At 44.7% G+C, this 1,061,645-nt stretch overlaps 1 protein-coding gene and 2 non-coding genes across 7 annotated transcripts; 2 read left to right on the plus strand and 1 right to left on the minus strand.

Moving 5' to 3' along the window:
• Positions 1 to 47,296: 47,296 nt before the first annotated feature.
• Magi1 (membrane associated guanylate kinase, WW and PDZ domain containing 1) lies at positions 47,297 to 661,906 on the plus strand. 5 transcript variants are annotated; one of them, XM_077795608.1, is made up of 25 exons: positions 47,297 to 47,609; positions 408,962 to 409,078; positions 532,582 to 532,701; positions 546,773 to 546,979; positions 553,715 to 553,916; positions 562,481 to 562,563; positions 574,140 to 574,175; positions 579,478 to 579,535; positions 581,228 to 581,349; positions 583,463 to 583,555; positions 589,657 to 589,839; positions 591,080 to 591,700; positions 619,896 to 619,927; positions 630,123 to 630,339; positions 634,498 to 634,581; positions 638,016 to 638,107; positions 639,536 to 639,728; positions 642,581 to 642,898; positions 645,765 to 645,965; positions 654,024 to 654,117; positions 654,248 to 654,308; positions 655,237 to 655,380; positions 656,301 to 656,439; positions 658,510 to 658,598; positions 660,531 to 660,666. In XM_077795608.1, exons 1-25 carry the CDS (start codon positions 47,297 to 47,299, stop codon positions 660,585 to 660,587), a joined length of 3,876 nt encoding a protein of 1,291 aa, XP_077651734.1. In that variant the 3' UTR covers positions 660,588 to 660,666. The 5 variants fall into 5 exon arrangements, with proteins under 5 accessions (XP_077651734.1, XP_077651732.1, XP_077651733.1 ...); XM_077795606.1 differs by lacking the exon at positions 658,510 to 658,598 and having other exon boundaries at positions 660,531 to 661,906; XM_077795607.1 differs by lacking the exon at positions 658,510 to 658,598 and having other exon boundaries at positions 645,798 to 645,965; positions 660,531 to 661,906.
• Trnav-cac (transfer RNA valine (anticodon CAC)) lies at positions 143,449 to 143,521 on the plus strand. Its single transcript has one exon. It is a non-coding gene; the product is annotated as a tRNA-Val (tRNA).
• Positions 661,907 to 973,994: 312,088 nt separating the features above from the next.
• On the minus strand, positions 973,995 to 974,067 carry Trnaa-agc (transfer RNA alanine (anticodon AGC)). The gene has a single exon. It is a non-coding gene; the product is annotated as a tRNA-Ala (tRNA).
• Positions 974,068 to 1,061,645: the final 87,578 nt, after the last annotated feature.

The raw sequence follows: 1,061,645 nt of genomic DNA on the forward strand, positions 1-1,061,645 counted from the left end.
TTAAACAGGGCGGACTCCTGGGAAGGGAGGCTGTCCTTCCAGAGCACCACTGGGCCTCAGGTGTGAGGCCAAGCTGTCGGGAAAGGACCTCTGCGAGGGACCACAGGCATGCCTGGGACCAGGGTTCCCACAGCAGCAGCAGCAGAGGCAGAGGGGACAGCAACGCAGAAGATGCTGTGGCTCTGCATGGGAAGAGGCCCTTGGTGTAGTGTGACCGTGGGCCTGCTTCACAGTGGCCACGAGCGCTTCCTGACACCTGCCTCTCTGAGAGCCTTTTCCTGTGTGGTCCAGCTGCTTGTCATTGCTGTTCCCCATGGTCACACAGTCATAAGACCTCCCTGGGGTGGGCATCAGTCACTCTGGTAATTATTCACTGGGGAGATGTTAGGGTTGGATGGGAGGTGTCCCCTGAAAGCTCACATGTGAGATGGTGCAAGAAGGTCCAGAGGAGACATGACTGGGCTGTGAGAGCCTCAACCCAACCAGTGAATGAACCCCTGATGGGATTAACTGGGTGGTGGCTGGAGGAGGTGGGTGTGGCTGGAGGAGGGGGCATTGGGGGCGTGGCTTTGGGGTCTCTATTTGTCTCTGGAGAGTGGAGTCTCTCTCTGCTTCCTGATCACCATGTGAGCTGCTTCCCTCCACCACACTCTTCCTCCATGATGTCCTGCCTCCCCTGGAGCCCTGAGGAATGGAGCCTGCTGTCTGTGGACTGAGACCTCTGACACCATGAGCCCCCAAATAAACTTTTCCTCCCCTAAAATTGTTCTTGTTGGGTCTTTTGGTCACAGTAGCCAAAAAGCTGAGTAAAACAGTGGATTATCCGTGATGTGTTTTAGATCCTAGCAGGACCAACATGTGCCACCCAGCGTGAAGGTAGCAACATGCTTCTCCATCACTTTGTGTGTTTGGGAAATTAAAATATGTTAGAGTTAATTCTAAGCCTGGCCTAACACAAACAGTAATACCAGATAGAGCCAGGCATGGTGGTACACACCTGTCATCTTGGGAGGCTAAGGCAGGAGGATTCCAAGTGTGAGGCCAGTCTGGGCAAGTTAGTGAGACCCTGCCTCTAAGTAAAAAGGGCTCAGTGATAGAGTCCCTCTGGGTTCAAGAACTAATATCACCAATCAAAAACAAAAAAAAAAAAACATAAAAATTAAAAAAAGATAAACTTTAGGGCTGGGCACCATGGCACATGTCTGTAATCCAAGTGGTTTAGGAGACTGAGGCAGGAGGATCACCAGGTCAAAGCCAGCTTCAGCAAAATCGAGGCCCTAAGCAACTCAGGGAGACCCTGTGTCTAAATAAAATACAAAATAGGGCTGCGGATGTGGCTCAGTGGGTAAGTGCCCCTGAGTTCCATCCCTGGTACCTCCCCAACAACAACAAAAAAGGATAGACTTTAGTGGTAAGGCTAACTTGGATCAGAACATCAGTTTTGCCTCTTCCTGACTGTGTGGCCCAAGGTCAGTTACATAACTATTCTGAACCTCTTTTTGAAGATGGACTGGGACTACCCAACTTCCAGGCTCGCTGCAAGACTTGAACAAGTATGCATTGCAAGGGATTTAGTTTAGATCCTCAGGTTAAACATTCATCAACATGAGCTGACTTTTCTCCGAGAAACAGTCGGGGAAAAAAATACTCTCAAAGCAATTTCTATGAATGAGAAACACTGGCAGGTCACAGAGAAAGAAATAGAAATTACTTTTAACCATATACAGAGATATTCAACTTGGCTAAAAATAAGAAAAATGCAAGTCGAGACTCTAAGGGATAACATTTTTCACCTATTAAATTGGCAAAAATCCAGCCCCAAAAGTTTGCAAAATATTCTGTATAAATAGCAGAATAATGCACTCTTATTCGTGGCTGGGAGGAACACAAAATGGTACAACCCTTTAGGGAGTTAATTGGCAATCCCCATCAAAATTACAAATGCATTGATTTTTTTTTTCTCAGCAAATTCACTCCTGGGAATATGTTTTATAGCTATAACCTAAACCAGCTCTAAGTGAAGTGACAGACTCACCCTGTTACCGATTGCAGAGTTGTGTGCATGAACGAAAGACTCAAAATACCCCCGTGTCCATGTAAAGGTGTGTGGGTTATAAAAGAAGTGGTACACCATATTAAATAGCTATGAAAGAGAGAATGATGTTCTCTATGCCCTATGGAAATAGCTCAGGAAAACCATTCTGAAAAAAAAAGATGCAAAAACAATATGGAATGTCCTCATTTCTATAAAAAAGGAGAGGAAATCATGATAAATTTATATCTACAAATAAATAAACACCAGACTACACAAAAAATGAATAAGAGTGGTTATAAACCAGGTATAGTGGTGGATGCCTATAACCCCAGAAATTCAAGAGGCTGAGTAGGAGGATCATGAGTTCAAGGCCAGCCTCAGCAGTTTAGCAAAGCCCTAAGCAACTTAGCAAGACTGCATCTCAAAATAAAAAATAAAAAGGGCTGGGGATGTGGCTCAGTGGTTAAGCACCCCTGGGTTCAATTCCCAGTACCAAAAAAAAGAGTAGTCACATATAGGAAGCCAGAAGGGAGGAAAATTCAATATTCAGGGTTAGGAATTAGAATAATTCCTCTGATTACATTTTTTATTTTGAACCTTGTGAATACATTACCAACTCAAATAATAAAAATCAAAATAGAGAAAAGAATTAACATCTTCTAAAATGAAGAAGGACTTCCAAAATCAGTAAGAACCCATATTTGAATTGCTTACCATTTTGAATGGATTTGTGGCCCTGGGTCACTGCACACCTTACGTATCTCACATAGCATAGAACCTAGGTGGCCAGCTACATGAATTACTCTCCATTGGAGAGTGAAATGAATTTGATTTTAAATTGTTCTAGTTGTATATGGACATAATACCTTTATTTTATTTATCAATTTTTATGTGGTGCTGAGGATTGAACTCTGTGTCTCACATGTACCAGGCAAGCACTCTACTGCTGAGCCACAACCTCAGACCATTTTCTTTTTCTTTCTTTCTTTCTTTTTTTTTTTTTGCCGGGGTGGGGGGGTACTGGGGATTGAACCCAGGAGTGTTTAACCACTGACCCCATCCCCAGTCCTTTTTTATATTTTATTTAGAGACAGGGTCTCCCTGAGTTGCTTAGGGCCTTACTAAATTGCTGAGGCTGGTTTTGAACTTGCGATCCTCCTGCCTCAGCCTCCTGAGCCCCTGGGACTACAGGCGTGCTCCACCGTGCCAGGCTGGCGTGAATATATTTTACTAAATGGATAAATAAATGAGTTAATTTGCGTATCTCCAGCTCAGGGGGAATGATAACTAGCTGTCTCCATAAAAAGACAATCCAACAATGAAGGCATGAGCTGAAAACCATGAATTCCAATTTTTAAATGGGAAAGAAAAGTAGACCAGGGAAGAAAATGACAGAGGAACACTCTAAGTGTGTTCTTTCTCTGAGGTCCTTGGCATACTTTTATCTTGTTTCCTTTTGGGGGCTACAAATGAATCTGAAACCCAAATGCTTTCTCACTAGGGCTGAGAGCAGTCCACATACCTACCGGGTCCTGTGAAACCCAAGGAGAGACTCGTCAAGTCAAAGAACAACTTTCTCCACAGAACTTTCTACTCATTCCCATCACCAATTCCCTGAACGGGGACAGGAGGAAGATCACCACAGACAGCTGATTGATAAAATGAGTGCTATGCCAAAAAGCCAATAAAAATTTGTTCCTCCACACCTTAACTTCCTCGATCCACAGTAATTTATACCAAAAAAAAAAAAAAAATACCATCGCCTTTACCGCTGAGTGCCTGATTTATAGATTGGGCATCTGTTTCATATAAAGGGCCCCAAATGGAACAATAATCTATGTTCTAACAAAACAGAGGATTCGTTACATAAATCACTTTCAGCCTATCAGATATCTCACACTGAATTTCTGTTAAATCCAGCCACATTTTTCTTTCCCTTAGAGCTTGTCCTGTGTGGTGCTTTTAAGACAGAAACACACACATATATTTCAAGTTGTTAAAAGACTCCAAAATAGCCATAGTAAATCTAGAAATCAGTTCGTTTCTTTTGATTTTTTTTTCCAATAATAAAAGTCTTTTATAAATGTTTTCAGGATGAGATATTTATAGGAGTCAATGCTCTTGGAGGTTTCCTAGCTCAGGAGTTTGCAAACAAGTGGGGCTACCATGGTTGCTACTACTCCCTCGCCCAGAGCAGACATTACCAATCAATCACATCTTTCCTCCTGAGGTTGATTCAGACCCGGTGTACTTCTCGACCCAAACTTCCAGGCATCTTCTCTCAGAGGAAGCAGCCGTTAACATGAAGGATGGAGAGGTCCAATCTAGTCACTTTCAAGACAGCAGACCTGAAGCACAAGGGGAAGGAGACCTTGCCAATATCTACCTGAAACATATATGTATATATGTAAATATATATATGCTTCAGGTGGAGAGATATACACACACATGATGGGGATTGAACCCAAGGATGCTTAACCACTGAGCCACATTCTCAGCCCTGTTTTTTATTTAGAAACAGGGTCTCAGTGATTTGTTTAGCACCTCACCATTTCTGAGGCTGGCTTTGAACTCATGATCCTCCTGCCTCAGCCTCCCGAGCTACTGGGATTACAGGTGTACACCACTGCACCCTGTCTGAACCATGTTCTTAAGTCCTGGGTCTTTGTATTCTCTTTGGTCCACACCACATGTGATTTGCATTCAGAATGTCAAGGATCCATTTGTGTGTGTGTGTGTGTTTGTGTGTGTGTGTTTATGTGTGTTTTTTGTTTTCAAGAGACCAATTTCTCTTTTCTAAACAAAAAAATGAAAAATTCTTACACACCAAAACGACCCAATTAGCTATGATTTCCAAATAAAAAAACTTGCTAATCATTGTAGTACGAACTAATACCTAATACAAATGATTTGGAAGCTCCTGGCTGCCTGCTGCTTTAAACATCATTTCTTTGGAGCAATAATTTTCTTTTCTTATCAAATATTCTTCCTCCTCAATGCAAAAGCTATAATTATTATTAAACAGGAAATTACTTTTCATTTGGGCTATCACAAAGGACCCTACAGTGAACTTGGATGCATGGACAATACCCTCCATCACAGTCGCAAAGACGAAGCCGCAGAGGTTCGGTAAGCAATTTATGACAGTCTTTATTAAACACCAGCTGGGCTTTATTTTTTCCTTTGCTTCAACTGAAATTCCTTAAAATTATCCAATGTTAGAGACACTTGGGGCCTTACAATTCACGTAATTAAACCACTAGAAGGAAGCAGAAAGAGAGTTCTAGAAATGACTGGTCCGGGAAAACTAGACTACAGCCCTGGTCTCATAATTCTAACTCTAATTCAGTATCCCACAATGCTGAGATCAAAATGATGAATTTCCTGTCTAGCAGACAATCCCAAACACAGCAGATTCTCTAACCGATGCTTCTTAAACTATATTATGAGCCTACACAAGATTTGGGGTTCAATTCCCAGGGTAAGGGTTGCTGTAGGTGTAGTTCAGAGATCGAGTACATGCTTAGCATGCACGAGGCTCTGGGTTCAATCCCCAGCACCCCAAAATAAATGGTAATGTCCATATGAATCACCTGGGGTCTTGTTATGAGCCTGGGATGGAGCCTGAGATTCTGCATTTCTAATAGCCCTACCAGTGCTGCAGATCCAGGGCCCAGGGGTCTCTTTAGCCTAAAAGAACCATCTGGTTCTAGTAACAAAACTTCATGAGACCTCTAATAAGGCACAGATGATCATCGCATCAATCAGGTTATTGCAGTTGTGTGGAACTGAAGTATAGTTTACACAGTAGTGGTGGTTTATTGGGAGAAGCTACCTAATTAAATGAGTTAGGCTTAAAGCACAGAAAGATACAAATTCATTTTTTTCTGTTGCCATCTTCACATCTTCTGCCTCTGTCGTGTTTTCCTTCCCTACCCCACATTCATACCCCAGTTTCCATGACCTCTCCAGGAGCATACAAGCATTAACAATCCCATTTTCAGGTATTAAAACATCCAATGTAGCTGGATGTAATGGCGCATGCTTATAATCCCAGCACCTCGGGAGGCTGAGGCAGGAGGATCATGAGTTCAAAGCCAGCCTCAGCAACTCAGCAAGATCATGCCTCTAAATAAAATAAAATTTTACAAAGGACTGGGGATGTGGCAGGAAGATTGTAAATTAAAAAAAAAAAAATCCCATGTAGTGCAATATCAAACTTCTGTTCTCATCCACCTCAAGTTTTCTCTCCAGCAACTCAGACCTAGCCCCAGATGGAAAATGGAAAAGCGGAAGTGCCTTCTTATGCTCTCCTTGGCCCACTTCCTTTTTTAACCAGCCTTTGCTAGACTAGATTGGGGGAGAAGAGGGAGAAGAGCTCACCAGAGCCAACACCAGGGTCTTACTGAATGGGAGGCATAAAATCTCACACGTTGGTTGCCTGCCTTTGGGGCAGTTTCATGAGTTCTTTGAGGACTCAGTAGTTTTCTCCTACCCTCAAACTAGGAACTTCTGATAGCAGCCTAGTTCCTAGCTAAGGTTCTCTTCCACAGATGGACTTCTCGGGTGGTACAACCCATAGAGCCACGTTGTGCCACACTCTTGTTCAGAGAGAGATTCTTCAAGAGACCCAAACATGGCTATCAACACCCATGGGCAATGTGCACTCTGTAAAAAAAGTTCAAAGTCCAATCTGTAAGTTTTGCCCCGAGAGATGGCCCCCATCAGCTTTTCACTTTTAGGCTTTTCCATATGAGTCAGGTATTGGGCCCTTCAAAGTCCAGGAGAAATTAAGTCCTTCTAAAAACATTTTCATTCAACCCCAGTGGGTGCCATTTTGCCGTTTTGTTTTTATCACTGGAAGAACTGCATAATAAAGTGTTAATTTATGGGTTTTAAGTCCCTAGAGACACACATTTATAATTCAAAGGTTTCAAGCACCAGGCATGGTGGCACACACCTGTAATCCCAGCTATTTGGGAGGCTGAGGCAGGAGGATGGAACTTCAAGGCTAGCCTCAGCTACTTAGTGAAACTCTGTCTCAAAATAAAAAAACAAAACAGCTTGGAGATGCAGCTCAGTGGTGAAATACCTTCAGGTTCAATCTCCAGTACCACAAAAGGAAAAAAAAAAAAAAAGGTGTTAGGAAAACAGAAAGGCTTTTTCTTTTTCTTTTTCTTTTTTTTATATTGCAACTTGATTTTTTTTTATTATTTTTTTTATTGGTTGTTCACAACATTACAAAGCTCATGACATATCATATTTCATACATTAGATTGAAGTGGGTTATGAACTCCCAATTTTACCCCAAATGCAGATTGCAGAATCACGTCGGTTACACATCCACAATTTTACATAATGCCCTATTAGCAATTGTTGTATTCTGCTACTTTTCCTATCCCCTACTATCCCCCCTCCCCTCCCCTCCCATCTTCTCTCTCTACCCCATCTATTGTAATTCATTTCTCTCCTTGTTAATTTTCCCATTCCCCTCACAACCTCTTATATGTAATATTGTATAGCAATGAGGGTCTCCCTTCATTTCCATGCTATTTCCCTTTTCTCTCCCTTTCCCTCCCATCTCATGTCTCTGTTTAATGTTAATCTTTTCTTCCTGCTCTTCCTCCCTGCTCTGTTCATAGTTGCTCTCATTATATCAAAGAAGACATTTGGTATTTGTTTTTTAGGGATTGACTAGCTTCACTAAGCATAATCTGCTCTAGTGCCAGGTACTTCTTGAAGAGTTAACCCACCAAAAATTGCTACGACTTTATGATTAAGTACTTCTTGAATTCTAGCAGGTGGCAATTCCATTTCTTTTCCATGGGAAAAGAAATGTATCCCACGGAACATTAATCTTGTGGTTTTGAGTCCCAGGATTGTTCATTGGTAGGACTGAAGCACAATTCAAAAATCTGGCATGAATGGATATCTTACGTGGTGGCTCTGATCCTATCCATGCGATGGTACGACTGGTTGACATTTATGATGTCTTTAAAGTCAATTCAACATAATAGCATCTTGTGAGAAGATTCCCAGCCCCAGGCACTTGGCAAGGAGGTTAAAACTGGAAGTCTGTATTGCTACGAGATGTCTCTTGCACTAAAATTTCTTTAACATTCACAGAACCAAATGCAGTGGAAATGCTCACAGAACCTCATGACTGATCCTGCTCTGTATGGTCTTGGTTAAGGGGACTTTACCAGACAGTGCCAGTGCCTGTCTTGCTGGATCCCCTCTCTGAGGGTATCTTTACCCCCAGATTGCTTTCTTGAGCTTGTGGGACTTCACCACGCCACTCAAGAGTTGATTGAAATTGACAGCAGCATTGGTCCCTGGACAGTGCCCTGGGTGAGGGGTTGGTCCCAGAACTACAGAGGTCCCTGATTATTTCAATTAGATTCTTCCCTAAGGACACCCAACTTATTTTCTAAAGAATCAAAACCTATCTTTTACCACAACTGGTGCAAAAACTGAAAAGTGTGTGTGTGTGTGTGTGTGTGTGTGTGTGTGTGCGCATCCCCCATAAGAGATAATCCCTGCTCATAATTATGCAGGGTAAATCATACCAAAAATAAGCACTCCCTACTCCTGGGAGTTTATTGCCAAAAGTAAAACAAAAATCTAAGGGAGAAGGCACTGGATGGCTCTAAAATCCTTCATCTCTGCTTTTTGACCCAAGAATGCTACTTCTAGAAATGAATCCTAAGGAAGTCGGGAAACAGGTACCATAAGATGAATGTATGGGGTCACAGGTAGCAGTAGCTGTTTTCAGAAAAAAATAAAACAAACAAAAAAACTAACCTAAATCAATAAGGCATAGGATAAAGTAGGTTTGTACAGTGCAGTATCTACTCATATATTATGGAAAGAATCCCAAGATAGATTTATGTGAAAAAAAATGTATAGAACAGACTACATATAGTTCATATGTGCATAATGTAGTTTCTAAATATTAAACCATAATGTTAATAAAAATTAAAAATTCATCAGGAGGCTGACGCAGGAAGATTGTAAATTCAAAGCCAGCCTCAGCAATTTAGCGAGGCCCTAAGCAACTTAGTGAGACCCTGTCTCTAAATAAAATATTTTAAAAGGGCTGGAGATGTGGCTCAGTGGTTAAGTGTCCCTGGGTTCAGTTCCTGGTACTAAAAATAAAGAAAAAAAGAAAGAAAGAAAGAAAGAAAGAAAGAAAGAAAGAAAGAAAGAAAGAAAGAAAGAAAGAAAGAAAGAAAGAAAGAAAGAAAGAAAGAAAGAAAGAAAGGCTGGAGGTAGAGCTCAGTGGTACAATCCCCAGTATCTGAAATAAATAAAGACGTAAACAATCACAGTGGAAAATGCCACACTTGACCTCATGTGACAGATAACAGCCAAAATGCAGTCTTGCTAAAAATGTTCTATAAAATTACCTTCAAGTTATGTGTATAAGGTACATATGAAACATAAATGAACATCATGCGCAGGCAAACATTCCAAAAATCCAAACATTCGGAAATCTGGAAATCTTCGGGTCTCTAGCATTTTAGATGAGGGATACTTAACCTGTATCAATAATAATAAAATATTATTAACAAAACAAACTGCTGGGTATATCTCAGTATAGTACTTGATGAGCATGATCAATGCCCAGCATCACAAAATAAATACTAAATATGCCATGAAATTAAAGTCCTAAATAAATAAAAATTAAAAGTCCTAAAGTCCTTCCTTCGTAGAAGACTTTTTTATTTTTTATTTTTTGGAGGCGGGGGTGTACTGGGAATTGAACTCAGGGACACTCATCCACTGAGCCCCATCCCCAGCCCTATTTTGTATTTTATTTAGAGACAGGGTCTCACTGAGTTGCTTAGCACCTCACTAAGTGCTGATGCTGGCTTTGAACTCTCGATCCTCCTGCCTCGGCTTCCTAGTCACTGAGATTACAGGCATGTGCCACTGTACCTGACTTTTTTTTTTTTTTTTTTTTTTTTGATCCTGGGATTGAACCTACGGCTTTTACATGCTAGGAAAGTACTCTAACCACTGAGAGATATCCCTAGCCTTTAAAAAATATAAATTTAATAATTTCATTTTTTTGGCACTAGGGATTGAGCCCGGGGACTGCTTTACCACTGAACTATATCCCCAGCCCTTTTAATTTTTCATTTTGAGACAGGGTCTGGCTAAATTGCTAAGAGTCTTGTTAAATTGCTAAAGCTGGCCTTGAACTTCCAATCCTTCTGCCTCAGCCTCACAAGTCACTAGGATTGTAGGTGTGTACCAACATGCCTGGCGCTCTGTCTTTTGGTGAAAAACCTGCAGTATGCTAGACTAATCATCCTCTCAAAATGTAGTATGAGCCACAGATGAAATTTTATATATCTCAACAAATCTAATACTTTATTTAAACACTGTGTCCAAAAGCTGTCATTTTAATATATAATCAATATAAACCCATTGAAACATTTGCATTCTTTTTTTCCTAGTTCTGATTTTCCCCATGTATTTTACATGACAATCTTGACTAACCATACTTCAAGGACTTAATAGCCATGTGTAGCACCACAGTGAACAGTTCAGTCTTAGATGCATGTGTGCTGTCATTCTGCATAATCAGTACTGACAGACAATTCTGTTTATTTGTTAGTTTTTCATTTCTTTTCCCTTTAGTTTAAATGGATAGACAGATCATTAAAAACAAAAAGGAAAGACAAGACATGCTTAAGACTTAACAGTGTGGCCAGGCACGGTGGCACACACCTGTAATCCCTGAGGCTCAGGAGGCTGAGGCATGAGGATTGAGAGTTCAAAGCCAGCCTCAGCAACTTAGTGAGGCCCTAAGGAGCTGAGCCAGACCATCTCTAAATAAAATAAAATAAAATAAAGGGCTGGGGATGTGGCTCAGTGGTTAAGCACCCCCTGAGTTCAATTTCCACTAACAACAACAACAAAAAAGTTAACTTGTTTTAGGGAGGAGAATCTTTTTTTAACTTACAGATATTTTTAATTTCTGAAGTTGTCTGATTGTGCTTAAATGAATGCATGTCACACTAGTAATCTTTAAAACACTGTTGTGTAATTTGGGGTTTGTTTCTTCGGTTTTTTAAAGAGCTGCTCTGGGCCTTTCCACCGGATGCTGGCACCTGGTGACTCTCACCTCCCCCTTAGCTCTATTTTTTTCCCTCAATCCTTGACAGCAGGGTTCAAAAGTCAGAATCTCTCTTAGATACAATTGTTGCTGGTCCCTGGGAAAAGGCGTGGCAGAGGAACAGCGATAAAAGGTCAGTTACTGTACCACTAGAGAATGACTGGAATTATTAGTACAATTCCCCCAAGTAATCAGAATGACATCTCAAAGGTCTAGTTCATTCTAGCGTTTGGTTTTGTGTTTTTAAAGTGTCCTGGGGATTAAGCCCAGGGCAGAGTGCATGCTAGGCCAATGCTCTACCATTGAGCTACATTTCCAGCCCTAGGTCTAATTCAGCCTAAAGATTTATTCCCTTCTTTCTCTCCCTCCCTTTCTGCAGTGTTCTGCTCAAAGTACACCAAGAGGATACTTCTATTGCCTGGCCTGGCCATCTTTTTTTTTGGAGGGTACCAGGGATTGAACCCAGGGTTGCTTGCCCACATCCCCAGTCCTTTTTATTCTTATTTTTTTTCATTTAGAGATCAGTCCTTGCTAAGTTGCCTAGGGCCTCCCTAAATTGCTGAGGCTGCCTTTGAACTCGTGATCCTCCTGCCCCAGCCTCCTGAGCTACTGGGATTACAGTCATGGGCCACAGCGCTCAGCTAGCCTGGCCATTTCTAAGACAGGCCAAGCTAAACCGCACAGCACAGTGGGTTCAGTGGGCCTGCGTTTGGAGTCTTATCTTCCACAACCTCAATTACACGGTAGAATCAAAATACACAACCTACTTCAAAAGCTTGGTTTATAAAAAATTTTGTATCAAATGCAAAATACATGGAGAAGAGCCCATCCATCCTTAGCTCAACAGATCTTCACAGATCACCCTCATGAAACCACCAGCTAAATCAAGACCCAGAAAACTATCTGCACGACGGGTGCCCCTGCCAGTCCCTACCACTGCTTAATGAGCTTCCACTTGCTGTGCAGCCCACAGATGCAGACTTAGCAGGCTAAAAACATGCAGCTTTATCAACTCTGTCTCCATGAGTCAGAAGTCTGGACTTAGATCCTTAGATCCTCTGCTCAGGTCTCCCAAGGGTGGCAAACAAGATGACAGCCCCAGCTTGGGATCTTACCTAGGACATGAGCTCACCCATGTTGTGGGCAGAATCCAGTTCCTTGTGGCTATTTAACCAAGGTCCTATTTCTCACCAGCTACAGGCTGGGGACCACTCTTAGCTCCTCCACAATGCCCACAGTTCCTTGCCCTGTGGCCCCCAGAGGCAGTTCATAGCTGTTGATGACTTCTAGGTCTCTGGTGTCCTCTGTCTCTAGCCTCTAACTGCTCATGCAAGAGTTCGCCTAATTAGGTCGGGCCCACCTTGTTTCATCTCCTTGGTAATTAGAGACCTCAATTACAAGAGTGATATCCCATCAAATGACAGGTTCTACCCGTACTCAAGGGGCAGTGATCATCCAAGGGAGTAACACTAGGGGGCAAAGATTATGTGCCCCCCACTTAGAATTCTGCCTACCACAAAATTCCTTCAGGTGACCCACCATCTGATGTTTAACACAATATTTACCTCTACCTTTAAACTTTATAAAAATGGACTCATACATACTGAAGTACACCTTTTGGGTCCGAATGTGTTAGTTGAACATTGTGAAATGCCCTCATCCTTTTGTATGTAGTTGCAAAGGATTCATTTACATGGCTGCATAGTGTTCCATTGTATGAAGGTAACACAGCACCATAATTTATTACCCCATTAAAAACTGATGGGTGGGCTGGGGATGTGGCTCAAGCGGTAGCGTGCTCACCTGGCATGCGTGCGACCCGGGTTCGATCCTCAGCACCACATACCAACAAGGATGTTGTGTCTGCCGAGAACTAAAAAATAAATATTAAAAAAAAAATTCCCTCTCTCTCTCTCTCTCTCTCTCTCTCTCTCTCTCTCTCTCTCTCTCTCTCTCTCCTCTCTCACTCTCTCTTTTAAAAAAAAAAAAACAACTGATGGGTGCCAGGCATGGTGGTTTGTACCTATAATCCCAGCAGCACAGGAGGCTATGGTAGGAGGATTGTGAATTCAAAGCCAGCTTCAGGAACTTAGCAAGGCCCTAAGGAACTCAGCAAGACCCTGTCTCTAAATAAAATATTTTAAAAATGGCTGGGGATGTGGCTCTGTGGTTAAGAGCCCCTGGGTCCAATCTCTGGTACCAAAATTAATTAATTAATTAATTAATTAAAAGCATGGACATTTGGACAGTTCCTATTTGGGGACTATTTCAAACTGTGCTGCTATGAACATTCTAGAACATGTCTTTTGGAAAACAGAAGAATGCATCTCTGTTGGTTATATTTTGAGTGGAATCACTGGGTCATAAAGCATGCATAGGTTCCATTTGGGTAATACTACCAGTTTCTAAAGTGACTTTGCCAAGCTGCACATTCATCAGTAGTGTTAGAACAGTCCATAAAGCTGTGTTAAGGGCCGTAAAATGTAATCCTGATGAAGAAGTCAGGACAGGACCAGGATACAGTAATGACCAAATTAAAGTTAGTATAGTATTCTCAATAGAAATAAGTGAAAGTCCATGATGCAGCGGTGGCACACGCCTGTAATCCCAGCGGTTTGGGAGGCTGAGGCAGGAGGATTGCCAGTTCAAGGCCAGCCTCAGTGAGGCCCTAAGGAACTCAGTGAAACCCTGTCTCAAAATAAAGTACAAAATAGGACTGGGGATGTGGCTCAGTGGTTAAGAGCCTCTGGCTTCAATCACTGGTACCAGATTTTATATATATATCTGTTTTATCCACGTATTCCCATTGACTAACCAAAGGAATTAAATAGTCAAAGAAACTCATTGACCTTGAGGAGCCTCCAGACCTAAACCAGCTTCTTCTTGCATTTAAGTTCCTTCTCCTTGACCCTTGCATAGAGGCACACAGCGAGAGGATGCTGGAGTGACTCCAGGGCTCATTCTCAAATTAGTCTGCACAGACCCCTCTGAGGAACTAGCTTCTTTGAACTTAACCAGGTAGCAAGATTAAAACAGGCATCATGCCAGGCACGATGACACTCCTCTGTAATCTCAGCAACTCAGGAGACTTGAGACAGGATCACAAGTTCGAGGCCAGCCTCAGCAATTTATCAAGACTCTCAGTAGAGTGAGACCCTGTCTCAAACTAAAAAATAAAAAGGGCTGGGGATGTGGCTCAGTGGTAAAGCATCCCTGGGTTCAATCCCCACAACCCAAACCAACAACAACAACAACAACAAATATACATTCTGGTGTTTTGTGTACAGCAGCTCTTTCTAGAAGAGAGAATGTGCAGGGTGTGTCCTTGGAAGACAAGACATAAAAGGGCAGTTCACTTGATGGGATCAAGAAATACCTTGCTTTAAAATCCCTCCTAGGGAAAGCTTTTATCTCACCTTGCAGTGAATTAAGAAGTGAAACTCAGGCCAAAGAGCAGCAAGGAAATACCATCTCCTGTACTGTTTTATCAAGGAGCTCAAACATGTTAATTCTTCCTAATTATTTGTTAGTCATTATACGTAACAGAGGTGCTGAGTCACTGGCCTCAGTTCCTTGATGCCAAACCTTCAATGGCCAAGTCAAATGAAGGGAATTTTTAATAAGGAACTCTCCAAACCCATCCTTGGCTACATCACTCAATGCCTAGACTCAAAGCTCTTCTTCTTGGTTTTTTTGTTTTTTGTTTTTTGTTTTTGGTACTGGGAATTGAACCTAGGGTTAGTGCTCAACCACTGAGCCACATCCCCACCCCTTTTTATTTTTTTTATCTTGAGTCGGGGCCAAGTTTCTGAGGCTAGCCTTGAACTTGTGATCCTCCTGCCTCAGCCTCCCAAGTCACTGTAATTACAAGCGTGTGCCACTGCACCCAGCACTATTTTATAATCAAAGCTCTTCAGAAGTTGGCCTGAATGTAATCTGAGGGTCACTTAGCCTAACTTCCACCTCCTCATTTGCAAAATACAGCAAATGATGGTATTCACCTTATAGTTTAACAAGTATATAATTCCCAGGCCATGAATAGTCACTTTTTAAATATTAACCATGTATTAGCTCTTTTCATAGTCAGGACTTATATGCACATCAATTATCAACCTTGTGGGAAAATATCTGTAAAATTTGAAATCTTAAGCTGGCTGCATCCTCCCTGGCTCAAATTCACCCCAACGCACATGCATAACGATAGTCCACGGTCTACTGCTGTTGTGCATTCAATTCCTCAAGCCTGAATCCTCAATTACTGTGGCCAGAAAATGCAGACTGTGTTATCAGTCTAAGTGCTTCATAATTAAAGAGGTAAATATGCCACATTTCAAAATCACAGGTCAAAGTTTGAGGGATTAAATGTCATTTTGATTATCTGCCCCACATTTCCCCTTCCATTAACTAAGAAAGTTTGGGAAATGACATCTGAAACTGAAACTAGGTGGATGTGTGTGTGTGTGTGTGTGTGTGTGTGTGTGTGTGTGCGCGCGCACACACCAGAATCCAGGGGTGCTTAGCCATGAGTCACATCCTTTTTTACATTTTATTAGAGACAGGGTCTCACTGAGTTGCTTAGGGCCTCACTAAATTGCTGAGGCTGGCTTTGAACTTGTGATCCTCCAGCCTCAGCCTCCTAAGCCTCTGGGATTGCAGGTGTATGCTACTGCACCCAGATATAGATGGATTCATTTTTACAGCTGAGATTCTATTTCCTTTTACTGCCCCAGTCCTGTGACCCCAGCTCCCAGGACCCTACATGATACTTTCAGTAGAAAAAGATATCTCCAAATGTTTTTTACCCCAATAGAAAGGTCTTAAGTTTGTTTTTAGCCTTTTTCATGTGGTTAAGGAACAAACATTAATTTAAGCTGGACTCGGTGGTGCACACCTATAATCCCAGCTCCAACAGGATTGCAGGTTTGAGACCAGCCTCAGCAACTTAGTGAGACCCTGTCTCAAAATAAAAAATACAAAGGATTGGGGGTGTAGCTCAGTAGTATAATACCCCTGGGTTCAATCTCTAGTACAAAAAAGAAAAGAAATTAACATTGGCAGAGGAACCAAACATTTTTTTAAAATCACAGAAGTAAGGGACGGTTGTGAGTAGAATCCTCATCTCTGGGGCCAAAATACTCAGGTCCAAATGCTGCCTGAGGATCACCTGGCTTAGGGTTGCCACATAAAATACAGGATACTCAAGTCAATTTTGAATTTCAGATTAAACAATCAATAATTTTTTTAGGATAAACACATCTCATATGCAGATTTGGTGCATATTTCTGCTAAAAATTTTTATTTCTCGTTCATCTGCAATTCAAATTTAACTAGGTGCTCTGGGTTCTGACTTGCCCAGCCTGGCAACCCTATTGGGCTTACGGGTTATATAATCTGGGCGAGTTCCACCAATTCTCTGTGTTCTCTTGTCTGTAAAACAGGGATAGAAAAAGCATCCTCTTCGTTAAAGGCTGCAGTGGTTAGTTCTCCCGGGTCTTCTGGTTCTGGAGACAGGAAAGCATGGCACATCCTCATCTTCCAGAAGTGAAGGCTGAGACTTGCCCCCACAGTGAAAAGTGAGCCGCATCATGCGTCACTTCCGGTGGACGGGTTGTACGTCACTTCCTGTGGGCGAGCTCCGCCCACCCACAAAGAGATGCAAGGGTGAGGAAGAAGGATGCACCTGTGGTTTTCAACCCTGAGGTTGGGCGTGTGTAACACTGACTTAGCTCGCCCTGATTGACAGCTATTAGGAAGACCGCAGGAGTCAATCAGGACTCGGGGGGACGCCTGGCACACAGCGAGGGGACGGACGCTCTGAATTTATTAGGCTGAGAAAAAAGTCTGCAGTGCCGTTTTGGTATTAAAAAGGAGAAAGGCCTTGCTTGCTATCTAAATGAATCAGCTGGCGTTACGATAACAAAATACCATAGAATTGGCAGGGAAAGCAACATATATTTCTTTTCTCACAGTTTTGGAGGCTGTAGGTCCTGAGATCAGGGTACCCATATGGTCAGGTGAGGGCTCTTCCCTGGTTTTAAGATGGCCACCTCCTCATTGTGTGCTCACATGGGCTTTCCCTGGTGACTCTGGTATACACAGAGAAAAAGGAGAATGGTCTCCACTTGTCTTTTCTTCCTTTATTTTTTTTTATTTATTTATTTATTTATTTATTTATTTAGTAGTTCTGGGGATTGAACTCAGGGGTGCTTGACTGCTGAGCTACATTCCCCGCCCCTTTTAATATTGAGGCAAGGTCTTGCTAAGTTGTTGAGGGCTCACTCAATTGCTGAGACTGATCCCAAGCTTGTGATTCTCCTGGCTCAGCCTCATGAGTCTCTGGGATTCCAGGAGTGCAGGTCCATGCCCAGCTCTCTTCTTGGAAGGTCACCGATCTTACAGGATTCGAGCTCCACCCTTAGGACCTCATAGAACCTTTCTTACCTCTTAAAAGCCCTCTTTCCAAATGCAATAAGGTTGGGAGCAAGGGCCTCAACATACGTATTTTAGAGGGATACACTTCAATCCATAGCATTATACACATTTTGGTAATAAATATTTATTGTCCAGTTTTCTTTCTCCAGGCCTAAGCAATCAAATCTACCCCTTTCCATAGCGCTTAGTTAATAAAGTCTCGAATGCAGAAGCATTTAGTTCAGGGAGTTTCTTCAATCATTAGACAGATTTTTTATGTCTAAAACACTCCTGATATGGGTCCACTCAAATTGCAGCATGGGTTATAACAGAGTAGCAGACTCGATTGCAGATGACCGGGGCTGAGCAATCTGCGGAAGCCAGCCATGTGCACAGTAATTCAGAAAGGGCAGAGAAACCGGATCCAGGGGGGGAAATCATGGGCAGTTAATGAGAATCAGATGCAGTGTAATTCAGACCACAGTGCACATCCTGATCTCTGGGCACAGAGAATTACATCCATAAACAGACCAGACTTGATTGTATGCAGCACTTTCATCCCTCAAAGAACCCCAAAAGCACTGCAAAAACACACTCCGGTTACTGATAGCTCAGTGATGTGGAAGGCAAACAGGGACAAATGTGTGTTCACAACTCAGGCTCAGAACTTCCTCCAAATCCATGCCACTCGTGGAGGCTGGCTTGCGTGGCATGCCAGGTGACCCTTCACTGATATGAAAGTACACATTTCCCCCCTTTTTGATGAAAATGTGCTCATAAAAGAAACCCGAGTATCTTCTAAACAGGCTTTACATTTTGACCAGGGACCATAGGAAAAAATGCATAGTACATGTCAGACCACCACATCAATATCTCTGTATATGCACACCTACATTTTTATATACAAGAGAAATAAAACTTCCCAAAATATTGCTTGCCCTTATTGTCTGTGAAATATTCTAATGTTACTGATTCTGCTTTTTTAAAATTATTATTATTATTATTATTATTATTTTTGGTACAGGGAATTGAATTCAGGGGTGCTCTACCACTGAGGCAAGTACAGAGGCCCCTCCCCACATTTTTTTTTTTTTTTTTTTTGGTACCAAGGATTGAACTCAGGGACACTCGGCCACTAAGCCACATCCCCAGCCCTACTTTGTATTTTATTTAGAGACAGGGTCTCCCTGAGGTGCTTTAGTGCCTCGCTTTTGCTGAAGCTGACTTTGAACTCTCGGTCCTCCTGCCTCAGCCTCCTGAGCTTTTGGGATTCCAGGTGTGCACCACTGCGCCTGGCTGCATCATTACTTTTTAAACTGACCTCTACCTAATGATTGTCGATATTACAGCCCATTTCTGAGCAGAATCTCCAATTCCAAAATCCATTTCACTAAAGGATAATGAAAGGGGGGTGGCAGATTGCAATGCCATGACGCTCCAATTATATGTACCCCAACCTATGGCCCTAGGACAGTCACTTTGCCTTTTTAGGTAATAAACCTTCTGGGATCCTTCCAGTTTTAACCTGCTCAGATTTTTATATACAACACCTGTGTACAAATAAAGGCAAAACCACGCTGAAACCATCTTCATGTGATGAGATTGCTTTGGAATTCCTATTCTAAGAGTGGAGGTGGGGGGAATCCATTTTTCTTCCAGCACTAAACAAAGCTGTGGCTGGCCTCCACATTTTTTTTTTCTTTTTTGCGTGTAGCAGAAACTCTCCCACCCCCACCCCACCCCCACACACTGGCCCAAGGCTGAATCAATAGTTCAGGGGTACACAAGTTTCAACACCGCTGCCTCCGGGAGCTGAGACGATGCAGGGTGACCGTTCTCCTCCATCTCGCTCTTCCTGGGTCAGCTCCATTCTCTGCAGTCTAGGTCAGCAGCAGCTCCACATTCTTCCAGCCTAACAACCCCACAGGAAAGAGGACTCTCCTTTGCCATTCTGGCAAAAGCTCCAGGCTTCTCACTAGCCCAGCTCGGTCACGTGTCCCTCTGTGAGCCAATCACTGTGACCGGAGATACCCTCGCTCCAATTGTTCAGGTCTGGGTCACTGCTCATAGCTGGAGGTGGAGGGATGGAGTGAGACCAAGCACAGCACACATAAACACAGAACAGGATTTCATAAAGGGAAATCAGGGAGCCATTTCCAAAGGCTGGGAAAGCTTTTTTTTTTTTTTGTATCAGGGATTGAGCTCAGGGGCACTTAACCACTGAGCCACACCCCCAGCCCTTTTTATTATATATATTTTGATACAGGGTCTCTCTAAGTTGCTTAGGGCCTTGCTAAGTTGCTGAGGCTGGCTTTGAACTTGTGATCCTCCTGCCTCAGCCTCCTGAGCTGCTGGGAGGCATACACCATGGCATCCAGCCTCCTGTTTGATTTTTAAATTTATTTTTATTTTTTATTTATTCTTTTTAGATAGACATGGCAGTAGAGTGTATTTTGACATATCATACATACATGGAGTGTAACTTCCCATTCTTGTGGTTATACATGATGTGGAATTTCACCAGTTGTATATTCATATATGAACACAGGAAAGTTACATCTGATTCATTCCAGTGTCTTTCCTATTCCCATCCCCCCTCTCTTCTCTTCATTCCCTTTGTCTAATCCAATGAACTTCTATTCTTCCCTCCCCCTTCCCTTATTATGTGCTAGCATCCGCATATCATAGAGAACATTTAGCTTTTGGTTTTTTGGAATTGGTTTATTTCACTAGCATGATATCTCCAGATCCATCCATTTATCATCAAATGCCATAATTTCATTCTTCTGTATGCCTGAATAATAGTCCATTGTGTATATATGCCACATTTTCTTTATCCATTCATCTGTTGAAGGGCACCTAGGTTGGTTTCATAGCTTGGCTATTGTGAATTGAGCTGCTATAAACACGGATGTGACTGTGTCACTGTAGTAGGCTGATTTTAAGTCCTTTGGGTCTAAACTGAGGAGTGGAATAACTGGGTCAAATGGTGGTTCCATTCCTAGTTTTCTGAGGAATCTCCATACTGCTTTCCAGAGTGGTTGCACCAATTTTCAGTCCCACCAGAAATGTATGAGTGTACAAATAACAATAAATGTTAGTGAGGATGTGGGGGAAAGGATACTCTCCTGTTGGTTCTTAACAAATATAGAGGAAGCTGGAGTGTTTTTCAGTACAATTAGAGAATTCTTATATTAGAGACATATCCTGACGTTTTCTCCCTCCAATCACTTTTGGAAGTTGTGGCAAGGGATTCTCCTAGTTTTCAAATGGAAAACTTACTGTGCCATGAACTTCTGGTCATAAGCCTAAGAAGTAAAAACTCTCTCTGGGGCCTTTTTAGAAGTCATCTCCCTAACTTCATACCCATGATTTGCAGTGTGGTTACTGGGGTTCGGGGTTGTCTGGCAGCTGGCTTGGCAAAGTTTGAACACTGTAGGTCACCTTGGATGAACAATGCATTGTGTGCTCACCTGAGTGCACCAGGGGCTGAAGTCAGGAACACTTGCTCTGTGTTGCACCGAAAAACAGAAAGGGAAACTCACATGGTCATGCCCAAAACACCTTTAACAAAATCTGACAAGGAGGGCTGGGGCTGGGGCTCAGTGGCAGAGCGCTGGCCTAGCATGCATGAGGCACTGGGTTCAATCCTCAGCACCACATAAACAAACTAAATAAACAAAGGTAATTTTAAAAAAGCAGGGGTGATAAACGATATTGGAGGAACATGGCTCAGAAATGACTATTTCTCTGCATTTTCTGGAGCACCATGTGTCTTTCAGAGAGAAATGCAAACAGAGCTGGGACCTTCAGACTGTGCAAATATTATTGCTACACACATGATGTGGTTAATGTGCCCAAACACAGCACAAGACAAAATATAAAGAGTGGCCACTGACTTGTTTTGGCACCTGCCCCTCTCCTGCCAGGTGAACAGGGCCAGAGTTTGGGGGTTTTGTTTGTTTGTCTGCTTGCTCTTGTTTTTAATTAGTTTGGAGTTTCAAAAAGGTGATTTCTCATTGATGATTTCAATTTGATCTGTGAAAAAGCAACTTTGCTATAGTGCAAGCACATTTGTAACTTTCAAGAAAGGGACAGAGCTGGTGGCGGTGGTACATGCCTGTAATCCCAGCAGCCTGGGGGGGCTGAGGCAGGAGGATCACAAGTTCAAAGCCAGCCTCAGCCACTTAGCGGGGCCCTAAGCAACTCAGTGAGACCCTGACTCTAAATAAAATCCAATAAAAGGGCTGGGGATGGGGCTCAGTGGTGGAGTGCCCCTGGATCCAATCCCCAGTACAAAAAAAAAAAAAAAAAAAAAGAAAGAAAGAAAGAAAAAGAAAAATATGTAGACTGTGTGAGTACAGCTGGGCATGGTAGCACGTCTGTGATCTCAGGTATTCGGGATGCTGAGGTAGAAGGATTGCAAGTTCAAGGCCAGCCTCAGCAACTTGGTGAAAACCTTTCTCAAAATAAAGCATGAAAAGGGCTGGGGTTGTAGCTCCATGATAGAGCGCTTGTCTAGCACATGTGACGCCCTGGGTTCTATCCCCATCACTGAGGGAAAAAAAAAGTTCAGATTTCTAATAATGGGATTGTGGATGCTTGGACAATTGTTGGTATGCTATACAGTAAACAGTTTGCAGACAGTGGATATGTAGCTCTGAAGTTTTGGTGCTATCATTTTCAAAAGAGATAAAGCAATTCTGGGTTTGGTGGTAGCGAGACTAAAGAAGATAATACATATGTAAACCCAGTCTGTGGAGGTACTCACCAAATGTCAGAGAAAATAGCTGAACCACGCCGTAGTTCCTGACTTGGGACTCATATCCCAGGCAAGGCATGTTATGAAACTCCGCCCTTTACCTTCACCCCCTGCCCATCCAACTATTTTGTGCAGAATGCAAAATCCTAAATGGAAGAGTCATTAAAATGACCACCAATTAAAACTTACTGGCAATGTGGATCCAAGGTTTGATGAAAATTGCGTCTGTTCATGAGCTGGTCCATATATTCTGTCTGAGTAAAGCATTATTAATTGGGATGTCAGCTCAACAGAGTTTTCATTTTGTTTTGTTCTTGGGACCAGAAATTGAAGGATGTTTACATGTACATGAGGTCTCTGGGCCTCATCCCCAGCCCTTTTTATGTTTTATTTTGAGACAGGTTCTCAACAAGTTGCTGAGGCTGGCCTTGAACTTTCGGTCCTCCTGTCTCAGCCTACCAAATATTTTCACCGTCTTTAAAACAGAAAGAGTTTAGGAAACAAAGAGTCTAACAAGATCTCTGAAGGGAATATTTAAACTGCTTGGAAAACCAAACCATAGTTGATCATTTTTAAACCCTTGAGAAGCACCATCCAACTGATATGTGAACTGACAACTGTTTCTTTTCTTCTTCTTCTTCTTCTTTTTTTTTTTCTTTTTTCTTTTTTGGTACCAGGGATAGAACTCAGAGGCACTCGACCAGTGAGCCCCATCCCCAGCCCTTTTTTGAATTTTATTTAGAGACAGGGTCTTGCTGAGTTGCTCAGGGCCTCGCTAAGTTGCTGAGGTTGGCTTTGAACTCGCCATCCTCCTGCCTCAGCCTCCTGAGCTGCTGGGATTACCATCGTGCACCACTGCACCAGGTTGAAAACTGTTTCTAATGGACCCGAGTGTTCACAGCAGGACTGGGAATCATTTCATAGCCTGGTCCTATTTCCTTTCCAGTATTTCATCTTTCTTGTCTTTCCATCATTCCGATTGGCTGTTCTCTAACAAGGAGTTGGAATGGCTGAGATTCGATGCATCTTTTTGTCAGCGCTGCTCATCCACATCAGGAAAAAGCCCGGACTGAGCCTCAACACCATCCTCTCCCCCAAGTTCCTATTGAATCCATCACCAGGACTCGACCATCTCCATCCGCTTTCCTCCACCTTGGTAGTTGTAGCTCCAACCACGTCACCTCTCACCTGGACCACTTCACAGGCTCCTTCTCTGATTTCCTGGACACAGTCCAGTGCCCGTCCCATGCACCCTCCTGACAGCTGCAAAGGAGATCTCTCCAGAACTGAGGGTGAACGGTGAAGTCACCTCCAGCAGGAGCATGAGCCCTGTGGCTCCTTTAGCTCATCTGGCATCTCTCTAAGTCTCCCTGTCTTCATCTACAAAACCAGATAATAACAGCAACTGCCTCTGAGGTTTGAGGTGAGGATTAAGGGAGACTGAAGTACTTCCTCCTGTGCCCACAAATAGCAACGGCTCAGTAATGACTACGTGTGGTTGTTATTACTACTTGGCCTGTCCACCAGCCCATCAGGACACTTTCACCTCAGTTTTTCTTTCTTTCCTTTTTCTTTTGTGGTACAGGAAATTGGGTTCAGCGGTGCTTTACCACTGAGCTACATCCACAGCCATTTTTAATGTTTTATTTTGAGATGGTTTCACTAAATTGCTGAGGCTGGCCTAGAACTTGCGATCTTCCTGCCTCGGCCTCCCATGTAGTAATATGACAAATGTGCATCACGAGGCCAGGTTCAACCCAGTCATTATGAAAATACACATGGATAGTAAACAACCCTCATTTATCTAGTCGTATAGGTACAATGAAAAAGGAGGCTTTGGTCTTCCCATGATTTTTTTCTGGGTGTTGGGTACCAGGGATTGATTCAGGGGCACTAGACCACTGAGCCCCATCCCCAGCCCTATTCTGTATTTTATTTAGAGACAGGGTCTCACTGGGTTGCTTAGGGCCTCACTTTTGCTGAGGCTGCTTTGAACTCATGATCCTCCTGCCTCGGCCTCCCAAGGCAAGCAAGTTAGGAGAAAATAGGGGTTGGGGTTTTGTGGCTCAGTGATAGAGCACTTGCCTGGCATGTGTGAGGCACTGGGTTTGATCAGCACCACAGTTAAAAAAAATAGATAAATAAAGGTCCATTGACAACTAAAAGAAAAGTAATAATCATTAACATAATCTTAAAAAAAGATTAGGAGAAAATACATATAATTTAAATAAAACTAATGACATTTGTGAACAATGAATCACAAGATGTAAAGAAGCCACGTAAATGTGGGTCGATGGACAATTTCATGATTCTTTCCTGAAAGAAGTTTACAAGATTCCTTTCATATTTCTACCAGCTTCCTTCCCCCACTTATTCCCTGCTGGCCCCTGGTAAAAAGCAAAAGAATGTTGTAGAAAGAAAAACAAACTTCCCAGCTATGTGGGAGGCTGAAGCAGGAGAACGGTAAGTTCAAGGCCAGCCTAGGCAAGTTAGTGAGACCTGTCTCAAAATAAAAAAATAAAAAGGGCTGGGGCTGGGGATATGGCTCATTTGGTAGAGTGCCTGCCTCCCATGCACAAGGCCCTGGGTTCAATCCCCAGCACCACCAAAAAAATGAAATAAAAATAAATAAAAAAGGGCTTGAAATGTGGCTCAAGGGTAGAACACTCCTGGGTTCAATCCTCAGGACCAAAAAAAAAAAAAAAAAAAATCAATAATTAAGAATTGAGGAGTGCACTTTCACAGAATATAAAAAGAGAATTTAATATTTAGCTGATCAAATATAAAGAACGAAAATTAAGCAAGCCACGGCCGCCCCCGAAACTCACATTTAGACTTTCTGGAGACAAACGTGCATGTTTTCTACCAGGTGATTCTTTTATCTGAGGAGCTGTTTCAATCCTTCCAAACGTGCTCCAAATTCCATAATTCAGGAGCAAAATCCCTCCCCACCCTGGTTTACAGGAAAAGCTCATTAACTCAATGTGAGGGAAGCGTTCTCTAAAGTAATGAAAAGAATATTTTTAAATGAAACACCATTTCATTACTTTTAAAGGACCCAGGGTCTGGAGTGGGAACTTTAAGATGCTCTGGGGACTGAAGAGATCAGGGTGGCCGTTTCCCATACCTTACTCTGTATCCCAACATGAAACCCATCTTAGCCAGGTGTCGTGCAGCATGTCTGTCATCCCAGCGGCTCAGGAGGCTCAGGCTGGAGGATTTCATGTTCAAAGCCAGCCTCAGCACTTAGTGAGGCCCTAAGCAACTCAGCAACACCCTGTGTCAAAATAATAATAATAATAATAATAATAATAATAATAATAATAATAATAAAAGGGCTGGGGATGTGGCTCAGTGGTTAAGCGCCCCTGGGTTTAATTGCTCATACCAAAAATAAAAAAGAGAGAAAAACAATTCCAACTGTTTGACCCCAGGCTAGTGACTTCTCTTGGAGCATCCACTGTTTTGTTTGTGGTTAAAACGTGGTTGTGTGTGGATAAGAGCAAGTAAGTGTGCCCTAAATGGTAACTGAATAATAGTATCCACCTGTTTGTATTTAACCCATTTTTATGCATAAAAGATGCCAAAGCAAAGCACTACTGATTTCCATAAGTAGACTAACAAGGAACCCTTAAAAGTGTTTCCTTTATGGGGCGGGGGGGATGGCACTCAGTGGAAGAGTGCTTGCCTAACATGCACTAAAGTCCAGGGCTCAGCCCCCGGTATTCCCCTTGAAGAACAATTTGACTTGTTCAAAATTTGCTTAGAATGTTCAGGCAATGGAGAGTTTGTCACAATCACCACAAATCTCAGTTGAACAGAGTCGAAGTATCTTACAGTGTGCAGAGAAGAAATGAACACAGAGAAGAAAAAGGAACACACCCTATGTCTGTGGATTTTAAACTTTGGGGGAGTAAAGAGAGTGTTCTTTGCAGGAATTTGCTTGTTGTTGGCTGGGAAAACCTAGTTTGCTGAGTTGTTTCATGTCTTTCTCCCTCCCTTTCTCTCTCTCTCTCTCTCTCTCTCTCCCTCCCTCCCTCCCAGAGATTGAACCTGGGGACACTTAACCACTGAGCCACATCTCCAGCCTTTATATATATATATATATATATATATATTTTTTTTTTTTTTTTTTTTTTTTTTTTTTTTTTTTAATTTAGAGACAGGCTCTCCCTGAGATGCCTAGGGCCTCACTAATTTGCTGAGACTGGCCTTGAACTTGCCATCCTCCCACCCCAGCCTCCTGAGACGCTGGGATTTCAGGCGGTTCACCAATGCACCCGGCAACAATTGGTTGAATCTAGTTTAAAAGGTATGTGGGAGTTTTTTCTACTCTTCTTATAATTTTTCTTAACACTTGTCATTATTTGTGAATGAAAGTTTAAAAATGGTGTAAGTCTAAAACACAGGATCCCTGACAGTATGAAGGTAGGGATTGAAAATTCCAAGCACATACTCTCTGCAGCTGGCTATCATTAAGAATGATGTCCTGTTGTGACCAGATATTAAAAGTTTGATCCGCCATGGTGAATTTTCATGGATTTGGGCAATAAAATGAAACATTTTACATCCCAGTCTAGGGTTTTATTATCATTCCTCTGAGAATGTACACTTGGTCAGATATTCTTTATTTTGGCTCCAGGTCACCTGCAATTTCAGAAAGTGTTTTGAAGTCAATTCATCTCTTAGGCCATCCAAATATTGAAAATGTCATTAAAATATGAAGTAGAACTGAATAGACTTTTGTCTTGAAATTCCTCCAGTCTCTTCTCCTTCCCACTCATCATTAGGGAATTTTTACTTGAAATCTGAAAGTCCCTAATGAGCTCAGTCTCCTGATAGACCAAACAGAACTCTGCCCTGATATAAAGTTTTTTTCTTGTTTAACAATGTGATTTATGTGCTAACTGACATATATCTCGGGAGGTGAAGGATTCAAGTACCAGCTGTGACTCTGGGAGTTTGGGAGAAATAATGTTAGGTAGTCTCAGTTATAAATGGAGGAAAACATTCTTACCTCAGAGGCGATGATGTAAGAGACAATTATCATTTGCAAGATGTCTCAAGGTCTGGAGGTGAAAGAGGCCCTTGGGGTGCATCAGACTCCTTTTTATGATGGGCTCTCTTAACATTTCTTTGATATCAGGCACAGCATAATCATTTTAGGTTATTTTCTCAGAAGCCTATGTACCTGGTCATCTCATTTCACTAATTCGACGAACAAATTTTGCTTGCCTTTGGCCACAGGTAAGGTTCCTATTAATGGAATAAAGAGTAAAGGAGAGCCGGGTATGGTGGCACACTCCTGTAATCCCAGTTGCTCAGGAGGCTAAAGCAGGAGGATTTCAAGTTCAAGGCCAGCCTCAGCCATGTAGCAAGGCCCTGTGGAAATTAGTAAGACCCTGTCTCTAAATAAACAATTAAAAAAGGAGCTGGGGATGTGGCTCAGTGGTTGAGCACCCCTGAATTCAATCCCCAGTACAAAAAAAAAAGAAAGAAAGAATTAAGGTGTTCCTCGCCATGGCCTATAATGCTTATTCCACATTTACATTTTCATTTCATTCTCATTACTTTGTGAACTATTTTATATTTATAATTTTCCTTTATTTTTTCATGCTATTATTTTAGTTTAATTTTATTATACAAGCCACTCTTGCCTTAGTTCATCTGAATAATTAGCACATTGCTAAATAAATTCAATTACACACACATACACACACAGACACACACATTTAAAATGGGGATTGAACCCAGAGGTGCTTAACCATGGATCCACATTCCCAACCCTTTTTATTTTATCATTATTTGTTATTTTGGAGGGTACCAGGGATTGAACTCAGGGGCACTCAGCCACTGAGCCACATCCATAGCCCTATTTTGTATTTTATTTAGAGACAGGGTCTCCCTGAGTTGCTTAGGGCCTTGCTAAGTAACTGAAGCTGGCTTTGAACTCGTGATCCTCCTGCCTCAGCCTCCCAAGTCATTGGAATTACAGGCATGTGCCACCATACCCAAGCACCTATCGTGTGTTAAGCACTGAGAGAAAACTGGTAGATAAATAGACCCAGTCACTGAGCTCATGAAGCTCAGAGTCCAGTGGAGAAAAACAAAAAATAATCAAACAGTAAGTGTTGTGTTGTAAAGTTTAAAAAAAGACATAAATAAAAAGTAAAGGGGATTGCTGGGTGTGGTGGCTCACGTTATAATCCCCACAATTTGGGAGGACTGAGGCAGGAGGATTGCAAGCATGAGACCAGCCTGGGCAATTTAGGGAGCCCCTAAGCAACTTAGTGAGACGTTGTCTCAAAATTTTAAGAAATTGGGTCTGGGGCTGGAGCACTTGCCTAGCACGTGATCCTCAGCACTATATAAAAATAAACAAATAAAATAAAGGCATTCTGTCCATCTACAAATACAAAAAAAAAACAAAACAATTTTTAAAAATTTAAGAAGGGCTGGGGATGTGGCTCAGTGGCTAAGTACCTCCTCAGTTCAATCATCCCCAGTACCCCCCGCCCCCCAAGAAAGTAAAGGGTACTGGGTACATTGGTGTGTGCCTGTAGTCAGAGCTACTCCTGGGGAGGTTGAGGCAGAAGGATCACTTGAGCCTAGGAGTTCAGTGCCAGCTTGGGCAACATAGCAAGAGCCCATCTCAAAGGAAAGATAAGTCAAGGGGAGACACCTAAGATCTGAGTGATTCAAGATATGAGCCTGATGTAAGTTAATAATCCATCTTTCCAGTTCTGGTTGTAATGACTGCAATCAGAGATTTCTTTTTAGAAATATTATTAGTTGTAGACGGGCACAGTACCTTTATTTTATTTATTTATTTTTACGTGGTGCTGAGGATCAAACCCAGGGCCTCACACGTGCCAGGCAAGCACTCTGCCACTGAGCCCCAGCCCCAGCCTGCAGATTTCTTTATAGGTGAAGTTTTTAATAACACCACTGTGTCAGGAACAGTGCATCTGGGCTGCAGGAAGAGTTCAGCCTCGTTTTCTTGGCAATGCTTCTTATTTTCTCAGAGTTTTAATATTTTTAAGGATTATATGATGCAATGGAATCTTACAACTATAGGAAAAAAAAAAAAAACAAACAGCAAATGTGGACCCAGAATTGGTTCCTCCATGCCTGATAGTAAAAATCAAGAGGAAATTGAGTGTTTTTTTAAAAGTACAAAGTAAACAGTATTGCAGTATTGAATTCAGGGACAAAGGACAGGACTCTCTGTCATTCTTGAGATAACATCTCAGTAGTTATTGCGTGCTTTCTATCTGTGCAGAGTAAGGGCTCAGGAACTGATAGCGGTTACCATGTCCTATTTGTTGGGCTCATCTTTCCCATGTCACCTGGAAATATGGAATGATCTAGCGTGGAAAACATCCTTTCTGATACAGGTCCAAAGCTGAGTTGGATGGTACAGAAGTGATTACAAAGCCATTATCACCAAAGTCCCGAAAATATTAGTTATAAATAATCACAGAGGACTGGATATTTATTGATTCTATTACCTGCTTCTCAAAAGATCAGGTCACACAAGACCCTGGAGGTGAAGATCAGTACCCAATATCCCTGGGGACCTAGTAGGTGCTCAGTGAGTTCTTAGTGAATAGATAAATCCATCCATACATAGGAGAAAAGAGACAGTTACATACCAAAAGAAAACAATCAACATCATTCAAGTTCTCTGAACATCTTAAATGTAAAACTTCTGGTTCAACAGCTGATCTTTACGCAGACTGTTGTTTAGAACACTTTATACAGCTGTCAATCAAAATGGCATAGACAACATTTGTTGTAGCTAAAGGTCCCAGCCTAAATGACTCTGTGGGAGCTTGGTTAAGTAAACTGCAGAACCCCCAAATGCAATTGTTTGTTTGCACCTGTTTAGTAATTTTAAATGAGTTTCCTCAGAAACCTGTGAAGATGATGCCTGTCATTCCAGTGGCTTGGGAGGCTGAGGCAGGAGGATCTCGAGTTCAAAGCCAGCTTCAGTTACTTAGCAAGGCCCTAAGCCACTCAGTGAGACCCTGTTTCTAAATAAAATATAAAAAGGGCTGGGGATGGGGCTCAGTGGTTAAGTGCCCCTGATTTCAATCCCCAGTACCAAAAAATAAATAAAAATAAAAGAAAAAAGAAAGAAAGAAAATAGAAAGAAAGAAAGAAAGAAAAGAGATATGTGAAGGTACTTGCCAATGTTGCTTAATTTCATCCAGTGGATAAACTAACTTACCCCCATGGGCAGTTAGGGGTTGTAGCACCAAAGTGAAGAATGATCCTAGCCAAGTTGCCATATTTAAGAAACAGCTTAAATATTTTCTGATCTGGAACAACCTTGAAGGTATTTTGTCAGAGGAAAAAAGGCAAGAGGCTCCTAGGGCATAGTATCTTCCTGCAAATTAAAAGGGAGATAGATCTATGCACAGAATATTTTAGGAAGTATGGACAAGAACCTTTCTGCTACAGCAGTTAAAATGTTGCCTTTGGAGAGCTGAGAAAAGGGAGGGGCATCCACTTCTCACAGTGTACTGTTTAGTAATATTGACCATTTTTTAAAAAAAAATTAATTTTTATTGATTTATATAATTTATTTATATTTAGGTACTAGAGATGGAACCCAGGACTTTCAACATACTAGTCAAGAGGACTATCACTGAGCTACATCCCCAGTTCTTTCTATTTTTATTTTTAAATTTATTTTTTATTTTGAGACAAGGTCTTGCTAGGTTGCTGAGGCTGGCCTTGAACATATGATCCTCCTGCCTCAGCCTCCCCTAAAGCTGAAGAGATGACAGGTGTGCACCACCATGCCTCTCATGCTTCTCATTCATTCTCCCCACCCCCTCTCTTGCCCAGTCCCCACCCCCACCTTTCTCTTTGGTGCTGGGCAGGCTAAATTGCCTGGCTTGCTTACCTGGCTGGGCTACATTCTGGCTGTTGGTGTTAAAAACAAACAAAAAACCTCCTAAATGTGCATTTTTACTGATTCAAGCTTCACTTATATATTTCAGGTAGTGATTTTTTAAAGATTTCGCTTAAAAAAATTAAGAGAAGACAGATTTGGGAGCAACTCTGCTCTCCTTTCCGATGGCCTGCACATGGCCCTATCCTGTGGGCACAAAACTGGTCTGGAAATTCTGTCATTCCTACCGTCTAAGATAATTTGGCCATCAACGACTGAAGTCTCAGATAAGATTCCAGGAGACTCCAGAAGATTCAGTGGAAGATTCCAGAAGCAGGGCAGGCCTCAGGGGCCATATGATTCCAGACCCCACCACAGACTGTCTCCCTTCCACCCACTTGTCTCTGGTCCCCCGAGACGGGCACCCCTGTGGGTGGCACAGATGGCCATGCTGTTGGGGCTCTCTTTCTGCACCACCGCCCACACTGCACAGAATCAGAGCGAAGGGGCCTCTGTCTAACAGCCCTCCAAATAGGGCATCTGAGAGTCACCCCAAGGAACCCAACCCACCAGGTTCCACACTCAGCCCTGCAATAGGGATGGTGGCCAGGGGACTGAATATGCTTCTTGGCAGTTCCTGGCTTGCCTGTTCCTGTCCTGGAAGAAGCCACCTCCTGGTCCCACAGGTCTCCTCCAGTGAAATATGCAGGCTGCCAGGAAGGAGGGAAGGAAATGGGGGAGAGGAGGGGGAGGGGGAGGGAAGGGGGAGGGGGAGGGAAGGATGGGGAGGGGAGGAAAGGAGGGGGAGGGGAAGGAAGGAGGGGGGAGGGGAAGGAAGGAGGGGGGAGGGAGAGGGAGGGAGAGGGAGGGAGGGGAGGCTGAGATGGCAAACATCAACTCTGTTACACAGTTCCAAGAGGCAAATCCAGAGCCAGGTCTGGTGGCACATGCCTGTAGTTCTGGGTACCCTGGAAGCCAAGAGGCTCCCTTGAGCCCAGGAGTTCGAGGCCAGCCATTTCAAAAACAAATCAAACAAGATCCAAAAGGCACATATACAGAATTGTCGCCAAAATGTTGACCTTTCAGCTTGGCTCAATGTCTGTACTTTCTCTCAAAGTTATACAAACACACTTTTTTTCTCCCCATGAAGAAACCAGTTTACTGATTGACAAGAGGTATCTTAGGTGATATCACACCTGTATCAAAATAAGTGGCCGTGCACACCTGTAATCCCAGTGGCTGGGGAGGCTTAGGTGGGAGGATCTCGAGTTCAAAGCCAGCCTCAGCAACTTAGAGAGGCCCTGAGCAACTCAGTGAGACCCTGTCTCTAAATAAAATACAAAATAGGGCTGGGATGTGGCTCAGCGTTCAAGTGCCCCTGAGCTCAATTCCCAGTACGTCCTCCCAAAAAATGTTGGTGTACAAAAAAAGAACAATATTTTCTTTATGTCTGACCATTTCACTTTCCAATATAAAGTACCAGATGGGCAAATGAGCCTCCACCCCAGAAGCACCCTGTCCCTACCTCCAGATGCGAACGTGGCCTCCTCCTGGTATCATGAAGGTATAAATGTGCCATTTGGACTCCACTCCTCCGTAGGAAGGGTTCTCCCTGGCCGCGGTCAGCTTTGATCTCTGGGTTTCAAACAGAAATCACAGCTTTGAATACTGCCAAGTCTGCTGGCCTTTTGAAACCCAGGATCTGGCCAAGCCCAGTAGTCACAGAACACCAGCTGCCTTCGCCCATGAAGGGACTGAGAAGTTATGTCAGATTGCGGGACTCGCTAGCCAGTCAGCCATCAACAAATAGAATCCGTGTCCTTGCTGCAGGCTACTTTCTGGGTGGGTGCTGGGTACACAGTACTGAACAAGGCCTTGCCCTCCCCGTCCCCCCGGAGCCTGGTCCAGCATGGAGCAGGCAGCAGATATATTTCTTTAAACAGTGAAGTAAATAGAAAACTGCCGAAGTCCCCATGTGAGTTGCACCTTGTTCTTCGCTTTCAGTTAATCACAGGTAAGCTTCTCCCATCATTCCCTGCAAGTCATTCTGCTGGATCTTTTGTTCCCCAGTCCCATGCCTTATTTATTTATTTATTTGGTACCAGGGATTGAACTCAGAGGCACCAGACCACTGAGGCCCACCCCCAGCCCTATTTTGTATTTTATTGAGAGACAGGGTCTCCCTGAGTTGCTTAGCACCTTGCCTTTGCTGAGGCTGGCTTTGAACTGGCGATCCTCCTGCCTCAGCCTCCCGAGCTGTTGGGATGACAAGTGTGCACAACTGAGCCCGGCCCAGTCCCATCCCTTTTCAACAGATTGATCTCTGTTTCTTCTTTGGACTTCAGTTTAAACTGCATTTCCCAAGGAGCCCTTCCCTTAGATCAGGTTGTCTTCACGAACTCCTCCAGCCCTCTCTGAATCTCCCTCTTGACATGGAGCCCCTTTAGAAGGAGATGCCATGAGGGACATGTCTGATATTTAACATATTTGATATTGAGTGGCTCTTTTACACTCTGGGTCTCCCCGCCAGCAGCCCGTGGTTTGGCTTTCATGTTTCCATGTCAACCGCACCACATCCCGGTGCGTCCATCCCACTGTTTCCTCTTCCTAGAACACTGCCCGCCAGACACAGCTGCTTGGTCCACTCTCTCATTTCCTGCAGGTCTCTGTTCAAATATGAATGCACCCCTGCGGTCTTCCCCTACCACCGCAGGGACAGCAGTAATCCTTGTCCTGAGCATCCTGATCCCCCTTTCCCCTCCATGGCCCCTGTCTACAAAGATGATTTTTCTCTTCGTGTATTGCCCCATGAGGATGTCAGCTCAATGAGAACAGAGTCTTTGCCTACTTCATTGATGATGTTTTTTCTTCAGGAGCTCCAACAGTGCCTGGCATGTCCTTGGTGCATAGTAAATGTTTATTCAACCAAAGCATGAATTGGTACATAAGGCTTACTGAATTATCTGGCACATAGTAGGTACTCAATAAATGCTCTGGAAGGAAAGAATGCCTGAATGAGGAAGTATAGGTACTGCTAAAACAGATGCAGGGTGTCCAGTCTGGTTGGAGGAGATACATCAGGTATGTAGAATTAGAAAGAGGTTTCAGGGGCTGAGGTGGTAGCTCAGCGGCTGAGCACTTTGCCTCGCAAATGTGAGGCATGGGGTTCAATCCTCAAAGCTGCATTAAAAACAAATAAATAAAGATTAAAAATCAATAAAATAAAGGTGTTCTGTTCATCTGCAAAAAAAAAAAATAAAATAAAATAATTAAATAAAATTAAATAAATAAATAAGAACCAGGCACAGTGACCCAGGCCTATAAACTTAGCAGCTCAGGAGGCTGAGGCAGGAGGATCGCGGATTCAAACCCAGCCTCAGCAACTTAGTGAGGCCCTGAGCAACTCAGCGAGACCCTGACTCCAAATAAAATATGAAAAAGGGCTGGGGATGGGGCTCAGTGGTTAAGTTCCCCTGGGCTCAATCCCTGATACCAAAAAAAAAAAAAAAAAAAAAGAAGAAAGAAAGATTTCAGCTCCTTTTTATTTTCACCAATGGGTAAAGTGTCAGTCAAACTTTCTTACAGTTGGTGGAGAGAATGTAGGAGAAGGGATGGGAGCTTGGCTGAATCCTCACTCCCCAGACATCCAGCTCTCCACTGCCCACACCTCCCCCCTTCAACATATTTGCACTCAGCTGGCAGCTTTTGTAGTTGTGCAGTTGCTTGCCAAGAATGGAGATTAAAAATGTCCCATAGAGAAATTAGCATCGGGGTTGACCAACTGGAAGCCAAACCCCGAAGCTATTTTCCAGCGTTCCTCAACTCCCAGGAGAAGCAGGGAGGAAAAGGAGCAGAGGTTAGAAGGCAGGGTTCTAGAAGTTTCGATCTCTTCTTGCCGTGGCTGAGTTGGGGTGGGGGTGGGGGGACGGCACATAGGGAGCATAGAGGCCTGAGCCGGGGTTTGCACCTCCTCTGCCTCTCATCTGGGCTTTTGGTTACAAATGACACAGAAAAGGAGTACGACGGTTTCTTCTGGAGCTGTGTCAGGATTTGCTCCATAAATCACCTGGGAGGATGCCATATGCAAAGACAAGAAGAAATAGCAGTGTTGGTGTGCATGGCGACAGCCTGCTTGTCCTCAAGGGGAAGGGAAGGAGAAGAAGAAGCTTCTTCCGAATAAAACCTTTCCTATCAGCTGGTAGATTCCATGACTGTTCACACTTGGACCAATCCAGAAATCGCAGTTAGAGCGATTTAGCCTACATTTCAACATAATCCTGCATGAGAGTTATTGTAGATGCCTGCACTCCTTGAGAAACTGAAGAGCTGCTCAGAGAATATTTCTCCTGGGATGTAGGAAACCTCATAAGGAGATTAAAGCCATTCAAAATATGGTTCTTTCTCCAAACCCAGATCACTTCCCTTTTAATGCAATGATCCCTTTGAAGATTGGCAACAATTCACACATTTAAAAAAAAAAGAAAAGAATGAAGTATCCATTAGCCCCCATTATCATTAATTTCAACCTACAGAAAAAGTATCCCGCGATAACTAAGAGCAATCATGCTCATTTTCTGGCTGAAGACAGTAGGGGCTCAGACAGGCTATAAAACTTGCCATTATGTGACAGCATTTGGTCATTTGGTTCTAGAGCTGCCAGTTACAAAGGCCTAAGCTATCAATCAAGATGCCATCCTGGGTGTTGGTATTTCCTGTAATGTTTTTTAATCATTGCCAGTTATAGTACACATTATTTATGTTATTTATTATAGTGTAGCACATTCTATATTGCTTTAGTATATCATATTTTTTAACGGTGTTACAGTGTTTTTTTTTCAAGTGGAGATAAAATTCACTTGAAATGCAATTCAACATTTTAACAACCTCTCCCACTTCTTTCTTTTTCCTTTTTTTTTAATATTTATTTTTTAGTTTTAGGTGGACACAATATCTTTATTTTTTTTATGTGGTACTGAGACTCGAACCCAGGGCCTCATGCATGCTAGATGAGCGCGCTATCACCTTGAGCCACATCCCCAGCCCCTCTCCCACTTTTTTTCTTTCTTTCTTTTTTCTTTGTTACTGGGGATTGAATCCAGGGGCACTATTCTGTATTTTATTTAGAGACGGGGACTTGCTGAGTTGCTTAGGGCCTCACCAAGTTGCAGAGACTGGCCTTGAATTTGTGATCCTCCTGCCTCAGCCTCCTGAGTTGTTGGGATCACAGGCATGCTCCACTGCACCCTGCCCACTTTTTTTTTTATATTCTTGCAGTGCTGGGGATCAAACCCAAGGACTAATATGCATGCTAGGGAAACAGCCACCAAGCTCTAGCCCCAGCCCCAACCCTCATTTTAACCATCTTAAAGTACACAGTTCGGTGGCATTTAGTAAATTCCTACCACCACACCAATCATCACTATCGAGTTTCAGAGACTCTTCCTCATTCCCAAAAGAAGTCCCATAAATATTAAACAGGACCCTCCCTCCTCATCCCTTTCTCCAGGTCTTGGCAGCCACTAGTCTATTTCCCATTTCTCTGGATTTGCCTATTCGGGCATTTCGTACACATGGAGTCACTACAATATGGAGCCTTTTTATGTTTTCCTTCTTTCACTTAACATGATCTTTTTCATGGATTTTCCTTTTTTTTTTTTCTTGCTTTTGTTGTTACTTTTCAGTACTGGGAATTAAATTCAGGAAACCACTCAGCCACATCCCCAGCCTCTTTATTTTATTTTGAGACAGAGGCTCACAAAGTTGCTGAGGCTGGCCTCAAACTTGTGATCCTCCTGCCTCAGCCTCCCTTTGGGATTACAGGCATGCACCATCATGCCACACTGGTTATTTCCTGTTTTAGCACTCTGCTATGGTTTAGATATGAGGTGACCTCCCAAAGCTCATGTGGGAGACAATGCAAGAGAGTTTAGAGGTGAAATGATTGGATTATGAGAGCCTTAACCTAATTAGTGCTTTAATCCCTTGATAGGGATTAACTGGGTGGTGGCTGGAGGCAGGAAGGGTGTGGCTGGAGGAGGTGGGTCATTGGGGGTATGTCTTTGAGTATATGTTTTGTCCTTGCTGAGCAGAGATCTCTCCCTCTGCTTTCTGATCACCCTGTGAGCTGCTTCCCTCCACCACACTCTTCCTCCATGATGTCCTGCCTCCCCTCGAGCCCCGAGGAATGGAGCCTGCTGTCTATGGACTGAGACCTCTGAAACCCTGGCCCCCAAATAAACTTTTCCTCCTCTAAAATTGTTCTTAAAAGGTCTTTTGGTCACAGCAGTGAAAAATCTTGCTAAAACACCTGTATCAGTACTTGGTTCCTTTTTAGAAGTGAATAATGTTCTACTGTAGGGAGACCCTTCGTCTTCTCTGCTGAAAGACATGTGGGTTGTCTCCACCTTTGGATTCTTGAGAGGATGCTGCTGTGAGCACTCCCAAGTTGTTCTCACACACCTGTTTTCAATTCTTTAGGGTATATATACCTTGACATTGCTATATGTATACCTGCCAAATGGTTTTCTGCAGGAACTACACCATTTTATAATCCCACCTGCAGTAAAAAAAAAGGATTCCAACTTCTTTAGATCCTCACCAACATTTGTTATTTTCCATTAAAAAAAAATACCCTTCCTTGTGGGTGTACAGTGGAATCTTACTGTGGTGTGATTTACATTTCCCTAGTGACTAATGGTGTTGGACATCTTTTCACGGGCTTCATGGTGATTTATTAAACTAATTTTTAATTTTTAGAACAGTTTTAGATTCACAGAGAATTGCAAAGAATATGTGACACTATTTATTAACACAATCGCTATATAAAACATACTAGAAGGTATCTCTTATCTCTATTACACCTTCCACCTTGGGTTTTGAATTTTTTGATAGAAAAATGAGCCACTGGAGCACAGAATCATTGTTAAGGAAGGTTCTGGTACATTGCTTATTTTGCCTATGGAATCATGTTACAGTCAGAGCAGAAATTAATAAGTAGAAGTACCTAGAACAGAGGTTAGGGACATGTTCTGAGTCATACCAGGTCTGAACATTGGTTATGTCATCTTATGCAAGGTACTTAACCTCTCTGAACCTCAGTCTCTTCATTACTAAAGCAGGGATAATATTTATCTCCTCGTGTGTCATTAAAAGGATCAAGTTATTATACTTAGCACATAGAAAACACTCAATAACTGAGATGCTACTTTGCTTGCTTTGAAAGCACAGAGCAATCACTTAGTTTGTCTTTGTTCCCATAACTTGTCAGGATCCATGGGAAGACACTCATTTTCTCAGCATCCTTCATTCATACATGTATATCATTTATTCATTGTTTAAATATACATGAAATCCATGCTATGTGTCAGATGGTGGGCAAGAAGCTACTAAAGTCAACAATCCTCAAAAGCATCAGTCTGAGAGCAGAGAAAACTAGGATCAAATCCCAAGCACATTTCCTAGGTATGTGACCATGTGCGAGTTATGTAGCTTTTCAATCCTCTGTTTCCTCATCTGTAAAAGAGGAACGCTAACACTCCCTGACTTCCAAAGCAGAAAGGACTCCGTAAATGCACTACATAAAGCATATACCAGCATGCTCAGCACAACAGACACTTGCTAGGAAACTAGCCACCATTGCTATTATGCTCACGATCTTGATTAAGACAAGGACAAATTATCGCAAAGAGTTAATGAGACAATAAATGCAAAGATTTATAGCAGTGCATGCCATGTGGTAAATGTGTCTCCACATAAATGTTATTTTTCTTTCAATGTGTTTCATCCATTTAAAAATGGAAAACCATCCCCAGCTGATGAGTCATACAGGGACGGGTGAAGGAATCGACTGTCCGTGGGCTGTCACCCATGCAGAAAGATGAGTGGGGTTTCACGGAACCTCGGTTTCCTTGTGTATGGGCACGTGTGCACGGGAACTGATGGGAAATACATTTCTTATTGTGAACAGCAATCATAAAAGTTTGAAAAAACATGCACCTAGAGAGGTCCTCAGCCATCTGGAGAGCAGTGTCAGGAAATGCCAGCCTGCCTTAGCCAAGGGATTGCATAGCTGTAAGTTTTCAGTTTCATGCGGTCAATTTAAAAAGTAAACTGATACTGAGACTAGAGGTTAAAATAAAATGAACAACGGAAGGAAGGTGAATTGAGACTAACACAGGGTAACCCTGGATTCGAGTGGAGAGAAGAAAAAAAAGCATCGCTCTCTGTCTAGTGTTTGCTTCCACCACTCAGCTGTGAATGGTCCTGGCACTCTCAGAGTTCTAGAGGCAAGGTCAGAAGATCAAGGTCAAACATCTGAAAAATGCAGATGCTGTGAGTCTGGAAGCAGAAATGTTTCCAAGCACATGCCAGCTTGTGCATCCGCTAATGCAGAGGGCTAACTTAGTAATTAAAACTGCAGCCAGGCGCAGTGGCGCACACCTGTCATCCCAGCAGCTCGGGAGGCCGAGGCAGGAGGATCTCAAGTTCAAAGCCAGCCTCAGCAACTTAGCAAGGCCCTAGGCAACTCAGTGAGACCCTGTCTCGAAAATAAAAAAAAAATAAAAATAAAAATAAAAAGCTGGGGATGTGGCTCAGTGGTGGAGCCAATCCCTGGTACCAAAAACAACAACAACAACAAAAAAAAAAAAAAAAAAAAAAAAAAAAAAACCAAAAACCAACAACAACCAAAAACAAAAAAACTGCAGAATCTTCCAACACAGACTTATTCAGCAGTTCTCTGCTGCATTTAAAATCCTCTAAGTACTCCGACTTGGGCAGGCTGAGATCCTGAGCCAGGAGTGTCAGGAATGTTCAGGATACAAAGACTCCAAATTTGGGCATGACTCCCTGAGATACAACACAATTGCTCACAACCACTCTGGGTTTGGCCAAGCTTCTCCTTACCTGAGTAACACTTCATAAAAATGAGTTTAAAATTCCAGGAATGTGCTAAATCTGGAGTAGTGAGTAGTATGGTTTGGGGGTCCTCATGCATTCAGCTACATAATTGGGTGAGGAAGAATTTTCCAAAGATGGCACAGCTCATGGAATGAGGTTGCTCAGATGCCAGGTTGCTTCATGGTCCTGAGTCATTTTCCCAAACCTCACCTTCTGTTGGTGAGATTGGCTTCACGGCAAGATAGAGCTTTATGGAATCATATATTCATGCTGGGGGTGACTTTCACATCTGAGGGTGACTCTCACCATCTGAGACCTCTATGAATTTTCCCATAAAACACACCTTCAAGTACCATTATGTGATCATAAAACTGGACTTCACCTTTCACTTCTTCAAATACCGTTAAAATAAATCAGAGGGGAGGAGGTCAGAAATTCTCCTAACAATGGTACCTTTATTTTCTGAAGCTCTGTTTACGAATTACAGTCCTTCCTAATGAGAGGTCTTCTAGGATACCCTAAGGTTTCCCTTAGAACTTTCTAAACACGGTTTCTTTCTTCTCTGAGGTAGGCTTCCTTCATGAGGAAAAAGAATGTGTGTTTTAGTTATTTGGCATCAGTCTTGACCAGGAATTGACAAAATCAGTATTTAATCAATTGCCTTTGAATAAATGAAAGAGTGAATGAATAAAACTCATCTACCCGACATTCAACTGTCACGGTCCATCTTGCAACAGATAATTCTCTTCTTCAACTTAGCCTCAGAGAAACTCAAGGCTCACTGGAGAACATTTGAAATCGATGGTCTGTGGTTGAACAAGCCATGTGTACTCAATAAGCATAATACTCCACTGGTTTCCATTGTAAAGGGTTTAATACTGCAATGTTGATGGCTTCAGGATATCTTTAAAATATCTACAAAAATATGGGCCAACCACTGCAGCTTTGACTGAAATCAAACTCCCACTGCATTTGATTTTGGGGGGAACTTTTAGTTGCAGAAAAGGCAATTAAGAGTGTGCAGAGGAACTCACCTGCGTGAAGTTTCCCCAAGGAGTCCCAAGTCCACACACACTCTGCCTGGCTCAGTCACACAGCTGAGGGTTTGGGGGGATGTTGGGGATTGACCTAGACGCTCACCCATGCCAGGTACTTGTTCTACCTCTGAGCTACATCTCCAGCCCCTGATTTTGGACTCATGCTCATTTGTTAAAAACCCTGAAGAGCAGTCAGTACTTCCATTCTCAACAACTGAAATTGCTTTAGCAGAGACTAAAATTTCTCTGACTGCTTTTCTCTCCTGTTAGTGAAAATCTCCTTTCTGCTGGGGTTGCCAAGCATGGATTGTGGATGCTGTTCGTGGTTGTCTTCTCAGGTAGGAGTGGGAGAGGATGAGAAGAACAATAGGAAAGGGGATCTAAGAGACGAAGAAACCTAAGAACATCACTTGGACCTCTTCAACCAGAAGATGCTGAACACTAGTTTCACCTCTGGTCTTGCCAGTTATATAGGGTAATGTTTTATATATGCATATGTATGTATATACATATATATACACCCATACATATACATATTTTTGTGTGTGTGCTAGGGATTGAACCCAGGGAGCTTAACCACTGAGCCCCATCCCCAGCCCTTTTTATATTTTATTTAGAGACAGGGTCTCACTGAGTTGCTTAGGGCCTTGCTAACTTGCTGAGGCTGGCTTTGAGCTCACGATCCTCCTGCCTCAGCCTCCTAAGCTGCTGGGATTACAGGAGTGGGCCACCACAATCCTTTGATAATAAAATCCATTACTACTTGAGCATCTACCATATTGTTCAAACTACTGTATTTTTGCAGAGTTTGTGACTGATGGAATAAAAGAGATATACAAAGGTCCATTCTCAAGAAAGTGTGAATTTCCTATGTGCAAGATAATAGCAATCTCATTAGGGGTGTGTGTGTGTGTGTGTGTGTGTGTGTGTGTGTGTGTGTATTTATATATGATTGAACCCGGGGCATTTTACCTCTGAGCCCCATCCCCAGTCCTCTTTTGTATTTTATTTAGAGACAGGGTCTCCCTGAGTTGCTTAGGGCCTTGCTAAGTTGCCAAGACTGGGTTTAAACTTTTGATCCTCCTGCCTCAGCCTCCCCATCCACTGGGATTACTGGCATGTGCCACTGTACCCGGCTAATGTTTGCCTCTTGATTGCATTCTTCAGGAATTAAAAAGTAACCAACTTATATGTCCCTCCTTTTCCCATAACTGACCAACGAATTTCACATCCTCATATTTTTAGAGAAATGAAGTAACATGCCACTGTAGACTGAAATTATAACTTTCTTTCATCACAACTAGAAAACTTGGGAAAGAAATCAATTTGGGAGAAATTGAAGAAAAGGACATTTCATATGCATGCATTTTCTCCTTCCTTCAAATAGAACTAGTTCTATGAAAAGTAAGATCTCAATTTGATTGAGAGTTTATTGTTACAGCTGACTTCTCATCTAAGCTTACTGTGTTTATTAGGAGTTCATTGTTGTTGGGCATGGTGGTGCACACCCGAAATCCCGGAGACTTGGGGTGTCTGAGGAAGGAGGAAGGCAATTTCAATGCCAGCCTCAGTAATTTAGTGAGGCCCGAAGCAACATAGCAAGACCTTGTCTCAAAATAAAAAATTAAAAGGGCCAGGGAAGTCATGCCCATGGGTCCAATCCCAGTACTAAAACCAAACACAAACAACTGTGTAATAAGGGAGGAGCTTATAAGTTCTCCTCAAATGATTGCTACAGGGCTCACTGTTCCAGGGCAGGAGATAATTTTCACCTTTTGAAACTTGTATGAGCTGGGCGTTGTAATATAATTCTAGTACTCAGGAGGCTGAGGCAGGAGGATCACAAATTTGAGGCCAGCTTCAGTATGGTGAGACCCCAATTGAAAGCAAAAAATACAAAGGTCTAGGGATGTAACTCAGTGGTAGAGCAACCCTGGGTTCAATCTCCAGTACCAAAAAAAAAAAAAAAAAAAAGAGGGGGAGCAAAGAAGGTAGTAGCTTGTAGTGGTGGAGAGCACTTGTCTAGCATGTACAGTCCCTGGTTTCAATCTCTAGCACTGCCAAAAAACAAAAACAAGGAAGAAAGAAAGAAAGATGAAAGAGTTCCTTGTTGATGTTTGCAACAATATAATTTTGTTTAGCTCAGTACCTGTGCTGCAGCCCTGGATCTTCCAACTGTGCAGAAATGTTTGCAAATTAATCCTCTTTATTTGTCCATAAATTATTTGAACTTCAAAGTCTCAGAGTCCCAAGATGGGAAACAGGACATTGTGTTCCAGAGTGGAATGCTATCTTCCATCATACTAAAAGGAAGACATGGGACGGTGACTAAATTATTGTGTATGCACTATGTGGCCGATTCCAGGCCCTTCCCCCACACACAAAAAAATGCTGTTTCCTAATTCTGTTACATGGTTACAACCTCTCAAGGTGCAGCATTCTAAGCGTGGGCTTTGGGTTGTGCCCCTGGGTTTATATTCTGGCTTTATTACTGTTAAGCTCTTGGGCAAGTTTCTTGAGTTTCCAAACTTCCCTTTGCTCAGTGGTAAAATGAAGATTCTTCCTGGTAAGGCTTACACCACATGATTGTGGTGACTACATCCAATAACACATGTAATCCCAGCAGCTCAGGAGGATGAGCCGGGAGGATCGCAGGTTCAAAGCCAGCCTCAGCACTTAGCGAGACCCTAAGCAACTCAGTGAGACCCTGTCTCTAAATAAAATACAAAATAGGGCTGGGGATGGGGCTCAGGGGCACTTAACATCTAAGCCCCGTCCCCAGCCTCTTTTTCTATTTTATTTAGAGACAGGGTCTCACTGAGTTGCTTAGGGTCTCGCTAAGTGCTGAGGCGGGCTTTGAACTTTCGATCCTCCTGCCACAGTCTCCCAAGTCACTGGGATTACAAGTGTGTGCCACTGTGCCCGGGCAAGATGAGATTTCAAGGTTGGATAGAAGACACATACATGATTGTCTTGCAGTTGCTTCTGCTCTGGGACACAGGAATGAGTGTAGATGAAACACAGTAGACAGGAAGTGTCAGAAGGAACACCCTAAGCTTCTAGAACCTGGAAATGGGCTGTTTTGAAGGTTCCAATTATTTCTCTAATTTTCCTTGATTATAATATGTCTCTCTTCCCCTTCCCATCCTGCAGTCTGTCCCCTCAGACATTTCTTTTCCACATTTGAAACTTGAAGCATAAGCTGTGGGTATTTCTCAGTGGAAGGGGGCTTGCCTAGTATGTGCAAAGCCGTGGGCTTGATCCCCAGCACTGCAAAAGAAATAAATTAATTTAAAAATATAATTAGAAGTATGCTAAGTTCTAAATCCTGTTCCCTCCTCAGCTGCTGCAAGGAGTCGTGGATGGTAGATGTTGCTGTAGCAGGTGGAGTCACAAGCCACCTGGTTGTGTTCATCACCAAGACTGCCTAGGTGGTGGTGAGAGTCATGTGGAACTCACAATTTTAGGTAGGTAGGAGATTTTTGCAATTGATGGGATGTAGTTGGAATATAGAATAGTAAGACGGGGAAACACAAAAGGTCCAGCTTACTAGTGATTTGTACAGGAATCTGAGACTCCTCTCTAAATGTGGTATGCACGATGTATTTTGTGTGTGTGTGTGTGTGTGTGTGTGTGTGTGTGTGTGTGGTAGAATTCATTTGAGCAACATGTGAGCAGTGAGTTACATCAGTAAGCCAAACTCTGCCAAGTTCCCTGCCCTCATGGAGTGCATGCTCCACAGAGATGCGTCCCAGGCTCTAAATGGGCCTATGACACAAAATGCTCAGGAATCAAGATACTGAACCTGTGGTCCTCCATATTGTATAGCAGCACCACTTAAAAATCTAGATGGTAGGTTCCATCCTTGAGTTTTCAATTGCTGGATTTTACCTTTGACGGCCCTCCTCATTTGATCCAGTCAGGGTTGAGCCCAATAGATGGATATAGACAACAGACAATAAGGCCAGGCAGGGTTCATGCCTTTAATTCCATTTATTCCAGAGGCTGGGGAAGAAGGATCGCAAGTTCAAGGCTAGCCTCCACAACTTCGTGAGACCCAGTCTCAAAATAAGAAATAAAAAGGGCTGGGGTTGTGGCTCAGTGGTAAGTGCCCTCGGATTCAATTCCCAGTGCAAATCAATCAGTCAATCAAATAAAAATAATAAAATAAAAATAAATGTATGGTTATATTTTTTAAATTCTAGAAAGGAAAAGATGAATTATTGTCACCATCTACCGCGAAAACGTCCTATTTCTCTTCCCCAATGTTACTGGTGGCATATAACTACAGAAACTATGAGTTTCTGTAGTTATATGCCACTTTGTAAGTGTTCACTTTGCAAGTGTTCTCCCAAGAACTCTGTCATTTATGGCCCTCTGGAAGTGAAGGCTCCGAGAGGTCACGGAACTAGTTCAAAGTCGCGATCGCCAGAGCCCAGCCCTCCACCCCATCACACCGCTGTGGCATCCCACTCTCCGCAGGTGGAGGGGACAGCCGACTTGGTGTGGAGTTGGTCTTCCTGTCCCCAGCCAGGCGGGCACAGGCGCTCTCCACCCCGCCTGTGGGCGGCGCTGGCGCCGTAGGGACCCCGGGGCCGCGGATTCCGAGAGGTGGCCGCCGCGCCCACACCCCTGCGGGCGCTAGGACGCGGGCGCACGTCCCATACCCGTGGGGATCTTTATTCGCTGTCCCTTAAGTTCGAAGGCTTTCGGGCTCCACCAGGAACTTGAGCCCAGGGCAGAGAACCGGCGGCCGCAGTCTTTGCAGGAAGGACAGTGGAAAAGCTAGATGGGTACCTTAGGTCGAAGACCACGCTGGCCTTTGGCTTCTCTCCCCCTCTTAGTTTGCCCAGGTCCTAAAAAGTTGGCCCAAAGTTTAAGGATGAGGGTGTTTGTGCGTGTGGGCGCCTTTGAAGCGCACCGGGATCTCAGTTGGGGGGTTCTGGGGAACCCACCGTCCCCCTTCCCAGGGTCGCAGGACACCCGCCCAGATCCGGCGCCTGAACCCCCGTGCCCATTGGGCGCAGGGGAGGCGGGGAGCAGCGCGCCTCCAAATCGGTCCCAGGTTTTAGAGGGAAATGTGGCGGAGGCGGTGGACAAGCCGGGCTGGTGACCGACAGCGTGGCCAGCCACTGGCCGAGGGCGTCCAGGAGGCTTGGGGCTGGCGCGAGGGCGTGCTTGTGTGCGTGAGTGTGCGCCAGGGAGAGTGTGCGAGCCTCCCCAACCCCCACCTGTCCCCAAAGACACACCGCCTGGGTCCGCGAGTTGGGGTAAAACACTACGCGCCTCCCTCTTCCCCAAAGCCACTTGCCCAGTCGATTGGTTTGCAAGAAAAGGAGGAGGAAATAGAGGGGTGTCGGAAAAAGGGGCCAAGCGGGCTTCTCGTGGGGGTCGGTCTTAGGACCCAACGGGAAGCACGTAGGAATCTCTGGCTGCGGGGTGGAGGGGCGGGGCCGGCGGGCCGGCAGGCGGCCGCGGGGCGCATGCGCGCGCGTCTCCTCTCGCCGGGCCGCCGAGCTCCGCGGCGCGGAATAGAATGAACTGTAACAAAACAAGTCGAGCCTTTGTATCTGCTTAAAGGGGCCGCGGGCACTTCCCTCCGGTCCCCTCCACCCCCGCCCCGCAGCCGCGTCTCCAGGGCTCCCAGCAACTGGCTGGAAGGGCTTCCCTCGTCCTCTGGAACAGCCCGCCAGCGAGGAGTGGCGAGCCGGGCGGGAAGCAAAGAGGAGGCGCCGCGTTTTCTAAAAAGGCAAGAAAGAAAGGAAGAGAGGAAGGAAAAAAAAAAAAATCCTCGGAGAGGCGCAGAGTGGACTCTGGCCCGGGAGAGCGCGATCGGGCGCCGGAACGTGGACCGAGAGGCACCGGAATGCAAACAAAGCTCGCGGGCGCCTGTGCAGGGCTCGCGGAGGAGCCCAGAAAGTTTGTTTTATGATGATGGCTTGAGTGCGCGAGGGTGTGCAGGGGAGCGAGGCTGCCCAGGGGCTCTCCCGCGGAGTGATTTGGAGGAGAGCTGTTTCTCCTATGAACCCGAGGAGACTTGGGGGCTTGTGCTGTGGGGGGCACCTGTCTCATTTTTACTCTTATTATTTTCTGTTTTTTGGAGGAGGAGGGGTTTCAACTCATCATGTCGAAAGTGATCCAGAAAAAGAACCACTGGACTAGCAGGGTTCACGAATGCACCGTGAAGCGGGGACCTCAGGGCGAGCTGGGGGTGACGGTGCTGGGGGGCGCGGAGAACGGGGAGTTTCCATATGTTGGAGCGGTGGCGGCCACCGAGGTGGCGGGGCTCCCCGGCGGTGGCGAGGGCCCGAAGCTGAGCGAAGGAGAGCTGCTTCTGGAGGTGCAGGGGATCCGGGTGTCCGGTCTGCCCCGCTATGACGTGCTGGGGGTCATCGACAGTTGCCAGGAGGCCGTCACCTTCAAAGCCGTCAGACCAGGTAAGACGGGGCGTGCCCTTGTGTGGGGGGGCGCACCCCAGAGAAGAGGGGAGGCTTGTGGGGTGCCCCCACCACCCCGACTTCCCGCTTTCCTTCTCGGGAGCGCAGCAGAGAGAAGTTGAGGCCGTGCGCCCCGGTGGTGGCGATAGCTAAAGTTCTTGCCTGGTTGTGGGTCGTTTGCCCACCTGCGTTTGGGTACGGGCTGCATTTGCGCAAGGGAGCGGGGAGATGTTTCCCGGGCCCGATTGGTCAACCTGTTATCTCAGCCAGCTTCGACTGAGCCTGAAGGGGACTTGGGGAACTGAGTCAGGGGCAGTGGTGGACGCGTCCCCGGCTTCTTGGGGGGGGGGGAGTGATGCGGCGCGAGTAGCTTTTGGCCATTCTTGCTCCACGAAATCAGTTTCTAGACCTGGTGATTGGGTGTCTGGAAGGAGAGGGGCTACGATTTCTTGGATCTCTTCAATCAGAAAACTAGCTTCCTCCTGAATCCCCTCCAGGGGGGCTATTGTGACCTCCGGGAGATTCCTGAACCCCCGGTGCAGAGCCTGCATTCACCCCACAGCTGGATGACGCATGTGTCTCCACCGCGGTGTGGGGGGAGGGGAGGAGGGTTTCGCTCTGAGCGCCAATCTAGTCCAAGTTTACCAAGGCCACCGTCACCGTCCTCATGATTGATGATGATGATCACAGTTGTTCATTGACAGTTGACTAGTGCGAGACTCTCTGTAAAATGCTCGATTTGCACATCTCATTCTAATTCGCAGTTCTAAGATCCACTTTTTTTTTTTTTTAAATAAAACCCCTATTACCAATAAGGAAACCAGGACTGACATTAGTTAGGCGACTTATCCAAGGTCACACAACCATCAGAAGCTGTTCCCTTGTTGACAGAGCTTTAAGCTCGGAGGAGGAGGGAGGGATTGGGGACGGTACTTAGGGGCTGGGGTGTGTGTGTGTGTGTGCTGATTTTGAGGAGGTAAGGAAAGCAAATTCCTCTATCAGAAGTCGGTACAGGAGGAAAGGCCGCTTCAAAAGATGCATTTGCTGCTGGTGGTGGTGGTAGGTCCCTTACATCTCAGAGTGGTCTAGGCAAGGACTGTCCCCTGTTACCCATGTGAGAAGGACTGAAGTCTTGACAGGGAGCCCGGTGCAGCTCAGCACTGTGAGGCAGGTTCTCAATGAAAGCACCAAAGGAGGTGGTGGAGCTGAATGTGGTGAAAAGTTTCCATATGTTTCCATAGGAAGGCCCGCAGCTGCAGGAATGTGTCAAAAGAAAGGAGGGCTGGGCTGAGCTGGTCCTTTCTAGAAACAGGCCTCTTCCAGATGAGGAGGAGGAGGAGGAGGGGATGGGTGGGGGTGTGCTGGTAAGCCTGGCCTTTTGGTAGCTTTGAGGGCTGAATTTAATGGAAAAGTGTCATTTATGTCCTAATCTTCCACCTGGACACCTCCTCCAGGAAGTCCTCCACCATTCTGCAAAGATGAGCAGATATTGTGTGTGTGTGTGTGTGTGTGTGTGTGTGTGTGTGTGTGTGTGTTTTAACTGTGAACCTCGAGTTTGATCCTCATTTCTATACAGGTGGTGGATTCACTGAAGGGAAAAGACCCAACAACTTCATTGACACATCTCTCTTTTTGCCAAGGTCCCCTTGCCTTGCCCCATGATATATTCTTAGGTTCTTATCTGTAAACCAGCTTGTGGGTATTATTACATAAGCTAATGAGGGGAACATGCCCAGGACAGTGCTGATACATAGTAAGTGCTCAATAAAGATTAGCTATTATTTTCATGTTTGAGTTGAATTTGAGCAGTTATTTATTTATCTATCTGGGAGCCTGGATTATGAATTTAATGCCAGTTAATGGATGAAGATGACCTGAGGGAACTTTAGAGAAAATACTGTGTCAGGCATTTTTATGGGAACAGCTGCAGATCTCAGTTCAGGGCCATTTTGGAGTAAGGGCAGAGGATGAATGGGCTGGGGTTCCTGCCCATCCAGTGGTGGTGTATAATGGGTACTGAATTGGGATTCATTTGCAGTGTGCAAGATGCTTGTGGGTGAGCCACACCCTTCCACAAGTAATCAGAGGGTTGGAGGCTTGGGCCCAGGGCTGTCTCATTCATGGAATTTAGGAAAGTTGGGTGAGATTATGGAGAAGGTTTAGGATCAGACACCTCTGGGTTTGAAGGAAACTGCAGTGTTCCCGAGTGTTAATGTCCTTTGCTCTAGACTATTCTTAGTGCACAGGGATGTGGACAGCAGGGGTAATTGTTTGCATGCTTTTGAACCTATTTTTTTTTGGGGGGGGGTGGGTGGGTACCAGGGACTGAACTCAGGGGCACTCAACCGCTGAGCCCCATCCCCAGTGCTGTTTTGTATTTTATTTAGAGACAGGGTCTCCCTGAGTTGCTTAGGGCCTCGCTAAATTGCTGAGGCTGGCTTTGAACTCAGGATCCTCCTGCCTCAGCCTCCCCAGCCACTGGGATATGACAGGCGTGAGCCATCGCGCTTGGTTTTTGAACCTATTTGTGTTGATAGAAAAAAGATGCTGACTGTTGAGACTTGAATAGCCTGGGTCCCATGACAGTGTGACAGCAACTTCTTGTAATAATCACCTGGGCAGAGCCAGCTCATGGGAGGACTTCATCACAGTAAAAGGTGGCCCTGGAAACCATTCCGCCCAGCCTCCATTCCCTCCTTCACGGTGAGAATGTGATTTTAATCACATGACAGAGTTCTGCCTCATTTACAGCATCTTCGTCCGAGGAGGGAGGCTCATTCTTGGTACACAGTAAAGCAAAATGTTCCTTCTGTGTGAGTTAGCCTCTCCCAGGGACAGGGGTCACTGTGGGCACTGTCAGTATGGAAATGTCATGGTTGTCTTGTGGGAGAAGATTCTATTTCATGGCAGTTCTCTGGAAAGATGCATGGACCAAAATAGTCCATAGCAAATGGTATTCTACCAAGCAGGACTGGGCTGTGGGGGAAATCAAACTAAATGAACCTTCTGGGCTGGAGTTGTTCATCTTGTGTCAGTCCTTTGTCACAAAATACCTTTAAAAACATATGTATATATATATATATGTGTGTGTGTGTGTGTGTGTGTGTTTTATATATATACATGTTGTTTTGAATTTGCATTAAGGTATCATTTTACTATAGTAAGATGCCCAACTTTTTTTTTTTTTTTTGTACCAGGGATTGAACCCAGAGGCACTTAACCACTGAGCCCCATCCCCAGCCCTTTATTCTATATTGTATTTAGAGACAGGGTCTCGCTGAGTTGCTTAGGGCCTCTCTAAGTTGCTGAGGCTGGCTTTGAACTCGTGATCCTCCTGGCTCAGCCTCCCAAGCTACTGGGATTTACAGGGGTGTGCCACTATACCTGGCTGCACAGTTTTAAAAAAAATAATCTTTAAAAATTTTTTTGCATGTAGAGCATGCCTGGGCATGAATCTAGCCACAGCCTACTTCTGAACCATACCCCTAGCCCTTTGTGTTTTTTTAATTTTGAGCAGGGGTCTCCCCAAATTGCCCAGGATGGCCTCGAACTTCTGATCCTCCTGTTTCCTCCTTTTAAGTAGGAGGCATGCACCACCACGGTACCAGTGTCTTTTTAAAATTTTAATTAATACATAAAAAATTTTAACGGATACATCAAAAGATCCAAGTTGCATGTATTCATGGTTACTGTAGGATGTTTCATTACATGTGTATATTGTGTAATGTTTAAATCAAGTTTGCACAGATCTTATGTGTCTCATTTGATGAGTTTTGACAAATGTATATGTTCATGTTGTCACCGCTGCAATCAAGATAAAGAACATTTCCATTACCCAAGAAATTTCCCTCCTGTTTCTGTCCAGTTAATCCCTTCTACTAAAGACTCTTTGATTTCTTTTATCGTAGATTTCTCTGTTCTTCAATTTTATAAAAAGAGAAGTCATGTCGTGTGCACTCTGTTGTGTCTGGCTTTGTTTTGAGGAGAGGAGGGACTGGACTGGGAGTACCAGGGATTGAACTCAGGGGCCCTTCACTACCAAGCCACATCCCTAGCTCTTTTTTATATTTCATTTAGAGAAAGGGTCTCACTAAGTTGCTAAGGCTTAGGGTTGGCTTTGGAGTCTCTATCCTCCTTTCTCAGCCTCCTGAGCCTCTGGGATTGCAGGTGTGTGCCACCATGTCCGGCTCTGTCTGGCTTTTTTTTTTTTTTTAACCCAACAAAATATTTTGGAGATTTCACATTTTTGTGCATCATTCTTTATTTTTGTTTTTGCAGTGCTGGTAATTGACCCCAGGGGTGCTTTACAACTGACTACATCTCCAGTCCTATTTAAAATTTTTGAAAAATTTTGAGACGGGCTCTTGCGAAGTTGCCCGGGGTTGGCCTTAAACTTGCAATCCTCCTGCCTCAGCCTCCAAAATAACTGGGGTTACAAGTGTGTGCCATGGTGCCTGGCCTTTGATTCTTTTCATTGCTGAGTAGTATTCCATTATACACATTGGCTAGTTTGGGTTCCCCTTTTGCTTTCTGGTGGGCGTTTGTAATGTTGACGGTGTTCAACTGCTATGAAAGAAGCTGTTGTTAATGTGCCATTAGTTCCAAGCATTTGCCAATCTTTGATCTTGTTTGTCTTTTGAATTTTGGCCTTTCTCCTGTGGATAGGCGGGAACATGTAATTAGGAAAACTTTGGTATAGAATGTAGCTCACCTTTTTAAAGCTCTTACATTAAAATATGTCTGACCAAGGTGTGCTTGGCGTGTGCAAAAGCCCTGTGAAGCCCTCCCATCACCAAATAAGAAAGAAAAAGAAAACAGAATATGTCAAGCGCTCTGCTAAGGTAGTGCTTTATGGTCAGCCTGTCCTTTAATTCACTGAACTGGACTCAAATGTTGGAAACTTGAGTTTCAGAGTGTCTGGGTGAATGTTTCAAGGGTGCTACCATAAGTGGCAGAAAGAGCTGGAATTCAGCTGAGTCTCACCCCAAACTCTTGCTCTTCATTCCTGGGACATTTGGTTCTGGTCGTGCATTCCCCGGACCAAGTGGCATTAGCTTTTACCTGGGGGAGATTTGCAAATCTCCTCCCCTCTCAGCAGCTGTGGCTGGTCCAGAATCTCGAGGGGTGGAGCCCAGAGGTATTGCTGGAGCTTGCTCAGGTTTAAGTACCCAGGCCCTAAGCTGTAGCCTGCAGTTGAGGCAGGTGGCCTGGGATCCAGAGCATGCTGTCACCTGGCAAGTCACTCTTTGAGGGCCTGAGTTTCTTTAAGCCCAAAATAAGTGGGTGGGTCTCTTTCTGGCTACTTTGCGCTCATGAAATGCTGTGCTTCCACGAATAACCCAGACTCCAAAATGGTGTGATTGGAGTTTCCCAATTGGGTATATTACAGGTCACACTTTCATATTTTTGTAGATGAATTTTGCGGTTTTGCAAATTACTCAGGAACTGAAATGGTCCCCGCACTTTAAAAAAAGAAAGGCAGGATGGAGACAATAAATAGGACCCAATTTCAAAGCCCAGACAGGGTTGCCAGACCCTTCTTTTACTGCAGGAAGATGTCAGGACCACACGCAGTTGACTGGCGTCCATTTCTGTGTTTTGTTTTGGTGTTGTATATTTGCTTTGACCAGTTGGACTGTGTGACAGCAGCTCTGTCACAAAATAGTCCTGTTATATTTTCCCCTCCTTTGATTGGACTTATTCTTCTTATTTTTGCAGTGCTGAGGATGGAACCCAGGGCCTTGTGCATGCTAGGCAAGCGCTCTGACACGGAGCCCCATCCCTAGCCCTTTTTCTATTTTATTTAGAGACAGGGTCTCCCTGAGTTGCTTAGGGCCTCCTAAGTTGCTGAGGCTGGCTTTGAACTCGCGATCCTCCTGCCTCAACCTCCTCCAGAGCCACTGTGTACACCACCACGTCCAGCTCCCAGCCCTCTTTCCCCACCTCCTTTAAAGTCACAGTGCCCTGTCCTTCTGGGTTGTTTCCTGTGAAGAGCTGGACTTGCTTCCTCTTTCCCCCTAGATGGTCACAGTATTGACTCCTTGACTTCGTGTGTCTTTAAGGAGGACTTCGTTGACCTCCTCAGTGACCTTATGGTGTCCTCTTCCCAAGGATTTTTTTTTTCTGATAAAGTAATTCATAAGATGAACATTTTAAGTATTATATTAATTTCATTGATTTTACATTGTTTTTTTTTTTGTTCTTTTTATATGTACATGACTATAGAGTGTTTTTTGGTGTATGACACATGCATGGAGCTGGAGTTGGGAAGAGAGCATGTAACTGGTTCTCCCCAGGTTGCCTGAGGTCTCTGGCACACCACTCACTGCCTATGGGGTGGCTCTTTGGGTCCAGAACCATCTCCTCACATGCATTTGTGCCTGCATGCCTCTCACATGATCTTTTTTTTTTCTTTTTTGTCTGTTTCTGCTCCCACTAGAATATCAGTTCCAAGGAAATAAAAAACATCTCTATAATTTCCCTGTTTCCCAGGGCGTAAAGTAATAATAGCAGATAATAGGTGCTCACTAAAATTTGTTGGAGACTTGAACGAATCTTCCATTCTTTCTTTCTGTTCAGATGACAAGTACAACTAGGTTTTCGACATCATTTCTCCTTTTTCATATACCCATTTTTTTTCTTTTTTGGGTAACGGGGATTGAACTCAGGGGCACTCGGCCACTGAGCCCCATCCCCAGCCCTGTTTTGTATTTTATTTAGGGACAGGGTCTCCCTGAGTTGCATCTCACCATTGCTGAGGCTGGCTTTGAACTCGATCCTCCTTGTCTCAACCTGGAAGAGGTCTTTGGGCTTAAGAATAACCTAGTGCTGGGGCTGGAGATGTGGCTCAAGCAGTAGCGCCTGGCATGTGCAGGGCGCTGGGTTCAATCCTCAGCACCACATAAAAATCAAATAAAGATGTTGTGTCCACCAAAACTAAAAAATAAATATTAAAAAATTCTCTCTCTCTCTAAAAAAAAAAAAAAAAAAAAAGAAAAAAGAAAAACCCAGTGCTGAGTTTAGGTGTTAGGTGGATTTGGGAAATGGCAGTAACAAGGGCCCATGTTGTTGACTTAAATGGGGACCTGGGAGTCTCGACTCTGGGATAGGCCTGTGCACAGCATGCCATTCCTAGCCCAGCCATCCACCCCAGTCCACTTGCCGTCCTGTCTGCCCCCATCACCCTTTTTTTTTTTTGGTACTGGAAATTGGACCCCAGGGTGCTTACCCACTGAGCCACATCCCCAGCCCTTTTTATCTTTTATTTTGAAACATGGTCTCAGTGAGTTGCTCAGGGCCTTACTAATATTGCCGAGGCTGGTCTTGAACTCATGATCCTCCTGCCTCAGCCTCCTGAGCTGCTTTGATCACAAGCATTGCACCTGGCTATGTAGACATTTTCTGTCACCGCCTCCAGTGTTGTGACATTGAGTTATGTAAGACAATTAAATTCTCGTGGCTAAGGTATCAAGCTCACTATTACTGCAGACAGAGGCATTGTGTGCTGGAAATAGGGCATGGCTATGTCTTCACAATGAGTCTGATCTTTTAGTTTGTTAGGGAACAAGACTCGGGGCTCTCTGTATGGACAGTGGCAGGCTGGTGCAATCAGAGGCAATGATGCCCTGATCATAAGCCATGTCTCAAAGTTATTGCTGTATACAGAATTAACAGGACTGTCGGGCTGCTGATAAAATAATCCACAGCCAGCAATTCATCGACATGTTGTAAATTCAGATTTTAGGCCCAGGATGGGTAGCATGGAAAGGAGGCATTTCCCTCGACTAGCTGGGTAACCTGGGTAGGAGACTTCCCTGTGTGCACCGTGATTTCACCTTCTGAACATGGAGATGATACCCACAACCTACTTTCTAGGGTTGATGGAGAATTAAAATAAAGAGATTTAAGTAAAGCACAGGGCATGGGGCCTGGCACAAAGCAAGTGCCCAAGAAAGCGTGGCTTCTGTTATTTTGAGTGTTTCCTGCCTGAAAGCACTTGGGGAGAGCAAGCAAGCTCTTGGAGATGCAGATGGTGGTACACCCTTCTCTGGAAAGCTCTTGTAGTCTAGGAAAAGCCCTCATTTTTTTTTCTTGCATGATTCAAATGCTGTCTTTTTTTAAAAAAAATTTTTTATTTGTTCTTTTTAGTTATACATGATAGTAGAATGTATTTTCACATATTATTCATACATGGAGTCTAACTTATTCTAATTAGGATCCCATTCTTGTGGTTGGACTTGATGTGGAGTTTCCCTGGTCGTGTGTTCATAGATGAATATAGGAAACTGATGTCTGATTCATTTCCACTATCTTTCCTATTCTCATCCCTCCTCTCTGTCCCCACCCTCCAATCCAGTGAACACTGCCCCCCTCCATTGTGAGTCAGCATCTGCATGTCAGAGGGAACATTCAGCCTTTGGTTTTGGGGGGTTTTCTTATTTCACTTAGCAAGAGACTCTCCAGATCCATCCATGTACTGGCAAATGTCATAATTTCATTTTTCTTTATGGCTGAGTAATGTTCTTCTGTGTATAAACACCAAACTTTCTTTTTTTTTTTAATATTTATTTATTTATTTTTAGTATTTGGCGGACACAACATCTTTGTATGTGGTGCTGAGGATTGAACCCGGGCCGCATGCATGCCAGGCGAGCGCGCTACCGCTTGAGCCACATCCCCAGCCCCAACACCAAACTTTCTTAATCCACTCATCTGTTGAAGGGCACCTAGGTTGGCTCCAGAGCTCGGCTATTGTGAATTGAGCAGCTATCAACTTTGACGTGGCTGCTTCACTGTACTATGCTGATTTGAAGTCCTTTGAGTATGAACGGAGGGGTGGGATAATGGGTGGTCAAACTGGTGTTCCAATGGTGGTTCCATTCCAGATTTCCTGAAGAATCTCCAGACTGCTTTCCAGAGTGGTTTCACCAACGTGCAGTCCCACCAGCCATATCTGAATGTACCTTTCCCCCCACATCCCTCACCATCATTTACAGTTACTTGTGTTCTTGATAATTGCCCCTCTTACTGGAGGGAGATGAAATCTCGGTGTAGCTTTCATGTGCCTTTCTTTAATTGCTAGTGAGATTGAACATTTTTCAAATATCAAATGCTGTCTTTTTAAACGGCTCCACCTGGATTGGTTTACTCAGGTTGGAAGGACGCCTGTGGAGTCCCACCACGCGTGGGTGGAGGTGTAAGCCCACCTCGTCACAGGTGATGAATTGTTTCTAATAGTTGTCCTTAGCTCCCAGATGGTGATGAAATGTGGAAGGAGGGCCAGTGGGTCTCCTTATTTCTTGGGTATTCCAGGTCGGCCAGTCTCGGCATGGATGACCTTTGGGAGTGTGACTCCAATATCTTCTCTTTTCCTGGTACCACGTCTGGGCTCTTATGCTAAACATGTCTGGGAGGCAGTGGGGCTTTCTGGTTTGGAGCCAGTCACCTGGTCTCCCTCCCGTTGAGTGACCGTGGGCAGGTGAACTTGCAGAACATCGGTTCTCCCAGGTGAAAATGAGAGCAGCCGTGACCTTCTGCGGTGATGGTGGCCACCGATCCAGATGCTGGGTCTAGAACACTCCACGCTCTGCTCGGCCCATGAGCTGCCTGCATGATGGCCATCGTGACCCGTTTTAGCTGAGAAGGGGCGACACAGGAGCGAGCTCTGCGGAAGCGGAGGTTCTCCAGAGGGAGCACTTTGGTCCACCCCCTGGGAGCATTTGGCCATGTCTGGAGACATTTTGGGTTGTCACAATCAGTGACTGGGATGCGACTGGCGTCTACTCAATGGGTCGGAGATGCGCTGAACATCGGTCTTCGTCAGTTTTTCCATCACTGGGACCAAAATACCAAGAAGAACGACATAGAGGAAGAGTTTATCTCAGGCTCACGGTTTCAGAGGTCTCAGTCCACAGACTGAGGAAGTTGCGTTGCTCTGGGCTGGAGGGGAGGCTGGACATCATGGTGTCCAGGGGGTCCAGCTCACGGTGGGGTCAGGAAGCAGAGAAAGAGGGGGAAGGGGCTTCGAGGATGATGTACCCTTTCAGGGCACATGCCCAGTGACCCTCCTCCTCCACCCACTGTGTCACCACCTACAGTTAACCACCCAGTCAGTCCCTACCAACTAGGATGGGCTGATTCGGTCACAGCTCTCAATCATCCAGTCATCTCACCTCTAAATAGTCCTGCACTGACAGGGGCTTTTGGGGGAGACCTCCTATCCAAACATGGTAACCTCCTATAATGTACAGCTCAGTCTTACAACAGAGAATTAGCCAGCCTCCAATTTCATGAAGGGTGAGGTTGAGAAATCCTGCCTTAAGGTGCCACTTCATGGTTAGCCTGGGAATCTGAATGAGGGGTGGTGGGTTAACCATTGTAAGCACTATTTATTTCTTTGTTGGTTTATTTATTTTTATAGTAGGGATTGAACCCAGGGGTGCTTAACCACGGAGCCACATTCCCCAGCCCTTTTTGTTTTTTCCTTTGAGACAGGGTCTCACTAAATTGCTTAGGGCCTCGATAAGTAGCTGAGGCTGGCCTTGAACTTGCCATCCTCCTGCCTCAGCCTCCTGAGCCGATGGGATTACACCCACCTGGCTGTAAGTATGAATTATTACCGCCACCATGCCTGGCTGTAAGTAGGAGTTATTGATTGATCTTTCGACCTGTCCCTGAGATTTGGGTTAAAGGGTTTGCCTGGGTAGAGGATCTTATTCTCATTTCAGCTGCGAGAAAATTAGCTGTAAAGGCCAAGTTATTCATCCAGACGGCTGATAAAGGAGAGATTCAAACAGTCACCTGGTTCCAAAATTCTTATCTTGGGTTTTCACCGTAGAAATGTCTTGACACCCCCCCCTCCCCCATTGCCTGGAGCCCTTTATACTTGACCCCCCCAAACTGGAATCCTAAATACTGTGGGAGTCACTGTGGAGGCGTCTGTTTTAGACAGGAGCCTGGTGACCCCAGTCTAGAAGCTCCTAGGAATTGAAAGAGGAATCCCTGAGTGTTTACCAGCTAGAAAACAGAATGTGCTACTACATATTTTCAAACAATTCTGCTTATTTGCCTCCTTCTTCTGTTCTTTGCTGATCTATTTCACCAACACTGCGGGGTGCTCTTATTTTGCATGCACACGATTCCTCCAAGAGCCACAAGAGTGCCTTGCCATTGCAAATTGGCGTGACAGTCTTCCGTCCTGGATCATGTGCTTCTTCAAGGCGGTACCCCTGTTTTCTGTATGGTGTCATCTCTGCCTTCTGTAGGTGCTCAAGAAATAGCTGTGGAGTCGAATCCTTTGGAGGGTAACGAGTAGGCATTATTTTTTACATTAAAAAAAAAAAATTCTTGCCTAAGATCTTGTTGGCTAGAAAAATCCACATTTTATTTTTAAGGCACATGAAATATACTTAGCCATATGTCTGACTTTTCCGTGATGATAGAAGATGGTTGTCTGCCAGTCGTAGCATTCTGAACTGTGGAGAAAATATTGAATTAATTGTGTTGGAGGTCTTCGGCGGGCCCTTATTCTGGCCAGATGTGTGCAGGGGTTGAGCCTCTTGCTTATGAAATGCGGCCACGGGAGGTGCCACGTTGGCCTGATTTCAGTGGAGTTCCTCTCTTTCCACCTGGATTCTTGGCGAGCCTTTGGAATTTACATCTGATAGGGGGAGTGTGTTCATTTCCTCCTCTGACTATCAGCCTGTTGAAGTTCTGTGTGACTTGGTTAAGAATTCAAAGCTCAAGATCAAGTTGTTAAAAAAAAAAAAAAATTCCCTCCCTTCTGGTGTTGGAGCATTTTTTTTTTTTAAAATAAAAAGCATATGCATGCAAATTTTGGTTTCTAATCTTTTAAAAACTCAAATAGAATTGTGACCTTGTAAGACCATCACTCACTATCTGCAGTTGGTCTGTTCTTTCCTAGTTTTTTTTTTTTTTTTTAAATAATATCTCTAATGAAATTTAAACCGTTTTTGGCATATAAACAATGTGTAGAATACAAAAAGATGTTAATATGAAAAGAAAACATACACACATTGCCCATAATCCCACCCCAGAGAAATGCATGTGTTAACACTGTATTTTTATCCATCCATCCATCCATACAGTTGCATATATATTGGTAGGTTTCGCTTTCTTATGAAAATAGGATTATGTAGTACTTGCTATTTTGCTGGGATTTTTCTTTTTGCCTTATATCATGGATTCTTTTCTGTTTCTTTCTTTTTATTTGGTTACTGGGGATTGAACTCGGGGGCACTGAACTACTTCACGTCCCCAGCCCTATTTTATTTAGAGACAGGGTCTCACTGAGTGGCTTACTACCTTGCTTTTGCTGAGACTGACTTTGAACTCATGATCCTCCTGTCTCAGCCTCCTGAGCCCCTAGGATTACAGGCGTGCGTGACTATGCCCAGTGTACTTTTTAAAAAAATCTTTTTTAAAAATGGCTTTATTTTATGTATTTATTTTTATGTGGTGCTGAGGCTTGAACCCCGTGCCTCATGTACTAAGCAAGCGCTCTTCCACTGAGCCACTACCCCAGCCCCTCATAGACTTTTAAAAATACTGCATATGGGCCATTTTGATGGCTGTAGGATCTATTTTTGGTCATCTGGTAATATGTTAAATCATGCTTTGATTATGAGCATTAAATTGTTTTCAGTTGAAATAGGAACTTCTCAAAAGAGGAAATACAAATGGCCAACAGATATATGAAAAGATGTTCAACATCTCTAGCCTTCAGGGAAAGGCAAATCAAAACTACACAAGATCTCATCTTATTCCGGGCAATAAACAAGAACAGTAACAATACATGTTGGTGAGGATGTGGAGAACAAGGTACACTCATACACTGTGCCGGTGGGGCTGTAAATGAGTACAACCACTCTGGAAAGCAGTGTGGAGACTCCTCAGAAAACTGGGAATGGAACCACCATATGACCAAGGGATCCCACTCCTCAGTATTATCCAAAAGAACTAAGATCAGCAGGTTATAATGAGACAGTTCCTTCAGTGTTAATTAGCAGCACAATTCACAATGGCCAAATTATGCAATCAACCCAGGTGCCATCAACAGATGAATGGATCAAGAAATCGTGGTATATCTGCAAAGTGGAGTTCTACTCAACCATAAAGACGAATGAAATCATGGCATTTGCTGGTAAATGGATGGAAATGGAGAAAATCATGTCTAGTGCAATCAGCCAGACTCAAAAGTCAAGAGCTGAATGTTTTCTCTCATATGTCGAAGCTAGAGAAAAATAAGATTTTGGATCTTGGGTGACACACTTGCAACCCCCCCTTTATGCAGGAAAGGAGCTTGGGTATCATAAAGATTTAGGATAGATTGGTAGAGGAGGAGGAGAACAAGGAGGAGGGAGGGAGGAGGGGAAAGGGTAGAAATAGGGAATGAAATAGTTGGTTGCATACACCGTCAACTGAGCCTGGTGGCACATGCCTGTAATCCCGTCAGCTCTAGAGCTGAGGATCTCAAGTTCAAAGCCAGCCTTAGCAACTTAGTGAGACCCTAAGCAACTCAGTGAGATCCTGTTTCTGAATAAAATACCAAAATGGGTTGGGTATGTGGCTCAGTGGTTAGGCACCCCTGGGGTCAATCCCCAGTACCCAAAAAACCAAAAGAATGAAAGGAAGATCAGTAGAACAGAGGATGGGGTAAGGAGGAGGGAAGGGAAAGGAATGGGGGTTGAAACCAAATGCCTTGCATGTATCATTTTGTCAAAATGAGCCAAATACTATACGTATGATTATAACGCTGTAATAAAAAGAGAGATAATAATTAAAAGTTGTTCTAGTTGTTCTCTATTTTACCCAACATTTCGATCAATAGCCTCATGCATTTCGGTGAACATCTTCTGGCATTTTCTTTGGATAGGTGTCTAGAAGTAGAACGGTTGGCTCAAACGAATTTTGTCTTTTTAAGACTTTTACTGTCCCACATCACCTCCATTTCCATAGAATCCATCAACTTATTGCTGCGGCATGTATGTGAGATTGCTCTGGGTCTTCACTCAGGTTTTTATAGCAGCCATGATAGACTCATACTGACTAGTTCTTCCAAAGGACGTTAGGGAGTGGTGGAGACTGGGGTAAACTGGAAGGGCTTGCTTTGTTCAGAGGGAAGAGTTGCCACTCTGCTTTGGCCTGCTGCTGCCATGAAATAAACATTGGTCCAGTGTTGCTAGCTCTTTCCAGTTTGCAAGAGAACCCAGAGACTCGGATTTATTTATTTATTTTTTTAAATGAACTTTGCCAATTTTAAAATGTTGGTTCAGAGTGCTTTCCAAAACGTGGGTGACCCCAACAGAACACATCTGGGAGCCACGTTTGGATCTCAGATGACACCCTGGCACCCCCCTCCTTATGCATTTGTCTTGCTCGTTGGTAACTGTCACATTTCATCTCTTCAAGAGGAGTAGTCACATTTCTTATTTAATGTCTGTATTCTCAGGGCTGAGGAGAGTGACCAGCTCAGAAAAAGGGCCAAGAAATGTGTGTGTGTCGAAATGAATGATACATTCTGGAAGTGGTTTAGTTTGGCACTAAAACTAGTCCATGTAGGTTCATTGAGGCCCAGCTGGTGACAGCTTCCAATTCTGGTCATGAAGAGCCGGGAGAGAGTCTATTTTGACAGCTGATCATAATTCTTGGAATATTTTGTCTCAGGGTCCCAGACTGCCAAGGCTTAGAACTGGTGCCGAAACACATCTTGAAATTGACATTCAGATGGATATGAATTCCCGGCTTGGGAACAGAATAGAATCTGTTCTCTGCTCAGAGGTGATTTCACACACTTGTATGGCCTTAAAAATAAAAGAAATGAAGGGGGCTGGGGTGGTGGCTCATTGGTAGAGCACTTGCCTAGCATGTGAAAGGCCCTGGGTTCGATTCTCAACACCACATAAATAATAAATAAATAAAATAAAGTTTAAAAAAAATAAAAAAGAATGAAAAAAAAATCCTAATATTAAAAATAAAATAAAAGAATGAGCTGGGCGTGATGGCACACACCTGTTAATCCCAGCAGCTCAGGAGGCTGAGGCAGGAGGATCGAGAGTTCACAGCCAGCTTCTGCAATTCAAGTGAGACCCTGTCTCTAAATAACACATCAAAAGGGCTGGGGATGTGCATGCTCATGGTTAAGTGCCCCTGGGTTCCATCCCTAGTACCAAAAAATAAAATAAAATACAAAAGAATGAATAGATTTTATGTCTACCACTTAGGAATGTTTGATATGCGACAGGAAAGTTGATAATAACACAACTCTTTGGACATTCTGCTGCTGAATCCCCTGCCTAACTTCTTCTCCCAGAGTGGATGTCCTCCAACACTCTGAGTCCCCGAGGCTGTTACGTGGTCGAATCGTGTTTTTTTGGAAAGCCTCGTAGCCTTTCAAGCCTTTCTGCCTGCATCCTGGGTTGTTCTGCATTGCATAATCCATGTTGGGTGCCAGGTTTAGCTGCTCGGCGCTGAGGAACAGGGTTCAGGTAATTCCAACTGGAAGTTGAGTCTAAACAATTTTTCTATCAAGGACCCAAACAAAGAAAGGTCTTTACAAAATAGAAACTAGAAAACAGGCTTCAAAAAGCCCCAGTGTGCAGTTTAATTTTTGCTAGGTTTGGATTTGGGGTGTATCTCCGTCCTCTCCTTCTTGGGTCCCCCTTAACCTCCCTCTGTAAGCGTACCAGAATGGAACATTCCAGTAGCCTGTATGGGAGTTCATTTTTAGATGGTTTGTTCTGTATGTGATCCAGAACTTCATGTGTGAGACAGAACTGAGGAGAGTGTACTGGTTAAGACTACTGCAAGATCCGATCCACCTCCTCTCTTATGGTAGCCACTTTTGGGGAGCACAGACTCCCCAGCACATGAAGCTCATATTCCACAATGCTGGTGATCCTTGGTAAAACTTCTCTACATCTCTGTTTTTTTTGTTGTTGTTGTTAAAGAGAGGAGCATGGATGTGCCCAAATGCAAATCTCCAGTTATGCACCTGCCTAGCAAGCAGCCCAGCTGACTTGGAACTAGCCTTTGGTGCATGGATAATTAGTGCTTTTTCTTTTTTTCTTTTGCATGCCTCTGAGGTTTTATGATTGTTTATTTCATGCATTGTGATGGCAATATGTCACTGAGACAGTGAGATCACATGTCCGTTGCTGACAGGTGGCCCAAAGCTAGGTCAGTTATTATTATTTTTTTGCGGGGGGGGGGGGGCGTGGTGGTACTGGGGATTGAACTCAGGAACACTCCACCACTGAGCCCCATCCCCAGCCCTGTTTTGTATTTATTTAGAGACAGGGTCTCCCTGAGTTGCTTAGGGCCTTGCTAAGGGCTGAGGCTGGCTTTGAATTTGCAATCCTCCTGCCTCAGCCTCCTGAGCTGCTGGGATGACAGGTGTGTGCCTCTGTGCCAAGCCTAATTTAGGGTTTTTCATCTTAAGCTTATCTAAGCAAAAATGGGGTGGCAGGGGGAATCTGTAATCATTCATTCCAGCCAAAGGCCATCGAGTGAGACTTGTTTCTGATTGGATACAGGGCCCAGGGATATGTCCTTCGTTTTACAGGTTTCAATCTGTGAGCCAATCAACTTGTTTTTCTTGTCTTTTTTCGGGTACCTGGGATTGAACCCAGGGGCCCTCAACCACTGAGCCACACCCCCAAAGTACCCTTACCCCTTTTTTTCCCCTAAATTTATTTAGAGACAGGGTCTCCTTGAGTTGCTTGGGGCCTTGCTCAGTTGCTGCCAGGGGGCCTCAATCTTGCGATCCTCCTACCTCAGCCTCCCGGACCACTGGGATCACAGGTGTGTGCTAGCACGCGTGGCTATTTTTCTTCTTAAATTAAACAAAGAAACCACACTCTTTGGAAGCACAGTGTCATCACAGGGTTGGTGTATAAATAGGTAGGATGATTTATAAGGCAGAGGTCAGGTGCCGGTGGGGGGGGTTGTTTGTGGCCCGTGTCCCTCTTCCCAGGCCCATCTCCTCACCTGATGGCTGCTGACAGATGGCAGGCAGAGCTTCTGGGAGAGAAGGATCCGCTTTGGAAACACAGGCCCCCAGACTGGACCTGGGTGAGTGGGAAGCGCCTCAGCTTTGCCCTGGAGAGCTGATCTGCAAGTTCAGGCAGTGCCCAGGTGATGGCTTCGTGAGCGAATCTGACTCATGTCTCCCTACCCAGGGCTGTCCTGTGTCCCAGCTCTCAGAATGGCCCACAGAACAGCCCTGGATTGACAGGGGTCGTTGAGTCCGGGGCTCCCAAGGCACCAGCTCAGATCTGTGGAGCCAGCGTCCTGGAGCGGGTGGCCCTGGTACCACAGTGTGCAACAAAGTACTGGCTGTGTGAAGGCCAGAGCCACCTGATAACATGAACGGAGGGTGGGGAGCAAGAAAGGGAAAGGTGTTATTTGAGCTGCTAGCCATTTTACGGGCACATAGTGGGTCCATGTGTATATGAAAGATCATTTTCTTATTTTAGGGTCTTAATATCAGTCTCGTACTTGAGGGGGGGCTTTCCTCTTAGTACCAGACTTGCCTTTTGAAAAGCAAAAGGCATGAAGTCTTTTAAAGATGATTGGGAGCTGGGAGCGTTGGCACACCCTTTGAATCCCAGAAGCTCTGGAGGCTGAGGCAGGAGGATTGCAAGTTAGAGGCCAGCCTCATCAATTTAGTGAGGTCCTAAGGAACTTAGTGAGACCCTGTCTCTAAATAAAAAAAGAAAAAAGGGCTGGGGATGGGGCTCAGTGGTGGAGTGCCCCTAGATTCAATCCCCGTTCACAAAAAGAGAGGGAGAAAAAAGACTGAGTCGTGAGTGGATTCGCGCTGTTTTCCTGGGAGTGGGTTCCTTGTTGTAGGAGTGGGTTTGTTACAAAGCACCTTGGGCCCTCTCTTGCTCGTTTCCATGTGAGGTCTTTCACTATGTTTTGTGGACCGAAGGCGCTCACAAGAGGCAGCCCCTGGATCTTGGATTTTCTATGCACCAGAACTGTGAGATAAAGTTTTTTTTAAATTTTTTTTTAATTCTTAATTTTTTTGGTAGTTGTAGATGGACAGCATACCTTTATTTTATTTGTTTATTTTTATGTGGTGCTGAGGATCGAACCCAGTGCCTCTCGCATGCTAAGGCAAGCCTCTGCCACTGGGCCACAGCCCCAGACCAAGATAAAGTTTTGATTATGAGTTGAAAATAATTGACAGGGATCTCTGGAGGAAAAATTGCCCTGACCTGTAGAATACACTGGGAAGATGGAAAGTTTTCTTTTTCTCTCTGTACCAGGGATTGAACCCAGTGAAGCTCCACCACTGAGCCACATCCCCAGCCCTTTTTAAAATATTTTTTTATTTTTTTTAATTTTTATTTATTTATTTTTTTTAAAGAGAGAGAGAGAGAATATTTTAATATTTATTTTTTAGTTTTCGGCGTACACAACATCTTTGTTTGTACGTGGTGCTGAGGATCGAACCCGGGTCTCACGCATGCCAGGCGAGCGCGCTACCACTTGAGCCACATCCCCAGCCCAATATTTTTTTATTTAGAGACAGGGTCTCTCTGAGTTGCTTAGGACCTTGGTAAGTTGCTGAGGCTGGCCTCCAACTTGTGATCCTCCTGCCTTAGCCTCCCTAGCCACTGGGATTACAGGCCTGCAACACTGTGCCCAGCTGGCGGAAACTTCGTAACGCTGTCCCATCTTTAATCCACTATTCAGATGTGGCTGCTCTGAGCTTGAAATGTGGTCACTGTGGCTCAGGAGCTGAGCTCTGAATTTTATTTATGTTTAATGAGCTTAGATCTAGGCAGCTCCATGGAGCTGGTGTCTGCCATGCTCAACAGTGTAGAAGACAATGCCGTTACAAACGGCTCGGACAGTGGCTTAACTTTGGTGTGGCCTCCAGATGTCCTAAGATGAGGCTAAAGTGACCCTCTGGGTTGATATTTCTAAAATTTGAAAATTTGCCTTAGGTGGGATTCAGTGTCCTTATGACCTTCTCTTTTTACCTGTGCATTTCCTGACGGTTTCCATGGAGAAGTTTGATCAACAGCTGTGTGTAGGTTCTCCTAAGAGGTTTATTTGGAAGTCATGTCTTATGAGGTGAGAAATGAGGTTTCTCGTATTGGCTGCTCTGTCTCCTGCACCTAACATGATGGATGATTGAAAAATCAGCTGAAAGCTGGATTGTTTTATGCATAGAGGCTCTGGGTTACTGTGAGGTTGTATAGCTAAATTGTTTTATCACTTGATGCTTTGGGTGACAATTGATCAAAAACAACCAAACAGACAACTGAACTCAAGTGCTGAGTGTGGTGTGTGCATGCCTATAGTCCAGGGATTCAGGAGGCTAAGGCAGGAGGATTGCAAGTTTGAGGCTAGCCTCGGCAACTCAGTGAAAACCTGTCTCAATAAATAAATAAATAAATAAATAAATAAATAGGGCTGGAGATGTAACTCAGTGGTAAAGCACAGTCCTCCTGCAAAAAAAAAAAATAAATAAAAAATAAATAAATAAACAAATCCCCCTGAACTCAAAAGGCTTAAACAAAAGGGAATGATTAGCTGAAAAGTGAAACTAAGATTTCCAAAGGGTGGAGTTTCAGGAATAGTTTGATCAGGGTGATTTGTTCCAGAGCTGTGAGTAGCCCTTTGACAGCTCTTCCTCGTGCCCTGTGAGAGTGCGATCTATACATCGGTAGTGCTGCTCTCTTCATTGTCATACTTTTAGCGTCAGGTTGATTTCTCTTGTTTGCAGAAGGGTCACATAGCCAAGAGGCGGGGTGGGAAGGGGACATAGCTTCTCTTTCATAGCCAGAGAGACACCCAAAGTCATGTCATGCCCTGGGTGCCGAGTCGATTCGTTCTGCAGCCCTGACACCGGTCCCTCAGCCCACTCGGGTCCGCCTCTTCCACTTACCCCCAGTGTGATGCTTCCACTCAATAGCAAATGGGTCACGGATCTAATCTGGTTCCAGTCCCAGAGCCTCGGCTATTAAATCGTATTCAAGAACAGTGTTTTATCATGGGGGGTAATTCTGCAGCCCTTCCTGAGGGACATCTGGCAATGTCTCAATGCAGTTTTTTTTTTTTTTTTTGGTATCAAAGATGGAACGCAGGGGCGCTTAACCACTGAGCCACATCCTCAGACCTTTTAACTATTTTATTGTGAGACAGGGTCTCCCTGAGTTGCTTCGGGCCTCGATAAGTGGCTGAGGCTGGCCTTGAACTCTCCATCCTCCTGCCTCAGCCTCCCAAGCTGCTGGGTATGCCCCACCCACCCAGCTGGGTGCAGTTTTGATGGATCACACTGGGAGTCCTGCTAGCCCCTGGCAAGTAGAGGCCAGCAATGCAGCCGAGCACCTTTCAGGGCCTCACAGCAAAGAACCATCTGGCCAGCAGCCCCACAGCCGGGCACCCTGCCCTTGAGACTTACTTCAGTGTAGTCTCTCCCAGGACCCCGTGCGCAGTTCCCATCACCTGGGAAGCTGGCCTCCTCCGTTCCTGTGCCCCTGGGAGTGCCAGTACTCGAGGACGGAAACCTGGTCTCGGTGTGCTGCTCCTGCTGGGGCTGGGCAGCGCCTGCGCCTGGCAGCCGGGCATCAGTACCACCTGGGCATGAAGGAACCCGCCCGCGGCTGCTGGCTCCCGGTGCGTTCAGACATGCACGTGGCTCTGGGAAGAGGAGGGTGGACCAGGAGCCCTGAGCTCGTGATGGGAATCAAGGGCACCCCATGGGCCCGAGGGAGAGGCCAAGCAACGACTTGAGGGAGGAGAGCGGGAGACAAGTAACCAGGACCAGCCCAGGCCATACTGGATGAACTCAGAGGCAGCCCAGGGGGCCAGGGGAGACCCCGAGCAGCCGGGTGCAGCCAGGCATGCCTGTCACCCTAGCAGCTAGGGAGGCTGAGGCAGGAGGATTGAAAGTTCAAAGCCAGCCTCAGCAAAAGCGAGGTGCTGAGCAACTCAGGGAGACCCTGTCTCTAAATAAAATACAAAATAGGACTGGGGATGGGGCTCAGTGGTCCAGTGTCCCTGGGTTCAATCCCTGGTACCAAGAATGGAAGGAGATGAAAAGAGGGTCCCCAGCCCATCAGTAGCCACCAAAGGTACATGGGAAACTCAGGCCACAAGGTTCGTGATCCAGTGAGGCGAGATAGCTGGGCGGCTTTCATTTCCATCCCTTACCAGCAGAGTCACCCTGAGCCCTTCACCTGACCTGCCTTTGTCTCAGTTTCCTCATCTAGAAGAGCGATGATGACAGTGCCTGGCTGCAGGCCACATGGCTCAGCGCTGTAGACTTCTGGAATCACCGCATTGAAATCTTGGCTCTGAACACCCAGGTTGGAAGGTGGAGAGGGCCATGTCATCTTGAGGGCGGGGGAAGAGGGCGGGACAAGTCCCTATTCACCAGGCACGGTCTTTGGAGGAGATGGAGTGCCACATCCCCGAGTGGCGGTGGTGGAAAGTTCCGGATGTGAAGAGGCAGGGGCTGCCTGTGTGTGTGTGTGTGTGTGTGTGTGTGTGTGTGTGTGTGCGCGCGCGTGTGTGTGTTGGTTACAGTGGCTGAAGGTATTTTCTTCCTGGCTTGTAAAAGACAATAACATTAAGTGTGCGTGTGCAAACACACACACACACACACACCCCATCCTGACCTTATCTGTATCTGGTGATTGCATGTGTGAGCAGTGCAGCCAGCAGCGATGAAGGATTCCATTTCTGACCAAGATAAAAGCAAGGAAAAAAAAGAATCCAAGATAACCAAGCAGTTTGCAGATACTAACTCCCAAAGAAGAGCCACTGTGTCCGCTCTGCTTTTCTCCTGTTGGTTTTCACTGTTCTCAGTGTTCCAGGACTCAGGGGCCTGGGTCTCCTCTCTTGGGTTTACCTGGATGCATTTGCTTTTGAAGTTGGGAAGCTTCCAGCTCCCGCCTTCTCACCTTGTCCCACCCCTGTCTGTTGGGCTTCAGCTGGGAGAACAGACCCTGAGGAAATACGAGCCGTACCGGGCGACAGCAGGGCTTGATTCGGTCCCCGGCCACCTGGGCTTTGCTCTGAGGGTCGCAGGCCTGATCCCAGATCCTCAGCAGGTGCTGTGCAGGGTGGGCTCTGAGCTTCCCATTTTAGAGATGGGAGCACTGAGGTCTGAGAGTTCCTTGACTCTGCTTTCCCTGGTGTTGATGGGCAGCAGAGGGTTTCTACCTCGGAGGCCCTCCGGGCATCTGGAATACGGCTTTCTTTCCGGGGGAGCAGGTGACCACTGGGCAGGTGGCTGCTTCCCTTTCAGACTGGGGTGCACCATTGTGTGGGCGAACTGGCTCCTTTCACTCCAGCAGGTTGCAGCCGGCATCCTCCTGGGGCGGGACAGGTCTGTGCCTGGGTGGGGGGTTCACAGGGAGGCTGGCTCATTACAGCACAGAGCTGCAGTGTCCTCCTGCAGACACACCCTGTATTGTCTGTACGCACTGCTTCCAACACCACTGACATCCGCTTCTCCTGAGGGTTCCGGGCAGTGGGACCTGAACCGCGTGGATTTTGCAAGGTTACAGTTGATTTTTTTTTTTTTTTTTTGGTGGTGCTGGGGATTGAACCCAGGGCCTTGTGCATGGGGAGGCAAGCACTCTATCAACTGAGCTAGATCCCCAGGCCTGTATTTGATTTTTTTTAAAAATGTGGCCAAATGTGCATAACAAATAACTTTTTCTTTTCTTTTCTTTTCTTTTTTTTTGTGATACGAGGAATTGAACCCACACGTGCTTTACTGCTAACCATTAAGTCACATTCTCGGCCTTTTTTTTTTAACATATATTTTTAGTTGTAGATGGACACAATACCTTTGTTTATTTTATTCTTAGGTGGTGCTGAGGATCGAACCCAGTGCCTCACATGTGTTAGGCAGGCACTCTATCACTGAGCTACAGGGGCCCTTTTTATTTTTAATTTTGATACAGGGTCTTGCTAAGTTGCTTAGGGCCTCACTAAGTTGCTGAGACTGGCCCCCTGCCTCAGCCTCCTGAGTTCTGGGATTATAGGTGTGTACCAGTGCTCCCTGCTTGAATCATTTTTTTTTTTTTGTGTGTGTGTGTGTGTGTAGGGGGGTGTACCAGGGATTGAACCCAGGGGCACTCAACCACTGAGCCCCATCCCCAGCCCTAGTTTGTATTTTATTTAGAGACAAGGTCTCACTGAGTTGCTTAGGGCCTTGCTTTTGCTGAGGCTGGCTTTGAACTCACGATCCTCCGTCTCAGCCTCCAGAGCTGCTGGGATTGCAGGAGTGGACCACTGATCCCTGCCTGAACCACTTTTAAACATCACCACTATCTATATCCAGAGCTGTGTCACCTTCCCCAGGGGGAGCTGTCTCCATGAGCCAGTCCCCACTCCCCTGTCCTCCAGCCTTAGTCTCTGTTAGGCTTCTACCTCTGTGAATTGGGCTGCTATAGAAACACCCCATCATGGGGACTGTAAAATCTTTGGTCTAGTCTCAGTGCTGTATTTCCCTTAGCAGGTTTCCAAGGTTCACCCCTGTTGTATCAGGTACCACAATATCCTTCCCTTTTGTGTGTGTAAACTGCGGTTTGCTCATTCATTGATCTTGAGACCAGAGTTTGAGATGAAACCTGATTCTCTGCTCCTAATGGCAGGTGGAGCCTGTGTAAGCTGTGGGCCTCTGCGGCCTAGAAAGCCTGTTTTAGTGTTAGCAGCAAATCACAGCCAGGGACACCTGCTGGCCTCAGCTCAGAGAGGGGCAGAGCCCTGTCGTGCTGCAGTAGAGCCCAGCGGCTCACCTTCATCTTCTTTCACGGGACCAGGCGAGAGTGAAAGGGGTAGAATTTATTCAGGTGTGAAGTGTAGAATTCTTGCTGGGTGCAGCGGCTCAAGCCTGCCATCCCAGCGGCTCCGGAGGCTGAGGCAGGAGGATCATGAATTCAAAGCCAGCCTCAGCAATAGTGAGGCCCTAAGCAACTCAGGGAGACCCTATCTCTAAATAAAATACAGAATAGGGCTGGGGATGGGGCTCAGGGGTTAAGCGCCCCTGGGTTCAATCCCTGGTACCAAAAAAAAAAAAAAAAAAAACTCTGGCAGGGGCAAGAGGGGACCCCAGTAGTGGCGACTGCTTGAGCGTGCTGGCCCAGGGGTTTATAGCCCTTGGGCCAAATCTGTTGGTCTAAACTTATGCTAATCAGGGTTCGGCAAAGGACCAGTGCTGTGGGGGAGCTCTGGCTCCCCTTCAGGTTTGCCCCACTTCTGTTCTCCCACACTCTTGGGGAACCTGGAAATTGAGGTCATCGGATTGGAGCAGCTCAGGGCTCGGGGCTGCTGCCTTGGGTGGGGAGGGTGACGGCACCAGCCCAGGGCGCAGTGACAAGTGGGCACACACTGGCTTGTTCCGGTGCTGGCCTCGTGGGCTCTGTGTGGCTTCGGCCTGCCCAGGGCTTGTGTCCCATGCTCCATCCTGCCCCGGGCCACCACCCTGCACCTTAGGGACAAAAGAGCTTGGCTTCCATCTGTCTGTGGACCGTGGGCTGTTTCCAGCATTTTGCTAGGATGTCCCCTCAGAAGCCGGTGTCCTCAGATCTTCTTGGTGTCGTGACCTCCCTTTCTGGCTTGGCCTGTCTTTCTGGGGTCTCTGGGGGGCACACCACTCACGGGAGGTCCCCTAGCTCTGGGGGTGGGGAATACATCCCCAGGTGACACGGCCAGAAGCATTTCCTCATGTCCCTGGAGCTTGAGAAGTCTGCAGAGGGCGTGCCTGCCGGTTATCTGGGGGTCCGCCACCAGCTTTGAGATGGTTCCATCTCTCCTTTCTGGGTGCAGGAGTGCGTTTAGTAGGTCCCGGGGCAGGATCAGGATCTCACATAGTCTGGGCCATACATGGCCCTGCTGCGTGCTTACTGAGCAATACTGGGCACTTCTGTCAGGTGGCAAGAGGATGATAACACAGTCTCTTACGGTTGCCACAGGGATGGCATGAATCTATGCAGGGAGCCCTCAGCATGGGGCAAAAGCAACACTGAATAACTGTCAGTTTTCCTGCTTTAAATCTGATACCTTTTTTTTTTTTTGGTACCAGGGATTGAACCCAGGGGCGCTTAACCCCTGAGCCCCATCCCTAGCCCTTTTTATTTTTTTTTTATTTTGAGACAAGCTCTTGCTGAGTTGCTTAGGGCCTCGTTTAGTTGCTAAAGCTGGCCTCGAACTTGCGATTCTCCTGCCTCAGCCTCCTGCCTCAGCCTCCGAGCCACTGGGATTACAGGCTTGCACCACCACGCCCAGCTGACTGTGGTAACTTCTGAGTGTAGGTTTGTGGGGGCGCGGAATTGACTGTGTAATTGACTCAAAACACTTCTGTTTAACACTCAGTTTTTATAATCCTTCCTGGCACCAGCACCTCCTCTGAGATTTTATGGAGCTGAATTTGTTGGACCCAATGATATGGAGCAGATTTGATGGAAACACATGCTAAGTATACTGTTTCTGTGTCTTCATGGGATTTTCTCAGAGATCTGCTGAAGGCGGAATTTAGTCACCACTCTCTGTAGGAAGCTACAATTAAATGATTATAGGACAATTAAATGATTGTAGAACGATTAAAGGATCCCTGAGTCTGTGGTGTGCTAGAATGATTGATGGAAAGATAGATGCATAGAAAACCCATGTAGATGTTATCCAGTACATTCAGTGCCAGGGTCATTGCCTGGCTGGGTCAGGTTTTCTTTCTATTTAATTTTTTGGGGGGGTACTCAGGATTGATTCCAGAGCTTTGCTAGGTATTAAAATTTGGATGTGAGGTGTACCCCAAAAGCTCATGTGTGACACTCTGCAAGATGATCAGAGGTGAAATGATTGGGTTATAGGAACTGAATCTCATCCGTGGGTTAATCCACTTAGATGGATTAACTGAGTGGTAACAGCTGGCAGGAAGGGTGTGGCTGGAGAGGTGGGTCACTGGGGGGTTATATTTTGTCCCTGGTGAATAGTCCCCTTTCTCTCTGTCTGTCTGTCTGTCTCTCTTTCCTTCCTGGTAGCCACATCTCTAGCCCTATTTTGTATTTTATTTAGAGACAGGGTCTCACTGAGTTGCTTAGGGCCTCGCTAAGTGGCTGAGGCTGGCTTTGAACTTGCATCCTCCTGCCTCAGCCTCCCCCCGCCCTTTGCCATGATGTCCTGCCTCACCTGGGGCCCAGAGCTATGGAGTTGTTGGTCTAAGGACTGAGACCTCTGGAACCATGAGCCAAAATAAACTTTTCCTCCTGTCCGTTGTTCTTACCGGCTCCTCTGTTCACAGCAAGGTAAAGTTGACTAAAGGTGCGGACCACTGTGCCTGGCTTTTTACCCAGATTTCTGATACATCTTGCATGGATGGATGTCGAATTACCCCAAAATGATCAAATTGCGGATTTATCCCTTAGTCCCTTCCTGACGGTCGCCTGTCACTTCTAAGTGATTCGCGACCTCGGATTGACACTGCCGGTGCCTGGGTTTCTCTGTGTGTAGAAAGGGTAAAGTGTCGTATGCAGAGACGGGAAGGCAGACCTCCATGATTCAGTGAGCAGCTCTTCACCTCCTGTCTCCTGAGCCCAGGCAGCTGTCCTGAGCACATTGTCCCTGCAGGCCGTGGGCCCCCGTGGGCCCGGGATTTGTGGTCTTCCACGCGGGGCTGGGTGTTCCTGTCAAGCTGGTCACATGCAGGGCTCACCTTTGGATTGTTCCCCAGATGCTGCAGGGCCCAGTGGTGCTTCCCGTCCCCAGGTGAGTGAGCAGCTGAACCAGCCCCATGAATACTCACGTGGCCCTGAAGGTCCAGGATGAGGTCGGGGCCAGAACCCACTTGACCATCCGAGGCCTGGGTGGAGCCTCACCTGGAAGACAAAGCGTACTTCCCCTGTCCCCATGGTGATTGATCTTATTATTTTGTTGCTGTTTGTTTGTTGGGGTGGAGGATGGAAACCAGGGCCTTGTGCATACTAAGCAAGGATTCTCCCATGGAGCCACACTCCCAGCCTCTTTGTTTATTTAATTTAGTTTTGGGTACCAGGGATTGAACCTAGGGGTGCCTGAACCACTGAGCCCCATCCCCAGCCCTTTTTTTGTATTTTATTTAGAGACAGGGTCTCACTGAGTTGCTTAGAGCCTCACTGAGTTGCTGAGGCTGGCTTTGAACTCACGATCCTCCTGCCTCAGCCTCCTGAGCCACTGGGATGACCGGTGTGCGCCACCAAGCCTGGCTCTCTGTTTCTTTTAAAATAAATTATTTTTATAGTTAAGGGAGATCTGGTGGGGGTGGTCAAGTAGTGAATACTTTAGGCAGTACTTTTCCTCTTGAGAATCCAGGCCCCCCAGAGGAACAGAAGCGTCTGTATGTTTTGCAAGAGTTTGTGGGTAAAGCATGGAGTCCAGCTCTGTCTGTGTTATGTGATATTTGATGCAATGCACCGTGAAAATGAAGGGTCTAGGCTCTGTAGACAAGCAGTCCTGGGTCTGAATCCCTTGTTTCTGGGTCATTGAGTCATATTTATAATCTCTGAAGTCTCTCTGGCTCTCTCTTTTTTAATTCATCAAGTAACCACCTCATAGAATTGTTTGTGAAAATTAAATGACATAAACCATAAGAAATGTTCATCAGAGTACCTAGTAAGCAAGCAATGAATATCAGCTGCTGCTCATGTTATTTTACTTAGTAAGAGTGATTAATTGGTTCTGTTGAACAAACATATACATTGAAAAACAATTTCATACATTGTTACTTCTTTTTCTTTTTCTTTTCTTTTTTTTTTTGGTACCAGAGATTGAACCCAGGGGTGCCTAACCACTGAGCCATACCCCCAGCCCTTTTTTATATTTTTATTTAGAGACAGCATCTCGCCAAATTGCTTAGGGCCTTGCTAAATTGCTGAGGCTGGCCTTGAAATCGTGATCCTCCTGCCTCAGCCTCCTGAGCCCCTGAGACCCACAGGCATGTGCACCAGTGCATCTATCCTGGGATGGAACCCAGGCCCTCACACATGCTCTACCTGCGTTCTTTCACTGGGCTCTGGCTTTGTTATTTCTGTATGCAAATCAATGTGATCCGAGTGCTAGGTTCTGTAGGTCTCAGGACGGATGGAGAAATAATGCCCTCAAGGGATCAATCTTGCTATTAAACAGCAGTCAATAAAATTGTTAGCGTTTCTTGATCTCCTCTTACAGTGACACACTTTATGTACATTTGCTTGTCTCATCTTCAGAATAAACCTTGGTGCTTCTTTAAAAATTTTTTTTTGTTTTAGTTGTAGATGGACACAATCTCTTTATTTTGTTCACTTATTTATTTTAAAAATTTATTTTATTTATTCATTTCTATGTGGTGCTGAGGATCGAACCCAGGATCTCACAGGTGCCAGGCAAGTACTCAACAGCTGAGCCCCCCATCGCCCCAGCCCCCCTTGGCACTATTTCAAATCCTAATTTTCCAGATAGGGAAACTGAAGAAATTAGGGTAGGTGATTTGGCCCGAATGAGTGGAGGAGCTGGGAACCCTCCCCAGGTCTGGGTAACCTTCTCATCACCAAGTCCCCACAGTGTGGCGTTGACTGGGGACTGGACTCAGGCTTTGGGGTGCAGGTGGGGGAGTATCCCAAGCTGTGAACATACTCGCAGAAAAACTGATGTGACGATCCTTTGCCAATAATTAGGCTCAGGACTGGCCTTACCAGGGACCTTCTAATGAAGTTGTCATTAGAAGGATATTTGTAGAGGTGGGGTGTCATGTTTCTCTGAGTCTGAGTGGGAAGAACCTGTTAAAAATGATAACATGCCAGGCACAGAGACTTGGGAGGCTGAGGCAGGAGGATCACGAGTTCAAAGCCAGCCTCAGCAACTTAGCAAGGCCCTAAGCAACTCAGGGAGACCCTGTCTCTAAATAAAATAGAAAAAAAAGGATTTTTGAGGGATGTGGCTCAGTGGCTTTTGGTACTGGGTTCAATCCCCAGTACCAAAACCAACCAACCAACAACCAACAACATCACAAAGACCATTTTGGGCCTGGTCTTTCCACCACTAGAAAGCTTTTCTCTGGAAATACTCAAGACTCATAAAAGATGGATGTAGGTCTACATTTTCCACAGCCTTGCTTGTCAAGAGAGAAATTCAAAGTCGGCTTGCGTGGGTTATGGTGGCTGAAAATTTATGGCCCTTTCCTACGGTGTGTTAGAACATGAGGGGCATCTCCGGGCCCCCTGATACTTGAACAGATGATATGTGGAAGGAACAAAAGCAGGAGATGGTATCCACCGTAACGCAGTCACAGCACACCCTGTGGGTGTGTTCCGTGTGCCTTAAAAATAAAAAGGTCTGGGCCCACGTGGATCAGTTACCCCTGGCTGCCTCCACATGTTCCAGTTGGTTTGGGAGATGGCGGTTTACACCTGTTGTCTTAGTGTGATTATTAATAGTGCTGTCTTTTAGTCTTTGGTGTCCTGCTTTGGAGGGTGACTTCGGTGGTCACTCTACCTTCCTCTGAGGATTGGAATTGGGGTGAGAATAATGGGACACTGCTGTTGCACATGCGACTTGGTCTAGTTTTCAGCAAGCCAGTATATTTTTTATTTTTCTTTTTATACTTAGGATTAATCCCAGGGGCCTTTAACCACTGAGCACATCCTCAGACCTTTTAAGATTTTATTTAGAGACAGGGTCTCACGGAGTTGCTTAGGGCCTCACTAAGTGGCTGAGGCTGGCTTTGAACTCTCCATCCTCCTGCATCAGCCTCCCAAGCCGATAGGATTCCAGGCATGTGCCACCGCACCCAGCTGAAGCTGTTATTTTTATAAGGCCCATTGAGGATTATGACCTGACTGTCTTATGTAGTGGTTCACCACGTGATCATGACTAGGGGTGATGTTACCTTTTTCTTTCTGTCGGATGGGTCAGCATTGACTTTGAGCTCAAATGAAATTATTGAAGATTTTCATAGTCCGAGAAAACCACGCAGCATTTGCCACTAGCACCCTTTTTCAAAGAACTGTGGGTCCCGGGGGCACCGTGGTGCACTCGTCATCCCAGCGGCTTGGGAGGCTGAGGCAGGAGGGTCTCAAGTTCAAAGCCAGCCTCAGCAACTTAGAGAGGCCCTAAGCAACTCAGTGAGACCCTGTCTCTAAATAAAGAATGAAACAAAACAAAACAAGAAAGGGCTGGGGATGTGGCTCAGAGAAATTCCTGGTCTCAAAAAGGAAAAAAAAAAAAAGCAAACAAAATAAGACCCTGTGGGGATTTTCGTCTTTTCTTCTTTCTTTCAACTCCCAGGTGGTTGAATGGAGATTCTTCTTTGGAAAAAAACAACACACCTCTTGTAAAAATGTACAACCGTGGCCTTGCCCACCCCCGGGTTCCTCAGACATAAATTTAGACACAATAGGAGTCTCAGTTGTTCAGTGAGCTGAGTGCACACTGTTGACCCCGAGTGGGCTTCGAAGTTGGCCGGGTTCCTCTTTTCTTTCCTTCCCAGTAAAATCCCAGAGGAAACGGGGTTGGGAGGGAAATAGCTACAGTTAAAAAATAGCCATGATTCAGATTTACCAGACCTCACGGGGCATTGGAATGTGCCAGGGATTGTGCTGGGTCACTTCATATCTGTCACCTCCTTGATTCATTGCTAAAACCCTCCATCTCCTCATTTCATGCGAGGCTTAGAAGAGCTAATGTACCTACCCGGGGTGCTTGGGATTCACACGAAGCTCCTTGCATTTGGGAAGTCAGTGATCACTCTGCTATGTGAGTTTTGCAACCTCAGCACTTTTGATTTTTTTTTTTTTTTTTTCTTTTGTGGTGCCGGGGATGGAACCCAGGGCCTCAGACATGCCAGGCAACTGCTCTCCCACTGAGCCACATCCCCAGCCCTTTTTAGTGTTTTTGAGACAGGGTCTCCCAAAGTTGCATAGGGCCTTCCTAAATTGCTATGATCCTCCTGCCTCAGCCTCCCTAGCTGCTGGGATCACAGGTGTGCTCCACCACATCTGGTCCCAGACCATTCTTGATGTTTCAGTCAGGGTAATTCTTTACTGTTGGGAGCTGTGGTTTATGTTGGGGTATGTTTACCCACATTCCTGGTCCCTACCCACAAGATGCCAGTGACACACATCCCCAGTTGCAATCACCAAAAAAAGCACCTTTAGATATTGCCAGAAGTCCTCTGAAGGGCACAATGGCTGAGAATGACTGTACTGTACCAGAATAGAGGACTGTGGCTGAATCCAGGTGAATGATAGGCAAGCAAAGACCATCTTCTTACTCGGTAGCGTGTGACTCCCAGGTCCGATACTCTTTGCCTTTCTGGGAACAGGTAGCTGCGGATCCTGCTGGTCAGTTAACAGTGGTTCTGGTCAGGAAGGTGAGAACATTGAAAATATCAGGCACTTCTTAGTTTATTAACCTGGCCTGTCCCCTGTCCTCTTTGCCCCAGTCAATCAGGGATGATGTGCTGTCACCAGGAGGGCTCCTGTTGCTCATGCCATCTGATTCCATTCAGATTTTTAACAGTGCAGCTGTGTGCGTAGCTCCGTGGGACAGTGCCTGCTTAGCGTGTGCGGGGGCCCTGGGTTCAGGCCCCAGCACCAAATCAATAAGTGAATGAAAAATAAAAATCGCTGCTTAGACCTTCTCATAGTTACGCTCGTAAGAAAAACTTGGAATGAAGGTTCCATGGGTAAAGTACTTTGGATCTCTTTTCTTATTACGTTTTTGGTAGTGGGGATTGAACCCAGGGGTGTTTTACCCTGGAGCTACATCCTGAGCCCTTTTCATTTTTATTTTGAGACAGGATCTTGCCATATTGCAAAGGCTGGCCTCAAACTGGCGATCCTCCTGCCTTAGCCTCCTGAGGAGCTGGGATTATAGGTGTGGACCATTGTGCCTGGCTAAAGTTTGGATGATTGAAGTTCAGTAGATCATGGTGTAATTTCTTTCTGTTCTTGGTCCTCTGCTAAAAAATGTCTGAAATGTTGCTTGATGACTCATGGGAGAAAGTTTGACTTCAGTGCTCTACTGCATGCGTGCTAAACCTGGATGCATTTTAAGTTGGGTGTTTTATATTTCATTTTTCAGTGGCTGCTATGCTTTTGAATTTAAGGGATATAAATTTAAGAAAAAAAATCACTTTGCTGTTTATCCTAATTAAAACAAACAAAAGCAGATCTTTTGAGTTAGGCAGTTTGGGTGATGGAGAGAGCATTAGCGCTAAGGAGAAAGGAAATGTTGAGGATCTGTTGGGTATCAGACTGGCTCCTTAAAAAAAGTTAATTTAGCCAGGCACAGTGGTGCACGCCTGTAATCCCAGGGACCCTGGAGGCTGAGGCAGGAGGATCTTGAATTCAAACCAGCCTCAGCAGAGCACGGCCCAGTCTTCCCTGCACACAGCACAGGATGCAGGGTGTATGTGGCCCATTGAGTAAGTACTACCTTATTTATTTTACTTTTTTGTTGTTGTTGTTATCAGGATTGAATCCAGGGGCACTCGACCCCTGAGCCGCATCCACAGCCCTTTTTATATTTTATTTAGAGACAGGGTCTCACTGAGTTGCTTAGGGCCTCACTAAGTTGCTGAGGCTGGCTTTGAACTCACCGTCCTCCTGCCTCAGCCTCCTGAGCTGCTGGGATGACAGGCGTGCTCTACTACGCTCAGTAAACACCACTTTATCGAGAAACTTGACCAAGAACACACGTCAGGAAAGTGCATATGCTTGAATTTGAATTCACATTTGACTAGTTCTCAAACACACACACACACACACACACACACACACACGGGACACACACACACACACACACGTACCGTGTGTGTGTGTGTGTGTGTGTGTGTAATTTTTTTGATTGCTTTGCTGTGTGACTTTGTGGCAGTGTTTAGTTGCCAAACAGAGAATCCCTTGGGCGGCCCCTTTCATTTTCCACGGGCCATGTGGGGGCGGCCGTGAACTTGGAGCAGTTGGCTTTTCCCAATCTCTCCAACTGTGGTTAAAAGAAATTTAAAACCATTTGTTCTAAAGAGATCTCCCGCGGGGAGAAAAGTCTGAACTCTGGTCTTGGGTTGTGTTCCCCAGCCGGAGGTGACTTGGAGCAGATTGGTCTCTCTTCAGTTCCCTGGTGGGTGCCGGGCCCTCCAGGCCCCTTATCATTTCCATTCTGCAGGTGAAAGTTTGAGAACCAGGTCCTTCTGCCTGGGTCCCGCAGTAGGGTCATACCAGCCACAGAATGTTGGCTCTGTGCTTTATCCACTGCCCCGAGATCTAAGAGCAGAGGAGCTTTGTGACCCCCAGGCTGGTGTTGACCGTGGTGTGCGAAAATGTGGAACACAAAGGCAAGTTCAGTTCATGGTTGAAATAAAGCAGAGGTGGCGCAACTTCCCCCAGATTCCATGAACAGCAAATTCCAAAGAGGAAGTTGGATTTTACCCAAATGGAACCCTCAGGGATTTTCAGGTAGCTGGTCTACTAATGACATGGGATTTTGTCCAAGCCAGAGAAAGTGGCCACCGAGCCCCATCCCCAGCCGTGTTTTTGTATCTTATTTAGGGACAGGGTCTCCCTGATTTGCTTACGGGCCTCCTACCTCCTGCCTCCTGCCTCAGCTTCCAGAGCCACTGGGATTCCAGGTGTGTGTCACTGTAACCCGGCTCCTACCTGGCTCCCACGTACCTTCTTGTCTGTGGGATCTTTTTTCCTTAGTACTGTCCAAGTGCCCTTGATAAAGGGTCCTGAAATGTTCCTCTGAAACAACAGGCGACCACGCTGGGGACAACTGCCCGGGATGCAGTTCAAGAATTTCAGTGGTCAGGCCCCTCTGCCTCTCCTGCTCTGCTGGAGTCGGGCTGTGCTGAGTCAGAGGCTTTAGTATCCGGGTACCTCCGGCAACAGTTAGGTTTTAGGTGCATTGCTTGGTTTTCTCCTGATTCTCCTCTACTACTTGATTCTTGCCTGAGAATTCAGAAGAGTCATTGCATCATCAAGGAGATGGAAACAGCTACTGACCTGGGGCTGCAAAGAGATAATGAGATAGAACTGATGAAGCTCCACCAGGGCCAGCCTCTAAGCTCGCTCTGCTCCTCCTGGGGCCCCACATCTGCACTGTGCATCTGCACCTCGCCCAGGGCATGGTTGCATTCCGAAGACCTTGCATTAAAGACATACTCCCTGCAAGCTGAGCTGCCACAAATGGAAACAAAGTTTAAAGACTCACAGCAGCCTCATTCCCCAATAGTATTTATATATCTGTGTGTTCAGATGTCTTAATGTTGTGCCTTCTTTAAACGATGATATGATATGGGGCATCTTTAAAAATATCCTTACTATACTGGTGCCACAGGATGGGCAGAGTGTTAACAAATAAAAAGGGTTCACTTCAGGCTGATCTAGGGTTTCATGTTTGCTGACAAATAAATCATTTTTGTGTGTCTTAGTTATTTATATGTATGCACACCTAACCATGTGGACACACCTGTATATACAAATAGATACATATATAGATACATATAAACACATAAGTATCCACTTACGTGTAGATACATGTCCTAAGTGAAAAAATTATTTGACTTTGTGAGAAGCTTGTGAGACGCTTTTAAGGCTTTAAGTGCAGGCTTGACAATATTCTGTCTTAAAAGGTGGGAATTTGTTTTCTTTCTTTCTTTTTTCTAACCAGGGATTGAGCCCAGGTGTGCTTAACCACTGAGCCCCATCCCCAGCCTTTTTTGTATTTTATTTAGAGACAGGGTCTCACTGAGTTGCTTAGGAACTCACTAAATTGCTGAGGCTGGTTTTGAACTTGCGATCCTCCTGCCTCAGCCTCTCAAGCCGCTGGGATTACAGACGTGCACCACCATTCCTGGCAGAGAATTTGTTTTCTGTCCTGTTTGTCTATGGCAGAATAATTTTTCAGCCACTCATCAGTTACTTTTCATTTGCTGACATTATTCGTACAATAACAACACGGATTTCCCCTTCAGGTTGCCAGCACTGGCCTTGTGAATCATCCTCATGAGCCAAGGGCACTAAGGGATTAATGACTCTATGGATTTTTATTTACCTGGCAATGTCAGGTAGTACGGTAAAAGGCACAGACTTTAGTGGTAGGTAGCGTTGAGTTGTCACTTTACAAGTTTTTGACCTCTCTAAATGTTACTTTTAAATTTGCTGTCTGTAATTCAAGTAAAAGCAGAAATTCCAAAGGACTGACTTCAGGAGTAATGTCTTATTCAGAGAAATACAGTGTAGGAATCCTCAGTAGAAATACAGTCCAGGAACCCACAGTAGAAAGGCAGTCTAGGAACCCACAGTGGAAAGACAGTCCAGGAACCCACAGTAGAAATACAGTCCAGGAACCCACAGTGGAAAGGCAATCCAGGAACCCACAGTAGAAAGACAGTCCAGGAACCCACAGTAGAAAGACAGTCCAGGAACCCACAGTAGAAAGACAGTCCAGGAACCCACAGTATAAGTGGTCCCAGTATTATGTCTCCTGATGAACATTTGAAGGGACTCCAGGATTCTGGCTTACAGCATTTCCTAAGATGTCCCTTCTCTGTCTTTTCTGTCCATTTCAAGTGCCTGGCAGGTGGCTAGAAGGCCTTGTTCCTGTTACTCTGCGCTCTTTGTGTCTCTTTCCCTCTCTTTTCCTTTAGCTGCTTTTTCCTCCTCTCCCTTTAATTCCATCCCCTCCCCCCCTCACAGTGGTGGTCTCAATGTGAACAGTAAGAATGGGGGAGGGGGAGGTTTACAAGTGGGGCCAGGTGCTGAGTGGGAAATGCCCAAGACTTTCTCAGCAGGGAGGGGAGGCCATGGCTGAGTGTGTCATTATGGGACCCCTGGAGGTGGGGCTGCTACTTAGAAAATAAGGGTATTAGCCTAACACTTATGGGGATGGAGGTCCAAGTGAGTGACGGGAAGGGCCTGCCATGTCCTCCAATTAGAAGAGCCTGGATTATGGTTTGTAGGTTTAAGAAGGAGGAAAAGATGCTGAAAATCCAAGTCTGGCACACTTCCTGCCAATCACCTCCCGTCCTGCCCGTCCCTTGCTCTCCTCGGCAGGGTGGCGGGTGGTGGTACTGCATTATTGAAAACTGAGGTCTCCCCTGCACCATATCCAGAGAATCTGTAGGTCACACCAGCTGCAAATTAAACCTCGCACACAGCTTTGCATCTGGGGCTCCTCTGCAGACAGCTGCTGCCTGCGTTCCATTAAAAAATAAAAAAAAAAAAAATATATATATATATATATATAAATCGATTTAACGTGGGGAACTCGTCGATGTCATCTCGATGTCATCCAAACTTTGGAATTTTAATTCCGCAGACGTTTTAATAGCCTTGTACATTGCATTTCAATCAAATATCAATAGGATGCAGAAAGAGCCAAGCAGCAACGCAACCGACAAGGTGGATAAGAATCTGTGCTGAGGACCCTCCTGATCCTTCCCGGCACCGACTGGTGTTGGCAAGGCCCGCTTCAGAGTCCGCCTGCTGGGTGTCTGTGGCTGATGGCCCAGCGCTCTGCTCTGCTCCACAGCAGTCGGGGAATCTCAGGACTTCTATTGCCGATGGCTTTCTACCATGTTCTCACCCCTTCTTATGAACTTTTTGATCATCTTGACTCTCTGAGTGTGACAGAAGTCACACTATGGGAATTATTCCAATTTTTTTTTTTTTTGTACTTGCAGATGGACAGCAGGCTTTTATTTTATTTGTTCATTTTCCGTGGTGCTGAGGATCCAACCCAGTGCCTACCCCCGAGCCCCAGCCCCACACGATGAGACTTTTGAGGCTAGACTATAAAAATGCCATCCCTTTCTGTGCTGTGGCCTTGGGACACGAGTCCCCAAGCTGTGAGGCGGCCCAGGGTCACTCACACATGGAGGCCGGGTGGAGGTGTTCCAGCCAGCAGCCCTGTCAGCCCAGACAGGGTGGCCCCCGGCTGAGTCTCGGGCGCCATGAGTCTACCTCCTTCCACTGTGCTCTGTCTGGATTCCTTGGGGAAGGGGGCCTGGTTCTGGAACATTAATAAGCAAAGAAAGACATTGCCTTTTAATGAGATCCAAGTGGGATTTTTCACCTCCACATATGTGGTTTGAGAGCATCAGACATCACCTTTAAGATGGTTCTGGTGCCCTTCCAAGTACAAAAGAAATATTGTGAGCTCAGCCAGGGGGTCGAGGCTGAGGATTTATTTATTTATTGGTACTGGGGATTGAACCCAGGGGTGCTTAATCCCTGAGCCCCATCCCCAGCCCTATTTTGTATTTATTTAGAGACAGGGTCTCACTGAGTGGCTTAGGGCCTCGCTAAATTGCCGAGGCTGGCCTTGAACTTGTGATCCTCCTGTCTCAGCCTCCCCAGCCTCTGGGGTGACAGGTGTGTGCCCCTGTGCTCAGTTGTGAGGATTTTGTTCTGCTCATTTTCTCTTGGTTCTTGTTCTGCTGCTAAAAACAAACACAACAGTTAGATTTGGTCCCAAACAGAGGAAGCTTCTTCCTAAATCGGACCTTGAAGCCTCTGGTTTCCTGACAATCCACTGTTCTCCCGGTTTTCAGTTATCACCTTCTTCCTAGCTTCCCACCATGGTGACTGTCTTCCCTAGACTGGACGAGTTTCTGGCAGAGCACGGTCTGGTAGGAGTCTCATTGCTAGAAGGGCCCCCTGGCACAAACCCAGGCCAGATGACAGTGGCCTGCCTCGCACAGTCAGGGGTGGTAGTTCTCAGGCTGAGGCTCTGGCCCCTGGCTCTCAGGGGGACATTTCCCTGGAGATACACACTGTCCTTTCGGCAGCAGCTGCCTGGAGCTGGGCTTTGTGTCAGCAGAGGTCCTTGGCCCTCTCTAGAGATGCCCTGGGAACCAGTGGTAGGCCCTTCATTATTGGATTTCTGTGCATTCTCTCGTTTAACCAGCCATGGGCCGAAGGTACACGGAAAGCAAAAGATTGTGTCACATTGTGTCCGCACCAACCATGTACAGGCTGTGTGTGTGTGTGTGGTCATTCCCTAAACAACGCACGGCTATTTGTTTGCATTGTATGAATATAGATCTCATATTCTTAGTGTGTTATTTTTATGGGGTGCAGAGATTCGAACCCAGTGCCTCACACATGATAGACAAGTGCTCTGCTACTGAGCCACCACCCCAGCCCTAAACACGATTTTGGAAAAATAGTCCCTCTGGGCCAGGTGAGTCTTAATGGGCACCAAGTTATTTCAGAAAAGATGCAAATCTTTTTTGGTCCTCGGAAAAGTCTTAAAAATAGGCTCTAATTCCTGCCCAAGAGCTATATCTTTACAGATCAAACCGGAACTTGCCTTCCCTATGTTTGCATTGAAAGGAAATCAAATGTCAAGCGATTAAAATTGGTGGCACAGAGAAGTCTTTATGATAGAGACACTTAACGCAGTGAGATCTCCTCTCCTCATCCAGACGGGTTTTTTTTTTTTTTTTTTTTCTGCAAATGTGTCTTTTGCTTCCAAAAATGTGAACTAAAAATGCTTTATTTTCAGGGAAATATTGAAGTCACTGTTGATGAGGAGAACTAATGTCAGTCTCTTGGCTGGCGAGAGAGTTCTGTGCTGGGCATTTTTCTTGTTGTTTTTTTGTTTTGTTTTGTTTTTGGTACCAGGGATTGAACTCAGGGGCACTCAATCACAGAGCCCCATCCCCAGCCCTGTTTTGTATTTTATTTATTTAGAGACAGGGTCTCCCTGAGTTGCTTAGGGCCTCACTCAATTGCTGAGGCTGGCTTTGAACTTGCGATCCTCCTGCCTCAGCCTCCCCAGGCCCTGGCATTTGATTGTGTATATGAAACAGAGGCTGCAGACCCATGACAGATGGCTTCAGAGGAGCTGGACACTGAGGGTGCCTGGTGGCAGGAAGTGACCAGAGGAGGACTTGGACCTTGCTTCTCGTCTTGTAGGGTAGCTTTTTGTTTCCTACACATAAGAGCCGCGTTCAAGTTCCATCTTTCTCTAAGGCTGTTCTAACAGAACAGCTTGGCTGTGGACAAACAGTTATTTCATTAATATTGGCACAGATGTTCACGTTTTCCACTGTTCCTCGGGCTGCGTGCTCCGGATCAGGCAGACACATGATTAGGAACCAGCCAGGAAGCCCCATTGGAAGAGCAGGTGGGAGCGACCCTCAAGACCTTGGTCATGCACATTCCATTCTAGGGATGGAATCTGATCCTTACTCATCATGCAGTTTCTTAGCATGATTAGCTAACCTCTCCCAGCCTCAGTTTTCCTCTCTGTGAAATAGGGATAATTATAGGACCTGCCTCCTCCAGTTATTGTGAGGATTAAGGCCGACCTTGTCTGTCAGGAGCGTATGACGTAATCGTCACGGGCATCTTTAGATGCTGCGTAACTTTTTTGTACATTCAAAGTTTGTTTGAAGATGTTCCTTTTGAAAGCCCAATGGAGCTCTCTTTTTGGAAGGTGGTTGTTTAGTCAGCTATTTTTTGCCACTGTGACTAAAGGACCCCACCAGAAAAACTGAAGAGGAGGAAAAGTTTATCTGGGGACTCACAGTGTCAGAGGTCCCAGTCCACAGACAGCAGGCTCCACTCCTCGGGGCTCCAGGGGAGGCAGGACATCATGGAGGAAGAGTGTGGTGGAGGGAAGCAGCTCACATGGTGATCAGGAAGCAGAGAGAGACTCCACTCTCCAGAGACAAATAGAGACCCCAAAGCCACGCCCCCAATGCCCCCTCCTCCAGCCACACCCACCTCCTCCAGCCACCACCCAGTTAATCCCATCAGGGGTTCATTCACTGGTTGGGTTAAGGCTCTCACCACCCAGTCATGTCTCCTCTGGACCTTCCTGCACCGTCTCACACGTGAGCTTTTGGGGACACCTCACATCCAACCAGAACAGTAGTGACCCCAGTCATTTCCCCCATCCTGGTCAAACCTGCCCCTCCTGTCCTTCAGGGCTGAGCTCGGATGCTGTGGTCTTGAGAACCTTGACTCCCAGCGTGCCAGCTCAGGGGCCTCCCCTGGACACCTTGAACTTGTTTATGAGGTCTTAACTCTAGTCTGTTGCTGTTTGATAACCTTCTGGCACCACTGTTTGATAGCAATGGTTTGAGGAAAATCATTTCATTTTTTCCATTTCTGTCCAGCCTGAGGACAGAGTCTCATCCTACTGTTTTTTAATACTGTGACCCTTGAGCCTTAATTTCCTGATTGCTCATTGGGACCCCAGGGATAATTCAGTGAACTAATCTTTGTGAAACACTTTAGGCAGGGCTTGACATACAGAGGGTTCTCAAGAGGCTCATGGATTTATTGATTGGTTTATTTGGAATCTGGGATAGAACCCAGATGGCTCTTAACCACCGAGCTACATCCCAGTCCTTTTTAGTTTTTTTATTTTGAGACAAAGTCTCGCTGAGTTGCTTAGGGCCTTGTTAAGTGGCTGAGGCTGGCTTTGAAATTTCGATCCTCCTGTCTCAGCCTCCTGAGCCGCTGAGATAACCGGCATGTGCCATGGCTGGTGGATTGAGAGAAGAAAGGCTCTGACTTTATGCCTGATATGGAAGGTTTGGCCCATGACCTGGACACTGCCCTGTTCCTGACAGGAAGTCAACATGAAGTGCCCAATCTGGGCCAGCCCCTGTGTTGAGTCCTGCCTGGTCAGAGGTGGTGCGGGGGTAAGGGAAGTTCTCAGCCCATTTGGAACACCTCTGGTGCCTCTGCTGGGTTTTATTCCCTACAAGGCCCATCTTGTGGCATTACTCTCCCTGGGTAAATAAGGTAGAGGCACCAGAGCGTGTGTACTGGGGGATTAATTTTGCCTTGTCATGTTAGCATTTTGTTATTGTTTATTTTGTTTTTTTTAGGGGAGCTACCTGGGATTGAACTCAGGGGCACTCGACCTCTGAGCCCCCTCCCCAGCCCTATTTTGCATTTTATTTAGAGACAGGGTCTCCCTGAGTGGCTGAGGCTGGCTTTGAACTCACAATCCTCCTGCCTCAGCCTCCTGAGCTGCTGGGATGACAGGCGTGTGCCACCATGCCTGGCCTCAAGTTGTTTTTGTCATGAAGAGAGGAGGAGACCTGCCTGACAGAGTGTTTTTTTTAAAGATACAGTTACCTGGGCCGACCTCGTCATCAAGGTCCTTTACTTTTGGGTGGAAGAAGCTGCACCAGGACTGGTTGCCCTGGCCCTCTCGGGTGTATTTGGAGAGCCCGGCCTTCACACAGACTGGGTTGTTTGCATAACGTGATGCCATTAGTTCCGGATGGGCCTCTGGTGTGTCCTGTCGTGGCTGAAAGGGGAATTTAACAACCAGGTCATAAAGAAAGATATGATACCAGGTGTCACAGAGCAAGCCGGATTTTGGATGTAGAGAAAAGGACAGATTTCCCAAGTTGGCCTGGACAGCATTTTAAACTTTAGGTCATTAAAATGCCCTGTAAATACGACGTATTCGCTGTAAGCCCTTGGTACCCAGCTGGGTGCTACACTCTTTTTTTTTTTTTTTTATATAGTGGTAAAGGGCTTGGGGGAAAGATACTGGTAGATGATACTGGCCTGCATGTATGAAATTTGTATTTGGTGTGTTTGTGACATTTCAAGTAAGCACATCAGTCCCGTAGACGGGGCAGCATAGTGGCTTCAGGTTTTATGGGTTCTGTCTCATCTCTGCTCCCTCTGCCCCTTAAACTGGAATGCCATTGAAAAGGGATTCTTTTATAGCCGTTGCCTGGAGTCATAAAGGGTCAGAATGAAAAGGTACTTATAAAATGTAATGCGATGTTGTCCCCATTTAGACTCGATCCTATTCTCCGGTAAGAAATGAAGTGATTGTAAATACAATATGTAAGTGAACTGTCCGATACTCCCATTAAGTGCTTCAGGTAATGGAGATCCATCAGCACTAACCCGACGAAGCCAGGTGCCCTAAAAGTTTACAGCCTCAATTTTATGACCTTCAAGGCTTCTTGCACTAGATGAAAGGAAGACTACCCCATAAAAATTGGTATCTTATGAGCTTGAAGCTTTTCACTATCATTTTAGGAAAGGAGGGTAGAAAAAAGTGGCTTCAGAGAAGTGGTCATTATCTTTTGGCTGTAGTTAAATAAGGAAGATCTGAGATTGGTCTTGTTCTCTTAAATCTCCATTTCTACATATTTATTCTTTGTGAAAGGAGTATATTCCAAAGGAAAAAGTAGACTTAATACTTGAGGTGGTAACAGAATTGTCACAAGGAATGGATTTTTTCGAAGGATTGACTGAAGTAAAGTTTTTGTTGTTATTACTTTAACAAATGCTCATGGAGAGCCTGGTGTCTCAGTCATCAAAAAGCATACAATGCCGCGTAACAAAAGAACCCAAAGGCTTTGGTATTTGATATTAAGTATCCTCAAACTCATGGGTCTGCAGGTTGGTTGGGGAGCTGTGTGTCTCATTCTAGAGCCTGGACCTGTAACTGACATTACATAGTGGCATTATCCCCAGCAAGTCAATGAAGTATAGTCCTCCCAGGGAGGTTAAGGGAGGAGGAGGGAGAGAATATTTGCCAAAAAATAACTGAATCCACCAGCATGACTATTTGCCATGTTTTGTGAGACTAGAGTTCCAGTCATGAACAACATTGATCAAGTCCTTGCTCTCTTGGATCTTGCTTTCCTGCATGTGGGGTGGTATGGAGGAAAAAGGCCAGAAACACAAAATTCAGTTCTGAACAACATTATTTCATATTGTGGGCAGGGTGAACATGGTAGAACAAGACTCAGTGTAATTTGGTCATATATATGTGATTTTTTTCATTTTTACTGAGTTCTTTAGGGCTGATCATCTTTGAGGTACGACCTTGCTGTAGTTTTACAAACCCTGGCAAGGTGAACTTTGGTCTGTGGATAAGTTGGTGGAGGTTTTAACGGTCTGAATCTTTAGTATAAAGTCTTAGAATGAGTGCTCTTCAGGGTAAATAAGTCTGCTGGACACGTGTGCATATTTTTTAGTATTACCTGTGTAACTGTTCTCTAAAAAGCCATTGTAATTTGCAGAAGAAAAATCTAAAGAACCACATAGAGCTGTGCACAGTGGTGCACACCTGTCATCCCAGCAGCTTGGGAGGCTGGGGCAGGAGGATCGTGAGTTCAAAGCCAGCCACAGCTACTTAGCAAGGCCCTAAGCAACTCAGTGAGACTGTGTCTCTAAATAAAATATTAAAAAAGGACTGGGGATGGGACTCAGTGGTTAAGCGCCCCTGGGTTCGATTCCCAGTACTGGGAGAAGAAGAAGAAAAAAAAGAACCACATAGATTCCAATTCAGTTATGCCTCTGCTAAGAAACCAAGGAGTCCTTTCTCTCTGGGTGTGAGAAAGCTGAAGGCAGATCACCTAAAGAGGTCTGGGTGGAGGTGATGTCATTCTGCAGATGACGTCATTGGTTCACATGCCAATCATTTGCTGATTTCTCCTTTTCCCGGGGGCTGGCTGGACCAGCTCCCAGCTCAGGGTGCAGACAGCATCAGGCATAACCTTGGAAGGTGTGGCAAGCTTGCTCAGCTCCCAGCCCTCCTACTGGCCCAGCTGTCCAGCGCAGGCCTGGGGAGGGAGTCTGCTCTACCTGGCAGCAGGCTCCTGGTGCAGAACAGGAAATGTGGGAGTTCTCCACCCAACCTTGACAGACGGGAGGAAAGGAGCCGAGCCGCTCTGCGGAAGTCTGACTTCATTTTTGGGTTTCAGAGTGTCAGACTGGAAGGGTGATTTTAAGTGGGGGATTTTACCCCCCTTCCTTAGTTTTTCATTTATAGTTATCACTAAATATATTCCAAACTATGGAAAATTACGGCTTTATTTTTTTTTAACTTGCCATTTGGCAGCTGTGCCTGTATCTCTTTTTTAGTTTTTGGTCTATATTTTAAATTTCCTTAGACTTGAATGAGAAGAATTATGAAACTTAAAAAAAAAAACCCACAAAGTATCACACTGTTAATCTAGGGTTAGGTGCAGTATAAAAAGACGAGTTATAATCGTAGCCAGCAATTACTGGGTCCCGCGTCTGGGATAAAGCCCTTGACATACCTGGTATTATTATTATATTTTAAAATAATTTTATTGTAGCCAGGCGCAGTGGCACAGGCCTGTAATCCCAGCGGCTGGGGAGGCTGAGGCAGGAGGATCGCAAGTTCAAAGCCAGCCTCAGCAACTTAACGAGAGGCATTAATGAACTCAGGGAGACCCTGTCTCTGAATTAAATACAGAAAAGGCTGGGGGTGTGGTTCAGTGGTAGAGCACCCTTGGGTTCAATCCCTGGTACAAAAAAAAAAAAGATCAGAAGAACACGACTTCTTATTTACATTTTAAATAATTTTGATCTCCAAGAAACTTGAGTTTTCAGTGGTCCGGGGACGGGGTGAGCTTTCTCCTAACTCACGTGATTATGGACCATTGAGAACCCTCTGGATGGCACCCTAGGGCAGCAGATCTGTCTCCATTCTGGATGTTGTTGCTCATCTCAGCACCTTTCTGGAAATGTGTTTCTTGTCATCTGTCTGCTCCAAGGAGAAGCCAGGCTAAGTGAGTCATCAGAGTGTCACAGTTACTCCCATGTTTATCCGGGGCCTGCAGTCTGGGTGAGAGATGAGGATCAGGGGCAAACCAATGTCCTTGTCCCCGAGAAGCTCCGATGTGGGTGGAGGGCCTTCCAGCAGAGGATGGGACTCCAGGGCCCTCACATTGAGCACCTGACAGTGCAGCCCTTTCATTTCTTTCCTGTGACATCCTCAAGGGAAATGATAAGTCTGTTTCCTCTCTGTGCAAGTTCATTTCCTTACGGTGCCAGTGACTCATCATTGCAGAGGACAGGATGGACAAACGGATCCAGAGGTTGAGGTTGCTCCTTTGTTCTGGCTTTTATGTGTGTGAGTTACAGTTGGCTGTGACGCAGGTGGACCCCTCTGGGCCCCGCATCCAGATGGGCACACGCTCAGACGGCCCTCTCCACGCGGCCGGGCTCTGAGCTGCCTTAGGAATGGGTCAGAAGCACTGCCGCTGGGGCTCCGTGGTAGAGCGCTCGCCTTGGTCTGTGTGAGGCACTGCAGAAAAAAAAAAAAAAATATATATATATATATATAAATAATAGTAAAGGTATAGTGTCATCTATGACTAAAAAAAAAAAAGATAAAAGAGAGAATGAGGCAAAAGGGGGGGTGGTGTCTCACGCCTGTCATCCCAGCAGCTCGGGAGGCTGAGGCAGGAGGATCATGAGTTCAAAGCCAGCCTCAGCAAAAGTGAGGCCCTAAGCAACTCAGGGAGACCCTGTCTCTAAATAAAATGCAAAATAGGGCTGGGGAGGGGGCTCAGTGGTCAAGCACCCTGGTACCCAAAACAAACAAAACAAAACAAATTCAAAAACCCAAAAAACCAACGGTGCAAAAGTGAGGCTGTGCCTCTAAGTGACCAGTTCTCTCCGGCCCCCAGCTCTGGGGTCATTCTAGCTGGGCCCCTAGACTAGTGTAGAAGGCAGCTTTGGTGCCTGAGCAGCAGAGTGTTCTCCGGGGAATCATTTCACCATGGAGCTCTGGAGTTTGGCACTTCAGCCGTTCACCATGCTGTTTGCTGGAGTGCCTCCCGGCCACTCGCTGGCCTCTCTGTTTCATGAGCAGATAAACCGACTTGAGGGCAGGTAGGAGATCACTTTGATCTCTGAGAAGGGCACACAGGTGACAGATGAAGAGCATGATCTTGCAACCAAGCGGGAGTAGGTTCCATTTATCATCCACTTTGCAGGGAGTTACTTCACACCTCTAAGCTACATATGTTTGAGTGATTTCTCTTTCTTTTTTTGTACTGGGGATTGAACCCAGGGGCACTTGACCACTGAGCCCCACCCCCAGCCCTATTTTGTATTTTATTCAGAGTCAGGGTCTCCCTGAGTTGCTGAGGGCCTCGCTTTTGCTGAGGCTGGCTTTGAACTCACGATCCTCCTGCCTCAGCCTCCGGGCCACTTGCATTCTTGTTCAGTGGGTGCTCATGAGGGCTTGCTGGTTCTTCAAATCATCTGTGGGTTCAGTGCAGCCTCTGGCTACATAGCCTCTATGTTGCTAGGTCCCCACCCTGCAGAAGAAGTGAGACACAGCTGTCATTTTGAAGCATCGGTGGGAAAACAGCAAACAAATTAGTGATGTGTCATTAGAAGTACCTCTGAGAAGCCTGTTGCCGTGACTCCTGGTTAAGTGGGACATTCTGTTAGATGTTTCATTTTCCATCTGGAGCGTCTGGCAATAAAGCTGAAATGATGTTCAGAGTCTTGGAAAGAGAAGGGGACTTGGGAAAGCTTGATAAGGCCTAGGCCTTGCCTCTCCTGTTCTCCTTCCTGGATCTGGAAGTGCTTGGTGGTATTTAGGGGTCTGCTACTCAGAATGTGGTCCCTGGGCCCTTGGGCTGGTGGAGCATTTCCTGAGAGCTTATGAGGTACACACCTGTTAAATGAGAACCTGCATTTTAGCAAGATGCCCTTGGGGAGGGGATCCCATGCAGCCTCTAGCTACGGATGTGCTGCATTTCTGCCCACTCTTGGAAAGTTCCAGATGCTAGGCAGTTCTGGTGGGGAAGGGAAGGGAAATTGATAGAAACCAGAGAAAAGGTTTTGCTCAGGTGTCCTTCAGGGCAGAGTGCTCTCAGTCCTCGGGATTTCTTCATAGAAAATGAGGGGCGGGGGGCTGGGGATGTGGCTCAGCGGTAGCGCGCTCGCCTGGCATGCGTGCGGCCTGGGTTCGATCCTCAGCGCCACATACCAACAAAGATGTGTCCGCCGAAAACTAAAAAATAAATAAATAAATACATATTAAAAAAAAAAAAAGAAAATGAGGGGGGTCCTCAGGGACCTGGTGGAGGAGAGCAGATATTAGTGCCAGATTATTTATGGAATGAATGTCAAGGGGACAGAGAGGTGTTTTCCTTAGATGTGCGGCTGGTGGGGTCATTGGAGGGAGAGCAAGAGGGCTGACGTTCACGCAGTGCAGGTGATGTCAGGCAGTGCACCAGGTGCCTGCTGGGAGTCCTCCACCTGGTCCTCCAGCCCCTGCCTGAGGACACTGAGGTTTTGTGGGGCCACCTTGCAGGCCCCCCATCCTGTTGGCTTCTTTGTCATGACATCTGGATGTATGTAAGTATGTATGTTGGTGCCAGGGATTGAACCCAGAGGTGCTTAACCCCTGAGCCCCATCCTCAGCCCTATTTTGTATTTTATTTAGAGACAGGGTCTCCCTGAGTTGCTCAGGGCCTTGCTAAGTTGCTGAGGCTGGCTTTAAACTCGCGATCCTCCTGCCTCAGCCTCCTGAGCCGCCACCTGGGTTCTTCACCGCTCTCCTCTGCTCATCTCTTGGCCTAAACTTGTCCGAGGTACGTGCTTCTTCTCCGGTGCTGGATCTTCCTCTGCTGTGGTGCAGCATAGAGAAACCCCCGAGTCCTGTTAGCTGTCTCCTCCTGGCCAGAACATGCCTCTTCCTAACTGGAGTGTCGAGCAGAAGTGGAGCGATGTTCTGGAGACTTCCATGGTCTATTTCCACAGGAAAGAGATGCCAAAGCTCAGCTACAAAAAGGGATGGTGTATTTCAAATATTTATTCTTAATAAATGAATGCTTTTCATGCGTCCGTCATGGGCCTTGGAGTGACCACCATGATGACATAATTAGGGTTTCGTAAAATCTATTAATTATCCGTGTCTTGTCGAGCCTGTGGTCTGCTAATGGGGCTCCTGTGGCACGTTGTCCGGATTGTAGAGCAGTTTCAATCCAAGCTGTGGATGGGAGGGACTTCGCTTCAGAGCTGGGCGAGAGCCAGTGCGGGAAGTTCAAGTTGAAACTCACGGTGACGGACAGACCCAGGACCCAAGGCGTTTGGAGACTCAAGCACTGTTCTAGGTTACTTAAAAAAAAAAATTCTTTTTCTTTTTTTTTTTTTCTCAGTTTGGTTTCTGAATGGTGAGGGCTGTGTATATTTTAGTGCATGGGTTTTCTTAGAGAAGAAGAAAATCCAGGATTCATCATCAAGTAGAACTTATTTGCTTCCAGGCATGAATATTTTGCATCTTTTCTCTTGATGGAGACTCGTTATGGATTTCTCTCCTCGTGCTTTCTGTTTCAGTAGTAACTGGTTTATGGACCATTGGGTACTGGTGGTCCCCCCTTTGAAGTTGTGAAAATTTCGCCAGAGTCCTTTCATCTCCATGATGTGGAGGACCGGGAGGATCTCTGAGGCCTCTTTGTGAAGAGACTTTGAAACCACTGGTTTCAACTCAGGACTTTTCTATCTTTTTGAAATTGGCTCAAAACAGTGGGGATTCAAAGAACTTGAACAGACAAAGGAGGTTTTGATGGCACGATTCCAAGTTCCAATGCTTTTCTTACGTACATTTCATTTTTATATAAATAACTGTTTCTTAATTCAAATTAATGGTTGGATGAGAAGTTATTTATTTTTTTGATTGAACCCAGGGGCACTTAACCACTGAGCCACATCCCCAGCCCCTTTTTTTATGCTTTATTTAGAGACAGGATCTTACTTAGGGCCTCGCTAAGTGGCTGAGGCTGGCTTTGAACTCGCCATCCTCCTGCCTCAGCCTGAGCCCTTGATGTCCAAATTTTATCCACATGATTACTTAAGAAAAAAAAAAAAAACACCAAATGGTTGCCTTACCTTGGTCGATGAATCGATATTCATAGAGATTCGTAAACTTAGCTGAGGAAATAGATTCTATAAATGCATTTACAACCGATCCTAATTTTATCCATACGTGAGTTGGGGTATGGCACCGAATTTGTCTCTTGCATCTGAATCGGGGCCAGTCTCTAAGCGCTGTTAGCAGAGTGTGTGATTAAGGTACAGGGCTTCAAACAGGCCAGTCAGCCCTAATATTAGCTCTTTCTTTGATGAGTCCCCAGGGGCAAATGCACACAGCCCTGGGCCTTACACCCCTATATGCTCAATTTCTTTCTCTAAGGTGTGTGTATGTCTTATCAGAATTTCAGCAACTTTGATTCTGCTCAGACTGGGAAGTGAGATTATTTTCTTCTGTGCTGAGTCAGTCATATTTGAAATGTCAATTAGAACTCTAAAGTCTTGTTTATTTAAATATTCTTTCACGAATAAGGGTTACCTTTCATTCAGTTTATGATAAGTCTCAATCTTCTTTCAATCTTTTTTTTCGGGGGGGGGGCTAGTACTTCTGAGAATAATATAATTTTTATTGCCTACTTTTTTAAAGTGAAGGAATTGCTGGGCAAGGCGGTGCACACCTGAAATCTCAGCTACTTGGGAGGCTGAGGCAGGAGGATGGCAAGTAGGAGGCCAATCTGGGCAAATTAGCAAGGCCTTGCCTCAAAAAAACAAAAATAAATAAAATTGTGAAAAGCTGGGGCTAGGGATGTAGCATAGTTGTTAGAGGCCTAGCATGCATGAGGTGTTGGGTGCAAACCTCAGTATGGAGGAAAAAAGAGTGAAGTTATGTATTGTAATCCTAGAAAGTGTTTTGAGCCTGCTGAGTCAGCAGAAGTTCAAATTCCCCTCTGGTGTGTTTGGGAGTGGAGCGTTTGAAGTCTCCAGTATTTCTAGTGTGCATCCCTGGGCAGGTTACAGAATGCGCCTTGTGCTGTAGATTCCTGAGTAAAAAGGAGATGACCAGAGTACCTTACCTCTTAGGATTGCCATGAGGATTGAATCAAATGACGTAACGGACACATGTCCATCAGCGGGCACAGTGCCTGGTGCCTGAAGCTCAGATGTAAGAAATTACTCAATGAGCACAGTGGCGCAGGCCTGTCATCCCAGCTGCTCAGGAGGCTGAGGCAGGAGGATCGTGAGTTCAAAGCCAGCCTCAGCAACTTAGCGAGGCTATGTGTGTGTGTGTGTGTGTGTGTGTGTGTGCATGTATTCATATATTCCCCCCAGATGATTTTTTTCTTTTGGTACCAGGGATTGAACCCAGGGGTGCTTAACCACTGAGCCCCATCCCCAGCCTCTTTTTCTGTTTTCTTTAGAAACAGGATCTCGCTGAGTTGCTGAGGCTGGCTTTGAACTTGCGATCCTTCCACCTGTACATTACCTTTCACTCTACTAATTAGTGATAAAGCCCGCTGGGAACAAAATATCAAATTGTGGAGGAATTCAGTGTGGGACCTGCGCTGTGCGCCCCAGCCTCTCTGGTCTCCGCCTGCTGCGGGCCCAGTGGCTGCAGAGCGATCCCTTCTCTCAGCACCCTGGGCTCAGCAGCGTTTCCAGGAACGGTGGCTGGTTGGCACTGACCCACTGGGTAGGCCACTTCCTCTTGCTCCCCGGCCTTCACTTTCAGGATGCCTCTCTCTGGAGTCAAGGGTGCAGCCTCCCCGGGAATATTGCTGGGCTCACAGTTTATTGAGGAGACTGATTGTGTGCCTGAGGCCTTAGGGCCTGGGGTACCGAGCCACTCACACACTGGGGTGATTGGCCTGTTAACACCCTTGTAGGAACCACGTGGACCCCTCCCAATGTAGCTCTTCTTTGGAGAGGTGAGGCATCCTTCCTGCTCCCTGATCCTGCTCTGGATTTTGCAAACAAACTGACGAATAGAAAAAGTGAAAGCCTATTCCAGAAGAGGCACCGATTTTTGTGCTCATCTTTCTCTGGGTATCTTAAAGTTGTAGTGGAGATTATGATGCCATTAAAATTCCCCGAAGACTGAGTGTGGTGACACATACCTGTCATCTCAGTGGCTGGGGAGGCTGAGGCAGGAGGATCACAAGTTCCAAGCCAGCCTCAGCAACTTGGTGAGGCCCTGAGCAACTCAGTGAGACCCTGTCTCTAAATAAAACATGAAAAAGGGCTGGGGATGGGGCTCAGTGGTTAAGGGCCCCTGGGTTCAAACTCCTGTACCAAAAATTTTTAAAAAATCCCTGTAGCCAGGAGAGCTGTGAGCTCTGCAAGCACATCTCCCCAAAAGTTAATCAGGCTTCCCTGGGGCTCCTGGGCGACCTTGCTTGGAGGAAAAGAGGAGTGAGAATAGCAGAGACCACCTGTCCCCAGGAGGATCTGAATTTAACCACCAGGATGGTTTGTGTTGGAGGCTGTTTTGACCTGGCAAGGCTGCTTCCCAGCCCTGGGAACATGGTCTTTGAAGGAAGCATGATTGCCATCCAAACAGAAGAGCGAGAAGGCCCTGGTAGGCTGGTAGGCAGAGGTTGTGTCTTACTGGACACATTGCTATAAGAAAACTGGTTTCATCTTCAGTGTTTTTTCGTACTGGGGATTGAGCCGAGGGGCACTTAACCATTGGGCCACATCCCCAGCCCTTTTTTTATTTTTTTATTTCATGATAGAGTCTAAGTTGCTTAGGGCCTAGCTAAGTTGCGGAGTCTGGCCTCCAACTTGTGATCCTCCTGTCTCAGCCTCCAGAGCTGCTGGGATTACAGGTGTGCACCACCAGGCCCAGCTTCTGTTCAGTTCTTATTGTTCCAGAGATCTTGATGTCACGTGTGTAGCTGAGGCACAGCCACAACAGCAAACAAAAAGCCCTGACTTTTCCAACTTATCTCCTTTTTCTGAATTAATTTTTTTTTTTTTAAAGAGTGAGTGAGATGGATATTTGGGCCTGTTCTGGGAAGGAAGTAAAATCATCGCCCTGTGAATGAAGAGAGGGGTGATCTCATTCATGTGGCATGATTGCAGATGACCCTTGTAAGGAAGGTGCAGAGTCCATTGGTGGTAACTGGAAATATCTGGGTATCATCAAAGTCTCCCTAGGGCAGGAGCTAAGCTGTCCTTCCCCCTAGCCCTCCCTCTCTCCCCACCATTTCAGGCTCCCGTCCATTTGGCGCTGAGCAGAACCCCGAAGGTCCCTGCTCCCGTGAGAAGGCAGCAGAATGTTGTTGTTTAGAGTGTGGATTTGAATCCCCACTTTCTCACTGAGGAGGAGCTGTGTGACTTGGGCAGATCACTTAGCCTCTCTGTGCTTTGCTTTTCTCATTTGTAAGATAAATACCATTCCTGGCCTTGTACGGTTTTGGTGGGAATTAACATGCTCGCTTCTTGTACCTTCCGTATCTTGTCAGCCTTGGTGTTTATCAACGATCCGCCTATGTAGAACGTCCTTGTTGTCTGCATACTTACAAACAAATGTCCATCAAGTAACAGCTCATGACAAAGAGGGAGGGATTAGCAGCCAGGGAGACGAGCCTGGGCTGTGTGGTCCGATGGCCGGTGGCCCGTGGAGCTGGGTCGCACTCTGTGTGAACAGGTACTGAGAACCCAGGGGTGCTGTCAGGGTGGAGGCAGTTGGGGCCCTTGGAGGGTGGTGGCCATGTGGAAAGTAGGCTGCCCGTCCCTTCCTGGGCATCCCTCTGGGGGTGTGGGGGGTCCGGGTGAGACCCTGGTGACTTCACGTCTCCTCTCCGTGGCGGAGATGCCCAGGCACAGGCTGAATGTCAGGGAAGCCTGTCACGTGGCCACCAGGTACAGATGAGTCCTTATTTGCCCCCAGGAACCTCACCGAGCAGGAGGCAGTGCTGCACATCTGTATCTGTTTGCCGTGCTACGGGGGGAACCCAGGTCTTCATGCGTGAAGGTGCGGAGTCCATCAGTGGTCATTGGCAGAGGCCCCCACTGAGCCACAGCCCAGCCCTTCATTGATTCTTTTGGGATTGAACCCAGGGGCTTCCATTCACTGAGCTCCAGCCCCTTTTTAATATTTTATTCAGAGACAGGGTCTCACTGAGTTGCTCAGGGCCTCGCTAAGTGGCTGAGGCTGGCTTTGAACTCACGATCCTCCTGCCTCAGCCTCCCGAGCCACTGGGATGACAGATGTGCACCACTGCTCCCAGATCTTTTGTTAATTCTTGTGTGTCACTGGCTTTGGTCCAAACAAAGTCAAATGCAAGGATAATTAATTCCAGAATATGATCAAAAGGGTCTTCTAAATAATTTGTATGTGGCCTACATTCTTTTAGTTTTTATTTGTTATTTTTAGATATACATGACAGTAGAGTGTATTCTGACCTATCACACAAAAAGGAGTCTAACTTCTCATTCTCGTGGTTGGACTGATGTGGATTTCCCTGGTCGTGTGTTCATATAGGAATACGGGAAAGTTCTGTCCCATTCACTCCACTGTCTTTCCCGTTCCCATCCCTCTCCCTTCCCTTCATTCCCCTTTGTCTAAGCCACTGGACTTTCTATGGGTCAACATCCACACATCAGAGAGAACATTCTGCCTTTGGTTTTTGGGGACTGGCTTATTTCACTTAGCATGACACTCTCCAGTTCCATCCATCTACCAGCAAATGCCATGATTTATGGCTGAGTAATATTCCATGGGGTATATAGACCACATTTTCTTAATCCATTCATCTGTTGAAGGGCACCTAGGTTTATGTGGCCTACATTTTAAGGGCCCTCCCCAGGCTGTGTTTAAAAATCTGTTCTGTACTGTCTCCCCTGAGTACCTGCTGTGGATTGGCTCCAGGATTCTAAAGTCCTTTATTCACACCGCATAGTATTTGCAGAGAACACGCACACCCTCCCAGGTACTTTAAATCATGTCTCGATGACCTAGAATACCTGATGCAATATATGCATGCTATATAAATCGTGCTCATACTGAATTGTTTAGGAACACTGACCAGAAAGTCTGCCCGTGTTGGGTACAGATGCCACAGTAGGTTGAGTCCGTGCACAGGGGTCCCGTGGACACAGTCTGCTGGCTACATGACATCACTGAAGGTGCTGGTGATAGTTTGGTTTATTTGTGGCCATCTGTGACTCAGCAGCTGGTCCACTGTCCTGCACTGTCAACATGGGCTGGCCCCGGAGGAGTAGCAGCGGGTCACATCCAGCACAGAGGGGAGTGGTCAAGTTCACCCCATGCTTCTGGCTTCTTAGTGCTCAGTGGAACAGTATTGAAGCTCTGGCAAAGCGTGATTTTGAAGGCACCAGGCATGGAATCAGCCATAATGACTACCCTTTAGATGGGAGTTTTCCATCGACGACTGAGTTTGGTCTGCCGTTCATTCCCTGCTCAAAAATAGAACTTAAGTATTACATATGAATCCGTGCTGGTGACTGGCACCATTCTCTGGAAGTATCTTAAACAAGGACCCAGGTGCCATGGCGCACGTCTGCCATGCCAGCAGCTTGGGAGGCTGAGGCAGGAGGATCGAAAGTTCGAGGCCAGCCTCAGCAACTTAGTGAGGTCTTAAGCAACTCAGTGAGACCCTGTCTCAAATAAAAAAAAAAAATAAATAAAATAAACAGGGCTGGGGATGTGGCTCAGTGCTGAAGCACCCCTGGGTACAATCCCTGGTACCCAAACCAAAACATCTTCAACCAGGAAGAATGTGCCAGCCAAGGGTACCCAAGGGCTGGAGAGAGCCAGAGAAGAGCTCAAATGCAGGAGAGTCCACACCTGCCAGTCAGGCCTTAATTTCAGTCCACGTCTGAGTGACACTTCATCACAGAGAAAGAAGGTGCACCGACTTCTCTCAGTGCAGACTTTTTGGTGATGGAAAAACCATCTTCTAATTCAGACGTGAGTCAGGGCATTGGAGAAGAGAGTTTCCTTCCATTTTTATTCCTTGGAGAAGACGTGGACTTCTGAGGAGGGTGACAAATGACAGGGCCCTTTTGAGGTCTCAATTCCTGCATTTAGGTCCAGGGTCTGTGTTCCAGAGAGAGAGAGAGATGTGATTTTTGGAGATCTGCCTTTTTGGGCGACTGGTGTGTTTGCTGAGTCAAGCCCTGAAGTTTTAGAATGAAACCCCGTGTCCCCACGAGTCGCGAGTGAGGCCGCAGGAACAGTTGGGTCATTTTTGGGTCAGGGAGAAAATCCAAGTTGACATTTCTCAGGGATAATTACCGATGGTTCTTGGTAGATAGTTCCCTTTTTATCTTTGCAACAGAGTATGAATGACTCGTGGAAGTTCTTGCAATGGTGCTGCAGGGATTTGTCCCCGTCAGAACTTGGCTTTGGGATGGAGACCCCTGCATGGTTTCTGACTCTGCAGCCCCTAAGACGTCTCCCAGGGTCCTGGCCTCCTGCTGGCCAAGTCTTTGAGCACTTTGTTTCTGCCTTGCGCCAGGATTGGCCTGAGGGACAGTAGTATGGGAATGGCATGTCACTTCCAAGATTAGGTTATAAAAGTCTGCCTTTTGTCCTGGGTCTTGGATCCTTGGGCTGGGGGAAGTGATGTTGGGAGCCACTCTCTGGAGAGGCCCCCATGGTGAGGAACTGACGCTGCCTGCCAACAGCCACTTGGGTGACCTTGGAAGAGCGTCTTCCAGAGCCAGTCGAGCTGTGCTTGGGAGACTTCCATTCCACCCACCTTGGACCACAGGGTATGAGAGATTCTCAGCCAGAACTACCCACTCTGGGATTAATAACCCACAGAAACTGTCAGATATTAATACATGTTGGTTGTTTGAAGCTGGTAGTGTTGGAGTCATTTGTTACACAGCAGTAGATAGCTATTACAAACTGGCAACTAAGGTTGGTTAATTTATGCACCCATCCACACCCTTTCCACCTCCCACTCTTGATGCTTTCAGCCTGTGTTGGAGGATATTCTGTGTTCTCTAGATAAAAGAGAACTTGTGCTTGGTGATTAGGATGGTAAGGCAAACACCATAATCGGTGTTCTTGAGGGACAAAATGGCTAGGTTTTTTTGTTTGTTTGTTTTGTAGCAAAACCAGAATTGAATTCTACCTGGTCCTTTTCCTAGGATTAAATTTGAGTTTCAGAAATCAATTAATATTTAAAGAAGGTTCTTACTTTTGTAGACCTTTCAGTTTTTTTTTTTTTTTTTTTTGGTACCAGGGATTGAACCCAGGGGCATTCAACCACTGAGCCCCATCCCCAGCCCTATTTTGTATTTTATTTAGAGTCAGGGTTTCACTGAGTTGCTAAGGGCCTCACTTTTGTTGAGGCTGGCTTTGAACTTGCAATCCTCCTGCCTCAGCCTCCTGAGCCACTGGGATCATAGGTGTGCCACCGCGCCCAACTACCTTTCCTTTTCAATATTCTTCATGCTCATTTGGAACAGGAAACAACAACATTTAAATCATGTTTGCTTTAGACTATGAAAAGCAATTTTAGATGAAATGAATGCAACATATTTTATGGTGTTGCATTTGTGAGTTGCATTATGCTCTAAATGGATTGTTTATCTTCAGTGGGTACATTTTTCCCCTAATTATATCAGTCATTCTGAAAATGAAAAAAACTTCAGAAAGCCAGACTTGACCCAAATCAATAATAGGTGCAATTATTGATAGATTGCTTTCTGAATGCCAAGTTCGTGCTAAGTGCTAAGCAGTATATACACCTTTCTTCTATTTATCCTCCCAAGGTATTGTAATTATTATCCCCATTTAATGGATAATGAAATCAAGATATAGAACAGTTAATTAGCCGGGTACAGTGACCTGCACCTGTATCCCAGTGGCTGGAGAGGCTGAGGCAGGAGGATTGAGAGTTCAAAGTCAGCCTCTGCATTTACCAAGGCTCTAAGTAACTTAGCAAGACCCTGTGTCTAAATAAAATACAAAAAAATAGGGCTGGGGTGTGGCTCAGTGGTTAAGTGCCTCTGAGATCAACACCCAATACCAAAACAAACAAACAAACAAGAACAAAACAACAACAACAACAACAAAAAAACCAGACTCACCAATGATTAATAGATAAGTGGTAAAATTTCTCCTTTTGGTGTTTTTCTGCCCCCCCCCCTTTTTTTTGGTCTTGCAGTTGTTTTGCAGATTGAACCCAGGTGTACTTTACCATTGAGTTACATCCCCCACCTCCACTCTCCTTTTTTTAAATTTTGAGAGAGGGATTTTCCAAGTTTCTGAGGCTGGCCTCCAACTTTCCATCCTTCTGCCTCAGCCTCCTCAGTAGCTGGAATTACAGGCGTGCGACTCCTCACTTGGCGTCCTTGCAGCCACACTTGATCATTTGAACAGACCAAGCTGACTTCAGTCAGACCTTTCCTGGGCTCATTCCCCTTCTTTCTCTGCTGCTCATGGGAATGTTCTGTGGTTGGCTGCCCTGTTCCTCAGTTTTCCAGAGGAGAGCTGGGAGCTGCTTGGTCCTGCCAGGTGGCAGACTTTCAGACTCTGGGGCCATCAGATTGCAGTGCTGGAGGGGTGGCCTCCCCAGCCTCCACTGGGCCCTGCCTACTTAGCCCCGGAACAGCCCCCTCCCCTTCCGCCCTTCCCCCACCCACCCCTCCCCCTCCCCTACTCACCCCTCTCCCTCTGTCCCCCACCCCTCCCCCCTCCTTGCTCCTTGGCTGGCCCCACCTCCCCTGCTGGGCACCCCTTCCCCTCCCTGGGAGCCTTTTAAGGGGCTCCTTGTCTGTCGTGTGGAGTGGGGGGGGGGGCTGGGGACCCGCTTGGGCGTTGGCCAGGACCTACAGAAGGCCTGTGGGACCCCGCGTTCCCCGCAGGTGGGGAGCCCCGCCGTGTGGTTGGCCTGGCTTTCCAGCAGCCCCTCAGGGGGGAGGGGGAGGTTTCTGTCCCTTGCCTGGTGGGGACCCGCGCTCACAGCCCCTCCTCTCCTCTCTTTCCTGGCCCTGGGCTCCAGTGGGGGGACCCCAATTGACGCTGTTTTGGGGAGTCTCACTGGGCCCCTCTGTTCTGAGGGGGATGAGCTGGGGAGTCTGAACCTCATTACAGCCAGTGTCCCCTATGACTTAGGGATGCCTGTGACTTAGGGGTGCCCAGGACATTTTAAAGTCCTGGTTTTATAGCACAGGCCTCCCTCCAAGGTGAGAATGTGGGCAGAGGGCTGGGGCTTGAGCCGTGTCCTGCTGTCTGCCAACCCTGCCCGCCTTAGGCTTCTCCTCTGTGCCATGGGAACAAGCCTGTGGTCAGCTCGCTGTTATTGGTGAGCTCAAGTGAATTGGTACAAGGACGACATTAAGAACAGAGGCTTCTACAACACACTGTCTCCACCGTTGAGTACCTGCCACATAGTAAGTAGTAAATTAATGTTGATTTCATGGATTAAAAAAACAAACAAACAAAATCAACTAACTGGTGTGGTGGCACACACCTGTCATCCCAGTGGCTCAGGAGGCTGAGGCAGGAGGATCAAAAAGTTCAAAGCCAGCCTCAACAAAAAGTGAGGCGCTCAGCAGCTCAGGGAGACCCTGTCTCCAAATAAAATACAAAATAGGGCTGGGGATGGGGTTCAGTGGTCAAGTGCCCCTGAGTTCAATCTCTGGTACGTCCCCTCTAAATAAATAAATAAATAAATAAATAAATAAATAAATAAATAAATAAATAAAACTCTAGAGTTCTTGGAACTTGGGAAACAGCAGCTGTGACCCTGGTACCATGCCAGCCTCTTAGGTGCATTGGCCCATGTGATCTGAACAACTCAGGGCAGATTGTCTCCATTTGCAGATGAGCCAGCGGATGCCTGGTATTTGGCAGTTTTGGGATTGAATCACACATCTGTCTTCGTGCCCTGGACACGCTCTTTGGTTTTTCTCTTTTAGTCACAAGATACGGAAATTCAAGATCCCATAAGGTGCCAGGCGTTTCTGTGGTTGGAAGAAAAAAAAAATCTTCCTCTGAATTCAGAGAAACCAGAAGTACCGAGATGCTTGGAACTGTTGGGGTGACCTTGAGCTCTTGAAGGTCGATCTTGGAGGAGAGAGCATGCTTTGTTATTTCTTGCATCTCGTGAGCTTCTCCATCAGAGGCTTCTTGCTGTCTGGGCACGGCTGACCCAGCTAGGTGGGGATTACCCTGGGCTGCTTTGGCCAGGCTGCCCTTTCTCAATGGTTTAACATCTGAGGTTACTCAGGGGCTTGCCAAGTTGCTGTGGATGATGTTTTGTGGAAGGAAGGTTAGAGAATGGACGTGAAGATGATGAGTGACTCTGTCCTAAGCAAGGATGTTTTTGAGGAGAGGGTGCAGCCCAGTTCATCACTGTGCGGTGAAAGTCATGGCCCTGTTCCCAGCTCGTGTCTCTGCAAAGTAGCACATGGTAGCTGTATTTTGCATACACCTTTGCTGTAAGGAGGAGTTTGAATAAAGCCCTTGGGTTTGCACTTCTCACTTAAGTTCCTGCCTCCACTCAAATTTATTCTCCTCTCCCTTCCCCAATTCTCCCAGTTCTCGAGATGACCTCAAAGAAGTCTTCATTAGCTACTGATGTGCCTCAAAGTCCCCCTAATATTTGCTGATCTCTTCCTGTAGTTGAGAGTCCAGAATTTTTAATGGAATCATTTTGCTTTCCTTATATTCGCTTTTAAAATCACCTTCTTTCTATAGCAGTTGGTTCTGTATGTCTGCATATAGATAGACCTGAAGGTTTCCACTTAAAATTTCCCTGCAAAGTACATTTAATCACATAGTTTTATTTATTTATTTATTTATTTATTTTTTAAGGTTAAGATTTGGGCTGGGTTTGTAGCTCAGTCGTAGAATGCTCACCTACTATGTTCAAGGCCCTTGGTTCCATCCCTTATACCAGGAAAAAAATTAAAAAGGTTAAGGTAGAATAGTAGAGCCAGGCACAGTGACACACACCTACGATCCCAGCAGCTCAGGAGGCTGAGGCAGGAGGATCACAAATCTGAAGCCAGTCAGCAACTTAGCGAGGCCCTAAGCAACTCAGTGAGACCCTGACTCTAAATAAAATATAAAAAGGGCTGAGGATATTGTCCAGTGGTTAAGTGCCCCTGGGTTCAATCCCTGGTACCCCAAAACAAACAAACAAGCAAATACCCCCCTCAAAAACAAAAACAACAACAAAGCCCCAAAGATAGAATAGTAGACTTGGTCCTCTGTGACAGAGGTGGAGAGGATGGCGTGCAATTGAAAACGACGGAAGTTCTCTTAAACACTGGACTAAACCCTCCTGAGCTTGTGGTCTGGTCTCCTTTGACATGGGATGTTCTGTGCAGAGAACATTGACCAAACAGTTGCCTCTGGTGGGGAGGTCGTCAGCGGAAAATCGTTTTCACCCTACTTCTGTTTCTTGGCTAAGAAATTTACATGCAGTAGGTTCTGGCCTCTTTGGAAGGTTTTAGACAAGGATAATTACTCCCTGGGGCTTTGGCCAAGCTTGCTGGTCTCTGTGATGTGGTCCTTGATATCAGCAGCACCCAGAAATAGGCGAGTGGATGCAAGTGTTTCCAAAAGCTTTTCTCATTTGAAAATATGGCTCTTTCTCCTGTGGCCTGGAAGTTCGTGTCTAGGGAATAGGGAGGTTCCTCGATAAGTCAGAGAAACATCAAAAAGGGCCTTCCTGGCCGGGTGCAGTGGCCCACACCTGTCATCCCAGTGGCTCTGGAGGCCGAGGCAGGAGGATCGCGAGTTCAAAGCCAGCCTCAGCCCAAAGTGAGGCCCTCAGCAACTCAGGGAGACCCTGTCTCTCAATAAAATACAAACTAGGGCTGGGGATGGGGCTCAGTGATCGAGTGCCCCTGAGTGCCATCCCCAGTACCCCAAAACAGAGGAGAGTTCCCTGAGGCTGGGGTGCAGCTCAGTGGTAGAGCACTAACCTAGCATGGTCCTGGGTTTGATCCTGAGGCAGGGGGTGGTGAGGCATGTTTGCAGTCCCAGCTACTCAAGAGGCTCAGGCAAGAGGCTTGAGCCTGGGAGTTTGAGAGTAGCTTGAACAACATAGTCACCCTGGAAAAGAAAAGAGGGGCTTCCGGGAATCCCCTGAGAGTGACTCCTAGGTAAGCAATCTAAGTTGAATAAGCACTCAAGGGTCTGAAGCTGGGAGAGGAAGGGAGAGTCAGAGAACCAGGTCCACCTTGTAAGAACTGGGTGACATTTCCAAGGAGCCTCGGGAATGTCAGGGATGGCAGGAGGTTTTGTTTTTGGTGAGTACAAGGACATTCCTGTCTCTGTGATAGGAATCAGTGGTTCATTGTCCTCTCTAAGATTTCTTTCTTGCACTTACTTCCTGAGCCAGGCAGGTGGGGCCTGCTTGGTATGTCAAGATGGCATCAGATGGTGTAGAGTCGGATTGTGGACCCAGTAAGGAAGTAACTTGCTTATTCAGTCGGGGGCCACCCTACCTGAGCGGCCCGTGGTTTGGTCTCTCTCAAGTCCTATGGATCTCTGGCACTTCAGGTAGTGACTGGGGACAGAGATAGGCCGCGAATAAAGACAAGGAAGGACATTGAAAGGCAGGGCTAAGAATTTCTGGGCCTCATGGGTTAATATATTGTGTCTGCTTCTCTGTTTGCAGGTGGCTGTTTTGCAGAGATGCCGTTGGATAAGGATTAATGTCAGTATGTTAAAAAATACAGACTGGGGATGGGGCTCAGAGGTAGAGCATGCGCTTGGCGTGTGTGAGGCCCATGGGGGAAAATTAGAGGATGAGGTTTACAGAGTGGCTCTGTGTCAGGTTTCAGGACCGTGACTCGGTGCCCTTCAATTGAATCCCGGCTGAGCCACTTCCCAGACTCTCGGCCTCTGCCACCTTGGTTAAGCTTTATGAGCTGCATTTGTCAAACATGAGGAAGTGCTGACCTTTAGTGAACATATTTTATTAAGTGCCTGTTGTATCCCTTGCACTATGCAAGACCTTGAAGTAAAGAGATGTGTAACACAGGCCGGCCAGCCTGTACTGTGGTGCACGCCTGGAATCCCAGCAACTATGGAGGTTGAGATAGGAGGATCACAAGTTCAAGGCCAGCCTCAGCATCTTAGTGAGGCCTTAAGCCATTTAGGGAGGCCCTATCTCTAAATAAAGAACCAAGAACACAGCCTCTAAAAACTTGTAATTTATTTTTCTTTTTTCTTTTGAGACAGGGTCTGGCTGTGTTGCCCAGCTGGCCTCAAACTCCTGGGCTCAAGAGAGCCTCCTGTCTCAGCCTCCCGAGCATTTGGGACTGCAGGTGCCAGGACATTTTGATGTTATAGAGCTTATCTTCCTACATGAGTGACTTGGAAAAGCCATTTGGGGGATGGGGTGTAGCTCCTGGAGGAACTTCAATGTGATGGAAGAATTCAGTTCAGAGTGATTTGTGTCCATAAGGACAATCAAGGGCCAAACTACTTGCTTCCTAATGCTGAAACTTTTGGTATGAGAAAAATAGAAGAAAAGCAGCTTCATTTGAACCCAGGGATGCTTCACCACTGTAGCACATCCCCAGCCCTTTTATTTTTTATTTATAGATAGGGCTTTGCTAAATGGCTGAGGCTAGTTTTGAACTTGCGATCTTCCCATCTCTGCCTCCCAAGTCGCTGGTATTACAAGCATGGGCCATGTGCCCGGCTGAAAAACAACTTCTTGATGGAGATTTTGCCAAGTTAAATCACAGGAACTGTCCCAAGTGGACACATGACCTTCTCCAATTCACTGAGCCCATCGCTCCGGCTCCTGAACTCTTGGTGCTAACCACACAGGTTTTTTCCCAACCTGCTTTCTTTACCAAACCATGGAACATTCCTGATGTTTATCTGGCAGAATCTTAGGACTGTCTGGGGAAGAAGGACAAAAGTGTGTCTTTACTGGAAGCTTGTGATTTGGAACATGTGAAGTGGCGTGGGTAGGTACAGTCGTTCTGCCCTGTGGGCCCTGCTCTGGACCAGAATGGGTGTGGGGATCCCATTGTAAGGCACAGTCTAAGCCCTGGGCCTTCCTGTGTCTGCCAGAGGCCCCATGTTAGGATTATGTCCCAAGATGCCCCCCGTAGCCCCCCGTAGCCTCCATCCGAAAGCCTTTCTGAATGACAGACAGCCATGTTGGACGCACAGTGACTTTCAGCATGCTTTTGTTTTTTACATTGTCCTTAATTTACCTAAGGAATCTCTATGATCAGGGTCATTTATTCTCTGATCCATTTTTATTTTATTCACTGATACCTGTTCCTTGTTAGGTGAGTAGAAATAACAGCAGCAGTGACCACCTGGGGAGGGGGATAGTCAGTCAGCTTGGTGTAGCCAGGACCCACATTCCTGGTCAGAGCCATCCAGAGGGTGTCTGGGTGGGGCTCGCCCTTCCCCTCACTCTGTTGTTCTGGGCCTGAGGCATGAGCAGGGCCCAGGGCAGTAGACCCTGGTGGAGGAAAGCTGTGCACCCTGCAGGGAGCCAGGGAGCAGAGAGACAGGGAGGAGCCAGGGACAGATGTGCCTTTCCAGAGGCACACCCCTAGTGACCCTGCAGTTCCCACCTAGTGTGAGGGAGCTGGGGCCTTTGGAGAAACTCAGGCGGCAAGCAGACCCCTCTACAAACCCTGATTCTTGCAATCAGGTCGGAACGATTTCAGACATGATGCTCAGAGTGACAGGAATGAGTTTATCAAAAGGACAGGAAAAAGGACAGAGGCACTCTCAAGGGAGACCGTGGGTCCTCTCACAGAGGAGAGGGACAGTATGCCTCTCTGCGCTCCAGTTTTATTGGGGACCCCAGAGAACTTTCCAGAGAGTCCCGCCCAGGTCCACCTCTTGACTTTTGACTGACAGCAGGATGACATCAAGTTTTCCAGTCCCCACTGTCATGACAACTCTAGGTCACCTTGGCCCCATGCTGACTGGCTGTCACTGGAATCTTAACCTTGCATTCTTACAGAGTTTGTGGTCAGGGGGAGCTAGCCTCATCTCCTAGAGTTTCAGGATCTGGTCACAAGTCTCCTGGGCTCCTCCCATTGACATTATCCTGGGCCTGCGTTCCTCCTGCTGAGGAATGTGACATGTCCTGTCCATGGAGGCCAGGCAGGGCTGCAGGTCAATTGCTTCTTGGAAAAGAAAGCACGTGGGGGTCAGCACCCTGGGCCCATTTTATGGGATCACTCTCTTGACCTCATGTTCCCACCCTCCTCCTCTGTCTATATCCTGACACTTACAGACTGATATGTCTTTGTGAAGACTCTTCAATGTCTGAAAATCATCTACCTTGAGTTCCCCCACCCTCATCTGTGTCTCCCCTAACACCAGCAAGTCATCAAGTTATTAATCCATCAAATGGATGAATTCACCAATTAGGTCACCACCGCTCCGCACTCTAATCGCGTCACTCCCTGTGTTAATTATGGGAGCTTTTGAGGGGACACCTCATATCTCAGCTTTAACGGGATGAGATGATGAACCGAATGAATCCAAAGAGGTGAGAAGAACTGTGTCCTGGGTAGGTAGTACCCAGCTCAGGGTGACTTTTCTTTCCATAAATATATGCTGAATAATTCTCTTGTTTTCTTTTCCCCAAGTTGGGGGGGGGTCCTGGATTGAACCTAGGGGTGCTGAACCACTGAGCCCCATCCCCAGCCCTTTTTATATTTTATTTAGAGACAGGGTCTCTCTAAGTTGCATGAGGCCTCCCTAAATTGCTGAGGCTGGCTTTGAACTCATGATCCTCCTGCCTCAGCCTCCTGCTGACAGGCATCCCTGCTCCCTGCTATGCTGAGTAGTCAATCTTTGGGCCCAGAGAAATTAGTTTCCTGGCTGTTTGTCCTCAATGCAAAGAGTCTGCTGTGGGGTAAACCAGATCCTCCCTTCTTGTCTCTGGAAACCCAGCATCTTGGAGGTTCCAAACAGGAAAGGAACTTGATTGACTTCCCTCTCCACTGGCCTATCAGCCTGGCCTCCATGTCAGGCCACCTGGGCGTGTGCTGCCCATCGACTAGAAAGCACGGATGGGTCCCTGCCCACCAGGAACGTAGAGTTGAGCCACAAGCTACAGAATGTCAGTAGGGCCGACTCTCATCAGCAGGCAGGGGAGGAGTCCTCGCCACAGGGGCATTTGAACTCATTTCTCAGAATGTGTTTTCTCTATGGCCCCATGGGAGCAAGGATGGGGAATTATACGATAACAAAGGTGGAGGAACGACAGGGAGAAGTGGGAGAAAAGAAAATTGGTGAAGGCTTCTGGGAAAGCAGGGTGTGTATTTGTGAGGTCAGCGAGCTCTTTGATTCCAGCTCCAGATGGGGTGGTTTTCTCTTTTCCGATGGTAGGAAAAAATATTGTCATGAAATCATGATTCGAGGGCGGGACTTGTTTCTCAGTGGTCAGAGAGTGCCTAGCACGTGCGAGGCCCCGGGTTCGATCGTCAGCACGGTAGAAAAATAAATCAATAGGGCCGGGGCGGTGGCTCAGTGGCAGAGCGCTTGCCTGGCATGCATGGGGCACTGGGTTGGATCCCCAGCACCACATTACAAAGATGAAAAACCAATAAAGGCATGGTGTCCATCTACAACTAAACAAAATATTTCAGAATAAATAAATAAAACCAAGGTACTGTGCTCATCTACAATTAAATTTTTTTTTAAAATCATGATTAGGTGCCATTTAAAAAAAAAAATCCCTCTGGAGTCCTTCCATGGGACAGCCCTCCTTTCTGCTTTGGGACCGGAGGGGCCAGTGACATGCTGATCTTCTTGGAACTGTTTGTGTTCGCCAGTTTTCTAGAAACCACTCTAAAGATAGATGTCTGCCCACCCTGCCCCCAGCGCTCCTCTCCAAAGATGTCAGAATGCTGGTGAGGAATCTCTGACATGTGAACTCTGACTTGCTTCCTGAGGTTCCCTCTGGAGGTTTTTCTCAGCCCAAGGCTCAAGCAGAACTGTCTAGGCGTGGCTCCTTCTTATCTACCACCTCGAGAATCCAGGGTCTGAGGCACATCAGCTTGACTGGCTGATCATCCATCTGGGGTCGTGTGTGTGTGTGTATGTGTGTGTGTGTGTGTGTGTGTGTGTGTGTGTGTGGCGGGTAAGGGGATTGAACCCAGGGGCACTCGACCACGGAGCCCCCATCCCCAGCCCTATTCTGTATTTTATGTACAGACAGGGTCTCACTGAGTGGCTTAGGGCCTCACTCGGTTGCAGAGGCTTAGGGCCTCGCTTTTACTGAGGCTGGCTCTGAACTCTGGATCCTCCTGCCTCTGCCTCCTGAGCCACGGGGATTCCAGGGGTGTGCCACTGTGCCCGGCAAGTCTGAAATATTCTTGACACGGAACCAAATGAAGATGTTGGATAACCCAACCTAGCCCAGAGTTCAAGGATCCTGGCCTTTTGGAGCTGCCAAGCTTCTCAGAAACTTCTAGAAACTTTGAAGTCTTATTTGTGCTTTGGCAATTGGGAAACGCCATAGAATTGTTTCTGTATTGGCCAAGGAACAAAAAATATATATATATATATATATATATATATATATATATATATATATATATATATTTATATTCACACATATATATTTTTCTCACTAGGACCCTGGGCAGTTGGCTTTCTACTTCATGTATGTGAGCCAAGTTACCCGGAACCCTGTTCCCTATGATGGTTGGAAGTAAGTCTAGCCATGTGGCTAAGGGCATTTACAGCAGGCTTACCTTTGCTTCTCTGGGGACCACTGCAGGACTTGCCCGGTTTTACCCAGCCCTGTGCTATTTTGTGCCAAGACACTACATAACCTTGCCATTGCAGCAAACCCCGGGCAGGTATGTCTCCTTGATGCCACAATAACCAAGTGGCACTTAATTGAGTAGAAAAGTAGTTTAAAATACTGCCGAGCTGAACTTTGAAGGCTAAAATGGTTTCTTCTTAGAGTTATTTCTGCACATCAAGAGTATTGAATTAGTTTCGGAATGTCTTCTTCTGTGCTAATTTTTTTTTCCTGTACAAGTCTGAAAACCTGGGTTTAGACTTCGGGTTTTTATGGAAGGCTTTCCTTGTTTTTTGGATAAGTGGGGAGGGAGAGGGAGGCCATCTGGTAAACACGTATGTCACAGTGAAGAATTTGCCACCAAGTCAGCCCACCTGGATCAGAGACACCCGCTCATGTACCTAGATCCTGGCAGCAACCAAGCAGCTCCTGGTGAGGGACTCCCTTGTCCCTGGAGGTGACTAACATCCTGACCTGTCCTCTGCTAATGAGTTTTATGAAGTTTTGGACTTTGTGTGAGCAGATTCCTTTTGTATTTATTTATTCATTTTTCTTTCTGGTCCTGGGGATTGAACCCAGGGATGCTTAACCACGGAGCCCCATCCCCAGCCCTTTTTATATTTGATTTAGAGACAGGGTCTCACTGAGTTGCTTAGGGCCTCGCTAAGTTGCTGAGGCTGGCTTTGAACTTGCGATCCTCCTGCCTCAGCCTCTAGAGCCCCTGGGATGACAGGTATGTGCCACGGTGCCCGACTTTTTTATTGTTCTTATTTTTTTTCCCACCATTATGTGGGGGGTTTGTCCATGTTACATGTAGCCATAGTTCATTCATTTTGATTTCTGTATCTTTTTATAACATGCATATATTTACATTTCATTATGTGTTCTACTTTTGATGACGTTTCTGTGGTGTGTAATTTGGGACTATTATGAACGGCATTTCTGTGATGATGGCCTTAGATGTCTTTCATCTCTCTGGGGTACGTCCTGGAGTGGAACGGCAGTGCCTGGCCAGAGAGTAGCATTGATCTAATTCCCATCGATCATCCCATTCTGTGTTCTGGTCATTCCAGTTCACATTCCCAACAGAAGTCTATAAGTTTCCGTCACTTAATATCCTTGCCAGCACATGGTAAGGACGCTCTTTTAATTTTAGCCTTCTAAAAGGATGTCTGCTCTCAATTATTTAAATTGACGGGTTTCACTAAAAAGATATGTGCGGAGAAAACTCTGAATGAGTTTAGTTTAAACCCCCGTTGAAAGACTACTGGGTGATTGTTTGGGACCTTAACTGATGGTCAGGCAGCCTTCTTAGACCCCTGTCTCTGGAATCTTACCAGGGTCCGAATGCCCATGGCCTACCCTATAAAACTGCAGTTATTCAGCCTCTCTGGGTCTTAGTCTCTTCATCTGCAAAATGGGAATCTCTTATTTTTTCTTTTGGTACTGGGGATTGAACCCAGGGATGCTCAACCACTGAGAAACACCCCCCTGCCCATTTAAATTTTTTATTTTGAGACAGGGTCTCTCTAAGTTGATTAGGGCCTCAGTACGTTGCTGAGGCTGGCCTCGAACTCACGATCCTCCTGCCTGGACCTCCTGAGCCGCTGGAATTATAGGCGTGTGCCACCACACAAAGCCCAGGAGGAAGAGTCTTTCAGTTATCCCACCCCAGAGCCCATAGTCATTATTACAAAGAAGCCATGGGGTCCCTCTGAGTCACAGGAAGAAGAGGGTGGTGGCACCGCTTTGGAGCACTCCTCTATTTATTTTGGTTTATCTATTTTTAGGGGAAATGACATTTTTTGCACCGAGACCATGAGATGTCACAACCTGACATCTCCTTTCAGGAACTGCCTGGTGTTTGATGTTGGGGCGTTTCTGTGGGGTGAAGGATGGCCTGTTTGGGGCCCAGCAGACGTAAACACGCCTGGGGCCCTACCCTGCAGCAGGGCGGATACTGTGCCTGGAGCCAGGGTCACTGCTGTCATTGTCCCCTCTCTGCAGTTGCTGGGTGACTGACAGTGGCCCTGTCAAGGCCCCCAGGTGGACATTTCTGACATTTGAGGGACACCTTAGCAGTTCCAGAAGTGAAATCTGATGGGAAGAAGACCAAGAGTCCTAAGATAAATTTCCTCTGGCGGGAAGGTGTGAGGCATTTCAGGGAGGGAAAGGCAGAGAAGGCGGATAGGGTGTCACCCGTCCTCTGTGGCACCCGGGTTTCCCAGGTCCCGCTCCTGGGTCCTCGGGGGAGACTCCTTCCTGCAGGCTCCTTGATACCTTCCCTCTGAGCGTCACCTTCCTCTGCTTCACACAGAAGTCCTGAGAAGCCAGACCCAGAGGCTAGGAGGGTTGCGGCCTTGTGTCACATTGACACCAACTTGTACCTGGTGGAATTTCATTTGTGATCCCTTGAAATTTTTATATATATATATTTTTTGTACCAGGGATTGAACCCGGGGGCACTTAACCACTGAGCCCCATCCCCAGCCCTATTTCATCCTTTATTTAGAGTTGCTTTGGGCCTTGCTAAGTTGCTGAGGCTGGCTTTGAACTCACGATCCTCCTGCCTCAGCCTCCCGAGCCATGGAGATGACCAGTATCCACCACCATACCAGGTGAGGTTATTTTTATTAGTTCAAAAATTATGTACCTGAAACTGAGACGTGGTGCTGCAGGCCTGGAATCCCAGTGACTCGGGAGGCTGAGGCAGGAGCATCGCAAGCTTGAGGCCAGCCTCGGCAATTTAGCCAGGCCCTAAGCAACTCAGCGAGACCCTGTCTCTCAATAAAATGCAGAAAAGGGCTGGGGATGGGGCTCAGTGGGTTCAATCCTGGTCACCCCCCACCCCTCCACCCCCTGCCAAAATCAATCACTTGGAAGAGCTGACCAGGCGGCCCAGGCTGCGTGGGGGCTGGAGGGCTGGTCAGGGCCTGGCTGTCTTCCCTAGCAGCTTGGTTCTAGCTGGCTTGATGCCTGGGAGCTGCCTTTCTTTCCCACAAAGTAGCTTCTGAGCAAAACTGTGGGAAACAAATGACTTCAGAGGTTTTCTAGCAACAAAAGTGCAAACTCTAACAAATTTCATCTGGCCCCAGAACGTTATTACCCCAAATCTTGAAAATATTTTCTTAGAGGATTATTCCCCTAAGGTGGTTAATCTGAGCATGATCCAGGCCTAATGGGCCCGACTTTCCACCCCGGTGGCGAGGGAGGCTTGTGCGTGAAGAGTGCCGGAATGTGGGGGTGGAGGCCAACACATTTCTCGGGCGGAAATGACATCATTTAATTTAATATCAGAGCTGCCAGGGGGACCCTATCGTTTCAGGAAAGGGAATGCCAGTTCCCACAGCCAAGATGCATCCTGCAGAGTCGCCCCACAGACCTTTCAGCCGGCAGCCCTTAGGTTTTTCGGAGCCTGGAACATTTATGGAATGGGGTTGGTCTAGAAGATTCTTTCCAGATAAATGTGATGGCAGCATTCTCGGTTTCTCTCTTTGAGTGGCTCCTGTTTGGAGACCATTTCACCGTTGGGTGTTACAGAGGGGCAGCAGGCTGGAATGTTTCTGGGTTGAGGTTATTGTCTGAGAGAGGCTTATCTGGCCCCTGAGCCAGGCACAGCCAAAAGAAGACAGACCTTGGTTTGTTGGCTGCAGGAGGAATGCTGACTGTCAGCCTCCCTGGCTGTACCTGCAGGGCTGGTTTCCCCTGTGGGAGCTCACTGCCTGGCTCTTTTTCTTTCTTTCTTTCTTTCTTTTTGGTACTGGGGATTGAACCCAGGGGCCCTCCACCACTAAGCCCCACCCCCAGCCCTAGTTTGTATTTTATTTAGAGACGGGGTCTCACTGAGTTGCTTAGGGCCTCCCTTTTGCTGAGGCTAGCTTTGAACTCTCCATCCTCCTGCCTCAGCCTCCCCAGCTGCTGGGATGACAGGCCTGCACCACTCATCCCAGCCGCTGTCCAGCTCTTAACTCAGGGGGTACTTGCTGAGCCCCAGAGGTGACTGGGTTCAGAGCTACTGAGGTTTCTGTCCTTCTCTCACTGGTTAAGTCCCAAGTATGTGTGTAATCTCTCTTAAACTGGTGGAGTCGAAACTTGGCTTAGCACCCGGCCCATTCTCCTGGAGCATATTTTAGATAAGGCTGGAACGAATGCCTTGCTCGGCCTTAGCCAGCCTGAGATACAGAGGAGCTTTATCTTAGCTCACAAAGAGAGGTGTTTGCTTTAAATTACCAGCCTACTTGCAAACAGGCCTGAAGGTAGAAAGAGAGCCTTCTTTATTGACCTCACCTGGGTGGGCATTTTGTACCAAGTGATCTGGAAGCAGGAAGCCCAGAGACGGTGACCTTGACTCCCTGGGTAATGAGTGGAGTTTTTAGATTTTTTTTCTTTGGCATTGCCGTCTTGAAAATAACACAGGCAGCTGGTCTGTTAGAATCCCAGGCCCCCTTGTGGGACCTCTCAGTGAGCCTCAGTTGTCTCATCTGTAGAAAGGGATCCCCCCTGCAGCAGTGGTGCATGCTGTAATTCCAGCAGCTGTGGAGGCTGAGGCAGGAGGATCGTGAGTTTGAGGCCAGCCTTAGCAATTTAGTAAGGTCCTAGGCAACGCAGCAAGACCCTGTCTGTAAACAAAGTTTACTCTAAATAAACTATAATAAAGGAGGTGTCTCAGTGGTTAAGTGCCCCTGGGTTCAATCTCTGGTACAAAAAAAAGGAGGTGGGGAAGGAATAATGCTAATAACACTCAACTTATAAGATTAAATTAAAGAGTTAATATTTGTAGTCCTTAGAATAGAACCTGGGGCAGGCTAAGTGTTTCACAAGTATTCATCAATGAAAATAAACCACGGGAAATACTTTGTATCATTGATGATGTGAAGCGCTACTGATAATTTATGTGTTCTTTCTGGTTGCTGAATATTCTGACACACAGACATTCATCTTTATATCAAATGAATTGTGGGTTTTTTTTTTTTTTTTTTTTTTGGTATGAAGGTTCAAAAAAAAATTTTTTTTAAAAAATCTTTCTTTTAAATGTACTGCCCTTGCTGTTCTTCCTGTTCCCTTTGCAGAGCAAAAGTATCAGGAAAAAAACAAGTGCAAGCCCTTCCTCACCCTATTGGTCTGCTCATGGTCAAAAACAGGAATTGTGAGTCATGGACACCAAATTAACAGGAATGGGCCAAGGTGACAGGACATCCTTGACAGATGCACACACGTGGACCAGGTGTGGAAACAGCATTCTCACCTGGGGATCACCGGTCCTGAAAGGTCTATGGGTAGGAATTTGGAGACCCGTAAATTTGGGTAGGGTGAAAATTACATCACATTCCCTCCTACTTTTTTTTTTTTTTTTTTTTTGTACCAGGGGTTGAACCCAGGGGCACTTAAAACACTGAGCCACATCCCCAGACTTTTTTTAAAAAATATTTTGTTTATTTAGTTGTAGTTGGACACAATAACTTTATTGTATTTTTATGTGGTGCTGAGTATCAAACCCAGGGCCTCACATGTGCTAGGCAAGCGCTCTACCGCTGAGCCCCATCCCCAGCCCTTTTTGTATTTTCTTTAGAGACAGGGTCTCACTGAGTTGCTTAGGACCTTGCTAAGTTGCTGAGGCTGGCCTCCAACTTGGGATCCTCCTGCCTCAGCCTCCCCAGCTGCTGAGATTACAGGTGCGTGCTGCCCCACCGGGGGGCTTACCTCTACATTTTCATTGATGTATAACTGAACTAGAATCTTTCCTTTTCAGTTGTAGGTCATAAACCACAGTGTCATGAGCAATACTCACAACTTGGTTATCAATAGGAATCTTAGGGGCTGGGGCTGGGGCTCAGTGGCAGAGCACTTGCCTAGCATGCGTGAGGTACTGGGTTCGATCCTCAGCACCACGTACAAATACATAAATAAAATAAAGGCATTCTGTCCATCCACCCACAACTACAAAGAAAATTAAAAAAATAGGAATCTTAGATAGTTTAATATGTCATAGACTCAAATGAATAAGTATGCTCATCACTATTTAGAAATTGCAGGAGTTGTTAGACTCACCACTGTGATATATGGTTTTTCATGCCTTCACTAACAAAAAGCATTGCAGTACAAACATTTATTTTACAAATATTTTATGACTATTTCAGTATAATTGGTTCCTTTTGTATTTTTACACATTTTCCTTTACTCATTGGTAACATTCCTCTGAGAAATGCCTATAGAGCTTCACCAGACTAACGATGGTGCAAAGAAAGACACAGGAGTTGTAAAACTGAAAGCTTTAACTGATTGGAACCCCCAAAGCAGCCATGTCTAGTAGAAGCACAATGTGAACCCTATGCAATTTAAAATTTTCTAGTACTTTTTTTTTTTTTTTTTAAGCTACTGGGGATTGGACTCAGGAGCACCCTATCACTGAGCCCCATCCCCAGCCCTATTTTGTATTTTATTTAGAGACAGGGTCTCACTGAGTTGCTTAGGTCCTCACTAAGTTGCTGAGGCTGGCTTTGAACTTGCAATCTTCCTGCCTCAGCCTCCCGAGCCTCTGGGATTATAGGCATGTGCCACTGTACCTGGCTAGTAACTATTTTAAAAAGAGTATAAAGGAAAAGGTGAAATTGTTTTTTACAGGATGCTTCGTTTGAGTGAATATGTAGAATATGTCATTTTGTTAGGTTGGTCAGTTAGGCATGAGCAGGTGGATAATGAAGGGCAGACATCAGGCCTGTGTACCAAGAAGAATCCAGGAGTCATAAAACTGAAGTCCTGGGGAACTGTATCTAAACAGGTAAGCTTTGGGAATGAGATCGGGAAAGCCCCATGTTCCCCAAGCCTGTAATCCCAGCAGCTCGGGAGGCTGAGGCAGAAGGATTGTGAATTTGAGGCCAGCCTTAGCAACTTAGGAAGGACCTAAGCAACTCAGTGAGACCCTGTCTTTAAATTAAAATAATAATAATAAAGGGCTGGGGATGTGGCTCAGTGGTGAAGAGCCCCTGGGGGTTGAATCCCTGGTACCAAAAAAAAAAAAAAAAAAAAAGCATTATAATCCCTTGAAGGGATTATTACTTAAAATCCTGGGGACCCTAACTAAAACGGAGAAACATGAGAGAAGTTGACTGTGGTACATCAAGGATCACTGTAGTTTCCAGAAAAACGCCCTCCTAAGGTCTTGCAAGCAACCCTCTCTTATTACTGAAACTGTGTTTCAACCACCCTGTCAACTAGAGGTCAGAACCTCTCACAGAGAAAGCTAGCTGAAGGCTACCCATAATGGCTTATAGCAGCTGAGGGGGGACAGGGAGATCAAGGCACGACCACAGGACTCAGGTGCCTTAACAACCCTACCCTGTGAATACCACATCGTCCTCTTCTGATGATGATGTACACCTGTGATTCCAGCTACTAGGGAGGCGGAGGCAGAAGGATCATAAGTTGGAGGCCAGCCTCCGCAAGTGAGTGAGATCTTATCTCAAAAAATAAAAAGAGCTAGCGGTGTGGCTCAGTGGAAATGCATCCTGGGCAAGAAAGGAGTCATTTGCCAGGTGTGGAATTCTTTCTTCATGCTGATGATCTGATAAAATCAGGCCTGCCTTTTACACTTGGGAGTCTGGTCTTGATTTGGATGCAACAACTTCCCTGATAATACTGGTGCATTTAGCCAAATGCCATTGAAAATGTGGATGCATGCGATTCCAAACACAAAGCAAACGTTCTGTGCTCTGCTTTTCTCAACTTGCGTAAATGAAGAGGAAATAAAACCAGAATTGGAATTCCAAGGCCACAGAGGCCAAATGACCAGTCCTAAGGGGTCCCCTGAGGCTGCTCACCTGTTAGCCCTGCTGCTCCAGAGCCGAATACAGAACCTGCCCCAGGAGAGCTGGGGGCAGGGGGCTGAGCAGGGCACATTAACTCATGAAGTTCTGTTTTTGGTTCTGCAGATATTCCAATGAAATTGACACTCGTGAATTAAGATAGTTTGGAAGCAATATTCTAGAGTTTTTTTAAATATATTGATACCAATGGATATTATAATTTTTATGTCAGCATTATAGTTTTTTGTTTTTTTTTTTGGTACTGAGGATTGAACCCAGGGGCACTCGACCACTGAGCCACCTCCCCAGCCCTTTTTATATTTCATTTAGAGACAGCTTCTCACTGAGTTGCTTAGAGCCTCACTTTTGCTGAGGCTGGCTTTGAACTCCTGGTCCTCCTGCCTCCACCTCTGGAGCCACTAGGATTACAGGTGTGCACCACCCCGTCTGGCTTCAGCATTGTGTTCTGACTTATTAGAATGAATTAACATGACTGTATTATGCCATCTAATTCTACATTACGTACTCTACATTTTTATAGCTGTTCACATCCAGGACAGGGGGACAAATGGGTGAAGCTGCAGAGACTGCCCTTTCCCTACTGGGATTTGTGAGGGAGGGGCCTGTTTGGACCTCCTGGAGGGACCCCCACCATCCTGTGCCTCTTGATAATGCCGACCACAATACCCATCAGCTTCTGGGGCTCTGCCTGACTCCAGGGGATCACAGCCCTTGGAGAGGTGGGTTTTGCAGGCCAGTGGGGGGTGGGGGGTGGGGGTGGGGGTGGGGATGATTTGTCCTTTCCTTTGGGGGGGGGGCTGAGGAGGGATTTACAAATTCTTGGAAAGATTCTGGTTTATTTTCCTTGGGGAATCTTTTGGCATAATAATGGAGCCTGATTTACACAGGGATTTTGTTTTTGTATCTATTTGTTTATTTATTTTAACTCTGACAGTGTCTTTTGGATGGGGTGGCTGCAGGACACAATTCCATCTTTTAATTGAGTTCTTTTGGGTTCACAGAACATCCATGGCAGGATCTAAGCTTGATCTGTGGTCGCTGGGAGGATCTACAGATCTCCTGGGGGCCCCTTACCGGGAAGATTCAGTGGGACTCTGAGCCCCAGAGCACTGGTGAATGTCCCTGAACTTGAGCTAGGTGATTTCAGCAGGTACTAAGTTACCTACCTGAGCACTCCAGCTCTGCTTTTAATTCCTAACCCGTTTTTTTGACTTGGTACTGGATATATAGTTTTTTGTTTGTTTGTTTGTTTGTTTGTTTCTTTTGGCTAAAATTCATGAGATGGAAAAAAAAATAACAAGAACCAATAATGTTGCTAGTTCTGATCCTGTTTAAAATAATACTGGATCCTAGATATGCAAGTTTTTTGGATTTTTGTTTTGTTTTGTTTTGTTTTTTGGGTACTGGGGATTGAACCCAGGGGCGCTTAACCACTGAGCCCTATCCCCAGCCCTTTTTATATTTTATTTAGAGACAGGCTCTCACTGAGTTGCTGAGGCTGGCCTCACCAAACTTGTGATCCTCCTGCCTCAGCCTCCTGAGTAGCTGGGATCATGGGTGTGTACCACCACGGCCGGCTTGCATGGATAGTCTTAAAAATTTCAAATACTGGAGGGGCTGGCGTCATGGCTTGGTGGTAGAGTGCTCACCTAGCATGCTTGAGGCACTCAGTTCGATCCTCAGCACCACACAAATGTAAAATAAAGATACTGTGTCCACATAAAACTAAAAAATAAATTAAAAAATACAAATCCTGGAGTTTTCGTTCTTAAGATCTATTTTAATGTCAGAATGTAGAAAAGTGCTGGCGTTATTCTGTTTTCCTGTCTTAAGCTGATTAGCTATCATTTTTTAAAATTGTATTTAGGGGATATTTATACCTTGGATATTCTGTTTGGGGTTTTGTGATCTCAAATCCCAGAGTTAGTAGAGATAAAACTGTGGATGGAAAACAACAGAGACCTGTTAGCTCAGCAGTTTGTCTGCTTTCGGGAGCTGCTGGCAGGGACTTTTAGATCTAATTCTCTTGCAACATTAGAATTCTGTTTCCTTCAGGGGGCTGCAGGCAGCCTAAGCTGGGGGATTATTTAACATAACAATAGGCATCAGGTTATTTATTTATAAGTTACTCAGTGCCTAAATCCTTAGGATACCAAGCATAACACAATATAGGAAACAAACCAATTTGCCTTGACCTTTAGCTGTAAATTGAAATTAATTCACATAAAATACCCGAGATGAAAACATTGGAGAAGGAGCATTGGGGATACTGCTTAGCTTTCATTCTTATGCCATGTTAGATTCTGCTTTAAAAATGTGCAAACTCATTAGCCGAATACCCGTCGTCTTTTTTTCCTTGGACCTTCTTACTCTGTCGATGAAAAGAATCGATAAATAAAATGCTCACATGTTTCTACATGAGGTGGACCCTTGATCATTGTCTCTCTCTTAAAAAAAAATCTTATATGTTCTTTTTAATCATTCATGGCAGTAGAGTGCATTTTGACATATCTACATACCTGGAGTCTAGCTTCCCATTCTTGTGGTTGGACGTGATGTGGAGTGTCCCTGGTCTGTGTTCATAGATGAACCTGGGAAAGTTCTGTCCCATTCACTCCACTGTCTTTCCCATTCCCATCCTCCCCTGCCCTTCATTCCCCTTTGTCTCATCCAGTGAACTTCTGTTCTCCCCACCTCCGTATTGAGGGTTAGCACCCACATACCATGGAGAACATTTGGCCTTTGGTTTTGGGGACTGGCTTATTTCCCTGAGCACGACAGTCTCCAGTTCCAGCCATTGGCCGGCAAACGCCATCATTTTGTTCTTGTTTGTGGCTGAATTTCTTGACCCTCTCTCTGGCTCTTCTGGACTCTGTGTGGGCTATCGGGGGCGCAGAGGTGTAGGCCTGGCCCGCGTATGGCCCCATGACATGACCACAGGTCCCCGAAGGCTACTGCCAAGACGGATAGACCTGAGGTGTCCCCTCTGGGTGGCTGCTGTGGGCCCTGCGGAAGTCCACCGCCACCCTTCCCTTTGTACCTGGAGCAGTTAACTGGAGCCACCCAGGGAGCAGGGCTACAACAGGACTGAGTGAAGTCCTACTGCACAATAGGACCTGAAAGTCAAGGGTGAACTGCAGAGGTGACAGCGGAGCAGGTTCTAACTGGCGTGTGAACATGCGGAGGTCATGGCCAACCAGAGGCCGATGAAGACTTGGTTGCCTCAGTTTCCTTCATGTCTGCTGCTTGCCAGGTGAAGGAACCCATATTTTGTTCCTTCTGTGTCACCCCCCTTTCTGATTTCCAGTCTTTGCCCTTAATACTCTGGAAGGCAGGAAATGTGCGGGCCTCTGCCTCTCCCTGTGATTCCTTCCCTGTCGGTGTCCTTGCTGGCTGACCTCAGGGTCAGCCCAGGGAGTCATATGGTGAAGTTAGGGGGGGTCGGAGAAGGTGAGCATGTGAGAGCAGGCAGTTTTGATCCTTTGACATTTAAAAAAAAATTTTAAGTCAGGCATGTCACATACCTATAATCCCAGTGACTGGGGGAGGAGGGTGAGGCAGGAGGATTGCAAGTTAGAGGCCAGCCTCAGAAATTTAGTGAGGCTTTCAGCAATTTACTAAGACCCTGTCTCAAAAGAAAAAAAAAGGGTAGGGATGTGCTTAATGGTAAAGTACCTCTGGCTTCAAACACCAGTATACCCCCCGCAAAAAAGATTTTATTTGAGAAATGCAATTTTAATATTAGGAATTTAAGGGCTCATTAGCACTGTAATGTTCATTAAGTCCCTATCAATTTTGGCTTTATTTATTACCTTGCCTCTAACTCCTAGGACAGGGCTTGGCAGATTCCGGGCACCTAGCACATTCTCCTGGGAAGATTCTATGGTTCACAGATGGAGGAATCTCAGACTCTCCTGGGAGAGTCATGACAAATGCAGATGTTGGGGCACACCCTGGGCCTTCAGAATCAGTGTCTGGCAGACAGGCAGGAGACCTGAATTTTAAAATCGACTTCTCTAGCAGATCCCTTGATATCCTCAGTCCTAAGCTCTTTTGCCCTAACCACACTTGTGTCCTCTTATTATTTGCTTGTTGCTTTTTGTATATGTTGGAACAGGAGAAGACTTTAATGCCTGTTCTGTATTCCATGTCCCCCAGCCCAGCCATATCATGTAACAAGTATCCTCAGTTAAATGGATGAATGAATAAGTGAATGTAGGAAGGCCAGTATGATGATTATTTACCTAGCTGTTGTGCGTTTCAATGCTCCTCAGCAAAATTGGCACTTTTATCACCCAATCATTTCCTGTTATCAGGTTTCTCCCCTCCGCCATTTTCCCCTTAATTGGTACTCCTGCAGAGAGTTAGCAAATGAAGCATAGAGCCTTTTATTTTTATTTTTTTCCTTTAGCTGTTTCCTTGGTGAACTGGGAGCTCTTTCTAGAACTAGAGTCCCAGAGTCTCTTGCAGAGGGCTCCTTTCATGATTTTGGAAAGCTATTAGCATTTATATAACACTCCCCCTCTTAGCTCTGGTACTTAAGGCGTACTTTTTTTTTTTTAAGGGGGGAACCATTGAGGGTCACTTTTCTTTAAATTTTACTAGGAAATTGCACAACTGCTTAATGGGGTTGAACCAGGGTCCCTCTGCCCTGACCCTGAATGCAGCACTTTTAGACTGAATCAGGGCAAATCTATCTTCCTGGGACTCAGCCTGTCTTCCTTTGAGAAAACAAAAAATTAATGCATGATTCTTTAAGCTATGTGATACTCATCTCTTACACTGCAGGAAATAAAACGTCCCATTCCCAAATAAGTTTGGGTCTTTTTTTGGTACTGGGGATTGAACTCAGGGGCACTCCACCACTGAGCCCCATCCCCAACCCTATTTTGTATTTTATTTAGAGACAGGGTCTCACTGAGTTGCTCAGCACCTCACTTTTGCTGAGGCTGGCTTTGAACTTGAGATCCTCCTGCCTCAGCTTCCTGAGCCACTGGGATGACAGGTGCATGCCTGTAATCCCCACTGTGCCCAGCTAGTTTGGGCCTTTTTAGAGTTCTAAAACTAATAGTTCTGTAATTGCAGAATTTCTTAAGACTTGTACTATCACTGGAGTATACAAAAATAAAATGTTTTACCCATTTATTTGGTTATGAAACCTTTCCTTTAACATTGTGTCTGTGAGGGGTACTCTGGGGAAGATTTTTCTAGAGTCTTCATTCTCAAATTGCAGGGCAGGATCTGTGACTGACTGTCAGGAGTGAGATTGTTACAGTGATCACAAACCGGAATTTTCATCTGTGTCTCCATAACCGTGCCCCCAACTCTGCCATTAGTTTCTTCTAAGGTGTGCATTCTGAGGGGTACAGAGAGTTCAGAGACAGAAAGAAGCATTTCATAAGACTCCTTTTTTTTCTTCTTTCTTTTTTTGGAACCAGGGTGCTTCACCACTGAACCACATCCCCAGTCATTTTAATTTTTTTTTCTTTTTTTTAAATTTTGAGACAGGGTCTTGCTTATGGGTTAGGTCCTCACTAAGTTGCTGAGGCTGGCTTTGAACTTACTGCCTCCGTCTCCTGAGTTGCTGGGATTACAGGTGCGTGCTACTGTACTCGCCTCATAAGACTTTTTTCATATCCCCTCCCCCCAAACCAAACCAGACAAGCGTCCCTCAGTTCAATCCCCAGTATCAAAATAAATAAGATAAATAAATAAATAAAATAAATAAAGACCTCTGATAGCCTCTGCTGGACTGGCATTTCAACATGTTTGATTTTTTTTGTTTGTTTGTTTTGTTTTGATTTTGGTCACGTGAGATTCTTCTGTCTCTTTTTATTCTTCCTTGATCTCCATAAACTAGAAAATGGTCCAGGGACTTTGGATATGCCGATCACCCATTCATCAAGAGGTCACCGTGTGCTCAGTGACATTGAAAGAACGTGAGCAATGGCACCTTTGCCTCCCTCCTGGGTAGACCCAGGCTCCTTGGTTCTTGCTCGATGCTGGAACTCCGCCAGTCAACCACCCTTTCCTTTCTTATGGGGTTGGAGATGCAGATGACACCTTCCAGGGAGATGTCACCTTCCAGGGAGATGTCACCTTCCAGGGACCCCCGAGGGGCTGTCTGAGAGTGGAGAAGTGGAGTGGCCGTGTCATGGAGCCCGGGTCACTCCTGCGTCACGATTTTGATGGGCCCGTAATATCTCCTCTGAACTTTCAGGCCACTCAGCAGTGTCTCCTGGGGCTGAACGTTTCTCAGTCTGCGTCTGATTCAGCACCAAGTGGCGTCATCTGCTTCGGGCTGTTTGTGATTGGTCCAGAGTGAGCGCTGGGTTATCATCCCACTTCTTCCCCCCCTCACTGGGACAGAATATGAAATGACGGTCATGTTGGTACCATGCAGTTTGTGTATTTTTAAATAATAAGGATTATATCTAGGGCTGTACTGATTGGTCCTCTTGCTCATGGTGAGGGAAATGTGGAAACGTGGCGGCTTCATGAAAGACCATTTTATTTTACTTATTTATTTATTTGTTGGTACCTGGGAGTGAACCCAGGGTTATTTAACCACTGAGCCACATCCCCAGCCCTTTTCATTTTTCATTTTGAGACAGGGTGTTTCAAGTTGCTCAAGGCCTCACTAAGTTGCCGAGACTGGCCTCAATCTTACGATCCTCCTGCCTCAGCCTCCAGAGCCACTGGGATCACAGGTGTGCACCGCTGTGCCCAGCTACAAAAGACAATTTTAAGAAGATAAGTAAAATAAGGGCTGGGGCTGGGGCTCAGTGGCAGAACACTTGCCTAGCATGTGTGAGGCACTGGGTTCAAGGCTCAGCACCACATAAAAATAAAATAAATAAGTCCATACATATATTGTGTAAAAAAACCCAAAAACACCACATTGTATCATGGAAAAAAATACACAAATAAACAAAAAGCGTCTTCATGTGGAACCACAGTAAGTCCAAAGAGTGTTTCTTGGATGATCTGAGTAGCCCATGGAGCGTGTGATGTAGGTTAAAGTTTTTCTCCTTAGCCGTGTGGTCAGAATGGTTTTGAAGGGATCACAAAAGACACAGGATCGCTGGTGTTTCCTGGGGTGGCGGAGGGTCTCCCACATTTAATGAGTTCAGCAGGACAGGATATGGCATCAGCAGCCAGTTCCTGCTGTTTACCTACAGCCCTCGCATCCTCCCTAGAAGGCACACTGCCCTGGGCGCGGCCCCTGCTACGCAGACAGCAGGCAAACCGTGTCCTTGTGTCTCTGATGACCCGTTTCCCCTGGCTCCTCCCAGCCTGTCACCAGGAGATGGTTTTGGTGAGGCAGTCTCATTTCAGGAAATGTCCTCATGAGTCTCAAGAAAACTATAAATAAGTCTTCTGTCATTGTCACACCAACAAACTGGTCCCTCCTTAGGGTTCCGGTGGATACCACCTGCCTTGATCACAGGAGGTCTGCATTCAACCAGGCGCAGGCTTGACACTTTAAGTTTTTTTTTTTTTTTGGACTTTAATTGTCCCATCTGCTTGCAGAAAAAGTATCAAGCCACACACATAACTATGTGGAGGTTGTCATTTGAACAGTGTCATCTTTTTAAAACCAATTTTTTTTTTAATACCAGGGATTAAACTTAACTACTTAACTACTGAGCCCCCTCCCCAACCCTTTTTTATATTTTATTTAGAGACAGGGTCTCACTGAGTTGCTCAGAGCCTCACTCAGTGGCTGAGGCTGGCTTGGAACTCACGATCCTCCTGCCTCAGCCTCCTGAAGTAGATATACACGGTGCTGAACAGTGTCATTTTAGGACTGAAGGGACTTTCAGAGGTTGGTCAGTTTGTTTGCCCCTATCCTGTGTGTAGTACACGACTCACCTTGAACAGGTAAGTGAAAACAGAGCTCATTAAAGGCCCTTCAAGAAGCATATTTAATGCCAGGCATGGTGGTTGTGTGTATGCTTATAATCCCAGCAGCTCTGGAGGCTGAGACAGGAGGATCGCAAGTTCCAAGACAGCCTTAGCAACTTAGAAAGACTGTAAACAACCTAGTGAGACTCTGTCTCTAAATAACAAATAAAAAGTGCTGGGGATGTTGCTCAGTAGATAAGCACCTTTGTCTTTAATCCCATATATATATATATATATATATATAAAGTATATTTCCAGGGCCTGGGTGTGTAGCTCAGTGGTAGAATGCTTACCTACCATGCCAAAGTTTCTCCCAAGTAAAGATAGCTTAGTTAAATTAAAATTGTTCCTGTCCGCCAATCAAGTTCATTATTTCTCCTGGAAGCTGTAGTTTTGTTTGTAGCTTAGACAATTGGAGGAAATTCTTATAGCTTAAATTTTGTCTTTGAACTCAATAGAAAAGATAATCATTTTGCTAAACATAGAATATTCTTCTTAAATTCAATATCTGGTTAAACTTTGTTCATTATGAGAGTAGTATTTTCTTACTATTATTATTATTATTATTACTTTAAATAATTTTAGTTATAGATTGACATAATATTTTTATTTTATTTATTTGTTTATTTTTATGTGGTGCTGAGGATTGAACCCAGTGCCTCACATATGCTAGGTAAGCACTCTACCTTGAGCCACATCCCCAGCTTCTTGTTCCTATTATTTTGATTGTGACAACTGTCCTTTTTCTTAAAAAAAAAAATGTAAATTTGGGGCTGGGGTTTTAGCTTAGTGGTAAAGTGCTTGCCTAGCATGTATGAGGCACTGGGTTCGATTCTCAGCACCACATATAAATAAATAAAATAAAAAGGTCCATATTTTTTTTAAAAAGTAAATTTAAAAAAACATAAGTACTATCAAGTATTGTCATGTTTTGTTTTCCCGTACATTAAGCGATAACCTGGTTTCATCTGTTTGCAATTCTTTGGGGCCAAAGTCATCATCTAACACAACCATGTCCCTTAGGTAAAATCTTACCGAATTTTGATATAATTTCATTATCTCATCTCCTTTCTTCGTATCATCTATCACTGTGCAGTGGCTCTACTATTTGTCAGAAGTTAATTAAATTGCACATAAAAATTCAATTAGAATGTGGTTTAAAAGATTCTGTTTGGCAGGTGAGGCCCTGGGCTGTGGTGTGCTTATCCAGCACAGAAACCCACAGTCCAGGGCCTCCCTCTGCAGGGGCCCCCTGTGGCCTGCGGTCCGTCTCCCCATCTGCCGCAGACAGCCCCAGCCCTGGCTCCTTCTCTCCCTGCGGGGAGGCCGGCCACCACCAGGAAAGAGCTGCCTTCTAAACTATTTCCTGGCCAGCCTTCTGGGAAGCCAGAGGATTTCCTTAGCCCAACACTGAGCATCCCCGCTCAAAACAGGGCTCAGGAATCTAAGACCAAAGGGCAGGGACCAGGGCCCAGGAAGGGCCCCTGAGTGTGCAGACGTTGTACCAGCGTCAAGGCGCTGGCCAGCCTTTGAAATCTGGAATGGGGATAACTGGTTGGATTCGGATTCCAGAATACAGGCCTCTACCTCCTCTGCTAGGTGACTGTCCCCGTGAGAGTCCCTCTCTGCCAGAGTCATACTGGTGTGTGCCTGGCTTTTGGGAAGCTGTAGGGTTTTGCCTATTATCCGAAAGAGTGATACTGTCCATAGAAAAAACTATGTGTGTGTGTGTGTGTAATTAAGTAGAGATAAATAAATATTATATATATATCTCATACATATTTACATATATATATCAATTTGACTCAAATTTGGCTGGAGTTTTTCTGTTTGAGCCTCTTTCTGCTCTCATCTTTGATATTGGTTTATTTACTTAAAAAAATATTTTTTTGGTAGTACTGGGGCTTCAACCCAGAAGCACTCTACCTTGCTAAGTGGCTGAGCCACACCCAAAGCCCTTTTTATTTTTTATAGCGATCCTCCTGCCTCAGCTGCCTGAGTGGCTGGGATTACAGGTGAGATTAAAGATGACCGCTGCGCCTAGGTCATCTTTGCTATTTACTGACAGGCAAGGTCCTGAGTACTTCCACGACAAAACACTTAGGTCAGCCTGTGCCCACCTTCCACATGAAGCATGCTTACGTGTAGCTGTGTAAGAACTGATTCGAGGTTCACCTGCTAAGGATCTCAGCAAGCTAGAGCAACATTTAAGGAATTATGATTCTGCTGTTGTTTTCTTTGTACTTGGCAATCCATCTCCTGCCTCCCACCGCCAAGTTCGTATTTCTAGTGCCTCCGAGAGTTTGCTGGCCTGGGCACTGTGTGTGTACTGATGGATTATGTCACTGTGTTTTTCAAACACTTCTCTGGCTCTCCACTGATTTCAGGATGAAGGCACAGTCCCCAACCTGGTCCTACTTGATCTGACCTCTTTCAGTTTGCTGTCTAGCAAAACCCACAAAGCTCAGTGGCTCTCAAAAAACAAAGACGTGCTGGGTACCACGGTGCATAGCAGCTCCGGAGGCTGAAGCAGGAGGGTCACGAGTTCAAAGACAAAGAGACCCTGTCTCTTAATAAAATCTATACAAAAGGGGCAGGGATGTGACTCCGTGGTGAAGCTACCCTGGGTTCAATCCTCACTCCCCCCTCCCCCCAGAAAAGCATTATTTCTCCTGACTTTCTGGGTTGGGTGGCTGACAGGTCTTGGGCTGGTTTCCCCTGGGTTTCCTCATCTGCTCAGTTCATTTGGATAAGGGCTGAGCTACGAGTCCCAAGGTGGCCTTGCTAGGTGTCTGGCCTTGGGTGCCTGCTGTCCTCCGGAGCATGTTGGTTCTCTCCCGTGGGCTTGCTTTCCTTCCTGCGGGCTGGACTGTCTTCCTTGCTTGGTGGTTCCAGGGGACCATTCCACAGGAGTGAAGGTGAGCTGGGCTGGGGGTGCATACCTGTAGTCCCAGCTACCCAGGAGGCCGAGGCAGGAGGATCCCATCACTGGAGCCCAGGAGTTGGGGGGGTCAGCCTGGGCAACAGAGCTAGACCTTGGCTTTCCAAAACCAGTTCAGACCAGACCAGAGCAACCAAACCAGCCAAAGAGTCAAGAGGCCCGAGCTACGGAGCTCACAGCGTCCTCTTCACCCCCTTCCAGGGCTTAGAGGCCGTCTCGGGCCACCCCGATTTCAAAGGAGAGGAAAGACTCCACCTCTTTTTGGTGGGGCTTATTACAGAGACTTCATCTCCCCAACTGTTCCTTTCCACGCGCCCCCTTGGATCTCATATTCTAATCACTTAAGCTTCTTTCAGTTCCTTAAACGCCTTGCTTTCCAGCGTTGGGCCCCCAAACACACGTTTCTCTCCACCAGGAATATTCTTTACTGTCCTTTTTTCTAGCTAGCTGTTCTGTTGCCTTCAGACTTTAGCTTCACACCTAGAATCCCTGCAGCTTGGGAGGCCGAGGCAGGAGGATCACAAGTTGGAGGATGACCTCAGCAACTTAGGGAGGCCCTAAGCGACTTAGTGAGACTTTATCCAAATAAAATAAAATAAAAAGGAGCTGGAGATGTAGTTTAGTAGTTAAGTGCCCCTGGGTCCCTGGGTTCAATTGATGGTACCTCCTAAAATAAAATAAAATAAAATAAAAAAGAATGCAGTGGGATCTCAGGAAGGGGCCAGAATTGAATAAGAAGTCGCCAGGCCTCTATTCATCTGAATGTCTTTCTTTCCAGATGGCCTCTGATTTTCCACCTATGAGGTAGGCTTTAAATCCCAGAGGAGCCCCCTAGCTTCCTGATTTACTCTATGATAGCTTTTCTACATAGAGGTGCTGTGTTCTGATTTCCTCAAAAGACAGCATTTGATTGGTACAGCTTATCAGATATCCATTCCTAACAGCCAATCAGCTCTTGCCAGGGGCGGGACTCAAGGCCTGCCAGGAGCACCTGTCAGGAGCATATTTTGAAATCTGTAGTTGTTATGAATGTATGTCCAGGATGGTAGGACTGCTGAAGGGCGGAGCTACCTTTCCAAAGAAGGAATCTGTGGGTCAGAGTGACACCTCAGAAATATCTGCCACAATAGGAGAGAGTTTTAGGAAACTCCGTTTTAGGGAAATGATGTGTTATCTAATCTTTATCAGGCAGCAAATTCTCAACCTCTTGTTCCATGAAGCAACAAGAGATGATGAAATTCTCAGCCTAATTTTCCTCTCTTCCCTCATTTCTCTTTTGATTGTGTATTATATTTGTTATCACCAAAAATTTTAGTATTGGGGGGTGAGAATTTGCTAAATACCTTAAAATCCAGAATGAAAGACTATTGATAAGAGTACTTTCATGAGATTTGTACTGAAAATCAGTGTTCCTAGCTAGACAAGATAAGCACTAGTAAATATGTACTTGGGAATGGAGTATGGGGTAGTCAGTTTTCTGTTGCTGTGACAAAATGCCTGAGATAAACCCTTTCAAAGGAAGAAGGTTCTATTTTGGCTCACAGTCTCCTGGTCTCAGCCCAGGGTTGCCTTGGGCCATCATGGTGGAGTTCATGTGGAGCCAAGCTGCTCAGCCTGATGGTTAGTGGCAGAGAGAGAGAGAGAGAGGAAGGGCAGCACACCCCAGTGACACACTTCCTCCCCAAAGCACCAACAGGTGGGGGCTAAGTCTTCAACAAACACAAGAGCCTGATGGGGCATGCTCCAGATCCAGGTGTCACAGGGTGTGAAAAATATCCTACTTCTGGTCCCTGGAAACTCAAGTCCTGTCTTGGGAGTTGGGGCACTTCTGATGTTTTTATCTGCCACATGCCATTTAGGGTCAAGATGCCTGAGACATTTCCCTTCTCAGATGATGTGATGCAGTCGTTTGAGTCTCGTGTAATCCACATCCCCAGCAAGGCCTTCTGAGCATGCCTTTAACCAAACGGAAGAGAAAACGAGCACACGTCAGATCAGAAGAGGGCCAGTTTGAGGCTTTGTTCACTAAGAAAGAGAAGAGTGACATGTTTGTCACCATTCCTGTCCACAAAAAGAAACTTTAGTAAGGTTACTTTCTGTTCGAAAGTGCTTAGATCCTCATCTCTTCATCTCTGTGGTTTATTTTCTGGTGTTATCTGGCGACTTCATGTTTTAGTGAAGTACAGGGTGAGCATTCTTAGTTCAAACATTCAAAATGATGGGGCTGGGGCTATAGCTCCGTTGGTAGAGTGCATGTCTTGCACGCACAAGGCCCTGGGTTCAAACCCCAATACCACAAACAACAACAACAACAACAAAACTCAAAATGCTGTTAGGCATGGTGGTGCACATCTGTAATCCCAGAGGCTTAGGAGGCTGAGGCAGGAGGATGGAGAGTTGAAAACAAGCCTCAGCAAAAGCAAGGCGCTAAGCAACTCACTGAGTCTCTGTCTCTAAATAAAATACAAAGTAGGACTGAGGATGGGCCTCAGTGGTTGAGAGCCCTGAGTTCAATCCCTGGTACCCTGCCCCCAAGTCAAAATGCTCCCTAGTCGGAAACTTGTCAGTTTCAGATGCTGCATCTGGAAAATTCCATACCATGAAAGTTTTGTTTTTTATATACAAAATGATTAAATATGTTATATGAAATTGTCTTCAAGCCATGTGTATATAAAATGTAAATGCATCTCATGTTTGGACTGGGGCCCTGCCTGAGATATCTGCTCTTGTGTTTGAAGTGCTTCTAGACCCACGTGTTCCAGATAAGGGGTTCTCAGCTTGTATTTTAAAAAGTGATGGTATTCCAGGAAAGAAGGCAGTATTTTATTTTATTTTAGTTTGATACCAGGGATTGAACTCAGGGCACTTAACCACTGAGCCCCATCCCCAGCCCTTTTTATTTTATATTTTGAGACAGGGTCTTGCTGAGTTGATGAGGGCCTCACTAAGTCCCTGAGGCTGGCTTTGAACTTGTGATCCTCCTGCCTCAGCCTCCTGAGCTTCTGGTGTTACAGATGTGCATCACTTTGCCTGGCTATGGAGCCAGAATTTCTGATCCACCCCATGTTCCATTCTGCAGCTCTGAGGTACCCCTCATACTCTTGTCCTGAATTATCACCCTGGCTGGATTGTTCCTGTGGGCTTTGGTTTGAGCAGGTTGGTGGTAGCTTGTTTGTGGTTTTAAACTTGTATGGATCTTGCAGCATCAGGGCCTCAAATTACATGAAGTAGAATAATATAATATATTCGGTGGATTGCATTGGATCTCAGATGAAACCCCCTTCCCTTTATTTTCTTTTTTGGTATGGGGTATTAAACCCAGGGGTGCTTTATCATTGAGCCACACCTCCAAGCCCTTTTTATTTTTTTATTTTGAGACAGGGTCTCACGAAGTTGCTGAGGCTGGCCTCAACCCTGCCATTCTCCTGCCTCAGCCTCCTGAGTCCGTGGGATTACAGGTGTGCACCACCATGCCTGCCTTATGAAAACCTTTTCGTTTTCTTCCTCATTGCTCTCTGCCTGTACAATGGCTGTGTTTTCCTTGCTTTGAGAAAAGCTTCTCTATGAAGTGAATTTAGAGTTAAGTTGAAGAACAAAGATGAATGAAAAGGTAAGGACAGGTTGGGGGTGTGGGGGTGGTCTGAACAGGTTCATTGTCCCTGGGCCTCTTTCATTGACACAAAGGCATCCAAGGTCTCTCTGAGGTCCACCCCACACCTTATCTTTGTATTTCAGAAAGCTCCTGCTAATTGCATCTCCAATTAAAACTGCTTCATCCATTCTCAGGGTTCTTCTCCAGAAGAGAAGAGATTTCTTGGTTTTGCTTTGTGTCTGGAATAATAGGCACGTTACAAGGTGTGGTTTTTCTTACATAACAGCTTTCATTGTGCATGTGTGTGTGTTTCTTTTCTTTTTTATTTGAAAAGGTTGGTTTTGAAAAGAGAAGATACAACTTTCATATTTAAAAAAAAAAGACATTAACCATTTTCGTTAGTGGTTAGAACCATGGAAATTAGACCTCATGCAGGTGGACAGGTATGGTAGGAATTAGAATCTTTTAGGTGGGAGGAAGCAGCTGAATACAAGAACAGATCTGGGTGTTTGCCGCTGGGCCAGCGTTGGAAGGCAGAGATGTAGAGCGGTTGAGTCCACTGAGAGAGCAGGGCACGCCTGACAGATGATGCCATCCAGCTTCGACTCGAACAGTGCTGCTGGTTCAGGCAGGAATGCCTGTGAGACCCAATGAGGTGGCGCCTGCCTGTCATCCCAGCAGCTCAGGAGGCTGAGGCAGGAGGATCGCCAGTTCAAAGCCAGCCTCAGCAAAAGCGAGGCCCTAAGCAACTCAGTGAGACCCTGTCTCTAAATAAAATACAAAATAGGGCTGGGGATGGGGCTCAGTGGCCAAGTGCCCTGGTAACAAAAAAAAAAAAAAAAAAAAAGAAAGAAAGAAAGAAAGAAAGAAAGAAAGAAATGCCCGTGAGTTCATTCTTGTGTGGTCACCTTGAAGTCTGTCCCCAAGTGTAGCCAGTGCTGTTCTGGTTACTAGTTAACATCCAGCTCTGGGTGGAGAGCACCACTTGTAGCCTTGGCCAGTTCTATTGTTTAAATGTCGCTACTGTGGCCAATGTCAAGTGACCAGTGGAAAGTCCCTGAACACAGCCAAGCAGAGCTGCACACAGCTGGCTCTCTGGGGTCGTGTGCGCCACCTTCTGCCATCGTGAGTTCCGTTCGCCATAAACTATCACGGCCGATCTGTGACCACTGGGACCTTCCTCTTGGTCAGAGATTGAGAAAGTTCTTTTACACACATTACCTTCCTTCATCGCCACAGGAGCACAGAAATAGGTGCCATTTCCTCTTCCTGTTTTAGTGTTTCATTTCTGTTCCCAAGTGCTTGAGTTCTTAGTCTCTTTGGGTGTCACTGAGAAAACTGAAGGTATCCAAAATACTCAAAAGTGTAATTGATTGCTTACAAATGGCCATTCTGGGGGTGGGGGAGGGAAGAATAGGAGTTCATTGGATGAGACAAAGGGGCATGAAGGGAAGGGAGGGGGATGGGAACAGGAAAGACAGTGGAGTGAATGGGACAGAACTTTCCCATGTTTATATATGAACACACGACCAGGGACACTCCACATCATGTCCAACCACAAGAAAGGGGAGCTAGACTCCAGGTATGTATAATATGTCCAAATTCACTCCATTGTCATATCTATCTAAAAAGAATAAGCTTGGTGCAGTGGTGCACCCCTGTAATCCCAGTGGCTGGGGAGGCTGAGGCAGGAGGATCTCGAGTTCAAAGCCAGCCTCAACAAAAGCAAAGTACTAAGCAACTCAGGGAGACCCTGTCTCTAAATAAAATACAAAATAGGGCTGGGGATGGGGCTCAGTGGTCGAGTGCCCCTGGGTTCAATCCCTGGCACCAAAACTAAATAAATAAATAAATAACTAAATAACTAAATAAATAAATAAATAAGAAAAAAAGAAAAAAGTAAAAAATAAATGGCCCTTCTTCCTGATTCCAGAGTCTGTACTTGTAGTCAGTATAAAATATAAATAATGATAAATGTTTAATAAGTTGATTTCATTCCTCCTAAGCATTCTCTTTTCTAGTCGTGAGCATCCATAATTCTTTCAAAAGAATCCATTAATTCTTCGGGTCTCGCTGAGCCTCTCTCAGTGTGTCAGTTAGTGTTTCACGCATGAGGGTCCATCCAGGAGCCACACACTGTGGAGAACAAGCGCAAAATCAAAACACAAAGTAGAACCCCTTGTGGGCTGGGGTGCAGCTCAGCGTTCAGCACTAGCCTAGCACGTGGGAGTCCCTGGGTTGGAGCCTCAGCACTTAAAGAAAAAGAAAAGAGGGGAAAAAATTTCCATGTCCTCTTGGACAAAGATGGACCGTAATTGACGTCAGAGAAATCTTGTGACATAATGCAAGGTAAAAAGGCAATGAAAGCAAGCAGAATGGCCAGGTGTGGTGGGCGCACACCTGTCATCCCAGCAGCTCGGGAGGCTGAGGCAGGAGGATCTCCAGTTCAAAGCCAGCCTCAGCAATGGTGAGGCCCTAAGCACCTCAGTGAGACCCTGTCTCTAAATATAGTACAAAATAGGGCTCAGGATGGGGCTCAGGGGTGGAGTGTCCCTAAGTTCAGTCCCCCTCTGCCAAAAAAAGAGCAGAGGGGCCGGAAGATGGGGGGCTCTGAGGTCTGCAGTAGAGTGACTGTTTTCCTGTAAGACACTTTTCAGAGGCTCCGCACTCCTGACTGTCTCCTCTGGAGGGGGCGAGCTGGCTGACGGAGTTGTGCCTCCTGAGCTCCAGGTGTGGTTCTGCTGGCTGGATGCAGACAGGCCCTCCCTCCTGCCCTCCCTTGGGTGGGTCCCGCTGCGCTCAAAGGTCCCTTCCCGCTCCTCCACCCTGTCACACTCCTGGCCGGTCTTGATTTTGTGGTCAGCCTGCACCACAATCCCTTCCCACAGGACGCCTCCCAGCCCAGCCAGGCCCCGCCCCCCATGGCAACATTCCCCTGTGACAGATTGAGCCTGAAGTGGCACTTTACATTTATCTCTGTGGTTTCTCATTATGTAAAAAACTTCAGGGGCTGCTTGATGTATGGGCAGGTAAGTCTGCATTTGTGGTGTCCCTAGTTCCCCCCCCCCTCTCTGGTACCAGGGATTGAACTCAAGGGCCCTTAACCACTGAGCCCCCTCCCCAGCCCTATTTTGTATTTTGTTTAGAGACAGGGTCTCCCTGAGTTGCTTAGGGCCTCGCTTTTGCTGAGGCTGGCTTTGAACTGGAGATCCTCCTGCCTCAGCCTCCTGAGCCATGGGGATGACGGGTGTGTGCCACAGCACCTGGTCATTCCCAATTCTTAATGCTCATGCTCTGTGAAGCAGTTTTTTCCAAAACCTGGGGCTGGAGAGCCACATTCTCTTGGTTTGAGTCCACTCCTGCCTTTTAGTGAATTGTAATGAATTTAATTGTGTGGTCTTGGTAAAGCTGTTGACTGCTTGGTACCTCCAATCTGGGGATGCTGTCATGTATCTCAGAGGGTAGTGGTGAGGATGGAATGAGTTCACACATGAAGGCTAGGACCCTGTGGCTATTTGCATGCCAGTTCTCTATTCTGTGGTGGACAGGATTCTTCATGCACGTGACAGATGTTTCCTTCTGCAGCGCTGAGAATCGAACCCAGGCCTACTCACACGCTAGCCAAGTGTCCTGCCAGGGGTTGTCACTGTTAGAGCAACTCTTGCTTAGTTTTCTAGGGGATGGAAATAGAGAGAGGAAGAGTTGGTGTTGTTTTGTGTTAGTGCAGAGCACAGTTTCCATTGTTTCTCTCCCAGTTCTGCACCGGGAGTGGTTGTCCTTGGCCTTGGGGTGTTTTCTAGTCCCCGTTGGGTCAAAGTGGGCTTTTGACACCAGGTCTGGGCAAGGTGCCCTTCATTGTCCTTTCCACCTGACCCTTCAGCCAGTTTTTTAAGGGACCCTGCAGACGAAGAGGAGCTGGAAATAGAAAGGTGCCTTTAGTCCTGGAGCTGGTTTCTCTTCTTCTGCCATCTAATGGTCTAAGTGATAAATAAAATCTCCCCTGGTGCTGGAGGAGCCGAGGAAGGAAGCCAGGCGGACAGACACGGGCTTGGAATAGCCTAGAGGAGGTCAGCTCGGTAGGACTTGGGCCCTGCAGAGATGGCAAGTGTTTTCTGGGGGGATAAGAGGACCCTAGGATCAGCCCCATGTGGGTGAGCCTGGGATGCGCAAGCCAGACTTCCAGGTGTGCATGACTTCTCAGAGGGCTGTGGACAAAAGAATTCAAGATGCTCCTAAAATGTAAATAAAAGCAGGGGCTGTGGCTGGGGCTCAGTGGTAGAGCACATGCCTAGTGTGTGTGAGGCTCTGGGTTCAACTCTTAGCACAAATAAAGAAAGATAAAGGTCCACTGACAACTAAAAAATATTTTTAAAAAAATGTTATGAAAAAAAAAAAAAGGCTGGGTATGATGGTGCATCCTGTCATCCCAGCAGCTCAGGAGGCTGAGGCAGGAGGATCACGAGTTCAAAGCCAGCCTCAGCACCTTATCAAGGCCCTAAGCAACTCAGTGAGACCCTGTCTCTAAATAAAATACAAAATAGGGCTGGGGATGTGGCTCAGGGGTTGAGTGCCCCTGAGTTCAATCCCCGGTACCAAAACAAACAAACAAACAAAACTCCCAGAAAGGTTTATTTAGCACTTACTATGTGCTGGGCATTGTTTTGAGCACTTTGCATGTATTACATCAAAAATCCCTGCAACAGCCTCTCAGGGTAGGAAGAGCTGTTCATTCCTATTTGGTTGATAAGGAAGCAGAGAGGAGCCATGCAGAAGTAGGGTCTCCTAAACTTAGCTGACCAGAGACAGGTTTCAGGAGACATTCTGTGCAATTAGTGCCCTACCAAATGGCTCTGGGAAACCCGCTTTAATGCTGTAAGCACACAGTGTGACACAATGTGACACAGGGATGACTTTGGATGTAGGATGGCCTCACTCTGACCTCATGCTGCTGAGCATCTTAGTTTCTGCCCAGGAAATGATAGCCCATCTCAGAATCCCTGTGTTTCATCAATTTATCTCCGAATGATACGCCTCCCTGATTTGGTGATAGAAAGTCTTGATGTGAGACTCATATTGTTTTTATTCCCCCTTTGGTACAAGGGATCATTGAATCCAGGGGCACTTAACCACTGAGCCACATCCCAGCCCTTTTAACAAATATTTGATTTAGAGACAGGGTCTCACTGAGTTGCTTAGGGTCTCACTAAGTTGCTGAGGCTGGCTTTGAACTCGCGATCCTCCTGCGTCAGCCTCCCGAGCTGCTGGGATTACAGGTGTGCACCACTGGGCCCAGCTGAGACTCTCAAAGTAACAGGTTTGGTTTTCCAGTTTTGCAGTCTGCTGGATGAGGATCTGTGCACACTGACCCTTTTAAATTCGGGCACTTTGGGAGCTTCTCCCAACAGGGAGAACTTGATCTATGCACAGGGAACACAGGCTTGAGTGGGGCCTGGAATCCTACTTGGCTCCAGTGAAGGAGTACCCAATTAATCAGACATTTAAATCCTAAAAAGTTAAAAGGAGGATGGAAAAAAACTACCTTTTCCATCAAGGTTTTATATGCGTGTGCGTTGGTAAAAAAGGAAAAGTGGCATTTTTTACAGATGATCTTAGTTTCAATTATTTACACATTTCCTTGCATTATTTCGGGATAAGTGATGAACTAAGATTGGGCAAATTACTGTTTTTGCTCCTCTAGACAGCTGAGTCTAATACTTTGAAAAAACTCTTCAATTATTTCCCATTACTCTTAATATAAAATCCAGATTCATTGATGCTGTCTGCTAGATCAGGCGTCTGTTCCCCACAATTTTACAGCTGCTGCTAATGGAACTGGTTCTGTCTGGTAATGAGAATAGAGTGCTCTTTTGGTCAAGCTGTACATACAAAGAGGGTTGTTTTTTAGCTGCCCCAACATGTCCCTTGGCTAGGTGTGCTTATGCAGTGCACAGCCTGGACAGCTGTATATGACTGACCAGCCTCATTTTCTGTCTCCTGTAGCACTTTATGTTTCCTTGATATGCTTATCTCCTTTAAAATTACTTACTGGATGTCTCTTCTTCTTTCTAGAGGATACAGGTCCTAATGGATGGTTGTATATTTGGCAGGTTTACCATTGTATCTAGGAGGTCAAACAAAATGTCAGTTACCTAGAAGGTTCTTTAGGAAGTTTATTGAAGGAAGGCTTAACATTGGTGTGCGTGGGCCTGGTGCAGTGGCCCAGCGACTCGGGAGGCTGAGGCAGGAGGACTGTGAGTTCAAGGCCAGTCTCAGCAATTTAGAGAGGCCGTAAGCAACTCAGTGAGACCCTGTCTCTAAATAAAATATTAAAAAGGGCTGGGAACGGGGCTCAGTGGTTAAGCACCCCTGGGTTCAATCCCTGGCAATAAAACAAAACAAACATTTGCATGGGTGGATGTGGAGTGGGTAGAATGAGGACAGGTCTTACACAGAACAGTGTAAATTTCTTGCCTGGGCACAGGACCCTGGGATCTTGGAGTGGAACTTGCGGGCTGGGATGGAATCATCAGACTGTATCTGAGCCCTGGGGAGCCCTTAGAGAGGAACCAGTTTGCAGGGTTCTGTGGTGCTCTCCTGCGCTTGGCGGGGCCAGGTGTCGCTCTGGTCAGGAGCAGTGCTGCTTCCCTGCCCCTGGACGGCCAGCACAGCTCACCGCAGACACCCCTGCAGGGGCTGGGCGGGCACCAGCCTCCTGGACTGGCCCCCTTCTGACTGGTGGGTCGCTGTTGCTGTGGGTCCTTCCTGTTCACAGATTCCCTTTGGGGAAGCGTCTGCCTTGGCATAGTTCTGAGAATTAGGACTCTAAAAGGCTCCGGCTCCCTCTGAAGGAGCTGGGAGAGATAGCTCCCTTTCCCTGGGTTCCAGGGGCTGCCGGTTTTCCTCAGCACTGGGGCACTCCACCAGGGAGCCCCCTCCCCAGCCCTGTTTTGTATTTTATTTGGAGACAGGGTCTCCCTGAGTTGCTTAGGGCCTCGCTAAGTTGCTGAGGCTGGCTTTGAACTGGCGATCCTCCTGCCTCAGCCTCCTGAGCCCCTGGGATGACAGGCCTGTGACACTGAAGCCAGCTGTGCTTTGGAGGTTGGATGGCCCCCTGTAGGTCCACATGTTAGTGTTTTGGGTCCCTCCCAGGAGATGCTTTGGCGAGGTGGTGGAGCTTTTAAGAGATGGGGCCTCCTTGGAGGTCATCAGAGACCAATCTCCAAAACTGTGAGCCAGGGGCTGGGGACATAGCTCAGTTGGTAGAGCGCTTGCCTCACCTGCAGAAGGCCCTGGGTTCAATCCCCAGCACCCCCAAGTAAAAAACAAACAAAAAACCTGTGAGTCACAGTAAACCTTTTTTATTAGTAAGTTGATTTTCTCAGGCATTTGTTATAGTGACTACAAGCTAACATACTTTATAATGGCATTTTCTGCCTCCATATTTATATGATGATCTCCCCCCCTCCGCGTGTGTGTGTGTGTGTGTGTGTGTGTGTGTGTGTGGTCTCCTTTACATAAAAGCATATCAGGGCTGGGAATAGCTCAGAGGTAGAGTGCTTGCGTAGCATATGCAAGAACCTGGATTTGATCCCTATCACAGTGTAAAAATAAAGTAAAAGTACATCAGTCACATTGGGCTTAAGGCCTCTAATCCACACGACCTCCTCTTAACTAATTATATCTGCAAACATCCTATTTCTGAGCGAGATTAACTGATATTCCTCATGCACATGAGTTTTTTAGAGGGACACTATTCAACCCAGCTCCTCAGGGTTCATCTCTTTCATTGCCTGCTAACCTGTGAGTTGAGTCTAGGTTCCGCTGCAATTTGTGTCAATTTTTTAGGGAGGAGAGGTACTAGAGATTGGACCCAGGGGTGCTTAACCACTGAGCCACATTCTCAGACCTTTTTACTTTTATTTTTTTAACTTTGAGACAGGGTCTTGCTAAGTGGCCCAGGCTGGCCTCAAACATGTGATCCTCCTGCCTCAGCCTCCCGAGTTGCTGGGATTGCAGGTGTGTGTCACTGCGTTAGCTCTTTATGTGAATGTGCATATCATTTCATCACCCAGAGTCTCAGATTCTGTAAAAGGAGTCCAACAAGAGTACCTGGATCTTAGGAGTCCTTGAGGATTCACTGAGAGGATGCAGATAAATCATATAACCATGTCCTTCCATACTGTACCCTTGTTGTGTACCTAAACCAGACCGAAACATTATTCTAAATATCCTTTTTCTGGTTTCCCAAATGGATTCTGATTTCCTTGGGTGCTTTGAAAAACTTTTCCTAATTGACTCGAGCCAGGGATCGGTCATTTTCACAGATTCTTCAAGGGAAGAGCCTCAGCTGATTGGAGGTTCATGCCAGTGTGGCCGGCAAGTTTTTAAGAAAATGAGAAGTTGATGCTAGAATATGGACAGAGTTTGGGAAATTGTCTTCCTAGGTCACGTTTTTCTGATGACACATTGTCTTGAGCAGGAGCACCGTGTGTGTTCTCCCAACACGACAAGACGGTATCCGATAATGCCTCAGTGGGTTAAAATGATCATAAAAATCAAGATCGTGCGTTTCATTTTCTCAGCAGTTATAATCTGAACGGAACTGCGTTGGGAAGTGGAGTCGATGATGATGGTCAAATTACAGCCCTGTTGCAATTTTGTTCCTACCACATGTAAATGCAACATAAATTAAAATCCGTGGGGGGTAATTCGATTTCGTGCTAATTTTCATTTTCTTCTGAAATGTGAAATGGAATAAATGCTGTTAAGAACCTCTTCTGAGAATGGGCGAAATGGGCTCCATTTAATCAGGCTGCCTTGTTTTAAAAATATATTTTCTTAGGTCCCGGGAGAGAATCAAGCTTATGAATATAGAGTGCTTTCAGGTGGTTGAATTTGTGAGGAGAGAAATGAGGTTTTCACCTGGCACGTGTCTGATCACCTTCAAAAGAGACCGCTCTAGGTTGGAGATTCATGGGGTGTCTGTGTGCAACTGGCAGAATTGGAAGATTCAATAGGTTTTGTTCCAGATCCCTTAAAATTAAAAAAGAAGGTTGTTTTTTGAGTATCACTCTCTTTAATGAGTATTACGAAGGGCTTCGAGAAATTGGGGGGTGTTTAGATGGAAGAATAAAATATAGCAGTTGGAGGTGGAGGCCAGCACTTTCAGTGGGTGGAGGGCTAATATTTTTTTAATTGAAGTTCAGTTTTCTTTAGTTTTTTTTTTTTTTTTTCTTTTTTTGGTACTGGAGATTGGACCCAGAGGCACTTAACCACTGATCCACACCGCCAGCCCTTTTTATATTTTATTTAGAGACAGGGTTTCTCTGAATTACTCAGGATCTTGCTAAGTTGCTGAGGCTGGCTTTGAACTCACCATCCTCCTGACTCAGCCTCCCTGAGCTGCTGGGATTATAGATGTGTGCCACTGTGCCTGGCAAAGTTCCGTTTCCTTGGGTTGGCTCTAAGGGATGCAGACAGGACCATGGGAGTTATTGGAGCTCCCTTTAAAATGAGTGTGGCCGTGCAGAAATGTGGTTTGTTCTCTGATTCTGAGCTTTCTGAGCCCCATCTGTATCACTCCAAGAAGAAATTGGGTGTGATCTCAAACATTGGATCAGAACATGGACCAGGTAGCCTGACCCTGTGGTGCACAGGCTGAGGCTGGAAGTTCATAAGTTGGAGGCCAGCCTCAGCAACTTAGTGAGACCCTTTCTCAAAATAAAAATAAAAAATAAAAACCAAAGGCTGAGGTTTAGCTCAGTGGTAGAACACCCTCGGGTTCAATATCAGTTACCACTCCCACCTAGTAAATGATGACCAGGTGACCACGTAGATTTTTGTTTTTATTTGTTGATTTCACTACAGGGATTGAACCCAGGGGTGCTTGACCACTGAGCCACATCCCCAGACCTTTTTGTACTTTCTTTAGAGACAAGATCTTGCCAAATTGTTCAGGGATCTCACAAAGTAGCTGAGGCTGGCTTTGAGCTTGGGATCCTCCTGCCTCAGCCTCCCGTGGTGTTGGGATGACTGGTGTGCTCAACCACACCCTGCAGATTTTTATTTTTCTGAGTATCCAGGAGTCTGAAATGGATGACCAAGGGAATGAGATTGAAAACGTTAAGAGGGCAGGATGATTGAGGATCTGAGATATCTGGCTACGATGCAGAGTTCCAGTGTTCAAAGCAACAGCTGGTTATTAGGGAGGAGGCTAAGAGAGTGAGAACAGATGAAGGAAAGAATGAGTCTCGCCATATGGAATGTATGTTGTTAACAAAGCCTCGAAGGGAGACAATTGCTTGTTTCTAACTTGAGAGAGGAGAGAGGCTATACGGATGAGAATATACCAAGTTCTCTTGGGGACACCTTTGCTGGTGTAAGCATTTTGGAGGTTGAGAAATGGAAAAATCAAGTTGCTCTGACATTTGTAATTTCAGAATCAGAAGTCAGCATTTCATCTCCTGGGAGAAGGGTGAAACGGACTCCAATTCAACGAGATTAATTCACTTTTGTCCAAAGGAAAAGCCCATGAGCTTCTGTTGAGCAGGGATCATGAAAACTGACAGTCTTTGCAAATCACTGTTTGCCTGTTGCTGGTTTCGCATGCAGCCAGAGCCCCTGTGCCTGAGCCACTGTCCTCAGCCTGGATAATGTGGGACCCCAGTTCTCTTCCCTTTCAGCTAGTTTTGTTTTATTTTGTTTCTGTTTTTTGAAAATGAGGTTTATTATCCTTCCTTAAGAAAGATCACTCTGGCTGCATGCTGGAGTCCCAGAAGCTTGGGAGGCTGAGGCAGGAGGATCATGAGTTCAAAGCCAACCTCAGCAATTTAGTGAGGCCCTAAGCAACTCAGTGAGACCCTGTCTCTAAATAAAATATAAAAAGGGCTGGGGATGGAGCTCAGTGGTTAAGTGCCCCTGGGTTCCATCCCTGGTACCAAAAAAAAAAAAAAAAAAAAAAATCACTTTTCTGTACAATTGAGTGACATTCTCCTAATCTTGCATTTATTTACTGGTGGAGTAATTTGAAATGAAGAATACTTTAAATTTTCTGAATTTTAAGCAGATAATCATTTTAAGCTGATGTGCTTAGCCACCAAGCAGAAGGATGAAGACAACTCATTTGTTACCCTAAATGATCGGTTTAAGAATGTCGTGGAGTTAGCCACCCTTACAAATCCTCAGGAGCGTGGTGCACAGGGGATGGTGGCCAACCTGATTTTTAATCAAGATGAGTAAAAGCAATGAGTGCAGAAAATCAACCTGACATAATTGCTTTGGTTCCTGTCTCAAATACAGATGTCCTTCTGGGGATTTAATAAAATGCTTAATGATGGGAATTTATGGGTAATGATTCTGACCCTTCTTCTGTATGTCCCCGTCTCTTTCTAACCCTAAAATTAATTCCGACCATCCTTTTGTTTTTCTGAATAGCTTAAGAAAAAAAATGCTCCATTTGTTAGAGCAGTTTTCAATTCACAGTAAAATTGAGAATAAGGGACAGAGATTTTTTCCATCTGCCCTCTGCCACCAACCCGTGAACAGCCTACCCCACTAGCATCCCCCATCAGAAGGGCACATTTGTGACAATTCATGAACTTCCATTGATACAATGTTATAGTCACAGACTCTAATCTCCATTAGGGTTCACTTGTAGATTTTATGATTTTTTTTCTTCTTCTCCCTTTTATACTGGGGATCGAACCCAGGGGCATGTAACCAGTAAGCCACATCCCCAACCCCTTTTTTTTTTTGTATTTTGACAGAGTCTCACTGAGTTGCTCAGGGCTTCACTAAGTTGCTGAGGCTGGCTTTGAACTTGTGATCCTCCTGCCTCGGCCTCCCGGTTATTGGATTACAGGCAGGCGCCTGGCTATTTTATGGTCTTGGACCAATGGATATTGACATGTCATCTGGAGTAGTTTCACTGCCCTAAAAGTCCTCTGCTCTGCCTGTCCCTCCTCCTGTCTTGCCACTCTGTCACTCATCTTTATTTTCAGTCCTTTTTCCGAGTCGCATCAAATGTCCAGAACCCTTTAGGGTGTGCGTTTTTCAGATAGGCTTCTTTCACTTAGCAGTGTGCATCTTCGTTCCCTGTGACTTCATGGCTTGTCACGTCTTTTCTTTTTTAATGAACACTAAAATTGACGAACATTAAAATAGTTGATGTTGTCCATTGAGTTCTGTTTTTTTTTTAACTGATGACAGAATTTTTATTTGCAAAACAAAAAATGTTAACAAATAATAAAATAAATCCCTTGCCATGTACCATATGATGAATGAACAACAAAAACAAGTGTGTTCCAACAATCTTCTCTCTAAGCCTGACAGGAGGCTTGTCACATTTCTTTATGGCCCTAGCTAGATGGTAGTTCATTTATCCATTCACTTACGCAGGGCTGTCTTGGTTCCCGTTGAATTTCAGCACCTGTGGCTAAAGCTGCTGTAAACTTTCTAGTGCAATTTTATGGTGTGGATGTGAGTTTTCAGCTCCATTGGGTAAATACCAAGGAGCACAATTGCTGGATCACCTGGTAAGATGATGTTTCTTTTTGTAAGAAACTGCCTATTTGGCTGGGTGAGGTGGTGCAGGCCTGTCATCCCGGCAGCTCCGGAGGCTGAGGCAGGAGGATCACAAGTTCAAAGCCAGCCTCTGCAACTTAGTGAGGCCCTAGGCAACTCAATGAGACCCTGTCTCTAAATAAAATATAAAACAGGGCTGGGGAATGTGACTCAGTGGCTGAGCACCCTGGGTTCAGTGCCTGGTATCAAAAAAACAAAAAACAAAAACAAAAACCAGAAAGAACTGCCCATTTGCCTTCCCCAGTTCCTCTCCCATTTTGCATTTCCGTGGGTGATGAGTGAGAGTTCCTGTTGTTCGGCTCCCTTGCCAGGATTTTACCCCGCCAGTGTTCTGGATTCTGGCCATTCTAATATGCATACAATAGCCTCTCATCATTGTGTCTCTGTGTAGATTTTTATTTTATTTGTCACTCTCAAAAAATGACACTGAAACTGCAGAAGGACAGAGGAGAAAGGAGAACCTCTAGCCCCAGGGAACTCCTCATCCTTAGAGCTGATGTATATCTCCTCTCATGTCTGTCTTTCCAGAAGCTTCTCTATTCATATCAGAGAAGGAAGTCTCTATGTATAAATCTAAGAAACCAGGACAGGTGACTTCAGTCATCTTTGACACTATAAATTTAAAAGATCAGAAGTTCAGTTTTGTTTTTAAGCCAAAGGCAACTTTTAGGAACATTAATACATCATTGTGTGAGAATTTTCTATGGTCTTCCCCCAGCCAGCTGGCTTCTCCCCTCCCCCATCACTCCATCATTGGGTTTCCCTGGAGGCAGTGACGGGTGGTGTGTGTGTGTGAGTGTGAATGTGTGTGTGTGTGTGAGTCCATTACACACAAAAATTGTGTTGTTAGGTGATCTTTTGCTGTACAAACCATAGCGTATATTTACACTGACATGTAATCAGCTGGTGTAATTTTTTTTTTTTTTTTGTCACTGGGATTGAAACCAGGGGGGTTTGATTACTGAGCCCCATCCCCAGCCCTTTTTATTTATTTTGAGACAGGGTCTCACTGAGTTGCTGAGGGCCTGGCTAAGTAGCTGAGGCTGGCCTTGAACTCGAGATCCTGCTGCCTCAGCCTCTGAGTTGCTGGGATTCCAGGTGTGTACCACCCTGCACTCCTGTGACTGCTGAGGAGATATAATCTTTTTTTTTTTTAATATTTATTTTTTAGTTTTTGGCGGACACAACATCTTTGTTGGTATGTGGTGCTGAGCACGCATGCCAGGCAAGCGCGCTACCGCTTGAGCCACATCCCCAGCCCCAGAGATATAATCTTATGGGACCTTTGTCGTGTATGCAGCCATCATTGGCTGAAATGTCAACATGTGGTACATGGCTATATATTTGAGTAAGAGATATATTTAATTATTTTTATTAAATGTTTAATATTATAAATCTGTTTCTTATATGAATATATTTACTTATGTAATATAAATATATGTCAATTTTTTGGTGTTTTGCATTGAGTCAGACACTCTATCACTGAACTGCATTCCCATTCCCCCACCCCCACCCCTTTTTAAAAAAAATTTTTTTAATATTTATTTTTTAGTTCTCGGTGGACACAACATCTTTGTTGGTATGTGGTGCTGAGGATCGAACCCGGGCCGCACGCATGCCAGGCGAGCGCGCTACCGCTTGAGCCACATGCCCAGCCCCCAGCCCCTTTTTTAAAAAATATTTTTTAGCTGCAGATGGACACGGTACCTCTATTTTGTTTATTTTTATGTGATGGCAGGATTGAACCCAGTGGCTCACGCATGCTCTACAAGTGCTCTACCACTGAGCCACAACCACCCCCTACCCTTTTTTAAACTTATTTTTGGTCCTGGGCATTGAACCCAGGAGCCCTCTACCACCGAGCTACATCTCTAGCTCCCCTCTCCCACTACTGTTTTTGGAGGCGAGGGATTTAACCCAGGGGCACTGTGCCACTGAGCCACATTGCCAGCCCTTTTAATCTCACCGTGTTGCTTATGGCCTCTCTAAATGGCTGAGGCTGGCCTTGAAGCTTGTAATCCTCCTGCCTCACCTTGTTCCTAAGATTACAGGCATGCACCACCTTGCTTGGCCATCCCCAGCATTTTGTATTTTGTATTTTTTGAGACAGGGTCGCACTAAATTGCTGAGGCTGGCCTGGAACTCCCAGTCCTCCTGTCTCAGCCTCCTGAGTTGCTGGGATTATGAATCTGTATCTGGCCACATACACATCCTGTATGCCATACACAGATGAATAGCCTACATATAAATGGGCATCTTTTATTCACCCGTGGTACAACTTTGATTCAGTATAAAGTGTGATTTTTCTAAGCCCCGAGCCTCTTACTTTGGAGTTAGTTAATTATTTTTAGAATTAAGGAAACACAAATGAACGGGGAGGTCCACAGGGAGGAAAGCCAGGAAGCCGAAAATACCATCAGTTACCTGATCGTCATCATTTTACCAAGAAAAGGGACGCAGTTTTCAGGAAGGCATATGGAATATGGCTCTTGATGGAGCTACATGCCACTTGAAGGACACAGGTGGCCGACTCCGCGATGATTCACCTCCAGTGCAGCTGGAAACTTCTCTCTTAATTAGGTAGGAAGCACCTGTGTGCTATTTTACTTCATCACATTTTCCTCTTCCCAATCCAGTCTCCCCAGGGATTTAAACAAGAACGAAAAGAAAAAATAGACCCAACGAGTTGGAATTTTCGTCTTCTGTGGGGGCTAGCATGCAGTGTCTAAAAAAGGGGCACGTGTTCAGGTCCTCTGCTGTCAGACCAGGAGAGAAGAGCAGTGTGGACAGAGGTGCTTGGTGAGGGCTGTGACTGTGCCTGTGGCAGGCGGGGTTGGGGTTGGCAGGAACCCTGCATTAGCCTCCTGGGTGTTTGCATTGGCACTTTTGCATTGAGTGTTTAAAATATCTAACAGAATGACTGCTCCATGCGCCCAAGGTGATGCTCACAGGTGAACCCGACTTCTGTTTTGTTCTGTGGGTGGCACGACCATCCCTTCATGGTATCTGGTGACTGAGAGTCTGGTCATAGCTCTAGCAGCTTCTTCCAAGGGACTGGTGGGCATTATTTTTCCAGCTCACCTAGGAGATTTCTTCTGTCTTCCCATGGACAGTTCTCAGCATGGATTATTAACACTGACCTAAATATACTTTTCATAAAAATATAAACTACCATTTATTGAATGCTTACTATATCCTGAGAGCTTTACAAATTCATTCCTGTGTAATCTTCACTATTATTCCAAAAGGCTGATGGCTACATTTCATACAATGGGAAACTGAGACTCAGGGAAGAGAGCATAGACATGTGGTCACCTCTCAGCAGTACTGGAGGGCATCGGACTTAGTCGTCCAGTGCTGTACGCCTATCATATTTGTACTTAAGCTCTGCAAATACTCATCCACCATAACCAACTTTGTTTGACATATCTTAAGTTGTCCCTATTCTCGCCTTGATGATTTGTACATTTAATACACTCAGTAGGTATTTGTGGAACATGAGGTTCAAATCCTCTTAAGGATAGTGGCTCTCCTAGAGGTCTGAAACTGGCTGCGGGGGGCCGGAATTTGAGTAGCACCTGTTGCTTGGCTTTGTTTGGGGGAGGGGCAGAATCTGCACTGTGTTTTCTTTGGATGAAGCGAGTGTGCCTATAATTCCCTATTTCCTTCTGCCCCCTGGCTTCACTCATTAAGGTCACCTGCATGTCCCCTCCCGCCCATGACATTTGACTCTGATTACAGAAACCATACCACCAGGAAGGATCCCAGTTGAGTGTGTGGGCTCAGATTCATTAATGCTAATGAATCGATTTTTGCTTTGAAATAAATATTGCTGGTATTTACATTACTTTATACACAGTGATGAGTTGACTTTGTTACCAATTTGCTGATAACGTTTTCTGGGAACATTTGTGTTGGTAGAATTCCCTGACTAGCCTGTGTTTGCCCAACAGTGTGCTTGCTGTGGAGAGTCCAGAGTGGTGCATCTCTGGAGAGCTGAGGTTTGGTAGACTATAATACGCCCTAAGGTGATTTTGGTCACAAGGCTAAATCTAAGGAAGAAGGAATGAAAGCGAGTTAGCTGATAACCAGCATTGAAGAAACAGAGTCTATGATTCTTTTCACGCTCTGTCTCTCTGTTTCCTCTCTGTGCTGGGTATTGGCCCCAGGGCCTCCCATTTGCGTGGCAAGTGCTCTGTCCAAGAGTTGCATCCTCAGTACGGCCTCTAGAATGGATTCTCCAGCCTTAGACAGGTTGCTGTCTGCCTCCATTGCGAGTGTCTTCTAAATCACAGAGAATGTTCTGGAGCCATGGGACCTCTTGAATAGAACACAGAGACCCTGTGTTTTAATTTTTTTTTTTTGTACTAGAGATTGAATCTAGGGGTGCTCAACCACTGAGCCACATCCCCAGCCCTTTTTTTTTTTTTATTTTGAGACAGGCTCTCCCTGGGTGGCTAAGGGCTTCACCAAGTTGCTGAGGCTGGCTTTGAACTCAAGATCTTCCTTTGTGTGTGTGTGTGTGTGTGTGTGTGTGTGTGTGTGTGTGTGTGTGTGTATGTGTGTGTGTGTGTATACGGTACAGTTGGTTGTGGTGGTACATGTCTGTAGTCCCAGGGACTCCTGAGGCTGAGGCAGGAGAATCACAAGAATGAGGCCAGTCTAGGACTCATAGATAGTGGCTATATTTTTATATACTCATATAGAATGTAATTATTGTATAATATGTCATAAAAACATTTCAATATTATAATTATGATTATTAATATATATCATGTACGTAAGCTGTAGATTATGATTTCCAGCCTATTTTAACGCACCTGTGTCGATTTTATTGAAATAGACACAGAATTGAAAACTTGGGGCTTAACGGGTCAGCTGTCTTCTGCTGCATCTTCTGTTTGTGTCTCATGGAAAATTTGCCAGAAGGAATGTCTGAGAGACACATTTGGGAAATGCTGATCCCGCAGCCACTTAGAGTTGTGAAAGTCACAAAGGCTCTGAGCAGTTCTGTGTGCAAGGAGGGATTTCATTTTGCCCCAAACCCCATTTCCCATAACTTCATAGCATAGCCTACAGAACCCTCCGGATGCAGCCTGTCCTTTATGATACCCCCTTTCAGTCTCCCAGAACAACTTCTAACTCTTAGTTTTCTCTAGACCATCCTTTAGGAAGAAATTACCCCAAAGCATTGAACTGTATCTTCAGTTTTTCTGGGGGGAGTGGAGTGGAGTGGGGTGGGGGAGGGGATCATAATCCCATAATTCCAATTCCATTTAAATGGATTTACTTAATGAAATGCGAGTATGTCAAATAGGAAAGACAGCGTTGACAAAGTAGTATTTAAAATGATCCTACTAAAATGAGCTTGTGTCCTCCATGACGTCTGATGGATTGCTGGATGGAGATGGGTCTCCTCTTTTGGTGACCTGTACTTAAAACCGCATTTATAGTTCGCTGGTCAGAGTTGTCTAAATGTAGACTTAGGTGGGCTTGCTCCTCTTCCTGCTGGGTGTATTTGTTAATATCATGTGACAAAGCTGATGATTCTTCCTCATCTCCTGCTCCCACTCCTTTTCCTCCTCCCCTCCCCTCCTCCCCTCCTCCCCTCCCCCACCCCTTCTCCTGCTCTCCTCCTCCCCTCTCCTCCCCCTCCCCCCTCTCCTGCTCCCCTCCTCCCCTCTCCTCCCCTCCCCCCTCTCCTGCTCCCCTCCTCCCCTCTCCTCTCCCTCCCCCTCCTCCTCCTCCCCTTCCCCTTCCCCTTCTCCTGCTCCCCTCCTCTTCCTCCTCCCCTCCCCCTTCTCCTGCTCCCCCTCCTCCCCCTCCTCCCCTCCCCCTCCTCCTTCTCCTGCTCCCCTCCTCCTTCTCCTGCTCCCCTCCTCCCCTCCCCCTCCTCCCCTCCCTCCTCTCCCCTCCCCCCTGCCCTCCCCCTCCCCCTTCTTGCTGTGAATGGAACCCAAGGCCTTGTGCATGCCAAGATAGGTCTACCTCTAAGCCACAGTCCCCAGCCCAATTTTTTTCTTTTGATTCTCATAATAATGAGATTTACATTCTGTCCCTGGTGAGTAGAGCTCCCTCTGCTTCCTGGTTGCCCTGCCCTGAGCTGCCTTCCTCAGCTGGGCCCTTCTGCCATGATGCTCTGCCTCACCCTGAGCACTGGAGTCTGCTGACCACGGACTGAACCTCTGAAACCAGGAGGTGAAATCCAACTTTTCCTCCTCTAACTTGTTCTGGTCAGGTATTTGGGTCACAGTGAGGCAAAACTGACTAAAATGCTACTTACAGTCTTTATTGTGCTGGGTGTGGTGGTTTGATTTGGGAGGTTGAGGCAGGAGGATCACCAAGTTCAAGGCCAGCCTCAGCAATTTAGTGAGACCTTGTTTCCAAACAAAGAAATGGAAAGGACCAGGGATGGGGCTCAGTGGGGAAGTATCCCTGGGTTCAGTCCCAGCACCAAAAGAAAAAAAAAGGTGCGTGGGTTCTATTTCTAGAGTGTTTGAATACCTACCTCTCTCACCCTAAGACCACATATTGAAAATAAGATATCATTATTTTTTGTTATTTCTACCCAAGCATACACATATGGTTCTGAGCTAGCATTGTGTAGATGTTATCTGGATTTGCTTGTTTAGGAACCCCAGATTGCCAAAGTCAAATTGGCAGCAGCCACTTGGAGAAGAGGAGGTTGCAGAAAATCATTTTGACACCTCACTGATGGTGTCAGATAGGAAGAGAGATTTTCTGCCATTTCATAGGTGTGAACGCAGCCTGAGGGCTGTCTCATGAGGAGGCCCCCGCCCCGGGCAGGCAGCTCTCTGTAGTGAGAATCCTGTACTTGGAATGGACTCCCTTGAACTCGATTCCCACTTGTGCTCCAGTTGGTTGGCACGATGCAGGCCATCCCCAGAAAATGTGTTATTTTATCACAGCTGGAAGTCATCTTCTGTATTTTAAAACCATAAACTCACCACTTTTTATTAAAACATTGATTTGCATCAGCACAACATGCTGGGAACAAGGAGACTTCTGGATTTCAGCCCCACCATGTGGACCCTAGATGCAAACTGTGAATTTTCATGTGGTTAAGGATCAAAACAGCTCTCTGATGATAAGGGGCGTTGCTCTGAGGTATCCCTTGGAGTCTAAATAATGTTTTCCTATAGGAGAAGTTGGCCAGTGAGTCCTAATATACTTTACAGTGGACGGTTGACACATGCAATCTGTTACAGGTTGTTTGTTTTAGAAATATGAAGAATTGCTGTGAGCTGGGTGTGGTGGTGCAGCCTGTAATCCCAGTGGCTCAGGAGGCTAAGGAAGGAGGATTGCAGGTTCGAGGCCAGCCTCAGCTGCTTAGCAAGAGTGTAAGCAACCTAGTGAGACCTTGTCTCAAAAAAAAAAAAATTAAAAGAAGTAAAGGGGTGGGGGATATGGCTTAGTGGTTAAGTGTCCTTAGGTTCAATCCCTGGTATCAAAAAATCTCAACCGGGCTGGGGATGTAGCTCAAGAGGTAGCGCACTTGCCTGGCATGTGTGGAGCGCTGGGTTCGATCCTCAGCACCACATTAAAAAAAATAAAATAAAATAAAGATGTTGTGTCCACTGAAAAAAACTAAAAAATAAATATTAAAAAATTCTCTCTCTCTCTCTCTCTCTCTCTAAAAAAAAAAAAAAATCTCAACCAACCAACCAAATGAACAAACAAACAAAACAATTGCTGTAGACAACATTGGCAGAGGAAAGAGTGTTGATAGAAGGAGGAAAAGTTTGGTGTTCCATAATTTGGTAGACATTTTCTTTGCATACCACCATGGTCTATTTTTTATGGTACACTGAATGGGAGCTTCTGCAATATTCAATATTTGGTTTCCTTTTTGTTTGCTTACAAAAACTTGTCCTTCAGGGTATATTTCTTTATGAGTGGCCTCTGGTTTATTCATTCTCTGTTCAATTTGATCTTTTCTCTCTGAAGAGTTTATGTGCAGCCAGACACGGTGGTGCACCCCTGTAGTCCCAGACTTGGGAAGTTAAGGCCGGAGAATCTCAAGTTCAAGGCCAACATTGGCAGCTTTGGGAGATCGTCAGCCACTTATTGAGACCCTGTCTCAAAGAGTAAAAGGACTGGGAATGTAGCTCAGTCGTAAAGCTCCTCTGAGTTCAATCCCCAGTACCAAAAAAATAAAAAGATACGTGAAGTTTGTATGTCCCAGTGAAGAATAAGACTTTCAGATGATGATTAACGCTAGAAAGAAAGTAAAAGAAGGGAATTTGATAGAAAGATGTAGTGGGGTGACAACTGACAGAGTGTTTAAATAGTTAGCCTCTTGGTCAAGGTGACATTCAAGTTGAGAATTAAATACAGGCCAAGTCTGGCATATTAGGGTCATGAGTGTATTGGAGAGACAGATAGACAGAATGGCAAGTATCAAGGCCCTGAGACATGAACCAGTCTGGAAAAAAAGAAAAAAAACAACAACAACAACAAAAAAAAAAACATTGATGTTTGTGAAAGGAATTAGGGTACAGGGGAAATAGCCCAACATCAGCTCAAGGGACATTCAGATGAAGCTTCTCAGAAGGACTAGATGAGGCCTCACGATGGGACCCTGTGGAACACTAGACTTCCAAGCCTGTTGCCTGGCTATTCCCAGAGGGCACGGTGTGCCTAGATTTTAAACCCACCAATGCTCATTCACTTCTAAGGTGCCCACTTGGCTTTCAATTGGCTTACATTTCCATAGCCAGGCCTTGCCTAGCCTGTTGCCCTAAGATCTAGGAAGGTAGTTGGGGAGAGAGAACCCCGCATGCCGTGTCCTTCCACAGTTTTGGGACCTGGTTCTATTGGTGACAAGCTGCAGTATATTGGGCAGGTACCTTAAGCCCCTTGAGTCTGTTGGAAGATCCTCACAGCCACCCATTAGAGCTGTCTGAAGATGAATGGGAGTAACACGGAGTGTTCACGACCCAGAGCATGGCACATCATGCTGCATTTGAACCCAAAGGGAGCCAAACTACAGTGCTCTTCACAGCTGGAAAAATCTAATTAGGGGCTCTCATTGCACAGTGAGTCATGTCATTAAGCCGTTTCTTTTGAAAAATCCTTAACCTTCACTAATTGAAGCTTGCTCCAGCGTTTTGGTGATTTTTGTTTGTTTTTTTTTTTAAAGTAAACAAGAATGGTGGGTGTGGCGCACACCTGTTGTCCCAGCCAGTTTCTGAGGCTGAGGCAGGAAGATCTCGAGTTCAAAACCAGCCTCAGCAACTTAGCGAGGCCCTAAGCAACTCGGTGAGACCCTGTCTCTAAATAAAATACAAAAAGGGCTGGGGATGGGGCTCAGTGGTCCAGTGTCCCTGGGTTCAATCTTGGTACAAAAAAAAAAAAAAATGTAAACAAGGAGCAAGACTTTTCTCTTTAACTAAAGGTGAAACATAAAAGTGTCAGTGCTAGAGTCCCTGCCGTTCTGGCACACACAGGTGCGTTACCAAGTTCTCCTCTTGGATCATTTTTCTTGAGAGTTTTATAAGAGCCTGGACTTTCCTGGATACTGAGGAGGGCAGGAAGGGGCGTGGAGCTGCGGCGGGTGCTGCCTACCCACCTTCTCTCTCCCCTGATGTCTCTCAGCCTCTGCTGAAGCTCCTTCCCTGCTCCTATGCGCCACCTCCATACATCTTGATCTCGCTGTTACAGCCTTGAGTTCACTTCAGGCCACAAGTCTCCCTGCCCTAGTTCAAGTTTCTACTTCCAGTAATACCAGCATCCCTGGGCACGGCGGGTGACTGGCTCCAGGCAGCCCCTGCTGATACTCTATAGAAAAGGGCGTAGCATTTGCATAGAACTTGTGCACATCTTCCCAAATATATTATTATTAAAATTTTTTTAGTTATAGATAGACACAATACCTGTATTTTATTTGTTTATTTTTGTGTGGTGCTGAGGATCCAACCCAGTGCTCTCACACACTAGGCAAGTGCTCTGCCACTGAGCCCCAGCCCCAGCCCTTATTTTTATCATGGATTTCAGTGCTAGAGGTTGCACCCGGACCTCATGCATGTTAGGCCAGCTCTGTGTGATCCATCCCCAGCCCACCTGTATCCCTCAGATCATCTCCAGATCACTGGTAAGACCTAACCCAATGTAAATGTGAAGTAAAGAGTTTTATACTGTATTGTTTAGGGAATGATAATGAGAAAAAAAACAAAAAGAAACTTTGTTGAACACAGACATAACTGTGTTTCCCCCAGTGTCAGTCTGTGGTGTGTTGAAACCAGGGATGAGGAGCCGGTGACACTGAGGGGCTACTGTATCCTCTTCATCCTGAGAGGCTGTCAGTCTCAAGATGTGCCTTCCTGCTGACAGGGCCAAGAATGACAGGCTTCTACTTTATTAGGTAATGAAAAACACATGCTCAGATTCAGAGACGTTCAAAAGAACCCAAGTGAACAGAAGCCACGTTATGTTTTTTTTTTTAAAAGGGAATACCTTAATTATGCATAAGCCATCCCAGAAATTCCTGTGTTTCTGCTTTTTTAGAAAACTCTCAGAGAACTCTTCCTTATACCTGGAAGCCGCACAAAAATCTGTCAGAAGACAGATGTGTGTGGCAGGTCCCTGTTTAGATAAGTCGTCATCCACAGCAGTGTAGTCTAATTGGAGTATAATTCAAGGGGTGTGCAGGCCTGAAACATGTTATTAGACCTTGTGTTGTTCTTTTCCTGCGCCCTCAGGGCAGCGCTACAACAAATAGGTTCTGTAGACTCAAGCTGGGGTGCAAACCGTGTTCTTATTACTTGTGCACAATGGTAGAAATACAAACATGGAAAGAGAGAGAGAGAGAGAGTGTGTGTTTAGAAATTGAATAGTAATCGCACAGAGCCATTGTGTAACGGTCCAGTTTAATAAAAAAAGTTTGGGCTTTGCATTTTGTAGCCATTTTCTTTTTTCCCTTTTCCTTTTTATAATGAGTTATTATTATATTTGGATACTTTTGGAAATAAGAAACAGCTGAGCCTTCTCCATACAGAGTTCCAGAAACCTTGCTCTCTAAAGGTCTAGTTTTCAACTCTGGCTCATTATCCTGTTATTCAAGTCAGATAACCCTGCACATCAGTTAAAACCAGGATTTGGGGGGATGTATAGGCATCGGTATTATTTTCTTTCTTTCCTTTTTTTTTAAAAGTATTTTTCAAGCTCCCCTTGGTACTGTGAGGTGGGTTGTGGTTGAGATCTATACAGAGTCCTTCTTTTGGGGGTGATGTTTGTGAATGCTTGATATCTAGAAGAGATAGAAAGCTTCCAAGATGAGGTTTTTCATTTTCTGTATCTGCTTTGTCTCAAAATGCTGTCCTAAGAGAAGATGGGAAGCCTCAGGGGGAGCCTCCACCCCATTGCCTGTTGCTTAGACCTGGTGCTGAGTGCAGGCCCTGCCCACAGGGAGCTTCTGTTCTAAGGAGGGTCGGAGGCAGGCTGTGAACAAGCCAGAAGGTAACTTTTTGGGGTAATGACTGTTGGACACCAGATGGTCTAGGTGACCTCTATTAGAGGACAGGAAGGCGGCCAGAGTTAGGAAGGGCAGGAGGGGCTTTCCAGGCTGAGGCACGGTGGGAACAGGAGTGGACCTGGCAGAGTTTGGAGCACTGGGTGAGGGTGGCGGGTAAAGAGGTTGGGGTTGGGTTCCCAGGGGGATGACCATCTCTGAAGGGACCTGATCAGGAAATGGGCTTCCCTTCTCCAGGTCGCCATGTCAGAGGCTGGATATCCCTTTGGGGCTGTGGGAGGCAAAAGGAGATTTCAGGTGGCAGGCTCTCGTACCTTCTGATCCTGAGTCGGATTTCAGGTCAGCCGGAAAAAAATAGGAAATAGAAAATGAAGCCAGTCTGGCCATTCCAGGCCACTCCGCCCCTCACTGGCTGTCCTTGGTACGTGTCTGGTGCAAATCTCAGCCATCGGTGTCGGAGGGTCATCTCAGCGCTTGTCAGAAATTAGCGGGAAAGGTCGGGGCTGAATCATCAGATGTCCATCACCTCCACAGCTTCCTCCAAGTCAGGTGCTCTGGGCTCCTTTCGAATTCCCTAGAGTGACTTGGTTTTGAGGAATGTAGATTTCTTTTCTGTGCCTGATTTTAGGCAAATCGAAAACGAGGCTTTTTATAAACACAAACAAACAAAACTGAAAGAAGTACTTCTTTCCCTGTCTCTTAAGGACAGTGATATCGGGGTTCTCTCTCTATTTCTGTTGGGTCTCCTGGGCTGGCTGATAATTGATAATGCTTACAGTGCTTTCTAGATCTCTCTCTCTCTCTCTCTCTCTCTCTCTCTTTGGTACTGGGGATTGAACTCAGGGGCACTCAACTACTGAGCCACATCCCCAGCCCTGTCTTGTATTTTATTTAGAGACAGGGTCTCACTGAGTGGCTTAGCACCTCGCCATTGCTGAGGCTGACTCTGAACTTGCAATCCTCCTGCCTGAGCCTCCCTAGCCTCTGGGGTTACAGGTGTTCACCCCACCCCTGGCTATCATAATTCTTCCTATGTTTGAAGGACTTTAATTCTTACCTGTCTTATGAGGTAGGCATTGCTCTTATCCCTATTTTGTAGACAAAGAGACTGGGTTAGAGAGAGGAGTGACTTGCCCTGTGTCACACCAAGGCAGAGCCAGGAGGCACACCCAGTCCTGTAGCTCCAGTTCCAACGGCCTCTTCCCACACTACACGAAGGCTTCCAGCTCACAGCCTCTTCTGAATGTGGACAGCTTGCAGGGCTCCTTCCTTTCTACCTGGATTGGCCCTGCTGGCCACTTAGTGATGCCGATGACCCCTTTCATTCTCTTCCTTTTGAGCCTTCATTTCTGATTCTGTCAATGAGCCTCAAGGTGATCTTACCTCTCTCTAGGGTTGCCTTAGGCGCTCAGTAGAGTTGGAAGGTGAAGCTGTTAGCCTGCTCTTCCTCTCAAGCAGGAGGGTGGGTATCCTGCCTGAGCTTGGTGCCCAGATGGAGCATGCTCAGTGCCCTACGCTCAGGTGAGAGCAGAAACCCAGGCGTCCAGCCCAGTTGGCACAGTTGCCCAGAGGAGCCCTGCCTGCCTGTCCCAAAATTGGCATAAGGGGGAGGGAGCCGCAAGCTGGTACAGGTAAGAAATTCAGAGCTCTGTGTCTTTTCACAGCTAAAACTCAGTCCTCCTGCCGGTGGCTCTAGGATGACCCTGGATGCTCCCTGCAGGAGTGACTAGCTCTGGGGTGGGGTTTGCTTTTGCACATGGTGAGGGCTGGGGGCTACCAGCTCCTCCTCTATTCAGCTTCAGTAGGTTGCTGTCTTCCCGAAGGGCTTGGAATTTGGTTGTTGGCTCTTTTTTTTGCTTTTTATTCTGTCTGAAGTTGGGTTTCCATTCAGATGAGCCTGTCGCTTCTCTCTCTCCTCCTCAGGGGCCCTGGAGGTAGGAGCAGTGTTCCAGAGAATTCTCTGGGAAGAAAGGACTCAGAGAGGCAAGAGAATTCTCTCCTTCCACTCTGTATGTTTCTCTCCCTTGAGTTTGCAGGGTAGGGAAAAAAAAATGCTTGTAAGGCTGTTATTTCGGGAAGCAGATGCAAATCCAGGTATTTAGCCTCTTAGTGTTCCAATGGCAGAAATCATAGTTAATCCACATCTGGGAGCTCTCGCAAAGAGGGGCTGTTTGTGCATTCTTCAGTGTTTAAGAAATATTAGGAGGGAAATTATGAAGCAGGGTGTCTTTTTGAGAAGAATAGTTTGGGGTTCTTTTTTTTTAAAATTTCTGAATAATAATGAATTTTAAAACCTGGTAAGCGTCTTCCAAAGCACAGTAAGCGTGTACTAGTAAACGTGATAATTACTGGAACCCTGTGGGAGCAGGCATTTGAGTTTTTAGGCATTCTTGGAAGTATAAAATGCAAATTCGTGGAGGGTGCTCAGGAAATAAGAAGGGGAGAATTAGTCTATACAAAATTTTGCCTTTTCCCTAGAAACTGGGGATTGGACCAGAGCCCTTGCTATAGCGTGAACAGAAGTTATTTGTGTATGTAGATAAATGATTTTCACCGTTCTGAAGCCGAACAGGAATCTTTCTCAATAGCAAAAAGAAAAGAAAAGAAAAAAGAAAACCTTGCTCCTGCGGGTCTTTCTTTTCCACAGCAGCAGCTAGTGGCAAGGGAGAGAAGGTTTTTTTAATTGAAATCGCAGAACTTCATCTCCGCCAACTCTCAATTGCTTCGCTGCCAGAGTCTCAAACAAGACTGTGCAAGAAAGGCAGAGAATGTGGTCTTCAGAGTCACCAAAGCATAGAAGAAATGGCTCTGGTATCCCCAGCCCACTGAGTGCCCGCGTGACGCTGCCCGTTCTGCCCGGGACAGACAGACAGGTGGTTCTTATCCCTTCTGCTGTGTCTCCATTCTGGACTCCCTTGGTGATGAATTTCTTCTCATTTTTCAGGAATTATCTTTCCCTTTCCTTCCTCTGAACTCAGCTTTTCCTATCTTGTCTGTTGATGGTTTTCTTTTATTGTGGGGAGGGAATTGAACCCAGGGGTGCTTGACCACTGAGCCACCTCCCCAGCCCTATTTTGTATTTTATTTAGAGACAGGGTCTCCCTGAGTTGTTTAGGGCTTCGCTGAGCTGCTGAGGGTGGCTTTGAACTTTCGATCCATCCTTCTGCTTCAGCCTCCCAAGCCACTGGGGTGACAGGTGTGCACCACTGCACCCAGCTGATGAGTCTCTTTAGAGAGAAATAGTGTGTTTTTCTTCTTTTTGTGTATGGTGTGTTTTTGATTTGTTTTGCACAGGACTCTGAGTTGCAAGTGATCAAATTTTCTTGGACGAAAATAAAAAGGGGGCCAGGTGTGGTTGGAGCAGGCCTGTCATCCCAGCAGCGTGGGAGGAGAGGCAGGAGGATTGAAAGTTTGAGGTCGGCCTCAGCAATTTATTGAGGACCTAAACAACTTAGCAAGACCCTGTCTCTAAGTAAAATATAAAAAGGGCTGGGGCTGGGGCTCAGTGGTTAAGTGCCCCCTGGGTTCAATCCCCAGTACCCCCATCCCCCCAAAAGAGGTTGTTTAATCTCAGGGAACTGGGCCAGGGACAGATACCCAAGTTCAGGGATCGGCAGTCCCCACCCTGGGAGTCAGGACTTTGAACAGTGCCAGGTGTGACCAGACCTGTCCTTTCCTGATTAATTATGCTCTTCCTCATTCTTCACGTCTCTCAGGCTGGTCTGCTGCCCAGGGCCCGGCTGCCCACACTCCCAGTTTGCCTATCTTTCTTGCACCGGCTCAGCCTGACTTGGCGCGGGCTAAACCAGTCCTTATCTGAAGTTCCAAGGAGAGGGACTCTGATGGGTCCACAGAGGGTCAGACGCCTACACCTGTGGCCCAGGCAGTGGCTGAAGTAGGTTTATTGTAACTAACAGAAGAGGGGCAAGGAAATGGCTATCCAATTGGGAAGCCAGGGTGCTTGGATAGAACCCAAGGCTTCCTTTACTACTGAGCCACACCCCCAGCCTGGGCTTATATCACTTCCTCTCCACCCTGATTTCAGGTTCATCAAAACCTAGGTGAGCTGGGCACAGTGGCACTTGCTTATAATCCCAGAGACTGGGGAGGCTGAGGCAGGAGGATGAAGGTTTAAGGCCAGCCTCACCAACTTTGCAAGACTCTGTCTCAACATAAAATGAAACAAAGGGCTGGGGATGTAGCTCGGTAGTAGAGCACCCCTGGGTGCTTCAATCCCTAGTATTGCAAAAACAAATAAACATCGATTCTAATAGTGGTGAATATATGCACGATGTTAGGATAGGTGAAGTAATTGTGTACTGTTTGTTATTCCTAAATGAGCATTTATCGAGTGCCTACAGTATGTTAAGCTGTTTCAAATCTGATAATAGACAAGTAATGCATGACCCATTTAATTTTCATTCATTCATTTTTTTAACCTCTTCTCGGTTACAACACAATGTTTTCTGGCTGTCACCCCTCAGGTCCATTGTCAGGAGGGAGAGGTTATTTTGAAGGATCGTCAGTGATATTTTTATATCTTTTTAGTCCTCAGTGATGGGATTGTTTTAGAGTTAAGGAATTCAAGGTGGTTCCTGAAAGAGGAGATGCTGCTGCACGTGTCCTTGCGATCACTTCTGAAGCACAACGAGCAGGTGTATATTGCCCGTCGTCACCTGTTCCAAAGACATAGGAAGAAGCCTAATTTCCCAGTAGGACAGAAAGCTCATTATATTTTCGGTCCAGGTAATTGTAATCATGGGATGTCTGATAATGTGAAAGCTAATCTGAAATTCTTTTGGAACTTTAATTATTCCCTTTCATCTAAGCATGCAAGTGATTAACTGCAAGACCTGCGAAAAGAAAAGCATTTCTTTCCCACTCCTTTGGAAGCAGGGTGTGGATTTCCACGGGTTTCAGACCCTTTTAGCACTTTTAGACTTTGGACTTGACCAAGACTTCTTTGGTGGCTGTCTGGAAAATTCATGCGTCCGGGAGGGTTTGTTTTAATTTTCATTCCTTAATCTAATTTTAACTTTAATCCTCCTTTGCAAGTCTAATTCAAAATGTAAGCAAGGTGGCTGAAGTATATTAGAAAGTGTATTAAAAAATCTCTTTTGGGGCTTTGGCGTATGTACTGAGAATTGATGCCAAGGTCCTTATTATGAATTCATTTTCCAGCATAAAAAAAAATGAAGACAGCTCATAAATGTTCTTTCTGTTTTTTTTTTTTTTCTCCCCTACTCTGGTGCTGGGGATTGAACCCAGCAGGGCTCTATCTCTGAGCTACATCCCCAGCCCATTTTATTTTATTATTTTATTTTGAGGCAGGGTCTTGCTAAGTTGCTCAGGGAGTCTCACCAAATTGCTGAGGCCTTGAATTTGCCTTAGCTTCCCGACCACCTGGATGACAGGGGTACACCACCATGCCTAGGTGTCTCTCCATCTCTGTCCATCTTGATTTTATTCCTGTGATATTGCCGGCTATAAGGGGTTTAAACCAAGTCCTGTCAAAAGGAAGTCGGTGTTTTGGTACCATGGCAATTCTGCTGTCACCTCTGAGGTGAGCTCCGTCTTCTAAGGTTGGTGGGATCTGCCTTCCAGTAGTAGTGTGGGCTCCTGTCACAAAAGGCCTGATGGTGTGCCTGCCGGATCACACAGGTGCATGCTATTAGTGAGAGAAAATGGGCCCGAGTAATTTTGAACTTCTGTCTCGGGATCTCAGGGTCCTGAGTCCTCTTGGTTTTAGGTTTTCTACCATGAATGCCTTTTCTGTTTGTAAAGGACGTTCGTTTAAAATGTGTTACTCTGTTTGTTTGCTGTTATTTTCATTTGTTTTCTGTGTCAGTACATTTTAAAGGCCTTCGTATAGTAAGCATTTCAAAATAGTAGGGACTTTTGTGAAATGAATTATTTAAATGAAGGAGACATTCACTGGCTCCTTTTTTCTGTACTTAAGAACAATTTGAATTTCAGGCGCTCTCTCTTGTAATTGGTGAGTTTATCTTTGTGTTTTGGTTGGTTTTATATATATATATGCCTATGTAATTCTGCACACATGCTCATGTGTACATATGTACAAATAAGCACATCGTATTTAACTTTTGGGTTTCTTTGGTACCAGGAATTGTACCCAGGGGAACTTAACCACTAAGCTACATCTCCAGCATCTCCCCCACCCCTTTTAAAATTTAGACACAGGGTCTCACTGAGTTGCTTAGGGCCTCCCTAAGTTGCTAAGACTGGGTTTGAACTTGTGATCCTCCTGCCTCAGCCTCCCGAGGCACTGGGATTACGCTGCGCCCGGCTATTTAGTGCTTTCCCTGCACAAGCTCCCCAGGTATAAAACTGCCGAGTTCCAGGTTTTGATGATGTCTAGGTGAATTTAAATAATATCACGTATAACCAAATGGCCCTCCATTGATTACCATCCTGCCTGCCCTGTCTGATTATACCTTTATTGTGTGACCACTGCTAGTATCAATAATAATAATAACAACAACAACAACACTTGTTATTAATGGTATTTAGTATCTTCAGGGTTTTAGTTTTGGCTGGATCCTTAGGTTCTTTTTTTTTTTTTTTTTTCCCTCTTATTCATGTCCATTTCAGGTGCCTCAATCTGAGGTCAGTGGTGACATTTGCCTTTTTGGCCGAGAGACTGGATCTGTCTAGGGCTTTCCCAGGGCAGCTGGCTGCTGTTAGTGATTGAGCCCTCTTTTAGCATCTCCTGAGTGTGGCAGAAAAGCAATGGTCTTGGGTCCATCTTATTCCTCTCTGCTGGAGGATCAATGAGAGTGTTTTCCCTGAGCAGCCAGGGTACAGCTTCTAGGCATCTTAGGAGGACTGTTCCTGAGTTTCCAGGGGGATTATGATTATCATTATTATTTTGAGTACCGGGGATTGAACTCAGGGCACTCAACACCTGAGCCCCATCCCCAGCCCAATTTTAATTTTATTTAGAGACAGGGTCTCACTGAGTTGCTTAGTATCTCCCTAACTTGCTGAGGCTGGCATTGAACTCGAGATCCTCCTGCCTCAGCCTCCCAAGCTGCTGGGATGACAGGCGTGGGCCACCACACCCAGCTTCCGGGGGGATTAGTGATTGCTATGGCTTGATATTTTGTTAATGGGAACCCCAGTTTGATAAAACTGGAGGACCCTTCCGGAGGACACCAGTGTTTCTAAGTAAGTGTGCTGATGGTGTGGACAGACATCGCTTTCCAGTTTGAACTTGGAGGATGGTTGGCACGAGTTTGGACGAGTCTTCATCATCTAAATGACCTTGTTTTGGTTTCAGCCATTAATTATGCACTTGGCACTGCACGCGCTCATGAATCTAGGTCATGCTATTCCCTTTGATAAAGAAAGCTGCGGGATGGACAGTCTTTAGCCACAGCGAGGTTCTTTGTAAGGATTCAGAAAGAAAAAAAGACAATCTGACTGCTGTGTGAAGACTGAGGTAGCATGTGCCCTGCCCTGCCTTCTAGAATGCATTACCAAAATCCCAAGATCTCAGGCCCCACACGCCGAGGGCATCCCCTCCTGAGACCAGCCAGTCCCCTGTGAATTTCACATGTCGTGTTGGAGAATGTCCTTGGTCCAGGCCTTGGATGGTGACCAAAGGGTCTGGACTCCCAGGCCGGGTGTTCTGGCCACTGTACTTGCTGTGAACCCACCTGGGGACCAAGGGCTGACGTTCCCTCTTACCACCAGTCACAGTCACTTCTGGGCTTGGCGTTTCGTCAACCCAGAGGTAAAATCAAGGACTGAAGGATTTATTGTCCAGTTATGCAAGACCAATCACTTGGGTTGCCCTGTTCCCCAAGAACATCCCAGAGATCTTCCAAAGGAGAGCTTTATGGGTTTTAATAAATAACGTTATCTGGACCTCCGATCCCATCCTTGTTGCTGTTGGGTCTGTCACAGTGACGGGTGTGTGTTGTTCTGACCTCCTCTGAGGGTTCCATGGCAACGGTAAACATGCCTGTGGCTGGTTTTCATAAGGCGATCAATCTGGATGATGCAGGGGGCCTCGGCCTGCCATAAAGAAGCGTTGTGAAACCTCCCAGGCCAGAACAGAGGCCCGAGCCGGGCTGTGCTCTTCCCAGACTGTCGATGGCGAGGACTGCAGAGCCCCTCTCAACTCGGAGTCAGAGTGTGGGGCTCACTGGTTTCCTGGCTTTGCCTGGGGATGTCCTATGTCCTATGGGGACTTAATTGGACGGTTGGCACCACTGTCCTGGGGGGGTTCTGCTCCTCTCGAGGACTCTCCTTGCAGAATATTGGTGGAGTCTGTTTCTCTTTTCTTACACGAATCCTCCTTAAAAGGGAAGCTACTAAAACCCTAGCCTCCACCACGACCCATACTTTCTATTGGTCCTTTGTACCTGTGTTTTAACATAAGTTACCTAGAGAAAACAACCTTCCACATCCAATCATTCCTCTTTGGATATCCTTTTAACATACTTTAAAAAAATTATTCATTCTTTTTTAGATATACATGACAGTAGAGTGCTTTTTGACACATCATATATACACAGAGTCTAACTTCCCATTCTCGTGGTTGGACATGATGTGGAGTTTCCCTGGTCGTGTGTTCATATGTGAACACAGGAAAGTTCTGTCCCATTCACTCCACTGTCTTTCCTGTTCCCATCCCCCTCCCCTCCCTTCATTCCCCTTTGTCTAATCAATGAACTCTGTTCTATCCAACCCCCTTATTATATGTTAGCAGCTGCATATCAGAGAGAACATTCGGTGTTTGTTTTTTTTCTTTTTTTGGGGGGGGGATTGGCTTATTTCACTTAGCATGGTAGTCTCCAGTTCCATCCATTTGCTAGAGAATATTATAATTTCATTCTTTACAGCTGAGTAATATTTCATTGTGTATATATACCACCTTTTAGCATACTATGGTGGAATGATTTACTCTGATTATTCTAATTTTTAAAATTAATTAACTAATTAATTAATTTTGTACTTGGATTGAATCCAGAGACATTGAGCCATTGAGCCACCTTCTTAGCCCCTTTTATTTATTTGTTTTTATTTTTAATATCTTTATTTTTATTATTTTTGTTAATGTGGTGCTGAGGTTCAAACCCAGTACCTCACACACGTGAGGCAAGTGCTCTACCACTGAGCCCCAACCCCAGTCCTACCCCCTTTAATTTTTTAATTTTGAGACCTGTCTTGCTAAATTACTTAAGTCCTCTCTCAGTGGCTGAGGCTGGCTTTGAACTTGTGACCCTCCTGCCTCAGCCTCTTGAGCTGCTGGGATGACAGGCGCACACCCCTGTGCCCCGCTATTATTTGTATTTTTTTAAATACAGCTTTGTCTCCTAGTTTCCACAGTGAAGATCTGAGTTTCATAGAAGCTTCTCCACCTGGGTGCCGTGGAACGTGTTCAGGATTTAGAGTCCGTGGGCCTCGCTGACTTCATGCCGTCATTATCTATTCATGGTGTGGCCTTGGCTGAGTCATAACAGCTTCTGTGAAATCCCTTTCTGCCTCTCTTAGGTAGGAAGAATAATATCCGTGGCCTGTTCAGGGTCGTGGCAGAAATTGACTGCAGTGACCTCTTCCATCTCAATGCTGTTGTCACAGGGTGACTCTGACATTCTTTCCATGGGGTGAGATGTCTGGTCCTTTTCTGAGTGGCTGGTCTGGGAGATTTCCAAGGCAGCGGCCTAAAGATGACATGACCTCCACCTCATTTTCTTGTGACACTCGACTTTGGAATCCAACCAGCAGGCTCTGAGAGAGACCACATCTAGGTGCTGCATCGAGTGGACAGCCCCCGCCAAGGTTCCCACGGATGCCAGCTCTGGCCCTTCAGTCCCCCTCTATCTTCAGGGAAGCTGGACGCTTCAAGGAGCAGGCACAAGACATCCCACGGTGCTTCATGCAGATTCCTGACTGGCAGAACTTATGAAAGATGACACAGTGGTTGTCATTGTCTTTAACCATTATGTTTTTGGGTCATTTGTTATAGGGTGGCAGCAGATACGTGCCACAATATCTTGTTCTTAAGAACAATGTGCTGCCTAGTGTGGTGGTGCACGCCGGTCATCCCAACAGCTCGGGAGGCTGAGGCAGGAGGATCGCCAGTTCAAAGCCAGCCACAGTGACTTAGCCAGGCCCAAAGCAACTCAGTGAGACCCTGTCTCTAAATAAAATACAAAATAGGGCTGAGGGTGTGGCTCAGTGGTTGAGTGTCCCTGGGTCCTGGTACCCCGAAAAAAGAACAATGTTCTTCTTGGTTTTTATGCCATCTTTCCCATTTATTAAACTGGGTGACCTTGGGCCAAGTATGTCACTTCTCCTTGTCTGCATAACTGTAAATGGGGTTCACAGTGCCTTTCTCCAGATACTATGAGAAACAGCGACTTAATGTTTGTGAGATGCTCACTAAATGTTCATTGTCTTTATTTTTTATTAAACTATATGGCTAGAGTTGGAGGATACAGGGGGAGATTTGTGTGAATTGTATTTTGATTTTTAAAGGAGTTATGCAAATTTTGTTAAGTGCTTTTCTGTAGGCAAGAAACCAGTTAGAATGCAATTTTCATGAAAGGCAAAAAATAAAAGAGAAATTAAAAATAAATCCAATACTCGTATCTGCCAAAGTGTGTATTTATTTTACATACTTTGCTAAGGTTATTTGTGGCTGGGAACCTTTGGCTTTGCTTTATGGAAAGCAGCATAATGACTCTAATTATGGGGATGTCATTATGGGCTGGAGAAGAATGGGAGGTGGGAAAAATTTTTTTTTCTTTTTCTTTTCCATTACCAGAGATTGTACTCAGGGGCACTCGACCACCAAGCCCCATCCACAGTTCTATTCTGCATTTTATTTAGAGACAGGGTCTCACTGAGTTGCTTAGGGCCTCACTTTTGCTGAGGCTGACTTTGAACTCATGATCCTCCTGTCTCAGCCTCCCAAGCTGCTGGGATTACAGGCATGTGCCACCATACCTGGCTGGAAAAGATCTTATTTTACAAAATTTGATACCAGAATTGCAATTCAACTTCTTCTAGGATAGTCTTAGATACTCTTAAGGTAGACAACAGTGTGCTTCCTAAATTTTTCTTATCCCTGAAATCGAGTTTGTTAGTATCTTTATTGGGGAAGAGAGGAAAAGCCATTGCAGTTTTGGCTTCAGGCTGGAAGTTCTGGATCTGTGTTCATACTTCAGAGGTCATTTCTGCCCTTGACTCTGGAGTTGCTTAGTGACCCCTCCAAGCCTCAGTTTCTGAAGCTGACAAGTGGGTCTAGCATTGGTTTTTTTTCCTTCTAAGATTTGTTAGGAAATTTCCATGAGATAATTTTGCCTCCTTGTCTGATCACAAAGCATTTGTTTCTTCTAAAGCTTTTACTCACATAATGGTGTCCACCCCTGAGCGAACTATTAGAATTCACATGGATTCTGTGATTTTTTTTTTTTTTTTTTTTTTTTTTTTTTTTGGTACTGGGGATTGAACCCAGGGCACTAAACCAATGAGCCACACCCCCAGCCCTTTTTATTTTTTACTTTGAGACAGAGTCTCACAAAGTTGCTTAGGGCCTTGCTAAGTTGCTAAGGCTGGCCTTGAATTTGTGATCCTCCTGCCTCAGCCTCCTGAGCTGCTAGGATTTACAGGCGTGCAGCCACCATGCTGGGCAGATTCTGAGATTTCAAAGTTAAGTCTTACCATCACGTTGGTTTGGGAAACATGAAAATGATGTATGTCCAGGCTGTTAGTGAGGATGATAAAGAAACGTTAACTGTATTGTAATTGTACTTACAATTAATGTTTTAGGTAAGTTCTTGCAAGCTACTGTGTTCTTTAAATTTAGTTCTGTGGTTCTTGACAACTCCCAAAAAAAGAAAAAAAGAAAACCAAGAGAAAGCCTACACAGTGAAATGGAATCTGTTTGTTGTATTTTGGGTTCATTAAAATGGTTTGCATATTTTTCCTTTCTTTCTTGGAGGACCAGAGATAGAGACAAGCTTTTTTGTAACATAATTAAAGAAAATAGCTGTGCCATCAGGGTTCCTGAACCTTGAGGGATTTGTCTACTGACAGCCCATCTGGCTGTGACCAGACGTCTTCATGTTGTAAGTTACATGATAATTAGGGATAGATAGTAGCCAAATTGGTGACTCTCATGAAAGTCAGTGTTTTCTCTTCTCTTCTCTCTCTCTCTCTGTCCCCACATGGGGTGGAACCCAGGGGTGCTCTCACACTCAGCTACACACACAGCCCTTTTTATTTTGAGACAGGGCAGGGTCTTGCCAAGTAGTCCAGGCTGGCCTCAAATTTGTGATCCTCCCACCTCGGCCTCCCCGGTGGCTGGGATCACAGGCGGGCACCGTTGAACTTGGCAAAGTCGGTGTTTTCTATATAATGAAGGTCTCTGAGTTTCCTACAGAAAGTATTTAGGACATAATTTTTGTATGTGTGTATCTCATGGTTCGGTGTAATCCTATTATAAATGGTTAATTGTTACAAATTTGAACTGGATCAACTTGGATTTGCATCCAAGTTTTTCCAACCCCAAAGGGCTGCCGTGAACGCCATGTTGTTGACACAGGGTTTTACTGAATACTTTGAAGTGTGGCTGCTTTTCTCATCCTGGATTACACTGTGTGTCACATCGACCTCTGCAAAATAATGAGAAATGTAACCATGGCATTGCATAGTTAATTTATAAGGCAGAGAATACTCCTGTCCCTTAACCTAACCTTTTTATCTGTTTGATCTTCATGCCCTCGCCATCTGGGCTTCTAGTAAAGTTTGTGATTCAGTGCTGTTGCTGCTTGTGCTCACCTGAGGTCCAGCAGCTGGCCAGGGGTGGATGGTGGGGCCTCACATGCTTCCAGATTTGCTGAAGGAGCACAATAAATTCTTTATTGCCATGATAATTATTTACCTCGTTCTTTAAAAAAGCACATCATTTTGCAAGACCCAGTTCCATTAGCCTAGGATTTATTTCTAAACAATGTGATAAATTTAATCCTCTTTCCCCCCCCCCAAGTTAATTTTTTTCAGCTAGTCTAGCTGACTGTTACACACAGTGGAAAGAGTTCAATCAATGGGGTTGGGTGAGACAGCTCTAAAATTGGAATCTAGTGGTTGTCCCAACTGTCTGACTGGCCTTGGGCAAGGTCCGTGAACCACAGTGGTGTCAACCTGTCACTCTCTACATGGATATGTTGTCATTTCATGATTCTTTCATCTCCAGTTCTTGGCTTTGTGAATCTGCTGCTTCTTTTTTATTCATATTTTTATTTGTGTATGACATCTAAATATAATGGTGGATGCATAGTTACGTATCCGTACATACATTGTAATTGTACTTACAGTTAAAGGTTTAGGTAAGTTCTCGTAAGTTACTGTGTAACACACAACGTAACAATAGAAAAGTAAGTTTGTGTTGGACGTAATGTTGGAATGTGCCATGCTGGTGGCACACACCTGTAATCCTAGTGGCTCAGGAGGCTGAGACAGGAGGATCCAAAATTCAAGGCCAGCCTCAGCAACTTAGAGAGGCTCTAAGCAACTCAGCAGTACTCTGTCTCTAAACATTATTTTTAAAAGGGGGCCAGGGATGTGGCTCAGTGGGTTAAGCACCCCTAGGTTCAATCTCTGGAACCAAAAAACAAAGGTTGGAGTGCCTGCTGACCATACATAGAAGGGCCTGGACCGCTAGGAACGGAAGGGGTTGTTGTGTTTTTAAAATGCTGGGCCTTTCTCTCTGACCCCTATTGCCTTCTCCATGTCAGATGATGGCTTTCTGTTAATTCAGGCACCTGACTCTGATCTGGGGCTAGTTGAGTTACCGTCTCCATCTGTGGATATTGTGCATGTGGATGGAAAAAACCACTGTGGACAAGGTGGTGGTTCCCAGGCTTTGAGAGTCTACATGTACAGAAATTATTAGTCTCTTACTATTAGTGGCACTTGAGGATCTCTTGGTTTTGGAAAACTACCATGAATCTGATAATTAATAATAGCCTGGATAGATAATTCTATATTATTTAGTATTACAGCTATTCTATATCTGTATCAATTTATATAGTATACACACATACTGACAGGTACGTGTGGTAGAAAATAGATTAATCAATTTTTTTTAATCTTTATTTTTTAGTTTTAGGTGGACACAATATCTTTATTCCATTTTCATGTGGTGCTGAGAATCGAACCAGTGCCTCATACGTGCAAGGCGAGCACGCTACCACTTGACCAACATCCCCAGCTAGGTTAATCACATTTTTGTACAGTATACAGATAATTTCTGGTGTAAATGTAGAATCCCAAATTGTTTGGAAAGACTTTTCTGTGTGCCAGAGTTTGTGGGAGCATCGGATTGGAATGTTTTGAACATCATGGGCCATGTACCTGATTTTTAAAAATTTGTTCTTTTTAACATGGAAGTGGAGTGTATTTTGACACATCACACAGACATGGAGTCTACCTTCCCATTCTTGTGGTTGGACATGATGTGGGGTTTCCCTGGTCGTGTGTTCATATATGAACATGGGAAAGTTCTGTCCCATTCACTCCACTGTCTTTCCCATTCCCACCCCCTCCCTTCCCTTCCTTCCCCTTTGTCTAAGCCACTGGACTTCTCATGTACTTGAATTTTCACTTCCTTTGGGAAAGGGAAATTAAAGTTTTCAGTCTTATGTTGGAGGTTGGATCTAGGGCTGTGCATATACTAGACAAGTGCTCTGTCCCTAGGCCACATCCCCAACCCCTTTTTAAAGCTTTTAAAGTGTATTCTGTAGGCATTTAAAAGTTCCATCTGTGGATATATGTGTGATGGAGCCTGGGTGACACTGTTAGGAACCAAGCTTCCAGGACGGGCAGGTGCTCAATCTGTGCTCCTTTCTGTATTCATTAGAAACTTACCCCGTTCCCTCCCGAGAGCCTTTGCCTTCCTCTGCGCAGGGTAACCTGCGGGGTTCTCTTGTGTTTCCCCACTCAGTGGAGCCTCGTGTGGGTGCGTGCAGACTCGCAGAGTTACAAGGGGTCTCTTGAGTATTTTGGTCGCCCAAATTAGACACATAACAAGTCTCTGCCCCGCACTTTCTTGTCCTGAAGATGAAGGATACTGCCTTCCCTTCTCAACCTCTTTTTGAATAGCCGTGTGCTTCTGTAAAGTTAATGAAGTGCCTTCTAGGTGCTTACCATGGCTTCTTATGCAGTAAGTCACTTAAAGATTAGGAGCAGTCTGTTCTAGAAAGATTTATCGTTTATGGCCTCCTCACAGTAATTTGGCTGTTTTTTTTTTTTGGATACCAGGGATTGAACTCAAAGGTGCTTAACCACTGAGCCACATCCCATGCCTTTTTATATTGTATTTAGAAACAGGATCTCACCACGTTGCTAAGGGCCTCACTAAATTGCTGAGGCTGGCTTTGAATTCATGATCCTCCTGCCTCAGCCTCCCAACTACTTGGATGACGACAGGTGTGGGCCACCCACAGCTGGCTTTCCATCAGGTTTGGGCAGTGGGAATGTAGCAGATCAACTGGACGTTACTAATCTCAAGAAGTGCAAGGTTGATGATAGACTCCCTGAAGCACCGGGTACCACACTGAACTCACGGCAGCCTGAGTGGTCCCGTCAGTTATTGATATGATGTTGTGCAGGTTCTAACAGTGACCATCGCTCAGTGTCTGTGACGTCAGCCCGTGTTCAGTGTACCTTATCATTCAGCGCGTGTATGTGGGACTAGGCACTTGGCAATGAATATTTATCAAGTTGAAAGTTTAGTAATGGTCAGCCTGTCGAATCCTCTTAAGGTCTTGATCACCTTCAGACATTGATGGAGGCTCCAAGATGAGTTGATTTACCACCCAAATCGAATCGCTGTGTCTTAAGGCCGTAGTGGGGTCTTATGACTGTGAATCTCCATCTTGACCAGACATAGAATATCTTTTTTTCTGTTCCATTAATTTTTCATTCTCTTCCTCTTCTCTTAGAGAATTGTCGTTTCCACTAAAGTCTAGGGAGGTAAAGGAACAGATTCAAGTTTTGTGGTCTGATGTTGTTTTTTAGATACAGTAGAATTTACAAGGCATATAAATGTCTGTTATGGATTCAGAAAGACCATGGTTTTGTTATTAGATGGAAATTGCATTGCTTTCCCCGCCCCTGCCAGCCATCTTGCAGAACTCTAGTGTGTGTTTTATTTTTGTGGCTTTTGTACATTATTAAAGTCATACATGTTTATTGCAAAAATCCAAATAATACATAGCAGCATGAAGTTGAAAAGTAAATTTTTCTGTTACCTTCTTCTGTCCCCAGCCTAAAATTCTAACTCTGCAGAAACAACAAGTTTCAGATGTATATTTTCAATTCTTTACCTGTACAGGTAAAAATATGCATGTGATCTTTAGAATATTTTATCTAGATTCAGGTATACTGACTTGACTCATGTCTGAAATTCTCCCTTTCTACTTCGCCTGTTCTCGAGCAGTATATAAGTGCACCTTATAGTTTATACTTTTGCATAGCAGCCTTTGACATTAATGAGGTACTCTATTTTCTTTTTTGGAGGGAGACTGGGAGCATACCTAGGATTGAACCCAGGGTCATCCAACCACTGAGCCTTGTCCCCAGACCTATGCTGTATTTTATTTAGAGACAGGGTCTCACTGAGTGGCTTAGGGCCTTGCTTTTGCGGAGGCTGACTTTGATCCTCCTGCCTCAGCCTCCCAAGCTGCTGGGATCACAGATGTGTGCCACCATGCCTGGCTCTATTTTCTTGAATGAATAAGAAGTGACAAATGGTATAAAACCATGTTGAAGTTCCATTTATTTACTTATTTTTAAGGAAGCAAAATATAAAATCACAGTGAAGAAATTAAATAGGTCCCTTGTTCTGTTGGATTCTGTTTTCTTTATATCTGCCAAGGTAAAGGTTTGGCTGCATTAGCGGGTGTATCACCATAATAGTGGCTTTCCTGTGACAGAGATTCATTTTTGCCTGATCTAATGGTCCAGCCATGTGACAGCCCAAGACCAATATGGGGATCTACAGGGTGGGGACTCTGGTTCAGCTCAGGTGTGGCTCTTCCACTGCCTGGGTTCTGCCCTCATGCCCATTCTGGGTAGGGGAAGGGGACTCTTCTCTGCCTGGGTGTAGCTTGGAAGTGTCACACTGCTCTTCCGCTCCCATCTCAGGACCCAGAGCCTGCTCCAACGGCCATCTCTATCGACACTGAGCCTCAATCCCGGAGGCCATATGGTCAGCTGAGCATTTAGAGAAACAGGAGAATGTGTTTTAGGGGGCATCCTGCAGTCTCTGTTGGAGATTATTTCTTTATAATTTCACTGTTGACAGAGAATCTTTTAAAAAATTGTCCTGCAGCTTTTTCTATTATCTATCTATCTATTTATTTATTTATATTTTTCTATATTTTTAAGAGTGCACTGTAATTGTACGTGATGGTGGCATTCACTGTTACATATTTGTACCTGCACACGATGTAGAAATGTAATTTGGGGGCTGAGGCCGGGGCTCAGTGGTAGAGCACTTGCCTAGCACATGTGAAACCTGGGTTTGATCCTCTGCACCACATAAAACATGAAATAAGTAAAATAAAGTCATTGTGTCCATCTGCAATTCACCCATCCTTCACTTGAAGTCCCTTTCGTATAACTGTGTATTGATTTCTTCGACTCTATGTATTTTCTTCTTGTTTGCCCTTTCAGAGAGGTGAATTCCACCTTGCTTTTCTACTAAAACCCATTTCCTTTCTTTCTGATTTTTTTTTAGGTGGGGGGAAGCTATGGAGGCTGTTTAGAAATGACCTTGAAAGAATTGCATTCTTTTTGTTTTTCCTTCCTTTCTTCTGGGGAGGCCAGGGCATGAAGTCTTGCTGCCGTTCACCACTTGCCCCAGGCGGTGCACATGTGTACGCAACCCAAGATAAACAGCAGTGGCAGCCATGCCTTCTCCTGTCTCAGGGGAGATCTGAGATGGAAAGTCAGGAGGGAGGAGGAGGAGGAGGAGAAGGGAATCAGAACAGGGAAACCCAGTGGCAGTTCAGGAACCGCATCCATGGGATCTCACTGCTGGATCCTCTGACACCAGTGTCTTTTATTTTTGCACTGGAAATTGAACCCAGGGATGCTTCACCCCTGAGCCCCATCCCCAGCCCATTTTATATTTTATTTAGAGACAGGGTCTCACTGAGTTGCTGAGGGCCTTGGGAAGTTGCTGAGGCTGGCTTTGAACTCATGATCCTCTTGCTCTCTTTTTTCCCCCTTCTTTTTTGGGGTGTTGTGGATGGACCCAGGGCCTCACACATGCTAGACCAGCCCCTGCCTGCCCCCCCAGCCCCTTGAAGCCAGTGTTTAAAGCAACAAATATCTTTCAAAGAATATCTGTCTATTATTAATAATGATTTGACACATTCCATTTAAACCGGGTGGTCTTCTAGCTGCTTAATCTTTTAGCAAATTGCCAGCATCTGAGGAATTCCAGAATAAGTCTTTGTTATAATTATTGCAAGAAATTATTTGCCCAACAAGTATTAAATTCTTTCTTATTATAACTCACTCTGCTTGTAAAATAGATGCTCTTGTTCATTCTTGGGGGTTGCATTTCAGAATTATTTTAGTTTGCTTCTTTTCAACTAGAACTTGCTAGTGCAGCTTCTGCATGGGTATAGGTTTTATGAAATCTTAATTTCCGGATTGCTTTAGTAACCCCCAATCCAACTCCACTCACTGTTACGTAAAGAAATACCTAACTCCTTGACATATGTGCTGAATTCTGGGCTGAGAGAGAGAGAGAGAGAGAGAGAAACATTTTACCAGTAAAAGAAGTAGCAAAGATTATCTAATGAGCAAATCCTTATGCTTCTCAGTGTGGACTGAGCAGAGAACACTGTGACTCTTTTTAATGTTGTCCACATTTCTGCCTTGGGTTCATCCTTTTGCTCTCCTGTTCACAACCAGCTTCCCATGCCCTATATCCTTCGCATTCATTAAAATATTAATTCATTCAGCAAATACTGACTGAGCTCCTCCATTTGCCATATGTGCACTGGGAACATAAGAGTGACCAAAGCAGAAAATAATTCCCATGCAGGCTGCATTCTAAAAATAGGTGACACAGTAAAGAATTAATTATTCAAATGATACGGTGAGCCAGGTTTCATGGTGCACTCCTGGAATCCCAGTGATTTGGGAGGCTGAGGCAGGAGGATTACAAGTTCAAGGCCAGCCTCAGGAACTTAGTGAGACCCTGTCTCAAAATGAAAAATAAAAAATGCTGGGGATGTAGCTAAGTGGTAAATCACCCCTGGGTTCAATCCCCAGTACCAAAAATTAAAAAAAAAATTAATTGATAGGTTGTATTGATTGAGCAGGGGGCAAATGTATTGTATTGAAATGGACAAAACTGGGTGGAGATCAAGTGTGAACATGGGTCCGGCATAGTGACACACACCTCTAATCTCAGTGGTTCCGGAGGCTGAGGCAGGAGGATCCTGAGTTCAAAGCCAGCCTCAGTAAACTAGTGAAGCCCTAAGCAACATGAGACTCTGTGTCTCAAAATTAAAAAACTTAAAAATGGCCTGGGGATGTGGCTCAGTGGTAAAGCATCTCTGGGTTCAATCCCTGGTACCAAAAAGAAAAAGTCTGCACACAGCCCTGGGAAGGTTCTCCAGTTGCACCTGTGTATTTGGGGACGTCTTGTGTTCCTTGCTTTGTAGTTGACAGGGGGCGTGTTCAATCAGAACACACTGATGGCCTGGTAGCCACCAGGAGAAGAATGTCGGGGAGAGTAGAATCAACTGGAAAGAGGAAGGATCAAGGAGATGGGCTGGGGAAGGTCAGAAAGGGTGCGGGATCCCCAGGGAGAAGAAACCTCCAGTCTGGGTGGAGATGGCGGATCAGCAGCACTAACGACATGGAGCAGCTGGAGAAAGCTCAACCCTTCCGCCTCTCCCTGAAGTCCCGCTCCTCCGCCCTCTAATCCACCCACAGGGACCTTGATACCTCCTGGCAGATGGGCCAAGTGCTGTCAAACACCATCTCAAACAGATTAAGTTTCCCAGGAAGCTGCGCCTGCAAATTTAAATGCACTCTCTTGTTTTAGAGGATAAGAAGGTCTGGGGTAGAAACTGCACGGAGGACAGGATTTTAATGCTCGTTTTGCTGTTGATGCACCAGGTGGCCTTTGGCAAGTCAGTGAACCACCCTCTGTCTTCAGTTCCCTGTCTATACCCACGATCATTGTGCAGAATGGCACTGTGGGTTAAAAGCCCTGAAATTTTGTTTACGAGAACTGTGACGATTCTGTTCTTTTTAACTACCCCAGGTCTGTCCAACAGATGATAAATATCCTAGTGATTGACTATATTATCAGTTTCTGTAAAATGCTGACAAGTACTTAAAATGGTTTGATCTTTTGATACAAGGAACTTTTTTAATTTAAGCGATGAGGTCTTATATTTCATTAAAATGTAAGATTTTTAGTTTTAAAAAGCTCTGCTAGAGCATTTCAGTTAATTAGTAAAAAAAAAATCATGCATGGAGCAATTTTCAAGCCAGACCACACTAAAGACTCAAAAGTAGATAGACTGACCAAGTGTGATGGCACACACCTGTCATCCCAGCAGCTCAGGAGGCTGAGGTAGGAGGATCTAGAGTTCACAGCCAGCCTCAGCAACTTTAGGGAGGCCCTAAGCAACTCAGTGAGACCCTGTCTCTAAATAAAATAGAAAAGGGGCTGGGGATGGGGCTCAGTGGTTAAGTAGCCCTGGGTTCAATCCCTGGTATGAAAGGGAAGGAGAGGGAGGAGGGAGGGAAAATTAGAAAACAGGAAGGCCACTTTGATCCACCTGTGACTGACGACTGATTAAATCCCCAACTCTTGTAAGTTCTTCCCGCGCCAGGTACGATGTTCAATAGGAAGGATAGGGATGAAAATCCTTCACGTGAATTCATGCATACCACCCGCCTACCAGCCAGAGGAGGACTGTCACGTTCTCCCATTTATGGATGACAACATCATGGCACCAGGAGGGTAGCTGACCCAAGGGAAGAACGGGTCGAGCCTGAGTAGCTGACGTGCTGAACCTGTCTGCCCATCCTGATCACCCAGGCCTCTCAGGAGGCCAGGCAGGGCTGCAGACAAACTGCTTCTTGGAAAAGAAAGCACGTGGGGGTCAGCACCGTGGGTCCATTTTATAGAACTGCTCTCTTACCCTCGTGTTCCCACCATGCTCATCTGTCTGTCCCTAACAAAGTCACAGGTCTAGAATCACACTCTCCTGAGAGAAACACAGTTTCAAAGCACATATTAAAAAGCCTCCGCTCTTTTTTTGGTACCATGGATTGAACCCAGGGGCACTCAGCCACTGAGCCCCATCCCCAGCCCTATTTTGTATTTTATTTAGAGACAGGGTCTCACTGAGTTGCTTGGGGCCTCGCTTTTGCTGAGGCTGGCTTTGAACTCAGGATCCTCCTGCCTCAGCCTCCTGAGCTACTGGGATGACAGGTGTCCGCCACCACATCCAGCAAATTTTCTGATGAAGCTAGGGTAAAAATCAGTAGGTTTAAAAAAAAAGGTAGAAATAGTCGCTCCTTTTTATTAAAAATGCTTTTATTCCTAGCCTCGAATAAAGTGTGTAGTAAGTCTTAAGGTATCCAGAGCCCATTCCTGGGATTCCTCTTTCTCTCTGGCAAATGGGGATGCCCTTTTGGGAATTTTTTTTTTTTTTTTAATTTTCACTTTTTGCTCTCAAAGATTTTGTGTTCTGGTTGAAAGAAAGGAATCCACAGTGATAAGCTGGCGCTTCAGAACAGAATGGCGCTTGTTGGTGATTCACGTTCTCTGTTTCGTGATGCCTGTCTTCTCCTGGAACAGAATGTGCAGTATACACATGATGAACTGCACGGTGCCTGTGTGCGCGTGCGTGTGTGTGGCTTAACGCTGTCTTCATTCCTGGCTGCAGGGGCCTGTGTGTGGGATAGAGGCAAATGCACAACTTTTTCTTTTTTTTTTTTTTCCCCTCAAACATTTTGCTTTAGAGTTTTCTTAGCATGGTGGGCAATCCAGAGACACAGATGAGCCCTCTCCCACTGCGGGAGGAAATAACAAAAATCTGTTCCTGGTCACGGACAAGAAGGCTTAATATGTGGCTGTTAAGGGATTTGGAACTGGACATGTTGGCCCACGCCTGTAATCCCAGTGGCTCTGGAGGCTGAGGCAGGAGGATCACATGCTTGAGGCCAGCCTCAGCTATTTATTGAGGTGCGAAGCAACTTAGCAAGACCCTGTCTCAAAATAAAAAATAAAAAGGGCTGGGAATGTGGCTCAGTGGTTAAGTACCCCTGGGTTCAATCCCTAGTAGAGAGAGAGAGAGAGAGAGAGAGAGAGAGAGAGAGAGAGAGAGAGAGAGAGAGATTTGGATACTAGTACATTGAAGACTACTTACTTAGTGGTTGCCTGTCTTAACCTCAGAGTATAGAGCAGGAGCTCCATTCACATTTCTTCATGGAAATGGAGAGGAGAATTAAAAGTGAGGAGGCATCATCGAGATGCATCTGGGCCCACAGTATCGTCTTCATTTTTCCTTCGCTTTAGGAGTCCCAACTATTTCTTTGAATTTCCTTCTTGGTACACTGAAAACAAGTGGGTAAGACCAAGAGCCTTTCTTCCTTGCCTTTGCTGTAGGTAGGGAGTGATGTCTCCTGGTGATCTGCAGTTCTCAGCCCTTCATCATCTCCCCATCACCACGGCACAGAGTGCTTACTTTTATGATGTGACCATTTGACACATGGCCCATCCTTTTGCATTGCCATTTCCAAATCCCTGGTGTTTTAGCCAAATCATTACACAGGGTCTCAGTTTCTCTTGATGGGGAGAAGTGAGATTTTTTGTTTGCACCCACCTGTGCCCACGTCGGCATGCCCCCACTACCACCATCAGGACCACTGCTGGTACACCACCCTTATTGATGGTCTCTGCTGTGCAGGCTGCTGAGGCATTCTTTGTCCAAGACTTTTTCATATAGATATCAAACAACTTTTGTCACTGGGCCCAGCAGCCCACACGTATAATCCCAGCAGCTCGGGAGGCTGAGGCAGGAGGATTGCAAGTTCAAAGCCAGCCTCAGCAACTTAGTGAGGCCCTAAGCAACTCAGGGAGGCCCTGTCTCTAAATAAAAAATAAAATAGGGCTGGGGATGGGGCTCAGCGGTCGAGTGCCCCCAAGTTCAATCCTTGGTACCAGAAAAAAGAAAAAAAAAACCGGCTGATGTCACTCATCTGCTAGGTTTAATAACAGGAAGAGAGAGAGGAGATTGGAGAGAATGTAATAAGTAACAAAAGTGTGGAGTCCGGGAGGCCTAGTTCTGTGCCTCATCCTTATCTGTGAAGTGGAAATACCAGTTGTCACCATAACGTGAAGATGCAGCCGTGTGACTCCCTATAACTCTTTTGGGATGTGGGAATCCTTATTATTCCCAATTGATGTTTCTGAACACAGAGAGGTTGCAGTATTGGCCTATGGACACACAGCCAGCATATAAGGGAGCTGGGGGTTGGGACCCAGGTAGGCCCCTTGTGCAAGGGTGAGGCTCAGGGCATGCAATGTCCTTACCTCTAGCTAAGCTCCCATCTGGCAAAGGCCTTCCCTTCTGGAGGTAGTCCTGACTTGTCTCCGCTGGGAACCTTCATTTCCATTTTCAAATTCTGTCTACTGCCCCTGGAAGTGGCCTGGTGTTCTGTTGTCCCTAAAGAAATGCAAAGTAATTGCTTCTCAGAGGTTTGACAATGCCTCTCTTCCCTCTCTGGGTCCCACCTTCCTGTCTAGTTCTGCATCCATCAACAAGTTGAGAGTTTTGCAAGGATCATTTCAGCCCAAGACTCTGGTGCCTGGATGAGTGGCTCACCCCCAATTCGGCAGGCCGCTGGCTTGCCTGGTGGGGATACTCTTGTTTACGGAGGAGGAGTTGGTGGTTTCTTTTAAGGGCAGATCGATGGTGTCTTCCCACTTTAATTCCTGCCTCATCCCTACAACCTGGGACTGGAGCCCTGGCCACAGGACCAGGTGGAAAGATGGGAGGGGAGAGCTTGGGAGGCCTTGGGGCCGATATGTGCCTGTGCAGACATCTATTCCTGCTGCCAGCAATCCTCCTGCAGGGTTCAGAGATAAACTGGAGGCAGCTCCTGGTCAGAACTGGTCACCCAGCAGCCCAGGCAGCCCCCCTTAGAGCCGTGATCACCAACAGGGCACTGCGATTCCTAAACAGGCTTCCATTTAAACTGTCACAAATGTGATGTGCAATCGTGGCAGGAAATATTTCTTTCTTTCTTTCTTTTTTTTTTTTGTGATACTGGAGATGGAACCCAAGAAACATTTATTTCTGATAAGCTTTATACTTTTATTTATTTCTTCTGATCTTGGGGCATAATGATCACTTGAGGATGAGACAGAACGATCATCATTTTTTCTTTCTTTGGTAAACAAGAAATGGACTTAGATCTAGATCTTTTTTTTTTTTTTTTTGGTACTGGGGATTGAACCCAGGGCTACTTAACCACTGAGCCCCATCCCCAGCCCCTTTTCATATTTTATTTAGAGACAGAGTCTTGCTCGGTGGCTTAGGGCCTCACTATATTGCGGAGGCTGACTTTGAACTTTCGATCCTCCTGCCTTAGCCTTCTGAGCCTCTGGGATTACGGGCGTGTGCCAACTGTGCCCTGTGTATCTAGATGTTTGATTTGAGGCTTGAGAATCCTGTTAGGTGAGGGATTCATCCTTCACCAGAGCTGTTTGGTGATAATGTCCTGTTTGGGGGTTTGGCAGTGAGTTCCTCTGTCCTTAAAGGTCTCGTGGGTTTCTTTTCTGAGGATCGAGAAGTTTCTGCACGTTAATTGAGTGAAAACGTGGGTCCCTGTTTTGGAGGGAAGATTTCTCTACCCTTTCTCTCATGTGAGAGCTGAGACATTTTCTCCAAGGAGGAGACCTGCTCTCTGCAGCTGGATTCAAATGAGGTCATCTCTGGGGATCCTGTCCCCCTGGGTGGAAGCAGAGAAAAACATGTTCACATACCTGTGGCATGTGAGAGCTCTTCACTCTTATGGGGAGACTGCCAGCCTTGTGGCCCTGCCTTAGCTATTAGCATTGCTCAGCTTGGGGTGTGTTAGTGGGGGGAGGGGGTGGGAGGGGTGTGGGGTGTGGAGCCTGCCCCCTGAAGGATTCTGTCTCTTCTGCACCATGCACTGACCCATGTGGTGATGATGTCAAAAATGACTTGGATTATGAAAGATGTTTTCTTGGCCTTTCCGAGAACCTTTTATAGAAACCTCACAAGGGCAAGGTCCCAAGGGTCAGGCTACAGAGTAGTTGATCAAGATGTGGATTTTGGACCCTGTTGTTTTTGAGTCCCATCTTGAACTTGGATTTCTGTTGTTGTGATTGTTGTTATGTTCTTATTTAATATTATTTTTTTTTCCCCCTTGGTACTGGGGATTGAATCCAGGGTTGCTGTACCACTGAGCTACACCCCCGGCCCTTTTGACATTTTGAGATAGGGTCTTGCTAAGTTGCCCAGGCTGGCTAAATTGCAATTCTTCTGCCCCAGCCTCCCGAGTAGCTGGAATTATAGAGTATGTGCCGCAGCTCCTGCCGTATTTGATTTCAATTTTAAATCCAAAGTATTGAATGTAGATGATTTTCAGACATTGAAGAGTCTTCACAAAGACATAGCAGTCTGTCTGTAAGTGTCAGGAGACAGACAGATGAGGAGGGTGGGAACATGAGGTCAAGAGAGTGATCCCATAAAATGGGCCCAGGGTGCTGACCCCCACATGCTTTCTTTTCCAAGAAGCAATTGACCTGCAGCCCTGCCTGGCCTCCATGGACAGGACATGTCACATTCCTCAGCAGGAGGAATGCAGGCCCAGGATAATGTCAATGGGAGGAGCCCAGGAGACTTGTGACCAGATCCTGAAACTCTAGGAGATGAGGCTAGCTCCCCCTGACCACAAACTCTGTAAGAATGCAAGGTTAAGATTCCAGTGACAGCCAGTCAGCATGGGCCCAGGTGACCTAGAGTTGCCAGGACAGTGGGGACTTGAAAGTCTGATGTCATCCTGCTGTCAGTCAAAAGTCAAGAGGTGGACCTGGGCGGGACTCTCTGGAAACCTCTCTGGGGTCCTAATAGAACTGGAGTGCAGGAGAGGCACATGGCCCCTCTCCTCTCTGAGAGGACCCACTCTGTCCCTTGAGAGTGTCCCCTCTCCCTTTCCTGTCCTTCTGTAAACTCATTCTCGATGCTCTGAGGGACCTGTCTGAAGTCTTTCTGAGTGGATCTCAAGAAGTGGAGTTTGAAGGGGGATCTCTGCACCCCCTCCGTTTCTTGGAAAGCCTCAGCTTGAAAACACAGAGTGACCCCCTCCCCCTCCCCAGGGCCAGTCCTCAGAGGGCTACACTCTTAACTCTGCAAGGTGTTTCTCCCGATATCTCCCTCCAGGTTTCGAAATCATGTGATGGTAACTCCGTTTCTTGCAGTTTTAATTGTAGATCTTATTTATTGTTGTTTTGGATGTGTGTGTGTGTGTGTGTGTGTGTGTGTGTGTGTGTGTGTATTGTTATCCCTATTATGTAAGTTGAGGTTGTTTTTTTTTTTTTTTTTAAAGGGGGGAGTTGATGGGGATAGATCCTAGGGCCCAGCTCATGCTAGGAAAATGCTCTACCATGAGGCTTGGCACACGCATTTGATTTTCTTATCCTCTCTAAAACTCACCCTCTAATTCCCCTGGACTCTTACTATCTACATTTGGTACCAATAGATCAGTATTTTTGGATCAATATTCACAGCCTACAGTGTCATATATTATATTACTATTATATGATATTTACAAAGTGTGTTTCTTTTTGTTTTGTTTTGATACTGGGGATTGAACCCAGGGGCACTTAACCACTGAGCCCCATCCCCAGCCCTATTTTGTATTTTATTTAGAGACAGGGTCTCACTGAGTTGCTTAGCGCCTTGCTTTGGCTGAGGCTGGCTTTGAACTCATGATCCTCCTGCCTCAGCCTCCCAAGCTGCTGGGAATACAGGGGTGTGCCACTGTGCCCAGCTGCATTTTCTTTTACTTAATATTCTTAATTTTTCTCCAGTCTCTCCAGCAAAGTTAAAAAAAATAAAATAAAAACCCTCCCAGCAGAAGCAACCTAACGAAAGAATCCATCAGTCCCCTCTTTACAACAATTCCTTAAAAAATTCTCAGTTCCTGCCATGTCACGTGTTCTTTTCTGTCCTCCTGCTGTAGTGTAGACTGGCTGCTTTGTGTGTCACACAGCTGTCTTCCTGGAATTTTCCTTCCTAAGTTCCTTGAAGGAGAATATTTCTTATCCTCTCTCAGCCACAGCTCCTGATCTGAACAACGGGGCTAGTGTTATCTATCTTGGAGAGTTGCTATGAGAGATGATGATGGTTTTATTTTATTTTTTTGGTATTGGGGTATGACCCCAGGGATCCTCTACCACTGAGCTCCATCTCCAGCCCTTTCTATTTTTTATTGAGAGACAGGGTCTCACTGAGTTTCTCAGAGCTTCACTGAGTTGCCGAGGCTGGCTTTGGACTTGGGATCCTCCTGCCTCAGCCTCCCGAGCTGCTGGGATGACAATCATGTGACCCCCACCTGGCTCATACACTGAATTTTAAATCGTGATCTTGGGTTGGTGAAACACGGCACAGTACTCTTACAATGCTGGGCAGTGGCGGTGGCCACAGGTCCCCTTCAGCCATCTGATCATGAGTGTCAAGGACTGTGCTATGTGGTGGGCCGTGATGGGGGTAGATTAGGGGTGTTCAGTACATTTTCTGTTCAATGATATTTTCAATTTAAAAATGGGGCCATTCATACCTATCTTCATTGTAAATTGAGAAACATCTGTAGTTGTCTCTTTTATTATTGAATTTTAATACTTCTTTATGGAGGCCAGCCCTTAACATTTGTGCGATTTGCTGATATTTTTTCTCAATCTGTGGGGTCAGCTTTTCATGGTTTTGATAGTATCATTTGTAGCATGAAGTTTTGCCTATTTTTAAGTTTTGTTTGTGTTTTTTTTTTTTTTTTTGGTTCATATCTGGGAAGGCTTTGCCTCGTGCAAGGTCACCAAGACTTAGTCCTATAACTGCTAAGGGTTTGTAGCTTTATGTCTTCTATGTAGGTCTGTGACTCCGTGGGAGTGATATTTGCTTGTTCTGGGGGGCAATATGAGGAGGAGTCTCAATTTTACTCCTTGCATATGAATACAAAGTTATCCCAGCCCGGCTTACTGAAGAGACATCTTTTCCTGTGGAATTGTCTTGGCACTGATGTCAGGATCACATCTGCAGGAGTTTCAGTGCATCTCCCTGGTCCAGCCTTGGCGTGTAAGATCCTCCTCTCCCACAGCATAGGAGTGACTGATATCATAATGCACCTCATAACAAAATGAATGAATTCTAACAGCCTCCCGCTTTGCCTGCATCCTTTGTGGACAGAGGAGATAAACATCTTAGAGGAATGTCATTCTGCTGAGATAAGGGAAGAAACAGAACTGGTGACCCAGGAGGAGCACAAATTCAAGACCAGCCTCAGCAACTTAGAGAGGCCCTCAACAACTTAGTGAGACCCTGTTTCAAAATAAACAACCAAAAAAAAAAAAAAGGGGGGGGGCTGGGAATGTAGCTGAGTGGTCAAGCACTCCTGGTTTAAATCTCCAGTAACAAAAGGAGGCAGAGTGGAGAAATCACCAGTTAGCCACCAATCATAATGTATCAACTGGTAACTATCAAATGTGCAAGAAAATACAAAGCAGTGATGAATTTTGAAGGTGACCACAGGAGCAGCATGTGGAATGAGCACACTGGCTCAGCTGTGCATGAACGGAGTGTTCCAGCTTTTTCTACAAATGTCTGCAGGCCCGAGAGCCTACAGTGGGGCCCCAGAGCAGCCAGTGCACTTTGCTGGGAATCTAGTGGAGGCATCCTGTCTCTACCCTCCCCACTCCCTGCTCAAGGTTGTGTCAGGTCTCAGCCAGAGTCCAAGTCAGCACTTCTCCTGTGGACAGCGCCAAGGCCCGCCATCTTGGCCCCTGCCCCAGAACCTGCAGGGAACTTCTGCAGTGGAATGGATTCTGGTATTTTTATTGCCTTTGTCCTGTTTTGTTTTTTTTTTTTTTTAATCAAAGTTTTCAATACATAAAGTACATTACTATAAACATAAAGCCTATATATTCCTTCATAAACAATACCAGCTCAAGATGTGGAGCTTTGTGGCAACCCTGCCAATTCCCTGGTATGCCTTCCCACTCTGTGCTACCTCGCCAATGAGGTCAGCTCTGGACTGTCTCTACTACCATACATTTGTTTCACCTGCTTGTGAATTTCAAATACATAAAAACTAACTATAGTCTGTACATTTTTATGTGTGACGACATAATGTGGTTGAATCAGTAATTTTTATTGATTGTATAATATTCCATTGCGTGATCATATCTTAACATTTGTTATTACAAACTACTGTATTATTATATACAGTGTGCAGTATTTTAACCTTCCTGCGAGGATAAGAGTTCTCCATGTGTTCAGATATATTGTACTTAATGTTTTTATTATTAAAAACTCCTAAAGGCATCTGAGTAATTTTTAGTTTGAGGTTATTTTCAATAAAGATTTTTTGGGTTTATTTTTGTTCCTTTTAGTTATACATGACAGTAGAATGTATTTTTGCATATTATACATGCATGGAGTCCAATCTCTCATTCTCCTGGTTGTATCTGATGTGGAGTTTCACTAGTCGTGTATTAATATATAAACAGAGGAAAGTTCTGTCAATCATTCCACTGTCTTTTCTATTTTTACCCCCACCTTTCATTCCCCTTTGTCTAATCCAGTGACTGTCCCTTCCCACTCTTGCCCCATTGTGTGTTAACATCCACATGTCAGAACATTCAACCTTTGATTCTTTGGAATTGAGTTATTTCACTTAGCATCATAGTCTCCAGTTCCTTCTATTTACTGGCAAACAGCATAATTTCATTCTTCTTTATGGCTGAGTAATATTCCATTGTGTATATGTATATATACCATATTTGAACATTTGTTCTTGACCTTGTGTTTTTGATGACACAGCAGTCTTTGTATTTCTGTAGGTGTAGAAGAGCTGGGTCTTATGATGGGTGTTTGTTTGGCTTTAGAAAACACTGCTCAATGGGTACCAACTTTTGATCTTTACCGCTGGTTTCCATCTGTCTCTGAGTCTTGTGCTCAGAGTATGTATGTGTTTGTGGCCTCAGGGATGTGTAAGTCAGGTATAAGGAAGAAGAAAAGAAATCATCAAAGGCAGAGTGGAGAAAGGATCAGGTCACTGTGTATTACAGAAAGAATTAGAGACAGTAGAAGTTTTAGCTTGAAGCATGAGTTTTCAGTGTGGGTTCAAACTCCAGCTTTCCCATTCCAGAGTGGTTTAACGTCAAGGGACAAGCTTCATCTCCCAGGTGTGCTTCCTCACCTGCAGACTGGGGCTGATAACAAGCACATGAGTACCAGGGTGTGCCTGAACTCTGTCTGAGACATCTCCTACAGGTAATAGTTGATCCATATCGAGGGCTTCCTCCATGCTAGGCACTGTATGGTGTGAGTCTCTAATTTAATTTTCACTACAACCTTATGAGTGATGAGATCTTATTGGACCAATTTTACTCATTAGGAAGCTGATGGTCTGAGGGGTGCAGAGACATTTCCACAGGTCACATAGCTGGTAGGTGACAAGGATGAGAACACTGTTTGGACCAGTGTGTCGACTGCAGAAGATTTGGAAGAGAATGTCCTTTGCCTCTGGCAGAACACATGGGGAACTCTTATCCTTGCAGGAAGGAAAAAATACCAACCAGAAGCACTGGGCGTGGTTGTGCACAACCATAATCTCTGTGTCTCGGGAGGCTGAGGCAGGAGGATCATGAGTTCAAAGCCAGCCTCAGCCACTTAGCGAGGCCCTAAGCAACTCAGGGAGACCCTGTCTCTAAATAAAATAGGAAAAAGGGCTGGGGATGGGGTTCAGTGGTTAAGCACCCCTGGGTTCAAACCCTGGTACTAAAAAAAAACCACTAACCAGTGACTCATCTTGACCCAAGAAGAACAGGGACCGCATCAGGTGAAGAAGAAAGGCAAGTTCACAGATCTCTTCCTGTAACATTCAGCTCGACCTCTAGGATGATGTTGGGAATGTTTGCCCAGAACCTCAACATCTTTGCATGGGGCATGTTGAATGGTCCAGATGCGTGCTCACCTTCTCTTCTGCCTGGAGTCCTGTAGCCTTCTTCTTCTGGATTCTGGTCCCAAGCTAAAGTCCCTTCCCTGTCCCCCCCCACACCTCTCCCCTTTCTTCCCTTCCTCATTTCAGTGAGGTACTACTTTGCTGTCGCCCTCGACGTGCGGCTAAGAAACGTAGGCATTCACGGAGACGCCACCCTTACCCTCGAGAAGATCAGAACGTGAATAGGCAGTTGCTGCCAAGGGTTTACCTGATGGTTTGGCCAGGCCTTTCTTCATTCACTTAGAGAATGAAGCTGTCGGGTCATTAGAGGACCAGGCTTCCAGTATCCAATTGGCCTTGGGTCCTGGAGAATTAAACTGAGTATCCCAGTGCTCAGGCAACTTATTAAATGAAGTTCAGCCCCAACCCTTTCTGTGTTTGTTTACTGGTCATCACATGCATCTGCCAACATGATGGGCTCTGGGCTGTCGTAACCAATGGTCAGCATCCTGGTACAGGAAACAGCTCTGGTACCAAAAAGAAAGAAAGAAAGAAAGAAAAATCAGAGTCTTGCCTTTGGCAGGTGCATGGTCTAGTCGGGTGGGATTTGTGGTACATCAACACGGCTAGTAGATTTTGGAGTGGATTAGAAGTTGTTAAGGCATATGAACAAGCACAAAAGTAGAGCCCAGTTGGAGAATTGAGAACATTTAGGGGTAATAGATTGTAGTAGTAAATCGAGTAGTCAGGGTGCAGTTCATGGTGGAGTCGAGAATTCAAAAGATTGTGCAAAGCATTAAAAAAGATAGCTGTGGCCAGGTGAAGTGGCATATGCCTATAATCCCAGTGGCTTGGGAGGCTGAGGCAGGACGATCTGAAGTTTGAGGCCAGTCTCAGGAACTTAGCAAGAATCTGTTTCAATATTAAAAAAATAAACAAGACAGGCTGGGGCTAGGTGCCGTGGCATATGTCTGTCATCCCAGAAAGACTTGGGAGGCTGAGGCAGGAGGATCTCAGGTTCAAAGCCAGGTTCAGCCACTTAGCAAGGCCCTGAGCAACTCAGTGAGACCCTGTTTCTAAATAAAATACAAAATAGGGCTGGGGATGGGGCTCAGGGGTTAAGCACCCCTGGGGTTCAGTCCTTGGTACCAAAAGAAAAGAAAAAGGCTGGAATGTAGGCGAGTGGTAAAGCGTTCTTGGATTCGATCCCCAGAATGAATGAGTGAAGGTGTGAATAAATGAATAAACAGATGTAAAAAAGACAATTCTGTGCCATCACCTAGCCAAAAGGGTTCAAAAACTCATCTGACACGTTTTTGTTGAGCTGGGTCATACAGGAATGTCCCCCGTGTGCTCAACACAGTGCATAGTGCTGACAGATTCCCGGGGGAGCTCAGGGGAAGAGAGCCTGGTGGCCAGGAGGCCATCTGCGGAGCCCAGGCCATGCTCCAGGCCTGTCACTCACCCTGGGGGAGACGGGTCCTTCCTCCAGGGCACAGAGGCTGTCTGAGGTTTCCTGATGAAGGGATCGTGATGGAGCTGTGCCCTTTGGCATTTGGCACATGGCCTGTGTGTGAAGTGGGAACATTAACCCCTGGTTCACGGGCACCAGGGGAGGGGCGTCCACAGCGTCCAGTCTGGGCTCTGACCCGTGTCGAGTGTTCCTGAACATCCAAGACCGTTACTGTCCACCCTCAGTCTGCCGATCCTTTCAAATTTGGTCCCAGAGTGAGACCAGCTGGGAAGAGACCCCTGATAACAGTCTCTGGGAGGTCTGGGGGGGCCAGGCGTGAGGTGGGGAGGAGCAGGGCTTCTCACTTCCCCCACCTGGCCCAGGGCCCCTTTCCAGAACACCATATGGACCAGGGCACTCGTGGGGACTTTCCCCAGCAGGCGGCCTTGTAAGCAAATGACAGGGCAGGCAGGAGTGGCTGTGGGTTCCTGATGGCTCAGTGGTGACACAGAGGCACTCCAGGGACTGCCATCTGTTCCCATCCTCTCTGAACCTCACCATCCAACACAGAGTGGAATTCAGAAGGCACCAACAATGGCAGGGGCCCTGGGGACCGGGCTGTGGGGCAGTCCAAAAAAAAACTCATTAGAACAACTGTAGAGGAGGAAGAGTTTATCTGGGGGCTCACAGTTTCCAAGGTCTCAGTCCATAGACAGCAGGCTCCATTCCTCAGGGCTCGAGGGGAGGCAGGACATCATGGAGGAAGAGTGTGGTGGAGGGAAGCAGCTCACATGGTGATCAGGAAGCAGAGAGAGACTCCACTCTCCAGAGACAAATAGAGACCCCAAAGCCACGCCCCCAATGCCCCCTCCTCCAGCCACACCCACCTCCTCCAGCCACCACCCAGTTAATCCCATCAGGGGTCCATTCACTGGTTGGGTTAAGGCTCTCACCACCCAGTCATGTCTCCTCTGGACCTTCCTGCACCGTCTCACACAGGAGCTTTTGGGGGCACCTCACACCCACACCATAACTGTGGGACTGGACTGGTGATACGGGAGCACTTTGTGGAGCTGATGGTTCGAGGATTGTCCCATGAAAGACTCATGCTCAGGAAACACTGCTGCTCATGGTGTACCCACTACTGTCCAGGGGTTGGGAGAACAAAGAGAAGGGAAGAGCGTCCCACCCTCAGTGACCTTCCAGCCCTGGTGGCCATGGACCTGGCGATTGGATGATGATGATATAGACCCTGAATATTGACCTTGGGCCAGGGAGCTTTTTACGCATTTTGGATGGATTAACTCATTTCAACCCCACAACAACTGTGTGACCCAGGTGTTGTTATTATCTAGTTTACAGATCGGGAAACCAAGCGGGAGAGAGGCTAAGTAACTCACCCAAGGGCGCATTGAGATAGTAACAAAACACTTAAAAAAAAATTGGGAGGTTTCTCAGGCATCTGGCAACTGCTTTCAAAGTCTCTCTTTAAAAAAGAGAGAAGCTGGACAGGAGAGACTAACAGTATAACAGTAGCCACAGTTTAGTGGCTGGACCACCTGGTCCTTGGCCTCAGTCTCCACCCCTGAGTCCCCGACCCTCTGCCCGGTGGATGCCCAGGACATGGCCTCTTATGTAATTCTGAGTTACGATGTTCTTGCTTTCTTTGATGAACATGGTAAAGCTCCAGGCTCTACCAATGAGCCCTAGAAGCTGAGGCATCTAGATCTCTGGGGTGAGGGATGGGAGGCAGGATGGAGAAGTTTTAATAGGCACTAAGCACAGTGAAAATCACATCATGGTCCTGTAGAGAAATAAAGGAGATGCTGCATCTCTTTCGTTCCTTGGTTGCAAAGTCCAAGTTAGAATATTCTGCCATCCCCCGAGCTTTCTCTATTGGGGGTGGTGATATGAGTAGTTAGTTATTCAAGACCTGCTGCAGTTGGTCAGTCAGTGGGTTCCTCTGAATCTCAGCCTCGAGTTCTGTCATCCCTTTTTCTTTTGAGCTTGACTTCTTTGTTAATCTTCTACATTTTTTTTTTTCAAATGCTCTTCTGTCTCTCTCTTTGTTTTGGTACCAGGGATTGAACTCAGGGGTGCTTAACCCCTGAGCCCCATCCCCAGCCCTTTTTTATATTTAGAGACAGGGTCTCCCTGAGTGGCTTAGGGCCTTGCTAAGTGGCTGAGGCTGGCTTTGAACTGACCATCCTCCTGCCTCAGCCTCCGGAGACACAGAGATTATAGCTGTGCATCACCACGCCCAGTGCTTCTGGTTGGTGTTTTCTCCTTCCTGCAAGGGTAAGAGTTCCCCACGTGTTCATGTCAGAAGCAAAGGACATTCTCTTCTAAATCTTCTGCAATTGACACACTGGTCCAAGCAGTTCTCTCACCCTTGTTATCTACCAGTTATGTGACCTGTGAAAAGGCCTCTGCACCTCTTCGACCATCAGCTTCCTAATGAGTGAAATTGGTCCAAGAACATCTCATGGCTCACGCGTTGTAGTGAACATTGAATTAGAGACTCATACCCATACAGTGCCTAGCGCACGGAGCCCCGTCCCCAGGCTCTTTTTATATTTTATTTAGAGACAGGGACTCACTGAGTTGCTTAGGGCTTCACTAAGTGGCTGAGGCTGGCTTTGAACTCGTGATTCTCCTGCCTCAGCCTCCTGAGCTGCTGGGATGACAAGTGTGCTCCCCCACGCCCGGCCAGCCCCTGGCTGCCTCTGCCTAGAGACTGTCGTCATTCAGTGCAGGAGGAGGATCAGGTAAACACGAGAGCCATGTCTGGGAAGAACTGGAAAGGGCCTCGTTGGCCATAAAGGAAAAGAGAAGAATTGGAAGATGAGCAAGATGTGAAGTCTGGGCGGCTGGCGGTGCCCGTTGGAGTGACAGGGCCTGTTTGTGTGACTCTTTGGGCCAAAGGCCTCACCAGTCATTCCAGATCGGCCAGCTCATGACTCCCGGCTCTGGGGATTATACAAGCCTGGTGATGTCTTGACAGGCTGCTTCATCAGGCTCCTCTTGCCTGCTCTGCGTGGGATGTCAGAGGCGAGCCAGGTCCACACTGGGATGGGGCAGTCGGGCGTGCTCCTGAGGTTCAGCTTTGCATGCTCCTGCCCTTCCTTTGTAGGAGTGCCTTTGTCTCCTGGGCCCTCTGGATCTGCATGCTCTGCTCCCCTTCCAGACCTAGTCATCTGATGGCCCCTGGCTCTGGAATTCCCTGTAGCCTTCTCGGGCAGAGACGGGGCTCCTTCTCCCCTGTTCATGCTTTTGTGTGATGATCTCTTCCTGGGTCTGCTTCCCCCACGAGGGCGTTAGTATTCTGAGTTTGAGGGAGATCCACAGGCCATGTTCAAATGGGGAGGGGTATGATTTTGGTAGAGAGAGTGTTTTGTGATTTCCACCCTGACTGTAGAAAACTGGGGCTGTGAGCTCCAGGCCTTTAAGAGCCAGGGAGGTGACACAAGAATGATGCTGGTCTGTTTGGGTGAATCAGAATCCGTGGGCGGGAGGCGTAGTGGCTGAATGAGAGAGTGTGCACCTGGCCTAAGAAACTGCAAACTTAAAACAACCAAACAAACCTCCCAAAACTTGTGTTGAAAAAATAAAATATTTGCATAAGCAATATTCAGCCTTCAGATTTCCACTTTGTGACTTCTGATAAGGAATCTATGTTGTTGGAGACTTTTTTTTTTTTTTGGTACCAGGAATTGAACCATCCATGGGTGCTTAATCACAGAGCCACATCCCCAGCTCCTCCTCCCCTTTTTTTGGTACCTGGGATTGAACTCAGGGGCACTCGACCACTGAGCCCCATCCCCAGCCCTATTTTGCATTTTATTTAGAGACAGAGTCTCACTGAGTGGCTTAGAGCCTTGCTAAGTTGCTGAGGCTGGCCTTGAACTCATGATCCTCCTGCCTCAACCTCCCTAGCCACTGGGATTACAGGCGTGCACCACTGTGCCTGGCTGGAAACATTTTTGAAAGCAAGAATTCAGATATGGAGAGCTAGAGCAAGGGGAATTGGATGTTGGTTGCTCTTGACTTTGTGGGTGACCCTGTCTCTAAGGTCATGGTCACGGGGCATGTTGTGGCTGTGCTATGACCGACCCTCTCCCATCTAAAGTAATGCTGCCCAAAAGAAGAACCTTCATCAAAGGACAACCTCTGACCCTCTTATTGGAATTCTGTATGTCATTCTGAGAAATAATGGGAAAAGTAATGACTGTTGTTTGTTACTTGGAAATGGCTTGAAGATGCATTTGTCATCTCCGACCCAGTTTAAATCTCTGAAGGATGGCCCCCTCCTCCCAGGAGCAGATGGAAATGGGAGAAGAGGGAAATTGCTACAAGCAATTTTCTCCCAGAGGGCTCTCCTCCCTGGAGCTGGCTGCCTTGGAGAGGGAACCTCCCCTGGGGCACTTGGTAAGGATGCCTTCCATCTGGGTGGTGAAGACCTGCCACTCTCCTTAGAAATGCACTTGCAGATCCCTGGGGCTGGTCCCCAGGCTTGTCCCTCCTTTGAGTTAGCGTGGAGGGTGGGGAAGCAGGTGGGCAGTGGTGCCCTAGGCCCGGCCCTCACCCTGTCCAGCTCTGTGGCTGGGCTTCGTCTGCAGCTCTGACAGAAGGACTCAATCAAAGCACATGCTGGTCAGAGGCTGGTGCATAGCAGCCATTGGCCTGTGCCTGCTCCTTGTCCGAATCCCTCTCCACACGTCTGAGAATGTCTTGCTCCGTGACGTTGATCCTTCCGCTTGTATCTGGGGTAGAGTCTGAGAAACTTGGCGCTAGCTAGCTCCTTTGGAAATGAAGATGAATGAGCCAAGAAATCTCAGGACAGTGGCTGAGAAACTAGAATTTCATTGATGACCATTGGAGTGTCCGTGCCGGTGGGACATATGCATTTGCATGAAAGAATTCTTGAAGATGGCCTTTTGGTCTCACCCCACGCCCTTTGAGATCAAGAGTTTCTTGCGGAGATGACAAGGCCAGGCCCTGGATGTTTTAAAAGTAAAGATTTCCAGGGGGCTGGGTTTGGGGCTCAGTGGTAGAGTGCTCGCCTAGCCCGTGTGAGGCCCTCCCTGGGTTCCATCCTCAGCGCCACATAGAAATCAATAAATAAAACCAAGGTATCGTATCCATCTGCAACTGAAAGAAAAGGTCAAAGTTCCCAGTGACCATGCATTTCCTCTCCCCCTTCCTCTTCCCAAAAGACAGATATTCACAGCTGGTCCCAGTGGAGAGAGAAGGGATGCAATGGAATTGAGGGTAAAGGAATTCTCAGTTCTTATTAGAACTCTGTAAATCCTCATTCTCATCTGTTCAGATTTATTAATAGCATTACCCAGCCAGGCAGAGTCCCCAGATCTATAAGATGAGAGATGAGTCCAATGCAGCCGACTCATTGATGTGTCGTCTCCATAACAACCGGCTCGGTCCCCTGTCATCCATGGGCGGCTCGGCCCTTCCCCCTAATCATGCTGCTGTGCTCTGTACATCCCAATGTCATTTCAGATCACGTCAGTGTGGAGCAGTGAGTTCTTTCTGAAATCATCCGGAAACTTCTCTTGGTCCTGAATTTCGGTCTGATGGTCATGATCCCATTTATGCTTAGGCCGTTAGTACCATTTTAGAGTCGTGTGGGAAACAGGAGGTTTTCATGGATCTCAGTTTAATCACCTGAATGTCGTTGGGTTATATATACACACATGGAGTCTAACTTCCCATTCTTGTGGTTGGACATGACATGGAGTTTCCCTGGTCGTGTGTTCATATATGAACATGGGAAAGTTCTGTCCCATTCACTCCACTGTCTTTCCTATTCCCATCCCCCTCCCTTCCCTGCATTCCCCTTTGTCTAATCCAGTGAACTTCTATTCTTCCCTAGCTGCCTGCCTCCCATTGTGTGTTAGCATCCACGTATCAGAGAGAACATTCAGCCTTTAGTTTTGGGGGATTGGCTTATTTCACTTAACATGGTAGTCTCCAGTTCTATCCATTTACTAATCAATGCCACAATTTCATTTTTCTAGAGCTAAAAAAAAAAAAAACCCCACAGCTTTAATTTCGATGAATTCCTACAATAGGATGCAGGAAATCTTTCTGCTAGGATTGTCAGACCTGTCTGACTCTAAACTCTGGGACCCCACCAGACCTCTGCTCTTGTTTTCTTATATGTTCAATGAGGGTGATAACATCAATCCTGTTTGGAGTAGTACAAGAATTAGCAGGTGTAAATTAGAGAAGAGCTAAAAGAGTATTCTGATTTGCAAACAGTCTTAGAGTGATAATGAATAAAATTCCGTCGATTCTTAAGTTTTGAAATGTGTGGGAAATAAGGATGCATCTGTATGGGGTGACCTGGCCACAGGTTTGTATGTCTGTATCTTTTTTTTTTTTTTTTTTTTTTGGTACTGGGGATTGAACTCACGGGCGCTTAACCACTGAGCCACATCCCCAGCCTTTTTTGTATTTTATTTAGAGACAGGGTCTCCCTGGGTGGCTTAGGGTCTGGTTAAGTTGCTGAGGCTGGCTCTGAATTCGAGATCCTCCTACCTCAGCCTCCTGAGCTGCTGGGGTGACAGGTGAGCACACTGCACCTGGCTGGTATTTTGGTGTTTATGTGATCCCTGTGACTTTGGTAGGGTGATTGCCGATTTCTAATATGTAAACTGAGTTCAGACAAAAGGCGGTCTGGATCTGTGGGCGATTTGAGGTTCCCCTTCCGTCAGGCATCCCACAAACCTGGGCATGAGTGGAAATTCCCAGGGAGTGGCTAAGTATTGTTCCTTCATGCACTTGACCAGAGCAGGGAGATCCTTCCAGCTTCTCAGAAAAGGTAGAGATCATCATTTCCCAACTCCTGTGCCCTGGGCATCATTAGAGAGGGGACAAGGTGACCTCTTGAACAAGTGCCATTGACATCGAGGTGCAGCTCTTAATGTCCTCATCCGGGATATGTCAGGTCGGAGTGGAGTGGAGCCTGGCTTGGTGTCTTAGGACCCTTGTTTTCTGTGATGTTGGAACATCTGTGTCACCTGATGTGAAGGTGACCTTGTTGTTCTCTGTGTGGGAAGGACAGAGCCTGCACTTTGAATCAGATTGAATCGGGGGCATCCACCTTCAGGGACTCGGAGCTCTGGTACAGACTGCATCACACTGGACCTTGAGCGTCTTCCCGTCTGCCATTCATGGATACCTTCTGCCACTAAGGAGGGCATGACAGAGGGCTTGGAGAAGAAGGAAGGTCATCTGGGCACTTGAGCTCTTTCACTGGCCTAGAGGGCTCTGGGTGTGTGGGGAAGTGCTCTGCCAACACCTGCACGACATGGAATCTTCTGGAATCTCTTCCATGTCTCTTGCTTTTCCTTCTTTTTTTTTCTCCAATCTATAGGCACATCCTGGACAGCCAAGTAAGGTTATTGTCTTCTCTAGCCTGGTAGCCACTAGCTATATTTGACGATTTACATTGACATTTAAATGAATTAAAATGAAATATAATTAAAAGCTATCAGCCCTTCAGTCACGATAACTGTAAATAAATATAAATATGAAAAAAGGACACACACACACACACACACACTCTCATACATATTTATTTACTTAAGTACTCAGGGGTACTTTGCCACTGAGCTATATCTACAGATCTCTTTTAAAAATTTTGACACAGGGTCTAGTTAAATTGCCGAGGCCAGCCTTAGACTTGGGACCCTCCTGCCTCAGCCTCCCGAGTAGCTGAGATGGTAGGTGTGTACCACCACGCCCTTCACAGTAGCCCCATTTTAAGTCCTCAGTAGCCACTTGTAGCAACCAAATAGGACCATGCAGATTAAGGCATTTCCTTATTGCAGAAAATTCTGTTCTGCAGCATCAGAGACAGCTATAGAAGAGCTGTGTGTGTGTGTGTGTGTGTGTGTGTGTGGTGGGCGTGTGCACGTCTGCTCACCATCCAGTCCTCCAGGCACAGCCTGACACAGCAGATGACTTCAGTGGGTGTGATGGGTGAGCCAGGGAGAGGAGATGGAGGGATTCCACGGATAAACGGGTGAAGGGTGCGTCCTAGGTGGGCTTGACTTACCGGTCCTTCCTTTCTTCCCTGTGGCTGGAGTGCCCTGGAGGTGACAAAGGCTATCCAGGTTTTGCTCTTCTCAATTCGCCTGTGCCACCTGCCCCTTCTGGCTCCGTCAATTGCTCCCCATTCTTCAGTGCTGCCGATGGCTTTCTGGAAGTCTCAGGGCAGACACTTCACAGGCCCTTTCCACTTGGGGACTCCTGTGGGTTGCTGCTCACAGTGGCATCTGTCACTCAGCGGGTCCCTTGTCCTGGCTGGGGGGGGGGCATGTGCTTCAGGGGCTCAGTTCAGTGCAGTCCTCACCCTCCTCAGGGTGGGGCCCTGTGGCCTTGGTGGGAGAGCAGACCCCTCCCCAGTATGAGGCTTGCCCCAGGTGATCCAGCTCTCCAGTTCCACAGGGCTGAGGTCGCACCTGCCTCCGAGGTCCCAAGGCCTGGGCTGGACGCTCTGGGAACGGAGTGCTCGCTGCTTCCCGTTGAGAGCCACGTTCTGGTCTGTCCTAGATCTACCCAGGATTCTGTGCCAGTTAGGAAATGTACTGGGGTGGGCTTATCCCTTGCTTTCCTGGTCCCCATAGATACCTGAATTTGCAGCCCCAGATTTGAGGGTGCTGCTTCCATCTCTGAGGTGCAACGTTTCGTTTCCCCTTACAGTTGTGGGGTGTTCAGCATGGCACTGGGAGGTACACGGGAACTGTCACTGCATCTGGTTTAGGGGACAGAGACTTGATTTGTTTTTAGGTGTGTGCCTCACTTGCAAAACTGGCTGAGCACCCTCTGGTCACACTTCCGAATCTCCCCTCACCACCCACTAATTCCCAAGGGGAACTACCTTGATTGGCATTTGTCAAGAACAGTGTTGAACTGTCCCATAGGTGTATGGGGACATTTCCCATTTTGCAGAAAAGGTGGTTCTTCGAAGTCTGGCTTCTGAAATCACGTGTATTTCAATCATAAAGAAATGGTGATAATAAAGATGCTGGCATAGGAATTCCTGAGTCCGGAGTGGAAAGACGTAGGTAGGTCATTCATCCATAGAGAGGTTGTTCTTTCCTAGATGTCATTCATTCATAGATATGTCCGCTCTGTCATTCAAAAATTATATGCCTTTGTATGAACAAAGCACCATCTAGGTTACTAGGATACCCCAGTCCTTGAATGAAAAGAACAAAGTATCTTGCATTTATTCATACTTTCTTGTTTCTTTTAGTTTTAGTACAATTCATTCAGGCATGCATATCAGGGATTGAACCCAGAGGTGCTTAACCTGGCCCTTTTTATTTTTTTTTTAATTTTGAGACAGGGTCTTGCTAAGTTGCTGAGGCTGGCTTTGAACTCGCCAGCCTCCTGAGTTGCTGGGATTACCGGTGTGCACCACCAGGCCCGGCTGCCTTAATACATTTGAAATAAAGGATAAGAATTCTTATTACAACCAACCCATGTTTATCAGGGGCACCTCTGGCGGTTCTTGATTGAGACAACCATTTCCTCCCAAAGAGGTTTCTATTTGTAGCATTGGCAACACAATCCTTCCAGTGGAGGGAAGCACTTTAAAATGATTTGATAAAATATGGTCTTGTGTAGATAGAGACCGCTCCCCACCCCCACCCCCACCCCCAATCATTCACCTGCCCTTTTATGGATACATCTTGAGGTTTATTTATTGATCTAGAAATTCATCATGTTTTTCTGATGTTAAGTTTATGGGAGGACAGAGAGAGCAGAACACAGAAATGAGTGAAGGTTGGATACATAGGAATTTCCCAAAGCGGGAAAAAGTGTGGTATGTGTTTGAGACTTTTGATATTCAAGTATTTGGGGGATGGCACTTAGGTTAAAAACTTTGTCAGCACGGAATGCACACAGGAGAAAGGACTAAGGTCTTAGCCTGGCCAAGAACTCACTTGTCACTGCTCAGTGTCTAGTCCCAGGACGCAGCAAGGTGATGTCTGCAATTTCTCAACTGTTTATCTCCTGGTGTTGGGTTGGGCCAGCTAGAGGTTGTTATGAATCTGAAGGCTTCTTTTGAAATCTTATGAATGAACAAATGATGCTGGTACAGGGAGTTTCAGAGTAATTACATAAATATATTTTTTTCCTCTACATTTTTTTGGGGGGACTGAGGATTGAACTCGGGTGCTTGGACACTCGACTACTGAGCCCCATCCCCAGCCCTATTTTGTGTTTTATTTAGAGACAGGGTCTCCCTGAGTTGCTTAGGGCCTCGCTTTCGCTGAGGCTGGCTTTGAACTCCCGAGGCACCTGGATTACAGTCCTGTCCCACCATGCCCGGCTCCTTTACATTTTTTATTGGTGCATTCTATTCATGCATAACGATGGGATTTGTCATTCCATATTTGCTCATGCACACAACATAACAGTATCATTTGACCAATATCCTTTCCCAGTACCCTCACACCCCATCCCTAAATCCTCTTCCTCTATGGATCTCTCTTTGCTTTTCATGTGATACCCCCAGCCCACCCCATTTCTTTTCCTTTTTCCTCTCTATCTTCCACATATGAGAGAAAGCATACAATTCCTGATCTTCTGAGTTTTTGCTTATTTCACTTAACACAATGGTCTCGAGTTGCATTTTTCTGCAAATGGTATAATTTCATTTTTCTTCGTGGCTGAATAAAGCTCTGTGTGTATGTAGGCTACAATTTTCTTTGTCCACTCATCCACTGATGGATACCCCAGGCTGGTTCCATAGTTTGGATATTGTGAATTGTGCTTCTGTAAACATGGGTATGTTTGCATCACTGTAGTAAGATGACTTTAATTATTTATATTTATTTTTGGTACTAGGAATTGAACCCAGTACCAACCACTTAACCACTGAGCCATATCCCAGCCCTATTTTATATTTTATTTAGAGACAGGGTGTCATGGAGTTGTTTAGGGCCTCACCTTTGCTGAGGCTGGCTTTGAACTTGCAATCCTCCTGCTTCAGCCTCTTGAGATGCTGGGATTACAAGCGCGCACCAGTGCACCCATCTCTAATGAGCATCTTCTGGGTACCATGCATACAGTAGTGGACAAAGCAGAGTCCCTGCTTCTAAATGCTGGGTGTTTTTTTCCCCCACTTAAAAAAAATCAGTGCACACAGTTGTACATAATGATGGGATCGGTTGTAACATATTCATACATGCACAAGATAAAGTAATATTTGGTCAGTACCACTCCCAGTACTTCCCCACTCCTTAGGGGGGAGGCATGTGTAAAAACCAGAGGCGCAGAGGGTCAATGAGTGGTCTCCACTCACACAGCGCATCAGAGGGAGTGAATGCTGCACCCAAGATGTTTCTGCCTTGGTGACTTTTCTGCTACAGTACCGATGAGCAACTGTTTCTCCCCGTACCCCTGGAAAAACAGGACCCAGAGCTCCACATTATCTTGACAGCATGAGTTTTATGGTACAAGTTCACACAGAGTTTATACTCTTATTCCGCTGTTTATCTTGGTGTTAATGGAAACCCCTCTCAGATGATGTCATGCCTCGCTCTTGTATCTTTACGCTCCAGCAAGCTCTGTCTTCTTTATCTTGATCTTTTGAGGTTGTCTCTGCATAAGTAGGACCAGCCATTCTTGCTTGAAGGTGTTCCTGGGATAAGACACTTTCACTTTTCAAACTGTCATTGGGTTTGCCGAGGGCTCAGGGGTTTCCTGGGTTTGCAGGATTTTCAGGGCTAAAACAGGTGAAGTTCTAGACACATCATGACCAGTTAGTGGGTCATTCTGGCTTGCAGGTAGAAGAAGGCCATGTTCACAATTCAGAGCACCACACAAACACATGGATTTAAAGAATTTTAGCCCAGTTCCCAATAAGTACATTTAAATTAGCATCGATTTCATAAAGAAACAGGGTATCTAAATGAGGTTTTTGTTTGTTTGTTTGGTTTGGTTTTTGGTACCAAGGATTGAACCCAGGGGTGCTTAACCACTGAGCCATATCCCCAGTCCTATTTTGTATTTTCTTAGAGACAGGGTCTCACTGAGTTGCTGAGGGCCTTGCTAAATTTCAGAGGCTGGCTTTGAACTCTGATCCTCCTGTCTCAGCCTCCTGAGCCACTGGAATTACAGGCGTGCTTCACCGTGTCCTGCATCTGAGGCATCTTAACAGACGTCTGTCAGTCAGTAGCATCTGTACTGATAGCCAGTCCTCAAGTCCTAGTGTTTTAAAAAGAAGATGAAGGTTCCTTAGCAGCTCAGGATACTTGTGCAGCAGATGGGTCAGGGATGGGGAAAGGGCGCTGCTCAGCTTGGTCACTCGGGTGACAGAGAAGTATAGCTCAGTATAACTGCTTTCTGAGCCAAAGGACAGAGAAAGCTGTGGATGCTCGGAGTTTGAGTGGGAGTGACTTGCTTCTCTTCCCCTGACTCCTCCTTGGCCAGAACTAGTGATGTGGACCTGCCCACCACAAACTGGGAGACCGGGAAGCATCACCTGGTGTGTCCCCAACAGCAGAGAGACTGAAAGAACTGGTGAGTGCTTTGCTGTCCCCCATAAGGATGAGGAGTCCAAGGCTTAGACGTCCAAGTACCTCCATCAGGAGTGTTGGGCTCCAAGTGCCCAGGCTTCCCCTCCCCCTCCAGAATTTTCATCTTTTAATAAATTGTAAAGTCATTCTCTTCCCTTCCATAGAAGCTCTCAGGTTAGCAGGAAAACAAAGAAGAAAATGTATGCAACGGAAGTTGGGCCACTTTAACTGAGAAGAGTCATTTCTCTGTGCAAACTCTGCCTCTGGTTTCCAGTGCATTTTAACGAAGGGTGGCCTGTCCGCTCTTTGGAAGGGCTGAACTGTCATAAGCCCAGGTATGATGGGTCCTTGGGGCCAAGAGTAAATGTACTTAAGGGCTGCATTGGGTTCGGCCGTAGACCGTCCATCTCCGCATCTTATGAAGACTGTGCAGGACCAACATGGGGTGTGAGACCTCCTAGGTCACCTTGCTTGGCTTTGCTCTGCATGGCCCACTCCTTTAATTCTGCCACATGTTTCCCATCTGGTTTTCTTTGATTGGAGATTTTCTTCAGCATAACTTGCAGTCCCTGTGTTCCCCGCACTTCAGTGACCCAAACAGAGACACATGGTCTCACAAAGTGGATTTCTTCTCATTGGTTACTCTTTTCTGGTGCTAGCGATAAATTGGACAAATGCACTTCCTATCCTTTGAGTGATTTTCATTCTCTGGTTATTGTTTTTGTGCTTTTGAGATGGGCACTGAGTGCTTCTGTGGTACGCAGGGTCGATGGAATTTGAAACTTAGCAGCACAAGTCTGAGCACTTGTTAAGTGCCCACGGCACCGTATCTTGGCTGATCTGCATGGCTCGTGTTCATGCCATTTGAAAGTGTCTTGGATCACTCTTATTTTGATGCCCAAGGTTAGAATGATCTTCATGGTGAAGCAGCTCACAGGATAGCAGAGAGCATTATGGTAACAGGCAAAACTGTAATTAAACCTGAGGTCTAGACTGGTGCAGTGAAGCACACTTTTAATCCCTGCAGGTCAGGAGGCCGAGGCAGGAGGATTGCAAGTTCACAGCAACTTAGCAAGACCCTGTCTCTAAATAAAACATTAAAAGGGCTGGGGATGTGGCTCAGTGGTTGAGCACCCCTGGGTTCAATCCCTGGTACCAAAAAATAAAATCTGAGATCTGCTCCTCAGTGGGTCTATGACATGTGACAAGCTGCTTAATCAATACTGAGTCTCTGTCTTTACCTGTAAAATGGCCAAAAGCCCAGAACCCAGTGGAGTTGTACTTTTTAAAAGCCCAATTAACTTGTGGCAGAGTGCTTGCCTAGCACGTGCAAGGCCCTGGTTTGCACAACCCCCTTCCCACCAAATTTCTTTTTTAACTTATACAAATCATCACTACCTCCTCAGAATGAGAATCTAAGTGAATAATTGAATAACAGTTAAACTGTGCGAGTAGTTCCCCGAAATATACAGGTTAAGCGGTGCTCAGAAGCATATTCGAGTCACACAGAGTAACTCCTACATCCTGAGCGTGAATGAATGAATAATAATTAAATGATGAAAGGATTGTAGCCACACACACCTGTGATCACAGCAGCTTGGGAGGCCAAGGCAGGGGGATCGCATGTTCAAGGCCAGCCTCGGCAATTTAGCAAAATCATCTCAAAAATTTTAAAAAAAAGGGGTGGGGGGCCCAAAGGGCTATATACAGGTGTAGCTCATTGGTAACGTATCAGTGGGTGAAATCCCCATTACGAACCCCCCCCCCCAATGGAATGATGAGAGTGGTTTCCCATCATGTATAAATTCAAGAGTGTCCACACTGTGCCTGAGGGATTCTTGCAGATTTTGAACGTGGGCATTTTAATGTTTATGATATGTGATGTTAAACATGTTTCAGGGAATGCTCTGGAGATAAGAATATCTCTGCATGGAGAAAAGCTAAATTTGTTCAGCACTTTATTTAGCAGTATATGGGTAAATCACAGATAAAGGATTGTCTGTTTTCTTACATGAATCCTTCGGAGGGCACGAGGGTTGCCCAGATCTGGATGGTCTTGCGCAAGGGAACTTCAGTTTGAGAGGGGGAAAGAGCCACCAGGTGGTGCCAGCCATTTTCTGATCCAGACAGAACCGCAAACCCAGCCAGGGAGTTTCCAGCCGGGATCCCCTTAACCATTTGGGATTTCGAAGGCATTCAGACATCTGCCTCGTATTTAATGCTATTAAGTACATTAAAATTCTTGAGCTTTAAATCCACATGTCGCAGACCCCGTCCCTGATTTATGATCTGTTCACGCTGCTCTCCTTTAGCCCAGCTGATTTTTTTTGTATTTACAAAGGAGGAGACAGTCGCCTCTGGAGTCGGGTGGTGTGAGTCTGTGGCCGTGTCTAAGTAAGCACCCGCCCTCGGGGTGCTGAGAATTTGGTTCAGGAAATAATTGTCTGAAAATCGATGTGAACGAATGTGCTGGATTCCTTAGCGTGACACTGCTTCTCTTTGTCATCTGTAAGAAAGTCAGTGTTTGCTTCTTTGGATGGGACCCAACACCAGATAATTTTGTTTGTCAACCCTACTTCCTGAGAGGCAGGGTGGTCTCATGGCTGAGGCCTCAGGCCCTAGAACTAGACGGTCTAGATTTGAATCCAGCTCCATCACTGCCTGGCCACCTTGAGTAAGTTATCCACCCGTCAGACATTTAGCAACGTCACCTGTGGTGGAGATGATCATAGCCTGCTTGGGTGATGTTACAGGCTAAAAATGTGAGGCCCATTTTTTAAAAAAATTTTTTCTTTTGTACTATGGATTGAACCCAGGGGTGCTTAACCACTGAGCCCCATCCCCAGCCTATTTATATTTTCTTTACTCACAGGGTCTCGCTGAGTTGCTGAGGACCTCAGTGAATTGCTGAGGCTGGCTTTGAATTCGTGATCCTCCTGCCTCAGCCTCCTGAGCTGCTGGGATGCCAGATGTGTACCACCATGCCCAGCTGATGGACAGAGTTTTATAGAGTCAGTGGGCAAAACATATTGGTGACCCTGAATGTGGATACTTGGAGGTGCTTGCTACTTGGGCTTCATGGAATGGCCCTCATGCAGCCAGAGACCCAGAGGGTCAATGCCTTACTGTGTCCCTGGTGGCAGGGGGTCATGTAACTCTAACTCCTCAGGAGATCTAGACCGTGACCCTCCTCCCACCAGGAAGGTGCTGCTCGGAGGAGTTCCGTGACTTACGAAGGCCAAGCTGCATTGAGAGTCGCAGCCCTGCCTGAGTGTTTGGGTCTTGGGCAGGTTCTGTCTTCCTAGCTGTCATTCACTTGAGACTGCCGCGTATCAGAACTGGCATCCCAAGATGTGACCAGCTCAAAGGGAGACCCTCGCCAACTTTAGGAGTCTGTTCCCGAGATTCTAGCGCTCATCTTGAAAATAAGACTTTTGCATAATCATTGCCTTCTGTCATTGGGGCTGGAGATGCTAGATTTAGAGCCACCTCATCCTGTCCCTGGCATCTGTGTAGGTGCCACCAAGTCACTGGCTACTAATGGCTTCTGAAGTGATCCAATAAAGTGGCCCGGGTGGCAATGAGACTAGTGATTCATAATTCTGGTTCTTGAATCTTACGAAAGGAGGATTTAAACCTCCTGGCTATCTGTCTGCATTTCATCTTCGAGCAAGATAAGAAGGACTTTGCCTCTGACAGGCTTTGCAGATGGACCTGTTTGCTAGATCATAAGGCCAGCAAAATATTCAGTGGCATCATGGATGACCTTAGAAGCAAGGTGTTCTCAGCCTGTGGACTTCTCACTGAGCCACACTTGACTCGACATTCAGGGGAGAGTCACAGAGTGTCCCCGAGACAGAGGACCTGTTCTTCTCACAGTGTTATCTGGAAAGTGACACTTGTCACTTGTTTATATTAGAAGTGAATGCAGAAGTCTGTTCCACTCCCCTGGGGAGAGGAGTATTCAAGGGCAGGAGTACAGGACATTGAGTTCATTGAGAACCGCAAGAAATGTAAAGAATGGAATTTTCTTATTTCTTTTTTGGTACTGGGGATTGAACACAGAGGTGCTCTACCACTGGGCTTCATCCCCTGTCCTTTTTAATTTTATTTATTTTTGTTTAGAGTCAGAGTCTTGCCAAATTGCTGAGGCTGGCCTTGAACTTGCAATCCTCCTGCTTCAGCCTCCTTACTCACTGGGATGACAGGCGGTGCCACCTGGTCAATCAGAGTTTTCTTAGAACAGGAGATATGTTTCAGTTTTCATTAGGAATGAGGGCATCCAGAGGAAGTTATTAGAGAAAATCCAGTGTCCCCTTGTGAGGATCATATTTCATGGTCCAGGAGTCAGCAGAGAAGACTGAGGCTGATCTGGAACTGAGTAAGATCTGATAGGACTCCAGGACTTTGACCCTGTGAGTTCTCAGGCTTGTGAGGATGGAGGAGACAAGACAGGACTTCACAGAGAAGCCTTTTGCTGCAGTTCAGACTGTTCTTTCAGCAGGAACAATTTTAGGTTAGAACTATAGGTTTATAAAATCCAAAAGAACATAGGACTTAAGGAAAAAAAAAGAGAGAGAGAAAACAGGTGTGAATTTCTTCACTTGGATTGAATCACCTTTTATACCTCTTCTCTTACTAGAGTGTAAATTATAGTGTTATAAAAGGTGGTATCGTTTATTTGCTCTCTCTTAAGACACCCAGGGGGTGGAACTCAACTCCTTCCTGCTCTCTAGGAAACAGACCCATCACTCCAGGCTCTGACAGCTGTCATGATGTTGGAGAGATAGCAGTGGGGACCGGATGGAGGGAGGGCGCTTTTTGTGGCAGAGATCCAGAGAAGGAACTGGAAAGATGGAATGATAAAATTTAGAAGAAAAAAAAAGGCTCCAACTGATGCTTAAGCAATTAAATACTTAAATAATTATTTAATAATTGATTTAATAGTAATTTAATTATAATGGTTTAATCATGTCCTTATTTAAATATTTCATTAATGGGATTACCTTCCTCTATGTCTATTATCAAACTAGATAATGATACTATTCTTGGGGAATACTTGACCACTGAGCCACATCCCCAGCCCTATTTTGTATTTTATTTAGAGACAGGGTCTCACTGAGTGGCTTAGGGCCTCACTAAGTTGTGGAGGCTGGCTTTGAACTCGTGATCCTCCTACCTCAGCCTCCCGAGCTGCTGGGATGACGGGCATGTGCCATTGCACCTGGCTAATGATACTATTTTAAAAATGAAACCTCAGGCATTCAGCTTGGCTCACTTCAGGCCAGTTGTAATAGGTCCTTTCTTCTCCAAATTTGGGGGACCCTGTGCCAAGTCAGGTAATATCTATTGAGGTTTATCTGAACACACCTGTAATCCCAGTGGCTCAGGAGGCTGAGGCAGGAGGATCTCGAGTTTAAAGCCAGCCTCAGCAACTCAGCGAGACCGTGACTCAAAATAAATATAAAAAAGGGCTGGGGATGGGGCTCAGTGGTTAAGTGCCCCAGTATCAAAAAAAAAGCAAGTTGGTTCTAAAATTTCTCTGGAAAGCGATTTATATGGAAAGGCCAAGAAACTAGAAAAGCTCAGATTAAAACAAAAAAGGATTTGTTGCAAGCATGGTATAGAGTATCAAGAAATTGTGTGACTACAAACTCAGGTCTGTGTGGTGTCGACTCAAGGTGGCAGAGAGATGACGTAAGGATTCCTGCAGCAGAATGGACAGCACAGGAGTAGACAAGGGTGGCTGGCTGGTTGACCAGGGAGTGCACATACGCAGTGGAGGGAGCTGTTCCCACCAGTGATGTTGATGGACCCTGCAGCAATTGGATGTCCATCCTCCCCACCGCCCCCCCCCCCAAAAAAAACCCCAAACAAAAGGTAACCTCAACCCAAATTCAAACTCTCCTTTCAACCAAAGTGAACTCTAAATGGATCACAGATGTAAATATTAGACTACAGAAGTGTAAGAGAAACAAACAAAACAAAACAAAGAAACACCAGGAGAGATCACGGGGACATGGAGTTCAGAGGAGAGTTCTCAGACGTGGCACCCACAGCAAGCTCCCCGAAGGAGCAAGACTGACAACTGGCCTTTATGGAAATTCAAAATATTTGTTATGCAAAAAGATCTTGTAAAGAGGGTGAGGAATAAAGGGTGCAAAATAAACCGGAATTATTTGCAAACCAAATCTCTGATAAAGGACTGGTCTAGAATTCATAAAGAGTTTTCAAAACTGAACACACACACAAAAAACCTCCAACAATCCGATGATGAAGTAGCCAGAAGACATGAACATACAGATCACCAAAGTCGCTGTGCGGACGGCCAGTAAGCACTCAAAAGACCTTCAGTGCTGCCGTCCATAAATGGGGACCTGCAAATGGAGGGCGCAGTGAATGATCACCATGCACCTGCAGAGGTGGCTGAAATAAAAGGTAGTGTCAATACCACATGGTGCTGAAGCTGCAGGGAACCCATCACATGCTGCTGGGGTTAGGTGGTGACACCACTCTGGGACGTGATTTGTCAATTTCTCCCCCCTTCCCCTCCCCTCCCCTCCCCTCCTCTCCCCTCCCCCCTCTCCTCCCCTCCCCCCTCCCCTCCCCTCCCCCCTCCCCTCTCCTCCCCCCTCCCTTCCCCCTCCCCCTCCCCCTCCTTTCCCTCCCCCTTCTCCCCATCCCCTCTCCTCCTCCTCTTCTGTCAATTGGCCTTTATTTCATTTATTTTTATGTGGTGCTGAGAATCAAACCCAGGGCCTCACACAGGCTAGGCAAGCGCTCTACCACTGAGCCACAGCCCCAGCCTCATGATTTGTCGATTTCTTATTGAACTAAATATATACTTGCAATAGGACCAGACTGACACTTACCTGGGTGGTCAGAGAGAAATGGAAGCAAGTGTGCACAGAGACCTGGAGGGGATGGTTCATAGTGGTCTTCTAAGGAGGAAACAATGGAAATCCAGCTGCAGTAGGGCACACCTGCAATCTTAGTGACTCAGGAGGCTGAGACAGGAGGGTCTCAAGTTTAAGGTCAGCCTGGGCAACTTGGTGAGACCCTGTAATGCAACCATGTTATCGCAGCTCAATGTACAGTTGCTAAGCTATGGAACCAATGTAGGTGTCCTTCAATAGATGAATGGATAAAGAAAATGTGGTCTATGCACACAATGGAATACTACTCAGCCATAAAGAAGAATGAAATGATGGCATTTGCTGGTAAATGAATGGGACTAGAGACTATCATGCCAAGTGAAGTCTGACAGTCTCTAAAATCCAAAGGCTGAATGTTCTGAAATGTGGGTGGTAACACATAATAAGGAGTGGGGAGGGAAGAAAGACACCCCCCAAAAAACAAAAAACAAACAAAACACCCTCCTGTGATTCAAAGGAGGAAAGAGGATAGCAGAATAGAGAAGAAACCAGCAAGTTTGACTGACTTCCTGCTTTTCACTCATACATGATTTCTGTGCCTCAGCTCAGATGCTGTTAGCAGGCAGCAGGCGGTGGCTGCCTGGTGGGTGAGCGGTGGCTGCATGTTTATAGGAAGGACCAGCTCTCCTGGCTGTGGTCTCCCTGTGGTGAGCAGGAGGGATGGAGGCCATGCTGGTCTGATCCTGCAGGTGTGTGGGCGCTGGAGAATGTGGCTGCCAGAAGTCCTAGAGCCGTGAGTCCCCACCCCTCTTCCTGTTTGAATACTCTCCCCTTAGCAGGTGGGACAGCTAGGCTGGAGCTCTTCAGCCAGCTGCAGAGATCGATGGCACTCAGGGCCCAGGGTGGAGGAGGGAAGGGCCAGGGAGGGACACAGCTGCCTGATCAGTTCCCTTTTCCCTGGGGTTCTTTCTAGCAGGAGGTGACTTCCACAGACCACCCGAGTCCCCTCCAGGGTAAGGTCTCGCCGTGCTTCCTAGGAAAGCAGGTGCTCTGGTTTTATTTATTTATTTTTGTTTTGGAGGGGGGGCGTGTACTGGGGATTGAATTAGGGCTACTGACCACTGAGCCACATCTGCAGCCCCTTTTTGTATTTTATTTAGAGAGAGGGTCTTGCTGAGTTGCTTAGGGCTTCGCTGAGTTGCTGAGGCTGGCTTTGAACTTGCCATCCTCCTGCCTCAGCCTCCTAAGCCACTGGGATTATAAGTAGGCACCACTGCATCCAGCATATCCTTATTATTACTTATAGGGAGATAGTTGTGTGACTTCCATTTGGGGGTGTGACAACCTGCCGAATAGGCTGGTAGATGGCACTATAGCATCATACACCTGGGGTCTTTGGATGACATGCCAGAGCCACCAAACTGGAGAGTCCTGGTACTGGGGTCAGACCCAGCAGGCCACACCCAGCTGGCTTGCAGTGCCGAGCTTGCCTGCAGCTCTGTCCTCATCTATTATCCGTGGCACTAACTTCATAATTAAGGCAAGAATAAATAAGCAGCTCAGGGTAATCTGTCAGGGAGAAACAGGACGGTCGAACAGAAGGGCTGTGTTCTGGTCCCCCCACAGAGTGGCAGAGTCTATATACGGCGCCGTGGGTGCTCACACTGTAAATATAAATTCTTAAATCTGCCAAATAATGGTCTATAAATACTTAGCATAAAGTAAGAATGTTCTCATTTACATTTAAATAGTTCAGATTTCTGAGGTTCCACTATCAAAATGTAATACTGATGCAAATATTGTTTGGCCATGGAAGTAAATACACCAGGCACTTATTAATTTCTCATACGCAGTCATCTATTTTCAAACATTGGCTTATCATGAAAGGCCTTTATCATACATATGAGTTCGGCTTGTGAAAATAGCAAGACGCAGAAACCCAGGACACGCAGATGCTCGGGATTACAAATGCGCTGGCTTTGGGTTAAAAGTCAATCTTGGCTCCGGTGGCTCGGTTTGCCATTGCTATTAAATGACCCTTGTGACACTTTTCTTCTGTTTGCCAGATGTATCTGAGCCAATGAATATTTCAATATCTTTATGTTAAAACTGTTGCCTCTTGTTTCCTGGGTGTGAGTGAAATAGTCACATAGTATCTAGCCCATTGAGTCCCTTGATAAGATAAAATAAATATTGTACAAAGAGGCACTTACAAAGACTGGGGACAAACCAAAATGGAATCCTAAAGAAAAAATTGTTCAGTTTATCCACAAGGAGGCAGGAAAAAGAAAAATAGAGAAAATTAAAATAAGGGGACAGATAGAGAATAACAACAGAATATTCAGTTGTAGGTAGGTGAAGACGTACCACATCAGTCATTTTAGTCAGGGGCTGGAGGTAAAGCTCAGCAGTGGAGCACGTGCTTAGCACCAGCTCGGCTCTGGGTTCGACTCCTAACACCAAGGAAAAAAAAAGTTCACTGGTCTCGGTGCACACCCATAATCCCAGCAACTAGGGAGGCTGAGGCAGGAGGATCGCAAGTTCAAGGCCAGCCTCAGCCACTTAGTGAGTTCCTAAGCAATTTAGTGAGACCCTGTCTCAAAATAAAAATGAGAAAGGACTGGGGATGTGGCTCAGGGGTTAAGCGACCCTGGGTTCAATCCCTGGTATGAAAAAAAAAAAAAAAAGTTCAAGTCTACTAGTTTTAAGTCAGAGATTAGCAGAGCACACTAAAGCTATGTCCTCATTATATGTTGTCTTCAAGGAACTCACCTCAAGGTAAATGGTAGAGATTCAGAGTTGGGATTGTGGCTCAGTGGTAGAGTGCTTGCCTAGAACGTGTGGAGCACTGGGTTCGAGTGTCAGCACCACATTTAAAAAATATATAAATAAAATAAAGGTATTGTGTCAATGACAGAGGTTCAAAGTAAAGGGATGCAAAAGTATATAACGCCACCATCCATCCAAAGGAAGCAGGAGTGGCTGTATTTTATTTTCTATGCCCAAAGGGGCATTCCACCCGAGGACCATGGCAATTCTAAATATCTGTGCAGTAAACAACAGAGCTACCAGTGTGTGGAGCAAAAACTGATAGAGAGGAAGGGAGAAATGGATCCCAGTTAGAGTTGGGGAACTCTGCACCCTTCCCTCCACAACCCAGAGAACAGCCAGCAGCAAACCCAGCAAAGATATGGAGGGACTCAACAGCGCCACCAGTGGATGGAATTGGCACTGACGGAGCCCTGGCGGGTAGGATGCTTCTTCTGGAAAAGCCTCCAGAGAACATAGACCAAGACCCGCTGTGTCCTGAGCCAGAGATCCTTGAGAGTGCGTTCTTCCACCCCAGTGCCATCCAGGGAGGACTCACCGAGAGGACGACAGCTCGGCTATGGGCGCCTCCTGTGTGGTTCCCTGAGCATAAGGAGCCATTGGCACTCTTTGAGGTTTCTGTGTGAATGAGCCTCCTTCGTGTTCTTCCCCGGTTTCTCCGTCCTCAGCATTAAATCCATTGCCATCTCAGGACCTGCTGTGATGGGTCCCCGGCACAGCTCCTCTGGCTGTAAACACTTCCTCCCTTGCCAACGCTTTCCTATCACCTGTCATTTTTTTCTGAGCATTTGTTAGTCTCTGAAGTGACGTATTTTTGTTTATGTATTTACCTGCAGATGCGACATACAAGAAGGTCAGCCCTGGACAGGTCAGGATCTACTTTGTTCATTATAGGATCCATGGTATCTGGGGCAGTAGATGCCAGTCAGAATTTGTTACTTGGAGGACAGACTTCTGTTACACAGCCAGTCATGTCGACTAGTAGCCTAAAGCTGTTTTTTATTTTGGGGAGGGGGTACCGTGGATTGAACCCAGGGGTGCTTAACCACTGAGCCCCATCCCCAGCCCTTTTTAATATTTTATTTAGAGACAGAGTTTCACTGAGTTGCTTAGGGCCTTGCTAAGTTGCTGAGGCTAGCTTTGAACTCACGGTCTTCCTGCTGGGATTATAGGCATGCACCACCACGCCCGGCCTAAAGCTTTTCTTACTACCATGAGGGTAGATATGGGAGAGCTGGTAAGCCAACTCTTTCCTGCATTCAAACCAAACAGAGATCCTTAGCTCTCTTTCCCACTAGCCTTCAGTTTCCTATCATTGTGGACCCATCCAAGCAAACTCTTTACCAGAGCCCGGATCGAAATCGGCTGAATATGCTTAAAAGCATTCAGAACCCTGCCGAAGAACTTAAAAACAAAACAACCCAAACTCATACTTCCTTAATTAAGTTGTCATAATAAAAGAGTAATCTCTTCAAGTCTAGAATTTTAAAGGGGATGTTCTCTATTTTACATGGCATATTAAAGATTTGCAAATAAATGATGTCAGTGGTTACCCTGCTGAGCAGGTATCTGAACATCTGTAGGCATGTTTATTAGAAGGGCCGCCTCCAGCCCTTTGTGTGTGTTTGTGGTCTGAGCGATTGATCCCAGGGTCCCGTGCATGCTAGGGAAGCTCTCCACCGCTGAATCACCTTCCTTACCCATCTCAGGTGTTTCTGTCTTTCTGTTTGACAACACAACCAGTTGGACCGGTCCATCAGCATGGGTGCTGGAAGAGTCCAGGGGCTGCATTCCATTCCTGGCTCTTTTGTTTCCTTGTTGGGCAACATTGGAAAATGTCATTTATTTACTCTTCTGAGTCCTTTTCCTCTCCCTCATAAGAGCGAGAATGGTGATTGCACCACTGGAGAGTTCCTACGATGATCTTAATAAAAACAGTGACAATGCACTGGTCACTGGGTACATAAATTAAAGCTCACCCATGCTGCCTGGCAGTAATCAGGCTTCAAACCCAGTGCCTTGTGTGATGGGAGTACCCTGTCCATCAAAGTAGACAGAAACCACCATGGTGACATTTAGGGAAGAAGCTTTGTTTGCTCGGCAGTCATCTCAGTGAATATTGAGGGTCTCTTGTGCATCTCTGCTGGGCCGTGGAAGCTGGGAATGAACTAGAAACTCAGACGGCCCAACAGAGATGATTAGAGAAGCAAATGGCTGCAAACCACGTGGTTGTCAAAACGGAAGCTTTGGGCTGAGTGGTTTTGTGGCACAGAGGAGGCAAAGCAGAGCCTGGCTTTGCACAGGAGTCTTGCACGGGGAGTGGGTGTTCTCTGGCAGGGCTGCAGGAGTCCAGGCTGAGCTGATGGGCGTGGCCAAGCTGGCTGCATTCACAGGACAGCTAGCAGTCCAGCTAGGATGAATGGCCCCTGAGCCTCTTACCCTTTTGTGATTCCGCATCCCTAGCTACAGTGCCTTTAGGTTTCCTGGACAGGCTGAAAGCACCCTGAAAGTCTTTCACTACTGTTTGAAAGAAGCTCTCTCTCGACTCCTTTCTTGTCACCAGTATAACAGGCTTAATCAAATTATAAAGCTCAAGATCCACAAAGGACCAGCTGTCTTTGCAGGGACCGAGATGGGAGATATCAGTTCTGCCAACTCACTGTGGATGGAGGTTGGTGTGTTTTCAGTAGGATTTCTGTGTCTTTTCTTTTCTTTCTTTTTTGGTACCAGGGATTGAACCCAGGGGCACTTAACCACGGAGCCACATCCCCAGCCCTTTTATGTTTTGTTTAGAGACAGGGTCTCGCTGAGTTGCTTGGGGCTTCCCTAAGTGGCTGAGGCTGGCTTTGAACTCGCGATCCTCCTGCCTCAGCCTCTCGAGCCACTGGGAATTACAGGCCTGGCTTCAGTGGGATTTCTGCTGGCTCCTTTTCCATCCAGAAAGAACCCTTTCTGGGAAGACAAGAGAGAGGGGTCTCCAAAAGGAGGGTGACAGGAAGCACCAGAGACCACAAGGTCATGATGCTAAAGACCTGCAGACACACGAGAATCTGAGGCTCTGGAGCGGGTTTTGGCACAGTATTAAAGTCTGGCCCTTCGAGTCAGTACTCGATTTTCTGTAAGCCTGGGAGGGGACAGAGAGTGTCAGCTGCCACTCAGGCAGGGGTCCCACTGGAAACTCATGTCAGTGGGGGCACATGTCCTATTTGCCGTTTTCAGTTTCAATTCTGCAGTCAAGATGGAGCACCTGGCAGCCCCGGCCCCGGAGTGGGTGCAGTCTGCACCAGTACTTCATCTAAAACTCCCATTCACACGAGTAGATTTTCTCCCATAGGTGCTTAAGATATTCTCCCTCACCAAAAAGTATCTTGGTGGAATTTTTTTTGCAGTTACATGGGTCTCCTGCCTGGATCTTAAGGCCAGGAGTCATTGAGTTTGTTCAGAAACTTGGCCTTCTTTATTATGTTGGCAGCCAACTGTTAAACGTTGGAGACCAATCTTCAGATCTCCTTTATGGATTAAGTATTCGATTTTGTGTGCTTTGGAAATCCAGAAAGTGATCCAGTCCAACCCTGTACTTGGTTCCAATGAGCTACTCTGTACTTTGTCCTCCGTGTAGCCCCCCATCTTAAAACAGAGGAATTGGAGCTGCCCGGCTCTGGGTGTCAATCTGTCTTTGTTTTAGATTTTGTAAACAGTCATGCTATTTGGGTCATATGGACACATCCTCCGAGGTGGCCCTGCGCTTCCCCACAATTAGAAGAGGGAGCTCCTAGCAAGGTTTATTGGGGAAAGCATATTTCCTCCAGGTTGTCCATCAAGAGAGGGGCAGGTTCAGAGTCACGCACCATCTTCTAGCTCAGAGTTAAAGTGAGGAACCTCACCGGGCTCTGTGGCGCACGCTGGTAATCTCAGGGGCTCAGGAGGTCGAAGCAGGAGAATCCCAAGTTCAAAGCCAGCCTCTGCAACTTACCCTAAGTAGAGAGACACGATCTCAAAATAAAAGATAAAAAAATGACTCAGGGGCTGGGGCTGGGGCTCAGCGGTAGAGCACTGGCCTAGCACATGTGAGGCCCTGGGTTCCATCCTCAGCACCCCATAAAAATAAATAAATAAAATAAAGGTGTTGTGTCAACTGTAACTAAAAAATACTTTAAAAAGATGACTTGGTGGTTAAGTGTCCCTGAGTTCCATCCCTGATACCCCCTGCACCCCCCCAAAAAAAGTGACAAACGTCACAAACGTCATGATCAGGAATCAAAGGGTCAATAGGAACACTGCTAGTTCCCCAAAGATTCATGGATGTAGAAGGCAGCATCATTCAGGCCGACCAAGGTCTTCATTTCACAAATGGAGGGGAAAAAAGTCAAAGAGGTCCAATCACTTGCCTAAAAGTGTCCAGCGGATGATCGGCAGAGTCTAAATTTCAGGCTAGTGTTAATTTCCTTTTTTACACATAGTTTTTTTTATCCCTCCACATTGTTAAATGGGTGCGTTATAATTGTGCTTAATGGTCGTCACATTTTCACACATGCACACAACCTAACCATATCCTGTGGCCCTTCTGGATGCCACATCCTCCAGTTTTGCTGGCTGCGTTTAAACCCATGAGCTTTTTCATTTCCACCAGCAGATGTCGTAAGGGAGACTCCTGGTAATCAATGCTGGTGACCTCTTCTTTTTATGTTTTATTTAAAGTACTGGGGGTATCCCAGCCTCGCTAAGGTTTGGGCAAGGGTTCCAATGTTTGATCACATGGATGCATGAGATGATTTTTAAAGGATTGCACAGAGTGTATCGCCGTTAATTGTAAAACACACTGAAAATGAATCGCAGACACAGGTTTGCCTTGTTTGCTCATTGAGGGGGCAGCTGCCGGGAGCCAGGAAGATGCATCTGAGGAGTGTGTGGTGGGGAGTCCCTCACCCTTCCTAGAGAGCATTTGTGAACAGTGCCCTTGGCATCTCGGTTCATGGGTGCTGGTTATCTATGCTTCAGAATTGAGAAAAATAATGGAACTTCTTTAATTAAAAAAAAAAAAACTTTTTCCATGACAGCTTTCATTGGAGCCAGGGTTAAGCAGGTCAGTGGTTTGGTGGTCTTTATCTGCAAGTGAACACCTTTTTTTTTTTTTCCATCATTATTTCTTATGCACAAAATTGTTCCCAATTTTTTGTCTTTTTTCTTTTTTGCTCTTGGAGATTTAACCCAGGGGTGCTTTACCACTGAGCCCCATCCCCAGCCCTTTTTTTTGTATTTTATTTAGGGTCTCACTGAGTTGCTTAGCACCTCGATTTTGCTGAGGCTGGCTTTGAACTCACGATCCTCCTGCCTCAGCCTCCCAAGCCGCTGGGATGACAGGCGTGCACCACTGCGCCCAGCTTCATGTCATATTTTTGCTACTATAAAAATCACATGATACTGGAAAAAAAATTGCAGTTACTGTTAAAGTTAGTTGTCTTTGCCTTTCAGAAAAGCCTAGAGTGAGTTAATATCTTTGACAGCGACCCCTGAAAGCCCTTCCCTGGCAGCAGCTGTGTTTGGCCCTGGAGTCCTGTGGCTCTCACCTGTATTAAAGACCCCGTGTAAACAATGCCCCAGGTGTCTTAGTCCACCAGGGCTGCCACAGCAGAATACCTTCGACTGGGTCATTTATAAACAACAGAAATTCATTGCTCCTGCTTCTGGAGGCCGGGAAGTCTGCGATCACGGCAGCAGCAGATCTAATGTCTGAGGGCATGTTCCTCATGGGACACTGCCAGCCTTCTTACTGCTGCCCAAATGGCAGAAGGGACAAGTCCTGGGTCCTTCGTGGCGGTGATGCCCTGTTCAGGAGTAGAGGCCCCCCCTCTCAGTACTGTCCCATCAGACATCAGGTTCCAACCTCAGCATCTTGGACCACAGCAGATGTTTTTTTCCATCTTAAAGACCAAGCCTAGGACGATGATCACAAATGTGCTTCACTGTGTCTGAGCCATGTGCAGCTCCTCTGCTGTAGCTGTGACGGATCCCCCCAGGCCTAGTGGCTGAGACACCGCCCCTGTATTGTTTTATGTTTTCACAGGTCAGATGCCTGACGTGGATCTCACGGGGTTAACATCGAGGTGTTGGCAGGGTCGTGTTTCTCTTTTGGGGGAGACTCTAGGGGAAGATCCATTGCCCATTTGGGTGGTTGGCAAAGCTCCATCCAGTGTGGTTTTAGTACCAAAATCTCCGCTTTCTTGTTGGCTGTCAACTAAAGGCCATTCTTGGCTGCCAGAGGCCACCTGGTGCATTCCTTGACTCGTGGCCCACTTCCTCCATCTGTAGCCGCCCACAGGGCTGGGGTGTAGCTCAGTGGTAGACAGGGCGTGTGGTTATTAGTAGAGTAGGTACCAGGTCCTGGGTTCTACCACCACACACACACACACACACACACACACACACACAGAAATTCCAACAATAGCAGGTTGAAAGATTGAGTTCCTCTTTGCTTTTGGGCTCTCTCCCTTAAGTAGAGGAAAGGTTCTCAATTTCTGGATCAGCCCACCAGACGGGAAAGTCCAGTGTGGTTACAAGGCCTTTATTATGGACACACAGCCCTTGTGCAATGAAAGAACTAAGTATGGGGTCTGGAGGTCGGAACACAGATGTGTATGGTTAGGGGCTGTTATTCCATTCTTTTCTTTTCTTTTCTTTTCTTTCTTTCTTTCTTTCTTTCTTTCTTTCTTTCTTTCTTTCTTTCTTTCTTTCTTTCTTTCTTTCTTTCTTTCTCTCTCTCTCTCTCCCTTTCTTCCTTCCTTTCCTCCCTCCCTCCCTCCTTCCCTTCCTCCCTTCCTTCCCTTCCTTCCTTCCTTCCTTCCTTCCTTCCTTTCTCCCAGGGGCCCTTAACCACTGAGCCACATCCCCAGCCCTATTTTGTATTTTATTTAGAGACAGGGTCTCCCTGAGTTGCTCAGTGCCTTGCTTTTGCTGAGGCTGGCTTTGAACTCACGATCCTCCTGCCTCAGCCTCCCGAGCTGCTGGGATGACAGGTGTGTGCCACTGGGCCCAGCCTCCATCCATTTCTTGACTTGAAGTGGTGTTCATTTGCTTAGACTCGGGCTGCTGAAGGACCTCCAGCCACAGGTTTGACATTGTGCCACCCTGGAGAGCCAGAGCAAGTGGAGACTGCCTTTGGCTTTGGAGAAGTGTTTCCTCTGGGGTGGGTCTTGCCCCTCCTCCTGTCAGCTCCAGCTTTAGCTGGACTTGCTGATGCTTCCTGTTCACTTGGACCTGAACCTCATGACTGAATGGTCCTCTCTGGCCAGGGAGAGAAGTCTGATAAGCCAGTTAGCTGTGAAAGTGGAACTAGATAAGAACTTTCAGCGTCACCACCCCAGGCTCACATCTTTTGGAAGCTGACTTTGAAGACAATCTCTTTTTGGGTGCCCCCAAAACAGATGGGGGCAGAATGTCCCTGCAGAATGAGGCTCTGTGAATTACTGTCTCCTAAAATCCCACTCGAATCCAACATCATGTTTTGTGGGAGGCAGTGGTTGCTGGGTTACCAGGAAGAGGGAGCCCCTGGAAGTTTCTGGATGGACCTCAGTCTTGCTGTGGTCATGATAGACAGGAAGATACTATTTATTTTTATACATGACTGAAAAAAAAATTGCACTGTAGCAGTTAGAACAATTTAATGGGGAAGTAATGTAAATGTTTTATAAATTGTGAATAAAACTGTACTTCTTTGTGCTGAAATGAGAACAGAGAAGGATTATCCTTCTCTGTAATCACCTTGACAATCTTTTCAACTGCTTCTGTGCCCAAAGCATGTCACTTGGGAATTAGAGAAGTGGTGTCTGGTGGAATGAATGTCCGTGAGTAGGGCCTGACCTGGAGGTGCTCCTGTATGTCTGTGACCGACCCTTGGCCCTGACCATCCTAGGTCTAAGGTCCTTAAGGTTTAGGCAACATCCTGGTGGCCAGGAGTCCTTCAGAAAACTGACTCTGGAGCTGGGTGTGGAGACACACACCTGCAACTCCTGAGACTCTGGAGGCTGAGGCAGGAGGATCACGAGTTCAGAGCCAGCCTCAGCAACTTAGCAAGGCCCCAAGCAACTCAGTGAGACTCTGTGTCTAAATAAAATACAAAAATAGAGCTGCGGATGGGGCTCAGTGGTAGAGCACCCGCTACTGCACAGGTGTTGGTGTTGGTGATGGGAAAGCAAGGGAGGGCTTTGGAGCAGGGTGATTTGACTCCATAGTTAACTTGGTGCGTGTGGTTTTAACTTTATCTGTTTTTGTATTAGGGAGAATGGAACAGAGGGGGGAAATGATAAAACCCACCCAGATAGTTCCTGGTGAAGATTTAGGTTTATAGTTAGCAATGGTTTCTTGGATAAAACACATTTACCTTGAAAACCGTTTGATCATGCCGGGTGCAGTGATGCACGCCTGTAATCCCAGAGGCTCAGGAGGCTGAGGCAGGAGGATGGCAAGTTTGAAGCCAGCCTTCATAACTTAATGAAGCCCTGAGCAATTTAGTGACACCCTATCTCCAAACAGAATATTAATAAAAAGGGATGGGGAAGTGTCTCAGTGGTTAAGTGTCCCTGGGTTCAATCCCTGGGTACCAAAAACAAAAACAAAAACTTTTGATCAGGTCATGACCTTGGATTATGAACCCCAGGAGAGATGCTGAGCCTCTTTGAGAAAGAAGAAGCACTGTGAGGGGATGAGGGTTCTGGGGCAACACAACAGCAGTCACGTGAAGTTTGGAGAAATGGAAGTGTTTTGCTATGAACAGTGCTCACAGAGTGGATGAATCGCTTCTTATTTTCAAGTCATTCTTATTCCTCTCACTAATGGTATCATTGATAATATGATTAAAAGTTGTTGGAAAGAACTCATTTGAAATTTCTAATTAATGATGTGTTCCATCTTCAAAACCTACTACAGAGGGTTTCTGGAGGATCTGAGGTGCTTAGAACATCCTAATTGCCATTGTTGACGTCTCAATACAACGCTCTTCATGTAATTAGAGATTTTTCTTTTTTGAAAAAAAAAAAGTATGCGGTATGCTGATAAATGTCAGGTCTGTCTGATCTTCGGAGCTGGGTGCAAACTGAACCACGTGTCGAATGATGTGGACCAGTGTATGTAGTGACAGGAAAGGTCATTAAGAAAAATACGCTTCTCAGTTATACATTAATTATTTCCAAGTTCCATTAGACCAAGTAGCAATACTAAATGAGCTCGGGAATGGATGAAGGCTCACTTAGGCTAAAACAATTGATGAACACTTGCACAGAATACTGATGTAATTCATTTGAGCACACGTTTAATAATACTTTGTTCTTCTCTCTGTCCCCTCCCCGCCATGCTGGAAATGGAACCCAGGGCTTCCCATGTGCTAGTCAAGTGTTCTACCACGGAGCTACCTCCCCAACCCTTTTAAAAATTAATTTTCTCAGTTGCTGGCCTCAAACTGGTGATCCTCCTGCTTCAGCCTCCTACATACCAAGAATTGCCAGGTGGGCCACCACCAAGCCTGGTTTGCCTTCTACTTTTTACCCAATTGTGATCATGTACAAGCAACTCACAGTGCTAACACTGAAATGCATACGCTTATGCTAGTATAGTAAGTGCTGCTTTAGTTCTATTTGAATTTTTATTGTGGCCTCCTACCCATTATGAAGGTTCACTCTGAGACTTGGAAAATTCAGAGAAGCAAAATGAAGAAAATAGCATTCAGTCATAATGACACTGTTCATTGATATATTTGGTGTATGTGTTTCCACATTTCTCCCTCAGATGTCAGGTATGCACACAGATACCTGTACATATAATGTGCATGCATATAGACACACACATCTTCAGTGGAATCCTGCATTCACAAGTACGTATGCGTGTATGTCCATGATTTTTACATGACACATAATTTTGACTCAAGGAGACTGTGGGCATCTTTCCTCATAGATTTATAGTTTTGTAGTACCCGTCAAGAGGTTTTGGAAATTCTTTGAACATTTTGCAATAATTTGTTTCATAAGTCCCTTTCGAAGGGCATTTAACTTCAGTAGTTGCTAGTGAGACAAGGGCAAAGGACAGGTAGCTAATTATCAAAGAAAAGGAAATGTGTAGATAGCACTCCATCACCTGGTTGCTAACCACCTCCAGGGGAGGGGAAAGACCACATTTGCAACACAAGAAATCCACCCCCCCTCCCCGCAGCATAGCTCTCTTCCTGCCCTTTTGGTCATGTAGACAAGATAAGAGACAGGAAGAAAGGAAACCTAAAATCTATACCAGGGGCGAGACACCCCCACTCCCTCCCTCGGCACCAGCTCTGGACCCCCTCCTCTCTGGAAGAATCAATCTCTCTCTCTCTCTCTCTCTCTCTCTCTCTCTCTCTCTCTCTCTCTCTCTCTCTCTCTCTCTCCCCCATGCTCTTGCCTCGGTGTTTCTTGGGTGTTTCTTCAACATGGAGGAGTACAGGGACCTATCCTGATTTCCAAGACCGGCTTCACCAGTGTTCAGCAGTTGGCTCTCTGGGGAAGAACGACACGCGATTGGTCAGACTTGCTGATTTCCACGGCACGGACACGCCCATCCAGGCTGATGTCAAGCCAGCTGCATGATGTCACCTAATGGAGAGAGCTCTGGGGCTCCGCCACTGAGCTGCATGCCCCAGCCCTGGGTTAAAGTTCCTAGATCACTTTCAGGAAGGTTCTTTAAAAGAAGTATTGTGTAAGTGCTAGGCAGATTCTAGAGCTGACAAGAGATCTTCTGTTAGAAAGAAGAAAGAATGTGCCACCGGCCAAAATGTTTAATTGATAAGTTAGAAGTGCTTTTCTTTTCCCTGCCTAATTTAGTTTTCCCAGAAGGAACCCCAGGCTTAGGTTTTCCAAGATGATAAGCTTTTAAAACATCTCAGACCAATCTCTGTTTTAAGAGTGGTTAATACATTTGCCGGGTCTGTGCTTTTGAAGATAAGTTACTCTCTGCTCTCCTCCACTTTTTATGGGTGTCTTACCTTATGCCCTCTGTGGTGGAAAGTGACAGAGAGCAGGGTTCACGCCTCTGTCAGGAGGCGTCTTTAAATACTTAGCATCCATTTAATATCTCTCTCTCTCTCTCTCTCTCTCTCTCTCTCTCTCTCTCTCTCTCTCTCTCTCTCTTTTGGTATTGTGGATTGAACCCAGGGGCATTTAACCACTGAGCCACATCCCCAGCCATTTTTATTTTGTACTTAGAGACAGGGTCTTGCTAAGTTGCTTAGGGCCTCTCTGAATTGATGAGGCTGGCTTTGAACTCATGAACCTCCTGCCTCAGCCTCCCAAGCTGCTGGATTTCAGGCATGCACCACCATGCCTGGCTGGGTCCATTTAATCTTACATAAGAATCATGGCATTTTTCATGAAGGAGATATTTTGTATAACTTGCTAAGAGGTGAAAATATTGATAGATAAAAGCCATAACTTCTAGTGACATTGCCTCCTGGGTAAAACCCTTCGGCTCTGAATGCCACTTTAGATGGGAGGTATATTTAGGCAGCCGGCTTTAGGGAAATGGAGGACAGTCATTTATTTATTTTTTATTTATTTTTTTTAATTCCAATTTATTCTATATGATAGCAGAATGCATTACAATTCATATTACACATATACAGTACAATTCTTATATCTCTGATTGTACACAAAGTCACACCATTTGTGTCTTCATACATGTACTTAGGGTAGTGATGTCCATCTCGTTTCACCATCTTTCCTCCTATACCCCCATACCCCACCCTTTTTCCCTCCCCCCATCCCCTCCCTCCCCTTTGCCCTATCTAGAGTTCATCTAATTCTCCCCTGCCCCCCAATTTCAACCCCATTATGAATCAATATCCTTAAATCAGAGAAAACACTTGGCTTCTGATTCTTTGGGATTGGCTAACTTCACTTAGCATGATATTCTCCAACTTCATCCATTTACTTGCAAATGCCATGATTTTATTCTCTTTTAATGCTGAATAATATCCCACTGGGTATGTGTACCACATATTCTGTATCCATTCATCTCTTGAACCCAAGGGCACTTAACCACTGAGCCACATCCCTAGGCCTTTTTCTTTTTTATTTAGAGACAAGGTGTCACTAAGTGGCTGAGGCTGGCTTTGAACTTGCAATCCTCCTGCTTCAGCCTCCCGAGCCACTGGGATTAGAGGTGTGCACTGCAGCTCCCAGCTTAATCCTCTTTTAATTAAAGAAAGTAACTTAAAAATGTTCCTGGGGAAAATATCAGTACGATAATCATGAGTCACATTGTTGATTGTTTTGTGTTGTGCATAGAAGAACCTTATCTTTAACTCATTTATGACAACCCAGAAAGTAGATTTAAAAATGTCTCCATTTTTTGAAGAGAATGTAAAGAATTCATGCAGCCTCCCAGCACCCAGTAACCAGCCAAATCAAGATTCATGTCCAAGCTCTTGAATTCCAGAGCCCTCTCCTTTGGTGACGCTGGGTAGGGGACATGGCAGGCATCATTCAAAGGCAAGCTTCCTGAAGCATCCTGGCGTCTAGATCATTCCGACACATAGTGTAGGCTCGGTAAATAGCCATTGCAAAAAATCACATCTGTTACTTTGGGTGGAGGTTTTTCTTTTTTTTTTTTTCTTTTTTGTCAAACAAGGGCAGCATAGGCCGGGCACGTCGGTGGAAGCAGGCGTAGGACAGTTCTGTGTAGTGCCATGTGGGGCTCTGCCTTGTTCTCACCAGCCTCGGACTGCAGGAATGGATAAGAAGGGTCCTCGTATTCATGTAATAAATGTCTATCAAGCCCCTGCTCAGCAGCACAGAACCATGTGGCTAAACTTCACCCTTCCTATTTTAGTTCATTTAAATTTTTTTTTTAGTTGTAGATGGACACAATACCATTATTTTCTTTATTTATTTAGATGAGGATCGAATCCAGTGCTTCACACGTACGAGGCGAGTGCTCCACCACTGAGCTGCACCCCCAACCCCCCCTATTTTGTTCTGAAGCAATTCCTAGATGTCCTCTTACTCCATGTATATTTCAACATGTGCTTATGAGAGAGAGAAAGAGATTTTTGGTATTTTTGTGATGCTGAAGATTGAACCTAGGGTTTTGTACATGCAGGGCAATCTCTCAGGCTGAGAGAGGTTTCTTTTTTTTTCTTTTTATTTTTTTTTAAAGAAGTATAACTAAAAAGTTAAAGTGTAAAAATTGACCATAGCTGAGTGTGGTGGCACATGCCTGTCATCCCAGTGGCTCAGGAGACTGAGGCAGGAGGATGGCGAGTTCAAAGCCAGCCTCAGCAACTTAGTGAGACCCTAAGCAACTCAGTGAGACCCTGTCTCTAAATAAAATATTAAAAAGGGATGGAGATGTGGCTCAGTGGTCCAGTGCCCTTGGGTTCAATCCCTGGTAGAAAAAAAAATTACCATAATATTTCAGTCACCAAATATGCACTCAGTGTTCAAACAATTAATTTGTCAATTGTTATGATATATCTTTTTTTTTTTTTTGCTATTTAAATAAGGATGAAAATAAGGTCCACATACTGCAACTTGTTGATTAGTTTTCAGGTATTTTTTTTCTCTGTTCAATTTCCCTTCACCTTCTTCCTCCTTCTCTCCCTTCCTCCCTTTCTCTTGGGGCTGGCTATTGGTCCTATCCTTTACCACAGTATGATTTTGTCATGTGAACATAGACCTTGTATCCAAAGTCTAAGGAGCCCTCAGGGCCTGAAGAGGTTGGTTTGTTTTGTACCAGGGATTGAACCCAGTGTCACTTGACCCCTGAGCCCCATCCCCAGCCCCTTTTTATATCTAATTTAGAGACAGGGTCTCACTGAGTTGCTTAGGGCCTCACTAAGGTGCTGAGGCTGGCTTTGAACTCACGATCCTCCTGCCTCAGTCTCCTGAGCCCCTGGGATGACAGGTGTGCACACCCATGCCAGGCTGTGGTTCACACTTTGAGAACTGCTGCCTTAGATAACTGCAGACAGTGTTTGAGCTCTACAGTTCTGTGATGCTGAGATGCTAGTGCAAAGGGTTACTCTATTCATTACTTGGATCAGGTGTTTGTAGCCAGTGCCTACCTGCCGTCTTCCCGCTGAGAGCTTCCTAAATTTACTGGGAATCATCAACACCCCTTCCCCTGAGGGTTTTGGACCTCCAGCTGTTGGGGTGTCCATGTAGCCCAGGACTGAGCAGACAGAGAATAACACTAACGTTCCCTTGCCTACAGTGATGGGTTCTGGGATCGGCCACTGCCGCTGTGAGTTTGGCTTGTATGGCAGGAAAGGGCACTGGGTCTCCTTCCCCTTGGACTTGGGTGATATTGGCCTTCAGCTGCAGGCTTGTGTTCCTCCCATAGGGATCCTGGGAAAGAATCCCACAGAGATAAAGAGAGAAGCAGTGTTGGTGGTGTAGACTGCACCCGGCTCAGATCGCGTCTGAAGTTAGGTTATTGGCACAAGATATCAGAGTCTTCCGGGAAGAGTGACCTGAGTTAGGGCCTCAGTCCCCTGTGTCTTGCATCTCAGAAGAATCCTGGCGGACACAGATGCTGGAACAGACATTCAAGATTCTGTGATTCTGAGGAGGCTGGGGCCCAGAGACTCAGGATCCTCATAGGTAAAGGACCTTGCTAAATTAGAATAGAAAGAGCGCTCCTTCACCTAAACCAACACACGCAAAGGTCATCCCCATCCCTACCCCTCCTACCCATCAGCCCCCGACACGGGGAGGTTGAGGCTGCTGATGTACCAGTCGCGATGTGATCCCCACACGTTGGCTGTGAACAGCAAGAAATCCTGGCCCAATCTCAAATGGTAATGAGCAGGCTTCTAAAACTGTTTCCTTCTTGGCAGAAGCACCCAAAACTCGTCTCTGAGGATCTCCCAGAAAATGGTAATTTGATGCAGTGTAAGCTAAAAAGTTCTGGGTGGGGTGGGGGGGTGTGTGGAGGCGGGTGTGTGTGGGGGGGTTGTTACAGTAAATAACACTATCTTCAAGTGTGGTGATTTTTAAGTTTTTTTTCCCCCTTCTTGCTTTGAAAGACTTGCTTATGCAGCAGTAGAAAGATGTGTCCTGTTTGGGTGCTGATTGTCAGACAGTCTAGTAGGTCTGTTTGAAGGTCGGTCGAGCGAATCATGAATCCCTGGGACAAAGCCCCGGTGGTCCACGTGGATGAGTTTTGAGAAACACGCCCCTGCCCACGCATCGTATCATCGTATCTGCTCAATGTGCAGTTAAAGAGTTCTGCTCCACGATTTCTGAAAGGGCTGGCTCTGTCATCCTGAGCAGACTTCCTGCGCCAACTCTGCCTTGTGACATCTTCACGCTGGGGTGGACTCGGCATTAAGTCAGCGCAATCAACTTTGTAAAATAAAAATTCTATAAAGTGGGCCCAGGGTGCTGACCCCCACGTGCTCTCTTTTCCAAGAAGCAGTTGACCTGCAGCCCTGCCTGGCCTCCGTGGACAGGACGTGTCACATTCCTCAGCAGATGGCCTGTTCCCTGCAGGAGAAACGCAGGCCCAGGATAATGTCAATGGGAGGAGCCCAGGAGACTTGTGACCAGATCCTGAAACTTTGGACGATAAGGATAGTTCCCCCTAACCACAAACTCTGTAAGAATGCATGGTGAAAAATCCAGTTAGAACCAGTCAGCATGGGCCAAGGTGACCCCGACAGTGGGGACTTGAAACTCTGATGTCACCTTACTGTCGGTCAAAAGTCAAGAGGTGGACCTGGGCAGGACTCTGGGAACTTCTCTGGGATCCCCAATAAAACTGGGGTGCAGGAGAGACGCCTAGTTCCTCTCCTCTCTGAGAGTTCCCCACTGTCTCCCTGAGAGTGTCCCCTCTCCCCTTTCCTATCCCTTTGATAAACTCCTCCCTGTTACTCTGAGCCACATGTCCTGAGCCCCTGGGGTTACAGCTATGAAAGCCTCCTGACTTGATGGCAAGAATTAGGGTTTGAAGGAGGATCTTTGCTCTGCCCCAGCTCCGTGACACTTGGATCACTCAGGTGAACAGCGCAAGGGCGTCTCCGCTGTGAGGTACGGCACGTGAGGCCGAGGGCAAGCGAGTTCAGCAGCTATGAAACAGTTCCAGGTGCTGAGCCAACATGTGCATCATCCTGAAGCAGGAAATACATATAAATTTTCCCGAGGAACAGGTACATGGGTATATGTTCCAGTAAGAATGAGGTTGAACCTACATTATGGATCTTGCAGTGAACCTAGGGCCTCACTTTCAACTTGTGATCCTCCTGCCTTAGCCTCCAGAGCCACTGGGATTACCGGTGTGCGCCACAGTGGCCATTGCCAGGAAGCCTCTTCACTTTCCTGCTGTGTCTGTGGCCACCTGGGATTCACTATCCTCTGGGAGGCTTCCTTTCCCCTCCTGGGGTGTGGACGCCCCTGCTGTGAGTTCTGGGTGCACCTGTGCTAGCTTCCTTTATTACACACATCAACCTTTATTCAGTCAAAAATCCAGCTATTGCTCATCACCCCGGGGAAATTTGATCATCTTTGTTATCAGATCTCCAGCACCTGGCCTGGTGCTTGGCAGATAGAGCCTCAATAAATATTTGCTGAATTCAATTGAAACAGACCATGCAAACTCTCTACAAAACAGTGCAGCTGAATGCTTGGTAGAAAAACGTGGCGGCTCACCCAGAGAGGACGAATTAGCCAACATTTTCTGGCCTGGGACAGTGTTTGAAACACAAACAGAATATTGTGGGTTTATGAAAAAAGGCTACAGTTTGCTTTTCAAATTCTATTTTAAGCTGGGCACGGTGGCGCACACCTGTCATCCCAGTGACTCTGGAGGCTGAGGCAGGAGGATCTTGAGTTCAAACCCAGCCTCAGCAACTTAGGGAAGCCCTAAGCAACTCAGTGAGACCCTGTCTCTAAATAAAATACAAAAAAGGGCTGGGGATGTGGCTCCATGGTGAGAGTGCCCTGGGATTCAATCCCCAGTCTCCAAAATAAATTAATAAATTTTATTTTAAAAAGGTAAATCAGGCCTTGGCAGTGTGGCTCAATGCTCAGCACATGCATGGGTTTGGGTTCAACCCTCAGCACCAGAAATAAATAAATAAACAAACAAATAAATAAATAAATGAAAATTAAAGGAACATCAAGCGACAGGGTGACCCACATAATTTTACTTAGTTGTTTTTTAACTGCCGTTAATTTGCTATGAGTTTTAGTTCTTCCTATATAACTAGAAAGGAATAATTAGGAGCTATCATGGTCTCTTGCATGGGAATTGGCTGTTTTAAGCTATTATCCTACTCCAAATTTCTTTGAGGGTCAGCTTTTCTCTTTTATTAAACCGTTGTGTCCTACTCTGTTCCAGGCAAACTCTTTTTACTACTGTCATAAAAATGGCATGCTCCAAGGCCAGAGCTGTGGGTGTTTACCGAGAGGACACGGCCCAGAAGAGGTGCGTCCTGAGAGCCACTCGGAGCACACAAGTCAGGGCAATTGACAGGTCGGCGGTGTCCTTAATCCCCACAGCCCCTCTCTTTATAAGACCGTTGGATTGTTAATCTAGCTTCGCTTTGGAAATGTGAGGAGGTACGAGTATATCTGGGGGTTAACAAGAAGTAGATCAGTGTTTTTATTTGTTTGTTTTGAAGTTCTGGGATTGAACGCAGGGCTTGGCTCACACTAGGCAAGCATTCTACCACTGACCTACACTCCCAGCCCCCAGTAAAAATTGTTTATTTAAAATTTTTATTTTTAGAAAACTTAATATACCAGCTTTTCTTCAGGGAGCGGGGTACCCGGGATTGAACTCGGTGTCACTTGCCCACTGAGCCACATCCCCAGCCTTATCTGTATTTTGAGACAGGGTCTCACTGGGATTGCAGGTTTGTGCCACTGCGCATGTTTCAGTACACCAGATCAAACTCTCATTTCCTTTCAGTTGGTACCTGCCAGGGTCCATGGAGGATGCATTCCAGGACGCCCAGTGGATGCCTGGAATTCTGGATCATACTGGAACCCATGTTTGTTTCTATACCTACATGCCCATGAGAAAGTTTGACTCATGAATTAGGCAGAGGAAGAGCCTGGCAACCCTAACTAATAGAGCTTATTACGATGATGTTCTGTAGCGAATGTTATGTGAAAGGAGTTTCTCTCTGACTCTTAAAATATCTTATTTTACTGTACTTATCTTTATTTCTCTTTTGATAATCTGAGACGATACGTACCTATGTGAGGAGAAGAAGTGGGATGAAGGATGTAGACATTGTGATGTAGTATTAGGCTTCTACATAAGTCTTACTTGAACACAAGTGACAGGTGATCTAGTAACTCAGACAGCTTCGGAATGACTATTGGGCAGGTGGTGTATACCACATGGATACGTTGAGCAAAGGGAAGATTTACATCCTGGGCAATGGAACAAATTGTCATGAGATTTCGTCACTCAGAACAGTATTCAATTTATTTATGGAATTTTTTATTTAACTTTTCTGGATCATAGTCGATTATAGTTATTTGAAACCTTGGAAAGTGAAAGTATGGATAAGGGGTGTTATAGCATTTTAAAAAAATGTAGAGCCATAGATGGCTGATTCCTTTTGGTGAATTCCATATAGAACATAATAAATGAGTTTTAATGTAAAGACATCCTCACATATAATTAGCTAAATGTGATATGCTGCAAAGCATTTTTAAATGTAATTAAATTCAGATATAAAATATGTCAGTATCTGAAATGCAAAATCCAAATAATCTTTTTTAAAAAAAGCATATCATTTCATGGCAAAATTTAGGAAAATATGCACATCTCTGGAATCACTCAACTGATGTATGTAATCTTATTCAAATTAAGGAATATGTAGTACCCAGGCATTCAGGCTTGCTGTATCCCTAATAATCTAAAAAATTCATATTGAAATAAAAGTGAGATGTGATAATAATTTTGTGGGCTGTAACCTATGCCTAAGCCCTATATTCCTCATATATAATATATGTATTTTCAATATATTCCTTAAGTTGTAGCTAATGTACCTTTATATTGTAGTTAATGTTCTATTAAAAATTTATTGTTAAATTAAGGTACAATATTAAAGATAATGGATAAATACACTATTGATAAATTATTAATTCATCCATTTAACATATATTTAAAATTTTTTTTAGTTGTACATGGACACATACTTTTATTTTATTTACATATTTTTATATGGTGCTGAGAATTGAACCAAGTGCCTCACATATGCCCCTTCATTTAATATATTTAAACACTGGAGTCAGTGCTAATAGTATGAAGATGAAGTAAAATGTTCTTTGTTTGGGGGGAGGGTTCGTAGTGGGTAGCCAGGATGGAACTCAGGGGCACTCAACCACTGAGTCACATCCCCAGCCCTATTTTGTACTTTATTTAGAGACAGGGTCTCACTGAGTTGCTTAGGGCCTCACGTTTGCTGAGGCTGGTTTTGAACTTGTGATCCTCCTGCCTCAGCCTCCTGAGCCACTGGGATTACTGGTGTGCATCACTGCACCTGTCTAAAACATTCTTTTTTTTTTTTTTTTTTTTTTTTTTTTTTTTTTTATTGGTCGTTCATAACATTACATAGTTCTTAATACATCATATTACACGGTTTGATTCAAGTGGATTATGAACTCCCGCTTTTACCCCGTATACAAATTGCTGTATCACATCAGTTACCCTTCCATTGATTGACATATTGCCTTTCTAGTGTCTGATGTATTCTGCTGTCTGTCCTATTGTCTACTATCCCCCCTCCCCTCCCCTCCCCTCCCCTCCCCTTTTCTCTCTCTACCCCTTCTACTGTAAATCATGTCTTCCATTTGTATTCTCTTGACTTACCCCTCCTTACCTCTTATATGACATTTTGTATAACCCTGAGGATCGCCTTCCATTTCCATGCAATTTCCCTTCTCACTCCCTTTCCCTCCCACCTCTCATCCCTGTTTACTGTAAATATTCTTCTCAAGCTCTTCGTCCCTACCCTGTCCTTGTTTACACCCCTTATATCAAAGGAGTCATTTGGTATTTGTTTTTTAAAGATTGACTAGCTTCACTTAGCATAATCTGCTCTAATGCCATCCATTTCCCTCCAAATTCTATAATTTTGTCATTTTTTAATGCAGAGTAATACTCCATAGTGTATAAATGCCACATTTTTTTTATCCATTCATCTATTGAAGGGCATCTAGGCTGGTTCCACAGTCTTGCTATCGTGAATTGAGCTGCTATGAACATCGATGTAGCAGTGTCCCTGTAGCATGCTCTTGTTAGGGCTTTAGGGAATAGACCGAGAAGGGGAATAGCTGGGTCAAATGGTGGTTCCATTCCCAGCTTTCCGAGAAATCTCCATACTGCTTTCCAAATTGGCTGCACCAATTTGCAGTCCCACCAGCAATGAACAAGAGTGCCCTTTTCCCCGCATCCTCTCCAGCACTTATTGTTGTTTGACTTCCTAATGGCTGCCAGTCTTACTGGAGTGAGATGGTATCTTAGGGTAGTTTTGATTTGCATTTCTCTGACTGCTAGCGATGGTGAGCATTTTTTCATGTACTTGTTGATTGATTGTATGTCCTCCTCTGAGAAGTGTCTGTTCAGGTCCTTGGCCCATTTATTGATTGGGTTATTTGTTATCTTATTGTCTAATTTTTTGAGTTCTTTGTATATTCTGGTTATTAGGGCTCTATCTGAAGTGTGTGGAGTAAAGATTTGTTCCCAGGATGTAGGCTCCCTATTTATCTCTCTTATTGTTTCTTTTGCTGAGAAAAAACTTTTTAGTTTGAGTAAGTCCCATTTGTTGATTCTATTTGTTAACTCTAGCGCTATGGGTGTCCTATTGAGGAATTTGGAGCCCGATCCCACAGCGTGTAGATCATAACCAACTTTTTCTTCTATCAGATGCCGTGTCTCTGATTTAATATCAAGCTCCTTGATCCATTTTGAGTTAACTTTTGTGCACGGCGAGAGATAGGGATTCAGATTCATTTTGGTGCAAATGGATTTCCAGTTTTCCCAGCACCATTTGTTGAAGATGCTATCCTTCCTCCATTGCATGCTTTTAGCCCCTTTATCAAAAATAAGATAGTTGTAGTTTTGTGGATTGGTTGCTGTGTCCTCTATTCTGTACCATTGGTCCACCCGCCTGTTTTGGTACCAGTACCATGCTGTTTTTGTTACTATTGCTCTGTAGTATAGTTTGAAGTCTGGTATCGCTATACCGCCTGATTCACACTTCCTGCTTAGTATTGTTTTTGCTATTCTGGGTCTTTTATTATTCCATATGAATTTCATGATTCTTTTATCTATTTCTACAAGATATGCTGTTGGGATTTTGATTGGCATTGCATTGAACTTATAGAGAACTTTTGGTAATATCGCCATTTTGATGATGTTAGTTCTGCCTATCCATGAGCAGGGTATGTTTTTCCATCTTCTAAGGTCTTCTTCTATGTCTTTCTTTAGGGTTCTGTAATTTTCATTGTATAAATCTTTCACCTCTTTTGTTAGGTTGATTCCCAAGTATTTTATTTTTTGGGGGGATATTGTGAATGGAGTAGTTGTCCTCATTTCCGTTTCAGAGGATTTGTCGCTCATATACAGGAACGCCTTTGATTTATGCGTGTTGATCTTATATCCTGCCACTTTGCTGAATTCATTTATTAGCTCTAATAGCTTCTTTGTAGACCCTTTTGGGTCTGCTAGGTATAGAATCATATCATCTGCAAATAGTGATAATTTAAGTTCTTCTTTTCCTATTTTTATGCCTTTAATTTCTTTTGACTGTCTAATTGCTCTGGCCAGTGTTTCGAGGACTATGTTGAACAGAAGTGGTGAGAGAGGGCATCCCTGTCTTGTACCAGATCTTAGAGGGAATGCCTTCAATTTTTCTCCATTCAGAATGATGCTGGCCTGTGGCTTATCATATATTGCTTTTACAATGTTGAGGTATGATCCTGTTATCCCTAATTTTTCTAGCGTTTTGAACATAAAGGGATGCTGTACTTTGTCAAATGCTTTTTCTGCATCTATTGAGATGATCATATGGTTCTTATTTTTAAGTCTATTGATGTGGTGAATAACATTTATTGATTTCCGTATATTAAACCAGCCTTGCATCCCAGGGATGAATCCTACTTGATCATGATGTATAATTTTTTTGATATGTATTTGAATCCGATTCGCCAGAATTTTATTGAGGATTTTTGCGTCAAGGTTCATTAGAGATATTGGTCTGTAGTTTTCCTTCTTTGATGTGTCTTTGTCTGGTTTCGGAATCAGGGTGATGTTGGCCTCGTAGAATGAATTTGGAAGTTCTCCCTCTTTTTCTATTTCCTGAAATAGCTTGAAAAGTATTGGTGTTAGTTCCTCTTTAAAGGTTTTGTAAAACTCTGCTGTATACCCATCCGGTCCTGGGCTTTTCTTAGTTGGTAGTCTTTTGATGGTTTCTTCTATTTCCTCTATTGTTATTGGTCTGTTTAGGTTGTCTATATCCTCCTGGCTCAATCTGGGCAGATCATAGGACTCAAGGAATTTATCTATGCCTTCACTATCTTCTATTTCATTGGAGTATAAGGATTCAAAGTAATTTCTGATTATCTTCTGTATTTCTGAAGTGTCTGTTGTGATATTGTCTTTTTCATCCCGTATGCTAGTAATTTGGGTTCTCTCTCTTCTTCTCTTCGTTAGCATGGCTAAGGGTCTGTCAATTTTATTTATTTTTTCAAAGAACCAGCTTTTAGTTTTGTCAATTTTTTCAATTGTTTCTTTTGTTTCAATTTCATTAATTTCAGCTCTGATTTTAATTATTTCTTGCCTTCTACTTCTTTTGCTGTTGTTTTGCTCTTCTTTTTCTAGGATTTTGAGATGAAGTATGAGATCATTTATTTGTTGGTTTTTTCTTTTTTTGAGGAATGAACTCCAAGCAATGAATTTTCCTCTTAGAACTGCTTTCAATGTGTCCCATAGATTCCGATATGTTGTGTCTGTGTTTTCATTTAACTCTAGGAATTTTTTAATTTCCTCCTTGATGTCTTCTAAAACCCATTGATCACTCAGCAACCTATTGTTCATTCTCCAGGTGATGCTTGCTTTTTCCTTTCTTCTTTTATCATTGATTTTCAGTTTCATTCCATTATGATCAGATAAGATGCATGGTATTATCTCTACCCCTTTGTATTGTCTAAGAGTTGCCCTGTGACATAGTATATGGTCTATTTTTGAGAAGGTTCCATGTGCTGCTGAGAAAAAAGTGTAGCTACTTGATGTTGGGTGGTATAGTCTGTATATGTCAATTAAGTCTAGGTTGTTAATTGTGTTATTGAGTTCTATAGTTTCCTTATTTAACTTTTGTTTGGAAGATCTGTCCAGTGGTGAGAGAGGTGTGTTGAAGTCTCCCATGATTATTGTATGTTGGTCTATTAGACTCTTGAACTTGAGAAGAGTTTGCTTGATGAATACAGCTGCACCATTATTTGGGGCATATATATTTATGATTGTTATGTCTTGTTGGTGTATGGTTCCCTTGAGCAGTATGAAGTGTCCTTCTATATCCCTTTTGATTAGCTTTGGCTTGAAATCTATTTTATTAGATATGAGTATGGACACTCCTGCTTGTTTCCGCGGTCCATATGAGTGATATGATTTTTCCCAACCTTTCACCTTCAGTCTATGTATATCTTTTCCTATCAAATGCGTCTCCTGTAGACAGCATATTGTTGGGTCTTGTTTTTTGATCCATTCTACTAGCCTATGTCTCTTAATTGGTGAGTTTAAGCCATTAACATTTAGGGTTATTATTGAGATATGGTTTGTTCTTCTATCCATATTTGTTTATTGATGTTACTAAACCTGATTTGTTATCCTCTTTGACTACTTTCCCCCCTTTACTGTCCTACCTCCCATTGTTGGTTTTCAATGTTGTTTTCCATTTCCTCTTCCTGTAATGTTTTGCCAAGGATTTTTTGAAGAGATGGTTTTCTAGCTGCGAATTCTTTTAACTTTTGTTTATTGTGGAAGGTTTTAATTTCATCTTCTAACCTGAAGCTTAATTTCGCCGGATACACGATTCTTGGTTGGAGCCCATTGTCTTTCAGTGTTTGAAATATGTTATTCCAGGATCTTCTAGCTTTCAGAGTCTGTGTTGAGAGATCAGCTGTTATCCTGATTGGTTTACCCCTAAATGTAATCTGCTTTCTTTCTCTTGCAGCTTTTAAAATTCTCTCCTTATTCTGTATGTTGGACATCTTCATTATAATGTGTCTAGGTGTGGATCTCTTATGATTTTGCACATTCGGCGTCCTGTAGGCTTCTAGGATTTGGGATTCTGTCTCAATCTTCAATTCTGGGAAGTTTTCTCGTATTATTTCACTGAATAGACTGTTTATTCCTTTGGAATGGAGCTCTGTGCCTTCCTGTATCCCAATGACTCTTAAATTTGGTCTTTTGATATTGTCCCATAATTCTTGGATGTTCTGCTCATGGTTTCTTAGCAGACTTGCTGAGCTGTCTATGTTCTTTTCCAGTTGAAATACTTTGTCTTCATTGTCTGATGTTCTCTCTTCTAAGTGATCTACTCTGCTGGTAGTATTCTCAATTGAGTTTTTAAGTTGGTTTATTGTTTCCTGCATTTCTAGAATTTCAATTTGTTTGTTTTTTATTACCTCTATCTCCCTGTGAAATTGATCTTTTACTTCCTGGATTTGTTTGTCAATGTGATCTTTCATTGTCTGATTTTGCTGTCTCATGTCTTCCTTGAGACTCCAGATCATCTGAAGCATATATATCCTGAACTCTTTATCTGATATTCCATCTGTTGCAGCTATTACCTCTTCTAAAGTTGAGTTGACCTGCATTGCTTGTGGACCTTTCTTTCCTTGTCTTTTCATACTGCTCGCGTTTCTTTCTGCTTGGTGCAACTGTTGTGTTTTGAAATTTACCCCCTATTTATTTATGTTGCTCTTGTATACTTGAAAAGTCTCCCTTGCAGGTGCAGGCGGCGGCTGTGCCCCTACTCCAATTGGGGTGACGTGTCTACCACGCTGGCGGCTCTCTGGGCCTGTTCCGGGAGTGGAAGGCGGCTCTGCTCTGTCCCTATTCCAATTGGGGTGTCGTGACTACAATGCTGGCAGATCGCTGGGCCTGTTCCGGGCGTGGGCGGTGGGCTTGGCTGGCGGGATTCCACCTAATGGCAGTCCCTAACCTCCCTGCTTGCTAATTAATGGCTTCTCTGAGGCGCCACGCCTTCTGTAGCTGCGGGGCAGGCCGCGCGAATCAGTTGGCCTGGATCTCCGGGGTCCTGCTGCTGGCTGTTTTGATGTTGCAAGCTGTTGGAGAGTGGTGGTGTATTCTTCAGCTTTCCCGGATGGTGTCCACTGACTGCCTGGATGGAGTGTCCGCTGTTTTGATGTTGCACTCTGAAGGAGAGTGGCGGTGTATCCTTCAGCTTTCCCGGATGCTGGCCGCTGACTGCCTCGGTGGGGTGTCCGCTGTGGGGGATGGGACTGTACCGCTTCCTTCCCCTTCTGAGAACCCGTGCTCGGCCCAAGGGTCCGTGTGGGCTTGGCTGGTGGGATTCCACCTAATGGCCTTCCCTAACCTCCCTGCTTGCCAATTAATGGCTTCACTGAGGCGCCACGCCTTCTGTAGCCGCAGGGCAGGCCACGCGAATCAGTTGGCCTGGATCTCCGGGGCCCTGCTGCAGGCTGCTGGGATCCCTGGCACTCTATCACTTTGATTTTTTCTGCTTGCCCCTCCCCCAGCGCTGGCTAGCCAGGTTTCCTTTTGGCTGCTACTGGGAGGAGGGGTTGGAGGTCAGGTGTCTCTGGTTTCCCCCTGGCCTGTATGGAGGCTCAGCTTGATACTCCCTCTCCCGGCAAGCCTAGGAGAGATTTTATGCGAATTCCCGCTGTCTGGGGGGTGAGCTGAATGACACCGACCTGTTTTGATGTCGCACTCTGAAGGAGAGTGGCGGTGTATCCTTCAGCTTTCCCGGATGCTGGCCGCTGACTGCCTCGGTGGGGTGTCCGCTGTGGGGGATGGGACTGTACCGCTTCCTTCCCCTTCTGAGAACCCGTGCTCGGCCCAAGGGTCCGTGTGGGCTTGGCTGGTGGGATTCCACCTAATGGCCTTCCCTAACCTCCCTGCTTGCCAATTAATGGCTTCACTGAGGCGCCACGCCTTCTGTAGCCGCAGGGCAGGCCACGCGAATCAGTTGGCCTGGATCTCCGGGGCCCTGCTGCAGGCTGCTGGGATCCCTGGCACTCTATCACTTTGATTTTTTCTGCTTGCCCCTCCCCCCTAAAACATTCTTTCCACCCATTATAAAATGAAAACTGTGCACAGTATCTTAAATCCCTAACTCCTTTTATTTCTTTTGTGTTACTCTGATGGTGTGGTATTTATGATGATTGTGGCTGGCCACTGGTTCTTGTGTGACAGACAGCAAATTAGGAATGAACCTGATGGAGTGTGGCTCAGTGGTAGAGGCTAGCCCAGCCTGTGTGAGGCCCTGGGTTCCATCCGCAGCACCACACGGTGGGTTGTTGGGTACAGATCCCGAAGAGTTGTGTCTTTAGAACATGTGTGAACATATCTGACATATTTTCAATGATGGTGATCATTTTCCTTCCTATTAGTTGTTCAGAGCATCTGAATTCTTAGCAAAGGTCCACCTTGGACAGTCACTCATGTCCACTAATGGATATTGACAATAAGAGCTGATCGGTTTTGCCTCTGTACTTACAGTGAACATCCCACTTAACAAATTTCCAACCAATAATGCTAAGGCATATTGATGGATTTCTATAATTGTGCTGTCTACTATGGTAGCCACTGTCCCCATATGGTTATCAATTTAAATTAAGAGATTAAATGGAATTTTTTTGGAGGCAGGACGGGGATTGAACTCAGGGACACCTGACCACTGTGCCTCATCCCCAGCCCTATTTTGCATTTTATTTAGAGACAGGGCCTCACTGAGTTGCTGAGGCTGGCTTTGAACTTGAGACCCTTTTGCAGTGGGAGTGGGCACTGCTCCTGGCTAATGGAATTTTTAATTTACCTCCTTTGTCACACTATCCATTGTAAACATTGGGATAAAACTTCTTTCGGCTACTTAGCAGTTCTTCCCCCAATCCTTCTAGATGGTGATTTCTTTCCTCATTTTTCCTCCCCCTCTCTCTCCTCCTCCTTTTTAGCAGGACTGGGGATCAAACCTAGGGCTCTTGCTTCTTGCATGCAACAGATGGTAATTCTGGTTTTTTTTTTTTTTTTAGGTACCAGGGATTGAACCCAGGGGTGTATAACCACTGAGCAACACATCCCCAGCCCTATTTTGTATTTTATTTAGAGACAGGGTCTCACTGAGTTGCTTAGGGCCTCACTAAGTTGCTGAGGCTGGCTTTGAACTCATAATCCTTGTGTCTCTGCCCCCAGTTCAGATGGTAATTTCTAACTGTGACTACATTAGAATCATCCATGGGATGTATGAAAATGTCACTGTTCAAGCCAAGGAGAATTAGAATTGGGTGAGGGATGGAAGGGAAGCCCTGGTATCAGAATTAAAATTTTTCCCCCCTCAGTAATTCTAATCAGTGGCCAACATGTACAACCACCATTGTAGATTTTTTTCTTGTGCTGGGGATTTTTTCTTGGCTTTGTGCTTGCTAAGCACACAGTTGACCACTTACAGCTCCAGCCTAACGTTTATAGTTTGTTTATTTTATTGTTTATTGCATCGAACTTGTGATCCTCCTTTTATTGCTTTGAAGCTAGATCTCCCCATGTTACCCAGGCTGGCCTCGAACTTGCAATCCTCCTGCCTCAGGCTCTGGAGTTGCTGAGATTACAAGCCTGTTCCACCTTGCACAACACTTGAAACTGCTGAATTTGAATGCACTTAGCAGGTGTTTTTTTTTTTTTTTTTTTTTTTTTTTTTTTGCGGGGTGGGGGTGGGAGGAGTACTAGGGATTAAACCCAGGGGCACTTAACGGCTGAGCCACATCCCCAGCCTGTTTTATATTTTATTTTGAGACAGGGTCTCATTGAGTTGCTCAATGTCCCACTAAATTGCTGAGGCTGTCTTTGAACTCCCAATCTTCCTGCCTCAGCCTCCTGAGCTGCTGGGATTCAGGTGTGTGCCACTGTGTTGGGCGTAACAGGTGTTTTATCTTCAGAAACAACCACCATAGGTAGTAACTCCCCGTCTCATACTAGGTATGGAACCTGGCACATCTACCACTGAGCTACATCCCCAGCCCTTTTTATGTCTTATTTTGGGACAGGGTTTGGCTAAGTTGCTTAGGACCTCGCTGAGTTGCTAAGGCTGCTCTTGAACTTGTGATCTTCCTGCCTCAATATCCTGAATAGCTGGGATGACAGATAGGAGCCACCACTCTGGCCAGTTCCTCCATTCTTTAAAGGAGTTTTAACAATCAGTTTCAGGCCCCCAGACTGGATTAGGCCAGGCATTCTCATTCCCAGTCCAGGGCCCAGAGTCAGCGCTCCATCTGTTTTTAAGTGGGTGCATCAGAGTTAATAGAATAAGGGGTTTCATGGTAGCATATTCACCCATGCATGTGACAGTGTGATCCACGTCAGACTGTGGAAGAGCCCTTCTGCAGTTCCTTGGATCACTGAGACTTCCCTGGTCCCGGGGTTAGGGAGGAACAGATCTGAAAGCTGCTGGCTTCTGGAACTTTCCTGGCAGCAAGTGGCTGGGAGTTGTCCCTGGTAGGACTTTGGAATCCATCTGTAGACGGTGGTTCCCAAGTGGATGATCTTACCGTGCTCCCAAATCAAAACTAAAATGTCGTTAACTTTTATGAGCTTCATCCATCCTTTCCCTCCCCGTAGACACTTGTATTTTCTTTCAAAAGGTATGTTTTCATAAGCCCCCTATTAAAATGCCAAGACTCTTAGCGACTGGTGATATAAATGAACCATTTTATGTCTGTGTTTTTAAGTGATCAAATCAAATTACTGTAGAAATGAAGCCTGAATTATCATCATCTCTCAGACACATAAAAACACGACAGCCATATATTTCTTCATAAAAGGCTTCTTCTGTGTTATTCGGCGATGCTCCCGGGGTTCTCCGAGCAGTTCCTGTGCTGAGGAGGGGCGACCTTGCAGGGCTGTTACTGTGGCTATGCAGGTGGTGAACGAATGGAGTGTTTGCTTCCTTCACTGAAAAACAAAACAAGACCCCTGGACTGCTATGTTGAAAGGCTGGAGTTCCTGGGCCCAGAGTAGTAGTTGTCTTTTTTGTTTTGGTTTGGTTTGGGTACTGGGAATTGAACTCAGGGGTGCTTCACCACGGGGCCCCATCCCCAGCCCTATTTTGTATTTTATTTAGAGACAGGGTCTCCCTGAGTGGCTTAGCACCTCGATTTCTGAGGCTTACTTTGAACTCGAGATCCTCCTCCCTCAGCCTCCCGAGCCACTGGGATCACAGGTGTGCACCATTGTGCCTGGCTGAGTAGTTCTTTATGGAAGACGTGGTCTCCTGGATGCCTTCTAGGAGGTCTGAGCTGACCAAGGTTTCAAGAGCTGCATAAATGAGCATTGAGAAATAAAAATACTAGTAAAGATGAAATTCTGGGCTTTCATATAAGTCAAAAGACCTATTGTGGATTTGTTTTTGGTACCGGTCATTGAGATAAACGCTATTATAGGTCTCATCCAAATTAGTTTTCACTACTACTTTAAGAATAAGCTCTCCTCTTTATTGCCTTATGCAGACAAAATTAAAAGAAGGTTATACCATTATTAAGAGTTTGTTTGGGCCGGGCAGTGTGGGGGTGGCCCATGCCTGTTATCCCAGCCACAGAGGAGGCTGAGGCAGGAGGATCATGAGTTCAAAGCCAGCCTCAGCAACTAAGAAGTCCCTAAGCAACTCAGTGAGATCCTGTCTCTAAATAAAATATAAAAAGGGCTGGGGGTGGGGCTCAGGGGTTAAGTGACTCTGAATTCAATCCCTGGTACCCCCTATCCCCCCAGAAAAGGAAGGAAGAAGTACCTTGCTTACCCACCCAGCAGCTCCGAGGCAACTCCTTCTTTGCCTTCCACCATCACTGTTTGTCTGAATGTCTGCGAGTTTCCCAGGCCCCCCTATAGAATCTCCTAGTGGATATTTGATTTTTTTTCTGTTTGTCATTAGTGATCACTGTACAAACACCTGAGCTGCTCTTGTGTTTCCCCTTTGCCTCTCTTTTACCTCAAATGGCCTCCCATCAGCTTTGGCGGAGGGTGGTCCTGCTCTAGGGTTTCTTGGAACAGCCAGGTGGGTGGTGAACAGTGGGAGGGACCGAGCTGTCACAGATGTCACCCAGCTCCCATGGACTCATGACGGCACTGGGGCGCTGGGTGTGCTGGGTGCGGTGAGACGGAGGACGGCTTGGAGGCTGGTTCTGCTCCGTGTGTGGAGGCCATGCTCTTGCTCTCTCCTCCTGAACTCTTTTAGAAGCATGAAGATGCTTTTATTTCTGTGAATGTCTTTGGACATTTTATTTTTGTATTACTCTTTAATAACTAAATATATTTAAATAAATATGTAGCATGAATAAATATGAACAGTTTTTTTTTCCTTTTAAAAACCATGCACCAGTTATAAATAGTCAGTTTGTGTCCCCACTTTTATGTGGTTCAGCTTTGCTTGGGAGCATAGAATACCAGGTGCCATGGCTAACTCTTTTTGTTGTTGTTCTGGGAATTGGAACCAGGGGTGCTTAACCACTGAGCCACATCCCCAGCCCTTCACATATTTTATTTATAGACAGAATCTTGCTAGGGTGCTCGGGGTTTCTCCATGTTGCTGAAGCTGGCTTTGAACTTGTGATTCTCCTGCCTCAGCCTCCCAAGCCGCTGGGATGACAGGTGGATTACAGGTGTGCCATGTGCCTGGCCATTGCTGACTCTTGTCATGATCCTGTAACTTTATTTAGTCCTTGCTCAGGGAAGATATTCTTGTAGATTGACGGTCATGGCTATATGTGTCCCCATATCAGCACTCCTGAGAAGCACTGGGGTAGCAGGAGGTAAATGATAATAATGACATTTTTTTGCATTCCTACTGTGATGGTGTGGTGTATATTTCTTCCAAATGGCTGCCAATGTGATAGGCCCCAAACGGAATCCCAGGGTGCGCATGGGATTGCATTTCTAAAATAGCCTTTTGGGCCGTCTTGTATATTGTACGTGTACCAAGTCACCAGTTTCATGTGCATTGTCAGCTGGGTGGCAGTTCTTTCCCCCTTCACTTTTCCCCTTACAGTTAAACAAATTACTTATCATGTGACTAATAGGTAGGGGGAAAAAAATGTTTCCTGGAAGCTATTTAGATAGCTTGGCTTTGATGATAGAAAGACAGAGAGCAGTTTCAGGCTGGATTCATTCAGAAATCATGAGGTTACCTCTCCCCCTCCCCTGAGTGTCTGTGGGGGTTTATACAGAAGAAATAGTTTTGTGTTTATAGATGTGAGTTGTGTACATGGGCATGGTATCGATAAACATCAGGAAGACTTGCATGTTCTCAGGAAATTAGAAAATACATTCAATTATCATCCACAAACTAGCTGTGGGGACTAACCTTAGACACAGCAGCAGAAGAACAAGGAAGCCAGGTGTGGGGGTGCACACCTGTCATCCCAGCAGCTCAGGAGGCTGAGGCAGGAGGACTGCAGTTCAGAGCCAGCATCAGCAACTTAGTGAGGCCCTCAGCAACTCAGTGAGACCCTGTCTCTAAATAAAATAAAAAATAGGGCTGGGGATGGGGCTCAGGGGTCGAGAGCCCCTGAGTTCAATCCTTGGTATACCTCCACCCCCCACCCCACCCCCCCAAAAAATGGGAAGTATGTCTTTATTACAAAGATCCAGGGCTAGCTCCTGCCACACAGGAGCAAGAATGGAGTCCAAACCCGAAAGACTATCAAAGAACCGAGGGATATCATTGTTTCCCTCGGTTTGTCTTCTTTCTTTCTTTCTCTGCAAGTCCGGCTTTCATGTGGAAGAAAACTTGAAGAACCCTTAGTTCCTCCTAAAGTTTCAGCCACCCACAGAGAGGGACGGGTTGGCTCTCTGTCACAGCTTCTCCTTCCCTGGAAAGAGAGGCCTGGTGGCCAGGCTGGGTGAGGTGACGGCTCCTGACCCCTGTGCTGCAGGCTTGGATTCCCAGCCCAGTATGGCCGCCTGGGGCCCCCCATGGAGATCTGGCAGGAAGCTTCCCCAGAGGAGAGGGTTGGCTCCTGGGCTTGGCAGACAATCCCAAAGATGTGTCATAGGAGAAGGAACTTAAGTTTAGGCACTCATCGAGCCCCGTTCCCAGGAAATGTTAGTGAGTGTGGCCTTCCTTGTTGGTCTAAGTCAGCAGGGGCTCAGAGATCTGCTGAGAGAAACCTGTTACCGCAGCAGTTGATGCTCTTCACACGTCCAGGAGCCAAGAGGGGAGAGATGATTCTGTGAAATGGCCCAGAGGGAAATCATGAAGTGTGCATGTCAGTGTTTGGCTTTCCTGTACCCAGACCTTAATATCCTAGGACACTGTCCACAGTTAGTTGCTTGCAGCTAGAATTCACTGATCTTTTCCAAAGGAGCCCCATCTTTCCTCCATCCATGGGTAGCCACTCATTCAGTTATTTTGTTTATTTTATTGGTTCTTTTTAGTTATATATGACCGTCGAGTGTGTTTGGACAGAGTATACACACATGGAGCGTAACTCCCCATTCTTGTGGTTGGACGTGATGTGGAGTTTCCTTTCCTTGGTCGTGTGTTCACATAGGAACCTGGGAAAGTTCTGTCCCATTCATTCCACTGTCTCATTCAATTATTTATCCCTCTTTTGTTTAAAACCAGTGGACGCTTTATCTCAACCAACATGTGTTCAGTGTTCCTTGTATGCCCCGCAGTTGGAAGGTCTTGGAGAGGAAAGCGGAAAGAGCTAAACACACACACAAATCCGATCAACTCCATTATCAAGTGGGCAGGTTCCCTGAAGGACACAGCCGTTGCTGGAGTGGGCAGGCGGGAGGTCTGGGAGGAGATCCACTCTCTGCCTGGCTGACGGACCACAGAGATCCATGAGCTCTCCCTTCATTTTCCTGGAGACATTGACCGGTGGAAACTTGACTGGATCCTTGGGAATGAGAGAAGGGATATGGCTGTCCGTGTATCGAGTTCTCTCCAGGGAGCCATGCTGGAGTTCATTTCCCGTTTGTCGGAGTTTCCCGGGTCTTATCCGCCACCGTTTCTGCCTTGTGTTCCTAATGGACACTCTTAGTGGAATGACTCATGTATGCGTAGCAGTCTGTCTTGAAAGAACCCTTTGGAAACATTGCTTTTCTGGATAGAGGCTGCACTAATTGTCCTTTTTGGTGTATGGGCTGGAGGTCAGAGAGGGGGAGAGAGCGGTGGCTTGAGGGGAAGGAGGATCCTCCTGGTCTCTGAGGGTGCCACAGTGTCTGAAATCCCACCCTTCGCATGCATTCCTTACAGCCAAAATGGCGCTACCAATCTGGGATGTGACAGGCAAGGATGATTTTTTTTGTATACTAAGTACTGAAACCAGGGGTGCTTACTCACTGAGCCCCATCCCCAGCCCTTTTAAATGTTTTATTTAGAGACAGAGGAGCTTGCTAAGTTGCTTAGGGCCTTGCTAAATTGCTGAGGCTGGTTTTGAACTCACAATCCTCCTGCCTCAGCCTCCTGAGCCGCTGGGATGACGGGCAAGCGCCACCGTGCTTGGCGGCAGGGATGATTTTGTTGTTGTTGTTGTTAATATTCTTTTAGTTGTAGTTGAACACAATATCTTTATTTTTTTTTTTTTATGTGGTGCTGAGGATCGGACCCAGTGCCTTCTCACATTTGCAAGGCAAGCGCTCTGCCGCTGCGCCCCAGCCCCAATCCTGGGTAACACTTTTTGATGAATGAATTCATGCATTGGCTCATGTTTCTGCCATGGTTGAAATCCTAAGAGAAGATCTGGAAATGAAGGAAAAAGATAAAGAAGGACGTGTTTAGATGACGTTGGGGGAGAGAGGGAGGGCAGGGTGCGTTCATTGTAGTGAGAGGAGCATTGAACATGGTGTGTGCAGAGGGCTAGAGAGGAAGGGAACCCAGGTGAGTTTGGAAATCTGAGAACCCTTCTGGCAAGAGGAACTGTGCAGGATTCAGTATTATGTGCACTTAAGAAGACTGGATTGAGCCGGATGCAATGACACACACCTGTAATCCCAGAGGTTTAGGAGGCTGAAGGTAGAGGATCACAAGTTCAAAGCCAGCCTCAGCAACTTAGCGAGGCCCTAAGCAACTCAGCGAGACTCTGTCTCTAAATAAAATATAAAAAAGGACTGGGGATGGGGCTCAGTGGGTAAGCACCCTGGGTTCAATCCCCAGTAGCCCCCCCCCCAAAAAAAAAGTAAAATAGAAGAGAAGCTGGGGTTGAGTGCTTGCCTCGCACATGTGAGGCACTGGGTTTGATCCTCAGCACCACATTAAATAAATAAAGATATTTAAAAAAAATACAAAGGCTGAACTGAATGTCCAGGATATGCCTTTTGCTTGTGTAGCATCTTCTCCCTCTGACTTTGGCAATGGCATCTCACACCCTTTCCCAGCTTCTAGAATCTTCCCTGGATTCAGTCCTCTGGTACTAGGTCTGCAAGTCAGTGTCCCTTTCAGTCACAGCTGATTTCTGCAGTCTGGGGACACCTGGCAGAAGCCCAGTAGAAAGTGTTTCTGAAAGACCCAACATTTAACTTGTTCTCTGCACCCTGCTGATTGATGTCTCTCCCCTGTCTTCATTGTCTCCCGTCGTCATCTGGTGGTGTAAGCTGTATTGTTTGCATGTTTTAAAGGAGCTTGAAATGCATGGTGTCTGATTGCTGCATTTCTGTAATAGGTAAAGGTTTATATCAGACCATGTCACCTACCTCCACAACCTCCCCTTGGACACAGTAATAGTTGTTCTCCGTGTTCTGACGGCTTTAAATCATCCACTGCATCTGAGGTGCCGAAGTGTCCAGAAACAAGCTTAGGGTCCCAGTGTGGTCAATTATCCCAGCCATTAGAGCCCATCATCGCTGTCTGCAACGGGCCTGCTGCATGAAGCCTCGGAGCAGTTCTACAACACTCTGGTACAGCTGTGTGCGCACGCAACTGAGTATTTTAATGTGAATGTGTTTCTTAATAACCGGCCGATGGGCCCTCTGGACCCTAATCGTGGGCTCGGTTCTCCTTTGGAATTCCCAATATCCAAATGTTTCCCTCATATTAAATATCTGTACTTTAGATTATTCCCACCCTGGGTATTGCTCTCCTTTTCCCACCATAAATCCCTTTCTTTCCTTTCCCCTTTGGGTTATCCATGAGACACAACATGGCTGTGCCTCACACAGCCCAGTTGAGCTTCAGCCGTGCACTTAATATTCTTATAAAGAGGAGAAAGCACTTTTTAAAAAAAAAAAAAGTCTGGTTTTACTCAAAATGAGATATAAAAATCTGAGACCTTTATGGGTCCCGAGTGAGTCCAGGGAAAGCAAAACAGTCCCCAGTTTTTGAGGTGGTTGGAGCATGAGGCTGGGGGATTGTTGGTTTCGTGAAGGTTTCACCATGCAAGCGGACCCAAGGGTATGCAAACCAGGGCGGTTAGTATTGATTGCATATTGCCTGTTGACATTATTATTGCTCCTCAACCCATGAAAGCATAATGCTCCGAGCGCTCAAGCTCAAAAGTCAGACCGATCTCATTTTAAATCTTGGCTCCATCCGCAAAACCAGCTATGTGACTATTAAAATTTAGATACGAGGTGTTCCCCAAAAGTTCAGAGGTATTTAAGAAACACATTCAGAGGTAATTAGCTTATGAGAGATGTAACCGAATTGATGGATTAATCCACTAATATGGATTAATCAGGTGGTAAATGTAAGCAGATGGGGCGTAGACGGAGGAGGTGGGGGCACTGGGGGCATACCTTTGGGGTTTATACTTTGTCCCTGGTGAGCAGAACTCTCTCTGCTTCCTGGTTGGCCATGTCATTCCACCATGATGTTCTGCCCCACCTTGGGCCCAGATCGATGGAGTTGGCAGACCTTGGACTGAACCTCTGAAACTCTGAGACCCGGATAAACTGTTCCATCTCTAGGTTTTTCTTGTTGGGTCTTTTGGGCACACTGACGCAAAAGCTGACCAAAACAGTGACCTGGAATCATTTGCTTAATCTCTTCATACTCAAGTTTTTGTTGATTTGTCTCTAACTCAAGAATACTGGCACCTTCCTGGAGAGGTTGTTTTGATGACAGTTGCTGAGGTGGTATGTAAAGCACATGTTATTTACAGGAGCCGCCGAAGAGTTCTCAGTCCAGGGGTGACCTGCTTAACTACAACCAGATACCCTCTGTCACACCTTCAGTCACCGTGTTCCGTGTGCACCTCTCTTTGGAATAGCCTGGCACTAGGTTCACAGAGAGTTCGCATGATTCTTCAGGTGGTAGAATTTTTCCCCAAACTGTGGTGAAACTCGATGGCCAATGGGATAGTAGTGAGTGGTAGAATATTGGGGAGACAGTGAAGTCATGAGGTCAGAGCTGTGGGGATTTTGTTTGGTACCCTTATAGAAGAATTTGAGGGAGTGCCCCGGTTCCTTTTTGTCTTCCTCCATGTGAGTCTGGAGCCAGAGGCTGAAGGTGGATCTTCCATGCTGTTGAACTCTTCAGCTTAGGCTTCCCAGCCTCCAGATGGTGAGATTTTACTTCATTTTTTGGCGGTAGTCCAGCTGATTTAACCCAGGACCTCAGGCATCCTAGCAAACTGCTCTTCCCCTGAGCTGCATCCCTCGTTCTTTTTATTTCTTTTTGAGACACATGGTCTCACAAAGTTGCCCAGGTGGGTCTTGAACTTTGATCCTCCTGCCTCAGTTCCCCAAGTAGCTGGGATTACAGGTATGTGCCACTGTGCTTGGCTAAAGAAAGAATTTCCATGATTTACAAACTACTCAGGCAGAGATATTTTGTTAGGGTAGGCACCAACGGTTTCATCCAGCCTCTTCCTACCTGGACACCATTGAATAGGGCATTTAATTTTCCCGAGCTTCGATTTCTTTATAAAGTGTGCAAAATTATATAGTGCCTGCCTCATAGGGTGGTTTTGCAGAATAATGTGCATAGGAAGTACTTAGCCAAACATCTGATTCTGAGTAATGAATAAGTGGAAATGGTTATTATTATTTATTGCTGTTTTTACTATCATCATCATCAATGTAAATCAGTGGTTCTCAGATGAGGATCAGTCATCCCCTACCTCCCTCCTTCCCAGGGAATATCAGGATGCCTGGAGACATTTTTTAAGTCACCCATGATGCACACCACGGAGTGACCACCTTGAAAGACCCCACTTCCTCTCCATCATCTGGGGTGGTCCTGACAAAGCCAGGAGAAACGTTCTGTTGGCAGCATGACACCTTTTGGAGAACTTTCAGCCTTTCTCATCCGTGTCCTGTGCCCAGCAGAGTCTGGGCGGGTCCTGTGGAGGGGCCATTGGCGTGGCACTTCTGTTGACCCGATCAGTGAGACACGGTGGCTTTTCAGACTTCTGGGTGTGATGAGTGAGACTGGAAGACTCAGGGCGAGTTGGAGAGTGGACTCTGAGCTGTCTCAGGTTGTGCTAGATCTGTTTTGGTTTGTCATTCGCATCTTAAAGGTTTAAGTGGTCTTTATGGACCATATGTGTGATCTTGGTTGATGTCGCCCAAGTTATAGTTCTTGGTCTGTAGGTCTCAGAGGTCTCAGTCCACAGACAGCCGGCCCCACACCTCTTGGCCTGAGGTGAGGCAGGACGTCATGGCAGAAGGAAAGCAGCTCAGGACAAGGGAACGGAGAGAACTCGACTCACCAGGGACAAAATGCCCAAAGGCATGTCCCCAGTGACCCACCTTCTCCGGCCACTCTCCCTCTGCCTCCAGTGACTTTCCAATTGATCCATTGTCAGTGGATTAATGCACTCATTAGGTTAAAATCCTCTTAACTCCATCATTTCGTCTCCAGACTTTCTTGCATTGTCTCCTACATGAGCTTTTGGGGGACCCTCATATCTGAAGCGTACCAGGTAACACCGGGGAGACCTGTTGGGGGTACTGGCCATTCCTCTTCACGTGTGAGGTGGTTATACCTCTTCAAAAGGTGGAGGTTAGACGTGAAGTCCACGGTCTTCACCTGGGGTGAGTTGGATGTCACACACACACACACACACACACACACGCACACACACACACACGAGGGCATCTTTCACGGGGCATCTGGGAAGGTGTTTGGAGTCTCCATGGAACAAAAATGGTCAGATGTTCTTCCCTTGAGGTGGGAGACTTCAGTTTCCTGATCATCCCTTCTTTCCGTGGGCCGTTGGTCATTGGCTTCAGTTTTGTGACGTGCCCGTCATTGCTCTTGACCGAGGGCACAAGGATGAAGAAGAGGAAGACTTCTTCCTCGTGCTGGCCCTGACAGGGGTGTGGCCGTCAGTTTCCTGTGGACACCTCTCACGAAAATGCTTCGTTCACCTCTCGTTATTTTTTTGTTTGTTCTTTTTAGTTACACGTGACAGTAGAGTGCGTTTGGACACATGAGACATGCCGTCTAACTCCCCATTCTTGTGGTTGGACATGATGTGGAGTGTCCCTGGTCGTGTGTTCACATAGGAACAGAGGAAAGTTCTGTCCCATTCCCTCCACTGTCTTTCCCATTCCCACCCCCTCCCCCATTATTTTCATTATTATTATTATTATTATCATTATTATTATTAAAATTTGAGACAGGGTCTTGCTAAGTTGCTGAAGGACTTGCTGTCAGACCCGAGCCTATGGGTTCCTCTTTCCTCTGTTGCCATTTGGACTCTGTCTCATCAGAAGCAGCCCTTGCCATGCCTGGATCAGGTTAACCAGGAGGCTCTTGTCCTGGAGTCAGTCCTGGACGCTCAAGGCACCCTGTCCCCACTGGAGCATCCTCAGGCACTTCCTGGAGGTTCCCTGGGCTGTGGTGCCTATGTGTCTCCACTCTTGCTTTGGAAAACCAAAGAGACCATCAAAGCTGGGTGGTTTGTATGATCTACACTAATTAGGCTTTGCTTGTATATGCAAAACCGAGCATTGAAGTTTTCCCCCTAAAGTTCACAAACTATTAGAAGTCAACATTTCAGCTTCATCATGTAATAAATAATCAGAGTTCATGAGGCATGGCCAAGGTTTTGTTTTGTTTTGTTTTGTTTTGTTTTCAGAATAGCAGGTAGTGTTGAGAAAAGATTAAGAAAAAAAAAAATCACACCCTTGATCTTTTTTTTTTTTTTGTACCAGGGATTGAACTTGGGGTTCTCGACCCCGGAGCCACATCCCCAGCCCTATTTTGAATTTTATTTAGAGACAGGATCTCCATAAGTTGCTTAGGGCCTCACTTTTGCTGAGGCTGGCTTTGAACTCACAATCCTCCTGCCTCAGCCTCCTGAGCCACCGAGATTACAGTTATGTGCCACCATGCCCAACTTGCACCCTTGGTCTTGAAAAGAATCAAGGTGAAAGATGAAGGGAAAAATCAAAAAATGTGAAATTTTGTCAGCCACAGTTAGTGGAAGGACCCTTATCCTATGGCCCTCCCCCGGGTCAAATATGGTTCAAAGACTATTTTTATAAATAAACTTTTAGAGGAACAGAGCTGTTCCCATTTGTTATATATAATGTAAGGCTACTTTTTCCACTACAACAGCAGAATTGAGATGGTAGGACAGAGAGCATATAGCTTGTGGTGCCTTCAGTATATAATGTAGTATACAATGCCTTCAGTATACAGTGCTTGTACTTTATTGTATATGAGGTATGTGGTCCCTTGGTTAGAGCATCACCAACCCTGTACCAATTGCTCCAACCTCTTCCAACCTTGTGGTTTAGGACTTATCAGCCACCACAGTCCAGTTTTCTAATTTCTTAAAATAATTTTCAATAGATGCATGCATGGATGGATGGATGGAGGGGGGAGGGATGGAGGGATGGTGGATGGACAGATGACAGATGGATAGATGGATCAATGACAGAAAGATGGGTAAATGGGTGGATGGGTAATCATCTAGAGAAAGAGCGATCGTTATTGTGCATCTACGGTTCAGTCCCTTGCACGGCCGAGCAGCATTCTGGGGTATGGATGAGCACATTTTTTTTTTTTAACTGCTCAGTTACTGAAGGACATCCGTGTTGATTCCAGGTTTTTGCTGTAACCCATCCAGGTGCCTGAGCATGGTAAACAGAGAGCATGCAGGTGACAGAAGAGAAAAGCACAGGCTGCACTTGCTGAGCCTGTGAGAGTTGAATGTGTGACTTTTTTCTTGAGGAACTCCCAAGCTGTCTTCCAGAGCCACTGGACCATTGTCCATTCCCACTAGCCCTGTCTCGGGGACCCCGTTCTCCATGTCCTCACCTGGATTTTTCTGCTGTCACTCTGCCCTCTCTGGTCCACTCGCCTCATTTGCATTTGGGCCACTAGACAGACAGGATGGACATATGTTCTCATGCTGATCTCTGAATAATCTTTCGTGAAATGTGTGTTCACCTCTTTTGTCCATTTCCAACTGGGTGGCTTGCGTTTTTTTTGCTGTGAAGTTTTTTTGTTGTTATTTTATTTAGAGTTGGTCTTTTCACTGAACTTTTCACAAAGGAGATTCCATTGAAAAAGACAAAAGCCTGCGACATCACTGGGATCTCCAGGTATTTTTTTTCTCTGCTCCAACTCTCTCCTCTTCTACTGGGGCAGCAGGATGGGGGACAGTCCTGTCTGCTGGGGTGGCCCATGCCGGTGGGGCAGGTCTTATAGCGCCCCCCCCCCATGGCAGAGGGACTTCCTGGGATAAATATTGGCCGGGGCCTTTGTCAATATGCCAAGCCAGAAAGGTTCCCCACTGACACCAGGTGCTCTATGGAGGACATTGGTCTTTGTCACTCTGGCTGTCCCCTCAGTGGTGCAGAGTGGCTGCAGGTGAGCTCAGGGGCAGAGGCTAGGGTGTGGGCAAGTGCTGGGCATGTGGCTGCTGGGCCCAGTCTCAGGTGCTGGATGGAGAGGGCCAAACCCCAGGGTGGCCTTCATGTCCTCAGGAGGACCAAGCACCTTGACTAAGCTGAGGAAAGGGTATTATTTGAGCTTGCAAAATTTCTTATATATTCTTTTTCTTTGGTGCCGGGGATTGAACTCTGGGGCATTTGACCACTGAGCCCCATCCCCAGCCCTGTTTTGTCTTTTATTTAGAGACAGGGTCTCGCTGAGTTGCTTAGCACCTAACCGTTGCTGAGGCTGCTATCCTCCTCTCATGATCCTCCTGCCTCAGCCTCCTCCCAAGCTGCTGGGATTACAGGTGTGCACCACCATGCCCAGCTTTGGTGGTTTTTTTTTTTTTTTTTTTTTGAGACAATTTCTCACTAAGTTGCTGAGCATCTTGCTATGTTGCTGAGGCAGGATTTGAACTTGCAATTCTCCTGCCTCAGCGTCTTGAGTCACTGGGATTATAGGTGCACCACCACACCCAGTTCTTATATATCCTTGATCCTAGACTTTTTGTTGGGTAAGTGGCTTGCAATTATTCCCTCCCAGACTGTAGCTTATCTTTTTATCCTCATTCCACAAAAGTTTTTAATTGTGATTAGGTTCACTCGGTCATTTTATGGATGGCATTTTAGCCATCCCAGATTGTGTTAGTCAGCTTTCAGTTGCTGTGACAAAATACCTGAGAAAAGCAACTTAAATAAGGAAAGGTTTAATTGGCTTACAGTTTCAGAGGCCTCAGCCCTTCTTATGGCCCCATTGCTATGGGCTTGTGGAGAAGCAGAGTACCAAGGCAGGTGGGTCAGAGCACAGTTATCACCTCAGGGCAACCAGGAAGCATCAGGGATGAGGGGGGAGAGGGATCTCCAGAAAGTGAGAAAGAAGTCCAGGATTAAAATAAGCCCTTCAAATGCATTCTCCTAGTGATCGAACTATAGCACGGATCTTCTGTCATGGTTTCATCTCATCCTTTTTCCTGTTTTGCCATCTTCTAGCCTTTGGGTATAGTCCAGAAAGGAAAGGGCCCACGTGTGTTTTGTATTGTGAAAGTACAATAAATCACAGACGCTGTAGCCATTTTGCTCCAAGAAGGGAAGGGAATGGCTTTGACCTGCAGTCAGCGGGTTCACAGCGGTGAGCCATTGGTCTGCAGAGAAGGCTGAGCAACTCATTCCCCAGCAACCTCAGGCAGCAGCGGGGTCCACCAGGGATCAGCATCAGAGAGCAGAGCATGGAGTTGTTCTGTCTGTACTGTATTAGTGCAGAGATGCATAAATGTATGCATTGTGTGTGTGTGTGTGTGTGTGTGTGTGTGTGTGTGTGTGTGTACAAATTGTCCTTTGGAGTTTATTTATTTTTTTTTTTAAATATTTGAGACAGGGTCTCACTAAGTTGCTTAGGGCCTTGCTAAGTTACTGAAGCTGGCCTTGAATTTGTGATCCTCCTGCCTCAGCCTCCTCAGTCACTGGGATTACAGGCGTATACCTCTGTCTTTGGAGTTCAGAAAGAAGCAAGCAGAGGAGAGGGACTTGGGGACAGCTTCCCTGGAAATACAGTCCTCAGAGAGACGCAGGTGTCCCTAGCTGCTTCGATAGGGTTGGCCAGGCAGCTGCTCATCATGATCTGAACCCAGATCTTAGGCTACAGGTCTGAGGCCAGCTCAGTGGTTATTTGAATTCTCTAATTGGTCCATGGTCTCTTTCACTGCTGGTGTGTACTTTGGACAGCAGGGCTCACCGCTTCACGTCTCAATGAGGCTGTCCTTCCTGTCAATCCAGGGTGGGGGGCTGCAGACCCTCTGGGTTCCCTTGCACCCCCCATGTTCTAGGTCCTAGGATTCCCATTGGAAGGCGGGGGCTTCATTGACCCAGCCTGTGTTCAGGAGAGTTCTTTCTCTAGTACTCTGGTCTATTATTGGTCATTTTCTCCTTTGCCAGGGCCTGAATTATTTTATTAGATAGTCACAGATAGATTCATTTCCTAAGCCATCTTTCCTTGCTAACTTAGCTCCTTCTCCCAGCTTAGCCTCAAGAGTGCCTCTGGGTAGGTCCCGGGGAACATGGTTATTCTGGGCCAGCAGTTGCCACTTGAGTCCCCGTTGGTCCCTTCCAAAGTCCTCCTCTTCCTCAGTCGGGCTTCCTCAGAGACAGTCATTAGAGGGTTTCTTAGCAACAAAAGGAGCCTGTTGCACTTAGTTACCTAAACAAATCGTCACCATCAGAATGTAACCACATAAATAACCAGTTTTTTGAATTCACATGCACTAGTTATGCTACCTCTGTGTCCTTGAGCCTCACCTGGGAGACCAAAAACGCAAAACCCGGGCCCAGCCGAAGAGGTTGTGATTGAAAGGGATGCAGATGGCACCCCAGACCCTGTTTCCAAAAGGCACCTCACTCAGCTCTGTGACCAGTCGTCATAGTCGGCTGTTCTCTGCTGTGACTAAAAGACTGGACCACAACAATTTTAGGAGAGGAAAAGTTTATCTGGGGGCTCAGGGTTTCAGAGGTCCCAGTCCACAGACAGCAGGCTCCATCCCTCGGGGCTTCAGGGGAGGCAGGACATCATGGAGGAAGAGTGTGGAGGAGGGAAGCAGCTCACATGGTGATCAGGAAGCAGAGAGAGACTCCACTCTCCAGAGACAAATAGAGACCCCAAAGCCACGCCCCCAATGCCCCCTCCTCCAGCCACACCCACCTCCTCCAGCCACCACCCAGCTAATCCCATCAGGGGTCCATTCACTGGTTGGGTTAAGGCTCTCACAACCCAGTCATGTCTCCTCTGGACCTTCCTGCACCGTCTGACACGTGAGCTTTGGGGGACACCTCACATCCAAACCGTAACACCAGAGTCCTAGGTTCACCAACCTTACCCATAGAAGCCTACAAATACACACACACACACACACACACACACACACACACACGCACACAGTCAGCCCACATATCTACGGATTATTGATTCCAGGACCCGGGGACATCATCAGGTCCCAACAGGAGGCCTTTCATGTCTAGGGTCGTAAGGGGTTCACTCAGGAAGGCATGCACAAATCAGCATACAGTCTTCTTGTCCTCTTCCAGATGCCACCTGCTCCCCAAGGAGACTGATGTGGCCCAGCGGAAAGGCCATGACGCTAGGTCTAGGCACCCCCTTCCCCAGCTCATTAGCCTGTGTTGGACATGTTTTGTTGTTCTCCGCCAGCTTCTCAGGAGTGAGGAAAGCCGGATCTTCTGGAGACCTGACTCTTGTGTGATTGGAAGAATAGGCCTGTTTCTGCTTCATCACTGCAGGGCATTAACCCTTGACTGGCTGCCCAGTTTGGCTCTGAGTCAACCGAAGGACCATTGCTAGACTTCAAAGGGGTTGAGGTAGAACTGCTGAGTCTCAGGAGACGAAGGCAGGGGGCGCTGTTGGACAGATCCTCTGCCAGGGGCCCTCAGCTCACTTCCTGGCCCCTTTGTTCTGTTCCTCTCAGTCAAGTGAACTGATGTCATTAGCCAGGCAAGAGGATCAAAAGGTCGAACAAAGCCTTTCATCTTTTGTTTCCCTTTTTTCTTATGATGGTCCAATGGTCTTACAGTTTTTTCTTAATTTTAAATATTGGCTCTTTGTTTCTAGGGTTTTTTGGGGGGTAGGGGGGTGAAATGAGAGTAGACTAGGTTAAGTTTGCCAAGGCTCTTAGGAAAGTATAGAACTAGCTTTTCTCTCCAAATGTTTGTTTGCTTTTCAAGAAGAAAATCTTTCTGTGGGTCATTCTTAGGCCTGAAAGTTTTGAAATAAAAGAGTACATTTTTTACATTAATAATGACTACAGACTGGGGATGTGGCTCAAGTGGTCGCGTGCCCGCCTAGCATGCGTGAGGCACTAGGTTTGATTCTCAGCACCACATAAAAATAAAAATATTGTGTCCACCTCAAACTAAAAAATAAATATTAAAAAGTAATAATAATAATAATGATTGCATATGATTGTGTTTACAATAATCCTTTTTTTTTTTTTTTTTGGTACTGGGGACTGAACCCACAGGCAGTTAACCACTGAGCCACATTCTCAGCCCTTTTTATATTTTATTTAGAGACAGGGTCTCGCTGAGTTGCTTAGGGCCTTGCTAAGTTGCTGAGGCTGGCTTTGAACTGGGACCCTCCTGCCTCAGCCTCCCAAGCCTCTGGGATTGCACCTGTGCACCACCGTGCCCAGACAATGAATTTTTTTGCTGTTGTTCTGAGCAATTGGACAAGAAATTCACCTCACAGACCTGAAGGATTCTGTTTATAAGATGCTTCCTTTTAGAACACAACAAAGACAGGAAAATTCATCCATATTCACTGGGATTGTGCATTGTTCAAAGGCTTTTAAAATAAAGCACGCTTTATTATTTCTTGTTTTTTTATATATCTTTGGAATGTACTTCATAAATCCTACCTACTTCTTACTCATTTTCTGTCTTTCATTTAGCAGTTGAACCCTGGGGGAGACAGGTCCTGGCAAAATCAGCCTCTGGAGAAGTCTCTCTCCATCATTTAAAGTTTAATAGGCCTACTGGGTGTTTTCGGAGGCCACCTACGAAGGAGGTTTTTTCTGGAGGCCCAGGGGAGATCAGAACAGAGGCAGTTTTTATTCATAATACCACAAGTGGGTTGCTACGTCCGGGCCCAGAGACTTGAGTTTAAATGCTGGATTTCTCTTAGAATGGCTGGTTGATGAAATGACCCCGCCTCTCCACTAGGCATCTGCCTGAAGTGTGGAATGAGGGCCACTCAGATCCCACAGCGGAAGGACTGAATGATCCTCAGGAATTCTGCAGAAGGGAGGGGCTTTGTAGCCAAGCAGAATGCTCCATGTGTCCTGACTTTAGAATGCAGGAGGGAAATTCAGGAGGTGGGCCAGTCCCTTGGCCACCCTAGCCAGCAGGACCCCTGGCCTGGGAAGGTTAGTGCCCCCTTGGGAACAGCTGGGCAGGAAAAGAGAACTCAGACCTGAAGCAGCCTGCCTCTGCCACCCATCTGCTCCTCTTCCTGCCCACCACCACGACTTTCCCCGTCTTCATTGACTTTTAATTTGTTGCTTGTTTGAGTCTGGTGTCTGGGGACTAAGTATGCTTCTCTGAAGTCTCCTTTCCTTCTCACTGAGCCACCCCCCCCACTTCCCTGTCGACGCCATCTTGAGCTGAGCTCCTTTTCCTTTTGGAAGAAGCCCCGTTTCGCTGAAGGCTGATTTGCTTTCTGAGATGCCTCTGTTTGGTGCGCCTTGCAAGGCAAAAGGAAAAAATAAAAAAAGCACACACTGGAAGTAATTTAGAGAGAGCTACTTTGGAGTTGATTTTACTGCAGCAGCGAGGGGTCTTGAGTGCGAGCCAAGCCGGGGAGTCTGTCTGAGCTGCCCGTAGACCTTGGCGACACAGCTGGCTGTAGGGCTCGTCAGGAGCGAATTTGGGCAGAGCAGAACTGCAAAAGCAAGCTCCTTAAAATAGCTCGCAATGAATTATCTAAGATGCATGGGGAAAAGCAGTCATAACTTATGTACAGACTCGCTTCCAGGGGAAGCAGCTGCTTGTGGTGGCAAATAAATGGTATTTGGAACGAGACTAGAGTCGGAGTCCAAGTTCTGTTACCAAGTTCATGACCTTGGCTAGCCCAGTCTCCTTTTGGAACCTCCGTGAGATTGTCTGCAAAGATGGGGGGAGAACACCTACCTCGTGGGATGGCTGTGGGGCTCCCGGAACCAATTGCATTGAAAACCCTTCTGGTAAAGTGCCTTTAACACACACATGACTTGCCAGGGCCGCCCAAGTGGGTTGGGGAGTTGTTTCTCATGAATGTTTTATGTGAGTTTTCTTGGGCACCATTGAGTGACAGCGTGTGTTCATTCCTCAGTAAGATTTCTGGTTTCACCTCCGGGTAATTTAGAAGGATCTAGAAATGTGGGAGAAAAGGAAAGATGCAACCTATTAGAGGTGCAGGCCATTTTCAGGATGGCTTCCTGAGTATCAAGACTAAGTACACTTTTTTTTAGTGACTGGGCCTCCTTTGCACCTGGTAGTCGCCATATTTGATTTCAGCCATTCTGAACTCCTATTTTCCAAATTGGCTAAGCTGGCTTGATTTTTTTTTGGTTCCCAGTATTGAACCCGGGGGTGATTAACCACAGAGCCCCATCCCCAACCCTTTTTTATATTTTATTTAGAGACAGGATCTTGCTGAGTTGCTTAGGGCCTCGCTAAGTTGCTGAGGCTGGCTTTGAACTCATGATCCTCCTGCCTCAGCCTCCCGAGCTGCTGGGATGACAAGCCACCATGCCCAAATAGCTGACATGCTTTTAACCCCTTGCTCAGAGTGTTCTTTCATTCCAAGATGCTTTCTAATTTTTTTAAACCCATACAATTTCAGTGGCTAATTCCTGCTTTAACTTTCAGCCCTTATCCATCCATTTACAGTTTTATTAACCACCGGAGGGCACGTTAGGTGTTCAACTCCTGTCCTCCATGACACCCCATCCTCACTCCTGACCTCCACTCCTTTTCGTAATTGCACACTTAGCTGTCCATCTGGTCCGCCAGACTGCAGGATCGTGGAGGGCAGCGATGTACCCTGGGCTGGCACGTCTCCGGCACCAGTTACAGCCCTCCGTTGCATGGAATAATTTTTAGGTATGTAAACGCATGATGTGTGAGTTAGTTCCCTTGTCGCTCAAGTGCACTGTGTTTCTTGGCAGGCTATTTAAAGTTTCTGAGCTGCCTAGAACTGGCTAAACATAACATCTTTGTTTTGACAGTCCACGGTTCACTAAAACATGGCAGAGGAAGACTTTTCAAGTTGAGTTTATCGTTCAGGGATCTGGCCTTTTTATTTTCTTTTTTTAAAAGAGTGTGTTTCTGTGAAAATACTCCAGTGGTTTATAAACCTAAGATATCTTTTTTTTTCTTCTTCTTTCTTTTTTTGGTACCAGGGATTGAACTCAGGGGCACTCAACCACTGAGCCCCATCCCCAGCCCTTTTTTATATTTTATTTAGAGACAGGGTCTCCCTGAGTTGCTTAGGTCTCACTAAGTTGTTGAGGCTGGCCTTGAACTCTCAATCCTTCTTCCTCAGCCTCCTGATCCACTGGGATCACAGTGGTGCACCACCATGCCTGGCTCCTAAGGGGTCTTAAAGACACCTAGGCTCCGTCTCTGAATTAGCTCATCCTTCTCCAATTCATTATACCCCAAATCTATCTGAGGTGACTTTCCACGAATTTTTTTGTAACTGAAATGACTTTTGTAAAAGAAATAGGGCCAGTGATTAGTGTGGTTCCAGACAGTATTCTGCTTTCCGGTCACTTGAGCTATGAAACAGAGGAGAATTCCATTTCCTCTAATGAAAGGTTCTGTGTTCCTGGTTCCTGAAGAGGTGCCTTGAAGCTGGGCACAGTGGCACAGGCCTGCAATTCCAGACACCTAGGAGGCCGAGGCAAGAGGATTGCGAGTTCTAGGCCAGCCTGGGCAACTTAGCAACACTCTGTCAAAATGAAATTTTAAAAGGGCTGGGGGTGTCACTCAGCGGTAGAGCGCCCCTGGGTTCAGCCCCCAGTACTGCAAAGGAAAAACAAACAACCCCGCCCCCCAAACCCCAAGAGGCACCTGGACTGAAAAACTTAAAGCAGAAGTACCAAAGGTAATATGGGAAAGTGGTGTGGCCATCAGTATTAAGGATGCTTTGTCCTTGATTATATGTCTCCATGATCTTTGAAACTCAGTGGGGTGATTATCGTGGCTTATGTATTTGGGAACGGATGAAAAGACATATTTGGATTTGGTCTCCAAGGCACAGGAGATACTAAAGCAAGTTGATTTCTCCCATCCGGTGTTCATTCATCTTATTCATTTGATCAATATTTATTAGAGACAAGTGACGGCAGGCATTGTTCCAGGGACTGGAAGGAGAGCACCGGAGATCAAGTGTTTAGTACATTTCATCTCTTATAATGATTCATTCTATCGCCATGGATTAATAAATAACTCTGAATAATCTGTAGTGCAGTTCCTAGAAGGGAAGGAAACGAGAACAACGCCGTGTTGTCTGTAGTTTCTCTGTTATGGACGTTTCGTTTAAATATTTACTTTTTATCCGTGTCTGTCTGATTTCTCAGCCTGTTACCCACTTTGGATACACTGTTGGCTTCAATGCATTGGATGGAATCTACTAACACCCCCTCCACCCTGAGGGCTGCCCAGGTGATTCAGAATCCTTGCCTTTCTGTAGCTGTGAGGATGGCGCCCTCTGGTGGCCGACTGTCTTTCTCTTACCATTGTTTCTCAAATACCTGTCTCCTTAACTAAAAAACAGGTTTGCACAACTATCATTAGTCTCTCGCTCTTTCTCTCTTTCTTTCTTTGCAGTATTGGGACAGAACACAGAACCCCCAGTACCATGGGACACGAGTCAAGCACTCTACAGCTGAGCCACATGCCAAGCCCCACTATATTCTTACTTTAGAACACTTTTATGGACTCTAAAATTAATCCTATATTCATGAATGGTCTCTCCCTTTACCTGTGCCCCCAACCCATGCCTCCTGAGGCCACAGGCAATTGTTTCTATAGATGTGTCTATGGTGAGCATTTCATATAAAGGGATTCCTAGAATCTGTGTCTTTTGTGATTTGCTTCATTTACTTACCTGGTTGTCAGGGTTTATCGATGCTGTGCCATACAGCAGGACTTCAGTTTGGGTTTTTTTGTTGTTGTTGTTGTTAAATAATATTCCATCGCCAGGCTATATTATATATTTTTTAATCCATTCATCAGTTGGTAGACACTGGGTCGTTTGTACTTATTGACTTGTTATGAATAACGCTACTTGCAGTGTTTGTGTATAAGGTTCTGCGTGGACGTAAGTTTTCATTTCTCTCCTGTGTATATCTAGGAGTAGAACTGCTAGGTCACGTGGGAACCCTGCCTTTAACTTTTTGGGAGCTCCAGTCTGTTTTCCAGGATGGCTGCACTGTTTCCCATGTCTACCAACATCATCAACATCATTGGAGGGCTACCATTTCTCCACCTGTTGCCAAAATTTGTTACTGTGATTTTTTTCATGTTGCATGTGGATTTTTTAAAAATATGTTTTTAGTTGTCAATGGACCTTTTATAAAAAAAACTTTTTTATAAATTAAATTAAATATTGTTTTTTAATTGTAGACGGACACAATACCTTTATTTTATTTGTTTATTTTTATATGGTGCTGGGGATCGAACCCAGTGCCTTATGCATGCTAGGCAAGCGCTCTGCCACTGAGCCACAACCTCAGCCTTCCATGTGGTTTTTATTTGCATTTTCCTGGTGTGTAATGTGGAGCCTCCGCTTATGTGCTCACTGGAAACCTGTATATCTTCTTGGACAAAATGCCTGTTAAAGTTCTCGGCCCGGGGCTGGGGTTATGGCTCAGTGGTGGAGCACTTGCCTAGCATGTGTGAGGCACTGGGTTCGATCCTCAGCATCACTTATAAGTAAATGAATACAATAAAGGTCCCTCAAAATTTAAAAAATATATTTTAAAAAATCCTTGGCCCATTCTTTAACTAGACCATCTTTTGTTGTAGAGCTATAAGAGATTTTTAAAAATCATACCTTCTGGGGCTGGGGTGGTGGTTCAGTGGTAGAGCACTTGCCTAGTTTGTGTGAGGCACTGGGTTCCATCTCAGCACATTGAATAAATAAAATAAAGACGGTGTCCAACTACAACTAAAAATATTTTTTAAAATTATACATTCTGAATAACGGACCCCTGTTAGATGTGTGATGCATGTATATTTTTTCCATTCTGGTGGGTTGTCTTTCACTTAATTTTTCTCCTTTTCTTTTCGTTCCCTTCTTTTCCTCTTTCCCTCCCTCCCTTCCTCCTTTTTTCATGTCTTGTCTTTTCTTCTCTTTGTTTCTTCCAGGGATTGAACCCAGGGGCACTTAACCACTGAGCCACATCCCCAGCCCTTTTTACATTTTATTTAGAGACAGGGTCTCACTGAGTTGCTTAGGGATTCGCTAAGTTGCTGAGGCTGGCTTTGAACTTGTGATCCTCCTGCCTCAGCCTCCCAAGCTGCTGGGATGACAGGTGTGCACCACCACGTGAAGCTGCAATAATACTATTTTAAGGTCACCTTAATCAGTGATTGCAATTCCCCTTGCCATGTAACATCTCCACAACTTTTGGGGATTGGGATGTGAACATCTTTGGGGGCCTGCTATACTTCCTAATTTTATTTTCAGCCAAGTATGATTGTAAATTATTTTCCTTTAATAGAGGTTCTAGACTTGGCCCTGTGATGAACGAACCCGAAATAAATACATCCCAATTTCCCCAAACTCCATGAGACAGTGGAACCTGCCTGTGAGACTCCTCTGTCTACCAGCGGCTCTGGGTTCCCTGAACCATCTCATGGTTGCATGGAGGGGCTCTCCAGTCTGGTGCCGGGGTCCCCCTGGCTCAGATTTCAGGAAGGACCCCTGAGCCTTTCTGTTTGTGGTTTCCGAGGGCCAGGGCCCGGAGGATTGTGGAGAGAATGGAGCTTTGCCTTAGCACTTGCCTTCTGCAGGAGTCGCGGCTGATTCTGATATTCCCAGTGTCAGCTTGAAGCTGTTTATGGTCCTGGAAGAGCATCTCAGGCCTGGGGTGATAAGGAATGATCCATAATGTGAGTTTAATGTCACGTCTATTTCATCCATCCTGGGTCTTTGAAAGGTGGCAACTGCTGTATAATTTGTGCAATAATTCTTTTCATGAACCTATTTCTGGGAAATAACCTAGTTTAAAAAAAAAGACGACTCCAATTCTGATCAGGGGAGACGGGGCAGCTGTAAAGATAAAACTGTCAGGTGCTCAGAGGGTCACTTGTGCCTGTCACAGGCAAGTACTCGGTGAGCACCCTAAGATGTCTTGTGGCAGGTCAGGATACTCTGCACACTCGGTGTTCTGTTTCCCTTCCAAACCTGTTAAAAATAAGATGTTGATGGTCCGGAGACAGGAATACTGAAAAAATGAACTGTAGTCATGGTCCTTACAAAGTATAAAACAAACAGCCCAAATATAGTTCCCTGCCCCACATGAGCCAGATTCTTGTTCTCTCCCATCAATCTCCCTCTGCAAATCCTGTTAGTAATTTGCTGCCTTTCTGGCCCTAATTTTCTTCTTCTTTTTTCTTTTTTTGGGGGGTAGGGGGCCCTGGGGCTTGAACTCAGGGACACTGTACCACTGAGCCCCATCCCCAGCCCTATTTTGTATTTTATTTAGAGACAGGGTCTCCCTGAGTTGCTTAAGGCCTCACTAGTTGCTGAGGCTGGCTTTGAACTCAAGATCCTCCTGCTTCAGCCTCCTGAGCGGTTGGGATTACTTGGTGTGCACCACTGCACTGGGCTCTAATTTTCTTAGGTTTTGACAAAATGTCTGTATATGATCTTAAAATATACAGTGGATCAAAAATAGTGATTTATGGGGCTGGGGATGTAGCTCAAGTGGTAGCGCGCTCGCCTGGCATGCGTGCGGCCCGGGTTCAATCCTCAGCACCACATACAAAGATGTTGTGTCTGCCAATAACTATAAAAAATTTAAAAAAAATAGTGATTTATTTTAAAAATAGAATTGTTTTTTCAGAAATGGATTCTGCCTGTGAAGAGGAAGCTATGAATCAGCTGTTGACAGTTTTGGGTCTTTTTTTTTTTTTTTTTTTTGTAGTGGGGATTGAACCCAGGGGTGCTATACCCACTGAGCTACACCTCCAGTCTTTTTATTTTGGATTATGAGACAAAAATTGCCAAGGCTGGCCTTAAACTTGTGATCCTCCTGCCTCAGCCTCCCAGATCACTGGGATTACAGAGACAGGGTCTCCCTGAGTTGCTTAGGGCCTCACTAAGTTGCTGAGGCTGGCTTTGAACTTGCGATCCTCCTGCCTCAGCCTCCTGAGCCGCTGGGATTGCAGGCGTGTGCCACTGAATCCAGCTGGTGCTCCTTTGTGGAAGCCACCTGACCTGCTCTCCACCTTTCCTTAGGACACATGACAGTGTGTTCTCAGCTCTCCCTGCTACCTCGTCTTCAAGTCTGTCCAGCGTATTAGGAAGCAGGATTGTCTTGCAAGCTTGGTCTTTGCTCTCTTGGTGACGTTATTTGCATGGTAACACACGGTCCGTGATATAGAATCAACGGCAGATCTAGCTACTAAGAAAAAGGTTGGAGTTCCTTGCTACCCTCTGTGGCTTAACAGCATACCTGCCACTTCCCAAAGATAGATGTCTTTTGGAGACCTTAAGGGATCCAGATCTGTCCCTCCGTGGTGTGAATAATATTCATTAGACTGTGACTTGGAAAAAGACTCCTGTTCCCGCGAGGGGACCGTCCATCCACGTAGACCCATAAATCTCCTCTTGGATTTTCCTGGGAAGGACAGAGACTATCAAATGGGGATAAATCTATCAAGTGATCATGCAAGAAAGCAGATTCAACTTCACCTTTCTCAACTGCAGTCTTCAATCCATTCCTTCTGCCAGAAAACGTGGGTCAAAGAAAACCGTATTCTTGGCTCAGAGAAGTGTTATCTTTGGAGAAATGTCTAGTGCCTCCGTGAGTAGCCTCTGAAATGCTTGCTCCTGGCTCTCTTTGCCTGGGGCTGAACGAAGGCTGGAAAAATCAATCCGTGTGCTAGAGAGCAGGGCCTGTGCCCGTGAGCTCAGCCGCATGGGGAACAGGGGGGCTCATGGGGCGGAACCCAAGGTAGGATGGAAGAGGTCGCAGGACAGTGACATGTGCTGAACACACACTTACTGTGGAGAAGAAATGACTGAGGCTGACCTGTTATTCCTGTGGAATTCGAGAGCCTGCCTAAGCATGGGACATCATTTTGGAACGTCAAACTGCTTTTATTTGATTGATCACTTTCTTTTTTTCTGAGGAGGTTGAACTTGGGCACTCGACCACTGAGCCCCATCCCCAGCCCTATTTTGTATTTTATGTAGAGACAGGGTCTCCCTGAGTTGCTTAGCACCTCGCTTTTGCTGAGGCTGGCTTTGAACTCGAGACCCTCCTGCCTCAGCCTCCTGAGCTGCTGGGATTTACAGGCATGCACCACCCTGCCCAGCGCTAATACAGGGTTTCTTCCTTTGGCATTGCAGGCATTTTGGCCTGGACGAATCCTTGCTTGACTGTGGGGAAGGCAGCTCTTCTGTGTGGATGTTCAGCAGTACCCCTAGTCTACACTCTTAGGCAGTGTTAGAACCTTCCTTGTGATCTTGACTCTGCATTTTGCCAAACGTCCTGGGGTGGGGATGTTCATGATTATCCCCCAGGTGAGAGTCTCTGGAACACTTTGGAAACTTTGGAACTTTGTCAGTAGGAACCTGACCTGAGGTGAGAGTTGTCTCTTTTTTAAAAGTTACCAAAAATGCAGAAACGTTTTGCCGGGCTTTGCTCCTCTTTGGGTGATGACGATGGCCACTAGCACATATGAAGCAGATGGGCACCAATGTGCAAAGTTATAAGGTCAAGCAATTCCAAGTCTCGGTTCTGGCTCTTGTACTTCAGGGGTCTTGACAGGTTGCTGAGCTGCTGTTTCCCTCACCTGAGCCTCTGGATCAGCGTTCTCTGGCTTCTAGATGCCCGTGAGGACATGGTGGGACTGCACAGGTGGGGTCCTCGGTGGGGCTGGAATGCACTGCCCTTCCCAAAAACACTGGTCTCCTCTGGATCCCTTGCTACGGCTTTCAAAAGGCTAAATGCTACAACCTGTGCCTCCCGTGGCTTTTGTGAGAGTTGGAAGGATGTGGTATCTAAAATTGCCCAACACCATGTAGACACTCATTAAATACTTGAGTCATGAAGAAATGATGGCCAGAGTATAAATCATTGTGCACCTATTTCAGGCTGATGTTAACCAGATTCTCCAAAGGCTTCAGTGATGGTTCAGTGTGTGCCAGGCATCTCTCTCTTTTTTCTTTTGTTCAAATTAGCTCTACATGACAGTAGAATGCACTTTGACACATCCTACATAAATGGAGCATAACTTCTCCTTCTTCTGTTGTTCATGATGTGGACTTATCCTGGTTGTGTAATCATTGATGCACATAGGGTAATGATGTCTGATCCATTCTACTGTCTTTCCTTCTGTCTAATCCAAAGTACCTCTATTCTTCCCTAGTGGCCCCCCACCCCATTGTGAGTCAGCATCCACACATCAGAGAAAGCATTGGGCCTTTGGTTTTTGGGGATTGGCTTATTTCACCTAGCAGGATAGTCTCCAGTTCCATCCATTTACCAGCAAATGCCATCATTTCATTCTTCTGTAAGGCTGAGGAATATTCCACTGTGTAGATGTACCACCTCATCTTTTTCCATTCACTTGTTGGAGGACACCTAGGTTGGTTGCATAGTTTGGCTATGGTGAATTGCCAGGCATCTCACTAAATTCTTTCTGTTTTGTTTTTAAAAACTAGACTTTGTATACTCACGTGGAATTAAATTTTTGAAAGTTTTTCTATGGTTAACCATGCAAAACAAAATAATATAAAATATTATTGAGAAGATGTTTGTGATTATATTTTAATGTATAAGAAATCCACTGGTGGCATTGGTTCATAATTTGGTCATGATTTTAAGTTGTTCTCAATATAATATATAGAAAGCAAGGGATAGTAGAGATCATTAGATCTCATGGCTATTAATTGGCATGTTAGAAAATGAAGTTTTTTTTCCAAAACATGTGTGCTGAGACAATATCCCCTCACTTTTGATTCATAAGATTTGAGATAATGTGTATGTGTCTCACTATGTTCTTTACACATGTTATATAATTTATTCTGCACAAGTAAACCTGTGATAGGCCTGGGTGTAGCTCAGTGGTATAGCAATTACCTAGCATGTGCAAGGGCCCTGGGCATCTCAAAAACAAATATGTGATGGGAACTCTTATTATATGAGTTACTTATGAGTTGTTTACATAGAGCATATCATGTATATTTTTTGCTTATAAAATGTAGAATATTTACTTTTTTTTTTTTTTTTTGCTATACCAGGGCCTCCTGCATGCTGCTGGGTAAACACTCTACCACTGAGTTACATCCCCAGCCCTTTAAATTTTTTTTTTTTTTTTTTTTAGAATTTGAAGACAGGATTTTTCTATATCACTGAGGCCGGCTTCGAACTTGCAATCCTCCTGCTTCAGCCTCCCCGAGTTGCTGGGGTTACAGGTGTGCCCTACTCCGGGCCCAGCAGAATATGTTGCTTTTAGGAGTAACAATCTTACATTCAGGAACATCTTTTTAGTTTTGACATTGGCTTCGTGCATCTGTTCTCGGTGCATTCATCCTGCAATCCACACATTCACAGGGGTTTATGGAGCACCGCTGTTCCGGGTCCCCCATCCTTGAGAAGGTGGAGCCCTGGTTGGAACCTGCAGTGTGGGGATTGGGCTTGTTGTTCAGAGTAGACAGACGACCCCCAGGATGAATGAAGCAGCTAGGGTGGGTGTAAACAGAGCCGCCCAAGTGCACAAAGGCCTGATGGACGAGGTCCAGTGACTCTTTGTTCATGAATCACACAGATGCCTTTCAGCTGCTCCAGGCTGGAGGCCGTGGATTCATGTTTTACATTAAATCCCTGGTTCCTTGGGGTGGGGGGTACTATTTTTTTTGTTGTTGTTGCTGTCATGAATTTTTTTTTTTTCATTACGAAGCCTGAAAGCTGGCATTAATTACTGCATGGTGTGCCTGCCCAGAGAGCCCCTGCCGCTGCCAAGAAAACCAAATATTGGAGGAGAGTCAGCAAATCACCCCAGATGTGTTCCATTATAATTTAGGAATCAGCCTTTACAAAACTGATGTCCCATTTATTATTTAATATGTTTGAAAAGAAGATTTTTTTTTTAATCGTGTGTTTAAATAAGGGTTACCATTCTAGAAAAAAAAAAAATCTACAAATTAGAATAATTTCCTCCTGGGATTCAGAGACCATGAAAAAAAAAAATTGGAAATGATATCTTCCATTCTCTCACCTCATCGTTTTTTTTTTCTTTTTGACATTAGTGTTTCTGTGACCTTTTTTTTTTTTTTAATTGAGAGTACAGTTTAATGAATGCAAGTTAAAACATTCAGAAGCCACAAGAAAACTGAGCTGCCTTCCAGTAGTGCTTCATGCAGCAGGCAGTAAAGAATCCTGCTTGGAGTTCTTTTACCCTTTCTGAACTATATCTAGGGATGAGTAGTTCTTCAAGGGAGCAGCAAAAACATTGCAAACTGAATGAAAGGGTGACACCCCCACCCCTCCACCTGCAGTGTGTTTGACTGGATTTCAAGCACACAGTAAGTCAGGGTTTATGTTTTGCTTCTTTTATTAAGACAAAATTAATCTACTCATTTTACAAGTAATGCAAGTTCATCAAAGAGCAATTTTCAGAGGCCAGGCGCAGTGACGCATGCTTGTAATCCCAGCTTCTCTGAAGGCCAAGGCAGGAGGATCGAAAGTTGGAGGCCAGCCTGGGCAACTTAGCAAGACCCTGTCTCAAAACAAACTGTAAAAAGGGCTGGGACTGGGGCTCAGTGGTAAAGCACCCTGGCTCAATCCCCAGTAACACCAAAAATAAATAAATTATAGACATAAAAATAAAATGTTATGAGCCAGGCATGGTGGTACACGCCTCTAATCCCAGCACCTTGGGCAGCGGAGACCGGAGGATCATAAGTTCGAGGTCAGCCTGGCCAACTCAGCCAGGCCCAGTCTCAAAAAAAATGAAAAGAACTGGGGCTGTGGCTCAGTGATAAAGCACCCCTGGGTTCAGTCCCAAACTGTCACGAAAATTTTGTTGCAGGAAGTCATGAAAGGTAGCGCAGCCTTGGGTTTCAACAACCATCCAAGAGCCAGGACAAAAAAAATTCCGTTCATTTCAATCATGTTTTCAATAAATTGGAGGGTGAAAAAATAAGATCGCAGGGAGACTGTTGAAGCCACAGTCATATTGGGATAAATATCTCCCATGCCTTTGTCAGCAGCATCAAAGATAATAACCACTATTTTGCCCCTCAGGACTCCTGGGCTGGTGAAAAACAGAATTTTGGCTCAGCTGGAATTAGATGTCAGATATCGATATTCATAACAATGATGGGCGAGGTGGCCCACGCCTGTCATCCCAGCAGCTCAGGAGGCTGAGGCAGGAGGATCGAGAGTTCAAAGCCAGCCTCAGCGACTTAGCGAGGCCCTAAGCAACTCCGTGAGACCCTGTCTCTAAATAAAATAATATTTTAGAAAGGGCTGGGGATGGGGCTCTGTGGTTAAATGCCCCTGGGTTCAATCCTGGGTAGGTACCAAAAAAAAAAAAAAAAAATAGTTTCACCCAGTGTTGGAACCAAACTTTCCTATAGCCACTTTTAATTTTTTTAATCAGCTAGAGAATCTGGGGCTATGAGAACAAAATGCCTGCATGCCACTAAATTATTGGGTCAGTGTGCATTACAGGAATCTGGAAGCGAGTCATTTTGGCATCAGAGCTATTTATCCTTTGAAATGCTCTCTCTTCCTGTGAATTCTTTTTTTTCATATTTGCTCTTTGGAAGAAATTATTCTAATTTGTAGCTCATTCAGCAACCTCAAGTAATTTGTATTAGGACGAGAGTACAATGGGATATAAAAAAATTTCTAATCTTTGAATCTAATTACAAAAAGTCATTAAAATGAATGGCTTAAGTATAATTAAGGCAGAGACAGCCTCGTCAAGGCAGTGAGGACCCGAGGGAGACCAGATTAGAATGGAGCCGCAGTTCCCTCTGCATTCTCCACGTTTTCCAGCAGGTGGTTTGTGAACTTCTAGAACCTACCCCGTTCAAAAGCTGTTGGAACTCAGAATTCCAAGGCCTGTGGGCCCTGCGGCCAGCGGAGGCTTGCAAGCCCGTGGCCCTCTTTGAACAGGCACTGTGATGTGGCTAGAGCTGAGGCTGGGATATTCTGAGTACCTCTGTCAGTGATCCTACCTACCCTCCTCTTTACGGTCACCAAGCTCCTGGGGGTATCAGCTATTGTTTGAACATATTATTCCTTGCTCCCATGGTGATTCAGGGCTTGTGAGAACTTGAAAGCTCATTTTGAAATGATTATCCATTTCTAAAAGCAGGAATGGAGCCTCCATTGGACCCAGTTATCCCATTCCTCTGTCTATATCCAGAGGTTTTAAAATCAACCTATTACAGTGATGTCGCCACATCAGTGTTGATAAGCAGCACATTTATAAGCTATAGAACCCATCTAGGTGCCCTTCAACAGATGAATGGATAAAGAAAATGTGATATATAAATACAATGGAATATTACTCAGCCATAAAGAAGAATGAAATGATGGCATTTGCAGGTAAATGGATGGAAGTGGAGACTATCATGCTCAGTGAAATAAGCCAGTCCCAAAAAAACTAAAGAATGGATGTTCTCTCTGATATGCAGATGCTGACACAATAAAGGGACTAGGGAAAACAGATCACATGCAACCAAAAGACTGGGATCCTAATTAGAATAAGATATACCCCATGTTTGTATAATACATCAAAGCGCATTCCACTGTCATGTATGATTAAAAGAAAACAATTATCCATGGGGCTGAGGGTGTGGCTCAGTGGTAGAGCATGACCTAGCACTTTTGAGGCACTGGGTTTGATCCTCAGCACCACATTAAAATAAATGAATAAAGGTAAAAAAATTTTAAAAACCAATTATCCATTTCTGGGGGGAAAACTGATCATAGGTAACATTTTGGGTGAGCCATTGTTCCTCCAAGCATGCTCAGAACAGCACTGGAGATTCATGACTTCAGTCAAAGAAGTATAGAATAACAAAATTAAATCCTTTGAGGTTTTCTTTTATCAAAGTTTCTTAAATATTTAGGCTAAATCTAGTTATTTGCTTTTTGGAGTGGAGGGTCCTGGGGATTGAACCCAGGGGTGCTTTACCACTGAGACCCATCCCAAGTCCTATTTATTTATTTTTTATTTAGAGACAGAATCTCACTGAGTTGCTTAGGGCCTCGCTAAGTCGCTGACGGTGGCTTTGAACTCACCATCCTCCTGCCTCAGCCTCCTGAGCCGCTGGAATTATAGATATGTGCCACCAAGCCGGGCAATGGACAGCTTTTGAAGAGCTCTTTCCTTTTTCAATTCTTCAACCCTAAAGCATATTTGGAGTCGATGTTTTGCAAAATAAAAATAAACATTTCAGGCACTCCTTCCCACCAGGGGAGGTTGGCTTTCTACCTGAACTTTCTCTACTCTAATTACCAAGAGGCTGTTTGTTTGCTGGTTTTAGGTTCCAAGGAGTTCTTAGCACTCAGGGTAGAGAGAAAGGCTCTGCCAGAATCCCAGTGGTCCTCAGTAAGGCCACACTAGAAAGTGTGCTTTGTCCCCGGAGCTTCAAGGGGAAATATTATTCTCTGTTTGGAGCAGTTTTTTATCTTTTAAATATGTTTCTCACATTTTTCCAGGAGATAATGGTTTCTTTCAAGTTATGGCTGCTGTCGTATTTTCTAAAGCCAGAGATATTAAAAATTAAACTCTGGGAAGGTTCCCACAAGGACTCCTGTGTGCTCCACCTGAACAGGAAACCCCGGGCCTTCGTGGCCGCATTTCATCTTGACCATGGATTTCTTGGACGTGAATGAAGTCATCCTACCCCACGGTTGGCCGTTATTGTGCCAGCCCTGCAGGACTGATTAGTTTTTCAGAAAGCATTCTGCCTTTCTGATGTTTGATTTCAGATTTCAATACTTTTTTTTTTCTTTTTCACTTTTGTAAAGCAAAAAGAAAAGAAGAAAGAAGATTTTAAAGACTGGATTGAGGCAAGTGACCCTTACCTTACCCGTTCTTGAATTTGAGACAGGGAAACCAATGCCCTGACATAATTTCTTTGGCAACTTCTTTGAAAAGATCTTTAGGCAGCTTGCCTATCTTGGCTGTGTTTGGGGAAAAAAAAAAAAAAAAAAAACTCTGTGAATGCAGTTCAAAGAGCTAATGGAGTTTTGTAAGTAGTTCATGAATTGGGGAACATCTTATCTAAGAACTTAAAAGTGGTATTCCCTATTGGAGATGGAGACTAGGCCCCTCTACACACTTTTTATTTTCTTTTGGGAGGACTAGGGATTGAATCTAGGGTCTTCTTCACTGAGCCACGTCCTACCCCTTTTTATTTTTATTTTTGAGATAGGGTCTTGCTAAGTTCTCAAGGCTAGCCTTGGTCTCTTCTTACTGGAATTACAGGTGTGCACCACTGCTCCCAGCAAAATCGATTTGTTTTTTTTTTGTACCAAGGATTGAACCCAGGGGTATACAACGATTTTATTTAGAGATAGGGTCTTGCTGAATTGCTTAGGGCCTTGCTGTGAGTTGCTGAGGCTGGCTTTCAACTTGTGATCCTCCTGCCTCAGCCTCCCGAGCTGCTGGGATGACAGGTGTGCACCACTGCATCTGGTTAGCAAAATAGTTTTTATTAGGTAGCTTGAACAGATGAGGACACAGCAAAATATTTTTAAAAAAAAATGGATTGGGTACCATCAAGCTGGTACAGGTTTCTTTCCCTTTGTAAGAGAAAAGTAGAGGATTTCTTATTATGCCTGCTCAGACGAGGCCCTTTGGAGATTTAACTATTCTCTCCTGGTTTCTAGATGTCAGATAAACAACTGACTTTCAGTTCAGTGATATGAAACTTCACTTCGTTTTGATTTGTTCCCATCTTTTGAGGGTAGTAGAGCAGTTCATGCCAAAATGATGGTTTTTGGTAAATTTCTTTTAACGGTTGTCAGAACTTCTCTTTGTCGACGTTCTTTCCTGGGTGCTAGCACTGGTTGGCTTTGAGCTTCCTGAATGCCGGAAACCCATTCTCCAATTGGGGATCACGAGAATTTCAAAGATGCTTTGAGTCCAGTGTTGATTAAAAAAGAAAACTCTGGCCAGTCACGGTAGCTCATGCGGTAATCCCAGTGGCTTAGAAGGCTGAGGCAAGAGGATCATGAGTTCAAAGCCAGCCTCAGCAACTTAGCAAGGCTCTAAAGCAACTCAGGGAGACCCTGTCTCTAAATAAAATATAAAAAAGGGCTGGGGATGGGGCTCAGTGGTCGAGTGCCCCTGGGTTCAATCTCTGGTACCAAAAACAAACAAACGAACAAAAAAACCCTCTGCTGCTGATGAGCAGTAGCCAACTCTGATGTAACTGTGACTAGACATAGATATCTAGATAAGGTCAAGCATAGTCCCTAGAATACTGGTTGTTTTTTTGGTTTTGTTTTTTGGTTCTGGGGATTGAACCCAGGGGTGCTTTACCACTGAGCTATATCCCCAGCCCTTTTTATTTATTTCTTTTTAATTTTTCGATAGCATCTCACTGATTTCTGAAGCTGGTGTTGAATTTATGATCCTCCTGCCTCAGCCTCCCAAGTTGCTGTAACAAGCATGTACCGTTGCTCCCAGCCACTAGTATTTTTTTTAAAAAAACTCCAAAAGGAAAACATGATGTGTAACTAACTCATCCTTTCAAACTATTCGACAGTAAACTTCTCCATCTGTTCTGTGGGGAGGAAACATCCCGTTAAACTCAGGTTTGGGGTTCATTGAAGAATACTGCTTTAGATACCTAACGTCTACTACCTGAAGCAGCCCTGGACACTCTGGCAACCTGGTTTCAGGTCTCATGCATCCACATCTCCCTCCTGAGAGTCTGGGTGTATTCTATTGCCCACCAGCTCAGGGCCCTCTCAACTTGTTCAAGATGATAAACTCAACCGAATGCCAACGGAGGTGAATAAAATACCCGTTTCTGAGTTGAAGCACGCATCATCCACTTATCCAAAGGAAGTTTTCTGAAGATTAATTTGTCAATTTTGGGCTGAGCCTTGTAGAAAGAGCTGTGCTGAATCTGTGAGGTTTAATTAGAACTAAATATGTTAGGAAGGCAAATGTAAATATCCATAGCTGTTAATTAAATAAGCAGTGAAATGTTAGGCATAATTGAGTCCTGCCTGTTCATCTCAGTCTATTAAGTAATGAGAAGAAAGTCAGAGATGTGGGACCCAGGGTTGCAATGGTCAGAATAAATTATCTAGTTCGGGGGAGCAAATGTTTTGATTATATTAAGCAGGTTTTACATATGTATTAATGATTTAGGCAGATATTGCAGAAATATCAATGTTGTACAAGAAGAATCATGGCCTCTTATAGAAACAATATTGAGAAGGTCAGAGAAATCTGAAAATGGCCACCATCTTGAAGGTTGTCCATTGTCTTGCTAATGGAACAAATGAACTGACTTGTAGGGAAGGGATCACTGACATTCCCTAAACAGTGATTAACTTCTGTCCACAAAATAAGTCCTGAAAGGCTCTTCAGACTCTGAGTGCATGTTTCTAAAGACCAGAAAATCACTACCTATATTTATAATCCCAGTGGCTCAGGAGGCTGAGACAGGAGGATCACGAGTTCAAAGCCAGCCTCAGCAACTTAGCAAGGCCCCAAGCAACTCAGGGAGACTCTGTCTCTAAATAAAATCTAAAAAAGGGCTGGGGATGTGGTTCAGTGGTCAAGCACCCCTGGGTTCAATCCTGAGTACCAATAGTAGATAAATAGATGGATAGATCAGTAGATAAATCCATAGATCAATAGATCAATAAATAAACACCCAGAAGTTTAAAACTCCACAAGGAAACTTAAGAATGGAGAAGAAAGAAAATAAAGTTCCCTAATAAATCCTGTTATAACAGCCTTTTCCTTTGGGGTCCATCCATCCCGTGCACCAGAGCTGTAAATAAGTCACTCTAATTACCGAAGGTTTTTTTATTCCACAGGAGCTGATAGCATATGCTATAGTTTTAATGGGAACAGGTAAATCAGAGAATGTCACTCAATTCTGTGGCACAGAGGACACCCCATGGGAGGGCCATCCATTGACTTGCAGGATGGAAAATGTCCATGGCATATGAGGATACTTGTCAACTTAAGAGAGCCAGTGTCACTATTTGGCTGACTTAATTGAATTTCTGTAATTTCCTTGATGACTTAAGTGACCAATGTTCTGCCTTATGCCCCAAGGAAATGGTTCACTCTATGAACCAAAGGAAAAGGACCAAATAAAACAAAAGGTACCAAAATGTTTATTAGAAATCAACCAACCCCAGGCATGCGCTGAGTCTGTGCAACTGCGCCTATGCTTATTCTACTTTTTACTTTATTTTTTGTTTGTATCAGGGATTGAACTCAGGGGCATTTAACCACTGAGCCCCATCCCCAGCCCTTTTTATATTTTGTTTAGAGACAGGGTCTCGCTGAGTTGCTTTGGGTCTCGCTGAGTTGCTGAGGCTGGCTTTGAACTCTCGATCCTCCTGCCTCAGCCTCCTGAGCAGCTGGGATGACAGGTGTGCCCCACCACACCTGGCCTCTGCTTATTCTAGACAGTTAATTTCTTCAATTCCTTCCAAAGAATCATATTAAATGATACTATTTTCTCACAGTACTCTAAAGAGAATCTTTAAAACTAAAAAGAGAGCAAGCTGATGCACCATAGATGTTTGCTATCTGCACAATGTTGGCCTTTTGCCTTTTGATGAGTTTCCCTCCTAAGCATCCTTCGGAGCCAGGTGATCTTTGTAAAAGGCCTCCATTGTCAGGCCTTTTGAAAACCTTCAAGGTAGATTGAACTCTGATTTAGAGTAAAAAGCTAAGCACCGAATTAAATAAGCGGGTGTTTTCTGTCTTTTCTTTAAATGTTGGTTATCTGGAAAGCTTAATGAGTAAATTTGAATGTAAGCCACCCATTCAATATCAAAGCTAGGAATTCAAGTTTTTTATTTATTTATTTTTTAAAATTTTTAATAGGGAGGGAGAAGGGAAAGAAGGAGAAGCACAGAAAGAATAAACCATAACAATTAGTAATTTTTACTGGCATGCTTCACATTTCACAAGATAATTTTTTTTTTAAGATGGGGTTACTGTTGCTTAGAATCTTTTGATAATGTATTATCATGTCCTTGTACATCTACGTTCTTCTTTTAGGGTGAGGAGACCCAGAACTTCCAACTAACTATTTTTTAAATTAAATTATTTATTTATTCTAATTTGTTATACATGATGGCAGAATGTAATTCACTTCATATTACACCCATACAGCACAATTTTTCAAGGTAGATTGAACTCTGATTTACAGTAAAAAGCTAAGCACCAAATTAAATAAACGGGTGTTTTCTGTCTTCTCTTTTTCTTTTTTTTAAGGAGAGAGCGAGAGAGAGAATTTTTTAATATTTATTTTTTAGTTCTTGGCGGACACAACATCTTTGTTTGTATGTGGTGCTGAGGATTGAACCCGGGCCACACACATGCCAGGCGAGCGCGCTACCGCTTGAGCCACATCCCCAGCCCCTCTGTCTTCTCTTTAAATGTTGGTTGTTTGGGAAGCTTGGTTATACACAAAGTATTTTCACACCATTCGTGTCTTCACACATGTACTTAGGGTCATGATGACTATGACTCCTTTCACTGTCTTATAACTATTTTTGCATTTTATGTTTATCATAAAAGGAAAAGAAAGAGCCCCCTTAATAGCAAAGTATAATCCTTGTTGACAACCAGAGAAGGTTTTTTTTAACATAAAGCATATTTATATGAAATATCTACACACTGAAAACAAGGAGATTGTGATGTTCTTCTAGTGTTTGTGAAGAATAATGCTAACCAGCATGTACTTTGAAGCCAGCCAGCCTGGGTTGAAATCCCAGTTCTGAGCGAGGCATGGCGGTGCACGCCTGTCATTCCAGCAGCTCCGGAGGCTGAGACAGGAGGATCACCAGTTCAGAGCCAGCCTCAGCAACTTAGGGAAGCCTTAAACAACTCAGTGAGTTCCTGTCTCTAAATAAAAGACAAAACAGGGATGGAATGTGGCTCAGTGGTTAAGTGCCCCTGGGTTAAAAAAAATATATATATCTCAGTTCTGGCACTTGGCAGTCAGGCAGTTTGATTGTTACTTTACATCTATGCCTCAATTTGGAGGGATTAAATGAGTTACTATAATCAAAAGTACTAAGGAGGTAAAGAGTCCTACGTAGATATTGTAGGGTAGGTAAATTTTTTAACCTTTCCCCTCTTAGAGTTTTCCAACTAGGCCTGAGAATTAAACGGATGTAAAACAAAACAAGAGAGGGGCCAGGGTGGTGGCTCAGTGGTAGAGTGCTTACCTAGCATGCGTGAGGCACTGGGTTCGATCCCCAGAACCGCATAAAAATAAATAAAGGTATTGTGTTCATCTACAACTAAAAAAAAAACACAAGAGAGAAGACACAGATTTAAGTTTATGTGGTACAAGATGCAGCTCAAGGGTGGAGCACTTGTGTGGCATGCCCAGGGCCCTGGGTTACTGGCATGCACAAGACTAAAAGACAGGGTCTCACTGAGTTGCTTAGGACCTCACTAAGTTGCTGAGGCTGGCTTTGAACCTGCGATCCTCCTGCCTCAGCCTCCCGAGCTGCTGGGAGGCTGCGTGCATCACTGTGTGCGGATCGTTACTTTCCTTCTGCACAGGAAGGAGATGGTTTTTTTTTGTATCTCCCACTTTCAGGAAGAAAAAGGAGGGTCCTTCTTTCACCTCCAGTTTCTTTAATGGCTTTATGTCCATGATCCTTTAGCCGAGATGGTGCAGAGAAGGCTGGGGATTCTTCATTCCTCCCTCACCTCCCTGTGCCCGCCTTTATCCATTCAGCTCCATGGATGCTCCATCACTGACTGAATTTCCCTGCTCTAGGAAATTGAGTTGTTTCCATTCTTGGGTCCCAAACTGTGCTGCCCTGAATGTCCTCGTACATCTAGTTATGCCAGCACTGAGGCCACATCGTAGAAGTGGCGGAGCCGCGTACACTAAGGGCTGGGTGCAGAATGCTGCTCTTTTTCATTTTCTAAGAACAGACCAGGGTTTTAGTCACAGCGGTGCCACTTAATAGCTGTGTGATCCGTGTGCAAAATATTTCAGTATCTCAAGATACTTAGTATCTTCCTTTCCTCATCTGCAAAGTGGAAGGAACAGCAACTAGTTCCTACTGTATCTGAGTTTGGTATTTATTAAATGAGAAAAGTAGATGAAGCACCTCTAGTAACTGGCCCATAATAACAGCATGTGATGTAACTAAAGAAAAAAAAAATAAAAGCAAAGGACCTGTTACAACAGAAAAAAAAACTGTGTAATTATTGGTGACATATTGGAATGTTCTTGGTAACATTCCTGCTTCCCCAGGGCCCTCCCTACCCTTGATTCTCCAGGGAATGAATACATGAACAGTGTGTGGTTCATTCTTTTTTTAAAAATTATCATTATTTTATTTTGAGTTTTTTATTCTTCTTGATACACATGACAGCAGAGTGCATTTTGACGTATTAAACACACATGCAGTATAGCTTATTCTAATGAGGATCCCTTTCTTGTGGTTGTAAATGATAAGGAGTTTCACTGGTTCATTTTTCCCTGGATCATTGTAAAGTAAAATGATGAGAGTATCCTGAGAACTGTGCATATTTGCTCTCTATACTTCATGTGAGATTCTGAAGAGAGGCCAGTTTGGGGGCGTGAATAGGTGCCCCACCTTTTTCTCTCCATCACCTCCACCACCATCATCACCATCAGCAGCAGCAGCAGGAGCAGCAGCCTCCAGCCATCCCCCAGAGTTTCACATTCTAAGAAAGCAGATGATCACCCAAGGAGCCATCAGGAGAGCCCCCTCCCAGGATGCACTCCTGATTGTTTTTTTTTCCTAGAGAGGGAAACAGGAGCCACTTGACCTGTGACTTCCCATGCCCTGCTTTCCTGAGAGGCCCTGACGTGGAAGTGGCTTTTACCTGTCAAATGCAATCATTCTGTCTCCCTTGTGAGCCCTGGGTAGAGGGAAGGGAAAGACAAAGAAGAGTTTCTAGCACCTTTGGATTGATCTCCCAGAAACCTCCCGGGCTTGTATCCAGACCCGCAGTGTGTACTGATGTCTGGGTCCCCAAGGGTTAAGCTGTCCACGTTTTGTGTCTGTCTTGCTTAAAAACAAGATGGACCCTACCGCTCTTGGTCATTTTTCATCTCTGAGAGCGCTGTCTGCGCACCTGACTTGCTTGCACAAGCTCTTGGGAGCTCAGCTGTCTTGGAGGGGAGGGTGGGGATGGGGCTGATCGCCTTCCCCACCAAGTGGGATTCAGAGGCAAATCCAATCAGTGTTCAGCCAGGACCAGGAAATTGTGCATTCCGGCCTCACTCTGGATGGCTAATGAGCAGCCTGGCGGACAGAATAAAAGACTTCTTTCGCGGCATTGTGCATTCTGTGTGCGGCTTGTTGGAAACCGAGTGCTCCCTCCTCTTAACCTCCCTGCCTCTGCCACTAGAAGAGCGACGGACATAAAAGCGTTTTGAGAGGTTGGAAACGAAATCTCCTGTAATTACTCCAGGAAATGGCTTAACAATGTTGGAATTTGGTGTTTTGCTGTAGTTCTGAAGAGCCCTCGCTTGGTGAGCTAGTCACAGCGGGTCCATTGGAAACAGGGTTTATTCTTCATCAAAATGTCCAACGCTCTTCTCCCTTTGACTCCACTTACCTTCCCTGGAGGCTCAGGAGTGCTTCGTCGGCATCCTGTTCCTCTGTAACTGAGCTTGCCATCCGATGGTGAGCTTGCTGGAGGGGGAAGTTAAAATGCCTAAAGGCTGTTTCCCTAAGAGAATGCCACCTTTTGCTTCTACCTCCCTGGGGCCATTCAGCACTGGACCTGGGGAGAATGAAGACAGTGTAAGAGCCTCGCATCATCTGGAGGATTTGGCTGGTCTGTCCCAGGAAAGCGCCCAGTCTTTCATCCTTAAATATCAGCCTATTTCTTTTTTAATTTTTATTTAAAATGTGGCATATATACACAATGGAATATTACTCAGCAATAAAAGAGAATAAAATCATGGCATGTGCAGGTAAATGGATGGAGTTGGAGAAGATAATGATAAGTGAAGTTAGCCAATCCCCAAAAACAAATGCCCAATGTTTTCTGTGATATAAGGTGATTGACTCATAGTGGGGTAGGGAGGGGGAGCATGGGAGGAATAGATGAGCTCTAGATAGGGCAGAGGGACGGGAGGGGAAGGGAGGGGGAGGGGATCAGCAAGGATGGTGGAATGTGATGGGCATCATCATCCAAAGTACAATACGATACGAATTGGGTGTCAACATACTTTATATACAACCAGGGATATGAAAAATCGTGGTATATATGTGTAATAAGAATTGTAATGCATTCCGCTGTTATTTTTTTAAATCAATAAAAAATTTTGTTTTAGTTGTAGATGGGCACATACCTTTATTTCATTTATTTACTTTTATGTGGTGCTGAGGATCCAACGCAGCACCTCCCACATGCTAGGCGAGCCACAACCCCAGCCCCAGGTGTCATCCTGTGTCTATGATGGACCCCGTTTCTGTCTTCAGGTCACCTGTTGACCTACACTGAATGTGATTGGAATGGCAAGCTCCCTGTCCCCAGACACCATTTCCTACCCATCTCCACCCCGGGTTTTATTTATTTATTTGGTACCAGGGATTGAGCCCAGGGGCCCTTAACCGCTGAACCCCATCCCCAGCCCTTTTTTTGTGTTTTATTTAGAGTCAGGGTCTCGCTGAGTTGCTCAGGGCCTAAGTTGCTAAGGGATCACAGGCGTGTGCCACCGTGTCTGGTCCACCCTTGGTTTTAAAGAAGCATTTCCGGGAAGCTTCTGTCTGACAGTCCGTCTGTGGCATGAGGTTTCATTTCTGGATTTCAAGGTGGATCTCTTACGTTCAGATTATGTGTTTATGAGACGTTTACTCACCCCCCCTCCCCCACTCACTTTTCCTCCAGTCTATGGCAGTATTGTGTGGCAGCTGGGGACAGTGGCTCTGCTAATTCTTAGGTGTGTCACGGTGGGCAAGTTTCTTAATTTGGCTGGTCGCCAGATCCTTTCTCTTATAAATGGGATTATAATAGTAGCTACTTTGAAGAAGAGTGCCTGGCACATGGTAGACCGTGGGCAGACAGTTCTTGTGACTTAGCTAGACCTGGGGCTGTACGTTAGAGAGGAGTGGGAAAACACGGTAATCAGAGCGACGGCTGACACTTAGTCTACATGGGCAGCATGCTGGTCCCATCGTTGAGAGCGAGAACTAACGTGGGGTACAGTGATGTGCATCTGTAATCCCAGCTACTTGGGATCCTGAGGCAGGAGGATGACGAGTTTGAGGTTGCTCTGAGTAGCACAGTGAGAACCTATCTCCAAATACGGAGAGGGCGCTGGGGATCGATTTCGGAGGTAGGGCACTTGCCCAGCATGAGTGACGCCTTCAGTTTGATCCCCAGCACCAGGAAAGGAGAAAAAAGAAAAAGAGTTTGACAGGTATATATTGTTTGACTCTGAACACAATTCTTTGAAGGTGGCACTGCTATGATCTCCAATTTTGCCAAGGGAAGTGAAGGTCAGAAAGGTTATGTAGCTTTCTACTAAAGCAAAGACAGTCCATTGTAAGCCAGGGTTTGAATCTAGAGCTCTGCATTTTATTGATTAATTTATTTTTTGGACCAGGGATGTAATCCAAGTGTGCTTTAATACTGAGCCCATTCCCCAGCCCTTTTAAATATTTTATTTAGAGACAGGGTCTCACTGAGTTGCTTAGGGCCTCGCTAAGTTGCTGAATCTGGCCTCCAACTTGTGATCCTCCTGCCTCAGCCTTCCGAGCCCCTGGGGATTACAGGCATGTGCCACCATGCCCGGCTCAGCTTCCTTATTCATGCAGAAATGGGCACAACTTCTTCCCACCTGGCCATACTTCCCCAGGGGAACGCAGACACCATTTTAATTAAACTCCTGAAGTCCACGAAGCTCCATACATGGACTGTTTTAACTTCATGGATATTCTATGGTTGTGCCCAGGTAGAGATTCCCCTTGGAGTCCTTCTTTGTCAAAAGGGAATTCACTGTAAGGACACACAGGGAGAGCTGATTCAGAAGGGGAGAGGTGAGAATGAAACAAACTAAAGAAGTTTGAAATGGAAGAGACCAGAAATGACAGGTTTTGAATAATCTAAGACCAGATTATTCAGCGTTTGCATTACAGCGTGATCATGCACAAAGGTGCCTCGAGGGGGACGTTTTTCTCAAGTTGGTGCCATCTGAAGAAAATTGACACAGGGTGAATGAGATTTTTCTTTGAGTAATTATGGCAACTTTGCTGGAAGAGTCATTGGTTCCATATTTTTTAAGATGACCCAGCTGTGGGCAAGTAGGAATTTCATTATTTGCATTGAAAAACTTAGAGCATTCTTCCTACCTTCCTGAAGACAGTGAATGAATGAATGAATGAATGCTTGGGCATCATTCACGTTTTCTTAGAAGTCATATTCCAAGAAAATTCCATATTCATTGTATATGCCTGAATGTAAATTCTTAGCACCTCACACTGAATCCCATCACAGACTGTCTAGAAGAAAGGAATTAATTACCACCCATATTCTTTCCCAGCCTCCTGCACCATTCTGTACAAAATGGTGTTTTTTTTTTTTTTAATTGGAAATAGACCCTCACACGCCTGATCCAGTATGCGGATGACAGAGGCCACATATGTCGAGCAAAGAGTGTGAGTGAATTGGACCAAGTCAGATATGACCTTGAACCCAGCCAAGTTCCTTACACTTTCTCTCTGATGGTCAAAAGGAGGTGACTGGCCAGACACAATGTCTCAAGCCTGTCATCCCAGCTGCTCGGGAGGCTGAGGCAGGAGGATCACCAGTTCAAAGTTAGCCTCAGCAACTCAGTGAGACCCTGTCTCTAAATAAAATGCAAAATAGGGCTGAGTGTGGGGCTCAGTGGTCCAGTGCCCCTGAGTTCAATCCCTGGTACCAAAAAAAAAAAAAAGAGAGATGACTATGTGACTGTGTCCTTGGTGAATTGTAAGCATTAATTGATATCGTGTAAACACACTGTTTAGGGCACAAGAGTTTTAGACTGCTTAGTTCTTCTTCCACCTCTCTTCATATGGAAGATATTTCCTTTTCGATGCGGAAATCAGCAGTAACTCATAGGCACTTACATCCAAATTGGTTGGCTAAGAAGTTTCCACCAAGCTTATATATGCTTATGAATATATTGGCATATTTGGTTTGAAATAATGGTTACAGTATCTGTGAAACTTAATGAGGCTTGTCCAGAGATTGGATTCTTTTAGCTGCCTAAAAGGAACACTGTCGTTTCCTTTTTTTGGTACCAAGGATTGAACTCAGGGGCATTTGACCACTGAGCCCCATCCCCAGCCCTATTTTGTATTTTATTTAGAGACAGGGTCTCGCCGAGTTGCTTGGTTGTAGATGGACACAATACTTTTGTTTTATTTGTTCATTTTTATATGGTCTCAGGGATCAGACCCAGTGCCTCACGCATGCTAGGCAAGCACTCTACCACTGAGCCACAACCCCGGCCCCAGCGCCTCAATTTTGCTGAGGCTGGCTTTGAACAAGATCCTCCTGCCTCAGCCTCCCAAGTTGCTGGGATTAGAGGCTTGCACCACCGTGCCTGGCCAGGAACACTGTCTTTAAGGACAAAACTCAGTATTCATGCAGCTAATTCTCGGGAAGACAATGCTTTTCAGAGTGGTCCTGGTAACCAGACCAGCTCATGAACATCAAAAAGTGCATCATGAAATATTTCTAAGAAAATGCTTGTTTCAGAGGTTTATGAATAACTTTATTGGTGTGTGTGTGTGTGTGTGTGTGTGTGTGTGTGTTGCTGGAAATTGAGCCCTCCCACATGGTAGACCAGGGACTCTATCACTGAGCTACATCTCCAGCCCACTTTATTGCTCTTGATAAATGAAAATTTTTTAATAAAAACCTAGGACCAAAACAAGTGAGTAAGCTTAAAATTGAGTGAAAGAGTTTTCCTGTGCCCTATAAGTCCTGGATTAGATGTCTGCCGTCGTTCATTTCTTTTCCATTCCTCCACTCATTAGCTCTTTATTTTTTTTTCCCCTCTTGCAACGGTCACCTGCATGGGGGTGGGAATTCACCTCGAATGTGCCTTTGGTTTTGGGTCCAATCCTCGCCTATTTGCTGGATTCACTCTTTCTGGTAGTGATCAGAATGTGGATTCATGGGTAGTAGGTCATAGTTGAGAAAGAAGATGTGGTGTTCTCTAGAGTAGGGTGGCTATTGATAAGGACCATGGACTGTTTATTTAAAAAACAAAACTAGGTCCTGAGGCTGAGGCGGCGGAGGACACAGGGCTCTGTGGGGGTGGGGGTGGGGGAGGGGAGCCCTGCCTTTCTTTGATGGGCCAGAAAGGAAGGGCATTGACATGGATCACCACTGGATAACTGAAAGTGGTGGGCAGCCCCAGGAGATTCCTGCTAGACGCCAGGCTTTCAGAAAAGAATGGACAGGGCCAGGCGCCGTGGCGCACACCTGTCATCCCCGAGGCTCTGGAGGCTGAGGCAGGAGGATCGGGAGTTCAAAGCCAGCCTCAGCAATAGCGAGGCCCTCAGCAACTCAGGGAGACCCTGTCTCTAAATAAAGTACAAAACAGGGCTGGGGATGGGGCTCAGTGGTTAAGCGCCCCTGAGTTCAATCCCTAGTGCCCCCCATCCCCCACTCCTCAAAATGGAAAGAATGTGCACATGGAATTGGAAATATCCAGGCACAGAAAGAGTTCAGTCTAGAATATGATGCGTTCCTGGCCTGTTTACATTCAGAAACTGCCTTTGTCCGCTTTCTTTCCTAAGGCTACTCTTAAAATGACATGGTCCTAATCTTGTCCCCTGGGTGAGAAGGATGGTTAGCGACTGGGAAGTGCTTTCAGAAAGCAGCTTATCAGAACTGTGTAGAGCAGTGCCCCTGCTTGAAGGTCAGCGCGACATCATAATCTCAGATTCAAAGGAGACATCAAAGTGGACAAAGCAGGACACTGTTTGCTCTTTGAAGCTGACCCTGCAGGGCCAGGGGAAACCGCCTGGCCGCCTGGCCTTTCTCTCTTCTTTCTCTCTGCGGATACGCCTTTGCCCAGCAGGGGGCAGGACTGGTTCTTCCTTCCTGAGAAGCCACCAGCAGAAGGATCCTTCCATTTCTGTCAGAGCCTCTGAGCTGGAGTCAGGGTAGATTTAAGGGCAGAAATGTAATCTACCGTCAGGCAGCGGCACTCGTCTGTCATCCCAGCGGCTTGGGAGGCTGAGGCAGGAGGATTGCTAGTTCAAAGCCAGCCTCAGCAACTTAGTGAGGCCCTAAGCAACTCAGCGAGACCCTGTCTCTAAATAAAATACAGAAAATGGGCTTGGGATGTGGCTCAGTGATTGAGCACCCTTGGGTTCATTCCCCAGTACAAACAATAAACCAAACAACAACAACAAAATTTGTAATCTACAGTCTCCTGCTCTTTTCTTCCTTTTTTTTTTAAGAGAGAGAATTTTTTTTTTTTTAAAGAGAGAGTGAGAGAGGAGAGAGAGAGAGAGAGAGACAGAGAATTTTTAATATTTATTTTTTAGTTCTCGGCGGACACAACATCTTTGTTGGTATGTGGTGCTGAGGATCGAACCCAGACCGCACGCATGCCAGGCGAGCACACTACCGCTTGAGCCACATCCCCAGCCCTCTCCTGCTCTTTTCAATGAATAGAGGACAGGTTAAACCATTTTAATTGGCTTTAGGTACTGGGGATTGAACTCAGGGATGCTCTATCGCTGAGCTATATCCCCAGCCCTTTTTATTTTGAGACAGGGTCTCTAACTTGCCCAGGCTGGCCTTGAACTTGTGATCCCTCCTGTGTCTGATTCCTGAGTGGCTGGAATTACAGTTATGCACCTTCACACCTGGACTGAATTTCCATGTTAAACATGAGCAAACTGTGGCTCCAGGAGGTTAATAACTTGAGCTTTGCCTCTTGTGCAGACGAAGATTTAGAGATTTTTACAACCTTCTTTAGTTGCTGTTTTTCGTTCCTGATTTCTTTGGCTATATGTCACATGATGCCTCCCACTGGAATATTCTTATTTTTTTCTACAGAAATTCCAAGTAGCCTGTGTTTCTTGTACTGGGGACAGATTGACCGTGAGAGAGCCATTCCTTCCGGGTCTACGAGTTTTTCCTGGTGTGTGTCTCAGCTTTTTATCACTGGGATGGATACCTGAGAAAAACAACTTAGTTAAGAGGAAAGATTGATTTGGGCTCACAGTTTCAGAGGTTCAGTCCCTGGGGGGTTGACGCCACAGCTCTGGCCTCGAGGTGAGACAGAACATCATGGCAGAAGGGTGTGGTGGACGGAAGTCATTGAGCTCATGGCACTGGGGAGAGACAGAGAGAGAGAGAGAGAGAGAGAGAGAGAGAGAGAGAGAGAGAGAGAGAGAGAGAGAGAGAAAGGGAAGGGACCAGGTGCAAGGTATAGTCCCCCAAAGCATGCCTATTTCCTCCAAAAATGCCCTGTCTGCAGTTGCCACCACCTCCCTGTAAATCCACTGAAATTATTAATCCATCAAATGGATTAATCCACTGTCGCAGTTAGAGCTGTCAGGATCTAATGGTTTCCTAAAAGCCCTCCCTCTGGACATTGCAGCATTAGAATCCACGCCTTTAACCTATGAGTCTTTGGGGAAATTCCAGACCCACATATGAACACTCAGTAACGTTCATGTTTCAGTGTGTGTGAAACATTTTGAGTGGGGAGGGACTCGTGAAAAGTGCGCATTCCCCAAACCCAAGATTCTAATGGGATAGATCTGGAATTGGTCCCTACACGATGCATTTTTAGCTCACATGAGGGAGATGCACGTTATCTGTCGATCCCATTTGGAAAATTCCGATGTCCCCAGCAATTTTTGAATGGATGCTGATTCTCATGCTCCCTGATATCCTTGGATTTATGTCTAAAATGCACAGTCTGTGTTAAATAAAACGCATCACAATTTAGGGGAATGATACTGTAAGGTCTTTTATAAGCTTTATGAACTCATCCTAGAGTTCATCCAGTTGATTGATCTGGTCGTTGCGTATTTTGTCTTGGAGATGTGTCCTGAACAGAAGAGCAAGGTTAAAGATCCCTGTCTCACTTCTGTATTTATAAATCTGCTTGTTTATACTGGAGATTAAACCAAGGGGCAGTTAACATCGTCAGCTCTTTTTATATTTTATTTAGAGACAGGGTCTCACTGAGTTGCTTAGGGCCTCTCTAAGTTGCTGAGGCTGGCTTTGAACTCACCATCCTCCTGCCTCAGCCTCCCGAGCTGCTGGGATGACAGGCCTGCCCACTGCGCCTGGCTAAATCTTGACTTTACAAGCTCATTTCCACACCCGCCTCATAAAGCCAGGAAGCCCTTTGAGTCTTTCAGATTTTTGTCCCTGCCTCCATCCACACACTGACCAGAATTACAGGGAGGTTTCTTTGTGGTCCCCAATTGTCACTTTACTGATGACACAACCAACTTGTGGTAGAGCCTGTGGACGTCTTCTGGTTTTAATTTGTGACCTTCACCCCAGCCTCGGTGACCACGAGAATCCCTTCGCACTCTGTCTGCCCCTAACCAGAGTGTGGGTCACCGGGACATTGGGTCTCCCCCTTCACTGAGCTGACCCAGTCTTGAAATGTGTCATTATTTGGGGTGTGCATGTTCCTCCAGGCAACAGACAAGTGGAAAGAATGTGCTCTGTGTCTCCTTCCCCAAAGGCTGAGACAAAGCTTTTATTTTATTTTATTTTTTCTTTGCAGATATACATGACAGTAGAGTGCATTTTGACATATCATGGAGTCTAACTTCCCATTCTTGTGGTTGGACCTGATGTGGGGTTTCCCTGGTCGTGTGCTCACGCAGGAACACGGGAAAGTTCTGTTCCATCACTCCACTGTCTTTCCCATTCCCCTCCCGCTCCCTTCCTCCACTCACTCTGTCCAGCCTGGTGAACCTCTCCTCCTACTCATTGTAAGTCACCATCCACCCATCAGAGAGGACATTCCACTTTTGGTTTTTTGGAATTGGCTTATTTCACTTAGCATGATAGTCTACAGTTCTATATGTTCACCGGCAAATGCCATAGTTTCATTTTTCTTTATAGCTGAGTAATATTCCATTGTGTATATAGACCACATTTTCTTTATCCACTCATCTGTTGAAGGGCACCTGGGTTGGTTCCATAGCTTAGCTATTGTGAATTGAGCTGCTATAAACATTGATGCGGCTGTGTCACTGTAGTGTGCTGATATTAAGTGCTTTTGATCATATGCTGAGGAATGGGATAACTGGGTCAAATGGTGGGTTCTGGTCCAAGTTTTCTAAGGAATCTCCCTACTACTTTCCAGATGGTTTGCACCAATTTGAAGTTCCACCAGCAATGTAGGAGTGTACCTTTTACCCACATCCTCGCCAGCTTTTATTGTTACTTGTATTCTTGAGAATTGCCATTCTGACTGAGTGAGATGGAATCTCAGTGTAGCCTTATTTGGCATTTCTTTAATTGCTAGTGAGGTTGAACATTTTTTCATGTATTTTTGACCATTCTTATTTCTTCTCCTGTGAAGCGCCTATTCAGTGCCTTTGCCAATTTATTAATTGGGTTATTTGTGTTTTTTTGGTGTTAAGCTTTTTGAGTTCTTTATGTATCTTGGAAATTAATCAAAGCTTCTATTTTAAAAATAAGGATTCTGGAACCTAACTCGAGCCTCCTCCGTCGTCCGCTTGGCCAATGTGTGATCAGTCATGTCAGCTGGTCCTAGTGAGGACACTTTCCCCACTCCCAGAAGGGGTGACTGGCTCGCGGCACTGTTTTGGCACTGATTTGCGTTATGATTTTCACAGAATAGAATCAAATGCATCTTATGTGTTTGGCTGGATGTTCAGTTGCAGTGGTAGTTATTGTAGTAGTAGTGGCAACAGCTGTTGTGAATCACACTGACGGGCACTGGGTGTTTTCTGATCGATCCTTCACCGTGGCCTTCTCTGGGGTTTCTGATTGCCACCACGCACCTTCCACTCTTTCATGACTTTTTGTTTTTTGGTCCCAGGGATTGAACCAGGGGCGCTTAGCCACTGAGCCCCATCCCCAGCCCCCTTTATATTTTATTTAGAGACAGGGTCTCACTGAGATGCTTAGGGCCTCACTAAGTTGTTGAGGCTGGCTTTGAACCGGGGATCCTCCTGCCTCAGCCTCCTGAGCCACTGGGATGACAGACGTGGGCCACCGTGCCCGCAGGCTCACTCATTCTTTGACAGGAGTTTTTGTGTTAATTGATATGACTTGCCCGAATGCCTGACCTGAGAGCTGCGACCACTCCTCACCCACAACCACAGGCCTTCGGGCACTGCTAGGTCTTCCAACTGCTGAGAAGCAGAGAACAAAGATTCTATCTGGGTGGCTCGGTAGTAGCTAGCGTCACATCACCAAGGCCAGGTAAGTCATGCCAATTTAGGACCAACAAAAGGTTCTGATGGAGGACGCCAGATCATTCAGATTTCACCTAATCAAAAAGTCACTCTAGTTACAAAATGACTTGGAGGGAAGGGGAAGTCTGAAGTTTCACCTAACCAATTACTGAGAAAACACACACACACACACACACACACACACACACACACACACACACACACCATTAGCCCATGAAACCAGCCTCAGCGGGCTGCCAAAATTTAGTTTCTGCATTTCCTTATAGTTTCTAACAACCACCTGAATTCCGATAGCCCCGACCAGAGCAAACTTCAGTGGTCTTGGTGGCTGCCTGCCTCCTTTGCTGGTGGCCTGGGTGTCTCTGAGACACTTGGACGTTCTTTGTCTTTCACTGTGTCCTTTTAGGAACCTGGAGCGGTCCTGTTGGTGGCAGTCCATGTTTACAGCCACCCCCTCGTCCCACCTCTCATCTCGGTCCCCCACATTCTGCCCCCGGGTTCCTCTGCCCCTGTCCCCGTCATCTCACTGCCAGCTAAAGTTCTTTTCCATAGGTCAGCGGTTCCTGGGCATTTTGGCTGAGGCTTATTCTATTTTATTTCATGGTTTTCTGTGGTGCTGGGGATCCAACCCAGGGCCTCCTGCTCCTGGGTCAAGCACCCTGCCTCTGAGTTCTGCCCCAGGCCTTGGTTTTCTTTATACACTCTCTCTTTAAAAATATCCTTTAGTTTTAATTTAAGAGTAGCTCTAGGTGTATAGGAAAATGGCATTGAGGACACAGAGTTTTCGTGCCCTCTTCCTCCCCTGCCCCGCAGTTCCTCTTGTTGGCTACCCGTGTCCACGTGGCCTGTTGGCTGCACACGATGAACGATATCAATGCATTATTCAACCGAAGTCCGTAGTTTCCTACTTTACATTCTTAAATATATTTGAGGATAACTGAGAGCCTTTGTTTCTTATATATTTACCCCTTTACAAATTAAAACTGAGAAATCAAAAAAAAAACATATGAACTCATTTTTATAAAAAATAAGATACATGTTAACATAAATGAAAAATTTCCCCCTGTTTGGGGCTAATGCTGGGTATCAAACACAGGACCAGCCGGGCACAGTGGCACACACCTGTGCTCCCAGTGGCTTGGTAGACTGAGGCAGGAGGATCACGAGTTCAAAGCCAGCCTCAGCAACTCAGTGAGGCCCCAAGCAATTTAGCAAGATCCTGTCTCTAAATAAAATATTAAAAAGGCCTGGGAATGCGGCTCGGTGGTTGAGCATCCCTGGGTTCAATCCCTGGTACCAAAAAATAAATAAACCCAGGACCTTGCACATGCCAGGATTGTGCTCTACCGCTGAGTGACATTCCCAGTGTTTTTTTTTTTTTTTTTTTTTTTTTTTTAATTTTTGAGACCGGTTCTACGTTGCCCAGTCTGGCCTCAAAATTCAATCCCCTTGCCTCAGCCTGTCTAGTAGCTAGGATGACAGGCCGGTACCACTGCACTGGGCAATAACATTAATTTTTTAAAAATTTCTTTTTTTGTGATATACTACATTGCCAGCCCACAATAATTTTTTTTTGGACAAAATATTGAGTGAGATAGTGGCTTTTCTTCCTTTTTTTTTTTTTTAACATATCTTCCAATCTCTTGAAGATCAGCGTTAGTGGAAGGCTGCTGGATTCCCGTACCTGCTTTTGCCTTCAGCGGACTGTGATACCCTGCTATTCACAGTGCGTGGAAGTCACAGCTGTAGACTCCTGAGAAGACGTGACCACGAGGGGCCATAGACATCTTCACATCACCAGGAGGCTGTTCTGGGCTTAGGGAGCCCATGAAAAGAGTCTCACGAATCTTCAGGGTTCCCCGGGCCACTCTTGGAGAACCACTTCCACATCCCTAAGTGATATTTCCTGCCCTGGGGTGCATCCTTTAGGTCCCAGGGTAAATGTGCGTCATCAAGAGGCCTGCACTGAAGCCAGACTAGCTTTCCCTGGGCCACCCTCTCGTCCACCTGGGAACACCAGAACCTCGGTATTGGCTAGTGGACTGGACCAAGGGCAGGGCCCGGGGCTGTGGGAACTGCCCGTCACATGTTCCTAGCACAGAGAGACGCCCTGAGCATACTTACTGATGCGTTGGCTGAGTAGGAAGACCAAGTGCATATTAGTGTAATTATTTTCCAGGACTTCCCTGGTCAAGAGGAAAGAGGCTTCCACACGGTTGAATTTTTTGCACTGGGGTGTGAAGTCCTTGATGGTTGGAGCCCCGTCTTTTTCCTCTGTTAACATCAGCAATGACCATTTGTGCTGGGTAGCTGCGCTGAGTGAATGGATGGACATTCAACAAGGGAGTGGACGGGTTCAGGGCCTGGATGCGATTCCAAGTGGAAGCTGAGTGACTTATCTGCTGATGTGATTATTGTGTGGTGGAAATGGCTAATTACACGGTTAGCAGTGCTGTTCGCTCTCAGTTGTGTTTGATACCACAGTTTTATAGACGTGTATTAGGAATGATATTCAACATACATCCTTGACAGGAATGTTGACGTGGAAACCGTCTGGAATCAGGGAGAAGCGTGTGTTAAGATTCAGTATCCACTTGGCCCTGCCCGCCTGCTGCAGGAAGAAATAATTGACTTAACATGAGGCTTAAACTAGTAAGAAAGACATAGAATGATGCCATTTGAATGCTAATTTGTGTTCCGTGTTTCTGTTTTCCAGGTAAGGAATTACACGGGGTTCTTGCTGGTTTCCTAAGGGAGCTGACAGATGCTGTCTTCCTGTGTTCATTTGTAACCTGCCAAAGCATGCCAAATGCGCTCGCCCGCACAGTTAGGGCCTCCAATTGTAAGTAACGGGCTCCGTGTTTCTCCCAGTGGAGTGGATCTTGTGGTAAGGACTATGCATTTTGCTCTGGATGAGATCTCACATGTTCAATCTCAGGCAATTTCAAAGTCATATCTGCCTTACTGTTGGCTGATCATTAGCCTTGCCTGTGCCATTTTGAGGCTGTCCCCGTGCTAAGCCCTCTGATGAGTTGCTTAGGGCCTCGCTAAGTTGCTGAGGCTGGTTTTGAACTCACCATCCTCCTGCCTCAGCCTCCTGAGCTGCTAGGATTACAGGTGTGCACCCAAAGCAACATAGTGAGCCCCTGTCTCTAAAAGGGCTGGGGATGGGGCTCAGTGGTTGAGCACCCTGGGTTCAATTCCTGGTACTTAAAAAAAAAAGAAAAGAAAAGAAAAGAAAAGAAAAGAAAAGAAAAGAAAAGAAAAGAAAAGAAAGAAAGAAAGAAAGAAGTGATGTTTGCACCTTGTGAATATAATTAATCCTATTAACTTATACACTTACAATGGTTAAAATGTCACCTATATTTTGTATCTTTTAACACAACAACAAAAAAAGGAAAAAGAGTCAAGTTATCTATAAGTCTGTTCCTCAGAGATTTCACGGATAATATTTGGGCAACATTTTTCCTACTTTTATTAAGAAACATGTTTCCTTTATTATTGACATGTCTTCTTTATTATTGAAGTCAAGATCACGTCGTCGAATACATTCTACATCATATTTTCTTTGCTTCGACCTTCTTTCTTAAGCATTTTTCTAAACCACTGGACCCTTGGCATAACTGTGGTTAGATACTTATGATTTTATTCTGATTGGACTCAGGCATTAGAGACCAGGTGCCTCAGCTGACTTCTCTGATTTATATAGCATTTACTTACTGAGCACGTACTATGTGCCAATCATTCTTCTGGGCTCTCTGAGGGAGCTAGACTCCAGTAGTTGCGGTGAAGTAGTGGAGTCACATCATTTAACTTATTTAACTAGTTCCATATGGTGAGTTTTGGGAGACACTGGGCTGCGTGATCTGCAGACTCTCTCCTATTGTTCTGTTCTTCACTTTCTCTGATGCAGAGTGACTGGTTCTAATACCCAGAAACTATGTGAAAGTCACCTGGCAAAGAACAAACTTGTACAAACATTTTCCAAATATGGCCCTTCTTCTCTCCTTTGTCAGTGAGATACCTAATGCTTTTGGCTTGTCTTCAAAACTAATATGCAATATAATGAACAATTTGAAGGTCACTGTAAGAACACTCAAGTCGTGTCCCCTTATAATTCTGACGAAGGTCTGTCTCTGTCTGTCTGTCTCTTAATAGAAGGACAAAACCCACATACAGAATGAAAGTATCCTGGTGAATGCATATCTTCCTTACAAGTAAATTAATTCTTCCCAGATTTTCTTTTCTTATTTTAAAACATATCCTACTTAAAATTTGAGAATCCTCACTAAAAGGTATTCATGTAATATTATGTCATATAAAATAAACAAAACATAAATATATACAAAATCTACCCTAGATACAGAAAAAAATTGCTTATTTGAACAAAAGCATTGGTGAAGCTTGTAGGGAACTTTTAATATATTAAAATATATTAAATTAATATATTGATATGTTAATTCAATCAATATATTGTATTAACTTAATTAATGTATTGTATTAATATATGTTTGTAGGAAATTTTAATATCTAAAAATATATTAAATTAATGTCAATCTATTAATTTAATGTATTAATATATATTAAATTTAAATACCAGAAGAGACAAGGACTGCTTCAGAGAGATTTTTTCCTGCTTGATTTAGAAGGAGGTGGTACTATATAAAGAACTGGGTGGACAAACTCTTATGAATCTTCTAAACTTTCCTCTCATTTTATAGTACCAGGTACATAATGAAAACTTGATATGTCGTTGAATGAATGTTTTTGAAAGGACAGAACTTTCTAGAATTGCAATGACTATTACTACCATGGGTCTGATGACACTTGTTTAACCCAGGATCTTAAGAACCCCTGATGGGAAATGGTGTGCTCTGTGTCCCTGTGTGCCTGGCTCCAGGAGAATGTGCAGATGCAGAATCTTTTGTTCTCAGCAGTTGGCAATAAGAACCTTATATTAGGGCTGGGGCTGGGGCTCAGTGGTAGAGCCCTTGCCTAGCCCGTGTGAGGCTCTGGATTCTATCGTCAGCACCACATAAAAATAAACAAAATAAAATAAAGATATTGTGTCCATCTACAACTAAAAAATTCTGAAAAAAAAAAAACCAATGACTTTTTTAAAAAAGGAAAGAAGCAGCAGTTTATTTTCCCATGTCTCCCATTCGCCCCCTTTTTGAAAAAAAAAAAAAAAGCCGCATTTCGTATCTCTTTTTAGGCTTTTGTTTGGCCAGATGTTTCCCAGTTTGTGTACAAACATTTCCCAGACATATTGTCGATCAGCAGGTTTCTCCAATTAACAGCAGCTTCTCGGGCGGGTTTTGCACATCCTGATTGACAGGATGACAAATTCTGTGGGTTTTCGTGGCTGCAGGGATAGAGGAGTTCACCAGCTCAGCAGAATCCAGTGGAAATCAGAGGATGAGCCTTAGGATCTTTTGTCCAAAATGGAACTCAGTGAGATCAGAAAGACCACATGAAACAGTGCCCTTCCAGGTCACCTCTCCGTCTTGCTGGACACCGGGCAGCACACACACTCACTCACACCTGGTGCCGTTTTCTGTCCTGGGGAGAGCTCTGGGAAGATACACGGTGTCTCCGTTCCAGGGAGGAAGACAGGTTGAGCAGCCCTGGCACTTGCCAAGGTCCACATGGCAGATGACAGCAGAGCCACAAGTCACGCCCAGCTCCACACAGCCTTTACTTGCTCTGCATAGAGTGTGTTGAAATGAGAAGTCTCCTCTGAGATTTGTTGGGTCAGGGGGAAATCCCTGCACACATTGTCTCCAAACAGGGGACACAGTGTTTCTGGGAATCATCTCTTAAAACTGTATGAGATTGCGTTTGAGCTTTTTCACTGCAGTGAATAAAAGGCTCGACAAAAACAATTTTAGAGGCGGAAACGTTTGTTTGGGGGCTCAGGGTTTCCGAGGTCTCAGTCCACAGACAGCAGGCTCCATTCCTCAGGGCTCGAGGGGAGGCAGGACATCATGGAGGAAGAGTGTGGTGGAGGGAAGCAGCTCACATGGTGATCAGGAAGCAGAGAGAGACTCCACTCTCCAGAGACAAATAGAGACCCCAAAGCCATGTCCCCAATGCCCCCTCCTCCAGCCACACCCACCTGCCTCCAGCCACCACCCAGTTAATCCCATCAGGGATTTATTCACTGGTTGGGTTAAGGCTCTCACAACCCAGTCATTTCTGCCCTAAACCTTCTTGCATTGTCTCACACAGGAGCTTTTGGGGGACACCTCCCAACCACACCAGAACAGACAGATAGCCGGGCATAGTGGTGCATGTCCCCAACCCAGCAATTCAAGAGGCTTAGGCTGGAGGATAGCAAGTTCAAAGCTAACCTGGGCCACTTAGTGAGATCTTGTCACAAAATAAATATTTTAAAAAGCTGGGGGTAGAGGTAAGTTAAGTGTTGGAGCACTTGCCTAGCATGCATGAGCCCTAGGTTCACTTCCCAGTACTGCGAAATGGATGAATAAGAATCCAGTGAGAGTGTGATGTGCATTTTTGGCTTGGTTCCTGATGTGTTAGAAGAGCTCTGTAAGTCATTTCTGTGGTTGCTTTTGTTTTAGTTATTGTGTGTAGCAACAGAAGACTTTGAAGAACAGCCTTTGTTCTTCTCGTACTTAACAAAGTAGTAAATGTTGAGCCGCATCGTATGATCCCAAGATCCATTTAAGATTTTATTCTAGTAGATTCTGAACATCCCTCTCGGTCAGGCACCTCCTCTCTGCTGTATCATTATTCTATATCCAGTTCAGGCCCTGGCCCTTCATAGATATTAGTTGGCTGAAAGATTGGTTGAAGTCAGTCCAGGGCATTAATCACCCACCGCCTGGATGTTGTCTCTGTGGTTGTAGAGTTTGTGGAATGTGAGTTCTTGTGGAAGGCTTTCTGTCTATGTGTAGTAAGTTCCTTTCCCACATGAAATATGTCTGCTGATGACCATGACTGAGGGATGATCCTGGGGTGTATTCCCAGCATTAAAACCATGAAATTCCTCAGCACTGAGGCTCTGTTTCAAATGTGTCCTCTCAACATGTCTTATTCATTCATTCATTCATCTATCTCTCTCTCTCTATCTATCTACCTACCTATCTATTTATTTATTTATTGGCATCAGGGATTGAACTCAGGGGTACTTTACCATGGAGCCACATCTCCAGCCCTTTTTTTGATTTTATTTAGAGACAGGATCTCACTGAATTGCTGAGGGCCTCCTCTAAGTTGCTGAGGCTGGCGTTGAACCCACAATCCTCCTGCCTCAGCCTCCTGAGCTGCTGGGATTGTGGGTGCACTCCATCACGCGCCTGGCTCCACATGCCTTCTTTAAAACTCCTCCAGCTGCATTTCAAGGAAGATGTAGCTCCACAGGAGGCTTTTCTGAGTTCTTTTTGAACTATAAATATCTGCAGGATAGCCAAAGGTGTTGGTGATTTATACAGACCTCATCAAATGGGCTCCTCCGGTGTTGTGGCTCAGCAAATGAAGTAGAGAGCAATGCCTTGTGTTTTGGAAGAACTGGGGGTTCTGCAGTTGATGAAGAAGACAGTGGCTCTCTGGTCATATCCATCATGTTTGATTTTGTTTGCATCCTTACAGAGGGGACTTCAAAACTGCATTTCATAAACAGCCTGACTACTAGCAAACTCCCTGCTGTGCCCCCAAAACTGCCTTGAAAATGTGCTTCCCCGTTATCAAAGAGGTAAATCAGGAACACTTAGGAAAGACAGAACTCTTCGCCATAATGACCGTACAGTCTGTGTATGTTTCTAGTGTTTATGTACGTTCACACATGCAAAAATGGAGTGACATGTTTGTAAGTGGATTTTTAATTAGCCTATCCCTAAATTGACTGCAGGGGTTGATAGCAGTGGTTTTAGAGAAGCACGGGTTTACTGACGTTTTCAAAGTATCTGTTGGTCCTGGTCTAGATGAGATGTTTCTGTGGGTATGTGAACTAATGGCTGTCAGCAATGACTTTTGCACCAATGCACTGGGGACAGAGATTGGACTAACTTCCTAGGAGTCCTGTGAGAATTATATGGGGCAATGGAGATAGGGTACCTTGCACAATGTCAGCCCTCAGAAAATATTATTAGCATGGTTATCAATCCAGGTATCACGATGAAACCAAAATGTCATCTCCAGTGGGAGCCAATCCATGGCATTTCCTGGCAGAAATACAAATATAGCTTGTTCTTTCTCTGTGTGTGTGTGGGGGGGGGAGGGGAGTACTATGTGAGCTGCAGGCACATTCCTATCAGCGGCTTTAGATAAACTAGTGCATGAAAGTCTTTGTCTTTTTTGAGGATGTCCATGGGATGTGTACTTCATTGGAGGAAGTAGGTCACTGGAGGCATGTTCTTAAAGAGTATATTTTGATATTCACCCCCCAAAGCCCCTGCTTTCTGGCCATCATGAGGTGAGCCACAGCTTTGCTCCTCCATATACTATCTTCCATGATGTTCTGCTTTATCACAGACATTAAAGCGATGGGGCCAGCAGACCATGGACCAAAACCTCTAAAACCGTAAGCCAAAAATAAACCTTTTCTCCTTTAAGTTGACTTATGTCAGGTATTTTGTGATAGCGACGAAAAGCTGACTAACACATAAAGTTGGTACTGAGAGTGTGGGGTAATTGTTCTGACCATACATACCATGTGGTTCAGAAGTCCTTGGAACAGTTTTGCCAGAGGAATTTGGAAAAGTTTGGAGAAGCAGGCTAGAGAATGCTTAGAATGTTGTAAATGGAGCTTAATGGGCATTTCTGAAATGAAGCTCAGAAGACCAAATGCTAATTGGAATGCAGACCATAAAGACTGTGCTCAAGAGTTTTCAGATGGAAATGAGAACTCCCTTGGGAATTGGATTAGAGGCCATTTGTTTTATATTCAGGAAAGAATTTGTATACATTTTGTCTGTGCCTTAAGCCTTTTGTGTGCGGCTGAATTTAGATATGATGAACTCATTCATCTGGTGGATGAAATTTCAAGGTAAGCACAGCATTCTGGCTGTGGCATGGGTTTTGCTAGCTACTTTTTGCCAGATTTACAGTGAGAATCAAGAGCCAAAAATAGAGTACAAAGAGTTGAATAAGCTGCCTTCTGGTCAGAAAAGATGTCCATGTAAACTTGGGGCCAGGGAGGGTATGATTGCTGAAGAGGTGAGCGCCGTAAGAAGAAGCCAACACTTTGCAGTGGGACAACAGGAAAGAGAGGGCATCTCAGGAGCAGGCTAGACCCCATCTATTCCAAGCTCAAGGGAGGAAAAGTGTAGGCTTTTGCTTTGCTCCCAAAGGACTGCCTGGGAAGTTGTTTCTGCAGGATTCTGTTCACTGTGCAGAGCTGTCCAGGTGCTCAGAGGTCACTGCAACTGTGGTCCAAGTGGACCCAGCCACTTGTTCTGCTGGTGACAGACCTTTGTGCGTGGTCCACATGGTGCTATGTTAGAGGCGTGCGGAATGCAGAGAGTGGTGGGTTGCAGAGGTTTCCACCCAAATTTCTAAGGAAGCCCTGGGAAGTGTGTCCCAGGATCAGAATTCTTGCCAGAAGCTGCTGAGAGGCTGAGGCATGAAGTTGTAAGAGTGAGCCCAAGGTCGCAAAATAGACCCCAGGGTGCCAGGGGTGTGTCACACTCACCAAGGAAAACTAGAGCCAGTGAGCAGAGCCAGCCCAAGAGAGCGGCCATGTGGGCTGCACCCAGTCAGGCCATATAGGGACGGGGCTGCCCAAATTCTTTGAAACTCACATTGTGCCACCGTGTACCCTGGATGCTGGACGTGGGCTGTAGGATTTAAGGGTTACCCTGAGGGGTAAACACTGCTTTCGTCGGACTCTTTCTTGTTAGTTTGCTATTCTTCCTTTATGAATTGGGTGTGTGTACTGTGTGCCATTGTATATTAGAAATATGCACACACTGATGGTCCGCCTCACCACAGGTAGGTGTAAGATCCCTATGAAACTGTCAGGCAAAATGAACTTTGGCTCCTTTAAGTTGATTTTTGTCAAGTATTTTGTCACAGTGGCAAAAAGCTGATGAACCCATTGAGTTTTCCCTTTAATGTTAGAAAACTATATGGAAATGCAGAATCTAAATTTAGGCAGCCTAATGAGTCTGGTTTCACCAGCTAATGGTGTGTGTGTGTGTGTGTGTGTGTGTGTTCTCAGTAATCGGTTAAACGAAACTTCAGACTTCCCCTCCCCTCCCTTCCAAGCCATTTTTCACAGGTAACTAGAGTGACGTGGATCAGGTGAAATCTGAATGATCTGGCGTCCTCCATCAGAACCTTTTGCTGGTCCTAAATTGGCATGACTCACCTGGCCTTGGTGATGTGACGCTAGCTACCTACCCAGCCACCCAGATAAACTCTTTGTTCTCTGCCTCTCAGCAGAGTCGGAAGACCTGGCAGTACCTGGCGGCCTGTGGTCGTGGGTGAGGAGTGGTCACAGCCCCCAGGCCAGGCGTTCAGGTCCTCTGGATCATTGGCGTGATTTGCCTGGTTCTGTCACCATTTTACTTCCACGAAGGACGGTGTCCTTGCTGTCTTCAGGATGGTTCTAGAGCCTCCCTTGATGCACTTCCACAAGATCAGAGCAATACGACATGATTGTCTTACTCCTCAGGGTTTCCCCAGGGTTTAGCACAGGGCTGGCTTTTGTTTGTTTGTTTGGTACCAGGGATGGAACTCAGGGGCACTCAACCCCTGAGCCCCCTCCCCAGCCCTATTTTGTATTTTATTTAGAGACAGGGTCTCACTGAGTTGCTGAGGGCCTCACTAAGTGGCTGAGGCTGGCTTTGAACTGGCGATCCTCCTGCCTCAGCATCCCGAGCCGCTGGGGTGACAGGTGTGTGCCACTGTGCCTAGCTCTGTTTTTCTTTTCTTTTTTAAAAATGTTTTTATTTGTTCTCTGTAGGTAGACATGACAGTAGAGTGTATCTTGACATATTGTACGTACTTGGAGTGTCATCTCCCGTACGTGGCTGGTTTTTTGGTCAGCTTGTTTTGCTGCTGTGTCCTGAAGACCTGAAAAGGACATTTTTAGAGGAGGAAAAGTTTATTTGGGGGCTCACGCACGGTTTCAGAGGTCTCAGTCCTTAGACAGTTGGTTCCCTTGCCCTGGGCCCTAGGTGAGCACATCATGGCAGAAGTGGGTGGCGGAGGAAATTGGCTGGGGATGTGGCACCAGGAAACAGAGAGCTCTGCTTCACAATGACAAAATATAAACCCCCAAGGCACCACCCCACGGAGCCACCTCCTGCAGTCTTACCTGGCTGCCTACAGTCACCCCAAGTTAATCCTCACCAGGGGATCAGTGCACTGATGAGGGTGAACTTCTTATAACGCCATCATTTCACCTCTCCACTTTCTTGCATTGTCTCACACACGAGCTTCTGGGGGACTCTTACCCTAGACCATAACAGCTGGGCTCCAACTCCAGGTACACAAGGTGGATAAATGAATCAGTTCCAAACATTCACTTATCTCTTGCTTGAGGAAGGTACCTTTTAAAATTGACTTTATTTTTTTTACTTGTTCTAATTAATTATACGCGACAGAAGAATGCATGTGGACACATCATACTTAGATGGAGTAGAACTTCTCCTTCTTCTGGTTCTGCATGACATAGAGATGCTCAGCGCCTCTGTAAGTTGCTGAGGCTGGCTTTGAACTCATGATCCTCTTGTCTCAGCCTCCTGAGCCTCTGGGATCACAGGTCTGCACCACTGCGTCTGGCAAGAGTGGTTAATGGTGGAGTCTCCTTGGTCAGTATACGTTGCTTTTTGTTTGTTTCTAGTAGGATATTGATAGTAGCCATCATTAATATGTTCTTTGGAGCCATGGGAATTGCAGTGATCCTTAGCAAGAGCCATGGGTACCGAATTCTGTGTTGTCTGACCCTCGGTGGAGTCTTCAGGTGGCCCTTGACCTGCTAACAAAGCTGCTGCTTACTGAGATTTATAATGTCCCTGTGGTTTGGCGAGTTTGCAGAGCCCCCAACCCTACGCTTCCTGGTCCTTGGTTGGTCTCACCGTCTTAGGCAACCTGAAGCATCACTTCCGACATTCATATTTTCTATTGATCTTCTGTCTGTTCTCTCTCCCCCTCTCGCCCCGCCCCTACAGTTTTTAAGATGGGTTTTTATCCAAGAGAAGCCAAAATGACACATAAATTCTGCTTATGTTTGTCTTGCAGGCAGCGATTTATGAGGGGGAAGGGAAATTTCAGATGAAGGCGTCTGCGTGGCCCACTTTTCTTGTCAAGGAAGAAATGAGGTGTTAGGAATACAGGCATCTGTCGAAAGTCTTGGGAGGTTAAATAACATTCATAGATCTTTAAATCAGCTTGGTGTCTTTTTCAGGAATGATCATTAAATAATCAACAGACATGGGGGCGGGAATTTTTCATGTAACTTAGTTGTACACAACTGTACATTCTTTTCCTTTTTCTTGCTTTTTTTTTTTTTTTTTTTTTTGGTACCAGGGATTAAACCCAGGGATACTTGACCACTGAGCCCCATCCCCAGCCCTTTTTATATTTAGAGACAGGGTCTTCCTGAGTTGCTTAGGGCCTCATTAAGTTGCTGAGGCTGGCTTTGAACTGTGATCCTCCTGCCTCAGCCTCCCGAGCTGCTGGGATGACAAGCATGTGCCACCTTGCCTGACTATACTTTTTAAAAGTTATGTATAGGGAAGTTTTTATGTGAATTACAATCATTAGGATAAGTTTTAAAATCCTCTCTCTCTCTCTCTCTCTTTCTCCTTTCATTTCTGGTGTTCTTGATCTAAATATGGCCCTGGGTATATCCTTCCTGGAAATTTCTAATAAATACGTTCCAATATTCAAGAGGATTGGGTCCTTTTATTGAATTTTAGGGACTCTGCTTCCTTTGGGAATCTTCATGGGTCCAATGTCTGAATCAGACACGATCACTGCAGACTTTTCTTTGCTGCTGAAATACAGGTTTGACTAATGATAGTAAAGGTCAGACAGATCAGACAATGTACTTAACCTGCAAATGAAAAGGAGCTGGCATCTCACCAGCTCATGTTCGTCTGCTAAATCTGTTCTCCATCCCTTGCTCTGTCAGCTACGAAGGAAATGAGCTGAGAGTACGTCCTTATTTTTGCAAAAGATAAACGGACCTAAGGAGATCATTATACCAACGGGAAGAGGAGATTGGAGTCTAAATCAGACCTGAGATGGGGGGGAAGCTCTTGGATTTCGGCAAGGGCCTTCTGTGCTAGGTGGCCCCCCTGCACCAGGACAAGGTTGACAGCACAGAACAGACCCTCCTGGGGGAAGATGGACAGCCTCTGTCATTGCCTCTGTCCCCTAGTTAGTCCACCTGGCCATCCGTCTCCTGTGCTTAAGGACCCAGCAGGCAGTGATTTGTTTATTCTCTAATCTGCTGTAGAAAGACACTTTGTTTCAAAATTAAGATGAAACACCCAAGGAACGCACTGGCTGAAGATTTAAGTAGTCTTCAAATTACCACATCTGCGGCATCTGTCCCCATACACCAGATGGTTTTCTGAGAGGACGAGTCTCGTTGTGGGAGAGATGGATGGGGTGGCCGTCTTCGGGTTCTCTTGGATCCCCGTTGCTGCGCACGAGCCCTCAGCAGGAAGGTCTGGTCGGGTGGCCTGACGGCAGCTGCGTCTCACCGTGACCTCCTTCTCCCACTCTGCATTTTGAGGTCATTCAGACATCTGGAATATGGAGATATGACATAAAATTATGTTTCTGGATTATCTTCTTTTTTGAAATTTATTTTTTTATGTCTTTATTTTTATGTGGTGCTGAGGATCGAACCCAATGCCTCATATGTGTGAAGCAAGTGCTCTACCACTGAGCTACAGCCCCAGCCCTTAATAATAATAATAATAATAATAATAATTATTATTATTATTATTATTATTATTATTATTAGTTTGATACTGGGAATTAAACCCAGGGGCCCAGGGGCACTGTACTACTGAGCTACATCCCCAGCCTCCTGGCACCCGCCTTTTTTTTTTTTTTTTTTAAATTTTGAGAGAGGGTCCTGCTAAATTTCTGGGACTGACCTGGAACTTGAGATCCTCCTGCCTCAGCCTCCAAAGTAGCTGGGATTACAGGTGTGCACCACTGTGCCTGGTTCTTGATTCTCTTTTTATTTTTTGAGTACTGGGGATTGAACTCAGGGCCACTTGACCTCTGAGCCCCATCCCCAGCTCTATTTTGTAATTTATTTAGAGACAGGGTCTCACTGATTGCATAGTGCCTCATTGTTGTTGAGGCTGGCTTTGAACTCTTGATTCTCCTGTCTCAGCCTCCCGAGCTGCTGGGATCGATCACAGGCGTAAGCCACAGTGCCTTGCTTGATTATCTTTGAAAAGAAAACACACACACACACACACACCTCAAAACAGGTAATCTTGCAACCTCTCTAATCAATGAATTCAAGAATCACAGTCATAGTTGTTTTTTTTTAATATTGGTAATTGAACCCAGAGATACTGTACCACTGAGCCACATCCCCAGCCCTTATTATATTTTATTTTGAGTCAGGTTTTGGCTAAGTTGCTTAGGGCCTCACTAAGTCACTGAGGCTGGCCTTGAACTTGTGATCCTCTTGCCTCAGCCTCCCAAGTCACTAGGATTACAGGTGTGCACCACACCCCACCTGGAATATATATATATATTTTAACTTAAAGACACTTATTTGTATGTAATCTAATGGCGTTAGTGAGTGGATGTGTAAACTCTAGGAAGTTCACCAGACCTGGGGAGTTGTAGTGAGGTATTTGTTAATGATGCTTAATTGTGATGAATAATCTCTGGCAAGATTTTTTAAATTATTGTATTTATTTATATATGACAGCAGAATTCATTACCATTCTTATTACACATATAGAGCACATTTTAAAAAAAAAAATCTCTGGTTGTATACAAAGTATATTCTCACCAATTCGTGTCTTCATACTTGTACTTTGGATAATGATGTCCATCACGTTCCACCATCATTCATAACCCTATGCCCCCTCCCTTCCCCTCTCACCCTCTGCCCTGTCTAGAATTTGACTATTCCTCCCATGCTCCCTCTCCCTACCCCACTATGAATTAGCTTCCTTATATCAAAGAAAACATTGAGCATTTGGTATTTTGGGATTGGTCAACTTCACTTAGCACTATATTCTCCAACTCCATCCATTTACCTGCAAATGCCATGAGTTTATTCTCTTTTATTGCTGAGTAATATTCCATTGTGTATATAGGCCACATTTTTTTTAATCCATTTATCTACTGAAGGGCATCTAGATTGGCTCCACAGTTTAGCTATTGTAAAATGTGCCGCTATAAACATTGATGTGGCTGTGTCCTTGTAGTATGCTGTTTTTAAGTCCTTTGGGTATAGACCGAGGAGAGGGATAGCTGCCCAAATGGTGGTTGCATTTCCAGTTTTCCAAGAAATCGCCATACTGCTTTCCATATTGGCTGCACCAATTTGCAGTCCCACCTCTGGCAAGATTTTTGTCTAATATCTTTTGATAATTGAAACGTAAAATACAAATCTCCAAAGAGTTCTCAATGCTATTTGGAAGACACCTGCTTCGGAGATCAATCCCATGTTCTCCTGTTGTAACAAGTGAGTCCTAAGGTTGAGATGACGTCAGGCTTGGGTTTGGGTTTCTTCTTTCCCGGCTGTAATACGGAGATCCTCTAGAGGGCAATACAGAGCAGTTTGCCGCTCCCTAGTCTGGGGCAGGGATGCTCCTGGCTGGGAATGACTGAGAAACCTTTTTCCTGTCTTCCTGAGAGCACAGGGAGCCCGATGTGGGAGGAATGTTGAAAGTTACACTCTCTACAGGTTTCTCCTTATCAGTCTCCCCAGGAATGAGTCAATGGGAAGTATGTGTGTATACAAAGTCTTTGCAAATTGTGCCTTAAGTCAGAAGCCATCCAAATTTGTTTGGCTGCTGAGTTCCCTGCAGCTGGTTTGCAATCCTAGCACAGGCGCATGGCAAAGAGAAGCAGGAGCTGTCCCTACCTAGATCCTATTGTCTCTCCACGGTCTATGGCCTTTCCTTCCAGAGGCCAAGATCAAATTCATTTTATTCCCGAACCAGTTCGACGGAGCCAATTTGCTAATCGAATTTACATGGATATTTTCTGCCAGGAAGTAGAGAAATACTTTAAGGGGGAAAAGATTTCACAAGACTTGTTTCACCGTGACCTTTTAATATCTTAATATTATAGCTAAACCACAAATAATCCCTGCCAACCGCACTGCATTTGGCTGTTTCTAAAAGGTTAGAGCCTCATTCTGCTGTCTGCTAGTAAACTTGGTGGGAATGGAATGGAGATCACATCACGCTTGGCACCCCAACGGTGGCTGCTGTCACCCTTTCACATCCGACTTGGTGTCAGTCCTTGAAATCCTGGGGATCAATAGGCACGGTTTGCTTGTTGACTGAATTTTAAGAAGTACTCTTTTGCTATTTAAAGCACTAAAAATTGCTAATGTATGCATGATAATGTACATTTCTTTATAGGCTGCTAGAATTCAGTTAGAGCCACCTTGTAGCCAACTGGGCCATGTGATGGTGTTTTTAGCCAGAACATGGAAATGGCTGGTATATGTGGGTTCGACTTGGCAAACAAACATGCTCATATTGCTCTGAAGGGTTTCTTTCCTGAACGTATTTGTAAATTCTCCCTCCTCTCTCTCTCTTGTATTTTTTAGGGGGTGGGATGGGGTGGAGGTCGGGGTTGGCTCTCTCTTGTTTTTATTTGGGGCGGGCAGTGGGTATCAGTATTGGGGGTTGAACCCTGGGGTGCTCTACCACTGAACGACATCCGCAGCCCCTTTATGTGTTTCATTTGGAGACAAGGTCTCTCTGAGTTGCCAGTCGTGACCTCAGACTTTCGATCCTCCTGCCTCAGCCTCCTGAGTAGCTGGAATTACCGGAGTGTACCATCACCCATGGCTGGTTTTGTTTCAAATGGACATTTAAATCTCCTTCCAGGAAAACAGAACCAAATGCCCTAGTTTTGTAGAGTGCACCTTTTGAGTGATCCAGTCACTGAAGTTTGAGGCTGGAGGAGCTTTCCAGAAGTTTCTTGATTCTTCTTGTTTCTTTTCATGGCATGTGATCAAAGTTAGAGTGGAGGGGACGTTGTAAGGGAGATGATGACACTTGGCCCTCCTGCGCTCTTCAGCCTTAAGAGGAAACAGACAGTGTGCTATTGCTTGTCCATAGGTCCTCCTACTCTTGGGATGCTCTGCTGTCCCCGTGGACTCAGCAGCTATGTCCCCCTTTTTCCTACTAACAGAACCCTCATTCTGTGTTAGCAAAGTGGCTTGATGGCAGGGACACCACATCTGTCCCTGGTTGCACTTGAATCTCAATTTGGTCAGACTCAACAGGGATTGCATGTGACCCAATCCTGGCCGAGGATAAGGGGTTGTAGAAGAGATTTCCTGCCTGACCGAAACTGACAGATACCCAGGGAGAGAAATCATTTTAACCCTGTGTCCTGATCCCTGCTTCAAATGAGGATATGTTGCTTAGACATACAGCAGCCATCTTGTGAAAATGAGGCACAGGTGTGAGGCAGTAAACTGAGACCCGGGAATGTTGCAGTAGGAGGCAGCTGTGACTTTCACAGCATTGTGGAAAAGCTGGATCAACTCTAAAAACTGCCTCCCTCTAGATGTCTATGAGAAAAATAAGCCACTCGCAGCTTACCCCACTTTAATTCAGGGTTTTCTTATTTGCAGCCCAAAGCATTCCTAACCAACGAACACCTAAAGGCAAATGATATAATGATGCTCACCAATTGAACTCGACGAAAAGAAGCAGTATATTTGGTCTCAGTCTGCTATTCTGTAAATATTATTTTATTTTGGCCTGAAAAGAGAGACAGATGTGAAGAAATATAATTAGACTCTCGGTATATGTGGCCAAGTTTTAATTTTCAATTGAATGTGAGGCCCCAAAGTGTTTGGTAACAGAAATAAATGAATTTGGCATATCATATTTAATGAAATCTTTCAGAACTATGGTATCACCAAAGATCAGAAGTAGCAAGAGTGGGCTGGGGGTGGTGGTGCATGCCTGTCATCCCAGCAGCTCAGGAGGCTAAGGCAGGAGGATCGAGAGTTCAAAGCCAGCCTCAGCAACTTAACAAGGCCCTAAGCAACTCAGAGAGACCCCGTCTCTAAATAAAATACAAAATAGGGCTGGGGATATGGCTCAGTCGTTAAGCACCCCTGGGTTCAATCCCCAGTACACACACACACACAAGAAATAGCAAGAGTACATCACCTGGACATTTTAGGGTTGCTATCTGCCCCCACTCTTTTGCTGCTGGTTTTAAAATCTAGTCCAGTCTGCCGCTTAGACTGCAGTACTGTTCACAGTAGACCGATTCAGAGACTCTTTCAGCACACACTGGTTGTGGCTTGATTCTCAGAGTAGCTGAAATGGGGGGGAAGGTAAATTCTCTTTGCTTAGTGTTGGGGAGCCTCCAGGACAGGTCCAAAGAGTGTGAGCACAGGTATGCTCAAGGACTTTGGCCCTGCTGGGTAACAGCTCTAATGTTCAACCTCATACCTACGCCCTTGGCTGGAGGCCAGTGCATTTGTACTTCCAGATGTATAAAGGCCTGTTGTAATTGTCTTTGATGCACAGTGTTATCCCTAGAATAGTAGTGGATTGTGATGTCCCCGTATGTGAACCTGAAACCTTAGCACTGGCTCCATGATAATGCTAGCTGGCATCCCTGCAAAAATGTCAACAAGGCGATATTTTTAAACGAGTGGAGCTTGTTAATTAATATAAAAGCAGGCAGCTTCAAAAGGTAGCTAACAGAAGGTAATAGAGATCTTTGAGTGACCTGCTCTAAGAAGGAGCTCAGCCGTTTGTAATCGGTGTTTGTTTCTGTAGAAATGAATTTCTACATAGCTGGTTCCCTTTTGGAGTGAAGGCTGTCCTCCTCACCCTGCTTTTTGTTAAGTGCTAATTTGCAAGACAGATTTTTTTTTTTTTTAAATGGGATAGAGCAGAACACAGGATCAGACCACCACAGGTCCAGATTTTGATAAAATCTGATTTAATCGGGTCAGAATTAATCAGATTTTACTGCCTGCCATTTCTTTTTCATCTTAAGAGTTATTAAACGTGGTAAGTTATTTTACGAGGAGATGTCATAGGAGTATTGATTAGGAATCAAGGTAGGGACTTGCTATTTTAAAAAAATAATTGGCTTCCATGTACACACAAGTTCTACTAGAAAAATTATGCTTAGGCAGGTAAAAAGTTTTTCTGCTTAAACTCACTTTTCCCTTCAAGAGTCAAAAGAAGTTGAGTGTGTGTGTGTGTGTGTGTGTGTGTGTGTGATTGAGAAGAATGGGCAAAATAATAATAAAACAAATTGGTTCGTTCTTTGCATTATCATTATTATTATCTTTTGAGATGATTGTATCTCTCTCAATAATGCTGTTTGAAGGGGAAAAGTGAAACCGGGCATCTGAGCGTGTGTTGGTCGCTAAGCTGAGTGGCTGTCTGGTTTGAGGAGGTGACTGGTCAGGTTTAGGTGGGACTTTGTCCTCCTTTCTCTTCAGCCATATTAACAACACAGTCACGCCATGATATTCACCTGCTCATCCCCTTTCTTACCATCACCCCATTTCTCTTCTCCCCTCCCCCAGGTCTTTGTGGTCTCAAAGGACTTGCACTTGCCACTTACTTAGCATGGCTCCTGAGGGTCACATGTGTCGCCTCCATAGAGCAGCCCTCTACTTTCACCCAATCCCCACCCACAACTACCCTCTATCATGTCACCCAGTTGGGGGTAGATCAGACTTCAAAATAAAATGTGACTTCACTTCTGGATGTCTTTGATACAGCCCCATTTTGGTTGTCTGTCGGCCTCTGTAAGAGTAGAAGCCCTGCCTTGCCTCACTTAGTTATCCATCTCTTGGTTTGCATCTTGGTTATCCATCTTGGAGGCTGGATGTTCCAGTTGTTACAGCACACAGTAGTCACTCGTACTCACTCCTGAAGTGAAATGAAAGGTGACCATGGGTGAATCTATCTGAAATATTTTACAAATGGTAGAATGAATTTAGATCATTCCACGTATATTATTCACTTTTTCCAGTACTCATTCAAGTCTTAAAAAAAAAACATGGTGCTGGGGGGGGCGGTCATCAACCTGGAGCCTTATCCGTTCATCTGTTGAAGGGCACCTAGGTCGGTCATAGCTTAGCTATTGTGAATTGTGCTGCTGTCAACACTGGTGTGGCTGTGTCCGGGCAGTATGCTGATTTTAAGTCCTTTGGGTATCAACCAAGGAGTGGGATAACTGGGTCAAATGGAGGTTTCAGCCCAAGTTCTTTAAGGACTCTCCATCCTGCTTTCCAGACTGGTTACACCAGTTTGCAGTCCCACCAGCAATGGAGGAGTCTACCTCTATCCCCACGTCCTTCCAGCTTTTATTGTTTCTTGTATTCTTGATAATTGCCACTCTGACTGGAGTGACACTCTTTTTTATCATAAAACATCTACCTGATTGTAAACTCCATTTGGAATAAATTCCCTTCCCTTCCCTTTCTGCCTGTCCCTCCCTCCCTCCCTCCCTTCCTTCTGTCCTTCCTTCCCACCGCCCTTCCTTTCTGCATCCCTCCTTGTATTCCACCCTTCCTTCCTTCTTTCTTTCTGTTCACATGTAGCTCAAATGTTTATTGGAGTCCCTTCCTTGGGCCACACAAATTAAATGTCCAAAGCAGTGGCTCCCAAACTCTGTTCTATGAATTGTTAACTCAGATGAATCTCCATTAATAGGTGTGTGTGTGTGTGTGTGTGTGTGTGTGTGTGTGTGCGTGCCCTGAGTTCCACCCAGAACCCAGGGGCGGGAGCCATCTGCTCTTCTGGAATCTCTGGTTGAGAAGTTGTGCTAACAGTATACCCACAGGTCTAGAGAATTTATGGTCTTCTTTCAGATCCGTGTTCATAAAAGAATAGCTCTCTCTCTAATCATTTTCACAGCATCATCTATAAAGGGAGGATGACATTAATCAGAGATTGAAGGCTTTGTAAATCCTGCAGAAGCTTGGTTTCCTGACCAAGTTTCCAGACAAACAAAAAAATAAAGCAGCCAGGTATGGTAGTGCAGGCCTGTCATCCCAGCTGCTTGGGAGGCTGAGGCAGGAGGATCAGGAGTTCAAGGCCAGCCTCAGCAATTTAGCGAGGCCCTAAGCAATTCACCGAGACCCTGTCTCTAAATAAAATATAAAAAAGGGCTGGGGACGTGGCTGAGGAGTTAAGAGGCCCTAAGATCAATCCCTAGTACCAAAACAAACAAACAACCCAAAATAAACCCTCCCCAAAAACCAAAATTGAATGAAACAAACAAAATCTATGCCTACTTGTAGTACGATCTTCCATATATTTATATATTTGATATAGCTCCTAAATCCACCTCGCTGTTGTAGGGAAATTTGCATTGAGATAGTTACTCACTGTCAGAGGCTCAGTATCTTTACCAGATTGAATGGTTAATGTCCTCCACACTGAATCTTTTATTCGCTTAAACTTCAATTTTCGCATAATTCAACTCAAAAGCAAGATTCCTTATTGTGAAATATTAAGCCATGGTGTTTTATATAAGAAAGCATTGAATTATCTTATTCTCCAGGTTTGCATAGTTTAAATAAGATGGAAGTGTAAATCTAATCAACTACAAGACGATGTCTATTTTATACCATATAGCTTTTTTAAAAAAAGACTGATTCATATGCAGCAGTAATTCATTTAATCTCAACAAGACTTTGCATAATTTTATATTTCTTTACTATACTCCCTTTGCCAAGAATATGTTCATGTAAATCACATCTCTCCTGCTAAACTGGCTTCAGAAAAATGTCCGAGAAGCAAGTAGATCGTCAACCCTTTACATAATAATTTCTTGTTTTTTCCTTTCCTCTTATGGTTTCTTTTGTTTCCTTTTATTGTTAAATAAATGACTTGAAATCAGGGTTTTTCGAGAGGTGGGGTTTACACATGGTTCCTGTTATCTGTGGACTTTCCTAACATTGGAGTGAAGGTTTGGAGACCCAGGGAGACCCAGGGAGACCCAGGGAGGCCTAGCTTCCAGATCTTCTGTCTTTCATCCTTGGCCACGCGGGGCTGCTCCAGTGGTAAATTGGCCAGAATGAAACGTGCAGCTGGGCCTTCCTGGTGGGCAGAGAGTGAAGAAGATCCACGAGCCCTGTCAGCATGTGGCTGGAGGCAGGTGGGTGTGGCTGGAGGAGGGGGCATTGGGGCGTGGCTTTGGGGTCTCTATTTGTCTCTGGAGAGTGGAGTCTCTCTCTGCTTCCTGGTCACCATGTCAGCTGCTTCCCTCCACCACACTCTTCCTCCATGATGTCCTGCCTCCCCTTGAGCCCCGAGGGATGGAGCCTGCTGTCTGTGGACCTTGGAAACTGTGAGCCCCCAGATCAACTTTTCCTCCTCTGTAATTGTGCTGGTTGGGACTCTTGGTCACAGCTGACTAATGTAGCTGTGACATTCCAGAGAGGATCCCAAGGCCACTCACGTGCCTGCTTCCCAGTCTTAGTTTCTGAATCGCCACGTTGTCACCCCCTACCACCAGGGTTGGAAGTGCAGGCGGTGGAAGGTTATCTGACGACTGTCCTTGTGCTGACTTGTCATGATACGCATTGTCCTGTGAGGTTATAATAAGACCTTATGCATAAGACCTTAATGATGTTTTATTCCTCTCTTCGAGTATAGTATGTGCTCAGTTGTAATATCTACCATTGGAGGTGGGTCCTATTCCTCTCCCTGTCTTTCAGATAGAAACAGGGGCACACAGAGGTTAAGGATCCCTTTCAAGGTCACTCCGTGATAGAGCCAAGTGTCAAACCCAAGCCCCACGGTTCTAGAGTCTGGGTGTGTAACCATTGTACTTTCTTGTCTCACTTGATTGACTTAACAATAACCGAAAGGGTAAAGAATCCACCTGTGAGCCAGGTGCAGTGGTGCACACCTGTAATCTCAGCGGCTTAGATGGCTGAGGCAGGAGAATGGCGAATTCAAAACCAGCCTCAGGAATTCAGCAAGGCCCTGAGTAACTTAGCAAGACCCTGCTCAAAATAAAAAAAAAAAAAAAAATCAAAAGGGCTGGGGGGGGGTGTGGCTCAGTAGTGGTTCAATCAGTGGTACCAAAACAAAACAAAACAAAACCTTGTTTGCATTGGAATAATATTTGAAGTTTTTCCCTTCTGAGAATGCTAAAAAAATTTGAATTCTTTGAACCCAAATGCTCGGCTTTGCAATTTTAATACTGTGTCAGAAGATTTGAGCTCAGGTAGCCATTCATACTGTTTTTCCTGATGACAATTCCTTTGCTTATTTAACAGATATTTATTGAGCACTTATTACGTTCTAGACATTATCTTAGGTAATGGGGATATCTCATTGAACAAAAAACAAAAAGTCCCTCTTGTCAATTAGCGCCCATCAGGTGACTTTCTGGTGAACTGAATCAGGAATGGGGTATAATTTCCTACCCACAGACTTTAGAGTGAAGGCCGTTCCCAGGTGATTCAGAACTACGGGCATCTTGAGCCTGAAGGTCCTTCCTCTGGGTGGCCGAAGGATAACTGGAGCAAGTCATCTTGATGAGGACCTGAGAGACGAGACAGAATCATTCACGTGTCTTCTGGTGGTGGTGGTGGTTTTCGGTTACCATGGCAACCGCTTCCCTTAGCATCACAGTTTGGACCAGATGATGTGGATGTGCGTCCCCCCCCCCCCACCTCTACATCATAATTTGGACAAGATGGCTTGAGTGTATGTACAAACACATGTGCTTTCGGAAAGTCTGGTTGGGGTGGAAGAAAACCAATGTGTAATATATAGGATCCTTTTGAAGAGATGCAGTGCTTGGGCGCATTCAACCTGTCCGGGCAGACTTATCCTGGGGCCTGTGCTGCAAAACATTTATTTCTTGGGAGTATCAGAGTGCTTTGTTTGAAAGGATGGTGCACGTGCCGTGGATGGTATTTTAAAAAATATATACGTTCGCAAGGCACATCGAGCAAATTCTCATTTTTTTTTTAAATCCAGAAATACATGTTAATTTTCACCCAGTTAATTTTTTCAGTTCTCGCAAGGCGTCTCACTAACAATTAAATACTCGGGACCTTAATGAGACCTCCTCTGCGATTAAGATTTCATGACTCTCACTTTAGCATAAGTTCTCCACCCAAACTGTGATTACCGTGTGCGTTTCTCATGTCAGAGGGACTCCTTTTGTCATTCCTCATTGTCGTTTTTCCCCCCTTCCTGAAATCAATAAGGAAGTTCTGTTTTAAAAAGCACAGGGTTGGTGCTGGGTGTCTTGGCGCACGCCTGTCATCCCAGCCGCTTGGGAGGCTGAGGCAGGAGGATCACGAGTTCAAAGCCAGCCTCAGCAAGTTAGCGAGGCCCTAAGCAGCTCAGTGAGACCCTGTTTCTAAATAAAATAGAAACTAGGGCTGGGGATGTGGCTCCGTGGTTGAGCACCTGGGTTTAATCCCTGGTACAAAAAAAAAAAAAAAAAAAAAAGAGAGGAGGGTATTACCTGTGTTTGGTTGAGGTGGCTGGATCTGTTCCAGATAGAACATCTGTGGTTAAAATGCAGGCCCCTTGGCAAGAATCCCTCAGTGCAAAAAAGACTTGATAGAAGGGTCCTGAAATTCGAAAACTGTTGTACAAGAGATTCAACAACCAGGGGGACCTGAATCTAGCTCCTGCTGTTGATTTTGCTTCTAGAGATTCTCACCTGCCTTTCAGAGCCACCTTGGGGGTCAGGGAACTCCTAACACTTTCTATATGCTGGATGGCCTTTGCAGAAAGTCATGTTAAAAAAAAAAAAAGAGCTCTGGGCTGGGTGTAGTGGTGCACACCTGTAATCCCAGCAGCTCAGGAGGCTGAGGAGGGAGGATCCCAAGTTGGAGGCCAGCCTCTGCAACTTCATGGGACCCTAAGCAACTAAATAAAATCTAAAAAAGGGCTGGGGATGTGGTTCAGTAGTTAAGGGCTCCTTGGTCCAATCCTGGTACCAAAAAAAATAATAATAATAAAAAATAAATAAAATAAAATGAAAAAGAGAAGAAAGAGTGAAAGCTCTTTGGTAATATAGTCTTTGTAACACACCCACCCCTCCAGGTATTCTTAGAGCACCACAGAGGGTGGTGCTACTGGGCTGTCCTGGGTTGCCCTTCTTCTCAGTTCCTCCAGGGTCGGTGAGCAAACACTAAGACAGGTTTCCCTTGGGGCCTCCTGACCACCTTTTCTTACTGTGACCACAGCTCAGGTAACCTCAGTGCCCGAGGGATGTCCTGGTGTCCTTGCTCAGTGGTATTTGAACTGTGAATTCTCAGGGACCACATTCCTTTAGAAATCTGGATGCCTACTTCTCCTATCTACCGAAATCCAAGATACCAGTCCAGGTTGTCTTTCCCCCCTAAATACCCACTTTTAAAAGCACCTGAAGACTCACATGGGGATACTTTGTTCTTTTCCAGAATTAGGGACTCGCGGAGGACTGGTGTGGGTTGCTCACGTGAGACTGTGTTCAGAGGTCCCTTGAGGCTTTCACGTGACAGTCAAGTTTGGTCATTTGGATAAAATCTAGTCATTGTCAGCAGAGAGTTGAATATCCAAAGAAGATGGACCACAGAGTCGTTCCTTATATGGTCCAATTTCACTCTTTCCGTCTTCCTGTTCGCGACGCTGCCTAATCCTGAAACACAGGCGGGAAGGTGGACGGTGATGATCACGTCTTGGCTGGAGTGGGTTCCACAACTCTCATGATCTGCAAAACAGGGATATCCCACCTAGCCACCAAGATCATGGCCCTCATCAACCTGGGAAGTCACCTCCAGGATGTCGTATATCTGAGATCACCTCGGAGACACACAGCAGGGGACCCTGGTGGGAGGGAGGAGCGTGGAGGACAGTCAGCAGTGACTTCCTCTCATCTCTCAGCTGCGGCCGTGAATTCAGGGATAGACCCCGGATGAGGGGTGATGGCAGTGGTGGCCTTCAGAATGGACCCTGCTACCCCAGGTTTAAGTCCGGTCTCTGTAACCCTACCTGGGGAGAGGAAGGGACGCAAGAACATGACCAAGGCATGTGTGGGGTTATTCTCTAGACGTTCACTGCTACTTTGGAATAGAGGAACTAGGAGGGTAATCGGTTCTGAGTGTGATGTGCTTTTCTCTTTTACGTTTCTGGCTCTGTGACCTTCTTTCCCATCACCCAGAGGCCTCCGTTCTCCTCAAGAGATGAGGATTCTGAAAGCAGGAAGGCAAGAAAGAATCACTGTTCAGCTTTTGTCTACCGAAATAAGATTCTGAAATCCCTTAAGCCTCGTTAGCATAGGCGGAAGGAGGCCGGTGCACTCCCCAGTGTCAAGTTGAATATCACTAGGGTGACCACAGTTCCTGGCTCGCCCTGGATGGCTCCCATTCCCACATGTGGCCCTGACCTGATGACCAGTGGGGTTCTTTTGACTTTCCAGAGCCTCTGGGTTTGGATGGTAAGTCACAGAGGAAGAGAGGAGATGGAACCCAGCCCTTCAGGCCCAGTCAAGTGTGGGAAAGGAGAAGGGAGGTGGGTGGGGTGTGTGGCTAAGTTGGGGGTCGGTTGGAAGGCAGGTTTGTGGTTCCGAGGGTTCATGAAGACTCTGAGAAGTTCAAAAAGGATGGGATTGGGAAAGACTCAACCTGGGCCTGGAGAACAGAGCGCAGTCATCCAGGGGAGTGGGGGACAGTACTGGGGACTGAACACAGGGGTGCTTCAAACCATTGAGCCACATCCCCAGATCTTTTCTGTATCTTATTTAGTGACAGGGTCTTGCTAAGTTGCTCAGGGCCTTGCTAAGTTGCTGAGGCTGGCTTTGAACTTGTGACCCTCCTGCCTCAGCCTCCCGAGCAGCAGGGATGATAGGTGTTTGCCACCGCACCCCACCAGGGCAGAGTTTGGTGTCTGTGTGCTTTTATGCATCTGGCTGTCATCTTGGGGAATAGCTAGAATAGGGGAATAAGGAGGGTGGGGGACTTGGCTGACATGACAGAGATGACTTCTTCCATTTTAAACATTTATTAAGCACTTCTCTAGTGCCAGGGACTGCTCTAGGTCCTGGAGATACAGCAGATATTAAAATGGAACAAAAAAAATCCCTTGCTTTTGTGGGAGTTTCACTCCAGTGACTTTACCAAGAACCCCTGTAAGCGCAAGAGGCTGAGACGCTCTGAGCCATTGAGTTGATGCTCCTCAGACACAGGTGTGCGTGAGCGCTCTTAACGAGGGTGAAATCAGCTGTAGGAAGTTAAGAAGCTGCAGGGCTGGGGATGGGGCTCAGTGCAAGTTGTGCCGGGCATCATGGCCCACTCTGTAATCCCAGCTGCTTGGAGGCTGAGGCAGGAGGATTGCGAGTTCAAAGTCAGCCTCAAATTAGCAAGGCCCCAAGCAACTCAGCAAAACCCTGTCTCTAAATAAAATAAAGGAGTTGGGGATGTTGCTTGGTGGTTAAGTGCCCCTGAGTTCAATCCCTGGTACAAACAAAACAAAACAAAAAAACAACAACAACAATAAAACAAAACTGCAATTAGCTTTGGTCATCTGAAGAGCAGCATTTCAAAAACCTGAAACTGTTATCATGAAATTAGCATAAACTCAAAAGTACAAAATTAGGGATTGAGTATGCAAATTGTGATACTTCCTTAATAAATTAGTATGTCTTAACAGGCGGTCATAGATGAATATTAATTGGTTCACATAACATAAGTTGCAAAAAGCTAGCTGTAAAACTTGCACACAATATTCCATTTTAATTAAAATATATAATATGTATTAAAAGTAGGACAAATCCATGTTGCACAAAAACAAAGTTATCTATGTAGTAAGCCCTGATGTGTATGTGTGTGCTCTACGCACACTGCACACCGTCTATAGCAATGTGTCTATATTGGTTCGCTGTATGTGAATAGACTGGTATTTGTGGGTCTCCTTGTAGTGGTGCTATTAATGTTTTTAGGAGTATAATTTAGGACATTGACTTCCCATCCTTTTCTTCAAAGGGCAGAATGTCTGAAAACCTAACATTTAGAATAGCGAGAGGAGGAGGGAGAGGGCAGGCGGAGGGCACTGATGAGATCTGTTGGCGCTGGGAGGAGGGAAAAAATGGAAAATGCGTTGGAAACTCGGATCCCATTGTGACCATCTGTGGTTTCTGGAAGGTTCCTAGGGAAACAAATGAGGATTTTACTTCTCTGAATGTTTAGGTTGTCCTGCCGATGCCTGATCCATTCCTGGGTTCGTCTCCCGTATTTGTATGTGAATCCTGTAACGATCTGACTCCGAACAGACTCAGGGATCTATGGCGTCTTTCCTCAGAGGTCACGTTGGTCCTTTAGACCAGAGTTTTGAAAAGGTGGACCTCTAATGTGTGACTAAAGGGAACCGCCCGTGTTGGGCAGGAAAAATAAAGAAGTTGATTGATAGGAGAGGTAGATTGCAAGAGAGGGCGCCCAGATCCCCATGGCAGGGTTGGACGGGGGCCTCGAGGTCACTTCTGTTTCTCCTGGCTACTGATACGACCCATCAAAGGGTGCCTCATCTCTCTCTTGTTCTGGGAGAACGAACTGTGAAGAGAAATGCATCAGGTTCTAACCGTGACCCTCTTTTTCATTATCTTTGGAAGCTGGCTGTCACATCTAGCCAGGATGTTTCCAGCAAGGTCGCTAAACTTGCTTCTGTCCTTGGAGTGCCTGATCCCAGCTTTCTTTGAAGGCGGTGTGTGTGTGTGGGGGGGGGAGTTTGTGTTGATCAACGTGATGTCACATGAACCACAGACAACAGAGCCTGCTATGTGTCTGTCATTGTGTGAGTTTACATTCACAAAACAGCCAGTTCTGAAGCCCAGAGAGTCGTGCACGGAAGGTGTTGCTGTATAATGTTCGTAAACCTCCTCCGCAGTAACTGGGTTAGACAGGATCTGCTTAGGGGAGCAGACACCTGAAAAAAAAAAAATCTTGCTTCCTTGGGGTGGTCATTTTCTGCTATTGCATTATGGTTTATGCAATCACCACAGGCGACCATAGTGCAGTGTGGTTGAGGGTTCGTTACTCAGTCCGTTTGGCCCTAGGGGAGGACATGTGATCAAATGTGGCCCCCCAGGATGGTGCCCATCCTTACTCAGGGTCATTGCGATCAGTTCAGGAATCAGAGATTGATCCCAGCTGGATCAGTCAAATCGACTCAACGACTTTTGGTTGAGGGATTTCAGGGATTGAAAGTTGAGGGGTTGAGGCTAGCTCATGGGGCTATCTCAGGCACTCTAGGGTATTTGACGGCATCTCTGGCCTCTACCTACTGGATGCCGGGAGAACCTCCCCACTCCGGTTGTGAAAAACCACACACGTTTCTCTCAGGATGGTCAAATGTCCCCCAGGGCACAGAACTGTTTCTGGAAGCAACTGTTTCTCACTGGGTTTGAACACGGTGCCTTGACTTGGTTATTTGGAGTGTATTGATTTTCCATCACTGTCATTGCTGTGACCTCACTTCCATCATCATATCTATCTTTGACTAAAGCCAAGAAAGATGGTTCTTTTCTCAAGATTCATCTCATCAGACTCATCTCCAAAGTCCAGGCTGGTCTCCTCATCTCAAGGCCCTTTACTTAAGCACATCTACAAGGTCCGTTTCACCTTATGACACATCTACAAGGTCCAACAAGTAGAACTTGAACAAAATTTGGGGGAGCTGTAGTTCTTTTCTTTTTCTTTTTTAATAGTTTTAGTTGTAGATGGACACAATACCTCTGTTTTATTTACTTATTTTTATGTGGTGCTGAGACTTGAACCCAGTGCCTCAGCCTGGGCTGTTATTCTTTCTCCCACATTTGACAATGTATGGCTTTTTGGCTGGAGCCGGTTGACTTCAGTGACTGCATCTAAGAGTTAACATTTTCGTGTTTGTGATGTAGTTTGGAAAACCTCTTTTAAAGTCATGCTACACCTCATGGAATCAGAATTTTTTTTTAACACAATCACAAAGCCCAGGACAGTGTAGGGCCCCCTGTGTACACTCCAAGTGCAGTTCTGGGTCTTTCCATTTATCTTGGGTCACATGAAGAAGAGTTACTAGGAATTGGGAGAGAGAATGCAGAGAAAGCAAGTAAACATTCCCTGAAAAGAGATACAATTAAGTGGTTTTAAAGAGCCAAGGAGTTCAGAGTCAGGTAGCAAGGGAGAAATGGTGTGCCCGCTGTTCCTAACACTCTTGTGAAGAAAGATTCTCTTAGCATGATATTCTCCAACTCCATCCATTTACCTGCCATGATTATATTCTTTTTGATTGCTGAGTAATATTCCATTGTATATACCAAATGCTGAATGTTTTCTCTGATATAAGGAGGCTGGTTCCTAGTGGGGTTGGGAGGGGGAGCATGGGAGAAACAGACGAACTACTCTGGATAGGGCAGAAGGGTGGAAGGGTAAGGGAGGGGGCATGGGGGTAAAAAAGATGGTGGAACAGAATGGATATCATTACCCTAAGTGCATGTATGGAGACGACAATGGTATGAATATACTTTGTGTACAACCAGAGATATGAAAAATTATATACTCTATATGTGTGATGTGAATTGGAATACATTCTGCTGTCATATATAATAAATTAGAATTAAAAATTTTAAAAATTAAAAAAATGATAATCTAAAGGCAAAAACCAAAAAGTCAACGAATCTTTGACAAACAGCAAAGGAAATTCAATGAAGAATTTTTCGATATTAAAAAAAAAGATACTCTGTCTTTGCAATGGTCTAATTGCTGTTTGCCTCTCCCTTCTTGTCTGTACATCGCACATTAAGGTAAGTGACTGGTAAATCAATCCTGGGTGGAGCAGAATTTATTTTTTTTTATTTTCCTTCTTAGAGCAGTTTCTCAAGATGAGATATGTTTATGTTCTCTGCCTTGTGTGTGTGCTGTGGGTTTTCAAACAGGGAGATTACATAAATCCCTTGGGGATTACAATTCAGTGGCCTGGAGCATATCTTTACCCTCTATGTCCTCAGCAACCATCTCAAATTCTCAGGCTAGTCTACACCTGGTAGACAGTGTCTGCTACTCTAGCTCCAAAGATAAAGGCAAGAGGATTCCTTTAACTTAAAACAATCCAAAGGAGCTTGAGTAGTTTAGTAAATGTTTTTTTGCAACCATCTTTTTTTTTTTGGGGGGGGGTACTGGGAATTGAAACCAGGGGTGCTTAACCAACGAGCCACATCCCCAGCCCCTTTTTTGTATTTTATTTAAAGACAGGATCTCGCTGAGTTGCTTAAGGTCTCACCAAGTTGCTGAGGCTGGCCTTGAATCTGCTTTCCTCCTGCCTCAGCCTCCCGAGCCACTGGGATTACAGGCGTGCCCCATGGCATCTGGCTAGAATCAACTTTTGTTTTGTCTTATTTTATTCTCAGAATCCAATTTCAGAGAGCCTTGACTCTCACATACCTCCAATAGGAACATGAGATTTTTGAAAGCTCTGCTCTTAACAAACAGCTTCTAACATCTGGTTGCTCAAAGGGACATGTCTGCTGGAGATGGGCAGCTGTTTCAATTCTGCTTTACTAAATTTACAAATCCCACACAGAAAGAATTCTACAGCTAACCTCTTCCTGCCTTTTTCATTTTTTCCCCCTTTAGTGGCACAAAATCTTGGTTCCAAAATGAAGCATTTTCATATAATGAGTGCACATAAATATTTCATTGATGCAATTATCTTTGACATGAAATAATTCCACAGCATGGCTGGTGCCTGAGAGAAGTGATAAATCTGCTTCTTTCCCCCCCGCCAAGTGATTTCTTTTTAAAACAACAAACAAAATGTGTGTCTGAAACCAGGGCTCTTGCTTGTGGGTCTGTCGGTCCCTAGAATGTGCCCAGGACCCTAGAAGTAAGCAGTAATGAGCTACAAAACCAGAGTTGCTTTCTTCAGTCAGGATGAAATAGGCACATGCTGTTCCAATTGGAATTTTCCTACTAACAAAAGGGAGGAGAAAAAAAAAAGAAAAGAATAAACATGCCTGGAGAGAAGAAAGGATGCTGTAAGGAGACCACACACACACACACACACACAAAAAAAAAAAAATCTTTTAGACTGCAAGATTATAACTGAGGCTGAGGCAGGAGGATGGTGAGTTCAAAGCCGGCCTCAGCCACCTAGCAAGGCCCTAAGCAACTCAGGGAGACCCTGTCTCTAAATAAAATAATAGAAGGAATGGGGATGGGGCTCAATGGTTGAGCACCTCTGGGTTCCATCCCTGGTACCAAAAATAAGTTATAATTGAATGTGCATTTTTTATTTTAACTTGGGTTATAGAAAATTGTTACATACTTTCTTTTTTTTTTTACCATATAATAGATATCTATAAACTGTACCATATTTGCAGATTTCCCACTTTCTTTGTTCTGTGATTGTTTGACTTTGTCTCTCACTTTCTCTCTGTTATCTTATGTCTTCCACCAACTCGTGTGTGCTGATCCTAAAGCTGAGTCTGTGGTTACTTCTGAGTTTCTGGGTGAAGGAAACATTGTAGTATTTCTCCAGGGTTGAAGAACAGAAGATCCGGTTAGGCTCAGTAGTAATGGTAAACTGGCATTCGGGATAGTATGGACTGGTGTTTGGGAGAGGGTGGTGTACGCATGGGTGTGAATATGTGGGTATTCCATGATGATTGCACCTAAGAGTGGTCATTAAAAGAATCCGCATTGTCAGAAAAGAAATGAAGGGTGACTGATCTATCTGTAGTCAATGAAGTTGAAGATCTGGTGCTTCTGGAGGGCTGCTGTCAAGATCTGGCATTTGCCCAACTAATAGTTGTGCCTACTCCCGTTTCATGCATACCAGCAGGAAACATGAAACTCTTGGGTCAGAGATAAAGAACTTGATCTCTTTTTCATAGCAAGTAGCATGAGCATGATGCTTTTGTAGGCTCATAGTTCCACACAAATTCTAAGGGGTGATTAAAAGGGGCCCAGGTAGGGGATTTGGCTCAGTAGTTAAGCATCCCTGGGTTCAATCCCTGGTACAAAAAAAAAAAAAAAAAAAAAAAGGAAAATTGGATTCATGAAGATTAATTTGAAAAACACTTTAGTCAACACAGTTTGTAATCTGGAATCTCATGATGTAGCAGATGCCAGGCTTCAGGGATGGGCTTTTTCCACTGTCCACTCTGTGAAGAGTTTTGAGTTTCTAGGCCTTCAGTGACAAACTACCAGGTCTATCATGGCTAATGACTTATTTTTGAAGGACCTGGGCTTTGACCTCATTACAGAAAGCTTCTGTCTTTAGGCAAATCTTAGTAAAGGCAAGAATCATTTTTGCTTTACCCAAATTTACAGATAAGACACCAATCAAATTTTTTTTAACTATTTATTTTTTAGTTATAGGTGGACACAATATCTTTATTTTTATGTGGTGTTGAGGATCAGTGCCTCACGCATGCCAGGAGAGCACGCTACCCCTTGAGCCACATCCCCAGCCCAATATCTTTATTTTTATGTGGTGATGGGGATCAAACCCCCTGCCTCATGGATGCCAGGCAAGTGCTCTACCTCTGAGCCACAACCCCAGCCCCGGTCAAGATTTTTTTAATGAAGTTTTTTCAAGGTAACTGTAGATTTCCAGGTAATTTTAAGAAATACTATAGAAATACTACAAAATGAGTAAAGTACACTAGATGCATGAATGAATATGCTACAATGAAACCCATTATGCTGAATAATTCATAGACACTATTAAAAAATTCCCCCACTGTTAAAAAGGGTGGGGGGCAGGTGGATAAGATACCTGGTGAGTTTGCTGCACAGCCCAGGAACCCTGAGCTTGAGAATCTGCCTCATTTATGGCAAGCTTGGTCTGGGTGGAGATACTATTCTGTGTCTCAAGATCATTCCCTGCAAGCCCAGTCCTGAGCAGTGGTCCAGTAAAAGGCATTCAGGAGGCTTAGTGTTCCCTTCAGGATGCTCAGGGGTCAGGGTCCATTTCCTCTGCCGAGAGGAGTCACCCAGGCTACTTTATGTGTCATGTTAATAAAAATAGCTGTATCCAAGTGTGTGACGACTGCTAATATATTTTCACAGAAAAAAAATTAGCTGCCATTTCCTGTACAACTCTGCATGCAAGCGCTGCATGCATGCTTCTTCCCAACCACCCCGTCTGATGCGCCTGTCCTCCAGACAGAGAAACTAAGACTGACGGAGTCCAAACAGCTCTGATCTTGGCCCTAAAATGAGACCATGTATTTAATTTGTATTTGTCTTTGAGACGTTTGGTTTTAGTCAGCTTTTTTTGCTGCTGTTACTTAAAGACCCATCTAGCACAACTATAGAGGAGGAAAATTTAGTTGGGAGCTCACAGTTTCCGAGGTTTCAGTCCACAGACAGCAGCCTCCACTCCGCGGGACTCGAGGGGAGGCAGGACATCATGGAGGAAGAGTGTGGTGGAGGGAAGCAGCTCACATGGTGATCAGGAAGCAGAGAGAGACTCCACTCTCCAGAGACAAATAGAGACCCCAAAGCCACGCCCCCAGTGCCCCCTCCTCCAGCCACACCCACCTGCCTCCAGCCCCCACCCAGTTAATCCCATCAGGGTCCATTCACTGGTTGGGTTAAGGCTCTCACCACCCAGTCATGTCTCCTCTGGACCTTCCTGCACCGTCTCACACTTGAGCTTATGGGGGCACCTCACATCCCAACCATAACACCCTTCTATGTGTATTTTGTGACTTTCATGATGATCTCATTTTATTTAAATGTTTTTTCCCCTCATTTATAGTACTACTGTAGACTAAAAGCTCTTTAAAATCAAGGACTTTGTTTTCCCAGCAACTAGATTAGTGCTTGATGGTGTCCATTAGGTACATGGTCAGTGTTTAGGGACCGTGTCTGTTTTGTTCCCAAGTGTCCCTGGGTGTTTTAGCAAAGTGCCTAAACGTAGGTACACACAAAATGTTTTTTGAATGGATAGGTAAATGGATGAGCTTGCCCAGGTACTGTGCAATGGAGTCGGGACTGGGATTGAGGTCCCTCTGGCCCTCGGTCTTCCTATTTAGTGACTATTCATCGCTGCCCTTCTCTGTTAATAGTAGAATTAACCCAATGCTCAAAACCTCTTGGGGCTTTAGTGTTCTGCCTGATTCATTTCAGTGATCCCCACAAAGTAGGCAGTTGGTGTTATTTTGGAAGCAGTTAGAAATGAAAGTGTTCCCTTTATTTTTATTTATTTATTTTTTTGAATCTCCCTTGCAGCTTGATAGGGAGAAAACAATGGGTCTCTCCCAGAACCTGAAACAACCATTTTTACTTAAATACAAGGCTCTTTCTAAAACCGCCTGTGGGTGACAGTATAGAAGGTTTGACCAAGAAGGTTAAATTTCTTCCTTGGGCTGGTTTCCATGGTAATGGCTGCGGCTCTGATAAGTAGGGATGGCAGGGAGAGAAAGCAGAACACAGGGTGGTGGTGTGTCACTCAAGCAGTCAGAATCTTTTATGACCACAAATGCCAAGCTCTGCTGCAAGTGACAGTGGACAGACCTTGGTTCCTAAGTGGAAGGAATGGACCCCCAAAATCTCAGGTGTCCATGGAATTTTCTCTCTTTATTGCATTTTTTGAAAGATTGCCCTGTATTTGAGGTTAAAAAAAAATGAACAATAAGGGCTGGGTGTGGTGGCACACATGCATGTCATCCCAGTGGCTCAGGAGGCTGAGGCAGGAGGATCCCGAGTTCAAAACCAACCTCAGCAACAGCGTGGTGCTAAGCAACTCAGTGAGACCCTGTCTCTGAATAAAATTCAAAAAAAAGGGCTGGGGATGGGCTCAATCCCCATTACTCCCCATCCCCCCCCCCAAAAAAAAAATGAACAATGAGATTCTTTTTCCAACATGTTGTTCCTGAGTGCATATTTGGAGAACCTCCTAGGGAGCAAATGAAGATAGAATGGTGCTCACTCACTATGTTTCCTAGCGATACCCCCAAAGTATCTAGGGGCAAAATTTATAGGAATAGCTGAGAAAGCAGATCATAAACAAATATTTATATGCTTAGGTAATCTATTGTATAACAGCCCCCAAACATAGTGGCTTCATATAACAATTTTATCATGATTTAAATCGTCTTAAATTTTATTATGTTTTCTTGTGGTTTGACATGGGGTTGCAGTCAGATGGATGGTGGCTGCACTTGGATTCATCTTGAAGGATTCCCAAGTCTGGCCGTTGTTCCTGGCCGTGGATCAGAACCTCGTCCACAGACAGACACATGGCCTCTCTGGCCTGGTTTCCTCACAGCATGTGAGAAGTCTCCTGAGCCCTTGACCTGGAGACTGGTGAAGCGTCCCTTCTCCCATATTGTACTGGTCGAGTCCAAGAGCCCAGATTAGAGAGGACAGTGAGAATTTGCAGGCTCTTCCACCAACCCCAGAGCTAGCCATGTGCTGGGCCCTTTGGAGAAACACATCTTGTTTGGGGTCCTCCTGGGAGATAACTTCACTCTAAAATCCTACAAATAAAAGGTAAAGTGCAAGATAGTAAGGGCCATGATAGGTGTGTTCTGAGAGTCTGCCATATGAGGGTCTTATGAGTCTGCCCTTACTGCGGTCCAAAGTACCGAGTGGCTGGAGTAACAGAAATTAATGTTCTCTGACTCGTGGAGACTAGAAGTCCAAGATCAGGAACGTGTGATATTGGAGTTGGGGGGTATAGATCTGAACCAAACATTTGGGGAACCATCTACACAGAAGCAATGAAAATGGGTGGGGACATCAAATGGAATGACTCTTAAGAATAAAGGGCAAAAATCAGAAGGTCCGTAGTTAGGGGCTACAGCCAGGAGAGTGAGCCAAGAGAAGGAGCACCCACAGAAATGTCGAGGCGGCAAGACTCCAAAGAAGTCCAGTGGGCATCACGTTCAAGGTGGAGCCTATGGTCAAGAAGTGCCCACTGGACACTCAAAGACCTTTGTTCAAGTTTGCATGTTTGGTGGGTTGTTTGACCTTGGGCAAATTTATCTCCTTGAAAATCAGTTTCTTCATATGTGAAAGGAGAATAATTATATTTGTATACAGTGGGTACCTTAAGGGTGTGGGAGCTTCAAAAGACTTAACAGTGTTGAAGCAAATTTAGAAACTGCTACGAGGTCTCGCAGTGGAAGGGTGGAAACGATTCCCCAGCTGAATCAAGCATCTTCTCAATTGATGGGCTTAAAGCCTGTGTCTGTCAGCTATCTATTATCTATCCATGCATGCTTGCATGCATCCATCCATCCATCTGTCCATCTATCCTTCTAACCTTTTATCCATTGTTCTATTTATCTATCTATTCATTCATCCATCCATCTAGCTAGATATCTGTCTATCCACCCATCCCTCTGAACATTCATCTGTCCATCCGTCCTTCTTTCTGTCTATCCATCCATCCATCCATCCATCCATCCATCCATCCATCCATCTACCTATCTACTTACCTTTGGTGCTGGGGATTGAACCTAGAACTATGCACCTGCAGTGCACACACTCCACCCCTGAGCCACACCCCACCAGCCCACCTGTGTCTTCTAAATGACACCTGGTCTCCCTTACCTTTTGCCATAGTACCATAATTTAGTTTTGGAAACCAAGCTTCAGAGGCTTGTGAGGTCTTGGAGAATGACCTCTTAGCATACCCCCTCCCTCCCTTCCTTCCTTCCTTCCTTCTTCCAGGGTGTTCTACAAACAACAGTCTCATAAGTCAAGAGCTTGGGCTTTTAGAGGCCCGCAGTTCAGTTTTTCCTCATCAGCAGGCCCTTCTGGAGGAGAATTGGATTGTCAGGCCACTGGTTCTGGATGAGTGTGTCTGAAAACTTAACTCAGGTACTTCTAGGCAAGAGTAAATCAAGCATCCCTTGATTGGTACCAGTTACAGCTTATGTTTCAGTTAATACAGGGGCGAGTGCCATCTGCAAATTAGAGCCCTTCAACTTCTTTTCAGATTGCTTGACAAAAGCATGTCTTGAATTTTTAACCTGTCAGTTGTAACATGTTAAATAAACACTTGTCATATGCCAACCGGGTGCCAGCATGCTTAAACATTCACCACAGGAAGCAGGGGTTCTGTGAGCAAAGCAATGCCCAAACAGTTGACACTTTCACGTAGCCTCTAATTATCCATATTTGGTTTCCCAAAACTCACCTATGATGTTTCTAAAAGAGGTTTAACTATTTTGTGCTCTGGTTGAGGCTCTTGCAATGGCTTTTAAAGATGGAGATCAAAAGCCAGGCATGGTGGCTCACGCCTGTAATCCCAGTGGCTCAGGAGGCTGAGGCAGGAGGATCGAAAGTTCAAGGCCAGCCTCAGCAAAAGTGAGACCCTAAGCCAGACTCAGCAAAAAGCAAGACCTTAAGCAACTCAGTGAGACCCTGTCTCTAAATAAAGTACAAAATAGGGCTGGGATGTGGCTCAGTGGTCCAGTGCCCTTGGATTCAATCCCTGCTGGTACAAAAAAAAAAAAAAAAAGATGGAGATTGACCTTGAAAATATTGATAGAAGTGGGTGACTCAGCTCACTTTTAACAACAGCATTAGCACAAGACACGGCTTCAGAGATATATTTTCTGAAAACTTTTGAGGTCTCTGTAATCCAGTGTGCTAAGCACTGGACCGGAGACAAAGAGATAGAGGGTTTTCATTTCTGCTCTGTCACTAGCTGCCTCTGCTTTGGAGATTGGTTTAAGAAATATGACAGGCTGCACAGTTTTGTCTTTGCCTCTTTACATGTTGGGGAAAAAAATCAAAGCAAGTGGTGTGTCTGCAGAGTGCATTTCTATCACACAAAAGAGAACAGAGGCACCTTCTATCCATCTCTTCACCTTTGTTTGAAAATGACTAGTTTTAAGCTTCATCTTAATGATGCTAAAACCTGGGTGTGGGAGTCTGTTGGGACACAATTTGTTAATCCTAATGAAACCTTGAATCACCTCCACCCCCTACCTCTCTCATTGTTTTGGGGGTACCAGGGATTGAATTCAGGGACCCTCAACCACGGAGCCCCATCCTCAGCCCTATTTTGTGTTTTATTTAGAGACAGGGTCTCACTGAGTTGCTGAGGGCCTCGCTAAGTTGCTGAGGCTGGCCTTGAATTCACGATCCTCCTGCCTCAGCCTCCTGATCCACGGGGATTACAGGTGTGCGCCATCACGCCTGTCATGAAATGCTTTATAAAAAAACATGCTGACATCGCTGCTCTATCAAATGATGCTTCACTGTTTGTATCCATTCAGTTTTACATTTTCACACCATCGCAGCCCTGGGTTGGAGGGGCATGACCATGACTTTGGGTTTTCAAAGTCCTCCTAATGGTCAATATTTTATCCAGTTGCTTTCCTGTGTTGATGTAATTCAAAGGCTTTACCATTAAAGAATCCTGAGAGATGAAGTTGGAAATCCATGGCCTTTCACCTCTCTTCTCCAGAGAAGCTTTGCCGTCTTGATTGCATATTTTGGTTCTCTTAATGAGGTATAGCACCAACCCTGGAGCACATGAGGAATGGGATATTTAATCTGGAACTGTGAAATGGCAGATTGAGTTTTTAAGTTACATTTAGGAGCCCTGACTGTCCCTGGGGAAGAAAATCTGCCTACATCGAAGGTTCCAGCAGGCTCTGGAGACGGGGTCCCCCGCCATCCACTGAACCCAAGACGTACCCAGTCACGTGTGGTGAGTGAGCTGTCGTCCCTCACCTCCTTTGCCAAGTCGTCAGTTCCTCCTACAGCCATGCCGCGACAGCGATTCACTGAAAGTGATCAATGAAACCCAAAGGTGGTTTTGATATGGAAATTTTTTGTTTATGCCTCACAAAGATGGGATTATAGGGCTAGATTTAAAGCAAACCCAGCCCCTGGGGGGAGGGCCTTCATTGTCTTCCTGTTGCAATTAAAATAAAATGCTGAGATGCTTTCCCGTGGCCAAGAGGGTCCTGGGTATCTGGCCCCTGCCTGCTTTTCCAGACCTTCTGGGGTTACCCCCACCCACTGCCCCGTAGCCCATAGGAGAGCAGTGGTGCTTTCAGTTCTGCTCAATTTCCATTTCCCCACCTCCCTTCCCGTGCGTGGATCTCTGCAAACTTCACTCCAGTGCAGGGTATTCCTGGTTCCTAACATGTCAGGTTCCCCTTCCTCCTTTTTTTGATGCTATTTGCTAATTCATTGAAAGAGAGAGAGATTTTTTTGGGGGGGGGCGGGTACTGGGGATTGAACTCAGGGGCACTCGACCACTGAGCCCCATCCCCAGCCCTGTTTTATATTTTATTTAGAGACAGGGTCTCTCTGAGTTGCTGAGGGCCTCACTAAGTTGCTGAGGCTGGCTTTGAATTTGCAATCCTCCTGCCTCAGCCTCCTGAGCTGCTGGGATGACAGGTGTGCACCACTGAGCCCAGCCTCGTCTCTTTTTTATTTTATTTATTTATTTTTGATGTGCTTATTTTTGACAATTTCCCCATCCTTAGTACCGTGCGTGGCACCGTGGAGGTACTCAGCATCTGTCAGGTCCTTGCATAGAACTTCAATAAATTTAGGGAAGACAAAAAAATTTTTTTTTCCAGTGAGGCTTTTAAATGTCATTTGCTCAATCATGTCCACAAATGTCACGATGTGCTCTTTCCGAGCTCCTTCGTTGTTTGAAACGTTCATTTTGGTCCTTTTGGACAGAGGCATCAATTTTATGGAGCTAGATTTCTTTTCTTTTAAATCCCATTGGCAAAGTCAAGTGAAATCTAAACTTGCCTGCGTACCATCTGCTAATGGTTTGCCAGGCAACACCGAACAAAAACGCAGGAATTTTCATTATGTTGATTAGAAAAAAAAAATAATCAGAGAACTTGCCATCCCTTTTGAATTGAAAGTTGGGAGGCTTATTCTTGTAAACACAGAGTTCGTCCTTTTAGAGCAGGATTTGTAACTCATGGACTCAGGGTAGACGTTTATGCAAAATCACATTTTATCTTCAGAAATATGCTGCAGATAAAGAAATATCCCTAAGAATTTTCCTTGGTTAACCTGTAAGCACACGAGTGCTAATACCCCATTGGATTCTCTGTTGAGACAGTATGTAGCCCCGGACCCATACATTAGTCCTGTCTGCATAAAAATCTTGACGATTTGTTTCACATCAGTGAACCCAGAGTTCAGTAGTCATTTGATTTTGAAATTTCTTTTCCACACTCAAGTAATCTTTGGAATAGGGCATGTTAGGGTTTTATCATCTACGACTCTGTGAAGTTGTCGGACATCTATTATGATTTAGCTTTTGAAAACTATTCAAGGCCATACATTGGAGGTTTGCAATTGGCTATGCTAGTCATGGGCTTATTCCCATGTGAATGCGAAAGCATTATTTTTAGAAGGTTTTTTTTTTTTTTAAGTCTACCTGGTTATCACAATTGCTTTTTATAAAAGTCGGGATGAAATTTTTAATATGGTTTAGGTAGGAGATGTTCCCCCAGAAGCTCAAGTGTGAGTCAATGCAAAAGGATTTAGAGGTGACATGATTGGGTTATGAGAGCCTTAACCTAATTACCATGTGAATCTACTGATCGGGATGAACTGGGTGGTAACTGTAGGCAGATAGTAGGTGGCTGCAGGTGATAGGTCCGTGGAGGTGTCTTGGGGTCTATAATTTGTCCTGTGGGGCAGAGCTTTCTCTGCTTCTTGGTGGCCTGAGCTGTTTTCCTCCACCGTGAGCCCTGAAGAATGGAGTCTATGGACTAGGACCTCTGAAACCAAGAGCCCCAAATAAACTTTTCCTCCTTTAACTATTCTTATCAGATCGTTTGGTCACAGCAGTGAGAGAGCTGATTAAAACAATTTGCAAAACATAAAATCAACTATTTTCAGGTATACAGTTCAGTGTCTACGCCTTAACTACATCTTCAGGGGCAAGGTGTGTTGTTGGAGTTTTAGGAGTTGACGAAGACACTCTCTGTTTAATTAGAATTTCAGTAAATTTCAAAAGCAGGTTATAGCGTGCCACTAAATGCTAACCGCTCTATGAAATTTTATAGGGCAAAGGAAATACTGAGTTACAGTCACACACTCTGAAAATATTAAATGACTTAAAATAATACTTTATCATCCAAATGTAAGCTTAGAAATCATTTTTTTCTTATATCAAATAGACCTTGAGAAGAACATAGCTTGAGTTAAAACCATGAGAATGAGAGGTTTTAGAAAATCTCCTGAAATTCTCTCCATCACTGCCCTACCTAGTATTTGTGTGAAAGCAATATAAGATGAATCGTGACTGATCCTGAACTTCAACAAAGGTCTCCAAAAATCTCAGCCAGGCAGAGCCATTTTTAATTGATTGGGGATTTGGAAAAGCCACGGAGGAGTTTGTTCAGCCAGAGAGAGCTATGTTTTGAGTCTGGCAGGAAAATAGGGATTATTGGAAGGGTAGGTAAATACGAGCAGTAGCTCACAGTGCAGAACGGAGTGAGATGGGTCCAGCAGGTGACCGCGACTCTTCAGATAGGCAGTATTTCTACAAAACACTGGCTGTGATCTGCACATTCTTGGTGACAAGTCAGGTGAGAGGGAAAAAAAAAATCTGATTTGAAAGAATCCATTTGGATAGAGATCATCAGAAATAGAGAAGATCAAGGTCAGGGGCAACCTTGCAAGTCGTAGGATGCAAAAAAAAAAAAAAAAATCCACAGGAAGAGGTTTAGAGATGATCCAGTGTAGGATGACCCATCTGATCTGGACTCCCCACTGGGGAGGTTGGGCTGTTTTTATACCTGAGGTTGGTGCTGCTTTTTTTTTTGGTAACAACTGTGTCTAAGAAAATTGGAATGAGCTGGGGCTTGGAAACAAACTGCAAATGAGGGTCTCCTTAGGACATCAGATCTCCATTCAGGGATGGGAGTAACTAACCCTAGTGATGTCGATGAAAGCATAAAAGAAATGAGGCAGAACAGACAGCCAGCTGGACTTGCAGAACTTGGTGCATGAAATGGAATTTTCCTGTGAGGATTATTAAAAGAGAACAGTGAGTGGGGGACCCCCTTCTTTCCTCCACCTCTCTTCCCTCCCTGTGCTAGGAAATACTTCATTAACTGAGACCTTTAGAAAGCAAAGTAAGCAATAAAAAGCACTGTTCAGATTAAACCTGCTTCTCCAAAAACCCACTGAATTCCAGGTACATGAATTTCTCAAGAACAAACCAAACCAATCCAAAACAAAAACTTGAAGCCCATCCGTTGTCTAAGAAATCCCCAGCTAACACTGAAGTTAGCACAGGGCTAATGGGAAGTTGGGCTTTTTTTTTGTGGGGGAGGCTGAGGATTGAACCCAGAGGCACTTAACCACTGAGCCCCATCCCCAGCCCTTTTTTATATTTTATTTAGAGACTGGGTCTTGCTGAGTTGCTTAGGGCCTCGCTAAGTGGCTGAGGCTGGCTTTGATCTTGTGTGATCCTCTTGCCTCAGCCTCCCGAGCCGCTGGGATTACAGGTGTGCAGCACCCTGCCTGGCAGGCAGCATCTTATTGACAATCTTCATTGTCATTACTGCTCTGGAAGCCATTTTCCTGGGGTTCATTTGTAGGAGCATCGGTACAGTAGCACCCTCCTGTCGCCACATGCCCCTCAGGAATCCCTATCAACGACGGGAGGCAGGCAGTCTGCACACTGGGAAGCCTGTGTATTTTCTTTGGGGTCATCTAAACCTGAAATTATGCTGCCATTTTCTATCAGTGTGGTCTTAGGCAAGTTTCGTGCATTTTGAGTTTGAAGATATCTGAGTTGCTGTGTCCAAGATTTGTAGGAAAAGCTCCGAAGAAATGTCCAAGCTAGAAGACTTCATCAGCACAGAGACAGTAATTAAAGCCTTGGGCTTGGATAGAGTCCCCTAAGGGCATGCATGGAATAAATGAGAAAGGGGGCCTGGAGTGGACTTCAATTTCCTTTGGCAAGTTGTTTTTTTGGGGGGGTTATCAGGGATTGAATTTAGAGGCACTTGACCACTGAGCCCCATCCCCAGCCCTATTTTTTATTTTATTTAGAGACAGGGTCTCACTGAGTTGCTTAGCCTCTTGCTTTTTGCTGAGGCTGGCTTTGACCTCGTGATCCTCCAGCCTCAGCCTCCCGAGTCACTGGGATTACAGGTGTTAGCCACAGCACCCACCTCTGGCAAGTTTTTATTGGATTTTTATTCTAATCAGTGGGAAAAGTTGTCCAGGACAGTCTTGCCGGCACATAGGTAATTGGCTCCCCAGTCCTGGATCCTCACACCCCACTGCTGGGTCCAGCCATGACCTCCTGATGTTCAGGAGTCTTGTTCAAGTCACTCAGCATTGGCACACTTGTCAGAATTGCTCATCTTCTGGTAAGTATGCCCCATGTGTAGCAGGGAAGCCTGAAAGCCAGTCACGCCCTGCTGAAACTCGAGGGAGATGCATAGCTTGCCTGAACGGCCAACTGAGGCAGGTCATGGTCCAGTGCAGCAAGGAGCTCCTGAACTTGGAGGGGGGCTGCTTCTCCGGGGCTGCTCCTCTTCACGTCTTTGGCTCCCAGATTCTGCCCCCAAGTGTTCTTTGAAGGCAGGTGCCTTCCATCATTCTTAGCAGGTTGGTCCTGCCTCTGAGAGAGCTTAGGATCCAGAATTTCTCAACACTGTGTATTGAGCCCAAGCTTTTAGGAGTGGCGATTTTAAAAGAGGAGATGCCTCTGGGCTGGGATGGGCTGGGCTGGGGCTCAGCGGTAGAGTGCTCACCTAGCACGGGCAAGGCCCTGGGTTCCATCCTCAGCACCACATAAAAATAAATAAACAAAATAAAGGTATGGTGTCCAACTACAACTAAAAAAATATAAATATTAAAAGAAAGAGGAGCTGCTTATTTATTCATTATTTGATAAATTGCGTTTTAAGGAGGACCCAGGCATTGAGAGATACCCGGATTGCCAGGGCAAAGAGAGTCTCTGCCTTCAAGGACATCTGATTCTGGAAGAGATAAGTAAATAAAATACATCATTCCACGTGGTTCAGGCACTCTGAGGGAAACTAATGGAGTTACCATCTTTAGGTGGGGAAGGCCTCTTAGAGGAGGGGATCTTCCAGTTGAATCCTTTCAGTTGAAGGATGCATGAGGGAGGGGATGATGTGCAGAGGGAGAAGCAAGGAAAGGTCAAGGTGAAAGGTCAGAATCGGAGAGGGACCCCTAATTCTAGGAAGCAAGAGCAGAATAGTAAGGCCACTGACAGCTTCCAGCCAGGATCCTGCATGCATTTTCTAAAATTTATGCCTTACAACCGGGCGAGGTGGTGCACACCTGTCATCCCAGCAGCTCAGGAGGCTGAGGCAGGAGGATGGTGAGTTCAAAGCCAGCCTCAGCAACTTAGCAAGGCCCCAAGCAACTCAGTGAGACCCTGTCTCTAAATAAAATATATATAAAAAAAAAAAGGCTAGGGATGTGGCTCAGGGGTTTCAGTCCCTGTGTTCAATCCCTGGTATCAAAAAAAAAAAAAAAAAAAAAAAAAAGCCCTACTGCCATGTCTCACCTGTGCCATGTGAGAGATGTTGTCTCTTGGGGGCAGCCTGCAAATTGCTCTGTGATAGGTGTCAGCATTGACCCCAAAGGTTACAGTGGCGTCGGGCTCAACTGTGAGCTGACTGCCTAATGCTGTGTCCAGGATGCTGGTTCGTCATTGGTGCTTTGGTTGGTTCAAGAAGTTGGGTGGCAAAAGATGGCTGAGGCATTCTAAGTGGGCACGAAAAAAATATGTGTACACAAATTCTTCTTGACGTTTGGATTCAATGCTGCCGCTGTCGGAGACCAGTGGGGCTCACTTGTGAGAGTGTGAGGAATACTGATGGGGAACCTGCGTCAGAGTTGTCCCCTATGCTGCAGGGAACGTTCCAGCCCCAGCCAAAGGGCGATCGTAGGCAGCTCCCTTGTTTCTGTTTGGATTTCCCAAGGGCCGGGTCCTGGGGAGAACAAACAAAATAGCAGGCTTGGGGGGATGCAGGCCTTCTGTGGGATTTACATATGATTTGCATAGTGCTCGATAAGCTGAAATCTGTTCTCACAACATGTTCAAGTTCATATTTGATCGCAGCTCCCAGGGCAGCCAACTCTCGGTATTTTCCCTGGTATTATCCTTTTGCTCATATGGACTGATACTCACACCCTATTGTTAGATGGGTACCTCTGTGATCCTGAGCACCAGTGACGAAGAAGGAAATCGGAGTCCACCAGGAACCATTGCTTGGCAAATGAAATTCTCTCTGTTTTCAAGGACTCATTGGTTTTGTTTTTTAAAATTTTTAAATTTGTTCTTTTTTTATATATATACAATGCAGTAGAGTGTGCTTTGACACACTATACATACATGGTCTAACTTATTCTAATTAGGATCCCGTTCTTGTGGTTGGACATGATGTGGAGTTTCCCTGGTCGTGTGTTCATATATGAACACAGGAAAGTTCTGTCCCATTCACTCCACTGTCTTTCCTGTTCCCATCCCCCTCCCTTCCCATGATTCCCTTTTGTCTAATCCAATGAATTTATATTCTCCCTTCCCCCTTTATTTCATATCAGAGAAAACATTTGGCCTTTGATTTTGGGGGTACTGGTTTATTTCACTTAGCATATTCTCCAGTTTCATCCATTTACTGGCAAATGCCATAATTTCATTCTTCTTTATGGCTGCATATAATTTCATTGTGTATATATACCACATTTTCTCTATCCATTCATCTGTTGAAGGGCACCTAGGTTGGTCCCCTAGCTTAGCTCTTGTGAATTGAGTTGCTATAAACATTCATGCAGTCGCATCACTATAGTATGCTGGTGAATGAAAGTCTTATCCAAGTCCTTCCTAGTTGCATCTTTCTCAGTCCTAGAGTAAATGTACCTTTATTCAGGGCTTGTCTGGGAAACTCCAGGGAGCCATAGGTGTGATGGGGGTGGTGGTGAGAGGGCATGAACCTGGCATTGAAAGTTGCTTGGATTCAAGTTTGGGCATTATTCTTCTGAAGTGTACAGTTTCAGATAAATTAGTTGATCCACTGGGACCTTAGTTGTTTTTTTTTTTTCTTCTTTCATTTGCAAATTGGGGATAAATGAAAACCTCATAGGGCTACTATGGAAATTAGATAATCTATGAACAACACTACGCATAGGGTCAGCCATTGATATTGCTGTCCTGTTTGTATTAAGCCATTTTTAAGCCATTTGGTGGACACGATTTCTCTCTCTTCAGATTGGTAAGGAGCCCGTGATGGTGGCTCTGGGCATTAAGGAGGGCTGTTGACCCAGTGATTTGGGGGTCCCGGCCCTCATGTTCTGCAGGGATGGGGCTGACTCGTGCTCTCTGGTGTTCTGAAGAGCTGTGCTGCGGCTTAGGAGTACTCACACTTGCACTTAATATTTAATTAACACAGGCATTGACTTCATTAGAAGCAATTAGAGAGACGGCTCCAGGTAAAGACGCTTTGTGAAGTTTCTGGACGGGAGTCTGTTAGACAGTCACGTTCTCTCTCCTTCCAGGGTTTTCTCCTAAGACGTTTTACAGTCGTTTTTTAATTTGCCAATTCTTGCTAATTATCAGAACTGCAAGCCGAAACAGTCTCAGCATTGGGATGAGATCAGAGGGGGTTGTTCAGCTTTATTTATATGTAGATCCGGGGCAGCCACGGAATACCAAGCTTGATTTAGAAAAATATTAAAAACGTAAGATTGATTCATGTACTGTTGTTTTTAAGATGATAATTAAAATGATAGCATGAAATCTGCTGTGTGTGGTTGTTATTATCATTATTATTATTTTGGTACCAGGGATTGAACCCAAGAGCTCTTAAGCACTGAGCCACACCCCCAGCCCTTCGTTATATTTTATTCAGAGTTGCTTAGAGCCTCGCTAAGTTGCTGAGGCTGGCTTTGAACTCTTGATCCTCCTGTCTCAGCCTCCTGAGCCACTGGGATTGCAGATGTGCACCACCACACCCACCTGCTGTTTGTTATTAAAGACTATCTCAGCAGTCTTTTTAGGAATCCTATTTTTATTTTACAAAGGATCAGTGTTGTTCCTAGTTAAAATAAATTTCTGGTTGTGGTGCACACCTGGAGTCCAGCTGCTCGGGAAGCTGAGGCATGAGGATCACTGGAGCCCAAGAGTTGGAGACCAGCTTGGGGAACAGAGCAAGGTCCTGTCTTAAGGGTGGGGTGGGGCGTACTAGAATACACATCTTTATTTGGGGCAGTGGTTATCAAACTTGAGCATAGAGCACCATTTGTTGGAGAACTAATAAAAACATATCTCCGAGGTCTCGACCTTCAGAGTGTCGGTTAAGGAGGTCTGGGATAGGGCCTAAAAATTGGCATTTGGGGGCAGGCATGGCCACTTGGGGCAGTGAGGCAGGAGGATTGGATAGATAGATAGACAAATAGATAGATATAGATAGACAGATAGATAGGGCAGGCTTGGGATGTAGCTCAGTGGTACAGTGCTTCTGGGTTGATCCCCAGTATTGCCAAAAAAAAAAAAAAAAACCCACAAATAAACAAACAAGAAAATAAAAAACATTCTGGCAAGTGCCCAGGGGTCCTGATGCTAAACCCCGGGATCACACTTAGAGAACAACTTGAGGGAAGATTTATACGGAATGAATGTGGCGAGGCTTTCTTTGCCCTCTTCTGGTTTCCTCCCTGCACGTATTTCATGGTGAGATCCTTTGGTCTTTGTCGAGAATTCAAATGTGCGCTTCTCTTTGGTTTTTACCATATTTGCTTCTCAGCATGAAGGATCGACTTATGGTAGCTGTCAGGAGGGAAGGAAAATGGGAAGCTCATGGACATCTGGTTTTCAGGGTGGATCCGCTGTGCTTTGGATGGAAATGGCCCGAGTCATTTCCATGAACAGTAGGAATTCCTTTGTCATCCTGCCAATGAGTATTTATTAGGGATCCCTTTGGGTATCAAGTTCTAGTCTAGGTGTCTGGGATGCTGCTCCATGAGTGGAAAGAAAGAATAAAATTCCTTCCCAGGGGAGTTTAGGGATTGGGGAGGGGCTGGGAAGGGGCAGAAAGAGCAAACAGAGAATGAGGAATGTCCGTGAAGTAGGACGTGGTATAGCACAAAGCTGGGCCAGATGATGGAAGGCGCTGGGGCTGTTCCCAGAGCTGAGCAAGGGGCTTCCCTGGTACCGAGCTGAGCAGGATCCTGCAGAGGGTGGAAGCGCAGTGAGTGTGTGCTGTTTGTGGGGAGGATGCATTTCTGGTGGAGGAAAATGCTTCTAAGACAGGGAGGCAGATTGGGCTTGTTGTATTGGAAAAAGAGCCAAGAGGCCAAGTATGGGGTTGGAACCCACTGGGTGGGAGAGGAGGTTGATGGTGATTGGCTGTTGGATTTTACTCTGAATGAAAAATGGAGGGTTTCAGAAGTGCAGCCATAGGTCTTCCCTTTCCTTCAGAAGCGCCCCACTTGCTGCTTTTGGAGAATAAAATACTGATCCTCCAGGTGGCATCCGTGCAGACATCACAGATCAATCACAGATGTCTTTATTGGTAGCTTGGCTTTTGATTGGGATGACTTCCCAACAGTGCATTTATCAAAGGCTTTCAATAGCTCTAGGTACCCTTACAAGAGGTCTAGGTAGCTGCTTCAGATTCATTCATTCATTCATTCATTAACAAAACATACTAAATATTAATAAATGAACCTGATCATATCAGATTGTAAATTCTGTGCCAAAAGTGATGCCGTTAGAACCAGGAAAGTGAGGAGTCAGCACTTTGTATAACAGGGAAGGGCATCCTCAGCGGGAGAGCGGGTTCCAGGTCATAGCAGCTGGAGGGACGGGAGAAGGTGTCCCATGCGCTTTCTCATGGCCTTCTCTCAGGGTGTGTCCTGCAGCTCATCTTCCGGTGACAGGGTTGGTGGGACACTGCATCATTTGGGGGCCATGTCAGGACCCGTCCTGGGCTCTCTCCACCCTCTCCCACCCCAGATACCTCTCTTCTCCTGTACTCCTTTCCATTCTGTCTTTCTTCCTCTGATTCTGTGTCAGCTTTGCATCGCGGTTACCAAAATACCAGAACAACTTAGAGGAGGAAAAGTCACCCTTTAAAAAAAATTTCATTTGTTCTGATTAGTTATACATGACAGTGGACTGCACGTGGACCCGTCCTGCATAAATGGAGGGTGATTGCTCATTCTCCTGGTTGTTCCTGGTCGTGGCCTGGAAGTTGGAGGGGAGATCATTGTCTCAGGAATTAAAAGTACACTGCAGGAGGCTGTGGCTGGGGCTCAGGGGTAGAGCCCTTGCCTCCCATGTGAGGCCCTGGGTTCAAATCTCAGCACCACAGATAAATAAACAAGTCAATAAAGGTATTGTGTCCATCTACAACTGAAAATATGTTTTTAAAAAAAGGCATATAGCAGTTATTAGAAGAGGGAAAGGAGAGGGAGTCAAGGTGTCACTGTTGGAAGACATTTAAAGTCCAGGGGAAGCCAAAAGAAGATTATTTTGTTGGAGAAAATATAAAGAGCAGTGACTGTCATGATAAAAGATCACTTTGGACAAGAGATTTAGGGAGCTGGTTCAGGATGTCTCCAGAATTAAAAATTCCCATTTTACAGATGATAAGAAAGTTTTGGAGACATTAAGTTACTACTTATCCCCAGTGATAATTGCTATCAAGTCTTCTTAAGGTCAAGGTAAAACAGGGATCTTCAGGATTTTTAACCCTCCTGTGCCTGGACCCTTTGGGCATCTGAAATCTAAGGGAACATCTCAGATAAGAAATGAGATATCCTGCTGGGTGCGGTGGCACACACACTGTCATCCCAGTGGCTCAGGAGGCTGAGGCAGGAGGACCACAAGTTCAAAGCCAGCCTCAGCAACTTAGTGAGGCCCTAAGCAACTCAGTGAGACCCTGTCTCTAAATAAAATACAAAATAGGGCTGGGGATGGGGCTCAGTAGTTGAGTGCCCCTGAGTTCAATCCCAGGTACCCCCCACCCCCCCACACACACACACAAAAAGAAATAAATAAGATATCCTGTCACCAAATTATAAATCATGGCTACACAGATGTTCGCCTGTCATCATCTATAACCATATTTCTCTTATTTTTATTCTCTCTCCCGTTTCTTCCCTCCTCCCTGGGTTTCTCCGTTAATGCCATCTGTAGCGCTGTGTCCCCAGTGTCTAGCACAGTGTCAGTACTCAACAAGTGTGTCTGGGTAGATGAGTGCATCTCTGCAGCCCAACATGCAGGCAGGTTGAGACACGGAGGATCCTCCGATCCCTGAGAACCTGGTGTTGCTTCACGGTTTGGGTGGTTTCTGAATCGCCTCTCGAGGGATGACTGCACAGATTCCAAATTGTAGATTTGGGAGTGTTTCCTCTTTGTAGATTTCAGTCTTTGTAGATTCAGGAGTATTTTTTTTTTTTTCTGAGTGTTGGGTTTGATTTTCTGGGAAAGGAGAGGGATGGGGAGCTGTGGGGACTGCGGGGGCTGTCACACGGCTTCTGCCCGGATGGCTGGGCTTTTATCTGATTTATGTGTCTGGATTTTGCCTAAGATTTGATTTGAAGAATTGCTTCCATTGTAAGGGGGGGTCCGGCGGAGCGTCGGAGGGAGAGACCACACACAAGAGACTTACTCCATGAAATTGGCAAAAGGGGATTTATTGGGGATCCATTCCAGCGCGCTGGGACTCTGTGCCCACTCAAGAAGGGAGCGCAGCTCAGAGCCCAGAGCAAAGGTCAAGCAGAGCTTAAGTACACTTTTTGGGGAGGGCGGGAGTCTTTGCATACATCAGAACAAATCATCATGAGGCGCGGGGAAATTGAACAACAACTCTGAGATGTGATTGGCACATTCATTGGCGGGCGAGGGTGATTGGTCATTCGTAAGCGGGTTACACATTCAAACTGATTGGTCCAGGCCCTGTGACGAACTGCACAGGGCCCTAGGCTAAATGGCCAGTAGGGTGTTGTCTTAACTATCTCAGGAATCTGGGTGTAACAGAGGAACTTAATAATACCTAATCTTTTATATTCAAGCTTTCCAGCTTAGAAACTTTACCCTTTCACCATGACTAAGAAGTTTAGTATTGGATGAGAAAACGGTTCAGAGGAAGCATTGCTATGGTGTCCTATTTCCACCTCTTCTCCGACCTTTTCTAGTGTTCTCTGTGTTTGATCCAGAATGATCTGTCCAAGTACAGACCTGGCAATCACGTCACTCCGGCCTCTGGAAACACCAGAGTGGCTGCTCCTCGGTGATCATAGGAATACTGCCATGTCCTAGGCTCACTCTAAGCACTTTCCACATATTGACTTATTTCATCCTATTTTATATGCATTGTAAATCCCCATTTTACAGATGATAAGAGAGAGGCTTGGAGACACTCAGTAACTTGCTCCAGTGATAACTGCTAGCAGGTCATCCGCGAATAAAGAAAAACCAGGGATCTTCAGGATTCCTAAACTTTTTGTGCCTGGACTGTTTGGCTGTCTGGTGAAATCTAAGGGAACATCTCAGAATCCCATTTTTTTAAATTTATTTTTTGGTGGGGGAGGGCACCAGGGACTGAACCCAGGGGCACTCGACCACTGAGCCCCATCCCCAGCCCTATTTTGCATTTTATTTAGAGACAGGGTCTCCCTGAGTTGCTTAGGGCCTCGCTTTTGCTGAGGCTGGCTTTGAACTCACGATCCTCCTGCCTCAGCCTCCTGAGCTGCTGGGATGACAGGTGTGGGCCGCTGTATCTGGCCTGATCTCCTTTTCTTATTAGGCCACTCGACATCATCTTAACTCAGTTACCCCTGTAAAGAACCCTTCTCTAAATACAGTCCTGTTGTGAGGTACTGGAATTAGGGGGAGGTGGGTGGTGTCACATTTCTGTCAGTGACAGGAGAGCAGGAAAGAAGTCTGGTTTTGCTTATTACACTGTCCTATCACCTCGCATAGCATTTAGCCCAGGATATGCCATCAGGAGATGGAGACCAAATGAATGAATTTGCTGAGAGCCATTACCAAGTAGGTATGACGCATCGTAATCCTTGCCAGAGTACCCCATGTTAAATGGACTTGCCTTGGAAATTTGCTGCGACCTTGCTTGTGTGTTTGAGAAAGGTGACCCTGCTCAATCACCAGGGTGGATCCAGGATTAGGGTGTATTCCTGCAGGAAGTATCCCCATCCTTGGGTTTAGGGCGTGACAATAGGAGTTTTAGGGAAGTTAGAGGTTGAAGATTATGGCTGCTGGGATTAGGGTGTTCCTGCTGCTTGTTCCCGTTGAGTTCTCATGAGATTAAAATGGGATTTGGAAAAAGCCTCGTGGAGTAGGATTGGGGGATTGTCCCTGGACGTGTGTGGAGGCTGGTGTGAGATCGGGAATAAAGAATTGCTGTTTGAACCTACAAAGCTGTGTGGTGGCTCGTGATTCGGTGCCAAGCCGAGACATTGGCTTTCGGCATGAATTGATTCATGCAAACAAGAAATAAGTGAATAAATAATGAAGGAGTGATACTGCACATTGTCAACCATCAAAACCTTTAAAGCATGCATTTATATCATATGTTCTAACCTTGAGGACTTTAATAATTGCTTATTCCTTGAGTTGTGTTTTTCACAGTACCTGAGTTAGTGCATCTGAACTAGAAATGTCTAGATCACATAAAAAAAAAATTATGTACCTGTACTTGTCTGATTTGTCTCAAGTCGTGTTAGGAGTCATGTAGTTAAATCACAAATACAGAGAATAAAGTTTTGACCCTGGAGTGATCAGCTACAACTGGTATTCTGCTCTGAAATGTTGCATTTTGCTTTCGATTTTTTAAATGGTCTCTTTTTTTTTTTATTGGTCCTTTTTACTTACAAATGACAGAGGATTCATTCTGACATAAGTATAAGAGCAAGGAACATGATTTGTTCTAATTCAGCCCCCGGTGCCTCCCCTTCTCCTCTCCTCCTCTGTCTGATCCCTTTCCTCTGCTCTACTGATCTTTCTGCTCTTAATGTATAGTTTTTTTGTTTGCTTGTTTTTTGATACCAGGGATTGAACCCAGGGGTGTTTAACCAGTGAACCAAATCCCCAGCCCTTTTTATTTATTTATTATTTCGAGACAGGTCTTACTAAGTTGCTTAGGACTTCACTACATGGCTGAGGCTGGCTTTGAACTTGCAATCCTCCTGCCTCAGCCTCCCAAGCCTCTGTGTTGACTGGTGTAAGCCACACCGGGCCAGTAGTTTTTGTTTTTGATTAGTGTCTTGTGGAGATACGTGATGGTGAGATTCATTGTGGTGTATTCACATATGTACATAGGAAAGGTCAGATTCATTCCATTGTCTTTCCCTACCCTACCCACCCTCCCTTCCCTTCATTTCCCTTTAATAGAAAATAGGGAAAGCAGGTTTCTTAAATGCAGAACAGAACATCACGGGAGCCCTTAACATGCATATTCGTTTCCAAGGGGCAATATGCTCTTCAGAATTTTATTATACACATTTGCTGTTGACACTCTTTGTTTCTTGAGGCACTGATATCCCAAGAAACACTCTCAGAATGGTTGCTCTGGAGAATCTCAGATTAGTTCACACATTTTGCTGGTTTAGTAAATGGGGCTTATTTGTCAGAATTTTTTTTATTTGTTTTAATTAGTTACACATGACAGTACAATGATCTTGACCTATCATACCTTTGATCAGATGGGATATAATTTCTCATTTTTCTGAGTGTACAGGTTGCAGAATTACATTGGTCATACAGTCACATATATACCCACAGCCATAATAATGTCTATTTTATTCTGCCAGAATTTTATGTCTTTCTTTTCCTGAACATGCATTTCATAAACTTCATTCTAAACACCAATTTTTTTTTTAAATTTTTTGGTACCAGGAATCAATGCAGGGGCATTTAACCACTGAGTCACATCCACAGCCCCTTTTTTTGAGACAGGGCCTTACTAAATTGCTGGGGCTGGCCTTGAACTTGCCATCCTCCTGCCTTAGCCTTCTGAGTCACAAGGCTTACAGAACGGCACCACTCCCAGCCTAGAAACCAATTTGTTACACAGATCATTGTAGCGGTTAAGTCTTGCAGATATGGTATATATAATACAAAGCTCAGAAATTGAAAAAAAAAAAAAAAAGCTCAAAGTGTCCATGTTAAGGCTTTGTGTGCAAGGGTCAGAAAGTCAACTGCAAATGGTCTTAAAACACAGAGTGCAGGTGTGTCAGGAAAGGGGTATCTTAACACCGGGTGTCCCCAGCACTCAGTCTGCTCTCTCTCTGCATCTTGACTGCTTCTGTATTCATTTGGTTCTCAAGGAAAGGTCTTTGCCTGTGTCAGCAAATCGACTCCAGCTGGTCCACTTCACATCTGCAGTGGACACTGGGCTTCTCCGTTCTTCCTACAAATTCCAGACTGAAGAGTCCCTGGCTGGGTGGGGTCTGTGCCTCTTCTCCCACCCCGTCTTCTTACTGTGCTAGGCAAAGCGAGGTTGGGTATAGTAAGCCAGGGGACAGGGTCCGCTTCATCAGATGCCTATGCTCTGAGCCAGGGAAGGGTCCTAGCGGAAGAATTCACTAGAAGAAAATGGAGCTGCAGAATCGTACACTGTGACAGTTAAAAGCAGCAGGTACCTCATACACCTGTCCTTGGTTTGTCAGCTTGTGAAAACCGCTTTCCCTGTAAATCGAATGAAGATTTCCGTTAATTGAGCTTCTAGTTACTTAAGCTGCAGCTAATTAAGTTTGGTAGATAATTAGGTGCTGGTGAGGTAAACAACTGTGTGTCACAGAAATGAATTCGACAGTGAGCCTGTGGAGTGCAGGGATTCAAGGATGACCTTGAGTGATCTATACTGTAGGTCACACCACTGTGGTGCCTTGTCTGTGAGTTTTTCTGCCCGGGGGCAGCTTTTATCTTAGAGTCACCATGGCTTGGCACATGGTTAAATGTCATTTTTTTTTTAATTGTAGAATTAGGAGATTGTGGTTTGGGGTGGGATGTGGGGAGAGGTGACAGCTCACTGACTTAAATAATGGAGCAAAGGGGGAAAAAAAGAAAAGCGGATTTGGGACAGAAGCCTCCGAGGGTCACCCTCTGGTAAAAATTGGCATGGGGGCCCATTGAACCCAGGTCCCTTGAATCATATCCTTCAATCTTGCCTTCAGTTCCAAATGAATCTTTCTTTGACAGAAGTGAAGACGTGCTTCATTGGGAGAGGCAGGTGAAAAGATGGTTCTGAGGAGTGTTCTGGGAACATTTGTTTTCTCTTGTAGACACTGATATCTGGGTCTCAGAGGGATTATGTTTCCAGATGTTTCCATCTGTGACTGGTAAATTGCATTAGATGCCACATTTTCACTGACACGACACATTGCCTCCATAAGGATAATTTGGGGCACAAAAAATACATAGTAGAGGAAACTTTCACGTTTCTTTGAAATCATTTGCAGATCAACGATTTTTCCAGGGCCAGGGATAGTGTAGGAAAACACAAGTTCATACAGATAGAGCTGGCAACGTGTGGATAGTTCTGGATTTTGTAAAATGTTTTTGTGTTCTCATTCTTGTCCTAGAATAAAATTAATAAAGTATGCATCCTCTTGCTGGGCGGGGTGGCACACCCCTGTAATCCCAGCAGCTCAGGAGTCTGAGGCAGGGGGATTGCAAATTCAAAGCCAGCCTTGGCAAAAGCGAGGCGCTAAGCAATTCAGGGAGACCCTGTCTCTAAATAAAATTCAAAAAAAAAAAAAAATAGGGCTGGAGATGTGGCTCAGTGGTCGAGTGCCCCTGATTTCAGTTCCTGGTACTCTCCCGCCCTCACCATACCCACCGCCGCCAAAAAAAAAAAAAAAAAAAACAGAATGCATCTTCTTAATGTACCTAATTCTTAAAATTACTCAGGAGCTCAACAGTTTATAGAAAATAAAAATAGAAGGAAAGTGAATTATAATAAAGGAGGCATTTGCATATGTGTAAGGCCTGCTGGGGTGCAAGCTCAATGAGAGCACTATTCCCATGGATTCTGCAGCTCAAGCACAGCGCCTAAGAATCCGCATTCCAAACCAATCAGCAATTCCAAACCAAGGCCAGTACTGCAATTCTGGGACCATAGTTTGAATAGCGATGCTCTAGACCACAGTGTGGAGCTACGCGTTTACAGGCGTGTACAGAATTGCTGTGAATGTGTCAGCTATAAAACTGACTGAGAATCTGCATTTAGATGCAACAATACCATCCGTGGTGCAGTTTTCTGAAATGGTAAACAACCTTCCTGTCAAGTGGCAAGCAAAACAATGTAGCAATTACCTCTCAGTTCACACAGTTTTGCACACAGGGAGACTCTAAAACTATACTGTGCATTTCTATATGCAAGAAGACAAAGCTCAGGTGCTTGGCAACATTTACTGGCTCCTGGGTCAGTCCTCAGTGGTGCCTCCACAGGACAGTTCCCTGAGATACCCCATCTACCAAATCCCAGTTTTCCCTCCGGATGGCCGTGACAATGACAATTCTCAGCATTGGGAAAACTCTTCCTCAGCTTTGCAGAATGCCCACAGGAGGGAGCACCATCTCTTGAAGACCCCTGAACCCAAAGTTCAATAGATGGGAGCGGACCCCAGGATGGTCCATTGTGTGGTGCAGCTGCAGTCCTAGTTAATTCAGGCAGATGGCTCCAGGAACCCTGGCCCCAAGCAGATCACGCCGAGGACTGCAGTCCTTGCACATTCGCACACCACGTGACGGCAGAGCAGTACATTCTTTTCGGAGGTGTTTTGTCTACTGCTCATTTGGTTGCCCTAGTAATTGGGGGAAAAGTCGCTGTGGCCATATTTTCAGCTGACAGATTTGTTTTTGCACCGTGCTTGGAGAAGGTGTGAAACGGAGGATCGTGGAGAATCTTAAGCAAATGGAGATGGTTCTGTGAGGGAGAAAAGAGCATGTAACTTCCTAGTAACCACGTTCCAGAAAAGTATTTTTCCAGCTGAATTCCACAGCTCCCCGTAGCTCTGGAGCTCCAATGTCAAGACCTCAGGCATCGTCTCAACATTGCCAAGGCCAGTGAGCATCACCAGGGCCATTTAATCCTCCAAAGGGCTTTGGTAGAACCTCATATTTCTACATTTTTTTTCCTTTTTCTTCCTTTTTTTGGTGGTGTTGTTCGTACTGGGGAACCCAAGCTTGCTCTACTGCTGAGCTACATCCCCAGCCCTTACCCTTATTTTGTATTTCAAGACAGGGCCTTGCTAAGTTGCCCAAGCTAGCCTTGAACTTCAGATTCTCCTGCTTCAGCCTCCCAAGTCTCTAGGATTACAGTGTGTGCCACCACTCCTGGTCACAGTACTACTTTTTCTTGATACTGGGGATTGAATCTGGGGTGCTTAACCACGGAGCCCCATCCCCAGCCCTATTTTGTATTTTATTTAGAGACAGGGTCTCACTGAGGTGCTTAGGAAGCCTCACTAAGTTGCTGAGGCTGGCTTTGAACTGGCGATCCTCCTGCCTCAGCCTCCCAAGCCACTGGGATGACAGGTGTGCCCCACCATGCCCGGCCACGGCCACAGTTCTACTTTTGAAAACATTATTGTTGTGAAAGTAAAAATGATGGCATCGACTGAATGAAAATAGCAATATGTGGAGTCAGTTTCATTAGTTGTGTCAAAGAAGGTATTTATTTCTATTCAAGGGATTATCACTTCTAATTCAACTTACTGGCTCAGATTTTCTTCACTGACAATTTTTTTACCCTCCCATGAGCAGCATTCTTTGACATGGTGCTGGATGTGCAGTGTGGATGTAAAGGGTTTCCCCTGTGGTGTTGAGCAAGTTTGATAACACCAGGATATGGAAACAATGGATTCACTACAGACTATTTGAAAAATAAATTAGAAACTTGAGAAAAAATTAAAAAGCAAATAAGGACAGGCAGTCCCACCACCCAGAAGTGACAACCGTTGACAGGAATTTCTTCTTAATCTGTTTTTTTTTTTTTTTTTTTTGTTTAATGCACAAACGCACAGGCACATGCTTCCATTTTAACAAGATTACTGTGATTCTGTGTAGTATTTTCACCACGCATCTTAATGGTACTTACTTTTTCAGTTAGTGAATTGTTTAAATTGAACCTTTTAATTGGTTGTTTTTAGATATACGTGACTGTAGAGTACATTTTGACATATCTACATACATGGAGTACAACTTCCCGTTCTTGTGGCTAGACATGAAGTGGAGTTTCCCTGGTCGTGTGCTCACATATGAACACAGAAAAGTTCTGTCCAGGTCATGCCACGAACTTTCCCATTCCCATCCCCCTCCCTCCCCTTCATTCCTCCTTGTGTATCCAGTGAACTTCTTTTCTTCCCTCCCTGCTTATCTTTGTTATCATTCACATATCAGTGAGAACAGCTGGCCTTTGGTTTTTTGAGAATAGCTTGTTTCACTTAGCATGATACTCTCCAGTTCCATCCGTTTATTGGCAGATGCCATAATTTCATTCGAATTTATGGCTGAGTAATATTCCATTGTGTATCTAGACCACATTTTCTTTATCCATTCATCTGTTGAAGGATACTTAGGTTGGTTCCATAGCTTAGCTATTGTGAACTGAGCTGCTATGAACATTGAGGTGGCTGCCTCACTATAGTATGCTGATTTTAAGTCCTTTTTGGGTATATGCCAAGGAGTGGAATAACTGGGTGAAATGGTGGTTGCATTCCAAGTTTTTCTGAGGAATCTCCTCTGTACTGCTTTCCAGAGTGGTTGCAACAATTTGCAGTCCCACCAGCAAATGTGTGAGCGTAGGCTTTTCCCCTACCTTCCTGCCAACATTTATCGTTATTCGTATTCATGATAATTAAATGGCACTCACTTTAAGCATGTATTTTCCTAATTGGAAATTCTTGAGGAAGTCACAGATTCACATGCAGCTGTATGAAGTAACCATGAGATTCCTTCTACCCTTAGCCTGGCATGTCCAACAGGACCGGTTTGCAAACTATAGTGTGACGTTGTTGACCTTTAAGAGCTAGTTTTTTTTTCGCCTAAGTGATTTGAAATTTTTTTTAATCTATGTATTTTTTAGAAGTTTTTTTTTTTTTTTTTTTTGTATGAGGAATTGAACCCAGGGGCACTTAACTTCTGAGCCACATCCCCAGCCCCTTCTTATATTTTATTTAGAGACTGAGTGGCTGAGGCTGGCCTCAAACTGAAGATCCTCCTGCCTCAGCCTCTTGAGCTGCTGGGATGACAGGCATGAGCTACCATGTCTGGCTTAAAAGAATTTTTTAAAAACATCTTTTTTCTTTTTTTTTTTTTTTTTAAGAAAAATTGGGGCTCACAGCAAAACTGAGAGAAACATATAGAGAATTCCCATATACTTCCTGCCCGGCCTTCCCATGGCCTCCCCCAGGATCAACATTCCCCAGCAGAAGTGACATTTGTTATGAATGATTGACACATTGTCATAGCCGTGGTTTACATTAAGGTTTTCTCTTGGTGACCACCTTCTGTGGGTTTAGATGGATGCCTACTGACATCTCCCCTCCACGTTAGAGTCAGACATTATTTTCACTGCCCCCCAAGAGCTCTGCTTCTTAGCTTGTCCTTTTCGGTTTCTTCATATGGGCTTCCAAGGGGCACAGATTTTAAATTTTCATGAGGTTTGTGTTATCCCTGTATCCTTTAATGGGTCATAATCATCATTGTGTCACACCTCGTCATTTTTTCTCTTGACCCAAATCCTGAAGACTTTTCCTTCCAAATTTTATGGTTTTACATTGAAGTCTGTGACCTGCTCCAGGGGTGAGGTGTGAGGGTGTGGCCAGTGGTCATCTTTTGACCTGTGTATGTCCAGTTGCTCTGGAATGTTGGCTGGGAGATTATCTTCCCTTCAGTGAGTCAATTTTGTATCATTGCCAAAAACTAGTGGGGCGTACCTTGCGTAGGTCTACTTCTAGATTCCGTATTCTGTCCCCTTGATCTGTCCAATCCCCGGCCCATACCACACCTTCTTAATGATTCTAACTCTAGAATGAGCACTAATTCTGGGGAGAGTCATTCCCCAATTTATGTCCCAAGGCCTGGGCTTTTTATGGTCACTGGGTCCCATTTTCTGTTTTGTTTTGTTTTTGTACTAGGACTTGAACTCAGGGGTACTAACCACTGAGCCCCATCCCCAGCCCTTTTCTCTATTTTATTTAGAGACAGGGTCTCACTGAACTGCTCAGAGCCTTGCTAAGTGGCTGAGGCTGGCTTTGAACTCGAGATCCTCCTGCCTCGGCCTCCTGGGCTGCTGGGATGACAGGTGTGCACCCCCCCGTCTTCTGATTTTACTTGCCCACTCATGATGCTAATTTTTAAACCTAAACTCATTTTTTCAGTTTTCTCTCCAGAGGGTATTTTATTTTATGAAAAGAACAGTTTCTCCTTTTCTCGGGGAATCTTGTTCTTTTTTCCTTCACTGAGTGCCCTGAAAATTAAAATTGTGCATGTGGTTGATCTATGTTCCGTGCAACCTGCCAGACTCATGAGCAGCTTGGTATCAACTCACTCTCCTTTTTATACCTGCTGCTCTTTTGGAGGTGGAGTTCCTAAGCTCTTTTCTTTTTGTTCAGACTGGGCTCCCTGTTTGGGAAGGGGATTGAAGGGATGGCAGTTACTTAGTTGTGACCCGTCAGTGCTCTGGTCAGAAGCAGGATGGCTGTGCAGTGGATCTCAGTCAACTCGAGCATAAATCTAAGTGCCGGGCTCTGCTGGTGTTTATTTAAACAGAAAGTTTTTTTTTTTGGGGGGGAGTTATCTTTGGAAAAACGTTCCTAAACTTTATCACAGGCAAAACCCTAGTATAAATTGTAATGTCTATCCCAGTTGGAACATAAACAGAAGAAGAGGGTTTTTTCCCCTCAAGAATGTTTAGGTTGTTCATTTAAAATAAAACAATATAACTCACATTTTTAAATAATGGCAGGACAAAGTAATGACACTATCTTTCAGTGTCCGGTAGGTTCTTTGATACTCTTTAGGGACTGCGGTGGGAAAGCTGAGGGCAGGGTTGGTTTGGAGTTCATGTGGGTGGATCCTGGTCTATGAAGGAGACCCAGTCCTTGGCGTAGAGAGGGGAACATACTCAGAGAGGAAGGATTGAGAGCTGTGTCTTCATGCCACCAACAAAGGAGTGGATGTTCTTAAGCATCTCTCATGGTGTCACAGCGAGCTGACCAAGGACCACCTCAGCCCTGTCCTCCAACTCCCTGAGGGTCTTGGGGACAGATGAGAAGGCGAGGTACCTGGGAGTAGGTCCCGTGTCCCCCCACCCCACTGCAGATCTGTGAACACCTGGCGCACACCTCTGCCAGAATGGCTGAGAAGTGAAAGCCGACTGCCACCAATCCTTCCTGCTCCCCAAAGTCCAGACCCCCAAGATCTAGCCCTGCCATGGCATGAGGAGGGAACTCAGACCTCTCCTGGTCTGCCTGGGACACTCCTAGTATCCGGTGTCCCACTGTCATCGTCATCGTCATCAATATGACTTTAGTGGTCCCGACAGTGTTGTGTTACAGTGTTCTCCCTTTCCTTCCCAAGAGAGTCCCTCTGTGACTACCAAGTGATAAGGTCACCATGATCTGTGTCATACTCCGTCCAGACAGATTATCAGGAGGAACTGGAGGACAGCTTGAGACGACCTGACCTCGGGTGACGTCCTTTTGCACGGCTTGGCCAAAGTGAGGACGGGTAGGGTGTGGGAGCCCAAGGGACATGCTCCAGCTGTAGGACCCAAGTTCCTGGGAAAGGGGGCAGTGTCCAGGGGGACAGTGGGAGATGGAGGGCGGTTTTCTGCAGGGGGCTGTCCTGGCTTCCCTACCTGCAGACTTAGGAGGGACAAAAGGTCGTGAGCCCTTCTAAGTGAGGGCTCAGCCTGCCTCCTTCCTCCTTGGTCAAGAGAAGAAACTCCAAGGTGGGAGCTGTGTGCACGCCCTCCTCCCAAGCCGTCTCCATGGCAACCAGAGAGCCTGGGCCCTTCTCCCTGCACCTGGACTCCTCCCTTCTCAGGAGCAGAATGAAGCCCTGCTCACTGACAGACAGACAGACAGCCAGCACTACCTCGTCCTGCGCTCCGGCCAGCCACAGCCACACTCTTCTTTCTGGGGTGTGGGATAAAGTGAGGAAAGTATATAAAATTTTTTTTTGATTGTTTTATTTGTTCTTTTTAGTTATACATGACAGTGGAGTGTATTTGGACCTATGGAGTCTAACTTGCCATTCTTGTGGTTGGACATGATGTGGAGTGTCCCTGGTCGTGTGTTCATATATGAACATAGGAAAGTTCTGTCCCATTCACTCCACTGTCTTTCCTGTTCCATCCCCCTCCCTTCCCTTCATTCCCCTTTGTCTCATCCAGTGAGCTTCTATCCCCACCCCACCCACCCCGCCATTGTGTGTTAGCATCTGCACATCAGAGAGAACATTTGATCTTTGGTCAATAAATGGGAAAAGGAACTAAATAGACACTTCGCAAAAGAAGAAAAACCAACAGTCAACAAATATATGAGAAAAATGTTCAGCATCTCTAGCAATGAGAGAAATTCAAATGAAAAGTATACCAAGATTTCCCCTCACTCCAGTCACAATGGGGATTATCAAGAATACAAATAATAATAAAGATTGGCTAAGATGTAAGGAAAAGAGTACACTCAAGCTAGTGGAACTGCAAATTGGTGCGACCCCTGTGGAAAGCGGTATGGAGATTCCTCAGAAAACTAGAAACGGAACCACCATTTGACCCAGTTATCCCACTCCTCCACATATACCCAATGGACTTAAAATCAGCATCCTACAGTGATGGAGCCACATCAATGTTTATAGCAGCTCAATTCACAACAGCTGAGCTATGGAACCAACCTAGCTGTCCTTCAACAGATGAATGGATGAAGAAAATGTGGTCTATATATACAATGAAATATTACTCAGCCGAAAACAAGAATTGCTTTATTACACTTGCTGGTAAATGGATGGAACTGGAGACTATCATGCTAACCGACAAAAGCCAATCCCAAAAAACCAGAGGAGTTTTCTCAAAAGACATGCTTAGCTCCTGTTTGTGGTGAAATGTCCCACGGCTATAGTCATTCTGCTGCCTTTAAGGAATGTGTGATATAATGACACATTTCCAGGGCCAACAAGATTAAGGTAGCATCATTGCCCTGGTTTTGGTAGAGATTTTTTTCATTAGTCTTTAATCAGATAAGTAATGACACTAGCGATGTAAATATGTCAAAAATATTATCATAGAAGCAAAAAATTAAGTTATTAATGATATTTTGAAAATTTCATTTGGAAGTGTTGGTTGCTTTTTGTTCCTGCATCATCATAAGGGCTCTACGTGATATTTGAAATCTCTCATTTACTCAGATAGCCTTCCCTTCATTCCCCTTTGTCTCATTAGCACCCACGTCTGAGAGTTACCTTTGTTTTTGGTAAACATGCCCCAAGTTAATTTGAGTTTATAAGGAAATGGAAGATAATTTGGAATTCACAATGCGTGATTAGATCATATCTTGTGGTATTTTCCCACCCTTGTAGAAGGATGGCGCATTTGAGAACCAAGACAGTAGACATTGCTCAGTGGTGGGCCTGGAGTTTCCAGGAGCTTCCAGAACCTTCTGGAGGAAGGTCCCTCTCCATGGTCCTGTGCTCTGGGCCTGCTCTTCCTTCTTCTCCTTGGCTTTCCAATTGGCCATGGGAAGGCCCAGAGGAGCAGACAGTTCCCCATGCCAGGTTGCCTGCAAAGGAGTGGTCCTAGGGTGAACAACAGCCTGCCCTTCAGATCTGTGCGTTCTGCAGCCACAGATCCACCCTGCCCCAGACTGAAAACATTCAGAAAACAGTTTCATCTGCCCTCAACATTTTCATCCTTTTTTTTCATGATTCTCTCAATCATATGTTAACAACTATATTAGATATGATCCAGGTGCGGTGGCACATGCCTGGCATCTCAGAGGCTCAGGAGGCTGAGGCAGGAGGATCGTGAGTTCCAAGCCAGCCTCAGCAAGTTAGGGAGGTCCTGAGCAACTCAGACCTTTTCTGAAACTAAAAACTTCAAAGAGGGTTGGGAGTGTTGCTTAGTGGTTAAGTATCCCTGGGCTCAATCCCTGGCACCCACAAACCAACCAACAAACCAAACCCCTGATATTAGGTATTTTAGGGAATCCAGAGATGATATAAAATGTGCTCAGATTATATACAAATATTAACTCAAGAGACTAAGCACCCATGGACTTTGGCACCAGGGTGGCTCGGGCACCCATCTCCCGCAGGTGTCAGGGGGTGACTGTGGTCACTCAGTGCAGGTTTTGGCCCCGGGCTCGCTCCGCGTGGTTCATGTGTCAGACACGATGAGGATGCAGAACACTTGCAGCCATTGGGTGTGGTTCCTTCCTGGGTCTGAGCTGAGGGTGTGGGCAGGAACCAGACCCCCTCTCCCGCAGAAGTGGCACGCTCTAGGGGAAGACTGCTCTGTGACTCCAGAGACACGCTCCGCTGAGAAATTACACAGCACGCAGGAGGAGGGGAATCTGAGCAAGAGGAACGTTGAATTAAAAATGGGTTCTGTCGCTGCTTAGGACCATTATTCAAGTTTGAAGATCGGGTGACACTTCATTATTCATTTGAGTGTCGATGAGGAGGGAGAATCACTATCTTAGAAGTACAAAGGGGGCTGGGGCCGGGGCTCAGAGGTAGAGCGCCTGCCGCTCACATGGGAGGCACTGGGTTCCATCCTCAGCCCCACAGAGAAATAAATAAAGATACTGCGTCCATCCACAATTTTAAAAATATTTTAAAAAATAAGTAAAAAGGACAAACTGCAGTGGCACACGCCTGTAATTTTAGTGGCTTGGGAGGCTGAGGCAGGAGGATCACAAGTTCAAAGCCAGCCTCAGCAACTTGGAGAGGCCCTAAGCAACTCAGTGAGACCCTGTCTCTAAGTAACACACAAAATAGGGCTGGGGCTCAGTGGTTGAGTGCCCCTGGGTTCAATCTCCATCCAAAAAAAAAAATGCAGTTAAAAGGACAAATGGAAATAAGAAATTCTCAAAGTTCCCAGAAGGTGTGGAGTTCTGCAGATCTGCAGGGGCCTGCTGTGTCTCCGTGTAGGAGAGAGAGATGTGCAGCCAGCTGACAGTTTTCTTGTTCAAGCAGTGTGAGCATGCCGGCTGACAGCGTCTGAAAAGAACAGTGTGATGAGAGGAAAAAACAAAAAGTGGAAGAAAAGATGTCTCTGGGCTTCCTGTGTTTAGCAACGCAGGCCAGGGGTTAGGGTCAGCATAACCCACTCTGAGCATGCTCCCTGGAGTCTTCACCACCTTCAAGATCGGAGAGTAGCTGGGCACGGTGGTGCACACCTGAGATCCCAGCAGCTCAGGAGGCTGAGGCAGGAGGACCATGAGTTCAAAGCCAGCCTCAGCAAAAGTGAGGCCCTAAGCAACTCAGTGAGACCCTGTCTCTAAATAAAATACAAAATAGGGCTGGGGATGGGGCTCAGTGGTCGAGTGCCCCTGGGTTCAATCCCTGTTACTCCCCAACTCCAAAAAAAAAAAAAAAAAAAAAAGAAGGTAGAGTGGACCCCAGGCAGTGTCAGTGCCCTGGTCTCCAGCATGATCTATTCCCTCTACTTAGGACCAAGGGGTGCTGGCATGTCCCCTCTGATCCCGTTGTGTCCTCCCTTGACCCTGTTCTGTTTGTCCTTGTTTTGTTAGCAGGGAAGATCAGGTTGATTTCTTTGCCTGCCAAGTACCTACTTAAGAAAAATGCCAAATAGACGATGGCTTTGCCGTCCCAAGGAGCTGATTTTGTAACAGAGAGGGAATCCGCACCGGCCACCCCTGGTGGGAATGGTGTGGGGTTGGGGTCCTGGGTCCTGGCGTGTGCCCCAAGGTCTGAACTCAGTGCATCTCTCTGGGGACTGGGAATGGGCAGGGCTGGCTGTCACTTGGCCTGTGATGTTCACCCTTGTCGTGGGTGTCAGAGAATGAGGGAAAAGCTAGAGAGAGTGCTGTCAGGCTGTCCTCCCATGGCGCTGTGAGGAGCAGGGACAGAGGAGACAACACAGAGCCGCCTCCTCCCTCCCTCCAACACGAGGACCTGGATCCGATTTTCACCTTCTTAAGCTTCTCTCCTGATTTTTTTTTTTTTTTTTTTTTTTTGGTACTCGGGATTGAACCCAGGGGCACTGAACCACTGAGCCACATCCCCAGCCCTATTTTGTATTTTATTTAGAGACAGGGTCTCCCTGAGCTGCTTAGGGCCTTGCTAAGTTGCTGAGGCTGGCTTTGAACTCGCGATCCTCCTGTCTCAGCCTCCTGAGCTGCTGGGATCTCAGGTGTGTGCCAGCCAGAGGTCAAGCACCCCTGGGTTCAATCCTCACTATACTCCCAAAAGAAAAAAATAAAATAAAAAAAAAAATCCAGTGCATTCTTGCAGCTAATCCTAAACTCACCCGAGTTCTTTGTCTTTTCCTTATCATTTATCTGTGTTTTTATTGTGAGCTTTTATATTTCTTAGGACCTTCCACAGCTCCTATCTAAATACCACGCACATGGGCAACATCGGATTAATACTTGTTGAATTAAATTAAATACATCTGTTAAAATCCCTCGGCTCGCCTCATTAGTAAGGCAGTCGGGTGTGTTCGTGCGTAAGAAGCAAACTGGGACGTGTCATTCTGTATTGTTGAACACAATATTGTCCCTCCAGAAAAACACCGTTGGTTTTGTGTGATTCGTTGACAAATTCAAAGGATGGTGGGGCCATCTGTTCTCTGTAGCTCCCGAGGAAAGAACAAAAGGATTGTGCTTGGGGCTGAGAATGAGGAGAACAGAGGGCACAGCAGGAAGGGTGTTTGCTCTGCTAGGGTGGCTTAGCATCAGGAGCTCTGCGTCTCCTTCCTTGGAGTCTGGGAGCATCCCCTTGGATGGACATGAACATGGACATGGTGGCTGTGGTCTGTCCCTGATGACCTCTGTGACTTGGACCAATTCTCTATTCATATTCAGAACTCTCCCCCCCCCTTAGCCTCCAGATTAACTCCATTTATTTTTTAAATTACAAAAGAAGTACACCCAGCCTTCCGTGTATCCATGGGTTCCTCATCCGCAGGTTCAACCAACTTTCAACCAGAAACATTCAGAAGCCAGGTGCGGTGACTCACGCCTGTCATTCCAGCAGCTCCGGAGGCTGAGGCGGGAGGATCATGAGTTCAAAGCCAGCCTCAGTGACTCAGGAGGCCCTAAGCAACTCAGGGAGACCCTGTCTCTAAATAAAATACAAAAATATAAAATAGGGTTGGGGATGTGGCTCAGTGGTTAAGCACCCCTGAGTTCAATCCCCAGTACAAAAAAAAAAAAAAAAAAAAAAAATTCAGGAAGCAAAAATTCCAGAAACCTCCAAAAAGCAAAACTTGAAATGACTGCATGCCATATAACATGCTAAATCCACACAAATGAAGGATTGTGTAGGCACTGTACTGGATGTTTTATAAGTGATCTGGAGAGGATTTAAAGTATATGGGAGGAGGTAAGTAGGTTCTATACAAATTCTACCCCATTTTATAGAGTGTTGAGCTTCCCCAGATATTGGGTTAGGAGGGTCATGGAACCAACTGTCCACAGATACTGAGAGACACCTTATGTTCTTTCAAAGAAAATCTGATATTTCAGAAACGCAGAGAGTCCCAAGCAGAAGACCTCCTCCATTCTGATTGAGCACGTTATGTACCTCTTTTCCTAAGTTTTGCTCTAAGTATAGAAATATGTATGCGTACATGTCTTGGCTTTTCTAAAAATATATTTATAGTTTCTATCTCGTCCTTCCTTTTGCATCTTTCTTTATCATGATTGTGACTGTGTGTGAATGCGTATGAGTCTCATTTCTTTCTCTCTGTTTTTGATACTGGGGATTGAACTTGTTTAACCACGGAGCCCCATCCCCAGCCCCTTTTAAAATTTTATTTAGAGACAGGGTCTCCCTGAGTTGCATAGGGCCTCTCTAAGTTGCTGAGGCTGGCTTTGAACTCCTGATCCTCCTGCCTCAGCCTCCTGAGCAGCTGGGATGACAGACAGGTACCTTTTTAATGGTTATGTAGAATTTCTGCATGTGGATGTGCCATAATTTTGTGATTGGTATCCTACAGATGAATATTTGGGTTATTTCCCAAATTTACTATTACATATCACAGTACACACTCTCTGCTGAGGGTTTAACTGGGTCAAATGGTGGTTGCATTCCAAGTTTTCTGAGGAACCTTCATATTGCTTTCCAGAGTGGCTGCACCCATCCAAATTGATTTATCCTAAGCAAGCGTCTTCCAATGACCTTGAAGTTTAGAGGCACAGGGTTCTGATTCCAGGGATGTCATGCCGCTGTTTAAAATTATTGTTGAAACTCCAGATATGTGTAGCTTTTCCCCCACCCTCCCCCCGCCCCCACAGGTGAATGAATATCACACTATCTGGCCCTCAGGATCTCCAGTGCCCAGACATGTCTGCAGCTGATGCAGGGTTGAAGTTGGTGACAGAGATCAGACAGCACGGGCTCAGAATGTTTCTCCCCTCCTCATTTCTGATCCTTTTATCTTTGGAGATGGAGCCCAGCAGGCTGCTTGGATCCTTAGGTAGGGTGACCCTGGAATATCAGTGGCATTCCTTCTCCTCTCCATTAGGAACCAAGAGCAAAAAAGCAAACTGAGAGCACACTTTATAGCCTCTGCAGGAAGTCTGAAGTTGGTGCGCATCTGTTGGGCTGCAGTGATGAGGTGGATCCTCGTTGTTAATATCTGGTTTGCAACTTGAAGCCTCCACTGTAGTGTGAATGTTCCCGAGGCACACCAGTCCCTGCATCATACAGCGGGTCGCTCTGTGGGCAGCCTTTCAGCCAGAGGACACACGGAAAGGAGCCGTTCTTTTGGCGGTGACTGTAGGGAATGGCCGAGTTGAAACCCGGCTGATTCCAGAAGCCTTAGAAGTAGCTGCTGCTTAAAACGAGAGCCCACTCAAGTGTGTCAGTGCAAGAGGAAGAAGGGAACCGCTCTTGTAACACGCACTCCAGTACCTTGACCCCTCTCCTAAAAATATAGTTCCCAGTAGACGCGGTGGTGCAAACCTGTCATCCCAGAGGCTCAGGAGGCTGAGGCAGGAGGACTGCAAGTTCAAAGCCAGCCTCAGCAAAAGCCAGGCCCTAAGCAACTCAGGGAGACCCTGTCTCTAAATAAAATATGAAAAAGAGCTGGGGATGGGGCTCAGTGGTTAAGTGTCCCTGGGTTCAATCCCCTGTAACCCCCCCCCCCCACACACACACACACACAAAAGAAAAATTGGGGGATTTTTTTGGTGTATGCTAATTATACAGAATAGTGGGTTTCCTTGTGGTATATTTCAATGTGCATATAACATAACTGTAGGGTAGAGAAAGGGGTCAGAGGGAGAGAGGAAGGAGTGCAAGGGGAGGTACCCTGATTGAAATTGATCAATCAGGGTGTCTTGAATCCTATAGAGAAAGAAACTTTCAAGCCCACCACAGAACTACGACTCCGCCTACCACCAACAGATGGCGCTAGGGGGCGCTGATGTCGTGCCCCTTTGGCTTGGAAAGAAAGATTTCTTAATACCTTTTCAGAACCCAACACATAAACTGAGACTGGAGTAGAAGAACTTATTAGACTTGATCAAGGCCTGCTGGCATACCGCTTAAGATCGATTGATTCCCTTCTTCTCTAATCCCATAGTCATCAGGAAAATTGGAATCATTTTGTTAACAACTTGAATGCTAGGTAGGGCCCGCCCTGGAGAGAATGTTCCGGAAGTCTGTGCCTCCAAGGAGTGGAGTGGAGTTACAGCCACACACCTGTTCCCTCTGAAAGCCGTTTCTAGTAAATTGTTTTCACACTATCTGAGCATCTCTTCATTAATTGATAAAATTAATTTCAGAGCAGAATGGTTCTGTGGTCTGATAAGCCAGAAAATCCCCTCCTACTCTACCCGTCACAAACACTCTGTTTGGCATTCTTACAAGGATTCTCCTGCCTTCCTAGCTGAAGAATGATTGTGCTTTTATTTTACCAACCCAGATTGTTAAACAAGTTTTTTTTTTTTTTTTTCTGTTTTGTTTTGTACCCGAAATTGAACCCAGGAGCGCTTAACCATTGAGCACCATCCTCAGCCCTTTATATTTTATTCAGAGACAGGGTCTCACTGAGTTGCTCAGGGCCTCACTAAGTGGCTGAGGCTGGCTTTGAACTCGCGATCCTCCTGCCTCAGCCTCCTGAGCTGCTGGGATGACAGGCCTGCACCACTGCGCCCAGCTAAACATAACTTTTTAATTCCATTTCTCCACATGGGTGTATAAAGTCAACGTGACCTCAACTGATGTAACCTGCAGATTAGCCATCGAATGGTAAAAGCAAACAACATTGGTGTCTTTTTAAGCAAATGGTTTGACAGGTCAGCACTTTTCACAGTTTGGCCTTGATTAGCATATACAGATTCAGCAAGGATCTTGCAGTTTCTGATGTAATTTCTTGCCATGAAATTTTTCCCCCCCTGGGGGACAGGGCTAGGAGCTGGGATTTTCACACTGAAGCCTACTGTCTGTAGTGTGGATAATCCCCACTTTTTTTTCTTTTGCATTTGACTGTACAAATGACATGAAAGCATTTTGTGAATCTGAAAATATGATCACATTCTTCCTTCTCAGGTTGCTTTGAGGCACAGATTCCTAGTAAATCTAGTTTATGCCTGCACTGGTTTGGGAGGGAAGGTATTTTTGCCCTGAGGGATGCTACAGCCACTTTGCAAATGGGGGGGAAATCATCTCCCCCTAAGAAGAGGGGAGTTAGAAACCTGCCTTTATCTTTTTCTTCCTTTATTTTCTTCTTTTTTTTTTTTATTTTTTTTGGTACCTGGGATTGAACTCAGGGGCACTCAACTCTGAGCCACATCCCCGCCCTTTTATATATATATTATTTAGAGACAGGGTCTCACTGAGTTGCTTAGGGTCTCACTAAGTTGCTGAGGCTGGCTGTGAACTCATGATCCTCCTGCCTCAGCCTCTGAGCTGCTGGGATTACAGGTGTGCCCAGCTAGGGAGCAATTTTGAATCACAGAGGCAGCATATTTGGGTGAGTTAAGTTCTCACTGGAGACATTTTTTTAAAATATTTTTATTTTAGTTGTAGGTGAACACCATACCTTTATCTTGTTTATGTATTTTTGTGTGGTGCTGAGGATTGAACCCAGTGCCTCACACGTGCTCGGCTAGCGCCCTACCGCTGAGCCCCAGCTCCAGCCTGCAAATTAACTTCTTAGAGCTCAGCTTTTCCGCCTGTCAAGTGGGAATATTACCAACATACTTCACAGGGTTGCAAAGAGGAGTTGGGCAAAGTGCTTAGAAGAATGCATTCTCCATAATCCTTCGCTGTTGTGATTAATTGTCATGACTATGCACGATCTCAAGCAGGTTACATCATAAGATGCAGCTAAAAAGGGTGCAATGAACATCCCCCAGTGGTAGAAAGTTAGAAAAAGCACTTTGGCACATTCTGGAGGCCTGATACATTCTTACTCAGTTGAAGATGGTGAATGTGGTTCTGTGTGCCCCTCCTACCTCTGAGGGTTTTGCTATGTGTGGGCAGAGCAGCAGATGAAGCAGCCTCAGGCCAGGCTGTATTGAGCCACATTAGCTGGGGAGAGACCTGTGGTTCCCGGGGGAGGAAACAGTAGCTGAGAAACTTTGGTGGCACTAAGCATGATTCCAGAGAAAGCAATGCTCCCCGGCTAGCTGGTGACAGATTCCTGCTTGCTCTTCCTGTAATCTAAAAGGTGAGCAGAATCGGATGGGCAGGGAGTGGGAGTGAGTTTGATTCTTCCTGGTGGCTTTATCTTTTTGAAATAGGTTAGGGAGGTTGTAAATGGGATCTTTGTGATATTTCTGTAGCCCATAATGAGTGAGTTCAGGCTAGACAGATTGATGGCACTCCAAAGTACAGATGGCCCCCAGCTACGCGCCTCACATGTGCTAGTGCTCTACCGCTGAGCCTCAGCTCCGCAAATTAATTTCTTAAAGCTCAGCTTTTCCACCTGTCAAGTGGGAATATTACCAACAAACATAAAATATTTCAACTTTACAGTGATGTGAGAGCAGATCCTGGCAACCACTCTGTTTTTGCACTTTGAGTTCAATGTTCAGTGAATTCCATGAGTTATTCTACACTGTGTTATAAAATGAGCTTGGTGCTGGGCTCAGGGGCCCAGGTCTGCACCTGTAATCCTAGCAGTTTGAGAGGCTGAGGCAGGAGGATCACAAGTTCATGGCCAGCCTCAGCAACTTAGCAAGGCCCTAAACAACTCAGTGAACCCTGTCTCTAAACAAAGTACAAAATAGGGCTGGGGATGGGGCTCAGTGGTTGAGCACCCCTGAATTCAATCCTTGGTACCTCCCCAAAAAAAGGGTGTGATGTTGGGGATTTTGCTCTGCTGTGGACTCACACCATTGGAGTTTGCTTAAGGCAAGCTAGGCTGAGCCTTGCTATTTGGTGGGTTAAGTGTATTGAATGCATTTTCAATACAATGTTTTTAACTTCCTGTGGGCTTCCCTTTATTATAAGTTGAAGAGCTCAAATATTGGTTGGTGGGTTGAGGATTGGGGGACAACCTCTAAATTTTCACGTCACCTATAGAAAAGCAAAGAATTGAAATAAACCAGTCTGTGCTTTAGTAACATGTTAAAAAATATTGATGAGGATAATGATGACAATTAACGTGTGTACATATTTCTGTATGCATATGCACATACTCATGGATATGCACATGCATAGCACATGTATCTGTCTATACACATACAGACATCCATCTCTGGTATATATGTGCCATATCTTGGTAAGCATATAACAAATGACTGCTGTAATGACTGATATCACTCAGTTTGGACTTGGGAAGACATGTTAGCATTTGACTCTTAGGAGCCAGTACAAGCTAATAAGCTCACACAACTATTTAATACCAATTGTGTGCTGGGTACTGTGCTAAGTGCTTTAGGTATATTTGTTCATTTAAACATCACAGTACTCAGGAGGATAGTGAGTTCAAAGCCAGCCTCAGCAAAAGTTTCTTTCTTTCTTTCTTTTTTTTTTTTGGTACTAGGGATTGAACCCCCGGGTGCTTAACCACAGAGCCACATCCTCAGCTCTCTTTTTTTTTTTTTAAATATATTTTATTTAAAGACAGGGTCTTGCTAGTTGCTGAGGGCCTCACTAAGTTGCTGAGACTGGCTTTGAACTCGTGATCCTCTTGCCTCAGCCTCCAGAGCTGCTGGGATGACAGGCGTGCACCACCGTGCCTGACATAGCACCTCTTTTAAAAGGAGAAAACAGAGGTTCAGAGAGTTTAAGCAGCTAGCCCAAGGTCACATGAGTTGTAAGTGACAGAGTTGCCATGAGGACCCACGCAGTCTGGCTTCAGGGTTCATGCATGGACTCAACACTCCACTGTCACCTCTCAGCAAAATCTCAATGTGGCTGATTTGAAGTCTCCTTAAGTTAGAAAAAGTCACACAAGAGCCGAGTCTACATCAGAGCTAAACTGGAGTCAGATCTCTGCTCTGTCCGATTGCAGGTAGGTGCGGCTGTAGGTGGGGAGATGGGTTCCTCCTGTGAGAGTCCAGAATCACCCCTAGAAGCCGTGCACTCCTCCTAGCTCCATCTTCCCTCCCACACGCATCCCTCCTTCCCCCGGGTGGCAGCATACATCATGCTCCTCACGCGGGAGTCTCCAATGGCCTCCAAAAGCATAATTAAGTCTTACCTTCTGGCTGCTTCTCTCCCTGGAATCAGCCACTGTGGACTTCTGAGGAACCAAACACTTGGCTTCATCACATGCTTCACTCTACATAAGCCATTTTATTTTATTTTGGTACCAGAGATGGAACCCAACGGTGTTTAACCACTGAGCCCCCTTCCCAGCCCTATTTTAAATTTTGTTTTATTTAGAGACAGGGTCTCACTGAGTTGCTTAAGGCCTCACTAAGTGGCTGAGACTGGCCTCAAACTTACCATCCTCCTGCCTCAGCCTCCTGAGCTGCAGGGATGACAGGTGTGCACCCCAGGTGGCATGTCCCCAGCCCCCTCTGTCACACAGACCCCCATACTCTACCCCCACTGTCCGCTTTTGAGTTATTTCTCAAGCACCCCCCCACCCGAGCCTCCTTCTTTATAGGAGTCCTCCTTTTGTCCCCAAATAATGTAGATGACTGCCTTTTGAAAATGAAAATGTCTGAATTTGAAGATTATTTCTCCCTTTTGTCATTCTAGACAAAGAAATGCCATTTCTTTTTCACTGTGAACCATCAGGACCCTGCCGTTTTCCTTGTGGAACATTCTTTGTTGATGTTCTGTTCTCTCAGTGGGGTCATTGTAGGTGTTTCTGCCATGTCAATCTGGGATCCACTAAGGATGGACATGGTCAGGAAGAAAAGGGGTGGTGCCCAGGGCTCATCTCTGCCTAATGGCGGACCTTCAGGGTGGCCTGAAGCAGAGTGTAGAGCTGTTGCACCTCTGAAGAATACACAGCTGCCCTCGGATTACCTGTGACGGGTTCTTAAGAGTACAGGGAAGAGCAGGTGCAGTGGCCCACGCCTGTCATCCCAGTGGCTCAGGAGGCTGAGGCAGGAGGATCGTGAGTTCAAAGCCAGCCTCAGCAACAGTGAGGCCCTCAGCAACTCAGTGAGACACTGTCTCTAAATAATTTAAAAAGGGCTGGGGATGTGGCTCAGTGGTCAAGTGCCCCTGAGTTCAATCCTGGGTTACCCCTGCCCCTCAAAAATAAATAAATAAATAAATAAGCCGCTGGGAAGGGTTTGGCATCTTCCTGACTCTGGGTCACTTGTCTGTCAGTGCGTTAGCCTCACGACACTGAGGCCCAGGCAGCTTTATCTATTGATGGTCATCCTGCCTGTCCCCAATTGCAGCCTGTCTCTGTCTTTTGCATAGCTCAGTCCTGCACCATCCACGCTGCTGGATGTTGATAGTGACCACGAAATAAAAAGAAGGCCAGGCATGATCTAGGTGGGTACATGCACACTTGGTGGCTAAAAGTTTCCATGGCTCTGTGTGTATCCATAAAGGGCACTGAAAGTGTCAGGAGCATTGATTTTGAGGTTAGAAATAAAATCTGGTGGGTTGGAAAATTTGCACCCATTAATAATGCGATTGACTGTGTCTGTCTGTCCCTGTGCCTGCGGCTGGATGGAGGGACCACTTGTGTGATGCCGTTGAAAATCCCTCACCTACCAAGTCCTAGCACTGCGGCTCTGGAGGAACCTCCAATTTCTCTTAGCCTCAGTGTTTCTTCTGTAAAACGGGATGGTAGCACAGGATCATCCACTGTAGCTGATACATGCACGTGTTCCCTGCATACACAGTGTGACTTTGGTGGTGGTGGTGGGTGGTGGTAGTGGTGGTGACGTGAGCCTTGGAGACAGTAAGCCAGTGCACCCTGCTCACCTCGGCATCTGATATGAATGGAGTAATTTTTCTGGGTCTCCTGGTTTCTCTTCCACTCAGTGCACACTAGAGTAACTATTTGGCAGCCCTGTTGTGAGAATTCCATGACATTTCTGGTTGACAGATTTTGGAGCCCAATACGGTTGGGAGCTGTGGCACTGTCATGCACTACAGATGTAGCCTATCATTTTCCTCCTGATTATAAGTATCACCTAGGGTATGTAATTTTTTTTTTCAGTATTGAGGATGGAGTCCAGGCCCTTTGCATGCATCCCTAGCCTTTTATTATTATTATTATTATTATTGTTATTATTATTAATTTTGAGACGTGGTCTTGCTAAGTTGCTGAGGCTGGCCTCAAACTGGTCATCCTCTTGCCTCAGCCTCTCCAGATGCTAGGATTATAGGTATGTGCCACTGTGACCAGCAGGAAATACAAGTTTGTTTTATTTTTTGGTTCCAGGGATTGAACCCAGGGGGGCATTTAACCACTGAACCACATCCCCAGTCCTTTTTTATATTTTATTGGCTAAATTGCTTCAGGTCTCACTAAGTGGATGAGGCTGGCTTCAAAACTTGCAATCCTCCTCCCTCAGCCTCCCACACTGCTGGGGCTGCAGGTGTCAGCCACTGTGCCTGGCAGGATATAGAAGTTTCCGTGGATATTATCTTTCCATGAGGGTTTTACAATTGAGGGTTAAAGCCCCATCCCTACTACTTGGCATATTACAGTTCCTGTTAACAGTAATCATCAATATTTTGATTTATGCCAGTCATTCACGATAGAGTTGATGTTGGTTTTGGGGAGACACTTGGCAATGTTTTGGTTGTCACAGCTGTGCACAGGCGCTCCTGGCATCTAGTGGGCAGGTGCCAGGGACACTGCTATAAACCCCCCCCAGATATCCACAGTGCCAGGGCTACAGCACTCTGCACTCACTGAATGCTCCTTGCAAGCAGCACTGTGACCTGCTGGACCTGGCATGGATCCCCACCGGATCAACCTGGGGTCTTCAGGCACCTCCTGAGTGATGTAGTCTACAAATACACTTAGCCCCTTGGTTTAGCATTTCTGCCGATTAACCTTGTGACTTCTAGATTTCAGGATTCAATCTGACATCTCTCCTCCCCTCTTTTTATTTTGGTGCCAGGGATTGAACCTAGAGGTGCGTGCCTCCTGAGCACATCCCCAGCCATTCTTAATATTTTATTCAGAGATAGAGTCTCACCGAATTGCCGAGGGCCTCACTAAATTGCTGAGGCTGGCTTTGAACTTGCGATCCTCCTGCCTCAGCCTCCTGAGCGGCTGGTATGACAGGTGTGTGCCACCAAGCCCGGCTCGCCTCTGTTTTTATTTTATCTTTTTGGTGCAGGGGATTGAAACCAGGGCCTTGGACATACACACATAGCACACACTATACATTTAACTTTATCCTTTTAAAAATGTTAATCACATAATATCACAAATATTAGGGGGGAAAAACAGTATAAGCAGATCTCCAAGCGCTGTCCGTGGACTGGCCTCGCTCTCAAAACTGTCGGTCCCCAGGGAAGCCAGGACAGAAAGTAAGAGTGGGTTCAGAAACTCTGGAAGCCATTCTTGGTGCTTGCTGGTTTCTGTTCTCTGTGGGTATCTGTCTTCAGCACAATGAATTTCTTTTACAGTGTATGACCTTTGAATATTTAAACCTTTGCATAATGGTTATAATTGTTGGATAATTCATAGACACATTGTTTCCAACTTTTTGTCATGAAAAATCTTAAAAGTTACAGAGAAGCGGAGGGAATCCTACAGCGAACAGCTGAACAACTACGAACAACGTGAATCGAACAACGTGAATCGGGTTGGCACTGCAGCCCGCTGCCCCGCCAGTGTGGAAATGAAGCCTGTGTTTGGAAGTGAACTTCTTCTGGAACAGAGCCCTGCCCCTTATTTCATGTACCCACTCTGCCTGCTGCCACACCCCCCAATCAGGGCTGTGTAGTTCCTACAGAGAACTTAAGGCCCTGCTCCTCCACCCAGGAGCAATGCAGTGCTAGTTTCAGCAGCACAGAGAGCCCACATTTGGACCCCCAGTTCCAAAGTAGAGGCCAGCACCCTACCACTGAACCACAACCTGTGCTCTGCCCCACTTTTAAATCTAAACACAGATAGATACTTCCTTAGAACAGATTTCTCGTTGCCCTGACCATCGCCCACCATCTCCCCATCTCCTGCTCTGCAGGTCAAGGTGGAATCACAAGACCTGGACTGGAGCATTGGCTTGGAAAGCAGTTTACACAGAGGTATCAATGCTGGGTGTGGTGGTGCATGCCTATAATCCCAGAGGCTTGGGAGGCTGAGACAGGAGGATTGAAAGCTCAAAGCCAGCCTCAGTAACTTTGTGAGGCCCTAAGCAACTCAGTGAGATCCTGTCTCTAAGTAAAATATACAAAAGAGCTGGGGATGTGGCTCAGTGGTTAAGTACCCCTCGGTTCAATTCTGGTACCCCCCCCAAAAAAAAGTATCTGCAAATTGGTTAGGTTACTACAACCCTTCAGAGGTTGGGGGGATGAGGAGATGTGGGTCAGAGAGTGCAATATGGTAGCAATGAGGAGGTTGGAAGGCCTATTGTACTGCATAAGGACTGAGTCACTGTGTGCATGCATTGCCTCACATCCAGGCTCCTTTCTGAGAAATATGTTGTCAGACGATTTCGTGGTTGTGCAAACATTTGAGTGCGTTTACACAAACTGAAGTCAGAGACAATGGCACTGCTTGATAGAGTCTTGTGGGACTGCCATAGTGCATGCTTTTCCGTCCTTGATAGAAACGTCACTATCGTGTGCATGACAGTATTGTAATATATATTCTGGAAATTTGTTAAGAGAATAGATGAGGCATTCTTGCTATAAAGCAAAAGAAGATAATTATATAACCATGTGAGATGATGGGTATGTTGATTTGCTTGCTAGGAGTAATTGCTTCATTTGTATGAGTAGATCAAAACATCACGCTGTTACCTTATATTTATACAATAAAGCCAGGCACCCCGGTATGTGTCTGCAATCCTTGTGACTTGGGAGACTGAGAGAGGAGGATTGCAAGTTCAAGGTCAGCCTCAGCAAGACCTTGTCTCAAAATTAAAAAAAAAAAAAAAACTAAAAAACTAAAAAGGACTGGTGATGTAGCTCAGTGGTCCAGCACCCCTGGATTCAATACCACGTTACTCCCCTCCCAGATTATAAGAAAGAAACATCATTAGAAAATGCGAACATGTCTACCATACTGACCTTGCAGACTCCCCTTTAGCCCAGCCACTATACGCTCCACCTGTTTGAGGAGTCGTATTGGAACACAGCCCTGCCAGTCAGCCACTGATGTCCCAAGCCGCTTTCACGGAACTGGCAGAATCAAGCAGTGGCTACAGGGAGCTGTGTAGTCCACAAAGCCTAAAATAATTAGGGTCTGGCATTTTACAGAAGAGATTTGCTGATTCCTAATTTAGAGGAGTACCTTTCATGTAAAACTAGGCCAGGCTGCTCACTTCCATGTCCCATGTAAACAATTTGACTTTTCCGCAGACTGAATAGGTCTGACTTGTTAATTGGGAGGGTGAGCCAGGGTGACAGAATGGACTCAAGTCTCCTGCTTATTTACGGTTTTCTCCTTTCATTCACCTTTTGCTTTATTCTGATCCAACCTCTTTCTTAAATTTATTAGTAGAATTATTTTTTTTGTCTTTGTGTGTGTTATGGGCTTTTGTTTTTTTAATTTATTTTATTTTGGTGACAATAATAAAGATATCCTGAGATAATTATAAAAAATAGTAAAACAGGAACTCTAATGAGGAGTGCCAGATGCTTAACTGCTGAGCCACATCCCTAGACCTTTTTTTTTTTTTTTTTTTTTTTTGGTACCAGGGATTGAACCCAGGGGCACTCAACCACTGAGCCCCATCCCCAGCCCTATTTTCTATTTTATTTAGAGACAGGGTCTCACCGAGTTGCTTAGGGCCTCCCTCAGTTGCTGAGGCTGGCTTTGAACTCGGGATCCTCCTGCCTCAGCCTCCCGAGCCTCTGGGATGACAGGTGCACGTGTTAGTGCCCAGCTGGGGCCCCCTATTTTCAAATGAGGAAACTTAGAAATGAGACGTAGTTTGCCCACGGTGTTCTCATTTAGAAGGATCAGGGCCAGGGTTCATGTTTCGACTCTGGGTCTAGTTTTCATGCTGTAGTGGGGCTTATTAATTATTGATGTGTTGCTGTGGTCTGTTTGGACCCTGTATTTTAGAATGTTTATTTTTGGCTCCCCCCCCCACTCCCCAGCAACTCAGAAGATGTCATTTTAAATGGCTTCTTCCTTTCAATTTGTTCTGGTTTAATTACGAAGATGACTCCCATGTTTAATAAGATGCCATTTCTAGAACATACAGAATTCGTTCTGTTGACAGGAAATCATTTATTCTGTAATTTACATATGATAATGGAAGTATTGCTTGACATTTGCTTTTCTCTCCTCTCATTCTACATTCTAGACTAGAAATCCAAAAAGCCTCGTTCTACCCCTAGGGGAATAGAGGATCACAATTAATCTGGTTGTAGACCATCCGAGGAGCAAATACGTGTAAGAATATATGTTCCGGACTTTCAGTTTGTCTTTTTACTTTCTGGAGGTCTAAGCTGATGTCAGGAGAGACGGCTGTGTGTCTTGGAGGGTGCCTAATTTACTTCGGAAAATGCATTCTCATGTTGGAATCCTAGGGTGTGCTTTAGTGTTGGGTTTGATGTGCCTGCGAGGTTTGTTGAGTTTGATGAGTGTATTTTTGTTTGAACTTGATGCTTTTTTCCCCCCTCTTACCAATCTCTTCCCCAGAATGAAGATTCTAGCCATAATTGGTCCTTTGGCATCATATAGATGATTCCGAAGTGCCCTAACAGCTTATTATAGGAGACTAGACATTGTGACCTCCCACGGAGATCCTGTTCCCTCTTGATCTTGTTTCATTACAGCAAAATTTGTTTAATCTGAAAGTGGAAAGAATCATGAGGAGACAGATGTCAGGGAACTTTCTGGCACTCTGGCTTTCCATGATTTTATCCCCGGTTTGAAGTAATCATATGATAAGAACAGAATCTGGCCCATTTTCCTCTAATGAGATCTGGAAACTTTTTCAAAAGACAATATCTTTTTTGTGGTTGTTGTTCACAAAGAACGCATTGATTTGAGAGTTGTCAGAGAACAGTCACTTTATGTAGTTAGAACAAAAAAAAAATGAAAAAAAAATAGGTTAATAAATGTGGGTGTTTGCAGATTCATTTTAACCTTGTCTTATTTTCAAGGATGTGCCGTCTGGGCCGCTAGACGAGACTGAGTCTCCAGAGCGTCTTGAACTTGTCCCTGATAGCACTCAGCACCACTCTGATTATTTGTTGTAAGGGTGCAGTTAACGTCTGGCTCCACTGTTGGAGTGTAAACTTAGAGAGGGCGGAACCCCGGTCTGACATCCTCACCTTCATAGCTGCTTTGGTTTGGATGTGAGGTGTCCCCAAAAGCTCACGTGTGAGACGGTGCAGGAAGGTCCAGAGGAGACATGACTGGGTGGTGAGAGCCTTAACCCAACCAGTGAATGGATCCCTGATGGGATTAACTGGGTGGTGGCTGGAGGAGGTGGGTGTGGCTGGAGGAGGGGGCATTGGGGGCGTGGCTTTGGGGTCTCTATTTGTCTCTGGAGAGTGGAGTCTCTCTCTGCTTCCTGGTCACCATGTGAGCTGCTTCCCTCCCCCACACTCTTCCTCCATGATGTCCTGCCTCCCCTCGAGCCCCGAGGAGTGGAGCCTGCTGTCTAGGGACTGAGACCTCTGAAACTCTGAGCCCCAGATAAACTCTTCCTCCTCTGCAGTTGTGCTGGTTGGGTGTTTCAGTCTCAGCATTGAAGAAGCTGACTAAAACAGTGGCCTTAGGACCCTACAGAATGGATGGCCTGGAATCGTCAATTTCCGAATATTTGTGGGAAAGATGACTCAATAAATCAATGAATTCTTTGCTCACTGACAATATTGGGTTCTGCTGGAGATTGACACCATCCCTTCTCTTGTATTTGATAGCTAGATGTTAGCTAGATGGTGGAATCATTGTGGAAATGCCAGATAAACTAAATAGATGAGTGCTTTCTCTGTGGCCAACTTACTATTTTTGTTTCTTTTTTCAGTATGGGTGTGGGTATACTATAAACCACAATGAATTTGATCAAGTGCAGGGGGATTGTGACCAAATTCTGAGAACCTCCTCCTCCCTCCTCCATCCACTTCCTCAGAGATTCCAGGATAAACACCGCAGGACACAGGGCCAGCAGCACTGTGAACCGGGGAGTGGCTTGGTGCCCCTTTTCCTCCAGATCTAGAGTTTCAAGTTCTGGATCATGGTCACCATGACATAGTAGTGCAGGTGTGAATTCAGCGGTCAGACCGCCTGGCCCATCTGGATGACCTTGGACAAGTTACTTCATCGCATCAAGCCTTACTTTCTCTTCAATAAAACAGGAATAAAAATGGGGCCCACTTGGCCGTTATTGGCATGAAATGTACTCAAAAGACTGGCATAAAGCATGCAAGAAAAGAAAAGGTAGCAGTTGATTCATAGGCAAAGGAGGTATGGATACAAGTTCTAGTTGGTGCTTTGTAGATTTTCTGGGCTTTATTTCATCCTCCTGTAGGTCTATCTGAATGCAGGGCATGAGAATCTTCAGATCTAGGCCTGGCACAATATTGTCCTTTGCAGGTATTTTATTTGGCTTTGGTGATGCACCAAAACTTCCACTGAAGGAAGACGGCAGAATGTAGCTTGTCAGGCTGGATCGTAGCTCAGTGGTGGAATACTGGCCCAGCGCATGAGAGGCCCTGGGTCTGATCCTCTGCACCACATAAGAAATAAATAAATAAAGGTATTGTGTCCATCTACAACTAAAAATATTTTTTTAAAAAATTAGCTTGTGAGCGGATGAAAAATTCAAATTTGCGTTGAGAGGCGTGGAGTGGGATTCATGCCCCACAGCCTTGCTACTCAGAGTCACCTCCGCGGACCAGCAGCATTGTCGTGACCTGGAAGCTTGTTAGAAATGCAGAGTCTCAGGTCTTACCTGTTGCTACTGAATCAGAACCAAAATTTTAACCAAATCCTAGGGGACGGAGATGCACGCTGACATTTGAGAAAAACTGTGCCGGATAATTCATCTTAATTTGGTTATGAGCACCTGGATCTTGGTAACCATTACATTGTTTTAGAAAACAGAGCACCCAAAAATCTTTACAAAAGTAAACTGGACTGTTAAAATAGCACCATTTGGCCCCATTATTAGGTTTTCATTAAATAGCAAACTGGAGCTTTGGTTCCTAGGGGGACACATGGATATGTGTCAACATCCACCATGTTCCCTAATTAAGTTCATGATGATGTTAATAAAGAGAACTGTAAAATTTACTGGAGCCTAAGGAGGAGGATTTTCAGGCAGTTTTGAGCCTCAAACAAAATCATTCAATGTTGATATTCACCTCATTCCCTCCTCTTAATTCAAAGTTTTTTTGTTAGCATTAAATCTCTTTCCCCAAGAATCATATGATCCACTGTGATTTCCGCTGGTAGGACTCAGACATCATTGAGAAGTCCCAGCATACTGCACTAACATTAAACCCCAAATTGGCAATTACCGCACAAGCCACTTCATGTGGGTTATTTCGGTTAACAAGGACCCCCTTAGGAAGGTATCGTCCATGTAGTTTGACAGATGAGAAGATGACAATACACTCAGCTTTTAACTGACCTTCCCAGTATCTTCGAGCTATTCAATAACAGGCTCAGGATTTAGGGGGGAGGGGGATTAAGCACCAACACTTCTATAGGGGGGTGATTGATTTTTTTATTGGCCTTTGCCTCCAAACTTGGGAACAACTTTCATTGCTTCCAGACTTGGGCTGCAAAAGGCCCAGGCCAATTAGAGATTTTAATAGAAACCAAAGTTCAGCCAGGCTGGGGGAGCAGGGTGGTGCGTTCATTGTCATTCCCCAATTGCTTGAGGATTCCAATTACCCCTTTAAGAGAGGCGCTAAGTACAGTGGACTCCTTGAGTCGGTAGCTCCCTAGGCTTTGGTTTTATAAGTTGCTGAACTCAGAAGGCAATGTTCCATTCATTCTGCTGGGAGGCAATATCATTGCAGAGTGTGGAGTTTGATGGAATCCCTGTGCCAAAGTACTCTCTTTGGGCAAGATTCTTGGCCTGCATCTCCCTCTACTTCCTTTGCTTTAAATTGGGGATAAGAATAGTATGCAGGCCCTGTAGACTTGGGGGGATTCAAGGTAGGGACATGATACAGTTTTTTTTTTTTGGATTGGGTGTTGAACCCAGGGGCATTTAACCACTGAGCCCCATCCCCAGCCCTTTTTACATTTTATTTACAGACAGGGTCTCCCTGAGTCACTCAGGGCCTTGCTAAATTGCTAAGGCTGGCTTTGAACTCACTATCCTCATGCCTCAGCCTCCAGAGTTGCTGGGATGACAGGTGTGCACCACTGTACCCGTGGGTAACCCTTGGTCCATACTAGGCATTTCATAAATATTCACTGTTAATATCTTTATCCTTACTTTCATTATTATCAATGTTTTCTGTTTTGTCTCTTCTTGACTCCTCCTAAGCTTTTATGATATATCCTATGCTTTCTTTGATGTACCATCAAGATTCCTTCTTTCTTCTATTTTTCCTGTACTCATCAAACCCAGGGACTGAGGCATACGAGGCACACAGGCTACCCTCAGAATATAACTGACCTTCCCAGTGTCTTCTAGCTATTCAATAACAGGCTCAGGATTTAAAGTGGGAGGGGGTATCTAAGCACTCACACTGCTATTGGGGGTGATTATTGGTGGTTACCTCCGCCCTGATAACCTTTCATTTAATTCCCATGTTTGTTAGATGGCCTTTCTTCATGCTCTTCCCAATAAAAGGAGTTTGTCATGAAAGAGTCAAATGTCCTTTCTCTTTTGATGAGTATCTTAATTTGCTTACCTCCTTTATATTCTACAGTATTTTATAGGCATGAGATTTGGAATTTTTAAAAAAATGCATAAAAGGTGTATATTGTTCTCTGGGCTACAGGATTTGGCTTCCTTTGAATCCAAGATACAACTTTGAATACTGACTGTAGATTTCACCGATTTTCAATGGGAAGTCTGGGAGGCCAACGGGAAGACACAAATGGATCAGACCCCAATCCATTAGTGTCACGGGCAGTTTAAGAAATGTAAACTGCTTCAGAGGCAAAGGGCGTGGTGGTGCATGCTGGTGCATGCCTGTCATTCCAGAGGCTTGAGAGGCTGAGGCAGGAGGTTTGTGAGTTCAAAGCCAGCCTCAGTGACTTAGTGAGGCCCTAAGCAACTCAGGGAGACCCTGTCTCTAAATAGAATATAAAATGGACTAGGGATGTGGCTCAGTGGTTGAGTGCCCCTGGGTTTCATCCCTGGTACAAGGAAAAAAAAAAAAAAAAACTGCTTTCTAGGCAAAGGGCTTTGAGACTGATGTAATTCTCTAAGTTTGGATTAAGAAGAATGAATTTTCCCACTATATGGCCTAGAAATTCCTTGGTGAGTTTTTCGTTAAATTTAGCACTTCTGAAACTTGGTTTGTCTTCCCCTGATACAGACTCAGTGATATTAGAGGATTATATTTTTATTAGAAAACTGCAATCTGCAATGGTTCTCGAAGAACCTCCTCATTTCTGCATAGATGGCACCAAGAGCTTTTGTTAGTGAACCCAAGGTGTGGCCAGTATTGGAGAAGAGACTAAAAAACCAAAATAAAATAAAATAAGTTATTTTACTTATAATTAGCATGACTTTTCATTAAAAAAATATGAAAGAGGCTGGGAATTAAAATTCAGTTGCCCAAGTGCAAATTTTATTTTTATTTATTTATTTTTTCTAAGTAATGAGTACTTGGGGCAATTTTCTGGATTTGTCTGGGCTTCCATTGCTTGTCTCTAAGACACAGAAAATGTTAGTTCCCAGTTCAAAAAGTGGTGAGCATTGGTTTAAATAACGTACAGGAGCACTTAGCACAGCCCTGTAATAAATCGTAGCAGCATGGTGACCGAGAGTGACAACTCAGAATCCTCTTCTGCTTGTCCAATTGAGCAAAATGAAGAAAACAACAAAAAACAACAACAAAAGCCCCTCTTCCAAATCATCTGCATGAGTCCCCTGTACTATCGTGGACGAGGGAACTGAAGGGCTCTTGATCTTGTGTCTGTGTTTTGCTGGAGCTTGGCTGGTTATATTTCAGAAGTCACAGTTGACTGTGAAGTAATGTGTACTGTAGCTGTGTGGAGCTGGATGTAGACTTTTTCCCTTTTAATTAGTGTATGGCTCTTTTTTTTTTTTTTTTTTTTTTTTTTGAAGCCTTTATGTATTTCCAGTGAAGTGTCTTCCAGGGCCGTCTGGCACTACGGGTGGTGAGCCGTGGTTCCCTCTGCCCACCCCCTGTTCCCAGTCCTCATGCTGCTTAAAATGCTGGGGAGTTGGATAAGAGGCCCACCCCACCCTCTGGCTTTGCATTGGTAGGAAGGTGTACCGCACTGGTAGGAAGGTGTACCGTGAACCTGGCAGCCTGGCATGATGGTGTACGTCTGTAATCTCAGGGACTGAAGAGGCTGAGGCAGGAGGATCACAAGTTTGAGGCCAGCCTCAGCAATTTATGAAGATCCTGAATCACAGTAAAAAAAATAAAAAGGGCTGTGGATAGCTCAGTGGTAGATTGCCCATGGATTCAATCTCTGGTACCGTCAAGAAAAGAAAAGAAAAACTGATATGACAGAAATAGGGTAATGGCAAGAGGCATTTAAATGCTTAAATTATTTCAGAATTACAAAATACAAAAAATCAGCTGGGTGCGGCAGCACAATCCTGCAATCCCAGTGGCTCGGGAGGCTGAGGCAGGAGGATTGTGAGTTCAAAGCCAGCCTCAACAATTTAGTGAGGCCCTAAGCAACTCAGCAAGATCCTGTTTCACAACAAAATATTTAAAAAGGACTAGAAATGTGGCTCAGTGGTGAAGTGCCCCTGGGTTCAAAATTCGGTACCAAAAAACAAACAAACAAACAAAACCAAATAAATCATTCTATAGGCAATATTGTCAATATAGCTTATGTTTTTATATTTGAGGCCCAGCAGTTAGAAATCTAGAAAGAATTGCAGTGGGAAGAGGGAGACAGGGCCTGGGGGGGGGGGGAGTCTGTGCAAATATTTATTTCGTTTCCTAACTGAGGTTCATGCTGTAGATTGGGCTGTGATACAGGACAGAGTAGCCAACATTTGTGGAATTGCTATGTAACCACACCCATCAGGTCACACCTCTAATGGAAAAGATGTTGTTCGATGCACAAAAGTAGTCGTCCCTCGCACAGGGAGACGCGGTCGTGTGTACTGAATGAAGATTTGGATTGGAGGCTTGTAATAGTCATGGAACTTTTAATCAGCAAGTGCCGGCAGGGCACCCTCTGCATGGATGATTGCAGGACTGCAGCACCCGATCACGGTCCCTCTCCTTGTGCATTCAAGACGGTGCCACTCCACGGGGCTGCACACACACCCCAGGTGTGCCTGCGGCCATTCAGCAGCCCTACTGGAGACCCGCATGACCTCCCCTGTGTATCCTGCTCTGTGTGTGTGTGTGTGTGTGTGTGTGTGTGTGTGTGTCCTTAGGGATGATCGATTGTGGGGATAACTGTGACAGCAGCAAATGACAACCATTTCCATCCTGGGGCTGCTATCTGGGTGCAAAGATCTGCAACTTCAAAGATCAAGGGCAGGTGATCAATCTTCCCATTCTAAAGCAATCTGATGCTACCTTTGCCTTCTGTCCAGGCCTAGAATAGTTTTGTTGTTAAAAAAAAAAAAAAAGCAACCTTTTTAGAGTTCTAAAAAATTTCATTCTTGATCGTGGGAAATACGTGAAAGTATTGGCAATCAAATTAACTGTGTCTGAGCTCCCCATCCTGAGACGTCCCTCTTCACATATGGCTGTATTTCTGGGTTAGTTGCCTTGCGTCCATCACTGAACGGAACAATGCTGTCATGGAAATGTAACACACACACCCTCAGGTGCGCCTGCTGCCATTCAGCAGCCCTCCTGGAAACGCCCATGACCTCCCCTGTGTATGTGTGCGTGCGTGTGCATGTGTGTACGTGTGTGTGTGTGTTGACAGTCAGTAGAGTTGTGTTTTGCACATGGAGTCGCATCATGAGTGCCATTAGACTCCACCACATGTAACTAAAACACTTTATGAAAAGGAGAAGTGAAAATTCTTTTGATATCTCTTCTTTCCCAGCCCCCTCCTCTGCTCGAAAAATCCAGCATGATAGCAATGCAGAGAAAACTATTGGTTGGTTTTTTACCTTTGAGCTTCCCAAAGTCCAGGTCCTAGCAGTTTAGGAATCTATTTTATTTTATTTTTGGTAGTGGGGATGGAATCCAGGGGCACTTCACCACTGAGCCACATCCCCGCCCCCTTTTTATTTTTTGAGATGAAGTCTCTCTCAGTTGCTTGGAGCCTTGCTAAATTGCTGAGGCTGGCTTTGAACTTGTGATCCTCCTGCCTTGACCTCCCAAGTCTTGGGATTACAGGTGTGCACCACGGTGCCTGGCAAGTTTTTAGACCTCATTAGTATTATTTGGACTTCTTAAAGCCCCTTTAGTACCCAAGCCTGCGTAGGTGCAGTTGCACCTGATATTTGCTCCATGTCCCCTGCTCCGAGCACCCTTACATTCAAGCATCGTTGACATGACACCAGAGCTTGCAGGTGTTTGGATTTCACACTAAGCACTTGGGTAGCTCGTGAAGGGATATGGGCTGGAGAAAAGGCCATCAGATTTGTGCTTTAAACAGATTGCTTTGTGCCCAGTGGAAGAAGCCCAAGTACAAGGTAGGGACTGAAGATGGGGGCTGCTCCTGAAGTCCCCCAGTGAAACTGGGAGGAGGAGGATCCAGTCCAGGGTGCAGTGAGCTGCTGTAAACATGGATGTCACTGTAGTGTGCTGATTTTAAGTCCTTTGGAAATACACCAAGGAGTGGGATACCTGGGTCAAATGTGGTTCCATTCCCAGTTTTCTGAGGAATCTCCATACTGCTTTCCAGAGTGGTTGTGCCAATTTGCAGTCCCACCAGCAATGGATTAGTATACCTTTTCCCCTACATCCTCACCAACATTTATTGTTGCCTGTATTCTTGATGATTGCCATTCTGATAGGAGTGAGATGGAATCTTAGTGCAGTTTGGATTTGCGTTTCTCCAATTGCTACAGATGTTGAACACTTTTTCATGTATTTCTTGATTGGTCGTATTTCTTCTTCTGTGAAGTGTCTGTTCAGTTCCTTAGCCCATTTATTGACTGGGTTATTTCTTTATATATTCTGGCATTAAGGTTTTTGAGTTCTTCACATATCCTGGAGATGAATGCTCTATCTGAGGTTCAATAATGACACTCACCATACACTTAGGAGTGAAAGCAGATTTTCTTAGAGGAGAGTTACTTAGCATAGCAACCTAGCACTGGTGGGACAGGTCTAGAAACAATAATAAAACTCACTTGAACAACTTTCCATTTAGTTTTTGATTTAGATAGCATGTCTATAGATAATCATTGAAGTTTGGAGGTGGATATTGTTTGGTTAACTGGTCTCCTCATTATCCTTTTAATTGGAGTAGTTTATTTGTTTCTTCCTCAGTATGATAGCTAAGGAGGATAGGTTTTTAGATGTTTACATATAAATATTCCTAGAGCATTGGTTTTAGCCCAATGGATACAGAGAAACAGGAAACACAGTGAATGTCTAAACTGGTTCTCTAAAGATGAGCCGGGGAGTTTGTCTAAAATGTAGTCACTTTGACATCAGAACAAAAAATTGGCTTATGGTACAAATCATTTGAAAACTGAACTTTGGGGTTGAGGGAAGCATCTTGTTGCTTTTCGAGATGTGAGAAAGATTATCTCTGAGATCCTCTGAAAAATCTGGTGGTGTTCTCCTGGTGCTGTTTGCGAGGGTGGCAGGCGTGGGCAAGAGGAGGAAGCAAAAAAAATTAACCATTGACTCATTTGAAGTCAGCTGATGTCACTGTGTGGGGTTTGCTGGTCCCGTGTGTCTGGACAGGTGGGCTAATGTATAGGTGCACCCACTCAGAGCTCAGTGTCACCACCATGGCAGAGTGTCTCCTGGGGCTCTAAAGCCTGATCTGCATCTTGCAGCAAATATGGAGACTAACTGCTGTGACAATGTCTATGCTGGTCACTTGGCTCTATTGCAGATATACTTTAGCTACAGTGAAAGAGTATCCTCTGCCCACTCTTGTGTTTGTTGATGGTTGAATGGGCTAATACCAAGCAGGATCCATGAATACCTCATTGCTAATGAGGCTGGGTGAGCCCATCATAGGGGATTACATTCCAGCAGGTGATTCATGGTCCTGGGAGAACAGGGTACAAACGGCATCAAAACACCACCAAATGTTGAACCCCAGGGAAGCCTCGGCTGGCCCTAAAGGTTTTAGATTTCCATAAAATAACAGAAGCAGAGAAAATTAAATAGGAGCAAGAGAGGGAAGACAATTACAGTGCCTGGCCCCCATGCCTGTCATCCCAGCAGCTCGAGAGGCTGAGGCAGGAGGATCGTGAGTTCAAAGCCAGCCTCAGCAAAAGTGAAGTGCTAAGCAACTGAGTGAGACCCTGTCTCTAAATAAAATACAAAAAAAAAAAAGGTATTTTTCTTTTGTTTATTTCTATGCAGATACAGAATGCACCTACACACACACACTAAGTGCACATTTTCAGATGTGTACCCTACTCTACTCATTCCATCTAAGTTGAGAATCACAAAAGCCTTCTGGCCAGGCAGAGAGGCCTCACTCTGAACTGCGAGACCTGCACTGGGCTTTATACCAGTGCTTCTCAGACCTTCCCAAGGCTCTCATCACCACCTGGGAATGTTATTTAAATGCTGGCTCTGATCCAGGGTATCTGGTTAGGACCTGAGGACCTGGATCCTCCACACGGTCCCCTAGGTTCTGACCTGGCTGGGTACCTGTTTCCTGTGGCTGCTGTAACAAATGGCCCCCAACGTGGTGGCTCAGAACCATAGCACTTTATTGTCTCATGGTTCAGAAAACCAGTAGTTGGAAATCAAGCTGCCAGCAAAAATGTGCTCTGTTCAGAGCCTACGTTCTTTGCATTTGTCTGCCTCTTGATGAAGAAAGTTACAAAAATAGAACCATATAGAAAATAACCCCTTTAAATTGGGTGCAGTGACTGCACACCTTAATCCCAGCTCAGGAGGCTGAGGCAGGAGGATTGCAAGTTCAAAGCCAGCCTCAGAAACTTAGTGAGACCCTGTCTCTAAATAAAAAAATAAAATAAAATGGCTGGGGATGTGATCCAGTGGTTAAGCACCCCTGTGTTCAATTCCTGGTACAAGGAAGGAAGGAAAGGAGGGAGGGAGGGAGGAAGGAAGGAAGGAAGGAAATAAATAACCATTTGGCATTTTTTTTTTCCTCAGTATAATTTTCTGAAAATTCATCTAGACTCTGGCATGGGTTGCTTGTTCCTTTTTACTGCTGTGTAGTATTCCACAATGTAGATATATCACAGTTTGCTTAATCTACCCACTAAAGGACATCTGGGTTGTTGCCATTCTTTGGCTGTTTCAAGTAGTGTTGCTGAAAACATTTGTCCACAGGTTTTTGTGTGAGCCTGATTTTTCATTGTTTTGGAATTGGTATCTAGGGGTACCATGGGTGGGTCATCTGGTAGTTTTGGTATTTAAGAAACTGTTGACCTTCTTCAGGGTGGTTGCACCTGGTCACATTTCCACCAGCAGCATGAGTGGTCCAGCCTCTCTGTCTCCCAGCCAGCGTCCCAGGTATTGTGATTGATTGGGCTGTTCTGGTGGATGTGTAGTGGTATACACTTTGCTTTGAATTTGCATTTCCCAAATCCTAGTGATGCTGGATGTCTTTTCATGTAGTAATTTGCCTTTTTTTTTTTTTTTGTAAAATGGCCATTATTTGGCATCTGGTCTACCTTATGCCTATTTTCAAATGTATTGTTGTCATTTTACAATTGCATATCTAGAGACCTTTGCATACCCCTTTGTCAGAGATGGAGCTGGCAAGTATTTTCTCCCCATATTTTTGCCCCTTGTACACCTTCTTTTGCAGGAAAAAAATTGTTTGTTTTCATAACGCCAAGTGTATCAGTTTTGCTTTTAGTGGATTATGGATTTAATATCAACTCTGAGAACACTTTGCTTGGGTCTGGTTACCAAAGACTTTACACATTCCACAGCTTTTCATTTGCATTTAATTCCATTATCTATTTTGAGTTATTTGGGGGTGGGGAAACCAGGGATTGAACCCAGGGGCACTTAACCACTAAGCCATGTCTCCCAGCCTAAGTTGCTCAGGGCCTGGCTAAATTGCTGAGGCTGGCTTGGAACTTGCAATCCTCCTGCCTCAGCCTCCCGAGTCACTGGGATTACAGGCATGTGCCCCCACACCTGGCTTGGAGTTAATTTTTGAATAAGATATCATGGTGGGGCTGGGGATGTGGCTCAAGCGGCATGCCTGGGGCGCTGGGTTCGATCCTCAACACCAAATAAAATAAAGATGTTGTGTCCACCGAAAACTGAAAAATAAAATATTTTTTAAAAATTCTCTCTCTCTCTCTCTCTCTCTCTCTCTCTCTTTAAAAAAAAAAGGTATCATGGTGTAAGTCAAAGTTTTTTTTTTTTTTACTTTGAATGTCCAGTTGTTCCAATACCATCTATTGAAAAGTTGATTTTTTTTTCCCTACTGAATTTCCTTTGTTCCTTTGTGTAAAATCAGTTGGGCATAAAGTCTGATCTGATTTTGGTTCTGTGTTCTGTTCCAATGATTTATGTCTAGTCCCCCATCAACATCATAGAGCCTCATATACTGCAGCTATCGAGAAGTTGTACATCAAGTAAGCTAATCCCTACAACTTTTTTCTTTAACTAAATCTTTTTTTCTTATCACAGTTTCTTTGCCTTTCTTCCCATATAAATTTTGACATAATTTTTCCTCTGTCTACATAAAAAGTGTTCATGGGATTTTGATAGCATTTGCATTCAGCTGGTATAGCAGTTTGAAAAGAATTGATATATTTACTTTGTGGCCTCTTTCAATCCATGAATATGGTATACATCTGCGTTTCTTTAGGCATTCTTTGGTTTACTTTGCCACCATTTTCTGGCTTTCAGCATTCTAGTCCTGCCTGTGTAAAACATGCACCTAAAGGTCCTATCATTTTTGAGCAATTGTAAACAGCCTTTGTTTTTAATGTAGTTTTCAATGTGTTTAAGGTTAATGCATATTTAGATGTATGTCTCAGATCCTGTGACCATTCTGAACTCAATCTAGGAGGTGTCTTTTTTTTTAATGGATTCCTTATAGTATCTATGTAGATAAAATTCACATTATTTGCAAATGAAATGATTATTATTTCCTTTCTGACTGGTACGTCTTTTTTAAATTTGTTTTTTAGTTGTAGATGGGTACATTTTATTTGTCTTTATGTGGTGCTGAGGATGGAACCCAGCCCTCACCCATGCTAGGCAAGCGCTCTACCACTGAGCCACACCCCCAGCCCCTGATTGACATGTCTTTTGTTTCCTTCTCTGGCCTCTTTATGCCAGAACTTTCAGCACGTTGTTAAATAAGAATGGTAAGAGCTGGCACTGTTTCCAGTCTTAGAAGAGAAAGTATTCCATTTTTTTTTTTACACCAAGAAATATAATATCATCTGTAGGTTCTAGTATGTGTGTATTGTCAGCTTGAAGAAGTTCCCTTCTATTCATATTTTTTAAAAAGTCTTTCTTTTTAAACTATGAATGAGTGTTGCATCTTATCAGCCTTGAATCAGTTGATACAATCTTGTGACTTTGATTTTGAAACATTGAAACAAACTTGCATACATATAACAAACCCACTTGGTCCTGGTACATAATTTTTTTGTTTTGTTTTAAGAATTGTGTATCTAAGTTCATGGGAGATACTGATCTACAGATTTTTTTTTTCCAGAAATCTTTGGTTTTGGTATAAAGGTAATGCTAGCTTTATAAAATAAATTGGGAAATGTTCCTTTCTATTCATTTCTCTGTGTGTTAATTCTCCCTTAAACCCTTGTTGGGGTTCTCCACTGAAACATTGGTGCAGGAGATTTCCTTTTTCTGTTTTTATCTGAGAGATTCAGTTTTACTAATAGTTCTAGGGGCTTCCCAAATTATGTCACCGTGGTGAAACTGCTGTAGCTGTGTTTGTCCAACTATTAATCCATTTCATCCAAGTCGTCAAATGTAGGTCTGAGGATTTCCAACACTTGAACCTATTTAGAAAACTGAAGAGGAGGAGAAAGCCTCTAAGTATTCACCTATATATTTTTGCTTTTTCTCTTAAAGATTTTCCCTCATTTTTTCCCCAGAATTTCTACATTTTAAATTCCTTTTCTGTTCAATAAACGTCTTTAGCCATCATTTTAGAATAGGTCTGCTATCGACAGCATCTGTTCACTTTCCTTCATCTGAGAACATCTTGACTTCTTCTTCATTCCTGAAGAATATTTTCACTGGATGATGAGTTCTCAGCTGACAGTTCTTTTCTTCCAATACCTGAAAAATGTTGTGCACCTTTCTTACCGGTTTCCATGGTTTTTGATGAGAAAGACACAGTTAGCCCATTTTGCTCCTCTATAAAAAGTGTCATTTACCTCACTGATTTCCATTTTTTTCTTTTCCTTTATCATACATTTGATCATGGTATACTTTGGTATGAATTTTTTAAAAAATGTATCCTGTTTTGAGTTTTCTTACCTTCTTGAGTCTATAGATTTATCTTTTGCTAAATTTGAGAAATTCTCAGTCATTATGTGTTCAAGTATATTTTTAGTTCTCATCTCTTTCTTCTTTCCTTTGGAACTCCAGGGACAGAGATGATACATCTTTCACTATTGTTCCACAGTTACCTGAGTGTCTATTTCTTTTTTTCTTTTTTTTTTCCAATTTTTTTTTCCTTTGCTGTTCAGGTTGGATAATTTTTAACATTTTATCTTCAAGTTGGCTGGTGTTGATGCTTCCAATTCATCCTTTCCTCATACTCCTCCATTAGGCTGCTGAGCCCATCTATTGATTTTTAATTTTATTGATCATAATTTATAGTTGCATGGTTTCTATTTGTTTTTTCTTGTGTGTGTGTGTGTGTGTGTGTGTGTGTGTGTATTTGTGGTGCTGCTGATTGAACCCAGGGCTTTGTGCATGCAAGACAAGCACTCTACCAACTGAGCTATATCCCCAGCCCCAGGCTTTATATTTCTTCATTTGTTTCAAGTGTATTTACTATTGCTTCTTTAATCATGGTTACAATGACTGTTTTAAAATCTTTGTCAGATACTTCTGATCTCTCTATCATCTCAGACTTGAAGTATCTTGTCTTTTTCATTATGGTTGAAGTGTTTCTCATTCTTGATGAGATGGGTAGTTCTCAATTAAAATCCGGACATTTAGCTACCAGGAGAACTCTCTTAATTTAAGCCTATTGTTTTTTTAAAATTTTTATATTTTCTTTAGTTGTAGATGGACACAATACCTTCATGTTTTTTTATTTTTATGTGTGGCTGAGGATCCAACCTGGTGCCCTCCACATGCGAGAGGAGTGCTCTACCACTGAGCCCCAGCCCCAGCCCTGAGCCTTCTGATTTGGGTGGTTTTGTCTGGGGAAGAGGAGAGGGATACCTTGTTACTACACCTTTTTGGTGTCAAAACCCAGGTTTCCCACTCCTATTCTACTGACATTCCATGGGGTAGAGGATTCTTATCACTGCTGGGTGGGGTAGGAGTTCTGGGTTCCCAGGTGTCTTCACAGAGGGAGGAAGTGGAGAGAACAGGGGTTTCTACCTAGTGGGCTTGAACATTCTCTCAGTCTTCTCTGATGTTATCCTGGATCGGGGACCAGAGTTGGGGGTACCCCATTACACCTGGACGTCTAGACTGTCTACTGGGTCATGGCTAACGTGATGGTGTCACCGTACGATTGTTGTTCTTTTTCTTTTTCCCTGTAGTATTTGGGTGAAGTAGAACAGTTTCATTTTCCTCTGAAAACTTTCTGTTTTGCCAGTCTGCATCTCTCCTGGTACTTTTGCTGGAGAGTAAAGGCTTTCTTTCCCTGCCCCTTTTCCCCAGTGGTTTTATTTTTGGGAGAGAGGTACCAGGGATTGAACTCAGGGCACTCAACCTCTGAGCCACATCCTCAGCCCTACTCTGTACTTTATTTAGAGACAGGGTCTCACTGAGTTGCTTTGGGCCTCACTTTTGCTGAGGTTGGCTTTAAACTTGCAATCCTCTTGCCTCAGCCTCCCTAACCTCTGGGATTGTAGGAGCCCAACTCCAATTTTTTTTTTATTTTTTTTTTTTACCAGTTGCCTCCTTCTTCAGTTCCACTGCTGGATTTTTAAATTAGATTTTTCATTGCTGTGACCAAAACACCCAAAAATGATGACTTAGAAGAGGGAAAGTTTATTTGGGGCTCACAGTTTTGGAGGTCTCACTCCATAGACATCCAACTTCATTGCTTGGGATCAAAGGTGACACAGCACACCTGGGGGGAGGGCCCAGCAGAGGAGAGGTGCTCAGTTTGTGCAGGGTCAGGAAGCCAAGAGAGAGGGAGAGAGGAGAAGGACCCACAGGAAGGTGCACCTTCCCAGGGCCCCCAGTGACCCTCCCCCTTGAGCCACAGCCACCTTTCTGCAGACCCCACCCTGCCAGTCCATTCATGCTAGGATGGACGATGAGGTCACAGCTCTCACAATCCAGTCATTTCACCTCTGAATATCCCTGCCTTCACAGGAGCTTTGGGGAGAGGCTCGCACCCTGAGGTCTGTGCCCGGGTCCCTCCCAGCTCTGCCTTCTCTTTTCATTACAGAGTCTTCTTGTTTCCTTTATAGGTGATATCCAGGTCTGTGGTTTTTATCTAATGGGAGAGACAGGGGATGTACATGGGCCCTATCTTCCCAAAGGGAAGATCACCTCTACTTTTATCAGACAGAAGCTGCAACATTGACTTGGCTATGTGATCCAGAGCCAATAAGAACATGAGCCGTTGAGTTGGCCTGGTGTTTCACTCCTCATATGATTTTAAAGGAGATCGTAATATCGATAATATTGAGGAAGTGGGTCTATGCATTTATCTAGTTCTCGTATTTCCTGTTATTATTATTATTATTATTATTATTATTACATTATTATTATTTGTGGTACCGAGAATTGAAGCCAGGGGTACTTAACCACTGAGCCACATCCCCAGCCATACATATATATATATACACACACACACACACACACACACACACACACACACACACACATACACACATACATATATATGTGTGTGTGTGTGTGTAATTTAGAGACAGGGTCTCCCTGAGTTGCTTAGGGCCTCCCTAAGTGGCTGAGGCTGTCTCTGAACTCACGATCCTCCTGCCTCAGCCTCCTGAGCCACGGGATGACGGGTGTGCACCACCATGCCTGGCCTTTCCAACCCTCTTAAAGAACCCTGGACTAGGAAATCAGCCATGGAAGGGCAAAAGGAGGTGAGAAGCTGAGAAATGAATAACCAGCCCCACCATCTGGCCTCCTGCAGTTCCGAAAGTCACATGACACCCCCCCCCCTTCCCCACCAGCTCAAGCTGTGTCTCTTGTGTTTGCTTGAGGTGCCAAATGCTATATTTAAGCCAAGAACCGATTTTGAAAATATTTTTCTACTTCTGTTTTGTCAAACGCGTTCCTTGGCATATTCTGTTAGGGCTTGTTCTGCTAAAGCTCAACAGAGCCTTCTGTTTCCCGAGGCTGGTTTGGCATGCCCAACTCAAACACTAGACCCTAGTGTGGGAACCGAGCCTTCTCTAGCGGTAGCACAAAGTCCTTCTCCGCAGGTAAGAGCCACCAGATGGGAGACGGAGGGAGCGCCTGTCCCTTGACTGTTCTTCTTTTATACCTGAGACTTATTTTGAAAGCTATTTTTTGGCTCAAGTCTGTTGGACGACGTCTTCTCTTTGCAGAACCTTTCTAATTATGGGAAGAAAAGCGAATGTTAAGCTGGTCTTCTCTCGTGGAGAAAAACGGGAACAAGTGTAACTGGCTTTCTTTCATAATTTGGTTTTGCTTGAACTTTTAAGATAACCCGTGTGACTTCAGTACGTATAAATAGAGCTCACATGTCAGGGTAGATGTCTAGGTAAGCCAGAGTAAAGGCATTTTGCAAGATTTTAGTGTCCATAAGAAGAATGATATATTTTTTTTCCTTCTCTTATGGGGCTTATGTAGGTTTAGTGGGTTGGTGGAATGTTCTGGAAGCTTTTGTGTTCTCAGGAGCCTTTTAGACGGAGGGCATGATGGTACTTTTGACCAGTGGTAGAAGACTGTTGTCTTAAGGGGAGCTGGCTGTTCCTGTGAGCACTTGATCCAGAAGTGGATGCACCTGTTAAGTGGTGGCTGAGCGGCCCTTGTGAGGTAGCAGGTTGGCACTGTTAACCTGAGCATAGAATCTGTCACCACAATGATCACTAGGTAGCAGCGGTCACAATGAGTTGTGTTTAATTTGGAGGAGCCTTCTATTCTTTCATTTTCTGTAGTTCATTCAACAAATAAGTCCATTCTTGGTGTGTGGCTTCAGAATTTATCTCACGACATTTTTTTTTTTTTTTTTTTTTTGGCACTGGGAATCAAATCCAAGGGCACTTAAGCACTGATCCACATGCCCAGCCCTTCTTATTTTTTTTCACTTTGAGACGGAGTCTTGCAGAGTTGCTCAGGGCCTTTCTAAATTACTGAGGCCGGCCTCAAACTTGCAATCCTCCTGCCTCAGCCTCCTGAGCTGCTGGGATTATGGGCATGCACCACCACACCCGGCTTCTCATGCAACTTTCAAGGCAGGGTCCCTGTGACTTCAGAGTTGGAGACCCCCCCCCCCGCCACTTCAGCCCTCAGTGAGCCCCTTTCCCTCCTGACTCTTTGTCACTCATCACAGCCACATGGAAACCTGGGTCCCTCTAGCCCCTGGGCCACCCTCTATGCTAGCAGAGTCTGTTCTTGGGACTACACGTCAACTCTCTCAAGTCGAAAAGTGTGGCTGAGCCACCATGAGACACATCAAAGTACAGGTCACTCGGAGTCCCCTGATCCTTTGAGATAAAATTTCTACCCAGTTCATTGAGTTTTCTTCCCTAGTCAAGCAGAAACCCAATTTAAATTCCCAGAGCTGTGAGTCGAAGAGCGTTCGATTCTTCCACTTCCTCCTCTCCTTGATGTTCTCCACTCCTCCGGCCCCCTCCGCACCTGGTGCTGGGTGACGCCTGGTGTTTGAAGTGAAGGGCACTTCAGTCTTAGATGGTGCCGGACGCTCTATAAACACACGCTTCTGCCTGGACATTCTGACGACGAGGGAATCCAATGTGACTCCAGCACTGGGAAACTGGGCAGGCTGAGCACCCTGGCCACACATTTCCACAACCAGGGGGACTTTTTAAAAGAACTGATTTAACTTATTTAAAAAATACTGTTACTGAGCCACACCACCAGCCCTCCCAGAGAGTCTTACTTAGTTTAGGTTTTAAGTGGTATTGCTTTTATTTTATTCATTTAAGTTTTTTTTTTTTTTTTGGGAGTGGGGATTGAACCCAGGGGTGCTTAACCACTGAGCCGCATCCCCAGACTTTTTTTTTTTTTAAGAGACAAGTTCTCACTGAGTTGCTTAGGGCCTCGCTAAGTTGCTGAGGCTGGTCTTGAACTTGTGATCCTCCTGCCTCAGCCTCCAGAGCTGCTGAGATTATAGGCTTGAGCCATCACACCCAGCAAGTGGTATTCCTTTAGACAAGTCCCAGGTGAGGTTCAGCACTCTCTCACGGTAACGACCATTACCACTTCCTTGATGGGTAGGCCCCGCGGGTGCAGGGGTCTTAGAGTGCTGCAGGACTGCAGCTCCCTGCTGTTCCTGTTAGAGCCGGGTGGGAAGCCTATTGCTCCAAATTCCTGAGGCTGCTCACCCCTACTCTCTGGCACTGTCACCTTGATGAGCTTAGTATAATGCAAAAATTCCCATTTGTGGTTTGGATTCTCCCCAAAGTGTGGGTCGATCCCCAAAGGCATGACATTAAATCACTTTAATTTTAAGGTCAATTTTTCTCTCCCAATTCTGGAAATCCTGTAGTTAAACAGAAGGTGTCCCCTCGCCCCAGGGCAGTGGTGTTGAAGTGCTTCGGTGGTTCCTCTGGCGATGTTGGATCTCCTTGGTACCAAAAGTATTTAGGACTTGCTCTCCTAACAGGAGCACTTAGAAACTGGGTGGACCGGCTCCTCTGACGTCATTTCTTGTTTTTTGTTATTTTGGGGGGATGGTTCTGGGGATTGAACTCAGGGCCTCACGCATGCTAGACAAGCACTCTACCACCAAACCACATCCCCAGCCCATCTCTGGCATCCCCAGTGCCTATTTAAAATGATGTTTTAAGGGGCTGAGTTGGTGGCTCAGTGGTAGAGCACTTGCCTAGCATGTGTGAGGCACCGAGTTCAATCCTCCGCACCACATATAAACAAATAAGAAATAAAGGCCCATCAACAACTAAAGACAAAAACATTTTTAAAAAAAATGAAAAACAAATGATGTTTTAAGTCGGGCGCGGTGGCCCACGCCTATGATCCCAGAGGCTCAGGAGGCTGAGGCAGGAGGATCATGAGTTCAAAGCCAGCCTCAGCATAAGTGAGGCCCTAAGCAACTCAGGGAGACCCTGTCTCTAAATAAAATACGAATTAGGGAATAGACCGAGAAGGGGAATAGCTGGGTCAAATGGTGGTTCCATTCCCAGCTTTCCGAGAAATCTCCATACTGCTTTCCAAATTGGCTGCACCAATTTGCAGTCCCACCAGCAATGAACAAGAGTGCCCTTTTCCCCGCATCCTCGCCAGCACTTATTGTTGTCTGACTTCCTAATGGCTGCCAGTCTTACTGGAGTGAGATGGTATCTTAGGGTAGTTTTGATTTGCATTTCTCTGACTGCTAGCGATGGTGAGCATTTTTTCATGTACTTGTTGATTGATTGTATGTCCTCCTCTGAGAAGTGTCTGTTCAGGTCCTTGGCCCATTTATTGATTGGGTTATTTGTTATCTTATTGTCTAATTTTTTGAGTTCTTTGTATATTCTGGTTATTAGGGCTCACGAATTAGGGCTGGGGATGGGGCTCCTTGGTCGAGTGCCCCAGAGTTCAATCCCTGGTACCAATAAATAAATAAGTCAATAAATACCAATGCTGGTTTTGACTGGTGTGACTATGTCTGCATATAAGCAATACAGTCCGGGGAGGAGCTGACGGGATTCCACTGCTGCACCCTGAGTTTCTGGCACTTTGTGCTGTGGCCTCCAGAAAGTCCTGGACAAGTGAGCCAGCCAGAGTTCTGTGCCGCAGGGCCTGTTGGGAGCACGTTCCCACTGGCTAGCTAGAAGGGCACTCTGTCCCCTTCTCTGAGAGCCACAGCTGGATTAATTCAGGGAGAGGACACCCGAGGGAAAAGCCTTCTTTGGAAGGGAAAGGGGAGACCAGGAGGAGGACGGGAGGGATTTAGAGTGGGAGCGGCCTCCAGGGTGGCTGGATCCCACCTGTTCCACTTTATAGACGTGCGAAATGGGGCCGGTTTATTAGACATTCCAGAAACATCCATCAGGCAGCGAGTACAATACTGCACGCTGCGTTGGAACTGACAGAGGCAGATGATGTATTAGCCAGGGTCCTCCAGAGGAACAGAATCCACAGGGTGTGTGGGGGGTGTATTTAAGGGATGTGTGTGTGTGTGTGTGTGTACATATGGAGAAAGAGAGAGAAAGATGGCTAGGGATAGAGAGAGAGAGAGAGGAGGAAGGTTTGTTATAAGGCATTGGCTCGTGCGACTGCGGAGGCTAGCACATCATGAGAACCGAGGGTGACAGCCGGAGATGAGCCAGGTGTGGTGGCCCATGCCTGTCATCCCAGCTCACCTGTCAGAATGCTGTGTGCCGTGACACTCAGGAATGCTCCTGTTTCAGTTCTAGACTGAAGGCAGGGAAAAGATGCTTGGCAGCTCAGAGTAGCCCCAGATGGAAGGAAGTTCCTTTAATTGAGGGAATGATCAGACTTTTGCTTTGTTTTGTTCACGCCTTCCACTGGTTCCATCAGGCCCACCCCTACTGGGGGAGGCAACCCACTTTCCTCCGTGTATCCATGACAGTGTTAAAGTCATCCACAAACACCCACAATGACGTCTGATCCAACAACTGGGCACTTCGTGGCCCAGTCAAGTCAAGACAGGAAGTTAAACCCCACAGATGACTTTCCACGCAGATTGAGATATCCCATTCATGCCTGCTGACCTTCGGCTACAGTTCTGTGTTTTATTATGCTTTTTCTGACTCATCTATTAAAAAAAGGAAGCCTAGAAAATAACCATAAAAATGGGTACATTACCCACGCATGGTGGCACATACTTGTAATCCCAGCAGCTCCAGGGCGGTGAGGGGGGGCGGCACTGAAGCAGGAGGATCGTGAGTTCAAAGCCAGCCTCAGCCAAAGTGAGACACTAAGCAAGTCAGAGAAACCCTGTCTCTAAATAAAATTCAAAATAGGGCTGGGGATGGGGCTCAGTGGCCGATTTCCTCTGAGTTCGATCCCCAGTACTTAAAAAAAAAAAAAAAAAGAAAAGAAAAAAAGGGTGGATTCGACTTCATGAACATTAACTTATAAAAAAGATACCATGGCCAGGTATATAGGAGCATACCTCTCATCCCAGCAATTTGGGAGGCTGAGGAAGGAGGATTGCAAAGTTGAGGGCAACCTCAGCAATTTAGTGAGACACTGTCTCCAAATATAAAAATAAAAAGGACTGCGGGTGGTGTAGCTCAGTGGTGAAATGCCCCTGAATTCCATCCCCAGTACCAGAATAAGAGAAAACAGAAAGAAAGAAAGAATGAAAGAAAGAGAGAGGACCAGGCAAAAACAGATTGGGAGAGAATATTTGCAAACTCTATTCCTGCAAGGGACTGGTATGCACAGTGTACAAGCCAATATTAAGAGGACAACCTAATAAAATGGGCAAACAGCTTGAATAGATGCTTCATAATGAAAAGACACATTCATTAGCACATGACAAGATGTTTAGCATGGTAGTCATCAGGGGAATGCAATTGAAAATAATGCATAAGCAATATAATACATATATAAAGAAGATGTAAATACCTGGGGAGCTAGCGAAGGAGTCCAGACCTTGCTGCCTGGGCCGGGCTGCAGGGAGGGGTCCTCGATGGAGGCTGAGCCTCCTTCCTACCGTGTGCACAGAAGCAGCTCCGTCTCTTGGCTTGTGCACCTTTGGCCACACGGTGTTCTTCCAACACAAGTGGGTGTGTGAAAGCAATCTGGAGATCACACATCGGATTTAATTAGTTTGCAGTCTGGAGATATGGCAAGGCTGGCTGGCTCCACTCGTTTGTTTTAGACATTGTCATAGTCGTGAGTCGAGAAAGAGAATTCTCTCCTTGGCGAAGAGGAATCCCGTGAAAGGTGTTTTTGAAACACACACGACTTTCAAATCCAACGGTGAGCGGGAGGGAAGGCAGGCTTCGTGTTCTCCTTGCAGTCTCCGTGACAATCCGTGACAGCCCTGTCCTGTAGGGTCTGTCTCCCCCACTTAGGGAGGGGGGTATTGAGAATCAGTGTGGTGCAGAAATTCACCCAGGAGCAAACACAGGAAGCGAAGGACCAGGTCAGGACGGGAACACAGGACCACCTGGCTCTGCTGCAGGCACTGCGGGTTGATTTGCTCACTTCTCCTGGTGCTGGGGCCTGGACCAGGGCTTCTTGCCTGCAAGCAAGCCCTCTACCACCAAGCTACACCCCAGCCCTGCTCAGGTTGGTTTTTACTATCTATCTATCTATCTATCTATCTATCTATCTATCTATCTATCTATCTATTTTTGCTGGGAATTAACCCGGGGGTGCTTAACCACTGAGCCCCATCCCCACCCTTTTTTAATATTTTATTTAGAGACAGGGTCTCGCTGAGTTGCTTAGAGCCTCACTCAGTGGCTGAGGCTGGCTTTGAACTCGCGATCCTCCTGCCTCAGCCTCCCAAGCCACTGGGATGACAGGCGTGCACCATGCTGCCCGTCTCTTGCGATGTTCTTTAGGGATGGGCTCTTGAGTCTCACGGAAGACGTAAGAAAATCCACCGTCTGGTTGAGAAGGGCTGGGAAGCATCCGCACCCTGGTGGCTGTGTTCACCTACCTCTGGGGGAGGGGCTGCCCCACTCTGGTTGTCACAGTGCCTGGGGACACTTCCTGTGTTCACTTGGGAGCTGAAAAAAAACATGGATGTTGTCCGTCCGGTGTCATAAGACAGATGCCCAGCCAAGAAGAATCGTTCCAGCCACGGTGCCAGTGGTCCCCGTGTTGGGGGACACTGGGCGGGAGCCTGCAGTGGCCTTCCGTGCCTGCTTCTCAAAGCTTCTTAGGCAGAGGATGATGAGATTTGGAGAGCAAGGTCCTGATTTTTTTTTTTTTTTTTTTTGTCTTTGGATTTCATTGAGGTCTTTGCCTTTCTGGTGACAAAAGCTAAAAGACTTCAGCCTGATCTAGTTTGTATCATTATGTTCCTTGCTTTTTACAAGGCAGAAAGTGGCTTCTTGGGCTTGTTTTTCTTCTTCTTTTTTCCTTTCCTTGTATCAAGTTTTCAAAGCTGTAGCCCGCTGGCTCGCCGGGCTGCGCTCTAGTAAAATAAATAAATAAATAAAATGAATACAGAGGGCCACTGAGAGCCAAGGCTCATCTGCGCCCAGAGAGCCCAGGAAAACCAGGCTGGCAGATGTGACAGGTCGTCTTATAAATCACCTTTGATGGTCGGAGTTGGCATATGGCCAGTGAGTGTCTTAATTACTGAATGGCTTTTATAGCCCCATTATTTATAATCACTTTCGGATAGCAGCTGGAAGACCACAGTGTGGGGTTAGGAAAACAGGAGCCTGGGAAACACGAGGATCGCTTGTGCAGTTTTGGAGACTGGAAATAGCTGAAGATGGGCGTCGTCGGCAGGAAGAACTGTCTCCCCTCAATGTTTCTGAAGCAGGGACACTAATCTCCACTCCCTTTAAAAACGAGAGCTGTGGGCAGTCCAGAGGGATGAATCTGCATGAGTTTTGATTTTTTTTCTGGGGGGTACCGGGGTTTGAACTCAGGGGCATTCGACCACTGAGCCCCATCCCCAGACCTATTTTGTATTTGATTTAGAGACAGGGTCTCACTGAGTTGCTTAGGGCCTCACTAAGTGGCTGAGGCTGGTTTTGAACTCTCGATCCTCCTGCCTCAGCCTCCTGAGCCCCTGGGATTCCCGGTGTGCACCACTGCACCCAGCATGAGTTAAGAATTTTGAACCTCATGGTTTGCAATGTAAGAAATAACTGGAAAACCCTGCCCTGAGCCATCTTCACCCAATAAATTCTCCTTCCCTCCCTCCCTCTCTCTCTCTTTCTTATTTGGGACCTCAGCTATTACTTGCAACCTTCTCTCTTTAAAAAAAAAAAAATTGTAGATGGACACCATACCTTTATTTTATTTATTTTTATGTGGTGCTGAGGACTGAACCCAGGGCCTCCCACGTGCTAGGTGAGTGCTCTACCATGGAGCCCCAGCCCCAGCCCCACCCAGCCCTCTCTTTGGGTTTTGACTTTGAAACCTATGGAGAGAGGGGCTCTGTGCAAACCGCAGACTCCTAAGGATGCTCTGCCCATGGGAAACTGTCTTGCTCTTTTCAGATCCATCCAGTGATGTGAGGATCACTGGTCCCCTGTTCTCAGAGTCCAGTCTAGATCGAAGTGACGGGCTGTGCGGTGACACTGCTCCTCTGAGATATGCCAATGTAGGTCAGAGAGCCTGGCACTCGGCCCCGCCAATTGTTGCGTGCATGATTTCAGACTGTGTTGGAATACGCTTTGCAACTCACATTGTCTCTTCCTGTGTGAGAATACACTGGGGTGAGGCTGGGAGGACAGGGGAACAGCTGCCTGAACCATGGGGGAGTGCTTAAGACTGGGGAAGGCTCAGGGGGTCTCAGTTACATGTGCATAAAACAGATCTCAAAGGTCCCTCTTGTCACCAGGAGCCTAAGCCCCTACATTCTAAGACTCCCCTCCAGGGTGTTGGTTCCTGGGAAGGAACTCTGTTCACAGGTACTGGTGGATGTTCTCTAGAAGCCACGCTGCTCAATGTCACTTCTTTGGTTTCTTCATATGGATGCTGCTGAGAAGGACCTTGGGACAACTTTATAATGTGGCAGTTTAGAAGAGAAGCTGGGTTGGACGTGGTGGTGCACACCTGTCCTCCAGCACCTCAGGAGGCTGAGGTAGGAGGATCGAAAGTTTGAAGCCAGCCTCAGCCATGTGGCAAGATCCTCTACACCTTAGCGAGACCCTGTGTCAAAATAAGCTTTAAGAAATGAACTGCGGAGGTAGCTCAGTGGGAGAGCACCCTCAGGCTCCATCCTCAGTCACACAAAGACACACACACGTACACACGTTCAGAGATCTTGGAAGAGGCTTTGTTTTCATATTGGGACGTTTTGCACAAGCAGATGTTTTCTGGTTTCATAGTGAGTCGAACTGCTTTAGGAAAATAATAGTGTGATTTTTGAAAACTTTCATTCTCACACTGAAGTTGAAAGAGTAGCATCAGGCGCATCCTCACTAAGATTCACCATTGGTTCACATCTGGCCATACCCACCCACCCTGGTCCTGAGAACAGGATTTAGGGAGCATGGTACTTCATCCTGAGTTGCTGAGGCTGGCTTTGAACTTGTGATCCTCCTGAGCTGCTGGGGTTACAGCCGTGCGTTGTGTTGTTTTTTAAATTCAGGATCCAGTGAGGCAAATATACTGCACTGTGGTGTTCCTTGCTAAAAGAATAACAATTTACTGAGCACCTACTATGTGTGAGACTGTGAGTTATCGCACCCAGCCTCACAGCTACCTGTTTAATCAGATAGTATCACTATCTCCTCTGGAGAGATTAGGGGAGCGAGGCTCAGAGGGGCTCAGCCACTTGCGGAAGGCCAGCCGGGGAGTATGGAGCCTGGATCTGAGCTAATCAAATCTGTTTGGGGACCCAGTGCTTTAAACTACTTATTGCTGAGAGAAGCATACTCTGGAGGGACATTTATCATATCAACAAATTCCCACAACACCAGCTATGCTTTTGGAAAATCTTCCCAAAGCAGAAAACTTTAAAAAAAAAAAAAAAATCTCTGCAAATGCCAGACCTCAAACACAGAAAGAATACATATTGCTTTCTTAATTTGAACATTGGTGCCTCCTATCCTTCTCACTGTGGACCCCTGGTAGAGTTCCTCCCTGTTAACAACACAGACAGTGCTATCCCCTAGCTTGTAAGTCCCACCTCTGATGATTGCTTAGTAGGTGAAGGATCACTCTCTGACCCTGGGTTTCTTCTTCTGTAACACAGCACCAGCAGTAGAAGCAAGCCCACTAAGTTGGAGTGAAGAATGTGAAGTTAGTACTCTGTTCCATGTACGGAAAATGTCGACTGCCTTCTCTCAAGTCCAGCTGGTCCAGTGAGACTCTGACACAGTGTCTTCTCAAGAAGTCAGTCTTCCAAATCCCAGGGGCTCAGGAGGCTGAGGCAGGAGGATCATGAGTTCAAAACCAGCCTCAACAACTTAGCAAGGCCCCTAGCAACTCAGTCTCTAAATAAAATATGAAAAAATGGCTGGGGATGTTGCTCAGTGGTTAAGCACCCTTGGGTTCAATTTCCAGTAACTCCCTTCCTCCAAAAAAAAAAAATGTTCTTCCTGACGTCACGTCTTCAGATTCTACCCAGGGTCACAGTGTGGACATCAACTGCAGATTTTGTTGAAAACGCACAGCTGCTCACGAGGGTCCACACCAGCTCATGTCAGCTTTATTACTTTACCATCAGGGGGCCTGTTGTTTTTCTGCCCTCCTTTATCATTTCTCTTTTCCTCTTTCTGAACAGATGTTGATCCACTCTCTGAGTTTCCCTGGGATAAATATACAAAGCACAAAAGCTGTAAATAAGGAAAATAGAGAGATGATGGAATTTCCACCGAAGCGTGCGCTCCTTCCCATGCTTAATGCGTCTCTCTTCTCACTGTGGGATGAGATTTGTTATAAAAAGATTCTCCAGGAGGAAGAGAATAGAGAAGGCAGGCGAGGAAATAATAAGACGGACGATTTCCTGAAGTGCTAGCAAAATGTTTTGTGCGTGGCCATGGGGGGCATTCGATGGGGTTAGTGTATCCATGAGCTGACCCATCAGTCTGTCCCCGACCTCTGCTTCACATCGCAGTCCTAGCACGTTGCTTTTTCTTAATTATCTATTTTTTAAGTGCTAGAGCACAGCCCTTTTTGTTCCCTAGGAGAATGGGTGCCACCTCTGTGTGTCTGATGACTCCACCTGTCTGCAAAACCCAGTGCCCACGGTTGGGTTGTTTTTTAAACCAGGGATTGAACTCGGGGGACACCTAACCCCTGAGCCCCATCTCCAGCCCTTTTTATATTTTGTTTAGACACAGGGTCTCTCTGAGGTGCTCAGGGCCTCCCTAAGTTGCTGAGGCTGGCTTTGAACTCGAGATCCTCCTGCCTCAGCCTCCTGAGCTGCTGGGATGACAGGTGTACACCATAGCTCCTGGCTTCTCAAATGTTTAAGTCTGTTTGTTGTTCGCCATGGCCATGATGTAGATACACAGCTATGGTTTTAGGATTTGTGTGTATGTGTAAGTATGCATTCACAGGACATAATCAATAAAATGTTGTACCACAAATGAGGTTACAGGTGATTTTACTTTGTTGGACTTTGGTTATTTTTCTCACCTGGTAATTAACTTCTATTTGTTATTGTGATAAAACACACAGAACATAAAATTGATACTTTTAAGTATTTAGTTCTTTGGCACAAGTGCATTTACAAGCTGGGTGCGGTGGCACATGCCTGTAATCCCAGCAGCTCAGGAGGCTGAGGCAGGAGGACCTGATGTTCAAAGCCAGCCTCAGCAAAATCGAGGTGCTAAGCAACTCAGTGAGACCCTGTCTCTAAATAAATACAAAATAGGTCCAGGAATGTAGCTCAGTGGTTGAGCACCCCTGGGTCAATCCCAGGTACCTCTCCAAAAAGCATGCATTTACATTTATTGTACAGCGATTCCCACTCACTGTTGATCTCCTGAACATTTTCATCCTTCTCCCCACTCTGCACCCACTACACAGGAGCTCCCCAATAGCTTATGTTACCTTTCCAGTGAGGGAGAAAAACCTTAGGAAAAATATGTTAGAAAGAAACAAGTAGCAAACATCATTTTCACACAGAGCTTGCTTCAATTAAGTTTGGATTATAAATTCTAAAGACTATCAAACAATCTCTTTGTTTTTCAGTTCCTAATTTTGTGTGTGTTTTTAAACCCTACCCTATATAAGTCTACAGTGGTGAAGGGGGACACGTATTCTTTTGCTGTAATGACAGCACTGCAGGACAAACCATTTGTGTCACCCCAATAAATGGAGTCCTCCTACCGCTGTGACCATGGTGGAGAAATTGGGTGTGAAAGCAGAATCACCTGGAAGCATGATTAGTGTTAATTTCTTTATGCCAGTTTGTCTCAGCAGTGAGAATGGGGGAGGCATTCAAGTGTCAGTTCTGATAGTAACGGACAGCAGCATTCTGCCTTCTGGATGCAGCTGAGATCACAGGAAGGAGATGCTTTTGTCCCCTCAGTCACAAGGGATGAACTAAGAGGACTCCAAGCTGGTGCAGTGGCCCACGCCTGTCATCTCAGCCATTCAGGAGGCTGAGGCAGGAGGATTGAGAGTTCAAAGCCAGCCTCAGCAACATAGTGAAGCCCTAAGCAACTCAGGGAGACCCTGTCTCTAAATATAATAGAAAATAGGGCTGGGGACGGGGCTCAGTGGTTAAGCACCCCTGGGTTCAATCCCCAGTACCAAAAAGAAAAGACTCAAAGTGTTCTCTCTGGCAACTGGATTTCTTCACCAAATGTACAAATTTGCTTTAAAATCAGTGAGGAGAGGAGTGAGGATTGTAGTGATATCTACAGCCATATAGTTTGTATGGGAAATAACTTGATTTCCTAAGAAAACCCTTTAAGTATGTTTAAAAAATGGAATACTATAAGACCTTGCAAATCAAAACTACGCCAATCGAACATAGTCGAATTCTGTGAATTGATAGGAATAAAAAAAAGCAGACACATTCTGCTGGAAATATAAAGACCGTTTCAGATCTATAGATGACCTAGAAATATAAAATAATGGCCAGTCCCGACGAGTCTGAACCCCCTCCTTCCCCATTTAAACTATAAAGTCGTCGGGCAGCTGGGCTCTGAGCCTCTCCCTTGAGAAGAGCCCCTCTGCTTGCCGACCCGGGTTCCCTTTTCCATTCCCAAAACAAACCTTGCATTTCAGACAAAGTGAAGATTCCCTGACAGACTCCGAGGCTCCCTATGTATGATCTCATTTGCTCCCTGCCCTTGACAGTTAGGAAAAGGATTTTAGACCTGTCCTCTGGATAATGGGCCATTAATTTACAGGATTCTTAATGGAATGCGAAGGTGGAGGCTCTGCGCGTTCAAATGTCATGGGACGCAGAGTTCATGCTAACTGGCCCCACGGTCCGCCTGCCCTTCACCCATTAGCAGAGGAGAGGGGTTTGGTGAGGTGATCATAAGCCCTCGCTAGCTTGGCTACTTGGAACAGAAGCTCAGCTGTAACCCAAGAGCACCTTCCAGTCTGGACATCTGCTGCCTACCAGGCATGATCCCTAAGGATGTGTTCAATATGTTACATGTGGGGAAAGACACACTGTATCCCGAATCCATTTAACTTTGGGCTGAAGCGGGACCCCTGAGTATCACACACATCTCTTCTACTACTCACGCTCAAACTAAAACTGGCCTTGTCTTCTCATGCAAAGAACTGTAAACCTGCCAGGTATGCGGTAGTGCTTTTCTGTCATCCCAGCGGCTCAGGAGGCTGAGGCAGGAGAATCACAAGTTCAAAGCCAGCCTCAGGAACTGAGAGAGGCCCTAAGCAACTCAGTGAGACTCTGTCTCTAAGTAAAATATGAAAAGGGCTGGGGATGGGGCTCAGTGGTTAAGCACCCCGGGTTCAATCCCTGGTATCAAAAATACCCGCCAATTTTTGTTGGTATGTGGACGCTAAACCACAATATAAGGGGACAGGGTGAGAAGAGAAGCTCAGCAGATTGGACAATGTGAGATAGGAAGGGCATAGGACAGGAATAGGAAAGATAGTAGAATACATCGAACAGAATTTTCCTATGCACTTATATGAAATACCCACCCTTGTTCCCACCCACAAGAATGTGGTCCTAATTAGAATAAGATAGAGTCCCTGCTTACATAATTCTATCAAAATGGATTCTACTATCATGTATGACCAATAAAAATAAAATAAAGAGTAAATAAATAAATGTTTAAGGAGATGGAAAGGCTAATAACCCTCATTTGATCATTGCATATGGTATGCCTATTTCAAATAATTACCGTACACCATAATTATCTGTACTTATGTGTCAATGGGAAATAACCCTAAAAATGATGGGAGAAAAAGGACTGTTGTCTCTAAGAGGAATAGAGAACACTAAATTATAGGCCATGGGAATTTTGCTGGGCAACAGAGTTCTTCTACCGGTGCATTATAGTGTTATCATACTCTAATTCTATTTTATGTATTTTTTTAGTTGTTGATGAGCCTTTATTTAAATGTGGTGCTGAGAATCGAACCGAGTGCCTCAGACATTCTAGGCAAGTGCGCTACTACTGAGTCACAACCCTAGCCTCAGGGTTATTCTTTTAAGCAAATTTCAGAGTGCCTTATCCCGTGAGCTAGAATCACCAGGTGGGACTGGTGAACAGTGATGAGTGACCAGTTGGTTTTCTTTTCTGAATTTCAGCCCCAGCAAGAGCCTGGAATTTATTAAACACAAACTAAATATGTTTGTTTGCTTTTTGGTACCAGGGATTGAACCCGGGGGTGCTTACCCACTGAGCCACATCCCCAGACCTTTATATTTTTTGTTTAGAGACAGGGTCTCACTGAGTTGCTTAGGGCCTTGCTAAGTTGCTGTGGCTGGCTTTGAACTTGGTATCCTCCTGCCTCAGCCTCCTGAGCTGCCAGGATTACAGGCTCATGCCATCATGCCCAGCCACAAACTTAAATGTTTGCTAGCTGGTCTTTATCTTCCAAATCATTTTAACTCAAATATTGTTTTATTCATTTCTGGAAATGCTAGAAAGTTCCTTTCATCCAAACCTCCATAGACCTATGTTTTGTTTCTGGCTATTTCTGAGTCAACAGGATAGTTTGTTTTTGTTTTTTTGGTACCGGGGATTGAACCCAGGGGTGCTTGGCCACTGAGCTACACTCCAAGCCCTTTTTTATACTTTATTTAGAGAGAGGGTTTCCCTGAGTTATTTAGGGCCTTGCTGAGTTGCTGAGGCAGGCTTTGGACTCGCGATCCTCCTGCCTCAGCCTCCTCAGCCCCTGGGATGACAGGCGTGTGCCACCATGCCCAGTACCAGGATAGATTTTATGTTTTAAGCATTTTTTTTTTCCCAAAACAGTACAGTTCATATGAGTTGATTTTTGTTCTTTTCCTAATCACCTTAACAGTTGTTCACTTGATATTATAATAATTATATTTTTCCTTTTTCATTAAGTGCTTTCTTTCTGCCACGACCTGTACAAATGTCCATCCCACTAAGCCTCACAAGTCTTGTGATGCAGCTTGCTATGAGAAAAGTGAGATTCAGAGGTCAAGTCCTGTGCTTGGGCTCACCAACTCACAAACAGTGTAGCCAGGATTCAGTGAGGCCTGTGTTAACTGGGGACTTTCACCTCTTTAATGGTCATTGAGAAAGAGGCATCTAGAACAGGGCCTAGCACGCAGTAGTCCTCCTGCCTGACATTATGTGTATGTTTTTTTGTTTTGTGTGTGTGTGTGTGTGTATGTATGGTTACTGGGGATTGAACCCAGGGCCTTGTGCATATGAGGCAAACCTTCTGCCAACGGAGCTATATATCCCCAGCCCATATGTGCATTCTTTGAAGTGGGCATGGTCACGCAGACCAGTCATCCCAGCAACTTGGGAGGCTGAGACAGGAGGATTGCAAATTTGAGGCCACCCTCAGCAATTGAACAAGACCCTCAGCAACTTAGTGAGATCTTGTCACAAAATAAAAAAGTTATTGGGGATGTACCTCAGTGGTAAAGCACACTTGGGTTCAATTCTCAGTACCAACACCCCAAAAAACTTATTCTGAAATTATTATCGAGTCACAGGATGTTGTAAAATACCACAAAGCTATTCAGTGTACCCCTTATCAAATATCTCCCATGATAATCTCCAGTGCTTCATAGAATTTATCCCCTCATGCTCCTCTGCAGATACTCTGTCTCCACTCCAGGAACACATGGAAGCATTTTTTGTTGTTGTTGTTGCAACAAATTAGTTTAACATATTCTGAAAATTTATATGTTCTCTTTCATGTTTGACTTCTTTTGCTTAACATTATATGCTGGGGATTTATCAGTATCATTGTATGTGTTAGTAGTTCAGGTATCTTTTCTTCTTTCTTTTTGTACGGGGGGTTGAACTCAGGGACTCTTCATTTACAGACAGGGTCTCACTGAGTTGCTCAGCACCTCACTTTTGCTGAGGCTGGCTTAGAACTCTCAATCCTCCTGCCTCAGCCTCCGGAGCTGCTGGGATGACAGGCGTGGGCCACTGCACCGGGCTGTGTTTATTCTTTTAAAACTTCCTTTTGAAAAAAGGGCATCAGACAGTTTGTGGTATTCTACATATTTCCTCCTACTACCAGCACATAAGATCTAACTTAAGTGGTTATTATACAGCTGAGGTGTGCTTGGTTCTCTCCAGATTTCTGCCTTTATTTACTGTTTCAGAAACACCGTAGTAAATCATAGTAGAGATGTGAGCCCACTTTCCCAACCTTTCCTTAGGGTCATTTCCTACCAGCTGGATCCGGGGCGGAAGAACATGATGCCACTTGGTAGTTATTGCCAGATCGTCTTCTTGGAGACTTTTGGCCACTCACTCTCCCACCCCGTGTAGATAGGGCACAGATTTGAAGTGGAATGCCCCAGATTCGGCTCTTAGATATTTTTGCCTTCACGGAGTCAGTCTGTTGGATGGGCCCCCAGGGTAGCCTGTCCCCAGCTGTTCTTCCTTTCTGACATTCCCGCCTGTCCCTCCCCTGCACAGGGAAACCTATGCACAGGGATGACTGAGAGGGACGGGCCCTGGCGTCCCTGTGGGTGGCTCTGCCCCGCAGTCCTGGGGGCTCCTTCTCCAGGAAGACTTCTTGTTGACGGCCTCTGTTTTATCCACGTCCTGCAGGAGGGAGGCTCCACAAGGACCTGCGGCATTTTCTGAATCAACGGTTCCAGAAAGGGTCCCCGGATCACGAGCTGCAGCAGACCATAAGAGATAACCTCTACCGCCACGCTGTGCCTTGTAAGTCGCCAGGCTTGGCATCTCACCGCGGGAGGGTGAGTGGGTGAAAAGTCAGGGGGATGCGTGGCAAGCTCGGCCCCTGAATGACACCCAGAGTTCAAGCAAATCAGCATTGGACAGTGGGACAGCCGGCACAGGGTGATGGTGTGCCTGGACTTGGCCTTGACTCTGATACATACTAGGTTGCTGCTGTCCTGGGCAAGTTAGACCCTTTGGGGGATTTTTGGTGGTGGTTGTTTATTTGTTTGTTTTTTGGTGCCGGTGATTGAACCCAAGAACGCTTAACCACTGAGCCCCATCTCCAGTCCTTTTGATATTTAATTTGGAGACAGGGTCTCACTGAGTTGCTTAGGGCCTTGCTAAGTTGCTGAGGCTGGCTTTGAACTCGTGATCCTCCTGCCTTAGCCTCCGGAGCTGCTGGGATCACAGGCCTGTGCCACCATGCTGGGCATTATCTATCTTTTTCTAAGTTCCCTTGTCAACTTGGTGGAGAAGACTTGTTCATAATACTAATTTCATGGGTCTGATAGGAGTGTTTTACTCAAGCATTTTTGCTATTGTGACTAAAGGACCAACCAGAAGAGGAGGAAAGGTTTATCTGGGGGCTCAGGGTTTCAGGGTTCTCAGTCCATAGACAGCAGGCTCCATTCCTCGGGGCTCGAGGGGAGGTAGGACATCATGGAGGAAGAGTGTGGTGGAGGGAAGCAGCTCACATGGTGACCAGGAAGCAGAGAGAGACTCCACTCTCCAGAGACAAATAGAGACCCCAAAGCCACGCCCCCAATGCCCCCTCCTCCAGCCACACCCACCTCCTCCAGCCACCACCCAGTTAATCCCATCAGGGGTCCATTCACTGGTTGGGTTAAGGCTCTCACAACCCAGTCATGTCTCCTCTGGACCTTCCTGCACCGTCTCACACGTGAGCTTTTGGGGGCACCTCCCACCCACACCAGAACAAGAAGTAATGGGAGAGACCTGTAAAGCGTTTTGTGAGGAGCTGGCGTGGCCTCCTTACTGACAGCCCTTGTTGTCATTAAGCCTGAGGCCTGTAGGCCGACTGGCCTGGAGTGGGTCATCAGTGGGTGCCTGATGGTCTCTTGGTGAAGAGGGGACCTCGATGGCTCACCCATCCTCCCTGGGCTGCTTCTCCATCCAGACAAATTTACAACTTTGTGAATGAGTATTTTTTTTTTTTTTTTGAAGAAATGGTTTCCACAAATTAAAAAGCTCAAAGTCCAGAAACCATTAGATAAGACCAAATCTGAGAAGGCAAGATGAAGGTGCAGGACAGAAGAGCTCTGAAGGCCGGACTCTTGTATGAAGGGAAGGCAGGCAGGCCACTGTCTGCCTGCCTGGTAGATGACTGACAGCCAATTGTCCTGAGGATGCTCTGCCACGCCCTTATACAGGGGATATAACATCAGTCCTGTGCAGCCCAGGTTTGGACTGAAATTAAATAACTGCACGTCTGCCCAGGACTCATACAGTTATTTAATTTCAGTCAAATTTGAGGAGAGACTGATCCTAGTTTATTGCTTAAAATTTTTCTTTCTTGTATTGTTTAGGTCTTTAAAAGGTTCAAGTATCTTTTCTTAGAGATATCATTTTAACTCCCCCTTGAAAATGGAATAAATTAGTGTTTAAGTTATCCTTTTTTTTTTTGGTACTGGGGATTGAACCCAGGAGTGCTCAATTACTGAGCCCCATCCCCACCCTTTTTTATATTTTATTTAGAGACAGGGTCTCCCTGAGTTGCTTAGGACCTGCTAAATTGCTGAGGCTGGCTTTGAACTCACCATCCTCCTACCTCAGCCTCCTGAGCCATATAAATGGTTTTCTTAAAACATTTTTTTTTGCAAGTAATATGCAAGAGTGCTAATGTTCGCTGATTGTAAAATAACAAATGGAACTAATTTAAGGCTTTCTGTGCATTTGCAAAGACTTAGTAACTTAAGACTGGGACCTCAGACATGGGTTTCCAGAGCAGCCACCTGCCCTCCACTTTACCAACACTGAGGCTCTCAGGAGAGAGGGATCCTGCAGGTAACTTGGCACAAGGCCCTGAGGTGGCCTCTTTGCACAGAGTGGCAGAGCTGTGTCCGACAGAAACATGTGATAACATGTTGATACTAACCCAGGGCCCTCCGTTCTTTTAGTCTTCCAGCCTTGGATATGAAAAGCAATCCCAATATTATAGTCAAGACAAATCCATTTATTTGGATTAATGATGATTCCTGATCATAATTACATGGGGTAGTAATGGTCATTCCTTTTTCATGGATTAAGCAACCAAGGCGCTAAAGTAAATAAGCAAGAAAAAGGCCAGGTGTGGTGGTGGTGGTGGTATGCACCTGCAATCCCAGGGACTGCGGAGGCTGAGACAAGAGGATTGCAAGTTCAAGGCCAGACTCAGCAATTCAGCGAGACCCTGTCTCAAATTAAAAATAAATAAATAAATAGGGCTGGGGATGTGGCTCAGTGGTTAAGTGCCCCTGGGTTCACTCCTCAGTCCAATAAATAAATAAATAAATAAATATCTAAAGAAAGAAAAAAGTTTCTGGGTGACCAGGATTTGAGGTGTCTGGAGTCCAGCATTGGTCTGCCTCTGGCCCACGGCCAAGTTTTACTTTTATAATAACCCTGTGAAGGTGGTGACCTTTGGCACCCATTTTACAGGTGAGGCAATAGTCCCAGGAAAATTCCATGACCAGGAAGTCGCTGGTGTGGGTCTTTTTCGATGCTTCAGTGATCTGGGGCCGGTCGCCTCGCTGTCCCAGGGCTGCGTCAGGTTGAATGCCATTTGCAGCGTTCAGTAATCGCAGACTCATGATTGTTCTCTGTCTAATTTCTCCCCTACTTAGATTCCAATTTAAGAAATGGGGATGAAGCAGATGAGCACACCATTTCTTGATGCATCTGTGGGGTTACCATGGTTACATGTTGGCATGCTTTCCCATTGAGTTTTTATTTTTTTCCCACTGATTTATTGGACCTGACTTGGAGCTAAATGGCTTGATTTTTTTCTTTTTATTTGTTTTTTAGCTTACCACTATGTAGGAATTGGGGGCCCAAATGACCTCAGTCTTTGGAACAAACAGTGCAAAAACATCATGTTGGTCTTGGCTTAGGTAAAAGCCGGCCGTGTGGATGTGGTGTGTGTAGGAAACCAGGAAATCTGGCATTTGGAAAGCGGAAATGGTATTCCCACCACAAGAGAAAACAAGGACCGATTCATTTTATGTTTCCTCCATAGAGTGGGGAGGAGATTCAGCGGAGGTCTGCTTCGGGGGCTGGTGTGCCTTTTAGCAGGAGTGGGTGAGGGGGGACTGGGGGTTCTGTTCCAGGCGGGGAGTACTCTGGCTACACGTGTTTGTTTTGAGTTTTTTGGTGCTTGTGCCTAGGAGAGCAGAGCTCCATCCCAACCTGTTGCCTCATGGAGGAGGAAGCCCTGAATTTGGGGGATGGAGCCTCCTGGTTATGTGGTACCTGTGCTGCCGGAGGCCCGGTTCCTGACACCCATACCTTCCAGAGCTTTCTGCCTCTGACACCCAGTGATTTTGGTGTTGGAGAAGAAGGAGACCTCATGAGCAGGTGCTTGTTAGTGGTGGTGAGATTTCTTTTCCTCTAAGCCGGGCACAGTGGTGCCTGCCTGTCATCCCAGTGGCTCGGGAGGCTGAGGCAGGAGGATTGAGAGTTCAAAGTCAACCTCAGCAACTTAGCAAGGCCCTAAGCAACTCAGTGAGACTCTGTCTCTAAATAAAATATAAAATAGGGCTGGGGAAGGGGCTCAGTGGTTAAGCATTCCTGGGTTCAATCCCCAGTATATATATATATATATATATATATATATATATATATATATATATATATATATTTCTCTACATTTTAGAGGGCTTATGAGCCCCTAGACATGAAGAAATGAAGCTCCTTTATTCATAAATTGTTTTGTTTTCATCATGTGCATCCTGACGGGCTTCCCCACACAGAATTCAGTTTTACCCTGATTCAGCAACCCAACTTGACTTCCCACAGTCCCCACCGCTCCCAAATGCCACATCACTCACTTCGCACCCTCTGCTGTTTGTATTTTTTTGATTTCTAACAGTTTTGATGAGATGTGATTCACAGACCATAAAATCCACCCAGTGCAAATTGCACCCAGCACTGTTTTTGTGGTTTATTATTATTCTTCAATTCCCTTTTATTCTTCCCTTCATTTGAGAACTTTTATTATTTCTACATTATGAAAAAGGTCATCTTGGTAGAAATTTAATTCTAATGACCACCAAAAATCACCGCCAATTTTTTTTTTTTTTAAGGGAATCAAGAAACAGTTGCAGGGGCTGGGGATGTGGCTCAAGCGGTAGCGCGCTCGCCTGGCATGCGTGCCGCCCGGGTTCGATCCTCAGCACCACATACCAACAAAGATGTTGTGTCCGCCGAGAACTAAAAAATAAATATTAAAAAATTCTCTCTCTCGCTCTCTCTCTCCTCTCTTTAAAAAAAAAAAAAAAAAAGAAACAGTTGCAGAATGAGTTCAAAGTTCAGCGTGAAGTCTAAGGGCTGTTCTGCCAGCTCTGTGACCTGGTACGAGTCATGGAACCTCTCCAAGGCTCATGTATTGTTCAGTAAAATGGAAATAGTGGTCCCAGCTCAACTGTTGTGTCTCCGGTTACACCCTGAATCCCTATGGAGTAGCTCTCATGAAAGGAAACAGGATCAGAGTGGCTAACACCTGGCCTGAGGTCACACACAGAGCTAGTAGCAGAGTTAGGGTTTGATTGGGTCTCCCAAGTTGGGTGTAGTTAACTATTAGAGTCATATAGAAATAGATTGGAGTCATATAGAAATACACTGAGAGTGAAAATAAAAAGGAAAGACACATCTGCTGATCTTAGGGTCTCGGTTGTGTAAAAGGATGGGTGTTTATGTCTTAGGGGTGGAGTAGTGTCATTCATCAGACCTCAAAAATAACGTTGTCCTCTGATTTTCAAGCAGTTTACCAGCACACACACAATAGAATTTTAAGAACAGTTATGCAGATTTTTAAAAATCTTTATATAATTTTCTTAGGACATTTAGATGAATCTCATTTTCCGTTAGGTTTTTGTATATGGAAGGAAAGCCACCTCTAAACCAAGGGATCTGAGATGCATGTGCGCCTGTGACTTCTCTGCTTCCTCAGAATCTTCTGATTACTGCCACTCCATTTGCATTCTCCAACCTGCCTACTCGGGACTCAGGATGTGCAGCTCACAGCGCGCCTTCTTATAACAGGCAGCACGCGCCTGTCATCCCAGTGGCTCGGGAGGCTGAGGCAGGAGGATGGCTTCAGCAACTTAGCGAGGCCCTAAGCAACTCAGTGAGACCCTGTCTCTAAAGAAAATGCAAAACAGGGCTGGGGATGTGGCTCAGTGGTCAAGTGCCCCTGAGTTCAATCCCTGGTACCAAATAAATAAATAAATAGGTAGATAGAAATATTAATAAGTGGCTTGCTTTACTTCCTGCAATTTCCCAAACTTCCTAGCTGAGCAATACCCAGACTTCTTTTAAGCGTTAGCCCAGATTTTGCTTTCTCTGCCCAGTCCCCATGGTTGGACCAGCCACCCTCCTGCCACTCCCAGATCCACCTTAATACATGTCCGCTGCCTGCTGCCAGTGCTCTCAGAATCTAACTTCAGTGAGTCCAGCATTGTATCTGCCTCTGTGGCCCATGCACCTAGCTTGGTGCCTGCCCCATAGTTGGGAAAAAACGATGTGCCTTGTTTTGTGTATTTGCTGGTACTTACTGTCTGGGGAAAACTTCGGAGCCACTTTTGCACAGACTCTTGGAATAAAGGGCATCTCAGAGACTTGAGCCCCAGAAAGGGTCATGGAGGGCAGATAAGAATTTCATGATGGCCTGGCTCCGGAGGCTGAGACAGGAGGATCCTGAGTTCAAAGCCAGCCTCACAGAAACGAGGCTCTCAGCAACTCAGGGAGACCCTGTCTCTAAATAAAATTTAAAAATAGGGCTGGGGATGGGGCTCAGTGGTTGAGTATCCCCAAGTTTGATCCCGGTACCCCGAAAAAAATAAAAATAAACATTTTTAAAAAAGAACTTCACTGATGACTTGCCGGTTATCCAACCCCAGAACAAAGATGTCCAGGCTCCTGTGAACTTGGAGGTGGAGTGCCCATTCAGAGCGCCTAATTACAGTCTAGGAACCCCTGCACCTCCTGGCGTGATCGCCTCCCTGTTTTAGGACTTCTTGTCCTCGTTGACAGCGCCTGCGATTGTTGCTTTGGAAGGGCTTTTTCCCATGCAGATGAATGCTTGACCTGACAGGGCTTGTCATTTAGGGCACTGCCGCTGTCAGGATGAGGTACAGCTCATGGCCGGTGCTGGTGCTGAGTCTCAGAACCCAGAGCATCACCCGGATCCTGCCTGGCGCTCCTCTGGGCTGTGCTCTGAGGTCACCCAGAGGAGGAAAGGGGAGGCCGGTCTCGCTCTGCAGGGTGACACTTTGTTGATCCAGAGTCCCCAGATACTGGGACCCTTGTCACCTATCTAAGAGGTATCGATCGTGGACTTGAAAAGTAAGTTCACAAAAGCATTAAATGTGTTTGATCTGCAAGGCGATTCAGATTTAACGTGGCAAACAGGTGATCGTGGTCTTTATTTATAAAAGGAGGCTCTGGATTCGGGCAGGCAGCGTAGCCTCCGCTAACGTTCGGCCTCGTTCATTATTGAGAATGGGGCCGTGATCACCTCTGAGACTCTCTGAACCTCTGGTTTTCTCTTATGCACAGTTATGCCAACATGGCTTGCCAGACCTCGACTCATTCTGCCACCGTCTTGATAACAATCCCCGCCGATAACCTAAACTAGACCTTTGATCACCAGGAAGCGGGGCTGAAGAACCAAATGTTGGGGGCCTGCTGTGTGATGGAACGTGTTTCCCTGTGCTCAGCTGTGCTGGGTGCTGGTGGGATGCCTCTGGTCCTAATTCATGAACTAGAGTTCTGCAGGCCCTCGGAGGACTGATCCGGGTTGACTTCCTCAATGTGGCCGGAGTCAGCACTGTCTAAAATCAGAGGGAGCTTTCAGCCCAGCACGGTGACGCACACCTGTCATTCCAGCAGCTCAGGAGGCTGAGGCAGGAGGATTGCAGGTTCAAAGCCAGCCTCAGCCACTTAGTGAGGCCCTAAACAACTCAGCGAGACCCTGTCTCTGAATAAAATATAAAAAGGTCTGGGGATGGGGCTCAGTGATTAAGGGACCCTGGGTTCAATCCTCAGTACCAAAAAAAAAAAAAAAAAAAAAAAAACTGACTGACATCTTTACCTGTGGTCTATCCTGCCCCTTGGTTACAAGGTGGTATTATTCCAGTCCAGGTCAGTGACTTCTGATACTCCATCTTATTTACCTTTTTTAATTTCTTTTTCTCATCTTGTGTATTTTTTCAGTCTTTCTCCTTTGAGACTCTCTAGATTGATTTTTTTTTCTTTAAGTCTACCCCCAAAGTATAAATTCTACATTAGACAGTCCACCTGTCACTTATCACTGTACCAGTGGTGTCTAAGCAGTGCACAAGAGCAACACCTTCATTCTACTAACAGTGCAACTGGCATCCTCTATGAGGTAAAGGAGGACCAGAGAGTCTGAAGAACACCTGACATGATGTTTTGTAGTTTGAATATTAATGATAAAAAAGAATAACCAGTAGTGTTTCTGGACTACCCCCAAGTACCTCAGGAACGCTGCTAAACACTGCCCATCATCCTCTTCACAGTCTCTTGAGGTATAAGTTATAATACCCACTTTCCAATAAAGCGAAGTTGAAAGAGGCCCCAGTCATACCCTGATTTGGAAAGCTGAGTTTGATTCCCATCTGTCAGATCCCCAGGTCTCTGTCTTCAACCGTAGGATCCGACCGACATTGGTCCCATCTGCTGGCTTCCTGACCAATATGGCGCCTGTGATGGCAGAGGACCTGGGCAGACAGGTGTCGGTCTCGCCTCCATCCATCTCCCGGAGCCCCTTCAGCACCCTGGGCCTGACCATCACTTCTGTGAGTGTCTGGAGCTTGAATAGAGGTGTGGAGTCTGGAACATTCTGGTGTGGAAGGCCTCAGGGGCCTCCACCCTCGGTGGTGTCTTTGGTGTGGCCAACTTTTGTGTTTTCTGGAGTTTCATTGGGTCCTCACTGCTTCGCTAATGTTCCTGAGAAGCACACAAGCACCCGAGAGCCAGCCCGGCTCCAGAGGCCTCAGAGTGCATCTTCTATTTCAAGGTCCCCCGGGTGGGCAGATGACCCCTGCCTCTTCCCACCCCCCTCTTCTTCCCTTTCTAGCGTGACTTTCTGAGCCCAGCACCCTTCAAGATCTCTTTAGATTTTGGACTTGGGGTTTTCTGTGGCTATCGCAGAATTTCCACGGACTGGGGATTTTATAAAGAAGAAGGATTTATTTCTCATGGTTCTGGGGGACAGGAGGTCCCATCTCAAGATGCCAGCATCTGGCAAGAGCCTTCTTTCTGCCTTCTTCCATGGTGGAGGGTGAGAGAGAGCAAGAGGAGACCGAAGCCCATTCATAACAAGTCCCCACTCTCTCCATAAACACATTAATGAACCCATGAGGGCAGAGCCCTTATGAGCTGACCGTCCATCGACACGGTGGCCTTGGGGATCAGGTCTCCGGCACGTACACTTTTGGGGACACGTTTCAACCGTAGCAGCCTTATTTATATGAAGATTCTCGTGCCCCTTTTTTATGAATAAGCCAAGTTTTCAAGAAACGATCTCCCAGCATTTGTGATGTGATGACCCAACACTCCATGCTAGGCGAGATGACAGTGAGATTGATAATCGAATGATGTAGCCCATAATAGGCAAGCTTGAAACTGTGCATTCTCTGCGTATTTCTGGCATCAGCTAAATCCCCAATGTTCTTTTCCTTTGTATTTCTTATTAGATCTTGTTAACCCTAATTGCCACCGAAGAGTGGCTGAGCGCTTAGAGTCCTCGTGGCAGAGGAAAAAGGGAACAAATTTGCAAACTTAAAAGCTCATAACATTGGGATTGATGTATATGTGTCTGTTATTAACAGATTCAAATAAACATGGTTTGGCTGGTTTTTTTTTTTTTTGAGAGGGAACATGGGAATGCCTCTGGGGTTTAAACCTAGGGATGCTTTACACTGAACTACATCCTCATCTCCTTTAAAAAAAAAATCATGTTTTGTTCTTGCTAATTTGCTGAGGGCCTTGCCAAATTGCTGAGGCTAGCCTCAAACCTGCAATCCTCCTGCCTCAGCCTCCTGAGTTGCTAGGATTTTTTTTTTTTTTTTTTTTTTTTTGGTTAACCTCTAAGGTTCTCAGGGGTGTAGAACATGGGAAAGGAATAGGAGTTGATGTGTAATTAGAATTGATGCAATTTATAGTCTTCTTATGAAAACATGTTAGACCACGTTTCGACACTTGGCAATATCATGTATCATTAATTGAATGCTTACTATGTTCACCAGGTACTGTGCTAAGTGATTGACTGCAATAGTGTGATTTTTTTTTTCTGCATTGGGTATTATGAATGTGGCAATTGTGGTGTCCAGGGATTATAGATAAGTGGCTTTGCCCAGGACACACAGCTTCGTAGTGATGGAACTCAGATTCAAACCCAGTTCTCATGGGATCCTGGGTCCACGATCTTGGTTTATTTCTCTGCCTCCAGTCACCTTAAAGACCATTTTTTAAATTAACCTATTGAATTTTAAAAAGAGTCTTCTCTTAATGACATATGGATCTCTCCTTGGCTGGGTGTGGGATACTAATATATCTATTTGGCAGCCGTGTTAATTTATTTAATTGCTTTATAATTTTAGCTGACATTTTTCATCAAGATTTGTTGCAATTATAAAGCCATTTGCACTGCAATTTATGAAGCTACATGAAAGTTTTCATAGTATCCTTACCTCCTATTATGTTAAGAGAAGAGTTCACCATTTTAGTTTCTGAAGAATCCTTTAAGTCAAGAATTTTTATTTGTAGCAGGGAGGTACTAGAGAATGACAGTTTGCTTTACCACTAAGCTACATTCCCAGTCTTTTTTTTTTTTTTTAAACTCATTTTTCTTTCTTGTTATCATGAGCCATGTCCTCACTAAGTTGCCCAGGCCGGCCTCAAACTTGCGATCCTCCTGCCTTAGCCTCGAGAGTTACTGGAATGGCAAGTGGCACCACCACACCTGGCGCATTGCTGGGTTACAACCCAGGGTCCCACTCGTGCTAAACAGATGCTCTACCACTGAACGAAGCCCCGAGATGTTCTAGATTTTTTGTTTTGTTTTTCCTCCAGTAGATAGAAGTTTGTGGCTAATCCAGGTTTGATGGACTTTTTTGCTTGCTGCGCCATGGTAGTCGGTCCTGCCAAAGCCACCCGTGAAAGGTGGGCCTTCGAGGCTCTGCGTCCAGCCAAGATTGGACACGTGTGCAGACACTGCAGTGGTGGGTCTTCTGGGGGCGTTTTGTACCAGCTCAGTTCACCCTGATGAACCAGGAAGTGATGGTGTCACTGAGCCATGCCGTCCCCCAGGAACACCAGGGACTTGGAACACCCCCTGTCCAGGGAGCATCTTCTGTCCGTTCTGAGCTCATGTGAAATGCTCTGGGGCTCTGGGGCCCCCACGTCATCCTTCTGTCCATTCCTCTTCCCTTCCTCCCTCTCTCCTTCCTTCCCTCCATTTCCTTGCTCTCTTTCCTTCCTCCCTCCTTCCGCTGCCAACCTTCCTCCAGTTCTGAGGGCACAGCGTGGGGCTGAGCCACAGTGACGGGAGCCAGCCACATCTGGGTTCCAAGAAAGACCTTTCTCTAAAACACACTGAGGGGTAAAAATACATGTGGTCAGTTAGGACCTATCTTAAGTGAGTAGCTTGATTACTTGGTGGAGACACGTACACCCACACATCCATCCTTGCATATGTGCATGTCTGTCCGTCCGTCCGTCCGTCCATCCATCCATCCATCTATCCATATATATATATAACTGTTTTCCACATCGATACATGGAATCCTGTAGCATTCCAGGAGCCTCCTCATGTCTTTTCCTATGAAATATCTCTCTTATCTGTCCATCTATCCATCTGTCCATCTGTATGTCTGTCCATACATTTATTCATCTATCCATTAATCCATCTATCCATCAATCCTTCTATTCATCCATCTAACCATTTGTCCACCCATCCATCCATCCATCCGTCTGTCCATTCATTCATTTGTCTGTCCGTCCATCCATCCATCCATCCATCCATCCATCCATCCATCCATCCATCCAGGAGGATAATGAGTTCAAGGCCAGCCTCAGCAACTTAGTGAGGCCCTAAGCAGCTCAGTGAGACCCTGTCTCTAAATAAAATATAAATAGGGCTGGGGATGGGGCTCAGTGGTTAAGTGCCCCTGAATTCAATCCCCAGTACCAAAAAAAAAAAAAAAAAAAAAAAAAAGACTTGTCTTTTTTCTGTTGGATTTGTCTCTGTGCTGAGGAACTTTACTGGGGCAGGTTGGTTAGCCTCCTTAAGTGCCATTATACAATGGGACTCGTCAGACCTGCTGTATAGGCTGGGGTGTGGAAGACGTGAGGAGCTGTATGTTAATCACTAAGCACACGGCACTTTGTACCAGGCACAAAGAAGGCACGGGCGAAGAATATCTAAATAAAAAAAAAAATCTATCCTTGTATCCAATGAACAGCTCATGAAGACATTCTAGCATTTTTCCTTCCTCTGTCTCTCCATGTGCTCTTCTTTTTACACTGATATAAAACGAAAGACCGTGGCCACGGGCATGATACATGGTAGGCTAAAGGGCCCGGCTGGTTACAAGACACACTAGAGGTCACACGAGTTCTCCCAACAACTTTGTCTTCACAATGGAGACACACGAGAACCAGAGTGAGTTTCTTAAAAAGAGGTGAAGAGGAGGAAATGGAGACCGAGCACCTAGTTAGACAGCGACCTGCCCTGGGTATGGGTGGGGGACATGTGGGAAGAGGAGCTGGGCTTTGTCTCCCACTTCTCCCTCCTTGGTCTTTCAGCTTCTCAGAGTATCAGTTTCCTCATTTATAAAATACCTCCCTTAAAGGTTGTTATGAAGCAGGGTGTGGTGGTGCACGCCTGTCATCCCAGCCACTTGGGAGGCTGAGGCAGGAGGATCACAAGTTCAAAGCCAGCCTCAGCAACTTAGTGAGGCCCTAAGCAACTCGGGGAGACCCTGTCTCTAAATAAAAATAACAAGGGCTGGTAGTGTTGCTCAGTGGTTAAGCACCCCTGGGTTCAATCCCTGGTACCAAAAAACAAAGGTTGTCATGAGGCCAGATACAGTGCTTGGCCTCCCTCAAGCAGTTTGTACGTGGGAGTTACTGTGTTGGGTAATGGCCACCTTGGACGTAAGAGCAACGCTGAAGAAGCTGCACCTGTCACTGCTGTGAGCAGGGACCTGCTAGCCTTTACCACTGCCAGGCCTGCTGAAAAGCTGTTTGGGACCACAGCAGGTCCAGGGAGTGGTGTGATTGCAGCAGGCGGGAGGAATAACACAAAGGAGAAAAGGATCCTCTGCTCTAGGAAGAACCCTTTAGGTATGGACTATCTGTGAGCCCTGTTCTCAGATGCCCATTTGCACCCTGATCTCATGTAGGCGGGGGGGGGGGGGGGTGACCAGGGCATTGCTAATTATATTATAATGACTTATGTCACTTTATTGACGGGTGTACTTACAAAATACATAGAAATGGTAAGAATGAAAAACAGATGGCAAGGGTTGAGTAGTTATTGGAACTTGCCTGAGGCACATCGATTAGGAACCCGGGTTTCAAGGGAGCTGCCCGGAGAAGCTGACTTACTCTTTCAGTTTTCTGGGCACCGAGAGGTACAGGGGAAACCCATGTGATGCATGTGGGTGGGTATGGGTTTGACTCACGGCCCCTCTGTTCTTGAACTTTGGGATCCTGGATAAATTATTTCCCTGAGATTTCCTAACTTTTGCTATTGGAACAATAGTGTCAACTAAGTTAACTATCAATTATCACTTAACCCTTGTAGTGGGGATCGAGAGACATATGAAATCAGGACCTGGCACATCCTAGGTGGTCAGTTTTCAACAATGAATCCCGGAGCCCGAGGAGTAGCGATGATTCATTGCTGGGCAGAGTTGAATGAGGCAAAGGAAGGAGAAGGAGCATTTTAAATGTCCCTCCCAGAGCTCATCTCTTAGTTGGAGGTGCAGACAGGCTTTATTTTATTTTAGGGTCCAGTTCTTTAATTCTTTTTTTTTTTTAGAAGCATTGTTTATTTATTTATTTTTTAAATTTTTATTTATTTATTTATTTATTTATTTTTATTGGTTGTTCACAACATTACAAAGCTCTTGACATATCATATTTCATGCATTAGATTGAAGTGGGTTATGAACTCCCAATTTTACCCCAAATGCAGATTGCAGAATCACGTCGGTTACACATCCACAATTTTACATAATGCCCGATTAGTAATTGTGTATTCTGTTACCTTTAATTCTGCCACCCAAATGCCTGCTGTTCATTAGAGCAGTTGCAACCAAGATGTGTCTGTAACTAACCCACCAATGGCCAGAGATGAGCAATTTGTGATTTGCTAACGTTACTCGTATCCATTACTCATGTCACAGCCGCTGTGACTGCAGGCATGAGCCACCTCACCGAGTGGTTCCTTTTGCTTTTACTTTCACCTCTTAGCCTCTGCTTCTTGAGTGTCTGTCTATGAGAAGATGAGCCTCCTGCAGTGGTCAGGGCCCGTGAAGGATGGTGGCCACACTCTTGGCCACCAAGTATCAAGTCCAAGTTTCCTGTTCCCTCTGTTTATTCGTGGTGGCAGATTTCTTCAGGATGTCACATAGCTGGTAGAAACATTCCCATGGGTGAAAAGTTCTGATGTGCACGTGGTGAACCCTTGTGTTCTGGAGCCTTTAAGACAAACATAGGAGGTAGGAAAGGTGATACTGGAGTGGTGTTTTGGTTTTGAAGGGGGGTGGTGAAGCAAAGGCACTTAACCCACTGAGCTGCATCCCCAGCCCTTTTTATATTTTATTTTGAGACCAGGATCTTGCTGAGTTGCTTAGGGCCTCACTAAGTTTGCTGAGGCTGGCCTCAAACTTGGGATCCTCCTTCCTCAGCTTCTCGAGCTGCTGGGATCACAGGTGTGCACCACACGCCTGGCCTGTTAAGGACAGAGGGATATGGCTCCATCCAAGACAGAGTTTCCAGAAACTTCAAAATTTCATGGCCACAGGGAGATTGTCCAAGTTGACTTGTAGATTTGAAGGCCAGACCTTACTACAAATGGGCTGTTTTACAAGATCATATCCCAGGAAGGAACGTCAACCACAGCGCCTCTGCTACCACTTCTGTTTTATGTCCATATTAGAACTGGGCTCTTGGTGAATTTAAAAAGCATCACATAGCTGGGCGCAGTGACTCAGGAGGCTGAGGCAGGAGGATCTCGAGTTCAAAGCCAGCCTCAACAACTCAGTGAGGCCCTAAGCAACTCAGTGAGACCCTGTCTCTAAATAAAATATCAAACAGGGCTGGGGATGGGGCTCAGGGGTTGAGAGTGCCTGACTTCAATCCGGGGTACATCCCCCACCAAAACCAGAGGTGGGGCCTATTAGGAGGTGATGAAGCCCGGTGGGTGGAGCCCTGCTGGCTAGATGGGATTAGGATCTTCAAGAAAGGGCTGGAGAGACTGTGTTGGCTTTCCCTTCTATTGTGAGATGACTCAGTGTTCACTCCCCCCCCCCCCCGTAGAGGATGCAATAACAAGGAACTGTCCCAGGAGAGAGAAGCTTTCACCAGCCCCCAAACCTGCTGACACCTTGGTCTTGGACCCCCCACTACCACTCCTATGATTCCTTTTTTCTTTTGGTACCAGGGATGGAACCCAGGGGTGCTCTACTACTGAGCCACATCCCCAGCCCTTTGGGTTTTTTAATTTTGAGACAGAGCTTCTCTAAATTGCAGAGGTTGGCCTCTAACTTGCAATCCTCCTGCCGTCAGCCTCCCGGGTTCCTGGCAAGACGATTCCCTCTTGTTACTTTTTTTTTTTTTTTTTGTAGCTTTGAAGCATTTCAAGATTTTTAAAAAATTTTTATTGCTGGTTGTTCAAAACATTACATAGTTCTTGACATATCATACTTCACACTTTGATTCAAGTGGGTTATGAACTCCCATTTTTACCTCGTATACAGATTGCAGCATCACATCAGTTACACATCCACTTTTTTACATATTGCCATACTAGTGTCTGTTGTGTTCTGCTGCCTTTCCTATCCTCTACTATCCCCCCTCCCCTCCCCTCCCCTCCCCTCTTCTCTCTCTACCCCCTCTACTGTAATTCATTTCTCCCCCTTGTATTATTTTTCCCTTTCCCCTCACTTCCTCTTGTATGTAATTTTGTATAACCCTGAGGGTCTCCTTCCATTTCCATGCAATTTCCCTTCTCTCTCCCTTTCCCTCCCACCTCTCCTCCTTGTTTAATGTTGGTCTTCTTCTCGTGCTCTTCTTCCCTACTCTGTTCTTAGTTACTCTCCCTATATCAAAGAAGACATTTGGCATTTGTTTTTTAGGGCTTGGCTAGCTTCGCTTAGCATAACCTGCTCTAATGAAACAATAAGAGAGGTAAATAGGGAGCCTACATCCTGGGAACAAATCTTTACTCCTCACACTTCAGATAGAGCCCTAATATCCAGAGTATACAAAGAACTCAAAAAATTAAACAATAAGATAACAAATAACCCAATCAACAAATGGGCCAAGGACCTGAACAGACACTTCTCAGAGGAGGACATACAAGCAATCAACAAGTACATGAAAAAATGCTCACCATCTCTAGCAGTCAGAGAAATGCAAATCAAAACCACCCTAAGATACCATCTCACTCCAGTAAGATTGGCAGCCATTAGGAAGTCAAACAACAACAAGTGATGGCAAGGATGTGGGGAAAAGGGTACACTTGTACAGTGCTGGTGGGACTGCAAAATGGTGAGGCCAATTTGGAAAGCAGTATGGAGATCCCTGGGAAAGCTGGGAATGGAACCACCATTTGACCCTGCTATTGCCCTTCTGGGACTATTCCCTAAAGACCTAAAAAGAGCATGCTACAGGGACACTGCTACATCGATGCCCTTCAATAGACGAATGGATTAAAAAATGTGGCATTTATACACCATGGAGTATTACTCTGCATTAAAAAATGACAAAATCATGGAATTTGCAGGGAAATGGATGGCCTCTTGTTACTTCTGCTTTGAGTTGAGGGTTAGGTTCACAAAACCAGCATGCAGGAGGGAGTTTCCTAGGAATTTTGCCTGCAATGAGAATTGTCTTCAGGTACCAGAAGAGCCTCCCTCTCCTCTACCTCCCACCGTTCCATGCCCCAGACAGAAAATTGAATCTGTTTCCAGTCAGTACCTAAATATTTTCATTTCAAATCATTGTCAGATGATTTTTATAACATAAGCAACATATACACTTATTTAATTATAATCTCAAAGAGACGCAGCACGATGAATTTCAATGTTTCATTTGACCGTTCAACTCTGTGGTATTTAGTTTTGTCTGATAACCACAGATCATCATTGAATTCCTCTAAGTCCTTTTCCTAGCATACATGAGGCCCTGGGTTCAATCCTGAGGAAGGAAGGACGGAAGGAAGGAAGGCAGACAGACAGGCATTTCTTTAAGGATAGGGGTATAGCTTAGTGGTAGAGAATTGCCGCTCTGCACCTTTAGCATCACACACACACACACACACACACAAAAAAAAAATACTCCTTTGAGGGCTTTTTCTAATAATTCACAAATATTTATTATGTTAGTCGCCATTCCATTACTGTGACCAAATACCAGAGAAAATCAACTTAAAGGGGGGAAAGGTTTGTTTTGCCCTACTGCTCCAGAGATTTCAGTGCTTGTTGCTTGGCTCCATTATTTCTGGGCTCCTGGAAAGGCAGAACGTCATGGCAGAAGCACGTGAAGGAGAATCCTGTTCAATGCCTGGTGGCTGGAAAGCAGAAAGTGAGAAGAGAGTCCCCAGATTCCCTTCTAGGGCCTGCCCCTGGCAAACTGACTTCCTTCCATGAGGCCACACTTCCTCAATGGTCCCAGTAGCACCGGAAACTGGCAGTCAGTGTTTAATACTTAAACCTTTGGTCAGCATTTATGATCCAAACTACAACAGGTAGAACCCATAAAAAACACATGATCTATGGTTGAAAGAGTGTACAGGTTTAGGTTGACATAAAGGGTGCTACATGCTCTTCTTTGAAGGTTTGGTGAGATCTGTCCATAAAATATCCCGGCATTAGCTTGGTACTCTGGCGCACACCTGTCATCCCAGCTGCTCAGGAGGCTGAGGCAGGAGGATCGCAAGTTCAAGGTCAGCCTCAGCAACTTAGCGAGGCCCTCAGCAACTCAGTGAGACCCTGTCTCTAAATGAAAACTAAACAGGGCTGGGGATGGGGCTCAGTGGTAGAGTGCTTGCCTAGCATGCCTGAAACCCTGGATCCATCCATCCCCAGTACTGCCAAATTAAATAGCTAGATAAGAGATGGATAGGTCTCCTGGCTCTCTCTCTCTCTCTCTCTCTCTCTCTCTCTCTCTCTCTGAGTGTGTGTGTTTGTGTGTGTGTGTGTGTGTGTTTGCAGTATCTGGGAACAGGAAGAGGGGAAATAGATAAATCTTTAACTTCACTCCATTGTAGTCGTAGTCATTGTTCTCAGGTTTCCTACTGCCTCCTAAGACAATTTCATTATTATACTAGAAAATAATTCATCCTGTCTACATTTTCAAATTGGTATAAAATCGTACATGGCATTCTCTTAAACATGAAGATAAATTTCTTCTATATTTGGAATGACTCACTATTTTCCCCTAAAGTTGTTTCTATTTGATTTCTCCTTGCTCCAGCTGCGGTCCTATACTTCTTTTTCCTATTCACCTAGTGTTCTCATAGGAAAAAAAGCTTTTTTTCTTCTTGATAATTTTTTAATTTTCCTTGTCTTTTTTTGGGGGGGGGTACCAGGGATTGAACCCAGGGGTGCTTAACCACTGAGCCCCATCCCCAGCCCTTTTTTGTATTTTATTTAGAGACAGGGTCTCACTGAGTTGCTTAGGGCCTCACTGAGTTGCTGAGGCTGGCCTCTAATTTGCAATCCTTCTGCCTCAGCCTCCAGAGCCACTGGGATTCAAGGCATGTGCCTCCGAGAGTGGCAACGTGTGACGTCTTATGTCTGACCTCTGGTACTCTGCACAGTTTTAAGGTTCGTCTGTGTTGTGTGTTTTCTTCTCTTTTTTCCCCTTGGTGTCATATGTAGCTTATGCCACATCGTGTCTGTTGCCCAGGTGATGGACATCTGAGTTGTCTCTCCTTCTTGGCTGTGGTGAATAACGCTGCTATGAATATTCATGAGCACATATTCATGTAGACATTTGTTTCCATCGCTCTTGGGTACATCCATGGAAGTAGAACTGCTGTGTCATATCAAAACTAACTTTTTGAGGAATTGCCAGATTGTTCTCCAAAACGGGCACACCATTTTATATCTCCCTGTGTCAGAGTGGGGTTTCTTCACCTTCTCGTCAATAACTTGCCGTTTTAATTATGACATCATAATGTGTATGAGATGCATCTCACTTTTGTTTTCAGTACCAGGGACTGAACTCAGGGGCGCTCACCAGTCAGTTATCTCCCTAGCCCTTTTTAATCCTTATTTTGAGACAGGAACTTTCTAAGATGCCCACACTGCCCTCAAACTTGTGATCCCCCTCCCTCAGCCTCCCCAATAGCTGGGATTACAGGTGTGTGCCACTCTTCCTGGCTCACTGTGGATGTTTTTCTTATCTTTGGGGGCGAGATACCAGGATTGAACTCCAGGGCCCTCGACCACTGAGCCCCATCCCCAGCCCGATTTTGTATTTTATTTAGAGACAGGGTCTCCCTGAGTGGCTTAGGGCCTCACCATTGCCGAGGCTGGCTTTCAACTCCCTATCCTCCTACCTCAGCCTCCCGAGCCACCGGGATTATAGGTCTGTGCCACTGTGCCCGGTCACTCTGGTTTTGATTGATATTTCCCAATTGGGTAATTATGTGGAGAACTTTCTCATGTACTTATTGGATAAATGTCTGTTTAAATCCAATATCTGTTTCTCACATGGGTTGTCTTTTCTGGTGGTTGGCTTGTTCAGTCGTAAGAGCTCCTCATTCACTCTGGATTCTAGTGTCTTATCGGGGAGACGTTCACAAGTGCTCTCTCCCTTTCTGTGGGATCTGGTTATGATCTGTGTCTACAGTATCCCCCAGAGCTCCTGTGTGGAGGGCGTGGCTCCCAGTGCTGCGGTGTTCGGAGCAGCCAAGGTTACATCATGGGGCCCTCACCTCACGGATGGGGTCACCCATGGACCACCGGGAGGTGGGACCGAGTGGGAGGAAGTGGGTCCCTGCAGGTGTCCTGGATGGTTGTCTCCTCCTCAGCTTCTCTTCCTCCCAGTCTGCCAGGAGCTGGGCGGCTCTCCAGTTCCACATCCTCCCGCCATGTTGTCTGCCTCACCCCAGGTCCACTGCCATGGAGCTGGCCCACTATGAACCCAAATGAACCTCTCCTCCTCCGAGGTGTCCTTCTCGGGCATTTTGGTGACAGTGACAGGAAGCTGACGAGCACCGTTCTCTTGCCATCTCCTTGGAGATGTCATCCCCGTAGATGACCCTCCCGTTCTCCTGCAGCCTAGGTTTTCTGTCTTTGATGGTGTGTTTCATGTCATGGCGGACCCCTGTCACCATGAAGCTTTGCTCTTGTTTTCGTCTAAGAGTTCTATCCACCGGGGTCTCACACCTGGGGCTCTGATCTACTGTGTTCTACTTTTGAGTTCCTCTCGGTCACGGTGTGAGGTGGGGGTCTGGTTTTATCCTCTCTCCGATCACTATCCAGTTGTTCCAGCACTCTTGGTTGAATTTTTCTACTTAGAGGAGAAAAAAAAAAAGTTGATGTCACTTTTAATATCATTGCCTTAGGAGGAGAAAGCTAATTTGTTTATTTTCTGTCTCATTCTCTAATAAATGCGTTCAAGACGATAGTTTCGTTCTGTGTGGGTATGTGGGAAGATCCCACAGATTTTATTATTATAGCTAATGTTTGATTCCCTCTTTGCTGTTAATGCCCATTTTTATTGCGTTCTACCCAGCGAATGCGGCGTGGTTTATCAGTTGAACAGAATTTTTACGCAAAAGGCTATTTCAGTTATCAAATACTATGGTCCTTTTCCCCAACCCATCGATGTTTTATACCTCTTTTTAAAATTTATTTCTCCTGGCTGTAGATGGACACAATACCTTTCTTTTAATTATTTATTTATCTTTATGTGGTGTTGAGGATCAAACCCAGGGGCTCACGAGTGCTAGGCAAGAGCTCTGCCTCTGAGCCACATTCCCCAGCCCTTAGACACCTTTATTACATCCCACAGAGCTACTTGTTCAGTACGGGCTTCGAACATCTTGGTGGACAGTCCCATAGAGAGTGAGCATTCAGAGGGAAGCCACACCTAGGAGTTCCTGGTGATTGGTGTGGGAGCATTTTCTGTATTTCAGACACCCATTTTTGCCCTATATTCATCCACTTCATCTTCGAAAGTATCCCACGAGACAGGGACTCTTCTTTACTCCCATTTTACAGGTAACAGAGTATTGTTGTTAGAAGGCCAAGTTGTTTGCCCAATGAGAAAGAGGCACACGTGGGTGAGTTTTGAATTACTTTGGTCTCAGATCCAACCATATGTGCTAATGCGTCCCAGGTGGTATTATTATTAGTAGTAGTCTTATTACTGAAAACTTCTGTCACTTCTTGGGATGCCTTCAGAAGGAACTCGGTGGCCCTTTTCTCACAATTGTCTAATAAGTTTCTGATATAGAAATGCCTACACTTGCCAGGTGTGGTGGCGCATGCCTGTCATTCCAGTGGCTGGGGAGGCTGAGGCAGGAGGATCTCAACTTCAAAGCCAGTCTCAGCAACTTAGAGAGGCCCTAAGCAACTCAGCAAGACCCTGTTTCTAAATAAACTACAAAAAAGAGCTGAGGATGTGGCTCAGTATTATGTGCCCCTGGGTTGGATCCCTGGTATCAGGGAAAAAAGAAAAAAAGCCTGCTCTCTACATCTGCTCTGAACTTAGCTCTGAGGATACTGCATGGCTTGCCCTTGAGTCTGGTTGTCGGGCATCAAGGAAGACTACCTCAGGATCTGTTGGTTCTTGCCTTTTTGCGTGTGGCAAGGGAGATGGAGATTTCAGAAGAAATGCAATTAAGCATCTCTCCTGGCTTATGCAGGAGACCACACAAGCTTACCAGATACTTGGATTTTGAGACCGAGTTTGTATTCTCCGATAAAATAGACTCATTGCCTTGTGCTTCTCTTATACATAGAGAAACCTGGTCTTTGGAGCTCTGATTGAAAATTATTTGTTATTGTTAGGGATATTTCCAAACCAAATGAGGGCTATTTTCCTCTGCTATTGAAGACTGGAAAGCTACATCCTTGAATACTTACTGAACAAAAGTTCCCTTCTTTCTTTAATAAAGAGAATAGCTTTTGTATTTTTGTTCCCATTGGTACAGTCTCTATGCTGCTTCCTTGCAAAAGAGCAATTTAATTTAATTTTTCTTCTTTGTGGTGCTAGGACTCATACCCAGGGCCTCATGCATGCTAGGCAAGGGCTCTACCACTCAGCTAGATCCCTAGCCCATGAAAGAGCAATTTCATTTGTAGTGCACGATCATTTTCTCGTGGAAAACTAATAAAATACAAACTCAATTTTTGCAGCATTAGGTGGTGGGTAAAGGCTTTTGAAAATTTTATGTAATACCTGCCTTGCTTATTTTGGGGTTGATGATGGAGGGGGGGTGAGTGCCAGTGTTCACATGTATCATGTGCATGGTTGACAATGAAACCATTCCCTTAAGTTTATTGTTTTTCTCAAATTGAAAATGAGAGCTAATACCATGTAACAGCTTGCCAAACCTCTTCACCTACCCAAAAGCAGATGTGAATCCAGCACAGAGCCAGGTGCGGGCGTGCACGCCTATAATCCTAGGGCTTAGGAGGCTGAGGTAGGAGGATTATGAGTTCAAAGCTAGCCTCAGCAGAGAGGCCTAAGTAACTCAGTGAGACCCTGTGTCTAAATAAAATACAAAATAGGGCTGGGGATGTGGCTCAGTGGCTAAGCACCTCTAAGTTCAATCACTGGTACAAAAAAAAAAAAAAAATCCCCAAACCAAAAAACCAGTGAATGAATCTGTTTTTCTTCTAAGATACTGTGTGTACTTTTTCTGAAAGGTGACGATGTTCAGTGTCCTGGTATCTACATTTTGCCAACTGTAGCCCTAGGAACTGCCCATTTTGCAGGTCCCCACTAGAGGATGATGGGTTTCATTTTGTTGAGATGCTTATATAGTAATTAAGTCATAATAATAGTGATGACCATAATAGGTGACATTTAGCAAGTTCTTTTTAGGTATGGGTGAACCATACCAGGCCTTCTGTAGCTCATCATCCTCATGACAACTAGGTAGTCTGGGTGCAGTTTTGTTTAGGGGGTAGAAGGCAAGTAACTTCCTTGCAGTCACACAGCTGAATGACAGGATTGGAAACAATTGAATCTGATTGCAGTGTTGAGTCTTTGGACCAGGACTGAGTGACCAGAAGGAACAGGTGAATTAGACGTACAGTCCTTTTTCGGGGGAGGGGAATGAGGGAAGATAAGAAATGCAATTCTTGGGGTTGGGGCTGGGGGCTCAATGGTAGAGCACTTACCTAGCACCCATGAGGCACTGGGTTCCATCCTCAGAGGGAAAGCTCTGTTAGTTACCTGAGTGGCCTGACATCCTCTGACTTTGTCTCCCCTCGTCCTTAAGACGACTTTGCCCCTGCCTGAAATCTGCCCTTCTCTCTAGGGGTAATGTAGGTTCTATAGCACCCTGACCCCCAGGACCAGGAGGAGAAGTCTCTCTGGCTTTTTTTCTCCTCTTTCCCTGCCTTCATCTCAGGACATCTCCCAACCCCTTGGTCTCCCGTCTGTAGTAATGAGTTTTTGGAGGCTGTCTGGGCTGTGGGGAGGCAGGCAGTGGGCACAGTCCTTCCTTTGATGGTCTGCCGGCCATCTCCATCTTGGGACCAGGAGTAGCTTTGACAGTTGCCAATGATGGACCATTTGCTAACAGAGGAATACGATTTCCCAAACCCAGAAGTCTCTCAGTGAAGTTTCTCCTTTATGGAGGTGGAGGGGGGAGGATGCTTTGCCCAAACCAGGCCCCAGAAAACACCCCCCCCCAAGGCTCTTCCACATTCTTTCAAAGAGTGGGTTGAATAAACCGAGACCAGCAGGAAAGAACTGCTTCATTCAGAACCGGATTCTACCCCTGCGCTTTCCTTGAAAGTAGATTCTGAACATTCACATCCTAAGCGTCTCTCTCCATCATCTCTAACTCCAAGGAAAACAATTTTTCAAATACAAGAGTTATCATCTGTGAAATTCTGTCCAAAGTTGGTGAAGAAGAGGAGGACAGAAATCAGCCCTATCAGAAGGGACGTGGATTCAGAGGAGTCAGGGCTGGACCCCTCCTGGAGAGATCTGCCCCACCTTCCCTGGCCCTAAACCCCCACCCATCCACCAAGCCTCCAGGGGGTCACACGTGGGGCAACCCGACTTCCCGCCTTTCTTTGGCCAGGGACTGCCCCAGGACCCAGCTGTTGATGGGGCCCTGACATGCCTGCAGGGGGAGGGGGCAGGGGGGAGGGGGCGTGGGGGGGGGGGGCTCCGCTGTGTCTCCGCCCCCTTCGCAGGTGCAGCCCTAATCCCCCCTGGCCTAGATATCCGGCAGCCTCTAGGAACCAGGGCTCTGTGATGTAATGCTCTTTTTTCACACTCCCGGCTTAAATACAGATGGAAATTGTTGTCATGTGTTAGAAATGTCGCCAGTAATATAAAAGGCGCCAGCTTGGGCATCTTCTCTCCCTTCTCTCGCACCATCAGCTGCTCCTGCTGCCAGCTCCCGTGCCCTGGAAAAACCGCTCTGGGGGTCAGGTGGCCGAGGCTGCCCCCCCCCCACCTCCAGCTCGCTGCTTAGGAAAGGGGGTTCGGATCCCACTCCCCCACCCCACCCCCCGCCTCTCCTTCCAGCCGCTGCGGAGCCGAGGACCAGCGTGGTGGTGGTGGTGGTGGTGGTGGGAGGCCCTTCCAGGCGCACAAAGGGAAGGATTAATCTTGGCGATTGGCTGGGGTTCGCAGGCAAGTACCAGTGGTCCGCGATCTCCCCCTGGCCACCCTCGCCGGGCCGCCCCTCCTGCCCACCTCGGGATCCGCTCGCTGCGCGCTGTTGGAGGAAGCCTGGGGACCGGGCAGGCGGTGGCCGCCGGAGGTTTGCGCTCGGGTTGTGGGAACGTCCATGGAGGTGAAGATGCCGTGGGTGGCGTGTGTGTGTGTGTGTGTGTGTGTGTGTGTGTGTGTGTGTGTACCAGGGAGGAGGGGCGGGGAGAAACCGGGCCAGCTTGGGAGGGCCAGATGGCTGCGGCTGCGTTTTAATTCACCGGGGCAGGCCCGTGGGGCTGGGCAGAGGAGGGAGGGGGAGGGGGACAGGGAATGGGGGGAGAAAAAAAAAAAAAAAAAACAGGGGTCAGTGGGTAGGGAGAGGCCGGGCTCTGGAGCAGATGCCTGGCGAACAATGGGGCTTTTGAAGGGGATGCTGGAGGAAGTGTGGCGTGCGCTTTGGATCGCCTCCTCCGCATTGCAGGTTGGAATCGGGCAGCTACATTTTAATGAAGTGCATTCCAAAGTGTGCTCGTCAGCCCTGGGCTTGGGGAGAGAGAGAGAGGAGAGGAGAGGGGCTCGGCTGAATGGAGGCTGGGGGTGGGCGGGGGAGGGGGCCGGCGAAATGAGTTCCTGATGGATGGTAAAGGAGGAGATGAAAGCCTGCTCAGTGTGAAGGGCCAGGGAGGGGAGGGGGGGAAAATCAATACGGGCCCCGTGCATATTAATAGGCTCCTGCAGGTGTTGGTAAATGTAGCTGCATTGTTCGGGGCGGCCCAGGCCCCGGGGATGGTGGCGGGGGAGAGGGAGAGAGTCGCCTTGCTTCTCCCAGCGCGCGCGGCGCGGGCGCAGCGAGCAAAATGCCTTTGCACTTTGGAGGGCTTTGCAAGCTCCCGGGAAAATAAGGAAAGGAAGAACTGACTTCCCTCCACCCCAGTTTGGCCATTTTTTTTTTTTTTTTTTTTTTTTTTTTACAAAGGAAGAATGCTCAGGCAGAAGGCTTTTTAAGTTTGCTTCCTGGATATTCACAGGGGTTTATCAGAGCCCAGTCTTATCTAGGTAAGATGTGCTTGTCTGTGGGCATCAGGAAATTGAGAAAGCCGTCCCCCCATGGTTTGCTGAGTGCTTGGGAGTTGAAAGGCTATTCTCCCTCTCTGGTTCCTGCCAGTGGATGGATGGGCCCAGCCCAGGAGGTTGGGAGGTATTGCAAGAGCCAGGAGGGGTATGTCTATCTTGTTTCCTTTCCCCAAGTCTAACTGACCTGGGGCCCCGGGGGACAGAGAAGCTCTGAAAGCTGTCTTGTCCACAGTGTTGGTACACAGACTTTGCCTCCAGCACAAAGGGAGTGGATTGGTGCTTGAACTAAATTGTTTGAGGGTAGGTGTAGCTTATTTGTAAGGATTAGGAATGTTTTTCCACCCTCCACCCCAGACACCCTTTCTCTCATGTACCCTGCCTAGGGTCTTATCATTGAGAATCATTTAGAAGACTACTCCCCAGTATCTTCTGGCAAATAATCCTTGCTTGTTTTACTACTCCTCCTAAGTAGGACCTATTGGATGCTTTCAAAAGGTTCAGACATATTAGAGGTTCAGATAAAAAATTGGAAGTCTCTGCAGGAGGAGGGCCTGGTCTTTTTCCATTGGAAACATTGAACTAGGGGTATGTATAAATGATACATAGAAAGTCTATATGTGTCTGTTATAATCCTTAGAATAACATACTCTTTGGAGGTTCTGTTGAAAAATTGAATTTCTGAGTGGAGAAAAGCTCACCTTTGATCATCCGGGAGGCAAATCCCTTCTGCAAATGGGTGTTTGACAATAACTTTGGCGGCCCGTGTTGACGGGCTCTGCGTTTCGGATTCTTTTCGTGATTGAACTTGCCCTGTTCCTCAGGCTCAGCTCCTCACTTGCCAATGAATTTGAGTGCCGTTGAAAGCCTGAGCAGATTAATGGCATCAACAGGGATGTGACTCCTCCATTTCTCAGTTGAGCAAACAGAACCTTTGCCTTGAATGCCTTTCTTCTTTTGGCTTTGGGGAAGGGAGGTGAGGCCAGGTAAGGGATTCCTGCCGGGTGCGCTCTCCTGGGTCCCCAGCACACCCAGCCCTTCCTACCCTATTATTGACTTAAATAATGAAGCCTCCTGGTCGCAGTTTCTTAGGCTGTGAATTCCAACCTGTGTTTCTTTAGCAGTGTTTTCAAAAAGTGCCTGGTGTGTGGTTTTGTTGTATTTGTACTAGAGAGATGTGGAATAGGTCTGTTATTCTTTTCAGGGGGAAAATGATGGTCCTTTCATCGGTTAGTGACTGTAGATGGGAGGCTTACTTGCTAGTCCTTCTTGGGCAGTTGTGTTCCTTATGGAAGCTCCCCCAGGGGACACCTGAGCCTCACTGCCTCTTCAGTTATCCATGGCCAGAGGGGGAATTTGTGGGCCTCCCTGTTTTCCCCTGAAGCCACCAGTGCTTTGAGCCCAAGTTCTTTAAAAGCATGCACTTGTGGATTTCCTTAATAGAAGGGAGCTTCCTGGAATCACCCTGTTTCTTAAGTCCCCAGGACTGTTGTTGTGATCAACAATTAGAGATGGTACCTGTGTACCAAGGAACTGACTGAGGGCACCACCCAAGTCATGTAAGACGCGCCTAGCAGTGGCTTGTGCTGGGATACCTCCTTCTCTCCCTGCATTTCCCATTCACTTTGGGCAGATGCCTGGGAATAGCAGAGAGGCAGAATGAGATCTCCATACTCACAATGAAGCCATGCACCACGATGACTGGACACCAGTTCTTTGAACATGGAATTGTAGTTTCCCTGTGCAGCATCATATAAGCAGGTGATGGACCGTCAGCTGAGATCGCCCGTTCAGGGATTCCAGTAAGTATTACGGAGCTGTGTGCTTTACTGCTCTTGGCTGATTAGACTTGATGTGAGGAATAGAACTTGGGAGACACCTGTAACTCAAGGTCAGAAGGATTTCTAAGGTGAAAAGTAACAAAGACCTACTATACTAGGGGAAAAAAGCTACATCCAACCCCTCCCCCATCCAGACCCCACCCCCCCAATATATTTGATTTTTCTTTGCAACTTAATGACTCTGGCAGAATCCTGATCCTTTGGAAATCACCCTGTTCTCAGCGTGTTTATTTTTCTCCCTTTTTTAAAAAAAAATATTTCTTCTGTTGGTAACCAGACCCCAAATATTTGAATGTAAGCACATCCCTCGCAGGCATACTGACACCCTCTGGCACCAGAAAAACTGTCAGAGGATTTTTTTTTTTTTTTTATGAGAAGTCTGGTGGGAAGAAATGGCATCCAGGCCATCCACTACTGGCCAGAACTCTGCTGATTCTGCAGGTGACAGCTGGTTACCTCTTGGTGGCTCTGAGGCTTTTGAAGTGTTAACTTGAACTTCATTGGAAAGATCGTCTCTTCCCCATGCCCAGGTCTTGTTGTTCAGTTTCTGCTATTGTTGACCTCCAGCACATCTGCAGGATAAATCTGGGGTTCCCACAACCAGGAACATGATGCCTTGCCTCTGGGTAGCCTGCTATGGGGTTGACAAGTGGTTCCTGACGGATCCAGATGGCACTAACTCTCTCTGCTGGAGTCTAGTGAAAGGATGAGCCAGTACCCTCCAGAAACCCTGGCTTGTTGGTGGTTGGTCTCTCCTAATAGAACCCTTAAGCTGCAATTGTGCATTTTTATTCTTTTTTCCAAAAAAGGTGGACGTCCTTAAAGTTTCAGGAGGCTGTCAGATTCAGTCCTAGAAAACACAATGGGAAAATGTAACCTATCTCTTACGAACATGTTTGAGAAGATCTTAAGCATGAAAGGAAAGGGGAGATCTTGGACTTGAGAAGGATTCAGTGCATTGAAAGCTCTTGAATGGAAAGATTTCAAAAAGTTCTGATGTTTGTTCTGTGGCATCTGAAGGGACACAGCAAATGAGAATACGTTCACCTCCATTCTTTGAAGCATAACCCTTTGTTTGAAGAGGGTCCCCGTTCTAAGTACGATTCTCAGCACATCATAGATGCTCAATTAAAAACTCACATGAGTGCGTGCCTCAGGAACTTTGAACAGTTGTTTTTGCAGTTTCTTGAGCTGTTTGCCAGAGTGCTGTAGGCTGTTACCAAAGGAAAACAAAAAGTACATCTCCGTGAAAAATCATTTCAACAATATTAAAAGGAAATACTGGTTTGGTTGTATTCAGTGATATGCGTTCTTTTCTGCAAAGCAGGTAGCTTATCCTGTCGTCTATGGGAAACAAAACAGCATTTCTCTTTTGGCTCCCTGTTTAATTGATACCACCCTCCTGATTGAGACCCTCACTCTTCCCTGGACCTCTCACCCTCTAGCAGGCCTTAGATCCAAATCATCATACAGGGTGTATTTCTTTTCTGCCTTAAAGTTCAGATCAGTGGGAATCTACAGATTTGACAATAACTGTATAAAATAACTTGCCCCAAAGATAGTAAGTGCCATAATTTTCTAATTTCTTATGGCACAATGCCAAAGACAATTGCTTAAAAAATACACGATTATAATAGAGACCAGCAGGCGAAGCCAAAAGTCTGTAAACCTTTAACTCCTGTTTATGGGGTTTCACAGATGGGTTGAGGGAAGCCCACACTATTTATCTTCCTGGCTTTTTGGACCCCTTAGCTCATGGCTTCCATCTTCACATGGTAGTGATATTCTAATGGAAATGACTCATTCATAAGTGCTTGAGTCCTACTGTGTGCCAGACACTTGGCTGACATTGGGGTTAGGATAGCACAGGGAACAAAACAGAATCCTCCTGCCCTGGGGAGCTTGCATGAGCACCCAGGTTAATTGAGTCCTAATCAGACCAGGAAATAGGGAGTTAAGGTACAAAGGATTAGTTTAAATGAAATCTTCAGGCTGTGACAAGTTTGTTCCTAAAAATTAACTGTTGGCAAATGGAAGTTGGTGGGATTGGTTGCAAAAAAAAAAAAAAAACTCTCTTCTTTTTTTCGTTCAAAGAAAATGGCATCACACTGTACAATCCTATTAAATTAGAAAGTCCCCTTCTTTCTCCTCCTGAGATGGACATTTTTGTTTTGGTACTGGGGATCGAACCCACTGGCTTAACAACTGAGCTACATCCCCAGCCCCCTTTTTAAAATATTTTTTTTTAGAGACAGGGTCTCCCTGAGTTGCTTAGGGCCTCCCTAAGTTGCTGAGGCTGGCTTTGAACTCGAGATCCTCCTGCCAAACAGTGGAATTAGAGGCGGGCTCCACTGTGCTTCACTGTGATTGACAGCTTAATAAAGCACATATTCCTACCTAATTCTTGGTAATAAGCACCTGGTATCATAAAGTTTTGAGGGTAAAATGGTCCAATTTATTTAGCCATTTATATTTAACCGTGATCCTGACAGTGAGATTTTTGGATTGTTTTCACTTTTTCAGTAATAAAAAGTAGCTAATCCGTGCATGATTTTTCTTACCACCATTGCATCTGGGCACCTTTCCACATCAGCATGTGGATGCGTACTTCCTTTTTTCTAATAATAATCCAAATCTACATTTATTAGATTGTGAGGTTTGAGGCTGGCTGATTTAGCTCTAAGATTTATTCAGCAGCAGATGTTTATTTAGCAACTTTTATGTGCTAGGAACTGTTGCTGGTGCTTAGGAGACATGCTTAACCAACAGGGAAGAAGACACCCTGGTAGGGTGTATGTTCTATTCGGGAGAGATGAGCAGTAAGGAGGAAACGTCATCAATGAGTTATTTAGTGTATTAGAGGAGGGAAGGGAAATGTGGGGGGCAGAACAGAAAAGGGGAGTCAGGGGTATAGAAATGGGGCATATTGCAGTTTTATAGAGTGTTCTAGGCAGCTTTTTCGCTGCTCTGACTAAAATACTTGACCAGAACGTTGTTAGGGAAGAAAAGTTTATCTGGGGGCTCACAGTTTCCGAGGTCTCAGTCCATAGGCAGCAGGCTCCATCCCTCAGGGCTCGAGGGGAGGCAGGACATCATGGAGGAAGAGTGTGGTGGAGGGAAGCAGCTCACATGGTGATCAGGAAGCAGAGAGAGACTCCACTCTCCAGAGACAAATAGAGACCCCAAAGCCACGCCCCCAATGCCCCCTCCTCCAGCCACACCCACCTCCTCCAGCCACCACCCAGTTAATCCCATCAGGGGTTCATTCACTGGTTGGGTTAAGGCTCTCACCACCCAGTCATGTCTCCTCTGGACCTTCTTGCACCGTCTCACACGTGAGCTTTTGGGGACATCTCACATCCAAGCCATGACGTATAGCATTGTTAGGGTAGATCTCACTGGGAACAGTAACATTGGAACAGGAAGTTGAATGAATGAGGGAAGGAACCACAGTAGCATCACTGAATTTAGGAGACTACACCTTTGAGGACTAGAAATACTTACGTTGTGTTCATTTAGAAATACTGCCAGCCAGGCACAGTGGCGCACAGCTGTGATCCCAGCCTGAAATCCGGAGGCTGAGGCAGGAGGATCAAAGTTCAAAGCCAGCCTCAGCAACTTAGTGAGGCCCTGAGCAACTCAGTGAGGCCTTGTCTCTAAATAAAATATAAAATAGGGCTGGGGATGGGGCTCAGTGGTTAAACACCCCTGGGTTCCATCCCCAGTACTGAAAAAAAAAAAAAAGAAAGAAAGAAATACTTCCAGATCAGTGTACCAAAGGAATTGTGTATTCTACAGGTGATTGGTGCATGCGAGAATATGCATTTTCCGGAACAATGGGATATCACCACGTTTTCAAAATTGTGCAGTTTTATCATTATTGTCTTTTGTTTGCTGATGGTCTTTACTGGGAACTCTTAGGCCCGAAGCCCCAGAGGCTTTACTCAGGTTTTGGAAAACGCAAGCGTTTGCCCTGCTCTGGGAACGTTGGCTATGCTGGGCACAGTGGTGACACGGGACATATTTAGCAGGATGAACTAATCGCCTGAGGACTTCGCTCTCTGCAAGAGAACAGAACATATTCAGCAGTGTGCAGGCGGCTGATTAAAGAGTAATGGGGAGATGGCTAAGGAGCACTTTTAAAGTCCCTCCTTCAAAAAGGGAGATTTTGAATTATCATCCTTAGAAAGAACAGTTCATTCCGACACTTGGACAAGTTTTAATAGCAAGCGTGGAATTAAAACAGTCGGCATAACCACGGCATTTAGAGCCCCAGGGGGAGTCACATTTCTCTCTCTCTCTTTCTTCTTCTTTTTTTTTTTTTTTTTTGTACTGAGGATTGAACCCAGGGACAGTCTGCCACTGAACTACAGGCCCAGACCTTTTTAAAAATATTTTTGTTTTGAGACAGGGCCTCACTCAGTTACCCAGGCTGGTCTCAACCTTGTGGTCCTCCTGCCTCAGCCTCCTGAGTTGGGAATCTCAGCCATGTTACCATCATGCCCAGCGAACTCTGATTTCTTTAAAGTTATCTAATGAACACCAACCTGGAACTTGAATGATTTAAAAAAAAAAAAAACTAATTTAATGAAGCCATCATGAAGACCCCGCTATGAGCTGAATGTTTTGCTAGGTCCTGAAGATACAGAGGTGTTCAGAACACAGTCTTTGCCCTCACAGAGGGGCCTGCGGTGGTGGTGGTGGTAGGAGACACAGCCAAGGCCAAACAGGGTCCCCCTCTGCATGGGCTATGAAACAAACACATAAAGGGGTTTGGGTCGCAGAAAGGCTGGCCTGACTTTGTCTGGAATTCAGGTTGAGGGTGTTCTCATGACAGAAGAGACACCACTGGTGGGTTTTCAAGGAGATGCATGCATTTGCCAGATGAATACTTGGAGGCTGAGGATGGAGGATCGTGAGTTCAAAGCCAGCCTCAGCAACTTAGCGAGGCCCTAAGTAACTCAGTGAGACCCTGTCCCTAAATAAAACATAAAAATGGGGCTGGGGATGGGGCTCAGTGGTTAAGTGCTCCTGAGTTCAATCCCTGGTACCCTCCTCTCCCCCCCCCAAATCTATTTACTGTCTTTCTGGCTCTTTAAAGGAAGGATGTTAACCCTTGCTCTTCAAGGAATGGAATTGATTTAGGGAGACTAAGAAGGAAGCTGTGGCCCAATTGACAGCCCAAGTTGTGGTGGAGAAGGCCGGACACAGACCTAAGAATGATTCCGGAGAAGAACTCAGAGGATGTCGTAATGGAAAGGGAAAGGCAGGGTCTGGGGCAGGAGGACTGGCACAGTCCCAGGTGGGTCACCAGGGGCACCCTAAGAGGAGGTGTGCAGCAGAGCGAGGGGTGGGCGGGCTTGGCACAGGCTTAAGTGGGTGTTCATAAACGAAGCATTTCAGTTTGGACCTTTTTGCACAGTTTCTTGTTAATCCATAAAAGCAGAGAGGCACCTCATTCTGCTGCCCAGCCTAATCGCTTATTCTGGAAACGAATCCCATACCTGCCGTCTTTGATCTTCCTGGACCATCAGGGCTCAGCCTCCCCGGCTTGAGGAAGCTGTTCCTGATACCCTCCACCCCTGCTCCCACCTCTCCCACAGCCTCCACGGAAACTCCTTGCTGTCTGGATGGTTCTCTTTTCAATCAAGATTTCTTCTTTCCCTGCCTGTCATTTACGGATCAGTTCAGCATCTTGTACTTTGCGTGCACCTTCCAGGGTCTATCATGAAATCACAACCTTGGAGTATTACATTAACTAAGTCACAGAACCTGGGTCAAGACTGCAGGGAGGGGAACTTAACCTGACTGTACTATCAGAGACCGTGTGTGTGTGTGTGTGTGTGTGTGTGTGTGTGTGTGTGTGTGTGTGTGTACACCAGGGATTGAGCCCAGAGGTGCTTAACCACATCCCCAGCCCTTTTTTATATTTTATTTAGAGACAGGGTCTCACTGAGCTGAGTCATTTTGGACCTTGCTAAATTGCTGAGGCTGGTTTTGAACTAATGATCCTCCTGCCTCAGCCTCCTAAGCCACTGGGATTACGGGTGTGCACCTCCATGCTGGGCTCTGTCAGAGATGAATTGAGCCCACTGTGTATGCCAGGCACTCTGCTGGGTCCCAAGGGTGCAAGGATGAGCAATTCCTACCCTCTGGGGACTGGAGTGGAGGAAGAAAGCTAATCCCATGTTCCCCATCCTTTCCCATTGCCTAGAGCTACCCAGGAGCCGATTGCAAGAGAATTTCTGAGATGTTATCTGTGCCCAAACCCTCTCATTGCACAGATGCCTCAGTGGCATAGAGATGGAGAAGGCCCCTGAATGGTGCCCCTCAGGGACCCCGCGGTGAGACCTCCCTTTGTCTTGTCCAGGGGGAATGGTGTGATCTGACTCTCTCTCAAGGGCCTGGGTAATGCTTGGCTTTAATGAGCTTTAATGTGCCTTTCACAGGTGGAGATTCCTTTCTCATCTTCACTCCAGACAGTGTCGATTTTTGAAAATCGCATTTTTTTTTCTTCTTTTGGTCCTTCATACCTCCCCACCAGACCTGCCTCGATGGTGTCAGGGTTAGGGAGGCAGCCTTCACCCCGGGTCGCGGGTGATCATCTCCTGGAGCATGCTGCTGTCTTGCATTGAACTCAGACTGGGGAAAGGAGGGAGATCCTGGCAGCTCCCCCTTTTCATCCCTTAGGAGCGTTGAAAGCATCAATTTCCCCTTCAGGCTTTGAATGGCTTGTCATAGGGGTTTTCAGCGGGTCTTTGCTCAGGCAGATGGGCCAGGGCTCTGGAGCTGTTCTGGAAAGCAGGCCTCTAAGGAAGGGGAAGGGAGAGGCTCTAGAGCTGGGGAGAGAGGAACCCAGGTGTGCTGCAAAGAGACCATTCTCCCAGCTCAGGGATGGGGCGGAGCTGCTTCCGGGCTTGCTGGGGGGTTTGTAGGATCACTTGCTGATGGAGTGCGGCTGCCGAGTCTCTTTGGGCTGTCTTGGGGAAGGCAGAAGAGTGGGGGGCAGGTGAGGCTAAGATTCCAGAGGTGGCCAAAAGCAGGTTTTGAGCCCAGCACTGTCTTAGTGGGGAGTGTCAGAGACACTAAAAGACCTTGACCTTGACCTTGACAGCCAAGCCTACCTCCCCCCCCCCACACACAGATTAGGATAGACTTCCCAGGGCACTTGACCAAGTTATTCTTTTTCTTTTTTTCATTCCAAAGATTGAATCCAGGGGTGCTCAACCCCTGAGCCCCATCCCCAGCCCTTTTTATATTTTATCGAGAGACAGGGTCTCACTGAGTTGCTTAGCTCCTTAACTAAATTGCCGAGGCTGGCCTTGAACTTGTGATCCTCCTGGCTCAGCCTCCGGAGGATCAGGTTATTCTTAAGGCAACTCTCCCCTCTGCAGAGATGCCCATTCTCCAGGGTAGTTTTTGGATCTTCTTAGGGGTGGAGGGGAAACCTGCATCTCCTACCGGAGACACTTCCTTTCGTTGTGTCTGTGTTTCCCAGAACACAGAATGAAGGTTTTGGAGTGAGCCGTTCTGCTTCTCAGCCAGCAAGAAGGTGTTAAAAAAAAAGGATGTCTATTTATTCATTGCCAGTTTGAAAATATGTATGTTCCAACATTTTGTCTGTAAGAAAACTTACTTTAGTTTGGGATGGCTTTCATCTAGGCAATCTGAAGTATTTCTGTGTCGCTTTGTGAGGTGTTTAATTTCTGGTGGTAAATTCACAATTTTTATAAGTGAGTTTCATTCACTTCTAAAATTTATTTGCAATAAGAGCCACTTGCTTGGGGGATGTGGTGCTGTGAGTTTTGGCAGTTGTCTACAGTCATGGAACTACAACTTCAATAAAGAAACACAAAAGAATGATCACTCTAAAAATTCCTTCTTCTTGCCCCTTCTTGGGCAACCCCCTTTTCCTGGCTCCCAGGCAACCACATCTGTTTTCTGTTACTGATGATTTTGCCTCTTCCCAAATGCCATATAAATGGAATCATTTAATACAAAGTTTTTAAATTTAGCATCTTGCACTTCATGAACTGGAGTTAGGGAAATCCATCATTAGTTCTTTTGCACTGCTGCATAGTATTCCATTTTTATGGATAAAATCTATCAATTTTTTGGATAAATGCCTGGGAGTGAGATCTCTGGGCTGGTGGTGTAAGTATGTGTTCAGTGTTGTGAGAAGCTGTCACACTCTTCCAAAGTAAGTGCCTGTACTGTTTTGCATCTGAACCACCAGCTTATAGAGTAAGAGTTCCTGTTGCTTTGTATCTTCTCTAGCATGTGGTACAGGTTTTGCATCTGAAAATCTGAAATCCAAAATGCTCCCAGATCTGAACTTTTTTGAGCATCCTCAAGGAATTTCAGAGCATTTTGGATTTCGGATTTTCAGGTGAGGAATGCTTAGTGGGTCTGGGTAGTCTATGGAAATATTTTAAAATCCAAAGGACTCTGAAACTTGAAAGAATTCTTCTCCTAAGCATCTCAGATAAGTGATACATACCCACAGTTGTCAAATTAAAAACAATTTTTTTCTTAGTCTTTCTAATAATGCGGCGATGTTTTATTATGAGTTTAATTCAACTTTCCCAGTAATTATAGTGGGGAGCATGGTTACGTATACTTATTTACCATCCTTATATCTATCTTCTTTGGTGAAGTGTTGGTTCACTTCCTTTATCCGTTTTGAAAATTAAGTTGTTTACCATCACACATTTTAACTGCATACACCCACTGTCAGTCAACCCTGCAAAATGGTAGTTTGCCTAACGTTTTAAAAATATCAAGATGATGTCATCTCTTCTTTTTTTTCTTTTATAAATATCTTACTTTCAAGCAGTAAGCCTCTGATAGGAGTCAGACAGCTTTTTGTTTATATCCTGGCTCTTTCCTGACTGCATGGATGACCTTGGCCAATCATTTGACCTCTGTGAGATTCAGTGAGGTCCTCTGTATGATGGATCTAATGTCTAATTGCTGATACCTGTTAAGATTCAATGAGTTATTACAGTAACACAGCCTCATCAATGTTTATAGCAGCTCAATTCACAATAGCCAAGCTATGGAACCAACCTAGGTTCAACAGATGAATGGATAAAGAAAATGTGGTCTATGTACACAGTGGAATATCACTCAGCCATAAAGAAGAATGAAATTATGGCATTTGGTAGTAAATGGATGGAACTGGAGACTCTCATGCTAAGTGAAATAAGCCACCCCCCCCAAAAAAAGTAATCAAAGGCCAAATGTTCTCTCTGATATGCAGATGCTAACAAAATAAAGGGGTAGGAGAGAATAGAAGTTCACTGGATCAGACAAAGGGGAATGAAGGGAAGGGAGGGGGATGGGAATGGGAAAGACAGTGGAATGAATGGGACAGAACTTTCCTATATTCATATATGAGCACACGACCAGGGAAATCCACATCACGTCCAACCACAAGAATGGGATCCTAATTAGAATAAGTTATACTCCATGTATGTGTGTAACATATCAAAATACACTCTACAGTCATATATACCTAAAAAGAACACCTAAGAATCTTAAAAAGATTCCATGAATGTCATACATAGGATCTAACACATACGAGGCATTCACTAAATGGGATAGTTCCTATTACAAGCCAATAATGTTACCAAGGTGAATATATTTAAGCCTCTGCCTTCTTGAGAACAGATCTGTGAGGCTCAGGAAGGCAGGTCCTCCTTGGGTTGAGTTTATCATCACAGTAGCAGCAGCGGCTGGGTCCAGTACAGTGCCAGGTATATGAGAGGCTTGAATGAACGGGTGGAATGAAGGAATGAAGTAAAGGATGAGTACTGTTGGCTCTGATCAGTAAGACAACGTGGTTTTGTTAGGCCCTATCCTTATTCATGGAGTGTTTGTTGAGTGGAACCATTTATGCATTTTCCATTTATTTATTTATTTGTTTGTTTGTTTGTTTACTTACTTATTTGTTTTGTTTTTGGTACTAGGGATTGAACTTAGGGTGCTTAACCCCTGAGCCCCATCCCCAGCCCTTTTTATATTTTATTTAGAGACAGCGTCTCATGAACTTGCTTACAGCCTCACTAAGTTGCTGAGGCTGGCTTTGAACTCATGAACCCCCTGCCTCAGCCTCCCGAGCTGCCGGGCCACATTTTCCATTTGCTTTAGTTCTGTAGTCACTGATACCTTTTCACTCCGTGCTTCAGATTTGTTTTTAGAGAGACTGGGAACAGAAAGGTTTGGGGATGTGATATTCTCCCTTATTTCTCTGCTCTTTGATGCTTTTTCAAAACCCAAAGGACCTCAACTTGTAATTCACTGGTAGCTTTCTCCTCCACTTCAATGGGGTACCTTCTGGTGATTGCAGAGGAAATTAATGACTTCCGGGCCCTGTGCCAAACAGCCTCCGTCACTCCAATCGACATGCTTTGGCTATTTTAAGGAGAGTACTTATTTTGTAGGCTGGTCCTTCTTTTCTCCAAAAACCCAGACGGGTAGATACAGCCTCTGAATTCCAATAACCTGACCCCATTTTTAAGAATCCGCTGACTTTGGCAGGGTCCCGTCAGAGCCTCCTGAGTTCTACAGCTCTGGCCTCTTGCAAAGCAGGGCCTCCTCTGGTCCCTGCTGAGTCAGCTGTTAGTTAGAAGTAGGCCAGGCCAGCTCCTTCTGTGGGCTGAGCCTGCCTGAAACCAAACTTGCATCTGAAGGGAGCAGGCTAAAACTTAAGCCCGTTTCTTTATTTTGCAAAACTAGCTTTTTGAAGCCCCAGTAATGGAGATAGGGAAGGTCAAGCTCCCTGGGATGTGTTAATTATTATTTTACCTTCCTCCTTGGGAAGAGCTTCACACCATTGTTGCATGCGGAACATTCTCCAAATTGAATGGGCCTCACCTATTCTAGGTGGTCCATTTCACCTTTCAGAAACTAGTAGGAGTAATATGGTCACCTTTTCCTGAAACATTTTTTTTTTTTTTTTGGTACCAAGATTTGAACCCAGGGGTGCTTAGGGCCTCTCTCAGTTGCTGAGGCTGGCTTTGAACTCGCTATCCTCCCGCCTCAGCCTCCTGAGCTGCTGGGATGACAGGCATGCACCATTGCACCTGGCTCCTGGTACATGTTTTCCAAGTGTCTCGCCTGGTGAATTACCACTTGACCTGAATGCGTTTTTAGTTCCTTTTTATTAAAATTTTTTGGAGAGCATTCCTTGGAGTCCTTGAAGAGCCCTGTTCTTCTTCAGCCTCATCTTGGTTGTGCTTATTAGAACACTGACAGTGGGCCCCGGGGTGTGATTATCACGAGAAGGCTAATACACTTGACCTCCTCCTCTTCCTGCCTCCTGCGAATCGTGGCTAGTTCACCTTTTTTTGTTTCTGTTCTGGTTGGCTTCGTCGTTCCCAAAGCCATATCATAAGTGTATCATTTTGTTTGTAATGTGTTGTTGGAATTCAATGCAATACTTTCTAGTTACAGGTCAGAAAAACGCATTTTCTTTGCAAGTTATAATAGCGTCGAGCTAACTCAAATGTGCGTGGCCATCCATTCCCAAAGGTAGCGCTGCCTCACTGAACTTTTTTGCAAGACGCACATCTTGGAGTTGAGAATAATGAAAGTGATGTCCTCATAGGTCAAAAGACATTTTATTTATTTATTTATTTGTTTGTTTGTCTGTTTATGGGACCCAGGATTCAACCCAGGGGCACTGAACCTCTCTTAACCACTGAGCCCCATCCCCAGCCCTTTTTATGTCTTATTTAGAGACAGGGTCTCCCTGAGTTGCTTAGGGCCTCTCTTTTGCTGAGGCTGGCTTTGAACTCTCCATCCTCCTGCCTCAGCCTCCCGAGCTGCTGGGATGACAGGCATGTGCCAACTCACCTGGCCAAAAAAAAAAAAAAAAAAAGACATTTTAAAACCAGGTGTAAGATCTTTAAATCACAGATTCCTAACACTGGACTCACACTGTCCAGGTGAGCAGCTCCTAAGCCTCGGGGCACTCTTGAGCCTGACAGATGGCATGAGTCTGAATAGAGATACACCTTATAAAACAGGCCTATGATTTTAAAGCCTTATTATGAAAAAAAGATTTGATGATGAAGTGACAGTAGTTTGGTTATATTGAGCTGGAGTAAACACATCAGTAAGGTAATTTCATGCTTGGCGTGGTGGTGGGGCACGCCTGTCATCCCAGCAACTCAGGAGGCTGAGGCAGGAGGATCTCGAGTTCAAAGCCAGCCTCAGCAAAAGAGAGGCCCTAAGCAACTCAGTGAGACCCTGTCTCTAAAAGTAGGGCTGGGGATGGGGCTCAGAGGTTCAGTGCCCCTGAGTTCAACCCCCAGTTCCACAATAAATAAATAAGATACTTTCACTCCTTTGGCTAGACTTCTTTTTCACGTTAACCGTGTATTTTTGAAATGATGTGGATCCACCTCATGCCTGTAGGACGGTGCTGTTAGACCCTCCTTATCAGGAGGCGCATGATTCCAGAAGTTGTAGAGGCTGAAGTCATCTCGAGGCTCTGTCGATTTGCCACCTGTGGGAAACTCACCTCCTTGGAAGCAAAGACTGGAGCTGTGGCTGGTGGTGGGTGGGGGCAGGCTTTGGGACAGAGGATGGCAGCATCTCCTAGGCACATTTGGGCTGCTGATGGCCTTTGTGTGAGAAGATTCCAGGTGGAACGAGGAGGTAAGGAGGTCAGAAGGCCAAGGGAGATGGAGCGGTTTCTCTGGAGAAGCCTGCTTTCCACAGGAGTCTTGTGTGACCTGGATTTCGTGCTCAGCATCCTCAGGCACGTCTGTCGCGGGAAGCCTCTCTTTGATGTTGTGTGCCTAATAGGAATTCCAGAGGGCTCTCACCTGGGGTTCAGTGCTTCTGTGGCATGTTTAAAATCATCGCTTTTGCTAATATTCCAACTCTGGGTTGGATTGCTGCCAACTGTGATTTCTGGGGACTGGCCCCAAGGAGAAGTATCCAGGGCTGAGCCTCTCTTAATCCTGGCGCTCCTCCTGTGTGCAGGGTAGAGTCAGAAACTGCCCAAACTAGGCTGGGCGCGATGGCGCACGCCTGTCATCCCAGTGACTAGGGAGGCTGAGGCAGGAGGATCGTGAGTTCAAAGCCAGCCTCAGCCACTTAGTGAGGCCCTAAGCCACTCAGTGAGACCCTGTGTCTAAATAAAATACAAAAAAGGGCTGGGGATGGGGCTCAGGGGTTAAGCGCCCCTGGGGTCAATGCCCAGTACCCCTCCCCACCAAAAAAGAATGGAAAGCAAGGTATGCTACTTGAAAAAGGCTAGATTCTAAATGCTATGTGTAGACTAATCTCAGATTAGGTTGGAACTTGTGTGTGTGTGTGTGTGTGTGTGTGTGTGTGTCCCGAATACATTCCAGAAAGGTTTTACGAAAGTGGTGACAGGTGCCATCACTGTGTTGTGAAATGACAAGACGAGTTTTGCTTCATTTAAAATCTTTTTTTCCCCATGTTTTGGGGACTTTCCTCAGTGCACAGGTATATTTTTCTAATTTATTCTGGAAGTGTTTATTCAACACGACATTGGGACTTGGTTGGGGATGGTAGACCCATGAGTGTCACAGGAAAAGACTCTTCCCTCAGGGAGCTCACAGTCTCAAAAGATCATATGAGATTATTATAGTTGTTTTTTTTTTTTTTTTGGGTTCTAGTGATTGAACTCAGGACACTCCACCCCTGAGCCCCATCCCCAGCCCTATTTGGTATTTTATTTAGAGACAGGGTCTCACTGAGTTGCTTAGGGCCTCACTAAATGGCTGAGGCTGGCCTTGAACTCACGATCCTCCTGCTTCAGCCTCCTGAGCCACTGGGATGACAGGCGTGCACCACTGGGCCTGGCCTATCCATCATTTTCTGTCCATATTTCTCTTCCTTTGTCACCATCTCAGAGGCTCCAGGGTGGGGAGATGGGACGATGAGACCCCAGGCTGCCTCTCAAAGCCAGTTCTGTAATCAGGTTAGATAGGAAACGTATAAAGTTCATCAAAGGTTCCCAAATATGCCTGAGGCCCAACCCCAGAGTGGTAGATGGCATTGCAGAACCTTGGCAGAAACTTGGGTAAAGGGGTCCCACCTACTGTCCCTGTGGTGCCAGCGAGACACCTGACCTCGCCGAGCCTCTGTTACCTCTGAGAAATGCTCAGGATGGCTCACTGCCTCTGTGTGGGTGGGATCTGACACTCTGTGATCCCAGGATTCAGTGCGCTGGGGGCTGCCCAGGGTGATTCCAACTTGAAGACCTTCATCTCGTGGCTATTTATACGGACATGATTTTCCAACCACCTTTGAGCCGTGGGAGGACTCTGCCATGTTCACAGTTCTGGTGCCGCCCTCTGACCCCCAGATATAGGTGACTTAGGAGAGTTTTCTGGGGGCATCTGGCTTTCTTCTTCTTCACTGTGGCTGTGATGGTCTCCCCATGGAGGATTTAGTGTGTTTAATGAGTTGACATCCAACATTGTGGAGTTGGTGCCTGCCTAGGTGCTAGGAGTGGGAACGAAGAAGAATAGGAGAGATGTTTTATATGCTGGGATTTGGAACCTGCAAAAAACCAAAAAAACCCCAAAAAAACACAACTAGGTGCAGCGGCCCACGCCTGTCATCCCAGCACCTCGGGAGGCTGAGGCAGGAGGATGGCGAGTTCCAAGCCAGCCTCAGCCATGAAGAGGCCCTAAGCAACTCAGGGAGACCCTGTCTCTAAGTAAAATACAAAATAGGGCTGGGGATGGGGCTCAGTGGTTGAGTGCCCCTGAGTGCAATTCCGGTAGCAAAAAAAAAAAAAAAAGAAAGAAAGAAAGTTCTACATTTATAGCTTCTCTATCCTCTTTTTAACTCTCTTTTTTTCCTTTTTCTCTATCTTCTTGTGTGAAAATGTTGGTATGGTGACTTCCTTCTAATTTTATCAAATACAGTATGTCCAGAAACCAAACAGAGCCATGTTTTTGTGTGTGATTCCTGGCAGAAGCGGGTATGATTTCATCTCAGGATAAAGCTGTGAATTTGGGGGGAGCCGCAGGGTGTGGGTACTCAGGGATGCGGAGCCCGGCTGCCAGAGTCGCCTGCATCTTGGCGGCAGGAGGAGATGGCTGGGGATCTGTGGGAGCCCAGACTCCTGAGGACACTGGCAGAGCACCCCTCCCGCGAGCCGCAGGCTGAGGAGGGGACCAGGGCGCAGGCCGGCCGGTCCTGTAGTGAGATGCTCTGTGTTCAGTTAGAGAGCACAGGTCAGGTGCGTGTGCAGGAGGGAAGGGCAGGGTCAGCACAGACAAGAAGGGACCCAGACAAAACAGCATGGGTGTCGGCGCCGTGGCACACGCCTGTCATCCCAACAGCTGGGGAGGCTGAGGCAGGAGGATTGCAAATTCAGAGGCAGCCTCCCAATTTAGCAAAGCCCTAAGCCATGCAGCAAGGCTTTGTGTCTAAACAGAAAATAGTAGAGGGCTGAGCACCGGGGACAGGCTGGATTTTGAATTTATCCAGAGGAGGACGTTTGATTGTTTCTTCTAGAATGTTGTGACTACTGTGCAGGGCGAGGGTTGGGGGGATGCTAGCCAGGTGGTCACTCTGGGCATGTGGTTTAAGGGAGTGCTAAAGACCTTAGCAGTCAAGATGGACAACGTTTCCATGTGATTTTTGTAAAAATCAGTGTTGTAAGAAAAGACCTCTCCGCGTGCCTGACTTCCTTTATTTTGCGTGTGTGGTGCTGGGGATCGAACCCAGGGCTTCGTGCCTGCGAGGCCAGCACTGTACCAACAGAGCTGTGTGCCCAGCCCTGACTTCCATTTCCCTCTGGTTTCTGAATGGCTCAGAATGGTGCTGTTACGGATCATTCTTTTTTTTTTTTTTTTTTTTTTTTTGGTAAAACTGGTGTTTTGTCTATCCTAGATTCTTGGCATTAAATTTGTTTTTGAAAAATATTGCATGAGCCGGGCGTCTATCATCCCAGGTGTTCAGGAGGCCGGGGCAGGAGGGTTGCCATGTGAGACCGTCCTTGAGCACTTATCGAAACCCTGTTTCAAAATAAAAAAAGGTGTGTGTGTAGGGGGGCTGGTGGTATGTGGCTCAGTGGTAGAGAGCCCCTGGGTTCAATCCCCAGGACCTACATAAATAAATAAGATATTGTAAGAAATCCTCTTTCTCCTGATGACTGAGTGTGCTTTGGTGCCCCTTCAACGTCTGTACCTTAGAATCGTGCTTCATTGGCTTCTCCCTGACCTCCATCTGCCTGTGACATGTCTTGACTTCTAATTTTACAAATCTATCATAAAATAGGATCATAAGGGACATGACGGATGTCTTCGTGGTAATTGTCTATAAAGGGATCAGTTCTTATAGAATAGTCACTGTGTGTGGGGGGGTTGAATTTCTCTTTAAGGGCCATGAAAGTTGTTTTTTTTTTAAATATATTCATTTATTTAATAGCTGTTTATAGAGCACTTACTTTGTACCAGCACGATTTTTTTTGTGCCAGAGTCATACAAATTAAGCAGATCCCTGTGACCATGGCGCTTATGTTCTGCCGATGACCATGTGCCATCTCTCGTCTTCATGACGACTCTGCAGCATGGATGCTGGTTTAGTCATTATGTGGGTGAGAGGGGACATGCTCAGAGGAGACTCCTGCCTGCAGGTAAGTGTGCGAAGTTCTAGGCCAGAATAAAGTTGAAAGGACTCAGACAGAGGCAGACTTATTGTGACCTGAGCTTAGTCAACAGGGGGTTTCCTGGAATATATGAGTCCTGAATAGAAATGGGCTCCTCACTGGGCGCAGTGGGGCAGGCCTGTGATCCCAGCAGCTCAGGAGGCTGAAGCAGGAGGATCGTGGTTGAAAGTCAGCCTCAGCAACTTAGTGAGACTGTAAGCAACCTAATGAGAACTGGTCTCACAATTTATAAAAAGTGGGGTGGTGGTGGTGGGACTGGGGATGTGGCTCAGTGATGAAGCACCCTGGGTTCCCGGAGAAGAGTGCATTGATTGATAGTATTGTCTGCATGGGATGCACAAGGATTGTCACTAATTTCATGTTTCTCTGTCATGTGTCATGTTATTGGTATCACTGCATTGATTGTTCTGATGCCCTGAGCTGGATTTTCAGAAAGCCACTTTTAGGATTATTGTCGAATAGATTATTAATATGCATGAACTGATTATTGGGAGACTTGGGAAGAGAGAAAATGCTGCCCCAAATATTGAGCATGCAAGCTGTCAATAAGATTTTATGAAATCCACGTATGTGTGTGTGTGTCCAACTACATTTGGAAAATATTTTTTAAAAACACAAAGAAAATGAGCATTCCTCGTGCATTTCCTTGACTGATCGCTCTCACCTAGCCCTTCACCCACACTCCCACTGATGCATTTTCAATCACTACGCATTTGATTGCTTTTCCTAGATTTTTGCCTGAATGAAATCATGTAGTCTGTGCGCTTTTCTTTTTCCTTTTCTTTTTTTTCCTGGTGGGTTGGGTCTGGCTTCATTGACAGCATAATAGTGAATTATGCTTCATTCACGAGTATGATTTTCCACTCATGCTGTCACACGTTAGCAGGAATTTGTTATTTTATGGCTGAAGCAGTATCGCATTATATGGCTATGCCGTAATTTGTTGATAGTTTTACCTGTTGATGGACACTTGGATTTTTTCCAGTTGGGGGCTCTTATAAATAAAGCTGCCATGAACATTTGTGTGTAGGTCTTGGTACAGATGTAGGCTTTTATTTCTCCTGGGTAAATATTTAGGGGTGGAATGACTGGATCATATGGTTATCTCAATTTTTTTAGGAGATGCACCAACTGTTCCTGTATGTTTATATCATTTTATATCCCCACCCCCCAGCTGCGTAGGCGAGTTCCAGTTTTTCTACCTTCTTTCAGATAGTTGGTTTGGCCAGTCTTTTTAATTCTAAGCTTTCTAATAGTTATGTTGGTATTTCATTGTTGTTTGATTTTCATTTCTTTCTTCTTTTCTGGGTACCAGGGATTGAACCCAGGGGCACTCGACCACTGAGCCCCATCCCCAGCCCTATTTTGTATTTGATTTAGAGACAGGGTCTCCCTGAGCTGCTTAGGGCCTCACTTTTGCTGAGGCTGGCTTTGAACTTCAGATCCTCCCTCCTCAGCCTCCTGAGCTCTGGGATTACAGAAGTGCACCACCAGCCCAGATTGATTTTCATTTCTATGATGACTGATGACGTTAGCCCTTTTTGTGAACTCATTTCCCCTTCATATTTTGCCTTTGTTGAAGTAGTTTTTCAAATATTTCACTCTTTTCATATTTGATGTTTTGTTTTCTTATTACTGAGTTTTTAGAATGTTTTGTATATTCTGAATAAAAGATTAAAAAGCTTTTACCATAGAAAAGATTTGCAAATTATTTTCCCAGTCTGTATCTTATATTTTTGTTTTTAATGTCTTTTAGAGAATTTTTTTTGTGTGTTTATAGGGGGGTACTGGGGATTGAACCCAGGGGTGCTTAATCACTGACCCCATCCCCAGCCCTATTTTGTATTTTATTAAGAGGCAGGGTCTCACTGAGTTGCTTACCACCTTGTTTTTGTGAGGCTGACTTTGAACTGAAGATCCTCCTGCCTCAGCCTCCTGAGCCGCTGGGATGACAGTTGTGACCCACACACAGTGCTCAGTCTAGAGAAGTTTTTAATTTTGCTGCAATTCCAATTATTAGTTCTTTCTTTTATGGATCATTTGTATAGCCTAAGGCCCTAAAAATTTTCTCCTGTTTCCTTTCATAAATTCTATAGTGTTTAGTTTATGGTTTTACTTTGAGCTTAAAGGTTTTTTCTTTCTTTCTTTTTAATATGGAATTTCAATTGTTTTTACACCATTTGGTGAAAACCTCTCTCTCTCTCTATCTCTATCTCTATCTCCATCTCTATCTCTATCTCTATCTCTCAGTACTGGGGATTGAACTCAGGGGTACTGGACCACTGAGCCACATCCCCAGCCCTATTTTGTATTTTATTTAGAAACAGGGTCTCACTGAGTTGCTTTAGGCCTCCTTAAATTGCTGAGGCTGGCTTTGAACTCATAATCCTGCCTCAGCCTCTGTAGCCACTGGGATTACAGGTATGTGCCATGGCGCCCAGCCCAAACCTTTTTTTACTGCAAAAAAACCTCTTTTTACTGGAAAACAACAACAACAACAAACTCTTTCACTGCAAAAACACCTTTCCAGTTTTGCTGACTAGTTACTATGTATTTCTGGGTTCTTAAACCTCCATGACCTATTAGTGTATCTTCACACCAGTTCAACATAATCTTAGTTCCTGGGGATTTATAAAAAAAAATTTTTTTTCATTAGTTGATATGACTCCTCCAACCTTATTCTCCATTTCCAAAATAGTCTGCCTACTGTAGTCTTTCTATTTCACATATGAGTTTTCAAATCACTTCTTCCAGTTCTCTATGTGAGATTTGGATTGAGAATGGTGCTGAATATATGGATATAGACCCATATGGAAAGAATCGACACATTTACAGCATTGCCCCTGGAGGGGTAGGGTGTAACTCTACCTAGTAGGTTCAAGGCCCTGGGCTCACAAAATCAGTAATGGAAATAAAAATTGAACCGATTGCCCATGAATAGAGTCCATCTTTTAAATTCCTCGCAGTAATGGTTTTTCCACTTTTTACACAGATCCTTCCCATCTCTGGTCCGATTTATCCCTGGGTCTTACATATGTATTCAGTGCGATGATCCGTGCTATTTAAACATTTTAAGTTCTGATTACAAATGGATGGAAATATGCAAGGAGATGGAAATAGAATTGATTTCTGTACATTGATCTTGAATTCTGCAGTGGTTCAGGCCTCTCGAATCCGACTTTCTACATAGATAGAGGGTGGGGGGTGGTTTAGCAAACTTTCTTGAAAGGCCAGGTAGTCTGTCTTTTAGGCTCCTTGGAATGATCTTTGGACCAGTGACATCACTGCCCCTTGTAAGGTGAGAACAGCCACAGGAGTCCTAACTAAGTGGGTGTGACTGTGTCCGGCAAATCTTAGCTACAAAACAGCCAGTTTGCCCAACCCAGACACAGACAGCCATGTCAACTGGGAGAAGTGACAGATTCGCTTCTTCCTCTCTGATCATCTTCCATCTCCCTTCCCTTGTGGCAGGCTGGGGCCTCTGTCTTTCCCTTCCAACTCCAGGTAGGAGGTTAGCTGTAGGTTCCTCCTACATCACTTTTTTTTTTTGAGGTTGGGGATATTTCTGCTATTTACAGTTTGCCAAAGACTTTTGTTTGTTTGTTTGTTTTTACATCATGAATCAGTGTCAGAGTTTCTCAAAAGCTTTTTCTGCATCTATTGAGATAATGTTTGAGGGTTTCTTTTTTAGTAAAGGAAACTCCGTTCATGAGTGCGGCTGAATTGTGCTGAGGGGGGTTTGCTGATGTTAAACCAGTCTTCTGTGCCTTGACCTTAATGGGTTAGTCTTCCTTTGTTGTTGGATTCCGTCTGCTGAAGTCTTGTGGAGGATTTTTGCATCATTACCCATGTCAGTGATTGTCACTTGAGTTTGCTCCTAGCTTCTGGTTTTGCTCTGACTTGGCCTGGGCAGATTCCCCTCCCCCCCTGCTAACCTCACTTGATCTTGGACCATCCTTTAACCTCTGAGTCACAATTGACTTATCCATAAAAATGGTTTCAGGTATTGCTCACCTTGGAGTTTGTATTGATGCCAGTATTGAGTAGGGTGTGGGGCACTTATTACATGCCTAAAGTTACACCCCTGGGCTTCTCTGGAACATTCTTGTTAGTCATAATAAAACAGGATTGACACCTTCCTTTTCTTTTGTTACATAGCTAGTCTTTTAAAGGGTAGTTTCTGTCCTTTCTTACTAAATATTTTCCTCCAATTTGTGCATGAAAGCTTCTATTTTTTCTTTATCTCCACCTAAAGAAAAGTTCTTTTAAGTCTTTTTTTTTTTTTTTTTTTTTTTTTTGCACTGGGAATTGAACTCAGGGGCATTCAACCACTGAGCCACATCCCCAGCATCTTTTTATATTTTATTTAGAGACAGGGACTTGCTGAGTTGCTTGATCTTAATCTTCTCTTGTGAAGTTCAATTTGTCCAAACTGACAAAATGATTTTAAATCCTTATTTTATTCATCAAATCATTAGCAATGTCTCAATGCTCTTTGGGGCTAGCATGCCATTTTTGCATGTACATCAGTAAATTTGACAAAACTAAAAATGGAAACTGGTTATATATCTCACAAGTGACCTGTCAGTCAATACCCTTTGGGTGTGCTTGTCCAATCACCTGGGGCTCCTCTCATACCAAGGACATCACAGGAAAACTCTAACCAAAGGCCTTTTAGACATCTAGTTACTGCCCGGTATGGTGGCTCACACCTATCATTCCAGCAGCTCTGGATTGAGGCAGGAGGATCATGAGTTCAAAGTCAGCCTCAGGAACAGCAAGGCTCTAGGCAACTCAGGGAGACCCTGTCTCTAAATAGAATACAACATAAGGCTGGGGATGGGGCTCAGTGGTTGAGTGCCCCTGAGTTCAATCTCCAGTACAAAAAAAAAAAAAAAAAAAAAATCTAGTTACTCTGTGCTGCATTCTCTGACCTATCTGTATGATAAAGAATGATGTAAAGTCCTTAGAGAAGTTAGTGGGTTATAGCTGTTTCTGGGTAAACCCATGGCATGTCCTAGTAATGACTACTCTTAGAAGGAACATCTAGTAAACGTATTAAATGGTTTTGTGTCTTCTGAAATTTAACTAGAATTTACTCAGAGATTATCTGGATCCCCTTGTAAATAACAGGATACCATTTTCTTTGGGTGATAGCGCTTCATTACATGTATTCATAATTTTAAAAAAAAATTACAGAAAAATCGTTTCTACCTTATTTTCCAAAATGCAGAGTTTGCGGGAAAAAAATTGCATTATCTATTTATATTGCTTTGACCAAAGCTGTGTGAAATGAGTTGCATACCGTTATAAAGGGGAAAGGAGGACATCTGAGTTTCAACCATGGAAACTTTCAAAATGGAATTTTCCAAGCAGTTTGTCCCTCCTGTGGGCAGGTGCATTTGGGTTTTTCATTTGCCGGGACATGCTTCATGTTTAAAATTTTAATGAAAAACAGTAAAAGACAAACTGGTTTATAGGTTTCTGGAAAAAGAAGTGGCTTTCTGTCTGTTCTCTTGGAGGTAACAAAATTAGAGAATGCGTCTGATTTTCGAGATTCTTAAAAAAAATTGAAATGTACTTTTTCTACAGATAACAGTTGCCCAAATTGATCAAGAGTTTATATATTTTTTTCAAGTTCTTTTGAAACCTTGTTTTATAAGAGATTCCCAAACAACCAGGCCACCTGAAATGGAGCAGGATGGTGGGAAAGAGTTTAGTTTCTGTTCACCTCTTATTCTGTTTTTCTTTTTCTTTCTTTTTTTTTTTTTTTTTGTACCAGGGATTGAACCCAGGGGCACTTGACCATTGACCCCCATCCCCAGCCCTTCTTACATTTTATTTAGAGACAGGGTCTCACTGAGTTGCTTATGGCCTCACTTTTGCTGAGGCTGGCCTGGAATTTGCAATCCTCCTGCCTCAGCCTCCTGAGTTGCCAGGATTACAGGTGTTGCTCCACCTACCCGGCTTTCCTAAATATTTTTAATCTTGTAGGATCCTTAAGATAAAAAATCCTGGAAAGATGTAAAACAAAATAACGAATGTGGTTGAGGAAAGATTGTGTGTGTGTGTGTGTGTATGTGTTTGTGTATATATGTGTGTGTACATATATATTTTTACTGGTATTTCTATAATGTACATATATTCATTTTATGAATGGAGAAATTCCTTAACCTTTTTTAAAAATTTTTTTTGTTACACATATACATCTTTATTTTGTTTATTCATTTTTATGTGGTGCTGAGAATCGAACCCAGTGCCCCACACAGGAAGGCAAGCGCTCTGCCATAGAGCCACCACCCCAGCCCTCTTTAACCTTTTTTTATTGTGGTAAAATATACACGAGGTCTACCATTGTACCCATTTTTTTTTGTGTAAGCTTCAGCCACATGAAGAATATTCTTAAAGTCGGGCATCCGTCATCAATATCTAACTTCAGAACTTTTTCACCATCCTAAATCGAAACTGGGTACTTGTGCAACCACAGTTCCACATTCCTCCTCCTGTGAGCCTCATGGCCACAATTCTCCTTTTGGTCCCTGACCCTCTAGGTACCTCGTATTAAGAAGAATTGTACAGTATCTGCCCTTTGGTATTTGGATCATCTCACCTAGCAGAGTGTCTTTGAGGTTCAACCATGTAGTCACATGTGTCAGAATCTCCTTCCTTAATAAAGCCGAATCATATTCCATTCATGGATCTACCACATTTTGTTTATCCATTCATCCACAGATACACATTTGGTTTTTTTTGAATAGGATTTTTTTTTAAGTTGAGAATATGCTTTGTTTTATATTATACAAAAAATGGAAAAAAAAAAGAGAAAACAAAATGCAGAGTACTTTAAAGCAGAGTGGGGCTCACTGGCCTCTTTTTCCACTTGTGGGATAAAAAGAGGTTCAGAGAGAGAGAGCTCACGGGCTTCCAAGTGAACACAGGGTGTTCATGATCTGTAGCCAGGACTTGGGCTCCCCATCCTGTGTTCTGATACTGACATGGAGATTCTGCTTTCTGGATCATAGGTGAAAATTCCTGAAGCTGGGAGTTAATGGGAGTCATTATGATTTTTCCTTTTATTTTCCTTTCCTTTCCTCTTTCTTTTCGTTTTTTTTTTTTCTCTCTTTAAACTGAGGGCCACTTGGGTGGGACAATGTCACTGTGCAGCACCATCTCAAGTACCTGCAGGTTAGATGCTAGTAGCATTTAACCTTTCCTCCTGTGACAGCCAGCATCCTGCATACCCAGCTCCTCAGTGCCCCCTGGGAGTCGGGAGATAGGCACGACACCTCTGTCCAACTGATAGGGACGAAGACCTGCGAGTCATTTTACATCCCTTCCAGCAGTCACATAGAAAATAATACAGAAACGGACCAGAGGGGACGTTCTCAAGTGAGGTCTCTTATTAGAAAATAACTCAATGCAACTAAAGATGGCCCCATTTAAATGAATCTTCCTGTTCATGCACTGTGCACACCCATTTCTGGGACATAACTCTGGGCCTGTCACCATGGAAGAAGAGGGAGATTTTTGTGTTGGTGGCCATCAAGGTGGTCACCAGGAATTGACCCTGATAGAGGGCTCTGCAGAGAGTGAGGTCCAGAACCTCAGCGTGGAGTGGATCTCCCAGTACTGGCTCCCCTCAGCCCCTGCAGCAAGTCTGAATGTCATGAAGCTGTGACTGCGCAGAGCTTTCCGTGTATAGTGACTCCCAGGTGATTGCAAGTTTTGTCTCTATTTACATCCATTTAGTTTAAGCCTTCATTTCTTTCTTTTTTCTTAATTTTTAAAATTTTTATGGTGGTGCTGGGGATTGAACCCAGGGACCTGGTGCATCCAAGGCAGGCACTCTACCAACTGAGCTAGATCCCCAGCCTGTTCTTCATTTATTTTGAAATCAGGCAACCATAATATGCTGGTTCCGCTAAGCAGACACATCCTTCTCTGGGTACCCCCGGCGCTCCCAGGTATATTGATAAGCCCCTCTGCTAGACCTGGGAGGAAGATTCATAATTCATAGACACAAGCACCCTACACATTCCCTATTGGGAACTCCTGACCCAGATACTTGAAATGTGCCAGGCACATTGACAACAGGGGATAGTGGGGACCTGGGAGAACTGGGGCATGTAAAGGGATCGCCAGGCAGCAGAGCACAGGCCCTTCCTGGAGAGACACAAGCTGGAAATCTCTTGGCTTTTTTCCAGGAACTTCTCCCAAGTTTTAAATATTGGCAACTAATTTTTAAAACTGAGCTAAAATTGACACAGACCTTAGCATCATTTTTTTTGTTTTGTTTTCTTTTTTCTTTTGGTAGTGGGGAGTGGACACAGGGGCGCTTAACCACTGGCCACATCCCCAGCCCTTTTTGTATTTTACTTAGAGACAGGGTCTTACTGAGTTGCTTAGGGCCTTGCTAAGTTGCTGAGGCTGGCTTTGAACTTGCAATCCTCCTGCCTCAGCCTCCTGAGCCTCTGGGACTACAGGCGCCCCTGAAATGAAACCCACGAGCAGATCAGCAGAGCATGGGTAACATCAAGTCAGCTCTCCGCCCCTGCGCAGTGACTCCCAGGCTGCATGGCATAGGGAGGGCTCCATTCTGCACCCTGGTTTGATTATGGCGAAGGATTTCGCTGTCACCGTAACAAGGAATCACCCTGAGTGCTTGGATGGATGGAACCAGGGCGCTCTAAGCTCCTGTGCAAAACCAGCCGAAAGCACACAGGCCTGGGTCTAGCCTGCAACGATTCTCATTTCATTGCTGCAAAGCATGGCGGTAGCCTGGGGAGGCAGGCAGGAACCCTCTGCGCTCGGCCCCCCGCTCCTTTCTCAGCTGTGCGAAGGATGATTGCAGGCTTGGTCTTCAGGTGGACGCTGGGTCCTTCTCCAGCCTCTCATCTTAATTGGCTCTCTAGTGGTGTCCTTTCTCTGGTAAATAGATGCCCTTGGGACGGTGCCTTTAAAGATTCCTCCCTGGGTGTCGACATGGATGCTGACATGGGGATTTATATCCTGACATCCCTTTGAAGGAGATGTTTAAGTGCTAAAGAGATTTGCGGCTCATGTTCAGCCTAAATTAAATGTAAATAGACCCTGCCAGATACAGCAGAAGATGATGATCACATGTCACTTCTCCCCTTCCTCTTCCTTCCTTCAGGAGCCCCCCTAGATTTGATGAAATGATGAATGGCACAATTCCACCAGGGCTTTCAGTCCTAGGACTTTATCTCACTCGAGGAACTAATGGCTGTCCTTCCGTAGAGCTCTTGCCCACTCTGGCCTGTCTGATTTTTGTAGGGGGGGGAGCTGGCAGGGCAGGCCATAAGTACCTTTTGTAATTGTCCCAAGATTGGGGTGGGCCTGGAGAGAACGGAGAGTGGGAATTCCTTCAAATTTAGGCATGACAGTCTCTCCAAATGAAGGTTGCAATGTGCCGTCATATAGATCTAACCACAAGATTGTAATTGCTGTATCTAGAGATAACCACAACTTTTCTAAGTCTGCTGCGAGATTTTATGCAAAAGGCCTCAAAAATCATAAGTAGCTGGGTGTGGTGGTGCATGCCTTTGATCCCAGCAGCTCGGGAGGCTGAGGCAGGAGGATCGGGAGTTTCAAGACAGCCTCAGCAAAAGCAAGGCCCTAAGCATCTCAGTGAGACCCTGTCTCTAAATAGAATACAAAAGTCTGGGGATGTGGCTCAGTGATCAAGTGCCCCTTAGTCCAATCCCTGGTACCTACCCTCCCAATCAGGTACTCTGGGACTCTTCCGACATCTCGGACGCCTTACCAACTTTGCCCACTTTTAGAGAAGCGCTGCTAATTCAAAATATCCATGGGTTTGGTTTCTGCTAATTATCTGAACATAGCATATGATCCACATTCCACATCAAGTAAATCAACAAGGCCCCAGGAACAGGAGCTTGGGAAGAGTGACCTCTGAGTTAATATTGTCACTTTAGCCAAGGCGTAAGTAGCTTTGGAAACACATCTCTCCAGGTTATGCTTTGTAGCTTGGCTATCAATTTCCGTTATTGTGCCCATCACAGAAACCATTTGTGTTAACTGTGGAAAGAAAATACAAATAAATCAAAAGGAGGAAATAAAAATGACCTCTAATTCCTCTACTTAGTCCTTGTTAATGTGCCATGTTGGTAGCCTTTGCCTCTTTTCTGTGAGCACATAAATGATCTGTGCAGATGAGGTATATACACGTATCCGTTAATCAAACTTGCTTTATTGTAGTTTTTTTTTTTTTTCTCGTACCAGGGATTGAACCCAGGGGTGCTTAACCACTGAGCCCCATCCCCAGCCCTATTTTGTATCTTATTTAGAGACAGGGTCTCGCTGAGTTGCTGAGGGCCTCGATACATTGCTGAGTCTGGCTTTCAACTCATGATCCTCCTGCCTCAGCCTCCTGAGCTGTTGAGATTACAGGTGACTCATCCTTAACTACTCCTACAGTCTGGCAAAATATTTCCTGGTGGCGGGTGTTCCTACCTATTCTAATTAAGCAAATTGATCTGTAGGTTGCTATTGAACCAGAGAGGATGCCGTGCCTATTTTTGATTTCCTAGGGCATTCAGGAAGAGTGCTGGCGTGGCCTACTATTTTTATTTTTATTTTTTTTGGTCTTCAGATTAACATGGCAGATTTGGCTACCTCTTGTAGATGAAGAGCCAGGACTCTGATAAACCTTTGATTAAAAACACAAGATTTTGTTTTCTGCTCCATTTAGCCTGATGTAGGCCACAGCATCCAATAATAAGGAGAAAGAATGAGAAAGGTATTTTAGATCATGCACATTTTTTTTCCTCCCCTTGCCATTTGTCACTAGAGATGGGTTTCACCTTCAGTGATTTGTGTGCACTTGTGTATGTGGACTCTCGTGCGTGTGTTGGTGCCTGTGGGTGAGGGTCCACGTCTGGGGAGGACAGAACCGTTTACCTCCTGTCTTGGTGGGTCAGCTCGCCTTGACGCCATACCTTTATTTCATCTTTATGTGGTGCTGAGGATCAAACCCAGTGCCTCACGCCTGCTAGGTGAGCGCTCTTCCTCTGAGCCACAACCCCAGCCCGACCAAGGTCGATTTTGATATTCTCTGGGGAATCAGGACTCTGGATCTGGATCTTTCCTGGCTCCTGACTATTTTTAAGTTGCAACCTCACTTGGGGTAAAGCCTTTGGAAACTGTGCGTTTCTGCCGTGGGTAGGTTAGAAGGCAAGGAGGGACCCGTAGACTTACTGCGTCACACATTAGTGACAGGGGCTGGGGAGGTGGCCTTAGCACGTGTGAGCCACTGGGTTCCATTCTTAGCACCACAGAAGAGTAGATAAATAAATAAAATGTGTCCATCTATAACTGATGGAAAAAAACAATCAGTGAGGGCATGTCAGTGCATTTTTGACAAGCGGTATCCTTGCTAAAGACCTTGGTCGAGGGTTCGAATCATTGTTAGGACATCAAAAATGTGAAGCAAATCAATCTCTAGGTTGCTATTGAACCAGAGACGATGCTGTGCCTATTTCTGATTTCCTAAGACACTCAAGAATAGTGCTTGCGTGGCCTACTATTTTTATTGTTATTTTTTTTTTGGTCTTCATATTGTTAGTATTGTAAACTGACAATTCTTTGTCCACAGTTATTTCGAGATTTCTGCAGGGAGTTATTTATAAGGGATCTTTTTCTTTAAAAAAAGAAAATCTCATTCATCCTCCTGCCATCTAATTGTCTCTTCGCCTTGGCTGCAGCTATTCAGCGAACAAGGAGAATCAGAATTAGCTGTGGAAGGAGGCCAAGTACAGGGGCAGAAGATGGCAGCGCAAATACCGAAATCAGGGCACTTGTGAAGCACATCGAGATGGTGAAAGGAAGGAAGGAACCTTTAAAATAGATCTATTCGGCCTTTTTTTAATTTTTAATTTTTTTTTCCTTAAAAGATTGGTTCTCTATTTTTGTAGGCAGGGAAAATGGTGCAGGATTCCTGAGGTCATCTGTTTTCCCTCACTTCTTCTGGAGGATGGCTTTGAGAGACGGGAAGCCGTGGAACAGAGAACATGCAAAAGCTTTTGGGTAGAGCCAGGCGCGGTGGCCCACGCCTGTCATCCCAGCTGATCGGGAGGCTGAGGCAGGAGGATCACAAGTTCAAAGCCGGCCTCAGCAAAAGCGAGGCCCTAAGCAACTCAGGGAGACCCTGTCTCTAAATAAAATGAGAAATAGGCCTTCGGATGGGGCTCAGTGATTCAGTTCCCCCGAGTTCAATCCCTGGTACCAAAAAAAAAAAAAAAAAAAAAAGAAGCTTAAGAGATCCTTGAGGCCAGCAGGGAGGTAGTTGTGTCTGGTTCTCCAGGAGGCCAGCCTCCACGTGGGAGGCAGCCTAAATATCTCTATTGGCTCCTCCTGAAAGCTGTATTTATTATGATTTCCTAAGTGCCAGGCACTAACTCCTTCCTGAGATCTCTTTTTCATTGTTTGATGGCATTTCATTGTGCGAGGGATAGAACCCAAGGCTTTGGACATACTAAACCTGCCCCTCAGCTATATCCCAGTACTGGGATATAGCTGAGGGGCATGATTGAGGCCATGAGGATTATGAAGGCTTAGCATCCTGATAGAATCAACGTGCATAGCGACACTTGGCATAGGGGTCACAAACAAGTAAGCAGTGATTGGGAGTTGCATCTAAGTGCACAGCTGAAATACTACAGTCCCATGGCCACACCTAAGCTATGGAACCAACCTAGGTGCCCTTCAACAGAAAAAAACAAAAAAACAAAAACCAAAAAAACAGATAAAGAAATCATGGTCTCTGTACACAATGGAATATTACTCAGCCCTAAAGAAGAATGAAATGAGGGCATTTGCTGGTAAATGGATGGAACTGGAGACTATACTAAGTGAAAGAAGCCAGTCCCCCCAAAACCAAAAACTGAATGTTTTCTCTGATATGTAGATGCTGACTCACAGTAAGTGGGTGGGGAGAATAGAAGGTCACTGGATCAGACAAAGGGAAATGAAGGGAAGGGAGGGGGATGGGAACAGGAAAGAGAGTGGGGTGAATGGGACAGAACTCTCCTGTGTTCACATTTGAGTACATGGCCAGTGACACTCCAGATTATGTAAAAAAAAAAAAAAAAAAGTGTCCATCTGAGGTGTCAGCCCGGGTTGCTCCTGTCTTCTGGAGGCACACTTGGGGCTGGAGGTCACACACCCTCAAGATGTCCGTTTGTGTGCCTGGTCATGTCTAGCAGGAGACCCATGGGGGAGCAGACTGTCAGTTGTAGTGTGTTCTAGGGCCTCTTGAGGCAGCCACCCGCATGGAGTCTGCCCTCCTTAATATTGCAGGAGACTCCTCTGGTTCTTGAGCACCTGCAGGCAGAAGCACCTGCCACCTCTGTACCCGCTCACTACCCTCCCTCCACGAGACACCTGCTCTCCACTGATATCTTGTTTTCTCCCCAGATTGCCTGGGCCTGTTTACCTTGTTACTCTGCTCACATTGTTGAATTAAATATTACTTAACCAGTGCAATGTAAGTGAGGGTGAAAGACAATTTCTGTTTCCTTGAAAACTAGTGTGAATCCATTAGGAAGATGTGATGAAGGCTGGTAGCTTAAAAATGGTTATTAAATCAGGGGAAGGTAAAGAGGGTAAAATAGAAGAAGTCGTTATAAAAACTCTAAAGCACTTAAATTGCTTTGCCAGGGTCTTTGTATCATCGCTCCATTTAGAATAAACCCAAATTGGAAATCATCGACTCTGACTTATAAGGATGGTTTATGTCAGGAAGGAGTGCTAGGTGCCATGGGGCACACCTGTTGTCCCAGTGGATGGGGAGGCTGAGGTGGGAGGATCACGAGTTGAAGGCCAGCCTCAGCAACTTAATAAGGCTGTAAGCAACTCAAAGAAACCCTGTCTCTAAATAAAATATGAAAAGGGCTGGGGATGGGGCTTGGTGTAAAATGTGCCTGGGTTTAATCCCTGGTACCCGCCCCCCCCCCAAAAAAAAGAAAGAGTCATATAATGAGGCTGGGGTTATGGCTCAGTGGTAGAGTGCTGGCTTAGCATGCGTGAGGCACTGGGTTTGATTCTAAACACCACATAAAAATAAATAAATAAAATAAAAGTCCATGAACCACTGGAGAAAAAGAAAGTCACATATACCAAAGCATTGCTTTTTTGTAATACCGTATTTCTTCCCTTCTAAAACATATAGTTTTCTACACTTCAATGTTTCAGAAATTAAAATAGATTATATAGTCAGTGACATTTTGTAATTTGGTTGGCAGCATTTCCCCCCTTCTTGCCTCATACATTATAATTGTTGCCTTAGATTTGATAAAAACATGATGTGTTTTATGGTTTTGTGTTCCAGGAAAAAAAAAAAATTGTTAAATGCATGTGAATCGCAGGTTTGTTCAAGTTGAGGTGGGTTTTTCTGACCGCTGTGGTTTAACTAAGTGGATCTGTCTTAATCTATTAGGAAACTTTCATAAAGTAATGGTGTGATATTAAAAAGCATTTTTTTAAGTTGTAGTTGGACACAATATCTTTAATTTATTCATTCTTTTTTTTTTTCCATGCAATTGGCAAAAGGGGGTTTATTGGGTTTTTCCATGCAATTGGCAAAAGGGGGTTTATTGGGGATCCATTCCAGCGCGCTGGGACTCTGTGCCCACTCAAGAAGGGAGCGCAGCCCAGAGCCCAGAGCAAAGGTCAAGCAGAGCGTAAGTACACTTTTTGGAGAGGGCGGTGGGCTTTGCATACATCAGAACAAATCATCATGAGGCTCGGGGAAATTGAACAACAACTCTGAGATGTGATTGGCACAATCATTGGCGGGAACCGGCCGGGCGGCGGTGATTGGTCATTCGTAAGCGGGTTACACATTCAAACTGATTGGTTCGGGCCCTGTGAGGAACTGCCCTAGGCTAAACGGCCAGTAGGGCATTGTTTTAACTATCTCAGGAATCTGGGTGTAACAGAGGAACTTAATAATACCTAATCTTTTACATTCAAGCTTTCCAGCTTAGAAACTTTACCCTTTCATTCCCCACTCCTTTTTCTGACTACTTTTAATCTTAAAAGTAATGAATCATAATTATTGGGGAGTCTCATTTTTCATCTCTGTCAGTGGAGCATACTGCCTTCCGATTACCACGAGTTGTCCTGTGTTTCCTGGAATCATTTTTAGCATGGCCTCCATTTTAGATTTCACTCGGTATTAGACCCCGATTTATCTAACTACACTGACTACCTAACTTTAAATCTGGCTTCATTCCCCCCTCTAATTTGGGAACTCCTTACTGCTGTGAGGAAGGGGGACGAAGATGATCTCTCTGGCTTCTTCAGGCTGAAAAGGGACGGTGTGGGGCAAGCAGTTTGGAGTCCCCCTTAAAAATATCGGGTCTATCGAGTGGTCCATGCTAAAAGTCCAATTGAGAAGTAATAGGCTGGAGGGCCATTCGAGTGATAGGCGGTCTATAAGAGAAACAAGAATCCATTAGTACTGGAATCAGATTGATGCAGCAAGAAATGCCACAGCACAGAAACATGCCAATGAGTATAATGGCCAAGACAAAGATCAACAATGTTTCCTATCAGGCAATACCAGGAACTAGGAGTTAAGATACTGTTTCCACGACAATGTTGCTGAGGACATGGCTTCTGAGCATGTAATTCTTTAAGGATGTTTGTCACATTGTCAGAAATGTCAGGGATGTCAACACAACAACTAACATTTAGGTTTACAGATGTCTTTTCCCTTAAGATATAGTCTAATAATTTAATGCCATCTGATCCTGCAAAATCCTTTTACTGACCTCTGTGTCTAATAGAGAAATCTTTAATTCTGCTACTCTGGGCTGGATAACCATACTGGTACAAGAGGTTAAAAGTTTTCAGCCTTTCTTTAATTCATGTTTTAGATGTGATACTATGTTGTGTTAGCTAATATTCATGTAAGATTGAGCAACAATTTATGTAGACTTTGTAAAATGATGTCTAAAAAGCAAAGATCAGCTTCAGAACTATAGTATTTAAGACTTATGATGAGCCCCGCCTTACTTGAGATAAGGCTCTGTCCCATCTCATGTGAAAGTGACTATGAAAGAAGTAGGCCAGATTTCAGTGCATTTAAGGTTGTGTCCAAAAGTTGGTTTTGACACGATTGCCAGGACCTCAAACAGGGGATTATAATGTATAACTCTGCCAGAATTCAGGGTAGCTATTACATAAACTAAATATGTTTTTATCCTAGTTAGTTTTGTTTTGTAGTTTGCTTTTAGATGGTCTAAGGATTGCCTGTTAATGTTTTAAAGAGGTACTGCTTTAAGAACTCACAACCTGGGTTAACTTAAGATAAGGAGTTATCACCTACAGGATAGAGAGATAGGTACTAAAGCCCAGTACTTAGTATAAGGCTGTTGAAGTTTATTTGCTAGGTGTTTAAGATTAAGTTTTAAAAATTAAAGTTAAATTAAAATGGCCAAGAAAACCAATATTTGGCTCTTGCCCTCTGAGTCAGTCTGAATCAGGGATAGGGGACTTCTCCAAAGAGCTTTGCAACTCTAGGCCACATGACCTCCTGATCAGGGAGATTAATGAGACCAGTGGAGGACAGAAAGCCAATCAGTGCCCTTGCTGTGAAGAGGAGGGTCGTCAGAGAAGGGAGACATCCCTGATGCTTCTGAGGGAAGCCGTATGGTCAAGCAAGGCCTGGACCCATCCCAGCGCAAATGGCACTAGCAGAACTGAGAAGCTGCTGTGAAGTTCCCGAGGACTCCCAGGATAATTCAGCTGTTACCAATAGATGGAAACAAAGTCAGTTTGACTTGCTTCATCTTAAACACTTAGCAAAGACAGTCAAAGCCAAAGCACAGCTGTTCCTGGACATCTTAAATGATAATAATAAGTAAACTGGAGGCTGCAAAAGAGATTCTTAGACAGAAATGCCTGATAACTGTCAAAGGGACTGTTAGAGTAGTTTTAGTCTAAGGCCTTTATTTCTAACCAACGCAGGTAGGCTTGATGTTTGCCAGTATGGTTATCCAGCCCAGAGTAGCAGAATTAAAGATTTCTCTATTAGACACAGAGGTCAGTAAAAGGATTTTGCAGGATCAGATGGTATTCATTCATTTTTATGTGGTGCTGAGATTCGAAGCCAGGGTCTCCCCGGTGCTAGGCGAGTGCTCCACCTCTGAGCCACAACCCCATCCCCAGCATTTGATTTTATTAAAGTGAAGTAAGGAAGAACTCATATAAATGATTTCTGAAGTTCTCTCAACTTGAACATCCTCAGGTTCTGAGTCTTTTTGAGAGGACAGCAGATTTTAGTTCTTAATCTCATTCCAGGGCAGTTCAGAGTCTTTTTCTTTCTTTTCTTTTTTTTTAATGAAGGGGGGGTACTAGGGATCGAACCCAGGGGTGCTCTACCACGGAGCTACATCCCCAGCCTTTTACACTTTTTTTTTTTTTTTAAAGACAGGGTTTCACTAAGTTGCTTAGGACCTAAGTTATTGAAGCTGGCATTGAACTTTCGATCCTCCTGCCTCAGCCTCCAGAGTTGCTGGGGTTAACAGCATGCCCTACCCTGCCCGGCTCAGATGCCTTTTAAAATGGGAATCAAACCCATCAACCCCTCCAATAAAGAGTGCTCCCTCTAAGTCACACTTAGGTAGCAGAATTCAGTTCTGGTATTCTGTGGCACAGTGGGGGACAGTAGATCACGATGACGTATTGTACAGAAGCCACACACAGCACACACCTGTCATCCCGACTGGCTGGAAGGCACGAGTTTCCTGAGTTCTAGGCCAGCTTGGGCAACTGATTAAGAATCTGTCTTAAAAGTAAAGTAAAAAAGGCTGGGGGTGTAGCTCAGGGGTAGAGTCTTCCTGGCTTAAAAGAGGCGGGGAGAGCTAGAAGAAAGGATTTGAAATGTTTTCACCAAAAGGAAACGATGAATGTTCAAGGAGAGAGATGTGTGTCCATGGGCCTGAACATTACACAGAGCATGTACGTATCGATCGGTGCATCACAGGGACCGCATAAATATGGACACTTTAAAAAACTTGATTTATTTGTTTATTCTAATTAGAACTATTCTAATTAAGTACATATGACAGCAGAATGCATTTTGGATCATTGTACACAACTGTAGCACAACTTTCCATTTCTCTGGTTGGACATGCTGTAGACTCACACCATGTGTGCAGTCACACATGTACCTGGGGTGATGATGTCCACCTCATCCCACCATCTTTCCTGCCCCCATGCCCCCTCCTGTTCCCTTCCCCTTTGCCCAATCAGAGTTCCTCCATTTTTTTCCCATGCACACCCCCCATTATGGATCAGCCTCCATTTATCAGAGAGAACATTCAGCCTTTGGTTTTTTGGGGATTTACTTTGTTTAGCATGATATTCTCCAGCTCCATCCATTTACCTGCAAACGCCATGATTTTGTTCTCTGTTAATGCTGAGTAACATTCCATTGTGTGTACAGACCACAGTTTCTTCATCCACTCGTCTAATCTGTACAATTTTTATGTACTGACTCAACAGACTTTTTAGAGAAATAAAGTAGAATGAAATTTATCAGCCCTCTCTAATAGACTGTGCCCATGTGAGCAAATTCCCAAAATTCGTTGTGATTTCAGGGGGTTCTGAGACCACCACTACCTCCAGGCCTATTGCTGAACACCTCAGGGTCGTTTGAGTTCAAGTTCAGCATGTCCTTGAGTTAGGGTTCCTCAGTTTGGGTTTTTCTTTGTGGTGGTTTATTTATTTTTTAAATAAAGATATGTAATGTTGAACCTACCAAATTCTTTTTGAGTTTGTGGATTATTTCTTCTTTTTTTATGATTTCCTTCTTGTTATTTTTTTCCCTTTTTGGGGTGGCGGGTACTGGGGATTGAACTCAGGGGCACTCCACCACTGAGCCCCCTCCCCAGCCCTCTTTTGTATTTTATTTAGAGACAGGATCTCACTGAGTGGCTTAGTGCCTGGCTTTTGCTGAGGCTGGCTTTGAACTTGAGATCCTCCTGCCTCAGCCTCCTGAGCCGCTGGGATGACAGTCATGGGCCACATGCCTGGCTCTGCAAACCTCAGGGAGAGAGTCCACAGAAGAACTAGGAGGAACATGACCAGTTCTGACCCTTGGGCTCCTTGAAGCAGCTTGTCTTCGTGGTTTGCTGTCCACTCTCCTGATGATGTTGTGTCCAAAAGAATTCCCGAAGGCCTGGAGGTTTCTGGAAGGTGGGCTTCCTGGGGAACAGATGCTAAGGTTCCTCTCCCTCCGTGGATCACGTTCTGGGTGCTCAAAGGAGCTAGTTTAGTGGACCCCCCACTCCAAGATTTCCAACAAGCCTCTCAGCATCTCCTCCACGGCCTCCCTCGCTGGCCAGCCGCCTCGTGGAGACTGTGCATGAGCTGGCTGATGGTGTCCTTTCTCTGTCACTCCCAGTGATATATATTTTAATGTTTTGAACAGGAGCTCCTTTACAGCCTGAAACTCCGCTTAGAAATTGTCCCAGCAGTGGCAGGCTCACCTTATTTAAGGATAGAGGAACTGATAGGACTCCATTTTTCACCACGCCAACCTATTGGACACTTTTAACGCAAAAGAGACAGATTTAGTGGCAGTGATATGTCACTTTCACTGAATTGATAGAGAACCAACACTGAGATGTACCAGAGAATCCCCTCTGTATTTATCTTAAAACAGTATTTTTTACTGCCACCCTGGGAAGATTTTTTTTTTTATTCAATATATCTGGAATTTGGTATTCTGCTAACAAACAACTTCTGAAGTGAGATGTGTTTTGAGTTCTTGTTTATTACCCGGGAGCCATGTGAACTGAGACAACTCTTGCAATCTCTCTGGGCCTCCACATTCTGCTCCATAGAAAGGGAATAGCAACTTCTGTAGCTGGGCGCCATGGTACATGCCTGTAATCTCAGCCGCTTGGGAGGCTGAGGCAGGAGGATCAGGAGTTCAAAGCCAGCCTCAGCAAAAGTGAGGCCCTAAGCAACTCAGACCCTGTCTCCAAATAAAATATCAAAAAGGATTGGGGGTATGGTTCAGTGGTTAAGCCCCCTGGGTTCAATCCCTGGTACCAAAAAAAAAAAAAAAAAAAAAAATCCACTGAACCCCAGCAATAACTACTTTGTTGAGGTTTGAGGTTTGGGACAAATTAAAAGAAAGACTGGATTAGATCATGGCATATCACCTAGTACCACAGGAATATTGGACTCCTAGTGATAAGGAATATTAGAGACAAATATATTTCATTACAGAACAAAGAAAAAATTAAAGTAGAAGTAAATGTAAAACTTTATAGAGTCATTATGTGAATAAATATTTTGAAGCCCATAATTGGTATTTTAGAAACTGAAAATATTACAGAATCCATCACGTGGAAGAGTCCCTCAACTTTTCAGATAGATTTATTTCAAAGTAGATGGGAGTCGGGTGCAGTGGCCTCCACCTGTCATCTCAGCAGCTCAGGAGGCTGAGGCAGGAGGATCATGAGTTCAAAGCCAGCCTCAGCAATTTAGCGAGGCCCTAAGCAACTCAGGGAGACCCTGTCTCTAAATAAAATATGAAAAAGGGCTGGGGATGGGGCTCAGTGGTTAAGCACCCCTGGATTCAACCCCTACTACCAAAAAAAAAATAGGTTAGAAAGTGGGATCAAAAATGGATTTTTCATGGGCTGGGGCTGGGGCTCAGTGGTTCAGTGCTCGCCTCCTGCGCATGAAGCCCTGAGCTCAGTCTTCTGCACCACAGAAAAAACGAAACCGTCTGCTTTTTCTTCATGACCCATGAGAACATAAAAAGAGTCCTATGCAGTCCTGTGCCTTGGAGTATGCTTTTTTTGTTGTTGTTTCTAATGATAAGCAACATGGGGTAAACAAACAAATTAAACCATTTCTATTAATTTCCCCCAGATGCTCATCTTCTGGAAAATATTTTTTTCAAGGTGATATTAAAGTTGGTTTCTTATTTGCGAGATCACTCAGGAAAGTGAATCCAAGGAGAGTATCATTTTCACTGTGGCTTGATGTTTCTGTTGTTCTGTATTTTTTTTAACCTCGCCCATTCTCAAAAGGACTTGAGCTGCCTGGTGTGTGCAAGTTGTATAATTTGGCCCTTTTGGTTCCTTGGTGAGAAGCCCAATCTGCCAGAGTAGTGGTCCTTGAGAATGAAGTTCCTCAGGTTTTTCCTTTGATAAGTTTTCTGTCTTTTGTATGAGGACAGATATTTGCATGTGTGAGCTCCTGGCCCACTCGCGTGGCAATGCTTCAGGGACACACGTGAGCTTTTGTGCCTGGTTAGAGAATCCATTTCTTGAGTTGGTGGATAAAACAGAGATCCCTAGGAGAGGTACAAAACCTGTGTTTTGTACCCTACAAGTCAGCTCTTTGTTGCTATCACCAACATACCGACATAATCAACGCAAAGGAGGAAAGAGTTCCGTGGGCTCAGAGTTTCAGAGGTTCAGACCTTGGCTGGCTGATTCCAAGGCAGAAACATCTTGGCAGAAGTGTGTGACCAAGGAAAGCTTCTCAGCTCATGACTTCTAGGGAACAAAGAGAGAGAGACAGAGAGAGGGTAGAGAGGGCTGGGGAGAAAGTCAACCCTTCCAGGGCATGAATGCCTGTTATGATCTCCTCCCTCCAGCTAGGTCCTGTCTTCCTATATTCCATTGAGCTGAATGAACCCATCCAACGGATTAATGGCTTACCGGGATTCAATCACCGCCTAAAAAAAAAAAAAAAATCTGACCTCTGTACCTGTGAGACTTGGAGGGACATTCCACATCAAGACCATCATAGCATAGAAATTTTTTAGCAAGCACCACAGTTGAAAATCTATATTCAGAGAAGCCTGGGAAACCCTACCCTCTATGGCTAACCCCTTGGAAGTGTTGGCTGAAAACCATGTGTTTCTTGGAAGCAAAACTGGGGCTTTCTCTAACCACAAGATCTGAATTTCGGGAAGTGGGTGAAGAGGGAAGGGTACAAGGAGAACATAAAATCTGTCACTCATTTGGATCACATGGTGCGTGTCCAAGGCCGGTCTGCGGTGGCTGCGGTACTACTGACTGCTCGATTTTTCTTTGAAAATGATCCCATTTGCAACTAACAGAGCATTCCAGAGGAAAAGCCAACAGAAGGTCTAGCATCCATGAGGATTAAAACCCATTCAAGATGGAGCCTTTTAGACAGAGAGAGGAACCCGTTGGTCCCCTGCCTAGACACTGAGGACATTTCTCTCTCCTGTCCAGGAAGACAGAGAAAGGTGACAATTGCCCTTCAAGGCTGAGGAAGCCTGTTTTACGCTGAGCTGCCTTCCTCCTGCAGGAAGGATTGCGGAACAATCCAGCCCGATCTGGACCAGATCCTGTTTGATGGTTATTAATTGGCTCTTGGGTGGAAAGCAGTTTGGCACCAACCATCCCCGATTCCAGGCCCACTGCTGAGTGAGATTAATCGTGGATGGGGCTGTGGTTAGGGGACCTGAGCTCACGGTGATCACCTATTAATTACTGTCTCATTTCAAGACTCGCATTACATATGTCGACTCTCTACCAGAAGCCTATTTCACAAGGTGATTAAGTTATGGAGGGAACGTCTTCCAAGTGGAGGCTGGAATTAGTTCAACTACCTCCTGTGTTGGAGAGCCTGCCTTGGGGTGATCACAAAGTACTGGAAATTCCAAGCTGAGGGGGTAGGGCAAAGCTGGGCAGACGGACATGGATCGGTTTTGGTCAGTAGATATATCGGACATTGATCAGTTTCGTTCAATCTATCTATAACTGCCAAATGAGATGTGTCCCAGGGTCTGGACGGTGGCCACCGTGTGAGAGATCACCCCCAAATGGAGTGCCTTGAAACAGTGTTTTGTGATGATCTCACACCGTGTCTGAGGGTCAGAGTCCTGGAATAGTCCAGCGTGGTTCTGATTCAAGCACCATCGTGCAGGCGGATCATGCTGTGGGTCGAGGCTGCAGCCACTTGCAAGATGGGGTTGAAGGATGTACTTAAGTGGCTTTTGGCAGGAGACTTGTAGTCTCTGACTACACATGGCTCTTCCCAGGGCGGGCTCACACCTGGCTGCTCCCAGAGCAGATGGTCCAAGAGGGAGACAAGAGAGTAGGCCCAGGTACAAGGCCGACTGGGATGTTTTGCAATTGAATCTTTGGAGTGACAGAAGGTCACTCCTGCGTTTTCTTGTCCTGCAAACCCACCTTGGCATGCTTTGCATGGAGAATTTGCAGGAGTTTGAGTCAAAGGAAACCGAGCTCGGGCTGGGGCTGCATGTAGCTCAGTGGCAGAGCGCTTGCCTAGCACATGTGAGGCACTGGGTTCGAACCTCAGCACTGCATAAAATAAATTAATAAAATAAAGGCATGCTGTCCATCTACAACTACAAACATTTTTTTTTTTTTTTTTTTTTTTAAGAAACAGGAAAAGAAGAAGAAATGGAGCTCAGTAGGAGCCATCTGGGAGGTCACTGAGATACAGGGGCTGGGTGATTGCGAGAGGACCCTTCCCAGAAAGTTCTACTCAGGAACAAGATCCAAAAGATAGGGCTGGGGATGTGGCTCAAGCGGTAGTGTGCTCGCCTGGCATGTGTGCGACCTGGGTTCGATCCTCAGCACCACATACCAACAAAGATGTTGTGTCCGCCGAGAACTAAAAAATAAATATTAAAACTCACTCCCTCTCTCTCTCTCTCTCTCTCTCTCTCTCTCTCTCCCCCCTCTCTCACTCTCTCTTTAAAAAAAAAAAAAAAAAAAAAGATCCAAAAGATAGAGCAGTGGACTGAGGGTTGGTAGAGCGCCCTCTGCAGGTAGAGCATGAAATGTTTGGAAACCCATTCAGAGAGATCAGAAGCGGTCTAGAAGGATCTGCTCAGAGTTGGCAGAGATCAGACTGTACATGTCCTTTGAGGGCAAATGAACGATTGTGTTCTTTGGAAAATTAAGCTAGGGAATGACTTCATCCGATTTTACTTTTTTTTAAACATTTCTCTGCTTCAGTGAGTGGCATGAATTATAGGTAGGGATGCCAACTTGAAAGCCATTATAGACGTCAGGCAGAAGGTCACTGTGGATGAGAACATTGGCGGTAGAAATAGTACCGGATGGACATGAAATATATTTAGCAGACAAAAATTGTCAGAAATTAGAGATGGAGTGAAGTTGTTGTCCGGGATGATCTCTCAGGTTTTGGCTTCCAGAGCGGGACACATGGGGGGTGACATTTACAGAGAAAAGGAAATCTGGAAGAGGACCAGGCTTGGTAAATCTGTTGTCGAGTCGAGCTCGAATTGAGAGCTCTCCTTGCTTTAATATGAATAAACATATTAGGCGGTTCAAGGTATGAGGACAGGCAGAGTGCTCCATGCCCAGAAAAATGTCACTCAACTCAGATTCGTGAGTGCATGTGGCATTTCTAGAACCTTAGGATGGGTTTTGTTTTTAATTTGTGTGTGAGTAGCTCATGTTTGGCCAAGTCTGATAGGGAATTCTTGGTATTTCTCTCTCTCAAATTTTAAATCTTGCAGACTGTGTTTCCTGCATAATTTATGACATTAGAAATCAGCCACCTTAAGAGATATAGAAACCCACCCCCGTATGACAACTATTTCATAATTAAATGGTGTCTCTCAGGTCGAGGAAGAAAACATGAGAAAAGTAAATTCAAAGTTCTTTGAAGAAAGAGATAATAAAAACTTAAAATATCAGAATCTCTGGGATGAAACAGTACTCAGACGAACATTTATAACTTAAAGTACTTGCATCAGAAAGAAGCTAGATTCACAATTAAATTAGCTAGTAGGAAGGAAAAATAAGAGTTGGAGCAAAAATATATAAAATAGAGGGAAAATAATATAGCTAAAAGTCGATAAAAATCAAACAAGTCTAATCAAGGAAAAAAAAAACAAGAACACAAAAATTAATACCAGTGGAAAGAGAGCTATCGAAATAATCCTACAGATGCTAAAAATATGTTAAGGTAATATTACAACTGCATGCCAACCACATGTGATAACTTACACAATGGGGTCTATATTACAGGGTTTTTCTCTTTTGATGATCCTTCTTCTCTTTTAAAGCAAGTTGTTGAAATCTTTTAAATACCAGCTTAGTTTGGGAAGTGTGAGGGGTCCACAGGGGTATAATAGTATAGGTCTCTATTTCTTCTTCCCATTCCTACCAAATGAACTAACTTTCTCACGTAACATTTCTCTTACACGCTTTCTTACCTGTCAAAAAGGCATGTCATTAGAGGCTTGGAAGTCCATGTGGACCACCATCTGATCCTTAATGTGCTATTGCAGGAAAGAAACACATTAATTAATTGAACACCTACTTTGTGCCAGGATCTATGTCAAGGGCATAGATTTTTTTTTTTTTTTTTAGGAAATGCTACCTCCTCTCACTTATTGATGTGCCAAGTACTGTTCTAGGCCAAGTGCTACATGCCAGGCAGCAGAGTAAAGAGCTCTCCTCTCCCATTTATCCCCCGAGTGGAGGGCAGGGGACAAGAGCCACACCTTGCCAACTTAATGCACACACTGGGGGGAGACACGGAGGCCTGGGAACTTGGGGTGCTGGTAGTAAAAGGATAATGGCCTACCGGAGTTATTACCTGTAATGTATTTCCTGAGGAGGAGAGAAAGCCCTGGAGTATGATTTTATTCATTTTGGTCTAGATTTGTTCCTGGCTGATTCCGAAGCCTTTGGAAGAGCCCAGCATGGGAGTTCCTTGGGACACACCTGGTGAGAGAATGAGCCAATTTGCCAGGCAAAAAAAGCTTTTTATTTGAAATAATTAGACCCAGAGAAAAGTTGCAAAAAATTAGTATTGTTCCCATATATTTTTTTTTTTCTTTTTTGGTATGGGGATTGATCCCAGGGACACTTAGCCACTGAGCCGCATCCCCATCCCCATTTTTATATTTTTATTTAGAGATAGGGTCTTGTTGAGTTGCTTAGGGCCTCGCTAAGTTGCTGAGGTTGGCCTCAAACTTGTGGTCCTCCTCCCTCAGCCTCCTGAGCTGCTGGGATGACAGGTGTGTGCCACCGTGCCCAGTGTAGTTCCCACATATCTTGTCTGTCCTTTGCCTAAATGTTGACTTCCCTGACCCACAGTACTCTGGGTTGAACCCAGTGATGCTCTCCCACTGAGCCACATCCCAGCCCCTTTTTTATTTTTTAAATCTTGAGACAAGATCTTGCTAAGTCACCCAGGCTGGCCTTGAACTTGCCATCTCTTGCCTTAACCTCTTGAGTGATTGATCATAGGTCTGTGCCACCCCACTTGGTTAATACAGAAATCTTTTTAATTTCATTTAATTGTTTGGTCCTGGGGATTGAACTCAGGCGTGCTCTACCACTGAGTGCCTCCCTAGTCCTTTTTATTTTTATTTTGAGGCAGAATCTTACTGTCTTGCTGAGGCTGGCCTCAAAACTGGTGATCCTCTTGCCTCGCTCGGCCTCTGGAGTCCCTGGGGTCATCGGCGTGCAGAGTGCACCCAACTCAGCGTTGACATGCTGTGTGACTGTGGGACCCGTGCTCACAGTCAGGAAAGGAGCATTGGCACAGCACTATGAATGTCACTAGGGACAACTGGATTTTGCCATTGTTTTTTTTAACATTCACGTTCCGTTGAGGTGGGGGGGGGCGTTGCAGTCTCCACGTTTTATTTAGTTGTGACATTTCCTGTCTGGGAAGGTGCCTCAGTCTCCTTGTCTACCATGACCTTGACACGGCAGAAGCAGTGCTGGGTCTGTGCTGTGGCATGTCCTTTGACTCAGAAGGTGAAGGGGCTCATTTGTGCTGCGAAATATCTCGTGGAGGGAGTGGGATGTTGGGTGGACTTGCTGAGAAGAGGATTTGGGGGGCGAGGAGCACTGTGTCCGCAAGTCCCTCTCCTGGATGCCTGCTTTGTGTCTTCCTGCAAGCCATGGGTGGCCTTAGGTGCCAGGGTGAGAACTGTCCCCTTCTCTTTGCATCTGAGCTTGAGTCTGACATTTTCCCTATCAGTGAGGTCTCGGTGGTCCATGCACAGCCCTGCCCAGCCTCCACGGGCGGCCTGCTGGGCCACTGGGTTCAAGATTGCACTTGTGGGGCTGTGTCCTTTGTCATCTTCTTGTCAGGACTGACCTCCCCCCTTTCTTTGGGGACATGAAATCATTTATTTAATTTCCCGTATTACTATCATACTTGCTAAGACGTACCAGGGACTCTGTGCAGGTGCTTGCTCATTCATTCTCCATGGAAAGCTATGTTACCTTTAAGGGGGTGACCACCCGTTCTTGGAGGGCTGCGAAAATCTTCCTGTATATTGTGTATAAAGCACAGACATAGAATACCTAGTCAGACACATAGTATATGTAGGTATTAAATTATTTGGGGGGCCGGACAGGTGGTACACACCTGTCATCCCAGCGGCTTGGGAGGCTGAGGCAGGAGGATCGTGAGTTTAAAGCCAGCCTCAGCAATTTAGGGAGGCCCTCAGCCACTCTCAGCAAGACTTTGTCTATAAATAAAATACAAAAAAAAAAAAAAAAAAGAGGGCTGGGGATATGGCTCAGTGGTTAAGCAGGAGATGATTCTGGGGGAAAGATCTTAAAAAGCTCTCTGGTGGGAGTAATAATTGGGAAAAAATTAAAAAATACTGCTCCCGGCCAAATGATTTGCCTAAATGATCTCATTTAATTTTACAACAAGACCTTGAGGAAAGTATTCTTATGACTTCATTACAAAATACAAAACCAACCTGAGCATTAGCAAATTGAGTTACTTAACCAGGGTCACCAAGCAAGTGTGTGTGCATTAGGGATGTTTACACAGTACAGGCGGGCTCCAAGTTAGAGGTCTAAACATTATCTCATCCTTGTCAATTTGTAACTGCATTTATATTAAAAGCCAATTAGAGCCAGGCGAAGGGGCACTCGCCTGTAATCCTAGGGAGGCTGAGACAGAAGGATGGCAAGTTTGAGGCCAGCCTCAGCAAATGAGTCAGGCCCTAAACAACTTAGCAAGTCCCTGCCCAAAATTTTAAAAATTTTAAAATGGAGTGGGGGCTGGGGATGTGGCTCAGTGGTTAAGTGCCCCTGGGTTAAGTCCCCAATACCATCCAACCAACCAACCAACAGAAAACCAGTTAGAGCCAGGCATGGTGGTACATACTTTTAATACCAGAGACCCTAGAGGCTAAGGCAGGAGGATCACAAGTTCAGTGCTAGTCATAGAAATTTAGCAAGGCCCTAAGCAATTTCATGAAACCCTGTCTCAAAATACAAAGGTCTGAGGATGTAGCTCAGTGGCATAGCTTTTGCCTAGCATGTGTGAGTTCCTGAGCCCATCTCCAGGATGACTTTAGAAAGTCAACAGAAAAAATGTACACCACCTACTAAAACCGAGGCTGACTTATTTGGGACTTATTCATTAATTTGTATTTCTTGTTGCTCCAAAATTATGTGTTGAATGAACAAAGGACACAGGAGGTACTTATTTATTTATTTTTGTACTAGGTATTGAACCCAGGGGCACTTGACCACTGAGCCACATCCCCAGCCCTTTTTTTATATTTTATTTAGAGACAGGGTCTCACGGAGTTGCTCAGGGCCTCACTAAGTTGCTGAGGCTGGCTCTGAACTCGCGATCCTCCTGCCTCAGCCTCCCGCTGGGATGACAGGAGTATGCCACCATGCCCGGCTACAAGGGGGGAAAAAAGTCAAAGCCAAACTGAATTATTGTCTGATGTTAGGGCCATAAAGTTAACACTTAAAAAAAAATAAACACCAATCAATGATCACAAAGTGGGATGAGATTCATACCTACCACAGAGAAAAAGGGTTCTGGGTGGCCTGTCGAGTTTGAAGTTAAAACTGCCTCTGGCCTCTCAGACTCCAGCTGTATGGCTTCATATTGTTAGGCCATGCATAGCTGGTAGGTTGCATCACAGTTGATTTTTTTTTTTTACCCATCTTCAGGGGCTCAAAGACAAAGCAGTTGGTTTTTTTGGTGGAATGATAGAGTGAAGTGAAATGTAACAAAGGTGTTTATTTTTTTCTTTTAAAGAGTATCAAGACCAGGCATTTATATTTGAGGTGGGGACTACATCTCTCTTAGATTTCCTGCCTAAACAGACCGACCCCTCAAATCCCAAATTGCATGAGGATGTAGTCCCCTCTCCTATCTGTGAACCAGAGACCTAAAATGATCAACATGTCTTCATCTCATAACCCTTTCCAAGGCATAAGACAGGCACCTGATTGAGGGGTGATGAGGCTCAGAGGTCTCAGGTCAGGAGCAGCCATCCAACTTCTATTTTCCAGACTGCCTCCTAGAGGAAGAGGCCAACTTCAGTTTTTTGCAGGCCCCTTCTCAAAATAAGTAATCCAGAGAATCAGGGCCCCAGGAAGCTAGATTTGTCCAGAGGAAGCCCATTTTAATAGACAGGAGCAGAAATAGACATGAACTACTGTGACATTCCCATCAAGTCCTTATTTTCTTGCTCCCAGTGGTACATCTCCAAAGTTTTGAGACAGTGTCTAAGGAAATCTACCACCAGGGCAAGGAAAGGAAAAAGTTGTAGAGCTCAGAATTGGAGAGCAGTTAGGAATTTTGCTGCCTGCTTCCAAGGATAAGCCACTCTCTGGCCCCTATGGCCAAGACAAGCTTCTTTTGAGTGCGATCCAATATCTCTTTCTGTAAATCACACATCTTTACAGTTTTGTCAAGTGTCTGTTTGTTTCTGTGTTTTTGTTTTTAATTCTCAATTCTCTTTTTCCCCATCCCCCCCCCCCAAGCTTATAAGACTTGGCACAGTTAGATGTTAATGTCGGGAAATGGGGACAGATGGGAAATAGGGACACACACACACACACACACACACACACACACACACACACTTAGCATGATTACCTGAGCAGACAGCACTTCAGTCCTCTTCATCAGAGGGTGGGTACTTGAGAGCTTCTAATTACAGGCTTTCTGCCTTCTAACACTCAGCCTTTGAGAAGCCTCTCAGCAGGAATGTGGTACACATGCTACACATTGAATGACCTAATGTAATTATCCGAAATTGAAACTCACTTGCACTCTCGTAGGAATCTCTCCTACCTCCTCCCTTTGCTGTTACCACCTCCTCTTCTGCACCTTAGCAGAATCTAGCTTATCTAGCCCTCTGATGAGCTCCCCCTGGGGAAATGGTCCCAGCTTTGCTTTGGGGGAACCCCTGATGTCCAGTCCTTTGTTGGTGGCTGCTTAAGGGAGGGGGGGTGGTGGAAGAGAATAAATGTGACATTAGTTCCTTGCTCTCTTGCATTTCCACAGCCTTGAAGGGAGGTCTGATTTAGCCTTCCATGTGGATTTTATTACCCTCCGCTTCTGTAATTCATATGGGGAAAAAAATCACTTGACCATTATGTGAAGTGCATCAAATCATTGCTTTTTGACTTCCTTCCTGGGAGATGATTGGCTATTCCCACCAGTGATGTGAGCATGCTGGGGGCCAATCCAAATTTAGTCAAATTGATTATTCCCCATGAATGCCCCCTGCCTGATTGCCATGTTCCACCTGAAATTAGAACTAAAATTATATATGAATAGCCTGTCAGAGGAGACAGGTTTGAAGGGAACTTTCTGATTTTTTTCTTTCCTTTTTTCTTGGCCTAGGGTCTGTCTCTCTCTTTTCTTTCTTTTTTCTTCTTCAGGTTTTATTCTTGGCAAAGAAGAGACAAAATATCTTCCAAAAATATATATTTGGCAAAAATATCACTGAAGCCACAGGAAACCATCCAGATATATTTGGCAAAATGTCTTGCCAAAGAGGAGTTAAAATATCTTCCCAAACTCCGAAGGGCAAGGTACTCTCTTGACATTAAAAGTTGACAAGTGGTAGTAACATCCGGGAACCAGGATTGAGGACTTTGCTCTAGCATTTCTTAGCTGAGTGACTTGGCAGCTACTGAACCTCTCTGAACCTGGTCTTTCTAAGCTTTAAAAAGAAAATCAAAGAGTTCCCCCATTTCTGTGTAAGGGTGAGCGACGCATCAGCTCTGAGGCTGGAGAATAGGGCCAGGATAACCCTATTAGATATTTCAGGGTCCTTGAATGATGACCTAAGGTGTTAAGTTTTTATCCTGTGGAATGGGAGCGAGTGTAGGTCTCCACTGAGAAGGATTTGTACCTATGGTGGGATTTGTATTAACCCAAAGCCAGGGTGGGGGTGGGGTGGGGTGGACTGGAATTGCACAGTGCTTTCAAAATGCTCTGTACAAGGAAAAAAAAAAAGGGGGCTCATAGTAATCGCTTTTTAAAAAATGGCAGGTGCCGTTTAATAATTATTATAAGTAAAATGATGATAGTGATTGAAGGTTCCGCTTTATTCCTGCTTAGTTTCAAAGTATATCCCACACTCTAGTGTTTGATTGGCACCTCCCGGTCCATTTCCAAGGGTGTAGCAACTCAAGTGGGCCCCAGTCTACCCTGGGCTAGGACCACGTGACCCCCTTTCCCCTAGTGGGTGCCCCGAAAGCCACCTCGATCCCTGCCCCCACCGCTGCCCAAGGCCCTGTGGCAGGGGCTGGCGCGCACAGGGGGGAGAGGCTCCAACAGCAGCAGCCCCCCGTGTGAATAGCTTGCATTGACGCCACCGCTGTCGCCCGAGCGGGGATGGGGGCGCCGGGGCTGTGTCTCGGGCCTGCGGGCCTCATAAAAGGAGCAGCTGTCGCCGGCCGCTCAGACGCGCGGGGCTAAGGCGGGCGGCGGCCGAGAGCGCGCGCCTGGGCGCCGGCAGTGACCGTGACCGAGTGGGATCTTGCGCCGCAGGTAACCGCGGGCAGGTGGGCGGACGGCACCGCGGGTTTTGTCCTTGCGAGTGACAGCAGGAGGAGGGGCGGGGAGGAGGTCAGCGAGGCCGGGAGGACGCTGGGTAGGCTGGGGCACAGGGGAAGCGGGGACGGCCCGGGAGGAGGAGGAGGAGGAAAGGGACGGAAGCCACCGCGCCGGGGAGCAGCTGGAACGCGCCGCGCTCGCCTCCTGCCAGGCGTTCGCCTTCCCCACCCCCCACCTCGGCCAGCTGGCGGCCGCGTCCGTCCCGGAACGCTCCCGCGCCCTGCTCGCCCGCGGAGGCTCCAGCCAGCCATGTTTTCCGGGCGAGCGCGGCGCAGCGCAGGGCGCGCAGCCTGGCGGCCTGGGCAGGTGGAGGGACACCGCGCGCCAGGCGCTCCCGGAGCCTCTGCTTAGGGATCCTCCGCTGGAGGACGGTTGCCTAAGGCTCAGGAGCCAGGATCCCGTCCCCCTCGCGGTCTCCAGCTCCCGCGGTTCCCATTTGACCGGCCTGCGGCCACTTGAGGAACTGGTGGCTCACCCCACCCCTCCAAGAGCCTGTAGGTTGAGCATCCCCAAGAGTAGGGTGTGCCTAGAGCCGGCCTCAGCTGGAGAAGACGGAAAGGAGCTGGGAAGGGGGAGGCCCTTTTGTGCAAAGTCCTATTGTCGGCTCACCTTTCTCTCCTGGCCTGAGCCTCAGGAGGTCCCCGATATAAGAAGAGCGATGATCCGGGTACCCCAGACCTTTTTGATTACTTAGATGCCAGCTGTCCCCTCCCCACCTTAATTGGGAATCTTCATCTAGTGGAAGGTTGCTTTGAGGCCCAGAGAGCTCCTTGTCACCCGGGATTGGGATGCCCCCAGTACCCCATGGCTCCGGTCTCCATGGCGTCCCTGCCCACCCACAGGAAATGTGACTCTTGGCAGTTGTGCCTGACTTGCCAGGAGCAGAGTGGATCCGCATCACCAGCTGGGAGGTTATGGGAGATCTTGGCTTGAAGAGCTTTTGGAAGGGAGTTTTGGAGTCTCCCAATTACTCCAGTTACTCCCCAGGGGAACATTGTCCTTAATTTTCTCCTAGAAAGGAAGCCCCATCATTGGCCGGTTCAGTAACATGGGTGTTTGAATTCCAGGCTCTGCGTTGAGATTTTCTTTGTGTGTGCACCCAAACACCTGAGATGGTGGTTTTTCGGTAGAGTCGGTAGAGTTTCTGAGTATAGGTTTTCAGTTCTTTACTCATGTCATTCTCTTAACACAGGCAGAAACAGTGCCGTCCCTACTCCACAGGTAGACAGGAGCACAGTGATATTGGTCCAGTGTCCAACCTACCATGTAACTGTACTGGGATTTGTTGGTTTACTTTTATTTATTTATTTATTTATTTATCTATTATCTATCTATTTATTTATTTATTTTTGGTCTCAGAGATTGAACCCAGGGGTAATTTGTCACTGAGCCACATCCCCAGCATTTTTATTATTTGTAAAAATATTGTGAGAGAGTGTGACTGAGTTGCTGAGGGTCTCACTAAGATGCTGAGGCTGGGCTCAAACTTGGGATCCTCCTACCTCAGCCTCCCTAGCCACAGGAATGACAGGTGAGCACCATCATGCCTGACTCTCACGTGTAGGGATTTGAATCTAGGCAGATTCATCACACAGCTCAAGTTCTTATCCCCACCTGTAGGCAGAAAGCAAGCAGTAAAACTTCTCTCTGCTTCATTTCCCTCTAACCATAAAGTCAGATAGATGTGCGTTGAATCTAGAATCCAATATTTACAGAATTCTCTAGTTATCCTATACAAATCCTGCATGATATATGTTATACAGTCAGACACAAAGTGACTAGCACAATTGATAAGCATGTATTATCAGAGGCCTTTGGAAGGGAGCAATAGCATAGTGTCTTGCCAGTTATAGACTTTGAAGCAGAAGATTTTGAATGAACTTGGGAATAAACAACCTCAACTTTTCCAAGCCTCAGGTTCCACATCTTTAAAATGGATTGTTTTGCATGAAGTTAAATCCAGGCAAGGCCTAGCAAATTTAATATGTGGTCAAAAACTAGAGTAGATGAGTATTGTTTGTAAATCACTGTAGGCTCCTGTATTTTGTATGTTTTTATTTTATAATATGGATAAGCATAATGGTGTTTCAACTTTACTTCTTCTTTACTTCTTTTATGAGGGGGGAGCTTACTGGGGATCAAACACAGGGGCACTTGGCCACTGAGCCGCATCCCCAGCCCTATTTTGTACTTTATTTAGAGACAGGGTCTCACTGAATTGCTTAGGGCCTTTCTTTTGCTGAGGCTGGCTTTGAACTGGCGATCCTCCTGCCTCAGCCTCCCAAGCCACTGGGATTACAGGCTTGCGCTGCCGCGCCTGGCTCAGCTTTACTTCTTTAGTTGCAGTCCCTCATAGACATCTACGAATGTATGCTTCCGTACATGTATACCACACTCATGTGTGCGTGTGCCCATGTGTGTGCACATACACACGCTGCCCAAACGTCTACATTTGAAATTAAGAATTTAGTGAACTCTGATTTGTTCGATATAAGCTCTGTTTTGCTTGGCAAAGTGGTAGCTGACTTTTAAGGGTTAGGCAAACTTCTAAGTTAATTTTAAAATCTTCTGAAAACCAGCTGGAAGAAGTATCACCATACCTAACAGTTGGAAGGAGAAAAAAGAAAAAAAAATAAAAAAGATTGACTATCACTTTTACTTCCTTTCTAGGCTCTGAAAAACTGTAACATAATCTGCTAAACTGTTACAAATAATCAACTGGAATCTTAACTTGGTTAAGCACTTCTAGAATGATTATATCTTCCCTGATGTGGTTTTCTGGATGTTGTTAAGTGTAAAATAAGTCACCCAGTGAACCATTTTCAAAATACAGTGTTGGTGTAGAGTAACATGTTTTAGACAGCTGTTCAGGATTTGGCCAAAATATTTATTTATAAAAGAAAAGGCTGCTGTAAGAGCAATGCTTAAGAAAAAAAAAAAAAAAAACGTGTTAAGTGGGAAACACACACAAAGCACCCTCCCCCAGTAAGGGTCTGGTTAACTTGCAGCATGTTCAGATGCTCCTGGGCTTCAAAGGGGATGGGATGACTTCCCCATAAATCCATTTTAAATTGAAAATATAATAAGTGAAAGATGCAGTTGAAGGCTTGGAGATGTGGCTCAATGGTAGAATGTACGAGAACGCATGCCTAGCATGTGCCAGATCCTCAGTTTGATGCTCAGGGTCACACACACACACACAAATTTATTTGATGTGCCTGACCTACATTACATCCTCATATATCGCCCTGGTGATCACGGGACTGACAGAGAGCTGCAGTTTTCTGCTGCCACCCAACATATGGCTAGCCGGGGAAAAGCCAAAATTCCGAGTGCAGTTTCGACTGTCTGTGGGACTCCCTTCTCACCGTGGCACAGTCGGAATATCTTTGAAACCATTTTGCGTCAGGGACCATCTGTGCTTACGATGGAGTGAAGATGCAGCTTTTGAAATAATGAGTTGTTGTTTATATGCCGATATGCAACGCACCGCTGAGAGTCATCAGCTCCTTGAAGGCGGGCGTTTTGTCTGTTTTGATCACCTTAGCAGCTCCGTGAATAGTCCTTGCTATTAGTTGCTCAATAAATGATGGAAGGAATGGGTAAATGTTATTGGGACCAAGTTAGTATCAGTGTATAGAATTAGTGGCCAGGTATGGTTTTACTTTTTGTTTGTTTTTGCTGTCCTGGAAATTGAATATAAAGCCTTGTGTGTGCTAGGCAAGGGCCCTACCGCTGAGTTATAGTTTCCTTGCCTTGGTGAAGCATCTGCAGCCTTGTGATGGGATGTTAAGCATTTCTATAGAGTAGATGGTCATCTTCTCATCTTTGGGACATTCATGAAGGATGCTCCACTGTTTTCCTTTGGGGGTAAAAATTCACGGACCTCTGACACCGTACCCAGAACTTGATCCTTTTCAGAAACTCCATAGATGATTCAGGATGAGTAGATGGATGGAGGAGTAAGAGGCACCTAAGAATTTGGAATTGCATTACAGTCAAGGCCAGTCCCCAGTTAAGCAAGATTGGCTTCAAGATGGCACTTCTTGCTTCTTTGAGCTACATCTTACATGTACTTCCAAATTCTGGCCCCCTGTAATTAGGCCCAGTAGAGAAGAGGTCTTCAGAGTGCAAGATGACACTTGGGAACACAAGAAGGACTCTCTAGAGTTCTATGTCGCTGTGTTTTCAAAAGTTACATTTGCAGTGCCGTGTTCACCTCCAGTGTTAATATGTTAATATTATATCAGGGTTATGTTCTCTTTCTTGTTTTGTCTTGCTTGGCTTATGCTGAACCATTGAAAGGCAGTTATAGACAATCCGTCACTTCATCTTTACCTACTCTCCCCCATTCTTAAGTGTCTTCTACATACTAGGCATTTGGGGCTAGGTATCAACTCTTTTAGGGACTTGTCAAGAGCAACACGGTAGGTTATGGGATATTTGTTGGTTGCATCTGTATTTTCAGTACGTGTCCATTTGTAATATTTGGGTCTTTTTTTTTTTTTTTTCCTGTACTGGGATTGAACCCAGGGGTACATAACCACTGAGCCACATCCCTGGCTCTTTTTTGTATTTTCCTTAGAGACAGGGTCTTACTGGGTTGCTTAGGGCCTTACTAAGTTGCTGAGTTGCTCAGGGCCTCACTAGGTTACTGAGGCTGGCTTTGAACTTGTGATCCTCCTGCCTCAGTCTCCTGAGCCAGTGGGATTATATGCATGTGCCACCGTGCCTGGTGCGTCTCAATATTTCTGACAACATATCTATTCCTTATCATCCTTAGAAACTGGGCTGGTATTACTAGCCTTGGTGTCGCTAGTAGCTGGGAGATGGCTCAGGACAAAAACAAGACCTTGTTACCCTGTCTTACTACAGATGTGACAAGAAAATTATCCAGACCAGACATCCTCCTGTCCTGGAGGTGAAGAGTGACTGTTGATCCTTTACCTGTTATAGTGGTGATGTTCTTTGTTTTTCCTGTGTTCCAGTTAAGATTTATTAGGTGGCGAGAGGGTCGCTGAGTGGTAGACCATGCACAAGGTCCTGGGTTTCATTCAAAACAAAACAAAAAAGAAAGATTTATTAGGCCATTGAAGCAATGAATTCCCTCCACTTTTTAACAGCATCCTGTCCAGAACAAAGCTCTGCTTCTTGAGCCCTTTCCCAAATCAAGTTATCTGACATATGCCCAAGTGCTATACAAGCCCTTTATGGTCTCCTTTTACTGAGACCCCCCACCAAAACCCATGCTGTGCCTTCTCTCTCTTCAAGTGACCAACTGTTTCAAATGCAGGTGTGGTCCTCATGGTCTCGGACGCATTTGCTGTTTAGTTACTTAAAAACAGAACTTTCTAGAAGCCTTTAGATAATCTTTTCAAGTAAAATGTAGCATGTTAAGTAAAATGATAATCATTACAGAGGGTCTGGAAAATATACAAAAGTGCAAAGATTATGGAAAATTTCTTAATCATTCCAGTATCCAGGAATAATCATGGTGAACTTTCCAATCCATCTCTTTCATATGTCCACATCTACTTATGATTTTTCACCAATGCCCACCCACAAGGCATGCATAATTGGTATCACATATATAGTTGAGTATCCTGTTTGTTTGTTTTTTTTTTCATTTAACGTGAGTATCTTCTTATATAATCCAAATTTTCTCAAATACTTTTTTTTTTTTTTTTGGTACCGGAGATTGAATCCTGGGGTGCTTAACTACTGAGCCACATCCCCAGCCCTTTTTATTTATTTTATTTTATTTTGAGACAAGTTGTCAGGCTCTCACTGAGTTGTGGAGGTTGATCTTGAACTTGAAATCCTCCTGCCTCAGCCTCCTGAGTCATTGGGATTGTGGGCATGTGCCAGCGTGCCTGCCTTCAGATACACATTTTAAATTATTGAATAGTGTCTTTTTATCTGAGAATAGAAAGTTTGTTAATCAATGACAAAGATCAGTTTCTTCTTTTTAAATAGCTGTGGTTACATGCTCGTGTTTTGCTGCGTGCTCACATTCGTGTTTCTCTCAGGTAGATTGTCCTAGAAAATGATATACTTTTTTAAAAGATCTTCATTTTGTATTGTCTATTTTTCAAAAAAAAAAAATTTGTTTTGGCAGGACTGGGGATTGAACCCATGAGCTTTCTACCTCCTAGCTACATCCCCAGCCCTTTTTAAAATTTATTTTTATTTATTTTTGTCTTTATTGTATTTGTTTATGTACTCACTTATTTATTTATTTAGTGGTACTGGGGATGAACCCAGGGCCTCCTGCACGTGAGGCAAGCACTCTGCCACCAAGCTACATCCCCAGTCCTCTTATAAAAAAAATTTATTTGGAGGCAGGTCCTTCTAAAATTGCTGAGGCTGGCCCAGAATTTGCTATCCTCCTGCCTCAGCCTCCCCAGGAGCTGGGATTCCCGGTGTGCCACCATTTTTAAAGAAGCATATGGAGTTATACACCACCCAGAGACTTATGGACAGTTGGAACTCTTTGGGTTTGCTACACAGGAGGGAACCTGGAAGCCCTGGCTCTGCCTGGCTTCTGTCCTCTGCATATCTGTCTCCTCCCTCTCCCACCAGTCAGCAAGGCTGCATTTGCTGTCCCCAAGTGGAATGTAGGAAAGGGGCAGTTAGCAGTGGAGCAGGAAGAATCCTGCCTGGAGGGTGCCCCCCAGGGTGTATGAACTGAAACCTCTTGAAGGGTAGATCTGATAAGGCCTTACCTCTCTCTTAGCATCTACCAGGCAGCTTTGTGAAATGCCCCATCAGTGTTTGTTGAATGAATAGATGATAATCCCAATCTAGATATCAAGTATAAAGCAACTGCAATATCAAAAATATTCTTTCTTTCTTTTTGGTGGTACTGGAAGCTTAAGGGGTTCTGTACCACAGAGCTACATCTCTAGCTGTTTTTGTTTTTAATTTTGACACAGTGTCTCTTGGAGGTGCCCAGGTTGGCCTCAAACTTTCATCCTCTTGCCTCAGCCTCCTGAGATGGTGACATTACAGGTGTGCGATACGACATCTGGCTCCAAAGTCTTTTCAATACAGTTCTCTTCCAAACACAAATGTAAAAAATGTGTAATCCCTCACATTCTTTAGACTCATTCCTTTCCCATTCTGAAGGTATTTATTGAGGGCCTGTTTTTGCTGGGTACTATTTTGTGCCCTGGGGGTATAGCAGTGGGCTAAATCAAGTTTACATATGGAGCATGAGTATAGAAAGTGACAGCCAAAGAAATTTGAAATGCAGGTATGCTGCAGTGTCAAACACCGAAGCAGGGGGAGAGATACAGAATGAAGGGGTTTGTCTGGGCTCAGTAGCCCTGCCAGCAACTCCGGAGGCTGAGGCAGGAGGATCTCAAGTTTGAGGCCAGTCTTGGCAACTTAGCGAGACCCTATGTCAAAATAAAAAAAATAAAATAAAACAGGACTGGGGTCAATCATCCCTGGGTTCAATCCCCACCAATAACCATTAATAACAATAATAAGAAGTAGTTATCTTACAAGACACCTGCCCATCAAACTGGCACTTTGCTTCAGCCTCTCAGAATGCCATGGCGAAGACAGGGCACGGGAGGAAAGCACTCACAGTCAAAACCACTGGAGAAACCGGTGGAATTCCAGGGGCTCAGGAGGCTGGGGCAGGAGGATCAGGAGTTCAAAGCCAGCCTCAGCATCAGCGAGGTTCTAAGCAACTTAGTGAGACCCTGTCTCTACATAAAAATATAAAAAGGCTGGCTCAGGGCTCAGTGGTTAAGTAACCCTGGGTTCAATCCAGGAACCAAAAAAAAAAAAAAAAAAAAAAACCCTCTGGAGAAAGGTTAATGAGAACCCATTGGTATGTAAACTGTATTTATATTGAGGACCAACTGTTTTGTTTCCAGAAAGTGGGTCGGGCTGGGCGGGCTGGGCGCTCTCTTCATATGCTAAGGAGTTGTACACAGCCTGTTGGAGTGCCAGGGAGCCGGCCCCCTTTGTGTCTTGGAAGAGCCTGCAAAGCTGTGCCCTGCTTTTGATCTGGGTTGAGCTGCGCCCGCGTTATTCAACATATGGTTCCTTACACCCCTGTTATTGAGCACATATGCTTTGGCCCAGCATCACAGGCCCAGATGCAGGTTAAAAGGACATAAACATCTTTTCTGTTGTTGTTCTTGTTCCCTGGAGAAGGAGCTATCCATTTCAGATGGCCCTTGGCAGGGTTTTGCAGGATGGGGGGGGGTGTTTATTTTTTCCCCCCCTCTTTGGATGGCAGCGGGTCTGTGTGTCTTGTTTCATAAAAGAAAAACATTGAGGACCAAATACAGAGAGAGAGAGTGGTTGCTCTAGGGCTGGCTACTGCCTGCCCCATCCACCTGCACAGGAATCTTATTCTCCAGGGGTTCAATGAGAACAAAGCATTAAGTGGACCTTCTGAAGAGCCTCACTGTGAGGCTGTAATTAATTTTTCAGCTCAATTACTTGCTTCTTTTTTTGGGGGGGGGGTTGGGTACCGGGGATTGAACTCAGGGACACTCGACCCCTGAGCCCCATCCCCAGCCCTATTTTGTATTTTATTTATAGACAGGGTCTCACTGAGTTGCTTAGGGCCTTGCTTTTGCTGAGGCTGGCTTTGAACTTTCGATCCTCCTGTCTCAGCCTCCCAAGCTGCTGGGATCATAGGCATACACCAGCACGAGACTTCTGAATTTCTCAGTACAGTCAGCAAAATATCATAGCCAAGGAGTCTCACTGTACACGGGACAGTGTACAGTGAGACACGCCACCCCTCTAAAAAATAAAGAATTTGGAAGTCTCTAAGCTTCTACTGTTCCATGATTGCTGTCTCTAGTTTTGCTCCAACCTGTAGGTTAGGAAAAGTGTCACAGGGAGGCAAATGGTTGTATTTACACTTAAAAGATCGTTAACTTCAGGATCTGTCTTGTTTTGTTTTTTGAGTTTATTTTGGCAGTGAGGAGGCTCCACCCCAGGGCAGGCGAGCCCTCTGCTGAGCTGTGCCCCCCACTCCCCCCCAGCCCCAAGACTTCCAAGTGTAGGATTTTTCAAAGGGCCTGGGAGGAGCATGAAATCCGAATTTGACTATGATTTTAACAGTGGTTCCTTTTGTTCCGTAGTCACTTAAAACTTTAGTGGAAGGTGGCGGATTAGAAGGTTCTTTTGGAAATATTTTCATCCCTACCGATCTTCTGATTTTTGGTTATTGATTTTGATGTTTTTGTTAGAGGGAATTTTACCACTCAGGGGCACTTTACCACTGAGCCACATCCCCCCCAGCCCTTTTTTATGCTTTATTTCTCACCAAGTAGCTTGAACTCTCGATCCTCCTGCCTCAGCCTCCCAGGCTGTTGGGATGACAGGTGTGCGCCAGTATTTGCTTTTATTATGAAGTGAAATGCGCTTCTAGAGACCCTTCTGCAGGATTCCTCCTTCTCTGCTTTCCTCCCATCCTTTCTCTTTCTCACGGATTGAAGGTGAAGTTATGAGGAGACAAAGGCTTAAGGAGGGGACAGTTTGGAGAGGAGCATCTGCATGAATACCAGTCAGCGAAGGTGGCAGATTCTAGAAGATGCTCTAAGTAGTGGGGGAAACGCATAAGGGAACACAGAAGAGTGAGCGTTCCTATTGTTGAGTGTTGGGCCTGGCTTCCGCAGAAAAAAAAATGGACCTTGGAGTATCAATAGGAATTCACTGAGCAGAGGAAGGATCTCCCAGGGAGCATAGCAGGAGCAGACACATTGGGCTGTGTATCCTGGAGTGCTCCGAGTGATGGGGGACCATGAAGGATGAGGTTAGAGAAGGTAGGTTGGGATATGTTGCGAAAGTCCTGCGAGTTCAAACCTGTGCTGTCTTTGCCAACACCCACGTGTCAAAACTTTCCATTGCCACAGCCACAATCTTAATTCAAACTGATTCAAGCAGCAAAGAGAATATATGGGCTTGCCTCATGGAAAAATCCAAAAGCAGACTGCCTTCAGGCACAGCTTGATCCTGGTGCCCAAATCTTTTTAGGAATTTGTCACTGTATCAGTTTTACTCTCTGCTGTGATGGTATCCTTCTCATTCACCTCTCTGGTGGGAATGGATTGTTCCTAATAGCGCCTCTCTTTGCAGCTTAATCACCTTGGTGAAAAGTGAGTTTCTTTTTCTCTGTTCTAGCGAAAGTCCTGACATTAAATCTAATCAGATTCATCTGTGACTGGGTCACATGCCCATCGGGAGCTGGTTGCAGGAATGTAGGTATTGGAGACTAGATTGGAGTGAAACAGTATGTTTCCAATCGAAATTTTATTTCATACTTTTTGTTTTATTTGCATTGGACATTGAAGCCAGAGTTGCTGCACCACTGAACTACATCCCCAGTCCTTTTTATTTTATTTCGAGACAGAGTCTCACTCAGTTGCTAAGCCTGGCCTTGAACTTGCTATCCTCCTGCCTCAGCCTCTTGAGGCACTGGGATTACAGGTGTGCACCACTGCCCCAGCTCACTCCACACTTTTAAAAGACTCTAGCAATATTTTCAGGGTTTCACACAATACCTAGATGCTCATACAGTAGTCCCCTCTCATCTGCAGTTTCAGTTACCCATAAATCACTTCATTTTGAAAATATTAAGTAGAAAATTCCAGAGACAGTTTCCAAGTTTTAAATTACGTGCCTTTCTGTGTATCATGATGAAATCTTGCATCATTTGTTTTGTCCAGTGTATCCACCCTGTATCTGCTACCCACCAGTTAGTTACTTAGTAGCTGTCTGGGTATCACATCAAGGGTCATGTTATTGAAGTACTTGTGTTTAAGGATACTTTATTTAAAATGACCCAGGGCAGAAAAGTAATGATGCTGACCATTTAGATAGGCCAAAGAGAAGCCATAGTTCACTTCCTTCAAGTGAAAAGGTAAAAATTCTCAACTCTAAGGGAAGAAAAAGAAAATTATACCCTGAGTTGTTAAGGTCTACAGTACAATATTTTGAGAGAAAATCCATATTCACATAGCTTTTGCTGTAGTATATCATTATGATTGTTCTATTTTGCTATAGGTAAAGTTAATTTTTCATTGTGCTTATAAACTTTACTACAGGTAGTTATACAGGGAAAAAACAGTGTGTGTGTAGGGTAAAGTACTACCTGTGAGTGTAGGCATTCTCTGGGTGGGTTAGATGGCCATCCCCTGAGGATAAAGAGGGGGTACTGTATGTATATACGCAGATCACTTTTTTCTGCATTCATATTATCCAGTACAGGTTTCCTGAGACCATCCTGGGTGGGAAATGCAGTGTGTTAGGAGTTCAACAAACATAAATCTGTCCTTTGCCTTAGTGGAAGAGAGAAGATTAAAACAACAGAAATAATAATATATAGTGAAGCTGGGCACAGGGGTGCACACCTATAATCCCAGTGGCTCAGGAGGCTGAGGCAGGAGGATCTCGTTCACAGCCAGCCTCAGCAAAAGTGAGGCCCTAAGCAACTCAGTGAGACCCTGTCTCTAAATAAAGTACAAAATAGGGCTGGGGATGGGGCTCAGTGGTGGAGTGCCCCTGAGTTCAATCCCCAGTACTCCAAAAGACTAAAAGTAAAAAAAAAAAAAAAAAAAAAAGTATCTATATTTTTTTGAAGAAAAAATATATTTTAAAAATATGTGTTATATATATAAAATATCCATATATATGTATGGTGAAATATCAGTGTATATGTATGTAAGAGAGCAAAAAATCAACAGTATATACAAAGCTTGGGATCATGGTTTCCAGCTGCCTTTCCATGTTTGGGGTGAAGGTAGCAGAACCCTGAGCTGGAACTAGGGCACAAGCCCGCTCTCTGTTTTCAGTTTGCATGTTCCCTTCATGATGTGAGCATCTTCCCCAAGTGGGTGGGATTCTAGTGCTCAGTATGTATTTTTGAAATATCCAACACGGTCCTTGGATCCGAGCCAACTCCCTCAGCTGCTGTTTTACCCAAGCAGCAGCCATCGAGGGTGATTCCGACTGTAAGCTGTCAAGAAAAAATACCGAGGTGGCCTCGTGAAGGCAAGGGAGTCCCCAGTGAGCTCTGTTTTAAGAAATGGTCGTCTTCATTTGGCAAAAGGCAGACTTTAGCTTTCTCCCCTCCACCCCACCCCCGGCCCCTTTGGGTCCTCCCCTCCTGTCACCATCAATTGTGTAAATGGTGATATCTGAATGTCATTGATCGTTGCACTCCATTGGAAGAGAAGCACAGGGAGGGAACACTGGGTGACTTTCTAAGGTGGAAAGATGGCCCAGCGCTTGTCTTCCTAGGGAGAAGCATGCTGGGCACCAGGGGAATGTGGCTGAGTCGGTTCCCTGTTCTTTTCCTGGACCAAAAGTTTCCTCATGGAGCCTGGTTCAATCTCCAGCTCACCTCCTCCTTTTCCTGTTGCTCTCTGACTTCTTGCAGCCAAAAGCTGCTTGCTTGCTTATTTATTTATTTATTTATTTATTTATTTTTACCTTAGGGACACTAGAGCCCTAAGTCAGGTTTCGTATTTTCTTTAGAGACAGGTCTCCCAGAGTTGCATAGGGCCTCGCCATTGCTGAGGCTGCCTTTGAAGTCACAATCCTCTTCCTTTGGCCTCCCGAGCCTCTGGATTACAGATGACCCCCCCCCCCCACCGCCCGCAGAAGCTTCTTTCAGAGCTCCCAAGAGACTAGGAAGGGCCTTGTGGGCACAGGTGCCCTCCTTTCCGGACAGGACCATGAGGTCCTTTAGCTTCTTCAAAGGTGGCCGTGATCTTCTCTGGAACCCATCTTCCCTTTGAAGAGCTGTTTCTGTGCCTGGCTTTTAGGAAGGCAGAAAATTACCTTCATGGCCAGGTATTAGGACTGTCCACTGTCATCAGACTTCTTTTCATCTTTCAAATCCTCTTTCCTATCCATGGGAAGAAGTGACACTTGGGGAACAAGAGCAGCCCTGAGAAGGAGCGGGCCTGGGCTGACTCTTCCTCCAGCTACCTTCGATGTTGCCAAGGTGATTTTGGCCCTTGGCAGTCGACCTACTCCCTAATTGCAGGGCCATATGGTGTGTGGTTCCCCACGTGGAGAGTCGGCACTTCCCTTCCGTTCAATTTCTTGTTCTTTCTGTTGCACAAATTACCTGCCATGATGATGGGGGTTGAACAAACTCACCCCCTGGAGGCCTCGTAGCTTCCGCATCTTGAAAATCACAGTGGATGCCTGTGGATGCCCTCGACAGACCAGGAGTGGGAAATACACACTGGGAACTAGTGATATGCGCTGGACGCCGGTGATGCACGCCTGTCATCCCAGCGGCTCAGGAGGCTGAGGCAGGAGGATCTCTAGTTCAAAGCCAGCCTCAGCAACAGTGAGGCCCTGAGCCAATCAGTGAGACCCTGTCTCTAAATAAAATACAAAATAGGGCTGGGGATGGGGCTCAGTGGCTGAGTGCCCCTGAGAGTTTTATAAGCAGCCAGATTCGGATTCAAGTCTTGGCTCATGCTTTCGTCATCATTATTGTTCTTACCAATAACATGGTGAGCATTTATTGAGTGCTGACTGTTAGCTCATCTCCTGATAATCCCTTATTTGTCATACTGGCAAGGAACCCAGGCTCAGGATGGTTTTAGGTACCTGCCCAAGTCACATGCCTCAGGCTGCTTTCTAACTTTCCAAATCCCACAGCCCTCCTCACAGTGCCTGCTAACTCTGAAATATTATCTAAAGTGAATATTAAGTTGTACTTTTAAACTATATTTCATGCCACAACTTAATCTGGAAACAAGACTACTAGTGGGCTTTTTTTTTAAAATAGCAATAACAAATATTTAGGATCATACAGGTTTCTGAGAGTCAGGAATCTTAGCTGAGCAGTCAGGCTCAGGTGTTCTGGGTTCATTCTTTCAAGCTTGCAATCCAGGTGCCAGGCTTCAGTGATCTCTTGATTGTTTAGAGAAACCTCATCCAAGCTGGTGATTTTTTAAATTTTTTTTTTTTTTTGGTACCAGGGATTGAACCCAGGGGTACTTAACCACTGCGCCACATCCCCAGCCTTTAATACCTCGAATGTACTTTGATACAGGGTCTCATTGAGTTGCTTAGGGCCTCACTAATTTGCTGAGGCTGACTTTGAATTTGCAATCTTCCTGCCTCAGCCACCTGAGGGGCTGGGATCACAGGCGTGCATCACTGCGCCTGGCTTGATCATGTTTTTTTATAAAACACTCCAAGCGCAGAATTTACAAAGGCAGGGCAGACTGTCCCAAATGATCCTGGATCATCTGCAGCATTTCGGGTTGGAGGGATGTCATATTCTTAAAACTCTGTAAGCGTCATTTTCAAGGCTTCAACCCTAAGCAAAATCAAACCAAGCAGTGGTTTCAACCACAGAAATGATTCCTCATTCAAATGCTCTGAGAATATTTTGATAGAGATTTATGAGAAGTTGCCTCTTCTGGGGAATATTCGGTCTTCTTGCAAGTACTGGGTAAGTTGCTTTCTATAAGATTTTGTTAGGATCTTACTTGTTCTTATTCTCCAAATCTTTGAATTCTGGAAAGTGATTTTGAGTGGGTGATGGTGCAGGGACAGGGTTTTCAGTAGTTGGATATTTAATGACATTTTGAAACTGTGTTTTGGAAGGTGTCTGTATTTTGTGATCGCCAAAACACTGAAGAAATGATGATAGTGTGGTATAAAACTGGATCCCCAAATGAAAATAATAGGTCGAGTGTGAATGGCTGAATATAGACAGAACAAAAGTTACCATCGATTTATTGTTTACCCCCTGAATATGGAGTGCCATGTTGATCAGCGTGGAATGCTATATTGCCACCACTAGGAAGACCTTGGGGCCTGTGACCTTGCCTCTTTGGCTATTTTCCTGTGTCTTCACCCAGTAGGGACTGGCTGTGATTTGGATGTGAGGTGTTTTTCCAAAAGTTTCTGTTTCATGCAGGACTATTCCGAGTGAGGTGATGGAATTGCTGAGGTCTGTATCCTAATCAGTCCCTCCTAATTTGCATGGTGGTAACTGTGGGCAGGTGGGGCGTGGCTAGAGGACGTGGGTCACTGAGAAGGATCCATCTTTCCAGGTGACCCCTCTCTGCTTCCTGACTGCAGCCCGGTGGAGCTCCCCCACCAGGCCCTGCCGCCATGTTGTTCTGCCTCCCCTTGGGCCCAGAGCCAAGCCCTCAGCCCAGCCTGGACTCAGACCTCTGAAACCATGAACCAAAAGCAACTTCCGCTCTTCTAGGTTGTTCTTTTCTGACTATGGTCAGAAGTGACCACAGCAATACAAAGCTGACTGAGAATATTCCATAAGTGTCGGCCTGAATCAATCTACTCTTTGGGAAAAAAGAAAAAAAAAAAAAACGAGACCCTGCACAGAGAAGGGAGCTAGTCACAAAGTAGATATTTCATTTCTTCTGCACGTCAGGAGCTATCCTAAGTGTTGGGCAGGGGGATTCCTCTGTACCCTGCAAAGCTTCCCTTTAGATGGAACGAGCAGTCGAGAAGTAGTCACATTGTTCTTTGTCTATCAAGGCTTACAAAGACAAATGCCTAGAGCCATGGGGTAGAGAGCCTGGGGGGAGGGAGATGTCCTCTGGAACCAGTGGGACCACTAAGGTGGTACGATTGGAGGTGAGAAGTGACCAGGGAGGACAGGCACTCAGGCAGGGATGTTGGGTAGGGCTGTTGGGCTAAGAAAGAGGAGAGAACCTCGAGTCACCTCAACAGGTAGGAGTCCAGTGTCTGCTTCTCCCTTAACCGTGAGTAGCCTAGCGCTGAGAGTGCACTGGATGGTCACCTGGACCCTTTAGGGTTTCCTTTGTCCTCACGGCTTTTGGCCTAGACCTACATGTTAGTCTGCGTGTGCCCAGTCGTACGCTCCAAGCCTGGCCTGCCATATTGGTACCGCAGCCAGTCTGACGGAGGGAGAGCTGGAGAGCCCAGTGTCTTCTCTATTTAAGGTTTTTCCTGAATGACCACATGGACTTGTGCTGAGGGCATATTGGTTGGAAACTAATCCCTGGGTTTTGTGCAGCTGTGAGGCTAATAAATAGTCTCTATCCCTGATATGATGTGAGCCTGGAAACTAGGAGCTCAAAGGCCAACCAAGGATGGTAGAACGGTGTTGGCCATCAAGGACTGATCTGAGCCACAGAGAGCAAATGCTAAAGCTTTGTCAAGTTCAGGGCCCACTGAGACTGACCGTTGGTGAAAGAGGGGCACAGAAGAGGTCTGAGAGGAAAGCAAGAGAGAAATCATATAGGACTTCTTAGGCCACTGTGACGATTTTAAAACACTTTTTGTTCTCAGTGAGAAACCATAGGAAGCCGGGTTCAGTGGCGCATATCTGTAATCCCTCCAGCTTGGGAGGCTGAGGCAGGAGGATCATGGGTTCAAAGCCAGCCTCAGCAACTTAGCGAGGCTCTGAGCAACTCAGGGAGACTTGAATGCAAAATAAAATATCAAAAAGGGCTGGGGATGTGTTTCAGTGGTTGAGCGCCCCCTGAATTCAGTCCCTGGTACCAAAAGGGAAAAAAAAAAAAAGAAAGAAAAGAAGCCATTGGAACATTTAATAGAAACCTTTGGAGTAGCAGATGACATGATTTGAGTTAGGTTTTGCAGAGTTTACTGTGACTGTGGTCGGAAGTGACCTCTAAGAGACAAAGACTGGGACTGGAGAAGATATACAGGTTTATTTATTTTTATTTATTATCTTGGAGGAGAGGGGTACCAGGGTTTAAACTCAAGCACTCGACCACTGAGCCCTGTCCCCAGCCTTATTTTGTATTTTATTTAGAGACAGGGTCTCCCTGAGTTGCTTAGGGCCTCGCTTTTGCTTTGAACTCATGATCCTCCTGCCTCAGCCTCCTGAGCTGCAGGGATGACAGGCTTGTGCCCCGCGCCCAGCACATGTGGATGTTCATAAGAATCCATGGTGGGGGATGATGCTAGAGTTGTCGGCACTTGGCCGTAGAGTGGTCTGGTTTAGAATACTTGTTGGATGTGGGTGCGGTGGCTCAGGGAAATGAATGATAATAGCTAATTTATTATTGAAAACATCCAAAGAGCAGGTGCATTTGATGCACTTATTGTATTGACTCGTGTAATGTACTTAAGAACTTGGTGCCGTGGGTACTTCTTATTTTCATTTAATAGATGAGGAAGCTGAAATATGGAAAGGTCAAGTCCTTGCCCAAGGTCACTTAGCTGGAAACAAAAGAAGCCAAGAATCAAACACAGTACACGCGCCCCAGGACACCAGTTCTTCAGGCTGACAACGTGTTTCACCAGGGCACTTTATTGAATAGTGATTTATTGACCAGTAGATGGGGGTGGGAAAATTGGGGCTGCAGTGCAAATCTCTAATAGCTCAGTTTGGGCCACATTCACTTTATTATCTTTGTAAGTAAACATTGTAACTACAAACTAAAAGTTATGATATCTGTTATGAATAAATATTATAACCTTCAATTTTAAGATGGCTTGAGACTCATGTAAACTTGCAAACATAGTAAGAGATTATACGTACCTTCCTCCAGCTTCCTCCAATGATAATATCTTTTTAATTTTTTTTTTCTGTATCAGGGAGATTGAACCCTGGGGCACTTAACCATTGAGCCACATCCTCAGTCTCCCCCTGCCGCTTTTTAGAGACAGGGTCTCACTGAGTTGCTTAGGGTCTTGCTAAGCTGCTGAGGCTGGCTTGGAACTTGAGATCCTCCTGCCTCAGCCTCCTGAGCTACTGGGGTTACAGGTATGCACCACCATGCCCGGCCAATGTCAGTATCTTACCATGTGTGATATTAATTCTAAGAGGTGTCTTAAGAGATCTTAGTGGAGATTTCTTGTAGGCCGTGGGATAATAGACAAGTTTAGAACTCAGATAATAGCCCTAGCCACAAATTCGAGATATAAATTTGAGGTATTGTTTTCTTTGATACTGAGGATGGTGCTTGTCTCTACCACTGAGCTACATCTTCAGTCTAAAATTTGAGATTTTTTTTAGTCTATGAATGTACTAAGAGATGTAGGTCTGAATTGGAGCAGTTGAATTTCCCAGAGATTTGTGTGCTTCCTGCGAGAATTAAACATAAGAAAATAGATTTAGTTAATGCTTAGAAGTTAATTAATGATAAGAGGTCCCGTCCCTGACACCACCTGGGCACCAGGCACTTTGATAAGCACGACACATGGATCACATCCTTCAGCTCTCACAACAACTGGAAGCCATGGAGATTGTCACCCTTATGTGACAACAGCTTATGGGAACTGCCAACAGCATCCTGGCCAGTGGGGATTCCCACGCCAGGCTCCCTCTCTTCAAACCTGCATTTTTGCCCACTGTGCTAGACTTCTAGAGGAGTGTTATGGTGGAAGAGAGAAGCCAAGTTCAGTCCTGACACTTTTCTAATTCAACCACAAGAGTGACGTTGGTGACAGGTATCCAGTAAATGACATTTAAAGTAACACTTTGAATACTAAAGGATGATTGGATGATTTCCATTTTTTTTTTTTTTTTGGTGCCAGGGATTGAACTCAGGGGCACAGGACCACTGAGCCCCATCCCCAGCCCTATTTTGTACTTTATTTAGAGACAGGGTCTCACTGAGTTGCTTAGCGCCTTGCCGTTGCTGAGGCTGGCTTTGAACTGGCGATCCTCCTGCCTCAGCCTCCTGAGCCTCTGGGATGACAGGCGTGTACCGCCGCGCCTGCCTAAAGGATGATTTTCTCTCTTTGACCTTGTATGTGATTGTGGAGTTGATCATGCTTTCCATCCCCACTGTCATGTGCAAGTCACATTGTTGCTCTTCTTTTATTCGTTTGCTCAGCAGACATTTACTGAATACCCAACATGGCCAGCCACTGTCACAGATCTATCAGTAACACATAAGGAGGTAGGTAGGATATGGAGAGGACTTAATGTCTTTTAAAAGAAAAAAAAAATGATGCAATGAAGGATCAAAATTATCTTGGAGGAGCCCGACACAGTGGTACATGACTTCCCAGTGACTTGAGAGGCTAAGGCAGGAGAATCGTAAGTTCAGAGCCAGCCTCAGCAACTGAGCGGGCCCTAAGCAACTCAGGGAGGACCCTGTCTCTAAATAAAATACAAAATAGGGCTGGGGATGGGGCTCAGTGGTTAAGTACCCCTGGGTTCAGTCCCTGGTATAAAAAAAAATATATCTTGGAGGGAAGAGGACTGGGAAGGGGAGAGGAACAGAATGGTATTTACCAAATGATGTCATGTGCCTGTGTGAACATGTCACAGTGAACCCACTTTGATGCTTAACTAGAGTGCACCACTTAAAAAATAAACAATGATTAGTTTAGAAATCGTGGAGGAATGAGGAGGGAAGGATAACCTAGATAAGCGTAGAAGAGGCTCGCATTCTAGTAGCTGCCCTGTGTGTAGTATGACCACTAACACTAGTAACTACTAGTGATTTTTCTGTGTTTACTATGTGTGTGTATCACATGTACATGTGGTAGCTGCAGGAGCTGGGGGGAAAGGCGGGGAGGGAATGAATACCTAAGAGGTGAGAATTTTCTTTTGTCATATTCAAGAACTAGACGGGGGTGATGGTTGGGCAGCATTGCAGATGGACTTCAATGTTCCTGAATTGTACACTTGAAAATAATTCATAAGCTCCATGCTTGTACGATTATGTCAACATGAACCCAGCTATTATGTGGGACTATAATGCACCCATAAAGAAAAAAAAAATAGTACAAATGGTGACCTTGGAGTTATATTTAGTTTGCCACAGTTAAGAAAATATCTGGGCTGGGCACAGTGGCACACACTTGTAATCCTACTGACTCAGGAGGCTGAGGAGGAGGATCATGAGTTCAAAGCCAGCCTCAGCAACTTGGTGAGACCCTAGCAACTCAGTGAGACCCAGTCTCTAAATAAAATACAAAATAAGGCTGAGGATGTTAAGTGTTAAGTGCCCCTGAGTTCAATTCCCAGTACCACCACCAAAAAAAAAAAGAAAAAAAAGAAAAACGAAAAAGTATCTTCTCAAATCATTGTTTTTTTAAGCTGTGATCAGAAATTGTAAAGTTTTGCTTGCTTGTTTGTTTTTAGAGAAGTACACGTCCCTGTTAGACATTAGTTAATGGCAGTGTTTCGAATGGCAAAATAACCTATTGGGACAGGGGCCAATTTTTACCTTGGGAAGAGGGGGAAAAAATAGAAGATGGCATTTGCTGAACCTTTGCTCTCGCCAAGCACCATCCTGAGAGCTTAACTGGATTAGCAAATTTAAATCATGTCAAGAGCCCTTTGTGGTGGGCGGCTTTCTCCTTGTGTTGCGGATTCAGAGATCCAGGTGCTTGTGGGTCTGTAGCTGGTCCAGGATCAGAGAGGGAGGCGCTGTCCTCCTAAGCGCCCGACTGGTGGGCTCTTCCACTCCAGGAGGACTGTGTCACACCTCCTTGAAATGGGCACCGTGGCTGGGCCTGGGGCTCTGTGGTTAGTGGGGCCAAGCCTTGCTCAGGTGCGCCAGTTGTTCTTTGATGTAAATGAGAGTAGTATCACAGGAAGATTTAATCTGCAGTTTTTAATGAATTCATGGACCTCCTAAAAATCTTTATATTCTTTTAATCAACTGAGAAGGTAGTCTGTGACGATAACTTCATTTTAGGAAGACATCAGTACTTGCCACTCTTTGCAGAATTACCAGATGCCACTCATAAGCTCTGAAATCTATTTAACTTTGAAAATAATACTGCAGGTGTCGAGGTGCTAGGTGTTCACCTGGAGCCTCCTGTGCTTGGTCAGCAGGGAGAGGCCAGGGCCGAGCACTAGGCTTCTTGCCTGGAGCTGCTGGTGTGACAGAGCCTCAGTGGCATTTTCTCTGCAGTTTCTGCCTTGAATAAATGACTTAAGATGGCTGAGGAATCTAGTCAGTCACCAGAGGAGAAGGAGAATATGTGGCCGGATGTGGCGGTGCACACCTGTCATCCCGGTGGCTCGGGAGGCTGAGGCAGGAGGATCTCGAGTTCAAAGCCAGCCTCAGCAAAAGCAAGGCCCTCAGCAACTCAGCGTCACCTGAGTGTAAATAAAATATAAAAATGGGCTGGGGATGGGGCTCAGTGGTTAAGCACCCCTGGGTTCAATCTCCAGTACCGAGAAAGTATAGAGACCCTACTCAATGTCTTAAAGCCTGCCTTCTTACCTTTATGCACGTGTTATAGGTCTTGCATTAAGAACTTGCTCTTCTTTTCCTTTCTTACTCCTTTATGCCTGGTGGCCTTTGAAGGTCCCAGGACCTAATGTTAATGATTGATGGCAACATCAGAAGCTAACAGCTGTGGGTTTGAAGGCCATTTAATTTTTTAACCTTTAAAGGATTGTGGGAATATTAAATCACCCAATTTACCCAGACTGTCAGTTGAAGGAATGTGCCTGCCCTACCCCTGAAAGAGTCAGGTCTGTAAAAGGTAGCCTAGAACCGCCCCCCCACCCCCCTTGATTAGTCCTGTATTTATTTAAAGTGATGAGAAGGCAGGTCAAGTGCAGCCCTCTGGATGCATGAGGAGAGAGCTGGGCTCTTGGAGGAGGTGAGCATTTGCAGGTTTGTACAGCGTGTTCTTGGAGTAATTGAACTACGATTCCGTAAAGAAAGTTCATTATCCAATTCTTGTTTTAATACTGTCATAATTGCAGCCGTAGCACTTTGGAACTCATTTGTATGCAGATAAAGCATCCTGGACAGCTCGGTGGCATGATTACCACACGAGGAATGTTGCTACCGAGAACGGCAGCTTTTGCCGGAGGTATGCTCTTGGGACCCATCTCCCTGACTCTGTTAAATTTCAGATGAAATACACGCAAGAAGTAGCCATTTCAGTGACGCCCCATTTGTTCTACAGGCAATAACTTCCCGAGTTACCTTAATTTGAGCCGTCATTTTGGCAAAAAAAAAAAAAAAAAAGGCAAAGATGTCAACAACACCTTCCCACAAAGAACTGAATCTCAAAGAGGAAAGGAAAAAAAAAAAAAAGAAAGAAACCATCAAATATCTCACTCAGACATAAACAATACATATTAATCATGCAGAGGTCTGATTAAGTAGGTAATATAAATTATGATAGAGATGGAGAGTGTAAGATGAGAAGATGAGTTGTGATTTATTTTTTTATTTTGGTACCAGGGATTGAATCCCGGGGTGCTTAACCATGGAGCCCCATCCCCAGCCCTTTTTGGTATTTTATTTAGAGACAGGGTCTCGCTGAGTTGCTTAGGGCCTCACTAAGTTGCGGAGGCTGGCTTTGAATTCACAATCCTCCTGCCTCAGCCTCCCCAGCCACTGGGATGACAGGTGTGTGCCACTGTGCCCTGCTAAAACGAACTCTTTACAATGAAAGATTCAGTATTGTTTCTGCCAAGATTAGGAAAGCCTTTCTCTGTACCCAGTTTCCCTCTGGTTGCAATTTGGTGAAGTCACTGAAGTCCCTAGGAAAGAAAGTAGTGAGGGGAGGCTCCTTCTGTGGGTTCCTGGTGACCCCACAGTAGGGGCCAGCCCCGTGAATATTTACATCATGAATAAGTGGATTCCCACCCTTGAACCTGAGGATGTTAAGAATCAGACCCATCCTACTATGGGTGACAAGACGATTAAGTTTCTTTTGTAAATTTTTACGACTTAGAGGCTCTCAGGGACTGTCATTAGAAGACTGTGAGGTATTAATTTCCCATGATAAATTTAGTACCCTTCCTGACAGTAGCCTACGGGATGAGATGTCATTCTATTTCACTTTCTTGGCTGCTAAGTTAGTGGAGTTGAAAACGCAACAGTCTAAACGGAGTGTTGACATTTCTCTGATCCCTGCTGATTCTTTGGGGAGAGTGAAATCTTTGGGTATCACGCGTTTATCTGAGTTCTCCAGGTTTTAAAAGCATCACAAAAGTGACTTGTTTCTCTGCAGATTATTTCAGTACAATAGAGAATATATCTGCTCGTAAACACTTGAAAGGACCAGGAAAGCAAAAGAGGAAAACCTGGTGAACGGGTGGGGTTGGTGGGATTCCTGTCCCTTGACACTGCCCACGCCCACCCATGGAGAGGTGGTTTGGAATTCTTCCAGGAAGGTCATCCACCGAGACGGGGCTGGACTTCAGGGGAGCAGGGTGGCAGGGCGTCTTGCAGATTGATGGCATCACTCCAGAAAGGTGCCACTCGTTACAGGGAGATGAGAATGCGTAAATCTGTGTCTAGGGATGCAATTCCAAGGAGGTGTTTAAAATGACCACCCAGGCAAGTGGACCCTCGGGGACGGGCGAGTGATGTGTGCCGCCACAGCACAACCGGACCTTTGTTGTCACATAATGGTTTTTTGAAGACAGATGTGAGGCTGTACCTCCAAGACCTGTGGCTCCAGTGCTTGATCTGCAGGGCACCATTTGCAGATTGTTAATGGGGCTGGGCCGGGAGCCTTGCCAGGTTTCCTATTATGTTATTCTGGCTTGAGGCCAAAACCACGTGGAAGAGCTCCAACCTCCAGAGAACCCCAGGGAGCTGAGAAGGAGCTAGAAGGTGAGTGGCCACAAGGAATTGTGCATGGCCTGATTTGTCAAAGATGTCCCTGTTGGGCTGGGGCCGTAGCTCAGGGGGCAGAGCGCTTGCCAAGCATGGGTAAGACCCTGGGTCGGATCCCTAGCACAGCATAAAAATAAACAAATATAATGAAGGCACCGCTGTCCATCGACAACTACAGAAAACTTTTTAAAAAAGCCAAAGATGTTCCTGTCACATCCTGCTGTGTGGCTCATCTTGGTTCTTTACCAAGGTCTGCAAGCGTGGCCGTTACTCACTGATTTCAGACTCCCTCGTTCAGCAGAGTGGGATCCCTTGACACTCTGTCAGCTGGGCTGGCCTTGTGCGGTGGCCCTACATCCCCAGTTTTGTCTGCTTCCATTGGATGGTCACCTTGGGATTTAAATGGTGCTTGGATGCATTTGCAGATGACTTCTGCATTTGCCTTGGAAATTTTGACAAAAGACAGTAGCAGCCCAGTCCCTTTTCTGTAAGCAAGAGCAGGTGATGGATCTGGAGGCGAACCCTTAACCTTAGGTGCTGTGAAGTGCAAGCCCTGGTTTCGAGGAACTTCCTTGGAAGGCTTAGAAGAATTTTTTTGAGCTGCCAATTCGAGATGAGTGTGCATATACCTTACGTGTGGCGCTGTCCCTTGCTTCTCATTCTAAGGGAACCTGTAAGAGAGTCCCATCAGATATCGCCATTGGGGACTGTCACCTGTTTCCACTGCGCTGTAGGCTTGGTGATTTCAGGGAATGCATTCAGGGTTTACTTGCGAGACGTCTCCGTGTAATAACAACTTTCCGAAAGACCCCAGACCAATTTTTCTTTCTTCCTTTCCTCCTTCCTATTTTTTCTAAATCTCTCCTTCCCATTCCCCCCCCCCCCTGTGTTTTATGTGATCTTTGTATTTGAACTTCTGTGGGTGGCAGGAATAATAGGACATTGTAAACAGCATGCAGAGTGATTCCACTGACCCTCTCTGAGTCCTGCACAGTGGTCTGGACTAGAGCGTCGGCTCACTAAACGTCCCTAGCATCTACAGTGGAGTCTCTTTCTCTTTCTCTCTCTCTCTCTCCCCCCCTCCCCTCTCTTTCTTTTGTGTTGCTGGATATTCAACCTAGGGCCTTATGCATGTGAGGCAAGCATTCTACCAGCTGAACTATAACCCCAACCTTGTGGTGGAGTTTTTGATCTTGAAGTTAATGGTTGTCATGTGTCGGTTCAACAATAATTTATAGCTGGGTGTGGTGGCGGATGCCTGTAATCCCCGCAACTCAGGAGGCCAAGGCAGGAGGATCTCAAATTTGAAGCCAGCCTCAGCAAGTTAGTGAGGCCTGAAACAACTCAGCAGGTGCCACACTCAGCTCTATTAGCCAGGACTTCTCTGCCTTTGGAGTTCACTCAGGAGGGGTTGCAGGACCCTGGAACCTCCCCATCCTGGGAATCCTCAGTGCAGAAAGATATGAGTGGGGCGGAAACAGGAGCAGGCCATGGGAAAACTTGGAGAAACTCTGCAGAATTTGTAGACTCCCTTGTGGACTTGAGGACTGGAGGACTTCCAACAGGCAAAAGATGTCCCTTGATTTGCACTTGTCTCCTGGACACGGAGAAAGTGTGCCTTACTTGAAATGCTCCAGAGACTTCATCCGAAACCTGGTTTTATATGGAGGATGAAATCAGAAGAGGAACCTGGTCTTGATAAAGAGTCCCTTTCAAAACCTGTGTAAGCTTCCTATGAGATGCGAGAAAAGCACTTCTCAAACTCTACCAGCCTGGGCTGCTGTTTCTCAGAGTGTTCTTTGAGTCCCATGAAACTCTTCAAAGAATGAGGTGAAGGTCAATGTAGTCTATTCTTTTTTTTTTTTTTAATTCTTGATTTCTGATAGCATATGAAAGACCTTTGAGAAGCCTTGGAGTTTTCTGTTGGCATTAGACCTAGACCTTTGCAGAATTCTTTGTCTCAGATCTCTTTATGCAGAGAGCGCATTAACATCTGGTTGTCGGTGATGTGGAGACTCACTGTGGCGTAGTCATACCTGAACACAGGACCTCTTTCTGTTTCCTTAATGAGAGGTTTGGGAACCCATTGCTGCCTCGAGCTTCCATCGCTATAAGAGGAATAACGGAAATGATACATTAAATCCCACTACAGTAAACACTAGGATTAATATCCGTTACAGGTTTTTAAAAAATTAACAAAGCTTTGATTTATGCATCCACAGAAATGGCAGTTTCTTTGTCAACACGAGGTTTCTGTTAGTCCATAGTGACTGTCAGATGCATTTCACACGCCAGGCGCAGTGGTGCACACCTGCCATCCCTGAGGCTCAGGAGGCTGAGGCAGGAGAATTCTGAGTTCAAAGCCAGCCTTGGCAATTTAGTGAAGCCCTAAGCAACTTAGTGAGACCCTGTCTTAAAAAAATATATATGTAAAATATAGGCCTGGGAATGTGCCTCAGTGGTTAGGCACCCTGGGTTCAATCCCTGGTATCAAGAAAGAAACAAATGTACTTCAGCCTAAGATTCAATTTTTCAGGAAACTTTTTAGCCTTAAATTGCTCCTTAACATATGGTAAGGAGTATAATACTTTTCATAATCTAACAAACCACCTTATAGGAGACCTAACCACTCAGGAACTCAGGTATGCATATTTATAATAAAGTAGTGAATTTGCATTGTTCATGAATATTCATCTACTGTACATTTATTCAGTAAGTAATACAGACCTCAAGTTAATATTTTTCTGAAATGTATATTTCACAAACTAATGGTATGTTGGCATACCTATTTAAATATTTATTACATTCTGAATATCTGCTTTCCTTGCTCCTAAGTGGCAGGCTATTGAGATTTGGAAAGCAACACTCTCTCCAAGTCCTTTCAGCAACACATCTCCACGGCTGGCTGTTTGTTGTAGAGATCTGTGACAGTGGCTTTCTCTGCTCTGCTAGAGCTGTGAGGTCAGAATTTTATTACTTCTGGCTAAAGGCCACAGAACGATTTTTATTGTGAAAATCCGCTCTCTATTCAGTGTAATCTCTGTAATAAAGTGGAAATGGGATGTGAGTAGCTGGAACAGTGATCCGTTATCAGGCTCGGGTTAATAAAGTGGTAAAGAGACCCTTCTCTCTGGGGTGTCCTCCCCTCTCTGTGGTAGGTGGTATGTCCCGCATCTGGACTTTTCTCATGGGGTCTGCACTAATCAGCAGTGAGATTACAGATGGATTGATACAATCATGACCTCTTCTTTCTGAATTTGCAGAATTTCATAAATGTGTGTCATAATAGTTGGTTCTCCACTGAGTTGGCTGACATCTTTGCCAAAATAGGTGTGTTGGTGTTAACATTTAGGAAGGCTTTATTCCCAGAGTTGGCACAACTTAGTCCTTCTGTGGGCTGCTTTGGTTCACCTGTCACTAGAGGCTCCTGTCAGTTTGGCAGATAACATCTTAATAAATCATGTCATGCAACATCTTAATAAATACCATTAATTTGTCAAAGACAGGTTGTCAGCTGTGCTTCTTGATTTCCCTAGGACTGTCTCCTTTTGTATAAAGGGTTCTTAATATACCGGGAATCAGGGAATTTTGCCCCAGAAGCTTCAGTGTGGAGAAGGCTCCATGGTACCAGGTGCATTTAAATTTTTTTTTAAGTTTGAAATTTTTTTATTTGTTCTTTTTAGATATACATGACAGTAGAGTGTATTGTAATATATTTATACATACATGGATATAACGTCCCATTCTTGTGGTTGGACATGATGTGGAGTTGCCCTGGTCGTGTGTTCACATATGAACACAGGAAAATTCTAGCCTATTCATTCCACTGTCTTTCCCATTCCCATCCCCCTCCCTTCCCTTCATTCCCTTTTGTCTAATCCAGTAAACTAATATTCTTCCGTACACAGGTGCCATTTTTAAAAGTTAAAAAAATCTATCAATGGTTAAATTTTTTTTTTTTTTTTTTTTTTTTTTTTTTTGCTATTCATTGTATGTCAGGCATTGGGCAAAGCATTATAAATAAATCATTACCAGAACCTCACAACATCTCAAGCCACAAGGCCCTGTTCATACTACCATTGAGAGGTGAGGGAAAGGAAGTTCAGAAAAATCAACTGATGTGCCAGGCCCACTGGTAAAGTGGTAGAGCAGCATTCCAATAAAAAATGCAAAACCCCAAAGTCTGCACCATGTTAATCCAGGGTCTCCCGGTGAGTGTCCTGGAAGGCATCTTCTCCCTTATGACTGGCAGAGTCATCACAAATCCTGTTTTTGATTATCTCTTGCTGGTGTCACAGATCATTTTGAAACACCGTGTCTTAAAACAATAGCGTGTATTTATTTTGTCCGTGAATCTGCAGTTTGACTAGGGCTCCATGGGGAGGCTTGTATGTTATCACCAGGAGTAGGTGGTGTGGACTGCAGTTGTGGCTCAGTGGTAGAGCACTTGCCAATCACCTGTAAGGCACTAGATTTGATTCTCAGCACCACATAAAAAATAAATAAATTAATTAAATAAAGGTATTTTGTCTGTCTATAACTATAAGTATTTTTTAAAAAAGAGTAGGTATTGTATTCTCCCTGGACCTAGCAGGTCCACTTCTAAGGTGGCCGGCTCAGTTTGCTGCAGAGTTGTGCTGGCTGTTGGCCACGAGCCTGAGCTCCTCCTCCACATAGTTTCTTCAGCTTCCTCCCAACATGGCGTTGGTCTCCCCAAAGCCAATGTACCAAGAGGCCAGAGCAGAAGTTACCAAGGATTCCTCCACCTAGCCTTGGAAATAACAGCCACTTCTCCATTGCATGTTCTGTCCATCAAGCAAGCCACTAAGGCCATCACAGATTGAAGTGGAGAAGAATTCTTACCGGGAAGAATCTGCACCACAAATTCCTATCCCAGTCTGCAGGTTTGCCTACAATATGGCCTCTTCTCCCTGTTTTTTTCTTTGGACTCTAGTCATTGTGGAGTTTGTTCTCAGGTCAGCAGATAGAGAGATTGCTTTAGAGTCTGACTGTGACTGTCGACACTCCTGTGCTTCCTCTGGTGGCTTCCCCGCTGTACTCCTGAGAACCAAGTGGCTATGCTATCAGAGTCCCCTTAGCTCTGCCCTAGTGCTCACTTTGCTGCTCCTTGCTGTAGTCGACACCCCACACTCCTTCCTGCTTCTGCACGTTTTCATGAGGTATTATGTGCTGTACCTACAACATTTTTCCAGGTTTTCTTTCTTTCTCCCTCCCTCCATCCCTCGCTCCCTTTTTTCTTTCTTATTTATATTTTTTAGTTGTGGATGGACAACATGCCTTTATTTTATGTAGTTATTTCTATGCTGTGCTGAGAATCAAACCCAGGGCCTCACACATGCTAGGCAAGCACTCTACCACTGAGCCACAACCTCAGCCCATTAGGAACATTCTCTAAAAATCACAGGAGGGCCAGCTTTTATGAAAGGCAACTGTACTGTGCGTCCACAGGGCTCTGAGGCCCCATGAAGAGGGACCCTGGGGCCCCACCATTAATTCTTCCGGGTCTACATGCCTCCTGCCCTGGTTTCCCTTAGGCCCATTTTACCTTGTCCGTGACGCATTCCATGACCATGTGCAGTCTACCAGCCTGAATGCTAAGGCTACGTGTAATGCCATTCTTCTGATCAGCAGGTGACAAACACCCATGTATTTAAACTAATTTGTTGTGCATTCCCACCCACGAGAACGTACACTCCATTCTGGACAGGACTTTGGTTTTGCTTGTTTAATTTTATTTTTCTGTGTCCTCCCATTTTCAACTGTCTCATTGGTGTTTGGTAAACGGTTATTGAAATCGGGGAGAGTTCCGACACAGGTTTTAATCTTCCACAAAATTGATGTTGATGAAGTATTTCAATTCACAAACGCCTCATAATTCTGTCACATCGAATTCGGTTTAACAGAGGACATACTTGGGGTAGCAAGTCACATGGAAGATGGAGGATGCAGGGATCTTTCTGACATCCCTGTTCATCTGTGTCTCCTACCTTTTCTTTTTGGAAAAGCTGTAAAACACTCAAAGAGCTTCTTCTCTTGTGAAGTTCTCGAAGCCCCTGTGTACCTTTATTTTCACAGATAATTGTACAACTACTATGTGCCCAGCTTGTGGTAGCCACTGAGGACCTAATAGAACAGACGCAACCCTAGTCCTTATGGTATTAATATCATGATGAATAATGGACATACAGATAAAAAAACTAATGACAGATTGTGAAAAGTGTTATAAAAATGCCATGTCTGTAAAGGAGATTCAGGCAGACTTTCGTTAGACAGAGACATGGAAAGCTTTGGGGACCAAGTGGTCTTGAGGTATGAAATCTAGACAGTGGCTTCTGGTTAGTTTGAGGTTGCTGACCAGGTAGATAAATCATTCCACTCATGTCTATCCATCATGTAACCAGGGCCACTGAGTATTCCAAGAGCTCAGCATTCAACAGCTACAAGGCAGACAAACCCCTTTGTTCTTCAAGATCTTAAAAGTAGTAGTGTTGAGGGCTGGGGTTGTAGCTCAGCAGTGGAGCGCTTGTATAGCAAGTGTGAGACACTGGGTTTGATCCTCAGCACCATATAAAAATAAATAAATAAAAGGTATCGTACCCATCTACTACTAAAAAAAATAGTAGTGCAGAGCCAGGCACAGAGATGCACACCTGTAATCCTAGCAGCTCAGGAGGCTGAGGCAGGAGGATCACAAGTTCAAAACCAGCCTCAGCAACTTAGCAAAGCCCTAAGCAACTCAGCGAGACCCTGTCTCTAAATAAAATATAAAAAAGGGCTGGGGATGGGGCTCAGTAGGTTGAGTGTTCCTGGATTCAATCCTCAGTTTAAAAAAAAAAACTAGTGTAGAAAGATTATTTTCTAATTGTTGCTCATAGTCTAAAATTATAATACCCTCTGTACAGCTATCCCCCCGACAGCAGATATGTCCCGTGAACCCCACTGGATGAGTGAAACCACAGACAGTTCTAAACCCTATGTGTACACTGTGATTTTTTTCCTTATTGTGTACATGGCCAACTTAGGCACAGTGAAAGAGGATCAACAACAATAATAAAAGGAACAAGGATCACAATATACTGTCATGGAAGTTAGTAATGTGGCCTTCTCTCTCGGGATGCCTTATGGTACCGGGCCCGTGTTCCTGGGTTGGAGCCTCTTCCATCTTAACTCAGCACATCGCACACTGTAACTATAATCGTGCAGTTAGAGATGACAACCAAGCTGGTATGCATTCTTTCCCTTTCTCCCCGTCATGGATAGAAGATTCCTTCCTGCTGTGGAGCTGAACAATCAGTATGTGGGCTTTATCTTTCTTTTGTTGAGAACTTCCACCTTGACTGCTTTTCTTTGGTGCATCTGAATTGCTAGAATTACTGCTGTTGCACATTGGGGCCATTATGAAGTAAAATAAGATTTAATTGAATGCAGGCAGTGTTTTCTGATAACCGTGACAGTCTTCCCGATAACGACAGTGACCACTAAGTGACTGATGGGCAGGTACTGGATACAGTGTGGCCACACTGGACAAAGGGGTGATTTGTATTCCAGGCAGCAGATCAGGACAGCATGAGATTTCATCAGCACTGTACACAATTTAAAACTTATGTTCTAGATTTTTCCATGTAAATTTTTTTTTTTTGTACTGAGGATTGAACCCAGGGGCACCTAACCATTGAGCTATATCCCCAGCCCTTTTATGTATTTTACTTAGAGACAGGGTTTTGCTGAGTTGCTTAGAGCATCACTTTTTCTGAGGCTGGCTTTGAACTCGTGATCCTCCTGCCTCAGCCTCCTGAGCTGCTGGGATGACAGGCGTGCACCACTGCACCTGACTCCATGTAATGTTTGTGTACTTGAGTTGATCGTAGATAACTGAAATCATGGAATGCAAATGACAGATAAGGAGAGGGACTACTGTATGTCACCCACATTCCACTCAGGACGATAGAAATCATAGTATTGCAACAGAGGGAGTGTACTCTAGGGAGTTGGTGTTGGGGGTGTGAGAAAGAAAGACATCTCGGCATTCACACAAAGAAATAACTTCCAAAAGCAGCTTGCACTCCTAGGGTGAAGGAGCCAAGGTGGAGGCTGGAGTTGTTGAGAGGAGGGACCCAGGTGGGGGCTGAGAGCTCAGAGGAGGTGACTCTGGCACCCCTCCCAATGCGGGGGGATTTGGAGGAGTTGCAGACTGAGCCAGCTGCTGCTGTTAGGTGAAGAACCTCCGGTGGGGACTTGGCAACCAGAACAGCACCAAGCAGCAAGTGGGGAGTCCCTTCCCCAGGCCTCCTGCTTCCCATGGCCCTCAGTTGTCCACTGTTGGAGGAGAATCCTTAGAATAACCTTGTGGACCTAGCATGGCAGGGCAGGGTGTGGAAGGAAGGGTAGATTTGCAGTTGAGGGATTTCAGATGGTGGTGTGTGCTATGGAGCAAGATAAATGAGACAGATAGTCCAGGGGTTGGGGGAGATAGAAAGGAGGTTGCACTTAGAATAAGGTGTTAGGGAACTCCATATGAAGATTAACTTCTCAGTAAATACAGGAGGCTGTTTTGTGAAGGACTGGCTACTTGGGCATAAGAATGTGGTTGGGATGCGTGACTGGTAGTGCAGAGGCCCTGGGACAGGACCCTCCTCGGGGAGTGATGGAGGAACAGGGAGACCATCATGGCTGACAGAGAATGAGACATGACGCCGTGTGTCACAGAACTTTAGAGCTTAGACTCCAGGATCTGCAGATCTGGGTTTTAATCCCAGCTGGTCTGCCTGAAGGATACAGCAAGCAATGCATCCTTTCCAAACTCTCAGTTTTCTAGTGGGTGTGTTAATTCTGTGCTCCTGGTTGTGATGAGGTTTCCAGGGAAGAAAGAAGGTGAAGTACTTTCAGAGTGCCTGAGAATCCTAATAAATATTTTGTGGTGGTGGTGATACTAGTGACCTCTACAACTGAACACCTGCTACTGCTATTATTAATAAGATGATGATGATGATGATGATGATGATGATGATGATGATGATGCTTTTTTGCTTGTTTTAGGACCCAGGCCTTGAAATCTGGGGCAAACACTTGCTTTGATAATTTCCCTTATTCTAATCCCTTGACCCCTGGCACATCACCGGCTTTCTGAATCGCACCTCCGCCCGTGCTCCTTTCTCTAACAAACTTAGTCACATAGTCTCACTCTCCTTTTTAGCATTTGGGGAACTTGAACCTGAGTAGCAGGGTGCTAACATGATTGTGGGAAACACTGCCCGTGAAGGGCTGGACCACATTGTTCCGTGTTGATTTCAACAAAGCCTGCCTTGGCGGGTGTGATGGTTTGGATGTGAGGTGTCCCCCAAAAGGAGTATTCAGAGGTGAAATGTTTAAGATGAGGAGAGCCTAACCTAGTCAGCCCAGCCTAGCTGGAATGGACTGACTGGGCACTAACTGAAGGCACCTGGCACCTACCTGGAGCAGGATGTCCCCAGGAAAGGTGCATCTTCCCCACGGCCCCTTCTCCTTTCTCCCTCAGCTTCCTGACCACCATGAATGGTTCCTTAGCACCTTATTCTAAATTGCAACCCCCCCCACCCATCCGCCATGATGTTCTGCCTCACCATGGACCTAAAGCTATGGAACTGGCTGACCATGGACTGATCCTCTGGGAGCCCAAACAACTTCCTCCTCCTTGTTGTTGGGTATTTTGGTGACAGCACAGTTCTGGTGGCAGAGAATGTAGCTCAGGATTCCTGGAAGTCATCCCTGGCTATGGGAGTGGTCCCCCCAGGAACTTGGGTCCTGAAGTGTGAACAGTGTTGATTTTTGAATGGTGGGGGACATTTGTCCTCTTTGTGATGATTTGTAGCTTCTACCTTCTCTCCCACATGCACTTTCTGCATGTGAAAGGAGAAATAAGAGACCCCTGCTGCACAACACGGGTTGGGTCCTCTTTTCTGAACTTCCTATTTTCCGGTGGTGCCTGATTTTGGTATGAATGTCAGTCAACATTAGTTGATATTCGTTTAAGTTTCCTGTTTTGCATGTGTAGATCAACACAGTGATTTCTTATGCAACATCCTAAAGTGGTTAGCATTCTGAATTTCTCATTACTCCTTTCAGAGATAACTTGTATTCCATTTTCAGATTAGAAGGAACTTTTTGGTTTTCCCAGTTGGCTCGCTTAAATACCACTTTTTTGGTTTTTTTTTTTTTTTTTTTTTTTGGTTGTTGTTTATAAAAACCAATCTCGTGAATGACAAGCGCAGTTGTTTCTGGATCCATTAAGATCTTTGATGCTTTATTCTCTGGGAAAAAGATGTGGCTTTCCCCAAAGACGAGGGTGGGACTGCTGGGTAAGTAGGTTAGGGGAGCAGTGTCTGGGGGGAGCTCTGGGGGCGTCCACCACCTCGCCAGCTCTGTACCTGCTGACCCGGAGCTGATGGCCCTCACACTCCGCTGCCACGTGGAGAAGGACTATTGTCTCACCCCTGTCTTTGCCCTTGATGAGCAGGTGCTGTGGACAGGGTGCCCAATTAGATGGAATGCAAGAGTGAGAACCAGAAAGCATTGTGTGATTCGATGTTTAATTAATGGATTTGAAATAAGCACAAACAAAATCCATCCGGTTTTTTCTTTTTTTTCTTTTTAAGAGTAGATTGGCCAGGCACGGTGGTGCACACCTGTCATCCCAGTGGCTTTGGAGGCTGAGACAGGAGGATCTCGAATTCAAAGCCAGCCTCAGTGAAAAAGAGAGGCCCTAAGCAACTCAGTGAGACCCTGTCTCTAAATAAAATACAAAATAGGGCTGGGGATGTGGCTCAGTGGTCGAGTGCCCCTGAGTTCAATCCCCAGCACCCCCCCAAAAAATAAATGATTAATTAAGAGTAGGTTGTTTGTGAGAGCAAAGGTATCATTATCTTTTAACAAATTGACTTATAAATTCTTGTTTCTAAAAAAGATTCATTGATTTGATTATTGATCAGATTTTTTTTCCCCAGAACTCACATGAGGTCCAATTTGCATAGATGAGGTGTAATTTGTGTTCTTGGGTTAGGCAGAGCACTCTCTGAAATAAGACAGAGACAGCTCCGAAATCAGACTTGTTTAAAAAGGGTCAATTTCTATTAAAATCTGTAGAATAATTTATTGTCCATGTGTAATAATTATTTCAAGTGACTTTCAATAGTAAATGTTTCTGCTTGGTTTTATTTGATATTTCAGATAGTACTGTAATAAGAATACTTTGTTTAAAAGCTGGTGGGGCCAGGCATGATGGTGCACACCTGTAATCCCAGCAACTCAGGCGGCTGAAGCGTGAGAATCGAAAGTTCAAGGCCAGCCTCAGCAGCTTAGCAAGGCCTTAAGCAACTTAGTAAGATCCTGTCTAAAATAAAAAAGAAAAAGGGCTGAGGATATAGCTGAGTAACAAAGCACCTCTGGGTTCCATCCACAATAGCCCCCCCCCCCAAAAAAAAAAAAGTGTGGGTGGAGCCTGGAATTTTAGTTAGTCATATGAGTGCTGACTTCTGTTCCTCAGTATGTATGTTTCCAAATATTTAGAAGCATTAGTAATTCATGGGGTGGGGTACCAGGGATTGAACTCAGGGGCACTCAGCCACTGAGCCACATCCCAAGCCCTATTTTATATCATTGAGTTGCTCAGCACCTCTCTTTTGCTGAGGCTGGCTTTGAACTCGAGATCCTCCTGCCTCAGCCTCCAGAGCCACTGGGATTATAGGTGGGCACCACCAAACCCAGCTAGTAATTCATTTTTCACAAGAAAATTTCATCTTTTAAAGCCACCTAACTTGGCTTAACAGTCTCAGATTTCTCTTTTTCTTTCTTACTTATTTGGTAGTGCTGGGGATTGAACTGAGGGCATTTTACATGCTACACAACTGCTCTACTACTGAGCTATGTTCCCAACCTTTAACAGTCAGGATGAAAAATAATAATTTATGTGACTCATCTATCTGGAAAGCTTGGTCTATACCATGAAATGAGCTCTAGTTATGGCAAGAGTGTAACTACATAGTGTGAGAATGTAATTGCTCATTGAAAAATGAACTGATTGAAATGAGCGCTGTAACAGTTAATCGCTATCATTTTACATTCACTCCAAGTCCATTGGTTTTTGAATTGTAGTGTAGAGTTGCAGAGATAATTAGGAAGTATTATATAAGGTAATGATAGCTTGCAGGGGGTCAAGACTATAATCCATTTTTTCCAGGAATCTGCAAATGCCCTCATTTATGGAGAAAGCATGAGTTACCAACAACAGCAGTCCCACGACTGAATTCAGCGGCCATGTTCAAGTTCAAGTTCATGTTTCTCAGTGTTGGCTCACAGGATGCTTGTTGAATGTTGGCGTTTTGGGTGCCACGTGTAAAGCTACTTAAAGGCATACTGAGATGAAAAAGAGGGAAAACCCCATGTTATAAAATGGAAAGGAGACTTGAGGTATAATGCTAATCACTTGGTACCCCAATCTTCCACACTGTGCTCTGTCAGGGTAGAAATTTTACTGTTCCGACTGTGTTTTCATTTTTGCTATAAAGGCCATAGGTTAGTACAGTAGGGCACTTTTCTTTGGCCTAGGCTTAATTTTTTTTGGCCGGGCGGGGGCACTTAACCACTGAGCCCCATCCCCAGCCCTATTTTGTATTTTATTTAGAGACAGGGTCTCCCTGAGTTGCTTAGGGCCTCACTAAATTGCTGAGGCTGGCTTTGAATTTTCGATCCTCCTGCCTCAACCTCCCGAGCCCAGCTTGTCCTAGGCTTAATTTGTACCCATCAATGTGCTCTATCTCTCACTACATAACATTCCCTTGTGTTCACTTTTACATAGCCATGTCCATAATTGACGGGGAACAAAATAAAATTTACACATTCATGAATATTTGGCTGTACACCTAAGAAAAGTCAGAGACTATCATGCCTAAGTAAATTGAGAACCCAGGTATTTATTAATTCAACATAAATACATTTATTTCTCTTATCCATCTTGAATTTATCTTATAATTGCTGAGTCTTGGTGCTAAACTTACATTATTGTCTTTGTGTGGGGCTAAACAGTATTGTTTCAATAAATAAGTGTTACATTCATTCAATGAGGGAGTTGATCACATGAAGAATGATGTGGTTGACATGGAGTTAGGGGTATTAAAGTTTTCAAATGTGGACGTTTTGTCCCACTAAATAGGTCATTTTCTTAGTGAATCAATGCTAGGCTTGTGCTTATTGTCAGATGACCAACACTTGACCACAGGGGTACTGTATGTAGACGGATAACTTTGTCATTTCTTATCGAAAGATTCTGAAGAATTGTGATCAGGAGTTTGTATATATATTCATGTGAAAGGCTTTGGAAAAATGTGACTAAAGGTAGAATATTGTGTTAGGGTAGGAAAATATGCCCGGTTTGAAGAATTAAATTAGGCATTATGTGTAGAAAACCTGCATTTTGTGTAAAGCCATATAATAACTGATCAGCAGCTTAACCACTGAGCTTGACCACTCAGGGGTACTTAACCACTGAGCCCCATCCCCAGCCCTTTTTAATATTTTATTTACAGATAGGGTCTCACTGAGTTGCTTAGGGCCTCCCTAAGTTGCCGAGGCTGGCTTTGAACTTGGGATCCTCCTGCCTCAGCCTGATGAGCTGCTGGCATTACTGCTATACACCATCATGCCTGGCTCTTCTATTTGTTTTGTTTTTTCATAAACCCATGCATTTCTGAGGATTGAACCAGGGTTGCTGGCCAGCCCTCTACCACTGAGCTTCCAGCCCTTAGCTCTGTTCACTTTTCCATAACAATTTCCCTTTAACAGCACAGAGGATGGGGTGCTGCTGCTATGGCTAGGGCTATTGTTTCCTGAAGGCACATTACCACTAGGCTCAGCATTTCACATCTCACGTCTTGAAGAATCCTCCCTCCACCCTATGAGACTTGCATTCTTATTCACATTCTAGAGATGGGGGATCCATGGCCAACTGTGTTGAACTTGTTAAGTACCAGGGCTGGGCTTTCAACTCACCAAGTCTACCTTTAGATGTTACACCGGTTTCTCTAGACGAGAGCCCTTGTGCAGCTCTTAATCGTTGCCGATTTCAGAGAAAGAATACGACATAGTGATTTCTCATCTCACCCTTCTTCTGGGTTCCCATATTGGGAGAACTAATGGAATCAGTTGTTAAATTGTGGAAGTGTGAGTTTTACCATGTGTTATTTTTTTTTATGGACTTGGAGCAATGACTCTACTAAATGTTCCTGTCCATGAGAGCAGAGACTAGAATTTACATATTATATATTATATATAATTTACATACTATCTATCTAAATAGTGTGCTATCTACATAGATATAGATACAAAAATACACATATTTATATATACATACATACACACATACTATATACATACATATATACATACATGTGGATATTATATGTATACTTGCATATATATGTGTAATTACATATGTATGAGTATATATTATGGGTGTATCTGTATGTATAACATACAATGTTATCTTTCCATATCATATATCTTAGATATTGAATTGCCCACTCATATATAATTTTATATTTTACATAATTTTATATTTCTATATATAATTATATAACATATAATGATATATATTTTATATATACACACACAAAATACTTGGGGGAAAGAGGGGGGAATTTTCTTCAGTACTATGGGTTGTACCCAAGAGCACATTACCACTGAGCTAGCTACATTACAGCCCTTTTTATTTTTTATTTTGAGACAATGTCTCATTAAGTGGATAATACGATGACTTTGAGGGCTGGGGTTCTAGCTTAGTGGTAGAGCATTTGCCTAACATATATGAGGCACTGGGTTCAATTCCTAGCAGCACGTATAAATAAATACAAAATAAAGGTCTTGACAACTAAAAAAAAAAGTTACTTTGAACTTGCCACCTGCCTCTGCCTCCCGAATAGCTGAGATTTCAGGCATGCGCCACCGTGCCTGGATGTGGTGTAATGTTTTTAACAGCTTTATTGGTATACAAACTTACATTCTTACCATAAAACTCATCCTTTTAAAGTGGGCAATTCATTGGATTTTATTCATAGAACTATGCAACCATTATGATGACTTAATTAAAGAATATTTTCATTACACCCGAAGGAAACCAGATGCCCATTAGCAATCACTCCTGATTATTTTTTTTTTTTTGGTCTGTTTTAAACTAAGAAAAGAAGGCTTCCAAATATTGGAAATATGAAGCATTCAGCATTGGGGGGGGGGGTGCACAGTCACCTAATTTATTAAAACTTGAATTTCTTAGTTAATCACATCTCTTCACCCAAAATGATCATTTTCTATCACACACTTTTGAAAACTATCTGGTTGAGATGGTTGGCAATGAGTCCATTTTATACACACAATGGCTGTAATTAATTCAGAGAGAGTAAGAGTATTACCTGTCATAATGGAGACATTCTGTCTGGTCTAATCCTCAGTAGCTGTAGACAACTTTTAGTGCTAGGACACGGCATTACTGATGAATTCCTGTGAGAAAGAAAATGTGGCAAGATAATCCTCAGAGGTTGATTTTTGATAAGCATGTGGCTGATGCTGAAGATAAGGACCCTTCTCCCCTCCCCCCCCCCAATGCCTTTAATGCATTTTGGAATGAATAATGGCAGTTTGAGAATTCTGCTTTGCTGTTTTTAATGAAGGCAAGGTTTCCGTGGGTTTACACATGTCAAAGTTGTCTTTCCCTGGTAAAGCAGAGGAGGATCAACAGCCTGGTCCAAGTTCTTACTCGGGTTTCCTGTTGGATTCTGGTCCAGGTGCCCTGATTATTCTGGCAGGGAGGGGACAGGATGGCTCCTGGGCATCCTGGGAGGTCTTTATCAGCTCCCTGTCTCCCACCCTCACCTCCACAACCCAGCCTGCCTCACCTTTCTTTGCTGAGGACAGTTATGGGCTCCTCCCCCTTCCAGCTTGTACCCCAGCCCCGCCCCACCCCCACATCAGACTCTCTTTCATGTACAAATGTTTTTCAATACTCTGTGCAATAAAACCTGGATTCCTATCTGCCATTGACCAGATGTGGCATTTTGGGCAAGTCACATCCTCCCCCCCCTCCCCCGCCACCCCGTTTTCTTATCTGTGACATAATATTCCTTATTCTATGGGGTTGTTGCAAAGGTTCAATTAGATAATGCATGTAAAATATAAAGGTGAGCCTAGATTCAGTTCCTTTTTGTGTGTGTGAATAAAATTTTGGGGGATACTGGGGATTGAACTCAGGGACACTCTACTATTGAGCCACCTCCCCAATCCTATTTTGTATTTTATTTAGAGACAGGGTCTCACTGAACTGCTTAGTGCCTCGCTTTTCCTGAGGCTGGCTTTGAACTCACAATCCTCCTGCCTCAGTCTCCCGAGCTGCTGGGCCACTGCGTCTGATCTGAATGAAATTTTTAAAAGCTTTCAATTTGCTGAGGATCTGTGTCCTTGGACATCAATTGATATGGAGCTCCTCACCATCTACAGATCAGTCAGAGCAGGGGGTACCCTTTCTGTTTCATGGATGAGGGCATGACAAGGAATTGTCCAGTGTCAGCCACGTAGTTTAGTGGCACAGCTGGGCTAGGCTGCTTCTTACACCAACATCTTGCATTGGGGTTGAACTCTCTGAACCCTTTGCTCATTACTGGGAGCCTTTTGCTTGCCATAGGTAAATATATTCCTTCATTTTTTTTTTTATCTCCATGTGATTCACCATGATGTGGATCTCCTTACAAGGTAACATGTCCACAATCTTGTAACCCAGGGTAGCTGATCTCAGGAAAAGGATGCAGGGGCAATTCAAGTGAGTCTTTTTTTTTTTTTTTTTTTTTTAGTACCAGGGATTGAACTCAGGGGCACTCCACCACTGAGCCACATCCCCAGCCCTATTTTGTATTTTGTTAAAAGACAGGGTATCCCTGAGTTGCTTAGTGCCTCCTCATTGCTGAGGCTGTCTTTGAACCCACAATCCTCCTGCCTCAGCCTCCCAAGCCGCTGGGATTACAGGCAGGTGCCACAATTATTTCCTTTTTATGTGAATATATTTCAATTGTTTGGAAAGTATTTTGGTTGGAATAGAAATTGTTGATTAAATAGTGCTGCCGATCCTCAGATTGCTAGAGAAGTAGGCAACCATGTGAATTTGGGGGAACAAAACACTATTCTATGTTCCATCTCCATCAGCTAAAGAATGAATAATGTGAGGTTGTCCTGGATACCTGGTGGGTACCCTCAATACCTAACAAATGCTAGGATTGTGCCATGGGGATGGGGCGTAGGGATGCCCTGTTTAACATGGAGGCAACTGAAGTGACTAATTTTTGAAGTCTTGTTAGGTTTTATTAAGCAGGGCCCAGATTAATTTAACAGCAGGTGCTATCTTTGAGTAGGGACAGTTTAATCTGGGTGGATGACGAAGCCCCTATAAACAGTCTGGCCCTGAGAACATTTGGACAAGTCGCTGAGTGAAATCACAGCTTAGATGGCTGGTCCTGAAACCTGATGGTGTTGGGGACATTAACCAGGAGGAAATGGCTTATCGGTGTTTGAGCGCTAACATTTTATTTTGGGCGCCTCAGCTAGATATTTCAAGGGAATTTTCTAGAATCAGAAGAGATTGTGCATGAGCTCCCTGTCCTGTTTCCTTTCTTTGGCCACGGTTTGTGGAATTTGATGATAAGGAAGGTCACTTTCTGGTATCCTCAGCAAGGGTCACTGAAGACAAGTATACTAAAAGTTTACGAACCATAAAATATTCATAAGCAGCAAATAGCCACTCCAGCTTGACTGAGTGAACTTTGGGGGCATTGCTGATTCCTACTGAGATGTTCAGTAGGACATAGCTCAAATTAATTAGGTAAGTCATGATCTGGTGGCAGAAAGGGTTGATAATATTGGCTATTCTGTACGAATCTTGTGGTTACTTTAACATGTAAAAAGGATCCTGTCTAATGACAGAACAGCTTGAGGTTTAAAAGTAAAAGCAGACAGAAAAATATTCCTGCCTTCCCCTCCACTAATTTGTCTGTATTCCTATTCACAGCTGAAGGCAAGTGGTGTTGGCCTTGATGTTGGTTTCTTATGAGATGGAATCCTTGGAACATATTGTCTGAGTGATTCAGCTGGAGCTTATAATTCTTTTGCATCTTTCTGTGAACATTGTTAATACTGAAGATATTTGGGTAGAACGCCCAAGAACCGGGTCTTAAAATATTTCTTAAATAATTATTGTATTCATCTTATAAAATGCCAGAACAACTCCATGTTCATGGGCATAATTCAGCATGTGGGACGTGTGTAAGAAGGACATGATTGTTTCATCGATTCCCATTTAAAAAACTAGTCTCCCGAGGTTACGGGGGTTAAAGGGCTGGTGTTATTCCACCCATTGAACAGGCAGAGTATGTAAGACTTGGACTCTCTCTTAATTGAAATGCAATGATACTGTGTATTTTTTTGCTGTAACTTATTTTCATCACTTCAATGCATGTTATAACATTCCTTTTCTCAACTGTGTACAGATCTAACCTTTTTTTAAAATCATTTACTCTTATGTAGCTTCTGAGTAAGATACACTGTGCATATTGCATTCAATCCATGTTTTCATGAAGATTTTTTTTTTTTAATTGTGGTGGGTTTTTTTTGTTTTTTTGTTTTTTTTTTTGTACCAGGGATTGAGCCCAGGGCTGCTTAATCACTGAGCCACATCCCTGGCTCTTTCTGTGTCTTATTTTGAGACAGCATATTGCTAAGTCGCTGAGTCTGGCTTTGAACTTGCGACCCTCCTGCCTCAGCCTCCTGAGTCACTGGGATGATAGGCACCTGCCAGTGCGCTCAGCATGAAGGGTGTTTTTGGTTGTTGTTGTTGTTTTTTTTTTTTTTTCCTTTATTTATTTATTTATTTTTGTTGTTGAGTAGAGCTGCTCTCATCTAGGTCTTATTTTATGTTGCTTTGTTTCTTACAAACCACACTGCCTCAAATATCCAAGAATGTTTTTCGAAGAGGACATAGCCCATAGGACCAAACAGAAGGGGTTTGGCTAGATCATTTTTCAAAGCATGGAAGAGGTTTTAAAAGGGAGGTTTCCTTATAGCGGTTCAAGATGCCTTACAGTGTCTGTTTCTTGGCATTGTATTGAACACAGTGTAAAACAGGCAACCTAAATATTCTCCTGCTTTAGAGCGAAACTGGCCAATCTGGTTGCCATCAGCCACATGTAGCAATTTAAATTCAAGGTAAAGAACATTAAACAAAGTTTTAAAATCAGTTCCTCGTCCCAGTAGCCACTTTGCAGCAACCACATAGGATCACGGGCTACCTACCATGTTAGCACAGCCATGGGGCATTTCCCTAGTGGCCCAGCGAGTGCTCAGTCTATTGACAAGAAGGGTCTAGGATGGGGATGACGTCATTGCTGTCTGCACCCAGAGCAGGACTCTGCCCAACTGCTCATGTGACCCAGGGCAGGTTCCTTTCCCTCTCCAAGCCTCAGCCTCTGCATGAATAAGACGAATATGGTATTCACCCTCCCCTCTGTTTTCTGGGGAACATTCAGTGCAATAGTATTGATTAAGGGCTCGCCTGGGACATAAGTAAACAAACATACTCCCTCTCTCTTTTCTTGATTAAGAGGAGGAACCCTGGGAGCCCAAAGCTCCTGATATTGCTGGCCCCATCTCCAGCTAGACGGGAGCAGAAGGCAGTATTGTAGGCTACAGAAAAACCCTGGTTTGTCAGCCTGGTCCTTTTTTTTTTTTTTTTTAAATATACCATCCCTGGGAAACATGATAGAATTTGTTTTTACTTTTCTTCTGTCAGGAAGTAACCCTTCTGGCTTTGTTAGAAGTGTGGTTTGTAATAATTGTACCCACCCCAGATGGCTCCTGAAAACCCTTTGAAATACCATCTGTCAGGCGTGTGTCCAGCAGGCCGCCTGTCATTCTGCTACAAGAAAGGAGGAGGCGGGGCCTGCCTGGTCCTTTCCCACCCAGCAGGGCTGAATGGAGCTGGTAAGGCTGGCTCAGAGTACCCTGGGGGAGACCTCCTGCCAGCACACAACTTGCACAGGTTTTGTCTGGGTAATAAGCCCTGCAGGGTTTGTGGAGGCTCACCCCCAGCCTCCTCCCCCCTCTGCCTCTGGGAGACCATCAGAAGCCTATTTATTTACAGGAGAAAGGGGTGTCCCTTTGAAGATGTAGCATTTTTGAAGTTCTTGGTTATTTCAGATCCTTTCAGGAAACAGAGACCCAGGGGTGACTATTGTCTTTAAAGGACATCTGACCAATTGGGTGTGAAAACTGGTTGAAGACAAATGGCCAAGATAAGATGGCTACAGAGCAGGCAGGAAAACACGGGTCTAGTCTAGGAAGATGGCCCCAACCCAACGGGGTTTCATTTTCTCCCCATCTTCTTGCAGTGGGTGGTATAAATGATTGGAATTTTGACACGGAGGCTGTTTGGGAGAGTGGCCATCTCGGAACAGATTTAAGACAGATCCTGCCACAGCATGTCACAGAATTTCTCTGCTTAGGCTGCTCTGGAATTTCCAAGTAGGATGTAGACTGCTGGTGTTTTACAAGGAGCTGACTGAACAGCTTTTGCACTTGGCTGCAGGACCTGACACCCTCCTGCTGCTGCTGCTGCTGTTTTCTCCTTTGGGGATCCTCTTCCCGTTCCTATCTTCAAAAAGTTAGGTCTATCCCTGCTTGCTGGCACACACCAGTGATCCCTGTGGCCCCCGGAGGCTGAGGCAGGAGGATCGAGAGTTCCAAGCCAGCCTCAGCAACTTAGTGAGGTCCCAAGCAACTCAGCGAGACCCTGCCTCTAAATAAAATATAAAATGGGTTGGGGATGGGGCTCAGTGGTTAACCACCCCTGGGTTCATCCCTGGAAACAATAAATAAGTGAACAAATACATAAACTAACAAACAAATAAATAAAATACATTCTGTAGTAGTAGATATCTGATTGTGTCTCAACACCTGCATTTTACCTGTCTAGTCCACACCTGATTGTCTTCTCTGGGTCACAGGGACAGCCACCAAACTGGTCTCCCTGCTTCTCTTCTTACTCACCTCCTACCCTGCATGCTCTATGCAAAGTCAAAGATCTTTTAAAAAATAGGTATTGAATTAAGACACCATCTTGCTCAAAACCCTCTGGTGACTCCTGTCACCCTTAGAGTGAGATAGGAATTCTTTGCTGTGGCCTGATTTATCTGGCTTTCACTTCCAGCCTCTTCCATCTCACTGCTCCAAGTGCACCAGTTGTTTTTTTTTTTTTTTTTTTTTACTTGTTATTTTGAGATATACATGACAGTAGAATGTTTTTTTGGATTTTTGTTTGTTTGTCTGTTCTTACTAAGGATTGAACTCAGTGGAACTTTAACCCCTGAGCCCCATCCCAAGCCCTATTTTGTAATTTATTTAGAGACAGGGTCTCACTGAGTTGCTTAGGACCTCACTAAGTTGCAGAGGCTGACTTGGAACTCACGATCCTCCTGCCTGAGCCTCTGAGCTGTTAGGATGACAGGCCTTCGCAATTGTGCCCATCAGTCGAGTGTATTCTGACGTGTTGTGCATCCGTTGTGTAGGACTTATTCTCATCAGGATCCCATTCTTGGGGTTGTCCATGACGTGGAGTCTCACTGGCAGATGTACCTGTCTCTTTGTCCTTCCCTCAACGTGACTCGGCTGTTTCCACATCAAAGCCTTTCGCAGACCCTCTGCCTGGGGGGCTTTCCCATCACCTGGCAGGAGACAGGCCTTTCCTGCTCACCTCTCTGAACTTGCTTCCTAGACCCTCACTTCCCCATCCCCCCAAGGCGCTCCAGCCCACATGCCCACGTGGCTCTGAGGTCCCTTCTGACATAGAAAGCAGAAGCATTAGTGCCTCCTGAAATTGTGTGCTGTCTGTATGTCTTCCCATATAGATTCATTTTTCTCTCAAATTCAAATATAAATTTCAGTAAGGTAGGGGCTTTGTCTTGTTGACCATGGTTTACCCAGTGCCTCAATTAGTGCTTAGCATTCATGGGGGGGTGGGTCAGCAAATATTTATTAAATGATTGAAACGTGATGATGGCTCTCCACACATCTACGTACAGACACATGGACAACATCAGGTTGTGACAGTGGGATTTTTCAGCTTAAGAGTCGATGAACTCCCTTCATTCCAACAGTAACATAAAATACACTCTCTACTAACAATGATTGAACTCCGCTCTCTCAAAGGGATCATTTCACTTAGTACCTGGGGTGCCACTATTGTTAGCCCCGTTTCTCAGCAGAGGATGCTGGGAGGAACAGAAGCTCAGGATCTTGTCCAAAACCGTCACCTGGGGAGCCAGACCGTGAACCTGCCCTTCCCACCCAGACCCCCAGGTCTGTTGAAGTCTAGGATACCCTCTTTCTGTACACAGCACCTGCTGTGCGTCTGACACCTGAGATGGAATTTTAAAAGCCATGAATGGCCTCTCGTCCACCAGGCTGCCAAGAATGGAGATCAGTTAGGACGGAGCATCCAAGTAGACTTCTGGACACTTCCCGAGCAAGCCTCATACCAGAAAGCCCCCGCGTGCTTAGTGTGAGAAGCCACCATGGGAAATCGGACCATTCTTTGAATAAGTCACAGCTATTGAAGACACTCCGATTTCAGATGTTTTCACATTGGGTGCATTAAATGTATTTAGCCTGAGTAAAATATGTGATAGATTTTATTTTTTGGTGGGGTGGAGTTCCAGGGATGAACCCAGGGGTGCTTACCCACTGAGCCACATCCCCAGCCCTTTTTTAAATATTTTATTTAGAGACAGGGTCTCACTGAGTTGCTTAGGGCCTCGCTAAGTTGCTGAGGCTGGCTTTGAACTCATGATCCTCCTGCCTCAACCTCCTGAGCCACTGGGATTATTATAGGGGTGCACCACTGCGCCTGGCGTGATAATTCTTGAGGTTCTTTACTTCTGGGAATTATGGATGTCCAAGGTAGATGTGTGGATGTGGTCATTATGTAGGCAGGAGGTCAAAGATGGATGGTCCCAGGAACATTAGAGCCCTGGGATACATATAGTTGGTTATTTAAACACTTTAAAGGGAAAGAGAGAGAATCCTAGGAATAAGGGGAAATCCCTGCTTATTTTCATAGGAAAAACCTACAATCCCCACCATGGATGATGATGTCTTGCAAAAGTGAGTTGCACTGATCTTCTCCCCTAATTTAAGTGGTAGGAGCAGAAGTCACTTTTTTTTTCTTTCTATTTTTTTTTTTTTTTGCTGTTTGACAGTATTTGACGCCGACTCCTAGTAGACGCCGCATGTATGCTTCTTCGTTTATTTTTTGTTCCCCTTGGGGGATGTGTCAACCCCTTCTGCTCCTTGCCCCCACACTTTGGGTCAAGGCTGGATCCACAGCACAGCCCTTGCGCTAGGTGACTCAAGTACTTCCAAGGTTCTCTATCATTTCCTAAATGGTTGCATTTTTTTTTTTTTTTTTTTAGCCGTTGAGAGTGTGGCCAGAATAATTCAGGGAGGGAATTGTTCTCCCACATGCAAAAGTCCCCTTTCTCTAGCCAGACTCATGGGTGGCCTCTTTTCACCCAACGTATTAATTACATGAGGAGCAGCAGCATTTTAATCCCTGGGAGTTGTCCAACCGCAGATCTTGTGCAATCGCATTTCCCTGGTGATGTGTTTATGCAGTGGGTGTCATTTTCTTCAAAGGGCTTATTACACTGGAACTTGCCGGATGTATTGAGGAGCACAGGGGTTTTGAGGCGCGTGATAAAAATATAAACCCCCGAGGCGCCGAGCTTAAGAGTGGACGATTTTTAGTATTTGCTGGAGTCCTAAGAGCTGCCGATGGTGGCTGCCGTCTGTGCAACCCACACAGATCACCTCCTCCATTCAGTGTATCCTACAAAATGGTAAAGAGAGGATGCTCTTTTTGAAGCCTTGACCTGGTCGATGTCTGGACAGAGAAGTCGGCCAAGTTCTAGGCGCTCGGGCTGCCTGAACAGGTTGGCTGGATTGCGCCTGGATGTGGAACTTCCTGTTCTGGTTGACTGATGTCTTTTCTGTCTGCAGGCACCACCCGATCTCCCCGGGAAGGAGAAGTGCCTGGCGTGGATTACAGCTTCCTGACTGTGAAGGAGTTCTTGGATCTCGAGCAGAGCGGGACTCTTCTGGAAGTTGGCACCTATGAAGGTGAGACGCTCCGTGGTTGCAGGAGAACCTGTCTCTCCTGGGCACCCCCAGGTGCCAGGGGCTTTGTCCCAAGTCATCCAGGCAAAAATTGTTTTCTAGACAGAGGAGTTGTAAACAAATAAAAAGTGATTTCGGTTCACCCTAATATCAATATAGTGCCATTTATGGAATAAAGCTTTGTAGAGTACTTTACAAATAGTGTGCTTTTCTCCATAGGTTCTCTCTTTTAGTTAGTTGATTAAGCGTGTGTGTTCTGTGTTTTAATAAGGGCATGGCATGGTATTCTAAAGAACAGGAGGAAGAAACATGGAGATTCACAATGTGTAACCTGATAGATGGTGTTTTAGTCTTGAAGGAATGAAATACCAAGTTTACCATGAACTGGTTTTGATTTTTTTTTTTTTTTTTTGGTACCAGGGATTGAACCCAGGGTTGCTCAACCACTGAGCCACATCCCAGCTCTGTTCTCACTGAGTTGCTAAGGGTGTCACTGAGTTGCTAAGTCTCACTTTTGCTGAGGCTGGCTTTGAACTCGTGATCCTCCTGCCTCAGTCTCCCAATCTGCTGGGATTATAGGCGTCTGCCACCGTGCCCAGGTGGTTTTAGTGTTTTAAAATAGAAAATAAATTCACATAGTTCAAAAAGCAAAGAATTTTAAAAATATTTAGTAAGGAATCTCCTTCAAAGGCCTATCTTTCAACTGTCTAATCTCCAACTCAGTGTCACCAACAGTGTTACCGATAATAATAGTTTCTGAAGCTTCTTGCTATTAATTGAAACATGTATCTGCATGTGTGTATATACACTTGTGTGTGTTTGTGTTTTGGGAGGGAGTTCCAAGGATTGAAACCAGGGGCTCTTAATCACTGAGCCCCACCCCCAGCCCTATTTTGTATTTTATTTAGAGACAGGGTCTCATTGAGTTGCTTAGGGCCTCGCTAAGTTGCTGAGGCTGGCTTTGAACCCATGTTCCTCCTGCCTCAGCCTCCCGAGGTGCTGGGATGACAGGCGTGCACCACCAAGCCTGGCTCTGTGTGTGTTCTTATTTCTCCCATTTTGCACAGAGGCAGTTGACAAGTCCTGCTGTTCAGAACCTTGCTCTTTTGGTTTAACGCCGTATCCTGATGTTTGCAATTCAGCAGTAGGGCACTTCTTGTTATCTTCTTTTTTAAATGGCCGATTTCTTTGTAAGGGCACACCATAGTTTATTTAACTAGCTTCCCCTGGACAACCTTTCCAGGCGTTTCTCATTTCCTAACTCGGACAGCTATCATTCCAACATGCCAAACCCTATAGGACGAGGGCCTATGGTGGGAGGAAGTGCTAGGGCAGAGCTGTCAGGGAAAAGTGACATTTTCCTTCTCTTTTATTTATTTATTTTGTGTCGGATTATGATTTATTTAACTGGATCTTCATAAATGGATACTTTTATAAGTTGATTAATTTTTTTTTGTAATTTTAATTTACACATAGTAATTGTGGTTGTTAATGGGGCACAGTGTGACATTTTGAAACGTGTCTACAATGTGTAATGGTCAGATCAGGGCAGCTGGCATTTCCATCACCTCCATGAATCCTCAGTTTATCATTACTTTGCATTGGGAATATTAAAAACCCTCTTTCCTCGTATATTGAAATATAGAAGTGATTGCTGTCAGCCACACGCACCCTTCATAGAATTGAACGTTGAAGTCATTCCTGTTATCCAGCTGCAGCCCTGTGGAAATAAACCACCCCGTCCACGGGCCCCTCCTCGACACCCTTCTCAACATCTAGGTAATGTCGCCTTTCTATCCATCTCCTTGAGATTATCATTTTTAGCATCCACAGACAGGTGGGAACAGGAAGTATCTGTCTTTCTGGGCCTGACTTATTTTACTTAATGTCCTCTCTGTTCATCTGTATTGCCACCAGTGACAGGATTTTATTCTTTTTTATGGCTGAATAATATTCAGTTGTGTAGATGTGTAGATACACCTCATTTCCTTTATCTGTTCCTCTGTCCCTGGACATACAGGTGGATTCCACATCCTGGCTATTGTAAATAGCCACACATGTGAGAATGCAGATATATCTTCAACATAGTGTTTTGTTTTCCTTTCGATATAGATTCCATGGTGGAATTGGTGAATCATATGGTAGTTCTATCTCTAGTTTTTTAAGGAACCTCTATACTGCTTTTTAAAATTATTTTTATAATGGGCTAATTTACATTCAATATACAAGAATCCTCCTTTCTCTTCATCTTTGCTAGTATTTGTTTTTTTTTTTTTAATAGCTGCCATTCTAACAAGAGTGAGGCGATATTGTGGTTTTGATTTGCATTTCTGATGATTACTGATGCTAAGAATTCTTTTTCTCTAGCCAGGAGTGGTGGTGGCACATGCCTGTAATCACACCAGCTCTGGAGGCTGAGGTAGGAGGATCGCGAGTTCAAACCCAGCCTCAGCAATTTAGCAAGGCCCTAAGCAACTCAGCAAGACCCTGTCTCTAAATAAAATATGAAAAAGGGCTGGGGATGGGGCTCAGTGGTTAAGCACCCCTGGGTTCAGTCCCTGATATCTGCCACCCCCAAAAAAGGAATTATATTTTTCCTGTTGGTTCTTGGCATATTTTCAAAATGGTACATTTTCTGAAAACAATACCTAGCCTGATTTTTTTGGAGTGTTATTTTTTAATGACAGAAGTACGATACTTTTAACTAGATCATGACTTACTAGATCTAGCTTCTAACTAGAGTTATTAATTCTTTCATAGTTATATGTCTCTCTTTATAGAGAACTCTTAAAATTTAGATTTATTAGATAATCATAAGAGCGTTTAAAATTATGCTTAAAAACAAAGGGTAAATAGAAAGCCAATTATCATTTTATTGGGGACATTATAGCTTTGATGTGCTAAAAGCCTCTATTATAGGTGGTAACTGAAAATCCAGTAATGATCATGCATCTTAGGGACTCAGTTTCTGTCTGATATTTTTTGGAGGGGAAAGAAGGATTCCTTTGTAACTGTTGCTCATTTCCAAGTTGTGGATATAATTTGAACGATGTTTAGGTGTAAATGAAAATGCTAATTGTCAACCTGGGAATATTATATCTCGATATTGCTCATTATCCACTTGCTTACTTCCCTAGAAGTGCATGTGACTATGTAGCTGGTAGCCTGGGCGGAGATCTGCAAATGATTAAGGCCCATGTGTCCTGTGAGGACATGGGGGTAGCTAAGGGGACATACAGGGAGCTATTTGTCCATGGGAATCTAGTTAAAAATTCGGTGACCACAGGACAGCAGGTGTGAAACCTCTTTGGTTAGCACAGTGAATCATCCTTATCTGGAATCATTGATTATGCCATTGTGAGAAGCCCAGAGTCCCAGATATGCAAAGTGGTCATTTGCATTTTTGGAGAGGACAACAGGAAGTGTATGGGGTGGGAAAGGGGGAGGGCTTGAGATGTGGACAGCAGTTTCATTTGGCAAAAGAATAGGCTCCCTTTATTCAGAAGTTCCTGTGACATTGTATATTGGTGGAGTAGGTTCTTTTTCTCATGGAGTGTCACCCTTGGGACAGGGAATTGTCATCACTCAAGTTTTGCATGGAGTCTGAGGCCAGTGGCATTAAATCACTTTTGCAGGGTTGTACAGCAGACCAGCACACCAGATCAGGAAACACGCTGAGTTCAGTTTGTCTCTCACATCCTACACTTTTTCCTGGAAAATCCCAAGAAGAATAGTCTGAGTTTAACAAAAAACCCATTAGTACTTCCGCCTGACTTCCTGGTGGGTAGCCATGGGGAAGTAAATATTTTTTCAGAAAATCTCTGATGGACTTAAATAAAAGACTGCATTTCTGTGAATGCTGGTTGGTGATTCTGGAGTTGAAATTGAACCCCAGATTAATCCATCCCACTTTTGACCATTTGAAGATACTGGGTTCTCTGACCTTTTTACCATAGGAGATGGCTCATAATTTCTTGGAACACACTAATATCTGTTATATTGACTCTATTTTTAAAAATTTTTATTATAGAGACAGGTCTCGCAGAGTTACTTAGGGCCTCTCTAAGTTGCTGAGGCCGGCTTTGAACTTCTGCTCCTCCTGCCTCAGCCTCCCCTGAGACTCTGGGATTACAGGTGTGCACCACCACCCCCAACTGTTATGTTGACTTTTTAAAAAAATAATTTTATTAGTTGTTGATGGACCTTATTTATTTCTATGTGGTGCTGAGAACAGAACCCAGTGCCTCACACAAGCTAGGCAAGGGCTCTACCACTGAGCCACCACCCCAGCCCTATGTTGACTCTTAATAGTGGACAGCAAAGTGGAGTTTGTGTGAAACCCCAGTTACCGACCGACCATCCCAGGCATAGTTTTGGAGAAATCTTCTCAGAGCGGCTTCTGTCTTGGCCTCCCCTGGACCAGTCCCTGGACAGCAGCTAACGTGGCAGGCTCCCTGTGGTCTCACCGCCTGAATTTGATCCTCAGGGTCAGCACCTTTGCCTTTGAACTGTGTGCCCTCCAGCAAGCCGCTTAAAACTCCCTGTCTCCTTTTGCCCTCCAGTGAAATAAGGACAATCATCTGCTCTCTCACAGGTAGGACTAAATGAGACCGTAATTGGAAAGGGCTTATCCGAGTGTCTGACACATGTAAGCTCTCAATCAGCATGAGCCCTGATATTTACACACACTCGCTGCTCTGAAATTCCTACTGCAGCCGATTCCCGTCCCCTGTTCCAGTCGGTCAACCCGCGGATTTGCCAGTAAAACATCTTTATTGACTTCCCAGATACCAACCATCTTTTTTACTGGCTTGATTTTTTTTTTCTTTCAGCCTCTACAAATACCACAGAGGAAAAGTCTTTGACACCATGACACTCTTTCAAGCAAGACACTTTGACATTTTTAAGTAATAAGAGTTCTTGGTAGCTGGGGTTCTGATAAGTGTTACTGACTTAGTCCCTGATGCTATTGGGAGGTGGTCGAACCCCTGAGAGGTGGGACCTGGTTAGAAGTCTTCCAGTCCTAGGGGGTTGGGCAAAATGAATGCTCATTAAACACCTATTCAAATGAATTGCACATGTATGAATTGCACTTGCAGGGGATATCAGGACCTGGGCTCCTCCTCTCTCTTTTCTCTGCTTCCCAGCCACATGAGGGCAAGGAATGGCTCTATGATGTGCTCCCCACCATGATACGTGGCCATACCACAGGACCAAAGCAAAAAGGTCAGCAGGTCATGGACTAGAACCTCTGAGACTCTGAGCCAAATGTATTTCTTCTACTTAAGTGGATTTCCTCAGCGATTTTGTTACAGTAACAGAGAGCTGACTAGCACAATGATGGAACAATTCCTGCAATGAAGAACTTAAAAATACGCAAGTTCAAGTTGCTTGCCCTCCGACCTGTAGGCAACCATTGTTAAAGTATCTAGTGCAAGCGTTCAGAAAACCTACTCTAAATGGCATAGCCATATGGGTTCTTGTTTATTTTACTCTTTCCTTGCCCTTTGCACTTAACATACTTGGGAGATCTTTCCACTGTACCCCATACAGTTCCATCCTATTCTTTACAAGTACTTCACAGTGTCCTATACATGAATATATGTAATTTATTTAACTAATCCTCTGAAAAGACATATTTAGGATGTCCCTCAACCCATGAGTCCCCTTCTTTTTGTGTGTGATATTGTTAAAAACAAAGGTGCAGCGAGCATCCTTGTACAAATATCTACATATACTATTATGAATAGAACTATAGGGTTAGTTTCTGCGAGTGCTCTTTGTTTGTTTTGACACTGTTGTCCAGGTTGGCTTTGCTATGTTCTCTGAGTTGTTCTCAAACCCCTAGGTACATGCAAACCTCCTGCCCTGACAGTGCAGTTGGAAAGCCCTTTCATGCATGTGCAATTCATTTTGATGAGTATTTATTGAACATTTATTTTGTCCTGAGGCTAGGGATATAATGTACAGAGCAGAAGACCAAAGTAGCTCTGCATTGGAGGGTGTTTATGCTTTTCATTTATGTAGTTTTGCTAAGGTTTGTGAAGCGCATATGATATGCTGGGTGCTTTTCAGAGTACATTATGTGTTTGAGCTGGGCGTTATGTGTGCCTATAATGCGAAGGCTGAGGTGGGAGGATCGGTCGAGCCCATAGGTTTGAGACTAGCCTGGGCAACATAGAGAGATCCTGTCTCTGAGGGAAAAAGTATATTAGATGTATCAACTCATTTAACGTTTCCAACAAGTCTGTGAAGAGGGTCTTGTTGATACTCATTTTACAGAGGAGCAAGACAAGTCCTAGGGATGCTAGTATTTTTGCTAAGTTAGTATGGTAAACCCAAGGTAGACCTGGGATTCAAACCCAGGGTTTCACCTGGAATCCCAGAAGCTCAGGAGGCTGAGGCAGGAGGATAGCGAGTTCAAAGCCAGCCTCAGCAACTTGGTGGGACTCTAAGCAAGGTAGAAAGACCCTGTCTCTATAATAAAATGCAAACTAGGGCTGGGATGTGGCTCCGTGGTTGAGTGCCCCTGAGTTCAATCCCTGGTACTCCTAAAAAATAAACAAATGAAATTAATAGATGTAAACAATTTTAAGAAAAGTGAAGAGAGGAGGAGCCAGCGCTCCTGGAGTGTCAAGCAAGCTTCTCAGAGGTAACCTTTAAGTAGTCAGTGTACACCACAAGACCTGAATCCAGAGAGTGAGCAAATTGATGAGCCCAGAGAAGGTTCTGGAAGGGGTATGGAGGCACCCATGTCCTGCTTCCTTCTGAGCAGAGCTGAGCGGTGAGAGGTCTGTTCAGTGCTGGGGATGTTCAGTGTTCTCTGTTCTCAAACAGGGTAGCCACTAGCCCCATGGGCCTCCTGGGAATGAGTCGCTGACTTTTAAAATAAATTCAATGTAAGCTCATTTAAATTTAAGTAACCACACATGGCTGGTGGCAGCTGAAGTTGCTGAGACTGGCCTCAAGTTGCCATCCTCCTGAGTGCTGGGGTTACAGGCGTGTGCCACCTGCTGAGCTAAGCCCTTTTGCAAAAGCATGATTTTGAATTCTCCCAGAGCACCTTACCACAGAGGAGCAGTGATCTTAGGTGGAGCCCTTTTGTGACATGCAGTATAATAAAGGGACAACCGATAAATCCCTAAAGCTTGATAATCTTCCGATTTTCTTTCAGGCCCAATATTTGCCTGAGTTTTAGATGGGCAGGGCGGTCGGATCCGAGAGCTGGAAATGCACTAGAGCTCTTTTCTTCAAATGACAAAGCTGAGGTCCAGAAAGACTGGCTCAGGACTAAAGGGAATGGAGGACAAAGCCTGGTCACCTACCTTTGCCCAGGTCCTGTCACAGGCAAGGCGGGTGATTTCCTTGTAGCCCCCAAATGGATACCCCTTTTGTAGCCTTCAGGACTAGTTTGTGTAATAATTGGCATATTCATTAAAGGGAAGATGTGTGGCAGAAGCAGATGTGGTCACTGTCACTATGGCTCTCACTGTCCAGTGGACAAGACACGTGATTCAATCGCCAAACAAATACGCAATTGGAAGGATGTTAAGATCTTATGGAGGAAGAGGATAATCAGGGATTGAACTCGGGGCACTCGACCACTGAGCCCCATCTCCAGCCCAATTTTGTATTTTATTTAGAGTCAGGGTCTCACTGAGTTGCTTAGGGCCCGCTAAGTTGCTGAGGCTGGCTTTGAACTTGTGATCCTCCTGCCTCAGCCTCCCGAGCTGCAGGGATTACAGGCGTGTGCCACTCCACCTGGCCTGTGTTAAGACCTTTAAAGGAGACCCTTATATGGGCACATTCAATATCTGTGGAATTAGAAGCATCCCTTGGGGGAAATAGCAATTGGGAAGAGAACAGCTGGATGAGCTGCAGGTTGCTATGCAGCAAATAAAACTATAGACAGAGCCCCCAGTGCATGTTCTCCAGCTACCCTCGTTGCAATTCGCTTTGGTCGGTGCTGATGCTGAAGGCCTGACTGCGTCTGCTGGAGATATTTATGTCATTAAACAGCGGGATTGGTGTTATCGTGAGGAGGAGGTAGAAGACGCAGGTGATGGAGATTTCTCCCAAGATAACTTTGAATCTCAGTCTTCTGTAACTGGGTCGACAGTGGATCCATTTATGAAGAGAAGAAGCACTGTGCCTGGGTTAGGTTTGGGGAGGCCACAGGAGCTCCATCATGGAACCTGCTGCCTATACACCTCACGGAATGGAGAACCTTCCATCTCTAGAAGGAACCGACCATCATCCTTCACAAAGCATAGAAGTGCTTCTTTTTTTTTTTTTTTTTTCATTTTCTTAATTTGTTCTACTTAGTTATACATGATAGCAGAATGCATTTCAATTCATTGCACATACACAGCACATCATTTCAGTTCCCTAGGTGTACATGATAGAGAGTCACCCTACATGTGCACTCATACACATACCTAGGGTAATGGTGTCCATCTCATTCCACCCTCTTTCCTGCCCCATGCCCTGTTTCCTGCCCCATGCCCTCTCCCCTCCCTCAATCCAGAGTTCCTCCATTCTCCCCATGCCTCCCCCCTTCATTAATATCACACTAAAGGAAGTAAGCCAATCCCCCCAAACCTGAATATTTTCCCTGTTTAGGGGGTGCTGATCCATAAAAGTTCTGAGTTTGTCACTGAGCTCTGCTTGGCAGTTTGAAACACCTCCTCATTCTGTCACTGGGCAGAAACAAGGCAAGGCAGACAAGATTAGAATAAATGGCTTGGCCTGCCAGGTGCGATGGCCCCAAAGTGAGACCCTAAGCAACTCACTGAGACCTCGTCTCTAAATAAAATACAAAAATTAAGGCTGGGGATCGGGGGGGGGGGGCTCAGTGGTCAAGGGCCCCTGAGTTCAATCCTGAAAACCCCCCAGGTTAATATTAATAAATGCCTTTTGTAATTGTGTCCTGAACTAACTTATCTGATATGATGCTTGAAATAAATCAACTGACCCATCTTCTTGTTTTTCTTTCTTTTTACTTTTTTTCTGTTTGACACTTTTACTTGGCAAGACGAGTTGCTGCCTCTCTCTGGGAGAGAGTTTACAAGGGACTGACTCTTTAGTGGGGGTGGATTCAAACATGCCTGTTTTACAAATGCCTCCGGGTAGAAGGGGCTGATTATATACTCGGAGCATTGGTTTTCCCTTAGCCGTAGCAGTGTAGCGCCAGGGTGACATTTCCAATTGGAGTTATGGGTTGCATATTTCTGCATGCTAATTAGGAAGGGGGATGTCAGCATTCAATAATGTTATTGTTTTGCTTCCTAGAAGGTCTGTAGAAAAGCAGCTGCCAACGGGATACTTTTGGGGGACCCAGAGATAAAGCAGGGGTGAAGAGAGTTCTTGTTTGTCATTGAGGAAAATGAGACCATCTGGAGTCCTGGTCTTTGGCAGGCCCTGGGAGCCGTCTGTTGCGATAAGCTCTGTTGGCAAACTCTGCCGTGGAATGTTCCCTGTTGATAATGAAAGTAACCAAATGAAATCTGTGCTGTCATTGGCTGTTCCTGTGCATATAAAGACGGGGAGGCTGGAGCCAGAGAAGTTTTACTGAATTCTCCTGCCCAGAGATGCCCCGGGATTTCTGGACATAGACACTGGAGGCAGACACAGCTCTTTTTTTTTTTTTTTCCTTTAAATTTTTTTCTTTTTTTAGTTGTCAGCGAATTTTATTTATTTATATCTGGTGCTGAGAATCGAACCCAGTGCCTCCCACGGGCTAGGCAAGCGCTCTACCACTGAGCCACCATGCCAGCCCCCATCTCTGTTTTAATGTCAGGCATCATTTATAAATTGTGTGAATCTCAGATTCTTCTTCTGAAAATAGGAATATTGATGTCTTTTTCTCTAAGATGGTTATAAATGTTAACTCATGTTCTCCTGCCTGGTCTGCTATTTAAAGTCACTGGCAAAGATAGACACGTAATTACAGGCCTTGGGTTTATTATCCTTGTGTGTGTGCAGGTTGTATTTCCATAGGGTGGGGTAGGTGGGGAAAGAAAGTGTAAAGAGAAGGTGAGAGAATTTTATGAATGATAGCATCCCGTGTTGAGCAAGCAGGTAGTAAATCAACAGGACACAGATGGCAGTCATTCAGATGTAATTGACGGGCTGGGAAAAACTGTCCTGAGTGATGTTGTTAAGAACTGGATCCACAGAAGAGGTATTTACGAGGACCCTGGGCTAGAATCCATGCACGATCTCTAATTGTTTTGTAAAGAATTGCTGAGTGACCTTGTGTGCCTGGTACTGTGTTGGAGGGGCACACCACCAGGTGTGGCCCCTGCCTTGGTGGATCGGGTCATCTAGGGGTGAAGACAGATACTGATTAACTACTCTGATAAATACAGCAAAGGGCATTGAGAAGAAGAAGCGATCGTGTTTCCCTGTTAACATGTGAGAACTGATAAGGACAGCTTTGGTCTAGACTGTGGGGTCTGAGATGCTGTCCCTGAGGACGAGCAGATGGGGATGGGGTGGGTACAGGGAGATGGGTACAGGGAGAGGTGGGGGCAGGAACTGTGAGATGAAGAGGGGGCCCAGTGTGCATGTGAAGGCTGAAAGAAGCCCAGTGGGGCTGTGTGCAGTGTGCATGCCTGTATTCCCAGCAGCTTGGGAGGCTGAGGCAGGAGGATCATGAGTTCAAAGCCAGCCTCAGTAACTTAGGGAGGCCCTAAGCAACTCAGTGAGAAATTATTTATTTCAAAATAAAATATGAAAAGGTCTGGGGATGTAACTCAGTGGTTAAATGATGTTGAGTTCAACCCCTGGCACACACCCACCATCCCCAGCAGAAAAGTATTTTGTTTGGCTTGGTCAAGGCCAAAAATTGGGTCCTGTTAATAAAGGCCAGCAGTACCTGCCTCCCAACCTGCTGGTATTCCCGGTGTGTGCCCAGCTCCAGAAGGGAAATTTTATATAGTTCCTCTTAATAATAAGTATTTCTGTACCCAATCTTAATTTCTAGAAATAGGGAATAGCTTTGAACAAGTGTGGGGTTTTTTTGTGTGTATGTGTGTGTGTGTGTGGTCGCATTGAGGAAAAGGCCAATCATTTGTTGACTTAAGAAAGCCTTTGAACTTGAAAACTGAGGACAGGTGCCCACTGGAAATCCACACATATTTGTCAAATTTAGGTAGAACTTTATTTTCCAGGCATTTATTTCTGTCGTGCACTGCAGATGTCAAAGACTTAATTGATTTTTTTTTAAAATGATTATAATTTTATGAATGTAACTTCAATTTAATGTCACTGAAACTGAGTGATAGGATTATAAAATGATAATTATAAAATTATGAGTAAAGAGTCCCATGCTTTGGTTACATTTTCCACTAGGTTCTTATTTTTAGACATTAGCCTTAGTTTAACATCTCACTCTAAAAATGATGTGGTGTTTTGATATATCAGTGATGGGAGGGATTGAGAATTAAATTCAGTAGGGCTTTATCTTTATCTCTCTCTCTCTCTCTTTTTTTTTTAACTCACTGTGGAAGTTGACTTTTCAATAGTAAATGGTGTTGCTTTCCTAAATGCCAATAAAGTAGTCTTCAGGGAATGAAAAGGTTGTATCCCTTCAACTGCAAGGTGAAGTGGATTTCTTAGTTCATATGTGCACCAATTCTTTCTTGTCTGAGGATTGCCCCCCCAAAAAACATATAAGGGGTGACTTTTTTCAAGCTTTCTTCTTACTTCCTGATCCTGCAAGTTGGAGATCTTAAAGAAGTTTTTTTTTTTTTTTTTTTTAAGAAATTGATAGATCACTTTCTATTAAAAAAAAAAAAAAGTCCTAGTGATTGACCCAAATGTGCTTACCAGATGCCTACCTGGGATCCTCCAGACTTACACATGGCCCCCTTTCAGTCTACTAGGTTTTAAAAATGTGTATGTTCAACCAGGCACGATGGCACATGCCTGTCATCCCAGCAGCTCGGGAGGCTGAGGCAGGAGGATCTCGAGTTCAAAACCAGCCTCAGCAACTTAGCGAGGCCCTAAGCAACTCAGTGAGACCCTGTCTCTAAATAAAATATAAAAAAGACTGGGGATGGGGCTCAGCATTTGAGTGTCCCAGTTCAATTCCTGGTATAAAAGAAAAAAAAAAGTATATATTCAGAGTTCCCTTGCTGATATGGACTGTTAAACCACTTTCAAACAAAGTCATTGTATATATATTCATCAATTTGATAATTCAAAAATATCTTAAAGAGATATTATTAAACGCCTTCTGGAAAAAGCAGAATTATGAGGATAATGTTGGATAGAAACAAATGATCATCTCTAGGTCTCATGGAGACCAACTTTTGTCTTTTGTTCTTTTTTCTATTTCTTTCTTCTTTTTTTTTTTCTTTGCCTTTTTAAGTGCTTATAAAATGTCTATATATTGAGGTGCTTGATTTAGCTAATGGCATTGGGCCATTGGGAACAAATATCATACACAGGCTTTATTAGTATCTATAAATTCTCCTTTACTAAACATCAAATTACAATTATTGGTCAGGATTTATTGAAGGATTCAGTATTATTGTCTATCTTCCTGGACTTACTCTGAAAGATTTAATAGTTGAATGGATCAGTGGAATTCTAATGTCGATGTCTTTTATCATGTAGTTGCTAAATATCATTGATTATAAACTCGGCTTTTCAAACTTTGTTCATGAACAACCTTCATGATTTTGTTCATATTGGAACAGTCTGTTATTTAATTAGTATTTTCTTTAAGAAAACTTTTAACAAACATAATTTGCTTTGGATTTTTTTTGAGATTTTATATAATGAGATTTAATATTTCCATATTTTTTTATTGCTGCATTATAGTTATACATAATGATGGGATTCATTGTTACATATTTGGACATGTAGATGATGTAGTATTACTTTGAAATGGGAGTTTTCTTTTTGTGTGTGTGTTTTGGTTTTGGTTTTGATACCAGGGATTGAACCCAGGGACACTCAACCACGGAGCCACATCCTCAGCCCTTTTTATATTTTATTTAGAGACAGGGTCTTGCTGAGTTGCTTAGGACCTCACTAAGTTGCGGGGACTGGCTTTGAAATGGATCCTCTCCTGCCTCAGCTTCCTGAGCCACTGGGATTAAATGGGAGTTTTCAAAAAGAAACTCTTATCACTACCATCACTATTATTTATTCCATTGTTTAATTTTTTTTGTTGTCTAAAACTGTTGTTTAAAGCTTTTTGTTAAAGATCAATCAGCCTTTTTAAAGTATTGCTGTTTTTTCTTCAATTTTAAAGGCGAACTTGATTTTGCTAATCTAACTTACTCATTAGATGTTTCTATTGGAAATTAAAAATGTTTGTTCATTAAAATTAAAAAAAAAAAAAGCAAAAATCCAATTCATGTACCAGTCAGGGTGCCGTAGCACACTGTAGTGAGCCATAAACCAAACTTGGTGGGTAAAGGGAAGATGGGCTGTTTCTAGAGGTGTGATTGACAGTTTTCTGTTACAACACGGCCAGGGTTTGTTCCCACCCTGCAGGTCTGAGGGTCAGGCCTGCCATTCACTTGAAGAGGCGCCACGTGGTACTCAACTGCCCTTCTTTTCAAACAGTGCCCCTGTTCCCTCTTGAAGAGGGGAGGTGACCTCAACTTTTCAGGTCTCTAAGGGTGCTGGCAGTAATGAATTTTGATTTTCTGTGAGGCTCACTCTAAATCGGATTCAAGCATTATGCTGGTGCCCATATAGCAAAAGACGACCAATTGAAATTCAAATGTAATGAAGATGGAAGTTTTTTTTTGTTTTTTGTTTTTTGGTTTGTTTTTTTTTTTCTATTCAGCGCCTCCTCCTTTGTTTTTAGCGTTCATTCATTTTTTTCCTTTGCACCAAAACAGTGTGGCTTCTCCTCTCTGCTCCTGCAATCACCCTGACCTAGTTGGATAAGGAAGGCGGTCTCCGCTAACCCATCCCAGAAATGAAATGGGTCTCGTTTTCCGGTTTTTATTTTATTTCATGCGCTGAGAGATGGGGATGTGAAGTCTTGCAAAAAAAAAAAAAAAAGTATTCTTTCTGAAACATGCAAATGTGTCTCTCCATCACCTAGGAAACTATTATGGGACACCCAAACCTCCCAGCCAGCCAGTCAGTGGGAAAGTGATCACAACGGATGCCTTGCAAAGCCTTCAGTCTGGCTCCAAGCAGTCGACCCCGAAGCGCACCAAGTCCTACAATGACATGCAAAATGCTGGCATAGTCCCCGCGGAGACCGAGGAGGAGGATGACGTTCCTGAAATGAACAGTAGCTTTACAGGTAAAGGCCACACGGGGGTCCCTTCGTAACCCTTGTGGCCAAGGTGGGTGGAGGTGGGAAGGCTCGCCCCAGGACAGAGGTCCAGGATGCTCTCCGCAAGAGCATGTCAGCAGCTTGCCCAGATTCCAATCCCAGCCATGCAGTGTGCATGGGGAGGAGGCTGGCCATCCCTCCATCCACTTACCACGGTCCAGGAATATCTGGACATCACCCAACTATCTGAAATGAGCTGGGGATAAAGGTGTGAACACAGCAATCGAGAAATATCAGCCCGGTCTTTCTCTCTTCAGGAGGATATATTTAGGCTGGGCGCCTTGGCTCACGCCTGTGATCCCAGTGGCTCCGGAGGCTGAGGCAGGAGGATCACAAGTTCAAAGCCAGCCTCAGCAAAAACGAGGCCCTAAGCAACTCAGGGAGACCCTGTCTCTAAATAAAATACAAAATAGGGCTGGGGTTGGGGCTCAGTGGTTGAGTGTCCCCAGTGTGTGCCCCCCACCTCCAAAAGAGGATATATTTATTATTATTATTTTTTTACACTTTGTTCATTGATGTTTAGTTTGGCCTTGAAACATCTTCGTCATCGTGAAGTGAAATATGAGAATTTGGTTGACATTAAGCTGACATTAAACTGACAGCATCTGCTTCTCTCACACTATTCTAAGTAGAGATGTTGGAAGTATGTCTTGTGCTCAGCTAACTTGTGCAGACTTTACTGCGGACCTTAAAAGGGGGAAGAAAAATACGAAAAATAAATAGTCTAGGGTTCTATCCTGTGTATGCATTCTGTATCACGTAGCAGATATGACTGAATGCGTTGTATATTTACACCTATACTCAGAGCTGTGTGCCTAAAGGTTAGCCGTGCTGTGTGTTATGGGGGGTTGTCTAGGACAGAGTCCAGCTTGGGCTGTGCAGTTGAGGTATCGCACATCTCCAGGTGGTACCATTTGGATTCTGGGGTATGTGGTCTTGGGTTAGTGCAGCGATCCATAGCTACTCAATCTCATTTTTCATTATGTGAGAGTTTGACCTCATGTAATAACTCAAAATGTAACAACTGCCTAAACACAGGAGTAATTTTAGCCTATAACGGGACTTAGAGAAAACCACTTCATTTTTTTTTTTTTGTATTTTTATCCTATATTTAAATTCTCTCTTTAATATGTTAGAACTGTAGCTATGGACAAGTTATCCATTGTCAGCATCCACGGTTTCCTCCGTCAGAGTGGCCTTTCTCTTGTCACCGTACTTGGTCACTGCTTGGGTAGACTCAGCCCCAGTGCTTGGATAGACCAGTCGACCCGTGTGTTTCCCCCGTGTCACCAAGTCTGATACAATGTTCAGGAAAAGTATTTTATTGTTGAATACGACTACAACCGGCATGGATCTCTCTGAGATTTTGCCATGTACTTATGTACTAAGGTGATTTCTTGGGAGAAAGCAAGGACAAAGTTGAGGTCATTGACCATAAATCTTGACGAATGTCCCATCTCTAACCACTGTTCATTTCTGTCTCTAGAAGCCATACCTTAGACCATCTGATCTCATAAAATCCTCACTTGAAATCCTGTCATCTAAAAAAGAAAATGTAGAGCCAGGCCATTGGCCCATGCCTGTAATCTCAGTGGCCTGGGAGGCTGAGGCAAGGGGATCACAAGTTCAAAACCAGCCTCAGCAACTTAGTGAGGCCCTGAGCAATTCAATGAGACCCTGTCTCTAAATAAAATATAAAAAGGGCTAGGGATGTGGCTCAGTGGTTAAGCACCCCTGAATTTAATCCCTGGTACCAAAGAAAAAAGAAAATGTGGGCCTTGGTCATGATTGTTAAAATCAGTCTGATCATTCATTTCTGCACAAAACAGAAAGCCAAGTGACTCTCCACAGTGCTCTTCAGGTGCCAATAGGATGCATTAGACAGACAGGGCCTAGGCCGTGTTGTGGTCCCGTGGTAGGGGGTAGGCCTTGCATGGATGGAAAAGGCCTTGGCTTCCGTCCCTAGCAGTCCATCCCCCACCTTACCCCCTCACCAACCACCCCACCCCTCCAAAAAAAGAAACAGAAAGAGAAGTAGTTTTGAGCTATACCTGTGACGGTGCATCTCAATAGTAAGGAACATGTTAAATGCATGTCCCTCACAAAATAAAAGTGACACCAGCTGACATTGTATCATACCATAAACTCATACTAATTGTTTTCTTATTTTTTTTTTAGTTGTAGTTGGCACAAATACTTTTATTTTATTTATTTTTATGGTGCTGAGGACTGAACCCAGTGCCTCCCCCATGTTAGGCAAGTCCCCTACCACTGAGCCCCAGCCCCAGCCCCTCATACTGATTCCTTTGAAGAATTCATACCCCCAGTTACATGTCATACATGTGTGTGAAAGTAGCTGGATCGAAGCATTTTGCATTCTGAACAATTCTAAATAGCAATCTACCAGCCGTTTTGTGCACAGGGTGGCATTAGCATAATGGGGTGTTGGCTCTGGTTGGGTCATCGATGATAAAGGTATGAGAATCATATCTAAAGGTAGAAATACTGTGGACCTGTTCAAAATGTTACACCTATCAGGATACTTTAAACAACATACTGCTGTTTCCTGCTGGCCTCGGTGGAACATGCCTGTAGGCCCATTGACTCTGGAGGCTGAGGCAGGAGGATCAGGGGTTCAAAGCCAGCCTCAGCAACTTAGCAAGGCCCTCAGCAACTCAGTGAGACCCTGTCTCTAAATAAAATATAAAAAAGGGCTGGGGACGTGGCTCAGTGGTTCAGTGCCCCTGGGTTCAATCCTCAGTACAAAAATAAATAAATAAATACGTAGAAGAGCTAATGATGGGCTGGGCTGTGGCTCAGTGGTAGAGCGCTTGCCTAGCATGTGTGAGGCCCTGGGTTCAATCCTCAGCACCACATAAAGATAAGTAAATAAATGAATTGTGTCCATCTACCACTAAAAAATATTTAAAAAAAACAAACACAAAAACTAATGTTTCTCTGGTACAATGTGGCAGACATTTTCCAAAGCTCTTTCTGTGCACGCCAGGGAGGTCCAGTAGTTTCCCCAGAGTTCTAATGTTATCATGAGGGGGTGTCCGAGGGTCCTTCTCCAGAACCTGTGTGCACATCCAGTGTGCTTTTTTGTGTTTTAAATTAACCTTATCAGACCCTAAAGACTTTGATTGATTTTTGCACAGTGGAAGAGGCACACAAATCTAAAACTATCTACAAGTTGAAGATAAGCCTCAGGAATGTTCTTAAAGTCACTTCCAACATTCTGGGGCCAGGCAGGGAGACAGAGAGGACAAGATGCTTAGAAACTCCTGATTTACTATTAATAACAATGGCATTGTGTTCACCTAATGGTTTACATACCATTTTCACACGTATCTGGTGAACCTCCTGGTTATCTCGAGAGAGAAGCAACTCAGGTACCTCCTCTGCAGTTCGAGGGTTCGCGGGTGAGGACATTGAGTGACAGTGTGTGTCACACCACCGTAGGTGAGCCCAGGCTTCCTGTGTCCCATCTAGACTCCTCCCACCTTCCATTCTGCCTGACTCCTCACATTCATTCATTGTCGACCTTGGGTTAGATGATGATAGTAGTGCTCCCAAATATTTCATGAATTAAAGATTTCTGTGGCTGATGGGTACCAGGGATTGAACTCAGGGGCAAGCGACCACTGAGCCACCTCCCCAGCCCTATTTTATTTAGAGACAGGGTCTCACTGAGTTGCTTAGCACCTCAGTTTTGCTGAGGCTGGCTTTGAACTCGAGATCCTCCTGCCGCAGCCTTCGGAGCTGCTGGGGTGACAGGCTAGCACCACCACATCTGGCTAAGATTTTTTTTTTTTTAAATCCAAGCATGTATCAAAGTCAAAGCCATTACCGAGGCTATGGATTTTTTTTATTAGTAGTAGATGGACACCATATCTTTATCTTATTCATTTACTTTTATGTGGTGCTGAGGATCAATCCCAGGGCCTCATGCATGAGAGGCAAGGGCTCTACCACTGAGCCACAACCCGGCCCCAAGGCTATGGATTCTTGAGTCTGTCCTGTGTGTACTCGAACCTTATTTTTGTGCTTTCTGTTTTCTATCAGAGAATGAGATTTTTTTGTTCTCTTTTTCCCCCCACATTTTTTACGAGTGCATTAGAGTTGCACATCATGATGGGATTTGTTGTCACATACTCTACAAGCACACAGCATAACAGTATAATTTGACCAATGTCACTCCCCAGCACTCTCCCCCACCCTTCTCACCTTTGAGTTTCTGAGTTTGGCTTATTTCACTGAGCAAGATATTCTCCCTTTCCGTCCACTTTCCAGCAAAAACCATGATTTTGGCCATGGCTTCTAGAACATGACAACTTCAAGCCCCAACCAAAGTCAGAACTTTGCACACAAGGAACGTTCCTTTGCATTCTTTGGAGACTTCTTTGTATCCCTCTCCTCAGACTATACTGCTTCTGTCTCCTGAATCTCCATCACCAGGATGCTTTACAAAAGCCCATTTTTGGAAACAAATCCCAAGCCTCTTCTCTCGAGTAGGGAGCCGGAAATACGCACTTTCACAGGCTCTCCAGGCGATTCTTATGTGCTCTTCAGGGTGAAAAGTGTGCCCTGGAGAAGGTACATCAGAAATGAGTGAGTGTAGGTTGGCTTCTACAGAATTACGGGTGGGTCTTTTCAGCATGGCTAGGCTTTGGATTTATTTTGTTGTTGATGAGTAGTTTCCAAAGGTTTCTTTGGTTTTGGCCTAATTTCCTTCTTGTTCATTTAAATTATAGTTGTCCTACTAATCTGCACTCTTTCATGCAAGTCGTAAAACCCATTCACACTGGTGTAAGCGGGAAGGTGTGATTCGGTGGGGGGAACCAGGCAGTTGAAGAGGACAGGGGTGACCTTGACTCCAGACGTGGATCAAAGGCTCAGTCCTGGATCTTAGAGAACATTCTCCCTTTCATCTCTGCTCTCCTCCGTGTTGGTTTCACTCTTCAGTAGGTACTGCCTACATTGGGAATGTGGCCACCAGCTTCAGAACCTGTCAGTTAAATAAGCCCAGCATCCAGAGGCTGACGGTTCTGCCAGAACTTCCCTATGTCCCCTTCATGGGTCCACCCTGCATCCAGCACGTGTTCCTGAACTTGACCATCAGAGGCCAAAACAAAGGGTGGGGGTGGTGGCTCAGGGGTAGAGCGCTTGCCTAGCACAGGTGAGGCACTGGGTTCCATCCTCAGCACCACACACACAAAAATAAACAAAATAAACAAAATAAAGGTATTGTTTCCATCTACCAAAAAAAAAAAAAAAAAAAAGATACAGTACTCCTAATTGAAAAGAGTGTAGCTGGGAGCCAGGAGGAGGTTGATAGGTTTAAATCAGTTTTCTTGGGCCACGTGGGCTAGGGCATGGATTTGGGGCAGGTGTGGTTGTTTTTGAGACTCTTCGTTCCCGGGGGTCTCCTGGGGCACCCTCATCGAAGACAGCTTGGAAAACAGTCCTTTCTGATTCTCCAGTCTGCTTTTGCCATCAAAGCAGGAATGTCTATCAGAGAAGAACGGCGGGAGATAGAAAAGCGCTACATCCCCTGATGATTATGTCGCCAAGGCCCACGGAGATTGACATTTCCTATCATCAGCTTCTATAAAAATTCAGCCCCAGAGTGTCCGCAGAGCTGTTTGTGGACCCTTGGATGACATCACCCCGGATGTGGCTCGTTAATCGGAAGCCAGGACACTCACGCACTGAGAGCCTTCTTTGGAGACCCATGTCCCAGCAGTCCACCTACACGCCACCCCGCAGGGGGTGAACTGTCTTGGTTTTCACAGGAACAGCCTCTTGGGTTTTCTAAAAGAGGCTCCATTCTGACTCACTGGTAGAGCTGTCTCCATATCCTAAACTTTTATGTACGTTCCAGCTTCATGTGTCAGCTGTGATCTTTGCCAGCAGCTACCCAAAAAAGTATTTTAGATAACTTTTATAAAAAAGCCACCGGATCTGTGTGTTTTCACCATGAACTTTTTTTTTTTCATGTCACAATCCAAATAGTACCCACGGTAGGAGAGTGTGTCTTAGTCATGTTTTGATCTGCTTGGTCTAAGAGTCTTTCGGGTCTGAGTTATTAATTGGCTTCTTCTCTGGCATTTCTGAGACGGTGAGTGATGAATTATCTGCCATGTTTTTCTCCTCTTCTTTTTTTTGGTACTGTGGGTTGAATTTAGGGTCGCTTAACTGCTAAGCCCATCCCCAGCCCTTTTTATATTTTATTTAGAGACAGGGTCTCAAGGAGTTGCTTAGAGCCTCGAAGAGTTGCTGAGGCTGGGTTTCATCTTGCAATCCTCCTGCCTCAGCCTCCCAAGCCTCTGGGATTACAGGTGTGCGCCACCATGTCCAGCTCCTCTTTCTTAATATGTAAAATAAATTCTGTTGGGGTGTATGTATACATGTGTGTGTGCGTGTGCATGTGTGTGTCGAATTTAGGGCCTCAAACCTGCTAGTGACATGCTCCTGTGGTCCGACACTGAGCCTCACCTCTCGAGAGTGGTCATTCGAATGTTATCCAACATTTGTCAAAGCAAAACAGAAGTCCTAATTAATGGCCAGCGATCAGGGAAGGATGAGGGCTAAGAAGAAATGTGCACAGTGTCACATAACCCAGGCTTGTGTTCTGATGCTGAGTGTGTTTGTACTTATTCTTTCTTTCTCTCTCTCTCTTCCCATGACCTGACCCAACAGCCGATTCTGGGGACCAGGACGAGCACCCTCTCCAAGAAGCAGCTCTTGCGCCTGTGAATAGTAGCCTCGTTGCTGCTCCCATCACGGACCCTTCTCAGAAGTTCCCTCAGCATCTACCTCTTTCCGCAGAGGATAATCTAGGTCCTCTGCCTCAAAACTGGGAGATGGCCTATACCGAAAATGGAGAAGTCTACTTTATAGAGTAAAGTATACCATTCTTTCCACCTCCACCTCGCCCTCTCTTTATTCCCCTACCCGACCCTCTCCTTGGGGAGCTGCAGATATCAATTAAATCGAAATCGCTCTTAACTGATGTTATGGTTTTATACGACTTAACAACTTTTTATATAAAAATAAGATAGCTGTTTAGTGTTTTAGTCTGCTTTTTCACTCTTTTGACTGAAAGACTGACTTTTATAATTGTAGAGGAGGAAAAGTTTATCTGGGGGCTCACAGTTTCCGAGGTCCCAGTCCACAGACAGCAGGCTCCACTCCTCGGGGCTCGAGGGGAGGCAGGACATCATGGAGGAAGAGTGTGGTGGAGGGAAGCAGCTCACATGGTGATCAGGAAGCAGAGAGAGACTCCACTCTCCAGAGACAAATAGAGACCCCAAAGCCACGCCCCCAATGCCCCCTCCTCCAGCCACACCCACCTCCTCCAGCCACCACCCAGTTAATCCCATCAGGGGTTCATTCACTGGTTGGGTTAAGGCTCTCACAACCCAGTCATGTCTCCCCTGAACCTTCCTGCACTGTCTCACAGGTGAGATTGTAGGGAATACCTAATATCTAAATCATAATGATAGCCAAAATATCCTAATTACTGTACCTTAGGAATTTGAGGAGTATTTTCCCTAAAGGTTTAGACAACTAAATTATAGTGTACGTAGATTATGTTATAATATATAAAGAAAATGTTTAGGCATTAAAAGTATTACATTCTTTGCTTATTTTTTCTTAATTGGGTTGTGGTTTTCTTTTTTTTTTTTCCTTTAAATATTTTTTTACCTGTTGATGGACCTTTATTTTATTCATTTATGTATATGTGGTTCTGAGAACCGAACCCAGTGCCTCACACATGCTAGGCCAGTGCTCTACCACTGAGCACAACCCCAGCCCAGTTGTGCTTTTCTTATGGCTAAGTTTTAAGAGTTCTTCAATTATTCTAGATACCATTTGTACTTTTGGCTAAATTATTCATCAAGATTATTGACTTTTTAAGTGTCTTACATTCTGTAGCATGTTAAATTTTATGAGAATTGGATCTACCTTGTTTTATGCATATGCGTATATGTAAGTGTGTACTAGTTTTACAGTTTGGGAGAAATCCAAAATATTGGAATTAAAAAGAACATTAAAAAGTCAAGCTTGAAAGGAACTAAACAGACACTTCACAGAAAGAAGAAATACGATCAGTCAACAAATATATGAAAAATTTTCAACATCTCTTGCAATTAGAGAATTGCAAATTGAAACCACACTGAGATTTCATCTCACTCCTGGAAATTACCAAGAATATAAGTTACAATAAATGTTGGTGAGGATGGTGGAAAAGGTTTACTCACTCATGGCTGCTGGGACTGCAGATTGGTGCAACCACCTTGGAAAGCAGTATGGAGATTCCTCAGAAAACTTGGAATGGAACCACCATTTGACCAAGTTATCCCACTCCTCGGTTTATACCCAAAGGACCTAAAATCAGCACCTTACAGTGACACAGCCACATCAATGTTTATAGTAGTTCGATTCACGATAGCTAAGCTATGGAACCAACTTAGGTGCCCTTCAACAGATGAATGGATAAAGAAAATGTGATATATATGCACAATGGAATATTATTGAGCCATAAAGAAGAATGAAATTATGGAATTTGCTGGTAAATGGATAGAACTGGAGACTGTCATGCTAAGTGAAATAAGCCAATCCCAAGAAAACAAAGGCTGAATATTCTCTCTAATATGCAAATGCTAACACACAATAAGCCAGGGGAAGAATAAAAGTTCATTGGATTAGACAAAGGGGAATGAGGGGAAGGGAGAGGATGGGGACAGGAAAGACAGTGGAGTGAAGGGAAAGAACTTTCCTATGTTCCTATGTGAACCCACGACCAGGGAAACTGCACATCATGTCCAACCACAAGAATGGGAAGTTAGACTCCATGTATGTATAATATGTTAAATATACTCTACGGTCATGTTTGCCAAAAAGAACAAATTTTAAAAAGTTTTCAGAAGTCAAACATGGACTTAGCCACTTTGGACATCATATAGACAACAAACATAAGAGAAACAGATACAGTTGACTACCTCGGGAGCTAAGGATCAGAGGAGCCACAGGTAGGCCTTCCAGGGCTTTCTTTTGATTCCATTTACCCACAGCTTGGAGCTGAAGTAGACAGTGGGCCAGGAAGACCAATGGAGATGCAAACCTGCTTTCTCCAGCCGCAGGACCAGACGGGCATCCTCCAAGGACAGCTACATCTTCAGCTGTGATTTGCCTAGTTCCACACTTAGAATGACCTGTGGTCTCGATCCATCCCCTGACCCCCAGCCGTGGTTTAGCTGGGAACCTGGGCCTCTCCCCTGGGTCTGCGTGACAGAAGAACGTCCTTCCTGCCATGTGCTTTCAGAAGGCTCCATGGAAAGCTGATCCTCGGGTTGAAGCGACTCAGTAGCACTGCCCCCTCCGCACCTGGACTGGCGGGAGGGAGAGCGGGCACCTGATCTTCCCCCATTTGGCAGGAAGAGGTCACCTGCTCCTTCTCACTGGGGCGTTCTCTGAAGAGTCACAAAGGAGGGGCAAGATTGTCACTTCCATCCAGTGGCAGATAGGCCACCCTCCTTCTATAGTCAGGGAGGCCCCTTTGGGAGCAACAGTGAGCTATTTCTGCCTCTTCCCGCCACGGCCTGTTGGGGAGCTGGAACTGCTCTCCCTGTGCAGGGGGGCAAGGATCCCCTTCCCCTTCCCCCTGTCCATGAGAGCCAGGGGACATGGGAGGAATAGGTAGCACCCCTCTTTCTTCTCTGGAGTATTGTCAGGGAAAGGGACAAAACCAGAAAGTTAAAGTACAAAGTCCAGAGTCCTGTGAAGGAATACCCCAAAATCTGCAGGTCAATAAAGAAAATCACTTCTCGTACCCAGAATCAGGAAGATCTCAAGTTGAATGGGAAAAGCTAGTCTGTAGATGCCAATACTAAGATGAAAGAAATGTTAGAATCAGCGAACAAAAAACTTTTAAAGCCATCATTATAAAGATGTTTCAGTGAACGATTATAGATATGCTTAAAACAAATGGAAAAAATTCTGAGCAAAGCAAAGATATGCAGAATAGAAATGTTTGAGCTAAAAAATACAGTAGCCAAAATGAAAAGCTTGCTAGATGGATTCAGTAGCCTGGAGCTGCTCCACAGAAGAATGTAAAGGAGCCAGGAAAGAATCTGAGAACCTGAAGATACAAATTAGAAATCACCCTATGTGCTAGGTGCAATGGTGCCCGCCTGTCATCTCAGTGGCTCTGGAGGCTGAGGCAGGAGGATCTGTGAGTTCAAAGCCAGCCTCAGCAACTCAGTGAGGTGCTAAGCAACTCAGTGAGACCCTTCTCTAAATAAAATACAAAATAAGGCTGGGGATGTGGTTAAGCAGCCTGGGTACCCCCCCCAAAAAAAAAATCACCCAATATGAACAACACAGAAAGTTAGGGAGAGGGGAACGGAGAATAAAAGCTTCAATGACAAAAGAGTTGGCTGTCTTCAGAATCCCCGGGGAAAAGAAAGTGGGTGGGACTGGAGGGGAGATGATGCTTGAAGAATCGATCTCTGAGATTTCCTGAAATATGGCAAAAGAAATCAACCTGCAGATTCAGGAAGCTGGGTGAGTGCAAAAAGAATGAACTCAAGGAAACGACACCAAGAAAACTGTACATCACAGTGAAATTCCTGAAATCAGAGCTCAAAGATCTTGAACAAGAGGAGTGACACTTAGAGATAGGAGTAAAACGGTTCAAAGAACAGCTCTTTAGACCCCAGGAACCACAGGGGCCAGAAGGAAGTTGTTCTATCAGTGTTTTTGCTGCTGTGACTAAAAGACCGGCCAAGAGCAATTATAGAAGAGGAAGGGTTTATTTCAGGACTCACAGTTTCCGAGGTCTCAGTCCACAGACAGCAGGCTCCATCCCTCGGGGCTCCAGGGGAGGCAGGACCTCTTGGAGGGAGAGTGTGGTGGAAGGAAGCAGCTCACATGGTGATCAGGAAGCAGAGAGAGACTCCATTCTCCAGAGACAAATAGAGACCCCAAAGCCACGCCCCCAATGCCCCCTCCTCCAGCCACACCCACCTCCTCCAGCCACCACCCAGTTAATCCCATCAGGGGTCCATTCACTGGTTGGGTTAAGGCTCTCACCACCCAGTCATGTCTCCTCTGGACCTTCCTGCACTGTCTCACACGTGAGCTTTTGGGGCCACCTCACATCCACACCAGAACAGAAGTGGAACAGCATTTTTCAGATGCTAACAGAAAGGAGAGTCTTCTGCACCTAGTGGGAATATCCTACATCCTACAGAATGAAGGGAGTCACGATACCTTCCGATTGAGACCTGTCACTGTGGGCTACTCTCCATGAGTGGCTAAAGAATATTTCTAAAGTAAAAGAGAATTCTAAAAGAAAAAATAATCTTGGAACATGGAATAGAAGAACTAACAATGGAAAAAGCAAAAATATAGGTAAATTAGATACATTTTTCTTCACCTCTTGATTTTTCTTAATTAAATTTGAAGTTTACAGCAAAAATAACACTCCTTAATATTTTTTCTAAATGCACGTAGAAAAAAACATTTTAGACATTTTATTATTGTGGTATTGGGAGTGGACCCAGGACCTTGTACATGGTAGGCAAGCTCTACCACAGAGCTACCAGCTAATGGTGTAGTTCCCAAGCCCAATTTTATTATAAATGAGGAAAGAAAAAGAAATGCAGTGGAGAAAAGATTTGTATACTTTAATCAAACCAGGGTAATGTAATGCCAGTAGATTGTGATAAGATATACACACATACACTTAAATATATATACAAGTATATGTAAAACTAAGTGTGTACATATAGTGTAATATAGTATATCTTATTACTTAGATTGTGGTAAGATATGTTAATATTTATATGTTATCTAATGTACAAAAGCAACCATTTAAAGAGTTATAAAAAGAAATATAGCTGGGCACAGTGGTGCATGCCTATAATCCCAGAGGCTTGGGAGGCTGAGGCAAGAGGATCACAAGTTCAAAGCCAGCCTCAGCAACTTAGTGAGGCCCTAATCAACTCATTGTGATGCTGTCTCTAAAATATAAAAAAGGGCTGCAGATGTGGCTCAGGGGTTGAGCACCCCTGGGTTCAATCCCTGAAATGAAAAACAAGAAAGAAAGAAAGAAAGAAAGAGAGAAAGAGGGAAAGAGGGAAAGAGGGAAAGAGAGAAAGAGAGAAAGAGGAGAGAAAGAAAGAAAATATATTTAGAATATTATAAATAAATAAAAGTGGAACTCCAAAGTCAATTAAAGCATAGGAAGCCTGAAAAAATAAAACAGTGGAAGACTTAAGGCATAACATCATGAATATTTATATTAATTAAACTAAATACATCAGTTAAAAGAATCACAAAGTGGATTTAAAAACACGATCCAATTATAGGCTGCCTATAAACATTTATTCTGTGTATTAACAGTTTGTGTTGAAAGAAAAGGTACAGAAAAATGGGTCTTACAGAGTTGCCATATTAATATCAGATAAAGGAGGAAATTTTCCAAAGTTTTAGGAAGGAAATAATACATTTCTAAAGAGCCCGTGAGTCAAAAAGGAAATCTCAAAGAGAAATTTTTTTTAAAAAAAATTTGAACTAAATGAAAATGTAGCATATCAAAATAGGAGAGACAGGGCTAAGCCAATGATGAGAGGTCAATTTATAGCAGTAAGCACATCTATTAGAAATGAGGAGCAAAATCAGTAATCTATATATACTCTTATCTCAGGAACCTAGAGAAAGAAAAGTAAATCAAAATAAGCAAAAGAAACGCAATAACATAGAGAGAAACCAATGCAATTGAAAACAGAAAACTAAGGGGAAATCAAGGAATCAAAACAACCAATTCATCAAAATATTTACAAGAGCAGAATTTCTAGCAAAAATTCCAAACAAGGACTGGGGAGGTGGCTCAGGGGTAGAGCACTGTGCCTAGCATGTGTGAGGCACTGGGTTTGATTCTCAGCACTGCATATATGAGTAAAATAAAGGTCCATCAACAACTAAAAATATATATTTAAACATGGTATTTTTTTAATCTAAAAAAAAAAGAATTCCAAATAATGAGATCCAAAAATCCTTAATGTTAGAAAGGAAAGAGGGGACCACTCAGACCCTGAAGATATCCAATAAATAAGAGGGTTCCACCAACAAACCTGCCCACATACATTGAACAACTTAGATGAAATGCAGCCGTTCCTCAAGAAGTGCACACCACTGCAGCCCATTTAATGTGAAACAGGTCATTCCAATAGACCTCCAACTCTGAAGAAAAATGAATCTGCAGTTTTGAAACTCCTGAAAAAGATATCTTAGGCCCAGATTGTTTCCTTGGAGAATTCCACTAATCCTATAAAGAAAAATGAACCACATTTCTACAGTCTCTCCCAGAAAAGAGAAGGGGAAGAAGCCTTCCTAATTATTTTGTGAAACTGCTATTTCTCTGACTCTAAAGCTCAACAAAGAAGTAGGAAAAAAAAAAGATATATGTACAAAAGTCCTTAACAAGTATCAGCCAACAATATTTAGTAAGATACATTATACCTGCCCAGCACAGTGGTGCATGCCTGTGATCCCAGCAGCCCGGGAGGCTGAGGCAGGAGGATCATGAGTTCAAAGCCAGACTCAGCAATGGTGAGGCCCTAAGCAACTCAGTGAGACCCTGTCTCTAAATAAAATACAAAATAGGGCTGGGGATGGGGCTCAGTGGTTGAGTGCCCCCTGAGTTCAATCCGCGGTATCTTCCATCCCTGGCCCCAACCAGAAAAAAAGACACGCTGTTCCTATGACCAAGAGAAGTTATTATAATATGTAGGGCTGGGTCAGTAGCATGTGTAAAGCCAAGTGATCTTCAGTAAAAATGAAATGAAATAAAATGCACACTATATTTTAATAGTCTAATGAAAAAAAATCAAATCATCACATTAACACAGGAAAAGCATTTACAACACTGAGCATTCATAAGAAAACTTATCAGTAAAATTAATAGTGGAATTTTCTTGATTTGATTAAAAGCATACATGAAAATCTATAATCACCATTATACTTAATAGTGAAAGAAGAAATACTTCCTGCATGTTTAAGAACAAGCCAAGGATTTCAACACTCATCACTCTTATTCAGAATCATACTGAAGAGGGTCTGGGGCTGTGGCTCAGTGGTAGAGCGCTCCCCTAGCATGTGTGAGGCACTGGGTTTATCCTCAGCGCCACATAAAAATAAATAAGTAAAATAAAGGTCTTGTGTCTGCCTACAGCTAAAAAAAAAAAAAAAATTAAAAAATCTTACCTAACCTCTAGCCAGTTTTATAAACCAAGGAAAGGAATTAAAAGCCAATGAGATTACAAAGGAAGAAACAAAACTGACCCTCTGTATGGATCACAGGATTAGGAAGAGAATTACAAAACACTGTACTCAGAAAGATTCTTTGAGTTCACCACGGTTGCAAGATAAAAGATTATATGAGTATTAATTTTATGTCTACATCCTAGCAATACTTAGACACTCCCATCCTTCCATGTCTATAGCCTAAACTTCAAACTTCAAAAAAAAAAAATTGAGATTGCTGCCTAAACATTAAAAAAAAAGAAAGAAAAGAAAAAGAAAAATTTTTGAATTTCTTGTTTTCTTTTGTGGTTTGTAGCCAGAACTATTAGACTTGTCCCACCACTTAGCTGCACAATACTGGGTCCTCAAACAGAACGCTCCTTGCTCTGCTTTGGGAAACACAAAGGCAAACTTCTTCCAACTGTGCTGGTGACTTTTTTTTTTTTTTTTTGGAACAAGGGATTGACCCCAGAGGTCCTTAACCACTGAGCCCCCTCCCCAGCCCTTTTACTTAGAGACAGGGTCTTTCTGAGTTGCTTAGGCCCTTTGCCAAGTTGCTGAGGCTGACTTTGAATTCCTCCTGCCTCAGCCTCCCAGTTGCTGGGATTATAGGCCTGTGCCACCACACCCAGCTGGCGAGGTCTCTAACGTGCGTGAAAGCCAGTGTCCTTGAGAATGTGTCTGCCCTTTCAGCTGCTGAAGGCCCTGGTCACTGTTGAAAGACATCCTGCACGGCTGGGCTTGGACCCTCCAGAAGGTGCTGGGGCAGCATGTGTAGCATCCCCACACTTTGTCTGGGTGGCCCAGGTTCTATTTACAATGGATAATTAGGGGTTGCCTTCCGTGTATCGAGAACCTAACTTAGGACGCTGTCACGACTTATGTGTATGCGTGGGTTTGAGCCCCTTGTGTGAATCGGGGTCCTTTCCCACAGTCGTGGGCATCCCTCAGGAGTGAAGTAGCGGACTTCTCTGTGAATTCCAGCATCCTAGATTTAAGTCAGAGACCCATTTAAAATAAGTTTGCTATTGAAAAGGGTCTTTGTTCTGGTTGAAGAGCAAATAGTCAAGCGTGGGTACTTCTTCTGTCGGTGGACTTTTTTCTTAACCCCATTTTAACATGAATTTCTTGGCTTTCATTTGTGCATTGCAGCCATAACACAAAAACAACGTCTTGGTTAGACCCTCGGTGCCTGAACAAACAGCAGAAGCCTCTAGAAGAGTGTGAGGATGATGGTAAGTTCTCAGAAGATTTGGGTCAGGTGAATTGGGGGCCTGTCCACAAGAGCAGACTTGAAAGAGTGATCCAAAGGTCCAGTGTGGTTGGTTTGTTTTTGGTACCAGGGACTGAACCCAGGAGTGCTCAACCACTGAGCCACATCCCCAGTCGCCTTTGTATTACATTTACAGACAGGGTCTCACTGAGTTGCTTAGGATCTCACTAAGTTGCTGAGGTTGGCTTTGAACTTGCAATCCTCCTGCCTCAGCCTCCAAGCCACTGGGATTACAGCCACCACTCCCAGCTTCAATCTGTTTTTTTTTTTTTTTTTTTTTTATTGTTGGTCGTTCAAAACATTACATAGTTCCTCATACATCATATTTCACAGTTTGATTCAAATGAGTTATGAACTCCCAATTTTATCCCGTATACAGATTGCTGTATCACATCAGTTACCCTTCCATTGATTGACATATTGCCTTTCTAGTGTCTGATGTATTCTGCTGTCTGTATTATTCTCTACTATCCCCCCTCCCCTCCCCTCCCCTCCCCTTTTCTCTCTCTACCCCTTCTACTGTAAATCACTTCTTCCATTTGAATTATCTTGTCTTACCCCTCCTTTCCTCTTATATGTCATTTTGTATAACCCGGAGGATCGCCTTCCATTTCCATGCGATTCCCCTTCTCGTTTCCTTTCCCTCCCACCTCTCAACCCTGTTAATGAAAATCTTCGTCTCAAGCTCTTCGTCCCTACCCTGTCCTTGTTTCCTCCCCTTATATCAGAGGAGTCATTTGGTATTTGTTTTTTAAAGATTGACTAGCTTCACTTAGCATAATCTGCTCTAATGCCATCCATTTCCCTCCAAATTCTATGATTTTGTCATTTTTAAATGCAGAGTAATACTCCATTGTGTATAAATGCCACATTTTTTTAATCCATTCATCTATTGAAGGGCATCTAGGCTGATTCCACAATCTTGCTATCGTGAATTGAGCTGCTATGAACATCGATGTAGCAGTGTCCCTGTAGCATGCTCTTATTAGGTCTTTAGGGAATAGACTGAGAAGGGGAATAGCTGGGTCAAATGGTGGTTCCATTCCCAGCTTTCCAAGAAATCTCCATACTGCTTTCCAAATTGGCTGCACCAATTTGCAGTCCCACCAGCAATGAACAAGAGTGCCCTTTTCCCCGCATCCTCTCCAGCACTTATTGTTGTTTGACTTCCTAATGGCTGCCAATCTTACTGGAGTGAGATGGTATCTTAGGGTAGTTTTGATTTGCATTTCTCTGACTGCTAGCGATGGTGAGCATTTTTCCATGTACTTGTTGATTGATTGTATGTCCTCTTCTGAGAAGTGTCTGTTCAGGTCCTTTGCCCATTTATTGATTGGGTTACTTGTTGTCTTATTGTCTAATTTTTTGAGTTCTTTATATATTCTGGTTATTAGGGCTCTATCTGAAGTGTGTGGAGTAAAGATTTGTTCCCAGGATGTAGGCTCCCTGTTTATCTCTCTTATTGTTTCTTTTGCTGAGAAAAAACTTTTTAGTTTGAGTAAGTCCCATTTGTTGATTCTAGTTGTTAACTCTTGCGCTATGGGTGTCCTATTGAGGAATTTGGAGCCTGCTCCCACAGTATGTAGATCATAACCAACTTTTTCTTCTATCAGATGCCGTGTCTCTGATTTAATATCAAGCTCCTTGATCCATTTTGAGTTAACTTTTGTGCAAGGCGAGAGATAGGGATTCAGATTCATTTTGATGCAAATGGATTTCCAGTTTTCCCAGCACCATTTGTTGAAGATGCTATCCTTCCTCCATTGCATGCTTTTAGCCCCTTTATCAAATATAAGATAGTTGTAGTTTTGTGGATTGGTTACTGTGTCCTCTATTCTGTACCATTGGTCCACCCGCCTGTTTTGGTACCAGTACCATGCTGTTTTTGTTACTATTGCTCTGTAGTATAGTTTGAAGTCTGGTATCGCTATACCGCCTGATTCACACTTCCTGCTTAGTATTGTTTTTGCCATTCTGGGTCTTTTATTATTCCATATGAATTTCATGATTCTTTTATCTATTTCTACAAGAAATGCAGCTGGGATTTTGATTGGCATTGCATTGAACTTATAGAGAACTTTTGGTAATATCGCCATTTTGATGATGTTGGATCTGCCTATCCATGAGCAGGGTATATTTTTCCATCTTCTAAGGTCTTCTTCTATGTCTTTCTTTAGGGTTTTGTAATTTTCATTGTATAAATCTTTCACCTCTTTTGTTAGGTTGATTCCCAAGTATTTTATTTTTTTGGGGGATATTGTGAATGGAGTAGTTGTCCTCATTTCCGTTTCAGAGGATTTGTCGCTGATATACAGGAATGCCTTTGATTTATGCGTGTTGATCTTATATCCTGCCACTTTGCTGAATTCATTTATTAGCTCTAATAGCTTCTCTGTAGACCCTTTTGGGTCTGCTAGGTATAGAATCATATCATCTGCAAATAGTGATAATTTAAGTTCTTCTTTTCCAATTTTTATCCCTTTAATTTCTTTCGTCTGTCTAATTGCTCTGGCCAGTGTTTCGAGGACTATGTTGAACAGAAGTGGTGAGAGAGGGCATCCCTGTCTTGTACCAGATCTTAGAGGGAATGCCTTCAATTTTTCTCCATTCAGAATGATGCTGGCCTGTGGCTTATCATATATTGCTTTTACAATGTTGAGGTATGATCCTGTTATCCCTAATTTTTCTAGAGTTTTGAACATAAAGGGATGCTGTACTTTGTCGAATGCTTTTTCTGCGTCTATCGAGACTATCATATGGTTCTTATTTTTTAGTCTATTGATGTGGTGGATAACATTTATTGATTTCCGTATATTGAACCAGCCTTGCATCCCATGGATGAATCCTACTTGATCATGGTGTATAATTTTTTTGATATGTATTTGAATCCGGTTCGCCAGAATTTTATTGAGGATTTTTGCGTCAAGGTTCATTAGAGATATTGGTCTGTAGTTTTCTTTCTTTGAAGTGTCTTTGTCTGGTTTCGGAATCAGGGTGATGTTGGCCTCGTAGAATGAATTTGGAAGTTCTCCCTCTTTTTCTATTTCCTGAAATAGCTTGAAAAGTATTGGTGTTAGTTCCTCTTTAAAGGTTTTGTAAAACTCTGCTGTATACCCATCCGGTCCTGGGCTTTTCTTAGTTGGTAGTCTTTTGATGGTTTCTTCTATTTCTTCTATTGTTATTGGTCTGTTTAGGTTGTCTATATCCTCCTGGTTCAATCTGGGCAGATCGTAAGACTTAAGGAATTTATCTATGCCTTCACTATCTTCTATTTTATTGGAGTATAAGGCTTCAAAATAGTCTCTGATTATCTTCTGTATTTCTGAAGTGTCTGTTGTGATATTGCCTTTTTCATCCCGTATGCTAGTAATCTGGGTTCTCTCTCTTCTTCTCTTCGTTAGCATGGCTAAGGGTCTGTCAATTTTATTTATTTTTTCAAAGAACCAGCTTTTAGTTTTGTCAATTTTTTCAATTGTTTCTTTTGTTTCAATTTCATTAATTTCAGCTCTGATTTTGATTATTTCTTGCCTTCTACTTCTTTTGCTGTTGTTTTGCTCCTCTTTTTCTAGGATTTTGAGATGAAGTATGAGATCATTTATTTGTTGGTTTTTTCTTTTTTTGAGGAATGAACTCCAAGCAATGAATTTTCCTCTTAGGACTGCTTTCAATGTGTCCCATAGATTCCGATATGTTGTGTCCGTGTTTTCATTTAACTCTAGGAATTTTTTAATTTCCTCCTTGATGTCTTCAATAACCCATATGTCATTCAGCAACCTGTTGTTCATTCTCCAAGTGATGCTTGATTTTTCCTTTCTTCTTTTATCATTGATTTTCAGTTTCATTCCATTATGATCAGATAAGATGCATGGTATTATCTCTACCCCTTTATATTGTCTAAGAGTTGCCCTGTGACATAATATATGGTCTATTTTTGAGAAGGTTCCATGTGCTGCAGAAAAAAAAGTGTAACTACTTGATGTTGGGTGGTAAAGTCTATATATGTCAACTAAGTCTAGGTTATTAATTGTGTTGTTGAGTTCTATAGTTTCCTTGTTTAACTTTTGTTTGGAAGATCTGTCCAGTGGTGAGAGAGGTGTGTTGAAGTCTCCCATGATGATTGTATGGTGGTCTATCAGACTCTTGAACTTGAGAAGAGTTTGCTTGATGAACACCGCTGCACCATTATTTGGGGCATATATATTTATGATTGTTATGTCTTGTTGGTTTATGGTTCCCTTGAGCAGTATGAAGTGTCCTTCTTTATCCCTTTTGATTAGCTTTGGCTTGAAATCTATTTTATTAGATATGAGTATGGACACGCCTGCTTGTTTCCGCTGTCCATATGAGTGGTATGATTTTTCCCAACCTTTCACCTTCAGTCTATGGATATCTTTTTCTATCAGATGCGTCTCCTGTAGACAGCATATTGTTGGGTCTTGTTTTGTGATCCATTCTACTAGCCTGTGTCTCTTAATTGGTGAGTTTAAGCCATTGACATTTAGGGTTATTATTGAGATATGGTTTGTACTTCTATCCATATTTGTTTGTTGATGTTACTAAACCTGATTTGTTATCCTCTTTGACTACTTTCCCCCCTTTACTGTCCTACCTCCCATTGTTGGTTTTCAATGTTATTTTCCATTTCCTCTTCCTGCAATGTTTTGCCAAGGATTTTTTGAAGAGATGGTTTTCTAGCTGCGAATTCTTTTAACTTTTGTTTATCATGGAAGGTTTTAATTTCATCTTCTAACCTGAAGCTTAATTTTGCCGGATACACGATTCTTGGTTGGAACCCATTTTCTTTCAGTGTTTGAAATATGTTATTCCAGGATCTTCTAGCTTTCAGAGTCTGTGTTGAGAGATCAGCTGTTATCCTGATTGGTTTACCCCTAAATGTAATCTGCTTCCTTTCCCTTGTAGCTTTTAAAATTCTTTCCTTATTCTGTATGTTGGACATCTTCACTATAATGTGTCTAGGTGTGGATCTCTTATGGTTTTGTACATTCGGCGTCCTGTAGGCTTCTAGGATTTGGGATTCTGTCTCATTCTTCAAGTCTGGGAAGTTTTCTCGTATTATTTCATTGAATAGGCTGTGTATTCCTCTGGTATGGAGCTCTGTGCCTTCCTGTATCCCCATGACTCTTAAATTTGGTCTTTTGATATTGTCCCATATTTCTTGGATGTTCTGTTCATGGTTTCTTAGCAGACTTGCTGAGCTGTCTATGTTCTTTTCCAGTTGAAATACTTTGTCTTCATTGTCTGATGTTCTCTCTTCTAAGTGATCTACTCTGCTGGTAGTATTCTCAATTGAGTTTTTAAGTTGGTTTATTTTTTCCTGCATTTCTAGTATTTCTATTTGTTTGTTTTTTATTTCCTCTATCTCCCTGTGAAATTGATCTTTTACTTCCTGGATTTGTTTGTCAATGTGATCTTTCATTATCTGATTTTGCTGTCTCATGTCTTCCTTGAGACTCCAGATCATCTGAAGCATGTATATCCTGATCTCTCTATCTGACATTCCATCTGTTGCACCTATTACCTCTTCTAAAGTTGAGTTGACCTGCATTGCCTGTGGTCCTTTCTTTCCTTGTCTTTTCATACTGCTGGCGTTTCTTTCTGCTTGGTGAAACTGTTGTGTTTTGAAATTTTCCCTCTATTTATTTATATTGCTCTTGTATAGTTGAATAATCACCCTTGCAGGGCATGTAGTGGCTGTGATCCTCCTCCAATTGGTGTGATCCGTCTACCACGCTGGCAGGCCCTAGGTCTGCTCTGCTGGTCGGTCAAAGGTCCGCCTACCCAGCAGGCACGAGGGGCACCTCTATCACTCCGCAGGTTGCTGGGCCTAACCTCCCGATGGGTCGAAGGTTCGCCTAGCTTGCAGGGGGCTGCTCCCGGAGCGAGAGCTAGGCCTCCCGGGGGAGCCCGGATGGTGGAGGCCGACTGCCGGTTCAGGCGGGGCGGGCCAAGCCGCACTGGGTGCCGGCGGCTTGCAAACGCGGCTGGTATCAGCAGGACTTAACTCCTGCACCCGCTGCGGGGGCACCTTTATCGCCGAGTAGCTGTGGTCGCGTGGTTGGGAACCGGGCGGGTGGGGCCGCTTCTCCCAGGGCGAGAGCTGGGCCTCCCGGGGGAGCCCGGATGGCGGAGGACTGCCGGTTCAGGCGGGGCTGGCCAAGCCGCTCCGGGATCCCGCGGGTTGCAAAGGCGGCTGGCGTCTGCAGGACTTAACTTCTGCACCCGCTGCCGGTTCGGGCGGGGCGGGCCAAGCCGCTCAGGGATCCCGTGGGTTGCAAAGGTGGCTGGCGTCTGCAGGACTTAACTTCTGCACCCGCCACGGGGGCACCTTTATCTCCAGGTAGCTGAGGCCACCTGGTTAGAAACCGGGCGGGTGGGGCCGCTTCTCCCAGGGCGAGAGCTAGGCCTCCAGGGGGAGCCGCCTGCCGGAGCGGCTGATGGTTGGGGGACTAGCCCTCTGTGCCCGCGTGGCCTTCCAAGATCCACTTCTCTGGGGCAACCTGTCACTTCGAGTAAACCTACCAGTTCACGGCAGCTCTCCTCTTAAGGAAGTTATGCTAGAAGTTCCTCCGTAGCTAGGCTGCAGCTGTTTCGATGAGTCTTTCATATCCCGTTAAAGTGGAGACGTTGGAGTCGCTGCTTCCTCGCCGGCCGCCATGTTGGAAGATCTTCAATCTGTTTTTAATATCGAGCTTTGAAAAGGTAATTCAGTTTTGAAGTTGAGGACAGTAGCACATGCCTATAACCCTAGCCACTCAGGAGACAAGAGGCAGGAGAATCGCAAGTTCCAAACCAGTCTGGGCAACTTAGTAAGCCCCTGTTACAAAATAACATCTTTAAAAAGTACTGATAGCTCAGTGGTATAACTCTTGCTTAACATGCATAAGGCCCTGGGTTAATAAGTTAACGCCATTTCTAGGAAATGTACTGAGTTTACCAAAACAGGAGGAAATTGAGTAGGTTTTTTTTTTTTAAACAACAATCCTTTATATACAAAGGAGATGTACTGTCTTATCTCCATTGGAAACAGAACCTCAGTTCAGCCAGGAAACAAAGGTACCCAATGAGGTATCTGCACTGGATACCTCCTATGCTGGCACATACCTCTTCTGCCTTCAGGGGCCTGGTAAAGACCTCAGAAATTCTCTGAGCATATAGACACCTGCAGTGCGCTGATCAGTGAGCCCTACTGCACCATCACCCTATGGTACAAAAATCTTAGGGGAAAAAAATTCAGGAGCTCTATGGGTGCTCCTTGTTTGATAATTCTGTTATTTCCCCAATTTGGGGGGGAGGGGAGCAGATTTTGACATGCTTGGGCATTTCCACTTGACTTCCTCATACTGTCTGCAAAATGTGTCCTCTGAGAAAGAGGCTGAGATGTTACTTAGAGCCTCCAATCTCACTGCTCATCTTAGGATCAAAGTAACTGCCTGTGAAAGTTTTCATTAAAAAAGTTTGTTTCAAAACTTTGGGGTTTATAATTACTTCTCCAAAATGGAAAAAAAAATTAAGACACAGCAAATTTGTACCCTTTTTAGCAGTACTTAGAAATCTCTCCCGAGCTCTACCAAAATTGCTTTTTGTTGTGGACTTTTTGAAAGGGAAATGGTTTTGTTCCTCATTATTCAATTCTGGCATTTGCATTAGCAGTATAATTATTCAGCACATATTTTTCCGTAAGATAACAGAACTATTAATTCATTCTATAGTGCAGAATTGTTGTGTATATAAATCTGAGGTTTGTTTGAAAATGCAAGCCAGTATTTTAAAGGATGCATCTTGTCGAAAACTTGTACTCCAAGATCTTCCCATTATACATGGTTTGCAGATCCCCTGGAATGAACATGGAATTTTACATTCAGGTTTATCTCGGTGACTTCAAATGGAAATGCATGTCCTGCTAACCTAGGCATGAGCGACTTGCTTATTTTGTTATTTAGTTCCATTCCTGAAGGAGTGAAGCAAGTCTGATCAGTTCTGTTATTTATTTTTTTTTTCATGCTCTGGGGACAATAGAATGTCCTGCTTATTCAAAGATTCTGTTTAATATAGAATAGTTAAGTGACTAATTTTCAAGGATTAGAACATAAAACACGTTCAACCGTGTAACTACATGGAACCGCATCTCATCTGTATTTGAAGACTGATGATTTTGAAAGCCATTTACAACTCTACATAGGGTTTTCAATGACAGAATGCATTGTAGCTACAGTAGGATTGTATAAAATGCCTCTTAATATAATTTTGTAGATGACAAATGACTGCAAGAGCTTTTACTGAGGAAAAAAAAAACTATTAGTGGAATAAAGTACTGAGAAGAGTCCCTGAATAGTTTTGTTATTTTTAACTCTTAGAATTCTTACCATTTCATAAATTAATGTAATTTCCTTTAGCCCAAGTGTGTATCCCTAGCACATGCAGTTAGCTTCACAACTCCACTTTCAGCATTAGACTTTATATATTCTATTTCTACTATAAATAGATATGTTTGTGTGTGTGTGTGTGTGTGCATACAAACCTGATAACTGCGTCATCAGAGGATGATAAATTTTGTTTTGCTTCTTCTCTTGCCAGTGAACATCAGGCTGCCTTGGGTACTTGTTTAGATATTTGCTGTTTATATGTTATCACTTGTAACCATTATTGGTTACAAATGTTTCTACTCTCTGCAGTATAGATGCCATGCTGTGGTATGGCTTCATACTTAATCATGGTGAAGGTTTAATGTTCTTCCATTTTGAGTGTGGGATTTTGATCTTTGGTGTATTAATTACTCCTTTGGTCCTTGCTCTCTGCAGCTAGTTCTCTTAGAAGCCTCAGACCTTGCCTTTGAGCTCCAGGCTAGGGTTTTAATCTGCCTGATTGATAATGCCAACTGGTAGTCTCCAAGAGACTTCAGACTCAGCCTGATTATAACCAAACTAATGATCTTGCCTCCCTCCCACCTCCCCACACACATGAGACCTGTCATAAGTGTTCGCCATCTCAGCTGAATGAAAATTCATGCATACCAAAGAGTCCTACTGATCAGGCACAGTGGTGCACCATAATCCCTGCTACTCCGGGGGCTGAGGCAAGGGAAGTCCAAGGTCAAAGCCAGGGTCATCCTGGACAAGTTAGATCCTGTCTCAAAAAGAGCTGGGGGTGGGACTCTGTGGTCGAATGCCCCTGGGTTCAATCCCTAGTACCACATATAAAGAAAAAAGGGGGGAAGAAAGGGTCCTACTGAGTGGCCACCTTTCTGTGCACCCATTTCTAGTCTGTGACCCAGCTGAATTCACTGTCCCCTACGTATTTCTGAAGTCCATTCCCTAGTTCTTCACCTCCTCTGCCATTCCTAGTGCACCTTTCTTTCTTAGGCTGAACCCAGAGCAGGTTTTGAAAATGTAACTGTGCCCATGCCGTCCCTGTCCCTGAGCACCCTCAGGCCCTACGTTCGTTCGGTGGCCTCCCAGTCTGCCCTGTGAGTGCCCGGTCCCTGGGTGGTTTTCTCTGAGCCCCACGTGGTTCAGCTCCACCCTGGCTCTCTGCCCCTGTCCCCACCAGTCCTGAGTCCCTGCCCCTGGTGGGTAGGTGTGCAGTTCTCTTTTCAGACTGCTCCTTCTCGTCACAGATGGTTATCCAGAACCTTCTCTATGCCAGAAGGCTCCTCCACCCTTCAGGGGTATCTGTGAGTGCAAAGGAGGGAAAGTCCGGCTTTCATAGACGCATGGGTTCCAGGCATTTCCCACCCAAATTTGGCACATCTTTCAGATCATAGCTCAGAGACGCTCTCCACGATCCGTCCACTCTTGTGTGTATCTCATGCTAGAGACCTTTTTTTTTTTTAAGTTGTGGATGGACAGCATATCTTTTAGTGATTGATCAATTGATTGATTGATATGTGACACAGAAGATCGAATCCAGTGCCTCACACACGCCACGCACGTGCTCCACCACTGAGCCACAACCCCAGACCCTCGCTCTAGAGATCTTACCGTAGTTTTAATTTGGTTTTGTCTCCTCTTCTCAAAGGGTAGACACATTTTCCTGCTTATTGTGATATCTCTGCCACCCACCACAATGACAGGCACATGATAGTTCCCTGTAAATTATTACTGAAAGAAATGAACGAATGCTCCCAAAAGATGGATAATATCCAGATGGGCATGTTCACAAATGATTTTTTTTTTTATAAATCATCGCCAGTTGAAACTCACTGATGACAACCTGATAGTTTCTTAAGTCAAATGTTTACAAGGTGTTCTTTTTGTTTGTTTGTTTCTTTGATTGTTGGGGGTACCAGGGATTAAACTCAGGGCACTCAACCACTGAGCCCCATCCCCAGCCCTATTTTGTATTTTATTTAGAGACAGGGTCTCGCTGAGTGGCTTAGGGCCTCGCTAAGTGGCTGAGGCTGGCTTTGAACTCGCTATCCTCCAAACTCAGGCTCCAGAACTGCTGGGATTATAGGTGTGCACCACAAGGTGTTTAAATTCCTGTTTGTTCCTTAATAATGGATCCACTCATTCATTCATTCATTCATTCATTCATTCATTCATTCATTCATTCAAGAAATATTTGTTACCTAACATGTACCAGGAAACTCCCCTGGGCACTGAGCATGCCCTAGTAGTGAGAATAGACTCAATGTCTGTTGTCCCCATTTGGAACTTGCAGCAGAGGGGAACAGCCACCTACATTGCAGTTGGGGCCACTTTATGTGTGAAAGGACTTTTGTGTGCTCTGCTGTGATCTCAGTAATAAAGTGTTTTATTGTCAGCATGAGGAGGCGTGGAATGGAAAGGTTTCACTCATTTTGCTTGCTGAAGTCAGCGAGAACATTTCACCTGTACTATTTCTGAATCATTTGACTTTTAAAACTTTTCTAGAAAGAAACACCCCACCCAGTAGGCTGTACCTCCCCACGCTCCTTCAGGGCATGCATCAAGCCTCCCTTCCTGGGTGTCAGGACTTAATTCATCTTTCTCTCCTCTTTGAAAGACTCTGAACTCATTGTCCCCCTTGCTCTCTGAGTGCCACCTCCCCGTCCCTTTTCAAGCAGCCGTATGACTTGTAAGTGAAGGAATTCTTTAATTGTGCGTTTAATTGCCTCACTGATGAGTGGATTATTGGAGGATGAAAAGGGCTCATATTGAAAAGTCTCACAGCTTCGTTGGCGGCAAATAAGGTCTGTAATAAGTGACTTCCCACTTGGGAACGTTGAGACCGCAAAGGTGTATTTCACCTTTTACAACCCATCAAGCCCTGTTTTGACATTCGAGGAAATGAGCCGTATAATTATTTTGCCAATATCAGCTCTTACTGTTCTGTGATTCGCGTTGAGGTCACACTTTCTGGCCAAGCCAATGAAATGAGCCACGGTGCAGGTAAGGTCACAATCAAGTGATGGGGTTGCTGCTGTTTTTGTTTTGTTTTGTTTTGTTAATTTTCTGTGGGGAGCTTCTGTCTTGGTGTTGGTGTCTGAATTTTTCTTTCTCTCTTTTCTGTCTCATTCCTGCTATTCCTTTGGAGAAGAAGGGGTACACACCGAGGAGCTGGACAGTGAACTAGGTAAACCCTCTGCTTGCCTGCCTGCCTGCAGCTGATGTCGCATGATTGATTACCCTGCATGATTTTATAAACTGCATGTTCTATTTTTTTTTTTTTAAATACCAGGGATTAAACTCAGGGGCCCTCACCCACTGAGCCCCATCCCCAGCCCTATTTTGTATTTTATTTAGACACAGGGTCTCACTGAGTTGCTTAGGGCCTCGCTAAGTTGCTGAGGCTGGCTTTGAACTCACATCCTCCTGCCTCAGCCTCCTGAGCCACAGGGATGACAGGCTTTCACCACTGCGACTGGTGAAGGGTTTTGTTTTTAAGGATGTTTAATGCGTTGTCCTCTGATCATCGTGGTAGGAATGGCTTAAGGTTCAATGTTAAATTTCTTTAAAAAAAAAAAGAAGGTGAAGAAGTCGTCCATTTGGTGATTAGATAATTGAAAAAGACAGGGCTGGGTTTTCCACATACAAAACAACTGTGTTGATCATTTGTGGAACCAATTTCTCCCCCTCTTGCTACCTCAATGCTCTCTGTGAGTGGCCACTGGGGATCACACAGCTGTGTGCGGAACAAACCTTAGTTGCTTCTGTGGAAGTTCAGATGGTGAAATTTCCAGAAGGAACTTTCCGTGTTTCTCCCTGGGCCACTGTGATGGCCTTAAAGACCTCTAAAAGATGAGTTTTAATGGTGCATGATTCCCTTCTCCTTGTCACAGCCGGAATTCTGGGAGGTGGGTGGTGCAGGGATGGAGGCGTCTCTGTGGTCTGACCAGACCGCCTGGATCCCCTGCTTACTGCCTCTGTGACCTCAGCCGATATCCAGAATTGCCCATTACCCGACCCCACTTCTGTTTGCTTCCTTTTTATCAAAATGTATAAATTGGGGCTAAAAGAAGAGCTCTTGGAGATTTACTGAAAATGCATTTCTATATATGTCACTGTGATCAACTCCTGGTGCAATTGCTAGTTTTATTATTATCTAATTCTCATGGGATTTATCAACACTTCTTACAGCATTTTTTCCTTTTAACAAAAGTCAAGGAAGGAGTGTGTTCTGTCCTGCAGAAGTAGCCTGTATGTGTTTTAGTCTTGTTTTGTTTTTAGTTCGTTGTTTTTTTTTTTTTTTAATTGTGCCAGGAATTGAACCCAGGGGTACTCAACCACTGAACCCCATCCCCAGCCCTATTTTGTATTTTACTGAGTTGCTTAGGGCCTCACTAGTTGCTGAGGCTGGCTTTGAACTCATGATTCTCCTGCCTCAGCCTCCTGAGCCCCTGGGATGACAGGCGTGCCTCACCGCGCCTGGTGTAGACGTGTTCTTTTAGGCAGGGTAGCAGCATGGCCCTTGGATTTTGCCTGCTTCTGTACCGTGTGACTCCTGGTCTGTGCACGTGTGCAGGCACACCCTTGGTCTTTTCTGTTGCATGTGCCCTGGAGTCTGTTGACAAGCTCTTGGCCCATTTTCTCAATGAAAGGGTCCTAATTTCAAACAAAAGCATCTGTCAGGATTTCAGTGAGTGGTGTGATTATTCCAGATGTGCCAAGGAAACCTCAATCTCTATAATCTGCCCCGAGGGGTACAGGCGGATGGCTGAGGTGCTGCACACAGATCATTTGGTTATGAAGTTGTCATTTCTGAGCTCTGTTGTTGGAGTTGGGTCAGTAGCTCCATTATGCACCTTTTGTTTGCTTAACTTATCTACGTCTTCTGCAGAAGTCTTCCCAGAATGAAAAACAGAGCCTTCTTTTGTAACTACAGGGTTTTCTTGTGTTGAAACCAACTAGGGAAGGTAGAGACAAGAAAACAGAGTTCCCCTCCCCGTCAAAACTAAGGCACCGTTTTGAAATTCATCTTTGATCTGGAACACGATTTTCCAGGTGTACCCTGACAGATCCCTTGAAAGGAGCATAGAACATTACACTACTCAATATTTACTCCTGAAATGAAAAATGATATTGCTTGAAATTTTCAGAGGCAGGAATAGTAAGCAGGTGGGCTGCAGAAATCCATCCTGGTCCTGTGTGCTTTCGGGTGGTAGCTGCTGTTTGTTGCATATTTGTTGAGGTCCCTCCTGTGCTAAATGTTTTCCAAGCATCCTCCTTTAATCCATGGTTGACCTTTGATGTGAACCCAGAAGAAAGGTTATGGTTCAGAGATGTTAAGTAACCAGCCCAAGGCCACAGAGCAAAGAGCTAAGTGGAATTTAAGGTTAAATGCCAGATCTGGAAGTGCCAGAAAGACCTCAGTGTTCTTTAGTCTCCATAATGAGTTTTATGGTTTTGTCAGTGGTTAGATATGGTGGGGTAGGGGCTCAGAAATCTTCAGTGCTTATTAAAAAAAAAACTATAATAGAATGTATAATATTCTGGGCTTAAATATTTCCTGCCATTTTTAGTTTTTTTAGAACCAAATGGCAATTCTAGGACAAACATTTTCTTTCTTTCTTTTTTTTTTTTTTAATTGATGACCCACTTCTATTTTAAGCATTGGGAGACTAATTCCTATTATTAAGTTAATCACCACATTTGGAAGTGAGAAATCTATCTTTTCAATTCAAAAGGAGTTTTAACTTGAAGAACTGGAAAATTTCTGGAGTTGATCCATCTGTTCCAGAAGTTTTAAGATCAGCCACTATCTAGAATTGCCCGTTAACTGACCCCACTCCTGAACTCTGGAATATTAATAGGTTATTGATGGGGCCACAGATCAAGATCCAGGAGTAGCTTTTCTTGTTCCCTTTTCAATTCTCCATCAAATCATATGACCTGTCTGCTTGGGCAGTGAGCTTGTGTTTATCTTCATGTCGCTGTTGTCTGACATATCCTCGAGTAAACAGTCGGCACTCAATAAATGTTTATCTGCTTAATAGTTGAGTGTAGTCAATGCATAATATCTTTCCCATGGTATCTAAGCAGGTCAAATATTTCAGGTTTCAGATTGTGAAAGCAGTCTGGTTCTGTTAATGATCACCAGGCTCCCTGCTCTCTGACCCATCTTCTACCCCATACAAATGTCTGACTTTGCACCAATTTGCATTGTTTTCATCTTCAATTTTCTAACTCTTTGGAAATATTTTCCTGGTTTGTTTTCATTTAAATGGTCATTTCCAGCTTAGTAAAGGGAAACTGTTTCCCAAGTGTTTGATTCGCATCAACCCATAAGACTTGGTTTATAAAAAATGCCAAGTTGTATCAACATCTGCAAATTGGACCTGTCTTGAATTTTAGTAGCTTATGTCTCCTGAATTCAAATACTTTTTTAGGGGGCATTGGGGGTTGAACTCAAGGTTACTCAACCATTGGGTCATATCCCCAGCCCTGTTTTGTATTTGATTTAGAGACAGGGGTCTCACTGAGTTGCTTCGCTCCTTGCTGTTGCTGAGGCTGGCTTTGAACTTTTGATCCTCCTGCCTCAGCCTCAGAATCACTGGGATGACAGGTGTGGGCCACTGCACCTGGCTATTCACCACCTTCTAAAAAGCCTGTTGAATTTTGTTTTGTTTTTAATTAGAAAAAGAAGGGCAGGGATAACTGTCTCCTTGTTTGCAAACAAATAACACATGGATCAACAACCATGAAGTTCTCGTTTCTCCACGTGCAGGCAAATGTGAGCCAGATGTGAACGTTGAGCCGTCTTGAGTGTGCTTGGGGGTGCACCCACACCTTCCTCTCATTCTGAAACTGTGGGTGGCACGTGTGGGTCCTCACTGATGTCATAGTCATCATTGGAAAATAGAGACCATATGATTCCCTGGATTTTTAGAAAATCGATTCCAAAATGCATGGCATTTCAAGAGTGTACCGTCCACCATTCAAATAGTTCCTTCTAGTTCCTTCCAGGAATCATGATCCACTTGGGAGTCTGGCTTAATACAAGCTTGCTTTGGCAGAGTGTATGACGGTGGCTTGAAAAGGAGTTGAGTGATCGCAGCGCTCTCTAAAAAGGTGGTGTCACCACATAAAATGTGGCCACCTCATTGTTTTCCACCAAGTACCATAATCGGGTGCGAGGGGTTTTCCCACAATAGATTCTTGTCACAGAGGTCGCTATTTCCTGATTAATGAAATTCCAAACTAAGATCTGAAACCTTTCGAAGTCACACCCGGTAGGTCGTGGTTGAGTTTTTGAAAATCACGTATGTCCCCCAAAGCCATTTTCCTACCATATTTAAGGGAATGACATCTTCCCCCATAGGTAGTCAGTTTTATTTATTTATTTAATTATTATTATTGTCATTATTATTTTTTGGAGGGTGTACCAGGAATTGAATTACCAAGGAGCACATTTCCAGGCTTTTTGGATACTTTTCTATTTAGAGACAGGGCCTTCCTAAATTCCTTAGGGCCTCACTAAGTGGCTGAGGCTGGCTTTGAACTCGCGATCCTCCTGCCTCAGCCTCCCGAGTCGCTGCCATCACAGGTGTGCGCCACGGTGCCCGGGTGTGTTACTTTTTCATAGGTGAAGCGCTGGGGAAGATGGACTGGCCCAAACACAGAAACAGAGTGAGCTGTGTGTGTGCAGTTCAAACATCCTCCTTCATACTGGCATTTTTATTTACTCAGTAGCATTTTAATTAGGAACATGGAGAAAAATAAGATGCAGATTTAATTTTCTTCCAGAGAAAGGGAAACAGTTCTGTTGAACTGAAAATGAAAAGAAGCATTAATTTTCATCTGTTTTTGCCCGTGTGGTAAGGTAGCCTGGAAACCAAACGAGAAAACAGTAAATATTTCGCGTAGCATGCAAGGCAAGTTTTAACTATTTCCATTAAAAACGAATTTAATAGTTGGTTTAAAATAAAAGGCAGCTGGGACAGCATTTTATCAAGTTTTATTTTCTTGCGTAAAATACCAGTAGATAAAGAGTTGTTCTTCATGAGAAAAGTGCACTCAAGAAATAAAAGGAGTATGCACTTCTTTTTGGTTAGGATATACAGTTTTAATTGGGTTCAAAGACTTCTTTTTTTGGGGGGGTGGGTACCAGGGATTGAACTCAGGGGCACTCGACCACTGAGCCCCATCCCCAGCCCTGTTTTATATTTTATTTAGAGACAGGGTCTCACTGAGTTGCTTAGCGCCTTGCTTTTGCTGAGGCTGGCTTTGAACTCGGGATCCTCCTGCCTCAGCCTCCTGAGCTGCTGGGATGACAGGTGTGCACCATCATGCCCCGCAGGGGTTTAAGGCCTTCTTATGAGACCTTTTCTTTTTCTTTTTTTCTTTCTTTCTTTTTTTTGGCCTAATTCAGTTGTCCATGGTCCTCAGGCTCTTCAAGAATCTGTTCTTCTTGTTCTAAATATTCTTTTGTATTTCAGAACTGCCTGCTGGTTGGGAAAAGATCGAAGATCCTGTCTATGGTGTCTACTATGTAGAGTAAGTGGCTGTTCTTGTGTACGCTTCTGCTGAGCGGAGCTGCCCGCCAATTATGATATTAATTTCATACTGAAAATGCGTATGTCTGTTTTAATGAATGAGAAGATAATTCCGTGCATCCAAAGATAGTAAATCCCATTATTAAATTCAGGAGGGCAGGATCCACGCGTCTTCAACCATTTCACAAAGGCTGAACAGAGTCCTGGCAAATGACAGGTGTTTAATAAGTATCAGCTGAGGGCATGGATTGAGAAAGCTGGGGCGTGAGGGAGCAAGGTTGTGGATCTTCGGGAGGAGGACCCACGTGGCCTACTTTTTGCCTTACCTAGGCACCAAAACAAACAAAACAATCATTGAAAATGTACTCAAAGAGTTGGGTGCATTTTTAATAACTTATGAAATGTTGCCAAGATTAAGAAGAAAATGGAGAATAGGCTTCAGGATCTATGTGATCTAGGTGCTTTGGGGCTGTTTCCTTCCTGAGGACATTTCTTCTGGAAGTTTCAAAGCCTTATGGTGACCCCGTCACCCTGTGCCTTATCCCAGCATTGGGCACGCACTTTGTATTCATCAGAACCATCCACCCATAGGATGATCCCAAAGAAAATTAAAAAAAAAAAAAAAAGGAGATATAATTTAAAAACCACACTGGCAATTTGGGGCAGAAGAGAGATCATTTCTCGGACCCTCCTAAAACTAGAATTTCCCCCTTTGTAAGCCCCAGAGGTCGTCTTCCTTACAGATACAGAGCGAGCTCTGTGTTGTTGGAAGCTCATTTTGCTTTGCCTTTCAGTTAGTTTGTGCCTTGAGTAAGAAAAGGAACAGAGGAGAGTCATTTTGGTGGGTGAAGTGACTTGATTTTTTGAGGGGCAAGGAGCGAGGTCATAGGATATCTGAAAAGCCCTGTGTGTGCTTATTTATGTGCATTCCCACACACCCTCTGAAACGAGGCCATGGCAGAAAACCGTGTGTGTGTGTGTGTGTGTGTGTGTGTGTGTGTGTGTGTGTGTTTGCCAGGGTCTTATTCCTTACAACAGTCATCGAAATTGTCCTGGTCTTTGTCACTTTGAAAACATCACATCTGCTCAAGTTAGCTCTTACGTGCAGTCTCTCTGCCCAAGGGCTATACTGGGAATCCTGCCTCCTTGGGAACTGATCAAAATAGTTGACGATTGATTGATTGCCCAAGAATAATGATGCTGTCAATTGGGGTACCCTCATGTGGAGCCAGAAGTGTTTTAAATGAAAAGGTGACAGTTCACAATTTAAGGGGAAAAAAAAATTATATGCTGAGATTGGTAAGATCTCCCGTAAGTGACTGTTGTTAATCTTGTATGTAAAGGACCAAAAACCGTAGTATACGTAGGGTTTCATGTGATCCCTGATTCCAGTCATCCAGGGGGGTCTGGAAAACAGATCCTTCAGGAACAAGAGGGTACTACTGTGTGAATACGGGTAGGACTTGCCTCAAGGCATCTACTAAGTCTTTTCACCTAAAATACAGCATCACCCGCTTGGTGCAAGTAAGCAGCCTGCAATGGGAAGCTTTTTTTCATCTCCCCCTTTTCTGGGTGCATTGGACACTGGAGTCAACCTCAGACCACCCTCTTTGCTCACTGCTAATCCAGGGATGGGCTTTCTGCAAGTGGGATGCCCATGTTCCAGCTGAAACCTGTTTGCCTTCCTCCCCAGCCACATCAACAGGAAGACTCAGTATGAGAACCCAGTTCTAGAAGCCAAACGGAAGAAGCAGCAGCAGCAACAGCAGCAACAGCAGCAGCAGCAGCAATCCCAGCAGCCGCCACCCCCAGAAGGTCAGCCTCTTCCCTGGAGGCTTTTTTACTCAAGCTGGCAATGTGGGGCAAAGCTGGGCACTGACGCCCCCTTGTGGTCAGAGCTGGCCTCGGTGATCAAGTGCTTCTACCTCACTAAGGAGCTGCTGCTAGACACTGCTCCCCAGACCCCAGGGGAGGGCTAACGGGGGAGCCCAGCTCAAAGGCACCCGCATCTTCACTTTAATTTAGAAGACAGAGAACTTTCTTGCTCCAGAAGCCTTGGCTTTGCAATCAGTGTCTTTTAAGTGATTTTACTTTCATTTAGGAGCACTGTAAAAGAATCAGAAAGACCTGGTAATTTGGAGGGCTTTTTAAAATTTAAAATTACCTCCCTTGTAAAAAAAAACAGGAACCGTTTAGGTGTGTAGATATTAAATTCTCTAATGCTGTCTGCCATCTTGTTCTCAGAGGTATATACTGCAAAATTTTTCTAAGGATGCTGCATATGTTAACAAAAATCAGATAATTTTGTGGATATGTGCATGTCAGTGTCCTGTTTTTCTCACTTTTTATTTCTTGCTTTTGCTTCGAAGGTCTTTAAAGCAACCTTACCTAATATATATATATATATATATATATATATATATATATATATATATTGAACAAGAAATTGAACCCAGGGTCATTTCACCACTGAGTCACATCCCCAGCCCTTTTTATAGTTTATTTTGAGACGGGGTCTTGTTAAATTACTGAGGCTGGCTTTGAACTTGAGATCCTCCTGGCTCAGCCTCTCGAGCCTCTGGGATTATAGGTGTGCCCCACCACACCTGGCATGTTAGTCTTTTTTGATACATATGACCTCTCTTTTGTCTGTTCACCTCTACTATTGTAATATAAAAACACCCCTAGGCAGTATATAACTGAATACCTGTGTGTCAGTAAAACTTTACTTATGGTTGCTGGAATTTGAACCTTGTATAATTTTCATGTGTCATAAAATATTCCTTTTCTTTATTTTTTTCAGCCATTTAAAAATCTAAAAACTTGCCCGGACATGTTGGTGCATACCTGTCATCCCAGCTGCTTGGGAGGCTGAGGCAGAAGGATCTTTAGGTCAAGGCCAGCCTCAGCAAATTAGCAATTAGCAAGACCCTTTCTCAAAATTAAAAAAAAAAAAAAAAAAGTTCCGATGATGAGAAAAAAAAAAAAAGAATGTTACTCTGTCTCAAAGACTGGATACAAAGAGACATTGGGTCCAGTCTGGGATATGGGCGTGGTTTGCCAACTGCTGCCCAGAACCATGTAATTTTGACAGAGTGTCATGCGTAAATGTATTTGCCAGTTCCAAAGTTCTCTAAGTCTCTTCTATTTAAAAAGAATTTTTAAAATATTTTTTCCCCGAACTGGTGAAACTTGGCATGTTGGAAATGACCATTTGGGCAGTGGGGATCCATTGAATATAGAAACTGAGCTAGAAAGTAGCTGTGGTGCTTCTCAAGGGTCAGGGTGCCGTGGTGCACACCTGTCATCCCAGCGGCTCAGGAGGCTGAGGCAGGAGGATGGCGAGTTCAAAACCAGCCTCAGCAATTTAGTGAGACCCTAAGCAACTCAGTAAGACTCTGTCTCTAAATAAAAGACAAAATTTGTCTGGGGATGTGGCTCAGAGGTCAAGGGACATAACAATACAACAGAGCCCACAGGTCCCATTTGGGTTTTAGAGATGACAGAAATCAGCACCTGAGCAATTGTGGACATCCACCTTCATGCAGCTCATGACCTGAGAAACCCAGGCTGCAGCAGACCAGCCAAGTTCTCATTCCCATCAAGAAAGTTCTCTCTTGGCCTGCTGCTTGTGGGCGATTCCCTGTCCTCACTGATATTTTTTTATTTAATCTCACTTTGGACTCTCCAGAGAGAATTGCAGTCTTTATTGGACATACCACAGTATTTTTCCCCCCAGGCATTTTAAATGAGACACAGAGATCCTGAAATCCTTCCTATGGAGAGGTCAGACACCAGCTCCTTTCTCATCTGAGCTCTGTCCTCCGTTCTGTGGGTTTGCGCGTGATGAATGAGGAGGTGAGTTGTTTGGAAGCTGACCGTGCCTTTGGAGGGAAATGCAGGAAATCGTTTCTATTCTTTCTTGCAGAGTGGACAGAAGATCATTCATCCCTCGTGCCTCCTGTTATTCCAAACCACCCCCCAAGCAATCCGGAGCCAACCAGGGAAGCTCCACTTCAGGGTAAAATGTTTTTTACAATTGCATCTTGGTTTCCACTCACAAAGTCTCATTTATAAAAGTCACTTTAAAAAGGGGGAATCTTGGCCAGGCGGTGACGCATGCCTATAATCCCAGCAACTCAGGAGGCTGAGGCAGGAGGATCTCGAGTTCAAAGCCAGCCTCAGCAATGGTGAGGTGCTCAGCAACTCAGAGAGACCCTGTCTCTAAATAAAATAGAAAATAGGGCTGGGGATGGGGCTCAGTGGTACAGTGCCCCTGGGTTCAATCCCTGGTAATGCCCACCCCCTTCCAAAAAAGTGGGCTTTTGTAATCTCCAAGTCTTTCCTTTGATACTACAAACCTTTAGTGAAAGCAAATCTAAATGTATTGTTAATCAGAACATCAAAAATTAGGAACCTTTCTAAGTAGAGTTCTTCAACCACTTGTAATCCTCTAATAATAATTATGCCTTTTCAATGACCATTGAAATCCACTTTCTCATCCTCAGCACTATCGATTGACTTTTGGGGTTCGGTGATTCTTTGGATGGGGCCTTTCCTGTGCCTTCTGGAGGCTCAGCCGCATTCGAGTCGCCTGTCCATTAGACGTTAGGAGCCCACACCCCACCTCTTACCCCTCACCTTATGACAACCAAAAATGTCCCCAGACATTGCCAAATGCCCCCAGGGAACAAATCATCCTGGATTTGGAAATGGCTGAAATAGGACTATTAATATTTAATACCATGTCCAATAGGAGAAATTCAAAGCTCAGCCATAGATATTTTAAGATTCTGGTTAGCCTGTTTTGTTGTTGTTGTCATTGTCGTTTGGGTACTGGGGATTGAACCCAGGGGCCCTTAACCACTGAGCCCCATCCCCAGCCTTTTTGGATATTTTATTTAGAGACAGAGTTGCTTTGTGCCTAAGTGGCTGAGGCTGGCTTTGAACTCGAGATCCTCCTGCCTCAGCGGCTGGAAATATAGTCATGAGCCACCAGGCCTAGAGCATATTTGTTTTTGACTTAAGTTTTTTTTTTTTTTTTTTTTCTGGAAACATAAATCCTTTGGTATTATTATATTTTCTTATCCTGTTCTTGTTACCTCCGGGGTGTGTTTTGTGCCTAGACACATACGTATGCATTTTTTCACATCATGTCTGCAGGTCTTTCTTACTTTGATTCACAAAAAGTCTGCATTTCCTAGAGAGGGCCATTTCTGACAATCGGAAACTCCCAAACCTAGCCACTCTTGGACCTCATTCCTCTTCCATGCTAAGAAAGGTTCCTGGTGCTTTTTGTTATTGTTGTTGTTTCATTTCTTTCACAAATGAAAAACAGAGCGAATGTCATGTTTGATAGGGTTGGGGAATGTTTATGGTAAAGTAATATTAAAAATACTGTAAAACACCTCTTCACTTCTACACTTTTTTTAACAAGATATAATTGTTAGATAGGAAAAGATACGAAAAAATCTTTTCTCTTATTTTGATCCCTCATTATAATTTTTATCAAGAAACAAATGGTCTCTCTGCTCGCCACCTTGTCACGGGGGCAGGGTTAGTGTCACTGTGTGTAAAGTGCTGTGTCCTGGCCTGAGTGCGCTCCTTGATGGTGATAATGGCTTGGACAAAGGCAGAACACGATCTGTGACAGCGGATCCATCCCTGGTCAGCATGATAATGGCTTTCTCAGTCCTCTTGACTTATGAGTTCCTTCTTTGAGTCTTGTCCCCTCACCTCGCCATCTGCCAGAGTCTCCTCTAAGATCCTGAAGCCTGTCCCCACCTGGGGACTGCAGAGGGTCTGCGTAGGCTTTACCCTGTGCAGTTCCTTCCCTCCCAGTCTTTGTGAAACCCTGTGTGTTTTAGGTCTTTAATCAATTCCCCTCCGATATTCACCCCCAACAGCCTCTACGTCTCACTCAGGAGCACTCGACCACTGACCCCATCCCCAGCTCCATTTTATCTTTTATTTAGAGACAGGGTCTCACTGAGTTACTTAGGGCCTCACTAAGTTGCTGAGGCTGGCTTCGAACTCACGATCCTCCTGCCTCGGCCTCCTGAGCTGGGATCATAGGCGTGCGCCACTGAGTCCGGGTCCATGGCACTGGTTTTTTTTTTAATAGTAATTTCCCTGTTAGATTTTAAATCCCATGGAGGCACAAACTGTGTGGTATTTTTTTTTTCCTTTATTGCAGGATAATCCCAAATCAGGTAGACTCCTATGTACTACCTGCTGCAGTTATTATTGAGTGAAGCAGTGCACATATCCATTTATGTATCCACACATACCTATGATAGTCAGCTACCAAAGAATTGTCTTCAAGATGAAAGTCTTAACGGGTCAGGTTTTGGGTGCCAAATGCTTAGAGCGCCAACTAAGAACCCTGGTGATATTTTGCTGACTGTTCTTGTCAGATATCCGCGGCAGGAGAGTGCATTCTGACCTCTCACACATACATGGAGTCTACCTTCCCATTCTTGGGGCTGTTCATGCTGGGGAGTTGCACTGGTCCTGAATTCATATATGAGCATAGGAAAGCCATGACTGAGCCTCACCCCCAGCCCTTTTTATATTTTACTTAGAGACAGGGTCTTGCTGAATTACTTAGGGCCTCACTAAGTCGCTGAGGCTGGCTTTGAACTTGCAATCCTCCTGCTCAGCCTTCTGAACTGCTGGGATGACAGGTGTGCACCACCTGGCCCAGCTGGTTAAGCAGCTTGATGTGCCCTCTAGCATCTTGTGTCGTGCATGGTATCCAGTGTTCATGGAGCCAGCAGGAGGGAGCCCAGTTGCTAACTTGGTTAGCTGGTTTGGTATGAATTTTGTTAAGATCACTGTTCACTAGCCTCTCCTTTCTTCAAGCCCCAACTTCCAATCCCAGCAAGCGATTCTTTGAGAGATGCGCTCACAGGCAAGCTCCTCTGCTTCAGGCTTGAAGAGAGGTTTTTCCCTTTGTCTGTCCACGCTACTCACTCTACCACCAGCCACATAGTCACTCATTTTTTGAGTCCCTAAATGTTTTATTATGGGTTTTCCTTATGACTCTCACCTGTGGTAGGTACCTCTATTTGCATATGCCAAGCTCAGGCAGAATGGTGTAGTAACTTGCCCAAGAACAATAGCTTTTCTTTCTAATATCTTTTTACGTGGTGCTGAGGACGTGTGCTCAGCAAGCGCTCTACCACGGAGCCACGACCCCTCAGCCCAGCTTTTATTTTTTAATTCAGTTGAATTCATCAAATTAGAATTAAAAAATTGGGAGTTGGAACTTTTGAATCACCATCAAAAAATAAATTGAATGATAGCAAAGCTGGGTTTCCTCTGTCCCACTGGCGCACATTTCAGGGGTGCGGTCACTGAGTGGACTAGAGTCTGCCACATTGAATAATGAACATACAGAGTATTTTTATCACCGTAGGAAGTGCTATTCCTGGGGAATTCAAACCCTCAAGCCAAGAACAGTTCAGGCCTGGCAGTAAGACAATCCCTAAGGGTTATTGTGGCGTAGAATTTTTTGGGCCCAAACCCAGAAGATCCTGACTCAGTGAGTCTGGGTTTGGAACTAAAGTCATCACATCTTGATAAACCACCCGGGTGAGTTCCAGACACAGCCAGGTCTTAAAACTGCTGATAAATCAACAGAAGTTTGAATCTCAGAAAATTGTACCTTGGAGCTTCAGCCGAGAGCTTCAAGTTCCACTGCTTTGGAAAAAAAAAAAGTAATTTCTTTCCAAAATCTGCATTAACTAATGACCCACCGGAACATAAAACCATAATAAAATGTGCATGAGTGTGAAAACCTTCTGATCTTCCCTCTCTAGGTGGGAAAGGAAGTCAGTAGCGAACTCATGTCTCTATTAAGTTGAAACCATTATTAAGCACAAAATATGCTAATGATGGGCTTTTTAAAAATCTTGAGGGTGCAGTGGCTGAGGCAGGAGGATCTGGAGTTCAAAGCCAGCCTCAGCAAAAGTGAGGCCCTAAGCCACTCAGGGAGACCCTGTCTCTGAATAAAATACAAACTAGGGCTGGGGATGGGGCTCAGGGGTCCTGCCTCAGCCTTCCAGATGGGTGGGTTTCAGGCATGTGGCACTGTGTCTGGCTGAGCTCGCCTCTGTTTTCAGCCGTGGTTGGTTCAACTCCCAATAAGCCCTGGGACGGCTCTAGAGAGAGGAGTGAGCAGAACTCTGACTGGGGGCCATTTAAAAGAGCCTTCCTTTTTCTTTTTCTTAGGAGCCAGAAACTTTTATCATGTGCAATTAAAAATTGTATGCATGCCCAGAGACCTTTTAAGTCCTTTTAGTTACCGAGAACCAAAAATAACTCTCCTTCCTGGGTGCCAGGCTCCTCATGCCTGGGGGGTGTGAGACTTTGTCTTGCTTTTTTCCTTTTAATACCAGGGATTGAACCCGGGGTGCTCTGAGCCAAACCCCCAGCCCTGTTTACTTTTTATTCTGAGCCAGGTCCTCCCTATGTTGCAGAGGCTGGTCTCAAACCGGCGATCCTCCTGCCTCAGCCTCTTTAAATGGCTTGACCTTTGTTTTCTTTTTGGATAACATTTTTGACAGAAAAGAAATCAGGTGGATGAGGAAGCTGTGGCCAGGAGAAGTCATGGGAAATGAAATGAGGAGAGAGAAAAAAGGCTCAGGGAATGTGTCCACTGTTCGGAATAATGAGAGAAATTCCAGGGGTTTCTTAGAGAAATTTCTAATAAAGCCCCAAGGAAGACTTTTTCAATTTGTATGTAAAATGCTATTTGGGAATGTATCAGGAAAACTCACTATAACCTTAGGGAGTATGTTTGGGAGTTATTTTTTTTAAATAATTATTTTTTAGTTGTAGGTGGACACAGTATCTTTATTTCATTTTTATGTGGTGCTGAGGATGGAACCCAGTGCCTCCCACATGCTAGGTGAGCGCTCTACCACTGAGCCCCAGCCCCAGCCCTGCCTGGGAGCTATTTGTCCATTAATTTGTTTTAAGCAAGACAGCAGGGTTTGAAGCTCCTATGATCCTAGTGAGTAACTACTTTAGTTCAAGGTTTTACTTTAGCTTATGGCTTTAAGTATCCTAAGCTAAATGATTGAAGCTTTTCTTAAACAGTAAGCCTTTGCCATGGACATATATCGGCTATTTCACAAATTGTTAAAAGATGCGAATAAATAGCAAAAGTTAGTTGACTTTAGAATTCCATTCCTAGTAATGAGCTTTAATTTTCATTATTATTATTATTATTATTATTATTATTATTATTATTATTATCATCGGTGAGGGGAAGCATTCTTATCTGTCCATCTAGTTAAAAACTAAGGTTTCAAAACTAAGGTTTCATCCAGTTGGTCTTAAATGTAGAAGCCAAGCCCAACCCAGCACCTCAGAAGCCATGCTACAAAATAAAAAATAAAAGAAATTGGGCATGGTGGCACACGCCTGTAATCCCAGCAGCTCAGGAGGCTGAGGCAGGAGGATTACCAGTTCAAAGCCAGCCTCAGCAACTTAGGGAGGCCCTAAGCAATTAAAAATCCTGTCTTTAAATAATTTATTTAAAAAGTGCTGGGGATGTGGCTCAGTGATGAAGTTCAATACCGAGTACCATCAACCAATCAATTAACCAATCAATCAATCAATCAAAAGACACCAAAGGCTGACTGTTTTCTGTGGCAGCTTAGAACTACGAGAACTGAAGCTAAGGAAGGCTGTCACTTTGTGGGGACTGATCTTGTCCTCTCTTCTATCTTCTTTTGGGCCCTAAAGATGCCCCCCTCTGTGTACAATACCCACTTCCTACATGGGGCCTCAAACCACCTATTCCTGGAATCAGGAGAGGACCTCATTTTAATTTGTGCATTATAATCAGACCGAAGGGGACACACAGTGGCACAATCGTACATGCACATTACATAATTCGTTCCATTTCTTCCCCTCATACCAAGCAGAGCACTTTCTCAGGACCCCTTAGAGCCAAAGACCCAGCCTGCAAGCTTGGAGAGCCCACCCCTCCCCCACCCCTCCCCCACCCTCCCCCACCCCTCCCCCACCCTCCCCCACCCCTCTCTTCACTGACTGAGTCCACTTCCTGCTCACAGTGACTTTCCTTGTGCCTTTCTTGTTGGTACCCAGGCAAACCCTTTTTTACACGAAACCCTTCTGAGTTGAAAGGCAAGTTCATCCACACGAAGCTTCGGAAAAGCAGTCGCGGCTTCGGCTTCACGGTAGTTGGCGGGGACGAACCCGACGAGTTCCTCCAGATCAAGAGCTTGGTCCTGGACGGTCCTGCCGCCCTGGATGGCAAGATGGAAACAGGTAAGGTCCCCAGGGCCCCTGCACGTGCTGTGAAGGGAGACTCCACCCAAGCCTGAGTTGGCTGTCACCAAAGGACTCGTGGTTCATAAATGCCCTCTGCATACCTTGGGGTGGGCTGGAGCCCTCCATCACCAAAATTCAGCCCTTGGTGCACATCAAATCCTCTGAAGCCATTTTAATTTGGGGGAGCTGTTAGGGTGCTATTGAATACAGTGATCCAGCAATTTACTAAAAATGTGGAGCCACTTGGAGAAATGGGTGCTAAACTTGGATCTCTCCACAATGAGAATTTCTATAGAGAAGAAAGCACCCGTATTTTCTTAATGATGATAATCTTCCCATTAGCAAGCAAGGCAGTAGGTGCAACAAGAGAAGCAAAGAGCTGGCATTACGGTGGCCCATGCCTGTCATCCCAGTGGCTTGGGAGGCTGAGGCAGGAGGATCACGAGTTCAAAGCCAACCTCAGTAAAAGCGAGGCTCTAAACAACTCAGGGAGACCCTGTCTCTAAATAAAATATAAAAAAGGGCTGGGGATGGGGCTCAGTGGTCGAGTGCCCCTGAGTTCAATCCTCAGTACAAAAAAAAAAAAAAAGATGGAAGCTTTCTTTTTATGCTTCACGGTATCAGTCCCAAGTCCAAGTTCAGGTTCAGTTTTGTGTTCAGTGGGGGTGTAAAGGAGGCAGAATTTTGCATCTGGTCTCTACCAGCTTTTGCCTGGGCCTGGGAATATTATAAGAATGGGAAGGTAAGGTTGGCTTCACAGGGTTGATGTGTCCGGATTCCTCTGGTTTGATTTCCTGTTCGTGATGGGAATGTTAATGAAGTAAGAATGTCACTTCTAGGAAGGGACAGCTTCCATGTAAAATTTCACCTCCTTTGCATATCTAATTTTGGGGGGTACCAGGGATTGAACTCCAGGGGCACTCAACCACTGAGCCACATCCCCAGCCCTCTTTTGTATTTTATTTAGAGACAGGGTCTCCCTGAGTTGCTTAGCGCCTCGCTAAGTGGCTGAGGCTGGCTTTGAACTCGAGATCCTCCTGCCTCAGCCTCCTGAGCCGCTGGGATGACGGGCATGTGCCACCTCGACTGCCTCATTTTTTAAAGTGTCTTTTTGCTCAAAATAATCCGTGCACCAAAGGGGCATGATGTGGGGTGGTGGGTTCTGGACATCAGTGGGAGAGTTTAATATCTACCTGCTTCTTGACTCCTCCCCCCCAAACTCTGTGACCTTTTCCAGGTGATGTCATTGTCAGCGTGAACGACACCTGTGTCCTGGGACACACGCACGCGCAAGTTGTGAAAATCTTCCAGTCTATCCCCATTGGTGCCAGCGTGGACCTTGAACTCTGCCGAGGTTACCCATTGCCTTTTGACCCAGATGACCCCAACACCAGTTTAGTGACCTCGGTGGCTATTTTGGACAAAGAGCCCATTATCGTGAACGGACAGGAGACCTACGATTCCCCAGCGAGCCACAGCAGTAAAACAGGCAAAGCCAGCAGCATGAGGGACGCCAGGCCCAGCAGCCCCGCGGACGTGACCTCCACCGGCTCCCACGGGTACCCCAACGACACCGTGTCCTTGGCCTCGTCCATCGCCACGCAGCCGGAGCTCATCACCGTGCACATAGTCAAGGGGCCCATGGGCTTCGGGTTCACTATCGCCGACAGCCCGGGCGGCGGGGGCCAGAGAGTGAAGCAGATCGTGGACAGTCTGAGGTGCCGGGGCTTGAAAGAAGGGGACCTCATCGTGGAGGTCAATAAGAAGAACGTGCAGGCCTTGAGTCACAACCAGGTGGTGGACATGCTCATCGAGTGTCCCAAGGGAAGCGAGGTCACCCTGTTGGTGCAGCGAGGAGGTACGTGGTTCTGCTCTGTGACTCTGAGATGCATGGCTTAGTGTCCTTACTGGTCTCCGGGTGACTGGTCGGTTCTTTTAAGTGGTCATTGAAGATTTTCTGTTCTTTCTTTCTTTTTATTTTTTCTTTTGGCGACACTGGGATTGGAACTCAGGGCCTTGTGCATGCTAAGCAAGTGCTCTACTGAAGAGCTACCTCTCCAGCCCAGCTCATGGTCATTATTACTTAAACCTTTGATTGCTTCCCATTAAGCTTATGGCTTAGACATCTTGTGGTGCAGTCGGAGTGATACTTGAAAACATGAATCAGAATGCGTCCTTTAAGAACCACTAGGAGTTCGAAACCTTTGAACTGCTTGCTGTACAGGCTTCGAAATGTGGGTTCCGGACATGCCTCCGACCTCCTTTCACATTCCTTCTTGTCACTTTGCTTCAGACATATTTGACTTCCTTCTGAAGTGACCTTCATGGGTTAGGCTCTTTTCTACCCCAGGGCCTTTGCACATCCTGTTCTCTCTGCCCGGGATGTCCTTTCCCAGCCCTTTGCTCATTTGCATTCCTGAGAAAAGGCTTCTTGAATCACTTTATCTAAATTTGCTCCTTGATGCTTCCAAAACTCAGTTCCTAGAACCTTGACAAACCATGTTATTATTGCAAGGCATTATTATATATATATATATATATTTTTTTTTTTCTTTGTCTTTCTTTTCACTAGAACATAAGGTCCATGCAGCCAGGACCCATGCGTACATGCTGATACATGTTATCCCTGGCATTTAACACCCTTTTAGGTGTTCACAGATGAATGAACGAAGATGTGCTCATTTGCAAGTGGTAGAACAGCCCCGGCCAAGGATATTCAAAATGTGCCTCAGCCTACTGCTGTGCAGGTGGTTGCAGATCTAGAGAGCTGGGATATTCTAAGTCTTGAGACATGAGAAAGGGTCCTGTGTCTCCCTGCCTGGGCGCCCCACCCCCGCCCCACCAGCACTCACCCTGGGAAACAGTCTGCAGAACTTTGAAAGGCCTTGCTTCTGGGGTGCGGGTCATCGGGTGGCCACACCTGCTCTTTGCCCACAGTGGGGTCCACTGTCAGCGGCTCCTGACCTTTGCCAGCCTGATTCGTTTCCTGCACGGTGTGCTCAGGTCCTCTGGAAAGAGATCGACATCCAGGTTTTATTTACTGTTGGTTCCATGCTCTCAGGAAGCTGCGTCTTTTGTGACAAAGATGATTGGGGTCATTGGAAGGAAATTGAAAACACAGAGCGACTGTCGAGGTGAATCAAAATGCTCCATCGGCCCTTCTTGAGCAGATAGAAAGAACCATTGTGCAGATTTTATTTAAAAAGAAAAAAAAAATGTTCCAGTCCAATTCCGAAGACTCTTCTCGTATCTAGACCACTTGATTCTCGGGTAATTGGTTCTTAAACCGTGACCACGACGTCGCAGGAAATAACTAGAGCGTAAGGATGATTTGGGTAATGGCGGTCTGGGCTGATGTGTGGCTCTTGTGCCCCAGTCAGTGATTGACAGGGGGCTTTCCCGCTTCCCCGTGCCTCGGATCTGATCTTGGTGACTTCCCTGGGACTTGGGAAGGTGCGAGCCCACCGTGGGAGAAGTAGTCCCCCCTCTTCCTGTGGGTCAGCCTTGTGTTGTGCTTCCTTGGCTCTGAATAACACTGACTCTGCACACTTATCCCTTTCTGTGTCCAACAACCTGGAAACTCTTTTTTTAAAATTTTTTTTCTGGTATCACAGATGGAACCCAGGGTGCTTAACCATGGAGCCCCATCCCCAGCCCTTTCCATCTTTTACTTAGAGACAGGGTCTCCCTGAGTGGCTTAGGGCTTTGCCAAGTTTCTGAGGCTGGCTTTGAACTCACGATCCTCCTGCCTCAGCCTCCTGAGCTGCTGGGATGACAGGCATGGGCCACTGGGCCTGGCTAAAAACTCTGAAATGGTTCTCAGCAGAGCCTGCACGTCTCTGATCCAGCCAGCACCTGACAGTGACGAACCACCCTCCTCTCCTATCTAACAGTTACTGGAACTTGACCATAAAGAGTCTGTCTAAAGCAGCAAACAACCCATAAAAGAAACAGGCTCCTTGATCCCAAAGACGTCTGGGTTCTCTCGTCCTTCCTTCCTGGGTCCTTCTCTCTGTTGGTGCTGTCACATCTTATCACCTTCATATGGAAAGGTCCAGAAGATATGGCCTCATTAGTCAGCAGCTACATGGTTTGTTCCAGAACCCGGGCAATTGAAAATCAGTGTCACATCAGCAGTCTTTAAAATATGCCATATGCCTTCTGTGTGATTTATGGATGGGACAGAAAGTTTGCACATCTGCGGTTGGCAGGCTCCTGCTAGCTACTATTAATCTTTGCAGAAAGCATATAAATATGTTTGTTTCTGCCACGCGTTGGTTATTTGAATCAGGGCTGATGTTTAATCATCCCTCCTGTAGGGTGTGTGGGGGGAGAGGGGTGTAATGAGAAGATTGGATGAAAGAACGAGACAGGGGCTTGGTTAAATGAGAAAGTGAGTGGCCATGGCACCAGAGCCTCTAATGAATCTCGTTCCTGTTGTAAGTGCTGGTGAGCAGACTGATAGGCTCATTAAATCCGCACCATCCATGGATCTCAGAGATGCGCATGGCAATTGCCAGTCTTCTGATGCTTTATAAAATGAATCTTTTCTACTCTGGGGCTGTGTTTGCAGCATCCATTTTAATTCTTAATCCTTGACCTCACTCTGGAGGTTTCATTGTTATCATTTGCCAGTTGAGATGGTACACGCCTGGGATCTCAGCGCCTTGGGAGGCTGAGGCAGGAGGATGGGGAGTTCAAAGCCAGCCTCAGCAATGGTGAGACCCTAAGCAACTCAGTGAGACCCTGTCTCTAAAAAAATACAAAAACAGGGCTGAGGATGTGGCTACCAAAAAAAAAAAAAAAAGATCTGGTGCATTTCACTTCCTAGCACTTTTAGTCTGTTTCCCTTAGTGTGGAAACCAGGCAGAGGCTGAAACATCTGTCTGAAGTCAGTTTCCTGGGTCCTACCTGGGGGTGGGGGCTGGGGTTGTTCACCCACACACCCGGGTAGCAGGGACCATCATGTGTGTTCACACATCCCTCCATGAACACCTCCCTGCCCTGGGCCAGCACAAAGGGCAGCCCTTCCCACTGTGCCTGACTTCTGGTTTCCCAGTGTCTTCTCCGTGTGCCGAACAATCAGGAGACTCTTTTTCTTTTTCTCTCTCTTTCTTTCTTTCTTTCTTTCTTTCTTTCTTTCTTTCTTTCTTTCTTTCTTTCTTTCTTTCTCCCTCTTTCTCTCTCTCTCTCTCTCTTTCTTTTCTTTCTTTTTGTACCAGAGATTAAAGGGGTGCTTAACTACTGAGCCACATCCCCAGCCCTTTTTTATATTTTATTCAGAGTTGCTTAGGGCCTTGCTAAGTTGCTGAGGCTGGCTTTGAACTCGCGATCCTCCTGCCTCAGCCTCCCAAACTGCTGGAATTACAAGCATGCACCCTGTACCTGGCTTTGTGTGTGTGTGTGTGCGCGCGTGCGCTGGGGATTGAACCCAGGACCCTGTGCACACAAGGCAAGCACTTTACCAACTGAGCTATATCCTGAGCCATGCCTGGTTTATTTCTATTTTTTTAAATATATCATTTGCATTCAGAAGTCCAGTGACCTGACGCCAGGAGTCTAGGGGCTTCTTGGAGGTGTTGGAAAATCATGCTAGAATATAATCACTTAATAGTGCTTTTTAAACTTAATTTACAAAAGACATGAGACCTATCCCATAAATGTTCTTCTCTGTTTTCTAAGAGGTTCTATTCCAGGTAATCAGCCTAGGTACCTTTCCCCCCTGATTTAAATTCGGGGCAGATTCAGCTAGACCTGTTAGTAGCCGTGACTCTCCTTGGGGAGCAGTTTGGGGTTGAGTGAGAATACTTCTAGAGGATTTGGGGGGCTGTGGTTGGAGCTCAGTGGTAGGGCACTTGCCTAGCAGGTGTGAGGCACTGGGTTCAATCCTTGGCACCACATAAAAGTGAGTAAAATGAAGGTATTGTGTCCATCTACAACTAAAAACTGTATATTTTTAATAAAGAGAAGACTTGGGGAGAATACTTTGTGAAAATGGAGAAAATATGCTTTGCCTTTTGGAGAAAGTTCATCTCAAAAACTCATCTAAACTGGGGTGTCGGGAGCCCTCCATAAGTCCCACTCTGCCTTAATCTGCTCAAGGAATTTGGCAGGTCACTTAAGCAGGTTACTCTTCACCCCCTGACATTCCTTTCTTTATTCAAAAAATGGATCTTTTACCCTAGAGAAACTCTCAGGATGCCCCTGTTGGCTCTTATGTTATGCCAATTATGATTTTATTGTTGTCTAGAGGAAAGACCACAAGATTCTGGGGCCAGCGAATGTAAGTTTGAAGCATGGTCTCTTCCTTTTCTTGCAGTGTGACTTTAGGCAGGTCACTTCACTTCTCTGAGCTCAGTTCACCATCAGGAAGAACATGAATAATAATGCAGGCCTTGCCTGTGTGGGATGTAGATTAAAAGAGGTAGCATGTGTGCCAGTTCCTGACATAGAGGTGTTGGTATCACATGGTCAGTCGATGGTGTATTATGAATATGGCCTAATGGCAGAAGCACTGGGAACTAGTAACTTGGTATTTTAGAAAGGCAAGCGTAGCCCTGAACTATAGAATCACAATGTGTGGTGTTGTGGCATCCATATTTTGTTTTAGAATCTCCCCTGTTGATTCTGATGTGCATCCAGGGCTGCAGATCATGCTAGGGTCCTGCCCTCATGGTTCTGTCTAGTTTGGGTCTATCACATGTACCTTGAGGGAAAGCTGGAAAGTCAGGAGGCTGAGGCAGGAGGATCGGGAGTTCAAAGCCAGCCTCAGTCACTTAGTGAGGCCCTAAGCAACTCAGGGAGACCCTGTCTCTAAATAAAATACAAAATAGGGCTGGGGATGGGGCTCCGTGGGCGAGTGCCCCTGGGCTCAGTCCCTAGTACTAAAGAGAAAGTTCTATAAGCAGCAGATTTCTCAGTCTTGGAGGCCCGTTTCAGCTCCTGGCTGCTCCGTGTTTCTGCTAGCGAGGTTGGAAGGGAGGACTCGATTCTCGAGATGCTCACTTGGACGCGGTCGCCCCTGCCTTCTGCTGGCCACAGAAGTAATGGAAGCCATGTTTTGCATTCCACTTTCTGCAGACCAGGTGGTGAATGTCTGGTCACCACGTCCTGGTAGGGGCTGATTCTAAGGTGTTAAGAGTCCCTGGAGGGCAGGACCACGTGCAGCTTCTCCTCACCCCCTCCAGGCACCTCATAAGGCCTCAGGAAATATGACCTGAAGACATTAAACTTGGTCCCCGAGTCACAGTGGAAAACCCATCATCCGGCTTTATGGTCACACTTCTGAGGCTCTAGAAGAACAAGGATGGGTGGCAAAAGGCAGAACTTAGATAGGAACGTGGTGCCAGTGGTCACAATGTCCCTGCTGTGGGTCCCTGAGCAGTGACGGTGTGCCAGGCTCCCTTCTGTGTTTCCACTTGCATATGTTATCAGCAAAACTCACCAGCACCCCATTGTGTAAGCCCATTGGCATTGCCTGAGGGCTTTTTTTTTTTAAAAAAAAAAAAACCTGTCATTGAACCCAGGGATGCTTAACCACTGAGCCATACCCCCAGCCCTTTTTAATATTTTTATTTAGACACAGGGTCTCGCTAAGTTGCTTGGGTCCTTGCTAAATTGCTGAGGCTGGCCTCGAACTTTTGATCCTCCTGCCTCAGCCTCCTGAGCCGCTGGGATGACAGGCATGCACCACCGTGCCCGGCTGCCTGAGGGATTCTGAGTAGAATCTTATGTGAAATGAAGGCAATGGTTTAGTGAGGATCCTGAGACCCAGAGACTCAGTGATTTTCCAAAATTACCCTCTTGGTTAGTGGCCAGCCTAGAATTTGAACCCAGGAATTTTGGCTCTGGAGACCGTGTTAGTTAACCACTGTGCAAAACAGCCTCTTGATTGCAAATGCCTCAGGTAGCATTGCTGTGGAGGAGTTATGCACAACTTTATGCATACATGAAGAATGAATACGGTCTGAAGTCCACGGGCAAGTTGATGCCAATGAATTCTCATCAAAACTTCTTGATGATATTTAGTTCATGAAATCACCGTGGATCCAGACAGGAAAAGCAATATTTAATCTCCTCCTTTGAGCACACCACTAGCATTGGCTCTCGTGTGTTCATGGCGTTCCTTCTGAAATGATGCAGAACCATCATAATTAGAACCACAGTGAGGTACTGGCCTCTTCTCCTTACCTTCTGTCCAGGACTGGAGAATAAATTACAAATTGCACCACTTAAGTGTCTGACGGCCAGAATGTCTCACAAGGAGCTAGAAAGGGGATGGGGGTTGCTTATAGAGGGATGTCTTGATAATGTCCTTTCCTGTAGGTTCCCATTAGCAAATACCTTCTCAAGATACCCAGCCTAGCTGGGCACAGTGGCCCACACCTGTAATCCTGGAGGCTCAGGAGGCTGAAGCAGGAGGATCATGAGTTCAAGGCCAGCCTCAGCAACTTAGTGAGGCCCTAAGCAACTCAGTGAGACCCTGTCTCTAAATAAAATATAAAAAGGTCTGGGGATGGGGCTCAGTGGTTGATTGCCCTTGAGTTCAATCCTTGGTGGACAGGAAGGAAGGAAGGAAGGAAGGAAGGAAAGTGTAAGAAAAGTGTAAGAACCAGGCAGGTCCCCACTTTCTCAGACCTGCTAGAGTCTCCTCAGGGGGATTATAAGACCTCCCTTGGCAGGCAAGCCTCTCGGCTTCTCACACTGGATTGATACTTACGTATTTTAATTTAAATTACTGTATTAAAGTCCCTTTCATCCCAAACCTTGAAAACACAAGAAAAGCTCAACTACAAATTTTAACTATCAAGTATCCTGCCACCAAAGCTGTCACCATCAGGCCATTCGTCAGAACTCTGATCAGAGAGGAAGACATTGAAGTCTCCCTGGTGTGCTCACCAACTTCTGCTTCCCCAGGTCTCTTAGATCTTCTAACACTTTTGGAAGTATTCCCCCCCCCCCCCGCAGGGTAGAGGGTACCAGGGATTGAGCCCAAGACATTTAACCACTGAGCCACACCACCCAGCCCCTTTTTTTAAAAATGTTTTTATTTGGAGACAGGGTCTTCCTGGGTTGCTTATAGTCTCCATAAGTTGCTGAGACTGGCCTCAAGCCTGCGATCCTCCTGCCTCAGCCTCCCAAGCTGCTGGGATGACAGGGGTAGGGTGTGCCACTCTGCCCAGCTTACTTTTGGAAGTTGAATCCTCATGGAAGATCCAGTAGGCTGCCTGTCCACTTCCTAAGCTGGGAGAAGTTGTTCAAGTTAATTTAGCAAACTTTTAGGACTTGCATGTTGCTAAACAGGACGGGATTCGTATTTGCTGTTGCCTTCTGGCCTTTATTTAGGAGTGTAGCTTTACGTTGTTATTTTGGTTTATGGCCATGGTTTAAAGTTATCAAGGGTTTCACTTGAGAATTCTTGGTAGAACAAATCATTTTTACATTCGAGATGACCTATAGGAAGAGATGAGATAAATACAAGCAAATGTTCCAATTTTGGATCTTTTATTATGTAGCATAAAAGAATGACTCCCTCACTTCCACATGTTAGAGAAACCCGATTTCTTTAGTTATTTTGGGTCTTAGTTTTTAAATCTAAGCCCCTTCATTTACCTGTTCTCTCTCCTGCCATTGGTTTTTGTTTTTTTTTTTTTTTGACTGGGGATTGAACCCCGGAGTGTTTCACCACTAAGCCACATCCTCAGCCAGTTTTTACTTTTTATTTTGAAAAAGGGTCTCATTCAAGGACCGAAGCTGGCCTCAAACCTGAGATCCTCCTGCTTCTGCCTCCCTAGTCTTTGCTGGAATTTTCATAGGTGTGCGCCCCCAGGCCTGGCTGTTCTAACATTTATAACAGAGTTTCAGACGTGATTGGATGGTGTGAGTCTTACGCCTTCATATTCCTACTGCATAGTGATCGCCACACCTGGAAACCCATGCTTTCTTCCCTGCAAGGCAGCATCTCCTCCTCAAAGGTGGACATTAGCACCGAGTGACTCCTGGATGCGCATGGTCCTAAAGGCCTGTGCGATTTGCGATCCTTGTTAAGGAGCAACACCCCTCGCCTTTGTGGAAGAGCGGTGCAGTCCCATCAGCTTGGCTTGCAGGCTGTGGGATTGTCATTCTGTGCTTCTACCCACAGGATGGAACTTGAATGTAAAGAAGTCACTTGGTTATCCCTTTCCGGGGGACAAATTCAATCACACCGTGTGCCAGGCATTGTCTGGGCACTGGAATTAGAGCAACACGCTCTGCAATGAGAGCAGACCTGCTCCTGAGCTCAGGGAACTTTTATTCTAGGGGAAGGGGAGAGAGGGCAGAATGCACTGGTGAACAAGAACATGTCAGCCAGTGTTAGGGTTGGCTGTGAGGTGTCCCCCTAAAGCTCACGTGTGAGACGGTGCAGGAAGGTCCAGAGGAGACATGACTGGGTGGTGAGAGCCTTAACCCAACCAGTGAATGAGTCTCTGATGGGATTAACTGGGTGGTGGCTGGAGGAGGTGGGTGTGGCTGGAGGAGGGGGCATTGGGGGCGTGGCTTTGGGGTCTCTATTTGTCTCTGGAGAGTGGAGTCTCTCTCTGCTTCCTGGTCACCATGTGAGCTGCTTCCCTCCACCCCACTCTTCCTCCATGATGTCCTGCCTCCCCTCGAGCCCCGAGGGATGGAACTGGCTGTCTTTGGACCCAGATCTCGGAAACTGTGAGCTCCCAATGAGCTCTTCCTCCTCTGCAGTTATTTGTTCTTGTTGGGAGTTTCAGTCACAGCAGTGAAAATACTGAGTAAAAGAGCCAGAGGAAGGTGCGGGTGGCAGGTCAAGCCAGGGAGTGAGTAGGAGTCAGGGGAGCAGGGAGCTCCTCCAGATAAGGTGGCAGGAGTGAGCCAGCAGCCACAGGGGAGGGGACAGTGGGGGGGAGAGAGAAGGAAAGGGAGTGATGGCAGAGACAGGTGAGCAGGGGGGACAGTGGCCTAGGGCAGAGATGGGAGACCAGGATCAGGACTTGGAATTTCATTTTCAGTGTGGTGTCCTCATGCGCCAGGGAGGGACAAGCGCTGGCTGATGCTTTTAGCTCGTCCCTCGGGCATACGTGGAGGAACATGCTGTGGGTGAGCAGGAAGAGGGAGACCTATTAGGGTTGCTGCTGAGGGTCAAGCAAGGGTGTTGGCAGCTGGGACTAGGGTGTCACCAGAGCAGTGGGGAACTGGGGATGGGATAAGAGAGTGACAGGACCGCTAAACAGGGGGTGGCACATTCCTTCTGTGAAAGCCAGATGGGAGATACTTTGGGCTTTGGGGGCCGTGCAGTCTGTTTCCCCACTGCTCTGTTCTTTCCTCGTATCAGATGAGATGAGGGCCCATGGGGGGCCTGTGTTCCAGGTGCCATGGGGCCCACACCTGTGATCCCAGCAGCTCGGGAGGCTGAGGCAGGAGGATCCCAAGTTCAAAGCCAGCCTCAGCAACTTATCGAGGCCCTCAGCAACTCAGTGAGACCCTGTCTCTAAATAAAATATAAAAAGGGCTGGGGATGGGGCTCCGTGGTTAAGTGCCCCTGGGTTCCATCCCTTGGTACAAAAGAAAAAGAAGAGAAGGATAAAATAGACCAATGACTTTGTCCTGGGCGGTGTTCATGGCCAGGATCTGGGTATTGGAGGAGGGCTGGGTCAGGCTAATGCTGTGTAATCAAGGTTCTTTTGTAGACACGTTAACTGCAAAGTGCCCAATTCACCCAAGTGAAGCAGAGATGTAGGCGGTGTCTGTCTGAGGTGAGGGCAGAGAAATATACATCGATGGGCCATTATTCCGTCAATGAACGTTCTACCAACTGCACTATGACTCATCCCTAGGTTGTGAGTGTGTTGAGCTCCAGTGGGTATGTGGGGTTTTTTAATATATTTTTTAATCACAGTTGGACACGATATCTTCATTTTGTTTTTACGTGGTGCTGAGGATGGAGCCCAGGGCCCCGCACGGGCTAGGCGAGCGCTCTACCGCTGAGCCACGGCCCCAGCCCCTGGTGGTGGTTTTTTTGCTAAAAGTGAAATACAACATCAGACTACTCAGTAAAGCCCTTTCATGAAACATTGTGTGTGCACACACGGATCTAAAGCCTGTGCGTCTGAATGCACCATAAAGTGCATTTGTCATCGTGAGCCATTTGAACACCAGTGTGTAAAACCCCCGTGAGAACAGGATTGAGAGCCGAGGGTCGTGGGTGTGAATGAGGTTGCTTAGGACAGGAGTGAAAGGTAAGCCAGCCTCAGCACCTCAGCCAGGCCCCAAGCACCTCAGGGAGACTCTGTCCCTAAATAAAATACAAAAAGGGCTGGGGATGGGGCTCCGTGGTTGAGCGCCCCTGGGTTCAATCCCTGGTACCCCCGCCCCCCAAAAAAGAGCGAAAGCTAGAGTGAAGGGGCCACCCCAGAATCCTCACGTCTATCACCCTCTGCTTTTGAGCTAAGTAGGAGGTTCCAGAAAAAAAAAAATGGAACAACTAGTGCAAATAGGGGAAAGAACAGGAACCTGGTAATTGCAGAACCCAAGAGTAGAGCATCTTAGGGAGCTGTCTTTACACTGGTGGCATCAGGAGGTGGCAGTACACAGGCTGGGGTGGCAGAGCTGCTGGGGCAGAGCCGGGATGCGCTGCGAGTGCCCCGGCAGGGAATTTGGCTTGCGCCAGTTGCCGAAATGGTGTCGTGAAGTGCAGCTGAGAAGAGGGAGAGGGAGGTGGCGTCTCTGGAGAGAGCTTCATTTTGCCTTTAAGATGGGAGACGGGGTGCACTTTTGTGTGCTGAAGGAAGTACTCTGGAGACAGGGAGGAACTTGCAACTGGCGAAGGAGAGATCTTTCTACCAGCTAAGTGTAGAGGGAAGTCTGGGGGAGAAGGAAATAGCACCCGTCAGAAGTGAGGTGTGTGTAGACTGTGCAGAAAACGAAGCAGACTAGATCCTCTCATTCTTATTTTTCTCCAGAATGTTCTGAATGTATATAGAATCCCTTGAGTTTATACACTAGCTGGTTTTCTTTTCTGCTAAATTTTATAGTCCTAATAGTGTTTCAGGGATTGAACTCAAGAGCACTCGACCACTGAGCCCCATCCCCAGCCCTATTTTGCATTTTATTTAGAGACAGGGTCTCACTGAGTTGCTTAGGGCCTCGCTAAGTTGCTGAGGCTGGCTTTGAACTCGCCATCCTCCTGTCTCAGCCTCCCAAACTGCTGGGATTATGGGTAGAATCTTCAACTCTTCAAAAATGGCATTGGGTCCTTTGTTGTGTTAGATTTCCCGTGACCACGTGGAACATGCCTTTTTTGTGCCAGGTTGTCATCTGAGTTTACTTGAATCTCCTTCATAACATTCCTTTCTGTATTTTGAATGTTGTTGTTTCTGTTTTCTCGCCATATGCAATGAATGCTGTTCCTTAATTCATTCAACAAGTTTCAGCACTATTCCAATCTCAAGTAAATTGTAAAATACAATGTATTTAATCACGTCTTCCCCATTAAAAAAATTGAATATACCATTTTCGTTATCTTTATATTTTGGGGAAAAGATGCTCAAAAGACCCTGTTTCACTGTGTCATGGAATAACAGGCATAAGGGATTTTGATTGCAAACCAGCTAAATGACACTGTTTTAGGAAAAGAACTCCTTTATTTCCCTCGTATTGACTATCAATTGACCTCATTCAGAGAACTGAATTCTTAATTTAAGCTTTCATGCTGCCAGGCCCTGGCATGATGAACTCATGTAAAAGTTGTATTTTTAAAAGCATTTCTTATTGCCGGGCACAGTGGCCCACGCCTGTGATCCAGTGGCTCGGGAGGCTGAGGCAGGAGGATCTAGAGTTCAAAGCCAGCCTCAGCAACTTAGCAAGGCCCTCAGCAACTCAGTGAGACCCTGTCTCTAAAGAAAATATGAAAAAGGGCTGGGGATGGGGCTCAGTGGTAAAGTGAGACCCAGTGAGACCCCTGGGTTCAATCCTTCATACCAAAAAAAAAAAAAAAAAAGCCTTTCTTATACTTGCACAACTCTGACCAGTTTTTAAAAATCACTTGGAGATATCTGGAATTAAGCCCATACTGTTGTAGATATTTCTGTTGTTTCTAAATTTAAAAATGGCTCATGTTCCCTGTAGTTACTTTTGCCATAGATACTACTTACCAGAGTGCTGGGCGATTGCATTAAAAAATATATATATATAGCACTTCTGTCCATGAGTTAGTGGACCCTGAGGTTTGTAGAGGTGGTCTTTGTAAAGCAACCTTTGCTTCCACATGGGCAAGTGAAAGTGAGAGGGAGGGTTTTATTTCGCCCAGTCCTATCTGTCAGTATCAGCCCCTGGGCCCTGGCTGTGACAACCAGCAGTGTCTGCAGACATGGCCGTGTGGCCCCCAGAGGAGAACGTCAACCCTGACTGAGAACCACTCTTCTCATTCCTTTGACACCTTTGGAAAAGCTGTTGTTCTATTTTTGTTTTTATACACCAGTGAAATCAGTTTCTGGATTTTTTTGTTGTTGTTGTTGACTTTGGAGAGAAGAAAGATTATCTGCAGCCGGGTGCCATGGCACAGGCCTGTAATCCCAGCCTCTCAGGAGGCTGACACGAGAGAATCGTGAGGTCAAAGGCAGCCTCAGAAAAAGCCAGAAGTTGAGCAACTCGGTGAGACTCTGTCTCCAAATAAAATATAAAATAGGGCTGGGGAGGTGGCTCAGTGGTCAAGCACTCGGGTCCCATCCCTGGCACCCCCCAAAAGAAATGTTATTGGCAACTCCCCATTTCTTCTTCGTGTGGTGCCTGCATCTGCTCAGGAATGCAAGGAGCAGCTTGGCCAGTTGTGATGACTTCCTGTCAGCCTCTGTCACCAGCTAGCAGTGCAGCCCGGGCCAGCCTTGGGCATTATCTCTGAGCTAATAGAGCATCATCTGAAATACGGGTCGTGCACCCTGCCCAGCACTGTAGTAAGGTTGGCGTGTCAGCTATTTGGTACTGTGACAAAACCCACTGAGAAAATCAACTTAGAAGAAGAAAGGTTCCGAGGTTTCGGTTCATGGTTGGCCAGCTCCATGGCTACAGGCCTGTGGTGAGGCAGAACATGATGGCAGAGAGGGTGTGGTAGAAAGAGTGACTCACCCCATGGTGGTTGGAAAGCAGAGAGAAGAGGAGAGGATGGGACTGGGGACGAGACCGAGTCCCTGAGGATGTGCCCACAAGGACCGAATCCTGTCAACGAGGTCCCATCTCCTGCAGTTTCCCCCACATCTCAGTGGTTCTTTCAGATCAGGAGTCCCTCAGATGAGGTCAGGGCCCGTGGTCCAGTCGCTTCCTGGAAGCCCCACCTCTGAACGCTGCTGGACGAGAACCAGGCCCCCAGCCCCTGCGCCATTAGAGGACATTCTAGCTCCACCCTAGGGACGGAACGAGACAGGCAGGGTCTGCCCTCAGCGCTGCCCGGGCCTCAGGGGGATGCTGTTCCTTGCTCTGTTGGGTTGGGTGGGACTTGAGGGATGGGCCCCTGGGGGTCCACAGGAAGGGGCCTCAGGGGAGGGGTAACAGGAGGTGTGTTCCTCTTGGTCTGGGGTGACATGCTTTTTCAGTAAACAATGAAATCAGAAAAATCAGCCCAGGGTAGTCCGTTTACTGGGAAGTGACGTTATTCCAAGGTGTAAGACTCTCCTTTCTCAATGGTATTCTTCTTCCACTTTTTTATTTTGTGTGTTTATGAAAAGAGAGTTGACTGACATTTGCCCTTTCAAAACACTTTTTTTGTGTGTTTTTCATTTGCAAAATAATGAATTGTTGTCAGACTCAGTGGCACAGGCCTGTCATCCTAGCAGCTCAGGAGGCTGAGGCAGGAGGATCTGAGTTTAAAGCCAGCCTCAGCAACTTAGCGAGGCCCTAAGCAACTCAGTGAGATCCTGTCTCTAAATAAACTATATAAAAGGGCTGGGGATGGGGCTCAGTGGTTAAGTGCCCCTGAGTTCAACCCACAGAATCAAAAAACAAAAGCAAAACAAAACAAGACAAAAAAACCAAGGAATTGGCAACTAGTGAGCAGTTGCTCAGTTTTGTTTATTTTACAAAAATTTACTGTTTCATGAATCCTAAAATCCAGGAACTGCGGTTGCAGGGAAGAGTCCCATGGGAGGTTGAGGCTAACACAGGGCAGGAAAGCAGACCTGCTAAGTAAAGTACAAGTGGAATTCTGGGACACAAACCCGGGAAGAGCAACAGGAATGCCCCTCTTCCTCTCCCCCACCCTCTGGTACTAGGGATCAAACCCAGGGGTGCTTTACAACTGAGCCACATCCCAAGCTCTTTACGGCCTCACTAAGTTGCTGAGGCTGGCTTTGAACTCATGATCCTCCTGCCTCAGCCTCCCAAGCTGCTGGGATCACAGTCCTATGCCACCACACCCAGTGCCTCTTCCTGTTTTCATTGCTTCTGTGGTCTCTTAACCACAGCAGGGTTCTGGTTCAAGGCCAGGTTTAGGTGTGTCACTCTTCTTTGTGTCACCCAGACATAATACCATATTTTTCATGCTCAGATCTTCTTAGGAAATCCTTCTGCCCTATTTAAGTTATGGGCAGAACCCAGAGACGTATCAAATTCAAAAGCACGAGGAACACTGAGTGAGCTGGGTGCATTCAGTGTGTGTGGGGCCTCCCACCATATCCATTACTTTTTATTTTTAATTTTTTTGATATGTCAGAAGTAGTCTCAGAAACTTTATGGCAGATTTTAAAAATTCATTTTGAGTGTGTGTACTTGCATGAAGATTTCCATCTGCACTGACTCAGAAGCCTGAGTGGAGCCTGATTGAGCAAGGAAACAGCAACAGGAAATAGCCAAAATCAGACGGGAGAGGAAGCAGAAGCATCCCAGCATTTGATCTCCCCAGCAAGAAGCATGATTCGGATCGTGCACCGGGTCAGGGTGACTCTCGTTTTCAGCTCCTTCCTCTCCCCCGCCATAAATGTGAGCTCCCTTAGCATCTTGTTCCCTGATACAGCGTTTCATTCTGTTACCTTGTAGTCCCTGGATCGTTCCTGCATCTTAAATGTGCTTGACCTATAAAAGTTATTGCTAATGAGACCCATCCTGCACAGGACAGGACATGTGCATTAGGGTGTGGGGCGGAACAAGAGCGGCGGTGTGAAACAGATTCCTCAACTGTGCCTTTAAGTAAATCCAATTGGCTCATGAAGACTGACTCATTGAAACCTGAAATCTCTTAACCAAACAAGGCATCGGTTGTTCCTTTTCCCCGTAGCTATGTGGGGCAGTGATTTGTTAGAAATTAACATAGTCAAGAACACAGCTTTGCCGGATGCAATGGTAATCCCAGTGGCTTGGGAGGCTGAGGCAGGAGGATCTCGGGTTCAAAAGCCAGCCTCAGCAACTTAGCGAGGCCCTAAGCAACTCAGTGAGACCCTGTCTCTAAATAAAATATTAAAAAAGGGCTGGGGATGGGGCTCAGTGGTTGAGCACCCCTGGGTTCAATCCTCAGTACCAAGAAAAAAAGAACACAGCTTTTTCTCCTTGGTCATTCACATAATCACTTGGACGGGTTTGGATACTGTTTCAGCAAGAGGATTTTTGAAAATATCTACTATCTCCATGGGAGATGCCTGGGGCCGCTCATCCTATGTCCTTTACTCTTTGGAAAAGTGACCCTTCGGTTGTTAATGGCTTCTTTGGGTGTGACTTGCAGATTTCAGACACTTTAAATAATGCAGTGCTGCAGGACTCCAAAGTGCCATTGCCTTGCTCTTGGTAACCGTGACCCGGGCTCACGCGTCTCCTCAATTTAAGAGGTTGGATGTGGTGCCAGGGCCGTGGCTAGCTGCAATTAAGCAGCCGTTCAAGTTAATTGAAATCGCCAAACACGAGATGCTCTTCCGGAGCCATCTGGAAAATTTCCCTCCAATTTTGCAAAAGTCCTTCGTGATCAAAAAAGTCATTGTCACACCCATCCGTGTGTGAAGACTGCTCAAGAGGCCCCAGGCTCGGCCTGAAGAAGTGGCGTCTTTGCTTTTGGTGGAGAAGGATGAGGCCTTTGGAGCCTTGGAACTCGGTGTCGTTTTACAAGTTGCTTTTAGAAGGAAAGATGTGAAAGCCTCTTTCTCTGTGGTGTTATTTGGGCCCTTGAAGAATCCTTGAGGACATGTTTACAGGGAGTGCGAGCTGGCAGGGCTTGGGATTTTTTTTTCCCTCTTTTTGGGTGGGAGGGGGGGAGCAGGGTGGTTGCTGAGATTTCTTTTTTGAGTGGCATTTGGTTCTGAGAAGCGAGCGAGCTTGTCGCTGTGATGGGAAGTCAGGACACAAGGTGGCACAGTGGAACCTTTTTCTCGGTGCTGAGAAAAGCATCTGTGAGTGCAGCCGATCCTGGCAGCTCACCAATAAATCCAGGAACAGACTGAGGATCATCAGCCGTTAAATAGTCACTGTGGCGATAATGGGGATAAAAAGGAAGGCCAGGCTGCCCCTGCCCGGGCCTCATCAGCTCCTCCCTGCACGCCCCCCCCCAAACATAAACTCACTTCGGGGGCTCTGCACATTCACCCATGGGCTTGAAAGACTTTTTATGGAACTGAGGGCCAGACGCTGTTCTGGGGTGGGGACAGAAGGTGCAGGCAGACCACCCCTGTGTAGCCAGGTCGTAAACAAGTCCACAGCAAGGATACACCGGTGGGCAGAAAGGGGCTGGAGCACGCGGCAGTCCATGCAACAGAGACCCTGGATGGTGTGGATCAGGTCTGAGTGTCCAGAGTCCCTTCAGACCTGCTGATGGCCTGGTTGGGTTCTCAGGAGTGATGTCTGGGGAGTGAGTTCCTGAATGGCGAGAAGCAGCCACGCATGCGTGTTCTCGGGCTTCGTGGTCCAGGCAGGGCCAGTGGCAGGCAATAATGCCCAGAGGGATGACAGAGGTAGCATAGAAATGGTGCGTGGCAGCTTGCTGGAGCGGATGGACTAGGGGATGGAGGATTTTTTGGTAGCTGGTTGGAGGAGCAAGGCAGGGTCCAGTCGAGGAGGGCTTGGTGGGACCTAGAAAGGAGCCTGCATTTCATGGATGCTGTCTTGGGAAGCCATAGGGGCGGGCAGCCAGGGGACCTTGTAATCTGATCCATGCTCCGGAAAGACTTCTCTGGCCTCTGTGTGCCTGAGGGATTAAAGGACCTAAAGAGTGAGGCAGAGGACATTGGGGGTGTTCAGGGAGGGAGAAGGCGAGGTTCACCCGATGGGTCAGGGCGGAGTGGAAGGAGGGAGGGGGATGGGAACGGGAAAGACAGTGGAGTGAATGGGACAGAACTTTCCCATGTTCCTATGTGAACACACGACCAGGGACACTCCACATCATGTCCAACCACAAGCATGGGGAGTTAGACTCCATGTAGGTATGATAGGTCAAAAGGCACTCTACTGCCCTGGATAACTAAAAAGAAAAAATGATTAAAAAAAGATAAAGCATAAAAGGCCTGGTGCTATGCTCTCATGGTCATTGACGCAAAAAAAAAAAAGTGTCAGAAGAGATAGAGGGACATGGGGGGGTTCAGAATAGTTTTTGAGACAGACGTGGTGGGAAAGGTCAGGAAGCAGCAAGAAGGGACTTGGCTCTCAAGGCTTGGTGTCCTGCAAGATCAAATTCAGGATATTCTTCTAGATCTCTTTTCTGGTCCTGTGCCTACACTGACATGGCTAAAAATAAGAAGTCAGGATAAGAACCAGCCTCAAAGTCGGCCACACGGAGGAAGAGGTCCTCCAGGTACTTCTCCAACGTAGAAGCTTCTCGGTACCAACCACAGTGAGAGCTTTCCCTCTGGGGCTGGTGACCTTACAATCAGGGCCCCTACGGCATCCTGGTTTTGGAAACAGGATCCTTATCTGTGTTTTTCTTTCAGGGAACTGTTGTGAGCTATTGTTTCGTCATTCCTGTTTGTACTTCCTAGTCAGTGTGGCTGAAAGTCAAAGTTTCAAATGCGGTGGAACCTAGTGCCGTGGAGTGTCCAGATTCCCACGTCTCCTCCCTTCCCAGGCACGACTTCCTGAAGGGCTGTTGGGAAGAGGTCGGTGAGGCCGACCCTTGAGCATTCACACAATAAATGATTCACATTTGAAATTCAGGTTGAGAAACATCAAGCCGTCAGTCCGACAGTGGAGGGGTCTTTATTTTTATATCTGTTCTTTTCAGTTACACATGGCAGCAGAGTGCATTTTGACATCGTATACACACATGGAGTCTAACTCCCCATGCTTGTGGTGGGACATGATGTGGAGTGTCCCTGGTCGTGTGTTCACATAGGAACACGGGAAAGTTCTGTCCCATTCCCTCCACTGTCTTTCCCATTCCCATCCCCCTCCCTGCCCTTCGTGCCTCAGAGGTGCAAGTGTTTTTGGACCGCCCTGTTGGCAGGACCCTGTTCTTAAACAAAGCGTTCCAACCTACATGGCTCCAGAGAGCCTTCCTAGACTCACAAGAGACATCTGAATTCCACCTGAAGGAGTCGTGTCGGTGAGGAATATTTCCTGGAGAAGAAAGATCTGCCATTGTCCCCGTGGTACATCATATGACACATGAGTGGAGTTTTGAAGTTCTTTTGTTTGTTCTGTCCTCTGAAGAGAAGAGGCCATACTCATTCTACTGACTACCACCATCCTTTTTCCTACCTCCAACCCCCGACCATTAAAAAAATAAAGAAAAATCATGTAGCCAGACGTCATGGCCCACGCCTGTCATCCCTGCGGTGCAGGAGGCTGAGGCAGGAGGGTCACGAGTTCAAAGCCAGCCTCAGCGACTTAGTGTGAGGCTTTAAACAACTCAGCGAGACCCTGTCTCTAAATAAAATATAAAACAGGGCTGGGGATGGGGCTCAGTGGTTAACAACCTCTGGGTTCAATCTCCAGTATCAAAAAAAAAAAAAAAAAAAAGAAAGAAAGAAAAAATCATGTTTGAGTCAGGAAACAGCTGGATAAAGCTACTTCTCATTTAAAACTCTTTCATAAGGCTTGGTATTCGTTGTGTAGCTTTGAAGACTTGCTTCCTTACCCCCAAATCAGAGACTGAACTTAAGTGTATTTTTAGCATGTAGAGCCCACAGTGATCGATGATTTCAGTCCTGTGACTTGGAGTAAAATATCAGGGAAATTGACTGACTATGCATAGATGCCCATTCCTTCTGTCGAAAAGAACTGGCTTCTTGGGCTGGGGTGGTGGCTCAGAGGTAGAGCACTTGCCGAGCACGCGTGAGGCCCTGGGTTCCATCCTCAGCACCACATAGAAATCAATAAACAAAATGAAATCATTGTGTCTATCTACAACCAAAAAAAAAAAAAAAAGGAAGAATTGTCTTTCAAAATCCATGCCACCATTACGGATTTCAGATACCTCGACCCGCTCTCTTCTATGAGGGTTCTCTATGTGTATTCTCCGTACGCCTTTTGTAGTTTTCTCTCTGTGTATTTTGTATAGATGAACCACTGTGTTTTCCTATTTCTTAGTGGGCTGTTATCCAAAACAGCTTCAGTACCTTTGAATGAGGACATCCTGTTTAGTATTTAAGAGCATAAGGGTGAGATGAGACCACTTCTCCTCGGTGCCGTCTTATGCAACCATCAGTTTTCTCATCTGGCAACAGGGAGGATACGGGGACTTGCCTCAGAGAGCAGTTCTGAAGAATGAATGTGTATGAAGGATGAGCTCTTGGGCTGGGCTGTGGATCAGTGGCAGAGCGCTTGCCTAGCATGTGTGAGGCCCTGGGTTGGATCCTCAGCACCATATAAAAATAAATAAATTAAATAAAGGTATGGTGTCCATCTACAACTTAAAAAAAAAAATTTAAAAAAAAAACAACCCAGAAAATTAAAGAAATAAGAACAGGGTCTTTCTGGGTCCTTCCGCAGACCAGGTATTGATGACACCTGGGCTGTCCTCCCCTGTGTCAGTTCAAGGCTCATGACTCTGGGGAAAGGCTCTGTAAACCATTAGCAGCCACCTGCCTTGTGAGCTACTTATTTTTCCCGGGGACATATTTATTAGGCTATATGTACGGTGTAATTGAAGCGGACTTCTCCGTAGACACAAAACCTATCCGACTGTATTCTCTAATCTTCACGAAATACCAAGTGACATGTTATTGGGAGCCCTGTAGTCCAGACCTCCGAAGCCCAATCACACCTCTGAATGGGGATGGCAATGATATTTCACCACGGCCATTATTAGGTCCCCAGAGGAAAGAATGTCTTGGTGTTTTGGGAGCCAATGGATCTGATAGCCCTGTTCTTGGCCTCTGGTATCATATTTGCATTGAAAAATGACACTGCAGAGTTGATGATAGTATTTGGCTAGAGGAAGGAGGAAAAAAAAAATCAAACATGTCCAAATTGGGATTGTTTTTCATTTTGTTTTATGGATTCAATTTTGTGATATATGGCGTTTGTAAAGTCCTGCAGTGAAAATGTTCCCGGGCTTTTAAGCTTAGCTGTGAGATGACCCTGAGGCCCTTCGTTAGCTTAAGAAGACCTTAAAAATCATATTATGATTCAATCCGCCATTCATCCTGGCCCTTGGTCCCTCCTCCTCCCTCTCTCAATGATAAAATGCTGACTGTCCTCCCACCCCCCCTTTTGCCCACTTTCCCACATTGGATTAGATTTCTCTTTCTTTCTTTCTTTCTTTCTTTCTTTCTTTCTTTCTTTCTTTCTCTCTCTCTCTCTCTCTCTCTCTCTCTCTCTCTCTCTCTCTCTCTCTCTCTCTCTCTCTCTCTCTCTTTCTTTCTTTCTTTCTTTCTTTCTTTCTTTCTTTCTTTCTTTCTTTTTCTTTTTTTCAGTACTGGGATCAAACCCGGGGTGTTCTACCACTGCACCACATCCCCGGCCCTTTGATTTCTTTTCTCTGTACTCCTAAGAGGAGCACTAGTGAATCCTCTCGGGGCACGGGTTGCTCACCAACTCCTGCTTTGCTTCTTTCCCCATTGAGACAATCCGAAACTCCTCCAGCACAGGACCATGTTCCATTTTCCTGGATCTCTCCAGTAATGCTTTGCGAGGCCTGTGAAAGATCTTGTGTGAACAAATAACCACCTGCCCGGTTCCTTTTCATAATTCAAGTCTCAGCTAAAATACTGTTTCTTCAGGAAAGACTTGCTTATAAATGTTGGTGAGGACGTGCGGGAAAAGGCACACTCATCCATTGCTGGTGGGACTGCACATTGGTGCAGCCACTCCAGAAAACAGCATGGAGGTTCCTTAGAAAACTTGGAATGGAACCACTCCTCAGTATATACCAAAGGATTTAAAATCAGCATACTATGGCAACATAGTCACATCAATATTTTTAGCAGCTCGACTCACAATAGCTATGCTATGGAACCAACCCAGAGGCCCCTCAACAGATGAATGGATAAAGAAAATGTGGCATCTGTACACAAGGGAATATTACTCAGCCTTAAAAAAGAATGAAATGATCCATTTGCAGGTAAATGGATGGAGCTGATTTTTTAGGATTGAATTATTTCACTTGTTTCACAAGAACCTCCACTTCCATCCCTTTACCGGTATATTCCATTGCGTAGGGAAGGCAGTCATTAAGTTGAGTGAAAGCTAGGAACATCTCCAGTGTGTTAATCCAGCCCTGCACTCAGGCCAGGAAGTAGTACCATTGTCCAAGTGCACAAAATATTGGCTGCACTCGTTGGTAATGCTCAGCTGTTTACTTAATTACAGCTGCATTATGTATAAAATCTAGAAAAGCTGGAAAATACTGAAAATCAGAAGATGAATCACTCCCTCACCCTACTGTTTAGAAACAATGTTTTCATTACATTTCCTTTAGTCTTTAGTATGATATATGTGAATAATATATGTGAGTATAGATGCATATCTACTTTTTAACAATGCATTTATTTTTTCATTTCTATTTTACACTGTTTTCCTTGTCATAGAACATTACTGCTTTCCCCAATCACTATATAGTCTTCCTTGGACTCATTTTTAAAGAATTCAGAATTTTTCATCTTATTCATAGAGGTCTGTTGGCTTTGTCCTCTCTTCTCAGAAGTTCAGATTGTTTCTGTTTTTTATTTTCTTTCAACAATGCTGTGTTCACTGGTTGCCGTGGTGCACGCCTGTCATCCCAGCAGCTCGGGAGGCTGAGGCAGGAGGATTGAAAGTTCAAAGCCAGCCCCCACAAGTTAGTGAAGCCTTAAGCAACTCAGGGAGACCTTGTCTCTAAATAAAAAATAAAAAGTGCTGGGGATGTGGTTCAGTGGTTAAGTGCCCCTAGGTTCAATCTGTGATGCCAATAATAATAATAATAATAATAATAATAATAATAATAATAATTTGTATTGATCATATTTTTATATGAATCTTTGTCAGACTCCCTGACTTTTGCCTTAGTACAAACTCTAATGTTGAGTTGACTGAGTCAAAGTTTTAGGCTCCTCGTTTTTTCTAGGTTTCCCTCCCCCCATCACTATATATCCAGTTCTCGCTCTGTGCACACAGTGCTCCCTGATTTAGCTCCAGGACTTTTCTAATCCATTTTGCTTTACAAAACTCTGTAAAGAATCCCGTGTGTTCAGTGGCATGTGGATTAGTGAGATGCAGCGTTGTTGGACTGCTTAGGAGGCAACCAAAATATTTTCATTTTAAAGTACACCAAGCTAGGGACCCGATGCAAAGGAGGAATGAAAACCACAATGAAAAAGTTCAAATTGGTGACACGGTTGGTACATTTTTTTTTTTTTTATTGTGTGTCAATCTGCTCTGTGTGCCACAGAGACTTCGGGATTCCCCCATTCAAAGCCTTTGGCACAGTTTTTCTTGATTCTTTCCTACTGGTTGGCAGTCTCACTTTCTTGAATCCTTGGGGGACGTGTTAGTTCCATAGAAGTCCAGGTTTTGGTCACCTCCAGGCTGGAATGGCAGCTTTAGTTTGGCTTCCCTAATAGCTATCCCGGGCTCTCCTGTGTCTGCCCTCGTCCCCGTGAGTCATAAGTCTCTACCTCAACAGGGCTTGAAAAACCTGTGCTCCTTGGGGAAAAGAAGCGACTCTGGAAACATGCAGAGATCTGCGATGGCTTGAGAGATTTAAATCTGCAATAAAGTGTCCTGCAACGTGTTGCGTTTATCTTACTTAGAAAGCCAGTATAGACGTGTGTTTATTGTGGTATCTGTAGGTACCTGTGAGTTACAGGTATCATAAATGCTTTCCTGGTTGTAGAAGATATTCAAATAGGTCATAAAGCCACCCGGAATCCCATGAGCCAAATAAAGTATATAGCCTTTGAGTCTTTGTTAGCAAATGCCTAGGATTCTGTTATACATTTTTCATATAAATTATTTGTGCCCTACCATTGTGTAAGTTGACCTAGAATGCCATCGTGCCCTTTAGTGACAGGAGAACACGTTCAGGAGCACAGTTTGTGGCCTTGATGTTTAAAGACGAAGAGATGCCTCCTCCTCCTCGTGTTCACTGGTCAGGTCCCCGTCACTAGCAGAGAAGCTGCCATTTGTTCTCTCTGGAGGGACACCTCATTCACAGGGAACTTTGGAAACTGAGGTCCCCTGCTTTTGTCACTTCCATGGATCACACTCGGACTCCCGATTTGAACATGCCCTGGAAACGTTTTCTGGGATCCCTTAGAAGTCACATTTGCTGTCATCTGGGTGCTAAGAGCAGATGGTGTGAGCCAGGGACCTTTCTCCCTTTCTTCCACCTCTTCTGAAACGCCCCTTCCTGCCCCAGGGTGGACCAGAGGGGCCCGTTAAGACCGGTGCCGTCTCTGCCCTCGGGTTCCCATGTAATAATGTGTCGTGAGGGACAGGCCACAATCGCCCCACTGCCACTGGGTGTACAGAGTACATTTGTCTCAGAAAAACCCTGGACGTGCCCCAGAGAGTCAGCTAATGCTGCCACCCATGACCCATCCGGAATGGGGTGGCCTGCAGCTGATTCCGCACAGAGCTCCAGCCATGGTTCTTCCGTCCTGGACCATCTTGGCCAGCAGTGACCCTCTGAGTCTTTTTCGTTAGGGCTTCCCAGCTGTTTCAATCCTTCTGAATTGTTCTGGCTAAAATAAATTATAAATTGTAATAGGAGGTTTGTTCCAGCATTCATATTTATTAGATTTTAAGATTTAATGACCATATGGGCCTAAAACAAATGTTTGATTTTTTTTTTTTTTAAAGAGCAGTCAAGTGAAGTCTCTTGATTTTAACTATTTAAATATTCATTTGTGGCTATAACCCATTTTTGGGTCCTGCAAAAAAAAAAGGTGGGTGGCTTTTGAAAAACAAAGGTTTGGGGCAAATGGCTGACCAAGAAGAATTTTGAAGCCTTCTTCAATTAAAAAAAAAGATTTTCGTATTTGTTGTCAAATGTAGCTTGGACCAGTTGATCTGAGACCTTTTGGTCTTCCTAGAAGAAACAGACTTTAATTGTCTTTCTTTCTTTCTTCTTTTATTAAATATGTTTTTGGTTGTTGATTGACTTCTAAAAAAATTTATTTACATGCAGCAGTGAGAATCGAACCCAGTACCTCACCCATATTAGGCAAGTGCAGTATCACTGAGCCACAATCCCAGCCCCTTTCTTTCTTACTTATTTTTTTTAATTAAAGTTTTATAGTCATACCTGGTAGTTGGGTTCATCGCAACAAATTCACATGCATGAAATTTGATGTCAATGCATGATCGCACTTTTCCATTTCCTTTTCCCTCTACTCTCCCACACCCCCATATCTTCCAGACTGGTTGACTTTGGTGTAGTTAACAGTGGAAGGGCCGTTAATTAATTAATGTTTATTTTCTAATTAATATTTTATTGCCTCAGTGAGAAGTGAATGCAGTATTCTTGAAAAGGAATTCTAAATAAGGCTAAAGTAGCCTTAAACTAGTGTCTCTGATCCCTACCCCTCCTCGCTCCAGGAGAAGCATCCCTGTCATGTTTGATGGGGACATTCACCACCAAAAGCCAGGCATGTGTGGGCAACTGTCCCCTGCCACACCTGCATTCTGCTGCTTGCTGTTTTAACACCTCATTATGTTTTGGAGGCCTTAAGTGTTTTGTGGTTTTGGTGTTTTTATTGTTGTTGTTGTTTTGGTACCAGAAGATTACACCCAGGGGTGCCTAACCACTGAGCCCCATCCCCAGCCCTATTTTGTATTTTATTTAGAGACAGGGTCTCCCTGAGTTGCTTAGGGCCTCACTAAGTTGCTGAGGCTGGCTTTGAACTCACGATCCTCCTGCCTCAGCCTCCCAAGCCACTGGGATGACAGGTGTATACCACAGGCAACCTGCAGTGTTCTTATCTGTCAACTGAGCTCATTTCTTTGAACCAGTGCAGAGTGTTCAAAGAACACATGGGTGGGCCACCCCCAGTTTATGTAATCCCTCCAGTGGTTTCCAGGTTTCCCTTATGCCAACAATGCTATAGTGAATGTCCACCTGGATGCATCTTGGGTGGGGTGTGCATCTCTGTGATGAGAAGGAAAAGTGCCCTTTAGTTTGGGTCTGAACATCGTAAGAGACTGGCCAGTGTGGATTGAAACCATCTTGCCCTGACTCCACCTGCCTGGGTGGAGATTCCTAATGCATATTTTTATATGAGGTCATTAGGATCCCAGGCAGAGGCAGGTTCTGTAAAAGCTAGCTGTAATGAAACCTGGTTTATTTTACTTAGCCCCCTAACTGAAGCATTCTTAGCTATCTGAATTTAACCATGCAATATAATATAATTTTGAGTGCCTCCAGTGATCCATATTATTTTTACGGAAATCATATGAATATACCTGAAAATGCCTGATGATTATTTTCAGATTAATAAAGAAATATCAGAATTTTTCAACTCGTTGTCTATGGGCGAAATATTTCTCCTAAGTCTTTTTTATATGTTGATATGTTTAGCAGATGGGTTCTCCCTAGTTAGAGCAAGATAATCATACCCACTTCCTTTTTGAATGATGTCACTTGGCCAAGGAAGGTGAGAGATTTAGATGTTGGAGGTGAGTTAGGTAGAAGGCTTTTAAACAGCCAGGCCCCGTGGCACACACCTGTCATCTCAACGACTTGGGAGGCTGAGGCAGGAGGATCATGAGTTCAAAGCCAGCCTCAGCAACTTAGCAAGGTCCCAGGTAACTTAGTGAGACCCTGTCTCAAAGCAAAATATAAAAAGGGCTGGGGATATGGCTCAGTGGTTAAGCACCTGGGTTCAATCCCTGGTACTACAGAAAGATGAAGAAGAAGAAGAAGGCTTTTAAGCATTTCCCCTTATTTATCTTCGCTATCTTGGGAAGTGAGATTTATCATTTCCATCTTGCCTCTGGAGAAACTGAGGCATTGAGGTTCTAGCGTGTCATGCTAAGGGTTGCCTGAGTTTACCTTAATTGAAAAAAAAATTCGTTCTTTCTAGAGTTTCCTTAAATATGGTCCTCTGACATCTTGCATCAGATGGCCTAGGAAGAGCTGTTAATTAACACTGCAGATTCCTGGGCCCCTGAGGTTGGCGCCTGGGGTTCTGCATTTTTAACAAGGAACCTAATGTTCCTGAGGCACTCCAAAGTCCCAGAGCCAGACTGTGCTGACCTCATTCTGGCAATGTGAGGAGCCTCCGTGGAGACGGTCCCCAAAGTATCTCAGCAGGAGTGATTCTTGTCACGCTTCACTTGCAGTGGGCACACCCGTGTCACTCCTCTGGGTGACTTCGTCCTCCCTCGCCCACTTCCGTTGCCTGGAATTACTTGTGCTGAACTTCTCCTGGCTTGTGGCTGGCTTGACAAGTCACTTCCCAAAGAGTTGACATCATCCCGGTACTGCACAGGAATCGCTCTCAGGAACAAGTTGAAATTTCTTCTGCAGAATCCACAGATCCCAAGTGTATCTCTGTCACTTGGTATATAAATGGAATCTGCCTTTCGCATTCTAACCCCTGCCGGGACAGAATGAATGAATGAATAAATAAATAAATAAATAAATAAATAAATAAATAAATAAATAAATAAATAAATAAATAAAGGTGGCAGCTTGTGAAAAGGATCACTTCTGAAACCCCAAGATGTGCCTTATTTTTCTTTCTCACCTCTCTTTCTCACACTCCACGGGTGACACATTCCCTCTAAGCCTGCCCCTAGTTGCTACTGAGTTTTCTAGAAGTGCAGATATCACTGTCTGGTCCCCCCCCCCCCCCCCCCCCGTCAGCTTGTGCCCTCCCACTAAGCAGAGGGTTTGGGGACAGCCAACCACTCTTTCTCCAAGAGCGTCTCTTTTTGTCCTCAGCTGTGTGTAATTTTTCTCTCTCATGCCCAGTGACATGCTTTGCCCTCGGGGGGCTGGACTGAGTGAGCCCCAGTCTTTCTAACAAGCCAAGGAGGAGGTTGGCTGGGTGACTGACTGACAGGCATCCAGACAGGAGCTGATGATCATCGGGGAGGGATCCTAGACCCACTTGGACTTGGGCTCCTATTTTTTCCCTTCTTCTGGCAAAAGAGCATCCGTCTTTGTTGTGGTGTTGAGCTCATCCAAATCAAGAAGGCGGCTTCTCTTCTAAAAGACAGAGAGGAGAAAAAAGAAAAAAAGACAGAAATGGAAAAAAAATTTAATTTTAACCATGCTCTCCTTTGAAACTAAATATATACCCCTTCCTCTATTCTGATTGGTCTGCTTCCGTTGACAAGTGGATCGCGGGGGAAAGGAAAAGATCCTGGACTTAATTGTAAGTTAAGTCTCTCTTAATCCAGAAGAGCATTTGAGATTCTGTCCGAGTGTTCAATTTCCCAGGCCGCTGAGGTCTGTGAATTTCTTTTCCAAGCCTCCAGGCTGCTGCAGTACAACTCAGCATAGCTAATGCAGATAGATCTGCCTGTCGCCTCCCTCCTCCCTCGGCTTTGATTCGATATGAACAGCCTGGTAACTCCGATGCTGGGGAGAAATCTGACATAACTCTGCAGATGGCTAGGTGGCCATGAAACACCTGGGGATTGTTCTTTAAGAAAAAGGTAACATTTATATGCTAATGATCTCTTCCCCCCTCCCCTCCTTTTTTTTTTTTTTTTTCTTCCAGGGCTGCCGGTTCCCAAGAAGAGCCCAAAGTCGGTAAGGACTTGTCAGCTACTTGGTGCTTGTTTGGGGGTGGGGGGTTGGCGCGGGGGTTGGTGTGGGAGGGTGTGCGAGATCTGGCTTCCCTTGGCTGAATGCATTTCGGAGACGGGAGCCGGTGGCTTGCTTTGATTAAGTTCTGGGGATCTGTTTGGTATAGATGGGGGTTTGGGCTTATCTTGTAAACTATGGGGGATTCGTGGGCAAAGCTGCAGGAGCTGGGATAAAGGATTGCATGTGAGTACCTTCACCATGCAGAGGGATCACAACTCTCCTTCCAGCAGATGAGTTTCAGAGCCGGGTTTTAACTTGCTACATACAAATGCTATTGTTTCCTTTTGGAAAAAGACTCCACCTGCTCCCTGGGTAGCATTGCTCTCAACTGGTGTTTCCAGCCGGTTCACATGGCTACTCATTCTCTCCCAGAGCATTTTTTTTTCTTTTTTTTTGGTGCATGGATTGATGACTTATTTACAAATTCTAAAGCCTGTAGGTTTAAGGAAGGCTTCTTTTGCCCCGTGAGCATGTCCATGCTCGGGTGGAGCAGGTTTTGCGTGGCCCCAGCCCTGAGAATAAGACATTTCCTAGCTGTGGAAATGCCCTTTGTTGTTTGGCTGGCTTTAGCAGCATTATGCTGCAGGTATAGGATTCTTTAAAAAAAAAAAAATCAATGTTTTGCTGTCCTTTCTAATCTGGTTTCCCTGAAGATGCATTACCTACTTGACACGTTAGCTAATGGCTTGGAGGTTATGGTGTTTGGGCTTGGTGGTCTGCTGCTTTTGCTCCGGGGGGCACTAACAACAAATTAAAATGCTACTTAAAAATTCAAAATCTGGAACTCTGTGTAATTGATCGGGGTGGGAAGAGGCTTCCCAGTTCATTAGCACTGGGATCCAGAAGGGTGCTTCCTGGTGACTTAAAAGATTTTGGGGGGGACGGGCAGATTTACAGCTTCGTGCATCCCCCCCCACCCCCCGGGAAAGAAGGACCTTTAAAACTTTGCATGCTTCCAGGGCTGGGCTCAGTTCTTCCCACCTGTCTCCAAGCGTGGTGGCGCCAAGCAGAAGTTTATTAAGACAGGAGAGGGAGCTTCCTGCATCCCCGAGCCCCACTCCTAAGTTCTCCAGAGAGAAAAACCTGCAGTCATTGATGTGATTCCATTGGCATAGTGCCATGGTGATGGGGAAGGGCGACTCCAGGGCTGCTGGCCCTGTCAGTCTGTGTTAGGCAGGGATGGGCTGGTCTGTGTCCACACTGGAGCTCCAGAGATGCTAACTCGTGTGCATGTGCGCATGTGTGTCCCCCTGTCCCTTGCCCGTCGTCAAAAACCCATTTGGCCTTCAGAAAAATAGAAGTGAGTCTGGAAGACGTGTCTCCCGAGCTCGGGTTGGCGCAAGCCGTTTTTTTCTCTTTTCTCCTCCCCTACCTGCAGCCATGCTGGGCTGAGACATGGGTTTATTTTAAACACCTGCATGGCCCAGACAAGAAGCCTATGGGGAGACATAGCAGTGTGACACTGGTGGCATGACCAGAGGCAGCCAGGTGTCCCTCTCTGGCATCCTACTTACATTTACTGGGCACAAGGATTTTTGAAATCCGGGTACAACTCATCTTCCCCATAGCGTTTTGGCATTACCTGGGGAACCCCCAAAGGGTCTCAAACAGGTACAGAGCCTGCATTCACCAACGCAGTGGGCGCCCCCACCCTGGAGCCAGTTTATTTTGCAAGAGCCATGTCATTAGCAAGCAGCCAGCCAATTACTCGGGCTGCCTTCCTAGGGAAAGAGCTCTCTTAACGGCTTTGGCCACAGTCTGCTGGCTCTTAATTACCACAGGCCCACACAGTGGTGGCTGCGGGGCTCCCAAAGAACAAACCCCCCAACTTGAGGCTTGTCTTTCCCCGATTCCAGTGCCAGCACGGGGATGACGGTCTGGGCGGCAGTGCTGGTCCACTCTGGCAGCTGCTGCAGGAACTCGGGGGCTGTCAGCCAAGGTGTGCTCTTGGCAGTGGAGCTCACATCTGTGATGGGTGGGAGCTCTGCACAGGTGGGCGGGAAGCCCCTTCCCTCTCCCAGTCGGCATCTCAGTGATGTCCTACCACAGAGACGGGGGGGGGGGGATTTTTCTGGTGGGGGATCCACAAGGAAGCTGGGTGCCCTGGGACCTGAAAGTCGCTCACTCGGGTTGGGACCGATTGGGCCAGTTCTGCAGGCTGCATGATCACAAGCCTGGGTTGTGACTCGCTTGGATTTGCCAAGCAGCTCTGTGCACGTGGTTTTGGAATCCAGGACGGGGGGCTGGGGTTGTATTTTTCTTAGAGGTTGCTGGCTTGATCGGTTTCCTCAGGTGACGGACAGCTTCTGCGTGCTTTCACACCTCATTTCTTTTCTTTTTAAATGTTTGCAATAATTAGTTAGTCTTTATTAGAGCAGAATGTCATATTCCCCCTCCTGGGTATCCCTATAAGCATATTTTTTTTCAATTTTTTTTTAAGTTGTAGGTAGACACCATACTTTTATTTTATTTATTTGTTTTTATGTGGTGCCGAGAATTGAACCCAGGACCTCGCACCAGCTACACAGGGGCCCTACCACTGAGCCCCATCCCGAGCCTCCCCGTAAGTTTATTCTTAATAAGCAGCTTCACCCACTGGATTGAGTGTGGTTGCTCAGTTTGTGGTTATAGCCTCATTGGGGACAGTGACTATGTCTTAATATCATTGTATTTATTTGATATCTGAACTTCCATAATATCAGGGATTTCTCTGCCAAACAACAGAGATAAAAATAAAAGATATTTGCTGTTGGGTTTTAGATCTCTCTAGAAAACAGATTCTCTGGCTCAACTTAGTCATCCTGACTGCAAACTTAACTGGGACTGTCAGTCTGAATCACACTTAAGGACGTTCTGTCTGAGAATTTAAAATGACCAGTGTCACACCAGACCCTGTGTTTTAAGTCACATTCACTTGGATTTTCCTCCTACTTCCTTTTTCAACTTTTTCTTTCTCTGTTTCTTCATCTGCCCATCCACCCCTCTCTGTATCCATCTGTCCGTCCATCTATCTATATGTACAGCCATCCTTACATACATTCATCTTTGATTTACTTACCCACCCGTCTGTTCATCCATTTATTCCACAAACTAGTATTAAGAACCTATCAAATGCCAGGTGTGATAGCACACGCCTGTCATCCCAGGGGCTCAGGAGGCTGAGGCAGGAGGATCGAGAGTTCAAAGCCAGCCTCAGCCACTTAGCGAGGCCATTAGCAACTCAGCAATTAAATGTATAAAAAAAGGGGGCTGGGGATGTGGCGTGGGGGTTATGTGTCCCTGGGTTGAATCCCCAATACCCTCCCCCCAAAAAAAGAACCTATCAAGTGTCAGGTTTGGTGTGAGGCACTAGAAATGCAATAATAAATACGATGCTCCATGGTTGTGGCATTGCTCTTTTTAAAGCTCATAGACAAATAGGGTCTTGATTACTCCATTCATTGAAAACGGCTTCATTGTCAGAGTTCCCCAAAATGTTGTATGCACTCACTCCATCAGCAAGTGTTTACTGAGTGTCTTCTCCTGCCACACCTAGTGCAGGTTTTCAGTGGGAACTGAAATAGGAAATACTGCTTTCATGGAACTGGTGAGAGAAACCACATGAACAGATCTTTACCATGAAAATTAAAGTCTACTGAGAATATATTTTGAGAAGTTAATGTGGCAGAAGTATAACATAGACAAGTATACACCTTACGAAAATCATTCTGCTCTCAGTCACAACAAGCAAGTAGTCACAGAAAGTCAGGACAAGATGAAATTCAGTGCTGTGACGGAGCTATGTTATACTTTGGAGTTCCCCGGCAGCCTGAGTGATATAGGAAACCAGATTATTTACTTACTATTATTGGATAAAAGAAAGTGTATTAAGGAGACAAATCTTCCTACTGACTGGAAGGGACCCTGGATGGCGGGCAAGGAGATTTCTTCAACTTCTTTCTGGCAAACTTAGCAAGATAAAAATAATAACAGCAGGCCTTTGTTCATGGCACTCCATCTCTTTTTCCTTTAAAGGGATGCTAAAGGAAAACCAGTCCTTGAGACACAAAGACGGTAGAGAACGTGCACATTGAGCGATCCCCACCTGAATCATTCAGTTTTATGAATCCTGCCTTTTTCACTCTCTCCAAGTTGCTGTTCACCCTTCTCTCTGCTCCCCCTCGCCCAAGGCCACCTGTCTCACCAGCATGGCCACAGATCCCATCACCATTCCCCAGGGAAGCAGAGAGACTGGTAAATGGGGGATGGCTGAGTGAGTTTACCCAGGTGATATTTCCTGGCCTCTCCCCTCCACACAGCTGGGTTCAGGTTCAAGATCTCAGGGGAGAGCCCTTTGGCGCCCCCTAGAACAAAGACAGTGCATTTTTTTCTTTTTTCTGGTACCAGGGATGGAACCCAGGGGCACTCGGCCACTGAGCCACATCCCCAGCCCTATTTTGTATTTTATTTAGAGACAGGGTCTCCCTGAGTTGCTTAGGACCTCACTTTTGCTGAGGCTGGCCTTGAACTTTCGATCCTCCTCCCTCAGCCTCCCGAGCTGCGGGATCACAGGCGTGTGCCACTGAGCTTGGCATAGTTTTGGATTCCGTTAAAACATGGCATTGGGAAGCAAAGCTTGTGTTCATATCCAGTCAGGGCTTTCGCTCTTCTTCCTGCACTAACTCCTTTCACATGCCTTTTGGGAGAAAGTCATTTAGCTTCGACCCATCAATGATGCCAGAGACCCCCCCCCAAAAAAAAAAAAAAAACCAAAACAAACCAACAGGACACAGAGCCATCCTTTGCTGGGTTTTGGATCTGAGTCTCTGGTTTTCATTCAACCTCCAATGACATTGACCTCATCAGCACTTGGAATATTTCCTGTTGTCCATGTGAATTGCTCCAGTGGCCTTGGGTCTTGGCAGATAAGTGAACTGTAAATAATTTTGCTTTAAAATGGATCAATTTGTCATTTTTCAAGCCACATGAATTCTCTTCATCATTTAAGCTCCTAAGTGCTGTCTGTATTCATTTGCTCTTCCGAGCAAATATTTTCAGTTCACTTTGTAAGTACCTCCATTTCGAAATCATTCTGCGAAATAACTGATCAGTTGATTTCCCCATCCCATTTCCATTTCTACAAACCGTGGCATCTTCCCGATTATCCTGGCCTGACAGGAAGCAGTGTAAGGGTCGTTCACTTCAGGGAGGATGGTACGGTTCTGTCTTAGAAGGTCTTATGATACAAGATCAGGGCCACTGTGTGGCTAAGGACTTTTATGGAGGTTTTAAAATCGAGCCCCTTTCCTTCTTCCTAATTTGCTGTGATTTGAGACTCAAATCAAATTCTTGCTTCAAAAATATTAGCATGGCTGGGTGCAGTGATGCATGCCTGCAGTTTTTCTGTCCCCAGCCACATGGGAGGCTGAGGCAGGAAGATCCCAGATTCGAGGCCAGCCTCAGCAACTTAACAAGACCCTCAAAAGGGCTGAGGATGTAGCTCAGTGGTCAAGCATCCCTGGGTTCAATCCCCATAACAACAACAAAAAAAAGTGGCAGTGCTTGGTATTGCTCTCTCTCAAATCCCAAGCATTTGCTGAAGCTGGAGACGTGGAGGGCAGGAACCCTGTTTGTAATACACCCCCTTCTTCTGTCCCCCAGGGGACTGCAGGGACAGCCTCCTCATTGGCCTGCCTGTTCCACTGCTTTCCCAGCTCAGCTCCCTGCCCAGGAGCCGGAACAACATTCTGGGAGTATGTTGGCCACTTTAGATCATGAGTGGGTCCCCATCTCCCAAGCCAAAAGCCAAGTGCAGACTCCCTGCCACAGTCTGGAAGCAGACTTGGCCTCCGAGTTCATCTTAGACCACCCCATTGCCCTGCCGGGCAGGGCCGGCCTTTCTACCCTGGGGACTTAGAAGCTGCTGTGACTGTTGGTCGAACATTCCTCCACAGGTTCCTGGTACCTCGTATCTGAAGGACATTGCAGTGTGCAGTTTTCATGCAGTTTTCAATACAGGAGGGCCATTTGGCTAATGTCCACCCGTACACATACAGTCACGGGCATCAGCTACACGTTCAGATATACATTCCAGGAGGTCAGGTACCCTTATTTACCCACTGTGCACCCCCAGGCTCCAACACAGGCACAACCATCAACACATACTTGTTGGTACAGTGAGTTTGTTGCAGGTAGTCAGAGGAGGGCCTGGGATGATATTCTGCCATTGGTGTACCAGATGCTTCTCTCCATCATGTTTTTAGTATACACAGGGTCCCTTTAAGAAGCTTGAAAGGAATTGGGGTGGGGTGCAAGCCTGTGATCCAAGTGGCTCGGAAGGCTGAGGCAGGAGGATCATGAGTTCAAAGCCAGCCTCAGCAAAAGTGATGCTGTAAGCAACTCAGGGAGATCCTGTCTCTAAATAAAATATAAAAAAGGGCTGGGGATGGGGCTCAGGGGTTGAGCACTCCTTGGTTCAATCCCCTGTACCAAAAATAAAATAAAAGCTGGTGTCTCACCTAAGAGAATGAGGCAAAAGACAATCACAGTAATGCAGACCTGGTCCCAGGCTGTCACTAGTTCAAAACTGAATTTACTTTCAAGTCCCAAGTCCTTAGGGAGGTAATCTAGAAAAGACATACAAGTTAACTTTAATTTTGGGAGATAGATGTATATATACGTAAATGTAGCTTTTCTTTTGAACAATCCAGGGCATAACCAGATAAAAGACAGCATCATAAATAATTAGCATGCTCCCAGAAAATAAAAATCATATTTGAAAATTTTACATACAAATAGCATAGTTAAGTGTATATATATATATATCTCCCAGAGTGCCAACAAGAGTTTTGATACTGAATCCATTTTCAAATCTATTTTCAAATGCATTTTCAAATCATTTAAATGATTTTGAGATGGATCATAAAGTTAAGTCTTACCAAAGAAGAAATGTAAAACTCTTCTCCAGAATACTCTGTACTTAGCCCACTAATAGGCCACTTGTGTATGCCAGTCAATGGCAGTTTAGTGGTGGCACCGTTTGGAGAGCACATTCTCACAATGCACCTGTACTTCTCTGCCAAATAGAGGGACAAGATTTAGATGGCATTTAAAAGGGACTCCAAGGTACAATTCAACTGAGAAGCAGTTTTGCAACCTTATTCCAAATTGTATCTGTCATTGTGTATTAAATTGAAGCTAAATAAGTCACTTATTTGGGAGGTGAGAAAGGCTATTATAATTTGAAAAATGATCCAGGCCTTGCCAGTGGATTCCAAATGTACATTCTCTTTATGGTGAAGTCACCTCTCTAGTTAAAGAGATTCAAATCTTCCAGGTCATCTGGGCACAGTGGCACATACCTGTCATCCCAGTAGCTTGGGAGGCTGAGGCAGGAGGCTTGGCGAGTTCAAAGCCAGCCTCAGCAAGGCCCTGAGCCACTTAGCAAGACCCTGTCTCTAAATAAAATATAAAAAAGGGCTGAGGATGTCACTAGTTGGTTAAGCACCCTGGGTTCAATCCCCAGTCCTTAAATCAATCAATCAATCTTCCAGGCTAGAGTTTTATTGTATGGACGTTTTAGGGTCCTGGAAGCCCTCGTGTGGCATGCCAAGTGTATAAGCACATGTGTGTAGAAAGTGGGTAAAAGCACAGGGGCACTCTCTGCAGCAGGAAGTTCCAGCACTTTCCTCACACTCTCTCAGTGGGGTAGGGTTGCCGGAAAGGTCTTTTTCTCCAGTTCAGGGGAAAGATACGGTGGAAGAGGTTAAAGTTAGGTTTCAAGGGGCCAATGGTCCAAGAAGGCTGTAGTGCAGGGACCCAGAGTAACCTTACAAAAGAGATAGCAGGCTGGGCACAGTGGCGCACGCCTGTAACCCAATCAGCTCTGGAGGCTGAGGCAGGAGGATCGTGAGTTCAAAGCCAGCCTCAGCAAACGTAAGGCACTAAGCAACTCAGTGAGACCCTGTCTCTAAATAAAATATAAAAAAGGGCTGGGGATGGGACTCAGTGGTTGAGTGCCCCTGAGTTCAATCCCCGGTACCCACCCAAAAAGGAAATGATGGTTGGTGGATGTTGCCTTGAGATCCTCCCGCCTTAGCCTCCCAAGCTACTAGGACTACAGGCATGCGCCACCACACCCAGCCATAATTCCACGTTTTTTCTACATATTGTGGTGTGTGTGCACACCAACAGTGTGCTGATCTTGTGCATGGTTGTTTATAATATTGATACCTTTCTAGGGGACACATGAAAAGAAAAACATATCCCTACTGGCATGCAAAAGAGAAGGGGTGTCTTATCTGTCTTGGTCATTTTCTCACCCTCATATCTTCACTGTTGCTCTGGGGAGCTAGAGGACAGGGGTCACCTCTTAGGACAGAGGTCCAACACCTGGCCTGATAGTCAATGCACAGTGGTTGAGGGCACTTGGAGGAGGGTGGGGTCCAAGTTCTGTTCCAGGGCTTGGAGTGCTGATCCTTCCACCTCTGGGCTGAGCTCTTCATCATCAGTGAGAACAGGGTGTTGTGGTGTTGGCGGTGGTGTTTGTCGCCACCCAAAGGCCAATGCATTTTCCTGGTGTCTTCACCAGTTTCGCATCCCCTTGGATCGGATGGAATCAAGCCTCGCTCACAGTTTCCCCAAGTGTAGGATACGGTCCTCAGATGTCTCTGATGATGACACCTGATGAAAGAGTTGAGGGAACCGAGATGCTTGAGGTTGAAGATCTTATAAACTACTTTAAAAAACACAAGCTGCCCAGGATCCGTTAGAGAGGATGGAGATGCCCTTCCTCTCCCCCTTTACCGTGATGCTCAAGCACGTAACTATGGTGATGTGACATCTCTTACACAGGAGGCAGGATTCTAGGAGTTTTATTCTGAATAGAGGAAACGGAATACCTGGAATTACCACAGTCTTTTATTAAAGAAAATAGGAGCTAAATTATTTTATTTTCCACCCATCATTTTTCTTCTCGGTAGGTTTTGTTCTCTGTTCCCTTGCCATTCAAAGAGCGTTTCATGAAATGGGAAGGGCCTCTGCTTAGCTGGTTTTAATGAACAGGAACTTGCTTCTTCTCTTAAAATTTAATTGGAACTCCCCTGCAAATGCCACTTAGACTGTGGATAAGTTGCAAGTTTAAGGAGGCTGACCCCCCAGGAATCAACCATATATAAAGTTCAGTCTTGACTTTTTTTTTTTTTTTTCGATACCAGAGATTGAACCCAGGGGCTCTTACCTACTGAGCCACATCCCCAGCCCTTTTTTTGTATTTTATTTAGAGATAGGGTCTCACTGAATTGCTTAGGGCCTCACTAAGTAGCTGAGGCTGGCTTTGAACTCTTGATCCTCCCGTCTCAGTCTCTTGAGCAGCTGGGATTATAGGGGTGCACCACTGGTCTTGACTTTTAAACCACATCTGAAAAATTGATTAGCTAAGAATTATGAAAGCTTTTCCCATGATAGCATTTTTTTTTAATCTTTAACTATCAGTCTTCATATAACTAAGCATGTTTTTTCTGTTTCTCCTGGTCTGTTTGTTGGTTGGTTTTTCTTTCCACTTTTTAATTGGTGCATTATCACCATGTTTGCTTCTGCAGTATTGGGCATTGAAGTCCAGGCCTCACCCATGCTGGACCACTGAGCTACATCCCTCATCTTCTCCCTGTTTTAGAAGAACTGATGCAAACCTTTAGAGAGGACTTGTATGTTTTATTATCAAAAGATGCAACATATGGTACCCCAAGGGGCCTTTTAGCCCTGATTGTATTTCTTCTAGATGTTATTCCCTATGGCTAAACCACTCCTGGTATTTTGTGTCACATGTTTTTGTCAAGAAATGAGGAGGTTAAAGCTGATCCATCTTGCAGTAAACCAGCCCAGTGTCTTAGCTCAGAACCTATGAAGAGAATTAGATTTGTTTTCTGCTGCAGCCCAGAGAACAGTGTGCTTTGTGATTATGTCGTTCTGTCTGGCCTGCCCCTCTATCTGTCTGCCAATCACTTGGGGATTTATCTGCATTCTGCACTCACTGGAGAAGGAGGACACCCAAAGGTTGTTGATGTATTTATGGACAGTGTTTGCAAAAGTGTCCAACAGAGCCGAGCTGGTGGGAAAATGCCCACTGGTAAACCGGCAATGATCTCTTGCTTACTTTCAGCAACCACTGGAAAGGAAAGACAGCCAGAGTAGTTCTCAACACAGCGCTTCCAGCCACCGGAGCCTGCACACGGCGTCCCCGAGTCACAACACGCAGGTGCTCCCCGAGTACCCACCTACCGAGGCTCCCGCTCCAGATCAGATCGACAGCTCTGGGCAGAAGAAACCAGATCCTTTTAAAATCTGGGCCCAGTCCAGGAGCATGTATGAAAACCGACGTGAGTAGTGCCCCCAGGCTGCCTGCCCCAATCCCCTCCCCTGGGCCGGGCTCCTCCAACACAGCAAGGCTCCGAGTGTAAACTGGACCAGGGTATATCAGGATGAGGATTAGGCTCCTCAGAAAGCACCATCTGCTGGATCTCCATTTGGAGGCTCCGTTATGTCTCCAGGTTGGGAAACAGGGTAGAAAGGGATGCCCATCCAATCCCCAGCCTGGAGAAAAACCCATTTATTTTTCTCTGTAGTTGAAAGAAGGGGCAGATAAGAATGGCCGTCTCCTATATTCTTACCTGAACTGGAGTCTTGCAAGACAGTCTGATAGATAATAGAACCTAAATATGTATGGGTGGTAAGAGGAAAATATGATTTTAGAGGTAACGAGGAGAAATTAAATGCTTACTTTGTGGTCACTTGGTTTTGAAAAATACTGGTAATTTTTTTTTTAATCATTCTCAGTTTTTCTAAACATGCCCTCCAAAAAAAAGGGGGGGGGTGTGAACTAGGCTTTAATTATTTATATAGTGAGTAAGTGTTTTCTTTGGTTTTACCTTTCCTATAAAAATAAGTTAGTGATGGTGTACTCTGTAACTTCTTGGCTTTGATAAGCCTGTTAAACCCTTTCAGTTTAACTTTTTCCTCTTTATTATGAAATGATTTCCAAAAGCTATTCACCATAAATGATACTCATTTATCTCAATGGCGAAAGTTCTTACAAAGTTTGAATTTTAGATGGTGCCCGTTGAGCCTTTTTGGGGGGTGTGGCAACTTCTGACATTCTCTCCTGATCAGGGGCGGCCCACCTGTGACCTCTCTGCCCCTCCTTTTCCCTTTTTCGCATGGAGTGGGAAAGATTGTCAGGAGAGGGAACGTAGGGTGGAAGGGCCTGAGAGACTTGCCTGTCCCTTTGTCCCTGTCACCCCTACCATGGCTATAGTTCCAGCCACAGCTGTGGTCACTTCTCAGCCAGGGCCCCCATAGAGGTCATGGTGCAGAGGTTAGAAAGATATCACTGAAGTCCCCCAGAGACCGGGCTGAAGGGAATGAGGTTCCATTTGGAACATCCCTCCCTCACACACAGGAGCGGCAAGCACAGGCTGAGCATCCCTGGCTGTCTTAGTTTATCACTTCTGTGCCTGAAGGAACTGACCAGCACCATTATACAGAAGGAAGAGTTTATCTTGGGGGCTCACAGTTTCAGAGGTCTCAGTCCATAGATACCAGGCTCCATTCCTCAGGGCTCCAGGGGAGGCAGGACATCATGGAGGAAGAGTGTGGTGGAGGGAAGCAGCTCACATGGCGATCAGGAAGCAGAGAGACTCCACTCTCCAGAGACAAATAGAGACCCCAGAGCCACGCCCCCAATGCCCCCTCCTCCAGCCACACCCACCTCCTCCAGCCACCACCCAGTTAATCCCATCAGGGGTTCATTCACTGGTTGGGTTAAGGCTCTCACAGCCCAGTCATTTCTCCTCTGAACCTTCCTGCACCGTCTCACATGTGAGCTTTTGGGGATCACCTCACATCCCAACCCTAACACTGATCCAAAATGCTGGCAACCAGAAGTATTTCCGATTTTGGAATTTTTCACCTTTTGCAATATTTGCATTTCCATAATGAGATATCCTGGGGCTAGAATCCCAGTCTAAACATAAAATTCATTTGCATTCCATATGTACCTTATACACATACCCTGAAAGTAATATTATACATTTTTAATAATTTTGCACATGAAACTTAAGTCTGGTGGTGTTGGACTTTCTACTTGCGGTGCTGTGTTGGCATTTAAAAAGTTTCCAATTCTGGAGCATGTCAGATTTTTAGATTAGGGATGCTCAACTAGTAAGAGCCTGGGTCCATCCTCACGACGTCTCCTCCCTCATTATAATGATTTCACTTAAATAAGAAAAAAAAAACACTACTGAAGAATGTTTTCCAAAGGGGACTATTTTCATATTCCCTACACATTCCTCTCTAACCATGAGACTCCTCCAATCAATGCCCAGCTTCAGGGGATGTTGAGATATTATTGCTTTATTGACCACGCTCCTGCTTTTCTCAGTACAGTACACATTTATGATTGAGTTTTCCATGTACGAATCTCACTGTGATAAAATAGATCACGCTTTGAAGGGCTGGCAGCGCCCTCCTGGATTGGCAAGACCATTCTCCTGCACCTGTTCGATAGGAGGCTCCAACTCGTTTTCACCCAGATGGGAACAGCATTTCTTAGGATTTGGGTCTTTCATCCAATTTTTATGAAAGTTTCCACCAGAATGAAATAATATCTAATGTGACCATAACCAGCTGCTGTCAGCATTGAAAAGGCTCAAATGGCAGCTGGAATGAAATATTTGGGATGGTTTCAGTTCTGCGCCTTCACTTTCTTTAACATCGAAGGAATCAGATAGAACAGCCCAAATGAGAATCCATTTCGTTGTGGTGATTGCAGGCTCCCTAATGGAGCGATAGCAGCAGCCTAATTGATGTGAAGATTCCCATGGATTTTCTCCTCCCTGCTAAGTGAGAGAAATGATGACACTTCCCCCACCCGTGGTAATTGTTCTGTAGCTGTCACAGTTTCTTTTTTCCTTTTTTTTTTCACAGTATGAATGAAGGAACTCGAGTCAGTCTTGTCTTGGAATCAGGACTTTTTTTTTTTTTTTGAATCCCAGATCAGTTTCTGCCATTGCCCTGGGTTATTTTGTGTCTTGTCTTTTAAGAACCATAACAAAAATCCAGGGCATGCCCTGGGTAGCTTGAAATGAGCAGAGTACTCCAGGAAAAAACATCAGAAGTCTACAGCAGTTCCTTAATTGTACCAGATGATCCCCTTTTGGTTGAGAATATCTTGCCCTTATGTCTAATTTTATTGTTAAGGGCAGCTTGAAGATGAACAGATGAACACATTTTGCTTTTTTTTTTTAAATTTTTTGACACTGAGCCCCATCCCCAGCCCTTTTTAATATTTTATTTAGAGACAGGGTCTCATTGAGTTGCTTGGGGGCCTTGCTAAGTTTCTGAGGTTGACTTTGGACTCGTGATCCTCCTGCCTCAGCCTCCCGAGCTGCTGGATGGCACCACTGCACCAGCTAAACACATTTTGATCACTTTGCTTCATAGGTCTAACTGTTTTATAAAATACCATATTCTTCAATGCCAAAACAGCATTGTCAAAATGAATCCGTCTGAATTACAGATGTTAATGAATCCCTTTGAAGGGTTTCCATGTTTGATTAAAAACAAAGACAAGCATTAAAGTCCTTTAAAAGCCATGTTGTATTTTCTCCAGATAACATACCAATTGTGCACATGTCATGACATTGACACAATCTTATTAGTAAATGTTCGGGAAAATTGGCTAGCATCCAGTAGCATTTATTTCCAAAGAATTTTTAAAGCTTGCCATTGAAATTTTGCCTAATTGCAATATAGTTTGGAAAGAAAGAAAGAAAAAAAATGCTCAAAGTGCTCCTATCAACCAACATTGTCAACCTGTCCTGCTTTGGAGTGACTCGCTTAGAAGTTTGGAATTGATGACTGAGCTCCTTCATCATGGTGTCTAAGGAGCTCATGAGTACTTCTAGATTTTAAGCACTGTCATAATGATTCCTATTTTATGTGTTTATTCAGATCTTGGGGCAGATTTGACAATTGTGTGTCTGTGAGCATGAGACTATTCGGTTTGAACTGCCTAAAATTCACCTGGACTGGCCTTAGTACAAGGAGGAGTTCCGTCAGGAACTTCATACACTCCTAAATAAATATGAGTGTTGCAGATTTACCGATTTTTTTTTTCTCAAAAGGCAATGAGGGTTTAGATGAACCTTCTGTAGATTGAGACATGATTGAAACAAGTTCATCGGAGAATGTATTTTAGAGTCTAATTAAATGTGAAGAGCCTAAGGTGCTAAAGGGAGTCATAGGAACTCTCCGTGGTACAATTAGAAATTCTAGCTCTTTGACAAGTAAAGCATCATGAAAAAAAGAAGCCAAAATACAAAAAAAGAAAAACCATCAAATCATAGCCCTTAAAATCCATAGCAGCCATGACCCACTGTACCGAGGGGCGCGATCCCTCATCAATCACAACTGAGCTGAAATGAACTAACAAAGAATGTACATGAAGGGTTTGCAAAACTGTGAAATTAATATTCCAGCTATGTCACCTTCGCCTGCATCAGGATTGAGCAAGGGGGAAAGAGAGAGAGAAATCAGTTCCACGAATTTTGGAGAATGTCAGAGTAAGGACCCTGCTGTGGACTTGTATTTCTCCATTATCATTCATCTTGTTCCGTGTTCCCATCCGTCTGGGGACCTGGGGGGAAAGTCAGAAAACGGAGGGAGGGTAGTGCGCCCTGAAGGGAAGCCAGTGGCCTGTCCCCTTTGCCTAGTGTCAACTATTGACAAGATGAGATGAGGCGTGGTACAGGTCTTCGACATTGTGTTTCTGTCCATGGGGACATCAAGAGGGTCTCTGCGAACCTGGTTCCCCCATTGTCCCCAGTTATCAAAGGAAGTCTTTTGAGTGCTTTATTGAGTTGTTATTGGCATTGCCCAAAGGAGACTAACTGCTAAGATGGTTTCCCAGGCAAGACTTAAAAATGAAGACAACTGGACAAGGTTTTCTTAGTTCTATGTGATTAGCCTCACTAAGATAAAAATAAAGTGATATTAATATAAAAATGGCTCTTACCCCACTGGTTTATTACAAACTTAATTCTAGCTGGGCATGGTGGCTCATGCCTATAATCCCAGTGGCTCTGGAGGCTGAAGCAGGAGGATCATAAGTTTGAGGCTGCCTCAGCAACTTAGCGAGGCTCTGATCAACTCAGTGAGACCCTGTCTCTAAATAAAATACAAAACAGGGCTAGGGCTAGGGCTCAGTGGTCGAGTGCCCCTGAGTTCAATTTCAGGAACTAAAAAACCTCACTTAATTCTAATAGAATCTGCCTAAAATAGAGAATTAAACCTTTTGAGGTAAGCAGTTGAGAAAGCTCAGTACCTCTATGAAGTGGCATCAGAGGAGAGAGATTTGGGAATCCCATAATAAGTTTCAGCATTGATTCATCACCAAAGGTATATATTTGGGCAAATGACACTTCATTGGTGGAAAAGTCCATTTGTTAAGATGCTAAAGCTGAAGTACCAAAAGACTTGCTTTGTCCTGGGGTCTGTGTTTGTGTCTGTGTTTCCTGACTCATTGGTGGTGTCTTTAACATCCCGAGTGTCACTGGGCGGCTTTCTTTTCAAGGGAGAACTCTCAGAGTAGATTTGCCAGGTTCCCATTGATTCTCCAAAGGAAGCAAATGCTCTCTCTCTGGGGACTGAGCTGTGTGGTAAGCCTGAATCTGCAGCCACCCCTGCCCCACCTTGATGGCTGACACCTAAGTGTGCAACATCAGGCAAGAAGGGGCTCCATTTGGTGTCCCTGTGGGGTGGGCAAATGTCCCTGTGTTAAGTGATGCTAAGATGCTGGAGGTCTCTGCAGAGGCCCTTTCTCTGTCCCCAGAAAGGCCTCCTAGCCCTTGGCAGACTTCAGATAGGCCCTGAGGCTGGCAAAGAGCAGTGCTCTATTAGGGTAATAACCCTCCTACTTGAGTGAACCAAAGACCAGATGCTGCTTGACTTAATTTGTTGTTTCAATGAGGCTATTACAGCAAATACCCTTTACCCATCGACTTGCACAGATATATACATACATATATACAGTTACCTTAGTGTGCTCAATATTACTCTCCAATTGCTTTTACGGGCATCTTATGATGTCGCCGAGCTTGTGTTCCGTGGCAGCTTAGCTACAGCAATTACAATAAAAGAGGATTGGATGAAAAGCACCTGTGTAAAGCCAGAGCGTGCAGCTAGCTCAGGGAAAATAAGAGATTCAGAATCCTCTGGCTTGTACCTGCCTGACAGTTCCCTGCCTCTTGGTGTATTTAGTCACTCTACACCTGTAAAGGGACACTCTCGCTGACCAGAAAACTACATAGCCACGTTCTTCATTTCTATATCCTACTGTACAAACTTGGGGAAAGAATAAAATTTTCACTACTCACCTCTTAAGCCCTAAATACCATTAATTAAACAAACCAGAAAGTATGCAGAACAGTATTTTGAAATCTCCATAAGGATTCACAGCAACTAAATTATAGATGTTCTCTTTAAATAAAAGTGATGTCACTTTATAGGCCAAAAATACCCTATGTATACATTCAAGCATATTTAAAAATTAAGTGAAAATAGCCCTTTTTAATTACCTTAGTGAAGGAACAGAGTGGTATATAGAATTATTTCATATATAGTAGGCATCTATTTTTCTAGAAATTTCTTTTTAAAAATGATATTTTTATTTTAAAGCCCTTAAGCATTACTGAGTGCTAAACATAAGATATCAAGTTATTGGGTAATAAATGAGTACTTTCAATGTTGAAATATAGGCAGATTCTGGAATGAAGTAGTCATTTTAACAATGAGTTGTGGTTGGTTAATCTGGATTGTTTTTGTACTGGGGAATTGAACCCAGGGGTGCTTAACCACTGAGCCACACCCCCAGCCCTTTTTACTATACTTTACTTAGTGACAAGGTCTCACTGAGTTGCTTAGGTCCTTGCTGCTGAGGCTGGCTTTGAACTCATGATCCTTCTGCCTTAGCCTCCCAGGCCTCTGGGATTACAGGCGTGTGCCACCGTGCCCAGCATGGAATTTTTTGTCATCATGAAAGGTCGACTATCTTTTTCGGTGATGGTATTAAAATCCTGTAAACTTTGCATTTGGAAGAACTAGGTTTTTTGTTTTTGTTTTTTTCAGAGCTGGGGAGCAAAACCAGGGCCTGGCAAATAGGAAAGCACTCTACCACTGAGCTACCCCCAATCTTTGAGAGTAAATGTTTTGGTGAAAATGATCTAACAAATCAAATTATTAGTTTTACTCATCTTGATTATCTTAAGGAGGAAAAAAGTGACTTGAACATAAATTAGGAGCCGGGGTTGTAGCTCAGTGGTAGAGCATTTGCCTTGCACGTAGGAGGCCCTGGGTTCGACCTCAGCACCACATTAAAAAAATAAATAAAATAAGGTATGGTGTCCATCTACAATTAAAAAAATAAATAAAAAACACAAATTAGAATCAGGCACGGTAATGTACGTCTGTAATCCCAACAACTCAGGAGTCTGAGGTAGGAGGATCGCAAGTTTGAGGGCAGCCTTGGTCACTTAGCAAGTCCCTATCTCAAAAACCAAAAAAGGATGGGATGTAGGTTAGTGGTAGACCTCCCCGGGTCCAACACCTAGTACATAAAAAGCAAAAAATAAAAACAAATCAATCAGAAACACTTTTTAACCCAAGTCATTTTCTTCCATTTCCCTAGTTGATAAAACTTTTTAATTTACTTAATTCCCTTACAACAATACCCCTCTCTTAGGTGGCCGTAACGGTGTGGACTTGGTTAGGAATCATCAGTGACAGTTCTTTGAAGAACTTAGGGCCCAGTGACTGGTCTGTTTCTTGTGCCCGTGTCCTCTGTTACTCACCTGTCTGGATCCTTCTGTCTGTCTGCCTGTGTCAAAACGCTTTCATCTGCTCAAGCCTTGGCAGTCTCGGTCCTATAATTGTGCTCATCTTAGGGCCATGATTCCTTTGACCAGCCAAATAATCTGCCTTCCTTCTCCCCTCTCTGCAGTTCCCGACTACCAGGAACAGGACATCTTCCTCTGGAGAAAAGAGACTGGATTCGGATTTAGGATTCTAGGTGGAAATGAGCCAGGGGAACCTGTGAGTCTTGTCTGCTTCTTTCTTCAAGTGCTGTGTTCTGACACTTCACAATAAATTGATCACAGTGACAGGCCATGGAGACAGGAGTCCGGCTACACCCAGCTCTGACTCTCATCCTGAGCAGTGTGGGATTCTCCTGGGCTTTTGCAGATTTTTTTTTTTTTTTTTTTTTGACATGAGGAAGAAGGGAAGAAATCCTTAAAGTTCATAGTGGTGTGTGTGTGTGTGTGTGTGTGTGTGTGTGTGTGTGGACTATGGCAGCTGAGGGTGGAAAAAGAAAGGCAGAAGTGGGGTGCGCTCCCACTAATAAAGCCAGGGCCTGGTCCCCTTGGCTAAGTCTGTTCCTCTACCGGCAAGTAGGGGGCTTTGTAGGGTGAGTAGCTAGTACGCAGAGAAGACACCAGGCAGTGTGTCAGACATGAGAGTAGGACCCTGTCTTGATCAGAGTCATGACAGAACCCTAAACAGGGGTCAGGAAACATGGGCCTGAGCTTCTTTGGGTTTAGAATAAATGCAGCATATTTGATAGGAGTAAAGAGAACTAGAGATGTGTGTTGTTCGTTTCTTTTGGATAACAGCTGCCACTGTTATTCATTAAGCACCCACTGTGTGCCAAGTACTGTTTTAAAGCCTTTTCACGTACTTTTCATCCATCTGATCCATGAGTTTATCCCCAATTTTCAAATCAGAAGATAAAAATGCAGAAAGGTTAATTAACTTGCCCAAGATCACAGAGACACTGGCAAGAGTCCAGGAGCAGAATCCATATTGTTAGACACTGTTTTGTCCAAGTCCCTTGTAAACACCAGGTGTCTCATGAAGGTGATTGTAGTGTTACCTACTACAGAGAAGACAAGGTACACACAAATACTTCAGCTCGAGTTTAATGAATGGCAAGTATAACAGGCAGACATTAAACATAAAGAGTGGTCTGCTTTCAGGTGCTAAATAAAACCCACAGAAATGGGGATCTCGGGCCAGAACTTGCTGAACTCATCCATTCACTGGATCGTGTTCGTCAGGCATGTCCTATTGCTAGGCCTAGCACTGAACCCTTAAAAAAGAGTCATGTTAGAATTAAAATGAGCAGAATTTTATGAAAGGAGTTTTCCTGGGTAGAGAGGAAAGGAAAAAAGAGTTCATAAATGAGGGGGGGTAAAGGGATTTATTTCTCTAAAGGGGGAAAAAAAAGAGTGTCACCAGCATACCACAGATAAACATCCAGGAACAAAGCAAGAAACAGTTATTCTTTTCTCAATTTCAAAATGGTTGTTGCACCTAGAACAATGACTTATACAGTAGGTGCTCAGTAAATGCTGGTGGCATGCAGGCGGACCCAAGTGAATGAATTGAATTATTCCTAGAAATGAGGCAGTATCACAGTCAATCAGGAGGGCAAGGTTTCACCCATCATCCGTTACCCAACAGATTTATATTGGTCACATCGTACCACTGGGTGCTGCTGATACAGACGGCCGCCTGAGGTCTGGCGATGAATTAATCTGTGTGGATGGGACACCAGTAATCGGGAAATCACACCAGCTCGTGGTCCAGCTTATGCAACAAGCTGCCAAACAGGGCCACGTCAATCTCACAGTGCGGCGAAAAGTGGTGTTTGCTGGTACGTTTTCTCATTCATTCCTCCTGTGCTCTGTCATTTCTGTGTCTGCCTCCTCAAGCTTCTATTTTAACAAATGTTTGCAAATGTGATGGAGCTCAGGATTTCCAGATGGTTTGCTTCTCTCCAACCCTGCAAAATGACTGTCATTCAAAAGTACTTTAATGTGCCATTTGCATATGTTCAGCAAAGGTTTCTAGAAGGGTCTCCTTGAATATAGATGACCTGCCCACCCTCCCCTCACCAACCAGGACTTAGCCAGCCTCTTCATTTAATGATAATCCTCAACAAAAGAGGTCATTAGGAATGTCTGAAAAGTTGCAGCTTCAAATTGAGAGAATCAAACTTAGGTTTGTACTGAAAAAGAAAAAAGTCTATAGAAAGGTTAATGCTAGTGTACCTTTTGGTTGCTTGTCATATATATTAAACCAAACTTCTCTATTTCCTTTTTTTTTTTTTTTTTTGGTACTGGGGTTACTGGGGATTGAACCCAGGGCATTCAATCACTGAGCCACATCCCCAGGCCTTTTTAATATATTACTTAGAGACAGGGTCCTACTAAGTTGCTTAGAGCCTCACTAAATTGCTAAGGCTGACTTTGAACTTGCAATCCTCACATCTCAGCCTCTTGAGCCCCTGGGATTATAGGCATGCACCACCCTACCCAGCTATTTCCCTCTGTTACAAACAAACAAACTGTGGAACTGGCTAGTTCTAAGCCATCTGTGATTGTTTCCTCATGATCTCAATCTTCAAATTCTAGTTCTCAAGATATTACATATCCCTTCCTGCTTAGCTCAAAAATAACTTTCTCTCTACAAAATGCCCTCCTTCTTCCACCCATTTTCAAATTTTACATTTCCTGTTTGCCATTCTTGTGACTCATGGCTTACTTCTGTATCAGAATCTACCATTCTTAAAATTTGTTCGTTTTAGATACCCGTGGCAATGAGCTGTATTTTGACATATTATACATACATGGAGCATAACTTCCCACAGAATCTGCCATTTGAAACAGCTCATGATGTGAAAGTCTGACCTTTCCATTGGCTAACCAGCTTCCTAAAAGCATATACCTTAATTGTTGATCCTTGTATGCAGTCTCCCACCCCAAAGCCTGTAAGATAGCCCAGAATGTAGAAAAGGAAGACTGAGGGTTGCATCGACTAAATTACTAAAGCAATATGACATCAGATATTAACAATTCTCCATAGTTATTATTAGTATAACAAATACCTATCAGATAAAATTAATTGATTTCTTTTTTTTTTAAATGAGTGTAACTAACTTTAAGTGGTATGTAATTAATTATAGAATTAAGATATTAAATTCCAGTGTGAGAGTCCTACCTACTGCAGCCCAGTGCTAATCAGTCATAGATTATGTTCCTAGAGCTCATTTACGGCCTCACAATCCTTTTTAACATAGTATTCTGTTAAGGCAGCAGTAGTCAACTAAAATTGGTTTTTAGAGTTCAAGGGAAAAAAAAAAAAAAGGAAAAGGATTTTACTTCCCTGGCTCAAATAAAAATAGTGAGGTGTGTGGGCTCTTTGTTTTACGTTTATTTTTTTTTAAATTTTTAATATTTTAGATATTTAACTGTGGATAAAAGGCATGTTAAACCTGTGAAGAGACATTATGTCAAGTGAAATGAGCTAATCACAGGAGAAAAATGATTGTGTGATTCGGCCTTCGTGAGGTTTCTAGAGTGGTGAAATTCATAGAAACAAACCATAGAGCAACAGAGTTTGGAGATGGACATTGATAGTGGTTGTACAACAACCATAATGTACCTATGCCCCTGAATTGTGCACTTCTGAATGTTTATAAAGTTCAAATTTATGTTATGCATGTTTTTTACAATTTAAAGAGAAAAACCCCTGTGGAAGGAGAAGCTTTGGAAGATAAATACAGCCTCCTCCACTACCTGGACACCACATGCATTTTGATTTTGGCACGGTTGGTCCCAGGTCCTCTGTTGGCTTTAACTTTGTCAAGCTGACAAAGCCATACAACTGGAATGGTGACTGAATTTGGAAGGGGGTTAATGCTCCCAGTTGTGTGGTTAAGGCAGATGCTGACATGTGGAAACTAGGAAAAAAAGCTGTAAGTGCCTCTTACAGGTGTTGTCCCTGATCCAATGTGTGGAAACTTTATATGTTCAGTCCACTTACAGTCACCTACATGAGAAAAACAAACTCTGGGCAGAAATGTGATTCAGAGGGCATGACAAGATGACTGTGTGGCTCAGGCTGTCTGTGAGGCCAAGATGGTAGCCATCATTGATACAGCCCCTGTCCGTGCTTGCTATCCATTGCCCTTTGTGCAACAGGGAGCTATTTCAGAGTGGGCTAGTCTTGCTGCCAACTTGAATACGCTATAGCAGTACAAGATTTGGAGTTCCTCTTTGGATCAGTGTTCTTGGCCACCACATGGTTAGTGTTCCTAAGAAAGGCTGTTTTCCATTCAGGTATTGAGTCCTGTGAGGCCAGGGGCCACTGTCCCACATCCACCTGATAAGATTTCAGGTGTTGGAGGTAGGGGAAGGTGGAAGGGGAGGCAGGGCACGTTTTTTGGTGGTGTCAAGATTTAGACGTGAACCATGCGCAATGTTGCATGCCTATAATCCCAGAGGCTCAGGAGGCTGAGGCAGGAGGATCCCGAGTTCAAAGCCATCCTCGGCAACAGGGAGGCCCTAAGCAACTCAGTGAGACCCTGTCTCTAAATAAAATACAAAATTGGGCTGGATGGGGCTCAGTGTTCCAGTGACCCTAAGTTCAATCCTCATTACTCCCCCCCGCAAAAAAAAAAAAAAAGAAAAAAAAATCAGACTCAGACGCGAATCTCTGTTGCAGTCCCGAAAACCGAGAATGAGGTGCCCTCGCCAGCCTCCTCCCACCACAGCAGCACCCAGCCGGCCTCGCTGACGGAGGAGAAGCGCACCCCGCAGGGCAGCCAGAACTCGCTCAACACCGTGAGCTCGGGCAGCGGCAGCACCAGCGGTATTGGCAGCGGCGGCGGCGGGGGCAGTGGCGTGGTCAGCACCGTGGTCAGCACCGTGGTCAGCACCGTGGTGCAGCCCTACGACGTGGAGATCCGGCGCGGGGAGAACGAGGGCTTCGGCTTCGTCATCGTGTCCTCGGTGAGCAGGCCCGAAGCAGGCACGACCTTCGGTGAGTGCTGAGCGCATTTGTCCTGGTTCCCTCCGCGCCAGGGCAGGCTCTCTTGCCGGGGGAAGTCAGCCAAGATCTCATCAACAGAAACGCTTTAATGCTTTTTGCTTTGGGTAATTAGAATCTTAATTGGGCATAGAGTCTCTTTGGGAGCTTTTTCCCTCCTAAAGTTTGGGGGAAAAAATTAACCCTTTTAGTTTTCATTCTAAATGTGTGATAGCACAAACTTCAAGCCTACATGAGGTTTGCAACCCCTTGACAGCGTGAAGTAGCTGAAGTGTTTGCCAGAGACAGACTGTGGACACGTCCTATGTAGAATATCCTTAATAGCAATGCCCTCAGAAACCTTCCAGGATTATAAAAGAAGCATCAGGACACAAAAATGATCAGGAAAGAAAAAGAGGTGTAAGGAGTTAAACATGACACGAGGTGCTCTTCCCAACTCCTCTGTACCTTTCTCTATCCCTATCTGAATATTTTAAATGTTTAAAGTAAAATTTTCCTATTTCTTGATTTAAGAATCTGGTTAAGATCTGGGTTCGGAGTCATTTGATGTTGGGTTACATTCAAATGTCGGGAGTTTCAGCCACGTATGGAGAAACACCAGTGTTGCTCTCTCCAAGTCTTTGCTGTCTTTGCACCAGTAAAGACAACAGGAACCCATGTGAGCCTATCAGATGGCTCTATTTCTCCTTACAATGGGATCATAGACAATATATTTCAAAAAGATCCACCTTCCTGATAAGATTTCAAAAGTCCTTTGCCATCTCCCAGGCATGATTGTTAGTAAATATGTGATGGGAGAAGGGGGAGGGCCATGAAGGCTCTGACATTTACCCCAAGTGACCTGACCCCATGAAACCTGATGACCAGTGGCCTTGGTCACTCACTGGCTAGGATCAGCAAAATGCTACATCTCTTTAGTATTCTGATCCAGTAGAACTCACTTTGCATCCATTTAGCAGGTTACTTCCTGCTAAAGCTGTCTTGCCCCTAAGTTTTACATTCTGAAGGAGACACTCAGCCAGGTCTATGCATGTGTGGCTGCAGTAACAAACACCCCTTACTAACAGTGCTTTTGTGAGCTACATTAATAAAGTTATCATAGCATGTCCTGGATGGATAACCTGACAACAAAGCTGGAGTTTTTTAAATTTATTTTTTGTGTGTGTTTTGTTTTGCTTTTTAAATTAATTTTGGAGATTTTTCTGCTTACTTTAAAAAAGAAAGTAAGAGGAGAAAAGAAATCCCAAGTTTCCCTTTTTTTTCTGTCAGATCTACAATTTGACATGCACCATGTGATACCTTCAGCTATTTCAGAATTCTCACATTCAGTTTCTAGAAAGAAAGAACAGATATGTCAGGTTGCAGGTTTTGTGTTGTATGATGAATATTGAATGTTTTTACTTACAATTTGGTCTTTGATTGTTTTCCTTTGATTCTTACAATCAAATTAAACTTTGCCTAATACCTTGCATGAGACTTCTGAGCTGTGCAGTGCTTTCCTTGAACCTGCTGTTTGATCCCTTTGCCATGCGAGTTCTCCTTGGAGATGAGCTAAACTTATTCGAGACCTTGTGTCTGAGTCTCCCTGCTCCCACCACACCTGTTTGTTAGCTTCTAGGAGAAAGCTTACCTTCTTTTGAAACTTGGGCAAATCTGCTGAAATTAAAGCAATAATGGGTACTTTCCCCCACCATTGACTCCTCAGGTCTAAATTATGTTGGAAGTTCCAACTCAAGTAGTTTCATGGTCTGCCATGTTAATTTTGCCACCTTCCTGAAAGGTGGCTTCACATTTTTATTTTTCCCAGAAACACTAATTCTCAAAATAGATGCATATGAATAAAAACATTGAAACTTGATATCTGATGACCTGGAAATCCCATGTTGGACCTCAAAGCCAATTTCTACCTTTCTCTAGAAGCTAGTAGTGACATGGAGTATCTCCAAGCACTCTTCAAATACCCTTTTCCTGGTAATGCAGATTGTGGATGTATACTAACTGTTGATGAGAAAGGAAATGATGAAAGGAAAAGGGGCTGAGGATTGATTTGAACTTGGCTTTGGGTCAGCATCCTCCGTCTGAACGAGTACTAAGTTCTCATATTCCTTTGGGGGGAGTTTTGGGAGGCAGGAGGAGGATTTTGGAGCTAATGAGCCTTCTGGGCCCTCCCCTGAAAGCACATGAGATGGGCCGATTGAGCAGAGGTCCCATCATGAAAGGAAGTGTCAAGGTTGGATGCTTTCTTGGCTCATCTCTCGTAATTATGCCCCTTTTCTACAGCTTTCATCATTCTGAATAGAAGGCAGAAAGTGCTGGTCCATTAGTGATTTCAGATTGAATTTGGGGTATAGGAGACTCTTAGACCTCACCAGAAAGCCAGGGATTATTTTTCTAAATGGTGAAGAACAAAACATTGGCAGCAGCTTATACAACAGCTGGTAAAAAACGAAGTGACTCTGTGAAAAGCATCCCCCCCCTCCCCTGCCCTGCTCTGGGCCTCACATTTGTGGTCCCTAAATAAGCCAACAGTAAGCTATTTGGGGCTCTCGAGTCTCTTTGAAGTTGCCAGAGAGCCCAGATTGTGCAATTGTTGTAGGAGGGAGACAAGGGTTTTTCCCTTGGAATCGGGGAATAGCTACAGCCGTGAACTCTGGTTCAGGGCATGGCCTCAGAGCTAGGCACCTAGTATTGCCAATGTTTTGACCGTCGGCACAGAGCTCTCCTTTAATAACATTTGCTTAATGCTTTAATTAATTAACACTTAACCTTCTCTTTCCCTTTTCAACCCTTTTTCTCCTCCCTTCACTATATTCCCACGTAACTTAAAAAAAAAAAAACTTAAAACTCAATATCAAAGCAGGCAATGCATGTGTGGCTATGCCTCACAAAATAGGTCGGATTATTGAGGGGAGCCCTGCTGACCGCTGTGGCAAGCTGAAAGTAGGAGACCGGATCTTGGCAGTAAATGGATGTTCCATCACCAACAAATCCCATTCAGACATTGTCAACCTAATCAAGGAAGCAGGAAACACAGTTACCCTCCGCATCATTCCTGGGGATGGTAAAGTATACCTCTTATCTCTCTCCCTCTCTCTCATGTTCTCTCTCTCTCTCTCTCTCTCTCTCTCTCTCTCTCTCTCTCTCTCTCTCTGTCTCTCTCTCTCTCTCTCTTTCTCTCTCTCATTAATGCTCATGTAATTGAATAGTTTTGACTTAGAGGCAGCTTTGTCAGTCCCTAACTGAACATACCCATCAAACCAACATAGCCATTGTTACTAAACCACATCTCACCCTCATCTAATTCATCCCATCGCCCTGGGATCCTATCTTGCTACAGATAGAACTCCAGAAAGCCTCCAGTGTGCCCCTTCAAAACTATACAGAAAACTGTAAGTTTTCATGCAAGTAGTAAAGATTACCTGATGTTCTGTCTGGAACTCATGAATGCCCTTTTCAAATCATCACTGAAATTTAATAGTAGAATATGGCAACTTCTCAAAACCTACCTAACAGGAATGCAGAGCCAATACTATGCTCTTTCACAATAAGTGAATGTATCAAAATTTTTATTTAATGAGAAAATCTTAGTGTTTATGCCTACTTGATTTGTCCTAATTTTGGGGGGAGGGGGGTACTAGATATTGAACTCAGGGGCACTCGGCCACTGAGCCACATCCCCAGCCCTATTTAATTTAGAGACAGGGTCTCAATGAGTTGCTTGGTACCTGGCTTCTACTGAGGCTGGCTTTGAACTCACAATCCTCCTCCTTCAGCCTCCAGAGCTGCTGGGATTACAGGTGTGTGCCATCACTTGTAGCCCAAATTTTTACATATAGATGAAGAAAAAATTAAACATCTTCATTTTTCATAGATTATATTTACATTAAATTAGAACTATTCTTTTATGCCTATTTGCTTGACTCATTAAAGTCAAATCATTGGTTTTTCCCTACCCCACCCGCTGCCAGAACACCAGGACATTTGCCAATGTTGGCAGTGGCACTTAGTGGGTGCAGACTAGAGATGTTCCCAAATGTCCTAAAGTACACAAAACAGCCTCCATAATAATAACCCAGTGCAAAAATATCAGTGTTTGTCTTCTTACTCATATTTTGTAAACATGAAGTTGATAACACTAATATCAGTAAGTATAGATTGCTTTGGCACTTAAATCCTGAATAATTGATTGATAAATAATTGATCCTACACCAACCTAGCCCTTGGGACAAAAGTTATAACTTGTTACAAAATGTTTAATTGCCGTTTTTCATTCTTTCCATACATGCTATAAAATAAAATACATATTCTAAAAGCCACTGAGTATTTCTCAAGAGAGAAATGTGGTTTATATAGATAGTGCTGTAAAAACATGCTTTGTCATAGATCCAATAAAGTAAGAAAATCAAACATTTTATCTGGAAGTCATTCACCAAATAAGTATTTTTATATAGTAATTATGAGAAAGTGAGTATTTTGGTTCAGGTTTTGATTGATGTAGCTAGTGATTTTCAGAACAAGTAAATGCAAAACTAAACAGTAAATATTTGAAATTTTAACATTCTAAGAACAGAAAACTTTCTTTGTGCCAAAAATATCCCATACCAATTGGAGAGAAAGAAAATAGTTCCTTGAATGGTGGTCTTCCTTACCCTCTTTCCGATCATGGTTAGTAATTTACCATCTGGTCTGAAGTCCATTCCACCAAATTACCACTCTGGAAAGCTATTACAGTTTACAAAAGTGAGCACATGATGATAAAATGTGGAAACATAGATTCTTAATGGAAAGGATAAATGAAACCAGAAAAATGGAGTGAGGAATGGTTCAGAGACCCAAGGCATGTTTATTTCATACTATAGAGAGATTGCAAAAAATAATCCAGAAGAATGGGAAACAGGAATTGACTTGCCGGTTCTGTGCTGGTTTGTTTTAATATGGGAATGGGAATGTCTCAGAAAAGAAGGAAAGAAAGCTCTCCTTGCAGGAAGGGCATAGAGAAAGAGTTTGAAATCAGAAAAGACAAACATATGCAAAAGCAACTTATACTACACTGCACATACTAGGTGTTGAGTTAGTGAAGTAGAGTCACAGTATTTTTGAAAACCTGAACCCCCAAAAATATAATGCACTGTGGATTGCCCCTAACAGTTGGCAATAAAAAGGAATTCTTAAAACTTCAGTGCTTATAAAATTCAGGCAGATCTCTTGTGCTCCTTAGAAGATAGTAAAATAAAGTAGTGAAGGATTGATATCTTTAAAGATGGCCCATGATCTGCTGAGGTTGATCTCATCTAAATTGTTTCTAAAATGTTCTATCATTGTTGCCATGATAATAAAAGTTTTTGCCAGTGACTTTGTAAGTATCAAGATCTAAGTAAAGGGAATCACTTCTATCAGAAGGTGAAGTGCAATGCTCATCTTTAAGGGGCTATCTTGGAAATTAGAGCAGAGGCAGGGGAATTAGATTTCTGGGGGAATTAGATAGCAATCCAGGAGAATGTCTCAAACACCTACAAGAAGTAGAATGACCATGACAGTGTGATGAAGAGAAAATCTTGCTTGATCTACTTCCTCTGTGTGCAAGTTAGACATGGCTGACTGTGGAGGTATAGGGAGGTGCTCTCTGGTCTCCTTCAGATCTTTCATTCTGATATTTACCTCATCAAGTAGCCCAAAGACCAGTTGTTTCATGGTATCTACAGGGAATTTGAAGTTTTTAGCTAGCATGGTTCTAAGAGATCTATCACGTCTGAAATACAGTTCTTAGAAACTCCAGGAGGCGCTTCGAGAAGATTCCCCCTCATTTGGTCAGTGCTCAGAAACCCTCTGAATCCACTATTTTTGGTACCAGGGATTGAACTCAGGGGCAATCAACCACTGAGCCCCATCCCCAGCCCTATTTTTTGTATTGAATTTAGAGACAGAATCTCACTGAGTTGCTCTAAGCCTTGTTTTTACAGAGGCTGGCCTTGAACTTGCCTCAGCCTCCTGAGCCACTGGGATTACACATGTGCGCCACATGCCTGGCTGAATCCACTTCTTTAACTCATGCTACCCAAGTCTGTTTTCTTGTCATCAAATTCCTCATTCTTTTTCCAGTTTCCCTGATCTCAGACTTTAGTTTCCCTAACTTGCTTCTCCCATTTCTCTTACCTCTCTAACAAAACTCCAAAATATAACTCCCTTTTATTTGGCATGTCTGTGCTGTTAGAAGGTTTACCTCCACAGATCTTGGGCTGTGACCAGGGAGTCTATACTTCTCTGTCGTTTATGAATTTGGGGTCAGGGTGGGAGGTTGAGTTAGGGGAGAACCTTTTCTTCTGTGAGATATGGGCAAGGGATAGTAAATACACAACAGCCGCACAGAAAGGCCTAAGTAGCTGAACAGATTGAATCTGAACTTGATCTCCAACAAGTCAGACCACACTTGCATCATACAGAAATGCCCATGTAGTCTTATTCTGAGTGGGAAGAAGAGTAATCAGAGCAGAGCCTGAACCAAACTAATGTGGAATCATGTTCAAGATAATGAGAATATCTAAGAGCTTTATATATACATATAATTTGAATTGTGGTCTTGAATTTCTTCTTCAGTTCACCTGATTCAGAGTGTTTGCTTTTGGAGGAGACAAGCTGGCAACACAGATATTGCTATTTCCTTGGCAAAGGTATAGATAGTAAAAAGCCCTCCCTGAACTTTCCACATATTTGTGGGGTTCAGATTTTCCAATGTCGCCTTCAGTATTTATGACACATATGTTTACACAATCAAATATTTATGAAAGAAATGATCATGTTCTTTGTTGATTTGCTTAGCTTTTCATGTGGATTCCGGAAGGAAGGGTAAGAACATTGACATAGGAACAAGGCTAGAATCATAATCACTTGTCACAGAGATAGGCTGAAACCCAAGGTAGAAGCTCCTGTCAGAAGAGTGAGGGCCCTGATTTCCAACAGCCTCATGACATGCTTAAGAGCTGTTTTTCTTGATACGTGATTGCTATGGAAAGTATATTAATATCCATTTTCATTCCTCTGGGAGAGCTAAAGTAGGTATAAACTCTGTTTAATAAAGAATGTGGGAGGCACTTTCTGGAATATCCATAAAAATATCCAATAGGTCCATCTGCCTTAGTCTTTTAAAAGTCAAATACATTGACACTCCTTTATAATATCGCTGCTGGAGGGTGAGGAGGCTAGACTCTTTTTCAGGCTCTTTTATGTTTTTTTTTTTCCTATTATACAGGGCAAGTTTTGCTTTGGGGATAGAGCTATAAATTTTTGATAATGGACCTCATTTCTATATTTTAAAAAGTTAGAGAACATTTCAGCAGATACAATTTTGGTTTAATTCCAAATGAAGACTTAAAAGTTTATGAAAACAAGTCTAACTTTATTGATATTATAAGGCCATGCTAAAATTTTTTTGGTCCTCTGAAAATAACCCATGAAATTCAGTAGTCCAAGCAGAGCATTCTGTATTTTGGTTAATCTAGGATACTGCCTAGAGAAATTGGTAGCAGTTATGCAGTAAAATGAAAACATTGCTTACATGAACGGAGGTGTCAATCAGGTATGATTTTCTGGATACCAACACAGATCCCCATGTGAACAGTAAGACTAAAAGCACACTTTCAGGCAAGCCCCAGTTTGATTCCCATTACTTGTCCTGGGTGATCCTGGGCAGCTTCCTACCTTTCCTATGCCCCAGCCTCTCCATCTATAAACGGGGCAATAACTTGCACTTGTTTTATGAAATGGTGGCCATCAATTGAAGTAGTGCACATGGTCGTAGTCCCAGTACAGTGCTTACTTGGCACTCTGTACATGGTCTTGTAAATGGTGGTTATTCATAGATTTTAAAAAATGCAAAATAAGGAAAAATCCGTGAGCTCAAATAGGCATTTGCATATTAAGCATTAATTTCTTTAAAATGCTCAAAGTGAAGCTGCAACCCTAAAAAAGATTTGCATGTAAATATAATTGGGGAAAACAGCAAATGAAGGATAAGAGGAAAATTAATAAGGACATTCTGTTTATATGTGTTTTGAGTGATTATCTGTTATATCTCATTAAATCATAAAAGCAGCAGAAACATGAAAAATCATTTGAGAATAGGATTCCATCTTCCTGGAATATTCCAGCTACCAAGAACACATAATAACTCCAAATGGGAACTTCTTCACAATTCAGTAATTCTAATCACTTTAATTACAAAGAAACGTTCTTTTTTGGTACCCTGATTGTGATTTCCCCATGGCCCAAATGATCTTAAGATTTCCCAGAGAATCTTTATAAAATGAGTTACAATGAGCTGTATGAGGTTAGCTAAAGGACCAGAGTTTATGGGAGTTCTGGTGAGTGTCACTGACAGTCTGTGTGTCCTGTGTACTGACCCGGTGGATGACTTGTATGAAATATCACTTAGATTCATCGGTTTTGCCAGTTAACTGTGCTTGAATGGGAGTGATATGAAGGTGCTAATGACCTTCCAAATGCTCTAAAAAAAAACCATTTACAATAGTAATCCTAAAAATGTACCAGTAATATGCTTTTAATATTATAATAATACATACTAAAAGTATGCTAATAATTTTTTTGAGCACTAATGTGTCTGGTACTGTCCCTAACAGTTCCTCTTAGATCATCACTGTACCACTTTCCTTAGATATTTCTGTCATTCTCCTGTGCAGATGAGGAAACTGAGACACTGAAAGTTGAAATGGCTTTGCTCTCGTCCTGTCTAGTGCAGCCTACTATGCAAAGCGAGGCAGTCTGACTCAGAATCTGACCCTTGTAACCATTTGGCTAACCTGCCTCCCAGTAAGCTTGAGGCACAGCCTTTGCCTGACCCAAGGGTCTCAAGTCACACTAGCCCAGTAAATGCTCTGAAGAGTCCATAGGAACAAGCAACCAGACATCTGTGTTCCCTTTGTTTCACCCTTTAGTTCCCAGACTTAGTGGATCACAGGTTCTTTTCCTTCAGAATCTGTAGAAACATTTGTAGAACACATTGTGAGAAACATTGTCCTAAAACACGAATAAGATTCATAAAACTATGCTTTCTACCTACATTATCTTATTAATTTTGGGCATGGCTATAAGAATCAGGGACTTTTATGGCTGGCATATAAACTGTTAAAATCTTCCTTAACCTTCTCTTGCTGCAGAGAGTTTCCCTAACTTAAAGATGCCTCCACAGTAGTGTAGTGCATGTGTTGAGTGCAAGCTGTAGTCTAGCACTGATGCTGTGTGTCTCGCATCCTTTCATCCTGAGAGGGACAGATCGATCGGCAGCATTCCCTCATCCTGGGTGAGAAGAGCCAGGCACACCATTAATGGGTGGAGAAAGAGGGATTTGAATTCTGTGTGAATCTCAAACACATACTTTTAACCCCTGTTTGTCATGAAAGTAAAGTAACAGGACACCAGACCCGAATTGAACAGTGTTCTCAGGAAATTAAAATGGAGAGAGACCACCAGCCATTGGGTGCATAGAAGGTCTCTTATCCCAGGACTGTAGGGGGGCAAGGGGTGGGGAGGGTAGTGGAAGGGAGGTGTGTGTGTGTGTGTGTGGGAGAGAGAGAGAGAGAGAGAGAGAGAGAGAGAGAGATTGATTGATTACAGGCTTCTTAGTTTGAAGTACTTAAAATATTATCTCATAGAAACCTCCTTACACCCAATGTAGTCAACAAACATCGAAGTACTAGGAAGCATAGAACTCAGGGAATCTTCTAGACCTCATGGTTCACTATTGATTTTTTTTTTTTAAAGAAAGAGTGAGAGAGAGAGAGAGAGAGAGAGAGAGAGAGAATTTTTAATTATTTTTTTTTTAGTTCTCGGTGGACACAACATCTTTGTTGGTATGTGGTGCTGAGGATCGAACCCGGGCCCCACACATGCCAGGCGAGCGCGCTACCGCTTGAGCCACATCCCCAGCCCTCACTATTGATTAAATGGGTACTTGCAGGCTAATTTTAGAACCTAACAACCACAGTTAGTATTTTCTTTTCTTTCTTTCTTTTCTTTCTTCTATTTTTTTGTTTATTTTCATGTGGTGCTGAGGATCAAACCCAGTGCCTCACGCATGCTAGGCAAGCAAGCGCTCTACCACTGAGTTACAGCCCCAGCCCCTAGTATTTTCTTGATGAGAAAATAAAAGCCAAGTTCCTGAGAGTCCATTTAAGAATAAATATTAAATGTATGGCTTGCTCCTAGTGGTTGCTACTTGCCTTGATTTTAATGGAGAAATTATTAGCAAAAAAGCATATATCTGTTACCATACGAATGATTAAATTTTAATACATACACAGGGATGTGTTATCTATAGTTTTTGTTGTTTTTATGATTTTTTTTCAGATTCTGAGTCTCCAAACTTGTAGAGATTATGAAGTTGCTTATGAATGTGATGAGTGAAGAAGAGAGTCAATTTACATAGGAACATAATCCTATTCCTTACTTTAAAGCAGCTTCATGATTTATACAACTTATGTTTATAACTCTGGTTCTTCTAATGCAGGTTTTAAAATTAATCTTTCATGAGTGTTACTAGATGGAGATCTGTCAAGAGTTCCATATTTTCACTTGTGCTTTATGAAAAGCAATGAGGAAGAAAGGAGATGTTATTTGTGTTTAAAAATATGTTAGCTCACTTCTGAATTTAATATTCACATGAGGAAATCGGGCATACTCACCAAATGCTGCTGATAAGTTGCAGGAAATGTTAGCAGGGACATTTATTAGCAGCCTGTAAAATCCTGTGAAATACCTCCGGGGCGGCCCAGTGTTTTGATGGATTGCGGCCTCTCAGTGGCGGGGAGGAGTCAGACACACCCATGCTGGCTGTAATTTTAGAGCAGCTTTTCCCCTGGCAAACCCTATTTCATTTGAGGGAATGTCTGCTTAGGAGGAGGGTCACAGTGGGGGGCATACATGAGCCACAGCAGAGAAGATCTTAGGATGGTTCATTAAATTCCTGAGTCTTTAGAAATTTGAGTCCAACTAATTGAAATGGGGACAGGGAAGTCAGATTTGTCACTTAGAGACAGGGTTTCTGCTCACCTCCCAGCTGGATGATGTCTTCTCTCAGGCCTTCATTTCTTTATGCTCTGTCCCACAGAGTCCTCAAATGCCACCTTGCTGACCAATGCAGAAAAGATTGCCACCATTACCACCACACACACCCCTTCTCAGCAGGGGGCCCAGGAGACAAGGTCAGCTGAGACTTTGGTTCCTTTTGTTACTTTAAAGGGGAAAAAGGGACCTGTCCTTTTTTCATGTTTTCCGTTCTTTTCTCTGTCCCCCTCTGCATTGCTGTTATATTTATTTCTCTCACTTTGGCAGGAACACCGCCAAACCAAAGCCGGAATCTCAGTTCGAGTTCAAAGCTCCCCAGGCTACCCAGGTGAGGGTCCTCCCCCCCTCCCCTTTTTTTGTTTCTTTTTTTTTTGCTCATTTCCTTCCAATTTTCTGAAGCTGTTTTTACAAGATATTTTTTGAAGGGCATCCTTAATTTAAAATACACAGCCTTTTGTGCAGGGATTTTCCACATATATACTCATATTTGCTTTTATTTTACTACCTTTGAAAAATATTCCTAGATATGCTTTGGTAGGGAGAGAAAAAAATAAGACCAAAATACTGAAAAGCTGTCACAAGGATCAGTGGTCAGAGAAAAAGCAAAGCATCTGTTTGCAAATAACTGTTTGCAAAATCATAGTTCTTCAAGAAAATCTTTTTGTTGTTTTTTTAAAGTGGTTTTGGGGACTGTGGATTTCAGGTGAGAGCCAGGACACCTGCCTCTCAAGATGGTTAACAAGTGAAACAAATCTGGGAACCACTGGGTGATGCCAAGATAAATAGGTTTCTGCTGGCCTCTGTGGACCCTTCAGTAGTCCACTTGTGATCTAGCCCAAAGAGAATGGGAACCAGTCCTCAGACTGCAGAGGTTGGCGCAGACACAGTGCTAATCGTAAACCCTGGTGCTTCTCAGGCCAGGCTCAAGGAAGCTGAACATCCAGCCACAAATGGATGGTATCATGTGATGAAGAAGCTTCCTGCCCCAAATGCAGATTGCAACCTTTCTAGTTGAATTTTAATATGTGCATAGGTATAAGCATGATCCTAAGTGTTTCAAATTCTGGATTTCCAACTTCTGATATTAATGAAGATTAATGAGGATGACTAATAAGCACTTAAGAGTCACCAAGAGAGGATTAGAGACTATGCCTTTAGGCCAAATCAACATGACATGGAATGTTTGGGAAGACATGAGAGAAACATGTGTGGATAGCAGTTCTACCTGAATGACTGCATTTAATTTCTTTAAATAGGAGCAAGATTTTTACACTGTGGAACTGGAAAGAGGAGCCAAGGGATTTGGCTTTAGTCTTCGAGGGGGTCGAGAATATAACATGGACCTCTATGTTCTGCGCTTAGCAGAGGATGGTCCTGCAGAAAGATGTGGAAAGATGAGGGTAAGTAGGGAAAGGAGGCTGGAGTAGATGTGAGGAAGCATCTGTAGTGACTTGCGTTTTTACTGTTGTTGTTGTTGTTTGTTTTTAGATATTCATGACAGTAGGGTGTATTTCGACATGTTATACATACATTCAACCCATTACAATTTTGATTCCATTCTTGTGGCCGAACATGATGTGGAGTTTCACTGGTCATGTATTCGTATATGTGCATAAGAAAATTATGTACGATTCATTGTCTTTCCTGTTCCCATTCCCCCTCCATCTAATTCAATAAACTTCTATACTTCCCCTCCACCCTCCCTTATTATGGGTAAGCATCCGCACATCAGAGAGAACATTCAACCTTTGGTTTGGGGGGACTGAATTATTTCACTTAGTATGATAGTCTCCAGTTTCCATCCATTTACCAGCAAATGTCATGATCTCGCTCTTCTTTATGGCTGAGTAATATCCCATGGTGCATATATACCACATTTTCTTTATCCATTCATCCATAGAAGGACACCTAGGTTGTTTCTGTAGCTTGGCTATTGTGAGTTGAGCTCCACTAAACATTCATGTGGCTATGTCACTGTAGTATGCTGATTTTAAGTCCTTTGGGTATATGAACAAGGAGTGGGATAACTTGGTCATATGGTGGTTCCATTCAAAGTTTTCTGAGGAATCTCCATACAAATTTCCACAGTGGTTGCACCAATTTGCAGTCCCACCAGCAATGTATGAGTGAACCTTTCCCCAAATCCTTGCCAACATTTATTGATAATTGCCATTCTGACTAGAGTGAGATGGAATCTCAGAGTAGTTTCAATTTGCATTCCTCTAATTGTTAGAGATGTTAAACATCTTTTCGTATCTGTGTTGACCATTTATATTTCTTTCTTTTTATGACTCTCTATGTTCTATTCCTACCATGGCAGATTGGTGATGAAATTCTAGAGATCAATGGCGAGACCACCAAAAACATGAAGCATTCTCGGGCCATTGAACTGATTAAGAATGGTGGCCGCAGAGTTCGTCTGTTTCTGAGGCGGGGAGACGGCTCGGTCCCGGAATATGGTGGGTCAAACTATGAAAACATTCCTTCCTTCCCTGGCATGACTCCATGACTCTGTCTCCAGAACGGCAGCAGGAAAGTCCTTTCTGTCTCCCCATTCACCAGTGTCTTACAGCCTCTCGCACCATGTGATTATTTGCTTCGCTTGTTCTGAAATCTCTCCACATTTCATCTTTTTGCTTGCTTCTGTGGACTGGGGCAAGGCCTAGGACAAGATCTTTAGAGCCCCCTTTCTGATAATCAGAGAGAACATTTTGTCTAGTCCGACCAAGAGCGAAGGAATGTTTGTTTGAACTGTGCCAAACTGTTTCTCAGATCCAATTGTTAGCACAAAATGACTCTATACTCCTTTTAAGAAGCAGGAAAGCAGGTTTCCTGAGTGATATGATGAGGCACAAATATATATATATATTTTTTTCTTCTTTTTTTCGGTTACTTGATGTCTTTATTTAAGAGGCGTGAAATTTCAAGATGATTTGGGGGCTTTGCTCACCTCCTAGATGCTCTGCGTCCAAAAATTCTGCATCCCTCCACTGGTCTCTGACCCCAAATCAGACCACCTGAGCCCACTACTGTCAAACGAACAAAAACTGTTGACATACTAGCCATATGTTTTTAAGTGATGAAGGACGAAATAGATTCCCAGTGCTCATCATGAGGGAAACATGTTACTATACCTTTCCTGTGAGGAAAGCCAGGTTATACGTAGAGTTCCTTTGTCATATCTTTAGACATGATTTGAGTAGACGGCAATGATCTTTACCTAGCTTAGTGTTCTGATGGCAAAATATTGTATATTGTAATAATTCTGTCCTATTTATTTGAGATTCTTGTTTAAAATTTTAAAAAAAGAGAAAAAAAAAAAGCTATGCCCTAGATGTAGGGCTTTTTTTTCCCAACCAAAGGTCTACAAAAGTTTCTATAGAAACTGTAATCGAATGATCCCCATATACATTGGTCCCCTTTATTAGGGATTTATCTGTTATCACCCTCTTTTCTGAAAGTCACTCTGCACAATTCCCAGTTGCATTTTTGGACTTCCTTGATGAGATCCTTCATTCAGATGTAGCTCAAGGAGGGGAACAGCTCCCATGCAGGCAACCTCCCCTGGTGTTGGACATGGATACAGGTGCACAATATGAGGGATCCGAGGGAATGGGGGAGGGTGGGTTTCAGACAAGGCCCCTTTAGGCCCGGCCAACCACAGGGGAAGTTCATGACGACATTCAGATGACATGGCTGCGTACTGTACTAAACTTCTGACTGTTAGGTGTATTGATGCCACTGAAGCTGTGTAACATTGTCTTCCTTTTCTGTCTTCCCTATGCCTTCTGTCGGATGTGATATTTCATTTGAGAGTCATCGTCAGTAACCTGTGTACCTTCTCCAAACCTATGTCTGTTGCACTGAGGATGAAAATCCAACACTAACAAATGTTCTTTGGGCTAAAAAATAATAATAATAATAATAAAGATCATTTAAATATATGGTTTTCCAAAAAGGGTTGAACATTGCCAGGGTTGTGCTGCTGTAATGTTTCCATGCGTCATTTGGACTAAACCTCTCTAATTCTATTGATTAGAGTCACAAATGGGTTATAATATGTTAAGTTCCAATATTTTTCTGACTTGATTGGAACCTGCTTCTCTGTGAGGCTATTTTTGTAATGAGTTTTTGTACTTAATTTAACTGCCGCGGTCTGGGGGGGGTGGGGAGGGACTTTGTTCTTTTGTTGTTTATTGTTAATGCTCTCCTATGCCAGCCTGTCATTGTTCCAGTTGTTTGAAAAAAAAAAAAAAACAAAAGGATGCATTCATTGTCTGGGTTCTCAAGTCATCTGATGGCTGTCTAAAGACGTACGTCATGTTCCAATTGCGGTCTCTGCAGCCTTATTTGAGTGTTGCCTTAGACTGTCTGACTGGACAAATAAACTCTCTTTGCCCTATGTTAACAAATGCAGATTTTTTTTCTTTCCTCCTTGTTATAGGGAATCTAAATGTTCAACTTTTTCTCTTTCTCTCTTTCTCTTTCTCTCTCTGACTGTTCTTGGTGCTGGGCCCTCCCTTCTACAGCGATGATACCTCCTAATATCGCTGCATGTATGAGAAATGAAAAGCTCGGGGAGGCTTGCTTCTACCTTATGGGCCATAATCAAACTACGGTTTGTAGCTCAATCAATACTAGGTGTTTCTGTGCTGTGGCCTAATTTCCTCATTGCTTCTGCTTAGCTCTATTTTGATATGTTTGGCAATTCATTCTGAGCACCCTGCGTTCTTGGAATTGTAAGTACACCGCTGACCCCTGTTGAAGTGTTGCTCTCCCTTGTCTTGAAAGTAGGCCTAATAAGATTTCAAGGTTAGATTTAGAATAGTGATCTGAGGACCTTCCCTTACCCAAATGTCAGATGACTTTTGTCTTCGTTCTGATAGTCCACCCAGCCTTTAGAAAGAATGATCCTTATACAACAGAGCTCTCACCCAGATAGATAGGGCTTTGCCAGATGGGAAGAGATTCCCCCATTCTTCAGGTATCTCTGGCATTCTACAACCTAGGGGCCAAATCCTGACCACAGCCTGTGTCTGTAAGTAAGATTTACTGATGCATAGCCACACACCCATTTCTGTTTTGTGTTGCCTGTGCTTTTGCCCCACAGTGGCTGGTTTGAACAGTTGCAACAGGGACTGTGGTCCAGAATATTTACTACCTGGCCTTTTAGAAAAACTTTGCTAATCCCTGCTTTAGGTTATGTACCTGCTTTTGCTAAAAGCCATGCTGGGTGTTGGAAGATCTTTCATGAAACATATTAATTGCTGAATAGAGACCTGGCTGCCTCATGAAAGATCTTTTAAGAGCCCCAGTGATTCCCTCCTCTCCGTCACATGGGTCTGCCCTCCATACTGCAACACAATATTTTAGGCTCCTGGAATTTGTTGCGTTTAGTTGCAACAAAGCATCCCTGGGCTCTCATAAATTCATGATGCTGCCCTGCTTTTAAACCTATAGACATCTTGGTGGTATAAGAAGCAGTCTATAATAGTGAGATCCATTATGCCATATTCATACATGCATATAATTTGATCACTCTCCTTCACCAGTCATGTATAATTATAATGTAACAATTTCAAAAGGAAAAAAAAAAGGAGCAGTCCAGTGGCTCCATAGTTCCTCGATATTGTTATGACTGCTTCATATACCATACAGAAAAACTGCCTTTAAACTTAAGGATTTTGTGAGCCCTGTCTAATTGCAAATATGTAATTAACCACCTCTTTCCCCTTCCCTTTTATCTACCAGAAAGCTCTGCATTTGAAAGATGGTTCCTTATTTTTAAATTTATACAAAAGTAGACAAAATAGTTGAATAGCACACACAAAAGTATAGTTCAGTGGTCCCTCAAGTGCATGTGACATTTGCCAATCAGCACCTGGCCATTATGTTGCTGCCACAATCCCCTTTGCTTAACACCTTGGATTATTGTTTTAAAGTATAAATATTCTTTGCATATGGTAAAAATACGTGAATCCTGAGTGTGTGGTGTATTGGAGTCTTCATCTCTGTGTGCACACATTTAGATCACCACTCAGATAAGCCATAGACTACTTCTGTTCCCCAAGAAGCTTCCTATGCCCCTCCAGGTCAATGTCCTAGATTATTTTTAAGCAAATTAAAACAAGCATTCTTTAAAGGAAAGGAGATTTTCTTTCTTGGGGGCAGTGTAGGGTGGGGAAGAGGAGAAGGGTTGGTAGATGGGGAGGAGAGAGGCAGGGGATAGGTAAGGGGGTGAGGTTTTGGCACCTGTAGACAGACTACCTGGGGTGTGCCTTTAAAGACTAAATCATGCCTGATTTAATAAATTCTCTAATGATCTGTCTGGGGTATCAAAAAGAGCCAGATGCTGAAAGCCACAAGTACTAGTTGGTAACCCTAACTAGTTGCAGTTATACATAACGTAACCCAGACTGAGTTGGCTTTGACTCTGATGGCTTTTAACAGTTGTTTGTTGTGACTAATGAGTCGAGCACGGGAGGGAGCGGGGACTGGAACACGCAGGTCCTCCCTACCTAACTAGGCCTCTCCTCTCTCTTCCTCGCAGACCCCAGCAGCGACCGGAACGGCCCCTCCGCCGGTGCACAAGGCTTTCCGGAAGTGAGGGCCGGACCGGAAGTGAGGGCCGGACCGTCCGGCCGCCAGCACCCATCATTGGAGTCCAGTTACCCACCCGACGTTCACAAATCATCACCACATGGGGAGAAGCGGGCACACGTGAGAGACCCAAAAGGCAGCCGAGAGTACAGCAGACAACCCAATGAACACCACACCTGGAATGGAACTTCCCGAAAACCCGACGGCGCGGCCTGCCGACCCAAGGACCGGGCGCCCGAGGGACGCCGAGACGCGCAGGCCGAGCGGATGGCGACCAACGGGCCCAAGAGGAGGTCTCCGGAGAAGCGCCGAGACGGCACGCGCAGCGCGGACACCACCCTGGAGAGGAGGGAGAAGCCCGAGAAGAGGCGGGAGGGGTCTCCCGAGCGCCGGCGGGAGCGGTCCCCCACGCGCCGAAGGGACAGCTCGCCCAGCCGGCGGCGGCGGTCCCTCGAAAGACTCCTGGATCCCAGAAGGTCCCCGGAGCGAAGGAGAGTGGCCTCGCCCGAGAGGAGGGCCAAGTCCACCGATCGGAGACGGGCCCGGTCCCCCGAGCGCCGCCGAGAGCGTTCGCTGGACAAAAGGAGCCGAGAGGACCGAGGTGGCCACCGAGAGCGGGAAGAGGCGACTCTGAAACAGGAATTGGGCAGAAGTTCCAGAAATCCCCCGGAGCAGAGGAGGCGACCTTATAAAGAATGTAGCACCGACCTCAGTATCTGAGACTTGACACGCATTCCAACCTTTACCATGTCAAAGGTTCTAAGAGGAAGGTCACAAACCTGAGATAATTTAGTTTTCTTACCTTAGGAAGCATCTCTGACACCTGGTGATCCTATGAATAGCTACAAACATTTTATGCATTTGAGATCTTCTAAGAAAAAAAATTATATATGAAAAGTCTTGTGCCTGATGTATAAAAATTAAAGAAAGTATTTTTAAATGCATACTTTTTTTGGAAATTATTTGCCAAATACTGGCCCAAAGGGATATAGATTTTGTTTCTACAGAAGGCATAGAATTGTCAAGAATTTTTTTTTCCCTTTTTTGGGGGGCAATCTTTTTCTCTCCTGTTAAAATGGGGTGGTTGGTCATGTTTCTCTTTAAGGACGGGAAATTATTAAGTTTAATTAATGATCGAGACTGTTATATAGTGATGTAGTGCTATACTGTAGACAGGAGTTTTTCTTCAAAGCAAAAAGGCAAACTTCTATTTGTAAAAACTGGGGACCTCTTGGGGTGGATTAGGATTGCCAATGATCCTAAAATTAAGCAAACTGTAATGACAAGACTACTATTGCAAATGAAGGATATTTATAGCTTTTTAAACTGCGGCAGCACAAAGAAATTTTTTTTTTTTTTTTTTTTTTTTTTTTTTTGTCCTTGGGTTAGAATTGATTCAAAACAGTTTGTACTCTCTCTGGCCCAGGAAGGCACAGAGACAAGAAGGTTGGCCGCCATTACCCAAACACAGCCTAAGCACAGATTGTCAGGTTCATTAGCATCTCCCCCATGGAATAAGATCTCATTTAAGGCAGTGCCATGGCAGCCTTACTCAACTACTAGAAGGAATAGACAACCTACACCTGTGTTGTCTGGCCGGTGGTCTGATTTGAAGCTGAATATTTGATGGAATGTAGGACAGTGTGCTGGGTATGAGGGAGACATAAATATCACCGCGATGAAAAGTATGGCCCCCTTTTTTGCATAGCCCATGATTGCCCTTTGCCAAATTAGGGAGGAAGGAGTGACGTTTGGTGGATGAAATTCTCTTTTGAGAATTTAAAGAAATGACAGCTGGGGCTGCTCATTCATAGAAATGCCAATTGCACTTTGAGACCATAACGTTTTTAGGTTGGTCAAAGGGGAAGCAAGGAAGTGATCCCAGTGGTTCTAGTTCTGGTTGGGAAACCTCTGCCCTCATGACCCTGTCCTTTAGTCTTTGGACAGCAGAACAAAAACAATGATTTTTCTTTTTTACAAGACCCATTCTTCCTGAAACCCTCAGGTGGTGTGGTTGGGTCGGCTGTAGCCCCAGGATGTGGTTTGAATGGATTACTGCCTAGCTGAGCCAAAACGTTTGCTTGTACCTGTTGGAAAACTACAGCAAACCGCTGCTTACAGTGCATTGTGTATTTCTGTAGTACTGTTTTGCATTTTCCGTACAGACACAAAACTTTGCAAGTCAATCACTGTTGTTCCCATGGTACTGTATTGAAAAAAAAAGATTAAAAAAAAAAAAGACAGCCAGCCAATCATTGTGTGTACAGAGTTAAAAATTGTAATTAATAGAGCCTGTTGAAAAAAAAAAATGTTGCCTTTTTTTCTTGTATAAAAGAGAATTTATGACAAAAATTTAGCTGTGAGGAATGTGATATGTGTTTATATTTCTGAATATGAACAAATTGATTCATGGGGATATATTTTAATGTAAACTAAATCAGGTATGTAAAGTTGTTTTAAAATGGGAGACTATATAAGTAATTCTCTAAAGCTTTAGTTGGTTTGGGATATCATCATTTCTTCCATGGTGAGCCTGCTTGTGAATTATTAAGCACTTGTTTGCATTCTCTGTTCTTCACTCATTTATTTCTTACAGTGTGCTGTGGACTTAATGCTCTTTCTGTATTGATGAAAAGCAGTATGTGGGCCAATCTTTTTATAAAACACTATGCATATATAAATATTACATTGTTCATAGCTTTATTTGATTTATGGGTTTATACACAACACTAGAATGAATAGCTATAGTAGTGTGGACATTTACAAAACAAGTTCCTTTCCTGGAACAGAAACAATGTACATTCTGTAGCTAAAAAGGAGGGGAAAAGTCTGTGGATGCTATTTTTATTATCCAAGTTTTCCATGCAAAGCTTACATTGAGCTGTAGGAGGAAGACTGAGGAAGAGTACAACTGAATAATGATGTTTTTTCCGTCAATTTCCTAAGAGCCAACTTGGAGATTTTATTCCTAAGGCTGCAGTGCTAGGATTTTTCTCACTAGTTCTAGCACAACCTGAGATGTTAAATGACTGACACTCTCATTTGGGGTCCAGGGTTTTAAATAATTGAAATCAAGGTGCATTTTTGGAGTGTATCCTTAAGTTAACATCTTGACTGTCTTGCTTGTTGTAAGAGATATTTGACGTGTTAAAAATCTGTGCTACCGCCCCAGCTTGTCTCAGTTCATGAGGACTTTTGGTGTGGTAATTTCACCTTAGTTCCACACATCAGATTTGCTTTGAAAATATTGTACTGTACAGGGACTATGCATTAAGCAGAAAGATTTAGTTTTCTTTGAACTACTGTAACCTTAAATTGGAAACTGATTCTTGTGAGCCTACTTTCCCTAACACCCCACTCCATGTAAATGTGTTGATGAGCGATGATGGATGAGAATTTTGTATGACTTAAACCATTTAGGAATTCCCCTCCCTCTTTTACACAGTTGATGCCTGAAAGAATGTTGGGGAGCAGAGTCAACACCCTACTTGTATTTTTTAAGTTTCTTTTGTGAAAGATTTTTTAATGCATTTTTACTGTAAAAATACATGGAAATGTATGCATTCCATAACCACTATTGTTTCTGGATTGATATCTTCCTTGTCTCCTCATTGTTTCAGATATATCAGGGTCAAATAATGAGTGGAGGGTGCCTGATTCAAACTCCCTGAAATACCATTCTGTTGAGAAAGGAGTTATGTCTTTGAGGTAGAAAAGTGCTTTGCCAGTCTGGCACCGTGGTGCTCGCCTGTCATACCAGCTGCTCGGGAGGCTGAGGCAGGAGTATATCCCAAGTTCAAACCCAGCCTCAGCATAAGTGAGGCCCTAAGCAACTCAGTGAGATCCTGTCTCTAAATAAAATACCAAATAGGGCTGGGATGTGGTTCAGTGATGGAGTGCCCCTGAGTTCAATCCACAGTAAAACTGCCTCTGCCAAAAAAAAAAGTGCCTTGCTATTCAAAGTGTCATCTGTGGATCAGCTGCCTCATTGTCTCTGGAGAGTTTGTTAGAAATGTACAATCTCAAACCCCACTCCAGACCTACAGAATCAAAATGTGCATTTGGCAAGATCCTCAGCTAACTCATATGCATATGAAAATTTGAACAGCATGGTATAGCATAGAACCTTGGCTCTAAAGCAAGTTGTGCCAAGCCAAGAGCTTCATCACTTCCTGTGAGATGTTTGGGAAGGTTTCTCCGCCACTTTTAGCCTCCTTTCCTCATCTTTAGAGTGGCAAATCTTGTGGAGTTGGCAAGAATACGTGCAAAGTGTTCAGCACACCTCCGGCACTCAGATCCTCTGTAAACTAAAACATTTTTACTGAGGGTTCTCTGTACAGCAATGAGTATTGTACTCTTTTCTTTGTCCTGGCTTGTCAATCAAAATGAAGAAATATATTTTGTCTATTAAAACGAGGAAGAAAGCCTTTTATTTTAATTTAAAATTAACAAATAGTAGGGCTCATGCTACTTCACAGGTATAATTACGCTTGCCATTGTTTTGAAATAACAAGCCAAAATTCGATGCTCTGAAAGTCAAAACCAAAATAGTCTCAGAGCAGACTTGGGGAGGTAGATATATAAGTGGAGTTAGACAAACTCCCACATCACACTAGATGAGAAAGCTAGTTCATTAGCATACAATTTAACACCCATCCAGGTTGGATGTGTAGTTGGAAGTAACTCAATTTCCTTCACAGTCTGGTTGGTTTCTTTGTGTGGCTTAGTGGTTGTGGTTTTCCTAAGCTGGTGGACACTCAAAGAGGTATTGTGTTTTAATAGTAGGCCTTCCTACAGCCCATCTCTTTGACTTTATTTTGTCACTGACAAGGTAATTATGGACACTGTTCACTTCCCTGAGAATCTCTTTTGTTAAAGATGGCATCTAGAAATGGTCCCTGGCTCAGCCAACAATTGAAAGTATTTCTAAAGCCCTTTCGTGGACAAATCCTTTGCCTGCCATAAATAGCCACAGTAAAATGAGTGTGCTGAATGAGGCTTCATTATAGCTGTCAGGGATTTTTTTTTTTTTCCTGCTGGTAGGCAAACTGAGACCACCTTTGATGATCTGCATTAATCTTGAAAGGAAGAACCTTTTACATTCCTCCAGGTGATGTTTGTTTTGTTTTGTTCTTATGGTGAGGCAGCAAGGTAAGCAATATGGGTGTTGAGCCCAGTGAGATCCAAGTACTTTGGGAACACACATGACTATTGCTTGCAAGAAGGGAACTGACCAAGCTCAGTTTTTTCCTGCACAGTGATTTGGTGTATATTTTACAGGGTGGTCCTTCTGTGAAACACTGACTAGTTGCCCCCCAAAGATGTCTCTATGCGTGGTGGATAGAGGTCATTGCAGGGGACTGTGGGAACAGAAGGGGTGCAGCTACATGTCATTAGCACACATTAAATTTACTGAATCCAAAGCAAAAGACCTCTTTGAAAGCGTATGGAGCAGGGCATGGCAGTGCACACCTGTAATCCATGCAGCTTGGGAGGCTGAGGTAGGAGGATCTCAAGTTCAAAGCCAGTCTCAGCAAATGGGAGGCCCTAAGCAACTCATGAGCCCTTTCTCCAAATAAAATACAAAATAGAGCTGGGGATGTGGCTCCGTGGTCGAGTGCCTCTGAGTTTAATCCCCAGTACCCATAATAAAAGAAAAGAAAGAAAGCATATGGACTTGAGCAAAGTGATTTTTACTTTTGCATTTTGTGGTAAAATACTCAAGTATTGCAGGTGACTCTGCCTTTCACTGCATTTGAACTGAAAGTGTTCCTTGTCATGTCCCTGGAGAAAATAACAAGTCATTGTCTATACAACCTGCAGCTTTAAACATCTCCCCAGTAAGTGCTCATAAGTATATCCTTCAGGGAATAAATTCTTTCAGTCTCCTAGAATCATAAAAAGAAAGATTGCTAATTCCTATGTGTGTAGTTAGACTTGTGTCTCAATTTTCTCAACACATGTTTATTGAAGACCAACTCTATACCAGGTATATGGTGGGACTGGCAATCCTGGTTCCCACTATGGAGAGCTTATAGTTTGGTGGGAGAAGAAAACACATAACATAAGCACATCCCCAGGGCACAGGGGCCTAGGGCACTCATTAATAGGAGATTTAGCCAAATTGAGGAAAATTGGAATTCAGCTGAGACCAGAAGGAAGAGAAGGGGTTAACTGGGGACAGAAGTAGCACATGGTGCAGGCCGAGGGAGAAGCCAAGAGGTGAGGGAGTGTGGTCCAAATGGAAGGATCAGGCCACAGTGGGCCGGGCCAGCTTGTCACCAATTTCAGACTTCAGTAGAGGAAACCACCAAAGAGGTTTAGGGGACCTCTATCCAGGTATGTGTAGGGTGCGGTGGGGGTGACTAGGCCAGGTGTAAGTGAGAAAATGGCCTCAGACTGGAGGCCATCTAGATTGAATCTAGATAGGCCCAGGACTATGTTTGCTATCTTTGTGTGTATGTATGTGTGTGTGCTTGATTATTATTTTTTATTTATATATGACAGCAGAATGCATTACAATATGTTTGCTATCTTTTAAAAATAATTTGTTTTCTTTCCTATATAAACCCTACTTCTCTTCACTATACCTTTATTAATACTTGCAGAATCTTTCTACTTTACCTACTTTATTTCTTCTGTTAGATAAAGTCATTTGCAATTCTATCTGGTAGTTTCTTACAAACTACCTTCTTTTTTTTTTTTTTTAAACATCCAGGAATCAAATCTTGTCGTCTTACTTTGCTTTTTTCTTTTCTTTTGAGGTTGGCCACAACTTTCTCAAGCTACAGGAGGCTGTTAGTTTTACCCAACCCTGCCCAGACATGCCTGCATTTTAAGAGTTAAAAGTGGAACCACTCCTATGATACCCCAGGTTAAAAAGCATTGCTTTTTTTTTTTTTTAACAAAACTAATGCTCATGAGGCTGAGGCAGGAGGATGGCATGTTCAAAGCTAGTCTCAGCAAAGGTGAGGCGCTAAGCGACTCAATAAGACCCTATTTCTAAATGAAATACACAATAGGGCTGGGGATGTGGCTCAGTAGTTGAGTGTCCCTGAGTTCAATCCCAGGTACCAACCCCCCCCCCAAAAAAAAAAACCCTAATGCATAAAAAAAACTTGTAATAATAGTTAAGCATTTTAGGCGAATATAAACTAAAAGGTGGCATCCTCCCTAACCACCAGTTGACTCTGATTCTCAGAGGTAAATATTACCAACAACTGGGGTCATGACATTTCTGATCCTTGTATGTGTGTGTGTGTGTGTGTGTGTGTGTGTGTGTAGCCTAGTTATTATTTTTTAGTGGGCCATTAGCACTTATTTTATGAACTTTTTCTGTATCTTGACATTGTGGATGGTTTTCCGTGTTAGGAGCATGTGTGTACACACATGTCCATATACATTTATAAACATACATACACACATTAAAATATAATCTCATGGAATATCATCTCTTTTATTGCCAATCTCTGCCTCTCTCAGGTTCATGCATACTCTTCCTTATTCTGCTTCAGCCTTTCCTCTTGCACATCTACAGATTCACCTCCCTGCAGAAGACAAAGCCATTCTTTTAAAATACCCAGTGAGGTTCCTGACCGTCACCAGTTCCACTCAGCCTCTCTGCTCACTCCCAGCTTTAGGGGCTCTGGCCTAACTAACCCACCCTGCAGTGCTCTTTCCCACATACCATGGCTGGCTCTCTGCCTTTAGTCAAATCGTTGCTTAAATCTCTGTGCCACGTGTCCTGCTCTGCCCACCCTGTTTAACAATGGCACTTTGATTCCTGTCTTCTCTCTTCCCCTCCACAGCACTTCCTTCTAACCTGCTGTAATTGATGGACTTTCCTATTGTCTCCACTGCTGATCACCTGTCCCCATTCTCTGCAAAGAGTGTTGGCTTTCTGCACGTGGCAACCTCTGCAGCCACACTAGCCCTGCCCTAAGAAGGGCCCCTTGCCTGATTTAATTCTCTGCTGTCACAATCTTGAGTTCTTTGCTATTTTTGAACAAGGAGCCCTGCATTTTCAATTCACACTGGTAATGAAGTTTATTATTGACTTTCTGGAAGGTAAACTGTTGAAGGGCAAGAATCTTCACGTAAGCCTCGGAGGGCAAGGATCTTTGTGGTCATCTCTGGTGAATTCCAAGGTTCTGGAGCAATGCCTGCCGCATAGTTGGTGCTGAGCAGATCTAAAGTACTCTGCTTCTCTCAATAGCTGCATATTCCGCTGTTGACCACAATTTATTTAACTCTCCCCTTATGGACCTGCAGTGGTTATGACAAAAATATGCTTCAGTGAACACTTATAACTTGGTATTTTTGAATGGTGTGGTTTAAATACTTTTGAAGGGATAAACTGTGACTCCTGGTTTGTTTTTATTTCTGATGACACTCATATTATTGAGGATTTGCATGCTTTCATTGGAAACAGCTGTTTTTAGCAAAGTACTTACAGGCTCTAGGACTCTTTCCCATCAAATGGGAGCTTGAAAGCACAGCTTAACTGCTAGACCAATGGTTCCTGGCCACAGGTGCTCACTGAGATCACCGGGGGATCTTTGGAAGCGCTGATGACCTGGACCCACTCCCAGATGTTGTAATGCAATTCTTCCGTCTGTAGCCTGGATTTACAAAAGGTCCCAGGTGGTTTAATAGGCATCTTTATCCTCACGGACGAAGAGGTATTGCACGGAACTGCTTTGTGGCTCTGTCATTTCTCTGCAGAGCATCTGCTCTTGCCTCTGTGAGCTTTCCACAGTGCTGTGGTTCAAAGGGAAGATGGTTTCAGATTATTGTCTCAAACCTTCTTACTTGTATGAGGGGTTATTAGCCAAATATAAACCTAATGGTCATGTATCAGCTGGGAATTCGGTCTTATACTCCTGTTACCACTGAATTTATTCAGTACTAAAGATAATCACGAGACCCCCTCCATTCTCCAGGGGCCAGAACATTCTACTAACTTCTCTCCCTGAAATTCTCTCGGGAAGTATTTAAAGCTCCTCTTTAAATGGTACATGTGGTCTGTTAAAACTCAAGGAGGATAATGAGCAATTAGCAGTCATAAGGAAGCTAGAGGATTTTCTGGCAGTTTCCAAACTATTTCTGATGCTTCTCCCCTCCCCAGCCTCCACCTGGGCCTACTTTAAGCAGGCGACTTTGAGCTGGAAAATGTGTTATGATGACTCAATGAGTCGAGTGTGACATTCCTATGACCAAAATAACACTCGAGCTTCAAAATTCCAGGAGAGAAATATTCTTGGGAAAGTGCCACTGGTAATAAATGCAACTCACCTGGAAGCTCTGGTGTGAACCTAAGAGCTTCTCACGATGGTCCAGGCCAGAGGCCCAGAACCATCATTGATCTGACTGGCCCTAACTCAGAATCAAAGGAGAACTCAAGAATCAACATTCAAACTAGTCCTCAAGTCTGGAACCAGATAGCATCTGTTTTCCTCTGGCTGCGGAATGTGGCAGAGCTGGTGACAATTTCCTCCTTTCCAACTTATGAATTTGACCGCCTTCCCTGTAGCCTCCTCTTCCAGAAGGGGATTTTATGAGGCAGAATCTCACTTCTCCCTTGGAAATGACAGCTGAGATGAGGTAACTGTTTCCTTTACCTCCTGAAAACAGAGCTCAGTCCAATGCAGTTTGTTAGCAAATATGTGCTGAGCATCTGCTAGTTCCTAGGCACGGTGCTGGGTGCGTGTGTCAAGCGTCAACCAAACCCCCCGCCTTCCTGGAGTTGAGAGTTTGGCAGGAAAACCAGACGTTGCATAATTGACTTAACTTGTGCTTAGAGCTATGGAGGTGCATGTGGTGTCCTTGAGTGTCTACAAGAAGGGGGCTTCATCCGGATGGTGAAAAGAAGAGTGGTGAAGGGGAAGAAGAGCTTTCCAAGAAGAGAGCAAGAGTTGGGTAAAGCCCTCACCACAAAGGGAGGATGGCTTATTTCTGGGGTGAAGGGGAGGCTGCTGGTATCAAAACCCTGGCAAACCCAGGGAGGAAGACAGAAGCAAGACCTGAAACATGTCTGAGAGCCCTAGGGGGAAAGACCCACTCCCTCTTTCCATCAAGGAAGAAAAGAGAGACTTAGAGGAGCAATTTATAGGGGACCAAGTTATTTCCCCTGCCCTAATGCCAAAATAACTCCCACGGAACCAGGTGCAGTGGCGAATGACTGTAATCCCAGCGGCTCAGGAGGCTGAGGCAGGAGAATTGCAAGTTCAAAGCCAGCCTCAGCCATGGTGAGATTCTAAGCAACTCAGTGAGAGCCTGTCTCTAAATAAAATACAAAATAGGGCTGGGGATGTGGCTCAGTGGTTAGGCACCCCTGGATTCAATGTAGGTACCAAAACAATAAAAATAACTCTCACGATCAAAAGAGAGAACAGCTCACATTCAACATCTGGATAATCTAAATCTATGAGAATAACCACAAGAATGTGAAGAGAGATCACAGGTTGGGCTCCTTGTCCCAGAGGAACAGATATTTTCATTATTCTTCCTACAAGAGCCAATATTGGAGTTCCAGAAAGCATGTTCAGGCTGGGTGCACCCTAGCTGTCAATAGCTGATCTTGCAATAGCTGGTCTTCCTGCAGTCAGATGGGCATGAGCCCCATAAAATCACTGGGTCTAGCTGGTGATTTTTTTCCCCCTCAACCTATTTTGGTCTTATTTTAGAAATCTATTTGATTTTATTTTAGAAATGTACCGTTGGTACATTTTGTTTGGATTCCTTCTTGTTTTGTTCCTCATTTTTGTTAAGAATTTATTTCCTCTCTCTTCCTAAATTCCATTGAAAATAAATGAGAAATCCCAAAGGCGCATGCCTAGGTAATGAAAATATCTTTATTGTCCTTCTTATTAATGAATGTGGATCGTGAGAAAGTGTTCTGCCTCTGTGCTACTACGTCACTGATGTTGGAAACTGTTCCATTTATACAATCTACAGCAAAAAATTACATATTCTCCATGACTTTATAGTACTTTGTGCGGGAAAGGGTTGGATATGCACATTGATAAGAATGTTATTTAAACTTGAAGAAAACTGAGAAGAGCAGATGAGACCAAAAAAAAAAAAACAACAACAGAAATAACCTTAATGTTGTGTTTATAATACAAGTGATACATATTACATTAACTACATTAAAAAAAACATAATATGACATGAAAACTGTTGTCCACTCCCCTCCTGAATCTCAGATTCTCCCAGAACTAATTTGGGCTCCTCTTCCAGACACATCACTGCAAATATGCAGACATCTCAAAGATTTCCATGTGTTTGCATGTATGTTGTTTTGTCTCTGGGGTCCTAACATGACAGCAATATCGTGCCTCTCATTTGACAGTGTTCTTTTTTCCCACTTGATACATCTAGCCAATCTTACAAGACCACTGAGAATTCTCATGCTTGTAGCTCTTTTTCACTACTGCATAGTGTTTCAGTCAGCTTTTTCTCTGCGGTGACTAAATGACCCGACAGGCACAACTGCAGAGGAGGAAGAGTTTATTTGAGGGCTCAGAGGTCTCAGTCCATAGAGAGCAGGCTCCATCCCTCAGGGCTCGAGGGGAGGCAGGACATCATGGAGGAAGAGTGTGGTGGAGGGAAGCAGCTCACATGGTGATCAGGAAGCAGAGAGAGACTCCACTCTCCAGAGACAAATAGAGACCCCAAAGCCACGCCCCCAATGCCCCCTCCTCCAGCCACACCCACCTCCTCCAGCCACCACCCAGTTAATCCCATCAGGGGTCCATTCACTGGTTGGGTTAAGGCTCTCACCACCCAGTCATGTCTCCTCTGAACCTTCCTGCACCGTCTCACCCGTGAGCTTTTGGGGACACCTCACATCCACACCATAACACATAGTATCCTGCCATATATTTGCTGCAGGCTGCCCGGCCCCGGGCCGAGCGGGCTGGCTGAGCTCCGCTCCTGCCGCTGCTGTCGCTGAGCACTGCCTGCCGCACTCCTGCTGGGCGCTTCCCTGCTGCCAGCTTGCAATCTTGCAACCCGGTTGGGCACAAAAACACAAGCCAGTCAAACTGAAACAAAGTTTTATTTTGTGAGAGGCCGTGTGCATCCCCTAACAAGTGGGTCCACCACGTGTGTGTTCTACCTGAGCTGGGGGGCTCCACTTCCCCCGGAACACCCTCCTACCATCCTTTCCCAACCAATGGGAACTCTCCCATTATAAGAGTGACATGAGTAACCTGAGTCCCGAAACAGGCCCAGGTAAACAGCAGGAGTCCAATTACCATATGAATGTAACTTAACATAATCATAATCTGAATGGCTGGCTGGCAGTCACTAAACCCAAAGGTGCCTGTATCAATATTTTTGCTGTGGCTCCTAGCATATATTCATTTGCTTTATGTCCTTTATGGAAAGGACAACCACAGATTTAACCAACAGACATTTATTTTCTCACGGTTATGGAGACAGGAAGTCTAAGGTAAAGATGCCAGGGTTGGTTTCTGGTGAGGGCTCTCTTCCTTACTTGCAAATGGCCACCTTCAGACGGTGTCCCCAAAGGGGCCTCTTCTCTGTGCATTACCAGTGCCTCTTTCTCTAAAGGACATCAATCTTTTCAGATTAGGACCCCACCCTGACAACCTCATTGAACCTTAATTACTTCCTTAATTGCTACTAATCTCTCCAAACACATACACATTGGGAATTAGGGACTAAATAAATGAATTGGGATGGGGGGGTTACACAATTCCATTCCATAGCGTACAGAATGGATGTCCTCTATTAATTGGTTGAATGCTCTCTGCTGTGAGGCAGACCCCTTACTTTTGGCTCTGAAGCTCAGATACAGTATGATTCCTTCCGCTCTGGCACCCAAAGCAGCCTAGATTTCCTTTTTAGCCCTGGAGAAATAGGAGGAGGCAGGAGAGAGGGAACAAAGATAGGGGGAGAGGAGGGAGCGACTGGTTCCTAAAGGCTGATGCCCAATTACTCATCCTCACTAGCCCACAGAGTTTCCAGCTTCTCTCCCAGCTAAGCTACAAAGTGGGAGAATCTGGCATTTGAGCGTGCCAAGTTGGAGGAGGCAGGCCAGAAATGTCCTGTGTGGGCCGAGAGCTTTCCTGGAGAATTAGCATTCCCAGTGGGAAACCTGGGAGGACTTCAGGCTGCAGGCAGACACCCCAGCTCTGGTTCCAGCCACTACCCAGATGGAGCTGTGCGGGGAGATGCAGCCAATACCCGAAACGCACTCTTCCCCATTCTGTGTGGTTCACGCGAGGCGCCTCATGGGCATGCTCTCCCAATTCCCCCGTGCCAGGGAAAGACCTGGAATCCTTTGTATATTCCTATCAAAGAATAATGATTCAGGGCAGACCAAACATCTTTTTTTTTTTTTTTTTGTCAATCTGCAAAGGCTCTCTGGATGTGTGCTAAGCTAGAGAGAAAACCTTCAACATCTAGTCTAAGCCAGTGGTACTCACCCACGGGCAATTTGGATGCCCAGAAGACAGTTGGCAAAGTCTGGAGACATTTTGATTGTCTCATGGCTCGGGAGGGGGCTCCTATGTTACTGGCAGGTGATACGAAGGGATCAGTGAGGCTGCTAATAGCATCTGGTGATGCACAGGATTCGCTTCTGAATGAGGAATTATCCAGGCCCAAATGTCAACAGGGCTGAGCCTGAGACTCTCTGCTCTAAGCCACATAATGGAAATTTACGGGGACCTTACGATTGAGAAGATAATTCCAGAGAATATTGACATCTTAATTTTGCAGTGGAGGAATGTGAGATAATAAGCCGGCAGTCCTCCAAAATGGCTGCTCTGAGTGTTTCTTTGCAACAGTGGGTCTCTGAAGCCATCGATTTCCTTTTATATTTGTCAGATGGCCACTGAAGACTTCTGTTCAATTTCTCCGCCATGACCCACAGGATGCTTGGAGAGCAGCGTGTGACCTCCACAGCCATCCCAAGCTTGGCATGCTCCGAGGCCAGATGCAGCTGGGTTACTTCTCACTGTCAAGTGGCTTTTAAAGATTTCAGCTCCCAAATGAAGATCCACCTTGAGTGAGATCATAATGAGAGACTCCCAAGGTGTTAGGAGGATTAATTAGTTAACTTTGGTCAGGTGCTTTGAAGATAACAAGTCCACTTAGAGTCCTAACTACAATAATTAGGCAAATGAGGCACTTTTTAGCCGTTCCCCCTGGCTTTGATCCTGCCTGGCTCTCCATTTCCCTGAGCAGTTTTGCTGGGAGGAAGGATATGGGAATCAGCAGAGTGGCCAGAAGCAGAAAAATGCAAACCTCATTTGTGACGGCCTTTTTCAGATTCTCTTTTAATGGTGAGATGAGGAGAAGGAAGAAAAAAAAAAAAAACATCCCAAGGGAAATTAAAATCCTTTAGTCGTGATGGAAGACTTCAAGTTATTACTGCGGGAACACCAATCAGTAAATTAGAAAAATGGTGTATTCTCTCATTCGTATTCATTCATTCCGTCTGTCTCTTCCTCCCTCTCCCCATGCCCTCTGCACAGAGGAAACCCACGTGATGATGAGATGCTGCTAGGCGTCTCTCAAGGAGACCGCGGTTCACGGTAGAGCCATCTCTCTTTCCCGTGCAGACTCCTTTAATCCCTTTGGAGTGGGTTTCCTTCTTCACCTAGAACCATTCCCCTGGTCCTGGTCGCCGTTTTGTGTTTGCATGGTGTTTGAGGGGTGGAATGGAACCAGAAAGCACCGACTGTGTCCAGACACTAGCCTGGGACCCTATCGAATCCTCCAACATCTGTTGAAATAGGTACAGTCACCTCCCAGCTACAGGTGCCCACACCAATGTTCCCAGAGGCCATTCTCATGACGGTGGTCACAAGCTGGGTCTGTCTCCAAGTCAGCCACACCTTCCCGGGTTCTCCCCACTCTGGAGTTTGGGGTTCCTTGTTCACCTCCAATTAGTACTTTCTATTCCCTTTTCTTGTTCCCTTGTTCCTATAAACCTAGTAAGCACCAACCGCTCCCCCACGGACTCATTCTTAGGTGTTCTTTTCTATTGCTTCTATTTTCTATTCTTTTCTCTTTTCTCTTTCTTCCCTTTCCTGGCTGAGATGGATGGCTCCTCAAATTTGCTGCATATCAGAATCACCTGGGGGAGCTTTTGAGACTTCTCAGATCAATGAGCTCAGAATCCCTGACACTCAGCATTTCTTCTGTTCTCCCGAAGCTCTCCAGATGATTCCAAAGTGCGTCAGTCTGGAGAACCCAGGGCATGCCTGCTCTCCCTTCCCCGACGCACTTCTCAGATGTGATTACCTCCAGACGTGACCTATGTCTCTATCGGGTCCCGGTTTCCCATCCACACTTCAAAGTCAGCGTGTCCAAAGGGTAGGGTCGCCAAATTTAGCAAGTGAAAATATCCAAAGTCCTGTGGCCCTCGAATTTCCCACAGGAGATTCCCTAAACATGGATTCATTATTTATCTGAAATGCTCCTGGGCCTCGGGCATCGTGGGTGGCGATGCTACCAAGCAGAAAATGGCCTCTTCTTTTCACCTCGGCCTGTGCCCCTTAGCTCAGGGGGGAGCTTCACAGCCCTCCCGGGAACCCCTTGGTGACCCTCAGAGCCATCTTGGACCTCTCCTTCTCGTCCACCCCCACATCCATCCCCGCTGATTGACCTGCCCTCTCCCAGCCTGAAATGCTTCTCAGCTCTCCTCTCCTGGCTCCTTGGCTGATGGTGGCGCCCTAGTCTACCCTCATGGTCTCCATGTTCAGGATGGCGTCAGCTTTGTCACCGGACCCCTGTGTGTCTATACTCTAGGCTCATTTCTCGGATAATCCAGTTGCTAGGATTATGGAACACAAACCTGATCGTGGCACTCTGAAAGCTTCCATGGCCACTCACTGCTGAAGGACAAGGCAGGCTGGGCCCTCAGGACCGGCCCATGACCTGACTTCCCAGCAGACACCGTCATCCCGCCATAGATGACCACAGGTCCCGGCTCCTGCCTGCCCCTGGGCTTTGCTCCAGCTGGACTGCCTTCTCCTTCCGGACAGAACCCTACACACCCAAGGTCAAACCAAACCAAGCCAATTTCTGAAAGTCCCTCTTGAAGTCTCCCTTCCACTTCCCAACCTCTTAGCCATTTCTGCAGGTCTGTCTTTGTACCACTCAGAGGGTGTCGACCAAGTCCCCCATCCTTACATGCTCTTTCGAGACACCAGCATCTTGATCCTGCACCGATGTCAAGCTTTCTAATCAGTCTCACACAATGGCTTCCTGTTCTGGTTGGATGTGAGGTGTCCCCCAAAAGCTCACATGTGAGACGGTGCAGGAAGGTCCAGAGGAGACATGACTGGGTGGTGAGAGCCTTAACCCAACCAGTGAATGAACCCCTGATGGGATTAACTGGGTGGTGGCTGGAGGAGGTGGGTGTGGCTGGAGGAGGGGGCATTGGGGGCGTGGCTTTGGGGTCTCTATTTGTCTCTCGAGAGTGGAGTCTCTCTCTGCTTCCTGATCACCCTGTGAGCTGCTTCCCTCCACCACACTCTTCCTCCATGATGTCCTGCCTCCCCTCGAGCCCCGAGGAGTGGAGCCTGCTGTCTATGGATGGAGACCTCTGAAACCGTGAGCCCCCAGATAAAACTCTTCCTCCTCTACAGTTGTTCTGATCAGGTCTTTTCAGCAAAAAAGCTGACTAGAACACTTCCACAATTGCCCCCTCCTATTGTGGCCTTTTTAAACTAGGCCACACCTTGTCACTGATCTGGCTGTGTGGCCCCTTCCCTTATAATCCCTCCCCTTTCCCTTTGCTGGGCACAGCCCGCAACTGTTTGAGGACACACGAGCTGAGCCTCCACTGCCTAGAATCTGAATCCCAGTGTCCGTCAGCTTTCTGGGGCCAGAGGAGCCAGCTCTTCCCATGAGTGCAGGGGAGAGAAAGGCCCCAACCCTGGCAGCCTTCAGCGGTGATTGGCAGGTGTAAGGCCTGTGATTCACCCCGCCTCTCAGACTTCTCCAGTAGGATCGCAATTCCACCATTTGGCCAGCGCACTGGTTCCATTAATGAGGTTCTTGGCATAAAAGTGAGCTAGCAGAGATCGAAATAAAACACACAGACTCAGTTACCTTATGACCAGGTCCGAGACGGCTCCCCTCTCTGGCTCCCACCTCGAACCAACTGTAGGGCAGCAAGGATTACTCAGCGCTAGCAGGAGAGAGAGAGAGGGAGCTCTCCAGGGAGTAGCCTTTTATTGGGGAACAAGAGATTCAGGGGAGAATTCCATCCAATGAAGGTTGAGGGGGGACTGCACTCCAAGGTCAGGGTCAGTGATTGGGCCCCCCGGGGTCAGTGGTCAGTCACACCCCTACACGGACGGGTTGTCTCATCAGGAGAGGGCTGGGAAAGCTCCGACACAGCCAGAACGCCTCAGACCCTAACTGGGAGTCACCCAGTCACGTGTGAGAATGGCTTTCCACAATTGTCCCCACTGTCAATTTGCTTAACTCTCTAATTGCCTCATTCTGTCTCAACCCCTCATCCTTTTTCCATTAATAAAATAATTACTATCCCAATAAGCCAAGTGCCCTTCGATTCTTCACTCAGGATCTGCTACTGGGCGTCTCCCCAGCCAAGACCCTGGTGGGTGAAGTCGCATCGTCTTTTCTTGGTGTGCTAGATCATTCACACAAGGGTGCCCGATGAGTGGCACATCACAAAGGACTGGCAGCCTGTCCAAACCCAGAGAGTTTTCATGAATTCCTTCTCTCTTTCTTATCGAATCCTATTCCTAAAACTGGGGAGAATTTTCATCATGAGCTCTTTGGGGGTATGTTGTTTAGGCAATTCCCAGCCACCCCGGACGTGTCCCCTTCACCCGTAAAGGAGATGCCTTGGGATCCATGTTTACCATCTCTGACCCCAGCCATGAAGGATTGCATAGGGCAGCCATCTGACCCCCACGGGAGCAGTAAGATCCGTGCTCTGAGGAACACGGGGTTAGGACTTAGACACTGTAGTTCAGTCCCACTGAAGAAAAAAGACAAGAATAATGGGAGAAGTAATGGGGAAAGCTAGTCTGCAGGAGGGGGACCATCAACCAGGCAGAGATGAGGGGAGGAGAGTGCTGTTGTGGTCCCTGGCTGTGTTTCCGCCCCTGGCTGGAGCTCAGCCCCCTCTCTCCACGGCTTCTAAGATGCAGCCTGTGCCCTTCTAGTGCTAGATATGCCTTTAAGTGCCTTAGTTAGCTCAAGTTGGTCCCATTACTTGCCACCAAAGGGTCCTAATGAATAACGGTTTCCATGGAGCCCGCTTTAAAAGAAGAGAAACATCTTTGATGTGCTTTCTGGTGGTATATTTTGCCCAAAACACTCAGGTGGCCAAGAGTGAGTATCCACTGCCCACAGGAGGACTGCTGGGCACAGGTGGGGAGCTCGGGGGCGGGTGGGGGGGTTGGTGTTTTTATTGTCTGACAAACTTTCACTTTTTTTTCCCTACCTTTCATTTGTCCATACAACTGGAATATTTGGGTATCATTTTGCCTCTCGTCTCTGTTCAGTCTTAACTTCGGGGCCCTTGGCAACAACAGGCTTTGAAATTGTAAGTACTTCTCTTCAGCAGGATGAAACAGAGGAAAACAACCAATGCCACCTTTCAGCTATTCTAAAAATTTGATCTGCTAAAACATATGTTTTCAAAGAATCGGAGTCAGTCTGTTGATTTTCCCACCCTCCTCCTGCTTAAAGTCCCAATCCTGAGAAAATGGGCCAGTCAGGAGCCAGTATCGGAAGGGATACAGTGGTTCACGGATGCAAGGATGACCCCAATTAATGGCTTCTCTGTGTTCATTCCTTCTGTCCTGAACTTTAATGGGCCTGTGTCAGTAGGGTTCTGGACTAGCCTTAGGACTTGGGTTGGCCAAAAGAGTGCAGTGGAAATTCTGAGCCTAAGTCTTACAAGGCCTTTAATAACTCACTTATTTCCTTGCCCTTGTTCACACTTGGATTCCAGCTAGACAGTGAGACCTAACCTTGGCTGGTGTGATGGGGGATGAGAGGCAACGCACAACCAAGTCATTCTATTTATTTTATTTTATCGGAGACCAGCCAGCCCCAGCCAAGCGGCTAGCAGTCTTCAGACACACAAGCAAGGCCTGCAAGATCAGCAAACCATGTCTACACCAGCAGAACCCTCCAGGGGGGCCCATAGAGTTGGGGAACAATGATAAGTGGTGGTTGTTTAAAGCTACAAAGTTTCAGTGGGATTTGTTATAGGTCCTCATTGCAGTACAACCTTTCTTCAATCGAATTATAAATGCTGAAGTTCGTAATATGAAACTTGAAAGATACTAGTTCTCTCTACATGGATTATCAACAGATTTAAAGGCTTTATTCCACATGATGGGTTGAATGGGTTGTATTGTGTACCTGGAATTCATAGGGATTTGGGTATCATCAGAAAGAGAGTCATCTTCTAGAGCAGAGGTTAGTATAAGGCCTAGCCCAAGGGGCAAATCCCACCCCTGGCCAGTTTTTGCAAATAAAATTTTATTGGAATGTAGTCACACCCTTTTGCTTACATAACAACTGTGGTTGATTCTGCACTGTGTCAGCAGAATTGTGTCATTGTGACAGTGACTATGTGGCCTTCAAAGTCTAATATAATTACTTCCTGGCCCTTTGTACAGAAAAAAGAAAAAAAAATCACCAACTCCCATAGAGAAACTAAAACTAAGATTCTAAGTGCTAACAGTTGGAAGAGATGTGCCTTGTGGATTAAGCCTACCAGGGTAGAGAAAACAGGGATTTCAAATTAGAAGCAAACCCCTGATATTGTAGAGAGAGATAGATGCTCCAAACAGCAGCCCCCCCCCCCAATTGGATTGGAGGTGCTTTGCCCTTGGACACAGGGTGTGCAGCATCCTCCCTGGGGGAAACAGCAGGGAGCTATTTAATTAATGACCAGTAACAATTCTTCTACTCCACAGCAGGGAGCTGAGCTCCTTCTAAATATAAATGTCACCCTTAAACTCCTGAAGAATCACTTTTCACAGAGTCTACATCGTGGAGGCTGCAATTCTTCTCTCTAGAATGCAACTTTTTTTTCCCCCTTTTGTTTTGAATGTAAGAAACCGTAAAGAAAATATTGCCAAGAGATCAGTTCCAATTAACTCTGTCACTGATTTACTGCCTAATAAATAAACAGAGGGAGCGTCATGAAGATTAACCAAGCTTCTCATGGATGATGGATCCCAGACACTCAAATAGTTCCTCCTGTCAACTCTCTCATTTGAGCATGAAAATATCGGGGAGCAGAAAGGTAGGGGTGGATGACACGGAGAAAATTTTCCTTCTAAATTCATCTTAATTGAAATGTATGAGGGAAATACATCATTGAAAGGAACAGGTCATTGGCCTTTGTAATGTAAATAAATTAGGCTGTGATTTATCCCCCCCTCCCATCCCTGCACTTCTTGCCTCATGGATGGACTCTTTGTTATGTGTCACATTGTGCAAGACCCCCACCTGAAAGTTGGGCACACATGCCAAGTCACCATGCACCAAATACTGCAGTGAGCCTCCACCCAAGCCTGGTTTGGCTCAGCTTCCCCCAGCTCCATCTCATGACTACAACTCCGCTCAGCTCACACCCCAGACTGGACGCTTCCTTGACCTCTCTTCTCATTTCTCCAACACACCATCACATTCTGTCAGTTTATCCGTTGACGTACAACCCCCCTGGGACGACTTCTCCCCAACAGCAGTGCCATGGGCCTTGGTCGACTACGGCCTCCGCATCTGTTGCCTAGACACCGGGGCCATCCTCTGTAAGTGGTCTCCGCACTTTAGGGCCAGTTCTCCCCCCGACAGCAGCCAGAGGGATCTTTCCAGGAAGTCAGCAGGTCAAACTTCTCCCCTGTCTCTTATGGCTTAGATAGAGGTGTTCCCCCAAAAGCTGGTGTGGGAGACAGTGCCTTCATCCCTTGGGTGGAGACCAGGGAAGCCAGTATTCTGCCTTCTCCAGGACAGTCCCCGCCAACTCTGAATTTCCAGGTCCCATTTCAGTAGAGTTGAACTTGAGAAACCCTGGGCCTACTCACATGTTTTCTCCTAAGAGAAAGATATTTCAAACTCTCTCTTTCCAAAGGAGACTTTCCTCTCTTCTCCCCCCACTCCCCGTTCAGTGCGATATGATTTAACACCACCTGGAGAAAGAAGGCGGGACTCTGTCTCTCACCTCCCACTTGAACAGAAGCTCCCTGCAGGTAGGTGGTTCTCTCTGGTTCACCACTGGTTCTACCAGGACTGGGGCAAGGCTGGCACATAGTGGGCCTTCCAGAGATCTCTGAGATGAGTGCGGGGGGGGGGGTGGGGGGTGGGGTGGGGGGGGCATTGATGCCACTTGCCCACAGCCATGCAAGGTTAATAAGAAGAAAGCCTTGCATTGCTCTGTCAGCCCCTTTAAGCCCTGCGCACATGCAAACCATCCAAGGAACAGCTCTGTGCTCGTTATAGAAATGCCACTTTAGGACCATTCTCTTAGCTGTCTCCTTCCAATTCTCCATGGTCTTCCCACGCCTCCCAGGCAGGAATTCTAGATCCATGACCCCCCTCGACAAACGATGATTTCCTGTATCTCTCTGACTTCTCTTTCTAATCCAAAAATGCCTGATGCAAATGAAGAGGGAACGTTGGGCAGCCCCAGCCCAGCCACACCCCAGCCGTCACTCTGTCAGCAAACTCCACTGTCCATGTTGGATTAGTGGCTGAACCTCTGGTTCTCTGTAGCTTTTCCCTCCTGGACAAAATGACCAGTCTCTTCAGCACCGACTTGGCAATAACAGAGGAATCCTTGACATGATGATCCTAATTTAAAGACGGCATGAATTCCTAGCTTTTTTTTTTTTTTTTTTTATTCTATGAAGGTGAAATTGTGAGAGTCCTTTGTTCCTGCAAAAGCCATGAGCTTTTATCTTAAAGTGACTTCAGATTTTACTTTTCAAATCTTTGGCATTTCTGTATTTCAAAGTTGGACATTTTAACTTTGGGCTTAACTTTTGGGTTTTGGCCAATTGCTATGGATTTGACTCTATTTCAACCCTGCTCCCCAAGTCGGACCCTCTGCCCCATGCCCATGTGTACACACGCTGACGACGTATCGATCATGCTTTATCCATATCCATTGTCACCGCAGAAATATTGGCAGGAGATGGCTGGGGCGGTGGCTCAGTGGTAGAGCACTTGCCTAGCATGGGTGAGGCACTGGGTTCGATTCTTAGCACCACATATAAGTAAATAAACAAACAAACAAACAAACAAACCAATAAAAAGAAACACTGGCAGGAGATGGCTGGTTGTCAGAGGGAGCACCCTGGACACCCCCAGTGTTGCAGAGTGGGTGCTGCCACGTCCCTCCTTGGAGGAAGGTTCTGGACTTTTGACTGTGGTCTTGCTTTTCCACCCTTATCGGACGTTGCATGCTCTCCACTGCTCGGGAGACTATTCCTAATGGAATGGCTCTTGGCAGCCTTCTTGGCATGCAGCGGAGCAATCCCATTTCTCATTTGGGATTTCCTGTCAACCTTGACCTCCCCGGGCTCTGGCTGGGAACGGAGCCGGCAGACGAGCCCAATTCCAGCCTTGCTTCACCCAAATGACTTCTTCCTTAGGAGAATCTCTTCCCTCTCCATGATCCTTCTGAGCTCTTCGACTAGAGAGAAGTCCCGAGGCTTTCTGAGTCATATTCAAGCCCTCGTTGTGTTGGCTGAAAAAATTCAAATTAGCAAAGCCCAGGAGAAAGTGACTAAGACAATCAGTGTTTTAAGAAACTGTACTATATAACGAACATGAAGCGGGAGGTCACAGAGCGGAAAGAATTCAATCTTTGGCGTTGGTTCCAATTCTGTTCTACTTTAAATGTGCTGTGTGAACCAAGGTAGATCACTGAACCTCTCTGGGCTTCAGTCCCTGCCCCTCATGGGATTTAGAATATCTATTATTTTAGAATTCAGGGAAGGATTAAGAGTACATATAGTGCCTAATAAAGAGTCTGACACATATTAGGGGCTATTTGTATTTGTACTGAAAATCTTTGCTGTGGCATATTTATGCTTTGTGAAAAAAACCCAGCCCAGTGCTATATTAGAACTCACAACTGAGTTCTAATCAGGCTCCCTCCGTCGTCATCTATCTGCCTGTGAGACCTTGGGTCACAGGGACATTTCTCCTGCCTGAGTCTCTGAAATGCCATTCATTCAGGACTTCAGGGTGTCTTTTTAGTATGCACCGCCGTGGATCTTATCAACCTGTGATCTTGTTTATGGCCAATTATTTGAGTGATAGACCATGTTTCAGCCTAGTTCTCTGAGCTCTCTGGGTCTTGCATGTTACTGGGCTTTGGATGCGGACCGTCCCCCCAAACCCATATGGAAATTTGATTCCCTATCTAATGGTGTTGAGAGGTGGTGGGATCTTTGAGAGATTATTAAGACACAGGGGTCTCTGCACTTGCAAATGGACTAATGCTTCTTGAGAGATTGATTTAGGTCTCTCGGGAGTGAGTTGGGTGTCCTGGGACAGGCTTATGAGTAACTGTGAGAGTGGTGTTTTTTGTTTTTGTTTTTAAAGAGAGAGAGAGAGAGAGAGAGAGAGAGAGAGAGAGAGAGAGAGAGAGAGAAGAAAATTTTTTAAATATTTATTTTTTAGTTTTCGGTGGACACAACATCTTTGTTTGTATGTGGTGCTGAGGATCGAACCCAGGCCGCACGCATGCCAGGCGAGCGCGCCACCGCTTCAGCCACATCCCCAGCCCAAGAGAGTGGTTTTTAATAAAGCAAATTTACCCGAGGTGCTTTGCTTCTTCTGCATGCATCTGTTCCCCCCACTAACCTATGCTCCAACATGAGACCCTCACCAGAAGCCAAGAGGGTTTGGGGCCGTGCTCTTGGACCTCCCTGTGAGATAAACCTTTTTCCGTTGTAAATCACTCAGTCTCAGGTATTTTATTATAGCACAGAGAGCAGACTAAGCCATAAGTGGTTGAGTTACCGGAGCCCATTCCCTTCTCCTGAGCACTTCATGAAGAGCAATGACAACTGACTTTGACAGATGACAGCTCTTACATTTGTATGGAGTTTTAAAGCTTTGCAAAGTCGTAGGACACCAAAATGTCTCACTTGTCATTCACTGGAATCCTGGGAGGCAGATGTGCCCATTTTATATTAAAAAAAAAGGAAACTGAGGCCTAGAGGAAATTTGCCCTGTGTTGTCTAGGGAATTAAGTCCAGGTTTCCCGTCCTCACTGGCTCTCCCACGACAGTACACATGCAGTGGTTTTCATCTTCAGATTGAAGGCCACTCTGGCTCCTGAGTCTCAAAATAGCCCAGCACCACAATGACACTCAGCTCATCTCTGCGCAGTGCATGTGGGGGCGTGTCACCAGGCTGCGTCTCTTCAACCTGGGTAGGAGTTCTGGCCGGCTTCCATCCCAGTGAGTAATGGCTTCTCAACAGAGGACCCGGGTGCCTTTTGACAGAGAGTGAGTGGATCCTGATGATGACGACGGCGAGGGTAACAGCAGCTGATATTGATTCAGGGCTTTCCGAGCGCTGGGGCAGGTGCCTCCCAGGGCTGAGCTTGCCTCTCATTAATGAGCTTCCCGATGAAGAAGAGCTTCAGTGCACAAGTTGTAAATCACTCAGCCTCAGGTATTTTGTTATAGCACAGAAAGTGGACTATGACATAGTTGTTGAGTTGCCCTGGGGCCTGAGAGGAGACTAAGCCACAGAGCTGGGGGACTTGTTCAATGTCACATGGCAGATGTGATAGTTTGGATGGGAGGTGTCTCCCAAGAGGTAAAATGATTGGGTCCTGGAGCCAGAACCTAACCCGTCCATCCTAGTTTGGATGGACCGACTGGGTGCTAACTGTGGGCAGGTGGGCCGTGGCGGGGGGAGGTGGTTCCCACTGTCCTGCAGGGTGCCTCTCCTCCCCCACTCCCTGAGCACGATTCCTGCCATGAAGAAGCAGCATTCCTCCCCCACACCCTCCCACCATGGCCTTCTGTCTCCTGGGGGTCATGGACTGAACTTCTGGAACCATCACCCGAGTCCACTTTTCCTCCTCCTGGTTGTGCTTCTCAGGTATTCAGGCCACAGGGAGGGAAGCCTGGCCAACACAGCAGGTGAGCAAGTGTTTTAGCTTCTGTCCGTCTGTCCTCCTGGAAGGCAGAGTACACATCCTTAACACTCGCCTGCTGCCTCCATGGACAAACCCACTCAACAGAGTTCCCTGCAGGCCTTCCTGGGCCCAGGACCCTACCAGGGCTGGGCAGGATTCCCCATTGCCTGTGGAAGGTGGAAGTCACGGGTGGACAGAGTCAGGCCCTCGGAAGGAGCCAGTGCGGGGCTGCACCAGTAATGTGAGAACCAAGAACCCTTCCCAGCTGTGTGGGGATGGAGTCTCAGGGGAACATGGATGGGAGTGGGTTAGGAGAAGAAACCAAGTACGCTTCCGGGAGGCACAAGAGGACTTTAAAAGGCACTGTCTAAAATAAGCAATAGCGTGTTTTTTAAATGTTCCTTTTTTATTAATTGATTTTATTTTTTAAATAAGTGACAGCAGAGTGCATTACAATTCTTATTACCCATATACAGCACAATTTCTCATATCTCTGGTTGTATATAAAGTATGTTGACACCAATTCGTGTCTTCATACATGTACTTTGGATGATGATGTCCATCACATTCCACCATCCTTGCTAACCCCCTGCCCCCTCCCTTCCCCTCCCACCCCTCTGCCCTATCTAGAGTTCCTCTATTCCTCCCATGCTCCCTCTCCCTACCCCACTTATATCAGAGAAAACATTCAGCATTTGGTTCTTTGGGATTGGCTAACTTCACTTAGCATTATCTTCTCTAACTCTATCCATTTTCCTGCAAATGCCATGATTTTATTCTCTTTTATTGCTGAGTAATATCCCATTGTGTATATATGCCACATTTTAAAATCCATTCAAATCCAGGGGCATCTAGGTTGGCTCCACAGTTTAGCTATTGTGAATGGAGCTGCTATAAACAATGACATGGCTGTGTTCCTGTAGAATGCTGTTTTTAAGTCCTTTGGGTATAGACTGAGGAGAGGGACAGCTGGGTCAAATGGTGGTTCCATTCCCAGATTTCCAAGGAATCTCCATACTGCTTTCCATATTGGCTGCAGTTTGTTCTCAGCAAAAGAAACAATCTGTGAGGTGAATAGAGAGCCTACATCTTGGGAGCAAATCTTTACCCCTCATACCTTAGATAGAGCTCTTATCTCTAGGGTATATAGGGAACTCAAAAAGCTAAGCACTAATAATAATAATAATGATAATAATAATAACAACTACTCAATCAACAAATAGGTCAAGGACATGAACAGATACTTCTCAGAAGAGGTCACAATCAATCAAAAATATATGAAAAAAATGGTCATCTCTAGCAACCAGAGAAATGCAAATCAAAACTATTCTAACATCTCACTCCAGTCAGAACGGCAGCTATTATAAAGACAAACAACAATAAATGTTGGCGAGGATGTGGGGGAAAAGGTACACTCATACATTGCTGGTGGGACAGCAATATAGTTTTATAAGAGATAAGTTATAGAATTAATAAGTCATAGTCTATATATTAATAGACTTAAATCAATAAATAGAAGATAATAAAAATAAAAGTTAATGTTAAAATACTTCAATAGGTTTTAGGCATTAAGATAGAAATCCCCCTATAGCCTCATATCACACACAGACATGGACTTAAAGATGTTAATGATCAGGTGTAGATAATAACAGTGATGAGCATATGTGTGTGTATGGGCCCATAGGTTACCTAGAGTCCCAGGCAAATGTCGAGATGATATAAGTTAAGTCACAAGATAGAAATCATGAAGATGTAGGCATATTAAGGCAAAAAACGTCTAGCTGCTGTTTTGGCTTCTGTGATCAGCTCTCTTGCTTGCTAGGGACTTCCCAAGGCTTGTGTTTTGGTCCTTAAATGATGAAGGTTTGGGCCAGGAAGGGGCTGTCCTCCCTGGGGACTACGGCCTCTGTGTCTGTGGGAAACAGTCCCTGGCTGGGTAATAAAGCTCTCTAATTGGATTTAGATTCAGACTCTGCGTGATTTCTGGGCCATCTCCCCGCAACCGCACGACCAAAGCAGGCACATCTCTGGAAGCTGATCATGTTTAAGTTTTAATGGGGCTGAGACGAAAGGAGGAGGGAGAAGAAAGCAAAGAAATGAGAATCGAGGAAATGCCAATCAAGAAAGTTGGATTGGCCACTAAAAGAAATAGATGCATGCGATGTTTTAAGCAGAAAAATAGGAGACTCAATTTTGAGGAGCTCATTCTGTTGACTGGCAGATGGACAGCAAAGAGGAGCAGTAGTCGGAGGCCCAGTTAGCAGGCTATCGTCAAAGCCCAGCAAAGAAAAAAAAAATGATGCAGGAAACATCTAAGAGTGGAAATCAAGAGGCCAAGAAAGGAGGAGGCACATGGGACAGAGTATGCTGACATGGAGGTTAGGTGAGGGAGAGGTGAGGGGATGGATAGATAGAATGGGTAGATGGTTTTGTTTGGGGGTTTTGTTTTGTTTTTTGGATACTGACGATTGAACCCAGGAGCACTGGACCACTGAGCCCCATCCCCAGCCCTGTTTTGTATTTTATTTAGAGACAGAGTCTCCCTGAGTTGCTTAGGGCCTCCGTTTTTCTGAGGCTGGCTTTGAACTCACGATCCTCCTGCCTCAGCCTCCCAAGCTGCTGGGATGATAGGTGTGGGCCACTGTACCCAGCTGGGTAGAGAGTTTTGTACTCATGGAGATAGTAAAATTGAGGGAAGGAACGGGCTCAAGAGGAAACCCTGCATTTGTTTTTGGTTTTCTGAAAGCAGATAGAGATATCCCAAGGCATCTGAGGGTAAAGTTGGAGTTCAAGGAGAAAACCTTTCACAAGATACAAACTGGGATGGCTGTCAGTTCACCCCGTAGCCGGTGGCCACATGGATACTGTCAACTTCCAGCTGTGCCTGACTTATCTAAGGCAGTGGTTCTCAGCCAGGGGTGTCCCCCCTCCTCCACCCAGGGGGGTGTGGGATGAGACCTGAAGTGGGTGTTATTGGCACACAGTGGGCAGAGGCCAGGGGTGCTTCTGCATATCACACAGGCACAGGGACACTCTGCACGATGAAGACTCACACTGACCAGAGCGTCAGTGGTGCTGAGGGGGAGGAACCCTGGTCTAGGGGGAGAGGTGTCTAGTTAGTAGGGCCAAACGGAGTTTCCTCCTCGTGGAATCAAGACAGCCAAGGGGTACTTAGAGCTGGAAGGCAGCTCGAGGGAAGCCATTTTTTGACAATATCCCAGAAGAAACGTGGGTGAGCACCTGCTGCCCCTCACCTGCCCCAGCTTTCCTGGTGGTCTGGTTTTTCCTTTGTGCCTGTATATTATCCTAAGACCCAAAATATTATTTTATGTTTGCTCTAATTTGGATCTATAATATTCCATATAGTAAAGACTTGGTCCCTATCAATGGTGCCAGTGGATGGTGGTGGAACATTTAAGGAGTGGGACCTAGTTATAGGTTTTATTTAGGTCATTGGGAATACACCCTCAAGGGGAATTTGGGGGTCCCAGTCTCTTCTCTTTCTGTTCCTGGCTTCCATGAGGTGAACAACATTCTCAGCCACATGCTCTCACTATAATGTGCTGCCTCACCACAGTTCCAAAAGCAACAGGTCAATAACCATTGGACTGGAATTTTCAAAACTGTGAGTCCAAATGAACCTTTTACCTTTTTTTTTTTTTTTTTTTTTTTTAGTTTTTAGGGTTTGTGTGTGTATGTGTGTTTTTTTTTTTTTTATTGGTCGTTCATAACATTACATAGTTCTAATACATCATATTACACGGTTTGATTCAAGTGGATTATGAACTCCCGCTTTTACCCCGTATACAAATTGCTGTATCACATCAGTTACCCTTCCATTGATTGACATATTGCCTTTCTAGTGTCTGATGTATTCTGCTGTCTGTCCTATTGTCTACTATCCCCCCTCCCCTCCCCTCCCCTCCCCTCCCCTTTTCTCTCTCTACCCCTTCTACTGTAAATCATGTCTTCCATTTGTATTCTCTTGACTTACCCCTCCTTACCTCTTATATGACATTTTGTATAACCCTGAGGATCGCCTTCCATTTCCATGCAATTTCCCTTCTCACTCCCTTTCCCTCCCACCTCTCATCCCTGTTTACTGTAAATATTCTTCTCAAGCTCTTCGTCCCTACCCTGTCCTTGTTTACACCCCTTATATCAAAGGAGTCATTTGGTATTTGTTTTTTAAAGATTGACTAGCTTCACTTAGCATAATCTGCTCTAATGCCATCCATTTCCCTCCAAATTCTATAATTTTGTCATTTTTTAATGCAGAGTAATACTCCATAGTGTATAAATGCCACATTTTTTTTATCCATTCATCTATTGAAGGGCATCTAGGCTGGTTCCACAGTCTTGCTATCGTGAATTGAGCTGCTATGAACATCGATGTAGCAGTGTCCCTGTAGCATGCTCTTGTTAGGGCTTTAGGGAATAGACCGAGAAGGGGAATAGCTGGGTCAAATGGTGGTTCCATTCCCAGCTTTCCGAGAAATCTCCATACTGCTTTCCAAATTGGCTGCACCAATTTGCAGTCCCACCAGCAATGAACAAGAGTGCCCTTTTCCCCGCATCCTCTCCAGCACTTATTGTTGTTTGACTTCCTAAAGGCTGCCAGTCTTACTGGAGTGAGATGGTATCTTAGGGTAGTTTTGATTTGCATTTCTCTGACTGCTAGCGATGGTGAGCATTTTTTCATGTACTTGTTGATTGATTGTATGTCCTCCTCTGAGAAGTGTCTGTTCAGGTCCTTGGCCCATTTATTGATTGGGTTATTTGTTATCTTATTGTCTAATTTTTTTACCTTTTTAAGTTGATTTATCTCAGGTATTTGTTACAGTAACAGAAAGCTGACTACCACAATGTTCCCATTAAACTTTGATTAGCCCCAGTTTGCTTATAACCAAAGGACTTGTATTTTGTTAGTACTTTTGGTTGCCAGTGACAGAATTCTATTTGAAGTTAGTAAAAGTTAAAAAAATAAAAAGTCTGTTGGATCAGGATCCAGGGAAGTTTGGATGGTTGCTGCCTTCAGATATATTCAAATCCAGGTTCTCAAAGAATGTCACAAAATGAATCTTCCTCTCTCCTTACTAGGTTCTGCTTGTTTCAGGGTTGCCATCAAATCTTGGTGTTCTCTGAGTAGGAGACAGAGAGAACATGCTGGGCAAACAGAGTACAGGTTCCACTCCCCTTTATAGACACGGGAGTCTTGCTGGGAAGGAGAACAACTGCATTGTTTATGTAGGTACCCTTGAAATCTGAGAACAACCTTAGAAATCTGCTACTGCCAGATTATTATAGGAATCATCAGCCACCCAGGGTCACACACTGCCATCTGGGCCAGGAACCCAACTTCAGGGATGCTGCAATCTCGCCACACAGTTTGGACACTTTCATATAGTCCCCTTCCCTGTCGTAAGTGCCACCCAAGTCTCTCGTCTTTGTGGTGGGACTTGGGTGATGGCCAGTGTGTGGGTGGTGAGACAAATTCACCAGAACAAAGAGAAGTCCTGGAGAGAGTTTATCAGAGAAAGATGTGCTGTAAAGGTACCTGCAGGGACAAGACATCTGCCCACAGATTCAAAGGGAGTCTGGGCTCAGCTGCACTTCTGAGTTCTTGGTTAGCAGACTTTATGCTGAACAAGAGGGGTCATTGGCAGATTCCTGTGCCTTGTCCACAACGCCTGTTGTGCATGCCCCAAATGCTTCTTCTTGGAGCTTACGTTAGATGCCTGAGATCAGCAGGGGCGTTTCCTTCTTAGGTCACTGTGGGTCAAGCTTGGGAAGCTCTGTGCCTGCTCCTCAGGATGTTGGGCAATCTCTGGAAGAACAGGATCTTGCAAGGGGCAGGATGAAAAGGAGTTCCTTCGCCTCATGTCAGCTCTGGTGATCAAGGTGGCGTGGGCCTGGGACTCAGGTCGCTGATCTATCCTGCCTCAATTTTGACTCGGAGGAGCGGAGTTCACTGTGTCACAGCTACCCAGTAGCTAGATCTAGAAGTTTTGTGGCTGTTGAATTAAAATCAGGGCTTCTGTGAGGGAGACGGATGACTGCCTGTCCACGTTTGTGTCTTCTTCCCTTCTGGTACTGAGAGGCCATCTGCCTGAGCTCTGGGCCGTGGTCTGTGGGCAAGAGCCGTGAGGTCCCTTTCAGCTTTGGCCACAGGTCTCCATGTGCTCTCCTCCAAGCTGGTTCTCCTTCCAGCTGGCTCAAAAGGAGACAACTTCTGGGCAGCCATGGAATTCACGTGTTAAAGATGGTAGAGACTCCACCAGTCGGGATCCCCAAAGAATGGCCTGAGAGGGACCCCCAACAAACACCCTGTTTACTGACCCAGGACTATTACAAAAGCAAGACATCCACCTTTAACATGTGGGTGCTATTTGTTTCAGCAGCTAGACTATACCAGACAGAAGTTACTTGCTAATTTCCATCTACCACACTCATTCAGTTAGATGGGTTTTTATGGATGACAGATATCACATCCTTCTCTGGATGCAAAAAGAGAAGAATCTGGGCTCCGCGGTGATCATATTTTGAAACAGATATCACGCTGTTCATCTCTCCTTTGAATTTCCATGGTGAGTTGACTTGCCCTGGTGACAAAGACACCGGAGGACAAGTGACATCATTTGTTCGAGATCTTTAACAAACTACAGTGAAATTTAAATTAGAAGCAGAGAATGATGAACCATTTTTCTAGGAAGCTTCAAAACTCATCACCAGAGCTTTTCTCTTGCATTTTCCCTGGCCCTTGGTCCTGTTCCCAAGGCCACTTCCCTGAAGGTTCCTTAGTGCGCTGTCGGTTCTTAGAAGACTGTGTTTCCCTGCTCCCTCGGGGGTTCAGAGAGGACTCCGGAGAAGTCTGGGGTGATGAAAGGGGAGGGCGACTTGCCCCCCAGGGAAGAGAGGCAGGAGACTGTGACGCGGGAGCCACAGAGGCCATTATGTAACAGTGACACAGCCGCCATCATTGTTCCTGCCTCTTCCTGTTAAATTCCCACTTGCCCTGCGCCAGTCTGCGGGGGATGGCCTTTGTGTTGTTTATTCACCGTGACACTGTGACGACAGGTGTCACTACCCTGGTTTACAGGCCGGAAAAGCAGCTCATGGGGCGAAGTAGCTCATCCTATTTAATATGTTACTGAAGACTGGAGTCGAACAAATCTGGTGCTCAGAGTCAAACACCCCTCTCCTCTGGGGTGTTGGAGAAGGAGAATGAGTGACTGAGTTTCTTTCTTTTTTTGTGGGGGGTGGGTACCAGGGAATGAACTCAGGGGCACTCAGCCACTGAGCCCCATCCCCAGCCCTATTTTGTATTTTCTTTAGAGACAGGGTCTCACTGAGTTGCTTAGGGTCTCTCTTTGGCTGAGGCTGAATTTGAACTTGCAATCCTCCTGCCTCAGCCTCCTGAGCCTCTGGGATTAAAGGCATGGGCCACCCTGCCTGGCCTGGAGGCTTTCTTCACGTAGACACCATGTGTACATGACCATGAGCATGTGTGCATGCACATATTCTTTTCTCTCATGAGCCTAGGGGAGAACTCTGGGTGACTTAGGACAGATTCCCTAGAAAGCCGATGCCAGGGTAGAGGTACATGTACAAGGGATTTGGAGGATAACACCAAGGAAAGTTTGAAGAACATACAGGAGGAGGGAAATGGATGATATCTTATGGGATGGCAGAAATGTGGGTACTTGTAGGACAGAGGTGCCATGCTGTGATATGGGACTGTTCCCCTGAGGGGTACAGTGATTGCCATGGCCTGAAGGTCGATCCAGAGGTTTGCATGGGTATTTGAACTTGAGGTTATCTGGTTCGGGTGGCTCCCAGGGGTTAGGTGCCCTCTTTGCTTTAGCTGTTTGTGATGCACAGATTCACCTTTATACTCTGGTTATAGTGGTGAACAATGTCATGTGGTTTTTGAGCTCAATGAGAGACAGTTAGCTGGGGGTGGTGGTGTACGCCTGTAATCCCCAGCAGCTCAGGAGGCTGAGGCAGGAGGATTGTGAGTTCAAAGCCAGCCTCAGCAACTGAGGGAGCCCTAAGTAATTTAGCAAGGTCTGGTCTCAATAATTTTTTTTTAAAATTTTAAAACTGAGAGAGTTGGTGAACAGGGAGTGGAGCTGGCTGTCAGTCTCAGGTGCAGGTGTGCCTTGAGAATCGACATCTGTTCAGCACAGCCTGCCCTGTCCCCAGGTGTACTCCAGTCCCATAGGGAACAGTGTGGTGGCATCAGGGTCACCAACACTGGAGCTTTGCAGGCATTCCTCCCACCAGGGCCACCATGGGCTGTCCCCCCTCTGGGGCCCCTCCTCCGTCCCTTGCACCTCTCCTTGATGGGGGTCAGACCTACGGCACCTTCTGAAGCTCCCCCTGCTTACGCTTGCTCCCTTCCTCTTCATCCCCCACCATGAAGACTTACCCACTGTATACTGTCCTAGCTAACTGTTTTGTTTTGTACTCACTTTTTTCTTGTGAATTTATTCCACTTTTTTCCTCTTGCAAAATGCATCTTATTGGTGAACATCGTCAGCTGTGTTCCCGCCACCCCAAAACAGGGCACGTGCCCAACAATTGAGTGCCCATAGTTTATATGAAAGGTGCTGCCATGGAGCCCTGGCAAGTCGATGGGGTCATGAGAGAAGAGAAGAAAGGCAACACCAGGAATAAGCCACCACTGGGTACCCCCAAGGCTCAGTCCCATGGAGGAATCCCCGGAAGACAATGCAGAACATACCACAAACCTGACATCAACAGAGTCCATCAGCTCAGTGGTGAATGCTGGGAGATAGAGGTTAAGGGCTCTGAAGGCATCTGCCAGGGGGGACCAGGTGAAAAAGATGGCATCTGGGGAGGAGGGCGGTCCTCTAGCCAGGTGACAGTGCAGTGAGGGGGAGGAGCTCCGGGGAGGTTAGGGTTGGATGTGAAGTGTCCCCCCAAGGCTCATGTGGGTTGATGCAAGGCCCAGAGGAGACATGACTGGGTGGTGAGAGCCTTAACCCAACCAGTGAATGGACCCCTGATGGGATTAACTGGGTGGTGGCTGGAGGAGGTGGGTGTGGCTGGAGGAGGGGGCATTGGGGGCGTGGCTTTGGGGTCTCTATTTGTCTCTGGAGAGTGGAGTCTCTCTGCTTCCTGATCACCATGTGAGCTGCTTCCCTCCACCACCCTCTTCCTCCATGATGTCCTGCCTCCCCTCCAGCCCCGAGGGATGGAGATGGCTGTCCACAGATTGAGCCCTCTAATAAACTATTCATCCTCTATGGTTGTTTTGGTTGGGACTCTAAGTCACAGTGGCGAAACAGCTGACTACAACACAGGAGACGAAGAGAGCCTCCTTCTAACCTCGGCCCTGCCTCTCCCTGGCTGGTGAAGCTTGGGCAGGGACTTCCCATTGCTGGGCCTCAGTTTTCTCATCTGTAAAGAAAGGAGCCTGGGCTCCACAATTTGGAAGGCCCCTTCCAGCTCCGAGAGTTTAGGGCTCTTTGAATCAAAGTCCCGTGATGAGGGACTCAAAGAAATAGGCCCGTGCCCTCCCTCAGCGTCTTCACTGAGGGAATACATTTGGACAGCGACCCTCTACTGAAGAGTTCCTCAGCACCACACTAGAAAGTTCGATACAGTGTTTGATTTCATCTTTACCGCAGGACTGTGAAAACAGGCACCACTTTTATCCCTCATTTGCAGAAGAGTGAACAAAACCAGGTTGACTAATTTGTCCATGCTGCATAGATCATAGAGGATCTGGCTGGGGTTTGAGCTCACGCCACGGTGAGTCATAAGCGCTATATATATTCTGCTACCTCCCACTTTGGTGGTGATGGCTCAGAACATCTGTGGTATAGAATCATCTCACGTGAGGCGAGTATGTGGAAGTACAGAGGAACCCCTTGCGCTGTCATTATAATGAAGCACGTGGACTCGGGGAATGATCTCGATCTGTCTGATCCGCCTGACAAGCCGTGTCCTGGAGTGGGAATCCATCACCATGATGCCATCTTCCCAAGATCATCATCACTGTCATAATCATTATACTAATCATCGCTTTTTTTTTCTTTTAGGTGGGGTCTCACTCTGTTGCCCAGGCCGGCCTCCAACTCTTAATCTCCCTGCCTTGGCCTCCTGAGTAGCTGGATCACAGGTGTGTGGCTCGCATAATCCCTTTTTGGTTAACTTACTACCTGCCTAGCACTCTTCTTAGTGCTTCTCAGCTTGCTCCATCCTACAGAAGCTCCATGCAGGATGTAAAATGATGGTTCCCATTTTGCATATGAGAAAAGTGAAGCACAGAGGAGTTGGGTGATTTGACTGGGCCTCATGGCTAGAAAGTGGCAGAGCCAAGAGTCTGGCTTCAGAGACCCTCCGTGTTCCCCACCCGTTAGCCCACCTTTTCCAGAGATGCAGAATTAGCCCCGTGGACACGTGTCTGTTTGCATGGTGACCTGATAAAATGAAACTTGGACTTTATCTTGCTGTGCCACCTGGAACCAACAGAGAGGGGTGATTGAGACTCACTTTAGTTCGAATACATGGCCTGAAGGGAACACTCCTGGATCTCCTTCTTGTAAGTGCTGTTTGAAAGTTGGGTAGAATCCAAAGAGATATTTAAAAAAAAAAAATCCATTCAGGGACATAACATCTGTCAGAATCCTTGTGATGGTTTGAAAGTCGGGTTGCATCTCAGTGTTCTAAGAGTATCCATCCTTCATCTGCGGCCAATTACTCCTGAGTCAGGGCAAGCAGGGTTATTCTGCACAATAACGAAGTCCCATCGGTAAATGGATCTGAGAGCATTCTCCAGGTGAAGGCGGGAAGGCCAGGACCAGCCGTCCACAGGCACCTGTGATCACCTCTTTACCTAGGTATGCTGACACTCATTCATCAACTCATTCATTCATTCAAGAATTACACACCAATCCATTCACTGTTGGATTCTGTATGAAGTACCATACAGAACACAAAAAAAAGATGGAAAAGGGCTTTTTCAGAATCTTCAAAGACCTGCTGGCTAGCCAACTAAGATACAGAATTGATCCATAAATAAGGAAAGAACCTATTAATCATGTGATGGAATTAGCAGAGAGTCATGTTATGCATTATGCAAACACTAAATAGTGGAAAGCCCCATGTTAGAGATGACTTTGGAAGACAAATCAGAGCATTTAAATTGCAAAATAACAAGAGCCTATCTTGAACTGGAAGAAAGAGGAGGGTAAAACAAGGCATGTTGCCAAAATAAATAATTACTTAATTGTAAATGAAAGAATGTCTTGACTATTTGTCGTTGTTGTTGTTGTAGGAGAAATGTGATTTCTGTTGTTATTTAATGGGGTTAAAATTAGGTCAGATTTTACCAGTAGCTCGTTCCAATTAAAACCTCTCATGTTAGCCTTGAGCCGTCTGAAGGCTTGTTGTCACTCAGGACATATGTACAGCTCCTTAGATGGGTCTGAAGGCACTTGGTGATTAAGTGAGGAGACGGAGAGAAGGCCAGTGTGCTCCTGAAGGTGACGCTTAGGTGAGGAAGCAAGGACTTCTTCAGCAGTGGCCAACCTGCCTGTCCTCTGGAGGGAAGAGACCTGGAGGTAGGTGAGGGAAACGTCTCCTTTCCAGGAAGGATTTGCCACCCTGAGGTCTGCAGAGGCTTGGCGGACTAGGTAGTGGGCGCTAGAGGACGTGTGTGTGTGTGTGTGTGTGTGTGTGTGTGTATGTATACACACACATACATCATATATATATACTCACACACATATACATACATACATTTGGGAGGTGTCAGGGATAAAGCAGATGTGTGTCCCATGGCCTATTGAAATAAAAATTGACAGTGGACATTCAAATCCATGTACCTCTGTGGTGTGTATGTGTTATGGTGTGGATGGGAGGTGTCCCCAAAAGCTCACGTGTGAGACGGTGCAAGAAGGTTCAGAGGAGACGTGACTGGGCTGTGAGAGCCTTAACCCAACCAGTGAATGAACCCTGATGGGATTAACTGGGTGGTGGCTGGAGGAGGTGGGTGTGGCTGGAGGAGGGGGCATTGGGGGCGTGGCTTTGGGGTCTCTATTTGTCTCTGGAGAGTGGAGTCTCTCTCTGCTTCCTGATCACCATGTGAGCTGCTTCCCTCCACCCCACTCTTCCTCCATGATGTCCTGCCTCCCCTCGAGCCCCGAGGAATGGAGCCTGCTGTCTATGGACTGAGACCCCTGAAACTGTGAGCCCCCAGATAAACTTCTCCTACTCTACAGTTGCTCTGATCAGGTCTTTCGGTCACAACAGGGTGGGGGGAAAGCTGTCTAAAACACACACCCCTGTCAGTAGCTCCAGTTTGAGAATTTAGCTTCATGCTGAACTTGTGGAGCATCAAACTGTGCATCTACCAACTGCAAATGTGAAGGAGAGATTGAAGCAAGAAGAATTGTTCTAGAAACATGTATATTGACTCTTTGCCTCTTTACAGCATAAAGACTCGCCGTCTGGGCAGCCTGGAAGTGTTTGCTTGCACAGGTGCTTTGATGGGTGAGCTTTGTTTTCTTCTTTATGGGCTTTGGTCTTGGTTTTGGTCAGTGTTTGTGTGTTCTTAGACAAACTAGACGGTGTTTGTTAAGAGAAGCAGCAGAAGGTTTGCTTAGGAGAAGAAAAAGGGGAAAAAGTTCTTTCCCTTTTTGTTGGCAACTTGATGTTGGCCTCATAAATGAAGTCCATAGGAGAAAAAAGGCAAAGGTGAAGGTGCAGGGAGACTATCCAGGGTGGTGAACCCTGCTATGCAGGCACATCAAGAGCTGATGATTAGTCATTTCTCAGTCCTTTGAATCAGATCAAAGAAAAACTGTCCAAGTCAGGACAATAGTAAGGGTCAGATAGAGGCTCTAAATACTTTGGTCCCTGGCTGGGGTGGTGGCTCAGTGGTGAAGTGCTTGCCTAGCACGGGTGAGGTACTGGGTTTGATCCTCAGCACTACATAAAAATAAATAACATAAAGGTGTTTTGTCCATGAGACCAAAGTATTTATATATATAAATACTTTGGTCTCTCATTACATGTTTGCATCTTGAAAAACAATCCTTTAACTCTTGAGCAGCCTCCTGAAACACTTAAAAAACAATACCAAACATTGGAAATGGAACCGCCATTTGATCCAGCTATCCCACTCCTTGGTCTATACCTAAAGGACTTAAAAACAGCATACTACAGGGACACAGCCACATCAGTGTTTATAGCAGCTCAATTCACAATAGCTAAACTCTGGAACTTTGATGCCCTTCAGTGGATACATGGATAAAAAATGTGGCATATATACACAATGGAATATTACTCAGAAATAAAAGAGAATAAAAGCATGGAATTTGCAGGTAAATGGATGGAGTTAGAGAATATAGTGCTAAGTGAAGTTAGACAATCCCCAAAAACCAAATGCTGAATGTTTTCTCTGATATAAGGAGGCTCATTCATAGTGGGGTAGGGAGGGGAGCATGGGAGGAATAGATGAACTCTCGATAGGGCAGAGGGGTGGGAGGGGAAGGGAGGGGGCATGGGGTAATTAATGATGGTAGAATGTGATGATCATTATTATCCAAAGTACATGTATGAGGGCACGAACTGGTGTGAATATACTATGTATACAACCAGAGGTATGAACAATTGAGCTCTATATATGTAATAAGAGTTGTAATGCATTCTGCTGTTATATATAAATAAAAAAAGTAAAAAAAAAAATACAACACCGTAATCCTTCCTGTGCTCTGCAAGTTTCTGCCAACCTCTCTGACCTGTCTCTCTTAACTTTCCTCACATCTTACCAGCTTTCTTGCTGTCCCCTGAGCACCCAGATGTGATCCCACCCCTACGACTTTGCATTGTGTTATTTTCTCTGTTTGAAGCCCTCTGCTTCACAGTTCCACGTAGCTAGGTCCCTGGTCTCCATGCAGAGACCCCTTCTTCAAACCTTACCTCGTCCAGCATCTTTCTTCTCTTACCCTCGCTTTCATCCACTATTACTTACAGTGCTTGGATTGGTTGGTGGTTGTCTGCTCATGAGAACAGAGATTCTTCTGTTTGGGTCATGCTTTTTGAGCTCCTAAGATATTGGCACATTGCAGACATTTGATGCATGTTTTTTAAAAGAATGCATAAGGCAAGATGGAAAGTTTTAGCTCAAACCCAGGCAGACAAAGATGCTGGGCAGCAACATCGGACATATTGGAAACAATGCATATCGGAGCCCTGTCTCTGGGCAGCCATGGAATCCTGGTTAGTAGGAAGTGTCTTATAAGGCTCTGGATGTGCCCTGTCCCCTGAGGTCCATGTCTTTGTGTGATCTCCTCCTGTTCAATGAGGGTCAGACCTATTGACTTGCTTTAATGAATTAAATGTGACCAAAGGGATGGGATAGCACTCTCAAGAGCAGGTCTTCAGTGGCTGTGGCTTGTGCATCTAGCAATTCCAGCATCAGGGAAATGCAAACCAAAGCTACATTGCAATTTCCTCTCACTCTAGTTAGAATAGCAAGGATACAAATAGTCATCATCAAAAAGACAAATATTAATAAATGCTGGTGAGAACAGGCAGGAAACGGTGTGTTCTTATGTTCTTAGTGAGACCACAGATTAGTATAACCACTCTGAATAGCAGTGTGCAGATTCCTCCAAAGTCTACAAATGGAACCACTGTGTGACCCAGCTAGCCCACTTCTGATATTAACCCAAAAGATCTGCAGTCAGTGTACTAGAGGGACGCAGCCACATCAGTGTTCATAGCAGCACAATTCATAGCAGCGGAGTTATAGAACCAGCCTAGGTGCCTGTCGACCGATGAATGAACAAAGAAAATGTGGTATATATACACATTACTCAGCCATAAAAAATGAAATTATGTCACTCATTGGTAAGTGAATGGAGCATCATGTTAAGGGAAATAAACAGACTCAGAAAGTCAAGGGTCAGATATTTTCTCTCAAGTGTGGAAGGTAGAGAGAAATAAGGACTTTTAAAAAGGGTAAATCCCAGGAACATAGGAGAACAGTGGAGCAGAGGAAGGGGGTTGAGGTGGAAGGAGGAGGGATGGGAGAGGCAGAAACTGTGGAATGAAATTGACCAAAGTCTGCTATGTGCATATATGAATGTATGATGATAAATTTCACCTTTATACATATATATTATACACATATATGTAATGCACCAGTTTTAAAAACAATAAGTAAATATAAGGGAGAGCAGTAGGGAGGAGGAAAGGGAGGAAGAGGGGGAAGGAGGGGAGGGAAAGTGAGGTGTAAGATTGAAATGGAGCCAATTATATTACATGCATGTATGAATATGTCAAAATGAACCCCACTATTATGGGCAACTATAATGCAGTACCACAAACACTTTTAATTTTAATTTTTTATTTGTTCTTTTTAGTTATACATGACAGTAGCATATATTCTGGAAAATTATATATAAGCAGAGTATAACTTATTCTACTTGGGATCCCGCTTTTGTGGTTGGACATAAAGTGGAGTTACACTGGTGGTGTATTCATATATGAACATAAGGAAGTTATGTCCAGTTCATTCTGTCTTTCCTATTCCCCTCCCCGTCCCTTTCCTTCATTTCTTTTTTGTCTAATCCAATGGATTTCTGTTATTCCCCTTCCTTATTTTGGGTGAGTGTCCACATATCAGAGAGAACATTTGGCCTTTGGTTTTTGAGATTGGCTTATTTCACTTAGCATGATGGCCTCCAGTTCCATCCATTTACCCACAAATGCCATTATTTTATTCTTCTTTATGACTTTATTCTTCTTTATGAGTGAGTAATATTCAATATATGATATATACACACACACACACATTTTCTTTATCCATTCATCTGTTGAAGGACACCTAGGTTGTTTCCATAGCTTGGCTATTGTGAGTTGAGCTACTATAAACATGGATGTGGCTACATCACTATTGTATGCTGATATTAAGTCCTTTGGATATAGATCAAGGAGTGGGATAACTGGATCAAATGGTGGTTCCATTCCAAGTTTTCTAAGGAATCTTCACACTGCTTTCCATAATGGTCACACCAATTTGCAGTCCCATCAACAATGTATGAGAGTACCTTTTTCCCCACATCCTCACCAACATTTATCATTACATATATTCTTGACAATTGCCATTCTGACTGGTGTGAGATAGAATTTTAGTATAGTTTTAATTTGCATTTTTCTAATTGCTAAAGATATTGAACATTTTGTCATATAGTTTTGAGCATTTGTATTTCTTCTTTGAAACATTTGTTTTGTTCCTTGGCCCATTTATTGATTGGGTTATTTATTTTTCTGGTGTTAAGTTTTTTGAGTATCCTGGAAATTAATGCCTTATGTTAAGGTATGGATGTGAGGTATCCCCCAAAAGCTCACGTGTGAGACGGTGCAGGAAGGTCCAGAGGAGACATGACTGGGTGGTGAGAGCCTTAACCCAACCAGTGAATGAACCCCTGATGGGATTAACTGGGTGGTGGCTGGAGGAGGTGGGTGTGGCTGGAGGAGGGGGCATTGGGGGCGTGGCTTTGGGGTCTCTATTTGTCTCTGGAGAGTGGAGTCTCTCTCTGCTTTCTGATCACCATGTGAGCTGCTTCCCTCCACCACACTCTTCCTCCATGATGTCCTGCCTCCCCTCGAGCCCCGAGGAATGGAGCCTGCTGTCTATGGACTGAGACCTCTGAAACCATGAACCCCCAGATAAACTCTTCCTCCTTTATAATTGAGCTGGTTGGGTGTCTTTCTGTTGCAGTAGCGAAAAAGCTGACAAAACACCTTCTCTGAGGTAGAGGTGAAAAACGTTGTTTTTTAAAAGGACTATGGCTTCTGCCTTGCTTGCACTTTTGCTTTCCAACCTTGGTTGGGTTCTTTTCCTGGTGAAACCAGTGTCATGCAGAGGGCCACCCTTTGGGGAGGCCCACGTGGAGAGGAACCGAGCCTGATTCCCACCCCCACATCACTGAGGAGCTAAGAACTTCCATCAAACATCCTAGGGGGAATCTCCCTGCTGACAGCCATGTGCGTGAGCCTAGAAGTGAGTTCTTCCATGGTCAAGTTAGGAGATGAGGTTGCAGCCCTAACCTGGTACCCTGGTGTTACATCCCTGCGAGTCAGTATGAGCCAGAGATTCATTTGCATCCGGATTTCTGACCCAGAAAAACCGTGAACAAGAAATATTGCTTTGGAAGTAAGTTGTTAGGTAGCAACAGCTTACTGATATATCTTACGTAGAAATTCAGTGAGGATTCAATGAGATGAAGGTGAGCAAGGAATGACCTTTCCCCTCCAAGCAGGGGCCGTGTAGGGGCAGGTTGGATGTCTCCTCTGAGCATGAGTGTAGCAACACCATGGAAAGCCCAAGAACAGAAAAAGGCATCATCAGCAAGACATAGTAACGGGAGAACACGGCCCAACATGGCAGGGGAGGTTTCTCAAGGGCAAGGAGGTGAGGCTGGAATCAGGCCAAAGCCAAGCACTCGAGAGGAGGAGCCTGGAGGTTTTCCTGTGGGTAATGGGTGCACTGATCATTTTGGGCGCTGAATAGTTTGGCAAGGGCTGTGTAAAAACGAGGCTAAGTTTGAAGCCAACAGGACACACTGTTAAATTGTTTTATGTTGTTCTTTTGGGGGTTGGGGGTGGGTACTGGGGATTGAACTCAGGGACACTTAGCCACTGAGCCCCATCCCCAGCCCTATTTTGTATTTTATTTAGAGACAGGGTCTCACTGAGTTGCTTAGGGCCTTGCTCTTGCTGAGGCTGGTTTGAATCCATGATCCTCCTGCGTCAGCCTCCTGAGGGCCTGGGATTACAGGTGTGCACCACCGCATCTGGCTTTTATCCTGCATTTTTAAACGCATGTGTACTATGTGTGTTTGTATTGCCAATAGCTAACAAAAGTAAAAGTCACCTTTTAATCCCCTCTTCCCTTCCTGAGAGGCAGCCTAGCTTTGATACTCGGCACAGCACATAGGGACAGAAGACAGAACGTACACTGGTGTGCTGGAGCTGGCCCTGGCATTCAGTGGCACCGGGTGATGACTTGAAACTGACTCTCTCTGAGTCACACTGGGAAGTCCTGTGAATCAGAGCTCCCTGCCCTCACCATGCACTCGCTTGCCGGGACCTCACTAGCTGTTTACACCCTTTAAGACCCTTATTTGTGGGCATGTAAGACTTCATTTCAGTTTGGTGGTTTGGAACGTGAACCCTGGAGCCACATGGCTTGAGTGGAGCCCCTCCCTCTCAGGAGCTGAGGGACCTTGCCGCAGGCATCTAAGCCCTGAGATCCTTGGTGCCTCCTCCGTAGAAAGCAGATAATAATAGTCCCTACCTCGTGCATTATAATGAGGACGAAGTGACTAAATGTGTGCAAAGGGTATGGAACTGAGCCTGCCACACAGCCGGGCCCTGGGAATGTTGGTTGATATGAGCATAAACGGGGTCTTCTTGGGGTTGGGGTTGTGGCTCAGTGGAAGGGCACTTGCTTCATACGTGTGGAGGCACTGGATTCGATTCTCAGTACCATGTATAAATATATAAATGAATAAAATGAAGATCCATCAATAACTAAAAAACATTTTTTAAAAAGGGGCCTTCCTCTTGTAAGGGTTCGGCGGAGACCACACAAGAGACTGGCTCCATGCAATTGGCAAAAGGGGATTTATTGGGGATCCATTCCAGCATGCTGGGGCTCTGTGCTCACTCAAGAAGGGAGAGCAGCCCGGAGCCCAGAGCAGAGGTCAAGCAGAGCTTAAGTACACTTTTTGGGGAGGGCGGGGGGGGGGGGGGCTTTGCATACATCAGAACAAATCATCATGAGGCGCGGGAAAATTGAACAACAACTCTGAGACATGATTAGCACATTCAATGGTGGGAACAGGTCAGGTGGGGGTGATTGGTCATTCCTAAACGGGTTACACATTCAAACTGATTGGTTCGGGCCCTGTGACAAACTGCACAGGGCCCTAGGCTAAATGGCCAGTAGGGTGGTGTCTTAACTATCTCAGGAATCTGGGTGTAGCAGAGGAACTTTGAGATGCCCGGGTCTTTTACATTTTAATTTTGCAGTTTAGAATCAGCTTAGAAATTTTACTCTTACACTCTATGTAATGTTCTACAACTCACTTTAAAAAATATACTATGTGTATTTTTTTTTTTTTTTAGCTGTAGATGGACACAATACCTTTATGTATTTTTATGCGGTGCTGAGGATGGAACCCAGTGCCTCATGCGTGCTCGGCAAGTGCTCCACCACTGAGCGACAGCCCCAGCATTACAACATACCTTTTACGTTGTACGTTTTTACTTGGAAAGCTTAGAGACATCATTCCTTTTTTTCTTTTCTTTTTCTTTTTTGAATTAAACTTTTTATTTTGAGATAATTATAAGTTCATATGCACTTGTAAGAAAATAGAGATCCCACGTACCCTTCCTAAAGTAGTATGTAAAATAACATCTCATAAAACCAAATGATCACAACCACAATACTGAAGCCAGATTTAAAGTTAGGTAGTCAGTGTAGTTAGGTAAATCGGGTCTAATATCGAGTGAAATCTAAAATGGAGGCCATGCTGGGAATGACTCAGGGAAAACACAGAGGACAATTCATGGAATGTTAATGAAGTCCTGAAGAGGCCCTAAGCCAAAGTCCACCTGGAAGAAGTATTAATGAATAGCCCCCAGCAGATTTGGAGATAGCCCATCACAAAGAAGTGATAATGAAGTCCTTCCTGACCAGATTACTTCTTTGGCCCACCTGTGTCCCACCCCTCGGGCCTTCCAACCTACATTCCATCACAGAAAGAACTATAAAAAGGGGAGACTACTGTTCTTCCACGGATTCCACCTCTTGGGTCCCCTTCTTCCTCCGGGAGAAGTCTTTTCTGCTGTCCTTTAATAAATTTCTAATCTCTACTCTGACCTTGCCTCGGCGTGCTTCTTTGGTGTTATTCTTCAACATCGGGGAAGCAAGGACTCGTTACCGGTCAACAGCAGTAACAATACTGACGTTGAGAGAGTCAAGAGAGAGAACAGCTCTGTCTCAAGGACTCTCCTGTCACTTCCTTCCCTCCTCCCGACTCTCTCCTTCAGCCCTGGCAACTGCTAACAGGTTATCTATTTTTGTGATTTGGGGATTTCAAAATGTTATAGTGTGGCATATTACAGCAGGTGACCTGTGGGATGGAGTCTTCCCACTCAGCATGACTCTCTGGGGATTCATTTAAATAGTTGCCTGTGTCAACAGCGAGTCATTTTTATTGCTGAGTCGTATTCCGTCGTTTGGAGATACTGTCCACTGATGGACGTCTCGTTTTCAGCCTTGGGTCTTTAGGAATATCATGAGCATGTGGGTTAATGTTGGTTGATTGGCCTCCTCAGTTCCAAACCTTGGGTATTAAAAGAAATCCCTGGGTGTGCACCTGTCAGCCCTTTGAGGACAGACATGTAGCTGGTCTGCCGCCTTCTTTTCTCCTTTCGGATTTGTCTAATGTTTGATTTATACGCAGTGTTCCGGATTTTAGGTAGACTTCTCGGGAGGAAGAGGGGAACCTCTGTCTATTCTCTCTTCCAGGAACCAGAAGTCGGAACATTCTGTGCAGTTGCTGAACCATCACCCTTGTTATGTTTTGATAAGAATTCCAAATTTTAAACAGGCCCTCTCCCCCATTCTAATGCCCACGAAGTTGTATTTTGTGGGTGCCGAGGGCTGGCTCTCCACTCATCTGACGTCTATTAGGTGCGGGTGGGTAGACCTGCCGTGATCTAGATGTGGATCCCAACGTAGGCTCATCTTTTGGTGCCTCTGAGTGTCCGAGAGCCTGAGAAGTGCACCCTCACAGCTTCTCTGAGGCGAACAGGGACTTTAACTTGAATTCAGAGCAAATGGAAACCAGGCCCAGGGGAGGTCTCCCTGAAGGTGCTCTTCACTGTGGAGAGAGCTGGGGAGCTGAGGTAGACAGGGGAGGTGTGATGGACTCGGGGCAAGGTCCTTACGGAACGATCAGGCGGAGGAAGTGGGTAATTTAGGTGAGAATGTGATGTCATGATGCTTTATGCAGAAGCCTACAGAGAGGTCTCTATGTGACATCAGGGCCAGAGTCACCCACGTGGGAGAGGAGTACTAGAAAGAGGATGACCATCAAACAGCTAGGGCAGTCCTTGGATAAACGGTCAGCTTTCCAGGGAGGAAAAAGACAAGGGAGAGATCTGAATTTGATGATTGACAAAGGGGCAGAAAGAACATTCTAGAAAGACAGCAGAGTACTGGCTAAATTTGTTTGCTTTGCTGTGTATTAAACTGACAGCTCAATAGAACAAACCACATTCATTATCTCAACTCCTGGGAGTCAGGAATCTGGACACGTCTAGCTGGATTATCTGCTCAGGGTCCCGGGAGCCTGGAGTCAAGGTGCTGACCAGGACTGGGATATCAGCACAGGCTCGATGGTGGGAGGGGTCACTTCCATGTCCCTTTCACTTGTAGGCAGAATTCATTTTCTTGTAGCTGTAGGGTTCATGGTGCAACGTGTTTCTTTAAAGCCAAGCTGTAGCCTCCAACACACACACACACACACACACACACACACACACAAACACCGAGCTTGGAGGAGAGATTGAGTCCTCTAGAAAGAATCCTCAAGCAATGCAGAGTTTCAAATAATGTAACGTCATCGAAGGAGTGACATCTGATGACCTTTATTTGTTGGAAGCACACACTCAGAGGACGAAGATGCTGCAAGGTCGTGACCACCTTGTTGGGGATTGTGGTGCTCCCCTTGAAGTTCATCTGGCATGGTGACAAAACCATGGGGGTTAGTAAAATACTGAATTCAAGGGGAAGGGAAAGAGACGGCCTGGCTCTGGAGATGAAGTCTGAGGCTCCCATCTGGGGACCCTGGAGGCTGGTTGAAGAGGTGGTCCCTGGCATTGTGGAACTTTTTACTTGACTTCCCATTCTCGGCCTTCTGTCGCTTCCTGAACCAATGTGTTTGCCTCAACACCCATTTTTGGCCTTCAACTCTATGCCCAGATTCTCATTTCCCAATAAATAATTTCCTTCATTGTTTTGGAAGTAAAATGATAATTGTACTTCAAGTGCAGTATTTCCCTTGAATGAACCTGGGTCGTTTTCTCTAGTTTTGGTGACTGTGGAAGCCAGACACAGAAACCCCTGCATGGAGAATTACCCCCTCTGCACAGTTTTCCCTAACACCACGCTGCTGTGGGGCTCAGGGTAGAGGATGGAATGAGCCCCTTGCTAAATGCATAGTGTCCTTCTCTCCTATGAGTGCCTTTTTAAGGAGCTATGTCAGAAAAATAGAAGATTCTTGTGGAATATTTGAGAAGGTAAAAATACTCAGAGATGGAGCTTCTTTGGACTATGTCAGAAATAATTCTCCAATGTTATAGAAAAGATTGAAAAATCATGGCAGTGCCAAATGAAATAGTTCCCGGTGGGTGGAATTTATAATGTCAAAATGCTTTGAGGACTTCCACATAATGCTGGATGTGTGACTATTAGCATTCCTTGGTTGATAAGGTGTATATTGACCAAGAGTAAAATGTTAATAATGACTATGTAACTTTTGAAGATGAAAACTGCCATCATTGATGAATGTGAGTGTGTGTGTGTGTGTGTGTGTGTGTGTGTGTAGTGGGGAGAGACACAGAAACTTGAAGGATTCCCTTGTTCTTTTACCCAGGAAAATGCTTTTGTGCAGAAAATTGCACAGCTTAAAGAGAATCATGAACCCTGTGAAACCATCTATTGTGGACATCATGCATTCTATATTTACAAATCTTGAATTACATATGTTTATAAATAATAGTGAATCCAAATATAAAATATATGTTATTCCATCAGTACCAAGTGAAACATGTACCTTTGAATCTGAGCATCCACCTAGGGATATTTTGGACCATGGGTCTAAGTAATGAGGAGCCTTCATTATATGTTTGGGATCCTCATGTCAAATCGCCGTTGCAGAAGATAATGAAGAACTTAATTGTGCTTATATTGGAATTTTATTTTCTAATAATGTTTGTAGTGTCTGTGCATGGCAACTTGTTCTTCAGGCAGAAGTTTTCATTAGTGCTCTGGGAGACGTATGAGACAGTCTATCGGGGTTAATAAAAAAGATTTAAAAAGTAATGTCATTAACTGTGTGTCAGTGTGAGAAAGAAAGTGAGAGAGACAGGGTGGGGTGGAAAGTAGAAGGAGAGAGACGGAGAAATAGAGAAAGGCAGAGAGAGATAAACAAAGAGATAAACAAAGAGAGGGGCTGGGGATCTAGCTCAGTTGGTAGAGTGCTTAACTCGCATGCACAAGGCCCTGGGTTCAATCCCCAGCAACACACACACACACCCACACACACACACATCATAGAGGATGGCATGCAAATCAGGTGGACACACCCATGGTGATAGAGAAGTAAAGTTAGGGAGGGAGGAGGAGACAGAGATCGAAATCGACAAAGATACAGAGACTCTTCATTGCTGCTATGCTGTGAATGTCTGTTTTTTTCCCCCAAACTGCTGATACCTTATTTCTAAGGTGATGGTTTTATAAGATGGGACCTCTAGCAGGTGATTAGCTCACGAGATGCGTGGAGTTAGTGCCCTAATATAAAAGGTCCAAGGGAGCTTGGTGGCTTGCCCGCCATGTTTGCTCTCCACCCTGTGAAGTTGCAGACAGAAGGCACCATCTGTGAGGAATGGGCCCTTCCCAGACACACAGTCTTCTGGCATCTTGATCTTGGACATCTCAGCCTCTGGAACTGTGAGCAGTAAATTTCTTTTATTTATAAATTATCCAGTCTAAAATATTTTGGTAAATCAGCCAGACTGGACTAGGACAGGAAGCTTGTTGGAGGTGAACAGACAAACGTAGGAGATGGGCAGAAGGAGAGGCAGAGAACTTTCCAGCAGTGAGCACCTTGGTCCTCCCATCTGTCGGCCAGTGGTGGGGTCCTGGTGGGGTGGCCTGTCATCATGGTAGGGCATGAAGGGGACGGTGGGTACTAAACAAAGAGGGAAAGCCCTACTGGGCGATAATTAAATGATTCAGAAAGGATATCGGTAAAGACCTTTGTGCCACCATGAAGCAGGTTTCTGTGGCCACCCATCTGGAAGCAGGAAATTGGCACCTCTCAGCTTTCCAAGAATTTTTGTTGAAACTTCTGAGAAGTTGTGCTGAACTTCTGAAAATGTGTTATCATGTCTCTCTGCGATGGAGAAGATGAGCATTTAAAACAAAATGTTCTTTGAACTCTTCCCAGAAACCTGATGTTTTTTTTTTTTCCCTAAATACCTGGTTTGTGAGTGTTACATAAGGCAAAAAAAAAAAAAAAAAAAAGCAAAAACGGTCATTTAAAAAGACATTATTGCTAGTCTTTGATGAGGGATCCACCAAGGCCAGCATTAACATTGACAAAGAGAAATGAAAAATTTGGAGGCAACATCTTTTGATGTGCAAAGAACTGCCCAGTGGTTCCCATGTGCTCCACAGCAAGAATTCATACAGTGAGCATTCAGTGACTTTAATAATGTCTTGTACTTTAATGAAAGTACTTAGAGTTTAAAATCTTGCTTGGAAAAATGGTAAGGCATGTGTTATTGCATATGTCCCTGATAAACAAATGCCTTGAGCAGATCTTCAATCTCATTTACCTGCTGAGCTGATGAAAACCAGAGAACTTATTGGAAAGCCTCCTTTTCCTGTGTCCCTGTTTTACATTAGGACCTCATTTGTGACAGAGGAGTGACTTATTGCTCAATCAAACCTTAACATGGAGTTTTCCAACCACCAAAATTAGACATCAGTGCTTCTCATTGATGTTTCTTGTGGGTCACTGGAGAGGAGATCCATGTGGACAACAAACTGGAGCAATCGTGGAGTAGAGAATATAAGTGGATTAAAATCATTCTGACACATTGTATTCTGGAAATAGAGATAGGAGCTTCGTAGGTTGAGATGGTATGAAACATCTTTAGGAAATGGCCTGTTGTAATGATAGGGCAGGAAGCAAAGGATACAAAAGGGTCTAGGGAGATATTTGTGAACAGTGGCGTGGCTTGGCCTTTAAGGTCCCTTGGGATATGGAACCTGTCTACCTTGGTGACGTTTTTTAACAGTGTCAAACTCAGAATGCTCCCTGCTTCTTGAAAGAAAAAGTAATGAATGAATGAACAAATGAATGAAAGGGTTTTATTAAACAGAAATATGAAATGCTTTAATAGAAAGACCTAGAAAACACTCCTAAGCAATATAGAAGTGCTCTGTTAGAAAGATAGTGAAATGACCGGGGGACTTTAGAAGACCAGCAGTTGATAATGCGAAGCAGACATCACTAATTTCATGACTGGAAAAGGCATTTAAAGAGTCAATTGAGCCAGGCACAGTGGCTCAGGAGGCTGAGGCAGGAGAATAGAGAGTTCAAAGCCAGCCTCAGCAAAAGCGAGGTGTTAAGCAACTCAGGGAGACCCTGTCTCTAAATAAAATACAAAATAGGGCTGGGGGTGGGGCTCAGTGGGCAAGTGCCCCTGAGCTCATTCCCAGGTATCCCCCCCCCCCAATAAAAAAAAAAGAATTAATTCAGTTGTTGTTGTTGTTTAAGCCCCAAACTATTTACTTAAACGTTTTGCCTTGATGAGAACTGACATTAGGCACAGTTTAAAGACCCGATTCTTTGGTCAGAGAAAGATAAGCTTGATACATTGAAACATACTTGTAGCATGCAGACTCTTTATTTCACCAGTGGGATTGTCATTGTTTGGGTAATTGTCATTGGGACATAGCTCTTATCACATCTTCCGCTTGCTGGCTCTGCACCATATGCCTTACAAGCTGTTACCTTATTTAATCATGAAGGAATTCTACAGTGTTAGATCTTATTATTCTTGTTTTCTGTATGAGGAAGGTGAGGTTCAGAGAGGATCTGCAATTTGTGCCAGGCCACTCAGCTAACCTGGGAATGGAAGGACACAGGGACACATTCCATTCCCAATCACCCTTATTTGCAGACATTCACTTCCACACTAAGCTAATTTGTTAGTGTCAGCACTACTTCACTGTCTGAGAATGTCCTGGATTCTTTTCTTCCAGGCCAGGAGGTATTCGCATATGAGTGTTACTGTTTGATTATTAACTCTTACACAATAAGGCTGGCTCTTGATTTCCCTGTTTACAAAGTGCCTAGCTTTGTGTCCCCTGAGTCTGACACTTAGAATCCACTCAATAATTTATCCCAACAAATAAGTGAATGAGTGAGCAAGAATCACATGTGCATTAAGCCCTTTCCCTTGGGCTCACTTTTAATGTATAAATGTGCCAATGTTGGGACTTACCCACTTTTAATATGTAAGCTTTACATGTTTATTTTATACAAATTGAGTATCGGAGAAGGGGATCAAAAGCAACATTTAATTTCACCTCAGAAGAGCTTTTGGGATACGGATGAGGTACAGGTTTCCTTCCATTATCTGTCCTGTGGATCTTCTGAGTGTAGTAGAAAGAAAAGCAGGGGGCACTTTGTCAAAAAGCTTATTCTTTAAAAAAAATTTTTTTTATTTGTTCTAATGAGTCATACATGAGAGTAGGATGCATTTCATCTCACAATATGGAGCACAGCTTTTCATTTCTCTGGTTGAACACGATGTAGAATCGCACCACAGTGCAGTCACACATGTACCTGGGGTGATGATGTCCATCTCATTCCTCCATCTTTCCTGCCCCCATGCCCCCTCCCTCTCCCCTCCCCTTTGCCCAATCAAAGTTCCCCGATTCTCTCCATGCCCCCCCACCTTTATGGATCAGCATCTACTTGATGCCCTTCAATAGATGAATAGATAAGGAAACTCTGGTCTATATACATAATGGAATATTACTCAGCATTAAAGAGAATAAAATCATGGCATTTGCAGGTAAACAGATGGAGTTGGAGAATATCATGCTAAGACAAGTGAGCCAATCCCAGAAAAGCTTATTCTTAAAGGAACTTGGGTTTTCCTTTACACTGCCCATGAGATGGTTTGGATGGGCATGTGGGGTTTTACCTGACTGCAGGTGTGTTGGTTCTTTTCTTGTGTCAGGTATTTGTCCAAGTCTTGTTCTTGGTGTGTGTGTGTGAGGGTGATTTTGAATGACACTAACGTCTCTATCAGTTGCCTCAGTAAAGCAGATAGACCTCCCCAACATGGGTGGGCCTCATCCAATCAGCTGAAGAGCACACACACACAAAAAGCCGGCTTGCCTGTGCAGAGGGGACTCCTGCCTGACTAAATGGGGACATAGTCTTCTCTGGACTCTGGACTCCAGCTACAACGTTAGCTCTTCCTGGGTCTCAAGCAGGCTGGCTTCCAGACTAGGAGTTATCCATTTGCTCTGCTGCTCCCCAGGTCTTCCAGCTCAGACTGAAATCACTCCCTTCCTTGTCTCTTGAGTTACCAACTGCAGACGGTGGGCCTCGCCAGTCGCCATGAGCACGCAGAGCAATTCCTTATATTTCTTTTTATCTGTGGATCGGATATATATTTATCTCTTATTTTCTGTTGATTCTGTTTCTCTGGAAAATCTTTAAAAATGCACCCTGTAACAACACCAACCTTACAAAACTCGGACGAGTAAGAAGTTTACCTGTCACATGAATAGAAGTAACTTGGGAGCTGGCAGTAGGGGTCAACATGGCCACCCAGGGATGGAAAGGAGCCAGCTCCCTCCCTCTTCCTCTGCACCTTCTATGTGACCTTGTTCTCATGTTCACATGGTGCTGTTGCACATCTAGGGGTTGTGCGTGCATTCCAGACAGGAAGGGAAGGAGATACAAGGTCAAAAGGTCAAAGGTCAGAAGCTTTATCCTTGGCCAGACTTATGCCACAGGGACACCTCTGTCTTCTGAGGGCCTGGGAGATAAAGCATTAGCTCAGGATATGACTACAACAGATAACTCTGGGGTTCTGTTAGGGAGACCGGGGCATGGATATGGAGGAGGTAGGGTGCCAGCCTATTCTCCATGGATCCTTAGAAAACCATATTAAAGAGGACAGATTTTAGCACGTCACTGACTTTGAAGATCATGTGGATTCAAAATAATTTTAAAATTAAACATTATTTGTAAGTTCCTCCCACCCAGTGCATGAAGAATGATTGGGCTTGATGAGGTAAGGATATTTACATTTACAGAAAATCTGTCATAAGCCATACACACTTCAGTGGCTTTGAATGGGTTCTCTTGTGGGTCCTGCAATCATAGGAGATCAGTTCTTTTGTCCTCTCCCCACCCCCTACCCTTTTTTATTTTATTTTATTTTTTTTTCTGTGAGAAGGTTGGAATCCAGGATCACGCACATGCTGACCAGCCTTTCTGTCACGGAGTTATAGTCTTGTCCCCATTTTGCGCACAGAGAAAATGAGTCTCAAAGAGAGGTTGCACAAGTCACCTAAGGTGGCACAGCAAGCAGGTAGAAGAATCAGGTTAGGTTTCAGATCTATTTGCTGTTACAAAGCCCCATGAAACTCTGTTGTCACAGGAAAACCCTGACCCTATGTTTCACATTTGATAAAAACTCGCATGTTTAGCCCAGTGGTTTTGTAATTAGTAATCTCCCAGGAAATGTCTCTGGATCCTATAGATTTTTCTAGGTGTGCTGCTGCTTTCTACAGGATCCTTTTCAAGTCTCCCTCCAGATAAGGTGACTCACACCTGAGGTCAGACAATAACCTTATCCGTAAAACGTGAGTGGCCTTGCTTCTAAGCACACTCAACTTGTACTTATTGAACGCTTATTCTGAGCTAGCCACAGTGCTGAGACTTAGGCAGACAATTCCAGACCACTCAGACGAGGGCCTTTGTTTATGGGAATTAACTTATTTTCTACAGGAAAAGGGTAGGCACAACCCTCGTAAACCAATGCAGAGGGCAACCGAATACAACCACAAGGAGGCTAAACAAAGAGTGACCAGCGCTAGCCAGAGTGGTCAGGGAAGGCTTCCTGAGATGACATTCACGTGAGAACTCAAAGATGAGGAAAAGTCGGCCACCTATGATCCAGGAGAAGAGCATTCTTGGCCACATAAAAAGCATGTGCAAAGGTCCTCAAGCAAGAGCATACTGGAATGTTCCAGCCACAGGCTGTGGGGCTGGATGGGAGCTGGGTAGTTTGGGGAGAGGATGGACACAGAGACAGGAATCAGATAGATTCTTCTAGGATGTGCTAAGGGCTATGCAATTGACTTGGGGGTATTTTGAGGCAGGAAGCAATCTGATTTATGTTTATAAAAGTGCAGATTGAGAGTCTGTACAAACTTCAAGGTATCACAACTCATCTGCAGAAAGCGGTTTGTGCCTCTTCATTAATGATTGGGTTAGGAGAGCCTTAACCTGATCAGTAGGGATTAGGGTGGGGGTTAACTGGGTGGTGACTGTAGGCAGGTAGGGTGTGGCTAGAGGAGAGGGGTCTTTGGGGGTGTGCCCTTTGGGGTTTATATTTTGAGCCTGGTGTGGAGAACTCTAGCAGTCACCCCCCACCCTCACTTCCTGGTGCAATGTCCTGAGCCACTTTCCACCACACTCTTCCTCCATGATGTCCTGCCTCCCCTGGAGCCCTGAGGAGTGGAGTCTGCTGTCTATGGACTGAGACTTCTGAAACCATGAGCCCCACCCAATAATCGTTTCTTCCTCTAAAATGGTTCTTGTCAGGTCTTATGGTTACAGCAATGAAAATGTTAACTAAAAGAATGATTTCAAAATTGTTTTCAAAATTCCCAAGAAGAGGTGCTTCAGAATTCTGTTTTTGCTCACATTGATGGCTCTGCCATTCGTCACTGTTCACTTCTCCTCCATTGGGAAGCACTCTCCTTGTCTGGAGTTCATCACTTAGAGGTTGATTTTGAGAGCAGTCTTAATGTTTAGTTGTCTAAAATTCTATTTCCTCCTTACTCTTGGAAGACTGGGAGGCAGTGCAGAGAGCCAGGTGGAAGGTTCCTCATAACCCAGTAAGTGGAGGCTGTAAATCCCCTGCTGTCTTCCGGCATCACTGTGGGAAAGTCAGATTTCCATCTAATTGCTATAGTTTCTTTTCCTTTTTGAAAAATGGTTTCGCTTTTAAACTTTTCTTAACTTTAGTTTCCTGCAGTTTTACTGGGATACATTTAGGTTAGGGTTCTTTTTAAATTCTCTGTTTGGAATTCACTTAGCTTCTTAAATCTGTGGACTGATATCTTTCATCAGTTCTAGAAAATTCTATGTTAATGCTTCAGATATTGTCTCTGTCCCCTATTCTTTTTTTTATCACTTGTTTTGAGATTTTAAAAATGGACATAGGCTTTCTTCCTCCTCCTCTACCTCCATCTTCTTTTCGAATCATTTATTCTGTGTGCTACATTTTGGATAAAGGTTGGACTGGGGATGTGGCTCCAGCGGTAGCACGATCGCCTGGTATGCGTGCGGCTTGGGTTCGATCCCCAGCACCACATACAAAGATGTTGTATCCACCAAAAACTAAAAAATAAATATTAAAAAATTCTCTCTCTCTCTAAAAAAAAAAAATTGCTTTTGAACTTTTTCTTTATGGAAGTTCAATGGGGTTCTGTTTCAAATCTTCTATGACACTTTGTATAGTTTTCTGAGCCCTATATTGATTTCCAACTTTATCTTTTATTTCTTTAAACATAGAAGAATAATTTTTAGTAATCTATTTTTGATAATTACAATGTATGAAATACTTAGGAGTTCCTTATATCTGCTGGTTCTTGCTCATGGTATATTATTTTCTTATGGACTTTGTTCCCTTTCTGTGATATTTACTCCCATAAAATAACGCGCACGTGTGTGTGTGTATGTGTGTGTGTGTGTGTGTGTGTGTGTAGTGTTCATAATGACTGAAGAACTACTTTATTTTTTTTTTAAATTTTTGTTGTTGTAGATGGACACAAAACCTTCATTTTATTTATTTATTTTTACGTGGTGCTGAGGATCCAACCCAGTGCCTCACACATGCCAGGCAAGCGCTCTGCCACTGAGCCCCAGCCCCAGCCCCAAGAACAACTTTAAAGTTAGTTTATAGTTTATGTGCTTCAGACTTGAGGCTATAACTCCTTGAGAGGGTATGCCCATGATTCACATCCTCTCAGGAATAATTTTTCCTTCTCTTTTCTCTCTTCATTTCTTTTTTTTTCTGCTCTGATCCTGGCAAAGACACCCCTGTGGAGTGCACAGGGGTGGGAGGAGGTGGGGGCTCCCCTGCTGGCTTCTCCTTTCCTTGGGGCTGTGCACCTTTTGAGCTCTCAGGTGGAGGTGGCTTACCACCCACAGGGAGGGATTGGCCACCTCCTCTAGCTTGCTTTCAAAGTGCCACAAAAACCTGAGACACACAGCTCCTTTTCCAGATCAGAAAATGGCTGCTGAAGCCCCCCTGAGGGTTTCCAATTGCTGTCTCTCATTCGGGCACTTATTTGCTGTTTTCATTCCATTTCGTCAGCTCTCTGATACTGTTAAAAGGATTCAAATCTGTGATTCATCAGCTTTGGTTGTTCTCAGGGGGAAAGCTCATCTTGTACGTATTAAATTTCCTTTTTTTCCAGGGGTAAAGCCTTCAGCCTTCAGCCCCGGGGACCCAGACCACAGTCTCCAGCCTGGACAAGACCACAGCCTTCAGCCTTCAGTCCCTGGAAACTTGGACTTCAGGCCTCTGACAGGGGTCTGTCAGCCTCGGACTCCTGCCTGCAGATCACGTGGGGCCTCAGCCCCCCCAACTTCTTTGCAATAGTTTCTCTCCATTTTCCTTACTTCCCCTGAGCATTCTGAAGTTGATGGCACCATTGGGAAAGAATCATAAGAAGGAAGAAAGAATCTCCAAGCTAAAAAAAAAAAAAAAAAAAAAAGGAGAAAAAAAGAAAAAGAAAGACATTAGGGATAGACTCTGGTCTGTTGCTGATGCAGAATTGCATACATAATCACCGCTTTTCCATGAAATCGGCCAGATTAGATGATTCACATAATTTCTTTAACATGCTTCTTGAGAGAAAGTGGTCTGAGCTGGCTGAATCTGGCAGGAAACCCAGAGACACCCATGAAGAGGTAAATTGGGAAGGGAAGTGTGAGCCGCCCACTTCCTTCATGTGAGCGCAGTTCCAGACAGCATGGGTTTCGCAGGTCTTCAGACCAACTCCCTTCTCCAGGCAGCTCATTAACCTCTAGCTGGGCTTTCTCAGGCTCCACGGAAGGCACTGGGAATCACGGCTGGGTTATTGTGCTGATGCTGCTTAAGCTGTGTTATCATCTGTTTAATGAGTTTTTTAACGTTATGATTTATTCCCTCCTTTTCTATCATAAGTGTCTTTTCTCCTTCCTTTTAAAATTCCCTGTGGCTCTACTTAGACTTTTTATGTTCATAACTCATCTTGTACATACTGAATTTGCTCTTTTTTTTTCCTAAATGGAAATAGTTTTTTTTTCTAAAAAAAAAAAAAAGTCTTATTTGAGTAATACATCCCTGCAAAAATGAGAAAACCAAAGCTTCTTCCAAAGGAAACTTCTCTAACAGCACCTTCCTGAGATAAATTCTATTAACCTTTATTAAGAGTTGCAGTAAATATTATAAACTTCTCTCTCCCTGCCTCTGTGCATGGACGTAAGTTTGTGTTACTTGCACATGCAATTAGTGTGTATCATACATATATGCAGCATATGTAGCAATATACCTGTGTACGCACATATATACCATATACATGCATGCATATGTACATGCATGTATATGAAGTATACGCATGTGTATGTGCACACATATGTATTTATAAAAATGTGACCTTATATGTGGGTGTGAGAAAAACAAAACTGTTCTTTACTAATAAAACATGGGTTGGCCATGCTATCTCTTTTCTAAGTTAATTTTTTTTTTTTTTTTTTTTAGGAGCTGGGGATGTAGCTCAGAGCTCTCTTAGTTTGTGCCCTTGTTAGATCCCCAGAACTGCAAAACAGCCAAAACCAAACCCAAAACAAATTTTATATATTAATGGAGTACCATCTGATGTTTCCAATAAGTATATACATCGCACAAAGTTTAAATCAGGTTAGATATCTCTGTCTCATTCAATATTTATCATTTCTTTATGGTGAAGAACTTCAAAATCCTTTTTGTAATTTTTGGAAATTTACAGTAAATTTCTGTTGCCTAAGTCACTCTACTGTGCAAGAGCTCACCAGAACTTCTTGATTCTATCTAAGTGTAACTTAGTACCCACTGAGCATCCTTCCTCCCTCCCGCCCTCCCTCCTGCCCCTCTCTTCAGCCTCCTGTAGCCATCATTCTATGAGATCCTTAGATCGCACACCGGAGTGAGATCATGCTAGGTATTTTGCTTACTTCACTTAACATCATGACCTCCAGTTCCATCTATATCATCACGAATGACAGGATTTCATTCTCTTTTGGTGGAATAGTGTTCTCTACTAGCATTATTTCTTCATTCATTAGCTGATAATACTCAGTAGTGGAATTGCTGGATCATATCTAGTTCTGTTTTTAATTTTTAGAGGAAACTCCATACTGTTTCCCACAATGGCTGTCCTGATTTCCACTCCCCGCAACAGTGTTCCAGGGTTCTCTCTCCTCCACAGGCTCACCAGCACTTGTTATTTTTACTGTTTTGGGTAATAGCCATTCTTCCTGGGTAAGGAGATATCTCCTTGTGGTTTGATCAGCATTTCCTGACGACAAGTGGTGTTGAACATTTTCCCCATACCTGTTGCCCATTTGTATGTCTTCTATTTATTTCATCAATGTTTTATAATTTTCATGGTAGAGGTTCTTCTCTTCTCTGGCTAAATTTATTCCTAAGTGTGTTATTTATTAGGGTTTTTTTTGTTAGTTATCGTAAATGGGATTATTTTCCTGATCTCTGTTTCAGGTTATTTGCTATTAGCATGTAACAGCTCTACTGATCACCGTATGTGGATTTTGCATCCTACGACTTTGCTAAATTCACTTGTTAGTTCTAATAGGTTTTTGGTTGAGTCTTTGGGGTTTTCTATTAAAGGTCATGTCACCTGCAAACAGTGACAATTTTGACTGCTTTTCCAATTTGGATGTCCTTAATTTCTTTCTCTTGCATGACTGCTCTGGCTAGGACTTTCAGCGTCATGTTGAATAAAAGTGGTGAAAGTGGGCATCCTTGACTTGTTGCAGATCTTAGAGAGAAGTCTCTCAGTTTTTCCCCATTCAGTATAATGCTAACTGTTCACTTATTATGAATGACCTTTATTATGTTGGGATATGTTCCCTTTATACATAATTTGTTAAATTTTTTTAATCATAAAAACTTTGAAAAAAATTTTACCTATAAGTTGACAATTTTATTTTCCCACTTCACAATACAAATTAAAATTGCACTTCTCGTTTCACTTCTCCTTCCCAAACTGTTCTCTCCCTCTTTCTCCCTCTCCCTGTCTCCTTTGCAGTGCAGGGAATTGGACCCAGGACCTTGCACATGGGAGGCAAGCACTCTGTCATGGAGCCACACCCCCAGCCCATTCTCTTTCTGATAGGAAGTGGGAGCAAGTCTCCCTTGCCATGCTGTTAGCCCTGGGAGTCACAACATCATGATTTCCCGGTGAAGAAGTGATTTTCTAAAACTGATACAAAGAGGTCCCTCCCCATCCTTACGTGTCTGGTGGGGTCATTGCTGTCTGAATGGGTACCATCATAAAACAGGTGGGGGATGGCTTGTTGGAGGCAGGAGCACCGTGGTCATGTAGCCTTTCCAGTTTCATTCCAGAAGCAGGTCCACGTGTGTCCCCCAGGAATAAGAAGGCTCATGAGCAGACTGTGAAAGCCTCCCATAGAGGGGAGCATCAGACCAGGGTGAGGAGGCTCTGCTCAACGAGGATAAAATATAAACCCCAAACCCCAGGGACCCATCTCCTCCAGCCACACCCTACCTGCCTCCAGTTACCATCCAGTCAATCCCTATCCGGGGATTAATGCACTGATTGGGTTAGAACACTCATAACCCAATCATCACCTCTAAACTCTCTTGCATTGTCTCTCACATGAGTTTTTTGGGGGACACTTCACATCTAAACATGACAGTGGTTGAAAAAGATACTTAATGTGATTCCAATTTTTAACAAGTTGCCAAGTGATGTGTACTGGAGAATGTTCCCTGTGCTGATGAGAAAATGTGTATTTTGCAGCCATTGGATGGAATGTTTTGTAGATGTCTGCTGGATGTATTTGGTCTAGGGTACAATATAAGGCTGCTTTTTCTTTGTTGATTTTCTCTTTGGGTGATCTGTCCATTGCTGAGGATAGGGTGCTAAAGTCCTCAGTGATCATTGTATTAGAGTGTATCTCTCCCTTTAGATCTATTGATATTTGCTTCATATATTTGGGTGCTCTGATATTGGGTGCATATGTATGTAGATTTCTCATTTCCTCTTGCGGAATTGACATCTGTATCATTATATGAAGAACTTTCTTGTCTTTTTATTGCTTTTACTTAAAGTCTATTTTATCTGATAAAAGTCTGCCTACTCTTATTTTCTTTTGGATTCCATTGGCCATGGCATATCTTATTCTAGTCTTTCGTTTTCATGTCTATGTGTGTCCTCAGAGGTGAAGTGAGTTTCTTAGGAACAGCACACGGTTGGGTCTTGCTTCTTACCCACTCATTCCATGTTTTTTAATTGAATAACTTAGTCTATCTATATGCAAGGTTTTGCTGCTGGAGTTATTATTATTATCATTATTTTGCAGTGCTGGGGATCAAACTCAGGGCTTCGTGTATGCTAGGTAGGCATTCTACCAGAGCTACATCCCCAGCCCTATTCAAGGAAATCATTGATCATTTTGTAACTTGTTTTTTAGTTTTATTGGCATTCCATTCTTTCTTTTTCTCTCAGAGTCCTTCTTTGTGGTTAAGTGGTTCACTCTAGTTCTCTGAGTTTTAATTCCTTATTATTTTTGGTTTGTCTATTATAGTTTTTTGCTTTGTAGTTACCATGAGGCTTCCAAAAAAAATCTTTGGATTATAATAAGTGAATATGAAACAATGCTAATTTAGCATGATCATAAAGATAAGAACAGAAACAAAACAAAAAAAATACTAAAAAAATATTGTACTTCATTCTTCCCCATGTTTTGAATTTTTGATATTCCATTTTACATCTTTCTATGTTGACTAGCTCTTAGCATGCTGTTATTTTTAATTTTTGCTTTTTACTGCTCGTACTAAAACTATAAATGGTTTATCCATCATGCTTACCTTAGAGCGTTTTGAACTAGTTTCTATGATTTTTCTTACCAGTGATTTTCATAAACCTTCCTATTATTTCTCTTTCTTTCAGTTTGAGGAACTCCCCTCAGCATTTCTTGCAGGACAGGCCCAGTGGAAAGACATTTTCCTGGCTTTTGTTTGGGAATATTCTTGGGCTCCCCTTCATTTCTATAGGGTAGCTTTGCTGGTATAGTATTCTTGGTCGGCACTTGTTTCCTGCAGTGTTGTCAAATTTAATGCCATTCTCTCCTGGCCTGTAAGGTTTCCAATGAGAAGTTGGTTATCAAGCAAATTGGGACACCCTTGTGTGTTATTTGTTTCTTTTCTCTGCATGATTTAAACATATTCTCTTTATTTTTCACTTTTGATGGATTGATGATGTCTTGGGGTAGAGTCGGTTAAATTAGATCTGACCAGGGACCTTTTACCTTTATGTGCATGTGTGTGTGTGTGTGTGTGTGTGTGTGTGTGTGTGTGTGTATTCCTCTCTAAGTTTAGGAAAATTTCTGTTGTTATTTGTCTGAATAAGCTTTCTACCATTTTTGAGTCCCTCCTGAACCCCAATAAACTGAAAATTTATTCTTTTAATACTATCTCAAACTCCTCTATGCTTTCTTCATTCCTTTTTTGTCCTTTTTCTCTTTTTTTTTTTTTTTTTTTTGGTCCTCTATGTATTTTCAAATACCTGCCTTCTGGTTCACTAATTTTTTCTTTTGCTTGATCTATCTTACTGTTGATGCCTTTTATTGCACTGTGAATTTTGCTGAATGTATTTCAGATTTAGGATTTATGTTTGATTTTTAAAAACTGCTCTGTCTCTCTTCAATTTCTCTATTAAGAGATTATTACTTATTACTATTGAATTATTTTTTCTGTGTTTTCTTCAAATTCATTGAGTTCTCTTAAGATATTTGTTTTTCATTCACTGAGAGTTCTCCCATAGCGATTACTATCTGGTCAGTTTCTGGCACCTCTTTGGACTACCTGGTGAGGTCGTGGTTTCCTGAAACCTCTTGATGCTTGTTGGCATGTCACATCATGTGGACATTGAAGGATCAGGTACTCATTCTAGTTTTCCTGATCAGGCTTAGTTTGTGTCTGTCTTCCCAGAAATTCTAAGCAGGTTACTTATTTTCTCTGAGTCTATAGTAACTCCCACTATTTCAGCACTGGATGGAACCTATGTCTGGGTTTGCTGGGAGTCCACTGTTGGTGTGTTTTCACTGTTTCAGCAATACAGGGTGGTCTAAGCTCAGGTTAGTCCCAAATCCTGTTACCCTGTTGTTTAGAATGAATCAGAGGAGTACTTGGAAATAGTAGTCTATTCCCACAAGCCTCTCCCTGGGTGCTGGTATAAGGCCTCATCCCCAGACACTGACCTATGGTCAGGTACTGTACTATTCTGCCCAGCCAAATCACTGTGGATGCCTATTATGAGTATGATGCATGATGATGTATGAGCAAAAGCTCATGTGTGATACAATGCAACAATATTCAGAAATGTAATTCTTAGATTATGAGGCATAACCCAATCAATGGGTTGATCCACTTGAGTGGATTCACTAGGTGATCACTATAGGCTGGTAGAGTATGGCTGGAAGAAGCAGGTCACTGGAGGCATGCCTGTGGGCTTCTATTTGTCCCTGGCTCCTAGCACTCTTTCTGTTTCCTGGATGTCATCAACTGGGTAGTTTTCCTAGACTATTCCCTGATGCCATGATGTTCTGTCTTGCCTTGGGCCCAAAGCTATGGAGTCGCTGACCATGGATTGAACCTCTGAATATGAACTGAAATAAACTTTTCTTTCTCTAAGTTGTTCTTGGGTTGGGTCTCTTCATCATAGTGACAATAAGCTAACATAATGCACCAGCCCCAGGCTCCTATGCCATGCCTTGGCCACAAATGTCACACCCTGAGCTTACATCCCACCCAAACTGGCATAGTACCGGGGGAGGACCAGGCGCACACTACTAGAGGTTGCCTATTGCTGAGGGGGACTTGTGGACCATGACCACTGCAGCCAGCCACAGCGGGTGCTGGCTGGAAGAGATGTCTGACAAACTGAAGTTGCCTGTCTTCCACTGACATGGGGCGGTTCAGGAAGCTACCTCAGCAGGTAGGTCTGGGGATTGAAACTCCTGGACTCCTCCCAGTGACAGCTTTCCCCAGCCTGGCCCTTTGTTTCAGGGCAAAGTCCTGCCCTTATTATCCTGACGTACCCCACCTGGCAAACATTTCTTCCTGGACCAGATATTCTTACATGGAGCAAAATACATTCAAGAATAAAGTGATGGTCTCTGCACAGATTTTTAAGGCAGAATTGAATTCCGCTCATGATACAGTATGTATTTGAGAGCTTTTTGCAGTAACTGTGGAAAGAGGCCCATAGGAAAAAGGGGTGGCCAGAAAACTGGCTAGAGGCTAATGACAGGCTAGTGACAGGTATAGAGGATTTAAGAACTAAACAAGATCCCCCAAAACTATGGATGACCAAAATCCAACCTTCAGTTGATACCTGGGTCTAAGAGCTGTTAGAACCCCTTCCCCTCCTCTGCCCCATCTCTGTTTTCTAAAAACCCTCTGTATAAAAACCACATCTTACTTTCGCCTGGGGCACTGTGTGGAATGAACGTGTCAGCATGGTACCCAATGTGGCCTGAGAGTCTCCAGAAAAACACAGACAGGAGGTGGGTTCAGAGCAGCAAAGAAGCATTCGGTGTGAGATAGAAATCGGAGCCAAAGTTGACGAGAAGACACATCACGGGGACCCACATTCAGATTCCCAGGCCACCAAATTCCACGAGTGCTGAGAGCCATTAGCCAAGTAGGTATGACAATTTCCTTGCCAGCGTACCCCATGTTGCTTAGAGGAAGGACTCGTGGAAATGGACTTGCCTTGGACATTTGCAGTGACATTGCATATATGTTTGAGAAAGGTGACCCTGCTCAAGGACCAGGGTGGATCCTGGTTTAGGGAGGATCCTACTGGATTAGGGCGGATCCAGGTTTAAGGTGTACCCTGCTGGGAATAGGGCGTATCCTGCTGCCTCAGGCACGCCCGCTCCTTGAGTTCCCCTTGAGTTCTCGTGGGATTCAAAAAGTATTTGGGATTCAGACCCTGGTGGAATACGTGGATTTGGTGAGAACGTGAATTTTCCCCAGAACGTGTTTGTAGAGGGCCGGTGAGAGTTCGGGAATAAAGAATTGCTGTTTGAATCTACAAGGCTGTGAGTGGCTCTTGATTTTGTGCCCAGCCAGACTGCCTCACACGAGCATCCCGAGCCTCGTGGCCTCTGTCATTCTTGATCCTACCGTCAACTCTGGCTGAGGTTTAGCACCAGTATCATTTCTTAAGTCGACTGTATACCTGGCCTACATGTAGGGATTTCTCAACTCTGCTGATCAGTGCATCTTTACCCCATAGACATGCTAAAATTCTCCAGTGCAGCTTTGATGGATCATCAGTAATGCCATCTTTTCTTTTTCATGTCATCTAGGTAGGACATTTTGCGTCACCCATGTCCACTCAAAAAGCAGCATTGGAGAAGATCTGGTGGATGGTAGCCTTAAATACTAGAAGTGGATCTTGAAAGTGCTTGGTGCACACTAAGCCCTCAAGCATACTAGATTTCCTGCATTCATCCAGGGAGTTACCCCAAAGGCAGGGGTGAGGAATGGGCTTGAAGAAACAGAGAGATGGGTTGGGGGAAAATGGCGCTATTCAAGCCCAGATTTCCTGTCCCACTCTGCTCAGTTGGTGCACTGCCCTCCTCTGTCCACCCCTGACAAGAGAGCAGATATTTCTTTTCCTAAGTCACTGGAGGTGAGAAGCAGCTTATTTTGTCATCATCTACTGTGACACTCTGCCACTCACCCACTGCGTTCTTCCAGGAACACCTTCTGATTTGGTTTTTTTTTCCGGGATCTCAGTTTTTTTTTTTTTTTTTTAAACTTTTGTACTTTTTTTTTTTAAAGAGAGAGTGAGAGAGGAGAGAGAGAGAGAGAGAGAATTTTTAATATTTATTTTTTAGTTCTCGGCGGACACAACATCTTTGTTGGTATGTGGTGCTGAGGATCAAACCCGGGCCGCACGCATGCCAGGCGAGCGCGCTACCGCTTGAGCCACATCCCCAGCCCCATGGGATCTCAGTTTTTAGTAGAGAAAACAAAAGACCTACACACGTAAGAGCGTTCTTCAACTTGAAAGAGAGGCATGTTTCCATTTCCTTGCATGAAAGAGAGGAAGAGTAAGAACCAAAGGAAACAAATAAAACCAATAAAAATCAGCAGAGCTGCAGCAACCAGGTGTTAACACTTCAGAGACCTTCAATGTTACTGCAGGTCTGACTTGAGAACCAGAGTCTAGAGAAAAGAAAGGGGGGAAAACTCAATAGAGAAATTACTTTAGGAAATTAAAAGCTGAGATGAAATGAAACCTAACCCTGAAATGAGAAGCTCTGGAAGGGGAAGAGAGAGAGATGGACAGGAGGGTAAAGATTAAATAGAGAAGACAATTCTCTGAGGGTCTAGGATACAGTCACAGATTTCAGAGACCAAAAGGAGAGAAAAGAGGAAACATTAAGAAAACGTAATTCCATATACACAATGGACTGTTAGCCATGAAACAGATGACTCTCTGACTTTTGCTGGTAAATGGATGGATCTGGAAACTACCTGCGGAGTGAAATAAACCGATCCCCCCAACCAAAGGCTGGATGTTCTCTCGGGGATGTGGCTGCTAACATATTCTTGGGGAGAGGGGTTGGGGGGCGGAATGGAAGACTAGAAGTTCATTGGATGAGACAAAGGGGAATGAAGGGAAGGGAAGGGGGTGGGAATAGGAAAGACAGTGGAGTGAATGGGACAGAACTTTCCTGTGTTCATATATGAACACACGACCAGGGAAACTCCACATCATGTCCAACCACAAGAATGGGCTCCTAATTAGAATAAGTTACACTCCATGTAAGTATAATATGTCAAATATACTCTACTGTCATGTATATCTAAAAAGAATGAATAAAATATGAACTTAAAAAAACATCTGAAATGAAGGTAAACTCTGGGATGTAGGTGACCTGTGAATCCTATTGTGGGTTGAATAGTGTGCACTCAAAATGTACCCATGACTTAGATTGTGACTGTATTTGTAAATACGGTCTTTGCAGCTGTATTTAGTCAAAGTAAAAACGCTGTTAGATTAGAGGGGGGCCTAAATGCAGTGACTGTGGTCCTTATAAGAAGGCCATTCCCGGGTAAAGAAAATGTGGTATATGTACACAAGAATATTACTCAGCCATGAAGAAGAATGAAATGATGGCATTGGCTGGTAAATGGATGGAACTAGAGACTATCATGCTAAGTGAAATAAGAATCCCCCCCAAAACCAAACAACATCACCCCACTTGTAATTAATCAAAATATTTATGTTCAGGATGGAGAGCGCGTGCCAGTAACAAGGTCAACAGCAACAGCAAAAGCAAACACAGAATCCAGGAGCACACGCTCCGACCTAAGAGACTTATGAAGGACAGGACCCTGAGGGACCCCTCGAGGAGCAGGTGGAGATAGGAAGGTCCACTTTGGAGTGAGGTGGATGCGTGGCTCTGGGAAAGAGGTCTTTGGAGGAGAAAAAAAAAATTGGAACTGGTGCTTTTGAGTGAATGGAGAATATTATTTGTAAGTGTGTGGCAGAGATGCCGGAACATTCAGAAGATATTAGGAATTGTTACTTGGAAAGCCAGGCAATTAAAGAAAAACCCAAGGCAATGATTTCCTGCAGGAAGAACCAAGGATTGCCCAAGGAAGAAGGCTGGGGCGTGGTACACAGACGAGCTCAGAAATAACACAAACTGTGTGGATGATGTGTAATGTTGGTAAGTTATGGATAGAGTAGGCGTAGATAATGTCCAACATTGATGAGAAAGAATAGTGAAGACATATTATTTACAAATGTGAGAGTAAATGTTAATGCAAACAGCTAGAAGGGATGAACATTTGTCACCTATGGAAGAAACATACAGGAAGATTGAGCAGAGGAATATTATTATCATTATGTCCTTAAATTATAGATGCTGTTTGGTATTTAAAATGGTATATCTATATATTTTCATAAACATTAAAACTAATTTTAAAAGGCACTCTATGTTTTTATATAGCATATTTTTTTATGCATACAATCCCCAAACTTCATCTGGTGTTCAACTGAGAATTTTTTTTCAAAGTTGGGGGGAAATAATCGGTTTTGAAATCTTCGAGAGGTCGTACAATGACATAAAACCAAATTGACACAGCTTCAGCAATTTAAAAGATTTGACATGGTAATTTTTAAGACAGGCAATTTTTTTTTTTTTTGCCTTACCAGCTAAGGAGTTAACCCCATGTAGGACAGGATTCTACATGAACAGACTAGAGTTGGAAGATTTAGCAAAAACAGATAAACAAGTCAATGAGGAAAAAAGAAATATCATTATGTCCTTAAATTATAGATGCTGTTTGGTATTCAAAACAGTATATCAATATATTTTCATAAACATTAAAACTAATTTTAAAAGATACTGTATGTCTTTTAAAACCAGAATGCCCAATTAAATTTGAATTTCAGAGAAACAATAACTTTTAAGATAAGTGTGTCCTAGATACTGAGTGTGACACCCTTATGCTAAGGTATTACTCCTTGTTTATTGGAAACTCAAATTTAATTGGCATCCCATATTTTAGGTGGCAGCTCTAGTGGAGACTGAATAGGTACTTGGTGGCTTCTCTATTTTTTTTCTTAATAATCCATTTAGATCTATCATCCAAGAATTATCAAAACCTGCTGGCTATTATGGGCCAGGTTATCTGGGCAATGACCAAACAGACTCCCTTTGTCCCTGAGATTCCCTATCATGTAAGAAATGCTTCTCCCATGGGAAAGCCCCACCTCTGTACCCATTGACGGTTACCTGGCAGAGCCTAGTCGGCAACACAAAATAGCAATTGCTGTGGTAACACTCCCTGATCGCTTGTAACAGTTCCCTCCTTGCTAGAGGAGCAAGAATGGAGTCACTATGGCTATGTGAGCAAGCAGGAATGGCCGTAGGGACGCCATCTCAACCGTTCTAGACTTTTTCTGTTACTGTTCCACGAAGAGACAGCTGCAGGACCCATTTCTGAGAAAATGAAATGAAATCTGTTTTCTTCTAAATCAAAAAAAAATATTGTCTTCTGTACTTTGTACTCCACAAAACGTACTCAACCCAGGATATGGTGGTCTTGGCGACCTAAGTGACTTTGAAGTAGATTCTCGCCCCTGCTGACCACCTGCTCGGACCCAAGATGTGGTTGACTGAGTTGTTCTGCAAACAGCTTTTTTAGCTTCTGTACCTGCTTGCTTGCAGCTACATAAACTTGGATGGGGTTTCTGCAGTTTTTGTGTTTAAGTATCCTAAAACCTCAGGCTCGGGGCTGTTCCTTGCAGAGACAGTTCTATGTTCTGCAGGGAGGAGTCGATGGCCGCTGGCTAAAGACTCTTCAATTTGGACAAAACTGGAACTTGGTGTGTTTTCTGAGCGACCTGCCTCACAACCCTGGCAGTCTATCTCTGCTTTGTGTGTCTTGAGCTTTGGGTGTTAATGAGTTCCATAAGGTGACCGACCACATACAACTTCTAGGCTGCTCTGTCACAAATTTATCTGTTACAGGATAATGGCCAAAATAATGACTTGGATGCAAACATTAAAGACAAGTTCAGGCAAATGTCACAGCAAGCAACTCTGATAGCACTTTTTTCCTTTGGTGGGTGAACAAAGACAACGTGAAGTGGAATGCTGAATCTGCATAAGATGGCATATACTTGGTAGAGAGGGTGGTGACCTTGTCTAAAGATTTTCAAACATAAAGTTGCTCTTGTCCTCCCTTTGAACTCAGGCTCGATATCTTAATAGTGAGGACTGTCACCAGTCAAACTTTTATCCCACGTCAGTGCGGTTTTTGCTAGAATTGCTCCTGCGACCCCTTTCACCTTCAATATAATAGCAGTTCTTCTTCGTTGGCAATTAGGTGGTCAGGGTTGGCATGTGCAATTTTCAAATTCTTTCCAGAATTCAGCTCTTCAGATAGCTTGCACAAGTAAAAGAAGGCATAACATGGTCCATCACATGCCTCTGTTTTTCAATTTTTTTCCAGCATGGTCAAGTTTCTATCTATAATGGATTTATGAGCATCCAACCTCTGGCTTCGTCATGTTGTGTTTTCTCGTACTCAAAACACTGCTTCTGAGACTATGTCCTACTCTAACAACTTCCCTAGTTTATTCTGCTCTTTCCTCCTCCCTTAGTTTTTAAAAGGCAGGATAATTTTCTCTTCATAATTCCCCCCCGCCTTTGATTTTCCTTGTATATCCAAAAATGTCAAAATGCTTCCCCATTGCAAGACTGTTGGCTTCTAAAAGTTTTGTAGCTTTAGCAACTTGATTCCTTTTTTCGAATTATGTCTGTTTTAGTTACTTTGTTCACTTTCTAATAGTTCACCTCAAACTGTAAGACCCAAAATACTGGTGTGTGTGTGTATGTGTGTGTGTATTGTGTGTTTGTGTGTGTAGGTAACACTGAACTGAAAATAATAAGCCAAGGTTGGAAAGAACCATTCAGATCCAAATTTGAATCTTGCTCTATGCGTTTCTAACTATATAATCAAGACTAAGTCATTTAAACTCTTCTTATGGCCCATTTTCCTTTGCTGTAAAATGGGAAGAATGGTACTTACCAAGAAGACTGGTTAGAATAAGATGAGAGTAAGATGTGCCCTTATAAGTAAGATATGTCTTTTATACGCAGGCCACACGATCAAACATAGCTATTTAGAAAGTGCTTTCACACACAAAAGACGATGTTTTTGGTCAACTCCCTGCCCATAACCCAAACATATAGTGTTGGGAGGAAACAGCCCTGCAGACATGAACGGCTTATGGTTGGATATTCAGGACTTAGAATTCAAGAATTCCGATGTTCTTCACTCTCTCTGATACACCATACCACCTTGTGACTTTTTGGTGACCAATTCTTTCCCTGGATTAATTTTAAAAAGTCCTTTTTTTTTTGTTGTTCTATTTGGGATCATCTGAGTGGCAGATTTATTGTCTTTAAAGGCTGTCTTGTACTTTAAAGACAAATGTCTTTGTCCATTATAGAATGTACCTCCAGGGTCTTTCTCACAAGGGATAGAGTAGTTGGCAAAAAAATATCAAATTTGAAATATCATGAAAATGATTCACTCTGTGCTGATGTGTGTGTCATCTGTAGATTGGAAATCTGTGTTTAGAAATGTCAGAACATTTGTTGCTACTCCCTAGAGCAAGCAGTGTCATCCCAAACTACAGTGGCAGAAAGCATGAGCGCTGCAGTGACAGTAAACTCTAGTTGAATTGTCACACTCATCACACCTGCAGTTTGGGTTTCTCTGATGTAGTTATGGTGACTCTCCTCAGGTACAATAGGAGTGTTTCTCTTTGGATGGGTTTAACCCAAGTGTGGAACAAATGACCACACTTTCTAGTGGCATTTCTATGGGAGACTCACCTGACTCCAGCAAAGCTTTTCAGTTCCCGAAGAATGACATTGATATTCTTTTCTTCCCCCAAAACAGAACCTGTTTTTTATTTGGGAATTGATATATAGCAAAGCCTGGGGGTGAATCACAATGGATTTAAACAATGCCTTTGCCTCCTACCCTGTCCTGGATAGCTCCTGAAAATGTTCTAGCTGATTAGGTGTCAATGGAAGTCAGCGGAGGTATCTTGGAAAGCAGAACTTGTAGGCACCGTCTCTACCCTTCCTTCACTGTGGCTATAATGTCAGAAGCTACAGCAGGCAACCCACAACCACACAGCAACACCCATGGAGACAGAAAGCCAAAAGCTGAAGCTAACTGTCAGAATCAAAGCTTGCAATTATCTGCCTTTCACACCTCTTGTTCAAGCCACAGAGAGCTGGATCTTCTATTACTTTAAGCCAAAACCACTCCTGACAGCCCAGTTTGGTTATTGTCAGGAGAGTAGATTTTTGAGTCTTTTTTGGCCTTTCTCCCCTCACACAAGTCTGATTTTCTAATTCCTTCTTTGGATTCATCTTCAAAACTCTTTTAGCCATATTTCCCTTGGAATTTCCGAGACCGCACCGTGAAATCAAGAAAGAAGCACGTTGCCTTCAGGAAACCTTCATTATCATCTGTTTTGGGGGTACATGACCATCAGTGAGCGTTTAGATAGTGAAACTTGGGTTTCTGCATCTGTACAATGAGGAGAAAGAGGCCAAGCATAACAACAGTGGTAATAGTAACAGTGACTATTATGGGTTGCTTATTGGAAGAATGCTGGGCAGTGAGCTGAGGGTATCTATTGCCATTCGCTCTGTCTTCTCAGGATGGGTAAGATCGAAGTATTTTTTTTTTTTTTTAATTCTAGTGTGAAGGTGATTAAGCTAAATTTTAGAGAAGCTAATTGACTCGTCTGAAGTTTAATGAATTGGAACTTATGTCCATCAAGTATCTAGTCCGTGTCGGTGTTAGCCAGCTACGGGAACCCTAGTGTCCTGACAGCCAGACCCCTGCTGCCAGCTTCACTGGTTTGATGAGGAACGTGCAGCAGGAGGGATGGGAAGCCACTTCAAAGGTGGAGTTCTGAGAAGCTCCGGCTCTTGTTTGAGATTGTCTCTCTGGCTCTCTGATCTTTGCTAGCCGCCAGATGAAATCCATAGAGCGAAGGACCCCCCAGAGGAGCAGATTCTTCAGCTGCCGTCAACATCCAAGGCCGACTGCTTTCTGAGAGACCCTGAGTCACAATTCCCCAAAGGAGCTGCTCTCCAATCCCTGACTCGTTGAAACTGTGACACCCTGTTTGTGGTCTTAGGATGCGAGGTTTTGGGGTCACTGACTCTGCAGGGAGAGAGAACCTACTTGGTCACCTTCTCAGCTACTGAACACTGACTCCCTTCGGCGATCACAGAGCTGTGCTACAACCCTCTCTTTTCCCTAGCTCTTATTGAGCCACCTGAGAGCTCGGTGTACTGTATTTTTCAATGTCAGATCCTCAGTACCCAGAGCAGTTCATGGCCCGCAGAAGAAGCAAATATTTTTGGAACAAATGAACAGACATTCTGTTCATAAGCTGCACTCTTTAACAATCTTGTTCCGTTCCCTACTTGTCTCCCACACAAAATAATATGTGAAGCATCCCTTGCAGAGTCTGGGTTTTGTCTCCGAATCCAAATGACCCTTCCCGGTAGGAGAATATTCATTTGAAGCCTCACTTCTGTCAATATTTACCTCCCCACCCTCTTGTATGCATCTTCCCAGTGTAGATGGAACTGAAACAGATGGCATTTGGGGTTGGCTCTCTGTGAGAACAAGCAGATCTGAGTTCTAATTCCACTTCTACCACAGATTCATTCGTGATTGTCAAGAATACACTCTCTCCCCTTTTCTTTTTTTCTCTTAAGTTTCCATTTTGTGGAATTATGTTGTCTGACTCCATTTTGAGTTATCTTATAGAAAAAAAACACAACAAGCTCCTTGAATAGTTTACTAAAAGTCATTGCCTAGTTCATCTGCTTTTATGTTTTAAATTTTGCTTAATAACTTCCTGATGATGATCTTGGAGATAAATGAAGCCTAAAAGGGTTGTGATTGTTTGGTCAGGGCTCAGAGTTGGAGCAACCTTGGAGTAAAGTTGGAAGACTATAAAGCTAGTTTGTTCAGGCCTCATGTTGACCACTACAAGAGGATTAGTTGAAGAATCAAGGCCCAGGGCACTCACCCAGAGCTTTGATCTAAAATAATTGCTTATCTAGTGAAACTTTTGTATTCAGGGCATTATCTTACCCTACAAACTCTTTTCTATGGGAGAGGGTAGGGAAGAGGTTGATGGGAAAGAACCATTTAAAATGTTATACTCTTTGATTGCTCAATACCAGCTATTCTCTGTTCTGAGATGTTCTGGAAAAATTTAGATAATCCCTTGCTTTTGTTAATATTTAGTTCATCTGTGTGAGTGTATACCCTTCATGTCTCACAAAGATTTTGTGTTCATGTGGCAACTTGTGTCTTTCTCTCCCAGTCTCTCGCCCCCCCCCCCAATCTTTCTTTGACCCTTTCTTACCCTGTATGTTAGGATGTTGCAATTGAAATTTTTAAAAAAATTATAATGTAATTTAATGTTTCTTGCTTCAGAAACACAGGAGAATTTACCAGCTAATTTAGCATAAGGACCAGAGATAGAGAGCTTCGGATGTGGTCTGATCTAGAAGTTTATGGTGTCTCTACCCTCATCTCTTGGATTTGCTTGGTTCTGCTTGGTCTTGCTTTATCCTAACTGATTTTCTTGGTGTCACTCAAATTCCAACTTCAGCAAACCATGCATTCAGAGAGAGAACATGCACCTACTTATTTCTCTTGGCCTCCAGGCCCAAACCTGTGTGTCTGGAATAGTTTAGATCTCATGCCTGGAAGAGGTCATATTGATCGACCTCTAATATCCATCCTCCCCTTTTTCTCTAATGATACAATTTTAGCTGGTCACAGACATGCCTTATGAAAAGGCTGTGTTTTCCACTTTGTCTTGATGCTAGCAGGGTTATGGGATTAATTTCCAGATGGTAGAAGTGTGGTATGTAATTTTGGGCATTTGGCTCTGAAGTAAAGAAGGAGAAACATGAGAGATTTCCAAGTTGTGAGCACTCTTGCCATCAGGCAGACAAGAGGTGCACTCGAAGACCAGAACAAGAGAATAGGGAGAGTCCGGGCCCCTGATGACCCCACGGAGCAGAACTCCCATACCATTTGCATTTTATATAAAAGAGAAATCCATTTTGATCTTGCGTACGCCATTAATATTGAGTCTCTGTCCCATTCATAGACAATCCTTTCTTGAGTATCTACCTACTCCTGAACTGTGACCTGAAAGACGAAATGTGTGCATGGGCCCAGCAGAGGCTACGGGCTCTATTGTTGGAGTTTGGGGTGGAGACAGCTTCCCAGGGCCATGTGGATCTCTAAATGAAAACGGAAGTCTATTGAAAAAGAAAAAGGAAGAAACACAGGAAACTACTACCATCTGCCCATTAATTTCTTTTCCTTCCCCCCCCCCCCATTATTCTGTTTTTAATATGGAAGTCCAATTTTGCCTGCCACTCATGGGTTATTATTAGCTGTAAGTAGCCAAAAACAGATCCACAACAACAACAGAAACCAGGAGGTTGCCACAATGTCTTGGAAAATGATAAGCCCCCCATCCATGATTTGTTCACCTCAGTGAAGGGCACGCTGCTCCTTTGGGAGAAAGCAGAAAGATTTAGACGCATGCATTTCTTTGATTTTAGGTTTCTGTGAGTAGGGGCTGTTTTCTTCACAGAGGACATGCTCAGCCCATGCTTGTCACCGAATGCATTTAATCACCGCAGTGCTGAGGACTCAACAGGCTCTTCACAGTGGATCCTGAATGTGCCATTAACCAAGGAAAATTGGAGCAAGGGATAGATTATCAAAGTATGGAAATGACTCTTACAAATATCCTCAATGGCAAAAAAAAAAAAAAAGTCTAAGTTCAGGGCTCACACTTGTATTTCATATACTTACAGAGAGAAACCAGGAATAGAAAGATCTCAGAATAGATATCCCCCAAAGTTCACTTGCTTATTTCATGGGTTTGGTTTTTCATCTGGAATTCGGGAATGGGATGCTTCACATGCTGAGAATTTGTTTTAGACCCATATTTGAGGGCAGGGGCTTTGGGTTTGGAGCCAAAAGCAGTGTCACTTTCTCTTTGTTCATGCACACCCTGAAGAGATCCATCTCACCTATTGAAGTAAATTGCCACAGAATGACATCGCTCACCCTCAAACTTTTTCTGTACCAAAAAAAAAAAAAAAAGGGTTTAGGGGTTTTCAAAGGATATTGCCTCTAGACTTCTGGAATAGAGTTTAAAAAAAAAGGTCTTGAGTAGGGTTAAACATCTCTATTAAAAACACATGCAAGTCAGTGGAGGAATACCCCCCAACATATTTTATCTAAGAGAATGGAGCAGAAGCTACACTGTAGAAAACCCACCAGCAGATAATGAGAGTGTGGCTCTGAAGGTGCTAGTGTTTATATTTGCACAAGAGCTCAGGCTATGTGCATTGTTTCAACTAAGTATTTTATAATATGTTACTTTAGGCTGTATCACACATCAGTCAAAGTGAAGCTTTGGCTCAGTGTCTCTCTTTTCATTGTTGTCTGAACAATGTGCTTCAAACACTTGTCCAAACAAGCTTTATTGCTGCTTCAGGCAGCAGGGACTGCTGGGATATCAGAGTCGGAAAGGGGAAAGAGTTCAGCCGCTGAACGGTTGGTTCTGCTGCATGTCAGTTTGTGGCTTGGATTATACACTAACTTGGTGCCCATTGACTTTGGATGCTGTTAGGTATATTTGCTCAAAGTTATTAAAATATGGCTGTGGATCCCACAGATTTTTTTGCTGGGATCATGTGGTGCAAAAGAGGGCTTTGGGCTGAGCCCTTAGCCACATGGACATACCTCTCAGCTTTGGTGGTTTTCACAGATCACAGGGAACAACTAACTTCCAGTGTTGGTTAGCCTGCCTGCTCAGAGCTCCAAATCGTTCCAATTGTTCCCAGAATAGAGCTTTTGTTCACTGTAATGAGTCCATACCAAGTGTACAGTAAGACCCCGTAAGCAGTTGACTCCTCTGCTCTGAGCCTGGTGGAGAATCCTGGTTGGACCTACTGGCGCTGAATAATAAGAAGAGTGTTGGCTATATCCTTGGCAATGATTGAAAGTCTGGAGCCAGACCAGGATCTTGGGGAAGACGGATGGTCATTGCCAGACAGGCTCATGATATGGAAGGGTATGGGATGAATTGAGCGAGAGCTTTTTCATAGATTTAATCCTCCTAGGAAGCTCAAGATATTGATATTAAAGTACAGTGGGCACAAGTTATAATTTATAATGTGACTGAAATTAACATTGAAGTAGCCAGTATGTCTGGGCAAAGAAGACTCTTGACTTTGAGGCAGGGAATTTGTACCTGAATGAGCTTGCTTGCCAACTGTTTATACTGCAAAAAAGCACTTCTTCAATATTGGTGAGAGTCATGGTGCTGTCTACTCTGAATGCCATGATTGGGGAAGACAGGGATGCAGTGAAATCAGGGAAATGGTCTTAGAATTCCTGAATTCCTCTGATATTAAGAATCACTGGAGGGCTGGGGCTATAGCTGAGCCGTAGAGCGCTTGACTCACACATGTGAGGCACTGGGTTCGATCCTCAGCACTACATAAAAGTAAAGATATTAAAAAAAAAAAAAAAGAATCCTTATAGCTAGGCACAGTGATGCAGGCCTGTTATCCCAGTAGCTCTGGAGGCCGAGGCAGGAAGATCGCAAGTTCAAGGCCAGCCTCAGCAGAATTGAGGCCCTTAGCAACTTAGTAAGACCCTGTCTCTAAATAAACTATAAAAAGGGCTGAGGATGTGGCTCAGTGGCTAAGCACCCCTGAAAACAAAGTCACTGAATAGTTTTAAACATACGGATTCCTGAGTTCCCCACCGACTGAATGGTGTGGGCCTTGAGATAAAACCTTCAAAAAGCCTCCCTAAGAGATTCTGAGTTGAAAGACTTGAAAGTTGATCTCAAGTTTGGAGATTTGGAGGCACACTGTATAGGATCAATCCCTGTTTTCCTGCTTCTCGGACATGTGAGCCTAGACCAGTAACCTAACGTGTATTCAATGCTGTCAGCTGCTCCTCAGTGTCACAATGGCCCTTGTCCACTGAGCTCTGAGTGAGGCTCTCTGCTGGACAGGGCTCGGCATAAGGCCTGGCCCACTCCATACCCTATGAATGTTTAACTCACTATTAAGTAGCTTTTATGACACGGTTAGGTCCTCAGGAGCCAGACCTCTGGCTCTTCCTGTCACATCAAAGCCCAGAACGATGACAGTAACGATGATAACTGAGAGCTATTGATTTTCCCAGTCAACGTTGCGCCATACAGTACAAAATTCTTCCAACCATTATCTCATCCCCTCCCCACAGCCACTTCAGAAAGCCAGCAGGTATATTAGCTCTGCTGCTTTAAAAGAGGTGTCTAATGCTCAGAAAGGTGAAGAAATCTGTCCAGAGTCCCATTAATTATACCTGGAGAGCGGCAGAGCTGATATTGACACTGGTCTGTCTGACCCCAACACACTGGTACCTAATGAGCACTTCTTTTATCTTCTAGAAGAACTTCCAGAACTTTTCCAAATCCAAGTTCCCTCATGCTTTTCACCATCTCCTGGGTTTTGGCACTGGTCAAATATTTGTTATTTTTTTTTGTGTGCGTGTGGTCTGGAATGCATTTTTAAATGTCATGTATCTCTTTTGTCTCTGCTGAGAATCACTGTCCTTGAACATGATTTGTCTGTTTCCTATAAGTGTGTCCTTGGATAGATGGATTACTCCTCTTATTCCTTCTGTACAAACACTTGAACATCTTAGACAATGATGGTGCCTTATGGCTCTCCATTAACCTCCCTCAGGGCCCTGCTGGTGACATCGGGGGTGATGGGCAGATGCTCACAGAGTTCTTTGTCAGAAACCAACTGACCTGGTTTGCTTTCACTAAGGACCTTCTCTAAGATAGTTCATTATTCAGACTGAAGTCTGTGTTCTTTGCTCTGGACGACTTTAGAATTTTCTCGTTGTCAGCTCTCTCCCTGATCTGTACCGGGCAACCTTGAAGAGGAGGATGCTCTATTGAAATTGGGATGAAATTGCTGCCTTACCCCGGATGATCTGCCTCTTCCTTTCCTTTCTGTCTCCTTGAGATGACTTTTAATTGTTCTCCCACACAAACATTCTCATTTACCTTCTCCTATTTCCTAATCTCTTGTGTCCAGGGAAGAGTCAGGCAGACTTCATCATAATCTCATCATAATCTCACAATGCTCCGTATTTCCCTTCCCAGCCCTCACGACCATGTGCAGAGCCTGTTTATCTGTGTGTTCACTCAACTAATGTCCCTCTCCAGCCCCAAACTCCATGGTCTGTTTTGCAAATGACAAGGTTTTTAGTTCCCTGTCAGAGCGCCTGATGCATGGTAGGTGCTCAGTAACTGTTTGCAGAATGAAGAGACTTCCCATTTTTATATTCACGGAGAACAAGGACAGAAAGAAATGTAACTTGAATTGGTTTAATCATGAAGAAGGAATTATTGACTCACATCATTGAAAATTCAGGTGTAGTTTCAGGAAGAGGTGTAGGGATGCCCACATCTGAATATTCCTGCAATGAGGATTAATACCTGCCTTTCTCCATCTCTCAGCTCAGCATTTCTTGGTTATTGTCATTCTAAAGCAGTGTGCTATCTTGTGGTGAGTAGGCACCCACTGGCTACAAGATGTCATCCCCAAAGTTTAGTCATGTGAGCGTAACAAAAGCAACTATTGCTCCATACTGCCACCAGAAATCCCAGATTTAATTGGTTCAACTTAGATAACATGCACCATTCCTGTGACAATCATTACAGCCAAGAAGAAGGATTATGTGAGTTGGTCCTACTTTTGCTCTTGACTGTGCCCAGATCAATGGTGGGCGTGGTCAGACCATACAACAGTGGAGGAGACAGTGGAGGAGACGTGGTCCTCCACACCCCATGAGACTCAGAGGCTATTTCTATAGGGAAGAAAAACGGTGCTGGAAAAGCAAAACTCATAATTTCTTGCTGTGGTGCCAAAATACCCCCAGGTCTGTCAAGCATCCCTAAAGATAAGAAATAGATATGCTGTTAGCAAGAAGAGCTAAGAGGCTCATACCTTCTAGGCCCTAATAGCAAGCTCCAAATTAGAGACAAAAATGATGTGGCCAGCTTAATCTCCCCTATTTTCCTAATGAGAACCCTGCTGAAGTGCTGCACGGCAGCTTCTTGTGGTGAAGCGCCTCAGACAGAACTGGGTGGGATCGATGAGTAAGGTCGATGAGCATAGTGGAGTAAGGCTTAACCAGCACAGGTCTTTCTGGAAGCTTATGGCTTTAAGCAACACTGAGGATGGATCCTCTTAAGAAGCCACATATCTCACAGTTGACATTCCAGGGTCCTGTGCTACCCCAGGGATCCCCAGAAGGCTCCATGGGATGGTGGGTAACCCAGCTCTCTACTTTGAGGTTTGGACTTCCTAGTAAAGTTCTCTTGGATAGTAGGGTTATCTTTAACCTTGGGTAGCAAGCACTTGACTTCCCTTAGTTTAGTGCCCATTTCTCTCTCACGGATGCTAAATATGAACAGCTTTTCCTTTCCCTGGAGAATAATACTCCTTCATTAGATGGGGGCCTCATGTACCAGAATCCTACTACAGAATCGGGGGGTGGGGATGGGAAGAGTAGAATTGATTCCTCCTTTACCTGTTCTCTGAAAAGCTGGGTGCTAGATCCACAGCTTGAGCTCCACCAGACAGGCTGTTCTGAGCTATTGATAGGAGCATTTGCATGGCAATTGGTGACAGTGGCAGTGATGACAGTGGTTTTGCCTGCCACGTTCTGACCTTTTTATGTCTTTATAAAGGAGAGAGATGCTGGGCTTCCTGTTCCCAGCAAATTCCCAAACTCTACCTTCCGCCCATCCATTGATTCTGAACCCTTTATTTTCTTCCAATAAATCCTTCCAGCTAAAGGGGGTGCAGTTGGTTTTCTTGATTGCAGTCAGGAATCCAAATTGACGTACTTTAGTTTTTCCAAAAAAAAAAAAAAAAAATTGCTCAAGTATATTTTGTAGTTACAGTATTTCAATTCCAAATCCATCCCCCTTTGGAAGGAAAATTCTATAGCCTATTTAATTATTTGATTTCAGTTAGTTATTTAATACCCATCTCAGGTTTGTCACCTCTAAAATGGGAGTAGGGAAATATTCCGGTCAAGGGGCTTTTGTGAGTGCCACTTAGACAGTGTGGCAGAGCACTGAAATGCATAAACACCCCATGAATTATAAATGTGAGTTGCAGTTCAGGTGGATTGTGCATGAGTAGATGAACTAGATTTAATCCTTCCGTATTGCAATTGTACTCCACCTCAATTCAGCACAGGCTAATTACTGATATTGGGATTCATGAATTCATTCTAGAGACATTTATTAAATGTCCACTAGGTGCCAAGTACCAGTTTTTAATTAGCATTTTTTATCGGGGATTTATCATTTGCTACCCATCTGTCATGCTCTTCCAACTCTGAGGAACACAGTACTCAGGGACTTGCTTTTTCCTGGCGCAGAGTCATTTTTCTCTCCTGGGAAAACCCAGGACACCCAGGGTGGACTTCTGTTCTTACTAGGATCCTTCCTTTCTAGGAAAACAACAATAACAACAACAAAACAGCATCTCACCCCTGCATGTGTTCTTCTTGGCAGCTTCTTCTGAAGGTGGGCCTGGTGGGAAGGGGAGAGGGCCATGTTTAGCCAGCATTAAGCCTTTGATGCGAATAAGATTGGCAGAACCAGGGAGCGGGGACCGGGGATCATTTCAAACACGAGCCGCAGCTGGCACTGCTGTTTGGAAGGCAACTGTATAACAATGTCATAAACAGAGTGACAATAAATAAATAAATAAAAACCAGTCTTTGAAGCGCAGTACTGTAAGATCTATTTAAAAAAAAAAAAAAACTTTATGGCTTAATTTAACAATCAACAAAAGATGAGGGGAAAAAGAAAACAGGGAGTGAAGTCTGCTCAGTGAATGAGCCCAGGGCACATGTCCTAAAATAAGATTCCTCTGACATTGACCCCCACCTTGTGTCATCCTCAGTTTCAGAAGATGGTTACGGGGAAAACCTGGAAAGTGCCAGGCATCATTTAATCATTATTAATTAATTAATTAATTTTAATTAGGTATATATGTCAGCAGATTGCCTTTTGGTTTGTTGTACACAATTGCTGCACAACTTTTCATTTCTCTGGTTGGACATGATGTAGAGTCACACCCCATGTGCAGTCGTACATGTACCTAGGGTAATGACATCCATCTCATTCCACCATCTTTCCTGCCCCCATGCCCCCTCCCACCCTCTGTCCTCTTTGCCCAACGAAAGTTCTCCATTTTTCCCTTGCCTCCCTCCCCATCATGGATCAGCATCCACTTATCAGAAAAAACATTCGGCCTTTGGTTTTGTGGGATTGGCTAACTTCACTTAGCATCATATTCTCCACCTCCATCCATTTACCTGCAAATGCCATGAGTTTATTCTCTTTTGATGCTGAGTAATATTCCATTGTGTATATAGACCACAGATTCTTTATCCATTCATCTACTGAAGGGCATCTAGGTTGGTTCCACAGTTTAGCTATTGTGAATTGAGCTGCTACAAACATTGATGTAGCTGCATTACTATACTATACTGAATTTAAGTCCTTTGGGTATAGACTGAGGAGTGGGATAGCTGGGTCAAATGGTGGTTCCATTCCCAGTTTTCTGAGGAATCTCCCGTATCTTGTAAGCACCTAACAGACTGTTCTCTCCAAGTCAGAAGAAAAGACCGTTTTGCTGAGAGGTTTGTGTGTTGTAAGATAGCTCTGAAATTATACTATTTCCAAGTGTTAATATCTAGCTAATCTCCTTGAATGTTGGGTGAGAGCTGAGGTGAAGAGCCACTTTTAATGTCATCTGCTTATAATTCTTGAGAGAATACCAAGGAGTGAAAGTTGCTTGCTGCATCATTACTTGTGGTGATTTGGCATTTGGCAGTTGCCATCTCTGCTGTACATGGAGAAGGACGCGCTGGGGTGGAGAGGGGCTTTGCTGATTGTTGGACATGCGGTGGCCAAGCCTGTGTCGGAACTACCACTTAAAAGCAAGCCCTTGCAAAATGTGACATGTTGAGATCCACAGAACATGAGACCCGCAAGTGACCTTGGAGAGCTTGTGATGCAGCCACCTCCTCTTTTCCCAGAAACTAGAAAGTACACAAGCTAGGTGAGTGCTAAGAAATCATGCCGAACGTCAAGCTGGAAATTAAGTGTTTTGCAGTTTCAAAAATCCTTCCCTGGTCATCTCTCTCTCTCTCTCTCACCATTTGAGGATGTGGCACAGAGAAAAGGCCAGATGACAGGGGCCCTGTTGGTCTTTGAGGCCAGGTCTCTGCTTCCCCCTTTGTTATGCATTACCTTGTGTGTTTAAATAGATTGCTTTCTAAAGCAACAGGGAGGGGAGGAAGGGAGAGCCTGTCATTTCCGATAAAGCCTCTCCTCTGAGAGCAAGCGGAGAAGAGAAGCCTACAAAGTGTGAAAGACTCGCTTCCTAAAAGGGGCTCGTGGGCTCGATGACCTTGATGTTCCTGCTACAGTTGTTATGGCAACAGGAAAGTGCCATGATGGTTGCTAAGGGACAGTCCCCCGTCACTTACTGGTCACTCCGCTCTGGGACTCAAGAGATCCACCCAAACCAGGGATGAGTCAGCTCAACCCATTTTGAAGCTTGGTCTCAAATCCGGTTATATTTTGTAGCCTTTTGTTCTCGAATGAAGTCCGAAGGTCTTGCAAGGGTGAAGGCAATTGTTTTAAAAGTCTTCAGCGGACTGAAATGTGAGGAAAAGATTTCCAGATGGAAGGAACACTCCTGTCCCCCATGTCTGCCAAGTCCCCCTGGGTCCCACAACATCATTTCATTTACAAACAGATGATTTTTTTTGGAAACAGGTAATATATTCACCGTATAAATCTTTGCCTCCAGAAAGGTCAACATAATTAGTGAAGAGAAAGCTCAGGCTGTACCTGGAGGGGACTAATGAGCCATTAAGTGGGACATTTCCCTCCACCATTCTGGGAGGACAGTCGGTGGCATCAATGTCTATTTTCCAGAGTGATCATCCTCATCCCGCCTCAATGTGGTGAAAATCCACCGTGTGCACAGGATGGGATGCGGTTCAAATATGCCAGGCAAAACCTGGGTCCCGGTTCCTAGGATGGAATCCAGTGCCTCTCGGTCCCGGTGCTCAGGATGGGGACCACATGTGGGGGCCATACCTTAGCTCTCCAGCTGTCTCACAGCCGCACATGTTGATTAAAACGTGCCTATTAACTGTTGGCTGGGCTACAGGAAGGCTCAGCCTCTTGTATACATGCATGGATGCTGGGGATGAGCATTTTAAGATGTTGGCTCTGTGCTGAGAGTGAACGTAAGTAGGTCCTCAGTTGTTTTTCCTTTTCACTTCCTCAAGTATTTGCTGAGCACGTCTTATCCGCCAGGTAGTCTGACAGGAGCGGGGGATACAGGAATAAATGAAGGTTTGCTCTTAGCCTTCCAGGAGCATATGCACAGCAGGGTCCCAGACCTGTGAACAGCTATGACACAGTGTGCTAAGTGTTGTTATGGAGGTGTGGCCGATCTGACAGGAACAGAGAAGAGCTACGGCCATCTGGGGTGTCAGGTTAGATTTCCAGAGGATTTTTTCTTTTTTCTAGGGGGGTGGGGATACTGGGAGTTGAATTCAGGGGCACTCAACCACTGAGCCCCATCCCCAGCCCTATTTTGTATTTTATTTAGAGACAGGGTCTCGCTGAGTTCCTTAGGGCCTCGCTTTTGCTGAGGCTGGTTTTGAACTCAGGATCCTCCTGCCTCAGCCTCCCAGGCTGCTGGGACTATAGGCATGCACCACCCGCCTGGCCTGAGGCTTCCTTTACGTAGACATTATGGCTACATAACCGTGAGCATGTGTGCATACACGTATTCTTTTCTCTTACGAGTCTCGGGGACAACTCTGGGTGACCTGAGAACTCTGTGATCCCTTCCTTGAGAAGCCGATGTCAAGGTAGAGGTGGATGCACAAGGGATTTGGGGGCTAATGCTAAGGAAAGATAAAGAGGAAGAGAGCAAGCATAGGCAGGGAGAACTTCAGAAGGTGCTGTAGGTCTGACCCCCATCAAGGAGAAGTGCAAGGGACGGAGGAGGGGTCTCAGATGGGGGACAGCCCATGGTGGCCCTGGTGAGAGGAATGCCTGCAAGGCCCCATGTTGGTGATGTTGGTGACCTTGATGCCACCATGCTGTTCCCCATCGGCTGGAGTATACCTGGGGACAGGGCAGGCTGTGTTGAAAGCAGACCTGCACCTGAGACTGATAGACAGCTGTACTCCCTGATCACCAACTCTCTCAGTTTAAAAAGTTTTAAAGGTTTTTTTTTTTTTTTTTTTTTTTAATATTGAGACCAGGCCTTGCTAAATTACTTAGGGCCTCCCTCAGTTGCTGAGGCTGGCTTTGAACTCACAACCCTCCTGCCTCAGCCTCCCGAGCCACTGGGATTACAGGTGTGCACCTCCCCACACACTAACTGTCTCTCATTGAGCACAAAAACACATGACATTATGTTTACCACTATAACCTGTTTTTCAGTGAACAGTACAGTAGTGTTATACTTACGCAAATTATTGTCTAACCTCTCTCTAGAACCTTTTGAGCTTGAAAAACTGAAACTCTATACCCGTTGAACAACATGACTCCTTCCTCCTCCCATCATTCAGGGGCAACCACCATTCTGTTCTCTAAGTGTTTACTGTTTTTATACCTCATATAAATGGAATCAGGCAGGATTTGTCATGTGACTGGCTTATTTTATTTAGCAAAATGTCCACAAATTTATCTGTATTGAAGTATATGACAGGATTCCTTCCTTTTTCAAGGATGAATAATACTCCATAGGACATATGACAGTACATTCCACCTTTTGTTTATCCATTCTTTTCTCTATAGACACTTGGGTTGCTTCCACCTTCTGAATTTTGTGAATAAAGCTGATACGAACACAGAATTACAAATATCTCTTTGAGACCTTGCTTTGAATTCTAAGGATGTTTTCTGGACTCATTCATGGGTTGATGGAGACAGGTTGTTTTCACCTATGTATTCACCTGGGCTGTGGTGAATGATGTGGCCATGAACACGGAAATGCAAATACGGCTTTGAGCCGCCAGCTTCTTTCCTAAAGCGAGGTCCCTGTGGCTCTGAAGCTATTAGGGTTCGTATTTCTTTTTGGGTGGACTGTCGTGGCTGAGCTTAAACGAGGTGCTCATCCTGGAGATGTTTGAGAGAGGCTGGATGATGGGAACAAGGCAGATATTTTCATATCCTAGCTTATTCTATTAGCTGCTTTGGGGCAGCCACTTCTCTGAGATCTGTCTCTCTTTGCACACAAAGAAGTATGTCCCTGCAGTCACGATGACATCACCGCACTATGCTGCACCACCGCAGGTCGGACGGGGACAAACATTCAAGGAAGGGAAGTCAATCCCCGGGCTGGTCTCCATCTATCAGAGGTTTTTACCCCAAATTTGGAGCTGGACCACAAATTAGTTATCTAATTGGGGGCTTTAGAACTAGGAGCAGTGTGAGACAGTCAGCCGGGCTTCCCTCGGGGTTAGGGAAAGGCAGAGAGAGCGGGGTTTGAGAAAAATGGGCGCCCACAGGGACCCTGCGATGGTGCGGCTGTGAGGAGTGAGACAAAGGAAGGACTTCCTCCATCGGAGTGAGCCTTCTTATTCTTGGTTTCTCCAGAGCCTTGAGATTTCATAAGACAGTCCCATTTCCTTAAACCCATCTCTCCTTTTGGCAGCTTGAGTGGGGCGGGGGGTCTCCATATTTGGCATCAAAATGGCTCAATCCTTAGCCACAATGAGGCGAGTGCTCATCTCCACTTTTGCAGGCACAACCCAGAGTTTACACCGGGCACCCAAGAAAAAGACCACTTGGTTATTGGCTCCCCATAAAAGACTTGGATGGCCCTTCAGAAATGTCCCAAGGTGAGGCACCGTGGCAGGGAGGTCTCTGGCCTTCCCAATCAACCAGGTGTTGAATGCAGGACACCCCCCACCCTGCCCTGTGGAGGGGAGAGAGCTGGCTCTGCCCTCACCCACCCTGCCCGGGGTCATCTCCCTTTCTTGCTAGTGCCCACCTGAGAGGTCAAGCGCACGGGGCTGTGCTCTGCCAATCCAATTCCCTCACCCAGGATCTCATTTTGAGCAAGTGACACTGAGATGAAGTATTCAGTAGCACCCACTGAAGGGGCAGCAGCTGCAGACACAATTGTCTTTTGAGGTTGGTGGCAATAATCACTGCCCCAAATATGCCTGAAACACGGTTTGCCAGGGTCCCACGGGTGTTTGATACATTTCAATCTTTGTCCTTGAATCTCTGGTTGCTTCTGGTTTGCTTCCAATAAGCTTCACTTTATCTCCAGGCATGGAGACTGGGTTTTATTTTATTGGAACTAGGAACTCTAGCTGATCAAAGGAATACAGAGTAAAAGACAAGGAGGAAAGAAGGAAAGCTCAACTGTAGAATAACATTTATTCTTCATGCTCATCTGACTCTGGAGATGGGACCCTTTTAGCAGGGGATAAGACAGTAGTCATTAATAATTTGACTATGACCTTCCCCCCCAAACCCCACATTCACTTCTTTAAAACCAGAGACAGGATAAAAAAAGATGTAAGATCACTGCACCTAGGGTGCCATGCTACGTCACGTACAACCAGAGAAACGGAAAGTTGTGCTGCGAGTGTGTACAGCGAATCAGAATGCATCCTGCTGTCATGTCTACTTGAAATAAATTCAAACTATTAAAATAAAAAATTTAGAAAAAGAAGTGAGATCTCATTCACAAAAGCACTTTTAAAAACTACTCCAGGGCTGGGGATGTGGCTCAAGCGGTAGCGCGCTCGCCTGGCATGTGTGCAGCCTGGGTTCTATCCCCAGCACCACATGCCAACAAAGATGTTGTGTCCGCCGAGAACTAAAAAATAAATATTAAAAAATTCTCTCTTTCTCTCTCTCTCTCTCCTCTCTCACTCTCTCTTAAAAAAAAAAAAACTACTCCATAAAATGAACGGTTTGATGATGATGATGGTTGGCAATGAGGTGGTATCCACTCTATCTACTTCTTTTGCATCGTAGTCTCAAGAATATGGGCACAAGTGAGTGGAGGGGCACAAATGGGATTTGACTCAGCGGGTTAAATCAGTCAGCAGGAGGCCAGGGGACGCCCTAGCTGAGCATATTAGAATCATTTATAGGCCAAGAGGAGTGAAGTCCGATTAGGAAGCACAGCATTTCGTTAGGATGGCAGGGGCAGTTCTGTGGAGACCTCAGGAGGATCAAGGACGCAGAGCTCAAAGCTGCATCTGCAGAGCCTCAGGTGACATGGAGATGCGTGTGCCTCTCATTGGACACTCAGAGGTGACAGCCTTCAGCAATCATTCCAAGAATCTGAGCAGCCAGGAGGGAGATGGGAAGTTGAACTGTTAATGACAACTTGTCTGGGGTGTTGAAATCTTGGACTCATCGATTAACAAATCACGGATTAATAGGGAGCTCTCCAGTGGGGAAATCCAAGTCCTCAGCCAATCTGCTCCTGTGTAAATAGAGCCCTCCCTGCGTTAAGTCATTAAGACTCTTGTTAGAATGTACTTAGCAGAGCCAGGGGGGCAAACGTGGGGCAGAACTGCCTTTGCCGGGTTGACTGGATGGAAGGCAAATCAACTCAAGTGGGTCCCTGCTAGCCCATCTGTAGTTGGCCCCGCTGACAGGGGAAATGGATCCCAGCGGGAGCATGTCTCTGAATATTTAATCTCATTGCTGCAGTCTCAGCGTGGACAGGATGGAGGCGGCCAGGAGAGAAAATTAGGATTCTTGTTTCTTGGTCTCTTGAAACACCAGGAAAACACTAGGAGAAGGTATGGAACTTGGTTTGGGGGTGGGGGTGATATTGCAAGGTCTTGGGGCTTGGAATAGCAAAGGAATGGGGTGGTCAGAAAAGGGCTCACTGAGGTCATGTTTAGGGAGTGACCAGCAAGGTCAGAAGGAGCCAGCTCTACAGAGTCACTGTCTGGCTTCAGTTCTGCCACCGCCCAGTTCTACTCTGCAATTCCATGCCCTTCAGATCTTTCTAAGTCAAGGTGTCAATCATTGCCCTTCCTCATCCTCCAGGTAGCCAGAGGAGAAAACAGCTCCTCTCCCAAGTGAGGTGGAGTTGGGCCTCTTGTCAATAAAATTGAAAAAATGAGCTTTTTTTTGGTTGTTGTTGTTGTTGTTATCAGCACCCCCTGACTAGCCTCTCTTGCATGCCGTGCTGGGTCCTCGCATGATTTAGGATCCGCTCTTCTCACTCCACTCTAATAGGAATGCATTGCCTGTTGATTATCTCAGACGCCACTTATTACCCTGGATTTAATACTCCTTCCGCACCATTTCAATTAATGCGGCTGTGAGTGTGCACATTAGAATGACCAAGCACAGCCAGAATTTAATTGGTTTAATTTGCATATCTCATCCTGAGAGAATTATAGGTTGTAAATTCACCCACTGGCAGGCCCTGACCACGGCTGCTTCCTTTGTGAATACCGAATTAGCTTCCCAGAAGGTTCCCCCCCAACCCTGGCTGCCTTCAGATCACTGGAGACTCCTAATGTTCGTCCCATCCCTTTGGAGGGGAGTGTTGGCCTCTGTGAGTTTGGGGGGAGCTGTATGTCTGGACTGCTTATAAGAAGAGCAAGGCCCCCAGAGACATGCATCCTCTTTGAGCCAACCTCCAAGGGGACTGTTGGAGGCGCCAGAAGTATTTCTGGATACTGTTGAAAGTTTTACCATAAGAGAATGTGGAAAAGACAAACTTGATGGATACCTTGTATTTCACAAATATCCACCTATGTGTAGTCAGTGTATCCTACATTTCAGTAGATGCAGAGAGGTTTACCTGGGGACCACTGGATCTTGTCACGATTTTGTATCTCATGGCAAACCAGCCTCATAAGAATGGGGTGATATCAACAGTAACAATAGGAGTCACTTATTTGTTTTTGGCCAAAGATTGTTCCAAACTCTTTGTTTGGAAGTGGCGTAGGAAGATGGCAACCAGTCTTAATACCATTTTACAGAGGACCAGGATGAGGTTTACAGAATCTGAAATGCTACCAAACTCATTCCAATAGGAAGTGACAAAGCTGGGCATAAAGCTCAACTTAATTTTTGGTAGAGAAAATTTTTTTTTTCTATTACAGGCATCTATACCGAAAAATTAACCTTCAAAGACCTGAGTTTGTATGTTCTCACATTCATTTGATATGATTTTAATTTGTTAGTCCTTTGACTGTGTTTCATTGCCCTGTATATATCTCCTCCCTGTCAATAATTGAGGGCCTCTCATTAGCAACCAATAACAGCTCTTTTTTTTTTTCTATGCAACTGTGATAACCTGTCTTTCTAGCTGTATCCCTGAATTGTTCAAAGTTATTGTCTTCCATGGATAATTTGGGGTGATTTCTGGAGAAATGAATGGATATGCTATCCTTGGTTTTTTAGTAAATATAATCCACACCACAGCCTGTAGCATTTTGTGGGGACCAGTGTCTCTGATTTCTCAGCAATAATGAAACAATCTATGAGAGGGACAGCCTTCAGGGACTCTATTTGTTGTAGATGACAATGACAACTTTGCCCAGAGAGAAAATCCGAGGCCTCCCCCAGTGCTATTTCATGATTTTCTCTACTTGAAGGGCTTCAGGCTTGTGGCTGCTGTCCTTCAGTGCCCTGAAAGAAGCAGAGAATTGCTCCAGTGACAGAAGAGACCCAGCCTTAGACTGGCTTGATTTCCAATCAGTCTGAAGAGCCAGTCGAGGTCCCTCTGGGGGAGCCCTTCCTGCCAGATGGCATGTAAGAGATGTTTACGTTTCTTCTGTTTTTAAAATGTAATTTTGTTTGAGGCAGGGCCCCTGTTCTTTTTATTTTAATTCACCGAGAGGAAATTGTTTTCATCCAAAACATGTTTTCTGTCCTGCCAACTAAAAAGGAAATAACCAAAAAAAAAAAAAAAAAAAAAAAGCAAAAAGAGAAAAAAATAAAATAAAAAGAAACAAACAAAGAAAGTTCCTAGGAGGATCCTTGTAGAATTGTCAGCCTGTTGGCTGTGAGGGGACACGGGGCAGCTGTTGGCAGTGACGTCATTCCTACAGTGTCTGTCCTCGGTGGGAGAAGAGACACCGTCTCCTTGTGAAAAGAGTGCATCTTGGCCACAGATTTTTTGTCACCTTTTATTGGAGGGAAGATATTCCAGTTCTGGGTCATGGCCTTCCTCATGCTTTTTCCCTGGAGGCTGGACAACAGGCTGATTCCTCTCCTCCACTGGGTGGACTTGTCAGAACACCTTTCTCTCGTTTCTGGGTGTGTCCCCAGGTAATCTCTTCTTAACTGGGTGTTAAGAAGAGAAAAAAATGCCGGGATTATGGCAGATTGTGTAATTTGGAATAACCTTCTCCCTGAGGAAGCCAGAAAGCTGGGCAAGATATTCTAGATTTTAACATCCGTTTTAAGGACTTGGGGAACTGAGCAGATTATGGAGAGTTACCAGACCAAAGAGCAGACAGAAGTCCCACACAGAAGCAGAGCTGGCGCTTTGGATGATCTCACTGTGGACGTGCTTGTTGCTTCTGGAAGAGGCAGTGGTATGGTTGGATGTGAGGTGTCCCCCAAAAGCTCACGTGTGAGATGGTGCAGGAAGGTCCAGAGGAGACATGACTGGGTTGTGAGAGCCTTAACCCAACCAGTGAATGAACCCCTGATGGATTAACTGGGTGGTGGCTGGAGGCAGGTGGGTGTGGCTGGAAGAGGGGGCATTGGGGGCGTGGCTTTGGGGTCTCTATTTGTCTCTGGAGAGTGGAGTCTCTCTCTGCTTCCTGATCACCCTGTGAGCTGCTTCCCTCCACCACACTCTTCCTCCATGATGTCCTGCCTCCCCTCGAGCCCCAAGGAGTGGAGCCTGCTGTCTATGGACTGAGACCTCTGAAACTGTCAGCCCCAAATCCACTTTTCCTCCTCTGCAGTTGTTCTGGTCAGTCCTTTACTCACAGCAGGGAAACAGCTGACCAAAACAGGCAGCTTCGGGTCAAGCACTGCCCTCAACAGCCTCATAGGTTAAGGGGACACAAGTTGGAGTTCGGGACCCAGTAAGGATGGAGACTGTTATGATCTAGACCTGGCAAGTCCCCAGGAAGTTCCTGTATTGAATGCCTGGTCTCTAGTGCAGCAGGGTTCAGAGGTGGAGCTCTTAGGCAATGACTGGCTCACGAGGGCTTGGCCCTCAGCAGTGGATCAATGCATGGATATCTGAATGGACTCCTGGGAGGGAGGACCCAGGTGGAGAAAGCAGGCCACAGGGAGCCTGCCCTGGCAGGACTCATCTTCTTTCTAGCTCCTTTAGTCACAGCAGTGAAACTGACCCCATAGAGTCTTCAGGCCATCTCTGAATTATTGGAGTGTGTCTTGGAATTGGGTCGACATGGTTCTAGACTCCTGATGCCTCTAGTTGCCCTATAAAATTAAACAAAGAATCTTCTTTAAAAGAAAATAGCAGGAATTGAATTCTCAAATTATTTGTACAAGCACCTTTTCAAAGGCATTTCTAGGCATAGAGTTCACACAGAATCAGGCCCCCGAGGAGGCTACCCAGGACTGAGCACAGAGAGCCCACAGCCAACAGATAAGCTCTATCCAAGGGATGGAACATCCAGCACTTTTCAGAATCACTACTCTTAGGAAATTAAAATTTTCAGGAATTTTGAGAAATCACTATATTTTTAAAGAACAAAATGAAAACATGGGGCTTGAAAGCAACGATCATTAAACTTAACATATTCTGAGATTATTTAACAAAGAGAGAATTTGTGAACTGTAAGATGTCAGAAAAAAAACCCAAAAACTGCTGGGGTCCTTCAGGAACAGGATGAGCTCATTTAAAATATGGAATGACTTCTACTGAGACAGATTCCATGATTCTATCATTTAACCAAGAATTCAGTGCAGACGTGTTATTTGTAGAGCCCGGTTCCAGGCAACACAACATGGTCTCCTTGATTTAAAGCGAAATGGATTCAGTATGTGTACAGACATGGAGGGACTCAAAAAGCATTGGAAGGACTGTAAAAATTGGCTGTAGCCTGGGCTTCCGTGAAATTTCTCCAAAATTGTATCATAGAAGTAGTTCATCAGAGGAACCGCTACTTCATAATGATCAGGAAAGCCTCCACTACAGCTCGGCTCCAAGACACTTTACCTTGGCCATGAACGTCCCCAGCACATGAGGTCCCTGACCTCCATTTCCTGCTGCCATTGAAGCTGGGGGCCGTCATCTGTAAGAATCTCACAAGCGTCTCCTTGAAGACACTTTCTAGAACAAGCAACGTGAGCAGCTTGATGCTGCACAAAATATGTGGGTCACCAGAAGCTGCTCTGGCACTCTCTCTCTCTCTCTCTCTCTCTCTCTCTCTCTCTCACACACACACACACACACACACACACCCTCCCCCAAGAAAAGGTGCATTTCTCAGTGTGAAAGTGAGGCTCTAGTTTCAAGGCTCCTTATGAGCTAGCTCTGGATTTGGGACAGTCACACGAGGCAGCCAAGGAATCACTTGTAACAAAACTTTACTCTTGAATGTGTGCACCTTGAGGTCCAGAGGAAGCGTGGATAGAGGCTGATACTATTCTTTGCCCACTTAGCTAGTGTTACTGTTGTGAGTAGCTTTATTTTTATACCAAGATTTCATAAGACTTACCGAACGTTGAAAAGATTAAATTGTTTCATTGAAGTGATTTTGATTTAAAACTCTGATGCTCATTGATCAGCTTAGATTTTTGTCTTTCATTTTAATGACTAGTTCGATATGTTCTAGAAGAAAAATGAAACTTGATGGATAAGACTTCTAAATGACATTAAAAGACTTATTTAATAGTTATTGGATAAATGTAAAAATAATTAAAATATTAAGTAAATGTTAAGTACTTTCATTTTCACTCATTACGTTTACTTTAGTGTAGAATACAATTATAATATCTATTTTAATATGTAAAACTTGTAAATTATTGTCAAATCTTGAGCGATTTATGTTACATGAAATGATTATTAGTAGCTTTGAATTCTCGACCCTCCTGCCTCAGCCTCTGGAGCTGCTGGGGTTACAGGTGTGCACCCCTGTGCCCAGCTTTCTGTGACTTTTGATCACCTAAACATGTAGTTTAGGGCCTATTTTCCATTTTGTCTTTGTGAGGATGATTCTCCATGGTAGAGAGGTACGGTGAACCTCTTTAACAATTTGGCAGCCTGCTTTATAAAATTGACATATACGATATATGGATCTCACTTAAACTCTCGCCCCAGACCCTGCATGTGTGACAGGTGGGCTTTCCCACACCCCTTCCCCAGTCTGCTGAACCTGGTAATTATCCTGAGCTCCAGAGAAAACACAGATTCTGTGCATAATTTTTTTTTCAAGTTCTGTGCATCAGATGGGGCTGGGTTGGTCTGTCTGTAGAACAGCCATGGGCAACTATTTCATCTCCAACAGCTTTGTGAGCTCTCAGAGCCGTCTGCACACACCACATCTTCTTTGGGTGAAGGTCTGATGTCAGTTGACAGTGACAGCTGGGTTTCAACGAAGGAGAAGGTTAATCAACTTCCAGAGTGAGTCCAGTGTTTTAGGGCTGGCCAGCTTATCGTTTAATTATCTCTCCACGGGTCGAGATTGATCTGCAGTTCATGGTGTGCTGGTGCCCGTCCTATGAGTCCTTGTGGAATTGCAATTTAAGCAGCACAGCACGAAAGTTCCACCGCTCTCCCTTCTGCCAAGGGCTGGCTGATATGAAGAATCGTCTCTCCGACACCCTCTTCCCCTCCTGTGCTTTGATGGTGTGTGAGGCTTTTTTTTTTTTCTTATCAAAGAAGTAATACACATGTTTACAGGAGGAAAAAAAAAACGATAAAGCAAGAGAAGAAAATAAAAACATCAACAGTTGTACTAGCAGAGACAGCCCCTGATAACTTATCTGTTGATCTGTTTAGAATCCCTGGGGGAACTTTTAAGAAAGACCAGGGCCTGCTTCCCACCCCAGAGATTCTAACTCAAGGGGTTTGCAGCGGCCTGGACGGAGATGGTTTCTTTAAGGCCTCAAGTGTATCTGTAGGTGAAAATCCAGACGTTTAGTAGGTAAGTTAGATATATTTTGTTAAAATGGGTATTCTATAAGTTTTAATTTCTGATTGCCTTATTTAATGGTTCACGACAAACTTCTTCCCATAGAAGAATGAGCCATCTCACCCACGGCTTTAATGGCCTCACAGTATCAGTTAAGCTGTGCCATCAATCCCTTGTGGTTGAATAGGTAAGATGTTTTCACCTGGCCCTTGAGTGGGGGTACAGTCAGGGGACAGAGAAGAACTGAAATATTCAGGTTGGCATCAGCAGGCCCTCAGGTGCAGAAAAACATAAGGAAACTCGGCTCAGGTCAGCACCAGAACACAAAGACTAGAAATAGGGGAGTATATGTTTTAGGCTGTGGTTTTCAGTGAAACAGTCTCCAGATAATTGCTTACTAGCTAGAGATACACCTGGGGATTCATTTGCTTATTTATTTCTCATTCATTCATTCATTCATTCATTTATTCAATCAGTACATACCGAGACTGACTTAAGGCCTCCACCAAATAGACAAAGATGGATAAGCTTTTGTTCTTTATCTCAAGGAACTTATAACCCAAGAGGCATCAGGGACAGGTGAACACATATCTTCATGTCTATGAGCACTGTTATGGTTTGGGTGTGAAGTGTCCCCAAAGACTCGTGTGCTGAAGGCTTGGTCCCCAATGCAGCAAGGCTCAGGGTGGGGCTTTGCATCATGAGGATTCCGACCTCACCATGGGTTACAGGTGGGCTTTCCCACACCCCCTCCCCATTCTGCTTATTAATCCAGAACAACTGAATGGACTACGGGGTGGTGGAAACTATAGGCAGGTGGGGCATGGTGGGAGGGAATAGATCCCTGGGGCGAGGCCTTGGGGACTACAGCTTGTCCTTGGCCCCTTCCTCTCGTTCTCTGCTTAGCAGCTTCTATGGGCAAACAGCTTTCCTCCACCACACCATTCTACCATGATGTTCTGCCTCACCTCAGCCCCCAGACAATGGAGCCCACTGATCACCAGCTAGACTCTCTGAAACTGTGTGAGTCAGAATAAATATTTCCTCTTTCCTCTCATCAGTTGTCTTGGTCACAGCAATGAAGGGCTGACTAAACAAGGACTTACTGTGTTCCTGGCACTCTGATAATCCACTTTAAGTGGATTTTTTTTTCAATGACTATTCAGCACTACCTGATGAAGTCAGTATTGTTACTCTCATCGAGTTCTGCTGATGAGAAGACTAGGCCCAGAGGGGAGGCTTTGTGTGAAGTGATACAGTTAGTAAGTGGCAGAACTGGGAATCAGGCCAAGGCCACTCTGGCTCCAAGGGCACCCTCCTAACTCTGTCCCCTGCTGCAGGACTGGCACATCAAAGGATAGCAGGTGCTGTGACAGGATTTCTAAGGGAAGAAGTAGGATGTGAGTGAAGAGGAAGAGTTTAGGGAGAGACTTTTGGAGATCAGCAAATTTGTTGAATTGTTTCATGGAAAATTCAGTAAGGAGGGGGAATTTTCAGATATGCAGCATACAGATCCATGGTGTGATCATTCACTCCTGCTTGCTGCAAATATTTTATTTCCTCTTTATATGTCATGTATGTGCCTGGTACATCCTGATATCCCATGGGAGCTGAGGGGGGACTGACGGAGGCAATTGGGGACCTGCTGACCATGTGTGGATTGTGGACACATCAGTCTCAGTTAGGACAGTGGAGCCAGCAGTCTGAGGAGGGGGATGTAACACCTGCATTGGGAGAAAGGACCACTTTGTGGTCCCCCATCCAGGCCTGGATGAAAGTGTGCCTCAAGTGAAAGAGGAGAGCATCACAGGAGACCCTCCCCCCAGCCAAGCCCCTGAACTAAGAGAGGGAAGATAAGATGAAGGAGAAAGTCTTATTTATTGCTAGCTACAGGAATTCTTGTCAGTGGATTTATCTAGAGGCATAGTCCAGAGTGCTCACTGTTAAAGCCTACATGGCAGAAGGATTCCTGGCAGCTGGGAGGGAGTTACTGCTTAGGAGAATCCCTGTATCCAGCAAGGAGAAATCAGCCCAGAAGTAGATCTTGACAGTAGGGTGAAGAAAGTCACATGGTGAGGGTTAAAAATCACCCTGCCTCTGGAGAGTGTTTAAAAATGCCTACACACATGGATTATCTTCTTTAGCAGAGAGACACCTGGCCTTGGTTCTGTGATCATCATGCAAGTATGAACATAGATATAAAGACCTGAGTAACTCGGTTAAGATGTTTCAGGCTGAAAACGGCATCGTCATCAACAACAACAACAAAAAAGTAAACATCCTGTCCCAATAGGCTTAAATATTAAGGAAAATATTTTCTCGTAGGAAGACATCTAGCTATAGAAAGGCTTCAGGGTTGGGTGATTCAGCTCTTAAGCAATTTGGACGTTTTAATGCGTATGAGTAATGGCAGATGCTGTAACAAACTGGACCTAAGATCTGCTCGTCCATGTCAGTGGAAATGGAGGCCTCAACTACACTCAAGGACCATGTCATCTCCAACATGGCTTCTGAATCATTGTGGCATTATCCAGCCTGCAGATGGAGAAGGAGAAAGAATGTGGACAGGATATTTTAGAGGCCAGGCCTAGAAGCTATAAACATCACTTCCTACCATAGATTAGGACTCAATTTGGGGTTGCTCCCTAACTTCAGGGGAGCTGTAAATGGGAGTTTACTCTGTGCCCAGGAGGAGAGTAAGATGTGTTGGGTGAACTGACTGCATTATCTTTGTCTCATGAGTTCTTTCCATTTTTCCACACCGTCATCCTCAAAGTCACTCCCTCTCTGGTAGCGAGGTGACACTATTGGTTCCAGGTGTCTTAGCCAATCACCTTAGTGGAGAGAAGCGGAGGCGATCTCTCTTTTGCCTATGTGTCTTGAGTGAGAAAGCATCTCCCAGAGTCCCCAACAAGCTTTCCCTGTTTCCTTGGCCAGAATTGGTTCACATGTCCCTTCCTAGACCAATCCCTGGAAGGGGAGTTATATTTCTCTTTGACAAACTAATCCAGTCTCTGGAGCTAGAGAGCAGGGATATCTTCTGAAGCATGCATTTGCTTGTGGAGGTGCATCACGAAGAAAGTTCATAGTGCTTTTAGGATGCAAGAGAGAAATGTTTCCAGTTATGGAAGAAGCAGCGTCTGGTATATGTGTTCTGCGTACTTGAGTGGAACTAGCTTGGCTTTTCCGAGCAGTGAGTGGGGGGCAGGAGAAGAAGGAGAAGAGGTGGTAATATGTCAGAAGTTCTCCTATCACTGTTCTCTCAGTACCTTGACCTCCAATAAATTCCTCCTCCCTCTCAGAATTCTTTTGTATCAACCGGCAAGAAGCTGAATTTCTTATCTGGGTGGAGAAGGAGGGGAATGGGACATATGTAGGATCAGGGGACAGGGGAAAATTGAGGAAGTACCAGGGACCACTGGGAGGCAGTGTGATTGTTGAATCTAGGAAACCAAATCACAGTATCGGGTTGCAGCGAGGTCTCAGCCACCATCTGGGCGGCTGGTGAGAACAGCCACAGACTTCATGGATTTCTACCGGAAATTGTCATCCTTCCGGAAATTGTAATATTAGGGGGAAAAAACTTAGAGGCTAGGGGGGAGGCTGTAGCCTCGGTGAAGTTATTTGGTTCGTTCAGTTAATGTGTCCTTTGGTAACCACAAAACATGTGTTGACTTTCCTCTCTGCCATAATAAAACAAGACGTGGAATTGCAGAAATGCCAGATTATGCAGGAGGGGCGGGGTCCCAGAGGTCTGGAAGGGAGCTGGGCTAGTGAGCGTGAGCTGCCCCTGAAGAAGCAATATGAAAATTCTCCTGCTACAGGGTTTTCCATGATAAAAATTCCCAAAAGTCCTCTCATGAAAAGGGGGGAAATCCAGAGGCGCCCCTGATTAGATGTCCCAAAGTCTTGGAATTAGGTGTTCATGGGTGACCAGAGCACATTCCCTGGGAGGTGCTGTGACCCTGAGGTTAAGTGTCAGCACATATGACCTTTGGGATCAGACAGTTGTGGATTGAAAATTCCCTCCTATATCCTCGCTGCTTAATGGCAAGTAGCCGGGAGGGGGGGGGGTTAACCTCTCCAGCCTCAGTTTCCCCTTCTTTAACATACATTGGGGTCATTATGCGTCTGTAGGAGATACTTAATGTGAAAGTGATTAGCAGAGCCATCGGATGTTGGAAAATGCTTAATGGAGTCTCGTTGTCCTTGCTTTGTCCTTCTGTAAGTTTAGTCTCTGGCACAGTAGCTAGGATGGTAGCGACCGAGACAAGCTTCAAGGGTGAGTGAAAGTGCACACACAAGACTATGGAAGAGAAGAGTCCCAAGTGCATTTAGAGAGAAGATTCTGTGATCATCTTCTAGTGTGGTTGAGGCCAGAGGACACAGCTCTGCTGGGTAGAAGAGCCCTGCATTTGAAATGCTTGGCGTCTGTTTGTGCATTTAGCTTCAGTGATTTTAAACAACTCCAAGAATTCCATTCAGGTACTTCTGTATGTGTTGAGCTCAAAACACTGGTCAATCTTCCTTCCTTCCTTCCTTCCTTCCTTCCTTCCTTCCTTCCTTCCTTCCTTCCTTCCTTCCTTCCCTCCTTTCCTCTCTCCTTTCTTCCTTCCCATCCGTCACATTTATCTATCATCTATCTTTCTGTCATCTGTATCTATCAATCAATCAATCTACCATTCATCCACCTGTCTGTCCATGTGTTCATCCATCCATCCATCCATCCATCCATCCATCTGTCCTTCCTATCTATGTATCTATCATCTAGCGATATCATTCTGTCAATCAATCTATCATCTATCTGTCATCCATCAAATCCATCTTTCTATCAATCTATTTATCCATCATCTACCTACCATCTGTCATCTATAGGTATCTACAATCATTCATTCATCTATCAGTTTGTATGTCCATCCAGCCATTCATCTGTCCTTCCTATATTATCTATCAATTATCTGTTATCTATCATCTACTCATTCATCTAACCATTTGTTCTATCTACCTACCTACATATCTATCCATTCATCCATATCATTCTATCAGTCAGTCTGTCATCTACCTGTCCATCTAGCATCCATCCATCCATCGTTATCTGTCACCTATCTATATTTATTATTCTATCATTCTATCTATGTATCATCTATATATCTACCATTCTGTCAATCAATCAGTCTGTCCTCTATATGTCTGTCTATGTCTCTCTCATCCATCCATCCATCGATAGCACTGAGTCATGTCCAGGGTATACACATGATAAAGCGTTCCCTGCTCTCAGTAGCTTATAGGCTGAGAGGGAGACATCCCAGGAGACAGAATATGAGGATTAAAGCATGTACAGGATACTTGTAAGCAGTGCAGAACCTGCCCACTGCAGAGTCATAGCAGGGCTGACTCACACGCATTAACCTCCCGAGGGTCTCAAAGTGAATGGGGGGCTCTGACTGCTCCTCTCAGGGTGGGGGAGTAGGAGAGGGAACTCTGCCACCAAAAGGACCTTGTGTCAGCTACCTCTTACCCAGAGCAGCCCACTCTTATTGACAAGACCATTAATAATTTTTTACCCTCTTGAAATCCACAAAAGATGCCGCAAGTTAATATTCTGGTTTTGCAAGGGTCAATCTAGTCAATCTCAGAGGAACAGGAAATGCTGTTTTTTTTTTTTAATTTAAATGAAATTATGTGATTGTCAGGGCTCAGCTGGCCATGGGGCCAGGACATTTCTTGTCTCTTTATTGGAGTCTCTGTCCTCCCAGAGTTGTGCCAACATCCCAGGGACTTACCCATCCCAGCAACAGGGCTGGAAAGTGAGGTTCTGTCATCTGCAAAGATATCAGTGTCACATAGCCTTCAAGGAGAGAGTCCCTCTGCTACCCCATGCTGGCTGTGTGGGAACCTGAGTTTCATTTTAAGCTCATGGTCCCCTCCCTGTGTCACTTTCCTCCCCGACACAGGGACATGATCTTCAATGGGCCTGCTAATCTCATCTCCCAGGGAGCCTCCCCGTCCTGAGACACTCCCCAGATCTAGAAACACATCCTTACTCCCTGTCCTGGGCCTCAGCCCCCTCACTGCCCTGCACACCTAGACCCTTAGTGTTGCCTCTTCTCCAAGCTTAGGCTTTTCAGAAAGACAAGGATGGTGCTGTCCTCAAGCAACTTTGAAGCTCAGTCTAGGAAAAAAAACAATAACCATGGCAAAATTTAATTAAGAAAATATCAAGGGCCGGCTATATCTTGGAATGGAGAGAAGGGGAAAATAATTAGTATTTAAGATTTAAAGAACTAATCTGACTACACATTTCTGCATCTTGGTGGTAGCCTTTGAGGTGGTCATCACCTATCATGCAATTATTGACAAGACCACTCACCATGCTGCCCAACCCTGTGAATTCCACTGAAGTGCTCGGCAAACCTTAGTGTGCATCCAGTCACCTGGGATTCTTAGTTAAAAGTGAGATTGTGATTCACAGATCTGGAGTGGAACCTGAGTGGTTGGTGGGTTTCATCCAGGTAAAGCGCACAGATAAGAGGTGAGAAGGATGCTGGGTAAGGGCCGTCGAGGTAGAATCCGCAGTTCCTTCAAATACCTGGAGAAGGAAAGTGAAAGTACCTTAGGAATAATTTGAATAATCATGGGGAAAGCCACACAATGAATCTTAAATGCTGCTAAGCAGAGAAGTCACTGGAGGAGCTTGTTAAAATGCAAATACATGCACACACATACACACACACACACACACACACAAATGTGTTCTAACAAAGTACAGATACCAGGTTCCACTATAGAAATTCTAAAGCAGGAGATTTGGGGTAAGATCCAAGAAACCAAATTTTAAACAAAAAGCCCCAGGGTGGTTCCCCTGAGTCCACTAGGAAACGGTGGCATTGTGGGAATTGAGAGGGAGGGTTTTATTTTTATTTATTTTTATAAAGAGAACGTGCCACGTTTATTATAGATGAATGGAGGTGGTGAAAGCCCTGAGAAGCCATGCTTGCCATTTGAAACCATAACTTGCCATGCAGGAAGAAGGCCATGACATTTCTAGAAACACGAACACTTAAGGATTTCTGCACTAACATTTCTTACTTATGTTACTTCCCTGTAGTGATCCACTACTTACCCTGAAAATGATGGTGGGTTAGAAAAAGGAATGGTAGACAACCCACAGTTCCTTTTCATTTTAGTCCTTCCTTATTCATCAGTAAAGCATCGGTAGAAGGTGTTGGCAGAAAGTGGATCAAGAAATGAAATAAACACAGTTGGTTTCATTTTGTGTCATGTTTTCTTGCTCTGATAACAATAAAGAACAAATGCATGTACTTGCTATAAAATACGAATTAGGTGATTTTAGTCATTCCACGTGCACATTAACTGCTCTTATGTTTGCATTTAAAACTGGTTTTGCTCGATGTAAAGATGAAGGGTAAAATTCATGCTGATAATTTAGGGTTTTTGTTGCTGTTGTTGCTTAGAACATTAAATAGGAGATTAAAGCACCGTGACAAATCCAGAGAGGGTCTGAAAAGGAATGAAGAATCTTCATATTTTCAGTTCTTTTCTTTGCTGTCCTGGGGGTTCAGCCCAGGGCCTCATGCATGCAAGGCAAGTGCTTTACCACTGAGCTGTACTCAGGAGGGAGGGTTTTATGGGCAGTGTTCTCTGAAGAGAAACTGGGGTCCTCTACCACTCAAACTATGCTCCTTGAAGTAGGTGCTTTGGCATCACGTGGTCACCTATGAGCATGTTATTCAAAGCCTCCGGGACGTTCATTTAGATACAACTTTGTATCTGTCATCTTTTCACTGAAGGACCATGGGGAGTTTTCATCATGGAGAACTCTGGGACAGAGAAATCTCTAATATCTCCCATGGGCTGGTTAGCATGTCCGTCTAGTTCTTTAGTTAAGAAAGAGCAGTCGTCGTGGCTTATCGGAGCTTGGGTATGTGAATGACGTCACATATGTCATACCAGCATGCATCTCACAACTAAGGGCATATAAAACGCCATCTCCGTGAACCATGCTCTCATTCTTTCCAAGGGCAAATGACATTAGAATTTCCTGAATCTTCCATTTGTCTACCTACACCAGTGGTTCTCAATTTTGGCCATCAATCAGGATCAACTGAGGGTCTTAAACAAAAATTCAGGGACTTTCCCCAGACACAGGTGATCAGGATATGTAGGGGTGAGACAGGGACATCTACATATATGTTTTAAAACTCCCCAAGTGACTCTGATGTGCACGGAAGCCCAAGAACCACTGGTTGCTACCCCTTGGGTGATACATGTCTTTCCCACCTTGGGACGTAGATAGGACCTCTCGTTCTTTCTGGATTGAAAACCTGAATCCCATGGGTCTCTTTTCCTTCTCTTAGGGTGTCTCCCACCTCAGGACATCTGTCTACTTCACTGCCATGCACATAATAGGTGGTGATTTATTGAATAAATATGATTATCACCCTCTATGGAATAGTGGTAGGTACTGCTGCAGGAAAAAAAATAACTGCAATATATGCAAAAGGGAAATGACTTATTTTTTAAATATATTCTTTGGGTTGTTGGTGGACTTTTATTTATTTATATGTGATGCTGAGAATCAAATCCAGTGCTTCACACATGTGAAGCAAGTGCTCTACCACTGAGCCACAACTCCAGCCCAAGAAATGATTTCAGTATCCAAAATTTGGTTCCTGAATAAAAAATTTCAAGGATCCAAGTCCATAATAATTCCTTGAAGAAAGAAGTTTTTATTCAAATTTTTAAAAAAAGTTTCTTATTGCAGAAATATTATATATTCAATACTAAGAGATGACTAAATACATGTCAGTCCAAGAAGAAGAAGAAGAAGAAGAAGAAGAAGAAGAAGAAGAAGGAGGAGGAGGAGGAGGAGGAGGAGGAGGAGGAGGAGGAGGAGGAAGCAGTATTTTCTTTGGTTCTTCAAGGTAAATACCATCATTTCTCTTTAAGGCAGCTTCTTGGCTTCGGCATTTGAAGTGTGCCTGCTTTGCTTCATGAAATAGTAAACCTGGCCTTTTAGTGTGCTAAGTTGGAGGATCTGCATGATTCAAAGATGAGCAAAAAAGCATTTGCTCTTTCCAGCTTATACTTCCCTAGAAAACCTCCAGGGTTTACTCCTTATTCCTAAAGATTTGTCCTATGATTGACATGCCAATAATAGCACAGACTGCCCTGCTATTAAATACCAAGCTAAATGTTTGACTTTTATTATCTCATGAAATCCCGACAGAGCCTTGTGAGCAAGGTACCGTTTTCCCTGGATGGATGAGGACACTGAAGGCCACAGTGGAACCCTGGATTTGAACTCAGGCCTAACACAGACTGCACCAGCTCTGTAGACTTCTGGGGCTTCAGACACTAGAGCTCCTCACCAAGCTTCTCCGGGAGCCCCGGTGATTTTTTTTTTTTTTTTTTTTGGCTGCATAGATATGCAGTTTGGTTGGTGAAAGGGTCACAGTGCAGAAGGGGATTGTCTGACTCTAGAAAGGAGGTATTGAGCATCAAGGGAGAGGAGCTGGTAGTGAAGCAATAATAATGGCCTCTGTTGATGCATGGCCCCAAACGGGCCTTCCTGGATGTGACTTGGGGCACTTCTGTCTCTTGCCTCTATGATTTTTAACTGCCCTTGAAAATTCTGCCCACGAATCCAGCTCCTCCTTAGGTTCTGATTGTCACCATTGCTGTGACTCCTACTGAAAAGGATGCCCCTCTTCTTTCCCTGCCCACCGTCAGGGCTCTGCCTCCTTACCAAGAGGGAAGGTTCCTGAGGATGGCCAGTCCCCTCCTGCTAACCCAGGTCACATCAATCTATCAAATGCCCTCGCACATCTTACGCTGTAGGAACCCTGGTGGGGTTTCGTTGGAATCCACAGACCAGCCAGGGTGTAAATCTTTAAAAGACACCCAAGCAATAGAAAATAACAGAAAGCAGGCTTCTTTGTAGCCTTCTTTCTTGTTTCCAAAAATTTCAGAGTTGTAGGCAAAGCTGAGACTCTTGACTTGGTAAGAAAAATGCACTAGAAAAACGGCTTAAGTAGGGGTGAGGATAAAACAAACAAACAAACAAACAAACAAAAAAACAAACCCCCCAAAACATGGACAGTTTCATTTAAGGCATCCTTACTCTATCTAATCTTCAGACATCCGTCGTCACTGGCCCAAGCGTTCAGCTCCTGAGATAATCAGAGAGGTGCATGCTGGATCTGGAAAACCAAATGGAAATGAAGCAATCCGGCCAGCTCTGTCCCCAGAAGAGTGTGGAGCATGCCTGCAGAGGGGCAGCGTCCTCGGTCCCTCCCGGTCTTTGTCACCTTATCTTAGGGGTCAGGCAGGCTGCATTCTTTCCACTTCAGCAATTTCTAGAAAATCTGAGTTTCCTGGATCATTTTCCTATCCATCATTTCTTGCCCAGAGTGCTTACACAGTGACTAATCAAGAGAGAAATACCAGGATTCCATTTCTGAGCAAGGAATAAGGCTCAGAACACAGCAATTGGAGCTGACAGTTGAGGTTGGGTTCTGCCATTACATTCTTTATTCTTTACAATTTTTTTTTTTTGGCTAGTGCACACTGGAATCACCGACCATCAACTTTAGGAGACACACAGCTCGCAAGCATTCAGAACATGCTACCATTTAAAAAAAAGATTCTCTGATCTGTCTTACTGAGTTTAGTTTTAGGTTGTGATTGCAACTCCTAATGAATCTCTTGCAAACATGGAGATGTGGAAAAGAACTCAGTAGAAAAGCAATTAAGGGGCTCTCGGTGATTGTTTTTCCCATTAACCAAGTCTATCTGGATCACTAAGCCAGCTGCGGCCACAGCCTATTTAATAACTTTCTTTTCATTTCCTGATTTCTTACTCAGTTTCTCCTGCACTCTTCACTCCTGGGCAGGCTGGATGCCTGGATGGCTATTTCTGTCCATATGCTACTTTAAAATAATCCCATGTGGATTTATGTTGAAGGCAGCCCTTGGAGTTGGTTTCCTGGGCCGGAAGTTATCAATGATGGAAACCGGTGTCACCAAAGACTGGGATAAATTATGAAGGGGAAAAAAACCAAAAAAAAAAAAAATAGATCCCTCCTCCAGCATGGTTCCATAGGTGCTGAAACGATACGTTTTGTTTCTAATTAAAAAGAGATCTTTCCCCACAAAGGCCCCTTGTGCGGCGAGGCACCAGAGGGCAGTGTTACGTTAAATTACGTGAAATTAAACTTTATGAAGATGTGATTAGTGGTGGGAATCTGGAGGGATTCGATTCATCCGTACCGTTGGAAATGAAACTTCTGGGCAGGTGGTGGTGAGAAGGTGGACTAATACAAGAGGAGAGATCAGAACCCACTTCCAGGGTGCGCATCTGCCGAGGGAGCTTCGTGACATTAAAGAATGGATGGTAAGTCATCTGCTGTAAGGAAATCAGTCCTCCACCATGAGCCATGGAGGGACTTGGCAGGCCATAACCCCGCCACCATCCATTTTAAATGACCTTGGGTGTTAGAAGTCTGGCTGATGGTTATAATGTGAGGTTGCTCTAGAGTGCTGTAGATAGGGGATGGATGCTTGAGATGAGAAGAGATTTAGTTCAGCAAAGTTGGCATCTCGGTACTCCAGGGTCAGTGCATGCCTGGGCTTCCCTGGAGCGTCTGGGCAGCTGAAGGCTTCACTCAGCCTCTCAAGCCCTGGAGACATCGATGTCTTAGTTTTGGCACGGTGTTCACCCAGGAGCAGGACTGGCCTTGAATGGAGCAACCTCCTTGACTTGGTTTAGTCTCTGTTATCTGTCCCCCAGCCAACTTCCGCCCCCTCCCTCCCAGTTCCTTAACAACACACTTCCTTTCCACGTCTGTCAAAACTGGCCCCAAAGGAAGCTATAATGTTTATATACATTATACGCAAAATAAAATGGGGACAGCCCCTGCCGTAATGGCCAGCATACACTTGCATTATAATAAATAAGACAGTTTTGTTATCACTGTGACTATCCATCTATGACATGAAGGATGTTCAAAATGTATTCAACTTTGATAGGTTGAAGACGTTTTCTGCATCCAAACACCCTTAAAGGGGCTGTGGTGGGGGCTCAGTGGTAGAGCACTCGCCTTGCACGTGTGAGGCACTGCGTTCGATCCTCAGCACCACATAAAAATAAAATAAAATAAAGGTATTGGGTTCACTTACAACTAAAAACATTTTTAAAGAAACACCCTTAAACTAAAAAAAAAAAAAAAGTTAGAAAGATTTTACTAAAATTTGGGTGACCCTCTAAGTGTAATTTATCATCCATTGGGACACCTTTGAAAGTAAAAGGTGATGTTAATAATAATTACCATAGGACAATAGGCCCAACTGGGACTGTCCTCATCAAATTAAGATGTCTGAGTCACACTAATATAATGGTCGGGTTTTACTGAAGCAGTAAATTTAGAGTTGAAATGCAGGGAGACAGACAGGGAGCTTTAGGACGTGAGCATGTAATGAGAGGTGGCTTTGGGAATGGAAGTCCTACCCCCATGGTTTTGGGTAGAAATAGCTCTCATCTCTAAGGGGAAAACATCCAATAGCAATATATTGATCTCAAGCCCTGGTCCTAATGCCATAGAGATGAGGCTTTACCTCTCGTCCTGGTCATCTTTTCTTCAGGCCAGTTCTCGTGACACTTAGTCTGGGTGGGGAGTTTTGCTTTAGTTTGCTGGCACCTGTGGGGTGCCCTTGGCTGGCCTCACCAGGATGCAGCTGGGTCTGAGGGGCAGGACCACCTGAGCCCTGGCCAAGCCAGCTGGCCTCTCTTGGTGGTATCACAGAGTTTTTTTGTGTTGTTTTTGCACTGATTGTACTACATTTTGTGTGTTACCCGTGGAGGGCAAGGACTCTTTCTCATTAGTCTATGTTGCCAACCGATGAGGACAGTGCCTGGCACCGACTTTAGTGTCCTTGAATTAAAGAAGAAAGAAAACAGTGACGGGAGCCCTTGAAGAGTTACAAAGGAGGCCAGCCGACATGCTTGAAGACACACAAGACTCTTCAAAGCGAGCCGTAAAACTTACAACTAGACATCGACTGAGCCTTCTCTGGGTGCCAGGCCACTTGACATTTTTATGGTACTTAATCTTTCGAACAAGACTCATTTCGGTTTTATAGATAGGGAAACTGAGGCTCAGCTGGCTTTACTAAGCCAATTTAGGTCAATGTTGAATGTTTCCAAAGAACTGATGAGGGAAATGCTGAGGGGTGACACAGGTGTAGGGCCACAATATGGGTGACAGCAAACTCTCATGTTGCAACTAACAAGGTGCCACCCTTGACCAAAAGTTCCATGGGCCTGTCCTTCCAAGAGATGCAGACTTCCCCATCATGCTCTCTGCCTGTTCTTCCTCAGTTCCCAGGGAAATCTTACCTGGGCTCAATTTAGACTGAAGGTGACTTTTCCACTTTTAAATGTTTTCTCTTTAGAGAGGTCACTTCTGCTACTTAAAAACAAACAAACAAAAATCCAATACTGGCTTTGTAAGGGCCACTTCCCACACAGTCTCCTTGTGGAGTTGGTGCAGAGGGTTTTGAGTGGTTAAGAAAGATTCCCTGTAAGTAGTTTAGAGAAGCCATTTATATCTCTGTTGGGTATGGCTGGTGAATTCCACTTTGTCCACTATAACTTCTCCTTGGAAACTTCCTAAGGACCAAGTATTTACCAATACCCCTCTTTTTTTTGTTTCACAGTTAGATTGAAAAGACAGTGATCTATTTTACAATGTACCCTCCATTCATCTTCCCCACTAGATCCCAGGAAATAGGCTAATAAAACAGGTTCTAGGGTTTTGCAAAGATTCTTTCCACTGGTCCAATGTCATTTTAGGATACATGATGGGTGGTTAGAAAAGGAAGCAATACACTAATTGGAATTATTTTTCCATATTTTTTAATAACATAGGTATTTTAAAAGCACATTATGTTTCACATTGGACTACATTTTAATCCATGATTTGAAACAACAACAATAACAAAATCAGTATTTTTAGTTTGCCCTGAATGTGTGCCTAGAGGCTTCTATTTGAGAATCATCTAGGAGCTGGCACTTAATATTTAAGGTGTCTGATCATTTGCAGAAGAGACTATATACGTATTTTTTTTCTGCATGACATCTGTCTATATCAGAATGATATGGTTTTGCTGTTGTAACAAACATCCCCTGGATCTTAATGCTGCATAACAAGAAAGTTTTATTATCTGCTTAGGTGTATGTGTGTTGGGTTTTTCTGAGGGCTGGTCTCAGGTCGTCCCCAGAGACCCAGGTGGAGAGGCTTCATCTTGATATGTGCTTCCTCAATCACTGCAACGCTGGGAAGGGAGTCTAGAAAATAATCGATAGGCCTTCAGAGCTTCCTCTAAAAGTCACCCTAGGTCACCTCATAGGTCAAGGCAACTTGCTTGTCCAATTCTTTCTTTTTTTTTTTGGAGGTCGTGGGGTACTAACCCCATCCCAGCCCTATATTGTATTTTCTTTAGAGACAGAGTCTCACTGAGCTGCTTAGCACCTCACTTTTGCTGAGGCTGGCTTTGAACTCGCAATCCTCCTGCCTCAGCCTCCCGAGCTGCTGGGATGACAGGCGTGAGCCACCACACCCGGCCGCTGTCCACTTCTAAATTCAAATAAATCAGGAAGTGTGAACTCACAATGTGCCTTGAAGGCAGAGAACTGAAAATATTTGGTGAGTAGAGTTTATGATCTCTATTATTTCTTGTTTTCATTACTTTTTATTGTGAACATTATAGACATGATGAATGGTTGAAAACAAACAGACCCAATACCTGTGTAACTTCAGATTCAGGTCCAACGCCTGTTCATGGTTCCCACCTGTGTGCTGTGTGTCTGTGTATTCGCTCTTGCCTTCCTTTCGTGTTAACAGAACTGGGTTTTGCTTTCTGGGAGGCGAGAGTGCCCATTCTTAGTCATGGGATAGAGGGAGTTGGCAACCTTACTTCTGCCATACCCTTTTGTAGGAGCTGCCAGAAGATGCTTTTTCTGTCACTGGATGGAATAGTGCAAGGAGGAGATGCTCAAATTGCTATATATATTTATATATTTTTCACCCACAAAGAGAGAAGTTGGAGCTGCCAAGAGCCACCGCAGGAAGCCTCGGGGGTAATAGTAACAAGGGAGAAATCAGATGGAAGAGACAGATGGGAACCAGGGGTCCATGGTATTGTTGGAGTCTTTGCAGTGAATCATCTTTAATTTTAGACTTTTCATTTAGGTGAAAAATATTTTACTTAAAAAAAATGCTCAAGAGTATAAATAAAAGCCCAGTGGAGAGGACCCTGGTCAGTTCCGTGGTGTCTCAGGTGTTCTATGTGGTAGTTGGTGGTCCATGAATGACTGCACGTTGCTGATATATTGATGATGTGTGTTTCTCCTGTAACATCACTAATAACCTGATAACAATCCCAGGAGTACATCCTTATCAAAGCCTTTGTTTTCTGATATTTGTCAAGATTCTTGAGGTGGATTCTGGAAAGCAGTATGAAGCTTCCTCAAAAAACTGTGAATGGAATGACTGAATGACTCTGAATGACTCAAGTAGCCCTCTCCTCAGTTTTAACCAAAGATCTAAAATCAGCATAATAGTGATGCAGCCACACTGGTATTTATAGCAGCACAGTTCCCAATGGCCAAGCTACGGAAGCAGCCTAAGTGTCCATCAACTGATGAATGGACAAAGAAAATGTGGTGTTTAAATGGAATGGATGGAACTGGAGAACATCATGCTAAGTGAAATAATAGGTCAGACCCAGAAAGTTATGGGCCCAGTGTTTTCATTTCTATGTAGAAAGAGAAGAAGGAGGGGGTGGAGAGGAGGAGAAGGGGAAAGGAGGAGGGGGAGGAGGGGAAAGGAGGAGGGAGAGGAGGGGGAAGGGGGAGGGGAAGGAGGGGGAAGGAGGAGGGGAAGGAGGGGGAAGGAGGAGGGGAAGGAGGGGGAAGGAGGAGGGGAAGGAGGGGGAAGGAGGAGGGGAAGGAGAGGGAGGAGGGAGAAGAAGGAGGGAGAGGAGGGGAAGGAGGAGGGGGAGGAGGGGGAGGAGGGGGAAGGAGGAGGGGAAGGAGGGGGAAGGAGGAGGAGGGAGGAGAGGGAGGAGGGGGAAGGAGGAGGGGAAGGAGGGGGAAGGAGGAGAGGGAGGAGGGGGAAGGAGGAGGGGAAGGAGGGGGAAGGAGGAGGAGGGAGGAGAGGGAGGAGGGGGAAGGAGGAGGGGAAGGAGGGGGAAGGAGGAGGGGAAGGAGGGGGAAGGAGGAGGAGGGAGGAGAGGGAGGAGGGGGAAGGAGGAGGGGAAGGAGGGGGAAGGAGGAGGGGAAGGAGGGGGAAGGAGGAGGAGGGAGGAGAGGGAGGAGGGGGAAGGAGGAGGGGAAGGAGGGGGAAGGAGGAGGGGAAGGAGGGGGAAGGAGGAGGAGGGAGGAGAGGGAGGAGGGGGAAGGAGGAGGGAGAGGAGGGGAAGGAGGAGGGGAAGGAGGGGGAAGGAGGAGGAGGGAGGAGAGGGAGGAGGGGGAAGGAGGAGGGGAAGGAGGGGGAAGGAGGAGGGGAAGGAGGGGGAAGGAGGAGGGGAAGGAGGGGGAAGGAGGAGGAGGGAGGAGAGGGAGGAGGGGGAAGGAGGAGGGGAAGGAGGGGGAAGGAGGAGGGGAAGGAGGGGGAAGGAGGAGGAGGGAGGAGAGGGAGGAGGGGGAAGGAGGAGGGAGAGGAGGGGAAGGAGGAGGGGGAGGAGGAGAGGGGGAGGAGAAGGAGGAGGGGAAGGAGGAGGGGAAGGAGGAGGGGGAGGAGAAAGAGGAGGGAGGGGAAGGAGGAAGGGGAGGAGGGGGAGGGAGGAGGGGAGGAGAAAGAAAGAAAGAGAGGGAGAACAAGGTTAAGGGGAGAACTTCGGGAAACAGAAGAGAGTTGGAGTAGAGGACGGAGACTGAGTGAAAAGGAGGAGGGATGGGAAAGGGGAAGGAGGATGTAATGAAACTGATGGGCGGAACCCCACTCTCTGGGTTCACCCAGCACAGCAGGAAGAAGGACTACTGTCGACCTGTGTCCACACTTAACCATCGTGCATCTGCTTGGCCCCTCCAATCCTTAAGAATCAACTGCTGTTGCAGGAAAATTCAGAAATAATTTTTCCCAGGACGTTAAGGCAGCAGAGCAGATGGACGCATGCCCGAGCACTCATGTCAGAGGTGCTCATGATGATGGCCGTGAGTTCCAAAAGACAGGGTCCTCAGCAGATGGATATGACAGGGCCCCAAGTACCCTCTGTCCTCCCATCTACCATCCAGCCGGCAAAAAATAACCAACAACCCAAAGGATGGACCTAGAATAAAAGCTCATCTAGTTAGGGCAGAGGCTAAGCTCTGTGGGAGACTCCGAAGGACTGTTGGGCACAGGTATTACCTCTAAGGGGCAGGCGGTGAGCCATTAAGGGGCACATGGGCCCCCTTGTCTATACCACACATTAACGTTTGTGTTTACCTCTCAAAGACAGTGTAAGGCTGGAAGTCCTAAGTAAGACAGGAGAGAGCTGATCAAAGACTATAGATTTTCAGAAGAAGGATCCATTTTCTACAGCTGGGGAAATTAGGGAAATTAGGGATGATCCCAGAGGTAATGTTGGCGTGATGACTAAGTCCATGGCTTTACAGGCACTCAAAAGAGCGATATTTAAATGTGAGCATCATCTGTGACAGCCTATTCTGTTAGAAGTACTTCTGTCTGTCTATGTCCGTGTATGACTCCAGAGAATGGGTCTGCTTGAACTCTGCACCCCTTTGGGCTCTTGGCTATGTAACACCGGGCAAGTCACTTACACGCCAGAGTCATCTCAGGATCTCCAGAATGGAAATAAGATGGTATCAGTCACAGAGGGACATGGCCTGGAGATGGGGCACGTGTGAGCCTTCAGCACAAGGCTGGCTCAATGAGAGGCAGATGTCGTGGTTTTGATGTTAATTGTTTTTAGAGCTTTATTTGAAAAAAAAAATTCCACCTGGAAAAGAAATGTGACCTCTTTGATGACATTCGTGAATGTGCCAGCACTGTGAGCTGGTAGGACCGTCAGAACACCGGGGTCGTGTCTGTGGGAATGGGGGAGGAAGGGGGTCCTCTGTTTTCATGGGGCCCGGTCATCACATCCTGGGTGGCAGCAGGACTGTGTCATTCCCCACTTGTGTGCCCAGAGCTTTGTGTTTCCTATTGAAGAGGACAAAGAGACACCAAAGAAAAATAGACACGCCGTTACAGAAAAAAAGAGCATTGGATCTGTTTTGGATTAGTGGAAATGAAATGGGTGGAAAACATTTGGTTGTTTGATCATAAGAACTATTAAAAAAAAAGCTCCAGGTTTGTACATTCTCCAGAATATTTATTCCTTGTAATAATGCCAGGAAGTCACGTGATCTAGGAAAAAACTGGAACTTGGAAGTTTTGACCCGAGCCTTGAATCCTCCAGGCTCTGTTTTGTGGGTTCGGGAGACTCACCCCAAGTCTCTGTCTGGAGTTGACTCAGATGAAATTTAGGATGAAGCTCTGTCTTCCTGGCAGGATTTTGTAAGAGGTGGGAAACTCAAGTGATATAAGGAAATACAAATTGGTGGGACAGCTGTTGGCATGGGGGGTCAGGGCAAGGGCTATTGGACGCCGGGGGAGGGACAGTGTGTGGTCAAGTAAAAGTAACACAGGATCTCCAGGATCAGCTCCATGAGGCTTGTCTCATCAGGTGGGTGCTAAGCTGGAGTTCTAGCCTTGTCTTTGGAGAATGACTTGTGTGCTGTGGGGATCTTTCAATATGCTTTTTCTTTTCTCATTCTGATGGAAATCTGACCGAAAAATACAAACAAGTTCTGGATCCCCTGGCTTTCCTCAGAACCAAGTGGTGCCATGTCGTGTCAGGGCCACATCTGCATTGATGTCGATGGCCTTGGAGACAGGAAGGGTTTGTCCTGACACATCAAGGAAGAATTCCTGCCAAGAGAGACGGTGGCATAATACCACAGGGTGCTGTGTTAACAATTCAACTCCATTTGCAAGTGATGATTTAGGGTCAGCAAGCATCGTCTCTCCTTTTGCTAAGGATAGTGGTTGGAACTTTTAGTCGCGTTTGCGTTTGGTTTCTAATTTTTAAGTCACATGAAGATGAAAAAAAATGTCTAGCTTTGGAGTGCTATGCATTTTGTTGATATTATCATAAAATAAAATCTCATTATAGGAGTTCTTCAAATAACGCTTGGGGATTGCTATGATTCTATGTTTCTTTTAATGATCTAACTCTGTTTGAGAAACGGTGAGGTTAAATGTAAAAGCTTGCACTTCAAAGAAGCCCACAGAAAGAGGGTGGATGGCAAAAATCACCGGGGAGATGCAAAATGAAGGAACAGCATCACTCTGGATCCATTAGAATTGTTGAAATTAAAAAAAAAGCTTGACCCTTAACAAGTACTGGAGGCTGTGTGGCCTGGAATTCTCATATGATGCTGGTGGAGGATATCAGTCCAGCCCCTTTGGAAAACGGTCTGGCAGTTCAGTTAAATATAGTTACCATATGACCCAGTCATTCCACTCCTAGGTATTTACCCAAGTGAAATGAAAACATATGTCTTATACTAAGAAATTACACCAATGCTCACAGCTGCTTTATATCTTATGGTGTGTGCCAAACCGGAAACAATCCTAGGGTGCACCATCCCGTAGATGATGGCTACACAAATCGTGGTATATCCTTCAAATGGGAATGTTACTCAGAAATAAGAAGGAATGGATCACTGACAAACCCAACATCGTGATGGATCTCAAATCAATGCACTGAGTGAAAGCAAGGAGGAAAAAAAAAATGTACACAGTGCATGATTTCATTTACATGAAACTCTAGAAACTACTGATGGAGGTATGGCAGAAAGGTCAAAGGTCGCCTGGGGATGAGGCAGAGATAGGGAGAGATAGAAGGGATATAAGAAGACTTTTGGAGGAGGGGGGATAGAATCATTTTCTGGATTGTGGTGATGACGTCACGGCTGTATGACCATTTCAAACCTCATCCAATCACGCTCTTTAACTGCATACCCTTTACCATGTCAGCTAAACTTCAACAAAGCTGATAACACCCATGTGCTTGGCACATACAGACTTCAACAATCCTTGCCATCAGACAGACTTGGTTTTGAACCTCAGTTTGTCTCTAGTAGTGCTGGCCTGGACAATCGCGTAGTATTTTGAGGGTCATGTATGAAAAGAGATCTGACTGTCTCTTCTCCAGAGGATTGCCACAAAGTCAGGTGACATACACAAATCTTCTAGAAAAGTCCTTGGTAAACACCCAAGAAGTGGCAGTTGTGGAGTGGGGAGTTCACCTGACCTACTGAGAGCAATCTGGGCCCTATGTGTGTCAACATCAGATCTTTTGTTTCTGGGGACCATAGCACATGTTGGGCACTTAATGAGCTGTGAATACTTAAAATGTTTAGCCGTTTCACTTGAGAACCTTGATTGTGCAAGAAACAGCCAACAACAAACACCCAACACACAGGCTGTGTTCTCCATTAGTAAAATCAGAATCTCTGGGGTAAGGAGCAAGCATAGGTATTTTATTTATTGGTGCATTATAATTACAAGGTAATAGTGGAATTCATTGTTACATAATTGTGCATACGCGAAATATAACAATACAGTTTGGCCTCCTCCCTCCTTCAGGCATCAGCCTTTTAAAGCTCTCAAATGATTCAAATGCACAGGGTCAGCTCAGAACCAGGGCTCTCTTTCTGCAATACTGAAAGTTTGGCCCCTCGACAAGAAGCATCAAAAGGGGGAGCTTCCAATGTGCAGCTTCTCGGGCTCAACCCCACATCTGCAGATCAGAATGTGCATTTGAGTCAAGAACCTTTGGTGATCTGTGCACACATTAAAGATTGACAAGTGCCAGATAGGATGATCTTCAAGGGTCTTTCCTCTACCGAATACTAGGCCAAATTTCTGAATGTGGTATGATAAGAAAATTAATACCCAGAATATAAAAAAACTCAAAAAAATTAACTCCAAAATCAAAAACAAATCAAAAACAAAAACCCAATTAATGAATGGGCAAAAGAACTCAAGAAACACTTCTCAAAAGAAGAAATACAAATGACCAACAAATATATACATTAAAACAATGTTCAACTTCCCTAGCAATTAGGGAAATGTCAGCCAAAACTATATTGAGATTTCATCTGTAGCGTAGACAGGAAGGACAGAGCTGCAGGGGAGATGGAGGTATCAATCACAAATGTACCAACACGAAGTCTTGGCTCAAATTAAGTGATAGCATCTTTTATGTGTGGCACGAGGCTCTGCGTGTAGCAGCACTTAGGAAATGGTAACCTATCACTAGGACAAAACTGTTGTTATTGCTTTCTATCAAGTAAGAGCCCCTGTAGGAAATAGCTGTCTCATCAGTTATCATTACTTTTTTTTTAAAACTACCTTTTCATAATTGATCTTCTCCATTCTTTTCTTTATTTATCTACCTTGATTTTTTTAAATTTTTAGTTGTAGATGGACACAATATCTTTATTTATTTGTTTTATGTGGTGCTGAGGATCAAACCCAGTGCCTCACATGTATGAGGCAGGTGCTCTACCACTGAGCTAGAGCCCCAGCTCTCTACCTTGATCTTTAATATCACTTTATTTTTAAGATATATGTTAATTAAAACAGAAATTTGTATTTTTGTGGAAAGTGAGAAATACATAGGACCAAGAATAAGAAAAACAGTAGGTTAACTGGCAATATGTTGCCATGATAAATGATGCTGATATGACCATCTTTGCCTGTAAATCTTTGTGCCTATATTTTATTATGTCATGTCTTTGAAGCAGAGCCAATAATCATTTGTTATCAGCTTCAGTTGCATTAGGTTCAGGGGTTAAACCCCAGGTGGAAACTTACGATTCTCTTTGGAGAAAAGGGCTTGATAAATTTGCATTTCCTGATTTTACATCTTAGCTTCTCCTGAGACTGGGTCTGCTCTGGGGTTTGTCAGAGGTAACATTTGAAAATGGCATTTAGGCAACTCACCTAATAAGAATGCCTGAGGACATTTTCGATTCTTCAGGCTTATCCCCAGGAGTTTCCTGAATAGATACCTCTAGGTCCAAGGTCTGAAGTGCCAATAGGAATCACCACGTCTCCACCGAGTAGGGCAGTTCATCTATGTTGACGGAACTGAAGCTGCATCTTCTGGTCCCCCTTATGGAGCCTGAATTCTGGAAAATTGTATCATTTGACTATCAGTGAAGACACACTAGTTCAAGCTGATCATTCCAGTGATTAGAGAGAGAACCCTGGCACAGACAGGAACCAGATCTAAGCCAACCACTCTACCTTTTCTCTGACAGCAAAGTGAACATTAGAAAGAAAATCAATACTCCTTTCTAGGAAGAGAGAGGATGTGGAAGGGCTTGAGGTTGGAGAAAGGATACCTCTGCCCACCAAGAACACAGGTGCTGAGGTTCTCCACTGGCTGAAAAATAGATGAGCACTTTGGAGACCTGCGTCCATTTAGTTTATAAGGCCCTGAGTCATTGGTGCTTTATTGAGATTATTTCTGAGAAGGGAGAGAAAGTGGCTGCTAGCTTGGAAATTAAGGAATAGAATATTCTCCAACTGGCTCCCAGGGAAAATCCCACAGCAGGATGGTAGTAGGATCTCCAGTTTTGTGGGGTGAAATGTACCTCTTGGCTCAAAGCTCAGCTATTTGTATTTTCCCCCTGCCCCAAGGCCTGTGTCTGTCCAAGAAACCAAAGGAGGTAAACAATCACATAGCAAAATAGAAGTCCTATTTCATTCTCTTGTTTATAGAACCTGGTCAGCTAAAATGTTTATCATGTGATTTTTGTGAAATATTGATGTGGAAAAATAAGGCTAAAACTTTTAGTGAGGGAAATCTAAATTTTTTTTTTTAACGGGAGGAAGATTTTCACAGACATTTTATGCCTGAGGGTAACCAAGTGGACAATAAATATTTGAAAGATACCCAACATTTTAAATTATCCTTTGTAATTATTGATTATTAAATGATTATTAATTTTATTTATCATGGAATTGCAAATTAAAATAACAACGAAATACCACTTCCAATCCAACGTGCTATCCTACAGGTGAGTGTATGTTTATCCAGTGACACAGGAATTTTATACTAATATATATCCCAAAGGAATGTGCACTGAAAGGTGTATACAAGAATGGTCATAGAAGTATTATTTTTAAACGTCACAAACTTGCAAGCAACCAAAATTTGATTATTCATAAGACTGGATAAATTGTGTTATATTTATAGGATAGAATACTACACAGCAATATAAAGAAACAGTGATGGTAACAATGTGGATGAGTCTCAGAGATGTCATGTTGGGCAGAACAAACAGGTATAAATAATAAATAATGTGTGATTCTGCTGGAAATGTCAAAGGCCAAGAGGATTGATAGAGTCAGAGATCAAGATATGACTCCCTCTCCTGCAGGAGTGATGGTTACTGGGAAGGTGGATGAGAGAAGCTTCTAGAATGCGGATCACATTCTGTTTCTGATTCCATAGGAGTGAGCAATTTGTAAAAGTCCATTCAGCCATGTACATACCCATGCAGGGCACTTTATGTCTGTGTATGTTACACTTCAATAAAATAGTTCACTTTGTTTTTAATGAAAAGGTCACAAAGCGATAGTCTGGATAAGCAAGCAGGCCACCTCATTTTATCAGGTGAAGAAAAGAACTGTGAGGGATTCAGGACAAGGGTTTTGGTGTTTACGTCTTATTTTGCTTTTATGAGAAGAAACTTTGTGGGTAAATGTTTATACTTTGCTAAATTAAATCTTGTTTTTAAGGAGATTGTGTCATGAATCATTTTTGAGAAGGTCCCCGATCTCTAATTCATCTTATTTCTGAATTACGACTTGTATTCATTAAGCTGGCTTCCAGTGAGGTGCACCTCGATGGCTTCAAATGAGTATTTTCCGTTGTCTTGCTTTTATTATTTCTATCATCTGGCTGTATTTTCAAATGGCATCTACATTCACCACTACATTAGTTTTGTAAGGCTGATATAACAAATAAGTACAAACTGAGTTGCTTAAAACAACAGAATTATTTTCTATCACGGTTCTGGAGGTAAGTGTCTGAAATCAAGACATCTTGCAAATGCGCCAGAGGAGAATACCTGAACATGCCCACCTCTGGTGGCTTCTGGCCTTCCATGGCTTGTGGCAGTGTAATACCAATGTCTGTCTCTGGGTTCTTCACTTGGCCCCTCTCCCTTTCTCCTTCTGTGTCTTTCAGTATCCCCCTCTTCTTCCTTAAAGAAGGGCCATCGTAAATCTGGGATAATCTTTATTTCCTTAACGAATTTTGTCTTCAAGACCCTATTTCTATTATGGCATTTACCATTAAATGGATGGAGTTGGAGAAAATCATGCTAAGTGAAATACACTAATCCCCCCCCAAAACCAAAGGTCAAATGTTTCTCTGATAAGTGGATGCTGATCCATGATGGGGCGGGGGGAGGCAAGAGAAGACTGGAGAACTTTGGATTTGGCAGAGGGGTGTGTGTGGAGGAAAGATGGTGGAAGGAAGCAGACATTATTACCCTATGTACAGGTATGATTGCATGCAGGGCATGTACAACCAGAGAAATAAAAAGTTGTGCTCCGTTTGTGTAAAAAATAAAATTAGATTAAAAAAGAGCCCAATTCCAGGGCCACATTATGGAAGAGAGGAGGCCTCTATTTAATCTACTACAGCGCCTGGTGTTGAGCTAAGCCCACAACAGCCCTGCACTGTATTCTTCTTGACCACATGGATTGGGAACTCCCAATGGCCCCATCTCCTGGAACGTGAATGTTCCTCTCCAGCCCTTCAACATTAGGCGATGTCTAATAGCCTCTACTATTTAGACATTACTCCAGACCAGGAGATAAAGACCCTGACGACTAATGTCCAGATACAAGCATATGCCAGAATTGTTACCATTTAATCCTCTTGACAATTCTGTTATTTTAAAGGTGTTGCAACTGTGGTGTCACAGGGAGTTCAAGTCACTTCTCAAAGTCACACAACCAATGACTGATTGAGCTCAGATCCGTCTGTTCCACAGAGTAGATGCCTGCTCTTAAAACTATATCCCATGGCAACAAGCCTTAATTAGCTGCATGCCCACCATGGACCAGGCCCCGAATTAGACTCCAGGAAATAGAATCCCTGCCTCGGAGAAGCTCAGGGTCTATACACTGGATTAACCTGAGGGTGTCCATGGCAAACCATTTCGTTCATTCAATAAATCTGAAATGAAAGCCTCACATCCTGAGCATGTTTTTAAGCACCAGTGAGATACTGGCAAACACAGCGTATAAGATCCCTGCTCTCTTGGAGCTTAGAGTCTGTTGGCAAAGACTTAATAATTGTAAGTAAGCAAGGAGGAAATAAGATAAGACCAGATTGTGATAAATGTTCTGAAGGAAATAAACTGGGAAATTGGCAATCGTTTAGGTATGACACTTTCTGTGACTGTTGGGAGCAGAACCACGTGCAGGCACTGGAGGTGGGAAGGCCTAGTGGTTAGGTTCTCAGGCTCTGCATAAATGCTGGCATTGCCACTCATGACTTGGGTGACCCCGGGGCAGGTCACTGTAAAACAGGAATAATAATAGTCCTCAGCTTGGGAAGTGGTTTTACCAACTACCGATGAATAGATTCAAAGGGTTTTACATTGTGCGTAGTTGTTAGGAAGGGTCCCACAAAAGTTAGGACCCGTGATTAGCATGGTCACTACTTAAGTGCCACCGTAGTTGCAACATCTGCAAAATAACAGGATTGTCAAGAGGATTAAATGATAAAAATTCTGGCACACAGCTGCATTAGAGTCATGTTAGAGGAGGGGATGGGGGGGGGTGGTTAAGCAGTTGCTAAAGCTCCTGTTCACCAGTGAATCCCACTCTGCGTTGACCGTTCCTCTGCCTGGGGCTTGGCCTCACAGCAAGCTCAAGGTCAAGGAACAGCAGCTGACCAGAGAGGAGCGGGATACGGTGTGTTCTCCTTTCCTGTATCCTGACTGCATGACGCATGATTATGTGCAGCCTTGAAACCAAGCCCTCTTCTCATCCTCTGTTCACCAGTGCTGTTTCCTGCCCCTTCAGAGCCGCTCCCTGCCCCCAGTGCCTCCCCTGCCCACTAGCTAGCAAGCACCCATGTTGCCTGTGTGGCCGGGGCTGATAGCATCTCATTAGGCATCCAGCTGAAGTGTGAATATTGACAGCAGGAGCAGCTCCCCCCATGCACCACACAATCGCAGGGCCGATTTCCCTCTTTCCCCTACAGTGATATGATAGATTTTGTTCCTGGAGAGCTCTGCAGGCAAGATTTAAGTCTGTTTTTCCCTGCTGTGAGTCTGGAATATAGTCTTCACAGATTGCCCGGGAGGTTCAGTGAATCACTCTTGCTTACTCCGTGAGCTTCCTTGTTCGTTCCTCTGCACGGAGGGTACAACCTGATTTAGTAAATGTCACTCTCCCCTTCCATTCATCACCAGCCTCAGACACACTGCGGGTGGCGGAACCTGCTTGCAGATGTTCCTATCAGCCTGTTAGATCAGCCAAGAGCCTTTTCCCAATATGCCTTTTAATAGGAGACTGTCCTTCAACAGACAGAATCAAGACATCCCAGGGTCACTGAGATGGTGTAATACGTCTGTGATTTCTGGGACTACTTCTGAAGCATCATCACTGGAGAAAAAGTCGGTGTTAAAGCTGATGGCTTTTGACAAGATGCAGAAACCTCTTTTTTTGTTGTTGTTGAAGAGATGGTCCACCTAGATTGGGTAGACAAGATGTTTCCAGAGGTAACAGGAGTAATGTGGTTCAAGAGGGACTCTGTCACCTATTGTTCTGAGCAAATTGCTTAACCTCCCTGATCCTCAATTTGCTCATCTGCAGAAGCACACTTAGTTTGGGGACTGCTAACTGGTGTAGTGTATGTAAAGTGTTTAGTGAGGTGCCTGGCATCTAGTAAATGCTCAATAAAAGTTCATGCTTTTTTAATATTTATCTTTTAGTTTTAGGTGAACCACAATATCTCCATTTTTTTAAAACGTGGTGATGAGAATCGAACCCAGTGCCCCATGCATGCTAGGTGAGGGTGCTACCACTTGAGCCACATCCCCAGCCCGAAGTTCATGCTTCTTAAAGCTGTTGCTATTGCACTGGGTAATATTTATTCTGTTTTTTTTTTTTTTTTTTTTTTAAATCATGAAGCTACTGGTAAGCCCAACTCTCTTTGCCTTGCTTTCCTGGAGGGATTGAAGGATGGTCTATTGCCGTGCTAATTTATTTGGCACTGCTATTGTCTTTTAGAAGGGTTTCGTTTTGTTCCACCTGGACAGATCGTAAGGGGGAAATTGGGAGGTTGTAGAGAACTGTGTTTTGAACGAACTTCCTCCAAAATTCAGGTGTTACCAAGGTGATAAAACTGGAGGGTGGGCCCTTTGAGAGGCGATTAGCCACACAGGTTCCTCAAGCACGAGGGACTGAGGCCCTTACAAAAAGGGCTTCCTGCAGAGTTTGTGGAGTTCGCCCTTTGACTTCTGCTTTGTGAGCATCTGAGGTCGGAGCGAGAAGGCCCTCACCAGAGGCCAGCCACCACCTTGACCTTGAACAACCTGGCCGCAGCACACAAATCTCCCTTCTTTCCAAATTTCATAGTCTTCATTGTTTTGTTGTAGCAAAATAAAATAGCATCTCACTGTTCAAAAAGGACTCGGCATCACACAACAGGACGCTGAATTTGTGGTTCTCTACAAACTACTGGTTAGAAACCTCAGCAACTCCTTTAGTTCTCCTGAGCTTTCTTTTTCTCTCTCCTGACTCCTCTGTGACTCTTCCTGTTCAAGATGTCAGATGGGGAAACCTGGATCGCCAGCACCCAAGGCAGCTCCTAGCCCTCAGGGAGTGCTCAGTGTGTGCAAGGAACAGAATGGGGACAGCGGGGTTTGCCCCACCTCCTTGACCTGCCCCAACCTCCCCTGGAACTGGGTGGGGGGGTCCTTGGGCTCAACGATGAGTTGAACACTATTAATGTGTGTTAGGACCTCCTATCAATTAGAACAGACTGGTTTGCCTTAAAAGAGAACTGAGGTCATTGGTTCTAGCCTGGGCAGAGTCAGGGAGCATTTCATGTCTCCCAGAACACCCTTGGCCTATAAATTCCATCTCAGGGAATTTACTCTGAGATGAATACTGGGGAAATATTTTATCTTCTTGACGTACATCGTTGTTTTGCATAATTATAAACGATTTATGGAAAGAAAAGTAAATGTCCTACATTGAGGGTTGGGTTGAATAGGTGATAGCAGAGCTGTATAAAAGATTTTAAGTTGTCCATTGAAAATAACATGGTAGCTGAAGATTTCTTGATATGGGAAAAAAATGTTCCCATATAGAGTAAGATAAGCAGATTATAAAATATCATGTATAGCATGGTTCTTTATTTATACACATGTTGTCATGTGTAGTTGAATAAAATTTAGTCGAAGATTTTTGTTATACAGGTAAATATAAGTGGGTGTGCCCATATGTGTGTTGCATGTGATATATTTGGGAAAAGATTTGGAAGTTTATACACCAAGATTTAGCAGGGACCCTTTCTGGTGCAGTAACTGTCATAAAAATTCTTTTTTTTGTAATCAAAATACTCTAATGTCACATTTAATGTTAGGATATATTCATAGCACTGTTGAGTAGTTTATTTTCTAAACCCTAATGTTCCCATTCCATCAAAATGAAAATTCTTTTTCTAAAATGACACAGTGATAATAATGCTGTTTGTAACTGATCAAAGCCTCTTCTCTCCTAGAGGTGACAAACTATTTTGAGAGTGATGTCTCTGGGACAATTCACAATTGAATTGCTGGGGTGAACAATTACCTTGGTTCAGGCAGAAGGAGAGGGTGAATTATAATTGCTTCTTGAAATGGATTTGATGTTGAAAGTTCTAACTGATTTATGGCTCAAATCAGTCTTTCCAAAAACGTTCCCTAAATATATTAGCCAACAAAAATGGTTTACCCATCCAAGCTTCGGAGATGGTATTATAATGAGACATTTAAAACAGAGATCATGAGAATCTACTCAGTTGCAAGCGAGCTGCCATCTGCAAGGCTAATGTAATTATATAGACCAAATCTCACCAAATTCCTGCCTTCACAATCTAGCTGTTGATTATGCAGTGTCTTATATTCTTCTCTTCTTCTTCTTTTTTTTTTGGAATAAATTATGTTATCCTCATCACAAGTTTCTTAAGAAAAGTGTAATGCACAGCCTTTCCTTTTTCTCCCTAGAAAACCAATACCCAGATAGGGACTCCCGAGGAGAGAGTAATAGATGAGAGCCCTTGACTTATTTTAAGTATTTCTAAATGTTATCCAGACGTAGTGTATTTTCACATTGTAAAGTCATTTGGTCCTACTAGAATGTCAATTTTCTTTGCCCTTGCCTGGAACTAAAACAACATTATGGTAACCTTGGTGATTTCCTGTTTGCTAGATGTGCCTTTTGGCTGCTGAGGACCCTGTAGAATTTTCTAGAGTGTGTGTGTGTGTGTAAGACCAGCTATCAGAGCCCATGGTTTGGCAGTGAGAAATTGCAAACCATTGCCTAGGATCTAGCCGAGCACCACGTTAATGTTTCATATGTGCTAGGTGGCTTGAGGGGAAAAATACCTTGATTTCATCAAGATATTAAATTCAATTTCTTTGGCCTCACCTCAAATCATGTGGACCCAATAACAGGTTATTGTTTGAGATTTTCAATTCCAACTGCTTTGAGATAGTGGTTTCCCATAGGTGGCCTTAGAAACACCTGGGAAAGTTTACAAAAAAAGTCTGATTTTACTCTTCCTTGTTCTTCAAGATTATGAATTAGTAGGTCTGGGGTAAGGCCTAAATGTTTAGCAAACCACCGGCTAATTAATATGCAAAGTTAAATTTAAGAACTTCTCATACAGAATAACATTCAATAACTTTAAAAATGGGTTTACATTTTCTTTCTAAGTCTAGGAAAATTAAGGCTTCCCTTCTTCCCAAAGAAGAAGCCAAAGGGGATTCCTACAGCTCAAATCCTCTCCAGATGAGGAACTTGCCTTGGATCACAGGTAGAAAGTTCCAGCATTCTCTGTTCTTTCTCCCCCATGTTCTCCCAAACAGGTGCCTGCTGTGGAATGTTCCTTGGGGGAACAGGAAAACCTCATTACCTGCTAGGAGGTCAGGGGGAAGTCCTCTGTGAACACCGTGACTCTTTTGCTTTCTAGAGGCACTAAAGGTGACTAAGAGTATGTGTCCAGAGTAGAGGGGCAGATAATCAGATAGCCTCCTTACTGAGTAAATTTTTTAACTCAATAAAGCACCAAAAATGCAATTTGCTTCCAGATCACATTCCAATACATGCGTCTCCTTCTCAGCCTTCTCCTCTCTTTATAGGACCATTTGTTTTCTAACAGTCTAGACAAAGCTCTTCCCTTGGCTCTTCCCTTGGCTGAATGGGAATTCAAGAGCATTTCACCAGATTGGAAGCGGAACCCCGAGAGGGTTTTATTTGACCGAGTGATTCGGCGAGAATTTTCACGGCTGTTAGGAAAGTTACAAGTAGTTATCTAAATCATCAAAATCAATATACCTTAATACAAATAAAACCTCAAGTTGAAAATCAACACATGGAAATCCACCTAAGAGAATATTATTTAGAGCAAACACATTTGGGATGAAGAATGATGACATTTAAATTGTTCCAGATGCGGTGCTAAATGATGAAAAACAATTCAATATACACTGGCATGAATAAAATTTGGGGATTAAAAACCTAAACAGAAGAAAAAAAATTGGCCAGCAGGATATATTTGGATATCTCAGCAGCACTTATCTCTGGGTGACACAATTGTGGTAATTCTTATTTTCTTGTTCTATTGTATTTCCCTTTATTTATTAAATTTACTGCACGGAACATACACCTTTCTAATTAGAAAAGTAAAACCAATTGGTTTTATTAAGAATACTGGCACAGGCACCAGATGTTGACCTAACTTCCGGTGATCTGGAGTCCTTCAAAGGTTGGGATCCTTGATACAGAACGCAGATCAATGTTTCATTAAGGACAGAAAGCTCTGGGGTTGAATGAGAAGGAAGCCTGCGGCTAGGATTATAATTATAGCAAGTGCCTGGCTGATCTGGGGTCACTCGCTCCTTGGCCACTTGAAATCCATGGCGGATAGCAAGTACCATTGACTCTGATCCTTTTTCTCCATCGAGCCCTAGTATCAAACATCCTCAAACTCTGCAAGTTACCAGCAGTTGATTGGAGAGGGCACGGGGAGCAAGCTACAGTCTTTCACTGCCTTCATTATAGGGTGCCTGCCCCCAAGCTGTTATGTCACGTTGGGAGACATGTGAAAAGTGCAGGGATTAAATGCTCCATTCAAAATGCCCAAGGGAACAATGCCACTTGGCGGTCCACCATCAGTGGACAAATGAATGAGTGGTAAGAGGAGATGGTGAGAGCATCAGATGTTGTCTGCTACGTACCACCTCTGTCTACCTCTCCCTCCTTTCGTCATCCAGAGTGGTTTCTGAACTTGATCTGGGAAGGTTTGCATAAACAGATGGATTGTGAAATGATAATGGAGCAGTAACCCTGCTTTTGTGTGCCTTTATTTTTTATTCATATGTTGGTACAATGACAGAACAGATAAAGCCTAGAGTGGGAAGCACCAGAGAGTTAAGCTGTATTGCTGCACAGTAATGGGCTGGGGCTACTTCACTTTAATTTGTGAAAGAAGAGTATTTTGCCATGAGGTCGGATAATAGCAGAATATTTCATATTTCTTTGGACTGCTTGCCAAGTGAGAAAAAGTATGAGGGTAGAGACGAATGTGCAAGATCATACCAACATGTGAGATGGCATTTATTTATTTTTTCATTCATTCATTCATTCATTCATTCATTCATTCTGCTGGGAGTCCAAAAACCTAGGAGTCACTCCAATTTGGCTGCTTATTGGCTATGTTCTCTAGTGTGTTAGGAGCCTCAATTTGCCTGCCTCCCTCCCTCCTCAATTCTCACTCCCCCTTTATTAGGGTAACACTTTCCCACTTTTAATTTGCATAACTTTCTCCATTGGCTCACGGTGGCCCCAGCAACATCTAGCTGATTGGCTTCTCTGCAGTGATGCTCATTGGGCTGTTTCCCTGCCCTTTCAAACCACGGAGCTGCTCATTGGGGGACTTCTTTGGCTCCGCCCACATGACCCAGCCAATCGGCCTCAAGAGCAGGAGGATTGTGGGAGGTGGAGAGGCTGGTGTTAGGGGGAGAGGCTTGTGGGAAGCTGGTGGTGGCAGTTGGGCTCTGAGGGTTTTTCCTGAGGAGCTGTGTGGTTTGGTGTGTGTGTTCTAAAAATAAAGTTCGTTTCTTTTGACAAGTGCCTCCTGAATTGTGCCCAGCCAGACTGCAGCACAGTACAACATCCCTGATGGGGGCACCAGGGTGTGCCTGAGTCGTCTTGGCCAATCAGAGCAGCAGAAAGCCAACGGGAGGTGGGTGTATAATCCAAACGGGCCAATAAGAGTGACTCCTCAGACTTTGGTGGAATTTTTAGGAAAAAAGTATTCTCATTCACATTGGAGGTCTGTAAACACATTGATGGCCATTTTAATGCTGCTGGAGACTGTGTTAGAGAATGAAGCCAAAGCAGGAAAAAATAAAAGCAAAAGAAGAGCAAGACATATTCTAGACAAATATGATGTCATTACCTAGATCCATCTACTTCTGAAACCAAAAATACACCAACAGTCTTTGTGTTCTGCAAGCCATTAAGTAAGCTAAGTTGTTTAAACTCTGATTTTTTTTTTTTTAACCATTTGCAGCCAGAGTTCTAATCTGTTAAGCAATATCCCTCCTGGGCCTCAAGTTTATTTTCTTTAAAGGATTAGATATTTTTTAAAAAAAATCTTTATACTGCTTTCTGATTAAAAGAAAGCAATATATGCTCATAAAATTATAACCTTGTGGAAAGGATTATTAGGTTTTCGTCACATACGTCGGTTATCTATGACCGCATAACCACGCTAGAATCCAATGGCTTGAAATAGTATTCGTGATTTCTCGTGTGTCTCAATGCTGTTGAGTGCTTCTGCAGATATGGTCCAGGCTTAGCAGATTGCGATGGAGGTTACTTATTGGTCTGTGGTCAGCTGGTGCATTCACTGAGAGCTGATTGGCGGGGGATGGTCTCATCTGCAAATCTGGTAGGGTTGGCTGCTGGGTGGGCCTGTCCAGCCTGTGCTTCTGTATTAGCCAGCAGATGCAAGGAGAGGAATTCCACATCTCAGTGGGAAGAGCTGGAAGATCCCATTGCAAACAGCAGGGCTACAGGGAAGAGATAATTGGGTACTTCTGTTATTACCATACAAATACATTCTCTGGAATAATTTCTGTTAACATGCTAATTTTTCCAGAATACAAATAATTTTTATTTTATAGAATACATATTTTTCCTAGAAAATATATTTTCCATTTTTATTTTTGTGGTTGTGTCTGCATAAAATTAATAGATGTACTATCTTGCAATTTACAGTTCTTCACTTGACTGTACCTTGGACATGCTTTCCTGTGTATGTGTATCAAGCTCTTTTAAAGAGATGAAATGAGGTGACTTCAGAGGCTCTGACCTTCTGGGACTCTGGGATTCTATTGCTTATTATGAACCACATTGAAGAATCTTCCAGCTGTACCCTCAATGTGACAGGAGAACGGCCACAGACCCAAGCAGCTACAAAGTTGATCCTATAATCCTGAACTGAGCCTATGTGTCAATTTCAAGTATTTAGTGACTTCACTCTTGCTGGTTAGAAAATTACCTGTCATTATTATTATTAATTATGAAGATCATTAAAAGGCTGTTTCTGTTGAAATGGCAGCAATTGACTCTAATTAGCCCTTGGAAGTATTAAGCTGATCATTTTAGATATATTGTTGATCTTCTGGTTTGCACCAGTTCAACAAGTATGCTAAAATTGTCAGGCAGAACCAACTGAAAACAGGTAACCCAGCTGTAGTCAAGTAGTAAGTCAAGTGGCCGCTGAGCTGATTCCACAGCCATCAAGTTGACGAACAATGAGAGACAGAGAGAGGGTTATTGGCCTCTGGTTTCTTTCCGGCTTCTTTGGTTTTCACAAATCAATGAAGTCTTTTCTTGAAAGCATGCTCGGAGGATAGTTCTTTAGTACCTTCAGCCTGCAGACAACTTACAGTCCACTAACTGGCTCTGGAAAACCAATTTATTATTTGTTTGGTTATGCTTAAGAACTTTCTTGGAAATTTCAGCTAACACATGTTAACTAAAGAACCATAAGACACTCATGGATCCTACAGTGATTCATTACTCAAACAATTACCTTTCATTCTTTCTTTCATTTTGTAATACCAAAGTTTAGCCACCAGTGACACTGAGAATTGATCTAACTAATGTGACATGAGTTAAGAGCTGGACTTCCGTATCTGCCTATCAGGCAGAATTTTTTCATTCATTCATTTATTCACTCAAAAACTATTGAGTATCTGTTGTTGGCTAAGCCTCCCTCATGCTCTGGGCATGTAACCATGAACAAAGCACAGTTTTGCCCCCTAGGTCTTACATAGCAGTAGAGGAAGATGGATACCTATAATGCATTTGGAAGAGTTTTATGAACAGACATCAGTGTCAGAGTCTAAAAGTGAGTTGAGATGTTTTATAAAGATGCCTAAAATGTGGCCTGAATTATACAGTAATAATGTAACAACAGCACATGCTTATGTGGAGTCCTTTGAAAACACTTGGTATGAATTAACTCATATAATCCCCACAAAACATCACAAGTACCAGTGTTGTCTTTATTTCCACAGAAAACACATCTGAAGCATAGAAAGGTTAAGTACTGTATTTGGTATTCCTCAGAGAAACAGAGAAAATTGTGTGTGTGTGTGTGTGTGTGTGTGTGTGTGTGTGTGTGTGTTTAGAAAGGGAGAGAGAAATTGATTGATTGATTTTTATGGAATTAGCTCTCAAATCTGAAAGCTCTCAAATCTGAAGTCTACAGGGCTGACTGCCAGGCTAGAGACCCAGGGAAGAGGTGGCATCACATCTTGATTCTGATCTGAAGGCAGAATTTTTTCTTCCTCAGTGAACTTTGGTGTTTCTCAAGGACTTCAACTGATCAGGTGAGGACCATTCACATCATGGAGTGTAATGTGTTGTAATCAGAGTCTACTAATTTATGTTAATCGCACACACAAAAATGCCCTTAACAACATCTAGACGGTGTTTGACCAAAAACTGGGTGCTGTGACTTGGTTAATTTTATGTGATAAAATTTATCTATCACAGTCCACCTTTGGCAACCTGGCGTCCATCTCCTCAAGTCTTACTTAATCTACAAATAAAGGTGATAAATAACAAGGTCACGTCTCTGCCTAACATGAAATTAATGTCCTGTGTACAGCTGAAAATCCACTAACCCTTTCCCCAGAAGAGGATGCAGAGTCCTTGAACGATATCCACTCCTCTCTTTGATATTCTGTATTGTAAATTCTATGCTATAATCTTAACACTTAAATACTGTAAGGCAAAGCAATCCATCTTGTGTTATATGGTAAGAGAGTGGGAGAGGGAAGAAAAGATGTGTGTGTGTGTGTGTGTGTGTGTGTGTGTGTGTGTAAAAACACAGAGGCATGCATGCATCACATATTCATCATAAAATGAAGAAATACTCATAATACAATCCTCCTGTCTGTAATTAGATAGTTATAGTTAATATTGGTAATAACCTTTTTCCATCACCCATTCCATATTCCATTAGGGTGCCCTCAATAAGCATCGTAGTTGGTCATGTTTCTTTACCTGGTGAGGTGGCTCAAAACTTTACTCCTGAAGAAACCTGGCAATCTAGTTACCTTGCCTGAATTGAGCTGTGTTCTATTGACTTTAATGATGCCGCATGGTAATTCTAAGACAGGCCCCGAGGGATCTCCTTTGTTCCGATTGTGGAGTAACAGTCCAATTCCTTTGTGGACTAGGAGTCTAATTTCTCCTTGGTAATCAGGATCCATCACCCCAGCCAGCATAGCACTGTTTTCTTTGCCCATTGATCGAGAGGCATTAGAAACCCAAACTGGGTGGCAGTCTTAATTTCTATGTCAGTGGAATAATTTGTCTTTCTCCTGGTGAAAATATTCCTGTGTTTGGAACTAAGACCTCTAGACTAGCAGAGAATAAGGTTGCAGGGTCAGGAAGCGACATTCTTGCTGGTGGACTAGTACTAGTGGTATCCTCTAGGGGACACACTTCAGTTCCTGGACCCGCGAATCCTGGCGGTGGGAGACGCAGCAGCAGGCTGGTGCAGAGCATAGCCAGTCTCCTGGGATGTCTTGCTCCAGGACTGCAAGGTGTTTCCAAAGGCCGTTCCATCATTCTGTCAAGCTGAGGGCTTCAGGATGGTATGGAACGTGGAAAGATCAGTGAATTCCATGAGGATGGGCCCCGTTCTCCACCTTGTTGTGAAGCAAGGTTCTTGATGAGGAGCAGTGCTGTGTGAGATAACAAGGGGGTGGAGAGGCATGCTCGAGGTCCACAGATCTACCATTGCACACAGGGAAGGCAAATCTGTATCCAGAGTAAGTGTCTGTCCCAGTAAGGACCAAGGGCTGCCCTTTCCACGATGGAAGTAGTTCAGGGTCACCAGGTAGCTGGCTGATCACCTGGGGAACTAGCACCCTATTAGGATGGGACTCATCATCAGCCTCTGTTGCTGGGAGAGGTTAAGGGTCTCACTGCGAGTAAGAGAGTATGGCTCTAAAGTCTTGTGGATTAACTGCTTTTTTTTCTCTAGGTGGCCTGTTACAATAAGAAACCTAACACAAGCAGAAAATGAAATTATTTTCAGAAAAACCCAGATGTTGAGGCTAAAGTAGTGAATCTTCAAGAAACCTGCCTTTGATTACAAGTCCGCCAGTAACTTTTTCTATGACATGGCTGATTCTTTTCTCCTCCTGGGCCTCATCTATGCAATCATGGTGTTCATTCAAATTACGGTTCTTCAAATGGTGCTAAAAAATTTGGTTATTAAAAGGTTTTGGCAGTGGGATCCAGAGATCTCTTCAGACACAAAGAAGCCAACAGTTGGGTTTGTGGGTGTCTCCCCATTACCATCTTTAACTTTAACCAGAGAAACTTAACTTTTGCCTAGTTTTATTTTTTAAAGATAGAAGGCCACTATCCCAGAAGATCAGCACCTTCTCTCTTCATCATAATAGAAGAATATGACTGAGATTTGGTCAACATTTACTGTATTAAAGTTCTTTGACTGATGAGCTTTCTACCTAAAACCTGTTTTCAGTTATCTATGGCTTAGTGACGTAATACAACCATGTGTTACTTCTTATAATTCCTTGGGTTGGTGGCTCTGCATGGTGCTGGCTGGGATACCTCAGAACGCTCCATTTGGTGTGGCTGGGCTAGGCTGTAAGGCAGCCCCATGGTTGCACGTCTTAGTGCTCAAGATTCTAATGGTTGGGAAGTCTCCATTCTTTACCTTACCTCCTTTCCTCCTCTGTGGCTTCTCCACAAGGCCCCTTTTACCCCAGGCTAGCCTGCACTTATATAACATAATGATCTCTCTTTTTTAATTTTAAAATTTGTTTTAATTAGTTAAACATGACAGTAGAATTCATTTATGCACTTTGATATATCACACATAGATGGGATACAATGTCTCATTTTTCTGAGTGTACATGTTGCAGAATCCTATTGGTCATGCAGTCACATATACACATAAATAATATGTCTGTTTCATTCTACTATCTTTCCTACACCCACATCCCCTCCCCTCCCTCCCATCACTTCCCTCTACCTAACCTAAGGTAACACTATTCTTCCCTAGTGCCCCACCCACCTTATTGTGAATTAGCATCCGCATATTAGAGAAAACATTCGGTTTTGTGGGATTGGTGTATTTTGCTTAGCATGATATTCTCCAACTCCAACCATTTACTGGCAAATGCCATAATTTCACTCTTTTTTAAAGCTGAGTAATATTCTGTTGAATATATATATATATATATACCACATTTTCTTTATTCATTTATCTATTGAGGGACACCTGGTTCCATAGTCTAGCAGTGTCCTTGTGTGTACTTGAGAAGAATGTGCATAGTGCTCTTGATGTTGTTTACAGACTTCTGTTAGACCTAGTTGGTTTATAGGACTGTTCAAGTCTTCTTTTTCCTGGTTGATATCCTTTCTAGTTGTTCCGACTAAAAGTGAAGTATTAAAGTCTCAGACTACTATTGTTGTCTTCTCTATTTCTTCCTTCACTTCTATCAGTTTTGTTTCCTGCATTTTGGAGTTTTGTTTTTAGATGCATGTTTATCTTCCTGTGTGATTGGCACTTTTTCCATTATAAAATATCCCTCTCTACTTGTTGTAGCATTTTTGTTCTTTACTATTTATCTAATAGTAATTTTTTATTGCTATTCTTTGCCTGATAGATCTTTCTCATCCTTTTGCTGTATACGTATTGAATTTGAAGTGTGTTTCTTAAAGAAATATTTAGTTAGAATCATGTTTTTATCTAGTTTGGTAGTCTTTGCCTTTTGACTGGATTATTTAATGAATTCACATTTAATGTTATTGCTCAGTAGTTCGATTTATGTCTGCCGTTTTACTGTTCGTTTTTCTCTATGGCTCATGTCTTTTTTTGTTTCTGCATTTCTCCTTTTTTGCTTTCTTTCAGTTGAGTGTTACCTAGTAAAACATCTTGATTCCTTTAATGATCTTTTTGCTCCTTATTCAAAAGTTATTTTCTTAGTTAGTTGCTCTAAGACTTACCACATCCCTCTTAAATGATCAGAATCCCCTTTGGATTTATGCCAACCTAATTCCAGCGAGCCTTAGAAGCATCACTTCTGTTTAGCTCTGTGACATCATCCTCCTTTATGTCATCATAGTGATATGCATTACTTCGATATATGTGAGCAATTCAACATTTTTATGATTAATTGCTTTATTCAATTTTATGTTTATTAAAGAGTCAGAAGAAAGGAGAGCAGGTATACTTGCACAAAGTTTGTTATATCAACGTTCCATTTGCCATTTCTGGTTCTTTCCCTGTGTGTCTGTGGATGAAGGTTATATCTGCTGTCATTCCTTTCCCTGTTATAGCTTCTTCCTACTGTCCTCATGCTGTTACCATTAAACACCCTACACTTCCATACCTTAGGCCTGAGCAGTACAATCATACGCATATGTTTTGTACAATTGCTTTTTAAAAATTCTATAAGGAGAAAAGAGAAGAAGTATTCACACTGTCTTCTATAATCACACAATTACTTTGAATGTTGTGCTTTGTTTTTCACATGGATTTGGACTACAGCCTGAGATCAACTTCTTTCAGCATAAGGAATGTCTATTTGTATCTTTCTTTCTTTCTTTCTTTCTTTCTTTTTTTTTTTTTTTTGGTAAGATGAGTCAATGACAATTCTTGGAGACAATCTTCCACAAATTATAGAACTCAACAAAACCATGCCCTGGGCCTGGAGTATACATATCAACTCTTTCCACTGCTAACAGATGGCGGTAGAGGTTCCTCAAAAGCATCATCAATGTATTTAAGATGATCTTGCTTAGAGCCAGAACTGTAAATAGAGGAAATTTCAGTAATTCTGGTCAGTGTGCTAAGAGAGCTTTCTGGGGTTGTGACCCTAGAAGGTCAGCAAAAGGCAAGCTCTCAGACACAGGCCAGAGCCTCACAGCTGTCCAAGTGGCTCCATTGGGTAATACGACCCACAAGACAGAGGAGAGGAGACCCGCAGCTCTGGCTCCTGCCCAAGACCAGAAAGTATTCTCAATTATGCTGCACTGGCTTAAAATAGGTCATATCTACTGTCTTAGTCATTTTGCAGTGACCCTGTAATCTAAACCAGCTTCTTGCTCTCTATTTAATTTGGAAAAAATCATTAAAACAAAACAGAACAAGCACCCAATTTAGGAAAGACCTGCTGCATAACTCATAATTCCAGTATTTCCAGGAAACGAGTCTCTTTGGCTATACCTGGATTGGGAGAGGTAGTGCCCAGCACGATAGATCAGGCATTCTGCTCCACATCATCCACCATTTCTCTTTAATGCCTCATGAAACTGACCCTGGGACTCAGATGTTATTATCTTCTGTTTATAGAAGCAGAATCTGGAGCCCTGAGAGTTGAAGTAACTGGCCCAGGTCACAAAGCCAGTAATTGGAAGTCGAGTTAAAACTTGGGTCTTTGTGTTCCGGGTCTCATGAGAATTGCCAGGGTCAAAACAGTCAATTTGAGATGGAGAGCATCCTTTGAGTTCTGGGAGGTGGAAGCATTTTTCTTAATCATCATTCCACCCTTCCCCATTCTGCCTGCAGCCAGCTTGTGCTCTCTGGTTTTCTGTTTTACGTGTGGACAGAGGCTTTGATGTTGACACATTCTGTTTGATGATACAGTGGATTGGAAATTTCTAGCATAATAATAGTTGCTTTCCATCCTTTTCACCGATGCCAAGGATCCCATGGGAAATGGGAAAGTCCTCTCCTCACACTATCAGGAGAATAGAGAATAAGTTCTCACATTTGCTCTCTCAGTGGTACAAGCCTGAACTGGGGTTTGCTTATGTGTAAAGTGGTCTCACAGGCCATGATCCCTTGGATGCTTTCCTCATGGTATGAGCTAACCAGATGCCTGGTCGGTGGGTTTACTTCTTTCCAAATGAGTCGCATGACCTTGGGCAAATCATTTTACCTTCCTGGACCTCCACTCCTTCCTCTGGAAAATGAGATCCTTCTATATTTCCATGACCGAGGATCAGGACTTTTTATGGCCTCACTGGACTTCCAGAATTGGAGAAGCACAACTCAGCTGGCCCACGAGTTTATACTTCCCCTGTCTTAACATCACTCCCGTCATCAGACACACAGGCCCAGGGCCCGGGTCCTTGCCTGGGTCAGATGACTTTTATAAAACATCCCTCAGATAATCAGCTTCCAAAGAGAAAAGCTCTGGGGGGCGGACTCGTGGCTTTGGGGGCTCTACTCCATGATCCACTGGCTCTTTTCCTTTGGCCTGTGGCAAGGAGGTCTGTCATGGCATATGGTGAGGTAGTCAACTGCTTACCTTTGGCCAGCAAGCAACCAAGAGAAGGAAAAGGAGACAGGGTCCCACAGTCCCCTTCTAGGGCACCCCCAGGGATCTGAAGGCCTTTCATCTGGCCTCACTCCCTCCAGGCTCCACAGCCTCCTGATAGTGCCGTGGACTGGGGACCAAGCTGTACCATGTGGGCCTCTGTGGGACAGTCAAGATCTGAACCCCACTTTGCCAGCCACACCCCCCACCCATTCCTATTGATACTTTGTGCTTCTGTCTTCTGGTTGGTTCTTTGGGTTGCTGAATTCAAGGACTTACTCTTCCCAGCCTTGGTACTGCTGTGCTCTAAAACCCCACTATATTAAAGACACTTGCAACTTGTCCTGAGCCTTCCTATATCCTTTCTATACAATGTTTTGAACTCCTGTCTGCACCAAGAGTTTTACATGGGTCATCTCACCTAACCCTTGCAACATGTTTTGAAGGACAGTACCATTGTTACCCCACAGGAAAGGTAAAGAAAATGAAGGCCAGGAGAATGCAAATTAAAACTAGGGAGATTCCATCTCACTCCAGTCAGAATGGCAATTATCAAGAATACAAGTAACAATAAGTGTTGGCAAGGATGTGGGGAAAGGTATACTCATATATTGCTGGTGGGACTGCAAATTGGCGCAACCACTCTGGAAAGAAAGTATGGAGATTCTTCAAAAAGCTAGGAATGGAGCACCATTTGACCCAACTGTCCCATTTCTTGGTTTATATTCAAAGGATTTAAAATCAGCACATTACAGTGACACAGCCACAACCATGTTGACAGCAGCTCAATTCACAATAGCTAAGCTATGGAACCAATCTAGGTGCCCTTCAACAGATGAATGGATAAAGAAATTGTGGTACATGTACACAATGGACTATTACTCAGCCATAAAGAAGAATGACCTGAGGAGATTTGCAAGTGAAGAGCTAGACCTGGAGACTGTCATGCTTAGTTAAATAAGCCAGCCCTCAAAAAAACAAAGTTCAGATATTTTCACTGATATGTGAAAGCTAAACCACAATATGGCGGGAGAGGGTAAGAATAAATATTCAGTTGATTAGACAAAGGGGAAGGAAATGAAGGAGGGGAGATAAGAAAAGGAAACACAGTGGAATGAATCAAATGATTTTCTGATTGGCTTGGCTAATGGTGAGTGGAAGACTGGGTCACCTCAGGACGATTCACCCAGAGGAGTCCTGGAGTTGAGGTCCTGTTCCCAAATTATTCGTCTGCTTCCAAGCAGGGGTGGAATGGAATGACTATTTGAAGGTAACGACAGTGTCTCATCTAGAGTTTATATAGAACTGTAGAATTTATCATAGAAGGTATCCATAGGTCATAACCAAGAACCATTCTTGAAGACAGAGAGCCAGTGTAGAGGGAAAAAAAATGTGGGGGTTCCTACAAGTGGGTAAGGAGAGGACTTTCCCATTTGATTTGTAGGATCGGTGATTTTGGACTCAGTACCCAACCTTTGGCAACTATGTCCCCTGTCACAATTATAACCAATTAAATGATATATTCAAGCAAACCACTTGGAAATGACTTGAAGGACCATTTCCATCTTGGAGTTTCTGTGGGCGTGTATCCAAAACCCGAGAGCTTCTGGGCCTGGTTCAGCCTCCTACCCTCCTGAGATCCCTTTCATGGACAGAGCTGAGACAACAGAGGAGGCACCTGTCCCTTCCCACCTCGCTTACATTCTTTGGGAAGAAAAGGAGAGAACCCCGAGCTTTAGACTGGGTGTTCAGATGGCTCCTAACTGGCTTGGGAAGTAACATTAAGGAAAGTCAACTACAATTTTGAAGGTCAGAATCATAATGTGGGTATTTTGGTGGTGGGAGGTAGTTTTGCGGTAAAGCTTTGTGCAGACCCAGTATCTCCAGCTCACATATCCCTGTTAATAACTAGATGGTGGGTTAAGCTTTGTGTTGTTGTAGGAACTTGGCCCATGTATAACTTGAATGAAGCTCAGCACATTTTCTTCTTGCCAAAACCTATTCCTTGTTGCTATTTAATTTTTTTTAAAATTTGTTTTAATTAGTTATACATGAGAGTAGAATGCATTTATTTATGCTCTTTGATCGATCATACATAGATGGGGCATGATTTCTCATTTTTTGATTGTACATGTTGTAGAATCACATCGGTCATGTAGTCATATATGTACATAAGGTAATAATGTCTGTTTCATTCTACCATCCTTCCTATCCCCATATCCCCTCCCCTCCCTTCCCTTCACTCCCTTATACCTAATCTAAGGTAACTGCATTCTTCCCTAGTACCCCCTCCTATTGTGAATTAGCATCCACATATTAGAGAAAACATTTGGTCTTTGGTTTTTTTTTTTAGGATTGACTAATTTAGCTTACTATGATAGTCTCCAACTCCACCCATTTACTAGCAAGTGCCATAATTTCATTCTTCTTTAAAGCTGAGTAATATTCCATTGAGTATATAACACATTTTCTTTATCCATTCATCTATTGAAGGATACCTACCTCCACGTTGGTCTTTTCACATGGGAAACTTGCACACAAAACTCTTCAGGCTACTTATGAGTGCCTGTTGTTCTCCAGGGACCATCTAATATATAGATGGTCCTTTTTATATAGACAGGAAAATAGAGACACTTATTCAAGAATGAGAAGCCAACATTCACAGTTTAGAATATATCCCCATATGTATAAAAAATAGTAATTATTTTTTTAAAAAAATCCAGTTCTTTTCTATAGCTACATATCTAAAACAACAAAAGAAAAATTGTGAAACTGTTTTTAGAATAAGGTACTGTGGGGTCTAAAGCTTCTTTTGAAATTCGACATTCTGCAATTTTTATACAGACGATTTTATTCTTCTCCTTGTGCCAAATATGAATAGTGATTGTCCTTTCTTAGAGCTTAATAAGGATCTGTTCGAATGGTGTTCATTTGGTTTTATGGACCCATTCCGTTAGAGGAACATGCTTACCATAGCCAATGAGGATTTTATGGAGTAATTAGTGATCAGAAAGACGCAAGCACACATCTTCTTTTGAAATAGAGGGGGCCCAAGTGCTTCTGATGAGCAGGTAACTTATGATGCTCTTCCTGTTTCCTCTTGCTACTGCACTCTGAAGCCCAGCCTCTAATTTCTGCAGACCCAGGTGGGGTCCCAAGTGGTAGCAGGTGAGAGTGACATCATTGCCTTGGATGAGTAGACCTTCACTCAAGGCCAATTGTCCTTTCCACCATAAAGTTGCACCTTAGGTTACAACCTAGAAAGTTCTTAAGTTGGCGCACATGGGGCTTGGAGAAGGGTTAGTACCAGCCATCGTGATCTCTACCCACTGCTCCCACCCCTCAATTGCTCACCAGTAAGCTAAGAAAAGTGTGTGACATGAGGACCAGTCTAGTTTTATCTTCTACCAAGACTGCAGTCTGTTATCCCTAACCACATTGCTATTTCAGAGCTGCTGGTTTTGGAAAACAAGAATGTCATCACCAAGTTCTCTACCAGTAATGCGATCATAATGCACTTGTGGTTTTAAGTGTGGACTTTGAGTAGGAAGAAGCCCTCTGTGACATGGGGCTACTCCTGCAGGATGCTCAGAGAGCTTTGAAAAGGTTCTCAGTGATCTGTCCTTGCTGGTATTCAGGACGTTGTGTCCTCGTCCCCCGATAGTCCTCCCATTTCTCACTCTTTCCCTTGCTTGTCTTGATAGCAGCCATGTGGTGAGCTCCCATCAGAGAATTCCATGTGGCAAGAAGCAAGAGGTCCCCTCCTGCCAACGCCCACGGAGGAAGCTGGACTCCTTCCATCGCCCAGGGGGGTGGGGATCCGACCCACAACTATCTGATGAGATTGAAGCGGATTCCTCTCCACTTTTTCAGATGAGACTCAGCCCTGTCTGAAACCTTTGATTGCAGCCTAAGAAATGCTCAGACACAGTCCCAGCCAAGCTGCTCCTGGATATCTGACCCAAAGACACGGTGAGATGATGAATGTTTTAAACCATTGAGTCATGGGTCTTAAAGAGACATTTGCATCCTAAAGTTGAGTCAAATTCCAGTCCTTATCTTGACTTCTCAATTTTGTACTTTATGTGACTTATTTTCAGTTGGATTAAAACACAAATGGCATATTTTCTACATCGACTTGCAGCATTTGTATGAATAATGATAATTTATTAAAACACAAATGGCATATTTCTCTACATGGGTGCTTAGCATTTGTATGAATAATGAAGACTTTTAATTTGTTGATGGTTAAGATTGTGTGGTTAAGATTCTGCTTTTTCATACTCCCCCACTTTTTCTAAAATCATATTTAATTAGACAAAAGTCCTGCAAGTGAAAGAAATCAAACTCAAGCAATTAAGGGAAAAAAAATGTCTTGACTCATAATCTCTCTCTCTCTCCCTCCCTGTAAGTCCCCCAAGCTCGGCTTCCCACACCTGAATCTCTCTACCAATTTCTCTTATTCTATTTGTATTCTGAGGCCAGTTATCCTTCTCCTCTTATCAAAGATGCCATCTCAAAACCAGAGAAGTTAGGGGGAAAGGGCAGCATCTCTATTCTCTAGAATATGCATGGAAGTCCCCCAGGTGCTGCTGGATGCTGGGTCTCCTTACTTGGACCAATCACTGCATCCAGGGTGGGATGTTCTGCTGGCCAGGTTGGACCCCATATCTATCCCTGAGACAGAAGATGGAGTTGATTTATGGACAGTTCCAGAGAAGTCACGGATCCAGGAGGAGGAAGAGTTCCTCAAAGAGGAAAAGTTCCAGAGGTCCACTAAGTAGAAGGACTATTTATTTATTAGGACAGTCTGGCTCTTCATTGCACCCTAAACATAATGCCATAAAACAATACGTGATAGGGCTGGGGATGTGGCTCAAGCGGTAGCGCGCTCGCCTGGCATGTGTGCGGCCCGGGTTCGATCCTCAGCACCACATACCAGCAAAGATGTTGTGTCCGCCGAGAACTAAAAAATAAATATTAAAATTCTCTATCTCTCTCTCTCTCTCTCTCTCTCTCACTCTCTCTAAAAAAAAAGTACATAACAATGATATGATATAATAATCACTTCTCTAAAAAAAACAGTACATGACAATGATATGATATAATAATCACTTATGATCTCTCGCAGACCTCCGGGTGGAGTGGGTTCAGCTAGATGGTTCCCACTGGGGTTGGCCCAGCAATGGCAGCCAGGTGGTGACTGAGTCAGTCCTCTCAAAGGCCTCGTCCGTCTGTCCTAACTTTGCTCTTCCAAGAGCTGGGGTTCGTTGTGTCACTCTCCTTCTCTAGGTAGTCTCTCCAGGATGGAGGTCATAGGGCAGCCAGATTCTGACAGGGTGACGGAGGACCCCAGAGCCTCTGACTCACGAGGAGAAAGCCCCAGGCTCCTTTGGAGGGTCCTTCAGAAGTCACACGGTGTCCCTTCCATGGCCGAGCCCCCTTCAAGGGCATGAGAGGAGCATCCAAGAATCCATGGACGTGTTTGAAAACCATCAAACATGCAAAATTTTAAAATCCCTTTTTTCCCCCTTTCTAAGCTAGCACTTCACTAGGAGTTATTCCCTGGTGAGATTGACCCAAGTATATTTGACATAAGATGATGAAATCACTAAAAACAAAGAAATGAGGTGTTTTAACTTCTGGACTACAAAAAAATTAGATGCATCTTCTTAATCGGGACTCTAAATCCTAATGAAACACGTCATGTGAGTCAGAGAATTCAGATACACAGAGAGGTTGGCTGGTGGGTTTGCCGACAGTGATCCTCAGGGTGAGAAGTGGAAAGCACACTCGCTCAGTTACAAGCTGCTGCATTCCTAATGCACCCACACAGGATCTTTGATATTTTTAGGGGTTTGTTTTCTTGTATAAATTACCATTTTTATGGAGGGAAGACATTCTAAGCAGTGGAATTGCTTGTTTGCTCTGCACGTTTGTCTGATCTCTCTTTTTGCCATTATTTGTAGTATTTTTTTCTTAAGGATTTGTAAACTTGTCAGTGCCTGTGTGCTTGTGTGTGTGTGTGTGTGTTATGTGCACACTTGAGCACACAGGAAAAGAAGAGTTTTAAATTGTTTTCTTGGCAAAACCAAGGGAAAGAGTCATGCTTTTCCATCTGTAATAATAATAATAATAATAATAGAAATAATAATGGCTGGTATCTACCATTAAATTTGCAACAAACTCGGACTGTGAATTTAGAAAAGTGATGACAACTTTATATGTCTCAGTTTCCTCGTTGGTCTGTGTTGGGTATGGAGTTTGGTGTATTCAGGAGCGCATATCTAAATCTACAAACCTTAAAACCTTGGTTGTTGTATCTTGCACACAAAATTAAAACCGTCCTACGTGTATCTCACCGAATTCCTTCTAGAAGCATGTAAACTCCACAGACCTTACAGTGGGCCTGCTCAGCATCTCGGTAATCCCCTGCTTGCTATCTCGGGGTCACTGCCATATGCATCTGCTCTTTTTCTGCTGATACAATAAAGGCAGAAATGGAGGATGTAAAATGGATTTTATGATGCCCCTGTTCCCCTACTGGAAAGAAAGAGGAAGTGAAGAAAAGCAAGAAAAAGTTCTTATCATTTGGGATTAGTTGATGTGGGTTCCAGAGACAATAAAACATGAAAGTCACGACAACCTTTTGGTGCTGGGGCCAGACTCCGGTAGTGTATGTCCCTGGGGGTGGTGGCAGTGATTCAGAGGACTCAGCTAAACAGGAGCACACATCAATGTGCTCAGGCAAGATGTATTTTGACCTTGGAAATGTTATGTATGGCCTCTGTATCAACCAGGGTCCAACTGGGAAAAAAAACACATCAATCACTATATATATTTAAAATGGACAGCATATGATGCAAAGGACAGTTTATTATAGGAGATGGAGGAGAGGATGAGAATCCAACAGGAGTCTCTAAGGCCATACAAATCTAAGCAACAGCAGAGAGTTCATTCCACCCCTATTGATGAGCAATAAAGAGCCACAATGATCAAGGTCCAAGGCCAAGTAGCACCCGACAAAAAGGCTACCAATCAAGAAGATTGGGGTTGATCTTTAATTTTTAGAGTATCAAGAAAATAATTGGCTAATTAAAAAGTACATTGTTTTCAAACTATCTATGCATTCACCCCCAACCCAACAGCTTTGCTGTATTAACAATTACTGAAGAAGGCAAATTTAACCAGGGAGAGCAGGAGAGGAATACTGTCTCATAGCAGATGCTGAATATATTTTTCAGCCAAATGAAGTTATAATGCAAACATCTGTGAGAGAGGTAGCAGATTAAGTTGCCATCACCACAAGATGAAAGAGCTCATAAGAATCTTTCCTGCAATGGGTGATGGATGGACCCCGTGCCCCTGTGAGCCTTTGTTCAGAGGCATATGCAAGAGGTCTGAGCTAGTTAAAACATATGACCAACCCAGAGAGTTTGGCAAGTGTCTGGACTAAATTCTCACATCAGCTGTAAAGGTCTTGTCTGGTAGATGATTCCTTGCTCTGAGCTAAACTTTGGTTTGGGTATCTTATAGATTTTAAAGATTCACAATGACTCTAATTGCATTTTCTCTCTAATAAAAGAAAATGCACCCAGTAATCCAGAGATTTGGTGTGACCATGAATTAGTTCTTGATCTCTCTCTCAGGAAAGGCCTGGAAGTTGTCCTCTCCCTAATCTGTGGCAGGGAGTTAGGCCTTATCTTGTTTTCTGTGTAGACCGGTCTTTCAGGTATTGGTTGAAATGACACTTCATTTGCTTAATCCTGATTTTCAAAAAAAGGGGTAGACCTGGACTACATCTGGAAGAAGGCATTTTAAAAGTCCAGATAAGACTTGTGCTGAGTGTCAGAAGAGGGCAGATTAGCAGTCTCTGCTTTCCCTTCCCCAGAAGCAGAGTCTCAAAAATTCACATTGGCCCCATCTGAATTCTCACAGGGAAGTGCCATGCTCAGAGGAGAGGATTTAGAAACCTGCAAGAATCCAAAAGCATCATCTAACTCTACCAAATATCATGAACATCAACCGAAAGAGAAGCTCGCTTTCTGTTTGTTGTTTTTGTACAGAAAAAAAAAAAAAAGCCAGTATTTAAAAATAAGTGAACAACTTTTTTCTTTTGTCATTTCTCAGAATTTCTAAGTCTGGTCCTGTCTCAAGATCTTTGTATTTCTGTCCCAACAGGTGCTTTTATTTATTTTTTTTCTCCAACTTGTCCCTTTGTGCCATTTGGGGGTCACTGAGGTCTGTTCTTAAAAGTCACCTACTCAGAGAAGCCTTCCTTGATCATCTGATGGACCAAGTCCCTGCTGCTCCTAGAACTGACCTTTCAGCTATGACAAGAAAAAATGGGTCCATGTTCCAAACAGATGCATTTTTTCCCTTGAATAATTTTGATCTGAGGTTGATTGGATCCATGGAGGCAGAGTTCATGGGTATACGGGGTGGGGGGGGGCTGCTGTACTTCAAATTCCATTTTGGTTTCTGAACTGTGTTCCACTGACGGTCACTCTCAGAACTTTGACAGGCCGTCCATCCTGGATCCTGGGATTGATCCGGTTAACACACACATGGAGTATTCACAGCTACCAACCGCAATGCCGGGCACAAGGGTTAACAACTTGGCAACCCACAGTTATTGATAAAACCCAAGGTTGGCATGACTCTGTTCCTCCGAATAAACATGCACAGAGGCACTGGGTCCATCCCTCACCCATTACAGGAAAGAGTCTTATGCGCTCTTTCACGTCATGGTGAGTGTTTAGATGGGCTGAGTTCAGGCCATGATCGTTTAGTTTCACAAGGCTTATTTGACACCAGAATGGCTCGCAGGGTGGAGTGGGAGAATAAGCTGCTGTGCTTTTTCTCTCCTGGCTTTCCTATGTGTAAAAATGTTCGTGAGACCCACATGGGGCCTGAACATCAGAGGGAATTATTAGCAAGGAGGAGGAAAAATCAGACTCATCTTTTGAGTCATCTGGCGAGGGCACAGAGGTCCTCCGTTTGGAGGAGTCTCTTCTGTCCAAAATAATTCATTCTGTTGCTCTGCACTGCGGCAGGGAGAGGTCTCAAGGCAAAGCTTCTATTTCTTGTCTAGTTCACGGGAAGGAAACTCCTGGAGTTGATTCTAAGCAGGGAAACCATGTCATTGGTCAGTTTGGGACCTCAGTGTGTCAGAGGGGATGTGTCTGTGTGCGCTGTGAATATTCTTTCCAGGCTCCCAGTGGTTGGTTGCCAATGCAATAGCATCCTGTTACCATGACAACAAGGGGGGTGCACACCTCTTGTGACATTCAGGCATAGCAGAAACACGACCCTGAAAAGTCCAGGCTATGAAGCTTTCCGATTGTTGTGTGTAACTCTGAAGAGCCCAGGGTCTTGAGCCTGTTGGAAACAGAAAAATGAACTGCAGATGGATTTGCAAGTGAGCTGCTCAGGAGAAAAAGCCTTGGGGATCTAAGAGCATTCCTGGTCTCTCTCCCTCCCTTCTTGTTAACAACTGTTAATGAACTGGCTTGCACACCTTGCACCTTCACCTGGAGTTGAAAGTGTATTAAATCCACCGGGACCAACACAGGAGGAGACAAGAAGACCAGTACTGCAAGACCAACAAAGAAACTAAGTGTGTGTCCTGGTTACTCAGTTTTGGTCACACGGCCTGATGCTCAGGCTAAAGTTCATTGCCCAGAGCTTCCCAGGGTCCTCACTCTAGCTCCAGCAGTCACACTCCCAAGATGTAAAGAACCATCTTGTATGGCTGACTTTTACCTTGTTTCCTCGGGGACATCAGTGCTATGCATAAGACTAGGTTAAAAGTCCTTAGACTATATGACACTGGAACATTCTGTAGAACAGGTAGGACTGAAAGCCAGACTTCTCCTCTGTGCACTCTCTTACGGCCATTTCTGCTCTCCTTTTGAGAGATGGAAATGTAGATCACAGCTCTGAGCAGACAGTCCAGCTATCAGAGTGCAGCGGGAACTAGGCGCGACAAGGGGGCATCTGCTGGACCACTTCTCAGAAGAATGTCATCAGGGGTCATCTGTAAAGTAATCACGACTTTGGGAGTGGTGCCATCTCCAGGGCGTTCCATCTGCTGGGCGCATAAACCTTTTCAGGAGAGGCACTAACCTCTCTGTTCTCCAAATGGTGGCCTCCATTTGGTTTTTATTTGATCCCCTCTCTTTGGCCCTCAGTTTTCATTTGGAACCCTTTGGTGGTGAGCAATACTGCAGACTTGTGCAAAGTCAGGGCTCCTGTTCTCATTTTAATCTGTCATCTGTTCCTAACTGGGGATGATTGTGCTCTGAAGAGGCCCTTTGACAGTGTCGGAAGTAATTTTCTTGGTTGTCACAACTGGGAGAGGGTGCTGGCCCCCCGGAATGTCTGTAGCGAGGGGTTGAGAAACCCTAGGTGAATTATTTTATTTTTCAGCCTCGTTCTCTCCCACCACCGTATCTTCCTAGATGGCCCCTGTGAGCATTCACGACAGAAATTTGCTTTTACTTTCACATTTTTAAAATCGTCTCTGTCCCATGAGGGAACTCAGAGTGGTGATGGAGAGTTCATCAGCTTTGGAGTTGAAAATAAACCAGGTTTCCATTCTTTGGTTCTGCCATGTGCAAACTGTGTGATCTTGAGCAAGAGACACAACTGCTAGGAACTCAGCTTCTTCGTTTCGTGACACGAGGAGAACAATGTTTGTGGAAAGGATGAAGCAAGAAAATGAATTTAAAGCACAGAGCCCCATGTCTGACCCTCCGGTATACTTCGTAAGTCACGGTTCTCCCCCTCTGAAGAAGCATCACCAGTGAGATCAGTATCAAGCAGAATGACTGATGGCCGCAGTGATTATTTTTATCGCAGGTGGTTAGGAGAACACACAGCAGTTTCTGTGTTGCAGAGAGGCCTCCCTGATCACCATCTCCTCTAGGGAAAAACTCATGCTGTGTGTGCCTTGTTTTTGATAGACAGCGTAAAGGCACCAGAAATCAAGATAGAAGATGTTCACTACCACAAACAAAAGCAACTGGCAGGCGAAGGAAGCTCATAAAAAATTAAATATTCACTTTGATTTTTGTGGTGATATCATCTTGGAAAAATTCTACTTGGGAGGAAAAAAAATAAGTGATTTGAGGGAGACATTACTCTTATCTTGAGCTAAGTGGCTTACCCCCAAGCCAACCTCCCTAAAAATGTTTCTGAGACATCAGAGTTTCCAAGCAAGTTTCTCTGTGTTCACATGAGCAGGGCTTCTAATAGGATTCTGAGAATGCCTTCAACATGGCTTATGAGGGAGATCTGTGATGGAAGGCCCCTGTGGTTTTCATTTTGGACTTGACTTAATCAAAAACAATCATGCTAACAAAAGAGTGGGGCAGGGAGCCTGCTTCTCCCAATTTTTCTATTGTGTAGCCAATTTAATGTCAGACTTCTCAAAGGGCTTTCAAATGTAAGACAGCAGGACAAACCATTTAATATAGAAATGCCAGCGTGGACCAGACCTAAGTAGGGTAAATCAAGCATGAAGAGGTACAGAGTCTTGAGGGTATAGGTTTTGATTTAAAAAAAAAAAAAAAATTGGAGCGCTCAACAGCCCAGTACCATTCAGTTCACTCTTCCATGCATGAACATAATCTCTAAGAAAAGACTTCAATGAGACACACACCAGTAGATATAAGAGTTGGAGTTTTTCAGCCAGTGTCTGTTGGTTAAATACGCTGAGACTAAACAAAGCAATCTTGGCCTCCCAGGACCCTAGGGAAGAACCAAACTGACTACGTCATGTGATACCAGACAGATCCAAAATGTGTTTTCGACTCAGCCTGGTATACCTGAAATTCTAGAATTTTCCATTGTAGACCCTAGTTAAAGGACAGCTCTGGTAGTTTATCTGAAAATGACAACCCAGTGATTATTGAGCTTGGTTGCCTATTGGAATCACTTTGCAGAGTCTTTAAAAAATGGATGCTAAGCAATATCTACAAAGGAGCATAATTTAATTGGCTTAGGGTAGACCATAAGAATTAACAAACAAACCAACCCCAAAACCAAAACCCTCTCCCACAGAATTTTTTTTCTTCTGTAACTGGGATTGTGAGAACCACTACAGTAACAATTTAAGCTCTAGTCCTTTGTATTTTTTCTGCTTCAAAACGTTTGTGGGTTACCACACACCTTCATCGGTCACAGTGACTCACTGTGGCATTGATTCATGAGACAGAATCTGGGGAAAGGAAACAGAAAAACTGGAGAGACGAGAAAAAACATTTGTAGCCTGAGCGCTCTGCTCTCCGGCAGCACAGTGATGTCAAAGTATTTGATGACCTGGGTGGCATGGGCACTAGACGTTCAGCTCCTCTCAATGACGTGGCCCTGAGGATCTAGACCATCTCTGATATGAAGACATTGACTCCTACTGATACTTTTCAAACTGTGAATTCACCCAGTTCTCAACAGTCTTCTGGCAAAAACCCAAGTCAAGGGAGGAGAGGAGGCTGTTACGAGTATTGGAGGACCCAGGGTACTGGGTGTGTGACTGTCTATCCAGCTGGGGACAGAAGGGTTTAATAATAGAGCAATACTGGGCAGAAGGCTAATATATTTGGAGTACAAAACCAGATGTTGACTCCCTTCCCATGGGTTCAGCCATGTCTTGAATTTTATAAACATACTGCCCTTTGTAAGAATTCTAGAGATGAACTATAAAAAACTTAGAACTAATTAAAAAAAAAAAGGCTCCTAATGAGAACAAATGGTCCTCAAATTCCCTCAGGTCACACATCAAGCAAACTATAAATTGTGGACCCTGAGAGCCAAGTGAAGGGTCACTGTGACATTGTGTATCATTCAACCAGTAACCTTCCACTTGGTGGTGGCTGGGAACCATTCTCCTTCAGTCCAAACCGCTCTGTGTCCTGAGAGCCCAGGACTTTCCAGGGAAAAGGGCGTTCCTTTCCTTTTTCTTTCTTGTCTTCCCCCCAACTCTTCCTCTCCCCTCAGCCTGGCTACAATCAGCAGGCTTCCGAACTTCCCCCTGACAATCATCGTGGATTTCTAAGAGACAAAAGTTGAAAATATAAGTTAGAGTACAATAGAAAGTTCATCTCTAAAAATTGGTGTGGAATTGTCCTCTGGCAGGGGAAATTTGCCCTGTTTCATATGAGTCAAAAGATGCTCTTTGACACTTGTCCACCTTTGGAAAACTACAAGTAGATCTGAAAAAAAAAAAAAGTATTGAGAATTGAAATCGATATGTTCTTGTAGATGTTGAGCATGTTCAAGACTTGAAGATAAGAAATCTAGAAATCAATTCATGTCCCATGCCTTCAGACACGTTTCTAAGCTGTCGTGATTTATTAGAACATTTGCCAGACATTTCTTTTTTTGCCTTCTCTTTCTCTACAAACGCTGCGGGGCTCGTGGATAAGACTTTCCTTGACAACAATGAAGCATTCCATGGCTGAGGCGCAATTTATGTGATGTTTGAGGTCAAGAGGATATTTGATCCCACCATCATGGCCACCTTCAAAGAAAAGAAGAGTGAATCTCATTTCCTAGCAGTTCACTGGTAAGTGAAAAAATGTCCCAGTGACAAAGATGAGCTGTTAGTTAAAGGCCCTTCTGGCTTTACTGAGAATCGGTTCAGAATCAGTGGGTGGTGTTTATACAAATGATTAGTGACAGGTTTCGGTGTGTAGCTTTGAGAATGTCTTTCTAGCCCTTTGGAAACTGCAGCCGCATTAATCTTTTATTTTTTAAAATATTTAATTGATTTTACTTTTTAAATACACAACAGTGGAATGCATTACAATTCTTATTACACATATAGAGCACCATTTTTCATACCTCTGTTTGTATATAAACTAGGTTGACACCAATGTCTTCATACATGTACTTTGGATAATGATGTCCATCACATTCCACCGTCCTTGCTAACCCCCACCTCCTCCCTTCCCCTCTCGTCCCTCTGCCCTATCTAGAATTCATCTATTCCTCCCATGCTCCCCCTCCCTACACCATATGAGTCAGTCACCTTATATCAGAGAAAACATTTGGCATTTGGTGTTTTGGGATTGGCTAACTTCACTTAGCATTATCTTCTCTAGCTCTATCCATTTACCTGCAAATGCCATGATTTTATTCTCTTTTATTGCTGAGTAATATTCCATTGTGTTTATAGGCCAAATTTTAAAAATCCATTCATCTACTGAGGGGCATCTAGGTTGGTTCCACAGTTTAGCTATTGTGAATTGTGCTGCTATAAACATGACAGGCTGTGTCCCTGTAGTATGCCGTTTTTAAGTCCTTTGGGTAAAATTTTGTTGGTTGGAGGTTTTGGACCTGCAGGGGTATAACCTCACTTATTTGTGTCATCTTTGCCGGCTGCCATATTATCACCACTGATTTCTGCAAAGATCCTATTTTGTTCCATTCTGTCATCATTCATGGGTTGCACATACTCTGCTCTTCATATAATGGTTCTATTTATTATATTATAGATTATTTTTAATTCCCCACCTTTCATTTCTTTTCACTAAGCACAGTGCATTTAAGATTTGCAGGGACCAACAGGACGTCAACGGCATGACACAGTGTTCTCTTCCAGATAAGCGGAAATGGGCTGGCCCCATGGAATCTGGCGTTCTGACTCCCTCGCGGTCAGGTGGGTTTCACCCAGCTTCAGATTCCTGAAGTTTCTCCAGGTATGAACAGCCCGAGTGTGCAACTGTCCTGAATATTCATCATCCCCACAGGAGCGGTTGGGCACCTCCTTGCCAGGGCTCTCCCTGGTAATATAGAAAAGAGTGAGTCTCTCCCTGGGGCCCAACCCCTGACCCGTCTGGCTATGGTCTAGACCCAGAGAACTTCTCCTTGGGTGCTGTGATAAAGAGCAACTGAGTGTCCAACATCCTGCTGCAGTACTTCTACCTGGGACTTTTGGCTTCCCATTTGGGATTTCTATGGTGTGTGGCAAACCCCTGCACTGGACAAGGATCTCCCACGTGACCTTACGCAGCACTGTGCTTCTAACTACTGCACATTCCTTGGTGATGTCCATCTGCTGCTGACCTCATCCCCTCCCTCAGTAGTGAACATCTGACTTTTCGCCATCACAGATGGATGGTATGAAAAGAGCATCCACGTGTCCCTTATGAGCCTTTGTGAGTTCATCCCTGAGTAGAATTGCTGGGTCCTAGGAAAAGCCTGTCTAGCACTCACCTGAGTGGTTCCAGATTGTTCTAACATGAAAACTTGTGCCTTTGCCCCAAACTGATCCACCCTGGTGAACTGATCCACCCAAGCTGAGCTAGTTGGCTTCCATCTGGAAATGCAGAGCCAAGGAAGGGTGTCTGTCTGATCATTTGACTTGGGAGTCACCGTCTTGAGAGATGTGGGAATGGCCCATTAGTGTCAGGCCTGCCAAGAGTGACGGAGAAAGCTGTTTCACAGAGAAGACGGAAGTGTAAACCAATGAGATGCAGAGAGAAGAGACGTCTCTGCACAGACAGATCAAGAGATCCAGAGATTGGTTGTCTTCATGAGTACTGGCTTTTTAGTGTAGGGGTCCTGTCTCTGTTGATCTATTTCCTTCCTTTTTAAAATATATTTTAAAAAAATTCTTGTATGCTCCCCTCCTCAAATCAAGATTCAATAGATTTCCGTCACTTGTGACCAAATGAGCTTTTAATGCAAAAAGGATAAATCCTGCTAAAATGGACACTGGCAAACTCAAAATTGATAGGAATGTTTTTGGAAGTTTGATACAACCTGTGTGTTAAGAGATTTGGAGGAAGGAAGTTTTGGTTTTGGTGGAAAGCCACGTTTTATCAGTTACCTTTCAATTGTGACAGACAAGATTTTTCTACTGGATACAGTCGTAAGTAACCATTCTTGGATTTCTGTTAAGGGATTTAAAAAAATAACACAACATACATCAGAAAAGTTGTACAGGACCAGGATCCTGTAGACATTAGACAATACCTCGCTAGTGGGAAGGCAGCTGTTTTAATATGTGACTTTTAAGTAATTTGACTGGCGTGGTGTAGTCAGAGGACACATGTGATTAATTGAACATTTAAAACAATATTTTTTTAGCAGCCTACAAACTTCCCTTCTGTCTTTAGTCATGCCTTTTAGCCTTGACTTTAAAATGGTAGGCATTTCTTCAGTGAGAACTCTTCTCTCACCTGCGCTTTCATTGTGAGGGTTTGGGTGCTGCATGGTTTTCATGGCTGGCTAAGAGTAATGGTTGAGTTTTGTTTCAGGGAAAAATGGAGTGTTGGGCAGAAATACGGGAGCTGGTGGATCATTGGGAATGATCATTGAAAATGCTTGTATTCTTCTAGCACCAAGGGGAGGTATCGGAATCCTAAATGGCAGAGCATACAGGTATGGCTGATAGAAGGCCAAGAGACCATCGCTCCTATTTACAGCAACACTAAAGGTAAATACAGTTGCTTCTATGGTTTTATAAAGAAAACATTCTCCCCCATTTAAAGCCAGTTGTCAGATCTTATTTTCCCTCCCCTTGGGCCGACCCTCCATGCTCATCATATCCTATGTGAGAACATCTTCATCGTCTGTGTAGTTGTTGCCCCATAATTTTATCTTTCCTTTTATCTCATTTTATTTTACTTGGTTCATAGCCCATCTGTCGTGAATCTCAGATAAAATGTAGTAAAAATTCAGATTTATGGCTAGAAAAAAAAATCAGTCTCAGGTAGTTGGCGGTTAAGGAAAAAAACATTCCTAAAAGCAAAAAAATCTAGCAAAAAAAAAAAAAATCACACACGCAGCTAGAATATACAGAAAAGAAAAAGTAAGACAGTGAAAATAACCTTCTGCTTTCATTTGAACATTTCTATGTGATCAAGGCAAAGACCAGCAAAAAAAACAGTTCAGATTATGGGGAAGCAATAGCCCAAATCGTGCGAGCGTACCAAAAAGAAACTTCTTTATTCTAGTTTGTCAGTGCTTGCTTTTCCCATGAAGATAAAAGGCAGAATTTCAAAGCCACAGTTCTTTGGCTCCCAGGAAATGTTTTTGTGTTCATACTTCATTGTTATAAAGTTAAACTTCTTTCTCTTATTGGAACAAATGAGTTGCTGGGTTAGACCACATGTTTAAATTTTAAACCTCTTTTAGTCATTTAAACGCCTTGAAATGAGCCAAGTATGTGGATGAGGGAACCCCCAGCCCTGGTTCCCCAGTTATGGGAAGCCCCTCCTCACTGGACTTGCTCGTCCACGTACACTCTTTTCTCCCTGTGAGTAGCATTGACCTTCTGAAAGCGGAGGTCCTTGTGGGTAGACTGTGATGGTCACCTGTCACCTGACCTTCTTCTCTGAGAGCCACCTTTTCCCTAGGTTAGGATCTGAGAGACTAGTTTCCTGGAAGCATCTTCTCAAAGACCTAAATTAAAATCTGCAGTCAGGTGGGGTGGTGTACGCCTGGGAGGCTGAGGCAGGAGGATCTCGAACTCAAAGCCAGCCTCCGCAAAAGTGAGGCCCTAAGCAACTCAGTGAGACCCTGTCTCTAAATAAAATACAAAATAGGGCTGGGGATGGGGCTCAGTGGTTAAGTGCCCCTGAGTTCAATCTCTGGTAACAAAATAAAATAAAATCTGCCAACAAATGGACCCATGTTTTGCTTAGTGCACCTAGGGTTTCAAGAACATTTTAAAATTCTGCACATTCCCTTTTTACTAATCTCCACCAAATCCATACATTGGTGGAACTTGCTTGGCTCTCCTGGGGATTTTATGATGCCCGACTGGCCACAACTGGTCACCCAGGCCACCCATCCACCCATCCATCCATTCACATAAGTTGACTCAGCGCCTTCTCTATGCTGGGCTGCGGGTTGCACGCTGAGCATGTGACAGCCCAAATGAGGTTATCAAAAGTTTCTTCTGTTCCTGGAGCTCAGGGTCAGCGCATTGCTCATCAGTTTTAACGAATGAATTCAGGAGGAGAAATCCTAGAAACGTGCTTAGCTCTATAAAGAAATTAAACTTTCTGGGTTTGGGAGGAAAGAAGGAGACCAAAGAAGACTCTCCCCAGCAGGGCCATTGGGCTGGGATGTGACGAAGGAGGTGAGCTCATGGGGTGAAGGCCCTGTAGACTGAGTGAGCCATGCAAGTGAGCCCATGTGACACCGAGGGCTTGGCAGGCCACAGGATGGTCCCATGGCCAGCAGTGAGGCAGGTGGGGAATTGGCTCCTGCTGAGATGGGACGACACATAGTAGGGCATCTAGACCAGACACTCACAACTGTCATCTCGAGGAGGAACTTCCAACTTTGTATTTCTGACTTCAGCCTCGACTTATCCCTTTTACTTTTTTGCACTTGACCCTTTGGTATGGGCTAAATTTCTCTGATCACCCTTTAGTTCCCACGAGGTCCTGAGCTTACTTTTCGGCCAGGGTTATAGAAAGCAGACCTATGGTAGCCAGTTACCAACTGCTTTTTTCTCCTTTGTCCTGACCCCCCAGCCCTCTCCAGAGGTGTGGCTGTCATTCGTCCTGGATAAGGAACAGAGTCATCTCCTTAAAATGTTGCAGCAAAACAGTCTCCTGGCACCCTGCGCCCTGCTCTGCCTCCTGTTTTAGTGTATACTTGGGCTTGACTCCCTCTTCCTTTTCTGTCTGATTGAATTTTCTCAAGTCTCCTTTGCAAGCTGTAGTCCCCGTAACCAGAGTTCTCTCTCATCGGTTCTAAGTGCCTTCTGTGGGCTCCAGGAATAGAGGAATAGAGGCCTCACCAAGAGCTGGGCCTCATTTAACGACTTGCTTGAAAAGGAAGAAAAGGGCCAAGGAGCATTTTCATCGTCTCTCTTTCCCAGATAAAACCAGCCACACGTTAATTTGAGGCACCTCTTACAAAGGAGATCATGGGTGTCTTATCTCAGTGGCTTCCCAGGTAATTTGAGTTGCGTGCATGTTCCCAGATGGGGGTTTCTTCTTGAGAGGCTCTGGGAGCAGTGTGATTGGTTGTATCTTGGAGACACAACCCACTTGTCTACTTCTGCTATTGAGGATATTCAAGCTCCTCTCTCTCCAAAGACAGGCAAACGTAAGTAGCTTTTAGATTTGTTTTGAAACAGTTGAGACACCTGAGATTATTTGAATCAATGTGTGCACACATGTTCACGTGTGTGAGAGTGAGTGTGTGTGTGTGTGTGTGTGTGTGTGTGTGTGGCGGGGACAGAGGAAATGTAATGCCACGGAATGAACCCAGGACAGAAAATTTGCAATACCAAGTTAGAATCTTGGCTCTTTCTGGCCCCAGGCTATTCATATAACCCTGAGCGCATCCTCTTATTTGCCCCCACCTCCAATTCCTCATCTGTGAAATGGATATAATAATGGTGACTCATCCCGATCCTCAACAAGTGCACTGGTTTGAGAATATGAACACAAGTTTCATACACGTGAGAAGACAATTATTGGAACTGCAGCCTCTCTTGCTATTCGTTAATCCATTCATTGGCCCATTCATTCAGCAGACCTGGGGACTGGCGTGACCTGATTTGCTGAAGGAAGTGGATTGGCAGGGAGAATCAGTGGAGGTGGGGGACAGGACAGTGGGGGCTGCAGTCATCCAGGAGAGAAGTGATATGGTGACAGCGATGGAGAAAGGAAGAGAATGAAGTCAAGAGAAGATAGAGCAGATCGATTGGGATCTTTATGGGGGAGATAAAACTTAAGCTTAAATCAGAAACAACTAAGATGAGTGACTGCAGACAAGTATATAGAAAAGCACAGGGAAAAAGTATTTTCCATGGAAAATATCATAAGCCATCAAACTGATGGCTTTTCATTTTAAGTAACACCTGGCATGAGCAATTTCTTTTTTAACTTGTAATGACTTCCAATGAGTTTCTTAGCGTGTGGCAATAGCAGTCTTGAAACCCCAAAGAAACTTCCAACTTGCAGTGCAGTCTGAGGTGACTTTTATGTTTTATTGAATAAATGGCTGATGTCAGGGAGAGTCATTGTCCACAGAATGTGTTGAGACCTTGACTCATGGTGGTGTTACGATATTTCCATTTGGTGGACACACATTCATTGCTAACAGAATCAGAGCAAGCGCATCAGTACCAATAGCTGCAATAAAACCTGCATTGTACATCTGCATAATGATAAGAGATCTATTGCTTGACTGACTTCTTCTCTCCTTACACTATTGCTGAGTGACAAAGTATAGCATGTGGATCTGAGTCATGCTCGTTGGAAATATCACAATGGCAAGCAGCACTCTTTTCAGACGAGGAGTGAACTGAATTAACTACAAAAGTATGTCGACATTCATTATGTTCTCTATTTTCAGTATGAGTTTTTTATGAGATTAATTAATACACCATTATTATTCCATCTAATTAAATGTACACACGTTAATGTCACTGTTCATTAGCATAGTGCTGTACATAATTTAGCTGTATTTTGGGGAAATCATTTTTTAGAAATGTCCTAATTATTCATGCATGAATGAGCATTTATTTCACCATGGACGTGGGGATTCAGGGAGGACAGGCAGATACTGTTTCTGCATTTCTGGATGGAGAAGACTGTCATACACTCCAAAAATGAAACATGAAAATCAGTAAAGAAATGACAAGTTGTAACAGCATGGAGGGCATCGTCTATTGGAAGAGGTGGAGTTTAGTCTAGACGTGGTGGGGTAGCCTTTATAACTTTCTGGGTAAGGGAGTATTGAGACCCACCATAGGCTAAAGGCTCTCATTTTGTTGTGGAATGAGAAATAGATTGGACAGGATGGAATCCCAAAAAAAGCACAATAACAAGGCTCAATGTTATTTGAGTAGAGAATGCAAATCAAAGCTTTGATGAGATACTACAGTGAGCTACTCCCTTCACATCTGATAGGGACACCACCATCAAAATGACAGATACGATAAGGGTTAGCAAGAATGTGGAAGAGTTGCTGGTGAGAGTGTTAAGCAAGGCTGCCATTTTTGAAAGCAGACAGTTCCTCAAAATGTTCCCTCTAGAGTTAACAATGCAACCTAAAAAGTCTACTCAGAGGTATATGAAAATGAAAATAGGTGCCCGCCGAAACACATGTTAACACAAACGTCATTCACAACCAATAAGAAGTGGAAATAAACAAAATGTGCATCAGCTGATAAATGGATCTCTAACTCATGGTGTATCCATTGCAATGACATGTTAATCAGCCATTAAAATAAACAAAGTCCTCAACCATGCTACGACATGGACAGACCTTGAAAACATTAATGCCAAGTGGAAGTCGTCTGTCAAAAAATATTACCTGCTGTAGAACTCCTTTGACATGAAATAACCAGAAAAGGTAAATCCACGGAGACAAATAGTAGATCAGAGATTTCTATGGCCTTGGGGGACAAGGGATGAGGGATGCCTGATGATGGGTATGGGATGTTGGAGGGGGTGACGAAAATGTTCTAAAATTGGATAGTGGTGATGGTCACACACCCCCATGAATACACGAACACACAGCATCATTGTAGTGCACACCTAAGGGGGTGCATTGGGTGGAATATGAAATGTATCTCATTAAAGAAGTTTAGCAAAGAAAAAGATAAAGGAGAAGGGAGATGAGTGAGAATTGAATCAGGGGACTATGCAAGCTGTCTTCTTGGTACCGGTCACAACCAGCCAGGCCTTGGAACTTCCTGTGGGGAATGAATGGGCTGAATATGTAAGTACTGGTGCACCCCGTACAGCAGGCCCACGGAATGACCGGCACACTACTCAGAACCAGCTGCGCACTCGTATTTCTATTTACCATTCCTTAGGCACTGCTATGTTTTTCTTTTCCTTCTCTTTGCATTAGAAGAATAATTCATTAATTCTACAAGCTCAGTTCAAATTCCTCCTTGAAGCTCCCCTTGGTTGTCTGGCCCTATAATAAATACATCAATGTTGTTTTTATTTATTTATTTATTTATTTTGTGGGTACCTTGCATGTGGCTTGTGCCTCTGCAAAGATCTCAGCTGCATAGCATTTCAAAGACCCACGTTGAATTGACGTTTTCTCTCCCTCTCCTTTTCCCTCCCATCTTTTCAACTAATTCTTTTGCTTTCCCTCTGGTTCTCTGCCCACATCATGGGAGAGTTTCTATTAGCAACATAAGATCCCCCCAACTTCTCTCCTCCTCTCCAATATCTACAGAGCTGCCCCCATTTGTTTTCCTAAGGTGTGATCATCAGTGTTCTTTTGCTATGACAAAATACCAGAGATAAATGATTTAAAAGGAGGAAAGGATGATTGGGGTTCACAGTTTCAATCTGTGGTTGCTGGGCCCCATTGCTTTGGGACTTGTTGTGGAGCAGCCCATCATGGTAGAAGCTTATGGTGGAAGAAAACTGTCACCTAGTAGGCTAAGGAAGCAAATAGGTGGAGGAAAAGACCAGCATTCCAACATCTCCTTTAGGGGCATGTCCCCAATTACCCAAGTTCCTTCTACTAAGCCCCACTTTCCAAATATTCCCCCTGTCCCCGCAGACTGGCAACCAAGCCTTCGACACATGGCCTTTGGAGGACATTCCAGATCCAAACTATAGCAGTTAGCCCTAGCATCATACACCCTTCGATGGAGGCTCACCTTATTTCCATCATAGCGTCCCCCTTCCTCCTTTCAATACTCAGGGTTTGCTGCCAATTTTCAACAGGATATATCAAGCAGAGTTTTTCATCATCCGTGCATCAAAAATATTTGATGAATGTTTATTGAGCACCTACTATGCACCACACACCAGTTCCCAGGGACACAGCAGGGAATGTCTAAGGACCTTGATATTATGTAAGATCAGAGAATGACAAGTGCACTGCAGAGACTTTGTGCAGAGGGAGAAAGAATGAGAGAGGGGTGGGGAAGGTTGGTGAGGAGATAGTATTTGAATCGGAGTCAAATACAAAGACACTGAACTTCAAGAGATTAAAAGAAAACATGGAGGGATGCTTGTGCTGGCAATTGTACAAGTATTGTAGGTTTTGCATTTTTGCATAATCAAATTCTAGCTTGAAGTCAACAGGAAATGATTCTTTTCTATCAGAAAGAGCTCACGCTGCCTTGCAGAAGATACTGTGCATCTCATGAGGGAATTGGTGGGAAAAATCTGTTCTATTGGTTATGGAGATAAAGCACTGTAGCATCACAGATTCTCAGCCACAATTTGAAAGAGCATTTTGGAAGAAGCAGTGTGTTCCAATCAAAATCCATTAAAAGAGATCAAAATCTTAAACAATGTTTATTCGTTTTGTATTTTGGAAATTATACTCTCAGGAATTTCTCTTCTGGAAAATATCACAAATTGGTATAAACATTGAGCTCCAAAGCTGCTCAACTGTTTTTTTTTTTTTTAAAAAAAAAAAAACAGTAAGATTTAAGAACTTTCTAAATAGACAGTAATAGGAGAGTGGCTAAATAAATTCTCCTGTGCAATATAATATTCTGCATATACACAGTCATTTTTTAGAAGAATATTTAATAACAAGATTTTTTTCCAGTGGTAAGTTAAAAATATGACAATTTTCCTCCATAACTGAAGGTTAGGTGGAAAAAATTGGGTTGCAAAATGCCATATACACTTGGATATTAATTCCAGAATTGTATATTTTAAAATAAAACTAGAAAAAGATCTTTCTAAAATGTTAACAGTTGTTAGGTAGTTGAGAGGTAGGATTTTTACCATTCCTTAACTTCTCTTTCTATGAAATTATATTTCTCCATTTTCATTTATTTTCTGAGATTTCTAAAGGGAATATAAGTAAAAAAAATAAAAGAAATCCATCTATCAAGAATCAATAATTTAGGGCTGGAGATGTGGCTCAGCGGTAGCGCGCTCGCCTGGCATGCGTGCGGCCCGGGTTCGATCCTCAGCACCACATACCAACAAAGATGTTGTGTCCACCGAGAACTAAAAAATAAATATTAAAAATTCTCTCTCTCTCTCTCTCTCTCTCTCTCTCCTCTCTCACTCTCTCTTAAAAAAAAAAAGAATCAATAATTTAAAATTTTTTTAAAAAAATCAATAAAAATTGCTGAAGGCTGGGCTGGGGTTGTAGCTCAGTGGTAGAGTGTTTGCCTCGTTTGTGGAAGTCACTGGGTTCAATCCTCAGCACCACTTAAAAATAAATAAGTAGATAAAGGTATTGTGTCCATCTACAACTAAAAAATATTTTTAAAAAATTGCTGAAGGCTGACCTGCTGTGTGCCAGATGCTAAGTGCTTTCCCTTATGATAAATAGGCATTTAAGGCTTATAATCATTTTCTGAGACAAGTACCAATGTCAGTCCCATTTACTGTTGACAGGGTTGAGGCATAGAGATGTTATTAACATACCACATCACAGGTATAGCAAGTATTTGCACTGGGCTGAGGACCCAGGCAGAACTCCTGCAACTTAGACACTGCCTTTCTAGCAAGGGGCCCAACCAGGAAGTCAATTCCTCTTACCAGACCTGTCATGAGAGTTCTTTGCTCAATTCACATTTAGAGGTCTTCACCAGTTCTTTCCTGAGGAGCATCTAGTGACTGTGTCTTTTATTACCAATTTCATAGAATGGGGATTTCCTTATGGAACATGGATTCCATCATGTTCTTTGAGATTTTGTGACTGAAAAAAAAAAAAAACAAGTGTCTTCCCGCATGGAGGACTTGAACCATTGGGTCACCCAAGACTGTCTGAGTCAGGATTTCGATACCTCCACAGTGAGAAGATTCAGGTAAGCTGATTTTACAGGTAAGCAGGGCTTCTTTCTGGGTCTGCGTTGTACTATACCACCTCAGCTTGCTGTGACCTGACGGTGCCAGTTGGCTTGGGCTAGCTTTTTTCATGCCCCCTTTTTATAAAACTAGACCCTGTGCTGGAAGGAGCAGCACCCCTTGCAGCTGGATTGAAGCTGGGAGGAAATTTAGAAAGAGGCTATCGTGAGAACTGCTGATGGTTGCTTCCGAGGGCTTGGTAACCCCAGGCCTGGCACGAAGCGCACATGACATAAGCATTCACACTGACCTCTCACAACAATCTGGGCGCGGGGTCTTGCCTGTCTCCCCACTCGATGCAGCAGAAGCTGACAGGTAGAGGGGTAAATTGCCCCAAGTCGCGGAGCCGGGGCTGGTGCTTTTAATCACGAGGCTGTTTTGATTCCCTATTGGCCAATGGTATCTTTCCCAGCCACCATCAACTCTCTGTTCCTTCTGAAATATCAATCCTGAAGTTATTGTTTTTAACCGTTGTTTCCCTTCTACTAGGTGATAAAGAATTCTTTTTTCTTTTTGTGAGCTTTCAACCTTCGTTGTGACAAAAACCATCTTTTCCCCCTCTGATAAAACTCTTGGCTGGATTGCCTCCTCTGCTCCTTCATCTGCCTTTGGGGATTCGTGCTCCTGAGCTGCGCAGGCAGAGAACGTGATGTCCCTGCATAAGGGACTCTGGGAGAATTCTGATCATCATGAAATGATTTCACTGGGCACCCAGTGAGAGCGTCTGGAAGCCTTTGGAATCTGACACTTTGACACCCTCCTTCATTCACCTGCCACTGGGGCTTCCTCTGGCTATTCCCAGGCAACAGGGTGGACACCCTGGTTCCTCTAGCATCTGAAAGCATCTCTCCAGCCTGCCACCCATGCGGCCTCTGTGGCTGCCACGATGGGATGAGCCCATCGCTGTCAGAGGATGGGGCTCTCTCTTGGCCTTGTGTGAAATCGGAGCTGTGCTGTTGGGACAATCCCTCTGTTTGTGCCTGCTGCCTGCCAGAACGCCCTAGTTGGGAGCCGTTGTGCTGTGTTCTTTTAAATCGGACATGCTCATTGGAATGCATTGTCCCTTCAGGCTGGGTCATTTTCAGCTTAATTTTAGCGTGCCACATTGTCCCCATGGACTTCTGTGGGCTGATCTCCACTCTCCACGTTGATCCAGAAGGAAAATAACACATTTCACGCTGCTGTTTGTCAGACTCGACGTGATGACAGTGTTCACCACCTCCATTTCAACTTGGCCTTTCTCTTGTCGCCTGTTCTTCAGTGCATTGTGATGCATGTAAATAAAATCCACTCTTTTCCGAACGCACAGAGAAACGGTGTTCCTTCTGGCAATCCATTTGAAAAAAAAAGAAAATGAAAATTAGCTACAATCAAAGTGTCCAGAGATTGTGGGTGTGGGTACACAGTTGTCTCCTCATATTGGCACGTGCATCTTTATGGTGGAGGTAAATATAGATAGCTGTACAGCTGTGACAATTCATTTTGAACAAGGGCTGCAGTTGACCTTGGTTGACCAAGGAAGGTGCACCTATTTCTGTTGGAGATAAGTGTTGTTTTGTTGAAGCCAACCCTTACTTTCCTTCTTTATAAAAAGCTATAATGTGCAGATATGCAGTACATAGATATTCAATGTAGAGTTTGAGAAATTCTCACCTACGGACACACCTTTATAACCACCATCCAAAAAAAAAAAAAAAAAAGAAGGAATATTCTCAGGCCCCCTCAAAGATTTCCACATACCTCTTTCTAATCAATGGCCCCCCCTCCCAAAAGAGGAAACACCCATTTTAACTTCTGTTACATTAGTTTTACCAGTTCTTGAACTTTATATAAATAGAGTTATATAGTAATTATTCTTGGATATCTAATTTCTTTTGCTCAATATCGTATCTTTGAAAATCACTTATATCATTGAGCTAGACAGTAGTTAGTTTTTTTTTTTCTTACTGTGCAGTATTCCTTATCTGAATATACCACGATTTATTTTGTTTCTGGATGTTTGGATTATTTCCAATTCCAGGCTCTTGCACATGGAGATGCTATTCTGACCCAGGCTGAAGCCTTTGTTGTTATTCTATCTTCTCCTTCTGCCCCTCTTCTCCCCAGGCTGTCAGTCTTGAAGGACTCCTTAATAATCTTGCATGCTAATCATCTCCATTTCCAGTCCACTTCCTGGATCTGATCTGCAGCAACGTCCTCAATGGATTTATTATATCGAGTGGCTATCCTGTTTTATTTTGCTCTAAGGCTTGGAAAATCTCAACCTCAGAAGTCAAGTTTTCATAAATCTCTGATCAAAAGGCGTAGAAACTGGCATGCCAGGTACACTGTCAGATTGAATGTCATGGTCAAAGGTGATTTTTCTAAACATGAATGGACATTCTCTTGGTTTAGGGGCAAAAACTTTATGTAAAATGATAAAAGTGGTGTTTTAGGAGGCATAATCTGGCTTTGTATGTATACAGTGAACTGGAGAAGGATTCTTTTTTTAATAAGATAAAGGGAGGGATGTGAAGGCCTTTGTAGAGAAAGGAGGTGCAGGTTTAGGCGGCCCGGCCACAAGTAGGATTGTCAACAAAGGCAGTGGGAAAGTTAGTGATGACACCAGTGCTCTGAATCCCAATGGCTGGGTGACATTCCACTTGGGCTTTGGGGGAGAAGAGGAAAGCAGGTAAGGGGCATGCGTTTGAAAGTTACAGATGCTAGTGTGGGATGAGAAGATGCAGAGTCAGTTCAAGAGCAGGAGGGAATGGTAAAAAGATCCATCAAGGAATAAGAGATACGGGCCTTTGATATAACGAGGAGATTAACAAGAGAGATGGGGATTGGGGGGTGAATTTCATATGGCATATTAATTATGATTCCAGCACAATGAGTTGCCCCCAAAACATGGCCCCCGAAAATGGCTACATATTCATTTATTACACAGACTCTGTGAGCCAGGAATCCAGGGACAATTTAGCTGGGTCCTCTGGCTTCCGGTCTCCCACAGGGCTTCAGTCATCTCGTGGTTCACCTGGGAGGGTTCTGCTTGCAAGCTGTGGTGCGTGTTCGTAGCAGATTTCCATTTCTTGAGGATTGTGGGAGTGAGTTTCAGTTCCTCGTGAACTGTCGACACCTTGGGCTCCTTGCTAGGTGGGTGTCTCCACTGGCCAACTGACAATATGGCGGCAAGCAGGAGAGAGGACAAGAGAGGAGATGCCGGCAAGACTGGAGGCTGGTGAGACGGAACTCAGACTCTCCAGGGACCTCATCAGGGATGACATCCCATGCCCCCCTGTGTTATAGACGTTTTGATGAAAATGAGTCTGACTAAATCCTGGACACATTCAACAGAGGGACATTCCATAGGTGCCTGGGTACCAGGAGACAGGAACATAGGGAGCCCTGTCAGAGTGGCCAGCCACATCTACGTGGAGTGATATTTGAGGACACAGTGCCCATATTGTACACAAAAACTCTGTAAGTTTAGGGAACTTTGCTAGAAAGTTCCACGGACGATTAGAACTGCCTTCCTTTGAGAGGGGTCCATATGTCAGTCGAGGTGTTCTTGGCATTTACTAATGCACTCGGTAACTTGATTTGAAAAAAGGGAACGGTGAAATGCTGTATAATTTCAGACACTTTTCAAGGAAAAAAAAACGTACTACCTTTAATTAGACTCATTTAAAGCTGTTAAGATTCTTGTCAGAAATAATTTTTAAGTGGATGTGTCAAGATAAAAACAGCAGTTGTCAAGCGAGGAAAATGGTAATTTGTGCATGTGCTGTCTGGCTTGTGAGCAATTGGGTCTTTAAATACTACTAAGTGAGCATTTGTGCTTACAATTTCTTTGATAGCAGCCACGCTGGCAGTTAGGAATCCTAACTGTTGGAATGCTATTGTTTGTGGTAAATATTTGTCCTATGACTAGGGAATTCAATTTGGTTCCTACCCTGTAATATAGACAAAAGAATCACTAAGAAGGGGAAGCATTTAAGCGATTCAGTTCAGCAATGGGCCGAACCCTGTAACGTGAGCAAAGCATTCTGGGTGATTACAGAGTGGAATAATAATAAGGATAATGAAGACCACTCTTGGATGAAAGCAAACCAGGCAGCTTTAAGCAATTGAAAATGCTTGAATTCTATCTGTAATCTTCTTAGGCTATTAATTTCTCTAGTGGGCTTTTTGTATTTGGACATTGAAGAGCTGGGCTTTCGCTTGACCTCTAGGGCAGGTTTCTTAGTAGTGGCACTGTGGACATATTGGGTCACGTCATTCCTTGCTGGAGGTGGGGCATCCTGTGCATTGTAACATGTTGAGCGGCCTTCCTGCTGAGTTCAATTCATCAGATGCCAGCAGCTCTGTACCCACAAACCCAGTTTTGACAACTAAATGTGCTTCCAGACATTGTCACAAGTACTCAGGGGTAGGGAAGGAGAGAGAGAGAAAAAAAAAAAAATCACCCAACTATGGGAATTGGTTTACCTTTCGAATTAGGGAATTCTGAATCAACAAGACAGAATGTTATCTTCCTTTTATAACATGGAGTTTATAAATATTGTCTTTTCTCTTGGTCCTCAAAAGTGAAATTCCATATGCTGCGTAAGATCATTGATTCTCCTATTCATTGAGTGCTTACTGCATGCAAAACACGTTACTCAGGACTCGTGGAAGATATCGTGAAAAGTAGATACAGATTTTGTCCTTAAGAAACTTGAGATGTCACAGGGTGTGAGGCGGAGACTTATGAGCATAACTGTTGTATGTGTAGAAAGCACTGGGTTTAACAAAATAAAGACACAAAATTCTCTGAGTTGGAAGGAGAAGGACTTCTGTTTTGTCCTTGTAGACAAGTGGTAGGTTAAAAGTTTATCCCTGAGCTGAGATTCTGAGATTTTTTTTTTTTTTCCTAATAATTCGACCCTGAGCTGAGTTGGACAGGGTAAGACTGAACTATAGTCTGGGCATGTGAGAGTAGATGGATCTCTGGAAGAAAACATCACCTCTGATGGGGCCAGGTAGAGGGATGGAAATCCAGTCTGAAGCCCGAGTCTCCCAACCATAAGATGGAGGTGGCCGTTTCAAGAGAACTTGTAAAGGTGAGAGTCTGGAGACGGTTCCTGAAATCCTGATAAACAGCACCTGGTCCATTTTGGAGGAAGACTTCTCACACATTCCACAGCACAAGGGCAGGAGAGACTTTCTAATGGGAGCCAAACTATTTTTCTCTTACCTGGGGTGCACAGTGTCTCAGCAGTGGTGCATGGAGAGCAATTCCAGGCCCAGCAGAGAGACTCCTTCCAGGTACCTGCCGTGGGCCAGCAGGCATGCCCAGCATCTCCACCGGAGCTACTTGCTTTATCTTCAGAGCCTTCTGAAGAAATGTGAATTCTGCAGAGATGGCATTACCATCCACAAATCTCTCTTGGTGGTTCCGTTCTCATGGTAGAGTGCATTTGATGAGTTGGTTTTGGAAATACCAGGTACAGCAAGACACATGCATTCCTTTACTGTAGAACTTGTTGGAGTTTCCAGGTGTATACCGTAAATCACACCCAGAGGGAGGGATACTCTAGTCTTTCCCACATGGATTCGATTACAAAGCCATTTTTATTGTGTAACATCTCAGGAGGACACAATCCATGCTCTGGATAACTCTGCCTTGTTATGAATGGATTTGGAAATGAGTGGCTGTTGCCAGCTGTCTGGGTGTCAAGCAAATACCAGGGGACATACATCAAGTTGTGACTCTTCAGACTCCTCCCTCTCCTGCTGAGAATGATCCCTGACTTCGTCTGCTGGGCTCTACCCCTTCTCCTGTCCCATCAGATAGATTTCTGTCACCAGCTTCGTGGTTTTTATGATACATCCCTAAGTGGTGAGGTTTGGAGATGTCAACTAATTACTCTACAAAGGTCAGTGAGCAGATGGTAGGAGAAACAGAATGAAAATATTTAAGGAGGAATGGAAAGTGGGACAGGTTTGATGAGCAGTTGTTGGTGCGTGAGCCGGGTAGGTGTGTGACCTTGACCGCAGCCTTCGTGCATCTTGGGGTTTGAGAAAGAGGGAATGTTGGTCATCCAATGTTTTTTTTCTGGGTGCTACAAGAATAAAATTCTCAAGTTGTTTAATTCCTCCTCAAAGTGTGGTAAACATTTTAAGTGTTTTTTTTTTTAAATTTTTGTTGTTATTAATTGTTGCTAGAGTGAGTTGCATGATTATAAAAATGAATGAGGTAGGACTTTAAGGTGGAATCCACGTGTCCTGAGTTTGTACAGGGAATGTTTGATGGGAAATCAGAGGTGGCGGGTGAAGGCGATGCAGAATTGGAGAATGTGTGTCTGGGACACAAAGACAGAATTGAGTGATATGATGACAGCTAGCACTTTTTTTTTTTTTTTGTCTTTTTGCCCATTTTCTCAGAAACTCAAACAGTTTTTCCACTTCTCAGGGTTGTGAGGAGCTCCCAATCACTCAAGCAGCGCGACAGCCTCAGAAACGGGCGTTCAGAGTGGGCCTGGGCGTTCAGAGTGGCCTGTTGCCATAGCCACAGAGATGAGTCCGTGACCCGCTTCAGGACCATCAAAGTCCTTCTCTGTCATTTGAAACAGAGAAAGGATGGGACAGAGAAGCTGTGGAGTCACCAAATGAGGAAAGGCTCGGATTGTCTGCATTCTCGCTTCTCTTGCCGCTCTGCCCTCCAGTGTGGTTGGGAGGAAGCAGCCCATCTGGGGAAGAGGAGGAGGACAAGAGGGGGCATCTGAGCTGGGGGAACGAGGGGGTGGTGAAATGTCATCACGTCATCTAAGTCGCTGCCTTCCTGAGGCCAGCTTTCCTTTGGACTTCTCTGTTATTTGAGCCGGTCACTCCCACTGAGGGGTACTCATTGGAGTTCAGCTTCTGACATTGGTAACCAAAGGAATCCTGATGGATCCATGTTCCGAGTGCATCAAGGACAGGAAGGTGTGGATGGCCGTGCTGAGAGAGACAGGCTGTGCAGATGGAGGGAGAAGACCCTGAGGTTCCCAGGAGCTCCATGTGCATGGAGCAGAACCTGATGGGGGGCTGCTGGGGAGGGAGCCCGCCGGTGGGGGTGGGGGGCAGGAATCATCAAGGGAGTCAGAACAGAGAAGTGAATTTCCTCTCTTTTCCCTGAGTTGGCTGCTTTTTGAGGTGCTGAGGCAAGAGCTCTGGGGCTTCCTGGGTAATGGTTTGGTTTTGAAGGATGTAAATGAAGGCCCGAAGGATTTATCACTTTTTTCCCTCTTCTCTGTTCATCCTCGATTCCCATGCAGCATGTGGGTGATAAAAATAAGGACCCTCAGTTGTCATCAGCTGCCTGTTTGATGCACTTCTTTATGGTTAGAAGAGACGGGATGCTGCTCCTTCATGATCACACCTGGCGAGGAGCGCAGAAGGCGGGCATTGGGGGGATGGAAAAGTGGGAGAGTCTGCCCACATGGGCCCGGGGCGGCCACTCACCTGTCTGGGCCAAGATGCATGTGTGCATCGGTTCACAGGGTTTCTCCTCTGAGATCCTCCACGGGTGTCTTTCAGATATTCACTCTGCACACATGATTTTCTTACTCTGTGTCTTTATGAAAGGCAGTGACTTAGGTGATACCCTTTGAAATAAGAAGCATTTGAGTTCTCGAGAGAAAAGACAGACCCTGTGTTGTTTTTTCACTGAGAACCTGAAACACAAACAAGAACACTCTACCAATTTTTTTTTCTTCCTGTTTGTTTTACTTTCTCTACTCTTCATTAAAAAAAAAGGCCCATGGGCAGCTGTCTTCTCGATTGTCACCACCGTCCCCTGCTATTCCTTATACACCTGTAGGTTTGCTGTAGTGTGGCCTGAAGCTGGGTTGGAAACCCATTTCTGAAGGTAACTGAACTGGGAAATGAATTTGCTCCCTAGCGTGCCCACAGGCATAAGGTGGGCACGTGGCCCAGTGTGGGGACATGGAGACCTGGCCAGGAAATTCCCCATAACTTGGTGGCAGGGCTGGGAACCCCCTGACCATCACCTGGGACCTTTCCTCTCCAGATTAAAGGGCACGGGGCTATCTGTCCTTTGGGGATTTGATAAATGTTTGTTGATTTTAAAATAGTTACTGCTACTGTGGATGGGATGAGTCGATTCAGGGCACGTTGCCAAGTCAATGGAAAAATTATTGGCATCGGACGGTGATGACGACGAGGACCACTGCTACTGAACGGCCACTTACTGTGTGGAAGGCACTGTTGGTAGGACTCCCTGTGTCTTCTCACTCCATGAGGGAAGCCATCCCCCTGACGAGGAGCCTGAGACTCCAGGATAGAACCCAGGCAGTGTTGGTGCCTGCAGACCCAAATCTCTGTGATCCCAGAGCCCGGGTTGAAAGGGTGTGGATAGGGACCACACCGGGGAGTGACAGTTGGATGTGTCTGCCAAGTGTGTGGCCATCTTGCCAGGCTGTTGTGGGGGACGCTGAGGCCGGGGTACAGGGCTGTTATGGAGGAGCTCCTGGCACACCCAGGTGCACAGAATAGAATGCAGACTCCGAGGGCCACATCAGCATGAGGGCAGTGACCTAAGAGGCTGGACAGGTCAGCTGGGGTTATAGGTTATTATAAGGATTTGGCATCCTAATCCTAAAAGCCTTGGGAAGTACTAGAAAGACTTATAGCAGGAGAGGGATTTTTTTTTTTTTTTTTTTTTGGTACCAGGGATTGAAGTCAGGGATGCTTAACCAGTGAGCCACACCCCCAGATCTTTTTATTTTGAGACAGGGTCTCACTCAGTTGCTTTTGGCCTCCCTAAATTGCCGAGGCTGTCTTTTAACTTTTGATCCTCCTTCCTCAGCCTCCCGAGCCACCGGGATTACAGGTGTGTGCCACGTGCCAGGCTGGGACTTGCATTTTTATAAGATGACTGATACCCTTGTCACTCTGGAAAAAATGGACCCAAACGGCCAGATTGGATGTCACAGGATGTCATTCTATTGGTAACCATTAACATGAGAGAGCTAATGACGGCTTGAACTAAATTATCTGACGGAAATAATGAACCAATTTAGGCCATCTCATCCCCAAATGTTTAGTCTGTCAAAAACTCATGTATCTCTCTTGTCTTATGATTCTCTCCAACTTGTCATGAAAACATGGAATGGTTTCTGAAGAAGCCACTCCTCCCAGGTGGGTGTGTAAGGAGGATTAGTGCAAATAAGTGACCTAACCCTGTCTCTGGATGCTGGAAGGTGTCTGAGCCATGGACAGTTGTATCTTTAATGAAGATGGAGGAGGCTGACCTGAAGGTTTGGTGGAAGGTAGGAGGTGGAAGGGCTGAAGGGGCCCTCTGTTCCCACAGCAGCCTCTGGGGATGTTGAAATGGAGAATCAGGAGATACTCTTGTTAAACAATGGGACCTTGGCTGTGCTACTTAACCTCCTCAGTCGCTTTCTCTAGAAAGCCGAGATGAGGATAATCCCTGCCCTGGGTCTCCCACAGTATTGCTCAGAGGATTCAGGAAAAGGGCATATGTGGAAATGCTTAAAAAGCCACAACTCATTCTATACACGTGAATTATCATGTTGGGTCCTTGAGGTGAGAGATAATTATCGGTAACTTCACGGGGGAAGCATGTGCGTGTCTTGAAATTGTGCTTTTCTCGGGGATCTGAGCATGAATCCTAGCATCTGACTTGTAGTGTCCTTTGTAAAACAGCTCCATCACGACTTTCGTTTCTGTCTTGGGGGAACAGTAGGGTTGAACAGAAGCACGTGAACTTTGGAGTCATACAGATTCAGACATAATTCTGTGCTCTGCCATTTGACACCCGTAGGCACTTGGTGAAGTTCCTTTAACTGTACTAAAATGTGTTTCCTCCCCTGCAAAATGAGTGTGTTAACTTTGTAAGTCTGTTTTGAAGAGTCTACGAAATATCATGTGTCAAGTAGTTAATACAGTGGCTCATTTCACGGTAGCTATTATTATCATTTCTCCGCACTTTGAAGTGGACTGTGTTTTCCCTTTGAATCATCCTTAACATGATCAGTAGGGAAGTTCTGATTATTATCCAGGTTGTCCCCTTAGGTGGGTTGAGCCTGGACTGTGTAGGTGAAGACTCTTCCATCCCACTCTCCTAAATTCCTTGGGGAAATGCTCTTGGAGAGGAAATCCAATCGGGGAGAGGTGGAGACAGCACCGTTGTTGGAAGGGATCTTGATGACAGTAAATGACATCGGGCCAGCTCCAGCTCTTGACGTCCCAGCCCACGGAGCCTCCATCAGCTTCCAGAGGTTCCCAGCAGGCCACGTGTCATCCGTGGTGTCCGCTCATCGCAGACCCTGGGCACAGCACAGGGCCCCGGAGTCTCTGAGGTGGCACTGACGCCAGCCAGTTACGGGGAGGCCCTGGGCGCAGGGCCCAGCTGGGGCTGGTGATGTCACGGAGGAATCTCAGCACTTGGATGGCTGACAGACGATCTGCCCATGCCAGCGATGTGCTGAGCTGCAAGTCTAAGGGAATTCGGCCTCAGGGAGGCACATGGGCACTTCCGCCGGGAGCCTGTCAAAATCAGCACGAGACTCTTGGCAGTTACGGATTTTTTCCCCTGCTAATTAATTTGCTGACACTAAAGAAGGTGAGGAAGGTGTTAAAGGGACATCTCCCTGTCCTGTCGCCACTGATCCTTTCTAAGCAGACAGACTAGTAATTGTTCCCATCCACAGGGGCAATAGGCAGTCCCACCATCTAGCATCTCACCCAGGGGCTCTTTGGCCAAAGCCTGGGATGTAGACAGAGCGAAAACTGTAGGGGGAGCTCTTTTGTTTTGGATGCAGACTGTAATCTGCCTTTTAAGTAAGCAAAGCTACTATTAAAATTCCAAGAGTTTCCTGTAGAGAAATTTTTGTTACTTTCTGGGGCATTATGAAATGCTATAGAAAGAAACTCTGTTGATCATCTTGGAAACTTCATAAATATGCATCATTGTGAGTCTAAATTAGGAAATGAAGCACATGTTCTTTTAGATATATCAGATGATATTTGGGCATTTTAAGGGCAAGGGGGAAAATATAGGTTTTAAAGCCTAAAGAGACCTAGATTTGGATTGGTTGGTTGGTTTTTGTTTTTATGTGTTTGAGTGGGTGGTGCTGGGGATTGAACCCAGGGTCCTGTGCATTGTAAGGCAAGCACTCTACCAACCAAACTATATCCCCAGCCCTAGATTTGGGTTCTAATTCAACCAAGAGGATGCACTTAGTAGCTAAGTGATTGTGGGCAAGTTGCTTTATAACTCTATAAAATAGAAATAGAAAAAAATATGTCCCCCTAGGGATCTTAACTGCATTTCATATCTGCATTTAAAGCCAGGCCAATAGTAAGTGCTCACAAAATTATTTTCTACGCTCCACCCCTTATTTCCCCAGAGTGTGGGATATCATACTCTTTCACAGTTACCTAGAAATTTTGCTTCTTTGCTCGGCTTCTTGCTTTTTCTAGGGATGACGTGAATGAGTTCACAAAACAGAGCATAATACTGAAAATAAGTTCCTCCGTGGGGCTGGGCACCCCCCATTCATATCATTGATAAGAAGCTTTGTAGATGGAGTCTCCACAGAACAGCATTTGATGTTGTTGGGTGAAAATATTTGTGTCCAAGCACAGACCAGGGAGAAAATAATGACAGAATGGCATTTGCTTTGGTGGAAAGACCTGGGCAGTGATTTGAAAAGTGTTCCTGGACAAAAGCATATTTCCTGGCCAGCCATGGATCTGTAGCCGTGGCAGCCCAGGGGCCGCTCTGCATTACCTGAACATAATATTCTGCTCAGGTTAAGCCTCTGTCAGAACTCAGAATGCCAGAGGTACAGCAAGCCAATTTCTCAGCTCCAGCAAACAAAGATTGCTTTGGAATCCACTTTATAAATCACAAATGGGGATTACAACCAGCCCAAGAGAACTGGTACCAGTTAACCAATTCACAGAAACAAGGTAGTTGAAAAAATACAGACCCACAAAGCCCAGCAACAAACCACAAGGGAACACCTTTGGCTGTTTCTTCCTCCTTCCTTGGCTGTGTTGGACCGGGGCATCCTAATGAGGAGCTACATCCTCTCAGGATATTATCTCAGCTAGTGTATCAGAAGCCTTGCTAAGAGGTGGCTCTCCTATTTTTTTTTCCAGCCACATTTGTACAAGAGAATTCCATATTTGATAGCATCCTGACTTCCCTTGTTAACAAAGGAATCCTTTTTTTTTTTCCATGACGGTCACATTTAAATTGCCTCGAATCCAGTCTTAAAATAATCGCTGCACTTAACAGTATTCTTAGAATAAATGTGGAAGGAAGCACAGAGACAATTACTCCAGTTCCCTCCTTTTTCGGGAAATCACAACATGCAGAAAGCCATGGAGGAGGGACCCCCCAAATCATGTGGGTTATATTTTATAGTCAAAGAAGAGGTGGCAAAGAGAAGTTGAGTGAGGCCCAAGGTAACCCAGCTGCCAACTGAAGGAGCCAAGGTTTGAACTCATTGTATCTCAATGTCCGGGACGAGTTACAAACTCCCCTGGCGTTAGCCAAGAGATACACTGGACGTGTTGACGTTTAGCATGGGCAGAGAGGTTTCTGGTCCTTCTTCGTGGGTCTGGGATGAACCTTGCACTTTGGGAGCACACGGGAGAAGCAGGAATTGGGTCCTCTGTGCCAGTTGTTCAACCTTCTCTCCATTCTTACACCACATGGGAGAATAGCTTGGGACGACAGGACCCCCAAGGTCTTCAAAGGTGTGTGTGCTGTGGTGGGGGCTGGAGTGCTTGAGAGATCTGTTGTCCCCTCTCTGCCCCTCTGCCTATTAGAGGCTCTGCCCTCAGCCTCTGAGAGATGCCCCATGGCTCCTGATTGCACGAGGGCTGGACACACACTCGGGCTCCTATCAGAGTCTCGCTCTGTGGCTTTTGGAGTGACAGGCAGTGATCAGGAGTCACCAGCTCAGGATGCCCTGATGAGTCATGGGATTCTAATCAGAAAGCAACTATAACATCAAGAAATGGGGACATTCATTGGTGCAGTCAAAGCCTGTTTTAAAGCACCAGGGAATTTTCGCACCCGTGTTTTCTTTTCCTGGCTCAAAGGGGCCATTGAACCTTGATGTTTGTGGTCCTAGTCATAAAGTGAACAGGGTGGCAAATAGAGAGAGGGGGTAAAAAATGGGCCTGAATGGCATCCTCTGAATATTGTGTTATGCCCAACCTCCACATTGCCAAAAGTGAGTGGGCTAATAGCTTGTCTCTCTCTCTCTGACTTAAGTCAGTTCAATTTAGCTTTCAACCCCATTCAAGAGAAAGAGTTCCGACACATAAACTTCCCACTGACAGTAAATACTTTGTTTTGCAAGGTGCCCGGCCAGACTTTAAGGCAAAAGAAGAGGTGCGGGGTTGACTGTTTTTTTGGATTTCTGTTTTGTTGTCTTTGTAAGGAACATGCAAGAAATTCTCCAACGGAATCCTCCATGCTGCCTAGATTCTGATCCTTTGAAGCAAAAACATTTTCTTCTCTTCTCTGAGTGGTTCTTGGATACTGGGGTTATAAAAGAATAAGACATGGAACAATCTGGCCCAAGTAAAATTAAAAAAAAAATGCCTAGTAACCTGAAAGGGGTTAGCATTGATTAAAGCATGAGGGGGGAAAAAAAAAACAGTGAAAGTGAACTATCCAAGTTTGAGGTTGCTTTTATTTTCCCAAAGCTTCTTATTTTCCAAATTGAGAAAGAGGCCAAAAACACAATTAAGAAAGGCTTGCTTGGGAAGGTATGCATTAATTAAAAGCAATGCCCATGGAAACAGAGCATCTCTCTTTCAAAATAGAGTCTTGGCACTGAAACTCCCTGGCTATAAACCAGCCTCCGCCTGGCCTCCTTTGTTTATCCTTGAACTAATCACTATGGCTCCAGGGATGGGATGCTGTGATTGGTCAGACTTGGATCACATGTCAGCTGTGAAGCTGTAGAGGTGATGAACACTGCCTTGTTGACATTATGGGATGGTTGTTTTCTCTAGGAAAATCAACATGTAAAACCTGGACATCAGGTAGGTCCCAACAGAAAGCATCCAGTCTCGAGTTTTCTCTAATGTGGTGTATTAGTCCATTTTTGCTACTATACCAAAATACCCGAGGCAGGCTATGTTTATAAAGAAAAGAGGTTTATTGTAACTCACAGTTTTAGAAGTTCAAGGGCATTGTGCTCACCTCTTCTAAGGGCCCCTTTGGTTGCCTTACATCATGGTGGTGGTGTGAGCAGGGTGTGAGAGAACACATGGCAAACACAGGAAGCTGGAAAGAGACTGAGGTAGCACAATCCCTTCAGAGGGTGTGTACCTCGGTGGCTTAAGAACCTCCCACGAGTCTTTACTTCTTAAAGTCCTAACCCCCTGCATTGCCACGCTGAGAACCAGGCTCCCAACACTTGTTTGGTGGAAAACAACACTCAGACTGCAGCAAGTGGACACTGTGTAGAACTCAGACTCCTTTAGTGACACATTTCTAAGGGCAACAGTTTTGCCTAGGACAAGCATTTTTATGAGATTTACAGAAAGTAAAACTTCTTTGCCACGTTGGAGATTTCACACTAACAGGCATCATTCTACAGCACTGAAAATCTTAGAAACTCAGAATACTGTTGGTTTGCGAATATAATACCAAGAAAGTAAATATTCAGTGTTAGGAAATCATAAAGACTTCAGTTGGAGTGCTTTGTTATATGACCTTATTACAGACTCAAGATTTCCTGCAGAGTGCATTCATATAAATAATTTCAGGGCCATAAAACTGTGTAGTTTTTATAAAACACTCTGCCCTAAGCCCCTTAAATGTACCACTTTCTAGAACTTTCTAAGTGATGCAGCTTTAGAGAAAGAACACACTGATTGGGATGACTAATTGGCCCCACCAGAACGGCTCTGGGAACTCTTGGCCCCTTCACAGGAGGTTTTCCCCAAACACACAGTGTTGTGTCATTTGAAAGACTGCAGTTTGGCAATTTCCTCGTTATGCTTTGCTTTGCCCACCTGCTCGCTTGCTTTCAAGTTGAAGGGCTGCAGAAATGGACTGACTCCATCTCTTGGTGGGAGAGATGACAGGTGCCACAAGGATGGGTGTAGGGGTCGAGGGAGCCTTTTAATTTTTTTAGTACCAGGGATTGAACTCAGGGGCATGGACCACTGCGCCACATCCCCAGCTCCATTTTGTATTTTATTTAGAGACAGGGTCTCACTGAGTTGCTTAGGGCCTCGCTAAATTGTTGAGGTTGGCTTTGAATTAGCGATCCTCCTGCCTCAGCCTCCTGAGCCGCTGGTATTACAGGCGTGTGCCACCACTGTGGCCAGCCTCATTATGCTTTTCTTAATCTTTCCTTTCAAAAAAATCTGATGTAGAAATAATTCATTAATCTGAAAACGATTCTTTCATGTGTCAGAAGTGTATCTTACTAGTGTATCTTACTGTGGAAGTCACCTAGATGCCCTTCAGTAGATGAATGGATAAAGAAACTGTGGTGTACATACACAATGGACTATTACTCAGCATTAAAAGAGAATAAAATCATGGCATTTGCAGGTAAATGGATGGAGATGGAGAACATCATGCTAAGTGAAGTAAGCCAATCCCAAAAAATCAAAGGCCAAATGTTCTCTCTGCTGAGTGGATGCTGATCCATAATGGGTGTGTATGTGGTGGGGGGAGAATGGAGGAACTTTGATGGGGCAAAGGGGAGGGAGAGAAGGGGAGGGGGCAGAAACAATGGTGGAATGAGATGGACAGCATCACCCTAGGTACATGTACGACTGCACTGTGGTGCGAGCTTGTGTACAACCCGTGAAATGAAAAGTTGTGCTCCTTTGTGTACAATGCACCAAAATGCATTCTGCTGTCATGTATGACTAATTAGAGCAAATTTTTAAAAAGGTAAAAGTATTTTTTAAAAAAAAGAAGACGTCTATCTCACCCCGAGGTAAGGACAGACCCGTGGCTGTAGAGTACAGGTCCCATGCCTGTCTCCGTTTCAGGAGAGTGGGACTGTTGGATACACACCGTATTGGAAGAAAATAAGAAGGTGGTCGTGCCCTTACGACCCGACCCCCTCTTCTTCCACTGATCCTCCACCTTCAGGGACAGGTGATCATGCCATCCGTCATATCTCCCGTTTCCTTTGTAGTAAATTATCTGGTTTTCATTACCATGATTTGTTGGATTGATGTAATGTGCAGTTGAAAGAGGCGCGCACAACCAAAATGACATCTCGTTTTTTTAGGGACCTTTGTTCTTAAATGCAGGAAGTTGTAAACTCTCCAGTAGCAGATTTCATTACCTCATAGGCAACACTATAAATGATGGTCCTCTATTGAGTCAGTGCCCTGAACCCAAATCAGGAGATTAAATTCCGTAGCAAACTGTCTGTTTTTTCCTCCTAAATTACGGTGAGTGTTTAAAAAAAAAAAATTCTTTTTCTCATTTGGATTGGGCTTTGAAGTTGAATTATTCTCTTCACTCAGTTGTAGCAGTCAGAAAAGGAGATTTTTTTCTTCCCGGCTGAGCTTGGCATGTTTTTCTGTAGGTAATTAACATCTCTTTCCCTCCCCCACGATGTCATTCCGTTGTTATTATTCACATTCATCCATTTCCAAATATTTCTCTAAAATTCAGAGGGGTCTGACACATTCAGCTGTATCCCATTATTGATGATATTAAATAACACCTTCTGGAAACTGCTCTGCAAACTTCAATGTGGATTTCTGTCATTATATTTTGCCTCTCTACTTATTTTGAGAGAGAGAGAAGGTGAGTTGGAGTTTAGCATCCCTAGCTGAATCTCTCTGCACATTCCTTGTGACTAACAAGTGTGGTCTAGGAGAGAAGAAAGTCAGTTTCCACCCCCTGTGCATGCACAGATGCAGCCCATGAAACCCCTTGTCAAGAGTCGCAGGAGCCAAAGTTCATACTGTTTTTTCTGTATCAGCTAAGAAACAAAAAATAGAAACCACCCAAATTTCCAAATAGATGAAAAGTTAAATAAATCATGGCCCAAGGTAATGGCACAAATTCTTTACAAAGATGCAATAGATTGACCTCAATCACTTGAAGCTCAGGAAATATTATTAGGAAAAGCAAAGCTATTGTTTTATAGCAGGTATAGTAGAATCCTTGTTTTTGGTAAAATATGAGTCTTGATCTCATCTGTAGGAACGTTACGAGCTGTTAACTGGAGTTATCTGTGAAGAAGAATCTTACTATTATCTTGGCACACCCCTGCGTTTATAAACTACGATTAGCTTTGTAAAGATTTGAAAATGGTCCTGGACTAAAGAAAATAGGTTATCAAGTTCTCTCCTTTTATAAGCTGAACTGAATGTAGAGAAATCAATCAACTTTCCCATGATAACATGGCTCATCAGAGCCAGAGATGGAATTTAAATCTGAATCTTAGGACAGCAACTTGTGTTTGATTATTCTCCCATCAGAGGTGGCTCTCCTTATTTAAACTACTCAAAAGTGTTATTTAAGCTATTCATACTTGCACCTTTAAAATAAAACCACACCCCGAACACAAAAATCTTAGAATTTAATTTGTCAGACTTCCACTGTCCCCAATTTCTATCTGGTCACTTCTCCCTTGTGATTTGTAATTATTAAATGTTTCTCTTTGGTTTTCAAATGCGTTTTCTTGTCATCTAGTAAGTGGGATAACCCTTGGGCAGGGAATTCATATCTTAATTCACCGATGAGCAGTCAAATTCACCTACCAATTTAAGAGGAGGGCTAGGGGGGCCAGAGGACTTCTATGCTGTTTTGTATCATAGTCTAACCCTCCAGTGATTGTGGAAATCTCCAGAAGTTCTCGGTGTAGAGAGCCGGGAATGGACTCGACAAGACCATCTCTGCAGGCTGGCTGTGAATGGAGTTCTGTTCCTTCTACATGTTTCCTCGGTCTCATTCTTTCCTTCCTCTTGGGCAACTAGAAAAGAAGGAAAAACATGGTGCTCTGGTTAAATGCATTGACACCTGAATGTTCCTCTTAGCCCAGCAGAGGATTTTATTCAGTTTTCTTGCTCTCCTCTTTAAATTGCAGAGATTTGAATGTATTCAAAGATGGTATTCTGTTCCTATCTGGGAGCAGGGATGTGACATCATGGAGTGCTGGGGAATAAGCCTTGTAAGGAATGGAGCAAGGAGAGGGTCAGGTTAGGGAGCTCCTGGGGCAAACTGGGTGCTGGCCGATGTGCAGTATCACCCACCCTCCTGATCATCGGCCACCACCATCTCTGACCTAGTCGTTCACTCCAGACCTACCATTTGTGGGACATGGACCTTGAGCCAGTCACTGGGGTGTGTATTCTGCATTGTTACCTCTTGGTGGAGTGCCATTCCCATTCCCATTTGTCCGGAAGACGTTAAGATAGTAAGACTTAGGAGTTCATTCAAGGCCTCCTTGACTAAGGTCTTGCTTGTTTTGGAGGAAATTTGTCTTCTCCGAGGATTCGTTCTGCAGGTCTGACCCCAGGACTGAGTAGCCAGGGACTCGGCCCAGACGGGGGATCCTGCAGCAGCCCTGCTTCCCAGTGCATTCAGCTTCTTAGTGGACAGGGGGATTCCGGCTTTCTGAAAGCTTCTGTTGATTTCCTTGGAAGGAAAGATTTACAGAGATGACCTGTAGGCCCCAGGTGCCACCGAAACATTCACTGCCCCGTCCTGGTTAGCAAGATGTTTATGCAAGGGACGCCGAACCCTGTCATCATCGGGCCTCCTTGTGAAATGGATGGCTGTGCTCCTGGCGCTGAGGATCATGCCCCAAAGCCACGGGGAAGAAGAAAGGGCCGAGACCTTAACACGGGTTTGCTGGACGATCACAATCCAATCATCTAAATGGGACAAGTTCAGATAAATGGAAACAGAAGACTCTACCGAATATGAAAAGTTGACATTTCTAACGAGAGTTTCAACAGCACGGGGCGGGGGTGGGCGGAATTCTCCTGGTTCCAGCCTTGGGTATGGACTTCAAAGCCAGGCAGAGATTGGGGCGTCTTTGTTTTGCTGGGGCTTGGTATCAGGGCGTCTCTGCCGAATTCTATAGCCAGAATTCTTTTTCTACAGCTTGGGGCTGATTTTAATATAAATAGTCAGTTTGTCCGGCCTCAGGTGCTTATTAAAATGTCATTCGGCAATTAGCTGAATCCAAAAGGAAGGAACATAGTACAGCATTATTCTGTCTCCAAGCTTGCCCATACAGACACTCCTGAAGCAGCCTCTAGTTTCAGTGTCTAGGTTGGAAAGACAAAAGGAGCAAGTGCTGCTGATATTTGGTGAAAGCTCAAGGGGAATAAATCTTGCTCCCTTCCACTAACAGCGCCCATCCATTTGGGAAGTGATAGGCATAGATTCCCTGGGGGTCATGAAGCGGCTCTGCAATGTATGGCGGAGTATAATAATCATGTGGAAATGTTGTGATGTCACATAGGACTTTCCACAAATGTTTATATTCCACATCACCTTGGAAATTGGATATTATGGGTTACATTCATGAACCAAAAAAAAAAAAAAAAAAAACGACCTTAATCCTTTCGAAATCCAGACTGTAATTCTATAATCTACATATATGTAGATACACATACATATTCATATATACATATATGTGATATGTGTTCTATGTATTGTGTGTATTTAATATATATTATGTATAATATTAATATATTTAATATAATATATAACATGTCATCAGTGGGACCTATTCCCCCCTCAGAGAATTTGGTGGCAACACCTGAGATGCTGTTTATCATACTAAAGGGTTAAGTTTTTTTTAGGGCAAGTCTAAAAGAGTTTTTCCTCAGTGCTTTGCCTCATCTCTCGAGGAGGCTGCCACGACATGCCCTTCTTTGGCTGCATGCTGTTGAGACATCCTGTGGGCATGGAAAAAGGAGCACACACACACACACACACACACACACACACACACACAGGGACTCTCCCTCCTCACGCTCCCCAGTCGGTTTTATGAAGAAAGGCAGTAATGAACTTGCATGCTTCATACAAGGAAAGCATTTCCAGTACCATTTGTTTCTGAATTCATAGTAAGCAAAGAGAAGAGCAGAATTCTAAAAGTGCCCTGTCACTCAAACATATTTCAGATTCTTTAGATTTACATGGATTTTGATGTTCTTTTACTAATTGACAACTACATCTTGCTCTCCTCTTTAAATTGCAGAGATCTGAATGTATTCAACTGTGAGATTCTGTTCCTCTCTGGGAGCAGTGATGTGACATCATTGAGTGCTGGGGAATCAGTATTGTAAGGAATGGAGAAAGGAGAGGGTTGGGTTAGGGAGCTCCTGGGGCACCCACTGCCTATTAAGTAAATTTCCCACTGGCTCAAACCTTTGTCCATGGTTTTCAGAATCCTGGAGTAGAAATCTTATAAAACAATGGCATTGGTCCAACTCTTGAAATGGTAGACTAAGGATCTCTAAAAACTCCCTCCTCAAGAGAAGAAATGAGAAAAAGAAAAAAAAAAAAGAAATCAACCAACCCAAACCAACTGTCCACCCATGACTCTGAATATGAACTAAAGGTTTACATCCATCTGGGGAGTGTTCCTTCCACAAAAGTATCTGAAGCTTGATAAGAACTGTGAGATCTGTAGCATTTTAAGACTTGCCATGGTTTCACCCACTTCCCCAGCTCAGGTTGGTCTGGAAACTCAAAGCTTTACAACTGTGATGTGTAGAAAACCCAGCAGACTAGTTCTTTCTCTGGATGGAGAAAGGCGGGTTTGGAATTCACCCACAGCCCAATCCCCAGAGAAGTTTCCTTCTTTGGCCTGTGCGGAAACTTGCTGAAGACTTCATTCTCAGGGCTTTTCATCTGACCCCATTCAGAACTTACTCGGTATGGACAATATTATTCCCCAAGGTATAACTGCGAAAAACAATTAGTGGCAATTGTTTAACATTGCAGATCTCGTGAAGCACCATTACCAGTTGGGGCTAACAAGAGGTTGACCAAAAAAGAAAAAAAAAAAAGAATAGAATAACTGGGGAATGGGATGCTGGCTTTGAAAGGGTCTGACATATTCCCAGACTCTGAAAAGCCACAGAAATTCTATGTAAAAAAAAATCTGATGAATCCACAAAACAATGTTAGTTAATGAATGAATTTCACCAAGGTGCAGGAGACATGATCAATATACAAAACTTGGTTGTTTGTCTATATGCTAGCAATGAAAAAATTGCAAATGAAATTAACAGGCCATTCTATCTACAACAGCTTCAAACATAATAAAATATTTAGGGGTACACTTAACAGAAGAATTGGGAGATTTGTCCACCAAAATTAAAAGCATCCCTGATTGAAGGTCAAGGAAGACCTACATAAATAGACAGAGGGTCCCGGACTGTGAATTGGAAGAATTAATATTGCTAAGATGGCCATACGTCCCTAGCTGATCTGCAGAATCATCAATCTTGAAAAAGAACAAAGTTGGGGGACTAGCTCAGTTGCTAGAGCTCATGCCTTGCATGCACAAGGCCCTGGGTTCAATCCCTAGCACCACCACCAAAAAAAAAAAAAAAAAGTTGGAGAAGTCACACTTTCAGATCTTACTAAAAAACTGTACTAATCCAGACAGTGTAGCACTGGCATAAGGATAGACAAATAGATCAGTGGGATAGAACTGAATGTGTAGAAATCCAATCTGGCATTTATGATTAACTGATTTTGACAGGAGTGCTGAGATGACTCAATAAGGAGCACTTAATAGCTAATAGTGCTGGGAGAACGGAATATTCACATGTAACAGAATAAAGCTGTACCGCCTACCTCATGTCACATAAAAAAATAAACTTACAGTGGATCGTAGGCCTCAATGTAAGAACTAAAATTAACTTTTGTGAAATCACATTAGGCATTGTTTCTTAGAAATGAAGCTAAAAGCACAAGTAACAAAAGAAAATGTAGATAAACAAGACATCATCAAAACTAAAATATTGGGTGCTTCAAAGGACACCATCAATAAAGTAAGATGACTTAGATATTGGGAGGTATATTTTCAAATAATATATCTGATATAGGTCTAGTGTCCAGATAATTAAAGAAGTTTTTCAACTGATCTATAAAAAGACAAACTAATTAAGAAATGGATAAAGGATTTACATAGGCTTTTCTCCAGCAAAGATACATAAATAACCAAAAAGTGCATGAAAAGATGGTCAAGGTCATTAATCATTAGGGAAATTTAAGTCAAAGCCACATATCATTGCATATCTACTAGGTTGGCTGTAACTCAAAAGACAATAAGAGGTGTTGGTCAAGAAGTGGAAAAATTGGAGCCCTTGTACATTGCTGGTAGGATTGCAAAATGGTGCAGCAGTTTGAAAAGAGTTTGGTAGTTCCTCAAAATTTGAAGATAGAGCCGGGCCTGGTGGTGCACACCTGTAATCCCAACAGCTCTGGAAGCTGAAACAGGAGTATTGCGAGTTCAAAGCCAACTTCAGTAACTATGAGGTCCTAAGCAACTCAGTGAGACCCTGTCTCTAAATAAAATACAAAATAGAGCTGTCGGGTGCTGGGTATGTGGCTCAAGTGGTAATATGCTCGCCTAGCATGCATGAGGCATTGGGTTCGATTCTCAGCACCATGTAAAAGTAGAATAAAGATATTGTGTCCACCTAAAAACTAAAAAATAAATTTAAAAAAAATAGGGCTGGGGATGTGGCTCAGTGGTCAAGTGCCCCTGAGTTCAATCCCTGGTACCCCTCTACCCCAAAATTGTAAAAGACACATAATTTTAAAATAATTTGAAGATAGATGCACCATATGGCTTGAAATTTGAATATTATGCATATAGTCTAGGAAATTGAAGATAAATGTCCACACAAACAGTTTTACATGAATGTTCATAGCACTATTAACAATAGCCACAAGGTAATAATAACCCATGCATGCATACATAAATCAATGGAGATACAAAGTGCAGTGTGTGTATACAGTAGGATATTATTCAACGATGAAAGGGGTGAATGCTGTTATACGCTGCTGCATGCTGCACCTTGGATTATGGTGCTAAGAAATCCGTAAGGCGACAAAGTGTTTCATTCATCTGAATTATCCAACATAGGGAATGCATGCAGACAGATGGTTAGGGTTACTTGTTGCCAGGGACTGGGTAGAGGAGGAGGTAGAGAATGAAGGCTAGTGAGTTTGGATATTCTTTACAGAGTGAAGAAAATGCTCCAGAATTAATGGTGGATATGCTACAAACATGGAACTATGGTATACCAGAAAGGAGCACCATCTTTATCACATGGCCTCTCAATTTTCTCCCCCACTGCCCCCACCCCCAATTGCTGCACATCCCCAGGGGGTACACAACTGACTTTAGTGTGAGAAACGTACGCATAGAACATGTCTAGGAGATTCCCTACCAGTTTCATTCAAGATGGAAGACTTCATTTTTATATTAAAACAATTTTATTAGGAGAAGGCAAAATTAATTTAAAATTTAAAACCGGAACATGAAATTCATTGCAGTGGTTGGCTGCTTCCGATTTTGCTCTCAGGCCTCCTTCCCCTTCCTCATGTTCCTCTGATTTAGGGTTCTGCTGGTGAAAAAAAAAACAAAAACAAACAAACAAACAAAAAAACTAAGAGGCAAACTCTAGTTATATCCCTTTCTTTGCCCCATAGATTGGCCACTTTATTCATTCTTGTAGGTTCTCTTCTTTCAGTACACAGTCTTGACTTAACCAAGAGGAAGGATACCTTAGTGAATGTACTAGTATGTGAATATTTTAAGATAACCAAGATCCAACATTAATTCTGTTTCCAAATGGAACTAAAGTCATGCTTTGTAGAGTCAAACAAGGAGCCAGTCTCTTCTTTTTATTTAGACTTCTTATGGCTAATGGTAAAATGCTTTGAGAGACACATCTAAGAAAGATGTCCTCAAAGTATGTGTTTTGGCTGCCCCCAATACAAAGAAATCTCAAATGAAATGTTAGAACAAGGGACCATTTTGGTTAGTATGACTGCTTCCTCATCAGTTTGTAGAGTAAGCTCAGAAAACAAGTGAATTGTGAAAGGCTGTAAAAAATTAACATATAAATAAATTAACATACAGTAGTATCCAGACAAACTAAAACAGGCTGCGGAATAGATTTAAAATTACTTCTTACAAGAAGTCTTAAATATTTTGAGAATAGTAACAAAAATTTTAAAAGTTCATAAACAGTTTATAAATCAGTTTACAGCACGGTGAATAAAAACAGTTAAATTTCTTATCAGTGAGGTAATAGGGTGAAAGCTTTTCACAGTAACAAAATGTAGAAGAGGGTGTGGCAAAAGAGGGACACAGAGAGGAAAGGGCATAAAATTAAATGTATCCAAGAGAAATTTGGATTTTTTCAGCATTACAAACACCAACGGAATACAGCTTAAAAAAAATAAAAACAACAATATCAGCAGTTCATAGAAAAATTTCCCCAATATCCTCCAGCTAACATGCAGTTGCATCAATTTCAGAAGCATCCTGCTTAGGAAATGGGAGGTCTATTTTCCAAAATATTCAATCTCTCAGATCCTCTCTGTGGAAGTTCCTACGAGTAAATAACAATATTTTATATTTAAAGCAAAAACCTCAAATAACCTATAACGCTATACAGTCTTCAAGATGAACATACTTGTGTTCAAGTCTCACTTGATTGCAAGGTCAAATTAAAAATAACATCCAAGCAGGTCATTATTCCTTGCATTCATGCATCTACTATTCAAAACACACAAAAAATATCTTGTGAGCTAAAGTTGTGTAGATGTGGAGTGAAACCCAAATGATCCTGTTAGTGTTCTTCACAATATCGTTTTTGTTCCAACATGAATTTTTTTAAAAAATGTGCTGAAAGGAAAGAACTTACAAAGATTCATTTGGTATATCCCTTAATATTTTTTAGAAAAATATTTCCTTAAAAATAAAAATGATTTCAAATAGATTTTATGACAATCTCTGCCGAAGTTCTTCAACATTTTATTTATTTATTTATTTATTTATTTATTTATTTATTTATTTATCCCAAATCCCCTCTGGTCTATCCTCACTAGAGATGGAAAACAGTATGGCAATAGTACTTCTTAGTTTGAGTCCTTCAACAAAAACTTTGGTGACTAATGAGTTAGTGTAAATGATCTCAACGGCTTTCTTTTCTCCAGAGTTAAATGATGCTAATTTCTTGAACTTTTTCTTGGAGGTCTCATTTGTATAAAATTAAATGTATCCATGCAGAATCTGGATTTTTTTCCTGTAGTTTATATTCCTTTTTTATTTCTGCTCTGTCTCCTCCCAAGTTCCCCCATGATTCTGACACACTACCTAGCAGGAACTGCTTCCATATCAGGGATCCTTTTTCTCAGCTCCCCAAACTTGAACTAATAAAAGAAAACAGTAGGCTGACGGCCTGCTCATCATAACAACAAATAAACACAAGTAACCACCTTGCACACGGTTTGTCCTTCCTGAGGAGCATTTTCTATGCTGTCTTATTTCCCTTTAAATTGTTTGTTTGTTTATTTATTTTATTTCTAATTTAAGCTTTGATCTTGTCCTACTAATTCTTTTTTTTCCCCAAAGCTTCAGAAAATACCAGTTTTGATTTACGCGCCGAATGAGAATGTTCGTATTTCCACGATATGATTTTTAAAAAATGTCCCAAGGCTGAGACCCCCCCCCAGGCCTGCATTTCTGTCCCTTGGGAGGTCTCTGAATGGAACCTGTTAGGCAAGGTGCACAATGTCACATTCATGTGAAACATCATGCTCAGACAGATTCAAGAGTGTGGACAGAATCAGATAGTTCCCTCCATCTACATACTTCAGGAATCTCTATAAAATTTTGTCAATGTTAACTTTAGACTTAAGACATTTTGAGATGAGAATCCAAGCTTCAGGTGACTTTTCACCTGAAGATGACTTACGTGTTGCATTATATTAAAGCATGCAAATGAAACTGTTTTCTTCATAAAAGGACAATCACGAAAAAAAAAAAAAAAGATCGATCTTCTGCTGTGTGTCTTCTATCTCAATTAAAGCTGTTTTTAATTTGCAAAACACGAAGGCATATCCCAGCTGTTGTCAATAAATGTTCTTGAGACTTCCCTGGATGGATGACTCAGCGGATCCCATACTAACTTATATTTTTAAAAGAGCCAACCCATTTCGCAACACAGCAAATACATAGTAAACAAAATGTGACCGTTACGTATCACTGTTATAAACCATCTAAACAAAACAGATTCCTTCAGGGACACCATATGGAGATGGGATTCACCCCTAAATACAGCCAGAATGCTTTGATCGTTTTACACTGAGCTTGGGTTGGCAAAGACAAAGAGACGGGTAAGGTAAGATAGAATAATACAGGCCTGAGGATCCCGCTCTCCATCAACAACAATAAAATCCTCATTTTAGATCCTTAACTCTGCAGCCTGGCTCTCTCCACTGATTACCTTTTCAGCAGATAATGGTTTGTCCGCCAAGGACTGCTAATTATTTTAGATTGTGAGATTTCACTGTGATTAAATTAATTAAAACCTGTCTCCTGGCATCCTAAATAAAGTCTATGCCTCTCGGAGTTGAAGCAATGTTTTACTTAAATTGGAGAATGACTAAAGGGAGATTGGTATGTCCTTGCAAAAGAAAGACTCAGACTCTTGTAGCCTAATGTCATAATAAAAGGTGATAATCAACCAGAGTCGAGCTTTTCAGCAAGAGGGATGGCTTTAAACCTGAATGTTATCCTTGGCCTGGCCTGGCCTGTTCATTTCCAGATAAACATCTTTGTTTATTTAATGCTTACATTTATTCTAATGCTAATATTAGTATTATATTCCCATCCCCTTGGCCTCACAATAATATATTATGGAAAGATAATAGCCTGCCAAGATGGCTTTAATTGCTGTTAGAAATAACCAGCACATCATTAAAAAGAAGGGGGTGATAAATTTCTTAAGTCTTTATATTTTGCTCTGTGTTTGCTAACTTCAGTATGATCTCAGTATAATGGAAGGGGTAAACCTGAGGAAGCACAATTGTGAAACTGGATCATAATTTAAACGTTTCATGGGAACAGACGAAAGGTATTGTTCCTGAAATGAATGAACAAGTCACTTCAGGGAGAGATGGAAACACAGATAGATGTGACTCTTCCCCCTGATAAAACTCTTCTGGCCATTTGACACTTATTCGATTTGGGACGTATTTATCTTAGGTTGGTCACAAGAGGACAAAGAGCAAGGCTTAGAACTGTCATCTTGTACACTGAATTATCAGATATCATTTATATGTGGCAAGGAATCTGGGTGCAGCACTTGTTTGCTGGGATCAGATTTACTAGGTGAAATTCCCATGTGTCTGTGAATATGATTATCTTGAAGAGTAATTTATATGTACAGTCGCTGTCACCCAGTGACTCTGTCTTTGCTTAAGAATGCATATAAATTACGAATTAGAGGGAAGCGTGTCTGTAGAATTTTGTGCTTACACTGGGGACCTACGCAATTGAGCCTTATCGTAAACAGAACTGAAAGATCTGAAGATGTTTCCTGGTAAAGTGGGAAAGTATTGACCTATTCCTGCTTAGCAAGATGAGTTCTCTAAAGAGTAAATAGTAGGAAATTGGGATTGTCTTAATTTTGGAGGAATTACACCCAGAATGGAAATAAGTTTTTAAACCTTGTTCTTGTCTCTGAAAGTTTAGGAGATTAAACACAGACACCTCAGGGTCATAGATCCCTGCGTGTCCCATGCCCCAGCCAAGGAGGAAATCAATAATGGAGCAGGAACAGCTTTTCTTATAAACCCTCAGATGATCCTAGTCTCTAAAATGTCCCCTAATGACCCCTAACTCCCCTTGGGCATCCCTGTCCTTGTGTAATTTCATTTCATTGCATGAGACTGGCTTTTTTTTCCCCTGGTACTAGGGATTGAACTCTGGGGCACTTGACCACTGAGCCCGATCCCCAGCCCTATTTTGTATTTTATTTAGAGACAGGATCTTCCTGAGTTGCTTAGGGTCTTGTCAAATTGCGGAGGCTGGCTTTGAACTCAGGATCCTCCTGCCTCAGCCTCCAAGCGGCTGGGATTACAGGTGTGTGTCACCACGCCCGGCTAGGCTGGCCTTTGGACGAAGAGAATTGTAGAGCAGGGATAGTGTGTGACTTTCAAGGGTAAATCATGAATGTCATTGTGACTTCTGCCTGCTATCTTGGATTACTTCCTCTGGATGAAATCAGCTGCCACCTCATGAAGGTGCTCTTGGCATGTCATAGGGAATCCGTGTCGTGGGGCCTGCTGATAACAGCCGGGCCTAGCATGCCAGTCGTCTGCACGTACCATCTTGGAAGTGGATCCCCCAGCCCCCATCCTGCTTTCAGTTGACACAACACCCTGAGAGGTCCAGAGCCAGAACCACCCAACCGAACATCTCCTCATTCCTGCCTTTAGAAACTCCAAGAGACAATAAATACTTAGTGTTGTTTTAAGATACTAAATTTGAGATAATCCTCTGGCAACAGGTAACTGGGAAATGTTTTGAAAGTTGATCCCTGGAGGCTTCAATGAGGCTGGGAGCAGAGAGGCGTCCTACAGAGAATGTTCATGCCCTAGTGACTGTGACGGGCAGCTGGGCTCAGTACCCCCAGAAGCCTTTGGGTCCTGTGGGGGATGCACTTGCCACGGTCTCATGGTGAGAAGGGGAAGCTATGTCTTTTCCATGGACTCCTGCTTCTCCTGTGGAGTCATTGTGGCCTCAGAACTTGCAGGCTGCCTTACCCTTCGGCTCCCAAAGAATCAGAGAAAATCCTCAGCCAGGAAATGGTAGGTAGTGGAACTGGGGCCAGGGCTGTCAACCTGCGAGGGGACTGTCCAGCGAGGCTATGGGTGGGACTGGATAAACTGTAGGTGCATTATGGCTTGGGACATGGATAATATCTGCCACCTAGCCTCGCCGTCTTTGTTACTGTCCCCCTTTGAGCAGCCACTCCCAATCAATCAGAGTGGGCACTGGAGATGAAGTCCCCTTGTTTTCTCGGGTCTGGAATGTATGCGCCCCCCTCTTTGTTCTGTCCCCTCTGCTCAACACCACTTTCCACCTGGTGAATTCTTAGTTAACTCTCCCAAGTCAAAGGTCACCTACCCAGTGACCCTTCCCTAATAATATCCTCTTTGCCTGGAGAAGTTTGCCTCCCTCCCTCTCTTTGCTGATCCCCTATTATCAAGAGAGGATTAGAATCCTCTCTTTATGTTTTTTTTTTTCTGTCCCTAATTCTCCTGCCAGTTAATTTTTGCTCCTCTTTGCATTCCCAGTATGTACTCTGAGCTGTCCTATGCACTCTGGTATTTATTAGGCACCCTCAAAAAGTGAGCCAAATGAGCAAAGCTTGGGGGTTCGAGGAAACAAAAAATATGTACAACCCTCCAGGGTTCCAGAGAATTCTCTGCTTTAGAGAGGTAATCACAGATCCGTCTTAATGGGTAAAAGGAAAATATTGACATACTCTTTGATTTCTTGGAATTCTCTGTATGGAAGGAGTAAACCAAACGAGGGCAGCGATTCTGCTCAACTGGATTCGGGGACATGCAGTGTTAAGTGTCGATCCATCCAGTAAGCGAATTAAGTGGAATTTTCCCATTTGTTGTCTTCCTACTGTCTTGGTAGAGAAGCTCGTGCTTTTAAAAACCCAACTCTCGGTGGCCAACACACGCGAGCGTTAAGTGTGGCATGAGGTTTGGCTCCTGTTATTCAAGTTTGAAGGGTAACATTTTTTATCTGAAGGGAAAAAGTGACCAGTCTTATTTCAAAGCTGGCATTGTTTCTAAAAGTGCCCGGGGAATGTACCAACTGTGAACATTAACAGATGTCCTTCCTTTCGTCCTGATTTGACCCGGGTCTCTTACCCGTGCATGGTTCAGTCCCATAGAGAATTAGCAGGCGAGGATTGTCATCTTTCCCTTCAGGGCAGGAAGAGCAAAGAGAAGAAGATGCTTCATGTTGGCTTACTTTGTTTTGTTTTTACCCCATCCCAGACCCCCCCATCCCAGACTCTCCATCCCAGACCCCCATCTCAGACCCCCCATACCAGACCCCCATCCCAGACCCTCCATCCCAGCCCCCCATCCCAGACCCTCCATCCCAGCCCCCCATCCCAGCCCCCCATCCCAGCCCCTCTATCCCAGCCCCCCATCCCAGCCCCTCTATCCCAGCCTCTCTATCCCAGCCCCCCATCCCAGAACCCCCATCCCAGCCCTCCATCCCAGAACCCCATCCCAGATCCTCCATTCCAGCCCCCCATCCCAGATCCTCCATTCCAGCCCCCCATCCCAGCCCCTCTATCCCAGCCCCCCATCCCAGCCCCCCATCCCAGACCCCCATCCCAGACCCCCATCCCAGCCCCCATCTCAGCCCCCATCCCAGCCCCTCCATCCCAGCCCCCTCCCATCTCAGACTCTCCATCCCAGCCCCTCCATCCCAGCCCCCCATCCCAGACTCTCCATCCCAGACCCCCATCCCAGACCCTCCATCCCAGCCCCCCTCCCATCCCAGACTCTCCATCCCAGACCCCCATCCCGGACCCCCATCCCAGCCCCTCCATCCCAGCCCCTCCATCCCAGCCCCCCATCCCAGCCCCCCATCCCAGACCCTCCATCCCAGACTCCCATCCCAGACCCTCCATCCCAGCCCCTCCATGGCTTATGCTCAGGGCATCTACCAGTTACTGGACGTAGAGAAACCCTTTCTTGTCAGATGCCAGAAGTTAAGTGGATTTTCCAGGTGGCATTATGAAAGGTGCTAACAGATGTTGATTTCTACTTTGTCATTCATACGCTTCTGCAAAGCCACCTGATGTCCCTAGCCCGGCTTTTCTTTCAGCCTTTTCTCATTATACTTTAGCTCTGTTTTCTGAGATAAACCTTTGAAGAAACGTGAGAGCCCTTTTGGAAACCCAATGAGTAAGAAATATCTACAGCTCAGAAATATGCATTTGACCTTATTCCTCAGGCCCAGGGCCAGGGAAGGCAAACGCAGGTGCGAGGTATTTTTTTCTATGCTCTGAAAGTATAATATATTCCTTTTGAAATTTAGCCATGAATTCTCTTGTAATTATGTATACTCATAACATTTTCCACTGTGCTCTTTGTAAAAAATCCTTAAAATTTGGTGTTAAAAAATTTTGTTTCATGTCTGAAAACAGAATGCTTTTATTCATCCTGAAGGTGGATATAATAACTATAACCCTGTGCATCCAAATATTCTTTTTTGCTATTGTTACCTAGAGTAGAGACAAAGAATAAATAATGACAGTATCAGGCTTAGAATTTGCATTTTTTTGGAAGTGGTTTATGATGCATCTGATTATGAGTAAAAACATGGATTTTTAAAAAATTTCATTTCACTTCCGTTCTGACACTCCCTCATTTTATTGAGGCCTGATTAAATTAGGACCATAAGCAGTAACTGACTCTTCACAGCAGGGAAGAGCAGTATCTTGTCTATTTCTGAGGTTGCCCTTTTACACAGATGGTCCCACTCCCACCAGTTAGGAAATGACTGTGATAACATGAAGTGTCAAGGATATCTCTTATATTTGCAAGTGTTTTAGTCAGGTTTGTGCAGCTGTGACCAAAAGAATGGACAAGCACAAATTAGAGGAAGAAAACTTTATTTTGGCTCACTGTTTCAGAGGTTCAGTCCATGGTTGGCTGACTCCATAGCTCTGTGTCCAAGATGAGGCAGAACATCATGGTGGAAGTGTAGGTCTGAGAAAAACAGCTCAGAACATGGCATCCAGGAAGGAGAGAGAGAGAGAGAGAGAGAGAGAGAGAGAGAGAGAGAGAGAGAAGAGAGAGCGCTTTCTGCTCACCAGGGACAATATATGAACCCCAAAGGCATGTCCCCAGGGGCCTTCTTCCTAGGTATGGCTCTCATAACCTAATCATTTTACCCCTGAACATCCTTGCATTGTCTCACACGTGAACTTTTGGGGGACTCCTCATCTAAACCATAACAGATGGCCTAATGTCCTTTTCCCTTTCTTTGGAGAAACATCTCTTAACTCCAGTCTTCTCCATTCCTCACCCCAGATGGGAATGATTCTACTTTGAGGCTCTAGAGGTGGCCTTGAGACTCGTGCTGGACCAATTCAGGCTCATATTTCCCCAGAGCATAATGATTGGTTTGGAGATGGACACCTGTCCTATTTCAGGCTGCTAAATGCCTCCTGAGGACTTTTGCTGGAAATACGTCTTCAAGATCATAGATGTCAACAAACAAGCTGAGAGTCGTTAGTGGCCCACTTTTGGTACCAGATGCGGAGAGATCCTGCCCTCCAAATGCAGCAGTTCAGAAGAGCACTGAGCAGGGAGAGTCAGAAAGAGAGTCATTTGACAACCTCGTCCAGCCAGGAGCATCTGATCTTAGCCTTCCCTGTTAGGTGAGCAGGTCAGACCCTGGTGGGGTTATTGTTTAAGCTTTAGGAGCTGGAATCTGAATTAATACACAGAGCTGCCAGGAAGGTCCTTAGCTAAGTGGACCTTCTGCAGATGTGACAGGTCCTGGGAAATGAGGTGGGTAGGTTCATAGAGAAATGCCCTGCTATCACTCAAGTCTTTAACTTGAACTCCATGATTTCTTGCATTAATTTAAAAAACACTCCCCTTTATTTTGGCAGAGGAAGCCAGAATGAATGCAAGACAGGTTTTCAGGGTCTTGCCCTGCTCTGCACTAACTCAGGATCAGGTGCAGATTTGTCCCAGGGCTAATGCCTCCAAGTTTTCTGTGGGCTGCAGTTTCTTTGATGGTGAATCTTAGCTGGTAAATTCCAAATTGTTCTGAAGTGCACTCACATCTGGGGCAAGAATTAATACTGTAGGAGGAAGGAAATGGAATCATCTTAGTTTGGGATCTCTACCATATTCCTCTCTATGTCTAACATGCAAATAACCTTCTACCTAGTTTGTGTTGAAGATTTCATTTGAAAAAGAATTTTTTTAAAAAAAGTCATCTTCTTAAAAATGTTTGAAACCACTTAGGAGATCTCTAATCTTCTTTCCACCTTGTTTCTTGGATATGCTGGAGATATTTGTCCCCGAGATGATCATGTTCAAGGTTGCAGTGCACCGCCTGAGTCTTAGTTGAGCTCAACCTTCTGACTTGAACCTCAGGCTCTGTTCATGCCTTGAGCCAAAGACTGGTAGTTACAACCTTTTTCTCTTTTCCAAATGGAGGTTGTGCTTTCTTGGTAATGCTAAAGAACTACTTTATTGTATTGTGTATTGTATTTGTTTCTTTTTAAAGTAACTGAGTAACTTTTAAAATGACACAAATAGTACTCTTTCATGACAGAGATTTTAAAAAGTCATAGAGAGAAAGGGGTTGAATATTTTCCATGGTCCCATTATCCAAAGATAACTCTCCTACTGAAATCTCCCCAATAGCTTTCTGGTATTGTTTGGATAAGTGTCCCCAAAATGTCCATGTGTTGATGTGGTCACCACTTGTGGTGGTGTTGGGAGATGATAGGACTAAGTGGGATCAGTCATTGGGGGCATGCTCTCCAAGAGGGTGTTGGGATTTGCCCTTTTGGAAGTGGCTGGAGGTACATCTGACTGCAAGTAAAACAGAGAGGTCTTTTAATTCAGCGCCTCTTTCTGTCTCTGCTTTCCAGCTGCTATGAGGTAAGTAATTTTGCTTCACCCCGTATTCCCTACCAAGAAGTTGCATCTCACCGCAGGCCCCCAAACAACCCAGCCAACAGACTGTGGATGGAAACCTTTGACACCTTGAGCCCAAATCAGCTTTTTCCTTTATGAAGTTGATTCTCTCTGGCATTTGTGAGCGTGACAGAAAGCTGAGCAGCATGCTTTCTCCCTTGTGTTTGGAACCCACCCTCTCCTGAGCCTGCCCCACCCTCTCTACCTGGCCTAGGCTGAGCTCAGCCCCCCACGGTGCCTTGTGTTCATTGTGGCTTTTTATAATCTGCTGGGCTTCTTCTGGTTCTTTGAACCTTTGCTTTCACCGCTAGATGTGTGTACCTGGGTTTCCCCACCTTCTTCACCCTGCTCATCCCTCCCTGCACTGCAGATTTCTGCAGAGATGGCTCTACCTCTGGAAAAACTTCTTCTTTTCCCAGTGGATTCTTTGTTAGGCAACCACTTCCAGGGTATCCTCTGCTTTCCTGGAAGGTCACCACATTTTAAAATTACAACTTGTTTCTTTACCTGTCTTCTCCATGACGACCAAACTAGTTGATTCTTCTTTGTTTTTGTTGTTGTTTGTTTTTTTACCCATCACTCCATGCTTGGCTCTTGGCTGCTATTGTTATTCAACATAGATGACGGAATGGACCAGTGTTGATCCAACAACTGCATTTTTGGATACATTTCTTTGGTCTTCTTCCTTCCACTCCTCCTGAATTTCTTTAAGCTTGTGCCAATAGCTGAAGGTTCAATGTCTCTCTGGCACCATGTTACACAACCGATGTGGTGTGTGAGAGCCGTTTCCCATTTAAATCGCTGTCTCGGCCCTACCAGGGCATTAATTTTATCTGTGAGTCCCTGCTCTGTGCCACACACCATGCCGGGTGCTGGTTCATCAGCTCTGAGATGTTAAGGCCATAGAGGAAAGGGAGACTTGACCACTCTCTTCTTCCATATTAGAAATTGGAAACTTCTAGCAGGTAAGTGATTTCTCCAGGGACACTCAGCAGCTCAGCCTCTCACTTAGGATCTGAACAGAAACTGGAGTGTTTCTGAATTCAAGGTTTTCTTCCGCCTGGCCCTACTCCATTCAGGCAGCTGTAACAAAACACCATGAACCAGGCAGCTTAAACACAACAGGAGTTTCATGCCCATGGAAGCGTCCTCCCCTGGCAGAAAGGCAGCTCTCGGGAGCTTCTTTCATAAAGGGACTCGTCCTGTTCACTAGGACTTTGCTCCCTCTGTGACCTAATCACTTTCCAAAGGCTCCTCTCCTGGATATTATCATATCGGGGACTTGATCACAAGATGAATTTTGGGGAGCCACATTAAGACTATAACACCCTGATGAAGATTCCCTGGTTGGTGAACTCAGGCCTATTTTTTCTTCTTTTTAAAAAAAAAATATTAACTTACACATTTATTAAAATATCTTACTTCAACAGATTTTTTTAAAAATCATCTTTGGTCATAGGAGACAGGGAAACTCTGCCCCATTTCTTTTTTTAAAAACCAGTGTTTGTTAGTGTGTTGTAGTTATACATAATACCGGGGTGGATCGGGATACCGTCATACCCTCATGGAGGGTCACTGGCTCCCTTTCCTGTCCCCAGTACTTCCTCTTTCTCTCTCCTCTTCCCTCTCCCTTGACCCCTGCCTCTCCTCTACTGGTCTGTTTTCTTAGGGGTATTTTTGTTAGTTTCATTCATTCATTTCATTTATTTTCATTGGACTCCAACAAAATCAATAATAAAAAAAAACTTTAGGAAAAGGAAAGCTTTCCTTGCACTCCAACCACCTTCATTAGAGAGTGGAGCTGCCCGCGTTGCAGGTGCGGGTTCTGCCTGTTGTACCAGGGACGGTCGTTGCTGCTGCTGTTTTGGAAGGGGCGCTGGGGCCCGGGATGAGGCACCTTCCTTTACCAATGCTGGGTGAGGGTTTCCTCTCACTTCCAGGAAGTGGACATTAATTTTTTCTTAAAGACTAAGCCTTCCCTGTCCTCAAGGAAATGGCCACCAAACTTTTCCTGGCTGAATTTGTTGTCCCTTCTCACAGTCGTCACAGAGCAATGGTCCACCCAATGGTCCACTGCCTCCAAGTGGCAGCGGTGTGAGGATTTCCTGTGTGGGGAAGGGGCCTGGGCATGGGGGGTGGATGTGTCTTGTCTGCCCACCTGGGTGAAGGGCCTTGCTTTGGGCACCTTAGATTGGCCAGACTGGAAGGAAAACACAGGCTGTGTGGCCCAGACTCCCTCCCACCCCAAGGAGAACAGGCTGTCACCACGTGGCCATGAGTGAGCTCAGACACGGGGTCTGAAGATGAGTCGTCTGCCGCTCCAGGGAGCTCCAGGCCTTGGCACGACTTCATCTGCTCTTCTGCATCTTCCTCCCTTCACTGCGCCCCCCTCCCCCCATCTCCTCAGCCTTCTAGATTTTGCCTAATGTCTGGTCTTGACATGAAGTTCAGACAAGTGTTTATTTTTAATCAAAAAGCCCGCCACCCTCAGTGTTCTGTGAAGTCTAATTTTCCGGAAGAGTTGGGATGCCTCCCAGAGATAGGATGTGCTGGTCCCAAATGGCTGACCGCAAGTGACCTTGCGGCACTTGCGCAAGGACACGTGCCTTCCCTCAAAATGGCAGCCACCTGGGAAATCACGGTCTACCTCCCCACTTGCCTGCTGTTCTGCCCTGCAGGTGTCTGTTGGTACCTGGCACAGGGCCTGGAGCTCCATCCCATTTATGGACTGAATTAATAAATGTGTGCACAGAGGCCTGAGTAAATCAGAAGCAAAACCCCACTCACCTCTGAATGGGAAGATGAAGTGGAGAGGCCTAGATCCTTTAGGGGGAAGACTTGCCGTTTCTTATCTGAGGAGGATTCTAGATACACCCTGAGAAGCTGCCTCTCTGGGCCTCCCGCGTAGACGGGTCACCTTGCCAGCCCTGGACAGTTCACTTGGTCATGCAGTGCACAGGGGGAGTCTGGCTGAGGTGGCCTTTGAGACATTAAAAAACTCACTTCTCTCTGCTCTATCATGCTTCAACTCTCCTGTCTGGCTTTAAAATTTAGGTGACTTCAGGTCGTATGTAGCCGGGTGGCCCAACTAACCAATGAGCACATGGGGAATCGCGGGGTGGTACTGCTCTCCTAGCTGGAACCCATATTCCTTTATCTGTGCCTCCTGGTTCAGAATCTTTTCCTCTACATGAGCAAATGCTGTAGGAGGTCCCAGTGGGAAACAAATGAGAGAAGTTGCCAGGTGTAAGGGAGTGTTGGTGAGTGGGCAAAGCTGGGCACACACCCTATACAAAGGACAAACCTACATGTTAGCTCTGACCAAGTGCAGCAGGATGGAGGGAATGTCCAATGTCCATGGATTTTTGTGGGTGGTGCTGGGGATCGAACCCAGGGCCTTGTGCATGCAACGCCAGCACTCTACCAACTGAGCTAGATCCCCAGCCCTCAATGTCCACTGTTTTAGTAGACTTTTTTGCTGCTGCAACTAAAAGACTGGACCAGCACAACTGTAGAGGAGGAAAAGTTTATTTGGGGGCTCAGGGTTTCAGAGGTCTCAGTCCACAGACAGCAGGCTCCATCCCTCGGGGCTCGAGGGGAGGCAGGACATCATGGAGGAAGAGTGTGGTGGAGGGAAGCAGCTCACAGGGTGATCAGGAAGCAGAGAGAGACTCCACTCTCCAGAGACAAATAGAGACCCCAAAGCCACGCCCCCAATGCCCCCTCCTCCAGCCACACCCACCTCCTCCACCCACCACCCAGTTAATCCCATCAGGGGTCCATTCACTGGTTGGGTTAAGGCTCTCACCACCCAGTCATGTCTCCTCTGGACCTTCCTGCACCGTCTCACACGTGAGCTTTTGGGGTCATCTCACATTCAAACCATAACATCAGCAAACCTGCTTCTTTTATTAAAGTCTGAAATCTGAGTAGGGAAAAATTTCAACTTTTCTGTTTTGGCAGCATTTTATTTTTAAATTGAAAATACCACAGGCACTGAGTAGAACATGTATTTCTACTGAATTGCTCACAGCCTTTTACAGGAAAGTTCTTTTCTATACCTACTCCTGAACTTGACCATGGAGCTGGGATACACGGTGATGTTCCAGGTCATTTGACACTAACGATCTTCTCTATAACCAGCGTCTGAGGATAATTTCCTTTCGAAGTATCCTCATGTGAATCTAAAGTTCTGATTGCAATGCAACTCCTGCCCTTGCTGTCTGAATGTGTTTTATTATGAGAAATGGATTCAGTTACCTTTTTGTCTCTTTGGGAGTAGCTGAGTTAGTGGTCAGGAATGTAGTTTCTAGAAATTTTCTGTCTTGGGCAAACGGCTAAATCTCTCTGTGCCTCAGTTTCTTTAAGTACCAAGTGGAGATTCTAACAGCAGCATCTACTTTGTTGTGCTGTTGCAAGGATGAACTCAGGTAACCACAAATTGCTTTGTGATAGTAGGAGGCACAAACTAACCTCGGTAGTTTTGCTACAATTGGGATTAAATTTTAGCATTGCTAGTGAAATTTGCTTCTCTTTGGATCCACCATGGGTTGTGTCCTTCAGGGGAATGGCAGCTGAATGAGGGTCATGTCCTCTGCCCTTTATAACCTGTAAGAAGATGAGGGCCAAGGATGAAGAATCTTTATCCCCAGTCTTCTCATTTGAGTGTGCTCCTGTGGGAATCAGAAAGTCCAGGCTGGAGGATCATTAACCAAAGAGAAATGATTGAACTGAGAAAGGGGTTTCGAGACCCTACAAACGTATCTTTGGAAGTCCCGAAATAGAGCCCAGGCTGATTTAAGACTAGGATCTCTCTTACGCTAGCATGCCACCTACCTGTGATCTGAGCACCAGCGTGCCATTATAAACAGCAGCCTGGGCAGCTCTGGTTGGTATTGGGCTCTTGGGTGTTCTCAGAGTTTCTACTAAGAAGTTCTGATATCTTTGGAGTCATTTTCTAATACCACAGATTTTTCTAGCTTTAGACCTTTTCATGATCATCCTCTTGTGCCAACTACACACCATCTTAAAGTGTGCTTTTTCTAGCTGATTGAACTGGCTGGAACAACTTGTTCAAATGAGAAACCGATGTGACTCTATTTTTGAGAAACCAGCCTCTACCTTAGAGCAAAGCCTGTCCAAGGAAGGGGGTGTGACCCTTGTGCTTGGAAAGACTCACAGAGCACTCCTAGGCACATACCCACCCTGCTGAGTTGTTTATCTACAAATAACAGGAGACATCTGCTGCGCCAGGTGTCCCTGACTCAGTCAGGCTAGGTGGGGACCCATAGCAACCCCTAGCAACCACCAATCAGCATGAGACAGGGAAAATACCTGGGATGCCAGATGACCCCCCAGTAGTTTATGGTGTTTGATAACATGTTGGGAAACCATGTAGTTCAGCATGTACCCCCCTCATGGCTTAAACCAGTCAGTTCAAAGGAATCCCCCTCTTGTACTGACCAATCACCCCTACCCAACTTGTTCCCGCCAGTGAATGTGCTAATCCATGTTAAGAGTTGTTGTTTGACTTTCCTGCAATGTGAAATGATTTACTGGGTGATGTTGTGATGCATAGAGTATCCCCCCAAAACCTATAAAATCTCACTGAACCAAGGACGGGGGCTCACTCCCTGGGACCTCTGCATCGGGAACAGTTGTGAGTCTAGGCTCGAGCCTGCAATAAAGACTCTCATGTGATTGCATCATATTCGGCTCCTGGAGGTCTCTGGGGTCCCACGAATCTGGCATGACACAAGTAGTGGAGTAAAGCATTTCAGTGTAGACAGGGGCGCTTCCACCTCCTCTTCAGACATTTACGAGAGAAGCCACAGAACCTAGGGAGGCCTTGAACGTGGAGGTCTGACGGCCCCAGGATGTCACGATGTCCGAGGTGGGGGATCTTGATGGATGACTGTGGCACAGCCCACACCTGGTCTCCTCTGTCTGTTGGAGGAACGTGCGTGCTGTTGGGTGGTTTCTACAGGTAAGGAAGGGGAAGACAAGCAGAGGCCCCTGGGCTCCCCATGGACCCCTTGGGGCTCTCTTCCACTGCTGTCTCTGCCAGGCCACTTCTACCGGGTGGACCTTTCACTGGCCTTTGAAGGCCTCGGGAGACCTGATCTCCGTTCTACCCCTCCCTCTGCTCAGCAGCATGACCTTACTGCCACTTCTGCTTGAGGTTTAGTGGCTTCTTTGGAATTCGGGACTCTTAGAGGGGTTCAGCCATCCTTCTGACTTTCATCTCTGATGAGTGGAAAAATGGAGCCTGATTTCTCTATTTCAAATCTGCTTTTCCTTGAAAGACGGTTTCCCTCTCTTGAGTGAAAGAAGAGCGACTTGCTCATCATCTCCTGTCCCCTCCCAGGAGTTTCTAAAAATCAGAGACGGTTTCTTCAGCCCTTCCTAGCCTTGCAGTGCACAGAGCATTTCAGGTGACAGCTAACGGGAGACAGACTCTATTGTCTCTTTTATTTCTGTTCTGTCACTTGGTTCAGAGTTTCCCCTTGCTTTGGCTCCAGGTCTCCAGGCGGTTTCTCATCCATCCCAGGTGCCAAACCTTAAAAAAAACGTGGTTGTGTGGTCAAAACGTGTCCTACTGGAACGGCCTCCCCTAGTGCGGAGTGAGCGCAGGGCTTGGCGGACCTGTGTCTGGATCAAACTTTGGTTTCTGAAATTCAAAGCCCTTTCCATCTCTGTGGGTAGGGCTCAAGAACTTCTTCACAGCCCGGCATCCACAGGATTCAGCCACCCCGTCTAGTCTAATGCTCCTATCTCCATCGGAACATGACAAGTTCTTGGTAGCTGGGAGTTTTATTTGAAGTTGTGATAAGAGCCGACTTTCATGTTTACTGCTGATAAAGGGATTTTTTTTTTTACTAATGCAGCCCTGGAAACGCTGTCCGTTTACCGACGCAGCCTTGGAAATCCTTTGTAAGCCGAAAGGAAAATAACACTCCCTTGGTCTCTGGACCCTGGTGCCTGGAAAGTCTCCATTCAAGGCCTTAAAGCAGCACGGGGGCCAACACACTCCTGGGGGTGTTCTATCCTGAGTTGTCCCACCCACCCCACGTGGCCGTGGAGCCTCTGGAGGAAGACTCATGGACAAGAGAAGGTCGGTTGTTAAGGCTTCTGCTAAGTTCGTGAATTCGCCTCTTGTTCTTTCTCTTTGGGCTTTAAATCCGCCTGGAAAGTTTAATAATAGCGGCGATAATGACATTTTTGAACTTTTATTACGTGCTGTGTGTTTTAACACGCATTGTCTCTTTAACCTTCAACTCCAACTTCAGGGGTTGGAGTTGTTGCTGGAACCCTCTCTTTTTATTGGAAAAGAGAAAGAAAGGAAATCGCCCAAGATCACACAGAGAGTTGGAGTTGCAGCTTGAAGGGCAACCCCTCCCACCCCCCGTGTGGGTGGGGACTGTGGGTCTCCAAGGTGACTCAGCACTCTCTCTCCCCCTTGATGGTGGACGGTCTCATGGGACCGATGTGATTTTCCTAAGGAGACCAGAACAAACTGCTGCCGATCGATCGGGTATTTAGAGCAACAGGAACGTTTTCTGTGGCAGCTGTGTGTGTTCGAAGTTGCTTTTGTCACTTTTGTGCTGTGCCGTGGGTAGACCTGACAAGAACGGGAGGAATATTTACCTTGGCTCATGGTTTCTGAGGTTCAGTCCAAGGTCTGCCAGCTCCACAGCTCTGGGCCCGAGGTGAGGCCGAAGGTCATGGCAGAGGGGCCTGGCAGAGGGAAGCAGCTCAGGACAGGGCAGTCAGGAAGCAGAGAGAGCTCTGCTCACCAGGGGCCAAACACAACTCCAAAGGCACAGCCCTGGTGCCTACCCCTTCCAGCCACCGTCCTGCCTGCAGCTGCCCAGTTCGTCCATGATCAGATCCCAACTCTAATCATTGAATCCTTTCACTTCTAAAAACTCTTGCATCGTCTCACACGTGAGCTTTGGGGGGCACAGCACATGTAAGCCACCGTGGGGGTCTCAGGTCAAGGTGTCCACCGGGCCAGGCGCTCCTTGAAACTTGTAGGGGAGGACTTTCTTGCCTGCTTCTGGAGCACGTCGGCCCTTTTCTTGGCTGGTAGGTGTCTCGGTCTCCCGCCTCCACACGACCTTGTCTCTGTGGCCCCTGGCTGCACCTTCCCCCAGGCACAGCCGTCCTGTTGGCTGGGAGACCCACCCTACTGCTGTGCATCCTCCTGTTAACGACCATGTTGACCATCACCCGATTCCCAGAGGAGGCCCCCTTCTGAGGTCCTAGGGTTGGGACCTCAGTGTAATCTTTTTTAAGAGGACACCATGTGACTCAAAAAAGGAGCCTATTTTATTTTGTTAGTCCTGGGGCCTTTTTTTCTCCCCCGAGCTCTTTTATAAGTTTGCAGTGAGATTTTCTGGAGTCAGATTAGAATGATGGAATGAGCACAGCACCTAGAAGCAGAGGCCTGGCTTCCAGTCCTGAGGTCTCATCCCTCCAGGCTTCGTCTCCCCATCTGGGAATTGGGGGTGACCACAGCAAGAGCCTAGTGTCCCCTTCCTCTCCTCTTTTCCTGGCAGAGGCCTTGCTAAGTGATGGAGAATGGACACTGTGGCCAGTGCAAGGCCACTCTCTCTGCAGCCTGGGCCTGCCAGGGTACAGCCCTTTCCACAAGTTGCATGTCTCCCAAGGACATCTTGGTATTGCAGGACGTCGACTTCTGGGTAGCTTAAGGGAGTAACAAATAAAATAAATTTTATTTATTTACTTCTTTTGGTACTGGGGATAAAACCACTGAGCCACATCCCCAGTCCTTTTTAAAAATATTTTATTTATAGATGGGGTTTCACTGGGTTCCTTAGGACCTTGCTGTTGCGGAGGCTGGCTTTGAACTTGCGATTCTCCTGCCTCAGCCTCCCGAGCTGCTGGGATGACAGGCGTGTGCCGATGCGCCTGGTCTTAAATGAACACATCTTAATTGCAAATGCAGCTCTTCTGTAAATAGTTTTTGCTTTTACAGACTTTTCCCCAGGTTTGTGGTAATCTTTCCCCTTGTGTTGAGTTCTCAAGGTAAAACTTATTTTCCCATTATGATTATGCCAAGGTCTGAAAACGTGTGGAATGACTAGATAGAGGGAGGAGGAGGATTTAATAAGTGTGTGTGTGTTTGATATTCAGCCCTGGATTAGGCTACATTTCAATGTGAATAGCAGAAAGTCTACAAATAACAGTGGCTTACAGAAGGTACCAGTGAGTTTCTTTTTACATTTGAAGAGTTGGAGGAAGTCCATCTGGTGGTCTGTGGCATCAGAGAACAGGATTTCTCCTTTCCTACTTCTCTGTCCCCTATAGTTTCCTTTCCTGTGGGTATTTCATGATCCAAGATGGCTCTTACCTCCAGCCCTGACATCCATATTCTGATGAGCAGTAAAGATCAGCAAAGGGCCCTTGCTTTGGGGGGGGAACTCCTAGAGGTTTTGCAAACTGTCTGCTCACGTTCCCTAGTGGCTACTTAGTGGCAAGGTCATAACTAGTTTGGAAGGGGTTCTGGGAAATGTAGGTTTTTATTCCAGGTTGCCTGTGCATGGCTAAAAACAAAACAAAACAACTGTCCTTTATGGAGAAAAGGGTAGACGAGAATAATTAGTAGCCTCTGCTTTAAGTACCACGCCCCAGAGCCAAGTGGGATGCTGAATAATTGGGGACTGCCCCAACCTGCCTCTTTTCTCTGGCATCTGTTTGCCTTTCCATGCTCCTATTTAGTCATCGCTTTGTGACTGTCCCAGTCTCTACTAGGCTCCTCTCAGGTCTCCCGGGCCCTCTTTCCTAGGATCAGTCTCCACTCTGCTGTCCCTCCTTTCTCCCGACTTCCTGTTCGGCACAGCCTCGATTCCTGCTTGGGTTCTGCACGCCCAGGTGCTCTGCCCTGGTCTCCTGCGGGGGTGGTTCTATGGCCACCTACTCTGGCCAGACTAGGCTCCTTGTCCTCTGAGCCCTGGGTGCCTTCTTACTACACATGAAGATTCACGTCTGGATCTCAGATGGTCTCTTTTCTGCTCTGGACTGTAGAGACTGTGCCCAGCACATGATGGACCCTTACGAGATGTGAGCTGAGTGAAGGAAGGTATCAGTATGTAAATGATCTGATAAAAAAACACTAAAGAATTGGACTTGGGTGATGGTACAAAAATCGATAGTATATGGATGGGGTACCAGCAGGCGGCTGAAGAGTTAAAGAGAAAATTCGAGAGAGAAGCAACCTAATGAGTGAAAGTGTCTTTGTGGAACATTTCATTTTTCTTTCTACCTCGAATGTGTGTGTTGTTTACATTGAGCTTAATCGTCCATTCAGTCTCCAAACTAGTGAAAATAGTTGCTTTCTTTTAGTAATCAATTCATTTACTGGTTAGCTTGAGGGTTTTTCTAACTGGCTGTTTGGGGCTCATTTGGATGGGATCATGTGAATGAGTGGGGTGCTATTCTGGGGTCACCCTATGCAAATGGCTTCCCTCCTGGTACATCAGCTTTTCTCATTTAGAAAGGGGGACAATAGGAGCCCCTGTCTCCTAGGGCTGTTTGGGTTTGAATGGGTCAGGCGGCACTTACCAATCTTCCCTAACTCAGGTGTTCAATAGAGCAGAGTTTCATGCCTCACTGACATAAAATCTACTGGGAGACAGGTGACACTCCAGGCGAGGACAATATGTTCACGGACACAGCTGTGTTCTAGGTCACCTCCATCTTATGACATAGCCATTCAGTGTTCAGCTTTCAGGAAAGGGGAAATGTTAACATCTTTAGCAATTAGAGAAATACAAATTTAAACTACTCTGAGATTCTGTCTCACTCCTGTCAGAATGGCAATTTTCAAGAATGCAGGCAACAATAAATGTTGGTGAGGATGTAAGAGAAAGGCACACTCCTACATTGCTGGTGAGACTGCAAATTGGTGCAATCACTATGCAAAGCCCTATGGAGATTCATCAGAAAACTTGGAATGGAACCACCATTTGACTCAGTCAGCCCTCCCCAGTTTATACCCAAAGGACTTAAAATTAGCATATTACAGTGCTGAACCACATCAGTGTTTATAGCAGCTCAATTCAAAATAGCCAAGCTGTGGAACCAACCTAAATGCCCTTCAATGGATGAATGGATGGAGAAAATGTGTTATATATACACAATGGAATATTATTCAGCCATAAAGAAGAATGAAATCAAGGCATTTGCCAGTAAATGAATGGAACTGGAGACTCTCATGCTAAGTGAAATGAGCAAGTCCTAAAGAAGCAAAGGCTGAATGTCCTCTCTGATATGCAGATGCTAACCCACAACAAGGGAGGGTGGGGAGGGGAATAGGAAGGACAGTAGAGTTAATCAGACATAACTTTCCTAGCCTTGTATTTGAATACACAACCAAGATATCTCCCTATCATGTACAAACACAAGAATAGAGTCCTAATTAGAATAAGTTAGACTCCTTGTATGTATAATCTGCCAAAATACATTCTACTGTCATGTATAACTAAAAAGAACAAATAAAAAAAAAAAAGAGTGCGGGGAAAGGGGGCCATCATCCCCAGCTTAACGGTAATCCTCAGCGGGAGGGGCCTGTGTCACAGCTGCTCAGAGCTGGCCAGTCAGGTCAGAGCTAGTCCCTTGGCCCCACCTAGCTGCAAGAGAGCAGGGACACGCAGGAGACACGTGGCTTCTCAGCCTGGAGGAACTTTGAGGAGTGAATGGCGATGGGGATGGCTTCTGATAGATGTTTCCAGCAGGTTGCGCCCCAGAGAAGTGCGTGTGACCTGCTGCATAGAACAGACGGAACCTCAAGGGCCAGAGAAAGTTGTCACAGAGGAAGGTGTGGGGATTTGTAAAATAGGAACAAATGTTCCCCAGGTGTCACAATGTCCCAGGTGAAGGGGTACAAAAACAAAGAGGCAGACCTGAGACTTCTCACGAGGGACCGTCTGGAATATGAAGTTGCTGGACAAGCAGGTGGCCTCCAACCCCTGCAGTGGCCGGGTTCCAGGCCCCACCTGGCTGTCCCTCCCCATCCCTTCCACCTTCCACACTCTCGATCCCAAAGGAAGAAGGACTCCGTCTGCCAGGCCACGGACACAGAGAGCCGGCCTTCCACCAGCTGCAGCCGCGCCTCCTCGGACATCCTTGTGCCCTGGGTGATCAAACTATGGAGAAATGGCTTGGGGACAAAAATATCATCTTGGTATTTTTTTTGGACACTTTGATCTTCCTGTCATTCCCTAATAGCTGGCAGGGTGGGGGGAGCGCGATCTGGGCCCCCACCTCATCTATTTAAGTTAAAGAGGCCTGGGAGGAGACCTTGGGTTGGTCTCTTCATGGGTGGTTTTCCACGTTTTCAGAAAGTGAGCCAATGTCATGGGGACTGTGTCCCTCTTTGTCTCTAGGGAAACCCTCTGGAAGTGCTGCCGCCGGCGATTGATTGATTGACTTACCTATGGTAGAAACCATGGATTCTGGATGCTGCAGCAGTTGGTTTCTCCCTGCAGGTCCCGTGAGCCATGTCGGGACGGGGCCTCATGCTCTTCCAGGGTGTTCTAAAGGCGAGTCTCTCAGGCTCTCCTGAGAAGCAGGAGAAAGTCCAGAATTGGTGGAGGACTCGAAGGTGACGTCTGGTTTTCGAGGCACCCCGCTCAGACCACGAAGCTCTAAGCTGAGTCTCAAGGAACTCTGGAAAAGAGGAGACCCCCGCCCCCGCCCCCACCCAGGTGGAACACGGCAGCTCCCAGTATGGCGTGGGCATCCTGGGTGAACCTTTTGAAGACTGGTTGGTGAAAAGTGAAGACTGTTGTGGCATTAGCCCAGGGAACTGGGATTCTGGGGCTTTCTTTCTATATTCAGGAATAGTTTCAGGTGAAAGGAATCAATCATGGCTGTGCCAAGGTATAGGCACCTTACCTAGTGTTGAGAGCCACAGCCAAAGGGGCCCCAGCAAACTTCCAGCTGCCCGCTGATGATTGGCTCACAGAGGCCCCAGCAACATCTAGCTGATTGGCTCCTCTGTGGTGATGTTCATTGGGCTGTTTCCCCGCCCTTCAGACTGCCAGCTGATGATTGGCTCACAGTGGCCCCAGCAACATCTAGCTGATTGGCTCCTCTGCGGTGATGTTCATTGGGCTGTTTCCCTGCCCTTTCAGACCACGGAGCTGCTCATTGGGGGACTTCTTTGGCTCCGCCCATGCAACCCAGCCAATCGGCCTCAAGAGCAGGAGGATTATGGGAGGTGGAGAGGCTGGTGTTAGGGTGAGAGGCTTGTGGGAAGCCAGTGGTGGCAGTTGGGCTCTGAGGGCTTTTCCTGAGGAGCTGTTTTGTTTGGCCTGTGTGGTTCTAAAAATAAAGTTCGTTTCTTTTGACAAGTGGCTCCTGAATTGTGCCCAGCCAGACTGCGGCACCTTACCTAGAAAAGGAAAAGCTGCCGTAGGAACTCCTTTGGTGGGAAGACCTGCCCCTCTCCACCCAGCTGGATGGAGGAGCCCTGAGAGCAGGTCTGGCAGCCGGGAGGTGTGGGGGCTCCTGCTATCCCTCTAGTGGTCTGCGCATCTGAGTTCCTGGGAAAAGAGAGCGGGGACGGGGTTCTAACAGGCCCAGAGAGAGCTGACTCTATCCGATGCCCACGGGAGCAGAGAGCTTAGATGTCATCAAAAAAAAAAAAAAAAAATACCCTGGCTTGCCCCAAAGATTGATGATAAGAGAAGAAAGAAAAGGGAAAGACCTTTGGAAAGTGCTTTGCCTTGATCCAGAGGTGATTTATTTACTGTTTAACATGACCAGGGGTGCGGAAAGGGTTTACTGGGCTGGCTGGAAGGGGGGTGTCTCAGACTTGGCAATCAGTTGGAGGCTTAAGACAGAGTTTCCTGAACCTCAGTGTGTACAGAAGTAAGGATTAACCTGCATCGTGTGGGAGGGCAGGCATCTGGGGGCTGAAGGGCCCAGGTACTGTGATACAGAATGTGGAAGACAGGAAACTCGACCCAGGGCAATGTCAAAAACATCAGGAGCCAGGTCTTCGAGCCGGAGTAGGTCTCCCTCCCACATCTGTGTACTGAGGGGGAACCAAGCGTATGTTATTTGACTTAATCCTCAGCAGTGCATGGGACAGTTAAAGTCACTGGGTCCATCTTGTAGCTGAATGGACCGAGACTCAGAGATGTTCTGGGACAAGAGCACCCAGCTGATCCTCGAGATCCCTGACTAACTCAGGGCTCAGCCTCTGAGCCGCTCCCTTTGCTCAGGGAATCCTGGGAGATAGGGCCCAGGCACCACAATCCAGGTGGACACGTGTCCTGCCTCAGGCCCAGGTTCAAGGGCCCGAGTACGTGTTGAACACCACGCTGTTTCCTGTACACATTCCTTGTTTCTATCCACTCGGGCAACACAGGCTTGTGGTTAGAGGTGCCGTTTCCCGGGCTGGGCAGCCTGAGTTCACATCCGAGCCTGGCAGCGGAGATCTCTGATGTTTCAATTTCCTCATGTTTTAGTGCCACCTCTGGCCGTACAGCCACTCAGTACTTACAACTATCATGACAGCCTACTTGCTCACAGTTCTGCAGACTGGTCCGCGCTTGGCTGGGGTGGCTCAGCGTTGAGTGGCTCTTCTCTGCTCCACGCACCCCCTGGGAGTGCTTAGCCAGAGCTGGGGAGGGTGGGCTCCAAGTGACGTCACTGACAAGCCTGGGGGTTCCACCGGGATGGATGGAGCAGTGGGAACTTGCTGACCCTCTGGGTTTCCGTGTTCTCCTCATTGCACCATCTAGCCCAGTCTTCTTGGTTGGATCTCAAGAGGCCAAAAGTAGAACCTGTTAATTTTTTTTTGGGGGGGGGCGGGTACAAGGGTGTACTGGAGTTTGAACTGGAGTTTGAGCTCCATGTTCAGATTTTTTAAAAGACATTACTCTTTTTTGTTTGTTTTTAGATAGAGTCTGGCCTGACACTTGGGATCCTCCTGCCTCAACCTCCTGAGTCACTGGGATGACAGGTATACACCCTAACACCTGACCAGAACCTGCCAAGTCTTAAGGTGGGGACCTGGAAGTAGAGATCACATAATATCGCCTCTGCTGCTTTTTATCGCTCAGAGGTAATCGTGAGGCAAGCCTCAGGTGAAGGGCTACAGAAAAGGACTGACTCCATCTCCTAGTGAGGAGACGGGCATGTGCAACAAGAATAGGGATGGGGGTCGAAGGAGCCTTTTTTTTTTTTCCTTTGGTGCCAGGAATTGAACTCAGGGGCATTCAACCACTGAGCCCCATCCCCAACCCTATTTTATATTTTATTTAGAGACAGGGTCTCACTGAGTTGCTTAGCACCTTGCTTTTGCTTTGAACTGGAGATCCTCCTGCCTCAGCCTCCCGAGCTGCTGGGATTACAGGTGTGCACCATCGCGCCCAGCTGCGGGAGCCTTTTTGGCAGAAGTGGACCTGGTCCATGTCCACGTGATTTACCTCAAGCAGAGTAAATAATCCTTCCTCATTGAGTTGTTGAGGTCAGTGGTTCATATAATCCACTGCTTACTCCTTGCAACAACTTCATGAGCTATCAAGAGAAAAGTGTAATGAGTTGTAGACTCAGGGATGTGATTTTGAGATGGATGTGTACCAGTGCGTATTTAGAGCAGGGTATGAATTTGCTGATTTGATGCTCATTCTAAGCCAAGTGGGCGTGCTAATGTAAGAATTTAAAACACTTACCAGTTAGGCAACATTCGGTATCCTTCAATGGCAAGGGCACACTAAACTTCTACAGCTAGTTCATTTCTTGGACGTTATCTCCATCCAAATTTGATTCCCAAGAGAGTCTGAACAAATTAGTCTAAGAATGAATTTGCTATTTGAAATGGGGCCTACCTGCCTAACAGGTCGGGAATTTACAAAGGCTCTTCTTACCAGTGGTTTTGTGGGCAGTGGAGAATCTTTCCTGTCCTGCGTGTTTGACAGTGTCACAGCCTTATTATGTGTGTTCTAAACACGTGGACCTGGTCCTCGTCCACAACCTTGGCTTCTGAGATTTATCATGACTTCTGACAGGGCTCCCAGGAGTCACAAGACCCTGGATGGAACCATCTGGGTACTTGACACATCCAGGAAGCTAAATCTATCGACTCCCATGTCATCTCATGGATATGAACAGACTCCTTCTTTCCTGTGTGAAATCCTACAAAGCTCTTGACTCTGAACGTTTCCATGGCCTACTCCTTGGCCACCGAGTGGAGCATGCCCCCCTCCAGGCCACCTCTGTGGAAGATACCCTGTGACTCTGGCTTCAGGGAATTCAAGCGGTCACCCTTGGCAGAACCGAGGCACTTTATTCCTAAGCAGGCAGTGAATGAGGTAGGGAGGCCAAACACGGACGAAGAGTCAGTGAGTGTTTCCAGGGCTTTCCCCAACATGGGCAGGGGCACCAAACACCATATGTAACAGGTAGTTAAAAGACTTCAACATGGTGGCAGAACTAACTGAAGACTCATTTAAAGTCCATGAAAAAGCCGGCCACAATGGCACAGGCCTGTCATCCCAGTGGCTTGGGAGGCTGAGGCAGGGGGATTGTGAGTTCAAAGCCAGCCTCAGCAACTCAGCGAGGCCCTAAGCAACTCAGGGAGACCCTGTCTCTAAATAAAATATAAAATAGGGCTGGGGATGGGGCTCAGTGTCTAAGTGACCCTGAATTCAATCCCCAGTACAAAAAAAAATTCCATAAGAAACATTGACTATCACTATGGTTTTGGGGTGAATTATAGGTAATTTAAATCATGTCCTGTTTTTATCTTCAGTCCTTAATATCTTGATCAGATTAGGCTCTGCTTTTATGCTCCCATCGCTGTAGCATGGAGCACACTGTATTGTATTTGCTTACCCTCTTGATTTAATGTAATTTTTAACACCAGCGAAAGAGAGAGAGAGAGAGAGAGAGAGAGAGAGAGAGAGAGAGAGAGAGTCCCTGAAGCACAGTGACTTAAATAAGGTGGAGGTTTTATTTTTCTCTTACAAAACAGTCTGGTAATGGAAAGTCCACAGTTACTGCCTTCCTAAGCGAGGGGCTTCTGTCTCTGGGTTGGACTTGGACGTGGTTGGAGTTACTGTCATCTCTCAGCCATGGAGGGGGGAGGAGAAGCAGCTCTGCCCATGTGATCATAATCCGGACGTTGAATGCCTCATTGCTGCCCTTAACCCCTTGACCAAATTCAATCACGTGTCTACAGCTGAGTAAAGGAAGTTTGGGGAAAATCGTCCAACAAGGCAACCATGTTCCTTTGAGTTGATGGTACAGATTCTGTTATTAAAGCATAAAAGAAAGCAGACAGTACAAGGCGGTTAGCAACTCACGTTCCTCGTTACACCAGGAGATCCCTGAGGGCCAATATTTTTATTCCTTTGGCGCAAGCAGGTACTCAGTAAGTGCCTGTTTTTTGATTCAAACAAAGGCTACTTGTAGACTTTTCCTGGATGTGCATGGATTGACCAACACCTTCACTTCTCAGCTTATGCAATGTGGCCATTCATTCATAGTTAGCAGATATTTCTGAAGACCTCGCTACGTCCCAGGTACTTTGTGAGGCCCTGAGCATGTAGCAAAGAAGGAGAGCAACAGAATCCTTTCCTTCCAAGATCAGCCTCCAGCAAGAATGACAGACATCCAATAAGTGCCTCCAAATAACGAAGAATTTTAAAAGCCTCGTGTCATCAAAGTACAAGACGCTATGGAAATGTATAATACAGAAGCCAGCTCATTTGGCAACTCGACTCTCAATGCTCCCCGAGAACGTACCTGTTGAAGTTCAGTGAGTCAGTTCATGGAGCTGGTGCTTCCTGAAGATCCTGGAGCCTCCTCACCAGCTCTGGACTGCTCACCTGTGAACTGCTTCTACACAAGAGAGAAAGAACTTGAGTTTACCTTGTGGAAGTCACTGTTAGTCTGGATGTTCCATGACCAGTAGAGGAAGGTTCTCTCAGCTGCTACAATAGATAAGGGCCCACATTTCATGGACCTTATGATCTGTGGGGAACAAGTAACCAACGTGGAAGAGAAAGACCGCTTACAGGTTAGCACTGGGAAGAAAATCGGCCTGGGGGGCTCCTTCAGATTGAGGCTTCAAGGTCTCATCAAGGATGTGACAGTTCAGGTGTTTCCTGATGTGTGTGTGTGTGTGTGTGTGTGTGTGTGTGTGTGTGTGTGTGTGTAAGAGGTGTGGCAGTGGGCAATGTGGCAATAAGAGTACCATGACAGATAGGGGACTTGTCCCCCACTTTGGACAGGGCAAAAGAATAGGAGATAAAGTTCTGGGTTTATGGTGGCTTTCTAAAATCACTCAGTATATTCTCTGAATTAACTGCACAAAACACCCTCTAACATATAAACACCAGCAGAACAATCTCACATAGGAGCCCTGGGGGACATGGACTTCTTACACTTCCTGTAGCAGTTACCAAAAGTGTTCCTCTTGCCTCCGGTCCCAGGGGAAGTCTGCCCTAAGCCTGAACCAGTGACCAAAGGTGAGCTCATTTGTGTTTTGTGTAAGGACAGATGGTGGGTCATCCAGTCAACTTCCATTTGTGAACCATAGGTTTTAGACTAAGCACGGTGGCCTTACTCCACATTAAAGCTGAGGAACCTTTTGGAAAGTGTTTAATAGATGCTTGGGAAGAGAAAGCAATGATTTTCCCACAGAAAAGTTGTACTTTGCCCAGCCCGAGGATGCTTTTCTTAGCATTCTGAAATGGAGAGTTTTGCTGTTGACCGTGGGTCATGTTTAGAGTAGTCAGCGTGTTTGGCTCACCTCTCCTAAGTTTCTTTCCCCCTTCCTTCCCTTGTCCGATTCAGTGGGACTGACCGGCAAAGATGCTCTTTTGAATGACGGGGGACCAAATGTGGCATAAGCAACGTTGTCCTTTGGACAGAATGAAACAGATACTTCACTTCTCTCTTCTCCTAGTCAACAAGAACTGCATAGGGCCCATCACCTCCGGAAGGAGATTCTGGATACCTGCGTGAAAGACGGCACCTACCCATTACCTCTGACTTGTCTTGAGGCCATGGACCACATTTCTCTTTTGTCAAGTTTGAGTCTATCAAGGTCAACCTCATCACCTAGCATGAGATGCTAAGAAGGGCTGGTGTCTTGGACGAGACATTTCATGATGTGGGGTGGGGGAGAGCTCTGGCTGGGAGGCAGAAGATTCTTTAATTTCAAGTGCATCCTCTGAGTCACTCATCTGGTGACCTTTATCTCTGTTTCCAGAAACTCTGTTGCAGATAGAATATCAGCACTTTCTGCACTAAGCTATTTGGAAGGCCAGAACGGTGAGTAATTACGAATATGGAACTGATAACCATCATAGCATCTAGTCTGAGAGAAGATATATTCAAAAGAGTATAGACCGCGGAGCCAGAATAGCATGTGTTCAGGGCCATGCTCTGCCACTGATAGATGTGTGACCTTGTGTTCGTACTTAACTTCTCTTCATTGGTCAAGAAGAACAAGAAAAGTGTTGTTCTAAGGATACCATGGCAGTTACATAAGTCCAGGAACATGGAGCACTTAGCACAATAGCTGGTACCCAGCAGATACTCCGAGAAAGGCAGATTTTAAGTTTCTTGTTAATAACAGTGATTCTCAAATGAACAAACCCTTTAAACACACTGGATGGTTTGGTTTGGCGGCCTGGGGGTGGGGGGATTGAACAGAGTCCCTTACCAACAACAAAGCAATAATGGCATTCAGAAGAGATTTACAGCCAGACCGTCTGGAAGGTCTGAAGTGTAGGAGAAGTGGTTGAAGGATCTTCCAAAAGAAGGAAACTTAGAAAATGGGAATTTCTTGATAGCTCTTAGAAGTTTATGCAGCAGACAACATTGTTTGCCTTCTGTATGCACCCACCAGGGGAAGGGTGTGTATGTCTTTTACATGTTCAAGGGACTCCACTTTTACCCCCAGATCTCTCCCTTCGGAAAAGAGGACACTCTCTAGCCAAAGGGCCAATCCTGGTTTGTTTGAGCCAATCAGGGACCCCCCCCCCCCGCCAATATATTCCTTTAGAGATGGCCATGAGATGCAGTTCAGATGCAGTTCTGACCATGAAAAATAATGACGTTGTCTGGGAGATGTCTCAGAATGAATTTTTCTAGAAGGTTCCATTTCAATCTTAAGCTCAGAAAGAGACCCTCTGTTTTGTGCTAGGTCTTGTTCTTGGGATTATGAGGAGAGTGAAGGGAGGCATCCACACCAAGAAATGGTGCAGTCTGAAAACCAGAGACAGAGTTCTAAGTAGGCAACTCTCTGACATACCAATGGGTTCTTCGGAAATCTGCTCCACGTGAAACCTGAGTCCTGACATCAGGTGGCCTTCCCTACTGTGCTCCTTCAACATTGAAAGGAAATTAGAATTTGGGTGATGCATAGGGCCAATCACGGATCTTATCTATTTTCTTCAGGAGATTCCCCCCCCCCCAAGTTAGGATTATCTTCTTGTAAATCAGTGGATGAATGGAAAGAAGGTATCCGTAGCCAGAAGACCTGGATCCTTGTCTTTGAACTACCTCTGGGTAGCCACACACTTTTGACAAATTACTTCCCTCTCAGTCTCAGAGTCATTATCTTGAAAATGATGTTAATAACACTGAATTTTCCTTCCTCCCGGGCAAAACAGTGAAGGAAGATAATGTATACCGTGACACTTCTAAGATGCGATGGGGATGCAAAACATCAAGGATTCTGTTAGCAATCTCATCCTGAGATCTCATCTCATCTTATCTCATCTCATCTCAGGTCTACAGCAAAGTAGGAAGCAGACTGTTGACATTTTGGAGGGCTTTGACTTTTTTTTTTCTTTCTTTTTATCTCTATGAGTCACCCAGAGGAGAAATTCAAACTGATTTTTATTCCAGGGTAATGTAAGAAGGACAACCCAGAGGCTGTAATGTATCCTTTTTTTTTTTTTTTTTTTTTTTTTTGTCTCTCCCGGAAGTATTGAGCCTGGTAAAATCTAATGAAAAGAACTTCATCATCCCCCTCTCAGTCAAGGTAAGAGTCCTTCCACCCTCTTTGGCTCCCACTTCAAAGGTGAGGGAGAAAGTTCAAATGCTTTTCTTTCCTGGGGAGAAATAGAATCCAGTGTGGGATGGATACAAGGATGATGTTGGAGGCTTAGCCAAGGGGATCAGAGAAAAACCCTGTGACTTCTACCGAAGAGACAGACCTGGGAGTGTGTGTGTGTGTGTGTGTGTGTGTGTGTGTGTGGAGAGAGCTCTATTTTTATTTTATTTTATTTTTTTAGCCTTAACTTTCCACCATTGCCTCTGGGGGTACCATCCTGTGGCAGGACTGGGGATGGCAAGATCTGAACTGGATTTTTGAGAGATTTCTACTTGGAAGCAGCAATAATAGAAAAGCCAGGCCAATAGTGAATTAAGCCTGAAAACAATACTAAGAAGAGACCCTTCCACCAACCATTTGAAGTTGTGGAAATGGTAGGTCTCAGTGAAAACACCTCTCTAGGTACTGGGGTGGGAAATATTTGGGCACAGTTTGATTGCTCCCAAGATTGGGAGTCCTTGTAGCTTTTGTGTTTCTGGGTGGACAGATCAAATCATGCCATGCTCTGTTATGATTTCTGGTTTTAGTGCCCAAACATGCAAATATTGAAATGCATAGTATATTATGATAAATGGCTTTCATTTTCCCCCTCTTTCCTATCAGTGTCTACTTGCTTTACTTACTGAAATTGTTGGTAGGTTATATGACTGTGGGTGTTATTTCAGACTAGCAAAGAGAGCATTGCAAAATAAGTGATATAAAAAAAATTCTGTGGCTCAACAGAATTCTTTAATTTTATAACCAGTTGATTCAGGGGCTATGTGGATATATAACCTCTCTCCTTTCAGAAATCATTTGTCAGTGCCAGCTCCTCCCAGCTCAAAAGCATTTGGAGAAAAGAAAATTCATTCACTGGCAAATAATTTAGTAATGAGTCAGTGAAGACCTGGTGCAATAGGAGATCAATTTAGAGGACGATTTTTATGTCTCTGGATAATGAACTAATCTGTTTCATGATTCACAGGACTGACTACAAATATGTATTTGCCACTTCTCCTTTCAGGTTATTTTTGTAGAGCAGGTTTATTTCTTAAGCTGTGTTTCCTGGTTACCACTTTTTAGAAGGGCTGAAGTCTGCATGAGTATTGAATGTGGAATGTTGATCTAGTTTCAAGTGGCAAATTGCACTATAATAAAAATTGCAACCCAAATCTTTTCTGCATATTTACAAGATGCTGGACCATTCTGTGCACAGGCCCACGGTTCACTTTTTATAGGATGTTAATCCTGAGGCAACCAAACTTTCTTGAGTGTTGCTTTCATCTGCAAAGAAGGTTCGACTAAAATCCTGTACTGACAGAAGGGAAAAATGGCCATCTTGGTGTGGTGCAGCCAGCTACATGTTTATTCTTCGTGACTTAGAATTCCCAACGTTGAGTTAAAATGTAAATATAGGCCAGGCACGGTGATGCATGCCTGTAATCCCAGTGGCTCCGAAGGCTGAGGCAGAAGGATCACAAGTTCAAATCCAGCCTCAGCAATTTGGCGAGAGGCGCTAAGTGACTCAGTGAGACCCTGTCTCTAAATAAAATACAAAATAGGGCTGGGGGATGTGGCTCAGTGACAATTGTCCCTGAGTTCAATCCCTGGTACCAAATAAATAAATATAATATCTTGGAGTCATGTCATTACGACATTCTTACTTAGGCTTACTGTTAAACAAATGACTTAACAAAATAAGCCTGGACACAAAGTCTGAGCTAAACTGCAGTTAAACTGAGGTCAAAGGGATTGTCTAGGGTCTGTACCCTGATTTGGAGATGAGCTAGAAAAAAAAAGGGGGAGCAAAATATCTGGTTAACAGAGAGAGTAGCAAGTGACGGGGCAAATTAAGCGGTGCTGTCCACGCCTGTCATCGTGGACACACACCAAGGGGCGGGTGGCTAAAAGGGGACAGGTGTCTCCATTCAGATTCCCGTTCCCACAGGTGGCACACCTGATGGTCTGGGTGCACTAAAGGAGAATGTGGCCTCAGAATCCTGCTCCTCTCAGAGATCCGCCGGCTGCTCCACGCTCCTCCTCCCACCCGTGGAATGGAACACCTTCCTCTGCTGTGTTAGGTGTCCTTTAGAACACCAGCGATCCCAGAGTGAAAACACAGAGCCCAGCGCCATCTTGAGCTGCGTAGGAAGGACATCCTTTAACTGATACAGGGAATCGCCTGCTGATCACAAAGCTCTCAGTGGACAGTGTCTCAGGAAGTCAGCTGGTCCACCCTGAGACAGTTGCCTCCTAAGCCACAGAAAGAGTTAAGAGATAACTCTTAATACCTCTAAGATTTCTTAGATAGGAGGAGGAGGAGGAGGAGAGGAAAAGAGAGAAAGGGAGGCAGAGAGACAGGTAGGCACTAGGCATACACACACACACACACACACACACACACACACACACACACACATGGTGATCACTTATCAGTGGTTCATGCAGACAAGAGATAATGACGATAATGATGCCTTTGACTTTGTAGGCATGATTGCCTCATGGATCTTTTTATGCATAGGAAGATTTTCAGGTTTGTTCTTTTAACATTTGGATTTGGGGAAAATGTCCTGCAGATATCCAGCTCCTTGATCGTATTCTCTTATCCACAACTGATAGTTCAGGTGTTTATGAAGTTCACCCTAACGCAGATTTTGTTTTTAAAGCACCATGAATTCTACAACTGGAAAATCCTCAGAGATACTCATTAGAGAACATGACTTCAAATTAAGAACCATCTAGCTTTGCTCTGTTCTTTGGGGAGGCAAAACATCTCCGAATAGCTAAATATCGTATCTCTGCCGTGTCTCCCCCTGGAATTTCTGACTTGGGGACTGAAGTAAACGGTTGGGGCTTTGGCTCTTCTTTTCCGCTGTTCTGGATTTGAGATTCTCTGAGGGAAGTACATCTTGATCTTAAGGGTCATTCATTCTCCCAGGGCAGAGGCAACGGAGGATCAAACAGAGCCTTCCGTCTTCTGAGGAACAAATAGAAAATGCCAAGAGTCTCTCTCACCCCAGGCAGATTGATGGCTCTATGTCTGGTGAATCTTGAGATTAACATTGTCCACCTACTGTCTGGACCTGGCAAAGGCACAAGATTAATGTCACCCCAGGGGCAGCCTGCACCGGATGTTGGAAATACAGACCTCACCTTCAACTGGGCTGTAGATCAAAAAAGCTTTCTACTTAGACAGACCCTGGGAAGAGATGTGCAAATCAGGGAGAGATATCCAGGTCCAGAGGGAAAGCAAGTCCCGGAAGAACTTAGGTGGGAGAGACCACAGGCATCTCTTATCTCACCCGAGGCCATGGCTGGCTTCTGATAGTTGGGAGTAAAGTCAAAGAGGAGAGCAGAGATTTGTCTGCCGTTACAGCCTGCGGGCATTGATGACAGGCCTAGGGGTCACCTTTGAGATCCTGGCAGGAGAAGCCGAGTGTTTGTTTACTATCATTGAGTTCCCACTTCAATGTGCGAGTTTAAAAACTTGCTTTCACGGAAAGAAGTTGAAAGGGTATGTTTGAAGTGATCATTTACCATCTCTCTTCCCCCGGAGCACAACATTGAGATGATTTACCCCCACGGATGGGAGGAGGGCTAAGATTAATCATAAAATGCACTCTGCTGAAATAGGAGCACGCATCTGGCTGCCATCCAGAACAGGAGTGGCTAGTGGTCTCGACTTTTGACTGCAAGGGTCACAAATGGAGAGGGGGCGAGTTTCCCAGGGGCTATCATTCACTCCTGGTCTTGACTCACTCATTCTTTGGTTCCAGTGTTTATTATTCTACATGCTTGATTTATTTGCTTTATATCCAAATATCCCTCTTTTGTTCTGAGCTTGGCATTAGGGTTTTAAAACCCTCTGTTAGAGTGGAGGCCGGGGGCGGGGTGGGGCTTCACCTGACACTTCGCCTTGACGTTTCATTGACAGCCAGACTCAACTCTTTAAGAAGAGGAATCATCAGATCCCATCATGCCTCAGTGAAGATCCCCCAGTGGCTTCCCATTTCATTGAACACAACATTCGTACTCCTTCTCTGACTTCAGTAGCTTATAGGAGTGAAGTCTCCCCACCTGGACTTTACGTCTGATCACTGTGCCCAATGCTAGCTGTGTGATCTCATCTTTTTGCACTTGGGGACTTTGCAGTTGGATGTCCCCTCTGTCTGCAACCCTTTTGCCCCATGTGTTCGCACAACTGGATCTCCTTCTCGTCAGTTGGCTGTCAGCTGAAGTGTCATTTCCAGAAGAGGCCTTCCTGAGACCCATGCGAGTTCCAGTTCTCACACTGTTTTATTTACGTGGCAACACGTGTCAATGCCAGGTGTCCTTCTGTTTATTTACTTCTCATTCTCTCCCATTAAAATGCTAGCACTGAAGAGCGATGGCCCGTCTGCCTTGTCCACTGCCGCCGCCGTGCACCCAGAATGTCGCAGACAGGAGTGTTGGTTAACTATGAGTGAATGAATCCCATGTGCACTTCCAAATCTCTCATGGATCTGTCTTAAGATGCAGGTTCCTGTTGCTGCTGGAGACTCCGAACCAGGAAATCGGATGTGAATCCTAAGCATGTTTTCTTTCTGTATTTATTTATTCTTTCTGTATTTATTTATCCGCAAGTTATGTACATGTATTATGAAAATCTTAAAAAGGATAAGAAATAGAAAAAAAGAAATGTTTGAAAAGTCGTTCTCATTTTGTCGATAGTGAAATGAGGCTTGTGTTCTTAAGTATATTAATAATATTCCATATGCTTCGTTTTGAAATCTTGATAACTGTGCTTTCATACCATCAGCAATATCTCAAGATTCAATAGATATGGATGGAACCAATAAGGAACAAAAAGAAATCTAATTTTTTTTGACAATTGCTTTTTTAACTTTAGCAACATCATGGCAGATCTAACTTGGTTATAGTTTTTAACATAAAATATTGGCTTGGAGTATGAAAAGTGTCTGTTCTGCCTTTTTCTCGTGGTTCTTGTGATTCCTTTTGTATTATTTGAAACTGGAGTTTCATTGTAGGCATTATCTTACACAGGCCGTTGTCCATTTTGGTAGCATTAATTTAGTTATCATTAGATAATATAATTACAAAAGATGACTTAAAAAGTACCTATAACTTTTTTTTTTTTTTTTTTTTTTACCAGTGTAAATACATGAGGGTCCCTCTGTGCAGGATTCCATGTTATAGAACTCATAAGTGGTGCCACCCTCAGTTCTATAATCTGAGGGTGATTAATCCAGGATTCGTGGGGACAGCATGGCGGATGGGTGCATTTGTATATTTAATGAACTTGAACTTTGCAGGTGGAAATAGAAGATCAAGGAAAAGTGATACAAGATGGGTTTGGAGAAAATAGGAAAGCATTAGATAAGAGTAAAGAGTTTTGCTTTATCCTAAGTACAAAGGGTGTATTGAGGGATTTATGCAAAAGAGTCATATAGTTCTATGTTTGTGAGTTTTTTGGTTTTGGTTTTTACAGTGGTGGGAGAGCCAGGGATTGAACTCCGGGGCACTCAACCACTGAGCCACATTCCCAGCCTTTTTTTTTTCTATTTTATTTAGAGACAGGGTCTCACTGAATTGCTTAGGGCCTTGCTGTTGCTGAGGCTGGCTTTGAACTTGATCCTCCTGTCTCAGCCTCCTGAGCTGCTGGGATTACAGGCGTGCACCACTGCACCCTGAGTAAGTTTTATTTTGTTCTGTTTCAGAATGCTTCTTTTTATTTTATTTCTTTTAAACCAAGATATAGTTGACAAATAAAATTTGGATAGATTAATTATATCCAAGATGGCGTTTCATGCATGTATGCATTGTGAAATGTCTAAATCAAGCTAATAAATTAACACATTCCAGTGTACACTTATTTTTGTTGCGAGAACAGTCTACATCTGCTCTCATAGCAACTTTCAAGCACACATAGCACATCGTTATTAGTGATAGCCATCATGCTATAAGATCAAATTTAGCAGATTTGTGCTCTTAAAGGATGGCTTGTATTGCCATGTGGAAGGGACATTAAAGGGGCCGACATTGTAGTAGTTTGCATAGTGGAAATAGGCAGATACAAAACATATTGGAAGCAAAATTCACAGGATTAGGGGTCAGACTGGACATAGGGTGGGGTTAAAAAAAAAAGAAAGAGAGAAATCTTTGCTGATTGATGGCTTGCGCGTGAGGTATAATTCCCTATGACCCAGGATTCAGATGTAGCCATTTTTAACAATTATTTCCAAGGCCAGCTCATTGTTATCATCTGCTGCTACCCGCAGAGTTTGGCCAGGGACACTTTTGAGAGAAATCTTAATTATGTCAGAAACGTATTGAAATTGACTTAGAGACCCTGTCAAACCTCTATATTCCGATATCTTTGCTTGAAAGTGAATGGAGCACTTACTAAGGAGAGATTGCATCCAGTTTTAACTTTTTTTTTCCTCCCCGCATCATAAGATTGTCAACATCAGTGCATGACTGGAGAATAAAAAATCAAAAAGTAGTGAGAGCAACTATACATGATAACCATTCCCTTTAAAAAAGGGGACCGTGAACAAAGACACCTTGAACAACAGAAATGAAAGTAAGAAATGTCAAGTGTAACTAACGAGTCCTAATGTGGCCCACTTATTAAATATAGCCAATTGCAGTTTGAACACATATTCTAAAAATACAGAATACGGAAGTGACTTATCTGCACATTGGACTTGAAACCTAGGCAACACATGATTCTCTGGGTGGTGCTTTCAGCTCAGAATCAGATGGCCATCCTGTGAAGTGCAGCGTCTTGTCACACTTTCAGTTAAAACGAGCTCAGAATGTAGCCTACCAATCTGGTGCTGCCCACGAGGTCCTCTTCCACAAGCTGGGGCTTTGCAAGGGGGCCCTCAGGCATCCATCTTCATCCTGTATCACTTAGTTAGACTGTTCTGAGCAAGCGACATTCTGGGAATTATTACTACCAGTGATAGTACATGAGTTCCTAGTGACTTTAGATGCTCTCTGAATCCCTCTATTCTCCCCTATAGAAAGTATTAACTTGAAATCAAAATCATTAATAGTTTGCGTATAGCTAGCAGGAATGTCAGTGTTCTGTTTGTCTTTATAAAAACAATTTTTCAAATCAGTATCATTTATAATATGCTGTCAGCAGGCCACAATTTTTTTTAAACATACACTCTAAAAAGTTTGCATAAGCAATTTTTTCTTCCAAGGGAAGGTTTTAATCAGGAATTTTCTCTTCCATTTCCACATACTTAAGAACTTAGTAAAAATGATCTGTCATGATCATCTCTGAGCCCTTAAAACTACACCTCTTTTTTTTCTCCTTCCACCACATCACTACCTCCTCTCCTTCACCCTTCCTCGCTCTCCCATCTTACTACCTTGTCACCACCTGGTGTCTCCACACCTTCCTCTCAGTCTTCTCTAAGCAGTTTTTCTTTGAGCTACTCATGTGTCCTGAGAAGGACCTTCTTTCTACCTGAAGATCATGTACATATTTGGGACTCCAATACAGAAACCAGAAATATCAGTATTGGTAACAGGGTGTCTTCCAAGCATATAGGAAAAGTCCCAAGGTGGCTTATGGGACTATCTGACTCCATCTCTCCAATATTTTATTCACTCATTCAGCTAGCAAATATTTATTGAGTTCCTATATTCCAGGAATATGGTGCTTAAGGGCAAGGAAAAGAGGCAGCAATAATAATAATAATAATAATAATAATAATAATAACAACAACAATAACAACAACAACAACATATATAACCGTATAGCTTTAATGGTAGAATAAGTTCTTATGGGAAAGGTGAGTGTAATTGCCAACTTGATTGGATTAAGAGATGCTTAAGATTAAGAGGCTCTTGGGTGTGTCAGTGAGGGTGTGTCTAGAAATGATTGGCATTTGGGATAGCCAATGGGAGAGGAGACCCTCCCTGAGTGTAGAGCCCCATCCAATAGGCTGGAGTCTTGGATGGAATTAAAGTTGGAGGAACAACAGCAGAAGATGCAAGTTCAATTCTTCTTAGATGGGTTCTTGATGGCTGCTGTGAACGCCTGAGGACTTCAGACACCAGCTCCTTCACTCTTATAAAGCAGACTCTGCCAGGGATTCTCCAGGGAGTTTCCAGAAGCCTTGGGTCTCAGACTGGGGTAGCATCATGGATCCCTCTTGTTCTGGGGCTTCAGCCTCTTGGACTGGGCAGCTGCTGGTTCCTCCAGCTCCCCAGCCTGCAGACGGCCACTGTGGACTGACAAGCTTCTGGTTTCGTTAGCCAATCTAGTGAGTCCCCTTTTTATAATCAAACTTCCTGTTGATTATCTTCCTCTGGAGAACCCTGACTCATACAGTGAGGGTCCTGTGGGGTCATATAACAAAGGGAAAAAAGCTATCTTGATCACATGTTGGGGTCAGATGTCTCTGGAATCGCTGACATTTAAGCTGGGACTTGGGGATAGAGGAGGGGGTTGGAATGGCAGAGGGCAAGGCTTGGTGGCCTGGGCAGATGGGCAGAAAGCCAGGCTGGCTGAAGAACTCAGTAAGCTCAAGGGAGTCACACAGTGGCGGTCAGGGTGTCTCTCCGTTGTGCAGGACTCTAAAATTCATCCTAAGGATTCTGACCTTAATCCCGAGAGCCCCGAGAAACCATTTAGGCAGGAGACGGACAGCATCTTGCACCTCTCAGCATTTTATTTCCCCTTAAAACTTCCTCGCCTTGATGTTTGGCCAATTTCTGCAGCGGTTTTGGCAGCCAAGGGAGTGGAGATCAGTACCTGGGATTAGTGCATTAGCTGTAATTAGAGTTTGTACACTCACACTCCAGGCCAGGGAAACACACCGACAGTGGAGCACGGCCCTGGGGATTGAAAAGCCCACAGAAGGATGAGCTGCCTGGGCCTGGGGAGTTTCCACTGGGAGCTGTGACAGCAGCCATCAGCCCAGCACGACTTCTCGCCTTTATCATGTTTGCATGATAGTCTGTGAAGCCCTTGAAATATTGCAGCCTTGATAAAGTCTTCCAAAAGCACATTCAGATCAGCAAATTCCCTTTCCCTCTCTCTCTCTCTCTCTTTTAATCTGGAAGACTTCAGTGATATCCACACCAGCAATTAGAGATCATTCCTTTAAAAATTCAGCACACAGACCATATTTTGACAAAGCTCAGCACTTTTCTCGCCATCCTGTGTGTGTGTGTGTGTATGTGTGTGTGTGTGTGTGTGTGTGTGTGTGTGTGTGTGTTTTAAAGTTCACTTACCATGGGCTAATTAGAAACCACTTATATAGAAAGGGTACCTAGTTCCTTTAAAATCTGACATTGTTCTGAAGCTAACTACATATCCAGATCAAGCAGGAAGGGATGTGCATCAATAAAAGCAAAATCCTTTCTGGTTTGTTGTCATAAGAATTCTCAACCTGGAGTTTAAATTGAAAACACACCAAGCGGGGGCGTCTGTAACCCCACCACTGGGGAGGCTGAGGCGGGATGATCACAAGTTCAAAGTCAGCCTCAGTAATTTAGTGAGATCCAAAGCAACTCAATGAGATCCTGTCGCAAAATAAAATACAAAAAAAGAGATGGGGATGTGGCTCAGAGGTTTAATGCCTCTGGGTTCAATTCCTATTAAAAAAAAAATCACACCAAAAAGATTGAAAAACTATTTTAAAGATAGCTGTTATGAGTTACTTTTTTCCCAAAGAGTGCCATCATTTCATCTCCAATGATCATCCCAGATTTTTTGTGACAGCTTTTTTGTGATGTACCCGGATTATGCAAGCAGTCTCAGATGCTGCAGTTATGATATTCTACCAAGAGGTTTACGAATTCCCTGTTCCACTGTCGTCTTCACTCTTTTAGATTCTAAAATCGATTCCCTTCGTGATGTCCATAGAGTAATGGTGGTTGATGCTCAAGTAATCTATTTAGCTCCAATCCAATGCTGAAATATGCTCACCACAATTCTGGTTTCACAAATTGGAGATTATTTTTATTTTCATTCACACTGTCACAGAACACAGAGCTAAAATCAGCTCTAAGGATCTGTCTTGACCCCCCTTCTTTAGTGGAACTGCTAAATCATAGCTACTTGGGAATCTAGCTCTACTTTAGCATCATTAGATAATTCAGTAAAGAGACTAACAGAAAGATTGTGAAGTGATGGAAAAATGTGTGTGTGTGTGTATAATTTTTTTTGAAATAGTGTAGAATGGTAACTGCATATTTAGATTGTAGGAATTGTCTTAAATTTTTGTTTTCCTTCCTGCCTTCCTTCTTCAAAAGGACAAGAGAAGCCTACAGCTGTATAAGTAACACAAACTTGGGTCCACGGTGATTTCATCTAATTTCACATAAAAGAATCATGTAGTGACAACCAAAGAAATTGAAATAGTTCATGAATTCTCTAAAAAGTGGTTAATGGAGACATCATGTAGCAGTACATCTGCAAATTTGTTTCCCCCTCCTTTGTTTTTTGTTTTGGGAGAGTACCCGGGATTGAACTCAGGGGCACTTAACCACTGAGCCCCCTCCCCAGCCCTGTTTTGCATTTTATTTAGAGACAGGGTCTCACTGAGTTGCTTAGGGCCTCGCTTTTGCTGAGGCTGGCTTTGAACTCGAGATCCTCCTGCCTCAGCCTCCTGGCCCCTGGGAGTACAAGCATGTGCCACCACGCCAGACCCCTTCTTCTATAGCTATTTGTACTTGTCCACCATCTCTGTCTCATTCCTGTCTCTACATGTCTTTGAACTTCACCTACAAACTCCCTCTGTCTGGATCTTTCTCTTTGCATTTTGTCTTTGACTCCTTCATCGTGTAAGTCTGCTTTGCCTCTCACATATTATGTTTCTCTGGCCTCCCCATTTTTAGGCAGCGTAAGGAAGGAGTCTTTCTCCTTCACGGTACAGAGTACAGGTTGGGTAGGGAGTGGATATCATCTACCAGGGCACTTTCCACGTGGGCATGTGCATGTGAGCCACCTCAGGGACCTTGTTAAAAAGCAGAGTCTGATTTAGCAGGTCTCAGATGGACCCTCAGACTCTGCATTCCTAGTAAACTCCCGGGAGAACCTGTTGCCAAAAGTCCTGGGTCCACACTTGGAAGAGAGAGCCCTTGGAACAAATCAAGTGAGAGACCATGAGACAGAAGTCTTGGATGTAAAGAAAGTAGCTAGACCATGGTTGTAGACAGTTTTTCTCCGGGATATGACCAAAGGATCTGACCAGAATAACATAGAGGAGAGGAAGTGAATTGGGGGTTCATTGTTTCAGAGACCTCAGTCCACAGACAGCTGACTCCCTAGCTCTGGGGTGAGGCAGAGCACCGCAGGGTGGAAGAGCCTGGTAGAGAAAGACAACTCAGGCCGTGGCCATGGAGGAGGAGAGAGACCGGGGACAAGAGCACCCACGCAGAGATAACCAGGGACGAAATGTAAACTCCCAAGTCATGCCTCTAGTGACCCTCCTCCCCCAGCCACACCCGACCTTCCTACCATTATGACCCAGTTAATCCATTCAAGTGGATTAATGCACTGATTAGGTTCAGGCTCTCATAACCCAAACATGTCACCTCTAAACTTTCTTGTTTGTCTCCCACAGGAGCTTTTTGGGGGGACCCCATAACAGCCATAAACTCCCAGAAGATGGTGACGATGTCTGCTTTATTTGGGACAGTTCCGCAGGACCCAATACACAGTCCACCCTGTTTAGTATTTCTCTTGGCATTCTTGATTTTTGGCCTGATGATCTTGAACACAGCAAGCTCCGAGTGTGTTTCCCCTTGCCCTCCCGTCTTCTCTGAACACTTGAAATGGGTGAGCAAGGCCACGTCTCTTGAAGCAACCCCATTTATTCCAGACATTCATCGGGCGTGTGATTTACTCTGAATCCAGAGGCACCGAAGCGCTTTGGTGTGACCCTTGCAGTCTTCAGAGATTCATCCTTCACCCCCCAACTACACTCACACCCACACTTGGCCATAGCTCACTTGTGACAGGCCAGTTTGGATCTTAATCACGGGCTCCCAAAGCTTTAGTTAACATAGCTTTATCCGTGAACTTAATCAGCAGGCTCTCCACTCCATCATTTCAGCCATTGATCACACAACAGCCACTAAATCATACAGAGCCCTGGCTGATCCCTGAAAACCAGGGCCCGTTCTCCACACTGAGCCACAGAAGGAAACTTTCTGGATTGCATTTTAACCTCTTATTTACCAGTTTCATGTGAACGGCATCATCTCTGAATAACTCTGTAATGAACAGTTTGGAAAACATTTTTATTCAATAACGAATGGGACACCTACGTTGTAGTTTAAGAAGGCAGAAATTTGGAAGCATATGGAATAAAAAGTAGAATCATTTTTTTCCTCCTAATCCCACTCTCTTCTCCAAAGATACCCATGAAATATATCTTTCCCCTGGAAACGTTTTATTTACATTTTACATCTATGCAGATTGTGTCAGACAGAGTTATTGCTAACCAGATATCCACGTGCTTTCCTAATCCTAGCCTTCTCACAGCCTTGATGAGACGGGATGTAGACTGTAGCTGGGGATGTATACCATAAACAAAAGTGTCATTCTTCATTGCCAGGCGGATGCATGTGACAGAGTGAGTTCCCCATGAGCTTACTTAATTTGTTGCAAACACTGAGGAGGCTCCATCTTCCAAATGGTACAGATATAATAGAGTAATGGAGGCTCCATCAGCCTGGAGCTCTGAGTGACTGTGTGGATTAGAGTTCCTCTCTCATTTTGCATTTCAGAATTACACACACACACACACACACACACACACACATATGCATGTGAGCAAAACATACCTTTATTGTGTTTTATGACTAAGGTGTCAGGATTAATTAGTTACCCAGAAAATCCAATCATAAGCTAGTATATATATATCTGTAATTATGGTTATTTTTAAAAATTCAAGAGGATAGCTGGGTGCCGGTGGTGCATGCCTGTAATTCCAATGGCTCAGGAGGCTGAGGCAGGAATATCTCCAGTTCAAAGCCAGCCTCAGCAACTGTGAGGTGCTAAGCAACTCAGTGAGACCCTGTCTCTAAATAAAATACAAAATAGGGCTGGGGAGGTGGCTTAGTGGTCGAGTGCTCCTGAGTTCAATCCCCAGTAACCCCCACCCTCCTTCCCCCCAAAAAAAATTCTACAGGAACACAGTGTACACATTGATCTAACGCTTATTTTTTCCACTTAACCTTTCTAGATCCAATCTCATCACCTATTTTAGAGTGATAAAACTATAGTCTTAGAACCAGAATTTGACATGTTAACAAACATCCACCTAATGTAGTCTGGCAAAATTTATGTATAAGGTAAATATTGAATATATACATGTCTGCCAGTGTGCATATGCAAATTCTTAGCATTTAGTTGTCTGTAAATCTAGTTACAATAATTGTGTATAATTTTAGATGTAAAACATTATGACAGCATGTGAGTTGGCTTTCCATTACTGTAACAAACACCTGAGTGTAATCAACTTATGAAGAGGAAAGGTTTACTTTGGCTGAGTTTTAGCGGTTCTTGTCCACAGTTGGGAGCCCCATTGCTTTGGGCCAGGCAGAATTTCATGGTGGGAGTGGATGGCAAGTTCAACCACTCACTTCAGAATGTGGAGGGGACAGTGGTCCCACAATCCCTTTCAAGGGCACACCCCCTTATCTAAAGACCCCCCCACACACTAGTCTCCACCTCCTGAAGCTCCACCATCTTCCAATAGCGCCACCTTGTGGACCAATCCTTTAACACATGACATTCACCACTCAAAATAGAGAAAACAACAGGTTCTTGAGAGACCAGAATAGCATTCTCTAGTAAATTTTTTTGAATAAAATGTTCCCAGATTAAAAAGAGGAGGAAGCCTCTTGGCTTTTAGAAAATGGCATAGAGAACCATACATTTCTAGATGATCAAATTTAGGAGACCTAATTCTTGAGAAAGAGTCATATAGCATGAATCACAAAGACGTCAATATAAAAGTTACAAAAATGACCGAAGGTATACCTTATTCTAATTTTCAGTGATGATAATAAGACAGTGTCTTACATTTTTAATGGAAATTTTAAAGAGGTCAGAGTCAATTAATCTAGGGATTATATTGCTGGAACACACTGACAGTCTGGGAGAGTTAATTGAACTTTTATTTATAGTCCTGCTCAGTGAGGTCAGGGAAAATTTTTGCCATCTTTTTAATAAAGCTTTGGATAGATTCACTCCCTCTTTTTTAAAGGCATCTCTGCTTCATTAAGATGTGAGTGGTTGGCGCTCCCTGCAAGAGGCAGAAGCTGATGGAGGAAGTTCTATGTGGATGCTGATTGCATTTTGGTTGCCCAGTATCATTTCTTCTCCTTACAAAGCATCCTGATTTTGGGGGAGGATGGGGGAGAGGAACTCCATTTTATCCTGCTTTTTACATTTTTATTTTTACATTATTTTAGTTTTTGCTGTGTAGATGGGACAAAAAATTAAATTGTGTGTCTTTCTCATTATGGAAGTAAAGGGGTGCTGGAAGACATCTTCTGTCAATTCTTAATTTTTTTCCCCATTGGGGTAGGGAAAGTGAGAGAGAAGAGAAAGTGAAGGCCAAGATGAATCAGACGTGTGAAGATATCGCCTGTGTGTGCTCCTGGGCACCCACCAAAGGGCAGAAGGCTGACCTTCACCTGTTCTTCTCCCCAGCCTAGAGTTCTGCTTCTTTGGGGTACCCCATGGATCCATCTCAGCAAGTCTGTTACTGTATGTCTCTTTTCTAGGTTGTCATGTAGCTTTACTTCCTTTACTAGTAAAGTTATTTCTGCTTCTCTGCATTTCTTCATATTTTTATCCCTTCATCATACTAGGATAGAAAAAAGAAAGGAAAATGCTTTGGCTGTGTTTTGCATAACCAGACTGGATGCAATTCCGTTGTCTGAGAAAAGAATGTGGTAAGACTCTGAGGGTTTCTCTTCATCCGCATGTTCTGCTCACTGTGGGCTACCTTGTTGGGCTGTGAGACATGCCTACTGTGCCCGGATTATGTTATCTGCCCCAAGATTTGCAACATGGGCCCATCTGGGGTTCTCTCATGTTCTGCATGTGACAGTGATTTTGTTCAGTTCTCTGCATCTAATTAGTTTTCTTGTATTTTCTTCATTATCCCAACTGCATTCTAGGTGGAGCTACACAACCCACAACTATTTAAATGGTCTTCCCTGTTGTGGATGCAAAGGCCAAATAGCTTTAAGCATTTTCCAGTTTCCACACTATCTCCCCCTCTCTCCTTTCTTCTTTCTCCCCGTACAACCTCCTCTCAGATTTTATAATGACAGTAGTGTTAGCTATACAGCACATACAAGCATACTCTATTGCTAACTGTAAAACCACTGAGCTGGCCACCAAAGGCCAAGATCCTTGGTGTAATACACATGTCTAGCATTTTGCAGCAGAGCAAAAGATGTCAGAAATTCTCATTCTGTGCATTCTGCAGAGACGAGAAGGTTATACAAACGAAAGGCCTCAATAAACATGATCGACGCCCTGGGTGGTTTGTGTGATCAGTTTCTGTGACGAAGGACAAGCCACTCAGAAGAATCTGTTAAAAGTGGAGACAGGAACCTCGAGGGTTCTATTAGATGGTGCCGCTTAAATTCGGCTTTGAGCATTTCCTCATGAATCTCATTATTAGCTCTGCTTCTGATGTGTTTGGGCTGTCTGAGAAGAAAAATTAGGAGGCATTATTATTTGGTCCAAATAAGTGGGAATAAAGAAAAATTTATTTAAGAATGTCATTCTTAACACCAGAAAGTTCAAGATGAGTTAATGCAATTTCCTTATTCTTCAACACAGATACTGGGGAATGAAAAGACCCACTCAAGTAATCCAGGCATTGCTAGACAAAATCTGATCCTTTGGTCTCTAATATCAGTATCCTTGCCAATTCTTTGAAGTTCATAATTATGTAATTTTTCCTTATAAATATATTTTTTCTGCATCCCTTTTTGATACCTTTTTAATAACCTCAGCAAGTGTATATTTAATAACCTCAGCAAGTGTATATTCATTCACATCTTTAAAAATTGTAATTACATGCAAAGAATTAGGTTTGTGCTTGTATGGGGGAGTAGGATGGCTGCATTCTTGTGTTGCTGTTAAAACAATGACCAACTTAGTGGTGTGTCACAGCACATATTTTTTTAAAAATCTCACCGTTCTGAAAGTTAGAAATGTCACATTGGTTTCGGAGCCCAGTCATCAGCTCAGTTTGAATGACAATTATGTGACTTTGGACAACTTCACTGTTCTCTGATTCAATTTCCCCTTCTGTAAAAGGTGGCTATTGATATACTTGCCACTTAGGTTTGTTGTGAAAAATATAAAAGTTAATTCATATTAAATGTTTGAAGAAGTGCCTGGAAAATTGTAGGTGGGAAGGAATAGAGAGAGAGAGAGAAACTTCTTCTTATTCTAATAGCGATTACTATATAAGATGGAGCAGTTGGTTGCCTGTGTGGGAGCTTAAGTGAGAGTTGTCTGTGTGTTCACATTTGTCGAGATCTTTCAGTAACTAGAGATAGCCTCTGACAATGAGAACTAGGAGGGAATTAGTTATTTCTCCCCATGTGTAAATGTTTCTACCAAGTGGCATGTCACTGAGGCCATCAATGGCTCAAACCAATCTCTGCCCCTTGAAAACATTTATTTACAAGCCTCCCCTGTAACCTTGCAGCTAACCCTTAGACTCTGAGGAGCATTATGGTTTCCCCACCAACCCCTCACATTTTAAGAGGGCTCAGAGACCAATGTGGCTATGCTGTGAGGTGGGATTAACTCTTCTCCTTGCACTGGGAAAAAACACTCACCATGTGGCTCTGCACAGAGTGAGTATCCCAGGGGATTAGCACTGTTAGCCTCTTGGGCTCCCCAGATCCCTAGGCTGCCATCTTTCTAAGGGGTAAAGCTCCTCTCTTGCAATTTTAAATCTACTGTGTATCTTAAATGTCACCCAATTATCCAATGAACAAATTATTTCTGACATCTATTATGCTAATTCATGAATCCTCTTGTGGAACTTTGGAAGCATTGGAAAGGCTGGCTGGAGAACCGCTTGACTATGAACTCCTGATTAGGGCCTCTCCAATGCTCCCCTGATTAGCATTCTCCACCTTGAATCACCTGATCCTAGAGTCTAGGTGAGATGGAATTCATATGCGCACAGCTATGCATATAACCCATTAAAACATTTTCAGGTAAACTGTGCACAGTGGAATAAATGGTAAAGTGATGGTGTTAGGGAGCAGCACACTAGGAGATGACAGGTGAACTTTGACTCTCTTGTGCTCTCCTCCTTCCCAAGATCTCCAAATTCTCTTTCAGCATGAATTTCATCAGCATCAAAATGTACTCTCAAATCTTCATCAGAACAAAATCTTACCTTGACTGTGCATCTCCTCTAACACCTCATTTCTGTGCCATAACAACCTCAACTCTCAATTTCTCATGCTCCCTTTTTATGATCAAAAATTATTATTTTTTAAAATTTCAAATATACCTTGCACATACACACACACACACACACACACACACACATATTTTAAAGAATAAAAATAACCTAGATGTCCATAAATCCACTTTCCAATTTAAGAAATACAGCCTCATTCTTATCTTCGAACCCTCTCTCTCCCAGCCAAGCTCCCTCTCTTTACAGCTCCCCAGATGAGCATAGTGTCATCTTTGTGCTGATCACCCTCTACCCAACTTTGGCACTTCACGTTTTTAAGTGTATTAACATGACTAGGTTGGGAAAGACTTAGAGAGGCAGCAATCTGGACGGTGCACTAAGAAGACAGTCTCGTGTTTGTCAGAGGAAAGACCCAAGGGAAGAAAAACTCCCAAGTATTTCTAGGTCACCGTCTGGCTTCGGCTTCCCTGAAAACTTACAAGAATCCCTTTTGGAGAAGTCAGTGGGCAAGGTCAGGAGAGGGCCAGGAAAACACAGGGCTCCCCACGGCTGGGACCTGTGGACTAGACTCTGAAGTCGGCAGACGAGGGCTTCTCTGTATATGCTGCTAAGTGAACCGTGACCTCGCTTGGAGGAGCATGTCAAAGCAGAAATGTTCTGTTTGATGAAGTGTCCTCCAGATAGCAAAGGAGACACAGGAGAGCAAGGGTTGTTAGCACATGGCTCACGCTGGTCAACACCGTGAAGTCTGGGGCAGTCTATTCTCAGATCAGAATAAATCCGCAGCAGGGACCTTGGCCTGGGAGCCTCAAGATTTCTCTGCCCATAGTTACACTGATCCAATCTAGACTTGTCGTCCCCTGTGTCCAGTACATGGATGACCTCCTGGGACTCTGCCCTTTGTGTCTTCTCCTGTGGTTGATTCTATTATCTCAGTTCTTCTCCTTCCTTAGTTCACTTTCTCATTTTTGATAGAACACATCCTTCAGTAGCTTTAAAGAGCAGGCACATTGTTTAAGAATGTGCCTATCTGAATGGAATCCTTCTCCTCTCGTACTCAGTTGATAGTTTAGCTGGGTGTGAAATCCTAGGTTGAAAATCTTCTTTCTGCCAGGGCTGCATGGAGGAGTCCTAAGTCATTCTGATAGTTTATATACAACCTATTCTTTTTTTCTGCCTATTCTATCTGAAAACTTACAGAATTGTCTCTTTATACCCAACTATTTTTACCTTTGATGTTGGGTACTCAGTGGACTCATCCAATCATTTTCCTTCAGAAAATTTTTCTGAATTATTTTGTTAATGATTTTTTTTGTCTCTGTGGTTTTCCTTCTTTATAGCACTCATTTCTTGTGATTTTGTCTTTCTTTTCTTCTTGTTTTCTAACTTTCATGTTTACTCTCTTATTTTTTTTCCTTTTCTTTCTGAAGTATTTCCTCAATTTGAGCTTCCAACCCTCTACATATGTTTTTTTTTTTTTTTTTTTTTTTTTTTTTTAGAGAGAGAGAGAGAGAGAGAGAGAGAGAGAGAATTTTTTAACATTTATTTTTCAGTTCTCGGCGGACACAACATCTTTGTTGGTATGTGGTGCTGAGGATCGAACCCGGGCCGCACGCATGCCAGGCGAGCGCGCTACCGCTGAGCCACATCCCCAGCTCTACATATGTTTTTTTTTTTTTCATTTTCATTACTGTGCTTTTACTTCTCAAGAGCATCTTCTTTTGCTTTTTGAAGCAATATCTTCCCTAACTATTCAAAAAGTATTAAAAAAAAAGTTTTGGGGAAGCATACTTGTTCACAGTGTCTGGTTTTGGGGTTCCTTTTTCCTAGATGCACATTTCAGTGACATTCTTCTGAATGTCTTGGCCATGTGCTCATGATTAAAAGGGAAAGACTGAACTGGATAAACTAAGTGTGTGGGTGTGGGTTGTCAACTTTGAGGTTTACTTTGGGGGAATCTTCGCAGGTCATTTTGGATGAGCCCTCAGTGTAAGTACCTTGAGGTTCTTTCCCCTTGACTTGGATGGGATTCCCAGAAAGTCACCCACTTTCCTGTGTCGTGATAGAGGGCCTGGATCCCTGTGATCCTAGAGCCCAACCGAGAAAGAGGGATGGTCTCTGCATTCAGCATTCCTTAAGCTTGTGGTCCCTTAATACACCGTGGTTTTAGTGTGGCATGCACTCCCCCAGGGAGATAATAAACCTCCAACCTCTTATGGTAGGGGAGGGACACAGTCTATTAAGGAAGAAACTGATTCTGTACCATTGCTCCCTGAGCCAAGTACAGGCCACATGGGAGGGTCTCAGCGTACATAATGGCTTGATGAACACACACACACACACACACACACACACACGGATAAGGCGTAGACCATCAGCACCATATTCTCTATTGTCCTCCATATTACGCCCTCTCTCTGGAACTGCGGTGGGGACATTTCAGATCATTGAAGACAGAGTTAGGGACATTTCAATTCATTAAAGACTGGCAGGGATCACCGCCCTTGTTTTGGGTCTGTCTCCTTTCTTCTTCTGTATGTATCTCTATCAGAGCTTTAGAGAAAAGATTCATGGGCTTGATAACGGGCATTTAAAATCACAGAGCTGAGGGGAAAAAATCGTCAATATCAGAAGAATCGAGGAGCAGTTCATTCCAAAACATTCGTCCAGTTTGCAATCGACAAACCCCAAATGACGAGTATTGAATTTCTCTGGCCAGCACCCCCAAATTTGCAAAGAGCTCTGCTTCTTCTCTTCCCATTTTCCAGGGCTGCCCTAGGGAGGGAGCACACCCTGAGGCTCAGCAAGTGCCCTTCACGGGGTTTGGCCCAACCCTGGAGTCCACATTGACGCCGGACATTTTCATTTGTTGAAATATCATTTGGGGATCCAGGGAGCACGGAATTGAAAACCAGGGGATTTCCGACTGCCTCCTTGGGGAGGAGGCAGTTCCTCTTTAGGTTTTGGGGTTGCCCAAGGGTGGGGGCGGGGCAGAGAGTGTTGGAAAGAACACGGGGGGGGGGGGGGGGGCGGGGAGGGGGTCTGGAGAGGCCGCCTTGGCTCTGGGAGTCAGGGGGTCCCACCTCCCACGCTGTTGACACAGCCCTGCTTTATCATGTGTGGAAATCACATTCCGGATTCCCAGCCTCATTTCCATGTCTCTGATGACTGAACCTGTCTCTGAAGTGAGTTCAACTGAGATTAAAAACCAGATCAGTTCAAAGAGCACTTGAATCTAGACACCTACTCTGTGGCCAGTGCAGCACCACCCACCCCACCCCAGTCTCTTTAGTTTCTTTCTTTCTTTTTTTAGTGTTTTAAGAAGCCATAATTAGCTTGATAAGGATTGATACAGTTTTGTCTTTGAAATATTCCAAGACATTGTATTCACATAGATTCTGAGAAGCTACTGTAACACTGGCTGTTCTACATACTCCAGATATTGTAGCAAACAAGAAGAGAATTTGGAGGAAGGTAAAGATATTAAACAAATAAATATATTGAAAATCCATTTTTTTTTTTTTTTTAGTTCCAGGGATTGAACCCTGGAACACATCTCCAGCTATTTTAATTCTTTTTAATTTTTGACACAAAGTCTCACTGAGTTGCTTAGAGCCTTGCTAAGTTGCTGAGACTGGCTTTGAACTTGTGATCCTCCTGCCTCAGTCTCCGGGGCCACAGGGATTTACAGGCATGTGCCACCGCACCTGGCAAAAATCCAAATACATTTTTTTTTCAAATATTTTTAGTTGTACATGGACACAGTAACTTACTTACTTACTTTATTTATTTATTTACTTGTTTTTATTTATTTGGTGCTGAGGTTGGAACCCAGTGCCTTACACATGCTAGGCAAGTGCTCTGCCACTGAACCACAGCCCCCAAATACTTTTAATTTTTTTGGTACTGGAATTGAACTCAGGGACACTTGACCACTGAGCCACCTCCCCAGCCCTATTTTGTATTTTATTTGGAGACAGGGTCTCACTGAGTTTCTTAGAGCCTCACTTTTGCTGAGGCTGGCTTTGAACTCACAATCCTCCTACCTCAGCCTCCTGAGCTGCTGAGATTACAGGTGTGCACCGCCGCGCCTGGCTCCAAATACTTTTAAAAATATTTTTTTAGTTGTGGATGGACATTTCTTTTATTCTTTTATTTATATATGGTGCTGAGAATTTAACTCAGTGCCTCACATATGTGAACCAAGCGCTCTATCAGTGAGCCCTCAAATAAACTTTTCCTCTTCTACAATTGTTCTGGTGGGGTCTTTCAGTCACAGCTGTGAAAAATCTGACTAAAACAACTAGTAAATTAAAGGTGTATGTTGTCAACTCGAGAGCAACCACAAAATTATTTTATGAGATATAAAAATATCTTACCTTTAATTTCTACTATAGTAAATATCAGTAGGATCTACCCTACTCTTTACATTCCTATGTAAAAGTTAAAAGGGATCCTGTGACCAAAATGGTCTACAGCTGTTGACGCCATTGTGAAGCCCCTGGTAAAGAATTTGTGCTTTATTCCAAGTGTGATTAAAAGCCTTTTAAGAGTTTGAAGCAAGGGGAGGAGATAACCAGACTTTTTTTTTCTTATATACATGACAATAGTGGAGTGCATTACATTCATAATTATCCATTCACAGCACAGTTTTTCATAACTCTGTATATAAAGTATGTTCACACCAAATTATGCCATTATACATGAGCTCTCTTATTTTTTTTTTTTGCATTACAATTCTTAATACACCTTCATACCACAATTTATCATATCTCTGTTTGTATATAAGGTATGTTGGCCCCAAATTCACATGTATTTTGTATAATGATGACGGTCTCCAGACTGACTTTTTATAAACACATGTGAGGGATGGATTACAAGGAGCAAGAACTCGGGCAGAGGACAGTCATAGGCTGCCACTCTCATCCAGTTCCCATGCTGGAGGCTTGGACCCAAGAGGTAGTGATGGAGATGGAGATCTATGGATGGATTAGAATGATTTTTGGGTGTTGAATAGATTGTATTTATGGATGACCTTGGAATGAGGGTAAAGGATTCATCAAAGAGAACACCTAAATTTTTAATCAACTTCATTGATGACATTTCATACTTTTAAAGTGTACAGTGAGGTGAGTATAGAAAGATAGGTTTGGTGAAACTACCACCATAATACAGAAATATAGAATGTTGTTTTTATCAATCCTAAACAATTTTTGCATCCCTTTAATGACTTGTAGATTTTTTCCCCTGATGGCAACTGATAAAATAATGGTACAAATCTCTAAGGTACAGTCATTAAAGAGGAATATATTTAGAAACACGAGTGGGTGGGGATTAAGATTTCTGGCACTAGTTTCACAGACTGTTTCCAATGGGTATGTTTCATATCCTCCAAGACGACTTCCCTATCCGGTTGCCCTTGCTCCTATCCTGCCGGTGGAGAGCCCACCTCTGTCCTGAGGTGGCCCACTGCGGTTCCCTCTGTGGCTCACTCACATGCTCCTGCAGTATAGTGGCACTGAAATTCCCCAATCCAGTGAGCTCTTAAGGACCACGACCGCATATTCCTTCACGGGGTCTGGTACTTAACCAGCCTGCAATAAATGCTTGATGAATAAATGAATGTGAATGATTCTCACTTGGCTGAAGTTTCCCATGATTGATGACATTTTCCATAACCGACTAGAATACAGGAAAACCTACATGCCCACCAGCCGCATGTGAGCTATTGTTTCGTTGGTTGACTGATAGACATTTTTCTGGATGAGACTCTGGCTCTTTCCAGGCAACAGATAGTATCCAGAAGCTGTCTAGCTGGAATGGAAATGTGCTGTAGGATTATACCTATGATAACTGATCCACAGAGATTCCAACTTCTTGAGCTCCTAAGGCGAATACAAGACCACCTTCAAAATAGGCTCCACCCATATTTTCTGTGACCTGCTTAATGTCTTGCAGAGATATCTCCTTTGGGCAGAACAGTGATTAAGGTTTAGAGTCTGTCCCACATTATTTAAATTGAAATGTGTGATAAAGTGCACATTGCAACTTTTCTATGTATTTATCCATGTCACTACCACCCAAAGGAAGATACGGAAACATTTCCTGAACTTCAGAATCCAAGAGTGAATTAAGAATGGAGGAAAACCAAGTAGAGACTGAAGGAATAAAAAGAGACTGAAATATGAGAGAGAATGAGAGCTCAAATCGTGTTTTCTTTGCCATCCATTGTATAAGGAAAGCAATTTAAAGGCCATCTTGCATGCTTGAGAAGCAATATGATATTCAAAGGCTTAATTAAAGATGTACATTGGTAAGCCCTAGGGCAGCCATTAAAAATGCTTTAAAGGGGTATAAAAATTTAGGTGATATGTAATTACCTATGTAGAAATCACCGCATTTCTCATGCTTTTTCATGGGGATATATTCAAGAAGGAAAATAGAGTTCCAACTGTCCTTTCTGTAGTCTTTCCTCTCTACTTTCATTTGCTGAACAATTAGTTTCATCGGAGAGAGAGAATGGGAAAAAAAATTCTGCACAGATTCAGCTGAATAATTGAAATGTCTACATTAGCGGGGTTCTGAGATGAAAAGGTGGTATTAGGTAAGAAAGGGTGATGTTCTGCATTTCCCATGCTGGTCAGCCAGGTGACAGAGGGTTGGGGATGGTTTCCCAGCGTGGAAAGACCATGTCACCTTCTTGGAGCATCTGATGGATTCACTCACTGGTTGGAAATATGTCAACACTCCGAGAAGGAAAAACAAGAGATATGAAAATAAATGTCTGCCCGGGTTTCATGTAAATTCAGGTTGACTGGAATAGTTCTAAAGGCATAAGCCATTTCTCCAGGGGAATACTGTGTAAGAAACGGACATGCACCGCCGAACTAAGGTTCTTCCCAAAATGACAGAATCTCACATTTATGAGCCGCTTTGATTTTTCCCTGGTTTTCCATACATTGTCTCATGTAAGATCCTCTCGGATGCCTTCTCCAGCATGGATTTCCTCCATGGATGAAAGCTGAGACTGATTGAGAAGGATATTGTTGTCATCAATGACCGCGGATGGACCCCCGAGAACATGTCCTGTGTCACAAGAACAGAGTGTGTCTTTAACCCACCAGTGTCAAGAGGCTGCAGCTGATGGATGATGGGAAGAGGAGGCATGTTCTTTTCCATGTCCCTCCCGAGAGTCCTGGGCACATTTTTTCATTGTGGTGGTTTGTTTTTTTCAGATATAGAGTGTTCAGAACTTTTTTTTTAAATCAGGAGCCAAGAATTTTGTCTTTTCAGCTGATGCTTTTTCTTGATGTCACCTGTATCCCCTTAAGCTGGGATTGTAGGGAAGAGTGATTCACGTGGAGGCTTTCTTTGTGTGGTCAGGGAGAGAAGATTGTACAGAGCAGGAGAATTATTGGTAGAAAAAAGAGCAAAGTTTAAGTAAACCCTTCTACTGTGAGATTAAACCAGGCATTGGGTAGGGAAGGGGATTACCCAAGGGCATTGCAGAATTGGGGACAGATATATGTTGGTGATTTTAAAGGAGAAAATAGTTTAATCCTTATCGGTGTCCGCCCAGCAATTCAGTTTAGGCACTACCCTAATTGTCTGCTTCAGGTGCTTTTGAGCCTGAATTTGGTTTAAGACCAAATTATGATTGATTCCTAACTCAGTGACGTAGCCTAATAATCCATTAAACCCCTCTAGGACCTAAGTACTCTCTCTGTAAAAAGGAGACCTGCTAGAAACTCAGCACAGAGAGGTTAAACAACCTACCCCAGATCACACAGTCATTGAATGCAGTGTTTACATTTGAACCAGGGCTGGGAATTCTAGAGCCCTAATTATTAGCTTCAATGGCTTGATTGGCCCCAAGGTGAAGTCCAAGGGTCTATGCTTTTGATAGAAAGCCTATATGTCCCAAGTTGCCTGAGATATTTCTGCTTATGTCTGGAATAATGTGGATTATTATTGTTATTTCGTGGGTGCTGAGGTTGAAACCAGGGCCACGTTCTCTACCCCTGAGCTCCTCTCCTAGCCCTACAGTAATTATTAGCAGTGACTTTTCACTTCTCGAATCGCCCTTGCCTCATTTGGATGTTGAGTTCTGCGGTTTCCTGGTCCTTAGTTATTCTTTATCCTCATCTGTCACTGGGTTTCATATCTTCATACGTTACCACCTCGCCAGGCCCTCTGCTTCTGTGGAGCACCTTCCAAGGGCAGATTGCTGCAGATGCCATCGACACCCCACTGCCACCATGATGCCCTGCCTTCATCCTGGGTCCCTTTGCCCACCCTGCACTGTCTCTAGTCCCACGGCTCACACGGTGGTCCTCGATTTGGATGGTCTCAGTCCCCCCTTTGGATGTGATATACTGGCATTTGCTCCTCAGCTCTGGGCACTCAATCTTTCCTGATTCTAGAAAATTCTCTTTTGACTTTGTGACCTTGTTTCCCCTCGGGAGAAGCGGATGATCACAAATGTTGACAGACGTTGTCACCCTGGGTATCCCTCCCTCCAAATAGGCTGTTCTGCTAGGAGGAAGGAGAATATTGACTGCAGCGTTGATGTCCCTAACCCAAAAACCACCATCCAAAACGTTCTGAGCACGAAAGTGACCCCTTGACAGGCAGAACATTCTAGACCATGAATCTTTGTTTCATGCACAAAAGTTTTAAAACACGATACACAATCACCTTTGGGCTATGTGTATGAGAACCAAAAATGAATCACATGCTTAGACTTGGATCTTATTCCCCAAATAGCTCATTATGTTAATGCAAATGTTCCAAAATAAGAAAAGAAAATCAAAATCTGAAACCCTCTTGTCCTCAAGCATTTTGGATGAGGGATACTCCACCTGTATTCACATGCTCTTTGTTAAAATTCTCATTTGTTTAAAAATTATTCTTTCACAGTTTTTTTTTTCCATATAAAGCTGTATCTCTAAATAGGTCATGGAAGACTGTCCTCTGATGTTACAAACTAAACAGGAGAACCTGAGATGGGGACCGTGAACCTGTAATTTTACCTGTTCATGGGGTAAAAATCCCTCCTCTTTGCTCCCAGGCGGTACCTGTCCTGTCTGTCTGGACCCAGCTGCCGCACAGCCATGGCCTGTCCGCTGCCCTGCCTCCCTTCTGCCCCTGCCTCCCTTCTCTGAGTGGCAGTTCCACACCTGCACAGGCCTGGGACCTGAGATCATGCTGCAGGGTGAAATCCGCTTCAGTGTGGAGAGTCCTCAGAAAACCTGGAACAGAGTCGCCATTTGACCCAGCTAGCCCACTCCTCGGTTTATACCTAAAGGGACTTAAAATCAGCATACTACAGTGTCGCAGCCACATCAATGTTGACAGCAGCTCAATTCACAATAGCTAAGCTATGGAACCAACCTAGGTGCCCTTCAACAGATGAATGGATAAAGAAAATGTGGTCTATATACACAGTGGAATATTACTCAGCAAGAAAAGAGAATAAAATGGCATTTGCAGGTAAATGGATGGAGTTGGAGAATATCATGCTAAGTGAAATAAGCCAGTCCCCCAAAACCAAAGGCTGAGTGTTCTCTCTGATAAGTGGAGGGGGATGGGAATAGGAAAGACAGTGGAATGAATGGGACAGAACTTTCCCATGTTCATATATGAACACATGACCAGGGAAACTCCACATCATGTCCAACCACAAGAATGGGATCCTAATTAGAATAAGTTTTACTCCATGAATGTAAAATATGTCAAAATACACCCTACTGTCATGTGTACCTGGAAACATAAAAATTAGAAAAAAAAAATCAGCTTCAGATCTTGAAGTCCTGCATCTTCTGCTTCTTTGTTAGTCCAAAGACTCCACTTTAAAGTGCTGTGATACGATTGTGGGGATCTTTCCATGACCCAGCAAGTGCCAGACACCCAGGGCACAGAATGAACACCCACCCTGGACTCTACAGACCCAAGATGGCGCCCCCCACCATCTAACTACCTCCTCCTTTACCCTGTGATGTAAATAACACAGTTCTCACTATCACCAGGCAAACGCCCGGCTCAAGGTCACAGAGCTTTCCAACGGCCAGTCCACGGCCCCAAATCCAATATTCTGAAAAAAATCCTTCCACATTTCCCTTCTTTATGACATAAAAACCAAAATAGCCAAATAAAAAAAGGTTGGGAAGTACAGAGCGTGGAAGAGAAGATTCCTTTCGACAGCTTGTTCAAAACGCAGGCCTGGCATCGCATTTAAATGAGTGCTCCGGCCTTCATTGATATTCCAGCAACTCAACGTGCAGAAGTAGAGCAGGAGCAGAGTGTGGCCATGCTCCAGCTGTGTGCATCTAATGCATCCCGACAGCTTTAAAGACACACACACAAAGGATCGGGCAAAGGGAAATGTCCTCTGACATTTACTTGGTAGTAAACAGAAGCATCCGACTTCCTCAGCCTCATTGGCTTTATTACTAAGATCGTACTCTTCCCTCTGTCTTAACCCAGTTAAAAAAATTAAATTACCGAACACTGGGGAGAAGAAGGGAACAGGAGGTTTTAGCAAGAAGTGTTTTACAGCAATCAGCTTGTCTGATGGAAAAACCTAGACGGGAGAAAAGTGAAAAGGAAAAACCGATATGAAAAGTCGGACTCTTATACCCAAAGGTGATGGAGTTTTAAGTCACAGAATTAATTGCCTCGGTGTCACAGCCTCTGTATTCAGTGAGGACGCCCTCCTCACCCGGCATCTTAAACTTTTTTTTTTTTTTTCCATTTCTGACTTAATAAGGGATGGCTGATTTTCATAAAAAGAAACTCTCGAGCTTGCTAAAGTAAAGAGGAAAGTAGTTTAAGAATACAACAGGCGATGGAAAGTTGTTTTTTAAGAATTGGAACTTTAGAACCTAGCATGGTGGCACACACCTGTAACCCCAGTGATGTGAGAGGCTGAGGCAGGAGGATCGCAAGTTTGAGGCCAGCCTCGGCAATTTAGCAAGACCCTTTTTCAAAAAAAAAAAAAAAAAAACTAAAAGGGCTGGGGATGTGGCTCAGTGATCAAGGATCCAAATGCCCTTTGTTCAGTCCCTAGCACTAAAAAAAGACAATAAAAATAAACTTTGGAATAAAACCAACCCCAATTTGAATGCAATCACTGTGCCTCACTCACCATGAGACTTGTAAATGACTTAAGCTCTCCAAACCTCAGTTTTGTCATCTGCAAAATGGAAATGAGAGCAGTTCTTAGCTTATAGGGTTGTTTGAGAATGAAATGGAACATCGTATGCACAGTGCCTTGGTTATGAGCTCAGTAAAAGCATCATCCATGGTTTAATGGATCCTGAAATCGGATGGTGAGACTTAGGGAAGACTGGAGCTGAAAGGTTGATAGGAAGGGAAGATACTCTCTCTGGAGCAACCCATTCCAGCTCTGTGTATTCTTTATGGTGTTTTCCCCATATCCTCCTTTGATCTTTAATCTCAGATGACTTCCTTAGTTTCCTTATTCTGTCCCTTGACTGACACGGCCCAGCCCTCAATCTACCTGACTTTGTATTCTGGTGCCCAATCCATTGGCTATAAATTCTGAATACCTTACTTTAACCCGAGTTCTGACTCATTGATGGAGAGCCGGGGGTTCACACCCTGGGTCAATTTTTCACTCCTCATGATAGAATCCTCTTATGTGGACTCCCCAGGTCAGTTAAGTGCTGCGGTTCCTGCTGACTTTGAGACCCAGAGGGTTTTCTGCCCTCTTTCCAGGCCAAAGCCTTGGGTTACAATGCTTTCCTGGCCTAAAATGCAAAAAGATCGGACCCTGAATACATTCGGGGTTCTTGTAAGGTCAGCAAATCTTTCAAAGGGATGTTTCAAAAGCTTCTGGGCAAAGATAATTGTGTCAAGAGGGAAACAGCTGTTTCTGTGTTTGCTGAGGAGAACAAAACTAAACAAACAGCAGAGACGAGACTCATCTCATTAGAATTGGATTACGGTAGAGTTTGGCTCACCACCCCACAGCTTGTTCTGTTCACTTCCATATCCAGCCCTTCCCCCCCTTCCTTCCTTCCTTTATTCATTCCTTCCATATATCCATCCTTTCTTTTCCTCCCATTCCTCCCTCTCCCTCTCTCTCTCTCTCTCTCTCTCTCTCTCTCTCTCTCTCTCTCTCTCTCTTTCTTCCTTTCCAGGGATTGAGCCCACAGGTGCTTAACCACTGAGCCTCATCCCTAGCCCTTCTTTTATATTTTATCTAGAAACAGAGTCTCGGAGGCTGGCCTGAGAAATGCAGATCAAAACTACTCTAAGATTTCATCTCACTCCAGTCAGAATGGCAGCTATTAAGAACACAAACAACAATAAGTGATGGCGAGGATGTGGGAAAAAAGGTACACTCATACATTGCTGATGGGACTGCAAATTGGTGCAGCCAATATGGAAAGCAGTATGGAGATTCCTTGGAAAGCTGGGAGTGGAACCACCATTTGACCCAGCTATTCCCCTTCTGGGACTATACCCCAAAGACCTAAAAACAGCATACCACAGGGACACAGCCACATCAATGTTTATAGCAGCACAATTCACAATAGCTAAACTGTGGAGCCAACATAGATGTCCTTCAGTGGATGAATGGATAAAAAAATGTGGTCTATATACACAATGGAATATTACTCAGCACTAAAAGAGAATAAAATCATGACATTTGCAGGTAAATAGATGGAGTTGGAGAAGATAATGCTGATTAGCCAATCTCAAAAAACTATTCCCTATTTTTTGATGCCACTGTCATGACTCTGCCTTTAAAATCCTCCTTGTTATGACTGTTGACACCTTTAGTTTTAAATTACTCAGTTTAACTGAGTAATTCTATCCAACCCAAAGATGAACAGCTTTCTCTCAGGGTTAAAAGGCTGTGGCAGAAAAAAAAAAAAAAAAAAACAAACCTTCAAGTAAAATTCAAAGAACTCAATCAGATAGCCACTCAGTGATCTTGAGGTAAAGCCCTCAGACTGCCTCAGTTTGTTCAGCTCTAAAATGAATGTACAATAAGCCGTGTGCAGTGGTGCACACTGTTCTCCCAGCAGCTCAGGAGGCTGAGGCAGGAGGATCAAAAGCTAAACTGTGGAGTCAACCTAGATGCCCTTCTGTGGATGAGTGGGTTAAAAAAAATGTGGCCTATATACACAATGGATGTTCATGTAAATTCTTACATGTAAATTCAGATACATACCAGCATTAAAAGAGAATAAAATCGTGGCATTTGCAGGTAAATGGATGGCGTTGGAGGAGATAATGTTAAGTGAAGTTAGCCAATCCACCCCCCCCCCAAAAAAAAAACAAACAAGTGCCAAATAATGTTTTCTCTGATATAAGGAGGCTGACTCATAGTTGGGTAGGGAGAGGGAGCATGGGAGGAATAGATGAGCTCTAGATAGGGCAGAGGGGTGGGAGGGGAAGGGAGGGGGCAGAGGATTAGCAAGGATGGTGGAATGTGATGGACATCATTATCCAAAGTACATGTATGAAGACACGAATTGGTGTCAACCTACTATATAGAGATATGAAAAATTGTGCTGTATATGTGTAATAAGAATTGTAATGCATTCTGCTGTCATTTATTTAAAAAAAAAACATTAAAAAAAATAACTTGCCATCCTCCTGCCTTAGCCTCCAGAGCCCCTGGGATCGCAGGCCTGTGCCCCTGGGCCCAGCTCTTCTCATTCCCTGATTCTTCCTCCTACTGTATTTCCTTCATTTGTTTCTCAGGAATACTTTTCTCTCCACTCCACATAGCATTTGTCCATCCCCATACTTTTACCACCATGTCCGTCCTTCCGTCCACCCTTCTGCATCTCGTTAGCTCTGTTTTGTTTTGTCTTTGGCCAAGAGAAGGGTAAACGAAGGATGTGGCAAATTCTTACATCCGCTCTCCTTATTGGTGGGAACAACCATTTCTTGATTTTGTGTGGTGAGAATCTCACAGAACTCATTCAAGACGGTATTAATCCCTTGCTGTTTACACGTAAGCTCATGCAGCCAGCTTTCCAAATGTTTAAACCGGTGGTCAGAAGCTGCGGTTTACCTCCCAACTCTGTTTTGGGAAAAACCAAGCTGAGCCAGCAGGGCTCTTTGTCTCTCTCTTGAGTCCAGGGCTGCAGGTTTTCTTCCTTGACTCAGTTTACATTGTTCTCCAGTGTTCTAGAATTTGGCAGAGTCATAAAATAACTCGCTCAAAAAAAAAAAAACACCTCTTAAATTCCCATCAATCAGCAAAAAAATGTAGGGAAGGTTATTTTAAAGGTGCCGGCATTTATACTTGCTTTAAAATATTCCCCAAAGCTGATCAGAGGTATTTTTATTGATTCCTTTCACAAATATTTGTCAGGCACATACTAAGAAGCAGTGAAAGGCGAGAGAGGATCCGACAGACGCGTACCAGCAGCTCCTGCGTGGAAAAGCAGACTGGGAGTCAATGGCACAGCTGTTTGGATTTCTCCATATTGTGGTTGGAACAACTGTGCTAAGGACTTTTAGGAACTTTTACATTGTGTGAGATCCATAAGACGGCGAAAGTCACTCATAAAAAGAGTTAGGCGTATTTTCGTTTATTTAAAAAAACCTAAATGAAGTTTAACATGAAATTTCAATTTATGTCCTTTTGCATCGGTTCCCATATTTGAGCCTCTCCTGTTACCTAGGTCTATAGTTTGGGCTGCAGATGCAATAGGTGAAAAATGCAAGTGTTTACTGCTGAGTCAGATGTTGGACGAGTCATCACATACGTGCATATTGTGAAAAATAAAGCTCAGTGCTTTTTAGAAGAAGGAGCTTTGAGAGCACCACCAGGCACGTAATTGAGGTTTTTATGATATAGAGCAGACTGCAGACGGCATGGGAGCTGGACTTAGGCAGGAGGCATTTGACGGTACTGCTTACTGGGTTTATGACCTTGAGAAAGTAACTTTGCTTCTTTAAGCTCCATCTGTGAAATGGGCACCCGATAGACGTTTCCTATTGCAATGACTTATTCCAAGGGAGACTCATACATAGAATAAATACTTTTTAATAGTATCCTTTACTGTTAGTTCTAATAAAGCAAGCAGAATTAAGGGAACTAGAAGTGAGAAAATTAAAATCATCTGGAAATATCTGCATTCACAAGATCCCAGAGCTGTGTAATGCTAAGACAAGACCATAATTTTCAGGGACCCATGAATATGGGGTGCCATCTAGCCTCACCGTTTTTCAATGCCAAGCTCGAATTGCCTCTGGATCCTGAAGCAAGAGATACTTCTTGGGCCTGATTATATGTCGACCTGAGGTTGCGTGCACCTGCCCTGGGGAAAGGGCTCTATTATTACTGGCTCCTTATCCATCTTGGTGTCTGGTATGCCTCTGAATGCAAGCTTTGCCTAAGCCATGCCTTTCTTATTCTCCTTCCCAAAATTAGAAGCAAAATAATCACTTACAAAGAGCCTTGAGATCTTCGGTACATAACAAAGTAGACAGCCCGAGACCTGAATGCCCTATTGATTGACTAAGCACACAACGCAGAGGTGGCCGGCCAGCTGCTGCACATGGCCTTCCTGAGGGTCACATCTAGGAGACCCTCCCTGCTTCTCAACCCCAAGAAAGGGTTTGCAAAATATTAGCAAATATAAGGCAACTTCTTGGCCAATCAATTTCTCCCTGACCCTATGTCAGAGCTCTTAGAAAAGATGGGCAAAGGAATATATAAGTGCAGGATTCTCTTAGAGCCATTGAAGTATTCTTGTATTCATTTATGGTTTTTGAATAAAGACAATAGCAATATTAATGGTCAATAAATTTTAAAGTACCTACAGCGTGCCAAAGACCATGCCAGGAGGTGTCCTGGTATGTCCTCTTGCTTTATTATTATAACAACCTGTGGGAAAAGGAACTATCTATTGTCACCTGCCTTTCAATGATGAGAAGGCTGAAGTTCAGAGAGATGGTCCTTGCCTAAGGCCACACAGCTCTGAAGTGGCTCATAGAAGGTTCTGGCCAGGGTCTTCCTAAGGCAGGGTCTGTGTAGACACAGGTACTGAGATGATTCCCAAAGATGGTAGAGTCAATCATCAATTCATTCAGCAACGGCTAATTATCCACTCTGCGAGAGTCCTTGACGGATGTTGAGCCAGTCACAATGGAACCCCGTCCTCAGGGTTGGCAGGACGTCACCTCCGGATGGAGCATCGAGAAGCAGGCTGAGTGCTTATCCACGTGCAGCCTGTATTTTAGCAGGAGGAGACAGAAAACAGACAGCAGGGATAAACGCTAAGGAGAAAAGCTAAGTAGGAGCAGTATGATTTTAAATCGGGGGCTCTGTGAAGCCTCACGGAGAAGGTGACAGTTCACCTATTTGCAACCCAACTTGGACCATCCAGGGCCTCCTGCTGAGAAGACGCTCCATGCAAGTTCTTTTCCTCCCCCCTTAGAGAATCCAAGGCAGTCTCCTTCCCCGGGTTCTCTGAGCAAACCGTTTGTACACTGACCCTAAACACAGGAAGACATTTGCCGAGTTCTGTGATTAGTGTCTTCTTTATAAGGGCGCTGCACTCTCAGAAGTCTCTGGTATGGAGATAGACAAGGGTTCTGCACTTGGAGATTCTCTTCAGACCCCTGTTGATTAAGAGCTGATTTTACATGGTTTTGGACATGGACACTGGTTTTCCATTCAGAATGGGTTTGCAGATACAGGCGGGGGGTAGAAGTGGGCTGCAAGATGAGTTGTGTATTTGCATTCATGCAATCTAAAAAGTCACCAGTCGAAAAAAACAAAAGTCCTGGTCATGTTGCCTGTGGCTTCCCAACACACCCAAAGGGAAACCCCCATAAAATGGACCATTTGAAACTGTCCCTGTCTTTTAGAATTCAATCAAAAAAACTTAATCCAACACAGAACATGGCAAGAACAGGTCTTCTACACAGGCACAGGCACCCACATAGACATGCCTGTGCGCATAGATACGTATTGATTTGGGGCCTTTCCCCATCTGTAATGGGAAGAATTTCCAAGACCAGCTGGACAACTTAGATAAGGCAGACACTACGAAAGTAAAATTTGCTACTCAGGAAAACACTGGGGTAGGGGGGAGCCTCAAGTAGACTTTTCTACCAACTTTGAAGAAAATGGCCAAATGAACAGCTTAGACAAGACAGCAGGCTTTTAAAAATCAAACTATTTTAAAGTGACTGATGTGACTTGAGCCCCAGCCCCTAGCCTACAATAAGTGTATTACCTCCAAATGATTTTATCTCTTTGCAGCGTCAGTGGGACCTTGCAGTCCTCTGAAAGTCATCTGCTTTTAGTCATTGTCCTTAAAAGCAATACCTCTACAGTGCCTTATAAAGTGTCCATACTTCAGGTTTAGCAGACTCCAAGAGGACTTCACACCAGTTATTCCTAATTAGCAAGACTTGCCTGTCCTGGATTTTGCTATAGCTGCGTGGAAATGGCCAAATGACTGGTCACAGGTTTTTTTTGTGTGTGTATGTTGGGGGGCTACCAGGGATTGAACTCAGGAGCACTCGACCACTGAGCCCCATCCCCAGCCCTATTCTGTATTTTATTTAGAGTCAGGTCCTCACTGAGTTGCTTAGCACCTCGCTTTTTCTGAGGCTGGCTCTGAACTGATCCTCCTGCCTCAGCCTCCCAGAGCTGCTGGGATGACAGAGCGTGCACCATCACACCTAGCTGGTCACAGATTCTTACTATCAACATCCCACTTTCCTTCAGTACCAGATTTCAAACCATCTTGTCCTTTCACCAGTTTTAAAAGCTAGGCAAGTAGAATTAATTTCTGTTGCAGTATCTCCAGCTGTTTTTGAATCATTAATTCTGCTTTCACCACATTTCCTATTCATTATGGAATAAAAACGAACATGCCCGGGGGCGTTTCTCATTTTCCCAGTCTTCTTAACTTTTTTTTTTTTTTTGGAACAAGCCCCTTCTGTACTTTTTAAAACTAATTGTATTCTCTGAGTTAATTTGTGTCTGTGGGTGATAGGCCTAAAATCAAGACACTTCCCAGTTTAGACCAGTTTCATTTATCTAGCCCTCAAATATTCAGGCCTGTTCAAAGCAGGCTGGTCATACCAAGGCACGGAGGATCAGACAGCAGAGTAACTCTGCACTTGGACTGAGAAACTGATTTCCTCCCTAAGCTTCATATAGCATTACATCACCCACCCAGGGATAATTAAACTTGTTACGGAAAAGCCTGCTTTTTTGCTCGTGAAATGAGGAGAAACATGTGAGGCAGTTAGAATTAATAGGAAAGTAGTGAATGGAAAGGCAACTTTGTAAACTATAGAGCAGGAGTCAAAAACTTAAGTCTTTTCCAGGGGGTTGGCCAGCAATTGAAAAATGTCACGCAGGCCAGGCAAAAGATATTGGAGACCGTTGTACACATGCAGATCAGGGGCTGCTCCACTGGGGTCGCTTCCACCCGAGCAGCAAAATATGACAGGCACACGAGTTTCATTGATCAGCCAGATTTGTGGCTGTCCATGTAGCAACTGGGTAAGTGGCCAGGTACCCCCCCGCCTGTAATCCCAGCAGCTCAGGAAGCCGAGGCAGGAGGCAGGAGGATTGCAAGTTCGAGGCCAGTCTCGGCAGCTTTGAAATCTGGTAGCTGACCCAACTACCTAGATTTTCAATTTCAGGGCTAGGATGAGGACCAGGTCATCGGAATAGCAGATCCATATAACCAGCTGGGAGGGAACTTTCCAGAACACTGGCATTTGTCTTCAAGGGTGGACATGTATTTATCTGATTCTTTTTCTCCTTCTTTGGCTTTAGCATGAGGCTATTGATAGAACACAACAAAACAGCATCCTGATGTTAGAAATCCATTCCATAGGAGCTGCTCTGGAGGGAAGCCAGCCAAATGCCGGCCCTTGGGTCCCTCCTTTCAGCACCATTTATTCTTATGTTTGATTTCATTTCATGTCACCTTGTTTACAGTGTGCAGCATGTTTGTGTAACTGTAGTCTTTGACGAAACTGCCTGAAAAGTGAGGTTTTCAGCACACATCCTGCCCTTAAGCAGCTGAGCAACACACGACCTTACATATGTACGTAGATCATTGTTTTTACAGATATTATCTCCCTTTTTTAAAAAAAAAAAATCAGTGCATTATAATTATATATAATGGAGTCCCTGGTTTTATATTCATACACACATACAATGTAACAATGTGATTTGCCATATAATATAACAATTGCCTCTTTTTATAGCCATATATGGATCTCAAAGAAATTGGCTCTTTCCCAATACGGCTTCCTCTTCCTCTTGCCATGTATTTTTCCAATAGACAAAGAGGCTATGAATCTGGAAAACACCCCTTTTAGAAACAAGAAATACTTAGAATATTCAGGGTTTTTCTTTTTATCTTTTTATTAAAAAAAAAAAAACAATGTATAGGAAGCAGACCCAGGAAATTGAAGACAATTTAAATTATCCTGTCCATTTCATAGTAGGGAACCATTGTCTGTAAGAATGAGGTTTGCTTCTTGGATGGATAAGTAAAAGATTCCTGTGGAGGGATGCTCTTCTTCCCGTGAGCACCTCGTCCCTTAGGATGCCAGCATCTTGGATCTTGCCTTCCAACTCCTCAGTACTGTGCTCAAAGGCACCACCCTCTGGTCTCAATGTTTTGTTCTGCCTTTCAATTCTGTGATACCCAAACTTGCCTGAACCATGTCTCCGTGCATCTATCCAAAGACTGAAGGCTGGTGACTAAACAGGTTATCAGTGCTGGGGATCATGGTGTTTTAAGGCTGGGTGGGAGATGCTGACTGGCAGTTGTCAAGTTTTACTTATCTAAGTCAGAGATTAGTGACTGTTCTTGATAAGCACAGGATTATGTCTAATAGATGTACCAAGAACAATTAAGGAATATTGCTCTCCAAACCAAATAACCAGCAGAATAGCCATTCTCAAAGTACAGTTCCCACCTCAACACTTTGCTTTCTTCTTCTTCTTTTTTCTTTTTTGTATTGGGGATTGAACCCAGGGGCACTGCTACACCACTGAGCCACATCCCCAGCCCATTTTTCTATTTTATTTAGAGACAGAGGCTCCCTGAGTTGCTTAGGGCCTCGCTAAGTTGCTGAGGATGATTTTGAACTCGAGATCCTCCTGCCTCAGCCTCCCGAGCTGCTGGAGGAGCCTACTTTAACAAGTAGAATTATTTTAGAAGTACATTCCCTGTACCGGGCCCAACCCAACACGTTCATACATCATCCGGGAACTTGTTAAAAATGCAGAGTCTTGGGCCAAAACACAGACCAAATCAGAAACTGCCAGGATGACGCCCAGCAATTTGTGTTTTCATAAACCCTCCAGTTTGTTCTGAGGGACGTTAAGCTTCCAGAGCCACGTTAAGGACAGCCTGAACCCATCTCCCAGAGAGACTGCAAATTCCAAAAGAGCAGGGGATTCTCTTGTTCGTGTATCACGAAACCCCAAGCCTCTGCCATTAATGATGGCACGTGGGAAGTGCTCAGCATCTCTCTGTTGATGGGTGTGTGAAGGAGGATGGGCTAAATGCTGCTTCCGTAGTGACACGCGGTACGTTCCCCCTGAAACTCTCCCCATCCTGGGATGCAGGCACAGTAGTGTAGGGTTAACTGGGGGTTCATGCAAGTTCCCCTGCTTGGCTTTAAATCTTCCATCATCTGTCCACTGTCAAGCCTCTGGCAAGGGGCTAAATCTCTCCTTGGGCCATGATTTTCTCATTTGGAACATGGAGATGATGGTAAGATGACAGCATCCCAGCCTGGTGGGATTTGCTTTCTCCATAGGTAAGTTTGAGGGGGTGGTGGTTTGTTCTTATTTGACTACTATGGTTCTCTTTTTCCCAAGTGGCATGAGTCCTCTGGCTCCAAACTTGCAGGACAATGACCAAGGTCTCTATGGAATTTGCCCTGCCCCTCCATTACCATAATAGTAAGGCAACTAGACTCTCTCATCAGTCTGACAGATTGTATCATTTATTCATGTTTATTTTTATTTTTTGTTCTTTGTAGTTACACTTCCCAGTATATTTTGACATATTCTACCTTCATGGAATATAGTGATTCTAATTAGGATCCTGTTCTTGTGGTTGGACACGATGTGGAGTTTCCCTGATTGTGTGTTCATAGATGAACACGGGAAAGTTCTGTCCCATTTATTCTATTATCCGTCTCGTTCCCATCCCCCTCCATTCCCCCCACTCCCTCCTGTCCAATCCGGAGACCCCTCCCCGCTGCATGGTGAGTCAGCATCTGCACATCAGAGAGAACATTTGGCCTTTGGTTTTTTTGGGGATTGGCTTATTTCACTTAGCGTGATAATCTCTAGTTCCATCCAACTACTGGCGAATGCCATCATTTCATTCTTCTTTCTATCTGAATAAAATATTCCATTATGTGTATGCACCACGTTTTCTTTATCTACTCATCCATTGAAGGGCATCTGGGTTGGCTCCACAGTTTAGCTATTGTGAATTGAGCTGCTGTGAACATGGATGTGCCCGCATCCCTGTAGCAGGCTGATTTTCAGTCCTTTAGGTACACACTGAGGAGTGGGATGACTGGGTTCCATTCCATGTTTTCTGAGGAGTTTCCATGCTGCTCTCCAGAGGGGTCGCATCATTTATCATGACTCTTAATATTTGGGTTTTACATAATGCATCTGGGGACTGCTTCAGGGGCCTTTCTTCTGAATCAAGTAGCATAAACGGCATCTCGGCTGGGAGTTGATTTCCATGGCAAAGCCTCCCTCCAATCTCATCTCACTTCTTGACACGGGGCCTAGATTTTTAGTACCTTTACTAAAGACCTCAAATGGTTGTCATGGTTAAACCATTAAAATACAAACAAATTGAGTTTCTTTTTTTTTTTTTTTTTGCTTTTGCCATATGCAGCAATGTGCTATTTATTATCTCGTTCTGACTAATCCTCATTTTGTTTTTCATGCTCAGCATTTTCCTTTCTGTGGAGAGCCGTAGATTTGGCAGGAGTTCAAGGAAAGGCTGAAAATACTTCTTAGAAACTATTTTAATCCCAAACAGTTCATGTTTGGAGAACAGGTTGAAACATATGTCATATAGGGACCCAGGGTAGGCAGTGATCTGCCAGAGGGCAGGAAGGGACAGAGAATAAGGACGAGGGTCCCCTGAAGTAGAGGGAAGGGAACTGAGGAAAAAGCCGCCTTTGGCCTTACAGGGGTCACCATGTCAACAGAAGAATGAAATGATAAGACAAACGGACAGCTTGACATCCCCCGCCTAGGTCTGTTACCCACACGGCTCAAGCCTGGCTCCTGGGAGCTCCTTTCCTGTCTCCTGACAGCCCTTCTAACAGGATCCAGAACACGGTGCCCGTGAACCTCAGTGATTCTCTAGACAGAGTGGATGAAAGGTGACAAGATACTTGGGAACGTGTGCAAACGTTTGGACTCAAACATGGTGTGACTTCCAGAGGTTCTTAGTGTTGGCTTGAACCTTTGAAAAATGTGAAGAGCTGGGCGCAGCGGAGCACACCTATAATCCTCGGGAGGCTGAGACAGGAGGATCTCGAGTTCAAAGCCAGCCTCAGGAAAAGGGAGGCCCTAAGCAACTCAGGGAGACCCTGTCTCTAAATAAAATACAAAACAGGGCTGGGGATGGGGCTCAGTGGTTGAGTGCTCCTGAGTTCAATCCCTGGTACCAAAAAAAAAAAAAAAAAGAAAAGAAACAGTGGAGATAACCACCTAACACTGCTGAAGATAGGAATGGTGCCCCTCTACTTAAATAGCATTCATGCTCCCTGGCAACATGGCTTGGGTCAGGAGGAGCGGCCTCTGGTTTCCTTTCCCAGTTTCACCCTGCCCTTTATGCACCTGTATTTGGTGCATATTGTGAATTGAGCCACCCTCAGTAAAGTGTGATATGCTACCCTACTGCCATTACACCTGACATCGGCAGTGCCACGACTGTCCTGTGGATTTTCAGAAAGGAAATACACCGTCACCAGTGACCAGCATCACACGACCTTGCAGGATCAGTTGGAGGTGGACTAAAGAGGTGGAAATCCTTGCTTCGTCTTACAGGGCAATTGTGACAAGCTGTGAAAAGTTCCATAGGGTTTGTAGCATCCGAGTCCTTCCTCCAGGACCAACATCTACGAAAATACGCTCCGCCTGGAAATTCGCCCTGTCCAAGCCAGACATATTTTTTTAATTGAATTTTGCTTTGAGAGTCGGGTATAGATATTTCTCTTTTTTTCATCTGTACTTTGCTTTTTATGTGAGGGGAGAGACGTTCTGTTTCTCTTCTTTGGGGGCGGGGTTGTCATGTTTCTGTAAAAACAATCAAACTGGGACGTGGGCTTTAAGTATGTGTATGTTTGCAATATAGATTTTTTTTTCATTGCTATATTTTATAGTCATATTATGAGCTAGTGGCCCTCATTTATTTTCCAGAACATTTCTAAGCCGATGACAACTCTTTAGTCTTTGTTTGTTAACTGTGTCCTGCCTGTCTACCTTTCCAAGTAATAATTGCTTGCAGGGAATCCAACCGAAATGGGATATTGCTTTATTTAATATTTTTTCAAATCAAATACACCATAGCACAACCATCTGCAAAAATACATTTCAGCTTTCATCAAATTTTTCTGGGGGTTAATAATCCCTTCACGTGGGTATGTTTCTATGGCTAACATGATCTTGTTGGGCAAAGACTAGGTTCTATTTATGTTCCTACTCAGGTAGAAAAGAAAAAGACTCGTTGTCGGGGGAGGGAATTATGGAGTATTTTCACTCCTAAGTTTTTGTTACTTGCAAAACAAGTGTTTTTGAAATGGAAAATATACCGGGGAAGCTTTTCTTGGTAGAAAAGGTGGAAGGAAAAGCCATGTTCACTTTTCTCGTGTGTAAATTCAATTCCGTTGAGCTCCCACTCAGTCCTAGCACAATGTGGGCAGCCTGGTGTCTTCCAAGGTCCCCTTTCTTTGGTAGACTCTGAGGAAAGGGTTTGTGTTTCTATTGTTTTGTTTGGGGGTTTGGTTCGTTTTGTTTTGGTCCCAGGGTCGAACCCAGGACGCTTAATCACTAAGCCCCCTCCCCAGCCCTATTTTGCATTTTATTTAGAGACAGGATCTCACTGAGTTGCTTAGGGTGAGGCTGGCTTTTGCCGAGGCTGGCTTTGAACTTGTGATCCTCCTGCCTCAGCCTCCTGAGCGGCTAGGATGACAGATGTGTGCCATGGCACCCAGCACAACTGTTCTTGGCTAGCAACTCTGATCTCTGTCCTTTGTGCCCATCTTTGTCTCTCTCATGTCCTCTGCTTCCCATTCATCTCCCAACACCCTGCGGACATACAGTTGTCCCATGTGCCAGGGACTGGGAGGTGGGTAGGCCCTGGTGGTGACTGCAAGACAGCCCAGAACAGGAAGGAACTCAATTTTTTTTTTTTTTATTGGTTGTTCAAAACCTTACAAAGCTCTTGACATATCATATTTCAAACATTAGTTTCAAGTGAGTTATGAACTCCCATTTTTACCCCAAATACAGATTGCAGAATCACATCGGTTACACATTCACCTTTTTACATAATGCCATACTAGTAACTGTAATTACAGTAGATGGGATAGAAAGAGAAGATGGGGCGGGGGAGGGGGATAGGAACTCAAATTTTACGGAGATGTCACTACCGTTCAAAATACCTCGACAAGGATCCTGGCTGCTGTGACCAAGTATCACAGATGAGCAGCTTATAAACCACAGAGATTTACTTTTCACTCTTCTGGGGCCTGGGAATACAAGATCCAAGTTCCATATTGCTGGGTTCTGGTGAGGGCCCTTTTCTGGGTCACAGAGAGCTGACTTCTTGTGTCCTCAAAGGGACCACGGGGGTTCTCTGGGGCCTCTTTTATACAAGAGAGAAAATCCCATTCATGAGAGGCCCACCCCCAAGATCTAATCACCCCTCAAAACTGCACTTCCTAATATCATCACTCTGGGGGCTGGGGTTCTGCATGTATATTTGGGGGTGGGGAATAAACATCCATCCTCGGTGCCCACAAATCACTCTCATGTGCACAATGCTTCCATCATTCCAGCCTCGACGCCCAAATGTAAAACCCAAAGCATCATCTCACCATGGAAACCAGATACGGTGAGACTTGAGGCATGATGCGTGGCGGAGGGAAACTGCTCTCCTGCTGTGAACTGGTGAAACCAAACAAGCTATATACTTCCCAATATAGCCGTGGGACAGGCCTGGGATAGACGCTCCCCTTCCAAAAAGGAGAAATAGGAAAGAAGGAAGGAGAGTTGGCAGCCAGCAAGGGCTGTGAGGTCTAAGGATCCAGAATAATCTTTGGCTCAGTATTTGTCTTCGGGGACTTGTGAGAGGCCATATCCCACCACAGCTTGGAGAAGCAAGGCCAAGCTGTGACTCATGAGTTGGTGTCCCCAGGCCATGTTTCTGTGGGTTCAGGTTCTCAGCGAGAAGTTTGACAGACCCTATAGTTTCAAGGCTCTGGACTTCCCGCCATATTGCTGGAGCTCTTTATCACTAGACTTCCCTAGTTCTCCCTCTGGATGTCTTGACAAACAATGGAGGACACGCTCAAGTGTGATCCTTAGGGAGAATTTAGAGAATGTCCTTGGCTGCATGCAGGGAAAGGAATGTAAATGCCCCAGTTGTATTCTTTTTTTTTTTTGGTGGAGGGCTACTGGGGATTGTACTCAGGGGCACTTGACCACTGAGCCACATCCCCAGCCCTATTATGTATTTTATTAGAGACAGGGTCTCACTGAGTTGCTGAGGGCTTCGCTTTTGCTGAGGCTGGCTTTGAACTCGCCATCCTCCTGCCTCAGCCTCCGGAGCTGCTGGGATTTCAGGTCTGTGTCACCGTGCCCGGCTCTATCACTGGCTTTTTAAAACACAAATTTGTTCCAATGCCTTCAATGTGTTTGAAAACAATTCCAGCATAATTTTGCATTTGCTTGCCTGTGATTCCATGCATGAGAAGCATTAGATGAACACAGAAAACCCTACCTGGTTGAACCAAGCGATGTTGGAATGCACAAAACATACGGATCTCAATCCACCTAGGCTCCCTGGAGGCCCTTGAAGCGAGCACATCCACATCTGCTCTTACAACCTTCTGTCTGACTGCAGCCGGCTCTTGCCATTTTACAAGAACTCACAAGCGGCAGCTCTGTCTAAGCCCACTTCTGGATGCAGACTCTAGGTCATTTTCCGGTAAACTGCCAGGTTTTTTTTTTTCTACTATTTATAGATTTCTTCATCATGGAACAAATCTTTCACTGTGTGCCATCTTTATTTAGGTTCTTATCTTTTCTAAATATGTCATCAGTGCAGTTTGTGCGTGTGTGTGTGTGTGTGTGTGTGTGTGTGTGTGTGTCTTTAACCCCATCTTCCCCAAGCCCTGTGGTCTTTTGGTTTGGTTTGGTTTGCATGGTGTTGCATGCCGTGATGACATTCAGGACCTTACGTCCTTGCATTATAGTAGAGTCAACTGTATATGGATGCATGCATGGCTAGCAACAGAGAAGCTGGCCCTCAAAAGGAGGGAGGGCCCTTGTAAGAGGAGGATGCATGATTTCTACAAATGCAAGGGCAGCTGGATTGTGACCTGGTCTGGGGGCCTGGGAAATCAGCACCCTGACCTCACTCTCCAATCCACTGGGCTTGGGCGTCTGTTTAACATCATCCATTTGGGACCCATTAAACAGATCGCAGTGGAAAGGGGTGAGGAACCGGGTGTGGGGGAGTCCTCTGGCTCAATGCCAGTGGAATTTTTTTGGGGGGGGGCGGGGGGAGTGTGGAATGAACCCAGGAGTGCTTAACCCCAACCTTTTTAAATATTTTATGTAGAAATAGGGTCTCCCTGAGTTACTTAAGTTCCTGCCAAATGGCTGAGGCTGGCTTTGAACTTGTGATCCTCCTGCCTCATCCTTCCAAGCCACTGGGATGACAGTCGTATGCCACCCCTCCTGCTGCCAATGGAACTTTTTAAAAGAATTCTTTTTTTATTTTTATTGTGCAGTGCCGATGTCTTGGGGGGCACCAGAATCAGGAGGCACCACAGCTTTGGAGGTTCAAACAGCAATTCTTTATTCCCGATCTCACACCAGCCTCCACACACGTTCAGGGGCAATTCCAAAAATGTCCGATCCCAAATCCTACTCCACGAGGCTTTTTCCAAATCCCATTTTAATCTCACGAGAACTCAACAAGCCGCAGGAACACCCTAATCCCAGCAGCAATAATCTTCAACCTCAACTTCCCTAAAACCCATATTCTTAAACCGGGAAACGCCTTAAACCCAAGGACCGGGATACTTCCTCAAACCTGGATCCACCCTCGATCACCTTGAGCAGGGTCATCTTACTAAAGCACACAAGCAAGGTCGCAGCAAATTTCCAAGGCAAGTCCATTTAACATGGGGTACACTGGCAAGGATTACGATGCGTCATACCTACTTGGTAATGGCCCTCAGCAGTGCAGATCAACTTCACGTTTCTTCTAGATATTTCTTGTCTGGTCTAGGGGCTTGAGGATTTTTTTTTTTATTATTCTTTTATGGGATGTTCAGTTGGGTAGGGCCCTGAGAAGACACACAGCAGACTCAGGAATAGGAGGTGTGTTATAGTCATGGTCCCTGGGGACGGGAGGCAGAGATCACAGGAGATGGGGACGGCACCAGGGCGCCTGGGCAGGGAGCACTCGGGACAGGGTCTTCCTGGCCGTTTCCATGGACAGACAAGTGGGGCGGGGCAGACGGTTTGGGACGGGCTAGTTTGAGTAATTTGGACTTGGAGGGCTCTGATCTGTAGGGGTGTTCCCTAGTTGCCTGGTACCCGACCTGGGATGATCCAAGCAGAGAAAATTGCATCCTTGTGTACAGGCCAGATAAGGAGGTCTGGCTCAGAACTGCTTAGTCTTACAGATTCTGATTCGTGCTCGTGGCTGAGACCCTGATGATGTCTCTGAAGAACTGGCCAGCTTAGCGCAGGGATGATCTCTCTCCAGCTAAAAGTTATTATTATTTTTTTCTTAGGATGTCAAAACATCATAATACGCAGAAAAAAAATTTTAAAAGAAAGAAAAAAAAACTCTGCTACAAGGAGACTCATTAAGGATTTTTTGTTGTTGTTTTGGGACCAGAGAAGCTTGAATTTGTCCTGATCCAATCAATTCAAACTCGAGCCAAACTAAAAAGTCACCTATTACCCCCTACATTTCATGATACATTCCCATACCGGAAAAAAATAAAGAAAAATCAGAATTCCACCCAAATCGCTTGATTACTGTTAGGTGATTTGTTATCTTTTGTGTGTAGTCTTTACAGGGAGAAGGTCTTTCTGGAACGTCAACTGTTAACTGTGTTAAAGCCAGGGAATGCATGTGTGTGTGTGTGTGTGTGTGTGTGTGGATTCACGTCATTCTTCAGTCATGCTAAGGCTTAAGAGAGGAACTCTGAGATGATATAGTTCATTTGCCTATGCACCTCCCTGGGATAAAGAGATGGATTATTTAATAGTTACATTACTAGACAACAGGCCATTTGGAGATACTGTGGGTGCGACCAGCTTGCCAGATGCCCTAGTATGACCTGAAACTCAGAAGAAGACCAGGCACGCATCATCTTAAGGGAAATGATACCTCAGAATGTGAAGACTTGAAAGAATCAATTTACCATCGATTAGCGTTTGGCTTCTCTTCCCAGAAACAGCCTGCACAAAAGAGGAGAGATATTTCATGTGGTCACGGAGAGTCGAGATGTTTATATGAGAACAAAATACAAAAATCCACGGCCTTCAAAACAGGAATAAAATACATACTTCCAAACCATCTCTCCCAACGTTTCTTTTGTTGTTGGTTTTTGAAAGAAGAGACTCAAGTCTTATGTTTTCATAAGTCAAACTTACTCCAACATTTAGTCATATTTCTTTGTTTTATGCTAAAAAAAAAAAAAAACTTTTACTTTTTGACCAGGGAAAGTGATTTAATGACTTTGGTAATATTAATAGGTGAAGATGTGGCTCCTACTGGAAGTTTATGAACTTTTACAATTTGGAATATAATTCGTATATCATAAAATCCTTTGGAAAGTGTTCGATTAAATGATTTTTAGCATTTTCACAAAATGGTACAACTATCACTATGGTATAATTTCCATTTTGATAACCCCCAAAAGACCGACAGTATTTGTCAGAAATCACTCTCCATTCTCCCTCCCCCCAACCCCTGGGAACTATCAATCTAGTTTATGTTTTATATATATATTTGCCTATTCTAGATTATCATGTCAATCAAATCATACATGGCCTTCTGTTTCTGGATTATTTCGCTTAGAATACTGCTGTAAAGTTTCAGCCATGTTGTAGCCTGCTCCTGTATTTTATTCTTTTTAATCGCCAAATAACATTTCATTTTATGGATATTCTGCATTTTGTTTACCTATAAGTCAATTGATGCACATTTGTTCGTTTCTAGTTTGCAGCCAATATGAGAAATGCTGTTAGGACATTTGTGTGCTTGTTTGTGTCTGGACATATATTTTCCTTCTTGTCAACTATTATTTAAGAGTGGAATTTCTGAACTCTATGGAAACTTTGCGTTTAGCTTTTTGAGAAACTTGCATACTGTTTGCCAAAGTAGATGCAGGCTCTTACATTCCCACCAACAGTGTATGAGGATCCTGGTTTGTCCCCATCCTTGCAGACATCTGTCAGCATCTTTATTTTGACTGTCACCACTTTGGTGGGTATGAAGTTGTATGTTTTTTTTTTTTTTTTTTTTTGAGATTTTCACCTAGACTTCTGTGGTGGCTAATAATGTGCGGTACCTTTTCATATACTTATTGGCCATTTGTATTTCGTCTTTGGAGAAATATCTATTCAGATCTTTTTATCATTTTATACTTAAGTTATCAATTGATTGTGGTAGTAGAAGAGATTTTTTTTTAATATGCTCCAGATCCAAGTCCCTTATCAGATGTATGACTTTTTACATATTTTCAGTCATTTCCTGGTTCTCCTTCTACTTTCTTGATGGTACCCTTCGAAGTACTACAAAAGGTACCCTTCAAAGTAGTACAAAACTTCCTAATTTCTATGAAATCCAGTTTATCCATTTGTCTTTGATTGCTTGTGCTTTTCAGTGTCAAAGCTAAAACATTGCCTAACACAGCATCAGGGAGACTCTCCTGTATTTATATTGCCTTCTTATCATGTGTCATTCTCTCCTGATGCACCTTGGATTAATTTTGGGGTGTGGTATGGGGAAGGAGGCTAGCTTCATTCTGTTGCCTGTAGATACAGAGTTGGCCTAGAAGCATCTGTTGAAAAAGTTATTATTTATCTATGTTACCATTGTTGTTTTACTCAACGTTTTTGCTGCTGTGACCAAAACGCCCGACAAGAACAATTTTAGAGGAGGGAAAGTTTAGTTGGGGGCTCACAGTTTAAGAGGTCTCAGTCCATAGAGCTCCACTCCTCAGGGCTCGAGGGGAGGCAGGACATCATGGAGGAAGAGTGTGGTGGAGGGAAGCAGCTCACAGGGTGATCAGGAAGCAGAGAGAGACTCCACTCTCCAGAGACAAATAGAGACCCCAAAGCCACGCCCCCAATGCCCCCTCCTCCAGCCACACCCACCTCCTCCAGCCACCACCCAGTTAATCCCATCAGGGATCCATTCACTGGTTGGGTTAAGGCTCTCACAGCTCAGTCATGTCTCCTCTGGACCTTCCTGCACCGTGTCACACATGAGCTTTTGGGGGACACCTCACATCCAACCATAAACTTATGGAAAGTCAATTGAGTCTATATATAGGTTTTTAAACTCTCAATTATATTCCAGGATCATGGACTCTTAGAAGTATAGAGGCCCTTTCTGCTCATGGAGAATTGGAGTTGCTCACTCAAATGGCTCTCAGGGATGTTGGGACCAATAACAAATGAATGGAGGGGTGTGTGGATTCACCCGTACTGAGAAGCTGGATGGCAGTAGAGGTCATGGTTTGTCATATCTTCTGATTTTTCAAAAGAAGCCAGCAATTTGTTTGTTTATCACAAAATGCTTTTTTTGTGTGTAAACAATTAAGAAAACTCACTGGCCAGAGAAAACGCATCTTTAGGGTACACTTGATCCATGAACCACTGAAGTTTGGTGTTGATATATTTTCACTGTACAGAGAAAGTTGCCAAGCCTCAGAGAGTTGAAAGTCACCAATCCGAGATTACGTCATCGGTGTAATGTAACTAAATGGCAACATTTTAGAAACATCTAGAAACTCAATATTTTTGTCATATATTTTCTTATTATCATGGCCTATCATTTTCTTATTGTAGGATTTTGTTGTGATATCGTAAAAAAAAAAAACAAACAAACCTTTGGAACCTAAACAAATGTGTGTATTTGGGTTAAGTTAGTAACAGCGTTCCATTGTCACCATTAAAGAGGGACCGCTAACCTGTTTTCAGAAGTACACTTGAAAAGCTTTGTTTTCTTTAAGTAGACATAAGGGCAGTGCACAGAGTAGAAGCAGTTCTCCACAGAACTTACAATCACACTCACACCCTTTCCATCCAACAGGGAACAAAGCCTGCTAGTAAGAGTCTCCCTCAGTTGGCAGGTTGTAAGCAGACCACATATGCAAAGATCAGAACGCATCCTTTCACTGGATATCGTGGAGCATGCCTGTAATCCCAGAGACCTGGGAGGCCGAGGCAGGAGGAACTCAAGTTTGAGGCCAGCCTCTGCAATTTAGTGAGATACTTTCTCAAAATAAAAAGGGATAGGGATGGAGCTTGGTGGTTCATTCCTGCAACCACTCCTGGAGGGAAATTCTCAACCCTTATAGCAGAACCTCTTGGTCACCCACAGTATGGAATACCCATTTCTCCACTCTTTCACATTCAGTTCAGCTCAACAACTGTGTGATAACGACCATGAATGGTATGAGGAACGGTTTTGGAACGACTTGCGTGACTAAGAAGCATGGCGACCCAGGAGACGAACATGCTAAGCAGAAAGCATTGAATCAGGACTGAAGACATGAACAGAGACCCCGGGGGGATGGGGCAGGACTGTCTAGGCAGGACGGCAGGTTTTGCACCTCTAGGGTGAGATAGACCTGGGCAAGCCTGCAGAGATTCAGAGCTAATGGACCGCATCTCCGCTAGGTTAGATCAGGCCAAAGGTTAATGAAAAAATTCAATCTTCCTGAATGCTTTACCCGCTGAGTGTCAGCCATCTGCATGTTTGATATTTAATAAAGAGACTGGATAATTGATGGAATTTTACTTTTCATCTTGTTGTTGGGAACAGCCAATAATAGGCAGTTTATCAAATCTCAAGAGTGAAATGTATTGCCTTCCTAACTTATTTCTAAATGGCAGAGAAGAATTTCAGTATAATCAAGAGGTGGTTTAGAGCAAGTATAGTATGACCAAGTCTTTTCCCTTGGCTTCACAGTGGGGGTACCTCCGTATTTTTAAGTCACTTTTTTTTTTTTTTTTTGCTGCTGTGACTAAATGACTTGATCAGAACAATTGTAAAGGAGAAAGTTTATTTGAGGCCTCACAGTTTCAGGGGTCCTAGTCCACAGACAGCAGGCTCCACTCCTCGGGGCTCGAGGGGAGGCAGGACATCATGGAGGAAGAGTGTGGTGGAGGGAAGCAGCTCACATGGTGACCAGGAAGCAGAGAGAGACTCCACTCTCCAGAGACAAATAGAGACCCCAAAGCCACGCCCCCAATGCCCCCTCCTCCAGCCACACCCACCTCCTCCAGCCACCACCCAGTTAAACCCATCAGGGGTCCATTCACTGGTTGGGTTAAGGCTCTCACCACCCAGTCATGTCTCCTCTGGACCTTCCTGCACCGTCTCACACGTGAGCTTTTGGGGACACCTCACATCCCCACCATAACACTTGGGTATTTCCAAAACACCAACAACTTAGTTTTACTGCTTGATAAGATTCTTCTTCTTTTCTTCTGTACCTTGCCAGAGGGCCTTCATGTTCTTGACCTTTGGAGAGGAGAAGTTTGCATGAAAGGATCTTAGAAAATTCCGTGCTGTCTAAGGAAGGCTCGGGGGAGCACGTGGAATCCTTGAGCTGAAGTTGGTTCCTGGGGCAGTCCCCGTGTCTCCCAGGAATGGGCCTGCCTGAGCATCCTCCCCTCATGCCCAGTCACGCCCTGGGAGCAGCTGGTGACAGCCTCTGGCTGTTGGCTAATTGCCCTCCCTGTAGCTGGAAGTCTGAGAGGGGCAGTCTCACGGCAGACGAAAACGGTAGTTTTGTTAAGATAGACATTAGCTGTAATAAGAGACCCCGACATACAGTGCCTCAAACGGGACAAAACTGTGTCTCCCACATTGGAGACTTGATGTCGGGGTCCAGGCTTCCTCAGACTTATCCTGAGATTGTTACCACTGTTCACATAATGGGTGGTGGTCCCCCCGGCTCTCCACCATGACTGTATTCCAGCCACTGAACACAATGGGGAGAAGAATGCATCAGCTGGGTGTTGGACACCTTCTTTCTGCTCATATTTTGTTCTCCTGAGCTCAGTTGTATTAGATTCTGTCCCTGCGGTCATAAATAGGTCTTTTATGGAAACTGATGGGAAGAGAATGCTGTCTGTCCAGGGGGGGAGAGCCAAACCGATGGACGATGGACATAACCTGGTGATGCTAATAACTAACCCTCCACAGGGTCTGAAAAGCCTGCCCATGAGTGACAACAACAGATAGGAAAAAAGGCAGCTGACGGATGGGGGGAAATAGCATGTTTTGATGATATCATTCAAGCACCTGGATCAAGCCACACCTGAACCAAATATACCTCTGGACATTTTTATGTAAGCCAGTAAGTGGCCCTGCCCTAGCATTGCTTTCACGTGGTTTATTTTTTTTGGCAGCTGGATGGGGTTCTGACACTTGTAGTCAAGAGGCCAATCTACTAAAAAAAAGTCGAATGACTTGCTGAAGGAAACACACCCAGTTATAGGCCAAGCCAAGGTTAGCATTAAGGTCTCCTTCCTTTTCAACTACTCTCTTCTGCTGCCATCCCTGCCTCTCATCCAATGGCGGTTGACCCACTTATTTGGGCTCCACGGGAAGTGAAAGTTTCAGGGTCACTTCTGTCAGTCTTGCTTTGTAAAGATGGCTGGAGTTTCCTGCCCTGTGGCCTGCAAGTCTCAACAGCTTATCAGACCAACATCACCGACCCATAGAATCTGCGACCACATCCAAGATCCCAGTTCAGTAGAGGAGACGAGAAAGGCAAAGAACAATTCCCAAAAGCCAACACCAAGGAGGGAAGAGAGGGATGACCATTTTTCGTTGTTGTTTCCGGCAGATTTATTATGCAATCAAAAATTTGTTCTGCGATCCTTTAGCCCATGTGGTTGAGATTAGACCGTTCCGTCAAAACTGTCCCTGTCTCAAGAGGCTCCGAAGCTTTTTATTTCAGGGAGAGATGCTGCTAACATGTTCGACTGCACATTCCCCCTGAAGTTCTTTCAAGAACTGTTATTATGAATAGTCCAGTTTTAAGGAATTCCAGATGAATTGTGCAAACCAAGATGAAAGATGAAGCCAACAGCAGCTGTGCCCGGGAATTATGCAGAAGTATGCAAATTTTAACCCCAGTGATGATGGAAATGTTAACCTCATGTTGCAGTAATAATAATAACTACTCTGATCTAATGGTGAGCCAAGAGGTGCAGAGGGCACTTGGCGTCAAGAATTAATAAGTACAGAAGTCTTTCTTTTTTTTCTTTTTTTCCTCCCTCCACATCAGGCTATTTCTGAATACCTCATTGTTCAATGCTGTTCGCCATAGAAACAAACATTAACAATGACATGTTCATGGCCCAGGTACTTGTCATGAACTATAAACCGGTTTTATAGAATTTGGAGCCTTCAGCTTCTATGAAGCAGGGTATTGACTTATTTTTATAGAAGCTGAATCCTTGAACTTGAGGGACCTCCTGGCCATGTTAGAGTTCACTGGCAAGCCGGGGTCAATCCTTTCTACATTGAGAGAGGGGGAGAGAAAGAGAAGAGCTCAGGAGCTTGAGACAATGGTAAGGAGAAGGTTCCAGAGCCAGGCAAGTGTTATGAAGCCCTGGAAATAATAATAGCTGCCACTAATTGAATGTTCACTGGGTGCCAGATGCAGGGCAGGCCTTTAAAGTGACAATATCATTAAAACCTCAGAATAGCCTTATGGGTTAGGGAAGATGGAGTTTCCCTGTGGCTGCAACGCTGGGGAGAGGCGGGGCGGGGTACCTTGGGTATGTAAGAGCTTGTAAACACTCTGACATGCTGTGGGTCCCCTCCCACACTCCCCCACCACAGCCCAGAAGCTCCTTTTCCTATGAGTGATGAGTTTGTCAGGGAGACTTTGACAGAGCTCCTTCTTTTCAAATCTTTCATTTAAAAAAAAATTTTTTTTTTTAGTGTTCCAAAACCAATGTTTGTTTTACAAGCAATGCATACTCTGTCTCTCATAAAAATAACACAGACTGCACAGGTAAGTTTGTACAGTTTGCTTTGCCTGCGACCATGAGCCTTGCTCTAAACCTCACAGCCTTTGGCTGGATCTCAAGTGCGGACCCGACCATGAGATTCACCTTGGCCGTGCTTGACACCCGCCTCTCAGGCTGGGATGGTGGACCGGGCTCTTCAGGAGGAGACCAACGAGGTCCTGTCTTTCCCAGAGCCTCAGAGCTTGTGTTGTGCCATCTTGGGCTTGTTCCTTGGGTCTCAGGATCCAACATAAATTCTAACTCCTGGGGTTGTTGCTGACTTCCATCCAGGAGGGAATGAGAAAGAGGACGGAGAAGATAGACTCAGGAGTACACAGTTAAGGCAGAGAATTTCCCAATATCTCCCTTTCTCTTTTCTCAGGAGGATAGTATAAATTTTAGCTGGACGTACATCTCTCCAGGGGACATTTCCAGTCCCCAGCCTCCTTTGCTGTGGTCCCAGAGCCGACCCTGAAGTCTACATGACTTGCCTACAGTCTCTGTAAAGCATCCCTACCTGTAAATTGACCTAGACTTCAGAAAGTTCTGGATCAAACCCATCGGTAGCCCTAGTACCTATCTCCTCTCAGCTTACAGCCATCCGAGCTGCAAGAGAGGCTGAAAAATACCATTCTTTTATTTTTTACTTTATTTTTTTATGTGATGCTAAGGATTGAACCCGGTGCCTCACACGTGCTAGGCAAGCGCTCTGCCACTGAGCTATATCCTCAGTCCTGAAAAATACTATTCTTGGTTGAAAGTCTTATGTTCATGAACATTTTGAGTGTTTTTTTAAAAATGAAAATGAGAATATTTGGATGGAAATTGGAGGACAAATAATCAGAATGTGCTGTGCAGACAGAACTGTTCTCAGAGGTGATGTTTGTGTCCTTGGATGGACACATTCAAAAGGAAAAACAAAGCTGTGAACTCAGAATTCCACTTGACCTAGAACAAGAAGCAAGTGTGCCCCAAGACAGTCCAAGGAAGAAACCAGGGAAGATAAGAGCGAACGCTGATGAACTGGAAAACAAAGCCTGTAGATGACCATCGGAGACAAAGGCCAGTTATTTGAAAAGAAGAATTAAAGGGACCAGGAGGGAAAGCTTATGGCAACATCTAGAAAAAAAATAAAGAGAAGACACAGATAAAAATATTGGGAGTAAGAAAGGAGATGTAATTAAATATAGAGTAGTGACTTGAAATATTGGAAGAGCGATCATGTACAAGTAGATGTTAACCAAAAAGTTGACGTAACAAATCCATAAATTGGCAAGGTCATCAAAATCAAGGAAAGTCTGAGCGACTGTCCCAGCCAAAAGGGGTTCAAAGAAACCTGAAGAGTAAGCTTAATATGGTATCCTAAAGGGGACTCTGGCACTGGAAAAGGAATATTAGGTAAAAAGTAAGGAAGTTTAAATAAACGTGGTCTTAGTTGTTAATAATGGGTCAGTATTGACTCATTGACTGTAACACATATTTCATAAATAGTGTAAGATATTAATGGTAGGGAGACCTGGCTACAGGGCTGATGGGAACTTACTGTCCTATCATCTCAACTTTCTAAATTTCTAAATAATATGAAAGTCTATTATCAAAAAAGACAGTGGGAACTCCACCAATGGTTGTATTCTCTGACTTCCTGTAAAGACAGAAGGATATGATGCTGAATATAATAAATGGCATATAGTAAGTGTTCAGTGAACCCACTGCTATTAATAATATCATCTACTGGGGCTGGGGATGTGGCTCAAGCAGTAGCGTGCTCGCCTGGCATGTGCAGGGCGCTGGGTTCAATCCTCAGCACCACATAAAATAAAATAAAGATATTGTGTCCACTGAAAACTGAAAAATAAATATTAGAAAAATTCTCTCTCTCTCTCTTCTCTCTCTTTAAAAAAAATAATAGCAGCTACTATTATTGGTATTGATCTTAATATCTTCCTTATATTTTTTCTATATAAGAAATTTTACCATAAGCAAGTGTTACATCAGAAATTTCTTTTTCAAAGCAAAAGCAGCCTCCTAGGACACTGTCTGATATGCTGTAAACAGAGTGAGGCAAGTTGTGACAAGTGGATCCCTTCATCGAAATGTCCCTTTGCCCTTCAGTCCCAGAAACCAGTGTCTTAGCAGGAAATAATAGAAGGATTTTCTTCCGTGATACATGGTGGAGGAAGCCAGGTCTTTCTTGAGCAGTTCCCCATCTGAAGGATTTCTGCGTGATTCATTCTCCCCAGGAGACAGTAAAGAGGTTAATTTATCACAAAGGTTAGCATGAGGAGCAGGATCACTTCCCGCTCCTGCCATAGCAGGAAGACAAGGCTGACGTGTGTCCAACTCCCATCTGCCTGCTGCCATCTTTGTGAAGTTACTCATGCCTCCTCTGAGGCTGGAGAAGAGAAGAATGCTTTGGATGGCAAGTATGAACATTGGCTAGGAAACCATGATGTGATACACAAAGGGACATCTAAGTAGCCCTACTGCTCGGTTAGAAGGAAGTTAGTGTGTGGAACTGAAGCTACAACCTTCAGTTCAGGCTGCCACATTCAGCCATCCAAGCCAGAGTCCCTTATACACTACTAGGTTTTAGTCACTCTTGCTGGAATGACTCACTGAGAAGGAATTAGTCCCAGGCTGATCTTTTAGAAAAATAACAAAAAGTATATGTTCCTTTGTTGGGTAAAGTAGTCATTTTTATCTCTTCTACTTTCTCATCTAGATATTTTCTCCTTTTGTTTTAAACTTTAAAACTACACTCAGTGTATTGCTTATAAGTTTATCGCATAAGTCCTCAAATGTTTATGCTTTTTAAAAATTTTTTTAAGTAAAAGAGGCACTAAATGGTATGATGGAGCTCATCTGAACTAAAAAAAAAAAAAAAAGTGACCCTTTTAGCAAATAAAAAATTCTTTAGCAATCATGGCTGATGGTTAATGATAAGTGCCCAAGATACTTCTGATTAAAAGCATTAATTTCAACTAAGGAAAAATAAAAATATTGCATTGGATAGTGTTTGCATTTAATATTAATTGGACACTCTAGCCTACTAAATAAGACAAGAAAAAGAAAATACACAAAAAGTACAGTGGAAGATGCAAAAATATTTATTTGCATACTGTTGTTAATACTGCAAAACTAACAGAAACTACAAACTTTTTAGCAGTAAATAGTTCAATAAGTTTTCATATGATCAGTATAAAAACCATTATTTCTGTATTAACAATTAGAGAACAGTAATACTGATAATATCTATGCATGAATCCATGAACTTTATACAGTCCCTAGAAGCAAAGTTAACAAAAGATATGCAGATCCTGTAAGGAGAAAATAATTCTAAATATATTGAACAATTGGGAAAATCCTGTTGTGGAAATCATATTCTCTTTTTAAAAAATATTTTTGTTGTCTGTGTATCTTTATTTATATGCAGTGCTGAGAATCAAACCCACTGCCTCACACATGTTAGACAAGTGCTCTACCACTGAGCTACAACCCCAGCCCGGGGAATTCACATTATTAAATGGCAAGATTCAACTTCATACCCATATCCTCAACTTGATCTATAAAGATAATGCAATATAAGTCCAAGACCTAAAAGGGATTATTGTTTCTGTATTTACTAAAATTGTACTATTTATATCCCACTCTTTTTAAAAATCAACATGTATTTATAATGGTTGTTTCTTTGTTTTTTTAAAAGACTCAGATAGACAGCAATTAAAGAAGTGGTGTGGTATTGCCACTGTAATTGTTTCTAAATAACATAAATATCTAAAAAAGATTGTGTCTGCAATCACAAAATTCACCAACTCTCAAGCTGAATTTTGAGAAGAGTTGAGAAAAAGTAGTTTTAATAAATCTATAATTTTTCAAAGGAATAAAACTCTTTTTGATAAATGGGAGAATTAATATTTTAAAATAATAACTAACACTTTTAAAATGATAACCAGCACTTTTTCTGTGCCAGGCAGTATGCTAAAGCCCTGTGTAAATTTTCCCATTTAGGCCTTAAAATAATATAGCATTATCCATTCGTCTTAATTTATGGGTAAGAAAATTGAATCTCAGAAAAAAATGGGGAAATAACAAGGTCACCTAGCTCGTAACTAGCGAGAAGAGTTAAGGAATTTGAAAAACAGACTTGGGCTCTTAAATACAAAGTGACATCGTCTCTTAAGCCTAATTCTTCCTAGATTGCTTGCATTAGAAAATAAGACAGGCTGGGAATCAAGAGACTTACCTTCTGGTCCAAGTTTTCGAGCAGTGTACTCAGAGGATTGGCTGGAGTTAGTTTATTCATGAACTAATCATTTATTGAGTCCTAACACGTGCAGGGCACTGCTATAGGAAACAGAAGAACACACACGCTGTCCTATAGGCATCTGGGGTGTGTAAGGAATTGCCATGGGGACCATGTTAGGCTACAGAAAAAAAAATACATATCGAAGTCCTAACATCTCAGTTGTGATGCTCTTTATGCTCAAAAATCTAACATAAGTGTCTTATTCTGAAGGGTTAAAATTTCTTTCTCTTGGCAGTGGCAGAATTAAAAATTCCCAAGACACTTCCCATTGACTATATTAAGTGTGAGAGACCAATGCCTTGGTACCTCTGCTCCAGTTACATAATTATCACGTGGGAATTATTGTATAAACAGGGATGTCAGCAGATATATTTTTAAGTTAGAATTGGGTATGAAAATCTTCCAGTTGAAACACAGTATTGCACTACTTTATGCCTTCCATTTTTAGAGGAGAGTGAAAAGTGTAGTCATTTAGACTTTTGACAATGTGGGCGCTCTTTAAAATGACTATGACAATGAATTTTCCTCTAGAATTAACCTCTGATACCCAGAAAAGAAACCCATGTCTGGGTGACTTACATAGCCACAGACACAGCAAAGAATAGGATTTATTCCCACTATGAAGCTGATCTGGGCCATACCACATATCATGGATGTGGGGGATGGTTTCTCCCCTCAAGCACCTTTCATGAGGTTTGCTCATCCCCCCCCCCCCCCCACCAAACCTGTTATAAGCTTCCTCTGAACAAAGTGCTATTTGTCAGGTCAGTCACAGGCCCCTGCTTAGTTATGTCTCAGGTCAGGAGGTGGCACTTACCTTTATGACCAAGCCTGAGACTTCATATGACTTCTTGTGACTAGGAAGTCATATATTTCAGACACTATATATGCTACCCTAGGTCCGTGGTTTTCTCTAGGGATCAGAACCCCTTTTCCCTGCAGCAGACTGGGGCTATATCTGGAGACATTTTTCATTGCTGCCGTGGCGGGGAGGGTGGCTGTGGAGGAGTGCTAGTGTCATCTAGTGGGTAGAGGCTGGGGATGCTGCCCAACATTCTGTAACGCACAGGAAAATGATGGGCCGTCAATATCCGTAGCCCTGAGTTGAAAACCGCTGATAGAAGGAAAGCAAAGCAAGCCGAAAATTTTTCTTTGTTAACATATATATTCCTTTAAATTCTATGACTACACACACACACACACACACACACACACACACACACAGTCAGAGAGAGAGAGAGAACAAAACCCTTGGATGCCTAGTCCCTTATAGAAAAGGGCATGGTGTTTGAATACAACATATGCATATCCTTCTGTATTCTTTAAATCAAATCATCTCTAGATTACTTCCCCCCCCCCCCCCCGGGAGTAGGGATCAAAACCAGGGCCTCATATATGGTAAGCACACTCTGTGGTGCTGAGCGACTCCCTAACTTCTAGATGACTTATAATGCACAATACATACAATCCCCTAATACAAGAGGGAAAAAAAGGTCAGTTTGGATGTGATTTTTTTAAAATTATTTTCAAACTGTGATGGTTGAATCCATGGAGTGAGAACCAGCCCTACGAGCCAACTACGTGGAATACCAAAGAATGTTTTCAGAGTTTGAATTTGAGATTTGAGCTCTATATTGCATCCCACACGGAACCCACTGCCGATTGGATATGTGGGGGAAGTTTTCCTGATCTATTTAAACTGTCCTTGGTTAAGAACCAGCCCTTCAGTCGACAGAGCAGGATTCCTCTGGACCCTTCCGTTTCTCTCCTCTCCGCACTCTATCTTTGCATCTGAATACATTTTTTCTGAAATATCTTTCTGCACTGATAAAAACATTTATGATGTGTACTTTCCAAAATGGTAGCCTGTAGCTACATGTGGCTATTATGTACTTGAAATGTCACTAGTGTACTTGTGGACCTGATTTTTAAACTTTTATTTAATAGCAATTGATGTAAATGAAAATAGCCATTGTGGTTAGTGGCTACCATATTGGACAGAGCAGATTTCTCTTCATCCCCATGTCTCTATGTTAAACCCTTCTTGGGTCTGACGACCGGCATAGATTGTATGTTCATTCCACTTCCTCTCATTTTGCTTCTGAATCTTTGCAGAGGGTTATTTGATTTAGATCCTGAGAGGTAAAGTGGGAAAAGAGGTTCTCATGTGACTAGGCCTCCAACAAAATCTGTGCCAAATAGTGCCTACTTTGAACTCCAAAAGTTATATCTTCAAATTTGTCATCTGCATAAGCATTTATTGGGGTAAATGCCTGGGGAGGAAAACTGGGAGGGACCAGAATAAACCATGGAGCTGAATGCATGTCTGACCCCCGTGAGAAGAGCAAGAATGGGGGAAGGCTGGCTAGACAATGCCCAAGACCGCAGCAGGGCTCTTCAGCAAATCCCAAGAGGGGGAATCTTCCAGTCATGGTCGCCCATCAGAAGAGTTCCTTTCTCCCAGGAAGGAGCCTGCCTGGGTATCAGTATTGTGCCCAGGAGCCAATGAGAGGAATGGATTCGGTGCAAATGTGCTGATTGGTAGCCCACAAGCTTCAACCAACGTCCAACTGTGTGCCAGGAGGGGGAGATCTGGGAAGCCCATCCTCATGGCCAGCACATCTCAGTTATACCTAAGTTGCCCCCGCCTGGTGATTGTGGACGGGGTTCCTTATGCCATGACTGACCTGGTAGAATACCGGCTTGTTCAAAGGACCTTGGCCAGGCTCCTTCCCAATTGTACATTGTAAACATGGTCTGGCCTCCCCAATCCTCAGGCTCTTGCTTGTGAATTCATAAACACAGGGATTCCTTCTGCCTGGAGTGAGTCTTGTGCAATCATCTTTGCAGACCAATTCTCTCCAATTTCCACTTCACCATTTCTCTGCAAGAAAGTATTTCTGGACCTCTGACTTCAGAGAGATGCCTTCACCTCTCTCTGGAATTATTTTAACCTAACAGTCATTTTACTGGATAATTGATATTTTTTAATATCGTCCTTTTGTCTACTACATATATCCCCAGGAAACCATAAACTATATCTGTCTTATTTACCATTGTGTCCCCAGGGCCAGGCATGGAGCTGGTTAATATTTCTTGAATAAATAAATATTTTTATTTTTGCCAACTGTGTTAAAGTAAAGAAAGATATATAAGGCAGTTAACACCCTCAAATTGCCTATGATCTAGGATGGATTTTTTTTTTTTTCCAGCAGAAGAAGGTGCAACACTGTCAGACCCGATGAAATACCTGAATCAAAGGGCTTTTTTGAAGACTTGGGTTTCAATTTCCTGAATCAAGAATTGACTTGAAATCTGACTTTAATAATAGCTAAGACTAATGTTAATGAGTGTTCTCCCTGCATGTAAATGAAGAGTCCTGGGAAGAGAATTTTAGATAGCATCTAGGAAAGTGACTCTTCTAATTGGGAACTCGAGGCCATTTCAGTAGAATTAAAATGAAGTTTCTCTTTGAATTCTCTGTCAAAAAAATAAAAAATAAAGATCTACTAAAACAATGAAGCGTGTGCACATAGTTGGCTTCTGTCCTGTGTGGAGAGGTCCCACCTGACCGGCATGTGGCTCTCATGGGGGACTTGACCTTTCCTATGGCAGAGATAGGCAGGTAATGGTAGATTGCCATTTATTGAATATTTATTGAGGACTTACTATGTTCCAGACACTGTCCTGATCTCTTGGTATGTACTAACCCAGTTGATCCTCTGAATAGCACTTGTATTATTATTATTATTATTTCAATACTACTACTATTATTATTATTTCAGTACTACTACTATTATTATTATTTCAGTACTACTACTATTATTATTATTATTATTATTATTATTGAGAAAAGTTCAGTTGAGAACGTTGAGTTCCAGAGAAGTCACAGAACTTGCCCAGGACAGAGTGATGGCAAGTATCAGCAGTAGGATTTGAACCCAGGTTGTCCAGCTCAATGGCGACATGGTGCTACACTGCCTCATGTTCTTCAGGCCACCAGTGCACAGGACATTTGTCCCTTGACCACAGTGACTACAGAGATGATGATGTGGGCCAAGTCAGTGCAATTATATCCTTTGGAGAATTTTGATGGAGCCCATGGGAAAACTTCACTGCATTTTCCCAAGGATATTTAAGGACAAATGTCATTCCTGTGTATCTCACATCAAAGGAGAGAGCTGACCTCAGAGAGGACAGAACCAAGTGACAGAGAGCTTAGGATGGAATAGTGGGGTGCATGACTGGCAATGGCTTTTGGGAATATTCTCCTATATCAACTGATAATTATGAATATTTGAAAATACACATACAGAAGTAAGATGGACTTCTACACTACCTTGCGTCTAACTAACATGCAGGTTATACTTACTTACATGTCACCAAGATGTCTTTCTTTGTCTCAAAGTTTCTTTCCTGATTTTTTTTTTTTTATTGCTGGAATATTGTAAAGCAAAGCTGACATTTTAGAATTTTCTTCACAAATACTGTAGATTTTATCTCCAACAGAGACAGAATTTTTAAAAGTGGTTACAATGTTATTAATACTCATATCAAAATGAACAATAATTTAATGATCCCAATGATCTCTTCACTGAATGTGGCCCTGCCACAAAGTAGCCAATTCCCTTTTTCTTTGTAAGACAATTTAAGATGCAATTTCTATTATTTACAACGAGGTAAAACACAGTAGGAAGGGTCTGAAACATTTAGGAGACTATACATATTTTTCTCAGACCTACTTTGACCGTGGGCTTTACATGCAAGTAATGAGTGTAGTAAGAATTACTACATAAATAAATGACATCTTATAGCTTCATAACTTAACATGGTTCACAAAATAGTTTTGGGTCATCCGTTCAAAGTTGCTTTATGAGATGGACCATGGTTATGAGACTTAAATTAATTTAAGATAGAGATTCAGCTGGGCATGGTGGCATAGACCTATAATCCCAGCAGCTCAGGAGGCTGAGACAGGAGGATAGCAAGTTCAAGGCCAGCCTCAGCAACTTAGAAGGGCTCTAAGCAATTTAGCAAGACTCTGACTCAAAATAAAAAAATTAAAAAAAAAAACATAAAAAGGGCTGGGGATATGGCTCAGTGGTTGAGTGCCCTTGGGTTCAATCCCTGGGATCAAGAGAGAGAGAGAGAGAGAGAGAGAGAGAGATGATTTATTCATTGATGACTTCTCCAAAGTCAACAAAAGTGAAGGCACACAATCCTCCTGACACTCCATGGACTCTTAATGACCTTGTCTATGGACCTCCATAAGTCAATGATTCTGGGTCACCATGAACATCTAACAAAAGCTATAAGTAAGACAACAATTTGTGTTAAGAATAATTCAAATGTGTGTGTGTCAGCACAAAGTGAACAATGCAAGAGAACGAATCTGATAATCTAGACCACATTCATGTACAGCTGCTATTTAAAACAAAATATGGCAGGGACCTTCCAAAGAAAATATTATGAGTCCTTTTAAAGAAGTGCTGAACTAACAGTATCTAACTTTGATCTCGGGCTCCAAGGTAAACTCAGCAACGTTTCTCAAAGAAACAACATCCCGAGACTTTTAAATTAGATGCTTTGGTTTCCAAAGTCTTAGCCAAGCAGTCTGCCAGGGCAAAACTGTCTTCTGCTCCATTTATCTAATTTGGGAGAATAAAGGCCTTAGCTGACCTGGCAGGATTTGAACCCGTGGTTCCAGGAAGTCCAAATGAGCCAAAGATATGTTTGGCCACGGCTCCTTCCCCCGGCAGGGAAAGCACACAGCTCCAAGCCTGTTTACATTGACAAAGCTTTTAAAGATAAAAGATTAAACCGCTCCCTAACAGCGGAGGTTCTTGGTGTTCGCCTCGATGCCACAGGTAGATCATTCCAGAACACTTCTGAAAAGTGTCTTTGTTGGGGATACTCTCCACGGGGAGGAACAAGGAGCTTATTTATCCATGACACCAAAGGGCGACCTAACCATTTTCCTCCTTTAACGTGAGAGAAATCCGGAGAAGAGACAACTTCACACTAAGAAACGATTAAAAGGAGGTAATTTTCTCCTCCCTCGGGCTCTGTGGTGAGATGGCGAGAGCTCAGCTCCTGTCTGCAGCTCAGATAACCGTTTCCTGTCTGTCCTTAGGCAGATTGTTGCCTCATGCATGTGGGGCGCTTTGATTAAGACAGTCTCAATTTACCCATCTAAAGTAATAGCCGTTTCATCAGGGGCTATTGTGGGGTTTAATTAAAGCCTGGGCAGGGTAATGAGATCGTCAGATAAGACCCCGTGTAAACACTGGGTGATGCATATCTGCATACATGCGTGCGCCACCTATGCGGACAGGGCGGCCCACAGGACTGCACTATCTGGCAGAATCGTTTTCTCCAACCCATCAACATGCCCGGTGCCAGTCCTCTTGCCCCAGACTTAGAACATAAATTCCTTCAGGCCAGTGTTTCCCAAGGCTTGCCAAAGGCTTAGGTCAGTTACTTTGGTGAAGTGCTACATGCCACAGCCAATTTCATGTTACCTTTCTTCTTACAAAGTTTCATTTCCAGCTTCACAGAATTTGCTATTTCTACCTACCACCTGCACTGCTGTTGACTTAATATTTCTGAGTGGGATCTTATTTGCTCTGAGCAATTTATTTAGGGCAAAAATTTCATGGGATGATTGTCCACAGAAAACCAGTGTTTTTAAAATATTCATGAATCCAAATAAGTATCCATTCAATTTTTATAAAAGTTTACTCAAGTTACTTTTAAACTATCTTTCATACCATTCGTTGATGCATATTGTATTTGGATGAAATAAAAGTAAAGGTAATTACAAATTGCATGAAATCCCCAGAAAATTTAGATTTCATACTTACAGCACATTTTAATGCTTCTTTCTTTCTTTCTTTCTTTCTTTCTTTCTTTCTTTCTTTCTTTCTTTCTTTCTTTCTTTCTTTCTGGAATATAACTAATGCATTTTTTATTTGTTCTTTTTAGTTATACATGCAGTAGAGTATATTTTGACACATCATACATACATGGAGTATACCTTCCCATTCTTGTGGTGTATGTGATATGGAGGTTCACTGTTGTGTATTCATATATGAACATAGGAAAGTTAGGTTCAATTCATTCTGATGTCTTTCCCATTCCTATTCCAATTCCCTGAACCCCATTGCCCCCTATCCAATCTGGTGAACCTCCCCACCTCTTCCCCTCCCCCTGTCTATTGTGAATCACCATCCACCTATCAGAGAGAATGTTCAGACTTTGGATTTTGGGGATTGGCTTATTTCACTTAACATGATAGTCTCCAGTTCCATCCATTTACTGGCAAATACCATAATTCCATTCTTCTTTATGGGTGAGTAAATATTCCATGGTGTATAGAGACCACATTTATCCATTCATCTATTGAAAGGCACCTAGTTGGTTCCATAGCTTTGCCATTGTGAATTGAGCTGCCATGAACATTGATGTGGCTGTGTCACTGTCGTGTGCTGATTTTAAGTCCTTTGGGTATATACTGAGTAGTGGGATAACTGGGTCAAATGGTGGTTCCATTCCCAGTTTTCTGAGGAATCTCCATAATGCTTTCCAGAGTGGTTGCACCAATTTGCAGTCCCCCTAGCAATGGAAGAATGTGCTTTTTCCCCCAATCCTCGTCACCATTTATTGTTACTTGTATTCTTGATAATTGCCATTCTGACTGGAGTGAGATGAAATCTCCGTGTAGTTTTAATTTGTTAATTCTGCTATTATTAGCAGCTTTATCAATGACTTATGGCAGTGTATCAAATTACCCAAACCTCAGAGGCTTAGAGCAGTGCTCATTCATTATGACTTAAGGACTATGAGTCAGCTGGGAAGTTCTGTAGATTGAGCCAAGTTTGGCTGATCTTGGCTGGGTTAGTGGTAAACTGGAAGACTGGTTGGAGTTGGCTGGTCTAGGAAAGTTTTGTTCACATGTGTGTTGTGTTAGGGTTTGGATATAAGGATGTCCCTCAGCTGCATTAATGCAAGAATATCTAGAAGTAAAATGATTAGATGATAAGAGTTGTAATCTAATCTGTCCATTTTAGTTTGAATGGATGAGCTGGGTGGTAAGCCCAGGCAGATGGTGGGGTGTGGCTGGAGAAGATGGGTCGCTGGGGGTGTGCCATGGAAGGTTTGTTTTTTCCTTCCCCTTTCCATCTCTGCCTCCTGGCCATCATGAGAGGAGCTCTGCCCCTCCACCATTCCCTTCCTCCATGATGTTCCATCTCACCTTGGAACCAAAGCAATGGAGTTGGCCAGCCATGGATGGAGTCTCTGAAACCGAGAACCAAAATAAACTTTTCCTCCTCTAAGTTGTTCTTCTCAGGTATTTTGATCACAGCATTTACAGGAAGCAAATGCAGAGAGAGACACCCTAGATGTTCCATATGGTACTTCCACTTTAACCCGTTGATCAAAATTCGATCCCATGGTCACATGTAGCTGCAAGGGAGCCTAGGAAATGTGTGTATCTGCTGTCTTCCATGAGGAACTCCTAAAGTGGGAGAGGATTGCATTGAGAAGTAACCAATGTCTGCTACAAATGAGGAGGAGAGAATTAAGTTATAGTCAACGTATTTACTGAGCACCTAACAAGTACCGATGCTGTTTGGTGTGCAGGTATGCACGGGTGAAGAATATGGACAAAATTCCTGCTCTCGTGGAGCTTACATTCTAGAAGGGAAAGACAAAAAAAACAATGCAATAAATACATAATATTATGTAAATAGTGGTATGTGCTAGGATATAAATGAAGTAGCACTGGCTACTTCATGCATGGCTCTTTTTGAAAGGATTTTAGAAAAGAATATGAGAAGCAGCCTGTGATAAAGTAATAGGGAGTGGACAACTGGATAGTGCATATTGTACCTAAAGTCTCTGAAAATCAAGCTTCAAATAGAATGCTGAAGATGACTCTGGAATGGCACTATCAGGAGCTCTTTGTGGTTTGTTTGTTCCCCTCTGGTAGAGCCACCATAATGGATGCAATTATTTTTTCAAAAAAATTTAGGTCTTTGAAAATTGTCCTTATGACATAAAGCAGATAAAAAAAGATTTATTTTAAAAAATCTACTAAATCTTGGTAAGAACACCACAGCAAGAGTCTATGGGAAGTAAGACCTCCTCTCTTCCTCCTCCGTATCCCCACCTCAATGTAAAAGAGTCTCTGCTTCAAACAGGGGTGGTAAATAAAAGACAGGGTGACCTCTTCTCCAGGCTCCCAGTCAAGGGCAAGAGCATCTCTCCAGGAGACACAGGATTCCAGCATTCTTGATCTCCTAATTTCCATGTTTTTGAAGCTTAGTTTTAGGCAAAGTGTGACCTAGAGGTTAGAAGCTCCCCAACATAACTTTCTCCCCTCGTTGGGCAGAGAGTCTGCTCCAGTTACAGCAGATTGAGGATACCATGGCCCAGATCACACTTGCCCCAGGTCATTCACAGGCAGAGGTATCATTCCACAAGAGGAAAGTCAAGGAGACCAGAGACTGCTGTCCACTACCAGTGCCCTGCTCATTAAGCAGGCATGTCACTCCAAGACACAGAGCCACTGTCCCCAACTCCAACTCGGGAGCAATAGTGCAGGCCTTTGGCCTAGGATGATAGGCCACAAGAACAGAGGCTACTAGCGCTCTCCCAAGGGACCTGACTTTATTTTGGAAGAGTATGAAAAAGTTCAGATGTAAGGATGTTTGAAAGCATGGAGGCTTTGGAGTAGGAAGATTGGAAGCCACATGACCAGCAGAGAAGACCCGGAAAGGAAGCAGCTAAAAGAACCTTACTTGAGTCAGAACAAAACCTCAAAGACTGGACTTTTCCAAAGGGGCTTGAATTTAATGTGTATCAGACGGTGGAGCAATTTGTATTCTAGGACGTTGCCCGAAACACTAGAACAATAGGTCAGCAATTACTGTAACCTAGCTGTTGTGGGGTAATGGAAGAAGTAAAAGACTCTCACTATGAAAAATACGAAACATCGTTGAAAGAAATCAAAGATGACCTGAATCCATGGGAAGTCATCCCATGTTCATGGATGGGATGACTTAAAATTTTGTTAAGATGTACACTACTCCCCAAATTGATGGACAGGTTCAGTACAATACTTTTCAAAACTTACATTGGTTTTCTTGCAGATACTGACAAGATGATTCTGAATTTTTAAAAATATTTTTATTTATTTTTTAGGTGTAGATGGACACAACACAATGCCTTCATTTTCATGTGGTGCTGAGGATCGAACCCGGGTCCCACCCGTGCTAGGTGAGTGCTCTACCACTGAGCCACAATCCCAACCCAAGATGATTCTAATATTCATGTGGAAATTCAGAGGACCTAGAATAAGCCAAAACAGGCTTGAAAAGGAAGAAAAAAATGCTGGAGGATTTATCTAAAAACTTACTACAAAATCAGTAACCAAGGCAGTGTGGTATTGCCATCAGGATAAACGCATGTATCAATGGAATAGAAATGAGAATCTAGACATAAGCCCTCACATTCACAGTCATTTGATTTCTTTTCTTTCTTTTTTTTTTTTTTTTTTAAGATGGTCAGGGCTTATTTGTTTACTTTTTCTTTTTTTGTGGTGCTGGGGATTGAACCCAGGACCTTGTACAAGGCACGCACTCTACCAACTGAGCTATATCCCTAGCCCAGTCATTTGATTTCTACAAGGACATCAAGAGAAGTATGTTGTAGGGAGAATTTTGACAATACATAGTCATAACATTTTTGACCAACATTTCTTGGGAGCTGAATATCCACAATGTGAAAGGATTAAGATTTGCCCCTTCCCTGCGACTCCTACACAAAAACTAACTCAGAAGGGGTCACAGATCTAAATGCAAGGGCTAAAACTATAAAACTCTTGGAATAAAATATGGAAGTAAATCTTCCTGACTTTGTTTAGGCAATGGACTCTTTGACATGACACCAAGAGCCCAAGCAAGAAAAGAAAAAACAGATAACCTGGACTCCATCAAAATTCAAAACTCCGTGCTTAAAGGATATTATCAGGAAAGTGAAAAGACAACTCAGAAAATGGGAGAAACCTGGTGATGTGTGACTGTGGTCCTGGCAATTCAGGAGACTGAGGCAGGTAGATAACAAGTTTGAGACCAACTGGGCAACTTAGTGAGACCTTGTCTCAAAAAAGAGGGCAGAGGCCTGAGGATATGGCTCAGTGGTAGGGCATCCCCGGGTTCCAACCCTAGGGCATCAAAATAAAAAATTTTTTTTTTCGAATCCTACATCTGATAAGTGCTTTCTGTACCTGGATTATCCATAGAACCCTTCCAACCCCACAATAAAATGACAAACTAATTATAAACAATGGGCAAAGCATGTACATAGAAGTTTCCCCAAGAAGGTCTACAAATAGCTAATGAGCACCAACAAGGCATCAGCCCTGTAGCAAAATCATGTTGAGATCTCACTTAACATCCATGAAGACAGCTAGAATACACAATAAAACAATCAAGTACCAGTGAGGATTCAAAACCTTGAAGCCCCTTTGGAAAAATAGTCTGGAAGTTTCTCAAAAGTTTAAACTTGGTGCTAGTACACGATCTAGCAATTCCACCTCTAGACATGTAGCCAAGAGTCCTGGATTCAAATTCAGACACTACCAACTATTATAAAACTTCTGGGCTGCCTTTCACACCAGCCTCAGTTTCCTCATCTGCAAATGAAGAAAATAATGATTATGTTGAAAATTTGTTGGGAGGGTTAAATTAACATGGTTTTAGACTGCCTGCTCTGTTGAAGCTACTCAGTGGATATTAGTTTCTGTTCTTCCTTTTACATGATAAAAAAAACCAAGCCACAGAGCACAAGATGCTACTGAGAGCATGTTTCTTCAGATTCTCCAGCACAGGTCCAAATCCATACCACCCTATTCCATATTGTCATTTTCCCCACTTTTAAACATTCCACCATGGATGATCTCCGGTGTGTTCTAGGAGAAGCCTAAAACACTTATCAGCATCAATGCATGTTTTGCAGAACATGATGTGATTTTACATAAAGGAAAGATAATTCCTGACCACCAGCCCTTCCACAACCCAAAGACATCCACCTGTTTCTTCTGGATTTCAAAATAAATTGAATGAGAAGAATAAAATTTTGAAATTCATTTGCCTGGACAAAATAAAATTCAACTCTGAACGCAGAAGGGTCCTCAAGCAGAACTTGGTTAGCCAGTCCAGGGCAAGAGGATCTAAGTTTGTCCAACCGGCTTCTAAAGGCACGGCCTCACCAACGCTGCTGTCTCCTGCCCAGCCCCTGCACCCCAAATGGTTTGAATCGGGACTGTTTGAAGTTGGTCTTTTAAACAATCATTGGCTGTTTTTAAAAAGTTTTCAATGGCTGTCTCAGTAAAAGTGAAATCAATATTCTTTCAGCCCGGGCTTTTAGCCGATAATGTCTCGCCATAAATCATGGGCTTAATGACACCAGAATAATTCATCATCTCATTACATTTGCATATGATGTGCCACATTGTTCTGAGGCGAAGGTTATCTTCCCTGCCTGGGACTTCATCCAGAAACAAATAAAAGACCAGGGAACCTGATTATTTCATGGTCCGTTTATAGAAGCTGTTGGGGATCCATTTCCTGTCTGTCAGCTACTTTTGCTTTACAGTCCTCCTGGGCACAGCCTGCAGGGATATATCCTTCCAGCTCAAGAATTTCAGTAACCTTTAAAACTTTTTTTTTTGTTGGAAAGGGTGCCTGACTAGATTGAAGACGTTTTCTGTAGTCTGTTCTTCTTTTTATATCTGTGCCAGGTCCAGGGTCATCCAGAAAACAGGGAAGTATTCCCTGGGCATCTTGTGAGTGTCAGATGCTGAGCGGGTAAGATAAGCATGTTGCATTCTTGATGTTTCAGGATTTTGTTTGTTTGGTACCAGGGATGGAACCCAGGGGTGCTCAACCACTGAGCCACAACCCCAGCTCTTTTGTGTATTTTATTTAAAGACAGGGTCTCCCTGAATTGCTTAGGGCCTTGCTAGTGGCTGAGGCTGGCTTTGAACTTGCCATCCTCCTGCCTCAGCCTCCTGAGCTGCTGGGATGACAGGGTGCACCACCATGCCTGGCTCCTTATTGTGTTTTATTATCACATGGCAGGGGAGGTGACCACAGAACTCTGTACAGATAATCAGCCACCATGTTTGATGGTAACTAGTGGAGGGGAGAGACAGAGGGTGCTGCTACTAAGGGAACTTCCCACCTGATCTGGAGGGAGGCTGTGGGAATGAAGCTTCAGGCAAGACCTAAATGTTAGAAATATGCTCAATAAGTGCTTGGGGGAAGGATGGATGAAAGAGCAAAACAACAATCCGGAGGGGGAACAGATACACGGTTCAGATGGTGGTTTCAGATTACCAGGATCTATTGTGTACAAGACAAGCCAAATGAGCCCTTGTGAAGACTTGGGTAGACCTGTGATATTGTCCCTTCACACAGATTCTCAGCACTGATCAAGACGGGTGGGATCCTGGTGTGGGTTAGGAGCACTTCAGAGACAAACAGGCCCTCATGTGGATTTCCTAGTTACCACATTCTTGAACTTCATCCGAGTTTTCCTTTGGCTGCTTGGTCCCTGGATCTCACGGTTCTGTGGGAGGGGAAATCTGTATCCCCAGGTGTGGGGGGTGACCTCTAGAATACCTGTGGCCAACGGAGGTGGATGTTGGAGAGCTAGGCACTTTGTGTAGAGATGCTTCATGACCTTCGATGGGGTCCCACCCTCTGATAAACCCATCATTGATTGTAAACTTGGTGAGTCAAAATGTGTCGATGCACCTCTGCCTCCTGACCATCCTCGTTCATCCGCTGACAGTTCTGAGGTGTCCCCGCGGACCGAGGGCGGACTGGGAGCTCGGTTCACAGATGCTCCAGCATCTGTGTGTCCTGTCGTAGATCACTTGCTGAGGACAAGGTGAAACTGCACACGTGGACATGTGGTTTCTACGGAAAAGCAGATTGTTCTCACTCCATCGTGAAGTTGGCAGAATTGTACCTTGAAATGTCCTAAGTCAGGGAATGTCTGTGTTCCCACGCCCTGGGCTTCACCTGCTTCTGATGGTCGCTGTCATTTACTCAGGGCTTCTCGCAGTGAGAAACGAGCAGGAGCAAGTGGAAAATAAATTTAAAAATGCAACAATGTGCTGCTGTGGCCCCCTGATGGGTCAGCCTTGTGGGAACCACATGGGGAGGTGGGGAGAAGACGGGGTCATACGTAGGGGGAGGAAACAGAAGGTGTGACTCAGGGCTGCTGGTGGGGAATTGTGGGAGAAGGGGCCGTCCTTCTCCTGGCTCTGCCTCCATTCTCCCAGCCTTCAGTGGGGAGGATCGTGGTGTCTGCCTCCCAGGGCTGTGGTGATCACTGCTCAAGATGGTTCCCTTCCATGGTCCAGGACTGGGCCCCAGTGTGTTGGCTTTGCCCTGGGCATTGCATGTTCCATGTTGTACTAAAGCTGATTTGGTGGTTTTTACTAGTGACTCAGGGCCCCCACGGGATGAGCAAAGGACCAAGCTTGTTGCATAGAGCGTGCATGGTAGATGGAGGCCCACACTCCCAGGTGGTCCAGACCCTGCCCTGGGTCCTCAAATAGGCCTGAGGCTAAGGGGCGTGTCTTCCTGGGGAGGAGAGCTGGTATGGGGATCCAGGCTCCCCAGACTTCAAGGAGGGATGGAGGACTACACAGGTGCTGCCCCCTGGCCTGCCTAGAGGTGGTGCCCTGCTGGAAGACTCTCCAATCCGGCTGCTCCTGCCCGTGATGCAGGAGGCAGGTCCCAGAGGCTCCTGTCAGCTCTAATCCACTTCTTGGTGACTCTCCAAGTGGAGCCTGAGTTCCAGAGCGTTCCCTCTCCACTAGCACGGTTGGCCCAGCTTGCAGTGAGACCCAGAGAGGTGATTCCATCTTTCATCTGCCCTCCTTCTGGGTGTCTGCAGACAACTGGCTGAGAACAGATGTGAGGGCATGAGTCACAGGTTTGGTCGGCTGAGCTGCAGAACCAAGGAGACAGGCTTGTGTGAGGCACACGAGAGTCATCTGTGGGACATTCATGGGGACTTGACGCGGGTGCCTTGTGGCCTTCCCTGGCATCTGCTTCCAGCAGAATCTCCCGCCAGCTCCTGAGCCAGATACTCTGTTTTCTCCCCAAGGGTGGCTTTCCCCATCTACCTTTGTCCCCCAAATCCCTCCTCTTCCCTGACATCCCACTCTCCTTCCAAGAGTAACCTCAACCCCACACCTGCACCGCCATCTTCCCGCCTGGTTCTGAACCCACCCCTGCTACCCTGGTTCCTTGACATTTCATCCTGTGTCCTGGGGACCTCCAGCCCCAACTGTCTCCCACTGCGCCCACATCTCCTTTTATCCTAAGTAGGGTCAGAAGAACCACGTGGGTGAGCGCACAGGCGTCCAGGGCAGACAGATGGGGCCTGGAATTCCACCTCTTCAGCTGAAAAAGGCAAAGGTCTTCCTTCCAGCCTTAGTTTTCTTATCTGCAAAGTGGGAACTGTAGCCTCCATCTCCCAGGGATGGCTATCAGGAGCAGTGAATGAGATGCATCTGGAAAGCCCACAGCACACCACGTGACAGGTCATACCCCTGATCACGTGGCTGTTGAGATGATGAGGAGGTTTGATTTCTCCTGAACAGTGGCTGTGGCCTCTCAGAGCTCATCCCCATACTGGGAAACGCACAAGTGTTCACCGAAGGAATGGATTATCATGTGTCATTAATGTTGAGTGTTCCAGGCCACATCTTTACATAGGAAGGCTTCATTCATTCTATACATTCTAGATTGTCCAATATGTGCCACATTCAAGGAAGGAAGGGAGAGATGGGTGTACACAGGAAAAATAGTCATTGCCCCTGCACTTCAAGTCCAGATTTAAAAAAAAAAATGCAACTCAGAGAATTTCCAGTTCTTGATTTTTCCCTGCACGATACTATCTCCTGATGGACTTGTGGAATGAATTTACTTTTGTCAGCTATATAGATATATAGATATATGTAGCTATATAGATATGGATATATGTATCTACATATGTATGCATATATAACATATATACATATGAAATGTAAATATATTTAAATAACAAATATATTGAAATCTATTTAATTAAATTAATTTTATTTTATAAACTTAGATAAAATTTTAATTTATTTAATTTAAATAAATAAATATACTTAAATAAATTTTATTATAATATAAATATATTTATTAAATATAATACAAATACAAAATACACATTTATTAAATATATTACCATGTATGTTTGAGTATAACAGGGAATAAAACTTAAATTTTGTCTAATAAAGTGATGCATAACATAGGCAAATATTATGGACCAACAAGCAAATACCCAAATTTTGAAACCATGATAAAACTGAGCAGCATCACTGCATGTTAACTACCAAAATAATTCCACTTTTTGCTGTCTGCCTGGCTTTTAGGCACTTTGTGGTGTACAGGATTGTGAAGTAGGATTTGGAGTCTGCCTTATGATTCTGAATGGATTCCTCATTTACTGTAAAAGGTTTTCTCACATTCAGGAAACAGAAGGATTTTTCCTGATGAAGGAATGTTTTTGAGGGTGGTACCCCGGGTTGAACTCAGGGGCACTCAACCGCTGAGCCCCATCCCCAGCCCTATTTTATATTTTATTTAGAGATGGAATCTCACTGAGTTGCTTAGGGCCTTCTTAGTTGCGGAGGCTGGCTTTGAACTAGAGATCCTCCTGCCTCAGCCTCCCCAACTGCTGGGAAGACAGGTGTGCACCACCTTGCCCCACTGATAAAGAAACTTTTTGAACTGATTGGAAGTTTATTATACAGAGCATGTTTCTTAAAGTGTGAATTCAAAACTCAGCACCCAGTATTAGCCTTTTGCGGGGGACAGGGGTTGTTTTATTTTTCTTTTTAACAAGTATCTCCAGTTGTTCTGACTCAGATACATACACACTATGGTATGAGAAATAGTGCTTTAGAGAAAGTAGATGGATAGGTTTCTGAAAGTCATAAAAATACAGTCAAATGGGTTTCATCCAAATCACCAGGCACTAGGAATGGGGATCAGTGGGGATTTGTGTTGAGGGAGTAACAGTCAGGTGACTTGGAAGTTTGAGTTGCAGTCTGGATTGCTCCACATTTGCATTTTCTAAAGTCCAAAAATGAATGAAATCCATCTCCCCAAATGGCTTTTATCACCACTGGTTCACAAAGGCCTCTTCAGAGCTATGTTAATAGAAATACTGTAAAAAAGAGCTTTAAGCTGACTTGGGAGGATGTTCAGGAGCAACTAAATTGTTGATGTGAACACTAGAAATAGTGGGGATTCAAAATAAGAGAGAGGGCTGGGGAGCTGGGGATATAGCTCTGTTGGTAGAGCACTTGCCTTGCATGCGCAAGGCCCTGGGTTCAATCCTCAGCACAACCCCCCCGCAAAAAAAGTAGGACTATACTTGCTCGCCCTACCCTCCCTTGTTATGGGTTAGCATTCACAGAGAGAACATTCAACCCTTGTTTTGGAGGGAATTGGCTTAATTTCACTTAGCATGATAGTCTCCTGTTCCATCCATTTTCTGGCAAATGCCATAATTTCATTCTTCTTTATGTTGAGTAATATCCCATTGTGTATATAGACACATTTCCTTTATCTATTCATCTGTTGAAGGGCACCTAGGTTGGTTCCATCACTTAGCTATTGTGAATTGAGCTGCTATAAACATTGATATGGCTGCGTCACTGTAGTGTGCCAATTTTAAGTCCTTTGGGTCTAGACTGAGGAGTGGGATAACTGGGTCAAATGGTGGTTCCATTCCAAGTTTTCTGAGGAATCTCCACACTGCTTTCCCGAGTGGTTGCACCCATTTGCAGTCCCCCCAGCAATGGAAGAATGTACCTTTTTCCCCAATCCTTGTCAACATTTATTGTTACTTGTATCCTTGATAATTGCTATTCTGACTGGAGTGAGATGGAATTTCAGTATAGTTTCAATTTGCATTTCTCTAATTGCTAGAGATGTTGAACATCATTTATTTAATATATTTTTTGACTGTATGTCTTCTGTAAAGTGTCTGTTCAGTTCTTTTGCCCATTTATTGATTAGGTTATTTGGGGTTTTTTTTTGGTGTTAAGCTTTTTTTTTTAATATTATAAATATATATGTAAAATATATATATATATATATATATACACATATATATTATGTAGTAGATTAGCTACAGATATACTCTAATAATATATCATACAACCTCAGAAGGTAATTTATCATTGCTGGCCCTCATAGTCTTGCCAAGTCCTGTTCACTGTTTCAGAAAAATCATCACAAATGAGAGTACTACTCAGGAAACTTGAGTCTGATTATCAGTTTCAGTGTGTAGCTCTTACACTCACCATTATTTATGAATGTACTTAACTTTTTATTTCACAGTGTCAAATGGAACGTAAAGAAATGGACAGTTTTCACGAGGACTGTAATTTTCCTGAAATCCTCAATGATTTGGGGTTGAAGGCTACCTCAGTGTGTCTTCCAGAGTGATTATGCCTGAGACTTATGTTTTAAAATGCATTTCCTTTATTGTAAATTAAGTCTCTTTTGTTTATCCTCTAAAATGGAACGAGGTGATCTGTTAACATTTTTCAAATTGTTAGTGATGACGTCAAAAGTTAGTGGAAGAAAAGGGATGTAGGGCCTTCTCAGTATAAAGACCCCTGGGTTAAACCACCAGCCAGACAAGTACCATGTCGTGTTTGCTGAACTTCACCGGGATGGGGGCTGGGTGGGCAGGGAGGGGGTTCACCTTCACCCGGGTTCCCATCTTACCTCCTTGGTGCCAAGGTTATCGGTTTGCTCATATACATCAATTTTACTTTAGCAAGAAATGGGTAGATTTTTAATTATTTTTTGCAACATTTGATGACTTTCTTCTGATGTGCATGTTTATGAAATAACAGATTTGGCCTCAAAATAGCAGTTGCCTAGCTTCTTTATCAGCATCTTTCAAAGCAGTGAAATGTTTTCCTCATATTCAGAAACCAGAGCATCAGAGGGGTCTCAACTGAGAAGGATTTGATGAATAAGTGTTTTATTTTGGTGATAAGGATATAACCCAGCCAGGTGCAGTGGCACACGCCTGTCATCCCAGCAGCTCAGGAGGCTGAGGCAGGAGGATCGGATTGCAAGTTCAAAGCCAGCCTCAGCAACTTAGTGAGGCCCTAAGCAACTCATGGAGACCCTGTCTCTAAATAAAGTACAAAATAGGGCTGGGGATGGGGCATAGCAGGCAAGTGCCCCTGAGTTCAATCCCTGATACCACTCCCCCAAAAATAATACAACCCAACAGCAGCCTCCTCCTCCTCCTTCTCCCCCTCTTCTTCTTTCCAGTTTATGTGTTTAAGTTTTACAGAGAACTTTCTCTCTCTTCTTTTTGCAAACTCAGCACCGTTTTCCATCCTGGCAGATGGCCGATGCTTCCTGGGATCCCATGCTTCTCCAGAAAGGATCCCTCGGGCAAGTCTGAGGTCTGCTTAAACCCAACTTTGGCAAGAGGGAGGAATCTCATGTTTCCTCCAGGGTCAGAAGAGACGGCGAGTTACGGGAATGAAATCTCTCATCTCGACATCTCTCCTCTTTGGGGCTGGGAGTTGGTGAATCACTGTCATTGCAGAATTGGTGTCTGGGTGGCTCCTAGGCCTGGCTCTCCAGTGTCAGAGGAAGGCAGCAGGTGTCACAGAGCCTTACACAAGATTCTGCTGGGAGAAAATAAATTCACTGTTTTCACTTAGAAAGCAACTACATTTTTATATGTGACTTTAAGGATCAAGAGAATGGAAGCTATAAGATCCATAGTGATTGGCTATAGAAATGGAAGCTGTGTATGGCTTGTAGGTATTAATAAAAGCATCAGGTAGACACAGTCTGGAAGGTCCCTGTGGCATTATTTGAGATGGGTTTATTCCTATCTTTAGGGATAAATTGCCAGGGACCAGAAAATATGGTGCTCAATTTATGTTGAGATGGCAGCCAGAGGCTATGTGTGCTGGCCCTGGCCCCGCAAGACCTGTTACGAAAGTGCTGTTCATCCTGTAAAGTGTTTGCAAAAGTATATAAATATATAAAGCCAGCCTGTCGTGAGCATGCAGCTTTGGTTGGTCTGAAAAACTACTTAGCCTTTGTTTCAATGCCTTTATTTTTATTTGTTTATTTTCATGTGGTGCTGAGGATGGAACCCAGTGCCCCACGCATGCTCGGCCAGGGCTCTGCCACTGAGCCCCAGCCCCAGCCCCTACCTTTATTTTTTACTTAGCCATTTTGACTTAGGAATTCTCTCTGTGATGTAATATACGCCGAGATTTTGATCTAGTGGCAAGCTGCTAGGTACCTCAAATGGACTGATGCATTTTGGTCTGGGCCTGGGTTTTCTAAGATGTTACTTTAAGACTAGGTAGATAGTAGTCACTGGAGTAATATTAGAAAACATGTTCATGGTTAAGAGCTTGACTTTTATAGGCTAATGGATTTCTTTTCTTTTCCTTTCTTTTGGTACTGAGGATTGAACCCAGGGATACTTTACACTGATCTACACCCCCAGCCCCCCCTTTTTTTTAATTTGGAGAAAGGGCCTCATTAAAGTTGCTGAGGTATCTTCAAACTGGTGATCCTCCTGCCTCAGCCTCCCAAGTTGCTAGGATTACAGGCCTGCCAGGGTTGGATTTGGGCCTAAAATCAGAGATACTTCTCATTAGCTAAGTGGCTTCAGGATAGTTACTGTAAGAGCAATAGCAATGACAACTTTGCATTATGAAAAAATTAGAGAAAGGAGAATAGTATAATGGGTATATAGGGATATATACCATTGCCCAGCTTCAAAAATTGTCAACATTTTGAGCAAGTTACTTAACCACGTTCTCATCAGTAAAATCCCAATAATGATTCTCACATCCAAGCGTTCTGGTAAGGATTATAAAAGTAATAGGAGATAAGACCTTTTAGCACAGAGGCTGGCATATAATAAATGATCCCAAATCATTTACTCACTTTTTTTTCAGCCAAGAATATCCATGGTTTAAAAACACAGCAAACAGTACTGAATGGAAAGTAGATCTTTGTGGTTTTGCTATAGCCTAGGACTTCAAAGGGGATACAGACCCTTAGTTCTTTTCCTTTATTTTTATTTGTAGATGGACACAACATCTTTATTGATTTATTGATTGACATGCGGTGCCGAGAATCGGACCCAGAGCCTCACCCATGCTAGGCAAGCGCTCCACTGCTGAGCCACCGCCCCAGCCCCCAAGTGATTAGTTCTTATATTTAAAAAGTAAAGCCCTAAACACTGCAGGAATGCAATGCTGAGCTAATCCAGGTTGTGCCTTTGTGCAAGGGCTGAGTGACCCGAGAAAATGACACTGTCCCTGGAAATAGTGGGTGGAGTGAAAGGAGTCTGTGGCCATCCTAAAGAAGCACTATCTCTCTATCATCTGGGGTTTCCAGGCCCCAGTGCCTGATGCTCTCAGAGGTAATAACAGGCCTGCCGCGCCTCCTGGCTAGTGTCAGAGCCCCATATGTCGGCCAGGGAAAGCATTCTGTCAGTGCCCCAAATAGCTGTTGTTCTTGGTTCAGACGGAGAAAGTTTGGCTGGGCTTCAGCATTCAGAGGGATCAGTTTGTAGAAAGCTCTGGAAGGCCAATTCGATGGGGCTTCCCTGCTTGGAGAGGTGGTGAGGAAACCCCGTTTTGGAGAATGGGAATTGGCTGGGCATCTGTGTTACCTGATGGAGCAGCTCAGGGGAAAAGAGGTAGTAGAGAGAGAAAGGAAGTTTCACTTGAGTTGTAAGAATGGCTATGAGCTCCAAAGAATCAGTCGGCAGGGTAAGGAAGGGTGTAGTATTTTGAAATCCAGAACTTGGGGGGAGGTTAGTTTGCATCTAGAAGTAAGTTAGTTTTTTGGTGGAAGGACATTAGGGATGAAACCTAGTGGTACTTAACCACTGGGCCATACCTCCCATCCCTTTTTATGTGTTTATTTTGAGACAGGATCTTGCTAAGTTTCTGAGGCTGGCCTCGAGCTTATGATCCTCCTGCCTCAGCCTCCTGAGCTGCTGGGATGACAGGTGTGCACCACTGCACCAGGCCTCAAGTATTTAATTTTAAGCAGTGAGTCCAATAAGCTCCTTTTTGGAAGAGTACGATGTTATTGGTTGAAGGAGGCTCCATGGCAAATAAATTTAAAAATGCAATGGGTTTAAGAGTTTAAACTTTAAAGTGGTTAGTTTGGAAAGGCCCCAAAAAAGCATTTAAGGCTAGATTTTGGAAAACATTATTTTCTTTGTACAGTTGTTTTTCATTCTGTGTGTGTGTGTGTGTGTGTTCCTGGGGCTTAATCCAGACCCTTATGCATGCTAAGCAATGCTCTACCACTGAGCCACAGCCCCAGTTCCAATCCTTTTCTTCTGAGGTTGCTCATAATCACTGCAGTGATTATTATGTTGTACTAATTGCTTACCACAAGTTAGACACTGTGCTGAACAGGCCATCCTTTACAACCATATTGGAGGGTACTTATATTCAATGAGTCTCAGAGAAGTTGAACGTCTTGTCCAAGGGTCACCCAGATGGAAAGTTGCAAGGCCGAGGTCTGTGTTCTGATGAAGTGACCGAATCCCAAGATCTAGTTTTGTTGTTGAACAGAGAGAGATTTGGGACAGAGATTTTTCAAAAAAGGTCTTTGCCTGCATCGACATTTGAACACATCTCGCAGACAAGTGAAGGGCATGTGAGACTCTTAACTGGCCTACCTAGTGGGCAGGTGTTGCCATGATTCTCCGTTCCTCAGAGACAATTGGCCGATAAGAGAAATAAGGTCAGGACCTAAGGCCTTGTGTTTTTGAGATCTCCTTTAGTGAAAACTAGGAGATGAAATCTTTCCTTGTTAAGAGCAGATATAATTTTGCAATTATTCTGTGGGTGGATACAACAAATAAAAATAGATATGACATTTCTAAAAAATAATGATGATAATAACGGGGCCGGCTGGCCAGCTGGGGTGGTAGGAAGCGAATGGGAGGTGAGAGGGAGAGAGCCCACACCCATTCCTTTGGCAATGAACGTGGGCGGGAAGAATGTATTTGCCACTTGAAGGAGAGGCGGGGAGAAAATAGGAGTCAAGGAGGTTGGCGAGGGGACAGGGACCCCCGGACGTCAGAGGTCGACTCCTTGCCCCCTGCCCCAGGTTCCCTCTCTGCAGGATCACCTCCACGTTCCTGAACAGGCTTGGCTCAGCCTTCCCCTTAGGGGACTTGGGGCCGGACCTGGAGAGCTGGACACTGCTGGGCCCAGTCCTGTGGGATTCTGTTCCTGGAGGGGCTGGTCGCTGGTGAGCGGGTCACCTCTCTCCCGTAGCCCTTACAAGAAAGGCGTCCCAGGCCCTGCCTGCTCTTCTGTTATCCACCAGGTGATCTCATCCTCCTGTCTCCCTCCCCACCTCACATGACTCACCTGTATCTGCTGTCTTGATCTCAGGGCTGAGCTCCAGACCCACACAGCACTGTCTCCTGAACATCCTCTGCATGCCCAAAGGGACTTCCCAGGACTGAGCTCCCCACCTTCCTCCCCCAGACCTGGTCCCCGTCTCAGTGAACGGCACCCGACTGTCTATTTGCTCAAAGAGAAGCCGAGGAACCCATCTGTCCCTTTACCCCCTGTTCACGACCAAGGCCTCGGGATGGCACCCTCTGAATCTCTCCTGACTCCCTCTCTTCTTTATGTCCCCAGCCATCACAGAGGCTCAACCACCAGGGACCCTTTTCTGAACATGCTACTTACCATCTGTGACGATTTCCATAGGAGGTGTCCCCTGAAAAAGCATGTATCACCGTGCAAGGACGTCCAGAGGGGAGATGATTAGATTACGAGAGAGCCGTAACCTCCAGAGTGGAGGGTGTGGTTAGAGGAACTGTGTCCCTGGGGGTGCCTGTGGGGTTTCTGTTCTGTCCCCGGCTCCTAGTGCTCTCTGTCCCTTCTCTCTGCTTACCGTAGCCTGAGATGCCTTCCTGCGCCAGGCGCTTCCTCCATGGTGACCTGCCTCCCCTCCAGCCCAGACCTATGGAGTCAGCTGACCACGGACTGAACCTCTGAAAATGAGAGCCCAAATAAACCTTTCCTCCTTTAAAGTGTTCCTGTGGGGTCTTTGGGTCACAGGCATGAAAAACCTACCTAAAACCCCTTCCCACGGGTTCACCTCATCCTCTCTGCCCCACCCCCACTCTGATCTTCTCTCCATCCTGCAGCTACAGTGACTTTTTTTGTTTTAAATAGTTATCAGGTCATGTCAATCTCAAGTGTCTGACCCTTCAAATACTTTTCATTCCTCTTAGAATAGAATGGGAAACCCATCCATGGCCCACTACGTACTCTGGGGCAGGGATTCTTTCTGTGTGGTCTTGGAATGCATCCGCATCTGTCAGTATGATATTTTGAAATGCAAAAGCGTGAGTCCCTTCTGGAATCGATCACACTGGGCACTCGGGGAATGTGGGGGTCCAGTGGACTGTGCCTTAACATGGCTCTCCAGGTGATGCTGATCTATATACTTAAGATTGAAAGCCACTCCTCTAGAGTTTAACCTCCCTTCTGGCTACACAAGGCCTCCTGCTCTCACCACTCTGGACTTTTATAAATTTCTTTATTCCCTCATACTGCATGCTTCTACTGACCACAGGACCTTTGCACAGCTCTCCCCTTTTCCATGAATGCTTCTCCTTCCTGAGTTAAGGTCTACTCTTCCATCAGGTCTTAGAGTAATGAAGGGGCCCAGGACTAATTTGTCCTGATACAATGTCCCATTCCCTTGTAGCACTTAATATCAGCTCTGTTTCTCTTCTTTGGATGGTTATTGACTAATATCTGTCTCCTCCATTAAACAATAAACTTCAGCAGAATCATGATTATATTAATTACTTTCTAATGTTTTATATAGAGAGAAAATACCTGAGACTGGGGAGTTTGTAAAGAGATTTATTTAGCTCACAGTTCCGGAGGTCTGCATCGGCTCAGCTTCTCGGAAAGCCCTTGAGCAGGTCAAGTCAAGCCATGTGGGCGGGGCAGGCAGACATAAGGGAAGGCACGTGTGTGTCAGTGAGGAGGAGGGAGCCCAACTCAACTGTGACCACCTACTCTCCCGGTAGCCAGCGCAGGCCTGAGAGACCTGACTCCCTCCAACAAGGCCAATCCAGCCTTGAGGGAACCCAAGTCCCTGCACAAAGATTGGAATCCCCTCCTGAGGCCCTGTCCCCATCACCCCATCTCCTCCCCCTCAGCCCCCCTCTTAAAGGTCTCACTACCTGTCAGTACCTTTGCCGTGGGGACCAAGCACAGGAACCTCCAGGAGAGAAACCCTATCCAAACCACGGCGGGGACTGAATCTGCCTTTGCTTGTGAATGTCCGCAGCCGCTCACACTGGGATGGAGCACATTCAGAGAACTGTTGAGTGAATGAATGAATGTATGCAGGAGGAGGCAGATTCTCCCTTACAGAGTGTGCGCAGCTGTACAGAGCCCTCAGGGATCGCTCCCAGGGCCTCTTCTTCTTCTTTTTTTTTTTTTTTGGTACCAGGGATTGAACCCAGGGGTGCTTAACCCCTGAGCCCCCTCCCCAGCCCTATTTTGTATTTTACTTAGAGACAGGGTCTCCCTGAGTTGCTTAGGGCCTTGCCAAGTTGCTGAGGCTGGCTTTGAACCTTAGAGTCCTGAGCCACTGGGATCACCCCAGCCTTTTTTTTTTTTTTTTTGAGACAGGTTCCCATTAAATGACTGAGTCCAGTGACCCTCCTGTCCCAGCCTCCTGATCTGCTGGGATTACAGGTGTGACCACCACACTGGACCCAGTCCCTCATTTTTACCTACCTCAGAATCCCTGAGACGATTGTCCAATATAAGACATGACAAAACCTAGCATGGGGCCAGGCACAAAAGTCCATCATAAATGTTAGATGTGAGGGGAGGGGAGGGGGGATAGTAGGGGATAGGAAAGGTAGCAGAATACAACAATTACTAATAGGGCATTATGTAAAAATGTGGATGTGTAACCAACGTGATTCTGCAATCTGCATTTGGGGTAAAATTGGGAGTTCATAACCCACTTCAATCTAATGTATGAGATATGATATGTCAAGAGCTTTGTAATGTTGTGAACAACCAATAAAAAAAAATGTTAGATCTGAGCATCTTCATTAGTATGACTGGCTTCGTTGTTAATATCATTACTGTGGTCTCCATAATCTCACACTATCAAAACAGTCAAGTGTGATTGGAATCCTAACAGGAATGTACATTTTTAGCCAGGTGCAGTGGCTCATGCTTGTCTGTAATCCCAGCAGCTCCGGAGGCTGAGGCAGGAGGATCCTGAGTTCAAAGCCAGCCTCAGCAATAGCGAGTCCCTAAGCAACTCAGGGAGACCCTGTCTCTAAATAAAATACAAAATAGGGCTGGGGATGGGGCTCAGTGGTCAAGTGCCCATGAGTTCTATCCTGGTACATCCCTGCCAAAAAAAAAAAAAAAAGTACATTTTTAAATCATGACATCAAAATCAGTTTGTGTGCAAGCCTCCCACACTCCCCTTTTTTAAAAAAGCACAGCCAATTGGGGGAAAGCTGTTGCATTTTTTTAAATTATGGAATAATTTTTAAAATGCTTTTATTTTATGGATTTATTTTTATGTGGTGCTGAGGATCAAACCCAGGGCCTCACACGTGCCAGGTGAGTGCTCTACCACTGAGCCCCAGCCCCAGCCCTATCATTCAAAAAAAAATTTATTTTGTAAGTAGTTTTATTTGTGATTCTAAAATTGGGTAACACTTCAGTCCATCCAATAGACTAAGAGTTTCTGTGGCCTGAGCTGGATAATTACCTTCATCTCAAGATCCTGAAGAATTTTTTCATTCTTTTTCAAAAATGCTCACCCAGTGTATTTATTCCAGAAAATTCTTATTGGCCTTGCTATTGGTGTCTAAGGTCCATCATTTGTTTATTCTGCAACTATTTAGGATGCATTGTGCAGGGTTCTGAGGATACAGTCATGACAGAGGTGGGCACAGATCCTCGTGGAGTTGACTGTGGAGACAAAGATGTTAACTGTCCAGGAGGGAAATAGGGCCCCAGAGTTCAGTCTTAGGTGTTTGCACCACTGGGAGATTAGTCCTAAGGAGGGAGAGGTTTTGCCACCCCCATGCCACCCGAGGCCACCCAAAACCCACCAATTGGCATACTTGGTGGCATGAGATCAATCCAAATAGGTAAAACCAAAATTTTTCTCCCAATTTGAGTCATGCTCTGTATGTGTCCATTCTGTGTCTCCTACAAACAGGGTTTCCAGAAAACCAGCCCCAAGGGTGGGCCAGCCTCAAGCCTGCACGGTCACCGTGACTCCAAGGCGCTGCCCCTACATGGGTTTTAAAACTACACCCCATTTTTAGGCCTCGGCGGGGACTTTCCTGTGTCTGGCTGGGGCTACCGTGAACACCTGGGCCCACACAGGTCTGAAAGCTGTTCCTTCTGGTTCTCTGGACTCGGTTTGACCCACGTCTTCATCTCTGAACCGCATCAAATATCCTTCGCCATTGGACGAGGCTGGGGATGGAAGGATCCAGAGCGTTCAAGGCAGGCCTGGCCTGGCCGTGGGGGACCCAGCAAGACTGGCTCTAAATCATCAGCCTCCATTAGTTATTTCAAAGAAACACCCAGGTGCAGTTTGACTTTCAAACGTCTGGTCAGCTGGAGTCCCTGGAATCTCACCTGCGCCCTTGATGCCCAGGGAGCTGGAGGGGGGGGGTTCTTTTTCATTCATATTCTCTGAGTTTTTTGGAGGGATTATTAGGCCTGGGCTAAATGTGTCATTGACTTGAATAGGGATGCTCAGCGGCAGGCTGCTGTGGCCTGTGCCAAGGGGACAGCCAGGTGGGCGTTGTCACTGAGCGCCACAGTGAGAGCTCTGTGGAAGAACTGGGGAGTGTGGGTGAGGTCTGAGCTCTGGGGAAAAAAACAGCCTGCAAGGAGAGGCCTGGTGGGTGGGCCGCTCTCCACAGCAGGGTACCATTTGATACCTGGGCACACAGCATAGCTTCCTACCAGCTAGCTGTGTGACATCAGGCAAATTACTTAACATCTCTGAGCCTCAGTTTTCTCAGGCATCAAATTGCTGGTAAATCTTATTTGGGGACTTCACAAAGTATATTTAAGTGAGATTTTTATATGCATCCAACCAAAAAGAGAGTTAATGGGCAAATATGTTCCAAAAGCCCCATAGACTGCTTTCTCCTGGATGTGATCCTGCATAGCGCCAGGTTAAAGACCCTGACAGGTTCTGCAGGAAGCAAATCTGCTTCACTTTGTTGAACATACAATTTCATTTGAGTTCAAGAACCTTTTGCTGTTTCCTTTATAGAAAATGAGGGCAGTGTTTCATGAAATACAAACAATGGAAGGATTTTAAGGATTAAATGAGAATTTAAGTAAACGCTCCCTACAGTGTCTGGCCCATCGTGGTGAAATAGAAGCAAATACTATCACTGTGGATATTAAGGAGGGTTTGGGGCTTCCAAACAGAAAACTCTAGATCCCACCACTTGGGTTTGACCACAGTGTGGGTGTGGCCAGTTCACAGATTTCAACTGAGTGGTGAGTGACCCTCATGGTTCCTTGGGTGCCTGTCCTTCATCAGGGCACCCATGAGGTCCCTTAACAGGATCCTCCGTGTGTTTAAGGGTCCCAGCTACTGAACTCTTCCATGGAGAGATGTGGGAATTGAGGCTTGAAGATCACAGGTACTGTTCTGGTGTGGATGTGAGGTGTCCCCCAGAAGCTCCCGGGTGAGACGGTGCAGGAAGGTCCAGAGGAGACATGACTGGGCTGTGAGAGCCTTAACCCAACCAGTGAATGGACCCCTGATGGGATTAACTGGGTGGTGGCTGGAGGCAGGTGGGTGTGGCTGGAGGAGGGGGCATTGGGGGCGTGGCTTTGGGGTCTCTATTTGTCTCTGGAGAGTGGAGTCTCTCTGCTTCCTGATCACCATGTGAGCTGCTTCCCTCCACCACACTCTTCCTCCATGATGTCCTGCCTCCCCTCGAGCCCCGAGGGATGGAGCCTGCTGTCTGTGGACTGGGACCTCTGTGACCATGAGCCCCCAGATAAACTTTTCCTCCCCTAAATTGCTCTGGTCAGGTCCTTTAGTGAGAGTGGCCAAAAAGCTGAGACAGTTGTCTTCTCTTGAATTGGGTAGACCTTCAACTGTGCAGTTGAGAACTGTGCTCCCATTTGTTCCCCCAAAGCTCTCTCCTGTTCTCTGTAAGGATTCCGCCCATCCTTAGGGGTCCGTGAAGGCCACCGTGATCTAGAGGTGTTTTACAGTCATGCTCCTTAAATCCAGCACCTGAGCAGCCTGTGTCATCAAAGGACACAGGGAAGGTCGAGGTCCAGCCTGGCCCAGGTGTCTGGTGAAGACCAGAGAATTCCTCTTGGACCCTGCCACATGTCACCCTCTCTGGCCCAGGCCCTCCTCCTGTGTCTTCTTTCTTGTCTGCCGTCACTCACGCTCCAGGTCCTGTGACTCTCCCCCCCAGAATGCCCTCCCCAGCGCTCCAAGTCAGAGCTGATGACCCTCCTGTCTGTCCTGACACTTTGCACTTATCTGTGGGAGCCAGTGCGTCCATCCTGGTCAGCACTGTATCCCCAGCACGAAGCCAAGAAGTTAAAAGAGGCAGTCGGGATAGATAGGTAGATGGAGTGAGATTGGATCCAGGGGGCCAGTTGGGTCTGGGCCTTGGAGAGATTGAAATGCTAATGCCTCCTGAGCCCTTCCTCCACCCTGATCAAGATAACCTGCCCCGCTCCAGCCTGTTGCTAAGGTAACCTGGCCCAGGGAGGGTCCCTACAGAGCCTGGTTAATTTCGCCCCCTTCCTGCTGGTCTCCTGCAGCCCAGTCTGCTTCTCACCTTTTGGCCACCCCACCAGAGCGTGTCCTGAGCCTAGTCACGTAAGCAAGAAGGGGAGAGCGCAGGGGTAGAGGGCAGGAGGACAAAGAGAGCCTAGGACACCCTCCCTTCTTAAGATCCCAGGATCCCAGCCGTGGCCCCCTTCTCTCTCCCTGGAGAGGTCTAGGTGACCCCTTTTTAAATAAACCCTGCTTCATGTGCTTGCCTCGGGTGCTTCTCCAATAGTCATACTTCAACATGTGGCAAAGCAGGACTCGTCACCCATAACGGGCGGTCTCAATGACATTGTAGGTCACAGATATTTACCAATGAACGAGTGGCCAGTTCAAAGCTTCCAGGGGAAAATCATCTATTCCCTCGGTTAATGAAGAAGTGCAGGAAAGTAACTCTAGTGAGCATCACCTATTTGATGCCTGAGTCTTAAATCCTGGTTTCATGGAATTATTAGAATAAGAATGTGGAAAATACCTTCATTAAAATAATGCGCACTGGCTGGGTTCACATTAAGCTAGGGAACCAACCTAGGTGCCCTTCAACAGATGAATGGACAAAGAAAATGTGGTGCCCATAAAGAAGAATGAAATTATGGCATCTGCCGGTAAATAGTTGGAACTAGAAAAGTGAGATAAGCCAATCCCCCCAAACCAAAGGCCAAACATTCTCCCTGATATGCAGATGCCAACACACAATAAGGGGAGGGTTCACTGGATGAGACAAAGGGAATGAAGGGAGGGGAGGGGGATGGGAACAGGAAAGACAGTGGAGTGAATGGGACAGAACTTTCCCGTGTTCACATATGAACACACGACCAGAGAAACCCCACATCAGGTCCAACCACAAGAATGGGAAGCTAGACTCCATGTATGTGTGATAGGTAAAAATGCACTCCACTGTCATAGATATCTAAAAGGAACAAATATAAAAGATGAAATCATGCCTGTCATACAGACCAGAAATGAACACGTATTAGAAAAAAAAAAAAAAGCCTGTTTCTCCACCTCGGGGCCACAGGGGACATTATTTCAAGGGGCCTGTGTTAGCTGAGCCTTCAGGACATCTAGAAAAATGCTCAGCTTGGTGGTTCAGGAACTCACTTGTGTGTGTGTGTGTGTGTGTGTGTGTGTGTTTTGTGTTTAATTGGTGCATAATAGTTGTATACAACGGGAGGATTCATAGTCACGTACTCGTCCATGCACACAGCAGACCAGTATAATCCAGCTGATGTCATGGCACAGCATCCCCCCTCTGTCCCCCCCCTCTACTCCACTGTTCTGCCTTTGACTTTCATGAGCTCCTCCCTCCAACTTTCTTCTCCTGGTTCCTCTTCAGCTACCACATGGAAGAGGAGACATAGGACCCTGGACGTCTGGCTCATTTCACTGAAAATAGTGTTCTAAAGTTTCATCCATTTTCCTGCAACTGCGGTCATTCATTCTTTATGACCAAGCAAAATGCCATTGTGTCCGTAGGCCACAGCATCGTTATGCATTGATGTGTTGATGGACACCTAAACTAGTTCCGTGGCTTAGCTCTGATGAAAACCATAATGCCATAAACTTGGGGTTGAAAAACCAGTCTCCACCTCAGAGCAAAGCCTGTCCAAGGACGGGACGTGACCTTTGTCCTTGGAAAGACCCACAGAGCACTCCTAGGCACATTCCCACCCTGCTGAGTGGTTTATCTACAAATAACAGGAGAGATCTGCTGCCCCAGGTGTCCCTGACTCAGTTAGGCTAGGTGAGGACTCATAGCAACCCCTAGCAACCACCAATCAGCATGAGACAGGGAAATATCTAGGATGCCAGATGACCCCCCAGTAGTTTATGGTGGTTGATAACGTGTTGGGAAACCATGTAGTTTAGCACGTACACCCCTCTTGGCTCAAACCAATCAGTTCAAATGAATCCCCCTCTTGTACTAACCGATCACCCCTACCCAACTTGTTCCCGCCAGTGAATGTGCTAATCATGTTTTAGAGTTGTTATTTGATTTTCCCATGGTTTATGATGATTTGCTAAGAGATGCTATGATGTATGTGAAGTCCCTGCCTTCTCCAAAGAATGTATAAAACTGCTGCAAACCCTGGGCTCGGGGGCCTCTCAGTGTCACCAGTTGCTGTGTGCGCGCGGAGGACCGAGCTAGCTTGCAATAAACACCTCTTTGCTGTTTACATCTATCTTGGGTATCTGGTGGTCTTTTGGGGGTCCCGAATTCGAGCATAACAGGGTGTGCATGGGTCATAAGGTTTGATAACTTTAATTCTTTAGGATAAATGCTAAGGAGTGCTAGCTACTGATCGGACAGAATAATTATCCAGAACACACAAAGAACTCAAAAAACAATACATCAAAACACTCCCAAATAACCCAATTAATAAATGGGCAAATGAATGAAACAGACACTTCTCCAAAGAGGAAATAAAAGTGGCCAAAAATTATATGGAAAATGTATAGCTGAGCATGGTGGCGCACACCTGTCATCCCAGCGGCTCCGGAGGCTGAGGCAGGAGGATTGCTAGTTCAAAGCCAGCCTCAGCAACTTAGTGAGGCCCTAAGCAACTCTGTGAGACCCTGTCTGTAAATTAAAAATTAAAAAGGGGCTGGGGATGGGGCTCCATGGTTAAGTGCCCCTGGGTTCAATCTCCAGTAGCAAAAAAAGGAAGAATGCAAGCAATAATAAATTCTGGAGAGGGTGTAGAGAAAAAGGAACACTTTTACACTGTTGGTGAACTTGTAAATTAGTGCAACCACTATGGAAATCAGTATGGAGGTTCCACAAAAGACTAGGAACTCGCTTTGTTAAAGGTCCTTGATTTGGGGGTAGTAGTGGTACCTGCAGTGGAGCCAGAGGACAGCAGTTTCCCCCGACTGCCCCTGGGTAACTGGGGCTGTGTCTGTGGGCTGCCTCCTCCTGAGCTCTGTCCTGGGCTGTCCACAAGGTGCCTCTCCTTCTCAGGTTACATCATCAAAGTCCTGCTTCTTATTCTCCTTATGCATGAGGAAGTGCAGCCCCTGAGGAGTTCTGTAACTTACCAAAAAGACACACAGCCAATAGGTGGTGGAGCACCGTGTCACACCCAGATCTATCTCCCAGAAAGTCCATTTGGCCACAATTAGGGGACCTTATCTGAGGCTCAGGTTGTCTTCTTCTCCAGGGGAGTCACGCTGTCAGCATAACTGGTACTGGATAGCAGTGAGCAAGTTCCTTCTGAAAGCTAAGTCTTTGCAGCAAAAGGACACACAATGCTCTTGAACTTGAAGGCAAGGCAAGTGGTCGTTAAGGTTTGTACACAAGCCAGAGTATCCAGGCTACCACATCGTCTTCCTCAGAGCCAAGAACATTTTGTTGGTGACGATGGGGAACAGCTCTTAATAGCTATTTCCCAGGTTAATTCTGAATCCATGCGGAGCCTTGGAAGTCCATGCTGATGCGCCATTTCTTTCCCTGGGCACCTTCTAGTTCCGTCAGTTCTGGTCCTGGGTATGCAAGACGTTCGCCCTGGTTTTAAGGAGCTCTTTATCTTCAAGGCTTGACAGATTATTTCCTGCAAAAATTTCCAGAGATGAATTCTTTGCATTTTATTTTGATCTCACCTGCTTCCTGGCATATCTGGAAGGTTAGGAGGCGGGAAGGATTTACCTCTCTCAGTGTGTTGTCAAAGAGTGGCATAGTTTCAATTATGTATCCTGGCAATACCTCCACAAGACCCTTGTTTCTGTTACAATGACCAGATGTTGGGGGAGTAGCACAGAAGCAAAGGGCAAGTCTAATCTGTTCGACACAAAGTTGCAGCACTGACACCAGATGGTGGGGAGCTAGGAAAGGTACCCTGTTGCCATTTGTGATGGGCGCCTCTCCCCACAGAAGCCACTGATGATCCACTTTCACTTCTGTGCCTCCTGACAGCGGCACCTGCTGATGCTGCCACCTCCTGCTTCTTGTGCGACTGACTAGTGTGACAATCCAGAGCTCACGAGTACCTGGCAATAGGGGTGATTTTCTATCCATTTCCCTTCACCAGATGATCTATTGCAATTTGGTTTCTACAATCTGAAATTTTAATTAATTCACTTCTTGGGGCTCCTTCTTTTTTTTTTTTTTTTTTTTTTTGTACCTGGGATTGAACCCAGGGGCACTTAACCACTGAGCCCCATCCCCAGCCCTTTTTATAATTTATTTAGAGACAGGGTCTCACTGAGTTGCTCAGGGCCTCACTAAGTTGCAGAGGTTGGCTTTGAACTTGCGATCCTCCTGCCTCAGCCTCCTGAGCCCCCGGGATGACAGGTGTGCACCACTATGCCTGGCTGGATTTGTTTTACAAGCCTATATTTTTGAAAGAAAAAAAGGTAACTGATTCAAGTTTCCCTGGCCGTGCAGTCTCCTTTTAATCTTTTAAAGTGGGAGGCCTCCCACTTTTGGAGCCCCTGTCTGGGATGGTCACTCCCCTTTCCAAAGCATTGGCCATTCTTCTTCTCCACTCCCTCTGCACTCCACTCCCCGGATGCTCTCAGCTGGTTTGGGTTCTCCAGAGAAGCCATGATCCCGTCTTTCAAGGGTGACCATGTTCTGTCTACACGCCTTTTCTAGAAAATCTATCCTCATCTTTTAGGTTCTAGGTGTCGTGGTGTGTCCCTCTCTGGGAAAGCTTTCTCTGATCTCCCTAGCACCTCACACGACCCTATTCAAATACATCCAAATTGTGCTGCAGTCGTTTCAGTGACTTTGTCCCCAACAACCTACTCTAAATGCCAGGAGCCAGGCTAAGTGTGGAAGTGTACACAGTGCAGCATGCCTGGCACCTCAGAGGCCCTCAACCATTCCCACAGTTCCCGCCCCGCCTTATCCAAGGGTGTGCTTGCCATGGTTTGAGTCACAGTCCACAGTGGTCCCAAAACATCAGGTGGAAAATTCCAGAAGTAAACAATTCGTAAGTTTTAAACTGTGCATCACTCTGAGGAGCTTGAAGAATTCCTGTGCGGTTTGCTTGGGATGCAAATCGTCCGTGTGTTCATTATAGATCTGCACCATACATACTTCCATCTGTCCGTCACTTGGTGGCCATCTTGGTCCTCAGATTGAATGTCACAGTGCTTGGGTTTAATCCTCACTTTATTTAATAACGGTTCCAACATGTACGAGTAGTGAGGCTGGTAGCTTGGGTATGCCAAGGAGAACCCACAAAATGTTTCTTCTAAATAGAAAGATGGAAACTGTGGGTTTTAAGAAAGAAAATAAATCATAGGCAGAGGTTGCTAAGATCTATGGCAAGAGTTCTGACAGACTGTGGGCTTTGCAGGCCCAGTGGAAGTCCAGGCTTTGTCAATGACTAGGCTATGAAATCCAGCAGGTCCCCCGATTCACTCTGCCAGCCATGTGACAAGGCCTCAGCTAAGAATCACCCAGGGCAGAGCTAACCCTCACGGATGTCCCAGAAACACCTGACAAACCCTCCAGGAGACATGAAGACATAGGACAGCCGGGGGCAAATGTATGGGAAATTGATGAAATAATTCACTTTGCATCTAAATATTTTGAAGTCAAGAAAAACCTATTTCCATTCACCCATTGGTATGGGTGGTCAAGTTCTTTGCTAATTGTTAGATTCCCAAATCTGGGTTTGCATTGTAAGTTATGTATTTATTTTTAATTTCAAAAGTCCCTTATCATACAACCACACTTTGGTATTATACACACACACACACACACACACATACTTTTTTTTTTTTTTTGATGACTTAAAAAGCATTGTGAGCTGAGCGCAGCTGCGCAAGCCTATAATCCCTGCAGCTCAGGAGGTTGAGGCAGAAGGATTGCAAGCTCAAAGCCAGCCTCAGCAATGGTGAGGCCCTAAGCAACTCAGTGAGACCCTGTCTCTAAATAAACTACAAAATAGGGCTGGGGATGGGGCTCAGTGGTTGAGTGCCCCTGAGTTCAATCCCCGGCACTAAAAAACAAAAACAAAAACAAAAAACCCCAAACCACCAAAAAACAAAACATCTTGAATCCTTAAGTCAGCCATTTGCCATTTCCAGGCCTGCAAATGTCTTCAGTATGTTGCCTAAGTTTTCCTGAGTCAGCACATGCACGGTGCTGCATCTTGGACGACCTCCGTGGAGTCAGAGGCTTTTCCTTTGTGTTTTCCTTCGTGATTGTGATATTTGGAGCATCACTCAGCCCTAAGAGAGCAAACATTCCCCCCAGGTGCCCGCATTCAGGACTCTGGTGGGAATTGTGCTCAGGGTGAATGGAGCCTCATCATTCCAGGCCAAGGAAGAGAACAGTCATGGAATATTTTCTCCTTCTAGCAGGAGCCAAACCAGATGGTAAATCCTCCAGCTCACAATTTTTCTGGAACACTGTAAGAAAGTTCTCTGAGTTACCATGAAAAATATTCTTTTTTCTGCTTTGGAACCAAATGCTTTTAGAAGAGGCAGGGCAGAAAAGAAAAAAGAAAAAAAAAAAAAAAACACGAGTCAAATTGATGAAAACCAGTCAAAATAATGCCTTGTTGTGGCTGATACGACGCTCTTGGCTGGTCCCAAAACCTGGGAGGCGGTTGCAGGCACTGCAACTTAATGCTGTTTGAACTGCATTTCTCTTGTCAAGCGCTCCAGAGCTACACCACGCACATTTCCTGAGTACATTATTGAAAATTATCAGAACTGTTTTATGCATTACCAGAAAGCTGAAAAATGACTAAAAGGCCTGTCCAGGCTCCCTTTTAAACAAATGACCTCGAAGCACTGGAGCCCATCACCGAGGGACTCAGGCCTTGGGGAAGAGAGCCTTCATAGTAACTCCACGGAAATGTCTACAGAAACCCTCTGGCCCTGGAGGGTAAGTCGGCTTGCTAATAAGCCCTCAGAGCCTAGGGATTGTTCTCAGGGAGGAAGTGTGTTTATTCTCAGTTTTTATCTTAGATTATTTTTTACTGGTAGAGGCCAAAGAATTTTTTTTCTCTTTAGGTCAAGATATCTGAATTCTGTATAATGCCATCATGGAATGACGTGCTCTTGACAACCCGTAACAGGACACAGCTCATGGTCCAGGTCAATTTCACAGAGCCAAGGGGACGCCTGAGATACTCCAGCTCTTTATGGCTGCTGGGGGCCCCAGGGAGTCCAGGCCGAGGTCCCTGTGCCATAGTAGACACGGTGGCCGAGCCCTAACTGATGTCAACTGTTCTTTGTTGTTTTTCATTGAAGACTAGACTGCCCAGTTCTTATTTCTCCTGATATTCCAACAGTTCATCAATAACCCCTGTCCCCTCCTCCCGCATCTGACTTTGAAGAACCTGAATTCATTTAGGCCTTGATTAGTGGTCATTATTTACCTGTCAGACCCCAGCTGGACTGCATCGCCAAAGCCCCGGCACCAGCTCAGCTTCCAGGGACGGCTTCCAGACGATTAAACCAGAGGAGCACCTGTGTAAATATGTAATATCTGGTGATAAGAAAATGAACCTGAGCCGAACTAGTGGAAAATATTGAATATTTCCCTCTGGGGGGCTTTTTATACATGCACTTAAATAGCGCTGATCTCAAGAACAAGGTCAGGTTCTTTTCCCACGCCTCCTACACCTTGTTTGTTTGGAGAATTTGAGCTAATCTGCTATCACTAGACGGGGTATGTTTGAAACCTTTAAATTTCTTTTTTCTTGTTGGTACTGGGGATTAAACCAGGGGTGCTTTACTACTGTACTTTTTCTTTTTATTTTTCTTTTTTGATTGATTTTTTTTAAAAATAAATGACAGCGGAATGCATTACAAATCTTATTACATGTATACAGCACAATTTTTCATATCTCTGTATACACAGTATGTTCACACCAATTTGTGTCTTCATACATGTACTTTGGATAATGATGTCCATCACATTCCACCATCCTTGCTAGCCCCCTATCCCCTCCCTTCCCCTCCCACCCCTCTGCCCTATCTAGAGTTCCTCTATTCCTCCCATGCTCCCCCTCCCTACCCCACTATGAGTCAGCCTCCTTATATCAGAGAAAACATTGGGCATTTGTTTTGGGGGGATTGGCTAACTTCACTTAGCATTATCTTCTCCAACTCCATCCATTTACTTGCAAATACCATGATTTTATTCTCTTTTATTGCTGAGTAATATTCCATTGTGTAGTCATGCCACATTTTTTTTTATCCATTCATCTACTGAAGGGCATCTAGGTTGGCTCCACAGTTTAGCTATTGTGAATTGTGCCGCTATAAACATTGATGTGGCTGTGTCCCTGTAGTATGCTGTTTTTAAGTCCTTTGGGTATAGACCGAGGAGAGGGATAGCTGGGTCAAATGGTGGTTCCATTCCCAGATTTCCAAGGAATCTTCATACTGCTTTCCATACTGGCTGCACCAATTTGCAGTCCCACCAGCAGTGTATGAGTGTACCCTTTCCCCCACATCCTCACTATCACTTATTATTGTTTATATTCTTAATAGCTGCCATTCTGACTGGAGTGAGATGAAATCTTAGAGTGGTTTCGATTGCATTTCTCTAATTGCTAGAGATGATGAACAATTTTTCATGTATTTGTTGATTGATTGTATATCCTCTTCTGAGAAGTGTCTGTTCAGGTCCTTGGCCCATTTATTTATTGGGTTATTTGTTTTTTGGGTGCTTAGCTTTCAAGTTGAAGAGGGTTTTGCTAGATTGCTGAGGCTGGCCTCAAAATTGTGATCCTTCTGCCTCAGCCTCCCTAGTTGGTGGGATTAGAGGTGTGCACTACTATGCCTGGCAGAAACAATATAATTTTAAGGGAATTGTCTCATGGGTTAGCTGAAAGAGAAATTGAGATAGGGTGAAATAGTTCATAGGTAACTTTTCCCCCTGAGGTCAAAATGTCTCTCTCAATAAACTGACAACTGAAATTCATTTTGGATGGGATTATCCACCCCACTTTGCATTTAGGACTTCTGAAAAGGGATTTATTTGGACACACTCTTGAAGAGCCTCAACAGTGAAAAGAGGAAGAGCTTTGTAATCCACTTGAATCCTAATTTACCTCCTAGAAGCTGCATGACCTTTAACACATTTTGAGCCCTAAGTCCCAAATCTGGGTGAAGGACTTAATTCCTAACTCTGTGCTCCAAGCCATGCCCCATGTGGAGTGCCCCATGTGAATTCCTGCTGACAAACACTCAACGGGTCTCTACTGCATAGTAATATCCTATAAAAGCCCTATCGTCTTTGCCTAGCTCACCCTGAAGGAAGGTGCAGCCTTCAGTTGTTGATTTTTGAAAGCTACTTTCAGGGGAGAACACTCTTTAGCAATATGAGCTACTAAAGGGATTCTAAAATTCCTTTCTTATCTTTCAAAAGGTGTGCTGTTGTGCTTTGATGCTTATTTCTTCAGTACAAATTCATATAGACTAACCATCGGAAAGGTCTTTTCCATTTTATGGTCAGACATTGAAAAATAGCAACGCGATCTGACCATCAGTTGATGAGGTTTGTAGCGGAAGGACATCCAGAGGCGGTGCTTTGGGGACCCCCTCCTTTTGCATTTGTGGGTTTTGTTTAATGGAAAGCTCAAACTCTCGCTTCCTCTCTTTCTGAGCTCTATTATCTGGGACAAGGTGGTTCTTCCTGCTCCCATTCCTCAGCTGCAAAATGAAAATGATAACTTATGAATAGGATTATTCCAAGTTACATGTGAAGGGCCAAGTGATTTGAACAGAGAAAACGACGGAAAAAACAAACAAGAAAAAAGTTGGTTGTAATTGTGCTTCTTCTTATTACTGAGGTAAATGAAGGCCTCATGCACAGAGTGGTGCAGAGAGCAGAGGATTCAAACCTTCAGTCAAGACTTCTCAAGTACAAAGAGTCACTGTGAAAAATGTCACCCTCTTACACAAAAATCATCCTTAATTTCATTTAGTTTAAACACAAGGACATGGTGTAGTAAGCCCGTAATCCCAGCAACTCGGGAGGCTGAGGCAGGAGGATCGAAAGTTTGAGGCCAACCTCAGCAACTAAGCAAGGCCCTAAACAACTATAGTGAAAGCCTATCTCAATTTTTTTTTTTTAATTTAAGCACATGTTTTATTTGTGATCTTTGAAAGACAGTGACAATGAGAAAGCCTTCCTGGTGACCTTACTAAATTATTCAGACAGATTCGATTGCTCTTGTAAATTGCTCTTGTGTGTAAAATAGTCACTTTCTAAAAATTCACAAGATTTATTCCCTGACTCCAAGATGATATATTTGTAAGAGTAAGCAGAGCTGTTTATGTAAAAAGTTAAGATTTATTTATTATCAGAGTTGGGTTTTTAAAAAAAAAATTTTGGTACTAGGGATGGAACCCTGGGTGCTTTGCTACTGAGCTACATCTTAGATGTTTTATTTTTCTTTATTTCTATCTTACAGACACAGGGTCTGCTAAGTTTCCCAAGATGATTTCCAACTTGCTGTCCTCCTGCCTCAGCCAGCCGAGTAACGGGGATCACAGGTGTAGCCCACCACACCTGGACTCATTTTAAAAATAAATACTCTGAAACAACAGGATGAAATATCTGAGTACATAATCACATTTCATTCTGCTGAACTAAGCATCTATGTTGCCCAAAATTACCTGATCATTTTGTCACTTGATGTTATCTTCTGTTTCTGGGTGACCTCTTTTCTTATTCTTGATGTTTTACTACTTGAAAACAGGAGCATACTGAACACTACAGAATTTCTAAAGGCAGAGGTAGTATAGATCTGTAGGAAGCTGCAAAAGTTGTGTTTTGTTTTCTTGGTGGTGCTGGGGATTGAACCCAGGGCCTTGTACATGCTAGGCAAGCACTCTACCAACTGAGCTACATTCCCAGCCCAAAAAAGGAGGGTTTTTAAAAAATTTATTTATTTATTTGTCCTTTTTACATCATAGTAGAGTGTATTTTGACACATTATGTATACATAGAATGAGCATAGCTTGTTCCAATTAGGATCCGATTCTTGTGGTTGGACATGATGTGCAGTTTCCCTGGTTGTGTGTTCATATATGAACATGGGAAAGTTCTGTCCCATTCACTCCACTGTCTTTCCTGTTCCCATCCCCCTCCCTGCCTTTAGTTCCCCTTTGTCTCATCCAATGAACTTCTATTCTTCCCTCACCCCCTTATTCTGTGTTATCATCTGCATATCCGACAGAACATTCAGCCTTTGGTGTTTTGGGACTGGCTTATTTTACTTACCATGATAGTCTCCAGTTCCATCCATTTACTGGCAAATGCCATAATCTCATTCTCCTTTATGGCTGCATAACAGTCCATCATGTATATATGCCACATTTTCTTTATCCATTCACCTGTTGTAGGACACCTAGGTTGGTTCCATGCTTAGCTATTGTGAATTGAGCTGCTATAAACATGGATGTGGCTGTTTCACTATAATATGCTGATTTCAAGTCCTTTGGTTCCAGACTGAGGAGTGAGCTAACTGGGTCAAATGGTAGCTTCATTGCAAGAATAAAAGAAGTTCTAAATGCGCAATTTAGAGAGAAGAAAGATCACTCCTAAGTGCATCTTTTGATGGGGTGATTTGCTTTGGGAATAAGAAAGCTTAATGATTAAGGTTCCTATACATCTTAAAAAAATAAGTTTACTTTGAAATTCCCATTAGATCCCATTGCATTCACTGAGCCTCTCTGCTCCCTTGTCTGGTTTAACAGCTGTAAACTCCCAAGGGTGTTAATGACTCATTGTGCCCAAATTGAGCCCCAATGTACTATCTTCCCTGAGGCCTTATTACTTACCTAGTCTGTTGATTAAGTCTGTCCATCCATATCTATGTGGTCCAACTGAGTAGGCAGAAAAATAGATGGCTCATCGATAAATCCAAGTGCATGCATTGAATCTTTAAAAGACATTTTCCTGTTCTGCATTTTCAAATGCTCCTTTTCATGAATTTATCGAGGTATGTGTCTTTAAATTTGCAACATTTCCCATAAACATTTGTTCAGTTTTTCTAGAAACCTGAAAACAAAATCGTTACTCTCATTCCACTTTTTGGACACTTTATAATTAATCTCAAAGTTTTGCATCTGGGTTTAAATATTCTGCTAGCCTCTCTTACACCTGACTTCCCCGTCAATTCCCACTTAAATTTCTGCAGCTGCAAACTCTCGGGCAGCTATTGATTCAAAATCTCCTTGCTGAAGGTTACCAACTTCATCCACGGTGGTGCTATAAATTCCCTCTGTTAGGATTCTCTTATTAATTGTTGCAAGTCACCCTGTCTGTTTGGTTTCAGGCTGTTGACAATTGCTGGCTTCATTTTGTGCACCCATCTATGAAGTTGACAGGAATAAATTATTCCAGAATACTGTGACTAAATTGACATACATTCAACTTCTGGATCATGAGGTTTTTTTTTTTTTTTTTTTTTTTTTTTTTTTTTGCAACAAACCCCACAGTCGATATTATTTTCATCCAAAGAGGCTTTGAGATCATCATAAACATGGCTACAGTGGTTGACTCTCCCTTCAGGAGCATGGATAACCTTCTTAGTTTTTGCAGAATCATTAAAGCTCTGTATATGAAGCGCCTAGCTTATGCATGATGGGATCAGTGTGAGTGAGATTGTTGACCTATGGATCTCGATGAGCGTGCCAGAAACTTTCACAGTCATCTAGTTGGGAAAAGTCTGGAAAGTTTTCTTTTTGTGCCACCGAAGGTATTTGTAGTCATGACAACAGCTATCATTTGTGTTTGTTGTGTGGCATGGTGGTAAGAGGGCTGAAATTTACCAGGGCTGCAGAATAGCAGAAACCTAGAAAAAAAAAAATTCAAGAGATTCCCTGATAGGAAAGATGGATAGCTGGAAACCTAGAATAGCTTTTCCCTAGGAGAATATAAATATACATATGTAATCAGCTTTATTGAAGTCTTAATTTACATATGACAAGATGAATGTACTCCAGTGAACAGCTCGGTGGATTTGGATGTATGCAGAAACACATGTAACTATCCCTCAAATCAAGAGACAGATAATTGCCTACATGCTAAACATCTTACTCCCTCCTGCACACTCTTTCTGACCCTGCTCAGGCAAATGCCGCGCCCCTACCCGGCCACCATGACAGTTTCTATCCGTATGAACTGAGTACCCGCTTCAGACCTTCAAACACATGGAGCGAGGCAGTACGTGATCTTTGCGTCGTGCTGCTTTCATTTGGTGGAAGGTTCCTGAGATTTTTATTGTGCATTCCAATGGACACTTATATAGAAATAGGAAAGTAGTCTGTGCAGTCAGACATTTTTATTAGAGTCATACTTACAAGAGGAGTCCATTGGCTACATGGTAAGGATCTATCCAACTTTATAAGAAACTACCAAATTGTGTTCTGAGGTATTTGTACCATTTTCAACTCCCACCACCAATATGTGACATTTTTAGTTGTCTTTTTTTCATCTTCTCCAAACGTTGGTAATGTCATTTTAGTTCTCCTTTGAGTCTCTTTAGTGGGTGTATAGTGACATAGTCTTATGGTTTAAAATCACGTTTCTACAGTAACAGTGATGATGAGAATCTTCCAGTGTCTATTGACCAGTCCTAGTTCTCTTTTTGTAAAGTATGAGTTCAAATCTTTTGTCTGTTTCAAAAACTGGGAAACTGGGTTATGTTTTTGTTATTGAGTTATGAGAGTTCTTTTTATATTCTGGATAAAATGCTATGATGAATCTGGATACAATTGTGTACAATTCTACAGCATGAAATGTAAGTGTTTTCTTTTAATCATGGACTTAATATTGGGTGTGTGTGTTGGGGGGTGGGGGTGGTATGCTTGGTATTGAACCCAGTGCCATGCACATGCTAGACAAGCACTCTGCCACTTAGTAACATCCTAGTCCCAATATCTTATTGATTTAGCTGATTTTTTGGTACTGGGGATTAAACCCAGGGGCGCCTAATCACTGAGCCCCATCCCCAGCCCTATTTTGTACTTTATTTAGAGTCAGGGTCTCACTGAGTTGCTCAGGGCCTCCCTAAATTGCTGAGGCTAGCTTTAAACTGGTGATCCTCCTGCCTCAGCCTCCCAAGCCTCTGGGATTACAGATGTGTGCCACCACACCTGGCCCAACATCTTGTTTTTTTCAATGATTTTTTTTCAGTAACAAGTTTGTATGCTTTTGAAGAAATGAATTTTATCCATTCTTTTTATTATAGTTCATATTATTTGTGCCCTAAGAAATCTTGGCCTACCCAATGTCTGAAAGTATTATAGTGTTAGGTTTTATGTTTAGTTTTTTTTTTTTTTTAAATCTTCTTCCAGTATATTTTCATGTGTGGTGAGATAGGATCAAAGCTGATATTTTTGGATGCAGACATATGATTGTCACAGCATCTGAGTTTGGAAGGACTCTGCTGTCCCTTTCTGTGTGTTCAAGCTCACTGGCCTTTTCTTCTGCAACAGGAAGTGGCTTTGGGGACCATTTGGTGGATTCTGCCCTTCAGATGTCACCTCTTTCTGTTTTAAAAGTCCCACTAAGTTCTCTTGTACAGTTACCATTTCAGTCATTGCATTCATGTTTTCTTATAAATGCCGGAATGACTTGTGATTGTTGTTTCTGGGTCTTTCTCTGCCGATTCCCATCATCACTGTCACTTCTATGTTTGGTCCTATTTACTATTTTTTTCTCCCTGTTGTGGAGAAGAGATTGTTTCCAATGCTTGATGTGTCTAGTGATTTTTTATTGGCTGTTGGGCATTGTCCGTGTTACCTTACCCAATGTCTGGGTTTTGTTGTGTTCTTTTAGAGAGAGTTGTGCTTTGTTCTGGCAAGAGTTTAAATTTCATGTGGGCTAGTTTGATCTTTTGAGTGTGTGTGTTCAGAATTTGTTAAGGCAGATACAGAGTCGTACTTATTCTCTGGGTAATTTTGCATGATCACCGACCATGAATATTATGGAACGATGCGTAGATTCAGTGGTGTTTCTCCACTGTGGTCGACTGCAGTCTGAGTATGTCTGAAGCTGATGGAGATCTAGTAATTGTTCATGGCCTAGTTTTGCATTAATTTTTCTTTCCCGTGGCTTGTGGCATCTGGTGCTAGGTAGCTTACTAATCAGCCAAAACTCAAAGGCACATTGGTGCAAATCTCTTGAGCTCTTTCTTTCTCTACATAGCTCCTTCCTTAGCTGTACTCACTGACCTACAAACTGTGGTCACTCTGGTCTCCTCTGTCTCTCTCCTACTCAGCAAGACTCCAATGATCCACCTGAGTTTCTCTTTCCTTGGGGCAATCTGGAAAGCAACTAGGTATAACACCAGGGCTACTTCAAGCCTTAGCTCATTTGCTTTCTTTCTCTGAGGGGCCACAGTCTTGGGCTGTCCAACCCCAGTTTTAATTCTTTGTGATAAGTGGTCTCTCCAATAAACTTCTATTGAGGCCAGAAAAAGAACAAGTATATTTTTTTAAAAGCACAACAGGCAACTATTTGACCACAAATAGATATGATGTTAGATGCGATTTAGTCCCTTAGATAGTACTCGTTCAAATCAGGTTTTAAGACATATGCCATGAGCCAGGTGCAGGGGTGCATGCCTGTAATCCCAGTGTCTCAGGAGGCTGAGGCAGGAGGCTCTTGGGGTCAAGGCCAGCCTCCGAAAGTTAGTGAGACTGAGTGAGATCTTGTTTGTAAAGAAAAAATAAAAAAGGGCTGTGGATGTGGCTCAGTGGTTAATTATCCCTGGGTTCAATCTCTAGTACCCAAACAAAACAAAACCAAAAAAAAAATAATGACCATTTTTCATTTGTATTTTTTGATGGACCCACATAAGTCTTAAATTAGAATGAGCTTAGAAAACATGGGATCCAGTTGCTTACCAAGGGTCTTCTCAGTGCCGGGCAAACAACAGGCAACTAAACAGACAGAAGTAATTACCTGCTTAGTTGGACCTTTCTTCTAGTGACAAGGAGTACGTCTCCTTGGCTGTCTGCAGTTGTGTATTGACTAGTGGCCTCCTGACAAGACACAGCATCTAAGCATTTTACTGCCAACCCCCACCCTGTCCCTCCACGCTTTCAGGAATTAAGTTTCCTCCATGTGAAGCTCACCCAATTCCACAGTCTTCTCAGCCTAACCCCCTGAGTCACGCCAGCTCACTTCAGGATTCCCAGTGGAGAAACACGGCTTGCTTTTGAGCTGTAGTTCTAAGGGGAGGGCCGGGGGGACTCTCATTTTTATATGAAACTTCCCATGATCCATTGAAATTGTGTAACTGAGAGCATTCTGGAATGTCGTCAGCCTCTGGTTGCCACCTACACTAGTAATCATAGGCTCGATCTTTGGGCTTCTCCTTTGTAACCTTGTGATCCTGCCCTGCCCCAGGTGGGTCTCTCTTGCTGTGTCACTCACCCACCGTGTGTGCTCGGGGTCCTTTATGAGTTTCTGTGTCCCAGCTCTGTCTTCTTGCAGACCTGGACACTCTTACACACCAAACCCCTCTGGTCTGAGGAAAGGGACTCTCTCCTCTGACATCCCAGTCTGGCGAGGCGACTCTGTTCCTGACAGCTCCGATGGTTTCTGCAGACACCACCATCCCCAGGAGAGGCAGCCCGGGAGGAGGGGAGGACCCTCAGGAACCAGCCTGGGCACACAGTCCACCGACGCTCTCCTTTGTGACTTTGGATCCGTGGAATGAGTGAAACCGCTCTGAACTCAGGGAACTTTCCGCCTTTGGGATTCTCAGACGTCTTCAGGTTGTCTTTGAAGACTGCTTATTTTACAATGTGTGTCTTTTTTCCTTAGGAAAGGAGAAAAACAGAGTGCGTCTTGTTCAAGGGACAGCTGCGATTGGAGGATAACTCCCTTTTCTTACAAGTCTGCTATGTCGCAAGCATCGTGTTAGGGCTTTATCCTCCTTGACCTTCAAACCCATCTCGTGATGAATGAGCCCTTCTGTGATCTCATGGCACCCGTGAGAAAGTAGAATCTTGGAGAGGTCACTTATTGTCCCCAACATCAAACAGCCAATATGTGATGTGGCTCAGGAAGAAGTTCCATCTGATACCAATAACATAGCTGTACCAAAGCTCCTTACTACCAGGGTTGAGTTGAAAATTGTGAATCCAAAAATGGGTCTGAGACATGAAGTGTAAGATTTTTCATTGTACATTTATTTATTTACTTACTTATTTGTTTATTTATTTTGTTTTGTTTAATTTTTGTTTTTTATACCAGGGATTGAATCTGGGGCACTTAATCACTGAGCCACATCCCCAGTCCTTTTTATTTTTTATTTTGAGACAGGGTCTTAGTAAGTTACATAACATAGGGCCTCGATAAATTGCTGAGGCTGGCCTTGAACTTTTGATCCTCCTGCCTCAGCCTCCTGAGCTTCTGGGAGAACAGTGTGCACCACTGCACCCAATTTATTGTACATTCATTTTAGAGCTGAACAAACTGAGGCAGTCTGAAGGATTTACCTCAAGATCACTGAGTGGCTATCTGATTGAGAAACTTAGTTCTTTGAATTTTATTTAAAGATTTTTTTGGCCACAGCCTTTTAATCCTGAGAAAAAGCTGCTCATTTTTGGATTGGATAGAATTACTCAGTTAAAACTAAAGGTATCAATAGTCATAACAAGGAGGATTTTAAGGGCAGATGACAGTGGCATCATAAAATAGTGAATAGTTTTTTGAGATTGGACAACGCCATCCATTTACCTGATTTTATTCTCTTTTAATGCTGAGTAATATTCCATTGTGTAGACATGCCACATTTTTTTATCCATTCATCTACTGAAGGGCATCTAGGTTGGCTCCACAGTTTAGCTATTGTGAATTGTGCTGCTATAAACATTGATGTGGCTGTGTCCCTGTAGTATGCTGTTTTTAAGTCCTTTGGGTATAGACCAAGAAGAAGGATAGCTGGGTCAAATGGTGGTTCCATTCCCAGTTTTCTAAGGAATGTCCATACTGGTTTCCATATTGGCTACACCAATTTGCAGTCCCACCAGCAATGTATGAGTGTACCTTTTCCCCCACATCCTCGACAACATTTATTGTTGTTTGTCTTCATAATAGCTGCCATTCTGACTGGAGTGAGATGAAATCAGTTTTCTCTGATATAAGGAGGCTGACTCATAGTGGGGTAGGGAGGGGGAGCATGGGAGGATTAGATGAACTCTAGATAGGGCAGAGGGGTGGGAGGGGAAGGGAGGGGGCAGGGGGTTAGCAAGGATGGTGGAATGTGATGGGCATCATTATCCAAAGTACATGTAGGAAGACATGAATTGGTGTCAACATACTTTATATACAAACAGAGATATAAAAATTGTGCTCTATATGGGTAATAAGAATTGTAATGCATTCTGCTGTCATTTATAAATTTCAAAAAATTAATTAAAGAAAAAAATAGCTAAGATAAACAGACCAAGATAATTTCCTTGAATTTGAAAAGAGGATTTTTCTCTTTCATTTCAGTCTGGAAATGGAATAGTGAATTCGACAACCATTTAAATATTTAAATTCAGGAACGAAGTTTTTCTCCATATAAGGTCAACCTAAAATAGATGGAGTTGGAGAATATCATGCTCAGCAAAGTAAGCCATTCCCAAGAAACCAAAGACTGGCCGTTCTCTCTGATGAGTGAATGCTGATCCATAATGGGGGTGGGGGGGAAATGGAGGGAGTTGGATTGGGGCAAAAGGGAGGGGAGAGGGGGCACGGGGGCAGGAGAGATGGTGGGGTGAGATGGACGTCATCCCCCCAGGTCCATGAATGACTGCACTGTGGTGTGAAGCTACCTCGTGTACCTCCAGAGAGATGAAGAGTTGTGCTCTCTTTGTGTCCAGTGAACTGAAATGCACTCTGCCATCATGTGTACCTGGTTAGAACAAATTAAAAAGGAAAAAAAGAATAATAGGAAATTGAAGAAAAAAAAATAAAGTCAACCTAATTCCTTCATCTTCTTAGCTAACCCATCTGAATCATATTTAAATTCGACAAATATTTCAATATGTCGTGATCGACCGTTTCCAGTGACCTTATTCCTTGTGGCTGGCTTGCACTCCCCACTCCATTGCCAGACCACATAACAGGGAAAATGCTCTTTTCAAATTCAAGGGAGTGATCTTGGTCTGTTTACATCAACTCTATCATGCAGAAAGATGTAGAGATGGGTAATGGGTGAAAATACAATAGAATATGACTTTTTTATCAAAATGCCCTATTAGGATGTACCATTTGAAAGAGAAAAAAATAAATGAGTCTAATTGGAGCCACATACTCCTTGGAGGGAATCTCATCTGTCATCCCTGCAAATGCCATTATGGCCCATTCTCAGGGGTGTATGCTAATGGGAGGAGAGCGTCACACACACGTCTGAGCGGGTCAGAGGATCCGAATAACTGATTTTCAACATTTCCCTCTACTAAACCTACTTACCAGAGTTGCTAGCCAGTCATAGAAATGGCTGATCCAGCTTCATTCCTCTCTGCCCCACACCCGGCACCACCCAACCCCAGCCACCCTCCCAGGGTGAGGTTCTTGAGCAGTAAAAAAAGCCAAAAAACCTGTAGGAGGAAGAAAGAAGGAAAGTCCATCCATCCTTGAATACATAAGAGTTATTTTTAGGTGAAGAAGTGGAAGGTCAGCCATGTGCAGAACAGTTTAGATCAATATGCCGACTGCACACACTTAGACAGCAAGCGCATCTCAAATGCAATTTGTATCAACTTCCCGTGATGTAAGTCAAATAGCCATTCATTTTTGTTTGCTGTTGTTGTTGTTTAAAGGATTAAAAATTGCAGATGGGATGGCAGTTCTTTTTTGGGTGCTGTTGTTTTGGTTTTTGACCCTCCATCTCAGACCTGCTTCCTTCTCAAAGTGAGCCCCCCCACCCTGACACCTGTTTATCAGACAAACTATCCAGGCCTTTTCTACGTATCTACATAGAAATTAGTCAGAGAAAATCAGTACGTTCCTTTGGTTCCTGCAGTCATAATAGACTAGATTGAGTGGCAGGTGGCAGACACTGTCGTCCACTGCTAAACCCTCTAGTGTGAAGGACGCATTTCCTTAGCTGCGAGCAGTGCCAATAGTTGTCTTCAGCTGTGCCCCCGCCCCCATCCCAGGACCCCTCAGATGCACAGAGCCAGCTCACCTTGAGCCTCACCCTTCTTAGCCTCACCCATCCCAGAGTCGGGGCAATATCTAGCAACTGATCCAGTATTATCTCATACCCACAGATTAGTTCCTATGCAAGTTCACCGCAAGACGATGAATGCTTTGTCAGGTTTGATCAAATTGGGATGACTCAGAATGACCTTCGTAGCTCCACAGCTCCCGGTGGGGTAACTGAGTCTACCTTTGGGACTGCATGACAGCTCAACTCTTGTCTGCCCAGACCTGCTTTGTCAGAGGTTGATCCCAAGACTATTTCCAACAAACATCCTGAACATAAAGAAAATGTGGTGTGTGTGTGTGTGTGTGTGTGTGTGTGTGTGTGTATGTGATGGAATATTACTCAGTCATGAAGAAGAATGAAATACCGTATTTGCTGGTAAATAGATGGAACTGGAGACTATCATGCTGCCTGAAATAAGCCAATCCCCCCCAAAACAAAGGCTGAATGTTCTCGATGATATGTGATACTAGCACACAATACAGCGGGGAGGGAAGAATAAAAGTCCATTGGATTAGACAAAGGGGAATGAAGGGAAGGGAGGAATGGGAATGGGAAAGACAGTGGAGTGAATGGGACAGAACTTTCCCGTGTTCATATGTGGGCACACGACCAGGGAAACTCCACATCATGTCCAACCACAAGAATGGGATCCTAAATAGAATAACTTAAACTCCATATATGTATAATTTGCCAAAATGCATTCTACTGTTATCTATATTTTAAAAGAACAAAAAAATTTAAAAATTAAAAAAAAAAAATTCGGAACAGTCAAATCCATCTTAAAGTCCTTTCCCCAGGGATCCATGCTGTGACAAGCCATGCGTTCTGAACCCTGGCATGGCTTGGAGGGTCCATTTGTGAAGAAACCCAGGTCTACCTCCCGCTGTCCTCTCTGGTTAGAACTGGTGACCACGCAGCTCCTTGGAGACCTAATTTCCTCTCTTCCTGACCCTGCTTGGAGAGCATGATGAGGCGGGGCTGGGTTACTGGGTTCCGCCCAGTGGACTGTGGAGAGCAGGGACGGATGACTTCCTTCCTCATCTGCTAAAGGCTGGTAGGGTTTCCGTGCCCTTACCCATGCCCCAGCGCCCCAGCTAAATGAGCACAAGTTTCCACATTCCCCGGGGGTGCAGAGCTGCAAGCCGGCAGAGGGCCGGGCCAGTGCATCAATGTGCAGTTGAAATTGTTCACCTCTTGAAAGATGTACGGGCATTTCTTACAGGAATTTGCTTCTTCTTTTATTTTTTTTTTAAATTTTTATTGCTGGTTGTTCAAAACATTACATAGTTCCTGACATATCATATTTCACACTTTGACTCAAGTGGGTTATGAACTCCCATCTTTACCCCGTATACAGATGGCAGAATCACATCGGTTACACATCCACTGTTTGCCTCTCCTTCTTAAAGTGAAGGAACTCTTTTGTTATACCCAGCGTCTCATTACTATAAACCATGCTGTTCTCGTATTTTCCACTTGTCTCCTTGGATTCAAGGATCTCTGTACTGTAAATACAGAGAAGTGGAGTTGCCAGGCCAGGAGATGCACCAGCTTTAAAATACAAGAAATAAAGCCAAGTGCAGTGGCACACGCCTGTAATCCAGTGGCTCAGGAGGCTGAGGCAGGAGGATTGGAGTTCAAAGCCAGCCTCAGCAACTTAGTGAGGCCCTTAAGCAACTCAGCGAAACCCTGTCTCTAAATAAAAATATAAAAAAAGGGCTGGGGATGGGGCTTAGTGGTTAAGTTCCACTGGGTTCAATCTCTGGTAACAAAAAAAAAAAAAAAAAAGAAATATTTTGTACTATTTTTCAAAGTGGTTATTCCAGTTTATACTTCCTCTAAGAGTACAGGGGAATGCCTCCCTTTTCAAATACAGCATATGCCAGGCACTCTATCAAGCATGTACATCTTATGGCATGAACCCACAGGAACCCTTTGACATTTAGATATCTATTTTTTTTTTTTTTTTTTTGGTACTGGGACTTGAACCCAAGAGCCCCATCCCCAGCCCTTTTTGGTGTTTTATTTAGAGACAGGGTCTCACTGAGATGCTGAGGGCCTCGCTGAGTTGCTGAGGCTGGCTTTGAACTCGTGATCCTCCTGCCTCAGCCTCCCGAGCTGCTGGGATGACAGGCGTGCACCACCGCGACCGACTTTGGTAGATTTCTATCTTTGAGCCCCATTTTTCAGATTAAAAAAAAAAACTGAGGTCAGACTCACATTGAACGTCAAAAGATGTCACGTGGATTATTTAATCAAATGTAACGATACCTCATCATTTATGGGGACTCACCCAGTCATGGGGAGGCGGGTCTCATGCATATCCAAGGTTTGTGTTCATGGGGAGAACAGCACGTGGCAGGGTTCAAACCTATCCGAGCTTGGGAAAAACGGTCTCAAAGCATAAAAATCTATAAGCCATTTAAAAGTTAAAAACAAACCAATAAAACCTGCTTTCTTGGGGGGGGCGGGGGGCTGGCTTCAGAGCAGCTGCAGTCCAACGGGGCCACTCCGTGTCTTGCTCTGTGTCCTCCTCCAACTTCATGGCCCTCACGCTTCGCGGTGCAGAGCAGGCCCGTGTGGCTCTGGGACAAGATGGAACTGGGCCCAGCTGTTTTCAAAGGTCACAGGAGAAACTCGACAGGCCGAAAGGGTCGCTGTGCAAACTGCCTTCTAAGGTCAGAATCCGCTCCCGGCCTCCCGTGTCCGTGCCAAGAGCCGCGGCTGGGGTGGAGCTGCTATCACACAGATCTCTGCAGCTTGAACAAAATGTTAGGACCCGCCGATGAGGCGCGGGGACCGCTCTGACTTCCCGCATTTCTGCCATTTTTGTGGTTTCTGAGGTGGCCCAGCATCCCAACCTCTCTGGGTTCAAGTTCATGGAGTCTTGACAAAATACGACTTCCCGTGGCGGAGGGAGAAGGTTTTGATTTTCCCAAATTGAGGGAAATTAGATGAAGACGTTTACACCAAGCATAAATGAATTAAGGTTCGGTTTCTCTTAAAATATACAGGGGTCAGAAAATCTGGGAACGGGACATAAGCCATGGACTGATTTGGGGTTTCCTTGGCTTTGCCGGGTGGGAGGACTCTGGATTCCTGTGAATCCCAAACTTGGCCAGGGGGTGAGTCACCAGAGCACAGAAGACACAGAGGGCCAACGGGGTAGGCAGTTTGGGGACAGAAAAGTTAAATTTGGTCTCTGATAAGGTTGAATCTGTCCTTTCCAACCTGGCTCCCTCTTTCTGTGAAGACACCAGTTCACTTATTTAACCGGCGTTGCTGTGATCACGACGCGCCAGGCACAGTGAGCTGCTCACGGTACAGTGGAGTGGAGAGAAAATGAAATGTCTGCCGGGCCCAGTGGTGCACACCTGTCATCCAGCAGCTGGGGAGGCTGAGGCAGGAGGATCGTGAGTTCAAAGCCAGCCTCGGCCACTTAGTGAGGCCCTAAGCCACTCAGGGAGACTCTGTCTCTGAATAAAATATACAAAAGAGCTGGGGATGGGGCTCCGTGGTTAAGCACCCCTGGGTTCAATCCTGGTACCCCGCAGATAGAAAAGAAAAAGAACGATCACTCCAACTGCAGGTTCACATTCCATTCAGGGAGGAGATTGGTGGGGAGGGGACTGTGCTGGGGGCAAAGGGTGCGGTATTGGACCATTCTAATGATGGAAGTGCTGGAGGGTCGAGGGACAAGAGTGAGGTGTCTTTATTTGTCCGTCTCCTCCTCATTCGCCGGGGTCGTTTGGGCCTCTGTGCCTTTGTCAGCTGTGGGGTTGTTGAAGGCCACGAGACTCCAGCGCACCTCTGTGTGATTGCAGCAGCGTGTCAGGATCTGCACCCCGGGGGTTCGCGGTGTCTGCACCGTGTGTGGGGTCTGGGTTGCATGACGGGGAGCTCCTCGGCACTAGCCCCGGGTCTCCATCTCCTTGACGTGGGTGGGGGGCTGAGGAGACAGAGCGTCACAGGGGTGAAGAGATGCTGACTTCGTTTTGCTTATGCTCCTGGCATATCTGGAGAGGAGGGAGACAGGATGCCTGTTTTCCAGCGGCAGTGCACGTCTATGTCAGGGCGGGGTCTGAAGAGCTATGAATCTTACGGTTTCCGTGGAGACCTGTGTTCTATGTTCTATGTTCCTTGGTGTCCGTGGTTGGAGTCCTTCTTTGAATGAGTTATTTATTGAGCACCTATTATGAGCCAGACACCGGATTCCACTTGGGGGAGCAGAAGGAGGGAGGGAGGGAGGGAGGAAGACAGGAGATAGACTTCAGCAGAGAAGAATGAAAGGATCTCAGAAGGAGGAATTCTAAAGTCCCTTTGTCTTCATTTCCTGGTCTGTCCTTTCCTGCCTACGTGACCTCGGGTGAATCCCCTGGCCTGGGCCTTGGTGCCCTCCAATGTGAACCTTAGTTAAACTTCAGAGTTCTCGGGGCCCTTTCATGGAAAGGTGGGTACAAGTGCCAGTTACGACTCGTGTGTTCTACTTCAGGTTTCTCTGAAGCTGGTCATCTCCCAGGATTTTGGGTATCTTACTCCATAGGGAGCAAGAGCAAAGAACTTTGATAAAGTTCTCAGTTGTCAGAACGTAGGGAAGTTCTCTGTTCCCAAAGGAACAAGGCAAAAAAAATAGCTGCTCACTGGGCTTAACTGTTCTGAAGTTCTCCTGTTGCACCTCGAGGGCAAGAATCCTGGAATTTGGAGCCTTTAGAGTGTGTGTGTGTGTGTGTGTGTGTGCGCGCGTGCGCGTGTGCTATTGAGCTGTGTATGGGAAATGTTGTCTTTTGTGTCTTTACGTTTTTAATACCAAGATTATAAACCATGTGCAACAGGGGAATCAAAGCCCTGCCTTATTTTCTTTTACTTCTCTCCCCTCTGGGTCTCCACGCAGACATAATCCCAAATGCTAATTTAATCAAGTGTGGCTAATCCTCCCCAAGCCTCTGCCATTGACCACATAATTCATTGCCACGCTAGGGGACCCTCAGTTTAATTTCTCAGATTTGCCAAGTAGGATGAAAATATTGTCAACCCTATAAAGTAGTAACAACCCTGAAGGGACCAGAGTTATATAGAGCTCACCTTCATCCGTCTACCGCAGTGGTTCTCAATCTGGGGCCATTTTGACTTCCAGGGGACTCATGCAAGATCTAGACACTTTCAGATTGTCACGGCAGGGAAGTGGAGCTAGGTAGAGACCAAGTGTATGTTAGTAACATTCCAAAGTACGTAGGACAGTCCCCCGTGCAGGAATATTTGAACCAAATATCAATTGCTATGCTTTGGGTAAGGGTCCTCTGAAGGCCAGTGTGTTGAGGTTCAGTTGCTACCTGTGGTGCTCTTGGGAGGTGGAGGAACCTTTAACAGGTAGAGTCTAGTAGGAGGGTGTTCTAGAAGCATGCTCTTGAAAGGAACATAGGGACCTTCACCTCTTCTTCTCTCTGTGCTTTCTGGCTGCCATGAAGTCACAGATTCCTACCATATCATAGTGCCATGCCACAGGACCAATAACAGTGCAGCCAACTGACTTCGGACCAAAATCTCTAAAACCTTTCCTCTTTTTAAATTGATTATCTCACGTATTTTGTCATAGTAAAGGAAAGCTGACTAGCCCATTGCTGAAGTTGAGACAACTGATGCTAACTCACCCCTTCAACACTAAAAATCAAATATACCAATTTCCTGCATTTGCAAGCATGCAAAAAAAATCTAAATCATTCATTGAATTTGGATTTTAGCAGGGTATACCAACAGCTTTCTGATGGTTATTGTTTTATTCTGGAATGTCCCCCAAGAGTTCAGGTGTTAATGACTTGGTCCCCAGTGTAGTAATGTTAAAAGGTAGGCTTTGGGGAATTGATTGATCACGAGATCTCTGGCCTCAACACTGGATTCACTGATTGAGGGATCTGTAATCTGAATGGGTTCTTGGAGGCGGTGGAAACTAGTTGGAGGTTGGGTTCTTGGAGATGTGCTCCAAGTCTCTATATATTGTCCCCGTCCCCTGCCTTTCTTTCTCATCCTGGTTATAGGGAGTCGAACAGCTTCCCTCTGCTCTACTTTTCCGCCATGATGTTCTGCCATTCCTCTGGAGCACAGCAGTGGAACCAGCCGCCATGGATTGAACCTGGAGTCCAAATCCACCTTTCCTCCTTGGAGATGTCTACGTCAGGAATGTTTTCACTGTCTTGAAAAGCTAAGTGACACACTGATGCAAAGTGCTTTCAGGTTGGTCACATCAAAGGTAAAACAGGCCCATGGACAATCAAAACATCATCTTCTACACATACAAGGTGCTTTCTCCTGTGCAAAACAGATTCCCGAGGATCCCCTATTTCAACATCCCTTCACACCTAGGAAAGAGTCACGATGGACATTAGAATCATCTTATGGGATGGAAACTATTTTTTATATACGACATCTCTTCCAGTGGCTTTTCACCTTGTTATGACACCTTGATTATGGAGGAGTCCCCTACAAAGCCGTCACGTGTCAAGTATTCCTAGCAGGAAGGATTCAGAGTGTGGACTTCTCACACCTCTTACCCCCTCCCCCAGGGGCTCGAGTGACCTCAGCCTGGAGGAGACGAACTTCAGGGACTGCTTTGCAAGTAGTGAATTATGAGCCAGGTCACAATTGTACTGTGCATACACGATTTATAAAAACTTATTTTTTCCGAAGGCAGAAAATGATCCCGGAGTCGATTGATTTTTTTTTTTTTTTTAACACAGATGGCCTTGCTGTATGGAAACTAACACTTAAAGAGGGCTGTGTTGAGTGAAGAGGCCTGGCCTCTGATCCACTCTTGGCCTGGCCGTTACCTGGCTGGGATCCATAGAGCGTACTTTGAAATTTCAGTGAAGAAACTCTGAGAGAAATCAGATGCTGAGACATGGTTTGGGTCCCCTGGGCAAGTTTAAAATGTCTGAGTATCCAACGTGTGGAGTTTATTAGACATTCAAAGGACCTCTTCAGTTCTGGGAATGACTTCAAGGCAGACATGGCTGAGAGGTAATCAATCAGAAACAAGGAATCAGAAGCCTTTGGTAGCCTGACAGATGGCCTGGGCTTCCTCCAGGCCTGGACTGAGCATGTCAGACCCAGCTTCAGCGGGAGGCAGCCCACCCGGGGTGAAGGGTCCATGTGACCACTCACAGGACCTGTGGACGTCACACAGAGAAGCTGGGTTTCCTCGTGGGCTTGGACATGCTACTCTGTAGGGTGGCAGGGAGGGTTGACTTTTTGACATGGGAGGCTTAGTACTGCATGAGGTGTATTATGAGCACCCCAATGTCTCTCAAAGGGACTCTGAAATTCTGATGATGGCCATTCCTACTGGAATAATCTATTTTTGTCACATTTCCTTGGTGCATGTATATATATATGTTCCCGCTGCCCTGTGTGCGGGGTGGGTCAAGATCTTTGACAGGTTTTGCAAACATCCTACAAATGAGATCAAACCCTCCTTCTAATCTAAAGCCTTTGATTAACTTTCTGTTGCTGGACACAGGCCTGTCATCCCAGTGGCTCTGGAGGCTGAGGCAGCAGGATTGTGAGTTCAAAGCCAGCCTCAGTAACTTAGTGAGGCCCTAAGCAACTCAGTGAGACCCTGTCTCTAAATAAAACACAAAATAGAGCTGGGGATGGGGCTCAGTGGTCATGTGTTCATATATGAACATAGGAAATCTATGTCCCATTCATTCCACTATTTTTCCTGTTCCCATTCCCCTCCCTTCCCTTCATTCCCCTTTGTCTCATCCAGTGAAATTCTATTCTTCCCTCTCACTGCCTTGTTGTGTGTTAGCATCTGAATATCACAGAGAACATTCAGCCTTCCGATTTGGGGAATTGGCTTATTTCACTTAGCATGGTAGTCTCCAGATCCATCCATTTACTGACAAATACAACGAAGCACCCACATCCATGTTCACAGAAGCTCAATTCACCATAGCTAAGCTATGGAACCAACCTAGGTGCCCTTCAATAGATGAGTAGATAAAGAAAATGTGGTCTAAATACACAATGTGGAATATTACTCAGCCATAAAGAAGAATGACTTCATGACTTTTGCTGGTAAATGGATGGAACTGGAGACTATCATGCTAAGTGAAATAAGCCAATCCCAAATAACCAAAGGTTTAATGTTCTCTCTGATATAAAGACGCTAACACCAGATAAGGGGGTAGGGAATAGAAGTTCATTAGATCAGACAAAGGGGGATGAAGGGAAGGGAGAGGAGATGGCAATAGGAAAGACAGTGGAGTGAATTAGAAAGTTTAACCCTTTCCACACACACTCTAGTCACCCCCATCATGGCCACCATGCTCTATGGCTCATGTATCTTCCCCTTCTCAGGGGGGCATCTCTGTCCCATTACTAAGAGCTGAGACCCTCCACGAACTCTGGTTCTTTTAGTGGGCATTGGCGTCCTGCCTCTACCCACTTCATCTCCTCTTTACCAGTTCCACAGCTGTTCCCAGTGATGGCAGAAAGTGGCCGGGGCAACATGGAGGCAAAACACAATTTCCAAGTCCTAAATCGCTGCCCCCCACAGAGGGGCTGAGCCGCCCTGGAATACAGGCTCCAGCAACCATCAGACCGGCTGTGTCCTCTGAAGGCCTCTTGAATCCTCAGAAATCCTCAGGGAGGGGCTGCTTTTCCTGTGTAAAACCAGCTTTTCTGGAAAGCGGAGGTCCTTGATGGCATGGGCAGGATGAAGTGAACCGAGTAGGTCACCTGAACACAGGAAATAAGGGCGGACAGGGTTTTTGTTGTTGTTGCTGCTGTAGGCTTTTCTTCTCCCCTGGAGAGTACCTCGTATTTACCCAGATCAAGATCTGAATGTTTTACTTGTAATAATAATTAGACCTCACCATGACAACGGCGGTGTTTAAAAATCACTGGTGACAAACGCAGTCGATGGGCACAAAAACATTTATTTTTTTTGTTGAGATCATAGATGCAATTTCACAAGGGCATCACCAACACTTAGAGGGCTACCTCACCACCGCCCCGGTTTTTCCCGGGGTGTACTGATAACGTCCACCCAAAGTGCAGTGGGAATTTCAATATGATAGAGTCACATGGAATTGCAAGGTTCACCTGATGGATCTGATCTTAAAAAGAAGAGGAATGAGCCTGTATTTGCAGAGGCTCCTGAATTACTCCAACCATCAAATATTCATGCTATGAAAACTCTGCCAAAAAAAAAAATGCTGTTTCCTAAATAAATGTCAAGAGTCTAGGTGGCATTCAGTGAATGGTTCTGAGATGAGTGCAAACAGTGTTTCTTTAATTAAAAGCAAGCAAAAATGGTAACTAATTAAATGCCATGACGTGACAGGGAATATGTGGGGAAGGAAGGGTCCCCTGGGAAAGCGTCTGTCAAGAATGGGCTTCAGATTCTGAAAGGAGGCACCTGGCATCTGGGAGCACCGTGCTTATTTCTGCAGAGCCAGGTTCAGGCCATGCCAAGCAGCAAAACATGCATTCCACAGAAGCCGGCTCTCACATCCCTTCAAGGGGAAAGAAGCCATCGGGACGTTATTGTGAATCTCTGTTGTCACTTTTAAAAATAATGATTCACTGGGGGCAGTGGTGCACAGCTGAATCCCAGCGGCTGGGGAGGCTGAGGCAGGAGGATCGACAGTTCAAAGCCAGCCTCAGCCAAAGTGAGGAGCTAAGCAGATCAGTGAGACCCTGTCTCTAAATAAAATACAAAATAGGGCTGGGGAGGGGGCTCAGTGGCTGAGAGCCCCTGAGTTCAATCCCTGGTACCAAAAAAAAAAAAAAAAAACTCTAGAACTTTGGTCCTCACCTCGTCCTTGGGACTCCACTCCCACCCCCGTGTGGGTAGCTGCTGTTAGGTAATCCGGTGGCCAGGAGAAAAGCAAGACACAGCTCCACATGAGACAGGACCCGGGTCTTCCCCGTGCCCTCCGCTTGCTCCGAGCCACGTGACTGGACACCTCCTGTCCTCCCCGGGTGCCGGCCTGCTGCCAATGCCCCCTGTTGTTCTTCTGTGAACTTGGTGTCCGACTCCATATCATCACTCCCCGGGTCGAAAGCACACGGCCAGCTTCCAGCATCTGCCTCTCGTTTCCTGGATGGGCCCACAGCATGTTTGTTTAACGCACTCGGGAGTCAGGCTATAGATTTTACCAATGGCCTTTGGAACCCCGGCCTCAGGATGTTTGTTGTTATTTTTTTTTTTTAACGTTTTTGTCTTATCTCACTTCCTCTGTCAGAGCCTCACTCTTCACAGCTTGCCCGAAGGCCCGGCTAAAGCCAGCAGCTCTCTGGGCCCTGCCGAGGGAGCTGGCCAAAGTGTGAAGCTCCATTCTTTGCAGTCTGTGAATCAGAACCGCTCTGCATGGTCAGGCTTCATCCAGTGACCAGAAGAGCCATCCCAGGGCCCGGATGAGGGCTCAGAAAACTGCATGAGCGGTGGTCTTTCTGTCTCTCAATGGTTGATTTGTCTGTCTCTCTCACCAGGGAATGGAAGTGGGATTGGGATGAAGTTCTATGATTCTCAAATTCATCGGAAGCACCTGGGAAACTTGTAAAAATGCAAATTTGCTGAACCCATCCTCCTGGAGAGATTCAAACTCAAAACAGCTGGGGCCTGGGGCGAGTTCTTTTTATCAAACACTCCCACCCCCATCTTTTTTGGGGTTTTTTTGCACCAAGGATTGTACCCAGGGGCGCTTAACCACTGAGCCATATCCCCAGCCCTATTTTGTATTTTATTTAGAGACAGGGTCTCACTGAGTTGCCTAGGGCCTCGCTTTTGCCGAGGCTGGCCTTGAACTCATGATCCTCCTGCCTCAGCCTCCTGAGCTGCTGGGTTTACAGGTATGTGCCATGGCGCCTGGCCACCCCATCATTTGGATGAAATGGTTTGTAGATGGGAATATGAAGAAACCCTGGGAAAGTGGTGAAAAATCTGGCATTGGAACATCTGTGACCTGGCTTTGAATCCTATCCTAGCTCAGTGAGTGCCTACCTAGGGGATCTTCTGACCTCCAATTTCCCTCAAATGTGGACAAAAGAAAAGGTTTTGTGTGAAGTTCAATAGGCTTGATGCAACCTGAATATTCAATAAGTAGCAGCGATTGTTTTTAAATCATTGTCTTTTAAAAAGCACAAGATAAATGAAAATAGCCCTTGCATGAGGGGAGAGTGGTGTTAGTCTGTGTAAAACGAAAGGCAACATTTAGACCAAAGTATGAAGAAGGATAGAAAGCACACCAGCATCTTGGGAGGCTGAGACAGGAGGATCATGCGTTCAAAGCCAGCCTCAGCAACTTAGCGAGGCCCTTAGCAACTCAGTGAGACCCTGTCCCTAAATAAAATACAAAATAGGGCTGGGGATGGGGCTCAGTGGTCGAGTGCCCCTGGGTTCAATCCCAAAACTAAAATAAAATAAAAAAGAAAGTGCACACCCAGCTGGAATTTCTGATGATCTGCACCACATGCCTCTTCTTAGCTGGGTTCTGAGCATCCTTCCGCTGTCTCAAATTCACCTCTTTGGGGCAAATGACCTTCCCGACCCCCAGCTTAAGTTCACAGCAGAGGTCACTTCCGCTCGATGTGGTCATCATGTGTTGATTACAAGTTTGAGGTCCGCCTTTTCCTGCAAGACTGTGAGTTCCAAGGGATGGGATCTTATTGCCTAGACGAAGCCTTATTTCCAAGGTTCATAGAATGAGCCCAATACCGACCTTTGGTGGAAATAAATACAGAGAAGGGAAACTTAAAAAATATTCATGAGTCCTGTTGGGATTTTGGAAATGAAATTCAGAGTGGGCTTTCTGCAGCATGTCCATTCAAAGGCACCCCTTGGAGAGCTTGCCACTGGTCCACCTGGTGGCCTCTAAGTTTTCTTCCAGCTGGTCGTAGAATCTTCTGGAGCGCCTTAGGGAAATGGGCGGTTTCTTGAAGGACAAAACTCCTAACAAAGGAGTTTTGCCGTTTGCAAGGAGTTAGACAAATTGCACCAGGAACCACCAGATGACATCCATTTTAATTAGGTCTCGCTGTCACACCTGAAGGTACAATTTAACTGATACGCAGCAATCGCCCAGCTCTGCTGTATTTAAAAGAAATTTTTCCCCCTTCCTCATATGGAGAAATTTTAGTTTGGCATTTATATTCCCACAAAGGAGAGGTGATTCATAGGCTGAAGGAATTAAGCATTCTAGCAGGCCCCCGTCCCCAGAGTTGGAGAAACAGCCAAAATCACACATTATTTTAAGTCTGGAAAAGCTGAGCTAATGTTTTTTTTTCTTCATTGTCTTTCATTTTCCGGTTCAGGCCCCCAAACAGAAAGCCACTTTTCTATCCTTTTAAACGTGTTTCTTGGGAAAAGACACCTTCCAAGCGGAAGTAGGAACAGAAAATAAATGCAAAGTCGTATTTCTTTTGGCATGGAGACTTAATTTGAATTTTTTCTCGGGTGGCTGGAGTTTACATTACTGCAAATGTTAAGAGTCTACCTGGAAGTTTTGAGAAAGGGACGAAGGCTGGAATTCTTAACCCTTTTCAGTCTTGGTCCTGATGACGGATGACCTCATCCATAGGGCAATCCTGCTGGGGGAATATTTACATTCCGTTGTTTTCAAAGCAAATCAGTTAAACACCCTAACCCAGTTATCGAGTAGGTTAAGTATGTGTGTCGACCACACCTTCATTCTCCGTTTATTTTGCAAAATCATGGAAATGCCATTTTTTTAAGGTATTCCACACACATCTCTCTTGATTTCTTTTTAAGGGTGGGGGATACTGGGGATTGAACTCAGGGGCACTCAACCACTGAGCCCCCTCCCCAGCTCTATTTTACATTTTATTTAGAGACAGGGTTTCACTGAGTTGCTTAGGGCCTCACTTTTGCTGAGGCTGGCTTTGAACTCATGATCCTCCTGCCTCAGCCTCCCGAGCTGCTAGAATTATAGGCATGTGCACCGCCACGCCTGGCTCTGCTTATTTCTTTGGAGCCTATTTGTTTTTTTCTCACCCCAGCAAGAAAATACACTGAAGACAAAGACAGAGTGTATCCTCTGGCTACACACTGCCTGAGTTTTGGGAGCTCATTTGTAAAGACGTGGGACTGAAGCAAGGTTAGTAAAAGGCCCCCTACTCTTTTTTGTTTCATTTTTATTAGGCTCAGCACTGGTTGTAAATAAGACTCCCCCGTGTCATCAGAGTAGAACTGTGACACCAAAACAAATCTAATCTATGATACACCTTTGAAAAAATCTAGGAGGAAGCAGAGTTCAGCCCCTCTTCTGGGTGGCTACATCAGCAGGAGGATTATTTTCCTGTAGTGATTTTCTAAAGCATATTCCTCAGAGAGCAGTGTACGGTCAAAAAGGTCATGTGCAGTAACTTTGTCCCCTTTGGGGGAGTCACGATATATTTCCATCTAACTAAAGCCCTCTAGAGTTCCTGCATTGATGTGTACCTGTACTGAATTTTGCTTTCCCCCAATTCATTTATTTTTATGATCCAGAACACCTATTTTATATCATAGCTATTGACAGCAACTAGTCTTCCATTGAAAAATGGAGCTGGGTGTGGTGGTGCATACCTATGATCCCTGCAACTCCGGAGGCTGAGGTAGGAGGATTGCCAAGTTGGAGGCCAGTTTGGGCAAATGAGCAAGATTCTGTGTCAAAGTAAAAAATAAAAAAGGACTGGGGATGCAGCTCAGTGGTAGAGTGTCCTTGAGTCCAATTCCCCAGTGATGCAAAAAAGAAAAAAAAAAAGAAAGATGAAAAATGGTATCATAACCCTTCAGCCTCTCTCCCATGCTCGCTAACAACCCTTCTTTTCTTTGGACTTCACTTATTGTGAGGATGACCTATAGACTCCTTAAGAAGTTCCAATCTTTCATATGCCATGACACACATAAAGAAGAATTAGAGTGGTTACATGCTGCCCATAGACATAAGTGAGCTATTAGTATCTTTTTGCAATTAATGTTTCTTACTTTACCTGCTATAAAATGTCTTATGAATTCTATTCTGTGGACATAAAAGTGCTTGCTGTTGGAACCGCTGACAAGGGGTGAGGCTGCTACCTCTTGGACTGAGGGCATCCATAGCATGGCGGACAACAGTGAGCCTCTGCTTACCACCCTGAGGAGCTCACAGGTGTGCAGAGGGGACCCCACCCCAGCTGCTGAAAATAGATGTCAGGCTGAAGGAATGAACAAAAAATGGATTGTTGTAGAAGCTGTAGTGGAGGTACATCTAGATGAAGCATCTAATAAGCTGATGAGCATGAGGTATGGCTACAGGGCTCTTGATTTGCATTTGCCAAACTTAGATTCCTTTCTTTGCCTCTTCAGGGCCTTTTTTTTGGGGGGGTGGGGGGGACTGAATCCAGGGGCACTCGATCACTGAGCCCCATCCCCAGGCCTATTTTGTATTTTATTTAGAGACAGGGTCTCCCTGAGTCACTTAGGGCCTCACTTTTGCTGAGGCTGGCTTTGAACTCACGATCCTCCTGCCTCAGCCTTCCCAGCCACTAGTACTACAGGCCTGCACCGCCGCACCCGGCCTGTCCTGTTCTGTATGAGCCTTCTCACCCACAGTGGAGTCTTCAGGGGTGTGAGGTCAACTGTGAGCATGGGGGTTGGCATCCCTGCTGCCTGCCTGCAACACTTCTCTGAAGCCCATACTGTACAATCCAAATAAGTCCCTCCTTTCCTGTGTTAGATGCACTTTACCTTCCCTGCTGTGGGAGGAGAGGCGAGGTGGATCCCTGGGCAGGTGGAGGATTTCCACTTCCCTTCCGTTTGCTCCTGGCCCCCACCTCTGCAGCTCACCACCACTGGGTCCCCCGCAGAGCTGAACACACTGTGCTGTCAGAGCAATGGACGCTGGGAAAAGTAACCAGGCGGTGGCCACCGGCAAGGAAAAGTGATATTCAGAAGGGCTCATGGATGCTGGGAGGACCCCAGGTGTTTTCCAAGTACAGGTGTCATTACAGACACACTCTGTTCCAAACACACTGCTTCTCATTCCCATTTTGAGTAATCTTGGCTTTTTTTTTCCCCATTATTGTTTCTGATAACATAGATTGTATCCTTTTGATTCCCATCAAAAGTAATCCATATTCATTGATCAGAATTAAAACTAAATGAGCAGGGTGCAGTGGTCACGCCTGTCATCCCAGCAGCTCAGGAGGCTGAGGCAGGAGGATCATGAGTTCAAAGCCAGCCTCAGCAACTTAGGGAGGCCCTAAGCAACTCAGTGAGACCCTGTCTCCATGCAAAGAAGAGCTGGGGATGTGGCTCCGTGGTTCAGCGCTCCTGGGTTTAATTCCTGCACCAACAAAACAAAATAACTAAATGAATGAACAAACCAAGAAAAATAAAATCGGTCATGGCTTTCCCAGAATCCTAGTTAGCATGTGTTTCTCCCAGTCTTTCCATGCATCAATATTCATCATTTATTTTAAAACATTGCAATATCTATGCAGAATGTGTTAGAAAGACTTCTCACCTACTTATCCATCGCCATTATCTTTTGGTGCTGTGAAATATTCTCCTGTCATCAACGCCCGAGATTGCAGGAGCGCCCATCTGGGCTGTGTGTGGTGCTGTGCCCGGTCTCCTCCCCTAATGTCAAACAAACAGCTCAGTGTTTGGGTCTCTCCCCCCACCTCTATTGTAAACAGAGTTATAGTTAATATCTTTATGACTACATCCTTGTATGCACTCACTTGATGTGCTATTTTTGTTTCGTTTATTGTGAGATGTAAAACACAATCACAGGAAAGTGAAGAAAACATTTTCATATAGTTTGTTGAATAATTATAAAAATGAACCCCTACGTCATTTCCTCCCCAGGCTAAATAGATCCTGGCCGGCAGCCCATGAGCTTCTCTCTTCTCACACCTGCCTCCTGCTGCTCTAGAAGAAACCACCACTGGGATGTCCTTGTTTTCTTCTTAGTTTTATCACTCAAGAACAAATCCAGCTGGGCACGTGGACATGCCTGTTGTCCCAGTGGCTCGGGAGGCTGAGGCAGGAGGATCACAGGTTCAAAGCCAGCCTCAGCAATTTAGTGAGGCCCTAGCAACTCAGTGAGACCCTGACTCTAAATAAAATATTTAAAAAGGGCTAGGGATGGGGCTCAGTGGTTGAGTGTCTCTAGGTTCAATCCCTGGTACCCTCCCCCCCACCAAAAAAATAATCCCCTAAAATATCTGTTTTAAACGTTCATAGAAGTAAATTCATAACTTTCTGTCTGGTTTCTTTGGCTCAATAGTTGTTTGTCAGATTCACCCATGTGGTTGGTTCACTCATTACTGCACAGCATACCTTCCTTTGACTATAACATACTCTTTGCAGGAGGGGCTTGCAGATTGTCACTATTACAATCTGCAATGATCCTGGAGACAATGAATCCATTTCTCTAAAATGTATACCCAAGGCTGAAATCACTTAGTCACAAGATAGCTTTAACTTGAATTGATATTATAAAAAAGAAACAAAGTGTTTATTTACACTAGCCCTGTATGATGATTCCTAATAACCTTATGTTCCCTCAGTAGTTGATATTTTCTGTTTAAATGTGTTGGTCTAGTAGAGGAGAGACAATACTTCGTTTTGTTTCTGTTTGCATAAAGTTGAGCACATTCTTACCTTTTTTTTTTTTTTTGGTGCTGGGGGTCGAAACTGTGTGCTTTACCAATGAGCCACATCCCCAGGCCTTTTAATTTTTTATTTTGAAACAGGCTCTGGCTAAGTTGCTCAGAGCCTCGCTAAGTTGCTGAGGCTTGAACCTGTGATCCTCCCGCCTCAGTCTCCCAAGTCATTAGGATTACAGATGTGCACCACCCCACCTGGCCCATTAATATATATATATATATTTGGTACCAAGGTTTGAACCCAGGGGTACTTAGCACTGAGGCACATCTCCAACCCTTTTAATGTTTTATTTTGAGACACAATTTTGCTAAGTTGCTTAGGGTGTTGCTAAATTGCTAAGGCTGGCTTTGAACTCAGAATCCTCCTGCCTCAGCTTCCCAAATCGCTGAGATTACAAGAATGTGTCACCACACCCGGCTTGGCCCATATACACTTTAAAATCATCTACAGAATTCTAAAAATTAAAAAGAGGAAATTTCATTGGGATGGCACATATGTACAATACTGGGTCTTACAGTCTATGACCAAATAAGTAGATATTCCTTAATGCCTGTTACTGACATTCTATAGTTTACTAACATTCTATAGTTTACTCAGAAGGATTTGACTCTTGTTAAGCATATTCTTGCATGTTTTTAATGCTATTAGATGCTATCATATGAAATTTTTGTTTTCTGATTTCTAGTGTATAGTAATATAATTGATTTTGTCTGTTGCTTTTATATCCAGAAAATCTGTTTAATTCAAAGTCTTTTTGTGGACTTTATGCATACAAAATCGTATCAATTTTTCAAGGACAGTCCTGTTTTTTCCTTTCTAACCTGTATGCCTTTCAACTTTCTTTTGTTTCTTCACTTTATCGACTGGAACTTCCAGTGTCATTTTGAGAAGAAATGGTTATAGTGGGCATCTGATCCTCCTTCTCGGTTTCAAAAGGGGATTTTCTAGCTAGCATGACTATATGGGTGTTTTTATAGATTTCTTCTATCATCAGATTAAGGGAATGAGGTCCCTTTGAGTCTACGTTTGCTTCAAGAATATTTTTAAATGGGTTTTTCTGCATTCTTTAGGATTAGCTTATGTGTTTTTTTTCTTTAAATGATACAGTTATTGTTTTTTAAAAAATATTCTTTTTACACATGACAGTAGTGTGTGTTTTGACATATTATACATACATGGAGTATAACATTCTAATTCGGATCTCGTTCTTGTGGTAGTATATAAGGTGGAGTTTTATTGATATGTTTGTTTATTCATATATAAACATAGGAGAGTTGTGTCTGATTTATTCTACTGTCTTTTCTATTCCCTTCCCTTCGTTCCCCATTGTCTAATCCAATGAACTTCTATTCTTCCCTCCCCCACCCCATTGTGGGTTAGCATCCACACATCAGAGAGAACATTCACCCTTTAGTTTTTGGGGAGATTGGCTTATTTCACTTAGCATGTAGTCTCCAGTTCCTTCCATTTACCTGCAAATGCTAGAGTTTCATTCTTTTTTATCACTGAATAATATTCCATTGTGTATTTATGCCACATTTTCTTTATCCATTCATCTGTTGAAGGGCCTCTAGTTTGGTTCCATTGCTTAGCTACTACGAATTGAGCTTAACCATTGTTCTATAACAGACCATGCCAGTAGTTAGTAGATAGAAATAACTTTCACTTTTATCATCTGTCCCAAAGGTGAGGAGCCCAGCAGGTAGTGGTGTTCTCTGGTTGAGGGGCTCTTGTGCAGAGGCTGGGAGCTGGGCGGGGGGGCTGGAGTCCACTGGAAGTTCGGCTTCGACGTTGGAATGTCCAAATGGCCCCCTTCCATGTGGAGAGAGCCAGCAGCTCCAGTCTAGCTGGAATGGTGGGAGGGCGGGGCTTGCCTCTATCCAGGTCAAGTCCTCCAGCCCTCTTCCTCTCTATGTGACCTGTCCAAGGTCTCTCAAGCTCTATGGCTGAACTTCTTACATGGTGGCTCAGGGAGTCCCAAAGACACTGCCTGGCTTTCCTCTCCAGGCTCCTGGAATTAGCAAGCATCTCCTTTGCCATGTTCTGTGGGCTAAGGCCAGCCACAGCGGCCCAGCCCAGATTCTGTAAGAGAGGGGACCACCCATGGGTAGGATGTCAAGAGGCCATGTTTAGAGAAGAACAATAATCTATTAACAGGGTGAATTTTATCCATTTGATTATCTACTGTCACTAATACGTTTCCTAAGAGGAATGATCCCAATTTTGTCATGATGAATTATCTTTAAATTGGATATTCTACTACTTGCCTTGGCTCATTTTCTCTTCTCCTCCAGAATACATTTCAAGAAGAGTGTTGGGTCACCATTGCCCCCTGAACAGATCCGAGTTGTCAAGGCACTGAGTTCTCTCCTCCCCTCATGTAAGCGTCCTGGATCTTTCCCTGGGGTGGGGTGTTGGACCAGGGTCACTGCCCCCAGCCTGGCAGGCATCAGGACCTTAGAAGCCATGATTTCACTCTGACTCGCTGTCATGGTGACAAGTCCTCCTCCCTGCTGGCGGTGACATATTTACACAAGCACTCAGGCCACCCTGTGGTGGCAATGTGACAAGTCTCCCCGCCTGCCGCCTCTTCTATGCAACCTCACAATAACCGCCTTGGAGGGATGGTGACAGCGACTTCCTGTAGTCCTGAAGTGCCCCACACGTAGATGGTGACTCAGGGCTCCCCACAGGGAACTGCTCCTTTGCAGGGATGAGAAGGTTCCTCCTAGATTTGCTGATCCTATCGTCCATCAGTTCCAAGGGCACCTCATGACATAGGGGACGGGGTGGCATTTGCTTTATATACAGTAGTGGACAAAACATAGCCACAAATTTGACCAGTTGTCCTTCTCTGGAGAGGTGCGTCTCTGCCCCCTCCCCTGGAAGCTGGGTGAGGACTGTAGCTGTTGGGAGCAGGAGGATATGGAGGAAGTGGGGCTTTGGCTATTTCTAGACTCAGCCCTCAGTCCCCTGGCAGCTTGGGTTTCCTGTCTCTGGGAGACTCACTCAGGGCAGCAGCTCGCTGACGTAGGAGTCCAACAGCCCTGAGCGCACAGGGCTGTAAGGAAGCCCAGGTTAGCCACAGGGGCTGGAGAGCCCTGAACTCACCACCACCCAGGTATTCAAGGCAGCCCAGCCCCAGGCACCAGGCAGGTGAGTAAAGAAGCCATGAGATTGTCCAGCTTCTGCCATCTGGTGATAACCGTGCAAAGAACTCTTGAGGAAGAAGCTTCTAGCTGGGCCTGCCAACCCCTGGAACCATGAGAGATAAGGATCAATTGCTGTTGAGATGATAGTTATGCCTCAAGAGGAAAGAAAAACATACCTGTCATCCTAGCGGCTCGGGAGGCTGAGGCAGGAGGATCATGAGTTCAAAGCCAGCCTCAGCAACTTAGTGAGGCCCTAAGCCACTCAGTGAGACCCTGTCTCTACATAAAATATAGAAAAGGCTGGGGTGTGGCTCAGTGGTTAAGTGCCCCTGGGTTCAATCCCTGGTACCAAAAAAGAAAAAAGAAGAACATGTATTATCTAATTTAATTTCTATCCAACTTCTGCAAGGCAGGGACTACCATTGATACTATTAGGGACCACCATTAATACTTACTTTACACCTGAGTAAATAAGGTCACACACATATTGACTCAACTAAATTGTGGTACAGCTGGGATTTCTTTGTTGTTGTTTATTAGTTTTGTTTTTTGGTACCAGGGATTGAACTCAAGGGAGCCCCATCCCCAGCCCTATTTATTAATATATTTTATTTAGAGACAGGGTCTCGCTGAGTGGCTTAGGGCCTTGCTAAGTGGCTGAGGCTGGCTTTGAACTTGCCATCCTCCTGCCTCAGCCTCCCAAGCCACTGGGATGACAGATGTGGGGCCACCGTGGTGCGCCACAGCTGGGGTCTGAACAGCAGCCCATGTGACTCTGAGGCCTGTGCCGACTTAGAAGGCACGGGGTGCTGATTGTGCTCCTCGTTCCTTCAGCAGACGTGAAGGAGGATTGGCTCATGCTCACAGGATGCTTTCAGCCTAATAAATAAGAATTCCCCCCCCCCCCCGTGGGAACAAATGGGGCCTTATTTGGTGACGTAAAGATATTGTGAGTCAGAACTAGTGAGGGAGTGAGGGGGCCTCTGGCACTGTGGGGCTTGAGGGAGGCTCCTATACTACATTAGTTTGTCCCCTGTGTTCAATGTTATGCTGGATGGGAGGTGTCCCCCACAAGCTCACGTGTGAGACGGTGCAGGAAGGTCCAGAGGAGACATGACTGGGTGGTGAGAGCCTTAACCCAACCAGTGAATGGACCCCTGATGGGATTAACTGGGTGGTGGCTGGAGGAGGTGGGTGTGGCTGGAGGAGGGGGCATTGGGGGCGTGGCTTTGGGGTCTCTATTTGTCTCTGGAGAGTGGAGTCTCTCTGCTTCCTGATCACCATGTGAGCTGCTTCCCTCCACCACACTCTTCCTCCATGATGTCCTGCCTCCCCTCGAGCCCTGAGGGATGGAGCCTGCTATCTATGGACTGAGACCTCTGAGACCCTGAGCCCCCAGATAAACTCTTTCTCCCCTAAAATTGTTCTGCTCAGATCATTTAGTCACAGCAGCAAAAAAGCTGACTAAAACATTCCAAATGCTCTTTCTCTATGAGCCAAAGTGTTCCCCCCATTCAAGGGGAGTCCATACTTCAGGTAAATGGCAGCAGCCCAGAGCTCTCTTTAGACCAGTATTTTGGAGCCATCCGGATTGATGAGTGCTGCTGAGTGGCTTTACTATTGAGCTTCTCAGCATCCACTTCATAAAGAAGCTGACAGGGTCAGGGAAAGATGACTTCAGTTTCAGTGACACCCAACGAGTGGCTTTTGTATTGGAGTGAATAAAATAATCACCCAGGAGCTTTGAGAATTTTTGGTACCTGGGCCACATCCCAAAAAATTACATCAGCATCTCTGGGAGTGGGACTTCAGCCTCAGAACTTTATTTCAAAGGTCCCCGGAAGATTCCAGAGGATTCCAATGTGAAAGTGAGGCCCAGCACCTCTCCCCACGGCCCCAGGCACGGAAGGGCTGGACACGTGTCCTGTAAGGCACAGGCTTCCTTACCTCCTCCTCGCTCTCTCTTGGTTCTGCTCTTACTGGGGTCTGCAAGTGTATTCACGTGGTCATTCATTCATGTGACACTAATTGGGCATCCAGAATGAATCTATTTGGGGACATATCGATACCAACTGACACAGGAAGAGGAAGCAGGCCTGGTTTATGGATAGGGATGATGTTTTCTGCTCTTTTGCTGCTGCAACCAACAGACCTTACAAGAACCATTGAGAGGAGGAAAAGTTTATTTGTCTTGTGGTGTCAGAGGACTCGGTCCATAGATGGCCAACTGCAGAGCTCTGGGCCCCAGGTGAGGCCAAGCATCATGGCAGAAGAGTAAGGCAGAGGAAAACAGCTCAGGGTGCAGACACAGAGAGCAGAGCCCCAAGGCAGGCCTTTAGTGACCCTCCTCCTCCAGCCACAGCCCACCTGCCTACAGTCACCACCCAGTTAACCCCTGTCGGGGGGCGGGGGGATCAATGCAATGACGAGATTAAAACTCTTGCAACCCCATCATTTCACCTCCAAACTCTCATGCATTGTGTCACACACAATCCACCAAAAAAGCTCACATCTAAAGCAGAACAGGTCAGTTTGGGTTTTTATTGGATTTTGAGGGCTGTGGAGCCCTTGAACTCTCAGAGTACAGATCTGCAGAAAGTGCAGGTATGTGTCATTTAGGGAGAATGCACTGAGATGATGTTGAGGGGTAATGGAAATCCTGAGCTGGTGTATGGTTGGTTTGAGGCACCACTGGATGTAGTCTGCTCGTGCGGGTAGTAGGGGGTCACTGTGGGTACGGGTTACCCCCTAGGGCAGAGCAAGAGAGTCATACCTCTGAGGAACAAGCAGGTTGTATGCCAAACCCCTTGAAAAAGCTCTTTCCCAGTACTTCCAATAAGTGTCCCCAGGGAAAAGTACCGACTCTGATCCATCCTACACACAAAACCCAAGTCAAATAAAATCGGAAAGTATTGTTCAGAATATAGGCCATTGTTCATGTGAATGGTGTAGATGTTTGTGTAGATATTTTCCCACTGGAAAAGTTATTTGAGAAATTATCCCTTATACTGTCTTTTGTGTGTGTGTGTGTGTGTGTGTGTGTGTGTGTGTGTGTGTACCAGGGATTGAACCCAGGGGTACTTAACCACGGAGACACATCCCCAGCCCTTTTTATTTTTTATTTGAGATAGAGTCTCACTAAGTTGTTTAGATCCTCCTGCCTCAGCCTCCTGAGCCCCTGGGATGACAGGCGTGCACCCCTGCACGGGACCCACTGTCTTTCTGTGTCCTGTAAAATCGCAATAATCTGACTCTTTACTACCACCAGGGTCTGCCTTCCTCTGACTGGGTGGCTCCTTCACTTTGCTCCAGCCACCTGAGCTTTTGGTCTCTCTGAATCACAAGGTCATTTCCATCTGGGGGCATTTGTACTTGTGCTGTTGGCTTCCACCCCCTACCCCTCCTTCTTCCTATGGCTCCATCTCCCCCAAATTCAGATATCATCCCAAACCCCCATGCAGCCTCTCAGAGAGTCTGTGCCTATGAACTACACTGACACCTGACACCCTATTCTCCCTCCTTAAAAGCACCTATTCCCTAAAAATTTAAAAGAAAAATTGTTCATTAGTAACTAACTAGATCCATGCAGATGGTTTTTTTGTTTTGTTTTGTTTTATTTTTCTTTTTTTTTAAGGCACCAGGGATTGGACCCAGGGGGGCTTCACCACTAAGCCAAATGCCTCACCCCCTTTTTATATTTTATTCAGAGACAGGGTCTCACTGAGTTGCTTGGGTCCTCACTAAGTTGCTCAGATTGGCTTTGAATTTGCGATCCTCTGCCTCAGTCTCCCAAGCTGGCAGATAGTTTTTAAATGTCTAATTTCTCTGACCGAATCAGGCACAGGAGTTGTTCATTAAATAGCTTCCCCCCGCCCCAAACACCAGGTCCATCACGTGACCATTTTATGCATCCCGGTAGAGCCCCAACTTTCAGGTGTTACTAAAACTGAGATCATCCTTTCCTGAGCCCCGGGGCAGCTGCTCTGTGAGTAAATTCTGAGACACTCTAAATAGAGCCACTAAGCCATGCTAATCACTAAAGATGTCCCCAAAATACTGGGTCCAAAGAGAGATCCGGGCTTCTGCTGTTTACCTTAAGTATCAAATTCCCATTGACTGGTGGTGGGAATGTTTTGGTTTATAAGAAAAAAAAAATACAATGGAGCTCTTGTGAGAGGCTAAACTAGGGGTGGTGCATGAGCTGGACTCAGAAGTTTCCACATGAGCCTCGTTCTTGGTCATCGCATGTTAAAATAGGATAGGAAAGTAACGGAATCGTCCTCCTGGGAACAGGAGAAGGTTTTGACATTTCGAAGGTCACCTCTCTGCCTGCCGGGGATGCATTGAGGAAAAGGCTGCTTCTCTCAGCCCATCTCTTGGGTAGTGATAGGAGGATGCCATTAGCATCCACGGGCATTGTGAGCGGCACCAGGTTGATTGAGGGAAAAAGAATATTAAGGCAGCAAAAATCTTCTTTTCAAAGGAAATCAAACTGTAATCCCAATTTCTAAAACTGATCAAAGCAGAGAGGCTCTGTTTGAAGTGGAGTTTGTAGCCTGAAGGCTCAGGCCAGGCTGCCTCAGACAATCCTTATCCCCAGGTGGTTCTTGAAGACGAAGCCGAGGGCTCTGTCAAGTGCAATTTGAAAAAAAAAATGCTCTTCCCCATGATGCTTTGGGGAGTGGCAATCCCAGATCTCTCCTGGTTTAGAAAACCTACTCTACGAACACTTGGTGACCACTAGATGGTTTCTGTTCTTGACTTTGACCATGGTGTGGAGCCTAACCCAGCAGGATCCTTTTCTACAGTCATTTCCGAGCGCACAGAACTATGAAGTTGCTTTCCTGGCCGATTTTACCCAGGCGTCACCAGGGACCCGGATAACATACTGATTTGAATTCTGTGTACCTCTGAGATGTGGCCTGAGTTCTGCGTTTCTGGTAAGTTCCCAAGTGCTGCCACAGCTTGGCATAACCAGAGTTTCAAATCACAATCTGTGCGTCAGAATCCTTTGCAAGATTTATTTAAAAAAATGTCGATCTGGGCCCCCATCTTGGAACTTCTGGATTCGGCTCTCTGGTCATGGATCTGGAAAGGGTGGTTTTTCACGTGTTCCCCACATTTTTCTGCAGTTGACGCCACGTGAGAACTATGTTCTTGCCTGGGTTTGCCTGTGTGCCTTACCCTTCAAGACCCCAGGAAGGGAACTGGAGCCTTGGCAAATTCCAGGACAGGAGAAGGGTTTATACACCATGGAGCTCAGTCTTGGCTCTTATTGGTTAGAAAACTGAGATTCCCAGGGGGCAAACAGTTTTGCCAAGAGCCAGTCACCAGCTGGCTTCCAAGAGAGCAGAGGCCTTCCTGAAACTCCCAGGGTAGTGGGGCCCTTCCTCTGTCTGTGAGGCTTTAGGAAGCCATAGACTATGTTCCTGTCATCCTCTGTAGTCCCAAAGCCTAGCACAGTGCCGGACCCGGGAGAGGGGTAAGTCTTTATTACTGTGGCATATCCCTGCTATGAATGCCTAATCAATGATTTTCAAAATTCCTAACTAAATATTGGTATAAAAATTAAAGCTGATGAACTTTCCCAAACCAAACGCCAAAGTTCTCAAAAAAGTCTAAATATAGTAGGCATGAAGAACAGGGTTTGAGAATAAAGGAGCTGGTTCTAGAATTGAGCTCTGGCCTACGATTACTAGGCGCATGACCTTGGAATTCGTCTGGGCTGTTTGGAGTCTCAATTTCCTTATGTGTCCATCGGAGATATCAATAGATCCTAAGTCATGGGGTTTTGGGACTCCTGGATAAATATAAATGTTTAAAAGGTGCCTCATATACACCACTAAGGCTGAATCCAGCATTGGCCTTGTGGATTGCAAAAGGAAATGAATGCTAGTGTCTGTCACATCACAAGCTACTGTATCAGGAGCCCCTGCCAACTGCCAATCCATAAGAACTGCAGATGGATACATTTATTTATTTACTTACTTATTATTTATTATTTCTTTTTAGTGCTGAGGATGCAACTCAGTGCTTCACACATACCAGGCAAGCGCTTTACCACTGAGCCCCAACCCCAAACCCCCCGCCAGATGCATACTTGTGAAATACTCAGGAACCATGCTTAGATTGGAGAGAACAAGCTTGGCTAAGCCCAGCTTCCAGGAGAATCTAAGGCATAAGGTGTCATCTCTGGGAAGTCACATGTCCTAAGTAACTGAGATGGGTTGCTCTTGAGCAATCAAGGTGGCTGGGTTTGTTTTTTTTTTTGCAGGACTTGTCAGAGCCTTTAACATATTGACCTAAGTCTGAATTCCCCTGTCGAGTTCTCACCACAGGGTCCAGCTTTCAACTGGCCGGTTCGAGTCTGGGCAGACCACTGGCACAAGGGCTTCTGAGCTGTGTGATTCAATCTGCAGCAGAGAGTGTGGGCAAGCTATTTTTAGCCTGATTACTAAATGGAAGAAAGGGAGTTTGAAGGGCCTACCTCTAGCGCTGCTGGGGTGAGGAGAATGGGATCATTACTATTCAGAGCGTGTGTTTTCTTCCCATGTCCCAGGTTTTCAGAAGAGTTCTGATTCTCAAACATTCTGCTTGCCTCGTTCTACGAGTAGAATTCTGTTTGTCTAAGCAAATGTCCTGAATTTTTAGGAAGTGGTTGGGAAAATATGGTAACCACAGACCAATATAGAGAGCTCATTAAGGATCCTGGGTGTGCTGTAGACAAAAGGACTGCATACTCTAAAATAAGCATGACTTCTTTACCTCGGTAATAAGTCAGATTTTTTTTTTCCCCAGTTGCAACTGAAAAAAACCTAACTCCAACCGGCTTAGGCAAAAGGGAAATTTACCAGGCTTATGACTGAAAAATCCAGGGGATTCGTGGCTGGCCAGCTGCACATTCTCAAATCATCCCCTACCACAGGTCTCTCTCCTCACCTGCTGATCGTCCTGCCTGGGCGTTGGTTTTATTCTCAGGCAGACTCTTCTTGGAATGTCCCCAAATCAGACCTGGGCTCCTATCTTACCAGCTCACCATCCACACAGAAGGGACGCAGCTTTTTCAATTATTTAAGCAAAAGCTTCCAAAAGTCTCTCTGGCTGAACTTTGGTTATTGGTCCCTCCCACTCCTGTGCGTCAAGGGGCCGGTGTGAGCCACAGCCCAGCCCAGTGTTGATATTAAAGGGCACCAGGAAGCACAGTAAATGTCCTGATGTCTCTCCCCTGTGACTCTGCTTGCCAGGACCTCTTCATGCTCAGCTTTCCTAGGATAAAACTCCTTCCTGCACCTCTGTCCTTCACCCACAAGACCTCAGTTTCTTGCCTGCAGATGGTGCTCCTCTGGCTACCCTTGAATTCTTCTGTCCAGAGCATGTGGACCTCAGTGATGTCTCAGTCCTAGCTGTCACCCTGTGTAACTGAATATTACCTACAGATGGTTCATTTTATTGTTGGTACAGTGTATTAAACCCAGAGGCACTTAACCACTGACCCCCAGCCCCAGCCCTTTTTATATTTTATTCAGAGACAGGGTCTCGCTGAGTTGCTTTGGGTCTCGCTGAGTTGCTGAGGCTGGCTTTGAACTTATAATCCTCCCGCCTCAGCCTCCCGAGCTTCTAGGATTACAGGTGTGCGCCACCGCCCCTGGCTAGAGATGGTCTATCACACTGACTCTTCACCCCCCCCATAAAATTTGCCTCCTATGATCCTGGCATGATTGTGAAACAAAGAGAGATGCCTATGGCCCTGGAAGGCAAGAGAGGGCTATTTCTCGAATTTTCTGGACAACATGGAGACAGTTTTGCTAGCTCCCAAAGCAGGTGCTCCCAGAATGATTTGCCTGTATCCAATTTGCAAGATGCATTTAGAGAGCTAATTATAGATGAGCTTGCAAATGAGAATTACTACCCTCACATGGAGAATTTTGTTTTATTACGGGGAAACGGATGTGGTGTGTGACATACACCGATAAGGTTATGCAGATGGTTGAAGAGCTCAGAGGTTGCCGTGTGTTTAGTGTATAGACAATGATCCCAGGATTTTAGAAAGGGTGCCTGACAGAAAAACAGGGACATCTCCATGAAATATTCATTTCCTTTCAGCACGGGGCTCTGAGCTGCCTACAAAGTGCCCTGGGAAAAAAATGGCACTAATGGACTACTTGCTGAGTGTCACATGGCAGGTGGAAACCAGGCCCCTGCCCAAACGCCTCACAGGGAGGGTGCTATGATTATTTCCATTTTTGCATTTAACAAGACTGAGGTTCTGCGAGGTTACCTGAGATGGCTTGACCATGAGGGCGCTTCCTTCCAGTCATTCAACTCCAGATCCCCAGCTCTAACCTACCACGTAAGTCAGATCTGATGATCCGTCTGGCTATGCCGAGATGATCCGGGACTAGCTACTCTTTTTCAATTTACTTTTTCATGAAGTATTTACTGTATGTTTTCTCGGTGCCACAGATTAGATGTGTGGGATGCCTTGAAAAGTTTTGCAAAACAGCTTCCTGATGCACCTGAGATGGAGACCAATAATAATTAACAACTGTCGAGTGTTTGCTAAGGGCCGCACCTAGTCATAAGCATTTCATAGGTGTCCTATTTAATCCTTGTGCAACCACCCTGAGTTAGACCCACCTTTTTTTTGTTAGACCCACCAGGGATTGAACTCAGGATTTAGTTGGACGCACCAGGGATTGAACTCAGGGGCACTCGACCACTGAGCCACATCCCCAGCCCTATTTTGTATTTTATTTAGAGACAGGGTCTCGCTGAGTTGCTTAGCACCTCTCTTTGCTGAGGCTGGCTTTGAACTTGCAATCCTCCTGCCTCAGCCTCCGGAGCCACTGGGATCACAGGTGTGTGCCACTGTGCCTGGTAATTTGGACCTTTTTGGAATAAGGAAGCTGTGCACAGAGGAGAGAAATTTGCAGCTATAGCCCCAAAACATTAAGATAGGAACCACACAAGAGAACAGTGGTGAGAATCAGCTTTCCTGGAGTGACACCCTCCTTTCATTAACAGAGAAAGCAGCTTGGCCTGAGGTCTCCCAGAAGATCCCCCTCGCTCTCATTGGCCAGAATGCGGCACACAATGGCATCTGCAAAGCAGGATGGAAAGAAGCAAGTGTCCAGCCTTCCTCCAGCCTCTTTGGGCCAGGTGAGCAAGGGAGATGGAGACGGCTGGTTACTAACCCGTAGTCTCTGCAGCAGTGGGAAAGAGGGTGGTGTATTCGGAGCATCCTTAGCCATGTGGCTAGGAGGATAGTGACCACTCTGTGTGACCACAAAACCATGGAATTGGTCAGTTTGTAGGAATTAACCCTGGGCAATCAGGCTCTGTGTGGGAGGCTGGGAAACACATGCCCTGTTGCTTAAGAATCTAGGAAATTCTCCGTGGGGAGATCGATAGATTGAAATTTGGGGGCTTACCTGTCCCAGCTAGATTTCTAATAAGGCAGGAGTTTTTCTTACAACCTGGGACTGGACAACACATTTCCAAACTAGCTTCTGGAATTTTCCTTTACACCAAGCAGCATTTTAGGCTGAACTCTACACAACTTTTAAAACTTCAGGTCAGTTATAGCTTAAGTGCTCCAGACAGCGCTGATGGTAATTTGTGAAGCTCGGTAAAAACTTAAAATGTAGGCCATTTGGGGCTGGGCGCACACCTGTCATCCCAGCAGCTAGGGAGGCTGAGGCAAGAGGATCGTGAGTTCAAAGCCAGCCTCAGCAAAAGTGAGGCGCTAAGTAACTCAGTGAGATCTCAGAGTCTCTAAATAAAATACAAAACAGAGCTGGGGATGTGGCTCAGTGGTTGAGTGCCCCTGAATTTGATCCCTGGGGGTGGAGGGGAGTTCAAATCCTTTAGAATTCATCCAAGTTTCTTTTGCAGTACTTGCCAGAGCCTTTAGCACATTTACCTAAGCCTGTGTTACAAGATCGTGAAGTGATTGACATTTCTTAACATTCTGTCACCTCACCTCCTGCACCCGCAGTTCATGGAGTGCTCTGTCCCTTGACACAGTCTTATAGTAGGCTGGTCCAGCCTCCAGAGTAAACATTTAATGAGAGAGGTTTACACCAGATTCTAAAGACTGAGTGGAGGACTTCTCTGAGCTTGCAAGAATAATATGCATTACCGGTTTATGTTTATTTACTCTAAGCATCTATATATGTGTGACTATTTACATGGCAGCAGGGTTGAGAGGTGATAAAAGTCTGAAAATATTTATGAAAATAGTCCATATGTTTTGCATGGCGAGTGAGCTGATGGCAATCACTGTGGAACACTTTCTCTCTGCTACAATGGGTGGAATTTGTGTTCTCACGAACGCACTTTTGGAAAGTATAGTGTCAGCTCACAGTAAGGAGATAGTTTCTCTCTCTCTCTCTCTCTCTCTCTCTCTCTCTCTCTCTCTCTCTCTCTCGTACAGGGGATTGAACTCAGGGGCACTTAACCTGAGCCCCATCCCCATTATATTTTATTTAGAGACAGGGTCTCACTGAGTTGCTTAGGGCCTCACTGATTTGCTTAGGGCCTTGCTAAGTCGTTGAGGCTGGCTTTGAACTTGCGATCCTCCTGCCTCAGCCTCCCAAGCCACTGGGATGACAGGCGTGCGACAGCACACACCTGGTGGAAGATAGTCTCTTAAGAGGCATTTCCTCCGTTCTAGAATGAACAGAAATGTTTGGCCTAGTAGTTTTGTTTGAAGGTGTTTTCTGATCTGTGGTGAAATTGATAAGAAAAATCTTAAAGATTCATCAGAAGGAAATTTTATTTGCTCTTGTATACAATGAGCTGCTTTTATTAACATTTGAGAGTCACTTTAAGGAAGCTTGGGAAGACAAAAGACACAGTCCTCCTGTCCTTGCTGATAACAGCTATTTGGTGAAAACGAGGGCCTTAGTCATCAGCTGGGGGTTTCATGTGTTTAAACATTCCCTGCGTAGAGTGACATCTGGATGACTGAGGGACGATGTCACTCTCAGAGGCATGATGCTGTAGGACACAGCCAAGTTAGAAAGCCCTTTGTGGGTTTTCCCATAGCAAACCAGAGCATGTACACCCAGCATGCGTCTAGTAACCCAGCGGAGGAGGTCTGCACGGTGTTTGGAGACAGGAAGTGGAGCCTTTCTGCTCTCTGACCTACAAAAGCACACTGCTTTGTAATAGATTCCACAGCAAAAGCAAAATCTAAACAAAGCACTATCTCTTCGCTGTAACCTACATGCAATGTGAGTGAGATTCCAAGTATGCAAATGGTGGGAGGAAAGAAATTCCCTCTCTCCAGCCCAGTTATGGGATACTGTTGAGAATACGAGTGGTAATGGCCCATGAATTGGAAGATCAGTGCGTCTCTTCTGCTTCCTATCTTCTTGGGTATTCTGCTCTCCTATTCTTATCTACGACCTCCTTGACTATTTTTCCATTAACTAAATGTCCTCCCTCTAGACCAGCTATTTCTTTCAGGATGTTTGTAAGACTCTCTCATCCACTGTCAGCTCAGTTTCTTTTTTATCTTTTTTCTTATTTTTTTATTTATTCTAATTTGTTATACATGACAGCAGAATGCATGTCTATCATAGAACACACATAGAGCACAATTTTTCACATCTCTGGTCCTACACAAGGCCAAGTGACACCATTCACGTCTCATACGTGTACTTAGGGTAATGATGTCTGTCTCATTTCATGGCCCTTTCTACCCCCATGCCCTCTCCCCCCCTCCCTCCCCTTTGCCCTATCTAAAATTCCTCCATTCCTCCCATGTTCCCCTCCCCCTGATGGATCAGCACCCACATATCAGAGAAAACATTCAGCCTTTGGTTTTTTTGAAGCTTACTTCACATAGCGTGATATTCTCCAACTCCATCCATACCTGCAAATGCCATGATCTTATTCTTCTTTAAGGATGAGTAATATTCCATTGTGTACATATAACATCGTTTCTTTATCCATTCATCTACTGAAGGGCATCTAGGTTGGTTCCACAGTTTAGCTATCATGAATTATGCTGCTATAAATATTGATGTGGCTGTGTCCCTGTAGTATGCTGTTTTTAAGTCCTTTGGGTATATACCGAGGAGTGGGGTAGCTGGGTCAAATGGTGATTCCATTCCAAGTTTTCCAAGGAATCTCCATTCTGCTTTCCATATTGTTTGCAACAATTTGCAGTCCCACCAGCAATTATGAGTGTGCCTTTTCCCCCACATCCTCACCAACATTTATTGTTGTTTGCCTTCATAATAGCTGCCATTCTGACTGGAGTGAGATGAAATCTTAGAGTAGTTTTGATTTGTATTTCTCTAATTGCTAGAGATGTTGAATATTTTTTTCATACATTTGTTAATTGATTGTATACCATCTTCTGAAAAGTGTCTGTTTCCAATTTCCTTGGTCCATCTATTGATTTGGCTATTTTTTTGGGGGGGGGGGGTGTTTGGCTTCTTGAGTTCTTTATACATCCTAGAGATTACTGCCCTATCTGATGTGCATGTGGTAAAAATTTGCTCCCATTCTGAAGGCTCTCTGTTGGCCTCACTGATTGTTTCTTTTGCTGAGAGCAGCTTTTCAGTTTGAATCCATCCCATTTATTGATTCTTGATTTTATTTCTTGTGCTATAGGAGTCTTATTAAGGAAGTTGGGGCCTAATCTGACATGATGAATATTTGGGGGACTGGTCTAATTCCTAGGTCTTTGATCCACTTTGAGTTGAGTTTTGTGTATTGTGAGAGATAGGAGTTTAATTTCATTTTGTTGCATATGGATTTCCAGTTTTCCCAGCACCATTTATTGAAGAGGAAATCTTTTCTCCAATATATGTTTTTGGTGCCTTTGTCTAATATAAGGTAACTGTAGTTATGTAGGTTTGTCTCTGTGATCTCTATTCTGTAACTTTGGTCTACAAGTCTGTTTTGGTGCTAATACCATGCTGTTTTTGTTACTATTGCTCTGTAGAATAGTTTAAGTTCTGGTATTGTGATGCCACCTGCTTCACTCTTCCTGCTAAGGATTGCTTTAGCTATTCTGGGTCTCTTATTTTTCCATATGAATTTCATGAGTGCTTTTTCTATTTCTATGAGGAATGTCATGGGATTTAATTGGAATTGCAATGAGTCTATATAGTGCTTTTGGTCGTATGGTCATTTTGACAATATTAATTCTGCCTATCCAAGAACAAGGGAGATTTTTCCATCTTCTAAGGTCTTTTTAAATTTCTCTCTTTAGTGTTCTGTAGTTTTCATTGTAGAGGTCTTTCACCTCTTTTGTTAAGTTGATTCCCAAGGGTTTTTTTTTTCTTCATATCTCTTTCAGAGGATTTGTCACTGATGTACAGAAGTGCCTTTGATTTATGGGTGTTGATTTTATATCCTGCTAATTTGATGAATTCATTTATTAGTTCTAGAACTTTCCTAGTGGGACTTTTTTTGATCCTCTAGGCATAGAATCATGCCATTGGCAAATAGTTTGAGTTCTTTTCCCTATCTGTATCCCTTTAATTTCTTTCATCTGTCTAATTGTTCTGGCTAGAGTTTCAAATAGAAGCAGTGAAAGAGGGCATCTTGTTCCAGTTTTTAGAGGGAATGCCTTCAGTTTTGAGAGCAAGCACGACTCCACCCACTTATTCCTCTGCGCAGGTGCAAGTGGAATCAATGCCATTTTAGAGCAATTTTTGCAAAGTGGACATTCCAGGACCCCAGTTTGTAACCATGAGGCTGTGGACCCAGACACTTAGCTGTTATGAGTTGTATCTGGAATGGATCCCCAAAATATATGTGTTGGAATCATGTTCTCCATTGCAGCAAGGTTCAGAGGTTGGGGTTAGGTGATGATTAGGGCTCTGACCTCATCAATGGATTAATCCATTAGTTGGATTAGAGAGAGGAGCTTAATTTCATTTTGGATTATCAATGGATTAATCCAACTAATGGATTAATCCATATAGCTACGTGGACCACTGAGTACTAAGTATCGGCAGGTAGGGTGTGAAGGAAGGAAGTAGGTAACTGGAGCGTGGCCTGAGGGATTGCATCTTATCCCCGGCTCCCGCCCCACCCCTCTCTGCTTCCTGGCTGCCGTGAACTGAGCAGCGTTCCTCCTTCGCCATGGTGTTCTGCCTCCCCTTAGGCCCAAAGCAATGGAGTCAGCTGGCCATGGCCTGGAACCATGAGCCCTAAATAAACCTTTCCTCCTCTAAGTTGTTCTTGCCAGGTATTTGGGTCCCAGAGCCCACAAGCTGACTAACGCTTCAGCCTTCCCCTCACAGTAGCCCCTTGACTGAGGCTTGACTACCAGGGAGTTGATCAGCCTAACTCCGTCCTTTCACTACTGGACAGGGAGCTGGTTTCTTTGGTCATTATGTCACCTCCCACCCCTCCCTAAGGATCTGAGCTCCATTCCGGCTGGACACCTGATGTTCACTGAAGATGTTCTACAGATGACAGTGAAGAAAAGCCACCAGATGGAGGATGTTTGGAAAATGAGGGGCGGAGGGCACCAGGGTCAAAGGAAATGTGAGGAAAATTTAGGGCTCTCTTTGGACTTGAGTTCATCAAGACTGTGTATAAACTTCAAGGCATCCAAAGCAAGATGCTTTCAAAAATCTTAGACTATAGCCAGGCACCCGCCTGTCATCCCAGGGACTCAGGAGGCTGAGGCAGGAGGATTGCCAAATTCGAGGCCAGCCTCAGCCACTTAGTGAGACCTGTCTCAAAATTAAAAGGACTAGGGATGAAGGTCCGTGGGAGAGGGCTTCTGGGTCCAATCCCAGTACGAAACAAAACACAACAAAACGCCTTAGGTTGTCTTCTGGAACAGTCCGCGCAGTGAGGTCGCTACTAAAATGTAAAACCATTAAAGTCAAACAAAATGAAAACCCAGTTCCTGAGACACTAGGCAGGGCTCAGTGGCCACAAGTGACCAGAGACTGAGGTACAGGACACCAACGCAGAGCCCTCCCATCATCATTAGGTTCTGGGGGACAGAGGTGCTCAAGGGGACGATGGTGCCTTCATTTCACCTCATTCATCAGTTCATTCATTCTGCAGACATGAAGCCACCACGTACTTACTCCTGGCTCTGCACTGAGGAGGGACCAAAGGCTTCAAAGTAGAGACTTGGGAGCAGCTGGGATCAGCTGCTCACTCACTGTGTGACCATGAGCAAGTCACTGGCCATCCCTTTAGATGAGTGAACGATGAAGATGAAGGAGCGTTCCTCACAGGGTTTATTGGGAGCCTTGAATGAGTGTGTATGTACGTGTGTGCGTGTGTGGAGACGCATATGCATACATGTGTGTGGGTGTACATGTGTGTGTGTGCACCTGTTTGTATGCATCCGTTTGTACGTACACATTACTCTTACTGATCTGAGAGTCGTTTCTGGAGCACGTTCAGGCTTGGCAAGTGAGGACGGTTATGAGTACTCAAGGACGTCTGTCATGGCGGGATGAGCAAAGCAACCGCAGTAGCTGCTGTCTTGGAGTTTATCCATCCACGGAGAGCAACAGTCAGTAAATCACCAATGAATAGCTGTAAACAAGGTCAAGAACTGCAGAGCAAGTGAACGGGCTGAACAAGCCCCAAGTCCAAAAGCTGAATGTTCACACACTGGAAGGGGTGAGGGGATACAGGTTCCCTGGATGAGACTGAGGGGAAGGAAGGGCGGGGAGGGGGATGAGAATGAGAAAGAGGGGGATGGGAGTGAATGGGACACAACTTTCCCATGTTCCTATGTGAACCCACGACCAGGGACACTCCACATCATGTCCAACCACAAGACTGGGAAGGTAGACTCCATGTGTGTGGGATAGGTCAAGATACACTCCACTGCCATGTATCTCTAAAGAGATGAGTGAAAGAGTAAAAGAATTAGCTGAATCAGCAGATAATAGCTAAGGGAGGACTATCTACAGAGCTTCTTAGAGGAGGTGATGTTTAAAAGCAAAGAGAAAGATCGTTTCAGCAAAAGGGTGGGGTGGGGGCAAGATGGCTTCCCCAGGCAGAGGACGGTGAGACCAGAGTACAGAGGGCGAGGCAGGGGCTCCCCTCGGGTGGCCAGGACAGGCAGAGAGCAGTCCACCCAGGCTGGAGCCCATAAGGAGCATGGGGCAGGGGAGGCATCTCTCAATGTCCAGTGCTCCTCCCAGGGCTGTGTGGGCCCGTGTTGTGGGGTGAGTTCACCAGAAGCCCAGGCTGGCTGAGGGGGTGGATTCAGACTCGGGGGCCATGGGATCAGGCAGAAATGAGCCGTTTCTAGGTGTGTTTGAGAATTGAACCTTTGAGATGAGCTGAAGGACTTCCTGTGGTTGAAAGTAGGCTTGATAACCTGGGCAGATGGTAGATTCATTCACTGAGATAAAAAAAGATCAAGAAGCCGCGTGCAGTGGGGCACGCCTGTAACCCCAGTGGCTCAGGAGGCTGAGGCAGGAGGATCTCGAGTTCCAAGCCAGCCTCAGCCACTTAGCCAGGCCCTAAGCAACTCAGTGAAACCCTGTCTCTAAATACAGTACAAAATAGGGCTGGGGACGTGGCTCAGTGGTTAAGCACCCCTGGGTTCTATCCTGGTTCTAAAAAAAAAAACAAACTACTTGGTGGCAGGTGGTCTATTAGATATGGAAGTCTGGGGTCCAGATGAAAGGCTGGACTGGAGAGAGCCCGATAGGCATGATTAGTGCATAAATGACCTTTCAGAGAGAGGACAGGAGACCACCTTCTGAGAGTTGTTCTGAACATTCCAAAAAGCGCAAAGGAAACCTACCGAAGGGAAGAAAGCATTTGCAAACCCTATATCTGATAAGGGTCTGTTTAGTATTCAAAATGCGTAAAGAACCCTGAGGACTCAGAGACAACTTATTTTAAAAAACGAGCCAAGCACTTGAACAGATTCCTCTTTAAAGAAGATACACTGTTCGGTGTCATAGGCCATTAAAGACATGTAAATAAAAGCCACGATGAGATACCACTTCACATCCACCGGGATGACGATAAAAAGATGATAAATGTTGTCCAGGATGTGAAGAAATAGGAGCCCTTGTCTATTTCTGGTACAAATGTCAATTGGTTCCGCTGCTGTGGAGGAGAGTTTAGGGGCTCCTTAAGAAATAAAACACAGAATTACCATATGACCCAGCCATGCTCCATCTAGGGACACCCCCAGGAGAAGCGAAAGCATTCTTTGTCTATGCAGAAACCTGGGCATGAATGTTCATAACAGCAGGACTTTTTTATGAACATGACAATACCAAAAGGTAAAAAATGTAAAAGCTGATGTTCATCAGCCGATGAATGGATAGACACATACATTTGGTACCTACATGCAATGAAATATGATTCACCCATTAAAAAAGAATGCTATGGGCTAAAATCTAATGAATGTTTTCTCTGATATGCAGATGCTGATTCACAATAAAGGGTGGGGGGTGCTAGGGAAGAATAGAGGTACTTTGAATTAGGCAGAGGGGCGTGAAGGGAGGAGAGGGAGCCCAGGGGGTAGGAAGGATAGTTGAATGAATCGGACATTATTGCCCTATGTGCATAGGTGATTACAGGACCCCTGTGATCCTACATCATTTACAACCAGAAGAATGAGAAGTTTTACTCCAACTCTGGACGGTGTGTCCAAATGCATTCTACTGTCATGTATAACTAACTAGAACAAAGAAAAAATATCATGAAACTGATAACATTATGCTAATTGCAAAAAAAAAGATCCAGACACGAAAGTCCACCTATGGTGTCTGATTCCTTTTACATGAAAATATCCAGAATGGATAAATCCACAGAGACAGACCCCAGCTGAGTGATGGTCAGCAGATGCGGGGTCTGGTAAGTGTTTTACTTGGTGACATGGAATGTTCTGGAAAAACCAGAGAGTTTGGAAACTCCAGAGGTGATGCCGATGCCATTGAGATCCACAGTTTAGTAGGCTGAATGGTAATTGTAGGAACTGGGTACTTTCCCTCTTGCCTTCACTGATTCCGGGAGGAATGGGTCCACAAAGGCAATGTGCTCATACTTGTGCTGTTAAGCTCATCGTGTCGTGAAACGTAACATTTGATTGGAAACTGCAGCCCAGGGAGGTGGATGGGAACAAAGCTGCTTTGGGGGTGAGGCAAAGATGCCAGATGAGAATTCAAATCTAAAGGAAGAAATAACCTCCATCATAAGGGGGAGGGTGAGAGGGGGCAGCACACTGAACTGCGTACATAGGAACTTTCTCTCTTTGGTTCTGTGAAAGGCACATGATTCTCTAAAGTAATAATTATTACGACGCATTATTGGGTTTTCAGCGCATATAAATCGAATTATGTAGAACAATAAGGTGATAAAACATGGAGAGAATAGAGCTATTGTAATAGGAGTCAAGTTTTTATGTTCCGACGGCATTAAATGAGTACGGCTGTGAAATTAGATTCTGATCAGTGAAAGGGTATTCTGTAAACCCAGCAGCAGCCACTAGCAAAATAAATTTTAAAACCATAATGAAAAATTATTTTTTAAAAATTCGAACCCAGTAGGAAATGTCCTCTAACGATAAAGAAAGGAGGGAAAAAATTCATGAAAAAGATGGGAGGCATAGATGCCAAAAACAATGCGGGAGAGGTCAAGCCAACCATATCAAGAATATGGTTCAATGAATAATTACATGATCCAATTAAAGGCAGAGATTATCAGATTGGATTAAAAAAAATGAAGCCAGGTCCAACTAGGTGTTGTCTACAGGAAATACACCTATAAGGCAGAGATACCTGTCGGTTGGAAGTTAAAGGATGGGAAATAGATAAACCAGGCAATCATCAACCCTGAGCAAGCTGGAGTGGCCACGTTTATATCCGACAAGATCCACTTTGAAACAACAGCTCAGAAAAGCTGAGACCACCCAGGGAGAAGCAGAGCTGGAGGAGAGCAGGAGGTTTTGGGTGGAACTCTGGGAATTCTCAAATTTAGAGGTGGGATAGAGAGGAAGGATATAGAAGCTAGCACATTTTTTCCAGGCAAGGGTGTAAACACACGCTAGGATCCTCCAGCGCCACCCCAGACAAGGCTGGCTGTTGAACCCCTCTGCTGGCCCGTCTCCCACCCTGTTTTGACAACTGAGGAAATGAAAGACATGAACAGTGACTTCCCGAAGTCAGAGATATAATCACAGAGCTAAAACTAAATCCCACTGTTTGTTCTCCCCTGTCTGCCTGCCTGCCTGTCTGTCTGTCTGTCTCCCTCTCATGTACGTTCGACAACATAGATGCATTTTCTTTTGGAGGGTACCAGGGAATGAACTCAGGAGCACTTGACCACTGAGCCCCATCCCCAGCCCTATTTTGTATTTTATTTAGAGACAGGGTCTCACTGAGCTGCTTAGGGCCTTGCTTTTGCTGAGGCTGGCTTTGAACTCGCCATCCTTCTGCCTCAGCCTCCCCAGCCAGGGTCAGATGCATTTTCCTCTTTCTCCCATACTACGTCTTCCTTGCAGGTTTTGGGGAACCTTCAAGATTAGACTTGCAGGGATGCAGACAGCTGGGGATACCGGTGGAACACTCGCAAGGTTTCAAATCAGTGGGATGAATCTGAGTTGACCCTGCGTTCGCTTTGCCACTGTGGGTGACGGGTTGACTTCTGAGGAGTGTCAAATCCCTTAGAGAGGAGCCTACATTTCAGGAGCCACAGTCATCCTCTCCAGTCCCTTGAGGGCTTTGTGAAACCTTGTGAAACATCCAAGAGTTAATGGCTCTGCAGGGAGAGCTTAACCCCTACAGGAAGAAGAATCTCAAAAAAGTCCAGAGAAAATAGCTGCAAGACTCCCAATGTTTCCCGCTGCTGTTTTAACCCATTGTATAGGATTCATGAACGTCTACCATAGAACAGGGGCAGGTCACGGTTTTACCAGTGATTCCTTGCTACCCAGAAAATTCAAGTGCATGATAGCATTGCAGCACGCCCTAACTGCCCTGGTGTGTTTCCTATTTGAGTAAACCGTCTAGAGTCAGGTTGTGCTCTCTACTTCTGAAGTCCACGAGGGCTCCAAAAAGATAAGTCTTGCTTCTCTCCTTAACAGCCGCCATGTTTCCAAGTGGGTGTTTGCTATGATCAAATTCTGGGACTACTGCTATTCCAGATTCTGTGGCACTAGGATCAGGTTGTGGGATTTTTAGGCCTATATTGCACAGTCTTTTTTTTTTTAGAATAATAAATTAATATTACCATAAACACAAATGGAGCCACCTCTCTTCAAAACTAAGCAATGATGTAGAAAAAGATGAACCTGGGAAACCACAGAATGTCAACTGGGGGTTTTACCAGAGAGTCCCCATGCAATTTGCCAATGAAGAGTGACTACAAATTTGGGGCAGTGTTCATTGTAAAGGATTTGTAGTGGTCGGGTCCTCTTGCAAGATAGATAGCCATATGGGAGAGGAACTAAATATTTTGTGGCTGCTAAGGGACATCATGTTATACCACTGGGTTCCAGAGTTAGTCCAAAGGTTGCATTTCCTTTTCTAATTCTAGTCAATTGGATGCAGAAGGATTTTGTGTCCAATGAAAGGCAGATTTGCATGTTCTAGGTACCTTTTTTTTTATTGGCAGTGGAAGAAAGAAAAGTACAGATGAAGTTTCTTTTTTAATGCTGAAGAGATAGAACATGAAGATATGGGCAAGTCCAGAATAGCTGGGTGCTCAATAGAGTGATCTTGACTCATGATTTGACAGTACTCTCTTTAGGTCTTTATAAGTGGACTAAATTGGAGTTCTGAATGTACTTTCTTAGAAGAAGTTGTCTCCTCATAGGAGAGAGTAAAGCACATTGTTATCACTTGGAAGAAATTAGGAAGGAGGAGGAGGAAGAGAAAGAAAAGCTAATCTTAGCAAATTGTATTGCTATTCATAACATTGCTACTTTATCTGGGTTTTTTTTTTTTTTGATGGTGCTAATCAGATCTTGAATTAAACATGAAAAGTACTATTGAGAAAAAGAAAATAAATTGACTGACATCAGGACGTAATTTTTTTTTTCTTACTGAAAATATCTACTCTTGCTCTACAGGGTGTTTTTTTTTCCTAGTAAGTTGACATTTGTAGTTTATTCATATTATATTAAAATAGAATATCCATTCTTCTTTCTGAGTGATATAATTCAGCTTAGCACAATACATTTCTTTGAGGTTATAAATAAAGGGAAAAGGGAGTTGAGTTTTATGGAAATCAATCTGAGAACACAATTTATTTTGATTAGAGCCTAATCTTTCTTGGAGTTTCCCTTATTACATTGTAAGTCTTTTTATCCCTTAAATCTCTATTCATTAATACATTAAGCCAAAAATCATTAATAAGCATCCTGCCTCATTACAAATTGCCAGGGCTAGATTTCCAGGCAGACAATACTTGGAGAGAACAATGGCAGTTTCTTTAACTGCTCCGTGTTAACTGGCCAGCATCAGGTCCTTTCTAAGTCCCCAAATCAGGGCAAGCACTGAGTGTGCCCATTCAACAAAAATACTGCGTATTGTTCTGAAGAATGATCCTTAAGGGCACAAGTAAGTCATCTTTCCCAACGCTTTTCCCCAACATTAACTAGTTATTCTTTCCAATAACCTGATGACAGAGGCCACTAGGAACATGCCCACTTCCAAAGAAGGAAACGGAAGTCAAGAGGGGGGTGGGGAGAGCGGAATCTGCAAAAATGGGCTGGCTCGGAGGTCACACATTGCCCGTGTCACATTCTGATGGGAATAAGTGCCTTCTGGTGATTTTTTCTTTCTCGATGGTCAATTATATCTCAGCGTGGCTGATTAGATGGATGATGCTCCTTAAATGGCCGAGGACTCTGAGGTAGGCTGACAGGAACAACACTCTTTTCTCTTGATTTCAGTCAAGCTGGGGGGCCTCAGGCCTCCTATAAGGTGACAAAATTCTTAGAGTGATATTGTCAAATGTTCCACTTGTCCTTCCTGGGGTGGGGGGCAGCGTATTCTTAGAATCTCAGAATGACAGACTCTTCTTGTCTAAAAGGAGCATAATCCATATCTTATCTTGGATGGCGGACCCCTCTGAGAAACTGACACAAGCTGGATTGTGGCATCTCTTCCCAAAAATATACACTAGAATCCTCCTGCACTGAAAACCCATGCATAGAACTTACTCTTGCCTTTTCTGATGAGGGAATGCAGACCCAAGAAGGTGCAAAGATGTGCCCTAGTTCATCCAACTCCAAAGTGGTCTCCTTGAAGTTGTTCATTGTTTGGGAGTGCTGAGGGAACCTTAGACCTTCTGCACCTGATCTGGAGGTAGTACTCTGGTTTTGTGCAGTTTCACTTTGTTCACCCATTTAACAATAGATTACGTCCTCTGTGGCAGGCACGGTGGTGGTTCATTCTTACCTTCCATAGCACTAGCCTCACAAACCAAAGGAGAATCAAAATGGCGGCATTTCCTGTTGATCTTACCTGTTGATAAAGTCCCAGGGAATAATCTTGTTTTGCTGCTGCTTTTTCTCAGATGAAGACAACAGAATTCTCAAACAGTTCTAACTCTATTCAAAATGTTTAATGACCTTCTGGGATTTTTATAACCAAATCTAATTTATTACCTGGTATTATGTTTTGGATGTGTGTTGTCCCCTAAAGTCTCACATGTGAGACGGTGCAGGAAGGTCCAGAGGAGACATGACTGGGTTGTGGGAGCCTCAACCCAACCAGTGAATGGACCCCTGATGGGATTAACTGGGTGGTGGCTGGAGGAGGTGGGTGTGGCTGGAGGAGGGGGCATTGGGGGCATGGCTTTGGGGTCTCTATTTGTCTCTGGAGAGTGGAGTCTCTCTCTGCTTCCTGATCACCCTGTGAGCTGCTTCCCTCCACCACACTCTTCCTCCATGATGTCCTGCCTCCCCTTGAGCCCTGAGGGATGGAGCCTACTGTCTAGGGACTGAGACCTCAGAAACTGTGAGCCCTGGATAAGTTCATCTCCCTAAAATTGTTCGGGTGAGATATTTTAATCACAGTATCAAAAAATCTGACTAAAATACCTGGTATCAAAGGCCCATTCATACATGTGAAACTTTTGTCCAGTCTCATTTTTCAGAGTTTTTGTTCTCAAAACCACTTTGCTCAAGACAAACCATTGTACTGACGCTGTACTAACTAAATCATTAAAATATGAATCAGTACTGTTGTTTATTCAAGCGACTCCTGTCCAGAAACCTCTATATTTCTATCTATCCTTTAATGCCTGGATCACATCATCCTTTCTCCCTGAAACCTATCCTGATTTTTTTTCCTTAAATTTCTCGTCCCCTTTCCTCCTCTTAATTCTTATAGCTCATTGAGTGGTGTCCGTGTGGGGGCTAATGATGGATGGGTCTGTTTTGTCTCCTCATGTGGACATGATTTAGCACCACTAAGCACGTCTCGGTTCACTGTATGCCCCGTCCCCCTTTGTGGATTAGTTCAAATGAGCACTAGTAAAAAATGACCTTCCTTCAAAGGAGTCCCAAATTATCTCTATTTTTAGTAATTGACTATTAACAGAAAGTCCAGTTTATCCACATGTTGAAAGTCTGCTTTGAATGTAGATCCCTGGGCCAAGAATACGACTCTTGTTTCTATTTTCTTCCAACCGTCCAGAAAACTCTGGAAGGTTGCCTTATGGGGTGATGGAATGAAAACCCAGACCAAACCAACCAGACTCGGGCTCCGTGCATCAATGTACATTCCATCAGCCCCACCCAGAGAGCATCTTCCATTTCACTGCTTGGCCCCCGAAATGTCTCCTGGTTATAATTAAGTACTTCAAAGTCTTCCCCACACTCTGGGAAGTAGGACTCTGGTTTTGTGCACACTCACATGCGAAATGATGTCCAATCAAATGTAAATCATCACACCGCAGGGAGGGGGAGAGGCAGAGACAGGGCGGTCATCAGCACTGGGTCTAATCAGAGAGTCTAGTCCCCTGATGAGGGTTTTCATCTTCTCATCTGCCCCTCCAGCCACTGAATTCTCAGGTGGCCCATCCGCTCCCTCTTGGTAATCAGCTGGTTATTTTTACCCCCAGGCCTCTCTCTGGGTCTGTGGGACTATTTGGAGCCATCCATCACCCATTTGGGTCTCACCCTGGTGCGGTGGGAAGTGAGTGGGGGAAGCGATGATCCTGGAAAAGATGAAGTGGAGGGCTGTGCTGGCGTGTGGATTGGGTTCTTTAAACAATGATTTCCCCCCGATGAGGTAAGTCCAATCATGACACTGCGGGGTGACAGCGAGACAATGAGAGCTCCAGGGCTCAGCGTGGTGATGCAATGGAAATGATCTCCTCCGGCTGTGCCGTCTGTGACTCTGCCATGACTTGTTCTTAGATGGTCTTTACAACCCCCAGAGGAACATGGTCTTACAATCCTTCCTTCAGTGTGCAGGAAGCTGCCTCCCTGAAATTACAAATGCAGAGAGGAGAGTTTTCAAGGATGCTTTCCTGGCGCTTCTAAGCGACACCGTCCCACCCACGGGGGGAAGGTGGGCCTGGGCAGTTACAATGTTCCTCTTTTCCAGGTGCCCTTCTCGATGATGACAGCATCTCACTGCAGAGTGCCCTAGGTCCCCCCTCCTCCTTCCCTCCGGCCGGCGCTGTCTGTCTCCAGTGAGATCATTTCCCAACGTGTTTTGGGGGGATTCCGTGTTTCCGAGTTCACCCTCAAGGCCACGGCCAGGCTGACCCTGCCACTCACAGCCAGGGAGTCTCCGGGGTCAGGGCCTTTTCTGATTGGCGGGTGTCTCCGTGGATCTCTTCTCAGATTTCCCTCTGCCCTTCTCAAGAACCTGATGTCAGCCTCAGGGATGACCCTGCCCGCCCGGACCCAGTGGTGCGCGTTTCCCAAGTCCAGGTTCAGCCTTCAGAAGGAGGTCGGGATGACACGCACTGGCATGTTCCTGGCACGCGCTCTGCCTGCAGCAGACTCTGTATCGGTTGAGTGGAAGAGCCCTCTCCTCAGAGGCTCCCTGAATCCAGGCGGCAACGTGATCTGAGTCTTGAAATGTTTATCCTCTCCTGTGTTTCACGTCGTGAACCCTTGCCGGGGCCCTCTCTGCGCCGTCCACACGGCCACATGTGGAACTTCACTCTTAGGTGTGTCTGTCCATGTGGAGATGGGAAGAGACAGAGGAGGCACGCGCGCACGCCCAGATCCTCTGTTCCTTCTTTTCATCTGCTGATTCCCTGCACGCTCGGCTGTTCTCATGAGGGGTGACATCACCAACAGCTGTCTCGGGCTGGAAATGAAATGCTTGTAGAACCTCGGTCTTTTGTCTTACCTACTTAAAGGCTGACTCTTTTCCAGAATGCCCAAACGAGAAAAGAATGCTTGGCTTCCTTCAGTGCAAAATTATTTCTGTAAATTTTTTTTTTTTTTTTTTGGATACTGGGGATTGAAACCAGGGGCGCTTAACCACTGAGCATATATATAATGGGCCTTTGATACCAGCATATATATATGCACTTTTTTTCTTTTAATCAAAAGACAGGGTCTCACTGAGTTGCTTGGGGCCTTGCTAGGTTGCTGAGGCTGACTTTGAAGTCATGATCCTCCTGCCTCAGCCTCCCAAACGAACAGGCGTGTGCCACAACATCAGGCAATGATTCTTATAACTTTAAAGAAATTGTTTTACAGCCTGTTCTCTTAACATTTTGTTTTTGTTTTTTTAAAATATTTATTTTTTAGTTGTAGTTTTCAATACCTTTATTTATTTATTTTTATGCAGTGCTGAGGACCGAACCCAGGGCCTCCGCACGTGCTAGGCGAGCGCTCTAGGGCTGAACCACAACCCCAGCCCCTTAACATTTTGTTTTAACTGCCCCTAATGCTGAATTTGCTTTCAAGAATCATTGATTGTGATTGTATGGGTACGAGCTGTTATGTCTGGATTTTGAAAAAAAGAAAAAAGAAAATTTGGATTTTGTAAAAATTCATTTTTCCCATCTGCTGTTTTTGGATAGAAAATAAATATAAATAAAGGACATTTTACCTGCCCAGTGTCCTCTGGTTGACCTGGACCAGAACTTTAAAGCCTCATATCATGCAGATTTGTTGGTTAGCATCTGGGTTCATTAAACACAATGATTGCTCTCTGTCTCTCTGTCTCTATCTCTGTCTCTGTCTCTCTCTCTCTCTCTCGTTCTATGGAATTAATCTGGTTATTTACTAATTATCCTTTGATCTTCCTCTTATAAAAACAATACACCACTATCACCAAAAATTGCCTCGTCATTAAACCTTAATTTCTGAGATTCTACCTGATCTTCTATCCTGATGTTTTGGGCCTCCATTCTTATTACAATAGCCATTTCCTGATCTTTCCTTCTCTTTGAGCCATTTATTTATTTATTTGTACTGGGAATTGAACCCAGGGGCACTAAACCACTGAGCCCCAGCCCTTTTTATTTATTTATTTTATTTAGAGACAGGGTCTCACTGAGTTGCTTAGGGCATCACTAAGTTGCTGAGGCTGGTTTTGAACTTTTGATCCTCCTGCCTCAGCCTCCCAAGATGCTGGGATTATAGGTGTGCACCACCGCACCTGGCTTTTAGCATTTTTCAAACCCTCTTTGTTCTTTGAGAGATGTGTGTGTGGGAGAGTGAGAATATGTCCGTCAAGAAGCTCTCCTGACATCCCCAGACTGCCACCAGTTCATGGTGGGAACAAGCGAATACTGCTTCCAGCTCAACACAGCCTTGCAAACTAAATAAACTCATTCAACAACAGCTAGGCAAGAAGAATAGTTCCAAACTTTCATACCTCTTGACATAATGTCTGCTCAACCTACTCATCAAAACTGAGGTTTGTGTTTTGCTTGTCTCTTTTTTCCATTTTTGGTCATTCACTTTTATTGCATTTTAAAAAATGCATTGGGCAGGCCGGGCGCAGTGGCTCAGGAGGCTGAGGCAGGAGGATCGCAAATTCAAAGCCAGCCTCAGCAACTTAGTGAGGCCCTAAGCAACTCAGTTCCTAAATAAAATATGAAATAGGGCTGGGGATGTGGCTCAGTGGTGGAGTGCTCCTGGGTTCAATCCCTGGTACAAAAGAAAAAAAAATGAACTGGGAAGTACAAGGTTAAAAATAAATAACCAAGCAAATGAAATAAAACAACAGAAGAGGTCCTTCGCCTCCCTTCATTTGAGAACTGATGTCGCTAGCCTAAGATCCCTCTCTGAATTGGAGCCTGCCTGTCTTTCACCTGCTAGTTTGAGCATTCTGTGGGATAGACCCTTCCAGAACTCACCAACAGTTATGATAACCCCTATAGCACGCTCGTTCCCTGGAGGCCACCTCCCTCCTCCTCAGGGAGGCTTAGAGTTGACCCCGGATGTCTGCTCAGGGCCTAGAGTGTTGCTTGCACTGGGTCTTCGCCTTGCAAATACCAGGCGAGGCTTGTGCATAATCAAGAAAAGCTTTTCTGGCTCCCAGCCAACCTCAAAGCTGCTGATGACATCACGGGCCACACTATTGAAATCGTTTTCCTGGGTCGTATATCGACGTTGACACACACGATTGTACTTTTTTCTCCTCTCGTGCCAAGATTGTCTGCGGATGTCAAACTTTCCTGTTGCGCGAGGGTACAAGCTGTGATGTTGCCCTTCCCGGTAGCGGTAAGAGGAAAATTATGAACCACCTGCCCTGGGAGAGGAAGCGTCTATTCAAACTGCAGTTGCTGGGGCCAGCAGAGTAGCCACCTCCTTCCTACCAGGAACGGCCCGCCCTCCTCAGTGGCTGAGTGGCCCATCACAGGGTGTTTGGGTTGGCATGACGGCAGGAGGCCTGGCAGAGGGCACCATTGACATCTCACCTACCCCACGAGCACTTTGGGAGAGAGTTGGCTACGTGTGCTTGCCTGGAAGACAGGTTTTGTTTGTTGATTGCGCCTTTAATTCATATCAAATGCCTTGAAGGTGAGGCACAAGCGACATTGGAAGCCTTCTACAAATTCTGATAGTCGCTGTGCAAGGCTTGCTCTGTATGTTTCCCCCTCCTGCTTCAGCAATGGTTGGTTGGAAGGAAGACACACCACAGAGAACCAGAGAGCTGCAAGGGGCGAATTCCTCTCTCATTTTACAGATGGGGAAAGGGAAGGTCTCTGATTTGCCCAAGATGAGATTCAAGAAATACAACCTGGATGGCAGGATGGTCCGTTTTGATTTTCTTTTTGTTTTGGACACTTTTGATGGAAAGAGAATAACATCTACAAACAAGTCACAGGTGATCATTGGAAAATTCAACCCATTCTCGTTCCCTAAACTCACCCATGCAGCCAGCACCAGAAGCAGAACATGTGGCACCCCCAAAGCCTCCAGAATGCACCCCGGCCTTCCCTCCCTGCCAAGGGGACCACTGTCCTGCCATCTAGTATCCTGTGTTAGGTTTGCTTGTTAAGGAACTTCATAAAAATGTAAATGTCCTGCCATCTAGTATCCTGTGTTAGGTTTGCTTGTTAAGGAACTTCATAAAAATGTAACCTAACTTCCTCATTCAACACTATTGGGGAGATGCCTCCAAATTGCCATGTACAATTTTTATTTTTTTCTGTGATTCATTGTTTTAGTATTAGGGATGGAACCCAGGGGTGCTTTACCCCTGATCCACATCCCCAGCCCTTTTTACATTTTGAGACAGGGTCTTTCCAAGTTGCCCAGGCTGGCCTCCGACTTATGGTCCTCCTGCCTCAGCCTCCTGAGTGGCTGGGATGACAGGTGCAACACCATGCCTGAGGGCCACATGCATTTATTTGCCTGCTCTGATTTTCACTCCCTTGGGTCAATATCATGTTACTTTTCTTTTCAACTGTTTGTGGACATTTATGTGTTTCCAATTTGTGCACCTTATAAATAGTGCTGCTAAGATCATTTCTATAAGTCTGTCAGTGAGTATATGCATGAGATTGTTATTTATTCATTTTTTGGGGGCGGGGGGACCAGGGATTGAACTCAGGGGCACTCAAACACTGAACCTCATCCCCAGCCCTATTTTGTATTTTATTTGGAGACAGAGTCTCACTGAGTTGCTTAGGGCCTCACTGAGTTGCTGAGGCTGGCTTTGAACTTGAGCCACTGGGATTACAGGTGTGCGATGCGACACCACACCTGGCCCAAAAACTGTGGATAGAAGAATGCACAGAGTTGGCACAAGTTAAGCTGTTTGAGATTGTCACCACGGCCCTGTCTGTGCCAACCATCTGCCTAGGACCAGTTGAGGGACTGCAGTAGCCATGTGACAGTCACCAATACAGTATTTATGATTGGGACCATTGCAAGTATTCTCAAAATCCAAAATGAACAGTAGCCTGACATTTATAATAATAAAAAATGTTAGGATCTTGGCTTTCATTTTTACTTACATCTAATTACACAAGTGATATATAAATATATTCCTGTCCTATAGATTTACCTACTAACAGCAGGAAAACTAGCATATAGATGCCATGATTCCAAAGATTTTTTTCTCTCTTTTCTTCTTCTCAAAGTAGCATCAGTGTCTGGAAGAGAAGATGACATTTTGTTATTGTTTTAACATTTTAAAGCAATTTGTTGAATGAATCAACAATAGAAGGTCCTCTTGGTCTTTGTTCTCCATCCCTAGACGAGATATCATCTCTGATTTTAGAAAATATCTTTCCACTACTTTTTTCTACATCCTGGTTTGTTTGTGTGTCTGTGTTTATATCATTGAATGATATCATGGTTTAAAAAATTAACAATATGCTTTACTATTTTCTTTTATTCTCAGTACTTAGAGATTTATCTTTCTATGAGCTGTGTAATATCCCATGGAATGGATTTACTACATTCCTGCTATCTCCAGTTTCTTGGAACCACAAAATATCTTGCAGTGAACATTCTATTTTTTTAGGGGTGGGGGTAACCAGAGATTGAACTCGGGAGTACTAAACCACTAAGCCCCATCCCCTGCGCTATTTTGTGTTTTATTTAGAGACAGGGTCTCACTGAGTTCCTTAGGGCCTTGCTATTACTGAGGCTGGCTTTGAATTCGCCATCCTCCTGCCTCAGCCTCCCAAGCCTCTGGGATTTCAGGCATGGGCCACTGAGCCCAGCTTGGGTCAGTTTTGATTGGATCCTTGATGGAGTTTTGATTTGGAGCTTAGAACAGGTTCAAGATCTTTCCTGGTCTTAGGCCTGGGAAGATCATTCCTTATGCCTTGCACAGTCTGTCTGTGGGTTTTAATCTGCACTTTGGGCACAAGAAGCCACACTGGCCTTTAATGTGGATCTCATGCCCAGCTCCTTGCAGGATTTGAGTCTGGGACATGCAAAGGACGAACACTGAGCAAACAGACGCCACCAGACCACTTAATTCCCTACAAATTTTTTTTACTCAAAGCATGAATTGGCACAAGTTTGCTCCGAGCCTGGCCTCCTGAGCCCCTGGCTGACATTTCTGTCCTGTCACTTTGCCAGGACATTTCTTCAGCGGGAATACAATCCAAAGGGGGGCTTGATCCCAGGAGCCGGCAGAGCCGGGAGGGCCAGAGTGGGTCCAGGTTTCTATTGTCCCACAAGAACCTCGCCTTCTAGGCTGAGTCTCAGGCCCTCTCCCCCTGGGCCTCATTCAGGATGGAATGACCAGAGGTGCCCAGGGAGGAAGCCTGGGCGGAATGGGGTCAGGTATGGTTTCCTTTCTTCTCAGCCCTCCACGTGTCCTGTTCTGTGAGGCCTCGCTCCGCTGGGTTTGGCTGATGGGGTGGATTCCATGCCAGGGGATCCGTCAGGCACCACTGCAGAGAGCCTGGGCAGACTTCCCTGTGTCGTGACTTACTCCTGAGGGGCTTGTCCACGTGGATCTCCCTCACGAGAAAGTCCTGATGAGGGGAAGACATGGCTCTGAGTTCAGAAGGCAAGTGTGGATGGAACTGGAGACTCTCATGCTAAGTAGGATCAGCCTATCCCAAACGCCACAGGCTGAATGTTCTCTCTGATGTGTGGATGCCAACCCCAAACAGGGAGGATGTCGAGGGCAATAATAGAAATCCACTGGATGAGACAAAGGGACATGAAGGGAGGGGGGAGGGGACTAGGAAAGACAGTGGAGTGAATGGGACAGCACTTTCCTAGCCTTGTATCTGGACACATGGCCCGGTAACTCCACATCAGGCACAACCACAACAGCGGGATCCTGAGTAGAATAAGTTATGCTCTCTCTGTGTGTGTATATATATATATATATATATAAATTTGCCAAAATTCATTCTACTGTCATGTCTAACTAAAAAAAAAAAATTTCAAAGAGCAGGGTGTGTGGATTTCCAGGCTAGGGTATGCAGAGAGACCAGAAATCATCCTGTGTCAGTCCCAAGGAACATCTGCCCCTCATCTCATTCCAAACTCCTTTCTCTAGTGTATGCCCAAGAAGCCAAAAATGTGAAATTCTACCTCCTCTCTGTGCTCCTCTAGCCACCCACTCCCCCAGAATCAGGGAAAGTACGGGGAGCCCCAGAAATCAACAAGGGGTGGCCTGCATTGGGGGTATTGTTTGGCACTAGAATCAGAACCAAATCAGTATTGCTGCCCACAAACCTGTCGTCAGCTCTGTGTAACTATCACAAAACACCCGAGGCTGGGGAGTGTGTAAAGGCTAGTTAGGTTTCCAGGTCTTTATAGTGAGGAAGGCAGCCTGTCACTTTTCCTAGATTCCTTCCTCCAATATAAAAACCTTAGGGCAGATTAGTGTAATGGATTAAAAACTAAGCCAGCAGACCAAGTTCAAGGCTTAGCTCTGCTTTGTATCTTTGGGCAGGAAATCTTGGCCTTTTTGCGGATAATTATAATTAACATTTATTGTGTGTTAATGTGCCAGAGACTTTATACACATTAGTCACTTGTTCAGTGATTTATTCAGTCATTCGTTTGTCCAATTCGTGTTGATTGAGTACCAGCTTCACAAAGAGTCACAGAGCAAGCGTACAGGGTGTTCTCCTACAATATATCCTGCAAAGATAGGCGACTGGTCTAGTTTGAAAACTTGGTCAAGACCTTCAGGGACAAGAGACCTTTGAATTACAAAAATGAAGGATGAATGAGGTTTGGCTGTGTCATCTCGTTTTGCAGATAAAGAAACAGAAACTCAGATCGTGTAACTTGTTCAAAGAACTATCCTGTCTTAGTTTTGTGGAGCTATAACAAAATACCTGAGGCTGGGTACTTTATAAAGAATAGAGGTTTATTTAGCTTGGAGTTCTGGAGGCAAGGAAGCTCAAGACTGGGCAATCTGTGAGGCCCTCCTGCTTCCTCATAACATGGCAAATGGCATCTTGTCGGAGCACATGCGTGAAAGGCAAGCATTGTGTGCAAGGTAGAGGTTACAAGGCAAGACAGGGAGCAAGAGAGTGAGCTAAGAAAGCCCAACTCACTTGTGCCAACCTGCTTTTGCAGCAACCAATCCAGTCCCAGGACACCTAACCCATTCCCCATAGATTGGCATCAGTACCTTGCAAGGGTGGAATCCCATGACCTAATACCTCCCACTAGGCCTTACCTCTTCAAGGTGCCATTGCCTCAAATTCAGAACTGAGCTTCTAGCACATGAAGCTTGTGAGGCAAACCATACCCAACCATGATGCACAGTGAATATTGAATGGACCCCAGATTTGATGAATACCAGATCTGGTGTTCTTTCCATTGGGATAGTGTTCTTAGATTATAAAAATGGTCACTAAGGGCTTTTTGTGTTAGTATGCTTTTCATTACTGTAAGAAAACACCTGACACAGTCAACTTAAAAAAAAAAAAACACTATAAAATCTCTGCACTTTGAGGCCTGTGAGAAAGTCCTGATTCAGTGGGTCCAGGTGGAAAAAAGGAAGTGAATAAATGTTTGTAATCACTCTCCAAGTTATTTTCCTGCATAGTCCTGATAAATCCACTGCCTAGATCTATTTTTTTTGGGGGGGGGGGAGGGACTGGGGATTGAAGCCAGGGGCACTCAACCACTGAGGCACCTCCCCAGCCCTATTTTATATTTTATTTAGAGACAGGGTCTCCCTGAGTTGCTTAGGGCCTTGCTTTTGCTGAGGCTGGCTTTGAACTTGCAATCCTCCTGCCTCAGCCTCCTGAGCCACTGGGATTACAGCGTGCGCCCTCACGCCCAACTGCCTAGTCCTTCTGCTGCTCTACCCCAGGACTTGGTTCAAGCATGGCGCAGGACTGAGCCAAGGCTCTGCCTCTCATGTCGCTCCTGGCCTGAGTTGTCTGCAGCAGTCTCAGCTCTCTGGGCCACAGTCCCTCCCTGCCCAGCCCTGACTGCACAGGCCAGTCACCTCGATGGCTTTAACCAGCATTCCCATGCCCCACGTCCACACAACTGCACCAGAAGCCCCCCAGGGAAGGGCCCAGACATAGGTATTTACTAGAAGTTTCCATGTGATTGAGCACTCAGTGATCTCAGAGGTCCCTCCTGACTTGGAAATCCTCTGCATCCCTGAAACCTCACCCCCTCCTCCAGGCCACATATGGAAGAGGGAAGAGGGAGAGGGGGCTGGGATGACGTGTTGCCAAGACCTGCTGCTCTCCTCCGCAGCGTCTTTGTGAAACTCATCACTTTCTTCCCTCACTGATTTATGGGACAGTTGGAAAGCAGCCCCAGAACAGCCTGTCCTGGTCTCGGCACTATTCACATAAATATGTGCACCGGGGCCCACAGCTCCTGCCTCTGTGCACGGGAGGCTTCAGGGGACCCAGGAGCTGGGGACCCAGGAGAGACCGCAGAGGAGGAGAAGTGTTATTAGAGGCACGAGAATGGGAAGGGGGAAAGGAGAGGACGTTGCTAGGCGACAATGTCAAGCTGGGCCACGGGATTAACAGCCAGTATCAAAGCAAGCTCTTAATGGTATGTTCTGGCAACAGGGCCTCTTCCAAGCAGGGGCTGAGCGAGGGTGAGATTACCAAAGCCCTTCCCTTCCAAATGGGGCGTAAAAGGCCCCTTTCCTTCTTGGTTAGGAGACAAATATGAAATAAAAATTAAGTGATTTAAAAATATATAGGTCTTCCAGGTTGCAGTTGGTAAACTGCATTCTTCAAGGTGGGACTTCTTCTAGTCTTTAATATGCTAATAAGCCTCCAGAATCCCCGAGAGCTAGACTTAGCCTGCAGCACCAGCTCAAATTATTTTCAAATTATTTGCCATCTTTTTTTTTTTTTTTTGGAGGGGATGCTACTAGGGATTGAACTCAGGGGCACTCGACCACTGAGCCCCATCCCCAGCCCTATTTTGCATTTTATTTAGAGACAGGGTCTCACTGAGTTGCTTAGAGGCTGGTTTGAACTCATGATCCTCCTGCCTCAGCCTCCTGAGCTGCTGGGATTGCAGGTGTGCACCCCTGCACCCATTACCTTTCTTTCTTTCTTTTTTTGCAGAGATGGAGACTTTGAGGCATGGAGAGGTTATGCAGTTTGCCTACCACAACTCAACTAGTGAAGGAACCTGGAGTCTGGAGCTCAAAGAATTAGTCAGGATTTGAATCTTGGCCCTTGCTAAATGGACATGTCAGGGCAAGCTGATTGGTGTCTCTGAGTCTCCATTTTCTTATGTGCATAATGGAGAGAATAAAATGTACCCTGTAAAATTGCTGAGATTAGAGATGATATATATATATGGCATATAGTAGTTGACTCATGAATGGCTATAGATCATCATCATCTTATTTAATTTTGAAATGGGAGTTTATCGTTTATAGATAGGACACTGAAAGGATTACACGTCTGGGTTAAAGCCAACGAAACAGTCAGTAGGGTTAGACACGCGCCAAGCCAGGTCCAAGATAAACGTCTCCAGAGAAGTGAAAAGTCCTCTTGCTATTCTTCAGGCCAAACCTGCTTCTGCTCAGCCACCAGCTGGAGATGGAACATCTTTCTGCAAAATCTACAAAGGGGGAGATGACAGGCTTATCGGCCTTGAGGGGCTGGGTTCTTCTCAGGAGCAGGAGCCTGGGAAGGAATCACCAGAATCCTCAGGAGTTGGCTAACTCAGATCCCCAAGTCTTGGCCCTGGAGATTCGGAATGCGTGGGTTTGTGATGGTCCCCGGGAGGATGTGACTCGTGGTAACGTCCAGCTGATTCGGACTCTCAGCCCACTTTTAAAACCACGGGGCTGACGAAGGCCTGAGAAGTGTCCCCAACAAGGACTTAGGAGCCTGCTGTCATTATTTTCAGGGGTTTGCACAAGTACCCAACAGCTTCCAGACATCTTGGCGTTTGAGGGACAAATGTTCTCTACCCTTCCTGTTCTGTACAGTGGCCTGGGCCGGAGGAGACAAAGGACCATGCTTTGTGGGGTGACGGTAATCTAGGGTTGGGCACCAGACACGACTGATTTCAGGTTCCAGGTCTGGGAGAGGGAGGGCGACAGGACACTGACTATTAAGTGGGAGTGAGGAATATGTAGGGTGCGCCCCCTCCCCACCAGGTCATGATATTCTGCATAGTTAAAACCTGGGCCATCACCGGCCAGCCAAGAGCCACGCTGGAGAGAGGAAACAGGGAGTTACACTTGTTTTCTTTTTCTTCTTTACTTTCAGTGCCGGGGGTTGAATCCAAGGCGCTCTGCCCCTGAGTTATACCCCCAGGCCTTTTTACTTTTCACTTTGACATAGGATCCTTTAAGATGAGATCCTCCTGCCTCAGCCTCCGAGTCACTGGGATTACAGGCATGTACCACCGCACTGGTTTAGCAATTGTTTATAAGAGTAAATAAAAACATTTGGGGGCCAGGCATGGTGATGCATGGCTGTAACCCCAGTGGATCAGGAGGCTGAGGCAGGAGGATCACCAGTTCAAAGCCAGCCTCTGCAACTTAGTGAGGCCCTAGGTCACTTAGTGAGATTCTGCCTCAAAATAAAAAGGACTCGGGAGGTGGCTTGGTGGTTCAGTGTCCTTGGGTCCAGTCTCCAGTACCAAATAAAATAAATAAATAAATAGAATTAAAACATTTCTGTATTCTTGTATATTGGCCTATTTTTCTTTTCTTGAACAACATGCCAGTATTATATTCATGATTGGCTTTAAAGTCATCTTGATTTCTTTATCAAACAGACCAAATTCACTATAAGAATAACATTTTTTTTGAAGCAATGATTTTAAGACTTCTTTGGGAGGGGGTGGGGCTAGCCTTGACCACTGTTGTCAGCTGAGAGTCCAAAATATTTCACATTTGGAAATTAAATTTATGGTTTGAAATGGCATGGTTAGCTGGGCCTAGTGGTGCACACCTGTAATCCCAGCAGTTTGGGAGGCTGAGGCAGGAGGATCACGAATTCAAAGCAGCCTCAGCAACTTAGCAAGACTACAAGCAGGGGTCTGGGGTTGTGGCTCAGCGGTGGAGTGCTCACCCAGCATGTTCAAGGTGCTGGGTTCAATCCTCAGCGCCACATAAAAAGTAAATAAATACAATCAAGGTATTGTGTCCAACTGCAACTAAAAAAATAAAGTTTATAAAAAAGACTGCAAACAACCTAGAGAGACCCTGTCTCTAAATATTTTTTTTAAAGGGCTGGGGATGTGGCTCAGTTTTTAAACACTCCTAGGTTTAACCCCCAGTACCAAAATAAAAAAAGAAAAAACCCACATCATGGTCATAAGGTGTGCACTGAAAAAAAATCAAAAAATCCCAGTGCGGCCTTTTTCTCACTGTGCAATCAGCAGCACTATTACTAAACTCCCTGAACCTTATTTCTTTCACCTGAAATTCAAGAATAATCAGAGAGCCCAATTTTAATGGGTTTCTAGGTTTAAGTAAGAGAAATCACATCAAGAGCTGATACAGGGCTTGGCACATACTAAAGATCTCGAAAACAGAATTGGTCATTATCTTTATTCTGTCCCAGTTAAGTTTGCTTATTATCCGACTATGGACAAGGACTGAGGACCCCCAGAGCCTCCTTGACCTCATCTGTGAAAGAGGAATGATAATATGTTGTGAGCATTAAATGAGAGACTACTGCATGCAAAACACCTAGCCCGTTGCGTGAGACTGAATCAATGCTAGCTTTGTTACTTGTCATCTGTCTTAGGTGGGTGATCTTTGTGTTCCCATCTCATAAGTCCTTCATGCCCAAACCACATGGCAAGAACCCCCAGTACAAAGGAAAGCAAGTGATACAGTGTTTCTTGCTGTCTTTTGCAACTCTGAAAACTCAATGGCCAGAGGTCTGAGGTCACCTCTTTATGAAGCAGTGATCCCCAGATTTGGTCGAGTCCAGGAAGCAGGGGTTGGAAAGTAAATGTTGTGCCCAGTGAATCTCACAGGGGGACCCCAAGGTCAAAGCCAGCCTCAGCAAAAGCAAGGCAGTAAGCCAATGAGTGAGACCCTGTCTCTAAATAAAATACAAAAAGGGCTGGGGATGGGGCTCAGAGGTTGAGTGACCCTGAGTTCAATCCCCAGTACTCAGGAAAAAAAGAAAAAAAAAATTAAAGAGGGGAGAGAAAATGTCATGTTGAAAGAACTAAGAAAAAGCAAATATAGGTGAGACAGCCCAAGTGAGGAGGTGTGGAGAGAAATGAGCTTGGAGAGGAAAATCCGGCTCCCATATACAGGACCTTCAAAGCCATGATAAGGATATAAGGACTTCGGGGACCCACTGAAAGATGCTGAGCGGGGCATATCATGGTCAGATTTGAGTTTAGAAAGACAACTCTGGCTGTCTTATGGTTTAACAACAAAAAAAAAGTGTATATGGAATGGAAAATGGGGATACCTCAGTTTCTTTGTGTCTGAAGTCACAGTGATTCCTGTGATGTTCCTGTTGGGATGAGCTCAAGGGCAGTGCAGGAGGTAGGAGAAGAAGAAAATGAGAAGTTACACGTAGCTGCTTCTTACTGGGGCAGGTAGAAGGATCAGGTGTGGTGGCTCAGTCGAGAGGACTCAGGATTTCATGGGAGGGAGGTTTCCAAGATGGCGGCCAATGGTGTCTGCTCCTGGCATTCCACCCTTGTGTAACCCCCTCACACTTACTTCTCCCAAACGGAATTCAGCAGAAGTGGAGAGATGCCACTTCCACAAAGCACCGTGGCTGCCATCTTGCTGGCACATTCTCGTTCTCTGCTCTCCCTTTGAAGCTCCCTACAGAGAGGCCCACAGAACATGAAGGTGGCCTCCAGGGATTGGCTAGTGGAGGCCGGTGGCCCAGCAACCCATGGGGAGCTGAAACCAGCCAACAACCCCTGAAGGTTGGGGGGGACCGTGGCCAGCTGGTACCTTCTCCTCACCTGGGAGGCACCTGACCCACAGTCACGATGAGATGAGAAATGTGTGTTGTTCTAAGCCACTTAGGTGTGGGTTGATCTGCTACATGGCTTTGTAGAACCTAGATACTATTCTAGGATGGCACAGAAGAGGAGAGAGGGCACCATATTGAGAGGAGGAAGTGACCAGGTTGTCAAAGGCCACCCGGAGGGCAACGATGACCAGGGATGGTCAGGAGGGAGGAAGCATTAAACGCGGTAAGGAGGTGGGTAGTGGGATTGGCACGTGGGCAGTGGGGTATGTGCTGGCCCGGGGCTGGGTGACAGTGCTCCCCCGGGTTGATCTGCAGATCTCAAGGGATGCTACCAAATTTAAATTCGGATTCCTGGGAACTCTGACCTTTTGAGGGTGAATAATGCCATCTGCTTTGACTTTCCATTTCTCTTTCAGATTCTTGTCTCCATCTTAAGATCCCGCACTTCTCAAAACTCTCCTAAAGGCCTCCATTAATGAATTGAGCATCTGGCTTGGCAGTGCCTCTCTCTGGGTTCTGTCCCTGGCGAGGCCCTTCCTATGCCCCTGAAATACGTCTTTTCTAGGCATCATCGTCAAAGTTGTCTTTAGAGCTGACTTTGGAACAATGTGGAAAATCTCTACCCAGTGACCCGGGAGTGTGAAGTCAGTCTCCATAGATACAAAGTCACGTTCTTCCCTGGCTGGAGTTTGTCCCCTCTAAATGACTTCCTGGACACTGACTGCAGCCTCAACTGTGCCCATGCAGCTCAGAGCAGGGGACCTATCCAAGGATAGGCAACCACCTCTTCACTGCTGTGTGACCTTGAAGCAATGACTTCACCTTTCTGAGCCTCAGGGTGTGGGTCATTAGATCTTTCTCTTGAGGTTGTTTTCAGAAGAATGGAAGGAGCCGGTGTGTGTATCAGGAGCTGAGGATTTTGGCACAAACCCTTTTCTGAACTCCTCGCTGTGGTGATAGGCAGCTCAGCTCCTTCTCGGGCTTTCCTGCCTGTATGGCAAACCCTGAATCTCTCTGGGGGCTGCCAGTCCAGCTGCCAGAGACATGTCATCAGTAGCCTGGGGTGGGGGCCATTTTTTTTCAAAGAGAAACAGGCGGAGGGAATCACAACAAGGCAGCCAGCAGCCGGGCCAGCCCTAAGCCAGGACAAATTTGGCACTTGGCAGTGGCAATAGCAAGCTGGATACGGCCCAGAGGGTGTGTCTCTGCAGGACCTCACAAGCTCAGGACTGTCCCCAACCTCCATGCTCGTGGGGAGGATCAGCTGTGGCCACCCCAGGCACCTGCTCCAGCCTATTGTATCCAGAGTTGCCTGACACTATCTTTGCTCTGATTTTGATTTCTTTTTCTCATGCCACCAAGGGTCTATACCTCTTTCTATCAATATGGTTTGTTTTCTCCCTGCAGTTCTCTCTTGAGGGACTTGGGACAGGTGCAGGGGTTGCCTGAGAAAAGCATGCAGGACACTCAACAGCTGTTGCCAACGCTTCCTGGCGCTGGGACTTTGAACACGACTCAGTGCTGGCTGTGGCCAGCTGGGTTCCAATCCAGAAGTCTCCATCAGGATAATTATTGGGGGGCTTTTCTTCTTGGAGACAGTTTCTGGGTTCCTGGAACACAGACTCCAGTCTCCTGCCCTGCATGCTGACGTGACTGGCTCCATGTCACTGTTGAGCTAGCGAGTAATGAACCGATCACCTCCTTGGGGAGACCTTTGGTGATAATGCCATATAGCCCTCTTCCCCCCCATTTTCTGCAGTTATTACTTGCTGTCTCAGGAAGCTGGTCCACTGTCTTCTTAGTGCTCCCTGACCTTGTTCTGTCTGTATGTACACCAGGCAATTGCTCATTGCTTCCCTGTTCCGGGGGGGTGGAGGGTAGATCCCCACCTAACCTGCTCATCTTCAGATCCTCATCCACTCCATGAAGCAACGTTAGTCACTCCCACTTTACAGATCAGTAAACTGAGACCAAACCCACCAGAAAGGACTCCCAAGGATATAGAACTCATCAGTGGTGGAACCAGGATTAAAACCAGAAACTATGACTCCACTATCCAGGGCGACTGCCACTAGCCACATGCAGTTATTGCGCCGCACTTCAGTGGTGGCTAATCCAAATTGAGAGTCCAGATGGATTTTAAAAGACTTGGTGCAGGTTGAATATCACTGATCCAAAATGCTTGGTTCCAGAAGTGTTTCAGATTTCAGAGATTTTCAGATTTTAGAATATTTGTGTAGACTTTCCTAGTAAAGCATCATCCCGGATCGGAAAATCTGAAACCCAATGTGAGCCAACGTGATAGTCCAAAATTTGGTTTTCAGATTTTGGATTTCTGAATTAGGGATGTTCAACTTGTAGTAGAAGAAGGGGGAGGGGGAAGAGGGCGTTAAAATGCCCCGTGAATGATTGCTTATGTTGGCTCCAATGTAAACGATGATGCTTGATGAATTGGGTTAAATAAAATAGAATATTAAAATCACTTTCAATGGCTTAATTTTACTTTTAAAAATATGGGTGCTACAATATTTAAAGCCACATATGAGATTCCAATTGCATTTCTACTGGACAACACAGGTCTATACTCTTTTTATGAGGTTGGAGGTACTGGGGATTGAACTCAGGGGCCCTCAACCACTAAGCCCCATCCTCAGCCCTATTTTGTATTTTATTTAGAGACAGGGCCTCACCAGGTTGCTTAGGGCCTTGCCAAGTTGCCAAGGCTGGCTTTGAACTCACAGTCCTCCTGCCTCAGCCTCCCAAGATGCTGGGATTACAGGTGTGTGCCACCATGCCCCACTCATTGTCTTCTTTATGGGAACATAAATCAGAATTTACGAAAATTCTAGTTAAAGCTGGAAACTGGTATTGAGGCTCCGAGATATTAGAGAAATTCAACAAGAAAATAAAAAAAGAATAGAAATTTTTTGTAGGTGGTATATAGAAATAAATAAGCAGACTTGAACATGGCTGTCCCTGCAAAAGTACCTGCCTTTGTCCATTATGACTTCTCTGTTCAAGAAAGCAACCAGTAAGCCAGGTGTGGAGGCACACACCTGTGATCCCAGTGGCTTGGGAGGCTGAGGCAGGAGGATCATGAGTTCAAAGCCAGCCTCAGCAAAAGCGAGGCCCTAAGCAACTCAGTGAGACCCTGTCTCTAAATAAAATACAAAATAGGGTGGCTCAGTGGTTAAGCACCCCTGGGTTCAATCCCTAGTACCCCTGCCCCCCCCAACAAAAAAAAGATAGAAAGCAACCAGTAAATGCAGATACTGACACAAAGAATGTACTTGACTTCTTATCACAGTTGGAATATTGCTGCTAACAATTTATTGAGTACTAATAGTGCAGAACATAGAATTAAAAATAGTCCTGGTCTGCTAGACAAACAGTCTCGTTTAGGTAATGTTTCTGTTGAACAATGTGCTCCTGGAAGATTTCCTTTAGTGAAACTGAAAATTCTCCCCCGGTCTCTCCCTTTTTTCTTAGAAAACAGGCGGACTGGTTTCTACACAAGGAAATATGCTCCCCTCTCTGTTTGGGGTTCCAATCCTCTGCTTTCAACTCCGGCTACGAAGCTGTCAGCTCATCTTATCCCCAACTCCAGTATCCGAGAGCATATCCTTTGTCACTTAGTCACGGAAGTCACGTTTGGACACATTTCATTAAAATCGAGCAAATTGGGCTTCAGGACTTGAAACGTAATTAGAGTTGAAGACGCAGACACCACAGAGATCTTGGAGTCCCTTAGGAGCCAGTCCACCCCTGCCCTGGGAACCCCATGGACATGTTGAAATAAATAGAGAACTTCACATTAGCTTCGTGAAGAGAGGTCTGTAAAAAAGCGAGTGCTCACAATCCTATTCACTCTTACCTTTATTTCAGGAAAGATAAAGGATGCGTTGACCCTCTTATTCAATCCTGCCTGGCTTCTCAGTTTCACGGAGACAAAGAGGGGAAACTCTAACGGAGCAGCTCACATGGTGGGTCTTGTCTAAACTCTAGGAGAGAAAGAGCTGCTCTTTGCTATGCATGCCTGAAGCATTAAGGAACGGAGAGTCAGGTTTCCTGGCCAGGAAGATCTCATTTGGGGGAGAGGGGCTGGGGAGAGGGTTGTCTTAGCAGGGAACTCAGGGCGGGTGTGTCTTTTGTACGGAATCCTTAGGTCTGTAGGAAAGCTCTGAGCCTGGATTTCCATAACCTCACCTTCTCTGTGCGTCATGGGAGCCAAAGACAGGTGGGCACAAGAGACAGCCCGGATGTAAATGAGTTGACTCAAGTCGCCTTCAGAGATGGGCCGCGATCAGACAAGACTTGGGAGTTTTGTTTGGATTATTCGTTGGTGATGCAGGTTTTCTGATCTGGGGACAAATGGATACTTTATACAAATCATTAAAAATGAGTGCTCTTGGGAAATGGATAGAACTGGAGACTATCATGTTCATGAGTCAATCCCCCCCATAAAAACCCAAAGGATCAATGTTCTCTCTGAAATGCAGATGCTAACTCACAATAAGGGGAGGGGGGTGGAAGTTCATTGGATCCGGCAAAGAGGAATGAAGGGAAGGGAGGGGATGGGAATGGGAAAGACAGTGGAGTGAATGGGACAGAACTTTCCTGTTTTCCTATGTGAACACACGACCAGGGAAACTCCACATCAGGTCCAACCACAAGAATGGGACGTTAGACTCCATGTATGTAGATATGTGCAAATACACTCTACTGTCATGTATTAAAAAAAAAAAATTAGGGCCGGATGTGGTAGCACACGCCTATAATCCCAGCAGCTCATGAGGCTGAGGCAGGAGGATCTGGAGTTCAAAGTCAACCTCAGCAACTTAGCAACAGGCCCTAAACAACTCAGTGAGACCCTGTCTCTAAATAAAATCTAAAATAGGGCTGGGGATGGGGCTCAGTGGTTGAGTGCCCCTGGATTCAATCGCTGGTACCCCCTACCCTACCCCCCAAATTAGAACTCTCCTGAATCCATTGAAAAGCACCACTGATTTTGTGTGTTCTTTCTGTACCCTGCAACTTTTTAAATTCATTAGTTCTAAAAAAAAGTTAATGCACCAATATGTATAGCCTCTTTGGAAAGAAGATCAGTAGAGATTTTTTTTCTTAAAATGCAGAATGGTGGCTAGGGGACCGATTCTCCTCTGTGGAAGCTTTCATGTTTAATTAAATCTGTAAATTGAACATTTTTTTCCCCTGCTTATTTTAAATCTTGGCCAACTGGTACCTTGCCTTTCTGGCACGAGAAGTGCATCTACATGTCTAGCTTTGCAGGTAATGGTGACTCATTGTTGTAACCAAATGGGAGGGAAGAAAACACACGGAAAAAGCTCTTCGTCTTACTGCCTAGCACAGAATGTCATTTCTGGAACACTCAGTAACTTCTGGCTAAACCCTGCCAGCCTTATCTTAAAGGGACCATGACGTGGTTTTTGCTTATGTTCAGTTTATGATGTCTGTATCTGAGTTTCCTTCAGAACACAGAAAAGACACAAAGTGGATTGTCTGAATAGCTGAGCAATTGTTTGCTGGTATAAAATGATGGTTTTGATACCAGTAGTCATGAGATTAAAATGCCCACTTCAAAATAGTCCTTGGACTGTTCTATTTAATTTGAGGCATTAAAAATTACAAAAGCTTTTAGCAATAAAATCCCTAGTAAAGTTTTTCCTGTTCTAATTCTGATATATATATATATATATATATATATATATATATTTTTTTTTTTTTTTTCTGATACAAGAGAAGTTCTCTGCTAAGATGTGCTCCATCATTTTGTCTTGATGTTTGGGGGTATTAGCTGGAAAACAAATAATTCATCTTTATCCTGAGCCAAAAGAAGAAATAATTTGCTCTTAAAGCATTAGGACTCCCCCACCCCATCAAGCCCTAAAGCCAAGTGGATCACAGTTATCAGTAACTCCCAAAATATTGGGCAGGGAGTTTAGAATTTGCAGTTCCCTGACATATTCCTGCCCCGTGACCTTTGTACATACTATTCCCTCTACCTGTAACTCCATCCCCCGCCCACATTTCCCTGGATAGTTCTGACTCAACATTTCTTAGTTTAAAATCATGTCCCTGCCTGGCTAATTTTAGTCTTCACAACATATTCCCTTTTTTTTCCTTGTGAGAAATTGTAATTTATCAATCAGGCAAGTATTTCTGGTATTCACGGGGACAGTCACTGTGAGGTGAGGATAGATCAGGGACCCGTGCTCAGGAGGTACCCAGTTCTGGTGGAAGGGTCTGAGCTTAGAAATAACTGGAAAATAGATCCCAGACATACCTTAGAGGTCAAATTGTACACACGCATGCACACACACACACACACACACACACACACACACACACCAGTCTCAAGACAATGCTGTGTCTGCTTTTACAATTATTCAAAATTTCCAACCAGTCCCCCAGGGCTTTGATGACCTCTGATCCAAGGATAATTCCTGTCCAACATTGTTGCAATAAGGCCCTGGAAGGTGTCAGCATATATTGGTGCCCACAGAAGCCAGCCTTCCAAGATGACCCCCCAACAATCCTGGCCTCTCTGGGTCACGCCCTCCCACAGTGAATCCAGGCTGACTTCCACAGTTACGTCATGACTCCCAGATTAGGTCATAAAAGGCTCTGCAGTTCCTACCCTAGTCTTTTAGATAACGTACTTTGCCCAAATCCAGCCACCATGCTGGAAGATGCATGGCAGCCCCTTTGGAAAAGCCTGTGTGGAAGGAAGCTGAAGCCGTCCCCAGCACTATCTTGTAGCCCTATGAACAACCCACCTGGGGAGTGGATCCTCCAGCCCCAGAGTTATATCAGACCCCTGAGCTCATGGTTTCATGCAGAAGTTGAAAGAAGTGAGTTTCAGATGCTTTATACCTTGTCAAAGCCTCTTCAAGCTGGGCACAGTGGTGCACACCTGTGATCCCAGTGGCTTGGGGAGACTGAGGCAGGAGGATCTCAAGCTCAAAGCCAGCCTCAGTAACTTAGCGAGGCCCCAAGCAATTCAGCAAGACCCTGTCTCTAAATAAAATATATTAAAAAGGGCTGGAGATGTGGCTCAGTAGTTAAGTGGCCCTGGGTTCAATCTCAGAACAAAATTTTTTAAAAAATCCTCTTCAAGAGATAGATAGAAAAGCAAGAAAGTTATTTTTGCCCATCAAATGTTGGTTGAAAAATCATACTGTGAGTATGCACTGCAAGTGGGCTAATGTAATAAATTCCTTATTCTCTCTCTGTTCAGAGAGAGAGAACGTCCTGGATCAAATGATAGGTTCAGAACCTCAATCCCTGGGGCAAGTCTGTCTCATATTTTTTTGCATTTATATCCTAATGCTGAGAATACTGCCATCAAAGGTGGCCCTGTGAATTCCTCTTCACTTAGAAAAGAAGCTCTAAAATTTCCCTTCAGGAGAAATTTATATTTATCCAAACTTGAACCACCTGTGATGCAGACCAGCCCAGCCAGGAGCAAAGGGCTGCATTTCACCTTGTGGAGGATGCCACCCAAGCACCTGATCCCACCGAGGACAGAGGGAGGCGGGTCACCTCTGGGTGCCAGGAAGAATATTCGAGGGGGAGCTGCCTGCACAGCTTGTCCCATTTTGTGTCACCCACACTTGTCCCCGCCCCTGTCACCTCTTTCAGAAATTCTCGTTTTCTTTCTTTGTCCCTCCCTTTTGTCATGCACGCTGTCTTGGCCATGTCAGCTCCTTCGCCAAGGCCACTCTGCTCTGTTTGATAGACCCCACGTTCCGCCTCCTGCTTCAAGGTCAGAAGTGGTTTGATGGGGTCCTTTTACAATTGCACGTTGATTGTCTTCTAGAAATAATGCTTTCTGATGTACCGTAGTGCATTCGCCTGTCCTGTGTCACCCACCATGAAAACAGATTCAAAAAATAAATCAGAAAACAATACTCATATGAAGATAAATACCTATTAATACACAATATATAAGGCAGATAAAAGTCATTTCCGCTGCCGGTGACTATTAATAATTTCAGGTCAGCATCCTTCAAGGCTTTTATTTATTTATTTACTTTTGTGAGTGTATATACACTCACACGCATGCATATGTGATAATATAATATATGATATAATTATTATATAGTGTATATATATATATATATAATTTTCTATAAATAAGATCATTTAAGCTGGGCATGATGGTGCATGCCTATATCTCAGTGGCTCAGGAGGCTGAGGCAGGAGGATTTAGAGTACAAAACCAGCCTCTGCAAAAGCAAGGCCCTAAGCAACTCAGTGAGACCCTGTCTCTAAATAAAATACAAAAGAGGGCTGGGGATGGGGCTCAGTGGTTGAGTGCCCCTGGGTTCAATCCCCAGTTCTCCTACTCCCCCCCCCCCAAAAAAAAGATCACTTAATAGCATGCTTTAGCTTTATAAAAAAATATCAGCAATATACTGTGAGCGTATTTAGATAACAGTGATAATTTCCATTTATGAGGTTATTTAGGTACCAGACAGATGATCTCACATGTTTCTCAAAACACGAGTATGGGGCAGTTACTGGTAACTTTCCCATTTTGTAGATGAAAGTGGCTTCCTGGTGCCACGGAGCTAGTCAGCGTCTAGCTGAGGTTCTGTCTGCCGTCGTTGGACATCTGTCTAAACGCCTCGCTACCACCCATGTCAGCGTCTAGAAATCCAACTCTGGCTCCTCAGATGAGCACATAGCACAGATTCCTGTATCACTTGTCTGGTCTCTGGTCTTGCTCCCTCCCCTCTCATGGCTGCCAATCCAATTTCCTATGCCCTTGGCCATCTCCCCATACTTTGTTCATTTTTGCTTTGTCTGTGGACAGTCTGTAATATTTTCCTTCTCCCCAATGTGTGTTTTGACCCTAACGAACTGATTCTGAGGCGAGCTTAGGGGCTTGGTATAATTCAGCAATTTTATTCACAAGGTCTGCAAGTCCTATTTGCTTAGAAATAGACATGTTTAAGCTGGGCGAGGAGGCACACGCCTGTAATCCCAGCGGCTCAGGAGGCTGAGGCAGGAGGATCGCGAGTGCAAGGACAGCCTCAACAATTTAGTGAGGCCCTGAGCAATTTAGCGAGACCCTATCTCTAAATAAAAATGTATAAAACAAAACAAAACAAAAAAAGGCTGGGAATGTGGATGTGGCTCAGTGGTTGAGTGCCCCTGGGTAAATCTTCAGTCCAAAAAAAAAAAGAAAAGAAGAAGAAGAAGAAAGAAAGAAATCGATATGTTTAAAGAATAATGTTTCCTTTTTCTCCCGGCTCCCCGCCCTGCTCTAATTTTGACTGTGCTCATTCCTCACCGGGTTCATGGTCTGCTCCTGAACTTTCCTAGCAAGGCCTTGGGTGTGTCCTTCTAGGTCTGAAATTCTTCTCTTGGGAAACCGAAGAAATCCTGGTTCTACGTGGGCTTGAGAGGGGGAGCAGGGGAACCGGGGGCACAGAGAGGTGAAGCCACGGGGCTTGGTTCACAGACTGGGAAGTCCGAATAATGACCCTCCCCAGTGTGTACTGTGTCATGATCCTTGGGCACGCCCCGTCTCGACCCAGTCATTACGCCCCTGAGAACCTGCTGCCTAAGGACACCACCCAGCCCTCACCCAGGGGCAAGTCTCAGCCTCTGCTATTGGCAGGGGGTCTTGAGCAGTTCTCTTCCTGCGGGGAGCAGCAGACCATCCCAGCAATGTCAAGGCTTTGGGAACGGTGGCTTTGCCACTGCTTGGGTGGCAGAAGGCTCTGGGATGTTCGCCAGACACCCTCTCTTTGTAAGTGGCAGTTGAACTGCAGCCTCTGGTCCAGCACGTCTTAGATGGATTCCATTTCTGGGAGACAGCAAGCAAGACCTTGTAAAGTAGCACGACAGCCTGCACGGTGGACTATGTGTCACTAGTGTCACCGCAGCCATTAAGATGAAGATGCAGCCAGGTGCGGTGGCGCACACAAGCCTGTAATTCTAGTGGCTCGGGAGGCTGAGGCAGGAGGATCGCGAGTTCAAAGCCAGCTTCAGCAACTTAGTGAGGCCCTAAGCAACTCAGAGAGACCCTGTCTCTAAATAAAATATTTTTAAAAAGGGCTGGGGATGAGGCTTAGTGGTGAAGCACCTCTGGATTCAATCCTTGGTACCAAAAAAAAAAAAAATGTGGAGCAGAAAGAGGTGATAGTGAAGGAGATGATAGATATGACGTTGAGTGTCAGCTGCAATTGATGAGTATTGACTTCCCAGAGTAATGCGTATATAGGATTGTGTCAGTCATCCCCAGACCCATAAGGGAAAGAGATCCATGATCAACTAGTAATGTCGGCACCAACACAAGAAAGGGCATGGTAGCACATGTGTCAGATATTTGTCATAAGGATAGAATAGAGTCTTATAAGACTGGAGTGTCTTAGCTCTGTCACTTCCTGGTTGCAAGCAGAACCTTGTTCAATTGACTTATTTTTCCTCCATTTTTCCATATGCCTTATGAGAATGAGATGTCTTCTCCCTCTTCCTTTGCTTCTGATACTGATTGGTTTGACTTTCCCAGGTGACTGTGCCTTAAGTTTTAGGAAATGTCTCACCACTAATAAAAAGTTGGAATATGGCTCCGAACTCTTACCTCAGCTACTATTTTCTTTTTAAAATCTGATTTGCAATAGCATGGATGTCCTCCTCACTAGAGACTCAAATACGATGTTCTACTCAGTTGTTTTAGTTGTATGCCTTTGGCAAATTATTTAATGGCCCCGAGGCTCGGGTTTCTCATTAATTAAATGAGCATATTTGTTTTAATGGATTGTTGTGAGAGTCTATTTAGGTAATTCCAAACTTTGTGAAAGAGTTACAGAGGTACAGTTCTAAAGTATTATTAATATCATAATTATTCTTTTCCTGCACATAGCTCTGCGTTCAGTTGGACTAGAGGAATAATTGAAAACAAATGTCAAAATGACCTGAACGTAACAATAGTGGCTGTAATTCCCATTTTCTAAGTTCCCTTAGCAACAGAGCTAGATCAGTTCCCATCTTAGTACTCAAGGATCAGGTTGCCAGATAAATTAAGGGGTGCCCAGCTACTTTTCATTTTAATTTCAGGTAAGCAATTAACTGAACACCCTTATAATAAACATTTATCTGAAAATATAACTGTTTTAGTCAGCTGTTTCACTGTGGTGACTAAAAGGAGTCGAGTAGAACAACTGTAGAAGAGGAAGAGTTTATCTGGGGGCTCACAGTTTCCGAGGTCCCAGTCCACAGACAGCAGGCTCCATCCCTCAGGGCTCGAGGGAAGGCAGGACATCATGGAGGAAGAGTGTGGTGGAGGGAAGCAGCTCACATGGTGATCAGGAAGCAGAGAGAGACTCCACTCTCCAGAGACACATAGAGACCCCAAAGCCACGCCCCCAATGCCCCCTCCTCCAGCCACACCCACCTCCTCCAGCCACCACCCAGTTAATCCCATCAGGGGTCCATTCACTGGTTGGGTTAAGGCTCTCACCACCCAGTCATGTCTCCTCTGGACCTTCCTGCACCGTCTCACACGTGAGCTTTTGGGGGACACCTCACATCTAAACCAACTTAATTGTTGCTGTGATTTCAAGCTGTCCCTTAAAAGTTTATGTCTTAGAGACAAAACACCCAAATTCACATATTAATAATATTTGGAGATGGGCCTTGGGAGGTGATTAGGATTCTATGAGGACATAGGGTTCAGGTCCCATGACATTAGTGACATAATAACAAAGAGAGACAGGGCAAGCATGCTTGTTTGGTCTCACCATGTGATGTCCTCCACCAAATTATGATGTGACAAGGAGGCCACCTGAGTCTGAGCCAGGACATTCATGCCTGACTACCTGATATTTGTAGATATCCCAGGTCCCAGAACTCTGTGCCAAATAAACTTCCATTCTTAAATTCCCTGCCCTCCGGTATTTTTTATTATTATAAATTGCCTAGCTTCAAGCATTTTGCTACAGCTAAGTTGACCATGACAACTGAGCATCCTTTTATTAAAAAAAAAATTAGCTAAATGGAGACTCTAGTGTTGCTAAAACTGTTAAGGGTTGGTAAACCCGAACCATTTAGAAGAGTGACACTCATACAGCAAGTGTGATAAATGCCACCAGTCAGGTAATGCTGAGGGCAAGCTCTCCCTCAGAGCATTGTTGTGATCATTGCTGAGTTAATATGTGGGATGGCTTTGCAGTATCACCCAAGACAGTGCAAGGTCTCCCAAAATGATAGCTTTTATGATGTTACTGTCATTACTAGATGCATCGACCATCAAATGTGTTATCTCTTGTTGTGATGGAGGTGTTCCTACCTGGTGTCTCACAAAAAGGTCTTGACCAACCAGGAAGCGGTTGCCTGGTCTCCAAAGCACAGCGGATGTGAGCAGGATGAAAGGCTGCTCTCATCCATCCGTCATGAGGCCAGAGCTGGGTCCAAATCTCCAGGTGTCAGAGGACAGGTCTGCATCTCTTTCCCCCAGCACAGCCACTGAGCTGTCATGGGACGGAGCAGGGAAGTGACTAGGATTTATGACAGTAACACCATCTACTGGTGTGTACCGAACACCATCACTCTGCAAATTCTGGAGAATGTTTCTAAGAATATAATGGCAATATCATTCATTATGGATTTATTCTGGCTCATCTTTATATTTATTATGCTTCATTACATATATACATATAAATATAATATATATAATAAACTATATCACCATGTGTTTTTAGATAACATTCTCTAGAAAATATAACATTAAATATTACATAAATCATATCTAATATATACTATATATATAACTATAATATATAATAAAGTATATTGCATTATGTTATTAGGTAACATATAAGTGTTGTTCATAATGTACACATATAGCAAATAATATATGCATATACAATATATAACATATAATTATATAATACATATAACATGTGTTATATATTATATAGAATAATATAATTTGATTATTATATCATATATGATATATAATATATTGTATTAGATACACTGTAATATATAAAATAAGTATTATTATGTTATACATTATATAAAATAATATGCTACATATTATTTTATAAAATTTATTGTTTATATTTATTTATTAATTTATTACATTTATTATAAATTCATTATAGCATATATAAAATAATAAAATAGTATATAAAATAATTGCATTATTTTATAATACATATATTAACGATATATATTATATAAAATAGTTGCATTATTTTGTATAATGTATAATAATAATTGTACGATACATATTATATAAAATAGTTATATATTATTTTATATATATAATAGTTATATATTATTTTATATATTATATAAAAATAGTTGCATTATTTTATATAATATATATCATATAATATATGTATCAGATTCATATATATTAGATGTAGAGATGAAAACATCTAAGTAGTTTAAAGCATATGATCTCCTTGGCTCTTCTTCATGGCTTCTGAGGTGGACAGAGTGGGCCTTACTGTCAGCACCAGGCAGAGGGGAACATTAGCTTCCAGGACAGTGACATGACTTGCTCTGAGTACCCAGAAGAATCAGGAGCAGCAGCGGGACCCAGCACCCTGGTTTCCAGCCTGGGTCTGTTTTCTGAGCCGGGTCTTTTCCTTTATCATAAACACATTCCTCCTTTAATCTACTTTGGGTTTTATTAAATTAATTGTGGCACCCACATCTTAAGACAACCGGGGGTGTTCTATCTTGTAAAAATTCCCCTTACGTTGGATCTTTCTTCCCAGTTTATCTTTAAGATAATAATAACAAAGAATTCCGAAGTCAGGGCAGAGATGAGCAAAACAAACATGGCTGTGATTTGGAGCCATCAGAAGAGCAAGCAAGCAAATGCTGCCGTCCCCAGCCAGTGTATTTTAGCCTGTGCCCTCCCCATGCCAACCGCAAGGCAAGAGCCTCCTCTCCTCACATCTTCTTTAGGGGTCACGGGTATGACTGTCCCCACGCTGTGGCCGCTGTTGGAATCCCAATCACCCTCCCACCGGCCACTTGGCACTCAGATGCGTTGGGGGCCTCGTTTCCAGTTCCTGAGACCGTTCTCACGTTGCCTGTCTCTTGTTCATGGTTAATATATGATATGCCCATCCCTGAATTCCTTTTCACTTAAAAAAAAGAGTAAGATGTTTATGGAAAATGCAAACTTTAAGCGGAAAGTGATCTGAAAACCCAGGCGGGAGTCCAAGCTGACCTCTGGCCACCGTCTCTCAGAGCTGCTGAGCCCCCAGCCCAGGGGTGTAGAGCAGAGCATGGAAGCGTGTGACAATGCGTGGATGTCATGGAGAGTTCCGGACCCTCCAGACCCCTTCCTGTGGGACAGAGGGTGGCAGAGGGGGAGCGGGGGCAGGGGGAGTTCTCCATGAAGTGGTAAAGACTCAGATGCCAACCCCAGGCAGGAAGTGTGGTAACAGGATCAGGAAGGGGAAAAGCTATCGGAATTTATAAAAAAAAAAAAAAAAATTGTAAAAAAAACTTGGAGAATGGGAGGTAAGGAGGCTTCGAGGATAGATCCACAAATGGACAGGAGGGCTATTTCTAGATGGTTCGTCAAAGTCAGCCATAGAATCTCAACTGAAATGAGATGAAGTAAAAGGCAACACATTGGCTCACATGTAAAGATTCCCAGTTCCAGGCCTGACGAGACCCAGGTCTGGGAAGTGACATAGGGGCCCTTCTTCTCCCACCCTTCTTGGTCTCCATCCAGAAAGCTGGAATCTGCTTTCTTCTGTCCTCTTCGGATCAATCACCCATCTCCCAAGTCCCAGAAGACAAGAGCATCTCTGAGCAGCTCCAGCCCAAGCCCCAGGGGAGACACTTGCTGGCCAGGGCTGACCGGTGCCCTGTTCCACGCCTGCCTCAGCATCAGCCCTGGGACAACCATGGGCAGGAGGCAGGACTGAGCGTGGCCTGGAGAGTCGACGGTGCAGAGGGAGGGACGCAGGTAACAGTCATCCATTCTCCACGCTGATCCTCATCTGCCTTTACTACACTATTGTTCTCTAAATAATTCTTAATGAACTGCTATTATTCCATGAGACGGTTTAAAAGGTTTGTTTTGAAAGACACTGTGATGTAGCTGGGGGTTTGGCACCCAGGAGTTTAATGCCCACAGTTTAGCACAGCCAAAGTTAGCCTGGGCACAGTTAGTGGGACCGTAGATAATGACCCTTGCCAAGCAATAAAAATAGCCTGGTTCTGTCTGCATGTATCCATTTAATAATGTTCATGAAATCTATCACCAGTATGGACCGTGGATATCTATTATTATTATTATTATTGTTATTATTATTAGATACTAGAGGCTCTCTACCACTGAGCTACTTTCCCATCCCTCCCTCCCCATTTTTATTCTTCTTATTATTTTGGGTCCCAAGGATTGAACCCATCGATGCTTTAGCACCTGAGCCACATCCCCAGCCCTTTATTATTATCTATCTTTTTTTTTTTTTAATTTAGAGACAGGGTCTTGCTGAGTTGCTTAGGGCCTCGCTAAGTTGCTGAGGCTGGTTTCGAATTTGCAATCCTCCTGCCTCAGCCTCCTGAGCCACTGGGATTACAGGTGTGCCCCACCGTGCCTGGCCTTCAGCGTCCATTTGTGACTGAGACTGGAGGTTTGTCTAGGCGATGCCATCCTGGATGCCACCCTGGATGAGATCTATCTCCCCAAAGGGCAAGAGCTGGGCCTCTTCTTCCCTCTCCTACCCTTGACCTTGCCAGACTTTAAAGAGTCGGCCTTCCTTTCCAATCAAGGCTAATCGTATTCCCCCAACGGATCCTCCACGTGGTCCCTATGGGCCACCTAGGATGCCTAGTGGCCACCCCTGGGAATTCTGACTCCCTGCAGTCACCGCAGGCAGTCACCCTGGGCGATGGCTGCAGTGGCTGGCCGAGGCCTCCCGTTGGCAGGGTCAGGCTGTGAACACAGCCCACTCCTGTCCAGTGAGAAGTAGGCCCTGCCAAGACAGTGCCCTGTTCCCCTGGGAACAGGGACAGGAGCGCCTTTAGAGAGCAGGGTGACCCCAGCCTTAGGCGTGGGTTTCAGCTTGTGAGACCACCTAAGGTCTTCGGAGGAGGCGCAGACGGGACCACTGTTGCTGCTGCAGAACTGAGACCCTGCGATGGCTCTCCCTCTGAGGGCTGCTCAGAAATCCGGGCCCCTGGAGCATCCCGAGGAGCTCAGCGAGTGTCCTTTGCTGCTGCTTGAGGCTATTTCCTTAGGAGCAAGGAAATAGAGGAGAAAATACACCAAATTTCCACCCAGTGAGTCCCACCTGCAACCCTCTCTGCCAGCCCTTTCTAATTGCACTGTCCCCCGCCCCCAGTCATGATACCCCAGGCCCTTCTCTCAACCCCTCAGATGCTGTGTCTTGTTCTCATCATGGGTCTTTTTGTTGGAGGAAACTGAACTCAGGGGCAGTCCACCACTGAGCCCCGTCCCCAGTCCTATTTTGTAGTTTATTTAGAGACAGGGTCTCACTGAGTTGCTTAGGGCCTCACTTTTTCTGAGGCTGGCTTTGAACTCAGGATCCTCCTGTTTCAGCCTCCAGAGCCCCTGGGATGACAGGCCTGTGCCACTGCACCCAGCTCATCCTGGGTCTTTGCATTTGCTGATTGGCTGTTCTCTCCTCCTGAGATGCCCTTCTGTCTGTCGGATGGCCTCAAAGAAGTGTCAGCTCATATTTCACCTTCTCTGGAGGCAACTTAATTTCACTCTCCCCCAGCGGCTGTCTACTCCATTCTCATATTTAATGACTTCATAACCTTTAACAGCCTGTAAGGTGCTTTCCTCCACTGGTTTGTTGGCATTGTATTGTTTGACCTCCTAGCAGCTCTATGTCTCTGACCCTCTCCATCCCTACATGGCAGCCTGTCCTCACCAGCCCCAGGACTGTTAAGAGGCCACCCTCTCTGTTCCCTTTCTTGGACAAACAGACCAAGTTAGAACCTGACTCTAGGTGTAGAGCCTAAAGTCTCCTTGACACGGCATCCCACACGTTATAAATTTCCAGAGCTATTTCTGCTGAGTCTTGAGATTTATGCTTGGTACTGGGTGGCATTTGCAGAAGGCCCTTTTGGAGTTTGACCAGCTTTGGCATAAGGTGGGTCTGTGTGTCCAGCTGAATCATAGTGTTATGGTTTGGATGTGAGGTGTCCCCCAAAACACTGACAATAGGTGACTCAATGAGGAGAAATGATTGGGTTCTGAGAGCCTTAATTCAATCAGTACAATAGTCAACTTGAATGGATTAACTGGGTGGTGACTGTAAACAGGTAGGGTGTCACTGGAGGAGGGAGGTCACCGGGGGAATCATGACTTTGCGGTGAATATTTTGTCCCCGGTGAGTCAAGCTCTGTCTCTGTTTCCCAGTGCCACAACCTGAGCTGCTTCTTCCTCCAGGCCCTTCCGCCATGATGTTCCGCTTCACCTTGGGTCCAGAGCTGTGGAGTTGGTCGACCGTGGACTGAACCTCAGAAACTATGAGCCCAAACCAACTCTTCTACTGGGTCTTGTCAGGTGTTTTGGTCCTAGAGGCAAAAATACCTGACAAGACCAAGTAGGAAAGTTGGTTTGGGCTCATAGGCAAAAAGACTGACCAAAACACATAGTTTCTTAGAATCCATGAATCTTCTCAGACATCTTGGGCCCTCTGTCTTCCAGTTTTGTTCCTCAGGTGTTACCTACTTCTACCAGGTATTAATGGGAATCCGGAAAGAAAAACAAGAAGGTGGCAGGGGACCTAGAGATAAACACCTAGCTTCCTTGCTGTTTATATAGGTCACCTCTGGTTCTGCCCAGCTGTCCCTGGCAAGATTGAGAACCAGTTTCCACAAAGGTCAAGCTCATTAATGCACGCTAGGCTGGTTGCCTTCCATTTCCAATCCCACCTCCTGTCTCCTCTTCTAATGCTTGCTATGAATTCAGTTCTCAAATCAAACTGCTCAAGGTCCTTATCTCAGGATCTGCTTCTGGTGCAGCTTTCCACATCTAAACATGGCAAAATAAAATTAGAACCAAATAAATGGATTTCCCCCCTGTAGGACCTCTGCTTCTCCAGTGTACTAAGAGGCATCCTGGAATTTCCAGACAGGGTTTTTAGCAGCATTTCCTGAAGATCAAGGCAATGTGCCCATTTTTTACAAGGAGGTGTGTTCCTTTTTTACAAGGAACCCGTGCACCTGAGGACATCGGTCTTCAGGGATCCCTTATCCCACTGGTGACAGTTCCTGGGCTGGAAGTTTCAGGCTGCATTTGGATGCAACAGCCCCGCCTCCACAGCCATCCCTGTCTTCTCTTGGCAAAAAAGAGCTATGCAGGTTCCAACTTCTCTTCCCAGAGGAACCCAGAGTGGAGGGGGCTTTCAAAGCCCCTTTCTTCCTGAAGTTACTCACTCAAAGTCCTGCCATTTCATCCATCTTCCTCGTTGTCATTTCAGATTAGAAAGGAGCTGATGGGAACCGCCCACACTCATGGTTTCAGGACTGAAAAGGACGTGTCACTAGGGAGTTAGTCGTTCACTGAGGGCTGTGATACCGACGCTGGCCTCACTGAGTCCCGGTCTAGCAAGGGGAGGTCATTGTGTAACTCAGAGTTACTAAGTGAATCAGTGCCCTTTTTTATTATTATAATTTTTTTTTAGTTATGGGTTGACACAGTATCTTTATTTTATTTTTATGTGGGGCTGAGGATGGAACCCAGTGCCTCACACGTGCTGGGTGAGTGCTCTCCCTCTAAGCCGCCACCCCAGCCCCATCAGTGCCCATTTTGACAAGTGATTTAGAGGCACCAGGTGGGTGGTCAGGAGAGCCCCTCAGGAGGACTTGGAAGACGGCCTGCAGCCCGTGGAACTGAGGAGGAAGGGGGGGAAGGGTAAGGAAGAGGGGGACAAGTTTTCAGGCAGCACCCAGTCTTTGGGTGGGAAGGAGCCTGGGTTTAGGGGAACCGACTAATGGACCAAATTTCCAATGAGTGGAGCAGAAGGGTGGGAGGCCGGGGTGAAGGTGGGCACGGGCCAGATCAAGTTCACACGCTTACTTTACGAAGTTCAAGAAGTCTTAAACACTCCTGAGCTTCTCCGTCCTCATCTGAAAAATAGGGAATAATTATAGTACTAGTTACAAAGAATTGCAAGGATCAAATGAGATTAATACATGTCAGGCCCAAAGCCAGCTGCCTACTATGTGTCAGGTCCTCAGAAAATGGGGTCGACTTGTTAATGTACATATTTGCTTATGCTGGGTTACTTGTCCCTTGGAACAACTAGGATTCAAACTCAGGTGTTTCTAATTGGAGTCTTCCTGTTGGCAGCCATGATGTGTATCATGGGTCGATTTTATATCATGTTTCTTTGGATTATTAGATGACTCTTGAATATCAAGATTGTTTGGGGAAAGCATTGTTTGTTTCTGTTTTGGGCACCAGGGATTGAATACAGGGGTGTTTAACCACTGAGCCACATCCCCAGCCCTTTTTATATTTTATTTAGAGACAGGGTCTCACTAAGTTGCTTAGGGCCTTGGGAAGTTGCTGAGGTTGGCTTTGAACTCGCGATCCCCTACTTTCAGCCTCCCAAGCCGCAAATAGCAAGGTTTTTTTGTTTTTGTTTTTGTTTGTTTAGGCTTAAACCCAGTGCTTCATGCATCCTAGGCAAACACTTGAACGCTGGGCTTCAAACCCTGCCCTTCAGGTGTCTGAGAATATTTAGAAATCAAGTACATATGGAAAATGGTCACAAGATTTTTAGTGACAAAATACCTTCTTTAAAACTTTATGCACCATTATCCCAATTTTATTTTCAAAGTTAGAGTCAGATGAGATTTTTTTTAAAAAAAATAAGAATGGCAAAATCGTTATTGCTAAATAAGGGAATCCTAGGTGATTTAATGAAGCTTTTATAATTGTTCCCTCCAAAGTCAAAAAACCTGCTAAAGTTCCAGATTTCCTTCCTGGCCCAATATTGGAGAGTTACTCATTTCCCTATTTCTGGAAAAAAAAAAAATACATGAGTATACATAAGGCCCACCTCCTACCAGGAATTGATTTCAAAGATTATGAATCAAGCTTGAAAAGGCATTAAAGCTCCTCACCTCTCCCCTGAAAAGAGGGGGTGCTTTCCTGCTTTGAGAGGAAGTCGATGCAAAGGCCAGGAGTGGTCCGTTTCCAGTCCTGGCAA

This window comes from Urocitellus parryii, chromosome 3 (assembly GCF_045843805.1).
Source record: "Urocitellus parryii isolate mUroPar1 chromosome 3, mUroPar1.hap1, whole genome shotgun sequence".
In the NCBI taxonomy this organism is placed as follows: Eukaryota; Metazoa; Chordata; class Mammalia; order Rodentia; family Sciuridae; genus Urocitellus; species Urocitellus parryii.

Bases quoted from the DNA above. Each gene is read 5' to 3' on its own strand.
- Magi1 (XM_077795606.1), top strand. From the start codon at position 47,297: ATGTCGAAAGTGATCCAGAAAAAGAACCACTGGACTAGCAGGGTTCAC. The intron at 546,980-553,714 runs GTAAAGGCCACA...CTGACCCAACAG, and splicing joins AATGAACAGTAGCTTTACAG to CCGATTCTGGGGACCAGGAC. The intron at 645,966-654,023 runs GTAAAGTATACC...TCTGTCCCACAG, and splicing joins CCGCATCATTCCTGGGGATG to AGTCCTCAAATGCCACCTTG.